Raw genomic sequence first — 982,009 nt, forward strand, 5'->3', positions numbered from 1 at the left:
ACCAAAAAATAGCCGGGCGTTGTGGTGGGCGCCTGTAGTCCCAGCTACTCGGGAGGCTGAGGCAAGAGAATCGCTTAAGCCCAGGAGTTGGAGGTTGCTGTGAGCTGTGTGAGGCCACGGCACTCTACCGAGGGCCATAAAGTGAGACTCTGTCTCTACAAAAAAAAAAAAAAAAAACAAAACAAGAGGGCGACACCTGTGGCTCAGTGAGTAGGGCGCTGTCCCAATATACCGAGGGTGGTGGGTTCAAACCCGGCCCCAGCCAAACTAAACAAATAAAAAAACAAGAAAGGGTTGGGCGGCGCCTGTGGCTCAGTGAGTAGGGCGCCGGCCCCATATACCGAGGGTGGCGAGTTCAAACCTGGCCCCGGCCAAACTGCAACAAAAAAATAGCCGGGCGTTGTGGCGGGCGCCTGTAGTCCCAGCTACTTGGGAGGCTGAGGCAGGAGAATCCCCTAAGCCCAGGAGTTGGAGGTTGCTGTGAGCTGTGTGACGCCACGGCACTCTACCGAGGGCGATAAAGTGAAACTCTGTCTCTACAAAAAAAAACAAAAACAAGAAAGGGGGATTAGAAGTGTGTGTGTGTGCGATTTTTTTTTTTTGAGAGAGAGAGACTCTCACTATGTCACAATCAGTAGAGTGCTGTGGCATCACAGCTCACAATAACCTCAAACTCTTGGGCTCAAGTGATTCTCTTGCCTCAGCCTCCCTTGTAGCTGGGACCACAGGCCTGGGCTAGGTTGGAACCCACCAGCCTCAGTGCATGTGGCCAGCGCCCTAACCACTTAGCTATGGGGGTCCAGCCTGCGCTCGATTTTAAATAAAGTAGTTAGAGGGGCTGCGCCTGTGGCTCAGTGGGTGGGGCACTGGCCCCATATACTGAGGGTAGCAGATTCGAACCCGGCCTGAGCCAAACTGCAACAACAACAAAATAGCTGGGCATTGTGACGGGGCGCCTGTAGTCCCAGTTTCTAGGGAGGCTGAGGCAAGAGAATCACCTAAGCCCAGGAGCTGCAGGTTGCTGTGAGCTGTGACACCATAGCACTCTACCGAGGGCAACAAAATGAGACTGTCTCTACTAAAAAAAAAAAGTAGAGAAGGGTGGGCTAAGAAGGTGACCTGGGGGGGCTGGGCATGCTGGCTCACGCCTGTCATCCCAGCAATCTGGGAGGCAGAGGTGGGTAGATTGCCTCAGCTCACCGGGAGTTTGAGATCAGCCTGAGCTAGAGCAAGACCCGGTCTCTAAAAATAACTGGGGTATTGTGGTGGGCGCCTGTAGTCCCAGCTACTCTGGAGGCTGAGGCAAGAGAATCAGAATTGCTTGAACCCAAGAATCTGAGGTTGCTGTGTGCAATGATGCCATGGCACTCTACCAGCGGTCAAAAAAGTAAGACTCTGTCTCAAAAAAAAAGAAAAAGAAAGAAAGACAAGAAAAGAAAAAAAAAAAAGAAGGTGACCTGAAGGAGGTGAGAAAGTGAGCCATATGGATATCTGGATGAGTCTATGGATGATAAAAGGAGACATTCTCTGATTGAATCATTTCTACAATCAATGGCAGCCTGGAGACAAATATAAAATTATGATGTTTGTAACAATATTCTGTAAACTATAATGGTCTATAAACATGTTTTCAGTCAATTACACACAAAAGTATTAACAAGAATAAGATAATATATCAGCATTATTGTTTTGTTTTCTTTCGTTTTTGCAGTTTTTGGCCAGGGCTAGGTTTGAACCCACCACCTCTGGCATATGGGACCGGCGCCCTACTCCTTGAGCCACAGTGCCGCCCTTTTTTTTTTTTTTTTTTTTGAGACAGAGCCTCAAGCTATTGCCCTGGGTGAAGTGCTGTGGCGTCACAACTCACAGCAACCTCAAGGTCTTGGGCTTAAGCGATTCTCTTGCCTCAGCCGCCCAAGTAGCTGGGACTACAGGCGCCCCACAATGCCCGTCTATTTTTTGGTTGTAGTTGTTATTGTTGTTTGGCAGGCCCGGGCTGGATTCCAACCTGCCAGATCCAGTGTATGTGGCTGGTGCCCTAGTCTCTTGAGCTACAGGCGCGGAGCCCAACGTCTAGAATTTATATAATAAACAACGTTGGTTTAACAAATGTGTGTATTCCATCTAGACTCAGGAATTCCTTAGTAACTCTGAAGGAGGACTTTTGAGACCTAACTTTTCCCCCTGGGAAAAGCAGATTAGGGCTGGGCAATCAGTCTCTTGATAGAATTTTTATGAGATTCCTGCCCACTGCAGAGATTTTTGCCAGACTGTGCGTTCAACACAGTTTATCCTGCTAGAAAGCACACCCCTAATTCTGAAAGTTGGCAACACTCATATTCCCCAGCCCAGCAAAGGGAGGCCTAAATGCTATAGCTCTTTGGCCTGCCCAAGCAAAAAGGAGGGTGCTGGCCAAGCACCATTCACGCCTTCCTTCCTTCTTTCATTCATCCAATATTTTATTATGCACATATTCAGTGCCAAATAGGGGTGCCCGGTTGCCCACCAGCATCATCCAGAGTTCCTGTGGGTGCGGCGTGCAGATTCGAGAACTTCAGATTCTCAGGCCGGGGTCTTCCCTCCCGCAGAGCTCGGAGACAAAGAGATGTGCCCCTGCAGCTCCCTAAGCCCCAGGGGCTTCGGCACGGTTGCTTCTCCACTCCCCAGCAGGGGAGGGCGCTGCCGCGCTGAGTTCTCGGCCCGCCCCTGCGTCGCGCACCGCTTTGATCAGCGCTGCCGGCGGCGCCGAGTTGGTACGTTCCCCCTCGCCCTCTCTTACTCGGCCCTCCCCGCCGGTGGTAGGTGCCGGAAGTGCCGCCATTTTGGGGTGTTCTGCTCTGGCGGCAGAGGCAGCGGCGGCGGGACGCGGAGGCTCCCCCGGGACTCGGCCTCAGCAGCGAGGCGGCGGCTGCGGAGGCGCAGGCAGCAGCTGAGGCAGCGGCGGGCTCAGGTGCAGCCGCTGGTGAGTGCGGCGTCCGCAGGATAACGGGTCACAGGAGGGAGGGAGCGAGCCGGGGAGGGAAAGGAGGCAGGAGGGAGGCGCCGCGGGGCGGGTCCGGTTCGGTCGGCCGCGGGTCACAGGGCCGTCCGGGCGCGGTCGCTTCTTTTTCCCTGCGCCTCGGGGGCAAGGTCACGTCTCTTCCCGCGTGTCGGGGTCCTTGGCTTCCCGGGTCCTGCCGCACTTGCTTGGCGCGTGCCCCCACGCCCGGGGAGACCCGCCCTCCTCGTGGCTTCGCCCCCTCTTCCCGCGCCCTTTACCTTCACACTCAGGTCCCAGAGGGCTCCGTTTTCTGCCTAGGGGCAGCTCCGTTATTCTCTTTCCCCCTGCTGTTCCGGACCTAGGCTACTTGCCTAGGACACTCCATCTGTGCCCTGTTCGCCCCACGTGTTTTTAGTGCCCACCCCTGGGGGCGCCCCAAGATCCTCGTCTCTAGAGGGCAGCGCCTTTTTGGAGCCTCCAGAGCTCCTGGTTTCTCGCCCCAGATCCATTGGGGCTTTGCCTTGCCCTCCCCCCACGTCAGGTGCTCACCCAGTCTTGGCCTAGTAGCAGGGCTGGAATCTCGCACCCGGGAGCGCCTTAGCACATTCAAGTGCTTTCTTCTCTAGGGACCTGGCCGGTGGTGTCTTGGTTGTGGTCCTTTGGGCACGATGTTGTTTTAATTCTTTTAAGACGGTTGCACAAGCTCTACGGAGCTTTTCGACTGGTTTAGGGCTCATTCCCACAATTGAGGGGAATGTGGTGAGATTTTGTTTGGAGCCTGTTTCAGCAAAATGGAATCTTTTCCTTGCCAGCAGACTTAATGCTGTAGGTTTATTGCCCTCAAGGAAAAAGGCTGTGTAACAATTTTTAAAGAGCAGTGTGCTTTATGATGTTTGCAGCCTAAGAGGTTACAAATACTCAATGAATTCTTTACAGGAACTTCACCTTTTAAAGGTCTTTTCACAGTCTTTGATTGTTTTTGAATTGGAGAGGCTTTAATTGCATTCTTTCACCTTTTCCACAATTGTAGCTTCTTTTCGAGTTCATGGAAGTTTCAACTCCATAAATCCTTGGTGAGAATGAAGGCGGCTCTGTATAGAGTCACCCTTTTTGTTTTAGTATTAGTGAGTCTACTTGGAAAATAAAGGAGTTAGAATTACTTGTGCAAAGCTGTTGCTACAGGCTCGGCGCCTGTAGCTAGCTCATTGGCTAGGGAGCCAGCCACATACACCGGGGCTGGTATGGCTGGGGCAGGTGCGTTCGAATCTGGCCGGGGCCTGCCAAACAACAATGACAACGACAACAACCACCAAAAAATAGCCGGCCATTGTAGTGGGTGCCTGTAGTCCCAGCTGCTAGGGAGGCTGAGGCAAGAGAATCACTTAAGCCCAAAGAGTTGGAGGTTGCTGTGAGCTGTGACCCCATAGCACCTCTATTGAGGGTGATATAGTGAGACTCGGTCTCAAAAAAAAAAAAAAGAAAAGAAAAACTATTGCTACTGGGATTTCCCCGAGCTAGTATTTATATAATTCTAACTTATTTCCTAGTATGGGTTTCTGATCGTGAGTTAGCCAAGACTGAAGCAGTGTTGTTTGGTAAAGCAAAGCTGGAGCTTTCATCTATTGCCTTAAGGAGGAAGGATATGGTTCCTTTAGTCACTAGACGCAGGGGTCCTCAAACTATGGTCTGCGGGCCACATACAGCGGTGTGATTGTATTTGTTCCTGTTTTGTTCTTTTACTTCAAAATAAGATATGTGCAGTGTGCATAGGAATTTGTTCATAGTTTTTGTTTTTTTTAAACTATAGTCCGGCCCTCCAACGGTCTGAGGGACAGTGAACAGGCCCCCTGTTTAAAAAGTTTGAGGACCCCTGCACTAGAGTCTAGTCGGTCTTTCCTCAAAACTGTCTACCACCTGTTTCCATTAAGAATGGCTTTTGCGGGCGGTGCCTGTGGCTCAGTGAGCAGGGCGCCGGCCCCATATACCGAGGGTGGAGGGTTCAAACCCGGCCCCGGCCAAACTGCAACAACAAAAAAAAATAGCCAGGCGTTGTGGTGGGCGCCTGTAGTCCCAGCTACTCGGGAGGCTGAGGCAGGAGAATCGCCTAAGCCCAGGAGTTGGAGGTTGCTGTGAGCTGTGTGACGCCATGGCACTCTTCCGAGGGCAATAAAGTGAAATAAATAAAAAAAAATAAATAAAATAAAGTGAAATAAATAAAAAAAAAAAGAATGGCTTTTGCTGGGCGGCGCCTATGGCTCAAAGGAGTAGGGGCCTGGCCCCTTATGCCGGAGGTGGCAGGTTCAAACCCAGCCCTGGCCAGAAACTGCAAAAAAAAAAAAAGAAGAAAAGAAAAAGACGGCTTTTGCTGTTGTCCTAGCTACTCGGGAGGCTGAGGCAAGAGAATCGCCTAAGCCCAGGAGTTGGAGGTTGCTGTGAGCTGTGTGACACCACAGCACTCTACTGAGGGTGATAAAATGAGACTGTCCAAAAAAAAAAAAAAAAGAATGGAATGGCTTTTACCTCAGAACATAGGTGTCAACTTCTAGCCAACCATGCATTCTTGCCCTTAGGAATTTTTACTTTGAAAACACTATTTATTTATTTGTTTATTTTTTTGGTAGAGACAGAGTTTCACTTTATCGCCCTCAGTAGAGTGCAGTGGTGTCACAGCTCACAGCAACCTCTGGCTCTTGGACTTAGGTGATTCTCTTGCCTCAGCCTCCCAAGTAGCTGGACTACAGGCGCCCGCCACAGCGCCCAGCTATACACTTTTTTTTTTTGAGACACTCAGTTTGTCACTCTAGGTAGAGTGCCGTGGCAATCTCAAACTCCAGGGCTCAAAGGATCCTCCTGCCTCAGTCTTCTAAGTAGCTGGGACTAGAGGCACCGGCCACGTCACCCGGCTATTTTTATTTTATTTATTTATTTATTTATTATTTATTTTTTTTGTAGAGACAGAGTCTCACTGTACCGCCCTTGGGTAGAGTGCCGTGGCGTCACATGGCTCACAGCAACCTCTAACTCCTGGGCTTACGCGATTCTCTTGCCTCAGCCTCCCGAGCAGCTGGGACTACAGGCACGCGCCACAACGCCTGGCTATTTTTCTGTCGCAGTTTGGCTGGGGCTGGGTCCGAACCCGCCACCCACGGCATATGGGGCCGGCGCCCTACTCACTGAGCCACAGGCGCCGCCCATATTTTTAGAGATGGAGTCTCACTCTTGCTTAAGCTGGTCTCAAACTCGTCAGCTCAGGCAGTCGACCTGCCTTGGCCTCCCAGAGTGCTAGGATTATAGGCATGAAAGTCCACGCCCTGCAGGAGACTTAAGATCTATTAGTAGCAGGCTGGGCACCCATAGCATAGTGGTGATGGTGCCAGCCACATACACTGAGGCTGATAGGTTCAAAACCACCTGGGCCACCTAAAACAACAATGACAACTGCAACAAAAAATAGCCTGTGGCAGGTGCCTGTAGTCCCAGCTAAACAGGAGGCTGAGGCAAGAGAATCGTTTAAGCCCAAGAGTTTGAGGTTGCTCTGAGCTGTGATGCCATGGCACTGTACCAAGGGTGACATAGTAAGATTCTGTCTCGAAAAAATCTATTAGCAAGAAGGGTTGTTGGAGTTGGAATATCTTTTCTAACCTTTTCACTTCTCAGCTGAGGAAACTGAGACCACTAAAAGTTAAGTGACCTACTTGGCCAAAGTTACATAGCAAGTGCTCTTAAATACTGTCTCATCAGAAAGGATTTTTTTTTTTTTTTAATAAAAGAGACAAAGTCTCTTGGGTGGCGCCTGTGGCTCAAGGAGTAGGGCACCGGTCCCATATGCCGGAGGTGGCAGGTTCAAACCCAGCCCCAGCCAAAAAGCACAAAAAAAAAAAAAAAAAAAAAAGACTCTGTCTCAAAACAAAACAAAAACAAAAACCAAAAAAAAAAAAAAAGAGACAAAGTCTCACTTTATTGCCCTCAAGAGAATGCTGTGGTGTCACAGCTTACAGCAACCTCCAACTGCTGGGCTTAGGCGATTCTCTTTCCTCAGCCTCCCGAGTAGCTGGGACTACAGGCATCCACCACAATGGCCAGCTATTTTTTGTTGCAGTTTGGCCAGGGCTGGGTTGGAATCTGTCACCCTCGGTATATGGGGCCAGCACCCTATCCACTGAGCCACAGGCGCTGCCCAATAGGATTATTATTATTTTTTTTTTTGGTAGAGACAGAGTCTCACTTTACCGCTCTTGGTTGCGTGTCATGACGTCACAGGACTCATAGCAACCTCCAGCTCTTGGGCTTTCACGATTCTCCTGCCTCACCCTCCCTAGCAGCTGGGACTACAGGTGCCCGCCTCAACGCCCGGCTGTTTTTTGGTTGCAGTTCAGCCGGGGCTGGGTTTGCACCTGCCACCCTTGGTATATGGGGCCGGTATCCCACTCACTGAGCCACAGGCGCCACCCCAGGATTTTTTTTTTTTAACAGTATTATGGAATGGCAAGGCCTATGGGCTTGAGTTAGGAGGCCTGGATTGTAATCTTTGCTCTGTCAGTTACTGGTTATACAACAGGAGAAAGCCACTCAGCTGTCCTGATCCTCAGTTTATTTTCATCCCCCAAATGAAGGAAATAGCGTCCTACATGCTGCTAGTTCAGCTACAGTGCAGTAATGTGTGAAAGTACCTGTAGTGTTTCACACATTAAATTGCCATTTAGCTTTGTTTTATATTTGCCTTTTTTTTTTTTTTTTTTTTTTATTGTAGAGACAGTCTCACTTTATGGCCCTCGGTAGAGTGCTGTGGCCACACACAGCTCACAGCAACCTCCAACTCCTGGGCTTAAGCGATTCTCTTGCCTCAGCCTCCCGAGTAGCTGGGACTACAGGTATATTTGCCTTTTTAAAAAGAAAAAAGACAAAGTCTTAGTCTGCCCAGGATAGAGTGCCATGGCATCAAATTAGATCACAGCAATCTTACACTCTTTGAGTTCAAGTGATCCTCTTGCCTCAGTCAGTGTTGAGAGTCGCTGGGACTACAGATGCCAACCACAATACCCACTAATTTTTTCTCTATTTTTAGTAGAGATGGGTAGGGTTAGGTAGGGTTTTTTTTTTTTTTTTTTTGAGACAAACTCTCAGTATGTCGCCCTCCGTAGAGTACTGTGGCATCACAGTCTCAGCAACCTCTTAACTCCTGGGCTTAGGTGATTCTCTTGCCTCAACCTCCCAAGTAGCTGGGACTACAGGTGCCCACCACAATGCCCGCCTATTTTTTGGCTGTAGTCATTGCTGCTTGGCAGGCCCAGATGGGCTCAAACCCACCACCTCCAGTGTGTGTGGCTGGCACCCTAGCCCCTTGAGCTATAGGTGCCAAGCCAACTTAAGCTGGTCTTGAACTCCTGAGCTCAAGGGATTCCCCCCAGCCACCATGCCTGGCTTTTTTTTTTTTTAATATCTGGTCCCTGCTGCTAAATGTTGGGTGAGAGTCCTGAATTCCAAGCCTCTTCCCATGTCTGTCACTGCAGCTTTTTAAACTCCCTTTTGCTATGTGGTTGTACTTAATGAGGAAGATGGTTTTGGTGGTGTTCCTTGGAAAGAGAAGAGCTGTTTGTCACCTAGAGGCCTAGGTGAATTCAAAGAAGCGAATGCCCTCTACACAGGTCTTTGCGTACTCCCAGAAAATTGTTCTGCACTCTTTTTTTTTTTTAGAGACAGAGTCTCACTTTATGGCCCTCAGTAGAGTGCTATGGCATCACACAGCTCACAGCAACCTCCAACTCCTGGGCTTAAACTATTCTTTTGCTTCAGCATCCTGAGTAGCTGGGACTACAGGCGCCCGCCACAACGCCCGGCTATGTTCTGCACTCTTTAACACGGTGAATGATAGGATTTGATTAAGCTGCTGCTGCTGCTTTAAAAAAAAAAGTATTGAAATAGTCACATACCATACAATTCACCCATTTAGGATGTATAGTTAGTGGGTTTTGGTATATTATTTATTTATTATTTTTTTTTTTTTTGGGCTGGTGCTGGTTTTGAACCTACCACCTCTGGCATATGGTGCTGGCGCCCTATTCCTTTGAGCCACAGGCGCCGCCCCCTGGTATATTGTTTTATTTATTTATGATGCAGAGTCTCAAGCCGTCGCTCTGGATAGAGTGCTATGGTGTCATAGCTCACAGCAACCTCCAGTGCTTGGGCTCAAGTGATTCTCTGGCCTCAGTTTTTCTATTTTTTAGTAGAGGTGGGGTCTTGCTTTTGCTCATGTTGGTCTCAAACTCATGAGCTCAAGCTTTCCACCTGCCTCAGCCTCCCAGAGTGCTGGATTACAGGTGTGAGCCACTGTGCCGGGTCTTGGTATATTATTTTTTTTAGAGACACGGTCTCACTTTTTTTTTTTTTTTTTTTTTGTAGAGACAGAGTCTCACTGTACCACCCTCAGGTAGAGTGCCATGACGTCACACGGCTCACAGCAACCTCCAACTCCTGGGCTTACGCGATTCTCTTGCCTCAGCCTCCCGAGCAGCTGGGACTACAGGCGCCCGCCACAACGCCCGGCTAGACACAATCTCACTTTATTGCCCTGGGTAGAGTTCTGTGGCATGGTGTCACAGCTCACAGCAACCTCCAACTCCTGGGGTTAGGCAATTCTCTTGCCTCAGCCTCCCGAGTAGCTGGGACTACTGGCGCCTGCTACAGCGACGGCTATTTTTTTGTTTTGCTGTTTACCCGGGGCTGGATTTGAATCTGTGACCCTCATTATATGGGGCTGGTGCCCTACCCACTGAGCCACAGGCGCTGCCCAAGGTATATTATTTTTTATTTCATTTATTTATTTATTTATTTGAGATAGACTTACTGTGTCACCCTCGGTAGAGTACTGTGGCATCACAGCTCACAGCACCCTCCAACTCCTGGGCTGAAGCGATTCTCTTTCCTCTGCCTCCCAAGTAGCTGGGACTATAGGCACCTGCCACAACGCCCGGCTATTTTTTGGTTGCAGCCATCATTGTTGTTTGGCTGCCGGGGCTGGATTCAAACCCGCCAGCTCAGGTGTCTGTGGCTGGCGCCTTAGCTGCTTGAGCCACAGGCGCCAAGCCTATTTTTTTATTTTTACATATACATGTATTTATTAGGTTTTCATTTTTTTGCCTTCACCTAGTTTGCTTTTTGACCATTGTTGTTACCTCATATAAGTGGAATCATAATGTTTGTCTTTTTGTTATTGACATTTCACTTAGGGTAATGTCCTCAAAGTTTATGTTGTAGCATATGACTGGATTTCTTTCCAAGCTGAATGATATTCCACTGTATGTAGATACCACATATTTGATCACTGCATCCATCGATGGACATTTGAGTTGCTTTTGTTTTTTGACTATTGTGAATAGTTTTCCTAAGAACACAAGTGTACAATTATTTGTTCACACCTGTTTTAAATTCTTCTTTTTTTTTTTTTTTGAGACAGAATCTCACTTTGTCACCCTTGGTAGAGTGCTATGGCGTCACAGCTCACAGCAACCTCCAACTCTTGGGCTTAAGCGATTCTCTTGCCTCAGCCTTGCTGGGACTACAGACACCCACCACGATGCCCAGCTATTTTTTGGTTGTAGTTGTTATTGTTGTTTGGCGGGCCTGGGCTGGGTTTGAACCCACCAGCTCTGGTGTATGTGGTTGGCACTCTAGCTGCTGAGCTATAGGCACTGAGCCAATAGTTTTTCTTTTCTTTCTGGTAGACGTGGGGTCTTGCTGTTGTTCAGGCTGGTCTTGAACTACTGGCCTCAAGTTTGATGTAGTCTTATCTGTTTTGCTTTTTGTAGCCTATACTTTTGGTGTCATTCATGACATCGCCAAATCCAGTGTCATGAAGTTTTATCAGCTGTGTTTTATTCTCGTTTTATCATTTTATGTCTTAAGTATCCAGTGTCATGAAGTTTTATCAGCTGTGTTTGATTCTTGTTTTATCATTTTATGTCTTAAATTTAGGTAATTTTAACCATCTTTAAGTATAAAATTTAGCAGCATTAATAAGAGTCAAGTGTTGTTCAGTCATCACCAGTCTTTCTAAAACTTACATCACCCTAGACAGAAACTCTGTTACCATTAATCACTTACTCCCCATTTTCCCTCCTCACAGTCTCTGGCAACCCCTAAGATATCTTTTCCTCTCTTGTGAATTTGCCTTTTACTTCATGTAACCAGAATCAGTGCAACATTTGTCCTTTTGGATAAGGCCTACTTTACTTGGTGTGTTGTTTTCAAAGTCAGTGCATGTTGTAGCATGTATCAGTTCCTTCGCATTTTTTTTGGAGACACTCTTGCTCTGTTGCCCAGGCTGGAATGTGTGTGTGTTTGTTTGTGGGGGGGCAAGTAATCCTCCTGCCTCAGTCTCCCCAGTAGCTAGGACTACAGGTGCATGCCATTATGCCTGGCTAAGTTTTTTTTGGCAGTTTTTGGCCGGGGCTGGGTTTGAACCTGCCACCTCCGTTATATGGGGCCAGCACACTACTCCTTTGAGCCACAGGTGCCACCCCCTGGCTAAGTTTTTTAATTTTTTTTTTTTGTAGGGGGTTGGGGTGGGGTTCTTGCTGTGTTGTCTAGACCAGGAGTCCTCAAACTGCTGCCCGTGGGCCACATGAGGTGGTGTAATTGTATTTGTTCCCATTTTGGTTTTTTACTTCAAAATAAGATATGTGCAGTGTGCATAGGAATTTGTTCATAGTTTTTTTTTTAGACTATAGTCCGGCCCTCCAACGGTCTGAGGGACAGTGAACCGGCCCCCTGTTTAAAAAATTTGGGGACGGGGCGGCGCCTGTGGCTCAGTGAGCAGGGCACCGGCCCCATATGCCGAGGGTGGCGGGTTCAAACCCAGCCCCGGCCAAACTGCAACAACAACAACAAAAAAATAGCCGGGCGTTGTGGCGGGCGCCTGTAGTCCCAGCTACAGCTACTCGGGAGGCTGAGGCAGGAGAATCGCCTAAGCCCAGGAGTTGGAGGTTGCTGTGAGCTGTGTGATGCCACAGCACTCTACCGAGGGCAATAAAGTGAAACTGTCTCTACACAAAAAAAAAAAAAAATTTGAGGACGCCTGGTCTAGACTGATCTTGAACTGGCCTCAATCGATCCTCCCACCTTGGCTACTCTAAGGGCTGGGATTGCAGATACAAGCCACTATGTCCAGCCCCTTATTCCTTCTTATTGATTGATTGATTGATTGATTGATTGAGACAGAGTCTCATTTTGTCACCCTCTGTAGAGTGCTGTGGTGTCATAGCTCACAGCAGCCTCAAACTCTTGTGCTCAAGCGATCCTCTTGCCTCAGCCTCCCAAGTAACTGGGATTACAGGCATTCACCACAACACCCGGCTATTTTTAGAGATGGAGGCTTGCTCTGGCTCAGGCTGGTCTCGGACCTGTGAGCTCAGGCAATCCAGCTGCCTCCTGCTGGGATTACAGGCGTGAGCCATCACACCTTCTCCCCCCTCATTCTTGAACTCCTGAGCATAATGGTTGTGTTCTTCTGTTCTTAAGGTCAGGGATACCTCCTTTAGTTTGTTATCTTGTCTTCTCTCAGAGTTCTATAGGTTTCCGAATTGATTAGAATTTATGCTTTTCTTTGGCTTGGCACCCATAGCTCAGTGATTACGATGCCAGCCACATACAGCAGAGCTGGTGGGTTTGAGCCTGGCCCGGGACTGCTGAACAACGACAACCGCAACAACAAAAAATTGCCAGGCGTGGCTCAGTGCCTGTGGCTCAAGCAGCTAAGGTGCTAGCCACATGCAGCTGAGCTGGCAGGTTTGAATCCAGCCTGGGCCCACCAAACAACAATGACGGCTACAACCAAAAAAATAGCCGGGCGTGTGGCAGGCGCCTATAATCCCAGCTACTTGGGAGGCAGAGGCAGGAGAATCGCTTGAGCCCAGGAGTTGGAAGTTGCTGTGAGCTATGATGCCACGGTATTCTACCCAAGGTGACAGATTGAGGCTCTATCTTAAAAAAAAAAAAAAAATAGCTGGGTGTTGTGGTGGGCACCTGTAGTGCCAGCTGCTTGGGAGGCTAAGGCAAGAGAATTGCTTAAGCCCAGGAGTTGGAGGTTGCTGTGAGCTGTGATGCCATGACACTCTACCGAGGGTGACATAGTGAGACTCTGTCTCAAAAAAAAAAAGAATTCATTCTGTTCATATAGGTTGCTAATCCCTGATGGATGTCCAACTGACATATTCAAACCTCTTGAAAATTCAGAGTCATGGTTTGGTGCCAGGGTTCGAACCTGGCCTGGGCCAGCTAAACAGTGATGACAACTGCAATAAAATAGTCAGCGTTGTGGCAGGTGCCTGTAGTCCCAGCTGCTTGGGAGGTTGCGGCAAGAGAATCTCTTGAGCCTAAGAGTTTGAGGTTGTGGAGACTATCTCCAAAAAAAAAAAAAAAAAAGCTACTTGGGAGGCTGAGGCAAGAGAATCGCCTAAGCTCAGGAGTTGGAGGTTGCTGTGAGCTGTGTGACACCACAACACTCTACTGAGGGAGATAAAGTGAGAGTCTGTCTCTACAAAAAACAAAAAAAAAAAATGAAAATTCAGGGTTCGGTGTAGTTGCTCATACCTGTAATCCTAGCACTTTGGGAAACTAGGAGTTTGAACCCAGCCTGAGCATCAGAGAGATACCCTGTCTCTACAAAAAAATACAAAAATTAGCTGGGCATGGTAGCAAGTACCTGTATGTAGTCCCAGCACTCCAGAGGCTGAGACAGAAGGATCTCTTGAGCCCACCCAGGAGGTTTCACTGAACTGCACTCTAGTCAGGCAGCAGACCCAGGCCCTGTTCCAAAACAAAGGCAAAAAGAAAATTCAAGCCTGTCAGCATGCATAAACTAGTGTATACGATAACCCAAATCATAATTTATGGCACCATGTCTCATTTCTAATGTAGAGCCACACATGGTAGTGTGTGCCTGTGTTTCTAGCTACTTGGGAGGCTGTGGTGGGAGGATTGCTTGAGCCAAAGAGTTTAAGACCTGCCTGGGCAATATAGCTAGACCCTGTCTTTAATTAATTATTTGGGTGTTTTTTTTTTTGAGGTGGTGGGAAAACAGATCCTTACTCTTTCACCCTGGGTAGAGTACCATGGCGTCATAGCTCACAGCAAGTTCAGACTCTTGGGTTCAAGTGATCTTCTTGCCTTAGCCTCCTTGGTAGCTGGGACTACAGGTGTCCATCTGCCACAATGCCTGGCTCATTTTTTGATTTTTTAATAGAGACAGGATCTCTTTTGCTCAGGCCAGTTTTGAACTTCTGAGTTTATGCAATCTACCCACCTCAGACTCCCAAAATTGTAGGATTATAGGTGTGACCACCATACCTGGTTGAGATCTTGTCTTTAAAAAAAATTTTTTTTAAATAGCCAGCACCTAGCTGTAGCTTTTGTTTGTTTGTTTTTTTGAGACAGAGCCTCAAGCTGTCATCCTGGATAGAGTGCTGTGGCATCACAGCTCACAGCAACCTCCAACTCCTGGGCTCAAGCGATTCTCCTGCCTCCGCCTCCCAAGTAGCTGGGATTACAGGCGCCTGCTACAATGCCTGGCTATTTTTTGCTTACAGCGATCATTGTTGTTTGGCAGGCCCGGGCTGGATTCCAACCCACCCAGCTCAGGTGGATGTGGCTGGCTCCTTAGATGCTTGAGCCACAGGCACTGAGCCGCTGTAGCTTTTTTCTTTTTTTCTTTCTTTTTTTTTTTTTGTAGAGACAGAGTCTCACTTTACTGCCCTCAGTAGAGTGCCGTGGCGTCACACGGCTCACAGCAACTTCTAGCTCTTGGGCTTATGTGATTCTCTTGCCTCAGCCTCCTGAAGAGCTGGGACTACAGGCGCCCGCCACAACGCCCGGCTATTTTTTTGTTGTAGTTTGGCTGGGGCCGGGTTTGAACCCGCCACCCTCGGTAAACGGGGCCGACGCCCTACTCACTGAGCCACAGGTGCTGCCCCGTAGCTTTTTTTCTTAAGATTTTATTTACCTTTTTGGAGGTCTTCTTTTCTTTTGTTTTTGAGACAAGAGTCCCAGTCTGTCACCTGGGCTAGTGTGGCGTCAGTGTAGCTCACAGCAACCTCAAACTCATGGGTTCAAGCAATCCTCCTGCCTCAGTCTACTGAGTAGCTTGGGATTACAGGTCCCCCCAACCTCCCACAATGCCTAGCTTATATTTTTCTATTTTTACTAGAGATAGGTCTGGCTGGTGCTCAGGCTGTTCTTGAACTCTGGAGCTCAAGCAGTCCACCCACCTTGGCCTTCCAGAGTGCTGGGATTATAGGCATGAACCACCTTGACAGGTCATAAAGGCAGTTCTTTTCTCTCTTTTTTTTTGAGACAGAGTCTCAGGCTGTCACCCAGGGTAGAGTGCTGTGGCATCAGAGCTTACAGCAGCCTCCAACTCTTGGACTCAAGTGATCCTCTGGCCTCAGATTTTGTATTTTTAGTAGAGATGGGGTCTTGCTTTTGCTCAGGCTGGTCTCGAACTCATTGACCTCAAGCAATCCACCCATCTCAGCCTCCCAGAGTGCTGGGATTACAGGTGCGAGCCTAGTCATTTCTTTTCTGAGATACCATCTCACTCTGTTACCCTGGATAGAGTGTTATGACAAACTCTTGGGTTTTAGTAATCCTTTGCCTCAGCCTCTCCATTAGCTGTAACTATGGACGTGGGCCACAATGCCCAGCTAGTAGTCTAGTTTTTCTAAAACTCTAGTTCCCTCTTGCTCAAACTGCTTTTGATCTCCTGAGCTCAGGGAATCCACCACTCCCCAGAGTGCTAGGATTACAGGTGTGAGCTACCATGCCAGACCAGAAGACGGGTTTCTTTTTTTTTTTTTTTTTTTTTTTTGTAGAGACAGAGTCTCACTTTATGGCCCTCGGTAGAGTGCCGTGGCCTCACACAGCTCACAGCAACCTCCAACTCCTGGGCTTACGCGATTCTCTTGCCTCAGCCTCCCGAGTAGCTGGGACCACAGGCGCCCGCCACAACGCCCGGCTATTTTTTTTGGTTGCAGTTTGGCCGGGGCTGGGCTTGAACCCGCCACCCTCGGTATATGGGGCCGGCGCCTTACCGACTGAGCCACAGGCGCCGCCCTGGAAGACGGGTTTCTTGATGAACTATTTGTAATTGTAATTTTGTTCTTGGCATAAAATTGGCTGTTATAATTTTTTATAAACATTTAAAACATTTTATTTATTTATTTAGAGAAAGCATTTTACTTGTCACCCTCGGTAGAGAGCTATGGCGTCACAGCTCACAGCAACCTCAGACTCTTGGGCTCAAGCAATTCTCTTGCCTTAGCCTCCCAAGTAGCTGGGACTACCCGCCACAACACCAGGTCATTTTTTTTGTTTTTTTTGTAGAGACAGAGTTTCACTTTATTGCCCTCGGTAGAGTGCCGTGGCGTCACACAGCTCACAGCAACCTGCAACTCCTGGGCTTAGGCGATTCTCCTGCCTCAGCCTCCCCAGTAGCTGGGACTACAGGTGCCCGCCACAACGCCCAGCTATTTTTTTGTTGCAGTTTGGCCGGGGCTGGGTTTGAACCCGCTACCCTCGGTATATGGGGCCGGCGCCCTGCTCACTGAGCCACAGGCGCCGCCCAACACCTGGTCATTTTTAGAGACAGGGGTCTTGCTCTAGCTCAGGCTGGTCTCGAACTCCTGAGCCTAGGTGATCCACCCACCTCAGTACTCCCAGAGCCATCACGCCTGGGCCTTTTTTTTTTTTTTAAAGATACTGTCTCAATCTGTAACTAGGCTGGAGTTAAGTAGTGTTGATCATAGCTCCCTGTATCTCTGAACTCCTAAGCACAGGTGATCCTGCCGCCTCAGCTTTTCAGATAGCTGGGACTACAGGAGTAGGTGGGATTTTTAGTAGGTGGGTGAGAGCTACTAATTCTGGCTCTCGTGAAAACTATCTGACAGGTTGGGGCGGTGCCTGTGGCTCAAGGAGTAGGGAGCCCGCCCCATATACTGGAGGTGGCAGGTTCAAACCCGGCCCCAGCAAAAAAATTGCAAGAAAACCCCCCCCAAAACCTATCTGACAGGCTGGAAGGATACATACCAGAATTTTCTCTGGGCAGTAGTATATGGGTGATATTTTTCCCTTCATATTTATTGTTTCTTAATTTTCATATAGAGAACGTGAAATTTTGTAAAAATGAAAAGGGGCAGCGCCTGTGCCGGAAGTGGTGGGTTCAGACCCAGCCCTGGCCAGAAACTGCAAAAAAAGAAAGAAAAGGTACTTTTATTTATTTTTTTAAATGAAAAACTATATTAACATGATACTTTCTTCCCTCAAGGCATGAGAAAACTTAGGTAAGGGACACCGCGTGTTATTTCAGTATCTTGAATGATTAAAAGCCTTTTGTTGTTGTTGTTGCAGTTTGGCCAGGGCTAGGTTTGAACCCACCACCGTCGGTACGTGGGGCCGGTGCCCTACTCACTGAGCCACAGGCACTGCCCAGCATTTTAATTCTTTAAAATGTGACACTGAATTAGCTGAGCTTTTCCCCACCTTACAAGAAATAGACTCATTTTCAGAGCAGCTTTTGGTTGTAACATTTTGATTTTTCTTTTCCTCCACTTAAAAAATGCAACAGCAAACACAGAGGGGAATGGTGAGTTGTTCTTTAGTGATTGCGTTGAGATCTGACAGATCTAATTTAATTGGCTTTAATATGCCACTTCGGGTTGTGTTTGTAGGTGCAGAGTGTGGCCTTAGAAAGAACTGTTCACTTCCTTTGTGATCGCTAGTGCCTCTTTTTACGGTTGTGTACAGCTTTGACAAAATGGAGTTGAATAATTTGACTTTTTCCCCTCAAGTTCAAACTTCTTTGAAGTCAGGGGAAAGGTCTTTAGTTTGGGGATTATACAAAATGAAGTTTTTTGGTTCTAGTACCATTTAATTTTATGGTTATACTTTTTTTTTCTGTTTTTTTTTTTTTTTATTGTTGGGGATTCATTCAGGGTACAATAAGCCAGGTTACACTGATTGCAATTGTTAGGCAAAGTCCCTCTTGCAATCATGTCTTGCCCCCACAAAGTGTGACACACACCAAAGCCGCATTATGGTTATACTTTTAATTTTGAAAGGTCAGTAGTTCCATTTACATAACATTGCTACTCTTCATCAGGAGAATCATTAAATTAGAAACTGTCACCACTTTCTCATTGTTCTTTTACGTTTTTTGTTTCCTGTGAGATTGAAGTAAGCTCTTGCAGAGACTGTGAGAATACATGTGATATTTGGTGATAATGTGGGGTAACTAATCTACGTGAGTAGACTGTCTTTTTTAACCTGATATTATTTTATTATTTGGACATCTGTTAAGTTTTTGCTAGTTTCTGTTTTGTACAGATAATTTACTGTAGGCTTTTTCCAGTTTCTTTGTGCTTCTAGCTTTTGTGTGTGGGAAATGTTTTCTTGCTCCAGTCTCCTTTCCCCACACTGCAGTCACTTAGTTTAGCTAGTGTTTCTCTCCTGGATGAATTCTTTCTGGGTGATGCTGCTGCTAACCTGCCAGGCTAGATTGAGTGCAGTATTACCAGTGAGAAACACCTGTGCCGTTTATTGACTGCTTGCCTGATTCTGAGCAACAGTCTTGTGGGGGTCGGGGTGAAAGGAAGTCAGGGTGGTGGTGGCAGCTTGAAAATGCACAGTAACTACTTGACATGTATCAACTAAGCTAGTGATTACTGCATGAAGCAGTACTGCTTTGCTGTGATCAGTTTATGCCTTATAGCAGGCTTTAAACCAGGGTATTGCACTGAAAGCTATTTATGTGGTAGAAGAGTATTTATTCCTTAGGCAAGAGGAGGAAGTATCACATTTTGTATTTTGGAATGTTCTTCAGCCCCTTCTGCTCATGGTTCAATAGAAAAAACTAGAAGACATAATTGAACCAGAATTGAACCATGATTAAATGATAAAATGATTCCCATTTAATCATTTAGTGTACAGTCAACCTTTTCCATGAAGGTTTTCCTGTCATACTGGTACCGAATTATAGGATGTTATTTAGTATTTTATTAGCAATATTTTTCTTTTTTTTCAGCAAGATTTTAAGCCTTTTGAGGATGGAAACTGTCTCATTGCTTAATATATTGCATATTCTTTGGGGGGAGGGTAGTTCAGGGACATAATCCCTATCCTAATTATGCCTGTGATCTCTTTTTTTCTTTTTTCTTTTTTTTTGAGACAGAGTCTCTGTCACTCTTGGTAGAGTGCTGTGGCATCATAGCTCACAGTAACCTCAAACTCTTGGGCTGAAGAGATCCTCTTGCCTTAGCCTCCCTAGTAGCTGGGACTATGGGCACCTGCCACAGTGCCTGGCTATTTTTAGAAACAAGGATCTCTATCTTAGGCTGGCCTCAGCCTCTGAGAGTGCTAGGACTACAGGCATGAGCTACCATGCCCAGCTGATCTCACTGTTCTTGTTGGACTAGGAGTGGATACCTGGCCCAAGCTGGACAAATTAGTTTTTCCTAGGAAGTTGAGGTTGGAATTGGGATTCACATCTTTAGGGAACAAACAGGTCATACCAATTCACAGAATTCCCAACATAAAAACTCAGATGCTGGCATGTAGCCAAGTTCAGGATAATAATTAGGATAGGGATTATGTGCCTGTGGAAGGCCCATCTTTAGAGAGGGAGACGGAGACTCATCTAGAAAGAAGAATAGATGAGAAATGGCACCTCTGGAGAGAAACCTGGATGCCTAAAGTCTTTCCAGGTGTGGTCCTGTTTGAGGTTCCTTGAGATGACATCTGCATTCAGGGTTGATGATAGCCCAGCCTGGTCTCAAACTCTTGAGCTCAGGCAATCCGCTGGCCTTGGCCTCCCAAAGTGCTGGGATCAGAGGAATGAGCCACCACACCCAGTCTGCCCAAAAACACTTTGTTAAAACTTAGGACAGAGCTCTGCATAGTACATCTAAAATTTATTTGAAATTTAGAATGGTCAGGGCAGGGATCATGGCTCTTGGGAAGATTGCCCTTTTTTCCCTCAGTAGTCTCTTCAACCCCAGGCAGAAGACTGCTGGGGTCTTGGCTCCTTCTGCATTATAAACATTTGCTTATGTTTTTGCTTTTGGTGTATAAAATGCTGCTTTTTGGTGCTTTGCCAGATCAAAATTATGAGGGTTCTTTTTTTTTTTTTTTTATTAAAGTGTGGTTTGGATTATTTGTTTACAACTAGGTTTTTTGGGGCATGTAAGACTGATAAAATAATGCTGTTATTTCAGACACAAAACAAAGTGAGCCATCATTTTTGAAAGAATTATTTGTTTGTGAGGCATACGGATTGGGTCTTTTCTTCATTTCTAGTTAAGTAACACGTTTGTTTTAGTTTCCTGATTGTTTCCTCTTTAACAAAAATGTTGATAGGCTTGAGTGGAACACAATAATGTGGGTTGAATGACAGTTGAGACTTTAAACAAAGGGTAATGGTGAGTGGCTGTGTGCCCAGTTGATGGAGTCTGTCTGGTCCTGGCTGAGTTAGTAACTTCATGAATGATCTGTATAGGAGCATTACAGTGGTGTTTTCTCTTTGAAAAATGTTAATGAGGAAGAGGGGAAGCTCTGAGAAAGACAGTTTGGTGCTTCTAATTTGATTCTTTTTCTTCCTGTGATCTTTTGGTTCCTGTTAGGTCGAGAGACTTTATTCCAGAGAAATATAAAAATGCTCTGTAATACTAATGAGCAGGAATTAAAAAGAGACAAGAAATAGCTTTGAGATGTGGAGTTGTGTACAACTAGGAAGGAATAAATTTATAGAATAGAAAAAACTAGGGGGCGGCGCCTGTGGCTCAGTCGGTAAGGTGCCGGCCCCATATACCGAGGGTGGCGGGTTCAAACCCGGCCCCGGCCAAACTGCAACGAAAATAGCCGGGCGTTGTGGCGGGCGCCTGTAGTCCCAGCTACTGGGGAGGCTGAGGCAAGAGAATCGCTTAAGCCCAGGAGTTGGAGGTTGCTGTGAGCTGTGTGAGGCCACGGCACTCTACCGAGGGCCATAAAGTGAGACTCTGTCTCTACAAAAAAAAAAAAAGAAAAGAAAAAACTAGAAGACATCATTCAGTATCGGAGCCAAATAGTGATAGGAAATGTGTATCTAAACAATATGCCTTCATGTAGTTTATGTATGATATTAAACTGAATGATATGTATAGAGGACATCTTTATTTATTTATTTATTTTTAGTAGAGACAGTTAATCCGACTCCTGGGCTTGCGGGATTCTCTTGCTTCAGCCTCCCAAGTAGCTGGGACTACAGGTGGCCACCACAACGCCCAGCTATTTTTTTTGTTGCAGTTCAGGTGGGGCTGGGTTTGAACGCGCCACCCTCGGTATATGGGGCTGGCGCCCTACTCACTGAGCCACAGGCGCTGCCTAGTATAGAGGACATTTTAAAGTCCATAGAGGTTTAGGACCTTGTATAAAGTAGATATGAAGTGACTATTTGTTGAGTACCTCATGTCTAGTCAAATGGCACTTTAATTTCTTGTTTTGGAGTAGTTCAGTAATGGGCTAGTAGGCTAGTAATGGGAAGAAAACTTAAAAATTGAAATCCTGTGAATTTGTGATTGTGTTATGAAGATAGAATACTTCAAAGGTCCAAGGAGTTTTCTAGAAGAAATGTAAATAGCTTTTCATTAAAATTTATTTGTGGAGCTCTGTGATCTTGAAACCTCATATTGTATGTTGCCTGAACAGTCAGAAAGCTCCTAGACAACCCTGGCTTGGCTCTGTTTTCTGTAGCTCCAGAGAATAAGAAAAGGAGAATCTGATACTGCTGGCATTCTGTGCTCTTCTGCTTTTCTGGGCAAAGACATGCTTTTCCAAGTAAAATCAAGGAAATTGTAAACCAGTGGTGAAAACAAAGCACCTAAGATTTTGCCTCTTTTCAAATCCTGTGGCCTCAGTCTCTCCTTTTTGTCTCTAGACTGATATATGCAGTAAACTAATATGGCCAGACTGTCCTCTGGTCTTGGCTTTCTTACGTCCTCTTCAAGTTTATGGTAAATAATTATGGAAAGACACCATGTTTATTACATATTCATTGTTTTTATTGTATGTTGTTTCTGTTTAATAGCCTCTGGGTACATTTACAAGTGCAATTAAGAAAAGCTCACAAACCTCTTTCCTGAGCTAATTTAGGTAATAGATGGGGCTGGGAAACAATACTATTTAAAAACAAACTCTCACGGACCTGCCTGTAAGAGAGCTTAGGTGGGTAAATATAGCAAAACTAGATTTATTTTCCTTTTTTTTTTTGGAGACAGTCTTACTATGTCACCCTCGGTAGAGTGCCGTAACATCACAGCTCACAGCGACCTCAAACTCCTGGGCTTAAGCAGTTCTCTTGCTTCAGCCTCCTAAGTAGCTGGGACTACAGGCACCTGCCACAACACCTGGCTATTTTTTGTTACGGTTGTCACACTGTTTAGCTGGCCCCAGCAGGACTCGAACCTGCCAACCTTGGTGTATGTAGGGTGTATGTGGCTGGCGCTGTAACCACTATGCTGTGGGCACTGAGCCAGAAAAAAAACTAGATATTTTTTTTTGTGGAATGTGCTGATTCCTATTGCACACACTTATTTTTATTTATTTATTTTTTTAAAACAGTCTCTCACTATGTCGCCCTTGATAAAGTGCTGTGGTGTTCACAGCAACTTCAAACTCTTGGGCTTAAGCAGTTCTCTTGCCTCAGCCTCCCAAGTATTTGGACTATAGGCGCCCGCCACAATGCCCACTAATTTTTGTTGTAGTTGTCATTGTTGTTTAGTAGGCCCAGATCGGGTTCGAACCCAGGAACCCCAGTATATGTGGCCAGTGCCATAACCACTGAGCTATGGGCACCAAGCCTATTGCATACATTTAGTTAATAGTATGTCTTATTTCCTTAGAACCATTTTTTCTCCTTTGGCTTATAAACTTTTTTTTGTTTGTTTGTTTGTTTTTTAGAAACAGAGTCTCATTTTGTTGCCCTTGGTAGAGTGCTGTGGCATCATAGCTCACAGCAACCTCCACCTCTTAGGTTTAGGCGATTCTCTTGCCTCAGCCTCCTAAGCATCTAGGACCACAGGCACCTGCCACAACGCCCCGCTTTTTTTGTTGTTGTTGCCATTTGGCCGGGGCTGGGTTTGAACCTGGCACCCTCAGTATATGGGGTCAGCACCCTACACACTGAGCCTAAGGCCCTTGGCTTACGAACTTGAGATTTCTATTTTACTTTTATAAAATGGCTGTGAATTTGGTTCTCCACACATGCAAGTAGCATTTATAGGTGTATTTTAGGGCTTTCCAGTAATTACTAGTTTGAGATAAATGAAATGCTTTTTAAAATGTGTACAGGATCACTTCTTGAGCTTTGTTCCAGGTACTTTCTAGTTCTCCAGTTATTATGGATCAGGCCTAGGATAGCTGAAGTTCTAGACTATTACTACAAAATCAAATACTCAACGTAAAAAATGTTTTCTTTTGAATTCTTCCTGCTCCACTTCTCTGAACAAACCAGATCCACAACTGACTTGTAAATGATGTGTTTTCTTTTCTTTTTTTTTTTTTTTGTAGAGACAGAGTTTCACTTTATGGCCCTCAGTAGAGTGCCATGGCATCACACAGCTCACAGCAATCTCCCAACTCCTGGGCTTAAGCGATTCTCTTGCCTCAGCTTCCCAAGTAGCTGGGACTACAGGTGCCCGCCACAACACCCGGCTATTTTTTTGTTGCAGTTTGGCCGGGGCTGGGTTTGAACCCGGAACCCTCAGCATATGGGGCCGGCGCCTTACCGACTGAGCCACAGGTGCCACCCAATGATCTGTTTTCTTAATGATACTATCTTCTAACACATCTGGTCTCCAGGGAGCTGAGGGACAACACAGTTATCTGGGAGTGCAGTTCATCACCCTGAATTATATCACCTTTGTGCACAGTAATTTCAGAGGCAGAACTTAAGAGTTTGAACGTAGACTTCTTCATTCCAGTCCATTTTAAAAATTATAATTGTGTATATCTAATACATTTCTAAGATAATCATGTGGAGAAGCTCAATTTTTTTTTTTTTTTTTTGTGGAGACAGAGTCTCACTTTACCACCCTCGGTAGAGTGCCATGACCCCTCCAGCTCTTGGGCTTATGCTATTCTCTTGCCTCAGCCTCCCAAGCAGCTGGGGCTACAGGCGCCCACCACAACGCATGGCCATTTTTTGTTGCAGTTTGGCTGGGGCTGGGTTCGAACCCGCCACCCTCGGTATATGGGGCTGGCGCCCTACTCACTGAGCCACAGGCGCCGCCCAAGAAGCTCAAATTTTTTGAAGTTTGAATTTTGATAGGAAAAATACTAAATATAATTTATACAATATGGTCTGGAAAGCAATAACAGTATATATATATATATATATATATATATATGCCATTGATGCTTCAGTTGAGTTTGTATTTATGTAATTGTTTTTATGGAGAAGGGAAAAAGTAAGATTTGAATTAATTAATTTTACCCTTTTCTCAAGCTAAGACTTGAATATATTTAATTATTTTACAAGAGAGAGCCACTAAAATATGTTTAATATTTCTTCAGAAATGCATACTACATGGTAATATTTCTTAGAGGCAGCTTCCTGAAGAAAAATTAGATCAGCCTTCTCAATTGCCAGATCCGGAATATCAAAAGATGGTTTGGCCAAAAAAAAGCTTTTGGGAGCCACCCCCAGGATTCCTAGTGGGTCTCCATGGTAACAAGCTCCTTGCTTACATCTTGTCACTGTGTAACTGTCACTGGAGTTCAAAGAAAACCCAGCATATCAAGAACTATGTGGCATTAACTACTCCTTGATAAAATGCTGTTATACATTTGCAACAAGCCAGAAATAGAAAAGAAAAGTTTAAGGTTTTAATTTATGTGTGCCATTAATTAGAAGATTTAAAAAGCTGCCTAATTATGGTAAGGTGCAGCAGTAGGAAGGTGGTGGGTGGCATAGGAGGAAGAGGAAGTAAGCCATAGGCTTAGGATGTTAGAAGCTTTAGAGGGTTTTTCTCTAATCCTTTCATTTTGCAAATGGGGGAATTGAAATGCCTTAAGTTCACGTAGTGCAGAAGCAGGATTCCAGTCTAGGTCTTTTATTTTCTTAGCAGTCTTCTCTGTTGTTTCCACCCGCATGTCAGATTTACCTTACCTCTACTTTTCATACTGAAATCCCAGTTTCTGAAGTTAAGGAAGGACCTTAGAAGTCATGCAGAAAAACTTTCTGTCCAGCAAAGGAATCCCTTCTACAGCATCCTGGGCAGGCAGCCTCTGCTCTTCTCTCTCCCTTCTGCTGGAGTTCAAAGAGAAGATAGTTTTTTGGATTTCCCATTTTAAAGCTGTACACTTTGTTTTTTTCTCCCTAATAAAAGAGCAACTGTAAATCAGAATAATTTGAATATTTTTCATTAGCCTGTTTATCTCCCTTTAAGTCATGCTTGTCAGTCATGACAAGACAGACAATTCTTTTTTTTTTTTTTTTTTTGTAGAGACAGAGTCTCACTTTGTTGCCCTGGGTAGAGTGCCGTGGCATCACACAGCTCACAGCAACCTCCAACTCCTGGGCTTAGGCGATTCTCTTGCCTCAGCCTCCCGAGCACCTGGGACTACAGGTGCCCGCCACAACACCCGGCTATTTTATTTTTTGTTGCAGTTTGTCCGGGGCTAGGTTTGAACCCGCCAGTCTCGGCATATGGGGCCGGCGTCCTACTCACTGAGCCACAGGCGCCGCCCAAGACAGACAATTCTTTTTTTTTTTTTTGTAGAAACAGAGTCTCACTGTACCGCCCTCGGGTAGAGTGCCATGGCGTCAACACAGCTCACAGCAACCTCTAACTCTTGGGCTTACGCGATTCTCTTGCCTCAGCCTCCCGAGCAGTTGGGACTACAGGCGCCCCCCACAACGCCCGGCTATTTTTTTTTTTTTCTTAAGACAGACAATTCTTTAAAGGAATTAAGTCATGCCTAAACCCTAGAACTTTAACAGGATAACGTCATATTTGGAAGAAGCTAGTCCTTTAACAGATGGGAGGTAAGAAATGATGATAAATGCTATACTGAGCTTAAAGTACTTTATAATGTGCTTAATGAGATGATTGTGTGCTAAAGAGTATCAAAATAGGCCTCATAAAGCAAAATCTGAAGTCAAATAGGCTGGTGGTTTAGTGTTTTTGTGGTATGTTTGAATGTTTTTGTCATTGTTTAGGTATACTTATACAAAAGTGAGTTTTGGGTTCAGAACTAAAATTAGTTTGGTATTTATTATATATACCTAAAGATTTTTTTTTCTGTCTTTTTTTTTTTTTTTTGGTAGAGACAGAGTCTCACCCTATAGCCCTTGGTAGAGTGCCGTGGCATCACACAGCTCACAGCAACCTCCAACTCCTGGGCCCAGGAAGTTCTCCTGCCTCAGCCTCCCAAGTAGAGCTGGGACTACAGGCGCCTGCCACAATGCCCAGCTATTTTTTTTGTTGCAGTTTGGCTGGAGCCGGGTTCGAACCCACCACCCTCGGTATATGGGGCTGGCGCCCTGCCCACTGAGCCACAGATGCCGCCTTTTTTTTTTTTTTTTTTGAGACAGAGCCTCAAGCTGTCGCCCTGATAGAATGCCTTGGAATCACAGCTCACAGCAACCTCAAACTCTTGGGCTTAAGAGATTCTCTTGCCTCAGCCTTCCAGGTAGCTGGGACTACAGGCACCTGCCACAATGCCTGGCTATTTTTTGTTGTTGTTGTTGCCATTGTTGTTATAGCTAGCCCGGCCAAAGTTCAAACACGGCAGCCTTGGTGTATGTGGCCGGCACCCTACCCACTGAGCTACAGGCGCCACCTAAATAATTTTTTTTTTTTTTTTTTTTTTTTTTTTTGAGACAGTCACCCTCACAGCTGTGGCATCACAGCTCACAGCAACCTCAATCTGTTGGGCTCAAGTGATTCTCTTGTCTTAGCCTCCCAAGTAGCTGGGACTATGGGTACCCGGCACAATGCCCAGCTATTTTTATAGACAGCGTTTCCCTCTTGCTCAGGCTGGTCTTGAACCTGTGAGCTCAGTCAGTCCACCTGCCTTACCTCCCAGAGTGCTAGGATTACAGGCATGAGCCATTATTGTGCCTGCCCTCCACACCAATTTTTTTTTTTTTGGTCCATTTTTTTGTTTGTCAATTGCTCAGTGTGCCAGTCATTTAACACCTTTTTCTGTTGGGTGCTTCAGCTTTTACTTCATGTTTCTCTTTCACAACTGCTGGAAAGGTAGTAGTAAGTGATCATTTAAGATTGGCACCTGTGACTAAAGCGGCTAAGGCACCAGCCACATATACCTAAGCTGGCAGGTTCGAATCCAGCGCAGGCCCGCCAAACAACAATGACGGCTGCAACCACAAAATAGCCAGGTGTTGTGGCGGGCTCCTGTAGTCCAGGCAACTTGGAAGGCGGAGGCAGGAGAACCGCTTGAGCCCAGGAGTTGGAGGTTGCTGTGAGCTGTGATGCCATCGCACTCTACCCAGAGCAACAGCTTGAGGCTCTGTCTCAAAAAAAAAAAAAAAAAAAAATTTATTAGTTTGAGTTTTTTAATAGCTTTTAACTTAAAGCAAAGTACAAAGTTGTGTTTTCTTTTTTTTTTTTTTGTTTTTTTTTTGTTTTTTGGCCGGGGCTGGGTTTGACCTCCGGCATATGGGACCGGCGCCCTACCCCTTGAGCCACAGGCGCCACCCAAAGTTGTGTTTTCTAATAAGATACGCAGAAATGTTTTAAGTATCCTACACCATAGCTGCAGATTCTTTTTTCCTTGAAGAATTTGCCATGCCTAAAAATGGACACTTTGGCTCCAACTTTTTTTTTTTTTGGTAGAGATAGAGTCTCACTTTACTGCCTTCGGTAGAGTGCCATGATGTCACAGGATTCACAGCAACCTCTCTAGCTCTTGGGTTTCCGTGATTCTCCCGCCTCAGCCTCCCGAGCAGCTGGAACTACAGGCGCCCACCACAATGCCCGGCTACAACTTTTTTTTTTTTTTGGTCTTACCAGAAAATCAAAGTGAAAATACTGCTAGCAGTCTTTTGCTGTCTTGACATCAACTCAGTATAAAATGCTATAATGAAAATGACTGAGTTTTTAATATTCTGGAATTTCATGACTACCAGCATTTCTTATTTTACAGCCAAGGTAATTAAGGTAACCAAATATTTTAGTCATTAGCATATATACCATGACTCTGAAAATAATCTCTAATGCTAGCCCCATTTTTAGTCTCCCTTTCCCTCATTTTCTCTAAAACATTCATTACTTAGTTGTTTTTCTGGTTTTTAATCTGTCCAGTGAATTTTTGCATTAAAAAAATCATTGTACATTGCCAGGCAAGGTGGTTCACACCTGTAATCCTAGCAGTCTGGGAGGCTGAGGAGGTTGGGTTTGAGACCAACCTGAGCAAGAGCAAGATGCTGTCTGTAAAAATAGACAGGCATTGTGGTGGGCCAAAGTGAGACTCTGTCTCAAAAAAAAAAAAAAAATTGTACAAAGTTTTCTTGGATAAGAATATATGCTAAGTTACAGTATAATGAAAGGAACTCACCCTGTTGAACTCTACATTGATTAGGTTGGTGGAGGATGATGAATTGCCACCATTTTATAAAACAAAGAGACTTGGAACTTTAGAATAGTAACTTCCTTGGAGTGTCCAGCTATTAAGTGGTAGAACAGGACCAGGCTGGGCAGCACCTGTGGTTAGGTGAGTAGGGCGCTGACCCGATATACCAAGGGTGGGGAGTTTGAACCCGGCCCTGGCCACAATGCAACAAAAATATAGCCGGGTGTAGGGTGGGCGCCTGTAGTCCCAGCTACTCGGGAGGCTGAGGCAAGAGAATCGCCTAAGCCCAGGAGTTGGAGGTTGCTGTGAGCTTTGATTTCAAAGCACTCTACTGAGGGCGATAAACTGTCTCTTTAAAAAAAAAGAAAAGGGCGGCGCCTGTGGCTCAGTCGGTAGGGCGCCAGCCCCATATACCGAGGGTGGTGGGTTCAAACCCGGCCCCGGCCAAACTGCAACCAAAAAATAGCCGGGCGTTGTGGCAGGCACCTGTAGTCCCAGCTAGTCGGGAGGCTGAGGCAAGAGAATCGCTTAAGCCCAGGAGTTGGAGGTTGCTGTGAGCTGTGTGAGGCCACGGCACTGTACCGAGGGCCATAAAGTGAGACTCTGTCTCTACAAAAAAATAAATAAATAAATAAATAAAAAGAAAAAATAGGACCAGGCTACCAGTCATCTCATTTCATATGCTATAGTCTTTTCTTGTATCTATCTTGCTTATTGAGACCCAGTCTTATGACAGTATGAAATAATTTTATTTTTGTAACCCCACCTCTTTTCACATGGTAGTATGGACAGTCCCTGAGTTACAAACATCCCACTGACATATGACTCGCACTTATGAATGGAGGCTATTACAGGTAATAGGTAAAATGTACCTGTTTGAACTTACATACAGATTCAACTTAAGAACAAATTGTGGCTCAGTGAGAGGGTGGCGGGTTCAAGCCCAGCCCCGGCCAAACTGCAACAAAAAAATAGCCGGGCGTTGTGGCGGGCGCCTGTAGTCCCAGCTGCTCGGGGGGCTGAGGCAAGAGAATCGCGTAAGCCCAAGAGTTAGAGGTTGCTGTGAGCCGTGTGACGCCACGGCACTCTACCGAGGGTGGTACACTGAGACTCTGTCTCTACAAAAAAAAGAACAAATCTACAGAACCTATCTTGTTCTAACTTGCTGAATCTTAGTCGCCCTGGGGTTGAGTGCCATAGCAGTAATAGCTCACAGTACCCTCAAACTCCTGGGTTCTAGTGATCCTCTTGTTTCAGCTTCCCTAGTAGCTGAGACTATAGGCGCTCACCGTGCCTGGCTAGTTTTTCTATTTTTGGTAGAGGCAGGGTCTCGCATTGCTCAGACTGCTTTTGAACTCCTGAACTCAGGCAGTCCACCTGCTTCTGCCTTCCAAGAGTGCTAGGATTATGGGCGTGAACTGCCCTGCCTGGCCCCAGTCTAACTTTTTTTTGTTTTTTTTTTGAGACAGAGTCTCACTTTGTCATCCTCTGTAGAGTGCTAGGGTGTCATAGCTCACAGCAACCTCAAACTCCTGGGCTGAAGCAATTCTCTTGCCTCAGCCTCCCACGTAGCTGAGACTACAGTTGCCCAAAGTCACCTGGCTGTTTTTTTGGAGACGGGGTTCTCACCTTGCTCAAGCTGGTCTTGACCTGTGAACTCAGGCAATCCACTTGCCTTGGCCTCTCAGAGTGCTAGGACCAGGTATAACTTTTAACTATCAATTAGTAATGTAAACTGTATTATTACAGTTTTTGCCTTTTTGAGAATTAGTAAGATAGATGTATCTGTTAACTCCCCTAATAAGATAACTGTGTTCTAGGCAGCACCTGTGGCTCAAGGAGTAGGGCGCCGGTCCCATATGCCGGAGGTGGCGAGTTCAAACCCAGCCCTGGCCAAAAACCAAAAAAAAAGATAACTGTGTTCTTCACTTGCTTACTTGTTTTCTTATTAAAAAGGAGGAGTAATTTAACCCTAACAGAAGTGGCAGCAAAGTGTGGTTTTAAGAATAGGTAGCATTCTAGCATCTTTTTTATTTCAGAAGACTCACACGGATCATAATGGAGTTTCTATGGGCAGATAGTTGGAGGTATCCCTACACATATAATTTAGTAGATGAGAAAATTGGATGTTGTTGATCCTAGGTTTGTATTCCTTATTATTTTTTTCTTCTTCCTTTAAGTCTGGTCCCCCTCTCCCAATTCCCTTGCCCTACGATCATTATTTTGGCTCTGATAACGCTCCTTAATTCTAGACAGCCATATCCCTTGAGTGTCCAGAAAAGAGAAAGAAAACAGTCTTCTCTGGATTGCCTGGGAATCAGTTCCACAGTATCAAACTGTCTGATCTGTGACCATGTCTTCTTTTGACTGAGCTCACATTAAAGAGTGTCCCAAATGCTAACTTGATATATGTCCTCACTGTTTTGTTTTTTAAGTCTCCATTTACAGGTGATTCACAGTGGGAAAGAGACATGTTCAAATTTTTTTCCCTGACATCCTTAATTTTCTTCTTATCTTTCTTCTATTTATGTTCTTTGTACCTCTTCTTCCTTGAGCTTGCACCTTCTGCATAGCTGACTCTATTATATCATCTTTGGGCTGCAAAATAAAATTTGGAAGATTTTAAAGTTAAGGTTCCCAGAATAATGTTGTCGCCCACATTGGACATATGTCTCATTTTGAGTTTACTAGTTAAGCCTCTACATATGTGCTTTATATACAGTATGTGCAGTGTTATGACTTAGGTTGCCATGAGAGTCTAAAAATTTTAGTCTTAAATGTTTCAGTAACAGATATTTTACTATTATTATTATTATTAATTTTTTTTTTTTTTTTTTTTTGTAGAGACAGAGTCTCACTGTACCGCCCTCAGGTAGAGTGCCGTGACATCACACGGCTCACAGCAACCTCTAACTCTTGGGCTTACGTGATTCTCTTGCCTCAGCCTCCCGAGCAGCTGGGACTACAAGCGCCTGCCACAACGCCCGGCTAACTATTATTATTTTTTATAGAGGTGGGGTTTATCTCTGTGGCCCAGGCTAGTCTTAAACTCTTGGACTCAAGTAATCCACCTGCCTTGGCCTCCCAGAATGGTAGAATTACAGGTTTGAGCCATCATGCCTAGCCAACAGATAACTTTTTTTATTGTTACAGACACTTTTTTTAATTGTTTTAGATAAAGGCAATGTTTTTTTTTTTTTTTTTTAGACGGAGTCTCATTTGTTGTCCTTGATAGAGTGCCATAACATCATAGCTCATAGCAACCTCAAAATCCTGGGCTTAAGCTATTGTTTTCCTTCAGGCTTCCAATTAGTTGGGACTACAGGTGCCTACCACAATGCCCGGCTATTTATAGAGATGAGGTCTCTCTCTGGCTCGGGCTAATCTCGCACCTGTGAGCTCAGGCAATCCACCCACCTTGGCCTCCCAAATGCTGAGCAAATTTTTTTTTTTTAAACCAGGTATTTACTATTTACAAACTGAGTGGCCGTCCTCATAGTGCCTGTCGTGCTGATAGCACAGGTAGATGTTGTTTGCCTGCCTTTTCCTCCTCTTCGCTCCAGTTTTCCATGTGGCAGGGTTTTTCTCCCTCTGTACTTGTCTCCTACTTTCTTTGCTACAAGGTAGCATTAGCAACAGGTAACTAGGACCTTTACCTTTTTTTAAAAAAAGTAAACATGCTAATACTAAGGAGCTGGCTAGTGGAGTATCCCTTACCTAAGGCATTCTGCTCTCATGTAAGCTCCCTGAGATGAGCTATAGTGTGATAAGACATAAGCTAAAACTTTCTTGAAAACCTTTTTAAAGGCTTGGCGCTTATAGCTCATCGGCTAGGGCACCAGCCACATACACCAGAGCTGGCAGGTTCAAACCCAGACTTGACCTGCCAAACAACAACTACAACCCTGGGCGGCACCTGTGGCTCAGTGAGTAGGGCGTCAGCCCCATATGCCGAGGGTGGCGGGTTCAGACCTAGCCCTGGCCAAACCGCAACAGAAAAATAGCCGGGCGTTGTGGCGGGCGCCTGTAAGTCCCAGCTGCTTGGGAGGCTGAGGCAAGAGAATCGCGTAAGCCTAAGAGTTAGAGGTTGCTGTGAGCCATGTGACGCCACGGCATTCTACCCGAGGGCGGTACAGTGAGACTCTGTCTCTACAAAAAAAAAAAATAAAACAAAACTACAACCCTAAAAAAACAAAACAAAACAAACCTTTTTTTTGGTAGAGACAGAGTCTCACTTTATGGCCCTCGGTAGAGTGCCATGGCATCACACAGCTCACAGCAACCTCCAACTCCTGGGCTGAAGCGATTCTCTTGCCTCAGCCTCCCGAGTATCTGGGACTACAGGCGCCTACCACAACGCCCAGCTATTTTTTGGTTTGCAGTTCAGCCGGGGCCAGGTTTGAACCCGCCACCCTTGGTATATGGGGCCGGCGCCTTACCGACTGAGCCACAGGCGCCACCCCAAAACAAACCGTTTTAAAAAAGCATTGTGAAGTTAATTATTCTTTCCTCTAAAAACAGTTCTAGTTCAGTTTGAATTGGAATGTACTATTTTGAAAAATTTCTTGGTCAGGGTGACTTGTTTATGCTTGGCTGGGCTTTGTCATGAAGATTACTTTCTTTTTTTTTTTTTTTGAGACAGAGTCTCACTATGTTGCCCTTAGTAGAGTGCTGTAATGTCACAGCTCACAGCAATCTCCAGCTCTTGGGCTTAAGTGATTCTGTTGCCTCAGCCTACCAAGTAACTGGGACTACAAACGCCTGCCAGAACGCTTGGCTTATTTTGTTGTTGTTGTTGCAGTTGTCATTGTTTTTTTTTTTTTTTTCGTAGAGACAGAGTCTCACTTTATGGCCCTCGGTAGAGTGCCGTGGCCTCACACAGCTCACAGCAACCTCCAACTCCTGGGCTTAAGCGATTCTCTTGCCTCAGCCTCCCAAGTAGCTGGGGCTACACGCGCCTGCCACAAGGCCCAGCTATTTTTTTGGTTGTAGTTGTCATTGTTGTTTGGCAGGACTGGGCTGGATTTGAACCCGCCAGCTCTGGTGTATGTGGCTGGCGCTTTAGCCACTTGAGCTACAGGCACCAAGCCATGATTTTGATTTAATTTATCATGCTTCGTATATGTTAAGTGTGGTCTTTTGCTTGGAGTTGTTTATTTTTACTGGGTTTCCTTCACATAAGAAATCCAATTCCAAACAGTTAATTTTGCTAATAAAATATATTAAAGCAAGTACTTATGGTTTGTTCTTGTTTTGTTTTGTTTGAGACAGTGTCTTTCTTACTTCATTGCCCTTGATACTAGTGCCATGGCATCCTAGCTCACAGCAACCTCAAACACTTGAGCTCAAAACAATTCTCTTGGGCAGCACCTGTGGCTCAACGGAGTAGGGCGCCAGCCCCATATGCCGGAGGTGGCAAGTTCAAACCCAGCCCTGGCCAAAAACTGCAAAAAAACCCAAAAAACAATTCTCTTGCCTCAGCCTCACAAATAGCTAGGACTACCGGAGCCTGCCACAATGCCTGGCTGTTTTTTTTTTTTTTTTAATATGAGATAGTCTCACTTTATTGCCCTCAGTAGAGTACGTGGCATCACAGCTCACAGCAACCTCCAACTCCTGGGCTTAGGCAATTCTCTTGCCTCAGCCTCTCCAGTATCTGGGACTACAGGCGCCCCCCACAAAGCCCAGCTGTTTTTTTTTTTTTATTGTTGCAGTTTGGCTGGGGCCAGGTTTGAAACTGCCACCCTTGGTATATGGGGCTGGAGACCTACCCACTGAGGCACAGGTGCCGCCCCTTTTTCTTTTCTTTGTTTTTTTTTGGCCGGGGCTGGGTTTGAGCCCACCACCTCCAGTATATGGGGCCGGTGCCTTACTCACTGAGCCACAGGCTCAGCCCTCTTTTTTTTTTTTTTTTTTTTTTGAGACATAGCCTCAAGCTGTTGCTTGGGTAGAGTGCTGTACCATCAAAGCTCACAGCAACCTCCAACTCCTGGCTTAAGTGATTCTCTTGCCTCAGCCTCCCAAGTAGCTGGGTACAGTACAGGCGCCCAACACAGCACCTGGCTGTTTTTTGGTTGTAGTTGTCATTGTTTGGTGGGCCCGGGCTGGATTCAAATCCACCAGCTCTGGTGTATGTGGCTGGCGTCTTAGCCGCTTGAGCTACAGGTGCTGAGCCAGTGCATGGATATTTTCAGAGATAAGATCCACCTGCCTCGGCCTCCCAAAGTGTCAGGATTACAGGCGTGAGTCACTGTGCCTGGCCTTAAAGCAAGTACTTATGGTAGATTGCTTATATCTTTTTGTTGTTGTTGCTGCTGCTGTTTGGCCATGCTGGGTTTGAACCTACCATGCTCGGTATATGGGGCCGACAACCTACACCCTGAACCACAGGCACTGCCTGATTGCTTATATCTTTTTTTTAATTTTGCTTTCAATTTCAGCTGGCTTTCATTCATCTTAGTTTGAACTTGTGTTTTTTTTCCTTTCTTCCTTTAGCGATCCTCTTGCCCTTTGCCTCCCAAGTAGTTGGGATTACAGGTGTCCGCCACAATGCCCGGCTTTTTTTCTTCTTTTTTTTGGGTAGAGATAGGTTCTCACTCTGGCTCATGCAGCCTCATGCTAGTCTCGAACCTCTGAGCTCAGGCAGTCCACCCACCTCTGCCTATCACAGCGCTAGGACTACAGGTGTGAACCACCACGCCCCGCTCTGATTGCTTATATCTTAAGAATTTGATGATATGTGGTATTTTTCGTTTTTGTTTTAGAGACTGAGTCTTACTCCATTGCCTGGACTAGAGTGCTGTAGTACTAGCCCAGCTCACAGCAGCCCCACACTCCTGACCTCAAGTGATCCTCCTGCCTTGGCCTCCCAAGTAGTTGGGACTATAGGTGCCCACCATAATGCCTAGTTAATTTTTCTGTTTTTAGTAGAGATGGGTCTTGCTCTTACTTAGGCTGATTGTGAACTTTTGAGCTCAAGGGATCCTCCTGCCTCTGGCCTCCCAGAGTGCTAGAATTACAGACATGAGCCACCTTGCCTACCTTGTTTTTGTTTTTATTTTTGTTTTGCTTTTCTGGAGACAGAGTCTTAATGACTTTGTTACCCTCAGTAGAGTGCAGTGGCATCATAGCTCACAGCAACCTCAAACTCTTGGGGTTCAAATGATCCTCTTGTCTCAGCTTCCTGAGTAGCTGGGACTACAGGTGCTGGCTACAACACTAGCTATTTTTAGAGATGGGGTCTTACTGTTGCCAAGGCTGGTCTTGAACTCATGAGCTCCAAGCAATCCACCTGCCTTGGCCTCCTAGAGTGCTAGGATTACAGGTGTGAGCCATGGCACCTGGCCTCTGTTTTTGTTTTTTTTTAAGCTTTAGGGAAAGTGTGTTGCTGGGGAACTACGAATATATTTGTATATTTATGGCCCATCAGCTTAGAATCGTACACACATATCCACCGACAATTCGTAATGGGTTGGAGCTGGGCAGTGCCTTTCTTTGGAACTCCCTTTGATGGCTAGACAACTAATTTAGCAGTGTGTTTTATTTCCTCTTTATTTCAAACTATTAAGGGGTACAAATGTTTCTAGTTAAATGGATTGTTTTAGTCATGACTATAGGTGTGCCTGTCACCCAAATAGTGTTCATTATACCCATTAAGGCTGTTTTCACCCCTTCCCTCCTCCCTTCTCTCCCTTGCTTGATTTCCACTGAGTTTTACTTCCCTCTGTGCACGTGTGTGTGATTATTGGTTAGTTCCAATTTATTTTATTTTTTTTATTAATTTATTTTTATTGTTAAATCATAGCTGTGTACATTAGTGCAATCAAGGGGTACAATGTGCTGATTTCATATACAATCTGAAATATTCTCCTCAACTGTTCAACGTAGCCTTTATGGCATTTTCTTAGTTACTGTATGTAGGCATTTGTATTCTGCATTTTGGTTAGTTCCAATTTAATAGAGAGTACGTGTGTTGTTAGTTTTTGCATTCTTTTTCTTTTTTGCATTTTTTTTGCCAGGGCTGGGTTTGAACCCACCACCTCCGGCATATGGGGCCGGCACCCTACCCCTTTGAGCCACAGGTGCTGCCCTGCATTCTTACTTTTTATTTTTTTAAGACAGAGTCTCAAGCTGTTGCCCTGGGTAGAGTACTGTGGCATCACTGCTCACAGCAATCTCAAACTCTTGGGTTTAAGTGATTCTGTCGCTTCAGGCTCCCGCCCCAACGCCCACCTATTTTTGGTTATAGTTGTTATTGTTGTTTGGCTGGCCCAGGCTGGATTCAAACTGCCAGCTCCGGTATATGTGGCTGGCGCCTTAGCCGCATGAGCTACAGGCGCTGAGCCAGTTTTTGCATTCTTTATATACTCACTTAGGATAATGGTCTCCTCTTTCATTCAAATTGTTGCAGAAGGCATTAATTCATCCTTTTAATGGTTAAATAGTAATCCACGGTGTACTTATACTGCATTTGGTTATAATCCACTTATGAATTAATAAGCATGTAGGTTGATTCCACATCTTTGCAGTTGTGATTTTGTGCAGTAATAAATACTTGAGTGCAGATGAATATTTGCATTTGATAAAATGACTTCTTTCCTTTGTGTAGATTCCCAGTAGTGGAATTTCTGGGATGATAGGTCTACTTTTAGTTCTTTGAGGAACTTCCAGGCTATTTTCCATAGAGGTTGTACTAATTTGCAGTTCCATAAACAGTGAATAAGCATTCCTCTTTCTGCATTTTCTCATTTAGATATTGCAGCATTCTTTGTGAGAGTGCTGGTAGATGGGTGGCACCTGTGGCTCAAGGAGTAGGGCTCCAGCCCCATGTACTGTAGGGGGCAGGTTCAAACCCGGCCCCAACCAAAAACTGCAAAAAAAAAAAAAAAGAGAGAGAGTGCTGGTAGATGGGACCCCATTCAAGAAGGTCTAGGTCTTTCTTCAGTGGTCTCTTCTCGTAATGTGCATAGCATTTATATTTTGTGCCTCACACTTTAGTCCAGTAAGTCATGTGTTACCAGCCTTTAGTATCTCATGTGTCAATCTAGGAACTACATTGGAGGGACCTCAGTGATAGTATGGTTTTCATTTGTACTGCAGCCCCTGCGATACTAAATAAACATGTAAACGCTGCACACTAAGTACTTGATCGATTCAATAAGAAAGAATAGAATCGCCGGCGCGGTGGCTCACACCTGTAATCCTAGCACTGTGGGAGGCTGAGGAGGGAGAATTGCTTGCGCTCAGGAGTTCAAGACTCGCCTGATTGACCGTGAGACCCTGACTCATGAAAAAAAATGGAAAAACCCAGCTAGCACCGCAGTGAGCACCTTTAATCCCAGGGGCTTCCGGAGGCTGAGGCAGTGGCGTGCCCACAGCCTGAGGTTGCAGTGAGCCACCATGCCCCCTGCACTCTGCTCAGGGGCATAGGGTGGGACTCTGTCTCAACAACAACAATAACAAAAAAGTAAAGAAATAAAAAATATGCAATGAAATAAAATAAAAAAGCAAAAACAACAAAAAAAGAATAGAATCGTTTAAGCCAGTCAACCATACTTTTTTTTTTTTTTTTTTTTTTGAGACAGTCTCACTTTGTTGCCCTCGGTAGGGTGCAGTGGCATCACAGCTCACAGCAACTTCCAGCTCTTGGGCTTAAGCTATTCTCTTGCCTCAGCCTCCCAAGTAGCTAGGACTACAGGCGCCTGCCACAACGCCCGGCTATTTTTGTTGTTGTTATTGTTGTTGCCGTTTTTGGCTGGAGCTGGGTTCGAGCCCGCCACCCTCAGTATATGGGGCTGACGCCCTATTCACTGAGCCACAGGTGCTGCCCCAACCATGCATTTTTAATCATTGGAGAATTCACACTGGTCAGAAATCAAGCATTTCACATACTTGACATTGATTTTTTTTTTTTGTAGAGACAGAGTCTCACTTTATGGCCCTTGGTAGAGTGCCATGGCATCATACAGCTCACAGCAACCTCCAACTCCTGGGCTTAAGCGATTCTCTTGCCTCAGCCTCCCAAGTAGCTGGGACTACAGGCGCCCGCCACAATGCCCGGCTATACTTGACATTGATTCTAAATGAATTATTGTTCTAAGTAAAATAATTTTTGGAGCTTAAATTCTTGGCTTTTGATTAATAAGCCAGCGTCCTGGAAAATATATTTTAAAAATTCTGTCAGAATTTATTTTAACTTGTGTCAACAGGTGAGGAGGACTCCAAAACATAGTCTGAGAGTTGGAATGAGACCTTCATTCTGAAACCACCAGAGGGCCAGTGTAGGTTAGGTTGTTCGCACAAATGGAGGATTATCTTTTTTGCATGTTACATTTCAGGATTTAAGTGATAAATTGAGCCTTGCTACCGTTGATCTGTTAAGAATCTGAGCTAGTAATAATTTTCACAGTGTCTTTCCATTTCCCATGCTGAAGGATTCTTGATGTTAAGTGACTGAAATTATTCGGAAGTTCTTTGACTGAAATAGCATCTCTTAAACTTTACTTCAAGTACCAGCCTGTGTGTTTCTGTTTTTTGTCTGGAGCATGTGAACAGAATGCATGTGTGTGAGATAATTGGGCTTTCACTAATGGCCCCCTTTTAGCAGCCATGTATGGATAAAGCTGTTCAGTTCTCTGCTCCTCCCTCTGAGCATGGAGCAGAATCTGTTCTGCTGAAGCTGCTGTTCCACTTTTCAGCTTTCTATATTTGTACAGCAACAGCAGGAGCGGCCCACTAGCTAGGCCTTGCGGCTGCCCTGCATACCCACACTGGCTCAGACCTGCTCAGGACTCAGCCAGGGCTTGCAGTTTGTGTTCTTACTTGCATCCATCTGTCTGTCTGTGTACGTTTTTGTGGAGGACTGAGGTTTTCAAGTGAAAGAGGTGACCTGTTTGTCTTTTTTGTTTACTTCGTTTAGTTTGCCAATTGTAAATTGCAGAAAATGTTTCAGTATCTCAAGGATGGGGTGAGGAGACAAGATTTGTATTATTTAACAAAACATATTGGGGGAGTGTCAAACTGGTAAAAGTCGTGTTAGAAATGATCTTTGGATTCCCTTAAAAATATATCTTATTGAAGTAGTAGTGTGCTCCCCCCCCCTTCTTTCTTTCTTTTTTTTTTTTTTTACAGATTACAAAGATCTGCTTTTAGGAGTGGAATGGAATTGTTTTCCTGGCACACAAATTTCCTAACATAAAATTTGGGTAGAAAAAGATGAGACACCCTCACCTCCTTAAGAAATGATTTAGTGCATATCTTTTTTGGAAGAGGGTGCAAGAGGTTAGGTTAAGCCTGTTGACTTGACTTACTGCTGAGAAAGGATCTGTGGGGAATGCCCTGTTTGGGCTTCACAGCAACTTGTGTTATGTTTGCGCTGATTCAGAGTACTTTCTGGAGTCTAGCCTTACAGAGGCCTTTTAATGCCTTTTGGTGTCATGACTATTTGAGGATTAGTAGGGACATGATATGTAGATGGATTTCAGGCTATTTTCAAATGATACTAGGTTTGTTTCTGTATTTTCAAAAAATCCTTTTCTTGTTGTTTTTTTTTTTATGAGATACTCTGATTAAACAGATGACGTCCTTGCTTTCGATCAATTTAAGTCTAAATTCAAGTTTGTTTCTTTGTTTTACAGTTTCCTTTTACTCCCTTCCCCCACTTCCCCCATGAGTCATAAGCATGTGGAGTTGGGAATAGAACTTGTCAGCTGAGCAGGGATGAGACAGTTCTCTGCACATACTGTTTGTAACTATGGCAAATGAGGGGAGGAGGAAAAGAATTTAAATGCTAGAGAAACACCTTTCCTGAGGCAGCTTCTTCCTGTGGCTATGTGGTGTGGATGTAGAGTTCTATGTGACTGCTGATGTATTGTCTCTGAATGGGTTAGAAATCTGTTCTGTAACTTGTTGGTTTTGAATGTGCGTGTATGTTTAGGGTCTACGACCTGCTGCTGAGTCTCTCAGGGAGCCAGCGTACTTAATGACTTTCTAAAAATTCTGTTGAGTGTGGTATTATATCGGCTTTCCCTTCTGGGCTATTCTTAGTGCCCATCTTATTTTACTGTCCTACTGATGCTTTCTCATTTATGCCATGAAACATTGTGCACCTCACATCTGGGCTGTTGTTGGGAGATTAAAATCAGGGGCAGGTCTTTAATTTTACAGCTCAGACTTGGTTAACAAGTAAATGACACTGGTTAACATATCTATTATTATTGTCCAGCTTTCCCTATTTTTTTTGGTTTTTGTTTTTGTTTTTTGAGACAGTTTCAAGTTGTCACCCTCTGTAGAATGCCATGGCATCATGCTCAGAGCATCCTCCAACTTGGGCTCATGCAATCCTCTTGCCTCAGTTTTTCTATTTCTAGTAGAGACGGGGTCTCCCTTTTGCTCAGGCCAATCTTGAACTGGTGAGTTCATGCAATCCACCTGCCTTGGCCTCCCAGAGTGGTAGGATTACAGGCGTGAGCCACCGCACTCAGTCTTTCCCTTTAAGCGATTCTCTTGCCTCAGCCTCCCAAGTAGCTGGGACTACAGGTGCCCGCCCCAATGCCTGGCTATTTTTTTGTTTCAGTTTGGCCAGGTTCGAATCCGCCACCCTCAGTATGTGGGGCCGGTGCCCTATCCACTGAGCCATAGGCGCTGCTCTCCCCCGTCTCTTTAGTATATGTTTTTCTATTGTGCCGCCCTCCCTGGTCTCTTTAGTATATGTTTTTCTATTGTATCCATTTTGAAAGCACCCACAAATCCTGTCTTGGTATAACGAGGAGAATAAATACATATTCATACATTTTTAAACAGTTTATTAGAATAAGCAGTTCAGTATTCCATAATGAAGAGGATATTTACACTGGACATTGCTGGGACTATTTGAGTTTGAAGATCTGCTATCCTGTTACTGCTTCTAGTAGGACATATTTCTGTGTAATTTCAGGTACCCCATTTTGAAGAGAGATAATCATTGTGTCAAAGACTAAAACTTTCTAGGACTCATCCTTTCCTACCATAGGCACCAGGCTTAGTGCCTCAAATAATAACAACAAATATTGATCACTTTCTGTGTAACAGGCACTGCTCTACTAATGCTTTACAGATACAAATCTTATAATCCTAACAAATACCCTATAAGGTTGATAACTGTTTTTGTAACCATTGTCCACATGAGGAAACGGAGGTAAGCTAAAAGAAGTTAAACAATTTGCCCAGAGTTACCTGGCTTGTTAAGTACCATATCTGGTATTAGAAAGCTGTGGGTATATAGGCTTGGCACTGGTAGCTCAAGTGGCTAAGGTGCCAGCCACATACACCAGAGCTGGCAGGTTCGAATCCAGCCTGGGCCTGCCAAACAATGACAACTACAACCAAAAAATAGCCAGGCATATGGCGGGCACCTTTAGTCCCAGCTACTTGGGTGGCTGAGGCAAGAGAATCGCTTAAGGCCAGGAGTTGGAGGTTGCTGTGAGCTGTGATGCCATGGCACTCTACCCAGGGTGATAGCTTGAGGCTCGGTCTCCAAAAAGGGTGGGGGGCGGTGCCTGTGGCTCAAGGAGTAGGGCACCAGCCGCATATATCAGAGGTGGTGGGTTCAAACTCCGGCCCCAGCCAAAAACTGCAAAAATAAAAAAAAAAAAAAGCAATAGTATAACCTCAGAGTCTGGGTGGGTGGTATATAGTCTTACAGTAAATATTTGTGTTATTCACACACTTGGAATATTATTTAGGATTATTGAATTATGAATCAGAGTAACCCATTTTCATTTTATAATATCCTTATGAAAATGACTGTATGGGCTCAGCGCCTGTAACACAGTGGTTACAGCGCCAGCCACATACACTGAGACTGGCTTGTTCGAACCTGGCCCAGGCCAGCTAAACAACAATGGCAACTACAAGAACAACAACAAAAAAACCAGGCATTGTGGCGGGCGCCTATAGCCCCAGCTACTTGGGAGGCTGAGGCAAGAGAATTGTTTGAGCCCAAGAGTTTGAGGTTGCTGTGAGCTGTGACTCCATGGCTCTCTACTGAGGGTGACATAGTGAGACTATCTCAAAAAAAAAAAAAAAAAAAAAAAAGACTGTATAATTTTGGTTTTGCAGGTTACCATCAACTAGATGATATTAGTTCATTTATTGATGACAAAGAGAAGTAAGCCAAATAACAAACTCATGGGACACGCCAGAAATTACTAGTTTATCTCTGCTAGTACCAGACTATTTACTGAAGATGTTGAGAAGATAATTTTAGCTTCTTTAACTCTTATTTCCTGCACCCCATGTCTGGAGATGCTTTTGCAGTGAGGCACAGGAGGGAAAGACTGTCCATAAACAAAAATTTGTGGGAATGTAACAAGAAAATAGGGAGATCTTTTTTCTTTCTTTTTTTTTTTTTTTTTTTGAGATAGAGCCTCAAGCTGTCACCCTGGATAGAGTACAGTGGCATCACAGATCACAGCAACCTCCAACTCCTGAGCTTAAGTGATTCTCTTGCCTCGGCCTCCAGAGTAGCTGGGACTACAGGCGTCTGCCACAATGCCTGGCTATTTTTTGGTTATAGTTGTCATTGCTGTTTGGCAGGCCCGGGCTGGATTTGACCCACCAGCTCTGGTGTATGTGGCTGGCACCTTAGCTGCTTGAGCTACACGCACCGAGCCAGGGAGATTTTTTTTTTTTTTTTGCAGTTTTTGGCCGGGGCTGAGTTTGAATCCGCCACCTCCAGCATATGGGGCTGGCGCCCTACTCTTTGAGCTACAGGCACCACCCGCCAAGGAGATCTTTTCAAAAGAAATAATGGTAAGAAAATTACTGGTCAGTGGAGGGTAGCAAAAATATTCTATCATGGATGATATAATTAATTATAAGTAGCACAGAAATTTTATTTATTTTTATTATTTTTGAGATAGAGTCTCACTTTGTCATCCTCGGAAGAGTGCTTTGGTGTCACAGCTCACAGCAACTTCCCACTCTTGGGCTTAAGTGATTCTCTTGCCTCAGCCTCCCAAGTAGCTGGGACTACAGGCGCCCGCCACAGCGCCCAGCTGTTTTTTGTTGCAGTTGCCACTGCTGTTTTAGCTGGCCGGGGCCTGGTTCGAATCCGCCACCCTTGGTATATGGGGCCGGTGCCGTATTTACTGAGCCACAGGAGCAACCCCAGAAATTTGATTTATATGAAGAAAATAGAATCAGCTCTCCTTAGGGGTTTGTTTTTTTTGCCTCAGATTTAAGGCAACACTTTCCCTTGGATAAGTGTTGTCCTGTGATTTTTTTTTTTTTCTGGTGTATGTCATTTTCTGAACAAAACCATAAGCTCCTCCTCAAGAACAGGGATTGGGCCTTTTTAAAAAAATCTCATTTATTGGCTCAGCTCTGATAGCTCAGTAAGTATGGTGCCAGCCACATACACCAAGGTTAGTGGGATTGAGCCCAGCCCGGGCCAGCTAAATAACAAGGACAAGTACAACCAAAAAATAGCCGGGCATTGTGGAGGGTTCCTATAGTCCCAGCTGCTCGGCAGGCTGAAGCAAGAGAATTGCTTAAACCTAAGAGTTGGAGGTTGCTGTGAGCTGTGACACTATGGCACTCTACCGAGGGGCGACATAATAAAATTCTGTCTCAAAAAAAAAAAATCTCATTTAGATCTGTTCTGGGTATATAGTAGATGTTCCCTAAAAGTGTGGATGCTCTTTTGATTGATAGCTCTCCCATTTTCTAAAGAGCCTGTTTTTATAAAAGTGAAATCAAAGCACTGACAAGTTTAATTAATTTTATAGAACAGTTAAGATTTTTTTAGGAGGGATTTGAAGGATGCGACAGATATTTAAGTAGGTATTTAAATGTGGGAAGCACTTTTAGGATCACAGTTGGAGAGGGATTAAAGCAAGATATTTGAAGTCTCCCCCAGCCCCCCATTTTATTTTTTTATTTTTTTGAAACAGGGTCTTGTGCTGTTGCCTGGGCTAGAGTACAGTGGTATCATCCGACTTCCAACTTAAAACTCTTGGTTTCAAGCAGTTTTCCTGCTTCAGCCTCCCAAGTAATTGGAGTTATAAGCGTGCACCATCTCGCCCAGCTAATTTTCTTTTTCTTTTCTTTTGTAGAGACAGGATCTCACTCTGTTATTCAGACTGGTCTCAAACTCCTGGCCTCAAGCAATCCTAACTTGGTCTCCCAGAGTACTAGGATTACAGGTGTGAGCCCTAGCCTCTGGTTTGAAGTCACTTAAAAAAAAAAAATGATTATAGTGGCTCATGCCTGTAATCCTAACATTCTAGAAGGCCAAGGTGGGTGGATTTTCTGAGCTCAGGAGTTCGAGACCCGTCTCTACTAAAAATAGAAAAATTAGCAGGTGTCATGGCTGGTGCCTATTGTCCCAGCTTCTCAGGAGGCTGAGGCAAGAGGATCCCTTGTGCTCAGGAGTTTGAGGTTGCTGTGAGCTATGATGCCATGGCCCTCTGACCAGCTCAATAAGAATTAGACTCTGTCTCCAAAACAAACAAATAAATAAAATTTAAAAAAACCCGATTAAGTAGCTACTTGGGAGGCTGAGGCAGGAGAATCGCTTGAGCCCAGGAGTTGGAGGTTGCTGTGAGCTGTAATGCCACCACACTCTACCCAGGGTGACAGCTCAAAAAACAAACAAACAAAAAAAACAGTAAGATATGAAGACATCTTTTATCCTAGTGCAATACGTCCTTTGAGGGCAATTCAAGCTTTGCCAAAGTACTCCCTGATTGGCTAAAGCAGAAGTGTAACTTTTACTTCCTGACATATAACTTGTCTTAGGAAGTGTCTCCATAAAAAGGATTTTGTTTCTCTGGTTTTGTAGAATTAAGAAATTAAGAACAGAAAGAGATTGAATAAAGTTTTTCAGGACAAAGTCCTGAGACAAGACCATATGGAAGTTTCTTGCTTGAGTGCTTGTGTGTTTGGGGGGTGAGGCTGGGGCAGATGGTACAAGCAGGGTTCTTGGCTGCTTGGTTAAGGATTTTGGAGATGAAAGAAGTTAGATGCTAGGTGCTGTGGAAGGACACATTGTCTGTTGAGTGACCTCAGTGAGAAGAAGGACACTGATGTGTTGGGTATGGAGGTAAGGCAAGAGGCAGGGCTTGGAATGATAAAGCCTGCAGCTGGATGTAAACCCTTCAAGATTAGGGAGAGGGAGGATAGGTATGGTATGAAACACTATTGCAGTTCCCTGGCCTCTTCTGTTATCTAGAACCTTCATTTTTCTGTTGCTTGAAGCTGTTTTGCTTCCTTTTTGAGATACTAGGCCAAAAGATGTATTTATAGAACTTGTTTTGACATATTATTTCACCCTGTCCCTTGCTTTTCTTTACTGGAATTCAGCTAATGTTGCACTCTGCTTTGGCAAGAAAGGTTGATTGAAGAAAATGTACACATAGATACACAGCTGAGTGATTGAAAATAGCTCCAAACTTTGTAATTATGCCATCCATAAGATTTACATTCCAAGCTGCATGAATGTCGTTTGAGTTGCCAGGGTAATTTCAAATGACGTGATAACTAGCTCACATGTGATATACTACTGGTTCACCTGGACAAGGGCAGTTTCCACACAAAAGTTTCAGGCAAAACAGGAGAAGAAATACTATACAAAAACAAAATGCTTGTTTTGGAACAGAGGGTAAAGTTGGGAGTTTTCTTTATGTTGTGCTTCATAGTTTTTTTTTGTTTGTTTTTTTGAGACAGAGTCTAACTTTATTGTCCTCGGTAGAGTACTGTGGCATCACAGCTCACAGCAACCTCCAACTCCTGGGCTTAGGCGATTCTCTCGCCTCAGTCTCCTGAGTAGTTGGAACTACAGGCACCTGCCACAATGCCCGGCTATTTTTTTGTTTCCGTTTGGCCAGGGCTGGGTTCGAACCTGCCACCCTCAGTATATGGGGCCGCACCCTCCCACTGAGCCACAGGTGCTGCCCTGTGCTTCATAGTTTTGAGAGTTATTTAAAAAAAATTTTTTTTTCTGTAGAATAGGTAACATAATCACATGTAAAAGATTTAGCTATCACTCTACAACTGTTATTAGTAATTATTTCTCCTTCCAGAGATGAATTCTGTTAATATGAAAGCCCTAATTCCTTTCTTAGGTGTCTTCATCAGTCAGCTGCCTTATTCTCTTTAATAGTAACAGTGTTAGGCCAGGCACTTGGTGGCTCATGCCTCTAATCCTAGCACTCCGGGAGGCTGAGGCAGGTAGTTGTGATATCTAAAGTTTACTAATCACCACAAAAAAGAAAAGCAAAGTAATATTTGAATTTCCCAATAAAAAAACATTTTACAGGATGACATCTGTGGCTCAAAGGAGTAGGGTGCCAGCCCCATATCCCAGAGGTGGCAGGTTCAAACCTCAGCCCCAGCCCCACCCAAAAAAGCATTTTACAAACTACTTTGTTTTACCACATAGCACTGTGACTCAAAGTCCAAACTCATTTGCTGGTTGTGGAATGTGAGTCACTTTATTCTCTTCACTTTAGTTCCCTTATCTGAGAAATGGGAATGAAAATGCTAGAGAATCTCCTTTGAACACTCAGAAAAATAATTACAAAGTCATTTCTAGAAGGTTGTGTATTATAATCACTCTTCAGAGACACCAAGATTATAAGTAATTTTAAAAGTAACTCTGACAGTGTTATAGAAAAAAATTAGTCACATTCTGCCTACATGGTACTAACATATGGTGCAGCCCTGATGAGCTGCGCAAGTGGGCTGAAATCAAAATGCAGTTGGAAAGGAGCAGTAGTGACTCACTAGATGAGACAGATTTGGCCTTATGGCAGGGCAGTGAAACTAAGAAGGAACTGGTGGCCTTCGAACATGCCAGATTTGAGCAACTGATCCATGAATATTATAGAAAGGTCAAAAGACTGAGCTCTTGTGTTTGGGATTTTTTTTGTGTGTGTGTGGTTTTTGGCCGGGGCTGGGTTTGAACCCACCACCTCTGGCATATGGGACCGGCGCCCTACTCCTTGAGCCACAGGCGCCCCCCAGCTCTTGTGTTTGGATTAGTCGCTTTGTCAGGTGTCAACAGTCCTTGTAGCCGGTCCCTCTCTGGCTTCAGAGCCCCTACTTCTTCCACAGTGGAGAAACTTTGCTACCTCTGTGAAAGAGCATTCCCTGTATCTTTGAAGGAAGAAGCCACCAGGCAAATATTTAACACTAATCTGCCTGGAACATTGGGTTCAAGCTAGAAAGATAGGTAGAATTGTTAGTAATTCTGCCAAGAGAAAGTTGCACATTAACTTAGCTATTGTATGTAAATTGCTGCTGCTGCTACATCGAGCAATTTTTTTGCCTAATACCACCATGCTGCCATGAGAAGGAAACAGTAGCAGCTATAGAAAGAATGAGATTGCCCCCCATCCCCAGTAGAGAGTTGTACGGGATGTGGGGAAGGAATCCTTAATGGGGATTAGAGAGTTACTTTGAAGACTGTGGACATTTGGGGAAGACATAGGAAAATAAATATAAAAAGGATTTTACATTTTGTGTGTTGGCTTCATATGAGTGCCTCCAAAATAGGGTGGCTCTCAGGCACCTCTCATGACCTCTTATTTCAGTGCATACGTGTCACGGAATGATCATAGAATAGGACACAGATGAGGGATCACCGAGGAAGGAGAATAAAGAACCCAACTCATCTATTCCCATTGAATTTTTGTATAGTGCTTTTTGGCATAATTTTAGAGGATTTATTTATTTTTTGTATGTATTTTATTTATGAATTTATTTTTGAGACAGAGTCTGACTCTGTTGCCCAGGCTAGAATGCCAGTGTCAGCCCAGTTCACAGCAACCTCAGACTCCTGGGTTCAAGCCATACTCCTGCTTCAGCCTCCCAAGTAGCAGAGACTACAGGTGCCCACCACACTACCCGACTAATTTTTCGATTTTTAGTAGATACAGGGTCTCCACTTGGCTTAGGCTGTTCTGGAACTCCTCAGCTCAAGGGATCCTCCTGCTTCAGCCTTCAAGAGTACTAGAAGTCTATGTCGTCATGGCACTCTACCGGGGGCAAGAAAGTGAGACTCTGTCTCAAAAAAAAAAAAAAAAAAAAAAAGTGCTAGAAGTACAGATGTGAGCCACTGTGCCTGGCCCTTCAGAGGATTTAAAAATTGTATTTTGTGAAAAAGATATTTTTTCTCTTAAGGTGTCAAAAATTAGTAATTCAATTTTTTGTTTTGTTTTGTTTCTTGAGACAGAGTCTTGCTCTGTCGCCCTGGGTAGAGTACCGATGACATGATCATAGCTCATTGCAACCTCAAACTCCTACGCTTAAGTAATCCTACTGCCTCAGCCTCCCAAGTAGTTGGGACTACAGGGCATCAAACCCACTTAATTTTTTTATTTTTGGTAGGGACAGAGTCTTGCTTTTGCTCAGGCTGGTCTCAAACGTTGTGACCTCAAATGATCCTCTTGGCTTTGGTCTCCCAGAGTGTTAGGATTATAGGTGGGAGACACCACGCCCCACCAACAATGTTTAAAATTATTTTTTGAGGCTTGGCACCTGTAGTACAGTGGTTACGGTGCCACCCACATACACTGAGGCTGGCGGGTTCGAACCCAGCCTGGGCCAGCTAAACAGCAGTGACAATTGCAACAAAAAATAGCTGAGTGTTATGGTGGGCGCCTGTAAGTCCCAGCTACTTGGGAGGCTGAGGCAAGAGAACAGCTTAAACCCAAGAGTTGGAGTTGCTGTGAGCTGTGATGCCACGGTATCCTATCAAGGGTGACAAAGTGAGACTTTGTCTCCCAAAAAAAAAAAAAAAATTATTTTTTGAGATGGGATTTGGCTGTATTGCCCAGACTGGTCTTGAAGTCTTGGGGTTAAGTAGTCCTCTCAGATAACCAGGTAGGCATGTGCCATTCTCCCTTGTTAAATTGGTGTTTATGTTCATTGGTTATGAAATAGAGGCAAGGATGCCTTTGGCAAAATCAAGCTTTTAGGCTGGTCAAAACTCTGATCCTTAAATATGGCTGCGCAGAAGAATATAATTGTTAACGAAAAACGGTTATGCAGTAATATGTAGTATGTTGTTGAATTTGATAATTTTTTTTTAATTTTTTTTTTTTTTTTTGTAGAGACAGAGTCTCACTGTACCACCCTTGGGTAGAGTGCCGTGGCGTCACACAGCTCACAGCAACCTCTAACCTCTTGGGCTTACGCGATTCTCTCAGCCTCAGCCTCCCGAGCAGCTGGGACTACAGGCGCCCGCCACAACGCCCGGCTATTTTTTGGTTGCAGTTTGGCCGGGGCTGGGCCTGAACCCATCACCCTCGGTATGTGGGGCCGGTGCCCTACTCACTGAGCCACAGGCACCACCCGAATTTGATAATTCTATATGTTTGAGTAAGAAATCCTCATAGAAAATAGACCAAAATGTGTAAAAATAAAATATTTAAATTGAGGAAGTAGAAAAATTAAAGGGGAATAAATACTTAATAAATACTACTACTATGAAAAAGAGGGTTCTTGCTTACCATGTTGCTTTTACCCAAGTATCTGAAATGTGGGGCGGTGGGGGTTCTTTATTTTTAAACTAGAGAGCACAAATGTTTATGTGCGAATATGTCTCAGTTTAAGAAAATGTTCGTGAAAACTTTACAAATTATAGTAGGTAAACTGGGGGATTGAGTTAAACATTTCGAAGTCTGATGATGTGTTATCTTGATTCCACATGTTCCAGGGATTATGAATATAAATGAGAAGGAGGGCGTTGTTGCTAATTTGCAAAATGGCAACAGTTGAAATATATTTCATTAACAAAAATTTAGAAATGCGGTTCAAATTAAGTTTCTCCCAAATGTATCATACATGTGTTAAGGACTGAACTAGATAACTGTTTAAAATCTATTTGGATATAGCCGGGCATTGTAGCGGCGCCTGTAGTCCCAGCTACTCAGGAGGCTGAGGCAAGAGAATCACTTAAGCCCAGGAGTTGGAGGTTGCTGTGAGCTGTGAGGCCACGGCACTCTACCCAGGGCTGTAAAGTCAGACTCTGTCTCTACAAAAAAAAAAAAAAACAATCTATTTGGAGAAAATGTTAATTATACGTTTAGATAATTTAGTGATAGTTTAGATTAATCTAGTCTTTTCCTATAGAGGAAGAATAGGCAGTCAAAGAGGCGGGATCACTGTAAGTATGATTGAAAGTCCCTTAGAGAGTCTCACGAAAGCTGGAGATTCTGTCTTCAGGGAATCTCACATGTCCATCTTCACACAGTTTAGCATGAAGTAGTGTAGAGATTTAAACCTCTTGGAACTCCAGAGGAATCTTTTTTTTTTTTTTGGTTTTTGGCCGGGGCTGGGTTTGAACCCGCCACCTCCGGCATATGGGACCAGTGCCCTATTCCTTGAGCCATAGACGCCTCCCGAAACTCCAAAGGAATCTTTTTTTTTGTTTGTTTTTTGTAGAGACAGAGTCTCACTTTATGGCCCTCAGTAGAGTGCCGTGGCATCACACAGCTCACAGCAACCTCCAACTCCTGGGCTCAAGCGATTCTCTTGCCTCAGCCTCCCGAGTAGCTGGGACTACAGGCACCCGCCACAACGCCCGGCTATTTTTTTAGTTGCAGTTCAGCCGGGGCCAGGTTTGAACCTGCCACCCTCGGTATTTGGGGCCTGCGCCTTACCGACTGAGCCACAGGCGCCGCCCTCCAAAGGAATCTTAAGGGTACTAGGCAAAGAATCCTATGAAAGAGGAAAGTTTTAAAAAGGGTTGCCACGTTGCACGACGTGAATATACTTAACACTATATATAGTTCACTAAATTTTGTTATGTGCTTTTTAACCACAGCATGCAATAAAAGGCTAGAAGAAATGGTCGTCACTATAGAAAGGAAGAGTAAGTATACTGGCCACTGTGAAGAAGATGAGATTAAGATCTATTTATAAACTTTTGTACTGGGATCGTGAGGAGGACACTCCTAGGTGACTTAATAGTTAATAAAGAGTAAGAAGCCCCAAACTTAAGCTTGTATCATGGAAATGGACTATCTGAGTAGCCCAAGAACAAGCGTCCCAGAGAAACTATTAAATGTTACGCCTGCTGACCAAGACAAGTCAGAATTAAGCCTATTGTGGTAGAGGACCTATTCTGTTCCAACATAGCAGTTTATTACAGTGGAAGGTGAATGATGGGACTAGAAAGGAAGGATTTATTGTGTACTTTATTTTTTTGAGACAGAGTCACACTCTGTCGTTAAGACTCAACACCCTCGAACTCTCAAGAGATCCTCTTGTCGCAGGCTCCCAGGTAGCTGGGACTACAGGTGTCTACCACTATTGTGTACTTTAAAGGACCTGTTTAACCTACCTGTTCACCCCCATTTTACAGATCAGCAAAATATTAATGGTTAAATAGCTTCCCTGGGGTCAGGTGTGGTGGCTCATGCCGGTAATACTTAGTTCACTGATAGCATTGTTTATCTTGTATATTGTATCTTATATCTCTTGTAATTGCAGAAGTTAAACATGACTTGAATATTACAATTTTAATACACTTTTCCTTTCTTTTTTTTTTTTTTTTTGTAGAGACAGAGTCTCACTGTACTGCCCTCGCGTAGAGTGCCGTGGTGTCACATGGCTCACAGCAACCTCTATAACTCTTGGGCTTACGCGATTCTCTTGCCTCAGCCTCCCGAGCAGCTGGGACTACAGGCGCCTGCCACAACGCCCAGCTATTTTTTGGTTGCAGTTTGGCCGGGGCTGGGTTTGAACCCGCCACCCTCAGCATATGGGGCTGGCGCCCCACTCACTGAGCCACAGGCGCCGCCCCACTTTTCCTTTCTTAAAATGTGTATACTTTTTTGTTGTTGTTGCACTGTCTATATTTGGTAAAAGAAGCAAAGAGGACCAGGCACGATGCCTCTTTAATCATGGCATTTTGGAGGTCAATGTGGGAGGATGGCTTGAGGCCAGGATTTAAGACCAGCCTATATAGTGAGACCTCTGTTTCTACAAAATGTAAAACAATTAGCTGGGTTTGGTGGGGTGTGTTGGTAAGTCCCAGCTACTCAGGCAGCTGAGGCAGGAGGATCATTTGAGCCCAGGAGTTTGAGGCTGCAGTGAGCTCTGATGACACCACTGCACTCTAGCTCTAGGAACAGAGCAAGACATGTCTCCAAAAAAACAAAAAAACTTTTTTTTTTTTTTTTTTTGTAGAGACAGAGTCTCACTTTACCGCCTTCAGTAGAGTGCCATGATGTCACAGGACTCACAGCAACCTCTAGCTCTTGGGCTTCCGCAATTCTCCTGCCTCAGCCTCCCGAGCAGCTAGGATTACAGGCGCCTGCCACAACACCCAGCTATTTTTTGGTTGCAGTTCAGCCAGGGCTGGGTTTGAACCCGCCACCCTCGGTATATGGGGCTGGCGCCCTACTCATTGAGCCACAGGCACCACCCAAAAAAAAAACTTTGTTAAGTTAAAACAACACATTTTTCTTCAAGTGATTTCTATCACTTGTTTCTTTCCTCTTTCAGTTAAAAAGTGTATACAGTGGCTTGATTGTGTTCTGGGTATCCACTGTTTTGGTTTTTGTTTGTTTGTTTATTTGTTTTGAGACAGAGCCTCAAGCTGTCACCCTGGATAGAATGCTGTGGCATTACAGCTCACAGCAACCTCCAACTCCTGGGCTCAAGCAATTCTCCTGCCTCTGTCTCCGAAGTAGCTGGGATTATAGGCATCCACCACAACGCCTGGCTGCTTTTTGGTTGCAGCCATCGTTGTTGTTTGGCAGGCCCGGGCTGGATTTGAACCCACCAGCTCAGGTGTATGTGGCTGGCACCTTAGCCGCTTGAGCCACAGGCACCAAGCCACCATTGTTTTGTTTTTGTTTTAAATGTAATTTGTGTTCTCTTTTACAGGATGCCAATTAACTTTCTCTAAGTCACACATCTATGGAGTAACAGCAGGAACTACTCTTTTTTTTTTATTTTTTTTGTAGAGACAGAGTCTCACTTTATGGCCCTCGCTCCATTGAGTGCCGTGGCCTCACACAGCTCACAGCAACCTCCAACTCCTGAGCTTAAGCGATTCTCTTGCCTCAGCCTCCCGAGTAGCTGGGACTACAGGCGTCCGCCACAACGCCCGGCTAAGGAACTACTCTTAATCATATTTCTGTAGAGGCTCTTTTTTTTTTTTGTTGCAGCTGTCATTTTGTTATTATTAAATCATAGCTGGGTACGTTAATGCAATCGTAGGGTACAACGTGCTGGGTTTATATACAATTTGAAATATTTTCATCAAACAGGTTAACATAGCCTTCACGGCATTTGCTTAGTTATTATGTTAAGACATTTATATTCTACATTTAGTAAATTTCACATGTACCCTTGTAAGATGCACGGTAGGTGTGGTCCCACCAATTACCCTCCCACCACCCATTCTTCCCCCTCCCCTCTCCTCCCTATCCTCTGTCCTCATATTCTTGGGCTAAAATTGGGTTATAGCTTTCAAAGCTATAATGTGGTTTCATAGTAGGGCTGAGTACATTGGATACTTTTTCTTTCATTCTTGAGATATTTTGCTAAGAAGAATATATTCCAGCTCCATCCATGTTAACATGGAAGAGGTAAAATCTCCATCTTTTTAAAGGCTGCATAATATTCCCTGGTGTACATATACCACAATTTATTAATTCATTCATGGGTTGATGGGCACTGGGCTTCTTCCACAACTTAGCAATTATGAACTGGGCTGCAATAAACATTCTTTGTTTTGTTTTGTTTTGTTTTTTTGGAGAGACAGAGTCTCACTTTGTCACCCTTGGTAGAGGGCCATGGCATCACAGCTCACAGCAACATCCAGCACTTGGGCTTAGGCGATTCTCTTGCCTCAGCCTCCCGAGTATAGGCACCCGCCACAACACCCAGCGGGTTTTTTTTTGCGGGGGGGAGGGCAGTTTGGCTGGGGCCGGATTCAAACCCTCCACCTTCGGTATATGGGGCCAGCACCCTACTCACTGAGCCACAGGCACCGCCCTGTCATTGTTGTTTTGGCTGGCCTGTGTTGGGTTTGAACCTGCCAGCTAAAATTAGCTGGCACCTTACCCACTGAGCTATGGGTGCCGCCCATCTGTAGAGGATCTTAAAACAGTAGAGACTTTGAAAGTTTACTTACTTAGAAGAGTTGCCTCAGAAAAATGATGAGACTCAATTTTATAGTCCTGAGCATTTAAATAGTCTTTTTTGTAGTTTGTGTGCATGAGCTTCCTTGGAGACAGTTTTTTACTTGAAGCATCATGGATTCCTGTGATTTTGAGAGAGTCACTACATCTCTTTGTGTCTTTTCTCAACTGCAAAATGAAGCTAGGTTAGGTATGACGATTGAATGTAAAGTACCGTAATAGGGTATAGCGTATGACAGGTGCTCCAAAAATGTTAGCTCTTATTTTTGTCACTTTGTGAATGTCTAGACTTCCTCTCTTTTAGGTGATACAGGTTTACAAACTTTAAATATCATATACTATCAATTCAAGGATGATATACACTTATCATCATTGATGGTATCTTAAATTCATTGATTCTAGAGATAGAAAAATCTGTTCAAAAACTATTGATTTCAGAGTGGATATAAAATTGGTAAATTATCCAGGAGATGTAGGGTTATTCCAAGTGGTGGGAGAAACAATTGGGGCTGCCTTGTCCTCCTTTGTCTTTGACCTGACAGCTTCACTTTCATGTTTAGGGGGAAAACACTTATGCTTTTAAAAAAGTTTGAAAATTTTTAATCTGGATAATTTAGATATTAGCTTCCTATCTTATATCAAAAACGGTTTTTGAGGCATTATTGAGGGTATTAACAATTGTTAATAAGAGTGAATTTTGCTAATGAGGCCAAGATCATGGGTTTAGGACTTATGTAGGTCATTGAGCATCACTGTGCTATCAACCCTTATCTCTGGAGTTTGTGATACAGTGTATACTGTTTAAGAGCCGCTGCTGACTGAGTCAGTGGTCAGTGCCCACCTTCTTGGAAAGGACAATGTTTTGTCTTTTATTTATTTATTTTTTTTTTGAGACAGTCTCATTTTGTCGCCCTCAGTAGAGTGCAGTGGCGTCACAGCTCACAGCAACCTCCAGCTCTTGGGCTTAGGCGATTCTCTTGCCTCAGCCTCCCAAGTAGCTGAGACTACAGGCATGGAAAAGAATTGCTTCAGCCCAAGAGTTTGAGGTTGCTGTGAGCTATGACACCACGGTACTCTACCAAGGGTGACAATGTGAGACAATCTCAAAAAAGCCATGTCTTTTTCACTCCGAGGAAATATAGTACAAATGTAGTTTAGACTTCCTTATAAAGCTTTTGTGCTCTGATTCCCACATAAACGAAAGATGTTAAAAAAAAAAACAAAAAACCTCAAAACTAAAGCTTTTAGTTTCCATTAAGCTTTCTCCCCAAACCATTTCTGTTTTCTCACAGAACAGGCAAGAGGAGATGGGAAAGGCCAAACTAGGAAGACAGGACTGGTACGATGCCTCAGCCCTGTAATCCTATCACTCTGGGGGCCTAAGGTGGGAAGATCTCTTGATCGCAGGAGTTAGAGACCAGCCTGAGCCAAGAGAAAGAACCCATCTCTACTAAAAATAGGAAAAATTAGTAGGATGTTGTGGTACTTGTCTGTAGTGCCAGCTACTCGGGAGGCTGAAGCAGGAAGATTGCTTAAGCCTAAGAGTTGGAGGTTGCTGTGAGCTATGTATGACACCATGGCTAGCCCTGGAGACAGAGGAGACTGTCTCAAAAACAACAAAACCCAAAGCAAAAAAATAAATAAAAGGAAGACAAGGCTTTTATTTTATTTTATTTTTTTTGTAGAGACAGAGTCTCACTTTAGCGCCCTTGGTAGAGTGCCATGGCATCACACAGCTCACAGCAACCTCCAACTCCTGGGCTTAAGCGATTCTCTTGCCTCAGCCTCCCGAGCAGCTAGAACTACAGGTGCCCGCCACAACACCCGGCTATTTTTTTTGTTGCAGTTTGGCCCGGGCCGGGTTTGAACCCGCCACCCTCGGTATATGGGGCCGGCGCCTTACCGACTGAGCCACAGGTGCCGCCTGGAAGACAAGGCTTTTAAAGAAAACACCTTCTTGTACGTTGGACTAGCCACCATCCTCCGGGTAACAAGGGCCTGTGTGGCGGAATACTGTGTTTATTTTGTTCTCATGTATGTTTTCCTTTTAAAAGTCTTTGGGTGACTTAGGAGTAGGATGATTAATATCCTATTTTTTGGATTTTTTAAAATTCACTTTTTTCTTTCTCTCCACCAGGTGTTAGGGTATTTTCTAGCCCCCCAAGAGCTGCTCTATTCTCTGGGACCCACACAATATATCCCTTGCTCTTTCATACACATGAATTGGTCTTCCTTAACAACTCCAGGCTTGCCTTTTGCTCTTCTCTTGGAAATTATTTTACTGGCTGGTGTGCAGTCTTAGTCTGGTCTCACAGGGAAGGTAGAAGTGATGGCTGTTAAAACAAGTCACATAACAGCACCGTTTCTCTTTTTTTTTTTTTTTGTAGAGACAGAGTCTCACTTTATCACCCTTGGTAGAGTGCCGTGGCGTCACACAGCTCACAGCAACCTCCAACTCATAGGCTTAGGCGATTCTCTTGCCTCAGCCTCCCAAGTAGCTGGGATTACAGGCGCCCGCCACAACGCCCGGCTATTTTTTTGTTGCAGTTTGGCCGGGGCCGGGTTTGAACCCACCACCCTCGGCATGTGGGGCCGGCGCCCTACCCGCTGAGCCACAGGCGCCGCCCAATAGCACCGTTTCTCAAACTGTTTCATGCTACATTTTGGGAAACCTGGTCCTCTGGCCTTTCTTTGCCCTTTACGTCCTCCACAGTAACAAGTAGAAATTTAACTTGATTCCTACTCTCTATGATAACCACCACTCCAGAGCCCTCTCGAGATATAACACCTCAATATAAATTGGCACTTCCTAGATAATGATCACATTTCTCAAGACAGACAGACCTATCTAAAGGCTATGTGCAGACTATCTTCTTAAGCATCTGAATCTTTAAAGAGTAGTACCCACTTTAAAGAGTTATAATGAGAAAGGATTGAATGAAATACTTTGAACTTAGTAAATGAAGTTCCTTTCCTCTTAGTAGCTTTTGTTGGTATAGGCCCGTCCGAGTAAATGCTTTTAGAAAAAAATTTTTTTTTAGCCTAGGTGAGATGGCTCATGCCTGTAGTTCTAGCACTCTGAGAGGCTGAGGAGGGTGGATTGCTTGAGCTCAGGAGTTCAAGACCAGCCTGAAGAAGAGCAAGATCCCATGTATACTAAAAATAAAAAAACTATTCTAATTTATTTAGGGGCCAAGCTAAAAGATAATATACATATATATAAAAATAGAGAAACTAGCTGGATAGTGACACATGCCAGTTATTTTGGAGGCTGAGGCGAGAGGATCACTTGAGCACAGGAGGTTGAGGTTGCTGTGAGCTCTACCGCCACTGCACTCTACCCAGGGCAACAGAGTGAGATTCTATCTCAAAAAAGGAAAAGAAAGAGAAAGAAAAACTGAGGCAAGAGGCTTGAGTCCAAGAGTTCATGGTTGCTGTGAGCTATAATGATGCCACAGCACTCTGTCCAGTGTGACAGAGTGAGTTCTCTATCTCAGTAAATTAAGTAAGCAGATAAATAAAACGAAAAAAGAATTTTTATTTTTTGATGACTTTGAACAGTTCTTTGAACTGGGGCCAGACACAAGTACAGCTGGCAGGAGTTGTAAATGGAAGTTTGTAGGATTTGGGACAGCTTTATAGGATCAATCTTTACTTGTAAGATTCTTCCATAAAGTTCAAAACTAAAACAAATTGGTTTTGTGGTTCTTCTGTTTGCTTTTACCTTCACTTAACTCCCCCATTTTCCAATTTGTTTTGTTTTGTTTTGTTTCAGTGGTTCACCACCCTAGGGCCACCAGGATGAATTTATGGAGGCAGGAACTTGGTTGTCTTTGAAAAGTTCCTTGCCCAAAGTTTTGGGGAAATAATGTGGTGCCCTGTGCACATGAATAACATGGTCTTTAATTGCTAAAAGAATTATACAGCCTTTGGCTTTTGTGTAGTCTCCTCTCCAAAGCAGATGTTTAGATGATTGTTTCGATCACCTAGTACTGAAATTTTTTTTTTTTTTTTTTTGGTGACAGAGTCTCATGATGTCACTCTCAGTAGAGTACTGGAGCATCACAGCTCACAGCAACCTCCAACTCTTGGGCTTAAGGGATTCTCTTGCGTCAGCCTCCCAAGTAGCTGAGACCACAGGCGCCTGCCACAACACCCAGCCATTTTTTTTTTTTGGTGTTGCAGTTGTCGTCATTTAGCTGGCCCAGGCCAGGCTCGAACCCACCACCTTTAGTGTTATGTGGCTGGCGCCCTACTCACTGAGCTATGGGCGCCGAGCCAGGGCAAGCTTCTTTTAAGCCTTTTAGTTCTTTACTGCTGTTTTTTTAGTTCTTTACTGCTGTTTTACATTGATGGTCTTTTAAAATTAGCTTTGAGACATTAAGTGCGATGCATCTTTAAGGTATTTGTGTAAAAAATTGGGAGAGGGAGGATTACTGTTGTATTTTCATTTTCTGCCATAGTGACAACTGGGCTTTTTGGAAAGAGGGTACATAGGGATCTGGAGTCATGAGAGGTGTAGTAGGCATGGGCCACTTATTTTTATTTTCCTTGGTTTTTTAGAGTGAAGACGTAGTCCAGAAAGGGAGGTGTAAAGCTACAGGTATGGGCTAACTACTGGATGGGTGTGCTCCATGGCCATCTTTTTAACCTTCTTGCATGAGGCCTGCTGTGCAGATATGAAAAAAAGTTGCTTTCAGAAAGGTGATGGCTTCTTTTCTTCATTATGGGATAAAATTTGCAAAATGTCTGTCCTTGGGAATGTAGAAATATTTTCTTGCCCATTTTCACAACTCTTTCTCCTTAGCTATTTCCCAAGACAGACTTAGCTCCTACTGTAACTACCATAACTATCTTTTGTCTAGTTCTTATAGTTGGGGGAAAGGAGTGTGTGTGTGTTGGGGGTGGGGGGCATTTGGGAGCAGTACTCTACACATAACAACTATCCGGTTAACTTTATCTTCCTCATTCCACCTCACAGTTGGGAGACCCCAACTAAACTATAACAAAGATAAGGGCAGAACTTAGTTGGCTCCACACAAATAATATTACTCTCCCAAAATTAGAATATGTTCAACATAGTGATTTTTTAATCAGTACTGGAGTTTAAATAAAGTGTAAATTCACAGTATATTTTACCAAGTAAGAATCACACTCAATTTCCAGAACTAATTTGGGATCTAAAAATATGACTTGAATGAAAGGGTGGTCAGAATTTGACAGGACTGTTTGTTAGATCAGGGTTAGTCACAGATACTCCAAGGGAGGCTCAGAGCTTGTACTTTTGCTGAAGAAAAGGGCCTTTCTGCTCATCCTTATCTTTGGCAATGATTGGGGAGGGGACAGTAGTGATTAAGGATGGATTGAAATGGAAAACTTTCTGGCTTTCAAAAAAAGTGGTGGTTTTCCTTCCTTCAGCCTTGTCATATCCTCTCAGTTTGTGATAATTTTACAGGCAGAGCAGCTTAACACACAATAAATTTTGAGACATAGTGCTTTTTTAGTACAGTGATTTTAGATTTGAAATACAAATTTTTTTTTTTTTTGGTAGGGACAGAGTCTCGCTTTATTGCCCTCAGTAGAGTACCGTGGCGTCACACAGCTCACAGCAAACTCTAACTCCTGGGCTTAGGTGATTCTCTAGCCTCAGCCTCCTGAGTAGCTAGGACTACCAGCGCCCATCACTACACCCAGCTATTTTTTTGTTGCAGTTTGGCCAGGGTCGGGTTTGAACACACCACCCTCAGTATATGGGGCCAGCACCCTACCCACTGAGCCACAGGCACTGCCCCAAAATATTTTTTGTAATATTTCTATTTCTTCTTTACTTTAAGCCCCCCCCCAGTTCAGAAATTTTTACATTATCTAGACTCTTTTTGAAAACACAAAGTTTTTTTGTTTAAGTTATTCTTTCTTTTTTATTTTTTTTTTTTTTTGAAACAGACCCTCAATTTGTCGCCCTGGGTAGAGTGCCATAGTATCACAGATCACAGCAAACTCAAACTCCTGGGCTCAAGCATTTCTCCTGCCTCTGCCTCCCAAGTAGTTGGGACTACAGGCGCCTGCCACAATGCCCGGCTATTTTTTGGTTGCAGCCAATGTTCGGCAAGTCCAGGCTGGATTTGAACCTGCCAGCTCTGGTGTATGTAGCTGGTGCCTTAGCCGCTTGAGCCATAGGCACCGAGCCTCTTTTTTGTTTTTTTTTTTTTTTTGCGGGGCTGGGTTCGAACCCATCCAACCCATCACCTCCGGTACATGGGGTTGGTGCCCCACTCCTTTGAGCAACACTTTGTTGCCCTCGGTAGTGTGCCATGGCATCATGCCTCACAGTAACCTCTAATTCCTGGACTCCAACGATCCTCTTGCCTCAGCCTCTCAAGTAGCTGGAACTACAGGTGCCCACCACAATGCCTGGCTGTTTTTTAGAGATGGCTGGGCTTGAACCTTTAAGCTCAAGTGATCCCCCTGCCCAGGCATCCCAGAGTGCTGAGATTATAGGTTTGAGCCACTCCTGCAGTTTTAAACTATTCTTCTTTTTTTTGTTTGTTTGTTTGTTTTTTTTTGGAGACAGAGCCTCAAGCTGTCACCCTGGGTAGAGTGCTGTGGCGTCACAGCTCACAGCAACTTCAAACTCTTGGGCTTAAGCAGTTGTCTTGCCTCAGCTTCCCAAGTAGCTGGGACTACAGGCGCCCACCACAATGCCCGGCTATTTTTTTTTTTTTTTTAGAGACAGGGTTTCACTTTATCGCCCTTGGTAGAATGCCGTGGCATCACACAGCTCACAGCAACCTCCAACTCCTGGGCCTAGGCGATTCTCCTGCCTCAGCCTCCTGAATAGCTGGGACTACAGGCGCCCGCCACAACGCCCGGCTATTTTTTTGTTGCAGTTTGGCTGGGGCTGGGTTTGAACCCGCCACCCTAGGTATATGGGGCTGGCGCCCTGCTCACTGAGCCACAGGGGCTTTCCGTCCGGCTATTTTTTGTATTTTTTTGTTGTTGCAACTGTTGTTGGTTAGCTGGGCTGGTCTAGGTACAAATCCACCAGCCTTGGTGTATGTGGCTGGCACCGAAACCACTGTGCTACAGATGCTGAGCCCACGTAAGTTCTCTTTTATAATTCATTGGAGGTCTCTGACCTCCACTCTGTTCATATAACCAGACTTCACATTATTACCCTTTCAAACACACTTTGATAATTGACATTAAGTTATAAAATTTATTTTCCTTAGTTATTGGCCCCCATAGCTAAGTGGTTAAGGCGCTGGCCTCATACACCAGGGCTGGCGGGTTCAAACCTTGGCTGGCCCTGCTAAACAACAGTGACAACTGCAACAAAAAAATGGCTGGGCGTTGTAGCAGGCATCTGTAGTCCCACCTACTTGGGAGACTGAGGCAAGAGAACTGCTTTAGCCTAAGAGTTTGAAGTTGGCTCAACATCCGTAGCACAGTGGTTCCGGCACCAGCCACATACACCGAGGGTGGCAGGTTCAAACCTGACCCGGGCCAGCTAAACAACTGCAACAAGAAAATAGATGGGCATTGTGGTGGGTACCTATAGTCCCAGCTACTTTGGAGGCGGAGGTAAGAGAATCACTTAAGCCCAAGAGTTTGAGGTTGCTGTGAACCTGAGATTCCATGGCACTCTACCAAGGGCAACATGGTAAGACTTTGTCTCAAAAATAAACAAAAAAAAGCAAGAGTTGGAGGTTGCTGTGAGCTGTGATTCTATAGCGCTCTACGGAGGGTGACAAAGTGAGACTTGTCTCAAAAAATCTGTTTTCCTGTCACCAAACTCCCTGGTATTATTCCAGATAGATATCTGCACATGCCACCTAGTAATTTTGCTCAACTCTGCTTTTCTTTTTTCACCCTTTTGGCAAAACAAATATTATGATTTCTACATAATTCACTTTTACATGAACTAAGTTCATGCCATTCCTATATTGTGAAGACATTGTATGCTATTCTCTCAACTGTTTTCATCTATATTGATCATTTTTAAGGATTTGGGTTTGTAATATTATGGTAAGCTGATTGCTTCTAATAGAGCAGAGTTTGAATTGTTGCTCTTGCATAATTAGACTTTGAATTGGTACCCTTAAAAAAGAAGTAGAGAATATTCACGGTGAAGAAAACTGAAACAGATAAACTGGAAAAGAATTGGTAACCATAAAATTTAAATTCATAGTGAATGGAACAGGTAGTAAAAAGAAACTGAGGGAGAGTTAAGGCTTTCTCTTACAGAGGACTCTTGGTTGAATCCTTTGTTTCTAATGTGTGTTTTTGTGGAGAAAGCCTGGAATTTATATCTAATTAAGACATTAAAAAAGTCTGATGGGCAGTTTTTTTTTGCGAATAACTGTCTTAATTCTACTTGTAAATTTCCCTTAATATCTGCATTTTTGTATTCCCACAATTGTTTTTTATTATCTATTAACTTTATAACCCTTTTCTAAAATTGAGTGACTTGTGATTAATTTCTGTGCCCTCTTTTCTCAAAGCATGTTGAACTTAATTATAATGGGATAACTGTTATGACCTGCCAAAAGAGAAATATCCTTCTTGCTATAACTTTTTTTTTGTTGTTGAGACAGAGTCTCACTTTGTCACCCTTGGTAGAGTACCATGGCATCATAGCTCACAGCAACCTCCAACTCTTGGGCTCAAGCAATTCTTTTGCCTCAGCCTCCCAAGTAGCTGGGACTATAGGTGCCTGCCACAACACCCAGCTATTTTTAGAGACTAGGTCTTGCATTGGCTCAGGCTGGTCTTGAACCTGTGAGCTCAGACAATCCACCTGCCTCAGCCTCCTAAGTGCTGGGATTACAGGTGTATGCCACAGCCCAGCCCAACATTTCTATACTGTAGGTTTTTAAAGCAATGTTATTTGATAAATCATGAAATGGATTATAATAGTAGCGTAAGCATATTGGGTGCTGTATTCCCTGCTTTGTTTTTTTAAAACCATTGTACCAATTGGGCTTCCAGAAACTTTTTTTTTTTTTTTTTGAGAGTGGGTCTCACTTTGTTGGCCTCGTAGAGTACTGTTGCATCACAGCTCACAGCAGCCTCAAAACTTGGGCTCAAGCGATTCTCTTGGCCTCAGCCACCAAGTAGCTGGGACTCCCACCATAGTGCCTAGCTATTTTTAAGAGAACAAGGTCTCACTCTGGTTCAGGCTGGTCTTGAACTTGTGAGATCAGGCAATCCACCTCCTTCAGCCACCCAGAGTGCTAGGATTAAAGGCATGACCCACTCCCAGCTTCTAGAAACTTACTTTGAATTAAAATTATGTGAATAGGGAATAAGTGACCTTAAAATATTACTCTAAATGAGTGTCTTTCAACTTCTAGCATGGCAGGCATTATTGTAAAGAGTGTACATTCTTTTATATACTGCTGGGTGCCTGGTGACTCATGAGGTAAAGTCTCTATAAGTACTCTGACTATAGATGTGATTCTGATTTAAAGTTGAGGTATGATTAGAATTCGTTTATTTTTAGTTAATATTACAAACAGAATAACTAGTGGGGTTCCTTGAAATTTGTTGATTCCCCCATCCCTGGTCAAAAGTCTCTGTTGCCTGGGCTAGATTATGATGGCATCATCATAGTTCACTGCAACCTCAAACTCCCAGGCTCAGGCAATTCTATTGCTTTAGCCTCTCAAATAGCTGGTACTGTAGCCACACAACCAATATGCTTGCTTATTTTTTTATTTTTTATTTTTTTTAGAGACAGAGCCTCACTTTGTCACCCTTGGTAGAGTGCTGTGGCATTACAGTTCACAGCAACCTCCAGCTCTTGGGCTTAGGTGATTCTCTTGCCTCAGCCTCCTGAGTAGCTGGGACCACAGGCACCTGCCACAATGCCCGGCTATTTTTTTTGTTGTTGTTGGAGTTTGGTCAGGGCAGGATTTGAACCCGCCACTCTTGGTATATGAGGCGGGTGCCCTACTCACTGAGCTATAGGCGCTGCCCTGTTCCTAATTTTTTTTTTTTTTTTTTTTTTGAGACAGAATTTTACTTTGTCACCCTCAGTAGAGTGCCATGGAGTCATAACTCATCGCAACCTCATTCTTGGGCTCAAGTGATTCTCTTGTCTCAGCCTCCCCAGTAGCTAGGACTACAGGCACTCACCACAACTCCTGGCTGTTTGTTCCTAATTTTTAAAGGAATTCTCCAACCAAAAGATCTAATTTGGTTGTTGACTCACAGAATTACTCTTATGCCAGGCAGCATTCTATAGGAAGAGGCATGCCCTGAACTCCAGAGTACATAGGAGAAACTAGGACAAATGTAACCAGTAACCTAAACAGTCCCAGATAAGGTTACTGTTTTCTGCCTGTGTGACCATTAGGGCTGGGTGAACTGGGTACTGTGTGTCATTTGCATAGTCTCTTCTCATTTGCACCTTCTGTTTTTTTGAGACAGTCTCATTTTGTCTCCCTGAATAGAGTGCTGTGGTGTCAAAGCTCACAGCAAACTCCAACTCTTGGGCTTAAACGATTCTCTTGCCTCAGCTTCCCAAGTAGCTGGAACTACAGGCACCCACCACATGGGTTGTAGTTATTGTTGTTTGGCAGGCCCGGGCTGGATTCGGTGTATGTAGCTGGCACCCTAGCCACTGAGCTATTTACAGGTACAGAGCCTGCAGCTTCTTTTTGCTGGTTCTAGTGGATGAGAGAGCTCCTGCTACCTCTACCTCCAACATAGTAGACCAGATGTGCTGGAGTCTGACAAAATATAAAAAGCAATTAGCTGCTGTGACAGTTCTAGATTTTGGATCCTTGTGTCTGGACATTGGACACAAGATAGTTTCTACCCTTCCTGGGTCAGATGCAGACAGGTGTCAGCCATTGCTAATTACACTAGAACTTTTACGCCTATGTCACTACATGTTACCTTCCATCATCATCATCATCATCATCATTATTTGGACCATGGGAAGTCAGTACATCATTATTATTTTTAAGGTAGCTCTATGTTTAGGAGTTCATTCGTCTACTTCTTTACAGGCTGAATATACCTTTTTTTCAAAGTTCCCTGTGTTGTGAACTGAGCTTGGGTGAAGTGAAATCTTTGAGGTAAGATAAATAATGATAAAAATGGAAAGAAAGCCTGTGAAATTTGGAAGCCTTCAGAGATATAGTTTTAGAGTCACTGCCTAAATATTGAAATGCCACCATTTGTTGTTTGGAGGGATGTGGAGCTAAATTGAGAATGAGAGCACACATCTGCTTTGACTGCTAAGTATATCCTTCTTACTGCTCACCCATAATAGAATTTTTATGTGTGTGTCCCTTACTCTTGGGTTTAGCAACATTTGAAGGAGGAAAGAGAATGAAGAGACTAAGTCTGCAGTTCTTATTTCTTCCTTCATGTGTTTGAGTGTTTGTCCCAGGTAGGCCCAAGTTCTTTTTTAATCATCACCATGGTGGCTTTTGTTTGCTTTTGTTTTTTGTTTCTGTTAGAAAAGACAACAGAGAACTGAATAGACATTATTTCTTAGTATGCTATCAAGGGGCAGAATTTTATTTTTATTTATTTATTTTTGAGACAGAGTCTCACTGTGTCGCCCTCAGTAGAGTGTTGTGGCATCACAGCTCACAGCAACCTCCAACTCTTGGGCTTAAGCGATTCTCTTGCCTCAGCCTCCCAAGTAGCTAGGACTACAGGCGCCCACCACAATGCCTGGCTTTTTTTGTTGCAGTTGTCATTGTTGTTTAGCTGGCCTCGGCTGGCCTCAAACCCCCTAGCCTTGGTGCATGTGGCTGCCATAGTAACCACTGTGCTATGGGCGCCGAGCCCAAGGGGCAGAATTTTAATATTCCATTTTTATTTTCTGGCAAATTAAGATTCAGATTTAATAAATTTTGCTTGTGCCACCAAATGAATGTTACTGAACCAAGGATTTTTACAGGCCTTAACCCCAAAGAAAGGACCATTATATAATACACCTTGCTTTAGACATCAAGAAAGCAAGGTTGGTCCAGGGTAGCTAGTAGTATATGAGTGGTAACCAGCTTGCTTCTGGCCTGCCTTCTGATGGTCTGGACATTCTGAGATTAGTTTGGACTCACCTAATCACTCTGCTCATTGCTGTCTTTGACACATGGAAATGCAAGTTTAAAACCAAGGCTAACAACCCAGTTCTTTAAAAACATAAGGTGAGTTTTTTTTTTTATTTGTTTGTTTTGTTTTTTTAATTTCAAGTAGTTCAGGCTTTGGGGGAACCTCAAAAAATGATTTACAGGGAGGAGTTTGGAGGATATGAAACAAGTCTGTTTCTTCTGCTCTGTTAGCCATTGCTATCTTCATGGATCTGACACTATTTATCTGACAGTGCACTTAGTACTGCTTCGCCAGGGAAAATCACACAAAACAAGCCTGGCGCATCAGCACTTTCATTGTATGATGGGCTGAGCCTCCCTTCACATGGTCACATCCCCATTTTAATCCAGTACTCCCTTTCCCTGCCCCTTCCCCAGTCCTGCCTCTTTCCTGTGGCACTTATTGCTGGTTTCCCTGAGCTCCTGTTTCCACTTTGTGTTTTTTGTGGGGCCCAGGAAGCTAAACCTGTGTGTATTTGTGGATCAGACAAGTGCAGCAAGTTAATATCATTGGCTTCTGAAGGGGAGAGTGAGGTGATGGCTGCGTTTAAGTTGGATTTCCTTCCAGAAATGATGGTGGATCATTGCTCTTTGAATTCCAGTCCCGTGTAAGTATTTTTGTTGTCTAATTTTTATCATAAGCAGAGGAACTGGGCTGTGTTTTTTTTTTTTTTGTTTTGTTATTTGTTGATATAGGTTCCTTTCTTTAAGAGGGGGAAGAACAAATTTGGCAAGGAAGCAAAACTCCAGATTCTCTTAGGCAATTATATCCTATTGCAGTCTAATTCTACCTCAATGTTGGTTTCCTCAAGGCTTTAAGTTCTTTACATAAAGGTACTGTTGATATGAGACCAAACTAACCTCAGCTCAAGTGTGCTGCCTCCAATCCTTTCAAGATGTAGTTTTTTCCCATGTGGTAGATTTCAAAGCACTTCTTTTTAAAACTGTATCTTTATTGCTTTGGGTTGGGTGTGCAGTTTCAAAGCATCTCCTGGGAAGAAAGTGTTTTATTATTATTTTTGATTATTCCTAGACTCATCAGACAGAGACTGTTAGCTAGAGTGTATTTAGTATTTTCTTTTTTTGTTGTTGTTGCAGTTTGGCCAGGGCCGGGTTTAAACCCACCACCCTCCGCATATGGGGCCGGCGCCCTGCTCACTGAGCCACAGGCGCCGCCCCATATTTAGTATTTTCTATAGCATTCTGTATTGAGATGCAAAATGTAATCCTGTATCTTGATACCCCACCCCACTCCACCCCCCAAGTCTAATTGAAAGTGCAGTTTTTACCACATGATTTCAGGAATATCAGATTATCCTCCCTCTTCCCCCTCCCCCCAAAAGTTAAACTCTATCAATCTTAGTTGATAATTTGCCCAAATAAATTGTGAGGATGAGAAACCTGTTATCTTGCAGTACTGTCCAAGAACTGCTATTATACACAGCTAAAATTGCTAACCTGGCCTGAAGTTGTAGTAGCTTCAGGGAACTTGAATTCTGTACTTTGTTCAGAGAAGGACCCATTTTCCAATGCCTCTGATTTCATTGGCTTTAAACCAGGTTTCAGAGTACCCTGGGATTAGGTATAACAGGTGTGGATGATGATAATACTACTGATCAGTTTTTGCGGAATAGGTGGGGATGGAGTGTGCTGGCTCAGTTAGTTATCTTGCTCTTTTGAAATGGATCCTCTGCCTTCTCTGTAGTTTCCAAAATAATAGTAAAGTAAATGTGTCTTTTTATGAGAGTTCTTTGTTAGTAAAATTTTATTTTAGCAGTAGATAACAGATGAAATTACAATGAATATCATCATAAAGATTTAATACATAATAAAGGTGTTCTCGTGTCCCAAGATATATGATCCTTAAAAATAGAACTTTGTGGCTCAAATTACCTTTTGCTTTAACATGTTCTACACTTGTGTCATTGCCTAGTGCCTAGTGTCGAATTTATCATTAACACAGCATTCTTTTTAGCCTCTTTTCTCATCTTTTTTTTTTTTTTTTATTAAATCATTGCTGTGTACTTTAATGCAATCATGGGGCACCATGCACTGGTTTTATATACAATTTGAAATATTTTCATCAGACTGGTTAACATAGCCTTCCTGGCATTTTCTTAAGTTATTGTGTTAAAACATTTATATTTATATTTTACATAAATAAATGCACCTTGTAAGATGTACCGTAGATGTGGTCCCACCAATTACCCTCTCTCCACCCATCCTCCCTCCTCCCCTCCCCTCTCCTTCCCTCCCTTCCCTTTCCCCATATTCATAGGTTATAATTGGGTTATAGCTTCATATGAAAGCTATAAATTAGTTACATAGTAGGGCTGAGTACATTGGATACTTTTTCTTCTACTCTTGAGATACTTTGCTAAGAAGAATATGTTCCAGCTCCATCCATGTAAACATGAAAGAGGTAAAGTCTCTCTTTTCTAATCTTTCAAGACATTGGGCTCATTCAGTATCCTTCCTGACCGTGGACCACTGCATAAAAATCACTTGCAACTTAAAAATGTAGATATTCTTAGAGTAGGGCCTAAGACTCTGTATCATGTAGTTTTTGTTTGTTTTGTTTTTTGAGACAGAGTCTTACTCTGGCACCCTTACTAGAGTGCCATGGCATTATAGCTCACAGCAACCTCAAGTTCTTAGACCCAAGCGATCTTCTTGCCTCAGTTTTTCTATTTTTAGTAGGGACGGAGTCTCTCTTGTTCAGTCTGGTCTTGACCTCCTGAACTCAAGCAATTCACTCACTTCAGCCTCCCAGAGTGCTAGGATTACAGGCAATGAGCCCCAGCACGTGGCCTTATATACTACACAGCTTTCGTTACAAGCTAAAGTTTGAGAATGAATGCACTTAACGCAGGTCATTCTTAGTTAACCAGGGAGTGGGTTGTCATTTCATTTTTTCCAAGAGCATTTGTATCTGTTTGAATCAAGTGTCTTCACTAGAGCTTTGTGAGACTAAGTAGGCAACTGCTTTTGCCCATTTTACAAATGAGAGACCCAGTTGAGAAAATTTTCATTTTGTTTTTGCCCTCTAGACGAGGTAGCCTCAGGTGTCCATGAGCAGGTGTCCATCATATCTCTCCACTATTACCTATTTTTGGGTTAGTCCCATAGGCACCTCTAAAATACACGGGGACATTAAGGAACACGGCCCTGAGAAGAAGGAAATTCTTGGTTTTGTTTTTTTGTTTGTTTTTTTAGATAGTCTCACCATGTCACCCTCGGTAGAGTGCTGTGGCATTACAGCTCACAGCAACCTCAAACTCTTGGGCTTAAGTGATTCTCTTGCCTCAGCCTCCCACGTAGCTGGGACTACAGGCGCCCACCACAACACCCGGCTATTTTTTTGTTGCAGTTTGGCGGGGGCCGGGCTTGAACCTGCCGCCCTCAGTATATGGGCCAGTGCCCTATCCACTGAACCACAGGCGTTGCCCTCCCTGGTCTCCTTAGTATTGCCCAAAACTGTGCCCCTAAACTTAGATGTTAGTATATGTAAGAGGCTTCTGATGTCCATGTCTCTCTACTTTATTTCATCTATCTAGATTATTGTTAGATATCTTTGAAAAGGACAAATCTGATCAAACTCGCTTATTTCTGAAATCTTGGGATAAATTCACAGCCTGTCTCAGAGAACAAGCCTGAGATTTAAAAAAAGTAAGTTCAAGCCTGTCAGAATAGCATCGAGAGCCCTTTACTCATCTTTCCAACCTACCTCTATATTCTTGGTGATTTTCTAATATGTTTTCTTTTTTTCTATACTCTTAGCACAACTTTCTCAATACTTTCTTTCTTTTTTTTTTTTTTTTTTTCTTTTTTTGGGACAAAGTCTCATTCTATTGCCTTGGATAGAGTGCCAGTGCCATGGCATCATCATAGCTCATAGAAATTTTAAACTCTTAGGCTAAAGTGATCCTCTTGCTTCAGCCTCAAGTAGCTGGGACTACAGGTGCCTGCCACCATGCCTGGCTAGTTTTTCTATTTTTAGTAGAGTGGGATCTTGCTCTTGTTTAGACTGGTCTTGATCTACCCACCTTGGCCTCCTAGAGTGCTAGGATTACAGGTGTGAGCCACCTCCCGCCCTGTTTTCTCTCTCTCTTATGTTACCGTGTTCTCTTCTCTCTTCTCAGTCCTTACTATTTCCTTATCGCCCTTAGACTTTATTACTTCATGCAGTATAGCCGTTTTTCTAGTTGCCTGGTTCATTCAGCTTAAATCTCTGCACATACCACCCTTTTCCCCCTCTAAATAAAGCAAAATCATATTAGAGAATTCTTTAACAGATGTTTTATGCATCTATTAAAAGAATAGCTGGGCATTGTGGCAGGCGCCTGTAGTCCCAGCTGCTCGGGAGGCTGAGGCAAGAGAATCGCGTAAGCCCAAGAGTTAGAGGTTGCTGTGAGCCGTGTGACGCCACGGCACTCTACCGAGGGCAGTAAAGTGAGACTCTGTCTCTACAAAAAAAAAAAAAAAGATTTATAGAGGATTATAGTTGTGCTTCCATATTTTCAGTGTCATTGCCTCCAGGGTGGTGGTTATTGCTTAGTCTTTTATAGAACCCTATGGCGTGCATGTAGCATTGTAGTAAGAGCTTGGGAGATACACTTGAATGAATGACAGGCCCCCTTTGAGGGCTTTTTGATAATTAAAGATGATTAGAGAGGTAAGGTTTCCAGATATCTCTGTTCTTCAGGGAAGAAGGCTAAAAACCTTAAAAGTGGATCATTAGCTGTTCTATTGTTAAATTGTGACTTTAAAACCATTACTGATAGCTTATTCTAGTATCTAACACCCTACATGTGCTAATGAGCTTTTTATCCAGATGAAAATTGCTTCTTTTCAGCATAGACATATTCTGTCCTGTTCTCACTGGAGAGCAGTTGGTAAGTAACTCAGGTCATTGTTTCTGGGCCCTGATATTCTTCTGTACCAGTTTTTTTTTTTTTTTCTTTTGGAGATAGGGTCTCACTTTGTCCTCCTCCAGCTCTTGGGCTTAGGTAATTCTCTTGCCTCAGCCTCCCAAGTAGCTGGGACTATAGGCACCTGCCACAACGCCTAACAAATATTTTTTTTTAATTATAGCTGTGTACAATTTTTTTTTTTTTTTTTTTGACAGTCTCAAGCTGTCACCCTAGGTAGAGTGCCGTGGCATCGCAGCTCATAGCAACCTCCATCTCCTGGGCTCAAGTGATTCTCCTGTCTCTGTCATCCAGTTAGCTGGGACTAGAGTCGCCCGCTACAACGTCGGCTATTTTTTGGTTGCAGAGGTCATTGTTTGTCAAGCCTGGGCTGGATTCAAACCCCCCAGCTCAGGTGCATGTGACTGGAGCCTTAGCTGCTTGAGCCACAGACTCTGAGCCTTTTTTTTTGGGGGGGGGGGCTGGGGCTGGGTTCAAACCTGCCACCCTCGGTATATGGGGCTGGCGCCCTACTCACTGAGCCACAGGCACTGTCTTCTGTACTAGTTTTTCCACAGCACAGTGTGTAAGCCAGAGGGACCTTATAAGGGTGGATGGTGCCTGAAGTTCAGAATGCAACAAATATTGGGTGGTGCCCATAGCTCAGTGGGTAGGGCACGGGCCACATACACCAGGGCTGGCAGGTTCAAACCCATGCTGGGCCAGCTCAAACAACAATGACAACTCCAATAAAAAAAAAAAAAATAGCTGGGCCTTGTGGCGGGCGCCTGTAGTCCCAGCTACACGGAAGGCTGAGGAAAGAGAATCGCTTAAGCCCAGGAGCTGGAGGTTGCTGTGAGCTGTGTGATGCCATGGCACTCTACCGAGGGCCATAAAGTGAGACTCTATCTCTACAAAAAAAAAAAAAAATAGCTGGGCCTTGTGGCGGGTGTCTGTAGTCCCAGCTACTCCGGAGGCTGAGGCAAGAGAAATGCTTAAGCCCAAGAGTCTGAAGTTGCTGTGAGCTGTGAGCCAGGTCAATCTACCCAGGGGACATCTTGAGACTCTTGTCTCAAAAAAAAAAAAAAAAAAATTAAAGGAATGCAACAAGCATTTATATGCTGCTGGTGAGATAGATGGAGGGATTGGTAAGTCTCTGAAATTTCTCTTTTTTTATAATGATCGAAGGAAAGTCAATAGGTAATGAGAAGGAAAGAAAATGAAAAAGCGAACAATGAAAGGTTTTAGAAATACTTTATTTATTTTAGAGATAGGGTTGAGGTTAGAGATAGAGATAAGGTTGCCCAGGCTAGAGTGCGGTGGCACAATCATAGCTCACCACAACCTCAAACTCCTGGGCTAAAATGATCCTCCTACCTCAGCCTCCTGAGTAACTACAGGCATGGACCACCATGCCTGGCTAATTAAGGCAAATGTTTTGTGGAGATGAGCTCTTACTATGTGCTGTGCTGGCTAGGCTGGGTTTTTTGTTTGTTTGTTTGAGACAAAGTGTTGCCCTAATAGAGTGCCATGGTGTCATTAGCTCTCAGCAACCTCCGACTCTTGGGCTCAAGCAGTTCTCTTGCCTCAGCCTCCTGAGTAGCTGGGACTATAGGCGCCTGCCACAGCACCCGGCTATTTTTAGAGATGGGGTCTTGCTCTGTCTAGCTCAGGCTAGTCTCAAACTTATGAGCTCAGGTAATCCACCCACCTTGGCCTCCCAGAGGTCAGGCTGGTCTTGAGTGATCCTTTCACCTTGGCCTTCCAGTGGCCACTGCGCCCAGTAGAAATGATTTTTCAATAGGTGTGAATGTCACGCTTGCCAGGCTGTTTGGCAGTAGGGAAGAGAATCCCACTCAAGCTAACACATATGGAAGGGCTTTCTCATAAGGACACACATGGACCAGACTGTAATGTAATTAAGAGCTGGGAGACTTGGAAACTATATTTTTCTGACCCCAGAATACACACATTCTGCTCAATGTTTGTGCCTCTTCATCTACTCTCAATTATTTTGTAGCTGGTTGCAGCATGGCCTGGCCATGCCGCTTTGTTCCAGCCTATTTTCTGATCCCCTCCTTTATTAAGATAAAATTCACACACCATAGCATTTACCCCTTTAAAGTGTGTAATTCACTATTTTTAGTAATTCACTATTTTAACTTTGTTAAAGTTGTGTAACCTATCACCACTACTTAATTCTGGAACATTTTCATCACTCTAAAAAGAAACATTGTACCCATTAGCAACCACTCTTCCCTACCCTTTCCACCCCCATTCCTAGGCAACCACTAATGTACTTTGTTATAGATTTACCTATTCTGGACATTTCATATAAATGGAATCATATACAATATGTGGCCTTTTGTGACTGGCTTCTGTCACTTAGCATAATGTTGTCAACATCCATCTATGACTCCTTATCTCTTGTCACAATCCTTTGACCTTGTCCACTTAAACTATCTCTATTTGCAATTTTTCCACTTCTGACTTCACAACTGCTCTGTTAACCAGTTTCATATTCTGTAGAGCAGTGCCAAGCTGTAGAACTTTCTCTGATGATGAAAGTAGCCACTAGCACTCAGTACAGTTGTAAAGGAACTTAGTCGGTCAAGGCTTTCTTTTTGGGGTTTTGAGGGAGATTTTTCTGAGACAGAGTCTTGCTCAGTTGCCCAGGTTGGAGTTTTTTGGTGTGATCATAACTCATACCATAAGGCCTTGAACTGCTGGTCTCCAGCATTCCTCCCACTTGGGGCTCCTCAGTAGCTGGATCTATAGGTACCACCACACCCAGCTAATTTTTGTTAGTCTATTTTGTAGAGACAAGACATCACTATGTTGCTCAGGCTGATCTCGAACTCCTGGGCTCAAGTGATCTCTGGCATGGACCTCACAGAATGCTGGGATGACAGGTGTGCCCTTGTCTTTCTGTTGTAAAGCACAGGTAAAGGGTCTTCAGTTTCTGGCCAGTCACTGGGTCAGCTTGGCACTGGATTGAAACTTACCCCTGGTATAATCAGCTGAGGCCAGAGGGTGGGGGAAAGGTAGGACAGAATATTTATGCTGCCCGTGAGTTGGGCCATGATGTGAGATAGTTTTAAAAGGAGAAAAGATGGGAAAAAGAAAAGGAAGAGTTCAAGACTTTTGAACAGATGTATGCCTTGAAAATAAAGCTGTTGTTGAATAAAGTTGTTCCTTTGGGGCTCAGCGCTCAGCGACTAGGGCTCTAGCCACATATACCAGGGCTGGCAAGGACCCGGTTTGAACCTGGCCCAGGCCTGCCGAACAATGACAACTACTACAACAACAAAAAAACTAGCCAGGCACTGTGGCGGGCACCTGTAGTCCCAGCTACCTGGGGGCTGAGGCAAGAAAATTACTTAAGCACAAGAGCTGGAGGTTGCTGTGAGCTGTGACACCACGGCACTCTATCAAGTGTGACATAGTGAGACTCTTGTCTCAAAAAAAAAAAAAGTTGTTCTCTTGCTTCTCTCTCTTTCCAGTTGAGTTTTGTTTTGCCTTGGGGGCTGGGGGGGCACGCAGGGATCTTATAGTATTGCTCAGGCTGGTCTTGAACTCTCCTGGATGTGGCCTCAAGTGATGCTCCCTGTTCAGGCCTCCTTAGTAGCTGAGATTACAGGTTCAAGCCACTGCACCCAACTTGTGGTGCAGTTCTTCAAGAATAGGTTGACAAGATAGCCTCTGATTTTTCATAGTTGTTCATTATTTATTATGTACATCTTCAGGTCCTGGTTGCATTCTTTATTGCTTCTGTGGTTAGAAGTAGAAACATAAGAGGTGTTTTCCTTAAGACACCTGTCACCGGGCGGCGCCTGTGGCTCAGTGAGTAGGGCGCCGGCCCCATATGCTGAGGGTGGCGGGTTCAAACCCAACCCCGGCCAAACTGGACAAAAAAATAGCTGGGCGTTGTGGTGGGTGCCTGTAGTCCCAGCTGCTTGGGAGGCTGAGGCAAGAGAATCGCGTAAGCCCAAGAGTTAGAGGTTGCTGTGAGCCGTGTGACACCACGGCACTCTACCCGAGGGTGGTATGGTGAGACTCCGTCTCTACAAAAAAAAAAAAACACCTGTCACCTTCTCATCTCGCTCCTCCCTCCACTCTTGCAGGCCCCTACTTTTCCTCTTTTCCATCCCATACCCAGACTGCCACAGAAATTGAGAATTTCTAGTTGACTTCCCTCTTAGGAATGACATGGACACTATATATACTTCTCCTGGGACTGCTGAACTCACCGGTATTTAAATGGACATAATAAATACCCATAATTCATGATCAGTGACCCTGAGGAGCTCTGTATACAGTGGGGAAGTAAGGTACAGATTTGCAAATATATTTAGTAATATATAAAGCAAATAGGTTGTGCGGAAGAACTCTTGGTGTGTCACACTGAGAGTCTTATGCCAGGTGGCTTTTTTTTTTTTTTTTTTTTTTGAGACAGAGTCTCCCTTTGTGGCCCTCAGTGGAGCCCTGTGGCATCACAGCTAACAGCAACTTCAAATTCTTGGGCTTAAGTGATTCTCTTACCTCAGCCTCCCGAGTTGCTGGAACTACAGGCACCTGCCTTCTAAAAAGTTAAGTTTGAGGATTGCCCTGCTCGTTGAGCAATAATTCGGATATGCTATTCTAGGGTATTCTCCTGGCTATTGAATTGATATACAAAGGGGGAAAAGGTGGCTCATACAGTAGACATGAAGAAACAGAGAAGGATTTGGAAAGTCAGAGGCAAGAAAGGAAGACATTCACCTGGAATCCTGAGTGTCCACTGAATTTTTGAATAAACACCTCTACACTTCCTTGTTTATGCTTTTGTACTAAACAATTATGTAGAAAGGTTACAAATGGCACACAATTTAAGGAAGAGGAAGCTAGAGCAGTTGCCTCCAATGTAATACAAACTAATACACCATTGCCTCTTTTCAGGAATGGCTGTCGGCTTCCCTATCATCAAAATACATTCTGGGCACCATTGGGGTTCTATGTTAACCTTCCCCAGAATAGAAGTATAATGAAAAATGAAGAACATTTTAATAAAATGCTATTAAAACTGGTAATTAAAGTTGTTGGGATAGGTTGTGGGGAGTGACATTTACTATTTCACTAGTCATATGGCTTTTTTCATTATGGTAGCTAGTTTCTGTTGGAACATGAGGATTAGGCTTCTAAAAGCAGTTGCATTATATTCTTGCAACAACCTTCTACACATGGTTTTATTATTATTATTTTGGCGGGGGCAGAGTCTCATTATGTCGCCCTCGGTAGAGTGCTATGGCATCACAGCTCATAGCAACCTCAAACTCCTGGGCTCAAACAATTCTCTTGCCTCAGCCTCCTGAGTAGCTGGGACTACAACACCTGGCTGTTTTCTGGTTGTTTGGCAGGCCCGGGCTGGGTTTGAACCTGCTAGCTGCAGTGTACATGGCTGGCACCCTAGCCACTGAGCTACAGGTGCCAAACCTACATATGGTTTTAAATTAACAGCTTAAAGGAAAGCCAATAAAATTATGTATTTTAAAACCCTAAATGAAAGAGAGCAGATTGATCCTATTGAAATTAAATAATCATATGAGATAATAGCTGTTCTTAGAGACCCCTTTTTTGTACATTTTGTCTGAGTTAATTGCTTATTGATACTATTAACAAGAAATTTTTCCCGTCCCACATTTGAGTGCTTACTTTGAACCATGTACTATATAGGTGTGATTGCATAAATGAATATGAAATAGTTTCTGCCTTCAAGAAGCTGCCAGCCTAATTAGGAGAATGGATTCAGCCAGATTATGGTAAAAGGTGTTAAATACTATAATGAATGTGGAAATTTAATACTGTTAGAGTTCTAGGAGGTGTGGCTGACTAACATGGGAGAATGTGGGGAACCTTCACAAATATAAGAATTGGGCCGGGTGTTGTGGCGGACACCTGTAGTCCCAGCTACCCTAGAGGCTGAGGCAAGAGAATCGCTTGAGCCCAAGAGTCTGAGTTGTTGTGAGCTATGATGCCACAGCACTCTACTGAGGTCAATGAAGTGAGACTTCTCAAAAAAAAGTAAAGAATTGGCTTGGCGCCTGTGGCTCAAGTGGCTAAGGCACCAGCCACATACACCAGAGCTGGCAGGTTCGAATCCAGCCCAGGCCTGCCAAACAACAATGACAACTACAACTGAAAATAGCTGGGGGTTGTGGTTGGCGCCTGTAGTCCCAGATTCTTGGGAGGCTGAGGCAAGAGAAGTGCTTAAGCCTAGGAGTTGGAGGTTGCTGTGAGCTGTGATGCCACAGCCCTCTACCCAGGGGGACAGCTTGAGGCTCTGTCTGCAAATAAAAAAAAAAAAAAAAAAACAGTAAAGAGGGTGGCACCTTTGTTTCAGTGAGTAGGGCGCCGGCCCCATATACTGAGGGTGGCGGGTTCAAACCCAGCCCCAGCTGAACTGCAACCAAAAAATAGCTGGGTGTTGTGGCGGGCGCCTATAGTCCCAGCTGCTCGGGAGGCTGAGGCAGGAGAATCGCGAAAGTCCAAGAGCTGGAGGTTGCTGTGAGTCCTGTGACGTCATGGCACTCTACCGAGGGCGGTAAAGTAAGACTCTGTCTCTACAAAAAAAAAAAAAAAAAAAAAACAGTAAAGAATTGTCTGTATTCCATGTGTCTTAAGTAGTTAATCAGAGGGGGATTGAGAATCGTCCCTTTTCCATTGTAAGAGATTAAGGAATTAAAAGATATAAGACGAACTACTTTCATAGATGCAACACTCCTTTTTTTTTTTTTTTTCTTGAGACAGTGCCTCAAGCTGTCGCCCTGGGTAGAGTGCTGTGGCATCACAGCTCAACAACCTCAAACTCTTGGGCTTAAGCGATTCTCTTGCTCAGCCTCCCACGTAACTGGGACTACAGTCACCTGCCACAGTGCCTGGCTATTTTTTGGTTGTAATTGTCATTTCTGTTTGGCAGGCCTGGGCTGGATTTGAACCTGCCAGCTCTGGTGTATGTGGCTGGCACCTTAGCCGCTTGAGCTACAGGCACTGAGCCATAGATGTAACATTCTTTTCTTTTCTTTTTTTTTAAGAGACAGAATGTCACTTTATCGCCCTCCGTAGGGTGCCGTGGTGTCACAGCAACCTCCAACTCCTGAGCTTAGGCGATTCTCTTGCCTCAGCCTCCTTAGTAGCTGGGACTACAGGTGCAGACCACAACTCCCAGCTATTTTTTTGTTGCAGTTTGGCCAGGGCTGGGTTTGAACCCGCCACCGCCAGCGCCCTACCCACTGAGCCATAGGCGCCACCCAAGATCCAACGTTCTTCAGGATCTTCAGATACTTTATAAATTAGCAGTGCTGGAAAGATTTTCTTTCTTTTTTTTTTTTTTTTTTATTTCTTGAGACTATCTAGTTCTATTGCCCAGGCTAGAGTGCAGTGACATCATCAAAGCTCACCTGAACCTCAAAACTCCAATGATTGTCCTACCTACAGCCTCCCTGTGGGCTAGGACTACAGGCGTGCACTACCACAAACAACTAATTTTTCTCTTGTTAAGGCTGGTCTCAAACTCTTGGCCTCAGGTGATCTTTTCTTACAAAGTGCTATAATTATAGTTATCAGCCGTGTCTAGCCTATTTTTTGTGTAAAAAAAATTAGCATTTTATTTAGGATATTAGAAGCTAGAAAATTTTAATATGATATGATTTCTGGATTAGGCAACAAGTACTAATAGGAAAGCTAACCAGCTGTTCTAGTTACTGGAATTTTAAGTTATTAATGGTTTAGATAAACGCTAAGAGTTAGGTCTTAAAACAGTAGTAAAAGGAGAACTTAAGAGATGGTATGTTCTGGGTGGAAACATTTATTTTCCCCTAGGTTCTTAACAGTGGCAGGGTAGGAAAGAAGGCATTTAAATAGGAACATTACAAGATTGGTGTGGTAGGACTGGATAAATTTGTCGCAGTTTGTAAGGGAGTCAACTGGTAAAGTCTTGGAGAAAGTAGTAAATTGGATAATTTAGAAAAAAACAAAAAACCTACCATCATGGCAACATTGTATATATTTATAGCATAGTTATTTGGAAATTTAAAAGGCAAAGCTTTGTTTTGGTCTGGAGACCTGACTGACAACACTAGGATTATGCATGAGATAGCCACTTTCTTTGTTTTCTTTCTTTCTTTCTTTCTTTATTTATTTTTGTGAGACAGAGTCTCACTTTGTCGCCCTTCATAGAGTGCTGTGGCGTCACAGCTCACAGCAACCTCAAACTCTTGGGCTTAAGCAATTCTCTTACCTCAGCCTCCCGAGTACCTGGGACTGTAAGTGCCCACCACAATACCCGGCTTTTTTGTTGCAGTTGTCATTGCTGTTTTAGCTATCGGAGGCCAGGTTTCAACCTGCCACCCTCCATATATGGGTCTGGCGCCCTACCCACTGAGCCACAGGTGCCGCCCGTCCTTTGTTACCTTATGGATATTTTAAAAAGTGTTAACTATGCTTAAAAATTATTAAAACTTAATCTTGTTTTGGGAGCTTTACCCTTTAAGTTCCTCTGAGAATCTCGTGGTCGTCAAGTGTGAGTAACATTTAACCCAAGGTATCCTTTTCAGAACAATTACTTTGGTATCTAATGGAAGGGGTGGCCATGGTGAGGGGGAACTAGGGAACTTTGGTAAATCAAATGGAAGTAATGAAAGAAAGTACAGGTTTTCCCCCTACTTTTTCAGAAAGTAATAGAGATCTTTAAAGAAAAGGAAACTCCCTCTGGAAAGCAATATGAATATATAATAGAAGTTTTATTTTATCTTATGCAGCTCAAAGAAAATGAACGGCACCCTGGACCACCCAGACCAACCAGATCTTGATGCTATCAAGATGTTTGTGGGCCAGGTTCCAAGGACCTGGTCTGAGAAGGACTTGCGGGAGCTCTTCGAACAGTATGGTGCTGTCTATGAAATCAATGTCCTAAGGGATAGGAGCCAAAACCCTCCTCAGAGCAAAGGTTGGGGCTTTCGGTATTTATATGTAATTTTAGCTCTGTGCATTCTGTCATTAATTACCAGAATTTTCCTGCCTCTCCTTTTTAGTAGCTATATTTTCTAATGCAGACACATTCAATGACATAAAAATAAAAAGTTAAGATGACATCATGAGGATAATTTGTTAATTGGATCTTGGGCAATTCTTTTTTGAGAGCTCTGAATTAAAGAGACCAGACCCATATGAGGGTCTTCATTTGGTCTTGGGAATGGAATAACAGAAATAAAATCGAAACCACCCACGGAAGGTTTTCTTTAATCCTGTGACTAGGGTAAACTAAAGAAGAAAGAATGTCTCCATACCCTGGATTTCTTGTTGGTATAATAGAGCCCTTGCAGGATGGTTTATCTGCTGGGAAGGACTTGTTTAGGCAACTTGTTTAGTATAGCCTACAAAATGGACAGGAGAAAAAAGACAGAAATACCCAGCACAGAGGAAGGTTTACAGGACTGGTGGTAGATAAGTGTTATCTTTGCTCCAGATACACACAAACATGTTCTTATTTTCCAGTTGACCAAGTTCAGAATAATTTTCTGTGAAGGCTATTCTATAGTACAATGTGAAGAAGCATAATTAATAATACATTTTATAATTTATAATATAGTTATACATGTTAAACCACCTTAATAGTGGAAGATCTAGAAGCAGAGAAATTATTTTCTTTTTGTGGCATAATGAACTAAATTTATAAAGAATCATAGTTTCTGAAAATGACTACCAAAATAACATTCAGTCGTTTAAAATCCTAACTGCTGCATCTATTTTGTATGTCATGGGAATATGGGAGCATCAGAACATTGAAGCCCAGGATTTACAAGGCATACTTCCCTCATCCTGTTGCTTATAAAGATAGTAAAGCACAGAATCTATAGTTTTGAGGCAATACTATGTGTTATTAGAAGCTTAATTATATATGATGAGAACCAAGAGTCCAGAAAAAAAAAATGTTAAGAGTTTCTTACTGTTCAATAATTATATAATTTAATAAGTGATAATTATGTTTTAAGCATGTAGCAGATCTAGTTACCATGTAGGGAGTGGTTTATTCTGCGAGAACTGGTGAAGAAAGACTTCCTGGTACACTACCACCTGCAACCTGACCTGTCTGTCTTGTTTGTGTCTGAGTCTTCTTGCCTAGCACACTACCTGGTGCTCCCAGTGAGGTGGATTGAGTGGAATGGCACATGACCTCTTGAAGGGAAGTCATCTTTTTCAGAGATATAAATGAGCAGCTAGAGGGCTTCTAATATAATGAGGAGAAGACTAAAACAAAAAAGGGAATACATAGAAAATAATCATTTTTTTCCTGCTGGGCATTCATATTCATCCTCTCCCTTCTCTCCTCCTCCACCTCTACTCTCTTGATGTTTTTTTTGTTTGTTTGTTTGTTTGTTTTGAGACAGAGGCTCAAGCTGTCTCAAAAAAGTGAGTAGAGTGCTCTGGCATCACAGCTCACAGCAACCTCCAACTTCTGGGCTCAAGTGATTCTCTTGCCTCCACTTCCCAAGTAGCTGGGACTACAGGCAGCTGCCACAATGCCCGGCTATTTTTTGGCCGCAGCCATCATTGTTGTTTGGCAGGTCTGGGCTGGATTCAAACCCACCAGCTCAGGTGTATGTGGCTGGCGCCTTAGCTGCTTGAGCCACAGGCGCCGATCCCCTCTTGATAGTTTTAATGAACTCAGCCTTTAAAGTTCTAACATGCCAGTGGAGGAAGGAGTGCTCTTGGAATTGTCTGTTTTCAAAGTTTGATTTTGTGAAATCTGTTTATTGCAGGGTGCTGTTTTGTTACATTTTACACGCGTAAAGCTGCATTAGAAGCGCAGAATGCTCTTCACAACATGAAGGTCCTTCCAGGGGTAAGAACTCTCCTACTAGTAAATGGAACTGTGGTCAATTTGATGCATGGGATATACTTATATCAGGCACATGCTGAAAATCATTTTGGGAAAGAGATAGTAGGAATTAATGTAAAAAGGAGAACATAAAGGGAACATTTCAAAAAAGATAGGTTGAAAGTAGTTTTCTGTCAGCCAAGAGTCTTGGCTGTTCTGACTTCGACTCCCATTCTTACACTTTGTGGGGAAAGATCAAGTCATAAATGAGATTAGAAAGAGCTCTTAAGGGTCTGACTCAGGTTATTTCTTTTAGAGTCCCCATGTAAATTTCTGAATGCCATCAATGTATAAAATGCTGATACTCACATATTTTCCTTTATAGATGCATCATCCTATACAAATGAAACCTGCTGACAGTGAGAAGAACAATGGTAAGCAAACATGAATTCTCCTTATAAGGTTTCTTCCTAGTTTGTTTGCTATTTGTTGTTGTTGCTGAGACAGAGTCTCATTGTGTCATCCTTGGTGGAGTGCTGTGGCATCACAGCTCACAGCAACCTCAAACTCTTGGGCTTAAGCAATTCTCTTGTCTCGGTCTCCCAAGTAGCTGGGACTACAGGTGCTTGCCACAACGCCCAGCCATTTTTTTGTTTTAGTTGTCATTGTTGCTTAGCTGGCTGGGTTCAAACCTGCCAGCCTCGGTGTATTGGCTGGCACCGTAACCACTGTGCTACGGGTACCAATCCTGTTTGCTGTTCTTATGTCTGGATTGAATGGTGCTCTAACTAATCTGTCCTCTAAATTGTCTCAGTTTTTTCTTTAAAGTAAGTATGATAAATAAATGAGGAATATAGACTTGACAGGGAAACATTACAAGAACATTTTGGGGTTTTTTTGTTGTTGTTGTTTTTTGAGACAGAGTTCTCAGGCTGTTGCCCTGGGTAGAGTACCATGGCTTCATAGCTCGCAGTAACCTCCAACTTTTGGAATAAAGTGATCCTCTTGCCTCATTTTTTTTTTCTATTTTTAGTAGAGACACGGTCTCGCATATTGCTCAGGCTAGTCTCGAACTCATGAACTCAAGCAGTCCACCCACCTCGGCTTCCCAGAGTGCTAGCTAGGATTATGGGCGTGAGCCACTGTGCCTGGCCTACAAGAACATTTTGGAATGAACTGAGATACACTTGATCAATACGCATATAATTTTTTATGAGTAGGAGTGAGTGGGGGAAAGGACCAAGTTAGGAAGGAGAACTTAGTCCTCAAGAAAATAGAAAAGGGGCTGGGCACTGTGGCTCATGCCTGGAAGACTGAGGAGGACAGATAGATCCCTTGAGGATTTTGAGACCAGCCTGAACAAGAGTGAGACCCCATCTCTACTAAAAATAGAAAAATTAGCCGGCCCTCGTGGCAGGTGCCTCTTGTCCCAGCTATGTTGGGGTCCAAAGCAGAAGGATGACTTGACCCAGGAATTTGAAGTTGCTGTCAGCTAGGCTGACACCATGATACTTTCTCCTAGAGTGCCAAAAAATGTATCAACATTTTAAGAAAGGAAAAAGCTGTATTAAAATTGTAATGATTTGGCCAGGTGCAGCGGCTCGGGCCTGTAATCCTAGCACTCTGGGACACCGAGGCGGGTGGATTGCTTGAACTTACGAGTTCGAGACCAGCCGGAGCAAAAGCAACACCCCCCCATCTGTACTAATAATAGAAAAACTGAGGCAAGAGGATCGCTTGAGCCCCAGTGGGAGGTTGCTGTGAGCTATCATGTCCCAGCACTCTACCTACCCAGGGCGACAGCTTAAGACTCTTGTCTCAAAAAAAAAAAAAAAAAGTAGTAATTCCTAGCACTCTCAGAGGCTGGGACGGGTGGATTATGTATGTACTCATAACATTTGTTATCTTGTATATTATATCTCTTGTAATTGCAGAAGTCAAACATGACTTGAGTATTACAATTTGATATTTCCCTTTTTTTTTTTGTGGTTTTTGGCTGGGGCTGGGTTTGAACCCGCCACCTCTGGCATATGGGACCGGAGCCCTACTCCTTGAGCCACAGGCGCCACCCGATATTTCCCTTTCTTAATGTGTATACTTTTTTTTTTTTTGGCACCCTCTGTATTTACATTTGTTAGAAGGTATGTTCTTTCTTCTTGTATCACGTATATGTATAAACCTCTTCCTCTTTCTTTAGTAGTAGTGCTAGTAAGAGCAAATTACACTAACTACCAGGCAAGATGCTAAGCACTTTTCATTTAATACCTACGGCTAGCCTGTGACGCAACCTAGCTATCTCTATTAATCAGATGAGGAAACAGGCACAGAATGGTTTCAGTAGCATTCACAAGATCATAAAACTACTGTATTTTGGGGCACCCTGTACCTCAGTGGTTAGGGTACTGTCCACATGCTCCAGGGCTGGTAAGTTCAAACCCAGCCCTGGGCTGCTAAACAAACAAACAAAAAATAGCCAGGCATTGTGGCGGGTGCCTATAGTCCTGCTACTAGGGAGGCTGAGGCAAGAGAATCGCTTGAGCCCAAGAGTTTGAGGTTGCTGTGAGCTATGATGCCATAGCACTCTTTCGACAGTGAGTGGGGGGAACTATTTCAACTAAATGCTTCCAATTATAATTTTAAAGTACCACTGGTTGTAAGAGGAGATGTATGAATAAAATGTGTGTCTTGGAATCTATGAAATATGAGATTAAGGCACAGAGCCAGGATTTACACTCAGGTGGTCTGGCTCTGGAGCCTGTGCTACACTGCCTCTTTTAGTTATAATGTTCAAGCCTTTTGTGTTTTACTCTCTTAGCAGTGGAAGACAGGAAGCTGTTTATTGGTATGATTTCCAAGAAGTGCACTGAAAATGACATCCGAGTCATGTTCTCTTCGTTTGGACAGATTGAAGAGTGCCGGATATTGCGGGGACCTGATGGCCTGAGCAGAGGTAGGTACAGTTTTAGCTTTTAAAGATATTTGTTTTACATATGAAGCTGGGGGTTTTTTGTTTGTTTGTTTGTTTTGTTTTTGTAGAGACAGAGTTTCACTTTATCTTATCGCCCTTGGTAGAGTGCCGTGGCGTGACACTGCTCACAGCAACCTCCAACTCCTGGGCTTAATCGATTCTCTTGCTTCATCCTCCTGAGTAGCTGGGACTACAGGTGCCCGCCACAACACCCAGCTATTTTTTTTGTTGCAGTTTGGCCGGGGCCGGGTTTGAACCGCCACTCTTTGTATATGGGGCTGGCGCCTACCCACTGAGCTACAGGCACCGCCCATGAAGCTGTTTTTAATGGTACCAGTGGAAATAAGTGATCACTAGCCAGCACGGTCTTGTCATGTTGAAAAGATTGGGCCCATTCCTTCCTGCTGTACATTTAAGTCTTAGGAGTCTTCACTCCTTCTATCAGCTGATTTCTTTTCTATTCTTCTAACTTGCTCTGAGGAGTCTACATTCCACACTTCAGTGTCTCGCATTAAGATTTTCTCTTTGTGTGCTTGGAGAGGTTCTTGATGCCAAAAGGGAGGAAACACTTCATTCTCTTATTTTCTTTTCAAGAGGAGCTAGAGGGCTAGGCGCTGTGACTCAGGCCTAGCACTTTGGGAGACTGAGGCAGGAGAATCACTTGAGCCTGGGAGTTTGAGTTATAATAAGCTATAGTCATGCCATTGCACTCCGGCCTGGGTGACAGAGTGAATCTCTCTTAAAAAAAAAAAGGAACGAGAGGGCATGATTCTTCTTTTCTCCTTTGAGCACTTTCTTTCCTGTCTGTGGGTTTCTGGTTTTTCATTATAGTGCTTACCGCTCTACTGTAATGTATCTGTCTCCTCCATCAGCCCGGAACCCCTGAAGATAGGAACCCTGTCTATGTCACTAAGATGGTAGTCAGCACATAGTAGGTGCTCAATAAATGTCTGTCAGCTAAATAAGCAAATGAATGGTGAGTTATTGATTCTTCTTTTACCAGGTTGTGCATTTGTGACTTTTACAACAAGAGCCATGGCACAGACAGCTATCAAGGCAATGCACCAAGCACAGACTATGGAGGTAGGGAGTAGATACATGAAACCGGGGAAGTTCCTTAGCCTCAGAATGCTAGGAGAGTGGACCATCAAAGTCCAGCAATATGTATATCATCTAATTGTGCAGAAAGTTTAAAACCAATGTTTGCTTTAAAAATAACATACTGAAAATAGTTGCTGTTTTAAATTGCCTCTTGCACCTCATTACTATCAGAAGGAAAATCATTTGGCAATGAATAAAATTCAAATGCAGCCTGCATGTCACCTAAAGGAGGATATTTCCCTCACCCAGAAAGAGGAATTTAACTCTTTGGTTTTGGTGTTTTCATAGGGTTGTTCATCACCTATGGTGGTAAAATTTGCTGACACACAGAAGGACAAAGAACAGAAGAGAATGGCCCAACAGCTCCAGCAACAGATGCAGCAAATCAGTGCAGCATCTGTGTGGGGAAACCTTGCTGGTCTAAATACTCTTGGACCCCAGTATTTAGCAGTGAGTCTTTGTGGTTTGCTTTCTGCAGATTGTGCAAGCTCCTAGCTGTTTCTTCTTATGCTGTCCCTAGCTAATAGATACAGTGGCATTTGTAACTTCTGACATACAGAAATTTTATGTAAATATTTGGGCAGTGTAATGTTCTTTGAGTCATGTTAATGTTTCTCTTTACACACACACACACACACACATAAATATCTTGAGGCCTTTGCTACGGTTAATGTGAAATCCTGATTTAAAGATGCTTAGAATATCTCAAGTCCCTGCCTTCAAGAAAGAAATTCCTGGTGGAATCTTAACTACTTAACATCTTTCTCAGTATCTCTTTCTAATGGATATAGAGGGCAGCATTAAACTTGTTATTGACTCTTTTCCTAAAGAATGTGATAAATGTTTTTTTGGTGGACTGAGAGATCAAAAGATTAACATGGGCATTATTAAATGATTATTACAGGTATATATTCCAGTTCCCTACATTGTAATAGTCTTGCTTTAATTTGTTCTCTCTCTTGTTGACTGTGAGCCACATAGTCCAAAAGTTCTAGCTCTGATTTGCTATCTAGATTTATGAGGACTGCAGTATACAATAGAACTTTACATAGCTGACCACCTCCTTAAATTGACCTAATTTTCATAGATTGGATGTGCACCACATGTGCATTAACAGTACATCTAGTTCCTTATGTTGACCAGCTCTGTATATTGCTTTGTTACAGTCCCTTGAATAATCAACTTACAGAAGTTCTGCTCTATGTTATAGGGGATTATTTTACTGCTTTAACCCTTAAAAAAAGTACAGCCAGCACAAGATACTTAGTTTGAGTCAGCTCATCTGTGTTCAAAAAGAAAAGGTCATCTCTGAAGCTATAAATAGTAAAGCTACTAGATTTATATGAATAGTACAGAAATATCACATAGGAATAACCAATACAGAGTTATTCACTTGTCACCCTTTCAAGTATTATTTTGTATAGAAACTGAGGAAAGACAGTGGTTTCTGTACCCTTCTACTGAATTTTGGTTAATTTGATCCCCTCTGATTTTAATATTTCAAAATCTTAGGAAAAATGCCAGTTTATCCTAGCTAGAATTTCTCTGAAGTAAAAAGCAGAAAATAGTGGTATTTCAACAGATTAAATTGTTTCTTCATGATGAAACATTGCTTGTAAGTTCATAAAATTCAGAGAAATTTTCATCTGTCAAAATGATAATGCTTTGAAAATGGTCTCCATGATATGCACTTATTTTTTTAGAGGGTTTTGGAGCCTCTTTTTTAGTGAAGATTCACCTTTTTATTGTCATTGCCACACTTAGGAAGTGTGTATATGTTGACAGCTGTGGTCTCTTCATTTCTGTTAGACATGATCCCTGCCTTAAGAGCTATTCTTATTTAGAGAGGAAATGAAGGTGCCAAAGATAAAGCATAGTCTACCAGTTAAGACTCAGTACATTGCCCATGGTGTTTAAGATAAAAAGGAAGGTATGTTTGGTAAAAGAAATTCGGGGAGATAAAAGAAAAACATTGAACACGTGAGTGCTAATGGACTGTGAAATAGTACATAATCATTAATTATGAAGTTCTTCCCAGAATATGTAAATTTGAACCAATTGAGCTGTATTAGACTAAAGCAGTGGTTCTTACTCTTTATGGGGTGTCCACTCCTTTGAGCAGTGGTAAAGTGTGCTTGTACATTTTTTTCCCATTCTGTTTCTGAAACCCATCCATGAACTCTAGCCTGGAAGGATTCATGATGACAGAAGAACCAAGTCACATGTTTATAGGGAAGGGAAACGGGTTGAATAAAGGATCCGGTGTAAGAATACCAAATTTACATAAGCAACAGTAATTGGGTTTGAATTAAATAGGTTTTCAGCAGACAGATTAGATAAAGGTTGTGGCTTGCCATAATACAGAGTATTGTCACAGAATTCCATAAGCCTACAGACACTTCTTATTTGTTAAGAGACAGCCATTAGAGGCAAATGTACACCTGAATCTAGTATAGATTGATCCATTGATTATTTTGTCATCGGTAACAGTGAAGGCCAATTTGGAGGAGAGGAGATACTTAGAGCCGGACAGATGTGTAGCTTGGGAACAATTGATTAGTCACAGGTCCTTTGTGACTGGAAAAGTTTACTCCAGGAAATGCCCTGAAATGGTTAGATTTGATATTTAAAATAGTTGAGTGAACTAGAAATCAAGTATTCAGATGAAAAAAAAATCTGCAGAATAAGATGTGTGGACCTAACAAAGGAGAACTTGGGAAAGGGGAAGTAGAAACAGTCATCCATATACGGACACTAATTACAGTTGTCTGTGCAGCTGCCTGAGTTTAGCTTGTCACCCTGCTCTACTTCTGTCTGCTGCTGTGCTGCATTCTGCTGCCCAGAGACTGAGCTTGGCTCAGTACTCAGTGAACATTGTTTCTGCTGGGCCAGGCCCTTAGCTGCTGTGTCATTGTTCTGTGCTGTCATGAGTCTCATGTTTCTATTGTGTTGGCTTGGGTTCTTGTCTTCAACTCTCTCCTCTCTGGGGGCCTCTGCACTCTCGCTTTGCTGTGCTGTAGAGTTATCCCAGATGCAGAACCAGCCCTCACTCTCACTCTTGTTCTGTTTTTTGGTGTAATGTCTAGCTTTATTTGCAGCTCCTTCAGCAGACTGCCTCCTCTGGGAACCTCAGCACCTTGAGCAGCCTCCACCCGATGGGAGGTAAGTGTCCCACTGCTGCAGAGGAGCAGCTGCACCCAGGCCAACAGACCCAGCTAACTACAGTCTTAAGGGTTTTGTACCGCTGATGAAGAGATTTTTTTTTCCCCCATTCATTATGTAAACCTGAACTGAGGTGAGCATCCTAGGACTCAACTTTCTTGTTTCTATAAGGTGGCTCTATTACTTTATGCCACATTGCTCTGAGGTTGTATGCCTCCCACTACCCTTTTAAGTAACTGTTGGGGAAGAATATAGAAAAGAGCTGTTAGCACCTGTGGGTTGAGACCCTTTGGATAAGGAGAGAATTGCAGGAACTCTTTATTTCCACAGTAAAGTGACTTTCCATTGACTGTATAGAAAAACCAAAGATGGGGTGGCGCCTGTGGCTCAGTGAGTAGGGCGCCGGCCCCATATACGGAGAGTGGTGGGTTCAAACCCAGCCCCGGCCAAACTGCAACAACAACAAAAAAATAGTCGGGCGTTGTGGCGGGCGCCTGTAGTCCCAGCTGCTCGGGAGACTGAGGCAAGAGAATCGCGTAAGCCTAAGAGCTGGAGGTTGCTGTGAGCCGCGTGTGACGCCACGGCACTCTACCGAGGGCTGTACAGTGAGACTCTGTCTCTACAAAAAAAAAAAAAAAAAAACCAAGATGGCTTCCATGCAAATGGCTTACCCTGAAGCTGGTATAACTCAATTTACTTATGTGTCTTATACTTCCTATTCCCTAGCATTCTTCTTTTGTTCTTGGCTCTTAACATACCAAAAGTGACAAATATACCTGAGTTTATAACCAAATGGGACTCCACAGACAAACTTGAGCCAGAGACCATCAGCAAGTCTAGAGGTTAGCCAGTGGGGCAGTTTCAAAGCTGTCTGCCTGGAACCCTCTGCAGTGGGCTAAGGCTAGGCAAGAGCATTTGAGAAAGGGGTAGTGGTTAGTGAACTGCGTTTTACAGGTAAAATTTTTTGATAGTTGTTCAGTTTTTTTCCAGAGATATAGTTGGCTATGTTTATAGAAAGTTGCTAGATTATAATCTATATTGTATTTTTATTTTCACTTGCTCTTTCCAATCTCCCCTTGCCCCCATCCCATATACCTTTCCATCATCTAGTAAATGGCTCACAGCATCTATAGCACAGTTTGGATTTCTTCTTCTCCTTTTAACTGTGTTGCATCAGTTCTAGTTGGAAGTCTTTTCCCTTAGTGATTTTTCCTCTCTTCTTCTGATGATTAATCTGCTATTATGTGGCAGTGTATTTTTTTTTTTTTTAATTCTTTTTCCTGTTGGTATTCTCATATGTATTCTCCCCTGTCATACTTCCTGGACCTTCTGCATCTCTGCTACATTTTCTGCTTGTTACCCTATGTTATAGAGAGCAAAATCCCCTGTAAAATGTAAAGTCGGTACTTGGATTCAATGCTGTTCTGTGCCACAGGTTTTGGCATTATTGTTCTGTTGGACTCCTGGCCCCGTTATGGGCCACAGGCATATTCTTCTTTTCTGATTTCCTACTTGCCCATTCCTTCATGAGTGCTCACTTGGGATGGTGTGCTATTGGATTATCTGTCTCTTCTCTGAAGAAATGATTTCAAGTTTCTTACTGAGTGGTTGCTGAATCTTTTTTTGGAGCCCTGTAATGCTTATAAGGCTTATCTAGAATAGTTCCTCTTTGTCTTGGACCAGGCTTCTGCCAGAATGTGCTGTCACTGCTGAGACAGATACAAGGCATCCTTACCTCCTAGCTGATCTCTTGCTTTGGATGTTGCAGGGTTAAATGCAATGCAGTTGCAGAATTTGGCTGCACTAGCTGCTGCAGCTAGTGCAGCTCAGAACACACCAAGTGGTACCAATGCTCTCACTACATCCAGCAGTCCACTCAGCGTGCTCACCAGTTCAGGTAAGCATGTAATAGGGGCCAGTATAATAGTATATGCCTTCAGCAGATCCTCTCTATTCAAAGATAGAGTCCAAAGAAAGGAGTATGTCATTCTGGAAAGTAGTTAACATCCATTTCCAGAGGGGTCAGATTATGAACAACAAATTTTCAAATGTCATCTTTTGATTTAAGGAATATCTCATAATTTTTAGTTTGCTAGTACCCGTTATTTGTCTGTATCCTCCAAGGATAGTTACCAGAATTAGTAACTGAAAACCTTGGATGCTTGAATAGTATCACTCTTTTGCTTTGATTTGTATTGACAAGAGAAGGCAAATTACGGCTTGAGTTTAATTCCTGGATTTCTAATAGCAGGGTCCTCACCTAGCTCCAGCAGCAGTAACTCTGTTAACCCCATAGCCTCACTCGGAGCACTGCAGACATTAGCTGGAGCAACAGCTGGCCTCAACGTTGGCTCTTTGGCAGGTAAGGGGTAGCCTCTGGCCATTACTTGTACAGGAAGCACATCTTAGCTCTGCTGAGGGTGCCACTGAATGATTGAAGTGGCCCAGTAAAATTAGAAATAATCATGGGATTTTGAATCACCCGTGAGTTAAATCCCACCTCTGCCCCTTAGTTAGCTGTAACTTTGGACCATTTTTTCTTTTCTTTTTGAGACGGAGTTTCACTTTGTTACCCTGGGTTGAGTGCTGTGGCGTCCTAGCCTCAATGCCCAGCTATTTTTTAGAGATGGAATTTCACTCTTGCTCAGGCTAACTCGTGAGCTCAAGCAATCCACCCACCTTAGCCTCCCAGAGTGGTAGGATTATAGGCGTGAGCCACTGTGCCTGACCCTTGAACATCTTTCTAAGGTCATTTTCTCATCTTTGAAGTAGGAGTAATAGAATACTTTGAACAGTTATTAAGCAATAAGAATATGGGCTTGGCGCCTGTGGCTCAAGCGACTAAGGCACCAGTCACATACACCAGAGCTGGCAGGTTCAAATCCAGCCCGGGCCCGCCAAACAACAATGACGACTGCAACCAAAAAATAGCCAGGCGTCGTGGCGGGTGCCTGAAGTCCCAAGCTACTTGGGAGGTGGAGGCAGGAGAGTCGCTTGAGCCCAGGAGTTGGAGGTTGCTGTGAGCTGTGATGCCACAACACTCGACCCAGGGCAACAGCTTGAGGCTCTGTCTCAAAAAAAAAGAAGGAAAAAGAAATGAGAACATGAGGCTCAGCGTGCGTAGGACAGTGGTTACCGTGCCGGCCACATACACCCAGCCTGGGACAGCTAACCAACAACAATGACAACCTCAACAAAAAATAGCCAGGCGTTGTGGCAGGTGCCTGTCGTCCCAGCTACTTGGGGGGCTGAGCAAGAGAATCGCTTAAGCCCAAGAGTTTGAGGTTGCTGTGAGCTGTGACACCATGGCACACTACCAAGGGTTACAAAGTGAGACTATATCCAAAAAAAAAAAGAGAGAGAGAGAAATGAGAACATGAAGTGCTAATGAGCACTTTGCTGAGTATAATGCCTGGCACATAGAATGTACTCAGTAAATGCAAGCTGTTTTGGTGATAGAGCTTACTGACATGTTGCCACAGATCACATGTACCCCCTTTAGTTTCCAGTCCCAGGACTTTTTCTCTTACCACATTCCAGCTCTGTTTGAGAAAGTGGCAGAATAAACAAAGAAAAATGGAGCCAGTCTTGAGTGAGAGACATCACTTCTTCCATAGGCTAAAGCAGGGTCCTGGGGAGCACCACACCTGGATGTGGCATTTTCTAATGTCCCCAGCCAACAGCAAGGCCTAGTTAATGTTCCAAACTCTGACCAGTCAGATGGTTATTCCTCCCCAGGAAGAAACTAAGAGGGAAATGAAAGGGACATCTTTGGAGTTTTTCTCTCCTAGATGTCCCTAAGTATGTCTTTCTTGGGCATCAGTTTTCCCAGCATATTAATCCTTCTCTTCCCCAAGGGATGGCTGCTTTAAACGGTGGCCTGGGTAGCAGTGGCCTTTCCAATGGCACGGGGAGCACCATGGAGGCCCTCACTCAGGCCTATTCGGGTATCCAGCAATATGCTGCTGCAGCGCTTCCCACTCTGTACAACCAGAATCTGTTAACACAGCAGAGTATTGGTGCTGCTGGAAGCCAGAAGGAAGGTGAGTACAAAGGGAGATTGGGGTCCGGGTGGGGGTGTTACTTCACCTGTATTAGAGCTGAAAGGCAGAGAAGGCTGAGAGAACCATCTAGATGATCAGATAACACTCGGGTAGACTGAGAAACTGTGAAGGGTGATCTGCTTTTAGAATGTTTTCTGGATGTGGCCCAGATTAGAACCTGTGTATACCCTTCTGGGATGGGGCTACAGTCGTTACCTGAACAAAGAGACACTGACTTTACTGTGTCTGACATGTGATAAGAACCTGTTTTTGTTAGAAAGTCTTCTCTGGATTTCAAATCTGTCAGAAGATTTGACAAGTGCCAAGGTTTTTCCCCCACGTTTAACCAACTCCTCTTCATTAAGGATGTTAGACCTCTACCTTTTGGAAGAGGGAGCAGTGGGATAATAGAGCAGGTGGGCTTACATGTGCTACAGTAAGACAGGGACTAGAAACTCAAGAAGGAAAACAGAAGAACAAGTGAGCAATAAAAACAGGTGTTAAAATTCTGCCTAGAAAACTACCAGAACAGCAAATAGTCTGGTAGTTGCTGGAATCAGGATGGAGGGGCAGAAAATGACTATAGAGGGGAATGAGGGAGTTGCTGGGGATGATGAAAGTGTTCTGTGTCTCTGGTGGTCACAGGCCTGTATGTATGTATTCAGCAGCACTCACAGAAACAAAACAGGTGAATTTAACCATATATATACATTTAACCATATATATGTAAATGTAACCTCAGTAATAAGATATTACACATTTTTTTTTTTTTTTGGCCGGGGCTGGGCTTGAACCCGCCACCTCCGGCATATGGGACCGGCGCCCTACCCGTTGAGCCACAGGCGCCGCCCGATATTACACATTTTAAAATGTGCCCAAGATAAACAATAACCTCAAACTCTTGGGTTCAAGTGATTCTCTTGCCTCAGCCTCTCAAGTAGGTGGGACAACAGGCACCCGTCACAATGCCCAGCTATTTTTTGGTTGTAGTTGTCATTGTTGGTTTAGCAGGTCCAGGCCAGGTTCGAACTTGCCACCCATTGGTGCATGTGGCTGGCGCTGTAACCATTGTGCTATGGGTGCCGAACCCTTATAACCCGTCCAATAATTTCAGTCCTGCCCTTTCACAGCCACCTGGCATCTCTATTAGCAAACACATCAGGAACACTACTGTCTCGGAGCCTTTGTCCTTGCTCTTCCTCTGCCCAGTAGCTCTTCTTCCTTTAGATACATATGTGGCCTGTTTCCTCACTTCCTTCAGTCTCTGCTTAAATGTCAACTCACTGAGATGTCTCTTAGCACCATACACACAATGGAGCACTTCCAGCACTCCATATCCCTTCTTCCTGTTGGTCACTCTTCAGAGCATCATCCCAAACACCCCCCACTTCCACCTGTTTGTCTGTCTCCATAATCTCCACTAAAACATCAGTTCAGTAGAGATGTTTTCCCACTACCACACCCCCATAGAAGTGTCTGATTTAGAGTGAGTGAGAGAAACCAGAACTCCTTGCTGCTGTGGTAAGAAGATATGCATTCTCTTTCCTACATTAGTGCTTAAACCATGCCAGCTTCTAATTGTAAAAACCCAGTGAAGTCTGAGCACAAAAGTATCATTGGGACTTCCTGTCCACACAAACTCCATTCAGGGCCTCTTTCTGGTTAGAAAGTTTCTCCTAGGGAGGGGGGGAAGTTAGGGGGGAGGGAGGGTTATGGGTGGGGCCACACCTACGGTGCATCTTAGAATGGGTACAGGTGAAACTTACTAAGGGCAGAATACAAATGTCTGTATACAATAAGAAAATGCCATCCATGAAGGCTATGTTGAACAGTTTGATGAGAATATTTCAGATTGTATATGAAACCAGCACATTGTACCCTGATTGCCCTAATGTACACAGCTATGATTTAACAATAATTTAAAAAAAAAAAAGAAAGAAAGAAAGAAAAAGAAAGTTTCTCCTAAATTTAACAACCTTCTGGTCAAAGGCCACATTTCCCACTCCAACATCCCAGGGGCCATAACTCATCACACCATTTGTCCTCAATCAGGACAATGAGAAGGTGAGGAAAATGCCAAATGACACAGCTAAAGGAACACCTCAAAGGTGTTTCCCTAGTTTTCTAGGCAGAATTTTAACACCTGTTTTATTGCTCACTTGTTCTTCTGTTTTCCTTCTTTAGTTTCTAACCCTGTCTTAACTGTAGCACATGTAAGCCCACCTGCTCTATTATCCTACTGCTCCCTCTTCTGAAAGGTAGAGGTCTAACATCCTTAATGAAGAGGAGCTGGTTAAACGTGGGGGAAAGAATCGGGTTCAGTGATTACCTTTTGATTCCTTGCCTTGTGTGTAAAGAATCTGAAGTGTCTCTGTGGGGATTGTGACAGTTTTACATGAATAGCAAAGAAAGACCACTAGTGCGGGGCAGTCAGATTGCTTGACACTGACCCTTTCTAATCATTGGGTATCTTGAAGGTCCAGAGGGAGCCAACCTGTTCATCTACCACCTGCCCCAGGAATTCGGAGATCAGGACCTGCTGCAGATGTTTATGCCCTTTGGGAATGTCGTGTCTGCCAAGGTTTTTATAGACAAGCAGACAAACCTGAGCAAGTGTTTCGGTATGTTGGCCTCTCCTCTGGTGGCAGGGAAGGACCAAGTATTTTACCACAAGAAAGAAAGAGAAGGGGCTGATCAGCATTTGTGTTTGGGCTGTTACTTAACTTGCCTTGGGTAGATCATTCAACCTCTTTTAGAGCCTCAGTTTTCTAATTTCTGTAGTAGAGATAATTCCTACCTACACTGTTATTCCGTAGGGAAAAATAGTATATGGAAAATGGGTTGCAAAAAACACCTAAAGTACTATGTGGTATGGTACTGTTAGGAATTTAGTTTATCTCATGTGATATAATTTCTTATTCTAATGAGAAAATTTGGAATTTGAGACTAAGCACATCATGTGTCTCTTACATAAGGAGAACTGAGAATCTCCTTGCCTCATTATGTCTCTCACCTAGGTTTCTGCTTGGACACACAGGTTTTGTAAGTTACGACAATCCTGTTTCGGCTCAAGCTGCCATCCAGTCCATGAATGGCTTTCAGATTGGCATGAAGCGGCTTAAAGTGCAGCTCAAACGTTCGAAGAATGACAGCAAGCCCTACTGAGTGTGCTCCCCTCTGAGACTGGAGTGAGAGGGTCTTCTGGTAAGTGGGGGAGGAGCATCCTTAATGATTCGAAGCCCTAAGGCTGTGTGTTGACAGCCCTGGACCCTGATCCCTGCCACTCTCGCAGGCACAGCTTGCCCTGAAGACTCAGCTACTGCCTTCTGTGGGAGTTTCGCTTCGTACAGAGGACAAGTTTGTGCTTTGGTTTCCAGTGTTTTACTTTGGAGTTTAGGTGCCATATCCTGAGTTGTTTTTTTTTTTTTTTTTTTCTCTTTATTTAAAGTTTGCTGTGTTTGTAACCAGTGTGTGTTGAGAAGGACCAACACCAAACCATCCTGGGAAAGGGAAAACATTTTAAAAAGATAATGATCAGAATTTGCCCCAGACAACCCCAAGAGGGAGAACTGAGTGGAACAAAAAAACTGACCCCCAGAATCTCCCTGAGTGCAAGGGTGGGTAAAAGGGGAACTGACATAAGAGCTGTGGTGGGGGCAGTGGGTGGGGATGGCTTTGGAGGAGAGTGGGATTGACTAGACAGCTAATGCCCAGGCAGGAGGAGGCTTAAACCCCTGCATAGCTGCCTTCTGGGGAAGTAGTGAGTTTTACCACCTATTTTTCAGGTTCTTATCCTGGATTTCTCCCCTCTTTCCTAAAAGGGGATTAATAGTTCTGTGGAAATCACCTGTTAAATTAGTCTGTCATGCAAAAAGCAGAGAGATTTCTCCCATTATCAGCTTTCCCAGGCAGCCATTGGCATTGGATCAGCTCTGCTTGATTGGAGGCTGTTTGGGAGGAACAGCCACAGAGGTCGTTTTTAGTTTATTTTGACACCAAATAAGACTGCGACCTATTTCCAACAGGTCTCTTTTTAAAAGGCCTCTAAGGGAAGACATTGCCTAGGGTTTTTCCTTGCAGCTCACCACAGTAAAGAACATCACCTCCATCTCAAGGCACGGTTTTCTCATGAGTGCAGATCCAAGAAGGATCTTGCACTTCTAGCTGGAGAGGGTACCCACTCTGGGCAGAAGGATCAAAAGCCATCTAGGTAGGGGAAGAGGAGCCTGCTGCTTTGTCCCTGAATCAGAAGGTTCCTTCAAGTCAGCATGCTGCATTTGCCAGTGGCCAGAACTTAGTACTTACAAGGATTCAGAAATCCACCTTTTGCCTCTTTGATTGAAATATCCCAAATGTAGTATCCCACAGAGGCCTGGCAGGCCCATCCTCTAACCACTCCAGCCCCGTCTTCTGCTCTTGGGGACAGAGGAGACAACAGGACGTTTACAGCCGCCATGTGGATTTAGTGTTCATTTACCTCAGTATTACTGTGTTCATTTTTGTCCTCGTGCTACAGTTAGCTCCCTGCTGCCTCCCACAGGTCTCACTCCAGCTCTTGCCTGTGACCCACACAGCCTCTGGGCTCTGCCTCTGCTCCAAGAAGTGCTATGGGGGTGGAGAGCCAGGAAGGACGTGCTGTTTGGGAAGTACCCGTGGGCAGAGGTAGCCCTGTTTGGATATGACTATAGCCATGGCCAGGGACTGGGTCCCTGAGTCCGTGGAACCTTAGACCTCACAAATATCTGTCCTGACCCCTAGCAGCAAAGATAGAATAAAGGGGTTTGGTTTGCTGTCAAGTCAGATTGGGGGCTCTTTCCTTGTCATGTCCCTATGGATAACAGACAAGGATTGACCGTCTTGCTGTTGTTCAGGTAGTTGGCGGTGTTGGATTATCCCATTGAAGCTGGGACAACTGTTCCCTTCTCATAGTGATAACTTGGGTCTGTTGTCCTCTAAGAAACGTGAAACATAACACTTCTTAAGCTGAACCACGTAAACTTGAATTCTGCGCACTGGGAGAAATGTGTCCTGTGTTTCAAAGGATAAAACTGTTCTAAAGGCTTCCAGGGTCATGATGGGATTTTTTAAATAAATGCAAAAAATAAAAAGAAAAAAGAAAACAAAAAAAAAAAAAAAAGAAAAAAAATGCTAGGTTGGGGAGGCACTGTTCTGAATCCCAACCTGCTGGAACCAAGAATGTCGTTTCTATTTTTATAGAAGTTTTATACAGCTCCGGGGTGGAGAATATTTATAACCTAAATTATATCTCTGGAAAAGGCCAGGATTTTGTAGAATCCAGAATGTGATTGTTGTACACACAGGGTGCTGTGTATGATTGAAACTACTGACTTACTGTGGCCCGTTTGCAGCCCAGCTAACCTGCCTGAGGGGAAGGCATTAATGCTGTGAATTGGCAGAGGAGAGAGCTGTGCTCCACAGGGTGCTGCCGGCAGTGCTCCCTGACATTTTGTTCTGTCTTCCTCCCTGGCCAGAACTCCAGCCTCTTCCCACTTCCCCTTTTCTCATTCCCCTCCCCTATTTCACCATTATATGTCCATGGATTGTCCTGGGCTCTGGGACCTTATGAGACCCCTTTCCTAATGACATAAGAGACAAAGTTGCAATCCATCTGCCTTTGAAACCAGACCCTGAGGCACCATACCTGCTGGTAGGTTCTCTTTTTCTGAAAGGAGTGCTTGCTGCAACAGAGTCCTGGGCTGCTTATGCACACAGCTGGTAGGACCATGCACTTCTCTGTTCTCCCCTTCCCCTGTCCAGTACATTAACACAGCAGCAGCACTACCCTTGAGCACAGTTCTCTCCCCAGGCCAAAGATGGTTTTGTGAAGAAGCTGCTCCCCTGTAAGTCTCACATGTGAAAGGGCTCAGCTTGGAGAGTGGAGACTCGCAGTCAAGTCTTAAGCAATCCTTATCTGTTGTGTGGAGGTTTCACTTACAATGTGTTTTCTGCTGTAGTTTTGTTTCTTATTGGGTTACATCATGAAATTGATTTGCCTTGAATGCAGCCAGACCACTGTCTCTTGGGTTCCACATGAGTGGCCAGGGCCTGCATGGAAGCTAAGAGCTTGGATTTCTGGGAACTCAGGGCCATCCCCACAGGATTAAGCAGAAATCTTGGCCCTCTCTCTCCCCTAAAGAATTTTCCCGCCCCAGACAGCATCTTCTGCTTTCTCCCTGGATGTTGGCCAGGGAGTGGGGAGAGAGACCAACGCCCAGCTGCTCCCCTAGAGACCTCCTCTTGTGAGTTGGGCAGTTCATGGGAAATCCAAGCCTTAGGTTCCCTTCCTTCTGGCAGTTGGATGTGTTCTTGGTGTCCTCCATGTCCTTTTTGACTTTACCCTGTGTCCATTGTTAGCATGTGCAAAAGTTCCCTGTCATTACCAGCCCCTGCCCCGCCCCACCTCCTCATTTCAGGGCTGTACACACAGTGAGTGTTCCTGTTCTCTCTCTCTTTGTTTGGATGTATTGCTCTGTGTAACTCAGTGGGTCTCCCTCTTTCTGGTTTGTTTTTTTTTCTAGATTCCTGCCGTTTGTTCATCGTTGTGCCTAAAGCATGTCGATGTGGCGTCAAGTACATCGTCCAAATCCCTGTCTCTTCAGCTTCTCTGATGCTTGAACTCTCACCTTTGACCTTGTGTTGACTTTTGATGCTGACGTGTATTTTTATTATGTTTGTTTCTTTCTTTGTTTTTTCTTTTTTTTTCTTTCCTTTTTTTTTTCCCTTTTGTGCTGCCAAATTGGTTTTGCTAGAACGACTGCTGAAGGGGAAATATTTAAACTTGCATTTGAATATAAAAAATATCTATTTTTCTAGAACTTCATAAGATAACCACTTGATTTTGTGATTCCAATTCTTTGTAATTGTCTTCAGAGCAGCCCTACTAGCACATACCGCGTGGTGTTTGTATTTCTGTGAACACACAGCCAGTCCGTTTCTAGGCTTTGTTTCTCTGTGTGCTTAGTTTTAAAGACAACTTTGAAGTAAACAATGAAATAAAAGATGTCACTAAAACCTTGGAGGCTCCTGAGCACATTTTGCTGATATAGTTTGCGGGGCTTGAGGAGACCGCATGTGTTGATCTTATTTTTGTTTTTCTGAGTTCTCAACTGCAGAAAGCACCTGAACCCCCTTTCCTTTTTGACTGCAGGCTGCAGTTTGGGCCCCAGCCAGCCCTTTCTCTTTCTCTTTTTCTTTTGTGGTTCTTCCCTGGAGCAACTATGCAGGGAGCCTTGGATCCCAATTGCCCATTCCCCTCAGCCCCATGCTTGTTCCTACAGTCTCCACAGCAAAATGTGATGCTTTGATTTTTTTTTTTGGTTTGTTTGTTTTTTTATTGTTTTTGTGTTTTTGTTTTGAATTTTTTCCTTTCCTCCTAAGATTATGCCCAGAAAAAAACAAGTTTTGCATGTTTCCTGCTGTTTCTTCACACCTTCGTATATATCACCTTCACCTCTCTGTTTTCTATAGTTTGTGCAAAAACTGACCGATTTAAAAGGGTTTCAAAGAAGCTGTTTTTAAATTGTTGTGGGGTTGATTTTTTTTTTTTCAAGATTGTATTGTTTTATTTTGAAGTGGCAACTTTCTCCTCTATTGCCCTTAGAGCGTTGCCTGTGCACTTAGACTGTCACCTTTTGTGGCCTCCAGGTCTCAGTGGGGCATCCAGGAGGCTGGCTACTCTGCTCAGAGGGATGGGGAGGGGGCCTGGAGGGGCACAATTAGCAGAGAAGGTGGCTACGGGTGGGCAAGAGGCTTACTTAGCGCATTAGGTGCAGTGGGCACCCATAGAAGGAGGTGCTCATAACCACCCATAAGAGGCCATCTGCGTACTAGTGGCAATGTACCTGCCGTTGCTTTTCCTAGGTGACAAGCACAATACTACAGTCTTCACACTGTTTACAGCCCTGGGCACCAGCCACCCCACACTGGCTCTTCACCACAGCTCTGCTCTTGCTTAGCTAATAGGGTGGGGGGAAGGGCAGGAATTTGTTTTTTAAATTGGGTGAAGAGCCAAACAGCTACTGTCCCTGGGTGCCAGGAAAGCCAGTTTTTTGGTTCCCTGAGAGGAACTGACCCTCTTCCCTTGTGGCACCAACCAGCCTCAGGGTCTTGGAGACTTGAGTAAGAATGTGAACGGAGGGGGAGGGGAGGAGGTGAGAGGTCACAGGAGGGATCTGTGGAGGGAAGAGTTTGTAGGGGGAGATGTAGATCCCGCCCAGCCCAGAGCTGTTGGTGGGTTGGGAGCTGGAGAATAGGACTGTCCAGCAAAGGATGGAGAGGTATAGCGAGGGGCTGGGGGGGTGGGGGTGGGGATTAGAAGCACTGTGGAGCAGCGTCCATGCTGGGGTCTGTGAAGGAAGAGGGCCTGTCAGAATTTCTGCTCTGGGGCCCGGCGAGTTGCCCAGTATTATGCTTGAGGCTGCTCTCATTAGGAGGGAAGAGCAGCCAAGTACTGGCCCAGTGTATGGTAGGCTGCCGAATTTCCTGGAAGGGGTGATTGGATGGAAAGTGGCCAGAAACCCCAGCCTGAGAGACTGCTGTGTGCCCCACAGTCTGACTGCACAGAGCCGCCTCTGTTGGCAGGAGGCGCTGAGGCTCCCCTTCCTGTGTATTGAGAAGCCGTGTTTGCCAATATGTTTTGCTTTCAATTCCAAGAGGAGCTCTGGGAAAACCTGTGGATAAAACCAAATGCCAAATGTTGGACGTTGTTTCCTTTTTCTTTTCTCTCTCTGATCGTTTTAATTGTTCTGTGGTGGTTTTAATGGATTTGAGACCCTGGAGTGGCAGCTGCCTTTCTAATTTCCAGCTGCTTTTTGTGAATAATTTAAAAAGAAAAAAAAAAGATACTTTACATTTTGGAGACAAACCTGTGTGAGTTTTTTATTGGTACAAACGTTGTATTTAACACTAGGGGTTTTGTACAGTTTTTTGCCTTTTCTACTAGAAAACAATGTAAAGTGATTTCACAATGTGAAGAGAAAAAAAAAATTGCCACTATGACCAAACGCACAGTCTGTTCTGCAGCAACAACGGGATTCAATCAACTCAAAGTCGTGATTCAGCCGTAGAAATGCTTTTCCTTTACCTTGTTTGAGCTTTTCCTTTCTTTCCTGTTTTGATTTGCAAAAGGAAATGTCTTTTTTGTGTGAACTTGTGTTGTACTCTGTAGAAAATTATGGATTTTACTTTAATGGTTTAAAAAAAAAAAAAAGGGCAGAAAAGCCCTTGTTGCTTTTCTTACCTAATCACAGAGTTTGTGTAGTGGATTAAAAAAGAAAAAAAAATGTTACAAGTTTGGAGCAAGGGAGTATGTGTTTAAAAGGAATCTTTCCCTTTTTTGTGTGTTTTTCCTTTTGTCCCAATGGGGAACCTAAATCTGTTTTAATTGCACAGACACACGGACAAAAAGTCATTTTGTATCTGCCAAGTGTGGTACCTTCCTTTGTTTATTTGCTATTAAACTGTTTGAGAAGAACTGATGTTGTCTCAGAGTTACTGATTGTCGCGGCTGGGCAGGGGCCCTCAGAGCAGCTGTGGTTGGTGGCGCTCCCAAGGAACGGGTGGGTGTGCAGCTCAGAGTCCATTTTGGAATGCCTGAAGGTATGCAGTTGAACCCACCTACAGCTCCTGAAGGAAACAGTTTCTTACCAGAAAACTGGCTTCCCCACTTTCTCAATTCTTCCATAATATCCCTGTGTATTTGGAAACCTAGTGCAAGTCCCTTCCTTGCTCCTACAGAGTCCCTGCTCCCTGGGATTCAGCCAATACCAAATCTCAGCATGTGTGGCTGTCTTCATCTCTCCAGGCCTTTAAAGCTCTGGTCCAAAGTGATTCAGCTTACTTCCTTCATTTCAACCTCAGTACAGGGTCACAGAAGGACATGTTTCTGAGACTCCTTCATTTTACTCTTCTGTGATGCCACATCACTCTCCCAAGTGGGGCCCTACTCCTGGGACTTTCTCAGACCTCTGAGAACTTCAGTTTCAGGAACAGCCAGAAATGTTTTTGTTTTTTTTTTTGAGTCAGAGCTTTCAAGCTGTCGTCCTGGGTAGAGTGCCATGGCATCACAGCTCACAGCAGCCTCTCACTCCTGGGCTTAAGCTATTCTCTTGTCTCAGCCTTCCAAGCAGCTGGTACTACAGGCGCCCTCCACAATGCCCAGCCATTCTTTGGTTGCAGCTGTCATTGTTGTTTGGCAGGCCTGGGCTGGATTTGAACCTGCCAGCTCTGGTATATGTGGCTAGCGCCTTAGCCACTTGAGCTATAGGTGCCGGGCCATGGCCAGAAATCTTATTAAGCTCCCTACCTGATGTGTAAGCCCATGATATGCTCTGTGAATTAAGGGTTCTCAACACAAATTTAGGAATGTTCTTCCCACCCACTAGCACCTAGTGGCATACTAGTATATTTGGGGCTCTGAGAAATCACAGTAAGAAGCCTCAGGCCAGGCACTGTGGTTCACACCTATAATCCTCGCACTCTGGGAGGCCTAGGCAGGAGAATCACTTGAGCTTCAGGAGTTCCAGACCGGCCTGAGCAAGAGGGAGACTCCATCTCTACTAAAAATAGAAAAATTAGCTAGGCATCTGTAGTCCCAGCTACTCAAAAGGTTAAGGCAAGAGGATCACTTAAACCCAGGAATTTGAGGTTGCTGTGAGCTAGGCTGATGTCAGAGGTCTCTAGCCTGGGCAATAGAGTGAGACTACCAAAAAACAAAAAAAGCCATTCAGACTTTGTTTTAACTCTGCATGTCTAGGACTCGGGATACTATTTTATAGTATCTACTTTTTTTTTTTTTGTAGAGACAGAGTTTCACTTTATTGCCCTCAGTAGAGTGCTGTGGCGTCACACAGCTCACAGCAACCTCCAACTCCTGGGCTTAAGCGATTCTCTTGCCTCAGCCTCCTGAGTAGCTGGGACTACAGGCACCCGCCATAACGCCCAGCTATTTTTTTGTTGCAGTTTGGCCGGGGCCAGGTTCAAACCCACTACCATCCGTATATGGGCCGACACCCTACTCACTACTGAGCCACAGGCACCGCCTCTAGCTAGGTTGTTTTTTGTTTTTTGTTCTTTTTTTTGCGGTTTTTGGCCGGGGCTGGGTTTGAACCCACCACCTCAGGCATATGGGGCCGGCCATTAGGTTGTTTTTTTGTTGTTCTTTTGTAGAGACAGAGTCCCACTGTACCGCCCTTGGGTAGAGTGCCATGGCGTCACACGGCTCACAGCAACCTCCAACTCTTGGGCTTACATGATTCTCCTGCCTCAGCCTCCCGAGCAGCTGGGACTACAAGGCGCCCGCCACAATGCCCGGCTAAGGTTATTTTTTTAATTGTGGCAAAATTTATATAACATTTGCCATACTAACCATTTTAAGTGTATAATTTAGTGATATTAAGCACATACACAATGTTTGTGCAACCACTACCACCTAATGTTTTTTCGTTCGGGGTTTTTTTGCAGTTTTTGACCGGGGCTGGGCTTGAACCCGCCACCTCTGCATGGGGCCGGCGCCCTACTCCATTGAGCCACAGGTGCTGCCCACCACCTAATTTTTTTTTTTTAATTTTTATTTATTTATTTTGCAGTTTGGGGCGGGGCTTGAACCCGCTACCCCTCTGTATATGGGGCTGGCTCCCTAGTCCTTGAGCCACAGGCACTACTCCCACCACCTAATATTTTAAATCAACTTGAAATGTACTTTTTTTTCTTTACTTCATATTTGAGAGATCATGTTTGCTATACTTATGTTTTAAAATATGCATTAAATTAAATAACCATTAATACATAAAATGCCTGTCAAACACCTTCTCAAGAAGTTATACATTTCACACTTTGGGAGATTGGTACAGTGGAGGACCAGAGTGGAGAATGGGTGATTCTCTGTGGACTCCCTGCAAATTACAGGGTAGTTAAACCTACAGCTCTCCTGTCTGACACAGACTTGATTTTATGTCACTTAAAAAGAGGGTGGTAGAACACTTATCTTTGCTTTAGTACTCCTGTGTTCTTGAGATAGAACTTGATATAAAAATAGAATAAGTACAACTTGAGCATCTTTTCAGTTTAACATCGTGTTTAGAGGCTGTTGCTTCTCTAGCTCTAAAATTGGTCCACGGCTGAACACAGTAGCTCAAGCTTGTAATCCTAGCACTTTGGGGGGCCAAGGCAGGAGGGTCACTTGAACCAAAAAGTTTGAGACCAGCCTGGACAAAAAGCAAGATTCTAAAAAATATATAAACAGGGCATGGTAGCACGTGACTGTAATCCCAGCTACTCTGGAGACCAAGGCAAGAGTATCACTTGAGTCCAGGGAGGTCAAGGCTGCAGTGAGCTGCGATGGACCACTGCTCTGCAGCGTGGGTGACAGACCCTCTCTGAGTAAAACCTCCCAAAAGGAGAATTTGTCAAAAATACTATTTTTAACCTTTTTTAACAATTTAGGGTTTTGCATGTTTATAATCATAAAGCAATGTTTTAAATGCTTTCTCTTCCTTTGAAAACCCATTTATCTTTCTGTAGTTCACTCTCAGCACCAGCTTTCTGGGTCAGCACACAGCTTTCCTCACTCTCATACTGTGCTTGCCTGAGCAGCTCAGTCCCTGATGAGGACAAGCCATGGGGAAGGAAATGAAAGACCAAGTTGTCCCTTCACCTCTGGGAATGTCAGACTAATGGTTGGTAACAGTTCCCTTCAGGATAGATTGAAGATGGCTTTTTCTTGTACCTTCTGCCTTTTTCGAGCTTTTTCCTTCCCTCTCAGGAGTCTTTTCCAGGCCCCACCATCTGATGTTTAATTTCTTTTCCATGGGGGCGGCGCCTGTGGCTCAGTTGGTTAGGCGCCGGCCCCATATACCGAGGGTGGCGGGTTCAAACCCGGCCCCGGCTGAACTGCAACCAAAAAAAAATAGCTGGGTGTTGTGGCGGGCACCTGTAGTCCCAGCTATTCAGGAGGCTGAGGCAAGAGAATCGCTTAAGCCCAGGAGTTGGAGGTTGCTGTGAGCTGTGTGATGCCATGGCACTATCCTGAGGGCCATAAAGTGAGACTCTGTCTCAAAAGAAAAAAAAAAAAAATTTCTTTTCCATGCATTGACTTCCTTTACTCTACTGATGAAGGCTTCAGCTATAGAAAAGGCTCTTTTTTATTAACTTTTTTTTTTTTTTTGTAGAGACAGAGTCTCACTTTATGGCCCTCGGTAGAGTGCCGTGGCCTCACACAGCTCACAGCAACCTCCAACTCCTGGGCTTAAGCGATTCTCTTGCCTCAGCCTCCCAAGTAGCTGGGACTACAGGTGCCCGCCACAACGCCCGGCTATTTTTTGGTTACAGTTCAGCCGGGGCTGGGTTTGAACCCGCCACCCTCGGTATATGGGGCCAGCGCCTTACCAACTGAGCCACAGGCGCCGCCCTTTTGCCCTTTTATTAATTTTTTTTTTTTTTTTTTTTTGGAGACAGAATCTCAAGCTGTTGTCCTGGGTAGAGTGCTATGGCGTCATAGCTCACAGCAACCTCCAACTCGGGCTCAAGCGATCCTCTTGCCTCAGTTTTTCTATTTTTAGTAGAAACGAAGTCAAGATTTTGCTCAAGCTCGTCTCCAACTCGTGAGCTCAAGCAGTCTATCCACCTTGGCTTCCCAGAGTGCTAGGGTTAAAGGCGTGAGCCCTGCACCTGGCCACAGGCTCTTTTTTTGAAAAATCAGTCTCAAGGTGGAAAATTAAGTAGACTTAACTGAGAAGGGCAGCCATGTTTTCAGCTACCCCAGCCTGTCTCGGGGTGTGGCGGGGGGGTGGGGAGGAGTCCTCAGTATCCTGAGGCCTCTTGAGGTTTGGGATTTTGGGGAGTTTTTTTTGCAGTTTTTGGCCAGGCCAGGCTTGAACCCGCAATCTCCGGTATATGGGGCCGGCCCCCTACTCCTTTGAGCCACAGGCACCGCCTGGTTTGTTTGTTTTTTTTAACAGCTTTATTGAGATACAATTTACATACTGTACAATTCAGCCACGTAAAGCATACCATTCATTGGTTTTTAGAGCTGTGCAATCTTCACCACAAACTAATTGTAGAACATCTTCATCACCCCAAAGAGAAACCCCATACTCAGCAATCAACCTCCCTTCCCTCCCCCAGCCCTCTTCCCAATCCCTGACGCCCGCTTGCTTACTTTATGTCTCTGTGGCTTTGCCTGTTCTGGACTTTTATGTAGATGCGGTCATATGATATGTGACCTTCGGTGTCTGGCTTTCCCTCTGCCTCACCTTCCTGAGCTGCCTGCTCCCAGTCTGGATGTTTCTGCAGCACCTCCTATTCCTTTTAGCTTTCTCATCAGTTCCTGGTTGAGAGCCTGCTTTATTATCTGAATGAGGCAGGCTTCTGGGCCTACATTGTCCAATACAATTACCCGCCTACCCATGGCCACTGTAGTTTTTTTTAAACAATTAAGAATGTAGTACCTCACTTTCACTAGCCACATTTCAAGTATTCAGAAGCTGTATGTGACTAGTGACCATCATATTGGAAAGTGTTGATATAGACCATTTCCATCATCACAGACAGTGGTCAGGACTGATCTGTTGGGTTGCTTTGCTTTTAGAAAATAGCCACCATGGCGGCGCCTGTGGCTCAGTGAGTAGGGCGCCGGCCCCATATGCCGAGGGTGGCGGGTTCAAACCCAGCCCCGGCCAAACTGCAACCAAAAAATAGCCGGGCATTGTGGCGGGCGCTTGTAGTCCCAGCTGCTCGTGAGGCTGAGGCAAGAGAATCGCGTAAGCCCCAGAGTTAGAGGTTGCTGTGAGCCGTGTGACGCCACGGCACTCTACCTGAGGGCGGTACAGTGAGACTCTGTCTCTACAAAAAAAAAAAAAAGAAAATAGCCACCATTTATTGATCATAACCACTGCACCTGTCCTCCCAGCAAAAATTAACATAGGAGGTTGGACATGGTGGCTCATGCCTGTAATCCTAGCATTCTGGAAGGCTAAGGCAAGTGGATTCCCTGAGCTCACGAGTTTAAGACAAGCCTGAGCCAGAGTGAGACCCCATCTCTAAAAATAGCTGGGCGTTGTGCCAGGCACCTATAGTACCTATAGTACTTGGGAGGCCGAGGCAAGAGAATCGCTCGAGCCCAGGAGTCCGAGGTTGGTGTGAGCTGTGATGCCAGAGCACTCTACTGGAGGTGACGAAGAGAGACAGTCTCAAAAAAAAAAAAAAATCACAGGAAGATAGAGATTGAGGCTCAGAGAAGCTGCAGTATCTCTCTCACTAGTAAGTAGTAAGAGTCTTGCTTTTTTTTTTTTGAGACAGTCTCACTGTGTCATCCTTGGTAGAGTGTTGCGGCATCATGTCTGTCAGCATCCTCAAACTCTTAGGCTTAAGCAATTGTCTTGCCTCAGTTTCCCAAGTAGGTGGGACTACAGGCGCCCACCACAACACCTGGTGGTTTTTAGAGATAAGGTCTCACTCTGGCTCAGGCTGGTCTTGAACCTGTCAGCTCAGGCAGTCCACCCACTTTGGCCTCCCAAATGCTGGGATTACAGGTGTGAGCCACTGCACCCAGCCCTAGACTTGCTTGTTAAAAAAAAAAAAAAAAAGACAAGATCTTGATATATACACAGGCTGAACACCTGACCTCAGAGTGATCCTCTTGCCTCAGCCTCCCTAGTATTTGGGACCACAGGCACATCCCACCACACTTGGCTGATTTCAAAATTTTTTTTAGAGATAGGTTCTCACTGTATTGTAGAGGATGGTTTCAAACTCCTGGCCTCATGCAGTCCTCCTCAGCCTCCCATAGTCCTAGGATTACAGGCATGAGCCAATGTGCCCGACCCACTTTCTTGTTTAGAAGCAACATAACACTTCATAGTTCTATCAACTGCTCTTCTATCAGGCACAGATTATTTCTGTTTTTTTCACTGTTAAAATAACAAGAGCACTTAGAAGGGCATTAGTTCAATGTCTTTTTTTTTTTTTCTTTTTCTTTCTTTTTTTTGTAGAGACAGAGTCTCACTTTGTTGCCTTCAGTAGACTGCCATGGCGTCGCAACTCACAGCAACCTCCAGCTCTTGGACTTAGGCGATTCTCTTGCCTCAGCCTCCAGAGTAGCTGGGACTACAGATGCCTGCCACACGCCTGGCTATTTTTGTTGTTGTTGCAGTTTGGCCAGGGTGGGTTTGAACCCTTCACTTTTGTATATGGGGCCAGCGCCCCACCCACTGAGCCACAGGCTCCACCCCCAATATCTTGTTTTCAAAGCAAGTTATTTTACATATTATTATCAAGTTTGGTTTTCACAGATAATATGCCAGAGAGGTAATATCCCCATTTTTATAAGCGAGAAAACTAATTTTTTTGAGAGAGAAAGGCACTCTTCCCAAGGAGTCCACTAATCATGGTGGACTGTCCCCTCCAATTACACTCATCATGCTTCTGCAGCAGGAGCTGCAGGTGTGATGTGCAAAAGGAGGTCAGTGTAAGATGACAAGTGACACTTGGCTTCATTGTCAAGGCTGGAAATGGGAGTGGAGGATGTAGAGAAAGACATTCCTGGTCTCTTAGGGCCAACTACTAACTCTTTGATTGGTTGACAGGTGAAGTCACAAGTCTGGGCTTGTATGAGATTCTAGTCTTGAAGAGAAACAAGAAATGTAAATATTTTTTCTTTTTTGAGACAGAGTCTCACTATGTCACCCTCGGTAGAGTACCATGGTGTCACAGCTCACAGCAACCTCAAACTCTTGGGCTTAAGTGATTCTCCTGCCTCAGCCTCCAAAGTAGCTGGGACTACAGGTGCCCACCACAACACCTGGCTATATTTTAGTTGTAGTTATCATTGTTGTTTAGCAGGCCTGGGCCAGGTTCAAACCCGCCAGCCCTGGTGTATGTGGCCAGTGCCCTAACCACTGACCTTTGGGTGGCCAGCCAAGAAATGTAAATTTTTTATCTGAAATCTCCCAGATGACATGTTGCCAATCACCTCAGATATGTTCAGCCCTCTCATTCCAGACTGTGACTCTTGCTTCAGGCCAAAACTTAATTTTCGGGCTGCACCTGTGGCTCAAAGAAGTAGGGCTCCAGCCCCATATGCCAGAGGTGGCGGGTTCAAACCCTGTCATGGCAATAAAAAAAAAACAATTTTCTACTTCCAATTATGAAGCAAGGTTCTAATGTAGGGTGTGTAGCTGGCACTTGATAGCAGCCACTGGGTAAGAGCCCACGGTCCCTGAACGTACTACCACCAAGTGAAGTGGTGGTAGAAAGAACCATGTTCAATTTGTCTCTTCCCAGGGGCCTTTTGTTTAATGGTCATTTGTAAGCAGGTCTTAATTCTGTTTACCCTGTCCTCAGTACATTTCTTCTGCCTTTCCAGGACACAGTTTTGGGTAATAGTCACAGTGACATTTCTGTGGGTCAGGTAAAGGTCACTATGAATTCCTGAAAACTAGTGTTTAATTCTCCACTTTCTCCAACTCTCTTCCTCTCCTCTCTGGGACAGTATGATGGTTAAGAATGGGGCTCTCGAAGGAGGAATCAAGTTCAGTCGGTAGTGGAAAGGTGACAGAGCATCAGGACTCGTCAGTTTCCTTCTTTGCCGGTTACTGGGCTGAGGTCCCTTCACAGCTGAGAGCTAGCATCTCCGTTTGCTTGTCTTTTGGAGGAAGAGGTGTGCATCTGCATATTTAGACTTTTACGGATGTTTCTTGAGCAGCCTTCCTCTCACTTCGCCTCGAGGCGTGTCCTCTTGGCCTGAGGCTGGGGGAAACACCTGAACATGTGGAATCCCAATGCTGGGCAACCAGGGCCAAATCCATATCCCCCTAACATCAGGTACCCTGGAGGTTGCAATCCTGCCCATCTACCACCTGTCAATCCAGTCTGTCCTCCTGGCCCCATTCCCGCTCCCCCAGGAGTTCCCCAGGGAAATCCAGCTTTCCCTCCAGCTGGGCCTCCTCATCCTGTGCCACAGCCAGGGTATCCAGGATGCCAACCCCCAAGTCCCTACCCTCCTCCATACCCACCACCTGCTCCTGGCATGCCTCCTGTGAATCCCTTGGCTCCTGGCATGTCAGGACCAGGAATGATGAATGACAAGAAGATGAGGAGGAAAATGAAGAAAGCTCATAAAAAGATGCACAAACACCACAAGCATGGCAAGCATTCCTCCTCCTCTTCCTCCTCTTCCAGCAGTGACTCTGACTGAATACAGGGCCTGGACCCTTCCCTCAAGTCTCACCAGTTCTGCTCTCCCATCAAGCTTCAGATATCATGTTGTACTGGTGGAAATTACCCCTTGCACCTCCTACCCCCGTCTGAGCCTCACTCTGCTGTTCAGCCCTGACTGGCTAGGGAAAATGGGAAAAAGATTGTTACGGGCTAGCAAAGGCTGTCTCTTCTTGCTGCTTGAATAGATCTTATAGCTGATGAGTTTAGCAGGGGAACTATTTCTTGAAGATGGTGAGACCTTTGAGCTAAATGCTGAAGATAAGTTTAAGATCTATAAAATGTGATTTTTTTTTTTTTACTTTTGTAATACTTGTGGTTGGGAGGTGTTGTGGAAATTTAACTATGAAGAAAAAACTACCTTTTTTGTAATGTTTGGCACACTTGGGCAATTAGTGGGAAGTATACTTCCCAGCAGAACTTTTATTAGTTATATTAACTGCAGTGTTCTTGGGAGGTAGATCCATGTGGTTGATGAGCTCTGTCATATTGGAACCTAGTCTCTACTCCTTAGCTCTATATGAGATTTCATGTCCTACTTTCATTATCCAACTCTCAGTCCAAATAAAGCTATTTCTCCTGGGGAAAAAAAAAAAAAGAATGGGGCTCTCCCATCAACCCAAATGGATTAACAAACTTTGATATGTATGTATGCATACCATGGAACACTATTCAGTCATAAACAAGATGGAGACTTGACATCTTTTGTATTAACATGGATGTAGTTGAAAGGCTTTCTCCTTGCTAGGTATCTACCCAGAAATGCAAAAATCCTTTTACTACAAAGACATTTGTACTAGAATACCTATTGCAGCTCAGTTCATAATTGCCAAGTTGTGGATGCAGCCTAAGTGCCCATCAACCCATGAATGGATCAACAAACTGTGGTATATGTATATCATGGAATATTATTCAACCATTTAAAAAGATGGGAGACTTTACATCTTTTACATTTACCTAGATGGAGTTGAAATACATTCTTAGTAAAGTATTGCAAGAACGGAAAAATAAATACCCAGTGTACTCCATACCAATATGAAATCAATATATAAACAATTACATGCTCATAAGAACAATAAAACACTAATACAGTCTAGTTCAGTGGGAGGAGGAGTGGGGAGGACTTTTGGCAGGATGGAGGGAGGGCAGGAGGCAGGATCTCACCTAATATGCACATTGCAAGGGTGTATAACATGCCTCCTGTGTGAGGGGCTCTTCTACAAATGGAACTTTACCCTGGAAGGGAGAACAATGTAACCTAAAAATCGTACCCTCATTAATTTGAAAAACTTAAAACCGAAAAAAAAACAATTAAAATGGGCGGCGCCTGTGGCTCAGTGGGAAGGGCGCTGGCACCATATACCGGGTGGCGGTTCAGGCCCAGGCCGGCCAGACTGCAACAACAACAACAAAAAATAGCTAGGTGTTGTGGCTGGCGCTTGTAGTCCCAGCTACTAGGGACTGAGGCTAAGGCAGGAGAGTCACTTAAGCCCAGGAGTTGGCGGTTGCTGTGGGCTGTGACACCAGGGCACTCTGTCGAGAGCGATAAAGTGAGACTCTGTCTCTTAAAAAAAAAAAAAAAAAAACATTAAAAGCACATTCTCCTTAGTGGAGTATTGTAAGAATGGAAAACCAAATATTTTGTGTACTCAGTACTAATATGAAGCCAATAGAAAGATCGAATTAATACTTGCCCACATAAGAGAAAAACTCAATTCACTTAAAGTTGGGGAGGAGGAGAGAGGATTGGTGTGTTCCCACTTAATGGGCATGATTTAAAGGTATATGGCACGCCTTTGGGGTGCAGGACACAACTACAAAAGGACTCTACCTAAAAAATGCAAATATTGTAACTTGGTTATTTGTACCCTCACATTAACCTGCAAAAGAGAAAAAAAAAAAATGGGACTCCCAAAGTTGCCCACTGCTTGGTTTCTGGTCCCAGCTATCTCTAGATGGAAATGTGGTCCTGGTTGAGAGACCAGGCCAGGAGTTCAAGACTAGCCTGAGCGACATAGCGAGATCCTGTTTGTTTAAAAAAAAAAAAAGGGTGGTGCCTGTGGCTCAGTGAGTCAGGCAGGTGCTGGCCCCATATGCCAAGGGTGGTGGGTTCAAACCTGGCCCCGGCCAAACTGCAACAACAACCAAAAAAAAAACTAGCCAGGAGTTGTGGCACACCCCTATAGTCCCAGCTACTCAGGATCCCAGGAATTTGAGGATGAAATTTTATTTATTTGAGGGAGAGTCTCACTTTATCACCCTGGGTAGAGTGCCATGGCATCATAGCTCACAGCAACCTCAAACTCTTGGACTTACCGGCCGCAGTGGCTCACACCTACAATCCCAGCACTGTGGGAGGCTGAGGCGGGACGATTGCTTGAGCTCAGGAGTTTGAGGCTTGTCTGAGCTAGAGCAAGACCCCGACTCATGAAAAAAATGGAAAAACCCAGCTGGGCACCAGGGCGAACACCTGTAATCCCAACAGCTAACAAGGCTGAGGTAGCAGGATGCCCACAGCCCAAGTCTGAAGTTGCAGTGAGCTATGACACCATTGCACTCTGCTCAAGGCATAGGGTAGCACTCTGTTGTGACAAAAAAAAAACTCCGGCTCAAGTGATCCTCTTGCCTCAGCCTCCCTAGTAGCTGGGACTACAGCTATGAGTGCTCATCACCAGGCTTTTTTTTTTTTCTCACTCTTCTAAGAGACAGAGTCTCACTCTTGCTCAAGCAAGAGATTAAGGTTTTTTTTTTATGTCTCAAAAAAAAGCCAAAGTGTGATCTTGAGAAGATCACCTTGTGCCTCTATGCTTCAGTTTCCTCATCTGTAAACTGGAAAAAAATGCACTCAACTCAGAAAATGTCCGTTACGATCCCTCTTTTGGCCTGCTCTCACTGTGCCTGGGCCTGTGCAGTTAGTTGCATGTGATACAAAGACAAGAATCCACAGCCCTCGCCCTAAAAGAGTATGACCTGTGTGCAATAGCCGAATTCTGAAAAATGTACTCAGAAAGTTTGGAGGAGGGCGGCGCCTGTGGCTCAGTGAGTAGGGCACCGGCCCCATATGCCGAGGGTGGCGGGTTCAAACCCAGCCCCGGCCAAACTGCAACAAAAAAATAGCCGGGCGTTGTGGCGGGCGCCTGTAGTCCCAGCTGCTCGGGAGGCTGAGGCAGGAGAATCGTGTAAGCCCAAGAGTTAGAGGTTGCTGTGAGCCGTGTGACGCCACGGCTCTCTACCGGAGGGCAGTACAGTGAGACTCTGTCTCTACAAAAAAAAAAAAGAAAGTTTGGAGGAAACATGAGGTATTCTGCTGCTTACACATGTTCCTACCACTGAAGTAAGAGGATCAAAGAGCTGAACCTGGGCTAGAAGAAAATTCGATCCTGACAAGCTTTTAAGTCTTGAGGTCATTTGAGTTCGCTGGGTAATGGGAAGGCTGTGGTCTCAGACTCCTTCCGGGTATAGATATGGCTGCACATCCTCCTTTGCCTCCTGCCAAAGACTCCACATACCTTGTGTCTGGAATGGTGAGTGGCTTGAATCTGGCCCTTCAGTATCTTCCACATGGACCAGCTTCCTTCCTATCTGTAGGGTATCTTCAACCCAGGACTCACTGAGGGGAGAGGAAGACCCCAGCCATTTTTTTTTTCTTTGAGACAGTTTAACTTTGTCACCCTTGGTAGAGAGCTGTGGCGTCACAGCTCACAGCAACCTCAAACTCTTGGGCTTAAGCAATTTTTCACTTCAGCCTCCCAAGTGGCTGGGACTACAGGTACCTGCCACAACACCTGGCTTTTTTTTGGTTGTAGTTGACATTGTTTGGCAGGCCTGTGCTGGATTTGAACCTGCCAGCTCTGGTGTATGGGGCTGGCGCCTTAGCCACTTGAGCTATATGCGCCACCCTGGCTACTTTTAGAGACAAAGTCTCACTGGCTCAGGCTGGTCTTGAACCCATGAACTCAGGTGATCCACCCGCCTCGGCCTCCCAGAGTGCTAGGATTACAGCCATGAGCCACCATGCCCAGAAAGACCCCAGCCATTTCTCCCTGACTTTCCCAGCTTACTGTGGTCCAAGCCAAAGAGTATTTTCCCTGTGGGGAGTCCCGATGGCCTTGTCCAGCCACTTGTCCCAGGAACTGCTTCAATATTTCTACATCTGCTGGGCTTGTGGCAATGGGCCTAGGATGTAGCCCCCTGAGCTGGCTGGTTCGCCTCTCAATTCCTAGATCTTCACTCTTTGGACCTGTTCTGCTCACTGTATAGGTTTTTGTGGGAGCGCAGGCCATGACAGATAAGCAGCTGAGCCTACAGCATTGCTCGAAATCCCAGAATTAAACTGTCTTTCCTCTCTTTTTCTCCTTTCTTTCATTCTACATATTTATTCAGGGAGCATTGTGTGCTCAGCCTTGCCCTGGACATAGTGTCAGTGATGAAAGAAAAGTCCCTCCCTGCATATTTGGATAGAGAGAAGACAGTAAGCAAATAACATTACTAATCAATATAAAATGTTCATTCATGGCTAGGCATGGTGACTCACACCTGTAATCCCAGCACTCCGGGAAGCTGAGGCTGGTGGATCGCCTGAGCTCAGGTTGGAGACCAGCCTGAGCCAGAGTGAGACCCCCCACCTCTAAAAATTGCCCAGTGTTGTGGCAGGCACCGGTAGTCCCAGCTACTGGGGAGGCTGAGGCAAGAGAATCACTTGAGGCCGTGCCTGTAGCTCAGTGAGTAGGGCACCAGCCATACACACTGGGGCCGGCCAGTTCAAACCTGGCTGGGGCCTGCTAAAACAGCAATGACAACTGCAACAACAAAACAGCCAGGTGTTGTGGCAGGTGCCTGTAGTCCCAGCTACTTGGGAGGCTGAGGCAAGAGAATCGCTTGAGCCCAAGAGTTGGAGGTTGCTATGAGCTGTGACTTCACGGCACTCTACCAAGGGTGATATGGTGAGACTCTGTCTCCAAAAAAAAAAAGAATTGCTTGAGCCCAAGAGTTAGAGGTTGCTGTGAGCTATGATGCTACGGCACTCTACCAAAGGCTAGACAAAGTGAGATTCTGTCTGGAAAAAAAAAAGTTCATAATAAAATACAAGAGATAAGTCTTGGCTCAGTGCCTGTGGCTCAAGCAGCTAAGGTGCGCCACATACACCTGAGCTGGCGGGTTCGAATCCAGCCTGGGCCTGCCAAACAATGATGGCTGCAACCAAAAAATAGCTGGGCGTTGTGGCGGGTGCTTGTAGTCCCAGCTACTTGGGAGGCTGAGGCAGGAGAATTGCTTAAGCCCAGGAGTTGGAAGTTGCTGTGAGCCATGATGCTACAGCACTCTACCCAGGGAGACAGCTTGAGACTCTGTCTCAAAAAAAAAAAAAAAAAGTTTTATATCTATTTGAAGTGGATTCTGTGAGAGGATAATAACCTGATTCAAAGAAGGCAGTCAGTGGGGTATGGAGATGTAAAGGAACCATGAGGTGCAAGGCCTGGGGCAGAAAGGGTGACAGTTCCTCAAAAGTTGAGCATACAATTAACCATATGACCCAGCATTTCCACTCCTGAGTATATACCCAAGAGCAATAAAAACATGTCCACACAAAAACTTGAACATGAATGTTTATAGCATCCGTTATTCATTGTAATAACCCCAAAGTGAAACAATGCTTATCGAATGGATTGTGGGGAAGAAAACCTCGGAACCCTGACAAAAGTACAGCTAGCGAAGGAAAGCAGGGCAGAAACCAAACTGCACGATTACAGCAACCCCCTTCCCATACTCCTGTAAATCCTCACAATCCTGATGGGTATAGCCATCCTGGAAAGACAGCTAGTGATAGAAAGCAGGTTAGAGACCAAATGGCAAGGTCAGAGCAACCCCTCCCCACCCTCCAGAAATGCTTCATGGCTGGTATTCCTAAGAAGCATCAGAATCTCTTAACCCTGGTCCTGGCTAGCACTAGAGATAAGGCCTTTGTGCAAGATTAACACCTTCTGTGGATGACTTCCCTCACCTCTCATGACCCCCTCCCTCATTCCAACTACACTAATAAAGTCCCATGAAACTGCACAAGGAGGGCTGACTTCTGGTCAGACTCCATTTTGCTCCTTTAAAATAAAGCCTATCCGCCTGTAGTCCCAGCTACTTGGGAGGCTGAGGCAAGAGAATCGCTTAAGCCCAGGAGTTGGAGGTTGCTGTGAGCTGTGTGATGCCATGGCACTCTACCGAGGGCCATAAAGTGAAACTCTGTCTCTACAGAAAAAAAAAAAAAAAAGCCTATCAGTCTGGGCACGGTACTGTGGGAGGCCAAGGCAGGTGGATTGCCTGAGCAACAGTGAGACCCCATCTCTAAAAAAATAGCCAGGCATTGGGGCTACTCAGCCTCCCAACTAGCTGTAGTCCCAGAGCAACAAAATGAAACTCTGTCTCAAAAAATTAAAAATAATAAAATAAAATAAAGCCTATCCTTAGTCCCTGGACTGGCCTCCTCTCTTTCTTGAGGACCCTGGCTGGACTCTATACTCTATCCTTAAGCTGCTCAGGATAAACAAAATGTGATATATCCATGCAAAGAATATAATAAACCATAAAAAGGGACGAACTACTGGAACCTTGAAAACATTTAAGCTAGGCAAGGCACAGCGTTCACCCTGTAATCTTAACACTCTGGGAGGCAAGAGAATCCCTTGAGCTCAGGGTTTTGTTCTTTTTTTTTTTAGAGACAGTCTCACTTTGTCACCCTGGGTAGAGTCCCATGGCATCACAACTCACAGCAACTCCAGCTCTTGGGCTTAGGCAATTCTCTTGCTTCAGCCTCCCAAGTAGCTGGGACTACAGGCACCCACCACAACGCCTGGCTTTTTTTTTTTGCAGTTTTTGGCCGGGGGTGGGTTTGAACCTGGCACCTCCAGCATATGGGGTGGTGCCCTACTCCTTTGAACCACAGGCGCCATTGCAGTTTGGCCAGGGCCAGGTTTGAACCTGCCACCCTTGGTATATGGGGCTGGCACCCTGCCCACTGAGCCACAGGCACCACCCAAGCTCAGGGGTTTTAAGACCATCCTGAGCAAGAGCAAGGCCCCAACTAAAAATAGAAAAATTAGCTGGGCATTGTGGCACATGCCTATAGTCCCAGCTATTCAGGGGGTCGAGGCAAGAGGATGGCTTGATCCCAGTAGTGAGAGGTTTCTTTAAGCTGTGATGATTGCACTGCACTCTAGAGCTCTCAAGAAATAAAGAGGGCAGCGCCTGTGGCTCAAAGGTGTAAGGCACCGGCCCCATATGCCGGAGGTGGCGGGTCCAAACCCAGCCCTGGCCAAAAACTGCAAAAAAAAAAAGAAAAAAGAAAATGTTACGGTAGGTGAGAGAAGCCAGTCATAAAAAGCCACACATTGTGTGATTTCATTTCTGTGAAGTGTCTGAAATAGAAGACACTGGGTGGGTTAGATAACAGAAGTTTATTCTCATTGTTCTGGAGGCGAGGAGTCTAAGATCAAGGTATTGGCAGGGTGGGTTTTATTATGAGGCCTCTCTCCATGGCTTGTAGGTGGCCCTTTCCTCTGTGTGTCTGTGTCCTAATCTCTCTCTCTCTTTTTTTTTTTTTTTTTTTGAGATAGTCTCACTCTGTTGCCCTGAGTATCATAGCTCAAAGCAACCTCAAATTCTTGAACTCAAGAGATTTTCTTTTTTCTTTTTTTTAAATTGAGTCAGCATCTCACTTTGACACCCTCTGTACAATGCGGTGGCGTTACAGCTCACAGCAACCTCAAACTCTTGGGCTTAGGTGATTCTCTTGCCTCAGCCTCCTGAGTAGCTGGCTGCAGGCGCCCACCACAACACCCGGCTATTTTTGTTTGTTTTTTGTTTAGCAGGTGTGGGCCAGGTTTAAACACACCAGCCCCATAGCATGTGGCTCCCACCACCCTAACCGCTGAACTACAGGAACCCCTCAAGAGATTTTCTTAACTCAACCTCCTGAATAGCTGGGACTACAGGCGCTGGCCACAATGCTTGGCTCATTTTTCTATTTTTAGTAGAGACAGCATATCACTTTTGCTAAGGCTTGTCTGGAACTCCAGAGCTCAAGGGATCCTCTCACTTCAGCCTCCCAGAGTGCCTAGGATTAACAAGTGTGAGCCACCACTTGGCCTTTTTTTTTTTTTTAACAGAAGAACAATTTGGAATGCCTTTGGCATGCATTCTCTGCCACGTACATTACAATTTTTTTTTTTTTTTTTGTATAGACAGAGTCTCACTTTATCACCCTAAGTAGAGTGCCGTGGCATCACCCAGCTCACAGCAACCTCCCACTCCTGGGCTTAGGCAATTCTCTTGCCTCAGCCTCATGAGTAGCTGGGACTATAGGCGCCTACCATCCTCGGTGTATGGGGCTGTCGCCCTACCTACTGAGCCACAGGCACCGCCCTACATTACAATCTTCAACACATAATTATGTATGCAAAATAGATGTTTAGGCGGCACCGGTAGCTCAGTGGTGAGCCAACTAAACAACAATGACAACTGCAACAACAAAAAACAAATAGCTGAGCATTGTGGTGGGCACCTGTGGTCCCAGCTACTTGGGAGGCTGAGGCAAGAGAATCACTTAAGCCCAAGAGTTTGAAGTTGTTATGATCTGTTGACACTGTGGCACTCTTATCGAGGGTGACAGCTTGAGACTGTCTCAAAAAAAGAAAAAAAAGATGTTATAGATGTTTACCTTCCTGGTGGATCTCTGAAGACATTTGAAAGAGTAAACCCTGGGCGGCGCCTGTGGCTCAGTCGGTAGGGCGCCGGCCCCATATACCGAGGGTGGCGGGTTCAAACCCAGCCCCAGCTGAACTGCAACCAAAAAATAGCCGGGTGTTGTGGTGGGCGCCTGTAGTCCCAGCTGCTCGGGAGGCTGAGGCAGGAGAATCGCGGAAGCTGAAGAGCTGGAGGTTGCTGTGAGTCCTGTGACATCATGGCACTCTACAAAAAAAAGAAAAAAAGAAGGACATTTTACTAAATCAGTATTTTCCACTAAATTACTAAGTTGAATAACCACAGGTTATTAGGGTCCAACCAGGAAAACAGATAAAAGGTTAGGCATTTCAGACATTAAGGATTCTTAGCCGGGTGTGGTGGCTCATGCCTGTCTGTAATCCTAGCACTTGGGAGGCGGAGGCAGGTGGATTGCCTGAGCTCACAGGTTCCAGACCAACCTGAGCCAGAGCAAGACCGCCTCTCTGAAAAATAGCCAAGTGTTGTGGTGGGCGCCTGTAGTCCCAGCTACTTGGGAGGCTGAGGCAAGAGAATGGCTTAAGCCCAAGAGTATGAGGTTGCTGTGAGCTGTGACATCACAGCACTCTACCCAGATGACAACTTGAAACTCTGTCTCAAAAAAAAAAAAAGAGAGAAGTGTGGAACTGAGAAACCACAGATAAATAAACCACATACACAGAATTTGCATAGAGATGGTAAAGAATGAAGGAAAAAAATCTTCAAGTCAGGCATCAGTGTGAAGGAGTTACCATACTGCCTTTTTTGTGTTGATACGGATTGCTTTATCACCCACCTTGCCATACATTAGCGGAGGAACTAATGTCTCCTTATAGTCTTACTGGAGTAGGGCCCACCCATATGACCTCATCATATAAACCTTGATTAGCTCTTAAAGCCCCTGTCTCCAGATACAGTCACACCTGAGGGCAGTGTTTTTCAACATTTTGACCTCACGGCACACTAAATTATGTTGATTGAAAAAAAGTTTAAAAAAATATATTTACTCTGTTTTGAAATTCTTTTGAAAATCATTTAATTAATGATGGTTAAAATTGTCACGGCACAACTAAGATCCTTTCAGGGCACGCCGGTTGAAAATCACTGTCCTAGGAGCTAAAACGTTAAGATATAAATTGGGAGGGGGCCACAACACTATTTAGACATACCACAAGGAGTTAGTGGGTATGGGACTTCTCCTTGGGGAGACGAAAATGTTCTGAAATTAGTGGCAATTAATGCATGATTTTTTTTTATTTTTTTATTTTTTTAGAGAGAGTCTCACTTTGTTACCCTCAGTAGAGTGCTGTGGCATCACAGCTCACAGCAATCTCCAGCTCTCGGGCTTAGGCGATTCTCCTGCCTCAGCCTCTCAAGTAGCTGGGACCATAGATGCCCGCTACAACGCCCAGCTATTTTTTTTTTTTTTAATTGCAGTTTGGCCGGGGCTGGGTTTGAACCCGCCACCCTCAGTATATGGGGCCGGCACCCTACTCACTGAGCCACAGGTGCCAACCTGCAAGATTTTGTGAATATACTAAAAACCGCCCAATTATTCATTCTGAGAGGATGAACTTTGCCCTGGGGTAGAGAGGCGAGAGAGATGCTGGAGGAGCTGTGGGGTTGGCAGGAGCCTGTCATCTAGGCCTCTTCATCCCTGAGAGCCCCAGTACTGTGTAAGACTTTGCCCATCTCAACAATATTAAAGCTCCTTATTAGGGACCCTTTCAAATCAGGGTGGGACACTTTTTTTTTTTTTTTTTTGTAGAGACAGAGTCTCACTTTACCGCCTTCAGTAGAGTGCCATGATGTCACAGGAACATGACATCCTCATAACAACCTCTAGCTCTTGGGCTTCCGTGATTCTCCTGCCTCAGCCTCCTGAGCAGCTGGGATTACAGGCGCCCGCCACAACGCCCGGCTATTTTTGGTTGCAGTTCAGCCCGGGCTGGGTTTGAACCTGACACCCTCGGTATATGGGGCCGGCGCCCTACTCACTGAGCCACAGGCGCCACCCTGGAGTCGGGACACTTTTTAAACCTTCAAAGGCCAGGCTCTATCCTGGTGGGCAGTTTGCCATGGAGCAGGATCACCTCTTATCAACACCTACGCGTTTCCTATGTGCCAGGCACTGTCCCACTCAACTAGTAGGTTGTTTAGTTCTCAAAACAAATTCAGTGAGCCAGTAATATTACTCTCTTCATTCTTCAGGGCCAGGTAACTTGCCCAGAGTCACACTGCCCACATCTATAGATCCAGCCTGGCTCCAGGCCCCACACTGTTAACCAGCTCCACTGTGCCTTGTGTGACCCTCTTGAGAGCTCTGTGAGTTCAGGTGTATTATCCTATTATTATCCTCATTCTACAGATGAGGAAATAGGCTTAGAGAGGTAAATGACTTGGCTAGGGGTCACCCTGTGGCTTAAAAGGAAGCTAGGCCAGGCTCCAAGCCTGTGGCACGAGCTGGAAATCCTTCCCCAGCCCCTCTAGGATGAGGTGCCAGGAATGGTGTGGGTAAGTGACTGTTGTACTCTGAGAATCACAGGAACAAAGCCAGGAGAGGGTTGAGGTGGGAGAGTTTAGATGCAGGAGAAGCAGTGATGCCCATGTGTCCATCTCATCACTGCTTCCGCCCCAGCTCTCAGCCCCTCTTGGCCTGAGGGCTGAGCTTCTTCCTGGCTGGAGGCAGCTCTTTGGCAAGGCTGCCCCCCAGGGTTGGGAGAGAGGTGGGCAGCCTGCCAGGACTGTCGGGGCAGGCGTCAAAGGGATGCCAAAGAGGGTACCCAGGTGGCAGCGTGCTGGTGTCCCTGGGGCAGCCCTCTCCCGGTGTGGGTGGGGCAGAGGCCCTCGTGACCTTGCTGCTGACATTCCTCATCAGCCACGTGGCCCCAACTGGCAGGGACAGCTGTGCACAAGGGCCACACTAGCTTTGTTCCCGGCGTGGCGCCCGCTCTCCACCCAGGCCTTGCTTTGCTCCCACCTGACTCTTTCACTCGTGGGGCTCAGTGGGCAGCTGGTGCTGTGGTTCCCGCACCATGAGTGCCTAGAGGCAAGGAGCCACCAGGGTCTCCCCGAGTCGGGTAGTAGGCTCTGGGGGGATGGGACAGGACCAGACAAAGCAGCAGATTGAGAAGGGGCTCCAGCTGTACCAGTCCAACCAGACAGAGAAGGCACTGCAGGTGTGGATGAAGGTGCTGGAGAAGAGCTCCGACCTAGTGGGGCGCTTTCGCGTGCTGGGCTGCCTGGTCACGGCCCACTCCGAGATGGGCCGCTACAAGGAGATGCTGAAGGTGGGTGGACCCAGCCCCAGCGGCTAGAGTGCAGGCTGGGGCTGGATTCCCCTGGGCTCCCCAGCCTGCTCTGGGCCGCCTCTGATTCCCTGCATCCCACAGCTGACACCTGGGGCTGCAGCTCTGAAACTGTATCCAAGGCCTAGGGTCTTAGGTGATGGCTCTAGGCTTAAGATTCAGGCCTCTGGCCTTAAACTTCAGTGTCTGAGCCTCTGAGACTGAGATTCTCAGAGTCCAGAATTCAGGGTCTCAAGCCCAGGCCTCAGAGTCTAAGTTTCAGCCTTCGTTTTGGGGGTTCTATATCTGAACCTGGTGGGGTGTGGTCTCCAGGTTTGAGGCTGAGGGTGTGTGGGTGGTAGACTCTAGATCTGAGGCTTGAGGGGAAGGGTGAAGACTGTGAGTCTAAGCTTGGGGGTTGAGGCTTCAGGCTGAAGCAGCTAGTCTATGGCTGGGATGTAGAGGATGTATCTGAGGGCAGCATTGGATGGAAGGGCTGGGTCTAAGGCTTTGGGGTCTGCTGCTTTGGGTGTGAGGCTGGGGTGCGGGCATGGAGCCTACAGGTCTGAGCCTGTGGAGTCAGGGATGGGGCCCAAGGCTCAGAGTCCAGGCTGAGGGCCACCTGCCCACTGCCTTGATGGGCAGTTTGCAGTGGTACAGATCGACACAGCCCGGGAGCTAGGGGATGCTGATTTCCTCCTGGAGAGCTACCTGAACCTGGCACGCAGCAATGAGAAGCTATGCGAGTTCCACAAGACCATCTCCTACTGCAAGACCTGCCTTGGCCTGCCTGGCACCAGGGCAAGTGCCCAGCTTGGAGGCCAGGTCAGCCTGAGCATGGGCAATGCCTTCTTGGGCCTCAGTGTCTTCCAGAAGGCCCTGGAGAGCTTCGAGAAGGCCCTACGGTATGCCCACAACAATGATGACGCCATGCTCGAGTGTCGTGTCTGCTGCAGTCTGGGCAGCTTCTACGCCCAGGTCAAGGTGAGCCTGGGTCCCAGAGGGAGGTCAGGGCTTTGCAGTTCGCTGGGACCTTCTCATGGTCATTACCTGGTCCAGTCCTCCTTTTTTTTTTTTTTTTTTGAAACAGAGCCTCAAGCTGTGGCATCACAGCTCACAGCAACCTCCAACTCCTGGGCTCAAGCGATTATCTTGCCTTGGCTCCCAAGTACCTGGGACTGCAGGCACCTGCCACAATGCCCGGCTATTTTGGGGTTGTAGTTGTCATTGTTGTTGGGCAGGCCCAGGCTGGATTCGAACCTGCCAGCTCTGATGTATGTGGTTGGCGCCTTAGCTGGTTGAGCTACAGGTGCCGAGCCAGTCCAGTTCTCCTTTTAGGTAGGGACAAAGAGGATGAGAGGTCAGCAAGGGGGAAGACTAATCCAAGAAGGTAACAACTTGGCCAGGAAGGGCAGAGCCAGTATGCAAACCTTGATCTGTCTGACCTCTTGGGGGAATGGGAAGTTCCTGTGTGAGGACAGGCCCTGGGCCTGCACAGCCAGGTGTTTGCTGTATGATCTTGGGCAAGTCACCTCTGCTCTCTGAACCTTGGGAGGTACATCTACAAAATGAGAGAGACTAAGGCTTACCTCTCAGAAGGGTTGTAAGCATTCAGTCATCAAGTATTTAATAAGCATCTGTTATACCCAGGCGCTGTTGGCCTAGTACAAAGCCCTGGCCTCACACACCTTGCATTCTAGTTGGGGGAGAAAGACAACACAGTAAGTTAGTTACTTAGAAGAAAGTGAAGCAGGGCTGGGGCAGGCAGCGCCAAGGGTTGGAAGTCCTAACAGGGGTGATGTTTGATGACTTGAAGGAGAAGAGAGAGTGAGCCAGGCAAAAATCTGGCGAAAGAGGATTCTAGGCAAAAAAGAGGGAAACACTAAAGCAAAACTCCAGCCTGGGGAGTGTACCAGGAATGTTCCCAGAAAGAGGCCAGGGTGGCCCTGGGACATGATTCAGGTGTCCCAGGAGGTAGACGGGAGGGGAGACAGACTGTGAAGGAGCTGACAGCGTCAGAGTCTGCAGGCTTCTGATCATGTTCCCTTTTCCTTAAGCATCTGGACTATGCTTGGCCCATGGAGGATTTCAATGCCTGCACAGCGTAGATGCTTAATAAATCTTCCTGTTGGCTCGGAACCTGTGGCTCAAGCGGCTAAGGCGCCAGCCACATACACCTGAGCTGGCAGGTTCGAATTCAGCCCAGGCCTGCCAAACAACAATGACGGCTGCAACCAAAAAATAGCCGGACGTTGTGGTGGGTAGTCCCAGCTATTAGGGAGGCAGAGGCAGGAGAATTGCTTGAGCCCAGAAGTTGGAGGTTGCTGTGAGCTGTGATGCCACAGCACTCTACCCAGGGCGACAGCTTGAAGCTCTGTCTCAAAAAAAAAAAACAAACTTCCTCTTAATAAATAAGTATATTAATGCTAATGGATCAGAGCTGGGATAGGAGGGAATGAGCATTATCAGGATGATAGCCAGGATTTTCTTTCCAGGATCTAGATGTAAAAGGACCCATTCATAAGATGAGATAAGACTGAGGAGGCATGGGAGTTTCGTTAAAACCATTTATTGTTTTTTGTGTGTGTGTGTGTGTGTTTTTTTTTGTAGAGACAGAGTCTTACTTTATTGCCCTCAGTAGAGTGCTGTAGCGTCATAGCTCACAGTAACCTCCAACTCCTGGGCTTAGGCGATTCTCTTGCCCCAGCCTCCCCAGCAGCTGGGACTGCAAGCGCCCACCACAACTATTTAAAACCATTTATTTTTAAGAAAATCATCCATACAAGAAAGCAGAGCAGCTCAGCGCTTGTAGCTCAGCAGCTAGGGCGTCAGCCACATACACGAGCTGGCGGGTTCCAACCCGGCCCAGGCCAGCTAAACAACAATGACAACTACAACCAAAAAATAGCTGGGTATTATTGTGGGTGTCTGTAGTCCCAGCTACTCAAGAGGTTGGGGCAAGAGAATCACTTAAGCCCAAGAGTTTGAGGTTGCTGTGAACTGTGACACCATCGCCATGGCACTCTACGGAGGGCGATAAAGTGAGACTCCATCTCTAAAAAAAAAAAAAAAAAGAGGGTGGTGCCTGTGGCTAAAGGAGTAGGGTGCTGGTCCCATATGCCGGAGGTGGCGGGTTCAAACCCAGCCCCAGCCAAAAACCACAAAAAAAAAAAGAATAGTTTAACGAATCACCATACACTCACCACTTAGATTTAACAAGTATTAATATTCTTGCCATCTTTGATGTACATATTTACCTGAAGTATTATAATAGAAAATTAGAGACATTAAGATATTTTACCCTGAAGTAGTTTTGTACACATCTGTAAACTTTTTTTAAAAAGCGCAATTTTGGCCAGGTACAGTGCTGTAATCCTAGCACTCTGGGAGGCCGAGTGCGGTGGTTAGCTTGAGCTCACAATTTTGAGAGCAGCCTGAGTAAAATTGAGACTCACCCCGGCCCCCCCCCACCTCGTCTCTACTAAAAATAGAAGAACTGAGGCAAGAGGATCTCTTGAGCCCAAGAGTTGGAGGTTGGTATGAGCTATGACACCACAGCACTCTACCAGGGCAACAAAGTGAGACTCTGTCTAAATAAATAAATAAATTACACATTTTCAAGTCCAAGTGCAGTGGCTCACGCCTGTAATCCTAGTATTCTGGGGTGGCACCCGTAGCTCAGTAGGTAGGACACCAGCCATATACACCGGGGCTGGCAGGTTTGAACCAGGCTAAAACAACAATGACAACTGCAAAAAAAAAAAATAGGGTGGCGCCTGTGGCTCAGTGAGCAGGGTGCTGGCCCCATATACCGAGGGTGGCGGGTTCAAAGCCGGCCCCGGCCAAACTGCAACCAAAAAATAGCTGGGCGTTGTGGCGGGCGCCTGTAGTCCCACAAAAAAAAACCACAAAAAAAAAAAAGAGAGTTCAAGAATAGGCCATCTGTCCTCCACAGTGATATGAAGGGAAGCCAAGAGAGTGGGAGCAGAGGTGGCGAGGTGGCATCTGGTGGAGGAGGGGGAGAAGGGAGCTCCTCTCTGGCTTTCTTCTATCTCCCTAATAGCAACTAAGGGGAGGGCATCAGCTGACCATGGGCAGGTAGCAATGGCATGTGGAGGTTTGAGGAAAAAGTAGGAATGATTTCATTGCCTGCCTACGTCCATCTTGGTGTTCTTGAGTCTACTGTCTTGGCAGCCTGTCATTGAGCCCTCAGTGAGCAGCTGCTGTGGGGTGCCAGCAGGCACACTCTGGGGTAGGGATCTAGTGTCCCCCTTCCTGTGGGTCTCTGAAGCTGAGGAGGCCATTTGGGACTGGGTGAGAAGTGAAACCAACTTTATTTTTTTGCTTTTTCATACATTCATTCACCAAATATTTATTGTTCATCTGCCAAGTGCCAAGAACCACATAGCCTCTTGGGATGCATCGGCAAACCCGATGAAAATCCCTGTGCTTGGGGAACCCATGCCTGAGCTCTGGCTCTTCTCTCTACCTGGCTAACTCTCCCTAGATGCCAGAGAAACCCTGGCTTAGGGCAGCTCCTGTTACTGAGTATGTCCCCGCTTCCCCTGTCCCCTGCAGGACTATGAGAAAGCCCTGTTCTTCCCCTGCAAGGCCGCAGAGCTCGTCAATGACTACGGCAAGGGCTGGAGCCTCAAGTACCGGGCCATGAGCCAGTACCACATGGCGGTGGCCTATCGCCTGCTGGGCCACTTGGGCAGTGCCATGGAGTGTTGTGAGGTGGGGAAGAGGGGAAGGTGGCAGGTGGAGGGGGTGGGCCCCAGGAGACCAGGGCCACCTCCTTCCGGCCCTCTGAGGTGCCCGAGGCTCACTCCTGGCCCAGCCTCTCTACAGCTAAACCCTTGAAGGATATGTTTGTCCCCCTCAGCCCCATACCAAGTCCCATTCTCTTCTAGTCCATCTTCAAGGGACAGGTCCTCTCTCTGTCCCTTGCACTCTCTGTGCGGCCCTGTGAAGATAGAGAAGGCAGAGAGCCAGTCTCTGGAGTTCCACTGACCTGGGTTCATGTCCCAGCTTTGCCACTTCCTGGGTGACCTCATTCAAGTCACTTCTCTCTGAGCCTCATTTCCACCTGTCAAATGACAATAGCCACTTCACCAGGTGCTATGACCACAGTAGTTCCGTGTGTGAGACCTCAGCCCTATGATGGAATTATTGGGCTCTGAGAATGTTGGTTTCCCTGGACTATGCCTTCAGAGGGGCCCACTGGGTGGAGGGTGCCCCAGTGGTGGGGACAGATGGGCAGCCCCAAGTGACTGGCCTCTCTTGCAGGAGTCCATGAAGATTGCACTGCAACATGGGGACCGGCCACTGCAAGCACTGTGCCTGCTCTGCTTCGCTGACATCCACCGGAGCCGTGGGGACCTGGAGGTGAGGTCACAGAGATGCAGGGATGGGGCTGGGGTGCAGGCCTGGCCCAGACTGATTGATACTTCTTCTGGCTTTTCAGATGGCCTTCCCCAGGTATGACTCTGCCATGAGCATTATGACTGAGATTGGAAACCGCCTGGGGCAGGTGCAGGTGCTGCTGGGTGTGGCCAAGTGCTGGGTGGCCAGGAAGGCACTGGACAAGGTGAGGTTGGGCCCTTAGTTTCAGCCCCAGCTCTCCTGTGCTTTCACTTGGGGCCAGTAGGTCAGCTGACATTTTGTGGGTCTGGTGATGGGCTGGGGGCCCTCTCAGCCACTTTGTGTGACTTCAACTTCATCCTGGTCCTGTGAGGGCAGGACATTCCTGGCCATTTTCCAGGCTTGGAGAAGGCCCATGACTTGCCAAGAGACCGGCAGCTAGTAAAAGGCCTGAGCTGGGGTTCAAACCCAGGACACTGAGCAAACTGAAGCAGGAGTTTACCTTCCCACACAGCTGTGTCTCTTCCTGCCACCTTCATACACAGGGCAGCTGCTCTGGCCCATGTCCCCTCCCCAGCCCCACCTTCCCTACCCTGTCCTTTTCTACCAGCCAAGGCCTCTGTCAGACACATCTGCCCACAGCCCTGGCCTGTGCTCACCTTCCAGGCACTGGATGCCATCAAGAGAGCCCAGGACCTGGCCGAGGAGGTGGGAAATAAGGTCAGACCTGCTTCTTCTGTCTCCTGGGTCAAGAGCACCAGGGGGGACTGGGGCTGGGGTAAGGCCCCTCAAGCCTGTTCAAACCCTAAACCCTTCTTGATCTTCTGGGAGCTTTCAGGAGCCATCCTTGGTTCACCTAAAAAGCGCTTCTGAGGGCAGGGTAGGAATTTCATAGCTCAGAGGATAGCAGAATTCCTTGAAGGGTTCTTGATGTTCATTAGAAACTCCTCGCAGTGGCCTGCCTCATGCACTGGGCATACACAGGCTCCTTAAAGGTACCAGTTCTAATCCTCACCACCTTCCCTCAAAGTGGGTAGAATGAGCCCCATTTTGGCTTGGAGCCTGTAGCACACTGATTATGGCACCAGCCACATATACTGAAGTTGGCGGGTTTGAACCCGGCCCAGGCTAGCTAACCAACAATGACAACTGCAACAAAAAATAGCCAGGTGTATGACAGGCACCAGTAGTCCTAGCTACTTGGGAGGCTGAGGCAAGAGAATCACTTGAGCCCAAGAGTTTGAGGTTGCTGTGAGCTGTGATCTCACAGCACTCTACTGAGGGCAACATAATGAGACTCTGTCTCAAAAAAAGAAAAAGCCCCATTTTATAGATGGGAAAAGTGAGACTCAGAGAGGTGCTCAAGGTTCCACACCTACAAACTGTTCTATCTTGACTCCAAAGTCTTTTCCTTCCATAGTAATGTGGCCTCTCTATATTTAATAACTGTATCCAAACCTTAAAATGTTGAAGACAGGCTCAGCCATTTCCCAATATCTTCTAGAAGATGTGCACTTCTCTGGGATCAGAAAGTAACCAAAATGCCAAATATATTTGCTTTGGACTGGATTGTAGCCACTCCACTCAGGTTTGCTCAGGTTTCAGGCTGATCAGAAATGCTGACAAGCAGTTGCGTGTGTATTTCATTGATCAAAACAAGAAAGGTGAACGGTCACAGTGGCTTAGGCCTGTAATCCTAGGCCTCTGGGAGGCCAAGATAGGAGAGCCCCGTGAGCTCAGGAGTTTGAGACCAGCCTGAGCCCTGAGCAAGGATGAGAACTTGTCTCTACAAAAAAATAGAAAAAAATTAGCCTAATGTCTACTAAAAATAGAAAAAAAAATAGCTATGTGGTTGGTTCCTATAATCTCAGCTACTCTGGAGGCTGAGGCAGGAGGATCATCTGAGCCCAGGAGTTTGAGGTTGCTGTGAGCTTGATGATGATACCAGGGCACTCTAGCCTGAGCAACAGAGTGAGACTCTGTCTCAAAAAAAAAGAAAAGAAAAAAGAACGGGAAAGGAAATGAATTACTATGGAGACAATGCAGCCAGTTTGGGCAATAAAATCATGGAATCCCCAGGTGGTTATGGGGGTGAAGACCTCTGAACTCACCCAACTCCCTCTTTCCCCACGAAGGGAAAATGAGGCCAAGAGAGGGCAGGGCATTTTTCTTAAGTTCATTAGAAAGACAAGGAAGTGGCTGGGACAGGACCCTGTTTGAACTGACTTTTGATGTCCTCTCCCACCGCCACCCTCCCGTTCACCAGCTGAGCCAGCTCAAGCTGCACTGTCTGAGCGAAGGCATCTACCGCAGCACGGGGCTGCAGCGGGAGCTGCGGGCGCACGTTGTGCGGTTCCACGAGTGTGTGGAGGAGACGGAGCTCTACTGCGGCTTGTGTGGGGAGTCCATAGGCGAGAGGAACAGCCGGCTGCAGGCCTTGCCCTGCTCCCACATCTTCCACCTCAGGTGTGGGCAGGGGTGGGCACGGTCTCTCCGGGTACTGTGGGGTCCAGGTGGCTAGTTGCTGCAATAATACTGACAGCAAAGCCTAACCTCGAGCTTTCTGTGACTGGGCATATTCTAAGAATTCCTGAATATTGACTCATCGAATCCTTCCAGCAGCCCATCTAGAGATGGCCATTATCATCACCATAATCCCCAAAGAGAAGTCAGAGAGGCCCCTCCAAGTCATGAGATCTGACACCAGGGCCACACCTGCCCCAGAGGCTGAGCTCCATCTGGACTGGGCTGGAGGCCCCTGGGCCACAGTGGCTAAGGAGCAAGCTAGGTACAGCAGCAGCCTGGGAAACTAACAGGGGGCCCTTCCCTGGCCCCAAGGCTGGACAGTGGCCAGGGACACTTCCCAGGCCCTGCAGAGGGCAGGGAAGGAAGAGACAGCAGGGCCAGGGTTCCAGCTGGAAGAACGGCTTCAGGGGAGTGGACAGAGCCTTTTGTCTCCCCAGGTGCCTGCAGAACAATGGGACCCGGAGCTGCCCCAACTGCCTCCGCTCTTCCATGAAACCTGGCTTTGTGTGACTCCCAGCAGCAGTCTTGGGCTTCCACCTCGCTTCCTCCTCCTGTGCCACGGCAATCACATGCGGGAGGCCTCTGTCCACTCCTGGGGCAGCAGCCAGCACCTGAGCCTGCCCACTGCTGCTCCATGGGGCCCTGCTGCCCTCCAGCCCCTTTGTACTTTGCTCTTTATAGAAAAATAAACTGTTTGTACCTGGTCCCTGTGATTCTTCCCTGCCTGAGGTCTGAGAAGCCGGGGGAGGGTGAGAGTGAGGCTCCCACCGGAGCTCCCTCAGACGCAAGCACTCCCCCTGCATTCACCCCTCCAAGCACTTGATATGCCACAATGACCACCCAGAGATGAGATCCCTGCTGTGAGAAGCTGACACTGAGGGATTAGCAGGGGGATATGGTACATAATAAGCATAACAAGCAACGTGTGGAAAGTCTTGTTAGAAGGCTTTTAGTGGGTGGCGTCTGTGGCTCAGTGAGTAGGGCGCCGACCCCATATACCGAGGGGGCGGGGTTCCCCAGCCAAATTGCAACAAAAAATAGCTGGGTGTTGTGGCGAGCATCTGTGGTCCCAGCTACTGGGGAGGCTGAGGCAAGAGAATCACCTTAAGCCCAGGAGCTGGAAGTTGCTGTGAGCTGTGACAGCACAGCACTCTACCAAGGGCAATAAGGTGAGACTCTGTCTCTACAAAAAAAAAAGAAGGCTTTTAGAGACCGACTGTATCCCCCCAAATTCATGTTTGCAGACCTAGACAACTCCATTTAGACTTGCTACATGTGTAACAAAACAGGGGCGGCACCTGTGGCTCAGTGAGTAGGGCGCCAGCCCCATATGCCAAGGGTGGCGGGTTCAAACCCAGCCCCGGCCAAACTGCAACAAAAAATAGCCCGGCGTTGTGGCGGGCGCCTGTAGTCCCAGCTGCTTGGGAGGCCGAGACAAGAGAATAGAGTAAGCCCAAGAGTTAGAGGTTGCTGTGAGTCATGTGATCTCATGGCACTCTACCCGAGGGCAGTACAGTGAGACTCCATCACTACAAAAAAAAAAAAAAAAAAAAAAACACCACAGACTGGGTAATTTATAAACAACAGGCATTTGTTCTTCACAGTTCTAGAGGCTGGAAAGTCCAAGATGGAGAAGCCAATAGATTTGCTGTCTGATAAGGGCTTGTGTTCTGGCTCATAGATGGTGCCTTTTTACTGTGACCTTGCAGGGTGGAAAGAACAATTCAGCTCTGTGGGGTCCCCCCTTTTTTTTTCAGGCAGAGTCTCACTATGTCACCCTTGGTAGAGTACCATGGTGTCATAGTTTACAGCAACCTCAAACTTTTGGGCTCAAGCAATTCTCTTGCCTCAGCCTCCCAAGTAGCTGGGACTACAGGAGCCCACCACAACGCCTGGCTATTTTTTTTGTTGTTGTTGTTGCAGTTGTCATTATTGTTTAGCAGGCCTGGGTCGGGTTCGAACCCTCCAGCCTCCGTGTATATGGCTGGCGCTGTAACCACTGTGCTACGGGCACCAATCCATGGGGTCCTGTTTTTTATTACAAAGGCACTAATCCCATTCATGATTACCTACCAAAGGCCCACCTACCTAACATGGCAGTCTTAGTAATATGAAAGTAATAAATGCTTTGGGACTGTGAAGAGTAGAACATGGTCCCTCTTTTTCATCTTTGTCCCCTTCCCGTCTCTTTAGTCCTAAAACCATTAGGTAAGGTAGAGCAAGATAATCATCAGTGTAGAGGGGTAGCCTAGTGTAGGTCATTGAAACCCAGGCTGCGTGAGAGGGCGGCCACACAGTGTGGGGAGTCAGAACCTGTGGGAGAGAGGAGGAAGGTCACACGTAGCAGTGATGCATCCTAAAGCATCAGAGACCAAGCTGGAAAAGGAGGAGCCACCTGGCATGAGCCATTGGAGCCTGTCCCGGCCAAGGGGGCATCCAGAAGGTGAAGGTCTGGGCTTGAGTGGAGTGACCAGGGCATGCCCCTGGGGCCCATGGTTTGGCACAGGGCATTAGAACCACGATGGAGTGAAGAGAAACCTCTGCACGGCGGTGCAGTGGCGATGGAAGACTGTGTGCACGGAGAGGGATTGGTCAGATAATGTATTAAAGACAACGGCCAGGCACGGTGGCTCCTCATGTCTGTAATCCTAAAACTCTGAGACTGAAGCCGGAGTTCTGGTTCATAGATGGTGCCTCCTTACTGTGACCTCACACGGTAGAAAGGGCAATACAGGGTGGCGCCTGTGGCTCAGTGCGCCGGCCCCATATACTGAGGGTGGTGGGTTCAAACCCAGCCCCGGCTGAACTGCAACCAAAAAATAGCCAGGCGTTGTGGCGGGTGTCTGTAGTCCCAGTTGCTGGGGAGGCTGAGGCAGGAGAATTGCAGAAGCCCAAGAGCTAGAGGTTGCTGTGAGTCCTGTGACATCATGGCACTCTACCGAGAGCGGTAAAGTGAGACTCTGTCTCTACAAAAAAAAAAAGAAAGGGCAATACAGCTCTCTGGGGTCCCATTTTTTATTACAAGGGAACTAATCTCATTTATGATCCCTTGAGCTCAGGAGTTTGAAACCAGCCTGAGCAAGAACAAGACCTCATCTCTACTAAAAATAGAAAAAAAAGGGCCGGGCACAGTGGCTCACGCCTGTAACCCTAGCATTCTGGGAGGCCAAAGAAAGTGGACTGCCCGATCTCACAGGTTCAAGACCAGCCTGAGTCAGAGGGAGACTGTCTCTAAAAATAGTCTGGCGTTGTGGCAGACACCTGTAGTCCCAGCTACTTGGAAGGCTGAGGCAAGAGAATTGCTTAAGCCCAAGAGTTTGAGGTTGCTGTGAGCTGTGACGCAAGGCACTCTACCGACAACAAATAAAAATGTTATAAAGAAGGGCTAGGCACAGTGGCTCACACCTGTAATCACAGTACTCTGGGAGGCCGAGGTGGATGAATAGCTTGAGCTCAGGAGTTCTAGATCTGCCTGAGCCCAAGCAAGACCCCATCTCTAAGCATAGCTAGGCATTGTGGCAGATGCTTGAGGCAAGAGAATCACTTAAGCCCAAGAGTATGAGGTTGCTGTGAACTATGACACCACAGCACACTACTGAGGTGACAAAGAGAGACTCTGTCTCAAAAGAAAAGGAGAGGGGATATTTACATAGTCCCAAAGTACTTCCCCACAAAATATTAATTTTGAAGACACAAAAGAGTCACTCACAGAGGAAAAGGTTGGCAGACACCAGCTATAGCTGAGAGAGGTTTCCACCTCCAGTAAGCGGACAAAATGAAATCAAGTGCTGCCTGAAAGATTGCAATGCAGAGCCCAACATCCCTTCTGTGATAGTGCTGCCAGAGATGTACAACCCGAAACTATAATCATGAGGCAACACCAGATGAATACAAATTTAGAAACACTCTGCAAAGTAATTAAATTATTCAAAAGTGTCAAGGTTATGAAGGACAGACAGTGAAACTGTTGCAGATGGAAAGAGGCTACAAGGCACTACAACTAAATACCGTGCTGGATTCTGGGCTGGATCCCTTTGCTAGAATAGGTGTTATTGGGACAATTAGTAAAACTTGAGGGGTCTGAGGGTCAGATGGTAGAAATTTTTTTTTTTTTTTTGGCTGGGGCTGGGTTTTAACCTGCCACCTCCGGCATATGGGGCCGGTGCCCTACTCCTTTGAGCCACAGGCACCGCCTTGATATTACCTTTCTGACATTGAAGGTGGTATTGTGGCTAGGTAGGAAATTCTCACTAAAGCCTTCTGGGGATGTGGTATCAGATCTGCAGTTGACTTTCATCGACTTAGATCAAGAAAAAAGGCTGGCGGTGCCTGTGGCTCAAGGAGTAGGGCGCCGGCCCCATATACCGGGGTGGCGGGTTCAAGCCCAGCCCCTGGCCAAAACTGCAAAAAAGAAAAAAAGAAGAAGAAGAAAGAAAAGAAAAGACACGGCACTCTACCCGAGGGCGGTTCAGTGAGACTCTGTCTCTACAAAAAAAAAACTTCAAGAAGAATAAAAGCTATCTGTACTCAATACTAATTTGAAACACAGGCCCACATGAGAGAAAAACAAGATTAAATTCAAGGGGGAAGGGTTGAAGGGAAGAGAGGGGGCTAGGTAAGCTGCCATCTAACGGGTACAAGGTAGGGGTTTATGGCTCACCTCCTGAGTGAAGGACTCAATGACAACTCGATCTTTACCTAACAAACACAAACCTAATTGTATGTACCCTTATATTAATCCTGAAAAAAAAAAAAATGCTATCTGTGGCCAGTAGGCCTTTAATCCTACTACTCTGGGAAGTCCAGGGGGGAGGATTGCTCAAGGTCAGAAGTTAGAGACCAGCCTGAGCAAGAATGAGATCCTGTCTCTACTAACAATAGAAAAATTAGCCCATCAGGGTGGCACATGCCTGTAGTCACAACTCTTCAGGAAGCTGAGGCTGGAGCATCGGTGGGCCCAGGACTTTGAGGTTGCAATGAACTATGCTGAGGCCACTGCACTCTACCCAAGGTGATAGAATGAGACTTTGTATCAAAAAAAAAAAAAAAAAAATCTATTTGTATTGTATTTGGTAATTTGAGATTATTTTCCTAATAAAAATATACAACTAGAGGGTAAGCAGTGGCTTACAAATATAATCCCAACACTTTGGATGCTAAAGTAGGAATGCTTGATGCCAGAAATTTGAGCCAGCCTGGGCAACATAGTGAGACCCTGACTCTACAAACGATTTTTTTTTTTTTGAGACAGTCTCTGTCACTGTGGGTAGAGTGCAATGGCCTCATCATAGCTCACAGCTCACACTTTTGGGCTCAAGCAATCAATCCTCTTGCCTCAGCCTCCCAAGTAATTAGGACTACAGGCACTTGCCACGACACCTGGCTAGTTTTTCTTTTTAATAGAGATGGGGTCGGGTCTTATTCTTGCTCAGGCTGGTATTGAACTCCAAAGCTCCAACAATCCACCCCCCTTGGCCTCCCAGAGTGCTGGAATTGCAGGCATGAGCCACTGTGCCTGGTCCTGAAAATAATTTTTATTTATTTATTTATTTTTTTGCAGTTTCTGGCTGGGGCTGGGTTTGAGCCCACCACCTCCAGTATATGGGGCCAGTGCCCTACCCCTTTGAGCCACAGGTGCCACCCTAAATAATTTTAATAAAGTAAAATTTAAAAAAGTGAAGGTCACTCTGGCAGGCCAAGATGGATGGATTGCATGAGCTCAGGAGATCAAGACCTGGTGCAACGCCTGTGGCTCAAAGGAGGAGGGCACCAGCCCCATATACCAGAGGTGGTGGATTCAAACCCAGCCCCGGCCAAAAAATAATAATAATCATAAAATTAAAAAGAAAAAAATGGAGGGTGGCGCCTGTGGCCCAGTCAGTAAGGCGCTGGCCCCATATACCGAGGGTGGCAGGTTCAAACCTGGCCCCGGCTGAACTGCAACCAAAAAATGGCCAGGCGTTGTGGCGGGTGCCTGTAGTCCCAGCTACTTGGGAGGCTGAGGCAAGAGAATCGCTTAAGCCCAGGAGTTGGAGGTTGCTGTGAGCTGTGTGAGGCCACGGCACTCTACCGAGGGCCATAAAGTGAGACTCTGTCTCTACAAAAAAAAAAAAAAAAAAAAAAGAAAAAAATGGAGATCAAGACCAGTCTGAACAGAGTGAGACCCTATCTCTAAAAATAAAAATAGCTGGGCATTGTGGAGGGCACCTGTAATCCTAGCTACGTGGGAGGCTAAGGCAAGAGGATCACCTGAGCCCAGGAGTTTGAGATTGCTGAGAGCTATGATGCCATGGCACTCTACCAAGGACAACAAAGTGAGACTCTGTCTCAAAAAAAAAAAAGTGAGGGTCCAGTGGGTTCTTTTATAAAATATATATACGTATATCCACATATATATAGATATAGATATAGGATGGGGAGGATGGGACAGCCAGGGCCGGGAGCATGGGCTGTAGTGTTAGAGTAGCTGTAAAGTAGATCTTTCATTGAGAAGGTGGCATTTGAGCCAAGCCTTGAGAAAGATGAGGCAGTGAACCAAGTGGGTATCCTGGAAAGAGCATTCTAGGAAAAGAGACCAGGTGCCTAGACCAGAGCTTGCCTGACATGGGCAAAGAACAGCAAGGAGGTCTGTGACTGTGAGCAGGAAGGAAGGAGGATTGGCTGAGGACCTGGGGGAGACTATAGGGCGTGGACTCAGGGGCCTTGTGAAGGACTTTGGCTTTTCTTCTGAGCCAGTCGGGCAGCTGCTGCAGGGTTTTGAGCAGAGGAGTGACGTGATCTGACTGGGTTTTACAAGAATTCCTCTGGTTGCTATGTTGAGTGCAGACTTGATACAGGACAACTGGCCTGGATGCTTCAAAAATGTCAAGGCTGTAAAAGACCATGAAGGCAGGGTGCCTGTTCTAGCTTAAAGGAGACGACAAAAGAGACATGACAACTACTGCAGGGTGCGACCTTGACTTCATACTGGACTTCCCTTTTTATAGCTATAAGGACTGTTTTGCAGATAATTAAGGAAAGGCTTTTTTTCCCACCAGCTTTTGTGCAAGGAAATTTTAATATAGACTATATATTAGATATTATTACATCAATATCAATTCCTTGGGTATGACGATGTGTTATACTACCAGTGTGTTGTACTTAACAAACGAAAATGTCTTTGTTCTTAGAAGACAAAGCTGAAATGTTTAGAAGTGAAGTGTCATAAAGTCGTTATTTATTTATTTATTTTGAGACAGAGTCTCACTATGTCGCCCTTGGTAGAGTGCTATGGCGTCACAGCTCACAACAACCTCAAACTCTTTTTTTTTTTTTTTTTTGTAGAGACAGAGTCTCACTTTATGGCCCTCGGTAGAGTGCCGTGGCCTCACACAGCTCACAGCAACCTCCAACTCCTGGGCCCAAGCGATTCTCTTGCCTCAGCCTCCCGAGTAGCTGGGACTACAGGCACCCGCCACAACGCCCGGCTATTTTTTGAACAACCTCAAACTCTTTTAAGCATAAGTGATTCTCTTGCCTCAACCTCCCAAGTAGCTGGGACTATAGGCACCCGCCGCAATGTCTGGCTGTTATTTTTTTGTAGAGACAGAGTCTCACTTTATGGCCCTCGGTAGAGTGCCTTGGCCTCACACAGCTCACAGCAACCTCCAACTCCTGGGCTTAAGCGATTCTCTTGCCTCAGCCTCCCGAGTAGCTGGGACTACAGGTGCCCACCACAACGCCTGGCTGTTTTTTGGTTGCAGTTTGGCCGGGGCCGGGTTTGAACCCGCCACCCTCAGTATATGGGGCCGGCGCCTTACCGACTGAGCCACAGGCGCCGCCCATGTCTGGCTGTTTTTTTTTGTTGTAGTTGTAATTTCTGTTTGGCAGGCCTGGGCTGGGTTTGAACCCGCCAGCCCTGTTGTATGTGGCTAGCACCCTAGCCTCTGAGCTACAGGTGCTGAGCCCATAAAGTCTTTATTTTGAAATGGTTCAGAAAAAAAAACTGTGCATATGCACACATACACACACGCACACACACAGCAAAAGCAAATGCAGCAAAACTATCAATTGGCAAATCTAGGTGAAAGCAACATGGGTGTTCATTGTCTATTCTTTCAACTTTTTTTGTATGCTTAATATTTTTCAAAATAAAGAGTTTTCCAAACTAATATTTTAGGAAATGTCCAGAGAACAGTCAATGGGATTTCTTCATCTGTATGTACAGAGATTTCATAATAAGGAATTGGCTTATGTGATTATGGAGTCGGACAAGTCCCAACATCTACAAGATGAGTTCTAGCATCCCAGGAAAGCTAATGGTTTAAGTCTGACTCTGAGAAGCAGGAGAGTTGATGGTGTAGTATCCTTGCAAAGGTCCAGGAAGAACTGGTATTTAGTTAAGAGTCCAAAGGCAGAACAAGCCTTTGTGCCTGTTCGGAGGGAATCTGGAAGGAAGAGCTGTCTGTGACTCAGCCTTTGTGTTCTATTCAGGTTCCTGCCTGATTGAAAAAGGCACACCCTGGGCGGCGCCTGTGGCTCAGTCGGTAAGGCGCCAGCCCCATATCCCAAGGGTGGCGGGTTCAAACCCGGCCCCGGCTGAATTGCAACCAAAAAAATAGCTGGGCGTTGTGGCGGGCGCCTGTAGTCCCAGCTACTCGGGAGACTGAGGCAAGAGAATCACTTAAGCCCAGGAGTTGGAGGTTGTTGTGAGCTGTGTGATGCCATGGCACTCTACCGAGGGCCATAAAGTGAGACTCTGTCTCTAAAAAAAAAAAAAAAAAAGACACACCCACACTAGGGAGGGCAGCCTGCTTTACTCAGTCAGTCTTATCAGAAGACAACCTCACAGAAACACCCAAAATGATGTTTAGCCAAATATATAGGCACCTCATGGCCCAATTGAATTGACACATAAAATTACCCGTCACAGGACTGAGTGTGCTGGCTCACTCCTGTAATCCTAGCACTCTGGGAAGCCGAGGGGGAAGGGTTATGTAAGCTAAGGAGTTTGAGACCAGCCTGAGCAAGAGTGAGACCGCTGTCTCTGATAAAAACAGAAAAAAAATAAAAAAGGGTTGGTGCCTATAGCTCAAGTGGCTAGGGCCCCAGCCACATACACTGGAGCTGGAGGGTTTGAATCCAGCCTGGGCCGCCAAACAACAATGATGATAACTACAACCAAAAAAAAAACAGTCAGGCTTTGTGGCGGGTGCCTGTAGTCCCAGCTACTTGGGAGGCTGAGGCAAGAGAACAGCATAAGCCCCAAGAGTTGGAGGTTGCTATGAGCTGTAACGCTACAGCACTCTACCCAGGGTGACAGCTTGAGACTCTGTCTCAAAAAAAAAGGAAAATTAATTTGCTAAGCATTGTGTAGTCTCAGCCACTCAGGAGGCTGAGGCAGGAAAATTGCTTGAGCCCAGGAATTTGATATTGCTATGAGCTAGGCTGAGGCCACGGCACTCTACCCAGGGCTACACAATGAGATGCAGTCTCTAAAATTAACCATCACTGGAGGGTTACAGTAGAAGCTGGGAAACCAATGCAGAGACACATGCAATGATCTCGTTGAGAGATGAGGGAGGCTTGGACCCTGGTGATAGGCCACAGAGGTGGTGAGAAGTGGTCACCTGCTGCAGTTGGAGGAAACAGATCTTTTGTTCTGGAAATTTTCAGATATATACAAAAGTAAAGTGAGGAGTACAGTGAATCTACATCTCAGCCTTAGCTATTCATATTCAGCACACGGACAGGACAATCTTGTTACATTTATGGTACCCCCGCCCTCCACCCTGCATCAGAGCTCTACGCCCTCCACTAGATTATTTTGATTCAGATCTTACCATTTCCAAATTCCAGATGTTTGTATAAGGCAGAATCAATAGGACGTCCAGGTGGACTGGATGTGGTACTGGGGGAGACAAGTCAAGGAAGGCTCCAGGTTTTGGTCTGAGCAATAAGAAGGAGCCAGGGCAAAGCCCTTTGGGTTTAATTTCTCTCCCCACCCCTGACTGAGACCAGCTGGGCCTGGCCCATGGGGGTACTTAGAGGTTAGATGCGCGTGGGACTTTGGAGAAGAGATTGTCCAGCCGTGGCTTGGGGTTTAATTTTTTGTATTCCAGGCACTTTCTCTGGCTCTTGGTGACTTATGGTACGCAAATCAGACCCATGTGCCCATCAAGTTTATATTGCATGGAAAGGGAGACAAACAATCAAATAACCACATAAGTATCTGCCCAGTAAGTGCAGGGCGGGAGTGTGGGAGAAAGAGCAACACTTGACCTGGGCTTTGGGAGATCAGGGAGGGTTTTGGAACAGATTTAAATTTGAAGGAGCTGGGCGGTGCCTGTGGCTCAGTGGGTAGGGCGCTAGCCCCATATACCAAGGGTGGCGGGTTCAAACCCTGCCCTGGCCAGCTAAAACACCAGTGGCAACTGCATCAAAAATAGCTGGATGTTGTGGCAGGTACCTGTAGTCTCAGCTACTTGGGAGGCTGAGGCAAGAGAATAGCTTAAGCCCACGAGTTGGAGGTTGCTGTGAGCTATGACATCACAGCACTCTACCGAGGGTGACAGAGTAAAACTCTGTCTCAAAAAATAAATAAATAAATAAATAAATAAATTTGAAGGAGTTCTCTAGTTTACATGGGGAACATGGGGCTCTGGGAAGAGCAGAAGCAAATCCCCAGGGGCAGGAGGTGTTAGTGGGTTTGAGGAACCCAGCAATGGCCAAAGCCCTAAGCATAGTGTGGAGGGACCTTGTGCAGGATGCGTTGTGGCTGTGGTCAGGACCAGACGACCGGGACTTTGGTCTCTATCCCAAAACAATGGGAAAGCTTCAAGGGGGCTTTGTTTGTTCTGCTTTTGTTTGTTTGTTTGTTTTTTGAGACAGAGCCTCAAGCTGTCGCCCTGAGTAGAGTGCTATGGCATCACAGCTCACAGCAACCTAAAACTCCTGGGTTTAAGGTATTCTCTTGCCTCAGCTTCCCAAACAGCTGGCACTACAGGCGCCCGCCGCAATGCCTGGCTATTTTTTGGTTGTAGTTGTCATTGTTGTTTGGCAGGCCTGGGCTGGATTTGAACCCGCCAGCTCTGGTGTATGTGGCTGGCGCCTTAGCCGCTTGAGCTACAGGCGCCGAGCCTCTGCTTTTGCTTTTGAGGGAGTTGGATACCATGACCACATCTGGTTTTCCAAAGTTTTTTCTGGCTACTCCATGGGGAACAGGTTAGCGGTGGGTAGCTCTCATCCCAACCTGATGCCAAGACAGAAATGAATTCTTTTCTACAGTTGAAGCCTTTCACATCCCTTTTAATCTTCACTATAACCCTGTGCAGTTGCTGTGAAAGGAAGGCCTCTCCATTTCCCACATAGAGAAACTGAGGTCTAGGGAGGAAACCAGACTTGCACAGGGTCACATTACAGAGCTGGGCTCTGCCTTGCCTGTGCTCCCCCAGGAGCCTAGGATTCTAATAAGGTTACCCTGTCCTTCCTGATTCATTCCTAGCTCCAGCCTCTCTCCATCTAGCATTCTAGGTCCCAGGCCCCCCCACCCTACCCTGCTCTAGGCCTGGCATGGTGGAGACCCAAATGAACCAGAGGTCCCAAGCAGGGCCAACTTTTTTGTTTTTTTGTAGAGACAGAGTCTCACTGTACCACCCTCCGGTAGAGTGCCGTGGCGTCACGCGGCTCACAGCAACCTCTAACTCTTGGGCTTATGCGATTCTCTTGCCTCAGCCTCCCGAGCAGCTGGGACTACAGGTGCCCGCCACAACGCCTGGCTATTTTTTGTTGCAGTTTGGCTGGGGCTGGTTTGAACCCACCACCCTCGGTATATGGGGCCGGGGCCCTACTCACTGAGCCACAGGCCCCGCCCTGGGCCAACTTTTTTCTTAGGACATGCTCTGCTTCAAGCCCTCAGCTCGCTGCTAGCACTGTTCCTTGTACTTCCTTGATCTCCTTGAGCAGCCTGAACCTTCATAAACTGCTCTTCTTTTCTTCCCACTTCCTGCAAGACATTCCTATTCCTGGGCTACCAAGACAATTAATCTCTGACATTCTAGCCAGCATCAGAGAATGAGATACTCAGCCTAGAAAGGTCCTTAAAATGCCATGTAAATCATTCTCTTTAGCATTCCATCAGGTATGGTCCCACTCTTGCCTTCCCTCTTCCTATGATAGGGAGCTCACTACCTCCTGGGGTAGCCTCTTCCATTTCATAGAGAATTTGGATTTAAGAACACAATGAAATAAGTCTCCCTGAAATCTTTGTTACTAGAGTCCTAGCTCTTCTACTTCTTGGATGCACTGAAGCCAAGTTCAACTGTCTTCCCTAACAGCCTCTTGGACATGAAACAAGCTCTCATCAGACTCTGCTCATTGAGTCTGAGCATCAGACTACTCTAGTCAGTACCACCACCAAAGAGGAATAAGGCTGGACCCTAAAGGCAATAAAGGCAGATTTTATCAGTACTATTGCACTAGGGAAAAGAGATTTCAGTATAGAACAAAGTTCAATTCCTAATACAGCAAAGACATCTGGGAATGTTATAGCCAACAAGGGAAGTGAGGGGTCCAGTGGATGGATAATTATTATTATCATTTTTTGTAGAGACAGAGTCTTTATCACCATCGGTAGAGTGCCATAGCGTTACAGCTCACAGCAACCTCCAAATCCTGGGCTTAGGCGATTCTCTTGTCTCAGCCTCCCAAGTAGCTGGGACTACAGGTGCCTGCCACAATGCCCTGCTAGGATGGATAATTATTAAGAGAAGGTATCAAAGGAAGGGGGATTCTTGCTAAAAGCAAGCCAAAGACTTACTCCTGTATGTCAAAGGTGGGGAATGAAGATTTTTTTATTTTTATTTTTTTGCAGTTTTGTCCGAGGTCGGGCTTGAACCCGCCACCCATGGCATATGGGGCCAGTACCCTACTCCTTGATCCACAGGCGCCACTCAGGAAATGAGGATCTTGACCAGATACAGGAGTGATCAGGCAGTAAGAGTGGGGCGAGATTCTGTTAAACTGAGCAGGATTTTTGCAAAAACTGGGCTGGAAAAGCTAATAACAGGGTCCAAAGACTGAACCTAATCAAAAAAGGGGCTCAGAGGAGCCTACCTAAAGTTTAGTCAGGGAGAGATTTCCATTACCCATTGTAGGCCCAGAGTGGAGGTTTTCTAAATATATTTCAATTTTTCAGGATGTCCAAATGTAGGCCCCAGAATAGCACCTACCTCCCCCATGTGTGGCAAGGTCAGCACAGACAGGACAGTCTCTCTCCCAGCTGGGGTTCTTGACTCCTATCAGACAACTCTGAAAAGTGGGAATTTGGGGTTAGTAGTCCCAGTGCTGACAGTGACCTGATGTATGACCTCCAGCCTGTCACTTAACCTCTCTGAGCTGACATCTGCTTATTTAAAACTGAGAACGGTAGGCTCGGTGCCTGTAGCACAGTGGTTATGGCACCAGCCACATGCACTGAGGCTGGCAAGTTCAAACCTGGCCTGGACCAGCTAAACAGCAATGATAACTGCAACAAAAAATAGCCAGGCATTGTGGCCGGCACCTGTAGCCCTAGCTACTTGGGAGGCTGAGGCAAGAGAATTGCTTAAGCCCAGGAGTTTGAGGTTGGTGTGAGCTGTGACGCCACAGCACTCTACTGAGGGTGACATAGTGAGACTGTGTCTCAAAAAAATAGGTGGTGCCCCTGGCTCAAAGGAGTAGGGCGCTGGCCCCATATGCTGAAGGTGGCTGGGTTCAAACCCAGCCCAAGCCAAAAACTGCAAAAAAAAAAAAAAAAAACTTGAGAATGGTAATTCATTCTGTCCACACAGCAGTTTTGAGGGAATAGAATAAATTACTACTACCTATGGAGATGCTTTGTCATTTGGTGTGAGCAGTTTCAAAGGTTGTTACTGAAGAAAAACTGTCTACCTTCAACTGCATTCCAAGAAAACCACTGCACAGATTTTCACCAGGTTTAGAGGGTATTTGTGATGGTTTGACTTAAAATATAAGCAACATGGTTTAGATGAAGTTCATTTTATGGTTTTATTTTCACTTTGTCCTCCTCAGTACAGTGCTGTGGCATCATACCTCAGAGCAACCTCAAAGTCTTGGGCTCAAGGGATCCTCTTGCCTCAGCCTCCCTAGTAGCTGAGACTGCAGGCGCCTGCTACAATGTCCAGCTATTTTTTTTTAGACACGGGGGTCTTGTTCTTGGTCAGGGTGGTCTCCTGAGCTCAAGCAATCCACTCACCTCCACCTCCCAGAGTGCTGGGATTAGATGAAGTTCATTTCAGAGGCCCTGGGGCTTACCTCAAGCGGTAAGAGGGATTCTGGAGTAGCAGACACAGGTACAACAAATGAATCTCTATTACCCAAAGAGATCTGCCCTATTTACTGAGATACTAACCTCGACAGGGAAAACAAATGATTGGAGACATGAGTCATAATGTATTTAACTGTAGAGGAGGCTTGTCAATTGAGTTCTTCCCACGTGGACATTTCTATGGAGTCTGCTTCCGAGGTTAGCAGCAGCAGCAATTTCTCTTTAAAACTGGTTAATGGGGCGGCGCCTGTGGCTCAGTCGGTAAGGCGCCGGCCCCATATACCGAGGGTGGCAGGTTCAAACCCGGCCCCGGCTGAATTGCAACCAAAAAAAAAATAGCCGGGCGTTGTGGCGGGCGCCTGTAGTCCCAGCTACCCGGGAGACTGAGGCAAGAGAATCGCTTAAGCCCAGGAGTTGGAGGTTGCTGTGAGCTGTGTGATGCCACGGCACTCTACCAAGGGCCATAAAGTGAGACTCTGTCTCTACAAAAAAAAAAAAAACTGGTTAATGATTCTCTCTGGTAAAACTGGGTAGCCAGCTTGTATTTAAATAATAACTCTAAAAATGCAGGCTGAGGAGACATGGCTTTTTGGCCGTTTGCACACGGCTGGCGTATGTTGTTTATGATTTGGGAGGCAATGTTACGGTACAAATCCTCTTTGAATACGCCCCACTGCAACCCACTTCCAGGTACCGGCCAGATTAAAACTACATTTCCCAGAGGCCCTCGCGGACCCACCCCTCCTCCCTCCCTCCCCTTCCGATTCCATCCAGGCCCCGCCTCCAACGCGCGGAGGTAACGGCCCCTGGCGCCGGATATAAACAGGACAAGGGCGGGAACGTTTCGCGAGTGAGGGTGGGGCCTGTGGCCCGGCTCTGTCTTTAGTGTCTGAGAAGCAGATTCGCGGCGGCAGCGCGGTTGGAGCTAATCTGGTACAGTCAGGATTTGCGGGGAGAGTTTCGCCACTAGTAAAGAGAAGACGTTAAGAAACACGGCATTAATCTGTCTCCGCGGCTCCTGCCCAGTTGCCTTTTCTGCCTTCTCCTCCTGGAAATGAATCTGCAGCCGACTCTCGAGAATCCAGTGACTCGGCAGGAGAAGATGGCGACCGTGTGGGATGAGGCTGAAGTGGGCACCGGGAGAACTGGGGGGCCGGGGCCGGGGCCTGCTATGGGACGCCCTTGGCGGGCGGGGAGGGGATGGCTGGGATCAAGGTCCGGCCTGGTCCTGGGGTTGGGGTCGCTTGGGATGTCCGCCGGGGTCCTGACTCATTCATTGTGTTTATTACGGGCTGGGAAACTGAGGCTGTGAGTTCGTAGAACTCGGGATGCCTCTCCTGAGTAGAAGTAAATGAGTAAAATATATAAATTCAATTTTTTTTAAACAGCAGGATGGAATCGGGGAGGAGGTGCTCAAGATGTCCACAGAAGAGATTATCCAGCGCACACGGCTGCTGGACAGTGAAATCAAGGTGGGTGCACAACCCCTGCACAGGCCGTGGAGCCCCGGCAGGACGGGCCTTGGCCGGCCCAGTCGCCTCTCCTGCCTCCTTCTCAGCCACCCTGGGGAGACGTGGGGCCCACAGCTTCCTTCTTGGACTAGGAAAAGAGAAATAGTTAACTAACCGTTAAAAGGGATAAGAAAAGAGATGGAGGGGTGGGAGATCAGGCCTGAGATGAGAAGTTAACAAACTGCCTTTCCTAACAAAAACTCTAAGTATTCCTCTCAAAAATCCTTTTATTAAATTCCCATTTTACAAGTGAGTAAACTGAGACTCAGAGAGGCTTTTACTGTGGCAAACTATCCAGTCCTTCCTGAGAAGCAGAACCTAAAACCTGTATTTGCCTAACTCAAAGGCATCCTCTTCCAGATACTACAACTGCTTTACCAAGAGGCTTCCAGACTGGCCTCTTGTTTTAACTTCTGCAGGATGTGGACACAATGAGTCTGGACTTTCAGAGAGCCTTAGAGCTGGGTGAACAGATGTAGAAGGTTACCCTGGGCAGTCCTTAGCTCACCAGTAACAGGACTCTAGCATAAGCTGAGCCAGGACTTGCTTATCAACTCATCCTCATCCCAGATCATGAAGAGTGAAGTGTTACGAGTCACCCATGAACTCCAAGCCATGAAGGACAAGATCAAAGAGAACAGTGAGAAAATCAAAGTGAACAAGACCCTGCCATACCTTGTCTCCAACGTTATCGAGGTGTGTGTGTATGTGGAGGGGAAGAGGGGGTTGGGGACAGCATGGGGTGGGGCCATTAGGGAAAGAATGGGTAGAGATTTTGAGGCCAGATTGCATTATAAAGCTATACCTCCTGGTGCTCTTTTCCCTAGTGTGCACTTCTAAGAGGAGATAGAGGCCTTGCAGAAGCCTTGGAAGTCTCACATGTTTCTTTTACTGTTGGTTATTCTTCCTTAGGGGTAGGTGAGCCTTGTGCAGAAAAGCAATAGGTACACAGAGATCTTGTCAATTCTCAGGGCTAGTTGGAGGAGGGATGTAGCAATGGCCAGCCCTGCAAGTGTTAGGAATAGTCTTGGCCCAGAAATCACAGGGCTTTAGGGAATTCAAGGCGCTGAGCTTTTTTTCCTTCCCAGCTACTAGATGTTGATCCAAATGACCAAGAGGAGGATGGTGCCAATATTGACCTGGACTCCCAGAGGAAGGGCAAGTGTGCAGTGATCAAAACCTCTACACGACAGGTGAGGGTAGTGCAATAATGGGAGAACAGAGTACAGCGAAGGGCGCATGTGGAACAGGACTAGGGAACCTTACTGAGGAAGCTCAGTGTGCATCTGTAATTTTTCCTACAGACATACTTCCTGCCTGTGATTGGGTTGGTGGATGCTGAAAAGCTGAAGCCAGGAGACCTGGTGGTGAGTGGGCCTGAGCCCAGCCCAGGGCTTTTCTAGCCAAGTTTCTCCCACCCTACTGCTGAGTCCCTTTTCTGGCTCCAGGTCACTGTTAGCTCTGAATCTCAGAGAGCAGCAGATTCTTTCTAATTGCTCTTTGGTTCTTGTGTTGCCCAGTCCTGTATCTTTCCTTTCACTCTATAGACACCTGTCTCCCAGCCAGTTAGGTAGGCCTTGAGCTGGGACAAATCTGAAGGCCTGTGCTATGTCCTCAGGGTGTGAACAAAGACTCGTATCTGATCCTGGAGACCCTGCCCACAGAGTATGACTCACGGGTGAAGGCCATGGAGGTGGATGAGAGGCCCACAGAGCAATACAGTGACATCGGGGGCTTAGACAAGCAGATCCAGGAGGTGAGGGAGGCCCAGCAGTTGCCAGCAGCCTCATCAGCCTTTCAGTTTCTCCATGTGATTGGCCACAGCATGTCCCCTAATGTGTCTCTGGTCCTCATAGCATCCTAGGGGGGTAAGGAGGGGTGGGGTGCTGTGTGACAGGTGCAGAGGGGTTGAGTGACTTGCCCAGGTTCATTGAGAGTTAGCCCCAGAGCCAGAACTGGAACTTTAGCTCCTGATTTCTGGCCCAGTGTCAAGGATCATATCCTTGTGATCCTGGAAAAGTCATAGCCAGCCTTGGAGCGAGTGAGCAGATTGGGGCTGAAGCCATTAAGGGCTAGACTATAGGAGCCCTCAGGGCTTCATCTTCTCACTCAGGACTTCTTCCTGGCAGCTGGTCGAGGCCATTGTCCTGCCAATGAACCACAAAGAGAAATTTGAGAACTTGGGGATCCAGCCTCCAAAGGGGGTGCTGATGTATGGGCCTCCAGGGACGGGGAAGACCCTTCTGGCCCGGGCCTGTGCTGCACAGACTAAGGTGAGTGCTTTGGGAGGGATTAGGAGGACGCAATGAGAAGTGAAGCCCTACCAAACAGCCTCAAAGGGGCCTCTGCCTTTGGCCTAACTCTACCAATACCTCCCCTCCAGGCCACCTTCCTAAAGCTTGCTGGCCCCCAGCTGGTGCAGATGTTTATTGGGGATGGTGCCAAGTTGGTCCGGGATGCCTTCGCCTTGGCCAAGGAGAAAGCTCCATCCATTATTTTCATCGATGAGTTGGATGCCATTGGCACCAAGCGGTAAGGGAGTGTGGGAGAATGGCCAGGGGGTCTTGTGGTAGGCCCTCAATTGTGCCAAATTCCAGCTCTTTCTCACTCTGCTCACTCCTCCCCCGGTACAGTGGCTCCTCTACTCTTGGGGTTCTCCTTCCCTACATTCACTCCTAACCACCCTTCCTGCTTCCTCAGCCATTCATTCTCCTCACAGCCACCAGCATGTTACTTTCAGAACAGAAATCTGGCCACCTCACTCACATGTGCTCACAGTTCCTTACCCAGACAGATCCTATTAAAAGTTCTTGTGGGCAGCACCTGTGGCTCAAGGAGTAGGGCGCCGGCCCCATATACCAGAGGTGGTGGGTTTAAACCTGGCCCCAGCCAAAAAATAACTGCAAAAAAAAAAACAAGTTCTGTGTTGGTTTGGCACCCATAACTCAGTGGTCAAGGTGCCAGCCACACATGCCCCGAGGCTGGCAGGTTCGAAACTGGCCTGGGCCTGCCAGACAACAATGACAGCCACAACAACAAAAAAAAATAGCTGGGCATTGTGGTGGGCGCCTATAGTCCTGGAGACTTGGGAGTCTGAGGCAAGATAATCGCTTAAGCCCAAGAGTTCTACCGAGGGCAACATAGCGAGACTCTGTCTCAAAAAAAAAAAATTCTTCCTGTGCCTTCCTGTTGCTCCTTGGGATAAATGCTCGCTTTGCCCTGGCCTGCAAGGCCCTGGGAGTGGCTGCTCCTGCGCTCCTTTGGCCTCATCCTCTACCTACTCGTTTCTCTGGACTCCCTCCATAGTATCTCCTGGTTGTTAGGCCCATTCTGGCCCTTTTCTTGTCCTCTACTGGTTGCTTTCCTAGCCACAGTGTTTTTCAGCCTTCATGCCTCAGCTTCAGGGTACTTCCTTGGGGATACCCACATGGACTCATTTATGCTTTTGAGTCTGGGTTAGATCCCTGTATTTCTGTAAGCTTTAGTTCAGTTTGATAGGCTTGGTTTTGTTCACTGTTTCGTTCTCAGCACAGCACCTGATCTCAATACCTCTTCAGTCTCTGAGTGTGGGAGTCCATAATTAGCAACACCTTTTATCTGCCTGTCCCTGGGCTAGGTACCTCACGTCGAGTGAGCCATTTCCCTGTCTTGAACAGGTTGGGTTAGGCTTTTGGTGGGTGAAGAAGGAGAGGGCTCTGCTCAAGCTGTGGTCTCATCAGTGTGTCCTGGGCCTTCTGTGTACCCCAGCTTTGACAGTGAGAAGGCGGGTGATCGGGAGGTACAAAGGACAATGCTGGAGCTTCTGAACCAACTGGATGGCTTCCAGCCTAACACACAAGTAAAGGTGAGTGTTACCATCACTTCCCAGATGAAGTACATGAGGCTTAGAGGTCACCTAGCTTGAGAGTGGTGGAGCCAGAATTTGAGTCTGTCTCCAACATGCCCTGCGTCTCATCTACACCCTGGCTACCTCCAGGTTTTGTGACCAGGACTGTGCTTGTCTGTGAATGCCTTGCTCCTCAATTCAAGTTGGTGTTTCTCTCCTTCTTCAGGTAATTGCAGCCACTAACAGGGTGGACATCCTGGACCCTGCCCTGCTCCGCTCAGGCCGCCTAGACCGCAAGATCGAGTTCCCAATGCCTAATGAGGAGGCCCGGGCGAGAATCATGCAGATCCACTCCCGAAAGATGAACGTCAGGTGAGCAGGACAAGAGCAAGGCACTGAGACTTATAGAACAGCATCCTTGTTGCCGTTCTTCATACTGAGCTTCCTATCCCCCCAGACCATAACCTACCTATTCCCCATGGACACACAGTGCTGTTCCACACAGTTGCCCAGTGTAGAATCTTGCTGGGGCCCAGGCCCTAATTCTGGTTGCCCTACCCCCACTGCCCCTATCTGAAGGTATATAGGCCAGGGGAGCTCAGATTCCCAGCCTCCCACACCCTGGCACATGAGCATAGCTGAAGGATGGCCCAGAGAATCTAACCAGGGACCAGGCAGACCTGAGTTCAGATCTGTGTGACTTTGAGCAGGTGGTGTAGCCTCTCTAAGCCTCAAGTTTTCTGATTTGAGACTTGAAGGCAACAGCTCAAGTCTCATACCATGGGCTGTGGTAAGGATTAGATGTGATGGCACAGAGTGCAGTGAGGACAGTATCAGTGTTGTGCTGATGCAGGGTTGTTCTGCTGGGGGAGTGTGAGACCATCTTTTATCTCCACGTTCTCCTGTTTCCTTGCCTAAGGCTGAGCTGGTCCCTAAAGTCTCAGATTTCTAGAAAGCTAGACCTCAGGCTAAAATTTCCTGGCCTGACCCACTTTAACGTTTTTTTTTTTTTTTTGAGGCAGAGTCTCACTCTGTTGACCAGGTTAGAGTGCCATGGTGTCATAACTCACAGCAACCCGAAACTCCTGTGTTCAGGCATTTCTTCTGCCTTAGCCTCCAAAGTAGCTGAGACTACAGTTACCTGCCACAACGCCCAGCTAATTTTTCTATTTTTAGTAGAGACAAGGTCTCACTTTTGCTCAGGCTAGTCTGGAACTCCTGAGCTCCTGAGCCCAAGCAGTAATCGACCCGCTTTGGCCTCACAGAGTGCTAGGATTACAGATGTGAGCCACTGCACCTGGCCCCACCTTAACTTTTTAACTTGCTTACCTCCAATCACAAGACAAATTGACTTTGCTGCTTTATGGCAGGGGTGGGAAAACATTTGCCCTTTCTCCCACTCCCCAGAACCAACTGAACCTGTGGTATTTGTCCTTTCCCCAGTCCTGACGTGAACTATGAGGAGCTGGCCCGTTGTACAGATGATTTCAATGGGGCCCAGTGCAAAGCTGTGTGTGTGGAGGCGGTGAGTGGCCAGGTCGGGTGGGTGGGTTGCTTCCTGCCTTCTTGCCCCTTCCCTGGACAGGATGGGAGCATTTGGCTAGTGGAGACAGCTGAGGCGAAGAGGCTGAGAAGGTCCAGGCCTGGGGACCCAGGCTGGGGTGGAAGGAAGCACCTAGACTCTGTCTGTCTGACTGCAGGGCATGATCGCATTGCGCAGGGGTGCCACGGAGCTCACCCACGAGGACTACATGGAGGGCATCCTGGAGGTGCAAGCCAAGAAGAAAGCCAACCTACAGTACTATGCCTAGGGGCACCCTGGCCTGCCCTTGGTTTCTTGGTGGTTAAAATGTGTAATAAAAGATGGTTTTGGGTCCCTGCCACTGGCTGTCTCACCTTCCCTGGGCTTTGGGGGAGGAGTTGGGGATATGCAGGAGGCCCTTCCCCCAGGTGCTATAATCCTGGAAACAGAGGTGGGCCCCAAACCCATTGTCAGGGTGAGGCCCACCGCTCTGGGGGAGTTGGGGGTTCCACAGCTGTTGCCTGGTGCCTTTAGATCTCCCCCTCCCAAATCCCTGCGAAGCCCTTTCTCAACATTTCCTGCTCTCTCAGAGCTTTCAGAGGCTTATGGCCCTGCAGTTCCTGAATGAAAGGCCTAAATAAACTAGAAGCCAGCCTTATTTTTGCATCTTGGTGCTCTGGTGTGTGTCTTTGCTACATTGTAAAGCCAGGCTTGGGTCTTTTTTTATTTTTATTTTTTGAGACAGTATCATTCTGTCACCCTGAGTAGAGTGCTGGGGCATCATAGCTCACAGCAACCTAGAGCTCTTGTGCTCAAGTGGTCCTCCTGCCTCAGCCTCCCAAGTAGCTGAGACTACAGGTACCTGCTACCACAGCTGGCTATTTTTAGAGATGTGGTCTCATTCTTGGGTAGGCTAGTCTCAAACTCCTGAGTTTAAGCAATATGCCTACCTTAGCCTCCCAGAGTGCTAGGATTACAGGCATGAACCACCACACCTGGCAGGCTTGGGACTTTGATCTGCCCAAAGTCCTACCTTGTTTCTGGCCCTGGGCTTCCTGTTTCTCCATTCACTCCCTTAACTCTTTCTGCCTATTTCTTCTGGCCAAAAAAAAAAATCAGCCTTGGGCAGGATCCACTCTGAGAACCCTTCTAGGCCTGACTGTCACACTATATTCTTGTGCTCCCCTCCCCATTCTGCCATCCTGTCATCAGGCCCCACATTTTTTTTTTTTTTTTGAGACAGTCTCCCTGTGTCACCTTTAGTATAGTGCCATGACGTCACAGCTCACAGCAACCTCCCAACTCTTGGGCTTAAGCGATTCTCTTGCTGTAGCCTCCCAACTAGCTGGCGCCCACCACAGTATCTGGCTTTTGTTGTTGTTGCAGTTATTTTTTAGCAGGCTTAGGCTGGTTCAAACCTGCCAACCTTGGCAGGGGGGTTTGTGGCCAGTGCCCTAACCACTCAGCTATGGGTGCTGAGCCAGGCCCCACATCTTGTCACAGGTGCTTTAAGATCTTATTGGTGTTCCGTGCACCACTAACCTTACCCAGTTAGTGAGTTGCCACTCACTGAGGGCTCACTCTGGGCCACGTGCCATGTAAGTCTTAATATATAATCTTACCCATTACTGGGATAACCACTAATGTTTAAGCAATTAGGATGACATAACTATTAGGTGACACAGCTGGGAGTAAAACCCAGGACTGGGAATGAAGCCAATCTAGTGGCCCCATGTCTGGCCCTTCAAAGTGATAGCCCTGATTGGAACAATCCAAGATAGCGGCCAAGTAACAGCTTCCCTGCAACAGGGCATGGTGAGTCTGGGGAGATGAGACTCCAGGCACCTCTGGGTTGTGGAATCTGCCTATGATCATCCCTTTGAGGATACAGGGAGCCAGCAAGGGACTTCTGGACCCCAAGAGGAGGACAAAAACTGGAAAACTGGCAAGTGGTTGCGTGTGTTCAATTGACCCAATCCTGGCAGCAGTGAGACTGCAAACAAGAAAGGCTTTACCTGTGAACTGTTACAGTGTTTTTGGACTTGGAACTCAGTTGAACTGCCTTGGGGAGAGCTTGAGCAGGAGTGCAGAGAACTTTGGGCATTGTCTAGGGCTCCAGACTGAGCCGCTGAGCCAGACGGAGCTAATAGTGTTCAGCTGTGGGCTGCAGGGAGCCATTATGAGAGAACTGCCCTGGCAAGCTCCGCCCTCAGGATCAGGCGGGAGCTAGTAACCTAGTGACTGAGCAGCCTAAAGGCGGGGATTGAGCTGTCTTACAGCCTTAACCCTCAGGGGCAGAGTGAGACCGGTTTTGGCACACTGGGGCCTTGGGCTGTTGCCCTGGGTAGAGTACCATGGCATCACAGCTCATAGCAACCTCAAACTTCTGGGCTTGGCCCTGCCTGGAACTCCATAAGAGTTGTACCGCAACCCCTGACCCATGACCGTGACCCACACCCACTGGGCCTCCGCATGCCCTTAGCAGGAACTGCAGGAGCCATGCAATCCTGCGTCCTCCCTCCTGTACCCTCCCTGCCTCCACACCAGTCTGCTCGTCTGGCCAGGGACTCTGGTAGCAGCGTGCCCTCTGGAGCCCTCCCTGCCTCTGTGCAGAGCTCTTCTGGCCAGAGACTGCTGGAGTCTTGGGCTCTCTGTGCCAAAGTTACTGGGCACCAGGCACTCCCAGAACCGTGCGCACCACCTCCCGCCCAGTTTCTGGATCTGGGTGTGTCACACTCCGGAGCTCTTCCACGACCAGAACTCCCTGGCTGGGGCATCCCCAGAGGAACTACACAAGGTCACTCCCTACAAAGATCCAGCAACAATAGAGTGATCCCGCTGGGGTCTAATCTTGGAGAGACACCTCCCCAACTCTGAGGATGGCCAGAGGCAACGGTGAAAAACAATCATGAGGCAAAATCAACAGAAAAACTCTGGCAATATAAATAATCAGAGTAGATCAACTACCCCAAGGATCAATGGTGCAGACACAGCACAAGATCCCATGCACAAACAAATAGCTGAGATGTCAGCAATCGAATTCAGAATCTGGACAGCAAATAAGATTGAATTAGAATTCGAAGCAGTAACCCAAAAGGTATCTCAAGAATTCAACAAATTCAAAGACCAAATGACCAAAGATTTTGACACATGGAGACAAGAAGTTGCAGCCCTCAAAGATCTGAGAAACACAGTAGAATCCCTCAGTAACAGAATGGAGCAAGCAGAAGAAAGGATTTCTGACACTGAAGACAAAGCATTCAAATGCTCCCAAACTCTCAAAGAGGAAGAGAAATGGAGGGCAAAAACAGATCACTCTCTCAGAGAGCCCTGGGATAATTAGAAGAAAACCAATATTCGTCTTCTAGGGATCCCCAAAAGTGATGAAGTGGCTTCGCAAGGCACAGAGTCTCTTCCCCATGAGATTATGAAGGAGAACTTTCCAGACATGCCAAGAGATTCTGAAATTCAGATAGCAGACAGTTTTAGAACTCCAGCATGACTCAACCTGAATAAGACATCCCCCAAGACACATCATAATCAATTTCACTAAAGTTAATATGAAGGAGAAAATTCTGAAAGCAGGCAGATGAAAGAAAACCATCACCTACAAGGGCAAGAATATTAGAATAATTGCAGATCTCTCTGCTGAAACCTTTCAAGCTAGAAGAGGTTGGTTTAGGAGACTTTTAATCTCCTAAAACAAAATAACTTTCAACCCAGGATCCTGTACCCAGCTAAACTGAGTTTAATTTATGACAGAGAAATTAAATCTTGGAGGCACTTCAATGACATTCACATGTTGAAGAAATTTGCCATAACTAAACTAGCTCTCTAGGATATTCTCAGACCTATCCTCCATAAAGACAGCGTAATCCTCCACCACAAAAGTAAACTCACCCAGAAAATTTTGATCAAATTCCAACTTCCACAGTCACAGAAGGATTAAAAATGTCCACTGGACTCTCAAAAGACTTATCAATATTCTCAATTAATGTGAATGGTTTAAACTGTCCTCTAAAGAGGCACAGGTTGGCTGACTGGATACAGAAACTCAAGCCAGATATCTGCTGCCTACAAGAATCACATCATACATTAAAAGACAAATATAGACTCAAGGTGAAGGGATGGTCATCTATATTCCAGGCAAATGGAAAGCAGAAAACAGCAGGCGTTGCAATCCTGTTCGCAGATGCAATAGGCTTTAAACCAACCAAAATAATTAAGGATAAGGATGGACACTTCATATTTGTTAAAGGTAATACTCAATATGATGAGATCTCTATTATTAATATTTATGCACCCAACCACAACGCACCTCAATTTATAAGAGAAACTCTAACAGACATGAGCAACTCGATTTCCTCCACTTCCATAGTAGTTGGAGATTTTAACACCCCTTTAGCAGTGCTGGCTAGATCCTCCAAAAAGAAGCCTAGCAAAGAAATTTTAGATTTAAACTCAACCATGCAACATCTGGACTTAATAGACATCTACAGAACATTTCATCCCAACAAAACTGAATACACATTCTTCTCATCAGCCCATGGAACATACTCCAAAATCAACCACATCCTAGGCCACAAATCTAACCTCAGCAAATTAAAAAAAAAATAGAAATTATTCCTTGCATCTTCTCAGACCATCATGGAATAAAAGTTGAACTCAATAACAACAGGAACCTGCATACCCATACAAAAACATGGAAGCTAAACAACCTTATGCTGAAGGATAGATGGGTTATAGATGAGATTAAGAAGGAAATCACCAAATTTTTGGAGCAAAACAACAATCAGACACAAATTACCAGAACCTCTGGGATACTGCAAAGGCAGTCCTAAGAGGGAAATTTATAGCACTGCAAGCCTTCCTCAAGAAAACAGAAAGAGAGGAAGTTAATAACTTAATGGGACATTTCAAGCAACTGGAGAAGGAAGAACACTCCAACCCCAAACCCAGCAGAAAAGAAATAACCAAAATCAGAGCAGAATTAAATGAAATTGAAAACAAAAGAATTATGCAACAGATCAATAAATCCCAAAGTTGGTTTTTTGAAAAGATCAATAAAATAGATAAACCTTTGGCCAACCTAACCAGGAAAAAAAACAGTAAAATCTCTAATTTCATCAATCAGAAATGGTAACGACGAAATAACAACAGACCCCTCAGAAATTCAAAAAATCCTTAACAAATACTACAAGAAACTCTACTCTCAGAAATATGAAAATCTGAAAGAAATCGACCAATACCTGGAAGTTTGCCACCTACCAAGACTTAGCCAGAATGAAGTTGAAATGTTGAACAGGCCTAGATCAAGTTCTGAAATAGCATCAACTATACAAAATCTCCCTAAAAACAAAAGCCCAGGACCAGATGGCTTTGCGTCAGAATTCTACCAAACCCTTAAAGAAGAACTAGTAGCTATTTTTTTTTTTTTTTTTTTGTAGAGACAGAGTCTCACTTTATGACCCTGGGTAGAGTGTCATGGCATCACACAGCTCACAGCAACCTCCAACTCCTGGGCTTAAGCGATTCTCTTGCCTCAGTCTCCCGAGTAGCTGGGACTACAGGCGCCCGCCACAACGCCCGGCTATTTTTTTTTTTTTTTTGGTTGCAATTCAGCCGGGGCCGGGTTTGAACCTGCCACCCTCGGTATATGGGGCCGGCGCCTTACCGACTGAGCCACAGGCACCGCCTGAACTAGTGCCTATTTTACTAAACCTCTTCCAAAATATAGAAAAAGAAGGAATATTACCCAACACTTTCTACGAAGCAAACATCACCTTGATCCCCAAACCAGGGAAAGACCCAACAAGAAAAGAAAATTATAGACCAATATCACTAATGAATATTGATGCTAAAATACTCAATAAGATCCTAACAAACAGAATCCAACAACACATCAAAAAAATTATACACCATGACCAAGTGGGATTTATCTCAGGGTCTCAAGGCTGGTTCAATATACATAAATCTATATATGTAATTCAGAACATAAAGAAACTAAAAAATAAGGACCATATGATTCTTTCAATTGATGCAGAAAAATTCTTTGATAATATCCAGCATCCCTTCATGATCAGAACACTTAAGAAAATTGGTATAGGGTAGCGCCTGTGGCTCAGTCGGTAAGGCGCCTGGCCCCATATACCGAGGATGGCGGGTTCAAACCTGGCACCGGCTGAACTGCAACCAAAAAAAAAATAGCTGGGCATTGTGGCGGGCGCCTGTGGTCCCAGCTACTCGGGAGGCTGAGGCAAGAGAATCGCTTAAGCCCAGGAGTTGGAGGTTGCTGTGAGCTGTGTGATGCCATGGCACTCTACCGAGGGCTATAAAGTGAGACTCTGTCTCTACAAAAAAAAAAAAAAAGAAAATTGGTATAGAAGGGACATTTCTTAAACTAATAGAGGCCATCTACAGCAAACCCACAGCCAATATCATATTGAATGGAGTGAAATTGAAATAATTTCCACTTAGATCAGGTACCAGGCAAGGTTGCCCATTGTCTCCATTGCTCTTTAACATTGTAATGGAAGTTTTAGCCATCGCAATTAGGGAAGAAAAGGCGATCAAGGGTATCCACATAGGGTCAGAAGAGATCAAACTTTCACTCTTCACAGATGATATGATCGTATATCTGGAAAACACTAGGGATTCTACTGCAAAACTTTTAGAAGTGATCAAGGAATACAGCAATGTCCCAGGCTACAAAATCAACACCCATAAATCTGTAGCCTTTATATATACCAACAATAACCAAGGCGATAAAACAGTCAAGGACTCTATTCCTTTCACAGTAGTGCCAAAGAAGATGAAATATTTGGGAGTATACCTAACAAAGGACGTGAAAGACCTCTACAAAGAGAACTATGAAACTTTAAGAAAAGAAATAGCTGAAGATGTTAACAAATGGAAAAACATACCATGCTCATGGCTGGGAAGAATCAACATCGTTAAAATGTCTATACTACCCAAAGCAATATATAATTTCAATGCAATTTCTATTAAAGCTCCATTGTCATATTTTAAAGATCTTGAAAAACTAATACTTTGTTTTATATGGAATCAGAAAAAACCTCGAATAGCCAAAACATTACTCAGCAATAAAAACACAGCAGGAGGAATCATGCTACCAGACCTGAGACTGTACTGTAAATCGATAGTGATCAAAACAGCATGGTATTGACACAAAAACAGAGAAGTAGATGTCTGGAACAGAACAGAGAACCAAGAGATGAATTCAGCTACTTACCATTATTTGATCTTTGACAAGCCAATTAAAAACATTCAGTGGGGAAAAGATTCCCTATTTAACAAATGGTGCTGGGTGAACTGGCTGGCAACCTGTAGAAGATTGAAAGTGGACCCACACATTTCACTATTAACTAAGATAGACTCTCACTGTATAAAAGATTTGAACTTTAGACATGAAACTATAAAAATACTTGAAGAAAGTGCAGGGAAAACTCTTGAAGGAATCGGGCTGGGTGAATATTTTATGAGGAGGACTCCCCAGGCAATTGAAGCAGTATCAAAAATACATTATTGGGACCTCATCAAACTAAAAAGCTTCTGCACAGCCAAGAACATAGTAAGTAAAACAAGCAGACAGCCCTCAGAATGGGAGAAAATATTTGCAGGCTATACCTCTGATAAAAGTCTAATAACCAGAATCCACAGAGAACTCAAACGTATTAGCAAGAAAAGAACACGTGATCCCATCTCAGAGTGGGCAAGGGAATTGAAGAGAAACTTCTCTAAAGAAGACAGACGCATGATCTACAAACATGAAAAAAAGCTCATCATCGTTAATCATCAGAGAAATGCAAATCAAAACTACTTTGAGATATCACCTAACCCCAGTAAGAGTAGCCCACATAACAAAATCCCAAAACCAGAGATGTTGGCGTGGATGTGGAGAAAAGGGCACACTTCTACACTGCTGGTGGGAATGCCCACTAATACGTTCCTTCTGGAAGGATGTTTGGAGAATACTTAGAAACCTAAAAATAGACCTGCCATTCGATCCTATAATTCCTTTACTATGTTTATAATACCCAGAAGACCAAAAATCACAATATAACAAAGACATCTGTACTAGAATGTTTATTGCAGCCCAATTCATAATTGCTAAGTCATGGAAGAAGCCCAAGTGCCCATTGACCCACGAATGGACCAGCAAATTGTGGTACTATGCAGCCTTAAAGAAAGATGGAGACTTTACCTCTTTCATGTTTACATGGATGGAGCTGGAACATATTCTTCTTAGCAAAGTATCTCAGGAATGGAAGAAAAAGTATCCAATGTACTCAGCCCTACTATGAAGCTAAATTATAGCTTTCACATGAAGGCTATAACCCAACTATAGCACAAGACTATGGGGAAAGGGCCAAGGAAGGGGAAGGGAGGGGGGAGGTTAGAGTGGAGAGAGGGTAATGGGTGGGGCCACACCTACAGTGCATCTTAGAATGGGTACAGGCGAAACTTACTAAAGGCAGAATACAAATGTCTACATACAATAATTAAGAAAATGCCATGAAGGGGTGGCACCTGTCCCATATGCCGAGGTGGCGGGTTCAAACCTAGCTCAAGGAGTAGGGCGCCGGTCCCATATGCCAGAGGTGGCGGGTTCAAACCTAGCCCCGGCCAAAAACCACAAAAAAAAAAAAAAAAAAGAAAATGCCATGAAGGCTACGTTAAACAGTTTGATGAGAATATTTCAGATTGTATATGAAATCAGCACGTTGTACCCCTTGATTGCACTAATGTGCACAGCTATGAGTTAACAATAAAAACAAACAAACAAAAAAAAAAAAACAAAGTGATATGACTTCAGAACTTTGTCAGCTCTCACTTGGCTGTTGGCAATGCCACAGTCCCCTGCCCCCAAACTGCTCCTCCCTCCTTTCCCCTTTCTTTCCCTTCTCCACGTGGATGTGATCACACACTGCAAGCTACTGATCATCCTCGCCTGGCTGGCTCCTTCCCAGCTCTGATTTCCACCCCTCTAGTCCTGCCTTCCCCAGGTGGCTCACCCCAGGGCATGGTGCTCCACTTGGCACTCCCCGAAAGTGCTTCTAGTTCCCCCTTTCTCCTCCCCCCCACTCCAGTGTTCCTGTTCCCTCCTCTTCTTTTTTTTTTTTTTGTAGAGACAGAGTCTCACTTTATTGCCCTCGGTAGAGTGCTGTGCCATCACAGCTCACAGCAACCTCCAGCTCCTGGGCTTAGGCGATTCTCTTGCCTCAGCCTCCCCAGTAGCTGGGACCACAGGTGCCATCACAACGCCTGGCTATTTTTTGTTACAGTTTGGCTGGGGCCGGGTTTGAACCCACCACCCTCGGTATATGGGGTCGGCGCCCCACTCACTGAGCCACAGGTGCCGCCCCCTGTTCCCTCTTCTAACCAGACAAGGCATTCACTCTTTTTTTTTTTTTTGAGACAGAGCCTCAAGCTGTCGCCCTGGGTACAGTGCCATAGCATCACAGCTCACAGCAACTTCCAATTCCTGGGCTCAAGCGATTCTCCTGCCTTTGCCTCCTAAGTAGCTGGGACCACGGCGCCTGCCACAACGCCTGGCTATTTTTTGGTTGCAGCCGTCATTGTTGTTTGGCAGGCAGGGGCTGGATTTGAACCCACCAGCTCAGGTGTACGTGACTAGCACCTTAGCCACTTGAGCCACAGGTGCCAAGCCAAGGCATTCACTCTTGACCATGACACCTGAATTCCCCTCGTAGGGACCACCTTCACCTGTGTTGGCTTCTAACACCAACTATAAAATGGGTCCCCTGTCTCCCTCAGTGGGCTGTGTGTGATGCTCACATGTGCCTGCTGAAGTGAGGAGGTAGCTGGCAGACAGTAGTTCTTGTTCCTTAAGATGTCAACTCCAGGGCAGCGCCTGTAGGTCAGTGAGTAGGATGTCAGCCCCATATACTGAGGGTGGCGGGTTCAAACCCGGCCCTGGCAAAACTGCAACAACAACAAAAAATAGCCAGGGGGGCAGTGCCTGTGGCTCAAAAGAGTAGGGGCCCGGCCCCATATGCCAGAGGTGGCGGGTTCAAACCCAGTCCCGGCCAAAAACTGCAAAAAAAAAAATACATATATATATCAACCTCAGGTCCTTAAGTTACCTTACTGTATTATATCATAACTAGGTGAGGCAGATACTCTGTCTCTTTTAAATGTTCTCAGTAATACTGGAGGCCAAGTGCTCCCAGGCGAGGATATCACTGACATGTCTCATACCCATCTATCCCAGTTATCATAATGCTGTCCAGACTCAAGGTGAGCTAGGCCATAAGGCTGTTCTGGTTAGCTTAGACAGGAAAAGAGTGGACAAGACAAGCCCTCTTCGCGCCCCCTCCTTACAGCACTGCGGAAGTGGTGCCCCCTGGTGCCTGGTGTTATCCTCAGCACATTAAGAGGAAAGGAGGACATTAGATCCCACTTTCTTTCTCGTTTTTTTTTTTTTTTTTTTGCAGTTTTGGGCAGGGGTTGGGCATGAACCCGCCACCTCTGGCATATGGGGCCGGTGCCCCACCACAGGCGCCACCCGCTTTTTTTTGAAACAGAATCTCACTGTCACCCTGGGTAGCCATGGTCTCATAGCTCACTGCAACCTCAAATTCTTGGGCTTGAGCAATCCTCCTGCCCTCAGCCTCCTGAGTAGCTGGGACTATAGGCATGTGCCACTATACCTGGTTAGTTTTTCTTTTCTTTTTTTTTGTTGAGATAGAGTCTCAAGCTGTTGCCCTGGTTAGAGTGCCGTGGTGTCATAGCTCACAGCAACCTCTTGCCTCAGTTTTTCTATTTTTAGTAGACACAGGGGGTCTCGCTTTTGCTCAAGCTGGTCTCAAACTCATGAGCTCAGGCAATCCACCCGCCTTGGCTTCCCAGAGTGCTAGGATTACAGGCATGAGCCACTGCACCCAGCCTCCTTTCTCTTTTTTAATGAATATAAAAGGCCAAACCTGGACATGCATCTATGGATGGAGCCCCCTTCCTTTATTAAATTAAGGGGGGCAGGCCAGGTGTGGTAGCTCACGCTTGTAATCCTAACACTCTGGGAGGTCGAGGCAGGTGGACTGCCCTGAGCTCACAGGTTCGACACCTGCTTAATGAAAAGCTAGACCCCATCTCTAAAAATAGCTGAAAGTTAAATAGCCGGGCGTTGTGGCGGGCGCCTGTAGTTCCAGCTACTCGGGAGGCTGAGGCAAGAGAATCGCGTAAGCCCAGGAGTTGGAGGTTGCTGTGAGCCGTGTGACGCCACGGCACTCTACCTGAGGGCGGTACATGAGACTCTGTCTCTACAAAAAAAAAAAAAAAATAGCTGAAAGTTGTAGTGGGTGCCTGTAGTCCCAGCTACTGGGAGGCTGAGGCAAGAGAATTGCTTGAGCCCAAAGAGGTAAGGTTGCTGTGAGCTATGACGCTACAACACTCTACTGACAGTGACAAAGTGAGAATAAAAAAAAAAAAAATTAAGGGGGAGCAGGCAGAGGAAAAGCCCTAGCTTTTTTTCTTTTTCTGTAGAGACAGAGTCTCACTTTATGACCCTCGGTAGAGTGCCGTGGCCTCACACAGCTCATAGCAACCTCCAACTCCTGGGCTTAAGCGATTCTCTTGCCTCAGCCTCCCAAGTAGCTGGGACTACAGGCACCCGCCACTACGCCCGGCTATTTTTTGGTTGCAGTTTGGCTGGGGCCGGGTCCGAACCCGCCACCCTTGGTATATGGGGCCGGCGCCCCACCGACTGAGCCACAGGCGCCGCCTTTTTTTTTTTTTTTGTTGTTGTTGTTGTTGTTGTTGTTGTTGTTGCAGTTGGCCGGGGCAGGGCTTGAACCTGCTACACTCGGTATATGGAGCCGGCGCCCTACTGACTGAGCCACAGGTGCCGCCCCCCCTTTTTTTTTTTAAGACAGTCTCTCATTTTGTTGCTCTCAGTAGAGTGCTGTTGCATAATAGCTCACAGCAATTCTCTTGCCTCAGCCTCCCGAGTAGCAGGAACTATAGGCACCTGCCACAATGCCCGGCTATTTTTAGAGACAGGGCCTCACTCTTGCTCAGGTTGGTCTCAAACCTGTGAACTCAGGGCAATCCACTCGCCAAGTGCTAGGATTATAGGTGTGAGCCACCAAACTCGGCCTCTAGCTTGTTGGTCTATAAAATAAAGCTTGGGTATGGTGGCTCATACTGGTAACCTCAGCACTTTGGGAAGCTGAGGCAAGATGATTGCTAGAGGTCAGGAGTTTGAGACTACCCTGAGCAACATGGACCCCATTTCTACAAAACAGAATTAGCCAGGTGGGATGGTGTATGCCTGTAATTCCATTTACTTGGGAGGCTGAAATGGAAGGATGGCTTAAGCCTAGGAGTTTGAGGCTGCAGTGAGTTATGATTGTGCCACTGCATTGCAGCCTGGGTGACAGAGCAAGACTGACTCAGGAGAGAAAAAAAAAAGAGAGAGAGAGAAGAAAAGGAAAGAAACAAAAGGACAACATCCTTGAGGATGGTGATAGGGCTTAAATGGTATACGGCTAGGCTTATGTTAAATGCTCAGCCATAATTGGGCTTATTGCTCAGCCATAAGTTAACAAGTCAGGAAGATTTGAAAGGTCCAGATGGACTGCAAGGGTAACAGTAGAGACGAGGACCTGGCCAGGGCACTTAGGAAAGCCCTGCTTGGCCATGGAATCTGGTGTGCAGAACAGAAGCAGCCAGTTTATGGATAACATTTATTTGTATTTTACCTATAGAACAAGTATTTACAGATACAAATGGAACCACAGCAAAATTGCTATAAAACCATTCAGACCCTCTCAATAGCCACTTCTCAAAACACGGTCAAGGGCAGGGCTGGAACCTGGCTGTGGAGCAGGCCAGCTGGGTACCTGGGCATCAGCCAAGGGAAACAGCTGGGGATCATGGCTTCAGCATTCTCTGAGAGCACATTCCTGAGCGCTGATGTGGAGCCCTCACTGCCCCGCCTTTCTCCAACCCCAGTGGGAAGGGAAAGGGGCCCAACCAGGGAAAGGCCCGCAGTCTTTGCCCAGCCTCCAACCCCCGTGCTGGCAGGAGCATCCCTGAGCTGGCCTGGGAGGTCTCTGGCCTGGGGCTGTCGCTGCCCTGCAGGCTGCTGTTTGGCAGCTGGAGGTGGCAAGAGTTGCTGGTACTGCCAAACAGGAGCTGGCCCCGCAGGCAGCCCTGAGGAAAAGATCTTAGAAAGCATCTCCCAGCTCAGTGCTGGGGTGTCAGTGCTAGGTGGGGTTGGGAGGCTACATGAGCACCTGCCTTTCCTTTCTTTGGCTTTGAGGTGTCGAAGGAAGGGCCAGGAACAGGGCACAGCAGAGAGAAACCACCCCAGCCTTGGCCCTTAGGCTGTCTGGGGCCTGGGTGTATGAGCAGAGAGTTGTCCTCCCTCAGCCTGGAGGCTGGGGGTGCAGGAAGCAGGAGGCAGGACAGGTAGGGAGTCCCCTAAAGCCCTGGGCTCCTTGGGCTGTTCTCACTCCTTCATTCCACAGGTGCTCATTCCTGTGGGATGAGGCCTCTGCTTGGGACCAGTGCTGCTGTTCCTCACTGCTCATCTTGCACCTCTAGGGAGTGCAAGACAACAGGTGACAAGGACAGATGACCACAGCCTGACTGGAGCAGGCCCAGGCCTGGCATACAAGGATCACAGTGTCGGTCTTGCACACAGGTACAGGCACACGCGCACACGCACACACACACCCACATCTTCCTTCCTGTCTGGTCAGAGGCTTGTTCTCACAGGCACCTGCCCTCTCAGCCTCTCACATACACGGTCACAGAGTGAATCTGAGTCTCTTGTTGCTACGCGGGGGGTGGGGGCATCAGGGATGGTTATTCTACGAAGAGCGAGAACAGCACCATCACCATGATGCCGGTGCAGAGCAGAAGCACCTGCTGCAGGGAGCGCCTGTGGAGAGAGGGCCCAGGCTCATGGGAGCAGAACTGGCTCGGGGAGGGGGCAACAGCCAGAAGCTCTCCCCTCGTGGGCCCCTAAAGGCCCTATGAGTGGCAGTCCCAGTATGTCACTCACCATGGGTCATCTTCCTCCAAGAGGTCGGGTAGCACATTCACCAGGGCAATATAGAGAAAGCCACCAGAGGTGAAGGGCAGGATCCAGGCCACTGTCTCTTCTGTGGTGAGAGAATGCCCAACTGGCTTGGAACCCAGGGGACCGTGTGTATGTTCCACCACCTCCCACAAGGGAGACTAGGTCAGACCCTGGCCTGGATACCAGCAGTAGAGCAGACACCCCCCATTTGGCCAGTACCCTACTGCTGACCACCACCTGCTGCCACCACCCACTATGCCCATACCTACTCCCTTGGGGGACTGCGTACAGATGGCAAAGCAGGCGCCCAGCAAGCCCCCCAGTGCCGTTGAGAGTTGCAGCTTGGCTGCGCTCCATCGGTCAAAGCCAGCGCGGAGCAGGATGGCAAAATCACCCACCTAAGAAGAGGTCCAGATGTTCACCATGCATCCTGGCTGGCCCAGATCCCCTGGGCACTTCAGGTACAGACACATACATTGATTCCCCCCCCTTGCCTCTCCCTTGGAACCCCACCCAGAGGAACATGGCAGAGATAGTGGCTGTAACCTGTGGGGTGAGGAGCTCCAGGCCCCATAGCCCAGCCTCTAGTCTGCCACTGCCAGGCAGCCCACCCTAAAACCCTCCCTACACACCAAACCCATACTGACCAGGGATTCCTTTGGTTCTGGGCCCCTTGAGGTCATGCTCCGAGCACTCACCTCATGGGGGATCTCATGCAGGAGGATGGCCATGGTCGTCAAGAACCCAATCTGCAGGGAGGGGAGCCTGAGTCTGCGGGGTCTGTGTTAAGGGCCTGGGTAGCCCACTTGCCCACTTATTCTATAAAGATTTATTCTGCTCTGGGAGGCACCTGTGGCTCAAAAGGGTAGGGCGCCGGTCCCATATGCTGGAGGTGGTGGGTTCAAACCCAGCCCCAGCCAAAAACCACAAATAAATAAATAAAAATAAAAAGCAAAAAATAATAATAATAGTAAGAAGAAGAATGGCTATGTTCTTAGGAAAAAAAGGATTTATTCTGCTCTGATTGGCTCTGGTCTGGACAGTGTGCTGGCTACTGGATATATAGCAGACACTAAAGGGGCCAGGCACCTCCCTTCATGAAGGTAACAGTCTAGAGGGAAGAGATAGGACTAAGCAAACATTCAGAACCCTGGGCTCACACAGCAATAGGGGTTGTGAAGGAAAGATGGACTGGGTGTGTTGGAGCAGGAATAGCAGGGAGCTAATTTAGATGAGTTCCACAGAGGCCTCTTTGAGGAAGTGCATTTATGTCGAGGCCTGAAGGATAAGCAATCAGCCATTCCTGTTCAAAGAGTGGGTGGAAGAACATTCCAGGCAGAAGGAACTGTGAGAAGGGAAAGATTGGCCGGTTAAAGAGTAGGCAGAGCACTGGGCCAGGGCACAGAGGGCAGAGAGAGGTGGGGGAAGAAGCAGGCAGGGGCCTAGTCCAGCAGTTTGATAGAGGCGTTCCTGTGAGAAGTGTTGGAAACAAGAACAGACCAGCGGCTGGAGACAAAAGGAGGTGTAGGGAGACCAACGAGGAGGCTCTGGTAGTGTTCAGGACAGCAGCAAGAAGGACAGGGGGTGAAGGGAGCAGTGCTTAGGTGAAAATGCTGGCAATGGAGGGAGCAAGAAGTAGGTACCCTGTTTTCCCGAAAATAAGACAACCTCTGAAAATAAGACCTACTTACAGGAAAGATAAGACGTCCCTGAAAATAAGACCTAGTGCATCTTTGGGAGCACACCTTAAAATAAGACACTTATTTTATTTTCGGGGAAACAGGGTACAACCAACTGGTCAACACAGGCGCCACCAGAACTGCCTGAACCCACCCACCCAACCCCTTCTCACCTTCTTGCTCACAAGGAAGCTAGCAGCCACAGCCAGCCCATGAGTGAAGTTGTCGATGGTGTTGGCCAGCAGATTGAGATAGCCACTGACCTAGGGAAGGGAGAGAGCCAGGCTGAGCCAGGCAGGTAGGGCTGAGCTAGACAAGCCGCTTGGCGCCATGTGGCAGCGGGGTTGTGGGATGCCTTCGCGGGCCACTCACTTTGATGCTCCGGACCACTGCTCTGAGGCCAGGCTCTGCAACTGGCTGCTTCAGACAGCGGCCTCCGTTGAGTGTGGCAGCAGCAGTAGTGGGGTCTTTGGAAGGGGCCTAGGGCCAGAAGGAGGGAAAAGTGACATTAGATGCCCCCTCAACTGTACCAGGGTAGACATGAAAGAAGAGTGAAAGATGAAAAAATAGTCAGAAACACCTCTTTGATCTGGCTAGACTTTGCTGCCTGATTAGCTGGATATCCCCAAACTCAACACCCACCCACCCCCGCTGCCATCATCATCAGTCTACCAGAATAAGCCATAGCAGGGGCTGATGTGGTTACTCCCCAGATACTCCCAAAGAAGATGGCCCAGCTTCCCATAGCTCCAAAGAGAGCCAGGAGATATCTCTTTTCAGGACTCAACTCACAAACTGGGCTTTTAGGCCCTGGGCACTATCACAGAACGGAGGCTAACATCTCCAGGCCCTGGGGTCTGGGGCTCACCTGGTTGGTGCCATCCCTCTCCTTGCTGTCCAGGAACATCTTTTCCAATGCCAGGAAGGTCAGGATGCCAGCAATGACCCACAGCCCCAGTTGCTGCTGCTGCTGCAGGCTCTGCCCCTCACCACCTGCAGAGGGCAGCACTGACAGGACAGGCCAAGCCAGGGCCATAAAAGGGGGCCATTTGGCATGGGACCTTGCCCAGAGCCATGACAAGGACAGGGGGCTAGGACAGCCTAGACACTCATAAGCCCTCTCCCAGTCATCTTGGTAGAGCTGGCAGGCTCAGGACAGCCGTGGGCATGGGTACCAGCTCCCTACTCTTGCCCTCTTACCCCTGGCCTGTGGCCTCACTCACCAGGGCTGGCGCTGCATGTGTAGGCCCAGGCCTCAGGAAGCAGGTGCAGGAACACATTGCCCAAGAGTCCTCCTAAGGCAAAGCTGAGCAGCTGCTTCAGGCGCCGGGCCCCAGCTACAAGGCAGAGGTGTGAGGTCCAGAGGCTGCCCCACTGGAGCCTGACCTGGGCTCTGTCCCACTCAGCTTGCTGGCTCTTTCTGTTGTCTCAGCCAGACTGTGAACCTCTAGGAGGCTAGATGGGGTTGGGTGCTCAACAGGAATACACCACACCTGCTGAATGGCTCAGATCCACTTCTGCATCACGGAAAGAAACTGGGCTTCAGAGCTGGGCAGGTCCCAGCTCTCCAACCGGCCACTTTAGTGACCTTGGGCAGATAATTTCTGAGACACAGGTTTCCTCATTTGCAAATTGCTTGTGGGATTTAGATGACAAGACATGTACGTAGCAAATGTTCATTAAATGGGAATTTTTCTCTTCTCAGCCACTGTCACTCTTACAAAAGTGGCAGAGGGGGCAGTGCCTGTGGCTCAAAGGAGAAGGGCGCCGGCCCCATATGCCAGAGGTGGCGGATTCAAATCCAGCCCCAGCAAAAAAAAAAGTGGCGGAGATTTGGAAACTTTCAGCATCTGGAGTTGCAAATGCTCTATGAGAGTCCAACTCCTTGTTTTGATGGAGAAACTGAGGCCTAGAGAGCAGAGGTAACTAGGTGTGGGGTAGGATCCCAGGGTAAGGTGGCGCCTGTGGCTCAAAGGAGCAGGGCACTGGCCCCATATGCGGGAGGTGGTGGGTTCAAGCCCAGCCCCAGCCAAAAACTGCAAAAAAAAAAGGATCCAGGGGAAGATGCTAATTCCAGGTTGTATGATTTTAGCGGATCAAAGAACTTCTATGCCTGTGTCTCCCCACTTATAAAATCGAACTAATGATCCAGCTGCTCCCTACACTGACCTGAAAGAGCTGCTCTGAGGAGAGGATGAGCTGAGACACAGACCTAACAGTGGACCCTGAAGAGGGCTCCTTTTGGAGCTATGGTGTCAGCCTAGTGCCTGGAGCAGGGGTGTTTGGTAATCATCTGCTTGTAGTATGGTTCCTGAACCTGCCAGATGGCACAAGCCTCTGGGTGCTCATTTCTTTTTCTTTCTTTCTTTCTTTCTTTTTTTTTTTTTGAGATAGAGTTTCACTCTGCTGCCCTGGGTAGAGTGCTGTGGCATCATAGCTCAAAGCAACCTCAAACTCTTGGGCTCAAGCAATCCTCTTGCCTCAGCCTCCCCAGTAGCTGAGACTACAGGCACCTGCCACAACACCTGGCTAATTTTTTTCTATTTTTAGTAGAGACAGGGTCTCACTCTTGCTCAGGCTGGTCTCAAACTCCTGAGTTCAAATGATCTTCCTGCCTCAGTTTCCCAGAGTGCTAGGATTATAGGTATGAGCCACTGAGCCCGGCCCCTCGGGTGCTCATTTCTAACAGATTCCTGGGCCCTGGTCCAGACCTACTATGTCACACTCTTGGGTGGGGGATGGGCACCTACATTTTTAGCAGCTCCCCATATGACCTTTTGCATTTTTTTTTTTTTTTTGAGACAGAGCCTCAAGCTGTCACCCTGGGTAGAGTGCCGTAGCATCACAGCTCACAGCAACCTCCAACTCCTGGGCTCAAGCTATTCTCCTGCCTCTGCCTCCCAAGTAGCTGGGACTACAGGCACTCACCACAATGCCTGGCTATTTTTTTTTTGTTGCAGCCATCATTGTTTGGCAGGCCTGGGCGAGCCCGCCAGCTCAGATGTATGTGGCTGGCGCCTTTGCCGCTTGAGCCACAGGCGCTGAGGCGACCTTTTGCATTTTTGATTACAACGTATTACTTGTGAGCACGTAGTATGTGTCCATGGCACAAAAGGGCAGTGGAGAAAAAGCCTCCCACCCATGTTTGGGTCTGGTCTCCCAGATCCCCTCCTCCCTTCCATCAGCCTCCTGTGGATTTCCGGAGAAGGCTGACACAGCTGCTTGTGGCTGGAGAACTTTTCGGAAAAACTCTGCTCAGACACTGAAGGCAGCGCTATGCTCACTGCTGCCCACACCTAGCCCTTACGCTGCCTAGTACACTCCCAAGTGCTTTAAGTGTTATCAGTGCATTTAGGCTCCACAAGGGCACCTGTGAGGTAAGATACTATTATCACTCCCAGGTTAAGATTGGAAGATAGAAGCAGTGAACTTGCCCAGTGCTACTCAGCTGGTAAGTGGTAGAACCAGCATTTGAATGCTGGCAGGAAGCCTGGCATCATATTTCCAACCACCATCTATACTGCTTCCTAGTGAATGCCTGCTGACTGAAAGAATAAATGAATGCACAGATGAATGAACAATGAACATACGCACTCTGGCCCCACAGGAACAAGGCAAGAAATTCTGTTCTATCCGCACCCTCCCTGTTGGACACACTGTGGCCCAGTATGTGAGACCTGGGGTCTCCCAGAAGAGCAGTAGCATGTTTCTCACACTGCCAGCTGCCCCTGGGCACCACTGGAGAGTCACTCACCTTCTGAGCGCAGCATGGTGCCCATCTCCAGGGGAATGACCAGCAACGGGAAGACCCCACTGAGCCCCACCATGAGTGAACCAAGGAGGGAGCAGATCCAGGTGTCCAACCTCTCCCCACTCAGCAGGGCCCCCCAGGAATCGCTTTCCTTGTTGTCCAGGCGACAGGCTGTCGCAGCCCCCTGGCTCCGGAGGGCTGGCTGGGAACCCCCAGCCATTCCCAGGAGCTCTAGGGCAAGGGCAGTGAGGAAGAGGAGCCTTTGGCCCGCCATGCCACAGCCAGGGCAGGGACATCCAGGCATGCCACGTACTGCAAAACACAAAGGCCACTTACGTGAACTGCCACCATTGGCCGCATACCTGCTTAGGAAACGTGGCACCTCCCCCCTACCCCCAAGTGGCCATGGCCTCCACTCTCCTTCTGGCCTTGCCAGGGTATCCAAAGATCCAAATGGTGGGCACACAGGAAAGGGGCTCACTCATCCAAGCTCCTACTCCCAAGGACCACACATTTTTTCCTACTGAGCCAGCTGCAGACTGTGTGTCAGCATGTCTGCCTGAGGCTAAACTTTCCCTAATGACAGGGTGAGGCTGCTGGCTGGCCTCTCCTCAGCCACCAGAAAGCCAGTGTCTCTGGCTGCCAGGGAAGGCTTTGCCACCAGGATGTGCCCCAAAGAGGATATCCAGGGACTGAGGAGGCACTGTCTAGGTTGATGGGTAGCATTCAGAGGCACAGGTGGGGGAACTGAGCAACTGAGCTAGGACAGGACCATCAGGCTTCTTCCTAAGGACATAAACCCAATGTCCCTGGGGCACCCAGGACAGTAGATGAGAAAGGATCCTCTAGCCAGAAGATGCCTCTCAGATGCACAGAACACAGGCTTTGGAGACTGCAGTTAACTTTGTGCTCTGCACTTTCAATGGGTTGGCTGTGGGCAAGTCCCTAAAGCCCCCTGTCTAAGCCTGAGTGCCCTCATCTGCCCCATGGGGCTAAGCTTTGCCTCCCTCACACAGCTGTGAGGATGAACTTGAACAAGTGAATGCTCCTGGCATGGAGGAGGCACAGAGAGGTCATCTTCATGTTGGGGAGGCCTGGGGCACCAGCAGCAGGAAAGTGCCTAGCTGGCAGATCACAGGATGTGGACGTGAGTCAACCAAGTGAGAAGTTCAACCTGGAAACTCGGGCATGAGGTTTAAATGTGGTCTGCCCTATCTCGCTGGCTGTGACCTTGAGCTGACGATGTCCCTGCCTAGGTTTCCCCATCTGCTGGTAGAGATGGGAGGGACCTGGCCCTGGAGGCTGGGTGGCCGCACAGAGGTGAGGGAGCCACAGGCTTTGGCGATGGAAAGGGTGTACGAAGAAAGTCTGAGAGGAGTGGAAAAGGAGAAAGCACGAGCGAGGAAGAGTCCAGAGTGAGAGACCCAGAGTGAGGCGTGGGAGGGAGACATGGACGCAGAGAGAGGAGAGATAGGAGGGGAGCGTGGGGACAAACAGCGGAGGGGAGCCCAAGGCAGGCAAGTTCAACTCCCGGGCTCTGGAAGAGAACCCAGAGGACGAGCCGGGCAGAGCGGGGGATAGTTCAGGTCCGTCCCGCCCGGGGCGCGGGCCTTGAGGGTCTGACGGTCACTCACCGTGCGGCGGCGGCGGCGCTCCGGGCGGCCCCGGCCATCCAGCTGCGGTGCCGCGCCCCGCCCCGGCTCTGCCCCGCCCGGCTGCCCAGCCCCCGGCCCGGAGCCGCCCCCCGCGCGCAGCCACGTCACACGGGGCTTGTCCGGAACCCGACATGCCGCGCGCCACGGAGTCGGGAGGGAGCGGCAGTGGGGGGCGCTTCCGCCTCGCAGCCAAGGGGGACCCGCGCAGAGAGCGCACTTCCGCTGGGCGCGGGCCGCGAAGCGACGAGGAGAGTCGGGCGGAAGTGGCCCCAGGCCCAGCGTTCAGCCAGGCTGGGCGGGGCGGAGGCGGTGGCGGTGGCGGTGGCGGTGGCGGTGACTGTGTGGGAATCGCTATCGTCCGGGCGGGCTGGCTTTGCGGGTCTGGCTGCTGCTTTAATACCAGGGATGCAGTCTCGCCCGTGGCCGCACGGGGGTGCGCTCGACTGCCAGACTGCGCTGCCCAGGGCCGGGCTGGAAGTCTGGCTGTGACGCTCCTGCTCTGAGTCAGCCGCCCTGGCTCCTCCATGAACAGGAGAAAGGGGAAGTGCCTGCCGCAGGGAGGAGCCTGGCCCCGGGAACCTCAGAAGAGGGAATTTTATTCTTACTCATCGAATTATTTTTATGCTTTGGTTTTTCACTGGGAACCTCAGGCCACTGTCTCCAAGACTTGTAACCCTTTGGGGTCCAATGCGTGGTGGCTGGACCCTGCTGTTCAGAACTCCACACCTGGGGTGGGAGGATGAAGGCTGTGTTTCCCTCACCTAGAGGTAGCTAGACCTGACTTCTTAGTCTAAGACAGCAATTGCAGAACTCCACACCTGGGGTGGGACGATGAGGGCTCTGTGTTTCCCGCACCTAGAGGTAGCTAGACCTGACAGCAATTGACTGAATACCTACTATGTGCAATTCACTCTTCTTGCATCATCTCACTGAATCCTCATTTTATCCCATTGAGGTAGGTACTGTTCGCCCAGGGTCATACAATGGCACAGATAGCAGAGCTAGGATCCAAACCTGGGTGTTCTGTATCCTTCTCTGGGAATCAGCCAGGACAGAAAATTCAGGAAGGGGCATGTGGGTACTCACCTGGGCAGAGATTGTGACCAAGGGGAGGGGTTCTCTGACTCTGACCTCCCTCCCCCCACCCCCCCACCCCCGTCAGCCTCCCATGGCAGCTTCCTCTATTTGTTCTGCACCACTTTACTGGGGGCTCTGAGAGCACACTCAGTTCTCACATGCTGCATATGGTGCCTGTCCTGCCTCATCCTCCAATGGCTGCCCTTTCCAAGGCCCCCAACTCTTTTCAGCTTGTAGTCTGAAAGCTTTCTGTCTACCTTACTACGCCAGGCCCATAGATTGGCCAGAACATCTTGTCTCCTGAATTCTGGAATGGAAGCCCTCGGTAAACAGGTTACTTTCTCTGCAAAGGAAAATATTTAGGGATGCTGCCCTGGGATCTCTTAAATGCCTCCCTCCCTGTATGCAAATCACCTCATCCTATGTAAAGCACTTCACAATATGCAAATGATTTCACAATAACATAGTCAGCATTCCTGTCTCTGGGAGGTGAGGGCTTCTGGCCACTCAGCAAGGAAGTAGTCAAGACCCTTTCCTCCCCTCTGGCCTGGAATGCCCAACATCAGATGCCCTAATGGAGTAAAGAAACAAGCAACAGTGGAGAGTGAGAAGGGCCCATGACTGCGGAGTCCCATGTGAAAACAGACAGCGGGCAGGACCTATTGTGGCTGTTTAAAACACTGAATTAGATCTGCCAGGGACTTCAGGTACATGAGAGAAAAGATGCAGATACGTTTATATTTTTTTAATTTTAATTTTTCTTTGCAATTTTTGGCTGGGGCTGGGTTTGAACACACCTCCTCCAGCATATAGGGCCGGCGCCCTACACCTTTGAGCCACAGGCGCCGCCCAGATATGTTTATTCAATACGATCCTCTATTTTAAAATAATGACAAAAAGAAACTTCACATATGTGTATGTGATTATGGGGATCAGTATATACAATTCTATGTGTAACAATAAATAAAAAGTAAGAAACTCACACTTGTAATCCCAGTGATTTGGACAGCTGAAGCTGGAGTATCACTTGAGCCCAGGAGTATGAGATTAGCCTGGGCAACATCGTGAGATCCTGTCTCTACAAATAAAAATTAAAAAAAAAAATTAGGTATTAGGCATTCTGAGAGGCTGAGGCAGGTGGATTGCCTGAGCTCACAAGTTCGAGACCAGCCTGAGCCAGAGTGAGACCCCACCCCGTCTCTAAAAATAGCCAGGTGTTGTGGCAGGCACCTGTAGTTCCAGCTACTTAGGAGGCTGGGGCAGGAGAGTCACTTGAGCCCAGGAGTTTGAGGTTGCTGTGAGCTATGACACTATAGCACTCTACTGAGGGTGACAAAGCGAGACTTAAAGTGAGTCTCAAAAAAAAAAAATGAGGGTGACGCCTGTGGCTCAAGGAGTAGGGTGCTGGTCCCATATGCTGGAGGTGGTGGGTTCAAACCCAGCCCCGGCCAAAAACCACAAAAAAAAAAAAAAAAAATTAGGTGTTGGGGCTGGGTGAGGTGGCTCCTGCCTGTAATCCTAGCACTCTGGGAAGCTGAGGTAGGTAGATTGCCTGAGCTCAGGAGTTCAAGACCAGCTTAAGCAAGAGGGAGACCCCATCTCTAAAAATAGTCAGGTATGGGGAGGGGGGGCTGTAGTCCCAGCTTCTTGGGAGGGTGAGGCAAGAGAATCATTTGAGCCCAAGAGTCTGAGGTTGCTGTGAGCTATGATGTCACAGCACTCTACCCAGGGTGACAGAGTGAGACTTTGTCTCAAAAACAAAAAAGTAATAAAATAAAAAAGTAAAAAATAGGTATTGTGTTGGCTCGGTGCCTGTGGCTCAAGAGGCTAAAGTGTCAGCCACGTACACCTGAGCTGCCGGGTTTGAATCCAGCCCGGGGCCCACCAAACAACAATGATGGCTCAACCAAAAAAAAAAAAATAGCCAGGCATTGTGGCGGGCGCCTGTAGTCCCAGCTACTTGGGAGGCAGAGGCAAGAGAATTGCTTGAGCCCAGGAGTTGGAGGTTGGAGGTTGCTGTGAGCTGTGATGCCATAGCACTCTACCCAGGGCAAAAGCTTGAGTCTCTGTCTCAAAAAAAAAAAAAGGTATTGTGGCACATGTTTTTATTCTTTAATTTAAAACCTTTTTTTTGTAGAGACAAGGTCTCACTATGTTGCCTAAACTGGTTTCAAACTTCCAGCCTCAAGTGATTCTCTCACCTCACAATTAGAAATGTGAGCCACCACTCTCAGCTCGTATTGGGTTGTTTTTGTGAGGACTGAATGAATAAATACACACAAAGCACTTAGGAACTATGCCTGACATATGGGAAGTTTTATATAGAGTCTGATATTAACACTATGCAACATGGGCATTTGTATGGATATATATGCATAAAGAAAATGTTACAGAGATGGAAAGAACAGATAAATACAGACCCAGGGTGGGAGCTGCTCTCTCTGGCTCAGCACAGATGAATGTTTTCTGACATATTTCTCAATTGGTTTGGAGGCCTCAGGGATTTCCTGAGTTGAGGTGCTGGACAGACAAACCTTAACAGGGCAAGGTGGGCCTGGAAACTGCTTGGCTCCTAGTGGCCTGGAGGAGTCTGGGATCCGGAGCTGCAGATCTGTTTCTCTGAATTCACTGTGACACCCAGGATCTGGCTTTAACACCTTGTTCCTGTGTCTCACACCTTCACTGAGGGCCTCAGGGTACAACCAGAATTCAGCCTTCTAAACCCAGAAGGTGAGACTGCCCCCTGCAAGCCTGGTCTGGCCTTGGCCAATGCTCTGATAACTTTCTTTCCACTCTGGAGGGTGCTCACCAAGGGCCACAGGCTGTGCCTCTCCAAAGGGGACCTGCCGCTCTGGAACCTTGACCCTAACCCTGTCTCAAGTAGTTCTTTCCAAAGCAGCTTTAGATCCCTTGTGAGTTCCTGGGGTGCTTCCTCCCTTGAATCCTGAGCCCTGGACAGACGATACCCAGTGACTACAGTGTCTCCCCTCTCTTCCTCCACCACACTGTAACTCTCCTATGTACAGTGAGCCCCACAACTTTCTGTCCAGCCTCTCTGCCGAGCCAAGCATTGTAACCCCCACCCAACCCTTGGCAGGCCTGGGATGTCCTTCCCCTTTCCCCATCTGTCCTCTGAAATCCAGCCTGTTTATAAGGCCTCCTCCTCCCAGCAGCCTTTCCAATTTGTCCAGCCTGAAGGCGCTTGATGTCACTGTGTCTTCAGGGCCCTTGGCCATATTCCCTGTGTACCCAGGCCTCTTCCCCTGCTGGGTATGGCTCCTGGAAAGGACAACTTTTGCCCACACACTGAATAAAAGTCTGTCCAAATCAGTTTATTTTCTCCCTCCCCCTTTCTTCTTTCTCAGATATGCAAATTGGGGTTAAATTCTTGTGCATGGTACACTGTCGTCTTGGCTCTTGGAGGACCCTCTTTCATTACATTTCTTTTTTTTTTTTTTTTTGAGACCGCGTCTCACTTTGTTGCCCTCAGTAGAGTGCTGTAGTGTTATATAGCTTATAGCGACCTCAATTCTTGGGCTCAAGTGATCCTCTTGCCTCAGTTTTTTCATTTTTTCAGTAGAGATAGGGTCTTGTTCATGCTTAGGCTGGTCTTGAACTCCTGAGCTCAAGTAATCCACCCTTTTTGGCCTCCAAGAATACTAGAATTAGAGGCACAAGCCACTGTGCCCAGCCAGCCTGCTTTTTTTTTTTCCTATTCTTTTTTTTTTTTTTTTTATTGTTGGGGATTCATTGAGGGTACAATAAGCCAGGTTACACTGATTGCAATTGTTAGGTAAAGCCCCTCTTGCAATCATATCTTGCCCCCACAGCCTGCTTTTTTTTAGAAAAATGTTTTTCTCATATAGTCATATATACGTACGCCCAGACAATACCCTGTTTGATTTTGACCTTTTTTTTTTAGACAGAGTCTCACTCTGCTGCCCTGGGTTAGAGTGCTGTGGTGTCACAGCTCACAATAACCTCAAACTCTTGGGCTCGAGTAATCCTCTTGCCTCAGCCTCCTGAGTAGTTGGGACTATAGGTGCCCGTCACAATGCCTGGCTAGTTTTTCTATTTTTAATAGAGATGGTGTCTTGGCCTTGCTCAGGCTGATCTTGAACTCTTGAGCTCAAATGATCCACCTACCTCAGCCTCCCAGAGTGCTAGGATTACAGGTGTGAACCACCATACCCTGCCTTCTTTCTCTTTCTCAGTAAACTTTATTTAACACTTACCTGTCTGGTCATTCTTCAGCCAAGAGCACGCCAAGAACCAAGGATGCAGACATCTACCTAAAATCCCAACACTTTCATATTTAGTGAATTTTACAACGGTTCTTATCTAGGTTCTGCATAATTGTTAACAAGCTTACTTGGTATTTTACATTTTTGAGTAAGGTATTTCCCGTTATATTTTGGATGACTTATGGATAGCTTACAGGAAGGCAAATTATTTATATGTATTCCTTCTATACCTTGCAAACCAACTATATTTTTCAGGTTCTAATAATTTATTTTTTTTGAGACAGAGTCTCAAGCTGTTGCCCTGTAGAGTGCTGTAGCATCATAGCTCACAGCAACCTCAAACTCTTGGGCTTAAGCAATTCTCTTGCCTTAGCCTCCCAAGTAGCTGGGACTACAGGCACCTGCCACAAGGCCCAACTACTTTTTCTTTTCTTTATTATTATTTTTTTTGCAGTTGTCATTGTTGTTTTAGCTGGCCTGGGTTGGGTTCAAACCCAGGAGCCCCGGTGTATGTGGCCTATGCCCTACCCACTGAGCTACAGGTGCCACCCTCTCTATATATTCTTGAATTTTTTAGGTAGGTAATTGTATCATCTCCTAGTAACAAAAGTATTAGAAGGAATGAACCAACATCTTTTTTAGTTAAGGCATGGTTTGGCTTGGTTTTGAACTTCACAAGAAGGCTAAGTGTAGACTTAGCACCCCTAGCTCAGTGGTTAGGGCACCAGCCACATACACCAGGACTGGTGGGTTCAAGCCCGACCTGGGCCTGCTAAACAATAACAACAACAACAACAACAACAACAATAGCTGAGCGTTGTGGTGGGCGCCTGTAGTCCCAGCTACTTGGGAGGCTGAGGCAAGAGAATCACTTAAGCCCAGAGTTTGAGGTTGCTGTGAGCTGTGATGCTACAGCACTCTACCGAGGGTGACAAAGGGAAACTGTATGTAAAAAAAAAAAAGGAAAAAAGGGTAAGTGGAGCTGTCCCTTGGTATCTGCAGGAGGCTTGGGTCCCAGATACCCTGAAGATACCAAAACCCATGGAGCTCAAATGATCCACCTACCAAACAATCCACCTCGAGCCAAGGCCAAGGCTTAAGTCTCTTATATAAAATGGCATAGTTATTACCATATGATCCATGCACATCCTCCTATATACTTAAAATCATCTCTAGATTATTTAGATTACCTAATACAATGTAAAATTCTAAGAAAGTAGTTGTTATACTGTATTGTTCAAAACCAAGAAAAAGTCTATACATGTTTAGTACAGATACAACCATCCATTTTTTCCCAAAATATTTTCTCTTTTTTTTTTGAGACAGAGTCTCACTCTGTCGCCCTGGGTACAGTGCCATGGTGTCATAACTCACAGCAACCTCAAACTCCTGGGTCAAAGGGATCCTCTTGCTTTAGCCTCCTGAGTAGCTGGGACTGCAGGTGCCCACAATGCCCAGCTAGTTTTCTAATTTTTTTGGTTGAGACTGCATCTCGCTCTGGCTCAGGCTGGTCTTGAACTCCTGAGCTCAGGTGATCCACCTGCATTAGCCTCCCACAGTGCCAGAGTTACAGGCGTGAGCTACTGTGCTGGCCTCTACTGTACTGTGGTTTCTTAGATCCATGGACACAGAACCCACTGATATGGAGGGCCGAATGCACTTGTCTTCTTTCTGGGTCTGGCTTTTTTCACTGAACACCACGGTACTAAAATTCTCTTATGATATTGTGAGAAACTACAGGCCCTTTGCTTGCACTGCTAACTGATGTGCCACTGCATGAATCAATCTACTGTAATTTATTCTTTTCTTGTTGATGGGCAGTTGGGTTATTTCCCGATTTTTGTGATCAGGGACAGTGCAGCTGTGAACATTGTCCGTGTCTCTCGGAGCACACCCAAGAGCTTCTTCTGATTTGCTGCTCAGGGAACATTTGCTGGGTTACAGCCTCTGCAACGGTCAGCTTCATAAGATAAGGCCAGATTGTTCTCCCTGGTGGTTACTAGCCACACACTGGAAGTCTTGCCTCCACCTCTTCTGTTCATTTTTGCCCTTCAAATGGTGTAAAATAGCATCTCGTTGTGGTCTTGATTTGCATTTCCCTCATCACCAACAAGATCGAGCATCCTTTAGATGGTCACTGGACAAATGTGTTTCCTCTTCTGTAACATGGTTGTTCATGTCTTTATTTCTGTCACATTATTTGTTTTTTTCTTATGGATTGGCAGGAGTTCCGTATACATTTTGAGCTAACCTTCTGTGCCTGCTCACGGCAGACTCTCCAGTTTGTGGCTTGCTTTTCACTTTCTCCAAGGTGTCTGCACTTCTCTCTTCCTCCAACACCTGCACCAGGGAGGCCACCGGCAGTGTTAGAGCATGTGTTGGGGATGAGGAGGGTCTTGTACTCCTCCGAAGTCCCAAGACCGTTTGGACTCACCCCACTGTTCCTACCCTCCCTGGAGTTTTTTTTTTTTTTGAGACAGAGTCTCACTTTGTCGCCCTCGGTTGAGGGCTGTAGCGACACAGCTCACAGCAACCTCCAAGCGATTAAGCGATTCTCTTGCCTCAGCCTCCCAGGTAGCTGGGACTCCAGGCGCCTGCCACAGCATGCGACTATTTTTTTGTTGCAGTTATCATTGCAGTTTAGCTGGCCCGGGTTGGGTTCCAACCCGCTACCCCGGGTGTAAGTGGCCGCCGCCCTACCCACTGAGCTAGGGGCGCCGCTCCCTCCCTGGAGCTTTAAGGAACCCATCTGGTCTTCCCTCCGAGCCCCATTTTTGGCAGAGGCTGCCTGGTTTGGGGCGCCCCCGACCCCATTGGGCTGGGGGAGGGCATCCCGGGGCAGGGAGGACTCACCGAGATGGTGCCCCCCCAAGTTATTTATCACTTCCGGCTGCCCACCTGGGGGGCCGGCCCCCTCTCCGCTTGGCTGGGCTGCAGCGGACACGGGCTGTCCCTTGGGGGCAGGTGGCCTCGGGGGAGGGGCGCTTCGGTCCAGCCCCTCCGGAGGCGGGGGCGGTGGGGGGCGGGGGCCAGGCCTGCGGCAGGGGTGGGGGGGTGCGGAAGCTGCTGGAGCAGATAAGGGACGAGGTCCCTCCTCGGCTAGACAGTGGGGGAGACACTGCCTCCTCCCCTGCCTTGCCCTCAGCCCACCCCTATCTCCTCCGGAGCCAAGGTCGACCTGGAGACCCCCCTTCTCCCAATCCGGGCCTGGGCATCTGGGGCCAGAGACCCCAAGGAGTGGTGTGGGTAGGGCTCCAGCTTGCTCACTCAGCCCCAGGACCAGTGAGAGACAAGTGACAGTAGGCCTCCATGCCTCAGTGATCTCTGCTGGAAAGTGGGGGTAGGAGCCCTATTTTCCTGGCAGGGCTGTTGGAGATGGAACCAAGTGCAGGCTGCAGAAGCCTCTGTGGGCTTGGGCTGCTTTGAATGATGAGTCTGGAACTCACCTCATGACTTTATGCATCCCCACTGCAAGATGGGAAAGTGGGGGCCTCACACACCAGACAGGGCCAGTGGGCCAGGAGCAAGAGGAGGGGTGGAACTCTTTCCACTGCCCCACTCGGGGGACAGATCTAGGTTTTGGGGACCCTGAAGCTTATACAATTTGGGGGAACTCTTTTAAGGAAAAGATTACAAAATCCTAAATATGAAGTTGCTGAGGCCCTGCCCAGGGCCTTGGAAGGGGCAGAGCAAGTGAGGCAGCTGCAGTCCCCCTTTCTCAGCATCCCAGCCCCACTCTGGAGGTCCCTGGAAGGGCTTATGCCCCACTTCCTACCTCGTTAACAGATTGTTAACAGACCAGGATGGCTAAGCCAGGGGATGTCCTGGAGGAGGTGCTGTTGCAGCTGGTCTCCAGCTCTTTACCCACCCAGACTGCGCCCCTGGGCCCAACCAAGAGCGAGGGCAGTCAAGCATTTGAGGACTGCAGCCACAGCCTGACCCTGCAGGCTGCTGTGGTAGGAAACTATTCCTGGAGAGAAAAGGACGGCGTACCTGTCAGACTCAGTGTGAGTGTATGGGACTTGAGTCAGACAGCATTGGGGTTCAGCCCCTGCAAAGCTGTGTGACTTTGGGAAGTGCCCTTCCCCTTGGTTTCTTCATGGTAAAATGGGAGTAATAACAGTACCTACAGGACAGGCATTGATGAGACTTAAATGAGACCAGGCATGAAGAGGGGCTGAGCCCATGGCTGTTAGAAACAAATTTCATTTCTGTGAAATCTCCAGACTGGGAGAGGTATTTTTCTTCCCACTTTCCGGTTAAGTCCCTCATCCAGAAGATGGTTTCTTAGTTGCAGAGGTGAGATTTAAATGCAAGAATGTTTCGTGCCAACACCCTCAGCTCTGACCACCAGGGAATGCTGCTTCTTTAGGCCTGTCTCTCAGGGAGCTAAGTCTGTCCCACTGGTGGGTGCATGTGCCCAGGGCAGGGAGCTCAGGGGTGCTACTTAATCCAGGAGGCTTATTACCTTGCTGGATGTTATCATCTCTGCTCTCACCTCACCTAGGGCTGGAATGTTTTCCAATTCTGACATCCTCCAACCTGGGCCAGGAGAATTTGGGATAGGGAGAGGGTTGGGGAGGGGCCATGGTCTTGGGCCTGGGAGCAGCAGTGTGACTAAAAATTTCAAAGTCTTTTTCCAAACAAAGAGAAGCTGCTTTGTCTCAGGGGTTGTATAAAATTTCCACTGTACTGAGGCACAAGAAAACTGAATTCTCGATGGGGCGTGGTGGCTCATGCCTATAATCCCAGCACTCTGGGAGGCCAAGGCAGGTGGAGTGCCTGAGCTCACAGGTTCCAGACCAGCCTGAGCCAGAGCAAGACCCTGTCTCTACTAAAAATAGAAAAACTAGCCGGGTCTTGTGGTGGGCACCTATAGTCCCAGCTACTCAGGAGGCAGAGGCAAGAGGATCCCTCAAACCCAGGAGTTTGAGTTTTCCGTAAGCTGTGATGCCACAGAACTCGACCCAGGGTGGCAACCAGGATGTCACAGTGAGTCAAAAAAAAAAAGAAAACTGAGTTCTCATCTCATCTCAGCTGCCTCTTTCTAGCCAGCAGGCCTTGCACTGGTGCCTTCTCCCTCTGATCCTCAGTTTCTTCACCTGTGATATGGGGATAAGAATACCCACAGCCGCAAGGACTATAATTTGTGTGTATCTACAGTGCTGGTGAATGCCATGGGTTGTTAAAACACTTTCAGAGGTCTGGGGATATCATGTGAAGGCAAGGAATGCCAGCGTAAGTGGGGAATGCTGCCGGGGCAGGAGAGGAACCCCCAAAGTCTCTGTCCCAGAGATGGAGCACCTGGGAGCAGGGCTGGGAACACCAGCTTCAGCACTCTCCCAGGTTGGGAATGGTCAGAGTGAGGCCAGGTACCCTGGGGATGCTCAGAGAAGAGTGAGGAGCTGAGGTTTTCCCCCAACTCGGGCAGGTAACAGGGACAGGAGGAGGAAGTGGGGGCTTCTGGAAGGAGATAGGAGGCCAGCTGTGGTGTGGTGCTACCACATGATCACCCGCAGGCCCGGTTCCACAACTTCATTTGTCTCTCATTGCAGACTTTCAAGGTAGGCATTTCTCCCCATTTTCAAAATGGGGAAACTGAGGCACTCTACACATGCTCCCGAGTCTGGCTTTGTAACTGGGACTCTAACAGTCACTGCCTCTTTCTTTCCCTGTCTGTCTGACCAGACTGCATGTGAAGCAGTGACCCTCATCCTACAGATCAAGAAACAGAGGGGTCCTGTGCCCTGCCATTCTCCCAAAAGCTCCGACTCCAAGCTGGCAGCTGTCTGGAAGAAATCACCAGGAGACCCAAGGTGAGAGCAGAGCCCCCTGGAGTAAGGGAGTGAGCTCATCTTCTCAGGAGTGCTTCAAGTAGAGATATCTGGCATCTCAACTACTGCACCCCAATAGTTGAGAAGTAGGAAGAAGGTCTCTGGGGCATGGAGGGCCTGGCTCATAGTGGCCCCCAAAACTAGCAAATTTTTTCCTGAAATTCCTTATTTTATCTTAAAAAGTTCAGACAAGTTATCATCCTTGGGCGGCGCCTGTGGCTCAGTGAGTAGGGCGCCGGCCTCATATGCCAAGGGTGGCGGGTTCAAACCCAGCCCCGGCCAAACTGCAACAACAAAAGCGTTGTGGCGGGCACCTGTAGTTCCAGCTGCTCGGGAGGCTGAGGCAAGAGAATCGCGTAAGCCCAAGAGTTAGAGGTTGCTGTGAGCCGTGTGACGCCACGGCACTCTACCCGAGGGCGGTACAGTGAGACTCTGTCTCTACAAAAAAAAAAAAAGTTATCATCCTTCTCTCCTTTTTTTCAGACAGAATCTCACTCTGTCACTGTTGGGGGGGCCTAACACGGCCCTTACAGGAACACTCTCTCCCTCTCCTAAGGCAAAGGACACAAAGGACCTAGTTAGCCCCACCCCTGAAGTTAGCACCAAGGCTCCTAACTCACCAAAGCCCTCTGGGCAAGCTACAGAATTTGCCCAACCCCATGGCCCCATATAAAAGGAGTCTCTAACTGCCGCACACACACCTGATAGGCGAGTTGCTGTCTCCTTTCAATAAATCTGACCTAAACCTTCTCCAGGCAGGCTCGCCGCTTGCACCTTTCAATCACCCAGGCTAGAGTGCCTTGGCTTCAGCCTAGCTCACAGCAACCTCAAACTCCTGAGTTCAAGTTTATCTTCCTGCTTTATCTTCCCAAGTAGTTGAGACTACAGGCTGGTGCTACCATGCCCTAATAATTTTTCTGTTTTGAGTAGAGACAGGGTCTCGCTCTTGCTAAGGCAGGTCTCCAACTCCTGAGCTCAAGGGATCCTCCTGCCTTGGCCTCTGGCCAACATCCTTCTCTTTAATATGTGGGGATTTCCCCCCCTCACCTTTTTTAAAAAAAAGTTTTTCCTCTCAGTCACCTACCTGTGTGGACCTTCCAGGAAGATATTACATCCTGTGCCCCCACAGTGGCCCTCAGGCTCCTCCAGCCCCAGACCCCTAGGTCTAGCTGGCGCAGGGTTGAGCTGAGAACCCGGCCTGTTACCAGAGGCTGTGGCCGGCCCCACCTTTGCTCTGGCCCTGCTGCTGCCTTAGGGCTCTTTCCCCTCTTGCTGGCAGATGTTTGTCCACGTATTCCTAATTGTCCTGCTAGGAGTGCTCTGGACACCTCACACTTCCCTTTGTCCCCTGAGGGTCCTTGGTGTAGCAGGGACACTACACATCTTCACCCTGTCTGCTGGGCAGCCTGACCAGAGGTTTCTGTGCCCAGTGAGAGGACACCGAGGCCCAGAGGCGAGAAGTGCCTGTCCCAGGGAGCACAGTGAGGACAGTTGTTGGATGCCGCGGGGTGTGTCTGGGCAGTGGAGCTGCCTAGGCCTGGGGAGAGATCTGGGTACTGGCCAGGGAGGCAGGAGGAAGAAGGGAAGGCCACGGGGCGCCTGGGGGCTGCTGCCTGGCAGGTCCCTGTGCCCAGGCTAGGGAAGTTTCTTATTTCTCCTGCTCTGACTTCCCCCTTTGATTTATTATAGCTATGAAATGCTCTGCTCTCTTCTCTTTTCCTTGCTGTCCCCGGGGCTGGAGGAGCACAGGCCTCCCCAGGCACTGTGCCTCAGCCTTGCTGGCCTCCATCTCCTTCCAAGGACTGGGCCTGGGGGGCCAGAAGCAAGAGGTAAGTCAGGCAAGCAGGGTGGGTGGGGAGGGGCCCAGGCCTCCCTAAGACAAGCCTAGGCAGGACCCCAGGTGCCAGCCAAGCTCCTGTCAGGAGGGGCTGTGGCCGGCAGAGGGTGTGGCAGGTGTGGACTTGACAGCAGCCAGGTTCCTAGGGACTTGGGGTGCCCCTTTCTGAGTCAACAGCCTCAGCGAGACTGGGGATCAGCCTTGTTAGGGTCTGAAGGCCTGGCGCAGAGTCCTCCCATGCCCAATGCTAGGTCAGAGAAATGGCTTCTCTGTGACCCTTGACCCCGTATTCTGATTTATAGGCCTGGCCTGGGGATTGGGCTGAGCACCCAGGGGAAATCCCAAGGCCCAAGCCCTGGAAGACACTGGGCTCTTCCAGGCTGGAGCTTCGCATCACCCTAGGGCCAGGCCCAGGCCAGTGCCTGTGTCCGGCTTCACGGCAGGCCCGGGGGCCGGAGCATTTCTCCCAGCCTCTGTGTGGTGCCTGTGGTAATGGGGCTGTTGGCGTTTTGCAATGGGCTGGGGCCGGGGAGGCGGCACACACATGCTTCCTGTGGTGACTGGGCGCTTCCTGTTTTCTCAGGCGCCAGCCTTGCTGCTGCCGATGTGGAAACAGGGGCAGCTGCAGCCCTGGAGGCTCTGGGCTGAGTGCCCCGACCCTGCCCAGAGGGACCTAAGTGGGCCCATCTCTCCCAGGTCCCAGCCCCAGGGTTGGGTGTAGTGATGGCCTGAGATACTCCCCACACTAGGCCGCCATTCTTCCCTTCCCCAGCAGCTTCCGCCAAGAAGAAGGTCCAGGCAGGGCCATTGCTCTGGCCAAGCAGGAGTTCTCAGAAGTTAGAGGTCCAGGGGCAGAGTTCTATGTTGGGAGTCAGGGCATGTGGTCCTGGTCTCGGCTTTGTCCTTCGCTCACTTAGTTCTACTGGCCATCCCTGACCCACTCCAGGCCTTGACTTTCTCTTTTGTGTAGTATCATGGCGTCCATGGTTTAAAATCCCCTGCCTATTTCTGATCCCCCGCCTATTTCTGCACCAGTTATCATTGAGGTTTACATTTCAATAGACTAAGCTTTAGGGATCTATTGAGGCTGGGCCCCTCAGAGGTGGATCTTGGTGTGGACTTTGGCAGAGATGGGACTTAGAGAGCCTGGGAGTGATTGTAGGAAAGGGTGTGCCAGGAGGTGGCCCAGATTGGGCTTGGAGGTGGGAAGACCGGGCTGTTATGTTGCATGGGACAGGAGGGCATTGGAAGACAGGCTGATCTGGGAGTACTTTAAAGTGGAGCAAGTTTTTAGGAAACTTTTTATCCCTGAAAACCACAGGAAAGGGCCTGACACCCCTCACATTCTTCTTCAGAAGGAAGACAGTGGTCGCCTCCAGGCTGGGGTCAGGGCTAGCCCTTTCCATTGTCAGGGAGGTGAGTGCCCACACGGTGTGCCACTGCCCACCTTCCAGCCTGCCTGGGTGCCACCCCTGGGGTGAGGCCTTAGGAATCCACACTGCCCTCTTCCCGAATCTGTTTTGCTTTTAAGCTGATATTGCAAGAAGGGGAGGGGAGATGACTTTGCTTCTTGTTGAGTTTGCTGACAGCATCTGACCTCTGGAGGAAGAACTTCTTTGCAGGAAGGCAAAGAAGCTCCCTAGGGAGTGACCAGTCCACTAAGTTCAGTCACCCCCTTGGTCCAGGAGGTTCTGAGATACCCATCCCAAAAGTGTCTCCCTTGAAATCCCTTGGTCTGCCCATCACTGCACAGGGACTGGTCTCAGCCAAAGAGACCTTGGGGATCCCAAGCGTGGAGGCCCAGCCTGAGGGGCCAACAGACCAGCCTGGCCCTCACCATCCTGTCCCTTGCCTTGGTGCCCTGGGCCAGGCTGAGTGCTGAGTTGGCAGCTCAGCAGCTGCTTCTGGCCACGGAGGCCCAGTTATAAATAAGCTCCGTGTGGCCGAGTCATCAAGTTCTGTAGCTCCTCCAGGCCCAGCTGCATTACCTCAGTGACCACAGGTTGGGGCTGCCCAGAGCTGGGCCCACCAGAATCTTCCCACCCAGGCCAAAGGCTGGCCAGGTTGGGTATCTCCTGGGGTCCTCAAATCCAGGGTCCGAGCATCTGCAGCTCCTCAGACCTGATCCTCCCTGATTACAGGCCACAGAAGGACAGGCCCCATCCCGCCTGCATGGAGCCAGCAGCTATTTACAAACCGAAACCAGGAGAAGTGAAGTGACTGTGGCCAGAGTGGCTCTAGGCCCCGGCCCCCACTCCCACTCTATCCCCACAGCCCCATCCCCCATCCCCATGGCTTCCTCTTTCCTTTCCCACACAGCTCCCCGACCTTCCACTGCTGGGCCAGCTCACTCCAGATGACCTGCAAGGACCTTGTGTGAGCCCCAACTCCACACCTGCCTGGGGCTCCCTTTCTCCTTTTTATCCCAGGACCCCATCTATCTGAGCTCCTTGGAGTGTCACCCCCACCCTGGCCCAGCCCACCTTGGCCTGCACAAGGCACATTCCCACAGTTCTCAGTTCCCCTTCATGCTTGGAAAAGCTCCAACCAAGCCCAGTGATCGCCACAGTACTGTTGGGTCCTGCCCAAGGGCGTCTTCTCTGGGCACCCTTGCCCTTCACAGCAGACACACAGTGGCCAAGGCATCCGGGGTACTGTACCTGGGGCCGTCGGGGGGCATGTTTCTGGGCAGGAGGCCCTGGCCATCATTTTCATGTTGTGTTTCAACCCCCTCGTCAGGATGGAGAGGGTCATAGGCCTTTCTGTGGTACAGACTTGAGCAGGGACAGGTGACTGCTGGGCCGGCACCTGACACTGCTTCGGAGCTGGCAGGCAGGGGGTCCCACAGCAGACTCCGGGGAGAGACGACTAACAGTCTGATCATCGTTACTGATAGCAGGTGGTCGCCCTCACGTTGGCACAGAGGTTTACAATTTAGGTGGGTTTTTTTGTTTGTTTGTTTTTGGCCGGGGCTGGGTTTAAACCCACCACCTCTGGCATATGGGACCGGCGCCCTACTCCTTGAGCCACAGGCGCTGCCCAGGTTTACAATTTATATCAGTACATTTATTGTGTCCTCAGAAGAAGCCTATTCTATCACCTCCTTCACAGAGTGGAAACTAAGGCTGTGAGAGGAAGCCATGTGTCCAAAGCCACCTAAAAAGTTCTTGGACTGAGGCTGGGCATGGTGGCTTATGACTATAATCCTAGCATTCTGGGAGGCCAGAGGCGGAAGGATCCAGGAATTCGAGACCAGCCTGAGAAAGAGCAAGATCCCCTCTCTACTCAAAATAGAAAAATTAGCTGGGCATTATAGTAGGCACCTGTAGTCTCAGCTATTTGAGAAGCTAAGGCAGGAGGATTGCTTGAGCTCAGGAGTTTGAGGTTGCTGTGAGCTATGATGATGCCATGGCACTCTAGCCTGGGTCACAGAATGAGTTTCTGTCTCAAAAAAAGTGATTGGACTGAGATTCTAGATTTTATCAGGACAGTCTAAAACCCAATGCCCTCCTTTCTTCATCTGACTCTCCCCCTACCTCCGTCTCATACCTCAGTCTCCCTCTTTGAGGATGGACATTTCCCAGCACTGTGACCAGGACAGGAGCAGGGCTGGCTTGGAGCTTAAGTGGGAAGCAGGCAGTGGACCACAGAAGAGGCCATCAGGGCCCAGGGTCTCCTGCATTTTTCCCCTGCCCTGAGAGAGAAAGGATCTTCTGGTCCTGTTCCTTCCCTCTGGCCAAATCCCAGCTCAGGAGGAACCTGAATGAGCTCCACTCTGCTGTAGCTTCAGATTCCTTATCTGTGAAATTGTCATTCCACAAATACTGAGCATCTACTTGGTGCCAGCCCTATGCTGTCTGTCATTCCACAAAGCTGTCTCTACAGCTAGGACATAGCCCCTGCCTTGCGGAACCCATAGTCCTTTGGGGAAGGAAGGTGAGTTACATAAGCCTGACAGGTGACTTACAAAATCCTGAGAACTCCAGAAGAGAAGCCAAGGCCATGGGACTCAGAGAAGGGGCCACAACTGTGCCTGGGGTGGGGAGAGGCGTTACTTGGGATGGGCACTGAAGGATAGGAAAGACTTCACCAACAAGAGCAGGGTGGATGGGCTGCCTGTGCTGAGTCACACTCCTGTGCCTTGGTTCCAGCAGTTCTGTTGACCTAGAGAGCCTTTCCATCCTCTGGGCATGGTGAACTCCTTCTCATCCGTCAGGGCCCATGCACACACCATAGCACAATCAGGCCTGTGTTGGGCCTGGCAGCTCCTAGCCGCCTTCATCCTACCCAGAGCTAGAGCAGACCTGGAGGTCAGGCCTCTTTCCTCACAACACCCTCACCAGCCCCACCCAGGCAGGCATCTACTCCTGGGCTCCGGCCCCCGCCATCCTCTGCTCCGAAAAGCACCGTTTCCCTTTTCTGGGTGACCACATGCCATGCACAGGGAATTTCCATCATAGCCTGCGGAGCCTCTGATTCACCCAGACCCTCACGCAGTTAACTCCTTCCAGGTCCAGGCCTCTGGCTCCAGCACCCTGTCTCCCCCAGCCCAGGACCCTCTGAGCAACTCTGCACTGGCCTTGGGCCCCAGAGCCTGGAGGTTGAATTCAGCTCCTCACTGGCCCATTAGGGTCCACTCACCCTCTCACACAGACCTCCACCCCAAGGGCTCACAGTGCACACACCCAGGCAGCTCTGGGCTGAGACCAAACGTTTTGGAATAGGACAAGCCTCAGTCCAAATCTTGCTTCTGGCTCTTACTGCCTGTGTGTGCTGGAGGAGGTGTTACGTATCCACTGTGAGCTACGTTTCTCTTGGGTAAAATGGGGCTAATTTTTGCCCTTGTTGAGAAGAGCCAGTGTGCTGGCCACTGGTGGTGGGAGCTTAGTAATGATTATTTTTCCTTCTCTTCACAGGGCCTGCTCCTCCTATCACAGGGTCCCTTCTCCAGAGCCAGCTCCTTCTCCTGAGCTGACTTTCTCCTCCTGGGAGCTGCTTGCTGAGACAGGAGGGTGAGAAAGATGGCAGCCGAGGCCCCCAGGCAGGTGGGGGCTGGGAGGCAGCAGAGGAGGCTGGGTTGCTGCTGCCTCAGCTCCCTGGCCCCCTGCACTGCCGCTCTTCTGAGGTGTCTGGGGGAGGCCCAGGTGGGAGATCTGAGGATTGAGGACTTCTGAGCTCTCTGAGACCAGGGAGAGCCTTCCTCCCTTCAGTGGTAAATTCTATTAGTGTTCCCATTTTGCATATGAGGACACTGAGGCCCTCAGATGTGAATGACTCGCCCTCACCCACACCATGAATGAAGGGCAGGGACAGGATTCTAATCAGCATCCCTAGATCTGCACTCCTAACCTCTGCCAGGGCTCGGTAATCATTTGTGGGGGTCCATAGAGGAGATAAACTCACTAATTGACCTCTACTGAGTACCAGACAAAGGCTTATACAGACCATCTCCTTCAGTCCTGGAACATTGCTGGGAAGTAGGGCTTGTCCATTCTATAGAATCAGAGCGTCTGAGCACGGGAGAAGGGAAGGAACTCATGGGGGGCACACAACCAAAGTGGGAGAACAATCCAGAGAGCCTAGCAATTGGGGCATGGTGGAGGAGGCTCCACAGAGGAGGGGTCTGGGGTGGGAAAATAGCTCCTGTCCTTAGCGAGCGAGCAGGGTGTGTGTGGTGCTGCCCGTGGTAAGCAGAAGGAAGTCACTGTGGGTGGCGGTGGGTTTGAGGTACCGGAGGCCTAGTGATGTGGCCAGAAGGTGAGCTCCGCATCTGCACGCCTGGTCAGCAGGGCCTGGGGTGGGTAGGTGGCCGAGATTCGGAGCTCAGAGGAGCGCCAGCTGCTCTTGCCCTTTGGGCCTGGGGTGCAGGGGGCCAGGGGCTGGGACAGTGTGGGAGGAGAGACTGAGGCAGGGCTGGGAAAAGAGGGAGACAAACTGGGAAGGCGGCAATCTGGGGAGGCAACCTGGAGTAGGCAGCTCTTGAAAGACAAGGCCTCAGGGTATGGAAGGGGGTGGACCTGTGAGCAGAGGCTGGGGAGATTGAGAAAGAGGTTCTGGGCATGTTGAGTAGTGAGTGTGCTCCTGCTGGAGGTGGAGGTGGGCGTGGGGGTGGGAGGTGGGTTGGAAAGGCTGGCCAGACTCTGGGTCAGAGGTCTGGGCTTCAGTGTGTCCCCCCAGCTAGGGAGGATTTGCAGGTAGGGTAATACCCACGAGAGAACATGGATGTAGGGCCATTTGGAGCCGTAGTCATTGTCTCTACCCACCAGCCAGTCACCCTGGGGCATACCCTCACCTCCCTGCCCTCAGTTCCCTGCTGTTGAATGGCTCTCATAAGGCTGCCTCTTGGGATTATATGAGGGTGGAGTGAGCTGATGCAGGTGGTTGGAAGGGGTTCCACCAGTGCCAGCACCTTTGCCTTGGTCATGGCCCACACACACTACACCAGCACCTGCTGCAGTCAGGACACAGGCAGGCCTGGGTTAAAGCTTCACCTGCACCTGGATGGCTGAGCCAAGCCTTGCAAGTCATGGGCCACTTCAACCTCAGTCTCCTGATCTGTAGAGAGGGGATGATAATGGCATTGACTGTAGGTTTGAGTAAGAGAGAATGCACCTGTGATAGTGCCTCGTTTTACCTAGAGTCAAAGCCAAGTTCCATGCGCTGGTCTACCTGAGTCAGCCTAGTCTGACCTCACTTCAGCTGGTTCTGCTCCCACAGGCCTGCTTGTGGTCCCTGATGCCTGCCCCTGCCTGGGGCCTTGGCTTCCACGTGTCCCCCTGGCTGGAACTCTTCTCCACATCCCTGTGTGGCTCCCTCCCTCATTTTTACCCAGGGCTTGATCAGTGTGCCCTTCTGTCTGGCCAACTCTCATTAATACTGGCCCCGAGCCTTCTGCTCCCCACTGCAATCCCCCATCCCCAGCCTCACATTCTCATTTCCTAGAGCACATGTTACCTCCCAGCACGCAGTGAAATTTGCTCATCTACTGTGATCATCATAGGTCTTGCCTTGCTGAAAAGCAAGCCCCATAGGGGCAGGGATGGAGACCCCTGCCATTTGGGTGGCCTGGCACACAGAGGCCCTGAGTAAAAATGGTTTGTGGACTATCCTGATGTACTAAAGAGCCAGCTCAGTGCTGTGACCAAAGCCTGAGGAGTTCTGAGGGGCCCAGGTGGCCCAGAAGGGGCCCAAGGAGCCTCTCCCAGTGTCTCAACCATGAGAGGAAGTTGCAAGACAGCCATTTCTATACATGGGCTCAGCTCTTTTTGGTCAGCTTTCCCAGCTCTTGGTCTGAGGCCTATGTTTTCTCACATGGCCTGTCACACCCTGTGGGGACCAGTTGTTAGGAAAGTAGGGGGGGTGCTATTTCCTCATTTTTGTGTTCTTTTGGGCTGAGGTTGAGGGGTATACCAGGTTCAAGGGTCATGTTCCCCTCTGTGGACTCAGCTTTGAGGACACCTGCCAGGTTTCCTGTGGCCTGGCTATGCTGTGATTGGATTAGCACCCAGTCTACCCCATCAGCCACCCAGCCCCATGGGGACAAAGGGCCTTCCCATCACTCTGCAGGACCCAGACCTATAGGGTCTCCCACCTGTCCAGCAGGGCTGGGAATTATCCCTGTCTTGTGCTACTGGGTCTTGTAGGGCTGCAGAGTGACGGGGTGTGCACATAGGTATGACTTTCATTAAGGGCAATGGGAAGCTATCTATCTTCTATCTATCCATCCATCATCTCTCACTAAAATGCTCTGCCCTTTGACCGGGTAATTCAACTTCTGGGAATTTATCCTAGATACACCTGCATATGTGTAAATTAGCATATGTTATTGACTGAGGATTATTATTATTTATTTCTTATTTATTTATTTATGTGAGACTGAGTCTTACTTTGTCGCCCTGGTAGAGTGCTGTGGCATCATAACTCACAGCAACCTCAAGACTCTTGGGCTCAAGCAATTCTCTTGCTTCAGCCTCCCGAGTAGCTAGGATTACAGGCGTCCACCACAACACCTGGCTGTTTTTCGTTTTTTTAGAGGCAAGATCTCGGTCTTGCTCGGGTTGGTCTCTAACTCGTGAGCTCAGGCAATCCACCTGCCTCGGCCTCCCAGAGTGCTGGGATTACAGGTGTGAGGCACCACACTCAGCTCCTTCCTTTTTTTTTTGAGACAGAGTCACACTCTGTTGCCCTGGGTAGAATGCTGTGGTGTTATATAGCTCACAGCAACCTCAAATTTTTGGGCTCAAGTGATCCTCTTGTTTCAGCCTTCCAAGTAGCTGCAACTGTAGGTGCTCACCAGAACACCTGGCTAGTTTTTCTATTTTTTTTCCAGTTTTTTTTTTTTTTTTTGGGCCAGGGCTGGGTTTGAACCTGCCACCTCTGGCATATGGGGCCAGCGCCCTACTCCTGTGAGCCACAAGTGCCACCCTAGTTTTTCTATTTTTTTAAAGTTTATTTATTTATTTATTTATTGTATTTTTATTTTTTTATTTTAGAGACAGAGTCTTACTTTGTCACCCTCGGTAGAGTGCCGTGGCATCACAGCTCACGGCAACCTCCAGCTCTTGGGCTTAGGTGATTCTTTTGCCTCAGCCTCCTGAGTAGCTGGGAGTACAGGCACCCGCCACAACGCTCGGCTATTTTTTTGTTGCAGTTTGGCCGGGGTTGTGTTTGAACCCGCCACCCTCGGTTTATAGGGTCAGCACCCTGCTCACTGAGCCACAGGCACAACCCTAGATTTTCTATTTTTAATAGAGATGGAGTCTCACTTTGCTCAGGCTGGTCTCCAACTCCTGAGCTCAAGCAATCCACCCGCCTTGGCCTCCCAGAGTGCTAGGATTACAAGCTGAGCCACCGCACCCATCCAACTATTATTTGTAATAGGAAAACACTGGAAATCTGAATGTCCATCAAGAAGAGACTGGTTAAATACACTGTGACAATGGAATACTGTCCAGCAATGACAATGGACCACCACGACATGAAATATGACAGGAAAAAGAAGCAAGACTCAAAAGGATATTTACACTATAGTTCTCCCTATATAAAGATTAATCTGTTAAGATATCAACTAAACCATCCAAGATCAAGGCACCAGCAGAAAAAGCCCCTTGTAATGTTAGGAGTGCTTATCAATAAAAAGCAAGGAATTACTGAAAAACTTAGGACAGCGTTATTTCTAGAGGGAGGTATGGGACATTTGGAAGGTGCTTCTGGGTGCTTCTGTTGCCTAGGCGAGAGTGTGGTGGCATCATGGTTTACAGCAATCTCAAACTTCTGGATTCAAGTGATCCTTCTGCCTCAGCCTCTTGAGTAGCTGGGACTACAGGCACCCACCACTGTGCCTGGCTAATTTTTCTTTTTTTTAGTAGAGAAAGTCTTACTCTGGCTCAGGCTGGTCTCAAACTCCAGAGCTCAAGTGAGCCTCCTTCTTTGGCTTCCCAGAGTGCTAGGACTATAGGCATGAGCCAGTTATTTCTTGACCTGGATGGTGGTTACAGAGGTTTAGCTCTATAATTATTCCTTAAACTGTACATAAATTTTGCATGTATTCCTCTATATGAATAATGTTTCTCTTAATTTAAAAATATCACAGTATATCCAAATGGTAGAATACTATTCATTCGTTATAAAGGCCAAAAAGCTCTGTATGGATGGGTGTGGAATGGATTTAGGAATAAAAACCAAGGGGACCTGCAATGTATTTAGTATGTTAATCTACTGTGTAAAAATTTTTTTTTTTTTTTGGACTTTGTCCGGGGCTAGGTTTGAACCCGCCACCTCTGGCATATGGGACCGGCGCCCTACTCCTTGAGCCACAGGCACCGCCCTACTGTGTAAAATTTTAAGAAGGGCTCGGTGCCCATAGCTCAGTGGTTAGGGTGCCAGCCACATACATCTGGGCTGGAGGGTTCAAACCCAGCCAGGGCTTGCTAAACAACAATGACAACAATAACAACAACAACAACAAAAATAGCTGGGGGTTGTGGCAGGAGCCTGTAGTCCTATCTACTTGGGAGGCTGAGGCAAGAGAACCGAGTTTGAGGTTGTTACGAGCTGTGACAACAGCCACAGCACTCTACCAGGGGCAATATAGTGAGACTCTGTCTCAAAAAAAAAAAGAATATAGCTGCCAACGAGCTTATGGCTGCTCACCCTATCTCTAGATAGACACACAAGAGTCAGACACACAAGGGCAGTTGTTTGCCCTTGTGTACCTTTGGAATTTTGTACTATGTGCATTATTTTTATTAAAAAATAAAATAATTAAACATGTTTTTTTTCTTTTTAATTTCCTGGAGCGTCCAAGATTTTTGGTTTCAAACCAATTTCCTGCTGATGAGAATGAGACGGAGTCACATTCTGGCATCATGCACTTGGTGACCTCTGGCAAGTCAGGGACCCTCTCTGACCCCTGCTTACTCTGCTGCAGAAGGAGCTGGGAATGTGCGGCTCCAAGGCCCTCTGTCCGCCAGCCCCCACTGCCCCAGTCTCCTTCCCCCTCCCCTGATCTCTCCTCTTTCTTGCTTGGGGTTCCTGCTGCCTCTCTCCCTCTTGTCCCTCCCTTGACCTTTCCACTTTTGTTTCTCTTTCCCTCCCTCTCCTCTCCTCCCTCCCCTTCTTACCCTCTCCCTGCCTCAGCTTCTCAGTCTCTCTTCTTTCCTCCTTCAGCTTCCTTCCCTCCCCAGTAAGACCCACCCCTTCCCAGAGCCCCAGAAGCCAGGGTTCCTGCCCAGCTCTCCACCCACAAGCTATGGGACCCTGGGTCAGCCACTAGTCTCCTGGGCTTCAGTTTAACAGGTGGTTGTCTTGGTTACATGAGAAGCATCCAGCACAGCATCAAAAATATGATTTTTGTTTTTTCCCTTTTTAAGGAGCTATTAGCCCTGAGGTTGTGGATTACTAGACCCTTCCTGCTCTTGGACTTTAGGTCCTACTATTCTCAAGAATATGAGTTACAGACTAGCCGCCTGTAACACAGAGGTTACGGTGCCAGCCACATGCACCGAGGCTGGTGGGTTCGAACCCGCCTGGGCTAGCCAACAACAACAATTGCAACAAAAAAATAGCTGGGTGTTGTAGTAGGCACCTATAGTCCCAGCTACTTGGGAGGCTGAGGCAAGAGAATCGCTTAAGCCCAAGAGTTTGAGGTTGCTGTGAGCTGCAATGCCACGGCACTCTACCAAGGGCAATGTAGTGAGACTTTGTCTCAAAAAAAAAGAATATAAGTTATAGCAGGTCCCTGGGGAGGTGAGGGGAAGAGGCCTCTGGTGTTCTTTGGGAGAAGGAAGAGCAGGAAGAAGGATGGGGAGGATTTATTAATGTGCGAATGGACGCAGGATATGGGCACTGTCCAGAGGGTGAGAGGTATTCTGCCCGTTTCCAGAAATTATTGGTCCTGGATCTCTTTTATGGGTTCCTGACCCAGATCTCTTGGGCTTGGCCAGACTTGGGACAATGGAGTGTTTTTCTTCTCCTGGGGCCCCTTGAATCTTAGGCCTCAGGGATACAAAGCCTAACTGGTCTCCTGTCTACACCTGCAGAGGAAAGAGCCACACTCCCTGCTCGTAACCCGCCAAGTCTCCACAGTCACCCCTGTGTACAGCCCAGGCTCCTGGGCCCGGCTCTGCAGGCTCTTTGCCTTCCTGTCCTGCTTTGCAAGGATGCTGGCTCACTGCTGCCTGTTGTCTCCCTTTGCTCAGGCTGACTCCTCAGCCAGACATGCCCTTTCTCTTGCACGCCGTCCCCAAGCTACCTTACCCAGGACTCTGACCAAGCTAATTGTTCCCCCAATGCACCTAGAACCTCTTGTACTCCCTCCACAAAGAACCATACTCTGTTTATATGTATCTACAGACCTGTGAGCTGCTGGAGGCCCCAGGCATACATCATTCCTGTTTGTCCCCCAGCACATGGAAGACAATAAAGAGACAGTGATTAAATGACTGAGTACATAGATAAGCAATAAACAAACCAAACCACGCCAATGATGAATGAACGAGTGAACACATCAGGCAGGACTTGGTTCTTGTAGAGTGTTTAACACCCACGCCAGTCCAGTTAGCTGGAACTCAGTCAGCCTTCTTGTTGAGGAAGTGGGGAGCAAGGATGGATTGATGTCAAGCCAGCCTATCTCTCTCATCCTCTCGGGGAAGGACCTTGGTTAGGTTGCTAGGGAGCCCTGAAGACTTATGACCTGGACCCTTTGGAGAGTCCCAAATGCAGTTGCAAAATGTCAGTTAAAGGAAAACACTTGGAACTTAATTCATAAGTAATAATTAAAACAAGTTTTAACAATTGTATCATTTCCCATAAGAAGATAATTAGAGGAGAATTACAGATCCAAGATTTTTCACAAATATGGTTAATATAAAGAAAAAGAGACAAAAACCAAAGGTCCATTTAGAAAATAATTTATATATATGTATGTTTATATAGACCTTTCAAAAATAATAAAAGAAACATATAATGTATACTTACTGCTTTATAAATGTTTGGCAAGGTATATTTGAGAAAATTTAAAATGTTGTAAACTTTATGGTCCATTTTTGCGAAATCGAATATTGCTTTTACAAATGTACACAGTTAACAATGTGTGAAATACTAACAAGCACAATTTTAGTAAGTTTCTCTTTTGGTAGCCTTACTTAATATGATTCTTGAATTGAGTTTATATTTTCTTCTGTTACATATATTGTATTTTTCTTTACAAGGATATATTACACTTGATAGAGAAATAATAAAATATTTTAAAAGTAAAAAAAAATGTCAGTTAAGATTGAAGTGAAGCAGAACTAATTGTGGGCCCAGAGCTGTGAAGCCCTGGTCTTTGCTGCCAATGAAGAAACACTTGAGGACCTGAGAATCCACTGTCAAAAAGAAGCCAGGCTTGTGTTAATGGAGAGGGAACACAAAGCAAGGGGTTAAATTACATAGGGAAAGAAACTGATGCTTAGGAAATTCTTTCCCAGCAGAGTGGAGTCTCCCTGCTCATCAGCAGCCAATGGATCCATGGGACAAAAAATACCTCTACTCATCCCTCCACCTTCCAGACTAGATCAGGAGCTCACTGAAGGCCGAGATGTTGCACATTACTTTTCTGTTTTCTCAGCACTGAGCTTAGAGTCTGGAGCTCAGTTAGTATTGGGAGGATGCATGGTGGATGGGCGGGTAGATGAATGGATGGATGGGTAGGTGGTAAGTGGATGTGTAAAGGAATGGATGGACAAATGGATAGATGGATGAGTGGATGGGTGGATGGGTGGATAGGTGGATGAGTGGATGGGTGGATGGGTGAACGGATAGATGAATGAATGGGTAGTGAATGAGTAGATGGATAGCTGAACTAATGGATGATCAGATTCATAGGTGGATATATAGTGCATAAGCTCATGGAAATATGGACAGATGGATTGACAGCAAATAGACATGTAGATGGCTAGATGGACAAGTATCAATAAACAGATGGGTGGGTAGATGAAGTGGCTGATAGACAAATAAACAGACAGATAAGTGGAGATGAATATATGGCAGACTTGATGGAAGGACAGATGAATGCAAAAACAGATGAATGGATGATAAGACAACAAAGGATTGTAAACTAGGAAGACCAGATTGACATTCAGGCTTTGGCAATAGGTGGAGAAACTGAGGAATTTGGGCTGGGAACAAAGCCTTAGGGATTTGGAAGCAGCTATGATACTCAGGAAGCTGAAGGGGCAGGTGTAAGAGCTCTGGACCCTCCTGTGGTGGAAGGGAAGCCCATGTGAAGGGACTCACAGGAAGGAAGAGAGTAGTGCAGCACTGTTGAAGACCCTACCCTGAGCCTGGCCCCAACCGAGAACCGGCTGTAGGGGTGCAGGACCACAGGGAGAGCTATGCCTGGCAGTCTACTGGGCAGAACTCTCAACCAGCAAGGCTGACTCCAGAAAATGGAGGCCTCAAGAGGCCACCCCTCTCAGCTCTGAGCCCAAGGAGGTGACTGTGGCCCAGCCCCCAAAGCCACCCCTCTGAGTCCCAGCTTCCTCTGGGTAGGGGGCCTGGAACCCCATGGCTTCTCAGGCCAGCCCTTGGAGCACCACCTGCCCCAGCCAGGCCAGAGACTTCCGGTGTAGCGCAAGAGATTTATGCAAACGGGCTAGGGCGGTGATGTCACCCCAAGGGGACTATCTCCCAGCGGCAGGCCCTTCGATAAAATCAGGAACTTGCGCTGGCCCTGCAATGTCAAGGGAGGGGGCTCACCCAGGGCTCCTGTAGCTCAGGGGGCAGGCCTGAGCCCTGCGCCCGCCCCGCAACCGCCCAGCCCCCCGACGGGGCACCCCATCCTGAGGGGCTCTGCACTGGCCCCCACCGAGGCAGTGGACCTGACCGGCTCGGAACTCAGCTGGATGTTACAGGCGTGCAAAATGGAAGGGTTTCCCCTCGTCCCCCCTGTGAGTATTGGAACTCCTCCACTAGCCCAACCGGTGGCCCTTGGCCACCAGGCTGCCTGCCCTTGATCCCACCAGGCCACCCGCTGCTCTCCCAGCTCGCTATCAGTGGGAAGTCAGTGTTTCCTCCTGGAGTTCCTGGCCTGAGACCTAGTAAGGGGCCATTGGCTTCCTCGGAGTGTGCCCTGGCGGGCTTCAGGCTGGGCCCACAGCAGGGCTGTGATCGGTCGGGCCTGAACAGTTATTTATAGATGGGGTTGGGGTGGCAGGCCAGAGCTCCAGGGTAGGGTGCTGGGCTGAGGATGGTGAAGGTGGTAGCAGAGAGGTAGAGGAGAGGAAGATGGGGGTCTGTCTTGGGGGAGGAGTTGAGGGCAGGAGGCATTGGGCAGAGGTCTTAGCCCAGAACCTGGGGGCTCCTGGGGACTTAAGCTGATGGAACTCTGAGTCCTCAGTACCCAGTCTGAGATCTGGCACAGATGACATAGTTGTTGACCAAAAAGTTCTGGGCTGGGGCCATTAGGTCCCCAGGACACCAGGGCTGGGGTTGGGCAGGGGCCGGGAGCTAAGACATTGCAATCAGGGTTGGCAACAGAGCTGGGGTTCAGGGAGAGGCAGGGCAGAGGACAGGGCTGGAACTGAGATTGGGGGGTGGGGTAGGAGCATGGAACTGGAGTTAGGGTAGGGACTGAGGCTGAGACAAGGACAGGGAGCCCCAGGGGATCCAGGGAAGAGCAGGTCAACAGGCTGGGGCAGGTGGCAACTGCTCCCCACTTTCAGTGACAGTTGCAGACTTAGGCAGGTGTCAGACCAGGGTCCCTCTGAGAGGACCTTTCTCACTTTTCCCACCCTATGCCCTCTCAGTGGTGGGGGCTTGGGGGTGCGGGGATGGGCTCGGCAGGGCCTGTCCACCTGACTCAGCTTTCCCAGACTAGAGGCAGCTCCCTTCCCCTGCCCCAGCTCAGACTTAGAGCTTTGGAGACCCCCAGGGTTGACGTCACAGGGCCTGACTCTAGGCTGCCTGGAAACCCAGAGAGGCAGGCTCAGTCTGTGCTCCTGGCGCCCTGCTCGGCCAGATGCGGACAGGACCAGACAACCGGCCCCCTTCCCCCACCTGGGACAGGAAGGGGGACACCGCAGGCAGAGATGATAGAGGTTCAGCCAATTCTGCCTCAAGATCCCCACCAGCCCAGGGGCTTGGCCGCACTGTCTCTGACCCTTCACCTCCCAATCTCTGAACTTCGGATGGAGCTGAACAGGAGATAGATGTTCTTGGGCTTCTGCCCTAGACCCTTCAGCCCCTGTCTTCAGCTCCTGTCCTCTCAGCCCTCACTGAGAGAGGGGCTCCTCTCAGTGTCTCCAGGGAGGGTGGGCTCCCAAGGCAGCCCTGGTCACCAAGCCAAGCTCCGAGGGCCAGAGTCACTGTTGTGCAATCCTTGGGCACACACTGTGGGGGTGGGGAGAGAGGCCTGGTGACTGTTGGAAAGGCTCTGGGTATGCTTGTCCCTGTGCCTGTGCTAGTAGGGGGGAGGAGGAGGAGGGGGAGGGGGAGGGAAGACAGAGGACAGAGGCGAATAAGGAGGAGTGAGAGGGGTCTTGATCTTCCATCCCTTGGCCCTCCCAAGCCTTCCCAGGAGACCTCTGTATAAACATCAGTGTGGACAGTCATTGTGGTGGCCCTGCACCTGCCTGGGGCTGTGGGAGAGTGGAGGGCTGGGGACTTTGGCAGGAGGACGAATGTGTGCTGTGCAGGTGAGTGTGCAAATGGACTGTAAGCGGCTCTGTGGGAGGCCATGGCATGAGCTCGTGTATCAGAACTAGAATGTAGTGTGTGACTATGCCTGTGCCCAGGGGGGTGAGTGTGCAATGGTGTGTGTGCATATTTGTGTGACTGTGCACCTGTGTGGGTGAGTAGGGGTGGCTGTGAGAGTCCACACATGCGATTGTGGGTGTAAGTGTGTCAATGGGAGCATGTGGACATGTGAGGACTGTAGGTGCATCAGTGTGACCGGGAGAGGGCAAGTGCACGGGGTGGGGACCCCGCACACCGGTGTGAGTGTAAGTGTAGGAGTAGCTGAGCAGGGGGAGGCCTGGTCTTCTTCTGACCTTTGACCCCACCAAGGTCTCTGTCACCCCCTTTCAGTTCTCTTGGGTCCCCTGCCCGCCTTCAGTCTCAGGTCTAAGCAGCAAGCAGAGGGCTACAGGGCTGACGCGGCCCACTCAGCTGGGGGTGGTGGCGGTGAACCCAACCCACTGGGGGCTGCATATACTCACCAGGTCCCACACCACAGTCCAGGCCCTGACCCTTTCTCTCTCAGCAGCCATCAGAAGACCTGGCTCCCTATGACACGGACCTGTACCAACGCCAGACGCATGAATATTACCCCTATCTCAGCAGCGATGGGGAGAGCCACAGTGGTGAGTACAATGCTGCCCCCTCTTCCTAGCCCTGGCCTGGGCTCCTGAGCAGCTCCTGGGGTCTGGAGAGAGAAAAAGAAGAAATGGCTCCCAGGGCTGCTATGGAATTCTGAGAATCGGAGTTAGCTCTTGTAGGAAATGAACAACCGCACCCCCACATCCCTACACCGCCACACCCCAGCCTCCATTATTGAGCAGTGTCAATAATGCAGTGTCAAGGCGCAGTGTTAGTTTCTTCCACATTTACCTTCTGGCTCAATCTTGTGGTCTTTTTATACATGAGGAAACAGGCTTAGGGAGCTAAGTGAGACGCACAAAGTCACACAGCTAACCAGTGGAACCCAGTTATGTCTGCTCTGGGTCCAGTGCTTTTCCCCTGCTCCCCTTCCAACTCCTCCCTTCTTCCTCTCTGGTTATGTCACCCCGTTTGTCCCAAACTGGTGCATCTCAACTCCCTGCTCTGTGAGGTTAGCAGCATTTCTCCACTGTGGCACTGCTGACATTTTGGCCATATTGCAGGGCCCTGTCTGTGCACCGCGGAGGCCTTAGCAGCATCCTTAGCTTCTTCCCACCAGATGCTGGTAGTGTCGCCAATCCCGAAAACCAAAAATGTCTCCACACACTGCCAGATTCACCTGGGAGACAAATCCCCCCTAGTTGAGAACTGCCAGGCCAAGGGAAAGCCTCTGAAGAGTCCCTGTCCAGCAGAGGCCAACAACCTCAGGTTGCTGGGCTGGGGGCTGAGGAAGAGACCTGGGTCAGGGGATCCTTCTGTCTGGGTCTAACTGTCAGGGGACAGGAGGCATCAGGTGCTTGGGACTTGGGCAGGAGGAGTGAGAGGTAACCCAAAGTGGTTCGTGAATTATTGATGTGGACAACCCTGAACCCAAGGTGAGGTGGCCCAATCAATGGGTGAGTGTTCAGGGGGGCTCTCTCTCTGAGACTCAGCCAGGCCAGACATAGGGGCACCTGAAGCCCCCCACAGTGCAGTGATAGGCTGGGCAATGCAGCTGAGGAAGGTGTCACACACCTTGTGAAGGTCATACCTTGTGGCCAGTCACAACTGTAGCTCCACTCTGCAGATGCACATGTGGCAGTCTCAGGCTGATGGGCACACTCAGGGCTGTCACAGGTGGTGGGTCCATATTTATGGCTCTTCCACCTGGATGCCAAACCTGGGGAGAGGCTTCATCTAGATCTCATACCTGGCAACCTGGCAGCCTCATCCTGAGAGTAGGTTCAAGGCCACACCTGGGAACACACAGGCATCTTTCAGAACCCTGGGGCTAGAAAGGCTTTAAAATGTCCTTTCAGGCCAGGTGCAGAGGCTCGGGCCTGTAATCCTAGCATACTGGGAGGCCAGAGCCAGGAGGATCACTTGAGCTCAGGAATTTGAGAACAGCCTGAGCAAGAGCGAGAACCTCTCTCTACTAAAATTAGAAAAAATTTTAATGGCACCTGTGGTGGCAGGTGCCTGTAGGCCCCAGCTCCTTGGGAGGCTGAGGCAAGATTGCTTGAACCCAGGAGTTTGAGATTGCTGTGAGCTAGGCTAAGGCCATGGCACTCTATGTGCCAGACAGTGAGATGCTGTCTCAAAAAAAAGGAATAGGGCGGCACCTATGGCTCAGTGGTATGGCGTTGGCCCCATATACCAAGGGTGGCAGAGTCAAACCTGGCCCCAGCCAAACTGCAACAAAAATAGCCGGGTGTTGTGGTGGGCGCCTGTAGTCCCAGCTACTGGGAGGCTGAGGCAAGGGAATCACCTAAGCCCAAGAGCTGGAGGTTGCTGTGAGCTGTGAAGCCACGGCACTCTGCCAAGGGCAACAAAGTGAGACTCTGTCTCTAAAAAAAAAATATGCCGGGTGCGGTGGCTCACGCCTGTAATCCCAGCACTGTGGGAGGCTGAGGCGGGAAGATTGCTTGAGCTCAGGAGTTCGAGGCTTGTCTGAGCGAGAGTGAGACCCCAACTCGTGAAAAAAAGGAAAAACCCAGCCAGGTGCAGCGGCGAGTGCCTCTAATCCCAGCGGCCCCGGAGGCTGAGGCAGCAGGATGCCCACAGCCGGAGTCCGAGGTCGCAGTGAGCTCTGACGCCACTGCCCTCTGCTCAGGGCATAGGGTAGAACTCTGCCTCGACAAAAAAAATAAAATAAAATAAAATAAAATAAAATAAATATGTATATGTATATATATCCTTGGTATTCTTTCAAAGTTATTCCTAATTATATAAGAAATACAACCTTTGGGTTGGGTGCAGTGGCTCACACCTATAATCCTGGCACTCTGGGAGGCCGAGGCAGGTGGATTGCCTGACCTCACAGGTTTGAGACCAGCTTGAGCCAAAGCAAGACCCTGTCTCTAAAAATAAGTACCTGGGTGTTGTGGCGGGTGCCTGTAGTCCCAGCTACTTGGGAGGCTGAGGCAAGAGAATCGCTTAAGCCCAGAAGTTTGAGGTTGCTGTGAGCTATGACACTACAGCACTCTACTGAGGGTAACAAAGTGAGACTCTGTCTCAAAAAAAAAAAAAAAAGAGAAAGAGAAAGAAATACAGCCTCTTTGTGGGAAACCCAGGCAACGTAGAAAGAAATCTCTGCTATCCAACCGGCAGAGACCCAGCTGTCCCAGCCAGGATCAAAAGCAGGGTCTTGATGACCCTGACCACACACCCACCCTTCTACCAAGCCAGACATGGTCCCTCTGGGCCTGAGGGCTGGCGCCCCCTGGTGGCCCAGGTCCCAGAAAACAGCAGGGCAGGACCCCTCCCTCCGTCAGGGATGCTTTTTCCTTGGCTCAATCCACGCCAGTCCACTGGGTTTTGGGTGCATTTCCTTTAGGTCTTGCAGCCTCACTTTTCCTTCCTGTAATATGAGGGCACTCTATCTGAGCCTGGGGCTGGGGCTGAGGACATGAGCCCTTGAGAGGCAGCTGGGATTGTCCTGGCTCAGGGCCCAAGTAGGATCCTTATATCTGGGGGTGGGGCGGAGCTCTAGGAATGACTCCTACAGGATGCCTGGCTGCTGTGTTCTCGATTCTGCCCCGCTGAGTCATTGCCAATCTGGGCATTGGCGTCCCTTTCTAAAACCCGTTGGAAGGTATTGTCTGAAGACTCAAGAATAGAGACACCCCCTCATCCTCCCACCAATTTCTGCATATTGTCCCTGTCCACCTTTTAAGGTAGTGAAGCTTAGCAAAAAGGACTTGGGGCGGGACCCTGGTTCAGCCTTGGCTCCCTCACTCACCAGCCATAAAACCTCCCAGAGCCCCTGTTTCCTCATCCATAAAACAAGACCATGAAAATATTTTCCTCTTAGAGCTAAGATGATTCAATGAGGCAAGGTGATATTCTGGGAGCAAACCCTGTGGACTCTTGGTACATGTTGTGGTGACCTCATGGGTTCCCCGAGGCAGGTGAGATGAAGCAGCTGGTGTGTGTGTGGAACCACACAGTGGGACACATCAGCTGGGTCATTTTCTACCAAAGCTCCCCCAGCCCACCCTACCAACCCCTTGCCATCCTACCCACTCACCCACTAGTCCCCTTACTTGTCCTTCCATGGCATAGTCTCTGAGTATACGCCATGTACCAGACACTGGCAGAGGCTCTGGTGATGAGGAACTCAGACAAGGCTGCTGCTTTCATGGAGCTTACCTGCCAGTGAGGGGAGAGAGATAGTAAACAATCAAGCAGTCAGACTTGTAATCATAAGCCCTATAAAAAGCAAGGCTGACATAGTGCACAGTGTCTGCGTGGGGGCTGCATTAACTCGAGTGGTCCAGGAAGGCCTCTAAGGAGGTGGCAGTCAAGTAGAAATCTGAGCCCAGAGAAGAACTGCGCAGGCAAGGCAGGCAGGGGAAGGTGTTCTAGGTAAAGGGAATGTCAAGTGCAAAAGCAGGAAGGACCTGACAGAAGACCAGCAAGGCTGGTGAGCACTGGAGCAGGGGGGCAAATGAAGCCACGGGGATCAGCCATAGTGGGAGTTTGGCTTTTATCATAGCTACAATGGGAAGCCATTGGAGGAATTTCAGAGGGGAACTAATATGATCCAAATTACCGTGTGCGCGTGCATGTGTGCATGCGAGCATGCGGTTGTGTGTATTGAAAATGTAACTATAGGCTTGGCACTTGTAGCACAGTGGTTATGGCGCCAGCCACATACACCAAGGCTGGCAGGTTCAAACCTGGCCCAGGCCAGCTAAACAGCAATGGCAACTGCAACAAAAAAAATAGCTGGGTGTTATGTGTGTGGGGGGCTCCCGAAGTGCCAGCTACTTGGGAGGCTGAGGCAAGAGAATCGCTTTAGCCCAAGAGTTTGAGGTTGCTGTGAGCTGAGACGCCACGGCACTCGACTGAGGGCGACATAGTGAGACTGTCTCACTAAAAAAAAAAAAAAAAAAGAAAATGTAAATATATTTTAAATCTTTAATGTTTAATTATGAAAATAACAAATATTCATTGCAAAAGCAAAAAATACAACATCATGTCAAATAACCCAGTCTGCTCTTCCCAGACTCACCCCTCACTGACAGCACCTTAGTCCAGCCTTGCAGACATTTTACCCTACACGTGTAACCTTGAATGTTTGTAAATACAAATACACACATTCTCATCATGTGGAAACATGCTGCTCTTCAATTTGCTAATTTTTACTTAAATTTGTCATAGACATTTCTCTATGACATACACAGCATATTACAGACAGATACAAGCTGTTTCCCCAGTCTTTCTATCGCAGCGGTAGGTATATGCACAAATGAAGATACAGAACAGAGTCTTAGAGCAAAACAACAACAACAAACCCCCAAACATTTATTGAGTGACTTTTATGTGTTAGGAAGGAACAAATCAGCTTGATTTTTCAGCTTGAGCTATTCCCCATTCATTTGTACTAGGAACAATGAGAATTTGACTCCAGCCATTCCTGACATATGCACACGTACAGGCTCACATTTCTCTACATGTCCCCAAACCATTACGTACATGGCAACTGTGTTGAATAGGTATTTGAATTTTTCAAGATGACCAAGTGATTATTACTCACAGCTGAGCCACATGGCTTGGTTTGGGGACATGTATATACCAAGGAGATAAAGAGTCCTGCTCCTGGAACGATGCTGGTGGCACTCATGGCCCATCTCCTCTATTGCTACCTGGTGTGACCATGGGCAGATGTTCAACCCCTTCTATGCCTCAACTTCGTAACAATACCCACTTCGCAGGATAGTGATGTGAGCGAGCTGCTACCTGTGACATGGTTACAGCAGTGCCTGGCAAATAGGGATTGTTACATGCAGATTTGTTGTCATTGTGGTCCCCCAACAAAGAGCACGTGGGAGGTAAGGTTTTTGTTGCTGCTTTGTGTTTTACCTCGTGTCTTTATTTCATGCTCTCACTTGATTAATTGTACTTTGGCAAAGCACAGAATCTAGAAGGAAAGGCATTATCTTTCTCTTTAGAAATTTGAAAGCATTTCTCTACTGCCTTGTGGCTGCTAGCTTTTTTCCTTAGGAAGTCCAATGCCATTTCGTGTTCTCTTTTTTGTAGATAACCTGGTTTTCATTTTTGTTTGCTTATTTATTTTCCTGTGTTTTGTTTTATTTCTCTGGAAGTTTGTAGTGTCTTCTTCTGATAGCTAATGGTGCTACTGAATAAGCTGTTTAAAAGGTCACTGTCTCCTGGGTGGAGAATAGACAGTAAGGAGGTGAGGGAGAAGGAGCTGAGAGAAAGAATACTTAGGAAACCACGGAATAATCCAGGCAAGAGATGGTGGCAGTAAAGATAGAAAGCAATGGACAGACTCAAGATCGATTTCGAAAGTTGGGATCATAGAATTTGCTGTTTTTAAAATTCTTTTAAATTGTGGTAATACTTAACAAAACTTACCATTTAAACCATTTTTAGGTGCACAGATCAGTGATATTAAACACATTCACAGTACTGTGCAACTGTCACCATGATCCATCTCCAGAACTCTTTTCATGCTGCAAAACTGAAACTCTGTTGGCTCGGCGCCCATTGCACAGTGGTTACAGTGGCAGCCACATACACCAAGGCTAGCGGGTTCGAACCCAGCCCAGGCCAGCTAAACAAAAATGACAACTGCAACAAAAAAAAGTCAGGCCTTGTAGCGGGCGCCTGTAGTCCTAGCCACTTGCGAGGCAGAGGCAAGACAATCGCTTAAGCTCAAGAATTGGAAGTTGCTGTGAGCTGTGATGCCACAGCACTCTACCTAAAGGGCAACATAGTGAGACTGTCTCAAAAAAACAAAAAACAAAAAAGGGCGGCACCTGTGGCTCAAAGGGGTAGGGCGCAGGTCCCATATGCTGGAAGTGGCAGGTTCAAACCCAGCCCCAGCCAAAAACAAACAAACAAAAAAAACCCTGAAACTCTGTCACCATTAAACAATGACCCCCCCATTCATGGGCAAACACCATTCTGCCTCCATAATACGACAACTCTAGAAGCCTCAGATTAGTAGAATCACACAGTATCAGTTCTTTTATACTGCTTGTTTCACTTAGCATAATGTTCTCTTTTTTTTGTAGTTTTTTGGCCAGGGCTGTTTTTTTTTTTTTTCCAGGGCTGGGTTTGAACCCACCACCTCTGGTATATGGGACCAGCGCCCTACTCCTTGAGCCACAGGCACTGCCCAGCATAATGTTCTCAAGGCTCGTCCATGTTTTAGCATGTGTCAGAATTTCCTTCCTCTTTAAAGCTGAATAATATTCCATTGTATATATGTACCATATTTTGCTTATCCATTCATCTGTCAATGGACACTTGAGGGTTGCTTCCATCTTTTGGCTATTGTGAATAATGATGCTATGAACGTGGGGGTACAAATAATTCTTCAAGACCCTGTTTTAAATTCTTTTGGATAAAGCCAGGTGCAGCAGCTCATGCCTGTAATCCTACCACTCTGGGAGGCTGAGGTGGGTGGATTGCCTGAGCTCCTGAGTTGGAGACCAGCCTGAGCCAGAGCAAGACCTTGTCTCTAAAAATAGCCAGGTGTTGTGGCGGGTGCCTGTAGTCTCAGCTACTTGGAAGACTGAGGCAAGAGAATTGCTTGAGCTCAGGAGTTTGGGGTTGCTGTGAACTGTGATGCCATGGCACTCTACCAAGGGTGACATAATGAGACTCTGTCTCAAAAAAAGAAAAGAAAGAAAAAATTCTTTTGGATATATACAAAAGTGGAATTACTAGGTTATATGGTAGTTCTAGTTTTAATTTTATGAGGAAACACCACACTATCTTCCACAGTGGTTACTCCATTTTACACTTCTAACAACAGTACATAAGGATTATAATTTCTCCACATCTTCACCAGTAAGTCTTTTCTTTTTTTTTTAGACAGTCTCACTTTGTCACCCTCAGTAGAGTGCTATGGAGTCATAGCTCACAGCAACCTCAAACTCTTGGGCTCAAGCGATTCTCTTGCCTCAGCCTCCCAAGTAGTTGGGACTACAGGCACCCACCACAATGCCCAGCTATTTTTAGAGATGGGATCTTATTCTTGCTGAGGCTGGTCTCGAGCCTGTGAACTCAGGCAATCTACCTGCCTCGGTCTCCCAGAGTGCTAGGATTAAAGGTGTGAGCCACTGCGCCCATCCCCTTATTTTCTGTTTTTTTAAAAATAGTAGCCATCTTAATGAGTGTGCCAGAATTCGCTATTTGTGATAGAATTGGTGAAGGAAAGTTCCAAAGTATGAATCTTTCCATCCATCCATCCATCCATCCATATTTCCATATACCCTTTCATCCTTTATACCATTAACCATCTACGCATTCATCAATTTATTTATACACCCATCTTTCCAACTGTCCTTCCCTCCACCTACCAAGACCTTCACTCACCTTGCACTGGTCGATCCACATAATACATACACACTAAGTATCTTTTCTACACCAGGCACTTTGCTAGGTGCTGTGGAATAAAACATAGGTCTATCTTATACTCTAAGTACAAGAATATATATATATTGGGTGGTGGCTGTGGCTCAAAGGAGTAGGGTGATGGCCCCATATACCAGAGGTGGCAGGTTCAAACCTGGCCCTGGTCAAAAACTGCAAAAAAAAGAAAGAATATACATATATGTCTTGTAACAAGGGAAATTATTAGAACGCTAATACTTAGAACATAAGATAGAGAGTAACAATTGCCATGAGACCCACAGCTCTCTGTTCTCTGGACTTCGGTTTCTATATCTAAACCAGCAGTTCTAAACCTGTGGGTTGCAACCCATAGGAACCGTATTAAAGGGTCACGGCATTAGGAAGGTTGAGAACCACTGATCTAAACGATCTTCAGGAGAGCATTGGCTTTGGGTGCCTTAGTCCAATGGCCTGTGATTTCTGGAGAAGGTTTTCTTCTTGGCCCTCCTTTCTTGATTCCTCATCTTTCTTCTCTGTTTTTTTTTTTTTTTTTTGTAGAGACAGAGTCTCACTTTATGGCCCTCGGTAGAGTGCCGTGGCCTCACACAGCTCACAGCAACCTCCAACTCCTGGGCTTAAGCGATTCTCTTGCCTCAGCCTCCCGAGTAGCTGGGACTACAGGCGCCTGCCACAACGCCCGGCTATTTTTGGTTGCAGTTTGGCCGGGGCCGGGCCTGAACCCACCACCCTCGGCATGTGGGGCCAGCGCCCTACCAACTGAGCCACAGGCACCACCCTTTCTTCTCTGTTTTGATTGAACTTTTGCTCCCTCGGGGACAGCCCTGGGCTTTAGGCTGGAGTTTCTGTTCTAAGGAAACGAGGTCAACTAAATGACACTTAAGGATTGACTTTTTTTGTGAGATTGTTTTGAATATAATTTTCTTTCTTTCTTTACAGGTATTAGTGACATCAAAAAACTCAGTAAGACTACAGATGTGTGGGTAGGAATTTGGCCCTAGTTGGTTTAGAGGGCGGAAATAAGAAGTCAAGAGAAAGGGGTCATTTCTGCCTGGCCGGATGATGGTTCAATGATTGATGGGTAGACTGGGTGTAGTTGCTCATACCTGTACTCCCAGATCTTCAGGAAGCCAACATGGGAGAATTGCTTAGGCCAGGAATTTACGACCTGCCTGAGCAATATAGCAAACCCCACCTCTACAACAAATAATAATAATAATAAATTAGCCAGGCATGGTGGCACATGCCTGTAGTCCAAGCTACTTGGGAGGCTGAGGCAGGAAGATAACTTGATCCCACTAGTTTGATGCTCTAGTGAGGTATGGTTGTGCCATTACACTCCAGCCTGGACAGCAAAGTGAGCCTATCTCTAAACAAGCAAATAAGGGTGGCACCTGTGGCTCAGTGAGTAGGGCGCCAGCCCCATATACCGAGGGTGGCAGGTTCAAACCCAGCCCTGGCTGAACTGCAACCAAAAAATAGCCGGGCGTTGTGGCGGGCGCCTGTAGTCCCAGCTGCTCGGGAGGCTGAGACAGGAGAATCACAGAAGCCCAAGAGCTACAGGTTGCTGTGAGTCCTGTGACATCATGGCACTCTACCAAAGACAAAAAAACAAACAAACAAAAACAAAAACAAGCAAACAAGAAAGACAGATGGGTGAACAATGGATGATGAACAGCCGGATGATGGTGGACAGGACAGACAGATGGATAAGAACAGCCAGTAAACTCTCTCCATCACCACACATCTTTTTTTTTTTTTTTTTTTGTAGAGACAGAGTCTCACTTTATGGCCCTCGGTAGAGTGCCGTGGCCTCACACAGCTCACAGCAACCTCCAATTCCTGGGCTTAAGCGATTCTCTTGCCTCAGCCTCCCCAGTGGCTGGGACTACAGGCGCCCGCCACAACGCCCGGCTAAGGAGTTTTTCTTTTTTTTTGGCCAGGGCTGGGTTTGAACCTGCCACCTCTGGCATATGGGACCGGCGCCCTACTCCTTGAGCCACAGGCGCCGCCATCACCACACATCTTACTTAAAGCTTTCATTAGTGGTCTTGGTCCTCAGAGGGGGTATGGTATAGTGGTGAGAGTTCAGACCCTGGGTCACACACAGGTGGGTCTGGATCTTGACTCCACAAATGACTATTTGAGACTTAACTTCTTTGAGCCATAGTTTCCTTATATGCAAGTGAAAGATCATACTCTAATGGCTACCTCCTTAGAGCTAGGATTAGAATTAAATGAGATAGGGCTGTGCCTGTGGCTCAGTGGGTAGGGTGCCAGGCCCATGTACCGAGGGTGGCGGTTTGAACCCAACCCTGACCAAACTGCAACAAAAAATAGCCGGGTGTTGTAGTGGGCGCCTGTAGTCCCAGCTACTTGGGAGGCTGAGGCAAGAGAATCGCCTAAGCCCAGGAATTGGAGGTTGCTGTGAGCTGTGGCACTACAGCACCCTACTGAGGGCGATAAAGTGAGACTTTTGTCTCTAAAAAAAAAAAAGAAAGAATTAAATGAGATAATGTGGATTAAGTACTTAGCACAACCCTTTTTGATCATTTAATCAAGTGTTGATTAAGGTCTGCTATGTGTTGGGTGCCTAATAAGCTATAGAAAGGAGTGTTCAGAGCTATATCCAAGATGTGCAAATGATATTCAGTGCATTCTTTTTTCTTTTCTTTTCTTTTTTTTTTTTTGTAGCGACGGAGTTTTACTTTATCGCCCTCGGTAGAGAGAGCCGTGGCATTACACAGCTTAGGCGATGCTCTTGCCTCAGCCTCCCGAGTAGCTGGGACTACAGGCGCCTGCCACAATGCCCGGCTATTTTTTGTCGCAGTTTGGCGGGGGCCGGGTTTGAACCCGCCACCCTCAGTATATGGGGCTGGGTTCGAACCCACCACCCTCGGTATATGGGGCCGGCGCCTTACCGACTGAGCCACAGGCACCGCCCATATTCAGTGTATTCTTTTGAGCTGAGAGTCATACTAAGCAGACACACGGTGGCTACTGGGTGGATGGTCTACGTGGCCAGTGAAGGGATAAGATGGGATAAAACAATGTGCTCGTGAAAGGAGCGCTGACCTTGTTTTTTGTTTGTTTGCTTGTTTGTTTTTTGCAATTTTTGGCCGGGCGGGCTTAAACACGCCACACCCATATGGGACCAGCGCCCTACTCTTTCAGCCACAGGCACCGCCCATGCTGACCTTTGTGCTACGATGGTTCCTTAGACAGCCCCATATTTGGACTATTTCTGCCTACCAGACAGTATTTGTTACATAATTGCCTGAGCACCAAATCAAGGATAAAGGCAAGGTTTCCGTTGAGCCTTTTGAAATCTTAATTGTAGCTCAGAGTCTTGGTTGCAGCCACCAGGAGACCCCCAAGGTGGGGTTCCATAGCTTTCATGAGTAAAACAGGACCAGTAAAACAGGTCCTTAGGGGCCTGTTAAATGAAGATTTCCAGCTTCCTGCTTAGGGCTTCAATGGGTCTCCAGTGGGACCCCAAACTTACAGGCTTTTCCAGCCCCCTAGAGACTGATGAAGGGGAACTGAGACCAGCTTGGGAAGTGCTGGCCTCATGCTGGGATCACCAGAGGGCACTCTTAGGTCTAAAGTGGAGCCAGAACAGAGAGGTAGTGGGAGGGAGGGGGGAGGTCAGGGACCCTCACCTCACACCTGAAGAGCTGCATGCACCAAGAGCCCCCCAACTCTGGAGCTGGAGGGTGGGGTGGGGGTTGGCAGGCAGGATCTGGGCATCTCCACTTGGACAGAAGGCAAAAACAGGAGGGGCCTGGAGTGGGGCTAGAAGGGGTTCTAAGCTAAAGAGGAACCTGAATCCCCCATCCAATCCCAGAGCCCCAGCACAGACTCCTCACTAAAGAACAGAGCAGGGTGGCACCTGTGGCTCAAGGAGTAGAGCGCTGGCCCCATATGCCGGAGGTGGTGGGTTCAAACCCGGCCCTGGCCAAAACTGCAAAAAAAAAAAAAAAAAACAGAGCAAACACAGTAGGAAATGTTTCTGGATTTTGTTAACTCAGGCAGGAAGAAAATGCAAATTAAGTTTTGTTTTGTTTTGTTTCCCTTCAGGTTTAGATAATTCTGTAGAAGAGTCTGAGAGAGTTCTTTAAGGAGCTAGGAGTCATCCATTCATTCGTTTAGGAAATGTTTGTTGTGTGGCTACTGTATCGTTTTTGTGTGTGTGAGAAAAGGTCTTGCTGTGTTGTCCAGGATCAACTGCAGTGTTGTGATCACAGCTTACTGCAGTCAGGAAGAGTCATTGGGCTCAAGTGATCCTCCTGCTTTAGTCTCCCAAGGAGCTGAGACTATAGCCACCACACTTGGCTAATTGTTTCTAAAATTTTTGTAGAGACAGGGTCTTGCTATATTGCCCAGGCTGGTCTTGAACTCCTGGTGGCTACTATATTTAGGTATTGGGAATACAGAGGTAAACAAAGCAGGTCCCTGCCCTCATAGTGCAGTGTTGGGACCTCAACTTCAGCCTCTGGGAGAAAAAGATAGCCAGGTCCCCTAAAACTATTTCTCTGGGTCATTGATTAACTAAGGAGGCAGAGAGGAGGGAGAAAAGAAGGAAATAAGCATGAATTAAAAGTGTCTGCTGGGCTGGGCATGGTAGCTCACGCCTGTAATCCTAGCACTCTGGGAGGCTGAGGTAGGCAGATCGCTTGAGCTCAGGAGTTCGAGACCAGCCTGAGCCAGAGTGAGACCCGATTTCTTTTTTTTTTTTTTTTTTTTTGTAGAGACAGAGTCTCACTTTATGGCCCTCGGTAGAGTGCCGTGGCCTCACACAGCTCACAGCAACCTCCAACTCCTGGGCTTAAGCGATTCTCTTGCCTCAGCCTCCCGAGTAGCTGGGACTACAGGCGCCCGCCACAACGCCCGGCTATTTTTTGGTTGCAGTTCGGCAGAGGCCGGGTTTGAACCCGCCACCCTCGGTATATGGGGCCGGCGCCTTACCGACTGAGCCACAGGCGCCGCCCAAAGATAATTTTTTTTTTTTTTTTAATTTGGTCAGGGCTGGGTTTGAACCCGCCACCTCCGGCATGTGGGACCGGCGCCCTACCCGCTGAGCCACAGGTGCCGCCCGAGACCCGATTTCTAAAAATAGCTGGGGGTTGTGGTGGGCACCTGTAGTCCCAGCTACTCAGAGGCTGAGGCAAGAGAATCACTTGAGCCCAAGAGTTGGAGGTTGCTGTGAAATGTGATGTCATGGCACTCTACTGAGGGTGACAAAGTGAGACTCTGTCTCAAAAAAAATGTGTCTGCTATATGCTCCAGTACTAATCCAAGCTCTTTAGAATAAAATATTAAAGGTAATAATGATCGTGATAATAGCTAATGTTTATAGAGTCGTATTTTGTGCCAGGTTCTAGTCTAAGCACTTTGCAGGCATTACATTAGCTCATTTACTCCTCACAACAAAGCTCTGAGATGGTTGTCATTATTGGCCCCATTTAACAGATAAGAAAACTGAGGCGTAGAGAAATAGAATGACCTGCCAACTATCACACAGTGGTAAATGGCAAAGTCAGGACTCAAACCCAGTTTTGCCTGATGCTCAGTCATGTACTTTCTCTCTTCTGCACCTTGTGGCTTCACAGAGGTGGGAGTCTGAGTAGCCCGGGTTATAGGTTCATCTGATATCACACTGGGACAGGGCCTCAGTAACTACCCAGCTTCATCTCTGACTTTTAGAGTGGGGGATCAGAGGCTCAAGGGAAATAACGTCTTGTCTGGGGTCACACAGCAAAGATACCACTGAATACATTTAGAAGGAAGTCCTCTGAAATTCATAGCTAAAAACATACATTATTTTTCTGGGATGTGTTTGTGTTTGTATGAGAAAGAGAGTAAGAGGGAGTCAGCAGACATATGTGTAAACACCTGTGTGCACAAGTGTCCCAGAGACACTTTCCAGGCCTGGCATCTCACACACTCTTCTTGGGGCCACATGAGAAAATCTTTCTTGTCACTTTATCACCACCCTTGCTTTGGGACCCCAAGTTGTGCCCAGGAAGTCCCCTCACACGAGGTAGTTTTTGTTCCTGGAAAAGGTGCCCAGAGAAACCATGCCGAAGATCTCCCCTAGTCTTAAGACAGGGCTTCCAGTGGCATGTGGCCATTCCCCAGACTTGAGTCTACCCTACCGCAGATTCTAAAGGCACCCGCAGGGGGTTTCCAGGAAAGTTTTGGGCCTGGCAATCTCCCTGGAACACAGGTGCAGCTGCCCAAGGTCATGCCTTTGAAGAGGAAGCACCCCGTGGTCTGCCAGAGTTCTGGTGTATGAGGAATGTCAGCCCTGTGACTCTGCTTTCACACCTTGACCATGTGACAAGGCTCTGTGTGTGTGTGTGTTTGTATGTGTGACTGTGGACAGCCAGGAAGATCAGGAACCTAAAGGAAGTCTTAAGAGCAGGGAAGGGAATCAGTTTTCTCCGAGGGCCTTCTCTGAGGCTAGGAGATTTTATAAATGTGAAATTGTTTGTATCCTCCCAATAACTATCATCTCCATTTTATAGGTGAGAGAGGCCAGTGCCTGTGCCTGAGGTCACATAGCAAGCAAATGGCAGAGCCAGGATTCAGATTCTTGGTCCTCGTGACCATCTGGGGAACAGGACAGAATGGTTGATGAGCACACAGGAAGTATGTCAGACCCGAGTCCCAGCTCTGCCACTGATGAGGCCTTTGGCCTTAGGAACGTTATGTAGTCTTTTCAAGCCTCAGTGGCCTTACCTATAAAATGGGGTGGCAATGGAACAACATGGGTGATGAGCACTAACTGTGATGATTAATGTAAACTTTCAGCTCAGCCTGGCACTAGGTAGAGGCCTACAGGCCCTGGCATTATTATTTTGTGTTACTATAACCTCTGCCTGCCCTGCCCACTCTGCGGCTCACACCTTACTGCCTGGCTGTCCCCCACAGACCATTACTGGGACTTCCCCCCCCACCACGTGCACAGTGATTTTGAGACCTTCCCCGAGAACCACTTCACGGAGCTGCAGAGCGTGCAGCCCCCCCAGCTGCAGCAGCTCTACCGCCACATGGAGATGGAGCAGATGCATGTCCTCGACACCCCCATGGCACCACCCCATGCCAGCCTTGGCCACCAGGTGCGTGCCACCGCCAGCATGTCCTCCAGGAGCTGCCAGGCCTGTGGTGAGGTCTGGGAGCTTCACAGGAAGCTGACACAGGCTCTTACCCAACCCAGCTTCCTGCCCCACCGTGCCAACGGCGGCCAGAGCCCCAACGGTTGCTGTCTGACCCCCCCAGCTGCCCTTGTGACCCCACACCCTTTATCTCCTCTGGCCCTGAGGGTGGACAGACCCCAGATAATTCCTGCACCCCCTCCCAGTGTCCCTGCCCAAATGCCTTGCTGTGGCCCCCGACACTCAGGGATCTGCATCTAGGTCACTGAACACTGACCTCTACTGACCTCTGTTGACCCTCCGTCTCCTCATGACCCATTTTACTGACTCTAACCCCAATCAGTGACCTCTGCTGATGTCTCCTACCTTTTACTGACCTCCAGGTGTCCTTCACTCAGCCATCACCCTGCTTATTAAACACCCCTCTGCTCCCGACTCCCAGCTCCTTGACACTCCCACCCTGCCCCAGGGCCCACAGGTCTATGCAGTACCTTTGTGTGCTGGTGCCAGCAGCCCTGGCTCCAAGGCCCTGCTGGGAGGGGTGGTGGGACAGATTTCAGGACCCTCTTCATCACAGCCTACACCCCTGTGTGCAATGACCTAACTGGCCTCCACTTCCCCAGCCTCCCCCCAGTCTCCCACCCCTACTGGCCCCCACCCAGCCACCCTGGGCTTTGGGCAATTCCTTCTTGAACCCAACCTCCACTTCCCACCTTTCCAGGTCTCCTACCTGCCCCGGATGTGCCTCCCCTACCCATCCCTGTCCCCAGCCCAGCCCAGCTCAGATGAGGAGGAGGGCGAGCGGCAGAGCCCCCCACTGGAGGTGTCTGATGGCGAGGCAGACGGCCTGGAGCCTGGGCCTGGGCTCCTCCATGGGGAAACAGGTGGGGCTCTTAGCTGGACCACTGACCCAGCAGCTATGCCCACAGCTGTGTGCACACGTGCATGTTGGCCAGTGTGTGTTTGTAGGGCTGCGATCATCTCAGTGTGTGCACCTGTCTATAAGCAAGTGTGTGCTGTGAGTGCAGTAGGCATCTCTGAAAAGTGTGTGTCTGTATCTCTGTGCCGTGTCTCTGTGTGAGTGGGTGTGATCATGTGAGCAGGTATGGGTGTGAATAGATGTGTGTGTGTGAGTGGGTGTGTGCGTGTGAGCAGGTACAGGTGTGGAGGTGTGAGCATATGAACAGGTATGGATTTGAGCAGGTGAGTGGGTATGAGAGGTGTGTGCATGTGAATGTGCAAGTCAGCATGTGTGTCTGAATAGTGCGTACGTGTGAACAGGTGTGGGTGGGAGTGGGTGTGTGCATGTGAAGGTATAGGAGGAGGGGCTGGGAAGGTGTAGTGAGGTGTGAGCATATGAGCTGGTGTGCGTGTGTGTACGTGTGAGGTGTGTGGGCGTGAGTGGGTGTGGGTGTGAGCAGTGTCAGCTCTTCCCAGACACACCCCCTTCCTCGGGGTCCCCCAGGAGTCGGGGTGTCCCGTGGCCGCCGCCCACCCCACCTGGCCCCTCACCCCACAGGCAGCAAGAAGAAGATCCGCCTGTACCAGTTTCTGCTGGACCTGCTGCGCAACGGCGACATGAAGGACAGCATCTGGTGGGTGGACAAAGACAAGGGCACCTTCCAGTTCTCGTCCAAGCACAAGGAGGCGCTGGCGCACCGCTGGGGCATCCAGAAGGGGAACCGCAAGAAAATGACCTACCAGAAGATGGCGCGCGCGCTGCGCAACTACGGCAAGACGGGCGAGGTGAAGAAGGTGAAGAAGAAGCTCACCTACCAGTTCAGCGGCGAGGTGCTGGGCCGCGGGGCCCTGGCCGAGCGCCGCCACCTGCCCCACTGAGCCCGCGCGCAGCACCCGCGGGGCCGCCGGCCCTCCGGCCCTCCGGCTGGCCGTATAGCATTAAGCCCTCGACGGCCGGACACAGGGAGGACGCTCCCAGGGCCGGGGCAGGACTGTGGCGGCCGGCCCCCCCCCCGCCCCCATACTGCCCGCACCCACCCCCCTTCTCCCAGCCCCTCCTCATCCCCGCTTCACCTCCCACCAGGACTGCAGTCCCGACTCCAGAGGTCACCTGGACATCTCCCCTCCCACCTTCTCCCTGTTAGCCTCCCCCACCCAACCAAGTAAAGTTATTGTCAGTTAATCCTCTTGCCACACAATCTTTTTAAAAAATTTGTTGTGCACCTCGTCTGGGCCCCGTGTGCAGCCACATCGCTCTTTTTCTCATTTGTCCATGGGGTATTTACTGAGGACTGTACCCAATGCTGGCTCCTGGGGACATGAGGACAATGCCTGCCGGAGCGGCAGTTAGAGTTTGGTGGAAAGAACAAGTCCTCAGTTGTTGTTAGGGGACTAGAGCATATTATAAAGCCCTCTTTCCCTGATCATTTTCTTTAAAGCCTCAAGGAAGCTTAAGCTCAGTCTTGAAGTTACAACCTTGATGATGATGATGCCAGCAAGGACACTGGATGTTCTGGTCGTTTAGTACATGTTTCCTAACCCACATGCCGACCTTGAGATGTGTCTAGTGTCACCCTGTTTTATAAAATGGGAAATGAAGGTTTATAGATGTCAGATTTTCCAAAATCACACAGCTGGTGAGGGGCTGGGCTGCATCCCACCCCAAGTCTGTTCCTGACAGTGGACTTGAGGTAGGAAGCGTCATTTATTTTTACCATGCCAAGAAACAGGAATTAAGCCCCAAACTCCTGCTGACCACAAAGTGTTCTCGTAAGACACAAGCCTGGCAGGACCTCAGACACATGAATGCCTGGAGTGTCCCCCTGTGTCCTGTGTATGTTGTCTCTGGGACCTCACCCAGAGCTGGGAAGAAGCAGACAAAGATGAGCAGGGAAGCCTATAAGTATTGAATCTTGCTTTGGATGGTAGTAAGAAGTGGCAGCAGACAGGCTGGGAGTGAGGAAACTTTCCCCAGTCTGCAGACCTGAAAGAAGCCAGATTCTGGGACCATTGTCATAAGGGACAAACACTCTGCACAGGCCCAAACATGATACTCCCTGCCCTGCTGCAGGAAGGCTAATTGGTGATCAGTGGCTTTTCTTTTTTTTTTGGAGATAGAGTCTCACTTTGTTCCCACAAGTAGAGTGCTATGGCATCATAGCTCACAGCAATCTCTAACTCTTGGGCCCAAGCAATTCTCTTGCCTCAGCCTCTCAAGTAGCTGGGACTACAGGCGCCCACCACAATGCCCGGCTGTTTTTAGAGGCAGGGTCTTGCTCTGGCTGGGGATGGTCTTCAACCTGTGAACTCAGGCAACCCACCTGCCTCGACCTCCTAGAGTGCTAGGATTATAGGTGCGAGCCACTGCGTCCGGCCCTCAGTGGGCCTCAGAAGCCTCAGAAGCAGGAAACATGGTTTAAACGTGGTTAAAATGGAAGAAAATAATGAATTTCAGTGTTTAAAGGGATGGTAAGTTTCAACCACCAGGACTTGAGTGCAGAATTTCTCCCTTCTCCCAGAAAAGAGAGGGATAAATGACCTTTCCCAATACTAGGTGTTGCTTGGAGGGAGTTGCATATAATTTCTTTCTTTCTTTCTTTTTGAGACAGAATCTCACTATGTCGCTCTTGGTAGAGTGCCGTAGCGTCAAAGCTCACAACAACCTCAAACTCTTGGGCTTAAACAATTCTCTTACCTCAGCCTCCCAAGTAGCTGGGCACTCCACAATGCCCGGCTATTTTTCTGTTGCTGTTGTTATCATTGTTTAGCTGGCCCGGGCTGGGTTTGAACCCACCAGCCTCGGTGTATGTGGCTGGCACCTTAACCACTGTGCTATGGGTGCCGAGCCTAGTATGTTTCTTCCTATACCAACTGCTGTGGCTAGGGGTCACAGGGGCAGGCAAGAGGTCACAGAGGATTGGTGGAGAGAGTGATGAGAGGATTCAGAACATTCTGGCATTAATCTTTGTGTTGATCCTTGTTACTTTGGCAAGAGCCAACGCTCCTTCTCTATTCCACTTTGGGGTATATTTATAGATTTGCCTTCATGCCCTCACCTGCAGGCTCATTTAGCCCTTCCATTTAGGTGACACCAGTCCCCAGTATAGCCTCCTCCTTACTTGGTCCTGGACTAAGCCCACCCAGGATTCTACACCTTGAGCTCAGCTCCAGGCCCCAGAACTGTGATGACATAGGCCAAGTAATAAGAGCAAACATTGATTCAGCATTTTCTACATGCCAGGCACTGCCCTAAGCATTTTACTTATAAACCCACTCTACACATGGAACAATCCTATGCAGTAGGTGCTACTCTCACTAGCCCCACTTCATAGAGGAGGAAACCAAGGTGCTGCAAGATTAAGAGAATGGCACTGCCAGGACTCGGCCGAGCCCAGGGTCTGTGGCACAACCACTGTTCACAATGCTCGCAGGGTGCTCTCCATCTGTTAGCCTTAGGGCTGTGGGCCTAGCACACTCACACCACACAGTTTGCTACCAGACAGTCATGCAGGCAGGACTTGGGGTAACCATGACGTTCTCCAAGGGTTGGGGAGGCAAGCTGGGGGGGATGAGGACAGGAACCATTCAGGGACAATGAGGCCCTACCTTCTCCCTGGAGAGACTTCAGCTCACTGGAATTTGTCTATATTTAGCAGGTGGCTGGGCAGGAGGCAGATAAGCAGACCCTGGGAAGGGGGGAGGTCCCCATATATAGTGGGACCGACAGGACCCTGATTAGTCCCTCTTTGGGTGGCCTGTGACTGCTTGGTGGCTGGTGTGACCTCTCTCAAGATGCCAGAGCCAGGGAAGAAGCCAGGTAGCTCCAGGCCTGTGGTTGGGTCTGAGTGTGGGGTTGGGCGGTATCTATAATTGGGGGGAGAGCTAGGAAGGAACTCTTTTTTTTTTTTTTTGTAGAGACAGAGTCTCACTTTATGGCCCTCGGGAGAGTGCTGTGGCCTCACACAGCTCACAGCAACCTCCAACTCCTGGGCTTAAGCGATTCTCTTGCCTCAGCCTCCCAAGTAGCTGGGACTACAGGCGCCCGCCACAACGCCCGGCTATTTTTTGGTTGCAGTTTGGCCGGGGCCGGGCTTGAACCCGTCACCCTCGGCATATGGGGCTGGCGTCCCACCGACTAAGCCACAGGCGCCACCCTAGGAAGGAACTCTTGAGGGGACAAGTAAGGATGAGGCCTTTGAGCCTCAGGATAGGGGTCCTACTGGGTCCTTTTTTTCCCACTCTAATGAGAGTGAGGGTAACTCAAGGTCAGGGGGTCACAGAGAGGGGACAGAGCCAAGGCAGGAAGTGCCCAGGGGCCATCATCCCATTAAAACATAGGGATCCCTTCCCTGCCCCCATCCCCTCTCCTGCAACAAGATTCATTGTGGACAAGAGCCTGAGATTACTCTAAACTTGAGCCAAGCTCACTGAGTGCCCTTGGGCAAGTCCTTACCCTCCCTGGGTGTTAGTATCCCCATCTGCACAGGGCGTGGTGGTGCGTTGGGGGGGGGGGGTTGGAGAGTGGTCCTTCCAGTTGTAGAATATCATTTGTTTTGTAAGCCTCTGGGGTATGGCCCCCCAGGTTGAGGGTGACATAGCCCCTTTTTTCTGGTAGAGAATAGTCAGTAGTACCCTGAGCCCCAGCCAAGGGCAGAGAAAAATCATAGCCCTGGGTTCTGGTCCTTGACTATGCCCTTACCAAGGTTGTCCAGGGCAGGGATCCAGACCCCATCCCCCAACCCCCTCCCAGGCCAGCTTTATCTCAATTGCTCATTCTCAGCCTGAGGCCCTTGGACAAATTTAGCCACATTCCAAGTAGGCAGAGTACCTGCTTCTTGCTAAGGGCCTCTATGGTGGGGGCAGGGAGGCTGGGCTCATCACTAGTACCCCAGGCAGGGAGGGTGGAGTATCTATGGAACACACCTAACAAAAGTCTTGAGAAGAAGTTAGGACCACAGCCCTGGCTCTCCCATCTACTGGCTGTGTGACCTCAGACAAGTCACTTAACCTCCCTCTCTAAGCCTTCGTGTCCTCTGAGGAGAAATGGACATAATAATTGCACCCACCTCATAGAGCTAGGAGTATTACAAGAGATGATTCATGGAAAGTGCTTATCACAGTATTTAATAAAAGAGGCTGAATGGGGGGGGTACACGGTCCAGCCAGAGGTCCCTGCAGCCTCCATCTGGCCCTCCAGTCTCAGTTTTCAGTAAGAAGCCCCGGTCCATGGAGGTAGCCGCAGGCAGCTCTGCTGTGTTTGAGGCCCAGACAGAGCGAGCAGGAGTGAAGGTGCGCTGGCAGCGGGGCGGCAATGACATTGGAGCCAGTGACAAGTACAGCCTGGCAGCCGAAGGGACACAGCACACACTGACAGTGCGGGATGTGGGCCCGGCAGACCAGGGGTCCTATGCAGTCATTGCAGGATCCTCCAAGGTCAAGTTTGACCTCAAGGTCATAGAGGCAGGTAAGATCCTGGTCAGTCTTCCCTGAGGTGTGGGATTCTGGGGGAAGAGGCAGCCATCTCTCCATCTGCCCAGGACATAGGAGGTGCTTTCGCACTTTCTTGCCCTTGCTTTGGCTGTGCCCTTGCCTGAAATGGCCTCCTTTTTGTTGTTGTTATTTTTTTTTATTTTTATTTTTTTTATAGAGACAGAGTCTCACTTTATGGCCCTCGGTAGAGTGCCATGGCATCACACAGCTCACAGCAACCTCCAACTCCTGGGCTTCAGCGATTCTCTTGCCTCAGCCTCCCAAGTAGCTGGGACCACAGGCGCCCGCCACAATGCCCGGCTATTTTTTTTTTTTTTTTGGTTGCAGTTTGGCCGGGGCTGGGTCTGAACCCGCCACCCTCGGTATATGGGGCCGGCGCCCTACCGACTGAGCCACAGGTGCCGCCCTTTGTTGTTGTTATTTTGAGACAGAATCTCACTATGTCGCCTACAGTGCTGTAGCGTCACAGCTCATAGCAACCTCAAACTCTTTGGCTTAAGTGATTCTCTTGCCTCAGACTCCCAAGTAGTTGGGACTACAGGCAGCCACCACAACGCTCCTGTATTTTTTTGTTGTAGTTGTCATTGTTGTTTAGCTGTCCCAGGCCGGGTTCAAACCTGCCAGCTTCAGTGTATGTGGCCGGTGCCCTTACCCACTGAGCTATGGGCGCCACCCTGTACATGACCTCTTTGAAGGTCCCCATGCACTTGCCTGGCTTGTTCCAGCCATTGTGCAGGTGGGAAAATTCAAAGATGAACAAGGCACAACTCTACCCTCCCACTGGAGGTCTCCCCAGGGAGGAGGAGATGACTCCCAACAGAGAAGGCAGCTTGGCAGGCGGTGGAGATGGGAGAGTGCTGGGGGGGGGATATGGGTGAGGAGGAGCCCAGCCTAGACAAGGGGCTGGCTGAGGCCAGGGCCTAGAGGAGCAGAGTAGGGATGGACCCAGAGCTATTTGGGGCAGACACGACAGGACGTGGGCACAGGTGGCCTGTGACAGTGAGATGAAGGCTGGCCTCCAGCTAAGCCCAGGCCACCTCTGAAGAACCCACGGCCTGTCTGGCCTGGCAGAGGGAGGACAGACATGGCTGTCAGAGTTTCCTCCCAAGCAGTGGGTTCCTGGGGCTGATATTCGGGAGAGACAGGGTGAGTGCGGGGGATGGGGAGGTGTCTCTGGTTAGAGGCTGCACCACAACTCCCACCTGATCCCTTACAGAAAAGGCAGAGCCTGTGCCAGCCCCAGCCCCAGCCCCTGTCCCTGCTAAGACCACTGGAACCCCGGGAGAAGCCCTGGGCTCAGCCACTGAGCTGGAAGGAAGTGTCCCAAGTCCTGAAGGTAAGAGGGGCTAGGCAGGATAGGGGGGATAGAGACTGTCCCAGGCAGGTCTCTAAGGCCTCTTGGTCACAGGGTCAAGCTCAGCAGACTACAGCAACTCTGTGCCTGGGTGTCCTGGAGCCCCTGAGGACCCCATTGGCCTCTTTGTGATGCGGCCACAAGATGGCGAGGTTACTGTGGGTGAGTGTGGGCCGCTGTGCCCCAGAGTGGGGTGGGAAGGAAGGCAGCAAGCAGGGTACCCCCAAGCCCAGCCTGTCACTTCTCTCCTGTAGGTGGCAGCATCACCTTCTCAGCCCGGGTGGCTGGGGCTAGTCTCCTGAAACCACCAATGGTCAAGTGGTTCAAGGGCAAGTGGGTGGACCTGAGCAGCAAGGTGGGCCAACACTTACAGCTGCATGACAACTATGACCGGGCCAGCAAGGTGGGTCCAGCTGGGGTTGTGGGGATGCATGGAGAGGGGACATAGACAGTCCCTGCAGGCATGAGGCACAGGGACGCATGAGGGCGCCATGTGACTAGAGGCACACAGGAGGTGCAAGAAAGGGCCATAAGGAGATTGGGGGACAGTGTGGGGGTCAGGGAGCACGGTGAGGCTCCAGGGAGGGCAAAGGGGGACACTGGGGACTTGGAGGACTTTATCGTCTCAAGGGGACATGATAAGGCTTGGCACACCCAGGGAGCTCAGGAAGGCTGCGGACACCATGCATGGGCATGAGGGCCTCAGCTAGTGAGGTCGTAAAGCTCCCAGACTGGCAGGTATCAGACCTCAAGGGACCCTCAGGGATTGGCCATAACAATTCCTCATTATACAGAGGAGGAAACCAAACCTTGAGAGGCTAAGTAGCTGCTAGAAGGTCACTCAGACCCGGCCTAGAACCTTAAGTGTGAAGTCACCTTGTGCTTTGACTCCCAGTCTCTCCTTTTCCCAACCTTCCACAGTCCTGGGCGATGCAAAGGACTTCTGGCAGGGCAAGGCCAATGTGTTGAGCTGCGCACTGCAGGGAAGCACCTCGTCTTCTATAGAGGCCATTTGCCTTGTACCCTTCACAGATTTGTGTTTTATCCTGATGTGTGCCAGCAGATGGCAGTCATGGGTCTTGAGAAGGGGCCCCTCTTCTAATTTGTACGAAATCTCTTCACAGATTAACTAAACCCAGAGGGTGAGGTTGATGGGCATTTGTTACCCTCAGTCTCCTTCAGGGGTGAAGAGCCTTGCTTCCCAGCCCGGGTCTCCCCTGACCCCTCTTCAATACACACAGGTCTACCTGTTCGAGCTGCACTTCACTGATGTCCAGGCTGCCTTCGCTGGCAGCTACCGCTGTGAGGTGTCCACCAAGGACAAATTTGACAGCTGCAATTTCAATCTCACCGTCCATGGTGAGGAGGGCCCGGTGTCTGTCTTGGGCTTGGCCTCCCCTTGGGTCCTGGTCCCCCACACCTGGCTCCATTTCCCAACACTAGAAAGCATACCTAGTATGACATCAGGGCTGCCCATATACCCAATGCGTGTACATGAGGCTGGGACAGAAGTCGATCAAGACTTCTAGGATTGGGGGAGGCCTCATGATAAGGCTTCTCACACGGCCCCCTCTGAAGCCCTCTCCCACCTCCTCTCCCACCTTGAACCCAGAGGCCATTGGCCCTGGAGACCTGGACCTCCGAGCAGCTTTCCGCCGCACGTAAGTGGCTATTTCTTTTTGGAGCTTGGGGGAGGCCAGTGCTAGAGCCTGAGGCCCCTCGGGGTCTGGACTGGGGGAGATGGGAAGGCGGGGCTGAAGTCAGTGGGGGATGGGAAGAGTAAGGTGCCCTGGGCAGGTGAGGAGACTGAGTCTATCCCACAGGAGCATGACTGGAGCAGGTGGTCGACGGATCAGGTACCCCTTCCCCAGCCCCCATCAACACCACACACAGACCTCTGGGGGTGTGAGATGGGCAGGGAGCCCTGTCTGGCCAGTTTTTCTCCCTCCCACTTCACCCTACCCCCGTCCTGCCCCCAAGTCCCTCCAGACCCTCCACTGAAGCCTCACTGGGGTCCCTCTCTGTAGTGATGGCCATGAGGATGCTGGAATTTTAGACTTTAGCTCCCTGCTGAAGAAGAGGTGAGTCCTTGGATGGCAGCTCCTGAGGCAAGTGGTGAGACCCAGTTTCAAATCCCAGCACTGAGATGTTCCAGTTGTGTGACCCAGAGCAAGTCTTTACACCTCTCTGAGACGGTTTCCTTGTCTGTCAAGTGGGTGATCACAGTGTGGGGAAGAACTAGAGGGCTCTGGGGACATTATATCCTGTGAACAGTCATCCTCACAGTGTCCCCCTAGGCTACCCCACACTTCCGTCTGCAATAGCTCACCTTAATAGACTCTGGGGACCCAGAAGAAGCTGAGAGGGTCCCCAAAGCTGCAGGAATTGTCTACCCAGTCTAGCCCAACTGACTTCTGTGTCCTCTGTTCCCTCCCTCCATCTCCCCCAACCCTTGCGGCCCAGAGAGTAAGAAATGGGACTTGAGTGCTTTGGGGCGACAGGGCGATGGGCAGGGGTGGGGGTGGGGGGGTGCAGAGCTCCCCCTTTCAGAATCCTATATCCATCCCTGCCAGGGTTTGATGAGAGACTCAGACAGACCAGGGGAAGGTTCCCACTGACTGGGGTGACCCGTGGGTCCTCTTCACAGTCTTCCGTGTGTCAGAGCTTAGGAGGATTAAGAAGGGACAGTGCACACAAGAATCCTGTCCATGCAGGGGGTGTGTGGGCAGGAAGAGGGAGGAGAAGGCCCACGGGGTGGGGTTGTCCTTGGTCTTCGTGGGGAGGTACTCAACCTCTAATATGTTCACTGTCCTTTCTACCCCACCTGGAGCAGCAGTTTCCGGATCCCGCGGTGAGTGCCCACCTAAGGCCAGCACCCTGCTCACCCCCTAATTCAGCCAGGAACCCCTCCTTAGTCCCAGTGCCCCTTAAGCTTCCTTGGGCCCCATACTTGGCCTGGGAGCCGAGCCGACTCAAACTGCCCCACCAAAAGGGCAGGGGCGGCTACAACTCCTCAGTCCTGGGGCCAGGAAGCCCCAACTCAGGGAAGGAGGGACTGCGGTCTTGCCCCTGGCCCCAGGGTATGCCCTGAGGCCTCTCCACACGGACTTCGGGACACAGGGATTCGAAGCTGGAGGCACCAGCAGAGGACGACGTATGGGAGCTCCTGCGGCAGGCGTCGCCATCCGAGTACGAGCGCATCGCCTTCCAGCATGGCGTCACCGACCTGCGCGGCATGCTCAAGAGGCTGAAGGGCATGAAGCACGATGAGAAGAAGAGCACAGGTTAGCCCTTCCCCCACGCGGCACACCACAGGGCACAGGTTAGCCCTTCCCCCACGCGGCACGCCAGAGGGCACAGGTTAGCCCCCAGGGCCACGTACTGGAGCAAAAGGAGTCCAGCTTAGCCCAGGGACACATGGGAAAGAAGAGCCCGCCTTAACAACCTCCTTATAGAGAAATGAAAAAAAGAGTGCCCAGGTTAGGCCCTCCCCACACAGACAGAGAAAGAGCGAAGGTGAGCCCAGAGACAACCGCAGGGAAAAGAACAGAGCACAAGTTCACCCTCCTTACCAAGTAATAATCGGGCTACACTTTCCTTCTCTTCCCTCCTCTGAAATGAAGCCCATTAACCCTCTCCATACCCAAAGGAAAAGGACAGATGCCAGCTAAGCCCAGAGAGACGCAGGGAAAAGAGAAGAGCCTGGTGAGTCATCCTCACAGGCTAACAAAGCAGGAGGGTAGGGGTTAGCTCCCCAGACTCCCCAGGAGAGTCAGAGGAGGCAAGGACAGGCTAATCCTTTCCCATCAAAGGGTTGACAAGGGCGGATGTGAGCCAGGAAGAGCAGCGACCTTCCCTGCTTGTGCACCACTGTATCCTGAGTCTAGCACGGTGCTGGCACACAGCGAGCATTCCCTAAAGGCTGTCTGAACCATGCACGGAAGACAAGGCCCTCTCAAAACATACACACCAAACACACACTCACACGGAAGGGAAGGAGAGCTGATTAGTCCCTCCCAGCCAACCTCCCTCAGGCTCTCTGGCCCTCACCCCGACAGGACTCCCCCTCACCAGGCTCCCCATTGCCCCATGGCTAGGTGGCCTGGCCCTGACCTGCCTCTGTTTAAGTTAGGACTTCCCTTAATGCCACAAGTGTTCTGCTGGGTTAACCCTGGAACTGTTGAGCCCAGAGGGCAACAAGCGAAGGCCTGCAGGTGTCTCAGGAGGAGCAGATGGAGGCTGGATGAGACACATAGTGGTCACTGAGGGTGGGGGCATCTCATGATAACAATGATAGTAATAATAGTACAAAAAGGCTGGGTGCAGTTCTCCTGCCTATAATCCCAGAACTTTGGGAGGCCCAGATGTAAGGACTGCTTAAGGCCAGGAGTTTGAGATCAGCCTGGGCAACACAGCTAGACCCTATCTCTAAAAAAAATATAAAAATTAGTCAAGTGTATTCCTGTATTTCCAGCTACTCAGGAGGCTGAGCTGGGAGGATCACTTGAATCAGGAGTTTGAGGCTTTGAGCTATGATGATGCCACTGCACTCTAGTCTGGGCAACAGATTCTATCTCAAAAAAAAAAAAAAAAAAAAACAGTAAAAACAGCCACTTACCAACTAAGCCAGGCACTAAATGCTTCACACAATTGTCTCCTCTAATTCTTTTTTTTTTTTTTTTGCAGTTTTTTGGCCAGGACTGGGTTTGAACCTGCCACCTCCGGCAGATGCGTCTCCCTCTCCTCTAATTCTTGTAACCGGTGGCACCTGTGGGTCAAAGGAGTAGGGCGCCAGCCCCATATGCCGGAGGTGGTGGGTTCTAACCTGGCCCAGGCAAAAACTGCAAAAAAAAAATTCTTGAAACCACACTATGCTATAAGGACTACTATCATTTTCATTTTTCAAAGAAGGAAACTGAGGCACAGAGAGTTAGTTATGGAACTAGCTCAAGGTCACAGGGCATCAGGCAGATCTCTGCCCCTCCAAAGCTGGCTCCAGACGCAGCCCTTCTGTGCTTGGTATATGGAGTTCCTAAACGCTCCCTGGCCTGGCAATGCTGGCTTCACAAACACAGCTGAGAGGAGGCATTGTCATGTGGCAGTCCTGGGCTCTAGACCCAGCTCTGCAACATACCCCTGGGGCTGGTGGCCTGGGGCCAGCTGGCTGTGCCTGTCTTAGCCCTGTTTCTCCCCTCCCCCTTGTAACACGCAGACCATAACACTGGTGTCAGGGATGAGATGAGAGTGACAGCATTAGAGATAAAGTGCCCATAGGTAGGGGCCCCTGGGAGGAACACAGAAATGCTGGTAAAACAGAGTTGAGGCCCAGATGTTGTGGCTCACACATGTCATTTGAGAGACTGAGGTGGGGCATGGGGGGATTGTTTGAAGCCAGCAGTTCAAGACTAGCCTGAACAACAAAATGAGATCCCAGCTCAGTGAGTAGGGGCCCAGCCACATACACTGAGGCTGGTGGGTTCGAGCCTGGCCCAGGCCTGTTAAACAACGACAGCTGCAATCAAAAAAATAGCCGGGGGTGGCGACTATAGCTCATTGAGTAGGGCGCCGGCCCCTTATACCAAGGGTGGCGGGTTCAAACCCAGCCCCAGCCAAACTGCCACAAAAATATGGCTGGGCGTTGTGGCAGGCGCCTGTAGTCCCAGCCACTCAGGAGGCTGAGGCAAGAGAACTGCCTAAGCCCAAGAGCCAGAGGTTCCTGTGAGCTGTGGCGCCACCAGCCCTCAGAGGGTGACTGAGTGAGACTCTGTCTCAAAAAAAAAAAAATAGCCGGGCACTGTGGTGGGTGCCTGTGGTCCCAGCTACTCACGAGGCTGAGGCAAAAGAATCGCTTAAGCCCAAGAGTTTGAGGTTGCTGTGAGCTGTGATGCTATAGCACTCTACCAAGGGTGACATAGTGACACTCTGTCTCAAAAAAAAAAGCTCAGGGGCAGCACCTGTGGCTCAGTGAGTAGGGCGCTGACCCCATATACCTAGGGTGGCAGGTTTGAACCCGGCCCCGGCCAAACTGCAACAAAAAATAGCCGGGCGTTGTGGCGGGCACCTATAGTCCCAGCGACTGGGGAGGCTGAGGCAAGAGAATCACCTAAGCCCAGGAGCTGGAGGTTGCTGTGAGCTGTGATGCCACGACACTCTACCAAGGGCGATAAAGTGAGACTCTGTCTCTACAAAAAAAAAGCTCAGGAGTGTGCAGTGAGCTATGATGATACCACTGAACTCTAGCCTAGGTAGCAGAGCGAGATCCTGTCTCAGACAAACAAATAAATAAACAAACAAAAGACAGGAAGAGAAGGTTCATTTGTCCCATCCCTGGTTCTCCTGACAAACTTCCATCTTTTTAGAAGCTTCTAACCCTACCCCTGAGCTCAGCACAAGGAGAGTACCCCAAGAAGACAGTAGGACAAAGCTAGACAGACTCAGGGAGGCAGACACATAGAACAGGCAGATAAGGAGAAATGACAGAGATACAGGGAGAGGTGGAGGCAGGAGGCACAGAGAGGTGGGGAGGCTGGGCACTGCCACAGCCTCTGTGGCCAGGCCCGGGGGAGCAGGGCATGGGCTGTGGGTAGCCAGGGGCTGAGGGGTGGTGCTCAGCCTTCCAGAAGAAGCTGGAGCCGGCCTACCAGGTGAGCAAAGGCCATAAGATTCGGCTGACTGTGGAGCTGGCTGACCCTGACGCCGAGGTCAAGTGGCTTAAGAATGGACAGGAGATCCAGATGAGTGGCAGGTGCGGGCTGAGTTGGGGAGGGGCCCTGGGGACCTGGAGGGTGTGGGTGGGGTGACCCCTGGGGAGAGAGCTGCTCCTGCCACTTGGCCTCCCTGCCTCTTGCTTCACCGTGGCTCTGGCTCTGGGTCCCCATCTCTCTGTTTCCCACCATTTCTGTCTCTGGGTCTAATTTCCCATCTTCCTGCTTCTGCCTGTCCCTCTTCTTTCCTTTCCTCTTGGTCTCACTCCTCCCATCGGGAATGCTCCAATGGCCCCTTCTGTTCCACAGCAAGTAAGTCCCCCTGGATGATGTGGGGTGGCAGGCATGGGGGCTTCGTTGGGGCATTGGGGCCAGGAGTTCTGTCCGTGACTCTCCCACTTCCCCGCCCAGATACATCTTTGAGTCCATGGGTGCCAAGCGCACCCTGACCATCAGCCAGTGCTCACTGGCGGACGATGCAGCCTACCAGTGTGTGGTGGGCGGTGAGAAGTGCAGCACAGAGCTCTTCGTCAAAGGTGGGCCTGGACTGGGGGACTGGGACCCTGGGGAGGGGAGGGGCTGGTTGCAGGGGGTCACATTCTTCTCTGTGCTGCGCAGAGCCCCCTGTGCTGATCACACGTCCCTTGGAGGACCAGCTAGTGATGGTGGGACAGCGGGTGGAGTTTGAGTGCGAAGTGTCAGAGGAGGGGGCCCAGGTCAAATGGTAAGTACCACAGGCATGGAGCATGAGTGGGGCTGGGAGCTGAGGGCTCTGTGCAGAGGAGGCCATAGTGCTTGCTGCCCACTCGCCCCACCAGGCTGAAGGATGGGGTGGAGCTGACTCGGGAGGAGACCTTCAAATACCGGTTTAAGAAGGACGGGCGGAGATACCACCTGATCATCAATGAGGCAACTCTGGAGGACGCGGGGCACTACGCATTGCACACCAGTGGAGGCCAGGCACTGGCTGAGCTCATCGTGCAGGGTAAGACCCCACCTGGCCACATGGAGTGGCCCAAGTGACCTTGGGCAAGTCACTTGGACACCCAAGCCTCCCCTTTCTCACCTCCAAAACGAGGGTGCTGAGGTGACCACTTCAGGGGGTGGTGGAGGGTCAGAGGGCCTGGTAAGTGTTCCTTGTTCCCCTGATCCTAGATGTTCCTTGTGTACACTGCACACACACACGTCACGCACATGCACACTTGTATTATCAGAGGCCCACATGAACCCAGACGTGCACACTGCTGCCCACAAGCCCACATGGTCTCCACAGGGATTCACGCCCACACCCACACATCTTCCCGAGCTCACTGGTTCCGCCCTGCCCCCCAGAGAAAAAGCTGGAAGTGTACCAGAGCATTGCCGACTTGACTGTGGGCGCAAAGGACCAGGCTGTGTTCAAGTGCGAGGTTTCAGATGAGAATGTGCGGGGCGTGTGGCTGAAGAACGGGAAGGAGCTGGTGCCCGACAGCCGCATAAAGGTGTCCCATATCGGGCGGTGAGTGTGCAGGGGCAGGCAGGGACTGAGATGGAGATGCACGGAGAGACAGAGTGGGGGACAGACAGAGACAGATGGACAGAGAGAGGCATACCCACATGGAGATGGGACTGAGACTTAAAGTCACAGAGGGAGAAAGAGAGAGAGAAAGAGAAAATAGTTATAGAAAGACAGAAATATATGGCAAGAGAGAAACCTGCAGAGAAGGGAGTCTATCAGGGATAGAGGAGATGAAGGTACAGAGAGGGAAGCAGGGAGAGAGACAGACCTGTCAGTGCCCCCCAGGCCCCCACTCAACTTGTGACCAGGGTAGGGCAGGCGACTACCAAGGAGGCCGGCTCTGGCCAGAGGCCCTTGTTCTCTCTTTCACCCTCTTGCTCATCCCTGGAGCATCTGGGCCAGCCGTGCTGGGCCTGGATTCACAGAGATTAGTGAGACCCAGCCCCTGTCCAGTCTCTAAGGGCGCAGCCAAGGGGACGCTTTGGGGGTAGAATTCACTTCTATACCGCCTACCTCTGAAAATACGTGAGGGAGCTGGAAAATTGGAAAATAAAACATTTTTAAAAACCAGAACACCAACAAAGCAGGGCAAGGCGAGAGCCCCCTGGGGTGTGTGGCCCATTGGGGTTCCCTGAGCCACCACTGCCCTGCAGGGTCCACAAACTGACCATTGACGACGTCACGCCTGCCGACGAGGCTGACTACAGCTTTGTGCCTGAGGGCTTCGCCTGCAACCTGTCTGCCAAGCTGCACTTCATGGGTGAGCCTGTGCTGGAGTGGGTGGTGGGGGTGGTAGGGCCAGAGCCCCTGTTGCTGGGACTTGCCTTGGCCCCGGTGCCACTTGCTTTTCCTTCTCTTGCAGAGGTCAAGATTGATTTTGTACCCAGGCAGGGTAAGTCCCAGGTCCCTATGTGCCACCTCGGTTCTGTCCACTTCCCTGCACCCCACCCCAGCCGTGTCTCCTCTCCCTCACAGACAAGAAGGAACAGGAGGGGTGACTCACGACTGCGGGCCAGTTATAATTGTTCTGCACCTCAGTTTCCTCATCTTTTCATTGGGAGTTTTGACAGTGCCTCCTGCACAGCAGGATTAAAGAGATGAGATGAGGTGGTGTGTCTGAGCTGTCAAATGGTGTCACAGATGGGAAGTTTTATTACTGTCCCTTTTCTTCTTTTGGAAGTACCTCTCCTGCGTTTAGATTAAGCTTTAATCAGACATTTTAGGATTCTGACTTCAGAATAGTCCAGGCTGAAGCATGCTGTAGGCTCAGTGATTTCCCAGTTGGGTTCACTTAACATCATTAACACATTTTTTTTTTTTTTTTTTAATTTGGCCGGGGCTGGGTTTGAACCCGCCACCTCCGGCATATGGGACCGGCGCCCTACCCGCTGAGCCACAGGCGCCGCCCCATTAACACATTTTTGAAAGGGTTCTATGATGAAATCAGTTTGGGAAACACTGAACCCTTGATCTCTCTATTGTTGATTCAGAAGATCCATTAACATGTCAAGACTCTAGCCGCGCGTTGTGGCGGGTGCCTACTCGGGAGGCTGAGGCAAGAGAATCGCTTAAGCCCAGGAGTTGGAGGTTGCTGTGAGCTGTGTGAGGCCACGGCACTCTACCGAGGGCCATAAAGTGAGACTCTGTCTCTACAAAAAGAAAAAAAGAACATGTCAAGACTCTGAAAAATCCCATGGTAAAGAAACATGCTTAACTTTGTTTAACCCAGGGTAGGTTCCCAATGTAATTGTTTCTGGCAGGACACTGGTGCTCTCTCAAACATGGTTTGCAAGATGCTATGCTATGTGACTCGAATATGAAAAATCTCCCGGAAAACTTCCTGGGTGATGGAAGTGTTCTCCATCTTGACTGGCTTAGTGGTTTCACAGATGTATACATTTGTCAGAATTCATCAGACTATGCTCACATCTGTGCATTTTACCATGTGTAACATATACATCAATAAAATTTTAAAAATAAAAACCAATGATCTGGCTTGGCACCTGTAGCTCAGTGAGTAGGGCACTAGCCACATACACTGAGGCTGGTGGGTTCAAGCCCGGCCTGGGCTTGCTAAACAACAATGACAACTGCTGGGCGGCGCCTGTGGCTCAGCGGGTAGGGCGCCGGTCCCACATGCCGGAGGTGGTGGGTTCAAACCCAGCCCCGGCCAAAAAAAAAAAAAAAACAATGACAACTGCAACAAAAAATAGCCAGGTGTTGTGGTGGGTGCCTGCAGTCCCAGCTACTTGGGAGGCTGAGGCAAGAGAATCACTTAAACCCAAGAGTTGGAGGTTGCTGTGAGCCCTGACACCACAGCACTCTGCAGAGGGTGACAAAGTGAGACTGTCTCAATTAAAAAAAAACAAAAAAAAAACCCCAAACCAAAAAAAAAAAAAACAATGATCAGGGCCATGGGTCCCCTGGCAGAACCCTCCTCAGTGACCTATTCTCCTCCCAGTTTCCCCTCTTTCCTGGGCCTGCCCCCCCCCTTCCCTTTCTCTGGACTGTCTTGTCTTCCCCTAGAACCTCCCAAGATCCACCTAGACTGTCCTGGCCGCACACCAGACACCATCGTGGTCGTGGCTGGGAATAAGCTGCGCCTGGATGTCCCTATCTCTGGGGACCCTGCTCCTACTGTGATCTGGCAGAAGGCCATCACACAGGTACTATGGGTCTCTCCTTGATTTCTATATCTGTAAAATGAGTGTGTGGGACCTGCTCTGTATTCAAGCCCACATGTGCATGCCCACACTGGCCACCACTGGGACAGCAGAGGCTCCACTGACCAGGACCCAAGGCAAGATGGGCAGTGGGAGGGGGGAAGGGGTGGAAGGAGAGACAGAGGGGCCCTTCCAGGCAGAATCAGCCTCTCCTTCCTCCTCTTTTCCCTCCCATTCTGCATCCAGGGAAATAAGACCCCTGCCAGGGCTGCCCCTGATGCTCCAGAGGATGCAGGTGCCAGTGATGAGTGGGTGTTTGAAAAGAAGGTGAGTGAGGCTGGGTGGCGCCTGTGGCTCAGTGAGTAGGGTGCCAGCCCCATATACCGAGGGTAGCGGGTTCAAACCCGGCCTTGGCCAAACTGCAACCAAAAAATAGCCGGGCGTTGTGGCGGGCGCCTGTAGTCCCAGCTGCTCGGGAGGCTGAGGCAAGAGAATCGCGTAAGCCCAAAAGCTGGAGGTTGCTGTAAGCCGTGTGACATCGTGGCACTCTACCAAGGGCGGTAAAGTGAGACTCTGTTTCTACAAAAAATAAATAAATAAATAAATAAAGGTGAGTGAGGCTGAAGTCAGGACATGGCTCTTTTGTCTTTCATCTTTTTCTACCCACCTGGTTGGTGTTCATTCCTGAGCAAGGTCTCCATAGAGGTGCCACACCTGGCCAGGTGTGTTCCTGCTCTGGGCAGGGTCTCTAAGGGACCATCACACACCTCATGCAAATGCACTATGGAGCAGGTAACTGACAGGCCCCCACAAGGATTTTGACGCCCTCAACATACCAGGAAGTCCTGGTATGGCTGGGCTGCTCCTTGGTCCCTTCAGCCTGAGCTAACCTTGACTTTGTGTTTCCTCCCTGGAGCTTCTGGTAAGTGTGGCTGCCCAGAATGCTGGGTCTCCTGGAGGCCTGCCCACCTGCATCTTGCTGAATCCTCACAATAGCTCTGTGTGGCCATGCTATTCCATTCAGCAGGTGGGAAAACTGAGGCACTGAGAGACCAGGTGATTGCCCAAGGTTCCATGACAAAGCTAAAGCCAGAATCTGAGCCCTTGCCCTGGCGTCCTGCCTGTGGTAGGTGCTACATAAAAGATTTCTAAACCAGATGCTTATGTGGGTGCAGTTTCCCTCAGGCTGTACCCCATGGACTCTGTGCTGGGCTCCATTCCATCTCAGGCCATTGGCTGTTGCAGAGACTGTAGGGGCCTCTGGGGTCTGATTTAAGTCCTGCCCCAACTCCCTCTCCCTTCCAGCTGCTATGTGAGACGGAGGGCCGAGTCCGTGTGGAGACCACCAAGGATCGAAGCATCTTCACAGTAGAGGGGGCAGAGAAAGAAGACGAGGGCGTCTATACTGTCACAGTGAAGAACCCTGTGGGCGAGGACCAGGTCAACCTCACAGTCAAGGTCATCGGTGAGGCTGGCCAGGGTCCAAGACAACACAGAGAGGCAACTCCAGGAGAGTCCATCTCTTCACTCATTCAGTCACTCAACAAACATCACAGGACATGCTCTCTGAGCTGGACAATAGCTTGGGGTTTTTTGCCTGCAAAGAGCCCTGTTCTAGGGGCAGATGGAATCAGACACATCTAACAGATTTCCTGCGACACTACTGTACCTGGGCTATGTCAGAAATGCTGTGGAAGAACTGAGCATGGAGCCATCCCTGTGCCTGGGGGGTGAAGGCTTTAGGAGGCTGAGAAGAGTGTAGGGAGGGCATCTCTGGCAGAGGAAACAGTGTGGGCAAAAGTATGAAGGTGTGAAAGGGCCTTTTTGGCACAGAGGATGAATAAAACAGTTCCATGTAAGTAGAGGAGCATGTGAGGTTGGGAGGACAGAGAGGATTGGATCTAGGACATGGGTGAGTACGGTCAGTGGGGAGCTATAAAGGGTTGCTTTAGGCAGGCTGGTGACATGATCAGAAATACATTCTAGAAAGACTGTTTTGGCCAGGGGAGGGTCATGGGGGCAGCCTATAGAAGTTGACTGGGGTGGTGAGGGGACAAGCAACATTGTCCAGGGCCCTGAGCCATACAGGACTGATGTGAGTCCTCCCTATATTCTCCAGATGTGCCAGATGCCCCCCCGGCACCCAAGATCAGCAATGTGGGCGAGGACTCCTGCATGGTGCAGTGGGAGCCACCTGCCTATGATGGCGGGCAGCCAGTCCTGGGTGAGCCCGAGGACACAGGACAGAGGGAGGGCAGGGGGGTAGGGGTGCCTGGATTACAGACCACAGCTCCCACCTCCCACACTCCAGGCTACATTCTGGAGCGCAAGAAGAAGAAGAGCTATCGGTGGATGCGGCTGAACTTTGATTTGCTTCGGGAGCTGAGCCATGAGGCGCGGCGCATGATCGAGGGTGTGGTGTACGAGATGCGTGTCTATGCAGTCAACGCCATTGGCATGTCCAGACCCAGCCCTGCCTCCCAGCCCTTCATGCCTATTGGTGAGCCTGCCTGGCCTGGCACTGCCACCCATGGTCATCCCCAGCCAAGGGGCCCCAATAATAGCAGCTGCTCTGAGGAAAGACGGCACCCTAGATGTTATGGCCATGCTCTCTGTTAATCCTCCATTGGGAATAATCTACCTAATTTTACAGATGAGGAAACAGGCTCAGAGAACTTAAATGACCTGCCCAAGATTGCCCAGAAGGCAGCAGGGTAGAGCTGAGACACCACTTGGACCCCTGGTTCACTTTCTGAGCTGCAAGTTCCATGTCTCCAAAATGGGGATAATGACACTACCTACTTTATAGAGCTGTTAGGATGAAATGACATAATGCAGGCAGGGCATCTGGCATACAGCAGGTGCTCAAGAAATGTTAATTATCCCCTGTTTGAGGGTTGTAGATACCAGAGGTGTAGGAGAGGTGTTTGTCTGTGAAAAGAGTCCTGGACCAAGAGTCAGAGGTGGGGTTTGCAGAGCCAGTTCCATCATCCCCAAAATGCCATCTGGAGTCCTCTCTCCCATAACCCTTGGTTTCCTCATCTGTATAACAGGGGTTGAGAGGGTAGAACAGATGCTGAGGGTGTGGCACGGCTCTAGAGCAGGCGTCCTCAAACTTTTTAAACGGGGCCAATTCACTGTCCCTCAGACCGTTGGAGGGCCGGACTATAGTTTTAAAAAAAACAACTATGAACAAATTCCTATGCACACTGCACATATCTTATTTTGAAGTAAAAAACGAAATGGGAACAAATACAATTCACATCGCAGTTTGAGGACGCCTGCTCTAGAGGGACACCTGTCCTCACCAGGTGTGTGGAATGGGCAGGCACAGGAACCCCTGAGCCCAGGGCGGATGGTACAGCTTGGGGAGATGGTAGGAAGTGAGGATTCTTATGAGAGAAGGATCTAGGCCTCTCATTTTAAGGACTGACTTTTGGTTTGCTTAGCTTAGTCAACACACCTCATCGTAAGCACCAGGAAATCCCCATGTTTTAGAATGATTTTTTGCTTAAGTCAGCATTGTAGCACTTCCTACACTGCCTGAGGGCTCCTTATAAACATGTATGTTCTCTTGGCTTTTCCCCTCTTTTATAATTGCTGTTGCCATTTGTTTCTATTATTTATTTATTTATTATTTTTTTTTTTTTTTGCAGTTTTGGGCCAGGGCTGGGTTTAAACCCACCACCTCCAGCATATGGGGCCAGCGCCTTATTTCTTTGAGCCACAGGTGCCACCCTGCTATTTTTTTTGTTTGTTTGTTTTGTTTTGAGACAGTCTTACTTTCACTCTCGGTAGAGGGCTGTGGCATCATAGCTCACAGCAACCTCAAACTCTTGGGCTCAAGTGATTCTCTTGCCTCAGCCTCCTAAGTAGCTGGGACTATAGGCACCTGCCACAACGCCTGGCTATTTTTAGAGACAAGGTCTTGCTCAGACTGGTCTCTAACTTGTGAGCTCAAGCAATCCACCTGTCTCGGCCTCCCAAGTGCTGGAATTACAGGGGTGAGCCACCACGCTGGTCTGGAGACATGCTTTTTTTTTTTTTTTGTAGAGACAGAGTCTCACTGTACCGCCCTCCGGTAGAGTGCCGTGGCCTCACACGGCTCACAGCAACCTCTAACTCTTGGGCTTACGCGGTTCTCTTGCCTCAGCCTCCCGAGCAGCTGGGACTACAGGCGCCCACCACAACGCCCAGCTATTTTTTGGTTGCAGTTTGGCCGGGGCTGGGTTTGAACCCGCCACCCTCGGCATATGAGGCTGGCGCCCTACTCACTGAGCCACAGGCGCCGCCCTGGAGACATGCTTTTAACCAATATGAAATATTCCTTTAAGCACTTCAAAGCCAGCTGAACTCAGCCCCCCACAGCTAAATTTGACTGGCTTAGGCTCGGTGCCTGTAGCATAGTGGTTACGGTGCCGGCCACATGCATCAAGGGTGGCAGGTTCGAACCTGGCCGGAGCCAGCTAAACAACAATGACAATTGCAACAAAAAATAGCCAGGCGTTGTGGTGGGTGACTGTAGTCTCAGTTACTTGGGAAGCTGAGGCAAGAGGATCGCTTAAGCCCAAGAGTTTGAGGTTGCTGTGAGCTGTGATGCCACAACACTCTACCGAGGGCGACATAGTAAGATTCTGTCTCAATAAAAATAAATAAATAAAAATGAAAAAAATTTTGACTGGCTTAAAAAGAATAAATTAAATTAAAAAATACAAAGCCAGCTTTAGGGGAAGTCCTCCCAGGTGACCAGAGGGCAGTGAAGGTTGGGGTTGTGTATCTCCAGCGTCCCCAGCTTGCTCAGACCCTTCTCTGTCCTCTATTCTGTCCAGGTCCCCCCAGTGAACCCACCCACCTGGCAGTGGAGGATGTTTCTGACACTACTGTCTCCCTCAAGTGGCGGCCCCCAGAGCGCGAGGGAGCGGGAGGCCTGGATGGCTATAGTGTGGAGTACTGCAGGGAGGGCTGTGAGTGCCCTCCTGGCCTGGCCTGGAGCACCAGAGGGGTGGGCGGGGGCATGGGTATTGATGCTGACTTGCCTCCCTTGTCCCCACCCCCAGGCTCAGAGTGGGTGGCTGCCCTGCAGGGGCTGACAGAGCGCACATCAGTGCTGGTGAAGGACCTGCCCACAGGGGCCCGGCTGCTCTTTCGAGTGCGGGCACACAATGTGGCAGGGCCTGGAGGCCCAGTCACCACCCAGGAGCCTGTGACGGTGCAGGAGATACTGCGTGAGTATCTCACACACAGTCAGAAGACCTACCACTGACACCCAAGCTGGTGTCCAGTGGCAGTGGGGATAGTCAGGGAGACCCTCATCTGTTCCCTGGGCTCAGGACACAGGTGCAAAGAGGGCTTTTCTACGTGAGCCCCCCAGTTCTAGAACAGGGAAAACACAGGCCAGTCTCCAAGCTCTGTTCTGTGCGTCTCTCAGCTCTAACACATAGGTATTGCCTTTGTCAATAGGTCTGAGCTGTGATGCCACCTGGGGTCATATTGGTCCCTCTGGGATCCATTTCCCATTCCTCGATTCCTTATCCCAATAAAGGGACAGTCGTGTAAGAGTCGGAAAGAGGCAGCAAACTGCGGGGGAGAATAGCACAGGGCATCTAGGTGTACATTCTGGCCTGTGACTTATAGCTGCGTTGACCTCAAATAAGTTGTTTACTCTCTCTGACCCCTGCCTCTTGAAGTAGTGTGGAAAAAGTGGGGCTGGAGGTTCTGTGGGTTAGGGGAGCTGCAGCTCTCTGGGCCCTGCCTCAAGACAGGATGGAGCTGTGGATGTCCTCAGAGGTAACTCCTGCAGTAGCCCCTTGCTTAGCCACCCACTCTGTACCCACAGAACGGCCCCGGCTCCAGCTGCCTAGGCACCTGCGCCAGACCATCCAAAGGAAGGTTGGAGAGCCTGTGAACCTCCTCATTCCTTTTCAGGTAGGGCCAGCCTTCTCCCTGTTCACACCCAGCCCATGGAAGTGTCTCAGAGTTAAGGCCCCAGAGGCCAGGGTTCCAGGCCTGGCTTTAAGTTGTCCCTCCTCTCAGGGTAAGCCCCGGCCACAGGTGACCTGGACCAAAGATGGGCAGCCCCTGGTAGGTGAGGAGGTGAGCATCCGCAACAGCCCCACGGACACCATCCTATTCATCCGGACTGCTCGCCGCGTCCACTCAGGCACTTACCAGGTGACAGTGCGCATCGAAAACACGGAGGACAAGGCCACACTGATCCTGCAGATCGTTGGTGCGTAGCCCTGAGGCCTCCCTCTGTGACCATTAGTTTTCTGTCCCTCAGCAGAGTTGCCAGGGCCCAGGGATCAGAGGCCCTGCAGGAGGTGGCAGACCAGGTCCAGGTTGGCAAGGGTGAGGAGCCCTTAGAGCTTGGTGTCCCTGCCCTGACTCAGGCAGTGTCAGGAGGCATGCTGATCTGACTGGGTCTGTCTCCTGCAGATAAGCCAAGCTCTCCCCAGGATATCCGGGTCACTGAGGCTTGGGGTTTTAATGTGGCTCTGGAGTGGAAGCCACCCCAAGATGATGGCAACACAGAGATCTGGGGTTATACAGTCCAGAAAGCTGACAAGAAGACCATGGTAAGCTTGGGGACCTCCTGGGCCCCCCACATAACCTTCCCTACACCCAGCTAACCTGGGTCCAAGCTGTTCTTCCCATAGGCCCACCTCACCCCTCCTCTGCTGACCTCCCCACTGGGCAGAGAGATACCATCAGCACAGAAGAGAGGCCTGAGGCAAGGGGAGGGGCCTGGCCCTCAGAAATCCCTCCCTTCCTTCACATCCCCCAGGAGTGGTTCACAGTCTTGGAGCATTATCGCCGCACACACTGCGTGGTGTCCGAGCTCATTATTGGCAATGGTTACTACTTCCGGGTCTTCAGCCATAACATGGTTGGTCCTAGTGACAGAGCTGCCACCACCAAGGAGCCTGTCTTTATCCCCAGACCAGGTGCTGTACTCTCACTCTCACCCAGAGGGAGTAGGGGAGGGAGGCAGTGCAATCAGGGAAGGGAGCCTAGCTTGGTGTGGGCCTCTGGTTTCCAAGTCCTTTCACCAACAGGCATCACATATGAGCCACCCAACTATGAGGCCCTGGACTTCTCGGAGGCCCCAAGCTTCACCCACCCCCTGGTGAATCGCTCAGTCATTGCAGGTTACACTGCCGTCCTCTGCTGCGCAGTTCGGGGTAACCCCAAGGTAGGGAACCTTAGGTCCTGGTATAGGCTGACCAGAGGCAGGGCTCATAGGCCCTAACCTCAAGGCCCAGTCTCTCCCCAGCCTGTCTCCCCCTGCTTTCTTTCCATCTCGGGGTATCTGGACCAGGTTCCTCTCATGAACAGGGCCTTGGTGCTCACTGTGGACTCCATTTTCACACATAGCCTTGAGCATGGTTTGGGACTCCAGTGGGAAACCCCAGAGTAGAAACAAATCCCAGTTTCCTTGCATCCCTGCCAGGTCCCCTCTCAACCTGGATGGTTTTCTTCTGTTTACCTCATTTGTAGCCCAAGATTTCCTGGTTCAAGAATGGCCTGGACCTGGGAAAAGATGCCCGGTTCCGCATGTTCAGCAAGCAGGGAGTGTTGACCTTGGAGATCAGAAAGCCTTGCCCCTTTGATGGGGGTATCTATGTCTGCAGGGCCACCAACCTCCAGGGCGAGGCCCAGTGTGAGTGCCGCCTGGAGGTGCGAGGTGAGGAATTTGCTGGGCCAGGGCTGGGGTGTGAAGAGGGCAGGGCAGCAGTAGGATCTCTGAACTTTGCTCTGTCCTGGCCCAAGCAGCTGCTCTGGCTGCAAGGACACTGACACTGTCATGTCCAGCTGGGTAGTGGCTTCTGGGATGGTTTAGGTACTAGCTTCCTAGCATGGCCTCCTTCTCTCCTATAGTGCCTCAGTGAGCAGGCTGGCTCCCCAGGGATGGCCAGGTATGTACTCCAGACCATCCTGACACATAGAGATCCAGTCAGAGGCTAAGTCCTGGCCCTTGGTCCAGGATCAGCCATCAGGAAAGGGTACAAGTGGACTCAGTTCACTTACAGGGGAACCTGTGTCTCAGGTGCAACCAGATGCCAGCCCTATGTGCCAGGAACCTGGAGGGAAGCTGAAGCCCTTTCCTGCTGTCAGATGTGTGTCTACAAGTATCTCCTGGGCTATGGTGGGGAAGGGACCAGCGTGCAGCAGTTGTAACGGGACGCCTGGGGGATGCTGCACACTGGTCCTCAAGGCTCCTGTGTAAGCTCCTGGGTCTCTGGGGCCAAACGGGGGTGGGCTCAGGAAATAATGAGTGGGACAGGCCCTTCTGGCCTACATGTCTTCCTAATGTATAAGGGCAATAAAAGATCAGTGAGGTGACAGAGTTCACTCTTCTTACCCAATTCCAATGTGCTTATTTCTATAAAAAAGCACAGGGACGTTTACTTGATCTTCATAGCAAACTAGGGCTGGCATGTTTCGCGATGATGAAACAAGGTCCAAGAGTGGACTCCTAAGTTCACAAAGCCATCAACACTAGAAGGAACCTCAGTCTTCCCCCACTGCATGAGGAAACTGCAGAGCAGGGACAGAGGAAAGTGTATTAGCAATAGAGCCAGAAAACTGATGTGCTCCTGCCTGGTCTCAGGTGCTCAGATGATCCTCGAGGGCCATGGTCACAGTGGCCTGGGGCTGGGGCAGGGCCAAATCTCAGTATTGTGACTGTGAATCCACAGCCTAGAGTGGAGCTGTGCTGAGTTGCTTTGGGGTCCCCTTGAGTAACAACTCCACAGCCCATCCACCCGTGTCTCAGGTGGGAGAAAACAATACTGTCTTGCTCAGGATACTGCAAACCAGAAAGATAGAAGGGCCAGGGCTCCGCTCTGCTCTTACTTTCCCGCAGGAAACTTAAACCCAATTGTCAATCTCCTTTTGGGAGGAGGAATCAGGCAGATCTCAGAGGTTCCCTACTGTGATGTGTGGATCATCAGGCTTCCCATGGCCTAGAAATTCCATGGAGGTTGGTCCTAGCGTTGCTGAAGAGTTCTACCCAATCAATGGAAGACACTCCAAGCCCAAACTCTGGGTTTCAGCCCCTGTGGGAGGCCCTGGTCAAGTGACAGAATCTCCCTGGACCACACATAACCTGTACAGGGAATGGAGAGGGCCAAGCTGTGGGTTTGTTTTCACTGTTAAATTCATCTCTGTTCAGGTATCAACACCCAGTCTGGTTGCTCCCTCCAGTAGCCAGTTCACAGTACCCAGCCCTCTGCAGGGCCCCCAGGAACTAGCTGCAGGGAAAGAGAGGTCCCTCTTAAAGCCTCTTCTGGAAGCCCAGGAAGCCCAGAAAGTGGTAGGCAGGAAGGCCTGGATGTGGGTGAGCACATCTCCCTTATTTCTTCAAGCCTGAGGTGCCTTGCTGGAGTGCAGGGATAGCCTTCCTCAGGCCTGGGCTAAGAGGAGGCATCATTAATAATGCAAGGCAACCAAGGAGCCCAAGAGGAGTAAAGGACATTTATTTCACATTCACACAGCTGTACATTTTCTATAAATAATGTGGAGCTGAAATATTTACAATCATCTCTTGCACACCCCCAGGCCATGTCTCCCTTCTGATACCCAGTGCTGGGAGATATGCCTACTGCCTGTAGACACAGGTGTATATACTGAACTTGGCTGCTTCCCACCCCTCCCTGATTTTTGAGCAGAGCAGCCAGTAGTTCCCAGGACTCTACTAGCCCCAACCACTCTGTCCTCTCATGCTGAAAGCATGGCAGGCCACAGGGAATGGCTGCTTTGCTGCAGGGATGGAGGCCACAGCAGCAAAGCAGGAGCTGCCAGCCGGGAATGGATAAGGAAGTAGGGAGCTGCCACTCACTCCAGCTTCCCCTGATTCTTCCCTTCCTTTTACTGCCTGCCCCTCTTCTGGGAGGCAGGCCCCAAGTTCCCCTCACTCCCCACAGAGTAGAATTCTCCAGCTGTCCAGTAGTACTGGATCACAGAGGATGGAGAGCCAGATTCCTGCACTGGAAGGTTATAATGCCAAGACAAGGAACCACAACACAGATATCTCAAGGACACACAGTAGTGGGCTCACACTGGCACACACACACACACACACATACAGTAGTGGGCTCACACTGGCACACGCACTTGAGCCCTGAGGGGAAGGTAGTTTGGTCTTCTGGGAGTGGAGAAGGAGAAGGTAGAAGGGTCTAGCTTAGCCTTGCAACAGACATGTTCAAAGACACACTCAGAGATGTGTAACTGGGAACCAACTTAGCCACGGTGAGGGGCTTGCAGAGAACACACATGCATCATCCACTCCTGAGTCACAGCAGCTTTGTGCACTTGGGAATAGCAAGAGGCAAGAGGTGTCCCCTGGGCTGGGGAAGCTGCTTAACCTTTCTCCCTTCATCAGCTAGAGACAGGCCGAGGTGGGGTTCTGAGGTCTTCCTCACTACTGCGAACCGCAGCCACATATGAGAAGAGACACAACACAGAGTAGCAGATCTCATGGGCCTGGGGAGGGGGTGGGGGAGAAAACCAGACAGATCAGCAAGACTAAAATCCCTACATCATCACATGTGGAGGGTCTGCCAAGCGAGCACCTCCTGTCCTAACACTGGGCATGGGCCTCTGGGCTAAATGTGAGTCCCACACAAGGTCCCAGAAGCTGTCCCAGAGGGAGAGGGGATTAATGTGTGTGCGTCTGTCTCCCAGGCTGAAGCTATGTTTTGGTTTCAGTTGGATCTCTGGCATCTAGACCAAGTCTCCTCACACCCCTGTGTACTCAGAGGGCCCTCCCTTCCACCTGCCTGAAGTACCCAGGGAGCCCTGTGCAGACTTTGGCATACTCAGGGTTGGGTGGCATACTCACCATTGGTGTCTTGTACTTGTGGCTCACCACTTCTTTAATTTCAGGAACTAAAACCGGACGGGCAAGAGACAAAACAGAAAGTTCAAAACTAAAAGCAATAGTGCCATGCTCCCCCAGGCGGCAGCGCCTGGTACCAGGGTCCCCTTCCCCTCTGTGGCCTCTCACAGTGGCTGTAGCAGCTTAGGCTACGACAGGGCAGAGGCCACCAAGGCTCTGTCCAGACTCCTCCATGAAACCTCTGAAGTCTGTCATGGCTTTTTACTTGATGGCTGTGGTTCTATCCACTTTGACAGCCCCAGGATGGAAGAGGGCTGGCCTTTTACCAGCCTGGTCTCAGCTATTCACCAGGGTCCCTAAGGCGTTCCAGTACAGAATTCCCAGATTTTAGCTGGGAAAAGAGTGTTGTTTCTAGCCTATGCCCAATCTTGCTGACACACCTGTGAACTAATCCCAGTCACCAGCCAGGTAGTGTTAACACGGTTCCCTTTATACTCAGCCCCATACACAGAGGGTCCTGAGGCTGGATGAAAAAGTAACATAACACTAAACCCATCAGACTTGAAGTGTCCTCCCTGAGTAGCAGGAGAAGCCCAGGGGGCCTGCCTGTGTGAGGGAGAGCGTCAGAGGGCTCTGGAGCAGACACACCGAGCAGAAGACAGGCGAGTACAGCACCCAGGGAGGGAGGTGACGGGGAGCATCAGGCAGAGTATACACACATGTCCACAGCCCAGAGTGCACGATTAGAGTCACCCCGCCCCAGCCATGCAGGGGTTCTGCTTGGCCAGAGTAAGGAGTAGGGCCCCCAGGATCAGCCACTGACATGGCTCCTTGAGACTGGGAGCAAAGGGTCATGGCATCCCCCTGGGGGCCAGAAAAGGCAGGATGAAAACCGGCCATACCTTCTTCTGACCCTGGGAGGTAGAATTCAGGGGAACCCAGCATTAGCAGGGAATAAACTCATCAAAGGTAGAGCAAGAAGCCCCAGGTCATTCTCCTGAGTTGGAAGATTCCCTCAAATATCTCTCTGGCAGAAGAGAAGGGAGCACACAGGGGAGAAAACTCAAAACCAATGAGCCAGCAGGAAGGCGGAGGCAAGAAGTTGGGAAGGAAGAGGGTGGGGAGAGAAAGGAAGAGAAGACTTGGCAATGTGAACAGCTGTTTTGAAGGGAGCCCGCCCTTTGGGAGCCCACCCATTGCAGGGCCCAAGGCAGGGACCTGGGGAGAGGCAGCACGAGCCCAGCCGAGCGAAGGTCACTTTACCTGCTGGAGAACGAAGGTTTTCATAGCAGCGATGAGGGGCACAAAAGAATGAAGCACAAACACAGCAGGAACTCAAAGCCCCAGGGTGAGAACCACTATACCACTCCTTAGTGCTAGCTGGGGGAGGCTGGGTCCTGGCTACAACTGCCCCTTCTGCCTCTGAGGCCTTGAGTGAGAGTATGCCTGCGATGTCCCCTCTCTAACACAGAGGCCAGGTGGAGACCAGAGTGGCGCCAGGGAGGTTGGATGGAGCACTGGATTACTAGAGAGATCATAAGCAGGCCACATGGACATAGCAGAGCTTGGGGGTCACCATCTGTTCTGCCCTAGAATTTTCTGACCACCTGCCAACCATGGGAAGGTGGCACTACTTCACTGAGCCTCTTCAGTACCATCTCTAAACTCATCTAAGGCCACTTGTTCTTCTGCGACCCATTAGCTATCTTTTTCTTCTCCTTCCCTTCTCTCACCTTAGGGCTCCCTTTTCTTCCCTGTCACTCCTGCTCCTCCTGACCTCTAGCAGAGGTTCTTCTCTCTGACCCTAGACCCTCCTCTGGAGCTCCGAGGTTTGAGTTACTGCCATGTGAGTCCAGACCTAAGAGCAAAATAGGGTAATTACCAAATTCCTCCAGGACAAAGACGCCTCGAACTGTATTGCACTTTTTAATGTGATTCAGCTCTATGAAAACCTGCAAGAGAGGGAGGGAGGGTGGGGTAAGGCCCAGAGGCTCTATCCCTGCCCCACAAAGCACATTCTCCCAGCTACAGCCCCACCCACACGCAGAAAACCTGTTTCCCAAAGGGAGGACAGAAGAATCCACACACACACAACTCAAAAGCGCTAAGAAGCAAAGATAGCAGAAAGGGCATAGTACCTTCCGCTCCTGGCCGGAGGAGAAAGCATGGGAGAGAAATGAAGGCGTTAGTTTTAACGGTCAAACCCAACCCAAAGGCCCCTCTGCTGGCCTGGGCTACCTGCCATACCCTCTGCCTAGGGCAGCACTCATAGAGGACACTGTGCCCAGGAGTCCCCCTACTCAGCCCCTCAGGTCTCTACCCTTCCATGCATCCTCCTCCGGCGCAGAGGGCTGGCACAGGTGCAAAGCTCCCCTCAGACTGTCCTTGGGTGGGGGTGTTGGTATCCTCCTTGAAACGGGATCCAGTATCTCCCAAGAAGTATGTGGTGATAATAATAACCACATGCTGAGCACCGACTTGGGAGTTTTACAAAACCTGCTTCTTTCTAATCCTTACACCTAGGTGGCACAGTGCATATATATGTATTACCTCCATTTTATATCCCCAGGAAATTGAGGATCAGAAAGTTTATTTGCCCATGAATATTGAAGCTGGGGTTCAAATCCACGCATGTCCCCACTCCAAAGTCTGTGCTTCTTCCAGTTAGCCTGGACTCCATAACTCCACTAGGAGACTCCAACTGACTACTGAGTGGTAGAAGATGAACCAAAGGCCATTATTTCCTCATCAGACTGTGATGAGGCTCTCTCTTCTAAGGGTCAAGCCTTCAACTATGGACCAGTCTGTACATGCTTTGTAACTGTGAGACAATTAGGTGAGCCCAGAGGGGCAGCACATGGAAGAGGGCAGAGCATCTGGGCATTGTTTAGCAAGATCTCATCTTCAGTAGAGGCCACAGCACTAAAAAGTGCTGGTACCTTCTCGGGTCAGTTAAGTACTTTGGCAAACCCCTCTTTGGGCTGGCCCTAATTTATTTGGGGGCTTGCTGCTACCTAAGCCTTAGATTGAAAATAGACTAAGGGGCTGCCAGGAAGCCTGGGCAGCTGTTTCCTGTTAACACCAAAGCTGCTCAACTAGTCTGAAAGAAAGAGAACTAAAATGGCAAATGGAGGGAGAAAGCCACAGTCATAGTCAAATGTCCACCTCCCCTGAGCTGTCTGCTGCCTGGCCAGGGGTTGTGGGGCTCCACACATTCGCATCTGGCTCAGAGCCTCAGGGAGAGGAACCAGTACATTGGGGAAGGGGAAGGGAAGGCACTTGTGTGAAGAGTCAAGCTGTGAACGGACCTGGGAAGATGCGTTGGCCTCAGAAAGGAATTAGCTTAAGGGATGTCCACTGAGAGAAAAAGTAACACTGTGTTAAAAGACCAAGAGAAAAAAAAAGTCAGCTCCTATGATGGAATCACAATGAGGGAAAGATGTATCCAGAAGTTCTACCCACTCAAAAGAAGGGGAATCAGGCCTGTAGATCAGGGGACAGAGTAGGAATACTCAAAGGAAGTAAAAGAACAGGAAAAAGAATCAGCAGGAGAAAAAGGCAAATAAACATACACACTCCAGAGAGGACAGATACAAGCTACTTACACACGTGTACATGCACACGCGTACATACACACACACACAAGCTTCAAGTGCACCAGAAATATACAAGGAGACCAGCGAGTCTAGACTCTCAAAGCAAAACCACTGAGCAAAAGCACACCCTGGGAATAAAGGGAGGCAGAGACACTGCGAAGAAGGGCCAAGTGAGACGCTCCCACTCACACTGTGTGGAGTTTAACAAATAGGGCGGCATGGCTGCCAAGTCTCACTCTCTTTCCCAGTCTCCCCATAGGCACCCTGTTGTATCTTCATGGCACCTGGTGGTCACCAACATCACTGTACCCTCCCCTGTGATTTTCCTGAGTCCAGCTGCTCCAGTTCTCCCTCTAGCTCCACAGGCCCTCTCTCATGTTTGTGGGAAAGCACCGGGGGCCTGGGCACTGATCTTTATTACAGATGGAACACTTGCGCTGCTGCTTGCACCTACCTGGTTGTGCATAAACTTGAGGTTGATCCCTTCCAGAGTGACCTGCAGCAAGCCACCCTCCCCAGTCTTCATGTCCTGCACAGGGAACTCGCCACCCAGTTCAGGTCCTGTGGTAAGGGAAGAGGTTATCAGCTAACTGATGAGGTGAGAGGCCCCACAACCTGGCATTTTTGTCAGGCTTCTGACATGCAGGAGGACTGGCGAACACAGAAGCACACTCTCTCAGGTGAACCCTTCTCTTCTCACCGGGTTTGATGCTTTGCTGTCGAGCAGCAGCACGCTCCATGCTGTCTTTCACACAGTAGTACAGCTCCCGACACTGTGGCACAGGGAGAGACAGCTGTCTTGTCATGTAAGCCAGCCAGGGACCCCCAAACCTCTGCTCTGTAATGGCCACTGAAGGCTTGGGCTGATGCAGGGACCTCAGAGATAGCTTGAGGTATCCCACACAATAGCTGGAGACAAAAGCATGCCTCCACACATAGATTTGGGAATCTGAACCTCCCAGTGAGGAACTCAATGCTTGGCCCTCAACACCTACCCCTCCCTTAGTTCAAACAGAGATCCTGGGTACCTTTTTAGTATAGAACTTGTTGAGCTGGGTCTCAGAGCCGTTTCTACGCCATAAGCACAACACCTTGGTCTTGGGACAGTAGGTCATGTTGATGAGCTTCTCGTACCACCAGCGCTCATACACTGTCCCGATGTTACTGCGCAACACTACACAGTCATCACACACCTAGAGAGTGCACAGAGCAGTTCAAGGCTTTGTCTCCAAGAGCCTGGTAGAGACCACACTGTACTGCTCCCCAGAGGGAAAGGATGGGACAGCTGGTCCTGGGAGCATCACATGACCCAGTTTTCTGCCAGGTACTTATGGTGTCTCCCTAGGTGAAGACACAAACACAGACTACTGGACATACTGTTTGCTACAAGGATCATAGAAAGAAACACAGTTACTGAAAAGGAAGCTGTGTGTGAGGAAGGAGGCTGATTTCTCAAATCAGTGTTTATTACGTCATATGTTCCGAAGACATTTTTTTCTTTTTTTCAACATATTTATTAAATCATAACTGTACATTAATGCATTTATGGTGTACAATGTGATGATTTTATATACAATTTGGAATGCTTACATCAAACTGGTTAACATAGCCTTCACCTCACTTACTTATCATGTTAAGACATTTATACTCGGCTTGGAGCCTGTAGCACCGTGGTTACGATGCCAGCCACATACAAGCTGGCAGGTTCGAAACCAGCCTGGGCCAGCTGAAGCAACAATGACAACTGCAACAAAAAATAGCTGGAGATTGTGGCGGGTGCCTATGGTCCCAGCTACTTGGGAGGCTGAGGCAAGAGAATTACTTAAGCCCAAGAGTTTGAGGTTGTTGTGAGCTGTGATGCTACAGCACTCTACTGAGGGCAACATAGTGAGACCCTGTCTCAAAAAAAAACAAAACAAAAGACATTTATACTCTACTCTTAATAGATCTGACATGTACCTGTGCAATATGCACCATAGCACGTGTTCCAAAGACTTAAAGTACTCAGAGTATATCTCATGCCTCCTTCTTACAATCTTAGGAATCATTGCTTTTTTTTTTGCAGTTTCTGGCCGGGGCTGGGTTTGAACCCACCACCTCCGGCAAATGGGGCTGGCGCCCTACTCCTTTGAGCCACAGGTGCCATCCCTAGGAATCATTGCTTTTGATAGCCACAAAGATAGGAGATGATGGCAGACTTAACCAGGGAGAAAAAAATGGAGCCAATGCATTTTCTAATCCTGGCTGTGGCCTTTTTAAAAATACTTTTTAAAATTATACAAGTGACACATGAACAGTGCTTACTGCATCAGAATTATATAATACAGAGTAATGTAAATAAAAAAAAAAATCGAAGTCTTTTTCACACCCTCTTCTTTTTCAATATTATCCAGGAGAACTTACCAATTCTTACGGCTTCAATTATTAAGGGAGACATTAAAGCACAATGGTTAAGGGCACAGGTCTAAGACCAGATGGCTTTAGATTCCAGCCCTACAATTGCTTAGGTGTGTCACCTTGAGCATGTTCATTTGTGCCTACATTTACTCATGTGTAAGATGGGGAAGACTTTGTTGAGTTAGTGTGAAGACTAAGTTAATGTGGATAAAATGCTTTATGTGCATTAAAAGCCAGGGGTACCCTAGTTAGCTGCTGAAATAATATAAGAAATATAATTTTATTATTATCAAGTTTATCGTTTTTAAATCTTTCTCCACATCAGACCTCTCTTCCTAAGCTCCTGAACCTCTCTTTATCTGGAGGTCTCACATGTAGCACCTCAAACTCCTCATACCCAAACCTGCTCGACATCTCCCATGTGGATCCTCCTTCTAAGTCTACTATGTGAATGACCGGCACCACCACCCACCCAGCTGCCTAAGCTGAAGCTGCTGGTAGAGGTATAAACTGGTAGTCCTTGGGATGGCAATTTGGCAGAATCTATCAAAATTTCAAATCTATATAAGCTTGATCTGGAAATTGCACATCTAAGAATAAATCCTATAGAAATTCTCACGTGAGTGTGCAAAGATGTATGTTCAATTTCTGCATGTCAAGGATAGTTTCGGTGAAGCAATGTTTTAAAAAATAGTGGGAGGCATTAGTTAAATAAATCATGGCACATCCATATGATACCTAATGGCAAAGCATCCACTAACAAAGAGACAGATTGATATAAAATGTAGACATTGAAGGATGTCCCTGATAATATTGAGAAAAACAATGAAAATTATGTGCATAAACACTATTTGTAATTTGACTCACTTTTATAAATGCCAAAACAAAACGCCACATAAATTAAACTTATACAAATACACATTTTCAAAAATTTTGAAAGGATCTATACTAAACTTTTTTTTTTTTTTTTGTAGAGACAGAGTCTCACTTTATTGCCCTCGGTAGAGTGCCGTGGCGTCACACAGCTCACAGCAACCTCCAACTCCTGGGCTTAGGCGATTCTCCTGCCTCAGCCTCCCGAGTAGCTGGGACTACAGGCTCCCGCCACAACGCCCAGCTATTTTTTTGTTGCAGTTTGGCCAGGGCTGGGTTTGAAACCACCACCCTCAGCATATGGGGCCCGCGCCCTGCTCACTGAGCCACAGGCGCCGCCCCTAAACTTTTAATAATGGTTACCTCTAGGACAAAGGAAGCATTTTTTTATACAGGAGCTGTACCTAGTCCCTATAATTACTTGGAAGGGACCCATTTCAAACTAAAAACATGGAAATGAAGAATACATGGCCAATTTTCTTGACAATCCTAGCGTAAGGAAGGCTTTGTCTAACTGTGACTCAAAGTCCAAAAACCATAAAAGAAACAATTGATCGATTACATAGACATAAAAAATTTCTGCATGTCAAAAAATACCATAGACTGAATGGGTAGACTGAAAAAAAAAAATACCATAGGCAAAATCAGAAGAGAAATGAGGAACTTTCCAGTGGGCACACCTAAATCCACTATATTACTAGGGGTGGAATGGCCATAATAGGCAATAGGAAGCATACAGCACCACTGTGAAGTCTTGCTAAAAGAGTGAATCTGAAACTGATCAAACTTCCAGATTGAACTACTAGATTGTTTGTTTATTTATGTATGTATGCACTTATTTTTATTTACAGATAGGGTCTTGCTTTGTTGCCCAGGCTGGAGTGTAGCGACACAGTTATAGCTTACTGTAGCCTTGAATGCCTAGGCTCAAGTGATTCTTTCACCTCAACTTCCTAAAATTCTGGGATCACAGGCATAAACCACTGCATCGAGCCTGAACTATTAGTTTAAAAGAAATACAAATAATAGAGAAACCCATTACTGATACCAAAGAGATGAAATCAGCAAAAACCCTAGAATGTGGGATATGCCACAGGGCAAAAGATCCAATGTCTTCAACAAAATAAACAACAAAAGGTAGGGAGGATACATTAAGACACATGTAAGAGTCATGTCCACCAAAATTATAAATACATTGTTCTTTTGACCCAGCAATCAGACTTCTGGGAATTTTTGGACAAATGTATGAATATGAAATGTATGTATGAAATTAAGCAGGGACAGCAAAAAAATTGCTGATGCTGGGGCATCGCCTGTTCAGTAGGTAGAGCGCCGGACCCATATACCAAGGGTGGTGGGTTCAAACCCGGCCGCGGCCAAATTGCAACAACAACAACAAAAATAGCTGGGTGCTGTGGTGGGCACCTGTAGTCCCAGCCACTCAGGGAGGCTGAGGCAAGAGAATCGCCTAGGCCCAGGAGTTGGAGGTCACTGTGAACTGTGATGCCATCGTACTCTAGCAAGGGCGATAAAGCGAGACTGTCTCTACTAAAAAAAAAAAAAAAATTGCTGTTGCTAATAGTGCTATAATAAATGATGCTGTGCCTGCTTAACCCAAGGATCTATATGTACTGATTGGCTAAACCATTGGCATAGTCACATAGTGGAATACATATGTGATTCACATAGTCATGGAAAGAATGAGAAAACTCTTTTTGTACTGATATGGAAGATCATCTAGATAATGTTTAATGAAAAAACCAAGAAACAATAGATATAATGTGCTACCTTTCTGTAAAAAAGGAGAAAAATAAAAATTTATGTTCATATTTTGCTTGCATAAAAATTCATTGGAAGACACAAAAGAAACCAATAAAGTGGTTACTTAGAGGATGAAGAGATGAAGTGAGTGGGAAATTAGATGTAAAGAGACGAGAATGAGTGCAAGACCTCCCAATGTATACTATTTTGTATTGTTCTGATTTACGGACAATGTGACACTATCATCTATTCAACATATATATAAAGGTAATGGGGATATTATATACTATATAAATTTAATTATTTGCCTAACAACTTGATAATTTAATGATAAATGCATCATGAAGATGAATGAGATAAATGGGAAAAATATTCTAGCATTGGATCTAGGAGTTCCTAACTTTCAAATATCCCTTTGAGTCCCCAATAAGAACTAGTACTTACCTCCATGAAAAAGAGATCCCCATTTGTGTCTGTCCCCGCATGTACTACGAACGTCTGCTTCTTCATGTGTCGGCTGCCACTGGACCGGATAGAGAGATCACGTCCATTCTGATGAAAGAGATTTTTAAGGACATTCAACATATTTCTTATAGTGGTCTCTGGGCCAAGAATCCTTTGTTCAGCAAGTAAATTCATACCAGCTTCCTTAGCCCAGATTCATCTGCTTGCCAGTGGCCACCAAGGAAGTGGTCTTAGACTTTTGGGTCTCAGGACCCCTATACCTCTTAAAAATTATTGAAGATCCTGGATGGGCGCAGTGGTTCATTCCTGTAATCCTAGCACTCTGGGAGGGAGAGGTGGGTGAATTGCCTGAGCCAAAGCAAGACCTTGTCTCTAAAAATAGCTGGGCATTGTAGTGGGCGCTTGCAGTCCCAGCTACTTGGAAGGGTGAGGCAAGAGTACAGCTTAAGCCCAAGAGTTTGAGGTTGCTGTGAGCTGTGATGCCACAGCACTCTATTGAAGGTGACAAAGTGAGACTCTGTCTCAAAAAAAAAAAAAACTGACGATTCCAAAGACCTTTTATGTGAATTATACTTATAGATATTTATAATACTAGAAATTAAAATTGAGAAATTTCTTACATGTTTAATTCATTTGTAAATCACTAGTAATTCTTAATAACCCATTACATGTAAATGAAATAACATTTTAATAGGGCGGTGCCTGTGGCTCAGTGAGTAGGGTGCCTGCCCCATATTCAAACCCAGTTCAAACCCAGCCCGGGCCAAACTGCAACAAAAAAATAGCCGGGCGTTGTGGCGGGCGCCTGTAGTCCCAACTGCTCGGGAGGCTGAGGCAAGAGAATCGCATAAGCCCAAGAGTTAGAGGTTGCTGTGAGCCGTGTGATGCCACAGCACTCTACCCGAGGGCGGTACAGTGAGACTCTGTCTCTACAAAAAGAAAAAAAAAAAGAAATAACATTTTAATAACTATATTTTCTTTTTATTATTATTATTGTTATTTTTTGAAACAGGAGTCTCAAGCTGTTGCCCTGGGTAGAGTGCCGTGGCAGTATAGCTCATAACGACCTCCAACTCTTGGGCTTAAGTGATCTTCTTGCCTGTTTCTCTATTTTTAGTAGAGATGGGGTCTTGCTTTTTGCTCAGGCTGGTCTCAAAGTGGTGAGCTCAAGCTATCCACCTGCCTCGGCCTCCCAGAGTGCTAGGATTATAGGCGTGAGCCACCATGCCTGGCAAACTATATTTTCCAAAACAAAAACAATTAAAAGAGTGGTACTGTTTTACATTTTTGCAAATCTCTTTAATGTTCAGCTTAATAGCAAATAGCTGCATTCACATATCTTCTTCTGCAATCAGTTGTAATAAGTTGCTTTGGTTGAGTGCATGAAGAAAACCTGACTTCATAGATAATGCATTTGGAAAAGGGAGGAGGCCTTTTCAAATAAATTTGTCTATTCTTCTTTGACACTCTGCCAGAATTTGAGAAGTAGCAGTTTCTTAAAGTTAGTTGTGATGTAAAATCTGAAAACATTAATAAACTTTTTTTTTTTTTTTGAGTCTCACTTGGTTGTCCAGGCTAGAGTGCTATGGCATTAGCCTAGCTCACAGCAACCTCAAACTCCTGAGTTCAAGTGATCCTCCTCAGTCTGCCAAGTGGCTGTGACTACAGGTGCCAGGCCACAACACCCAGATAATTTTTCTATTTTTAGTAGCAAAAGAGTCTCATTCTTGCTCAGGCTAGTCTTGAACTCCTGAGCTCAAGGAAACCTCCCACCTGGGCCTCCCAGAGTGCTAGATTACAAGTATGAGCCATCACACCCAGTCTTGATGAACATTTTATACTGTTACGTTAGACATCTATTTATCTGACGTACATTTTGAGTGAATCTTTTATCCACACTTGAATTTGAAACATCACACATTAGTATTTGGAAAATACTGGTTCACTGAGTTATGTAGCTCTTCTAAATGTTGCTGTATTTCATTACACAGTATTTTATAAATCACGTTTGTTAATATCATTACGAAGCTCATTAGAAAAGTCTTAAAATATTAGGAAGCTTCAAGCTTAGAAATCTCCCAAAATGTTCATTTTCACTTAAAAGTTGAATCTTGTCATTGGTAACAAATATTGCCAATTGTTTTCCTCGATAGTTTGAGCTCATGAGTTCGAGACCAGCCTGAGCAAAAAGCAAGATCCCCATCTCTACTAAACAACAGGCCAACGATAGTATTTTAGAGAAAAATCTGCCAGTTACCCAACTATGAATAACCATAGGTTTTTGGTCATTCTTTCAAGTAAAAATGATGTTCCACAAACAAAGCTACTAGCTCACCTTGCAACTCAAACTGCCATAAATTGTTCTTCCTCAAAACAACCATCATACTTGGGTTTGCAGGAGAAATGGTTATGTATACTTCCCATTTTGTCACATAGAATATTAAAAAGATTTATAACCAATGTCTGAAATTTAATAAAACTAATGGTTTTCACTGCTTCAAGAATATGCCTAAATAATACTGGGAGATTTTTGGTTTTATTTTATTTTATTTTTTGCAGTTTTTGGCTGGGGCCATATACCTTTGGTATATGGGGCTGGCACCCTACTCCTTTGAGCCACAGGCACCACCAGGATCCCACTCTGTTTTCCAGGTTGGAATGCAGTAGCCATGATCATAGCTCACTGCAGACTCAAACTTCTGGGCTCAAGCAATCTTCCCAATTCAGCTTCCTGAGTAGGTGGAACTACAGGCACAAGGCACTCTGCATGGTTAATTTTTAAATTTTTTGCCCAAGCAATCCTCTCAAAGTTCAGAGATTACAGGCATGAGCCACTATCCCTGGCCTGGCTTTTTAAAAAACCTGCATAAAGGCGGCGCCTGTGGCTCAGTCGGTGAGGCGCCGGCCCCATATACCGAGGGTGGCGGGTTCAAACCCAGCCCCGGCCAAACTGCAAAAAAAAAATAGCCGGGCGTTGTGGCGGGCGCCTGTAGTCCCAGCTACTCGGGAGGCTGAGGCAAGAGAATCGCTTAAGCCCAGGAGTTGGAGGTTGCTGTGAGCTGTGTGATGCCATGGCACTCTACCGAAGGCCATAAAGTGAGACTCTGTCTCTACAAAAAAAAAAAAAAAAAAAACCTGCATAAAGATAGACCAGCTCAGTGGCTCACGCCTATAATCCTAGCACTCTGGGAGGCTAAGGCGGGTGAATTGCTTGAGCTCAGAAGTTTGAGACTAGCCTGAGCAAGAGTGGAGACCCTATCTCTAAAAATAGCTGGGCATTGTGGTGGTTGCCTGTAGTCCCAGATACTTGGGACGCTGAAGCAAGAAGATTGCTTGAGCCCAAAAGTTTGAGGTTGCTGAGAGCTATGACGCCGCGGCACTTTGGCACTTTACTGAAGGTGACAAAGTGAGACCCTGTCTTAAGAAAAAAAACTGCGGGCGGCGCCTGTGGCTCAGTGAGTAGGGCACCGGCCCCATATGCCGAGGGTGGCGGGTTCAAACCCAGCCCTGGCCAAACTGCAACAACAACAAAAAAAATAGCCGGGCGTTGTGGCGGGCGCCTGTAGTCCCAGCTGCTCGGGAGGCTGAGGCAAGAGAATCGTGTAAGCCCAAGAGTTAGAGGTTGCTGTGAGCCGTGTGACGCCACGGTACTCTACCCGAGGGCAGTACAGTGAGACTCTGTCTCTACAAAAAAAAAAAAAAAAAGAAAAAAAACTGCACAAAGGTGAGGAGTAACAATACAATGGCTGCTAGCACCGTTTGGGGGTCACTGCCTTCATTTGTGGCTCCAGCAGTTATACCCACCTCTGCTTTTGCACCATCAGTGCAAATGTCAACACAGTGATAAAGGCAAGTAACGTTTGAATATTGTAATGAAAATAGTTTTCACCTTGCAGATTCTCAGAAGTCCAGACTACACACATCAAAACTGTTGCATGTAAGGTGGTTTTGGTATAGAGAATCCCAACATAGAAAGGCTGAAGCCTTATCTAGAATCAAAAATTACTGCCCCATTTTCACAAAAGTAGGGATTAACTGCACTGCACAGTGACAGAAGCCAAGACATGACCTGTGGAAAAGCCTCTGCATTTGGCCAGAAGGCCCAGGCCAAGGAGGCTGACAAGTGTAGTAGAAGAGGAAGCTAAAGGAGGGCCCAGATATGCTTACCAGGTTCACCAGCTGATCAAGCACCTCATTGATTTGCTGGCTGTAAACAAGCCCAATATGGGACTTTCCCATTAGCCGCCTCACCTTCTTACGGATGTCATTCTTATTTACCTGAAAAGCCAAAACAATAATTTTAATAAGATATCTGTTCTTCTCTTGATGGAAGTAGACAGAAGAGAAAATGTACAAAGTAGGTTTCCCACTATCTGAAAGAAATGGAGTTCTAAAAGACCACATCACTGAATATGAGAGAAAACTTTCAACTGTGTATTCTGCCTACTTGCTGGGAAGAAAGGCCCTGGCTCTGCCTCTATCTCCTACTATAGTTCTGGTTCCTCCTTATCCTCAACCAAGACCATAACATTTGCTTCCAAAGGATCTCTAAAAACCCTAGGGTTCCTAAGAATATACTTGGGAAGCAAAGACCTATACAGTGGCAACACTGGGATTCAACTACAGCCATGACACCTTCTGGAGGTTGAGGATCATCATCCTTTCCCAGCCAGGTGATGATTCTTAACCTTCAGAGAAGGTCTTGACTACAACTGAGTCTCAGTATTGCCACTGTACCCAACCAGAGTCAACTGGTACCCTAGAATTCAACAGAGTAGAGTGAACCTCACAATATAAAATGAAGCAAATCAAGAGGGGCTGTAGGGTATTCTTTCCTTTGATCAACTGATCTCTTCACATTTACAGAGGCTGGGGAGAATGGGAGGAGGAAAATCTAAGGACTCCTCCTCAAAACACCTGCTCCCACCTATAATCCTAGGACCCTGGGAGGCTGAGATGAGCAGACTGCTTAAGCTTAGGAGTTCAAGACCATCCTGAGCAAGAAGGAGACCCCATCTTTACTAAAAATAGAAAAACTGAGGCAAGAGGATCTCTCTCTCTTTTTTTTTTTTTTGCATAGACAGAGTCTCACTTTATTGTTCTCGGTAGAGTGCCGTGGCATCACACTGATTACAGCAACCTCCAACTCCTGGGCTTAGGTGATTCTCTTGCCTCACCCTCCCATGTAGCTGGGACTACAGGCGCCCACCACAACACCTGGGTATTTTGTTGTTGTTGTTATAGTTCAGCCGGGGCCAGGTTTGAACCCACTACCCTCGGTATATGGGGCCGGCGCCCTACTCACTGAGCCACAGGTGCCACTACAAGAGTATCTCTTAAACCCAGGAGTTTGAGGTTGCTACACGCTACAATGAAGCCATGGCATTCTACCCATGGTAACAGAGTTAAGTCTCTGTCTAAAGGGTGGCGCGTGTAGCTCAAGCGGCTAGGGCACCAGTCACATACACCAGAGCTGGCAGGTTTGAATCCAGCCTGGGCCTGCCAAACAATGACAACTACAACCAAAATAACTGGGCATTGTGGCAGGCGCCTGTAGTCCCAGCTACTGGGGAGGCTGAGGCAAGAGAATCGCTTAAGCCCAGGAGTTACAGGTTGTTGTGAGCTATGATGCCACAGCACTCTACGCAGGATGATAACTTGATGATCTGTCTTAAAAAAAAAACTCTGTCTAAAAAAAAAATCTGCTTCCTTCTACCCATGACCCCAAACTTATGTTTCCCTTTGAGAGCACTTTTTCCACACTCATTAAAACAAAGTACAACCAAATCAAGCTACAACCTACCATTACTTTATTAATGGGTAGCTCTTTTTATAGCTATAGAGATTCTGTGCTAAAAAATGAATTCTGAGCATCCTAAAGTTTTAGAACCTACTACTGTAAATACTTTTAACTCATTGTCTTCGGTGGGGAGTTCTACTGACATCCCCAAACTACTCAGCCTATATAAAATTCAAAATAAACAGACAGTACGGAATAATTAGTTACCTTTATACTTTATAACATTCCTTAGCAAAATAGCCTGGCAGCTTGAGATAAATAGATCATGTGTAAGCTAGCAGAGAGGCCTCAGAATTTCAGTCAGCAAGAGAGCCCTAGAGTAAGATGTTTTGACAGTTTCCCAGTTGTACCAGAATTTAGGCAATAGGAACAAGTATTGCCCTTTGAGAATCAGCAGTAAGTAGCTAGAGAACAAAACTGACATTACCTTCATCAGCAGCATGTACGAGATGAGGTTGTGCAAAAGTGTGGCCAGCAAGCGATCTTCATCATCTTCTAGGCGCTTCCGATCATGTTCTCCCAGAGATAGATATCTAAGTAAAAAACCAGGTACAAGTGAGCCCTCAGGTGGGAGACCATAGAACTAACTGGCAGGAGGTTAAATTTGCATATTCTCAAGAGTTTCCAAAGCCCCATACCTGTCAATCATTTCCTGGGGACCCTGGTCCATACCCATCCCTTCTCTCTCCAACATCACGGCATCTAAGAATGCATCTTCCCAGAACTGCATTTGGTCCCACAAAGTAGAACGCTCTTTGCCTGTGTAGAATCAAGGTTTTTTTAAGAAGATTATTTAACATTTAAAGAATTGGCTGCCAAACGAAAATGAAGAGTACACTCCAGATAAAAGGGAGTTATTGCATATTCCAGGGCAAATAAAACACAAACTTCTCTACCCCAAATCTAATATTCCTGCCACCAGCCCCAGATGCCTCCAAGTAAGGTCTAGTCCCTCCCAAGAAGAACATCTGAATGCAGCACACAAAGAAATGTGGTTACTTATAGAAAAGGTCTCCATAGCAGCATCCTCTAACTGGTCCCACATCGATCCTTTGTCCCTTCCTGCCATTTTGTGAGCAGGAAGGATCATGGTAGCAAGAAAGAAAAGAAGACAGAAAGACAGAGGCTATTGATTAATACCAAAATCCAATTTCATCTAGTTTTTACCCACTGTTTGCTCCAATCCCAGCAAGACTCCAGAAAGTCACTTGTTACAGATATAAAAATGCTATCTGGTGTCAGCATTGAGATCTGCAAAAAACCAAGTAGCTTGTTTGGTGCTACCCTCTATTCTGGCTGAACACAGGCTTCCTATACAGTTCCAGGGGCTTCTCAGTCTGCTTCTCACCTAAGAGTCCCTCGTAGAGATAGACTCTTTGGCTCACATCTTCGGAAGAGCGAATTGGGCTGCCCACCAGCTTCTCCTTTACACTTGGTTTCAAGCTGTGGGATTTACCCTAGAGAGAAGAGGTGGTAGGTCAGCTGCCAGAGGTATCAACAAAGAAAGCAAAGTAAACCAAACATCTCAAGAAGACACTTAGAAAGCAGTCACCATCCATTCATAACATAATCACCAGAAATTTTGCTTCTGCTAGTCTGTTTGGCCTAGGATTTGACCAAGCCAATCTGATACTCCTGCTTTCTGTTCCTGCCTCCCATTTTCTCTTTAAGAAACAAAAATCAATTAAGCTAAATTTCTGTGCAGTAGCATGACACAGAAGAAACACAGGGTTTGAAAGGTTCAGATCCCTCCCTCTAATTAGCTGTATGACCTTGCATAAAACATAGCTTCTGTAAGCCTCATTTTCCTCTTCTGCAAAAATAAGTTTATAATACCCACCTCATAGGACAATGATTAAATTTGAAAACACATACAAAGTACTTAACAGTACCCACTACCTGGCTGCTTAATTGATAAGTGTTAATTTCCTCCTTTCTATAATCTCTGCCCCCGGGAAATATTGCCAAATTTATTTGCTACTTCTATAACATTAGACTTATTTCCTTCCTTCCTTTCTCCCTCCCTCCTTTTTTCTTTCTCTCTCTCTCTTTTTTTTTTTTTTTTTGAGACAGAGTCTCACTCTGCTGCCCAGGCTAGAATGCTGTAGCATCAGCCTAACTCACAGCAACCTCAAACTCCTGGACTCAAGCTATTCTCCTGGCTCAGCCTCCCAATTAGCTGCAACTACCATGATGCTCAGCTAATTTTTCTATTTTCAGTAGAGACAAGATCTTATTCTTGCTTAGGCTGGTCTCAAACTCCTGACCTCAAGGGATCCTCCCACCTTGGCCTTTCAGAATGCTAGGAGCTATGCCCCACCTATACTTTCTATTTATTAAAAAAATACTGTCAGTGGCTCACACCTGTAATCCCAGCACTTGGGAGGCCAAGGTGGGTGGACTGCCTGAGCTCAGGAGTTTGAGACCAGCCTGAGCAAGAGTGAGACCCTCTCTCTAAAAATAGCTGGGGAGCATTTGGCGGGTGCTGGTGAGTGGAGACTGAGTGGCTGAAAGTAATGGACTTTAAGCCAGTGCCTCTAAAAGGAATAGTCACCACACTTATGGCAGGGATTTTGTTTACAGTAGTTCAGAGGCCATTAGGCAGACTATAGACTGTGACAAAAGGTGTGAAGTCTCTTGTTTGTACAGACTGAATTCATCACAAATTTACCAAGTCAAGAATTCCAAATAAAGTGTTTCAGACTTCACCTAAAGATCATGAAAAGTATGGTGGGGATCCACAGAACCCCCATAAACTGTATATTGTTACTAGAATAAAAAGTACAAAAATACTGGGAAAAAGATACAATAAAGATGTCTGGATTATAAAAAGCACATATCCCAGGGTGGCACCTGTGGCTCAAGGAGTAGGGCGCCGGTCCCATATGCCAGAGGTGGTGGGTTCAAACCCAGCCCTGGCCAAAAAGCACAAAAAAAAAAAAAAAAAGCACATATCCCTCAAGTTCGTAAGAATATCCCTTCAGTCGGGCGGCGCCTGTGGCTCAGTCGGTAAGGCGCCGGCCCCACATACCCAGGGTGGCGGGTTCAAACCCAGCCCCGGCCAAACTGCAACCAAAAAATAGCCGGGCGTTGTGGCAGGCGCCTGTAGTCCCAGCTACTGGGGAGGCTGAGGCAAGAGAATCGCTTAAGCCCAGGAGTTGGAGGTTGCTGTGAGCTGTGTGAGGCCACGGCACTCTACCGGGGCCATAAAGTGAGACTCTGTCTCTACAAAAAAAAAAAAAAAAAAAGAATATCCCTTCAGTGAATGCAAAACTGAAACTGGTCAAACATTTGATAAAAATCAAGCCCTTGAAGCTGAAGCTGCCACAAGGACTTCCAACAGAGGCAGACATGTCTAACACATGTCTCAAGAGTAGTTGAGGGCAGTGCCTGTGGCTCAAAGGAGTAGGGTGCCGGCCCCATATACTGGACGTGGCGGGTTCAAACCCGGCCCTGGCCAAAAACTGCGAAAAAAAAAAAAAAATATATATATATATCCAGATATGATGGTGTATGCTTGTAGTCCCAGTTACTCAGGAGGCTGAGGCAGGAAAATCCTTCTCTTGAGCCCAGGAGCTCAAGGCTACCATGAGCTATGACAATAACCCTGTACCCCAGCCTCCATGACAGAGTAGACTCTATCTCTAAAAAACAAAATAGGGGGCCAGATGTGGTGGCTCATGCCTATAATCCTAGCACTCCAAGAGGCCAAAGCAAGCGGATTCCCTCAGCTCACAGATTTGAGACCAATGTGAGCCAGAGTGAGACCTCATCTCTAAAAATAGCCAGACATTGTGGCAGGCGCCTGTAGTTCCAGCTACTTGGGAGGCTGAGGCAAGAGAATCACGTGAGCCCAGTAGTTTGAGGTTGCTGTGAGCTATGATACTACCGCACTCTACTGAGGACAAAAAGTGAGACTCTGTCTCAAAAAACAAAAACAAAAACAATAGGGCCAGGTGCAGTCACTCATGCCTATAATCCTAGCACTCTGGGAGGCCGAGGTGGTTGGATAGCTTGAGTTCATGAGTTTGAGACCAGCCTGAGCCAAGAGTGAGACCCCACCTCAAAAAATAGCTAGGCATTGTGGCGGGTGCCTGTAATCCCAGCTACTCAGGAAGATGAGGCAAGAGAATCGCTTAAGCCTAAGAGTTTGAGGTTGCTGTGAGGTATGATGCCACCGCACTCTACTGAGGGAGACAAAGTGAGACTGTCTCTAAAAAATAAAAAATAAATAATAAAGGGAGAGACAAACTCTTTTTTTAACAAAATTGACATTTATAGAACATTTTATCCAAAAGCTGCAGAATACATGTTCTTTTTGTCAGCACGTGGAACATGCTTGGTCATAAAACAAGTCTTAAGAAAATTTGGAAAAGCAAAATCATATCAAGTATTTTTTTTCTGCAGAATTTTCAAAATAGATTAAAGATTTAAAACTATGAAACTACTACATGAAAACAGAAGAAACACTTTGGGATATTGGTCTGGTAAAAATATGTCAAAAGCACGGGCAACAAAAGCAAAAATAGACAAATGGGATTACATCCAACTAAAAATCTCCAGTATGAACGGAAATAATCAACAGAGCAAAAAGACACCCTGAAAAATGGGAGAAAATATTTGCAAACTATTCATCTGACAAGGGACTAATATCTAGACTATACAAGGAACTCAAAGAACTCAACAGCAAATAAACAAATAATTGACTTTAAAAAATGAGCAAAGGAGCTGAATAGATACCTCAGTCAGGGGTGTCCAACTTGTGGCCCATGGGCTGCATGCTGATTATTCGAGGACTTTTTTGCTTATTTATGGTATCAGCCTGTTGCTCAGAGCTGGTGGCATCATAGCTCACAGCAACGTCAAACTCCTGGGCTCAAATGATCCTCCTGCCTCAGCTTCCCCAGTAGCTGGGACTAATTGTATGCCACAACACTCAGCTAATTTTTTTATTTTTAGTAGAGACAGGGTCTCACTCTTGCTTATGCTGGTCTCGAACTCCTGAGCCCAAGGGATAGTCCAGCCTCGGCCTCCCAGGATGCTAGGATCATAGGTGTGAGTCATTGTGCCTGGCTAGGTTTATTGGTTTTCTTAAGGGAACAGACTACTGCTCTTATGTGTAATCTTTTCCATTTAAATTTTTTCTTAAATTTATCAGCTATTCTTTTTCCCCAAATTCTTCTCAGGTTCTAGGACAAATGCAATAATGTGTAATACTCCTCAGATACTTTTATATGTCTTAATCTTGGTATTTTCCTCATTAAAAATATTAATATTAAGACTGTGTCATGAGCCTTACTTAAGTTTTTGGTTTGCTATAATCCCATTTGTCTTTATTTCCTCCTGCTTAAGGAGAGGAGTCCTCTTTAGTATATGAGCTATTCATTTTGTGAGGGAAATAAAAACTATTAATCTCAAATGACTCTTATAAGCTATATGTAAATGTCACTTCTTCATTAGTGTTTGACATTATTTTTAAAATATTTACTTTGAGTCAACTCTTTCATTACTAAAGGCTTGAGATCTTATGTCTACCCATATAAGTCCCAATAAATTATTGGCACAAAGAAAAAAATACATAAAACAACCTGACTAGACTCAGCAATTAAGGCCCATTAACTTGAATAGCTCTCCTAACTCTCAATCCTAATCCCAATTTTTACTCCGAGAGATCACTAGCTCTATTAGAAACGCATGTTTAGGGTGGTGCCCGTAGCTCAGTGGGTAGGGCGCTGGCCACATACACTGAAGCTGGTGGGTTCATACTGGCCCGGGCTTGCTAAACAATGACAACTGCAACCAAAAAAAAAAAAAAGCCGGGCATTGTGATGGGCACCTGTAGTCCCAGCTTCTTGGCAGGCTGAGGCAAGAGAATAGCTTACGCCCAAGAGTTTGAGGTTGCTGTGAGCTATGACACCACGGCACTCTACCGAGGGCAACATAGTGAGACTGTCTCAAAAAAAAGAAACACATGTACAGAAAGCCCTGGGGGTAGGAATGATCACTAGTGTTAAAGAATTGATTTTTTTTTTTTTAGAGACAGAGTCTCACTTTGTCACCCTCAGTAGAGTGCCATGGCGTCACAGCTCACAGCAACTCCAACTCCTGGGCTTAGGTGATTCTCTTGCCTCAGCCTCCCGAGTAGCTGGGACCACAGGTGCCTGCACAATGCCTGGCTATTTTTTTTGTTGCAGTTTGAACATTATTTTTTTTTTTGAGTTTGAACCTGCCACCCGCAGTATATGGGGCCAGCGCCCTACTCACTGAGCCACAGGCGCTGCCCAATAATTGACTTTTTTTTTAAATTTTATCTTTCATTCTTTCCATAGACCAAAGAGAAGGACCTATAAGCTCCTGTGAAGAACATTCATTCTCATCTCTAATAAAGTGGGAAGTGAATCAGAGTGTTTTAAGAGGCACATACATATATGTATATACTGAAACACAGTGTGTCTAAAGCAAGGACTAAAAAGAATTCATCTCATTCCAGTGGATCATGAGCTTATTGTGTAATTAATCTAGGGAAGTCTTTTCCCTAAGACTTCATTCCCCTGGCCTATTTTTTTTTTTTAAGAGATAGAATCTTACCCTATGGCCCTCGGTAGAGTACTGTGGTCTTACACAGCTCACAGCAACCTCCAACTCTAGTGCTCAGGTGATTCTCCTGCCTCAGCCTCCTGAGCAGCTGGGACTACAGGTGCCCGCCACAACACTCGGCTATTTTTTTGTTGCGATTTGGCCGGGGCTGAGTTTGAACCCGCCAACCCTTGGTATATGGGCCTGGCGCCCTACCCACTGAGCCATGGGCGCAGCCCGCTTCATCTATTAAAAGAGACCATTCACAGAACAATATAATGAACTGCAAACATCTTAAGCAGGCGTCCTCAAACTTTTTAAACAGGGGGCCAATTCACTGTCCGTCAGACCGTTGGAAGGCCAGATTATAGTTTAAAAAAACAAAAACTATGAACAAATTCCTATGCACACTGCACATATGTTATTTTGAAGTAAAAAAAAAACAAACAAACAAAAAAAAAAAAAAACGAGAACAAATACAATCACATTGCCTCATGTGGCCCACGGACCGCAGTTTGAGGACCCATGACTAAGACTGGGAATCTTGCCTTATTCATCCCTATTTCTTTTTTTTTTTTTTTTTTTTTTTTTTTTGAGACAGAGCCTCAAGCTGTCGCCCTGGGTAGAGTGCTGTGGCATCACAGCTCACAGCAACCTCCAACTCTTGGGCTCAAGCGATTCTCCTGCCTCCGCTTCCCAAGTAGCTGGGACTACAGGCGCCCGCCACAATGCCCGGCTATTTTTTGGTTGCAGCCGTCGTTGTTTGGCGGGCCAGGGCTGGATTTGAACCTGCCAGCTCAGGTGTATATGGCTGGCACCTTAGCCGCTTGAGCCAGGCGCCGAGCCTCATCCTTATTTTTTTAGTACAGAATCTGGTACTCAGTAAATCACTTCACAGACATTTATTAATGAATGAAAACTTCAAATAACCATTAGGAATATACAAAAATAACATACTATTTTAAGATACTATATAAATAGAGCAGTGACCAGAATAACACTGGACTAGTCCACAGAAATAGGTAGATTGGCACTAAATGAGAGCTGTAATTGTCCTGACATTGCCACAAAGGTATTGCTTTGTCTGTTTTAAACCTGGGGGTTATTACATCATAGGATCCTAAGCTCTTCTCTCACTGGGCAGGGAGCCTAACTCATCAATGATTCAAGAAAGAGTTCTAAAAGCAGATCATGGAGTCAAAAGACTCTGTGACAAAGGCCTTAAGAAACATTTTCCTCAAGGATTATCAATTCCTTATTTAACTCTTCCCAGTTATCTCCTTTTTTTTTTTTTTTTGCAGTTTTGGCTAAGGCTGGGCTTGAACCCACCACCCCGGCACCCTATTTCTTGAGCCATGGGTGCCGCTCTATCTCTCTTTTTTTTGAGACAGAGTCTTAGTATGTCACCCTTGGTAGAGTGCCATGGCGTCAAAGCTCACAGCAACCTCAATCTCATGGGCTGAAGTGATTCTCTTGCCTCAGCCTCCCTAGTAGCTGGGACTACAGGTGCCCACCACAATGGCCGGCTATTTTTTATTTTTAGCAGGCCCTGGCCGGGTTCGAACCCACCAGCCCCAGTGCATATGGCCAGCGCCCTAACCACTGAGCTATGGGCACCTAACCCCACTTATTATCTCTTAATTTTACATTCATTTCTAATCTACTTTTCTCCCCCACTAAATTAATTGTCTTCTTTTGTTAGTAAATAAAGCTTACAAAGATGGTGCTTGTGGCAGAGTTGGTCTCAATTTCACTATCAGACAAAGTGCCCCGAGAGCCTGCCAAGTGGGCACTGCCCTCGCCACCTGGTCCATCACCTGCATTGCTGCTGAGGTCACTGTCTGCTCCAAGGGTCTCTCCAGAACTATTACTCACCTGGAAAGGAAAAAAAGTAGTAAGAGATATTCCCCAGAGATGGGTTCCAGAAATGCCAAGCTGTTAGAGCTTTTGGTGACCATAAAAAAGTATCAAATTTCAAAGGTGTGTCAGATAGTCTCTGGAAGTACCTTCTTTATAAGATGAGGAGAAGCCCTGGGTGAAATCTCATGTATGTTCCCCTATGACAGGCAAATATTTCCACTGGGAGAACCATGCTGACCTGAGACTACAAACAGCCTCCAAAGGAAAGCAGATCCCTTTTCCAAAAGGAAAGTCCATACCCAACCCACCAAGATGCCAGTGTGGTGTTCCCCTACCACGGTGCTAACTTCAGAATCCTGACTTGAGCTGCGGATCATAACAGCTGGACTCACACCGATGACAGAGTCTTGATCAGTCCTCTGAAACAAGACACAGAACATAGACACCTTAGGGGAAGTGTCCAACTGCTCTCAGTTTCCCTCAGAAATACTGTACCTTCTTCTTTCTGTCCATCCCCACCCTTCTGTTATCATCCCTAGAGAGATCACGAGCAACTTATTTTTTCCAGAATATAAAATATGTATGACTTATACTATAATAAAAAAGAAATAGTACATATTAAAGAAATACATGCTCAGTGTAGAAAATACATGAAAGAATGAGGAAATAAACATAAGATGTAAATCTACCACCCACATTAACCACTGTTTTTAGTGTATATCCTTTAAATCTTGTCTATTTTAAAAATAAAATTGGAGGGCATCTCCCATATCCCAGTGGGTAGGGCGCCAGCCACATACACAGAGGCTGTGGGTTCGAATCCAGCCCGGGCCAACAAAAACAACGACAACTGCGACAACAATAACAACAAAAAAATAGCCAGGCGCTGTGGCGGGTGCCTGTAGTCCCAGCTACGTGGGAGGCTGAGGCGAGAGAATTGCTTAAGCCCAAGAGTTAGAGTTTGCTGTGAGCCATGACACCACGGAACTCTATTGAGGGCGACATAGTGAGACTCTGGCTCAAAAAAATAAATAAAATAAAAAAATAAAAATAAAATCGGAATCATACTGTGTATAGCTTTGTAAACATTTTCCCAAGTCACTAAATTTTTGAAAACACAATCTTTATTTTTCTATTTTTTATTTTTATTTTTTTGAGACAGGGTATCACTATGTCGCCCCCAATAGAGTGCCCGAGTGCCGTGGTGTCAGCTCACGGCAACCTCAAACTCTTGGGCTTAAGCTATTCTCTCTTTTTTTTTTTGTTTTTTTTTTTAATTTTTTTATTAAATCATAACTGTATACAATGATATGATTATGGGGCATCATACACTCACTTCATAAACCATTTGACACATTTTTATCACAGTGGTTAACATAGCCTTTCCGGCGTTATCTCAGTTACTGTGCCAAAACATTTACATTCTACATTTACCAAGCTTCGCAAATACCCCTGTAATATGCACCACAGGTGTGATCCCACCGATTCCCCTCCCTCTACCCACCCCCCCCTTTCCCACTTCCCCCTGTTGTTAAGTTGTAGCTGGGTTATAGCTTTCATGTGAGAGTCCCAAATTAGTTTCATAGTAGGGCTGTGTACATTGGGTATTTTTTCTTCCATTCTTGGGATACTTTACTAAGAAGAATATGTTCCAGCTCCATCCATGTAAACATGAAAGAGGTAAAGTCTCCATCTTTCTTTAAGGCTGCATAGTATTCCATGGTATACATATACCACAATTTATTAATCCATTCGTGGATCGATGGGCACTTCGGCTTTTTCCATGACTTAGCAATTATGAATTGGGCTGCAATAAACATTCTTGTACAAATATCTTTGTTATGTTGTGATTTTTGGTCTTCTGGGTATATGCCCAGCAGAGGAATTACAGGATTGAATGGCAGATCTATTTTTAGATCTCTGAGTGTTCTCCATATATCTTTCCAAAAGGAATGTATTAATTTGCATTCCCACCAGCAGTGCAGAAGTGTCCCCTTTTCTCCGCATCCACGCCAACATCTCTGGTCTTGAGATTTTGTGATATAGGCTAGTCTCATTGGAGTTAGATGATATCTCAAAGTAGTTTTGATTTGCATTTCTCTGATGATTAAAGATGATGAGCATTTTTTCATATGTCTGAAGGCCGTGCGCCTGTCTTCTTCAGAGAAGTTTCTCTTCAAATCCCTTGCCCAGCCTGCGATGGGATCCCTTGTTTTTTTCTTGCTGATGCGTTTGAGTTCTCTGTGGATTCTGGTTATTAAACCTTTGTCAGAGTTATACCCTGCAAATATCTTCTCCCATTCTGAGGGCTGTCTGCTTGCTCTGCTTACTGTGTTCTTAGCTGTGCAGAAGCTTTTTAGTTTGATCAAGTCCCAGTAGTGCATTTTTGAAGCTGCTTCAATTGCCCGGGGGGTTCTCCTCATGAAATACTCACCCAGACCAATTTCTTCAAGGGTTTTCCCTGCATTCTCCTCTAGTATTTTTATAGTTTCATGTCTTAAGTTTAAATCTTTAATCCAATGAGAGTCTATCTTAGTTAATGGTGAAAAGTGTGGGTCCAATTTCAGTCTTCTGCAGGTTGCCAGCCAGTTCACCCAGCACCATTTGTTAAATAGGGAATCTTTTCCCCACTGAATGTTTTTAATTGGCTTGTCAAAAATCAAATAGCGGTAAGTAGCTGGATTCATCTCTTGGTTCTCTATTCTATTCCAGATATCTACTTCTCTGTTTTTGTGCCAATACCATGCTGTTTTGATCACTATCGATTTGTAGTAAAGTCTGAGGTCTGGTAGTGTGATTCCTCCTGTTTTGTTTTTATTTCTGAGTAATGTCTTGGCTATTCGAGGTTTTTTCTGATTCCATATAAAACGAAGTAATGTTTTTTCAAGATCTTTAAAATATGACAGTGGAGCTTTAATAGGGAGTGCGTTGAAATTATATATTGCTTTGGGTAGTATGGACATTTTGATAATGTTGATTCTTCCTAGCCATGAGCATGGTATGTTTTTCCATTTGTTAACATTTTCAGCTATTTCTTTTCTTAGAGTTTCATAGTTCTCTTTATAGAGATCTTTCACGTCTTTTGTTAGGTAAATTCCCAAATATTTCATCTTCTTTGGCACTACTGTGAATGGGATAGAGTCCTTAACTGCTTTTTCAGTTTGACTGTCGTTGGTGTATATAAAGGCTACCGATTTATGAATGTTGATTTTGTAACCTGAGACGCTGCTGTATTCCTTGATCACTTCTAGGAGTTTTGTAGTAGAGTCCCTAGTGTTTTCCAGATACACAATCATATCATCTGCGAAGAGCGAGAGTTTGATCTCTTCTGACCCTATATGGATACCCTTGATCGCCTTTTCTTCCCTAATTGCGGTGGCTAAAACTTCCATTACAATGTTGAAAAGCAATGGAGACAATGGGCAGCCTTGTCTGGTTCCTGATCTGAGTGGAAATGATTCCAATTTAACTCCATTCAATATGATATTGGCTGTGGGTTTGCTGTAGATAGCCTCTATCAGTTTAAGAAAAGTCCCTTCTAGACCAATTTTCTCTTTTTTTTTTTTTTTTTTTTTTTTTGGTTGTAGTTGTCATTGCTGTTTAGCTGGCCAGGGCTGGGTCTGAACCCGCCAGCCTCAGTGTATATGGCTGGTGCTGTAACCATTGTGCTATGGACGCCCAGCCAAAAACATAATCTTTAATGGATACTAATATTGCATGACATGGATCTATTATATTTATTTAATCACAACCCTATTATTGGACATTTGTGTTGTTTCGAGGTTATTGTTTCATTTTGGTTTTTTTAATTTAAAGAAGTATTCTGAGATAGCAAATTTAATCTCGGCAATTTTCAAAAAGGTTATCACAAACCTGAGAACTAGATGTCAGGCTCATACCGCTGTCTGCGCTGATCTGGGACTTTTTCTCCTCTGTTTCACCAAGGTCAAATACAGGTTTAACTACTTCAGGCCCTGAGTAGGGGAAGACTTCTGTTACTCAGTACACAAAGGCAAGGGGCAGGTGGTAAAGGGAGTGGGACAGCAGTATAGCCTGATCCCAGACTTGTTCAACCTGTCCCAGTCACCTTTCCAGGGACTGACTGCCACTCAGGACCCACTGCTAGAAGATGCCTTAAGAACCAAGTAGGACAAATTGGACCTGGTCTCAAGGGTTCTGCAGCAATCTTCTCAAACTGAGAAAATTCTGACCAAATCATCTTAAAACAGAAAAGCTCCGCAAACAACTGTCTAAACCACATTTTACAGCACTCAGAATCAAACCTTCACTGGTGCCCAAGACCATTTAAGCATCCCCGGACACTCAGTACTTCCCAAACAAACGTGTCTAAAGGAGCTAGAAAAGGTTAGATCCCAGGAGGTAAAAGAAACAACAGCTGTTTCAGTGGGTACTGCTACCCCCACCATATAAATTGGACTTTTAAGATAAAAACCACCCCGGATTTTTCCCCGCCCACCCAAAAATGGTATGGCAGAAGGACAGAATGACAGAAAGCAAGAAAGCGTGCCTAGGCAAGCCACCAGAGAGAGTTGGGCAGCTACAGACTCAACATGGAGGGACAGCAACCATCTCTGCCAACTTCACCCATAGGCCTTCTAACAGGTGAGGGAGATATCAGCCAATGAGGGGAACTAAAATAGGCAAACTTCTCCCCACCAGCTCTGAAGCAATATAGAACCAAGTTCTAAGGGGTTTCATTCAGTAGACACCTTGATTATAGTCTGATTTCTATGAGGGGAGGAGGAAAGAAGCAGCCTACAAACCACACCTACGAGTCACATACCACCTACCTGCTTTCATTCCAAATATCCTCCAAGAACAAATTTGGGATGGGGCTGACAAAGGGAGCCCGCCCCAAGTGGGCCTGGGGAGTTGGCAGGTATGGGAGACTTGGGAACAGGAAGGGGCATTTGTTCCTTACTCTGTTTTTCCAAAGCTTTTTGCTTTTTCACTTCCTGGTGCTTGTTCCACAATTCTACCCCAGATGCAATGCAAGCAGGAGAGAAAGAGAGAGTCAGAGGCTGGTCAGACAGACGAAATGGAAACCCACCCACCCAAGTTGACTTGGTTTCAGGCACAGGCTTACCAATCAAGAGATATCTTCATAGGGAGGGGGTGGGGAACCAAGAGATCCAGTGCCTTCCCCAAACTCATGAACTACAGAATTCAAATTTCTAATTCTAACCCCAATGTGGCAGTAAAAACCCTGCACGGTGTCAGGGTTGAAAGGACCCTTAATGAAGCTCCTTCATTTTTCCATGAGGAAACTGATCCTAAATAAAGAGGATCGTTACCCTTACTCAAGATCATGTGACTTAGGGGAAGTTTAAACTTCTACCACATCATGCCTCTGCCAAATGAGTTGGAGAATGGCAATTTTTATAGATTTCAGATGAGATATTCATCACTTCAAGCAGTCACATGGTTTCAGAAGCAGGAGAACCAACCAGTTTGATTCAGTAGATTGGACAGAGGCCACTCATGCAGTCAGCCAGCATCCCTCCTTACTGCTACCCAAGAAACCAGTGCACCCTCAGAAGCAGTTTCTACCTACCAAGAGACCTGTACTTAGCCAGTCATCTGGTAAAACGCATCTAGTAAATGTGACAGAACATAAAATGGTCAAGACTAGAACCTTAGCAGGAGGAAGCAGACAGAATACTCGTCATAGCTATTATTTTTCTGGAAGGAACTTCAGTATGATCTCATTTCCCAGCTGAGGAAATAGACCCCAAGACTCCAGACCTCCAAATTGGTAGGTCAGTATTTTTTTCTAGAATATTGTATCAGGCAGGGAAAAGCCAGAGCTGACTGCCTCTAGAACTGTATTATGCTGGCTAGGGAAGTGTAGCACCCCTAAAAAGGCAACTGGTTCCTTGGTTCCACTGATGGAAACACAGAGCAACTGCTAATGGTCATGGCAAAAGGCATCAGCTGGAAACACAGTGCCCAAGGACTAAGAACCAGCAAAAGAAAGATATAACCTAGACAACTCAAGGCCCATAGTAGGAAGTAAGCCAAACAGATGACACCAGAGAGTGTAAACAGAGAAACCAAATGTAAACAAGACTAATCAAGTCTAATGAGGAGTTGTTCAAACAAGAGCTGACTCAGAAACCTATACAGAACTATACTCAGAAACTCTAAGGTCCAGAACCCAGCAAATGAGGTTCCTAGACATGCCTTAGAATAAATTCCAATGTAGTGTAACGCCTAGATGGGAGGAAACTGACTTTGGAGACCCAGATGATCATAATTTTACAGCCAGATAATCATAATTGTACAGCCTCTGTAAACTTCCTGATAGCTTCCAGGAACTCACATGGCCTCTTGACTATATGAAGAAACACAGAAGTTAATAAAAAGAGGGACCAGGAGTACTGCTCAGACTCCCTGCACTAAGCTTCATGGGGCCCTCTAAACAAAACTACCATTCCTCAAAGACGTAGGAGGGGGTGGCTGGAGATGAAGCTTAAGGAATAGAGTAGAACAAAGAAATGCCATTAGAAATGAACACAGACCTATCTCCTTCTCTAGAAAGCAAAGCATGGGGAAGAGAAAGGCGGGATTCTGGATGAATTGAGAGTAGAGAGGGATATTTAAGAAGTCAGAACCCCTCTACCACAAAACACAGTGATACATACCAATAGATGCTACAAAGTTCTCTTCCTTTAAACTTCTGGTGTCCGGTTCCTTAGGACCCTTTCCTGCCGCACTTGATGCCCAAGGTCCCAGCTGAGGAACTCTCAGCTGTGCCATAGCCTTTGGGTCCCCCCGCCCAGCCAGGCCAGGATCCTTGCTAACTGGGGTATTTATACTTTCTGTTGGACTTCTCTTTCGCTTGTCTGGTTCTGAGAAAAAAAAATTCAATACAGAAAGAGATTAAAATAGGTAGTGAGTAGGAATCAAGGCACAGAGATAAAGGGGGGAAAGCCAGGACACAGGAGGATATGGAATGGAAGTGCAGGAAAAGAGCTGACATTTTTCATAACAGAAAAATATCCACCACATATAAACATGCACTAGGAAAATAAAATCCCAAAGCCTGAGGGGAAGCAGCTTTGGCACTGACAAGAGGGGAAACTTGTCATAGAGACAAGTACATTTTCTCTCTTTTGGAGACAAGTGGGACAGTTATAGATGGCATGATGCCCAGCTGACAAGATCCCTACCTTTGCTATAGTAGTGGGTGTGGGCGATCTCCAGAAGCCCAAAGATGCTAGCCATGCCGCCCAGACCCGCATGGGCATAGGACTGCTCCAGACTGAGGACTGTGCACTTGAGGAGATCTAACATTCCCTTGTACACCTTCCGACTGATCTCCTGCAACAACAACCCAGGGACTAGAGTTGGCAAAATTACCTTTGGTGTCTACATCCCTTCCCCCCATTTATTCCGACTCCCTACCCCAAACACTGACCACATCTGGGATCATGTCCTGCCGGGCGTCATCCTCTGACTGCACAGTGCGGTTCAGCTTGCTCAGGACAAAGGCTCGCAGCTGCTCGCTCTCCAGCAGCCGGCGTACCTTCTTCATGTTAAGCCAGCCAACCCCCTGGCCATCCAGCACGCTGTGTACCACCTCCTTCAGAAACTGCTGGTTCTCACTATGGGGTCCACAGACTCCTCTGGTCATCAGCTCCTTTGCAGAGTATCCCCCCCAACTCACCAGACTAAATGTTTGCCTCCAGGGGCAAAACATAAGGCCGAGTTTCTGAATGTCCAAATCCAGCACATCCCCTAGTGCTCTAGATAATCTGGTTTACCCAAATACCCACCACTGCTGTTTCACCCTCCTCAACATTGTAAGCTCTAACTACTGCCTCTGGATTGAGTCAGAATAGTTAAGTGCTGGCAAGAAACTGATTTCATTTACCCTACTAAGAGCTTTTCTCCCACTCTTGAGTATTCCTGAAGTTTTTTTACAGGACTCACTACTTGAGAACTTTTAAATCAGCTCTTCCATTTATTACCTAGAATTGCTGGATCGACCCTGGGGTGATGGAGGTTCTCTTTTCACTGTTGGGCTGTGTTTAATGACAGATGACTTCTGATCCACTAAAGCCCTCCTGTTTCCTATAGCAGGGAAGGTAAGAATGAGAGACATCACAATTACAGATCAGGAGCTAGCATTAGCCGTGAGTAGCCATGTTCCACATCCATTGCCCAGAAGGGCTGGGTTAGGGTGGCCCCAGGGCATCACACATAGGTAAAAACCAGCCATGGCATGTGAGCAGGTGGGGATGGAGACTCAGGACACTCCACATGCACCAGCAGCACGCACCATGGGCAAGCATGTGCGTCATTGGAGGTGGGGGCGGGTGGAGCAAGGAAGGTCACTCATGTGACACTGCTTACTCCATGAGAAAGATGGCCCTCAGGCAGGCATGGAAGATGCTAGAAAAAAAAAAAACGATCATGCATAGCTCACGGGCAAGACCCACCTTCACCACTCCCAGGGCCGGCTTCAGTAACAATCTCCATTAGAGTATTTAGCCCAAATACTGGGACACAAAATACACAATTAGTAGGTGCACCGCAATACCATATCCCCTATACCCCTCAGTGGAGCAGTAAGTCAGATAATCTTAGCATTCTCCCAAAGCTTGTATAGTGCACATAACCTTGGTTCTTGGGCACCTCAGAGCTGGAAGCCAAGTGACCAGGAGACAAGACCAAGGCTGTAAGAAAGACCATCTTTAAGATGGTGGCCTCTCAAAGCCAGGGGCAGGATAAATGACACAGTGAGCCTTCAGGTACTAAACAGACACATGCATGAAAGAAGGACCACAGGTTTTCATGAAACATCTGGCACAGGCATCCAGAGCGCCTGTAGGTATGCACAGGAAAGCATCTTGCAGATGCTATTGTGAGGGGCGGACTTGGAATATGAGGATGGGAAGTAGGTAGGAGGATAAGTGCAGCAAATGAGGAAGCACAGCATGCAATGAAAGTCTCGATCACTCTGCTCTTCAAATATATCAAATCAAAGCCAGTGACACCAACACCCTGTCATCCCTATCCACCCAACCATATGTGAGCTCACTGTAGCAGCACCTGTCAGTTCCCTCTACTGCCAGCTCTGTGTCTTGCCTATCTATCTCAGGGTCCCATCCTCACCAAAGAACATTCCTTAGACTCCTGACATTTTTAATCATTAGGAGTGAGAGGTCAGTTAAAGTATACACAGAGTTGCTTCTCACTATACATCCTACATAATTAAATATGTAAGCACAAATATCTAGAGAAAACAAACAAAAGGCAAATTAAATTCAGAAGATTCTCTCCAACTCTCAGAGATTACAGATAAAATTCAAATAAGGTCTTAACTGCCCCTAGAAGCAAACCAAAACTATCTGGCATACTCATAGGCCCTAAGTTGATATGAAGCTACAGTAAGGTAAGAGGCTGGACTCTATTGACACCACGAGGCTCTCCACAACCATCCTCTAGTGGGCCAGCTCCCTGGGATTGAGTTCATCCTAAATTCATGCAGCGGGAACCCAGCAGATGACTAGGGGCAGGTGATGATGTCTATTTAATCACGTCCCTCTGACAAGATCTCCACCCCCAGAAGCAGTAATTCCACAGTTGTTATTATACTAAATGATACAACAGGGCCTTCTCTAGCTACAAAGACAGTTTCCATCTGACAACCATCAAAAGCCCATGATGTGCAGTGAAAGCCATGAGAAGCAATATGAGGGCAACAGCCAGATCACATGACTCATCATACATAGGGCTCCTGATAAGCACCCCTAGCCCCAAAACATCTCGGAAAAACCTGCTTTGGCAAAAGGAGGGTTGCAGTTACCTTTCAGACTGGGGAAGGGTGTGGTCTTCTCTCGGGCACCTTTGGTGGGCAATGTAAGGTTTGAAAGACTGAAGCTTGTACTGTGGTTCCGATACAAGCTGCCTATCAAGGAGAGAGTGCAAGAACAAAGAATAGAATAAACACAAAAGTGTTATATATACTCCAATGATTATACCATCATCTTCGCGTCCCTCCTTTTCTCTTTTCTTCCTTTCTTAAATAGAGCATAAATTATGCTCAAACATAATCCAAAGCTGGGAGATCAGACAATCTCTGACCTATCACAGAAAGGATCAAATCTAGGGTGGCGCCTGTGGCTCAATGAGTAGGGCGCCAGCCCCATATACTGAGGGTGGGGGGTTTGAACCTGCCCCCAGCCAAAGTGCAACAAAAACATAGCCGCGTATTGTGGCAGGCACCTGTAGTCCCAGCTACTCGGGAGGTTGAAGCAAGAGAATTGCCTAAGCCCAAGAGCCGGAGGTTGCTGTGAGCTGTGATGTCACAGCACTCTACCAAGGGCGACAACATGAGACTCTGTCTCTAAAAAAAAGAAAGAAAGGATCAAGTCTAACTTAGGGCAAACAAGAAAGGCATTGCTAGGATTATTCAAAACCCAATAACGACTTTCTCTGACTACCTTCCATGATGATATCCAAGTCTCCCATCTACTGCAATGGCAGCATGAAAGCTAGTAGTTAATATGCTTCTGGTCTGAAATTGATGCTGTCCCTCCCTGGCTTCTGAAAGAAACTCACAATCATTGTCATTCCCTTTGTTGTTTCTAGCCCTAGTCTGTCTTCAGCCTTTAACTAATACCCCCTCCTTACTGCTAGAAATACTCTCTAAGCATAAAAACCCATTTTGTACAGCTTTCAAAGCATGTTCATGAAAGAAAGTTCTTCACCCAGGGCTCAGCACCCATAGCTCAGTGGTTAGGGTGATGGCTACATGCACCGGGACTGGTGGGTTTGAACCCAGCCAGGGCCTGCTAAACAACAACGGCAACAACAACAAAAATAGCCAGGTGTTGTGGCGGGCACCTTTAGTCTCAGTTACTTGGGAGACTGAGGCAAGAGAATCACTTAAGTCCAAGAGTTTGAGGTTGCTGTGAGCTGCAATGCCATGGCACTCTACCTAGGGCAATAGTGAGACTCTGTCTCAAAAAAAATAAATAAATAAATAAAATAAAAGTCCTTTACCAGGCAAAGAAGATATCAGATATCAAATCAAATTTGAGCAGAATATTTCCTAAGAGATTCTGAATTTAATCCCTATTTTTCTTTTTCTTTCTTTTTTGTTTTTTGAGACAGAGCCTCAAGCTGTCACCCTGGGTAGAGTGCTGTGGCATCACAGCTCACAGCAACCTCCAACTCCTAGGAGGCTTAAGTGATTCTCTTGCCTCAGCCTACCAAGTAGCTGGGACTACAGGTGCCCACCACAATGCCTGTTTTTTTTTTTTTTTGGTTGTAGTTGTCACTGTTGTTTGCCAGGCCCGGGCTGGATTCAAAGCTACCACAGCTCTGGTGTATTTAGCTGGTGCCTTCGCCGCTTGAGCTACAGGTGCCAAGCCTTAATCTCTATTTTTCAATTGACCACTAGGCTATCTTCCCTGAAACATACTGAAACCTCCAGGTAGAGTGACAATGACTAATCTGTCCTTGAAAATACCTTATCCAGTATCACCCAATTGATCTGAATTACAGCTTGATAATGCTAACCCAGCCCCACAACTGAATTTACAAGCATTATTTGCCATAGTCAGGCCCTACTGCAGAGAAAATGGAAGAGAGGAATGAAAGAGCATTAAGACGGGCGGCGCCTGTGGCTCAAGGAGTAGGGCGCTGGTCCCATATGCCAGAGGTGGCGGGTTCAAACCCAGCCCCGGCCAAAAACCACAAAAAAAAAAAAAAAGAAAGAGCATTAAGACACTTACTGGCAAAAGACATGATGCCTCCGAAGCCCTCGGTGCTGGTGTTGGAGATGGTGGAGTTGGGAGAACTTGCCCGAGAGTCTGAATCTGCATCTGAATCACTTGCCAGTTTCAAGCTGTTGGGCCGCAGCATCTTTTGAGCCCTTGAATGCATAGTGGCACCTATGAGCCCCAGGCAGGGGTGCCAAATCTTTGGAGTGTAGGCCTTATGCTACACTGCAGTATTGCTCCCTTCCCATAATCCCTGCCCTAGATCTAAGCACCACCCTCTGGGGATGGCAGGACCACGAGAGCACTCACGATTTCTCAGACATTCTGATTAACCCTCACCCAGGGTCCACTGTAGTGAGATTCTTCAGTCACCCATCTAGAAGGGATTCCCAGGCTCTCACCGATTGCCATTGACATGTTGGCTGAATCGGGGAGTATAACTTTCCCCCTGCTCATCATCATCTTCCTCAGGGGGAAAGCCATATTGGGGCTCGAAGTATGGATTGTCATAGGTTTGCCGGTGCACTGACCCCTCTCCAATTTCTGTCTGACGCCTGTCCACGTTCAATTTTCCAATGTTGGGAGGCACAGAAGAGAGGGGCTTGGAGATGCCTACTGCTGCCTTATCATCCATCTCTGTAGAGTCAGAAGGTTCCTAAAGGCCACATTAAATAAAAAGCAGTCATCTGGTGCCCAGTGATGCCTTTCCATATTCTCAATCTGACAGGGCTGGGCCAGGCCTGACAGATTCCTATCCTAAGGAATGTATGGGACGAGATCTATATAGCACTCCTGTTCTCTGTCCCCACAAACTATGCAAGGAGGATCTTAGTTGCACCCTGAACATAACCCAACAACCTCCTTCTGAGGTCAAAACTATATCTCATAGACTCTAAGCTCTGGGGCCTATGGAGAAGAAGATGGGAAAATTGTGAGGAGAGAAGCAAATTAATAGCTACATCATGGCTTTCCTACTACAATCAAGGCCCACATCCCGAGCAACGGTTCTTATTCATCCACCTCTCTCAGTCCTCACGTACAGAGTTGGCTCCATGGATGACGGTGCTGGGGCTACTGCTGGCGGTGGTGCTGGAACTGGAGCGCAGTGGGAGGTTTTCCTGAGAGTTCTCGCTGTCTGGACCAGGCTCCTCTGCTTCTTTCTGGTTCTGCAGCTCATCAATCTCCACTTCACTGGCATCCCCCAGTGCTGCATGTGTCAGAGGGTCCACATCTGCCAAAATCCAAAGGAGGCAAGTACAGACCACCCAATCACTGAACCCCAACCCCTGCCCAAACTAGCCAATCTCCCCAAGCACACTTACTGGGAGTATCACCATTGATGTCACATTTCATCATTTCACTGACAAAGTCACCAAGGGAGGAGTAAGAAGAGCTTGAGTCATCGTAGTCCATACTATCACTGCCACTGCAAAGTGAAGAGCATAAAAAACAAAACAGAAAGGGCCAGGGAAAAGAATCTGCAATCAGCACTACTTAGAATAAAAGGGAGGCACTCTTTACAAGAATGGAAGAGCAAGAATCCAATGTATTCAATGCTAATATGAAGCCAGTAGACGATCTAATATACACCCACATGAGAGAAAAATGCAAATCAATTCATGGCGGGGGAGAGACAAGAGAGAGAGGAGAATGGAGGAGGATGGGGGATAGGAATTCTCCCACTTAACAGGCACAATGTTAGGGTGTACAGCACATCTCTTGGGAGTAGGATACAATTACAAGAGGGACTCTACCTAACAAATGCAAACATAGTAACCTAATTCTTTGTGCCCTCAAATTAACCTGAAAGAATAAAAATGAAACAAAAAAAGGGAGACACTCTTAACTCAAGGCCAGGAAACAAGATAAAATAAAGAAGGGTAGAAAAACAATCAACCGGGCGGCGCCTGTGGCTCAGTCGCTAAGGCGCCGGCCCCATATACCGAGGGTGGCGGGTTCAAACCCGGCCCCGGCCAAACTGCAACCAAAAAATAGCTGGGCGTTGTGGCGGGCGCCTGTAATCCCAGCTACTTGGGAGGCTGAGGCAAGAGAATCGCTTAAGCCCAGGAGTTGGAGGTTGCTGTGAGCTGTGTGAGGCCACGGCACTCTACCGAGGGCCATAAAGTGAGACTCTGTCTCTACAAAAAAAAATAAAAAAAATAAATAAATAAAAGAAAAAAACAATCAACAAGGCTGGGCATAGTGGCTCACGCCTATAATCCTAGCACTCTGGGAGGCAAAGGCAGGAGGACTGCCTGAGCTCATAGGTTCGAGACCAGGCTGAACCAGAGTGAGACCTAGTCTCTAAAAATAGCTGGGTGGTGGAGCCTGTAGCTCAAGCAGCTAAAGTGCCAGCCACATACACCAGAGCTGGCAGGTTCGAATCCGGCCTGGGCCTGCCAAACAATGACAACTACAAGCAAAAAATAGCTGGGCGCCTGTAGGCCCAGCTACTCAGGAAGCTGAGGCAAGAGAATTGCTTAAGTCCAGGAGTTGGAGGTTGCTGTGAGCTGTGATGCCATAGCACTCTACCAGGACAATAGCTTGAAGCTCTGTCTCAAATACATAAATAAATAAATAATAAAAATAAAAATAGCTGGTTGTTGTGGCGGGTGCCTGTAGTCCCAGCTACTTGGGAGGCTGTCTACCAAGGGTAATAAAATGAGACTATGTCTCCAAAAATAAATAAATAAATAAATAAGAGAATCAACCAAAATATAATCCAAGGACTCAAAGACTAGTATGTAAATCCTATGAGATTTTGCATCCTGGATGCTGAAGGGCTAGTTGAGAGCCTCTTTACCTTAAAAAGCGCTGTGCTGCCACAAGGACTGCTCACCTGTCATCAGTAGGTTCGGAGTCAGAGTCCCGCTCAGGTGGCACACTCAGTGCCTCAGCCAGCTGGGAATTGCTATCATAGACTCGATAGTGGATGGGCTGCAGCTGATGGGCATACCACTTTGGCTTGTCACCAATCAGGGCTGGATCAAACATATCTACCCCATGAGGAAAAAGAATAGAGTTAGCAACAAGGAAAAAAGGCAGCAAACAACACATAAAAGGCAGGAACAAAGTCTAAAGCAAAACAAGGGTAAAAGAATAGCAAAGGAAAAAGTAAAGGCAAGAGCCATCAGGAGGAGAAAGGCAGAAGGTGGCGTACAGTAGAGGGCAGGCAGACTTACTATTGTGAATTCGCTGAAAGGCATAGTTGGTGGGGTTAAGGATCCATTCTCCAAAGTACTCCACAGCCTGAGTCCTGGCCAATTTCTCAGCAAAAGGAGTCTGCCGGGGGCGTGAGGCCAGAAAGGAGCCAGCTTGAAAAGCTACCACAGGCCGAGGGAAGAGACGCAGGGTACGTGTATGCATCTGAAAGCCCTGCAGCACGTTGGCAGAGTTGAAGAAACGCACCATGGCCACTCTATAGAAGGAGGGGATGGTGAGATAATATGAGACCCATACCTACAGAAGTAAGGATTCCTATGATCCAAGATCTTAGAACAACTCCCAGAGCCATCACTTAACAAGCTTCCAACATGAAGTGGAGATGTATGTTAAAGAATCATCAATCCCCTTCTTTATCCTGAGAATGATTATTGTTTCTTCTCTTTGCTTGTACATAAAGGTAGAAAATATAACCAAATATCATACATATTTTATATAAAGAAACTCTGGCTCAGGAAAATAATCTGCCCCAAAGTCACTGAGAAAGCAGCAAGACCAATTTAAGAACTCGTGATTGTATAGTATGTTTGATCTTACCTGGTTGCAACATCCACAGAATCGACATCATTGCCATAGATGAGTGGGTTGAATTCAGTGGAAGGTGTGGACTGCAGGTCATTAGAAGGTCTTCCCAAGAGAAGTGGGATCTCTTGGCCCTCGTGAAACTTCTCCAGATTGAGGATGGGCTGCGTGTTGAGACTCATGCTCGCTAGAGCCTGTGTAACAACAAGAAATTCCTCATTTTAGGCAGGTTCCTGGGCAGCTAGTCAATCCAAGATCCTAGGAAAGAACCTTCTTGAAGATTTCGACATCATACTCTCTAGTCAAAAAGTTCTGCAACAAAAAAACTGCTAACTTGCAAATGATGGCCAACCCTTCATATCTGAAATAATAATATAAATATTTCACCTTAATCCAACCTAGCCCCAAGGAACTTGATCAGATCTCAATTCCAGGACAATAGTTTTCAAATTTATTTTAGTCATAAAATGTCTTTCAAAATTAAAATTTATATTGCAATAGAAACAAATAAAATGTAAAAACAGGCTGGGAATGGTGGCTAATGCCTATAATCCCAGCACTCTGGGAGGCTGAGGCAGAATGATTACTTGAGGCCAGCCTGAGCAACACAGTGTATCCACAGAAAATAGAAAAGTTAGCTGGATATTGTGGCTGGTGCCTGTAGTCCCAGCTGCTTGGGGAGAATTGCTTAAGCTCAGGAGTTTAAGGTTGCAGTGAGCTCTAATGATGCCACTGCACTCCAGCCTGGGTGACACAGCAAGACTCTGTCTCAAAAAACAGCTTCTCTGAAGGACATAAGGGACTACAGCTTTACATGCTCAATGCTCCCAACCTAAATCAGCCTCCAAGAGGAGTTTGAAAACCACCGGTCTAGATTACAGTGATTCTTATGGTTAGTAAATATAGGAATCACCTGGGATATTAAATATGTTTGATTCAACATGTCTGGGTGATTCTGTGCCACCAACAAGCCTAGGTGATGCTAACACTGCTAATCTATGGACCACACTTTAGAAGGGGTCAGAATACAGATCAATGAACCTAAGAATCTTACCTCCTACAAACATTTAAAGAATAATTCCATATATCAACATCTTCCTGTTAGTAGTCTTACTAAAGTAATTGCAAAGAATGAACCAATGAAGCCAGCCAGAGAACTTTGTGATTTTTCAATTTTCACCAGACTCTACAGTAACAAGATACCATATTACATCAAGTGTGATGAAGCAAGTAAGAGTGAGAAGGATGATACAAAATGAATCATTTAAATCAGTGGTTCTCAATCGTCCTAATGACTCGGCCCTTTAATACAGTGCCTGTGGGTTGTGACCCATGGGTTGAAAACTGCTGATTTAAATCCAAACAGGTATCATCTAGAAGTACTGGTAAGTACTTTAGACAACACAGAAAAAGACATCTAAAGACCCTCAAATGACAGCAGAGATTTTTTTTTTTTTGAGGCAGAGTCTCACTTTGTCAACTTCGGTAAAGTAACGTGGCATCATAGCTCACAGCAACCTCAAACTCTTGGGCTCAAGCAATTCTCTTGCCTCAGCCTCCCGAGTAGCTGGGACTATAAGTGCCCGCCACATTGCCTGGCTATTTTTAGAGATGGGGTCTCGATCTGGCTCAGGCTGGTCTCAAACCTGTGAGCTCAGGCAATCCTCCCACCTCGGCCTCCCAAGTGCTAGGATTATAGGCATGAGCCACTGAGCCCAGTAAGAGAGCAGGGATTCTTATAAATACAGCGCTACATAACATACAAGGTAAAGGATAGGAACAGATCCTAGTCATGTTTTACCTTCAAGTACTGTGTTCAGCATGCAGAAAAAGAAGAAAATCAATCAATAAAAATTAAATGTAAGGGATTACTCAAAGAAAGGAATTTTTGAAGAAAGGATTCTATAGAACCCTGGGATCAATTCTATTCTAGAAGATAAAATAAAAGAACCCAGACTGTCTAAACTGCTAACTCCAAACTAATAAGACTAAGAAAATGCTCTAAACTCATAAAGAATGGCATGCATGGTGGCGCCTGTGACTCAGTGAGTAGAGCGCCAGCCCCATATACTGAGAGCGGTGGGTTCAAACCCGGCCCTGGCCAAACTGCAACAAAAAAATAAAATAAAATAAAATAAAGTCTAACATAAATACAAAAAAAAAAAAAAAGAATGGCATGCATGACAAGAAACAGAAAGTGGAGGGTTGTTTTATACAGCATCCTAAACATCAGAGAGAGTGATAAGGCATACAGTGAATTAGAAAAAACCTAAAAAAGCTTTGTGAGATTCACCTGCCACCCAGAAATGGAATACATTTCCTCATAAGCCCATCCAGGCAAAGAATATATTCTCCACTTCAAGTTTGAAAGGAAAGTGGTTCTTAGAACAGCTGTGTTCCTACGGCAATCCCACAGCATCTATTATTCCCAAACTTTTCTTTTATTCTTCACTTACTTGCTTTAAATGTTTTTTCAGCTCTAATGATTCTGGTTCAGGCAGGATAGGTAGCACTTCTGCATTGGTAGGGGCAATCACCTACATCAGAGTAATGATAAAAGATACGACCTTAGAATTTACTGCTTAGGAGTTTCACTTACATAGGGGTAAATAATTTTTAAAAAGGAAGATATATATTCAATATTATCATGTACTGTGTATGTGAATATATAAAATACCTGTACATATAAAATATGTATACAAATATATGACCTACATACACATCTCAAAGGAAATAAATGTTATTTGTGATTATCTCTAGATAACAGGGTTATGGTCGTATAATAGAAATCATCCAATAACTTATGGTTTTTGTTTTCTTCTTTACACTTATTTTTATTTTTTATATTTTTACAACAAACACATACAAGTTGAATGTACTTGCAATGCAAAATGTTAATATTAATTTTTAAGTCTATACTGCAAAAACAGTTTCCTACAGGAAACTATACCTGGGGAAAATCATTAGGAGATAATGGTCCTGAAACCACAACTGCCCTACTGCTCTTGGAGGATGCAGGGCACTTAAGTGCTCTTAATTCTGGCAAAACTAAATCCTGTATTTCTTTTGAGTCCTAAACAAGGCCTATTTAGCCAATAAATTAAACAGGATTAAAAAAATTATTTTGGGCGGCGCCTGTGGCTCAGTGTGTAGGGCGCTGGCCCCATATTCCAAGGGTGGTGGGTTCAAACCCGGCCCCGGCCAAACTGCAACAAAAAATAGCTGGACATTGTGGCGTGTGCCTGTGGTCCCAGCTACTTGGGAGGCTGAGGTAAGAGAATCATCTAAGCCCAAGAGCTGGAGGTTGCAGTGAGCTGTGTGACACCATGGCACTCTACCGAGGGCAACGAAATGAGACTCTGTCTCTAAAAAAATAAATAAATACAATATAATACCATAAAAAATTATTTCAACAGAGCAACATAATAGAAATCATCCAATAATTTAGGACCTTCATGAAAGTCATCTAGAAAAACAGATATCACAAGATTGGGTCCTATTTACAGAGTCTAGAATGGGATTCTGCACCCTACAATGCCCTCAGCCAAGAACCTCACCCTATTGCTGTCCAGATCCACTAGCCACACGTCATCAGGCATTTTGAAGTCCAGTTTGTAGAGGAAGAAGCTGGCAGGGACCCCAATGATGTATGGGGTTGGAGCCAACAGCAGCTGTGGAAATGATAAAATGGATAAGAAACAAAGACAAAATCTATTATGAGCACTTATCGTGTCAGGACTTTTTCTAGATAAGAAAATGCAACTTCACAATCACTCTTCCAAAAACTCTTGAGGCTAGATATACTTCAAAATTCAGAATTTTTCAGATTTTAGTAAGGTAATATGGTACATTTTATATATACAGTAGTCCCTTTTTTTTTTTAAACAGAGTCTCACTTTGTCACCCTGGCATCATAGAGGTAGAGTGCCCTGGCATCATAGCTCACAGCAACCTCAAACTCTTGGCCTCAAGTGATCCTCTTACCTCAGCCTCTCAGTACAGGCACCCACTACAATTCCAGCTATTTTTTTTTTTAATTTTTTTAGAGATAGGGTCTCACGTTTGCTCAGGCTGGTCTCAAACTCCTGAGCTCAAGCAATCCACCTGCCTCAGCCTCCCAAAGTGCTGGGATTATAGGCGCAGTAGTACTTTCTTATCTGTAGTTTGCTTTCTGTGGTTTCAGCTACCCAGTGTCAATCATGGTCCAAAAATAATAAATGGAAAATTCCAGAAATAAACAATTCATCACTCAGCGCCCATACTCAGTGCGTAAGATGCTGGCCACTGAGGCTGGTGGGTTCAAGCCTGGCCCCGGGCCTGCTAAACAACAATGACAATGACAACTGCAACCAAAAAGTAGCCAGATGCTGTGGTGGGGACCTGTAGTCCCAGCTACTAGGGCTGGGAAGAGAATTGCTTAAGCCCAAGAGTTTGAGGTTGCTGTGAGCTGTGACACCATGGCACTCTACCGAGGGTGACATAATGAGACTCTGTCTCAATAAAACAAACAGGGTCGCGCCAGTGGCTCAGTGGGCAGGACGCCAGCCCCATATACTGAGGGTGGCGGGTTCAAACCCAGCCCCAGCCGAACTGCAACAAAAAAATAGCTGGACATTGTGGTGGGCACCTGTAGTCCCAGCTACTCAGGAGGCTGAGGCAAGAGACTTGCCTAAGCCCAGGAATTGGAGGTTGCTGTGAGCTATGTGACACCACAGCACTCTACCAAGGGTGATAAAGTGAGACTCTGTCTCTACCAAAAAAAGGAAAGAACACAGAAGATTTGAGAGATAAGGAGATGATGGAGAAACAAACAAACAAACAAACAGACAACAGGCTCGGTGCCTGAGGCTCAAGCAGCTAAGGCGCCAGCCACATGCACCTGAGCTGGCGGGTTCAAATCTAGCCCGGCCCACCAAACAACAATGACAGCTGCAACCAAAAAATAGCCGGGCATTGTGGCGGGCGCCTGTAGTCCAGGCTACTTGGGAGGCTGAGGCAAGAGAATCGCTTAAGCCCAGGAGTTGGAGGTTGCTGTAAGCTGTGATGCTACAGTACTCTACACAGGGTGACATCTTGAGGCTCTGTCTCAAAAAAACAAACAAACAATTCATGAGTTTTTTTCACCCAGGGTAACAGAGATTTTACTTAGGAAAAATAAAGAGAAAGTTTAGAGCACTTTCAAAGAGAGTTGGAAGTGTGTCCCTCTTATGCTGGAGAGAAGGTGAGAGAGATGGAGATGCAAGGGTGGTGCAGGGATATAAATACTCTCTCTGTAATGTTCGACCAAGGCATGCTGGTAATCAAAAGCAAAAGCAAGTGGAAACTGAAAAAACTGAAGCAGCTCAGGCAGTGTGGATAGAAGGCAAAAGTAACCTACACAAGTTTCAGGGTAATAAAGAGAGATTTTATTTAGGAAGAACAAAGAAAAAATTTAGGGCACTTCCAAAGAGACATGGAAGTGGGTCACTCTCATGAAGGAGAGAAGGTGAGAAAGACCAATTCATGAGTTTTAAACCATTTGACACTCTGAGCAGCATCCTGAAGCCTCATACCATTCCACTCTGTCCCTCCTAGGACGAGAATCATCTCTTTGTCCATCATAGCCATGCCGTACATGCTACCCTCCTATTAGTCACTTAGTAGCCGTCTCGGTTATCAGATCAACTGATGAACTATCACAGTGCTTGTGTTCAAGTAACCCTTATTTTACTTAATAGTAACACACAAGAGCTGTGAAGCTGACCACTTGGATATGCCAAAGAGAAGTTATTCTCTTACTGTGCCTAATTTATAAATTAAACTTTATCACAGGTATGTAAGTATAGGAAAAAAATAAAGTATATATTGAGTTTAGTACTGTCCAGTTTCAGGAATCCATTGGAGGTCTTGGAACATATAAAGGAGATAAAGATAAAGATGGTGGCGGTATAGCCAAAAAGCCTATAATTATCAGCTGTAATAAATAAAAAGTACAAATAGCATAGATTTTGCTACCAGATCAGTTCAAATCAGTCGGATTTTGCAGACAAATTATGATAAGGCACTAAGGACCAATACTGACTTACTTCCCTCAGGAAGACAGAGGTGACGAAGCCAGAAGACACCTTGAGACTCACCTGCTCTGCTGATGCCATACAAGTGGGAAGCAGTGGGATAACAGGAAACATATATTCCAGGGGGTAGATCATTGCCACAAATGCCATCACAGACATGGAAAGTGCATTGTAGTCTCGGGACTGTAGCACCACCTACCAAAAGCCATACCGTATCACTCAACAAACATAAAATAAGGTTCACAAGAAAACAACTTCCAGGCTCAGCACCCATAGCTCAGTGGTTAGGGCACCAGGTGCACCACATGCACCGGGGCTGGTAGGTTCAAGCCCAGCCAGGGTCTGCTAAACAACAATGCCAACAATTACAAAAAAATAGCTGGGCGTTGTTGTGGGCTCCCATAGTCCTAGCTACTTAAGAGAATCACTTAAGCCCAAGAGTTTAAGGTTGCTATGAGCAGTGATGCCACAGCACTCTATCAAGGGCGACATAATGAGACTCTGTCTCAAAAAAAAAAAAAGAAAGAAAGAAAGAAAGAAAGAAAGAAAGAAAACAGCTTCCAACATTACCATTTAATTTGTATTGTGCCATGTCTATAACTCCAGCTTGATTTCCACAATCATACTGCTCTATGCCCCACCACGCCTGTCACCTCTCAACCCAAGTACTGTAGTAATCCTCCCTCAATTAACTCCCTTACCTTCCAAGTTTTTATACTTTCCATCCCAGGACCACTCACTGAAACAGAACTACTGTTATTTCCAAAGAATCAGGTCAGTATAATTAAGGATAATTCAGCTGAATGGTAAGCCTTTTTTGTACATATCTCACACGATACCAAGGTCTTAATTTAACCCACATCTACCAAGTACCATACAAATGGGAAGTAGTGGGATAACAGGAAACATATTCCAGGGGGTAGATCATTTCCACGAATACTTCGGCATCATCTTACCTCTTGGAAACAAGAATACAAAAAAAAAAAGGCCGGGCGTGGTGTCTCATGCCTGTAGTCCCAGCGCTGTGGGAGACCGAGGTGGGTGGATTGTCTGAGCTCAGAGGTTTAAGACCAGTATGAGCAGCAGTGAGCCAGAGTAAGACCCCGTCTCTACTAACAACATCAAAAACAGCCAGCACCGCCAGAGGAAGAAAATGAACAAAAAAGAAGGAGTACTTCAAATAAAGAAGAATGAACAAGCAAAACTGAAATTAAAAAAAAGAATACAAAAAAAACAACCCTGTCCTCAAAGAGCTCATGGTCCAGCCTCTGCCGTATTTCAAAGCTCTTTCCCTACATAGGTCTACAAAGCCTCTCACCTTGTGCTCCAACAGGATGCAGGTAAGCACCTGCAGACAGGCATCCACACCCAGAAGTTCCAAGGGAAGGTGCAGTGGGAAATCCACTAGCGTGAATCGAGAGGGGTCTGGAAGCGCAAAGGTCAGAGCCGGCTGGAGCTCCTGGGGTAGGACTTCAATGTCTACTCGCTTCTGCCCTGAGACAGGTACTGGGGACCGCAGTAATCGATAGATCCAGGCCTCAATCTCTCGAAGGTCATGCAGAAGGGCACTTGACTTCTCCTCCACTAGCAGTGATCCAGTAAAGATCCGCCACATGGTGTCCCTGAGGAGCAGACAGCAGGAATAAGACACATATCTACAACAGAAGTAGACAGCCCAGTGCAACCCAATATAACCATGGAGGGTATAATGATGAAAAGTGGGAAATCATTATGAAAGCCTACCCTTCGTATTGTTTTTTTTTTTTTTTTTTTTTTTGAGACAAAATCTCACTCTGCTGCCCTGGGTAGAGTGCTGTGGCACCATCGCTCACAGCAACTTCAAACTCTTGGGCTCAAGCAATTGATCCTCTTGCCTCAGCTCCTGAGTAGCTAGGACTACAGGTAACCACCACAACACCCAGCTAGGAAAGTCTACTCTTTGAGTTCATGTAGGACCAGATGGTTTATACAAGGGCAAGGACAAGTATAACAATGTATATACAGTAGGACTTAATTATTATCTTGTCCACCATAAAACATCAAATTCCTCATCATTTCTCCAAACACAATTATGGTAGAAGGTCTATCTCTGCAGCAGTCTTTTGCTTAGTAAAGACTAACACAATAGGGCGGCGCCTGTGGCTCAGTGGGTAGGGTGCCGGCCCCATATACGGAGGTGGCAGGTTCGAACCCAGCCCTGGCCAAACTGCAATAACAACAACAAAAAAAATAGCCAGGCATTGTGGCAGGCACCTGTAGTCCCAGGTACTTGGAAGCCGAGGCAAGAGAATCACCTAAGCCCAGGAGTTGGAGGTTGCTGTGAGTTGTGACGCCACAGCACTCTACCAAGGGTGATAAAGTAAGACTCTGTCTCTAATTAAAAAAAAAAAAAAAAAAAAGACTAACATGATATGCTTAAATAGGTCTGAAGGACCTCAGGCTGTAAAGGAAACCTCCTATACCCCTCACAGAACAATTATACCTAATCTTTAAATGCTTCCCCTCGTTTCTAAGATCAGTGGCAAACTGTACCTTTGTACGCCTCGAGGGATGCCTAGTTTCTTGCCCAGCAGTCGCTCACTACAGCAGTCCACCAGACGTTTGAGGGTATACAGACACTCTCGGAAGGTGGAGAAGAAAGGGTAGTGGCTGAGCACACACAAGGACGTCAGAGTACTGTTACGGGAACGGCTGCCCCCCTTGGCCTGGCGTTTGCCCCGAGGTGACTGGTTCACATCGGGGGTAGAGTCAGCACTGGGAGGCTGCAGGGATGAGCCACTCTCTGAGCTCTCAGTGCCAACCTCTTCTGAGGAGCAGGTGACACGGGTTCCTTCCTTCGCACGGGACCCTGCCCCACCTTCCCCCTTTTCCTTAGGTATTCGCTTTTGGAAAGAACGATAGAAGTTAACACAGATGCCATAACGTGTGACTCCTGTGTCCTTGTCAGTGAGGGTAAAGACAAAAGAGGTATCATCCCGAAGGCTCATGCGCCGCTGCCGCACACTCAGACAGCCCTCTGGCTGGCAGAAGAATACCACATCTGGGGGCAGGGGAAACTCAGCATGATCCTCTAATGGGTATCGCCGCAGCAATTCAGGAGTCTGGGCCACACTATCACTGCTCGGATGCCTGAAGAATATAAAGACAATTTCAGCAGCCTGAAGGGATAGAACGCTATCAAATTTTAACCACAGTCAACAAATAAAGCTCAAAATGTGATTTTGGATAAAGTAACCTAACAGTAAGACCTTGGAAAATATCTGTGGTGCTTGCTACATTTAGCTGGTAAGCTAAATGAAGTCTGCACTATCATGAAGACACTTATCATGAATGAAAGGAAAATTTTAACAACAAAATTCTCACTAACATGTTAAGATGATTAATACCTTGCAAGGTGAATTAGATAATGAATTACCAAAAGAGCATATGTAGGTAGAGAAGGAGCACAATGTACTTTTCCTTTTTATAAAATAAGAAATCTGGGGTAAATAAAATGAGTATATATGCTCAAAATCACAAAGATGCCAGTTAAGAACAGATTTCGGCTCCATCTCTGCTCAAACCAATACTCTCAATCCACCTAACCATGCTGTTTTTCCTACTGGCAGCAGGGCTCCCATCAGGATAAAATAATAGGGGAAGAAAGAGATAAGCAAGGCAACATGGAAATACAGAAAGAGAATAATTGCAGATTTGGGGTTTATCCCACAAGACAAAAATTAGTCTCTTCTTGGTTACCTGGCCCCTACGATCACTAGATAGTCAAGTAACCGAGGACAGAACTTCTTCTTTTGCACCATGGTTCCAATTCATCAGTTCATCTCAGAGCCAACTTCAGGGCACCAAGCAAGGAGTCAGCAGTCCCAGGAGGAATTCTGGTATTATCTGAAAATCCAAGTCTAATAGGAAAAAAGTACCGATAAGATCCATTGCTGTGCCTAAGGGGCTCATCTCTCTAACTGTATCCCAGCCAGGGGCACAGGTCAAAAGTCCTTCCACTTTAGAACTAAAGATAGGAAAACCTGATGCGTGCCTATTCTAGTATCTAGGTTTATGAGCTCGCAGAGTCAAATGTCAAGAAGTAGGACAGGGCAGTGCATGTGGCTCAGTGAATGTGGCCCTTTATACCAAGGGTGGCAGGTTCAAACCCAGCCCCAGCCAAACTGCAACAACAAAAAAAATGGCCGAGTGTTGTGGCGGGCGGCTATAATCCCAGCTACTTAGGAGGCTGAGGCAAAAGAATCGCCTAAGCCCAAGAGCTGGAGGTTGCTGTGAGCTGTGATGGCACAGCACTCTACCAAGGTGACAAAATAAGACTCTGTCTCTAAAAAAAAAAAAAAAAAGGTAGGATAAATAATGGCTCCACCTACCCATCTCTACCAACTAGCTTACTTCTAGCCTAACCCGTTTTCTGAAAACAGACCTAGGGAGTCTCATCTGGACTCAGACATTATGATAACAAAAACTGAATCATTTTCAGGATCCCTCCAGGGTGGATCAGGATCAAACTAGATTTTTCAATTAGCACTAATCTGCACTTCTAGGTCTAGATGGAAACCTAATTAATTCTGTTTCAACATTCTGCATTCAGCTTAATGCAAAAACACCATATAGCCTGTCTAGTTAATTGCATTCAGACAACAACAGCTCGCTATTATACCTCATGGGATCTCAGATGACCAATGTCCATTCCCCAATTGCTCAAATGAACTACTTTTGTTCCCCTTCAAGCAAGAAAGAGGCCCACTAGCTACTGCTACTAGCTCTGCCCTTGGTGCTGAATCACAGTCTTTCTCTTGTATTCTGGTCTCAGGATAGGACTCAGTAACACAATACATATAGATGAGGCCCGGTTATTATACATATATTACACAGGTTATGAATTAGATGCAGGACAAGAGAGGTGCTCAGAGAAATTTCTAAACCATGTCCTACAATTAGGAAAAGTTTACATGGTCTTAATTTTAATTATTTTGCTCTTAGGTCTCCACACACTTCTCTAAATAAAATGTTTCACTCCACTACAGGACTATGTCCAGTGCTCTAGGATTCCACTCTGTGCTCCGCATGTGGCCTAAGACCTTGTTCAATGTACACACAGAGAATCCCATTACCCTACACACACCCCAATTCCTTGTCTGCTGTTGTGTGCATGCCCATACATACACACTCCCTGTGTGTTTAAGGCCCTCTTTGATTTAAATAATGTGAAGTTCTACCTTTTCTCTCTCTGGCTAATAATAAACAAGACTCATTTGCAATACCTCTCAACTCCTCAAAATACTGCTCCCCTCCTTCCCTTGCTTCTTGTAGAAGACCTGGAGGTAATAGGATTCAGTTTTATCTCCATAGCGACTCTGGCTCCCAGCACTATTTATAGCAGGGCCATAGCCCCTCCCCTGCTTGGTGACCGCTCAGTGCTAGCAGCTGCTACTCAGAGTCAGCCAGGGACCATAACAATTCACTCTCCTTGAGTCTGGAGACACCTCTTCCACTGACAGCACTTGCTGATAATTAGGCTATCTTCTCCTCCATCTGTCTTTAGTTTGCATTTTGTCCTACTTCTGGCTTTAAAAAATTTTTTAATTGAATTTAATTATTTTTAGATTAGTCAAGTGCCGTAGTAAGAAGGGCGGGTAAAACTAGAACAAGGAGTTCAATCTGTAACCAAATGTCAACAATCAACTGATAACTCACTACCTTCGGACCAGGTATAAGTCCGACTTTTCATAGCAATATCTCCTCACAACTAAGTTCCTGAATATGCCATATATTCATTTCTAGCATCACCACTACTTAATGAACCCATCAATCCTTTGGTTCTCCCACCTGCTACAGAGCCATAAGCATACTGCAGAAGGTGGAGCACCAACATAAAACTGAGCTCAGCTCCTCCTAAGCAGAATAAGGGGACGATGTGGATGAAATATGGATGACACCATAATTTCTTCTACAAAGAATTATGCAGTTAATGTCATGGGATTAGGAAAAAAAGAATTATGTAGAAATGTCCACAGTGAGAGCCAAAATAGGTTAAAGTAAAACAGAATTTATAGGACCAGAGCTCTAGGCTAAGCCTTGAAATCTATGTTTACACTGAAAACCAGGAGCCCTTTCCAGCCAAAATTTCAAAGATCAAGACTGAAGTATTTCCTACCCATACAGTAATAGGATGGTGCCTCTTTTACCTGATTCCATCTCAGCTCCTTTCCACTGAAAACTATTTGATAAAACCCAAGTCATTCATAGTTTTCCTTTCCTCCCAGAGCTACAAGGACCCTGAGATCTTGTGACTATTCTAGCTACAAGTGGTAGAATAGATTTTTAGCCACAAAGTCATATCTCATCAGCAGCCACTGTCTTCAGTTATTCAGATTGCAGAGGTAACCAAGATTTTCCTTATTTTCTCCTCTCTCCCCTCCCCACAAAGACTAAAGCCTCTAACACCATCCACAACTTACACTCAGTCTTCATAACCAGCCAAGTTCAGACTCTGCCTCTTGCCTCAACCGTATTTACTAACGTGGAGCCCCTGGTTCCTATCTCCTTATATTCCAAAGGCATACCTCTACTGAAATCCTACATCACTATCCACTTCATCCAGACGCAGATTCAGAATCCACAAACCTTTAAGTTATCCATGCCTTTTCAACCTACAATGGCCATGCTAACCAGCCCTTTGGGTCTGTCCCTCCCTCGTTTTAGGCAGGATCTCAAAGTAAAACCGCAGGAACCAGAGAGCAATATGACATCTTTGCTGACGTGAGCACAACAGGAGGCTCTCCTTTCCTCCTTCCTTTCCCCAGGCAGTGACCTTGCAAGCTCATCAGCACAGACTGGTCCAGCATGAGGGAGAACTGGAGCAATGAGGCAAGCAATTGGCAGGCTTGGGGAAGAGGAAAGGAGAGGACAGGAAAAGGAGGAAGAATTTAGAGATGCACGAGGACAGGGAGCGGAGCGGTTGCAAGAAGATTATTACATGGTGTATCCACTCTCCAACAAGTCAATTTGAAACATTAAATTTTTAAAAAATAATCTTTATTAAAAGAACTAAATGTGGTTATCCAAATCATAACCAAAAATGACGCGCGCACAAGTACAGCGCCAAGCGCTGTGCAGACTTGGGCCCGGGGCAGGATAGCTCTGTCCGCCCCCTCACCTGCTGGACAGTTCTCCCCCGCCCCGGCCCGGAACCAGCGCCGCCCGCCGGGCGGGAATCGAGCCAAGCAGCCCCTAGCAGCGCCCGAATCTCCATCCTGCACCCCCTCGGCGTCCCGGAGCGCCCCCACTGACCCCGCCCCCTTCTCCGATCCGGGCCTCACTCCCTCCACGCCCTTTAACTCATTAGGGCCTCCTCAGAGACCCTTTCTTCCTAGAGCCCCCGTTTCCCTATAGGAGTCCCTAAAATACCCAAATACCAGTCTAGGACCCCATTAGCCCAGGTTCTCCTACCTCCCGAGTGTCGGGGGACCGGCCAGGCCCGGCCTGACGTCCCCCGGTAAGGGAGCGTCAGTCACTCCCGCGCTCGGGGCCGCTCGGAGCGAGCGCCAGTTCCGCGTCCGCACCTGGGGGCGCGTACCACTCGGACCGTGCGGAAACGCTAGGCTGAGGGGGCCGGGGCCGTACCATTCACTCCTGGGGGAACAGGGCTGCACCAAGCCCAGCGCTGCAGGGTGCAGTAGACCAGGAGAAAGGCGGCTACGTACACACCTATCCGTGTGGAAATGGGAACGATGGGGCACGCTGGGCCAGCCCAGTGCCACGGAGTGCCAAGGGGAGGACCCGAAGGAATATCTTTTGTTTAGGTTCCTCACACGGATTTTAATCCGACTCGGTAATAGAGCCCATTTCGACGAAATACCGATTAATCCCAAACGACTTCTCAGAATAAAGAGGCCGTGAGCTCTCTCATCCTCTCTCCACACCTCACCTCCCTCCCCCTGCCCGCGTCTTGGAAGTGCCCGGCCTCCAGGGCTGGAAAGCCGGCTACCCAGGCGGTGGAGCCTACCAATTCTAGGGCAGCGGGGGGGGCTCCAGGCGGCCACGGAATCACCTACACCAGGCGCGCACGCGGGAAGGGGGCGTGAGCAGTGCCGCGGTGCCCGCTGGGAAGTGAAGTCCAGTCCTTTCGAGATACCAAATCCGCCACAGGCCAGCCTGCCGGGGGCATCAGGGGGCTTTCCTTCCTGTCCCATAGGGCCTGGGGGCCGAACCGGGCCCTGGGTCTTTCAGGTTGTGCCATTTTTTCAAACGTCAACCGGAAAACCTGACGCACTATACATAGGCACGTGTGGTGCATGGCCGAGGCATCCTGAAAATTCAACACTTCCTCCCGCACATAAAGATAACCCGATCCCACCTGGCACACTAACGGGGAGGGGGCGGGTGTCTAAGCCTCAGCATTTCATTTACAGCGCGATGGGCTAGTAAAAAGGGGCCTCCCCGCGCCGGCGCTCCCGCTGTTACTTGTGACATGTTCCCCTCCTCGGAGTCTGGAGGAGGATCCTAAAGGACTCAGGCTTCCTCCTTCTCTGCTGTGCCCCACCCCCAGTCCAGAAATTGGTTTCTCTCATTCTGTGTTCGTTTTGGTCTGCTTTCCTGTGCAAACAGCGCCAGACCTATCAGTGAGGCAGCCCCGAGGCATTTATGGCCAAGCCACAGAGTGACAGTGGAGAATTTCTCTTGGGGCCTTAAGGGGAAAACAGGAAGTGGTAGAGGCAGGATGGGCAGGGCAGTGGAGAAGCCTGTGTAAAGTGGCCCCCAGGCTCACGGGTTTGGTGGGGTCAGGACAGTCTTCAGAGGGAGCACAGCGTTAGCACGCTCCTCACTGCCCCGCAGCTACAAAACTTCGAACCCTTTGACTCTCCTTTAATGCCAAGTGAGGATCTTCTTGCCCAGCTCCCAGGAATGTTTGCCCTTCTCAGTCAGCTCCACCTCTGGGAGACAGAAGAAATGGGGGCAGAACAGTCATTCGTTCACATCCCAGATCTCAGAGAGCAGAGGGGGGAGCTTTTTGTCCTGCAGGCGAAGTGCAAACACTTGCTCCGAGTGGACGCTGCTCAGGGTCCGGAGGCTCACCAGTTTCATTAGCATCCGTGGGAACATCAGTTGGTCCTGGGGAAAGGAGAAGGACAAGTGCAGCCTTTGCCTCTCCCCAGGGAAGGACATGGTAGGGAAGTTGTGGGAAGGATGGAGAATCTCATCTATGCATGATGTAGTCAGAGAGGGATTCTTGAAGGGAAAGTAGGTGTGTCAGGGAATGGGCCTGTTGGAGGAGGAGCGTGGACACCATGGGGAGACTCACATGAGGGTGGTGGATGGAGACGTAAGCATGCAAGGCCTCCACGTATGTGTGTTGCAGCCTCTCTACCTGGAGCTGGTCCTGCACGTTGGGCCGGTCTGTAGGTCACCAATAGAGTTGAGGAGCAGGTCTTGCCAGGGTCTTAGTTCCATACCCCAAATAACAACCCAAGAGGTTGCGTGGGACATGCCCCACCCAACCTCTCCTATCCCAAAATAACACAGCAAGAGCCCTCCCACCCTGTAGTGCAAGTCCTTGCTTGCTTTCCTCTTGCCCCTCCTCCACACCTGCAGAGAAGATGCTGATGGCAATGAGCAAAGCAAACTCAGCGTCATTGAGTTGCAGCTCATTCATGGCTCTGGAAAACTCAAAGATGGGGTTGATGAATTCCACCTGCAGCCCTGGGGAGGAAGAAGGAGGGCTGAGGCATGTGGCAGGAACACCAGAAACTTCCTTCCCTCATCCAACTCAACTTAGGGAAATACATGAAACTTAATAAGACCCGTCAGGACTCTGCCATGTAACCTTGGCAAGAATGAGGATAGTATCTGAATCTATTCATAAGAGTGTTGTGATGTCCCAGCTACTCGGGAGGCTGAGGCAAGAGAATCGCTTAAGCCCAGGAGTTGGAGGTTGCTGTGAGCTGTGTGAGGCCACGGCACTCTACCAAGGGCCATAAAGTGAGACCCTGTCTCTACAAAAAAAAAAAAAAAAAAAAGTGTTGTGATGGTTCCGTGATAAAGCATGCAGAACACTTAGCATGCAGAACACTTGGCATGTAGACCATGCTAAATAAAATAAATCTGTTGTTCTTTTTCATTTTATTTTATTTTATTTGGAGACAGGGTCTCACTCTGTCACCCAGGCTGCAGTGCAGTGGCACAGTCATAGCTCACTGCAGCATCAAACTCCTGAGCTCCAGCAATTCTCCCGATGCAGCATCCCAAGACCTCAGACTACAGGTGCATACCACCACACCATGTCCAGTTAAATTTTAGGTTTTTTGTAGAGATGGGGTCTTACTATGTTACCTAGGATGGTCTTGAAATTCTGACCTCAAATGATCCTCCCAAAGTGCTGGGATTACAGGCAGCAGCCATTGCACCTGGCCAATTTTATTAGAATTCTTGAGGCACATTTCTAGAATAAAGACAATTCTTATTTTTGTTTATAAAGAAGACTTTCATTGGCAATTGGCCTTACTTATTTGAATATTAGACATACCTTTCACGTATGACATCCTAGAGGGAATATAGGGAATACAGCAGCATGCTAGAGGATATAAACTCTGCCACCAGTCTGCCCAAGTTTGAGTCCTGGCTCTATCATTTACTAGGCTTTGTGACACTGAGTGAGATATTTAACCTCTCTGGGCCTTGGTTTTCCCAGCTATAAAATAGAGATAATAGTAGTACCTACTTCATAAAGTCCTTAGAATAATATATAGCATACATGGTAATTACCACATGTTAAATAAATAATAAAAAATTTTTTATGGAACCAGTCTTCTTCTTAAGGTCAAACCATTACCTAAAGTCATGACACCCAGAGAGAGCTTCTCCCATACACGTTGTCAAAATGTCTGCACCCGACATGTTCCCTAGGCTTTGTCAGACTTCTTTTGGCAACCATCCACTATACTTTTCCATTTGAGGCTTCTTGATTAGTCACTTCCTGTACTTTCACCCTGATGTTTATCAAGAGTTGTGTGTTGGTCCATTTAACAGGCAAGGCCTATTTTATAAAGCATTTCTTGGTGAGGTTTTGAACCTTAAAGTGTGCCAAACAGACCCTTTATAGAGGGGTACAGAGGACGTTCTGGAATTGGGTTATGCCCCTGGAGGGTCTGCTAATGCTTACTGAATGAATGCCTCAAACATGCTCAGTCCGTGTCATTAGACAGCCATCATATGCAGCAAATGGTAGTGGATGTAGTGGGGGAAGAAGACCTCACCGAATAGAGCCCCTGTCCCTTCTCCTCAAGTCCTCACTGATGAAATGAGAAAGACAAACATTATGACATCAAAACTGCTTATGTAAATAAATCTATAAATAGGTACAGATTCAGACAGCACAAGTTCATGAGTGCTGAAGGAACACAGAGACCTTAGAACTGGGAAGGATTCAGAAAGGAAGATGTTCCAAAGAAAAAGGAGGCCATGGTTGAGAAGGTCTGGGATAATAACAATTTAGGGGAAGGGTAGGTTGGAAGAGAAGTGGGCCTGGGCTTTTTTTTTTTTTGAGAAAGCTTCACTCTCTCATCCTGGGTAGAGTGCCAGCATATCATAGCTGACAGCAACCTCAGTCTCTTGGGCTCAAGCGTTCCTCTTGCCCCCCTCCCAAGTAGCTGGGACTACAGGTACCTACCATGACACCTGGCTATTTTTAGAGATGGGGCCTTGTTCTTGCTCAGGCTGGTCTTAAACTCCTAAGCAATCCACCACCTTAGGCTCCCAGACTGCTAGGATTAGAGATGTGAGCCACTGTGCCCAGCCTGGGGCTAGGCTTTAAACCTGGACAGTCATCAGATTGCCCTGATTAGGTGCCTATATATGCGGGCAGCATCCTAGGCACTACAGAAGGCAAGAGGTACAAACACAGCCTTATCATGTCCTATGTTAAGAAAGCTAGAAAGCTTTCTAGAAAGCTCACTGAGTGGCCTGTGTTGGGATAAGAGATACATGAGCTGGCCTGAAACCAAGGAAGGCTTTATGGACTCTGGCCTGGAAACAGATCTACCATCCCTGAGAATGGAGGCACAGCATCAACTATATTTTACAGACCCATTCAGCTGTCAAGCTACAAGGTCTCCTATGCAGGCTCAGTTCCAGTTACTTTCAAACTCTCAGCCTCCCATCTTTTCCCAGCCCTGCTCCTGGAACACAAACATTACCAACAACTGAATATGAGGGGGCTGTGTGCTTAGCCCCCAGGCAAGCATCAGATAGAGAGCAGCAATGTGTATAGATACTCCTATATCGGGAGTATCGGGAACAGCAATGTGTATAGATACTCCTATATCGGGAGTATCTTGGAGCAGATACTCCCGATATAGGATAAGGATAGATGCATTCATTCTTAGCTTACAACTGCCCCTCTCGTTTGCCATGTTTCAGCTCCAGTTTGCCAGTTCATTAGAAAGAGCAATTGAAATAGAGTAAGGAAGGGCGGCGCCTGTGGCTCAGTGAGTAGGGTGCTGGCCCCATATGCCGAGGGTGGCGGGTTCAAACCCAGCCCTGGCCAAACTGCAACAAAAAAATAGCTGGGCGTTGTTGCGGGCGCCTGTAGTCCCAGCTACTCCGGAGGCTGAGGCAAGAGAATTGCGTAAGCCCAAGAGTTAGAGGTTGCTGTGAGCCGTGTGATGCCACGGCACTCTACCCAAGGGCGGTACAGCCCTTTTTTTTGTCTCTACAAAAAAAATAAATAAATAAAAAGAAATAGAGTAAGGAAAATCAGCCTCCAAGATCCCTAAAGAGCACATCTGAGAAGAATTTGTTCATTTTTTGACTACTAAAAAGCTTTTGCAGTGGTTTTCAAAATTTCTTCTTCTAGCTGTAAAATCTTTTAAGCAAAATGTTATGCAGAAGCATAATATATAATGCAGATTTAAATGAAGCTTCTTGTTTGGCTAAAATAAGGATGAAGGACAATTCCTATGCTTCCTTGTTTCTTCTCCAAAGTGACACTTCCAGAAACCCCTCAGATTCCTTGGAAACAGTGTGAAAACCACTGGCCTAAAGCAACACAGGACAAAGGTCCATCAGCATTCTAATTTTCTGACTTCAAAAAACAAGAAGAGGGGTGGCACCTCTGGCTCAGTGAGTAGGGCACCAGCCCCATATACCAAAGGTGGCGGGTTCAAACTCAGCCCCGGCCAAATTGCAACAAAAAAATAGCTGGGCGTTGTGGCAGGCGCCTGTAGTCCCAGCTACTCGGGAGGCTGAGGCAAGAGAATCGCCAAGAGTTGGAGGATGCTATGAGCTGTGACACCACAGCACTCTACAGAGGGGGACAAAGTGAAACTCTGTCTCTAAAAAAAAAAAAAAAAAAAAAAACAAGAAGAGGCTCAGTGCCTGCAGCACAGTGGTTACAGTGCCAGCCATATACACCCAGGCTGGCGGGTTTGAACCCAACCCAGGCCAGCTAAAACAACAATGACAACTGCAATAACAAAAAAATAGCCAGGCATTGTGACAGATGCCTGTAGTCCCAGCTACTTGGGAGGCTGAGGTAAGACCATTGCTTAAGCCCAAGAGTTTGAGGTTGCTGTGAGCTGTGATGCCATGGCTCTTTACTGAGGGTGATGCTCTGTCTCAAAAAAAATAAAAATAAAAATAACAAGAGGAGCCTTCCTTTTCTAGCCACCTAAAACTCGGACCTATGGCTCTGTAGTCACTATAGGCCCATGACCAGAATCACTTGACCATCCAACCCAATCCCTTTGTGATCTCAGTTCCCACCTGCTTTGGCAAAGTCTTCCCTGTTATAACTGAAATCCTTGAGGAAGGTGATACTCTCACTCCCAGGGTTGTACCTCCGAGATGTCTCCAGAAGCATCACCTGCATACAAGTAGCAGATCTCAAACACAATCTAGGAGGGCTGGTCTCGCTACATAGCCCCTTTGAGGGAAGATCGAGTCTCCTCATCCCCACTTCCCAGTGGATTTGGCTCTCCCAATGGGATGTATGGAGGCCCCTCCCACAGATAACCCCAATCTGGTTCTCCCTTTATCCCTTGCCCTTTTCTAGCCACCTCAATTGCAGAGGTCTTCAGCAGGGCAATCTGGTCCTCCCGGCTGAGCTGCAGGAAGCCAGGCAGCTGTTTGGCAAAGTCAACGATCTCCTGTACAGAGATGATGGCCAGCTCCGTGAAGTGGGCAAAACGCTGCTGACGGGCCTCCCGGCTCTGGGGATCTGGTGCCATGGGCCAAGGCTACCCAGGAAGGCAAGGAGGGAAAAGGCAAACCACTTTGAGTCAGATGTCAAGAAGCCCACTGGTGCTCTGGGTGCAGCCACCTCTTCCCAGATCTGTCAAGTACCGTAACTCGAAGCTGGTCAGAAAATGAGCGCCTGTTACACTGTTGTTGGGCAGCAACCAGCTTCTCAATCATGTCCAATTGCTCTGGGCTGAGCTGCGGCAGGACCTGGGGAGGTGAGGAAGCCCTCAGGGGCAGGGACGTGGCCTGAGTCAGTTCCTCCTCTTGCCGCTTCAGTTTCTTCAGGCGGATCTGTTCTTCTGATAAGACACCTAAGGACGGGGACAGGTGTAAGGAAGGAAGAAGAAGGGAGACAGGAAGCAAGGATGGGGCATAGAGGGGTGGTCTGGGGCTCCAGAAAAGCAGAGAATGCTGGATAAAGGCAAGGAAAAGATCTTTTTTTTTCTTAGAGACAGAGTCACACTCTGTTACCCAGGCTGGAGAGCAGTGGCACAATGATGGCTCATTGCAGCCTCCAACTCCTGGCCTCAAGGGATCCTCTCTACCCCCCAGGCTCAGGCACCCAATGCCCTCACACCCTGACCCACCTCTTTCACTCAGTCTCTCCCTCCACTCCAGTCCTGGACACTCACACTCCTCCCGCATGCCAGCCTGGCGGCATTTGCGAAGTCGACACTCCTGGCACTTTCGGCGCATGTAGGTGTCCATGGGGCAGTGGCCACCGCTGTGGCAGACGTAGCGTGCTCCCTTGATGACACTGCGGCGGAAGAAGCCCTTGCAACCCTCACAGCTCAGCACGTTGTAATGAAAGCCGGAGGCCTTGTCCCCACACACACTGCACAGCTCATTCCCCAGCATTTTAGGCGCTGGCCCCTTTTTTCGCTTTTGTGGACGGAGCTCTGGAAACAGGGAAGGCCCTTAATGTTCTCCCCCACCCAGCCACTACCCTGCATTCCCTTCATGATACAATCTAGTCTCTCTATTATAAACCCTCATTCACCAACTGCAATTATGCCCTGCATACTGTATGATCCCTTTATATGGACTGATCCTTATAACAACCATATTACTATTTCCATTTCACAAATAAGGAAATTGAGGCTTAGAAAGATATAAGGTAGAGACAAAATTCACACTCAGATCACTCAAGCCTAATTAACTCCAAACCCTTTGGACTCCACCATGATATTATAAGGAACCCCTCCCAGATCCGGGGAGCTCCTATCTCCTCCAAATCCAGAAGCTCCTCACCTGTGGATTCTGAAGAGGGCTCTGCCCTGGGGAGCAGAGTTTTGGGTTCTGCTGCCTCCAGCCCCATCCCAATAGATTGGGGCATCCTGGCTTCCCCTCTGAGGATGCAGTTGCTGCTCACATCTTGTGCATCTGGCTCCCACAGCTCCACTGCAGAGTCTGAGACCCAAAAGAACAGCACAAAGGGGTCTCAGGCTCCATCTCAGACCTGTTTCCACAACATCCTCGCTGGAGAACTGCAAACTCAGCCTCACCCTTAGAGGGCAGCAAAGCCTCAGCTCAGGCTTTGAGAGCCCAGGGTTTGTGTGGGCTCTAGGACTAGTCACTTACAATCCCTTGTATCTCAAGACCTTAAATGAAGATGTTAACCTCTGTCTCCTTGGGGGACTTGCATGCATCCATTTCTGATCAGACAGAACTCTTTAAAGCCTGAGCTGGGTAAGCACCAGGCATGCCAACTCTCCCCAGCAGCAAGCCCAGATTGGGGAGGATTGGGCCAGCAACAGAACCAGGACAGAGGTGATCTGGGCAGGAGGCAGGCAAGGCTAAGAATGAGCTCTGTACTGCTCTCTGTAGGAGAGCAGAATGCAGGTAATGAGGGAGGTAAGGGAGGAGAGAAGCCTAAGATCTGGGCTCAGGGGAGAAGGCTGGAATGGAGACACTTACCAGGAGAAACATCAGGCACCGGGGCCTCCAGCCACAAGGACATCTCTTCCTGGAGTCCTGGACATTACCAAGGCACTGTCCTGCAGGAATGACCCAGGTTACTCTCTTCTGGAATTGGGCTCCTTCCTGACCTCAGCTCCCTTTTCCTCCCGATCCTGTCTTTTATTCATACTAATAACATCAGTCAACTTACTTGCCATATACTATTAGTCTATACTAAGGTTCTATATGCTTTCCCCATCACTATTAAATCAAGACTATTTTTTCTGTGAGATAGTGGTCTTGCTATGTTGCCCAGGCTGGAGCTAGAATGCAGTGGCTATTCACAGGCACACTCACACACTCTTAATAGCCTTTAACTCCTGAGCTCAAGCAATCTTCCTGTATCAGCCTAGGAGCAGCTGGGACTACCAGCAAGTGATACCATGCTTGGCTCAGGACTAGTCTTTTTTTTTTTTTTTTTTTGTAGAGACAGAGTCTCACTATCGCCCTCGGTAGAGTGCCATGGCATCACACAGCTCACAGCAACCTCCAACTCCTGGGCTGAAGCGATTCTCTTGCCTCAGTCTCCCAAGTAGCTGGGACTACAGGCGCCCACCACAACGCCCAGCTATTAAGACTAGTCTTAAACCCATTTTAGAGATGAGCAAACTGAGGTTCAAAGAGGTTAACTAAATTGCCTATAGTTACACAGTTAGGCAGTGGCAGAGCCAAGACTCCAAGCCTGGCCACCTTGACTCCAGAGTCTGAGCTCCCAGACACCATGCCTGCCTTCTCCCCAAATTCCCCCTCTAGGCCATAGGAAATGTTTGGGTACATCTGCCTTCCTTCTGTTGAGGCCCCTTCCCCCTCGCTCCAGCAATGACAGCCAAATTGGGCAAGATCAAGAGATAGAATTGAGGCTCCCTCCACCCACTGAAACATGCTGCTTATTAGAGAAACTCACTCCTGCCACTTTCCAAGGTCCCAGCAGAAACTTCTCGCCTCTAAAAGTCTTCCCACTTCATATACAGGACCTTCTTCCCCCAGAACCCCTGGAGTTATTCTAAATAGAGCCCCATCCCTGTCCTAGGCTTCCATCGCTATCACCCACCCACCCCTACTTCTTACTGGAGACCCCTTTCAAAGATCCCTCCACCCCAACTCAGACTATACACAGAGACCAGGCTGCTGCTAAGAAGCAGACCCACCGAATCCCCAGGCCACCAGACTTCCTGGCTGGGCAGTCTCTGGAGCCCCCTTGCTGGGAGAACAGAATGGTGCAGTTCCTTGTCCAGAAGTCTAAGCGCGGTGAGGTGGAGCTGAGCACAAGAGGGACCTGGAGCCCCAGGGAAGTAGCAGTGTAGGGAAAGGCTGAGGGGAGGGACTGCCAAGGGGTCGGGCCACCTCTCCTTCCTGCCTGGCGACCCGGAGCCCAGCCGACTGGAGCCCTCGCCTCCTCAGCCCCCGCCCACAGGGCAGCTTCCCCACCAGGCTGACTCCTCCCCAGCCAGCCACCCCCTCAGCCCAGCGCCACCCCTACCTTCTACCCCCAACTAAGACAGTCACAGTTCCTTGCAGACCGGCACAATTCCAGGTCTCCCCACTTCCTCTCCTCACCCCAGCGGCTCTTAGCTATTCTTACAGAAGGACTGCCTCCCAGGCACCCCCACCCCAATCCCAGCAGCCTCCAGAGTCAGCGTTCCCTCCCCTCCATGGACACCTCACAGAGCAAAGGTCCCAGCACAGCCCGGAATTGCAACACCAAGCCCCAGCCTGCCTTCCCAGCCTCCCTCCTCCTCCATTGCCTCTGGGAAGGGGCCAAGAAGCTCTCCCCACTAGCTCTAAATCTGAGCCAAGCTGGTGGAACTCCAGGGGTGGAAAGAGGCAGGTGCTGGGCCTTGCAGGGAATCTCTGTATGTGGGTACCCTGCAGGGGCCACAGAGAGATGAGGCTAGGAGAGAAGGGCTGGTAGGAAGTCAGCTGTGAACAATGGCAGGCCTGGGATAGGTGTGGGGTGGCAGGTGGCCAGTAGCCCAGGTGCCATCCCAGAATGGACCTGGGAAGGTATGCAGGTTGCCTCATCTAGGGACAGTCCCATCTGAAGTAATGGCAGCCTCTATCCAGCATCTACTGAGACTATAGCCATAGTCTTCCTGCCCTGCTGTCTGGGACATGAATTCTATCCCTGAAGGCAGACACCAAGTTTTATTGATTTTATGTCCCAAATAACCCTGGGAACAGGGGCTGGCATAGAGGAGGTAACAGAGTAGGTCTTGGGTTCCTGTTTATTAAATGAGTAAATAAGAAAAATCTGATCCTCTTCCATACTATACTTGCTAGTTGTAGTCAATTTCAATTCAGCATGGTGAATTAGTGTTTGAGCTCAGGGCCCAGAATTTGTGTTCAATTCCTGGCTCTGTCTTTTATTATCTGCGTGATATTTTTTTTTTTTTTTTTTGAGACGGAGCCTCAAGCTGTCGCCCTGGGTAGAGTGCCGTGACATCACAGCTCACAGCAACCTCCAACTCCTGGACTCAGGTGGTTCTCCTGCCTCCACCTCCAAAGTAGCTGAGACTACAGGCACCTACCACAATGCCCAGCTATTTTTTGGTTGCAGCCGTCATTGTTGTTTGGTGGGCCTGGGCTGGATTCGAACCTGCCAGCTCAGGTGTATGTGGCTGGCGCCTTAGTCGCTTGAGCCACAGGCACCGAGCCTACCTGTGTGATTTTGATTGAGCAAGTTACTTGATGACTCTGAACCTTTGTTTCCCTATCTTTAACGTAGGGATAGTGATTAAGTTTTGTCACATAAGGTTGTGAGAATGAAATAATAGATCACAGCACAGTGTGGAACAGTGTTCAAGAAATGCAGCAGTTATCACAACCTCTCCACTTACTTCAGCTGTGAGTTTTCCCATCACCTCGAATCCATACATTAACCTTGTGCTTGTTTCCATATATGGTATAAACACCTATCTTTTCTGGTTCTCAGAGCAGACACAAGATGGAGGAAGAGTAAGTAACGAGAGCCCCATTTGACAGAGAGCGATGAAGCTCATGTGAGGGCCTCTTCCAAGACTACACAGTTAGTGGACAAGCTGGGATCAGATTCCAAATGTCCTCACTCTAGTCTGTGCTTTTTGAGCTGTTTCGGAGTGCAGGGCAATCGTGTCTTGTTGCCTCATGGGTTTGATGGGCCAGTGAAGGGCTGAGATAAAAGAAGCCAGGGCTGGTGGGCTGCAATGAAAAGGCTGAGAGTTCTGCAGATGCTGAAGTTCAGATGTAGACGGCAAGGAGCTAAGGTTACTGCTGGTCGCTCACCCCCTGCCCCATTCCCAATTTCCTGCTCATGGGCTCTTCCTGTTTTGCTGTTAACTCCAGTTCCCATGGGCCCCACATTAAAGCATAGAACAGGGGCCAGGGCAGGCAGCCAGAGGGACTGAGACAGAGATGAACAGGGCACCAGGGAGAGAAAAGAGGAAAGAGGGAAAGAGTGGACATGGGGCCTGGGGTGGGACAGAAGGAACAGGATGAGAAAGGACAGGGAAAGGTGAAGCAGGGGAGGAAGCACAGAGTGAGGAGGGGAACAGGCAGGGGCTGGGGAGCAGATTTGAGAAGACAGCAGGCTGGGTGGTGTTGCAAAATCTGCCCATGTATTAATTTTCACATTTAAGAAAAACCCCTCTGACACTCCCATCTCAAACTTCTGCCTCCAGCTTTTGCTCTTGTTCCCCCTCATCACAAGGCCATCCCCTCACTAAGCCCCCACCCTGGTCTGGGCATCTCTGAGTCACGAGCACATGGCTCTTCATTCCTTGTGTTCCTTCTCTGATTTTCACAAGGCCTCAGCTGGTCTGAGAAAGTAAAAATGGGGGACTCCAGAACCACTGGAACTGTTCTGTCCCAGCACCCACATAACTAGTCCAGATTCCTCTTCCAGCCCTAACCCCATCTTCTGAAGCTCCTGAATGGCAGCATAGTCAGAAAATGTCCCTGAGACACCTGGTTTCAAGGAACTTGAGGTATAATACTGGTCTGAAGCCTGGTGATCTATCTTCTGGGAGCTAGGAAAAGCCTCCCTTATCTACTTCTGGTCCTCAACTCCCTCTCCTAACACCCTAGTCTCCTCATAGGTGGCTTCAAAGGACACAGGACCACACACAAGCCCCGCATGGAACCCTCTAACCCAGGCTGAAGCCAACTGCTGAAAATGCAGGTCAGGGCACCAACCTCCCCAAGCCAGGGAGTCAGCCTCAGCCTGTCTCATGTAGAGGAGGCTGCATTACCAGTACTGCACTACCAGAGCTACTCCATCAGGTTACAGGGAGTTCAAGAGCACTTTGATCCTCACCCCATGAAGAGGGAAAGAGAAAAGCAAACGGGAGAAGTCCAAAACCTGGTATTGGCCTTCCAGGTTGGTATTTCCACAGTGTTTCCAGAGACCAACTGTTAAGCCAGGACAAGTAGTTGGAAACACATGTACCACTTCAACAGTGCCACCTCCATGGCACAGTCCCATCTGCCCACAGGAGGTGTTAAATCCAAAGGCTCCTAGTCCTCTGGGCCTCTCCTGTGTTTCCTTGGCTCCTACAGTAGGCAACATCCTTGGAAACACACTCGAGGCTTTACCAAGTCACATTTCTGACTCCCAGAACTTCCAGAGGCTGCTTCTTGCAAAGCAAACCCTGAAGCAGAAATAGGAGCATTTACCTATTTACCAAAAGTGCTCCAGGCTGGGTGGTGTTACAGCTATAAGGCAGGATCTACAGGGACAGACTGTGGCAACTGCTTCTTACTCCCTCCTTTATCATTCTGGAAGGGTAGAAAGTGTGAGGATCATCTTGCAGACCATTGCGTATCTCCTCAAGTAACTTCTGCCCAACCTCCCAATCACAGATAGGGAACAATCCTGGAGTTCCTGCTTCCAAGACTTAGGAGTTCAAACATAGGGTAGTGCCTGTGGCTGCAGAGTGGGGTGCTGGCCCCATATACTGGGGGTGGTGAGTTCAAACCCAACCCTGGCCAAACTGCAACAATAAAAAAAATTAAAAAAAAAAAAGGAGTTCAAACATAATGTAGAAGATAGAAGGAGAGAAGAAAGGAACATTTATTTAGGCCCTATTCCATACATTTATCTTTACTTGTATTATTTCATTTATTCTCACAATAAGCCATAGGAGATAGTTATTAGCAAGGAGCAAATGTCAAATCTGAATATAGGTAAAGCTGATTCAAAAGCTCCAACTAAAAGAAAAAAAAAGGAAAAAGGAAAAATCACACAAAAAACAACTCACTTCATTACACAAAACTGCTTCCTCAGATGGGAAAAATGGTTAGTTCAGGATTTAGGTTTGTTCTGCTAACACAGGATAGAGTAGTGGCTCCCAAACTGGCCTAACCTTAAGAGATTCTGACTTGGGTGGCGCCTGTGGCTCAGTCGGTAGGGCGCCGGCCCCATATACCGAGGGTGACGGGTTCAAACCCGGCCCCTGCCAAACTGCAACCAAAAAATAGCCGGGCGTTGTGGCGGGTGCCTGTAGTCCCAGCTACTTGGGAGGCTGAGGCAAGAGAATCGCTGAAGCCCAGGAGTTGGAGGTTGCTGTGAGCTGTGTGAGGCCACGGCACTCTACCGAGGGCCATAAAGTGAGACTCTGTCTCTACAAAAAAAAAAAAAAGAGATTCTGACTTATATGATCTGGGGTAGGCCCATGTGTCCATCTATCTAACCATATGTCTTTTTATTTTGATTTTTTTTGGCATCAAAGTATTAGGAACTAAGGTATGAGAATTACAGAATCTTCTGGTAGAAAATATGCAGAAGTTGGGGAAGGGAGGGTCAAAAAACTAGAACAGAGCTCTAGGCCTTACCATCTACTCGTGATGTGTAATCCCCCCCTTTTCTAGATTTGCTTATTATAAAAATTGAAATAATAAGCCAGGCATGGTAGCTCACACCTGTAATTCCAGCACTTTGGAAGGCCAAGGCAAGAGGATCACTTGAGGCCACAAATTTGAGACCAGTCTAGGCAATAGTGTTTTACTATAAAAAGTAAAACAATTAGCTGGGTGTTGTGATGGACAGCTACAGTCCCAGCAACTTGCGAGGCTGAGGCAAGAGGACAACTTGAGCTTAGGAGTTTGAAGTTGCAGTAAGCTATAATGACACCACTGTACTCCACTGCACTCTGGCCTAGGAAACAGCAAGACCCTGTCTCAAAAAAATAAAATAAAATAACAATTAAAATAGTATCTGCTTCATTAATCCCTGTTACATGGGATACTTGCAGGCACAAAAGATACAAACATACTTGAACAAGTGTGGGAAGAAAAGCAAAAATTGAATTTGAAGGATTTTACTTGCTAAAATTGGGTAAGCCAAAGATTGCTAACCTGAAAGCAAAATTGTCTGGCTACTTTGTAAGGAGAGTAAGTGGCATATTAAAACAAAACACTAAAAACAAGAACAGGCTGGGGGCAATGGCTCACGCCTATAATCCTAGCACTCTGGGAGGCTGAGGAGACAGATTGCCTGAGCTCACGGCCAGACAAGCAAACAAACAAACCAGCTCAGTACCTGATAGCTCAGCAGGTAGGGCACCGGCTACATACACAGGAGCTGGTGGGTTCAAACCCAGCCTGGGCCTGCTGAACAACAATAACATCTACATCTAAAAAATAGCCGGGTGTTGTGGCAGGTGCCTGTAGTCCCAGTTACTTGGGAGGCTGAGGCAAGAGAATAATTTGGGCCAAAGAGTTTGAGGTTGCTGTGAGCTGTGACACCATAGCACTCTACCGAGGGCAACTAGTGAGACTTTTGTCTCAAAAATAAAATAAAATAAAATAAAATAAAATAAAAAATAAAAATAGAAGCTGAGGCAAGAGAATCAATTAAGCCCAAGAGTTTGAGGTTGCTGTGAGCTGTGACGCCATGGCATTCTACTGAGGGTGACATGGTTGAGACTCCATCTCAAAAAAAAAAAATAGCCAGGTACTGTGGCTGGCGCCTGTAGTCCCAGCGACTTGAGAGGCTGAGACAAGAGAATCTTGAGCCCAGGAGTTTGAGGTTGCTGCGAGCTGTGACACGACAGCACTCTAACAAGGGCGACAGAGTGAGACTGGCTCAAAAAATAAATAAATAACCACTAATATGGGTGGTGCCTGTGGCTCAGTGGGTAGGGAGTCAGCCTCATATACTGAGGGTGGTGGGTTCGAACCTGGCCCCAGCCAAACTGCAACAAAAAAATACCAGGCACTGGGCAGCACCTGTGGCTCAAAGGAGTAGGGTGCCAGCCCCATATACCAGAGTTGGCAGGTTCAAACCCAGCCCCAACCCCCCCCCAAAAAATAGCAGGGCATTGTGGTGGGCGCCTGTAGTCCCAGCTACTCAGGAAGCTGAGGCAAGAGAATCGCCTAAGCCCAAGAGCTGGAGGTTGCTGTAAGCTGTGATGTTACGCACTCTACAGAGGGTGATAAAGTGAGACTCTGTCTCAAAATAAATAAATAAATAATTAAAAAAAAAACACTAATACACAGTATTTTGCCAACTAGCCATGCTCCATTCAGTCCTACTAAGGTGCAAAGTCCTGTGATGGAAATTTCTTTCGTAAAGGTATTCTGTGGCCACCAACTATAATTCAGTAATGCAATTTAAGTAGCCTACAAGAATCAGCCCATTGTAAATATTATTTAACTGGGAAGCACAAAACTTGGGTTTTAATCCATTCTCCTAAACTGTGTGAGCTTGGTCAAGTCACTTCCTCTTTCTGGACGTTTTGTATAGTTTTCTAATCTGTAAGTAAGAGGACTAAGTTAGATCAGGGATTCAGAGATGCTGATTTATGAAACCTATAAATGGTTTTGTGAACTTCTTAGGATTATGCCTGTGTGTGTAGACATCTTTCTGGAGGAGGGGGGCAGTATTTTCATCTGATTCATAAGGGGGTTTGTGACTAAGGTTAAGAACGCTACTCGATGGGCGGCGCCTGTGGCTCAGTGAGTAGGGCACCGGCCCCATATGCCGAGGGTGGTGGGTTCAAACCCAGCCCCTGCCAAACTGCAACAACAAAAAAAATAATAGCTGGGTGTTGTGGCGGGCGCCTGTATTCCCAGCTGCTTGGGAGGCTGAGGCAAGAGAATTGTGTAATCCCAAGGTTGCTGTGAGCCATGTGACGCCACGGCACTCTACCCGAGGGCGGTACAGTGAGACTCTGTCTCTACCAAAAAAAAAAAAAAAAGAACGCTACTAGACACTGTGATTCATGCCTGTAATATTAGTGATCTAGTCTAAGATTGGAGGAACACTTGAGCCCAGGAGAATAACTTAGGCCAAAGAGTTTGAGGTTGCTGTGAGCTGTGAGCTATAGTGGGCTATAATCATGCCACTGCACTTCGGGCTGAACAATAGAACAAGATCCCCATCTCTGTCTTTTTTTTTTTTTTTGAGACAAGAGTCTCACTATGTGGCCATAGAGTGCCGTGGTGTCACACCTCACAGCAACCTCCAACTCTTGGGTTCAAGTGATTCTCTTGCCTCAGCCTCCCAAGTAGCTGGGACTATAGGCACCCGCCACAACACCCAGTTATTTTTTGGTTGCAGTTGTCACTGTTGGTCCACAAGCCCTGGCTGGATTCAAACCTCCCAGCTTTGGTGTATTTGGCTGGCACCCTAGCCGCTGAGCTACAGGTGCCAAGCCTAGTTCCCCATCTCTTAAAAAAAAAGAAAAAAAAAGGAATTATTTTAACTATTTGGCTACCCAGCCTTCAATTCTTATTCTGTTCACTCCTTGCTCTCCTCCATGACAACTCTGGAAGCAGTTTAGATCCTGAGGTACATATAATTAATGAATCTGGAGTCCTAGGGGGAAAATCAAGAGACAGTTGTGATCAATTCTGTTTCCCCAAGATCTGAGGTGATTTGTTTCTAGTGGGCAGATATGAATCTAAGCATCCACAGAGCCTATAATATAACCTTCTGCAACTGTGTGTAACTCCAAGCTCAGAGTTACAAAGTCCTGAGGCCAAACTGGCTGCATCTAAATCTTAATAGATAATGCCAAAGGGGCTTCTGATTCTGCGGAAACTCTACTTACTCCCACTTCATAATATGATTGCCCCCTTGCCCCATAACATCTCCCCTCTGGTCTGAAACTCCTTCCCTGCAGATTCAATGGGTTTGTAAAGTCTGAACATCCTGGGCAACCCAACTCCTTTGGGAAGAGGCAGGACTCGTAACGAACTAAACCTTGGAAGGGGATCGGAGGGATAATAGGGAAAGGACTAGAAGGGGAAACTCTGTTCGATGCATGAAAAGTAGGCTAGACTGGAGGCAACCTCAAGGACACAGGGAATCCAAAGTCCAAGGACACAGGGAGTCCAAAGTCCAACAGTTTACATGCTGTGCCCTGCACCCGCAAACAAGACCTATCCCAGGGAGCAGGAGCAGGGCTAGGGCTCTAGCCAAAGACAGGCGCGTGGAGAGGAGCGCCCTATTTCCCATCCCTCGCCGGTATTGTGCATCCACCTTGGCTTGGTCACGCCTGGCAGCACCCCGAACCGTGGAGGCGCTCGCTCTCCCCGCTATGGTCCAGCCCAATGCAAGCGCCACCTTGGTACAGGGTCTTCCCGGGCCGACGCAATCCCGAACTCATGGCCCTCTTTACCAAGTTGAGGTCTTCAAGCCCTGTCTGCCGCGCGAAGTCGCGCTATATTACCATGCTCCTCTGCCGTGGCCAGATTGCGAACCTCCTACATTAGTTTTCTGGTAGATAATTGCTTTCTTCTACAACCCCGGCCCATTCCTAAGCAAGATGGCGGCGAGAGCATTTCCGGCGTGTGTCTCACCGCTGCGTCCGGCTGGCTGCGGCAGGTAGCACCGAACGAGTTCCATCCCTTTTGCTGCATAGACAACGGCGATGGCGGGCAGGCGGTCCAGCTGCAGCCGGGCAGCATTTCTCCAGCTCCTTCTTGGCGTGAACCTGATGGTGATGCCACCCACCCAGGCCCGGAGTCTGCGCTTTGTAACCTTGGTAAGGGGAGACGGGGTCACCAAGGAGTTTGCTGGAGATAGAAGTGTAAAGGCCTGCTGGTGGGTGTCCAAGGTCTCGAGGAGGAGCTAGCAGAGAAGCGGACTGGCCTTGGAGTTGGGGGGCTAGGTTCACTACTGATCTGGAACTCTGGATTTTTGGGAGGAGCAAAGTGTCCAAGTAAGTCTTCTATATCGGGGGTAAGTTGGAGTGAGTCTGAAATTGAATGGTTAAGAGACTCATCCCTAAAGAAGCGTTGGCTGATCTTTTTCTCCCGATTTTCCCCACCGCATACATACATTGCTTTCATGTCTCTTTTCCCTTCCTCCAGTGGCATTGCTTAGCCAAGTTAGAATCTCAGGAGCTTGGAAGTAGTTACTGACTCCTGAACTGGGGTCTTTTGCAGTGAGTAGGCTTCCTTCCCTAACATGGGACAAAAGGTAGGCGCTGTGTCTTCCTCAAGGAGATCCTTCTGAGGTATAGACAAACCATTTTCTTTCTTCAGCTGTATCGACATGGAGACCGTTCACCAGTGAAGACATATCCCAAGGATCCCTATCAGGAAGAAGACTGGCCCCAGGGGTTTGGTCAACTAACCAAGGTGGGTCAGAAGCCAGTCTTCCCTCCATGTGAGCTATAAAATAGGTGCCCTCTAGAGCAGGCTAGAGAACTTGGGCTCCACTAAGCTGCTATTTCCCACATGGGAGCTGACTTTGATCAGATTTCATAACCTTACGCTGTGCCAGGACAGTGCCGTGCACAAGTGGCCGCTTAATAAAAGAGTGACTTCTAGGATCAGATTAACCCACTCCTACACCAGCCATGGATAAACCTGGAAAGCAACAGTGCCTAAACCCCATGAGGCACGTGAGTCATTTCTTCTCTCCAGACCTTGTTAACCCTTGTGTGTGCCCACAGGAGGGGATGCTACAGCACTGGGAGCTGGGCCAGGCTCTGCGACAGCGCTACCGTGGCTTTCTAAACACCTCTTACCACCGGCAAGAGGTAAGGCTGGCAGCTTAAGAGATAACGGTAATGGGGTGTGCTGTCCTCGTCTTCTGTCTTCAGGGAGCCTAAGGGTGGGGCTGGGGCCTTTGGCCTCCCTCCTGCATTTCTGGTTACACCTACAGGACAAGACATATAAGAGCTGTCTGGAACATAGCCTGGAAGCTGAGTTGCCCCTGCTTGGCTGGGAAGAGGCAAAACTGATCAAGCATCCAAACTCAGACTTAAGGAAGTGGTTTATACTTTTTGAAATAACAGGCTTTCCATTTGAGACATTTACTGAGTACCTGTTAAGGGCCAAACCTGTGCTAGCACTTTGCACACTTTGCACCACCCAGAGGTGATCTCTTTCATCACAGAGCTTAGAATGTAGTGAGGATGTCAGATGATTAAACCAAACAGGGCCCAGATAAAGAGTAGCAGGGAATACAATATGTAAATAGGGCACATCAGGGAAGACTGGCAAGTGTACTGGATCCTTGAAGTCCTCTCTGCACCCCAGGGATGGGGATAGCTGTTCCTCTGGTTACCACTCTCACTCACAACTGTCTCAAGAGTCCCTAGATGTTATTGTTCCCTTGAGGCCCATCTCTGTCATGAACTTGTCCTTTCCCACTTTCCTCCTCCCTTTTCACAAGTGACTATCTCTACTGTTTATGTTTTCTCCGTAGTCCTAAGCCAATTTGAAAAGGGGGGTTGAGGAGTGACTGGGGGGCAGTGTCTGCTCTCAAGAACCTTGGTCTAAATAGGGAGATAGGCTTTATTATAAAATCTGGCAGACAGACCAGAAAGCCTTGCTGACTGCGCACTTTGGCTGAGAGGAAGGGGCATGTGAGCTAGTGCCATTCCCAAAGCAGTTTGGAATGGTGACAACCCCAGTGGAGTGTTGGGGCCTTTGAGAGACGGAGAACACCAAAGAGATTAGGAGGGCCAGATGCATGGTGGGTTTACAAGTTTGCTAGGTAACCTTTTAGAACAGGTTCTCCCCCTGGGCTCCAATGAGGGGCCAAAGAAAGCACCTCCCCAAACACACACAAACAAGTAAGGCTTGTGTTGCCATCTCTGCAGGTCTATGTGCGAAGTACAGACTTTGACCGTACTCTCATGAGTGCTGAGGCCAACCTGGCTGGACTCTTCCCTCCCAACGGGATGCAGCGTTTCAACCCAAACATCTCATGGCAGCCTATACCTGTGCACACTGTGCCCATCACTGAGGACAGGGTGAGACTGGCCAGCCTTTCCCTGGAAGTGGTGAGGGGATAGCTCTGGCCTTGGATCTGCAGATACCAGACCTTCTCTCTGCTTCTTTCCCTGCTTCGGTCTGCAGCTACTGAAGTTCCCGTTGGGCCCATGTCCCCGCTATGAGCAACTGCAGAATGAGACCCGGTGGACACCAGAGTATCAGAACGAGAGCACTCAGAATGCAGTGAGTGAGAGCTGAGGTTGGGGTCATCAGACTGCCCTTCCCCCAGGGCAGGACTGATCCTCTGATCCATTTTTCATAGCAATTTCTAGACATGGTGGCTAATGAGACAGGGCTCACAGACCTGACACTGGAGACTGTCTGGAACGTCTATGACACACTCTTCTGTGAGGTAAGCCCACTAGGGTGTCCACTGTGCTCTCTCTTCTTTCCACCCTCAGGAGGCCCAGGTCACCAGGACAGTAGAACACAGTGCCTGGACACCATCATTCCCACTGGGGAGGTCCAGGCAAGCTGCTGCTTGTGAAACATAGGAACTTCCCTAATAAGTGAAAAAGAACCTCAGAGTGGGAAATGGTTTACTAATTGTCAGCAGTCCCTACTCCTCTCCACCCAGAGCTCTCATGGTGTCAGAGTCCTTTCTGCTGAGTCTCACTTCTCTAGTCTGAGCTTTCTTTCCTGTGCCCTGCAGCCTCAGTGCCGTCTGCCATGCTATTTTCCCAGCCCCTCTTCCTCACCTCTCCTTTCCTCTCCTCTCCCTCCATCACACACACAGGCACCTTCCCACTGGGGAAGAGAGCTACCCCGGGAGAGGCTCTGGCCTAGGTCCAGGGAGCTAACCTGCCTGCTGCGATACACAGCAAACACATGGGCTGCTCCTGCCGCCCTGGGCCTCACCCCAAACCATGAAGCGTCTGAGCCAGCTAAAGGACTTCAGCTTCCGCTTCCTCTTCGGGATCTATGAGCAGGCGGAGAAGGCCCGGCTTCAGGGGGGTGAGTAACAAGGACAGCACGTCACTCTCCTCCTCAGGACCCTACACCATTAAAAATCTTCTATCAGGGGCTTCTCGCTAGCTTTCTTCTCTACTGAAACATTCTCCACTTTTTCAAACCCAGGTTTCCCCATCACCCCATTAGCCACCAAGCCTTTCTACTTCTCCCAATGCTTAGCCCATGTGACACTATATGACCACTATCAGGTTTGTATGTTCTTTTCTGCCATTCACATTCTTAAGCTTCCCCCACATCAGAAGACCCTCCCTCTCCAAAAAAAATAGCTGCCTCCAGAGAGCTACCGGGGGCTATTTAGGGAGAAGGCTGAGAGCAGCACGAGTGGCAGTTTCCTCATTTGAGCACCCAAGGGTGTGCCAGCTGTTAAACCTTTCAGACAGCTCAGTTTTCAGAGCCGGCATAGAGCAGTTACCCTGGCATGGAGCCACCCTCAAGTGTGTTTGGAAGCAATCTTAAGTGTACATTTCTTCCAAACTGAAGTTATTCATGGGCGGGACTCATAGCTTACTTATGAATGAGCAGGTTTCTGTATCTGTGTTGAAATGTAGATAGATAGTTTTATCTTGCTTCCTTCTGACAATTTGAGAGTTCTTAGGAAACAGGGATACTACACGGTCCCTGTGAACTCCAAGTGTTCCCTGTGTTGGTATTCAGACCCAGGACTAGCAGAGAGCAAGAGAAGCACAAATAGGTCTGATCAGTGGTAACTGTAGCCACTGACACTGGGGACCTCTCTCCTTTAGGAGTCCTGCTGGCTCAGATACGGAAGAACCTGACCCTAATGGCAACCACCTCCCAACTCCCTAAGCTGCTGGTTTACTCTGCGGTAGGCTCCTATACGCCCCAGCATGCTCGTGTCCACCAAGGAGCTGGGTTTCCTATTTGATTTCTGGGGGTGTAGGCGAGCAGTGCTGATGGGGAACCTCTCTTACAGCACGACACTACCCTGGTCGCTCTGCAAATGGCACTGGATGTCTACAATGGTGAACAAGCCCCCTATGCCTCCTGCCACATATTTGAACTGTACCAGGAAGATAATGGGTAAGTGGAACTGCCAGCTGGTCCTCTACAGGGGCCATCAGGTGGTAGCAGAGGGTAGCCCAAGGACTCAATTACACGCATGCTGAGCAGCTCCCATCTTGCTTCCTGTCAACCCTCAGGAATTTCTCAGTGGAGATGTACTTTCGGAACGAGAGTGAGAAGGCCCCTTGGCCGCTGATCCTGCCTGGCTGCCCTCATCGCTGCCCACTGCAGGACTTCCTTCGCCTCACAGAGCCTGTTGTTCCCAAGGATTGGCAGCAGGAGTGCCAGCTGGTGAGCGGGCCTGCAGACACAGGTAGCTGCCTCCTGCCTCCATGCTAGTCACATCCCAGACCAGCTTTCAGTTCACATCCACAGATCTGAGAGTTGTGCTTCCAGCACCATACTGCATTTCCCTGGCAGTTCCCTTTCCTACACTGAGACCGTTTTATACCTTTTCTCCTCTCCTTACCCTCAGGTGATGCCCTTCTTATATCACTGAAAAAATAAGAGCAACCAGGAGAGACGTGGCTCATTCCCCTACCACCAGCTCTACCAGCTTCTGTGCTGGTATAAGTCACTACTTAGGGGAGCCTCTCCATTCACACACTGGGCCCATCTCTTCTCACCACTGCAAGGAATCCTGATACCTCAGAGCTTCCCTCTCTACTGGATCATTCCCATCTCAAAAGCCTAATGAAGGCCTGAGACCCACATTTTTGCTCACTTGGCACTATTTCTCTGTTCCCTTTCAGTGTGGAATCCTTCAAAAAGTTGTCTAGACTCTTGCTTTGCTTCCCATCCTCCCAGACTCACATCAGGCAGTCTTGTCACCTTCCACTGCATTGAAGCCACTCTTGTCAAGGTGACCCACTTGACTTCCTCTTCCCAAAACCAGGGTCCAATTCTTAGCTTCTCTTACCTTTTAGCAGCATTACACAATTGGTCACTCCTTCCTTAAACACTTTCTTGGTTTCTTTTGGTTTTTCTCATAACTTGCACACAGCTTCCTTACTGGCTTCCTCTCCACGCTGAACAGTGACTGGCCCAGGGCTCACCCCTGGCTCTTTATCCATCTGTACACATTCCCAAGGTTATCTTGTCCAACCTCATGTCTTCACACATGAGCTAGTGCTAAGTTCCATTCCTATGTCATGACTTGCAGATTCATGGCCTGTCTGAGCTACATACTCACATCCAGCTGCTGACTTGAGTCTACACATGAGTGTCAAATAAGACATCTCAAAGCTGCTAGGTCTAAAACCAAATGCTAGAAATAAATAAATGCTCTTCCCCCAAATCTGCTCGTCTAGGCTTCCCCATTGTAGCAAAGTCCACATTAGTCATCTAGTGGCATTGTAAAATCCTCAAGTTGTTTTGAACATCTCAATGTCCAGTCCACTGCCAGATCCTATCACCCAAACCTTTCATACAGATGCTTCTGTCTCCCTCGTCCCATCTACCATCAGCTCTAGTCTGAACTGTTGAAAAGCTTCCTAATGTTCTAATCCTATTCTTGATGCTACCAGTCTTTCAGCACAGCAGAATAGATTTTTAAAACATAGATCAATTTATATCATTATCAGAATCTTCCAATGGCTTCCGAACACATATGGAGTAAGATCCAAGTTCTTGACGGTGCCTTGCAGGTCTACTTGCCCCTTGCTTACTCTGCTCTAGTGATTCTGACTTTCCTGCTGATTCTCGTACATGCCAAACTTACTCCCACATCAGGATCTTTTGCATTTGCTTCCTGTCCCCTGCCCCGACACTCTTCTCTCAGATTTTCCTGTCTCACTCACTGACTTTAGATCTCTTGAAATTCTCATTTCTTCCATGATTTCTTCTTTGACTGACCTACCTTGCTTTTTTTCTTTATAGCATTTGTCACTAAGTTTATTCCTCTCATTTGCTCCTTTATCAGATCTCCTCTCCTAGAGTGTAAACTCCATGAGAACAGAGATTTTGCTTGGCTGACTGCCCTGCATGTCACAACAGTACCTGGCATGTGGTAGATGCTCAGGTATCTGCTGAATGAATGCTGATGTGACCTTTCTCTTCCCCTCCTCCCATGCCCAGAGGTGATCGTGGCCTTGGCTGTGTGTGGCTCCATCCTCTTCCTTCTCATAGTGCTGCTCCTCACCGTCCTCTTCCGGATGCAGGCCCAGCCTCCTGGCTACCGCCACGTCGCAGACGGGGAGGACCATGCCTGACAACCACTCAGCCCGCTTCCCTCTGCCTCCTAGGGGAGGTGGGCTGGGCCCTTGCTCCTGACTGTTGCTGCTCCCCAGCCATGGACAGGAGACCCTAGGCTGGGCCTCCCTCTCATCACCCTGGCCAGATGAGTGAGTGGGGCTCAGCTTGGCCATGGCACCTGTCACTCAGCATTCACACACCTGATGTTTACCAAGTACTGTGTTGGACACTGGCTTTCTCCAAACAGGATTTGCCTTCTCTATGCTCCCTAAGCACCTGAGATGTAAACAGAAATTCAGTTTACAGGACCTGGGATAAAGAAACTGACGGAGTGGTGCTTGATCCACCTTGTTCTTCCATCAAGCCCTGCTTTCTCTTCTAGCCTGGAGTTTTTGGCAAATAGCTGAAGCCAATCCTGCCTTTCAGTGCTTACTTTAGTGGGAAAAACTGCATAACACTAGGGGTACAAACACTGGCTACCAAGGAACTGGATCACCCAACAGCCAACCAACTGACTTTCCCTTTGTCTGGCTGAAGTCACCATTAGAGTAGACATAATGCTTCCAGCATTTCTGTCACCCCTTCAGCTTGAGCAGGACAAAGGGTATTTGTACTTAGGAGTGGGGGGAGATGGGAGGGAAGTGGATTGTCACATAGAATCATGAAATGTTCTCCTTCTCGTTGGGGATGGGGTCTCTGGGGACCTGAAGTCAATGCAGGTTGTGAGTGGCACAGTTTCTGACTATGGCCCAGAATAAGGCTGAGGCAACTCTCAGAGAATGAAAGTTGTGGACTCTTAGCACTGTTTCTATGCCTCTTCTTCATTTCTAAGACCCACAGAGCAGAAAGCCCTCTGACCCCCTTGAGGGCACTGCTGGAAAATCCACTCAGAAGCTCAAGTGGATAAGGTTTTATTGGCCATGTCAACAGTGAGCACAAATCAAAACATACTACCTGATCACTCTGTTATTGTACATCAGAAAAGAGAAAAGCAGCTTGGATCGAGGCTAGATACAGCAGGGACCCTTGGGGCAGCTGGGTCACCAACTCTGGAGAAGTTTCTGGAGCTGAGTCCAGAGTAGTAACATGCCAGTGTCCCAGTCCCACAGTACCCCATGGCACAGTGCACGTGCTTCAACCCTAAGACTTGAGTACTTCTGAACCTTTAACAAATAGCCACCTCTTCTTGCAGGATGTATTCCCATTGTGGATGCCAAGCCCTTGTTTGGCCCATACCTTCTTTAATGTCTCTCATTTCTGTGTCCCAGCTTCCTTTTGGCTCCAAATAAGAATGTGATAACCTAGGAAAAGGGAGACCAGTCTGACTTGCACCTTCCATTTTCAGCCTCTGAGATCTTGGGGCTGCCCCGGGTACCCAGGATTTAGTAAGGAAATACTAGAAAACTGAACAGCAGCCAGGTATTGCCATGACAAAGACAAAGCCAGAGGGATGGAGGGCCTAGGCTAAAGAGACCACCATCTCCCAGTCATCATCTTTACTGGCTATTGCCCTGGGGCGAATGCAGCCGGGACAGGCTAACGTTAGCCTCCACTAAACCTTGGAAGCAGGGGCAGGCTTGGCTGGTGTGATACATCCTGCTTCTACTCACCCATTGCAGAGGCCAGTGTGTCCCCCATGGGATTGAACTCATTGAGCTGCAGAGACAAGAGTATCAGCATGAGGAGGAGGTAATGGTAATGACAGAGAAGGGCAGACAAGGACTAGTTTCTGATTATTTTTGGTCAATAAGGTAGTTTGAATCCCTGCTTCCTCCCATCATTTAAAGGCCCAGGTCTCACCGAGCTGATACCAGAATATTCTGGGTCATAGAGCTGGCACATCATCTTCCCTGAGTTTCCATCAAACACATCGATCGTCCTTAATTCATAAGGGGTACAACTTTTGAAATTAGGATCTGGGTATCGGCCCACAACAATGAGGTTATACCGAGGATGCCAGGTTGCCTAGAAGATGGATAGGCTGGTTATGAGAGTAAATACAGAACACTATCAAGAGGGAAACTAGACGTATTCTTTGCTACTACCAACCTAACAATAACAGAGATCTATATGAAATTACAAGAGTGGTTTTCAATTGTGGGTGCATCTATCATTGCAAATTTTTTTTTTTTTTTTTGTAGAGACAGAGTCTCACTTTATGGCCCTCGGTAGAGTGCCGTGGCCTCACACAGCTTACAGCAACCTCTAACTCCTGGGCTTAAGCGATTCACTTGCCTCAGCCTCCAGAGTAGCTGGGACTACAGGCGCCCGCCACAACGCCCGGCTATTTTTTGGTTGCAGTTTGGCCGGGGGCCGGGTTTGAACCCGTCACCCTCGGTATATGGGGCCGGCGCCCCACCGACTGAGCCACAGGCGCCGCCCTATCATTGCAAATTTTTAATCTCCAGTTGGCCTCCCCAGCCCTTAGGACACCTTCAGGCTTTTTCTCTCCTTTGCATTTCCTGAAGTCATACCAGGATTAATGTTTTAACATCAGCCTGACTCAGACATTGACCTCAGAGTTCAGCAACCTTACAACAAACAAAAAGGCTCTAGTAACCAAACCAAAGTGGAACATAAGTTCAAAAGAACCCTACTACTATCCTTCCTCCCCCAACATGAATAACTAAGAGTTGGGTATAAAATCTCTAGTGGCTAAAAAAGGGGAGGTTACCCATGTTCCCCAGAAAACCCCAATGAAAACAAATTTGGCAGTTATTGGAATGACAAAATTAGATGAGATTCTCCCAACAAAACTTGTCAAGGAAGTTTGCAAAGAGGAAAGACAAGGTTAGCAGGAAGGAAGAAATGGTACATGTAGCCGGCACAGTGGCTCACACCCGTAATCCTAGCACTTGGGAGGCTGAGGCGTGTGGACTGCCTGAGCTCATGAGTTCAAGACCAACTTGACCAAGACCAAGATCCTGTCTCTAAAAAATAGTTGGGCGTTGTGGCGGGCACCTGTAGTCCCAGCTACCTGCGAGGCTGAGGCAAGAGAATCGCTTAAACCCAAGAGTCTGAGGTTGCTGGGAGCTAAGATGCCATGGCACTCTACCAAGAGTAACCAAGTGAGACTCTGTCTCAAAAAAAAAAAAGAAAGAAAGAAAGAAATCATACATGCAATTGCTTAGAAATAAATCACACATGGGTGGGGGGTGGCACCAGCCCCAAATACTGAGGGTGGTGGGTTCAAGCCTGGCCCACCCCGACCGGCTAAAACAGCAGTGGCAACTGCAACAAAAAATAGCAGGGTGTTGTGGGCACCTATAGTCCCTAAGTCCAAGAGTTGGAGGTTACTGTGAGCTGTGACGCCACAGCACTCTACTGAGGGTGACAAAGTGAGACTGGCTCAAAAAAAAAAGAAAAAAAAAAAAATCTCACATGGGAAGACGCAGGGTGACCTAGCTAGATACAGAGTAGGAGATGAAGACAGATGGAACACCAACTAAGGCAAGATTCTTAATATTATTTATTAAGAGCCTGGATTTGATTTGAGGTACATGGAGGCCACTCAATACTAAGTCATCATTTGTTGAATACTTACCAGGAGCTAGGCATGGTGCCACATGCTTTAAGTATACTGATTTAATCTCACAACAACCCTATCAGATATTATTATTCCCTTTTTACAGATGAGGAAACAGAGATCCAAAATGTAAGTAATTTCTTGAGAGGCTGAGGTGAGATCACTTGAGACCAGGAGTTTGAGACCAGCCTGGGCAACATAGCAAGACCCAGGCTCTAAAAAATAGAAAAGATTAGCTGGGGACAGCAGTATGTGCCTATAGTATGAGCTACTTGAGAGGCCGAGGTGGGATGATGTTTGAAACCAGTAGTAAGCTATGAATGTGCCTGTGAGTAGCCAGTGCATTCTAGCCTGAGAGGCACAGTGAGACCCTATCTCAAAAAAATAAAATTTAAGTAATTTGCCCAAGGAGTCTAACCTAGGGATGTCTAACTGCCTAAAGCTGATGCTCTGCTACCACTATGTTACACTGACAAGAAATATAGGCATGAAACCTGACCATCTGAAGATCTGTGGTTCTAGAGAAAAATAAACTACTAGAGTACAACTGGCAGACTTCAAGCTAATGGGGGCTTGGGAAAGAAGGAGCCAAAGAACTTGAAGGCTGTAAGTCTTGAGGACTAAGGATAGGGAAGCCATTAGCAAGAACCTGAGAATAGATGGGAAAATAAAGGGCTTATTTCCATTATCAGAAGCCCCCTAAACCTTCAAGTCAAACTAAGATGGTAAAGGTTAATTTGTGGATTAAGTGTACACACAGGCACCCAAAACTGAGAGGACAGGACAGAGGGTCAGGATCTCAGAAAATGCCCACAATGAGGCTGGGCGCAGTGGCTAACGGCTGTAATCCTAATAGGTTTACATCCTAATAAGTTTAATCCTTGAGGTTGTTGGAACCCAGGAGTTTGAGGTTGCTGTGAACTAGGCTGATACCACTGCATTCCAGCTTAGGCAACAGAGTAAGACTCTGTCTCAAAAAAAAAAAAAAAAACAACAACACAATGCAATCAGGGCTGAGCTGAAAATAAAAACTTAGGAGAACAGCCTATCAGAGAGACAAAGAAAATCCAATAAGGGGGCAGCACCCGTAACTCAGTGGTTAAGGCGTCGGCCACATATACCAAGGCTGACGGGTTCGAACCCAGCCTAGGCCAGCTGAACAACAATGACAACTACAACAAAAATATAGCTGAACATGGTGGGCACCTATAGTCCCAGCTACTTGGGAGGCTGAGGCAAGAGAACTGCTTAAGCCTAAGAGTTTTTTTGTTTGTTTGTTTTTTTTGAGACAGAGTCCTACTATGTCGCCCTCGATAGAGTACTGTGGCATCACAGCTCACAGCAACTTCAAACTCTTGGGCTTACGCGATTCTCTTGCCTCAGCCTCCCAAGTAGCTGGGATTACAGGCGCCCACCACAATGCCTGGCTATTTTTTGTTGCAATTATCTTTTTAGCTGACCAGGCTAAATTTGAACCACCAACTTTAGTGTATGTGGCTGGCGCGGTAATCACTGTGGTACGGGCGCCAAGCCTAAGCCCAAGAGTTTGAAGTTGTTGAGAGCTGTGATGCCACAGCACTCTACCAAGGGTGACATAATAAGACTCTGTCTTTAAAAAAGAAAAAAAGAAAGAGAACCCAATAAAATGGGATTGTCAAAGTGGGATAAAAGGAGCAGAGAGAGCCAAAGGGATAAGAGATGCTTTGTGTTGGGGCAAGAAGAGATGGGGAGGTCACAGGCTTACCATACCTGCCCTCTCCCCAGTGTGGGCACACCTGGCTGCCCTCATGATCACAACTTCCTTTTGGGAGCTCCTTTCCCCCATCACTCACCTTGATGGGTGTGAGGTGCTGGAAGTGACGGTGAGGGTGCGGGATCAGGCCCAGGGGACAGTCCCACTGGGAGACAGAGTAAACCCGGATCTCATTCTTCTGGTCAGTAGTCAGGAGTCGGGCACCATCAGGGCTGAAACAAGCTGGAAAAGTGAAAAGCCCCTGAGCTAAAGGAACCACAAGGCCCCTGGTATCCTGGGCTTCGCAGGCCTTCTCTTGCAGGGGGACCCTCCCTCCCACTCTTCTTCAGACAGGAGTGGAAGGGAAGATGTGAATCTGTGCTGTGAACAAAAATATTCTAGAGGTAGCACCTGTAGCTCAGTGGGTAGAGCGCTGGCCACATATACCAAAGCTGGTGGGTTCGAATCCAGCCCAGGCTTGCTAAAACAATGACAACTGCAACAACAGCAACAACAAAAAAAACAGCCAGGCGTTGTGGCGGACTTCTGTAGTCCCAGCTACGAGGGAGGCTGAGGCAAGAGAATCTCTTGAGCCCAAAAGTTTGAGGTTGCTGTGAGCTGTGACGCCATGGCACTCTACCCAGGGCGACATCTTGAGATTCTGTCTCAAAAAAAAAAAAAAAAAAATTCTAGAAACTCAGCACCCAACATTGGCAGCTGGAGTAAGAAAGCTTCTAATATAGCAACTTGGCAGATGCTATCAGGGGTAAAGGTTTGATCTAGTGGCTTCTGAACTGAGGAAAAACCCCAGAAGTGGTCAGACAGGCAGGCATGGTCTGCAGCAGAGATGAGATATGGGATATCACACCTGCGTTGACAGGATGCCTGTGCGGCAGCGAGTGCAGGAAGCTGGCTTTCCCTCTAACCTGGCGCAGGTCCCAGATTTTCACTGTTTGATCTACGGAGGCTGTGGCCAGGAACCAATCACAGCATGGGTTCAGGGCCACATGGGTCACTTTCTTTTTGTGCATTCTGAGATTCCAAAGCTGCAGAGAAGAGCTCGGTTCAGGTGGGGACACAGAACCGAAGTGGGAGTAAGGGAGGAAAAGGGCTAGAGACAACGCACCTCCTTGCCACCCATGTGTAGCAGGACCACGTTCCCCACATTGTCTCCTGTGACCACCATTCGGCTTCCAGCAGACACATCCAGGCTACAAAACCAGACACTGGAGGGAGAGACTGTGTTGTAAAATTCTTAGGGACAAAGAAGGTCCATTTATGCACTATTGCAGCACCAGTGTCTAACCCACAGTTTTAGGCGTTTGATAAATATTTGTTGAATGAATGAATAACTGCCTTGCCATGGACTCCCAGTGAGGAACACTCAGACTTGTTTACCATCCACTCAGAGGGACTCGGATGATGGGGGCTCAGAAACTTGTCCAGTTACTGCTGGGCCCAGAATCTTCAACTAGGAGGAATCCCTGAAGCAAGCAAAGTTCAGAAATGTGAGACAAGTCCCCAGGCAAGCTTGTGCCCCACAGCCCTGCCTTCTGTGGAAGCCTCATTTACTGTTCTTTACCATCACTCACCATCCTGTGGGCCAAAAGAGATCACAAATCAAACAGGAATTGCCCAGCTCTGCCCCTAAGAGCAGATGGAAAGGACTACTGCCCACTTCAAAGCATTTAGGGAAAAAAGCATATACAACCCAGAAGCTCTTTAGTCCCTCAAACTACTTGAAGATGAGGGGATTGGATGGGAGATTCAGGGATGCTGATACCCAGCCAGAAGAGCTCCAATTCATAGTTTTTCCCTTGAACCCTCAAATCCATGCTGTACTGCCATTTGCCATCCCTACAGACATCTTTTTTTGGGGGGAGGGACAGAGTCTCGCTCTGTTGCCTTGGGTAGAGTGCCGTGGCACTATCACAGCTCATAGCAACCTCAAACTCTTGGGTTTAAACAATCCTCTTGCCTCAGCCTCCCAAGTAGCTGGGACTATAGGCCCTTGACACAATGCCCAACTAGTTTTTCTATTTTTAGTAGCAATAGGTTCTCATCACTCTTGCTCAGGCTGGTCTCAAACTCCTGAGCTCAAGCAATCCACTTGTCTCAGCCTCCCAGAGCCACCACACTCAACCCCCCTATGGATATCTTTAAGTGGAAAAGTTTAGAGTAACCTGTAGTTGAGTCTTTCCTAATTGCACACATATTTCTTTTTTTTTCTTGTAGAGACAGAGTCTCACTGTACCGCCCTCGGGTAGAGTGCCGCGGCGTCACACGGCTCACAGCAACCTCTAACTTTTGGGCTTACGCGATTCTCTTGCCTCAGCCTCCCGAGCAGCTGGGACTACAGGCGCCCGCCACAACGCCCGGCTATTTTTTGGTTGCAGTTTGGCCGGGGCTGGGTTTGAACCCGCCACCCTCGGCATATGGGGCCGGCGCCCTACTCACTGAGCCACAGGCGCCGCCCCACACATATTTCTTATGCATGAAGCAGCCTAGGACACCTCATGCTAGTGACACCCCCCACACCCTCTAATTCCTTAGGGAACATCAAGAGTCATGTCTCCAGCTAGAAAGCAAAGTGACAAGCATTTTGTTATTTCTCCAGCCCTTGCTCCAGGGGAATCCAGAGCACTTTCGAACAAGATTCTATCCATGTAAGCATCCTTAACCTATCCATTACACCCTAGTGAATGGAGGGAATTAAGTCTGAAGTTCTTAGTTCCTGCTTCATTCTCTAAGTGGCTTTCTTGGCCAGTGCCATGTTGATTTGTCTAGCGAGAGTCCAGGTGAAGTCTAATATACTGGTAATATGATGAACAGAAGAGCTGAGGCTCCAGAACACCTTCCCAAGCAGCAGTGCACCTGGACCAAAGTAAGAGCAGCCAAAAGAGCTTGAAAAAGAGAAGAGTAGAAAGTGTAGAAAGTGGCTAACACCTTTCCTTTTTTCCCTGCAACGGGTTTGGATAAAGAAAATGGGATCTAGACACTCTTGCAAGAACTACATTTAGAGCTTAGAAGCCCTTTCCCCTACGAGTTAAACTACTCACTTGCAGGTGTCTGAGCTGGTAAAAACTTGTAGAGTGTTGCCTTTAAAGTCTTGCAGCCTAGTTGTTCCCTCCATTGAGGAGGCGAAAAACTGGTTGGTATTGAGAGGGTTAAACTTCAGCCCCGTGATGCTCCCTCCAGCTCCAATCTAACACGAGGAAGAAAAAGCCAGTGAGTAATGATGGGCCAAGGGGCCAGGAAGCCAGGAACCAGGCCTGGACACATACTGTGCTCCCAGGGAAATGCCAGTTGGCTAGCACTTAGGGCCAGGCCAGTTGAGACACCTGGACAGTAGGATGCTTGCCACAGGGCCCTTTACTTTTTTTTTTTTTTTTGAGACAGAGTCTTATTTTATCGCCCTTGGTAGAGTGTTGTGGCATCACAGCTAATAGCAACCTCCAACTCCTGGGCTTAGGTGATTCTCTTACCTCAGCCTCCCGAATAGCTGGGACTATAGGTGCCTGCCATAACACCCAGCTATTTTTTTGTTGCATTTTGGCTGGGGCCAGGTTCGAATCCGCCACCCTTGGTATATGGGGCTGGTGCCCTACCCACTGAGCAATCGGCGCGGCCCTGAGGTCCTTTACTTTTTAAGGCTTTGTTTTTACTTTTTAAAAATAAGCCTACTGGGCGGCACCTGTGGCTCAAGGAGTAGGGCGCTGATCCCATATGCTGGAGGTGGTGGGTTCAAACCCAGCCCCGGCCAAAAACCACAAAAAAAAATAAAAAATAAAAAAAATAAAAATAAAAATAAGCCTACTATAACTATAAATTTGACTGTTTGGGGTATATAGTTCTATGAATTTTAACACATGCATAGATTTGAATAACTATCACCAAATCAGGAAGCAGAACAATTCTATGATCCAAAAAAACTCTCTCATGCTATCGCAATTCAATCACAGCCTCCTCTCTTCCCCAATCCCTGGTAACCACTGATCTACTCTCCATCATTATCATTTTGCCTTTGTATGAGGACAGCCAATTACATCCCACAACAAGTGCTATGTACCTCACTGGTGAACATCATTGTGTCTCCTTTGAAGTACTTCCCTTGGAAATCTATGCACCGATGCCATTGCCTGGTCCACCTTTCAAAGCACATTTTCTAGGATGAGTTCACGAACTTAATTGTCATATCTTATATGACAAAAGCTCTGGTAAGTCATTCCAGAAAAGGAGTTCCAAAATTTGGTGTCAGTGCATGGTTTCCCATGGGGAATACTTCAAAGGTGACCATAGTGATATTCAGCCATGAGGTATGTAGCACTTTTTCTAGGATGAGTTTGTGAACTTAATTGCCTGACCTCATAAATGAATAGGACTTGAGACTGTCTTCTGCCATTTCACTCAGCAGAAAGCCTCTGAGATTCATCCAAGTTTTGTGTGTATCAATAGTCCATACCATTTTATTGCTGAGAAGCATTCATTTCTATTATGTGAATGTACCATACTTAGTTATTCCCACAATGCTCCTTTTAGAAGAGCTTCAGTTCGGAGCAGGATCTGGGTTAGAGGGACAAAAGTCAGGTCTATGCCCCTTCTTATTTTCCAGACATCCATATGATGATGAAAGTGATCATGATACTATCAATGGCTTAATTTTATCAAGTTGCTTATTATATACCTGACACCATTTTAAGAACATGATTTCCCCAAAATGCCTCTCCACTTCTTCCTTATGTCATAGCTATCCCAGCCTTGCAGACCCATACAAGGTCTCCTCTGCAACAACCACTTAACTCAGCATACTGACATACTCCATTCCCTCTACAAAATATGCTGACCAACTAAAAGCTTTGACTTTAGAATTATAAAATTCACCGGTGTAACAAAACACACTTGTACTACCTAAATCTATCGAGGTTTTTTTTTTTTTTTTTGAGACAGAATCTCACTATGTCACCCTGGGTAAAGTGCCGTAGCATCACAGTTCACATCAACCTCAAACTCTTGGGCTTAAGCAATTCTCTTGCCTCAGCCTCCCAAGTAGCTGGGACTACCAGGCGCCCACTGTAACACCTGGCTAAGAATCAAAAACTTTTTTTAAGAAAAGACATGCTGGGCAGTGTCTGTGGCTCAGTGGGTAGGGCGCTGGCCCCACACACGAAGGGTGGCAGTTTCAAACCCGGCCCTGGCCAAACTGCAACGAAAAAATAGCTGGGCGTTCTGGTGGGTACCTGTAGTCCCAGCTACTCGGGAGGCAGAGGCAAGAGAATTGCCTAAGCCCAGGAGTTGGAGGTTGCCGTGAGCTGTGATGCCATAGCACTCTACCGAGGGCAATAAAGTGAGACTCTGTCTCAAAAAAATAAAAAAAAAAACATGCTAACCAATGTCCATGGTCTGCCAAACATGGGCTACTAACAAGATAATCTGCTCCCTCCAGTTTAGTTTGATGCTTACCAAGCCAAAGGCTGGTTATATTTGTTCTCAAACCTGTTTATGTCATTGTACTGTTTATTTTTAATTATATGACTTAATTAAACATGTAAAGTGATGAACTGCATGCAAAAAGGCCATTGTTATCTCTATTGATGATTAATATATATTAAAAAAATCCTAATTTGGGCGGCGCCTGTGGCTCAGTGAGTAGGGTGCCGGCCCCATATACCGAGGGTGGCGGGTTCGGACCCAGCCCCGGCCAAACTGCAACAGAAAAATAGCCGGGCGTTGGCGCACGCCTGTAGTCCCAGCTGCTCGGGAGGCTGAGGCAAAAGAATCACGTAAGCCCAAGAGTTAGAGGTTGCTCTGAGCCGTGTGACGCCACGGCACTCTACCCAAGGGTGGTACAGTGAGACTCTGTCTCTACAAAAAAAAAAAAAAATCCTAATTTAAAAATAGGCAAAGGATTTGAACAGACATTTCTCCAAAGAAGATACACAAATAGCCAGTAGCACATGAAAAGATGTTCAACATTAATCGTTAGGGAACGTAAACCAAAGCCACAATGAAGTACTATTTTACACCCACTAGGTGGACTACAATCAAAAAGATGGACACTAACAAAAGAGTGCAGATGCTTTGGAAAACTTTCTGGCAGTTCTTATAAAAAATTAAATACAGGGCGGTGCCTGTGGCTCAAAGGAGTAGGGCACTGGCCCTATACGCCGGAGGTGGCAGGTTCAAACCCAGCCCCGGCCAAAAACTGTAAAAAAAAAAAAAAAAAAAAACAATTGGATGGCACCTGTGGCTCAAGGAGTAGGACGCCAGCCCCATATACTGGAGGTGGTGGGTTCAAACCTCACCTGGGCCAAAAACTACAAAAAGAAAAAATAAAATAAATAAAATATAGGCTTGGCACTCGTAGCTCAGTGGTTAGAGTGCCGACCACATGCACGGGGCTGGAGGGTTTGAACCTAGACAGGGCCTGTTAAACAACAGTGACAACAATAACAAAAAAATAGCTGGGCATTGTAGTCCTGCTACTTATAGGCTGAAGCAAGAGAATCAATTAAGCCCAGGAGTTTGAGGTTGCTGTGAGCTGTGACGCCACAGCATTCTACTGAGGGTGACATAGTGAGACTGCCTCAAAAAAAATAAAAGCTAAAAGTCAATGACTAAGGCATTTACCTCAAGAAGTTATAAAACAGGGCACTAAACACAAAGAAAGCAGGAAGAAGAAAGAAAAGGAGCAGAAATTAGTGAAACAGAAAACAAATATACAGTAGGAAAATCAGTGAAGCCAAAGGTAGGTTCCATGAAAAGTCTAATAAAATTGATAAATCCCTGGCGAGACTAACCAAGCAAACGAGAAAGCAATGTAATGGATGGAACAAAAGAAATCACTATACAAAATACATTATCACTCACAATAATAAAAGGTATCAGGAATAACTTTATGTCAATAAATCTGAAAATTTAGATGAAATGAGCAAATTACTCAAAAAATACAAACTTACAACTCGCCTCCACATAGACCTGTGACATAGTCAAGAGACTGACAGAAAGACAAACGCAGGGGGTGGAGCCTTTCCTAAAATAGAATCACACTACTCAGAAAAGAAAAACCAAAAAAATACAAACTTGCCAAACTGACAGAAGATCAAAGAAAATGTAAACAGTTCAATAGCTATTAAAGAAATTGAATCCAAACTAGAAACCTTCCAGCAAGGGAAATTCCAGATCCTATAGCTTCATTGGTGAATTATACTAAATATTTAAGGAAAAAATAACATCAATCTTTGTTTCTTTTATTTTATTTTACTTTCAAGCTACTACCATATATATCTTAAACTTATAGAAAAGTTATAAAAAGAGGGCGGCGCCTGTGGCTCAGGGGGTAGGGCGCCGGCCCCATATACCGAGGGTGGCAGGTTTAAACTCTGCCCCGGCCAAACTGCAACAAAAAAATAGCCGGGCATTGTGGCAGGCACCTGTAGTCCCAGCTACTCAGGAGGCTGAGGCAAGAGAATCACCTAAGTCCAGGAATTTGAGAAAGCTGTGAGCTGTGACACCACGGCACTCTACCAAGGGTGATAAAATGAGGCTCTGTCTCTAAAAAAAAAAAAAAATCAGTTGTAAAAGAGCACAAAAACACCAGTTAATCCTTACACTATTCAAGTCTCACCACTTTCCTGTCACTTCTTTTAACAACCCAGAATCATTCACTGCATTTAGCTGTAATGTCTTTTTAGTCTTCTTCAATGTGGGATCAGTATCTCTTTGACTCTTGTGCCCTAACCTATATTTTTGGAAAGTATAGACCAGCAATTTTGTAGAACGTCCCTCAAGTGGGACTGTCTGAAGTTCTATTGTAATTAGGCTGAGAATGAGTCTTTGGTGGACATATTTTGTGATGCTGTATTTTTCTCACTGTACCCTATCAGGCAGCACATGATTTTGATTTGTCCCAATACTGGTGGTTGCCTTTGGTCATTTAATTAAGGTGGTAATCTGACAGGTTTCATCACTGTAAAGTTTTTTTTCCCTGGAGAACTATTTTGAAACTATGTAAATATGCAGTATCCCTTTTATCACCAAACTGCTAGATGATTGATTTACTGGCATCAGTGTAGACTCCTGGATTCCTATTTTATTCAATGAGTTGTAATCTAGTTCTTTTATTTTATTGCTCTAATTGCCCCAGAATGGGCCAGTAGGAGCCCATTCAAGTTGCCTCTTGTGTCCTTTTGACATGTTCCTATCATTCTTTGATTATTTCTTTACTGCATGGCAAAGAAGACATTTGGGACTCATCTTTCTTTTTTTTTTTTCAGTTTTTGGCTGGGGCTGGGTTTGAACCCACCACCTCCAGCATATGGAGCCAGTGCCCTACTCCTTGAGCCACAGGCACCTCCTTTTTTTTTTTGGAGACAGAGCCTCAAGCTGTCACCCTGGATAGAGTGCCATAGAATCACAGCTCACAGCAATCTCCAGCTCCTGGGCTTAACCAATTCTCTTGCCTCAGCCTCCCAAGTAGCTGGGACTACAGGCACCCACAACGCCCAGCTATTTTTTTTTTTTATTGCAGTTGTCATTGTTGTTTTTAGCTGGCCTGGGCTGGGTTTGAACCTACCAGCTTTGGTGTATGTGGCCGGCACACTACCCACTGAGCGACAGGCGCCGCCCAGAGACTCATCTATTGTTTTTTTTTTTTGCCCTAGTTCTGGAATCAGCTATTTTCCCAAAGAGCTCTACTTCCTTTCAATGTCTACACACTTAAAAATTGTTAAATTTTATGTTATATATATTTTTTACTACAACCAAAGAATAACACAAATCATACTTCATAAAATATAAAAATCTTCTATGATCGAGAACAAGATAAAGCTATCTGTTATAGCCACTATATATCAATGTACTAGATGACTTTGACAATGAAATAAGGAAAAAGAAAAAGTAAAGGAGGCCAAGCGGTGGCTCAGGCCTGTAATCCTAGCACTCTAAGAGGCCGAGGTGGGTAGATAGCTTGAGCTCACAAGTTTGAGACCAGCCTGAGCAAAAGCGAGACCCCAGTCTCTAATAGAAATAGAAAAACTGAGGCAAGAGGATCAGTTAAGCCCAAGAGTTGATTGGAGGTTGTGAGCTAAGTCACAGCACTCAGGGTGACAGCTTGAGACTCTTGTCTCAGAAAAGTAAAAAAAAAAAGAAGCAGAGGAATGGTAAAGGAAGAAAGCAAACTCTCATTATTTGTAGATGATGGATTTTGTAAGAAAAAATTTTAATAAGCTATTAAAACTAACATACTGACTGCCACACTAGGAAAAAAATTTTTTTCCTTGGGGCTATGGTGTTTTATTAAGTCAAGATAGATCAGGAGACATGTGAGTTATGTATTCTTCACAAGGCTGTGGGCTGAAAATTAGCATAAGTTAAATACAATTCACATGGTAGTTAATATGTTAATAAATGTTAATCCACATAATAAATGTGGATTTCTCCTTTCAACCATGATTGAGGGTCAGGAAACAAACTTTCCTGCGTTAAACAACTAGAAAACTGAACAAAAGACATGAAACACATTTTCAGACAATGGACAATAACCAGCATGAGACAGGATGGACAGCAAGAAGGAATGCCAGCAACTGCCCCTGCTGACTGCTTGGTGAAAGTGTCCAGGCTGTAGCATGGAGAGGGCGGGGCCAAACAACCTCCTGTTCTCACTGAGGTGAGAAGACAGTTACCAACACCACAGCGATTTGTGGGGCAAAATGCTGAGGAGAGAGATGTACTAAGAGAACAGTCTGGAAATTTTCAGAGGGCTCTCCTGTAGTCTTTGGCTGAATTCTAATGTATAAATGTATGTGCAGAAACTACTCAACATTGGAGGAAATAAAAACACCAGAAATGAATTGGAGAAATCCTCAGAACAATTTGTATTCTGACCACCCATAATGAAAAGATTCTTAATATAGGGGCGGTGCCTGTGGCTCAAAGGAGTAGGGCACCGGCTCCATATGCCAGAGGTGGTGGGTTCAAACACAGCCCTGGCCAAAAACTGAAAAAAAAAAGATTCTTAATATATATGCTAATAAAGTTTAAAAGCAAGCCTTGAGGGATTCGAATAGATTACAAGTCAGTGGCTCACACCAATAATCCTAGCACTTTGTGAAGCCAAGGTAGGAGGACTGCTCCAGCCCCTGAGTAGATCAGCCTGAGCAACAGCAAAATCCTGCCTCTAGCAAAAAATAGAAAAAATTAGCTGGGTATGGTGACATGTGCCTATTGTCCCAGCTACTCCAGAGGCTGAGGCAGGGCAATGACTTGAACCCAGGAGTTTGAGGTGATGATGCCACTGTACTCTAGCCCAGGTGACAGAACAAGAGCCTGTCTTAAAGAAAAAGAAAAATTAAAGGATACAGCAACATCAAACAATGTAAAATTTACAATGTCTAAATGTCCAATCAGAAATATCAAATATGCAAAAAAGCAGAAAAAATATGATCCATAAGAAGAAAACCCAATCAGGTCAGGCACAGTAACTCACACCTGTAACCCTAGCACTCTGGGAGGTCGAGGCAGGTGGATTGCCTGAGTTCATAGGTTCAATACCAGTCTAAGCAACAGTGAAACTCCGTCTCTAAAAATAGCCAGGCATTGTGGCCGGTGCCTATAGTCCCAGCTTTGTGAAAGGCTGAGGAAAGAGGATCACTTGAGCTTAAGAGTTTGAGACTTCTGTGAGCTCTAATGCCATTGCACTCTACTGATAGCCACAAGGTGAAACTCAGTACCAAAAAGAAAAAGAAGAAGAAAACTGAATCAAAAGACAGGGACCCAGAAATGATACAGTTGACAAAATTAGCAAATATTAAAATGACTACTATGAATATACTCTGTATGTTCAGGAAAGAAAAGAATATGAAAGAAGTGAAAGATAAAAAAAAAGATACAGATTACATTTCCAGAGATGATACATAGTATGTGATACGAAAAATACACTGGATGGGTGGTGCCTGTGGCTCAGTGAGCAGGGCGCTGGCCCCATATACCGAGGGTGGCGGGTTCAAACTCAGCCCCAGACAAACTGCAACAACAAAAAAAAATAGCCGGGCGTTGTGGTGGGCGCCTGTAGTCCCAGCTACTCAGGAGGCTGAGGCAGGAGAATCGCCTAAGCCCAGGAGTTGGAGGTTGCTGTGAGCTGTGTGACGCCATGGTACTCTACCGAGGGCAATAAAGTGAAACTCTGTCTCTACAAAAAAAAAAAAAAAAAAAGAAAAATACACTGGATGACTACTTGGAAGGCGGAGGCAGGAGAATCACTTGAGCCCAAGAGTTGGAGGTTGCTGTGAACTGTGAAGCCATGGCACTCTACCCAGGGCGACAGCTTGAGGCTCTGTCTCAAAAGAAAATAAAAATAAAAAAAGAAAAATACATTGGATGGGATTAATAGCAGATTTGATATTATAGAAATAAAGATCAGTGAATAATGATATTTTACAGCAATAGAAACTATACAAAATGAAGCAGTGGGGAGAAAAGACAAAAATTAACAAGGTATCAGTGGCCTCTAGAACAATGGTAGCTTACCTGGAGTCAAAAAAAAATAAGAAGAGAAAAATCATTCTTCTTCTTTTTAAACTATTTGAAAAAATAATGCCCTATAAATTTCCAAACTTGAGAATAACTCTAAACTCACAGATCAAAGGAGCTCAATGACCTACCCTGGCCTCAAGTACATCATAATCATTTTTAAAGCAGCCAGAAGAAAAAAAGAAAAACAACACAGACGGGAACATAAGGATGATAGTGAACTATCCATCAAAAATCATCTTTAAGGCTCAGCACCTGTAGCTCACTGAATAAGGTGCCAGCCACATACACCGAAGCTGTCAGGTTTGAGCCCAGCCCGGGACTGCTAAACAACAAGCACAACTGCACCCAAAAAATAGCTGGGCATTGTGGCGGGGCTCTGTAGTCCCAGCTACTTGTGAGACTGAGGAAAGAGAATCACTTAAGCCAAAGAGTTTGAGGTTGCTGTGAGCTGTGATGACACATCACTCTACTGAAGGCAATTCAGTGAGATTCTGACTAAAAAAAAAAAAAAAAATCATTTTTAAGGTTGGGTGCAGTAGCACGCGCCTGTAATCCCAGCACTTGGGAGGCCGAGGCAGGTGAATTCCCTGAGCGCACAGATTCAAGACCAGGCTGAAGCCAGAGTGAGACCCTATCTCTAAAAAACAGCAGGGCATTGTGGTGGGCACCTGTAGTCCCAGCTACTTGGGAGGCTGAGGCAAGAGAATCACTTGAAACCAAGCATTTGAGGTTCCTATGAGCTAAGATCGCCATGGCACACTACCAAGGGTGACCAAGTGAGACTCTGTCTCAAAAAAAAAAAAAAAAGAAAGAAAGAAAGAAAATAAATCATCTTTAAAATACTGAAGAAAGGAAAACTATAAATCAACGTGTTGTAAAGGATAAATATATACAATTTTGTCAATTAATAAATTAATAATTAGGGTGGAACCTGTGGCTCAGTGAGTAGGGCGCCAGCCTCATATACAGAGGGTGACCAGTTCAAACCTGGCCCTGGCCAAACTGCAACAAAAAAATAGCCAGGCATTATGATGGGCACCTATAGTCCCAGCTACTTGGGAGGCTGAGGCAAGAGAATCACCTAAGCCCAAGAGCTGGAGGTTGCTATGAGCTGTGATGCCACAGCACTCTACTGAAGGCGACAAAGTGAGACTGTCTCTAAAAAAAATAAAAAATAAAAAAATAAATTAAAAATTATTTGTTTTTAAAACTGTAAACCTAGAATACTATAATTAGCAAAAATATTTTCCCTCAAATTAAGGCAAAATACTTTTTAAGACAAAAGTAGAAAGAATTCATCACCAACCAATCTGAATTACAAGAACTATGACAAGAATTTCTTCCGGTAGAAGGAAAATGTTACCAAAAGGAAATCTGGATTACATAAAAGAATGAAAAGCATTGGAAATGGCAATATGTGGGTAAATATAAAAGGCTTTTTCTTTTTTTTTTTGCAGTTTTTGGCCAGGGCTGGATTTGAACCAGCCACCTCTGGCATATGCGGCCGGCCACCCTACTCTGTTGAGCCACAGGTGCTGCCTAAAAGACTTTTTCATTTAAAAAAATCTTTAAAAGGGTGGCGCCTGTGGCTCAGTCGGTAAGGAGCCGGCCCCATATATCGAGGGTGGCAGGTTCAAACCCGGCCCCAGCCAAACTGCAACCAAAAAATAGCCGGGCGTTGTGGCGGGCGCCTGTAGTCCCAGCTACTTGGGAGGTTGAGGCAAGAGAATCGCTTAAGCCCAGGAGTTGGAGGTTGCTGTGAGCTGTGTGAGGCCACGGCACTCTACCAAGGGCCATAAAGTAAGACTCTGTCTCTACAAAAAAAAAAAAAAAAAATTTTTAAAAATTCCGGGCAGTGCCTATGGCTCAGTGAGTAGGGCGCCAGCCCCATATACCAAGGGTGGCAGGTTCAAACCCAGCCCAGGCTAAACTGCAACAAAAACAAAAAAAAAAAACAGCAGGCATTGTGGCAGGCACCTGTAGTCCCAGCTACTTGGGAGGCTGAGGCAAGAGAATTGGCTAAACCCAGGAGTTGGAGGTTACTGTGATCTGTGATGCCACAGTACTCTACTAAGGGCAACAAAGTGAGACTCTGTGTCTTAAAAAAAAAAAAAAAAATTCCTACCCTACGGCCATTCCACTCATATATTCACACAAATACTTATACATGATCCAGCCCAGGCCCACCACACAACAATGGCGACTGCAAACAAGGGATGGCTGGGTATTGTGGCAGGCACCTGTGGTCCCAGCTGCTTGGGAGGCTGAGGTAGGAGAAGTGCTTGCCAGGAGTTGGAGGTTGCTGTGAGCTGTGACGCCATAGCACTCTAGCCAGGGCAACAGCTTGAGACTCTGTCACCCCCCCCCAAAAAAAAACAAAAAACTGGAAAATATCTAAATGTTTTTCAGCAGATAAATGGATAAATTGTAGTTTATCAATGCAATGGACCATTAATCAGAAAGAAAACCACTGATACACATAAAAATGTAGATGAATCTCAACTGATTTATACTGAAAAGCTGAACAGAAAGAGTATATATTCTATGATTCTGTTTATATAAAATTCTAGAAAATACAAATTAATCTATAGTAGCAGTTTCCAGGGGATAAATTAGAGGTTACAGAGGGATCGATAACAAAGGGCCATGAGGAAACTTTTGCAGTTCCAAAAGTCACCCCTGAAGTCTCCATACATAGGAAAAATGGGAAAATTGTAGCTAAATTTACCTTTATTTACAAAATATTCATTACAAAATTTTACAAACAGGTGGCCAACATGTATAGGATATTTGGGTTTTTGTTTTTTTTTTTTAAAGGTTAGTCAAGTGAAACAGTGGGAGTGGAGAAGGAACAAAGAAATCTGTAACTGATTGTGATTTATTAGTTGTAAATACCACTGTACTCTGACTAGCCTAGAGAATATTTTGTAAAATTTTGTAATGAATATTTTATAAATAAAGGTATATTCAGCTAAAATTTCCCATTTTTCTTTTTTTTTTTTTTTTTTGAGACAGTCTCACTTCGTTGTCCTAGGTAGAGTGCCATGGCATCATAGCTCACAGCAAACTCAGACTCCTGGGCTCAAGCAATTCTCTTGCCTTAGCCTCCCAGTAGCTGGAATTACAGGTGCTTGCCACAACATCAGGCTATTTTTAGAGGCAGGGTCTCACTCTCCCTCAGGCTGGTCTCAAATGCCTGAGCTCAGACAATCCACCCACCTCGGCCTTCCAGAGAGCTGGGATTACAGATGTGAGCTATCCCGCCCGGCCCCCCAACTCATATATTATGAGATCAGCATTACCCTCATACCAAACACAAAGGCGTTACAAAAGGTTATTACAGGAAATTACAGGTTATTTTGAAGTGGTCATCCTATAGTATAATATGATTAAACTAGAATATCTGACATAATCTACAACAGTTTCTAGGATAGAATACTTATGTAATAATGGAGGTAGAAGAATGGATGCATATATATGTATACAACTAAGATGCTGAAAATGGAGATTTTTGATCATATTTACTTTATGTTTTATACTTTTCTCTACATTATTTTAATTTTTATAATAAGCATGTACCATTTTTATAATAAGAATAAACCAGGCTCGGCTCCGTGCCTGTGGCTCAAGCAGCTAAGGCGCCAGCCACATACACCTGAGCTGGCAGGATTGAATCCAGCCTGGGCCCACCAAACAACACTGACAGTTGCAACTAGAAGATAGCTGGGTGTTGGGCGGCGCCTGTGGCTCAGTGAGCAGGGCGCCAGCCCCATATACCGAGGGTGGCAGGTTCAAACCCAGCCCCGGCCAAACTGCAATAAAAAAAAAAAATAGCCGGGCGTTGTGGTGGGTGCCTATAGTCCCAGCTACTTGGGAGGCTGAGGCAGAAGAATCCGCTAAGCCCAGGAGTTGGAGGTTGCTGTGAGCTGTGTGACGCCACAGCACTCTACCGAGGGCAATAAAGTGAAACTCTGTTTCTACAAAAAAAAAAAAAAATGGAAAATAGCTGGGTGTTGTGGCGGGCACCTGTAGTCTCAGCTACTTGAGAGGCGGAGGCAGGAGAATGGCTTGAGCCCAGGAGTTGGAGGTTGCTGTGAACTATGATGCTACAGCATTCTACCCAGGGTGACAGCTGGAGGCTCTGTCTCAAAAAAAAAAAAAAAAAAAGCACAAACCAGGCTTGATGCCCAAAGCAGTGGTTATGGTGCCAGCCATGTGCACCAAGGCTGGCAGGTTCGAAACCAGCCCAGGCCAGCTAAACAACAATGACAGCTACAACCAAAATTTATCTGGGCATTGTGGCAGGAGCCTGTAGTCCCAGCTATTTGGTAGGCTGAGGCAAGAGAATTGCTTAAGCCCCAAAATTTGAGGTTGCTGTGAGCTATGACACCACAGCACTCCACCAATGGCAACATAGTGAAACTTTGTCTCAAAAAATAAAATAAAATAAAATAAAATAAAATTCAGCCAGGCACCTCCTCATTACATTACAGTGTAAGAAAATTGTAGTTACATGCGCATTACAACCAAAGGTAATGCTGGTGGCACCCGTAGCTCAGTTGGTAAGGTTGGTAAGGTGCCGGCCACATGTACCAAGCCTGGTGGGTTCAAACCCAGACTGGGCTAGTTAAAACAACAATGAGAACTACAACAAAAAAATAGCTGGGCCCAGCCCGTAGTCACAGCTAATTGGGAGGCGCCCATAGACCCAGCCACTTGGGAGGCTGAGGCAAGAAAATTGCTTGAGCCCAAGAGTTTGAGGTTGCTGTGAGCTATAACAGTACAGCACTCTAGGCACTCTACCGAGGGCAACATACTAAGACTCTTGTCTCGGAAAAAAAGAAAAAAGAGGCTCGGACTGTAGGTCAGTGGCTAGGGCGCCAGCCTCATACACCAGAGTTGGCAGGTTTGAACTCAGCCTGGGCCTGCCAAACAACAATGACAACTACAACCAAAAAATAGCCTATAGTCCCAGCCACTTGGGAGGCTGAGGCAAAACAATTGCTTAAGCCCAAGAGTTTGAGGCTGCTGTGAGCTGTGACACCACAGCACTCTACAAAGGGTGACGTAGTGAGACTCTGTCTCAAAAAAAAGGTAATGCAAAACAAAAACAGTCTTAGTCTAGCATAAGTTCAAAGCACTTGCTATTACTCTTTTAGTCCAGAGGCACTTCCCAAAGAATATATTAAACCACTTCTTACTACTGCAGGCTTAAGTTACATTTTCCTGTACCCCTGGATTCCTGGAAAAAACAAATCTATTCCTGTCTGAGCTCCTCCAGGTTCTGACTTCAACTTCAGGCTGCCCTACTGGTGGTTGTTTGCCTTGTTAGCTGAACAGGAACGCTGCTGAGCTCTGCCCTAGCACTCCTCTGCTGCCTGTCTTCTGGCACTTCTTTTCTTTCTTTTTTTTTTTTTTTTTTGAGACAGAACCTCAAGCTGGTGCTCTGGGTAGAGTGCCGTGGCGTCCAGCTCACAGCAACCCCCAACTCCTGGGCTTAAGCGATTCTCTTACCTCAGCCTCCCAAGTAGCTGGGACCACAGGCGCCTACCACAACGCCTGGTTATTTTTGGTTGTAGTTGTCGTTGTTGTTTGGCAGGCCTGGGCTGGATTCGAACCCACCAGGTGTGGTTATGTGTCTGGTGCCTTAGCCACTTGAGCTACAGGTGCCGAGCCCTTTCTTTCTTTCTTTTTTTTTTTTTTTAAGAGACAGAGTCCCGGGCGGCGCCTGTGGCTCAAGGAGTAGGGCGCCGGTCCCATATGCCGGAGGTGGCGGGTTCAAACCCAGCCCCAGCCAAAAACCACAAAAAAAAAAAAAAAAAAAAGAGACAGAGTCCCACTACGTAGCCCTTGGTAAAGTATCACGGCATTACAGCTCATAGCAACCTCAAACTCCTGGGCTCAAGCAACTGTCCTGCCTTAGCCTCCCAAGAAGCTGGGACTACAGGCACCCGCCACAATACCCGGCTACTTTTTTTGGTTGCAGTTGTCACTGGAGTTTAGCTGGCCGGGGCTGGGTACAAACCCACCACCCTCGGTGCATGTGGCTGGTGTCCCAGTCACTGAGTTACGGGCACTGCCTGGTACTTGTTTCTTAAACACCCATCTCACACCTTGAATCCCAGTCTCCCAAGCCTGGCTCACCTGGCCTTTTTTCATGACTAATCTCCAAACCATTCCATGTAAAAGACCTCATACTTGGGTGGCACCTGTGGCTCAAAGAGTAGGGCGCTGGCCCCATATACCGAGGGTGGTGGGTTCACACCCGGCCCCGGCAGAACTGCAACAAAAAATAGCCCGGTGTTGCGGCGGGCACCTGTAGTCCCAGCTACTCAGAAGGCAGAGGCAAGAGAATCACCTAAGCCCAGGATTTGGAGGTTGCTGTGAGCTGTGTGACGCCCGGGCACTCTACCTAGGGCAATAAAGTGAGACTCTATCTCTAAAAAAAAAAAGACCTCGGGGTGGCACCTGTGGCTCAAGGAGTAGGGCGCTGGTCCCACATGCCGGACGTGGCGGGTTCAAACCCAGCCCCGGCCAAAAACCACCAATAAAAGAAAAATAGAGAGACCTCATACTGGGCTCCCCCTCATCTCTTCTACCTCTAAACCAGAGTTGGAAAAATGGTGAGCTGAAGCAAAATCCAGCTCAGATGTGTGCTTAATTTTATTTAGTCCTAACATTAAAAAGTTCTATAGACTAGAATCACAATTAATGCACTGAACTGACTTGGCGCCTATAGTACAGTGGTTAAGGTGCTAGCCACATACACCTAGGCTGGTGGGTTCGGACCCGGCCCGGGTCAGCTAAACAACAACAACAACTGCAACAAAAAAACAGCCGGGCATTGTGGCAGGAGCCTGTAGTCCCAGCTACTTGGGAGGGTGAAGCAAGATAATCGCTTAAGCCCAAGAGGTTGCTGTGAGCTGTGACGCCAAGCGGTACTTTACCGAGAGTGATATAGTGAGACTGTCTCAAAAAAAAAGAAAAAATTAATGCCACTGAACTATACACCTAAAAGTGATTAAGAGGGTAAATTTTATATGTATTATCACAAAAATAATTTTTAAAATGGCTAAGATGAACTGGGTGTGGTAAGTCACACCTTTAATCCTAGCACTTTGGGAGGCTGAGGTAGGTCAATTGCCTGAGCTCAGTAATTTGAGACCAGCCTGAACAACAGAAAGACCCTGACTCTACTAAAATTAGAAAAAAGAAAAAAGAAAAAACAGCTGGGCATTGTGGTGGGCACCTGTAGTCCAAGCTACTCGGGAGGCTGAGGCAAGAGGATCTCTGAAACCTAAGAGTTTGAGGTTGCTGTGAACTATCATGATGCCACGACACTCTACCTAGGGCGACAGAGGAAGACTCTGTCTCAAGAAAAAAAAAAATGGCTAAGATGGCTCAGCGCCAGTAGCTCAAGCGGCTAAAGCACCAGCCACATACACCTGAGCTGGTGGGTTCCTATCCAGCCTGGGCCTGCCAAACAATGACGGCTGCAACCAAAAAATAGCTGGGTGTTGTGGCAGGAACCTGTAGTCCTAGCTACTTGGGAAGCTGAGGCAAGAGAATCACTTGAGCCCAGGAGTTGGAGGTTGCCGTGAGCTGTGATGCCACAGAGCTCTAACCAGTGCAACAGCTTGAGGCTCTGTCTCAAAAAAAAAAAAAAAGAATGGCTAAGAGGATGGTATGTGTATTTTTTAACTTTTTTAAAATCAAGGATTTAAAGCTTTGTTTGAAAAAAAATCAGATCTGGTATCACAAAACTTACATTCTGGCATGGCAATCATCTCTAGTTTCCTACTAACACCATACATCATTCTTTTTTTTTTTTTTTTTTTGGAGACACAGTCTCACTTTGTCACCCTTGGTAGTGCCGTGGCATCATAGCTCATAGCAACCTCAAACTTTTGGGCTCAAGCAATTCTTTGCCTCAGCCTCTCATTCTGCTGCTCAAGCTAGTGTCACGGCATCAGCCTAGGTTACAGCAACCTCAGACTCCTGGTTTCAAGTAATCCTTCTGCCTCAGCCTGAGAAACTGGGACTATAGGCACCTGCTACAATACTCAGCTCATTTTTCTATTTTTAGCAGAGATGAGGTCTCGCTGTTGCTCAAGTTAGTCTCGAACTCCTCCGCTGAAGTGATCCTCTCTTCTTGGCCTCCTAGAGTGCTAGGATTACAGGAGTGAGCCATTGTGCCTGGCCTCTTTTTTCTTTCTTTTAAAATCTGTTTGGTTTTGGGTGCCGGCCCCACATACCAGAGGTGGCGGGTTCAAACCCAGCCCCGGCCAAAAACTGCAAAAAAAAATGTTTGGTTTCTTAAGGTATATGAGTTTGTGACTCCTGCTCTAAACCCAGAACATCGCTTTTTTTTTTCTTTGGAGACAAGAGTCTTACTCTGTCAAAAAAAATGTTTAATTTATTAGGGTTAGGGTTAGGGAGAGTGCCGTAGCGTCACAGCTCACAGCAACCTCCAACTCTTGGGCTTAAGCAATTCTCTTGCCTCAGCCTCTCAAGTAGCTGGGACTACAGGTGCCTGCCACAACACCCAGTTATTTTTTGTTGCAATTTTCTTTTTTGTAGAGACAGTCTCGCTTTATCACCCTCCGTAGAGCGCTGTGGTGTCACAGCTCACAGTAACCTCCAACTCCTGGGCTTAGGCGATTCTCTTGCCTCAGCCTCCCGAGTAGCTGGGACTACATTTTCATTGCAGTTTTAGCTGGCTGGGGCTGGGTTCGAACCCACCACCCTTGGTATATGGGGCCGGCGCCCTACCCACTGAGCCACAGGTGCCACTCCAGAACATCACTTTTCACAGTACAGCCCTCCAATGTCAAGCTAAGGTCTTTGAGGGGCCAAAACATTCACCTCTCAGCAATTGATGACAAATCCTAGTGTGAATAAGACCATCCTTAAAAACTCTATGACAAACTTTGGCCCAATCACACTATGCCTTTCTCCTTTTCTCTCCATTCATCTAAATATTGCTTCTCCTCACTCATCCACAAAAGCTCTCTATAAACTCTAATTCAGAAGGGGTTCTTCCTTCTGTCACGTTCTATAACATTTAGCACCTGCGTTGTTGTTATCTCATACCCCAGATGCTCAGTTATATTCCAAACACGTCATTCATTCAACAAATATAAAGCAGCTGCTCTAGACCCAACTTTGTTCTATGTACTGGAGGTGTAGTGGTGTAGATCTATATAGTGGAGATGTAGAAAGACAAAGTCTCTACCATCAGGGAGCTTACCTTCCAGTGGGCACAGACACAAATATTTCAGATACTGATAAATATTTTGGGACAAACATGAAACAGGGTAATGACACAAAGAGTGACCAGGTGGGATAGGAGTTCCTTTATGAGCCAGTGAAAGCCTCTTTCAAGAGGTGTGTTGAGCAGAGACCTGAATGAGAAGAGGGAGCCAACCAAGAGAAGATGATGTAAAAGCATGCTCCAGTAAAAGGGAAAAGCAAATGCAGAGACCCAATTCCAGGAACAGAAATTGCTGATGCGAGACTGGGGTTGGTGGCTCATGCCTGTAATCTCAGCACATCCTTGGGAGGCCAAGGAGGGCAGACTGCCTGAGCTCAGGAGTTCAAGACCAGCCCGAGCAAGAGAGCGACCCCACCTCTAAAAACTAGCCAGGCGTTGTGGTGGGCACCTATAGTCCTGGCTACTCAGGAGGTTGAGGCAAGAGAATCATTTAAGCCCAAGAGTTTGAGGTTGCTGTGAGCTGTGACACCACAGCACTCTACCAAGGGCAACAAAGTGAGACTCTGTCTCAAAAAAAAAAAAAAAAAGAAAAGAAAGCGCTGATGTGGCTAAAGTATAGAAAATGAGGAAAGACATTAGTATAGGGATGAAGTCAAAGCAATAAAAAGGAGATTAGATGCTGTGGGTAATGCCTTGTGTGTCACCATTTGCTTATTGAAAATGCCCACAGCATTTTGATCTCAGTCACCTTACTGATGATTACTGGATGACATCAATATTCCTTCCACTCCTTCAACAAACTCTTTAGTACTACCACCTGGTGCAGGGAACTGCTCACCCCTTTAATGAAGGTGGGTTTGTCCTTTATGCCAAAGTTCCAGAGCAAGATATCTCCCCCTTTGGAACCGACAGCCACAGTGCTGGGGTGAGTTGGGTGCCACACCAAGGATGTAGCCCTCCTGTCAAAGGGGGCAGCTTTTTGGAATATCCGGTAAGAATCCAGAGAGTGCAAAAAGGACTGCTGGAGACCCTGACAAAGAGAGAAAAGAATTAAATTGAATCAAAACCTCAAGTCCTTGATAAATTGTTAATCGCTTCACACGAGAGTCCTAGGGCTAAGTCCTCCCACAGAAGGGAAGCTGACTGGCTGACCTGTGCATAAAAATATTTGGAATGTACACAAAGTAATCTAGGAAAGCAAAGAGGCAGAGAACATTCCAGCTGGGACCTTTACAACAAAAGACTTTTCTACCTGGCTAAGTGCCAAGTAGGCCAGTCACTGCAGTCTGACCACTCTGACAGCCTGCTAAACTAACCCATCATTTAATTTTGAAGCATTCAACAGTAAAAAGCCACATGCAATCCCTTAAACACTTGAGCCACAAAACACCTTACCTGCTGTAGTGATGGCCATGCAGCTCTGCCCAACCTATACTGGTGGAGGGTCCTGACAATGCTGTGGCATGGTGGCGGGACCTGCAGGCTACCCGACCCCGCCCAAAGGCAGTCTGAGTCACATCTTCTGCTAGAACCTGCCAAGCAGAACAGACATATTTTCCTCTCTGATCTCAGGAAAAGTTCTTTCTGCTGAAATCTCAGAAAAGAAAGCTTTGTTGTCTCATTTGGCAAAGCCAATCTGTGTTACCACTTCCTAAGGCCTTTCCATGGTCTGTTTAATCTCACCCAGCATAAGAAATAATGAGTAGGGATGTGGCCCCTTCCCCTAAACAGTAATTCTTTACATGAAACTAAATATGATCTTGCAAGATTCCTGAGAGCCAAGCCAAAGAAACATACAAGAACAAAGTACACTGCCATGCTTTTCCCAGTTTGGGCTGCAAAGCTTGAGATGGGATTGGATGGTTAATTTTAAAATCACGTATAATGCACAACAGAAAGGCTTCAGGGCAGCACAGAAGTGACAGTTTAGGTAAAGAAGGGATAGCTCTAAATTAACTAGGGTATTTCTGTAGGGTAAATCAGAATAGGAATAAACTCGGGATCACCAAACTCCATTTGAGGACCCAATCGCTATGAGTCCAAGCTCCTGATAACCAATTCTTTCTTCTTATGGATAAAAAACGCTTAATCAAAAAGACCCTGCCCAACTTGAGTTCCCTTACATTCCTTATATCCCCGGGTTCAAGCCCCACTAAACCTCAGAGAAAGAACTTTTGAAGGATGGAAGGGCGGGCTCTCACGGATGAAACCAAGGACATATACAACTAACAATGTTGACTATTTAAATTCAGCATCCACAGCTCCAGGAAAGGTAGAATTATTTTAAGCAGTCCTAAGTGTGTAAAAATCCTGGTACCAACAAAGAATTTGAAAGTCCGTGTGTCAGTTGTAGTGGAGATCATCTGCTTCTTCCTGTCACCTGAGGGAGGGGGAGTCTAACCCTAAACTCTCAATCGAGCAGACAAAATGCACAGCCTGAGGCATCCGCCATCTGGGACTGCCTCAGCAAACTAGGAGCACCCGTCCCCCATTCCGGCCTCCAGCGTGAGCATCCTAAATGGCGGAAATAAAGCAGCAAGCGCAGCAGTACCGGAGCCCTTCACGCAGAGCTTCTTGGCCTCGGGCGCCAGCTCCCGGGGACTTCTGTTCTTCTTGTTCCTGAGGCGTAACACAGTCTCGGAGGTCTTCTGGGTTTCTGGGCGTTTCCTGGGAGCCATCGCGTCCTCCGTGAGAAGGGGTACAATACCCTAGGCTAAGATCATGGAGGTAGGATAGAAAAGCCTCTGAGGAGAAATAAGGCGGAGACTAGGAAACCGCGAGGCCACAGGTAGTCCAACTAAGGCCAACTTCCCGCCAAACATGCCCAGGGCACGTTCAAACTAGCCCGAGCGTGGGCCCCACCCGCCTCGCAGAGGCCCCGCCCCTTCCCGGAAGGCGGGGCACGCGGAGCGTTGGCAGCCCCGAGGGGCGGAGCCTTGAGGGCACAGGGAGAGGTGGAGGGGCACGGCTCCAGCCTGGGTCCGCCAACCTGCCAGAAACAAAGATGGCGCCCAACTTGAAGCCTTTTCAAACGCTGGGGAGCCAGATTTTCCGGGCGGCTGCTGCGGGGGAATCAGATGCCAATCAAGGTCTTGGCTTCGCCTTCACTGCCAGCTAATTGGCGATGAAGCCCGCTCCGGCTTTGGGATTTATTGGCGCGTACAGAGAGTATTTGGGGCGTGGCTACTTTGTAGACCGTACCTTCTCTGCCTTGTTAGACTTTTCCCGCATGTCGCCTATGCAGCTGGAGTCAAGTACCTACCACTACAATTCCTGCTTCTCTGTGGAGCATGGTTAGAACGCACTACTTTTAATTATTTATTATTATTATTTTTTTTGAGACAGAGCCTCAAGCTGTTGCCCTGGGTAGAGTACTGTGGCATCACAGCTCACAGCAATCTCCAATTCTGGGGCTCAAGCGATTCTCCTGCCTCGGCCTCCCAAGTAGCTGGGACTACAGGCTCCCACCACAACACCTGGCTATGTTTTGGTTGCAGCCGTCATTGTTGTTTGGCGGCTCGGGCTGGATTTGAACCCGCCAGTTCAGGTGTATGTGGCTGGCTCTTTAGCCGCTTGAGCCACAGGCGCCGAGCCTATGGCTCCTAATTTATTTTTTTTGAGACAGAGTCTTACTGTGTCGCCCTTGGTAGAGTGCTGTGGCCTCACAGCTCCCAGCAACCTCAAACTCTTGGGCTTGAGCAATTCTCTTGCCTCAGCCTCCCAAGTAGCTAGGACCACAGGCGCCCGCCACAACGCCTGGCTGTTTCTTCCTTGTTGTCATTGTTAGGCCTTGGGCCTGTTTCGAACCCTCCAGCTCTGGGTCCATTAGGCTGGCGCTCTAGTCTCTGAGCTACAGGCGCCGAGCCGGAACTCACTACTTTAACTAACAGTTTCCCAACCTGTTGATTGTCAGCCTAGGGAGCAGCCTGGGTCAGTCAGTGATGGTTCAAAGGGCTTGGGGCCAATGGGGCTTAGAGCCCGGTGCCCTGTCTTAACCAAAGGCAAAAGCACCTAGGTTCACAGCTGAGAGACAGTTCAGATGCACCCCACTTTCTCTGACAAGGCAGGGAAGAGTTGGCCTCAGTAGGGCACTGCTGAGCCTTTCTTGCACCCACTAAGCTCCTTGCCAGACGCTTTGGGAGGATGGGAGGAGATACACAAAAAATGTGTTAATATTAGATCCGCACAGGAGCCTTCAGACACCTAGGGATGGAAGGCATTTCCAGAAGTAACTCAAAGGAATGAATGCTCCAAAAGAGAAATTGGAAAGTATTTTCTTGATAGGAAGATAAGCTGAGAGTGTTAGAAATGTCATCACATGGGAAAGGAGCAAGCTGGGGGCTTCTTCCCTGCCGGGTTATAGCTGTGGGGTTTTGTTGTTTTTCTTTCTTTTTTTTTTTTTGAGACAGAGTCTCACTATGTCGTCCTCAGTAGAGTGCTGTTGCATCACAGCTCATAGCAACCTCAAACTTTTTTTTGTAGAGACAGAGTTTCACTTTATTGCCCTCGGTAGAGTGCCGTGGCATCACACAGCTCACAGCAACCTCCAACTCCTGGGCTTAGGCGATTCTCCTGCCTCAGCCTCCCGAGTAGCTGGGACTACAGGCGCCCGCCACAACGCCCGGCTATTTTTTTTTTTTGTTGCGGTTTGGCCGGGGCTGGGTTTGAACCCGCTTGGCCGGGGCTGGGTTTGAACCCGCCACCCTCGGCATATGGGGCCGGCGCCCTGCTCACTGAGCCACAGGCGTCGCCCAACAACCTCAAACTCTTTAAGCTCAAGAGATTCTCTTGTATCAGCCTTCCAAGTAGCTGAGACTACAGGCGCCCACCACAACGCCAGACTATTTTTTGGTTGTAGTTGTCATTGTTGTTTGGCAGGTCCAGGCTGGGTCCCAACCCGCCAGCCCTGGTGTATGTGGCCGGCACCCTAGCTGCTGAGCTACAGGCGTGGAGCCTGTTGTTTTGAGACACGAGTCTCACTTTGTCACCCTTGCTAGTGTGCCATGGCATCACAACTCAGCAACCTCAAACTCCTGGGCTCAAGCAATTCTCTGGCCTTAGCCTCCGGAGTAGCTGGGACTATGGGTGCCCACCACAACTCCTGGCTATTTTTAGAGAGAGGGGCTGGCTCTGGCTAAGGCTGGTCTGGAACTCCTGAACTCAAGCAATCTACCCTCCTCAGCCTCCCAGAGTGCTAACATTACAGGCGTGAGCCACCACACCAGGCTGTAGGTGTGTTTTCTTTTTTCTTTTTTTTTTTTCTTTTTTGAGACAGAGTCTCACTTTGTCACCCTGAGTAGAGTGCTGTGACGTCACAGCTCACAGCAACCTCAAACTCTTGGGCTTAAGTGATTCTCTTGCCTCAGCCTCCCAAGTAGCTGGGATTACAGGTGCCCGCCACAGTGCCCAACTATTTTTGTTATTGTTGTTGTTGCAGTTGTCATTGTTGTTTAGCAGGCCCAGGCCGGGCTTGAACCTTCCAGCCTTGGTGTATGTGGCTGGTGCCCTACTCACTGAGCTACGGGCGCTGAGCCTTCCTTCTCTCTTAATTTCTGTAGCTAGAGGGTGGCGCCTGTGGCTCAGTGAGCAGGGCGCCGGCCCCATATACCGAGGGTGGCGGGTTCAAACCCAGCCCCGGCCAAACTGCAACAAAAAAATAGCCGGGTGTTGTGGTGGGCACCTGTAGTCCCAGCTACTCAGGAGGCTGAAGCAGGAGAATCGCCTAAGCCCAGGAGTTGGAGGTTGCTGTGAGCTGTGTGATGCCACGGCACTCTACCGAGGGCAATAAAGTGAAACTCTGTCTCTACAAAAAAAAAAAAAATTCTGTAGCTAGAATTAAGAATTAAAATGATGGGGCGGCGCCTGTGGCTCAGTGAGTAGGGCACCGGCCCCATATGCCGAGGGTGGCAGGTTCAAACCCAGCCCCAGCCGAACTGCAACAAAAAAATAGCCAGGCATTGTGGTGGGCGCCTGTGGTCCCAGCTGCTTGGGAGGCTGAGGCAGGAGAATTGTGTAAGCCCAACAGTTAGAGGTTGCTGTGAGCCCTGTGACGCCACGGCACTCTACCCGAGGGCCATAAAGTGAGACTCTGTCTCTACAAAAAAAAAAAAAAAAAGAATTAAAATGATGGAAGACAGCGGCACCTGTGGCTCAGTGGGTAGGGCACCAGCCCCATATACCGAGGGTGGCAGGTTCAAACCCAGCCCCAGCCAAACTGCAACAAAAAAATAGCCAGGCATTGTGGCGGATGTTTGTGGTCCCAGTTACTTGGGAAACTGAGGCAGGAGAATCGACTAAGCCCAGGACCTGGAGGTTGCTGTTAGCTGTGTGACGCCATGGCACTCTACTGAGGGCGATAAAGTGAGACTCTGTCTCTACAAAAAAATAAATAAATAAATAAAATCATGGAAGACAAATTTACAACAAAAAGCATACACATTTTATTTGTTTAGTGAGGGCCCCATCTCTGAAGAAAAAAAAAAGTAACAGGGAGCAGGGGGACGAGGTTGACTGGCAGGCAAAATAATTCAAATTTCAGGCGGCGCCTGTGGGTCAAAGGGCAGTGCCTGTGGCTCAAGGAGTAGGGCGCCAGTCCCACATGCCGGAGGTGGTGGGTTCAAATCCAGCCCCGGCCAAAAACCACAAAAAAAAAAAAAAAAGAATTCAAATTTCATTCATTCTACCATGTATCCAAAACCCATCAGCCTAGCACTATTGCAGTCAAATGGAATGCTGAAGTGAATGATGCTGTTTGCGTGGTGAAGTGTGTCTTCTAAGTGTGAGAGACAAGTAAACCTACAACTATAATAGAATGTGATGGGCCTAGTGAGAGAAGCATTGGGGGGGGCAGAAATGGGCACAGAAAAGGTGCACTTTAGTCAGCTTGGAGTAGAATAAGAAAGAGGCAGTGTCAAGGAAGTGTTGCCCAAAAAAAAGTGATACTTAAGCTGAATCCTGAGAGACAGAACTAGGTAGAGAGGGCATTCTTGGCAGAGAGGGCAGGATGTGCAAGCGCAGGGAGGCAGCAGTTAGCTATAATGGATTCCAGAGCAAGGGACATGTCCTGCTTAATGCCAGGTTTTCCCAGAATCCATTTTTAGGACTGGGAAAATTTTCCATGGTGGAAAGACAGAACCACATGTGAGCCGTGGAAACCTGCCTTGCATAAGCCAATAAAGCTCTTTGTTTCAAGTTGTGCTTTGAGGCACCTTTACCCCAGGTTTTGCCTTGGCTCCCTTTGTGTGGCCACAGAACTACTGCCTCAGGGCTTGAAATCATCCATTCCCATCTGATAAGCCACCAGGTGCAGGATGGACAAAAGCATTTAATACATATTTTTTTGTTGCTGCTGTTCTGATAATGAGGTGAATGGTGCCACAAAGAGGCTGGTTTCCACCACTCACACTGCTCATGAAACCCTGTTTATAGATGTTTTGCCCCTGCCTGATACTACTTTTGACATAGGCATCACAAGGCAACTCATTCAAAAGCTGCTGGTGATAGCAAATCAAGGTCTCGTGTTCACACTGGAAGCTGGGCAGACCATGGGCATGACCCTAAATAATGCCAGTTTCTTTGATCTGCAAAACAATATGTGGCTTTATTGAAGTGTTTTCTAGAACAGATTATACTCACATATAGCACAATGGAATATTTAGGCTATGTGATCTTGGGTTCAACATGTCACTTTTCTAAGCTTTAGTTTCCTCATCATAAAATGAAAGAGGAAAGACTAGGTGGTCCCATAGATTCTTCCAGTTTTAGAATTCCTGATTTTGTGACTTGCTGTCAAAGCAGCAGAGGCCAGGCAGGCACAATGGGTCATGCCTGTAATCCCAGCCTCTGGGAGACCAAAGCCAGTGTATTGCTTGAGCTCACAGGTTCCAGACCAGCCTGAGCCAGAGTGAAACCTCATCTTTAAAAATAGCCCGGTGTTGTGGCAGGCACCTGTAGTCCCTGCTACTTGGGAGGCTGAAGCAAGAGAATCGCTTAAGCCCAGGACTTTGAGGTTGTTGTGAGCTATGACGCCCCGGCACTCTATGAAGGGTGACAAAAAAAAAGAGAGAGAGAGAAGAGGTCTTCCACTCACTCTTCTGATGCCAAAAGTCTCTTCTAAGGACTACAGTTCCAAGTGTAGAAGTAAAAAAGATTCTCTCTGTATTATAGCCAAGCCAGTTCCCTATGGGTGGATGAGTCACATGTCAGTGGGGCTAGGAATGGGCAATATAAACACCCAAATATGAATAAATCATCTGAGCTCACGAGTTCAAGACCAGCCTGAGCACGAACGAGAGCCCCCATTTCTACTGAAAATAAAAAAAAAAAAATAGCCAGGTGTTGTGGCAAGTGCCTGTAGTCCAGCTACCTGAGAGGCAAGAGGATTGCTTAAGCCTAGTGACAGAGTGGGACTGTCTCAAAAAAAAAAAAAAAAAAAAAAAGGCAGCAGAAACCAGCTCTCAACTCTAGTCTCCCTATGGGAAATTTCCATCTACTAGGAAGCATTTTCCTGGTGCAGGCTGGTACATGACTCTGATTCTGTTCAAGTTGTCTATAGATCCAAATGCCTTGCTGAGTCTGCAAAACCATCCATAATCCACACAGATGATGCATGTGGGCTTCCCACATACGGTTGGCTGCCTCCAGTGGTTGGCAAATGACAGCCTCAAGGATTCTGCAGAGCTTGCAAGGAACTGAAGTTTCAATTCTGCCTATGGGGGGCGCCTGTGCCTCAAGGAATAGGCCGCCGGCCCCATATACCAGAGGTGATGAGTCGGCAAAAAAAAAAAAAAAATTCTGCCTGAATGACTGGATGCAGACTGAATACAAGCATCTCCAGGCCTTTTTACTTAACATCTCTAGTGTATATATTTAAATGCCCAAATATGAATAAATTCATAATAAGGCTAAACGAAAGCAGGACTCCCACACTCTGGGAGCTTTGGAAGTGTCAGACAGCTATGTAAATTTCTAAAAAAGAAACCCAAGTCCCACCTTCTATTTTTACTCTGGGGGGATAAGACACCATCCACACCCTGTCATGAAATACCCATAGGTACAGGATGCCAGGGAACTTCTCTAGGCAGCCAGATTTGCACAGCAACTACAAGAGGGCTGAAATAATATATGTGAATGTACTTTGCAAACTATGACATGTTCTACAAATAGAAGTTGTTATATAATCTCCTGGCAATGTGTTATTTACTGATAAGTTCTGATAAAGGTGGTGAAGAAGCTTTCTGCTGTTCTCAAGAGTCCTTACCAGTTAGTTAGTCATGATAGAAAGAGTCAGGGATCAGGGAATCAGACACCAGGGGTTTGATTTCTGGCAGGGCTTTCTACTCACTCTTCTGATGCCAAAAGTCTCTTCTAAGGGCTGCAGGCGCAAATGCAGAAATAAAAATGATCCTGTCTGTGTTGCAGCCAAGCCAGTTCCCTATGGGTGGATGAGTCACATTTCAGTGGGGCTGGGAGAACTGCATTGGCATTCCTTTACGTTCCCTTCTTCCCACTCCCCTTCCACTGCCCTGCCTTGGCTCCTGTCCCTACTATGACATTAGAACTCAAGGAGTATATGACAAAAGTCTCACTCAAGAACCCCAGCTAAGTTTCTCTGTGTGGAGGAAGGTTGCAAGCTGCCCTGGTTAGCTGTGATTCTTTCTTATGGGTGAAGCCAGTGTCTTGGGACAAATCCACACAATCCACCCCTATGCTCTAACTCTGAGTGGGTACCTTTCAGACATTTATTGTATATTCCTCTTCATACTTGAGTGACCCTGTGTTATAAGGCTCCAGAATCTGAGAGTTTTGTTATAATTATAGGCAGTCTAGAAAGCCAAGCCAGATTTGCGTTGGCTGTAGCATTTAAGCTGCTAATTCACTCTGCAAAGAGACATATTTATGAAACTGGATAAAGAAAAACTAGGAAAGGCTGATTGCTTTTTTTTTTTTTTTTGAGACAGAGCCTCAACCTGTCACCCTGGGTAGAGTGCTGTGATATCACAGCTCACAGCAACCTCCAACTCCTGGGCTCAAGCGATTCTCCTGTCTCAGCCTCCCAAGTAGCTGGGACTATAGGCGCCCACAACACCTGGCTATTTTTTGTGTTTTTTTTTTTTTTTTTTTTTGTGGTTTTTTTTTTTGGCCGGGGCTGGGTTTGAACCCGCCACCTCCGGCATATGGGACCGGCGCCCTACTTCTTGAGCCACAGGCGCCGCCCCCGGCTATTTTTTGGTTGCAGCCGTCATAGTTGTTTGGTGGGCCCAGGCTGGATTCGAACAGGCCAGCTCATGTGTATGTGGCTGCCACCTTAGCCGCTTGAGCCACAGGCGCCAAACTAGCTGCTTACTTTTTAAGCTCAGGAAGCATTTTTTTTTAGAGACAGAGTCTCACTTTGTCTCCCTTGGTAGAGTGCCGTAACATCACAGCTCACAGCAACCTCCAGCTTTTGGGAGGAAGCTTTTTTATGAGATTTCCATGGCTAACTTCTATGGCCTTCTGTAGCTCCTCTAACTGGGTTGACTGGTGGTCCCTAAAAAGATATATCCACATCCGAATCCCCAGAGCCGGTGTTATCCTATATCCTGAAAAAGGTCTTTGCAGATGTAATTAAAGATTTTAAAATGAGGCAGTCGGCTCAATGTCTGTGGTTCAAACGGCTTAGGCGCCAGCCATATACACCTGAGCTGACAGGTTCGAATCCACCTCGGGCCCGCCAAACAAACAATGGCCAACAATTTTTTCGCTGCAACCAAAAAATAGCTGGGTGTTGTGGCGGGTGCCTGTAGTCCCGGCTACTTGGGTGGCAGAGGCAGGAGAATTGCTTGAGCCCAGGAGTTGGAGGTTGCTGTGAGCTGGGATGCCATGGCACTCTACCTAGGGCAATAGCTTGAGGCTCTGTCTCAATAAATAAATAAAATGAGGCGGTCATTGTGGATTATCTATGTAGAACCTAAATCCAATGGCAAATGTTCTTTTTTTTTTTTTTTTGTAGAGACAGAGTCTCACTGTACCGCCCTCGGGTAGAGTGCCGTGGCGTCACACGGCTCACAGCAACCTCTAACTCTTGGGCTTACGGCGATTCTCTTGCCTCAGCTTCCCGAGCAGCTGAGACTACAGGCGCCCACCACAATGCCCGGCTATTTTTTTGTTGCAGTTTGGCCGGGGCTGGGCCTGAACCCACCACCCTCGGCATATGGGGCCGGCGCCCTACTCACTGAGCCACAGGCACCACCCAGCAAATGTTCTTATAAGACTGAGGCAAAGGGAGATGAGACAGAGACACGGAGAGACACACCCAGAGGAGAAGTGCCTGTGAAGGTGGAGGCTGATAAGGCCAAGGGACCCCAAAGAGGACCAAGTTGCCAGCAGCCAGGAGAGAGGCAAAGAAAGATTCTCACCCAGAGCCTGGGGAAGAAGTGCGGTCCCCCAACACTTTGATTTTGGATTTCTGGGGTCCAGAGCTGTGACAGAAGGCATTTCTGTTGTTTTAAGGCACTCATTTGCAGTAATTGGTTACAGCACCCCAGGACACTAATATGCCCAGTCTCTGTCATTACTGCTCAGCGTGACCAAGTGGGAAAGTTGTTCACCAGCACTAAACAGCCCTCGCTTCCAACTTCCTAGCTGTATCCTTTGCAAATCTTAACACCTTTCTCTCTCTCTGCTTTTCAGTTTCCTCCTTTGCAAAACAGGAAGAATAAATCCTGCTCCACCGGCTGTGGTGACAAAGTGCTGAGCAGAATGCCTGGAATGTGACAGACAAAATATGCCTGAGTTCCCACCCTCCCCCTTCACTACCTGGCTCTAACCTCACCTCAGGTACAGAGCTCCAATTCCAAGGTGAAGGGTCATGGTTCCTACATCTCTTCCTGGGTCACAAGCTAATTGGTGATGCCCATAGTAGTATGTGGCCCTGCCTTCTTGACGAATCCACTTAGACATCTCATCAGGGTCCAAAAGTGAACGCTTGGTCTTCTCTTCTCCTGCCTCTTTCCCATTCCCCCCATCTCAATAAATTTATTTTCCTTTTTTTTGGAAACAGAGTGTCACTCTGGTGCCCTGGGTAAAGTGTTATGGTCACAGCAACCTCAAACTCCTGGTGCCAGCCACAATACCCAGCTAATTTTTCTATTTTTAGTAGAAACGGGGTCTAACTCTTGCTCAGGCTCATCTCAAACTCCTGAGCTCAAGCAATCTACCTGTCTCGGCCTCACAAAGTGCTAGGATTACAGGTGTGAGACACCCAGCCTGGTTTCCAATTATCTTTTGGGTCGTTTTGCATAGAGACTTAAACTTCCTCAGGAGTCTTCTCTGCCCCTCCCCCAATGGAAGTCATATTCCCATCATTCCCTTATAGCACCATTTTTGTTTTTTTTGAGACAGAGTCTCACTATGTCACCCTCAGTAGAGTGCTGTACAGTCAGAGCTCACAGCAACCTCCAACTCTTGGGCTTAAACAATTCTCTTGCTTCAGCCTCCCAAGTAGCTGGGACTACAAGTACCTGCCAAAACACCAGGCTATTTTTTTGTTGCAGTTGTCATTATTGTTTAGCAGGCCCAGGCCGGGTTCAATCCCGCCAGCCCAGGGTACACACCGGCACCCTAACCACTGAGCTATGGGCACCGAGCCCACATCAACATTTCTATTATATATTCAGAGCTTTATTTGATTCTAGTGGAAAACTCTATGAAGTCAGGGATCTTGCCTACTTCCTTTGAATTGAGCATGGTATGTGACACACAGAGGATGTCCCCTGAAAGCTGCTAAATTAATGGGTCATTTACTAAAACACTAGAACTCCTTCGCCAGTCAAGAGACCCCAATGGAACTTTGGGGAAGGGCCCAGACTTCCCAGCCCAGAGAGCTGAAACTTGGACTACACAATGGCAACTCCTAAGGTGCCTTCTGCCAACTCTGTGATGCCTTCCAAAGAATCTGCCTGGGGCAGATTCCAGACCCTGGAGCAGCTTCTCTACAAGCTATACTCTGAGAACCTGCTATGCATTTTTACCTTCTGCATCTCTCTGCCTTCTTGCCTTCCAAACCCAGAAACAGCCTCCCACTGTGGTTAACTTCTCTCAATAACTCAGCCTAGTTTTTATACCTGGGGCTGCCTAAGGTCGCAAAAACATAGCTGTTAAATGAAAGCACTTTATCAGCTGCCTGTCAGGAATGCTGGGGCATTGTTCCAAGGCCACAGAAGGTAGCTCACATGGCAACCTTCACAGGGACAGCCCTGCTTACTGTATTTTGCCTGCTTTAACCTACCCTCCATCGGCGACAAAGGGAGGCTCTGTCTCAAAAAAGAAAAAAAGAAAGAAAGAAAAAGGGTAAATCCAAATTAGGTTCTCCTATTCATATAGACAGAGTCTTATTTTGTTGCCCTTGGTAGAGTGCCTTGACGTCACAGCTCACAGCAACCTCCAGCCCTTGGGTTTAGGCGATTCTCTTGCTTCAGCCTCCCGAGTAGCTGGGACTACAGGCGTCCACCACAATGCCTGGCTATTTTTTTTTTTGCAGTTTGGCCGGGGCTGGGTTTGACCCACCACCCTCAGTATAAGGGGCCAGGGTCCTACCCACTGAGCCACAGGCCCTCCTATTCATACTTTTCACTGCCTGTAAGATAAAGTCAGCTTGGCACCCATAGCTCAGTCAGTACAGCACCAGCCACATGTGCTGAAGCTGGCAGGTTCAAACAGCCAGGGTCTACCAAAACAACAACTGCAACCAAAAAAATAGCGGGGCATTGTGGAAGGCACCTGTAGTCCCAGCTACTTGGGAGGCTAAGGCAAGAGAATCACTTAAGCCCAAGAGTTTGAGGTTGCTGTGAGCTGTGATGCCATGGCACTCTACCCAACATAGACTCTGTTTCAAAAAAGAAAAAGCAAAAAAAAGGGTGGTGCCTGTTGCTCAGTGAGTAGAGCGCTGGCCCCATATACCAAGGGTGGTGGGTTCAAACCCGGCTCTGGCCGAACTGCAACAACAACAACAAAATAGTCAGGTGGTGTGGTGGGAGCCTGTAGTTCCAGTTACTCGAGAGGCTGAGGCAAGAGAATCACCTAAGACCAAGAGCTGGAGGTTGCTGTGAGCTGTGACACTACAGCACTCTTCTGAGGGTGACAAAGTGAGACTCTGTCTCTTAAAAAAAAAAAAAAGATAAAGTCCAAATTCTTTAGCCTAGTTTGCAAATCTTCACCATTTAATCATCTAATCCCAGCCCATCTTCCATCTGCCTCTACCACATCATGAACTCATTATTTTAGCTATTCCAGACCTGCATGGTCCAATACAGCTATTAAATTATTAATTTAAGGCTCAGTGCCTCTGGCTTAAGCCGCAAGGGACCAGCTGCATACACCTGAGCTGGCGGGTTCCAATCCCGCCTGGGCCCGCCAAACAACAATGATGGCTGCAACCAAAAAATAGCCAGGCATTGTGGTGGGCGCCTGTAGTCTCCACCTACTTGGGAGGCCGAGGCAGGAGAATCACTTGAGCCCAGGAGTTGGAGATTGCTGTGAGCTGTGGTGCCACAGCACTCTACCCAGGGTAGAGGCTTGAGGTTCTGTCTCAAAAATATATATATATATTAATTTAAAAATCTTTTAAACTGAAAATCTACTTATTCAACTGCACTAGCCATGTTGCTAGTGCTCAACAGTCTCATGTGACCAGCAATTATCTTATTGGGCAGCTCATTTACAGATCATTTCCACCACAGCAGAAAATTCCATTGGATGGCACTTTTTTTTTTGGAGACAGAGTCTCAAGCTGTCACCCTGGGTAAAGTGCCATGGCATCACAGCTCACAGCAACCTCAAACTCTTGGGCTTAAGAGATTCTCTTGCCTCAGCCTCCCAAGTAACTGGGATTACAGGTGCCCGCCACAATGCCTGGCTAATTTTTTTGGTTGCAGTTGTCATTTTTGTTTATCTGGCCTGGGTCGGTTTGAACCTGGCATCCTGTGTATGTGGCTGGCGCCCTACCCACTGAGCTATGGGTGCCACCTGACAGTACTGTTTTATTTATTTATTTTTTTTGAGGCAGAATCTGACCATGTCACCCTCAGGAGAGTGCTTGAGGATCACAGCTCACAGTAACTTCAAACTCTTGGGCTTAAGTGATTCTCTTGCCTCAGCGTCCCGAGTAGCTGAGACTACAGGTGCCTGCTACAATGCCTGGATATTTTTTGGTTGCATTTGTCATTGTTTTAGCAGGCCAGGGCTGGCCTTGAACCTGCCAGCCTTGGCGTATGTGGCCGGTGCCCTACTCACTGAACTATGGGCATTGAGCTGACACTACTGTTTTAGACACAAAGAACCACTCACTACAAGCACTCCACTTTCTTGATTTTATTCACACAACAATACATAAGTACATTCTTTTTTTTTTTTTTTGTAGAGACAGAGTCTCACTTTATGGCCCTTGGTAGAGTGCTATGGCATCACACAGCTCACAGCAACCTCCAACTCCTGGGCTTAAGTGATTCTCTTGCCTCAGCCTCCAGAGTAGCTGGGACTACAGGTGCCCGCCACAACGCCCAGATATTTTTTGGTTGCAGTTCAGCAGGGGCCGGGTTTGAACCTGCCACCCTTGGTATATGGGGCTGGCGCCTTACCGACTAAGCCACAGGTGCCGCCCACATAAGTACATTCTGTCCTTTTTTTTTTTTTTTTGAAACAGTCTCACTTTGTCGCCCTTCATAGAGTGCTGTGATGTCACAGATCACAGCAACCTCAAACTCTTGGTCTCAAGTAATCCTCTTGCCTCAGCTTCTCAAGTAGCTGAGACTACAGGTGCCCACCACAACAGCTGGCTATTTAGAGACGAGGTCTCACTCTGGCTCTGGCTGGTCTTGAACTTATGAGCTCAGGCAATCCACCTGCCTCAGCCTCCCAGAGTGCTAGAATTACAGGCGTGAACCATTGTGCCTGGCCTGGTACATTGTCATTGTAAATTTTTTTGTTTGTTTTTAGAGTCAAAGTCTTACTCTGGTGCCCTGGCTAGAGTGCCGTGTTGTTATAGCTCACAGCAACCTCAAACGCCTGGGCTCAAGCAAACGTCTTGCCTCAGCCTTCCGAGTAGCTAGGACTATAGGCGCCCAAAACAATGCCCAACTTGTTTTTCTATTTTTAGTAGAGATTAGGGTCTGGCTCTTGCTCAGGCTGGTCTGGAACTCCTAAGCTCTGGAACTCCACTCACCTTGGCCTCCCAGAGTACTAGGATTACAGGCGTGAGCCACCATACCCAGCCCTCATTGTAAATTTTCTAACATTACATAAATGTTCCTTACCAATTCCAAATCTCTGCCTAGGGATCAATACCAAAACCAGCTTGGTGTATATTCTCTCCGAATATTTAGTGCATTCTGCACTTTGCTTTTTTCACTCAACAGTGTCTTGGAGGTCTTCAGAGACCTCTCTGAATACATCTCTCTCTACCTTGTTCTTGAGTTGTTGCAGAGTAATCCATAGCATGAGTAAACCGCCTTTGTGGTGGGCATTTATTTCCAGTTTTCTCCCATTGCAAACAATAGTATATGCAAACATCCTTGAAACGTGCATTTGTACACATTTGTTTCAAATTGCTATTTCACGAAGTCATATGCTAACATCTCTGGCTCTTGGCACACCCCGATGCTCTTGCCCAGTATGCCTGTCCATATGACTGATTCCAATTCATCAAGCCCAATCAAGTGTCATGTCCTGTGAAAGGTGGTCTCTCTTGTCTCTGTTTTCCCACAGAACTTAGTATCTCCATCGCATCATTATTATAGGCTTAGGACTCTGCCTTAGTTATCTTTGTATCCCCAACATCTAGTATAGGGCTTAGTATAGAGATAAAAAAAAAAATCCAAGTTTTCTCGGCTGGATGAATGAATGCATATATAAACAAACAAATGAAGGTATAACGGTTAGGACATTCCAGAAACTCAAGGTGACTCTGTGTCTGGGTGGTATGTGGTTGTAGAGCAACCTGCTTCCAAGGCAGCTTGATGCCTTAAGCCAAGCTTCCTTGCTAGATTTCTCTTTTATTCAGCCCTATGACCCTGGGCATCACATGCTGAATTCTGTTCAGTTTTGTGGACAGCACTGATGGAGCAGTGTGACTGTTAGGAGCCTTGGGCACAGCACTAGCTGGGGGCTGGCTGTCCCAGGGCATGTCTGTTTCCTTTTACTTGTGAAGCAGCCCAGAATGCTCTGGGTTTTGGTTTGTTTTGTTTCTCTACAGTACCTAGGGGCAATTAAGATCAGCTGCAACATTTCTGCTTTCTGCTTCCAGATTTGAGCCCAAGGGAAGCCAGATGTTTTCCACTCCACATCTCCTTCTACTTGTGGTCTCATGAACAGCTCTGAGTGTCTCTGTGGCCTAGCTTCCCCAGATCCCAGAGCCTGGCTGTCAATTTTATTTTTAATGAGGTTTTAATAGGAGGCTCCTGTAATTAATTTCATTCTTGGAGGTGCCTAAAGGCCCTCAGGCGCTAGGTGGGATGTTAACTTGATTTTAAATAATACAAAACACTATGACTGTTATGTTTCCCCAACTCCTCTCATTTGCAGTTGTTTTACAATCATTAATTAGTTGGGGCTCATGGCCTAGTAAAAGTTCAGTAGGTCACCTATCATAAAGGTAGAAACAGATAAGGGGAGGAGAGACTTATCCAAGCCCCAGGAGAGAGTGGCTGTCCAAACTGGTTTCAGAAGCTACATTCCAGGTTCCAGATCCACTATTCAGGAATGATTTGCCAAACATGGCCAGAGTCCTCAGGCCAAAGGTGGAAAGGATGGGTGCCCCACAGGCATCTTAGGCAGTTTCACCCTCCCACTAGGACCGCCCAGCAAGTGAGCCCTCAGTAGCTAATATTACCTTCTGAAATTACCCCAGTTCATTTTCTTAAGGCCCTCTTTCCATTTTGTGAGCAGATTCATCTGCATGAAGAACGCATCAGTGGTCCCTCCGGATTTAGAAACAACATAATTTTGCTATTTTTAAAGCTGCAGTTTAAAAGTCCGCGCGCATGTACTCAGTACTCACACTCCTCAGGGAGTGGGAGGTGGGGAGGAACTGGACTTGCTGAAGAGAGCAGCGCGGCCCCGCGGCCCCACGCTCCCTCCTGTCTCCCGGCCGCCGGGGACGGCCGCTGGGTCACCGGGCCCTGGGGGAATCGGGAGGGGCAGGGAGGCCGAGGAGCAGGTGGCGATTAGGTCAGCCTCTGAACATTTCTTGGACCGCTCCAGTGGATATAAATAACAGACCCGTGGCTCCGAAAAATCCTCCCCAGGGGGAAGGGAGCGAGGGAGGAGGGCTAGAGAACCAAGGGATTTATTTAGGGTGGGGTGGCATCGTAGTGATCTGGAAAAATATACCAGACTGATAAAGAGGCTGGAGGGGCGAAGGGATTTAAGAATGAATCATGGTAGAAAATCTGGAAATAAGAACACGGGGAGTGAGGAGCTCACGCCTTTTTGTCCCACCCACACCGCGTGTTTGTTCCAGGACTCAGGAGGCGCCCCAGATTAGCAGAAAGAACTGTGGAAAGGACAGGGGACAGTTCTGGAGTCCTGACCCTGCCAGACTAGATTTTAGGAAAGCCGCTTAAGGTCTCTAAGCCTCAGTTTCTGCATCTATCTGAACAATAGGAAATCTAATGTTTGCAAGGGGGTGGTTGTGAGCCTCTCCCCAGCTAACGTCTAAGAAAGCAGTGCTCAGTAAAAAATGTAAGGCACCGTGACTCTCAGGAACACCTCCACGGGCTGCCGCTGCATGCCGGGTCCCTTCTCCGTCTCACCGGTCTCCAGGCTCTGCAAAGGTCCGCAGGAGCAAAACCGAAATCTGACTCCCTGCAGCCTGCGCGCCACCCTGGGAGCTGCCTAGGCACTCTGCTCCGGGCAGCAGAGACCCCACAGTCCGCGCCCCTAGAGCCGCGGGGCGCAGCGATGCCAGCTGCCCCGGCAGCCCTGCAGTAGGTTGGTGGGGTTGGGGCCGCTGCAGCGGAGAGGGCGGGGCCGGGGGCCGGGCTTCCCGGGGGAGGGCCGGGCGCGCTCCGGGAGGCGGCGGCTGGGGCCAGGGAGCAGCAGGACTCGGGCTGGAGCGTAGCCGGACCCCCACCCACCGAGGGGCCCCGGGAAGACGCGGTGAGTGCCCCGGAGGGGACGCGCGGGGACGCAGCGGCGGGAACCGTGGCTCGAGTGCGCCCTCTCCTCCTGCGGCTCCTGAAGTTTGCAATGGAACCGCCTCCCGCGCCGGGAGCCCCCGGCCACCCGGCTCTGCGTGACGATAGGAAGGGCTACCACCGACCCTAGGGGTGTCTACTCTGCGGCGTAGCGAACTCCTCAATTCCTTAGGCCCACCGGGGGGAGGGGGACGTTGGGGCTTCGAGGCCAAACCATCTCCTGGGTCCCCTCGAGGGCCCCATTCTGCCCTATTTGCGCCAGCCCTGGGGCCCTGGCGACCCCTCGCCCTCTGCAAAGAGCCCCAAATTCCTGGGTCCGCTGCCTCAAGCCACCATCTGGAGTCCACGGCTAGGCTGGCCCAGGCAGGGAGCACCCCCTCCCCTTGGCGGTGACGGGCAGGCCCCACCCCCGCCAAGACCAAGTTCAACAAGTTTGGCCAAGAAGTCCTAGAGCCTATATGGCTAGGCCTGGCCATGCCGCTCCGTGTGGGCTCCCCGGGTTCCGAGTTGTGCCGCGCCGGGTGGACAAGATGGGGGTTATCCAGGGGCTCCGTCCGTAAGGGTTGAGGCCAGAGACGCGCCGCCCGTGGGCTGCGAGATTTGATGTGCAGTCTCGGGGTTTGGAATGCGTCAACAGAGAGCCGGCAACTCAGCCGGCAGGTCAGGTTTCCAAGAGCGCCCCTTTGTTATGCCCCTCCCCAGCCCTGCCTCCTCCCTCTTGCCTGTACCACCCCCTCCCCCAGCCTCCTGACCTCCGGTCCGAGCGGGCTCTGGCTACAGGTTCCAGCCCACCTAGCCTAGGTGCCTCTCTCTGAACCAGCCCAACGCCCCTCCTGTGCCTCATCAGATCCTCTTGGCTGTGGGCTGATGGGGGTGGGGTTGCTGGGGGAAGAAGCCCTTGGGCACAGCCTGTGACTCAGGACACAGGGATGGGCAGGCAGGGCAGGATGGCTGTGCTCCCTCTTAGGGGCATGCCCCCAGCTTCTGAGAAGGGGTGGGGGTAATTTCTGGCCTCAGGAGAGGGACTCCTCCCTGAACCCTGAAACTCCCTACTTTTGCCTGGGCTACTGTTAAGGAGACCCTGCCAAGCCCCAGAAGACTTCTCTGGCCCAATAGGTGCAGGCTCCCTAGGCAGGGAAGATTGTATTACCTGCCTTCTGAGCTCTTGCCTGTGGTGGAGTGTTATGGGGACTGATTTGGGTCTCTGCTGAGGTCAGGAGGCACAGGGTGCCAACCTTCTTAGTGGGGGCTGCAGTGCAAGGCCTCCCACACCCCCAACCCCCATAGCTAGGTCAGGCTGGGGCTATGGGCCTGGCCGCACAGCTTGTGTTTGCTCTGGGAGGCTGGAGGGAGCCATGCCAGCCTTGCACACACAGCCTGCTCTGTTCTGGGGCCAGAGAGAGGGAACGGGTGCGGGTAGCTCTCCAGGGAGCAGGGAGCACGGAGCACAGAGATCTGAGCAGGCAGGGGGCCCCAGGCCCTAGAATCCTGGCTGGGACAGCTCCAGAGGCCCTGTAATTTATGGCTGCAGCACTCTTTCTCTCCATGGCTTGGCAAGTCCTCTCTGGGCAAGTGGGACTGACTAAAGAGGGAACCCGTTGAAGAGCTTTGGGGGCCTAGTGGAGCAGCCACGATATGCCCAGCATTTCCATTGCCCGCACTCTCCATGGGTCTCCAGGGAGGGCTGAGCTGCTCCTCCTGTTAGCAGAGAGGGATGCCCACTCAGGCCAAGGGTTCCCATAGCTGCTGGAGCCAGCAGGTTTTCCGGTCTTCAGGTGGACATCAGTTGTTTTCTTCTGATTCCAGCACCTGGAAAAACACAAATCAGAATCCAAGAAGCCTCTGTCAATGAGTGGAGACAGACGTTATTCTGTCAGTCACAACCCAATGGGGCATATACCCCAAATCAAGGGGTCACCAGGGGTTGTGGGAGCAGGGTTGGAGGGATAGAGGAAGTGACTGTGGAGAAGATGGCCCGATTTGAGGTTTGGAGGAGCAGAAGTTAATCAGTTTGGAAGAAATGCTGTGACAGAACCTGGCTTTGGGGGCTACAGGCACACTCTGTCCTTCTGGGCCTAGCATATCCCTTGGGCCTGCACAGAAGAGGAAGCAATTTCCTTCTAGGGGCTGTGAGTCAGTCAGTGCTGGGGACAGCTGAGACCCTGCCCAAATGCAGCAGGGAGCAGCCGCGTGCCACTGTGTCTTCCAGTCCCTGAGATGGCAGCTCTGGAGTTAGAATTCGCCTTGCTCTCTTCTGTGATTCTGGAGAATGCTCTTGTAACTGGCTTACCACTTGTCTCCCTTCCCTGGGCTGCCCTATATTCTGAGCTTTTTGAGGTCAGGACTCAGTTGCTTGGTTTCACCTTGTGGGGCCCCTGCTGGATGTTGTGGAGTGGGGTGAGTACCTCATGGATATATCTCACTCATTGCCTGGATTCTTTTTTTGTTTGTTTAAGACAGAGTCTCACTCTGTCATACTGGGTAGAGTGCGTGGCCTGATAGTACACAAACCTCAAACCGTTGGGCTCAGGTGATCCTCTTGCCTTAGCCTTCCAAGTAGCCGTGTCTACAGGCACCTGCCACAAAGCCTGGCTATTTTTAGAGACGGAGGTCTCACTCTTACTCAGGCTGGTCTCAAACTCCTGAGCTCAGGTGATCCACTCACCTCGGCCTCCCAGATTGCTAGGATTACAGGAGTGAGCCATTGCGCCCGGCCTTGGATTGAGTCTTATACTAGCCTGGCATGGGGCTAGTGGGGTACCCACTGACCAGGTGGGGGAGTTTCCATCTTGGAGGGGGCTAAGATGGGACCAAGGGCTTCTGGCTCCTTTTCTGCTCTTCCTAGTACAGGGAACTATTGGCATGTGGCTGGACACTCGCACAGTCAGCCAACTCTGGTAACAGGGTTGCCTTGTTGTTCAAGGAAAGGCAGCAGGGGCCCTGACTTGGTCAGGCTTCAGGGGAGTGGGGCTCTCTGCCCACCACCCACCCCCGCCAGCCATGTAATCCCTGGGTGGATCGTGTGACCTGCTTGGCATTCTCTTGCTCGGAATCTGGCACTTCTGACAGCAGTTGCTATATCGGAGGGAGCTGGGCACCGCCCTGGACACTCTAGGTGCCCCCCCTCACCCTCTGCTTTGCTCTTCTTAGCTTCAAGGCAGAGTCACAGTGGCAGCTTCAAGAGTGGGACACCCAGCTTCCCATAGTGGTATCTAGGATCTAGGTATGTGGGGGGTGGGGGAGAAGAGCAGATCCAGGGAGAGAGGAGGAGCTTTGAAATTGTCTTCCTTGCCCCTAGCTTGGCCTGTCCTTGAGACTTTCACTCCCTGCCTACTAAGTCCTAGCTTTAATGGTTCCCTGGGTGGTGGCAATGGTCGTGGAGCAGGGCCCAGGGATAAGAGAGGGTCATTTCCTAACCCCTAAAGTGTATGTCCAGCTTCCCTACTTATCCCTCTGCCTTCCACAGCTCCAAATCTGCCACCATTCCTTGCTGCGGGGACACCATGGCTCCAGAAGAGGATGCTGGAGGGGAAGCCTTAGGGGGCAGTTTCTGGGAGGTGAGCAGTGGGGTCCTGGGTTTGGGGGTGACACTAAAATGCCCAGCCTTCTCTAGGCTCAGCTGCCTGTGCAGGGAAAGAACCTAGCCAATAGCTCCAGCCAGAGAGGGGGCTTCTCGTTGGCAACTCTGCTCTTCTTGTTATGCCCCAGGCTGGCAATTACAGGCGGACAGTGCAGCGGGTAGAGGATGGGCACCGGCTGTGCGGGGACCTGGTCAGCTGCTTCCAGGAACGTGCTCGCATTGAGAAGGCCTATGCCCAGCAGCTAGCTGACTGGGCCCGCAAGTGGAGGAGCACTGTGGAGAAGGGTGAGCTGGTGTTTAGGCCAGATAGGGAGCAGAGGGCTTCTGAGGGTGGGACCCTTGGGGCAGCTTCTTTTTGTACATCTTATGGAAAGTTTGAGGTTTCTACCTCCTTAAAGAGGGATGATCCTCCTGGTTATCCTTATAGTTGTAGTGATAGAGTTTGCAAAGTACATTCATGAGTCACTTTGGTATTTTTTAACAATCCTGTGATGGAGATGGGCCTGTTCTACCCATTTCCTAGAGGTGAAACTGGAAGTTCAGAGAGGCTCGGGGACTTGCTGAAGTCACACAGGTAGGAAGAGCGGAAGGTTGAGCCCAGGCCTTCTGACTGGCATTGTAGGATCTTTCCATCCAGTGAGCTGCCTTGCTGGAGGGCAGACACGTGTTCTTTCCTTGAGGCAATAAAGTGCAGTGCTCGTGCAGCAGACGTGGGTTTGAATTTCAGCTCTACTTGTAGCTGTAATGCTTTGAACAAGTTAACATCACTTTTCTGGGTCTTAGTTTTTTTGCCTGTTCAATGTTGACAATGACACTGTCCTGAGGGTAGTTGAGCGAAGAACTCAAAGAGATGTCAAGGCACAGGGTAGGCATTCAGTAAGCCCCAGATGATAGTACTGTTGTTCGTCTTTGTACCCCAACCCCCAGCCCCTGTGCCTGGCATCCAGAGCAACACCCAATGAGAGGGGACTGGCTTGATTTGGGTGGTACCTGGGCCTGGCCCAAGCCCCATAACATTCTTGCAGGCCCCCAGTACGGCACACTGGAGAAGGCCTGGCATGCCTTCTTCACCGCGGCGGAGCGCCTGAGCTCGCTGCACTTGGAGGTGCGGGAGAAGCTACAGGGGCAGGACAGCGAGCAGGTGCGCAGCTGGCAGCGCGGAGCCTTCCACCGTCCAGTGCTGGGCGGCTTCCGTGAGAGCCGGGCTGCCGAGGATGGCTTCCGCAAGGCCCAGAAGCCCTGGCTGAAGAGGCTGAAGGAGGTGAGCCTGGGGTGGATGGGCATTGGAGAGAGGACCTGTCTAGGTCTGCCTGGGATTTGAGGGTACCAGGGCACGGTGTCCAGGGCCTAGAGTTTTCCCCATGAATGCCAGGTTGAGGCTTCTAAGAAGAGCTACCATGCATCCCGGAAGGATGAGAAGACAGCCCAGACTCGGGAGAGCCACGCAAAGGCAGACAATGCTATCTCCCAGGAGCAGCTGCGCAAACTGCAGGAGCGGGTAGAACGCTGTGCCAAGGAGGCTGAGAAGGTACTGGCTGCGGGTCCTATCCCACCCTGGGCCCAGGCAAGATTTCTGAATGAATCTTGCTCCCTGAATGCCTTTTACAGTACCAGCACTTTTTTTTTTTTTTTTTGGAGACAGAGTCTCACTTGACCGCCTCAGTAGAGTGCTGTAGCGTCACAGCTCACAGCAACCTCCAACTCCTGGGTTTAGGCCATTCTCTTGTCTCAGCCTCCTGAGCAGCTGGGACTACAGGCACCTGTCACAACGCCCGGCTATTTTTTTGTTGTTGTTGCAATTTGCCCGGGGACTGGGTTCGAACCTGCCACTTTTTGGTATATGGGGCTGGCGCCCTACCCACTGAACCACAGATGCAGCCCAGGCCCAGCACTCTTATTGCCCTAATCCTTACCTGTCACCCTCTCTCCAGATGATCATTTAAAGGAGGAACCTGAGAAAAGGTGCTGCTTTGCCCAGGGAAGGAAATGATAGAATTCCCAGGCACTACAGTGACTTCAGCAATTGAGAACCTCCAGCTCCTTTCCTTGCACATGCACTACCTTGCCTGCTGTCCCCAATTGAGCTTTCCTCCAACTCTGAGGTGCTGCTCAGTTGCCACCTCCTTCAGGAAGCCTTTTCTGATTTGCCCCACTCTTTCCCATAGGTTGACCTCAGCTCACTCTCCACCAGATTGTGCCATGTCTCCTCCCTTGTTAGGCTGCTGGGGTCGTGAAGGGCAGGAGCTGGGTCTCAGAACTGATTGCCCCTGGTGGCTAGCCCACTCTAGATCAGTGGTTCTCAACCTGTGGGTTGCGACCCCTTTGGGGGTTGAAAAACCCTTTCAGATATTTACATTACGATTCATAACAGTAGCAAAATTGGTTATGAAGTAGCAACGAAAATAATTTTATTTTGGGGGGTCACCACAACATGAAGAACTGTATTAAAGGGTCATGGCATTAGGAAGGTTGAGAATCACTGCTCTAGATCACGGCAGTGCCTGGTAAACACCAGTGGAGTCCTACGTGGATGAAGCTCTCATCTCTTCTTGACCCCTTCCCCTCTCACCCAGACGAAAACTCAGTATGAGCAGACGCTAGCAGAGCTGCATCGCTACACCCCACGCTACATGGAGGACATGGAGCAGGCCTTTGAGACCTGCCAGGCTGCTGAGCGCCAGCGGCTTCTTTTCTTCAAGGATATGCTGCTCACCTTACATCAGCACCTTGACCTCTCCAGCAGTGAGAAGTATGGCCTGTGGGGTGGGTGTGGAGATTTGGTGTAATGCTGCGTCCCCTGCTGGTCCCCTGGGCTCTAGCTGTGATGGATGGGATTGTGGAGTATAAGGACTCAGGACTTCCCAGTCTGAGGCTGTGCTTTGGGCTACAGGTTCCATGACCTCCACAAAGACCTACACCAGAGTATCGAGGCAGCCAGTGATGAAGAGGATCTGCGCTGGTGGCGTAGCACCCATGGGCCAGGCATGGCCATGAACTGGCCACAGTTTGAGGCACGTGCTCCAGACTGGGTGGGGTTGGGAGGTGTGGCCGGCTCCTACTGTGCTCAGCCTGGGCCTCTGGAGGAAGGAAGCGAAGGTGATCTGAATGGTCCTGGCTGTTACCAAAAGTTGCAGCTCAGCCTGACCCTAAGCATTGTTCCCACAGGAGTGGTCCTTGGACACACACAGGACAATTAGCCGGAAAGAGAAGGGTGGCCGGAGCCCTGATGAGGTTACCCTGACCAGCATTGTGCCCACAAGAGATGGCACTGCACCCCCGCCCCAGTCTCCGGGGTCCTCAGGGTGAGAGTCAGGAGTCTGGCTGTAGCAAAGAAACAGCTCTGTCCTCCTTCCCTTTATCTTGTTTTATTCTCTTCACACTTGAAGTGGGTTGAAAATTGGTGCCAGGGACCTGAGGGTGGTAATGATACCAGTTTTCATAGTGGTTTAGATTTGCCAGTGATCTTCCAGGTTCCTTCCACTTTCACCTCACAACAGCTCTGTGGGGCAAGAATTACACCTGAGCTCACAGCTGAGAGTGACAGGTGGGACTAGAATCTTCGAGCTCCTTCCCTCCTGCCTCTCCCAGGATTCCTCTGGGGTGGTGGTGAGGAGGGGACAGTAAGCCCTTCATCTGAGTTCTAGGTAAGAGCTCTAGTTCCTTGTACCCTGAGCTACTTCCTTCTGCTTCCACTCTCCAGCAGGGGGCAGGATGAAGAGTGGTCAGATGAGGAGAGTCCACAAAAGGCTGCTACTGGTGTCCGGGTTCGAGCACTCTATGACTATGCTGGCCAGGAAGCTGATGAGCTGAGCTTCCGAGCAGGTACTCTGGGGCCTCTTCCTGCTCCTTTCCAGACTTCAGCATCTGCCTTCCTTACCTGCCTTAGCAAGGGTGTGGAAAAAGGAAGCCTGATACCCCCCCTCTCAAGGGCCAGTTGTCTGGCCATTCAGTCTGCTCTGGGTCCAGCTGGCTGGGCCCTTCTTGCTGTGTCTGGGGTCTGGCGTGGGGCAGCTTGCTAAGTTCAACTTCCCTCTGTCTGAGCCATTTCTCTTCTCCTAGCTGGGCTCTTGGACTACCCCATCCCCCTCAGTCCTTGACCCAGTTGCAGGAAAGGGGGTTGGGCCAGAGAAATTGGCAGTGACTAGTCCCTTTTACTTCAGGAGAGGAGCTGCTGAAGATGAGTGAGGAGGATGAGCAGGGCTGGTGCCAGGGCCAGTTACAGAGTGGCCGTGTTGGCCTGTACCCTGCCAATTATGTGGAGTGTGTGGGTGCCTGAGTGTCCTGACAGCCCCTGTACAACGTTTCTCCAACCTGGATCAGAACCCAGCTTCCCCTGGACAGCCGGACCTGAGGGCCCTGAACAATTGTGACCCTCTGTACCCTGAGGAGGAAGAAGTCCTGGGACCCAGGGAGGCGAGGGGCCTGTGTCTAGGAAGCCACTGGTAGGGAAGGGCCAACTGAGTCTATGCTAAGGTTGAGAGGGAGGTTGGAGGTGACAGAGGGTACAGGGTTGCCTGGGCCTACGAGTAGTTGGGTCTCCCTAGGAGTTGTGAATTCAGTTCCTGGCCTCTGTTTTGAGGTCCTGGGGTGGATGTAGTTCTGGGCTAGCAGCACCCTCTTTTGTGGCTTGTTTTAGTGTGTATTAAACATGACTAAACAAACACTGTTGGGCTTGTGTGCGTCTTTTTTTTTTTTTAGAGTTTTACTGTGTCACCCTCGGTAGAGTGCTGTGGCGTCACAGCTCACAGCAGCCTCCAGCTCTTGGGCTTAGCCGATTCTCTTGCTTCAGCCTCCCGAGGAGCTGGGACTACAGGCGCCTGCCAAGACGCCCGGCTATTTTACTGTTGCAGTTTGGCCGGAGCCGGGTTTGAACCTGCCACCCTCGGTATATGGGGCCGGCGCCCTACTCACTGAGCTACTGGAGCCGCCAGCGTCTTTTTGATACTCCATTCTTGCCAGGCCTACAGAGGGCATCTGGAGAGAGGCCTAGCCTGTGTTAGAGGGCCGAAGTTGGGCAAAGGTTTGCCATCTTGGTACCTGCTCTGGAACTTCGGGATCCTACTCGCGATCGGACATGGTGTTAGCCGAGCAGGGCGGCTTGTGGCTGGTGCTGGGTTGTGGGCTGGGCGGGAGGCCAGCCAGTATGTCTGCCCGTTCAGCCCGGTGGGGCAAGGAGTGTTCAGGCAGACTGTTAATCATTATTCATCGACCGGTAACTGGCCGGAGCTAGGGTCTCAGGCAGCCTTGCACCGTGTGGGAGGTGTCGGGGCGGCGCACGCTCCAGAGGAGGTTTGGGCCGGTCCGCGAGCCGTCGCTCCGCCCCCGCTCCGGATTGGCCCGGCGCGGCGCGGCGTTTATTCTCGCGGCAGCGGAGGGCCGGGGCTGCTGACGTCACTGCTCCTGTTCCGCCGGCTGCCCATTGGTCTAGATCGGTCCCAAATCACCCCACTCCTCGGTTGGCCGGGGCCCTGCTCAGGCCGGCCGGGTTAGCCCGTCTTCCCAGCCGTGGATTGGCCCGCCGCAGGATCCGTCGTCGCGGTTGTGTCTGGGAAGGAGAGAAAATGGCGGCGGAGCCGAGCAAGACCGAAATCCAGACTCTTTTTAAAAGGCTTCGCGCAATTCCAACCAACAAGGTACATGAGCGGGGGGCGCGCGGAGTCTGGCGCCGGCAGAATGGAAACCTCCTGCTCCCCTGGGGTCTGAGAGAGAGAAGGGCGGTGGTGGGCCTTTTCCCCGGGCTGTAAGCGCCCGGTCTCTTTTCCGGTCTCTGACCATTCGCTCGTCGCTTCCTTCACCCAGGCCTGTTTCGACTGCGGCGCCAAGAATCCGAGTTGGGCCAGTATCACGTATGGTGTTTTCTTGTGCATTGACTGTTCTGGGGTGCACCGCTCCCTGGGCGTCCATCTCAGCTTCATCAGGTGTGTCTCCGCGAGGTTGCTGTGTTTCTACTTTGCTGGCCAGGGCTGTGTGGGCAGCACGGGAGAATGGCTGCCTCGACTTTGACCGCTCTGATTTCGGGGTCGGAAACTTCCGGGCCGAAGGTGGGCCCCTTGCCCCATAGGTGGTACGTCTCTGCGTCTGGGTAAAACTCCCTTCTCTGACAGGTGAAACTTGAGACTCTGAGCGTTAAATTGGGCGGAAAATTACCTGCATTGACCTTGTTGTTGATGATATGTTATTGGAGCATGTCGTTAGTGAGACTGTGACCATTCGTAAGGGGAAAAACAAATCCAAGTGTGCCAGAGAATGCGACCTCCTTTCAGATCTGGGAAAATAATTAGTACTTTTTGGAGTAAATGAAGAGCACAGCTTTCATAGAGTAGTGTGGAGGAAATGGAGTGGTGACTAATGTTTCCTGGGTGCCTAGGTGCCTAGAGCAGCCCGAGGCCAAATGACCTGTGTGTGTCTGCCAGGGAAGCCTGCTGGTGGGTTACATACAGTCCTTTTACACAGGTCCACAGAGTTGGATTCCAACTGGAACTGGTTCCAGCTGAGGTGTATGCAGGTCGGCGGGAATGCCAATGCGGTAAAAGCTCCTTCTGTCTCCCCCCACTCACCTTTCTTCTGCCTGGGTATTAACTTTGCATGGCCTCCTCAGAGGCTCTCTCAAGTTCTCTGTTAAGAGGGTTTTCTGATCTGTAACGCCACCATACACTGTTTTCTAAACTTTGAAATCGTCTTACCACCTCTCAAAGGGGCTTCAAATTCAAACTAAACTGGACAGTGAGTGTGACATGTTGTACTCAGGCACAGTTGAGTCTCAGGGTGGAAGGTTGCAAGGTATTTTTTACTGGAATGTCTGAGGTACTTATCTCTGTGAGTAACTGCTGGTGTCAAGGGAGTATATCATCTTGTGTAAGTAATAACCAGGCTGTTACAAGGGGTGCCTCCTATAGCCAGTACATTTTTATTGTGGTGTGAATCGCCCATAATACATTCTCCTCTCTTCTCTGATCTCCAGACAGCTTTTTTCCGTCAACATGGATGTATGGCCAATGATGCCAACACCAAATACAACAGCCGAGCTGCCCAGATGTACCGGGAGAAGATCCGGCAGTTGGGGAGTGCAGCCCTAGCTAGACATGGCACTGATGTAAGTGTCTTTTCCTGGGACTGGGGCAGTAGAGTGGGTGGGAGTTTTAGAGCCCTGTGTTTCAGAGGTGTCCTCTCCCTTCCAGCTTTGGATAGATAATATGAGTAGTGCTCCTAGTCACTCCCCGGAGAAGAAAGACTCTGATTTCTTCACAGAACATACTCAAGTGAGTGCCCACAAGAAATGTTTGCCTCTGTTGTTCCTGATGAGTGGTTTATTTACCATGGCCAAGACCTTCTGTGATTACCAGTATAGATTCAATTTTTTTTGGTGTGTTATCTCAGAGAATGTTTGGGCCCCACTTAGTTGGTACTGTTGCTTGCTGGTAGGCCCAAGGTGTTTCCTTCTCTAATGATTGGGGGTACAATGTGGCCCTCCTTAGAAACAGACCCTTTTAAATTGAAACAAGGACGGTGGGGAGGAAGGGAAGCTTCTTGAAAGTTCAGTAGGTTTCAAGGGCCCCACTAAAGCTTTTCCTAGATTCTTCCCCTGTAAGAAAGGCTCTGTGCTTGGGAACAATGAAAGGATTCCCTCCCCTGAGCCCCACCCCTGTGAAGAGAGTTTCACCTCTACCTAGTACTAAGTGCTGAAGTTGACTCTCTCACTTGGAATCCCTGCTTTTCTACTTTGCATTTCTGTGATGGTAGCCACATCACTTAACCTGTCAAAACCTCAGTTTCTGCAGCGCCTGTGGCTCAAAGGGATAGGGCGCTGGTCCCATATGCCGGAGGTGTTGGGTTCAAACCCAGCAAAACCTCAGTTTCTAAAAAGGAGATATGTATAAGACATCGCAGGGCTTATGGTAATTAAATATGTTTGTATATAAGAGCCCTTAAACTTGTGCCTGGTACGTGGTAAGTGCCCAATAGTTTTTAGTTGTTTTTAAATAAGAATGGGCTCTGGCTCTAAGAAAATAATGGAGGGGGGCTTTGCTTGTTTTTTGCTTCTTTTCTTCCTTAGTGAATAGCAATTGTAGTCTTAACTTGCTTAACCACCATTCTCCTTTCCTTGTGGGCTTGGAGTAGGACCTTGTACTCACAAGGTACTTGTAGGTTCTTGGTGCTCCTTGTCAGCAGGAGTGGCTCACCGAGGCTTCTGTGGTCTGGCCTCCTTTTCAGCCCCCTGCCTGGGATGCACCAGCCACTGAGCTTTCAGGGACCCAGCAGCCAGCCTCGTCTGCAGAGAGCAGTGGCCTGGCACGTGAGTTCAGCCCAGATTCTAACCAAGTACCCTGATCCTAGGAAAGGACTTGGGGCTAGAATGGGGACACCTGGCCAAGGGAATGGGAATGGGAGTGGGAGTCTTTGGATGGACTGGGATTCATTTCCATATCTTTTGTCTTCTGGTGGCAAGCTGAGGAAGGCCAGTGACTCTTGAGGGGAGGTTTCAGAAGCTGGAAGCCTTACACCTAATTCTTACCATTGTATCCACAGAGCCAGAGCATGGCCCCAACACAGACCTGCTTGGCACCTCACCCAAAGCCTCTCTGGGTCAGTATGCCAGCTGGGTATGAGGTGGCTGGGAAAGAGTGGACCTTAAGTATTCTTTTCAGATCTGCTACTACTACCTGGTTTTGTGGACTGAGGCTACAGGAGACTGAGCATCTGACCTCTCAGGGGTGGGACTGTGATTGAAATTGTGACAGCAGCCTTGATTTTAGAATTAGGTCCTTTGAATTGATTAGTGAACCTCGGTGGGCTGGTATGCAAGTCCTCGGGTGTGCCTCATGAGTAGAGGGCTGGGGAGGTCAGCACGAGACTAGACACCTATCCCTGGGATCTGAGACAGGGCTGGCTTGTGTGGTCCATATTTCATGGGGTGGAGGGACAGCTCCAAACTGGTGCAGGCTGAAGATGACATTGTTTTTTCTTAGCCAGTTGCCATCCTGTCCATTAACTCTTTCTACTCTTTCTTTAGTGTCCTTCAGACATGGTTCAGGGTGAACAATCTGTTTGCTGGCCTTAGTTCTGTTGATTCTTGAGGTTGGGGCAGGAAGCCAATAGAGTGACTCAAACTGATCCCATGAAAAGGCTGGTGTAGCTTGGTCCAAAGCAGGGCCCCTGGGCTTGGGAGCTGTGTGGAAGCTTTGGGTGGGCCCTTTGTTAGCCATAAGTTTTGTTTCTCCTCCAGAGTCTATGTATTTATCAGCTAAAGGGGCCCTTCCTGCCAGAGGTAACCAAGAGCGGCTTAGGGAGCCTGGCCTTTTGCATGCCAGCTCTGTTCTAGGAGCTGAGGCTAGTTTTTGGCATTTGCCCCTGTCTTGCAGTCTTCATTTTGGTTCAGGGACTTTGACTGTCTCTGGTGCTTTAGGTCTAAGTTCCTGTCTCACTTTGCTGCTACTCTAACTTTGTCTGTCTTTGGCTTGGATGCCATTGGTTGGAACTGGTGGTGGTACCTTTGCCTTCCCCTACCTGAAACTGTTCTTTTTAGAAGCTTTTGCCATGAAACTGCATGGTGTGGACCCAACTACTGCCTCTGACCTCTGTCTCAGCTCATGCCAATCCTCTTTCTCACACAGAACTGAAAAGCTCCATTATTGGCAAGAAGAAGCCAGCAGCAGCGAAAAAAGGGGTAGGTGGAGAGAAGCAATGTGGCAGAGGGATTATGAGCCACAGTCAGGCTGTCTGGGTTTATTCCTTGACCTTACCACTTACTGGCTGTATGACTTTGGCAAAGGTACTTAACATCTCTGAACCTTATCTACGAAAGGAATTTATTTTTTTCATTTTTATTTTTGAGACAGGGTCCTGTGTTGCCCTCAGTAGAGTGCCGTGGTCTCATAGCTCATAGCAACCTCAAACTCTTGGGCTTAAGTGATTTTCTTGCCTCAGCCTCTCTAGTAGCTGGGACTACAGGTGCCCACCACACGCTCGGCTGTTTTTTGTTGCGGTTGCCATTGTTTAGCTGGCCCAGGTCAGGTTTGAACCCACTAGCCTCAGTGTATGTAACTGGCGCACTACCCATTGAGCTATAGGTACTGCCTATGAAAGGGATTTAAACATGGCTATTTTCCAGGGGTTCCTGGGAGGAGCCAGTGAAATTGAACACATCCAGTGCTCAGCAGAGTGCTTGGCACATACCGGCCTGTGGTAGGCATTAACTTCTGTCCTTGTGCCTTGAGGCTCTGCTGGGGTTGTGTGAGACACCTTAGCCCAGCTGCAGCAGACTTGACTCACTGTTCTCTTGCTTGGCCCTGCTGGATGGGCTATTTTTTTTACCCTAAACTTTAAGGATCCCTTCCTTTTGGATGTGTCTAGAGTACCCAAGTCTGGGAGGGATCAGAGGAGATTGTGGTTGGCAAGGCCCCATATCAGATGATTCTCTGCCAGCTGGGTGCCAAGAAGGGCCTAGGGGCCCAGAAGGTGAGCAGCCAGAGCTTCAGCGAGATTGAGCGGCAGGCCCAAGTGGCAGAGAAGCTCCGTGAGCAGCAGGCAGCTGATGCCAAGAAGCAGGCCGAAGAGTCCATGTAAGTGTTCTGCTTCAGGGGCCCCTGGCTTGTGTGGGGGTTGGTGGGTGGGCAGGGTAGGCAGGTCAAGATGGGCGCTAGCCTCTGACACATTTGTTCCCTCCAAGGGTTGCTTCCATGCGTCTGGCCTACCAGGAGCTCCAGATTGATCGTAAGAAAGAGGAGAAGAAGCTACAGAACCTGGAAGGGAAGAAGCGAGAGCAGGCAGAGAGGTTGGGTATGGGCTTGGTATCCCGAAGGTGAGGCTCAGTTCCAGGTGTGGCAAGGAAATTGTTTCTGAGAAGGATTGCTGGGCCTACCCAGCAGTTTGGGATTCTAGGCTTAGGCTTTCTCTGAGGCTGAATAGCTCACTTTGCCTGTTAGAGCACCTACCTTGACCCGTAGTAGGTATGTGTGTAATAAATATTTGGTGAGTGGGTAAAGCATAAGATAAGGTGCTGTTCCAATATATCTCAGATGAGAGTGGTATTTCTTTTCTTTTTTATTGAGACAGAATCTCACTGTGTTGCCCTGGGTATAGTGCCGTGGCATCATAGCTTGTAGCAACCTCAAACTCCCGTGAGAGATTCTCTTGCCTTAGCCTTCCAAGTAGCTGAGACTATAGGCACCTGCCACAATGCCCAGATGGATTTTCTATTTTTAGTAGAGAGGGAGGGGTCTCACTGTTGCTCAGCCTGGTCTGGAACTCCTTAGGCAGTTCATCTACCTTGGCCTCCCAGGGAGCTAGGATTATAGGTGTGAGCAACTGTGCCCAACCAAGGTGTTGTTTCTTAATGGCACTTTGAGTAATGGAACAGTTCTTTATTTTTCAAGGCTTCCCTGAGAATTGGAGGGCTGTTAGCATCCTTAATCCCTGTCCATTAAGTGTTGTTTTGCCAAACACTGTAACTGTAACACCCCAAAATGCCTCCCACCCCTATTTAAAATGCTTTTGAGTCAGGAAGATTCTGTCCTATTTCAGAACCCACTGGGTCTGTGTTGCTGTGGTTTTCTTTTCTTTCTTTTTTTTTTTTTTTTGAGACAGTCTCACTTTGTCGCACTTGGTAGAGTGCCATGGCGTCACAGCTCACATCAACCTCCAGCTCTTGGGTTTAGGCAATTCTCTTGGCTTAGCCTCCCAAGTAGCTAGGACCACAGGTGCCTGCCACAATGCCCAGCTATTTTTCTTTTTTTTTGCAGTTTGGCTGGGGCCGAGTTTGAACTCACCACCCTTGGTATGTGGGGCCAGCGTCCTACTCACTGAGCCACAGGCGTCACCCGCTGTGGTTTTCTTAAACAAAAACAAGGGTTGGTTCAGTGGTTGTTCAGTGGTTAGGGCACTGGCCACATACACTGGGGCTGGCGGATTTGAACCCGGCCTGGCCTGCTGAAAAAAAAAAACAAAAACCAACAATGGCAACTGCAACAAAAACATAGCTGGGTGTTGTGGCAAGGGCTTGTAGTCCCAGCTACTTGGGAGGCTGAGGCAAGAGAATCACTTAAGCCCAAGAGTTTGAGGTTGCTGTGAGGCCACAGCATTCTCCTGAGGGCAACATACTGAGACTCTGTCTCTAAAACAACAACAACAATAAAAAAAAATCAGGGTACATGTGAAATTTACTAAATGTAGAATATAAATGTCTCAACATAATAACTAAGAAAATGCCATGAAGGCTATATGTTAGCCAGTTTGATGAAAATATTTCAAATTGTATATAAAACCAGCACATTGTACCCCGTAATTGAATTAGTGCACATAGCTATGATTTAATTAAAAAAAAATCAAGGGCTGCAAACCAGTTCTCTGATGCATTTTGTTTGTACTGATAGTACAAGTTAATAAGAGATTTCGGTAATGGTAGATTTTCTTTCTTTTTTTAAAATTTAATTAATTTTTATTTATTTATTTATTTATTTTTGCAGTTTTTAGCCAGGGCTGGGTTTGAACCCACCACCTCTGGCATATGGGGCCGGCGCCCTACTCCTTTGAACCACAGGTGCTGCCCCAGTTTTTATTTATTTATTTTTTGAGACGGAGTCTCACTCTGTCACCCTTGGTAGAGTGTTGTGGCATCATAGGTCACAGCAACCTTAAACTTTTGGCCTCAAAGTGATTCTTTTTTTTTTTTGCAGCTTTTGGCCCAGGCTGGGTTTGAACCTGCCACCTCTGGCATATGGGGCCAGTGCCCCATCCGTTGAGCCACAGGCGCTGCCCAGCGATTCTTTTGCCTCATCCTCCTTGGTAGCTGGGACAACAGGCGCCGGCCACAAAAATAGCCTATTTTTCAGAAATGGGGTCTTGCTTTTGCTCAGCCTCATCTCAAATTCCTGAACTCAGGCAATCCACTTGTGTTGGCCTCCCAGAGTGCTAGGATTATAGGTGTGAGCCACTGTGCCCAGCCCTGTCTTTTTTTTTTTTTTTGGTAATAGATTTTCTTGCTATTTTACCCAGGCTTGAGTGCAGTGGTTGCAATCATAGCTCACAGTAGCCTCAAACTTGTAGGCAATCCTCCTGCCTCAGCCTTCTGAGTAGCTAGGATTATAGGTATGAGCCACTGTGCCTGGCCAGAAATATATATATATATTTTTTTTTTTTTTTTGAGGCAAAGTCTCAAGCTGTTATCCTGAGTAGAGTGCTGTGGCATCACAGCTCCCAGCAACCTCAAACTCTTGGGCTTAAGTGATTCTCTTGCCTCAGCCTCCCAAGTAGCTGGGACTACTGGAACCTGCCACAGCACCTGGCTATTTTTTTGTTGGAGTTGTCGTTGTTTTAGCTGGCCCAGGTCAGGTATATATGGCCAGCGCCCTACCCACTGAGCTATGGGTGCTGCCTCAGAAATAGATTTTTTATCTCTTTAAGAATTAAGTATCTTGGTTGGGTACAATGGCTCATGCTTATAATCCTAGCACTTTAGGGGGCTGAGGCTGGGGATTGCTTGAGGCCAGGAGTTTAAGACCAGCCTGAACAAGAGTGAAATCCTGTCTCCTTGAAAAATAGAAAAATTAGCTGGGCATGGTGGCACCTGTCTTTATCCCAGCTGTTGTTTGGGAAGCTGCTGCAGGAGAATTGCTTGAGTCTAGAAGTTCGAGGTTACTGTGAGCTACAATGCCACAGCACTCTACCCTGGGCGACAGAGACTCTTCTCAAAAAAAAAAAGTGCAGGGTGTAGTGGTTCACACTTATAATCCTAGCACTCTGGGAAGCCAAGGCAGGTAGATTGCTTGAGCTTAGGACTTCAAGACCAGCCTGAGCAAGAGTGAGCGCCATGTCCACTAAAAGTAGAAAAAAATTAGCCAGGTGTTGTGGTGGGCACTTACAGTCCCAGTTACCTGTGAGGCTGAGCCAAGTGGAACTCTTGATCCCAAGAATTTGAGGTTGCTGTCTCAACAAAACAGAAAAAAAACAAAACTCATCCTTTAATGCCATCAGACTAATTTTCGTGGTTCTAGGGCATTTTTCATCCTCCATTCTCTGTGTGTGTGTGTGTTTCTGTCACAGTGAAGGATGTGGTTCTTGGCATAGCAAATCTGGTCGTTGGTAAGGACAGAAAGCAGTATCATTTGGTGCGTGCTACAATGGGGCAAATCGTCTTTGGTCAGGGAACCCTTACTTTGAGAAAATAAAGCTGATGTACAAAACAGGTTGCCACACACAATTTCTAGCACTTCATGGGGTTTGACCCATCTTCTGTATCAGTAGGGACAAAAGGGTTTATGGGGGCGGCGCCTGTGGCTCAGTCGGTAAGGCGCCGGCCCCATATACCAAGGGTGGCAGGTTCAAACCAGGCCCGGCTGAACTGCAACCAAAAAATAGCTGGGCGTTGTGGTGGGTGCCTGTAGTCCCAGCTACTCGGGAGACTGAGGCAAGGGAATCGCTTAAGCCCGGGAGTTGGAGGTTGCTGTGAGCTGTGTGATGCCATGGCACTCTACTGAGGGCCATAAAGTGAGATTCTGTCTCTATTAAAAAAAAAAAAAAGGGGGTTATGGGTGGCACCCAGGGAAAGAGATGGCTGCAGCCAGCCAGACATCATCTTTTGTGAGGCGATGCTAATGGTCACCACTGGGCTTTTGCTTTTCTACACAGCTCTGTCTCCCATTCGGTGCTGTCTGAGATGCAGGTGATTGAGCAGGAAACCCCAGTGAGTGCAAAATCCTCTCGTTCTCAGCTGGACTTGTTTGACGACGTTGGTACTTTTGCATCTGGACCCCCAAAGTAAGGCTATGGTTGGGGTAGAACTGGCTACCATGTTCCTCATCAGCCTTCTCTGAGCCACTCTTCTGTCTCCCTAGGTACAAAGACAACCCCTTTTCCTTGGGGGAAAGTTTTGGTTCCCGTTGGGATACAGATGCTGCCTGGGGTATGGACAGGGTAGAGGAGAAGGAGCCAGAAGTGACTATCTCCAGCATCCGGCCTATTTCAGAAAGGTAGAGTCTAGGGTACTACTGTTTAGTAGAACTTTTTGTGACGATAGACATCTTCTTTATCTGCGTTCTTCAATATGGTAGCCACTGGCATTGTGGCTATTGAGCTCTTAAAATGTGGCAAATACATAACTGAGGAACTGAATTTCTTTTTTTTATTTGAGACAGAGTTTCACTTTGTCGCCTTTGGTAGAGTGCTATGGAGTCATAGCCCACAGCAACTTCAAACTCTTGGGCTCAAGAGATTCTCTTGTCTTAGCTTCCTGAGCAACTGGGACTATAGGCACCCACCACAACGCCTGAATATTTTTAGAGCAAACATCTTGCTCTTGTTCCGGCTGGTCTTGAACCTGTGAGCTCAGGCAATCCACCTGCCTCGGCCTCCCAGAGTGCTAGGATTACAGGTGTGAGCCACTGTTCCTGAATTGGGACTGAATTTCTAATTTAATTTGATATAATTTTAATAAACATAAATAGCCAGATGTGCCAGTGGCTACCCCATTAGACACTATAGGGATTAGGCTTTGATCTGAACTGTGCTTTGTTATCACAGGGTCCTGGCAATGTCTTTTGCTTGAGATCTGTTTTCTCTGGCTGCAGGGCCCTGATTTTATGTTTACTCCTGAATTCCCTCCTGAGGGTTGTGTGTCTTTGGTCCCCATCTTACTCATTTTTTAAAAAACTTGTTTGTGGGCGGACCTGTGGCTCAAAGGAGTAGGGCTCTGGCCCCATATGCCAGAGATCCAGAGGTGGCGGGTTCAAACCCAGCCCCGACCAAAAAAAAAAAAAAAAAAACTTGTTCGTTCCAGGCGGTGCCTATGGCTCAGTGAGTAAGGGCGCTGGCCCCATATACTCAGGGTGGCAGGTTCAAACCCAAGCCTGGCCAAACTGCAACAAAAAATAGCAGGTGTTGTGGCAGTTGCCTGTAGTCCCAGCTACTCGGGAAGATGAGGCAAGGGAATCTCCTAAGCCCAAGAGGTGGAAGTTGCTGTGAGCCGTGATGCCCTAGCACTCTACCGAGGGTGACAAAGTGAGACTCTGTCTCTAAAAAAAAGACAAAAAACTTGTTCCTTCCATCTTAATCTGAGCAATGTTTAATGATTAATTATCTGCAAATCATCTATTTGTAAAATAGGGACATAAATAACTACTTAACAGGGTGGCTTGAAGGATTAAATGTAATGACACTAGTAAAATAGTGTCTGTGCATCATCAGGGTACCTTTTCATTCACACAGGGATCCTTTTGAGAGCCAGGGTGGGGTGGTGTGTGCTATTAGTAGTTATGACAATAGAATAGGTATAAACCCTGAGACGTACGGTCACCCTGATGTTAGGCAAATTGTGACTATAGGGCAGCAGTGGGAATGATGTGGAGCAGTAGTGGTTGCTCCTCCAAACCTATTCCCATCCTGTGGGTAATTAAGCTTTCTGTGCTGTGGCCTTAGTGTGGAGAAGAGAGGCATCTCATAGTTTCCTTTTGGGGACTTTTCACCAAGGGAGAGGGTCCCTGAGTCCCAGAGTCACAGACAGAATGGAGCCTAGAAATTTCCATTTCCAGAAGGCCATTGGTGCTTTTTTGCCCTCTGTATTCTGCTTCCCCTGATGGTAATGGGAAGGGTCAGAGAGTTCCATGTCTACCCTTCAGAGCCACAAACCGGAGGGAAGTGGAGAGCCGGAACTCAGGCCTCGAGTCCAGTGAAGCACGTCAGAAATTTGCAGGAGCCAAAGCCATCTCTTCCGATATGTTTTTTGGGCGGGAGGTGGATTCTGAGGTAAGTAGAGTTGTCTACCCTGAGGCTGGAGGCAGCAAGTAGAAGCAAGAGCTTTATTCCTGCCACCACTTTGGGCTTTAGCACCAGGGTGGATTGGGTTTCTGTGAGTCCTTGGATTCTTGGCCAAATATCCCCAGGTTTTGCCTTTTCCTCACCACAGTATGAAGCCAGGTCTCGGCTACAGCAGCTCTCAGGCAGCAGTGCCATCAGCTCTTCAGACCTCTTTGGGGACATAGATGGAGCTCATGGAGCAGGTATGGCCGCAGAGGAGTGAGAGGTACGAGACTATGCCTGTCAGCAGAGTGGGAGGCCCCTGCCAGGCTCTGGGTCACCTTTTCCCTTGCTTTTACAGGAAGTGTATCTCTGGGGAATGTGCTCCCTACAGCTGACATTGCCCAGTTTAAGCAGGGTGTCAAGTCTGTGGCTGGGAAAATGGCTGTGCTGGCCAATGGTGTGATGAATTCACTGCAGGTGAGGCTGGGGTTACCTAACTTGGGGAGGGGCCTACCCAGTAGTGCTTGGAGGTTTGCCTTCACCACCACATTTAGACACTGCTCAGGGGTATCCTCTCAGAGCTTAAAGAGAGAGCATTTTTTTTCTGAGAGAGGCAGCTTCCTTTCAGCTGTGTACCAGGGCTGTTCTTCCCTAGCTTCTGTGAGGTCTGGCAGTGCCTCCTCCTTGACTGGGGCCCAAGTGCCACGTGTCCCGGTTCTCACCGTTTATTCCTACCTTGTGGTGGTGTCCAGCCCCCTGTGCCTCGGCCTTGCTGTGGGGTGTGGGTTGGGGAGAGGCAGTGAGTTTGCAGGAAGCTGCTGCAGGTTACAGACTCTTGAGTTTGTTTGTTCTCCCTCCTCCCCTCCAGGATCGCTATGGTTCCTACTGATGCAAGCTCCGTGGCTCAGGTGTATGGTGGTGACAGCAGCCAGACCCCATGAATCCCAGGCCAGGGATGCTTGCCTTCTGGAAGCTGGGGAGGATTTGTTACTTTCTATGTGTAGGGTTAGAGTGGGTGGCCTTTGAGGATCTTGGGTGAGGGAAATGGTCAGTATCAGCCTTTGTCTTCTGCCTGTGGATTGAGCCCTTTGTTCTCTTGCCCTCGTACCTCCTCTATGTGAAATTACTGTCCTCCTAATTCTGCCCCCAGAGCTGCTGCTCACTTGTCCTGGCACACTGGGAGTGAGGGGAAGCAGTTCCCTTGGAATGGCTTAGTCTGGTCCAGTACTTCCCCAAGCAGGGAAAGTGAAACTTGTAAAGTGCTTTTTGCTGGATCCTTCCAGGTATTCTAAGGGCTTGGGCCTCTTGACTTCTGAAACGAGGGGGAGGCCTAGAAAGAGCTCTGCTATAGACCAGGCCCCCCAGGGGAGAGAGGCTCTGAACTTGCTACTCCTGTTGCTGCTGCCAGTGGCCTCTTCTGGGTACTGGGAGAGGGAAGGTGGGGGGTAGGATCTTCGTATGGGCCTTAACTTAGGGCTAGAAACTACCTGGTACCTAGAAGTTTCATTTGGGATCAGATTGGAGGCCCAAGTGATCGCTGTCTCACCACTCCTTTTTACAGTAATCCTACTTGGAAGACTCCCTCTGTTAGGGTCTGAGTTCTTCCGTACCATCTACTGTGGATCATAGGACCCTCTGCCCCCTTCTCTATCTCTTTTCCTCCCCTGGTCAGTGGCCATGGTGGATCTCCTCTGCCATGTCCTGACTCTGGGTGCTGTGAGCGTGATACTGGCCAAGGAAGCAGAGGACGTAAGGGACAGAAACAGGCTCCTGGGGCTCAGCTTTCTTCCTCTGCATCATCTTGGGCTTAGCGGGGGCCTGGATAGCACCCTACCAGCAAGAGCTTGAGGGCCTACAGAGCTGTAGGCCTCACCCTCTGGCCGCTGGGCCACGCACTGTGTCATTCTTGGTGCCATCTTCCCCTGCCATGCTGGCAGTCTGAACCCAACCTCTACTTTTGGTTTGTAGGTTGGACTCCCAAGCAACACAGACCACTCTCCCCACACCTTCCCCCAGAGGGACATGACTTTTTTTTTGGACTGTTTGTATTGAAACAAAGTGGTGTCAAAATAAAGCCCCCATGGGGCCCTGGGTCCCATTGGTCTGAGTATGGTAGTGTCCTCTGTGGATCTTGCCTCCCTGCTCAGTGTGGGCCCCTCACTTCACTCTCTGGGTTCCCACTGATATGGGTAGGGCCTTGGTACCGAAGCTGAGGGCACTCTCTCCAGAGCCTATGGCTTGTCTCTTTGAAAGCTGAAGGCCCCTGGCTCCTTGGCCCTGTGCTGCCGTGATGTCCAGTGCAGCCTCGATCTCGTCACTCTGTTGCATGCAGAGAAAAGAGCCAGTATTAGGAGCTCAACAGCCCTGCCCCTCTTCACAATATAGTAGCTTGACTGGGGGATGTGTTTCTGAATGGAGTTTAAAAAAATAGTTAACATGGGCGGCGCCTGTGGCTCAGTGAGTAGGGCGCCGGCCCCATATGCCAAGGGTGGTGGGTTCAAACCCGGCCCTGGCCAAACTGCAACAAAAAAATAGCCGGGCGCTGTGGCGGGCGCCTGTGGTCCCAGCTGCTCGGGTGGCTGAGGCAAGAGAATCGCGTAAGCCCAAGAGTTGGAGGTTGCTGTGAGCCGTGTGACGCCACGGCACTCTACCGAGGGCGGTACAGTGAGACTCTGTCTCTGCCAAAAAAAAAATAGTGGGCGGCACCTGTGGCTCAGTGAGTAGGGTGCCGGCCCCATATGCCAAGGGTGGCGGGTTCAAACCCAGCCCCGGCCAAACTGCAACAAAAAAACAGCTGGGCGTTGTGGCGGGCGCCTGTAGTCCCAGCTGCTCGGGAGGCTGAGGCAAGAGAATCGCGTAAGCCCAAGAGTTAGAGGTTGCTGTGAGCCGTGTGACGCCACGGCACTCTACCCGAGGGCGGTACAGTGAGACTCTGTCTCTACAAAAAAAAAAAAAAAAAAAAAAAAATAGTTAACATATTCAGACTTTAATGGAACCTTTTTACATTCAGGTAGAAAGGATGTGTGTTTGTGTATAACCCCCTGGCTTTGCCATCCTTTTCCCTTAGGGGGTTTCAGAAACACCTCTGTGCCACCTTCGGAGTCATCAGGGTACAGTGATGAGTCACTGATGTGGGAAGTGGATGATTAGGAAGGATGGGGAGGAACAGCATGGGGTTCTAAGCCCAGTGACTTCCATTCTAAAGTGTAGGTCTGGGACTCCAGCATCTGGAGTGTTCATTAAAAACACAGATTTCTGGCCAGCCGAGGTGGCTCACGCTGTAATCCTAACAGTCTGGGAAGCCAAGGTGAGTGGATTACCTGAGCTTATGAGTTCTAGACCAGCCTGAGCCAGAGCCAGAAATAGACCTTGCCTAAAAAAGTAGCTGGGTGTTGTGGCAGATGCCTGTAGTCCCAGCTACTTGGGAGGCTGCGGTAAGAAAATCACTTAAGCCCAAGAGTTTGAAGGTGTTGTGAGCTGTGATGCCACAAATACTCTACCCAGGGCAACAAAATGAGACTCTCAAACAACACAGATTTCTGGACTCCGTTTTAAGCTGGTAGAGTCAGACTATGTGGAGCTTGGTGATTTGAGTTGTCAAACAAGCTTCCTTGTGATTCTGATGCACACAGGATTTGAGAACTGTTCTCACCAGATGGAGACCAGACATGATGGTAGACTGGAGCTAGGACTGGAATACTCAGTCCTGTCAAGGTTCTGCAGGGCTTTGGGAGTCAGTTCCTGTAATTATCTATCCAGTGGGGCTGGGGTTGCCTCTGGATGAGCCCAGGAAAATGCATATATGATCAGTTGTGATGATACCTGGCTTTAGAGGAGGCATACTCTGCTTGGACTCCCTGAATGGGTTTTACTTTATGGAGAATGCCCCCACGCCACCCCAGTTCAAGGAAATTGAAAACCACCCTGGTCTTGGCTGGAAGCTTGTATACCCCAGCCCAATGCCTTGTCCACAGCTGCAGACCCCTTGCCCTAGATCGTGTGTCCTCAAACTGCAGCCCACGGGCCACAGGCGGCGGTGTGATGGTATTTGTTCCCGTTTTGCCTTTTTACCTCAAAATAAGATATGTGCAGTGTGCATTGGAATTTGTTTTAAACTATAGTCTGGCCCTCCAATGGTCTGAGGGACAGTGAATTGGCCCCCTGTTTAAAAAGTTTGAGGATGCCGGGCGGCGCCTGTGGCTCAGTCAGTAGGGTGCCGGCTCCATATACCGAGGGTGGTGGGTTCAAACCCGGCCCCGGCCAAACTGCAACCAAAAAATAGCCGGGCGTTGTGGCGGGTGCCTGTAGTCCCAGCTACTCGGGAGGCTGAGGCAAGAGAATCGCTTAAGCCCAGGAGTTGGAGGTTGCTGTGAGTTGTGTGAGGCCACGGCACTCTACCGAGGGTGATAAAGTGAAACTCTGTCTCTACGAAAAAAAAAAAAAATTTTTGAGGATGTCTGCAGATGGTTGGCATACTCCCCCCTGCCAAGTAGGTGACTGGCAAATGTTTAATGAAACCCTGGCTAGACGGCTATGCTAACTCTTTGTGGTCAGGGTCTTTAAAGTTATGGGAAGTTGGCATTGAACCTTCTGAGCTTATTTCCAGAAGGCCTGTTCCAGCTGTAAGCATCTTATCAGGTTGATCTCAGCTGCTCAGTATGTGAGGCAGGTCTCCAGGTTTGAGTGGGCCACTGGCTTCCACCTCCTGCCCCTTCCAAATAGGCACCAAACCCTCGAACTCACCCCTTTCTCTACACCTCCTCAGTCTAGTGGCTTTATTTTTTTTGAGAAAGTCTCACTATATTGTCCTTGGTAGAGTATTGTGGCATCACAACTCACAGCAACCTTAAACTCTTGGGCTTAAGTGATTCTCTTGCCTCAGCCTCCCAACTAGCTGGGACTATAGGTGCCCGCCACAACACCCAGCTATTTTTTTCTTTGCAGTTTTTTATGGCTGGGGCTGGGTTTGAACCTGCCACCTCCAGCGTATGGGGCCAGCACCCTACTCCTTTGAGCCACAGGCGCCGCCTGCCCGGCTATTTTTTGTTGCAGTTGTCATTGTTTAGCAGGCCTGGGCCGGATTTGAACCTGCCAGCTCTGGTATATGTGGCCAGTGCCCTAACCACTGAGCTATGGGCGCTGAGCCAGCCTAGTGGCTTTAGACGCAACCATTTACCCAACACAAGAGACTTTAGTAATTTCATGTATTAAACTCTTAGACACAGAGGAGACTTGAAGCAGGTTTTGAAAGTGAAAGTGTCTTTTTGCCCACCCTTCTCCATCCTACCATAGCTACTGGCTGTTCCTCCAGCAGAAGGCCACAGTGGTTATGTCCTGCCAGTATTTGGATCTCCAGCGTCACCCTTGACCATGCAAAGCCTTGCATGGCTATTCATGTTCTCCCCCTTAAGGAAGTTGCTGTGAAATGAACCTTATCGGGGCTAGCAAAGGTTGGTTGAGACTGCTTTTCCTTAAGAGGTTAGGCCTATTAACAAAAGGCTAAGGTCAAGTCCCCTCCGTGGTGATGAAGTGGTTTCAGTACAGTCTGTCAACCTGGGGCTTGGCATGCTCCAAGGTTGACAGGGCCCAGGAGAGCAGGGTGTTAACTTTCTAGTGTCACTGTTTGGCTTGGCAGATCAGCACCTCTCTGGCAGGTCTTTGGGCTGGGGCTGTTACTCAGCCTTTTTGCCAGCAGAGGGCAGCATGGCAGAGTGCTGGAGAGGAGGCTGGATGGGAGCACCAAGGACTGGCATGGGGCAGGGTAAGGGTGCTGCAGGCAGGACCCTCAGACTCCTCAAGTCTCGGACTCATCTGTCTCTTCAGTGGAGCCATCGCTCTCTGCATCCACTTTTCGGGAGTGATGGAGGGGTCTCCAGGGGGATCGAACCCGAGGAGGGGTCCGAGAAGGCAGGCAGCTGGCCTCTGGACTGGCAGTGATTGAGTTGACCAGACCTGGGACCTGGACCAGCCTGAAGGAGGGAGGAAAAAGTCCAGAGGGCAATAAGGTGCCTCCTGGTCAGAGACTATGACCTTCATGCTTGCTCTTGCGCTTGGGTGAAGCCATGGGCTATAGACCCAAAGGACTGGAAAGAGGATACCTTGGGCCTCTGCTGACCTCCGAACCCTTCCCTGAACAATACAGTGTGTCGTGTTGCAGCCAAAGTACTGCTGAGCCCGGAGAGGGCATGGTCATTGGGTCTAACTATGGCTTGGCCCCCACAAGGGGGCAGCATCTCCCCACTTGACACTTACAGCCGTTCCAGCTCCTCGTCCATGGCTGGGTCATGCATCAGATCCCCTTTGTCAGGCAAAGCTCCTAGGAGATAAACGGGGACACAAAACTTAATCTGAGGGTACCTCAGCCAAGCAGCAGATGCCTCCAGGTCTGTCATCTTTAAGTCTGCCCACTCTGCTAATCCTGGGAGGGCTGATCTAAGAGATCTGAGAACTGCTACAGGGGGACAAAAAACAGGGAGCAAAAAGTCCTGGGTGCTGTGTGATAAATTTAGTGAATCCCCCTTCCTTCTCTCCCCTACTTGAGGCAAAGACTAGAGCTAAGGAGACACCCCCAAAGAGGCTGATCCCGTTTCAAGACTAGGTAGTGTGTTGTGACCTGGTGCTGTGGGCTGAATTTTTGCTGAGGACCCAGCTCCTGAGCTGATGGCCTAGACTAATCCTAAAGGTTGGAAGTTCATCTAATTTTGTGCCCCCAAATCAGAGTGACCCTAACTTTGGAGACAGATGGTAAACTTCCAGATGGAGTTTCAAGGGTGAGAAGAGAAAGCCAGGATCAGATGAAATTATTTTGCATGGCCAGAAGGGGAGCTTTCCCCCATCTCAGAGGTCTCAAACTACCACCTGAGATAGTTGGTTTCCTTGGCTATAAACTAAGAGAAGTTAATTCCTTTCCTTTTTTGAGACAGGGTCTCACTCTGTCACTCAGGCTGGAGGGCAGCGGCATGATCATAGCTCACTGCAGTCTTCAATTTCTGGGTTCTATAGGACAACAGTTTGAACCCCCGATAAGGTTCATTTCACAGCACCACTGTATCGGTATGCACCACTACCTGGCTAATTTTTCTAAATTTTTGTAGAGGTAAGGTCTCACTATGTTTCCCAGGCTGTCCTTGAACTCCTGGCCTTAAGCAATCCTGCCTCAGCCTCCCAAAGTTCTGAAATTACAGGCATGAGCCACCCTATCTGGCCAAGAAGTTAATTCTTTGATCTTGGGAATGGTGATGAGAGTCTCAGATGCTCTCCAGCACTGTTAACAGTGGGAAGGAAGGTGAAGCTGAAATTTATAGATAGAAGATTTTCATCAGCAAAAAAAAAAAAAATTTTTTTTTTGAGATAGCATCATTTTGTCACCCTCAGTAGAGCGCTCTGGCATCATACTTCATAGCAACCTCAAACTCTTGGGCTTAAGCTGCCTTCTTACTTCAACCTCTTGAGTAGCTGGGCCTACAAGTGCCTGCCACAATGCCTGGCTACTTTTAGAGATAGGAGTCGCACTCTTGCTCAGGTGGATCTCGAACTTCTGAGCTCAAGCAGAATGCTGGGGTTACAGGCACGAGCCACTATGCCCAGCCTTCAACAAATTGAGGGAAAAGAGCTCACTGTTGGTTTGGATCCTAGATAGGGCTGTCAACACTGTTGGTCTCTAGGAAGACTCAATCTTTTTTTCTTTTTTTTTGGAGACAGAGTCTCATTTTGTGGCCCTCAGTAGAGTGCTTAGGCGTCACAGCTCACAGCAACCTCAAACTCTTAGGCTTAAGCAATTCTCTTGCCTCGGCCTCCCAAGTAGTTGGGACTATAGGTGCCTGCCACAACCCCCGGCTGTTTTTTGTTGTTGCAGTTGTCATTGCCATTTTAGCTGGCCGGGGTTGGGTTCGAACCCACCACCCTTGATATATGGTGCCGGCTCCCTACCCACTGAGCCACAGGTGCCGTCCGTTAAGTGGCCTTTTAAAAGGCCCTTAGAAAAAGTGAGCAGATGATGTGAGTTCTGCCTGTGACCTAGCTGCTAGTTACCTTTTCCTTCCCAGCAGCTGGAATTGACGGAAAGGAAGGGTGGGCAGTCAGTTCAGTGTGAAAGAACACCTAAGCAAGACCTCACCCACCTCCCCCTTTTGATTTCCGACTCCTCTTTTTGTCTCCTTTCTACTTCTAGTCCAGCCAGTGACTTTGGCTACCACCTCACTTAGATGAGGGGTCTTACCTGTGCATGTGCCAAGCATAGACTCAGATTCAGAATAACCAGGCAGGTGGCATGGGTGTGTGGGCCCTTAAGGGTTTGTGCTCCTATGTATTCGAGAGCACCCCTGGGAGACTGTATATTGTGTGGTAATAAATAAAAAGCATCCAGCACAGTACTTAGCTTGGTGGCACTTAAGGAATGTCAATTTTCTTGCCTTTGACCCCCTGCCCTCAATTGGCAAAAGGAAGAGGAACGCTGTGTGCCTTTTTGGAGACTCAAGTACCTGGGATCCGAATTGCATTAGGAGGGTCCCTTGAAGAGAGACACAATAAGAACCCCTTAAACTCCAGCAGGGTGGTGGCTTGCTGACTCTAGGAGAGCAGCAGATGAGGGAGGGAACGGGTGGGGTTAGTGGAGAAGGCTCAGTGAGAATAAAATGACAGGCAGGAAAAACTAGGCCAGTGCAGGCTTCTCTCACATATTTTTGCACCCTTTCAGATCAATCAGATTATTTTTTTTTATAGTTTGGGGGAAAAGTCCTCCTCAGATACACCCTTTACCCTGTTCTTAAATGGGATTCAGGTCTCTTTGATGTATAATCTCCAGAGTCACTGAGTAAATAGTTGTGTGTCTGCCCAGCCTGCAGGCCACTCCCCAAAGCAGAACTGGGGCTTCTATGGGGAGGGGCTGGGCATATTTCTGCCATGGAAAGGCTGCTTCAAGTTGGGACAGGGTCTAGGGCAGGGGAGGCTGTCCCTTACTATGGGAATGTGTAAGAGGGCAGTCTTGGATCAGGCACATTCTGATTCTACAGGACTCAGAGTTTTGCCCTAAGAAGTCAAGGCAGAGATGCCCCTCCTCCATGGAGCCATGTTTGGCAATGGGGACCAGTTGCTACTGTACTGTAGAGGTAGGAGGGGCTCACCATAGCTAGCTCAGGCTTACCTAGGGCTTGGTTGATCCCATGATGCTTTGAGAGAGCCACAAGGAATCCATAAAAGGTCAGTCTCTGAACGTTGCTTAGGATTTCTTTGACAAGTGCCGGGGGTGGGCAGCTAGAAGGGAGAGTGAACACAGGTGCAGATTCAAAGACTAGCAAGCCTAAGGGCCATATTTTCATACATACCTTTAGGTCTAGGAGGATACCCAGAACCAAAACCAGGGGACCTGTCTTGGATGCTGTAAGGCCCTGGGGAAGCATGATAGATCTCCAGGAGTAAGGCCTTGACTGCAGACAGGAAGTGGCATGTTCGCTAGCTGGTGCTTTCACCAGGGAGAAGCAGGAGGAGGGGAAAAGGAATGGCTACAGGTGACAGCCTCTTTTTGAAGTGAGCAAAACCAGTTGCTCTGTCCTTAGGGTACTTTGTGCTACATAGGACATTTTCTCTTTTGGTGTAGGAAAGTTTTATAAAGTGAATGTTCTTTCTTTCTCTAAAAAGCCAAGGTCAGTCTATCTTCTGCTTAGTTGGTTGTCCGCAGTTGGTCTTGCTCAAGTGAAAGCCTTTTTTTGAGACAGCCTCAAGCTGTTGCCCTAGGTAGAGTGCTGTGACATCACAGCTCACAGCAACCTCCAACTCCTGGGGTCAAGTGATTCTCCTGTCTCTGCCTCCCAAGCTGGGACTACAGGTGCCTGCCACAATGCCTGGCTACTTTTTGGTTGTAGTTGTCATTGTTGTTTGGCAGGCCTGGGCTGGATTCGAACCTGCCAGCTCTGGTGTATGTGGCAGGCGCCTTAGCTGCTTGAGCTACAGGTGTTGAGCCAGCAATCCCTTCTAAGTGAGCTTTCTAGTCAATAAGCTGGTGTGGGGACAAATGGCCTAATTAAGTTGTTCTAATTAAATTGTGACCAGCTAGCCAGGCGTTGTGGTGGGCGCCTGTAGTCCCAGCTACTTGGGAAGCTGAGGCAAGAGAATCGCGTAAGTCCAAGAGTTAGAGGTTGCTGTGAGCCATGTGACGCCATAGCACTCTACCAGAGGGCGGTACAGTGAGACTCTGTCTCTACAAAAAATAAAAAATAAAAACAAAAATAAATTGTGACCATCAAGGGCTCTAGAAGCCCTGGACCAGTCAGAACCTCTTGAGATCTGCTCCAAAGCCAGCAGCCTGCGGTCCCTGAGTCTGAGGAGGGGTCTGCACATCTGTGCCTTACCTGTACTTGTGCCGGTCACACAGGTTTTCCAGGCACTGGTAGAAGAGCGATGCCTCCACTCCCTCCATGCTGGCCTCGCCCAGGGCAGGTCGCTGGCGGTGTTGCCCACTGGATGATGTTGGCACAATCACTGTATTGGGGTTCTTGCCTGATAATAGGTCCTGATAGATGGTGGCCACACTGTCCAGGAATTCTGGTACCATGGGAGAGGGACAGTTCAGGCAGGGAGAACGTGTTTTGTCCCTTCACATATCCTCCCTTCTCTGCCTGTCAGCTCAGCTACATACTGCCTCAGTGCTCAGGGCATGGGGTGCTGAGAGCCCTCAGCCTTGTTGGACACCCACATTCGTAAGAGATGACACTAACGGCACTTCACTCAAGCATCCCATCCTTTAGCAGTTGTTCCTAGACCAGGTGAGCGGCCGACCATATGCTTTTATAGCACCCTAAGCACCGCTTAGCCAAAAACGAATTTTTTGTGTAATTATTTAATCTGTCTTCTTGCTAGAATGTAAGATCCTTATACAAAGGCAGGGGTCATGCTTGTCGACCTCTCCTGCCCCAGCACGTAGCACTGTGCATGGCATACACCGAAAGCCATACATGTTTTTTGAAAGAGTAAACGAGTGCATGCTCCCACTGGTAAGCCCCACCTTGTAAGACCAGCTGCCTAACTCAAGAAAGCATTCTGGGATACCAGTGAGGAAGAGAGAAAGTGGGCAGGCTGCTATATTTATTAATCATTTGAAATTGTTTTCAAGTTTCTGTAGTTGAGCCATCATTAATAACCAGTGATGTCCCATCTCTGGCTGACACACGTTCCTATGCAATATAATGATACTCTTGGCTCAGTGCAGCTGTTGGCAGCACTGTGTGGAGACAGCCAGGGAAAGTAGCAAGGGGAGAATGTTCTTACAGACATGGCTGCTCTTTCTAGGGCCCAAAAGCTTCTGCTAAGGAGCAGGTGGTGCCTGCCTTAACAGCCCTGGGCTGCCATCAAGTAAACAGACTGTGATGCCTAAGCGAGGCCAGGGCTGGCTGGGGGCACCAGTTAGCAGAAGCCATCTCCAGCCTCCAGAGACAGCCTTCTGTTTCTAAACTCAACATTCCAATTGATGTCATTGTGTGTGAGCAGGTGTGCATTTGTATTCATTAGTCTATTTTTATTCCACCTGATTCTAGAGTGATTTAAAGGCATAGGAGCAGGGCAGGAGTGTGAGCTAGTACTGGTGTGTACTTCTTAAAGCTGTGGGTGGGGAGGATGCCCAGGAAGAGACCTTTGATGGTAGGAACACAGCAGAAAGGCTAAGTGCGCTGGCTTTGGGATTAGACTTCTCTGAAAGTCTGGTCTCTACCATTTATTAGCTGTGTGACATTGGCTACTTACCTTTGTAAGCTTATCTTTCAAAGGGCCTATCTCTTAAGGTTGTTGTAAGGATTAAAGTCCTTAGTGCTACACCTAGGACATAGTGTCCAATAAGTAGCGAATTCTTTCAATGTTGTTCTTACCGTCATTGCCACTTAAACTGACTTGCTGTGTGGCTGACTGGAAGCAGTGTGGTTTTCAATGTGTTTGGGATGCTGAGAAAGTCAGCTCTGCAGACTGAATCTTGTGGCCACCATGGATAACTAGATATCCTGTTACTGACCCATGGTGAAACATAGCCCCAAAGGAAGTGGGGAAGAAACACATGTGCCAGACACACAGATGGAAAGGGCAACAGGGTGGGACAGGGAGAGACATGGTCCTAGATAGCCCTGTGGCCCTGGAACATTCTCACCTGAGTAGTAAAACTGGATCTGGAAGGCAAAAAGGAAATCTGAAAAAGACATCAAGCAGTCCATGGCATCATCCATAAGCACAATCCTGAAGTAGGGGGAGAACAGACAGAATGTGAGTGTGGGTTGGGGGAGGGTAGAGCACGTGCACCCCTGAGTCCCCCAGAACTATTCCTGGGCCCCCAGTCTTCCTTGGGGCAGGCAAGACATTGAGGAGAGTGCTCCCAAAAGCAAGCTCCTCCTAGTCACCTCACTTTCCCATCATTTGGACCTTGCCACCAAACTAAACTGACCACACTGTACCAGGAGCAGAGCAGATTCCAAGTTCAGTCTTTGTGGCACTAGCTATTGGATGGAGCACTAGGGTGGCAGGCAGCAAGGAGAGGGTGCAGTTGTAATGTAGCCAAGGTTTCTTTTTATATAGTATACTTAAGCAGTGAACCCTCTCATTCTGCAGTGAGGACCATTTGGTTCAGAGTAAATACAGCTGATCAGAAAAGGCAAAAAGAATAGCCCAGGGGTTTAAAGGGGTTTTGGCAAGTGGTACTGAGATTTACTAAGTTACCAAAAGGCTAGAACAGCCACAGGCATTTTTGCTTTGGGACACAGATGGCAGACAAGGGGAAAGGGCATACAGTTATTGGGGACTCTGCACTTGACAGGGTCAAAGGACACATTCCATCTTGTGATGCCATGGCAGCCACTGCTCCTTCTTGCTGTCCACTTGCACAAGTTGGCCACCTCTGCTTTTTATTATCTGTAGTTGCTCCCACTAGGCACCCACCTCACAGGAAGAAAACCATCTGACTGGCAAAGAAATTAGACCAAGGTCATGTCTGTACTCTGCTCAGGGCCTCATCGAGAGGATAGGAAGAGAAGGAAATTAGCACTAACTGGGCTCCATCCATGTGCCAGGCAGGGGGACAAACTCATCTACTGGGGTGGAGCTGGGCCCTCAATCTGTTCCTGATTGGGTCCTTTTGGCTCTGTCTTCCCTGTTGTTGTTTAAATTATTTTATTTTGCTCTCACACGTATTTTTCTAAATCTCTTCCCACTGCTCTCTAGTCAGAGGGTCCCCAAATGGCAGCTGAATCAGCCCCAGAGGCAGTCAGGATTGGTCTCCTCTGATGGGGCTGTACAGAAAATACAAGTGCTGGGCGGCGCCTGTGGCTCAGTCCGGAAGGCGCCGGCCCCATATACCGAGGGTGGCGGGTTCAAACCCGGCCCCGGCTGAACTGCAACCAAAAAATAGCCGGGCGTTGTGGCGGGCGCCTGTAGTCCCAGCTACTCAGGAGGCTGAGGCAAGAGAATCGCTTAAGCCCAGGAGTTGGAGGTTGCTGTGAGCTGTGTGAGGCCATGGCACTCTACCGAGGGCCATAAAGTGAGACTCTGTCTCTACAAAAAAAAAAAAAAGAAAGAAAATACAAGTGCTGCTCCTGCCTCTGGAATTGTGCAGGGCACCCGGCCTGTTTCAGATCCCCCCAAAAAGAGACAGTGGTTCCTATCTAGTCTTCAGTTGTAATAATGATAACTATAGAAATAAGTACCATTGGGCGGCGCCTGTGGCTCAGTGAGTAGGGCGCCGGCCCCATATACCGAGGGTGGCGGGTTCAAACCCAGCCCCGGCCAAACTGCAACAAAAAAATAGCCGGGTGTTGTGGCATGCGCCTGTAGTCCCAGCTGCTCGGGAGGCTGAGGCAAGAGAATCACGTAAGCCCAAGAGCTGGAGGTTGCTGTGAGCCGTGTGATGCCACGGCACTCTACCGAGGGCAGTAAAGTGAGACTGTCTCTACAAAAAAAAAAAAAAAGAAATAAGTACCATTTACTGAGTACTTCATGGAAGGCACTGTACAAGGTACTTAACTATATTAATGAAATTTTATCCCACAACAATACTATCATGAAGGTCTTATTATTTCCATTTTATAGGCGAAGAGTCTCAGAGAATTCAGTTTACCAAAGTCACATACAAAGCTGATGAATTTGCTGATTCTACAGGCCATGTATTTTCCATTAGGTTATCCTGCCTCTTTCTTTCTCTTTCTCTCTTACTCTTTTTCCTTCTCTCTCTTTTTCTCCTTCCTTTCTTTCCTTCCCTCCCTCCCTTTGTTTATTTATCAACACAGTCTCTCTGTGTTGCCTAGGCTGGACTGCAGTGGTGTGATCAGAGCTCACCATGCCTCAAACTCCTGGGCTTAAGTGATCCTCCTGCCTCAGCCTCCCAGGCACATTAACACCACACCTGGTTAAACAAGTTTTGGGGGGCCTGGGTGTGGTGGCTCACGCCTATGAGCCTAGCACTCCGGGAGGCCAAGGCGGGTAGATTGCCTGAGATCACTGGTTCGAGACCAGCCTGAAAAAGGGAGAGTCTCCGTCCCTAAAAAATAGCTGGGCGTTGTGGTGGGAGCCCCTTGGGAGACTAAGGCAAGAGAATCACTTGAACGCAAGAGTTTGGAATTGCTGTGAGCTATGACTCCATAGCACTCTACCGAGGGTGACAAAAAAATGAGACTGTCTCAAAAACAAAAAAACAATTTTTCTTTTTTTTTATAGAAATAGGATCTAGGGCGGCGCCTGTGGCTCAGTGAGTAGGGCGCCGGCCCCATATGCCGATGGTGGCGGGTTCAAACCCGGCCCTGGCCAAAACTGCAACAACAAAAAAATAGCCGGGCGTTGTGGCGGGCGCCTGTAGTCCCAGCTACTCGGGAGGCTGAGGCAAGAGAATCGCGTAAGCCCAGGAGTTGGAGGTTGCTGTGAGCTGTGTGAGGCCACGGCACTCTACCGAGGGCCATAAAGTGAGACTCTGTCTCTACAAAAAAAAAAAAAAGAAATAGGATCTAGCTATGTTGCACAGGCTAGTCCCATACTCCTGGGCTCAATCAATCCTCCTGCTTCTACTTAGGATGACAGGAGTCAGCCACTGTGCCCAGACATACTACCTCTTTTAAAATAAAAGATACAAAACAGTTGGGCGGCGCCTGTGGCTCAGTGAGTAGGGCGCTGGCCCCATAACCGAGGGTGGTGGGTTCAAATCTGGCCCCAGCCAAACTGCAACAAAAAAATAGCCAGGCGTGGCTTGGCATCTGTGGCTCAAGCAGCTAAGGCACCAGCCACATACACCTGAGCTGGTGGGTTTGAATCCAGCCCAGGCCCGCCAAACAACAATGACGGCTGCAACCAAAAAATAGCCGGGCACTGTGGTAGGCGCCTGTAGTCCCAGCTACTTTGTAGGCTGAGGCAAGAGAATCACCTAAGCCCAAAAGCTGGAGGTTGCTGTGAGCTGTGACGGCACAGCACTCTACCAAGGGCGACAAAGTGAGACTATCTCAAAAAAGAAAAAAAAAAAGATATAGAACAGAAACACTAACATTTTATTTCTTAGTTTCTGTGGCTAATTTATCTTCTTTCTTGTCACCTATATCTTGGTGACTTAACTGTTTCTCCTGTTTCTAACTGTATCTTTAGGGGAGAAAGAACGGTGCCTCCGCTCCCAGAGTTCAACATTAAAATTGCAGCTGGCTGGCTCAGCACCTGTAGCTCAACAGCTAGGGTGCCAGCCACATATACCGGAGCTGGTGGGTTCAAACCCAGTCCAGGCTGCCAAACAACGACTACTACAACCAAAAAATAGCTGGGTGTTGTGGCGGGCACCTGTAGTCCCAGCTACTTGGGAGGCAAGAGAATAGCTAAAGCCCAAGAGTTTGAAGTTGGTATGGACTGTGATGCCACAGCACTTTACCGAGGGTGACAACTTGAGACTCTATCTCAAAATAAATAAATAAATAAATTAATTAATTAAAAAAAAAAATTGCAGCTGGAAAAAATTCAAGGCCCAGCATGGGAAGAGGCAGTGCTGTTGATGGCCACAGGAGGGTGTCCTGGCTCCTCCATGAGTAGGTCATCAGACTAACAGTGCCACAGGCCAAGTGGTTATCCCCATTTCTCATAACCTGAGAAGAACTCAGGCAGACACAAGGAAGGGAGAGGGCACAAAGCCCAGACTCTGACATCTGGTTGGGAAAGAACAGAATAGAGAGAAGGGACTGGGTTAGCAAAGATACCCAAACAGCAGAAGAAGAGAGCTTTCTTAGGAGGGAGCATTTAGGGACTAAGACCCACCAGCACCTCAAAGATTTTTCCTTCTGAGGCTCAGCAGGGGAAGGAAAAGGTCTGGAGAAATTAGTGACCTTTCCTTCCGGCTCCACTCCCAGGCCTAAAGGTAATTACCATGGAGCAGCACAGGGCTGAGAACCTCCCCAAGCAGGAAACCACCTTGGGGAGCCAAAGCCTTTCAAGGTGTTACATGGCTTCTCTTGTTTATCATTAATCTGGAACCAAATGCTCCTGTTTATAGTAGTTACTTCCATTTATTATGTATTTATCTCCTTTTATTTATATTGTGAAAATACTATATAATTCACCCTTATTTAAAAGTGTACAACTCACTTTTTTTTTTTTAATATTCACAAAGTTGTGCAATCATCACCACTGTTTAATTCCAGAAGTTACCTCCATCTGTACTTCTCACTAATCAGCATGCTTCTGAGACAGGCTTGGAAATAGAGTGACATAAGCATCTTCCTCTTGCAGCCAAAGATAGGAGTAGAAGCCACCAACAGGGCACACCCTTGCAGCCTGAGGACTGGCTGACAGTGCTATGGCAGGGGCTGTTCTTGACTGAACATCAGCAGCCTCTTAAGGCAGGCTGCTGTGGCACAGGGAGTGCAAGGCTTGGAAGGGCAGCCCTGTATTCTGCTCTCACCTGGCTGTTCAGTGGGCCAAAACTTACACTGGCCAGTAGGGAGCAGGGGGCAAGTTGAGCAAGGGAGATGGGGCAGGGGCTTGTTTTTTTGGCAGAACTGGTGGATCCAGGAGTTTTCTCAACTGCAAACAGTGGGACGGAGTGCCAAAAAGACAATTGGATCTTAGCAACGCCACCTACTACTCTGCTCAGCCAGAAGCCTAGGGGCATCTGAGACATCTTGGAAACTCCTTCCCTGACCTGCCCCAAATCAATCAATCAGTTGCTGAGTCCTATTGCTACTATCACCGATATTTCTCTTGAATCTGTCTACTTATTTATCATTTCTACAGCCACCATCCTACACCCAGCCTCTACTTCCACTGAGTTTCTATAGTCAGAAAGATCTTCTTAAAATGTGAATTTGACTATTTTACCATTCTGTTTAAAACCTTTCATGAGCCAAGCCATTGCCCTTAAAATAGAGTCCTCCATTTGGACCCTGGCTTAGGAGCTAACATAATCTGCCCTGTTTCCCTCACCTCCCACACTGTATTCCAGACATCCCATCCTCTCACCCTTCTTATGCCCCTCAGACAAGCCTGTGGCTCTACTAATGCACCCCTCCTTCTCTCCTTACCTACCTGAGGCCTAGGCATTCTCCAGGCTGCAGCCTACACAGCACCTCTTGGGGACATGAAGGAGGAAAGCACCATCCCCAACCCAGACTAGGGTAGGCTTCCCTTCTCCTGGCTTCTACACTTTTCTGCAAACTCTTCACACTGCTCACGTTTGTCTTTACCCCAGGACTATGAAATCCACCAAATGACACCTCCATCTTTCTTTCTTTCTTCTTCTTTTTTTTTTTTGAGACAGAGTTTCACTCTATCGCCCTCGGTAGGGTGCTGTGGCGTCACTGCTCACAGCAACCTCCAACTCCTGTGCTTAGGCGATTCTCTTGCCTCAGCCTCCCGAGTAGCTGGGACTACAGGCCCACAACACCCAGCTAGACACCCCATCTTTATACCTGTTGCTTAACTCCAGGGTTCTGCTTTGTGCCTACCACATAGTAGTCACTCAATAAATTTATCTGTTGAATGGAGGAATGCATGAACAAACAAGTAAGAGAAGTGGACAGAGCACCCTCTTTTCTCCTGGCCCGGTGACACCTGGAGACATTACTCTCAGCTCTGGATATGCCATTTCAGAGGAATAAACTGGAGCTATGGAGAGAAGAGTCAGAGTGGTAGAGAGTCTAAACCCATGATATTGGGCAAATGACTACACTTACATCCTTTAGCTAGGAAGAAAAGATTAGGGAGGAAGTGAGGGTTGAGACCCAGCTCTTGAAGGGCTTCCTCTGAGGAAGCTGTGACAGGGACCTAGAGTTTCACTCTAAAAGATGTTTTTAAGCTGTCTAGCTCTGGGATAAGTGGCTGATCTGTGAAGGAGTGAGCTGCTGGAGATGTTCAAGTAAAAACTTGAAGGCTCATACTTCCCAAAGGCTTCTTCCAGCTCTGACAGACTGTCGTCCCAAGTGTGGACAGAACTAACACTTCTGGGTCTGGTGGGGGGAAAGTTTGCTGTTCAAAGGACTGTGGCTGTGGAAGATCCTGAAAGACTTCCATAAAGGCACTTTTAAAAACACCATATGCAGGGTGGTGCCTGTGGCTCAAAGGAGTAGGGCGCCAGCCCCATATGCCAGAGGTGGCAGGTTCAAACCCAGCCCCAGCCAAAAACTGCAAAAAATAAAAACACCATATGCTATGCTGTCTATCTCTAAATAAATGCTTTGAAAGTTCTGGGCTCTACATCTTGCTTTGGAATCTCAGTGTAACTGTGGGAAAAGGCAGGCAGGAAGCTACTGGCCTGTCTTTGCCTTTAGTGACAGGGACAGCCCCCATATCCTCCCCCATCACACACACAGCTCCTTCATCCTGAATGCAAACTCATCACCACCCCAGAGGGCTCAAGAAGGAATCTTCCTGGAGACAAGGTCATCCACATGTGCTGTTTTCTAGTTGATGGCAGTTGGCTCAACATTCCTTCTTGCCAGAGGCCTTTTGCTAACATGCCAGCTGCTTCTGACACCTAGAGGAGCATGGCTGCCCCTTCTTTGAAGTGGATCCAACAGGGAGCTGCTGCCAACAGAATCTGTACAAATCTATCGAGTCATGGAGGGATCCTTGCAGGCCGGCCATGCCACAGGGCTTGAGAGAGGGACTCTGGGAGAGAAGTCAAGGCACTCTGGGGTAGGCTGGCTCTGAGCAGAACCATGTGTAGGGTGGAGTCCAGGGCAGAAAACTGGAATGAAGAAAGAGCACTTGGCAGAGTCTGAGCTAATCCCTAGGGAGCTGGCCGCTCTCTCCCTCTCTTGCTGACTTCCAACAGCTGGATGGGCTGGCTGGCTGGGAGTTAAGCGGGTGCCAAGGAAGCAATAGCTTCCAGCCTGAACCTACTGACTTGCCAACTTCCTATTCACCTCTGGGAGTCCGTTTCCTTGGTCTAATGGCAAGGGCTGCACTCGTTTCCTGCAGTTCTGGCTTAGATGGCCCTGGGATTAAGTGCCAGCTCTACCACTCAGTGGCCAAGATACCTTCTCTCTCTGAAACTCAGTTTCCTCATCTGTAAAGAGGAGATAATCATAGTTACTATTTCACAGGATTCTGGGGAAGAGTCAATACGATGATGAACGTTGCCTCTGTATAACAGGCACTCAAAGTTAAGTGTTAGTTGCTATCAATAAGTGTATTCTAAAAAAAATAAATAAGTGTATTCTATCTAGCACTCTGAGAGGCCAAGGTGAGAGGACTGCTTGAGTTCAGGAGTTCAAGATAAGCCTAAGCAAGAGTGAGAGACCTTGTCCCTACTAAAAAAATAGACAAAAGCTAGCCAGGAGTGGTGGCACATGCCTGTAGTCCCAGCTACTTGGGAGGCTGAGGCAAGAGGATCAAGCCCAAGAGTTTGAGGCTGCTGTGAGCTATGATGCCATAGCACTCTACCTAGGGTGACAGCTTGAAACTCTATCTTGAAAGAAAAAAAAAAGTGTATTCTATTTGGTCTAGGGTGCTGAAAGAGCCCAAAAGCAAATAAAAATATAGCTCACAGGAAGTAAGTGCTGCCAACCAGACAGAGGCTAGCTCTTTAGTTTTAAGTCTACTTTTGGGGGAAGCCAGCCCTCAGCCAGGGACAGAAAGAAGAGCCCACCCTCTGTTACTGGACTTCTTTCAGGAGGTCATATGACTGGTGTCCTCCATGAGGGCAACTGAAGTATGTCCCTGAGGCTGGGCTCACAGTACACTGCTGTGGTCTTTGTTTTAAGGTCAGGGCCATGAAGTGAAGCAGTGATGAAATCATGCCCAGTTACCTTCTCCAAGAGGGAAGAAAAAAGCTGTTGTAGGCTGGGTGCCCGTAGCTCAGTACTTAGGGTGCTGGCCACATACACAGGGGCTGGTAGGTTCAAACCCGGCCAGGGCCTGCTAGGTTCAAACCCGGCCAGGGCCTGCTGAATAACAATGATAACTACGAAAAAAAAAAAACAAAACAGCTGGGTGTTGTGGTGGATGCCTGTAGTCTTAGCTACTTGGGAGGCTGAGGCAAGAGAATCACTTAAGCCCAAGAGTTTGAGGTTGCAGTGAGCTGTGATGCCATGGCACTCTAACTAGGGTGACATAGTGAGACTCTGTCTCAAAAAAAAAAGAGAAAAAGAAAAGAAAAGGCTCTTGTGAAGGTTTCCTGGGATACTTCCCAAGGGTCCCCTCCTCAAGTCCAGGTCTTCAAAGCAGCATAGGATGTTTAGGTCATTGCTGTCCCCTAGCCTGCATCCTGGGCACCCTAAACCCTACCTGTCCTGCCCTGACTCAGAGGGTATGGGAAATATTAATAATAATAATGATTTAATATTCACTGTGAGCAATATATGTTCATAAGTTCATTTTCTTCTTATAGGATAGTTCAGTGAGTATCTTTACTGAGAACACAAAAGTTCAGAGGGATTAAGACACTCAACCAGGGTTATAAGCTAGAAGCCAAAAAGCTATATTTCAAATACAGGCTTCTCTGACTCTAATCACAGTTCCTAGACCACCTGCAGCCACTCCTGGTAAGAAAAAGTGGGCTCTGTGCTCCCCAGTGGCAATAAAACCTTCCTGCTGGTGCCTCTTCCCTCCTCCCATCCATGGTGTTAGCAGCTGCCCCCAGAAGGACTGGAAGCTTAGGCTCTGGATGTTGCCTCTTCTGCAAAACAGTTTGAAGGTCTCATTATCCCAGAACCTCCCAAGAAGCTTGACAGTTGGGGGTGAACTGCTCCACAGTTCTTAGGATAAAGACCCAAATCCCATGTGTGGCATGGGAGCCCCCCTTCTCCTTCTGTCCCTACATGCCTCAAACTCCAGGCCTGGCTTCTCTCGGTTCCAGGCCATCATTAGTGAAATCCCAGGTTCATTTCTATGCTGCTCACTTTCCCTAGAATGCTTTTCCCTCTCACTGCTCTCTACCTAAATCCTACCCATTCCTTCTGATTTAAATGAAGTCTTTCTTTTTTTTTTTGAGACAGAGTCTCACTTTGTCACCCTCCGTAGAGTTGCCATAGCATCACAGCTCACAGCAACCTCAAACTCTTGGGCTTAAGTGATTCTCTTGCCTCAGCTCCCAAGTATCTGAGACTATAGGTGCCCGCCTCAATGCCTGGCTATTTTTAGTGCCGGGGGTCTCTCTTTGGCTCAGGCTGGTCTTGAACCTCTGAGCTCAGACAATCCACCCACCTCGGCTTCCCAGAGCGCTGGGATTACCGGCATGAGGCACCATGCCTGGCTTTAAATGAAATATTTCAAAACTTAGAAAAATTATAGAGAATAACATAAACACTTGTATTCCCACAAGCCGATTTTATAAAACCTTAACATTTTTACCATCCTTGCTTTGGTTTTTAAAAGCTTTGTAAGGCTCGACTCCTGTAGCTCAAGTGGCTAAGGGGCCAGCCACATACATCAAAGCTGGCGGGTTCGAATCCAGCCCGGGTCTGCCAAACAACAATGACAATTACAACCAAAAAAAAAAAAAAAAATAGCTGGGCATGGTGATAAGCGCCTGCAGTCCCAGCTACTTGGGAGGCTGAGGCAAGGGAATCGCTTAAGCCCAAGAGTTGGAGGTTGCTGTGAGCTGTGATGCCACGGCACTCTACCCAGGGCGACAGCTTGAGGCACTGTCTCAAAAATAAATAAATAAATAAAAATAAAAGCTTTGTAAAATACAGCATTACATTTGGGCCACCTGTATACCCCTTCATGCCATGCCATTCTTCCCTAGAGATCACCAAGACTGACTGAAATTTGGGGGGCTGCCATCCCTTCGCATGTTATTCTACTATATTAATTCACACAAATATCTATAGTCCTAAAACATTATATAGTTTTGTTTTTCTTGTTTTCAAACTCTGTGCGTCTGTAACTTGATATTTTGAGATTTGTCAGTATTGATGCGTATAAGCATATATCTACTCATTTTAACTTCTGGATGGAATTCCACAACTATGGTATGAAGATGCCACAGTGCAGAGGAATATGAAGACTGTTCAATGGTAGCTATTACGAACAATGCTGTGTCTTTCTCTATGCCCAGGTGTGGCTCTTGAACTTTGTTAGATTTGCCCAAATTCCCTCACATTGACTGTAACAATTTATACTCCCACCCACAATTTATGAGAGCTTCCACGGTTCCACATCCTCACCGATACTTGTATTGTGAGACTTTAAATTTTTTCTTTTTTTTTTGAAACAGAGTCTTATTATGTCGCCCTCAGTAGAGTGCCATGGCATCACAGCTCACAGCAATCTCAAACTCTTGGGCTTAAGCGATTCTCTTTCCTGAGCCTCCCTCGTAGCTGGGACTACAGGTGCCCACCACAATACCCGGCTATTTTTTGTTGCAGTTGTCATTGTTGGTTAGCTGGCCTGGGCTGGGTTTGGGGCCAGGTTTGAACCCACCAACTTTGGTGTATGTGGCTGGCGCCGTAACCACTGTGCTATGGGCACAGAGCTGAGACTTTAAAATTTTTGTCAATTTGATAGGTGTGAAGTAGTATCTCAATTTAATTGGAAGTTTCCTGATTTCTAGTGAGTTTGGTCATGAAAATATGCCCAAATGTTCATTATTAATGCTCTTCTGTGTATTGCCCATTCATCTTTGGACTGTTTTTGTATTGGAGTCCTTCAATCTTTTTAGTTTGTAGGACATTCTTTTTTTTTTTTTTTCATACAGAGTCTTGCTCTGGCTAGAGTGCCGTGGCAACATCATAGCTGAATGCAAGCGCCTAGGCTCAAGTGTTTCTCCTGTTTACCTTCCAGAGTAGCTGGGTCTACAGGCACACACCACTGGGTTTGGCTAATTTTTCTATTTTTTGTAGAGACAGGTTGGGGTTGGGGTATCTTGCTTTGTTGTTCAGGCTGGTCCTAAACCCCCAGCCTCAAGGAATCTTACTGCCTTGGCCTCACAAAGAGCTGGGATTATAGGTGTGAGCCACCATGCCTGACAATTTGTAGTAATTCTTTTTTTTTTTTTTTTTTTTGTAGAGACAGAGTCTTATTATGTCGCCCTCAGTAGAGTGCCGTGGTGTCACACGGCTCACAGCAACCTCTAACTCTTGGGCTTACGCAATTCTCTTGCCTCAGCCTCCCGAGCAGCAGGGACTACAGGCGCCCGCCACAACGCCCGGCTATTTTTTTGTTGCAGTTTGGCCAGGGCCGGGTTTGAACCCACCACCCTCGGCATATGGGGCTGGCGCCCCACTCACTGAGCCACAGGCGCCGCCCTGTAGTAATTCTTTATAAAAAATTCTCAGCCAAATATGGTGGCATGTGCCTATAGTCTCAACTACCTAGAAGGCTGAGGCAAGAGGATCACTTGAGGCCAGGAGTTGAAGTACAGCCCAGGCAAGATAGTAAGACCCTGTCTCTAAAAAATTAAAATAAAAAATATTTAAGGGGTAGGTTGGGCGTGGTGGCTCATGCCTGTAATCCTAGCACTCTGGGAGTCCAAGGCGGGTGGATTGCCCTGAGCTCAGAAGTTTGAGACCAGCCTGAGCCATAGTGAGACCCGTCTCTAAAAAAAAAGCCAGGAGCTGTGGTGGGCGTCTATAGTCCCAGCTACTTGGGAGGCTGAGGCAAGAGAATCACTTGAGCCCAAGAGTTTGAGGTTGCTGTGAGCTATGACACGGCACTCTACCTAGAGTGGCAAAGTGAGACTCTGTCTCAACAACAGCAACAAAAAGAATTCTTTTGCTACCTGGTGGCCATACAAATATTTTCCTCTATTCTCTTTTAAGAGCATTATAGTTTTACATTTCATACTTAGGTCTGTGACCTATGTGAAACTAATTATGGTATAAAGTATGGCTTTAATTTTATTTTTTCTTATGTGGATAACCATTTGTTCCCCACCACTTACTGACTCATCCTTTTTCCCAGCTGTTCTGACATACTATCATTTTATATCAAGTCTTTCTAAATTCGTAGATAGGTATGTTCTGTTCTATCTAGTATGATCCATTTGTCTAATCCTTATCATGATGGCCTTCTATGTATATATATATTTAAGAGATGGGGTCTTACTCTGTCACCCAGGCTGGAGTGCAATAGTGTAATCATAGCTCACTGCAGCCTCAACTCTTAGGCTCAAGAGATCCTCCTTCTTTTCCTTCCCAAGAAGCTGGCACCATAGGCAGGTGCCACCATGCCTGCATAATTTTTAAAGATTTTTAGAGATGAAGTTGCTATGTTGTCCAGGCTGGTGTCAAACTCCTGGGCTGAAGTGATCCTCTCACTTCAACCTCCCGAGTCACCTCCTGGGATTAGGCATGGGCCATCATGCCCTGCTATAGCAATATATCTGTATGGTCCTGCTATTGCTTCAGGTTGGGACTCAACATCTCTTTCTCATGGAAGGCTATCCCAGACTCCCCAGATCAGGTTGTTTATATATTCCTATAGCACTTAGCACTTCACTTATTTAATGTCTGCTGATCTATCCATTTATAAGTTCCTCCAGGGTTGGAAAACATCTATTCTGGTCACTGTCATAGCTCTCCATAAAGCATAATACTGACACCCAAATGAAAGAATGGGGAAGGAAAAGATAATTTGTTTTGGGGAAAGATTTTGTGGTACAACAGTGATATAGGCAGATTATTTGTACAGAAAGAAGTTGTGGGAGAGAGGCAGAAAGAAAGTGTAAAGCTGTGTCCTCAGGTCATGGCATGAGGTCTGCCAGGTGGCAGATGTTCAAAGACTGATTATAAGAATGAAATATCACTTCCCATACACTAAATTATAATGGTTTTTTTTGAGACAGAGTTGAACTTTGTCACCCATGGTAGAGTGCCGTAACATCATAGCTCACAGCAACCTCAAACTCTTGGGCTCAAGAGATCCTTGTGCCTCAGCCTCCCAAGTAGCTGTGATTACAGGTGCCTGCCACAATGCCTGGGTATTTTTAGAGATGGGGTCTTGCTCTTGCTCAGGCTGATCTGGAACTCCTGAGCTCAAGCAATCTACCCACCTTGGCCTCCGTAGGATTATAGGCATGAGCCACCTAGTGCCCAACCTTAAATCATAATTTAAATCAAATTAAATTAATCAAACAATTTATTTATTTATTATTTATTTAAAGCGCTTATTTTATTTTATTTTGTTTTGCTGGGGCTGTGTTTGAACCCGCCACCTCTGGCATATGGGGCCGGTGCCCTACCCCTTTGAGCCACAGGCACCACCCAAATTTCTTTATTTTTGAGACAGAATTTCATTTGTTGCTCTTGGTAGAGTGCTGTGGCATCACAGCTCACAGCAACTTCAAACTCTTGGGCTTAAGTGATTCTCTTGCCTTAGCCTCCCAAGTATCGAGGACTACAGGCACCTGCCACAATGCCTAGCTATTTTTAGGGATGAGGTCTCATTCTGGCTCAGACTGGTCTCGAACTCGTGAGCTCAGGCAATCCACCCACCTTGGCCTCCCAGAGTGCTAGGATTACAGGTGTGAGCCACTGTGCCCGGCCACTATTTTATTCTTATTTTTTTGAGATAGTCTCACTCTGTTGCCTTGGGTAGAGTGCTATGGCATTATCGCTCACAGCAACCTCAAATTCTTAGGCTCAAGTAATCCCCTTGTCTCAGTCTCCCTAGTAGGTGGGACTATAGGCACCTGCCACAATGCCTGTCTAGTTTTTTTTTTTTTTAAGAGACAGGGGTTGCGGGGGTGGGGGGGTCTGCATCTCCCTCTGGCTCAGACTGGTCTCAAACTCCCTAAGCTTAAGCAATACACCTGCCTCAGCCTCCAAGAGTGCTAGGATTACAGGCATGAGCCACCACACACAACTTTCATAATTTTTTTTTTACCTTTTATTTATTTATTTTGTTGTTGCAGTTTTTGGCCGGGGCTGGGTTTGAACCTGCCACCTCCAGTATATGGGGCCAGTGTCCTACGCCTTGAGCCACAGGTGCCACCAGCTTTCATAATTTTTAAAAATAGGTTATTTTTTGAGGGTCATCAACATCACCTAGGAATTTCTTAGAAATATAATTTTTTTTTTTGCTAGACAGTCTTACCAGAGTCACTCTGGGTAGAGTGCTGTAGCATCATAGCTCACAGCAACCTCTAATGCTTGGGCTCAAGAGAGCCTCTTGCCTCAGCCTTCTTAGTAGCTGGGACTATAGGCATGCGCCACTAGGCTAGTTTTTCTATTTTTTAGTAGAGATGGCGGCGGGGGGGTTCCTCACTCTGTCACAGGCTGGTCTTGAACTCCTAAACTCAAACAATCCACTTGCCTTGGCCTCCCAGACTGTTAGGATTATAGGCATGAGCCACTGCAAATGGCTAGAACTATAAATTTTTGAGCCCCACACCAGACTTACTGAACTCAGGGGATGGGGCCTGGCCACGTGTGATTTAACAAGCCCTGCAGATGATTCTGATCCATGCTCAAGTTTGAGAACCTGCTTTAAATCTTCACCCTTGGAGCAGAGCTTCCCAACACTGTGTCACTTGGGGCTCAAATGGTTTACAGGTGTGATAGTCTCCTCAGTCCAGCTGAGAGAAGGCTAGAGCCTGCGGGCCAATCACAAGCAATCTTGTATTTACTGGACATTTTTGTATATATAATTTCTGAATGCTATGAAGTGAAAAAACACCAGAGAGCATGGCCTTTAGGAATCCAGGAACTTCTCTTTTTTTTTTTTTAAATCTGGTAATAATACCAACATTATTATAATAGCGAGAAACTATTATTTATTCAATTCCTACAATGTGCTAAGCAATTTCTATATATTTTGTTGTTGAAAGCTCACAAACACCCTGTGAGTTAGTTACTATTACCATTATTCCCATTTTACAGATAAAAACAGTGCCTGGAGAAGTGAGAGAGAGTTTCAAGGTCATTCAGTTAATGGAGCACAGGTGGAATGTTCACCGACTGTCTTTCGAATGGCACGGTGCTCTTTCAAGTCATGATCCAGCCATCATTTTAAACACATCATATATTTCTTCAATTATTACAAACTATTATTATTCCCATTTTGCAAATAAGGAAACCAAGGCTCAAAGAAATTAAATGACTTTTTCATGGGTGCAAGTTAGTTGTGGAATTAGGATTTGAACTCAAGAAATCTGGCTCAATTGCATGCTCTTTTTTTTTTGTTTTTTTTTTTTTCTTTTGGCCAGGGCTGGGTTTGAACCCGCTACCTCTGGCATATGGGACCGGCGCCCTACTCCTTGAGCCACAGACGCCGCCAATTGCATGCTCTTAATCATCAGAAAAGCTTCCCAGTCCATGGCGGATGGACAGATAGAGACACTATGGTGATCATTTAGGGATAAAATTACTTAACTACTCCAATTGCTGCAGGAATGTGTGAGGTGAAGGGTATCCCTGGTTGGGCTGCTGTCATGGAGTCTGTTTGCTTTTCCCTTTCCTGTGTTTCTAGCTCACACCTGCTGCCCTAGACCTGGTCATGATGCTTGTAGCACATAAGGCAGGCGCATGTGAAGACGCCATGTCCCTGCACAGGCTCTGGTTTACAGCTGCCTGTGGATTACATTCTTTTACGCACACATCATCACAGACTGCAGCCTCCTTCTGTAGCTGTCCCCAGACCTCAGGGGCTTGAACAGAGTAAGCCTGCCAGTGAGACGGGAGAGGGCAGTTCCTCTTCTAGGTATAGTCACTGGCTTGGAGGCTTAACAACTCCCATTTGTGATTCTGGTCAGATGTCTAGGCATGTGTGGGGAAGCTGGGATCCTGACCTTCAGGACAAAATGAGAATAGCTTAAACAATCAGGGGGTACTTTCTGGGATGTATCCAATTTTTCTACATACACACTAGCTGGAGTGGAGTGGGGAAAGAATGGCATTAAGGAGGTAAGTTGACACAGAAGCTTGATGCTCATAAATAGGGAGAAAACAAACTTCCCCTAATTCTGTATTCATCTCTATCTTTGCAGCCAGTTCTACATGGACTTCTGTTATTTACACTTGCATTTCCTCAATTCCCTGGCACTGCTATTTTTTCTTTTTTTTTTTGTAGAGACAGAGTCTCACTTTATTGCCCTCGGTAGAGTGCTGTGGCCTCACACAGCTCACAGCAACCTCCAACTCCTGGGCTTAGGCGATTCTCTTGCCTCAGCCTCCCGAGTAGCTGGGACTACAGACGCCCGCCACAACGCCCGGCTATTTTTTGGTTACAGTTTGGCCGGGGCTGGGTTTGAACCCGCCGCCCTCAGTATATGGGGCCGGCGCCTTACCGACTGAGCCACAGGCGCCGCCCTCTGGCACTGCTATTAACATGAACTGGCTAGGATGATTCCTCCCCAAACTGAAAGGTCTGAGATTTCTATCAAATAGCAGGCAAGGGAATTGGAGAGTAATGGCTAAGGGGTTTTTTTAGAGTAAAGAAAATGTTCTAAAATTGATTGTGGTAATAGATACACAATTCTGGAAATATATTAAAAGCCATTGAATTTTATATTTTAAAGTGGTGAGGTATACGGTATATGAATTGTACCTCAAAAAGCCATTAAAAAAGAAAAATTTGATGAATAAGGAAATGAACAAATTAATTTAGTATACAGTTGCTGGCTCTTGTTCTTGGAGTTACACCGAACCATGGGCTATCAGAACCATGTTAGAAATGCCAGATAAGGAACATTCATTCACATACTCACTCATATATTCATTCATTCAGCAGATATTTTTGGAGAGTCTAGCATGTATCTATGTACTCTGCTAAGTGGCAGTGATTCAGTAGAAAACAAGATTGGTATAGATTGTACCTCCCCTTCTGGGGCATACGCATTCACACTTATGGTTCCTTTCCTTTTTTTATTTTAAGTTCTCAGTGTTTAGGAATACTGAGTTTTTTCCCAAAAATATTTGGGGCTGAATCTTCCTTAAAATGATCTGAGCCTGGCTTGGTGCCTGTGGCATAAGCGGCTAAGGCGCCAGCCACGTACACCTGAGCTGGTGGGTTCAAATTCAGCCAGGGCCCGCCAAACAACAATGATGGCTGCAACCAAAAAATAGCCAGGCATTGTGGTGGGTGCCTGTAGTCCCAGCTACTTGGGAGGTGGAGGCAGGAGAATCACTTGAGCCCAGGAATTAGAGGTTGCTGTGAGCTGTGATGGCACAGCACAGTACCCAGGGTGACAGCTTGAGGCTCTGTCTCAAAAAAAAAGATCTGAGCCCAAAATGAAACTATCATGGAAACTTGAAGCTCACTTGGCTGCTTTTAAATTATAAGAGATCATCTCCCATGCTTTTTCTGCTAAGAAAAAAAACCCCATGGTTCAGCGCCTGTAGCTCAGTGAGTAGAGTGCCAGCTACATACACCAAAGCTGGCCTGTTTGAGCCCTGCCTGGGCCTGCTGAACAACAATGACAACTGCAACCAAAAAATAGCCGGCCATTGTGGTGGGTGCCTATAGTCCCAGCTACTTGGGAGACTGAGGCAAGAGAATTGCTTAAGCCCAAGAGTTTGAAGTTGCTGTGAGCTGTGACACCAAAGTACACTACTGAGGGCAACATAATGAGACTCTGTCTCAAAAAAAAAAAAGAAATCCAAATCTCCTTTGGAATGCATATAAATTAAAAAGATAAAATCTGGGGTGGTGCCTGTGGCTCAGTGGGCAGGGCACTGGCCCCATATACCGAGGGTGGGCCGGTTCAAACCCGGCCCCAGCCAAACTTCAACAAAAAAATAGCCAGGCGTGTGGCGGGCGCCTATAGTCCCAGCTACTTGGGAGGCTGAGGCAAGAGACTCGCCTAAGCCCAGGAGTGAGCTGTGTGACACCACGGCACTCTACTGAGGGTGATAAAGTGAAACTCTGTCTCTACAAAAAAAAAAAAAAGATAAAATCTGGGAGCCAGCACTGTGGCTCATGCCAGTAAACCCCAGCACTCTAGGAGGCTGAGGTGGGTGGATTGTCTTAGCTCACAGATTTTAGACCTGCTCTGAGCTATAGCGAAACCCCCATCTCTAAAAACAGCCAGGCATTGTGGCAGGTGCCTATAGTCCCAGCTACTTGGGAGGCTGAGGCAAGAGAATCACTTGAGCCCAAGAGTTTGAGGTTGCCATGAGCTATGACGCCACAGAACTCTACTGGGGGCAACAAAGTGAGACTGTCTAAAAAAAAAAAGGAATGTTAACAGTTTTTATAAGTGAGATGATTAAGGTAAATGAATTTAAATGGAACGGTGAAGGTAAATATATTCAATATATTTAGGAAAGCTGGACATTTATCAGAAAACAAGATTTGTGTTATACTTCCATTTACAACCTAGCTTAGTTATGTGCTAAATAAGTAAAAGTTGACTGAAGTGTAGTTCAACTACCTCATGTGGTTAAAAAATGTGAACGACAGGGAAACCAAACACAGAAATTAGGGGCTTCTAATTATTTCTGCCAAGTCCTGGCCCTGAGCTAATCTAATCTTGAGAATGTCCTTTCAGCATAAATACTACAATTTGCCCTTCCCTCAATTGGGATTTTATCACCTTCATGCCCTTCCGGTCCCCAACCTCAACCCTCTTCCTTACAAGTCACTGCCAACTCTTGCCCCCTCTATTCTCAGAATATCTTCTAGAGGGTGTGTGTGTGTGCCTGAGCACTTTTGTTTTTGTTTTTGTTTTTATGCCTCTTCATCTCACTACCCTCCAACTCTATCTCCAGACCCTAAGGCTCCCCACAGAAACCACAAAGGATCATTTGGCTTCCCTTTGGAAAAGTAGAAATCCCAAATAGTCCCCTTTCCAAATGCCAGTATCTTTTCTAATGGGTTTTTTCCTTCATTTTTATACATTTCAAGTTTTCCAAGAAGCAGTGGCCAACAGAGAGCTGAGTTGGTTTTAAAAGCCTAGGAGACGTACCTGGCTGCTTTCTGAGTAAGCTCCAGTGGGAAATCGGGGCACAGTAATTGCAGCAAACAGTGATATTCTTTCATGGTCAGCAAATCTGAAGTGGAAATGGAAAGGAACATGTTAGGTCTTTGCATTCCAGGTTACTATTCTCTTTTTGGTCATTTTGAGTTTCAGGCCTAGTCTTGGTAGAACTGCTCTTTTAAAGCTGAGTTAGTATTAGAGCAGTGGTTCTTAACCACTGCTACTTTCATTGCTAATAGCAAGGAAAATAATTTTATTTTCCTGGGGTCACAACATGAGGAACTGTATTAAAGGGTCACAGCGTTATAGGAAGGTTGAGAACCACTGTTAAGAGGTAGGTATCCACTAAACTCTAAGGGTAAGATTTTAAGATCAATATTTTTACAAATCTTTTTAATATTTTTGCAAACCCTGGGTGGGAGGCTACTCAGTTACTTTTTTAAAAATTTTTTTGGAGACAGAGCCTGGCTCTGTCACCAAGCTAGAGAGCTATGGCCTCAGCCTAACTCACAGCAACCTCGAACCCCTAGGCTCAAGCGCTCCTTCTGCCTCAGACTCCTGAGTATCTGAAACCATGGGTATCTGCCACAATGCCTGGCTAATTTTTCCATTTTTAATAGAGATGGGAGTCTCAGTCTCGCTCAGGCTGGTCTTGAACTCCTAACCTCAAGAAAACCTCCTGCCTGGGCCTCCCAGAGTGCTAGGAATACAGGTATGAGCCACCAATCTTGGCTTCACTCAGTTATATTTTGACCAAAGGAGATTCACTGGTTTGAAAAATGGTTCAGTGAAGGGAGAAGAGAGGAACCTTTATCAACGTTCTCAGTTTGGTTTTCCTTATATATAAAAATCTAGAAGAACTGGTCATTTCAAAGCTGGATAAATCTGCTCAAATTCTCTGGCATGGTAATATTCTCTACCACATGTCCAAAGCCCATCCCCAGAATACCTGGGAGCAGTGCTAAGGCAAGTAGTCCTGCAGTGCAGGGGGGAAGAGTACAGCATGGAAACCCACAGACTTATCACTCTGTCATCCAGTGTTGCAGGAGGCTGGTTACTTTTGGATGCTTGAACACAACTCTGGTCATCCTTATACAGGAAGCCAAGACAAAGGTCCAAAATAATACAATCAAGGCAAATGTTTCCTGATAAACAGAAGCAATGCATTGGGAGAGATAACAGGACAAGGTTTTGTGGTGTAGCAGAAAACCCAGACAGACAAATCCCAGAGAGGTTTATAGTACACCAAGGGAGAAGACATGCACTGATGCTGAAAAGCTGTTTTGTTACTACATGTACTAAAGCCAAAACATTTTGGATCAGCCAAACACCAGTAATCTGCAAGTATTAACCTTATATCGAGCATTTCTTTTTTTTTTTTTTTCAAGCATTTCAAATATGGAAAGACATGGCAATGCTAAAGCAAGAGTAATCCACTCTGAAGCCAAAGTGACTGGGAAGAGGATGGGCAAGAAGAGAAAATCCAGAGGACATGGCTACATTTGGGGAATGAAGATGATGATCACAGGCACTTGGTTTCTTGGACCCAACTTATCCCAAGCCACAGGAATCTACATCTCTTGCCCCTGTTAGTTTGGTTGATGCTTTTCCAAGACAAACCCCCCAAACCTCTAGGGATAGGTCTGGGTTCCTACTGCTTTTTCATCAAAGCTCAATTCAAGGTGGGGGCAGAGCGTTAGACTAACCACACTGCCAAAGTCAGGGACACAAAAGGAACAGACTCAGCGTCAATGTAGGTCAAAGGATCAATATGGCTTTTGTGGCCTTCTTCTTTGCCACAATGGGGTGTGCACTTTCCTCTCCTCACTTGCCTGACCTCGGGCACAGCTTGGCAGGAGGTCTTGTTCTTCAAGGGAGGGAGTAATAGCCACTCATGATCTCACAGACTTGGGGAGAGGACTAGGATAAGCAAAGGGAAGAGAGAATAGCCACTAATGTGCTCCCACTTTATTCTCACTCCAGAACTCCCCACGGGGAGAGAGGAGTGATTTCTGGCAAGCAGTGAAGAAAGTTGTATCTTTAAAGCATCAGTGCTTCTCTAAGTGCTTCTCTAACGCTGTGGTAGACAGCGTTCTTGGTGGGAGTCAAAGCGTTTCAAAGGAATTTACATTTATCCCCCAAATTACTCACAAAATTAGGTTTATTGGGAATATAAACATGGCAAAGAACAATGAGAAGTCTCGAGACAGAAAGAGAGTTATTTAATTAAGAAAGACACAAGCTGGTCGAGGTGGCTCACGCCTATGAATCGCAGCACTCTGGAAGGCTGAGGTGGGTGGACTGCCCTCACAGGCTCGAGACCAGCCTGAGCAAGAGGGAGACCCCATCTTTTTTTTTTTTTGAGACGAAGTCTCACTGTGTCGTCCTCAGTAGAGTGCTGTGGCATCATAGCTCACAGCAACCTTAAACTCTTGGGCTCAAGCAATTCTCTTGCCTTAGCCTCCCAAGCAGCTGGGACTACAGGCACCCACCATAATGCCAGGCTGTTTTGTTATTGTTGTTCTTGTTATTGTTGTCATTGTTATTTAGAAGGGCCGGGCCAGGTTCAAACCCGCTAGCCCTGGTGTATATGGCCAATGCCCTAACCACTGAGGTATGGGCGCCGAGCTGGAAGAGAGTAGTTCTAATGCTACTGAAGTAGTGACTAGATAATATCAAGGCTGCATGATTTCAAAGGAGAGGCAACTGCCACTTGGAAACATTCCTTGGTTGGTATACAGTGAGCATGTGATGAGACTTGTTCCACAGTCAGAACACTGAAGAGCATCTGGGAGCTGTCCCCTTCCTGCTCCACAGAGTAGGGTTCAAATCTTGGCTCTGAAATTTAGCAGGTATGTAACCTGGGCAAACTGCTTAATCTCTCTAAATCTTAGTCTCTCAACTGTAAAATGGAAATGATAATACCTACTTTTCAGGGTTGAAGTTAAATATAAAAGACAATGATGACACTTACAAAAGCACTTAGCAGAACGTTTAGAACTTAGTAATACCAAACAATGGGAGTTGTTTGGTTTTATTTTTAAATCCTGGGAGAGGGGAGGGGTGGGGAGGGAGTGTCTATTTTTGGACAGTCTTCTGCTGCTCATTCATTTCACATTGCCATGTGCCTCTTCTCTTTCAAAGACAGTGTTTCTAAGAAGCTCTTGAGGCTTACACTCGGGCATTAGTTAATCTCTTCTTTTTTTCTTTTTTGAGACAGTCTCACTTTGTCGCTCTCAGTAGAGTGCTGTTGTGTCACAGCTCACAGCAACCTGGGCTCAAATGATTCTCTTGCCTCAGCCTCCTGAGTAGCTGGGACTATGGTCAACTGCCACAATGCCTATCTATATTTTTAGAGGTGGGGGGTGGAGGGGTCACGCTCTGGCTTAGGCTGGTCTCGAACTCATAAGCTCAGGCAATCCACCCGCCTCAGCCTCCCAGAGTGCTGGCATTAAAGGCATGAGCCACCGTGCCTTTTTTTTTGTAGAGATAGAGTTTCACTTTATTGCCCTCGGTAGAGTGCCGTGGCCTCATACAGCTCACAGCAACCTCCAACTCCTGGGTTTAAGCGATTCTCTTGCCTCAGCCTTCCGAGTAGCTGGGACTACAGGCGCCCGCCACAACGCCCGGCTATTTTTTGGTTGCAGTTTGGCCGGGGCCGGGTTTGAACCCGCCACCCTCGGTATATGGGGCTGGTGCCTTACCGACTCAGCCACAGGCGCCGCCCTGTGCTCAGCTTTTGAAGGAGCTCACTTAACCTTCACAGCAACCTTGTGAAGAAGACTCTAAGTCCTGTTTCACAGATAAGCACATGTAAGTTTAGAGAGATGAAATAACCTGGTGAGCAAGGAGAGGAGGAGGGTCCAAAGCCCAAGGGACAGGAAAGGGGCCTGTCTTCACACTGCAAGATCCCAGGCTGAGGGCTGAAGGGGCTTCATAACACAGCTAACGTTTATTGAGCACATATTATGGGCCAGGGACTGTTCCTGTAAGGAGTTTACATGTGTTGCCACATCTAATAGTCACTATTGTTATTCACAGTTCACAGACACAAAAACTAAGGTCAGGCATACTTCAGAGGTAGAACTGGCAGTCTGGCTCCAAAGGTTACCCAGCTAACATTTTAAGCACTTTGATCTTATCAACCATAATGTGTGAACGTTTAAGAGCTTGTTTTCCCCTCCAAACAAATAGCAGGAGCTTAATATCTCCAGGTGAACTGGATCAAGAAGACAATTCAAGGGAACCTGGATTTTTCAGATAAGATATTTGAATAATTACTGTCAACAGGAAAGACAGAAGCTGCAACACAGCAGCCTGAGCGAGGCCAGAGGCCACAGGGGAGGATGAATACACCTGTGGTGATACCACCATCTCTCATGCCCACCCACTTGCCAGCTGCTTTGTCCTGGCAGGTACAGGGATGCTTTCTCTAAAGGAACCCCCTACAATTAGGAAAGCTTCAACCAGCCAGTCTTGCAAGTACAAAGAGAAAGACATAAGAAGGCTTTGGTTTAAGATCAAAATCAGAACACTCTCCACAAATTGGTGCGTCTCTTTTTGTGGGTGGTCAGAACTGTTAAACTTTCTTTTTCTAAGGCTTGTACTAGTCTCACCAACTATGCGTCTGGCTCTGGACTTGAGGTTTTTACACCCGTGATCCTATCATCTCCAGAGGCAGCACAGTGTAGCACAGTGGCTAATAGCATGGACTTTAGAGCTAGACTGCCTGGGTCCAAATCCTAGCTTTGCTATTGACTTCAAATTACTTGACCTGCATACTCTTCATGCCTTGGTTTCCCCATCTATGAAATGATATTATGAACATTGTAGGGTTGTTGTGAGTTAAAGTAAAGTACTTAGGACAGTATCTGACCATGATAAGGGCCACCTGTTGGGATTTGCTATTATTATGTTAGAAACAATGCAACTAGGGCTCAGAGAGGTTAATTATTTTCCTAAGCCTATCACAGGCTCCAAATGTCTTTTAAGTTCCACTCCAGCAGGTGGGATCCAGCTGGTTTGTGAAGGACTTAACGTCTGATGATAGGATTGTTCATGCCAGGTGACGGACGGAGTTTCTATCTAAGATTTTCTATCTAAGTTAAATAACAGATACCCTTCTCACAGGCCACATTAAAGAAGGCAGGGTAGTTGGGCAGGGCAGCTGTATTACTGCAGAGCTCAGACTCTGTAATCAGATGTCTTGATTTCAAAACCTAGCCACAAGCATAACTTGGATAAGTCATAATCTGAATCTTAGTTTCCTTGTCTTAAAAATGTGAGTACCCATACTATCTACCTAATAGAATTATTGTAAAAAATCAAAAGAGGTAATTTATATATAAGGTACTTTTCTGAAAGCAATTGGCAAAGTGCTCAATAAATGGTAGCATTATTTATAATTATTAACTCACTAAAACTTCAAGTCCTGAAATTAAGGAATCTTTGGACTTAACTAACACACTTGATGCAATGCCTGGCACATTACAATAAGTATCTGTTGAAGGAATGAATGAATAAAAACATGCATCACATAGTGACACAAATCAAAATTCCATAGAGACAAGTACTAGTCACTGTGTGAACACAAACAGGGGGGCACGGGAGGTATTTCTACAAACTTAGGGGGATATGAGGAGAAGCCAGGAGCTGTAAATTGCTAAAAATGGAAAATGTCCTATTTGATAGGCACCACAACGCTCAACAAACACAATAATCATGGCAAGTGTACTACATTTCATGGGGTTGTTGACTCTTAGAATCTTCTCAACAGGCTGGGCACGGTGGCTCAGGCCTGGGAGGTGGGAGGTCGAGGCGGGTGGATTCCCCTGAGCTCACAGGTTCAAGACCAGTCTGAGCCAGAGTGAGAACCTGTCCCTAAAAATAGCTGGGCATTGTGGTGGGTGCCTGTAGTCCCAGCTACTAGGGAGGCTAGGCTGAGGCAAGAGAATCACTGGAGCCCAAGAGTTAGAGGTTGCACTCTACCAAGGATGACAAAGTGAGACTCTGTAGCAAAAAAAAAAAAAAGAACCTTCTCAACAAGTGCTCACAATTCAATTAGCTAGAATACTTATTTTCATAGGACTGAATCACCAATGTTTTTGTTATTGTTGCAGTTTTTGGCTGGGGCCAGGTTTGAACCTGCCACCTCTGGGATATGGGGCTGGTGCCCTACTCCTTGAACCACAGGCGCTGCCCACCAATTTTTTTTTTTTTTTTTGAGACACAGTCTCACTCTGTTGCCCAGGCTAGAGTGCCATAATGTCAGCCTAGATCACAGCAACCTCTGTCTCTTGGGTTCAAGTGATCCTCCTGCCTCAGCCTCCCAAGTAGCTGGGACTACAGGTGCACACTACGTCTGGCTAATTTTTTCTATTTTTAGTAGAAATGGGGTCTTGCTCTTGCTTAGTCTGGTCTTGAACTCCTGAACTCAAGCAATCTGCCTGCCTCAGCCTTCCAGAGTTCTAGGATTACAGGCGTGAGCCACCATACCTGCCCACATCAATTTTATTATGAAAACCAGTGTAAGTCTAGGGTTCACTTCATAGAAATTCACTTTACAAACACTGTTACAACTCTAGCATGAATATATTGCTTTGAAGATACAACAGTGCCTTAACTCAAAAGTTATTTTATTTTTATTTTTGTAGAGACAGAGTCTCACTTTATCACCCTTGGTAGAGTGCTGTGGCATCGCACAACTCACAGCAACCTCTAACTCCTGAGCTTAGGCGATCCTCTTGCCTCAGCCTCCCGAGTAGCTGGGACTACAGGCGCCTGCCTCAATGCCCGGCTATTTTTTTGTTGCAGTTTTGCCGGGGTTGGGTTTGAACCCGCCACCCTCAGTATATGGGGCCAGCGCCCTACCCACTGAGCCACAGGCACCATCCAGATGAGGTTATTTTAGCTAAGAGAATTAATCTAGGTCTCTCTCACCTTTTGTCCTTCATAAGAGGGACCCATTTCCAACCCTCTTTGCAAGTGCTCTAAACTTTCTCTCTCTTTTTTTTTGGTCTGTTTGTTTGTTTTTGTTTTTTTTGTTGCAGTTGTCATTGTTGTTTAGCTGCCCCTGGTTGGGTTCAAACCTGCCAGCCTGGGTGTATGTGGCCAGCGCCCTACCCATTGAGCTACGGGTGCTGCCCTAAACTTTCTCTTTGAAAAAAAAAAGAGAAACAATTTAAATTAAAAAAAAAAGAAAAGGGAAGGAAAAAATTAGTCTAGTCAGAAATTATTGATTCCAAATATATTCAAAGGCTAACTCATTCTCATTGGTAGGAATAGGATATCTTTTCTACATCTGGTCTGCCTTCTTGCTGCGGAAATTCCAGCCTCTGAAACTCTGTGGGAGCAGTTTAGTCATTTCTACACCATCTTTGCAGACCACCATGTGTGTCCACATTTGCTCAGAACTGTGGTGGTATAGGGTTGTAGACTCAGATGCCTCTGTTCTTCCAGGGACATGGTGCTTTGGCCGGGGTCAGAGTGGTGTCTCTGGGATGGAATTGGGGCTGTATTTTTGTTCCTTACTCAGAGAAACCTTTCCCCAAAGCTTGAATCAAGCTGCAAAAATATGAGAGATGAAATGGGATTTGGCTTAAGTTCCCTTGTGTGAGTGCCTCCATGTTGGCTGGGTTGGACAAAGCTAAAGAGATAATGAAATGCTACCATGCCATGGGGAATCTCAGAGGACTGAATAGCCTCTACTTGGTTGGCTGCATGATCTCAATAGGAACTACCACAGAGGCCAGAGAATACCACAGCCTGTGAGTGGACTCTCCAATTTTCAGCTGCAATTGTTTTTATGTTCTTTTATGCAGGGGTTGTGAAGTCTCATTCTAAATGACACTTATCCTCAGCCAGGCTGCTCTGCCAAGGGATGCTCGGAAGGACATGGATAGTTCAGGGCATGACCACACCACCCCTTCTCATCCCTAGGGCACTGAGGCTTTGTTTCCAGGCCACAGCTGAGTAAATAACTTCTCAGTTCTACTCAGCAAGGAGGGAGAGGGAAGTAAGGGAGGGTGGGGGGGTTAAGGAGGAAGGATAGCAGAGCAGCAAGACATCTGAGAGTGTCACTCCCTATGTAGCACTCGGGACCACAAGTCACAGGAAGATTGTTAACATCCTAGGGCCATGTTCCTGTCGAGCAAAGCCCCAGAAGAGCAGGCTGTGTTATTAAATTTTATCTTGTTTGGCAGTGCTGTTGTTTTATAGTATAAATGGAGAGAAATGATAATTGGTGTATCAAAAGGAAATTATCTTACAAAGGGAATGAGAAGCAATGGCTTCCAATGACACCTGTGGGGTAAAGTACTTGGGCCATTATTAACACTATCCTTTGCCAACTCATTTTTCCCCAAAGCATCTTTACTATGTTCAAATAGGGGCAGACAGTCTCTTTAGTTTTTTGCATTTTATTATGACTAAGTCAGACATAAAGCAAGAAATATATTCAGCCTATTTCTATTTGACCAGTATGTATGTTCTAGACAAAGTATCAGAAATAGAAATAATTTCATGCCCATGCTTAGGATGAATTGAAGCAAGTCCCAGGAACTGTTTATAGATGATAAATATTTTAAGAAATGTGGGCATTGGGTGGCGCCTGTAGCTCAATGAGTAGGGCGCTGGCCCTATATACCGAGGGTGGCGGGTTTGAACCCGGCACCAGCCAAACTGCAACAAAAAATAGCCGGGCATTGTGGCTGGTGCCTGTAGTCCCAGATACTTGGGAGGCTGAAGCAAGAGAATCAATCGTCTAAGCCCAAGAGCTGGAGGTTGCTGTGAGCTGTGACGCCACCGTACTCTACCAAGGGCAACAAAGTAAGACTCTGTCTCTAAAAAAAAAAAAAAAAAGAAAAGAAATGTGGGCATTTCCAGTCAGAGTCTGAAAATTCTCCTCCAGGGTCATGTATGACATATCATGACAATCTGATCAGATTTTTAGGCTAATAGCCATCACTAGCCACCACTGGGGGCCTGAACCTTTATGATAAGAACTTCGGATATTGCCCTGTCTCTGTCCATGATGATGGGGTCATTGACAGTTGGAGGGCCAAGGCAAGGCTTTGTTCTGGGGGAGGGCCTGTCTCAGAAAGCTTTGATGACATGAAACACAATAGGGTGCACAATCACATGCCTGGGGGCAGGGCAGCCACGTGGCATTGTGAAAGGAGGCACTGAGCCTCTCTCTAGTAACGATAGGGCTAGCTACTCTGGCATGGGCACAGTTTTCTACCCATTTATTGAGGAAATGAAAGGCAATCTGGGGCACCAAAATGTGGAACAAGATATTGACATCATAAGCTCCCAAAGGGTCCAGGGACCCACCAAAGAAGTCACACACACCTACCTAGCATTTGCACCAGCATTCATATGCGCATGCAGCTCCACCAGGTGTTGCCACTTCACATTTTTGCTTAGAAACAGGAGGATAGGGTGTGCCCTTTGAAATTGACACCTCAGAGCCATGGTGTAATTCTCCTCCAGAAATAAGCAGGTACTGTCTCAAACTCCTGTGACACATTCCTGTTCTTAATTGAACAGAAATGGTTAAACAGGCACAAGAGCTAAAGTGGAGAATCAACTTTAATCCCATCTAATGGTGACTAAAGGTGAGAGAAACACTCTGCCCTCCCAGTGGTGATATATCTTGAATACCTCACTCACTCTTTGAAAAAGAAGTATTTTTAATTTCCTTCTATGGGCTTTTATGACCAGAATGGGGTTTTTAAAATGTTTTAGAGGTGAAAAAGTCTTTTCTACTACAGAGACACATCGTGATACAGAGAAAAGAACCTGGTCTGAGTTTGGCAAGGAACTGATTGTATTCCTCTGGGCACAACTTTTCCAGGCCTCAGTTTTCCCACCTGTAAAATAAGGATGTTGTACTACATGAAGTTGGAAAAGTTTTTAAAGAGATATATATTTAAAAAAATGGAAATCCTTCTTTTTTTTTTTTGAGACAGTCTCACTATGTCGCCCTCAGTAGGGTGCTGTAGCGTCACAGCTCACAGCAGCCTCAAACTCTTGGGCTTAAGTGATTCTCTTGCCTCATTCTCCCAAGTAGCTGGGACTACAGATGCCCACCACAACACCCAACTATTTTTTGGTTGTAGTTGTCATTATTGTTTGGCAGGCCTGGGCTGGATTCGAACCCGCCAGCTCCGGTGTATGTGGCTGGTGCCCTAGCGGCTGAGCTACAGGCGCCGAGCACAAAAAGCCTTTCTTACCAAAATTACTCTTTTTTTTTTTTTTTTTCCAAAATTCCTCTTTAATAACCCTCATCGAGGCTGAAGGCAGTGGGAAGAGAAGACCTGAGGCACTGCCTTAAAACTCTAGAGCTCTACAAAAGAAAGGTTTTCTTTTCTTCTCTTTTTTTTTTTTTTTGAGACAGAGTCTCACTCTGTTGTCCTGGGTAGAGTTTCATGGCCATCATAGCTCACAGCAACCTCAAACTCTTGGGTTAAAGCGATCCTCTTGCATTAGTCTTAGTAGCTGAGACTACAGGCACCAGCCACAAAGCTTGGCTAGTTTTTTTTAATTTTTAGTAGAGATAGGGTCTTGCTCTTGCTTAGGCTGGTCTTGAACGCCTGACCTTAGGCAATACACTGTCCTTTAGCCTCATGGAGTGCTAGGATTACAGGCATGAGCCACCATGCAAAGCACAGTTTAAAAATCACTGGCAAACTGACTCTGTGCCTGCAGCACAGTGGTTACGGTGCTGGCCACATATGCTGAGGCTGGCGGGTTAGAACGTGGCCCAGGCCAGCTAAACAACAAAAAATAGTTGGTGGCTCGGTGCCTATAGCTTAGCAGCTAGGGAGCCAGCCACATACACCAAAGGTGGTGGGTTCAAGCTCAGGCCAGGCCTGCCAAACAACAATGACTACAAAAAAATAGCTGGGCACTGTGGTAGGTGCCTGTAGCCCCAGCTACTTGGGAGGCTGAGGCAAGAGAATCGCTTAAGTCCAAGAGTTGGAGGTTGCTGTGAGCTGTGACACCATGGGACTCTACTGAGGGTGACATAGTAAGACTGTCTCAAAAAAAAAAAAAAAATCACTGGCAAACAAAACAAAACAAAACCCACTGGCTATAACCCCTAAGTAACTTTTAAATAGTGCAGTGGTTAAGCATGCAGGCCTTGCAGGCTTTGCACACACCTGTAGTTCCAGCTACCTGGGAGGCTGAGGAAGAAGGATAGCTTGAGTCCAGAAGTTTGAGGCTGTAGTAAGCTATGACCATGCTACTGCATTCCAGCCTGGATGACAGAACAAAACCTAGTCTCTTTAAAAAAAAAAAAAAAAAAAAAAAGGCCTGGAGCAGGGGCTCACGCCTGTAATCCCAGCATTTGGGAGGCCAAGGTGGGTGGATTGCCTGAGCTCACAGGTTCGAGACCAGCCCAAACCAGAGTGAGACCTCGTCTCTAAAAATAGCTGGGTGTTGTGGTGGGTGCCTATTGTCCCAGCTACTTGGAAGGCTGAGAAATGACAATCGCTTAAGCTCAAGGATTTGAGGTTGTTATGAGCTATGACACCACTGCACTCTAACATGAATGACAAAGTGAGACTGTCTCAAAAAACAAAAAATAGCCAACCCAGCTCCAAATCCTGTTTCTTTAGGTAACCAGCCTTATGACATTGGGCATGCTAATTTGAAATGAGAGTAAATAATAATAGTATGAATAATGGTAGTATAATACTAATACTAATCATGAAGCATTTTTGAGACGATTAAAAGAGATGATAAAAACAAGGGAGGGATGGTTTGGTTATGTTAAACTGTGACTATATGGCCTGGGTAAGCATTCAATAAACAGTACCTGCTCTTGTTATTTCTGCATTTGAGGCACACAGGTGGGATGGCACCTGTGTAACAGAAGGCACAATTCATGAATTCTCCTTCAGCTCCAGCCGGTGGAAGCCTAAAACAATCCTATTTCTTATCTCATGATTATTTTATCATGCCTTTGTTCCTTACTGATGAATGAAAACAGACTTCCTGCCTGAAGGCAGGTGCACACCACTTTCCTGGATGGTTCCTGCATTGCCAATTCTCTATCACTTCACTTTTACTAGTGCTTATGGCTCATATTTGTAGAGATTGTAGAATTGTGCAGACCATTTTCACGTGCATTATCACTTTTGCAGGGGAGGGAGAAGAGATTATCCTCATTTTTACAGATAAGGAAAATGAGCCTCAGCAAGGGACAAAATTGCCATCTTAAGTGGTAGTGCCAGGATCAAATCAAGTATTCTTATTCCAGGGCAGGGATTTTTCAACCAGTGCACTGTATCACACTGGTGTTCTGTGAGAGGATCTTAGGTGTGCTGTGAAAATATTTAAAGATCATTAATTAAATTATTTTTTAAAGAATTTCAAAGCATATAAGTATGTATTCCTTCTTTCTGATCAACATAATTTTTTTTTTTTTTTTGTAGAGACAGAGTCTCACTGTACCGCCCTCGGTAGAGTGCCGTGGCCTCACACGGCTCACAGCAACCTCTTAACTCCTGGGCTTACGCGATTCTCTTGCCTCAGCCTCCTGAGCAGCTGGGACTACAGGCGCCCGCCACAACGCCCGGCTATTTTTTGTTGTTGTTGTTGCTGCAGTTTGGCCGGGGCTGGGTTTGAACCCGCCACCCTTGGCATATGGGGCCGGCGCCCTACTCACTGAGCCACAGGCGCCGCCCAATCTGATCAACATAATTTAAGTGTGTCTCAGAAGTGTAACTATATTTTCAAGTGTGCTATGAGATAAAAACAATTGAAAAACACTCTTCTGGGTGGTGCCTGTGGCTCAGTGGGTGGGGTGCCGGCCTCATATACCGAGGGTGGTGAGTTCAAACCCAGCCCGGCCAAACTGCAACAACAAAAAAACAAAAAGAAAGAAAGAAAAACACTCTTCTAGGGCAAGGCCTCTTTCTGCTAGACAGGCTAGTTCTCTATGATATCTTCTTTTCTTTCTTTCTTTCTTTTTTTTTTTTTTTAGAGACAGAGTCTCACTTTTATCGCCCTGGGTATAGTGCTGCGGTGTCACAGCTCACAGCAACCTCCAGCTCTTGGGTTTAGGCGATTCTCTTGCCTCAGCTTCCTGAGTAGCTGGGACTACAGGCACCCATCACAACACCGGACTATTTTTTGTTGCAATTTAGCTGGGACCAGGTTTGAACCCACCACCCTCTGTATATGGGGCTGGTGCCCTACCTACTGAGCCACAGGCACCACCCTGTTTTTCTTCTTTTCTTTTGTGATAAGGTCTTGCTCTGTTGCCCAGGCTGTAGTGTAGTTGTGTCATCATAGCTCATAGCCACCTCAAACTTCTGGGCTCAAGTGATCCTCCTGAGTAGCTGGGATTATAGGGGATTAGTCTGCCACCATACCAGGCTAATTTTTTTTTTTTTTTTGTAGAGACAGAGTCTCACTGTACCAGGTAGAGTGCCATGACGTCACACGGCTCACAGCAACCTCTAACTCTTGGGCTTACGTGATTAGCTGGGACTACAGGTGCCCGCCACAACACCTGGCTATTTTTTTGTTGCAGTTTGTCCAGGGCTGGGTTTGAACCTGCCACCCTTGGCATACGGGGCCGCGCCCTACTCACCGAGCCACAGGTGCCGCCCATTTTTTTTTTTTTTTTAGAGATAGACTCTCGCTATTGCTTAGGCTGGTCTGGAACCTGGCTTCAAGTGATCCTCCTGCCTTGGCCTCCCAAGTAACAAGGATTATAGGCATGTGCTACCATACCCAGCTTGGATGAAATTTCATAAGCCATTAGCAAAACTGTCCAACGAGGACTTAATAAAGCAAGCCACAGAAAATAAAAATTAATAAAAGTTATTATAATTTCTCTAAGCTTTCCATTGTCCAAAGCAGCCATAGAAGAAATAAGTAGAACAACTTATGCATTCGATTTGCTTAAACTGCATTTTCTTTCTTTTCTAAATAAATATAAACAGAAGCAGCGGCAACAGGGTTACTCACTGAGGTGAGCTGAACCAAGACAGACTAAAAATAAAAAAACAACAATCTAAATTCTTTGGTTCTTGATGAGTGTGTGAGCAGGGGAAGGCTGTTGCCAGCATGTGGGCGTATTTATAAAGACCACAGCCTGTTCTGTAGTCAGAATCCACTAACTTCCACTAACGATGATGACTTTATGGCTACCCATCAACTAAAAAGACAGACTTAAGAAACAGAAACAGCAGAAACCAGAAAGAGGGTTGGATATAGACAAACACATACATCTCTTGAGATGAATTCACCTTTGTCTTTCCTGCTGTTTTCTGTCTTTTGTGGGCATATATAGTACTGGTATCTATAATTATATGTATATGTGTGGGTAAAAGAAAGAGGCAGCTAGAGAAAGAGTGTCTGACTCTTCTGGGACTGGATGGGAAAGGAAATTATGTTAGCAGTTACTGTTCCTTAAAGCCATCAGCTTTGTTTTTCAAAGTAAAGTGTTCCTGGTAAAGGATCCTTTGCCTGTAATGTGAGTGAATCACTCATCTTATTTTATAAAAATGTGAACCAAATGATAGTGTTCTTTATTCTGAGAAATGACACAAGAGTTAGGCTTTCTGAACCCTGATCCTTATCTTTCACTGGGACTGGCAGGCATACAAAAAGACAAGGACAGCTGGGCACAGTGGCTCACAAATATAATCCTAGCACTTTGAGAGGCTGAGGTAGGAGGATCACTTGAGACCAGGAGTTTGAGACCAGCCTGAGCAACACTACAAGACCCCATCTTTGGTATATGGGGCCAGCGCCCTACCCACTGAGCCACAGGTGCCGCCCAGAGTCTCATTTTATTGCCCCCAGTAGAGTACCTCGGCGTCACAGCTCACAGCAACCTCAAACTCTTGGGCTTAAGTGATTATCTTGCCTCAGCCTCCCAAGTAGCTGGGACTACAGGTGCCTGCCACACGCCCAGCTATTTTTCTTTGTAGTTGTCACTGTTGCTTAGCTGGCCCAGGCTAGGTTCAAACCCGCCAGCCTTGATGTATGTGGCTGGTGCTGTCACCACTGTGCCCTAGGCGCCGAGCCATAAAATATATTTTAAAGTATATACCCTTTTATCTTTTGAGTTTTGTCATGTTCATATATCAGGCTGGACAATTAAGTTTGTAAACTCTTCCTAGAAAAAGTGCTACATACCTTATTGCTCAATATCACTCAGTCACTTTCAAAGCATTCCTCCTGGGAAGTCCTAGTACCTAGTCCATCCTTCAAAACAATTTTAGAACTCTTTTTCTGGAAATGCCATCAGAGCTATCATCGTATGGGGCCTGACAATTAAGTTCGTGAACTCGTCCTAAGAAAAGTGCTACATACCTCATTGCTGAATATCACTATGGTCACCTTCAAAGTACTCCTCTTGGTGACCATAGTGATATTCAGCAATGAGGTACACAGCACTTTTTCTAGGATGAGTTTGTGAATTTAATTGTCAGACTTCATATAACCTATTTTATTTATTTATTTTTAAAGTGAATACATAATTTATTTAACATTCAAACGTAATTAAGACGTGCAATATGGCGATTTTACTGGGGATTTAACCCTACCTAGGATATGATTGCTTGCTGGGGCTTAGCAACAGAGTCCAGTTCACACTTAGCACTAATTAAACACTTTATTGAATAAATACAATACCAAACAAAATGCATTCAAATGCTTTCTAAAAAATCAATTTTAAAGGCCTTTCTATTCAGGCTAATGACAAACACAATAAAGGCAGATATGCTAGTTTAACGTAATTGGCTGATTTTATACAGCACTTATATCTTTTAGTCCACAAGTATATTATTAAATGATAGAGAACATCTAATACAACCATTTCTTTTTTTTTTGTTGTTGCAGTTTGGCCGGGGCCGGGTTTGAACCCGCCACCTTCGGTATATGAGGCCGGCGCCTCACTGACTGAGCCACAGGCACCGCCCCCTAATACAACCATTTCTATATAACTAGGAAATAAATTTCTAAGAAAGAAAGATTTTACAGACCCCATCATTTATACCCACCCCAAGAGTCTAAAGAGGATAAAGCCAATGACTTTCCTCACAAGAGCTCATGACTAATGTCGCTTTGCTATCAAAATCTGTGTTTCTGATCCGTTATGAGCATTGAGACAAGATTCAAATATTCCCAAAGAAGCACAATGCATGTTGTGATCGCCTATTCAGCAACAGCGAGCACTGCATTCAAAACCATCTCATCCTAGGAATTAAATAAGGTTAGCCACATTCATGGGCATTTCCTCCACTGTAGTATTGTAGAAAGTCTCAATGTCACGAAGAATCCTCTTGTCTTCTTCAGTAACGAAGTTTATAGCCACACCTTTCCTCCCAAATCGACCCCTTCTGCCAATTCCGTGAATATCGTTTTCAGAATTGGTAGGTAGGTCATAGTTTATAACCAAAGACACTTGTTGCACATCAATTCCACGAGCCAACAAGTCAGTAGTGATCAGAACACGACTTGACCCTGACCAGAACTCCCTCATGATGACATCTCTTTCCTTCTGGTCCATGTCACCATGCAGAGCAGACACTATGAAGTCCCTGGCATGCATTTTCTCAGTGAGCCAGTCCACCTTGAGCCTTGTATAGAGAAAGATAACAGCTTGTATAATGGTCAATGTCTCATACAAGTCACAAATTGTATCCAACTTCCATTCCTCTCTTTCAACATTAATATAAAACTATTTGATTTCTTCAAGGGTCAGTTCTTCCTTTTTCACCAGAATTCGAATTGGATCTCTCATGAATTTTTTGGTCACTTCCAACACATCAGTTGGCATTGTGGCAGAAAGCAAAACAACCTGAATACTTGTATTTAATTTTTGGAAAATCTCATAGATTTGATCCTTAAACCCTCGGCTCAACATTTCATCTGCTTCATCCAAAACAAACATTTTGATCCATTTTGGAGAGAGGTATCTTCTGTTTAACATATCAAATACTATCCCTGGTGTACCAACTACAATATGTGGTGCTTCAGCCTGAAGTTTTTGCATTTCATTTCGAACATTCGTTCCACCAATGCAAGCATGACAAGTTGCTCCCATTTAGTCTCCAAGTGCCAGAATTACCTTTCAGATCTTTAATACAAGGAATAATAGCTCTCTGCTGAATAGCGGAAGGCTTCTCAAAACTGTAAGCATAGATGCCCCGAAGAAGAGACTCCTTTAAATTCATATCATCAAAGTTATCAACAATCTCATTCCAGTTGCTCTCGATGACACCATTGGGGTCCATTCCCTCTGTGCCGCCATGTTCTCTGTTATAATCTGCAGAGCCACCAGACGTGATCCATAAAACCACTCAGCACCCAACTGAAAAGCCACATAACCTATTTTAAAAATTAAGAAAATAGGGCAGCACCTGCAGTGTAGTGGGTAGAGCGCCGGCTGCATACACCCAGGCTGGCAGGTTCGAACCTGGCCTGGACTAGCTAAACAACGACAACTGCAACAAAAAAATAGCTGGGCATTTTGTCAGGTGCCTATAGTCCTAGCCACTTGGGTGGCTGAGGCAAGAGAAGAAATTGAGGTTGCTGTGAGCTGTGATGCTACAGTACCCTACTCAGGGTGACATAGTTGAGACTCTGTCTCAGAAAAAGAAAAAAAACAAAACAAAAGTATGAGCAATGAGAAAAAGTCAAAAGTCTTTAAAAAGAAAGACTATTAAGAATTATTATTATTTTTTTGAGACAGAGTCTCACTATGTTGCCCTGGGTAGAGTGCCGCAGCATCACAGCTCATAGCAACCTCAAAGTCTTGGGCTCAAGTAATTCTTTGGCCTCAGCCTCCCAAGTAGCTGGGACTACAGATGCCTGCCATAACACCTGGCTATCTCAAGGCTCTTTGAACTTGTGAAGTCACAGGATAGACTAACATCAAATGAGAATAAAAATTTTTTTCCAGGTTGTCTGCTCAACACAATAACATCTAGTCTATTTACAATTTTACTAACAGGCAATATCAAATATCTAAATGCTAATAAGTCTCCAAATAGGCAAAACAGACTTCACAAAGTTTATACGTTAAAGCTTATGTGGCTCATTGACAGGCTTCTGAGACACACTCTGCTTATACTCACAATTTTTAATAAGCTTAGCCATATGTAATAATTTCTAAGCCGAATATGGACTAGACAAAGTAAGCCAGGATAGGAAAAGGAATAAAAAAGGCAGGTGCAAGGACAGCAACGAGAAATTAGGCATTAGCAGCATGACAGAACAGAGAAGCAGGAAAAAAATTTAAAATACAATCTGCATGGGGCGGCGCCTGTGGCTCAGTGGGTAGGGCGCCGGCCCCATATACCGAGGGTGGCGGGTTCAAACCCGGCCCCGGCCAAACTGCAACCAAAAAATGGCCGGGCGTTGTGGCGGGCGCCTGTAGTCCCAGCTGCTCGGGAGGCTGAGGCAAGAGAATCGCTTGGGCCCAGGAGTTGGAGGTTGCTGTGAGCTGTGTGAGGCCACGGCACTCCACCCAGGGCCATAAAGTGAGACTCTGTCTCTACAAAAAAAAAAAAAAAAAAAAAAAATACAATCTGCATGCATTTAGGGTACGTTTCAATGGTCCCTGAAGACAACTGTGTTTTCTAGCTTAATAAAATAATTTATGCATATAAAAATGATGTTTAAATACCTAGAGGAGTTAAATTATATGAGAAGTCAGGGAAGGCCATTGAATCTACCTTTAAATAAATAGCTCAAGCAACTATTAGGATTGACCTCATAGTTGAAAACACATTTTTAGGAGTTAGTTAACCCTGGGTTCATATCCCAGCTCCATTAGTTACTAGAAAAACAATCTGGGGCATGTCAATTACTCAAATTTTTTTTTTTTTTTTTTTAAGATAGAGTCTCTCTGTTGCCCTGGGGAGAGTGCTGTGCCGTCATCATAGCTCATAGCAACCTCAAACGCTTAGGATCAAGAGATCTTGCCTCAGTCTCCCAAGTAGCATGTTCCACCATGCCTGGATAATTTTTCTACTTTTGGTAAGACAGTGTCTTATTTTTTGCTCAAGCTAGTCTCGAACTCTTGTGCTCAAGCAATCTACCCACCTGGGCCTCCCAGAGTGCTAGGATTACATGTGTGAGCCACCTTGCCCAGCCCAATTAAAATTTTTTGAGCTTCAATTTCATTATCTTTAAAATGGGGACAAGGACATACTTCATAGGGTTTTTTAAGGGACAAAGTTCATTCATTTAACAGGTTATTATGTGGCATCTAATATGTGCCAGATATTGTTTTTTAGGTGCTTAAGATATATTAGGGAACAAACAGATAAGCTTCTTGCCATCAAGGAGCTTATTTTATGGTGGGGAAGATAAATAATAAATGATAAACAAAATAAACAAGTAAACTACATGGTAAGTTAATTATGAATATAGTAGAAAAAGTAGAATAGAGCAAGTTGGATAGAGTGTGTGAAGTAGTAGCAGTTGCACAATTTTATATAGAGTGGTCTAGGAAGTTTTCATGGAGAAGGTAACACCTAGGTGAAAATCTGAAGGAAGTTAAGGAGTAAGTGATACAGACATTGGAGGGAAGAACATTCTAGGTAGAGGGAATGGCCATTGCAAAAGTCTTTTTTTTTTTTTTTTTTTTAAGACAGAGTCTCACTCTGTCGCCCTAGGTATGCTGTGAGCTGTGGCATCACAGATTACAGCAACCTCAAACTCTTGGGCTCAAGAGATTCTTTTCCCTCAGCCTTCCCAGTAGCTGGGACTACAGGCGCCTGCCATAATGCCTGGCTATTTTTAGAGATAGGGGTCCTGCTCTTGCTCAGGCGAACTCCTGAGCTCAGGCAATTCATCTGCCTCGGGCTTCCAGAGTACTGGGATTACAGGTGTGAGCCACAGTACCAGCCCGCCACTGCAAACGTCTTCAAGAGGGAAAATGCCTCTTTAAGGCAGGGTTAAGAAGAATAGCATGAAAGCCAGTGTGGCTGTAGGCAAGACAATAAGTGGGGAAAAAATAAGAGATTGGGTTAGAGGAATAATTTGGGCCAGTTCATATAAGGGCCTTTTAGGCCTATAAGCAAAGATTAAATGAGATATATGGTACATGGTAAACATTTAATAAATGGTATCTACATCTGTATTTACATGAACATCTTCTCATCTCTAAACAGCTAGTCTGGAAGGTCAGGCTGCAGGGACATTTTATGTACTTTGGTGGGGTTAGAGAGTCCTTCAACACTTCCAAAAGAACAGAAATCAAATAGATCAAAGGCATGGGTGATCCCCAGCAGCAAGTAGAGATGGTTTATTCTCTGCAGGTGCTCAGAAAACTGAACTAACAAAGGCATGCAAAGTCAACACAGCATCAATAAAAGACAGGGAAGGGGTAGGGTGTGGAGTGGGGTGGGTGCAGCTAAAGGCTGAAACCCACAGAAGAGTTGTTAGCAATGTAAGAGAAAAAGCAGTAGAGCATGGAAGAGTCACCTATGGCAGTTGAAACCCATTGTAAAATCAATAAGACCACAGAGTCATGATAATAATGACTATAAACTGCTAGGGAGTAAGCCAGGGAGCCCAGCAACATGAATGCACTTGTATAGAGGAAAAACAAATTAAGAGATTCAGGCAAAAGTATCTCCTTTCCTGGTGGAGGCTCTTTCATCTTTAGTATCTCTCTCTTGACACTAGACACTAATCTTCCCCCAGCAAGACAAAGGATAATGTCCGAGAAGCTAATACTTCTCATTTGGGTGAAGGACTTCTGAGGAGACAAGTGCCATGTGTCTGCTAGGCAAAAAAAAAAGCATTGGTCATACAGTCTCACACTGGGCAGGTCAGAGCTAAAACACACCCCACTCATCCTCCATGGCTTTCACAACCAAAGGAGCTGCAAGGCCCTCAAGGTGCAGACAGGAATGTTGTCCCTTTGGGAATTGCAGGCAGGCAGCAATGGAATAAAAGATGGGTGAAGATATCCAGGCTAGGCTGTATACTGCTTTGAATTGTTGTACCAGTTTCTTCTGGCACCTGCCCTAGGGAAAGCCAACACTGGAAATCTGGAAATGGGCAGACTTTGTGGCCTCAATTATGCCAGTATGGCAAGGAAATTTGTAGTACTTGGTCTCCATGACCCTGACCTAACCTGCTCGATAGAGAATAGTTCAGTATGAATCAGAAGAAATGAAAGGCAACTGAATTTTTGTGATTTTTTACTCAATACATTTAATTTGTAATTATTCATAGGACATTAAAATCAGTGTAAGAAACTCTGTATTTTCATTCCATTCCTTGAGCTATTGGTCTGTCTGCCTTTAACAGTTCCTGATAGTAACCATGTATATTGCTTTGGGAGTTTTTAATTGCTACATTCTTACCCTTAAATGTTAAGAGTCAACTGTCTGCCAGGGACTAAGCTTAATTCTGGGAAAATAGAAATAGATAAGACAGGCAAAAATCCCTGTTTTCATGGTACTCACCTCTAGTGTGTGTGGGTAACCAAAGAAATAAATACTTTTAGGACGTGAGAAGGATGACGATATAAGTAAAACAGAATAATGTGATACAGAGTGACTGACGGACCACAGATGGGGTGGGATAACGTCTTTGAGAAAGTACCATTTGAGCTGAGACCTCACCAGAGGAGAAGGAGCCAGCTGTGCAATCTGGGGAAAGAAGCGACCTCAAGTGCAAAGACTAGGAGACAGGAACCAGCAGCAAGAGTGTTTTGTTCCCACTTTCCTATTATGCACACAAGTGCTATTTCTCTGTCTCTGGCATTTTGCAATCTGTTAAAGACGTCCTTTATGAGGCCTAGGAAAGGGACAATACTGAATGAAACACAATTCTGAGGCTTATGGATTACCGGAGCTACATACTGCCATTGGGGAGGGTGGGGACACAGGCAGGTACTTTGTTCCCAGAAGAAAGATAAGACAAGGGCTATAGACATTGTGCTGTCACATTTCACCATTATAGTTAACTGGCAAAGCAGTCTCCGTGAATGAGCGCAGGATGTCCAAATCACAGCACTGTTTCACACATCATCATTTCAAGTCACCGACTGACAGGATTTTAGCACTCTCTGTCTGGCAGCAACCAGCATGAAGCAGAGAGAATTCCACTGGATTATCCAAAGCATCTGACCCGCAAATGAGGAGTGAGGAGAACATTTTTAAAAAACAACTCCTGAATGGTTCAGTGAGCCAATTCGGCATCAAACAGAGACACACAAACATAGAGCCGCCTCTGAGGCAAAAGGTCAATTTCTTGTGCTTGTCCTAATCTTCAGAATCCAAGTTCTTGATCTGAGCTCACTCTCTCATTTTTCTAGCCAAAGGGATGGATGTGAAGCAGAGACAGCCCGAATGGGGTGCTTTGGGGCAATACACCATTGTTTGAATCCAGGGACCATTACAATTGGAGTGGATGAGAGCAGGGTTACCGGGAGGGGTAGAGGGTACATCAGAAGTGCAGGGCACAGCCTCTAAAGATAAGAGTTTGGACAGATTGCATTTTAGCTAAAGAAGCTGATACTTGCAGCCAGTACTTTATCTTTGGTAAGACCACCAAAATTCCCAAGTTCAGGATGAGGAGTGAAAATGAGGGGAAAAAACAAATTTCCATCCTACAAGAAGTAGATAGTACTGAACTGTCCCCTGCCTTGTGGATTTCTGAACTTTTTATTTCTTCTAATCAACTCCCGGGACCCTTTTGTACCCATCTTTCTTTCCTCTAAGCCTTTCTCACACAGCTGTGAGGTAAGATTTACTGGAAGGAATGTGTTTGCAAAATCTGTTTTGTTCACTGGAACGTGTTTATCAAGAAAAGAAAGAAAAAAACCTGTCCCTTTTCACTATTTACTTTTTGGTGACTGCCTTCTGGGATTTGGAACTGGATAAACAGATGGACTTCACGGAAGGAATCAGGCGGAACGCCAGGGTGTGTATATATATCTTGGTCACAGTGTATATATGGCAAATAGTCCTCATCCAAACAGCTGTGCTGGTTTGTGAGGGAAACTAGGGGACAGTGTCTTTTAGAGAGAGAGTTTCCACTGGTCCAAGGTGCACCTCACTGGTGGTATCTTGGGCTATAGGATGCCAGATAGTTTCTAGAGTAGTCTAACCCCAGATATATAACTCTGATTTCATTTTCAGGCTTATTGGTGTGGTAATTAAGAATTGTACCAGAGTCAAAACTATTGCTTATTATTGTACTGGGCTTTGTTTGATATGTAAGAGTAACAATTATGTGCTGAATACACTGTGTATAGTGATGAGTGAACTTCAAGTACCTTTGCAATAGACTGGATGCCTATGTGTTAACGGGATACACAGGATGGGTATAGTTGTGTGGTACGTGTGTGTGTGTGCATGCAAAAGTTGTCTCTAAAAAATAGCTGGGCATTGTGGCAGGCACCTGTAATCCCAGCTACTTGGGAGGGTGAGATAAGAGAATCACTTGAGCCCAAGAGGTAGAGGTTGCTGTGAGCCATGATGTCATACTGAGGGCAACAAACTGAGACTCTGTCTCCAGAAACAAAAAAACAGAAAGTGGTGGAGGCCTGAAATACAATATTTTCCAGGCTACAGAGAAGTATATCTGCCAGCGGGAACAGGGTACGTGATCACTCACATGCCAGCATGTTGCTAAAAGGGAAATGGGAGGAACAGTTGAGAAGCAGTTTCTCTCCTAACTTTTTGCCACCTTCTCCAATATAAATCTCTACTGCATGGGTGGGAGTGAAGAAAATAATTCTTTCATAATTCAATATACCTCAATTCTAAACTCTGAGGAAATGTCATTAACTTCAGGATTTTCTAACAGAAAACATATCCTTTTGTTTCACAGGTTCAGGTAGCTGTTTCCTTCTCTCCTGGAAAAACTCCTTTAAATAAGCATGAAAAATAACCATTCCCCAAACAGAGAACTGGTGCCAAACAGTCAAAAACAAAACAAAAACCCCCCAGCTACTTGAGATAGAATAGATTGTATTCATTAAGTTCAGGTAGCTCAAAGACAAGAACATTAAATAATTAGATTCTTACAGACCAAGGTGCTGTAGGTAATGGGACCTCATAAAGACAGAACAAAAGATTCTGTTTCTAACAAAGGTTCCACAGACCTTTATACTACAGTGAGCAACAAGCGAGAGGGATGCTGCCCGGGAAATGAAAGGACTCAATCGTTCCTCTTCAGTGAGCGGAGCCCAGGAGGAGTGTTCCAGGGCGCTCTCACAAACACTCTTCAATAATACCATCCAGAGCCTTTGATTCAAGGAACATGCTGAAGAATAAACAGCCTATTAATCTGAGTTTTCTGGTGTGCCTGAGTATACAAAGCAGCAATGAACTAACCCCTTGGCTCTTGCAAACATCCCGACTGTACACCATCCGCTGCTCCACTGCACAGCCCCTCCTTCTCAGCACTGCATGCAATTTGCCCCTGGAAAAGTTTCAAGGTTTGGGGGTCCTGATGGTTTCATCTAAGAAGCCCAAGCACCCAGGGTGCAAAGAACGGGAAACAGCCTATCCTTTTTTGGCCGTAAGAAGGCACAGCCATGTGACCAGGCTCGAATGAGAACTGTGTGGTAGTGCGAAAAAGTCATCAGTCTGCCTCTTTCTGAGCCAAGTTGACAGCCACAGGCCTGGGAAAGGAAGGCCCAGTTTCAATTGCTTCCTAGTCTTGGTTACCTTGGTGGCAGGAAGAGCTCCTGCATGGGTGGGCTGTGGGTGCCATTCTGGGGAAACATTCCTGGGCCTAAGTAATGGCCCAGGAATGGGCCTAAAGTTTAGCCTAAGTAACTTAGCCTACTAAGTTTAGCCTAAGTAAAAAATGATCAAGTAAGGTCCCTGAGTATTTAAGGAGAAAAGCAGAAGAAAGAGAAGTGGCTATTTCACTCAGATCTTTTCACTATGATTTCCTTACAATAAGGTGTAGTATTTGTGTTAACAACCACTTGATGAAGCATCAGGGGCTCCTTCCCACCCTCAAGGAAAGCATGGATAAAGAAGTTGATAGTATGACCTTTAAGTAATAAACCAAGGGTTCAGTTGTTGAAACAATGTAATTGAGGATAGGGTCATAGGCTCAATCAACTAAGCCATAGGAGCCAGGTGGCTTTCTCTGTGTTCCATAGTGGTCGACTTCCTGCAAGGTGTAGGTGTGTGCTTAATCATAAAAGGAACTCCTGTGACAAAGTGGATCAATCAGTATCACTACTACCCAATGTGTGTACACATGTGCAACACACACAGATGTTCTTGAAGTATACATTCCTCTGACTCCAAATGTACATACCAAGAAAAATACATTTAATAAAAATTTCTTTTCTAAAAATAATTTCAAAGAGGTGCTTTGACTTAAAAAAATTAATTCTAGGTGGGCAAGGTGGCTCACTCCTATAATCCTAGCATTCTAGGAGGTTGAGGCAGGCGGACTGCCTGAGCTCAGGAGTTCAAGACCGGCGTCAGCAAGAGCAAGATCCCGTCTTAACTAAAAATAGAAAAACTAGCCAGATGTTGGTGGCAGGCGTCTGTAGTACCAGCTACTTGGGAGGATGAAGCAAGAGGATCTCTTGAGCCCAAGAGTTTAAGGTTGCTGTGAGCTATGACGCCATGGCAATCTACCAAGGGCAACAAAGTAACATTCTGTGTCCAAAATATTAATTCTAAAATTAATTAATAAATTAATTCTATTTTTATATATATATTTTTTTATTTTTTTGGTTTTTTGACCAGGGCTGGGTTTGAACTCACCATCTCTGGCATATGGGACCGGCGCCCTACTCCTTGAGCCACAGGCGCCACCAATTAATTCTATTTTTAGAGAACTACTTTGCATTTAGTCTCTTGAATTGGAGAAGGCATGAATCTTACCAAAGGGAAGGAGCAAAACAGAAGCTCACATGCTTTATGTGACTGACTGAGATACCAGAGTGTTGTGATTAAAAGCCTGGGTCTCTTCTACTAGCCTGAGCAACATCATGAGACTCTACCTCTAAAAAATTAGTCTGGTGTGACAGTGCATGCCTCTAGTCCCAGCTACTTGGCAGGCTGAAGCAGGCAGATTGCTTGAGACCAAGAGTTTAAGGCTGCAGTGAGTAAGGATGACTCCACTGCACTCTAGTCTGGGATTTGTCTAAAAAAAAAAAAAAAAAAGCATGGGCTTTATTCTAGTCAGACAGTCATCTAGATCTGAGCTCCACTTATTAGATGTGTGATCTTAGGCATATGACATCAGATCTGTGAGTTTCAACTTCCTAATCTGTAAAATGATAATACCCTCATGAGATTTTTGTGAGATATACATATATATGTAATTTTTTTTTTTTTTGAGACGGAGTCTTATTTTGTCACCCTTGGTAGAGTGCCATGGCGTCATAGCTCACAACAACCTCAAACTCTCAATGCCCGGCTATTTTAAGAGACAAGCTCAGGTTGTCTTGAACCTGTGAGCTCAGGCAATCCACCCACCTCGGCCTCCCAAGTGCTGGGATTACAAGCATGAGCCACTGCACCCAGCAGAGAATTATACATCTTGTATAACATATCAAAAATGTCTAGTACTATGCTTGGGACACAGTAAGTATTCACTAACTTATTATTGTTTGAATTCTCTAAATATAGGCATAGGAATCAAACATGGGGGCGGCACCTGTGGCTCAGTCGGTAAGGCGCCGGCCCCATATACCGAGGGTGGCGGGTTCAAACCCGGCCCCGGCCAAACTGCAACCAAAAAATAGCCGGGCATTGTGGCGGGCGCCTGTAGTCCCAGCTACTCGGGAGGCTGAGGCAAGAGAATCGCTTAAGCCCAGGAGTTGGAGGTTGCTGTGAGCTGTGTGAGGCCATGGCACTCTACCGAGGGCCATAAAGTGAGACTCTGTCTCTACAAAAAAAAAAAAAAAAAAGAAAGGAATCAAACATGGTCTGTATAGAGGGAACTAATTAGTGGTTTGCTTATGAGCCACATGAAATGGAAGTTTCTTGATTTCTTATGAAGTTGGGCTTAGAAGGTCCCCAGATCTTCCTTCACTAAATTTAAATAAGAGTATGGGCTCTATGGAGTTACTGATGAAAGGGCAATGAAAGATCAAATCCTGGTATTCTGGGCTCCTCATTTTTGACTTGGGAACTGCAAACTGACCTCAAGTATTCCCATCCTAGATTCTGACTTAGCAGATACAGCTTTATTCTTCCAGGCTTCCACCTGTTGAGACAAACAGATGTAATCTGAATATAAGATGGGCTTGCAAGGGCAGATCTGGTATCAGATAGCCTTTCTCTGGAGCATTCCTGGGGTCGTTAAATGACAAACATTCCAACAGGCTATGTCTAACCTTTCCTGCCAATACTGGGGCCTTATGAAACTGCTTCTTGTGATTAGAGCCATTGGTACCTCACTCCAAGGCTGTAAGGTAGACTTCATTAATATTGATGAGCTGCAGCTCGTTAACCTCATTTGATGTTTATTTACAACCATTCTTCTCATATGCTAATGAGTGACACTGGGCTCTTCAGATAGAAAGGAGAGAACTGGACCCTTTTTGCCAGCATCTCCTTGGCAAACTCCTATCCCTTGAAACAGAAGTTTGCACTGAGGGAATGAAGCCAAATGAAGGGAATGCAGCAGAGAGGACAAAATGATGTGAAAAGAATGTCTGCAATGTAATGGGGAAGAGAGAAGCCCAGCTGCTGGGGCTACAGTGTGACTGAGGTCTGGTTACACCCACCCAGTGGGTAACAAAGAGAAGCTGAAGGGTGGGGCTCTAAAGAACTATGAAAAGGACAGTATGATATGAGGACAATTAATGACAATTAAGGTTGGGGGGGGAGCAGAAAGAGGGACGGAGGGAGGGGGGTGGAGCCTTGGTGTGTGTCACACTTTATGGGGGCAAGACATGATTGTAAGAGGGACTTTACCTAACAATTGCAATCAGTATAACCTGGCTTATTGTACCCTCAATGAATCCCCAACAATAAAAAAAAAAAAAGAAGAAAAAAAAAAAAGAAAGAAAAGGACAGTATGTCAGGTTTTGGAAATGGGGTAGGAGACAGAGATGAGCGGACAACATGGTTGTCAGGGAGCTTGAAGGGCTCTTTAGGATTCTATGATCTTAAGAAATCAACAGGCAGGGAATTAAGGTGGATTTCTGTAAGGCAATCTCTGTTTCTTCTAAGTTATGGGTAGGTATATCAAAGAACAGGCTGACTAAGCAAGGAAGAAATATAGGGTGGCCATAAAGTTCCTGTTAAATTGCACACGAACTTTATGGTCACCCTGTGTGTGTGTGTGTGTATTTTTTTTTTTTTTTTTGAGATAGAGTGTCAATCTGTTGCCAAAGTTAATGCACCGTGGCATCAGCCTAGCTCACTGCAACCTCAAACTACTAAGCTCAAGCAATCTTCTTGCCTCAGCCTTGCAAGTAGCTGGACCATAGTCACCTACCACAACTTCCAGATAACTTTTCTGTTTTATAGAAGAGAAGTGGTCTCGCTTTGCTCAGACTGGTCTTGAACTCCTGAGCTCAAGGGATCCTCTCCTGCCTTGGCCTCCCATAATGCTAGGATTACAGGTGTGAGCCATTGTGCCAGGCCCAATAATATAGTGTTTAATATGTCTATTCTAGTGTTTCAGGGCTGCTAAGCCTAACAGAACACAGGCCTCTTCCCAATTTCATTGTATACAGAAAGTCAATTTTGGGGCGGCACCTGTGGCTTAGTTGGTAGGGCGCCGGCCCCATATACCGAGGGTGGCGGGTTCAAACCCAGCCCCGGCCAAACTGCAACCAAAAAATAGCCGGGCGTTGTGGCGGGCGCCTGTAGTCCCAGCTACTCGGGAGGCTGAGGCAAGAGAATTGCTTAAGCCCAGGAGTTGGAGGTTGCTGTGAGCTGTGACGCCCTGGCACTCTACCGAGGGCCATAAAGTGAGACTCTGTCTCTACAAAAAAAAAAAAAAAGAAAGTCAATTTTGGATTGTCCCATCTGTTCTAAGTGTATGAAAAACCTATGTAACACGTATGAAGGGGATGGAAGGCAAAATACTTTGGATTACTTAGGATTTATAAATGTTTATTAATACTAACAGTAATAGCGAACTTAAAATTTCTGTAATACTTAAACATCAATTTCCACCAATTTGCTTGTTTTCAATGCTTCACACTTTACATTACTATTTAGACAATTATTCCCTTCCTGCCTTTGGGCCCACACCCTCTCCTTTCTCTCAATTTGGCTTTTTCTGTGAAACTCTTTGAAGATCATACTTACCCTTGATGTGCCTTTCTGTAAGGCTAAAGAGGCAAGAAAAAAAGGAAACCTCTTACCTTAAAGATTTAACCACATTTTATTTAAGCACAAAGTACTGGTTCTAACGTGTAGACTTTATGTTCAAGTTGTTTGTCTGAAATCATTACCCCTTAGGGTACAAATTTCATCTTCTTTCAAGTTTTCTATGAACTCAGTTCCTCTCAGACTGAAGGAATAATCATTGGCAATCTTTATTTGACCTGACAATGTGCAGCTTGCCTATGCTTAGGGTCAAACGTATTTGAAAAAATAACGGATAACTGCATGTATGTTCTAGATTAGAGCAAAGATTCTCAGTCTTTTTCTCATTATTGTCCCCCTCCCCAACTATTTTAGACATTTATTCCTAACTGCCCACCCCCTCCATGAAAAAAAAATTTTTTTTTTGAGACAAGAGTCTCACTTTGTTGCCCTTGGTAGAGTGCTGTGCCGTCATAGCTCACAGCAACCTCAAACTCTTGGGCTCAAGTGATTCTCTTGCCTCAGCCTCCCCAAGTAGCTGGGACCACAGGCACCCACCACAATACCCGGCTATTTTTAGAGACGAGGTCTTGCTCTGGCTCAGGCAGGTCTTGAACCTGTGAGCTCAGGCAATCCACCTGCTGCAGCCTCCCAGAGTGCTAGGATTACAGGTGCGAGCCACTGCGGCCGGCTGGTCTCCTTGAAATTTTATTTTGTTTTATTTATTTAATTTTTTTTTTTGAGAAGAGTCTCATTATGTCGCCCTGGGTAGAGTGCTGTGGCATTAAAGCTCACAGCAACCTCAAATTCTTGGGCTTAAGCAATTCTTTTGCCCTCAGCCTCCCATGTAGCTGGGACTACAGGCGCCCGCCATGACACCCAGCCATTTTTTGGTTGTAGTTGTTATTGTTGTTTGGCAGGTCCAGGCTAGATTCAAACCTGCCAGCTCTGATGTATATGGCTGGCACCCTAGCCACTGAGGTACAGGTGCCCAGCCTCCCCATGAAATTTTAATATCACATACATTCTATATATCTTTTTATGTACTGGAGAGCCACAAACCATTAATATGTTCTTTTTTTTTTTTTTTGCCTCCCAGAGAACCAATTTTTGAACCTTTGGGGACAATACTGTCTCCATTGAGTATGCATCTCTAGATGAGAGGCTTACAAAATGTATATCTGTAGCTGGGCGTTGTGGCGGGCGCCTGTAGTCCCAGCTGCTTGGGAGGCTGAGGCAAGAGAATCGCTCAAGCCCAGGAGTTGGAGGTTGCTTTGAGCTGTGTGAGACCACGGCACTCTACCGAGGGCCATAAAGTGAGACTCTGTCTCTACCAAAAAAAAAAAAAAAAGTATATCTGATTTTAAGTGTTCCAGATTGAACCTAACATTTCCCCGAAGTGAACCATCAAACACAATTACACTTCTGTTCTGACTTAAAAAAAAAAAAAAAAAAAAGGAAGACTGAAAGAAAAATGGACATCTTTGTGCCTATCCAGTTAGTAATATTTATTCCAAAAGATCAAAATCTTTTTTTTCACATTGGACCTGACCTAGGCACAGAATAAATGACTTACTTTTTGGCAGTGGATTAGCTTTTGACAATAGTCCTATTTCAATAGTGGAAGAGGTAACAGATTGTCAGGCCTCTCAAGGACCCCAAATAGTTCATTTTCCTAAAAATCATCAATATGTTGCCTTGTAAGAATAGACCTAAATTCGTTATTTCATTAAATTTCTCCTAAACTCTGGAGGAACGTAGAGACTGGAATTGCTATTACCCTTTTACAAACAGAGAAATGGATGACATTGAGAGGTTAGGTAGCTTAATTTAGGTCACAGGGACTGGTGTTTCTTCATATAAACATCTTATCTGTAATATAAATTTGCCTTGAGGATTTCTAGACCTTGGTCTTTTGTTTTTTGTTTGTTTTATTTTTGAGACAGAGTGTCACTCTGTCACCTTCGGTAGAGTGCAGTGGCATCACAGCTCACAGCAACCTCAAACTCTTGGGCTCAAGCGATCCTCTTACCTCAGCCTCCCGAGTAGCTGAGAGTACAGATGTCTGCCACAACGCCCAGCTACTTTTTAGAGGCGGGGTCTCACTTGCTCTTGCTCAGGCTTGCCTTGATCTCCTGAGTTCAGGAGATCTACCTGCCTCAGTCTCCCAGAGGGCTGGGGTTGCAGGCGTGAGCTACCTCGCCCAGCCTAAACCTTAGTCTTCTGGCTCCTCCTTTAATCTGCTAGAGAAACTTTATAAAGGTTGTTCTACCTCTGCCAATCCTTTCTTCCCATCTGACAGAAGAAAAGCAAAAGAAGGCATTAACAGTCTCTAAGTATTGAGTGATGGAGAGAGAGGAATATAACTCAGGCTATTATCCCAAATCACCATCTTTGCAGGGTTCAGATGAGAGGCTACTAAACTATAACACACTCCTCAGAAGACACAAAGACCCAAATCAAGATTTCCCACAAATAGTCTTAAAGTAACATGAGAAATTCATATTTTATTTAGTAGTCATGGAAACTGACCACATCTTAAAACTACCCATACTTGAAACTCACTGTAAGTGAGTAGGAATCAGAGGTTGGCAAACCACATAAAAAAAGCACTATCTAAAAGAGCTCTTCTCTATAAACTAGCTTCTTCTAATTTTCCCAAATAAATGAATGTTAAAATTCCTTCAGAAAAAAATACAACCTATTTATTCTAAAGAGTAACTTCAAGAGGTAACTTCTCATCTAATGCCTTCGACAGATCTGTACCTAATCCATTCCTTATAACAAAATCTAGTCTATTAAAAGCAAAAACAAAGAATTTCAGAAAAGGGTATTCTGCAATATTGCTTAGAAACTCAGTAACTAAATAACATCATCTCTAATAAATTTACCCTTATGTGGCAGGGCGGTGGCTCATGCCTGTAATCCTAGCATTCTAGGAGGCCAAGGATGGTAGATTGCCTGAGCTCACGGGTTCAAGACCAGCCTAAGCAAGACTGAGACCCCATCTCTAAAAATAGGTGTTGTGGCTCTGCAGTCCCAGCTGTTTGGAGGCTGAGGCAAGAGAATAACTTGAGCCCAAGAGTTTGAGATTGCTATGACACCATGGCACTCTACTGAGGACGACAAAGTACGACTCTGTCTCATTAAAAAAAAAAAAATTGCCCTCATGTATGAGGTAAATGAAAACCTTCATACTGCAATAGAGTTCATTTCATTTTTGTTTAAAGGGATAAAGATGGGCTCATGATGGTTAAAGGCTTTAACTTTAATTCAAAATACCCACAACCAAAAAAATACACCCTAGATCAAGCTAAACACATTAAGGGGGATATTGAAGTATGTACATTTAGCTCAAATAGCTTTGATACAGAATGTTATGCCAGTATCTTCTTTTGAGGCAAACAAGGAACAAATTTGAAGGAGGGAAAAAAGAAAACCCACAAAAAACAAAACTGAAAACCAAAACCCAAAAAACTTCACGCCTTGCCTCAAAGAAAATGAAACTATATAACTTTTCCGGACTATAATAAAAACTTAAAGACACAAAGTATGACAACCTAAAAGATAATTCAAGTGACAAAAAAGCCATTTAAATGAAAAAGTATTTCTTAGGCGATGCTATAAAATAGTAACAAACGGGGGGCCAAATCCTTTAAAATCTTGAACATTAGAGGAAGAGAACTAAATTTGAAAATATAACTTGGAATAGGTAAGAAGAGAAAAAGAGCCCCACCAAAACCCACTTATACTGCTTGTACCGAACTGCCAATGAATTGGAAAGGGCAAAAAGGAGAAATGAGTATTATTGTGCTCCAATACTAATTAATTTCAGCAGCCTTTGTCTATCTTGTTAGACCAACGTAACTAAAGAAACGATCCTAAATACAGGAAAAGGCTAATCTTTTTCACTGGCAGGTGACCAAAGAAAACACTTTCTCCGATGAGGAGTATAATAAGCCAATACAAACAAGACTGTACTTATCAAACGTTTTATCTTACGTGCTCAAAACATTTGCCAACATTATACCCAGTTCCCACCTCACCTTTACTACCTTCCCCACAGCTTTGGGTAGAAAGCAAATGTTTTTTAAATAGGAAAGATGTCTCCTCTGCATATTGGTGTAAGTCTGAATACAGCTTTTGGAAAAGAACCTCCCAAAGAGGGTGTGGGTGGGAGCCCTTAGGAGTTTCCAGGGTGCCAGATCCTCCAAGTACACTGGTAAAGGCTTTGTTTCGCCACTTCAAAGGCAGTGTGGCAAAGTTCCTCTTAGCAACCACGCCAAGAAGAGCATTTCTTCATTTGTGCCAAGGAGCAAAGGGGAAAATTCAGAAGGAAGAATAGGAAGGTATTTTCCCTTCCCAACATAAAAGTAGGGAAACAGACCCACTGTGTTACTAATTCTTTTTTCCAGAGGGGGCATCATTATCCTAATTTTATGCTCAATGAACACTTGTATGGAAAGTGGAGTGTTAAAGATAAATAATTTGCTCAAACTTACAAAGTAAATCTGGGATAAGAGGGTTACAGATCAAACAGTGAGGGTTGCACCCATAGCTCAATGGGTAGGGCATCAACCACATACACCGCGGCTGGTGGGTTCGAACCCAGCCCAGGCCAGCTAAAACAACAATGACAACTGCAACAACAACAACAAAAATATAGCCAGGTGTTGTGGATACCTGTGTCCCAGCTATTTGGGAGGCTGAGGCAAGAGAATTGCTTAAGCTCAAGAGTTTGAAGTTGCTGTGAGCTGTGATGTCATGGCAATCTACTGAGGGTGACATAGTGAGACTCTGTCTCAAAAAAAAAAGTTCAAACAGTGATAGATCTAGATTATCAGAAAAGTTCTTAGAGTTGAGAATTAGAACTTGAATACTCTTTTTTTTTTTTTTTTTCCCATTTTTTCTTTTGGCTGGGACTGGGTTTGAACCCACCACCTCCAGTGTATGGGGCCAGCACTCTACTCCTTGAGCCACAGGGTGCCACCCAAAGTTTCTTTCTTTTTTTTTTTTTGAGACAGTCTCATTATGTCGCCCTCGGTAGGGTGCTGTGGTGTCACAGCTCACAGCAACCTCCAGCTCTTGGGCTTAGGCTATTCTCTTGCCTCAGCCTCCCGACTACAGGCGCCCGCCACAGCGCCCAGCTATTTTTTTGTTGCAGTTTGGCCCGAGGGCCAGGTTCGACCCACCACATTCAGTATATGGGGCCAGCACCCTACTCACTGAGCCACAGGCACCACTCCCTTGAATATTCTTTTTAAAAACGGAGAGTAGCCAGTGCCCGTAGCTCAGTGGTTAAGGCACCAGCCACATGCTCCAGGGCTGGTGGGTTTGAACCGGCTTGGGCCTGCTAAACAACAACAAAAAATAGTTGTGTATTCTGGTGGTTGCCTATAGTCCCAGCTATTAGGGAGGCTGAGGCAAGAGACTCTTGAGCCCAAGAGTTTGAGGTTGCTGTGGGCTATGACTACCCGGCACTCTACCGAGGGTAACTAAGTGTGATTCTGTCAAAAAAAGGGAAAGACCAAGCCAGTTGGGGAGTGTGGCCATATGGATTCTTCTATGCCATTAGCTCTGCTGGCTAAATAAAAGCCTTTTTCCTCCTGCAATAACACTTTTGCTTTCTGATATTTCAATGTACGCAAACTTTGTTTCATTTACTGAATGTTATAAAATATTGTATAAAATTACCTTCAGTATACGTGTATAAGATACATATAAAACATGAACAAATTTCATACTTAAAAAAAACGGAGAATAGGAATGGGTAGGAAGACCTATCACTAGTGGTTTGTCTATTGGCTTGTCACAATACTGTGGTCTGACCTCAGGACACAGATATAAAAAACAATTTTAAGTAAGTAATAGTAATACTTCTTGTTCCGTAGCTTTTGACAAAACCCATAAGTTGGTCCTGCCATACTATTACTGATGGATCAGTCTTATACAGGTAGTGAAGGTGGTGAGTATGTTACATAGTTGGCTTTAAAAATTTAAGCAATATGGTTTAAAATAAGCAAAATCAGCCAGATGCAGTGGCTCACACCTGTAATCCTAGCACTCTAGGAGGCTGAGGCAGGTGGATTGCTTGAGTTCACAAGTTCAGGACCAACATGAGCTAGAGCGAGACTGTGTCTCTACTAGAAATAGAAAAAAGCAGCTGGGTGTAGTGGCGCACACCTGTAGTCCCAGTTACTTGGGAGGGTAAGGCAAGAGGATTGCTCAAGCCCAAGAGTTTGAGGTTGCTGTGAGCTATGATGCCATAATTCTCTACTCAGGGTGACAGAGTGAGACTCTGTTTAAAAAATAAAATAAAATCAGTTCCTTTGCTCTATGTTTCAAGTGGTAGGTGCATTCCTGGGCCTTTGATATAGATACAAATAATAAACTAGTTTAAACTGCACACGAACTTTATGGACAATCCTGATTCTGAAGTCCTATTCTACTTTTTTTTTTTTGAGACAGAATCTCACTTTGTCGCCCTGGGTAGAGTGCTGTGGCATCATAGCTCACAGCAACCTCAAGCTCTTAGGCTCAAGAGATTTTCTTGCCTCAGCCTCCCAAGTAGCTGGGAATACGGGTGCCTGCCACAATACCCAGCTAATTTTAGAGACGAGGTCTCACTTTTGCTCAGGCTGGTCTCAAACCTGTGAACTTAGGCACTCCACCTGCCTCAGCTTCCCAGGGTGCTGGGATTACAGGCGTGAGCCATAGTGGCTAGCTAAAGCCTATTCTAGAAAGATGAAGAGACTTTCTTTTCAGAGTAGTATTATGCGAAGGCCCTGAAGAAACTCCTTGCTTCTTTAGGACATCTAGAAAAGAGTCAAAAGGGCTATCGTCAAGTACTCAATCTTGTGGAAGAGGATCTGAAACATCAAATTTGGTATGGCTGGAAATAGTTCATTTTATAAAAAGAACACGGAAAATGTTAATTCTTCTACTTCTGAACTTTGGAAATATTTGATAGTAATTTATATTTTCTTCTGGGCCTTAATATTGCAGAAATGGCTTAGAACGATACAATTGAGAGGGGATTTTGAAAAACATGCTTATTATTTGTTTTAATTTATATTTTTAGACACAAGATCTTTCTCTGTCAGGCTGGAGTGCAGTGGTGCCATCATAACTTACTGCAGCCCCAAACTCTTCAAGTGATCCTCCCTCCTCAGTCTCTTAAAGTGCTATGATTATAGGTGTGAGCCACCTGCTGATTTTTTTTTTTTGTAGAGACAGAGTCTCACTTTATGGCCCTCGGTAGAGTGCCGTGGCCTCACACAGCTCACAGCAACCTCCAACTCCTGGGGCTTAAGCGATTCTCTTGCCTCAGCCTCCTGAGTAGCTGGGACTACAGGCGCCCACCACAACGCCTGGCTATTTTTTGGTTGCAGTTTGGCAGGGGCCGGGTTTGAACCCGTCACCCTCGGTATATGGGGCCAGCGCCTTACCGACTGAGCCACAGGCGCCACCCCCACCTGCTGATTTTTATGAGAAAACTGGATTGAATATGACCAACTAGTCAGTAGTCATTTTTTTTTTAATTAAATCATAGCTGTGTACATTAATGTGATCATGGGGCACCATACACTAGTTTCATAGACCGTTTGACACATTTTCATCACACTGGTTAACATAGCCTTCCTGGCATTTTCTTAGTTATTGTGCTAAGACATTTACATTTCACATTTACTAAGTTTCGCATATACCCTTGTAAGATGCACCACAGGTGTAATCCCACCAATCACCCTTCCTCAGCCCATCCTTCTCCCTCCCTCTCCTCCCTCTTCCCCTTTCCCCCTATTCTTAGGTTGTAACTGGGTTATAGCTTTCATGTGAAAGCCGTAAATTAGTTTCATAGTAGGGCTGAGTACATTGGATACTTTTTCTTCCATTCTTGAGATACTTTACTAAGAAGAATATGTTCCAGCTCCATCCATGTAAACATGAAAGAGGTAAAGTCTTCATCTTTCTTTAAGGCTGCATAATATTCCATGGTGTACATATACCACAATTTATTAATCCATTCGTGGATCAATGGGCACTTGACTTAGCAATTATGCATAGGGCTGCAATAAACATTCTGGTACAAATATCTTTGTTGTGATGTGGATTTATTTATTTATTTATTTATTATTATTTTTTTTTTTGTAGAGACAGAGTCTCACTGTACCGCCCTCAGGTAGAGTGCGTGGCACACGGCTCACAGCAACCTCTAACTCCTGGGCTTACGCGATTCTCTTGCCTCAGCCTCCCGAGCAGCTGGGACTACAGGCGCCCACCACAACGCCCGGCTATTTTTTTGTTGCAGTTTGGCCGGGGCTGGGTTTGAACCCGCCACCCTCGGCATATGGGGCCGGCGCCCTACTCACTGAGCCACAGGCGCCGCCCTGTGATGTGGATTTTTGGTCTTCTGGGTATATACCTAGTAGAGGAATTATAGGATTGAATGGCAGATCTATTTTTAGATCTCTAAGTGTTCTCCATACATCTTTCCAAAAGGAATGTATTAATTTGCATTCCCACCGGCAGTGTAGAAGTGTTCCCTTTTCTCCACATCCACGCCAACATCTCTGGTCTTGGGATTTTGTGATATAGGCTGGTCTTACTGGAGTTTCAGTAGTCATTTTGAATGAATTAATATTATAAATGAACACACACATCATTAAAATAATTAGGATAAAAGGGTCTCTATGATTCAGTGAAACCAAAGTTTATAAATGAAGTTTTCTATTGCTTGAGAGAAATCCAGCAAATCTTAATGTGACCTTGACTTGTCCAGTCAAGACACCCTATTAACATTTGTTTTTTTTCCACTCAGACCTATCCCTTTAGGCAAGAAAGCAATTAAACTTTTGTTAAAAATCAATTATCTCGGCCTGTATGGTGGCTTACTCCTAGAATCATAGCACCATGGGAGGTTGAGGGAGGATAACTAGAGCTCAGGAGTGTGAGACCAGCCTGAGCAAGATTGAGACATCACCACCACCTGTGCCCATCTCTACTAAATATAGAAAAATTAGCTGTGCACCTGTAGTCCCAGCTATTAGGGAGGCTGAGGCAGGAGGATCACCTGAGCCTAGGAGTTTGAGGTTGCAGTGAGCTATGAGGACACCACTGCACCCCACCTGGGGTGGCAGAGTAAGACTGTCTCAAAAAAAAAAAAAATCTGTTCACTTGTATGAGGTACCTACTAGAATAGGCAAATTCATAGAGACAAAGTGTTATAGAGGTTACCAGGGCAAGGGGTGAGAAGGATGAGGAGTTATTATTAAAGGAGATAGAATTTCAGTTTGGGATGATGAAAAATTCTAGTAGTGGGTGGTGATGGTTGTATAATATTGTGAATGTATTTAATACCACTGAACTGTATACTTTTTTTAGTTCGTTTTAGACAGAGTCTGTCACCCTCGGTAGAATGCTGTGGCATCGTAGCTCACAGCAACCTCAAACTCTTAAGCTTACGTGATTCTCTTGCCTCAGCTTCCTAAGTAGCTGGGACTACATGCGCCCGCCACAACACCCGGCTATTTTTTGGTTGCAGTTGTCATGGTTGTTTAGCAGGCCCGGGTCAGGCTCAAACCTGCTAGCCTTGGTGTATGTGACTGGCACCCTACTCACTGAGCTACAGGCTCTGAGCCACTGAAATGTAAACTAAAAACTGGTTAAAAAGGTAAATTATATGTTACATATATTTATTTTATTTATTTATTTATTTATTAGAGAAAGCATCTTGCTCTATTGCTCTGGCTTGAGTCTAGTGACATGATCATAGCTCACTATAACCTTGAACTCCTAGGCTGAAGTGATGTTCCTATGTAGCTGGGACTGCAGGGTGTGCTATCATATTGCACACCCTAAAATGTTTTTTGTAGAGTGAGGTCTTGCTATGTTGCCCAGGCTGGTCCTGAACTCCTGATCTCAAAGCAGTCTTCCTTGCCTTGGCCTCCCAAAGCATAGGGATTATAGTTGTGAGCCACTGTGCTTGGCCTCATTTACATATATTTTATCACAATAAAAAAAGATCTGTCTTGTTTAAAAAAAATTTTCAGGAGAAAAGTTCTTCAATCATTTCTTTACAAAATAATGTGGACCTAGGTGGTTCCTCAAATTTGTCTGTTCATCTGAATCACTTGGTGGGCTTTACAGATTCTCTGGCCATACCCCACACTGGCTATTTGTTTTCTTGTTAGTCTGGATCTTTTATGCACCTCTCTATGTAAGTAACTGAGGATATATACTCTTAGTTGTTTAGCATGTTGTAGCTTAACCAAAGGCCAAATTGATAACAGATTGGCTTTTGCTAATTAGTCACTCTAAAGCCACAAAAATGCAACAAATTCAGGTCTGTAATGTTGCTCCTGATGTCCATAAAACTACTGCTCTTCTACTGTGTTATTTCTGTTTCTCCAGGATACTACTCCCTGGGGACTGCTCTACAATTAAAAAAATAGGCAAATATTAATATATTTGAGAAGGCTAGCAATTTATCTTGTTAGAGATGATACTAGGCTTCATTTTTGGCCCAAGGAAGACCTGGGAATTTTGTAAATGGCAGGTCACAGGGAAAAGGTGCTGGAACACCCAAGAACATTAAAATTAGAAAATAAAAAAAATCCTGCATGACTCAAAGATGAGTTTGGTAGAGATTTTCTTTCAATTAGAAGACAAAACATATTATTACATCCCCCTGCAGGACTGCCTTTAATGAACTGCAAGCTTCAATGAAGCAAATATTATTTAAGACTTTGAAGGGAGGAAAAAGGGTATTTCAAGTTCCTCAATTTACCACTCCAGTATTTCTAATAATCACATGAGTATTTTCCTTTTGATTGGAGAGCAAAGAAAAAAGAAAACCTGTAGAAACTGGAGTTGGACAAGAGAACAAAGTTCATAGATGAGATCCTGTCTGTACTGGCAATTGAAAGACTCACCCTAAGTTGTCCTGTAGACAACTGGCTCAGCTTAGTCCTTTTTTTTCCCCCTCAGGGATTTTTAAGTGTCATAAAAGGCTCTTCAGGCTAAACTAAACAATCAAGGGAAAGTTCTTTCAGGAAAAAAATGTAATGATTACTGTACTTTCTCTTGGTCATGCCACTGTTAGGTCATTTCCCCTCAGAAATTTATTGCTCTAATTAGACTGACAAGCTGACAAGAAGCAATTTTTAAGTCAAATCAATAAAATAAAAATACCTCCATATAATAACAGTTTTAAATCTGTGAGAGCTATCCTTCCTTTATCTCAAAATGAAAGTGGGACTATCTCTCCACCATTATTGACATGGTTTAAAAAGATGGCCCTCAAGAATTTATTTATTTATTCATTTATTTATTTATTTTCTTTTTTCTTCTTGATGCTATGGTTTGAATGTGATACTTATTTTTTTTTATCATTTTGATTTATTGATGCTGCTTTGTGAGAACAAATTTATAGCTCAGGGAAGCCTCTTCTTAGGGGAATATCAGATGACTGAAAGTTACAAGCCAGCTTTGTTGTTGGGTGGAAGGAATGTGGAGAAGGAGATAGCAAACATGCAGGCTGGCCCTTCACCAGCACCTGCTTCCCAAGGATACCTCCCAGCAGGTGCAATTTCCCCAAAGACGAGAGGCAGGGACCCCAGGCACCATCCCTATGGGCCTGTCCTCAAGACCCTACACTGGCTGTGTCCTGCAGCAAAGCCGGGCAAATGACACCATCCTGAGAAGGCTGGAGGACAATCTTCCTGCTCTAGACCTCTCAAGATCTTCCCTGTCTGAAACCAGAGGCCACAGGAGACAAGAGGCCTGCTCCGTGTGGGGCGGCCTCTGGACTCCAGCTGAGGGAGCACCTTCTCCAGTTGATCCACATCCATGAGGGTCACATCCTCTGCTTGGGCCTGCCGGACCCCATGGACAGCTGCTTCTACAACAAAGATCTTCAGCAATTCCACCATAAGTTGCAGTGCATCCCCATTGACTTTGGTCTTGGCATCCTCGAAGTGCAGGTGCAGCAGTTTGCTCACCAGCTCCTTTTGGAAGCCCGCACCTTCTCCCTTCATGACCACTGCCTCCGTGCATGCATTCAGGAATCCTGTGCCGTGATACTTATTTTCTGAGACATAGTCTCACTCTGTCATCCTCGGTAGAGTGCTGTAGCATCACAGCTCACAGGAACCTCTAACTCTTGGGCTTATTCTCTTGCCTCAGCCTCCCAAGTAGCTGGGACTACAGGTGCCCACCACAACGCCCGGCTATTTTTTGTTGCAGTTGTCATTGTTGTTCAGCAGGCCGGGTTGGTTTAGAACCTGCCTGCCTTGGTATATGTGGCCAGCGCCCTAACCACTGAGCTACAGGCACTGAGCCAGGACTGTTTTTTTTTAGAGGTGGGGTCTTGCTCTTGCTCATGCTGGTCTCAAACCTGTGAGCTCAGGCAATCCCCCGACCTCAGTCTCCCAGACTGCTAGGATTATAAGCATGAGCTACCACACCTAGCCTTCCTTGAGAAATTATAAAACCAAGGCTTAGAATGGACTTTAGAAGTCATCTAATTAATTCAACTCATCATTCTGATCTTGTGCTTGAATTTCTTCCTTCATATTATAAAGGAATTTCTTCCTTTATTTCTGTCTAGAATAGCACTGTACAATAGAACTCTGTGATGATGGAAATGTTTGTTATTCTGCACTGTCTGACATGGTAGTAGCCATTAGCTGTATGTGGTTTATAAGGACTTGAGATATGACCCATGTAACTAATGAACTAAATTTTAATAGGACTTAGTTTTTTTCTAAACATTAGCTTTATATTAAGTGACATACAGAAAACTGTGCATATTTAACTGTGCACGGACAATTTGATGAGCTTGGACAGATGCATATACCAGTGAAGTCGCCACCATGAGCAAGATAAAAGGTGCATCCAACACTCCCCAGAGTTTCCTTGTGTCCCTTAGTGTGTGTGTTTGCTTATGTTTATGTGTGTGTATGTGTGAGTGCTAAGAACACTTGACCTGATGGGCTGGCCATGGTGGCTCACGCCTGTAATCCTAGCACCCTGGGAGGCTGAGACATGTGAATTGCCTAAGCTCACGAGTTTGAGACAAGCTTGAGCCAGAGCAAGACACTGTTTCTAAAAATAGCTGGGTGTTGTGGTGGGCGTATGTACTCCCAGCTACTCAGGAGGGTGAGACAAGAGAATCACTTGAGCCTATGAGTTTGAGGTTGCTGTGAGCTAGGACACCACAGCACTCTCCTAAGGGTGACAAAGTAAGAGTCTGTCTCAAAAAAAAAGAACACTTGACCTGAGATCTAACCTCTTATTAATTTTTAGGTTCATAATACAGTATTGTCAACTATAGGCACCATGCTTTACACGAGATTTTTAGAACTAATTCATTTTGCATAACTGCAACTTTATACCAATTGAACAACTCCCCATTTCTCGCTCCCCCAGTTCCTAGTAACCACCATTTTATTCTCTGTGTAATTGTATTTACTTCTAATTAACTTAAATTCAAATGACCATATGAGGCTAGTGGCTACCACACTGGAGAGCATATGTCTAGTATTCACTTTATTACCTACTTATGACAGAAAATTCATTACAATCCAAGCACTTCTTTTCATTTAAGGATAATTTTATTATTATTTATTTTTGAGACAGAGCCTCAAGCTGTTGCCCTAGGGAGAGTACTATGGCATCACAGCTCACAGCAACCTCCAACTCCTGGGCTCAAGCGATTCTCCTGCCTCTGCTTCCCAAGTAGCTGGGACTACAGGGGCCTTACACAATGCCCAGCTATTTTTTTGGTTGCAGCCATCATTGTTGTTTGGCCTGGGCTGGATTCGAACCCGCCAGCTCAACTGTATGTGGCTGGCACCTTAGCAACTTGAGCCACAGGCACCGAGCCATTTAAGGATAATTTTAATCATTAAGAAAATTTCTTCTTGGCTCGGCGCTCACAGCTCAGTGGTTACAGGATCAGCCACATACACCTAGGCTGGTGGGTTTGAACCCAGACTGGGCCAGCTAAACAACAATGAAAACTGCAACAAAAAAAATAGCTGGGCATTGTGGCAGGCACCTGTAGTCCCAGTTACTTGGGAGGCTGAGGCAAGAGAAATGCCTAAGAGTTGGAGGTTGCTGTGAGCTGTGACTCCATGGCACTCTACCCAGGGCAATAGCTTGAGACTCTGTCTCAGAAAAAAAAAAGAAAATTTCTTCTTACATTGTGAACTCTGTTTTCCTGGTATCTTCCACCCACTGGACCTAATTCTGCTTTTTGGAGCCACATGGAATAAATAAGCTCTGGTCACATCCTACACTTATTCTCTACTCAACTAATTATTTAATAAATATTTATTAGACTGGGTGCAATGGCTCACGGCTGTAATCCTAGCACTCTAGGAGGACAAGGCAGGTGGATTGCTTGAGCTCACGGGTTTGAGACCAGCCTGAGCCATAGTGAGACCCCTGTCTCTACTAAAAATACAAAAAACCGAGGCAAGAGGATCCGCTTGAACCTTAGAGTTGGAGGTTGCTGTGAGCTATGATGCCGCCATGGCACTCTACTCAGGGTGACAGCTTGAGATCCTGTTTAAAAAAAAAATTACTAAATCCTACTGTGAGCCAGGCACCATTCTCAATGCTAAGGATACAGCTATGAACAAAAGAGACTAACATCCATGCCCCTGTGGAGTTTATAGTTTCATGCAGGGCATTCAGGTAAAACACAAGATAAAGATTAAAACATAAGATAAAGAGGTCCAAGTCATGGAAAACAAAATGGTAGAGGATCTGTTCCAGATTAAAAGAAACTAAGGAGATATTACCAAGTACAACATGTGTAAAACTTATTTGGATCCTGGGTCAGGAAATAAACAGGTATTAAAAATGTTTAGGAACAATTGGGAAATTTTTAATTTGTACTAGATATTAGGTAATGCTATACAATTAGTGTTAGCTTTCTTATATGTGATCAATGATATTGAGGTTGTATAGGAGAATAGGAAAGCAGTCAAATTATCTACCTATCAGCAAAAGTTAGCATTTGGGGAATCAAAGTGTCAGTAGGCTGGTTTGTTATAGAGGTTCCAGGGTAGAAGAATTAGTTTCATTTCTTTTTCCAGCTTCTAGAGGCTATCCTCATTCCTTGGCTTATGGCCCCACATCACAGCACATCCCTCTTTCATACATACCCACTTCTGGTGTCACATTGCCTTCTTCCTCTTCTGTCATCAAATCTCCCTCTGACTCTCTCTTATAAGGATACCTGTGATTACATTTAAGGCCTAGCTGGATAATCCTGGATTAGGAACTACAGATCTTTAGGGCCATTGTTCAGCCTAGCATAAGGTAAGATAAAACAAAGAGTTTTCACACGAATAAATAATAAAGGAGGGGATCCTCACTCATTCTTTGAAAATATGTTAGAAGCTACAATAATAATCATTCCTCCTCAGAAAGGGTATTCCTCCTTACCATAAAACACTTTGAGACAGTAAACCTGGATGGAGGTACTCAGAGCTCAGTTTGACTCTGAGCTCTGCCACTTACAATATGAACAATGTCAGGCAAATTATTTAACAGTGCCTCAATTTCCTTATCTTGAAAAGAGAGACAATATCTACTCAAACAGTAGTTGAAAGGATCCAATACTATAATGCATATACAGATTTAACATGGTAAATGCTCATTAAATGATAGCTATAATTATTATAATTATTATTCCTACAGAACAGGCCGTGCAATCCCTATGATGCTGAAATAGTACACAGTATTTCCAGGGGTTCTGTAATCCTTTCTTCTATGTACATTCTACCTAAGTCAATAAGCAAAGCTTACTTGAGTGTTAAAACATTTTTTCCCCCATTTTAAGCATATTTATTTGATAGAAGTTATCTCTAAACTGTATTATAAACTTCCTTAGCTTAGTATAAAATATGATAGTGAAAAGAAGTTAATTTTTGCTTACCAACTATGGTTCAACATTATAAAGACTGCTTATTTATAAAGCCATTTATCTGTCCCCTATTACAGTAAACGACCTACCCTAAAATACTGTTTGTTTTTAATATGTATTTTCTCATCACTCTTTGGGTCTCTAGTAGCTCCTTTTCTGTTAACACTTATCATTACTGTGACTATTAGTGTGGTGAAGGCCGGCAACATTTAAAACCCACTGTATTTTTTGTTTGTCACCGCTGACCTGTTGAGCACTATGGTTGTGCATTTGTAAGTCAACAGGCTCGCTGGGATAGTCTTAGGAGACTTCCTGCCTTGCCTATAAATTCTGTAAATATTGACTCCTCAGCAACCATTTTTACTTCTTTCAAATCGGTGTTTTGGATACCTTATAAGTTAAAATGCTGTGTAGGTGAGATACTAAGGAGAGTTCAACCGTGTCAGACACTAGTCTGAGGATTTGACTATTGGTTTTTGTTTTTGTGTTTAACTTCTTCTGACCCATGAGATTTATTGTCTAATGTTTAATTCAAATCAAAATACCAGTAAATTAATCAGCTTAAGGTGTGACGATATCTTTAATTTAATGATCTTATCTTACCAAAATAGACCACTAAATTACTTGTCTACTTTAGGTGGGAGAGTTCTTATATTTTTGTTTACAATGAGCATTAGATAATCCTTGGGGCTAATGATGGATATTATTCACCCATAGGTATACATAATAGAGGAAATCAGGGATACCTAGTGATTTAGCCATATTAACTCCTGCTTTTAAATATTTACTGTCAACACCAAGTCCCCTACTAAATAGAGCTCTTTGTTGATATAAAACTTTTTTTGTTTGTTAGTTTATATCCCCTCAAAATTACTCCTCCTCCTCAGGGAAGGTGTGTGAACTATCAAGTCTTCATAATCTTTGCTGCAGACCGGGGCCTGTCAGTCTTAGCTAAGGCACTTTCTTTTGCCTCCTGTAGCTGGGACTATAGGCCCATGCCACCATGCCTGGCTAATTTTTCTATTTTTGGAGAGATGAGGTCTTGCTCTTGCTCAGGCTAGTCTTAAACTCCTAGCCTTAACCTATAATCCCACCTCAGCCTCCAACAGTGCTGGGATTATAGACATGAGCGACTGTGCACTGAGCCATGGCACATTTTTAAATGGAAGGGAAAGGACACTCCAAAAGACAAGTTGGCATACAGTTATTACAATTAAAGAATTAAAGAACTGGGCGGCACCTGTGGCTCAAAGGGGTAGGGTGCTGGCCCCATATACCAAAGGTGGCGGGTTCAAACCCAGCCCCGGCCAAAGAAAAAATTAAAGAATTCTCAAATGAACAATACCCATATTTAAATATACACATACAATTCTAGGGTGGCGCTTGTGGCTCAGTGAGTAGGGGTCTGGCCCCATATACCGAGGGTGGCAGGTTCAAACCTGGCCCCGGCCAACTGCAACCTTAAACTCCTGGGCTCAAGGAATCCTCTTGCCTTAGTCTCCCAAGTAGCTGGGACTATAGGCACCCAATGTGATGCCTGGCTAATTTTTCTATTTTTAGTAAAGATAGAGTCTCGCCTTGCTCAGGCTGGTCTTGAACTCCTGAACTCAAGCAATCCATCCACTTTGGCCTCCCAAGGTGCTGGGCATGAGCCATTGTGCCTAGCCAAGATAATTTAATTTTATTTATTTGTTTATTTATGTATTTTTAGATAGTCTCAATCAGTCGTCCTGGGTAGAGTACAGTGGCATCATCATCATCACAGCTCACAGCAACCTCAGTTTCTTGGGCTAAAGCAATCCTCTTGCCTCAGCTTCCCTAGTAGCTGGGACTACAGGCACCTGCCATGGCACCTGGCTAGTTTTACTTTTTTTTAGTTTTACTATTTTTAGTAGAGATGGGATCTCACTCTTGCTCAGGCTGGTCTCAGACTCATGAGCTCAACCAATCCACCCACCTTGGCCTTCAAGAGTGCTAGGATTACAGGTGTGAGTCACCATGCCAGACCTATAACTTAATTTTAAAGACTGAAATTTTTCTGCCATGATTGGGAACATAACAAGATATCTATTTTCATCACTTCTATTTTACATTGTAATGGAGGTCTGACACAGAAAGAAAAGGAAAAAAACTCCACAAGGATTGGAAATAAATAAATAAAACTCACTTTATTTGCATATGATCTAATTTTGTACGTAGAATATTCTAAGGAATCTACAAAGAAACTACTAGAACTAATAAGGTCACAAGATACAAGGGTAATATATAAAAAGCAATTATAGGTTTGATGGACACATTTCAAATTGTATATAAAACCAGCATATTGTACCCCATGATTGCATTAATGTACACAGTTATGATTTGATAAAAAATAAAAAAATAAAAAAAGCAATTATAGGTTTGGCACCCATAGCTCAGTGGTTAGGGCGCTGGCCACAGACACTGGGGCTGGTGGGTTCAAACCCAGCCTGGGCCTGCTAAACAACAATGACAACTACAACAAAAAAATAGCCAGGCATTGTGGCAGGTGCCTATAGCCCCAGCTACTTGGGAGGCTGAGGCAAGAGAATCCCTTAAGCCCAAGAGTTAAAGGTTGTTGTGAGCTGTGACGCCAGGGCACTCTATCGAGGGCGACATGGTAAGACTCTGTCTCAAAAAAAAAACAAAAAAACAAAAAAAGGGTGACATCTGTGGTTCAGTAGGTAGGGTGCTGGCCCCATTTACCAAGGGTGACAGGTTCAAACCCACCCCCGGCCAAACTGCAATAAAAAAAATAGTCGGCCATTGTGGCAGGCGCTTGAAGTCCCAGCTAGCTACTTGGGAGGCTGAGGCAAGAGAATCTCCTAAGCCCAGGATTTGGAGGTTGCTGTGAGCAGTGTGACACCACGGCACTCTACCGAGGGTGATAAAGTGAGACTCTGTCTCCACCAAAAACAAAAAAAAGGAATTATATTTCTATATTCTTATAATAAAATGTTAGTTTAAAATAAGAAATTAAAAAAAATACCATTTACAATAGTAGCATAGAACATGAAATATTTATGAATAAATTTAGTAAAATGTTCAGGATCTGTACATTAAACATAATAAAACATTGTTGAGAGAAATTAAACTTAAAAGGGGAAAGAACCGTGGGCCCAACCTCAAATCATCAGCAAAAAATAATTCAAGGTGAATTACAGACCTGACCATAAGGTAATGGTTTCAGAGGAAAATATAGTGTAATAATGTCACAAACTTAGGGTAGGCAAATGCTTTTTAATGTGGATGCAGAAGGTTCTAACCATAAAAGATAAAAATTTCCCAAAATAGAGTTTAAAAACTTTGGCTCAAAAAAAATACCATAAATAAAATAAAGGAATCATAGGAAGGAGAAAAAAATTGGGATACACTTAATCTGACTTGCAATCAAAATATATAAAGAACTCATACCAGTCAATAATGAAAAGATAACCCACTAAAAACTGGATAAAAGATTTGAAAAAGTACTTTACAATATACAAATGGCCAATAAGCAATAAAAAAGTATTTAACATCATTAGTCATCAGGAAAATGCATACTAACACCACAATGAGATACCACTTCACCCACTAGCACGTCTAAAATGAAAAAGACTGATAATACCAAATGTTAACAAGGAACTACAACAACCGAAATCTCATACATTGTTGCTAGGAAAGTAAAATGGTACCACTACTTAGAGAAACGGTTGGTTTGCAATTCCATCTTTAGGTATTTACCCAAGAGAAATGAAAACATATGTCCATAAAAAGACTTATAGACAAATGTTCCTATAAGATTGATTCATAATACCATAATCCAAGTGTCTATTAACAGGTAAACAAAAAATAAACTGTGCTATAGTCATATAATGGAACACTCTACAACAATTAAAAGAAATAAAGTACTGATACACACTACAATGTGGATGAATATTTCTCCAAAGAAGAAATGCAATGACCAATATTAATGTGAAAAGAAGGTCAATATCATTAGTCATCAGGAAAATACAAATCAAAAGCATATCAAAATACAAATAAAAATCAGTATCATTTCATACTCACAAGGCTGGATATAATAAAAAAAGGCAAGTAAGATCATGTGTGGGGCTCGGTGCCTGTGGTTCAAGCTGCTAAGGCGCCAGCCACATACACCTGAGGTGGCGGGTTCGAATCCGGCCCTGGCCTGCCAAACAACAATGACAGCTGCAACCCAAAAATAGCTGGGCATTGTGGCGGGCGCCTGTAGTCTCAGCTACTTGGGAGGCAGAGGCAAGAGAATTGCTTGAGTCCAGGAGTTGGAGGTTGCTGTGAGCTGTGATGCCATGGCACTCTACCCAGGGCGACAGCTTGAGGCTCTGTCTCAAAAAAAAAAAGATCACATGTGGGCAGGAATTCAAGAAGCTGTAACCCTTACATGATGCCAGTGGCAATATGAAATAGCGCAGCCACTTTGGAAAACAGTCTGGCATTTCTTTTAAACACAAAATTATCATATGACCTAGCATTCCAACATAAAGTATATATCCAAGGAAAATGAAAACACATTTTCACACAAAAAGTTGTATACAAACGTCCACAGCAACTTGTTTTATTTTTTGAGGCGGAGTCTCACTTTGTCGTCCTTGGTAGAGGGCTGTGGTGAGGTAACATACAGCAACCTCAAACTCTTGGGCTTAAGAGAATTTCATGCCTTAGGCTCCCCAGTACCTGGGACTACAGGAACCTGCCATAGGTCACGCTAGTTTTTTTTTTTTTTGCAGTTTTTGGACGGGGGCTGGGTTTGAACTTACCACCTCTGGTATATGGGGCCGGTGCCCTACTCCTTTGAGCCACAAGTGTTGCCCTAGTTTTTCTATTTTTTTAGTAGAGACTGTGTTTCGCTTTTGCTCAGGTTGGTCTCAAACTCCTGAACTAAGGTGATTCGTTGGCCTCCCAAAGTGCTAGGATTATAGGTGTGAGCCACTATGCCTGGCCTAATGTCTATTAACAGATGAATGGATAAACAAAATATAGTATAAGCAGAGAATGGAATGTTATTTGGCCATTAAAAGGAATAAAAATAGTGATACATGTTACAACATGGGTAAACCTTTAAAATATTAAGTGAGAGAAACTAGACACAGAAGCCCATGTATTGTTTGATTCTATCTACAGTATATGAAATGTCCAGAATAGGCAAATCTGTACAGACAGAAAGTAGATTAGTGGCTGTCTAGGGCTGAGAGTTGGGTAGGGAAGTTATTGCTAATGAGTTATGGGTTTTATTTTTCCCTCAGGAGGAGAGGATTTGATGTAAATTTTCTAAAATTGATTTTGACGATGGTTTCACAACTCTGTGAATTTGCTAAAAACCACTGAATTGTAGGCTTTAAATAGGTGAATTATATGGCATGTGAATTATATCTCAATCATGTTATTAAAAAATAATTTTAAAAGAACCATTTATATAATCTTTTACTGGGAACTTTCAGTTCATTTCATCTTTCAATTTTTATTTTTGAGACATATTCTCATTATGTCACCCTCAGTAGAGTGTCATGGCATCACAGTTCATAGCAACCTCCAATTCTTGGGCTTAAGCGATTCTCTTGCTTCAGCCTCCCAAGTAGCTGGGACTATAAGTACCTGCCACAATGCCTGGCTATTTTTTGGTTGTAGTTGTCATTGTTGTTTGGCAGGCCCGGCCTGGGTTCGAACCAGCCAGCTTCAGTGTATGTGGCTGGCGCTCTAGCCACTGAGCTACAGGTGCTGAGCCCATCCTTCAGTTTTTTTGTTTTTAGTATTTTTTTTTTAGTTTCTAATATTTTTATTATTTTTAGAAACTCTGTATGTAAAAAAATTAATCCTTAGATGAAGCTGCAAGTACTTTCTCCCTGTTATTGTTAATCTTTTGTTCATATTATATATAACAGTATTTTTTGGTCAAGCATATTTTCCTCCTTTTTCTGTAGTGAAGTATATCAATCTTTTATGGCTTCTAGGTTTTTTGAATTTTTTTTTCAAAGACGAAATACATACAATCTCTCTCTCTTTTTTTTTTTTTTGCAGTTTTTGGTCAGGGCTGGGTTTGAACCCGCCACCTCTGACATATGGGGCCAGCGCCCTACCTCTTTGAGCCACAGGCACCGCCCATGCTTCTAGGTTTTTTTGTCAGTCAAACTCAGAAACACCTTCCCTTCTGTGAGATTATCTTATAATGTTATCTTAAAATGTTCTTAACATTTTCCTCTTGTTTCTTTGTATGTTTATGTTTTCATTTTTTTATATTGAAATTTTTGATTTATCTAGAATTAATTTTCATATAAGGAATGAGGAAAGAATCCAACTTTATAATTTCAAGATGGCTACCAGTTGTGCTCATTGATCTAAATGGTTCCCCTAAAATATAGATTAACTTTATTTTCATATTTGAGTCAATTTCTAGGTTTCTGATTCTGGTCTATTCATTGCTTATCTCTTCATATGCCAGTAACAAATGTGCTAATGATGAAGAATGTACATGAAGAGCATGTATTCTGGAGCTAATACTTGAGTTCAAATCTGACCTCTACCACTCACTGGCAGTATGAATTTGAGCAAGTTAATCTCAATGGGTTGTTATAAGAATTAATTAAATTATTATATCTAAAGTGCTTGGAACAATGCCTTAGCACACAGAGTTTTGTTCTAGCAACTATTTTTATTTATTTATTTATTTATTATTAAATCATAGCTGTGTACATTAATGCGATCATGGGGCACCATACACTGGTTTTATAGACTGTTTGACACATTTTCATCACACTGGTTAACATAGCCTTCCTGGCATTTTCTGTGTTAAGACATTTACATTCTAGATTTACTAAGTTTCACATATACCCTTGTAAGATGCACTGCAGGTGTAATCCCACCAATCACCCTCCCTCCGCCCACCTCCCCTTCCCTCCCCTCCCTTTCCTCCTTCCCCCTATTCTTAGGTTATAACTGGTTATAGCTTTCATGTGAAAACCATAAATTAGTTTCATAGTAGGGCTGAGTACATTGGATACTTTTTCTTCCATTCTTGAGATACTTTACTAAGAAGAATATGTTCCAGCTTCATCCATGTAAACATGAAAGAGGTAAAGTCTCCATCTTTCTTTAAGGCTGCATAATATTCCATGGTGTACATATACTACAATTTATTAATCCATTCATGGATCGATGGGCACTTGGGCTTTTCCCATGACTTAGCACGTTCTAGCAACTATTGATATTGTAGCCTTATAATAAATTCTAAGATCTGGTAGGGCTAGTGTCCCATTATTTTCTTTCTAAGAATAGTTCAGTTTATTCTCAACTGAACTTAGTTTTTCTGTATGAGCTTTATAATCAGCTTGTCTCAACAAAATAAGCAAATAAAACAAAATTCTGGTGTTATTTTTTACTGAGATCACGTTGATTTGTAGACTAAAGTAAGCAGCACTGACAGCTTTGTAATACTCACTGAAACCTTTCCATGTGGCCAAGTCTTCTTTCAGGTCCTTCAGTAGTATTTTAAAGCTTTCTTCATGTAGTTCTTGCATATTGTTAGGTGTATTCCTAGGTATTTTATCTTCTTTCGCCACTAAAAACAAGTCCCCCTTCTTATTTGAATATATAAAGGCTCCTATTTTTTAAATAATTTTTTGATTTTGGTTATATCCACTTACCTCAACTTGGTTATCTTTGACTTTCTGGTAATCATATCACTTGCAATAATGTAATTTTTCCTTCTCCTTTAAAATTGTTAAGCTTTTTATTTCATTTTTTTTTTTTTCTTTTTCCAGACAGAGGCTCTAGCTGTTGCCCTGGGTAGAGTGCTGTGGCGTCATAGCTCTTAGCAACCTCCAACTCTTGGGCTCACGTGATCCTCTTGCCTCAATTTTTCTGTTTTTAGTAGAGATAGGATCTCACTTTTGCTCAGGCTGGTCTCGAACTCCTGAGCTCAAGCAATCCACCCTCCTCGGCCTCCCAGAGTATTAAGATTACAGGTGTGAGCCACTGCGCCCACCCTGCCTTTTATTTCTTTTTCCTGCCCAGATAGCAGCATTGACTGGTATCTTCAGAAAAATGTAAATAATAGGAGCAAATAGTAAATGTCAATAGTAGAACTGTTTTTACATTTTTTTATCTGTAACTCTTAAATTTCTTCCCACTGAAAGATGAACATAAAAGATTTGAAATGTTAAAAGAATTTCAGACATACATGAATTAACAAATATTTTATGGTGAGTACTGTAGTGGCTTTACGGTTGATTATTTTTCTGCTCCATTACACTTTTCGGTACCACTCTGTTTCTACTATAAGCAAGTTTTTCTTTGATGAATAGAAAGACATAAGCAGGAAAAAAAAGAATTAAGTATACTGCTTTTTGGCTGAATGCAACTTTGAGCTTACATTTTGATGCTTGAATTCTGTTATCACTGTGGTCTCCTGACTCAAGCCAGTTTTGTGATCTGCATCAGGAATGCTTTATCTATTTCTTCCATTCAGCTAGGCTACCTATAGTATAATCCCACAATGATGTCACTTCTTTTCTGTCCTTTTTCTATCTCAATTTAGATGTTCTCCAACATTCTCCCATCCTCAGATTTGTGTCAAGATATCCATGTAGCTATAGATATTTTTGATATCAAACTGCTTTGCTTCTCTTAAGTCTCTTAAGTATATTTCTTTTTCATTGCTGTGATTCTCCCCACAAGACCTCTGAATGTCCTTGATTGAAGTATTCCACAAAGAAAACAACCTCCTCTCTGGTATTCCTAAACACTAACTCTCCTTTAGCAAGCATTTTCTAAAGTTTTTGAACGCTGGGATGTCTCTCTTTTTTTTATTTTTATTTTATTATTATTATTTTTTATTAAATCATAGCTGTGTACATAAATATGTGGGATGTCTCTTAAGACACTCCAAGGAAACACTATCCTAGTCAAGATGAAGATTAATACAACTTTTGGAGATACAGCATTCTTGGAGAAGTCCAGGAATCATATTGATCATTTTTTTTTTATGTTTGTTTGTTTGTTTGTTTTGACAGAGTCTCATTCTGTCACCCTGGGTAGAATACCATGGCATCATAACTCACAGAAACTTCAAACTCCTGGGCCCACGTGATCCTCTTGCCTCAGCCTTCCAAGTAGCTGGCTCTACAGGCACCTGCTACAATGCCTGGCTAGTTTTTCTACTTTTAGTTAAGATGGGGTCTCCCTCTTTCTCAGGCTGGTCTTGAACTTCTGAGCTCAAGTGATCCACCTGCCTGGGCTTCTCAGAGTGCTAGGATTATAAGAAGGAGCCACTATACCTGGCCATACTGATTGGTTTTTATTACAAATTTTTGTACTGTCTAACCTTCACTGGACACTCATGGTTAGTCCTCTCCTTTTAACTTTGTATCATACTTCTCACAACAGCTGCTGTAGACATTTTCCATTCTCAAATTTCCAAACTAACCTTATGCCCCAAGCCCCAACTCTTAGCAGACAACCTCTTTTGAGAAGATCAAAGCTGTCTTAAGTCCTTCAATTTCCTTCCTTTGTATTTTAGTATTTTTCTACATTTTTTGGTGTGTGTGTGTGTGACAGAGTCAGTCTCATTCAGTCACCCTGGTTAGAGTGCTATGGTGTCAGCTCACAGCAACTTCCAACTCTTGGGCCCAAGCGATCCTCTTGCCTTAGTTTTTCTAGTTTTAGTAGAGACAGGGATCTTGCTTTTGTTCAGGCTTGTCTCCGACACGTGGCCTCAAGCAATTCACTTGCCTCGGCCTCTCAGCGTGGTAGGATTACAGGCATAAGCCACGATGCCTAGCCACCATTTTTCTACATTTTCACTTATCCTTATTTCTTCCTTCCTTCTCTCAGAGAAAGAAATCTTTCTCCTCTCTTACTAAGGTTAATCTTTCCATCTGTGCTCTCTCTCGGTTTCTCTGGGACTGGGTTCCAGCAGTTATCCCTTTTATACCTGCATCTTTGATCTTGCCTTCTCCATCAACTCTTTGCTATCTACCCATACATGTGTAAGTCGTCCCTTAATCTAAGAAATCTTTCATAGACTCAACTCACTAAAGCTACTTCCTCTCCCTTTGTTTTTCAAAGCTAAAATTTTCAGAAGAGTTTGCTATTATCTATTTCTTATTACCCATTCATTCATCCAGTAACTCCGACAATGTTGCTTCCATAAGTCAACTAAAACCATTCTCTTGAAAGTTATGGGTGATCTCCCAATAACCGTATAGTCAAAGGACCTTTCTTAGTTCTCCGCCTAGAACAACTGATGCTGTTGCTTATTCTTTCTTTGAAACTCTCCTCCCTTGGCTTCTGTAATGTCATATTATGCTGCTATTTCTTTTCCTATATTCTGATAGGTTCTTCCCTGATTCTTCTTCCTTCATCTACCTTTTAAATATAAATATTCCCCAAAGTTTTGCCCTAGCTTTCTCTTTCACTATACTTTTATCCCTCTCATCCATGTACATGATGAAATAGTCTGTATTTCTTTTCTTTTCTTTTTTTTGAGACAGAGTTTTACTTTGTTGCCCTCAGTAGAGTGCTGTGGTGTCATAGCTCACAGCGACTTCTAACTCTTGGGCTCAAATGATTCTCTTGCCTCAGCCTCCCGAGTAACTGGGACTACAGGGGCCTACCACATGCCTGGCTATTTTTAGAGATGGGATCTCGCTGTGGCTCAGGCTGGTCTTGAACCAGTGGGCTCAGGCAACCATCCGCCTTGGCTTCCCAGAGTGCTAGGACTACAGGCGTAAGCCACCCTGCCTGGCTGTATTTCTTTTTCTTCTTTTTTTTTTTGAGACAGAGTCTCACTTTGTCGCCCTGGGTAGAGTGCCCTGGCGTCATAGCTCACAGCAACCTCAGACTCTTGGGTTCAAGCAATTCTCTTGCCTCAGCTTCCCAATAGCTCCATTGCTCTACAGGTGTCTGCCACAATGCCTGGTTATTTTTAGTGATGGGATCTTGCTCTAGCTCAGCTGGTCTCCAACTCATGAGCTCAGGCAATCCACCTGCAGTGACCTCCCAGAGTGCTGGGATTATAAGCATGAGCCATCACGCTTGGCTATAGCCTGAATTTCTATTTCCAGTCTCTGTATCAGTCTTGAATCCCTACTGGACAAATTCAGTCGAAAGGTTCACTGGCTTCTCAAACTCACTTTACCCCAAACCAATGTAGCAATTCTTTTAAACCAATTATACTTAAAAAACTCATGGAATCTTCTGTTTTTTTCCTTGCATTTTTAAATATGTTTATAGTGCCATTTGTTGATTTTTAAATTTTAGACATTATCGTTTAACTCAGTTAAAGATGACAAATTATCTTTTTCACCATCCATATATACTTCCCATCCACCCATCCTCTCAATATATAGATATGGTACCAGGCAGTGCCTGTGGCTCAAAGGAGTAAGGCACCGGCCCTATAAGCCGGAGGTGGTGTGTTCAAACCCAGCCTCACAAGGTTGCCCATTGTCACCATTGCTCTTTAACATTGTAATGGAAGTTTTAGTCATTGCAATTAGGGAAGAAAAGGCGATCAAGGGTATCCACATTAGGTCAGAAGAAATCAAACTTTCACTCTTTGCAGATGATATGATCGTATATCTGGAAAACACTAGGGATTCTACTACAAAACTTTTAGAAGTCATCAAGGAATACAGCAATGTCCCAGGCTTCAAAATCAACACCCATAAATCTGTAGCCTTTATATACACCAACAATAACTAAGCCGAAAAACAGTCAAGGACTCTATTCCTTTCACAGTAGTGCCAAAGAAGATGAAATATTTGGCAGTATACCTAACAAAGGATGTGAAAGAGCTCTACAAAGAGAACTATGAAACTTTAAGAAAAGAAATGTTTACAAATGGAAAAACATACCATGCTCATGGCTGGGAAGAATCAACATCGTTAAAGTGTCTATACTACCCAAAGCAATATATAATTTTAATGCAATTCCTATTAAAGCTCCATTGTCATATTTTAAAGATCTTGAAAAAATAATACTTAGTTTTATATGGAATCAGAAAAAACCTCGAATAACCAAAACATTACTCAGCAATAAAAACAAAGCAGGAGGAATCACGCTACCAGACCTGAGACTGTACTATAAATCGATAGTGATCAAAACAGCATGGTATTGGCACAAAAACAGAGAAGTAGATGTCTGGAACAGAACAGAGAACCAAGAGATGAATCCAGCTACTTACCATTATTTGATCTTTGACAAGCCAATTAAAAACATTCAGTGGGGAAAAGATTCCCTATTTAACAAATGGTGCTGGGTGAACTGGCTGGCAACCTGCAGAAGATTGAAACTGGACCCACACCTTTCACCATTAACTAAGATAGACTCTCACTGGATACAAGATTTAAACTTAAGACATGAAACTATAAAAATACTTGAAGAAAGTGCAGGGAAAACTCTTGAAGGAATCGGCCTGGGTGAATATTTTATGAGGAGGACTCACCAGGCAATTGAAACAGTATCAAAAATACACTACTGGGACCTCATCAAACTAAAAAGCTTCTGCACAGCCAAGAACATAGTAAGTAAAGCAAGCAGACAGCCCTCAGAATAGGAGAAAATATTTGCAGGTTATACCTCTGATAAAGGTCTAATAACCAGAATCCACAGAGAACTCAAACATATTTAGCAAGAAAAGAACACGTGACCCCAGGGTGGCACCTGTGGCTCAAAGGAGTAAGGCGCCGGCCCCATATGCCGGAGGTGGCGGGTTCAAGCCCAGCCCTGGCCAAAAACTGCAAAAAAACAAAAAAACACATGACCCCCATCTCAGGGTGGGCAAGGGACTTGAAGAGAAACTTCTCTAAAGAAGACAGACGCAAACTTGGTAAATGGTCTGTAAAGCTAGTGAATGATGCCCCATGATCATATCAATGTACACAGCTATGATTTAATTAAAAAAAAAAAAGAAGACAGACGCACGATCTACAAACACATGAAAAAAAGCTCATCATCCTTAATCATCAGAGAAATGCAAATCAAAACTACTCTGAGATATCACCTAACCCCAGTAAGAGTAGCCCACATAACAAAATCCCAAAACCAGAGATGTTGGCATGGATGTGGAGAAAAGGGCACACTTCTACACTGCTGGTGTGAATGCACACTAATACGTTCCTTCTGGAAGGATGTTTGGAGAATACTTAGAGACCTAAAAATAGACCTGCCATTCAATCCTGTAATTCCTTTACTAGGTTTATACCCAAAAGACCAAAAATCACAATATAACAAAGACATCTGTCCCAGAATGTTTATTGCAGCCCAATTCATATTTGCTAAGTCATGGAAGAAGCCCAAGTGCCCATCGACCCACGAATGGACTAGCAAATTGTGGTACATGTATACCATGGAATATTATGCAGCCTTAAAGAAAGATGGAGACTTTACCTCTTTCATGTTTACATGGATGGAGCTGGAACATATTCTTCTTAGCAAAGTATCTCAGGAATGGAAGAAAAAGTATCCAATGTACTCAGCTCTACTATGAAGCTAAATTATAGCTTTCACATGAAGGCTATAATCCAACTATATCACAAGACTATGGGGAAAGGGTCAAGGAAGGGGAAGGGAGGGGGGAGGTTAGGGTGGAGGGAGGGTAATAGGCGGGGCCACATCTATGGTGCATCTTAATGTACACAGCTGTGATTTAACAATAAAAATAAATAAATTAAAAAACAAAACAAAACAAAAAACAACCCAGCCCCAGCCAGAAACTGCAAAAAAAAAACAAAAACACACACATATATATATATATATATACTTAAAATACCAATATTTACATATTTATGACTACATAAATATTATGCACAGCCAAGCCACAGGTATACTATTATTACATTTTCTTTCTTATAAAACATTTTGTTTTTCTTGGAATAATTGCCTATTTCTTGTTTGCAGGTATTAATCACTACCTCTTCAACTGAAGTATTAATCTCTAATTCTAAACATAGTCTACTCAACAGATAATCTATCAGTTCTATATTTTAATTTTCCTGCAGACATTCCTCCCGGAGGCTTCTGTCCTGCTACTCCAATTTAAACTGGTTGCTTTCTAGCTCTCAGGCACAAATTATTGTCCTGGGACCATCCCATATTGCCATTCTTAGAATTCTTTTTGCCTCTTTCTTGTGCTGATCCCTTGTTTTTAGATCTCATAATTTCATCTTCCCCTTTCTTTTTTTTGTTGTCCAGTCTACAGTGCAGTGGCATCATCATAGCTCATTATAACCTCAAACTCCTGGGCTCAAGCGATCTTCTTGCCTCAGCCTCCTGAGTAGCTGGGGTGCCTGAATAATTTTTTGTTTTGTTTTATAGAAATAGGGTTTTGCTGTGTTGCTGAAGATCAACTCCTGGCCTCAGGAAATCCTCTTGCCTTGGCCTCCACAAATGCTATGATTACAGGCATGAGCCACTGTGCTAGACCTAGTCTATTTTTTTTTTTTTTTGAGACAGCCTCAAGCTGTCACCCTGGGTAGAGTGCTGTGGCATCACAGCTCACAGCAACCTCCAACTCCTGGGCTCAAGCGATTCTCCTGCCTCTGCCTCTGCCTCCCAAGTAGCTGGGACTACTGGTGCCCACCACAATGCCCAGCTATTTTTTAGTTGTAGCCGTCATTGCTGTTTGGCGGGCTCAGGATGGATTTGAACCTGCCAGCTCAGGAGTATGTGGCTGGCGCCTTAGCCGCTTGAGCCACAGGCGCCAAGCCTAGTCCATTTTTTGATAAAACACATCCTCCAGTAGTTTCATGAGAAAGGCCATATGAAACTTGAGAAGTTTTTGTCCATCTAAAAATCTTAATCCTCACAATTGATTGATAGTTTTGGTTTGGCACAGAGTTCTAGGTTGAAAATAATTTTCCAGTAGAGTCTGGAAACCATTGCTCTGTTGTTTTGTAGCTTTCAGTGCTGTGGTAGAGAAGCCTGATTTCATTCTAGTTCTTTTGTTCTTTCCTAGAACTGATTTTTTAGACCTTAGACTTCTGAATAGGGCCTCTAATTTTCTTATATTTTTCCTCCCATTTTCTTCTTTGTCTTTTCTGGGCAATTTCCTCAACTTTATCTTTCAGCTCATTGATACTTTTTTTCTTTCTGCTATTACTACTTTAAATTTTGAATTACTTTTTCTCATTTTTTTTAGAGCAGGCTATTCTTTAATGAATCCAATGTCTTCTCTTTTTTTCCCCAAGTATCTGGGACGTCAGGTGCCCACCACAACGTCCAACTATTTTTTAGAGATGGGGTTTTGTTTTTGCTTAGATTGATCTCGAACTCCTCAGCTCAAGAAATCCATCATCCACCTCAGCCTCCTAGAGTGGTGGGATTAGAGGTGTGAGCCACCTTGCCTGGACCCCAAACATTTTTGTATACATGTAAACATATAAAGATACATAATTTGATATAAATGATATTATACCATCATGCTATTCTTTTTTTTTTTTTTTTTTTGGCCGGGGACAGGTTTGAACCCGCCACCTCCGGCATATGGGACGGGCACCCTACTCCTTGAGCCACAGGCGCCGCCCAACCATCATGCTATTCTTGCAACAATAAATATAGATGTTCAATGTTTACCCAGAATTTAACACATATTTTCCCATCATTGCTTTCTGAATTTAATTTTATTTTAAAAGTAGAAGTGTCTTTCCAAGGAATTATGGGTCAATTAGCATGACAAATAAGGTTCTGAACACTGAAATTATATATTTTTCACACTATTAATTATTTGGTTATCAGACCCACTATAGTTACACCATGGTTAAGTTGATTTATTTGTGTGTGTATTTATTTATTATTATTATATATATATTTTTGAGACAGAGTTTCATTTTGTCACCTTGGGTAGAGTGCCATGAGTGCCACGGTGTGGTATCATAGCTCACAACAACCTCAAACTCCTGGGCTCAAGCAATCTACCCATCTTGGCTTCCCAGAGTGCTAGGAGTATAGGTGTGAGCCACTGTGTCCAGCTCTGTTCATATATTTTAAAAGATATTATTTACCTGCTAAACATTTTTGTGAACTACTCATTAATCTTTTATGTTTTGTTGTATTTCTTTCCTGAGATTTCACTCAGCTAATACATCCTCACATTCTTCATGCAAGTGACAAGGTGATAACTACTTTTCTGTACCAGCTTCATCTCTTAGACAGCTTCTCCTCTAAATGACAGTGGTATTGATAGAGCCTACTTTGTACAATGCGCCCCAAATGTTGCCATATATAGGGAAAATGAGCAATTGTACATAAAGGTACCTAGCTGCAAAATATTCATTACAAAATTTTACAAAATATTTATAAAATATTCCCTATGTATTGGCCACCTCTTTGTAAAATTTTGTGATGAATATTCTGTAAATAAAGGTACATATAGCTACAATTTCCCATTTTCCTTATGTATAGTGACTTTGAGACACCCTGTATAATTTGCATAATCTGTAATATATTGGGCTTTTAATAAACGGTACTTTATTAATTTTTTTTTTTTTTTTATGAACGGTACTTTAAAGCTCTTAAGGTCCTTTTTGGTCTTGTATATGAAGAAAAACAGCTTGCAACCCACTAAGTTCCTTCTTGTCAATCTCCATGCCAGATAAGAATTTCCAGAACTGTTTTTTAAATCAGGGCCAGGGGAAAAGAACAGGGCAAGGAATCCTTGGCTGCAACAGCCAGCTTCAAAGAATTCAGTGTACTGGGAATGGCAGCCAACTGGGTGCGACTGACTGCACCCTTGCACAAAAGCCAGAGAACAAAGAAGAAGGGTGAGGAAATTAAGGAGATTCTTGAAGTGACTTCCCAGGAGGAATCTCAGACCAGCCACACCCAGTCCCTTCATCTTAGTAAATAACTCAGCAAAACTGCAAATGTGTTAGCTGATTCCCTGCAGAAACCTCTCCCACAGAGTGGGGGATTTCTTCCTTACTGCTGCTACATGCAACTTCCCAAACCAGAGCGTGCCTGCAGGGGAAGCGTGTGCTCTCCCCAAGTCACGGCATGTTTATCATAAGATGAACAAACAAACAGCAAATAGTTCTTGGAGGGTTTTCCCTACTTCCTGGCAGCAGAAAGAGAGCAGCTGTCTTATGATTTAACTAGGGATTTGGCCTTTTTAATATAGTTTTAAAAGTTTCTAGTAGAAACCCCCCTTTCTGTCTATATCTGCGCGTTAAACTGAAATTTGAAGTGTTCCTTCCAAGACAGGCTGAACTGATTGGAAATGAACTATAAAAATAAGCATGGCCCAAGTAGGCATTCATTAATTTATTCACTCAGCATTTATTGAAAACCTACAATAACCGAGGCATAGAAATGAGGATTCAAAGATAATATACACAGTCTCTGTCCTCAAGGGAGCTAATAATGACAATTATTACAATGCTAAAACCAACAGACTGTGACAGAACAGTTATTATATGCCAGGATTACTAAATGCTTTACTCCACTATCCAATTTAGTTTTCACAACACTGAAGTAGTATGCGCTCCACTTTATAGATGAGAAAACTAAGGCTTAGAAAAATTCACTTGACTATGGTCATCCAGTTATATCCAGTAAAAAAGAAACCTGAACCTAGGGCCACTTGACTCTAAAGTTCTTCTCTTTAGTGCCTCACACAGAGGTAAACAGATATTGATATTAACAAATTTACAATTTTGAATGGGAAGTAGAAAAGACATAAAAACCCATTTATTTTTAACCTTATATGACATTTTAGAATGTCAATAGATACTGACAAACATAAGCAATGGCAGAACAAGTGCCATAGAGAGATCACCTTTGAATAGAGGTGGGGAGGAATCAGGGATCAAAGGGACAAGACACATTATGTGGGCTGGGTCTATGTACAGATGGGCACGAACATACAGACATAGAAGCAAAAGCAAAAATAAAGGTTTGTAAGGAGAAAAGCATAGGAGTGGTTGGCAAAAGTGTTTTTGTGGAGGAAGAACATAGTCCACAAGTAAGGAAGCTGTGCTGGGAAAGGCTGGTGTTGGGTCATGAGTGGTCTCATGACTAATTAGTAGGCAGTGCAGAACAGCTGCTGTTTAAAGCAGGAGTGACAAGCCCAGGGCTATGCTTTAGAGAATTACATTTACACAAAGTCTTGCAGTAGTTCTCAAGTTTCAGTGTATCAGAATTACCTGCAGAGCTTTTAAAATGTCAGGGTCCCAGCCCAAAAGGTTCTCCTTAAATTGGTCTCAGGAGGGGCCTAGGAAACAGTATTTTTTTTTTAATAGTTTTTGGCTGGGGCTGGGTTTGAACCCACCACCTCCAGCCTATGGGGCCAGCGCCCTACTCCTTTGAGCCACAGGCGCCGCCCAGAAACAGTATTTTTTAAAAACTCCCTAACTGATCCTAATATGCAACAAAGGTTGAAATCACTTATGTTAAGCAAGGACTGAAGCAAAACAAAAAAACATTAAGAGGTTACTCAATGCGTCCCAAACTTCAGTGACTATAAGAATCACCTGAAATACTTGTTAAAAAATAAACAACCAGGCCCCTTGCTGGCTGGCTTTGATTGAGTAGGTATGAGATGGGATCAAGGAATCTGTCTTTTTGACAACATCTCCAAAATGTCTAATTACGGGTGTGAATTAGAGTCATGTGATGGCAGTGGAAATGACAAGCAGGTTACATCAAACAAAACAAAACTGGAAAAGATTACATTTTCAACATTATTTATCCTTGCTTTCATATACTTCCAGCTTAAAACCCACCAAAACAACCAAATTGGAGTATGGTTTATTAAACTAACTAAGGTGGTTTCATTTTGATCCATAGTGTAAAACTTTAATTTCATTAGCCTCCTAAGTAGCTGTGATTGTTGTCTTGTGCCACCATGGGATCTCACTCTTCCTGAGGCTGGTTGGTCTCAAATTCCTGGTCTCAAGTGATCCTCTCACCTTAGCCTCCCAATGTGCTAGCGTTATAGGCATGAGTGACCATGCCAGCCCTGGTGTTTTTTCTCTTATAGGACACTAATCCTTTCTACCAGATTAAGGTCCTACCCTTAAGACTTCATTTATCCTAATTATTTCCCTATAGGCCCTTTCTTCAAATACAGGCAAGTTGGAGGTACAGCTTCAATATATGAATGGTGATGGGGGGACACAATTAAATCCATAGCAGCCTTTGAGGTATCTGATCTCTTTAAAAAATGACATCACTAAAGAACTTATATATGATGTTATAAGATACTTTTTTCCAAACAATAAAATTCTTTTTATTTATTTTTGTTTGCAGTTTTTGGCCGGGGCTGGGTTTGAACCCACCACCTCTGGCATATGGGCCGTTGCCCTACTCCTTTGAGCCACAGGCACTGCCCCCAAACAATAAAATTCTTAAAATGGCTAGATAATTGTTCATTGATTTCTCCAAAGTAATCACTCATTAATTAGGCATGTGAGCAACTCTGCTTTGACACAAAAATGTACTGTCGGGCGGCACCTGTGGCTCAGTGAGTAGGGCGCCAGCCCCATATGCTGAGGGTGGCGGGTTCAAACCCAGCCCCGGCCAAACTGCAACAAAAAAATAGCCGGGCGTTGTGGCGGGCGCCTGTAGTCCCAGCTGCTCGGGAGGCTGAGGCAAGAGAATCGCGTAAGCCCAAGGGTTAAGAGGTTGCTGTGAGCCGTGTGACGCCACGGCACTCTACCCAAGGGCGGTACAGTGAGACTCTGTCTCTAAAAAAAAAAAAATAATAATAATAATAAAAAAATGTACTGTCACTCCTTTTTTGAACATTTGGATCAGTAAAACTGAAAGGAATGGTAGAATGGAAGTCTAAATGTTAAAAACAAATCTTTCGATATTAAAAAAAAATTTTTTTTGAGACAGATCTTGCTCTATTGCTTGGTTTAGAGTGCAGTGATGTCATCATAGCCCACTAAAACTGCAGAATCCTTGGCTCAACAGATTATCTTGGCTCAGTCTCCTAAGTAGCTGGGATTATAGGTGTGCACCACCATGCCTGGCTAATTAAAAAAAATTTCTTTTGTAGAGATGGGGCTTCTCACTAATTTGCCTAGGCTGGTCTCAAACTCCTGGCTTCAAGTGATCTTTCTTCCTTACCCTCACAAAATCTATTAATATTTGAAGCTACCTATCTGTATGAATCACAATTTTCTTAATACACTCTTATATTAAAACCAAATACAATAAATCCTCAAGTCATCAATAGGTTCTTAGAAACTGCAACTTTAAGTGAAATGATATATGACAAGACCAATTTTACTATAGCTAACTGATATAAACAAGAGTTAAGTTCCCGCTTGGCACCGGTAGCTCAGTGAGTAGGGAGCCAGCCATATACACCAAAGCTGGCGGGTTTGAGCCCACCCCAGGCCTGCTAAACAACAATGACAACTGCATCTAAAAAAATAGCAGGGCATTGTGGCGGGCACCTGTAGTCCCAGCTATTTAGGAGGCTAATCCCAGAGTGCTGGGATTACAGGCAGGAGCCACCAGGCCTGGCCCAATATAGAATAGTTTTGACTGGGCTAGTTTTTAGTGGGGAACTTTGAACATGTAGTTTAGAGCCTGGTATAGCAACGGGTCAATAAGTGGTAGTCATTATTACAGTAGAACCTCTATAGTTGACCACCCCTCTACATTGATCACCTCAAGTTGACCTAATTTTCACAGATCAAACAGGTACCACATACACATATCAGTACAGTGGGCTAAGTTCCTTATACTGACTATGGCTGTATATTAACAAGTTTCTTGGCTTGGCTCCCATAGCATAGTGGTTACGGTGCCAGCCACATACAACAAGGGTGCCAGGTTTGAATCCGGCCCAGGCTAGCTACATACAACAAGGGTGCTGGGTTCGAACCCGGCCCAGGCTAGCTAAACAACAATGACAACTGCAACAAAAAATAGCTGGGCATTGTGCCTGTAGTCCCAGCTACTTGGGAGGCTGAGGCAAGAGAATCGCTTAAGCCCAAGAATTTGAGGTTGCTGTGAGCTGTGATGCAACAGTAGTCTATTGAGGGTGACACAGTGAGACTTTGTCTCAAAAAAAAAAAAAGTTTCTTATAGTCCTTCAGGTGGTCAATTTTCAGAGGTTCTACTGTACTTTAAATTAAGGCTCCTATACAAGGTAGAATAGTATACACATTTTCAAAACCAACCCTACCCTCTAATAAAAGAGATGATAATATAATCCATTCAATAATTTCCCTTTATGTGGTTACTGGGAAATAGCCTTGATATTAAATAACCAAAAAAGCAATAATTTACCTGTACTAGATACTAGGTGCTAGAGATACAGTTATTGGCAAAACAAACAAGGTTCCTGTCCTCATAAAGCTTATAATTTAAGAAGAGAGAAGGACATTAAGCAAAGAGTCATTCAAGAGAAGGTGCGGTAGCTCATGACTGTAATCCTAGTACTCTGGGAGGCTGAGGCAGGAGTTCAGGAGTTTAAGACCAGCCTGAGAAAGAATAAGATCCATCTCTACACAAATAGAATAATGAATAGGATGTAGGTGGTATGTGCTATAGTCTTAGTCCTCCCAAATAGCTGGGACTACAGGAGCCCACCACAACACAGCTAGTTTTCCTTCTTACTTTTTTTTTTTTTTTTTGAGAGGCTAAGGCAAGAGACTGTTTGAGCTTAGGAGTATGAGGCGGCAGTGAGTTATGATGATGCCACTGCATTCTAGCCCAGGCCAAAAAAAAAAAGTCATTCAAATAAATACTTAGAAACTGTAATAAATAACTAAAAATTATAGGATGATTTGAAAAAGAATAATAGAGGGGCCTAATTCAGATGAGGAAGGGAGTCACAGAGAAGGCTTCTTTAAGCAAGTGGCCTTTAAACTAAAGACATGAAATAATAAAGTAAGGTTAGCACTCTAAGGGTATTATGCATGGAGGGTTAGGAACTTCAGCTGGGAGAGAAGGTGGTAAGAACAGCATTCTAGGAATGCTTGTATGACATATATGAAAGCTCCAAACAATCATAAGTGAAATAAGGGAAAATTAAATCGAGGGAAAGAGGGCGGCGCCGGTGGCTCAGTGAGTAGGGCGCCGGCCCCATATGCCGAGGGTGGTGGGTTCAAACCCAGCCCCGGCCAAACTGCAACCAAAAAATAGCCGGGCGTTGTGGTGGGCGCCTGTAGTCCCAGCTGCTCGGGAGGCTGAGGCAAGAGAATCGTGTAAGCCCAAGAGTTAGAGGTTGCTGTGAGCCGTGTGACGTCATGGCACTCTACCCAAGGGCGGTACAGTGAGACTCTGTCTCTACAAAAAAAAAAAAAAAAAAAATCGAGGGAAAGATTAAAGATACTGGAGGTAGAAAGGTTAAAGATTTGATGTCAACTTTCTCCCTGGAGAAAAGATTTTGAAGGAAGTAAATATGAAAAAGGAAGGGGAAACTAGGAACTGAGGAGAAATAAATAAAATAACAGATAAACAGATATTTAGGGAAGAAGAAGTCCCTTAAATGAAGAAGAAATAACGAAGAAGTCATTTATTGTCCATGTCAGGTTTCTGGGAGAATATGAAGAGATGTTAAACACTCACAGGTTGAGAGGAAGGATTACTGACTGATGGAGCCCATAGCAGTCAGGAGACCACCTGGACGGATTTTGTTTATTTGATTAAAAAATTACAAAAGTGGGTAGAGGGAGGGGGATTGGTGGGATTATACCTGTGGTGCATCTTACAGGGGTATTTGCGAAACTTGGTAAATGTAGAATGTAAATGTCTTGGCACAGTAACTGAGATAATGCCAGGAAGGCTATGTTAACCATTGTGATGAAAATGTGTCAAATGGTCTATGAATCGAGTGTATGATGCCCCATGATATATCAATGTACACAGCTATGATTTAATAAAAAAAAAAAATTACAAAAGTTATGGGCAGCGCCTGTGGCTCAAAGGAGTAGGGCGCCAGCCCCATATGCTGGAGGTGGTGGGTTCAAACCCAGCCACGGCGAAAAAATGCAAAAAAAAATTACAAAAGTTATTATAAGATTACCCTTTAATAATTCAAACAAGATAGCCACAACACTCCTGAAGTAAAGCACTGCTAATCCTCACAGAATGGTTTTTAGTGTTGAGGATGAGGTATACCAACAAGCAAAATCAAGTGGAAGTTTGAGGCAATTACACAGAGATGTCAGACCAATAGCTAATTTCAACCTAGACTGTCTGCACTTTCCCTTAAGATCACTTCATCTACCATGACATTAAATATTTTAATTAATTAATTAATTAATACAGAGTTTCACTTTGTCGCCCTCAGTAGAGTACTATGGTGTCATAGCTCACAGCAACCTCAAACTCTTGGACTCAAGTGATTCTCTTGCCTCACCATCCTAAGTAGCTGGGACTAAAGGTACCTGCCACATTTTTTTTTCTTTTTTTAGAGGCAGGGTCTCACTTTTGCTCAGGCTGTTCTCAAAACTGTAAACTCAGGCAATCCACCCGTCTCAGCCTCCCAGAGTGCTAAGATTACAGGCATGAGCCACCTTGCCCAGCCAACATTAAATATTTTCAAGAAAAATAACAGATTTTTATCATAGAATTAGATAATCCCACTATAATTCCTTGATTATTAGAAAGCGAGCTCCATAAAAGCAGAGATTTTTGTCAATTATGATTATTATGCCACAAAGTGCAGGAGGGTAAGATTGAGAATAAGAATTCCCACTCACTGCTTTATCACCAGCAACTGATACATAAATGTTGAGTAAATATATGTATCTAGACTATGAAGACAAAACAACTATAAATTCAGAGTGAAACATAAAAGATGAAAGAAAAAAAGAAGGAAAGGAGAAAAGGAAAGATGAAAATAGCAATTCTTTAGATTCTGGCATTTATTCTTGACTCTTTCTCTCCCACATTCCATACCCAATCCATCAGCAAATCCTAACAAAAATGCCTTAAATAGCTCTTCATCTTCATGGTCATTTCCTGTTCCATTGTAAAATCTCCCAACTCGTTTCAGTCTTCACTCTTATCTGCCCTGCAGCCCATTTTCCATACTTTTGTCAGTGTCACATGTGAAAATACCACACAAATCAAGAAGATTCTACTAAATTTAGATGAAAGCATAAACTTTTTCCCTTTTTTTGCCCCAGGTTGGAGTGCTGTGGCCTTAGCCTAGTTTATAGTAACCTTAAACTCCTGGGTTCAAGTGATCCTCCTGCCTCACCTTCCCAAGTAGCTGGGACTACAGGCACCCACCATAATGCCACTAGGTTTTTTTCTTTCTTTTTTTTTTTTTTTAAGACAGAGTCTCACTTTGTTGCCCTTGGTAGAGTGTCATGGCATCGTGGCTCACAGCAACCTCAAACTCTTGGGCTCAAAAACTCATGAGGGGTCTCGCCCTGGCTCAAGTTTGTCTGGAACACCCGAGCTCAAATGATCCTCCCCATTTGGCCTCACAGAGTATTAGGATTATAAGCATTAGCCACCATACCTGGCCCAAGAAAGTATAAACACTTCAGGGCATATAAAGCCCTTCATAACCTGGGGTAGCAGGGTAGCATGCATTCGGGCAATAGAGAACGGAGTTGTTAAGAATATGGACTGTGTGAGGCAATAGACCTCTACATGAGCTGTGCTACTTGTAAACTTTGTGGCCTTGTCCACGTTACTTAATTCTTTGACTTTCAGTTTCTTAAAAACTGAGATGATAATCATACAAACTCCTATGGTTTCTTGTGTGTATTAAACGACTGGACACACGTAAAGCATTTTGCTCAGTGGCTGGCTCACAATTCACAATCAGCATTATTTTCTGTTGACTTTGATGATGTTTCCTTCTTATGTTGTAAGTATCAGCCAAAATGACTTTTCATCATTTTCCAATGGAATCTTATTGTTTCATGACATCATATTTTCAAAAATCTTGTTTTCTTTTTTTAGAATGTATTTCTTATTTAACAGTTTTCTACTACTCCAGGATCCATCCCAAGTCTTTGCTGCTTCTTTTTTTTTTTTTTGTCTTTGCTTCTTTATGGCCTTCTCCTTCTTCTATAGCAAAAAAGGACTATTTCCTCCCTCGTACTATCTTAACACATGGCTATAATAATCAATTATACTCTATGGAAACTTTCTAGACTGTTCTGTTTCTTCCCCTAGAATACAAGTTCCTTGAGGGCAAGTATTATCACTTACTCATTTATACTCCCAGCATCTCATACAGTGTTGAGGTAGAATGTTATTTATTTATTTATTTTTTTTGCAGTTTTTGGCCAGGGCCGGGTTTGAACCCGCCACCTCTGGCATATGGGGCTGGTGCCCTACTCCTTTGAGCCACAGGCGCCACCTGATGTAGAGTGTTTTGAAATAATAATATACCCCAGAGTTAGTCTTTCTGGCTTCTGCTGGTGGTGGCTTTTTCACTGACTTGGTGTATGATCTAGAGCAATTTATTCAATATTATAAATCTCAGTTTCATTTTCTATACAAATGAGATAATGGTATTTATCTAATATAAGATTCCTGTAAAGAAAAATGAGATAATCTACACAGAAGCACTTAATAAATGTTAATTGCTATTATTATTACCATTTTCACTACATTTTTCATGCCTAGAAATTCCATTTGGATCTTTTTAAAATTTTCCATTTATCTCCAAATCATATTTCTGTTTTCCTTTAAATAGCTGAGCATATTTACATGATTTAAAATAATTATTTTAAGGTCTTTGTTAATTCCATCAGCTATGTCATTTCTGGGCCTATGTTTCTGTTGATTGATTTTTCTCCTGGTTATGGGTCATATTTATCTGCTTCTCTTAATGTCTGGTAATTTTGAATTAGGTGTCATATTTGTATGACAATGAATTTTGCATTGTTGAGTGCTAAATTTTGTTAAATTATTTTAAAGAATATTGAATTTTGTTCTGGTATATAGTTAAATTACTTGCAAATCAGTTGAATCCTTTTTGCCTTTAAGCTGTTGAGGACTCTATCCAATACCCTCTGTATTTTGAGGTCTCTTGCATTCTGGCTGATGGAAGAGTAAACTATCCCCAGGCCTATGGATAGGCAGAAGTAACACTCTATTATGCTTGAGTGTGATATTGTTATGTTACTGAATTACATGCTTATGATTTTGTAATAAAAGATTGGTACAGATTACCAGCTTATAAAAAAGGAGCATTATTTGTGCATATAATTCTATAACATAATAATATCACACTCAAGCATAAAAGGGCATCAGTTCTGTCAGACCCTGTGTGTGTGCATGTATATATGCACAAAGCTCAAAATAAAGTTTTAATTGAAATAAACTGTGGACAAAGGCTCTTTTGATTCAATATCCCTAAACAAAAGTAATGATTTATGTTAAGGGAATATCAATTTTTGCCAGACTTGGAAAATTCAGATTAATCTTTTTACATGGAAAGAATTGCCAAAGTAAGAAGCTGGATTTTAAAGGCTTTTTACATTTCAATATACCTTTTTGCTTCCAGAAAACTAAAGTTGCCTAGATAGCAAGCGATTTACTATAGTTTTCCTGAGATTATTTAAAATTTACACACAGGAAAATTAGCATCGATGGGTACTCAGTTATGTAGAAATACATTAAATCTCCCTATACTTGCTAAAAACTGGAATAAAATGTTTGTTAAAAGGGATGAGGCTCTGAGTTTTCTACAGATGGCTTCATTTTTAGACATATTATGCTAAAACTCTACACTTCTTTTGGTACCTCCCAGAACAGTTAGTTTCCTCTTGATAATGTTAAAATGTGTACAGGATCTTCTAAGGAAGTTATCTGTAAAAGAACAATATAGTAGCAGCTCCATTGAGTAGGTACTTGACATTGTAATTCAAAAAACAGGGCTTAACAAATCCCACCCTTTTGAACTTGCCTCCAAAGTTTCATTCATTCTGGATTAAAATTGGGGACTGACATATTCTGGGACAGAAAGATATTCTGGGAAAAAAACTGAGAATATATTAAAACTATTTAACCAACGATTTTAGGATCATCTAGACCAGCGGTTCTCAACCTGTGGGTTGTGACCCCTTTGTGACAATGAAAATACATCCTGCATATCGATATTTACATTACAATTCATAACAATAGCAAAATTACAGTTATGAAGTAGCAACAAAAATAATTTTATGGTTGGCAGTCACCACAACATGAGGAACCGTATTAAAGGGTAGTGGCATTAGGAAGGTTGAGAACCACTGATCTAGACAGAAATGCTATATTTGGTCTTTAGGAAATCAGAGGCTATCTGATTAAGAAGCCTAACAACAAACATCCAGCATAAAATCTAAGTTTTGTTTACAGCACAGGAGAAACAGGAAGAACTTGGAGCTGTTGCTTCTCAGCAGCTGGATAAATCACTGGCAGCTGCTATTAGAAAGATAAAGAAACCTACATCTGCTAAGAGTCCAAATGCTATGTGAATCCCTTGTGATAGTAAATAAATTCTTGAAGAGGCCCCACTTCTAAATCAGGGGGAAAAATTAAAGCTAAAAAATTGAGGCTATTTGAAGACTGTTTTCCATGGTTATCTCCCTATGCTGTATCATAGAAACTAGCTCTAGCTGTATACACCATTTTTCAATACAGGGTTGACCTTTGAACAACCTAGGATTAAACTGTGTAGGTCTATTTATGTGTGGATCTTTTTCAACGAAATGAGGATTGAAAATACAGAATTCAAAACCCATGTATATGGACACCAACTTTTCACTTATGTAGGTTTCGAATGGCTGATGGTAGCACTCAAGTATGTGTATATTTTGGTATATCTGCTGACAGAATAAGGTAATTGGAAAGAATTGGAAAAGATGATTTATAATAAAATAGTACAAACTTCATCTATACATTAATAGCTCCCAGTTTTGTTTATGTAGAGACCAATGGGATGGTTTTTCCTGAGCTACATCAATTAAAATTGGGTCTACAATGGTTTTTATAATACCTGTTACTGCATTTATCCTGTAAAGGAAAATATGCTATCCTCAGTACACTAAGTACTTCTTGCATAAATACTGTAATAGAGATGATCTCTTGAGTTACATGTCAAAGAAGGAGTGATTGAAGTAAAAATTGTAGAAACAGTGCATGAGCCATTAGTAAATCTGGGTTCTATTTCCAGCTTTGCTACTAACCCCCTGTGAAATCTTTCTACAAGTTATACAATTTCTTACTTATAAAGTGAGCACAGTAACACCTACTTTCCCTATTTCTTAAGATAGTTGAAATGATCTAATAAGATAATAGGTAGAAGTTTCAGAAAGAAGTTTCAGTAGCTATATATAACATAGCAGTAACATCAATTGCAGCAGGTGGGGGATCTTGTAAAGTCAAAAGCAGAGTGTACCTGTTCACTCACTATAACTCAGCACCAGGCACATAGTAAATCTACCAGAAACATCTGTTGAATGAATGAAGAAGTAGTTTAGCTCTTCCTCTTCTTTAAGGTAGGATCACTACAGAAATTGTCTTGAAGGCATTCAATACTTACTTGAAAAAACCACATAATATGGAAGTGGAAATAAGAACAGGCCCCTGAAAACAGATGTGAAAGAAGGTTTTGATATAGGGATTCTAAATCTGAAAATTGTGGAGCAATTTAATCTATTTTAATATTCTGAATAACGTAGTGCTTTTTTTTTTTTTTTTTTTTGAGACAAAGTCTCACTTTGTCACCCTCAGTAGAGTGCTGTGGCATCACAGCTCACCGTAACCTCAAACCCTTAGGCTCAAGTGATCCTCTTGCCTCAGTCTCCCAAGTAGTTGGGGCTACAGGTGCCCATCACAATGCCTGGCTATTTTTTAGAGACAGGGTCTCAATAGCTCAGGCTGGTCTCAAACTCCTGAGCTCAGGCAATCCATCCACCTCAGCTTCCTAGAGTGCTGGGATTACAGGTGTGAGCCACTGAGCCCGGCCTCCTAGTGCCATTTTTTTTTTTTGAGACAGAGTCTCACTTTGTCACTGTGGGTAGAGTGCCATGGTGTCACAGTTTACAGCAACTTCAAACTCGTGGGCTCAAGTGATTCTCTTGCCTCAGCTTCCCAAGTAGCTGGGACTAGTTTTAGAGGTAGGCTCTTGCTCTTGCTGAGGCTGGTCTGTGAGCTCAGGCAATCCACCCATCTTGGCCTCCCAGAGTGCTAGAGTTTTAGGCATGAGTCACCATGCCTGGCCTCCTAGTGCCATTTTTAAAAAGAAACTCCCAGTGGGGATGCTTTTACCCTTTACCTCATCAAAATAAAGTCTCAATAAAAACATTTTCACAGTAGCACCTCTGGCTCAGTGGGTAGGGTGCTGGCCCCATATACTGAGGGTGGTGGGTTCGAACCCAGCCCCGGCCAGGCTGCAACAAAAAAATAGCCAGGCATTGTGGTGGGTGCCTGTAATCCCAACTACTCAGGAGGCTGAGGCAAGAGAATCGCCTAAGCCCAGGAGTTGGAGGTTGCTGTGAGCTGTGACGCCACAGCATTTTACTGAGGGCAACAAAGTGATACTCTGTCTCTAAAAAAAAAAAAGACATTTTCAATCAGCATCTTTCTTAATATTTTCTTAATATTTGCCTTGTAATACAACCATGAGATGCCAAATCAACAGTATTCAAACATAAAAATGACTTGCATTTTCCAGTACACGTGGCTTTTCTATCAAAGATTATAAGGTGCTTTTCAAAACTTAACTTTATTCTGCTTCTCCAAATCTATATTTCTAGAAACCAACCTGTATTTCCTACTGCTTAATGAAGCTTTTTTTTTTTTTTCTTTTTGAGGTTTTGTAAAAGTTTAATGGAGTCAATAAGGCATATAAATTGTGTTCTGGCAGACATTAGCTTATAGAAGCTTTTTAAATGAATCCCTTTTCCAAAACAACATATCGTATGATTTACAATAGCCAAAAGGTGGAAGCAACCCTAGTGTCCATCAACAGATGAACTAAAAAGCAAAATGTGATATACACACAATGGAATACTATTCAGGCTTAAAAAGGAAGAACATTCTGACAAATGCTATAATGTGGATGAACTTTGAGGACAATATGCTAAATGAAATAAGTCAGTGACAAAAGGAAAAATATGGTTGAAATACTATATTCACAGAGTTAGTCCAAGTCACAGAGATAGAAAGTAGAATGGTGGTTTCCAGGGGCTGGATGGAGGTAGAAGGAAAGGAGAGTTAGGATTTTTGTTTGTTTGTTTTGAGACAGAGTTTCACTCTATTGCCCAGGCTAGAATGAGGTGGTGACAGCCTAGCTCAACAGCAGCCTCAAACTCTGGGATTCAAGTGATCTCCTGTCTCACCCTGCCAAGTTGCTAGGACTACAGGTGCCCACAGGAACATGCAGCTAATTTTTTCTATTTTTAGTATAGATGGAAGTCTCAAAACTCCTGACTTCAAGTAATCCATCCCTCCTGACCTCCCAGAGTGCTAGGATTACAGGTGTGAGCCACCATGCCAGGCTGAGTCTTTAGTGGGTACAGACTTTCACTTAAGGAATATAAAAAGTTCTGGAGATGGATGGTGGGGGCGGTTGGAGAACAATGTGACCATATTTAATGTCTCTGAATTATGTACTTAAAAATGGTTAAAATGGTAAATTTTCTGTTATGCTTATTTTACCATAACTTTAAAAAACCCGCATTCTCCCCAACAATAACAACAAAAAATCTATTGCCCCTCTAATATTCTTACATGATGTCTAAGCTGGAAACCTGGAAATTATCACTGGTCTTCTCACTCACTTTACATGCCAAATCCAATCACCAAATTTTACGCATTATATCCCTGAAAGTGCCCCTTCCAGCTGCATGGATACTGCTTTGTTTTGGCTCTTATCTCTCACACAACTAGACCAAGATGTTTATGTTCCCATTTCCAATCTAGGTAATCGTCTTCACTGACTTCTGAATGATCTTTCTAGAACTCAGATATCATCTTCCCCACTCTCATATCTAAAAGCCTTCAAATAATACCCACAGAATAAAATCCAACTTTGTTTTTATGGCAAAAAAATAATCTTTCAGAAGCCTTTTTATTCCTTTACAGGTTCATCTCCCCAACCTCCTTCACAAACTCCAGTTATTCTGATCTTCTGTTTTTTTTTTTTCTTTTCTTTGTTTCCCTCCCTCTATCCCTCCCTTCCTCGCTTCTTTCCTTCCTTCCTTTTTTCTTCTCTCTTTCTTTCTTCTTTCCTTCCTTCTGTGGAGACTGGATCTTGCTATGTCACCTAAGCTGGAGTCCAATAGCTCAATCGTAGCTCACTTACAACCTTCAACTCCTGGGCTCAAGCAATCCTTCCATCTCAGTGTCCCAAGTTGCTGGGATTATGGTCGTGTGCCACTGTGCCTGGCTAATATTCTTATTTTGTAGGAAACAGGGTCTTGCTATATTGCCCTGTTCTCAAGCAATACTCCTGCCTTGATCTCCCAGAGTGCTGGGATTACAGGTGAGAGCTATTGTGCTCAGCTTAATATTCTGTTTCTTTTTTTCTTCTTCTTCTTTTTTTTTTTTTATTGTTGGGGATTCATTGAGGGTACAATAAACCAGGTTACACTCATTGCATTTGTTAGGCAAAATGCCTCTTGCAATTGTGTCTTGCCTCCCAAAAGGTGTGGCACACACCAAGGCCCCACTCCCCTCCCTCCTTCTCTCTCTCTGCTCTTCCTTTCTCCATCCCTCCCTCCTTCTTTCTCTCTCTGCTCTCCCCTTCAATATTCTGTTTTTTAAATCTTCTAGGTTCTTTTATGCTTCAGCATATGCCCTACCTTAAATGCCCTTTTCTCCTTTATTCATATGGATAATTCCTACTTTTCCTTTCCAACTTAGATCAAACAACCAATTCTCAGGAGAATCCCCAATGTACTTTTCACCCTCTTCTCCAACAATATTATGCCTATCCCAATACTTCATTCAGGAATTTCCTTCTTTGTGTTCACATTATTTTTTGCGTCTACTGCATGGTATTTTAATATTTGCCATGAGTAAGGGCTCTGGAGCCAGAATGCATGGATATAAATCTGGACCTGGCATTTACTATGTAACCTTGCCAAGTTATTCAACTCCTCTGATCCTTGATTTCATTAGTTATAAAAGGGAGATTATAGTATCTACCATAGAGAGCAGCTGTGAAGATTAAATAAGTTACTACATGTAAAGTGCTCAGAGCTATTACCTGGCTCTCAACAGATGTCATTAGTGATGATGGTGGTGGTAATAATATCTCTGACATAAGACAGTTCCTCAAAGTGTAAGTATAAGGATGGTCAGTCTTTATCATTAAATGACAGAGAAATTAACTCATGGTTTTTTCAGTAAAGACTAAAATCAATCTCTGGCTTTCTTTCTCTGCCTAGCATTCTTTTTTTTTTTTGTTGTAGAGACAGAGTTTCACTGTACCGCCCTCAGGTAGAGTGCCATAACGTCACACAGCTCACAGCAACCTCTAACTCTTGGGCTTCTGCGATTCTCTTGCCTCAGCCTCCCGAGCAGCTGGCACTACAGGCACCCGCCAAAACGCCCGGCTATTTTTTTTTTTTTTTTTTTGTAGAGACAGAGTCTCACTGTACCGCCCTCGGGTAGAGTGCCGTGGCGACACACAGCTCACAGCAACCTCTAACTCTTGGGCTTACGCGATTCTCTTGCCTCAGCCTCCCGAGCAACTGGGACTACAGGCGCCCGCCACAACGCCCGGCTATTTTTTTGTTGCAGTTTGGCCGGGGCTGGGCTTGAACCTGCAACCCTCAGCATATGGGGCCGGCGCCTTACCAACTGAGCCACAGGCGCCGCCCAGGCCCGGCTATTTTTTTGTTGCAGTTTGGCCTGGGCTGGGTTTGAACCTGCCACCCTCGGCATTTGGGGCCTGCGCCCTACTCACTGAGCCACAGGCACCGCCCCTCTGCCTAGCATTCTTACTAATAGCACCCCACCCTCAGAGGAGTTCCTTTTTCATAAACCATAGCAAAGAACAGACAGAAAGGAAATGTAAATTCTTTCTCTTTACATTTCATCAGCTCTCTGTCTTTCAGAATTTGTTTCTATAGCCTTAAGTGTTCCTGAGTGTCTCTTGGGAACTAATGGTGTATGAACATCAGGCCTCAGGATCAGAAACACCTGGAAAACAGTCTGTCTTTAACCTGGCCAAAGGAAAGGCAGATGCAGCATTCACATGCACAATACCTTGGGAATTTGGCTACGATTGCTGTTTTTTTGTTTGTTTTTTTTTTTTCCTTTGTCCCCCTTAAATTCAGCAACCCACTAAACTTCAGGGCAGGCATTCTTTCTTCCTTTGGGATGCCACTCTGGCTTTCTTTTTAACTCTCTCTTTCCCCATTCTCTTCTCCATTCTCTCTCTCTTCCCCATTCTCTCTCTCACTCTCTCCTAAAAGATAAAATAAATTTATACTTTTTGAGAAGGATCATTAAGAAAGGGGTTTCGTGGGGTGGGAGGAAAACCTGGCCTGCTGAAACTGGAAGTCTAGAAGGCCCATAAAAATGTGGATATAAAGTGACCAATGGAAAGAGACAATGACCAATAGAAAAGGCCAATAAACCCTGGAGGTGCAGAGAAGCCAATGAAAGACTTACAACCAATTTCAAACAGAGAATACGTATACTGCTAGAGACCTTTGCATCTGGTCTCTCTTACCTCTGCTCTTTCATGAGAAGGACCCACTTCCAACTCTCTTTGGAAGTACCCTCAACTTTCTTTGTTTTTCCTAAATAAAATCTTTGTTTGTTACCCTGAAACCTGTGTAGGTTACTTTTACTCTCTATCCACACTGCCTCAGCTGCTTCAGTTTTATTTTCAGTTTCCACTCTTTGATGCTCTCCGTTACTGCCCTGCCTCGGTTTTACTTTCTAGCTCAGCCAAGTAATTGAACCAGGTCAACTAGGTTCAGGGAACCAGGACTCCCAATCCCCAACACTTTTATATCCCCATCTTGATTTAAAAAAATTATTGAGCTTTCCACTCTAACAGTGAGGTATTCCAAATGCCTTGAATACCATGCATTCAATCTGTATTTATAAGGACAAAGGAAAAGTTTGAAAGAAAGAAAGGAAGGAAAGAACATGGAAAAAAAAAAAAAAGGAATTTGGGAAGACTTACCACCATTTTTGCCTACAGTTCGGAAGCACCTCCAGAAGGCCCGTAAAAACGATGCTCTATTGTGGGGGGTGGCTTGGATGAAGCTGAATTCCCGAAAGAGAATGTGAGTTCCTTGGCATACACTGTTAAAACTGCAAAGACAAAAAATCAAAAAATCATCATTAGATGGAATCCAGAAGACTAGAATCAGAATGAAAAATTGAGATCAGGGACAACCACTACCAAAGAGGGGGAAAATAATTTTTTCCTCCTAACAAAACTCTGCAGGGGGGTCCATGCTGATTTTGTGAGTCCTTTTTCAGCTTTTCTGTGGTGTCAGATATTATGCACAGACTTTGTTTTGCTAATCAGCTGTTGTTAGTATTTATGTCTTTGCTATGTAGCCCAAGACAAACTCTTATTCTTTCAATGTGCACAGAGAGGAAAAAAAGGTTGGACACCCCTGTTTAAACTATAGTCCTATGGGGGAATTTCTACATACAACCATATCCCTTCGAAAATTCCTGCAGTTCAATTCCTCTGAGTGCTTCTCATCTCCCACATGTACACACTGAGGAAGTTTTTTTTTTTTTTCAGTTTCTGGTCTGGTTTAGAACCCACCACCTCCAGCATATGGGGCCGGTGCCCTACTCCTTTGAGCCACAGGCACCACCCCACACTGAGGAAGTTTTAACCAGTTACTAAAGCATCTTACATAGAGGAAAATCTTTTGGTCTTTAACTAGATGATACTGATATTCATGTCTTTTTTGAAAATGCTTCTTTCTTTACCCCATTTAGGATTATGTTTCCTTAAAGATATTCTTTCTGGGCGGTGCCTGTGGCTCAAGGAGTAGGGTGCTGGCCCCATATAGTGGGGGTGGGGGGTTCAAGCCTGGCCCCAGCCAAAACTGTAAACAAAAAAAAAAAAAAAAAAAAAGATATTCTTTCTTTACTCTCCCTGACCTATACCAGCTGCCACAGCATGACATGGCTTATGGGGCCATAACTGGATCAGTTTTCGGGTGGTTACATATCTCCCTGACAATAACCTTAGTGACAAATCCCATGCACCAAGGAATACGCCAAACAGAACACTGAAGGCAAATAAGAAGAAGAAGGGTAGAAAGTAGCCCCTAAATGAGAGTATAAAGCAAAGCCCCAGGGCCCAAGTGAGTCACTGTTTAAGCTGGGCCAGGGAAGGGGAAAAAATACACTCCATTGCCTTTGGCTTCTCCTGCCAAAGAAATAAAGGCTGTAGAGCCTGGAGTAATCTAAAAATGGAAACTCCACCAAAGAATAGGCAAGTATCCAGTAATCATCCCTATCAAGGCAGACTTCAGGTTCCAGAAAACTCCTAAATTTCCTGACAAGTAAATTATAAGTGGAAAACATGTTAATCTTTGTGGAGAAGCAGACATTAAACTGAAGATGGCAAGGAATGGAGGGAAAAGGGTAATTACAAAATGCCAGTTTCCATTTGTTGACCATCTAAACGAGGAAAAAAGTCTGAATCTCTGAACGGGAAGAAAATTCAGAAGCTATCTATTCCATTTCCCATCTCTGTATCAGACCAACTTCAGGGGGAAATGTCTAACCTGTTTTTAATATGGAGTACGTTATCATTTGGGATACAATGAGTTTCTTCCTGTTAATAGTAACAATGTTTTATGAAAAATCAAATTACATACTCTTCTTCCTTTATGAAAAACTAGCATAAAACACTATGTGGAAGTATGTGGACAACAGTTGGCAAAGGATTAGAAGAGAAGTTTTTAAAATGCAATGAAAGTGTTAACTTAACTATGCAGTTTATGGCAGTGCTGTTGTCTTCAGCAAAGGAAAATGAAAAATAAAGCACATGAGCTATTAAAGGTAAATGCGGAAGGCTACATTTCCAGCAAATGAAGTCTGAAATGATAATACTATAGCCTAAATGTAAGAAACTATCCACAAAAGTGTACTTCATACCCTAAGAGGAAAATGCTAGTGTGTAGGTGATAGTCTAGGCTATAAAGGAACTAGTAATAGTGAGGATTATGCCTCGGTATAGTTTTCTAAGACAGTTTCAGGCATTTGTGGTGGCTTACACCTGTAATCCTAGCACTGTGGGAGACTGAGGCAGGAGGATTGCTTAAGTTCAGATGTTCGAGATCAGCCTGAGCAAGAGTGAGACTCATCTCTACTAAAAACAGAAAAGCTAGCCAGGTATCGTGGCAGGTACCTATGGTCCCAGCTATTCAGGAGTCTGAGACAAGGATTGCTTGAGTTTGAGGTTGCTGTGAGCTATGATACCACAGCACTCTACCCAGGACAACTATCTCTGTCTCAAAAAAAAAAAAAAAAAAAAAAGACAATCTCAAATACCATATTTCATGTAAAGTCTTTTACTGATTCTACCTCCTATGCCAAAAGACCATAGCTTACTACAGCCTTGAACTCCTGGGCTCAAGCTATTCTCCCAGCCCAGCTTCCTTAGTTGTTGGGATTATAGGTATGAAATACTGTATCTAGCTGCTGCCTTGTTTTTAAATAATTGGACTTCTTTCCCCTGCTAGACTACAAATTCTCTGGCGTAAGCACTTAGGTTGTACTCATTTTTGTCTCTACGTTACATAACACATACATAACCCCATAAACATTTGTGGTAGTTGGTTTAGAAAAGCTTTTTAAAGTAGGTAAGTAATAACAGATAGAATATATATGTATCTTTGCTGTTAGACACACTGGAAATACTGAAAGTCTGTATTTTATAAATTATTCAAAAGTCTAGATCTTTGGTCTGATATTTGTATTGCAATATTGCAATACCGGCTTTATTCTGATTAATAGTTTTCTGGCATGCCTTTATGCCTTTAATTTTAACCTTTCTGAGTCATTTTGTTTTACGTATGTCTCTTGTTAAGTAGTAGATAGCTGAATTTTGTTTCTTTACCCAGTTTTATAGTCTCTATATGTTAATAAGTGATTTTTAATGTATTTGATTAACTTCTGACATCTTATTTAATCTTTCCCATGAACCATTCTTCTTTGCCTTTTCCCCCTCGTCTCCTAGTGCCAGAAAAGTGCTAGTAAAGTGTTTTTTTTTAGATACTCTTACTGTGAGTTCAGGTAATCCACCCACCTTGGCCTTCCAGAGTTAGCACAGGATTACAAGTGTGAGACACCGCACCTGACCTAAGTTTTTCTTTAAAAAAACTATTTTCTACCCTCTCAGTTACAAAGCCACAGACAGAATCTGTAATCTTTTAGTACAATTTAATATAAACAGTTAGGCATGCTGGCATACACCTGTAATCCCAGCTACTTTGAAGGCTGAGGTGGAGGACTGCTTGAGCCCAGGAGTTCAAATCTAGCCTGGGCAACATAACAAGACTGTCTTTTTTTTTTTTTAAATCAGCATAAGTATTTACACATTTTTAAATGTCTAAAATTATTCATTTTCTTTATAACTCTCTAAAATAAAACAAGATCAAAGCACACTTTAATTAACTTATGCATACCCTTCTCATTTTCTGATACTACTTTTTACCTTTTTAATATTAGAAAACTTTTAAAAATGTAAAATATACATTTTTTTTCTTTTGGAGACAAGAGTCTCACTATGTCATCCTCGGTAGAATGCCGTGGCATCACAGCTCACAGCAACCTCAAACTCTTGGGCTAAAGCAATTCTCTTGCCTCAGCCTCCCAAGTAGCTGGGACTACAGGCGCCCACCACAATGCCTGGCTATTTTGGTTGCAGTTGTCATTGTTGTTTAGCAGTCCCGGGCAGGGCTTGAACCCGCCACCTTTGGCATATGTGGCCAGAGCCCTACTCAATGAGCTACAGGCACTGAGCCAAAATATACATAATTTTTATAATTTTAATGATATATAAGTGTACAGTTTAGTGGCATCAAGTATATTCACGATGTTGTACAACCCTCAACACTATACCCAAAACTTTTTCATCATCCCCAACAAAAATGATATCCTTTAAACAGTAACATCTCCTTCACTCTCCTCCACATTCTGGTAACCTCTATTCTAGTTTCTTTCTCTATAAATTTGCCTCATTCTAGGCATTTCATGTAAGTGGAATCATGTAATATCTGTCCTATGTCTGGCTTATTTCACCAAAAATAATACCTGTTGTGGCATATATCAAAATACCTTTTCCTTTTAATGTGGAATAGTATTATGTACATACCACATTTTGCTGCCCATTCAACTGCTTTTTTTTTGAGACAGAGTCTCAAGCTGTCACCTTGGGTAGAGTGCTATGGCATCATAGCTCAAGCAACCTCCAACTCTTGGGCTCGAGAGATCGGTCCTCTTGCCTCAGTGTTTGTTTCTATTTTTAGTAGAAACAGGGTCTCACTTTTCCTCAGGCTGATCTCCAACTTGTGAGCTCAACAATACACCTGCCTAGGCTTACCGGAGTGCTAGGATTACAGGCATAAGCCATCGCATCTGGCCCCATTCAACTGCTGATGGCTGATAGATACTTGGGTTACCTCAACCTTTTGACTATCAGTCCATGTTTTCAATTATTTTATTAATAGATAGCTAGGAATACAATTGTACCTGTGAGTCATATGGTAATTCTATGTTTAACCTTTTGAGAAACCACCAAACCGTTTTCCTGAGTGGCTGTACCATTTTATATTACCAGTAATGGACAAGGATTCCTATTTCTGTACAACCTCATCAGCATGTTATTTTCCTCTTTTTTTAAACTATCAACCTAGACAGTGTGAAATGGTATCTTAATGCTGTTTTGATTTTCATTTCCCCAATGATGTTGTGCATGTCTTCATGTATTGGTCATTTGCATATATTCTTTTGAGAAATGTCTATTCAATTTCTTTTTTTTTTTTTTTTTTTGCAGTTTCTGGCCGGGGCTGGGTTTGAACCCGCCACCTCTGGCATATGGGGCTGGCGTCCTACTCCTATGAGCCATAGACACTGCCCCAAGAAATGTCTATTCAATTTCTTTGTCCATTTTTACATTGGGTTGTTTGTTGTTGTTGTTGGAGTTCTTTATATCTTCTGATTTTAATTCCTTATCAGATCCATGATTAGGAAATATTTTATACTATTTTATAGTTTCTCTTTTCACCTTTCATGATAGTATACTTTGATGTACAAACGTCTTTAACTTTGATGAAGTCCAATTTATTTATACACGTATTTTTGTTCCTTATGCTTTTGGTATCATATCTATGAAACCATGCCAAATCCAATGTCATGAAGATTTCTTTCTATATTTTCTTCTAAGAGTTTTACGTTTAAGCTTTTAAGTTCAGATCTTCGATCTACTTTGAGTTAATTTATTTTATAATCATAACGAGGTCCAATTTCATTCTTTGGCATGTGGGTATCTAGTTTCCCTGCTACCATTTATTGAAAGGACTGTCTATTCCCTATTGAAAGGCACCCTTGCAGAAAATCACCTGAACATACATGTAAGGACTTATTTCTATGCCTTGATCTACTTCAGTGGATCTGTATGTTTATCCTTATACGTGCATCATACTCCTTTAGCTACTGTGGCTTTGTAGAAAGTTTCATTGCTGGGAGATTGGAATCTTCCACCTTTATATTCTTTTTCAGGGTTGCCCTGGCTATTTAGGGTCCCTTGCAATTCTATATGAATTTTGATTGAGCATTTGTACTTCGTGAAAACGGCTATTAGAATTTTGACATGGATTGTGTTGAATCAGGAGATTGTTTTGGGAAGTATTGACATCTTAACAGTGTTTTTTGTAATTACAAATAATGCTTATACATACTTTCATAACGAGGTCCAAAATGTAGCCCCATTTGTTTATTTTTGCTTTTGTTGCCTAAACTTTTGGTGTAATATCCAAAGAAATCACTGTCAAGGCCAATGTCAATTAGCCTTTCCCCTATGTTTTCTTCTACTTATTTATAGAGTTTCTGATTATTTTTCTTTTACAAATCATACGTTGGCTGTTGTATCTAGAAATCATTGCACACCTCGAAGTTATGAATACATTACATTAGGCTTTTAAAGTTTTACCTTTTATATTTTGGTCTAATAGCTATTTTGAGTTAATTTCTTTATATACAATGTGAGAAGTCATACAATAGTTTTTAGCATATGGCTGCCTTGTTGTCCTAGCCTTATTTGACTGAGACTATCCTTTTTTATTAAATTGTTTCACCTCTGTCAACAACAACAAAATCCCTGTGCTTGGTTAAAAGACAAAAAACAAAAAAACAGGTATCATATCATCCTAACTATGTACATGGGATGTCCATCCATTTATTTAGGTCTTCTTAATTTCATTCAGCAATGTTTTGTAGTTTTCAGTGTGCAAGTTTTTTACCTCCCTGGTTGGATTTATTCCTAAGTATTCAATTCTTTTAGATCCTCTTTTAAATGGAATTGCTTCCCTAATTGCCTTTTCAGATTGTTCACTGCTAATGTATAGAAACAACTGATTTTTATGTGTTGATCTTGTAACCTGAAATTTTGGTGAATTCATTTATTAGCTGTAGAAGCTTTTATGTAGATTCCTTGGGATTTTCTATATATTGGAACATGTCATCTGAAAATAGAGAGTTTTACTTTTCTTTTTTGAGACAGAGTCTCAAGCTGTTGTCCTGGGTAGAGTACCGTAGCGTCATAGCTCACAGCAACCTCCAACTCTTGGGCTCAAGTAATCCTCTTGCCTCAATTTTTTTATTTTCAGTAGAACTGGGGTCTCACTCTTGCTCAGGCTGGTCATGAACTTGTGAGCTCAGGCTATCCACCCACCTCGGCCTCCCAGAGTGCTAGGATTACAGATGTGAGCCACTGCTCCCGGCCAGTTTTACCTTTTATTTTCTAATTTGGTTGTCTTTTATTTCCCTTGGCATCTACCTTTTTAAGTGTAAAAATTACTCACTATTCATTAAGAGCAATAGTTAACTAGGTTTACCAACACATCAAACCAATTTTTATCTTCACTACTGTTTCTTGTATTCTGCTCCTTCCCTCTTGGTTCAATTATTTTCTTGCTAAAGATCCACAATCACTTATCTGATATCCTTGGGACATCTCTGCTTTGGAATTGACAAAATTTTTGGATTGTGTAAAGTTATATTGCACAAACCAATGTACTGCACAATGTAAATAACACCCCCATTGGGGCTGGGATAGCACTCTATGTAGTCAAGCATATTAAAATTTCCACAGTGAAACTTATAACAGAGAACAAAAATAGCCTCATGAACTAGTTCAGGTCAAGTTTGCCCTCAAAATGAGTTTGCTGAAAATTTACTAAAGGACAAATTTAGGTTTATTTAAACCTTTTAAAAAAAATTCTGAATTGTGAATTTCTGAATATTCATAAACTTGTAGTTCCTTCAGCAAAAGCCTATGAGAGGTAAATGCTCTCAGTTTTCATCTACCTGAAAATACCTTTACCTTCACTCTTTTGGAGTTACCTCGTGGAGAAGTCTGGATTGTCACTTAACTTCCCTCTGCACTTTAAAGGCACTCCTACATTGTCATCTACCAGGTCATTGATATCAAGAAGACTGGTTATCAAACCCCTGCCATTCCTTTGAAGTTAATCATTCTTATTCATATAAGCTTATAATTAATGCAGACTCTATGATATATCTACCATATAGGTTTGTTTACTTATTTATTTATTTTGAGACAGAGTGCCACTTGGTTACTGCCATCACTCACAGCAACCCCAAACTCTTGATCGAAAGCGATACTCTTGCCTCAGCCTCCCAAGTAGCTGGGACTACAGGCGCCTACCACGATGCCCAGCTATTTTTTTAGAGATGGGGTCTTGCTCTGGCTCAGGCTGGTCTTGAACTCCTGAGCTCAAGAAATCCACCTGTCCTGCCATCCCAGAGTGTTGGGATTATAGGTGTAATCCATATAGGTTTGTTTTTATTTATCTTGCTTAGCACTTTAGACTGACTTCTATTTTTGCAAGTTCTGGAAAATTTTTAGGCAGTTACTTCTTTATTGCTTCTTTGCCATTCCCTTCATCATTTTCTTCTGTCTCCTGCTGAATATAAATTGTAGTGGCTCAAAAAAAATTTTTTTTTATTCTATCTATTGAATTTTTTTAAATTTCAGTAACTTTTCTTTTTTTTTTTTTTTTGAGACAGAGTCTCACTTTGTTGTCCCCGGTAGAGTGCTTTGGGGTCATAGCTCACAGCAACCTCAAATTCTTGGGCTAAAGCGACTCTTGCCTCAGGCTCCCAAGTAGCTAGGACTACAGGTAGCTGCCACAACACCTGGCTATTTTTAAAGATGAGGTCTCGCTCTGGCTCAGGCTGGTTTGGAACTTGTGAGCTCATGCAATCCACCCGCCTAGGCCTCCCAGAGTGCTAGGATTACAGGTGTGAGCCATTGTGCCTGGCCAGTACTTCCTAAAATTAAAGAATTCCCTTATATAACAACAGTATAATGATCAAAATCAGGAAATTAAAATTGATACAATTATCTAATTTACAGACATTTCTGAGATTTAAACAATTATTCCAGAAATGTCTCCTTTATAATAAAAGAGAATCCAAGACAATAGGTTACATTTAATTGTCATGATTATTTCAAAGTCTCTTTTAACCTGAAATACTTCCTTAGTCTTCTCTTCTATTTCTTTTTTTTTATTGTTAAATCATAGCTGTGCACATTAGTGCAATCAAGGGGTACAATGTGCTGGTTTCATATACAATCTGAAATATTCTCATCAAACTGTTCAAAGTAGCCTTCATGGCATTTTCTTAGTTATTGTATGTAGACATTTGTATTCTGCCCTTAGTAAGTTTCGCCTGTACCCATTCTAAGATGCACCGTAGGTGTGGCCCCACCCATTGCCCTCCCTCCACCCTAACCTCTCCCCTCCCTTCCACTTCCTTGGTCCTTTCCTCATAGTCTTGTGCTATAGTTGGGTTATAGTCTTCATGTGAAAGCTATAATTTAGCTTCATAGTAGAGCTGAGTACATTGGATACTTTTTCTTCCATTACTGAGATACTTTGCTAAGAAGAGTATGTTCCAGCTCCATCCATGTAAACATGAAAGAGGTAAAGTCTCCGTCTTTCTTTAAGGCTGCATAGTACCACAATTTGCTAGCCCATTCGTGGGTCGATGGGCACTTGGGCTTCTTCCATGACTCAGCAATTATGAATTGGGCTGCAATAAACATTCTGGGACAGATGTCTTTGTTATATTGTGATTTTTGGTCTTCTGGGTATAAACCTAGTAAAGGAATTATAGGATCGAATGGCAGGTCTATTTTTAGGTCTCTAAGTATTCTCCAAACATCCTTCCAGAAGGAACATATTAGTGTGCATTCCCACCAGCAGTGTAGAAGTGTGCCCTTTTCTCTACACCCACGCCAACATCTCTGGTTTTGGGATTTTGTTATGTGGGCTACTCTTACTGGGGTTAGGTGATATCTTTTTTTTTGGTGATATCTCAAAGTAGTTTTGATTTGCATTTCTCTGATGATTAAGGATGATGAGCTTGGGCGGCGCCTGTGGCTCAGTGAGTGGGGCACCAGCCCCATATGCCGAGGGTGGCGGGTTCAAACCCGGCCCTGGCCAAACTGCAACAAAAAATAGCCGGGCGTTGTGGCGGGTGCCTGTAGTCCCAGCTGCTTGGGAGGCTGAGGCAAGAGAATCGCGTAAGCCCAGGAGTTGGAGGTTGCTGTGAGCCGTGTGACGCCACGGCACTCTACCCGAGGGCGGTACAGTGAGACTCTGTCTCTACAAAAAAAAAAAAAGTAAAAAGGATGATGAGCTTTTTTTCATGTTTGTAGATCGTGCGTCTGTCTTCTTTAGAGAAGTTTCTCTTCAAGTCCCTTGCCCACCCTGAGATGGGATCATGTGTTCTTTTCTTGCTAAGACATTTGAGTTCTCTGTGGATTCTGGTTATTAGACCTTTTTCGGAGGTATAGCCTGCAAATATTTTCTCCCATTCTGAGGGCTGTCTGCTTGCTTTACTTACTATGTTCTTGGCTGTGCAGAAGCTTTTTAGTTTGATGAGGTCCTAGTAGTGTATTTTTGATACTGCTTCAATTGCCTGGTGAGTCCTCCTCATAAAATATTCACCCAGGCCGATTCCTTCAAGAGTTTTCCCTGCACTTTCTTCAAGTATTTTTATAGTTTCATGTCTTAAGTTTAAATCTTGTATCCAGTGAGAGTCTATCTTAGTTAATGGTGAAAGGTGTGGGTCCAGTTTCAATCTTCTGCAGGTTGCCAGCCAGTTCACCCAGCACCATTTGTTAAATAGGGAATCTTTTCCCCACTGAATGTTTTTAATTGGCTTGTCAAAGATCAAATAATGGTAAGTAGCTGGATTCATCTCTTGGTTCTCTGTTCTGTTCCAGACATCTACTTCTCTGTTTTTGTGCCAATACCATGCTGTTTTGATCACTATCGATTTATAGTACAGTCTCAGGTCTGGTAGCGTGATTCCTCCTGCTTTGTTTTTATTGCTGAGTAATGTTTTGGTTATTCGAGGTTTTTTCTGATTCCATATAAAACTAAGTATTATTTTTTCAAGATCTTTAAAATATGACAATGGAGCTTTAATAGGAATTGCATTAAAATTATATATTGCTTTGGGTAGTATAGACACTTTAACGATGTTGATTCTTCCCAGCCATGAGCATGGTATGTTTTTCCATTTGTAAACATTTCTTTTCTTAAAGTTTCATAGTTCTCTTTGTAGAGCTCTTTCACATCCTTTGTTAGGTATACTGCCAAATATTTCATCTTCTTTGGCACTACTGTGAAAGGAATAGAGTCTTTGACTTTTTTCAGCTTGGTTATTGTTGGTATATATAAAGGCTACAGATTTATGGGTGTTGATTTTGTAGCCTGAGACATTGCTGTATTCCTTGATGACTTCTAAAAGTTTTGTAGTAGAATCCCTAGTGTTTTCCAGATATACGATCATATCATCTGCAAAGAGTGAAAGTTTGATCTCTTCTGACCCTATGTGGATACCCTTGATTGCCTTTTCTTCCCTAATTGCAATGGCTAAAGCTTCCATTACAACAATGTTAAAGAGCAATGGAGACAATGGGCAACCTTGCCTGGTACCTGATCTAAGTGGAAATGATTTCAATTTAATTCCATTCAATATGATATTGGCTGTGGGTTTGCCGTAGATGGCCTCTATTAGTTTAAGAAATGTCCCTTCTATACCAATTTTCTTAAGTGTTCTGATCATGAAGGGATGCTGGATATTATCAAAAGCTTTTTCTGCATCAATTGAAAGAATCATATGGTCCTTATTTTTTAGTTTCTTTATGTGCTGAATCACATTTATAGATTTACATATATTGAACCAGCCTTGAGACCCTGGGATAAATCCCACTTGGTCGTGGTGCATAATTTTTTTGATGTGTTGTTGGATTCTGTTTGTTAGGATCTTATTGAGTATTTTAGCATCAATATTCATTAGTGATATTGGCCTATAATTTTCTTTTCTTGTTGGGTCTTTCCCTGGTTTGGGATCAAGGTGATGTTTGCTTTGTAGAATGTGTTGCGTAATATTCCTTCTTTTTCTATATTTTGGAAGAGGTTTAGTAAAATAGGTACTAGTTCTTCTTTGTTTTTTTTTGGTTTTTGGCCGGGGCTGGGTTTGAACCTGCCACCTCCGGCATATGGGACTGGCGCCCTACCCCTTGAGCCACAGGTGCCGCTGGTACTAGTTCTTCTTTAAAGGCTTGGTAGAATTCTGATGTAAAGCCATCTGGTCCTGGGCTTTTCTTTTTGGGAGATTTTGTATAGTTGATGCTATTTCAGAACTTGATCTAGGCCTGTTCAACATTTTCACTTCATTCTGGCTGTCTTGGTAGGTGGCATACTTCCAGGTATTGGTCGCTTTCAGATTTTCATATTTCTGAGAGTAGAGTTTCTTGTAGTATTCGTTAAGGATTTTTTGAATTTCTGAGGGGTCTGTTGTTATTTCATCATTACCATTTCTGATTGATGAAATTAGAGATTTTACTTTTTTTTTTCCTGGTTAGGTTGGCCAAAGGTTTATCTATTTTACTGATCTTTTCAAAAAACCAACTTTTGGATTTATTGATCTGTTGTATAATTCTTTTGTTTTCAATTTCATTTAATTCTGCTCTGATTTTGGTTATTTCTTTTATTCTGCTGCGTTTGGGGTTGGAGTGTTCTTCCTTTTCCAGTTGCTTGAGATGTCCCATTAAGTTATTAACTTCCTCTCTTTCCATTTGCTTAAGGAAGGCTTGCAGTGCTATAAATTTCCCTCTTAGGGCTGCCTTTGCAGTAGTTCAGAGGTTCTGGTAATTCGTGTCTTGATTGTTGTTCTGTTCCAAAAACTTGGTGATTTCCTTCTTAATCTCGTCTATAACCCATCTACCCTTCAGCATAAGGTTGTTTAGCTTCCATGTTTTTGTATGGGTATGCAGGTTCCTGTTGTTATTGAGTTCAACTTTTATTCCATGATGGTCTGAGAAGATGCAAGGAATAATTTCTATTTTTAAAAATTTGCTGAGGTTAGATTTGTGGCCTAGAATGTGGTCAATTTTGGAATATGTTCCGTGGGCTGATGAGAAGAATGTGTATTCAGTTTTACTGGGATGAAATGTTCTGTAGATGTCTGTTAAGTCCAGATGTTCAATGGTTAAATTTAAATCAAAAATTTCTTTGCTTAACTTCTTTTTTGAGGATTTATCTAGCACTGCTAAAGGGGTGTTAAAATCTCCAACTACTATGGAACTGGAGGAAATCAAGTTGCTCATGTCAGAGTTTCTCTTATAAATTGAGGTGCGTTCTGGTTGGGTGCATAAATATTAATAATTAAAATCTCATCATATTGAGCATTACCTTTAACAAATATGAAGTGACCATTCTTATCCTTCCTTACTTTTGTTGGTTTAAAGCCTATTACGTCTGCGAATAGGATTGCAATGCTTGCTTTTTTTTGCTTTCCATTTGCCTGGAGTATAGATGACCATCCCTTCACCTTGAGTCTATATTTGTCTTTCAATGTAAGATGCGACTCTTGTATGCAGCAGATATCTGGCTTGAGTTTTTGTATCCAGTCAGCCAACCTGTGCCTCTTTAGAGGACAGTTTAAACCATTCACATTAATTGAGAATACTGATAAGCCTTTCGAGAGTCCGGTGGACATTTTTAATCCTTTTGCGACTGTGGAAGTTGGAATTTGATCAAAATTTTCTGGGTGGGTTTACTTCTGTGGTGGAGAATTATGCTGGTCTTTATGGAGGATAGGTCTGAGAATATCCTAGAGAGCTGGTTTAGTTATGGCAAATTTCTTCAACATGTGAATGTCATTGAAGTATTTAATTTCTCTGTCATAAATGAAACTCAGTTTAGCTGGGTACAGGATCCTGGGTTGAAAGTTATTTTGTTTTAGGAGATTAAAAGTTGATGACCAACCTCTTCTAGCTTGAAAGGTTTCAGCAGAGAGATCTGCAGTTATTCTAATATTCTTCCTCTTGTAGATGATGGTTTTCTTTCATCTGGCTGCTTTCAGAATTTTCTCCTTCATATTAACTTTAGTGCAATTGATTATGATGTGTCTGGGGGGTGTCTTATTTGGGTTGAGTTGTGCTGGAGTTTTGAAACTGTCTGCTATCTGAATTTCAGAATCCCTTGGCATGTCTGGAAAGTTCTCCTTCATAATCTCATGGAGAAGAGACTCTGTGCTTTGTGAAGCCACTTTGTTGCTTTCGGGGATCCCTATAAGACGAATATTAGTTTTCTTCAAATTATCCCAGAGCTCTCTGAGAGAGTGATCTGTTTTTGCCCTCCATTTCTCTTCCTCTGTGAGAGTTTGGGAGTGTTCGAAAGCTTTGTCTTCAATGTCAGAAATCCTTTCTTCTGCTTGCTCCATTCTGTTACAGAGTGATTCTACTATGTTTCTCAGATCTTTGAGGGCTGCAACTTCTTTTCTCAATGTGTCAAAATCTTTGGTCATTTGGTCTTTGAATTTGTTGAATTCTTGAGATATCTTTTGGGTTACTGCTTGGAATTCTAATTCAATCTTATTTGCTATCCAGATTCTGAATTTGATTTCTGACATCTCAGCTACTTGTTTGTGCATGGGATCTTGTGCTGTGTCTGCCCCACTGATCCTTGGGGGAGTTGATCTACTCTGATTATTCATATTGCCAGAGTTTTTCTGTTGATTTCACCTCATGATTGTTTTTCACCGTTGCCTCTGGCTGTCCTCAGAGTTGGGGAGTGTCTCTCCAAGATTAGACTCCAGTGGGATCACTCTATTGTTGCTGGATCTTTGTAGGGAGTGACCCTGTGTAGTTCCTCTGGGGCTGCCCCAGCCAGGGAGTTCTGGGTGTGGAAGCAGCTTCGGAGTGTGACACACCTGGATCCAGCAACAGGGTGGGAGGTGGTGCACACGGTTCTGGGAGTGCCTGGCACCCAGTGACTTTGGCACAGAGAGCCTAAGGCTCCAGCAGTCTCTGGCCAGGAGAAGGGCTCTGTGCAGAGGCAAGGAGGGCTCCAGAGGGCACGCGGCTACCAGAGTCCCTGGCCAGATGAGCAGGCCGGTGTGGAGGCAGGGAGGGCACAGGAGGGAGGACGCAGAGTTGCGCAGCACCTGCAGTTCCTGGTCAGGGCATGAGGAGGCCCAGTGGGCGCGGGTCGCAGGTCAGAGGTTGCGGCGCAGCTCTTATGGAGGTCCGGGCAGCGCCAAGCCCAGGAGTTTGAGGTTTCTATGAGCTGTGACGCCACGGCACTCTACCTAGGGCAACAGCCCGAGGGTCCAGTGTGCCAAAACCAGTCTCACTCTGCCCCTGAGGGTTAAGGCTGTAAGGCAGCTCAGTCCCCACTTTTAGGCTGCTCAGTCCCCGCTTTTAGGCTGCTCAGTCAGTAGCTCCCAACTGATCCTTGCTCTGCGACCCTGAGGGCGGAGCTTGCCAGGGCAGTTCTCTCACAATGGCTCCCTGCGGCCCACAGCCGAACACCATTAGCTCTGTCCAGCTTAGCGGCTCAGTCTGGGGCCCTAGACAATGCCCAAAGTTCTCCACACTCCTGCTCAAGCTCTCCCCAAGGCAGTTCAACTGAGTGCCAAGTCCAAAAACACCGAAACAGTTCACAGGTAGGGCCTTTCCCGTTTGCAGTCTTGCTGCTGCTTATACTTACAGCTGCTGGAGGGATTAGGTCGATGGAACACATGCAACCACTTGCCAGTTTTCCACTGTTTTTGTCCTCCTCTGGGGGTCCAGAAGTCCCTTGCTGACTCCCTGTATCCTCAAAGGGATGATTATAGGCAGATCCCACCAGCCAGAGATGCCTGGAATCTTATCTCCCCTTTCACAGTGCCCTATTGCAGGGAAGCTGTTACTCACCCGCCATCTTGGATTGTTGTCTTCTCTTCTATTTCATAACATTTTTACTTTTATTTTTTCTGAGATAGAGTTTCACTTTGCTACCTTCAGTAGAGTGCTGTGGCATCATAGCTCACAGTAACTTCGAACTCTTAGGCTCAAGAAATCCTCTTGCCTCCCAAGTAGCTAGAACTACAGGGTCCCACCACAATGCCCAGCTATATTTAGAGATGGGTTCTTGCTCTTGTTCAGGCTGATCTCGAATTCCTAAGCTCAGAGATCTACCTGTCTCAGCCTGGCAACACTGACATTTTTAAAGAGTACAGTAAGTCCGCCTTTAACATCATCTGTTCTTAGCAATTGGAACTTAAGCGAAACTGCACATAAGGAACCCAATTTTACTATAAATTAATTGGTATAAATAAGAGCTAAGTTCCTATAGCATATTTCTGGTCATAAAAACACCACCAAAGACCCGAACAACCTCTAATATTAGATAATGAAATAAATATGAGCTCTACATACATTTAAGAAAGACTAATAAAAACAAGTAAGATATTTATTTACTCAATTATTCCAGTTCAGTATTATGGGTGGCTACAGACTATTCTGGTAGCTGAGGGTGCAAGGAGGAACCCTCCTGGACAGGCCACCATCCTATCATCAAGTGTGTTCACAACATTCTCACAGTCACTCAGACTGGGACCATTTAGATTTGCCAGTGAACCTAACAAGCACGTTTGGGATGTGGGAGGAACTGGAGTACTAGGAGAAATCTCACACAGATGTAAAGACTCCACATTGACAGTGGCGGGCCAAAAATTGATTTTTTTCCTTTCCCAAGTTATAAAGCAAAATGACATTGAATAGAACAATGTTATTTGAGAACCTGCTGTACAGGTTATTTTTATTATGCAGAATGTACTTTGATTTGGGTTTTGTCTGATGCTTCCTCATGATTAGATTCGGGTTATGCCCTTTTGACAGGATTATCAAAAAGGATGCTGACTTGTCAGTGTATAACATCAGGAGGCATTATCTGTCGATTAGTCTAGTTACTGGTGACATAACTTTATTTGGTTAAAGTGGCATCTGCTAAGTTTTTCCACTGTAAAGTGACCTTTTGTAATGAATATGTATCTTGTGGAAAGAGATTTTGAAGCTGTGGGAATATACTATTACTCTTTAAACTTCCATTCACTAATTTCAGCATCTATTAATAACTTTGCCAGAAGCAACAATTATAATGGTTTTGCCAAACAGTGATGTGATCATTTTCTTAATTATATTATTTAATCTACATTTTTTAAGTGGAGCTTCTACAATAAGGATGAGCTTTTCCTTCTTATTTATTTTATATCAATGTGGAGTTATGGATTCTTATTTATTCAACAGTTTATAATCCTTTACTATCATTATTTATTTTTATGCTCAAATGATCCCAGATTTAGCCATGGAAGCCCTTCATGCTGACTTCTACGGCCTTTTAACATGTTCACATAATTCTGTGATTACTTCCTTCCTTTTTGACAGAATTAGATGTTCCAGGATCATCTTGTTCTTTCCTTGCCTCACCCTGGAACCAGCCATTTCTCTGAGAAGCCCAGTTGGTTTTAGTAAAAAACAGAGTTTAAAACTGAGATCTGGGCGGCGCCTATGGCTCAGTGAGCAGGGCGCCGGCCCCATATACCGAGGGTGGCAGGTTCATACCCGGCCCCGGCCAAACTGCAACAAAAAAATAGCCGGGCGTTGTGGCGGGCGCCTGTAGTCCCAGCTACTCGGGAGGCTGAGGCAGGAGAATCGCCTAAGCCCAGGAGTTGGAGGTTGCTGTGAGCTGTGTGACGCCACGGCACTCTACCGAGGGCAATAAAGTGAAACTCTGTCTCTACAAAAAAATATATAAAAAAAAAAAAAACAAAACAAAACTGAGATCTAGATGTGTTTATTGCTCCATGTGTATCACTGCTTCTATGCTCTAAGAAAACAAGGCTGAGAAACAGATGAAGTTTTTATATATACACATACTACATATGCAAACACACCTCTATATCTGTATCTATATATCTACCTATATACATATATCCCATTAGTTCACAGTGATTCAATTCCGGTTCAGCACTACAGAGTACATTTCATCCTTTTCCTTTTCCATATCTGAAACTTCCTTTTTCCCCACGGTGAGAAATCTGGCTTATATTATCTATAATATGTTTAATTATTTGCTTAATCCTAAAATATACTGAAATGGCTAGCCCGTATTTCTGTGAAAAAGAAGTCTACTAATTAGAGTTTAATACTTGTTTAGAGTTGTTTTTAGTCTGAAATATAATTTTCCTCATTTGTTTCAGCTTGTATTCAATTTTAGGGTCTCCCAACTTTGTCAAGTATATATATTTTTATCACTTGTATAAATGAAACATTAACACAGTTCCAAAAGTAAGATCTGTACAAAAATTATTTTCAGATAAATGACCTTTCTCCCCACTCCATTTTCATCTTTTTTTTTCTTTTTTTTAGACAGAGTCTTAAGCTGTCACCCTGGGTAAAGTGCTGTGGGGTCATAGCTCACAGCAACCTCCAACTCTTGGGCTCAAGCGATCCTCTTATCTCAGTTTTTTTATTTTTAGTATCAATTTTGCTTAGGCTGGTCTCAAACTCCTGAGCTCAAGCAATCTACCCGCTTCGGCCTCCCAGAGTGCTAGGATTAGAGGCATGACCCACCGCTCCCAGCCTTCCACTTTCATCTTTTATTTATTTATTTTTTAATTTTTTTATTGTTGCAGTTTGGCCAGGGTTGGGTTTGAACTCACCACCCTCAGTATATGGGACCAGCACCCTACTCACTGAGCCACAGGCACTACCCTATTTATTTATTTTTTTAATTCTTTTTGCAGTTTTGGGCCGGGGCCAGGTTTGAACCCACCACCTCCGGTACATGGGGCCAGCGCCCTACTCCTTCGAGCCACAGGCACTGCCCTCCACTTTCATCTTTTCATTCCACTCCACTAAAACCCTGTAGGTAATGAATCTCATTGGTTTATTGTTCCTGTGTGCATAGTCTTTTCTCAAATGTGCAGTCATGTGTACATATAGTTGATCCTTGAACAACATGAGTTTGAACTACATGGATCTATACTTATATGTGCATTTTTTTTCAACAAATATACTGAAAATTTGGGGGATTTATGACAATTAGGAAAAACTTGCAAACTGTGTAGCTCAAAAATTATTTTAAAAATGAAGAAAAAGTGGGCTGGGGAGAGTGACTCATGCCTATAATCCTAGCACTCTGGAAGGTCAAGCCAGGAGGCTCTCTTGAGACCGGGAGTTCAAGACCAGCCTGAGTAAGGGAAGACCACATCTCTACTAAAAATAGAAAAATTAGCTGAGTGCTATGTTGAGCACCTGTAGTCCTAGCTATTTAGGAGGGTGAAGCAAGAGGATAACTTAAGCCCAGGAGTTTGAGGTTGCTATGAGCTAGGCTAAGGCTGACACCATGGCACTTTACCCAGGGCAACAAAGTAAAAAAATTTTTTTTAAATGTTATGTCATTAATGCAAAAGATATATTTAGATATTAGTCTATTTTATCATTTACTACCCTAAAGTATACACAAATCTATCATTAAAAAGTTAAATTTATTAAAACTTACACACACTCTTACAGATCATATTGCAGTTAAGAGAAATGTAAACAAACATAAACATACAGTATTAAACCATAACTGCATAAAATTAACTGCAGTACATACCATACTGCTAAAATAATTTCCAAGTCCCCTCTCATTGCTATTGCAGTGAACTCAAGTGTTGCACATATCCCCCTCCTCATGAGTAGTTCATCTATAAATTCATCAATAAATTGTATATTGCAGCAAAAAAATCTCCTATGGTTCTCCTATATTTTTCATTGTGTTTCATGCAATGACATAAACCTCGAATGACATTTACATTTAATGCCAATAGTGATGCTGGAAGTGCTCTTAAGAAGCAAAGAAAAGCTCACATCTGTAATTCTAGCACTCTGGGAGGCTGAGGTGGATGGATTGCTTAAGCTCAGGAGTTCAAGACCAGCCTGATCAAGAGTGAAACCCCCTTCTCTACTAAAAACAGAAAAACTAGCTGGGCGTGGTGGCAGGTACCCATAGTCCCAGGTACGGGGGAGGCTGGAGTAATAGCATCTCAAGGGTTTGAGCCCAAAGGTTTAAGGTTGCTGTGAGCTATGATGACATCATAGCACTCTATCCAGGGCTACAGAATGAGACTCTGACTCAAAAAAAACAAAAAACAAAAAAAGTGGAGAAAAGTAACGATGTTACAAGAAAAAGTTAAATTGTTTGATATGTACTATAGATTGAGGTCCGCAGCTGTGGTTATCTACCATTTCAAGTTGAATGAATCTACCTTTTTTTACAGGACCACTGTAAAAAAAGAAAAGGAAATTTTTGAAGTAATCCCTGCAGCCATGCCAGCAGGTGCAAAACCCATGCACTTTTTGTGAAATATCTTTTTATCTCATCTTGAGAATGCAAGAAATGTTTTTGTTTATGTTTTTTGGGTTTTTTGTTTGTTTGTTTTTGAGACAGAGTTTTGTTCTGTCTCCCTAGCTAGAGTGCAGTGTCATCATCACAGCTCACTGCAACTTCCAGCTCCTGGGCTCAAGCCATTCTCTTGCCCCAGCCTCCTAAGTGGCTAGGATGCTACAGGCACATGTAACAATGCCCAGCTAATTTTTCTAGTATTAGTAGATATGGAGTTTCATTCTTGCTCAAACTGGTCTTAAATTCCTTGAGCTCAAGTGATCCTCCCACCTCGGCTTCCAAAAGTGCTAGGATTATAGGCATGAGCCACCACCACACCCCATTGATTGCTATAAGGAAGACATACCTATAGACTCTAATATGGTTTCAGAAAAAGTGAAGTTATTATACAACAAGTTAAAGCACAAGTAAGGTGAATGACCTAAAGCTGGAGGATTTAAAGGCAGCAAAGGATGGCTTTAAAAATGTCAAAATAATAGGGCAGCGCCTGTGGCTCAACGGAGTAGGGCGCTGGCCCCATATGCCGGAGGTGGCAGGTTCAAACCTAGCCCCAGCCAAAAACTGAAAAAAAAAAAAAAAAAAAAAAAAAAAAAAAAGGCAAAATAATAAGAGAAGCAGTTTCTACCAATGAAGAGACAGCAGACAAGTTCCCAGATACTATTAAGGATATTAATAAGGAGGCCAGATGTAGGGGCTCATGCCTGTAATCCCAGCACTTTGGGAGGTCAGGAGCTCAACACCAGCCCGGGTAACATAGAAAGACCTCTACCTCTACCTAATTAAAAACTTAGCAAGCTGCAGTGGTAGGTGTCTTTAGATCCAGCTACTTGAAAGGCTAAGGCAGGAGGATCACTTGAACCCAAGGGTTTGAGATTACAGTGAGTTATGGTCATGCCACTGCTCCAGCCTGGGCAACAGAGAAAGATCTTGTCTCGGGGAAAAAAAAAAAAAAAAGCCAGAAACGAAAAGGAAAAAAGAAAATTATTGAGGAGGAAGATACCTGACTGAACAGGGTTTTGTTTTTTTTTTAATATGGAACTCTTCACGAATTTGCGTGTCATCCTTGTGCAGGGGCCATGCTAATCTTCTCTGTATCATTCCAATTTTAGTATATGTGCTACTGAAGTGAGCAGTTGAACAGGTTTTTTTCTTTTTTTTTTTGTAGAGACAGGGTCTCACTTTACCACCCTTGGTAGAGTGCCATGACGTCACACGGCTAACAGCAACCTCTAGCTTTTGGGCTTACGTGATTCTCTTGTATCAGCCTCCCGAGTAGCTGGGACTACAGGCACCCACCAAAACGCCTGGCTATTTTTTGGTTGCAGTCTGGCCGAGGCTGGGTTTGAACCCGCCACCCTCGGTATATGGGGTCGGCGCACTACTCACTGAGCCACAGGCGCCACCCTGAACAGGTTTTTAATACAGATGAAAGTACCTTATTCTGGGGGAAAAAATGCCACAAAGGACACTTATTAGTAAGGGAAAAAAGAGAGCATCAGGATTTAAAGCAGGAAGGAAGAGGCTAACTGTACTGTTTTATACAAATCCAGTGGGTTTATAATCAGGACTTCCATAATCTATAAAGCTGCTAACTCTCAAGCCTTGAAAGGAAAATATAAAACATTAGCTGACAATTTTGGATGTGCAACAAGCAGATCTGGACAATGAGAACCCCTTTTCTGGAGTGGTTTCATTGATGCTTTGTTGCTGGAGTCAGGAAGTACCCTGCCAGTAAGAGACTGCCTTTTAAAGTTTTTTGATAATTGGGCAATGCCTCTGGCTACCCAGAACCCCATGAGTTCAAAACCAAAGATATCAAAGTGGTCTACTTACCCGTAAAAACAACATCTCTAATTCACCCTCTAGGTCATGGGCTCAAAAGGACTTTAAAGGCTCATTACTGTGGGGGTGAAAGGAAACTTTTCTTCACCCTACAAGGTTCACCGAAAGATCAGTAAGAGAAAGAAATTTATTTACTTTGTGCAAGGGGAGAATCGCAGAGTGATTACTCAGTATCCCAGTGGGGTCCAGAAATTTATATACCCTCATTTTAGAGGGGAGTGGGAGATGAGAAATACAGGTAATTCTGTTTAGGAACAATAAATGGTTACTAGGGATGGGAGGGAATAGATTTGTAAATTATTCTCTTTGCAAATTAAATTAACTTGAGAGACAGTTAATATATTTAAAATGATTTGGGCCAGGTCTGGTTAATCTTTCTTATAATATACTGAGATAAGGGAAGAGAAGAGAAAGGAAAGTCAACTGTTCTTTTGATGGTATGTCCAGTTTTATGCAAACAGAGGGAAAGCCCCTTCCAACTCCTGTTGATCTCTAAGGGCCTTTAATTCAAAATACTCTTTATATCAAGGTTATAGTTGGGGGTAAAACTTCCTGACCTCCTTGATTACACATAGTACTCTATGGAAAGAACTGTCAATACTATAGAAGAGAACCCTGATAGAACATCATGAAAGTCTGGAAGGATTATAATAAACCATTGAAGATGCCATTGTTGTTATAGAAAAGCCATGAAAGCCATCATGCCTGAAACAATAAATTCCCGCTGGTGAAAATTGTGTTCAGATGTTGTACATGACTTCACAGGATTTACAATAAATCCGATCACAGAAACCATGAAAAAGACTGTGGATACAGCAAAAAAAGGTAGGGGGAAAAGAGTTTCAAGAGATAGATCTTGAAGAAATTCAAGAGCTAATAGACACCACGCGAGAAGAATTAACAGAAAATGACCTGATGGAGATGAGTGCTTCTGAACCAGTGCCAGAAGGAAGAAGACATAAAAGAAGCAGTGCCAGAAAACAAACTGACATTAGGCAATCTGGCAGAAGGGCTTTCATTATTCCCAACTGCTTTTGACGTCTTTCATGACATGAACCCTTCTATGATGTGGGCACTGCAACTAAAGCATGGTGGAGGAAAGATTGGTACCATATAGAAACATTTTTAAAGAAGCAAAAAAGCTCAACTGTCGGATGGAAATTATGATGTATTTCCATAAAACTACATACATTCAATGTGGCTTCTGCTTTCCCCTCTACTTCCTCTACCCCTTCAGCCTCTGCCAGCCCTGAGACCTTAAGACTAACCACTCTTCCTCCACCACCCACTTTTTTTTTTTCTTAGTTTCACTCTGTCATCATAGCTAACAGTAACCTCAAACTGTTGGGCTCAAGAGATTCTTAGGTCTCAGCTTCCCGAGTGAGTAGCTGGGACTACAGGCACATACCACAACGTCCAGCTAATTTTCTATTTTTAGAAGAGATAGGGTCTTGCTCAGGCTGCTCAAACTTCTGAGCTCAAGTAATCTGCCCCTCTTGGCCTCTCAGAGTGCTAGGTTTACAGGTGTGAGCCACTGACCAGCCATCCTTACCCTACTTAACGTGAAGACAAGGAATAAAACCTTTATGATGTAGCCGGGCATTGTGGCGGCCGCCTCTAGTCCCAGCTACTCGGGAGGTTGAGGCAAGAGAATCACGTAAGCCCAAGAGTTAGAGGTTGCTGTGAGCTGTGTGAAGTCATGGCACTCTACCCGAGGGCGGTACAGTGAGACTCTGTCTCTACAAAACAAACAAACAAACAAAAAAAAAAAAAAAACCTTTATGATGATCCACTTCCACTTAATTAATAGTAAATATATTTTTCTTCCTTCTGATTTTCTTTTTTTTTTTTAAGAGATGGGGGGAGTCTTGCCTTGTCATTCATTCTTGGCTAAAGCGTAGCTGCGTCACAGCTCACTGCAGCCTTGAACTCTTGGGCTCAAATGATCCTCTTGCCTCAAACTCCTAAGCTGGGACTACAAGTGTGTGCCATTATGCCTGACAAATTTTTAAAATTTTTGTAGAGACAGGGTCTTACCATGTTACCCAGGCTAGTCTTGAACTTAAATAATTCTCCTGCCTTAGCCTCCCAACGTGCTGGTATTACAGGCCTGAGCCACTGCACCCAGCCTTATAAATTTTTTAATAACATTTTCTTTTCTCTATCTTACTTTATTGTAGAGTATATAATACACATAACATACAAAAATTGACTGTTTATATTACTGATAAAGCTTCCAGTCAATAGTTGGCTATTAGTAGTTATGTTCTAGTGGAGTTCAAAGTTATATATGGATTTTTTACTACATGGTGGGATGGTGGTACTCCTAACACCTAAATTGTTCAAGGGTCAACTGTATTTTTATTTCTTCTTTCTTATACAAAAGGTAGCATAGTACAGATATTCTTTTGTCTAATTCATATGATCCGATTGTTTCTTTTTAACTTGTGATGAATAAGAAGTTCAGGAAATCCATGAATCCTCATCTAGTCACAAGAAAATCAGAGACATCAAAATAAAAATTTATTTGTAAATTATACATTTTTAATCTTATAAGGTATAAACTAATCTATCAAAATGAAATGATCGGAGTACAAAGGTCTCAAATTAATTTATTATTATTATTACTTTTTTTTTTGAGATAGGGTCCTGCTCTGCCACCCTGGCTAGAACACAGTAACATCATCATAGCTCACAGTAACCTCAAATTCCTGGACTCAAGAGATCCTCCTGTCTCACTCTCCTGAGTAGCTGGGACTACAGGTACATGCCACTATGCCTACCTACCTTATTTTTCTATTGTTTGTAGAGACAGGGTCTCAGTCTTGCTCAGGCTGCACTCAAAGTCCGGGCATCAAACTATCTTGCCTCTTCATTCTCCTAAAGTGTCAGGATTATAGGCATGAGCCACCAGGCCTGGCCTCAAATTGATTTTAACAATAAAACAATTGATTTTAACAATAATTAAGTTAAGGCCAGGCATGGTGGCTCATGCCTGTAATCCTAACACTCTGTGAGGCCGAGGCATGTGGATCATCTGAACTCAGGAGTTCAAGACCAGCCTGAGCAAAAGTGAAACCCTGTCTCTACTGAAAATAGAAAACCTCGCTGGGGATTGTAGTGGGAGTCTATAGTCCCAGCTACTCAGGAGGCTGAGATAAGGGCATTGCCTGAGCCCAAGAGTTTGAGGTTGCTGTGAGCTATGATGCCACCGCACTCTACCCAGGGCACAGACTGAGACTTTGTCTCAAAAACACAACAACAAAAAAAAACTTAATTAAATTATATAAACATCCCCTTTTATTAGTTTAATTTTTTTTTTCTTTCAGTTTTTGGTTGGGGCTGGGTTTGAACCTGCCACCTCTAGCATATGGGACGCCCTACCCCTTTGAGCCACAGGCACCGCCCTATTAGTTTAATTTTTATTTATTATTTTTTTTTTTTTGCAGTTTTTAGCCAGGGTCAGATTTGAACCCGCCACCTCCCGTATATGGGGCCGGTGCCCTTCTCCTTTGAGTCACAGGCGCCACCCTATTAATTTAATTTTTTTTTTTTTTATATTTTTTCTGGCATGGCACCTGTGGCTCAAGTAGCTAAGGCGCCAGCCACATACACCTGAGCTGGCAGGTTCAAATCCAGCCCGGACCCACCAAACAACAATGACAGCTGCAACCAAAAAAATAGCCAGGCCTTGTGGCAAGCGCCTGTAGTCCCAGCTACTTGGGAGGTAGAGGCAGGAGAATTGCTTGAGTCCAGGAGTTTGGGGTTGCTGTGAGCTGTGATGCCACAGCACTCTACCCAGGGCGACAGCTTGAGGCTCTGTCTCAAAAAAAAGAAAAATTTTTTTTTTCCCTATAGAGATAATATCTTGCTAAGTTGCCCAGGCTAGAGTCCTAAACTCTTTGCCTCAAGTTAGCCTCCCAACTAGGCTTCTGAAAATGCTGGGACTATATGCATGAGCCATCATGCTCAGACGTCAGCTTAATATTTAATTAACTCTAGGGTAATTTTCTCCAAAAATAAAGGAAGAAAACATAGCAGGAACTGTTAAAAATTAATGATTTAAAATTCAGTATTTTTAAATATGTTAACCTAATACAAATTTTTGATATGGTTTTATTTTCTCATCTTATAATAAAGGCTGTTTATATAGCAAAAATCATACAGAATTCTACTAAGTGGTATCTGCTTTCTCCTGAAAAACAAAAAATATAAATTCTAGGAATTTGCTTATGATATTAATACCACACAAACATCCTAACTTTGAATGTTAACTAGCAAAAATCAAGAATTAATTTAAATTACTTTGGTGAAGTGGCCAGTAGCACATGGACTACCAAGGAAATAATTAAATATAAACATAACTGTAGTAGATCTATATAAAGAGCTATCCACATTCCAATAGAAGTAATAAAAATAAGGACAAAAGGACCAAAGTAAAATATTCCAGCTTATTCTCAGTGTGCAAAGAGGCAAAAATTCAAAACTACAACGCTCCACATCCTCCAGGTACTACTTGCTCTTACTCAAAACTGAAAACAGCCAATGTGCTTTCACCTACATAGTTGAACTGGATTACAGTAAATCAGGGTGTTCTCTTATCCCCATTTTTCTTTCTAAAGTCAGACTAGCTCATTTGAATGAACTATCTTCTCTTCTGTTAGAATTGGGATTGTCTTCTACTGTTTCGAGATAAGGCACTGCCCTTCTTTTTCTTTTTTTTTTTTGAGACAGAGTCTCACTATGTTGCCCTCAGTAGAGTGCTGTGGCATCACAGCTCCCAGCAACCTCAAACTCTTGGGCTTAAGCCATTCTCTTGCCTCAGCCTCCCAAGTATCTGGGACTACAGGCACTCACCACAATGCCCAGCTATTTTTTGTTGCAGTTGTCATTGTTGTTTAGTTGGCCTGGGCTGAGTTTGAACCCACTACCCTTGGTGTATGTGGCTGGCGCCATAACCACTGTGCTAGGGTGCCAAGCCAGCTAGTATCTTTCTTATAGAGTGTTACCAAAAAGTTTCTGCATAAAAGTTTAATACAGTTATTTCTAAGAACTGCTAATTCTCTACTGGGCTGTTATCTATAATCCTATTGTTATTTATTTATTTTTTTTTTGAGACCTCTAACTCCTGGTCTCTAGCGATTCTCCTGCCTCAGCTCCCAAGTAGCTGGGACTATAGGCGCCCGCCACAATTTTTTGGTTGCAGCCGTCAATGTTGTTTGGCAGGCCTGGGCTGGATTTGAACCCGCCAGCTCAGGTGTATGTGGCTAGTGCCTTAGCCACTTAAGCCACAGGTGCCAAGCCTATAATCCTACTTTTTAAACATATAATATACCAACTAAGGAAAAAGTGAGCAACATGATTCTTTATCCGAGGAGAAATTTGACAAAGTGTGGTTTTACATATATTGTATTTGGAATGAGCTTCTGCCCACAGACATGCATCAAATGAATTGTTGAGTCTATTGATCGTAGGTTTCCTGCTGGCCACAAAGAAATAAGTGGAAGTATGAATACATACCTTTTTCATCTTCTCATTGCCAGCACTGGCTCAATTAGACATAAAATATCCAAGATCCCTAGCATCCTATAAAAATTTCAAGTTTAGGAAGAAATACAACAGGGATTAATCAATTTTCATGTACCTCAAGGATAGGTGAACCAACGTGTATGAACTGAGCTGCCAGCTTGGCGCCTGTAGTTCAAGTGGCTACAGTGCCAGCCACATACACCAGAGCTTGCAGGTTTGAATCCAGCCTGGGCCAACTAAACAACAATGACAGCTACAACCAAAAAATGGCCGGGCGTTGTGGCGGGCGCCTGTAGTCCCAGCTACTTGGGAGGCTGAGCTGAGGCAAGAGAATCGCTTGAGTCCAGGAGTTAGAGGTTGCTGTGATGCCATTGCACTCTATCCATGGTGACAGCTTGAGGCTCTGTCTCAAAAAAAAAAAAAAAAACAAAAAACTGAGCTGCCACTGTGGTGAATAAGATTAGTAATTTCTGCAACAACAACAACAAAAAAATCAGCTTATCTGTCCACTCTAAGACCCTAAACATTGGCATTTCATACCAAGATTTTTTTTTTTCTGCTTCAGTAATCCTTAGTAGGAGAGCTAGTTTTCAGACTATGGCACCAAGGAGATCATATTTTACTGCATTATAAAGAGATAAACTCAGGAGATAGCCTCACAGGCCCTGACAGCTATGAAAAGCTTCTACAACGGGAAGCATAAGCAATGCTGAGGTTTCTTTCCTTGGTCGCTTTAAGTGCCCTTCTATCATCAAACTCCAAACAGAATCTTCTCAAAATAGCAGTGGAATAGAGCACTTGTCCCACCCTGGACTGTTATTAAAAAAGTGTTCCTAGTCAGGGTGATCACCAAGCAAATTCTCCTCAAGAAGTCTATGCAAAGGACCTAGTACTACTGTCTCTCTGAAAGTAAATTACCACCACCACCCCCATTGGATCTTTGTTTATAATTTAGTTAAAACCCTGCTGGAGTTAAAAAATATATCAAACTCCCTCTTAAAGCCTGAAAACTTCAAAACTTATTACTGAAGGCCTGGCATGCTACAGTAAACTAACAATCGCATACCTACCACGTAAGATCCTTACCCACTCAGTACCAGTGAAGAAAGAGGATGATTCGTTAACATCTGCTTCCTCCTTGCAGCTTTAAGTGTAAAGAAACATCTCTTTTATGAGGTTGGTTACTCTAGGCCAGTAGGAACAAGGAAATACATGTGACTCAGGATGGAAAATCAATGCATAGAGTCTTTCTTTTTTTTCTTTTCTTTCTTTCTCTCTCTTCCTCTCTCTTCATTCTCGTCCTTTCTTTCTTTCTTTCTTTCTGCATATATACCTTATACTGCATATATACCTTTATAGCATGTAGAAACTTAAATTATAAAAAGAAGATACAAGTTTAAAATGTTTTTTATATGCTATATAAAAATGGAAATGAAATTGTGAGAGCATCATGATACTAACGATTTTAAAGTAGGTTTGCATAAGGAAAAGGATTAAAAATTAAGAGATATAAATTATATTTATTCATTATATTAGTGCTGCTGGCCTGTTATTGATTTTTTTCCTGTCTTCCAAATATTCTGTATCTGATTTTCTTTTCTGTGTGAAAAAATTTAAAAAACTCAAATATTCTATACTGTTATATGTTAAATACGTAATAAAACATGTGTTTGAGCAATTACCACAAACCTCTGGTTTGTCTTGTTTCTACAAGGCCTCTAAGCTGAGTTCTTTTTTTTTTTTTTTTTTTTTTTTGAGCTGAGTTCTTAATAACAGAGCTTCCAAGAGCTTGCTTAGTTTCACTTGAAATCTAGAGTAATCGTGTTTTCATGCTTTCTCTGGGGAAACTTTTCTTTCTGGACAAAGACTGTTTCTCTTTATGATGTTATAGCATTTCTGTTATATCTCACCATCTGCTACACGTTAACATCGCACATTCTTTCTTATGTGGTCTCTAAACCTGTCATCTGTTAATTTCTTTCTCTTTAGTTCTGTCTTTTAATCTCATCTCCTTTGCCAACCTGGCTTGACTTTTCTGTACCATTTTCTTCTGCTACTGAAGGGGAATTTAGTTGCAGGCAAAGTTCTCCTCAGTCATCTGCGGATCCTGCCATTCCTTGCCCATGTTCTGTACCACCAAACTACATATCATATTCTCATCTAATATCGTGTCTATTTTCCTCTTTAGCTTTTTCAATTCAGTATTAATTTATGTCCAGGTTTTGCCTACCCACTGAATAGCTGTCATTTGTATTGCACTACAAAATATATATATTTTTAAAGATATGGGGTCTCATTATGTTGCCCAGGCAGAGTGCAGTGGCTGTTCACAGGCACAGTTGTAGCACACTGCAGTCTCAAACTCCTGGGCTCAAGTGATCTCCTGCCTTGGCCTCCCAAGTAGCTGCAACTACTACAGGCATGCACCACCACATCTGGCTAGATAACATTAAGTACATTTTATTCTATTTTCTGCATGCAGCTATAGCTTTTAGATCCTTTGATATCATCCTCCTATTCTCACTATGATTCCAAACATGTTTCCTTTAGTATCATCTGCAAATTTCATTGAAAGTCCAATACCATTTTCTTGGGTCTCTTAAATGTTACAAATCCCTTCCTCAGTACCACCTAATTCAAGAGTTGGAAGTGTTAAATTTATCAAACTTTCCTGGTTCAAAGTCCAACAAGTAATTCTCAAACAATCATCCCTTGTTCTTACTCAAGATGGTATCAGTTCAGCTGAAAACAATCCTTCATACAAATGTCTTAGTAATAGGCCACGTCTTCTTGGACTTGATCATAATTCCAAATGATAATAAAATTGAAGGGATTTGGGGATGCAGGGTTTGTTCTTTTAGAGCTACCCACATGGGACTTGCTGCTAATGATTCCATTTACCTCTTCATGGTTATCTCAAGTACTATATTACTTTACTTTACTATCATTATTTCCAGAGTTGCCTTCTCTTCATTATTTTGTTTTATCTCCAAAGTTGGTCTCACATTTTAGAAAATAAATGCACTTTCTCTCAGTAGTTATGTATATTTATCTTCTAAATCTACTGGTAAACCATGTATATTTTTTCAGGTATTCATTTCTCTAACTTTACTTAAAAGCTATTTTGTATTACCTGTCCAAGTTCAGGTTCATTACATTAACTAGGAACTCCTAAAATAAGAGCACTATAATCATACATGATTTAAAAGTGTTTTGTTTTGATTTGTTTTGTTTTTGAGACAGAATAAGACTCCATTGCCCTGGGTAGAGTACTATGGCATCATAGCTCACAGCAACCTCAAACTCTTGGGCTCAAGTGATCCTCTTGCCTCAGTCCCCAACCAGCTGTGACTATAGGAAACTGCCACAACACCTGGCTAGTTTTTCTATTTTTAGTAGAGACAGGGTATGGCTCTTCCTCAGGTTGGTCTCAAACTCCTGAGCTTAAGCAATCCACCTGCTTTGGCTTCCCAGGGTTCTAGAATTACAGGCATGAGCCACTGAACCTGGCCTGAGTTAAAGTTATTATCTTAATGATTCAGTATTCTATCACAGAAAAAGAATTAACTGGCTTGGCACCCGTGGCTCAGTGGTTCAGGTGCCAGCCACATACACGCAACTGGCAGGTTCGGACCCCAGCCCAGGTCTGCTAAACAACAATGACAATAAGAACAACAAAAATAGCTGGGCATTGTGGCAGGTGCCTGTAGTCCCAGCTACTTGGGAGGCTGAGGCAAGAGAATCACTTAAGCCCAAGAGTTTGAGGTTACTGTGAGCTGTGACACCATAGTACTCTACTGGAGGCAACATAGTGAGACTCTATCTCAAAAAAAAAGAAAACGAAAGAAAAAGAATCAGCTGCTTCCTGATATTGTTTTAAAATTCCTTCACCAGCTCAGCATCCATAGCACAGTGGTTAGGCACTGGCCACATACACTGAGGCAGGCGGGTTCGAACCCAGCGAGGGCCTGCTAAACAACAATGACAACTGCAATAAAAAAAGAGCTGGACATTGTGGCGGGCACCTGTAGTCCCAGCTAACTTAGGAGGCTAAGGCAAAAGAATCGCTTGGAGAAATCTTTTTTTTTTTGCAGTTTCTGGCCTGGGCTGGGTTTGAACCCACCACCTCCAGCATATGGGACTGGCGCCCTACCCCTTTGAGCCACAGGCGCCGCCCGGCAAAAGAATCGCTTAAGCTCAAGAATTAGAGGTTGCTGTGAGTTGTGACACCACGGCACTCTACCAAGGGCGACATAGTGAGACTCTGTCTCAAAAAAAAAAAAATAATAATAATAATAAAATAAATAAAATCCCTTCACATTTTCTTATTAATGCATTAGACTTCAGTGTCATTTGATTTGTGTTTTTATTTTCAAAAGAGAATTTTATTTCTAAAGATACAGGGGCATTCACCTATTTAACAAATGGTGCTGAGTGAACTGGCTGGCAACCTGTAGAAGATTGAAACTGGACCCACACCTTTCACCATTAACTAAGATAGACTCTCATTGGATACAAGATTTAAACTTAAGACATGAAACTATAAAAATACTTGAAGAAAGTGCAGGGAAAACTCTTGAAGGAATCGGCCTGGGTGAATATTTTATGAGGAGGACTCACCAGGCAATTGAAGCAGTATCAAAAATACACTACTGGGACCTCATCAAACTAAAAAGCTTCTGCACAGCCAAGAACATAGTAAGTAAAGCAAGCAGACAGCCCTCAGAATGGGAGAAAATATTTGCAGGTTATACCTCCAATAAAGGTCTAATAACCAGAATCCACAGAGAACTCAAACGTCTTAGCAAGGAAAGAACACGTGACCCCATCTCAGAGTGGGCAAGGGACTTGAAGAGAAACTTCTCTAAAGAAGACAGACGCACGATCTACAAACACATGAAAAAAAGCTCATCATCCTTAATCATCAGAGAAATGCAAATCAAAACTACTTTGAGATATCACCTAACCCCAGTAAGAGTAGCCCACATAACAAAATCCCAAAACCAGAGATGTTGGCGTCAATGTGGAGAAAAGGGCACACTTCTACACTGCTGGTGGGAATGCACACTAATATGTTCCTTCTGGAAGGATGTTTGGAGAATACTTAGAGACCTAAAAATAGACCTCCCATTCGATCCTATAATTCCTTTACTAAGTTTATACCCAGAAGATCAAAAATCACAATATAACAAAGACATCTGTACCAGAATGTTTATTGCAGCCTAATTCATAATTGCTAAGTCATGGAAGAAGCCCAAGTGCCCATCGACCCACGAATGGACTAGCAAATTGTGGTACATGTATACCATGGAATATTATGCAGCCTTAAAGAAAGATGGAGACTTTACCTCTTTCATGGATGGGGCTGGAACATATTCTTCTTAGCAAAGTATCTCAGGAATGGAAGAAAAAGTATCCAATGTACTCAGCTCTACTATGAAGCTAAATTATAGCTTTCACATGAAGGCTATAACCCAACTATAGCACAAGACTATGAGGAAAGGGTCAAGGAAGGGGAAGGGAGGGGGGAGGTTAGGGTGGAGGGAGGGTAAGGGGTGGGGCCACACCTACAGTGCATCTTAGAATGGGTACAGGCGAAACTTACTAAAGGCAGAATACAAATGTCTACATACAATAACTAACAAAATACCATGAAGGCTACGTTGAACAGTTTGATGAGAATATTTCAGATTGTATATGAAACCAGCACATTGTACCCCTTGATTGCACTAATGTACACAGCTATGATTTAACAATAAAAAAAAAAAGATATAGGAAAAAAAAAAGATATAGGGGCAAAGAACTTTACATGCCAACCAGGATCTTGCACCAAACCCTTGTAAACAAATAAGATACTAATGCATTATTTGGCCAAAGACCAATGGTGTACAGTTCACCTGAGCTCACGAGTTTGAGACCAGCCTGAGCTACAGTGAGACCCTATCTCTAAATATAGCCAGGTGTTGTGGCAGGTGCCTGTAGTCCCAGCTACTTGTGAGACTGGGGCTAAAGAGTGTGAGCCCAAGAGTTTGAAGTTGCTGTGAGCTATGATGCCACAGCACTCAACTGAGGGCGACAAAAATGAGACTCTGTCTCAAAACAAGCAAATAATAAAAGGAAGAACATAAATTTAATATGGGGCTTCCCTGAACACCTGTTTGTCAGGCGAGATCTTGAATTCATTCATATTAAACTTTCTCTGTGACATAAGCCTTTAACTACAATTTGCAATTTTCCCTATGTATAAACTTTAGAGGGACTTTTGGGATACTAATTCTCTACTTGGTGCCATTTAACCAATTACTAGCCTTCTAAAGACCAAAGAATATTTTTCAATATTCTTTTGTGATTGAACTTTACAAACAGCAATAGACAAAGAACTTTATGAAAATCCATATTAAAAATTCCCTTTCCTGCCAAACTTTTAAAGATTTAGTTTAAGTAAGGAATTAAAAAAGGGGGGGGGCAGCGCCTGTGGCTCTGTGAGTAGGGCACTAGCCCCATATACCAAGGGTGGTGGGTTCAAACTCAGCCCTGGCCAAACTGCAACAAAAAAATAGCCAGGCGTTGTGGCAGGCGCCTGTAGTCCCAGCTACTCTGGAGGCTGAAGCAAGAGAACCCAGGAGTTGGAGGTTGCTGTGAGCTGTGATGCCATGGTATTCACCAAGGGTGATTAAAAAAAAGAGGTGCATAAACAGTAACTTGAACATAAACTTGCACCTTAGAATGAAAGTAAGACATTGGTAGAATTACCATATAATTCAGTGATTCCACTTCTGGGTATATAATAAAAGAAATGAAAATAGGGACACAGATATTTGTACACATACCCATGTTCACATCCAGTATTATTTATAATAGCCAAAAGGTGAAAGCAACCCTAGTGTCCTCTGACAGACAGGATAAAAGATAAATAAAATGTGGTATATATACACAATGAAATAGTATTCAGCCTTAAAAAGGAAGGAAATTCGCTAGCACCTGTGGCTCAGTGAGTAGGGCACCAGCCCCATATACTGAGGGTGGAGGGTTTGAACCAAGCCCTAGCCAAACTGCAACAAAAAATAGCTGGGTGTTGTGGTGGGTGCCTATAATCCCAACTGCTCGGGAGGCTGAGGCAGAGAATCACCTAAGCCCAAGAGCTGGAGGTTGCTGTGAGCTGTGATGCCACAGCACTCTACTGAGGGCAACAAAGTGCCCAGTTATTTTCATTGTAATTTTGCTACTGTTATGAATTGTAATGTATAAAGTAGCAATGAAAATAATTTTATGTTTGGGGTCACCACAACATGAGGAACAGTATTAAAGGGTCGTGGCATTAGGAAGGTTGAGAAGCACTGGAATAGAGAGTTAAGAATTTAATGGGTACAGAGTTTCAGCTTAGGAAGATGAAAATGTTCTGAAAACAGACAGGGGTGATGGTTGCTGAACAACCCTGAGTATACTTAATGCCACAGAACTATATACTTAAAAATAGTTACAATAGTAAATAACATTTTATTGTAATTTTTCTTTCTTTTTTTTTTTTAGACAGAGTCTTACTCAGTGGTCCTGGGTAGAATGCTGCTGCGTCATCATAACTCAGAGCAACCTCACACTCTTTGGGCTCAAATGATCCTCTTGCCTCAGCCTTTTGAGGAGCTGGGACTTCAGGTGCCTGCCATAGCGCTGGCATTTTTTTCTATTTGTAGTAGAGACGGGTTTCACTCTTGCTCAGGCTGGTCTCCAACTCCTGAGCTCAAGCAATCCACCCGCCTGCCAGAGTGCTAGGATTATAGGGACATGCCACCAAGCTTGGCCTTACCATAATTTTTCTTTCTTTTTTTTTTTTAGACTGAGTCTCACCCTGTCACCCTGGGTAGAGTGCGGTGGCATCATCATAGTTCATAGCAACCTCAAACTCTTGGGGTTGAGCAATCCCCTTGCCTCATCCTCCCAAGTAGGACTTGGGACTATAGGCATGCGCTACTAACACCTGGCTAGTTTTTCCATTTTTAGTAGAAATGGGGTCTTGCTCTTGTTCAGGCTGGTCTCCAACTCCTGAGCTCAAGCAATCTGCCCTCCTCGGCCTGCTGGAATGCTAGAATTACAGGTGTAAGCCATTGCATCCAGCCCATAACTTTTTTTTTTTTAGAGACAGAGTCTTACTTTATCACTCTCAGTAGAGTGCAATGGCATCACAGCTCACAGCAACCTCCAACTCCTGGGCTTAGGCGAGTCTCTTGCCTCAAGCACCCAAGTAGGTGGGATTACAGGAGCCCACTTAGGCATAAAGTAATAAAGTAAAATATTGGTGTCAAATATTCAGTATATGTATTTATAAAACTGCCTAATGGAATGAGGAGTTAGAATTTATAAACAAAAACATGTTGAGTAGTTCTGAAGAAAAAAATGACAATGGCTGTGCTATATAAAATGTGGACCAAGGACAAGTAGCATGGCACCATTTAGGAGACTGTTAAAAATCAGAATCTCAGCAGGGCTGGGAGTAGTGGCTCATGCCTGTAATCCTAGCACTGTGGGAGGCCGAGGCAGGTGGATTGCTCTGAGCTCAGAGGTTTGGGACCAGTCTGAGCCAGAGTGAGACCCCATCTCTACAAAAAAAAGCTGGACGTTGTGGCGGGTATCTGTAGTCCCAGCTACTTGGGAGGCTGAGGAAAGAGAATTGCTTAAGCCCAAGAGTTGGAGGTTGCTGTGAGCTATGATGGTACAGCACTCTACAGAGGGCTACAAAGTGAGACTCTGTCTCACTAAATAAATAAAAAAATCAGAATCTCAGGCCTGGCCAGGTGCAGTAACTCATGCTTACAATCCTAGCACTCTGGGAGGCTGAGTCAAGTGTATTGTCTAAGCTCACAGGTTCAAGACCAGCCTGAGCCAAAGTGAGACCCCTGCCTCTAAAAATAGCCGGTTGTTGTGGTGGGCACCTATAGTCCCAGCTACTTGGGAGGCTGAGGCAAGAGAATCACTTGTGACCAAGAGTTTAAGGTTGTTGTGAGCTATCACACCACAGCACTCTCAACAAAGTGAGACTCTGTCTCAAGATAAAAAGAAAAAAAGAATCTCAGGCCTCATCCAAGACCTACTAAATCTGATTCTGCATTTTAACAAGATAACTAGGTGATTCACATGCATATTAAAGTTTGAGAGGCTCTAGTAAGGGCAAATCTTCCTAGCTATATGATATTATGCCAGGTAACTAATCACTTTGTATCTCAATTTTTTAATTATCTTTAAATAGTGATAATAGGAATGCTTACTACATAAGGTTGCCAAAGATTAAATGTGTTAATAATGCATGCTGTGTAATGCCTGACACATTCAGGGACAATTAGTTATCATTATAATTTTGCTATAGAGAAAATCTGTGAAAGTTGGTTTCAGGGACTTTTCTAAAAATATTAGTAGTCTTAGGAAGTCGGTATTTTTCAGAGGTTATAAATAGTGCCTGGCTTTAAGAGGTAACTGTAAGGAAGGATAAATGCGAGATAATAGTTTTGGCAAAGTATGAAGAAATGGAAATAACTTTCTTCAGAAGACCAAATATAGAAGAGGGGTGTCAAATTTATTCACGATGGAGCAATTTTCTTCTTACTAAAGTATGGGAAGACTTGGCTAATATTATTTACAAAATATGGAATGGAAGTAGCTTTTAATGAGATGATGCCATGTTTTTAAGATATTTTGGAGACTAAGTGTTGTTTTGCACATGTCTAAAATCCCTTCATGGGATATTAACTTTCTGCTGAAATATAAATATATATGACTTAAAGAACAAAATATTTGGCTGAGAAGGCAGAGTAAAAAAGAGTAAAATATTGACAAGGAGGGAGACAAAAAGGACAGCTAAACAGGTGCCCATAAGCTGCAAGCACCGGCCATAACTCTCTGAAGATGTCACTGAGTTCCTAACCTAATTTCTCTGGCAGGAGATCTCTCCTTGTCCTAGAAAAGACTTCCAGAGACAGAAAGGATTAAAAAAAAATAATATTGCTAAGAAGTGAGGTTGCTGGGCTTGCACTTTACTAGCTGGAATCCCTTTATCTTTCTTGAGAGCCCCCCAGATCTCTTTTATTCTAGGTCAGTAATTTAACACTCTCAGCTCTCAATTCAAAGCCTGTAATGACCTTGCTGTGCTGAATTATTAGCCCAGGATATAGAAAGAGAAAGAGAGGGAGGAAAAAAAAAAAAAACCCTAAAAACAACAGAGGCCTTTTGATCAGGGTACCAAACTGCAGTTTGCTGTAACTCAAGCTGCCCATTCTTATATGGCAGGAATTAAGGACTCCCCCTGCCAGGCAGGACCCTATTAAAAGACAATAGCTGTTTGAAAAGGCTAAGCAAGTTGATATGGATATAATAGGCCACATATGGGGGCCCCTTTTTACTCTGAAATAAAGCTCCTTCTTAGAGTTGTGAGCTGGGAAAACTAGTATTCAGTAAGGAAGGAGAAGGAGGTATAATAGATGTGAGTGAGTAGCCATGCAGAAATGCTTAAAGGTGCTTCAGGAGAAAGGGAGGAGAGCTTGAGGGAGCCTGTAGAGATGAGCATCAATCACTGAGAATAAAGGCCTTTAGGATGACGAAGTGCTCTTTGGTCCCCAAGAGATATTAGGGCTAATCATGACAAAGATTTGGCTAGAACCAAAATAGTGGTCAGTTTTTCCAATGGGTAAACAATAGCGACAACAAAACCCAGTAAGAAAAGTAATAAATTCTTTCCAGAAATGATACAGCTGGCAAAAAAGTAATCCTCATGTTTCATTTTATACCACCTAGCATGTCAATATCCCAAACTCACACTGAATACCATCTACTGCCACTAACTGTTCTTGTTATCTCCTGGATGGGATTTTAATAGAAGAAAAAAAAGCCTGCAAAATAGAACCAGAGAACTCCAAAGAAATCTCATGCCTGCAAACTACATTCCTCCTCATATACAACAAAGTAACCACAGATTAACACAGATATTTACTTATCACCTCAAATTCTCTGCCCATTAGTGGATAATGATTCTGATGATCTTTAATCCACAACAGAATTTCCAACCACTGTTTTAGCCATCTCTAACATTACAAAACAAGGAATGATTTAAGAGTGATTCAAGGTATTTAAATACATTAATCTAGTTTTTTATGACTAAATTATGAATTCCAAAATTCCTGAATAAAATATCAGAAAGATATTTTTCTTTCTTCAAACACCTCTTGCCAATTGCCAAATGAACAGCTCTGTAGTTCTCACCTATTGCAATAAATAGGCTACCTTGATGGAATTTATAACTGCAGAAAAAACACAAGAGATCTTGAACACTTGCTTATTCGGTAAGTAGTCAACAGGGCACAAAACTGATATTTACTTATTTCTTTAGTTTTTTGAGACAGAGTGCCATGGCGTCAGCCTAGCTCAGAGCAACCTTGAACTCCTGGACTCAAAATCCTGCCATCTCAGCCCCACAGAGTGCAAGGATTACAGGTGTGTGCCACTGTGCCTGGCCTATAAAACTGATGTTTAGCAAATTAAAGAGTTTAACTGATTAACGAGAGGATTTGGATTCCTAAGAAAAAAATAAATAGATTTTGCTTACATCATTAAGTAAGTGATGACTTTAAGTTGAAGCCAACGCTTATTTTACATTCTGAAAATCCCACTAAATCTACTCTGCCTGTGCTCTAGAAATGGAAAAAGAAAGCCTGGAAGATAGCACAACCATCTATAGCATGGATTACTAATATTTTAAACTCACTGTTGAGATCTACTCCTTAGGGAAAAAAAGATTCTTGTCAAAAGATTACTGCTCCCTGGTCACCGAAGACCTCCGGTGGAGATGTACAAGGAGATCAATGTTGTTTTCATGCCTGCTAACACGTTAACCATTCTTCAGCCTATGGATCAACCTTTAAGTCTTATTTATGAAATACATTTCATAAGGCTATAGCTGCCATTTATAGTGGTTCCTGATGGATGTGGGCAATGTAAACTGAAAACCTCTGGAAAGGATTCACCAGGCCATTAAAAACATTTGTGATTCATGGGAGGTGGTCAAAATATAAACATTAACAGGAGTTTGGAAGAAGTTGATTCCAATCTCCATGGATGACTTTTGAGGGGTTCAAAATTTCAGTGGATAAAATAACTGCAGATGTAGTAGAAATGCAAGAGAACTAGAATTAGAAGTGGAGCTTGAAAATGTGACTAAATTACTGCCATCTCATGAGAAGGTACTTTTTACGGATGAGCAAAGAAAAGTAGTATCTTAAGATACAATCTGGTAAAGATGCTGTGAACATTGTTGAGATGACAACAAAGAATTTAGAATACTACATAAACTTGGAGAGCAGTAGCAACTTGGAAAAGACTGACTCCAATTTTTATAAGGTCCAACGTATTAATATTTTCTTTTATGGATCTTACTTTTGGTGTTGACTCTAAGAACAACACCTAAAAGATTTTCTCCTATGTTTTCTTTCAGAAGTTTCATAATTATAGGTTTTCTTTCTTTCCTTTTTTAATTATTTTTTTTATTTTTAATTTCAGCTTGCTTGTTCATTCTTCATTTGAAGTACTCTTTTCTTTTGTTGTTGTTCATTTTCTTCTTGTGGAGATGCTCTTTCCCATTGCCTCCCCATTAGCTGGGATTACAGACGCCCACCACAACGTCCAGCTGTTTTTGATGTTGTTAGTAGAGACAGGGTCTTACTCTGGCTCACTGCTGCTCATACTGGTCTCAAACCTCTGAGCTCAGACAATCCACTCGCCTGGGCCTTCCACAGTGCTGGGACTATAGGCGTGAGCCACCACGCCCGGCCCTTTCTTTCCTTTTTTAAAGCCTACAGCACCTGGTATTCCCAAGCAGTCTCCCATCCAAGTACTAACCAGGCCCGACCTTGCTTAGCTTCTGAGATCAGACAAGATCAAGTGCATTCGTTCAGGACGGTATGGCCATAGACATAATTAATAGGTTTTGTATTACGGTCTATGATCCAATTAGTTTTTGTATACAGCACAAAGAATGGACTGAAGTTAATAATTTTTTTGCAATTGTTCCAGCATTATCTGTTGAAAAACTATCATTTCTCCACGGAATAGTTTATGCACTTGTGTCAAAAATTAATTGACCATATCTGTGTGGGTCTATTTCTGGACTCTATTCTGTTCCATTGATCTAATTATATCAGTGTCAATACCACACTATCTTGATTAGCTTTATAATATATTCTGAAATCTATAGTAATTCTTCCAAATTTGTTCTTTTTTAAAACTGTTTTCACTATTTTAGGTCCTCTGTATTTCTTTTTTTTTTTTTTTTTTTGTGGTTTTTGGCCGGGGCTGGGTTTGAACCCGCCACCTACAGCATACGGGACCTGCGCCCTACTCACTGAGCCACAGGCGCCGCCCGGTCCTCTGTATTTCTATGTAAGTTTTAGAATTAATTTGACATTTTCTTTTTTTTGAGACAGAGCCTCAATCTGTCGCCCTGGGTAGAGTGCCATAGCATCACAGCTCACAGCAACCTCCAACTCTTGGGCTCAAGTGATCTTCCTGCCTCCACCTCCCAAGTAGCTGGGACTACAGGTGCCCACCACAACGCCCAGCTATTTTCTGGTTGCAGCCATCATTGTTGTTTGGCAGGCCTGGGCTGGATTCGAACCCACCAGCTCAGATGTATGTGGCTGGCACCTTAGCCGCTTGAGCACCAAGCCTAATTTGACATTTTCTATATAAAACTATGTTGAATTTTGACATTTTCTATATAAAACTATGTTGAATTTTGATTGGGATTGCACTGAATATATACAACTATTTGGAGAGAGCTGACATCTTAACAATATTGAGTCTTCTGACCATAACAATAATGTGTCTTGGGGAGTTGGTATATTTCTCCATTTATTTAATTTCTCAACAATATTTTATAATTTACATTATTGTATACATCTTACACATCTTTTGCAGAATTATTTCTAAGTGTTTATACTTTTGAGGCTATTATAAATGATATTGCTCTTTACATTTTTTGTGGGGGCGGTGGGACAGAGTCTCACTATGTCTCCCTTGGTAGACTGCCGTGTATCACAGCTCACAGCAACCTCACACTCTCGGGCTTAAGTGATTCTCTTGCCTCAGCCTTCCAAGTAGCTGGGACTACAAGTGCCCACCTCAACGCCTGGCTATTTTTGTTGTTGTTGTTGTCGTCATTGTTGTTTAGCAGGCCCAGGCCAAATTCGAACCTACCATCCCTGGTGCATGAGGCCGGTGCCCTAACCACTGAGTACAAGGTGCTGAGCCTGCTCTTTATATTTAAATTTCTGTTTGTTCTTTGCTAGAATATAAACATACAATTTTTATATATTCATATATAAATAAATAAATATATATGTGTGTGTATATATATATATATATATATATATATGAAATCTGAGACTACAGGCGCCTGCCACAACGCTCGCCTATTTTTTAGTTGCCATTGTCATTGTTTTAGCAGGCCTGGGCCCGCTCAAACCCGCCAGCCTCAGTGTATGTGGCTGGTGCCCTACTCACTAAGCTATGAGCGCTGAGCCACCATGGGCTTTTCTGTATAAACAATTGAGTCACATACAAATACAGTTTTATTGGGGGAGGCGTTGCAGTTTTTTGCTAGGGCTGGGTTTTGAACCCGCCACCTTTGATATATGGGGCCAACGCCCTACTCCTTTGAGCTACAGGCGCCACCCTAAAGACAGTTTCTTTTTAAACGATTTTTTGCCCCATCCACTGGCTAGAACTTCCAGTACAGTGTTGAATAAAAATAGTAACAGTGAAAATCTCTCCTTTCTTCCTGATTTTAGGAGAAAAACATTCAATATTTCACCATTGCGTATGATAGACAGGAGTTTTCACAGATGTCCTTAAGTGGGTTGAGAATATTCCTTTCTATTCCTACTTTGCTAAGTGTTGCTTTTTTTTTTTTTTTTTTTGAGACAGAGTTTCACTACATTGTCCACTAGAGTACTGTATCATCACAGCTCACAGCAACCTCAAACTCTTGGGCTTAAGCAATTCTCTTGCCTCAGCCTCCCCAGTAGCTGGGACTACAGGTGCCCTCCACAATGCCCGGCTACTTTTTTGGTGGCAGTCATTGCTGTTTGGCAGGCCCTGGCTGCGTATGAACCTGCCAGCTCCTGTGTATGTGGCTGAGTTACAGGCGCAGAGCCGGCTTTTTTTTTTTAAGACAGGAATGGATGCTAGACTTTATCAAATGCTTTTTCTCCAATTATTGAGGTGACCATGATTTTTTTTTTTTAAATGATGAATTACACTGATTTTTTTTTTTTTTTTTTTTTGTAGATACAGAGTCTCACTTTACCGCCTTCAGTAGAGTGCCATGATGTCACAGGACTCACAGCAACCTCTAGCTCTTGGGCTTCCGTGATTCTCCTGCCTCAGCCTCCTGAGCAGCTGGGACTACAGGCACCTGCCACAACGCCAGGCTATTTTCTGGTTGCAGTTCAGCCGGGGCTGGGTTTGAACCCGCCACCCTCGGTATATGGGGCCAGCGCCCCACTCACTGAGCCACAGGCGCCACCTGGATTACAGTGATTTTTTACCCAGAATTTTTTAGTTTATGCTGATTTTTAAGTGTAAACCAACGGGACATTTCTGGAATAAACTCCACATGGTCATGATATACTATCCTCTTTATATATTGTTGGATTCAATTTACTAAAATCTTTAGAAGTTTTATGACTAACGAGGAATATTATCGGCAGTTTTCTGTTCTTTTCTAGATGTCTTTGTCTTATTTTGGTATTAGGTTAATACTGACCTCCCCCATAGATTGAGCTGAGAAGTACCTCTTCTTCAATTTTCTGGAAGCATTTACATAGAACTGGCGTTCTTTCTTCTTTAAATGTTTGGTAGAATTCACTAGTGAAGCCATCTGGGCCTGGAGTTTGTCAGATTGTTTTCAACTACATATTTAGTTTTCTCACGTTACATATTTCTTCTTGAGTGTCCTTGGTGTATTTGTCCATTTCATCTAAATTGTTGGATTTATTGGCATAAAAAAGTGATATTTCCTTACAGCTTCTAATACCTATAGAATCTGTAACAACATCATCTCTCTCTTTCCTGCTACTGGTAATCTGTGCCTTCTCTATCTTTTTTTGAGATTAGTTCAGCTCAAAATTTTTCAATTTTATTTATCTTCTCAAAGGATCAGCTTCTTTCTTTTTTTTGTTGAGAGAATCTCACTCTGTTGCCCATGCTAGAGTGCTATGACATCAGCCTAGCTCACAGCAACCTCAAACTCTTGGGCTCAAGAGGTCCTCTTGCCTCAGCCTTTCTGGTAGCTCAGACTACAGGTACCCACTACAACGCCCAGCTAGTTTTTCTATTTTTAGTAGAGACAGGGGTCTCACTCTTGCTCAGGCTGGTCTTGACCTCCTGAGCAGGCATGAGGTGGGGGGTGGATTGAGCACTTATGCCTGTAATTCTAATACTCTGGGAGGCTGAGGAGGGTGGATTATTAAATCAAGTTCAACTGGCTTAATTGTCTTTTTCTTTTTAGTGTTTGTCACCTTGGGTACAGTGCAGTGATGTTCACTACAATCTCAAACTCAAGTGATCTTCTTGTCTTATCCTCCCAAGCAGCTGGGACTACAGGTATGCATCATGACCCTTGGCTATTTTTCTATTTTTAGTAGAGACTGGGTCTTGCTCTTGCTTAGGCTAATCTGGAACTCCTGAGCTCAAGCAGTCCTCCCACCTTAGCCTCCCAGAGTGCTAGGATCACAGGCATGAGCCACCAGACTCAGTGACTTATTCATCTTACAGCCTTAATTAGCATGGTGTCTAGTGTATAGTAGGTTCACAATCATTGTAGAATAATAGCTTTTTCTCCCTGGTATGTAAACTGCCATTTTTCCTGACTCTAAGCATCCATTTTCTAGCCTTCTGGTAACCACCTTCTAATTGTTCTCTAGGGAACCCAATTCACCTTTTACTCACTCAGTAAACTGATTCTTAAGTGAATTTAACTGGTTCATCTAACCAAAATAGCCCGTGATTGGGCAGTCTGGCTTCAAACAGGCTGAATTCAGCAATTCAAATAATGGTTTTAAAATAACCAGAAGTCGGGCGGCGCCTGTGGCTCAGCGGGTAGGGCGCCGGTCCCATATGCCGGAGGTGGCGGGTTCAAACCCAGCCCTGGCCAAAAAAAAAAAAAAAAAAAAGAAGGAAATTGCCAAATTTTTATGCCGGAGGTGGTGGGTTCAAACCCAGCCCCGGCCAAAAAAAAAAAAAAAAAAAAAAAAATAAAATAAAATAACCAGAAGTCGCGGCGCCTGTGGTTCAGAGAAGTAGGCACCAACCTCATATGCCGGAGGTGGAGGATTCAAACCCAGCCCCGGTCAAAAACTACAAAAAAATAAATAAATAAATAACCAGAAGTGGACACAAGCACCAGGTCAGTCCAACCAGCATATTTCTTTGACCTTGTCATTATGATTGGTTCAAGTTTTAGTATTTGATACTAAACAGTCCCATACGTGTTAATCCTAGGGCTTTTTGTGATACAACTATCTGAGAAAGAGAAGCTCTTTTTCCATCAGAATTATGATATTTGTAGGATGCAGGCCTAGAATTAATGTGGCCATCTTGCTACTATGTGAACTAACCATGCTGAGAATGAAAACACTGAGGAGGACAGGATGGAGAGAGGCAGATTGCTGATGACATTATTTAAATATCTGAATACAGTGTAAAGCTAGTCTACTAACATGGCCTTTTGGTTAAATGAACTAGTTAAATTCATGTTCTTTCATATTCTCTCTCAAGTCATTTTAAATTGGGTTTCCATTATCTGAACCAAAAGAATCCTAATACACATGTCTTCTCATTAGATTGCATACTTTTTGAGGATAATATGTTTTTTTTCCATTGTTTTGTTTTTTGTTTTTTTTTTTTGCAGTTTTTCGCTGGGGCTATATGCTGTAATATCACTTTCTTCTTCCTCATCTCTGTCATGTAAGTAAAAAGTATGCTTTTTAAAGGACTCTTTCTTTAGCAAGTATCAAAAATAGCAAAAATGGCCAGGTGTGATGGCTTATGCCTGTAATCCTAGCACACTGGGAGACCAAGGCAGGAGGATAACTTGAGCTGAGGAGTTCAAGACCAGCCTGAGTAAAAGTGAGACCTCATCTCTACTAAAAATAGAAAAACTAGCCGGGCATTGTCATGGGCACCTGTAATCCCAGCTACTTAGGAGGCTGAGGCAGGAGGTTCGCTTGAGACCAGGAATTTTGAGTTTGCTGTGAGCTAGGCTGATATCATGGCCCTCAAGCCTGGGCAACAGAGTGAGACTATCTCAAAATAAATGAATGAATGAATAAATAAATTAAAATAGCAATAGCAATAGAAGCCTTAGTAAGGACTTTTCCGACCACACTATCAAAAGTAGCTTTTCTGGCTTGGTGCTTATAGCTCAGTGGTTAGGACACTAGCCCATATACTGAGACTGGCAGGTTCAAACCCGGCCCAGGCCTGCTAAACAATGACAACTGCAACAAAAATACAGCTGGGTGGGGCGGCACCTGTGGCTCAAAGGAGTGGGGCACTGGTCCAGTATGCCAGAGGTGGAGGGTTCAAACCCAGCCCCGGCCAAAAAAAAAAAAAAAAAAAAAATAGCTGGGCGTTGTGGTGGATGCCTGTAGTCCTAGTTGCTTGGGAGGCTGAGGCAAGAGAATGGCGTAAGCCCAAGAGTTTGAGGTTGCTGTGAGCTATAACACCATGGCACTCTACCAAGGGCAACAAAATAAGACTCTAAAAAAAAAAAAAAGTAGCTTTTCATTCCTTAGTCACTTAGTATCTCAATACTTTCCCTAATAGAATTTATCACTCTCTGAAATTACCTTACTAATTTATTTGCTTATTATTCATCTGAGATGCAGAAGGCCTTTAATAAACATTTGTTACATATATGTTCATTAATCCACATGCCACCCATACCACAGTATATTCATACTAACTTTTAATACTGAAAAACTACCTAATCTACGTTGTGATATGAAAAATTTAGAAATCTATGATGATAGCATAGAAAAAAGAAAATGGGGGGCAGTGCCTGTGGCTCAGTCGGTAAGGCGCCGGCCCCATATACCAAGGGTGGCGGGTTCAAACCCAGCCCTGGCCAAACTGCAACAAAAAAATAGCCGGGCGTTGTGGCGGGGCGCCTGTAGTCCCAGCTGCTCGGGAGGCTGAGGCAAGAGAATCGCTCTAAACCCAAGAGTTAGAGGTTGCTGTGAGCCGTGTGACGCCACGGCACTCTACCAAGGGTGGTACAGTGAGACTCTGTCTCTACAAAAAAAAAAAAAAAAGTCAGGCATGCTGATGGGAGAACAATCTCTGACCTCACCTACCCGAACTAGTCTCTTTTCAAAACATACATGAGCAAATTAGAACTCAAAACATCTAAATTCCTGTCCACGAATCTCTCTTTCCTTCATTCACTTTTCAATCTACCATGTCAGAGACTTCTCCACAATATATACATACCATCTGGCATAGTTTTCAGATTCAGAAGAAAAATATAATAAAAATCATATTTTCAATGGATCATTCACAGGCTTTTTTGACAAAAAGTTTGATAGACTGACACAAATGTCTATTTTTAGAAAAATAAATATTTTTCTAAATATTTAAATATAGGCTAATAAATGTTTTGAATTCCTGAAATAGGCTTCAACATCACTTCTTTCACCATTCAAAAATTAGTTCTAATATGTTTATTGTTCTTTTATCTCAAATATTTCAATAATATATTAGGAAGTATTTAGGAGGAATTTTACTAGCACTCAAGCAATTATCGTATAGGCAGAATCTCATCTAGGGAAATTGATTAGATGCCCTTTCAAGGAAACTTCTTATATCTGGTAATACAGCTTCTCTGTTGATCATTTCTAAGATTTTCCTAGGAGTCACACTGAAACTTGGAGAGAAAAAGAAAGTTTATGAGGGATAGTTTGAATAGCAAACAAAATGTAAGTATTACTTATAAATAACATTCAATCATCCCTCTTTCTTTTCCCCTACAAATTAAAGTTACTACCACATACAGTTTATGAGAATTCAGTTTATTTTGGTAACTAATATACTCCTAAATGACTCATGAATACACCAAAAAAATTAATAATAGTAACAGTCAGGGTTCTTGGTTATAAGCAACAGAAAGCAAATCTGACTATCTTAAGGAAAGATCCCCTTTGGTGGAAAGGGTATTAATGGCTCATAAAATCCACAGGTGGTTGAAGGACCAGACTCAGAAAATAAGACAGGAATGGAAGGAGCTTTGGAAGCTGAGCACCAGGAAACTAGGGAAGGTCTCACAAGAACCATTTGATCCACAAGCAGTTACTGCAACTGACACATCTTTCCACTAAAGTCTCTTTTTGCTTAAGACAGTCAGAGTCAGGCTTGGCGCCCATAGCTCAGCAGCTAGGGCGCCAGCCCCATACACTGGAGGTGATGGGTTTGAATCCAGCCCAGGCCTGCCAAACAACAATGACAACTACAACTAAAAAATAGCTAGGCGTTGTGGTGGGTGCCTATAGTACCAGCTACTTGGGAGACTGAGGCAAGAGAATCACTTACGGCCAAGAATTTGAGGTTGCTGTGAGCTGTGAAGCCACAGCACTCTACCGAGGGCAACATAGTCTCAGGAAAAAAAAAAAAAAGACAATCAGAATTAGTTTCTATTGCTTTGGCCAAGAACTTATACTGCTACAGAATTTATATAAAGTGAGACTCTTTAAAGCAGTGGTGCCTAACTTTCTGGCACCAGGGGCTGGTTTCATGGAAGACAATTTTTCCATGGACTTGGGGGAAAGGAGGGAATGAAGCAAGAGGTGGAGCTCAGGGGGTGATGTGTGCCAGTTCCCAACAGGCCACAGAGCAGTCCCGGTTGGTGTCCAGGGAGTTGGGAACTACAGCTTTAAACAAAAGCTGGTCCTATTCTTTGGAGGAATTTCATTTCTTACCCTGGTCTCCATTCCTCCTCCACTTCAATGTTCATGTCACATCAAATTTAGGATCTGCTGTTTCGTTTCCACTCCTTTTCCATGCAGTCATCTCTTCCTCAAGTTCCAGTCTCCCTTTTCTGTCTGATATAATTATCTACATATTCTTCTAGGCCTAAGTTTAATGTTGCTCCTGTGTGAATCCTTTCTTGACTCTTTACAAATAATCACTTCTATTAAAATGTATTCACTAGTCCATCACTTCTTTTTTTTTTTTGGCCGGGGCTGGGTTTGAACCCACCACCTCCGGCATATGGGGCCAGTGCCCTACTCCTTTGAGCCACAGGCACCGCCCACTAGTCCATCACTTCTAATGCTCTATTTTAATTGTATTTATGTCTCTATAATTTTCATATAACAGTGAATTCCTTAAGTACTGCATCTAGCACAATAATCGGCATACAGTAATTATTTTAAAAAGTTACTACCCTGTTTCCCCAAAAATAAGACAGTGTCTTATTTTAAGGTGTGCTCTCAAAGATGCGCCAGGTCTTATTTTCAGGGGACGTCTTATCGGTCCTGTAAATAGGTCTTATTTTCGGAGGATGTCTTATTTTCGGGGAAACAGGGTAGATTTAAAAAATTAAAAGTAAAAGACCAGGAAGTGAGTTTTTTAGAATTTACAAGGTTGTCTTTTACTTTGTCTTTTTTCTTATTTCAACATAAGCCCCCCCTAAACTGGCCCTATCCTAATTGTACCTTTTCTGTTGGTTGCTTAACAAACTAGTTAACTACTAGTCCTCCATTAGCCACGTTAGACTTACAACCCCTTGCAGCGTATGATATTTTCTACTTCTGCTAATATAATAATTATATTCCAATAGTATGAAAGTTCCAAAAGATTTCTTCTCCCAATAAAAGTAAGAAGTAATTCACACTAACCCTTCTGACTAAAAACACCTGAATAAATTATTAAAGGCATATGTCTGAAGTCACCAGACAGCCACCAAGACGAGGCCAAGCTGTGAGAGAATAAAACCCAGAGAGGTGAACTGATCATTTGGTGCCTCTTTTCCCTATCTGCAGGGGTTCTAAATAGAAGCATACATGGATTAAATTCAAGAGATCCACAAACTTGGATGGGAAAAATTTTACCTCTTTATTTTTATTAACCTTTAACTAAAATTAACATTTCCTTCTATTAGGAATTAAACAGTAAAAAAAAAAAAAAAAAAAAAAAAAAAGGAATTAAACAGTAGAATTAGCAGTACCTGCAACTTTGTTAATCATAGAAAACTCATATATTTTCATATCACATTACAGTTGTACCAGATAGCTCACAATATCATTTATACTCATCACTACTTCAAATACAAGGTATTCTTATACCCATTGGTAGTTCTAGGGGCCTTTGCTGGTTCTGGAAGTTGGAACCGATAGACTGAGCAGTAAATAGTTTTGAATTAATGTTAAGTTCTTGAGTTTTCAAATGTCTCAAGGATTAGAGGTTAAAAAAAAAAATGGAGTTTAAGACCCACCTGGGTAGGGGAATGAGACTCTGGTAAACCCCTAAGGCTCTTTTGGCACTGTGATGAGCTATCCCTGAAAAATAGCTCTCTCTGATACTTCAAATAATTCCAATCTCTGATGGGACTGAGGTAATCCAGGAATGCTAGTGCCTAGGCCATGTTCCAAAAGCAAATATAAGTCCTCTCTGAAGAAAGATAATATCATTCTAAGTCTCATATTATCTCTGCAATTTTTCATATACAATGTATAGCACTCAACTACAAAGAAAAAAAGAAATATAACACAAGATAAAACGATGGAGGCAGGGCAAGGTAATTCATGCCTGTAATCCTATGTAGTCTGGAAGGCCAAGGCAGAAGGATTGCTTAAGCTCAGGATTTCGAGAGAAACCTGAGCAAGAGCAAGACCCCGACCCCATTTCTACTAAAAATAGAAAAAATAGCCAGTGCGTTGGCAAGCACCTACAGTACCAGGGACTCAGCAGGCTGACACAGGATGATCGCCTGAACCTAGGAGTATGAGGTTGTAAAAAAGACTGATGTCATGGCACTCTAGCTTGAGGCAATACAGTAAGATTGACTCAAAAGAAAAAAAAACTATGGAGTTGGTGGCACCTGTAGCTCAGTGGGTAGGGCACCAGCCATATATACTGAGGCTGGAGGGTTCGAACCCAGCCTGGGCCAGCTAAACCAATGACAACCTCAACAAAAAAATAGCCTGGTGTTGTGGCAGGTGCCTATAGTCCCAGCTACTTGGTAGGCTGAGGCAAGAGAATCTCTTAAGCCCAAGAGTTTGAGGTTGCTGTGAGCTGTGATGCCACTGCACTCTACCCAGGACAACAGCCTGAGACTCTGTCTCAAAAAAAAAAAAAAAGACTATGGAATTAAAAAAGGAAAAGAGAGAATAGATAGCAGAAACAGAAACATAGGGAAACCAGATAAAAAATTATGGACTTTGTAACAGCCATGCTTTTTATTACACTCAAGTACATGAAAGATAAAATGTAGCAAAGAGGGTGGCGTCTGTGGCTCAAAGGGGTAGGGCACAGGTCCCATATGCCAGAGGTGGTGGGTTCAAACCCAGCCCAGCCAAACCCACCCCTCCCCCTCCCCCCCAAAAAAGATGTAGCAAAGAATCAAACAAAAACTGAATGGAAATTTTTGAACTAAAAAGTACAATAATTGGCGGCGGCACCTGTGGCTCAATGGCACTGGCCCTGTATGCCGGAAGTGGCGGGTTCAAACCCAGCCCTGGCCAAAAACTGCAAAAAAAAAAAAAATACAATAATTGGAATTAAGAAGTCAGCAGATGGCTCAGAAGAAAGTATCCAAAAGAAAGCATGTAAGAAAAAAATGATGGAAAATAGAAAAAGTGCATGTGAGTCAAAGGACATCACAAACAGGTCTAATGTTTGTGTAACTGGAATCCCAACAGGAGTAAAAAGAGAAAGCAGAACAGAAATAAATCTGAAGACCTAATATATGAGAATTTCCCCAAACTTATAAACATCAAACTACAGGTTCAAGAAGCACCAAGAATACCACACAGTCTAAATATAAAGAAAAGCAAACCGGGCGGCGCCTGTGGCTCAGTCGGTAAGGCGCCGGCCCCATATACGGAGGGTGGCGGGTTCAAACCCGGCCCCGGCTGAACTGCAACCAAAAAATAGCTGGGCGTTGTGGCGGGCGCCTGTAGTCCCAGCTACTTGGGAGGCTGAGGCAAGAGAATCGCTTAAGCCCAGGAGTTGGAGGTTGCTGTGAGCTGTGTGATGCCATGGCACTCTACCGAGGGCCATAAAAAAGTGAGACTCTGTCTCTACAAAAAAAAAAAAAAAAGCAAGAAAGAAAAGCAAACTATCAAAAATCAGACTAAGGAGAAAGATCCAGAAAGTAAGCAGAAATGCAGGACAGATTATTATCAAAGGAGCAAAAATAAGACTGAGAGCTTACTTCCCAAAACAATCACAGAAACCGGAAGATAATGGAATGGCAAAATAACTGCCAACCCAGAATTTATATTAGAAAAAAATGCCCTTCAAAAATTACGGCCAGGTGCAGTGGCTCACGCCTGAAATCCCAGCACTTGGGAGGCTGAGGTGGATGGATTGCCCAAACTCACAGGTTTGAGACCAGCCTGAGCAAGAGTGAGACCTCATCTCGAAAAGATAGCTGGGTGTTGTGGCGGGCACCTGTAGCCCCAGCAACAAGGGAGGCTGAGGGAAGATTATCTCTTGAGCCCAAGAATTTGAGTTTGCTGTGAGCTATGATGCCATGGCACTCTACCAAGGGGGACAAAGTGAGACTCTGTCTCAAAAAAAAAAAATGAAGGTGAAATTTAAAAAAGACCTATAGGTTAGTTAATACTTTTGAGTTAACAGGTTGGGCGCCCATAGCTCAGTGTTTAGGGTGCCAGCCGCATGCTCCAGGTCTGCTGGGTTCAAACCTGGCCCAGGCCTGCTAAACAAAAAAAAATAGCCAGGTGTTGTGGCAGGCAACTGTAAGTTCCAGCTACTAGGGAGGCTGAGGTAAAAGAATCACTTGAGCCCAAGAGTTTGTGATTGCTGCGAGCTGTGACACCATGGCACTCTATCACGGGTAACAGAGAGACTCTGTCTCAATAAAAATAAAAAAAATAAAATAAAAATAAAAAAAGAAGTTTTGAATTAATACTAATTAATACTTGACTCTGACAATTATACTATGGTTAATTTTCTGTATCTATGGTTATAGAGAATGCTAACATTAGTGGAAACTGAATGAAAGGGATATGAGACCCCCATGTTATTTTTGCAATTTTTTTGGAGACAGAGCCTCAAGCTGTTGCCCGCGGTAAAGTGCTGTGGCATCACAGCTCACAGCAAACTCCAACTCCTGGGCTCAAGCAAGTCTCCTGCCTCAGCCTCCCAAGTAGCTGGGACTATAGGCGCCCGCCACAATGCCTGGCCATTTTTTTGTTGCAGCTGTCATTGTTGTTTGGATTGGAACCCGCCAGCTTAGGTGTATGTGGCTGGTGACTTGGCCGCTTGAGCCACAGGCGCTGAGCCTATTTTTGAAATTTGTTTAAGCCAAAAACTATTACACACACGTTTAAAAACCCCATGAGGGTTGGGCTTTCTTGTTTGTTTTCACTGCTGTATCCCTAATACCATGTGCCTAGGAACATGGACTGAGGCATAGATACCCAGAAAACATTAATATTTATTGGATGAATGAATGAACATCAACAGTAACAGTAGCTACAATTTAGTCAAAACTATTATGTCTTAGATGGAATACCACATACTTCACATCCATTATCTTGTTTAATCCTTCCTATAATTATGTCATCTGGAATTTTATATTTTGTTTATGAGTCTCCCATTTTATAGATGAGATAAGCGATCTGATCAGGATCAAATAATAGAATGTGGCAGGCCCTCAAACATAGCCCTGAGTCCAAAATCTGTGTTCTTTTTTTTTTTTTTTCTTTTTGAGACAGAGTTTTATTGTCGCCCTCGGTAGAGTGCTGTGGCATCACAGCTCACAGCAACCTCAAACTCTTGGGCTTAAGCAATTCTCTTGCCTCAGCCTCCCAAGTAGCTGGGTGCCCACTTCAACATTAGGCTTTTTTTTGTTGCAGTTGTCATTTGTTTGGCAGGCCCAGGCCAGGTTTGAACCTGCCAGCCCGGGTCGGTGCCCTAGCCGCTGAGCTACAGGAGCCAAGCCCAAAGTCTATGTTCTTAACTGCTATACTACAACGCTTTCATGTCACATAAAATGTCTTTCTTTTTTGTTTATCCAAATTCTAGTCTGGGTATGGTGGCTCACCCCTATAATCCTAGCATTCTGGGAGGCCAAGGCGGGTGGTATTGCCTGAGCTTACAGGTTCAAGACCAGCCTGAGCCAGAGCGAGACCTTGTCTCTAAAAATAGCCAGGCGCTGAGGTGGGTGTCTGTAGTCCCAGCTACTTGGGAGGCTGACGCAAGAGAATCGCCTGAGTCCAAGAGTTTGAGGTTGCTGTGAGCTATGATGCCATAGCACTTTACCAAGAGGGACAAAGTAAGACTCTGTCTCCAAACAAAAAAAAAAAAAAAAAAAATTCTATTTATCTTTCCAAATCAAGACAAACTCCTCTATGATGTTTTATTTAACTGATTTTATTTAACTAATAGCTATTATTTCTTTCTTTCTTTCTTTTTTTTCTTGAGATAGAGTCTCAAGCTGTCACCTTGGGTAGAGTGCCATGGTATCATCATAGCGCACAGCAACCTCCAACTCTTGGGCTCAAGTGATCCTCTTGCCTCAGTTTTTCTATTTTTAGTAGATATAGGGTCTTTCTTTGGCTTAGGCTGGTCTCTAACTCAGAAGCTCAAGCAATCCACCCACCTCAACCTCCCAGAGTGCTAGGATTATAGGCGTGAACCACTGCTCCTGGCCTTTTATTTCTCATTACTCTCAATTCTCAACATACTAGGCCACACAAATTCATACTATTATATAAGATCTTGTCTTGTTCAGTAATTATTAATAAGTAAGCCATTATTCCTTCAACCAGATTATATCTCCTTATAGGGAAGTGACCACACGCTGTTTTCCTGTTGATATAGAGCACATTTGAAATAATATTTAATGCTTTGGTGAAGAGATGAAGAAAAACATTTAATTGGAAAAATCATGCAAGAAACAGTGTTTTGGATGCTTTAGCAACCCAGCTTATGTGGTTTAAGATTCTAAACATCAAATTTAACTCAGTAAAACACTACCTTAAAAAGGTGGGTTTTACATCAGATTTTCTATAGTTATCTTTTTTTCCTTATGGCAAGTTAGTGGACTTTCAGAATAATTTGGACATAGCAGTACAGTTCTCTTGGTTAAACCTCCTTGAGAGGGCATATAGGATAGCATAGAAGGTAAAGCATGAGGGTGTGCAGATGAACAGTTATCCCCACACATCTAAACTGAAGCTTGTATGGTGTAAATATACTCTCTCTGCCTAAAACTGCCTGTGTAACATTCTCTCTTTGGGGTCTGTGGTTTCTAAATACATTCCAACTGTTCAGAGGCTGGAGCTTGGCTCAGCAAGCACAGATAAACAGCTTCCTGGAGCAGGCTGCCAGTGTGAGAAGCAATGACCTCAGTAGAAAATGTCTGCTTTTCATTACCCTGAGCACATCAATGTACCTCTAGAGCTAAAAGTAGGAACAATGTAAGTTGTATAGACTTGACCGACTCAGGTCTCCCATTGTTCCTTGAGTTTTTTAATATTGGCAGCTAGAAGAAAGGATGCAGGGAGGAAGTGAGAAAATAGCCTATTTGAAGAAAAAATATATAAATGTGTAGAAAAACTTCCTTAGGTTATTCTTGAATGAACTAAATGATGAGTGAAGAGGCTAAAATGAAATGGCTGATAGTCATGCAGGAACTCATCAAAAGCATATGCAAGTTGCAGGATAACCAAGAAGTGTTATAGAAAATAAGAAAGACTGGCTTAGTCCCTGTAGCTCACAGCTAGGGCACCAACCACATACACCGGAGCTGGAGGTTCGAATCCAGCCTGGGCCTGCCAAACAATGACAACTACAACCAAAAAATAGCCACGCATTGTGGTAGGTGCCTGGAGTCCCAGCTACTTGGAAGGCTGAGGCAAGAAAATTGCTTAAGTCCAAAAGTTTAAGGTTGCTGTGAGCTGTGACGCCACAGCACTCTACCCAGGGTGACAGCTTGAGACTCGGTCTCAAAAAAACCCCCCAAAACAAAAAACAAATATCTCTCTCTTTTTTTTTTGAGACGGAGTCTCACTTTGTTACCCTAGGTTGCAAAGTCCCAAATATGCTGGGACTACAGGTACCAGCCACAATGCTTGGCTATTGTTTTTTGGTTGTAGCTGTCATTGTTGTTTGGTGGGCCCCGTGGATTCGAACCCGCCAGCTCTGGTGTATGTGGCTGGCACCCTAGCCACTTGAGCTATAGGCGCTGAGCCAAGATATTTGTTATTTAATGACAAAAGGATCAATTCAAGTCTGCTTCTATGGCCACCCAGGAAACAGTTCTTTCCCCCAAACTTCTCTCATTTCTCTATTACAGCCCCGCAACTCAGCAATCCTAGAACTAACATGTACTAAAATAAATATACATGCTCAAGTCATTTTCTGATAAGACAGTTTTGCTGTGCTGGTCACCACTGTAATTGATAGTTGAAGAAAAGAATCATAGTTATGGACTCAAGACAGGAAACTGGGTATGATTCCTCTTGAAGGATCCTAAGAAACACTTTGTTTTTCTGGAGAAGTCACTAACTGTCAAGATGAACCTGCCATGAGACTAAGATACTAAGAAACTAAGATACAGACAAATATTTTAGTAAATCATAATGGTAGAGGGAACGCTTCATTTGACTTTCATTTTACTTTTCTCAGGGAAGAAGAGCCTTTGTGTGACTGCCAAAATCCTAACTGTTCTTCCTCCTTCCCCGCTATTCCTTCCACCCCCACACCAGTTCATTAAAGACATTCTGGTTAAAGGCGCCAGATTGTGTCATTCTTTCCTGCTCTTGTGCCAGGCCTATGCCACTAGCACCACAGATCTTCCAGAGTTATGAGCAAATTATGTAAGAAATTAAAAGCACTGAAAATTATAAATTGTTTTGTTAATGAAGTAAAATTACTTAACTTCTGGTAACCTATTTTACTTTACTAATAGCACAAATGACTTGTTAATTCAGAATTGTTTGTGTTTACTTGATTTCCAGAGAAGTACTTAGGGAATTTTCAGAGTGGTAGTATGAGAGGGAATAACGAGACTCAGATCAAGTAAAGATCCCTTATTTTATCAATATTTATAGATTAAAATAAATCAAGTTATTTCTCCAAAAGGAGATATTTTATTGTGAAGCCGTATACCCAAGTTTTACCCTCGCTAGCTGCAAAAGCAGCTCCCAGGAAAACAGAGAGTATTACTGGGTCTTGAGAATATTTCAGCCAAGGATGGAGTTTCTTCATTTCCTCTTATTGAATGGTTTTGCAAGCTAAGTTTCTCTTAACTTGTAGAAAGAAGTAAGGTCTTTCCTGATAGGGAGAATCTGGGCTCAATTATTACTTCTGTAACCTTTGACTCTGACTTCTAAATGAGTCAGGGGACCAGTGGGCTGTGAAATCGCTTCCTCAGTTACCAGGTCAAGTGCTGCTGGATGGTTTCCTGTAACCACAACACAAAGGGACTAAAGAAGAAAGATGAATTCTACAAAAATAGGCAGCTTCTTATATCCTCAATGACCCTGGATTTTAAAGTTTCAGAATAGATTTTGGTGACTTTTAACTCACCACTATGGCTCCCTGGAGTCCTTTTACTATAGTAATATAGGAAAGAAGCAGAGTCCTCTATAGATTTCACAAATGATGTCTTAACAGAAGTGCTCAGGCCAGTAACAGGGAGGATAGGTTTGCTGTAACTGAAGGCAAAATCTGTTCCTGGCCAATTATCTGAGCCTGTGAGAATCCAGATGCTGACAATGAGAAATGGGTAATTTCTCTTATAATGTGTCAAGTCCAGCTAAGAACTGAACTATGGAAAAAAGATGGGGGGGTGGGGGTGCAGGGAGAAGCATTACACGTTTTGAAGAAGGTTGTAATAGGATTAGTCACTATTACTTCACCACACCACATTCTGGCTCAATGTAACAATAGTAAGTAGGGAAAACATGCAGCAAAATGGCCCAGAGAATATCAAGTCCTTTCCTCACTGAAAGCTGAAAATTAGTGAAGTTCCTGTTTGCTCTTAGTGCCCCAACTCTTTGCTCCTCCATTACTAGGGACACAAAAAGAACTCAAAACAGCATTTCTTAAATGCTAGATGGTGAATAGTCCTAAAAATTCTGCCAACTTCAAAACTGAGTTTATGCCCTGATTGTTCTAGATTATGTAGGGAAGAAGTGGGTCATCTTTTCATAGGACTTAGAATGCGTGTATAAAAAAAGGAGATATATATTTAATAAGTATAAAATATAATCGCTTAAGCCCAGGACTTTGAGGTAACTGTGAGCTATGATTACACAGGACTCTAAGACAGAGTGAGACATTAGAGTTATATTTAAATGATTTAGGAATATACACTATTGGAATCTACATTTTTCCCTCCAAGGATGAATTAATAAAGGTCATATTTAATGAATTTATTCTAATCAAAACAATAAAAAAGAAAAAAAATTTTTTTGGAGATAATTTTATTATGTTGCCCTCAGTAGAGTGCCGTGGCATCACAGCTTACAGTAACCTCAAAGTCCTGGGCTTAAGCGATTCTCTTGCCTCGGTCTCCCAAGTAGCTGGGACTACAGATGCTCACCACAATGCCCAGCTATGTTTAGAGACAAAGTCTCACTCTGACTCAGGTTGATTTTGAACCTGTGAGCTCAGGCAATACCACCCACCTCGGCCTCCCAAGTGCTGGATTACAGGAGTGAGCCACCATGCCCGGCCAATGAAAAAGAAATTTGATGTGGATCCTTTTTACTGTAAGAGTATACAAAAATTTATGCAACTTTCTAATTGAATTCTTATGATCATTCTGTATTAGAAATTATTAATGTTCCTTTGCTAAAAACTGACGAAGATTTTCATCTCCATATTTATACTGTATAGTAGATAAGACAAACAATTTTATGACTGTTTTATTACTTTCACTTAATAAATATGAGCAGGACATGAAGGAGGCTAACTACTTATGAGCTGGTACTAGGAATACTACCTATTAAGGGTATTGCATTCTGAGTAGCAGCAACAAATAAAAGCAATCAAATTATGTGGGGGGAGGGGGACACAAGAAGCTTGGATAAACAAGGTGGACAAAGAGCAGGTGAGTCACCCTCTCAACTGATTTATTGGTTCTCTGATGAGATGAGCCTGCCAATGTCATCTCCTTCAAGACGTCTCCCCTGGCCATCCTATGTATTATATGACCATGATTATTTTCTTGTTATTTTTCTTGTTACAGTTACCATCTGTGTAACCTTGAGAATGTTACTTTTTTGTGCCTGAATTTCCTAATGAGTAAAATGAGGGTAACACTTATATCTTATAGTATTGTGAAAATTAAATGAGATATGTTTAGAACACTAGGTCCGGGAGGGTAATTGGTGGGGCCACACCTACAGTGCATCTTACAAGGGTACATGTGAAATTTACTAAGTGTAGAATATAAATGTCTTAACACAATAACTAAGAAAATATGTGAAGGCTATGTTAACCAGTTAGATGAAAATATTTCAAATTGTATATAAAACCAGCACATTGTATCCCACGATTGCATTAATGTACACAGCTATGATTTAATGATAAAAAAAAAAGAAAGAAAAAACCCCACTAGGTCCATGAGGGTGGTACCTTGTTTGTCTTGTTCACTGCTATATTCCCATTGCCTAGTATACACAGGCAGAGTAGGGGCTCAAAAATAAATGAACACCTCCCTATGTTCTCATATATCCTCAAAATAAACCTCCATCAATGAAGGTAATCTGTGTACTTTTTTTCTTCCAACCAAGACAGTCATCATAAAAACTTCACCAAAAATCACCATTTGAAAAAACAAAAACAAGACACTTAATCATAAGAAAGAGCCCTCCCAGGCTTACCAACCAAGACCACAGAGTATTATTCTTTTCTATATTAGTATGTGGTCAAGCTCGCTGATGCCACTGTAAAGTAACTATCAATTTAGCCTGTGAAGAATGGTTCCCAATTCTGATAGGAATTCTCAGATTGCAGCCTGTTTTCTCTCATCATTATTCTCCAATGTCCTAAAAAGCCACATTTCTCATTTTATCTTTACCACAAGAATCTGGTCACACTCTGCTGTGGTTTCTAAGTTACAGCTACTTTAACCTCATTTTCTTGGATGTCTTTCTTTAGCAGTCCTGACCCAGGTCTGACACTTAGTCTATTCTTAGAGTAGTGTCTAAATATTAATTTATTTTACCTTCCACTGGTTGAAGGACAAAATTCAGATGTAGAGGATGTATACAATATAAAAGAAAATCCTCTAGGATGTAGTATCCTTCTTTCTTGAGTGTCCAGGGAATACGAACTACAGAGGTCACAGTCTTGTAGACATACACACAGTACAGCTCAGCCATTCATGTTTTACAGTTTATCTAGATTTGCTGAAACAATCATGGACTGTTTGAAAACACCAACAAGCAGTGGTGACAGCACAGGTAGGAGGGTAAGCAGAGAAGAAAATCAACAGAGAAGTCTTCCAAAAACAATTTCAAAGAGCATTTTTATCATTGTTTAAAGGTGAATTACCCATCATCAAATGTCTGAAAATTTCAAGGTGTGAACTTGAAACTGTGAGATGGAAGTGTACAGTTAACTTATTTTATTTTATTTATTTTTGAGACAGAGTCTCACTTGTTGCCCTCGGGAGAGTACAGTGGCATCACAGCTGACAGCAACCTCACACTCTTGGGCTTAAACGATTCTCTTGCCTCAGCCTCCCAAGTAGCTGGGACTACAGGCGCCCACCACAACACCCGGCTATTTTCAGAGACAGGGTCTTGCTCTTGCTCAGGCTAGTCTCCAACCTGTGAGCTGCGCAATTCACCCACCTTGGCCTCCCAGAGTGTTATGATTATAGGCATTGGCCACTGCACCTGGCTCAGTTAACACATTTTTAAAAATTATGCTTCCTGGTATTTAGAGGCAGCTCCAATTCTATCACCAAAATGGTCAATACTAAACACTTAAATGGCAATGAACTGAGGTCACCAGTGAAGGCCAAGTGATAAACTTGGGGAGTATAGTTCATAAGAAAGAATTCAACTATTTTACAATTTATATCTAGAAGAGAACTTATAATATTATCTAGTTAGTCTTCCAGCAACATTAGGCAGTAAAGTGAGTTATAGGCAGTAGAGAACAATAGCCTTTATAATACTGCAGGGAAGGCTTAATTCCTGACTCTGTCACTTATTAGCTTGTGAAATTGAAGAAGTTATTTCAACCCTTCTGAGTTTCAATTTCCTGATCTATAAAAAAGAAATGATAATAATTACAGTACTTAACTCAAAGAACTATGGTGGCTGAGAAAAAAGATGGCTTTAATAAAAACTGCCTATTGTAATATATGATTATGTTATTATTATTAGCAAATAAGCCTTTATTAAACCCATTTCCTATATGAGGAAACTGAGGCCAAGATTTCAGAAATGTGCCCAAGGTTATAGAATACAGACATATTGAGGCTAGGCGCTCATGCCTGTAATCCTAGCACTCTGGATTGCCTGAGCTCAGGAGTTCAAGACCAGTCTGAGCCAGAGCGAGACCCTGTCTCTCAAAAAAAAAAAAAAAAAATAGCCAGGCATTGTGGTGGGCATCTGTAGTACCAGATACCAGGGAGGGTAAGGCAAGAGAATTGCTTTAAGTCCAAGAGTTTGAGGTTGCTGTGAGCTATGACACCATGGCACTCTACCGAGGGTGACAAAGTAAGACTCTGCCTCAAAAATAAATAAATAAATAAAATAAAGATTTATAGGAGCTATTATGTCTCCTGGGGTAATGTTCTTTTCACTTCATTATGAATCAATGCAAAACTGAGGCCTGAAAAAGAAGGATTTTTCACTAGATAAATCATATTCACAAAGTAAAAGCAGAAGCTTCTATCATTTAGGTCTCCTTGCTACTTACACTACTTCCCATTCTGTCATATATCCACATCGTTCAAGTCTTACAAAAACCAAAAAGTATTTGGAGCTTTGATGCTGGTTTGTTTACTTTTCATTTCTTAAACTAATGTACCTTAGGCCTACTGGGTGTCTTTGAGTTATAGAAGTGTCAGATACATGCCACTCACATACATTATGTAATTTTTAGTTTCTTGGGAACAAGAAACAGTTCACTTGGCAAGAAGATTTCTATCAGCACTGCAGAAAATATTTATTTATTTATTTTTTTTTTGAGACAGAGCCTCAAGCTGTCACCCTGGCTAGAGTTGCTTGTGGCATCACAGCTCACAGCAACCGCCAACTCCTGGGCTTAAGCCATTCTCTTGCCTCAGCCTCCCAAGTAGCTGGGACTACAGGCGCCCCTACAATGCCCAGCTATTTTTTTAGAGACAGGGTCTCGCTGGTCAGGCTGGTCTCAAACTCATGAACTCAGGCAACCCACCCGCCTCGGCCTCCCAGAGTGCTAGGATTATAGGCGTGAACCACTGTGTCCAGCCTGTAGAAAATCTTTTATTTATTTATATGTTTTTCTTTTTGCTTTTAATTTTGGCTGGCTGTCACTGATCTTAGTTTGAAATTTTTTTTAAATTTTTTGTTTCCTTTCTTCCTTTAGCAATTCTCTTGCCCTTTGCCTCCCAAGTAGCTGGGACTACAGGCGCCTGCCACAACACCCAGCTTTTTTTTTTTTTTTTTTTTTTTTTTGTAGAGATGAGGTCTCACTCTGGCTCACTCCGGCTCATGCTGGTCTCAAACCTCTGAGCTCAGGCAATCCACACACCTCGGCCTCCCACAGCGCTAGGATTATAGATGTGAGCCACCATGCCCGGCCAAAAAAATCTTAAGATTTATTTTAAACAGCATATTGATAGATAAAAGCCACCTACAATCAACAAAATTCTGAAACAGTTATAATTCTTACTTATTGGTTCACTGGAGTTTAGTGTTAGTTACCCAGACCAGTGGAGTTCACTTTTGGAGTGCTTAGACACACAGTATACAGCTTCTTAAATGGCAGAATATAGAGCTTTACCAAAAAGAATCAACAACAAAGAGAGGATAAAACAAGAAAATAGGCTTGGCACCTGTGGCACAGTGGTTACAGCACCGGCTACATACATCCAGGCTGCCGAGTTTGAACCCAACCTGGGCCAGCTAAACAACAACGACAACTCTAACCAAAAGATGGCTGGGCATTGTGGTGGGAACCTGTAGTCCCAGCTACTTGGGAGGCTGAGGCAAGAGAATTGCTTAAGCCCAAGAGTTTGAGGTTGCTGGGAGCTGTGATGCCACAGCACTCTACCAAGGGCAAGAAAGTGAGACTCTGTCTCAAAAAACAAAAACAAACAAACAAAAAAAAACCAAACAAACAAACAAGAAAATAGTCCTTATTATAATAAGATCAAGATAAGAGCCAGGCCCAATGGCTCACACTAGTAATTCTAGCACTCTGGGAGGCTGAGGTGGGTGGATAGCCTGAGATCAGGAGTTCCAGACAAACCTGAGCAAGAGTGAGACCCTGTCTCTAAAAAATAACCAGGCATTATGGTGGGACTCTGTAGTCCCAGCTACTCAGGAGACTGAGGCAAGAGAACTGCTTGAGCCCAAGAGTTTGAGGTTGCTGTGAACTATGATGCCAGTGCACTCTACCGAGGGCAACAAAGTGGAACTATCTCAAAAAAAAAAAAGAAGATCAAGATAGAAGTAGACAGTATGCAATAACTAGATTCAACAAGTATTTACCTAACACCTATTACATGTGAAACATCATGCCAAGGGCTGAGAATACAAATGATGCCTCCAAGAAACCAACCTAATAGAGAAGGGACTTAAAAAAGAGATGGAGGGGACTAAATTTTAAAACCCAGAGAGAAGTATTACCCCCAGATGAGTCATATTACATTTGGCAAGAAGTCTCAGGAGTGCTAGTACAGATAAAATAGCCTAGAAACTTATCTCTAAGCTTGTTAGTTCTATAAAAGCAAACGTGGATATTCAATCTCAGTCTTTATTCCCTGTCCACTTCATTTACTTCAGCCCACACCATGAGAACAAGTAAGATTCCCTTTTCTTTTCTTTAATTTTTTATTTTTTAAGAGACAAGGTCTTGCTTTGTCACCTGGATTAGCTACAGTGTTGTAATTTTAAAGTACTGTGACCTTAAACTCCAGGGCTCAAGCAATCCTCCCAGCTCAGCCTCCCAAGCAGCTTGGACTGCAGGCCCATGCCACCATATCTGGCTAACCTTTTTCCTTCTTCCAAAAATTTTCTGTAGAGGCTGGGTGTGGCGGCTCATGCCTATAATCCTAAGCACTCTGGGAGGCTGAGGTGGGTGGATTGCTTGAATTCATGAGTTCAAGACCAGCCTGAGCAAGAAGAGTGAGAACCCCATCTCTACCAAAAGTAGAAAACACCACAGCAAAAGAATTGTTTGAGTCCAAATTGGAGGTTGCTGTGAGCTATGACACCATAACACTCTACCGAAGGTAACAGCTTAAGACTGTCTCAAAAAAAAATTTTTTTTTCTGTAAACACAGAGGCCAGGCATTATGGCTCACACCTAGAATCCTAGCCCTCTGGCAGGCTAATGCAGGAGACTTGCTTGAAGTCTGAAGTTGAGGCCAGCCTAAACAAGAGCAAAACCCCATCTCTACTAAAAATAGAAATATTAACCCAGTGTCATGTTGCATGCCTATACACTGTAGTCCCAGATACTCAGGAGTCTGAGACAGAAGGATCACTTGAACCACCCAGAAGTTTGAAGTTGCTGTGAGTTAGGCTGATGCCATGACACTCTAGCCTGGGCAACAGAGTGAGACTCTGTCTTAAAAAAATAAAAAAATAAATATAATTCCTCTTTCTTACTGGGAAGCTGGTTAAGAGATTTACCCTTCTCTTCTTACTATGTTCCAAATAAATCAGAAAAAAACAGAAAGAGAATATAAGTAATTATATGTGATGGCATATTGGTCATTAAAAGTATGCTTTATATTTCTTTAGCACATCCTTTCATGAACATTAAGGTATTTTATTTTACTTTTTTATTTATTTATTCATTTATTTATTTATTTATTGTTGGGGATTCATTGAGGGTACAATAAGCCAGGTTACACTGATTGCAATTGTTAGGTAAAGTCCCTCTTGCAATCATGTCTTGCCCCCATAAAGTGTGACACACACCAAGGCCCCACCCACCTCCCTCCTTCCCTCTTTCTGTTTCCCCCCCATAATCATAATTGTCATTAATTGTCCTCATATCAAAATTGAGTACCTAGGATTCATGCTTCTCCATTCTTGTGATGCTTTACTAAGAATAATGTCTTCCACGTCCATCCAGGTTAATACGAAGGATGTAAAGTCTCCATTTTTTTTTTTTTTTTGTGGTTTTTGGCCGGGGCTGGGTTTGAACCCGCCACCTCCGGCATATGGGACCGGCGCCCTACTCCTTGAGCCACAGGTGCCGCCCAAGATTCTTTTTTTTTTTTTTTTTTTGTGGAAGTCTCCATTTTTTTTAATGGCTGAATAGTATTCCATGGTATACATATACCACAGCTTGTTAATCCATTCCTGGGTTGGTGGGCATTTAGGCTGTTTCCACATTTTGGCGATTGTAAATTGAGCTGCAATAAACAGTCTAGTACAAGTGTCCTTATGATAAAAGGATTTCTTTCCTTCTGGGTAGATGCCCAGTAATGGGATTGCAGGATCAAATGGGAGGTCTAGCTTGAGTGCTTTGAGGTTTCTCCATACTTCCTTCCAGAAAGGTTGTACTAGTTTGCAGTCCCACCAGCAGTGTAAAAGTGTTCCCTTCTCTCCACATCCACGCCAGCATCTGCAGTTTTGAGATTTTGTGATGTGGGCCATTCTCACTGGGGTTAGATGATATCTCAGGGTTGTTTTGATTTGCATTTCTCTAATATATAGAGATGATGAACATTTTTTCATGTGTTTGTTAGCCATTCGTCTGTCATCTTTAGAGAAAGTTCTATTCATGTCTCTTGCCCATTGATATAAGGGATTGTTGGCTTTTTTCATGTGGATTAATTTGAGTTCTCTATAGATCCTGGTTATCAAGCTTTTGTCTGACTGAAAATATGCAAATATCCTTTCCCATTGTGTAGGTTGTCTCTTTGCTTTGGTTATTGTCTCCTTAGCTGTACAGAAGCTTTTCAGTTTAATGAAGTCCCATTTGTTTATTTTTGTTGTTGTTGCAATTGCCATGGCAGTCTTCTTCATGAAGTCTTTCCCCAGGCCAATATCTTCCAGTGTTTTTCCTATGCTTTCTTGGAGGATTTTTATTGTTTCATGCCTTAAGTTTAAGTCCTTTATCCATCTTGAATCGATTTTTGTGAGTGGGGAAAGGTGTGGGTCCAGTTTCAGTCTTTTACATGTAGACATCCAGTTCTCCCAACACCATTTATTGAATAGGGAGTCTTTCCCCCAAGGTATGTTCTTGTTTGGTTTATCAAAGATTAGGTGGTTGTAAAATGTTAGTTTCATTTCTTGGTTTTCAATTCGATTCCAAGTGTCTATGTCTCTGTTTTTGTGCCAGTACCATGCTGTCTTGAGCACTATGGCTTTGTAGTACAGACTAAAATCTGGTATGCTGATGCCCCCAGCTTTATTTTTGTTACAGAGAACTGCCTTAGCTATACGGGGTTTTTTCCGGTTCCATACAAAACGTAGAATCATTTTTTCCAAATCTTGAAAGTACGATGTTGGTATTTTGATAGGAATGGCATTGAATAGGTAGATTGCTTTGGGAAGTATAGACATTTTAACAATGTTGATTCTTCCCATCCATGAGCATGGTATGTTCTTCCATTTGTTAATATCCTCTGCTATTTCCTTTCTGAGGATTTCATAGTTTTCTTTATAGAGGTCCTTCACCTCCTTGGTTAGCTATATTCCTAGGTATTTCATTTTCTTTGAGACTATGGTGAAGGGAGTTGTGTCCTTAATTAGCTTCTCATCTTGACTGTTATTGGTGTACACAAAGGCTACTGACTTGTGGACATTGATTTTATATCCTGAAACATTACTGTATTTTTTGATAACTTCTAGGAGTCTTGTGGTTGAGTCTTTGGGGTTCTCTAAGTATAAGATCATGTCATCAGCAAAGAGGGAGAGTTTGACCTCCTCTGCTCCCATTTGGATTCCCTTTATTTCCTTGTCTTGCCTAATTGTATTGGCTAGAACTTCCAGCACTACGTTGAATAGTAAAGGTGACAGAGGACAACCTTGTCTGGTTCCAGTTCTAAGAGGAAAAGCTTTCAGTTTTACTCCATTCAGTAAAATATTGGCTGTGGGTTTGTCATAGATAGCTTCAATCAGTTTTAGAAATGTGCCACCTATGCCTATACTCTTCAGTGTTCTAATTAGAAAAGGATGCTGGATTTTATCAAATGCTTTTTCTGCATCTATTGAGAGGATCATGTGATCTTTATTTTTGCCTCTGTTAATATGGTGGATAACGTTGATAAGACTTGCGTATGTTAAACCAGCCTTGCATCCCTGGGATGAAGCCTACTTGATCATGATGAATGACTTTTTTGATGATAAGCTGTAATCTATTGGCTAGGATTTTGTTGAGAATTTTTGCGTCTATGTTCATGAGTAAGATTGGTCTGAAATTCTCCTTTTTGTTTGGGTCTTTTCCTGGTTTTGGTATCAGGGTGATGTTTGCTTCATAGAATGTGTTGGGGAAGATTCCTTCTTCCTCAATTTTTTGGAATAATTTCTGCAGTACAGGAATAAGCTCTTCCTTGAAGGTTTGATAGAATTCTGGAGTGAAGTCATCTGGACCAGGGCATTTTTTGGTTGGAAGCTTTTTTATTGTTTCTTTGATCTCAGTGCTTGAAATTGGTCTGTTCAGGAGCTCTATTTCTTCCTGGCTGAGTCTAGGGAGAGGGTGTGATTCCAAATATTGATCCATTTCTTTCACATTGTCAAATTTCTGGGCATAGAGTTTCTGGTAGTATTCAGAGATGATCTCTTGTATCTCTGTGGGATCAGTTGTTATTTCCCCTTTATCATTTCTGATTGAGGTTACTAGAAATTTTACTTTTCTATTCCTCGTTAGTCTGACCAATGGTTTATCTATTTTATTTATTTTTCCAAAAAACCAACTCCTTGTTTCATTAATTTTCTGAATGATTCTTTTGTTTTCAATTTCATTGATCTCTGATTTGATTTTGGATATTTCTTTTCTTCTATTGAGTTTAGGCTTAGATTGTTCTTCTTTTTCCAATTCCATAAGATCTCTTGTGAGATTGTTGATGTGCTCTCTTTCTGTTTTTCGAATGTAGGCATCTAAAGCGATGAATTTTCCTCTCAAAACTGCTTTTGCAGTATCCTACAGGTTTTGGTAGCTTGTGTCTTCACTGTTGTTATGCTTAAGGAAGTTAATGATTTCCTGTTTTATTTCTTCCTTCACCCATCTGTTATTCAACAGAAGATTGTTTAGTTTCCATGCCTTTGGGTGGGGTCGAGCATTTTTGTTAGAGTTGAGTTCCACCTTTAGTGCCTTATGGTCTGAGAAGAGACAAGATAAAATTTCAATTCTTTTGATTCTGTTGATATTTGTTTTGTGTCCCAGGATATGATCAATTTTGGAGAATGTTCCATGGGGTGATGAGAAGAATGTATATTCTTTATCTTTGGGATGGAGTGTTCTATATGCGTCTATCAAGCACAGTTGTTCTAGGGTCTCATTTAAGTCTCTTATATCCTTGTTTAATTTCTGTTTAGAGGATCTGTCCAGCTCTGTAAGAGGAGTGTTAAGGTCCCCTGTTATTATGGTATTATCAGATATCATATTGCTCAGACTGAGTAAGGTCTGTTTCAAGAATCTGGGAGCATTTAAATTGGGTGCATAAATATTTAGAATTGAAATGTCTTCTTGTTGTATTTTTCCCTTGACCAATATAAAGTGACCATCTTTGTCTTTTTTGACTTTAGTTGCTTTAAATCCACACGTATCTGAAAATAAGATTGCAACTCCTCTTTTCTTCTGAATTCCATTTGCCTGAAAAATTGTCTTCCAACCCTTGACTCAGAGCTTTAATTTGTCTTTTGAAGCCAGGTGTGTTTCTTGCAGACAGCAAATGGATGGCTTGTGTTTTTTAATCCAGTCAACCAATCTATGTCTCTTCAGTGGGGAATTCAAGCCATTAACATTTATTGAGATAACTGATAAGTGTGGTAGTATTCTATTTGTCTTATTTGGTGAGAGTCCATTGCTTAGTTTTATCTTTTGCATCAGTGTGGAGGTTAGGTTCTGTCCTTTAATTTCTGAGTTCTTACTTTGCTGCTGATCCATTGTGGTGGTCAGTGTGCAGAACAGGTTGAAGTATTTCCTGTAGAGCTGGTCTTGTTGTGGCGAATTTCCTCAATGTTTGTATATCCGTAAATGATTTGATTTCTCCATCAATTTTGAAGCTTAGCTTAGCAGAGTACAGAATTCTGGGCTGAAAATTGTTCTGTTTAAGTAGATTAAAGGTAGATGACCATTGTCTTCTTGCTTGGAAAGTTTCATTAGAGAAGTCTGCGGTCACTCTGATGGATTTGCCCCTGTAGGTCAACTGGCGCTTACTCCTGGCAGCTTGCAGAATCTTTTCTTTTGTCTTGACTTTGGACAGGTTCATCACAATGTGTCTTGGAGAAGCTCGGTTAGAGTTGAGGCGACCTGGGGTCCGATAGCCCTCTGAAAGCAGTGTGTCAAAATCTTTGGTGATATTTGGGAAATTTTCTTTTATAATATTCTCTAGTATGGCTTCCATTCCTCTGGGGCATTCTTCTTCCCCTTCTGGAATTCCTATAACTCGTATGTTGGAACGCTTCATAAAGTCCCATAATTCTGACAGTGAACGTTCTGCTTTCTCTCTCTTCTTTTCTGCCTCTTTTACTATCTGAGTTATCTCAAAAACTTTGTCTTCTACCTCTGAAATTCTTTCTTCTGCATGGTCTAACCTGTTGCTGATACTTTCCATTGCATCTTTAAGTTCCCTGATTGACTGTTTCATTTCCTTCAGCTCTGCTATATCCTTTTTATATTCTTCATATCGTTCATCTCTTATTTGATTCTGTTTTTGGATTTCCTTTTGGTTATTTTCCACTTTATTAGCAGTTTCCTTCATTGTTTCCATCATTTCTTTCATTGTTTTCAACATGTGTATTCTAAATTCCCTTTCTGTCATTCCTAACATTTCTGTATAGGTGGAATCCTCTGCAGTAGCTACCTCATGGTCCCTTGGCGGGGTTGTTCTGGACTGGTTCTTCATGTTGCCTGGAGTTTTCTGCTGATTCTTCCTCATGGGTGATTTCTTTTATCTGTTTCCTTGCCCTAATTTTCCTTTCACTTCCTCTTGCTCTTTAAGTTCTCGTGCCTGTGGAAGTTGCGGGCGGGTTTAGATGGATTGAACACACGCGACCACTTGCCGGTTTTCCACTGTTTTAGTCCTCCTCTTGGGGTCCAGAAGTCTCTCGCTGACTCCCTGTATCCTCTCAGGGGTGATGATAGGCAGATCCCACCAGCCAGAGATGCCTGGAGTCCTATCTCCCCAGACTCACGGTGCCCAGATGCAAGGAAGCTGTTACTTGGCTGCCATCTTGCTCCGCCTAAGCCTCTGCTCTCAGTGGGGTTGATGTGCGTTCTTCGACCTTCTTTCTTGGTGCAGCTCCAATCCACCAGGTTACTTGCTAAATTTCTGTCCTTTAACTCTCCTTCTGGACGGGAGCCTCTGTGGAAAGCTGGCTTCAGTCAGCCATCTTCTCACAAGGTCCCCAGGACGCGCAACACCACCACGAGCGCCGTGACGAGAGTGCTGGAGCTCCCAGCTTTTCCACTACTTATTTATTTTTTTTTGAGACAAGAGTCTCACTTTGTCACCCTTGATAGAGTGCCGTAATGTCACAGCTCACAGCAACCTCAGACTCTTGGGCTTAAGCGATTTTCTTGCCTCAGCCTCCCAAGTAGCTGGGACTACAGGCAGCCACCACAACACGGGGCTATTTTTTGTTGTTGTTGTTGTAGTAGTCATTGTCGTTTTTAGCAGGCCCAGGCCATCAAACCCTCCAGCTTGGTGTACGTGGCTGGTGCCCTAACCACTGAGCTACGGGCGCCAAACCAGATTAAGTTTTTTTTTTTTGGCTGGGGCTGGGTTTGAACCTACCACCTCTGGCATATGGGACCAGCGCCCTATCCCTTGAGCCACAGGCGCCGCCCCAGATTAAGGTATTTTAAAGTGATTATCTCACTTCAGGTTGGCAATGCCTTAAAACAGTTCTGTTATATTAAAAAAGGTAAGAATACTTTGCAAAGAAGCATGACCCTTCAAAAATGCAAGACATCCTCCCACTAGAAATACTCTTAAATCATAAAGTGACTGACACCACATCCTAGAGAAAAACTACAGTGGAACATCATCCCAAACGATTCTGTCACAAAAACCAGGCACTAAAAACACAGGATAAATGAATACCAACTAAAGGAAATCAGAATGAATACTCTGAATAAAAGAGAAAGTTAAATTTTTTATTTTTTTGAGAAAAGACTCTCATTTTGCCGTGCAGTCATAGTTCACAGCAACCTCAAACTCTTGAGCTTAAGTAATCCTCTTGTCTCAGCCTCCCAAGTACCTGTGACTACAGGTTCCAGCCACAACACCTGGCTATCTTTAAAGACGGGGTCTCGCTCTTGCACAGGCTGGTCTCAAAACTGTGAGCTCAGGCAATCCACCTGCCTCGGCTTCCCAGAGTGCTATGATTACAGGCATGAGCTACCACACCCAGCCTAGAAAGTTAAATTTTTTAAGAAGAACCTAAAGAAACAGATCTGATAGATCAAACAAGTAGTTAAGCTATTATAATCATGCCCAGTCATGAAACATACCACTAGAAAAAACTAGCTGTACCAAAGGCACACTCCAAAACATATCTGGGCAGTCCTCAACCAACCTAGCAAAAATAAGCATTTACTGTCACTACATAATCAGCACTGTCCCACTCTATTCTTCATGGACCCTGTCTGCTTCCAAGTGCCTCCTCTGGGTTACCCTTATTATTATAGCAAAGCAGTCATGTACTTACTATTCAGTGAAGAACCTGGCAATGCCATATTGACTAATATCCTCCTTGTTCTCTAGCAGCTGGCATACTGCATCCTCCATGTATGTGAGCACATGTCGCTGAGCTGCAAAGAAAGAGCAAGAGAGAAAGAGAAAATCAGAGAGATATTAAAAAAGTTCTCCCAATCCCATTAGGAGGCCATGTAAATCAATTAAGATGTTGGCTTTGCCCTACCAAGTGGACTAGAATAAGCAAAGCAAACTTGCTGGCCCTAACTGAGCTACAGCCTCAAAAGGTAGAGTGGGAGATGATGCAGAATACAACCTATGGCCATCTGACTGGCTGGCAGGCCTGGCATCAACCCTTCATTCTTCATCTCAGTGACAAGAGTGGGCTGAAGAGCTTTAGCACTATTTAGTAGTTCTATATTAAAGTTCTTTATTTTCCATCTCCTTCCATCCTCTTTCACTTCTGCATGTCTCAGAAATTTACCCTAGACTAGACGGTTGGCAATTACATGCCTGAAGCATGAATGATCTCATTGTAAAGAAACCTCAATTATTTAATCTCAAAAAAAAGGCACTAGAAAAGCTTAAGAACCATGAAAATTTCAGCACTGATAAGTTATTAACCTTCATAAATAACAAGTCCATGAAATCTCTGTGGCTCCACTTGTTAGACATCATGTTTCTGCATTTGATGTAACCTAGAAATGTGTAAAATAATCATAAGTTTGTTATAAAAAGTATGAGTGTCAGATCTGGGTTTGAATTACAGCTCTGTTTTTGGTAGCTTCGAATTGGATAGTCACTCATCTACACCCATTTTCTTTATCAAGAGTAGAAAGCGGGCGGCGCCTGTGGCTCAGTCGGTGAGGCGCCGGCCCCATATACCGAGGGTGGCGGGTTCAAACCCGGCCCCGGCTGAACTGCAAACCAAAAAATAGCTGGGCGTTGTGGTGGGCGCCTGTAGTCCCAGCTGCTCGGGAGGCTGAGGCAGGAGAATCGCTGAAGCCCAGGAGTTGGAGGTTGCTGTGAGCTGTGTGAGGCCACGGCACTCTACCGAGGGCCATAAAGTGAGACTCTGTCTCTACAAAAAAAAAAAAAAAAAAAAAAAAAAAGAGTAGAAAGCAATATAGTTTAACTATGTTTCTCATAGTATGGTCAATCAACTCCCTGACTTACCCAGGACCCCCTGATAAAATACAGATTTACAGTCTGGCACTATCCCAGATTTAGTGACCTTAAATTTTTAACTGGAGCCCAGTGATTTTTAATAAGTAACCTTGGTGCTTCTTAGGTACTCAGAAGTTTGAGAATCACTGGTTAAGAACTTGGGGTTTGGGCCAGTGCGGTGGCTCATACCTGCAATCCTAGCACTCTGGAAGGCTGAGGCAGGTATTGTCCTGAGCTCACAGGTTCAAGACCAGCCTGAGCAAGAGAGAGACCCCATTTCTAAAAACAGCCAGGCGTTGTGGTGGGTACCTATAGTCCCTGCTACTTGGGAGGCTAAGGCAAGAGAGAATTGCTTGAGCCCGAAGAGTTTCAGGTTGCTGCAAGCTATGATGCCACGGCACTCTACCCAGGGTGACAAAGTAAGACTTTGTCTCAAAAAAAAAAAAAAGACAAAAGAACTTGGGGTTTGGACTTAACGAGACTTGAGCTCCATTCTCAGTCTTACCACTTCCTAGTTGTGTGACAATTAGCAAACTATTCTCCACGCCTATTTCCTCACTGTAAAATATGATTAATAATAGTATGTACATTATGGAGTTATAAGAATCAAATATAGTAATCAGGTAAAACACCACAGTGCCTGGCACATAGTATATACTTGATAATACATTTTCTTAAAAGCCTATTTAAATGGGTTATTGGGAATTTATTGCAATAAACAACATAGCCAAGCCTTCTTTTTTTTTTTTATTGTTGGGGATTCATTGAGGGTACAAAGAATCAGGGTACACTGATTGAATTTGTTTGTGTCCTGCCCCCACAAACCTTCTTATATAGCAGGTACTCAATAAATGCTTCTTCTCCTGAATTTTGTCTTTAGGTACAACATTAGTATTTTTTTTTTTAAAACAGACCCTTATTTTGTCACCCTCAGTTGAGTTGCTATGGTGTCACAGTTCACAGCAACCTCAAACTCCTGGGCTCAAGTGATAGTGATCCTCTTGCCTCCACCTCAAAAGTAGCTGGACTATCGGCACCCGCCACAACACCTGGCTATTTTTATTTTTTGTTTCTTTCTTTCTTTCTTTTTTTTATGGTGAAAAGTTATATATTTAGAATTGGCCAGCCGGACCTGGTTTAAATGATCCCAATTTTGTTGGCAACATCCAAAGCATCGTAATCAGGAGCCAGTCGAACACATGCCTTCTTCTCACCATCAGGCCTGATCAGGGTGTTGAGCTTGGCCACATCAATATCATAAAGCTTCTTCACAGCCTGTTTGATCTGGTGCTTGTTAGCTTTGACATCCACAATGAACACAAGTGTGTTGTTGTCTTCTATCTTCTTCATGGCATACTCAGTGGTCAGGGGAAACTTGATGATAGCATAGTGGTCAAGCTTGTTTCTCCTGGGGGCGCTCTTCCGAGGATATTTGGGCTGCCTCCGGAGTCTCAGAGTCTTTGGCCACTGGAAGGTGTGTGATGTACGGATTTTCTTTTTTTTGTGGCTGTGGATGCCTTTTAGCACTGCCTTCTTGGCCTTCAATGCCTTTGCTTTGGCTTCGGCTTTGGGAGGGGCAGGAACTTCCTTCTTCGCTTTCAGCGCTATCTTGTGAAAAGAGTATTTTTTATTTTTTTAGTAAATCTTTTTCTAAATTACACACCACCAATGTTTTCTCCAGTATTTGTGTGGTTTTATTTTATTTTATTTTATTTTATTTGCAGTTTTTGTCTAGGGCTAGGTTTGAATCCGCCACCTCTGGTATATGGGACCAGTGCCCTACTCCTTGAGCCACAGGTACTGCCCCTGGCTATTTTTAGGGACAGAGTCTTGCTCTTGCTCAGGTTGGTCTCAAACTCCTAAATTCTGGCAATCCACCTGCCTCGGCATCCCAGAGTGCTGGGATTACAGGAGTAAGCCACTAGGCCCAGCTTCTGACATTAGTATTTTGACACACTTTACCTAGAAGGTTCCAATTCAATATTCCAAGTACCATCCAAAAATTCAGAAAAAAATACTTTTTTTCTGGGGCAGGGAGAACAAAAATCCAAAAGCAATGACTATCCTGCCAAAATGCAGTTTCACAAAGTTGCTGCCAAGGTAGACATTCACTTCTCTCACAGTTTTGATTACTCTGGAAAATACAGAGGAATTACCTAAAATTTATAAAAATGAGTCCTTCAAGGGTGGCGCCTATGGCTCAGTGAGTAGGGCGCTGGCCCCATATGCCGAGGGTGGCGGGTTCAGACCCAGCCTCAGCCAAACTGCAACAGAAAAATAGCCGGGCATTGTGGCGTGCGCCTGTAGTCCCAGCTGCTCTGGAGGCTGAGGCAAGAGAATCGCGTAAGCCCAAGAGTTAGAGGTTGCTGTGAGCCGTGTGACGCCACGGCACTCTACCCGAGGGTGGTACAGTGAGACTCTCTCTACAAAAAAAAAAAAAAAAATGAGTCCTTCAAAAAACTATTCCTGAAGTCCTGCTCATTAAGTGAAGCTCATAAAACAAATAAGTTTATCTACTGATCTGAATTCAAGAAAGTCTTCATCTGACAATAGTGACCATGTGATCTACAGTTTCACCACTGTTCATACCAGCCTAATGTCCAGATGAATGACATATTTACATTCGGTGTCTTGTTCTACCTAAATAAATATTTCCCAAAGCAAACATCTACCAACCACTACAAACCTTCACCCTCCCACCCCCTGAAAAAAGATGTGAAAACCAGATTAGTACTTCATCAACTCAACCGTTCATCCAACTGGAAAACTGTTCTTTTAAGAAATGGCCAAAATTGAGTAAAGCTATGAAATAATATAGGCCACGTTCTAGCATTAACAGTTTTCAAAATACAATCATTTTTGTTAAGCATATATTGAGAGGAAAAAGTGAGCAGACTAACATTTAAATAAGCTGTACTTTCACCTCTCTATTCTCCTTCCTTTCTTCTACCAGTTTATCCTCATCTTATAAAAAGAGTCCTTCCTTAAGCTGTATGGTCTTTTATGATTTAGCTCTACCTAAGGCTAGTACAGGATTTTTTTTTTTTTCCTTTTTGATGGGAGAAATGAAAGAGCTGTACTTAGAAGCAAATCCTACTGCTTCTCCTCCTCCTTAGCTCCGGGAACTAAAAGTTAATGTGAAAGCCCTTTATGGGAGAAATGTTTTCAGAGCAGTTAGAATCAAAGTACTTTTGTGATCCTAGGGAAAAAAGAGGGAATTTTATGGAAAATATACTTTGCACTAAAAATATAAAAAAGAAAAGAAAAACATAGGACCATATATATTAAACATTTATCTGTCAATCAAATATTTAGTTTAATATTATAAATAATAACAACTGCCATTTATGAGACTTTGTGCAACTTACTAAATAACAATATGTACCAGATATAGTACTGGCTAATGGTTTTACATCATGAGTTATTTCATTCAGTCCTCACAACAATCCTATGATAGTTATTCTTATACTCCTCTTTTATAAATGAGAGAACTAAAGCTTATAAAAAATTAGGTAACTTGTTCAAGATTACACAGCTATGAAGAAGAAAAGCCAAGATTTGAACTAAGGTTTGTCTGATGCCAAAATGCTCTTAACACATTAACTCAACATTAACACTTTATAATGTTATGAAAGTAAAAATTACCTGTATTTTACAAAGAACGCAAAGGCAGAAATGTATGGTGATAGTAAAATCACCCGAAAGATGTGTTCCATTTGTTTCTATGTAAATGTGTGTGTCTGTCCTGTCTCCACCTTCATACTAGTCAGCATCTGTGTGAAGTTAGAACTTGTCCCCAGATTTCAAAGTTTCTAACAAGAACCAACCCACCCATTGCTAGCTCACAAAGTGGAAATAGACAGCCCTGACATTCTTTTTATTTGTTAGAGAATGGAAGGAGCTAAGAAGTAGGGAAAAGTTCCTCCCTGCTAAGAATTTCACACTAACCAACAGCCAAGTGCAAGCTCTCTTAATTGCAGCTCCCCTCCCCCAAGTGGTTTCCTTCACCTGCAGCTTTTATCAGTCCACTGTTCCCTCTGTGGTTAAGTATACCACCCAACCCTGGAAAATCCTTACAGTTTACCAAACTTCAATGAGACAGAAGTTCAAAGCTCTCACCTGGCAACAAAACACGGCAAGTGTTGTTTTATATTATTTTTTAAATGCAAAGGAATAAGCTATAATTTATGTGAATGATTAAAGAAAACAGCACACCTGCATCCCTGGAGGGCAAAGATATCTGGGCATCTTAGCTGCCCTCTTCGAAAAGGAAAAGCATTTAAAACTGACTGGCTTTTCCTCTTAGGTTTGCCGTGACTTCCTCAACAAGATGAGGATTAAGTTTTCTGTCATGCACCAATAAGGCTCTATTGTCCTAAAATCCACAATAATGCCCAATCGTCCACGTCTTGTTTAGATAGCATCATTGTCTGAGATAAGCACTCATATAACTTCATCATGCTGTGCTGAAGAATCTATGGGAAAATGTAAGTAAACACTATATGATTCTTACATAAAACTAGCAAGTGAAAGTAAGTGTAGATCAGAAACGTCTTTGTTCTGTTGATTCACCCCATGCTGATCTATATACCACCATCACTCTTGCTATAAAATGGGTATGATATTAAGGATTATATGCATGATAATAAACATTTGTTTGTTTGTTTAAACAGGGTCGCACTCTGTCACCTGGCTGGAGTGCAGTGGTGGAATCACAGCTTATTGCAGGACTCAAGTGATCCTCTTGCTTCAGGCCTCTCCAGTAGCTGGGACTATAGGCATGCACTACCACACCAAGGCTAAGCTACTTCTTTAGAAATCACTCAATATATACAAAAGGTAACCTGTTAATGATTAATATGACTATGCTACATACTGATTCCATAGAGTAAAAGAGAACAGCAATTTACTGTAGTGGTTAAGAATGTGGGGTTTTGATCCAGGCTGACTTGGATTTGACTTCTAGTTCTGGCACTTACTGTATGTCTTTACGTAAGTTACCTAATCTCTCTGCCCTTTTCTGTAAAATTGTGACAATAACAGTACTGACCAATGAAGCCTACAAGAAGGATTAAATGAAATAATCTATGTTATAAAGTTAGCCTGGCACATAGAAAAGTGCTCAATAAATATTAGCCCTCTAGTCATTTTAAAGATCTGTTCATCTAACCAAAAATGTTTACAGATTATCTTAAAGGATTCTTGACCTATATTAAACCCTACCCTAAAATAATATACATAATCATATACCCATTTCAGCTATAGCCTTTAAGCTTGTGGGATGCATTCATTTACTGTTAATTACTCAAGAGGCCCTAATTTATATGGGAAAGTCCAAAACTATTTCTTTTTACTCTATCCCAAGCATAAATACCACCAAAGTGTTAGCTGTTTATTTCACAATTAAACGATAAGGGGTCCTATTTGGAAATTTTTGCTTGAGGGGAATTGAATTTCCATCTCAAAATTAGTTAGACCAGGGCGGCGCTTGTGGCTCAGTGAGTAGGGCGCCGGTCCCATATGCTGAGGGTGGCGGGTTCAAACCCAGCCCTGGCCACACTACAACAAAAAAATAGCAGGGCGTTGTGGCAGGCGCCTGTAGTCCCAGCTGCTCAGGAGGCTGAGGCAAGAGAATCGGGTAAGCCCAAGAGTTAAAGGTTGCTGTGAGCCGTGTGACACCACGGCACTCTACCCGAGGGCAATACAGTGAGACTCTGTCTCTACAAAAAAAAAAAAAAAAATTAGTTAAACCATCCTTATTTTTAATTATTATTTAATACAGAGTCCCAGTACTAGAATAAATAGGTCTCACTGGAAAAATACTCATGAATTATTATATGTCATTTATATATATACACAGGACAGTGGCAGTATAAGTAAGAAGCAGAGTATATACATATACTCAACTGCAAACCTGACTTTTCCTTTCCCTTGCCAGAATCCTATGAGACATACTTTATTCTTTAAGGTCTCTTAAGATTCTAATGGTACAAATAAATGTTTATTAAGAAAAGTAAGCCTGTTAACCAACAACGTGTCGTATAAACTGTTTAGAAGTTTCAAGTTCAATTTCATTTATAAATCACTAACAATCTAGTATTTGATCTTGTGAAGTACAAATAGATAATAGCTTATAAAAAGTTAATAGACCTTTAAAATTAATTATTTACATCCTCCATCTTTACTGGTATGTCCTGGTCCGAGGATGTAGTGTGTTTGGTGAAATATTTAACACCCATACAAGACCATCTTTGATCTTAAACCACACTAGACCAATTTCCCTTAACCAAAGGGGATAGGGAAATGAAGAAAACAACCACATGTAATTCTTCTACAACCCAATGAAGGTAACGGACTTTTTCTGAAACTCAGATAGGTTAAAGAACATGTTCCACGTCCAAGTAAATGGCTGAGCTAGAATTTAAACTTAGATGTCATTCCAAAGACATGCCCTTCCATTACACCCCCACTACCTCTCAAAACCAAAACTGAAGGCAACACAAGAAAAATCCAAAAATCTAAAATGTGTCTGAACTACACTGTATTACACAGAAACTGTGGGCTATTCACTGTTACTACTCAAAAAGAAGATTAAATCAATAAATTAGACAAAGTATTGGCATGATCTTTAAATTTTTAAAAACATTTATTTCTAATTACACAAGTAGTTATTATTATTATTTTTTCAATGTGAGGTTTGGATAGCCCAGGCGAGGCCCCTTACTTGAATGCCTCTCCCACAGAAAGGATGCCTGGCCTCTCTACTCTAGGCTTGGCTGAGGGGAGGTGGAGTATGCTGAGCCCACTCCCCAGGAAACCAACCCAACACATGTAATTATTATTATTTTTTTTTTGTAGAGACAGAGTCTCACTTTACTGCCCTCGGTAGAGTGCCGTGGCGTCACATGGCTCACTGCAACCTCCAGCTCTTGGGCTTAAGCGATTCTCTTGCCTCAGCCTTCCCAGCAGCTGGGACTACAGGCGCCCGCCACAAAGCCCGGCTATTTTTTTGTTGTTGCAGTTTGGCCGGGGCTGGGTTTGAACCCACCACCCTCGGCATATGGGGATGGCGCCTTACTCACTGAGCCACAGGAGCCGCCCACATGTAATTATTATTATTATTTTTTTTTTTGTAGAGACAGAGTCTCACTTTATGGCCCTCGGTAGAGTGCTGTGGCATCACACAGCTCACAGCAACCTCCAACTAACTCCTGGGCTTAAGCGATTCTCCTGCCTCAGCCTCCCAAGTAGCTGGGACTACAGGCACCTGCCACAACGCCCGGCTATTTACATGTAATTATTTTTAAAGGTTCTAACAATACAGAAAAAGCTAAGGACCAATCTCAGCGCCTATAGATAAACCACTGTTATCAGTTTGGGGTTTATATTTTCAAAAATATAAACATATAGGGCAGCACCTGTGGCTCAAAGGAGTAGGGCACTGGCCCCATAAACCAGAGGTGGCAACTTCAAACCCAGCCCTGACCAAAAACTGCAAAAAAAAAAAATATATATATATATATAGAGAGAGAGAGAGAGAGAGAGACAGAGACATATAGTTTGTGATCTTATTTTAAGTAAATAACATATACTTTTCTGTGTCTTGTTCATTTTACTCAACAATATCCAGAGATCCTTTTTTTTTTTTTTTTCATTATTGCAGTTTGGCCGGGGCCAGGTTTGAACCCGCTACCTTCGCCGTATGGGGCTCGCGCCCTACCAGCTGAGCCACAGGCGCCGCCCTTTTTTTTTTGAGACAGAATCTCAGTATGTTGCCCTCAATAGAGTGTCGTGGTGTCACAGCTCAGAGTAACCTCTAATTCTTGGGCTTAAACGATTCTCTTGCCTCAGCCTCCCAAGTAGCTGGGACTATAGGTGCCTGCCACAACGCCTGGTATCTTTTGGTTGTAGTTGTCATTGCTGTTTGGAAGGCCCAGGCTGGATTCAAACGCGCCAGCTCTGGTGTATGTGGCTGGTGCCCTAGACGCTGAACTATAGGCGCAGAGCCCACAGATCTTTTATAAAATAATATGGAACCAACTTACCCTTTTGATATTTGCCAATGGTAAATGCTCCCCTATGGATAAGTATTTAGGTTGTTTCCATGTTTTTGCTACAAAGAGCTAGGTTGTTTTGAACATCTTTGTACATGTTTCCCTGTGGATATGTGCAGGAATTTTTCTAAGATGGATGTCTCAAAATGTAATTGACATTTCATAGCATGCACATATATTCATATTTACTAGATATATACATTTGCTTTACAAAGTGGTTATTCCAATTCACAACCTTACCAGACATGTGAATATGTGTTTTTCACTATCCTTGGTCTAAGTAAGACTTTGTAATTTTGCCAATTTAATAATTATAAAATAGCTTCTTTTGTTTTTTAATTTTGGGGGGGTTTTTTTTTTTTATATTTATTTTATTTATGTATTTATTTATTTTTGAGACCGTCTCACCAGCAACCTCAAACTCTTGGGTTCATGCAATTCTTTTGTCTCCACCTCCAAGTAGCTAAGACTATAGGCGCTCACCACAACACCGGGCTACTTTTAGAGAGGGGTCTCACTCTGGCTCAGGCAGGTCTCAAACCTGTGAGCTCAGGCAATCTGCCCACCTGGGCCTCCCAAAGTGCTCTTGGGCTTAGGCGATTCTCTTGCCTCAGCCTCCTGAGTAGCTGGGACTACAGGCGCCTGCCACAACACCCGGCTATTTTTTTGTTGTTGTTGCTGTTTGGCTGCGGCCAGGTTCGAACCTACCACCCTCGGTATACGAGGCTGGTACCCTACTCACTGAGCCACAGGTGCTGTCCCCCAGAGTGCTAGGATTACAGGAGTAAGCCACCTTGCTCAGCCTTATTAGGTTTTGTTTTTGTTTTTGTTTTCTTTGAGACAGAGTTTCAAACTGTTGCCCTGGGTAGAGTGCCATGGCGTCACAGCAACCTCCAACCCTTGGGCTTAAGCGATCCGGGGTCCTCAAACTTTTTAAACAGGGGGCCAGTTCACTGTCCCTCAGACCATTGGAGGGCCGGACTATAGTTTAAAAAAAAAAAAAACTATGAACAAATTCCTATGCACACTGCACATATCTTATTTTGAAGTAAAAAAACAAAATGGAAACATATACAATCACACCACCTCATATGGCCCGCGGGCAGCAGTTTGAGGACCCCTGCCGAATCTTGCCTCAGCCTCCCAAGTAACTGGGATTACAGGCGCCTGCCACTACGCCCGGCCATTTTTTTTTGTTGTTGTTGTAGTTGTCATTTTGTTTGGGAGGCCTTGGCTAGATTTGAACCTGCCAGCTCTGGTATATGTGGCTGGCTCCCTAGCTGCTTATGCTACAGGTGCCAAACCAGTTTTGTTTTTTTTTTAATTATAAATGAAGTTAAGTACATTTTCTTTTTTTTTTTTTTTCAGTTTCTAGCCAGGGCTGGGTTTGAACCCACCACCTCTGGCATATGGGTCTGGTGCCCTACTCCTTTGAGCCACAGGCGCCACCCGAAGTTAAGTACATTTTCATGTTTATATTTCTTCTTCTGTGAATAACCTACTCGTATCCTTTGCCAATTTTCCTCTCTGGTTATCTTTTTTATTCTTCTTGATTTGTAGATTTTCCAATTCTATATATGTCACAAATATATACATCCACCTTAAGGCTTTTTTTTTTCATTTGTATGTGGTAGCTTTCTTTCTTTTTTTTTTTGGAGACAGAATCTTACTCGGTCACCCTGAGTAGAGTGCCCTCATAGCTCACAGCAACCTCAAACTCTTGGGCTCAAGTGATCCTCTTGCCTCAGGCTCCTGAGTAGCTGGAACTTCAGGTGCTCACCACAACGCTGGGCTATTTTTTCTATTTTTAGTAGAGATGAAGTCTCACTCTTGCTCAGGCTGATCTCGAACTCCTGAACTGAAATAATCCATACAGCATGGCCTCCCAGACTGCTAGGATTACAGGCAAGAGCCACTGTATCTGTGGTATCTTTCATCGTGTAGAAGTTTTAAATGTTGATATAGTCAAAAGTATTTATCTGTGAACTTTTTGTATGTTTTCTTTTTTTTGCAGTTTCAGCATATAGGGCTGGCACCCTACTCCTTTGACCGACAGGCACCGCCCTATTTGTGTGTTTCATCTTGTTCAAAAAGCCCTTCTCAGATGGTGTCTTGGCTCATTGAGAAGCCAAAGCCAATGAATTGCTTGAGCTCAGGAGTACCAGACCAGCCATAGCTAGAGTGAGACCCCATCTCTACTAAAAATAGAAAAATTAGCAGGGTGTGGTAGCACGTGTCTATAGTCCCCCGCTACTCAGGAGGCTGAGGAAAGAGGATCACTTGAACCCAGTAGTTTGAGGTTGCTGTGAACAATGATAACACCATGGCACTTTACCCAAGGCAACAGAGTAAGACTCTCACCAAAAAAAAAAAATGGCCTTCTCTACTCCATACATATAAGCCTATTATCCTATATTTTCTTTTGGTGTGATGTTTAGTTTAAGCTACTTGTGTCCCTTACCAAAATCATGATTTCATGATTAATATAGTTAAGTTTAGTGCAAAAATACATTTAGAACTTATAGTAGAGAAGTATTAAGTAAAAGTATTAACCAAAAATCAGGCCTTCTTAAACAGTAACCAGCTCTGAATATAAAATAGCGATGTCAAGTTTAACTTTGGGCCCCCAGGAAAAAAACTGTAAATGAATCACACCTTGTAAATCAAGATCCTGAGAAACATCCTTGATATAAATGCAGGGAGCCTCCCTCCTTTAATCGGTCTTGAAAAATACAAGGCTTACTTAATGCTAATTAAAAATATAAATATAATTATAAAACAGCCAGCATTTACTAAACTTTATGTGCAAGATACCATTCTAAGCATTTTGTGAGTATTAATTCATTTAATTCTCACAACAACCCTATGAATTAGGTACTTTTATTTTATCTCCATTTTATAAATGAAAAGAAGGAAGACTCAGAAATGTAATATAATTTACCTAAGGTTAAAGGGCTGGTAAGCAGCAAAGACAGGCTTTGAACCCAGGCTTTTGGTCTGCACTGCATGAAATTGTCACCCTTAAAGAACTAGGCAGTATGACATGTATCAAATGGAATTTTCTGAGAACAAATATGCAAATTAAGGTAAGATCTTAATTAATCATAAAACAGACAAAACTGTCTCACTTTTTTTTTGTTGTTGTTGAGTTTTGTTTTTTTTTTTTTTTGTAGAGACAGAGTCTCACTGTACCGCCCTCGGGTAGAGTGCCGTGGCGTCACACGGCTCACAGCAACCTCTTAACTCTTGGGTTTACGCGATTCTCCTGCCTCAGCCTCCCGAGCAGCTGGGACTACAGGCGCCCGCCACAACGCCCGGCTATTTTTTTTTTTGGTTGCAGTTTGGCCGGGGCTGGGTTTGAACCCGCCACCCTCGGCATATGGGGCTGGCGCCCTACTCACTGAGCCACAGGCGCCGCCCTTGTTTTTTTTTTTTAATTAAACCATAGCTGTGTACATCAATATGATCATGGGGCACCATACACTTGGTTCATAGAATATTTGACACATTTTCATCTCATTAGTTGACATAGCCCTCCTGGCATTTTCTTAGTTACTTTGCCAAGACATTTACATTCCACATTTGCCAAGCCTCACATGTACCCATGTAAGATGCACCACAGGTGTGATCCTTTCAATCCCTCTCCCTCTACCCACTTCCCCCCTCCCTCCCCACGCTTTCCCCCTTTCCCTGTTCTTCGGTTGTAACTTGGTTATAGCTTTCATGTGAAGGTCCTAAGTTAGTTTCATAGTAGGGGTGAATACATTGGATATTTTTTCTTCCATTCTTGAGACACTTTACTGAGAAGAATATGTTCCAGCTCCATCCATGTAAACATGAAAGAGGTAAAGTCTCCATCTTTCTTCAAGGCTGCATAGTATTCCATAGTGTACATATACCACAATTTGTTAATCCATTCGTGGATCGATGGGCACTTGGAATGCAAACTAATACATACCTTTTGGAAAGATATATGGAGAACACTTAAGAGATCTAAAAATAGATCTGCCATTCAATCCTGTAATTCCTCTGCTGGGCATATACCCAGAAGACCAAAAACCACATCATAACAAAGATATTTGTACCAGAATTTTTATTGCAGCCCTATTCATAATTGCTAAGTCATGGAAAACTGTCTTACTCTTGCTCTGGCTGGTCTGGAATTCCTGAGTTCCTAGCACCTGTAGCTCAGCGGCTAGGGCACCAGCCACATACACCACAGCTGGCAGCTTCGAACCCAGCCCAGGCCTCCCAAACAACGACAACTACAACCAAAAAATAGCCAGGTGTTGTGATGGACGCCTGTAGTCCCAGCTACTTGGAAGGCTGAGGCAAGAGAATCGTTTAAGCCCAAGAGTTTGAGGTCACTGTGAGCTGTGATGCTAGAGCACTCTACTAAGGGTGACTAAGTGAGATTCCGTCTCAAAAAACAAACATAAAAAGAACACCAAAGTGCTGCTATACACAGCTAGTCAAACTTTAAAAGATGCCAGAAGCAAACAAAGCATTACATGTAATTTACTTAAGAGGCGACTAAAGATTTTTATGTAAAATAGAGAATGAAAACTTAAAGTCTACTTCTCAACCAAAAGAAGTATTGTACCAGTTAATAGCTGTGCAAAGCTGAGTGCTTGACATTCAATCAGTCTCTGGTAACTATTAATCCTCCTGTCTTTCTTTTTCCTTCCCAAAACTGATGGATTTTTTTTGTTTTAATATTTTGGGGATGTGGGTTAAGAGTAAGTGCTTACGAACACAGGCTAGCAAAAAAAAAAAAAAAAAAAGTAAGTGCTAAAATCCTATTGCCTCAGAATTTCCAGTCTAAACCTCATAATACAGAATTAAGAGGCTGGAGTCCTGCAATTTCAAATGCCAGACTACAGAATTTTTATTTTTTTTAGGACACTTTCATAAAGGTTGAAACTTAAAGCACTCTGCTAGCTGAACATAACAAAATGCACCTCCTAAGCAACAGAGAAATCTGAAGTAGCACTTAAGTTTCCCATAGTTACAATTTAAGGGACACAAGAAGAACCCAAGCATTAACTGTCACAACAATAACTTTGTGAAAATAGTTACTCATAGAGCAGTGACATATAGTTATCAAATTAACTCCATAAACAGTCATAAAACTACTTTGCAGAAAACATCACAAGTTGAAAAAATTCTGTAAATTAAAAACATGGAGTAAATTATGTGTCACTCATAATGTCATGTAAAATAGGAAAGTAGAAAGTTACAGTGCAGAAATTAATTATACTATAAAGTCATTAAAAGTTGGAGTCTTTTAGCCAGGCAGGGTGACACACACCTATAACCTGTAGTCCCAGATGTTTGGGAGGCTGAGATAGGAGGATCTGTTGAGCCCAAGAGTTTGAGACCAGCAGCCTGGGCAACACAGGGAGACTTCTTTATTTTCATTTTATTTTATTTTAGTTTAGTTTTTTGAGATGGAGTCTTACTGTGTCGCCCTCAGTAGAATGTCATGGCATCACAGCTCACAGCATCCTCAAACTCTTGGGCTTAAGCGATTCTCTTGCTTCAGCCTCCCCAGTAGCTGGGACTACAGGTGCCCGCCACAACACCCAGCTAGGGGAGAGCTCTTTTAAAAAAAAAAAAAAAAACAGAAAGAAAGAGTTGTAGCCTTTGGGGACAAACCATATATTTACAGATTATTGTCAAATTTAAATATTATTATTAAATTGGTAATATTCAATGAATATACAGAGTAGTGACATTAATGCAATAAAATACTAATGCAGTAACTTATTATCTGCCACAACACCCAGCTAGGGGAGAGCTCTTTAAAAAAAAAAAAAAACAGAAAGAAAGAGTTGTAGCCTTTGGGGACAAACCATGTATTTACAGATTATTGTTAAATTTAAATATTATTATTAAATTGGTAATATTCAATGAATAGACATAGTAGTGACATTAATGCAATAAAATACTAATGCAGTAACTTATTTACTTATTAAAAACATTTCATAAAAATTAAGTGCTATTCACAACTGAGATAACAATTACAGGATCTCATTTTTTTTCTAATGACAAAAAGATACAGAATTCTTTTTTTTTTTTTTTAAAGAGGCAGCGTCTCAATCTGTCACCCTGGGTAGAGTGCTGTGGCGCCACAGCTCACAGCAACCTCAAACTCCTGGGCTTAAGCGATTCTCTTTTTTTTTAAAAAAACAGAGTCTCACTTTCTTTTTTTTTTTTTTTTTTTTTGTAGAGACAGAGTCTCACTTTATGGCCCTCGGTAGAGTGCCGTGGCCTCACACAGCTCACAGCAACCTCTTGCCTCAGCCTCCCAAGTAGCTGGGACTACAGGTGCCTGCCACAATGCCCGGCTATTTTTTTGGTTGCAGTTTGTCCGGGCCAGGCTTGAACCCACCACCCTCGGTATATGGGGCCGGCGCTTTACCGACTGAGCCACAGGCGCCGCCCAAGTCTCACTTTCTTGCCCCTGGTAAAGTACCCTGGTGTCACAGCTCACAGTAAACTCAAACTCTTGGATTCAAGTTATTCTCTTGCCTCAGCCTCCCAAGTAGCCGAGACCACAGGTGCCTGTCACAAAGCCCGCCTATTTTTTGGTTGCAGTTGCACTATCTGGCCCGGACCAGGTTCAAACCCACCAGCCTTGGTGTATGTGGCTGGCACCCTACCTGCTGAACTAAGGGTGCTGCCAATACAGAAGAATTCTAATTTACAGTAGCTGAAAACTCATGGGCTTAGGATTACCAATCCTCAGATCTGTTCTGGCTGATGTGACCTATACAACAAGAATGGGGATTTTTTTTTAAATGAGAGTCTTTATGTATCAAGTCTCCACTAAGAACTGCTTATGGGATATGGCTGTAATAATGCTCAATAATCCCTTTGAGTTTCTAATTTTTTCCTTTTTTATTTTGAGACAGAGTCTCACTTGGTCGCCCTCTGTAGAGTGCTGATGTCATAGCTCACAGCTCACAGCAACCTAAAACTCTTGGGCTGAAGCGATTCTCTTGCCTCAGCCTCCCAAGTAACTGGGACTATAGGCACCAGCTACAACACCTGGCTATGTTTAGAGATGGGGTCTCGTTCTTGCTCAGGCTGGTCTCAAACCTGTGAACTCACGCAATCCACCTGCCTTGGCCTCCCAGAGTGCTAGGATTACAAGGTGTAAGCCACTGTGCTGGGCCTTGAGTTTCTATTTTTGTTATGAAAGTAAAGGATGCTATTGTAGATAATCTAGAGATATCCAGAGGCCAAATATACAAAATCTTAAGAGGATGGACGAACACCATGGCTGACACCTGTAATCCCAGCACTCTGGGAAGCTGAGGCGGGTGGATCACTTGAGATCACAAGTTCAAGACCATCCTGAACAAGAATGAGACCCCCTCTCTATTTTTTAGAAAAAACAGCCAGGTGTTGGCAGCGCCTATAGCTCAGTGGGTAGGTGCCGGCCACATACACCCAGGCTGGCAGGTTCAAACCCAGCCCAGGCCAGCTAAACAGCAATGACAACCGCAACAAAAAATAGCCAGGGGCGGCGCCTGTGGCTCAGTCGGTAAGGCACCGGCCCCATATACCAAGGGTGGCGGGTTCAAACCCGACCCCGGCCAAACTGCAACCAAAAAATAGCTGGGCATTGTGGCGGGCGCCTGTAGTCCAGCTACTCGGGAGGCTGAGGCTAGAGAATCGCTTAAGCCCAGGAGTTGGAGGTTGCTGTGAGCTGTGTGTGGCCACGGCACTCTACCGAGGGCCATAAAGTGAGACTCTGTCTCTACAAAAAAAAAAAAAAAAAAAATAGCCAGGCATTGTGGAGGGTGCCTGTAGTCCCAGCTACTTGGGAGGCTGAGCCAAGAGAATAGCTTGAGTCCAAGAATTTGAGGTTGTGTGAGCTGTGACACCAGGGTACTTTACCAGGGGCAAGAAAGTGAGACTCTGTTTCAAAAAAAAAACATAGGGGATGAATGATTGGAAAAGAATAAATGGGGAAGCTTAAATTTAGTTTATATAGAAAATACATATCAACATTTAACATATCATCTAAATTAATGCTGTAAAACACATGAAAGTAAGCTATAAAAATATACTTTGGATATATTTTACTAAACCAATGTAATTTTTGACTAATCACTTTTAGGAATGTTGCAGTGTCCAACCCTACTACCTTCCTTGCCAGGCCCAACTCAAATGCCACCTTCTTTGTGAAACTTTCCCTGATTTTCTCCTAGCCAGAAATAATCTTTCCCTTTCCTGAATTCCCTAAACACCTATTTTCAATATTTCCAAGGGCACTTTCTACCTTCATATGAAGTTATTTCTATTTTGCTTGTGTTATCTTTTTTGTAAGTCCTGCTCCTTAACGACATATAGCTACCATGACTCTTTTATCTTTTATCCCTATTAACACTCAGGACCATCAGTGTTTTCTACATAGTAGTCATTCAAATATTTACTGAATGAATACATAAACTGCATCCACTATTTATAAACTGTGGTTCTATTTATTCAATTCAACTATTTCAAGACTATGCCTCCCAGGTGGGAAACACTAAATACAAAAACACAGTCTGTTACAATATTAGGGTTCTTACAGGAAGCCACTTTTGTCCTGCTCTCAACCACTCTTTCTATTGCTTTTTTACTGTTCCTTCTCTCTATTCCAATGAGAAAGCACTTGTTCCTTCTATTGTTGCTAAGAGCCTTATTATGTTCAAGGTAAAGTAAAGAAATACGTGCGATGCAATTACCAGTTCCTCACAAATTTGGGGGCTTCTTGTCATTTCAACATCCAGAACTTGTATAAAAGAAAGTCCAAATTCTTTTCACTCTTAAGAACTATTTTCTTTTTTTCTTTTTAGACAAAATGGAAGCACACAGCACAGGAAGCAGTCCTCAGTAAGCCACCGTTCATAAACAGCTTTGCTGAAAGCATAACAAAGGTTCTGTTGTGCTCTTGTATGGCAGGGCCAGTAAGCAGCAGGAGCAGATGAACTCTTTAAGAAACAAAGGTTCTGTCTTCATGCAAATGTTTGCATTAATAAAAAATGAAGAGAAAGATATAGAAAATGCAGGCTAGCTGGACATAATAGGTCTCTAAACGGGAGGTTTTTCACATTTTCCAGGCGGAGTCAGCAGGTCTTTTAAAAACTTTGTCATTCTGAACATTTCACAGACATCACAAGAAAGACATGCAAATAACAGAAGCAAATCAAAGGATATCCTGCTGCTATGCTGGCGCCTCCCTCATCCTTGCCTGGTTTGTCATTTTCTGTTAGTTAACCCTAGTGCCGGCTGCTGTTTTGTTGAGGAATGGAGTCCCTAGCCCATGTGGCAGAACATGGCCAGCCAGCTGGTCCTAGCACTGATACAATTACAATGCAGGCCATGTACCACCACTTAGGGACACGTGCTGCCAGGCAACAAGTGCTATGTGTGATTTTTACACACTTGGCTTGCAAATCTGCATGGGAAAGAGCCTCTAAACTAATCACTTAATAAGATATAGTCTTCTTGAGTGTTAGCATCACTAAGTAGTTCTCTCAAGATGGACTTGCTGAAGACCTTTAAAGTGAAATACAGTTGACCCTTGAACAATATAGGTTTGCACTGCATGGGTCCACTTACACATGGATTTTTTTTTTTCAACCAAATGCAAACTAAAAATACAATATTCAGGAAATCCAAAACTCACATATAAGGAGGGCTGACTTTTCATATATGCAGGAACCAATCCCTGTATATACCAATGACTGTATACATTAGGGTCATTAAAATAAATGTATAAGATAAAAATCTTGTGGGAGCAGAGGGTTACTCATTATCCACCATGTGCTAAGCACTCTACTACATGCTCAACCTACATGGTTTCATTAAATCTTCATAACCACAGTTTACAGTAGAAACTTATTAATTCCCATTTTATAGCAGAGGAAACTGAGGTTTAAGGAGGTTATGCCCAAGGTTACACAGTTAATAATGGCAAGCCAAGACCCAAAACTTTATGATGGGCTAGATGCAGTGGTTCATGCCTATAATACGAGCACTTTGAGAGGCTGAGGCAGCAGGACTCCTTGAGATCAGGAGTTTGAGACCAACCAGGACAAGAGTGAGACTCTGTTCCTCACAAAAATAGAAAAGTTAACTGGGCCTGGTAACACATGCCTATAGTTCCACCTACTTGGGAGACTGAGGCAGAAGGATCGCTTGAGCCCAGGAGTTGCAGGCTACAGTGAACTATGACTAAACCACTCACTACACTCTACCCTAGACAAAAAAGCCAGACTCTGTCTCAAAAAAAAAAAAAAAGGAAAGGAAAGAAAACCTGTATGATGGGCTCGTCGCCGGCCACATACACCAAGGCTGGAGGGTTTGAACCCGGCCCAGGCCAGCTAAACAATAATGATGACAACCTCAACAACAACAAAAAATAGCTAGGCATTGTGGCAGGTGCCTTTAGTCCCAGCTACTTGGGAGGCTGAGGCAAGAGAATCACTTAAGCCCAAGAGTTGACAGCACATCACTCTACTGAGGGCAACATACTGAGACTCTGTCTCAAAAAAAAAAAAAAAAAAGGGCAGCGCCTGTGGCTCAGCGAGTAGGGCGCCGGCCCCATATACCGAGGGTGGCGGGTTCAAACCCGGCCCCGGCTAAACTGCAATCAAAAAATAGCCGGGCGTTGTGGCGGGCGCCTGTAGTCCCAGCTACTCGGGAGGCTGAGGCAGGAGAATCGCTTAAGCCCAGGAGTTGGAGGTTGCTGTGAGCTGTGATGCCACAGCACTCTACCGAGGGCAATAAAGTGAAACTCTGTCTCTACAAAAAAAAATAAAAAAGAAAAAGGAAACCTGTACTATGGCAAAACTCTCCCCTCCCTTTTTTTTTGGGGGGGGACATAGTCTCCAGCTGTCACCCTGGGTAGAGTGCTGTGGCATCATAGCTCACAGCAACCTCCAACTCTTGGGCTCAAGCGATCCTCTTACCTCAGTTTTTCTATTTTTAGTAGAGACAGGGGTCTCACTTTTACTCAAGCTGGTCTTGAACTCGTAAACTCAAGCAATCCACTGCCTCAGCCTACCAGAGTGCTAAGCTAGGATTATAGTCGTGAGCCACCGCACCTGGCCCAAACTCACCCATTCTATACATTTTTCTCATCCTTTACTTTTCTGTGATTGAAACATAGCTTATTTTGAAAATGTCACAATGACTATATTCACCCACTGCAAGACCATTTTTAATCATTTGGAGTCTTTATCATTCATTTTTAAGAGTAAATGGCTTTAAAAAAAAGAGTGAATGGCTTTTTCTGTTAGCTAATAAGAGTTTGATTAAAGCTTCAGATACTTTCTCACCAAAAATTAGATATAATTTAACATGTTATATATAATTTTAGAGCACTCAAAAACTTCCTAAACTTCATCTATAGCTCCCCTGAGGGTTCACGGCCTGTATGTTAAAAACAGCCAGAACTCATCTCTTTTCCTAAGAACACATGGTCCATTTTTTTCTCCATCCTTTTTCCTACTACTCTACTTAAGCCAGCAGTTCTCAACCTGTGGGTTGTGACCAATGAAAATACATCCTGCATATCAGATATTTACATTATGATTCATAACAGCAGCAAAATTACAGTTATGAAGTAGCAACAAAAATAATTTTAAGGTTGGGGGTCACTACAACATGAGGAACTGTATTAAAGGGTCGCAGCATTAGGAAGGTTGAGAACCACTGCCTTAAGCTCTTCAACAAACACAATGATGACTCATTAAACCCCCTGATCTGAAAATTCCTTGTCCTCCTCAATTTCTATTCAACACACTATTCTCTTCACTAAGACTTGAAATCACTTAATTCCTCCCATAGATTCTATCCCAGTGGTCTCTCTGGTTTGTACTTGACAATGCAAGTCAGAAATTTCATTACTTTATTATTTTCAACACTGCTCTTGAATTACAAAAGCTTAAGAAGGGCAATGCTGTGGCTCAGTGGATAGGGCGCAAGCCCCATATACTGAGGGTGGCGGGTTCAAACCCAGCCCCAGCCAAAATGCAACAAAAAATAGCTGGGCGTTGTAGCCAGTGCCTGTAGTCCCAGCTACTCGGGAGGCTGAGGCAAGAGAATCGCCTAACCCCAGGAGTTGGAGGTTCCTGCGAGCTGTGATGCCATGGTACTCTACTGAGGGCGATAATATGAGACTCTGTCTCTACAAAAAAAAAAAAAAAAAAAGCTTAAGAAATCAGACTTTAAGACCATATTCTTCGGGCTTAACGCCTGTGGCTCAAGCAGCTAAGGCACCAGCCGCATACACCTGAGCTGGCGGGTTCATATCAGCCTGGGCCTGCCAAACAACGACAGCTGCAACCAAAAAATAGCTGGGTGTTGTGGTGGGTGCCTGTAGTCCCAGCTACTTGGGAAGCAGAGGCAGGAGAATTGCTTGAGCCCAGAAGTTGGAGGTTGCTGTGAGCTGTGACACCATGGCACTCTACCCAGGGCAACAGCTTGAGGCTCTGTCTCAAAAAAAAAAAAAAAATCATATTCTTCTATCCATCATTTTGACTTGAAATCTATCTTCTTCATTTTTTGACCTTCTTGATTTAATGTTGCAAAAGTTCTTAGGGACTGGGCAGCGCCTGTGGCTCAGTGAGTAGGGCACCAGCCCCATATACCGAGGGTGGCAGGTTCAAACCTGGCCCCGGCCAAACTACAACAAAAAATAGCCAGTCGCCTGTAGTCCCGGCTACTCAGGAGGCTAAGGCAAGAGAATCGCCTAAGCCCAAGAGCTGGAGGTTGCTGTGAGCTGTGACACCACAACACTCTACTAAGGGTGACAAAGTGAGACACTGTCTCTAAAAAAAAAAAAAGGGCTCGGTGCCTGTAGCTCAAGCGGCTAAGGCACCAGCCACATATACCAGAACTGGTAGGTTCGAATCCAGCCCGGCCCGCCAACAACAATGACAATTACAACCAAAAAATAGCCAGGTGTTGTGGAAGGCACCTGAAGTCCCAGCTACTTGGGAGGCTGAGGCAAGAGAATCCCTTAAGCCCAGGAGTTGGAGGTTGCTGTGAGCTGTGATGCCATAGCACTCTACCTGGGGTGACAGCTGAAGGCTCTGTCTCAAAAAAAAAAAGATGGCAACAAATGATTAATTTCATTTCCTTAGAGATGTGAAAGCTAAAGTAAAAGAACTAAAGACAGGCTGGGTACTGTGGCTCACGCTTATAATCCTAGCACTCTGGGAGGCTGAGGCGGGTGGACCTCTTGAGCTCAGAAGTTTGAGAACAGCCTGAGCAAGAGCAAGACCCCCATCTCTACTAAAAACAGAAAAACTGTGCCAAGACTTTGAGGTTGCTATGAGCTATGACGCCATGTATACAAGCTATGATGCCATAGCTTGTATGTATTCATATTAAACCAGTGTACCCCTTGTTTTTTCTGGGGTTTTCCTTCCTCATTTTTCTCTTTTTTGCTTCACTTAATACTATGTTTTTCAAAATATACTTAGTGAAGTACTTTGTTGTGATATTATAAATATTTCTTTACACAAATACTGCCATGTTTAAGGCCAGGCGCAGTGGCTCACGCCTGTAATCCTAGCACTTTGGGAGGCTAAGGTAGGTGGATTGCCTGAGCTCAGGAGTTCAAGAGCAGCCTGACCAAGAGCAAAACCCCATCTCTAAAAAAAGGCTGGGAGTCTGTGGCGGGAGCCTATAGTCCCAGCTACTTGGGAGGTTGAGGCAAGAGGATCGTTTCAACCCAAGAGTTTGAGGTTACTGTGAACTGTGATACCAGGGCACTGTACTAAGGGTGACAAAGTAAAACAATGTCTCAAAAAAACAAAACAAATACTGACAACTTTAAAAATATGCCCCCAGAATTTTTAGTTTTCCCTGCCCAAACCACTCTTTTATCTATCTATGGAGATATAGTATCTTTGATTCCTTCCCTAATTCCTCCAATTTTCAGGTAAAAATTAGAACATGTTTCTTTTTCTTTCTTCCTTTTTGAGATAGTCTTTGTCACCCTGGGTAGAGTGCCATGGTGTCATGGCTCACAGCAACCTCAAACTCCTGGGCTCAAACAATCCTCTTGCCTCAGCCTCCCAAGCAGCTGGGACTACAGGTGCCCACCACAACTCCTGGGTATTTTTTTTAGAGATGGGGTCTGTAAACTCAAGCAATCACCCACCTTGGCCTCCCAGATTGCTAGGATTATAGGCATGAGCCACTGTGCCCAGCATTACATAAAGATCTTTTTCAATTATTTTTTCCATTTACTAACTGAAGAAACTCTCTGTTCAAATTTAGAACTGATGACAGCTCTATTTCCTTCTCAGATCCTTCATTTTGAATTAGAGAGGAAAATGAACAGATGAGGACAGCAACATGAAGTACGAGGTAGCAAAGGGGAAGGAAGTACAACTTCTCCCTAATGGCCATTTCTCGTTGTATAACCTAGGTCAGATTCTATCCAGTATAAGATGCTTTGGTAATTGTGTCCAGAAATCTGTTCAGAAAACAGAGTACTACACTGTTCAAATAACCCAACTCATCAAGGAAAGGTGAACCAAACTTCAGTCCAGCTCTTAAACAGAAAATTGATCCCAGCTCTGCATTGCCACACCAACAGACAGGCAATCGGGTATTTAAAAAACACTTAAACCCTACCACCTGATAACTGTATCCCAACAGACGCAGAAAAACAATTTGACAAAATCTAAACTCTTTCACGTAAAAAAAAAAAATCTATGAAAAAACAGGGAACTTCATCAACTTGTTAGAACATCTACAAAACCCCATAGTTTAAATAATACACGATGGCAAAAAACTGAATGCTTTCACCCTTTAAGAACTAAAGGATATGGGCGGCACCTGTGGCTCAGTGAGTAGGGCGCCGGCCCCATATGCCAAGGGTGGTGGGTTCGAACCTGGCCCCAAACTGCAATAAAAAAATAGCCAGGCATTGTGGCGGGCGCCTGTGGTCCCAGCTGCTCTGGAGACTGAGGCAGGAGAATCGCCTGAGCCCAGGAGTTTGGAGGTTGCTGTGGGCTGTGACGCCGCAGCACTCTACCAGGGGCGATAGAATGGGACTCTGTCTCTAAAAAAAAAAAAAAAGAACATCAAAGTTTTACCATTTCTACCCAACATTGCACTGGAGGTTCTACCAGCAAAATTAGGCAAGAAAAATAAATAGAAAGCATCCAGTTTGGAAAAGAAGATATAAAATGATCTCTACCTTTAGATGACATGATCTGGTATGTACAAAATCCTAAAGAATGTACACACAAGAAACTATTAGAGCTAATAAACTAGTTCAGTGAGATTGCAAGATACAAGATCACGATACTGGCTTGGTGCCTGTGGCTCAAGAGGCTTAGGGCACCAACCACATATATCAGAGCGGGCGGGTTCAAATCCAGCCCAGGCCTGCCAAACAACAATGACAATTGCAACCAAAACATGGCCTGGCATTGTGGCGGGCACCTGTAGCCCCAGCTACTTGGGAGGCTGAGGCAAGAGAATGGCTTAAGCCCAGGAGTTGGAGGTTGCTGTGAGCTGTGATGCCACAGCAACTCTACCCAGGGCAGCAGCTTGAGGCTCTGTCTCAAAAAAAAAAGGATCACCATACAAAATTCATTGTATTTCTATATATGAGCAATGAACAATATAAAATTAAAATTAAAAGGAGTTGGGCACGGTGGCTCATGACTATAATCCTAGCACTCTGAGAGGCTGAGGCAGATGGATTGCTTAAGCTCACAGGTTCAAGACCAGCCAGAGCCATAGCAAGAGCTCATCTCTAAAAATAGCTGGACATTGTGGTGGGCACCTGTACTCCCAGCTACTAGGGAGACTGAGGCAAGATAATGACTTCAGCCCAAGTGTCTGAGGTTGTTGTGAGCTATGATGCCAGGGTACTCAGCCGAGGGCGACAAAAACTCTATCTCAAAAAAAAAATTATTTTAATTAAATTAATTTAAAATTAAGCAAACAATTCCAATGATAATAGCCTCAAAAAAATGAAATATTTGGCTCGGTACTTGTAGCTCAGCAGCTAGGGCGCCACCCACATACACCAGAGCGAGCAGGTTTGAATCCAGTCCAGGCCTGCCAAACAACAACAACTGCAACCAAAACATGGCCAGGCATTGTGGTGGGCACCTATAATCCCAGCTACTTGGGAGGCTAAGGCAAGAGAATCACTTATGCCCAAGAGTCTGAGGTAGCTACGAGCTAGATGCCACGGCACTCTACCGAGGATGATGTAGTGAGACTCTTTCTCAAAAAAAGAAAAAAGAAATATTTTTTGCGAAAAAGAAAAAAGAGAAGAAATTAAAACTGAGAGAGGGCGGCGCCTATGGCTCAGTCGGTAAGGCGCCAGCCCCATATACGGAGGGTGGCGGGTTCAAACCCGGCCCCGGCCAAACTGCAACCAAAAAATAGCCGGGCGTTGTGGTGGGCGCCTGTAGTCCCAGCTACTCGGGAGGCTGAGGCAAGAGAATCGCTTAAGCCCAGGAGTTGGAGGTTGCTGTGAGCTGTGTGAGGCCACGGCACTCTACCGAGGGCCATAAAGTGAGACTCTGTCTCTACAAAAAAAATAAATAAATAAAAAAATAAATAAATAAATAAAACTGAGAGAACATCTGATGTCTATATTAAATGAGAAAAGACTGACTTTTTGCTGAAAAGTTTAGGACTGAAAAAAGATAAACTCAAAGAAAATTAAGTGCAAAAAGACAAAGTAACTATTATTTCAAAGAAAAAGAAAAAATTACATAAAAAGAAAATATGTAGTACCTGCAGTCCCAGCTACTCGGAAGGCTCAGACAAGAGAATCGCTTAAGCCCAATAGTGTGAGGTTGCTGTGAGCTGGAACACCATGGCACTCTACCGAGAGTGACAAAGTTAGACTCTATCTCCAAAAAAAAGAACTAAAAACCCAGGCTGAGTGTAATGGCTCATTCTTATAATCCTAGCACTTTGAGAGATCAAGGGAGGAGGATTGCTTCACGTCAGGAGTTTGAGACCAGCCTAAGCAAGAGCAAGGCCTCATCTCTACAAAAAAATAGAAAAATTAGCTGGGCATGGCGGCAGGTGTCTGCACTCCTAATCAGGAGGTTGAGACCAGGGGATCACTTAAACCCAGTAGTTTGGGGGACAAAAACTCTAAAATTACATGTGCTCACTAAAGCAAACAACTCACTAAAGTATAGAAAGGGATACTGTGGTTAGTTATTAATATTTACCAAGGACAGGAGGTGACACAGGGTAATGGCAGGTAACACAGAGTTAAGAAAAAATAAGAGGCCGAGGTGTGTGGATTGCTTGAGCTCATTGAGTTAGAGACCAGTCTGAGCAAGAGCAAGACCCCGTCTCTAAAAAATAGCCCGGCATCGTGGCGAGTGCATGTAGTCCCAGCTACCTGGGAGGCTGAGGCAAGAGAATCACTTTGAGCCCAAGAGTTTGAGGTTGCTGTGAGCTATGAGGCCCCTGCACTCTACCAGGGGCAAGAAAGTGAGACTTTGTCTCAAAAAAAAAAAAAGAAAAGAAAGAAAGAAAATATAATAATAATAAAAATGCAGCAACTGACTTCAGTGGTAGCAGGAGGCAGGAGAGCGACGAACAGGGCCAGGGATAAATATCTTTGTACTTCAAAGGCTAGAGATAGCGGAGAAAAAGTCAAATATCCACCAATACCTGTGTGCTTGCCCTGTGAGTAAGGGCAAGCAGCTACCAACAATACACCTTACCTTGAGTAAGGGAGACATCTCCAGCATATATAATAAGTATGGCAGATTCTTGTTTGCACCTCTCCAAGTCCGTACTCCCATTCTTTCTTGCACACACTTTGTACAGTTGGACTTCAATTCCTAGCCTCCTAATGCCATTAGCAGGGATTTTAAATTAGGTTATTAGGTATGAAATGTCTGATTTCCTCATGTACTAAGTTTGACAGTTGACATCTTTGACATTTCACTTTTGACACTTTGTGCTTTCTTTTTTTAATTGTAAAGGTATATCCTCCTTCTTTCAAACGCACATTTTGGCTTGTGATTATCTCTCAAATTTTTTTTAGAGAAATTTTTGGATAAATAAAAAATTCATGTTATTTTTTAATATGAGTTCCATCATGGAAGTAATACAGCACAGACAGCTCAAAATACCAACAAAGTGTTTGGGGAAGGATGTGGCTACTGAATGCATAACACATCCATGGTTTAAGAAGTTCCACTGCGATGATTTTAATCTTGAAAATGAGCCACATGGTGACTTGAGACCAAGGTGGATAATAATGAGCTGAAAGCTGTAGTAGAAGAGCATTTATCTCAACCTATGCATGAATTGAAAATGAGGTCTGATGTTACTATTCCAATACTGGAGCATTTGAAAGAAATAAGCAAGGTAAAGAAGCTGGGTAGATGAGTTCCACATGAATTAAACAAGCATCAGAAGAGAAACTGTCTGGAAGCTTGCCTTTCTTTGCTGTCATAACATAAAGGCAAACCAGGCTCGGCACCTGTAGCTCAAGTGGCTAGGGCACCAGCCACATACACCAGAGCTGGTGGGTTCGAATCCCCAGACCTGCCAAACAGCAATGACAACCACAACCAAAAAATAGCTGGGTGTTGTGGCAGGTGCCTCTAGTCCCAGCTAGCTGGGAGGCTGAGGCAAGAGAATCGCTTAAGTCCAGGAGTTGGAGGTTGCTGTGAGCTGTGATGCCACAGCACTCTACTCAGGGCAACAGCTTGAGTCTCTGTCTCAAAAAAAAAAAAATGGTGAACCATTTCTACACCATATTGTTATGTGTGATGAAAAAATGGATTCCTTTTGACAATCACAAGCATTCGGCACAATGGTTGAATAAAGATGAAGTGCTGAAACACTTGAACAACATGATGAGGATGACTGGGATTAAGCAGTCAAAATTGGTCAATAGAGATAAGCCTATCTTCTTGCAAAACAACACAGTCACATAAACAATGCTGCTCAAACTACAGAAGCTGGACTTGGAAACTCTATGTCATCAACTGTATTCACCAGACCCTTACTAACTACCATTTCTTCCAGGCTTTGGACTACTTTTTATTTATTTATTTATTTTATTTTTTGTATGTAGGAACACTGTCTCAAACATTTTATTCACTCCTTAAGGCGGCCATCAATCTCCTTGTGCTCCAGCAGCTTCTTGGGGTAGTTCTGAAGTGCCTTATTTCTAGGCTCCCCCACGATGAGAAGCCGTCTATTTACTTATTTATTTTAGAGACTGAGTCTCACTTTATCACCCTCAGTACAGCCACAGGCACCGCCCTTTGGACTACTTCTTGCAAGGAAAAATATTCAATTCTCAACAAGCTGTGGAAAATGCCTTTCATAATTTCATTGCCACTTGCTCTCCAGTCTTCTTCACTGTTGTCACACATAAGCTACTGTTAAGATGGCAAAACTGTGTTGATGGTTTAGGCACATATTTTGATTAACTGTACTGCTCTCCTTGTTTGAGATGTAATAAACATTTTTTTTTTTTTTTTTGAGACAGAGTCTCACTTTGTCGCCTCCAGTAGAATGCCAGGGTGGGTGTCATAGCTCACAGTAACCTCAGACTCCTGGGCTCAAGCGATTCTCTTGCCTCAGCCTCCCAAGTAGCTGAGACTACAGGTACCTGCCACAATGCCTGGTTATTTTGAGAGGCAGGGTCTTACTCTAGCTCAGGCTGGTCTTGAACTTTTGAACTCAGGCAATCTGCCCACCTTGGCTTCCCAGAGTGCTGGGATTACAGGTGTGAGCCACTGCCCCCGACCCTTAAACTTTTGATTCTAAATTGGTTATTTCAGATTTAATGACCTAATATTACGTTCTCACCTATGAAATGTGAACACAAAAGGTGGGGTGCAGTGGCTCACGCCTGTAATCCTAGCACTTGGGAGGCGGGTGGACTGCCTGAGCTCGCGGGTTTGAGACCAACCTGAGCCAGAGTGAGACCTCGTCAAAAAATAGCCGGTATATAAAATGAAACTTATCAAATTTGCAAGGAAATCCATCATTTTAATACATTTATAATGAACTGAATGAAAACATGGGGAAAGTACTGATCTGTGATATAAAAAGGAAGTTCTAGGCCATGCCAGGTAGTTTATGCCTGTAATCCTAGCACTCTGGGAGACGGAGGCGGGTGGATTCCTTGGTCTCAGGAGGTTGAGACCATCTGAGCAGGAGTGAGACTCTGTTCTAACAATGAAAAACTGAGGCAAGATGATGACTTGAGCCCAAGAGTTTGATGTTGCTGTGAGTTGTGATACACAACACTCTACTAAGGGCAAGAAAGTGAGACTCCGTCTGAAAAAAAAAAAAAAAGGAAGCTCTGCAATTAATATGTGCTTGCTATATAAATGACTAAATTTGAGGATCTATGTTTTTTAAGCTGTATCTTGTCCTGAAATAAGATTTCCTGATCTGTAGAAGTGTTTCACTAAAAACAACTGTGTGGAATATTCTCTTGATGTAATATATTTTATTATTTAATTTTATTGTAAAAGAATCATTTCTTATTAAACACCTTAATGATTTCTTATTAGACACAATCCTCAAAATGTATACATGTGAAGGCAATAAAAAATTTGCTGGGTCTAGAAAAAAAAAAAAAAAAATAGCCGGGTGTTGTGGTGGAGAGGACTCATTCCCTGGCCTGTAGTCCCAGCTCTACTCAGGAGGCTGAAGCAAGAGAATCGCTTGAGGCTCAGAGCCCATAACTCAGTAGTTAGAATGCCAGCCACATATGGGGGCTGGCAGGTTCAAACCCAGAATGGCCCTGCTAACCAACAATCACAACTACAACAAAAAAAATAGATGGGTGTTGTAGTGGGCGCCTGTAGTCCCAGATACTTAGGACGCTGGGGCAAGAGAATCACTTAAGCCCAAGAGTTTGAGGTTGCTGTGAGCTGTGACGCCACAGCACTCTACCAGGGGCAACATAGTAAGACTCTGCCAAAAAAAAGAATAAAAGATTTGTTAACATGGAAAGATGTACATGAGTATTAAGTGAAAAAAGTTGCAGAATGTGTATAGTGTCATTACATTTTTGTACAAAACTAGTTAATGAACATTTGCCAATGGGTATATGATCACATATCGAATAAGTTCTATAAAGTTGAGAACAAACCATTAACAGTAAATCTAGAAAATTGAATTAAGAGGGTACTTACCCTGGTTTTACCTCATACTCTTCTGTATTGTTCTATTCCATTCATGTGTTGTTTTTATAATTAATTTTTTTTTTTTTTTGTAGAGACAGAGTCTCACTTTACCGCCCTCAGTAGAGTGCCATGACGTCACAGGACTCACAGCAACCTTCAGCTCTTGGGCTTCCACGATTCTCCTGCCTCAGCCTCCCGAGCAGCTGGGACTATAGGCGCCCGCCACAACGCCCTGCTATTTTTGTGTTGCAATTTGGCGGGGCTGGGTTTGAACCTGCCACCCTCGGTATATGGGGCCGGCGCCCTACTCACTGAGCCACAGGCGCCACCCTAATTAAATTTTTTATAATTAAGAATAAAAGAAATGTGAGCACAAGTTATAAACATAACTTCTGCTTCACTTTTGTAAAAGGTCCTTGTTCAGGATTCATTCTCATCCATTTTCACTGGCTAAAAATGGCTACAATTGAAGCACCCTTGGAAACCATGTGTTTCGAATGGGATGATTGCCTAGTTGGCTGGAAATCCTGTGATGACTTCCTAGAGCAGACCCTGCCTTCCACATTCTAAATTCAGGTTAAGTGAGAAAAAAAGTTCTTTCTTGTGTAAGTCATTGTACCGGGGGGGGGGGGGGTAAAGTGTTGGGGGATGGATCTTTTTATAATGGCAGCTCAGCCTTTACCCTAACTTATACCCTGAGAGAGCAGGTATAGAAAACCACCTGAAATGCAAAATCTCTGTAGACCTCAACAGCATAGCAAATATTAGTTTGGAGAGAGGAGAGTTGTGAGTACAGAGGGTAGTGAGTAGTTCTTGTCATTAATTAATACCTATGAAGTCAAACTTAACTAACATTGATTGGCAGCTAAACCACTAAATTTGGAATCAAAAGAATTAAGAGTTAAATCTTAGCTCCACAAACTGCCACCTATATGAACATTGGAAAACACATTTTTAAGTTCTTTGAGCCCCCATTTCCTCCTATGCCTAATAAAAATAATTTCCACCCTCATGGGTAATAACCCCAATATAATGTCTAAAATGATGATATTATATCATCGAGAAAATGTTAAGTTATGTTATATATATTATTCCAAAGACTCTAAGGAATATATCACATATTCTGTACAAATTTAAGTTCTGATACTTAAATTCTTATCGAACTGAACAGGAAAGAGGGCCCTTAGAAACAAATAAGATCTGAAAGAAGGCTAACAACACTAGCTTTAGAGTGAGATAAACTTCATTCAAACTTCAGCTCTAGACATACTAGCTCAGTGACCTTGAACAAGTTACATAATCTAAGTCTCAGTTTTCTCAAGGAAAAGTGAGATCAGCCTGGCGCCAATCTATTCTACTGTGAGGACTAAATGAGCCTGCTGTCTACCTCCAGTCCTTCTGGAAATGAAAATGACTCCAGAAGGCACACTAAGAACACCTATGTGAAAATATTTTCCACTTAAGACAGTACTGAAAGGCCAGGTACAGTGGGTCACTCCTGTAATCCTAGCACTCTAGGAGGCTAAGTGGGGAGGATTACTTGAGTTCAGGAGCTCCAGACCAGCTTGAGGAAAAGAAGATCTGTGTCTACTAAAAATAGAAAAACTAGGGTGGCACCTGTGGCTCAAAGGAGTGGGGTGCCAGCCCCATATACCGGAGGTGGTGGGTTCAGCCCCAGGCCCCCCCCCCCAAAAAATAGAAAAACTAGCCAGCCATAATGGTGGGTGCCTGTAGTCCCAGCTACTTGGGATGCTGATGCAAAAGGATGGCTTGAGTCCAAGAGTTTGAAGTTGCTATAAGCTATGATGATGTCATGGCACTCAATCCATGACAAATTGAGACTCTGTCTCAAAAAAAAAAAAAAAAGTGAAGTCAGTACTGAGGCAGCAGTACTACTTAAAAGTTGAAATACTTTCTCTGTATTTTAAAAAGAGTAAAAGACACAATCCATGCCTGATGGGTTTAGAATCTAAACAAAATAGCCTTTTCCTTCTTCGTGTCACCTAATAGCAAATGAAATCTGAGAAATAAAGTTATCCAAATACTACTAACTATAATTAGGAACAAAAGATGAAATTCTGAACCTTTACAATTACCTGAGGGATCTTCTCAGGTTTTGCAGCCTAAAAATCTTTGAAGATTTGGAAGAAGAGATGTCAGTGATACTTTTGTCATTTAAAAGTATAAATTGTTTTCTGGTGTCTATTTTTCCTTAAAAGTAACAACCAAAGGTGTTTTTATTACTTGGATGAGTTTGAGAACTTTCTAATTGGAGAATCCAATGTCAAGTCCTTCAACAACAGTTACTTTTTCTTACCATTGTAGGAAAGATAAAAAGTTCACACTACATTGAACAGTTTGATGAGAATATTTCAGATCGTATATGAAACCAGCACATTGTACCCCTTGATTGCACTAATGTACACAGCTATGATTTAACAAATAAAAAAAAAAAAGTTCACAGTGTGAGACTAATCAACCACCTCTTTTCCTTGTAAGTTGATTTCTCCTTTATAAATATAAGATCAAAAATAAATATTTGTTAGAAGAGCAAAGGCCAAAACAGTCCCTATGTCCAGGCATGACAGCAAAGATAAGCAAGACTCCAAAGGCTATTAGTAAGCATAACCTTGAAGAGAACAAAAGGTAAGTCTGTTCTTTTTATTTCTTTTCTTTATTGTTTTTGTTTTTTTTTTTTTTTAGAGACAGAGTCTCACTTTATCGCCCTTGATAGAGTGCCGTGGCGTCACACAGCTCACAGCAACCTCCAACTCCTGGGCTTAGGCAATTCTCCTGCCTCAGTCTCCCGAGTAGCTGGGACTACAGGCGTCTGCCACAACGCCCAGCTACTTTTTTGTTGCAGTTTGGCCAGGGCCGGGTTTGAACCCGCCACCCTCGGTATATGGGGCCGGCGCCCTGCTCACTGAGCCACAGGCGCCACCCTTTGTTTTTGTTTTTGAGATAGAATCTTCTGTTGCCCAGGCTAGAGTGCTATGCCATGATCATTAGCTCACTGCAACTCCCAAATCTGGGGCTGAAGTGAACTTCTCACCTCAGCCTCCAGAGTAGAAGAGCCTACAGCTCGTGCCACCATGTCCAGCTAATATTTTTATTATTGTTGTTTTTGTACAGAGTTTTGTTTATGTTGCCCAGGCTGGCCTCAAGGAATCCTCCTGCGTCAGCCTCCCAAAGTGCCGCTTTACAAGGATGAGCAGCCACATCTGACCTATTTTCTTTTACCTCTAATAATGTTCACCATTATTTACTATGCCAACCCTTGAAAAAAGCAAAAGATTGGCTGCACATGTGAGACTTTATATTATAAGGTAATTATGTGTCTAAACAGCAGGTTCAGATGTTTTACAGGCTATCAAAAAAGATAATCAATTTTGAGTTTCATTAAATAGTTTACTTTTAAGATACTTGACATATATTAATTAATTCATCCTTTCAACCCTCTGTGAGGTAGCTTTATCAACTCCATTTGTCGGGGAAATTTGATCAAGGAGAAGAGTATATTCTGTTTACAAAACACCTACCCTGTAAAGAATGCCACATGTTTATTTTCTCAATCTTCTAACATTCCTGTAAGGTAGGTGGCATATCACCTCTTCCATTTTTATAGGTAAAAAACAATGGCTCAAGGAGCTTAATGACTTACATGGTAGCCTGCATTTTATCCAGTAACTAGAACATACTTCTTAGGATTAAGCCTGGACCATGGACTCAAATCTGAACTGCATGTAGTTCAAGAGTGTCAATTGTCTAGTTTTCTCTATGGTCATCTTTCAACCCATCACATTCCAGAAAGGACTGGAGTCATGCTTGTCGTTTAAGCTTACATGTCCAATGTTTATAAAGCTTATTACTATCATTTTTCTAAATTGGACTAGTTTTGTCTAAATGCCCAAAAGCTAAATTATTTTTTGTTTACTGTCTGTGCACTAGTATTATAAATGATGTCATCAGGGAATGTACAAAACTCCTAAGACAAAGCTGCAGGGCTAATAAAAGCAACCCACTTAGGGAAGAGAGCAATTCTTCTCTCTCTCACTCTTTTTTTTTTTCAAGTAGCTACCACACAAAAAAATGACTCATTAGGCCCAAAGAGGTGACTGTGCCATGTAAGGGCTTCTTACGCAGTCTTGCACAAAGAGATCTGAATGGCAGCATAAGGCGTCCTCTTCTGTGCATTTTCCTCCAGGCAGAATGTGCATTTGTGTGGCTACATACACAATTATAATCTTCTCTGAAAGGCAATTCCTTCCATATGACAGGCTGAACAGTGGCCTGAGTGCTAGCCTCATGTAGCCAGTGCAGTTAACATGCTGAAAAACCAGACACATTTAAACTTGCCTTTCTGAAAAACTAAGATAGGAAAGAAGAAGCAAAGCTGGAAAGAACTCCACATAGAGAGAAAGAAGGCCAGTCCAAGTGCCCACAGTCCAAGTGCCCACACTCACATTCTCATAGGCAGAATGTCTTTGTGTGCTGCCTACTTACATGTCAATTCGCAGGACTCTGGGGCATGAGAACCATGGAGCTGAGTGGTTCTGGCAGCCTCTCCATTTGACAAGCAAAGCCAAAGACATGTAGGCTTTGGTACGTTTTACATTCTAAAGTGTTACTGTATCAAACATGCTATTTTTAATAATATAATTTTCCCATTTAGAGTACGTTGTATGTAAGTTGGCCACAGGAGGAGTTCTGCCACATAAATTACAAAAAACAAAAACAAATAGTAGTGAGTCCTAATGCAGCCCTATCCCTACTAGATGACTCTCTTTACTCGGGGTGGGGTGGGGTGGGGTGGGGTGGGGTCCTGGAGGATCACAGGTGAAAGAAGTCTGAATTTCACAAATGCCTGTTATGAGGTTCTGGGGCACAAGCGGATTTCTGTCTGAGATTATAGAAACTGAAGCTTGTGTTTTATCACAAGTACCTGCAATCTCAGGAACAGATAATAGTATTAAGGAGACCTTGAGCTAACAATATGACAGCTGGAAAAAAGGCTCTTACTTTCTAAAGAATAGTGCTTTTAAAAAGCTAATTCCATAAAGAAAAAGAAAGGGCTCTAAAAGTGCCTTCTCAAACAATACTTACTTTTACCGAGTTCCTGCTAATCAAACAAAACTTAGTCAAAAGCTTTTATAGAAGCTACATTTGATGATTTCAGCAGTAACTGCTTTGTTTAAAGAAAGGTGTTTAAGAAAAACACATAGCCAATGGGATCAGTAATTTGGTTAAGTTCAGATGTGTTTGGGAAAATCCCTCCTCTCTTTGATAAATCATTAAAATTCTGCTCAGATAAATGTGTTTTGACTTGAAATTCCAATCATAGAATGAGCTATTTTCTAAGGCCCCTAGGGAAGTGGTGTAAGGGTGATCCCAAGACAGAAAAAGGACCCAGGGATTAGTTTACAAGTGTAATTCCAGTCTTAAAGCATATCACTCACTCTGCCCAATGCAAGGACGGGATCTTGTGGAGATGCCCCCAAATTGTCCAATATTGTATAAAATGTCTTTCCTTTTAAAAATAGATCTTAATATTAACATAATCAAAACACTGATATTAACCAAGAAATTAAACTTAGGTATAATCAGAGTTTCAAACCAAAACGATGTAGGTTTTAATCAGTCATCCTTTTTTTCAGTCATCCTTTAATCGGTCATTCTTTTTTTCATTAATTTAAGAGGGGGAGAAAAACATAGTTTCTCTCACACGGTAGAAATTCAATAACTACTTGTTGAACTCGATTCCTTTCTCCCATTTATTTTAAAATTTATTCTGCTACTTAAAGCAGACCATTCATTCAAGAATTGAGCCCTTCACTTGGGCCAACCATTGTGCTAGACTTTAGAGATAGTGAGAGAAAAAGCCTGCCCTCATGGTTTACATTCTAATAAGAAACAGACAATAACCAAGTATACAAGTAGATAAACAAGATAACTATGATAAGTTCTATGAAGGATAGGATAATAAATGAAATAGGCTAATAGATCATGTCTCTTCTGATCTACTACTACTACTTTTTAAACTTCAATTATCTACTTGGCTTCTCAGAATTATTCACTTAGCAAATTTATTTGCACTATATTTGTGCAAATAAAAGTGACCCCAACTTTTGGAGAGCATTTGAAGGATTTTATGATTACTTGATTATATAGACGATAAGCAAGGTCAAAAAATGAACTTTTTTAAAACCCTAGAATAACACTGAAATCACCTTCACTTTTCTTTAAAGATGTATGAATAGACAAGGACCTAGAAGCTTTAGAACTCACTTGCTCTTTTCCCCCCTAACAGAATGGTGTTTATTAATTTATTAAATAGTTTACAGATTCCTTGGTAAGGTAGAAGAAAAGAGTCTAGAGGCTGGCAAGGTATCTCATGCCTGTAATCCCAGCATGGGGGAACCAAGGCAGGTAGATTGCCTGAGTTCACGGGATCAAGACCAGCCTGTGCAAGAACGAGACTCCATTTCTAAAAAATAGCAGGGCATTGTGGTAGGCACCTGTAAGTCCCAGCTGCTTGGTAGGCTGAGGCAAGAGAATTGCTTAAACCCAAGAGTTTGAGGTTGTGTGAGCTATGACGCCAAGGCCCTCTACTGAGGGCAACAAAGTGAGACTCTGTCTCCAAAAAAAGAGAGTCTAGGGGCTAAACTTCCTGAAAAACTCCCAAAAGGAACATTCTAGAACTGGGCTATCAGCCGGGCACGGTGGCTTATGCATGTAATCTCAGCACTTGGGACAGCAAGGTGGGCAGACTGACTGAGCTCACAGGTTCGAGACCAGCCTGAGCCAGAGCGAGACCCCATCTTTAAAAAATAGCCAGGCATTGTGGCAGGCACTTGTAGTTCCAGCTACTTGAGAGGCTGAGGCAAAAGGATCACTTGAACCCAAGAGTTTGATGTTGCTGTGAGCTAAGACACCATGGCACTCTACCAAGTGAGACTGTCTCAAAAACAACACCGACATCAAAAACCCAACAATAGAACTAAGCTATAAAGGGAACTTCTGTCCCAGCAATGACTGAGAAACTAAGGACCAAACTGGGAAAGGGCCAAAACAGCTGCTGGCTCTAGAATCATACAGTTCACACATTCTATAATGGCACTTATTACACTGTCACTTTGTGTTATGGTAATATATGACTATGTCCCATCTCCCATCTATGGTGAGGTACATTAAATATTCATGCCCTGCTATATACCAGAGAAGGTACTCATGAAGGAAGGAAGAAAGAAAAGAAAGGAAAGAAGAAAATATAGAGGTGATTTTGTGAACATGTTCATAATTATTTTAAAGTGACTGGATTTATATATTATAAACCTAGTTTCCAAAGATTTAGGAAGTCAGTATAACATCTATAATATTTTATTTCCTTTCCTTTCTGCAACAACCCAAACACTTCCAAGGTCCTAAGAGGATTTCTGCTAATTTATTGCAAACAGCAATGTTTCCCAGTATAGGAATGGATTTGGAAAGTTCACTAATTATATTAAAACAAAGATGTTTGCATATATGTATCAGCAGTCATCAAAAAAACAAAAAGTTGTGCCTGTCAGTCAGACAAGTAGCTATCATTAACAATGCCGAAGAGTCTTCCATATAGAAAGAGTCCTACGTCGGAACCTTTGCCAAAGCTTAAAGAAACTTTATTAATTTGATGGCTGGAAGGGACTATGTCAGAGACTGTTGGATGCTGTTTTAGCCCGGGTACTGTGAGAAGCAAACACCAAAATAGGACCAGACATGCAAGAGATGTACTGGGGTGAAACACCCATGACATAAAATGGGAAGAGAGGGAACCAGAGGAGTCTGGGAGAGCTGACAGACCACAAGACGGGTTTGACCCTAGTAAAGGGGGAGGGAAGGGAGGAAGGGACTCTGACAGCAGTGCAGGGGGAGTCTTCAAGCTGAAGTCACCCACCAGAGGAGTCACATGTCTCCTAGAAGTGGGTCTGTTCTGCCTAGTCATTGACTAGGAGCAGCCCATTGTGAAGTATGATCTCAATGTGAATAGGGTGTTGGATTCAGAGCTGAAGTAGGGAATCAATCATATTGCCCTCCCCATGATGGAGATCTGAGACACTTCCATGGTTGCCATGGGTGTTTTACAAAGTTTTATAAAAGTATAGTAACAATAATAACAGCTATTATTATTACTCAATAAATACTTTCTTTGTATACCCTCTTTTCACAATGATCTTTTTGTATACCCTCTTTTCACAATGTAGACACGAGGTTGCAGCCAAGTAATGTTCTAAATGTTTACATGTATGAGGTAAGTACTATTATTATCTACATTTTGCAAATGTGGAAATTAAGGCACAGAAAGATTAAGTAACTTCCTCAAGGTCACACAGCCACCCAAAGTACACAGATTACTATCAACAAAACTCTCCCAAATAGTTTAGAGTTATCTTCCTCACTGCCTGCGTCCTATAGAAGAGGCCAGTAGCAAGAAGGAACTGGGAATTTTACCATTCCCTGACCCATCATGATTCCTAGGATGCCCCCTCATGGTAGAAATGTTAAATGAAGTCTTTGGATTCACCTGAACTATGCAATAGTTAGAGCCCCATTTTTAGAGTTGTTCAAAGTATTTATATGGTAGTGCTTAAAGCCAATATGGACTTGAATCAGACTTCAGGATTCGAATTCTGGTTTTACCATTAACTAGTTATTGGGTATCTTCATGTGTAGTTTCCTCTTCTGTGAAATGGAGATAACAATTGAAACTATCTTCATATGAATTAACATATGTAAAGTATTTAAAATAGTACCTAGTACTTAGTTGTTGGTTGTAGTTGTCATTGTTGTTGGGCAGGCCTGGGCTGGATTCAAACCCGCCAGCTGCAGTGTATATGGCTGGCCCTCTAGCCACCGAGCCATAGGCGCCAAGCCTATTTTGGGCCTTTTTGATAAAGGCCATTCTCACTGGAGTTAAATGATATCTCATTGTGGTTTTGAAGTAAGTTCTTAACAAGTTAGCTACCTCACATTTGGGGTACCCTAAGGTTAGAGTATTCATATTCCATTTAACATACATGTATGAATTAAGTATATGAGGGTATACAAAAATGAGTAAAATATAATTCCTGTGCCTAAGAAATTTATTTGCACCTAATGAATTGTTTAAGAGCTCCATCCTTAACAGGGAAGCAAAGATCACTGCCCTTTTAGCCAATAGTTATTTTTGTGCGTTTGTTTTTCTTTTTAGTGGAGAGAAAAAAAAACAGGCTGTGGAATCTGACAAACCCAGGTTTGATTCCCTACTTTACTATCCATCTTGCCTTGATCTTGTCCAAAGATCTTGTGTGTGATCTTGTCCAAATCAATTAGCCTTCCTAAGTCTCAGTTTCCTTATTTGTAAATGTGAGATGATATTAATAACTATGAAATGGAACTAATAATAGTACCTACTTCATATGCTAGTTGTGAAGATGACATAAGATAAAGCACAGTGCCAAGCATATAGAAAAACTTCAAAAACTGTAACTTAAAGAAAAATTATTCAATTTGTAGTGATTCCTCTAAATGCATAGCCCCCAAAGAGAAAAACCATCTCTGATTTCCTAGAGTTATTTATTATGCCAACTTACTACCAACCTTAGTGAAAATAAGCAGGTTCCATGGAAATAAAAGAGGCAACCTGTAGCATGAGTGAAACCAAGTACCTTGCCAAAGAAGGTGGAGTAAAAAATAAACCTCACACCCTCATACTTATACTCAGGTCAGCACGTAGGTGGTGTGTTTGGCAAACCTGGGACCAGAAGAGGCTGCCCTTTGGCTTTAGAGAGTTCTCCACACCCAATCATACAGTGACACACCTCAGCCTCTGGCAGAAGCCTCCAATAAGTAGGTTTCACAAACCTGGATATCTTTCATGTGTCTTTACACAAAGAGTTCTATATTTATTTCATCTTCTTACCAAACCGTACACTCTTTCTTCAGGCCCCAGCATTAACATACTTTTTATCACTACATTCTGATGACTGCAGACATGAATATCATTGAGCTATACTTTAATGATGATCTTAAGTTCTTAAGCCAGGCCATGATGATAGGTTCTAACCCACAAAGTCAGTGGAGAAAGGATTAGTTTACCCAACATGATGAAAGATTGTTTTCTTCACTAACAGTCAAAAAGGCAAATACAATCCCTGGCTAGCACATAGAAAAGTGTATCTACAGTTATTCACTGGAATATGGTATCCCTGCAATTTATATCATAATCCTAAAAACAGGTCTCCACATATACTTACTAAGGGTATTCAGCTTTAGCTTTTTTGCTTCACTGAATGCCTAGAAGCAGAGGTCCTCAAACTTTTTTAACAGGGGGCCAGTTCACTGTCCCTCAGACCATCTGAGGGCCGTACTATAGTTTTAAAAAAAAAAACTATGAACAAATTCCAATGCACACTGCACATATCTTATTTTGAAGTAAACATATAAAACGGGAACAAATACAATCACACTGCCGCATATGACCCACTGGCTGTAGTTTGAGGACCCCTGCTAGAGCTTTCCTATTTCTGCAATTTTCTTTTCTCTAGGCCTACACATGCAAATGACATTAAATGTGTAAAAAAAGAAAATATAAAAAAATTTTAAAATCCACAGGTATTAAAAAATTTAAATCAGGAAATATTTTATCAATTCTAATCTCTAGGAAAAGGATGTAAGTGGTCATTAAGTTGAGAACGAATGTTTCAAAACAGCATGCCTCTAAGAGAGATCAAACTATAATAATAGACAGGGGTGGTTCTCAACTAAAAACATACATTTCAGCAGAGTTTATATGGTTTGATGAATCATGAGGAAACCAGTGAATAGTATGACTATGCTAAGGGAACTATGAATTTCCAGATAGTGGTTAGGATAGATAGTTAAGACAAATATGCAACAGAGCCTAAAGGAGCATTTATCTAGAATTCAAGTATGTGGGGTGGTTGGACTTCATGAACACTGAAGCTTTTTCTTTTCAGACAGAATCTCACTTTGTGGCCCTCCCCATAGCATCATAGCTCAAAGTCTTGGGCTCAAGCAATCCTTTTGCCTCAGCCTCCCAAGTAGCTAATATTATAGGCATCTGCCACAGAGTCCAGCTATTTTTAGAGGCAGGGTCTTGCTCTTGCCAGTCTCAAACTTCTGAGCTCAAGGGATCCACCTGCCTTGGCCTCCCAGAGTGCTATGATTACAGGCAAAAGCCACTGCTCCAGACCTAACACTGAAGCTTTTTCAACCAACCTAAGACTTTGATTCTGTTTGTAGATTTATTGTCATCTTTGCCACTGAATTAGTATTCTTTTTTTTTTTTTTTTGACACAGAGTCTCACTATGTCGCTCTCAGTAGAGTGCTGTGAAGTCACAGCTCATAGCAATCTCAAACTCTTGGGCTTAAGCGATTCTCTTGCCTTAGCCTTCCAAGTAGCTGGGACTACGGGCTCCTGCCACAATGCCCGGCTATTTTTTTGTTATAGTTGTCATTGCTGTTTAGCAGGCTCAGGCTGGGTTTGAACCCACCAGCCCCAAGGTATGTGGCTGGCGCCCTAACAACTGAGCTACAGGCACTGAGGCTTTATTTATTTATTTATTTGAGACAGAGTCTCACTTTGTCACCCTTGGTAGAGTGCCATGGCATCTCAGCTCACCACAACCTCAAACTCTTGGGCTCAAGTGATTCTCTTGCCTCAGCCTCCCAAGTAGCTGTAACTACAGGTGTCCACCACAATGTCCAGCTATTTTTGGAGATGAGGGAGGGGTCTCAATCTGGCTCAGGCTGATCTTGAACCTGTGAACTCAGGCAATCCACCTGCCTTGACCTCCCAAGTGCTGGGATTATAGGTGTGAGCCACCGCACCCAGCCCTGAATTAGTATCCTTGAGAAAGCCACTTTTGGATGGACCACCAAATTCTATACACTAAAGCACCAGTATATCAAATATGCCAAGCCTTTGAAACATGCAATTCAAACAGCAAACACCCAAGGAACTAAACAATGAACTAGGCTTTTCAAATATTTCAAAGATTCACTGAGTACTGAGTAAATGATATAAAATACACATACATAAAATCTTTAGCAAAAATATAGGCGCTGCTAGACACTGATATTGTTACTCATTAGATACAAAATTATCTGTGATGTAAGTGACCCCTTTTAGATGATTAATGGATGTAGTCACTGTCTTTAACTCACTCTCTCTATGCACATAAATATGTACATATGTTTATGTATGTGTGTACATATACCTTTCAAAGACCAAATAGCCCTTAAACTTAATGAAAAGATATTCAACTTCATAAAGGAAGTGTACTTTAAATCTACCTTGATACTATTTGTCATTGAACAGATTGACAAATCCAAAAGTTTGATCTATTTTGTTGGCAAGAATGTGGAGAGACAGGCATTCTCTTACTTTGCTGGTGGCAGGGTAAAATGGTACAGCCCCTATGAAGAGCAATTAGGCAATGTTTACCAATATTTCAAATGCATATGCCCCTGATCCAGCATTACTACTTTGTGGAATTTCTCCTTGCAGATACACTTGCAAAGGAAGGTTATTTGTTGCCAACATTTTTAGTAATAGCCAAAGGCTAACAACTCATTGTCTAGCAACACAGAATCAATTACATAAATTATGTAAACAGAGCACAGTTAAAAATAAATTTTATTATTATTATTTTTATTTTTTTGGAGAGAAGTTCTCACTCTATTGCCCTGGATAGGGTGCTGTGCCATCATAGCTCATAGTAACCTCAAAATTTTGGGCTCAAGCGATCCTCTTGCCTCAGCCTCCAAAGTAGCTGAAATTACAGGCATCTGCCGTAACACCTAGCTATTTTTTAAAGACGGGGTCTCACTTTCCTTAGGTTGGTCTTGAACTCCAGAGCTCAAGCAATCCACTAGCCTGGAGTGCTAAGATTACAGGTCTGAGCCACTATACCCAGCTAAAAATAAATTTTAAAAGGAATGAGGAAGCGCTCTACTGATACAGAAATTACTTTGCAATATAATTAAATGAAAAAGTGTGCTCTGTATGTTCCTTTATGTATGTAACAAAATAAACTCTGGAAAGATACACAGAAAACCAGGAGTAATAGTTACTTGTGGGGGGGTGCTAAGGATGGATGGAAACTGGACAGATGGGGAGAAAAGGGTAGAAGAGATATTTTACTATTAACTACTTCATATTTTAAGAAAATTTATTTACTTATTTATTTTTAAGATAGAGTCTCATTTTGTCACCCTTGGTAGAGTAGCATGGCATTACAACTCCCAGCAATCTCAAACTCTTGGGCTCAAGTGATTCTCTTGCCTCAGCCTCCCAAGTAGCTGGGACTACAGGTGCCTGCCATAATGCCCGTCTATTTTTTAGAGACGGGGTCTCACTCATGCTCAGGCTAGTCTCCAACTGGTGAGCTCGGGCAATCCACCCACCTCAGCCTCCCAAGTGCTGGGATTACAGGCATAAGCCACCATGCCCGGCAATATTTTAAAAAAATAAAAAAATAAAAATTTTTAGCTATAGCTGCTGGAATGGGATATTTAAAAAAAATTTTTAATCAACTTTTCATATTACCAATTCAAAAATTTAAACCAAATTGTTTTTGATTAAAAAAATATGTATAGTCTATCCATACAGTGGTCCATTAATCAACAGTAACAATAAACACGCTATCAAGCCACAAAAAAAACATAGAGGAAACTTAAATGCCTATTGCTAAGTGAAAGAAGCTCATCTGGAAAGGCAACACAAAGTATGGCTCCAATTATATGATATGCCTGGAAAAGACAAAACTTTAAAGACAGTTAAGATCAGGAGTTACCAGGTGGCTTAAAGGAGTAGGGCACGGGCCGCATATGCCAGAGGTGGCAGGTTCAAACCCAACCCCAGCCAAAAACTGCAAAAAAAAAAAAAGATCAGGAGTTATCAAGGGTTCCTGGGGAGGGAGAAGGATGAACAGGTGGAACATAGAAAGATTTTTAGGGCAGTGCAACCATTCTGTGTAATAGTGTAATAATGAACATACAACATTAAACATTTGTCAAAAACCCATACAACACAAAGAATTAACCCTAATGTAAACTATGGGCTTAGTTAATAATGTATTCATATTGGTTTATCAATTGTAACCAATGTTCCACACTAATGCAAGATATTAATAATAGGGGAAACTGAACGGGGAAGAGAGCTCTCTGCTCAATTTTCTATAAACTTAAAACTATTTTATTGGATGGCGCCTGTGGCTCAGTGAGTAGGGCGCCGGCCCCATATACTGAGGGTGGCGGGTTCAAACCCAGCTCCAGCTGAACTGCAAACAAAAAATAGCCCGGCGTTGTGAGAGGCACCTGTAGTCCCAGCTGCTCAGGAGGCTGAGGTAGGAGAATCGTGAAAGCCCAAGAGCTGGAGGTTGCTGTGAGTCCTGTGACGTCATGGCACTCTACCGAGGGCGGTAAAGTGAGACTCTGTCTCTACAAAAAAAAAAAAAAAAACTATTTTATTATTTTATTTAGTCTCACTTTGTCACCCTCTGGAAAGTGCTGTCATAGATCACCGGAACCTCAAACTCTTGGGCTCAAGCAATCCTCTTGCCTCAGCTGCACCCACCACAATGCCTGGCTATTTCTAAGAGATGGGGTCTTGCTCTTGCTCAGGCTGGTTAAAACTCTTCTAAAACAAGTAAAGTCTATGGCTTATTTAAAATGTATATGTGTGTGTATATATCTCTGTGTGCCTCTTTTCATCCAGTAAATGTATCAAATCCAGTATTCAGTAAAGTACAACAGATACAGTTTTAGCTGAAGAGCTAAGACCAGAAGAGCTCAAGTTTTGGAACGGGCAAATATGGTTCTGATCCTAGTGCTACCATTTTCTAGTTCTGTGGACTTATTTACGCAAATTATCTCTACAGTCTCAATTTCTCCATCTGCAAAAACTGAAAACACAGCATTTCCTTCTAGGGCTGTCAAGAAGTTCATATACTGAGGCAAGAGAATCGCCTAAACTCAGGAGTTGGAGGTTGCTGTGAGCTGTGATGTCACAACACTCTACCGAGGGTGACAAAGTGAGACTGTCTCTACAAAAAAAAAAAAAAAATTCATATAAAAAGTAATGTATATAAAATCCTTAGCACACAGTGCATAATGAAAAGAAAAAGCTCAATATGTTAACTGCCACTATAAAGGTAAAATGATTATTCATGGAATAACTGATTTGGCACTTCAGGTTCCAAGAGATTACTTACTCTACAACCAGCATATAAATAATTCCCCAACAGGGCCCCAAATTCTCAAGTCCAACCTGACACACTTTGAACACACTGCCTGAGTTCCACTCTGTACACTTCAGACCATCCTTTATTCCTCAGATGCTTTTTCCATCTTGCTTGGCCTTTCAGGCTCAGGCCCTGGAACCCCCGCCTTTCGGCCCCTCCCCATTTCACCCCGACCCGATCCCACTCAGCCCCCGCCCCCCACGGCCGTCTCCTCCAGGCCCAAGGCCTAATTTGTCTTCACGTCCTTCCTTCCCCAAAGTTGAAGAAAGCTCCTACCCAGATACTCGTAGTCCGGTAGGGCTAGACGCTCGGGACTCAGCATCCTTTGACCCAGGTAGCTTCAAAGCACCAGCTCTCTCCGGCTTCCGGAACCCGAGACGCAGGCCCTCTCCGTTGCCATGGTACCCACGCCGCGGGTGGGGAGGCAGGAGGCGGAGGGGTTGTCACACAAACAACCTCCGAGTAGCAAAACCAAGCAGGCCACACAAGTTCCGGGAGCCGGCGCTTTGCGGCAGTGGAGGATTTTTTTGGACTCTTCATTTTGAGGATTTGGTTTTAGAGGAAAAAGCACTCTTTTGAAGCGGTCGTATTTATTGGTGCCAAAAATTACTGTCAACCGTCTTTAGTTTCTGAATTTCATGACTACTCCTGCTTTGTGCACTTTTATCCCCCCCATAAACACTTAGTATCTGATTACCTATTTTTATCTCTTTAATATTTACTATCTTAAATTACTATAAAGTGCTTTCACATATGTATACTTTGGCTGCTTCTAGACGTCAGGGAGGTGTCTTTTCTGCCTACGACAGGGCTGGACACACAAAAGGTGCTTATTAAGTTTTTTGTGAGATAATTACCATTTCCTGTCAAATTCCTCTTTATCTTTAGTTTTCTATTCCCATCCCTTACTATTTCGTAGTCTTCCCAAGTGTCTTTCCCTTTTCCTACACTTTTTCTTGAGGGGAAGCAGAAACTAGGGCACCTATTATATTCCCCACTCCCACTTCCTCAATTGCTCTCTTCTCCTTTAAGAGAGAATATTCATTGGTTTTCAAGTTTCCAAATCTATCTCTTTTTGCACCTTTCCCACTGATACCCAACAACAGGCCAGAGGTCTGTGGCACTTGTCACAGTTCAAACCTAGCAGAAGAAGCCCCTCTGCAGACTTGCATATTTTTAGTTAGTGCCCTTCCCCTACAAAAAGGTGATGTTTTGTGAAAAAGAAAACAAAAATCAAGCTTTCAAAGGAATGCCTGGGAAACCAGTAGACCACCTACACCGGGAGGAAAAGGAAAGAGGAGGTTTTTCTCTTTGTGTTCTGAGTGCCCTATTCTTAGTCTCCTTCAGAAAGGAGCCTCAAACCTCCTAATTCTCCCTTTCCCTTAAAATTGTATATGTGTCTCAATTCTAGGCTCCTGTGAGTCACTCTGAACTTGGATGTGGTAAGGATAAAGCGACAGAGCCAAAGAAGAAGCAGGGTTTACTATCTTGAGGTAATGAATTTAGTAATTTGGTATTTGCTGTGAAATCCTGCAAATTTGATTTTAAAATGTTTGCCCTCTTCCTTGCTACCCCCACCCCATACAGCTTGAGGGTATAGAAGTTTCATACTTTCCATACCTGTGATCTATTTCTATATTGTTAATAAAGTAATAGGATAGTAATTATCAAGGATAATTTTACTTGATTACCAAGCAATCTGAAGCTATTTGCAGATAATTTCTTTTGTCCTCATAAAAACTTTCTAAAGCACTTCTCCCTTTTCTAAATAGGGGAATTGAGGCATAAGTCATTTGCTTCTCTAGCATCATTCATCCAATGAGAGGGAGCGCTGGAACTGGATCTCAGCTATCCCAACATCCAAGATAGTGGTCTGACCACTAAACCACACAGCCTCTTTTTTTAAGGTTTGTTTGGCTTGGCTTTTATTTATTTATTTTTCCTCTAACTCTTCCCTGCTAGCAACTGGAAGCTCCCAGATAAAAGAAAAAAATAATTTTGAGTCCAGGCTGAGCATTTGACATCCTCTTATTTCTGAAGCACTACCCTGGGTCTTGGAGGGTGCTGTTGCTGGGGTCTGTGTGGTGGATCTGGGAACCATCCCCAAGAATATAGCTTTGTTTGGGCATTAACCCATTTGTGGTTATAATAATGATAAGTTTCAGCACCAGTGGCGCCCGACTGTTAATGACTCAAAAAAAGCTAAATAAGAACAAGATGTCATCTCTGGAGCAATTTGTAGGTTTTTCCTACCGCTCCATAAAAATCTTAAGGACCCTTGTATTTAAAGTCACTCTTTGAATGTCCTGAACATTCTATTGAGGAGGACTTAGAAAAGGATAGGAGGTTGCTAGACTAAGACTTCAAGAAAATTTGCAGTTTCACAGAAATAACAGGTGGCCTTACTGCTGACAGAATTTCTGACTATTTGTATTTTTCTTCTTTATACTTTTCTATATTCTTGAATTTTCCATAATAGGCATTAACTATAGCCTGAAAAGAAATATGGCTGGGTTCAATCCTGCCACCCTTGGTTTATGGGGCCGGTGCTCTACTCACTGAGCCACAGGCGCTGCCCCTCTTGGGCTTAAGTGATTCTCTTGCCTCAGCCTCCCAAGTAGCTGGGACTACAGGCACCCACCACAACACCCAGCTATTTTTAAAGATGGGGTCTTGGCTGGGTGCCGGTAGCATAGTGGTTACGGTGCCAGCCACATACACTGAAGTTGGCAAGTTCGAACCTGGCCCAGGCCAGTTAACCAACAATGACAGCTGCAAAAAATAGCTGGGGCATTGTGGCAGATGCCTGTGGTCCCAGATGCTTGGGTGTCTGAGGCAAAAGAATCACTTGAGCTCAAGAGTTTGAGGTTGCTGTGAGCTGTGATGCCACAGCACTCTACCCAGGGCGACATAGTAAGACTGTCTCAAAAAATAAAATAAAAATAAAGATGGGGTCTTGCTCTTGCTCAGGCTGGTCTCAAACCTGTGAACTCAGGCAATCTACCCACCCATGCTTCCCAGAGTTCTAGAATTACTGCATGAGCCACCCAGCCCGGCAATGTGTTTGTTTTTCTTAAGAAGCAGCCACTATAGGTCTGGCGACAAAGTAAAACTAAGTCTCAAAAAAACAAACAAAAAAAAGTCACCAGGCAAGGGGATTGCTTGACTTGGAGGTTGCTGTAATCTATGACGCCACGGCACTCTACCCAGGATGACAGCTTGAGACTCTGTCTCAAAAAAAAAAAAAAAAAAAAAAAGCTGGGCGGCACCTGTGGCTCAGTGAGTAGGGCGCCAGCCCCATATGCCGAGGGTGGCAGGTTCAAACCCAGCCCCGGCCAAACTGCAACAAAAAATAGCCGGGCGTTGTGGCAGGCACCTGTAGTCCCAGCTGCTTGGGAGGCTGAGGCAAGAGAAACCCGTAAGCCCAAGAGTTAGAGGTTTCTGTGAGCCGTGTGACACCACGGCACTCTACCCGAGGGCAGTATAGTGAGACTCTGTCTCTACAAAAAAAAAAAAAGCAGCAGCCACTACTTTTAGATTTCTCTTCTGTCATACATTATGTGATAATAGATTTGGCAGATACTGGTTGAGGAGAAAAATTTTCGGTGAAACACACTATATCAGTCTTAAGAAGAAGGGAAATATGCATTCTTGTTAAAATCAAGGCTATTCTTGTAACCCTGTTAAAAATGCTAAGGAAAGAAAAAATATCAGCCTTCAGTCTAAATGCAGTTTTCAGGTTCTTAAACTGTCATAATGTATTTCTAAAAAATTACCAAAACAAATAATGATCCAAGTAAGTCAATAACTCAGAAGAGTACTCCTGAAAAGAGGCAAGTGATATGAAATTGATCAAAACAGAGCATGAGATGTTAAAGGCAATATTATAGCATGAGTAATGCAAGCATCAAACTTGGAACAAAAGCAGACCTCACATAAGAGAGACTATATAGGGCCGCACCTGTGGCTCAGTCGGTAAGGCGCCGGCCCCATATACTGAGGGTGGCGAGTTCAAACTCGACCCCGGCCAAACAGCAACAAAAAAATAGCTGGGCGTTGTGGCGGGTGCCTGTAGTCCCAGCTACTTGGGAGGCTGAGGCAAGAGAATCACTTAAGCCCAGGAGTTGGAGGTTGCTGTGAGCTGTGTGATGCCATGGCACTCTACCGAGGGCCATAAAGTGAAACTCTGTCTCTACAAAAAAAAAAAAGAAAAGAAAGACTATATAGACCAGGCTCACAGATGTGAGCCACAAGTACTAGCACTTTGGGAGGCCAAGGCAGTTGGATTGCTTGAGTTCAGTAGTTTGAGACCAGCCTGAGCAAGAGCAAGACCCCATCTCCACTAAAATTAGAAATACCCAGGGTGATAGATTGAGACTCCGTCTCAAAAAACCAAACAAAAAACAAACTTTAAAAAAAATGTTAAAAAGAAAGAATATGTTGAGACAAAAATTTATCAGATAATATTTTCTGATTGTATAGAGAAAAAATTAAGAGACATCTCTGGCTCTGCAGAAGACCTATTAAAAGATTGATAGGGAAGAAAATCCTAAGCAAACACAAATGTATTAAATAGTTTTAAATCTCAAGGAAGGAATAAGTAAAGAATAAATGCAGCCTGAATTATTGCTAGCAAACATTTTCAAGAAACTAGGACAAGCTTTTATCAACTTATCTAGCAGAAAAGATGCTAAGGGCAAAGTAGCTACTAAGAAATGCAGGTCATGAAATTCATGCTGAGCTATTAGGCTCTTCTTAAAAGGCTTATCTTTCTTTTTTTTTTTTTTTTTTGTAGAGACAGAGTCTCACTGTACCGCCCTCAGGTAGAGTGCCGTGGCGTCACACGGCTCACAGCAACCTCTAACTCTTGGGCTTCCGCGATTCTCTTGCCTCAGCCTCCCGAGCAGCTGGGACTACAGGCGCCTGCCACAACGCCCGGCTATTTTTTTTTTTTTTTTTTATTAACCGGCTATTTTTTTGTTGCAGTTTGGCCGGGGCTGGGTTTGAACCTGCCACCCTCGGCATATGGGGCCGACGACGCCCTACTCACTGAGCCACAGGCGCCGCCCAAAAGGCTTATCTTTCACAAGAGCAAAGCAGAAACTAAGTGTGATGCCACTGTCTGGGATTAATGTTTCAATTAAAAATGCTATTTATAGAAAAAGTCATTTTGGACTGCTACAAATCAACAGACCACACAGCTTTGGGAGAATTTGCAAAGAGAAAGAAATGTTCACAAACTCTTTACCGGTTAAGAATAACTAATGCATTATAAGAAAGTGGTTAAGAGGATAGACATGACTTGAACTGGAGCTCAAAGGTAATTACAGACTTGGACTTTTTTGCTATTTTATATTTTCAAATGATGCAAAAAGAGTTGGGAATTACACTTTTATATAGTTTGAGGGAGATTTTCTCATTCTTCTTCTTCTTTTTTTTTTTTTTTGAGGCAGAGTCTCACTCTGTCACCCTGGGTGATGCAGTGGCATTATCATAGCTCACTACAACCTCCAACTCCTGAGCTCAAGTGATCCTCCCATTTCTTCCTCTGAGAGTGCTAAGAATACAGGTATGAGACACCACGCCTGTCTGATTATTCTTGATAGTCCACAAAAATTAGTTGTGCCTTTCTCTGTCCCAGAATATGCATTTCTTGTCTTTTCCTTTTTTTTGAGACAGTCTCACTTTGTTACCCTTGATAGAGTGTTGTGGCATCATAGCTTATAGCAATCTCAAACTCTTGGACTTAAGTGATTCTCTTGCCTCAGCCTCCTAAGTGGCTGGGACAACAAGTGCCCACCACAACACCCAGCTATTTTTAGAGACAAGATCTTGCTTTGGCTCAGGCTGGTCTTGAACCTTTGAACTCAGGCAATCCATCTGCCTTGGCCTCCCAAGTGCTGGGATTACAGGTATAAGCCACCTTGCCTGGCCTGGAGTGTGCATTTCTTTTTTTCTTTCTTTTTTTTTTTTTTTGCAGTTTCTTTTGGCCAGGGCTGGGTTTGAACCTGCCACCTCCAGCATATGGGGCTGGCGCTCTACTCCTTTGAGCCACAGGCGCCACCCGGAGCGTGCATTTCTAATAGCAGTTATGTCTTCTTAAAAAATTATTCTGAGAGGGCAGACACACATATTTACTTCTCACACCTACATGCTGTGTGTGACAGACAACCCAATCTTTTTCTTTTTTTTTTTTTGTAGAGACAGAGTCTCACTTTACTGCCCTTGGTAGAGTGCTGTGGCGTCACACGGCTCACAGCAACCTCCAGCTCTTGGGCTTACGTGATTCTCTTGCCTCAGCCTCCGGAGCAGCTGGGACTATAGGCGCCTGCCACAACACCCGGCTATTTTTTTGTTGCAGTTTGGCAGGGGCTGGCTTTGAACCCGCCACCCTCGGTATATGGGGCCGGCGCCCTACTCACTGAGCCACAAAAATGCCCAGAAAGACTGGGTGCCCATAGCTCAGCGGTTAGGGCTGAGCTTGCACCAGGGCTGGTGGGTTTGAGCCTGACTGAGCCTGCTAAAACAATAACAACAACAACGACAAAAAAAAAAAAGGGCAGGCATTGTGGCGGATGCCTGTAGTCCCAGCTATTAGTGAGGCTCACGCAAGAGAATTGCTTAAGCTCAAGACTTGAGGTAGCTGTGAGCCATGACGCCACAACACTCCACTGAGGGTGACAAAATGAGACTCTGTCTAAATAAAAAAATAAAAATAAAAATGCCCCCCCCAAAAAATCAACCAAATCAAGAAAAAGCTTCGAGGCAATGCTTCATGTAGACAAGCAAATTAGGTCAGAAGGATGCAAGGGAATATACTATTAATACAATCATTAAACTTAGGATATGAATTTAGAGCTCCCACATTTTAGAATCTTAAGGATAAAAAGCTAGAATCTGTGTCTATTTTTTTTTCTCCCTCAAGCCATCCTCTACCAGGTGTCCAACCCTTTTTATTTTTCTCTGCCCCAAATTGGAAGAATAAGAGTTGCCTTGAGGCTCAGCGCCCATAGCTCAGTGCGTAGGGCGCCGGCCACATACACCGAGGTTAGCAGGTTGGAGCCTGGCCCAGGCCTGCTAAACAACAATGACAACTACAATCAAAAAATAGCCAGGTGTTGTGGTGGGTGCCTGTAATCCCAGCTACTTGGGAGGCTGAGGCAAGAAAATCGCTTGAGCCCAGGAGGTTGAGATTGCTGTGAGCTGTGATGCCATGGCTCTCTACCCAGGGCCATAGCTTGAGGCTCTGTCTCAAAATAAAAAAAAAAAAAAAGTATTGCTCAGTCACCATTACTAGGATGAAGCAAAGCTCCATAACATGCAGATATATTAATCCCTTTGTAATTGGTCCAAACCTCCTTTCCCAGCCATTTTGCCACCTCCTCTTCTCTCCCTGCGTAATATTCCAGCCAATTGTCCTATTCAGTATGCCCCCAAATATTTATTTTTTTATTTTATTTATTTTATTTTTTTTGCAGTTTTTGGCCAGGGCTGGGTCTGAACCTGATACCTCCGGTATATGGGGCCGGCGCCCCACTCCTTTGAGCTACAGGCACCGCCCTGCCCCCAAATATTGAGCTCTTTCACATCCTTTACTTCGGCATAAGCTCCTGCCTAGAATGAACCTTTCCCATATTTTCTGCTTAGTAAACTATACAACCTCTGAGACATAAGCTAACTGTCTCCACCTCCATGAGACCTTATCTAAGCTCCCAAGGAGTCAGTAGCCACCCTGTATTTTACTGTTATTATATTCTATATTTATTTGTTTACCTGAATGTCTCTCCTCTTGGACTGTGCACTTTTCGTGACCAGGGAACATGTTTTAGTTGATGTTATAATCTTTCGACTACAACCCTGAAAGTCAGAATGAATGATTTATGCTTGAAATTGGTAAATGTCTGACAAATTTAAAAAAACAACTATTGCCTATAGTAACCTTAAAGAATTTATCAAAAAGGGTAAATATCCACACAGCTTCAAAACAGGTTTAGATAAGCCCATGGATAATAGGTCCCTATAGTCATTAAGGGAGACTAGAATCTAATGTTATGATCTTATTGTGTTTTCTTTTTCTTTTTTTTTTAAGACAGGGTCTTGCTCAGCTTACTGCAGCCTCTAACTTCTCAGCTCAAGCAATACTCCTGCCTCAGCCCAGCCTCCCAAGTAGCTGGGACCACAGTGTGTGCCACCATGCCCAGCTAATTTTGTGTGTGTATGTGTGTGTGTGTGTTTGTAGATGGGGGAGGGGTGGTTTTGCTAATTTGCTAAATTGCTTAGTGTGGTCTTAACTCCTGACCTCAAATCCTGACCTCAAATCCTCCCACCTCGGCCTCCCAAAGTGCTAGGATTACAAGTATGAGCCACAGTGCTCAGCCTGTCCTATTGTTTTGGGGGTTTTTTTTTTTGTTTGTTTGTTTGTTTTTGAGACAGAGTCTCACTTTTGTTACCCTTGGTAGAGTGCCATGGCGTCATAGCTCCCAGCAACCTCCTCCCAGGTAGCTGGAACATGCAGACGCCTGCTGCATGCCTGGCTATTTTTAGAGACAGGATCCAGCTCTCGCTCTTGCTGGCCTTGATCCAGCGATCAAGCGATCCACCCACCTCAGCCTCCCTGAGTGCTAGGATTACAGGCGTGAGCCACTGTGCCTGGCCTCGGTCCTATTGTTTTGAGGGGGACATGGAAAGATAACTTTCCTTTCCATGACATACCCATTAGAGGCATCATCAGAGGCATAAACCTAGAGAAAATTTAAGCTCTGTCCTAACATTATTATGCTGTCAATCGATTCGAATTGGAAAGATCCTGATTCAGAGTGATGAGGAGACATGAACAGGCAAAGCGTATTATGCTAAGTTCCCCCCAGACATTTATCAGAAAAATCCTTCTGATGTATCCAGTTCTCAGCACTGAAATTACTATACTTGAAACTGCAAAGGTTCTTTTAGAACATGGAGTTCAACACAGTGTTATCATCCTACTTAGTCATTCTCCACTCCTCATGGTGCCAAATCAATCATTCAAGAGTTTCAGGGCAGACCCATAGCTCAGTGGATAGGGAGCTGGCCATATATACTGAAGCTGGCGGGTTCAAACCAGCTAAACAACGATGGCAACTGCAACAAAAAAATAGCTGGGTGTTGTGGTGGGCACCTGTGGTCCCAGCTACTTGGGAGGCTGAGGCAAGAGAATTGCTTAAGCCCAAGATTTTGAGGTTGCTGTGAGCTATGATGCCATGGCACTCTACCCACGCGACAGCTTAAGACTCTGTCTCAAAAAAAAAAAGAAAACTGTTTCAGGAGCCAGGCACTGTGACTAATGCCTGTAATCCTAGCACTCTGGGAGGCTGAGGCAGGCGGATAGATCCCTTGGAATCAGGAATTCGAGGCTAGCCTGAGCAAGTGTGAGACTCCATCTCTACTTTAAAAAATAGAAAAATTAGCTGCGTATTGTGGTGGGTACCTGTAGTGTCAGTTACTTGGGAGGCTGAGGCAAGAGGATCTCTTGAGCCCAGAAGTTTGAGGTTGCTGTGAGCTACGATGACATCGTAGCACTCTACGCAGGGTAACAGAGTGAGACTCTTGTCTCAAAAGAAAAAAAAAAAAGAGTTTTTAGAGATCATAATTTTAACTACTGAAGTTCATCCTGTTGCACCTACACATCTTGGACAGAAATACTTTGGAACAGACTAAGTTATTGAAGGAAAATAAGTTATCTTGTATAATACTATGTCTTATTGTCATGTTTTGAGTTTCTACTTGTTTTACTAAGTTGCTTGAGGAAAAGCAGAGAAAAATGCATTACAGATGCTTTCTAATTTGGGGGGGCAAGAATATTTATTGGGGGGGAAAAGAATATTTAAATTAACTTATTAAGCTTTCCCTTAGGAGAGTAAAAGTTCAGATGTAAGTTGAAGGAAACCAGAGCCTATATAGTGGTACATGTTTGTAGTTTAAGCTACTTGGGAAGCTGAGGTGAGAAGATCATTTAAGGCAGCAGCTGACTGTCCTGTGCATAGCCACTGAACTCCAGCCTGGGCAACGTAGTAACATTTAGTCTCTAGGAAAATAAAAAGAAGGCCAGGTGCAGTGACTCACACGTATAATCCTAGTACTCTGGGAGGCCAAGGCAAGTGGATTACTTGAGTACAGGAGTTTGAGACCAGCCTAAGCAAGAGTGAGACCCCATTTCTACTAAAAATAGAAAAACTAGGTGTGGCAGGTGCCTGTAGTCCCAGCTACTCAGGAGGTTGTAGTAGGGGGATCACTTGAGCCCAGGAATTTGAGGGTGCTGTGAGCTAGACTGATACTATAGGGCAACAGAATGAGATCCTGTCTAAAAAAAAAAGAAAACCAGATGTTAACTCATACTTAGCCTATCCTTCTTCCTAGAAACATATCATCCTGATTGTGTAGGGTCAGAGGTATAAAAAGAATAGAAAGATGAATTTAAAAAATAAACATTGTGCATTTCCCCCTTATACTTTTTATGAACTCAGTAAAAGTGCATTGAAAGAATAGAAACTATGTATAAAATATATAAAGTGCATTTAATTCAGAAACAGTTTTTAGCAGTAGTTGGTTATTTAGAGGTCTGCTTTCTGCTTTCCCTAATCACCCTATGTTCTTCTAGCCACATGAGAGTATTGATCATTATCTGAAAGTGGCAGCTGTCTTTGAGGTATTATTCCTTCGTTTATGCCATTCTTCCATCTGGAATATGCCTTCCCACCACCACGGTCTCCTTCTTTCCATAGTAAAATTTCTCCATCCCTAATGCCCAGCACCCCAAATTCATGGATCGTCTCTTCTGTTTCCATAGCCCTTTATACGTATTTCTATCACATTGTCATTGCTTTTCAAGTCTTCCTTTCTGCTAAATTTTGAACATCTTAGAGTTAGAGACCCCATTTTACTCATCTTTCCCCAGCCCTAGCAGACTGCCTGGTTTTCATTTAGTTAACAAAAACTTACTGAGCAATATATGTCTGGCACTATTCTTTTTTTTTTTTTTTGGAGACAGAGTCTCCTTTTGTCGCCCTTGGTAGAGTGCTGTGGTATCACAGCTCACAGCAACCTCAAACTCTTGGGCTTAAGCAATTCTCTTGCCTCTGCCTCCCAAGTAGCTGGGATTACAAGAGCCCGCCACAACACCCGGGTATTTTTTGTTGTAGTTGTCATTGTTGTTTGGCAGGCCCGGCTAGATTCGAACACGTCAGCACCGGTATGTGTGGCTGGCGCCCTAGCCGCTGAGCTACAGGTGCTGAGCCACGTCTGGTACTATTCTAAGGAGGATAAAACAAATAAGATCCCTGCTCCATTGGAGCTTATTATCTACCAGTGGGGAGATAGACAATAAACATGTAACAACCAAGAAGATTATTTCAAAGAATGATTAAGTGCTATGGAGAAAATTAAATAGGATAAAGGCAGTGGATGAGAACAGGCAACTTTTGGATAGTAAGGTAATGCTTTTTCTGAGACGTCATTGAGCTAAGAACAGCCATGGGAAGGGTCCATAGAAACAGCATTTGAGGGCGGCGCCTGTAGCTCAGTGGGTAGGGCACTGGCCCCATATACCGAGGGTGGCAGGTTGGAACCTGGCCCCAGTCAAACTGCAACAAAAAAATAGCCAGACGTTGTGGCAGGTGCCTGTAGTCCCAGCTACTCGGGAGGCTGAGGTAAGAGAATCGCTTAAGCCCAAGAGTTGGTGGTTGCTGTGAGCTGCAATGCTACAGCACTCTACCAAGGGCGACAGAATGAGACTGTCTCAAAAAAAAAAAGCAAAGAAACAGCATTTGAAGTAGAGGAGACAGCATGTATTAAAGTTTAGGACAGGAGGCTCAGTGCCTGTGGCTCAAGCAGCTAAGGCGTCAGCCACATACACCTGAGCTGGCAGGTTCAAATACAGCCTGGGACTGCCAAACAACAATTATGGCTGCAACCAAAAACTAGCTGGGCGTTGTGGGGGCGCCTGTAGTCCCAGCTACTTGGGAGGCGGAGACATGAGACTCGCTTGAGCCCAGGAGTTGGAGATTGCTGTGAGCTGTGATGCCACAGCACTCTACCCAGGGCAACAGCTTGAGGCTCTGTCTCAAAAAATAAAAATAAAAAATAAAAGTTTAGGGGGCAGTGCCTGTGGCTCAAGGAGTAGGGTGCCGGTTCCATATGCCAGAGGTGGCAGGTTCAAACCCAGCCCTGGCCAATAACCAAAAAAAAAATAAAAAGTTTAGGACAGGAAAGTGGAATGTTCCAGAGCTGAAAGGAACCCAGCATAGCTACAGCAGAATGAAGGAGGGGAAAAGTAGTCAAAGAAGTAGGCACAGGTCAGGTCATTGTGGACCTTGAAAGCCAGGTAAGAAGTACGGATTTTATTGTAATGTAATAGAAAGTTATTAGAAGGTTTTAAGCCCAGTAATGACATTATTTAAGAAGTCACTCTGCTATTTAGAGCAAAAATTACAAAGGGCACGTGTGGTAACAGAAAAACCATTTACATAGATGCTTGATTCATATTTGTTTTAAATGAGTATTTATTCATTGACCTACTTGTTTACCCGCCATTTAACTTTACTTTTGCTGCTAAAATAGGCATACATATATACTGAGCTATTTGCTGCAAAGCCTCTGTTTATATGTGCCAGCTGTGTGAATATCAATCTTTCAGAAGATAAAAATGTGCTAGAATGCCCCACCTTTTAGGGTGTGCCCCAGGTTAGGCCAGGGATCTGAATCAGCCATGTGCATTGGAACCTGACTCAAGTACCACTGCTGAGCTGGAAGGTGAAAAGTATTGGTGCTATAAATGATATGGAGGATTTTTAATTAAAGAAAGCACAAATGGGTGGCACCTGTGGCTCAGTGAGTAGGGTGCCGGCCCCATATGCCAAGGATGGTGGGTTCAAACCTGGCCTCAGCCAAACTGCAACAAAAAATAGCCAGGTGTTGTGGCAGGTGCCTGTAACTACTTGGGAGGCCGAGGCAAGAGAATTGCCTAAGCCCAAGAGCTGGAGGTTGCCGTGAGCTGTGATGTGACAGCACTCTACCAAGGGTGACAAAGTGACACTCTGTCTCTAAAAATAAATAAATAAATAAATAAAATAAAGCACAGAAATGCAAACCTATTCCCTGAGGTTTTCACTATTTCTAGTCTCTGGTTGTACCCTGTTGCAGCTAGATAAAGCACACTGATTTCCTAAAAGTTAGTGATACTTCCCATAAATCCTATGGATTCTTCTTTCCTACCCTGTTTCCCTGAAAATAAGACAGTGTCTTACTTTAAGGTGTGCTCCCAAAGATGCGCTAGGTCTTATTTTCAGGGGACGTCTTATCTTTCCTGTAGGTAGGTCTTATTTTCAGAGGATGTCTTATTTTCGGGGAAACAGGGTAGCTCATGGCCTTTGCACATACTGTTCCTCTTGCCTGGAAGGCCCTCCCCATCCATTCTTAGCCCGATGACTCTTACACAGAGTAAGTGTCAGTGCTTCTGACAAGCCTTCCTCAAACCCCTAAATCATGACCCACAGGAATTGTATTAAAGGGCCGCGGCATTAGAAAGATTGAGAACCACTGCCCAAAATCAAGTCTCTCTTTTCACAGGACTCTATACTTTTCCTTCAAAGCCTCTCTTTTTTTTTTTTTTTTGAGACAGAGTCTCACTATGTTGCCCTCAGTAGAGTGCTGTAATATCACAGCTCACAACAACCTCAAATTCTTGGGCTTAAGTGATTCTCTGGCCTCACCCTCCCAAGTAGCTGGGACTAAAGGCACTTGACACAATGTCCGGCTATTTTGTTGTGTTGTTTAGCTGGCCCTGGCTAGGTTCAAACCTACCAGCCTGGGTGTATGTGGCCAGCGCCCTACCCACTGAGTTACGGGTGCCGCCCAGGTGTTTTAATCTTTAAAAGCAGAGTTTCTCAACCTTGGTACTATTAAGATTTTGGCCTGGGTAATTCTGTGTTGGTGGGGAGAATGTCCTGCTCACTATAGGATGTTAAGCAGTATCCTTGGCTTCTACTCATTAGATGCCAATGGCAGCCACTTCCCAAAACTGGTGGGCATGGTGGGATGTTCTGGTAGTCCCAGCTATTCAGGAGGCTGAAGCAGGAGGATTGTTGGAGTTTAGGAGTTCCAGGCTGTAATGCACTATTATCTATCCTGTGACTAGCTACTACACTCCAGCCTGGGCAACATGGTGAGAACCCATTTCAGAAAAAAAAAGAGGTCTCCAGGTATTGCCTTATTGCAAAAATCACTCATAGTAGAGAACCACTCTTTTAAAGTATAACACTTCAGGCCTTCTTCTCTTTTAAAAGGATTACATTTATAAATGCAGGTTGTTGAATGATGCCTGGATTATAATTCTTCCAACCCACATAGATCAAAATAATGCCAATTCCTATCTTGTTTCTGTAATACTCCCTGTATTTCCTTTGAAAAGGCCATTAGTAATGGTCTAATTCAAGGCAATATTCTGATCTTAGAAATTCAGCCCCCTGGATCGTCCTAGAAAGATGAAGGAAAGGGGTAGTGTTTCTGAGGAAACCAGCATCTCTGAGACCCCTCTGGAATTGGCAGTCCCCTACATCTTTTCTAGGGGCATGTCCCAGAGGACAATAAAAGGGAGACAAACAGCCCATTCTGGCATGCTTTTCAGGATCTCTCACTCCAAACAAGAAAGTCTGCGAGGTCTGGTAAAAATAAATATGGCTTAGTACTCCTGGCACAAGAATAGTTTCTGACAGCCAAGACTTAACTCACCCTAGGGGGTGACCCACGCAGGGACTATGCACGAAGTTCCTTTCTACCCATTGATATTCCCAGTGACTCACAGCAGCCAGGGATGGCTCTGTGCACCAGACTGTGCTGAACCACGGAGGAGGACTGGAGATGCACATAGAAAACAGAGTCTCGTGAGCCTGAGCCAGACAGGGACAGCCAGCCTCCCTTTTCCTCTCCAATTCTAGAAAAACAACACAAATCATGCCTCTGGAAAGGAACCTGTCCTTTGCATACAGAATGGAAAACTGTTTATAAATTCTTAATCCCCTGACATTGAAAGTATGGGGACCGCCTGTCCTGGATTTTTTTTGGGGGGGGGCGGAGAGACAAATGTGTTCATTATACCACATGTCCCTAGTTTTTATTTGGAAAAAAATATGGTCTCCAGAATCACAAGTTCTTTCTCAACAGGTTTAAAAGGACATCTTCACAAGCAACCTAAATTGAAACCTGAGACCAACCAAGACTTCTTCAGAAATGGGAGGTGCGGGCAGGGTCTGAGGAATGAGCCTCCACTTGTCACTTTTTTGTCCTTGGATTTTAGGCTGTGGTGACGGATGAAGGCCAGAGCAGTGGACTGACTCCAAGATCATGTAAACCTGACCTGACTCTACTGCCGCCTTCAGTCAACAGGGAGAACTACATGCCCACAAAAATATCCCAGTATTAGTTACCATGGTGATGTTAGTCCCACCACTTTGCATTTGGGTAAAAATTTCAGGTAAAATGGTAATGGAGAAATACTTAGAAGGAGTTAACACGTCACTGTGTTCTTCTTGTTGTTGCTGCTGCAATGTGTGGTTTAATGTTAGCTTTGGTCAAAGAGGGTCATTTGAAGTGAAAGTCTTGAAAATTCGAAAACAAATGATAGGTCAACCTATTCATTTGGAGAAATCTCCTAATATCTACTTTGCCCTATACCAAATTACTTTTCCCTCAGTTGATATGGGTTATTTGAATCTTCCTGACTCTATTTACTGGTGAAAGGAAAGTGATTTAATGAACTCTACAGATGATTCACAGCCAGGAAATGTTGGCATATCAGCTTGGAGGGGGGAAAAAAAAAGATACATAGCTCCATAAGGATGTTGAGGACGTGGGCAAAAGGAACAAAACAAGAAACCCAGAAAAATGGAAGGCGGCAAAATGAACCCATATTATTATGAGAGGGATAGGCCACAAAGCTAAGACTAGATAAGAGTTTATATATTACGTAGTAATCCAGAAATTAAATATTGCTGGGAGGCTCTACAGACCGAAGCTGGAAGGAGGCTGAGGTCTTTGGAGCAGTGTGACTGCCAGTAAGGACTTAGGTTCTTACCCGCTCCCTTCCTTGTCAGGATCAAAAAGTCAAAGAAGGTGAAGAGGCTAACAACGCTGATTTACAAAGACAGCGAGGAGGAAGTAAGTCTGTCTGAGCCAAATCTGGACGTCTGAGCTGGGGCGATAGGACCTAGACAACCACCTCAGGAAATGAGTAAATGAAAAGGGGAGGTCGTGGAATTATTTAGCCCTACAACAAAGCTGCCTAGACCTGGGGAGGGGAAGGAGGTGCAAGAAGAAAATTTCAAAAAGTAATTTTGACAGTGACAACGCTAGTTAAGCTACAGCAGCCCAGGCCCCCACAATGTCCCGTGTTTGATGTCAATAAAGACCAAGAGGATTGAGCATCAGCAAGACTTGCGAATTCTGAGACCTCAATAAAGTCTGGACTTAGGGCCAGTAGGGGGTCCGGGTCACGTCCAGGCGACTTGGGTTATCCAGGGTGTTAGAGTGAGCAGGGTCTGAGAGTTGCAGCTGGGAAAAATTTTAAGTTAGGGACATTCGAGCAGTAGTAATGGGGACGGGGAGAGTGGGCTCTCTCAAGGGCCAGGAATGTGGGGGCAGCCAGAGGAGGAGCGGGGCCCCAGCAGGAGGCGCCGGCGGGGCAGGGGGGTCCGGGGACTTGGGAGCCCAGGCGGAGGGCGGGAAGGGGCCGGGCCGGCGCTGGGGGCGGGACCAGGCGCGGTGGCGGTGGCGGGGGCTGCGGCGCGGGGGGCGGGGCAGCAGGGCCCGGGACACCCACTCCCGGTCCCCTGGCGGGGAAGCTTCGGCTTTGGTAGCACTGGAGGTAGCAGCGGCTGGAGAGCGACTAGAGGGGGGCACCGGCTGCCGTGGACCTGGGACACTTCGCCCCTGGGGACCCTCCGCTGACTTTCTCCGCCGCGCCGTCCCGCGGCAGCCGGCGGGATCCCGGGCCGGCAGGGACTGCCGGTGGCGGCCGCAGCACCATGAGGCGGCCGTGGGGCGCGCTGCTGCTTGGCGCCCTGCTCTGCGCAGACGGTAAGCGGCGCCGCCGCGCCCGCGCGGACCGGCACATAGGGAAAGTTTGTCCCTGGGTCCGGCCGCTGCAGGACTCACCTCCCGGGAGCAGGACAGCACAGGCTGGGGCCTGAGACCCCTTGCCGTCACTCCAAGCAGTAGCCTGAGATTGCGTGCTGGACGTGGGGGACCGGGAGCTCCCCCAGCTCCTCAAGTCCTAGAAAGGGCAGTGGCGGAGGGGTTGCCGGGCCGGGGTAAGGTCTGAGGCATTCGCTCACTTTCCCTCGTTGCTCTTGAAGAGCTGCTGCTTTTTCAGGTTAAGATAAAGTCTCCGTGTCCTTGGTGCCAGTGAGTGTGTGCGGAGAAAGGGAGGCTGGTGGCTAAATCCATAAATTGTAAATAGCCCTTCCAGGGGCGGGGGAGTTTCGGGCGGTTGCGGAGAGGGGCCCCAGTGGAGGCTGAGTACTTGAGCTCTGAGGATTCCTGTACTCGGAGAACAACTTCTGGTAGCCCAGACCTTGCTCCCACCGAGGGTCTCTGGGCACTATTTGGTCGCAGCATCTCCCTCAGTGGTGTTTTGCGTTCCCTCTTCTGGCTGCGGCCAATCAGCTTCCTGCTCTGGACCCTCCCCCCCACCTCCGAAGGAGGGTGTTGGAAAAGGGACTGAAGAAGAACGCTGGGAAGAAACTGCTGGAAGGCTCCTATCCATCTGTCTTGTCCGGGGTAGGGGCAAGGAGCAGGTATCTCCGAATTTAAGAAGGCAGCCTCTTGGCCCGCGGTCTGGGGCCTTGGCCCGTAGGGGAGCTGAACGGATGGCGGCAGGACTGCTGGTTCATCTGCTCCTTATTAATAACTTGCTTGGTGCCCGTACGCAACTGTTGTGTGTGATTAGGGCTCCAGTGGAATCTGTTTCTCTGCAGCCTCTTAACGACCGTGGGTGCACCCCGTGATTTAGCAGCTGCCTCTAGTTTGTGCCCAAAGATCAAAGAACTTTGATCTTTGATCCCCAACCCTATTCACCCACTGCTATCCAACGTGGGGAGGGGGGAATCCGAATCTTCTCTTTCTCGCAGCCCAGATGAGGAGGTGGGGTTGAGAATGGGTGGGGGTTGTCTGTAGACCCTAGCCTTGCACTGGTCCTTTCTTTAACGGAGGAGAACTCGTGTGGAAATAGTGCAGATTTCAGAACCTGCCTGGCAGGATGTGCAGATGTCTAGGCACTTGTTTTAAAGATTGGTTTACCTCCCAAATCCAAAACGGAGTTCTCGTCTCTGTTATTTAAACTACCCGTGGGCTTTCAATGGGTTTTTTTCCATGTCTTCTGAAGCGCCGACTGAGCTCTTTCTCCGGGAGGAGTGGTAGCCTGGCCGACCCACGTTCTTCTTCCTACTGTGCTCTCCCCCTCCCCGGCTTTCTCCTAGAAGGTTATTTGTAGCCTCTTTGGCGTGTCGGGACAGCGGCCCTACTGGGGTAGGAATGTAGCTGTTCTTCCCACCACATGGGCCCCTTAAAGGGACAGCTATGCTTTTTGGGGGGTTTCCCCCTTCGGGTTGCGAGGGAAGGAGATGGAACTTTCCTCTCGGCCCCCTGGAGGAAGTTTTGAAAAAGATCAAGGGAAATGGCAAGGCTCTGGGAAAAAAAAATAGGGCTAAAACGGATACCAACAAAGCCAGAGAGGAGATTGTAGCCTTCTGCCCTAGGGAAGGGGGAGCTGGAAGGTTCTGGGCTGAGACTGGCCAAGAGGATTTGACTGCTCCAGAGCTGTCAAAACTGCATATCTTACATCCACAAATAGGATGGGGGTAGAGAATTGTGTATATTTAATGCTTCACAGAAAATGATGGGAGGGTTCTTGGTAACTGTTCCCACTTTGTCTTAAGGGAGACAGTTTAATAGAAACTTGGAAGAATGGGAGGCTTTCTGTGGACACGTGTAAGGGTAGTCAGTAACACGAAGATTTACACTTCACCTGGCCTGATACTGTGCCATCCTTGAAGGCCTGGAGGGGACAGAGTCACAGTTTGCCAGCCAGACTGAGCAGTTGCAGAGCCTGGAACCAGCACAATCAAAAATACTGCTATGACAATCCCTGTATGTTTAGTAGTACGCCAGTTAGGCAGAATTGACCTCAGCTATAGTGAATTCAAGACACTCAAATTTGAGGTGCTTATTTGGATTTTGGTAGGCCTTTGGGCTTTTCCTAGAGCCTGTGAGTTTGGCTTCAGCCTACATGATACTCCAACCTTAAAGAGGGAAGGTAGCTTGATTGCTGGTAATAGCCATAGGTATTTTTATCTTGAAGTTTGAGGTAAGGCAGTGGACATTTATGACTATTTCAAGAGTGGAAACCAAGTTTGTTCTGGAGATCTCTTCTAGGTAAGTGAAAAGTTGAAAATTCTGCCTAGGAGTGCATAGGTAGAAAAGAAGGTCGTATCTGAGAATAACTACAAAAGAGGTGAGCTGAGAGGAGTCTCCTTTCCATCTGGCTGTTATGGTTGTCATGACCATGGTTGCAATGGTGCTTGAGTGACCTTGTCCCTGATCTTTTGGATTTGTGAAAGATGCTTGGCTTGTCACTGATTTTGGATTTCCTCTTCTGACCTCTATTGAATATCAGATGACATCTTTGGGATTGGCACATGGTATTAAGGATGACAGGTGCAAGGGAACTAAGTCTGGCCATGTCTGATACAGGGCATGTTTGTTGGGCATGTTCTTCTGGGCCAGCAAAGGACACAGGAGGTGACAGAGGACAGGGTGTTTTATAGCTCTTTCTTCATTCCTTTTTTTTTTTTTTTCTTTTTTTTTGGTGAGTCAGGGTCTTGCTTTGTCATCCAGGCCAGAACTCATAGGCTGAAGCAGTCCTCCTGGCTCAGCTTTCTATGTAGCTAGGCCTACAGGGGTATGCCAACTCTCCTGGCTATTTTTTAAGTTTTATCTAGAGAAAGGGTCTCCCTGTGTTACCCAGGCTGGTTTGCTTATTTTTTCTACTGATTATCTGTTAGTCTTGACCCCTAAGAAGAAGGAAAATGGGAGTGATTGTTAATGTTGCTGCTTCTTTAAAGAGAAAATCTATATGGGGGTAGGTGGAGGGTGTTCCTGAATAGAAACAGAATTTCAGGGACAACTTTAAGAAGTAGTCTTGTCTTTTTTATAACATCTTATAATTATGAGACAGTTCCAGGCCCCTGGTTGCTAGGTCTGTTAGCTTGTTCCAGCCATGATCTCTCTACATTCCTTGACATAGCTTAGCCAAGAATTTTGTCACAGTTGCATGGGCATGGGGTATCTGGGCTCCAGACTGTGTCTGGATTGCCATCTCATCTTCTGCAGCGGAAGCTCTTCTCCCCTCCTCCATCTGGTAGGATTCAGTATCCCAGGGAAGACTCAGTGCTGACTGGTTGGCTGGCAGAAGGCAAGTTAGGCCTTATAAATAGCTCTGATGACGGCCTGTGCTTGTTGCTCTCCCTGCAGCTTAGAGCTGGCAGGGTCAGGTTCTTCTCCTTAGTATACTCAGAAGCATTCCCGAAACTGGGCTCTGCACTCATGCATTCATTTATTCAGCAGACACACATTTGTCAAGCACTAATATAATCACTGCACAACTAACTCAGTAATGAAGCAATGGCAGACTTGAGTTTGAATCTTGGCTTTGGCTCTTCTGGGTGACCCTGTGTAAAACAATTAATCTCCTTGAATTTAAGAGTTCTTATCTGCAAATAGGAGTGGGGTGGTAGGTAGGGTAGTAATAAATTATCACATTAAAATAGTGTTAAAATAGGGCGGCGCCTGTGGCTCAAAGGGATAGGGTGCCAGTCCCATATGCTGGAGGTGGTGGGTTCAAGCCCAGCCTCGGCCAAAAACCACACACAAAAAAAAAAAAAAGAATAGTGTTAAAATTAAATGGGATAGTATTATGTTCAAACTGTTCAGCACAGAGCTTGACAACTCTGCGTTACTATAGGGCTTGATAAATGTTAGTTGTTAGGGAGGTTGCATAAGTGGATCAGAGATTGTTCTTGCCTTTGAAATGTGGAAGCCAAGAAAATAACTAGGACTACAGCGTCGTGCTAAAATGGAGGCTTGGTCCTTCAGTCATTTTAGCTGATTTTTTTGCTTTTATCTTTTAAGGATCTCGCCCCATTTTCTTCCCCTTGAAAACCAAATGAAACCTGTTGCCCTGCAGTTGATGTTTTTCCTCATTGTTATCCCAAAAATCTTGGCTTTGATTGATAAACTGCCACTGATTGAAATTTTTGCCTCAGTCATTTATTTGGGTTGACAAACGTAAGTATCGTGCCCTCCTGTTCACACTTCAGAAAAGCGATCTTTTAAGCTATAACATCAGTCTAGAGGAGCCCACTCTGCCTTAGTTCTCCTAAGAGGCCAGGGAGATGGAGCTTTACTCTGAGAGCATTCCTGTTAGGTGGTTGAGGATGCAGCCCGGGAATCTCTCACTCCTAAGATTACTGTGACCTGGGGTGAGAGGTGCGCACTGGAGTCTCTTGTAGCTGGAACAGTTTACAATTCCAAGCTGACCCTCCCACTGGCCTGAGAAGGGAATCAGGCTCCAGAGCTCATAAGGTAGTAATTGCCCCAATTTGGGGGCTGGGCTGTTGCAGAGCTGCCTTGCCTTCCTTCATGACTACTGACTACTGTCTTCAATCAGGAAGTATCCCTGTCAGTGTGCAGGGATAATTGATGTGGGTCTCTAGCCCCTGACTCACCCCCAGCCCTCAGCTCCTCCACCCCAAAGTTTGACTCCTGTTGTCTCTTTGTTTCTTCCTTTTAAATTAGTGCCAGTGATGTGATGTTTTTGAGAGCTGCAGAAAGTTGACCGTAACCAATAGCAGCAGTTTAAAAAAGCTGAATCTCTAGCTTCCTGGCGGTTGTTTGACTCCATTTTCTGTCCTGCATTTTTGATTTAGCAAGAAGCAAATGTGCTAGGTGCCCTTGGGCACCTCTCACGCCCATCTGAGTAGACTTCATTCTTTCACTGCTTGTAGGCATTCTCACTGTCGCTCACAGCTGAGAGGATTGACTGTAAGCACTCCCTGAGTTCCACCATGCATCATGGGACTCCCCTATCATTCAGGTTAGAGTGAGGAGGGGTGGGGCGCTGCCTGAGACCCAGCTGGGGAAAGCCTGGCTGGGACTTGCTACAAGCCCTGACTTGGCCTATGGGAGCACCCGCTCACCTCTGTGTAGAGCCAGAAACAAAAGACTGGGAGCAAACTTCCCATCTGGCTGAGAGGCAGCAACACAAAGGTGCTGCTGGATAATTTATCACCAGAGATTTTCTAGAGCTGGGAAGCTCCCGGCTCCAGGCAGAAGGAGCTTCCCCCCTGTCTTGAGTGTAGGGCCAGGCAGGTACAAAGCAGGGTAATGAGAGAGACACCTGATTAGAACATGAAATAAACTGCAAGATTATAAGTGATGCTAGTGATCTCTCCAAGCTCAGCAGCTGTTTCCTGTCAGGGCTGTGGGGGTGGGGGGAGGGCATGCTCCAAGTGTTTCCTTCCCGTGGCCCCGGCCTTGGGAGCTCAACTGCCACCACATTGTGGACATGAATGAGGACAAGAGACAGCTTCTCTAGACAGCCTTCTAGAGACCAAATGGTAACAAGAGGAGATTCCATCCTTCCCCTTATTAAAGACAGTTTAAATAGGTTTCAACTGTAGGCTCAGCGAGGTAATAAGGGTGAATGGCTCTGCAATGTGTCTCCTCCAAATGGGAGTTCCTGCTATCCTGGGAAAGTTCTTCTCTGGTGATCATTTTAATACCACAGACTGGGACATATGGTCTAAAAAATACAAATATACCTCTGGAGCAGTTAACATTTTTAGAGCTTGGCTGTATCCCGGACTCTATGATTAGCATTTAGTGTATATTATCATATCTGCTCCACATAACACCCATATGAGGTAGGTACTATTAGATTTCTGTCTTACGGATGGGAAACTAAGACCAGGCGCAGTAGCTCATGCCTATAATCCTAGCACTGTGGGAGGCCGAGGTGTGTGGATTGCTTGATCTCACGAGTTCAAGACCAGCCTGAGCAAGAGTGAGACCCCCCGGGGCAGTGCCTGTGGCTCAAAGGAGTAGGGCGCTGGCCCCATATACTGGAGGTGGCGGGTTCAAACCCAGCCCCAGCCAAAAACTGCAAAAAAAAAAAAAAAGTTATTTTGGGCCGCGCCTGTGGCTCAAGGGGTAGGGCGCCGGTCCCATATGCCGGAGGTGGCGGGTTCAAACCCAGCCCCAGCCAAAAAAAAAAAAAAAAAGAGTGAGACCCCCATCTCTAAAAAACTAGCTGGGTATCATGGTGGGCACACATAGTGGTAGCTACTTAGGAGGCCGAGGCAAGAGGATCACTTGAGCCCAAGAGTTGGAGGTTGCTATGAGCTGTGATGCCACAGCACTCTACTGAGGGCGTCAAACTAAGACTTCATCTCAAAAGACAACACCACCACCAACAAATAAAACAGATTGGGAAACTAAGGCTCAGGACAGTTTGCTGTCACACAGCTAGTGAATAACTGAGGCTGGATTTGAACCTAGAATCTAAGCTATTAACCTCCAATCCATAGACAACCTCTGAAACAGGACGTTTTACATCCAGTCTATCCCAGATGATCTAGGTTGGGAAGAGGTTGGATTAACTTTCTTTGCTTTTGCACATCTTCTCAGGGAATCCCAATGCATACAGAATTACTTTTCAGGTGGTTTTTTGTTTGTTTGTTTTTTTGGTGGAGAGAGACTTTAAAAGGCTTCCAGAAAATGTGGTTTGTTGCTCCATGAGATGGAGCGTGAACCTTGTTGCGTGGACCTTGTGTTTTGAAATGTAAGTGAAGAGGAAAGCAATATTTTGAGCAGCACTTAACAGAGCACAGCCATGTACAAGCCCTGTTGGATTTGTAAAATCTATTGACAGCTTCCTGGTAGGGCACGTAGAAATCTGAAGATCTGTATAGAGACAACCTAGTTAGTAACAGCTACATTACTGGGTTGAAGGCGAGGACACTTCCAGATGAAGATAATTGCGTTAGTAATAACAACAATAACAATAATAACAGCTGCTTACTATGAACCTCATGTGTATGATCTCATTTGGACCTCCTAGTAAGCCTATGAAATAGGAACTGTTATTACTTCCATTTTACAAAAGAGAAAACTAATCCATTTCTGAATTGCTCTGTAATGTAGGTTCTGAGTTCTCTCTTCTATACCTGCCTCCTAAGAATTAGTTGATGATAAATTAGGCAAAGATAAAGGATACCATGTACCTCAAGCTCCTCTAGAGAAAGGCAATAAAACAGGACTCTTGCCACATATTCCTTCACCTCTTCGTGGTTATTCACAGCACCAACTTAACCCATGGGGGTGGCACAGCTGCTTGGTACACAGTAGGGTTTTTAGACATCTCAAGTCCTGAAATAGGTCTGAATCATGGGGTAGCTGGATAAAAAAGTTGTGGGGTGAGTCAAATCTAGAGTAGTAATAGCAAGAGCTGTTGTTTATTGGGCACTTAGTATGTGCCAGGCATTATGCTAAGCATGTTTTATGCATTAACTAATGCTCACAACATCCATCTGAGGTAGGGGCTCTTATCCCAGTTTCCTGATGCAAAGCTAAGGTATAAAGAGATGAAAATATCTGCCTAGGGTCAGACAGGAATTCTCTAGAGGAATGTATCATTCATTCATTCATTTAGCAAACTTGTATTGATTGTCTACTACATTAAACTATACATTGTGAATTCAAATACAAAGCTGTATATCACACAATTCCAGTTGCCAAGAAGAGTCTAGTGTAATAAGTGAACAATACAAAGGGCTTCTTGGGCCTAAAGCAGGGGCTTCTAACTCAGCCTGGGCTGAGTGGTTCCAGGTAGGGAAGGCAGGGAGAAGGTTTACTTTCCAGCTGCCTCCTGCTGCCAGCTACTTAGCGCTTTTCTTGTACTGGTACTATTTCCTAGGCAGTCTCTGCCTTCTCCAACAGAAGCTAATTATAGATCTCTCCAGACTCTGGTATCTCTTGGATGAGATTAGGTCCATTCCCAGGTGGCTCCTTGCTGTTACCCCTTTCAGTTTTGTCATTTTGTCTTACCATGTCGGTATCCCTTTCAGTGAGAGACACTTATTGAGTAGGCTGCCCAAGGAGCTGAAATCAGTGGATTGATTTGTCCTTTAATTAGCCTGGATGTAGTTTAGAGTCATCTCAGATAACTTATCCTCATTAAATAAGGTTTATATCTTCACATTATTGCCCAGTGGACAGGAGGAGAGAGGAGGACTATAGCATGTTATAAGAAAAACGTCCTTCACTTATATGAGTGAGATGATACCTCCCTTTCCCATTGTAATTCTAATTCCTTCCACACTGGGATATCTGCCATGCTCCAGAACACTCACAGGCACTCCTTAAACTTTCTCATCTCTGGTTCAACTTGAAAAAGCTGCTCTGTAGCTGTGTGTAGTCCCTGTCCACCTAAGTGCCTCCACGTGACAGGTGTGGTCCACCTTCTGAGCATTTGGTGGAATGGTGGAAAGCAGTGCCTCTAGATCAGTGTTTTTCTTTTTTTTTTTTTTTTTTAGATCAGTGTTTTTCAACCATTTGTATCTCATGGCAAATACATGAACCTGTTCTTAAACTTACGTGGCACACTTATGTTGATCACAAAAAGAGTAAAAGAAAAGAATATATTTACTGTGGGTTTTTTTTGAGACAAAGTCTCACTATGTCACCCTCGGTAGAGTGCAGTGGCATCACAGCTCCCAGCAATCTCAAACTGTTGGGCTTAAGCAATTGATTCTCTTGCTTTAGCCTCCCAAGTAGCTGGGACTACAGGTGGCTGACACAATGCCCAGCTATTACTGTGTTTTGAAATTCTTATCAAAATAATTTAATTAATGATCTTTACTTTTTATTTTTATTATTTTTTTTGTTGTTGTAATTGCCATTATTGTTTGGCAGGCCTGGGCTGGGTTCGAACCCACTAGCCCTGGTATATGTGGCTGGCGCCCTAGCTGCTGAGCTACTGGTGCCGAGTCTAATTAATGATCTTTAAAAGTTTTCAGTGACATACCTAAGATCCTCTCATAGCACACTGGTTGAAAATCACTGCTCTAGACGCTTGAGTGTGCATCAGGGTTCCTTGGAAAGCTTATTTAAAGTGCAGATTCTGAGATCACACTAAGAGAAGAATACTGGTCTAAAAGTCAGAATGGGGCTGTCTTTCTGGCTCTGCTATTTACCTTATGACCTTGGCCAAAGCAGGTGACTTTACCTATTAAAGGGGCTACATTAACTGCTGGGGGTTATTGTAATGATTAAATGAGAATGCAAGTGCTGGGCAGTGCCTGTGGCTCAACAGAGTAGGGCACCGGCCCATATGCTGGAGGTGGCAGGTTCAAACCCAGCCCCAGCCAAAAGCTGCAAAAAAAGAAAAAGAAAAAGAGAATGCAAGTGCTTATGCAAAAGTAGCTCTTTGCAAACTAAAACAACCCTGCAAATATAAGTATGTCTTATTAGAAGCCCTGTTCCTTCCTGAACCAACATAATACTGAGCCACTGGTTCAAAAATGGGGAGACTTCAGACTTTCCCTGCCTTACTATAATACTTTACCTTGGGGGGCCCGGGTGGGTGGATTGCTTGAGCTCATGAGTTTGAGACCAGCCTAAGCCAGAGCAAGAACCCCATCTCTAAAAATTGTTAGGTGTTGTGGTGGACGCCTGTAGTCCCAGCTACTTGGGAGGCTGAGGCAAGAAAATCACTTAAGCCCAAGAGTCTGAGGTTGCTGTGAGCTGCGATGCCAGGTCAGTCTACTAAGGTCGACAAAGAAAGACTCTGTCTCAAAAAAAAAACTTTACCTTGGGGCAAGGGAAATTGGTCTTTACCTTAGCAGTTACTGAAAGGAGAGGTCACTGATTGAGTTTACAAGCTCACTGCATATTTGTTAGTGGGGAATGCATAAATGAGAAGCACCCAGAAGTTGTAAACTTCCCCTTTTAACCTGGAGATTTTGGAGATTCTCCCAACATTAATACCATTTATTGAGAAGCAGTATAATCGCCTGCCTGGAGGTGAATGCTGGTCCCAACCCTTAGTACTTGTGTGGTCTGTCTACAGACTTAACCTTTCTGTGTCTCATTTCCTTACCTATAAGGTGGTGATAATGTAATAATAGTGCCACCACTGAATTGTTCAGAGTATTCAGTGATGTAGCAGTGAAAAGCACATGGGAAAGTGCTTAAAGGGCACTTGGCAAATATTCAATAAATGGTGGTTGATGGTTGTATCATTATGAAGCTTTTGCTGTGTGGCAGCTCTCTGCTAAGCACTTTACATGGATTATTTAGTCTTTTTTTTCTTGAGACAGAGTTTCACTCTGTTGCCCTGGGTAGAGTGTCATTTCATCATCCTAACTCACAGCAACTTCAAACTCTTGGGCTCAAGTGATCCTCTTGCCTCAGCCTCCCTAGTAGCTGGGAATACAGGTGTCTACCATGACGCCCAGCTCATTTTTCTATTTTTAGTAGAGACAGGGTCTCGTTCTTGCTCAAGCTGGTCTCGAACTCCTGAGCTCAAGTGATCTACCAGCTTTAGCCTCTTAGAGTTCTGGGATTACAAGTGTGAGCCACTGGACCTGGCCTTTTTTTTTTTGGATCTCACTCTATCACCCAGGCTGGTGTGCAGTGGTATAATCAGAACTCACTGTAACCCTGAACTCCTGGGCTCAAGGTGATCCTGCTAGGAGGCTAGGACTACAGACGCCCACTACCATCCTGGCTATTTTTGTTTTCAATTTTTTGTACAAGTGGGGGGTCTCACTGTGTTGCCCAGGCTGGTCTTGAACTCCTGGCCTCAAAGCATTTTTCCCACCTCCTCCTCCCAAAGTGTGGGGATTGCACACACATGCCACTGTGCCCAGCCTAATTTAATCCTTTCTTTTTTTTTTTTTGGTTTTTGGCCAGGGCTAGGTTTGAACCCGCCACCTCTGGCATATGAGACTGGCGCCCTACTCCTTGAGCTACAGGCGCCGCCCCAGCCTAATTTAATCTTTACAAAGGCCTTTTAGGCTCAGTACACATAGCTCAGTGGTTATGGCGCCAGCCACATACACCAGGGCTAGTGGGTTTGAACCTGGCCAGGGCCTGCTAGACAATAATGACAACTACAACAACAGCAACAACTTGGGCAGCACCTGTGGCTCACTGAGTAGGGCGCCGGCCCCATATACTGAGGGTGGCGGGTTCAAAACTGGCCCCAACTGGCAGCGCCTGTGGCTCAAGGAGTAAGGCGCCGGTCCCATATGCCGGAGGTGGCGGGTTCAGACCCAGCCCCGGCCAAATAAAAAAAAAAAAACCTCAAAACTGGCCCCGACCAAACTGCAACAAAAAAATAGCTGGGCATTGTGGCAGGTGCCTGTAGTCCCAGCTATTCGGGAGGCTGAGGCAAGAGAATCGCCTAAGCCTGGGAGCTGGAGGTTGCTGTGAGCTATGACCCCACAGCACTCTACTGAGGGTGACAAAGTGAGACTGTCTCTAAAAAACAATAACAACAACAAAATAGCCAGGCGTTTTGGCAGGTGCCTGTAGTCCTAGCTACTTGGGAGGCTGAGGCAAGAGAATTGCTTAAGCCCAAGAGTTTGAGGTTACTATGAGCTGTGATGCTACAGCACTCTACTGAGGGTGACATAGTGATACTCTGTCTTAAATAAATAAATAAATAAAATAAATACAAAGGCCTTTTAGGTAGGGCTATTAATATTCCCATTTTGTGGATGAGGAAACTGAGACTGGGAAACATTAACAAATTTGGTCAAATTTGTAGGATTAGTGGTACAACCAAGATTTGAGCCTTAATCTCTCAATGCCAGAATCCGCTGTCTGCTACTATGTTAATGTGTCTGGTGTACCAGATGATGTTTCCCTTCTTTCCTTTGAAAGAAAGCTGTGAGAAATTGGTAAGGTGGTTGGAGTGAGGAAAATGAGATATAAATGGTGAGATTTGAGCTCACTTCCCAGGAAGGTCCCATTACATTAACATGTGTCCTAAAAGCTGGATGGCTTTATGACTGAATATAGATAGCGAACACCTTGGGGAGACCTCTTGTTGAACTGCAGCAATGCAAAGGGCTAAAGCCCAAGCCCCTGGAGGCCAAGGGAGCTTGCAGTGTGGTTGACAAACAGCTTTCAAGGCCAGAAGCTTAGCTGAGTGTTCTAATTCAACACTTCTTAAAATGAAGGCTGCATTTTGCCACCCACATTCATTTGTTTTCTTTTCTTCACTCACCATTCTTTACTTAAAAAGGGTTAAAAGCTGTCATTATAATGACAGCCAGGACTTGAGTGAAAAGGCAGAATTCCACATCTGGGGATCTCAGAGGGACAGCAGTTGTCCTGAAGAGTTGGGTTTTTGGAGTATAATGTGTCTGTTTACTGTATGAATGCCCAAGTCAAGGGTTTGCCTAACTGGTGGTGCCTGACCTTCAGTGCAGCGGGGCAGCAGCAGTGCTGACTCGGAGATGTTGATTTGACATGCAGGAAGTTGTGAGTCTTCAAGGGCTTCCAACTAACTTGATGCCTACTGCATGGAATGTTTTGTTCCTGAAGTCAGCAAGGGGAAAATCAGGACTTCTGCTATCACTCAGCCAAAGGTGGGAGTGGGGCCCTACAAAAAAGGAGTGGGGGACTGAAGACTGTTCTCTCCCTTCAGAATTCCATTTCACTTGCACACACACCTGGATGCTGCTGTTCTTGCTATCCACATGCTAGTACTCAGATTCTTAAAATCTAGACCTTTTGGAAAAATTTAACCCCCACATCCCTGCCCTCTCACACCCTAGCCTCCATTGTTGAACATCTTTGGTGTGCCAAGGGACAAGGTTAATTTTTTGCACCTTTATTTTCTTGTCCAATCCTTGTGGGTTTTTTTCAGATGAGGAAAGTGAAGCTCAGGGAGGTAAGTGACTTGCACAAGGTTCCACAGCTGACCAGTGGAACCCAGATAGATCTGTCTGCTCTTGGTCCAGTTTTTTTTCTCTGCCTACACCCTCTGATGCCCCCCTTGTCACTCTTTTTTTCTTTTTTTTTTTTTTTTTTTTGCTGTTTTTGGCCGGGGCCAGGTTTGAACCTGCCACCTTCGGTATATGGGGCCAGCGCCCTACTCCTTGAGCTACAGGCGCCACCGCTGTCACTCTTTTTATCCTGAACTCCCCTTGGGTGCATCCACACTCCCAGCTGTGTATGGTTAGCAATATTTTTCAATTTCTATTGCCATTTGGGGCCAGATAATTCTTTGTTGTGGGGTCCTGTCTCTGCATTGTGGGATGTTTAGCAGCATCCACTAGTGCCGGTTGCACTATCAATCATGACAACCAAAAATGTCCGTAGACAAATGCCCGCTGGCAAGGGCAGATAATCATCTCCAGTTGAGACCCACTGGTTTAGCCTTATTCTTCCTCTTCATTATTTTGCAACTCCCTATGAAGGGGGAATCTGTGTGTGGGGAGCCCTAGCACATGGAGTATGAGGAAATATCTTTGGTATTTTATCCAGCCAGAGTTCCCCAAAGGGATACCTGTAGCTATAATGAGCCTGTCATACTACAGAGTCCCTCAGGCTCTGTTGTCCAAGATATGGGCCTAAAAAAGCCCTATTCCCTTCTCAGAGCTCAAAATAGTCTGGAAAGGGGCTAAGGCTAGGATCGGGTGGTATCTGGGTCTTCAGTGCTTCCCAGGGAAGAATCCTCTGCCCTGCATTTGCAGAGACCTGGAGAGACAGGAGCACTGGGCTTGGAGTGAGGCTTTCCCACGAGGTATGGAGATGCTGTGCCTCTCAAACAGACCTTCCTTGACATCTGCAGGAAATCCTGTATCTTTTCCAGGGCAGCTGAATCCTGTAACATGTGAGGGAAGCAGGGGAGGCCTCAGTTGAGAATCTGGTGAAAGCTCTGATCCCTCACCCCAGAAATGTACATTTTACACTGTAGCTTCAGGGGTTCGTGAGTTTCCAAGGTCATCCCTCTATCCATGGCAGTTGGGCAGCTCTGCCTGTGCTCATACTTACCCTTAGAGCTGAAGTGGAGAGGAAGGGGTCTACAGCTCTCTCCTTGCTTTTGGAGGGCATAGCAGCACACCTTTCCATTTGGGCCCTAGGCCAAGCCAAGTAATTGTAATGTGAGGCAAGGATGTAACACCAAGGACATGAGCCAGGAGAGAGAAGCTGGGCCAGATAAATAATACAGGAAGAGAGGTGACAATTTAGAGTTGGCTCTTTCCCTGTTCCAGCCCAGACTGAAAGCAGGGCATAGCTGAGGGAAGGAAAAGGAGAAGAAAGCAAGGGAGAGAGATGAGCAATGAGCAGCGGCCCCCTCCTTCCCCAGCTGCGAGCAGAGCAGCCCAGCCCAGCGGGTTGGATGAATGCTGGGAAGGGGGAGAGTGACCCTGGCAGAACCCTTTGTTCCAGCTGAGGCTGGAGCGGGGCACTGAGCCATTCACACGCCATCTCAGGGCATCCTGCTGGGCACTCTGGGGAGGGGGCACAGCAGCCGGTCATGGGACTTGGCCAGGCAGATAGCTCTGATGCTCAATAGGGAAGCCCAGCTGCGTGCTGCCCAAGCTGGGGGAGGGGCGCATCTGCCAGCCTTCCTCAGGGCCATGTCCTGTGTCACAGACAGGAAGGGCCTGACTGGTTTCAGTTACTCTGCCTTCAGGTGGCCTTGTCCCCTTCCCATCCGGCCCCACTCCTCCTGGTCACCCTCCCCTAAAGTAACATCTGACTGGAGGATTCAACAGCAGCCCAGGATGCTTCCTGCTGCCCTGTACGGATTCTTTATCCTAAAGAGGCTCCAGCATTTTAATTTCAACGTTATTTCCTGCTCTTCCTGGCCAACATCCCAAGTTCTGGTCCAGGACAGAGGCAAAAGCATCCATATCTCAACCTAATTTTAGAGAAAAGGATATAGAGGCCTTTCAGCATCATCCTTTCTGTCCCCTGTTTCCCTTCTCTAAGAGCACCAATGCTCTAGATGGTATCATTTCTTTGGGCCTTTGGAAGTGCTGTGCAAAAAAGGCCCTGTCATAGAGGGAGTCACTTGGACTGTTTGTGAGCCCAGTGTCAGAGGCTGTCTTCTGGACCATTTATACCCTGGAGGAAGGTGGTAGGCACAATTACATCATCTGTATTTTTCTTGCAGTGTCACTGTGGCTCCCTAGGTGACAGGGTCACAGACTAGGCTCTTCTACCTTTCCTGTGGAATGGGCTTTGGTTAAGCAGAACTTGAGCCCTCACTGGTCCCTTTCTCCTCTGCCCAGGCCTGGCCAGCAGTCCCGAGTGCGCTTGTGGTCGGAGCCACTTCACGTGTGCAGTGAGTGCCCTTGGCGAGTGTACCTGCATACCTGCCCAGTGGCAGTGCGACGGAGACAATGACTGTGGGGACCACAGCGATGAGGACGGATGTAGTAAGTACCTCCCCAGGGGCAAAGGGTCTAGGGTGGAGTCAAGTTCAAGACTGATGGGGTGTTCCGTGTATCTACTGTGTCAGTCTCAGAGAGCTGGACTCCTCTAAGGATATGCATATTGACAAATGGGTAGTTTCTTCACAATATATATAGCTCCAACCCACCCATATTTTTTTGATTAGTTCATGCATATATGTCCCATAAAACAAACTTGGAAACACCCTTGAAACAACAGGTAGTGTTTGTATACGTGTACTGTATATTTGTGTATTTTTTAATTTATATGCTGTATAGGGATATAGATTATTCCCATGTTGCTTCTTTGGGTATTTTATATAATCATACCTTTTCTAATAATACAAACTTTGTACTAAACCTCCTCTTATCTTTAAATCTCCCTTTTCCCCATAACGCAGCATTTGGACAATAAGCTAGGATGACCTGTCTTTGATATATAGGAATAAGCCTGCTAAGCCAGTTGTGTGGGTTTAGGGGTGTAATCTCTGACCTACCTGCAGTGTCTGTACCTGAAGGAGGCTAATTAGTCTAATGAGAATGAAGCTACAACCTGGACCTCATTAACCCTAAGCAATTTCGCTAATTGTGTTAATGACAAATGTTTCACTTTCATGCAGCATTTTCCTGTGAGTTATCTCAAAAGACCTCTATGAGCCGAGTATAATTATCCCCATTGTAAAAAAAAGGGTAAATGACTTGCTCTGTGTGATAAGTAATGACTTCTAGAAATGGAAATTGAACCCAAGTGTGTCAATCATCATTTAACAGGAGGAAAGAAGAAAAAAAAAATGCTTCTCTTGCTTATATTTTTCTTATACTTTCTTAGTAGCTCTGAGTTCTTTGGGTTGTTCTTCTCACCTGCTCTGTGAAATCCTTACCAAGATTCCCTTTGGAAACTCTCTCTTCTTAGCTGCAGCTTCTGCTTAACTTCACATCAGCTGGGGGCAGCCATAGGTGTCTAGGAGGAAGGACTGTTAGATACAGAGGGGGATTTGGAACAAGAGGTATTACAAAAGGATTTCCGGCCAGTTAAGCCTGCCTGAGTAAGTATACCAGATTGATTAACTTTTCCCTTCTTTTCCTGGGACTCAGTGCTACCCACCTGTTCGCCTCTTGACTTTCACTGTGACAATGGCAAGTGCATCCGCCGTTCCTGGGTATGTGATGGAGACAACGACTGTGAGGACGACTCAGATGAGCAGGACTGTCGTGAGTGTTGGCAGGGGCCAGGGAGGACTCCCTCAGGCTCTGCTGGGAAAGGATTTTCAATCAGAATGTGATGCCCCAGGCCCATATGAACTCTTGGGTTTTCAGCTCTTTGTCCTGTCCTTTTAGTTACTCTCTCGGTCAGATGAGCCCGCAGAGTTGGTCACCTCCTTCGGAGCCCTTGGGGCAGCACTGGAGCTAATTGGCTGCTCCGGAAGGCTTTATGTCGGGCTTCCAGGCACCAGACCCCACTGCCTGTAGCAGCCTGACTGCTCTGTGCCCACAGCCCCTCGGGAGTGTGAGGAGGATGAGTTCCCCTGCCAGAACGGCTACTGCATCCGGAGCCTATGGCACTGCGATGGTGACAATGACTGTGGCGACAACAGTGATGAGCAATGTGGTGGGTGGCGCTTGGTGGGGAGGCGGGGTGGCCAGAGGGCAGCCTGGTCATGGGAGGAGATAGCAGCAGTGGCCTAAGGGTCAGCAAATCTTGAACTGCCTCAGATGTCTGGGGCAGCTGGAGGAAGGCAGGAGGGGCAGAGCAGTTCAGACCCCACCACCCCGGCCCCCTGGAACTGTGGACCAGAATCCTGATGCCCAGTTTCTCCAGGGCCTCATCTTTCCCTTGGAGAGTCAGCACCAAATCTGGGAGGTATCTTTTAGGGTTGGGTCAGACCCTGGCTGAACCAGTGATGTTGGGAGTTGGAGGCGGGTAGTGCTGCCTGTGGGGCTCCCTCAGGATTCCTGTCCTGTCGCATCCCCCTAGACATGCGCAAGTGCTCTGACAAGGAGTTTCGCTGCAGTGATGGAAGCTGCATTGCTGAGCACTGGTACTGCGATGGGGACACTGACTGCAAAGATGGTTCTGATGAGGAGAGCTGTCGTGAGTGGCCCCAAACCTCTGGCTCTGGGGCTGGGCAATGCCAGAGGGTTCTGTCCCAAGGGCTAAGGGTGAGGCTGAGGAGTACATGTGTATGGCCAAGGAGTGTGGGTGCTTAAGAAACAGCTCCTTGTAGGCTGAGCTAGGATGGAAGTAGGTTTCCCAAAGGGATAGCTCCCTTTGGTCCTCCTGAACTTGGGAGTCTGTATGGGCCATCCCAGTTGAAACCTGTTATGTGTCATTTGAGGGAGGTATGCTGACTGAGTTTCTTGCCACTTTGAGGAATCAGGGCCCCTCTCTGTCCAGGCCTGAGTGTTTGTCCCTCCCTACCCCTTCCTTCCTTCCAGCTTCAGCAGTGCCAGCGCCCCCCTGCAACCTGGAGGAGTTCCAGTGTGCCTACGGCCGCTGCATCCTTGATATCTACCACTGCGATGGTGATGATGACTGCGGAGACTGGTCAGACGAGTCTGACTGCTGTGAGTGCTCTGGACAGCTGGGAGGAGGGGAAGAATTCCCCAGGTGGCCAGGCACAGGTGCCAGCTGGGACAGGAGCTCAAGGGAGGAGTTTCTGGATTCCCCAGTCTCTCTTGGGCAGAGATGGAGGACCTGGAGAGCTAGGGCTGTGTTTTTGGTCTTCCAGGGGACATTGTGTGCATAAACTGGCTAGAGACAGAAATCTTGTGTTTCCTCAGCTTCCCATCAGCCCTGCCGCTCTGGGGAATTCATGTGTGACAGTGGCTTGTGTATCAACGCAGGCTGGCGCTGCGATGGTGACGCAGACTGTGATGACCAATCTGACGAGCGCAATTGTAGTGAGTAAAGGAAAGGCACCAGAGTCTGGGCTGGGACTTGGGGGAGGGGTTGTAGAACTAAAGAGAGCATTACTGATAAAGCCTGAAGACATATTGGACAGGATCACCACGTACAGTTGTGTAGGTTGTGCACTGTATAGAGGCAATATGTCTAAAGGGGTGCCAGTCACAATAGACGTCAGATGTATATGTTCATCATAGCAGTTTTCCAGCAGGTGGCAATAAAATGTCTTAAGGAGGGGTGGCACCTGTGGCTCAAGGAGTAAGGTGCTGGTCCCATATGCCGGAGGTGGTGGGTTCAAACCCAGCCCCGGCCAAAAACCACAAAAAAATAAATAAAATAAATAAAAAAGTAAAGAGGACTCTTTTTAAAAAAAAAAAAAAATGTCTTAAGGGATGGGCACTTTTTTCTGGATTCTATGTTTTCTTTTTTTTTTTTTTTTTGGTTTTTGGCCAGGGCTGGGTTTGAACCCGCCACCTCTGGCATATGGGACCGGCGCCCTACTCACTGAGCCACAGGCACCACCCAGGATGGGCACTTTTTTCTGATTCACATAAAGTTGCTATAGAGACCAGCTGTGACCCTGGTGTCAAAAAGAGTAGCATGGGTGCTGACATAAAATGCAGCTTTGGTGGTGGAGTAGAGTTTCCGGCTGAAATGGGACCAGCCTTTCATTGGGCCTTTGCCTTCCTCAGCCACCTCAATGTGTACAGCGGAACAGTTCCGCTGTCGTTCAGGCCGCTGTGTCCGCCTGTCCTGGCGCTGTGATGGGGAGGATGACTGTGCAGATAACAGCGATGAAGAAAACTGTGAGAACACAGGTGGAGTGTCCCAGGGTTACCCCAGACCCCTTAGCCTATAGCTGGGGTAGGGAACGGGGTAGAAAGAGAATATTCCGACTGTTTCCAACTGGGTCAAGGTGGTATTTTATTCAGATCTTTCCCATGGCCTGGATTTTTTCCTACCCTTCCTGGTTACCAGTGTCAAATCTAGGTGCACTGTTGCCTTCCAGTCTTTATGGCGTAGAACATAATATCAAGGCTGTGAGTTTCAAATGGTGCTCACAGCCAGTGTTCTATTCCAGCTGGTAGCCTCCATGCCCACTCCCCTGGCCATACCCTGTACTGGGCATTGGATACACTTGTTTATTCTGTCCTGTATCCCTCACCATCCCACTGTGGTGTCCTGGGGAGAAGACAAATGCAAACATTCAGCTAGCCCTGTCTGAGCTAGTTGGGGTCCCTGTCTTGGACCCCAACCCTCCCACCTTGAGTCTCATCTGTCTCCAGCTCACCCTAGAAAATGACAGGCTCCCATCCTTTTGTTGACCTAAGTCTTGCCCTGCTGTCACCTGACTGTCCCCTCCTCTCTCTCTCCTGCCCACTCTAGGAAGCCCCCAGTGTGCCTCAGACCAGTTCCTGTGTTGGAACGGGCGCTGCATTGGGCAGAGAAAGCTGTGTAATGGGGTCAATGACTGTGGTGACAACAGCGATGAAAGCCCACAGCAGAACTGCCGTGAGTGTCCCCAATAGGCAGACCTGGCCCAGGGTTTATGGGGAGACCCCACCCATAGGGTTCAAAGGGAATCCTCCCTCAGGACTCTTGCAGCTTTGGGAGCTGTTCTTCATGGTCCAGGTGGAATGCCAAGTTGGCTGTCTGGGGGAGGATTCTGGGCTCAGCTCCCAACTCTGACTTGGCTGGCACAGGGCCCCGGACGGGTGAGGAGAACTGCAGTGTTAATAATGGTGGCTGTGCCCAGAAGTGCCAGATGGTGCGGGGGACAGTCCAGTGTACCTGCCACACAGGCTACAGGCTCATGGAGGATGGGCGCACGTGCCAGGGTAAGCTGGGGCCTGGTTTGCAGCAGAGTCAGGATGCTGGGCAGGGGCAGCAGACGGGCAGCTGTGTTTCCTGTGGGTCAGGCCTTTGAAGGACATGACTTCATTGCATCATCACAATAACCCTAAAAAGTGGGGATCATTCCTTCCATTTCACAGATGGGGAAACTGAAGCTCAGGTTAAGTAACTTAGCAAAGGCCACATAGCTGGTGAGTAGCGTAATTGGGATTCTAGCCCAGGTGTGTGTGACCTCAAAGCCCGAAACTACTTGTTACAGAGTCTTCCCATAGGTCTGGAGGGTAGATGCAGATAGGGGCAGAAAAGCTAGTCAGCCTGGGGGTTGAGGGTGGGGGGATGGTAGAAAAGAGACCTCATGACTTGCCTGGTGTTCACAGATGTGAATGAATGTGCTGAGGAGGGATATTGCAGCCAGGGCTGCACCAATAGTGAAGGGGCTTTCCAATGCTGGTGTGAAACAGGCTATGAACTACGGCCCGACCGGCGCAGCTGCAAGGCTCTGGGTAAGAGATGTTGGCATTGGCTGGGTGAGTAGAGGGCTCTGTGTGGAGAAAGGCCAGGTGCTCTGGTGCCCAGGGACTTCCTGAAAAGCAGAGAGATTTCCATCACAGTAAAATACAACTTACGTTCTGGGCCCCAAGAAAAACCCAGGCAGGGTGGGGGTGTATAGATGGGAAGTTGCCACTCTTCTAGTACTGATGCCAACAGCTTGGGGCATGCCCTAGCGGACAAAGGGCTCTATCTGTCAATTGAAGACACAGGGGGCCATGCTGATGGGCTTCAGAGCTTTCCCTGGATAGCTTTCCCTATCCATTGAGGACTCCATTTCTCTGTGTTGTCCCAGGGCCGGAGCCTGTACTACTGTTCGCCAATCGCATTGACATCCGGCAGGTGCTGCCGCACCGTTCTGAGTACACGCTGCTGCTCAACAACCTGGAGAATGCCATTGCCCTTGATTTCCATCACCGGCATGAGCTTGTCTTCTGGTCAGACGTCACCTTGGATCGAATCCTCCGTGCCAACCTCAATGGCAGCAATGTGGAGGAGGTTGTGTCTACAGGACTAGAGAGCCCAGGTAGGGAATAAGACCCCATGAGTAGGGGCCACACTATGTGCAAAGCAACAGTGGAAGGAACAGGCTAGTGGTTTGCAAACCTTGGGCAGCAGAATATCTTCTTCCAATGAAATCCTAAATGGATATTAGTATATATTAATTTTATAAGTTCAAATATAACATTTGCTTATTATTGAGCTTGATCAATGAGAATAATGAGGCCATTCTGATGAATGTTATAATTCACATTGACAGTATGCTCTATCAGCCTTAGCATCTAGTCTATTTCCTAGATTTGCTTTGTTTGCTCAGTACTAGGAGTATTCTGATTGATTCAGGTAATTATATCCAACTTTTTTTTGAGACAGAGTTTTACTATGTTGCCCTCGGTAGAGTGCTATGGCATCATAGCTCATAGCAACCTCAAACTTTTGGGCTTAAGTGATTCTCTTCTCAGCCTCCCAACTAGCTGGGACTACAGGCACCGGCCACAACACCCAGCTATTTTTTTTTGTTGTAGTTGTCATTGTTATTTAGCAGGCCCAGGCAGGGTTCAAACCTGCTAGCCCCTGTGTATGTGGCCGGTGCCCTAACCACTGAACATGGGTGCCGAGCCTACATCCAAATCTTTTATAGATTTAAAAAACAGCACCTCGCTTGGCAATATCAGGCTATGCTATAAGCTGGTAAAGTGGGTTAGAATTCGGAATCAAGAACACAAGAACATTGACTCAGGCCAGGTGCAGTGGCTCACACCTGTAATCCTTGCACTGTGGGAGGCCAAGATGGGCTGATTGCTTGGGCTCAAGAGTTGGAGACCAGCCTAAGAAAGAGTGAGACCCCTCTCTACTAAAAATAGAAAAATTAGCCGGGCATTGTAGGTGGGTGTTTGTAGTCCCAGCTACTTAGGAAGCTAAGGCATGCGGATCTTGTGAGCCCAAGAATTTGAGGTTGCTGTGAGCTATAATAGTGTCAGGACACTCAGCTCTAGAGCAAGAGAGTGAGATAGTCCCCAAAAAAAGAACATTTGAGGGGTGGTGCCTGTGGCTCAGTGAGCAGGGCGCTGGCTCCATATACCAGGGGTGGGGGGTTCAAACCTAGCCCCGGCCAAACTGCAACATAAAATAGCTGGGCGTTGTGGCGGGCGCCTGTAGTCCCAGCTACTTGGGAGGCTGAGGCAAGAGAATCGCCTAAGCCCAGAAGCTGGAGGTTGCTGTGAGCTGTGTGACGCCATAGCACTCTATTGAGGGCAATAAAGTGAGACTCTGTCTCTAAAAAAAAAAGAACATTTGATTCAAATTCTTATGAAACTTCTGAAATACCTCTGCCAAATGCTAGGTGACAATTTATAAACCCCTGAATCAGCACACTGGATGACCCTGGGTGCGAGTCAGGGAGCCAGAATTCAGGAAGTGGGGTGTGATTGTCTGTGAGAAGGAAATACAGGCCTTTAGATGGCTACTTGATTTTTCTGTGCCTCAGTTTCCTCATTTCCCTGGGGATTATAGAACCTAGCTCACAGAGTTGATGTATATAAAATGAGTTATTGTATGTAAAACAGTTACCACAGTGCCTGGCCCAAGAAACTGTTCCGTGTAAGAGTTTGGTCTTGTTACTATGATGCAGAGGAGCCTGGGCTGAATCCCTGACAGTTTTCCACTGTCTGTTCTCTCCAGGGGGCCTGGCTGTGGATTGGGTCCATGACAAACTCTACTGGACTGACTCAGGGACATCAAGGATTGAAGTGGCCAATCTGGATGGGGCCCACCGGAAGGTGCTGCTATGGCAGAACCTTGAGAAGCCCCGGGCCATTGCCCTGCACCCTATGGAAGGGTAAGTTATGTCTCAAGCTCCCAATCCTTCTTGTTACCTCTAGAGATAGTTCCCAGGCCATCTGCGCCAGACTTTATGGAAGGGTATCCTCAGAGTGTGGTGTTGGATCTGATTCCTGGTCTGCAATAACTGCTGCATGCCTTTGGGCTAGTTAATCTCTCTCTGCCTCATTTACTCATTTCCAAATTGATGATTTAAATAACAGCATACGTCATAGTTGTGTGAAGATTAAATGAGATGATTCATTTTAAGTGGCATGTAATACACATTAAGTAAGTTGTAGGTGTGTAGTATTTTTGTTATTAGCTCCTGGGGTTGAGCTAATTAATAAAAATAATCAATTGTTAATAATTATAACAATTAATAATAATTTTGTTGGGCAGCGCCTGTGGCTCAGTGAGCAGGGTGCCAGCCCCATATACTGAGGGTGGCGGGTTCAAACCCAGCCCCAGCCAAACTGCAACCAAAAAATAGCTGGGCGTCCAGGGCGGCGCCTGTGGCTCAGTGAGCAGGGCGCCAGCCCCATATACCGAGGGTGGCGGGTTCAAACCTAGCCCCCGCCAAACTGCAACAAAAAAAATAGCTGGGCGTTGTGGCAGGCACCTGTAGTCCCAGCTACTCGGGAGGCTGAGGCAGGAGAATCGCCTAAGCCCAGGAGTTGGAGGTTGCTGTGAGCTGTGTGACACCACGGCACTCTACTGAGGGCAATAAAGTGAAACTCTGTCTCTACAAAAAAAAAAAAAAAAAATAGCCGGGCGTTGTGGCGGGCGCCTGTAGTCCCAGCTACTCAGGAGGCTGAGGCAGGAGAATCACCTAAGCCCAAGAGTTGGAGGTTGCTGTGAGCTGTGTGACGCCACGGCACTCTACCGAGGGCAATAGAGTGAAACTCTGTCTCTACAAAAAAAAAAAAATAATAATAATAATAATTTCATTTATATTGAAATTAATAGAGAAGGCCAGGTGCAGCGGTTCATGCCTGTAATCCTAGCACTATGGGAGGCCAAAGCAGGTGGATTGCTTGAGCTCAGGAGTTCAAGACCAGCCTGAGCAAGAGTGAGACCCCATTTCTACTAAAAATAGAAAAAATAGCAGGGCATTGTGCTGGTGCCTATAATCCAAGCTATTTGGAAGACTGAGGCAAGAAAATCCCTTCTGAAGTTGCTGTGAGCGCTGAAGTCACAGCACTCTACCCAGGGTGACAGAGTGAGACTCTGTCTCAAAAAAAAAAAAAAAAATGAGAGAGAGAGAGAGAAAGAAAAAAAGAAAGAAAGAAAGAAATAGAGAAGTCTCCTAAATTCAAGAAAAACTCACCTGGAATGGAAGCTCTTAGCCTCTAGCTTTTAAAAATTCATTGCAGTCAATTGAAAGGGTGTCTCTTTAGACCTTGTACTTGTGTCAGCTGTTATAAAAATGCTGTGTGTGTGCATGTATGTGTGTGTAAATATGTGTAAAATATAAAAGGTAGTGAACAAGATCTTGGAAAGGAAAAGAAGAAAGTACCTGTCCTAACTAATATTACAATATATTGTCAGTTCCTCAGGGGTTGGGACTTCGGTCTGTTTTGTTCATTGCTGTATTTCCCGTGCCTAAGACAGTGTGCCCTGCCCATAGCAGGTACTCAAAAAAAAATTGTTAAATGAGTTAATGCCCTGTCTAAAGTCATTTAAACTCAAACATTATAAAAACCATTCTGTGGGCCCAGCATGGCAGCTCATGCCTCTAATCCTAGCACTCTTTGGAAGCCGAGGCAGGTGGATTGCCTGAGCTTAGGAGTTTGAGACCAGCCTAGAATGAGAATGAGACCCTGTCTCTACTAAAAATAGAAAAATTAGGTTGCCAGTGGCGGAGTCAGGGGAAGGGGCTGGCAGTGCCACGTCTGCCCACAAAAGTGGCAAGAAAAAGCCCTTGAAACAGCCTAAGAAGCAGACCAAGGAGATTGATGAGGAAGATCAGGCGTTCAAACAAAAACAAAAAAGAGAAGCAGAAGAAACTTGAGGAGCTAAAAGCAAAGGCCACAGGGAAGGGCCCCCTGGCCACAGGTGGAATTAAGAAATCTGGCAAAAAATAAGCTGTTCCTTGTGCCTGAGATGATAATGACCCTTGATTCCTATTTAAACATCTGTATTCCCTGCCATAACATCTTTTGCCACCTTTAGCTAATATGAAGTGTTGTCTTAGAGCTTATTGTACATTTAAGAATAAACTTTTGGGGTGAGCGTGGCGACTCACACCTGTAATCCCAGCACTCAGAGAGGCCGAGTTGGGTAGATTGCTTGAGCTCATGTTTGAGACCAGCCTGAGCAAGAGACCCTGTCTACTAAAAATCAAAAAAAACGAGGCAAGAGGATCGGTTAAGCCTGAGAGTTGGAGGTTGCTTTGAGCTCTGATGACGCCATGGCACTCTACCCAGGGCAAGAACTTAGGACTCAAAATAAATAAATAAAATAAAATAAGAAATCCTTTGTGGGGGCGGCGCCTGTGGCTCAAAGGAGTAGGCGCCGGCCCCATATGCTGGAGGTAGCGGGTTCAAACCCAGCCCCAGCCAAAAACTGCAAAAATAAATAAATAAATAATAATAATAAAAATAGCCAGGCATTGTGTGGGGTGCCTATAGTCCATCTACTTGGGAGGCTGAGGCAGAAGGATCACTTGAACCCAGGAGTTTGAGGTCATTATGAGCTAGGCCAATAATATGGTACTCTAGCTTGGGCAAAAGAGTGAAACTCTGTCTCAAAACAAACGTTCTGTGAACCAAACAGTTGGCATCCCCTGGGTTGAATGAGGAAAAGCCCTTTCCCGATTATTATTCTGGTTACCTGCCTGTCCTCTGTTGCCTCTCAATTTCTTTTCTCTCCTCCTAGTACCATTTACTGGACAGATTGGGGCAACACTCCTCGTATTGAGGCCTCCAGCATGGATGGCTCTGGACGCCGCATCATTGCCGATACCCATCTCTTCTGGCCCAATGGCCTTACCATCGACTATGCTGGGCGCCGTATGTACTGGGTAGATGCTAAGCACCACGTTATTGAGAGGGCCAATCTGGATGGGAGTCACCGTAAGGCTGTCATTAGCCAAGGTGAGGCCCTTCATTCACTTTGCTTCTTTCTCATCCTCTTTACCCCATCTCCACCCCCAGGAGGCTTGGCAGAGGGTGGGGTTTATGCAGTTGCTAGGCTCAGGCCCAGGGGCCATGTCAGGCCATGTCTGGACTAAGGTCTTGCTGTACTTTCCCCAGGCCTCCCGCATCCCTTCGCCATCACAGTGTTTGAAGACAGCCTGTACTGGACAGACTGGCACACCAAGAGCATTAATAGTGCTAACAAATTTACTGGGAAGAACCAGGAAATTATTCGCAACAAACTCCACTTCCCCATGGACATCCACACCTTGCATCCCCAGCGCCAACCTGCAGGTAAAAAACTGCTTCCTAGGCTTGTGCCTGTGGCTCAAGCAGCTAAGGTGCCAGCCACATACACCTGAGCTGGTGGGTTCAAATCCAGCCCAGGCCCACCAAACAACAATGACGGCTGCAACCAAAAATAGCCAGGCCTTGTGGCGGGCGCCTGTAGTCCCAGCTACTTGGGAGGCAGAGGCAGGAGAATCGCTTGAGCCCAGGAGTTGGAGGTTGCTGTGAGCTGTGATGCCACGGAACTTTGCTTCCTAGCTAAGTCAGAGTAGCCTCTGGCATCTCTGAGAACCCTCCTTGCAGCTATTACAGTTGCGGTTTCTTCTGATGGGGAAATCCAGGGCTGGAACAGATGTGGGCTAATTCTGCCCTCTGCTGGACATTCAGGGTTGTACAACGTCAAGACTAACAAAAAGCTCATTCTGCTTCACTGTTCCCCTTTAATTCTTGCAGACATTTATAGGGCATCTCCTATGTGCCAGGTACTTACTGGGCAGATGTAAAAAATAACAAAATATAGTTCTTCTTAGAGGGAGCTCACACCCTAACTGAACCCCTGCTCCCTAGCCTTGGGGTCACCTCTACAAACCTTTGGTCTTACCTGACTCTCCTGCTCTGGGCTCTTTGAACAGGGAAAAACCGCTGTGGGGACAACAATGGCGGCTGCACCCACCTGTGTCTACCCAGTGGCCAGAACTACACCTGTGCCTGCCCTACTGGCTTCCGCAAGATCAGCAGCCATGCCTGTGCCCAGAGTAAGTGTGTCTGAGACAGTAGCCTTGCTGGCAGGGCCTTGAGAGGATGGACGGGAGGAACGAGGGGTAGGACTGGAGAGTTTGTCCATTGTGGGGAAGAGCCAGAACCCTCAGAAGAAGAAAAAATTAAGAGGGGGACCCTACATCAAATCTGATGACTGAGGACCCAGCCATAGTTGCCGAGGTTCAGCGATACCACCTAGTCAAGTGTGAACACCTGCAGCCAGGCTTGTGTATCATTTTATCTGGCCGGATGCTTTCTCCATAGGCAGCAGGAAGGTTTCAGGCTCTTCTAGAAAGCAGGGGAATTATTTTCTACTCTTTACCTCTAGGCTTACCTTGTTGAAGACTTTCTTTCAGCCCTTAAACCAGGGAACCAAAATTAGAATCTTTGGTGATGCTGTGTGTACACAGGTCCTGACTAAATGTATGTCAAGCAAGTGAAAGATAATGGGATTACCTGGCTTTTCCCTAACTGCTATTTTGGCTGCCTTTGAGCTCATGCCTTAAGAAGGTAGCTCTGGATAGCTCAGCGCTGTGGGTGACTTTTTCTAAGAGTAGTCCAGAGAGGAGTGATCCAGGTGTATGGCACAACCAGCAAGCAGCCTGAGGTAATTCCTAGTACATCAGCAGCTGTTCTTATTTATCACTGTGTACCCCACTAACCTTCTGAAATCTGGTTAAAATAAAATTCTAAAGGCTCGGCACCCATAGCTCAGTGCTTAGGGTGCTGGCCCCATGCACTAGGACTGGTGGGTTTGAACCCAGCCCAGTCCTGCTAAACAACAATAACAGCAAAAAAGAAAATAGCCAAATAGCTGGGCATTATGGCAGGCACCTGTAGTCCCAGCTACTTGGGAGGCTGAGGCAAGAGAATCACTTAAGCCCAAGAGTTTGAGGTTGCTGTGAGCTGTGATGCCACAGCACTCTACCGAGTGCAACATATCTCAAAAAATAAATAAATAAAATTCTTCAGGGATCTAGGTCCTTTCTAGAGAGTGCAATGAGGGAAAATATTCAGAAGTTTTATTCATACACACTTTGATTGAGAACCTAATTTTATGCTCTGAGTTTTTCCCTTGTGTACTTTTGTGCCCAGCTCTTCCCCTATTGTCTTTGTGAAATGAAGAAGTTCCCCCATGAGTTTCCCCTCAAGGGTTTGCCAGACCTCCAAAGAAGAAATTTGGTAAAGTTAGACAAGAAGAGCCTTTCTGGGTAGAAGCGTATGCTGGGAAAGTATTTAGACAGACCAGAGAGAAGGGCAGAAGAGCGGGAAGAGCCAGCTGGGGAAAAAGCTATGTAGAAGAATGGCCAAAGCTCTGTTCCTGGAGTCAGACCTAATGATCATAGCTGCCCATGATCCCAGATCCTAGGCAAGTTACTAGATCTTTGTTACTCTCATCTAGAAAATGGGATTAAGAATAATGTGTACAAGGCCGGGCTTGGTGGCTCATGCCTGTAATCCTAGCACTCTGGGAGGCTGAGGCAAGTGGATTGCCTGAGCTCAGGAATTAGAGACCAGCCTGAGCTAGAGGGAGACCCTATCTCTAAAAACAGCGGGGCATTGTGGCGAGTGTTTGTAGTCTCAGCTACTTGGGAGGCTGAGATAGGAGGATTGCATGAGCCCAAGAGTTTGAGGTTGCGGTGAGCTATGATGCCATGGCACTTTCCCACGGGCAACAAAGGGAAACTCTATCTCAAAAAAAAAAAAAAGAGAGAGAGAGAGAATAATGTGTACCACAGAGGGTTGGCATGAGATGAGAAAAGCACCAAGCTCAGTGCCTTGCTTCAGAATAGAGGAAGGGAATGTAGGTGATGGATGGAAACAGCAGGTTCCCTGAAGCAGACTCGGACATCAGGGAAGTTGGGGTAGCCAAGAGTGGGGTAGCCAGGGCACTGGGAGAGTTCAGGAAAAGTTGAGATAAAGTTGACTGACAAATAGCACGCACTTCTGGGCACTAGAAAGAGTCCCGTTCCATATGCTTCTAAAACCTGATTCTGCCAGCATGGGCTGCCCAGTGTTCAAAGTGAGCCTGATGTTAAAAGAGTAGGGGGCAAAGGGCACCAGATCCCAGGAAGTGTGATTGAACCAGATGTCACACAGGTGAGCGTCTGTGTCTGTCACTGTTCTTGGATTTAGAGCATTAAAAGAAGACCCCTTTCGGCCTTTGATCAGGTCTTGACAAGTTCCTGCTTTTTGCCCGAAGGATGGACATCCGTCGGATCAGCTTTGACACAGAGGACCTGTCCGATGATGTCATCCCACTGGCTGACGTGCGCAGTGCTGTGGCCCTTGACTGGGATTCCCGGGATGACCATGTGTACTGGACAGATGTCAGCACTGATACCATCAGCAGGGCCAAGTGGGATGGAACAGGACAGGAGGTAGGGCCCGCGTGGGCCCAGGCCCTCAGGGAGGGCAGAGATTGAGGGGTAGAATCCACCCTCCCCAGGGTAAGGGCTTCCCATACCTTTGCCAACGCTAAGAATGGGTGAGTTCTGGGCTCCAGAGCTAGAGTGGAAGAACAGTTGGTGACACAGCTTTGCTTCCTGCTCAGGTGGTAGTGGATACCAGTTTGGAGAGCCCTGCAGGCCTGGCCATTGATTGGGTCACCAACAAGCTATACTGGACAGATGCAGGTATGTACAGAAGAGCCATGTCCTGGCTGTCTAGGATTCCTTTTTTTAAAGCCCTGGCCTCAGGTAGAAGGGACCCAGTGTCCCTCCTAGACCACTTCTTTGTTGACCTGAAGTCCTTGGTAGATCAGAAGTTGTAGTACTGCTGTGGAGGTGAAACAAGAAGCTTGTGTCTATAGTTTGGCAGCTTGTATCACATCATGGCAGCTACTTTTGCTATGTGGCTGATACTTAGGAAAGTTTTAAGGCATTTCAGACAAGGAACCCATACCCAGGGGTTTTCCTTCTGTCACTAGATGAAACAGGCATTTTTAATTAGTGAAATGAGTGTGGAAGGCAAAGGAAATGCCTTAAACCAGTGCTACTCAAAGTGTGGTCCCTGGGCGGGGTGCAGTGGCTCACACCTGTAATCCTAGCACTCCAGGAGGCCGAGGGGGGTGGATTGCTTGAACTTACAGGTTCAAGACCAGCCTGAGAATCAGCACCTGTAGCTCAGTGGTTAGGGTGCCAGCCACATATATGGGGATTGGTGGGTTCGAACCCAGTCCAGGCCTGCTAAATAACAATGACAATTACAAGAAAAAAATAGCCAGGCATTATGGTGGGCTACAATATAACCTGTAGTCCCAGCTATTTGGGAGACTGAGGCAAGAGAATCGCTTACGCCCAAGAGTTGGAGGTTGCTGTGAGCTGTGATGCCACAGCACTCTACTGAGGGTGACATAGTGAGACTGTCTCAAAAAAAAAAAAAAAGATGAGCCTGAGCCAGAGCTAGACCTCATCTCTAAAAATAGCCAGGCATTATGGCAGGTGCCTGTAGTCCCAGCTACTCGGGAGGCTGAGACATTAGAATCGCCTGAGCCCACAAATTTGAGGTTGCTGTGAGCTATGACGCCACATAACTCTATCAAGGGCAACAAAGTGAGACTGTGTCTCAAAAAAAAAAAAGTGTGGTCCCTGGACTAGCAGCACCAGAGTCACCTGGGAAGTTGTTAGAAATGCAAATTCTTGGGGCCCACCCTAGACTTATGCTGTATCAGAATCTTTGGAGGTTAAGTTCAGGAATCTGTATTTTAACAAGCTTTCCTGATTGTTATACACACTGAAGTTTGAGAATCATTGCTTTAATTATAGGATAAAGTTGGTTGCCTAGGTTTGAGAAGTCTTGTTCTTCCAAGAGATAGAACTGATCACTTCATTGAATTCCTTCTCACAATTCAAGTCACTAAATATCTATTGTGCATCTATTATAAAATATTTATTGAGCATCTATACTTTGTGCTCTGTCGGCACATACCAAGCTCTGTGCTAGCCACAAAAGATAAGAGGGTGAATGAACAAGATTAGAATACCTTTGTCCCTTGTTTTTGGTAGGTACAGACCGGATTGAAGTGGCCAATACAGATGGCAGCATGAGGACAGTACTCATCTGGGAGAACCTTGATCGGCCTCGGGACATTGTGGTAGAACCTATGGGCGGGTGAGTGCTGCCCCTTTGGAACAAACTCTGCCTACCCACCCCTAGACCTGAGTCCCATAGAGGAGTCTGAAGATGAGGGAGAGTGGCCAGATCTCATGGACACACCAAAGAAGCAAGAGCATCTGTAGAAACCACATGGGGTAGTGACAAGGAAACTTTTCTAATTTTTTTCTTTTCTTGTCTTTCTTTTTGAGACAGACTCTCACTTTTGAGTGCTGTAGTGTCATAGCTCACAGCAACCTCAGATTCTTGGGTTCAAGCGATTCTCTTGAGTAGCTGGGACTTGGTGCGAATAGGTTCGTTGGCACTTTCCTTATAAACACATCAGTAAGTTTCAAAGTGCAATCTATTCCGGAGAATACTTGTACTGATCATACATATAACTCTCTGAAAATTCCTGCTGAGGGAACATTAATACATGTGAGTCCCTCACCAAGTTAAGTTAATGCGCCAACAGCCATGCCACTACGTGCATGATCTCAGTGAGAATAGAAGTTAATGCCAGCAGATAACCGGCAGGATGCTTCTTGGAGGGAAAAGCAGTTTCTTCTCAAGAATCCTTACAGAGCTACCCAGGAAAGGAAGTTTACCAACTGCCACAATGCCCAGTTGTTTTAGAAAAGGGGATCTCCATTCTTGCTCAGGCTGGTGTCAAACCTGTGAACTCAAGCAATCCATCCATCTCCGCCTTCCAGAGTGCTGGGATTACAGGCATGAGCCACTGCGCCCAACCTTTGTCTTTTTTTTGGATTATTTACAAAAATAAATCATTGTTTAAAAAAAACTAAATCCGTGAAAAGCAAAAAAATCTCTATAATCTCACTTCTAGCAATGATCATTGTTAACAGTTTAGGTTTAGATAGCATTTCATGTCATGTGTGAATGCAAATCATTCTTACCAGCAAATTCTGAAATTTTGTTGTAATGTCCAGATTCTGTATTTGTGACTATTCATCATATAACTGCTTTTCAAGGCAGACTATGTACAAAAAAAAAAAAACCAAAAAACAGTTTAGGTTATTTTTCCCCAGATTTTCTTCTAAATGCCCATAAACATGTTTTGTTGGTTGGTAGTGGTAGTTTTTTGTTTTACAAAAATGGTTTTTGTTTTCGTTTTTTGCTTGTCTATATATCTTGTATATCTTTCCATTTGAGTATATAGGTCTACCTCTTTCTTCTTAGTGTTTATATAGAGTTCTGTTAAACTTATTTACCGCAATTATGTAATCCATACAGTCAAGGAAACATTTCTTATTCCTTACCCTCACTTCCATCTTTCTTTATTCTCATATAGGCCTTATTTGCTGTGTACTCCTTGAGCCATGGGCTTTGCCTTTATTAAGACCTTGCAGGGGTCCTCAAACTTTTTAAACAGGGGGCCAGTTCACTGTCCCTCACACTGTTGGAGGGCCGAACTATACTTTAAAAAAAAAAATTATGGGGTGGTGCCTGTGGCTCAGTGAGTAGGGCGCTGGCCCTATATACCGAGGGTGGCAGGTTCAAACCCAGCCCCGGCTGAACTGCAACCAAAATATAGCCGGGCGTTGTGGCGGGCACCTGTAGTCCCAGCTGCTCAGGAGGCTGAGGCAGGAGAATCGCTGAAGCCCAAGAGCTAGAGGTTACTGTGAGTCCTGTGACATCATGGCACTCTACTGAAGGCGGTAAAGTGAGACACTGTCTCTACCAAAAACAAAAACAAAAAAAAAACTATGAACAAATTCCTATGCACACTGCACATATCTTACTTTGAAGTAAAAAAATGGGAACAAATACAATCACACTGCTTCATGTGGCCCATGTGCCGTAGTTTGAGGACCCCTGCTTAGGTTATTAAGACCTTTTGATAATATAGAAAATATAAGGTCTTGGCTCAGTGCCTGTAGCTCAGCAGCTAGGGTGCCAGCCACATACACCAGAGTTGGTGGGTTTGAACCCAGCCCGGGCCTGCCAAATAAGAATGACAACTGCAATAACAAATAGCCAGGCATTGTGGTGGGCACCTGTAGTCCCAGCTACTTGGGAGGCTGAGGCAAGAAAATCACTTAAACCCAAGAGTTTGAGGTTGCTGTGAGCTGTGATGCCACGGCACTCTACCAAGGGTGACATTGTGAGACTCTGTCTCAAAAAAAAAAAAGAAAGAAAGAAAATACAAGGTCTTTAGAGAGAGTTCTGAGCCCAAGGGTGGGTCAGGCACTGAAGCAGGCTGGGACAGCTATTGCAGGCAAAAACCCTGAAACTGTAGGTACCCAGAGCCCCCACTATGTATGAACTGGAACTAGTTGGCTTGTAAGACCTCCCTTGCCTTTGCCCAGGTACATGTATTGGACTGACTGGGGTGCTAGCCCCAAGATTGAACGAGCAGGCATGGATGCCTCAGACCGCCAGGTCATCATCTCTTCTAATCTGACTTGGCCTAATGGGTTAGCTATTGACTATGGGTCTCAGCGGCTATACTGGGCTGATGCCGGCATGAAGACGATTGAATTTGCTGGACTGGATGGGAGCAAAAGAAAGGTAAGGGTGGCCCCCAAGCATCTTCTCACAACCTGCAGGACAGCACTCCCTGGGTAGCAGCTGACAAGACCTAGGGGGACCCAAGGGTATAGGACTAGCATATGGGGCATGTACTGTTCCTCTGAGGCTATGGCTACTCTCCAGAGCTTGGGGCCAGTGGCAGGAAGAGGCTCCTGATTGATGACGAAACTAGGGATTTGTATGGATTGTGGGCTGGAGGTGGGGGCATATAAATGCACAGACTTTCCTAATATCCAGCACAAGTACCACTGGTTAATCACTAATTTCTGGGCCCATGATCGATCGCTCTCTCTTTCTCTTTTTGTTATTGCTTATTTTGCTATAATTTCAAACTTATAGAAAAGTTGCAAGAATAGTAAAAAGAACAAATAATACATTTGCCATGTTTGCTTTACCATTCTCGTTTTCTCTCTATACATACAACTGCATGCACATACACACAATTATTTTTCTGAACCATCTGAGATTAAATTGAAGACATCTTGCCCTTCACTCCAAAATATTCCAGTGCATAAAGACAATGTTTAACCACGGTGTAATAATCAGAATCAGGAAATTTAACATTAATATGATATTACTGTCAAATCCAAAGCTCATGTTTAATTTCACTGCTAATTGACCTAATAATGTCATTTATAGCTTTTTCTTCTTTTTCTCTTTTGGTTCATGATCCAATCCAGGATCACCCACTGTGTTTCTTCCTCTCTTTATTTTGGAGAGGGTGTCTCACTAAACTATTACCCAGGCTGATCTGAAACTCCTGGGTTTAAGTGACCCTCACACCTCAGCCTCCCAAGTAGCTGAGACCATAGGTACACACCACCTTGCTCGGCTAATCATGTCTCTTTAATCTCTAATCTGGAAGCTTTTCTTAGCCTTCCTATGACTTTCTTGACCTTTGCATTTTTATTTTTTTATTTTTAACTTTATGTATTAGTTGTCATTTTATTTTATTTTATTTTTATTGTGTGGGATTCATTGAGGGTACAACAAATTAGGTTACACTGATTGTATTTGTTATGTAAAGTCCCTCTTACAATTGTGTCCCACCCCCAAGAGGTGTGCCGTACACTGTGATCCCCAACCCCCTCCCTCTTTCACTCTTTCCACTCCCTCATTCTCCTATCCTCCACCATGTATTAGGTCATCTACTGCCTTAATATCATTAGAATTGAGTACATTGGACTCTCACTTCTCCATTCTTGTTATACTTTACTAAGAAGAATGCATTCCACCTCCATCCAGGTTAATACAAAAGATGTAAAGTCTCCATCCCTTTTAATGACCTTTGCATTTTTTTTTTTTTTTTTGTAGAGATAGAGTTTCACTTTATGGCCCTCGGTAGAGTGCCGTGGCCTCACACAGCTCACAGCAACCTCCAACTCCTGGGCTTAAGCGATTCTCTTGCCTCAGCCTCCCGAGTAGCTGGGACTACAGGCACCTGCCACAACGCCCGGCTATTTTTTGGTTGCAGTTTGGCCGGGGCTGGGTTTGAACCCACCACCCTCGGTATATGGGGCCGGTGCCCTACCAACTGAGCCACAGGCGCCGCCCTGACCTTTGCATTTTTAAAGACTAAAGACCAATAATAATATTTTGTAGAATGTCACTCAGTTTGGGTTTGTCTGATGTTTCCTTGCGATTGGGTTCAGATTATGCATTTGGGACAGGAATACTACATTAAGTGAAGTGTCCTGAGTTCTCAATGTGTCTCATCAGTGGGAATAGATATTGGTTTGTCCCATTATTCTGATATTTACTATGATTTCATGGTTAAGTTGGTATCTACTGTGAAAGTGCTATTTTTCCTTTTATAAGTAATGAGTAATTTGTGCCGAGATACTTTGAGATTATATAAGTGATAGATGACTTCTAGCATCTTTAAGTAAAATCATTACACAGCCCTTGGAGGCAGGCATGATTATATCATAGATTGACAGACCAAGCCTCAAAGAAATTTTATAACTAGCTCTTACTTGAGGTCACATAGTAGATAGTAGTAATGAGTTACATTCTGACTCCATGTTGAGCTCTGGACCACTGCCCTGTACTGTCAGACCTTGCTGGAATAACACAAGTGCTGGGGGCCTGGCAGGTGCTGATTGGAAGCCAGCTCCCCCACCCTTTTGGGCTGACCCTTTATGGAGAGCGCATCTATTGGACTGACTGGCAGACCAAGAGTATACAGAGTGCTGACCGGCTGACAGGGCTAGACCGGGAGACCCTGCAGGAGAACCTGGAGAACCTTATGGACATCCACGTCTTCCACCGCCGGCGGCCCCCAGGTGAGCAGTCTTTGGCCTGCATTGGGTTCTCTCGGCCTTTCTATGTCTTAGCACTCCCAACTAACCACACCTTTCTATCCAGTGTCCACACCATGTGCTATGGAGAATGGCGGCTGTAGCCACCTATGTCTTCGGTCCCCAAATCCAAGCGGCTTCAGCTGTACCTGTCCCACAGGCATCAACCTGCTGCCTGATGGCAAGACCTGTTCACCAGGTGAGTTGAAGCATCACAGATCTGTATAGAGCCTCTCTGGTGAGGAGAGTGGCTCTCTTCCTTCCCTGCGCTCCCATGTGGTCTGAGAAACCATGAGTCCTTGGGCTTTAAGAGGCTTAAGGGAGAGACTGAGAGCTTCCAGATAAGGGGAGAAACCATGGGGAGCAGGTAGATAGAATAGGAGGTAGAGTCCAATTAGTTCTTATGGTATCTTCCTGCATGTTAGAAAAGATACTTTTCTTTTTTATTTTTTGGAAAATTGCCATAATGTACTGATTTGGTTAGAATAACACACTTGACTTCCATCTGCCCAGAAACTATATAATAAATATAAAAATGTGGCTGGGGATGGTGGCTCATACCTGTAATCTTAGTACTTTGGGAGGCTGAGGCAGGTGGAGTGCCTGAGCTCAGGAGTTTGAGACCAGCCTGAGCAAGATGGAGATCCTGCCTCTAAAAAAATAGCATTGTGGTGGGTGCCTATAGTCCTAGCTACTTGAGAGGCTGAGGCAGGAGGATTGCTTGAGCCCAAGATTGCTGCAGGCTATGACACCACGGCACTCTACCAAGGGTGACATAGTGGTACTCTGTCTCAAAAAAAAAAAAAAAGTATGATATCTACAATGTTATGGTACCCCTCCCTTAGATGTGTCACTCTAGTGAATACAGAACCTATGTGACAACCTCACTGGAGGGTCTCAGAAGCAGGACTTGGCTATCTAGACATTGGAAGTCAAGGTTTCTCCCTGGAGGATGTTGCATGGTACGCTGAATTGAAGTCTTATCTCCCAGAGAATTTGAGTGAGAAAGAAGCTACGAACTGTGCCTTCCAAGTTGTGGGAAGAACTCTCTGGGGTCCCTTTGCTCCCTTTCTTTTTTGTTGTCTCTCTTTCTTAATCTTCACAGTAAAAGGGTCCTTCAAAGAGAGCTACTTCCATAATATTAATCAAGAGGTTAGGCAAGTCACAGTGGCTCATGCCTGTAATCTCAGCACTCTGGGAAGCTGAGGCAGGTGGATTGTTTGAGCACAGGAGTTTTGAGATCAGTCTGAGTAAGAGTGAGACCCTTTCTCTACTAAAAATAGAATGACTAGCCAGGCAGGGTGGTAGTGCACTCCTCTAGTCCCAGCTACTTGGGAGGCTGAGGCAGAGGATCACTTAAGTCCCAGAGTTTGAGGTTGCTGTGAACTATGATGACTACACAGCACTCTATTCAGGGTGACAGAGTAAAACTCTGTATCCAAAAAAAAATTTTTTTTTAATTTTAAAAAAGAATTATCATTTATGAATACATGTAGGACCCTTAATTGTAAGTGCTTTATGTTCATAATCTCTTTCAATCCCTACAGTCAGCTTGTTATTCTATTTTATAAATGAGGAAACTGAGGCTTAAATAAAATTTAAATAACTTGCCTAAGATCACACACAACTAGAAAGGAGGAGGGCCAGGACATGAGCTTCCATTTGCCCAACCTCCAGAATCCTCTTAATGGCCATCTAGAGTGATCATCCTCTCTCGTCTCTCCACCTGGGCAGGCATGAATAGTTTCCTCATCTTCGCCAGGAGGATAGATGTTCGCATGGTGTCCCTGGACATCCCTTATTTTGCTGATGTGGTGGTACCAATCAACGTTACCATGAAGAACACCATTGCCATTGGAGTGGACCCCCAGGAAGGTCTGTGTGGCCCTCCCACTCCATCTGGCCTTCTGTCCCTGTCCTACAGCAGCTACTATCCTTCCTTTTCTACCACCTTCATCTCCTGCTAAGAGCCTGGGGGCACCCCATTCTTCCTGGCACAACCTCTGTCTATAGTACTTTCTCTTCAGTTGTGAGGGCCTGGTTTGGGGCCTCTGTCTTCAGTCTCTGCCAAGAGGTATCCTGCTATGATATTTCTACACTTTTTCTTGATTTCTTCTGCTTGGGTCCAGGGCTCTCTGACGTGCTTGGGTGTCTCAGGGTATGAGTCAGCTATATGTGTCCCATTATGGGGGGTAAGGGCCTAGATTGAGCCAAGCCTTCCCTCTCCAGGAAAAGTGTATTGGTCTGATAGCACGCTGCACAGGATCAGCCGTGCCAATCTGGATGGCTCACAGCATGAGGACATCATCACCACAGGTGAGCCTTCCTCCCAGCTGAGGGACTACCTTTCTGACTATAGAACTGGGTAAATAGCCTGTCTGTTTTAAAGCAGGAGCCAGCATGCTCTTTTGACTTCCTGCAGGGCTACAGACCACAGATGGGCTTGCGGTAGATGCCATTGGCCGTAAAGTATACTGGACAGACACAGGAACAAACCGGATTGAAGTGGGCAACCTGGATGGATCCATGCGGAAAGTGTTGGTGTGGCAGAACCTTGACAGCCCCCGGGCCATTGTACTGTACCATGAGATGGGGTGAGACCTGGCTCTATTGCTCTGGGTAGCAAGATGAGCCACCTCAGGGGAGGTATGGACATGGTGAAGGTGAGCACACATATATCACAGGAACCCTGAACTGGAGGTCACCATAGGTTGACCTTCCTAGGAATATTCCACTTCACTCTCACTTCTTTGGCAGGTTCTGTTTTCTGCTGCGGGTGGCAGTATAGTATAGAGGTTAAAAGCATGCGCCATGGAGTCAGGAAAGCAGGATTCAAATTTTTCATCACATATGAGCTGTGGCACTTTGGGTCTAGTAGTTACCCTCTCTAATCCTCAACTTCTTTACCTGAGAAATGGAGGTGACAGTGAAAGTGCATACCTTGTGGCCCTTATGAAGATTAAGTGAGAGAATGGATGTGAAGTATTTCGCGAAGTACCTGACATTCTATAAGTACTCACAGTGTATCTGACATACTGTAAGTACTCATGGTACATGGTAGCTGCTAGAATAATAGCTAATCCTTCTTAGGTTCATGTACTGGACAGACTGGGGGGAGAATGCCAAGTTAGAACGGTCTGGAATGGATGGCTCAGAGCGTACCGTGCTCATCAACAACAACCTGGGGTGGCCCAATGGACTGACTGTGGACAAGGCCAGCTCCCAGCTGCTATGGGCCGATGCCCACACTGAGGTGAGGGCCATCCCCCTGATGCTTCCCCAAAAGTCTGGGAAGTTAGGAGAGGCCTGTCCAGGATCTCCATTGAGGGCTCCTAGTCTTCTGATAGCCACCCCACTCTCTCCTTCCATTGCAGCGAATTGAGGCTGCTGACCTGAATGGTGCCAATCGGCACACATTGGTGTCACCAGTGCAGCACCCTTATGGCCTTACCCTGCTTCACTCCTATATCTACTGGACTGACTGGCAGACCCGTAGCATCCACCGTGCTGACAAGGGTACAGGCAGCAATGTCATCCTGGTGAGATCCAACCTGCCAGGCCTCATGGACATCCAGGCCGTGGATCGGGCACAGCCACTGGGTAAGAAGACACCTGGGGCTGTGAGTCAGAGACTCTGGCTTTCTGAGTCTCAACATCAGAAATATATACAGGGCTCAGAACTCATTTACAATCAAAAATGAGAGAACTGCCCAAGCCCCTTTCCCAGCTCAGGCTGTGTTTTCCTCTGGATGTGACTGGTACTTCAACTGCATGATGCCACCTTCAGAGGACTCCTGAAGGCACTCCTGTGGACACTCCTACCTCACCCCTGATAGGCACTGAATCCTGTCACTGAACAAGGAGTCAGCCACAACAAACTAGGACCTTTGGGAGATTCAGATAATATTATAGGCTGGATGTGAACACTTGTGCTTCTCTCTCTGATCACAGGTTTTAACAAATGTGGCTCAAGAAATGGTGGCTGCTCCTACCTCTGCTTGCCTCGGCCTTCTGGCTTCTCCTGTGCCTGTCCCACTGGCATCCAGCTAAAGGGAGATGGCAAGACCTGTGATCCCTCTCCTGAGACCTACCTGCTCTTCTCCAGCCGAGGCTCTATCCGCCGTATCTCACTGGACACCAGTGATCACACAGATGTGCATGTCCCTGTTCCTGAGCTCAACAATGTCATCTCTCTGGACTATGATAGTGTGGATGGAAAGGTGTATTACACAGATGTTTTCCTGGATGTTATCAGGTATGAGTATTGCTGAAACCTCTGGAGGGGTCTTTTGTCATCCCTAATGGGTGAGGTTGTGTTTTGTATTGACCTTTCTTTGTATTGCTGAGTTTCAAACTTTTGTTTGTTTGTTTGAAGATTATATGGAAGCCTAGTATTAAAACAAACAATAAAACAGATAAAGTCAGTCTGGGTACCTGAAGCTTCCACACCTGCCATGGTGTTCTGAGGGAGCTCCAAGAATCCCCTAGGACTCATTGATGAGTAGGTCATGTAGCTAGCGTCTGTAGTGCAGTAAAGGCTCCCTGGCCAAATGCCAAGGTTTATGGTGTTTTCCAAAGTTGTTTCATTTTTTATTTTTATTATTATTTAAATTTTTGGCCCCAACCAAGGTTAGGAATACTATGCCCTGCCCAATAGTTAGAGTAGTTTACAATGGCAGAGATTCTCATATGAAGTTACAGGGGCATTTTCCTTTGCTGTCCCTCAGGAATATATTAGAATCTCATGTAGGGACAGGTGGGCATAGGTGGCTTAGAGAAGTTGCCCAGGTGATTGTGACATGTTCCCTATCCTAAGGTTGAATTCACTGGGGTAGAGCCCCTATAAAAACAGGTAGATTTTGACAAATCTGCCATTCTTATAATCAATTCTTAGCAATCCTTCTCTCTTTCTAAAGATATACAGGGAATGATTAACATGTCTTCTAGCAAGACATGGGTCCAAACCCCCTCCTGTTTCCAAGTAACAGGAAACATAGTCTTCCTAAAAGAATTCATTCATTCAGTCATCCGTTCTACAAATGTTTTATTGAGCACTTACCATGCTGGGTGCTGAGAGATGTATAATAGATACTTGGTCTTTGCCTCTTTAAAGCTTACAGTCTAGTGAGGGTCTAATTATGGGAACATGGATTAGAGTTTGTCTATTCTGATCAGTTTGCTCACTCATCCAACCCTGGGCACTCCCCAAGGCGAGCAGACCTGAATGGCAGCAACATGGAGACAGTGATTGGTCGTGGGCTGAAAACCACTGATGGACTGGCCGTGGACTGGGTGGCCAGGAACCTGTATTGGACAGATACAGGTCGAAATACCATTGAAGCATCACGGCTAGATGGTTCCTGCCGCAAAGTGCTGGTCAACAATAGCCTAGATGAGCCCCGGGCCATTGCTGTTTTCCCCAGGAAGGGGTAAGTTTATGGTTAGCAGAAAAGAAATCCAGGGGAGAAGGACCTGGTAGAAAAGAGGCCTTTTCGGGTGTGGTGGCTCACACCTGTAATCCTAGGACTCTAGGAGGCTGAGGGAGGTGGATTGGTTGAGTTCAGGAGTTCGAGACCAGCCTGAGTAGGAACAAGACCCCATTTCTAAAAACAGCTGGGTGTTGTGGTGGGCCCCTATAGTCCCAGCTCCTTGGGAGGGAGGAAAGAGGATCACTTGAGCTCAAGAATTTGAGGTTACTGTGAGCTGTGATGCCACAGCACTCTGCCCAGGACAACAAAGTGAGGCTGTGCCCCCCCAACAAAGGAGGTCCTTTGAGGACTCCTCTATGTTACTGGTATTAATGTGTCCTCCTCTGTGTTCCCCCAACTTCTTGCTATCTCGATGATGTTACTGTTTTGTCTCAGGTACCTCTTTTGGACAGACTGGGGCCACATTGCCAAGATTGAACGAGCAAACCTGGATGGCTCTGAGCGGAAGGTCCTCATCAACACAGACTTGGGTTGGCCCAATGGCCTCACCCTGGATTATGATACCCGCAGGTGGGAATTATGTCCCAAATAGCCTTTTGGAAATTAGGTGGGCAGAGGAGAGGATGGTCAAGACTGAAGTAAGAAAAATGAAAAGATAGAAAGCTCTTTGGGCTTGGCGCCTGTGCTCAGTGGTTAGGGCGCGAGCCACATATACCAGGGCTGGCAGGTTCCAACCCGGCCTGGGCCTGGTAAACAACAATGACAACTACAACAGAAAACAGCCGGTGTTGTGGTGGGTGCCTGAATCCCAGCTACTTGGGAGGCTGAGGCAAGAGAATCACTTAAGCCCAAGAGTTTGAGGTTGCTGTGAGCTATGACGCCATCGCACTCTACTGGGGGCAAGAAAGTGAGACTCTATCTCAAAGAAAAGAAAGCTCCTTGATAGGTGGAGAAGAGAAAGTGTTGAGAAGGATGAGGGAATATCTTCTTAGAGCAGAAGTTGCTAAATCCAGCCCTCAACCCTGAGGTGGTTTTGTTTGACTGGTTTACATGTTCTTAGTTTGATAGCCTTCAGCAGAACACATGCTCTGGCTGGACCATGGATCCCACTCCCCAATCTATTTAAAGTCTGATTCTTGTATTTGTCACTCTCCTGATCCCTTTAGACTCTGGAATTTACAACTCCTGGTCTAGATTAAAAAATTCTAGAGGTGGGTGGCGCCTGTGGCTCAGTGAGTAGGGCGCTGGCCCCATATATCAAGGGTAGCGGGTTCAAACCCGGCCTCGGCCGAACTGCAACCAAAAAATAGCCGGGTGTTGGGGCGGGCGCCTGTAGTCTCAGCTGCTCGGGAGGCTGAGGCAAGAGAATCGTGTAAGCCCAAAAGCTGGAGGTTGCTGTGAGCCGTGTGACGTCATGGCACTCTACAGGCGGCAAAGTGAGACTCTGTCTCTACAAAAAAAAAAAAAAAAAAAAATTCTAGAGGGAAAAAAAAAAGAGGGTGAAAGGGCTCTGAAGCAGTTCTTTTCTCCTTTCTTCCCCCAGAAGAAGGGAAAGGACTCATAGTCATCTGGAGAGGTGGTAGAATGAGACTTCTTTTATCCTCAGTGAGGTCCATGTAAACTAAGTTCTCTTGAAAACTATTGGTAAGAATTTGGGCTTAGATCTTGGGTAAGAGTCGAAGGGTGATCAAGTTCCTGGAGATAAGTCTGGGTGGTGACTCCTCCGAGGTCCACTAGACTTTCCCTCCCTAGAACAGCCCTGACCTCACCATTAATAAATCATCATATTCCCTCTTTAGCTCTGGGACTTACAATGGCCTCTCATCAAGGGTGCTTCTTGATCGTTCACACAGTACCAGCCAGTTCAGCACAGGAAAGGACAGATAGCTCCTTAGAGGGAACAGCTGGCTCCATGGCAAGCATTTTGGGCAGCCATCCTTCTCTCCTTTTCTTCACAGGATCTACTGGGTAGATGCACATCTGGACCGGATTGAGAGCGCTGATCTCAACGGGAAGCTGCGGCAGGTCTTGGTCAACCATGTATCCCACCCCTTTGCCCTCACACAGGTACTGGCATGGGAGAGAGGTAGCTAAACCTCTTTAACTGGGGTGTTCCTTGGGGTTCTAAGTCAGCAGCCTCTGCTGTAGTTGCTACTCAACAGGCATGCTACAGAAGCCCATTATAGGGCTTTTTCCTGTACCCTGAAGCCTTGCCACCAAGTGCCCCACTGCTTCTAACCCACCACTACCATTTTCTAGCATCCCAAGGAGTGGTTCTCAAACAATGGTGATTAGGCTCAGTTGTGGAACTTGTTAAAAATGAAGGTTCCTGCAACCTGACTATAGAGAATCTGCTTTAAGAGTTGGGCCCAGGAATATTTGATAAATTCCCCATTTAATCCTAATGCTGTGGTCCCAGCATCTGTGCTCTGGCAGTTCACTTAGTAGCAACAGGGTGGAGTGATGAAAAGCCAGAGTTTTGAAGCATCCAGCCAATTGGTGTTTGTTGAGTACCACCGATGTGCCAGGTACTTTGGGTTCAAGTTCTATCTGTATTTTAAATAAATGTGTAACTTTGTTTTTTATGGTTTTTTTGAGACAGAGTCTCACTTTATTGCCCTCAGTAGAGTACTGTGGTGTCATAGCTCATAGCAACCTCAAACTCTTAGGCTCAAGCTATTCTCTTGCTTCAGCTCCCCAAGTAGCTGAGACTACAGGCAGCCACCACAACGTCTGGGTATTTTTTAGAGATGGTGTCTCACTCTTACTTAAGCTGGTCTCGATCCTGTGAGCTCAAGCAATCCACCCGCCTTGGCCTCCCAGAGTGCTAGGATTACAGGCTTGAACCATCGCGCCCAGCCTAACCGTGTAACTTTGAACAAGAGACCCAACCTTGCTAAGCTTTGGTTACCTATAAAACAAGTCAGCCTAATAATAGTATCCTCCTATTATTACACAAAACATTAACATAGTACATGGCACATAGTAGCACTAAATGTATGTTATCTCTAACTATTTTATTAGTAATTATTTTAGCTATCATTTTCAATAGTTCTAACACTATAAAATAATTGGGGAAGGAAAAAGAAGATTTACCAAGCCCAGCGCCAAAACAGAGATTCTCAATCACTTAAAAATCTTTGTTCAAGTCAGCGCCTGTGGCTCAGTGGGTAGGGTGCTGGCCCCATATACTGAGGGTGGCGGGTTCAAACCTGGCCCCGGCCAAACTGCAATAAAAAAATAGCCGGGCATTGTGGTGGGCGTCTATAGTCCCAGCTACTTGGAAGGTTGAGGCAAAGAGAATCGCCTAAGCCCAGGAGTTGGAGGTTGCTGTGAGCTGTGATGCCGTGGCACTCTACCGAGGGCAATAAAGTAAGACTCTGTCTCTAAAAAAAAAAACAAACTCTTTATCCATGGCTTGGTGCCTGTAGCTCAGTGGCTAGGGTGCCGGCCACATACACCAGATACATCAGAGCTGGTGGGTTCAAGCCTAGCCTGGGCCTGCCAAACACACAACAATGACTACAACAAAAAATAGCTGGGTGTTGTGGCAGACAACAAAAAATAGCTGGGTGTTGTGGCAGACACCTGTAGTGTAAGCTACTTGGGAGGCTGAGGCAAGAGAATCTTTTAAGCCCAAGAGTTTGAGGTTGCTGTGAGCTGTAACGCCATGGCACTCTATTGAGGCTGACATAGTGGGACTCTGTCTCAAAAAGAAAAAAAAAAAAAAAAACTTTGTCCATTTTTGACAAACATCTTCCACCTTGCCTATATTCTGTTTATATCCTACCAGCCAAAAAGATTTTGTCTGGCTTTACTTAATGATAGGCATTTTTTTTTTCCTGCTCTAAATGTAAAACTATGGGGTAATACTGAACATGGTTTTCCAATATATAAGCTTCCTCCAGGGTTTCTGACACATACCTGGGGTGGGAGGGGAAATACCTTCATTGCCCCTCCCCCAGCCCTGGTTAAAGATTTCACAATTATTGCATTAAAAGAAAGCCACCCACAGAAGCTAGCAGATGACTGGGAGCAGTGCTCTGACCTAAGGGTTCAAAAGAACATAGGCCTAGAAGAACTTTTTACTCCTATTTGCTAGTTAGGGAGCCATGCAGTCAACTGAGCACTGAGTGTTAGGTTCTGATAATTCAGAGATAAATAAAACACATTCTTATTCTCGAAGAACTTAATCTGGTAGGACAAACAGGTAAACAGATTACCTTAAGAGTCTAAAAACTCACTTGACCAAGTGACTACAAGGTATAGAAGAACATGGATGAGAGAATGGTAAACTGTATGTGGAATTGGGAATGCACAGAAGTAGACCTGGTGAATAAGAGATGAAGAGGGCATTTTAGCAGAGGAAATAGCACATGCTGAGGCACAGAAGCGGCACCTGAGTAATATTTTACTCTTTTGGGTTTCCCTCTCGAGTAGCAGGACAGGTGGATCTACTGGACAGACTGGCAGACGAAGTCAATCCAGCGTGTTGACAAGTACTCAGGCCGGAATAAGGAGACAGTGCTGGCCAATGTGGAAGGCCTTATGGATATCATTGTGATTTCCCCTCAGCGGCAGACAGGTGGGCTCCTGGGTGTGCTTCCTTACCATCAGTGGGACTGAGTTAGGGCCACTGGAAAACATTTTGGTTGACATCTTTAGCTCTTAGACCTTTTCAGACCATGTGGTCATATCCATCCTGCCTTCCTGTCCCTGGGAGTAAGGTTGCCCCAGATTTCCTCCTTTTAGAGAAGTGCTAATACCAGACACTCACCTGCTTTGCCTCCAGGGACCAATGCCTGTGGTGTGAACAATGGTGGCTGCACCCACCTCTGCTTTGCCCGAGCCTTGGACTTCGTGTGTGCTTGTCCTGACGAGCCTGATGCCCGGCCCTGCTTCCTTGGTGTGTTATGACTGAATGGTCTCTGAACAGCAGAGTCCCTAGAAGGGTAGAGGATCAGCAGTCCTGGATCCCTGTTGTTGTTCTGGGTGGGATTCCCCTGCAGAAGGTCTTATTACTAGAGAGACTGGGAGCAATACGTTTGGGCTCCTTGGGCTTGCTTTAGACCTCTGGCATTTGCTAGAACATAATTTAGGTCTCTTGATTCCCAGATCCCTGCTGTGTGATCTTCAGTGGCCTGTGTATTGCTCTGTCTTCCTGATTGTTGAGGGCTAGCTATGCCATTCAGTGCTATTAATATTGAATCCAAGTCCCTTTTATTTATAGTATTAATGACCTGGGATTAGGATAGCTAAGAAATTGCTCTGACAAGTTCTCCAGCTGCTACTCCTGGTGTGTATGTTGAGGTTTAGAGTTCCAGTGGCCCACTCCAATCCTCTTTTCTTTTCAGTACCTGGCCTGGTGCCCCCTGTTCCTGGGGCTACCAGCATGAGTGAAAAGAGCCCAGTGCTACCTAACACACTGCCTACCACCTTGCGATCTTCTACTTCCCAGACTCACACATCTCTGGAAGATGTGGAAGGAAGGTGAGTAGGTTCAGTATAGGACTGGGAGCCCTTTAATTCACATTATCATCCCCCACCTGCAGAAGGTCATAGTCCCAGTTTGATAATTCTGGCAGATTAGAGGTGGATCACATAATTAACCACGAGTTCCTGCTATTTGGAGACTTTTTGTTTTTGTTTTTTTGGCCAGGGCTGGGTTTGAACCCGCCACCTCTGGCATATGGGGCCAGCGCCCTACTCCTTTGAGCCACAGGCACCACCCCAGTTCCTGCTATTTGGGACAAGAGGTGATATTTATTTATTTTATATTTATATTTATTTATTTGTTTGTTTGTTTAGAGACAGAGTCTCACTTTATCACCCTTTGTAGAATCCCATGGCATCATAGCTCACAGTAACCTCAAACTCTTGGGGTCAAATGATTCTCTTGCCTCAGCCTCCCAAGTACCTAGGACTGCAGACACCTGCCCCAACGCCTGGCTATTTTTAGAGATGGGGTCCTGCTTTTGCTCCACTGATCTTGAACTCCTGAGTTCAGGCAAGCCATCTGCCTTGGCCTCCCACAGTGTTAGGATTACAGGCGTGAGCCACCATGCCCAACCAGGAGGTGATATTTAGACTTGTCGATTGTTGCAAGTGATTCCTTTTTAGCTCTAAGAGCAAGAAGCTTTAAGTGCAGCTTTAAAGAGAATTGACTTAAGAGGAGTTCCCACATGGCATTTCTCTTTCTTCTTCTCTCCCTGTGATATTTGCTCTCATATCTCAGGTTTAGTATATAATCTTAACCTACAGTGGTCTCTGAGCTATGGCTTTATAACTTGGAGCAAAAAGGTTTCCCCGGAGGTATGGTGCCCTTAGTTTATAGTGACCCTACCTTACAAAGCCCTGTGCATACACATGTACACACTCCATTATTAAATAAGCAACTATAAACACAAACAGTTCTCAAATCAAATATGAAATTTTATATACCATAAAATTGAAAGTCCTACCAATTATAAAATGCATCCTGATTTGAAAGATTAAACTGAAAACATAGGGCTGGGTCTGGTGGTTCCCACCTGTAATCCTAGCACTCTGGGAGGCCAAGGAAGGAGGATTGCTTAAGCTCAGGAGTTGGAGACCAGCCAACTACTAAAAATAGAAAAATTAGCTAGGCATTATGGTAGATGTCTGTGGTCCCAACTACTCAGGAGGCTGAGGCAGGAGGTTTGCTTGAACCCAGGAGTTTGAGATTTCTGTGAGCTTGGCTGATGCCACGGCACTCTAGCCTGGGCAACAGAGTAAGATTTTGTCTTAAAAAAACAAAACAAAACAAAACATAAAAACATAAAAACTGAAACCATGACCAGCAATCGTGAGATGCCATCAATTCTAAGTCACATTCCTATTTCGGAGATGTGAGACTATAGAAAAAAATGCACTTCTGAGTGGCGCTTGTGGCTCAGTGAGTAGGGTGCCGGCCCCATATACCAAGGGTGGCAGGTTCAAACCCAGCCCCGGCTGAACTGCAACCAAAAAATAGCCGAGCGCTGTGGCGGGTGCCTGTAGTCCCAGCTGCTCGGGAGGCTGAGGCAAGAGAATCGCGGAAGCCCAAGAGCTAGAGGTTGCTGTGAGTCCTGTGATGTCATGGCACTCTACCGAAGGCGGTAAAGTGAGACTTTGTCTCTACAAAAAAAAAAGAAAGAAAGAAAGAAAAAAATGCACTTCCTAGAATTGATGAAATATGATACTTAATTTAGAGATAATTATGTTTTACAAAGTTATACTTTTATAAAAAATAACCTGGAGGCAGGGCATGGTGGCTCATTTCTGTAATCCCAGCACTCTGGGAAGCCAAAGCCGGAGGATTTCTTAAGCTCAAGAGTTTGAGACCAGCCTGAGCAAGAGCAAGACCCCCATCTCTACTAAAAATAGAAGAAGTTAACCAGGCCTTGTGGCAGGCGCCTTTAGTCCCAGCTACTCTCAAAAGGCTGAGGCAGGAGTATCACTTGAACCCAGGAGTTTGAGGTTGCTGTGAGCTAGTTTGAAGGTTGCTAGGTTGCTGTGAGCTGGGCAACAGGATGAGGCTCTGTCTCAAAAAAAAAAGACTTTTGACTCCCTTCCTTGGACATTTTCTTACTGTTGGAGTTCTCACTCAAAATGGAGTGCATTTTGGTTTCACATCCTCTTGCAAATATCTTTCTCAAGCCTTTTAGGAGATATTACCTTTAATTGCCTGCTTGTAATATGCCACAAAGAAGTTACCTTCTGAGCATTTCAAGTTAGTTATCAGAGCACTCCCTCTGGATGTCTTGGATATTCCCTGGCGAAAGAATTAAGTGAAGAAAAACAACTTTTTTTTACCTTGTAATAATTAGACCTAGTGATAATTTTTATCCAATCAGATTACCTGGGCTAGTGCCTCTTCCAACTCATCCTAGTAGTTTAAGAAAGCCTATTATTGATGTCCTTAGTATTCTTTCTGCAGACTTCTACACCTGCTTCTCGATCTTAAATGTACATAAATATGTTTATAACACATTTAAACAGGGCATAGTGGCTTGAAAACAGTGACTCACAATTTCTTCTCTCCTTTTCATGGTCTAGCCCTCTCCATGCTTCTGATATCTTCTATCTGGTATGCTCTCATGCCTGAAAGCCCCACTTATAGGCCTTGCCCCTTTCCTGGGGGAAGACATGATCCTCACTGAATACAAATAGCCTTCATATTCAGTTCTCTGTGCCCACAGATGCTCTGAAAGGAATGCCCAGCTGGGCCTCTGTGCACACTCCAATGAGGCCATACCTGCTGCTCCAGGTAAGCCCTAAGTGCCCTACAGTTTTGGAAAAGACAATATAAAGAGTCTAAGCCTTGGCTTGGCACCTATAGTTCAAGTGGCTAAGGCACCAGCCACATACACCAGAGCTGGTGGATTCGAATCCAGCCCGGGCTTGCCAAACAACAATGACAACTACAACCAAAAAATAGCCAGGCGTTGTGGCAGACATCTGTAGTCCCAGCTACTTGGGAGGCTGAGGCAAGAGAATCGCTTAAGCCCAGGAGTTGGAAGTTGCTATGAGCTGTGATGCCACAGTACTCTACCCAGGGCAACAACTTGAGGCTCTGTCTCAAAAAAAATAAAAATAAAAAAAAGAATCTAAGTCTTGGCCAGGCATGGTGGCTCGTGCCTGTAATCCTAACACTCCAGAAGGCCAAAGTGGGCAGGTTGCTTTAGCTCAGGAGTTAGGAGACCAGCCTGAGCAAGAACCAGGCCCTGTCTCTATTAAATATAAAAACTAAGGTATGAGGATTGCTTGAGCCCAAGGGTTTGAGGTTGCTGTGAGCTATGATGATGCTATGGCACTCTACCCAGGGCAACAGAGACTCTATCTCAAAAGAAATAGTCTCCCTATTATTTAGTCTCCACTGATATTTTTCATAACCTTTGGGGAGACTCTTTGAGGTGTATGAACTCTTTTCTTAGACTAAATCCATAGAGATAATAACCCTAATAGCTATCATTTGTGGTGTGCTTTCCATATACTAGGCACTTGATAAGCCATGTATATACTGTGTGTGTGTGTATAGGTATGTATACATATATTTATTTAATCGCTGCTAGCCCTATGAAATATTATTATTATACTTACATTTAACTATCAGAAAATGTGGGCTTAGAAATTAAGCACTTTGCCTTAAGTCACATGGCTAATGGGTGATAAAACTGGGATTGGAGATGCTGACAGGGTGATAGATTTCTTCTTATCCTCCTCCCCCACTTGCTGTGGCCTCTCCTGAGTAGAAGGCCTCTAGTCATCCTCTGATATGTGGCATCCAACACCTATAAAAGGGGCCCTTCATCCTTCTACCCTTCACATCAATACCAGCTGGAAGGTTGTGTAAGTGGTCCTTGCCCAGTGTCTCTTTCTTCTTCCTAGGGGAAGGACTTCATATCAGCTATGTTATTGGTGGACTCCTCAGTGTTCTTCTGATTTTGGTGGTGATTGCAGCTTTGATGCTATACAGGTAACCTCAGCCTTGCTGCAGGGGTCACATGTTTGTTGGCCCTCATTAGCACATCTGGCATTTTCTGAAGCTCCACAGTTCACTGAGTCAACCTCCGATCAGCCTTATTTCAAAGTTGGGTCCCTGGTGAGAGGAGCAGCAGGATAGGATAGAGGCCTGAACACTGACTTTTCTTTTTTTTTTTTTTTGGTAGAGACAAGAGTCTTACTTTATGGCCCTCGGTAGAGTGCCATGGCATCACACAGCTCACGGCAACCTCCAACTCCTGGGCTTTAGCAATTCTCTTGCCTCAGCCTCCCGAGTAGCTGGGACTACAGGCGCCCGCCACAACGCCCGGCTATTTTTTTTTGGTTGCAGTTCGGCCGGGGCCGGGTTTGAACCCGCCACCCTCGGTATATGGGGCTGGCGCCTTACCGACTGAGCCACAGGCGCCGCCCCTGAACACTGACTTTTCTTCCCCAGTCACAGCCTACACATTTTTCCTTATGTAATGACTGTAGCAACTCTTGGAATTTTCTCTGTAGGTTAGGATGCTGAGGGCATAGAGGATGTTACCGAGAGACACACACAGAGGTAAAGCTGAGGCTGACTCTAGTATCTGTGCTTTTTCCACTACCTTGCACTATACTAAACCATTGAAATTGGAAATTATTTTCCCTTTACATAAATGTAGTCCTTTACTGTATAATATTGCTTGACATATTGCTCAATAATTATCTTAGAAAAGTGAAATGTGCCATTTTCAATTCAGAATCTTCTTTTTATGTCTCTCTTTATATTTTCCATCAAATGCTTTAAACACAGTTCATACCAAAAAAAAAAACAACTCGATTTTGCTGCTGCTGCTATTCTTCATCATCATCATCATCATAAAAAATATTTAATAGGCCAGGCATGATGGCTCATGCCTGTAATCCTAGCACTCTGGGAGGCCAAGGTGGGCAGATCACTTGAGCTCAGGAGTAAGAGACCAGCCTGAGCAAGAGTGAGACCCTGTCTCTACTAAAAATGAAAAACTAAGACAAGAGGATCACTTGAGCCCAAGAGTTTGAGGTTGCTATGAGCTATGACACCATGGCACTCTACTGAGGGGGAAAAAGTGAGACTGTGTCTCAAAAAATAAAAAATAAACAAATAATGTTAGTAGTTAGCACTCCTGGATATATTATCAATGCCACAACAACCCTATAACACAGGTATCGTTATTATTCACTTCACAGATGAGGATCTCAGGTTCAGAAAGTTTAGATTATGTCTTCCACAATCCCAGCCAGTAAGTAACAGTGGTGGGATTAAAACATAGATCTGACTCCAAGGCTTAGTGTAGTAGTTATCCATTGCTAAATTAAAAAATTACCCTATAATTTAGTGACTTAAAATGACAATCATTTATTATCTCACAGTTTCTGAGGTCAGAAATCCAGATGCAGTTTAGCTGGGTGCCTCTGCCTCAAGGTTTCTCACAAGTTGCAATCTAGATATTAGCTGGGGTTGCAGTCTCCTCTCATGGCTTGACTGGGGAAGGATTCTCTTCCAAGTTCACTCATGTAGTTGTTGGCAGAATTCAGTTTTTCCTAGGCTATTGGCTGCAGGCCTTTCTCATCAGTTCCTCGCCTGCTGAGCCTTTCCATAAGACAACTTACTACATGGCAGGAAGCAGCTTGCTTTTCCCAGAGGAAGAGCAAGAGAGAGCAAAGGAGAGGCAACCTAAGACCAAAGTCAGTTTCTTTGTAACATAATCTAGTATCTGTCATTTTGGTAAATTCTTTCCATTAGAAGTAAATCACCAGGTCCAGTCCACTCAAGGGGAAGGGCATGAATACTAGGAGGTAGCGATCAACTACAACCATGTTAGAGACTACCTACTATATTCAGGTTACTGCTTCCCCAGGTATTACCCTCATAAAGATCTGAACTAATTTCTTATTATATTTCCTCCTAAAGACACAAAAAATCCAAGTTTACTGATACTGGAATGGGGAACCTGACCTACAGCAACCCTTCCTATCGAACTTCTACTCAGGAAGTGAAAATTGAAGCAATCCAAAAACCAGCCATGTACAACCAGCTGTGCTATAAGAAAGAGGTAAAAATGGGAATGTATATGCAAGGTCTTTGGGGAGGTCAGGTGGGAAGGGATTATGTCCCAATTGCCTGAATAAGTCAGTAAGGGCCATTAGGTAGTCCCATCTACCATTTTGGAAGTTATAGTAAACAGAACAACTGAATGTAATTTGGATTTCTAGAGAGATCTAGAATCTCTGAGGGATCAACTTGAGGGACCTTAGTGAGAACAAGGTTAGAAGGCAGATCCCAGGAGATCTGATCTGAAGGCAGTGAGTATCCATTTCCCTGCCACAGGATACTTTTCTAGACTCAGGTTCTTTTCTTCCTGCCATCGTCATTCGCTTGCAGTGTGGCTATGACCCAGAAACAAGGAAGCTGTCCTAGACAAAACTGAAGAGCTCCTGGACTCCCCCTTTTCTAACTTCTAATCTAAGCTGCTAGCACATGTGCCTGGGAATGGCTGGTTTTTCCCTGTCCTTCATCTTGTTACAGAGACTAAAGAGATTTTTCTAGAATTCTGAAGGTTTATGTGCTTTTTGTTTTTTAGCTCTTTTGTCACTTCAATGGAAAATTATTTGCTAAATGTTTAGGCATGAAATATAGTCCCAGGACTGGGTGTGGTGTCTCAAGTCTATAATCCCAGCACTTGAAAGGCCAAGGGGGGAGGTTTGTTGAGGCCAGCAGTTCAAGACCAGCCTGGGCAATATAGTGAGATCTTGTCTCTACAAAAAATAAAAAAATCAAGTGGGTGTGGTTGTGCACACCTGTAGTTCTAGCTACTTGAGAGGCTGAGGCAGGAGGATCTCTTTTTTTTATTTTTTATTATTATTATTATTATTTTAGCGACAGAGTTTCACTTTATCACCCTCTGTAGAGTGCCATGGCATCACAGCTCAGAGCAACCTCCAACTCCTGGGCTTAGGTGATTCTGTTGCCTCAGCCTCCTGAGTAGCTGGGACTACAGGTGCTCGCCACATTGCCCAGCTATTTTTTGTTGCAGTTTGGCCGGTGCTGGGTTCGAACCCACCACCCTCAGTATTTGGGGCCGGCGCCCTACCCACTGAGCCACAGGCACCACCCCAGGAGGATCTCTTGAGCCCAGGAATTTGAGTTTGTAGTGAGCTATGATGATGCCACTGCACTGTAGCCCAGGCAAAAGAACAAGATCCTGTCTCAAAAAAGAAAAGAAAAATAGTCACATTTCTACAAGGGAACTATAACCTGGCATTTCAAATTTTCTTAACCTGAGGTAATCTTGTTTTTTTCTGATATCCTGTAACCTTTCATTAAAAGTTATTCCTTATGAAGACCCTAATCAGTCTACTTCTTTGGCCTATCTAGCACAGTCAAAACCTGCTCTCACCACTGAGGAGCTTTCATGCATAATGAATGTGTTACGTAATAATCATGTGTTTTAAGGATCCATAAATTCACATGTTAAAAAAGTTTCCACTACTTCAAAATAGAACCTGCAAGAATAGCTTGTAGTTTTAGGAATGGTAGACCTCTCCTCAATTAATATCTGAGAGAAAGACTTAAAGATTCTTGGGTTCCGGGTGGCGCCTGTGGCTCAGTCGGTAAGGCGCCGGCCCCATATACCGAGGGTGGCGGGTTCAAACCCGGCCCCTGCCAAACTGCAACCAAAAAATAGCCGGGCGTTGTGGCGGGCGCCTGTAGTCCCAGCTACTCGGGAGGCTGAGGCAAGAGAATCACTTAAGCCCAGGAGTTGGAGGTTGCTGTGAGCTGTGTGAGGCCACGGCACTCTACCGAGGGCCATAAAGTGAGACTCTGTCTCTACAAAAAAAAAAAAAAAAAAAAGATTCTTGGGTTCCTTGAGTGTCTGATGCCCCAGAAAAGAACTACAATAAAGGTCATAGGTTAGCAATTAAAATTATGTGACTTCTTTCTTCTGTTGTCTGTTTCTTTCTCAGCAGCTCTTTCACCCCTCTGATAGCTTTTCACCCTTTCTCTTCTGATTTCCTCTTGATTTCAGGTACCTGTTGCTGTGTGTTTGTAGAGGGAGTGATGTTCCCAAATTGCAAGTGCCATGTCCCCAACCTTCCCCTACCTTACCCAGCATGTTTCTGTGATAAAGACTCTGAGTGGCCTGCATCTTATCTTTTACTAATTTCAGCTTAGGGGGGGGTGTTTATGCCTCTCAGCATGGTTGAAGGAGCTATCGCTCCCAGAGGTTAGGGACCATGGTTTATTGTTGTTTTGTTTTTGTTTTTTTAAGATAGAGTCTCGCTCTACTGCTGGGGGCTAGAGTGTAGTGGCATCATCATAGCTCACTACAATCTTAAACTCCTGGCGTAAGCTATCCTTCTGCCTCAGCCTTTCAGTAGCTGGGACTACAGGTATGCTTCATCATAGCTGGCTAATTTTTCTATTTTTTATAGAGATCTGGTCTCACTATGTTGCCCAGGCTGGTCCTAAACTCCTGACCTCAAGTGGTCCTTCCACCTTGGGTTCCCAAAGTGCTAGGATTACAATTGTGAGACATTGCACCCAGCCAGAGACCATGTTTTACATTGTATAATCATCAAAGCACCTACCACAATATCTGTTCAACATAGGGGCTCAATAAATATCTGTGGAGTTGGGGGCGGCTCCTGTGGCTCAGTGAGCAGGGCACCGGCCCCATATACCAAGGGTGGCGGGTTCAAACCCAGCCCCAGCCAAACTGCAACAACAAAAAAAATAGCCGGGCGTTGTGGTGGGCGCCTGTAGTCCCAGCTACTCGGGAGGCTGAGGCAGGAGAATCGCCTAAGCCCAGGAGTTGGAGGTTGCTGTGAGCTGTGTGAGGCCACGGCACTCTACCGAGGGCGATAAAGTGAGACTCTGTCTCTACAAAAAAAGAAAAAAAAATATCTGTGGAGTTGAATTGTTACTAAAATAGAGCAGCAGTTGCAGGACTTTTGAGGCAGGAGTACTATCCCAGGAACAGAACCCAAGCAATGGTCCATTTTCTTCTGGCAGTGGTGGCATGTTTATTGGTATCCCCAGAAGCCAGGAGTAAGGCTATCATTTGAGGAGTCTATAAAGTGACAAGCCTGAACAAAACTCAGTGCTGTCCTTGGAAATCCCAGGTTTCTTGGGAAAGGTCCCAGGGCTTATGGGAGTAGACCCAGAGTAACCTCCCCAAAAGAGTTATGGGAAAGCCACCATTGTATTGACATTTAGAACCCAAATAAGAGGATTTTTGGAGTCCTCCTCCTGTCTTACCTCCCAAGTTTTTCCTCAACAAAATTAGAAGAGATAATTAAGCACAAATGAGCACATAAAATGTTTAAAATCTTAAATAAAAGCACACTAAATTGCCTTTGCTTATTGCTTTTGATGATTTATATTAGCATGATATCTCATTAATAAACCACAGTAACAATAGCTAACATGTTCATGTTTTAGTGCATCTTTTATCAAGCACTCTTATAATTGCATTCCATGAATCACCTTATTTAACCCTGACAGTAATTTGTTGTGATGTGTGGAAACTATTACTTTCCCCACACTTCAGTTTTAGGGACATGAAAGAATTTGCCCAAGGTGACCAATGCAGGATGGAAGCCATGGTTCTCCCTCTCCCTATATTATAATGGTAATAATAATCGTAGTTGTTCCTCTGCTTTTAGGCTAGGCCTCGTATAATTGCCCTGACCCAGGCTCCCCATTTGTGGGATTTTTCTGTTCTTCACATCTACTCTTACCCTACCCACTTCCTTTTTCAGTTCACCATGAGTTCCTTCGCAGGGAGCCAACTGACTGACCATGTCTCCCCACTCTCCACCCTAGGGAGGGCCTGACCATAACTACACCAAGGAGAAGATCAAGATCGTAGAAGGAATTTGCCTCTTGTCTGGGGACGATGCTGAGTGGGATGACCTCAAGCAACTGCGCAGCTCCCGTGGAGGCCTTCTCCGAGATCACGTGTGCATGAAGACAGACACAGTGTCCATCCAGGCCAGCTCTGGCTCCCTGGATGACATGGAGACAGAGCAGCTGTTGCAAGAAGAGCAGTCTGAGTGTAGCAGCGTCCACACTACAGCCACTCCAGAAAGACGGGGCTCTCTGTCAGACACGGGCTGGAAACATGAACGCAAGCTCTCCACAGAGAGCCAGGTCTAAATGTCTACCTTCTCGTCCTTGCCCGCCTGTTCTTCTCCTTTATGGACTTCCAGTCCTTGTGCTCGCTTACATAGCAGGCCCCCTCATGTGCTTGTCCTCCTCTTCCTCTCATCCCATAATTGCTCCCAAGCCCTCACGGGAGCTATTTTCCTTTTCACCTAAGTCCATGACTACCTGTGCACAAGAAATGATGGCATATCTCAAGAACTTAGACCTGGATTTTACCATAAGTCTCAACTTTTGCACTCCATCCTGGGCCCCCTGAGACTGGGCTTGGTAACAATTCCTTGCCAGTGTAGAGTTCCACCTCCCCTTCCCCTGGTACCTTCAGTGCCTGCCCCATAGCACAGAAGCAGCTGATGATCCAAGACTGTACTCTCCCCCAACACAGCTGGCATGACTGCTTCCCTGAAAGGACATGGGGCAGGGGGTACATCGGTAAAGAGAGATGAAGGATAGAGGCTGAGAGAAGAAGGAAGAGTCAGCCCAGCTGGTATGGGACTCGGGGAAACCTCCAGCCTCAAATGTGTTGGTAACATGAAAAAGCTTTTGGGGGCACTTGGGCCTTGGTATCCCATCCATTGCTGGCAGTGGACGTCATTCTTGTCCTAAGAGTCACTGCCTTTTCAGCTGCAGTTTCTGGTGAGGTATGGGTGTGGCTGAAGCTGTTCTTCCTGCTAGAATGTCTGGAGTGGTTTCTACCTTCAGATGACTGGGGTCCTTTTCTAAGTCCTTTATTCTTAAGTAATCAGATTGTGAGCCAGTGGCTTGAGGGAATGTTGGGCCTTTGGGTCTGAGTCTCTAAAATGTCTAAGAAGCTGTACCTAGTCCAAACATAGCATACCACCTAAATTTGAATGTCCTGTTACTCTCTTCCTCATTTTCTGGGATTCTGAGAGAAGAGATCTGGAAACAATCTTTCAAAAAAGGACCAGAAGTTTTTATATAAATGGTCAGGAAGAGCATTAAGTGGTTACAGACTTATGATGCCCAGGGCTTAAAGAGAAGTGTCCATGAGGTTGAACCTCCTGTGTTCTTTCTCAAGTGCTCAGGGATCTAAGTAGATAGAGAGCTTGTGGCTGCAGAGTGGTAAAGTTCCTATTCTAGTTCTTTCCTGAGCTAAGCGACTTACTTTCCGTGCTGAGATGTCATCACTTGGTTCATGTTCATTAACACAAAGGACATGTGTCTCAGGCTAGTATCAGGGGAGTTCAAAATTTCTTCTGCCCTAAAAATTCTCCATAGCTCTTCATTTTTTTTTTTTTTTTTTTTTGCCTAATTTGCTTCTCTGACTTAGCCTTGTGGCACCAACACTGTGCAAAGTCCTATGGTGAGGAGGGCTAAATAAAGATGCAAACAAGTGGGCAAAGAGTAGAAAGGTAGAAAGACCCGCTCATGAAGCCTTCTCTGTCCAGATCTCTTCTCCCCAGGAAACAGAAGAAGCATAAGAGGATGACAAGGCCTCAGGACCAAGGGGGTGGCTTTAATGGGAAGTTTCCTGACTCGAAACATCTCCTGTGGCTATTACTATTACTGCCAAACATTGGTCAAAAAGGACAAGATTCAATCTGTTCTGGTCGGTTCTAAGACTGCTAGAGACAGACACGAAGCTCTTAGCCCTGCTCTCAGTAGCCAGCCCCAGGTCTGAACCTACTCATTACAGCCAGCCCAAGAAGGCTTTTCCAGTGTAGCTTTCCAGTGGGGAAGGTGAGGCACCACTTGTGGCAGGAAAGGAGGATATTTCACACTTGACAAAGCAGTCAAAGAAGGAGCACTTTGGGACTTTAGCTTCATGGTTGGCGAGGAGGAGAAAGTAGAAAAGTGGCATTTTCTTGATTGGAAGGGGGGAAGGATCTTATTGCACTTGGGCTGTTCAGAATGTAGAAGGGACATATTTGAGGTAATATCTATTCGAGCACTGATTCACTCTATACAAAGCAAAATCTCTCTGTCCTAAACTAATGGAAGTGATTCTCCCACGCTCATGTGTAATGGTTTTAATGTTACTCTGGAGAGATTGGACTTTCTGGAGTTATTTAACCACTATGTTCAGTATTTTAGGACTTCATGATAATTTAATATAAATTTAGCTTTTCTTAATCACCTTGCCTGGCTTGTAGTCATCACTAAGCCTTCACCTGCTCTGTCTGGCAGACCCATGCTGTGGAAACCTGCTTGCAGACATTACTTCTGAGACCTCTGGGCATGTGGGGACAGTGAAGAATAATAAAGGTTGTGAGATTCCTGGTGGAGTTACAGCTCATCTTAAGAAGACAAGTCAAGACTAGAGTTCATTGACTTATGAAACCCATATTTCCTTTAGAAGAAGGATAATAAATAGATTTCACCCTAAGTGCCATCTTGATTGGTTGGTTATAGCTGCCTGAGGTCCTGCCCAAACTCAATGGCAAAAGTGTCATGATCGTTAGTGACGTGTCCTTCCTATACCAGAAAGAAATATCATGGCATGTATACTATGTGCTTTCTATTTCTATTCTAGGTCTTTCAGGACTTCGGTATCATAGAACTTGACTTTGCCTTACAATGATGGTCACTGGCAGGACTATCTAATATAGGCTGGGTGCAGTGGCTCACGCCTATAACCCCAGCACTTGGGAGGCTGAGGCGGGTGGGTTGCCTGAGCTCACAGAGTCAAGACCAGCCTGAGCCAGAGTGAGATCCCATCTCTAAAAAAGAGCCAGACATTGTGACAGGCACCTGTAGCCCAAGCTACTTAGGAGGCTGAGGCAAGAGGATCATTTGAACCCAAGAGTTGGATATCGCTGTGAGCTAAGACATCACAGCACTCTACCAAGGGTGACCAAGTGAGACTCTGTCTCAAAAAAAAAAAAAAAAAGTATCTGATATAGTAGGAAAAGTACTGGAACTGGGGACAAGGAGGGCTAATTCCAGTCCCAAACTTGCCACTAGCTCTGTTTGAGCTTAACCTACCTCGTTACTTGGAGAATGGATAAAATGATCACTAAGATTACATCTTCTCATAGCTCATTCACTACATCTTAAGGCTAGAACAAGGAGTTGGGGATCCCTTCTCAGGTTCTCTGGATGTGAAAATTGGGAATCATGTTAGTCTCAGTGCCAGATGTAGAATTTGATGTCAAGTCTCAATAGTTGGTTTTTCTAACCCACAAACCATCTATAGAGTAATTCCTCCATTTATTCATTCATCTCCTACTATGGACTAGGTAGGCACCAACCATGCCTAAACCAGAAAGATTGTCTCACAGAGCTTACGGTCCAGCAACACCAGTATCACCACCACCAGCCCCCCCAAAAAATGAAGAAGAAAGACATGAAAACAAAGTTTGAAGCCTCTTATGTTCAAGGGACAAAGGATCTGAGTGTGAACTACAGAGTATAATTTTTTCAGGTTTTATGAGTAAGTGTGCTAGAATAAAAACAAGTGGAATTGCTCAAAGATAACTCCCTCCTACACCCACTATTCTCTTACAGAGAGAGAGAAAAAAAAATAAAAACAGAAAAAGGAGGACATCTTGCCTGGTACTCTGGATACAAAACCTAGAACTGGTAGGCAAAAGGTGGGTCAAATTCTAATAAACTGGACATATTTTTACAAACTAATTACATTTAAAATATAATCACTGCCCTTATTTCTGTATGGTATGAAAAAACTGTGGAACCTAAGATGAAAAGATCTCTGACCCACAGAAAGGTCTTCATGGCATGAATTGATGCTTTCACCAAACCTAGGCCTGAAGAAACAGTCAATGATGCGTAGGAACTTAGAAGAACTTACAAGAACTAAAGGTGCTCTGACATTCAAGGATATCCAGTAAGCTTTGGTTCTGATTTCTACTTACAGACATAATGATAAAAGAAACGTAGTTGTATCCTTTTTATGGCTAAAACAGTGTATGTCTTCATATGTAAAGATGACTCTCAAGTGATCCATTTAAAAGGATATGTTAAGAATGTTTAGAATGTTTTAGGGCCAGGGTGTTCAACCACAGCCTGCAGCTGGCTATGAAAGCTTATCTGTGGTGGCAGATACCACGAATATTACTCATGGACCTTTTTTGCTCATCAATTTTTGTTAGTGTTTGCGCATTTAATGTGTGGCCCAAGACAACTCTTGGATTAGCATTCAAAGACAGCCATGCTGTGGTTGGACGCCCTTGTTAGACAGTCTTTGTTTTGAAGCATTTCCCACCCTCACTCATTTATTTTCTCTCCAGATTATTCTCCTGTTAACCGGCTGGCAGAGCCTCGCAGAATTCAGCGTAGGAAACAGGGTTTTATTTCCGGTCAAGGCTCCTACTCAACAACTTTGGATTCCCTGACATGGTGTTAAAACAGACCCAGACAGCCTAATGAATGGTCTGAGTTTAAACCCAAGGCCAACTTAGCCCCAAACTATACAATTTGCCTATTTCATTTTACAAGAGTTAAGGAGCCAAGAGCTCCCATATATTCTGCTCTTCTAGTGGTTTTCCCCCTAGCCTCTAAAAGCTGTTGACAGCCTGCTAATGAGGTCCCTATCTCTCTCTCATGCCTCCTTCCTCTTTGGTGGGGCAGATGCCTCCGGTTCAAAGTTCTTGGATAGCCTACATTTTGGGGGCTATGGAAAATAAGAAAATGGGCTATTAGGGCGGCACCTGTGGCTCAAGGAGTAGGGCGCGGGTCCCATATGCCGGAGGTGGCGGGTTCAAACCCTGCCCCGGCCAAAAAAAAAAGAAAATGGGCTATGAGAGGAAAAAAAAGGCTATTCATTCCTCCATTCAACCAGCTCCTATTAAATGCAACTAAGTGTAAACCGGATAGGCTTTGTTTGCATTCTTGGAGGCCTGTTAAGGCACTAAAACCTATAGCCACTTGAGATCTATATTAATGTCACCACTGCTATCTTCAGGGAAGAATGCAGGGGGCATCTGGATGGAAAGTCGAAAAGAAGTCCATCACTGAAGCTGCTCCTTTTAGTCTCGAAACATGGATCCTTGTTCCGTGGTAGAGATGCTTCAACCAGAATGCAGCTTGTGGTTACACTGGAAAGAGCACTTTCTCAGCTGTAGCAGGCTTTTTAGAAATACCCAGCACAGGGCGGTGCTTGTGGCTCAGTCGGTAAGGCGCCGGCCCCATATACCGAGGGTAGCAGGTTCAAACCCTGCCCCTGCTGAACTGCAAACCAAAAGATAGCTGGGCATTGTGGCGGGTGCCTATAGTCCCAGCTACTCGGGAGGCTGAGGCAAGAGAATCCCTTAAGCCCAGGATTTGGAGGTTGCTGTGAGCTGTGTGATGCCATGGCACTCTACCAAGGGCCATAAAGTGAGGCTCTGTCTCTACAAAAAAAAAAAAAAAAGAAATACCCAGCACAGTTATTCAGCAGCCACAATGTTTAACATTCGTTTCCTGCTTCCAGTTGCAAGAACATAGTATTCACTTTGATCTCTAATGTCCACACGAGTTTCACTGCCTGCCCTATGAATATATACTCCTTATGTAGAAGAACTATTTGAGAGGCTCCTGGAACAAAGGCAACATACATAACTAATAAATACAACTGCAAAAGATGACTGGCCAAACATTTATTAAGCACCTACCACAGGCATGGTATTAGGATTTTACAAGAACCAGCAGGATCTGCCACTCCTCTTGCTACATTATTATCAAACTTTTTCTCCTGCTAACCCACTTCAACCAAATACTCTGTTCCAACTCCACTGGCCCCCCTGTTCCTCAGATCTGCCAGGCATGCTTCTAGTGCAGGGCCTTTGCCACAGCTGTTCCCTCTGGCTGGCACATTTTTCCTCTAGATACACTGACAGATAACTCTTTTGCCTTCCTCAAGTCTCTGCTCAAATATAATCTCAATGAAATCCTCTTTGATCATCCTTTTTAAAATTACAGTGTCTTTTCAACCCCACTTCCTTACCCCTTTCGCCCTGCTGTATTCTCTTCCCCACTGCACACACTGCACATGTTGTCTAATAACACACTAGATAATTTATTTATGTGTTGATTGTTTCCTCACTATAATGTGAGTTCCACAAGGGGAGGATATTTTTTGTGTGTATCTATTTTGTTCACTGAGATTATCACAAGTACCTAAAACAATTCCTCCACATACTAAGCACTTATCAGTATTTGTTGAAAAAAATGAATAAGTGGAATCAGACATCTAATGCCCACCTTCTAGTTGGGCTGCACCTAAACCATCCAAGACAAAAAGGATTTTGCTATTTTGTTCTACAACTCTCTAGGACCCAGAATGAATATATCTTTAATTGAACAAATTCCAGGTTACTATCCAACTCTCTCCTTAAATGTAATCTTCAGTTTATCTCTGGTAATATTTAAATAAAGTAAATGACAAATGACTGAAGAAGACTACTTCTATATATTCCTCACCCATTTCTCTCTTTGAGACAGTCTCAAGCTCTGGGTAGAGTACTGTTGTGTCATAGCTCACAGCAACCTCCAACTTTTGGGCTCAAGCGATCCTCTTGCTTCAGTTTTTCTATTTTTAATAGTGATGGCGTCTTGCTTTTTGCTTAGGCTGGTTTTGAAACTCATGAGTTCAAGCAGTCCCCCTACTTCAGCCTTCTAGAGTGCTAGGACTTTTTTTTTTTTTTGCGACAGAGTCTTACTATGTCACCCTGGATAGAGTGCCATAGGGTCACAGCTCACAGCAACCTCAAACTCTTGGTCTTAAGCAATTCTCTTCAGCCTCCCAAGTAGCTGGTACTATAGGCATCGGCCACAATGCCCAGCTATTTTTAGAGACGAGGTCTCACTCTGGCTCAGGCTGGTCTTGAACCTGTGAGCTCAGGCAATCGACCCGCCTCAGTCCCCCAGAGTGCTAGGATTACAGTTGTGAGCCACCACACCCAGCCCTCACCCATTTCTCAAAGGTGATTCATCCTCTTCTCTATCTCCTACATGTGGATCTGTCCTTATCTCCATCTTTTCACTCTCTCCATTCTCCCCACTTCTGCGGTCCCATTCACTTTATGGTAGTGATTCCTAAATCTTACTTGGCTCTTGATCTATTCTTCCAGCTTCCATCCTGTATTTTCTAGGGGCTCTTAATCTTTTCTTTTAGGTTCCATCCTGTATTTTCTAGGACTACTTAGATGATTCCATCTGAATGGCTCATTGGTTACCTGAAAGTCAACAGTTCCTAAACTATTCACCTTCCCCTTGAGACTGGCTTCTGACTTTCTACTTCCATTTGGGCAATCACTGCCCTCCAGTTCCTAGGCTCAAATCTTGGCATTCTTTTTGACTCATCTCCCTAAATGAGACCCACCCTGGCCTTTGTAACTAATCTAGTTAGTTGCCAAATCTTTCACTCTGTCTTCAATCCGTTCTCATCCTTTCCAGTGCTATTACCTCATATCAGACTCATAACAGGGCTGCTAACTATAACCCATTTTAGATAATCGAGCTAATTAATTTTCTTAAAATACAATTATGACTTTGTCACTATCTTGCTCAGAAACCTTCATTAGTGGCTGGGCGACGTGGCTTACACCTGTAATCATAGTACTCTGAGAGGCCAAGGCAGGTGAATTGCTTGAGCTCACAACTTCAAGACCAAACTCTAAGAATAGCTGGGCATTGTGGTGGGCACCTGTAGTCCCAGCTACTTGGGAGACTGAGGCAAGATGATCACCTGAGCCCAAGAGTTTGAGGCTGCTGTGAGCTACGATGCCATAGCACTCTACTTAGAGTGACAAAGTAAAACTCAGTCTCGGAAAAAGGAAAAAAAAAAAAGAAACCTAGTGACGCCTATAGCACAGTGGGTAGGGCGCCTGCCACATACACTGAGGCTAGCGGGTTCGAACCCAGGCTGGGCCAGCTACACAACAATGACAACTGAAACAACAACAAAAAAACATAGCGGGGTGTTGGGGTGGGCGCCTGTAGTCCCAGCTACTTGGAAGGCTGAGGCAAGAGAATCACTGAAGCCCAAGAGTTGGAGGTTGCTGTGAGCTGTGATGCCACAGCACTCTAACCCAGGTGACAGCTTGAGACTCTGTCTCAAAAAAAAAAAAAGAAACTTTCAATAGCTCTTCGTTACCTACTTAATAAAGTACAAATTTCTTACCCTGGATTCACGAACCTTCATGATCCTAACCCTCTCTGTTAATCATGTTTTCCACTACTTCCAAACATAAACCCTGTCTTAAAAAAAAACCTGCATGTTCAATCCCATACATTTAATGCACTGTCTTGTCTGTGGCTTTTAGTCTTGAAATATGGATCCTTGTCCCATGGTAAGATGCTTGAAGCTGCTCTCCCCACTACTAGACATTCTCCCTACTCCTTTTATGAAAGAAAAAAGTAACATGTTAAAAAATTCATTTCCCTACCAAGTCCCACTCCTACTAAATTTCTTATAATTCTAGCAATGTTCTAACCATTGTCAGGCATGTATGCAAACACACACACACTTATCACCATATATAATAAAATAATTCCACATGGGTTTTTCTGCAACTTACCTTTTTCAATAATACAATCAGTGCATTTTCCTACTCTAGAACATATACACTAAACACATTTTTAACAGTGGCATAGTGTCCTATGGAATGGACATACCATGATTTATACAAAAAGTTCCCTATTCATGGACATGTAATTTTTTCCCCCTACCTTACATAGTGCTGTAGTAAATATTCATATGCATTTTTCTTTTTCTTTTATTTTATTATTAAATCATAGCTGTGTACATTAATGCAATCCCGAGGCACCATAAACTGGTTTTTTTTTTTTTTTTTTTCTTTTTTTTGTAGGGACAGAGTCTCACTGTACCGCCCTCGGGTAGAGTGCCGTGGCGTCACACGGCTCACAGCAACCTCTAACTCTTGGGCTTACGCGATTCTCTTGCCTCAGCCTCCAGAGCAGCTGGGACTACAGGCGCCCGCCACAAGGCCCGGCTACATACACTGGTTTTATAGACCATTTGACATATCTTCATCACACTGGTCAACATAGCCTTCCTGGCATTTTCTTAGTTATTGTGTTAAGACATTTATCTTCTACATTTACTAAGTTTCACATGTACCCTTGTAAGATGCAGCCGGTATACATTTTTCTTTGTATACTTGCATAGATCTGTAAGAATTACTGAATCAGGGATTATGTACATTTTAAATTTTAGTAACTGCCAAACTGTCCTCCTGAAAGTTTATACTGCTTAGAGTCTTATCAACAGCGATTCTGAGCATCTGTTTTTCCAAATCATGACCAAAATTGCTCAGACTTTCAAAAGTTGTTAAACTTTTTCATCTTTGTTAATTTGATAGAAAAATATAATTGTTTTAAATTGTTTTATCATTCATCCTTTTTTTTAGACAGCATCTCAGTTGTAGCCCTTGGTGGAGTACCATGAGGTCACAGCTCACTGCAACCTCACACTTCTGGGCTCAAGCAATTCTCTTGCCTCAGCCTCTCGAGTAGCTGGGACTACAGGTGCCAGCCACAACCACCACTAGTTTTAGAGGTTTTTAGAGACAGGGTCTCCCTCTAGTTCAGGCTGGCCTTGAACTGGTGAGCTCAGGCAAGCCACCTGCCTCGGCCTCCCAGAGTGCTAGGATTACAGATGTGAGCCACTGCACCTGGCCTTTACCCATTCCATTCCATTTTCATTTTACTTTTCTTCTTTTTTTTGTTTTTGAGATAAAGTCTGGCTCTATTACCCCAGCTAGAGTGCAGTTGGTATCATCACAGCTCACTTTTCTTTTTCTTTTTTTTTTAGGACAGAGTCTCACTATGTTGCCCTTGGTAGAGTGCCGTAGCGTCACAGCTCACAGCAACCTCAAACTCTTAGGCTTAAGAGATTCTCTTGCCTCAGCCTCCCAAGTAGTTGGGACTACAGGCGCCCACCACAACGCTGGGCTATTTTGTTGTTGTTGTTCTTGTTGTTTAGCAGGCTGGGGCTGGGTTCAAACTCACTAGCCCCAGTGCATGTGGCTGGCGCCCCAACCACTGAGCTAGGAGCGCCAAGCCATCACAGTGCACTTTAACCTCAAACTCAAGTGATTTTCCTGCCTCGGTTTCCCAACAGGGCGCACGCTTCACACCTGTCTATTTTTTTTTCTTTTTTTTGAGCAGAGTCTTACTTTGTTGGTAGAGTGCTATGGCGTCAAAGCTCACAGCAACCTCAAACTCTTGGGTTTAAGCGATTCTCTTGCCTCAGCCTCTGAAGTAGGTGGGACTACAGGCGCCCGCCACCATGCCCAGCTACGTTTTTAGAGATCAGGTCTCGCTCTGGCTCAGGCTGCTCTCTAACCCGTGAGCTCAGGCAATCCACCTGCCTCAGCCTCCAGAGTGTTAGGATTAAGTAAAGGCATGAGCCACTGCGACCTAGGCCTTTTTTTCTATTTTTTTCTTTGTAGAGATGAGGTTTTCACTTTTGCTCAGGCTGGTCAGCAACTCCTGACCCCAAAAAATTCTCTCACATCTCTGCCTTCCAAAGTGCTGGGATTACAGGCATGAGACCCCAATCCTAGCCCCCCTTAGTCTTTTAGCCTATTGGTAATCTATAACATATACCCTTTAAATCTCAGATTTAAAATGTGTTCTCTTCATAGATCCTCCCCCATCAAATTTCTCCCATGTCTAAGTATTTATAGCTTTTCATATAGTTCTCATACTGCTTTGGGGTTTTTTGTTTGTTTGTTTGTTTTTTGAGATGGAGCCTCAAGCTGTTGCCCCTGGTAGAGTGCTATGGCATCACAGCTCACAGCAACCTCCAACTCCTGGGCTTAAGCAATTCTCTTGCCTTAGCTGGGACTACAGGTGCCCACCACAGTGCCTGGCTATTTTTTGGTTGTAGTTGTCATTGTTGTTTGGCAGGCCCGGGCAGGATTCGAACCGGCCAGTGGCTGGTGCCTTAGCTGCTTGAGCTACAGGCACCAAGCCACTGCTTTGGTTTTTAATGTCTGGTCCATGTTTTATTTCCCTGCCCACTGTAGAATGCAAATTCCTTGGAAGGACCTGATTTTATTCATAGAAATATTGAATGTAAAAGCTAATCAAGATTTCTGGAGATCGTTATTAACCAAACCTTTCACACAGCAACCTCCAACTACTGAGTTTAGGCGATTCTCTTGCCTCAGCCTCCTGAGTAGCTGGGACTACAGGCGCCCGCCCCAACGCCCGGCTATTTTTTTGTTTGTTTCCAGTTTGGCCCCGGCGGGTTTGAACCCGCCACCGTCGATATATGGGGTTAGCGCCCCACTCACTGAGTCACAGGTGCCGCCCAAACCTTTCACTTTTATCTAGGGAGTATTAAGCATTTGGTGAACGCTTTACAGTTCATAAAGGTCTTTCCCAGACACCCAATTAGTTATATTAATTCCTCACATTAAGTTTGTTAGAGAAACATCGTTATCCCATTTTACATGTGGGAAAATTAAACTCCAGAATATTTTACTCACTGGGGAAAGTGATTTACTCAGAGCTGGTCCAAGAACGGAATCCAGCGTCCAGCTTCATTCACTGTTCCTCCTACTACATCCCAGCTGCCTCTGGTTTCCTTCACAGCACTTAGCTTCATAATCAATAATCGGTGAACTAAATGACTCAAAAACATTGTCAGGTATTGATCACATCTCAAACAAAGCAAACAGGCTAATGGCCAGGAATGCACAGCTCTACACACATCCTTAGCTTTTCTTTCTCCGTTTGTCAGTATCTTTCCCTCCAGCGACCTGCTCTCTACCTGAGCCGGCAGGGTCCCCAAAGAAACGCGGGTGCGCGCGGCCCCTTTAAGACTGCGGGAGGCGCGTGCCCACAGTCTTTTCAAATGGACCAATGAAAGGCTGATGGGCGGTTCTTCGAGGACCAATTAAAAAAGAGGACACTGCGGGGTGTGCGGCGGCCCAAGCGGTTTCAAACGGCTTAGAGAAGGCCCTTTGGTTCTCACCCGGCGGAGGTGAGTGGTCGGTGGGCCTGACCCACACGCAGGGCCCTCGGGTCCGGGTGTCGCGCGCGCAGTTTCCCTTAACCCCAGGGGGGAGGGGGGAGCTTTCGGACGCGCGCCTTCCTTGCCCTACGAACCCGGCAGGTCTGGGGCGGCGAAGCGGGGCGGAGGCCGGTGGACCTGCGGCGGACAGGGCGGGGTGGGGGCGTGGGCGCTCGTGTGCGGCGGGGCTGGAGGTGGGCCCCGGATGACCAGAGCGCGCCGCAGCAGGGCTCGAGGGGCACTGTATGGGGGACTCAGGCGGTGCAGGGCCGCGCCTGGTGGCTGAGGTGTTCCGGTGCTGGGCGGGGGCCGCGAGAGCCGGCTCCGCTAGTGTGCCCCTCGCGTAATTGTCAGATGAATGAATAAGTAAGAGCTGTGGTGGTTGTGAAGGGCCTTCCTTGTCTCCTCCGAGCGTGACTAGGACAGCGGTACCAGGGCCTGCCCCCACACCGGTGTCCCTTCCTGCTTGCTGCGATTTTAATAATTCGGTCATTCACTGCTTCGCCCTATCGCCTTACTTTCTCTCTTCCTAAGGGTGTCAATAAAGTTCAAGTGTTTTTCCAGCTCTGAAGGTTTGGAGGACCAATACAATAGCCAGTAGCATTGGTTAAGTAGGCTTGCTGCTTGAAGGCGGGGGCTTAGTGAACTAGATTTTTACTTTATAGTTCTCGTCACTTGCTAAGATAGCTACTTGCAATCGTGGTAATTGTCTTGCAGGTTTTAAAAGCATTCCGTTTTGTTTCTTGGATAGAAAATGATGAAAGTGATATTGCCAGAGTGGCTGTGTGTTGGAAAGTATATTCATGTTGGTGAATCTTAACAATGAGTTTTTCATTCAACATCAGTAGAGGGTGGAGTGGTTTTTGCAGAACTTGCCCCAAATTTACGCATGGCTCTAATTTAATACTCATGAGACCAAGGCATTAAAATCTTGGCCCAGAAATGCTGTCTGTCTTATATTATGCATAATTATAGTAATTGAAAACTCATTTTTATAAAGGTGAGCTCCTCCTTTCCCCATTTTATCACCCTGAGAAGTCCTTCTTTGACCTAAAGAGCTAATAAATTAAGGTAACAATCTTTTGAAACTTCTTTTTTTTTGAGACAGAGTCTCTCTTTTGTGGACTCCTGCGATCCTCTTGCCTCAGACTACAAACTAGCTGGACCTACAGGTGCCTGCCACAATGCCTGGCTGTTTTTTAGAGACAGGGTCTTGCTCTTGCTCAGGCTGGTCTTGAACCTGGGAGTTCAGGCAATCCACCCACCTCGCCCACCTGGAGTGCTAGGATTACAAGTGTGAGCCACCGAACCCAGCCCTCTTTTGAAACTTTTTATTTTTTTTTATTTTATTTTTTTTATTTTTTGTATGGATGATGTCTCATAATTGCCCAAGCTGGTCTTAAAATGATCCTCCTGCCTCTACCTCCCAAAGTGCTAGGATTACAGGCATGAGACACTATGCCTGGCCAATTTCCTCTTCTTTTTTTTTTTTTTTTGGCCGGGGCTGGGTTTGAACCCACCACCTCCGGCATATGGGACCGGCACCCTACCCCTTGAGCCACAGGCGCCGCCCCCTCTTTTGAAACTTTTAAGAAATTGTAAAAGATTTCTACTTCTTCTTAGGCTTAATGTTTTTATAGAATTTAATGTTATATGGCCGGGCGCGTTGGCTCATGCCTGTAATCCAAGCACTCTGGGAGGCCAAGGCGGGTGGATTGCCTGAGCTCACAGGTTGGAGACCTTGTCTCTAGAAATAGCTGGGTGTTGTGGGGCACTTGTAGTCCCAGCTACTCTGGAGGCTGAGGCTTGAACCCAAGAGTTTGAGGTTGCTATGAGCTATGACACCACTGCACTCTACCGAAGATGACAAAAAAAAAATTTAATGATATAGATAAAGACAAAATCAATTTATTTTGCTAGGATATATTAAATCTAGTTGGTAGATTTATGAGAACAAAAAAAAATTTTTTTTTGTTTTTTTGCAGTTTTTGGCCAGGGCTGGGTTTGAACCCGCCACCTCTGGCATATGGGGCTGGCGTCCTACTCTTTTGAGCCACGGGCGCCATCGGAGAACAAATTTTTAAGGGCTGTGCAATAAGGCAGTGGTAAACAAAGGTATTCTATTCTATAACAGTTAGCATGCCTCATTTTTTATTCTCTGTTATGGTTTTTATTTTTTATTAAATCATAACTTTGTACATTGATGCATTTATGGGGTTCAGTGTACTGCTTGGTTTTGATCATCAACTCTGAATTACGTATGAACAGTGGTGTGTGGTAATTCCATCACAGTCTTCTAAAACTGACAATCCAATTTTAGCAGCAGTTTTCTTTTTTACCAGTTTATTATTACTATAAAGGCTACAGATGAAGAGATGCATAGGGCAAAGTGTGAGAGAAGGGGTGTGGAGCTCTTATGCCTTTCCATTAAGCATATTCTAATATACCAACTCTCCTATAAACTTAATTCCATCAACTTTCATTTTCATAACTGTAGCCTCCATTAGGACTTTATCAATAGTTTTTTGTTTTAAGATATTAGGTAGGGGAAGTGTTCCCCAGCTATTACCATAAAACACTTAGGTAAAGGAGACACAACTTCTTTACATAAAGTCTGTTTATTTATTTTTTTTTTTGTAGAGACAGAGTCTCACTGTACCACCCTCGGGTAGAGTGCCATGGCGTCACACGGCTCACAGCAACCTCTAACTCTTGGGCTTACGCAATTCTCTTGCCTCAGCCTCCCGAGCAGCTGGGACTACAGGCGCCCGCCACAACGCCCGGCTGTTTTTTTTTTGTTGTTGCAGTTTGGCCAGGGCTGGGTTTGAACCTGCCACCCTCGGCATATGGGGCCGGCGCCCTACTCACTGAGCCACAAGCGCTGCCCCATAAAGTCTGTTTAAACATTCTGCTTTCATAATCCTATTAACCCTTACATTTTTATATTCTCAGTCTTAATTATAGACCTCTTCAGGGCTTCACCAATGGATCTTGGTACCTTTTTGCTTGGGGCTCCTATATCAAATAGTCCCAGGAATTTCTCATCACTTCCTGACCATTTTACCCTCTTGTGTTCATAGGCTTTGGATCCCCAGCAGGGAATTGAGCCTAGAAAGCTTTGCTTATTTGTCAATCTTCACCTTTTTTTTTAATTTTATTATTTTTTTATTTTTTGAGACAGAGTCTTAAAGTGTCAGTTTGGGTAGAGTGCCATGGCACCACAGCTCACAGCAGCCTCAAACTCTTGGGCTTAAGCAATTTTCTTGCCTTATCCTCCCAAGTAGCTGGGACTACAGGTGCCTGCCACAATGCCAGGCTATTTTTTTTGTTGCAGTTGTCATTGTTGTTTTAGTTGTCCTGGGCCGGGTTCAGTTGTTTAGTTGTCCTGCCAGCCTTAGTGTATGTGGCCGGTGCCCTACCAACTGAGCTACAGGCGCCGCCCTGTCAATCTTCATCTTAATTAATCTACCTATTGCCCCATGTAATTTCAGATCAGATTTCTCAATTATAATGTTTGCCTTTTGACTTACTAATTAAAATTTCTCCAAACTGGGATAAATACAGCAAACTTGTTTGGAACTCTTTAATGTTGGGACACCAGCAGGGGCTCCCTTTGCTCTCCACAACCTTTGTGGTAATGTTAAGATCTTTGTTTAATACCATCAGTTTCCATCTTATCCCTTTTCATAACTGTCTAAAGATGTCTATTCTGCTGGGACTAGTCCCATGACTCTTCTCTTTCTTTTTTCTCTAAATGTCATTCCATCAGTGTTTTCTTTATTCATCTTCTTTCTTTTTTCTTTTTTTTTTTTTTTGTAGAGACAGAGTCTCACTGTACCACCCTCGGGTAGAGTGCCGTGGCGTCACACGGCTCACAGCAACCTCTAACTCTTGGGCTTACGCGATTCTCTTGCCTCAGCCTCCTGAGTAGCTGGGACTACAGGCGCCCGCCACAACGCCCGGCTACTTTCTTTTTTTCTTAATAACTGTTTAAAAATTTCCAGCCTTCCTGGGATGAGTCCTTTGACTTTTCTCCTTGCCAGTCAGCATTCTTTTAACCTAATGTTTTTATTAGCATCTGCAAGACCCATGAGGGTAAGCTAAGACAGTAAGTTTTAAGTGGCTTTTGGTTTTGTAGCAGTAAGGTTATTTGGAGTATCCACATTAAGGGGGCATCCTTATCCACAGCATTTTTACCATGACCTGGGTAATGGGCATGTTCAGTGAGTGAATATCTCAACTATCATAAAGTCCTACCTGGCTTGCATGAGAAGCATATCAGTTGCTTCATTTGGGTGTTCCACTTGACATAGGTGGAGTCAGCTAGTCCCCCTCAGGAAGCTGATGATACCAATCTACAATGTGAAATGTGAAAGAATTCCTTTACATCATATTCCCTGGTTTCAGTAGTTTCTTCATTTTGTCTTTTTGCCATTTGGACTATCTGAGAGGTCTTAGAGGTACTTTTTTTGTTCCTGTATAATTTTTCCCTTGGGGAATAGCTTTTTTTTTGAGAGTCTCCCTATGTCACCCTTGGTAGAGTGCCATGCCATCACAGCTCACAGCAACCTCAAACTCTTGGGCTTAAGCAATTCTCTTGCCTTAGCCTCTCGAGTAGCTGGGACTCCAGGTGCCCACCACGACGACAATGCCCGGCTGTATTTTGGTTGCAGTTGTCATTGTTGTTTAGCAGACCCAAGCCAGGTTTGAACCTGCCAGCTCTAGTGTATGTGGCCAGCGCCTTAACCACTGAGCTACGGGCTCCAAGCCTGGGGAATAGCTTTGAGGCTGAAATCTGAGCTTGGTTTAGCTTCAAAATCCAACCCAGCATTCTCGTTTAATTTTGTTTTAGCTCTTACAGATAATAGCCAAAGGATTGAATGTTTCACTTTTTTCTTTTTTTTTTTTTAAGAGACAGAGTCTCACTTTATTGCCCTCAGTAGAGTACTGTGGCATCACAACTCGCAGCAACCTCTGACTCCTGGGCTTAGGCGATTCTCTTGCCTTAGCCTCCCAAGTAGCTGGGACTATAGGCTCCCGCCAGAACATCCACCTATTTTTGTTGTTATTGCAGTTTGGCCAGGGCCGGGTTCGAACCTGCCACCCTTGGTATATATGGGGCCGGCGCCCTACCCATTGCGCCACAGGCCCTGCCCATGTTTCACTTTTTTCTTACTAGCTTGCATTTCCTTATGTATGCAGTGAATCAACTCCCCAGAAGTTGGATTATCTCTAAATTCCGGTGATAACTTTTACTTTTAGCAGCTGAGTAAAGCATAGCTGCAGCTCTGTAACACATGGCCACATGGCCACCCAGGAATCAAAGGTTCTTCATTCTCACCCTTTTATCCTTTTTCTTCCCTAACACGTTTCTGTGAGCAAATACCAATTCTGGAAATACAGGAATTACAGACTTATTTTACACTCTTACAACACAAAAGATTCTGTGGGGTTACCCATCTCCCACACCAAACAAGTAGTCCTTCAGCAGGGACCACCAGCTGACTCTCCTCTAATTCAGTTCTGACACACTGTCCCTGGAGGTATGGTCAGATCCTACCATAGGTCATATTAGGTCAGATCCTAAGAAGAGGGCTTAGTCCCAAGAGACTGCCCCCACTTAGATGCCAGTCAAAAGCCCCAGGTTGTTTTATCTGTGCTTCTGACAAACTGACTATGAATGGGAGTTCCCATAACCCCTACCTTGGATTTCATTACTTGGCCAGAGCCATTCACAGAACTCAGGGAAACAAATTTACCAGTTTATAATAAAAGCTATTGCAGAGGATACAGATGAAGAGATACATAGGGTGAGGTAATAAAGGTCTTTCACAGTGCCTTAGGATAGTGTTAAAAATCTTTTTTTTTTTTTTTTTGTAGAGACAGAGTCTCACTTTATGGCCCTCGGTAGAGTGCCGTGGCCTCACACAGCTCACAGCAACCTCCAACTCCTGGGCTTAAGCGATTCTCTTGCCTCAGCCTCCCGAGTAGCTGGGACTACAGGCGCCCGCCACAACGCCCGGCTATTTTTTGGTTGCAGTTTGGCCGGGGCCGGGTTTGAACCCGCCACCCTCGGTATATGGGGCCGGCGCCTTCCCGACTGAGCCACAGGCGCCGCCCAGTGTTAAAAATCTTGATGAGGAATGAAAACTGTTTATTGGAGTGGAGCCAGGCTTTCTTATCCTCCTTTAATAGGATCTCATTCATTCATTCAACAAATATTGAGATTGATGCCTAATGTGTGTTAAACATTGTTCTAGATTCAGGGAATACACTGGTGAACCAGAAAAAGAGAAAACACCTGACCTAAGGGAATTTGCCAGTTTTATCTCTCAAACAATTTACTGTAGCAAATTGTAGTTTCTGTAATCCCTCTGGCTCAGCTCTGGTCCTTCCACAAAACAAATGCTCAAATACTTTTACTAGCACTAGCTAATAGGTATCAAATGCTCACTGGGTGCCACATTTTTTTCTTTATTAATCGTCATAATGTTTTACCAATGTAGAAGCTGATTCTTATAAAGGTTATACAACTTGCTCAAAATTATATCATTTACTGATAGAACCTAAATTTGAAACTAAGTTAGTCTGTCTCCAGGGCCTTTGCTCTTAACCTATGGTTGTACAATGTGAAATAATGGGATCCATTAAGAAGAATTCAGGAGAAATTTCTGGGTAGAATTTACCCCTACTCTTAAAAAAAAAACTACCAGAGATAAGATGAAATATGAATGATAGCCATGATAGTTTTTAGAAGGAAGATGGGGCATTCAAACTACAGTATTTACCATGTAAGAGATGGACAACTGTGACAGTAGAGGGGGACAAAGGAGAGCATAAATGAGTTTTTAATCTAATTATGATTGATGGATTCTTTGATGGTCAGCATTGGAGAGGTTTAAGGTTTTTAATGATTCTGGTATTTTTGCCTCTGGAGTTCAGAATATGTTACTTAGCTCATTCCTATTAGGGCAGTTACCCTGCTCCCTACTTAACACATCTCCAACACATTAAGCTTATTCTTTATGGCCTTTGCCTTTACTGTTCTCGCCTGTAACTTTTTATCCCAATCTCCCTCTATCTCAAGCCTGTATTACAGGCTTTACTCAGGTCTCAACTTAATTATCTCCCCTTAAAGAGGCATTTTTCTGAACTCTCAATTAGAGTAACCCTCTTTTTGGTCACTTTTACCTCATTATCCTTTATTTACTTCATAGCATTTATTGTTATGTGACAAGTTGTTTATTGTTTGCTTGTATATTGTTTGATTTCCTCATACAAATGAAAGCAGAACATAAATTTTTTGGGGGGAGGTTTGTTTTGTTTGTTTTTTTTTTGAGACAGAGTCTCACTCTGTCATCCTCTGTGGAATACGATAGAATCATAGCTCATAGCAACCTCAAACTCTTGGGCTTGAGCAATCCTCTTGCCTCAGCCTCCTGAGAGGCTGAGAATATGGGTGTGTGCCACTACACCCAGCTAGTTTTTCTATTTTTAGGGAGACCCGGTCTTGCTCTTGTGCAGGCTGGTCTCCAACTCCTGAGCTCAAGCAATTCACCCATCTCAGCTCAGCCTTCCAGAGTGGTAGGATTACAGGTGTGAGCCACCTCACTGGCCTTGTTTAATTTGTGAGGTTACCCTCAGCACCTCAGCAATGCCTGGAACAAAGTAGCTGGTCAAAAAAATATTTGTTGAGGCTGGGTGTGGTGGCTCATGCCTGTAATCCTAGCACTCTGGGAGGCTGAAACAGGTGGATTGCCTGAGCTCACAAGTTCAAGACCAGCCTGAACAAGAGAGACCCTGTCTCTAAAAATAGCCAGGTGTTGTGGTGGGTGCCTGTAGTTCCAGCTACTTGGGAGGCTGAGGCAAGAGAATCACTTGAGCCCAAGAGTTTGAGGTTGCTGTGAGCTATGGAGCTAAGGTACTCTATAGAGGGCGACAAAGTGAGACTATCTCTCAAAAAAAAAAAAAAATTCAAAATTGGCAAAGTCTTCTCTATGATAAAGTGATAAAGATAGAATGTAACTAACTAGTTGGCTGTGTTTCTGACACTTTGGGTGTGAGCAGTATCTTAACAATTGTTTGGAAAGTACTCACCAAAGAAAACCAGAAAAGTGAATAGATTTGTTTGTTTCAATTGGGTGGGAAAATAGATCTGTCTCTTCCTTTTGTTTTTTTTAAATTAAAAAAAGTTTTTTTTTAAACTGATAGAAGTTTTGAGAGGTACTGGTCGAACACATATTATAGGATGGCCTTCTGTTGGAATTTAATGTTTTTCTTATGATTAGACTGGAGTATGGGCTTTTGGCAGGAAGATCACAGAGGTAAAATGCCACTTTCGTCACATCATATCAAGGTTACATACTGTTAATATGATTTGTGACTGTTAATATTGACCTTGATTTCATGGGTGAGGTAGTGTTTATGAGGTTTCTCAAGTGTGAAGCTCTTTCCACATTTACTAATTCAGTCAAGTATTTATATTAGTATAGACTCAAGGATATTTTTATACTTTAGGTTGCATTTCTATACTGTTTGTTTGTTTGTTTTTTCAGACAGAGTCTCATTATATCTCCCTTGGTAGTGTACCATGGTGTCACAGCTCACAGCACCTTCCAACTTTTGGGAAGTGATTTTCTTGCCTCTGTCTCCCAAGTAGCTGGGACTACAGGTGCCCGCCACAACACCCAGCTATTTTTTTGTTGCAGTTGTCACTGTTGTTTGGCAGACCCAGGCCGGATTCGAACCCACCAGCCCCAGTGTATGTGGCTGGTCCCCTAACCACTGAACTACGGGTGCCAAGCCTATACTACTAAATTTTGTTGCTCAAATTATTCCAGCTTAGTCCATTTAGAGCTCTTTTAGTTGGCTTTTTATTATCCCCTTTAACATGCACATCTGTTTCTTTTTAATTTTTTTCTTTTTTTTTTTTTTTTTTTGTGGAGACAGAGTCTCACTTTACCGCCTTCAGTAGAGTGCCATGATGTCACAGGACTCACAGCAACCTCTAGCTCTTGGGCTTCAGTGATTCTCCTGCCTCAGCCTCCCACGCACCTGGGACTACAGGCGCCTGCCACAATGCCCGGCTATTTTTTGGTTGCAGTTCAGCCGGGGCTGGGTTTGAACCCGCCACCCTCCGTATATGGGGCCGGCGCCCTACTCACTGAGCCACAGGCGCCACCCAATTTTTTATTTCTTAATGCTGCCTACTTTCTGACAGTACAAGATGCTTTAGATTCATTTTGTATATTGTATGTACCCATGCTAGACTCTGCCATTTTTCCTAGGAGCCCTGGTCGCATCATTGCAGATTGGTATCAAAAACAAGACCTGGGTACTAAGTATTCTTACTGCTATTGGGGTATTATTTCTTTTGGGCCTTTTAAGCTGATAGAACAAAGAAATATATGTGTATATTTATCTATATGTATGCATGTGTCCTGACCCCATTTACACATATATAGGCTTATCTAAATATTTCGGTAGCTATCTGTGTCTACGTTAAGTTAAACCTGAGTTCTTACTAATAATAATTCCAACTCTGATCCATTACCACATGGCTCATTTTGGCCTCCTCTCCTTGCTGATCTGTGAATTTCCATTCCAATAGGGAAAACCTGACTTCTATTGTCCATTTATTTAATTGTTCACTTCCAATATAAATGGACAATAATATTAGAATTATTAACCCATACTCCATGGGGAAGAACTTTGTCAACTAGAGTATGGTACTTTTACGTGGTTCCTGTTGGCTTTTGACTTAGACTCCTCTCATTTCCCAAGCTACTTAGGTCAGTACCTGTACCCTTTTTGGTGAGGTTGTCTCATGCATATGTATTACAGTTAGATTGTCTTGTCATAGTCTTCATTCTTTTGTGGGATCCTTCTAACCTAAATGGCTTTTTAAAAATTTGCATGTGTTATCTACAACAAATCCACAGCTAGGGCGGCACCTGTGGCTCAGTGGGTAGGGCGCCGGCCCCATATACCGAGGGTGGCAGGTTCAAACCCAGCCCTGGGCCAAACTGCAACAACAACAAAAACATAGCCGGGCATTGTGGCAGGCGCCTGTAGTCCCAGCTACTAGGGAGGTGAGGCAAGAGAATCACCTAAGCCCAGGAGTTGGAGGTTGCTGTGAGCTGTGTGACACCATGGCATTCAACCAAGGGCGATAGAGTGATACTCTGTCTCTACAAAAAACAAACAAACAAAAAACCCAAACCCACAGCTAATATTATACTGAATGAAGTAAAACTGAAAACTTTTCCACTTAGAATTGGAACCAGACAAGATTGTCCTCTATTGCCACTACTAATTATTCAACATGGTGCTGGAAGTTCTAGCCAATATAATCAGGCAAGAGAAGGAAATAAAGAGCATCCAGATGGGGGAAGAGGAGGTTAAACTCTTGCTCTTTGGCCATGATATAATCTTATACTTAGAGAACCCCAAAGATTCAACCACAAGACTTCTGGAAGTGATCAAAAAATGCAGTAATGTTTTAGGATATAAAATCAGTGTCTACAAAGTAGTAGCCTTTGTAAATGCCAATAACAGCCAAATTGAAAAGCTAATCAAGGACACAATTCCCTTCATAGAGTTCAAAAACAAATGAAATACCTAGTAATCCACCTAATAGAAGAGAAGGACCTCTACAAAGAAAATTATGAAATCCTAAGAAAGAAATAGCAGAAGATATTAACAAATTGAAGAACACACTATGCTCATGGCTGGGAAGAATCAACATTGTTAAAATGTCTATGCTTCCCAAAGCAATCTACAGATTCAATGCAATCTCCATTAAAATACCATCATACTTTCAAGATTAGAAAAAATAATTCTTCATTTTGTGTGGAACCAGAAAAAACACTGTATAGCTAAGGCAATTCTTAGTAAAAGGAACAAAGTTGGGGCCATCACTCTGCCAGACTTCAGGCTATACTACAAAGCCATAGAGATCAAAACAGCATGGTATTGGCACAAAAATAGAGACATAGACATTTGGAACCAAATAGTAAACCATGAGATGGCTTGGCGCCTGTAGCTCAGCGGCTAGAGCACCAGCCACTTACACCAGAGCTGTTGCTGTGAGCTGTGATGCCATGGTACTCTACTGAGGGCGATATAGTGAGACTCTGTCTCAAAAAAAAAAGAAAACCATGAGATGAAACTAACATCTTACAGCCAGTGATCTTTGATAAACCAAACAAGAACACACACTGGGGGAAAGAATCCCTATTCATAAATGGTGCTGGGAGAACTGGATAATCACATGTAAAGGATTGAAACTGGACCGGCACCTCTCACCACTTATAAAAATTGATTCAAGATGGATAAAAGATTTAAATCTAAGGCATGAAACAATAAAAATCCTCGAAGAAAGTGTGGGGAAAACACTTGAAGATATTGGCCTTGGGAAAGATTTTATGAAGAAGACTTCTGTTGCATTTGCAACAACAACAAAAATAAATAAATGGAACTTAATTAAACTGAAAAGCTTCTGTACAGCTAAGGAAACAACCACCAAAGCAAATAGACAACCCTCAGAATGGGAAAAGATATTTGCATATTATGAATTGGACAAAAAGCTTGCTAACTAGGATCTACAGAGAACTCAATCAACAAAAAAAGAGCTAGTAATCCTGGGCAGTGCCTGTGGCTCAGTGAGTAGGGTTCCGGCCCCATATACCAGAGGTGGCAGGTTCAAACCCGGCCCTGGCCAAAAACTGCAAAAAAAAAAAAAACCCCAAAAAACTAACAGTCCTATATATCACTAGGCAAGAGACATGGATAGAACCTTCTCTGAAGAAGACAGATGAATGGCTAACACATATGAAAGAATGCTCAGCATCCCTAATCATCAGAGAATGCAAATCAGAACCACCTTGAGATTATCACCTAACCTCAGTGAGAATAGTCCACATCACAAAGTCTCAAAGCTGTGGATATTGGCATGGATGTGGAGAGAAGGCAACACTTTTACACTGCTGGTGGGACTGCAAACAATACAACCTTTTTGGAAGGAAGCATGGAGAATCCTCAAAGAACTCAAATTAGACCTCCCATTTGATCCTGCGATCCCATTACTAGACATCCACCCAGAAGAAAAAAAATCATTTTATCATAAGGACATTTGCACTAGACTGTTTATCGTAGCTCAATTTACAATCACCAAATTGTGGAAACAACCTAAAAGCCCACCAACCGAGAATTGGATTAACAAGCCGTGGTATATGTATACCGTGGAACACTATTCAGCCATTACAAAAGATGGAGACTTTACATCTTTTGTATTAACCTGGATTAAGTTGGAACGCATTCTTCTTAGTAAAGCATCACAAGAATGCAGAAGCAAGAATCCATTGTACACAATTCTAATACGAAGGCAATAGATGATCTAACACAAGGTGGCTGGAGAGAATGAGGGAGCAGGGAAAGGGGAGGAGAGAGGGAGATGGAAGTCACAATGTATGGCATGATTCTTAGGGGTGGGACACAATTGTAAGAGGGACTTTACCTAACAAATACAATCATTGTAACCTAATTCTTTGTACCCTCAATGAATCCCAAACAATAAAAAAAAAAAGAGATAGATGGGTAAGATTAAGTTTAGCTGTAAGATTTACTGTACAATAAATAAAAACTAAGTAAAAAAATTTGCATACAGTAAAGTTCAGTCTTTTTTGTGAGACAGAGTCTCACTTTGTCACTTTTGGTAGAGTGCCATGGTGTCACAGCTCACAGCAACCTCAAGCTCTTGGGCTCAAGCAATTCTCTTGCCTCAGCCTTCCAAGTTGCTGGGACTATAGACACCTGCCACAATGCCTGGCTATTAGAGATGTGGTCTTGTTCTTGTTCAGGGTGGTCTTGAACCCTTAAGCTCAGTCAGTCCACCAGCCTAGGCCTCCCAGAGTGCTAGGATTACAGCACCTAGCCTGTGAGGCACGTGCCTGGCCTTAAAGTTCAGTCTTTATGTTATAAAGATCTATGAGTGCTGGCAGGTGTGTGATGTCGTTATCCACCATTATATTATCATAGAGAATAGTTTCACTGCCCTAAAATTACAATATATTTCACCTATTTGTGCCCCACCTACCCTCTGACAGCCACAGAATTTTCTTTTAATAAAGAGAATTTGCTGTTATTTTTTGAGACAGAGTCTCACTTTGCTGCCCTCTGTAGAGTGCAATGATACCATAGCTCACAGCAACCTCAAACTCCTAGGCTCAAGTGATACTCTTGCCTCAGTTTTTCTATTTTTAGTAGAGATCGGGTCTCACCTTGCTGAGGCTGGTCTGGAACTCCTGAGTTTAGGCATTCCACCCACCTTGGCCTCCTAGAGTGCTAGGATTATAGGCGGGAATATAATCCTAGCACTTGGGAATTATAAGTGTGTCTGTGTCTGACTTGGGAATTTGCATTTTAATTTAATTTTTTTATTTGCGACAGAGTCTCACTAGAGTGCCATGGTGTCATAGCTCATAGTAACCTCAAACTCTTGAGCTCAAGCAATTTTCTTGCCCAGCTAGTTTTTCTTTTTGTGTGTGTATGCGAGAGGTGGGGGTCTCACTCTTCCTGATCTTCAACTCCTGAACTCAAGCAGTCCACCTGCCTCAGCCTCCCAGAGTGCTAGGATTACAGGCATGAGCCACCGTGCACTGCCTACACTGAATATTTTTTTGATTTTTAAAAAATTTTTAATTATTATGCATATATAATAGTTGTGTATCTTTATAGCATATATGTAATGTTTTGGTTCAGGCAAAGTAAATTAATCAATAAATCTGGGTAATTGAGGTATCCATCACCTCATTTATCATTTAGTTATTTTAAAGTGTGAGGGCTGTCTGAAAAGTATCCAGCCATGTATGTGTCTGTTTTTCATATTACATGGCTGGATACTTTACAGACAGCCCTCATATACTCTGATTTATTGTTGATTAGTGTCATTTTGTTGTTGTCATATATTCTCTCTCTCTCTCTCTGTATATACACACATGTATATATATATATATATTTTTTGAGGCGGAGTTACTTTGTCTCCCTCAATAGAGTGCTGTGGTGTCATAGCTCACAGCAACCTCAAACTCTTGGGCTCAGGCGATTCTCTTGCCTCAGCCTCCCGAGTAGCTGGGACTACAGGCACCCACCACAATGCCCAGCTATTTTTCAAGACAAGGTCTTGCTCTGGCTCGGGGTTTGGTCTCGAACCAGTGAGCTCAGCAATCTACCCACCTTGGCCTCCCAAGTGCTAGGATTCCAAGCATGAGCCACTGCACCTGGCCTATCTAATTATATTTTTACTTCCATCTCCACTTTATACTCTCCATACCCTGTTTATCCTTCCCAGCCTCTGGTACCTGTCCTTCATGAGAACATGTGAGACTTTTTTATTTTTTTTGTGGAGACAGAGTCTCACTTTATCGCCCTGTAGAGTGCCATGGCATCACACAGCTCACAGAACTTCCAACTCCTGGACTTAAGCGATTCTCTTGCCTCAGCCTCCCAAGTAGCTGGAACTACAGGCGCCCACCACAACGCCCAGCTATTTTTTGGTTGCAGTTCAGCCGGGGCTGGGTTTGAACCCGCCACCCTCAGTATATGGGGCCGGCGCCTTACCGACTGAGCCACAGGCACCGCCCCCCATGTGAGACTTTTCTTTCTGTGTTTGACTTATTGCACTTAACATAATGTTCTTCAGTTCCATCCTTATTGTTGCAAATAGCAGGATTTCATTCATTTTCATAACTATATAATATTCTGTCTATATACCACAATTTATTAATCCTTTCTTGGACACTTAGGTTGATTCCATGCCTTGGGTATTGTGAATAAACATGGGAGTGCAGATGTCTTTTCAACAGACTGAATTGTCCTTCTTTGGATATATACCCAGCAGTGGGATTGGAGGGTGATATAGTAGATTTATTTATTTATTTATTTATACAGAGTCTCAAGCTGTCACTGTGGGTAGAGTGCTGTGCCATCATAGCTCACAGCAACCTCCATCTTTTGGGCTCAAGCAATCATCTTGCCTCAGTTTTTCTATTTTTATTTATTTATTATTTTTATTTTTTTGAGACAGAGTCACCACGGTAGAGTGCTGTGGCGTCACAGCTCACAGCAACCTCCAACACTTGGGCTTAAGCAATTCTCTTGCCTCAGCCTCCCGAGTAGCTGGGACTACAGGCACCCACCACAATGCCTGGCTATTTTTTGTTGCAATTTTCATTGCTGTTTTACATGTCCAGGGCTGGGTTTGAACCCACCACCCTGGATATATGAGGCTGGCACCGGACCCACTGAGCCACAGGCGCTGCCCTGTTTTTCTATTTTTAGTAGAGATGGGGGTCTCGCTTTTTGCTCAGGCTGATCTTGAACCCATGAGCTCAAGCTATCCACCTACCTCGGCATCCCAGAGTGCTAGGATTATAGGCTTGAGCCACCACGCCCAGCCCCCTATTTTTATTTTTTGAGCCATACTGTTCTTCATAGTGGTTACACTAATTTACATTACAACCAACAGTATATGAGGATTCCCCTTTCTTTACATCCTCACCAGCATTTTTTAATACCTTTTTAATGAAAGCTATTTTAACTGGGATGAGATGATATCTCCAACCACTAAATTTTTTTACCATCTGTAAGATTTTGCCTCTTCTAGAATGTCATATTGAAATCAGACTATATATACCCTTTGAGACTGGCTTCTTTTGCTTTGCAATATGATTTGAGATTCTTCTGTGTCATTTTGTGGTTTGAAGGCCAATTTCTTTTTGTTGCTAAATAATGTTCCATTTTATGGATGTACTGCATTTGTTTATTCATTCACCTGTTGAAGGAAAACAGCACTTCCTGTTTTTGATGATTATAAACAAAGCTGCTGAAAAATTTCATGCAATTAAAAATTCAGTAGTACCCTATTGAATTAAAATTTGTATCACAGATACAATTTTACACAGATACAAGGCGCCTTACTCCTTGAGCCACAGGCACCGCCCTCATTTGTTTATTTTTATTTCTTAGAAATGGTGATCTCAATATGTTGCCTAAGCTAAAATATGGTGGTTATTGAGAGACATGATCATAGCTCACTGCAGCCTCAAACTTCTCTCCTCAAGGGATCCTTCTGTCTCAGCTCCTAAGAAGCTAGGACTACAGGTGTGCACACCACTGTGCTCTGCTCCACATTTTTGAGAACACTTAAATTTTATTGTTTTTTTTTTATTTTAGCCATTCTAGTAGATATTTAGTACTCCCACCTTTTAAAACTTTTATTTTTCATGACAGGACTTTTTTGAAGAGAAATAAAACTTGTTTTTTGTTTTTTGAGACAGACTCTCAAGCTGTCGCCCTGGGTAGAGTGCCATGGCATCATAGCTCACAGCAAACTCTAACTCATAGGCTCAAGTGATCCTTTTGCCTCAGTTTTTCTATTTTTATTTTTATTTAATTTTTTTTGTATTTTATTTATTATTTTTTTTAAAGACAGAGTCTTATTTTATCGCCCTCAGTAGAGTGCTATGATGTCACAGTTCACAGCAACCTCCAGCTCTTGGGCTTAAGCGATTCTCTTGCCTCAGCCTCCCAAGTAGCTGGGACTACAGGTACCCGCCACAACGCTCAGCTATTTTTTTGTTGCAGTTTGGTCTCGAGTTTTTCTATATTTAGTAGGGATGGAGCCTCGGTTTTGCTCAGACTGGTCTGGAACTCATGAGCTCAAGCAATCCACCCGCCTGGGCCTCCCAGAGTGCTAAGATTACAGGCCTGAGCCACTGTGCCCTGCCCGACCAAAATAAGACTTTTGAAAGAGAAAGAGTACAGGGTAGGGGGATGACACACATTTTGTGTGTGGGACATAACCATGAGACAGACTCTACCTAACAAAATCAAGTATTTTGACCCAGTTGCTTGTCTGCTCACATTAACATGAAATAAATTTACTTAAATTTTTTTTTAGTTTTTTTTTTTTTATATATATATAGTCTTATTTTTGTCACCCTTGGTAGAGTGTCATGGCATCACAGCTCACAGCAACCTCAAACTTGTGGGCTTAAGTGATTCTTTTGCCTCAGCCTCCCAAGCAGCTGGGACCACAGGTGCCTGCCACAATGCCTGGCTATTTTGTTGTTGTTGTTTGTTTGTTTGTTTGTTTAGGCCTGGGCCGGATTTGAACCCACCAGCCCCAGTGCATGTGGCCGGCACCCTAACCGCTAAGCTATGCCATTTGAAAAAGTTTTTAAAGAGGATACTTTTTTTTTTTTTGAGACGGAGTACAGAGTCTCACTATGTTACCCTAGGTAGAGTGCTGTGGCATCACAGTCACAGCAACCTCAAACTCTTGGGCTTAAGTGATTCTAAAGACGATACTTTTAAAAAATAAACTTTATCCTGGAATAATTTTAGGTTATTCCAACAGGAAATTGACAAAGATAATACAAAGAATTCCTGACTCCCTCTCATCCAATTTCTCCTGTTAAGATTTTATGTGGCACATTTGTCAAAACCAACATTAGTGCATTACTTTTATTTATTTAAATTTTTTAGAGACAGAGTCTTGCTGTGTTCCCAGGCTAGACTCAAACTCCTAGGCTCAAGTAATCCTCTTATCTCCGGCTTCCACCATTCCTAGTTAGTACATTACTCTTAAATTCCACATTTTGTTTGGGTTTCAACAGTTTTTCTATTCTTCCTAGTCTTTCCTAGTCCTAAGACTTTCCTTGTCTTCATGACCTTGAGGGGTACTAGTCACTTACTTTGTAGACTATCCCTTCCTTTGGTTTGACTGATGTTTTTTTCATGGTTAGTCAAGGATTATGTGTTTTTAGAAAGAATACCACAGAACACCATCATATCATATCAGCAGTTATGTGATATTCACATGACATCACTGGTAACGTTAACCTTGATCATACGGTTAAGATAGTGTTTGCCAATTATGGTTGAGTATTAAAGTTACTATTTTCCCTTTTTATACTTATTCTTGTGGAAATAAATCACTAGCCCACCCCAAAGTGGGTGGAGGGGTTAAGTTGCAGTTTCTGGAGGGAAGATTGGGAATTCTGTCTCTTCCCTTTGTTTCTTTATTCAACCTCTTATATCACTATGGACTTGTGTGCATATATGTCTATTGCTTATGTATATTCATTAATACTTTTGAGTTATGATCCATTTCCTTTTTTCTCATTTTCTGGTACTTCAAGATACACCAGGCTTATCTTTTATTTTCCCTGCCCGAACCCTAGAATTAGATATTTCACCAAGGAGCTCTGCTTACTTTTACTTAGTATTTAGAAACCAAGATCCAGGTACTTGGTCTGCTTGTTGATAGTGGGATGTCATTGTTTCTAGGCCTTCTCAACCAAAAGAGCTAGATAATAATATAGGTATGTATACTGACCCTTACAGAGGCACATGCATATGTATGTAATTGTTTCTGTATCTTTCCATCTGTATTTATATTAAGATAAACATGAGATCATACAAATGTTTCTGACTGTCAGAGGAAATTTAGTTCATAATGAAATGTCCTTTATATAATTTCATTTTTATTGCGGTATTTCCCCCCCAATAACATCTTTTAAGTGCCACAGAAAAACCCTGTTTTCTTTGACTTGGTAACAGTAATTGTTCCTGGCACATGATCTTTGTTTATTCTGATTCATTTGGAATGGTCATATATGTCTGGTATGGGTGTAATAGCAGATAAGCCATGGTGACCTTGTGTCTCTTCAAACATGATTTTCATTATTAAGAGGTAAGAGGCCATGCTCAGTGGGTCACGCCTATAATCCTAGCACCTGTAGGCCAAGGCGGGGGGATTGCCTGAGTTCAGGAGTTCCAGACCAGCTTGAGCAAGAGCAAGACCCTATCTCTACTAAAAATAGAAAAACTAGTCAGGTGTTGTGGCTGGCGCCTGTAGGCCCAGCAACTCAGGAGGCTGAGGGAAGGGGATCACTTAAGCCCAAGAGTTTGAGGTTGCAGTGAGCTATGATGCCATGGCACTCTACCCAAGGATCCAGAGCGAGACTCTGTCTCAAAAAAAAAAAACAAAAGAAAGATAGGAAACCTACTTTTCTAATACATTCATTATATTTCTTAAAGGTGTGGGTTTTTTTTTTTTTTTTTGAGACAGAGTCTTAAGCTGTCACCCTGGGTAGAGTGCCGCTCCAACTCTTGGGCTTAAACGATTCTCTTGCCTTTGCCTCCCAAGTAGCTGGGACTACAGGTACCCACCACAATGTCCAGCTATTTTTTTGTTCTTGGAGCTGTCATTGTTGTCTTAGGTGGCCCACCAGCCTTGATGTACATGGCTGGCTCCCTACCCACTGAGCTACAGGCCCTGCCTAGGTATGTTGTTATTAATTAATTATTATTTATTTATTTATTATTATTATTTTTTTTTTTTTGAGACAGAGTCTTACTTTGTCTACCCTTGGTAGAGTACCGTGGTGTCACAGCTCACAGCAACCTCAAACTCCTGGACTTAAGCGATTCTCTTGCCTCAGCCCCCTAAGTAGACAATCACAAGTCTTACTGACTTTCCTCTAGCAGGTCCTACTCATTCTTTCATGCACAATTTCAGCCTACTTGATTCTTTAAATCAATAGCTAAAATTGGAAAGGAAGCACTGCTATAACTAGAAGTATTAGCTTCATTATAAAATTGAGAGAGGAAAGCTATCAATTATAAAGCATTAAAACGTGAAAACCACATTTGGGCCAGTTAATTTTGGTGCAAAGAGTCCCTTATACCTTTGTAGTAGTGTATCTTATGGGTATTGCTGTATTGATTTTTCCAAATGGAGTATCCTGAAAAATTTAACTGATTATTAGTATACTTAACAAGACTATGAGGCTTATATAGTTAGACTTACTTGAAAAAGAGTTACATAAAATAGTCTATTTCAGGGATAGACCTCTGATATCTGGCAAACTTGGCTTTCCAGAACATCTCATACCCTAATCAGTTTTGTCATAATTGTTTCCTTTTTTTGTATTTGTAGTACTTATTTGTGACATTGCATGTCTTCATCCACTTACAGTATGAAGTCTTTGTAGATTTTAGGAATACTGTCAATATTGTAATTACATACTTATGTGGTACATTCCTTTATAAAAAATCTAATCCGGATGTTCATTTGGGAGTAAAGGCCAAATACATATCAGAAGTCTCTGTGCTTTAAATAAAATGTTTATATGTTTTAGAGGACTGCCTGCTAATTTGAGGCAGTGTTTAATATGGGAGATTCTTCCAAATAAATGGACAGTCCCCTTGAGTATTACCAAATAAATGGCATGCAATTTGTTTAACTAATAGTAAAACTGCTTTGTGAAGGATAAAAAGGAATAGATTGCTTGTCTACTCAAAGTAGTTTGTTTTAGACAAGAAAGGACTTGCCTTACTTGTTCCTAAGAGCTGTAACCCTACTTAGATATGTCTTAAACCGGAGGACTGAACCATGGGTTTATTTAAGTCTGAAGTTAGTCTTAAATTTCTAAATGACTCTGGGATAATTATAATAAAAACACAATAATGATAGGTATGGTTTACTGAATGTTTGATATTTGCCAGGTAATCTGTTAGTACTATTACACACTTGCATAAAGTCATTGGGTTTGTTCGATCTGATTCTTTCCAATCAGCTTTTCCCTTTCAGCCTATTTGGCCACATAGGTCATAGTCCTGTTTTTTACTCTTGCCTAGTTTTTTCAGGCAAGTATGTATACTTCATATACATCCCTGAAACGTTCTGTGTTATCCTCACTTATTTTGCCTTTGCCTAGCCAATCCCTATTAATTTCATTTAGTTCTAAGCCTGACTATCACTTTCTCGGGGCACCTTCCCTGACCCCTTAGTCAAGATTAGATGCCTCTTGTCACATTCTTATAGTGCTTTGCCCCAGTGCTATTATAGTACACAACCTATACTCAGAACCTAGATTAGCGTCTAACATAATAGCCTGTCATGGTCTGACAAGTACAACTGCACTTGTGGGGCAGAATAATATGAATATTTCAAGGAATTCTTACAAGTACAGGCAAAATCTCATTTAGTCTTCACAAAAACAATTAGTTGAATTGAATCATGTTAGACAAGTTAGTGCCTCAGTTTCCTCATCATTAAATGATGATGGTTATATTGACTTAAGAGTTACGAATATTAAATTAGTAAATACATATGAAGTGCTTAGAATAGTGTGTGGTAAATAACACAAGCTCAAGAAGTGTATGTGGGCCAGGTGCAATACCTCATGCTTGTAATCCCAGTAGTTTGGGAAGCTGAGACCAGGAGACCATTTGAGGCCAGGAGTTTGAGACCAGCCTGAGCAACAACATAGCAAGACCCCATCTGGACAAATAAAAATAATTATAAATTAGCTGGGCATGGTGGCTCATGACTGTGGTCCTAGCTACTTGAGAGGCTGAGGCAGGAGTATAGGTTGAGCCTAAGAGTTTGAGGTTGTGATAAGGTATCATTGTGCTGCTACACCCTACCCTGGGTGAAAAGACAGTAAAATCTTGTCTCTTAAAAAAAAAAAAAATAGTATGTTAGATAAAGAATGACATGAAGATGGTACTTATCAATCACTTCAACAAAGAAAATAGTGGCAAAAACCTTACAAAATTTCAAAATTCTATTACTGAGTAATTTTTTTTCATTTTGAAAAAGAGTTTACCTCAGAATTCCATTAAATGCATAATGTTTTCCCAACATATTAGCAATACATACACATTCAACATGCAAAATTTTCATTATAAACAACTCAGGGAACGCATTTATTATATATTTAAGACTTATGTGGTCTGATGAAATTGTGCCATGATGGGAATTTTATACTGGAGTGTAGAGCACCATGCTAGATGATGAGGTGATGAGTGAGATTTAGTTTCTTCTTTCTTTTTTTTTTTTTTTTTTGCAGTTTTTGGCCGGGGCTGGGTTTGAACCTGCCACCTCCAGCATATGGGGCCAGCATCCTACTCCTTTGAGCCACAGGCACTGCCCTAGTTTCTTCTTTCAAAGGATATATGGTATCCAAAAAAATGGTAAGAGGGAGCAGTGAAGATGAAATTATGGATTAGTATAGGCATCTCTAGTGTCAAGGCTCCAAGCTGTAATTTTTTTAAATTTAAAGCTTTTGAAAATAGAAGACGTTGAAGCTCATTATTTAAATAAAGAAAGCAAAAGGCATTGATGGGTATTATTAAAGTGAAAAGTAAGTTTTTTGTTTAGCCCTTAGACACACTTCTCAGAAGTAGCCCTGGTTAACAATTTTCATTTATTTATCTTTTTAGGGACAGTATCTCACTGTGTTGCCCAGACTTAAAATGCAGTGGTGCAATTATAGTTTACTGCAACCTCAAACTTCTGTACTAAGTGATCTTTCTACTTGAGTCTCCCAAGTAGCTGGGACTATAGGTTCGAACCACCACACTCAGCTAATTAAAAAAAAATTTAATAGGCCGGATTCAGTAGCTGCCATGTGCAATCCTAGTACTCTGGGAAGCTGAGATGGGACGATCACTTGAGGCCAGGAGTTTGACACCAACCTGAGCAAGAAGTGAGGCCCCATCTCTACAAAAACTAGAAAAAATTAGTCAGGTGGAATGCTGTGTGCCTGTAGTCACAGCTACTTGGGAGGCTGAGGCAGGAGGATGGCTTGACCTCAGCAGTTTGAAGTGGCAGTGAACTATAATGACACCACTGCACTCTAGCCTGTAGCAGAAGGGTGACAGAGTGGTCTCTTCTCAAAAAAAAAAAAAAAAAAAAATTTTTTTTTTAAATTTGAGACAGAGTCTCACTCTGGACCCTGAGAGCAAAGACATCATAGCTCACAGTAACTTCTGACACTTGGGCTCAAGCGATCCTCTTGCCTGCCTAGTTTATCTTTTCTTTCCTTTTTGTTTTTTAAAAGTAGAGATGGGGTCTTGCTCTTTTTCAGACTGGTCTCCCACTCCTGAGCTCAAGCAATCCACCCACCTCAGCTTCCCAGAGTGCTAGGATTACAGATGTAAGCTACCATGCCTGGCCAGGTTAACGATTTTCTATGGATCCTTTCAGAAACTCAGGTGCATTCAAACATGTACAATGTTGTATTATTTCCTATGGCTACTGTAGCACATTACAACAAATTTTGTTTAAAACAACAGAATTTGTTCTCTCATGGTTCTGAAGACCAGAAATCTGAAATGAGTCTTATGAACCTAACACCAAGGTGTCAGCAGGGCCACACTGTGCCAGAGGTTCCAGGAGAGAATCACTTCCTTTCCTCTTCCAGTTTGTGGTGGTTACTGGCATTTCTTGGCTTGTGGTCACCTTATTCCAGCCTCTTCTAATCTTTCTCTGATCCGTCTTCATATCACCTTTTCCAGTGCCAATAAACCCTCTTGTCTTTCTCATAAGGATACATGGTAGAACCTCTGTAAATTGACCGCCCAAGGGACTGTAACAAACTGATCAATTTATGGAGGTGGTCAACATAAGGAACTTCCGTTGAGTGCATGTCCAATCTATGAAAATTAGATCAAGTTTAGGAGGTGATAAACTATGGAGGTTCTACTGTATGTGATTGCTTTAGGGACCGCCCAGACAATCCAGGATAATCCCATCTCCGGATCCTTGGTGAAATCCTATCTGCAAAGACCCTTTTCCAAAATAAAATAGGATATACAAATTCTGATGTCTTTGGAGATCATTATCAGCCTACCACAAATGTATGTGTCTCTCTTATTTATTTATTTATTTGAGATAGAGTTTCACTCTGTTGCCTAGGCTAGAGTTCATCAGCCTAGCTCACAGCAACCACAAACTCCTGGGTTCAAGCAAAGTAGCTGGGACTATAGGTGCCCACCATAATGCCTGGCTAATTTTTTCTATTTTTAGTAGAGATGGGATCTTACTCTTGCTTAAGCTGGTCTTGAATTCCTAACCTCCAGGGATCTTCCAGTCTCATCCTCCCAGAATGCTAGGATTACAAGTGTAAGCCACCATGCTGGGCTCTGTTATTTATTTAAAATAAAAAAGGGATTAAACTTTATATTCTGTCTTGCAAATTCCTTTTTAAAACTCAATAATAGATTTCTTCCACGTTGGTACATTTGACCCTTGAACAATGCTGGGGTTGAAACTCTATTTATAACTTTGGACTCCCCCAAACTTAGCTACTAATACCCTATGATTAACTGGAAGCCTTCCTTGCCAATAGCACAAACAGCAGATTAACACATATTTGGTATGTTATCTGTATTATAAAATGTACTCTTAAATAAAGGAAGCTAGGGAAAAGAATGTTATTAAGAAAATCATAAGGAAGAGAATATATTTATTCACTAAGTGGAAATGGATCATCATAAAAGTTTTCATCCTTGTCTTTATATTAAGTAGGCTGAGAAAGAGTTGAGGTTGGTTTTGCCATCTTAGGGATGCCAGAGGTAGAAGAAAATCCACCTACGAGTCAGCCTATGCCATTCAAACCTGTGTTGTTCAATGCTCAATTGTATTTATATATTTGCTTTAGTCTTATCTTTTTTTTTTTCCTTAAATATCTGCAGAGCATTTTGTTCTACAGATCAGTGTCTCGCTTTTATTTTGTGGTAGAAAACAGTAACATAAAGTTTACTATCTTAACCATTTATTTATTTTTTTTTGGAGACAGGAGTCTCACTTAGTTGCCCTCAGTAGAGTGCCCTGGCATCATATATAGTTCATAGAAACCTCAAATTCTTGGGCTAGGTGATTCTCTTGCCTCAGCCTCCCAAGTACCTGGGACTATAGGCACTTTCCACAATGCCTGGCTATTTTTAGAGATGGAGTCTTGCTCTTTGGAGGCTGGTCTCAAACCCATGAGCCACCACTCCCGGCCCATCCATCTTAACCATTTTTTTTTTTTTGTAGAGACAGAGTCTCACTTTATGGTCCTTGGTAGAGTGCCATGGCATCACACAGCTCACAGCAACCTCCAACTCCTGGGCTTAAGCGATTCTCTTGCCTCAGCCTCCCAAGTAGCTGGGACTACAGGCGCCCGCCACAACACCCAGCTATTTTTTTGTTGCAGTTCAGCCGGGGCCGGGTTTGAACCCGCCACCCTCGGTATATGGGGCCGGCGCCTTACCAACTGAGCCACAGCACCACCCCATCTTAACCATTTTTAAGTGTACAGTTTTCATAGTGTTAAGTATATTCACATTGTTGTGAAACAGATTTCCAGAATTTTCTCTTTTTGCCAATCTGAAACTCTACATCCATTAAACAATTATTTTTCTTCTCCCCTGATATTACTCATTTGTGTGTGTGTGTGCGTGCACGTTATGCTTTTTGCTATTACCTGCACTGCTATTTCAGTAGAATGTTATATAACAGAAAATATTTTTCATACCTTTTGTGATAAATATTTATTGCTTATTTGTTTTATATCATACATTGGGAGAAAAAGATAAGATACATGTTAGCCCTTGCCTTTGTGATGGGCATTAGCAGATGAGAAGGGCTTATCAGCCACCCATTACCTTTAGAACAGTGTGATAACGTTTGATGGGACTATAATAAAGTCTTCATTACTTAACTCAGAAGTACTCATTACAGTTGTATGCACTATAGAGTAAGATTGTCTTGGCAGCCACACCTTCTGGGGGCAAGACATGATTGCAAGAGGGACTTTACCTAACAAATGCAATCAGTGTAACCTGGCTTATTGTACCCTCAATGAATCCCCAACAATTAAAAAAAAAAAACAACAAAAAAACCCCCAAATCAAACTATTTTAATCCTAATCAGTTTCTTCTTACTTGACAACTTGAGCTTAGAATTCTGACAGTGGTTCTCAACCTTCCTAATGCCGCGATGTATTTTCATTGTTACAAAGGGGTCGTGACCCACAGGTTGAGAACCACTGCAATAAAACCTTCCAGGAAAAGGGTTATCTGGGTCTGGTCCCTGGGAGATCAGACTTACACTCTTTGGGATCTAAATTTTTACTTGAACCCCTATTTGAGATAGATGTTAGATTACTTATAAACAGTCTTTAACCTAACTACATTAATTCCCATACTGATCTGATGATGGCCCTGAAGTTTTAGTAAGGTGTGTTTATTCATCTAAATTAGATAGAGAAATACAGACTTAAAAGTATGTCTCCTGTTTTGTTGCTGTAGTGGAAACACAAAATGTAGTCGTACCTTGTAAACTACAATTCATGAAAAACTCCTATGAAAAGAAAATTAAAACTCATTGATAGGCAGCATCCTTAGCTCAGTGGGTAGGACGCCAGCCACATACACTAAGGCTGGTAGGTTTGAATCCGGCCTGGGCCAGCTAAAGCAACAGTGACAACTCCAACAGAAAAATAGCCAGGTGTTGAGGCAGGCACCTGTATTTCCAGCTTCTTGGGAGGCTGAAGGCAAGAGAACCGCTTAAGCCCAAGAGTTTGAGGTTGCTGTGAGCTGTGATATCACAGCACTCTACTCAGGGTGACAGTTTGAGACTCTGTCTCAAAAAAATAAATAAATAAAAAATAAAACTCATTGATAACCTTTGGAGATCTCAGAGACTCCCTGAAGTATTAATGCAGTTTTTACTACAGTTTTCTCAAGAACTGTTCATATTAGATGACCGTGCATCACAATTATACATATTTGCATGAAAGCTTTCTTTACCTACCTAGAATTGTAGTGACTTCTTACCCGATTTTTTTTTTTTTAATTGAGACAGAGTCTTACTTTGTCACCTTAGGTAGAGTGCTGTAGCGTCATAACTCACAGCAACCTCAAACTCTTGGGCTCAAACGATTCTCTTGCCTCAGCCTCCGTAGTAGCTGGGACTACTGGCGCCCGCCACAATGCCTGGCTATTTTTTGTTGTTGTTGTTTTGTTTTTTGTTTAGCATGCCCTGGCCGGGTTCTAACCCACCAGCCCCTGAACATGTGGCCGGTTTCCTAACCATTGAGCTATGGGCACCCAGCCCTTGCCCAATTTTTGAAAGATCACATTTTCTCACAAGAAGAAAAAGGTTATTTTCTGTTTCACCTATTAACTTCCTACTCATCTTGTATCCTTGTCTAAGATTCCTTGTGTTGTGAAGAAAGAAGTCAGTGAAGCATTACAGGCTGTTGGAATTCTTTTCTGGGTCTTTGAGTTGCCAGTTGAACTGCTCAAGTCCAAGGGAAGTTAATGGAATAAGCAGCTTGCACACTATGTATAATGATGGGCTATATATTTACCCGGATGCTTTTGCAGTTAGCTGCAGTAATATTTTTCACCCTTGGAAGAAGGATTAGGATTGTGATAGTGGGAGCTGGTCATCTCCTTTGTCTCTGGAACGTTACCTGTGTTACCAGGAAAACATAGGTCTACCCAACTGCCATGGAGTCTTCCTAGTAGGCTTGATTTGCCTCTTGCCTTAGAAAGCTTGCGAGCTGGAAGCAGCGCCCTGAGGCCTGCAAACCCTTGGACAAAGCTACGTGCGGCCCCTTTAAAGCCTTCTGTGTGTGCAGGGGAGGGGTCTTGTGGGTGGGGCGGCACTCCGACAGCGGCGCTCTGGGCCCCGCCCCCGGAGGAGGTGTTTCCCAGCGGTCCGCCGCACCAATGTTGCTGCTGCTGTCTGCCGGGTTTTCCTGCTGATCCTTCTCAGACCTTAGGTCCCCCTGACCTCTCCCTGCCTGGGGAGCGTAAGTGTCAAACTGCGGGCAAGGGTCAAACATCCTGCGTCCGTGCCGGAAGTCCTAGTGGACTGTATAGGGACTTTCCTGGCCTATCAGAGGCAAAGGCGGCGAAAGAGCGTAAACAATGCCGGGTGCAGTGAGCTAAAGCCTGGGCATCTGCTCTACTTCTGGGTGGTGACAGCGGCCCTAGGGGGGTTGTTTGGATGTGCAGTGGGTGAGCGGTCCCCACAACTTGGCTTTGTTCTATCCTGGTTCCTACTTGGGGCGAGAAAAGGATTGCCTTTACCCGAGTATAACCCAGTTGAGATGGATGGGTGGAGCTGAATCTTCTGCTCTGGGCCTCAGGTCCTTAGCCTGGTATTTGGAGACCTGGGTCGCTTCGGGATGAGTAAGCATTAGGTTTTCAGCTTCCTTAGTGCAGTTGAGAGGTAACTCTCAAAGTTGTCCTAATTCACAGCCGTATTTTGCTTTCCATCTCCCCCAGAGGCCTGTGTTGGTATCCTGTCCCCCTTTCGGAAACATTGATAGTGATCATCTATTTGGGAGAGTCCAGTTAACCTTTCCTGCTGATATGAGTAGCACAATGTGAGAGTTCTTTACCGCTCTCCCTCTCTGACGGTGGGAGGCTACCGTCCCAGGACTAGGAAAGCAAATGCACTGGAGTTTGTTAAGATTATCTGCTGGAGTAGCAGTTCAGATATCTGGTCCCCAATCGTGCAAAATACTCTAACAAGAGAATAACACTGGTCCTTATTAATGGAGAATATCTGGTGACAGTAAGATTTCTTTTTTAAAGTTGAGGGAAAGGCTTGTCATTTTTGCTACTTAGAGATGGGTTTTTGTCTCTTTGGCCAAATAATAAAAATCTTAAGTTTTACATGACAATTATGTAATTATTTTTCTTGAATACAGTTGTCCTTCTAGAAGTGGATTAAGTAAAGATTTATGGGGATGTATGGTCATTCTATCTGTGCTTTGTAATTACTGTCTTTTTTTTTATGAGTCTATCATCACATCTCAATGATCATTCAAAGGGATTGCTTTTGATTGGGCAGAAATTTTCCTCAAATTTGCCTTAGACTTGTTCTATACTACTGCTATAGCATCTCCTTTTCCAGAAATGAGAGTCCAGGAATGGTAATCAAATCCAGATCTCTTGTATTGTGGTAGTGAAGAGCTTTTGTAGGTCAAGAGCTTGGGAATTTGCCATAAAATAGTTGTACTGCCAGTGCTTCTTTCTAAGTAGAAAGCTGAAACAATCTGTTTAGTTAGCTCTATTATTTCTATAGACGTCAAAATACAATAATATAAAATAGAAGAACACAACACTTGGGCCTTGGGTGGTAGGGAAGAGTGGTTGATTATAAGGTAGGAGCCAGCGTCTAGGCTTAGCTGTGATACTACTCATGTCTTAGTCTTTCTGTCTCTTACCTTTAGCTGGTTGATGAATAAGAAATTGCATAGATTATGGGGGTTACTATTTTATGATAACACATAATGCACATTTAGTAGGAAATTTGTTATTTACGTGGATACTAAACTGTAAAATCAGACCATTTGGAATTTATTTTACCTTTATGTATAACCTTGAAAACATTTCTTAACCCAGGGTCTAAAAGTAAACACATTGGGCGGCGCCTGTGGCTCAAAGGAGTAGGGCACTGGCCCCATATACCGGAGGTGGCAGGTTCAAACCCAGCCCCGGCCAAAAACTGTAAAAATAAACACATCTAAACCTTTTTCAACAGCAATATGGACTGTATGTTGGAAGACATTTTTAGATATATCAGTGGTGTATGATTATAATATTTCTATAGAACAGACTTACTTTAGCTGGAATTTTGCCTTTCCCTGGGTTTTAGACTGGGATAAAACTTCCTGAAAGCTCTGAATAATTGAAATATTTGTAGTAGGGACTAGATTGAATGAATGATAGCAAGTCTTATTATATATAGTTCAAACGAATTTTGTTAATGTTTCTCTTTGGCAATTTGATTTGCTACTCAATGCATCTAATTCTGCTATTTAATGAAAACTTGGTTTATTATGTCTGGGTTTATAAAATCCAGACCTCTGTTCCTCCCTGGTGCCACATTTCCAACCACTTGAAAATAATACAGGGTGTCCATAAAGTTCATATAAGCTATTTAAATTGCACATGAACTTTATGGACACGTTCTTGTTTTTGAAACCAAATTCATCATATTCCTCAAGTTTCCTCCACTCCCCCAAAACAATACAGAACTTTCTTCTGATATATTTTTCTGTCGTTAGTACCATTATTCTTCCTGTTTCTCAAACTGAAGCCTCCTTCTCTCTACTAGACTCTTTGCCCTACTCCCACATGTTTAGTTGCTAAGGCTTATTGATTCTACTTCTTTAATCTAACCCTCTCCATTCTCCCTTCTACCCTTTCTATCCCTACTGTCAAAACTCCTACTTCTGCCTCCTATTCATCTTAGCCCTGGAGTACTACAATAGTTTTTTATTTATTAAGACTCTACTTTCTCTCTCTTCCAATTCATTCTATGTATATTTATCTTTCTAAAATAGATGCGATCATGTCATTGTCCTGTTATAATTCATTAGCATTCCCTGCCATTTAACTTAATAGTTATCTTCATGATCTGACCTTAGTCATCTTTTCTGGTCTTATATTCCAATAAATGGAGCCGTTCATGTTCTCTAAACATCATAGTAGTTTCCTACCTCAAGACTTCGCCTTTATTTCCTCACCATAGAATATCTCCTATTCTACCTAATCTTTCTGTGTTTTGAAAAATTCTGCCTAATACTGAGCTTAGATGTCCTTCTTTCTATGTTATCTTCACTAATCTCTTAATAATGGTCAGTCTCATCTTTGTACTCCCCATAACCCATATTTATTCCCTGCTTATGACATTTTCCACATACGATTTTGTATTATGATTTTGTTCACATGTCTTATTTGGAATAATGTGTACTATTTGAGGACATTATGGTTTACACATAGGGAAATGCAGTGAGTTAATACTTAGGTAAATTGGAATAATTCCTTAATAGATTCTATTATTAGGACACTAACCTTTACAGCCAACCCATGTACATGTAAAACATTGGTAGCTTTAACAAATCATTTTTATCTCCTCAGGACTTTCGTTAGTAAAAAGTATTAATTTTTTTTAACATCTTTAATGAAATACGTAATTTACATACTATACTATTTATGCATCTAAAGTGTGCAGTTCACCGGCTGTTAGTATATTTATGGATTTATGTAACCATCACCATAATCGGTTTTAGAAACTTTCACACCCTTTAGTCTTCTGGTGATCCTAGAGTTTAAAAAGTTATAGACCAGAAAAGTGTGGTGGCTCAAGTCTGTAATGCCAGCACCTGCCAAGTTTGAGGATTGCTTGAGGCTAGTAGTTTGAGATCAGCCTGGACAATATAGTAAGACTCTGTCTTTACAAAAAAAAATAGCTGAGCTTGGTGGAACACATCTGTAATAGCAGCTACTTGGGGAGACTGAGGCAGGAAGACCACTTCACTTGAGCCCAGGAGTTTAAGGCTGCAGCATGTTATAATCATACCATTATACTCCAGCCTGGGCAAGAGAACAAAACTCTGTCTCTTAAATAAATAAATGAATCAATGAATGAATGAATGTTATGTAGCCCAGAGAATTTGCTCCATGAACTTGGAAGGAAAAGTAATTACATCTTTATTTTCACTAACTTCTAACTGAAATTTAAAATTTCCTTCAGTTAAAAATATAAGCAATGGGGCAGCACCTGTCGCTCAGTGAGTAGAGTGCCAGCCCCATATACCAAGGTTTGGTGGGGCTGACCTGGCCCCAGCCAAACTGCAACAAAAAATTGCCGGGTCTTGTGACGGATGCCTGTAGTCCAAACTACTTGGGAGGCTGAGGTAAGAGAATTGCTTAAGCCCAAGAGCTGGAGGTTGCTGTGAGCTGTGACGCTACAGCACTCTACTGAGGGCAATAAAGTGAGACTCTGTCCCTGAAAAAAAAATATATATATATATATAATAGGCAATAAATCACAATAATATGAGAAGAACCTGTGCATTTGTCATCACTAGAAATCATCTGCATAAGTATAAAATACACCTGGAAATGTGATACATCTCAAAATACTTTTCCTCCTCATCAGATTTCAGAATTATAATAGTTATCAAACCTGTTGCTAGATTTTATTTAATGTATTAAGGGAGAAGCCCGTATGTTAAGTCACATTTTAAAATATCTTGGTAACTATATTTCAACATAATTAATTTTCTATAATATATATTTTATGCATTAAAAGATATTCTGTGAAGGGATCTGTAGACTTCACCCAGGGGTCTGTGGCACAGTAAGAGTAATTTTTTGTAGATATCCCGAGACCAAATGAGAGGTAAATGGTGTTAATTCCATTTTGTGTTTGAAAAGGCAAGATATATATACTACTTGGTCAAAGTACTGAACCAAGAAAGGTTTCTCAAAAAACCCAAAGGCTTTAGTTTCAGTTCTTTATTTGGTCCATGCATAAATAAAAGTAAAGAAGATAAGATGACTGTAATAAAATTTAGAGGTCTATTTATTCTCTTTTATGAATTCAATTTATGACTTGTATTAATGAACATATCATTTTTAGGTAACTATTATGAACAAAATGTTTTTTAACTAAATTCAGTTTGAGTGTTTATGTTTGCTCTTTGAAAGCTGTAAAATTCCAAAATAAAGTCAGTTGTAACTTGGAAATGAAATATTTTCAAATCATGAATGCCAGATACCAATAATGCATTGATAACATTTATTGAGCCCTTATTAAATGCCAAGTGCCTACTCTGACAGTTTCACATGTACTTAATGAATTCAATCCATACAGCTGCTGCCCTCTGATGTTATCCCTACTTACCTATGAGCTCTGACAATTAAGTTCATGAACTTGCCACTGTGCACTAATATTGGCAGCACTGTACAAACAACTCGATAAGGTTTCACAACCTTGATATTTCAGTGTCTCACAGCTGTAATATATGGCAGTGTCTTATTGAGTGATCATTATTGTTGCATGTTTTTGTGTGCCATTATGAGAATGTCTGGGCTTAAACTCCTAGAGCAATGAACAAACGTTAAATTTCTTTTCTTTCTGTTTTGTTACCCTCAGTAGAGTACTATGGCATCAGTAGAGTACTATGGCATCACAGCTCACAGCAACCTCTAACTCTTGGGCTTAAGCGATTCTTTTGCCTGAGCCTCCTGAGTACCTGGGACTACAGGCCCCTACCATAACCCTGGCTATTTTTGTTGTTGTTGTTATTGTAGTAATCATTGTTGTTTAGTAGGCCCAGGCCAGGTTCGAACCCGCCTGCCTTGGTGTACATGGCCGGCGCCCTACCCACTGAGCACTGTGCCACCAAAAACTTTAAATTTCTTTTAAACTTGGCAAAAATGGGTTCAATGCAGTGCCTTATGCCTGTAATCCCAGCATTCTGGGAGGCCAAGTTGGGTAGATCGCTTGAGCTCATTCATGAGTTTGAGACCAGCCTGAGTAAGAGCAAGACCCTGTCTCTAAAGAATAGCCAGGAGTTGTGGTGGGTGCCTGTGATGGGTGCCTCAGCTACTTGGGAGGCTGAGGCAAGAGAATCGCTGAAGCCCAAGAGTTTGAGGTTGCTGTGAGCTACAATACCACAGTACTCTACCAAGTGTGTCAAAGTGAGACTCTCTCAAAAAAAAAAAAAAAAAAGAGAGAGCTCAGTGCCTGTGCACAGTGGTTATGGTGCCAGCCACATACACCAATGGTGGCAGGTTCGAACCTGGCCTGGGCCAACTAAAACAACAATGACACCTGCAACAAAAAATAGCCAGGCATTGTGGCGGGTGCCTGTAGTCCCAGCTACTTGGGAGGCTGAGGGAAGAGAATTGCTTAAGCCCAGGAGTTTGAGGTAGCTGTGAGCTGTGACCTGTGACACCACGGTACTCTGTGGAAGGCAACAAAGTAAGACTGTCTTGAAAAAAATAATAATACAATAAAAAATAAAAACTTGGCAAGAGTGGAAGGGAAATTAGGGATATGTGAGTGCAAGTTTATAGAGAGAGTGCCATGAAGAAAAAGGCAGCGTGCAAATGGATTAAATTTTTTTTGTTTTTCTTTTTTGAGTCTTAAGCTGTCGCCCTGGGTAGAGTGCCATGGTGTCATAGCTCACAGCAGCATCCAACTCAGGCTCAAGTGATCCTCTTGCTTCAGTTTTTCTATTTTTAGTAGAGATGGGGTCTCACTTTTTGCTCAGGCTGTTCTCAAATTCCTGAGCTCAAGCAATCCACTCACCTTGGCCTCCCAAAGTCTAGGGAGGCGTGAGACACCACGCCTGGCCTGGATTAAATGTTTTTCTGAGGAGAGAGAAAGCATCGTTGATAAACAGAGGTCCAGGAGTACAGTATTGAGCAGAACTGATGAAAACAATGCAGAACAGCCTGAGCAAGAGCGAGACCCCCATCTCTAAAAAAAATAGCCAGGCGTTATGGCGGGTGCCTGTAGTCCCAGCTATTCAGGAGGCTGAGGCAAGAGAATTCCTTGAGCCCTGGAGTTTGAGCTTTCTATGAGTTATGGCACCACAACACTCTATGGAGAGTGACAAAGTGAGACTCTGCCCTAAAAACAAAACAACCACAAAAAGGCAGAAATTCATCAAATTACATAACTACAACACGGATTTCACCTAACAAATGCAAATATTTTAACCTAAATGTTTGTACCCTCGTATTAATCTGAAAAAAAAATTGTCAAATTGTGCGTCAAAATCATTGACTGACTGTGAGAAGCATGTAGGCCAAGTAGAAATCTATAGAAACACAGGAAAATCTTTTTTTTTCTTTTTGTAGAGACAGAGTCTCACTTTATCGCCCTCGGTAGAGTGCCATGGCGTCACACAGCTCAGTGGGTAGGGTGCCAGCCCCTTATATTGAGGGTGGCGAGTTTGAACCCAGCCCCAGCCAAATTGCAACAAAAAAATAGCCAGGCATTGTGGTGGGCGCCTGTAGTTCCAGCTACTCGGGAGGGTGAGGCAAGAGAATTGTCTAAGCCCAGGAGTTGAAAGTTGCTATGAACTGTGACACCATGGCATTCTACCGAGGGTGATAAAGTAAGACTGTGTCTCTGAAAAAAACGAAAAATGGTACTGAAAGAGCTCACTGAAGAGCAAAAGCAAAGGAAAGCCCAAGTTTCCCAAGGCTTTTTGGAAAGGCAAGATGATGTTTTGGGCCATGTTATCACTGATGATGAAACATGAGTATACTAAAACAACCTTGAAACAAAGCATGAAAGTGCACAGTGGAAGCTAGCCAGTTCTCCATGACCAAAAATGTTCCATCATTCCAAACCAAGAGTCAAAACGATATTGCTAACCTTTTTTGATAATCAGAAGGATTGCTCATTTTGAATTCATAACAATTAGACAGTTAACCAAATTTAGTATTTCAAAGTGCTAAAAAGACCACATGAAAAAGTTGACAAACATGACCTGAACTTTTCACTAGAAACTCATGGCTCTTGCATCACACCAGTGTACCAGTTCATACTCCATTTTCTGTAAGGGAGTTTTTAGCCAGTAAACAAATAACTGTATTGGAACCCCCACCCCCACCCCACTCACCTTCCCTGGCCCCCAGTGACTTTTTTCTTTATCTGAAGATAAAGGAAATATTGAAAGGAAGACATTTTGATGACATTCAGGACTTCAAGGATAATAGGACAACAGCTCTCATGGCCATTCCAGAAAAAGTGTTCCAAAATTACTTTGAAGGATGGTCTAGGTGCTGATGTCATTGCATAGCTTCCCTGGAGGAATGCTTTGAAGCATTAAGCAATAAGTGATATTCAGCAATAAGTTATGTAGCACTTTTTCTAGGACAAGTTCATGAACTTAATTGTCCGACTTTGTATGGGCATGCTGAGGCATACATTTGCCTACCCAACTTAACTCAAGGTCTCACTCACCTCAAGTTTGTGGTAGCTTTGAAGATACAAGATTTAAAAAAAATTCAGATTCATAAGCAGAAATTAAAATTTTCTCAAGAGCAAAAACTAATTTTTTGAGACTATTACTTTGTGGGGTTTTTTGTTTGTTTTTTTGTGTTTATTTATTTATTTTGAGACCTGAGTCTCACTTTGTCACCCTTGGTAGACTGCTATGGCATCATAGCTCACAGCAACCTCAAACTCTTAGGCTCAAGTGATCCTCTTGCCTCTGCCTCCTGAGTAGCTGGGAATACAGGCCTTGACATCCGGCTATTTTTAGAGATCGGGTCTTGCTCTTGCTCAGGCTGGTATTGCTGCTTTTTTTTTTTTTTTTCTTTTTGTAGAGACAGAGTCTCATTTTATGGCCCTCGGTAGAGTGCCATGGCATCACACAGCTCACAGCAACCTCCAACTCCTGGGCTTAAGCGATTCTCTTGCCTCAGCTTCCCTAGTAGCTGGGACTACAGGCGCCTGCCACAACGCCCAGCTATTTTTTGGTTGCAGTTCAGCCGGGGCTGGGTTTGAACCCGCCACCCTCGGTATATGGGGCCGGCGCCCTACCGACTGAGCCACAGGCACCGCCCGGTATTACTGCTTTTTAGATTATTCTACATATTTTCCTTTTCCAGCAGACATTTACTGTAAGATTATTTCATGTGTGCCAGGCAGTGTGCATGATGACCTGGGGTTTATCTTTCTACCTATTCTGTAAGTATTTATTTCATCTGAATTCTATCCTTGGCTCTCTTCTTACTATGTACTCTTCAGTCCTATTATCCACTCCCTTGCTTTCAATTAAATTTATCTATTAATAACTCTTAAATTTTTATCTCATATCTCTTTCTTGAGGTCCACAATTAAATCTCTACCTGCTGCCTATACCTGTGCTTGTCTAGCTTGCGTCTCAGCCTGACTTGTTCAGAACTTCATCCCCATCCCTTTTTCACCCATTCATTTAGTAGGGACATTCTTTGATGCTTAGAATGCTAATACCCTTAGGTCCAGACTATTATCTTTTATTTATTCTCTTTCCACAGCCTTCTGATTTCCCTCTGTTGTTAACTGCTTTTCAAGTCATTCTGTACATTGTTTTACATTTGTCACATGGTTTTCAAAAAACATAAGTTTGGGGTGGCGCCTGTGGCTCAAAGGAATAGGGCACCGACCCCATATGCCGGAGATGGCGGTTTCAAACCCAGCCCCAGCCAAAAACTGCAAAAAAACCCCAAACAAATAAAAAAACCAAGAAACATAAGTTTGATAGCATATATAGTTTTCCTATTTATACTCTTTCAAAGTCACCTTTTGCCTTTGGGGTAAACTCCAAATTATTTAATACCATTTTACAGTGGTATTATAATGGTATTATTTACTCCCTTCCAATCTCTTACAACACCCCTTTACTCTCCTTATTGCCTTTCCTATTTTTTTGTGCTTAATAAACCCACCATAGTAATAGAAGTTAGAATAGATGCTATGACAGTTGCTGAAAGCTTATTTCTATTTCTGTACATATCTCTGAATGATAATAGTTTGTGAACCAGCATGTGTCTTTGGACCACACTTACTATACTATGCTTTAGTAATACTAACTATAGTATAAGGTACACCACATGGACGAATTTTACAAGCAAAAGACTGAGTAAAAAAAAGTTATTTACAGAAGACTACAGGAGGACAACATTTTTCTAAGGCTCACAAATAAACACAGTTATTTTATTGTTTAGGGATATGTGACTGGCATAAAAATAAATTTCAGTAAAGTGCTTCTGTGAGAAGAGTGAAGTAGGAAAAAATTGCACAGGTACAGTAATATTGGCCAGCTATTTTAAATTGTACACAAACTTTATGGACAAAGTATATGTATATTGCATGTATTTTTTTTATATCTCAAAAATTAAATTCTAAAAATCAAAATTATAAAATTAAAATAATTGTGGGAAAAAATTAGTAAAGTTTTTCTTAGTGTATCAGTCCTAAAAGAAGATGAACACAGGGCCATGCCACAGCTCAGTTGGCAGGGTGCCGGCCACATACACTGAGGGTGGTGGGTTTAAACTCAGCCCAGTCCAGCTAAAAAGACAACTGCAACAAAAACAACAAAAAATAGCTGGCCGTTGTGGCAGGTGCCTGTAGTCCCAGCTACTTGGGAGGCTGAGGCAAGAGAATCACTTAAGCCGAAGAGTTTGAGGTTGCTGTGAGCTGTGATGCCACAGCACTCTACCCAGGGTGACAGCTTTAGACTCTCGTCTCAAAAAAAAGAAGACAAACACAAAGACTGAAGGAGAGTGCCCAGTGTCAAATCACATGTATACACAAACCCTGCATCCTTTATTTCAATGGCTGGGGAAGTTTTAGTATGAAGCAGGCCTTTCCTTCGAATAAAAAGAAGCAAAAAAATAAACAGTAGTTTTCTGAAACCCAGGCTATAAAGTAGCAAATGCTATTTCAGAAAACATAACACAGTGGCATCTAAATTTTATTGGTGTATATAGCCTTCTCTTCCTGTTTCTAAAAGGAGACTAGACTAGAACAATAGGAATAAAAGAAAAACCATTACAGTGAACTGATAAAATACCACCAGTTGAATAATTATTTTCATATTATCTTGGTTGGAGAATGTTTTTTTTTTTTTTTGGATTTTGGCCAGGGCTAGGTTTGAACCCACCACCTCTGGCATATGGGACCGGCGCCCTACTCCTTGAGCCACAGGTGCCGCCCCAGGGTTGGAGAATGTTTTAAAAAGCTTTCATTGAGTATTTCTGTTTAAAAAATAGTCTGACAGATTAGTTTTGCCAAGAAAGGAAATTTAGAGGTTTTTAAACTGGGTCACACGTTAGAAACACCTGGGGGACTTTTTAAAAAAATAATTTGAGGTGAAATTTGCTTAGCATAAAATTAACCATTTTAAACTGAGCAATTCAGTGGCATTTCAGTACATTCATAGTGTTGTGCAAACACTATCTCTATCTACTTCCAAAACATTTCCATCACTCCAAAGTAAAATCCCTTAACCCATAAAGCATTTCCTCCCAATTCTGTCTTTTTCTCAGCCTCTGGCAACCACCAATCTGCCTTATTACAATATGGGTTTACCTCTTCTGGATAGGTAAAAGTAGCATTTACCTCATGGAGTCAGTATAATATGGGACTTCTTTGCATTTGGCTGATTTTACTTAGCATAATGGTTTTGACGTTTATCTATGCTATAATATTATCAGAATTTCATGCCCTATTATGGTTGCATGATCTTTCATTGTATGGGCAAACCACAATTTATCCATGTACTGGTGGAGATTTGGTATTGTGAATAATGCTGCTATGAACAGCACGTACAAATACTTGTTTGAGCACCTGTTTTCAGTGCTTTTAGGTATATATCGAGAAGTAGAATTGTGGGGTCATATGATAATTCTGTGTTTAAATTAATAAAAAACACCAAATTGTTTTCCATACCAGCTAGATCATTTGACATTCAACTTTAAAAATACACAGATCTAATAATTAATTTTTATTTGGGTACATTGGTATGATTATAGCCCACTTCACCCTCAAACTACTGGGCTCAAGTGATCCTCCTGCCTCTTCCTCCTGAGTAGCTGAAGTAGCTAGGACTTTTAGCGTATGCCACCACACCTGAATGATTTTCTTTCTTCCTTTTTTTTTTTTTTTTTTTGAGACAGAGTCTCATTATGTCACCCTCGGTAGAGTGCCACGGTGTCACAGCTCACAGCAGCCTCAAAGTCTTGGGCTTAAGCAATTCTCTTGCCTCAGCCTCCCAAGTAGCTGGGAGTATAGGCACCCACCACAACACCTGGCTATTTTTTTGTTGCAGTTTGGCCAGGGCCAGGTTTAAACCCGCCACCCTCAGTATATGAGGCCGGCGCCCTACTCACTGAGCCATAGGCACTGCTCTATAAAGGGTATTTTTTAAGTAGATAATGTGGATAGCATAAAATTGTTAAAGGAAGATTGACTATAAACTTTATTAACTAAAAAAGCTTAAAGAATATTTAAAAAGGAATAGTTTATTCAGAGATTTAATTTTGTACTCTTTATATAAACATCAACTAGAATCATATTTACCAGAATTAGGTAGAGAGCTGGTTAGCATCAAAATTTTTCTGTATTGACTTATTATTATAATTATTATTTTTTTTTTGAGAGAGAGAGAGAATCTTAAGCTGTCACCCTGGGTAGAGTGCTGCGGTGTGATATCTCATAGCAGCCTCCAACTCTTGGGCTCAAGTGATCCTCTTGCCTTAGTTTTTCTATTTTTTGTAGAGACGGGGTCTTGCTTTTTGCTCAGGCTGGTCTCAAACTTGTGAGCTGAAGCAATCCATCTACCTCGTCCTCCTGGAATGCTAGGATTTCAGGCATGAGCCACCACACCCGGCCCTCTCGGTTTATTATTATTTTTTGATATAGTCTCACTTAGTCACTCTAGTTAGAGGTAAAGTGGCCACATCATAGCCAACTATAATCTCAGATTCCTGGGCTCAGGTAGTCCTCCTGCCTCAGTCTCCCAAGCAGCTAGGACGACAGGCATGTACCACCACATCCAGTAATTTTTCTGTTCTTTATATAGATGGGGGTCTTGTCCTTGCTTAGGCTGGTCTCAAGCTGCTGGTTTCAAGCCATCCTCCTGCCTCAGCCTCCCAAAGTGCTAGATTATAGACATGAGCACTGCACCTGGCTTGTAACTTTTTTCTTGGCCTTTAAAAGGCCAAGTAGCTCACCTCTCCAATTTTATTCTAGTTTCACTATGTATCTAAGAAGTTCTCATTTCGGAAAATAAATAAGCAACATTAAAAAAAAAAAAAGCAGGTATCTGTTCCTTGATTTAAATTTAGGTTGATGGACTTTTTTTTTTTGAGACAGAGTCTTACTCTGTTGTCCTGGAGTTGAGTGCTGTGGTGTCATAGCTCACAGCAACCTCAAACTCTTGGGCTTGAGCAATCCTCTTGCCTCAGCCTCCTGAGTAGTGGGACTATAGGCGTCTGCCACAATGCCCAGCTAGTTTTTCTATTTTTGGTAGAGACAGAATGTCACTTTGCTCTGGCTGGTTGATGGACTTTTTAAATGTTTTAAAGTGGGCATCTGACCAAGGAATGGGCTTTTTACTCTTGTTTGTGCATAAATGATAAAATAATCTCAGAAATACTATTTTGTTTTTAAGAGATTGCTTGACTACTGGAGTAAATAGGTATCTATTTTTGTCTGACCAGGAGTTACTCTTAATTCCAAGAAAAAAACTGGAAGAACAATGGGAGATGACAGTGAGTGGTTGAAACTGCCAGTTGATCAGAAATGTGAACATAAGGTAAGATTTTTCTAAATTCAAATTTCAGTGTCATTGGCTTGTTTTGTCAGCAGTTACATTATCATCTTAGAAACATGAGAATATTGGCAATTTAAAAAACACCAATGCCTTGTATACAGTGGAACCTCCGTAGTTGACTTTCTCCCTACTTTTGCCACCTCCTTAAGTTGACTTAATTTTCAGAGACCAGACATGCACCACATGTACATATCAGTTCAGTAGTTTTAGTTCCTTATGTTGACCATCTCAGTAGCTTGACCAGTCTGTTACAGTCCCTTGGGCAGTCAACTTACAGAGGTTCTACTGTATTTATTTTATCTCATTGAAAGTAGGTTTTTCTAGCTCAGTTAAAATTCTTTTAGAGATTTTGAAAAAAGATCAAAGAAGACATACAAGTGAAGTGAAAAGTTAAGTTGTATCTATAAAACATTACTAATTAGCTAGTTTTATCATCTCCTACTGCATACAGTACAGTATAAATCAGTGTAGTTAAATACTTAGTAATATTTTGTACAGGTACTCTTATTTAGAAATGTCTTCTGAATTTGATCTTAGAACTCCAGCATTCTTTAGGTTCTTTGACCTATATAATCTATCTAACTTGAGAAGCTACCAATCTTCCTATTTTTTAAGCTAGCAAGAGACAATTGATCATGTCGTTATTTAGTGGGTATCTTTTCAAATTGTCTGTTCCCCTCCCATTATACCTCTGGTTTTCTTCATTTTTAATCATTTTAAAAATAACAAATACCTACCATTTAGCAGATTTTAGAATTTTATTCCCTCTCTTGTAAATTTATTCTACTTAAAGTTCTCAGGTTAACCATTTTATGTTTTTGGCAGGACTTTTAAATTTGTTTTCTCACTATTCAAGATTTATAGTTGTTGGCTGAGTGCTCTTAGCTTAGTAGTTAGGGCGCTGGCCATGTGCTCCGGGGCTGGTGGGTTCGAACCTGGCCCAGGCCTACTAAACAAACAAACAAACAAAAAGATTTATAGTTGTTCATTGCTAAAAATACAGAATAGATATATTAACCCACACAGTTGTATCCATATATTTTTTTATGTGTTTTTTTTTTTTTTTTTTGGTAGAGACAGAGTCTCACTTTATCACCCTTGATAGAGTGCCATGGTGTCACACTGCTCACAGCAACCTCCAACTCCTGGGCTTAGGCGATTCTCTTGCCTCAGCCTCCCTAGTAGTTGGGACTACAGGTGCCTACAACACCCGGCTATTTTTTTTGTTGTTGCAGTTTGCCCAGGGTCGGGTTTGAACCCACCATCCTTGGTATATGGGGCTGGTGCCCTACTCACTGAGCCACAGGTGCCACCCATAAATATTGATTTCATTCAATAAGAATTATTATTTTTTTTTTGAGACAGAGTCTCAAGCTGTCACCCTGGGTAGAGTGCTGTGGCATCACAGCTCACAGCAAGCTCCAACTCCTGGGCCCAAGTGATTCTCCTGCCTCAGCCTCCCAAGTAGCTGGGACTACAGGTGCCTGCCACAATGCCCAGCTATTTTTTTTGTTGCAGTTCAGCCAGGGCTGGGTTTGAACCCGCCATCCTCAGTATGTGGGGCCGCTGAGCTACAGGCGCCGCCCACGTATGCATACATTTCTATTTATGTAGAATAGAAATTTGGTCCCTATATCCTACACAGAGCTATTCCTTCATCCTATATAATAAATTGTCTGGAATTGAATGCCAAATCAATAATCAGCATCAGTCATCTCTTCAAGTAAGGTCAGATTAACACATTAACATTTTGTTTCTAATAATTAACATAGAACTTATTGACATGTAGTACATTAAATTGCAGTAAAACAAAATTTGGGGGAGAATTCTGGAACTTATTTATACACATAGCTATTTTTTTTTTTTTTTTTTAGAGACAGAGTCTCACTTTATTGCCCTCGGTCGAGTGCCATGGTGTCACAGCTCATAGCAACCTCCAACTCCTAGGCTTAGGCCTCCTCAGCCTCCTGAGTAGCTGGGACTATAGGCACCTGCCACAACACCTGGCTATTTTTTGTTGCTGTTTGGCCAGGGCTGTGTTCGAACCCGCCACCCTCAGTATATGGGGCCAGCACCCTATTCACTGAGCCACAGGCGCCGCCCCTAATCATAGCTATTTTTAATGCTTTTTCTTGATAGATGTTATATGTTCTCACTGAAAAGGGCAGACAAAATAGATAAATCTCTTACAGGCTTTCTAATGTTTTATTGGTTAGTATATGCTAAGAGCGTTTCAATCTTGTATGAAATGATGCAGTTTTTTTCTGTCGAACATTTATTACATATTTTTAAAACTTTATAACAGATGTTTAATCTGGTTTAAAGTAATTGGTAAATGTACAGCTGTGACATTAATTATGTTATATTTTGATGTTACAAAATGCGTAGTATAGGCTTGGCACCTGTACCTCAGTGGTTAGGGCGCCAGCCACGTACACTGGAGCTGGCGGGTTTGAATCCAACCTAGACCTGCCAAACAACAATGGCAACTATAAACAAAAAATAGCCAGACATTGTGGTGGGCACCTGTAGTCCCAGATACTTGGGAGACTGAGGCAAGAGAATCTCTTAAGCCTGAGAGTGTGAGGTTGCTGTGAACGGTGATGCTATAGCTCTCTACCCAGAGCCACGTAGTGAGATTCTGTCTCAAAAAAAATGTGTAGTTATCTTCCTTAATATTTAAAAGCATTCTGTAGTGGGTTAGGCAGCATTCTTTTCATAGAATGAAGTTTTTTTTTGTGAGCCTAATACCCACCCCAAATTACATTTTCTTTTCTCTCTCTCTCTTTTCTTAAGACAGACTGTCACTCTGTCACCCTGGGTAGAGTGCCATGGCATCATAGCTCTTAGCAATGAGGTATCAAGCTCCTGGGATCACTCAAGTGATCCTCTTGTCTCAGCCTCCCATGTAGCTGGGACTGCAGGTGCCTGCCACAACACTTAGCTAGTTTTTCTGGTTTTAGTAGAGACAGGGTCTCCCTTTTGCTCAGGCTGGTCTTGAACTCCTGAGCTCAAGAGATCTTCCTGCGTCGGTCTTCCAGAGTTCTAGGATTATAGGCGTGAGCCATTTCACCTGCCTCCAAATTATATTTTCATTTAAATGAATAACATATAAATTATTTCTCTTATTTTTCGATCATATGGTGATTCTCAAACTCTTGGACTCAAGCAGTCCTCTCACCTCAGCCTTCTAAGTAACCAAGACTTCAGGTATGTGCCACCATATCCAGCTCAGTTTTAAAAATGTTCTTAGAAACAGGGTTTCACTATATTGCCAAGACTGGTCTCAAACTTCTGGGCTCACATGATCCTCCTGCCATAGTTTCTCCAGTAGTGTGGGAATATAGGCATGAGCTACCATACCCAACCTTCTCTTTCTTTGATACAGTGTAGAGGACAGACATGTACTTTTTTTTTTTTTTTTTTTTTGAGACAGTCTCAGGCTCAAGCTCAAACTCTTGGGCTTAAGCAATCCTCTTGCCTCAGCCTCCCAAGTAGCTGTTTCTGCTGGCGCCCACCACAACACCTGGCTATTTTCTGGTTATAGTTGTTGTTTGGCGGGCCCAGGCTGGATTCAAACCCGCCAGCTCTGGTGTATGTGGCTGGCGCCCTAGCCACTTGAACTACAGGCGCCGAGCCAGACATGTATTTCTTTACAAGTGCCAAACACAGTAAATTCATATTGATCGTTTCACAAACTAACATCTCACATAAGTTCTCTGTAATCACTTCAGTACTTTACCCTTGCTCTTAGAATAAGGACAGAATCTTTCATTTGGCTTTTACGATTCTGCATAGTCTGACCCTTTCCAACCCTCTCCAGCTCATTTTGTACCACGATCCCCCTCTCTTTATAAGAATGAGAAAATACCATATTCACTACTATTGCAGGCCCTTAGAATATATTGTTCCTTCTCTTAAAATGTTCTTTCTCTCTTTGTCACTACTTCCTGTTTAGTTCCTATTTATGTTTCAGAGTCAGCTCAATTACCAGTTTCTTAAGAAAACTCTGTTATGTAAAGACAAAATAAGCCCTTAGTACATACTTTCTATAGTATACACTTTCATTCCACCAAATTTCTGTAGTACACACTTTCGTTGCACCAGATTTCTTTTCCTTTGCAGCACTTAATGCTTTGTTAATTTTAAATATATTTGTATGATTGATTAATGTCTTTGTCTCTTCTGCTGGGAATGTAAGCTCCATAACGACCAGGACTGTTGACTAACTTAACGAAAAAAGAATACTTAGTAAAGATGTCTGAAACCTACCAGTTAAAATTAGTAAGTTTTTAGCCATGTGCTATAGCTTATGCTGTAGTTCTAGTTACTTGGAAGGCTGAGGCAGCAGGATTGCTTGAGACTAGGAGTTCAAGTTCAGCCTGGGCACTATGACGAGACCCTGTCTCTTAAAAAAAAAAGTGTTGGTTAGCTCCCGTAGCTCAGAGGGTAGGGCGCCAGTCACATACATCAAGGCTGGCTGCTTCGAACCAGTCCTGGGCCTGCTAAACAACAATGACAACTGCAACAATAACAACAAAAAATAGCCGGGCCTTGTGGCGGGCACCTGTAGTCCCAGCGACTTGGGAGGCTGATGCAAGAGAATCGCTTAAGCCCACGCATTTGAGGTTGCTGAGAGTTGTGATGCCACTGAACTCTACTGAGGGTGACATGGTGAAACTCTGTCTCAAGAAAAAAAAAATTGTTATTGATTAAAGATGAATAGTATAAAGTTGCCTAGTGATTACACAAATACAACCACAAAACAGCAAATGCTTTGAAGATTGGGTAGTTTCATCAGAATGATTGCTCACATTTGAGTTATCACATCTTTAATGCCATATTATGAAGAAGTAATAACTAATACTTGGATACAATGTAAGGCACATTTATGATGGCCTGTTATGAATTTTAGGTGGCCTTGGCAGAGTTTCATAAATATTAAACACTTTTTTTTTCTTTTACTTGTGAACCTTCCAAGCAATATATTAAACACTTGTAAGAAGTTTATTAGCTAGACTTTTTCCAAACTGTCTGAATTTCTTAAATTCCTTTTTTGTTTCTAGTCATGGAATCCTTTATTTTAATTACTTGGTATAGGGTATTCATTTTTATTCCCCTCCCCTCAAATTAAGAGCAGACGATAATATCATTAAATTTATTTTTCTTTTAGCTGTGGAAAGCAAGGTTAAGTGGATATGAAGAGGCCCTGAAGATCTTCCAGAAAATAAAGGATGAAAAGAGCCCAGAATGGTCCAAATTTTTAGGCTTGATCAAAAAATTTGTCACTGATTCCAATGCAGTGGTTCAGTTGAAAGGATTAGAAGCTGCACTTGTTTATGTTGAAAATGCCCATGTAGCAGGAAAGTAAGTAGTTTCTTTCCAACTATTCTGGCAAAAACCCATGTCTGGTACCACCTAGATTAATTGATATATTCTTGTAAATCATAGTTTTAGAATATATTTTCTTTTATAATTCCTTGATACTTTTTCATTCAGTCAATCTCTTTTCAGAATTCTGAATGGTACATGAGCTCCCTATAAAGAGAAGTACATTAGAAATCAAATCTTGAGTTTTTTACCATAAAGTTTGATGTGCAAGTGGTTTTCCTTTTGAGCTTTATGTACAGGAATTATTCTAAAGTAGAGGGGAAAGTCTTTAGCAACTTTAAAAAGAAACCAAGAGGTTGTCAGTAAAGGAATTACCAGAATTTCACTGAAGATATTTAGGCATTACAAAAAGATCAATTTTTTTACAAGGGTTCTTAGCTCAGTGATCTTAGAATCACATCTTTCTCTCCATGTTCATTAGACATTTTTGTCTCTTTGGGAAGGTAATGTTAACTAGACAACCTTTGTAACTCACATTATTGTTTTACTTGATTTATGGATGATAGGTCATTCATCTCATTTTCCTATATCTCAAAGACCTGATTTTTCTAACTCTAGCTTTTATGTCAATCTAAAGAACCCTGTATTCCAAAAAGAAAAAAAAAGTCAAGACCCGTGGCTTAATTACACAAAAAATATACTTTGGTGATTGTACCAATAAAGGTCATCTTTGATGTGACAGTTTGGTAACTACCATCACTGGATTTCCTTTGCCCTTAGTGAAACCATTGCTGTATTTTCATGTCGTTTTTCTTTGTAGGTTTTATTTAATCTAAAAGAGATTTAAAGCAATAAAGTTAATGTAATACATTGCCAAGGAGTTAAGAGCAATCATTTGTTTTTAAAGGTACATATCCATCCCGTCTGTGAAGAAATTCTCTTATTCTAAGAAGTGTTTAAAATGACTTAAAAAATTTTTTAAAGCAAGCTAGCTCTCTGTAATCCTACTTTTATAAAATATATTTCTATATCCATATCTGTGCTTATGTGTGTATGTGTACGTGTATACACACATGCTTAGAGAAAGATGTGAAGGATGGATATCAAAAAGGTGAAAGTAGTTTTTTCTGAGTAGTGGGATTTTAAGGGATTTTTACTTGTTTGAATTTTCTACATTATAAACATTAAGTGACAGTATGTCTGATGTGACATGTTTTAAACTTATTTTTGCATGGTGTATTTAATGTTCTTGAATGTAAAAAGTTAAACACTCATTTATTATATCTCTAAAAGTACTTCTGCATGACCTTTTCCCAATTCTTTCTACTAAAGTGTGTTTTTTTCCCTTTATAATATGCATTACAGAACCACAGGCGAAGTTGTGTCAGGTGTTGTAAGTAAAGTGTTCAACCAACCTAAAGCTAAAGCCAAGGAGTTAGGCATAGAGATTTGTCTCATGTACATAGAGATTGAGAAAGGAGAGGCTGTGCAAGAAGAGCTCTTGAAAGGCCTGGACAATAAGAACCCCAAGATTGTAGTAGCCTGTATAGAGACACTGAGGAAAGCCTTAAGGTAAGCCTTATTCTTTTTGCTTTAGTTATGTTGGGGTCCTGAAACTACTGCCCGCGGGCCACATGTGGCAGTGTGATTGTATTTGTTCCCATTTTGTTTTTTTACTTCAAAATAAGATACGTGCAGTGTGCATAGGAATTTGTTCATAGTTTTTTTTTTAAACTGTAGTCCGGCATTTCAGCGGTCTGAGGGACAGTGAACTGGCCCCCTGTTTAAAAAGTTTGAGGACCCCTGAACTACAGTATCTCAATTCCGTTTGGATTCCTGATTTAAACAGAAATGGAAACTACTGAAATTTGACTTGGCATGCCACAACAACAAAAAAAGTGACCCAGAAAAGGAAAGTCATTCCTCAGCAGTGGCACTTCTTATTGAGTAATTTTAGCTTTCAAGTGTGTTGCTTAGTTATTTTGTCTAAATCTTTTCCTAAAGAAATATTCTCTGCTCATCTTCGTATCTGTTCTCTAATTAAGAATTGGCCTTTTGATGGAACAGAAATCCAGGGTATAGAAGCAGTTTTTTTCCTCGTTATTCTCAAGTGTGGACTTACATACTTTAAAATATTGGCTACAGACACAGTTTCTTGACTGAAGCAAACCTATTTAGGTGCCGTTTTAGTAAAGTGAAAGCAAATGCTATATGCGTTTAAACAGAAACACAGCAAGAGCAAGTAGAAAATAACTTTTATGTAATAAGTTATTTTCAACCCTAAAATTTCTTGTTGTTTGGCAATGGAATTTTTATGAATGGAATCTCTTTCAGGAATAAGTGGCTATAATTTACTGTGAAAATCTAAATTAGACAAATGACTAGTTGGTTCAGAATTGGCAGTCCTTGTAATCTGATACCCTGTTTCCAATACTGTCCACATGAGATACTTTAGAAAGCAGTTAGAGTGAAATCCTAATAGAGTGAAGATCATCCCAAGTCAACTCTCTTGTGATTTTTTTTTTTGATCTATATCTTGAAGAAAATGTTTTGTTCAGTGTTTATCTTATGTGAAAGGAAAAAAGATTTTTTTAATTTTATTAAACCATCTTTGATTTATAAGTTTTTTATATTATCTTCTTCTCTAATAATGTTCTTTTATAAAATTTGACTTAGACTTTTTATGTGATCAATTTCTTCCTTGTTTCTAGCCCATTAGGATAGGCACATGTTTTTGTGAGTGCTATATGGTATGCTCATTTTTTCATGTTAGAAATTTAGTGAATTGGGTGGCACCTATGGCTCAGTGAGTAGGGCACCGGCCCTATATATCGAGGATGGTGGGTTTGAACCCAGCTCCAGCCAAACTGCAACAAAAAAATAGCTGTGCATTGTGGTGGGCGCCTGTAGTCCCAGCTAACTCGGGAGGCTGAGGCAAGAGAATCAGGTAGGCCCAAGAGCTGGAGGTTGCTGTGAGCTGTGACACTATGGCACTCTACTGAGGGCAACAAAGTGAGACCTGTCTCTAAAAAAAAAAGGGAAAGAAAAAGAAATTTAATGAATTGACTTAGTATCAGGACTGGGGCTTATATCAGTAGACTCTTGTGTCCTTAGTAATGTCTTAATAAAAATATAGAGAGTGCCAAAAAAGTATACACATTTTAACAAGGGTAAAAATGTATTAAAATTGTAATACTCAGTATATACCATAAAGTTTGTTATTTTGTACATTGTATATTATATCTTGTTATCTCTTATAATTGCAGAACTGGCTTGAGTATTACAATTTTTATACAGTTTTTTTCTTTAAACTGTGTATACATTTTTTGGCACCCTTCGTATATATAATCTTCTACTTTTAAATTAGAATTTTCTGGCCCGGAATATTATAAACTCTGGTTATTTCACTTTTAAGCTAACTAGGAGAATAAGGGTACGAAAAAAACAAGTTAGGTGTATCTTCTTATGTTTTCCTTACAAATGTTGTTATTTAATCTCATCCCTGTGTGGTTCTTTATTTGTCCTAAAGTATTTCAGAATCTGTAGTGGAACTATCTAGTTCTCTGTGATTTTCAAGGCCAAATTGCTCTATCCTAGGTTCCAGAGCCTAATAAAGCTTTGTTAGTGATAGCTTTGGGTTACCAAAAATAGGAAACACCTATGGCACCTAAAACAGGTTACCAAAAATAGGAAACACCTGTGGCACCTAAAACAGGCTTCTAGAACCCTTTGGTTTTTTCCTAGAACAAAGTGTTTAGTATCAGTGTTAGATTTTGTTTAGTTAAGGTGTCTATTTCTCATGGACTTGCTCCATATGTTTTTTTCTTACAGAAGTAGGTGCCAGGATGAAGAGAAACAAAAAAGAAGCAGATGAAACAGTAGTTATGTAATAGAAGACTTAAGAGCTCACAAAAGTTAGTTAGGTTCTTCAGGTACTATGTTAAATATCCTCAAAGCAGGGCGGCGCCTGTGGCTCAAGGAGTAGGGCTCCGGTCCCATATGCCGGAGGTGGTAGGTTCAAACCCAGCCCCGGCCAAAAATCACCAAAAAAAAAAAATATGTATACATATATATCCTTAAAGCAAAATTATTTATTATCCTTTTAATTTCTTATTTTTTGTTTAGTCTGAAAGGTTAGCCGAATCAATTTAAAATATTCTCTAATAATATAAAGGGCATTTAAAAGGCAATCTTAGATATCATATAGTTTATTTTCAGGTTATGATATCTATAATTAAACTATATCACATTGCCAGGTGTCTTGTTAAAAATCCCTTTCTAGGGAAAGCATTTTCATAGTCTCCTTTAATCTGTTGGGAGTATGTCAGTAGTTATTACTGAATAATTTTGTTGCATCTGTGCATATGAGATAACTTTGTGCACATTAGATAATAGGTAAATAATGTATTTGGGTTCTACCACTCATGCAGAGTTTCAGTATTCTTTCATAACTAAATCCTTCCTGCTCCAGAGTTGAAGGCATGTTCTGAAACATCAGTAGTGATATCAGACAAAAATTGGCCATGTGGGAAGTTGAAAATATAATATATGACAGCTATATAAGGTTAAATACTCCATCTTTTAAAAAGAAGTCAGAATAAAACTATTTTCCCCTAGGAAAACTGAAACAAAGTGAGATTTAAGTTGCTCAAAGGTGAGAATGAAGCATATGCTGTCAGAATTTTTGATATAGCTGTTTGAGTGAATCACCTTAATTATAGGAAATTATTACAAGTAGATTTCACTTATTTAAATATATAAACTAATTGTTTATATTTAGATTTGAATTATTTCTAGTTCAGTTACCTACAAAGTAGGTGATAACATTGGCTTGTTGCCCATAACACAGTGGTTATGGCACCAGCCACATACACCGAGGCTGGCAGGTTCAAACTCAGCCTGGGCCAGCTAAACAACAATGACAATTGCAACAAAAAATAGCTGGGCTTTGTGGTGGGCGCCTGTAGTCCCAGCTACTTGGGAGGCTGAAGCAAGAGAATCACTTAAGCCCAAGAGTTTGAGGTTGCTGTGAGCTGTGATGCTGCGGCACTCGTACCGAGAATGACATAGTGAGACTCTGGCTCAAAAAAAATAAATAAATAAAATGATAACATTATTTTGGGCTCTAGACATTAAATAATATCCTTTGAAGGAAGATAGACACTTAAATACGTGTGTGTGTGTGTGTGTGTGTATCAGTTCCTTTTCTTTTGCTACTGTTAAAAAACCTTCAATTTATGTAATTCTTTTCATACAAAGGTATGTTTGAATGAATAGATGAAAGCTAATGCTTTTTTCACCCAATTTTTTACTTCTAGTGAATTTGGTTCCAAAATCATCTTGCTTAAGCCAATTATCAAAGTGTTGCCAAAGCTCTTTGAGTCTCGAGAAAAGGCTATTCGAGATGAAGCCAAGCTAATTGCTGTGGAGATTTACAGATGGATTCGGGATGCCCTAAGACCCCCATTACAGAACATAAACTCTGTCCAGGTGAGGTACAAAGTTTTCTGGTGCTTTTGCATAAAGTTAATATGAAAATATTTTCTTCCTATTGTTGTTGATATTCCATCCTTACATATAATTATTTTTCATTCTTAATTTTGAAATCAGTTGATTTTTCTGAGCATAGCTGACTTCCACTGCTGTTACATTGTCCTTCAAATTAAATACTATGTGTTCAATGATTCTAGTATGTTATGTTGAATCTACAGCGGTTTGAAAACCTTCGTTATAATTCTATTGGGTAGCAGAATTTATTATCTATTTGAGCGAAATGCATTCTGTCTGACTTTTCATTACAATTGATTAGGAATTAGAATTGCTTTTTCAATGTTGTGACTATATTTGAATTCACAAACTAATGAGTGTTTTTTAAAGTGAATTTTATTTTTCTTTCTTAGTGTTCAGAAATGTATTTTCTGTATAGGAAAGTGTAGGTTGGTTTGATGTATGCTACAAAATAATGTACAATTTAAATTTATTTCATTTGTCATGTTAGAGCCACATAATAAGAAATTAGGTCCTGGGAGGTGCCTGTGGCTCAGTAGGTAGGGTGCCGGCCCCATATACTGAGGGTGGCAGGTTCAAACCCCACCCCAGCCAAACTGCAACAAAAAATAGCCAGGTGTTGTGGCGGGCACCTGTAGTCCCAGCTACTCTGGAGGCTGAGGCAAGAGAATCGCCTAAGCCCAGGAGTTGGAGGTTGCTGTGAGCTGTGATGCCACGGCACTCTACCGAGGGCAATAAAATGAGACTCTGTCTCTAAAAAAAAAAAGAAAGAAATTTTGTCCTGATATTTTATTTATTTTCATTTTTGAGATGGAATCTCACTTTGTCGCCCCTGGTAGAGTGCCGTGACCTTATAGCTCACAGCTACCTCAAACTCTTAGCTCAAACTGTTCTCTTGCCTCAGCCTCTTGAGTAGCTGGGACTACAGGCGCCCGCCACAACACCTGGCTATTTTTACAGACAGGGTCTCACTCTTGCTCAGTGCTGGTCTCAAACTTGTAAGCTCAGGCTGTCTGCCGGACTTGGCCTCTCAGCGTGCTGGGATTACAGGCTTGAGCCGCGGCACCTGGGCTGGGTCCTGATATTTTAGTAAATATAAGTATTAAGAATATTCTCTAGGGAGGATAAGGCCGTAGGATTACTTGAGCCCAGGAGTTTAGGATTAGCTTGAGCAATAGTGAGGTTCTCCATCTCTATAAAACATTTAAATTAGCCAAGCATGATGGTGCACACCTGTAGTCCCAGGTACTAAAGAGGCTAAGGCAGAGGCATCGCTTAAACCCAGGGGTTTGAGATGGCAGTTAGCTATGATTGGACCCCTGCTTTCCAGCCTGGGTGACAAAGCAAGAACCTATCTCGAAAAAAAAAATGAAGAAGAAGAAAGATAAAGGAAAAAAGTTCTTTAATGGTGGAAAGGTAGATATGGTTTTTAAATATTTTATGGTATTTGCAGTTGAAAGAACTAGAAGAAGAATGGGTGAAACTGCCGACAGGTGCTCCTAAACCTAGCCGGTTTCTTCGTTCCCAGCAAGAACTAGAAGCTAAATTGGAACAGCAACAGTCTGCTGGTGGTGATGCTGAGGGAGGTAAGCCAGTTTTACACATTGATTTTTATAAAAATTATCAAGAACTGGCGTTGCCCAAGAATTTGTGTTCACTAGGCATATTTTGTAGGACTGCCTTTAATAAACTGTAAGTTACATGTGGTGTTAATAACTCTGATCCCTTCTCTATTAGTATTTCATCAGGGTTGTGAAAGGACTTACAACTATTTGATCGGTAAAACCATTCCGTTCATTTTTATGGTTTGTTTTAAAGGTGGTGATGATGGTGATGAGGTGCCACAGATAGATGCTTATGAACTTTTGGAAGCAGTAGAAATTCTTTCCAAACTTCCCAAAGACTTTTATGACAAAATTGTAAGTAATAGTTATTTCATTTATTTCTTTTTAACTAGTTACTGAATAGAATTCAAAAATGTTCTGCTGAGCTTGGTGTTTCCCCTTCATCCTGTATCTTCCCTAGCAGAATAACCTGGTTGCTTCTTCCTCTTTGTTCCCATACATTCTTATAGTATAGCACTTTTAAAAACCATGTCTTGCCAGAAACTAGAATATTACTCCTTTCTTTTCTTCATTTTCTCTCAGATTTTACCTTTAAATATGTCTCAAATTCATCCTCTTTTCTTTATCCCTACTGCCACTGTTTTGCCCCAAAGTTGCTTGACCTTTAGTACTGTTGACATTTTTTGTCAGATAATTCTTTTTTTTGGTGGGTTGTCCAGTGTATTGTAGGATATTTAGCAACATCTCTAGCTTTTACCCAGTAGATGTCAGTATCATCCTCCTAACTCATGACAATCAAAAATGTCTCCAAGCTGGGTGCCCGTAGCACAATGGTTATGGTGCCAGCCACATACACACAGGCTGGTGGATTCGAACCTGGCAAAGGCCAGCTAAACAACTGCAACAAAAAAATAGCCAGGCTTTGTGGTGGATGCCTGTAGTCCTAATTACTTGGGAGGCTGAGGCAAGAGAATCGCTTAAGCCCAAGAGTTTGAGGTTCCTGTGAGCTGTGATGCCACGGCACTCTACTGTGGGCGACATAGACTCTATCTCAAAAACAAAACAAAAATGTCTCCAGACACTGCCAAATGTTCCCTAGGAGAAAAAAATTATTGGTAGGGACCTACCCAAATAGAACTGTCCCATCCAGGAAAGAACGTCCTCCCCAGGAAGGAATGAGTGTACCAATCCCTACCTTCCTCCTCCCCAACTCTTATATTGCCACCCCACCTTAACCTACTTGCTAACTTTTTCAAACTCAGACCACTCGCACCCAAGTGAATAAAGGCCACATTGCCCACACAGAACCTGAACTCCACTTCCTTTCTCATGTCTTGGAATAACCCCTCATTTTCAGTCCTTGACCTCTCAATTGTCTCTGGTTGAGAAACATTGTTCCTTGCCTTACATGCCGTAGTAGTTTTCTTATGAAACTCCCTGTCTCTGATGTTGCCTTGTTTCCATCATTCTTCACAATGCAATTAGAGATGTCATTTTTTGAAAATGCTGATTTTCCCATTAAAGCTTAATTAAACCCTTCCGTAGATCTTAAGATGATGTCAGAAATCATTCTGTGACCATCAAGGCCATCTATGGCACCTTTGAGGCTGCTACTTACCTTCTAGCCACATCTTTAATTGCTTTCACTCTCCATGTTCTAGTCATACTGGACTTCTCTCAGTAACAAATGTGCCATGGTTGTTTCCTTTCTTTCTTTTTTTTTTTTTTTTGAGATAGAGTTGTATTATATCGCCCTCAGTAGAGTGCTATGGCATCACAGCTCACAGCAACCTCAAACTCTTGGGCTTAAGCAATTCTCTTGCCTCAGCCTCCCAGGTAGCTGGGACTGCAGGCACCCACCACAACGCTCAGCTATTTTTTTGTTACAGTTGTCATTGTTGTTTAGCAGGCCCAAGCCAGGTTCGAACCCGCCAGCCTTGGTGTATGTGGCCAGTGCCCTAACCACTGAGAATGGGCGCCAAGCCAAAGATTGTTTTCTTTAAAACTAAGGCTTTAGGATGGCGCCTGTGGCTCAAAGGGGTAGAGTGCTGGGCCCATATGCCAGAGATGGTGGGTTCAAACCCAGCCCCGGCCAAAAACTGCAAAAAAAAAAAACAAAAAACAAAGGCTTTAACATATGCTGTTTTTTTTTTTTTTTTCATATGCTGTTCTTTCTGCCTATAACATTCTTCTCTTGCCATTCATCTAGTACTACCTCTTCATCCTCTAGCTCTTACTTTAAGCATCACTTTTTAGGAGAGATTTTTACTGACTAAACTAGGTTGAGTCTTCTTGCTTCATTACCAAAGCATCTTGTACTTATCTTTTCATAGTGGTCACTTGATAGTTATTCATTGAAGATCTTCTTAGCACTGCTATCAGCAACTTGAGTATCCTATTAACGTCTGATTAACAAATAAATATCTGATAAATTGAACTATAATCTCCAGGATAGTGAGTTTTTCATCTTCTTTTTATCTCTAGTTTTTTCAAATACCCTGTTTCCCCGAAAATAAGACAGTGTCTTATTTTAAGGTGTGCTCCCAAAGATGCACTAGGTCTTATTTTCAGGGGATGCCTTATCTTTCCTGTAAGTAGGTCTTATTTTCGGAGGATATCTTATTTTCAGGGAAATAGGGTAGTGGTTGTTCAAATTGTTGAACGATTGTTTGATCTCTAGTGAGAAATAGTCTACTTTATGGCCATAAAACAAAGGGATTAGCATTATACTCTTCTAACCTCGAAGATTAGAACAATTTGGGTTGTTTGTTACATGATTATTTTATTTTGGGCTTTTTAATATTGTCCTTGTAGAAATTCCTCTTCTGCTATTATGCTAATGTGACATGGTCCAGAAATGCTTTCTATCAGTGTTTTCTGTTTAACACTTATTTACCCATGAGAACAGAAAGTTCTGTTATTCTGTTTACTTATTATATTACTTTAGGATTATAAAATCTTATACAAATACATATGTGAACAAAATTTTATATTAAAAATATTCTGGCTGCATAGTTTTATAACCTTGTTTTTTAATGAACTTTAGAAAATTTCTAAAAGCAAGCAAAAATTGTATGTCTTTGAATTAGTAGAGTGCAACTAATAGACTTTTATTTTGCTCTTTTATATTCTGTTCTACAAATCACTCATATTGTGTCTTACAGGAGGCAAAAAAATGGCAAGAGAGAAAAGAGGCCCTGGAGGCTATAGAAGTACTGGTGAAAAATCCCAAACTGGAAGCTGGTGATTATGCAGATTTAGTAAAAGCATTAAAAAAGGTAAATACAAAGACCTTCAGCATTGATATTGTTGCAGCAGACTAGGATGTTGAATTTTTCATCAGTCATCTTTTGTATTACAAATATATTACCATTTAATTAATACTTTTTTTTTTTTTATCCTTGGTAGAGTGCCATGGCATCACAGCAACCTCAAACTCTTGGGCTAAAGTGATTTCTCTTGCTTCAGCCTCCTAAGTAGTTGGGACTACAGGCACCTGCCACAATGCCCAGCTATTTTTAGAGACAGGGTCTTGTTTGGGCTCAGGCTGGTCTTGAACTCATAAGCTCAGGAGATCCATCCGCCTTGGCCTACCAAAGTGCTGAGATTACAAGCAGGAGCCACTGTGCTTGGCCTAATTTAATGAATACTATTGATGGTATTTGAATTACAGATACACATTTTTAAAGGATTGTTTAAAATTATTGTCTTAGGTTAGTTTGGGTTTCAGTATTTATCACCTTGACTTTAAGTATGCTATCTGATAGCTTCTGTAAACCTCAAGAAAAACAGGGTCTTGCTAATTTAGAACCACATGTTCCAGTTTAATAATTCTGTAGGATAAGCTATTTAAATTAGCTGTATTTAATTAGAAAAATATTAAATTTGAAGACAAATAGAAAATAATGCCACACTGAATTTTATTAACATATAAAGCAAAGGGTATGGATATGTAAGTAAAAAGTGGGCAGGCACTAAAAATAAATATTTTTAGTTTAGGAGTCTTTGGTATTATTTAGATCCAACCAAGTTGAATGCTGCTGGTGAGTTTTTTTAATTAATGACTTTTTTATAAAATCTCAAACACTATAGATACAATTTAGAGCTTAAGAACAAACTCTGAAGGCGTCTTCATGAATACAGCAAGACTGAAAAGTTTGTTTTGTTTGCTTCCTTAGTCTGAAATTACAGAGGATTAGGATGGTGAAAGGAGGAAGTTAATCTTTAATTATATGCACATGTAGAATGATTATGATTATTTGTGTGTGCGTATTTGTTTGTTTTTTGCAGTTGTTTTAGATGGCCTGGGCTGGATTCAAACCCATGAGCCTCAATGTATGTGATTGGTACCCTACCCAGTGAGCTACAGGCACTGCCATGATTATGATTATTTGTGGTAGTTATGTTCTATAAAGTTGCCAAGAGCATTAAATGAATACTGAACCATTTCTTCTAGGGAAAATACAGGGTCAAGGTCCTGTGACCCTCTGGTCACAATATTTTCTTTTTCTTTTTTCAGCTATAATGAATGCTCTAAATCTAGATCTTCATTATGATTTGGAGGGAAGTTTTTGAAATGTCTACAAGTGAATTTTTTCCCATCCCATACATTTTCCATCTTGAAAAATCATACTGTGAAACATCAGTATCTCTAGAAACATCAGGGAATTATATTTTCCTCATAAGTAAATATTTTGCCTTCTGAAATGTAACTCTTTAGGAATCCAATCTTTTTATATAATTCTTTTTTTTTCTTTTTTTTTATTCTTAAATCATAGCATTGTGTACATTAGTGCACTCGCCTGTACCCATTCTAAGATGCACCATAGATGTGGCCCCACCCATTGCCCTCCCTCCACCAAAACATCCCCCCTCCCTTCCCCTTCCTTGGCCCTTTCCCCATAGTCTTGTGCTATAGTTGGGTTATAGTCTTCATGTGAAAGCTATAATTTAGCTTCATAGTAGGGCTGAGTACATTGGATACTTTTTCTTCCATTCCTGAGATACTTTGCTAAGCAGAATATGTTCCAGCTCCATCCATGTAAACATGAAAGAGGTAAAGTCTCCATCTTTCTTTAAGGCTGCATAGTATTCCATGGTATACATGTACCACAATTTGCTAGTCCATTCGTGGGTCCATGGGCACTTGGGCTTTTTCCATGACTTAGCAATTATGAATTGGGCTGCAATAAACATTCTGGTACAGATGTCTTTGTTATATTGTGACTTTTGGTCTTCTGGGTATAAACCTAGTAAAGGAATTATAGGATCAAATGGCAGGTCTATTTTTAGGTCTCTAAGTATTCTCCAAACATCCTTCCAGAAGGAACATATTAGTGGGCATTCTCACCAGCAGTGTAGAAGTGTGCCCTTTCCTCCACATCCACGCCAACATTTCTGGTTTTGGGATTTTGTTATGTGGGCTACTCTTACTGGGGTTAGGTGACATCTCAGAGTAGTTTTGATTTGCATTTCTCTGATGATTAAGGATGATGAGCTTTTTTTCATGTGTTTGTAGATTTTGCGTCTGTCTTCTTTAGAGAAGTTTCTGTTCAAGTCCCTTGCCCATCCTGAGATGGGGTCACGTGTTCTTTTCTTGTTAATATGTTTGAGTTCTCTGTGGTCACAATATTTTCATCAACTGATTGATAACATAACCTTACTCTATTTACCAATATCTTCTCGTCAGTGTCTTACATATATATTGTTGATTAATCAACACTGAACTTATGTTCAACAGCACTGTAACTCATGCCTGAATGAAGCTTTTCTAACAGACTTTTTGCACTAGACAGCATTTCAGTGCTACACTTAGGAGCTGTTTAAAGGAGGAAAGCACCAACAAAAATGCAAAAAACATAGTTCTAAGTAGACCATGAAAAGGATACTTACTTACAGTATGAGAGTTGAAACAAGAAGGCAGAATGTTACTTTGTTCCCTCTCAGCTGGGAATGTGCACATCAGACAACTCAAAATTTTCACAGCTTTGTGCTTTTGTCTGCAAATGACCAAGCAAGTACCATGAATAATGATTTTGGGGTTATAAATAAGCTTTAACAAGTAGGTAAATTCACAAATATGGGTTTATGAATAATGAAGACCTGTATTTTTTAATAGTTAGCCTTCCTATTCTTTCCTCCAGTGGGACTTTGAGGCAGGGATATAATTTGTCAGAATTTGGTTCACAATAAATAAATTAAAAAAAAAAAAAAAAGAATTTTTTTGACTCGTCAGTCTTCTTTCTACCTTGAGCCACAGAGGATTCCTGTAATACAAATAAAAAGGGAATTGCCCTGAGTAAAAAGGATTTTACTAACCTGGAGCCTGGGAAAAAAGAATGGGAAGAGAAGGGTAGAGGGCATTAAGACAGGGGAAGTGAGATTCCAGTGGCTGGCAAAGAGCTTCAGATTCTTTGTCAATTGTTCCAGCATTAATTTCATCAGGAATCTTATTATTTTGTCACTGAATTCTTGATGTGTCAGGTAGTCTTTTATTTTTCCTTATCATTAATATTATGTTTTCTATATATATTTTCTTAGCTCTTCAAATAAAGACAGTCCATGAATTGTGTATTATATACCGAGAGAAGATCATGGATTTTATAATTGGGTAGACAGTAGATGTCTGAGAAATCCAGAGTAGCCCTTTGCATGTGGCAAGGTTAGGGCAAATAAATCAAAAGGCCACAAACAAGTAAAAAGAAACTTTTGTGGCTAAAATATTTAAAATAATGAAAAGTAAACTTCAGTTGTAAAAATTAACCTGAAATGTGACATTTTGTTTTTTATATACACCAACTTCATATCTTGTTGACCCTTTTTTTTTTTAATACACAGAGTCTCACTCTGTCACCCAAGTTGGAGTGCAGTGGTGTGATCATAGCTCCATGCAGCCTCAAACTCATGCGCTCAAGCTATCTTCCCGGAGTCCTAGGGTTACAGGAGTAAGCCACTGCAGCCTGTCAGCACTTTTATTTTATTATTTTTTATTTCTTATTTTTGAGACAGAGTCTCAAGCTGTTGCCCAGGGTAGAGTGATGTGATGTTATAGCTCACAGCAACCTCCAACTCTTGGGTGCAAGCCTCAGTTTTTCTATTTTTAGTAAAGACAGGACATCGCTATTTGCTCAGGCTATTCTCAAACTTGTGAGCTCAAGCAGTCCACCCACCTCAGCCTCCGAGAATGCTAGGATTACAGGCGTGAGCTGCTGTGCCTGGCCTGTCAGCACTTTTAGTCGTACAAGATTTCCTAGTGTTTAGATTAAAATGGGATTATGGTCTAAAACAGAAGTCACTAAAATAACATAAGCCACTGAGTTTTTCTTATCTCCGGAATGAAGTTCCACCACATAGACTATTTTTCTTAAAAATAAACTCTTTTCCCAGCTCGGCACCCATAGCATAGTGGTTACAGTGCCGGCCACATACACCAAGTCTGACAGGTTCAAGCCCGGCCCTGGCCAGCTAAATACAACAATGACAACTGCAACAAAAAATAGCCGGGCGTTGTGGCAGGTGCCTATAGTTCCAGCTACTTGGGAGGGTGAGGCAAGAGAATTGCTTAAGCCCAAGAGTTGGAGGTTGCTGTGAGCTGTGATGTAACGGCACTCTACTGAAAGTGACATAGTGAGATTCTGTCTCAAAAAAATAAATAAATGGGGCGGCGCCTGTGGCTCAGTGGGTATAGTGCTGGCCCCATATACCGAGGGTGGCAGATTCGAACCCGGCCCCGGGCAAACTGCAACAAAAAAATAGCCGGGCATTGGTGCCTGTAGTCCCAACTACTCAGGAGGCTGAGGCAAGAGAATCGCCTAAGCCCAGGAGTTGGAGGTTGTTGTGAGCTGTGACACTACAGTACTCCACCGAGGGCAATAAAATGAGACCCTGTCTCTAAAAATAAATTAAAAATAAATAAATAGATAAATAAAATATAAACGCTTTTCTCTTTCTCACTCTCATTTCTCAGTTAAAAATAATTATTTGTGGATATATGACAATGAGTGTGACAAGCAGATACCATATTAGGGTACCTGGTTCATCACTCACCTATAAATACATTTAATCCTTTACAATCTTGAAATATAATAGATACATAGTATCTTCTTCAATACTATATGTTAAGATCATGAGTGTCCAGAGCCTAGCTCCCACTGGTTACTACCTCTAAAAGTGGATAGAGAGAAGTATTCTCCTAACAAAAAGATGGAATAATAGTTTCAAATTGGGTATGTGTAATAAAATCAATCTTTTTTATTTTTTTGAGACAGTCTCACTCTGTTGCCCTGGGTAGAGTGCGATGGCATCATAGCTCACAGCAATCTCAGTCTTTTGGGCTTGAGCAATCCTCTTGCCTCGGCCTCCCAAGTAGCTACAACCGTAGGTGCCAGCAACAATGCCCGGCTATATTTTCTATTTTTAGTAGAGATTAGGTCTTGCTCTTGCTAAGGCTGATCTCAAACTCCTGAGCTCAAGCAGTCCACCTGCTTCAACCTCCTAGAGTGCTGGGATTACCGGTGTGAGCCACTGTACCAGCTGACAAAAATCACTCTTTGAGCTATATGAAAAGATTGATGTCTATATCTCACCCCAGATTCATTGAACTAGAATTTCTTGGCCATGTTTTTAATGACCATTTCTAGTATATATATTTATTTAGATGCTAGTATAAAATCAAACCTAATATGTTTTTGCTAAGGAAACATAATCAGAACGTTTACAAATGCAAATAATGCGTTTAATACATAATTGAGTGGAAATTTTTTTCTGTATATACTTATAGTAATTAGAGATTTAACATAGTGCTTATTAAGATCTTGATCCCATTTTTTCTTAAGAAAGATAGACTTGTTTTCCATGAGTTTATAGGGAGGACATGCTTTTAGTAAAGGGATCAAAAGTTTTGGACTCAAATAGACCTAGGTTTATGGGCGGCACCTATGCCTCAAAGGAGTAGGGTGCCAGCCCCATACGCCGGAGGTGGTGGGTTCAAACCCAGCCCCAGCCAAAAACTGCAAAAAAAAAAAAATAGACCTGGGTTTGAATCATAGCACTACCATTTGCTAGCTATGTAACCTTGAGCATGTTAATTTATTACTTAATTTTTGACATCTACAAAGTGAGATAATAGTATCTGCTTCATAGGCTTTGGTTGAAAATTAAATTTAAAAGGTTTATAAGAGTTGGGCGCAGTGACTCACCCTTCTAGTCCTAGGACTCTGGGAAGCCGGGTAGGATGATCCCTTGAGCGTAGGAGTTTGAGACTAGCCTGTATAAGTGCAAGACCCCGTCTCTACTAAAAAACAAAAAAAATTAGCTGCGGGTCATGGTAGATGCCTGCAATCCAGCTGCTTGGTAGGCTGAGGCAGTAGGATCACTTGAGCCCAAGAGTTGTTGTTTTTTTTGTTTTTTTTTTTGTAGAGACAGAGTCTTACTTTATCGCCCTCAGTAGAGTGCCGTGGCATCACACAGCCCACAGCAACCTCCGACTCCTGGGCTTAGGCGATTCTTTTGCCTCAGCCTCCCAAGTAGCTGTAACTACAGGCACCTGCCACAATGCCCAGCTATTTTTGTTGTCGTTATTGTTGCAGTTTGGCTGGGGCGGGGTTTGAACCTGCCACCCTTGGTAGATGGGGCCAGTGCCCTATCCACTGAGCCACAGGCACCACCCCTGAGCCCAAGAGTTTAAGGTCGTTATGAGCTAGGGTAATACCATGCCACTCTAGCCTGGGGCAACAGAGTGAAATTCTGTCTCAAAAAAAAAAAATAATAATACAAAATTATGCCTAATTAGGTTTTGTTTTTGAGACAGGGGCTCCCTCTGTTGCCCTGGCTAGAGTATGTGACATCGTAATAGCTCATTGCACCCTCATTCTCCTGGGCTCAAATGATCCTCCTGCCTCATCCTCCCAGGTAGCTGGGACCACAGGGGCCTGCCCACCACACCTGGCTAATTTTTTTGTTTATTGTATAGATGGGGTTTCACTCTTGTCCAGGCTGCTGTTGAACTTCTGAGCTCAAGTAGTCCTCTACCTTGGCCTTCTAGTGTGCAAGAATTACAGGCATGAGCCACTGCAGCCAGCGCTAAGTTTTTAAAATAAATGTTAGGGCCAGGTGTGGTGGCTTATGCCTGTAATGCCAGCATTCTGGGAGGCCGAGGCGGGTGGATTGCTTGAGCTCAGGAGTTCAAGACCAGTCTGAGCAAAAGCGAGACCCGGTCTCTACTAAAACTAGAAAAAAACTTAGGCAAGAGGATCACTTGAGTCCCAGTTGGAGGTTGCTGTGAGCTAGGATACCACAGCACTCTGCCCAGGGTGACAGCTTGAGACTCTGTCTCAAAATAAATAAATAAATAAATAATAAAATAAAATAAATGTTAGTTTCTTAATCCCTATTCCTCTGCATTTAAGAAGTGTATATGTGTAGGTACCAACTAGAACTTCCTTGCATGGTATGTATTAGAGGTTATATAATGCTAGAAATCTAATATAAAGCATTCTTCTTATGGAATACCGTATTTTAGGGATTAGATAAAATTCAAAGTAGAATGGAGGCATTACTTCTTCTAGGAAAAGAGTGAAAACCAAGAATTTGGGGGCACTTATAAGTAAAGCAGCTTTTTCACACTAACTGACTTAGGAAGTATACCACGGTAAAATCTCACCTGGAAGGAGACCAATCAAGTCATTGTGAATTTTTTTTTTTTTTTATAGAGACAGAGTCTCACTTTATTGCCCGCCATAGAGTGCTGTGGCGTCACAGCTCACAGCAACCTCCAACTCCTGGACTATAGGTGATTCTCTTGCCTCAGCCTCCCAAGTAGCTGGGACTATAGGTGCCCACCACAACGCCCGGCTATTTTTTGTTGCAGTTTGGCCAGGGCCAGGTTTGACCCCACCACCGTTGGCATATGGGGCCAGCGCCCTACCCACTGAGCCACAGGCACCACCCAAGTCATTGTGAATTGTCACAGATTGAACTACCCATAAGTTTAGATAAGTGCTGAGCTTTGTGGGGGACAAGGGTGGTAGTATAAAGACTGCTGTATAGCTTACAAGGGTGGTAGTATAAAGACTGCTAGAGGAAAATCTACTAAGTAACTCTAAATACAAGCTCGATGATCATGATCATTAGAAGATTAAAATGGCAGCTTTAATGCCAGAAACTCCCTCAGAGGAATGGGAATAGTGGCATTCACAATTTAGGTTTCTCGTGGAATTCTAGAAGGTATAACTATTTCTACTGATCCTCCTTGGGTAAAAATGTTAGAGCTGCTGCCCTGTGATGTCTTTCAGAAATACACTTTCTTTTAGACTTCTCTGTCCCAAAGCAAAGTCAGCAGACCTCTAGCTTCTCTGTCACTATCAGGGTCGCCTCCTGCAGAGATAAATGATGCTGAGAACATAGACTACCAGTACTGGGTAGTGAGCAATTTTAAGTGTGGTTTTATATATTTTTTTGTAGAACTTTAAGATAAGAGACTAAACATAATGAGAGAAGCTCCCAAATGCAATATTATGAAAGAAGGTTGGGCAGTGCCTATGGCTCAAGGAGTAGGGCACCAGCTCCATATACTGGAGGTGGAGGGTTCAAATCCACCAAAAACTGCAAAAAAAAAAGAAAGAAAGAAAGAAGGTTTCTTCTTTTGTAGGAAACAAAATTGGTCACCATTAGCAAAATAGCTTTCAGAATTCTTTTGAGAAAAAAATTTTAATACCTTTCTTCAGGACTGTGACTATTTTGTTATTTAGGTTGTTGGAAAGGACACCAATGTCATGCTGGTGGCTTTGGCAGCAAAATGTCTTACTGGCCTGGCTGTTGGGCTAAGGAAGAAATTTGGACAATATGCAGGACATGTAAGTAACACTCCTTTTTAGATACAAATCAATAAAATTATCAAAAATACCAAGCCTGGTTTGTTTTATGCTCTAAAAGAACTCGTTGGCATTGATCTTTTATGTATTGTACAAAATAGGTTTCGTACTAAATTTTATTACTAGCGTAGATCCTTACAGATTTTAATAGAGAAGGCAGTTTTAACTAAACCTATAAGCCTTATATGGAAAGTCAAGTACTTCACCTAAAATACTTAGTTGTTGATTTATTTGTTTATTACTTACATAGTATCTTGGTTTGTTCTTATAATGAGATGAAATAAAACTATTTATAAAGACCAGGGCCAGAGGGCTGGGTGCCCATAGCTCAGTGGTTAGGGGGCCGACCACATTCTCTCTGGGGCTGGTGGGTTCAAACCCAGCCCAGGCCTGCTAAACAAAAAGGAAAAAAAAGGGGACCAGGACCAGAGTAAAAATTGAAATAGGAAAGGTAATATAAAACTGTAAATGTAAAACTATGAGGTTAATATATGAACTGTTTTGGGGTTTGTTGAGTCTGTTTTGTTTTTTATTTTTGAGACAGTCTCACTCTGTCACCATGAGTAGAGTACTGTGGTGTCATCGTAGATTCAGCAACTTCAAAATCCTGTTTCATGTGACCTTCTTGCCTCAGTCTGCAGAGTAGCTGAGACTACAGGCATGTGCCACCATATCTGGCTAGTTTTTTTATTTTTAGTAGAGACAGGAACTCACTCTTGCTCAGGCCAGTCTCTAACGCCTGACAAGCAATCCACCGGCTCATCCTCCCAGAGTGTTTACACTCTGGGATTACAGGCATGAACCACCACAGCCAGCCTTATAAAATGTGTTTTAATGGTGTCTTCCAATTTATTATATAATTTTTTAATTTTTATTTTATTTATTTATTTATTTCGAGACAGAGTCTCACTATGTCACCCTCAGTAGAGTGTCGTGGCATCACAGCTTACAGCAACCTCAAACCCTTGGGCTTAGGCAGTTCTCTTGCCTCAGCCTCCCAAGTAGCTGAGACTACAGGTGCCCACCACAACGCCCAGCTATTTTGTTGTTGTTGTTTAGCAGGCCTGGGCTGGATTCAAATTCACCAGCCCCAGTGCATGTGGTTGGTGCCCTAATTACTGAGCTATAGGTGCTGAGCATAATTTTTATTTTATTTTTATTTCATTTTATTTTTGAGATAGAGTTTTTTTCTGTCACCCTGGATAGAATGCTATGGTGTCATCATAGCTCACAGCAACCACAAACTCTTGGGCTCAAGTGATCCTCTTGCCTCAGCCTCCCACATAGCTGGGACTGTAGGTGCCTGTCAGGACACTCAGCTGTTTTCAGAGACTGAGTCTCACTCTTGTTCCAGCTGGTCTCGAACCTGTGAGCTCAGGCAATCCACCTGCCCTGGCCTCCCAGAGTGGTAGGATTATAGGCATGAGCCACTGCGCCGACCCTGTTTGGTTTTTGTTTTTGTTTGTTTTGAGACAGAATCTTACTTTCTGTCGCTGGGTAGAATACCATGGCATCATAGCTCACAGCAACCTCAGTCACTTGGGCCTGAGCAATCCTCTTGCCTCAGGCTCCCTAGTAGCTGGGACTACAGACATTCGCCACCATGTCCAGCTAGATATTTTATACTTTTCTTTTTTTTTTTTTTTTGATAGAGTCTCACTTTATCGCCCTCAGTAGAGTGCCATAGTGTTACAGTTCACAGCAACCTCCAATTCCTGAGCTTAGGTGATTCTCTTGCCTCAGCCTTCCGAGAAGCTGGGATACAGGTGCCTGTCACAACACCCAGCTATTTTTTGTTGCAGTTTGGATGGGGCCAGGTTCGAACCCACCACCCTCAGTACATGGGGCTGGCGCCCTACCCTCTGAGCCACAGGTGCAGCCCGGTATTTTATATTGTATTAGGAATAACTTTTCAAGCTAGAAAGCAATTTTTAAATTACTCATTTTAATTTACTAAATGATTGCTTGTTTCTCTAGTTTGAGTTCTAAGTCTGGCCTTGTTTCACTTTCTTGTATAGGGTAAAGAATATCTCCATTAAAAAAAAATAAAAATAAAGAAAAGAATATCTCCATTGCTCTATGATTTGGGAGTTTCCTTCTCTCACCCTTAAAACTATAAAATATATGATGTTTGGTATCAAACATCTTAATGGTTTAGCTTTATTTTCTTTAACTGTTTATAAGGTAATTTTTGGCAATATTTATAAAACTAAACTTTAGCTTTATAGTCATTAAAAATCTTAATTTTCAAAGTTATAACTACTAGCATTATAAAGTCTTTTATATTTCTCCATGCAAATCATATTTCTTGTAGTTTTCAATATCATAAATCATATTTCATACTTCTGTGAAAGCTAAAAAATACTTTTTTTTCAGATGCCATTGAGTTTTGCTATTATCTTTTGCACCTTAAAATTCTTATTTAGTTTGCCTACTAACAAAGTACCTGGCACTCAAAGTATATAAATTGGGCATTCAGTAATTAATGAATTAGTAATAATTTACAAGATAAAATGTAAAGTATAGAAATTCGGGCAGCGCCTGTGGCTCAGTGGGTAGGACTCTGGCCCCATATACTAACGGTGGTGGGTTCAAACCTAGTCCTGACCAAATTGCAACAAAAAATAGTCAGGTGTTGTGGTGGGTACCCATAGTCCCAGCTACTTGGGAGGCTGAGGCAAGAGAATCGCGTAAGCCCAGGAGTTGGAGGTTGCTGTGAGTTGTTACACCATGGCACTCTACTGAGGGCGATAAAGTGAGACTCTGTCTCTAAAAAAAAAAGTGTAGAAATTCCAACTTCATTGATCTAAACTTAGATTATATAAGAAGATATAATTCTGATCACAAATTTCTTTTTTTAAATTGGTGTAGTGAAGGAGCAGTCCCTTGAGTTATATTCTTGAGGAAGAATTATATACACCCTACTCTAAATCTACCTAGCTGCAAATTATTTTCTATAATGAGAGATGTTACTAATAGTAATGATTATATGTTTGCATATAAGATACAGAGGCAGAAAGTAGGGTGAGAAGCTCTGCTATAGTGGGACAGAATGAGAATTCTTAATTGTTCCCTAAGACTCTTGTGCCCTTCAAGAAAGAAAATGACTTTTAGGGAGGCGCCGGTGGCTCAGTGAGTGGGGCGCCAGCCCCATATGCTGAGGGTGGAGGGTTCAAACCCAGCCCCAGCCAAACTGCAACAAAAAAATAGCTGGGCGTTGTGGCGGGTGCCTGTAGTCCCAGGTGCTCGAGAGGCTGAGGCAGGAGAATCGCGTAAGCCCAAGAGTTAGAGGTTGCTGTGAGCCGTGTGATGCCACGGCACTCTACCGAGGGCGGTACAGTGAGACTCTGTCTCTACAAAAAAAAAAAAAGAAAGAAAATGACTTTTAATTCACCTTAAATGTTCACTTTTTTTTGTTTTGGGGTTTTTTTTTTTGGTAGAGCCACAGTCTTTTTTTTTCGTTTGTTTGTTTTGTTTTGAGCCACAGTCATTTTTTTTTTTTTTTTTTTTTATTGTTAGGGATTCATTGAGGGTACAATAAGCCAGGTTACACTGATTGCAATTGTTAGGTAAAGTCCCTCTTGCAATCATGTCTTGCCCCCATAAAGTGTGACACACACCAAGACCCCACCCACCTCCCTCCTTCCCTCTCTTTCCCCCCCCATAACCATAATTGTCATTAATTGTCCTCATATCAAAATTGAGTACCTAGGATTCATGCTTCTCCATTCTTGTGATGCTTTACTAAGAATAATGTCTTCCACGTCCATCCAGGTTAATACGAAGGATGTAAAGTCTCCATTTTTTTTAATGGCTGAATAGTATTCCATGGTATACATATACCACAGCTTGTTAATCCATTCCTGGGTTGGTGGGCATTTAGGCTGTTTCCACATTTTGGCGATTGTAAATTGAGCTGCAATAAACAGTCTAGTACAAGTGTCCTTATGATAAAAGGATTTCTTTCCTTCTGGGTAGATGCCCAGTAATGGGATTGCAGGATCAAATGGGAGGTCTAGCTTGAGTGCTTTGAAGTTTCTCCATACTTCCTTCCAGAAAGGTTGTACTAGTTTGCAGTCCCACCAGCAGTGTAAAAGTGTTCCCTTCTCTTCACATCCACGCCAGCATCTGCAGTTTTGAGATTTTGTGATGTGGGCCATTCTCACTGGGGTTAGATGATATCTCAGGGTTGTTTTGATTTGCATTTCTCTAATATATAGAGATGATGAACATTTTTCATGTGTTTGTTAGCCATTTGTTTGTTGTCTTTAGAGAAAGTTCTATTCATGTCTCTTGCCCATTGATATAAGGGATTGTTGGCTTTTTTCATGTGGATTAATTTGAGTTCTCTATAGATCCTAGTTATCAAGCCTTTGTCTGGCCATAGTCATTTTTTAAACAAACAGCTTTTCTGAGATAAAACTTATAATAAAATTCACCCTCTTAAAGTGGTTTTATAATATTCACAATGTGGCATAGCTATCACCACTGTCTAATTCCAGAACATTTTCTTCACCCCCAAAATAAACTCCATTCCTGTTATCAGTCATGCCTCATGCTGCTCTTTTCCTGGATCCTAGAAACTACTATTCTACTTTTGACATTTTTTGTAAATGGAATCACACAATATGTGGTATTTTGTGACTGGCTTTTTTCATGTTAGCATACTGTTTTCAAGGTTTAGTTGTGTTCTAATATGTATCAATACTTTATTAGTTTTTATTGCTGAATAATATTCCAACTGTTCACTTTTAGGTTGTGCCAACTATTTTGGAGAAATTCAAAGAGAAGAAGCCTCAAGTGGTACAAGCCCTGCAAGAGGCAATTGATGCAATCTTCCTTACTGTACGTTCCAGCACGAGTTTGTGGTTTTATCTAAAGTAAATTTTGTCAATATAACGTTTTGATCTTTACAATTGAGAAAAACTCTGGGGTGGCGCCTGGGGCTCAGTCGGTTAGGTGCCAGCCCTATATACCGACGGTGGCGGGTTCAAACCCGGCCCCGGCTGAACTGCAACCAAAAAATAGCTGGGTGTTGTGGTGGGTGCCTGTAGTCCCAGCTACTTGGGAGGCTGAGGAAAGAGAATCGCTTAAGCCCAGGAGTTGGAGGTTGCTGTGAGCTGTGTGATGCCACGGCACTCTACCGAGGGCCATAAAGTGAGACTCTGTCTCTACAAAAAAAAAAAGAAAAAGAAAAGAAAGAAACAATTGAGAAAAACTCACTGACCACATTTTCTTTCTACAGACCACACTACAGAACATCAGCGAAGATGTTTTAGCAGTAATGGATAATAAAAATCCAACCATCAAGCAGCAGACATCTCTTTTTATTGCAAGAAGCTTCCGCCATTGCACTGCTTCTACCCTGCCAAAGAGCTTGCTAAAGCCCTTTTGTGCTGCACTGCTTAAGGTATACACTTTCTTTGAAATTGGGGGAAATATTCTATACACAGGCAAGATTTCTTTTTCTTTTATATACATGACTACTTGACTTTCAGACTGTAGATTATGATCTTTTGAGGAGCAGACTTTATAGCTTTTGAAACTAAATCCTAATTCTTATAACTGTGTTCCTACTCTTGAAGGAAATCATAAGTTGGTTTATGATTCCACTATCTACTAGGCATTTTTTTTTTACTAATTCTATATACTGGTGTTTGGTTGGATCTGCCCAAGCGTAGGTATCAAGTATTGAGTACTTGAAGATAATTTGGGAGAGAGGCATTTTATTTTATTTTATTTATTATTATTTTTTTTTTTTTTGCAGTTTTTGGCCGGGACTGGGTTTAAACCCGCCACCTCCAGCATATGGGGCTGGCACACTATTCTGTTGAGCCACAGGCGCCACCCAAGAAAGAGGCATTTTAGATAGAGGGAAGAAAAAAAGGAAATACTTGGGTGGCGCCTGTGGCTCAGTCAGTAAGGCGCCGGCCCCACATACCAAGGGTGGCAGGTTCAAACCCAACCCCAGCTGAACTGCAACCAAATAAAAAGGAAATACTTGATTGGCTCGGTGCCTGTAGCTCAAGCAGCTAAGGCGCCAGCCACATACACCAGAGCTGGCAGGTTCATATCCAGCCCAGACCTGCCAAACAGCAATCACAACTACAACCCCCCCCAAAAAAAAATTAACTGGGCATTGTGGTAGGCACCTGGAGTCCCAGCTACTTGGGAGGCTGAGGCAAGAGAATCGCTTAAGCCCCAGAGTTGGAGGTTGCTATGAACTGTGATACCACGGCATTCTACCCAGGGCAATAGATTGAAGCTCTGTCTCAAAAAAAAAAAAAAAAAAAGACTTGATTAATGTATTACCAGAGGTTTCCTTAACCCAGAAAGAATTTGTGGGCCTGGTGCAGTAGCTTACACCTGTTATCCCAGCACTTTGGGACGCCAAAGTAGAAGAATTGCTGAAGCCAGGAGTTGAAGATCAGCCTTGGCAACATATCGAGATCCCATCTCCACAGAAAAGGAAAATTAGCCATGCCTGGTGATGTGTACCTATAGTCCTAGCTGTTCAGGAGGCTAAAGCAAGAGGATCACTTGAGCCCAGGAGTTCAAGACTACAGTGAGCTTGGATAGTGCCAGTACATACCAGCCTGAGCAACAAAGTAAGACCCTGTCTCAAAAACAAAAAAGAAAGAATTTATGAAAGAGTACCTATTAATTGGAAAAAGGAAATCTATATTTAGCTTTAGTAAATTGTGTAAAGCAAATTTATTTATTTATTTATTTTGAGACAGTCTCACTACGTTGTCCTCGGCAGGGTGCTGTGGCGTCACAGCTCACAGCAACCTCTAACTCTTGGGCTTAAGTGATTCTCTTGCCTCAGCCTCCCAAATAGCTGGGAATACAGGTGCCTGCCACAACACCTGGCTATATTTTTGTTGCAGTTGTCATTGTTGTTAAGCAGGCCTGGGCAAGGTTTGAATCTGCCTGCCTCAGTGTAAGTGGCCAGTGCCCTAACCACCGAGCTATGGGCGCCAAGTCTATTTATTTATTTTTTTGAGACAGGGTCTCACTTTGTTGCCCTTAGTAGAGTGCCATGGCATCACAGCTCACAGGAACCTCAAGCTCTTGGGCTCAAGTGATCCTCTTGCCTTGGCCTCCCTTGGACTACAGGCACCTGCCACAATACCCAGCTATTTCTAGAGACAGGGGTCTCACTCTAGCTTAGGCTGTTCTTGAACCTGTGAGCTCGGGTAATCCACCCAGCTGGCCTCCAAGAGTGCTAGGATTACAGGAGTGAGCCACTACGCCTGGCCTATGTAAAAGCAAATTATCTAATAAACATCAGTCTGAATTAGAATGAATGATACCTAAAATACCTTGTATTAAGATCACTTTATTTCATTCTGGACTATAGCACATCAATGATTCTGCACCTGAAGTCAGAGATGCTGCATTTGAAGCACTGGGTACTGCTTTGAAGGTGGTTGGCGAGAAAGCAGTAAACCCATTCTTAGCTGATGTGGACAAACTCAAGCTTGATAAGGTGGGTTAGTAATGGATTATACTGAAATTGGTTAAGAGTCCTATCTCTTTGCTTTATGATTTTATACATTGGAAATTAGCACTGGTGTGTTTTGTCAGAATTTCTCAATTTTTGTTACTAGTCATAGTAAGAAAGAAATTTTTCATTGCACAGACACACATGTAGAATTGAAACAAATTTTGGAAGATTATCTCTGGCATTTTTTATTTCAATTTTATCTGTTCTATTTCACAGTCGCATACCAATGCCAATGTGGTACTTGATGAACACTGGTGGGGGGTCAGACACTGACTGCAGAATAAATAATGCTATAATTTCATGAAAAAAATGTATATTTTTCATATAATTGTATAAGTAACTATCAACACTTTCGTCATATTCTCTGCATTTTCTTTTTATTATATTTTTTTCTTTTGATTTGTGGCTGGGACAGATGTATTTGCTGGATTCACTGCATTCCTTCATATATTTCTGGTCTCTCCCACAGGGACAAAGGTAGCAGCAACCCTTTTTTTTGGTAAGCTTTTCATTGCTTGTCTCATAACTCTTCCCTTTGGTTCAGTATGAACCATTCCTCTTGTCACCGTGCCATGTCCTTGATTGCACTAGTGTCCACAAGGATTCATTGCCATTATATATGAAGGTCACTATGAAAGTTTTGCTACAGACTGTGTTATGGATCATTATTCTAATTCCAAGAAATACAGTCAACAGCATTGTCCTTTCTGATTCACTTGTGAAAGTTTCATCTTGCACAACTTATCAGTGTTGCTGAGAGGGCTTCGTTTGCTTCCTTCTCTATAGCACTCAATTGGTGTCAGCTATGGAGCTTGGAAGAGAGCACTTTCTCTCAATGATTTCCTATGACTTTAAAGTGGATGGAGTCTCAAAGCCTTGAGCATTTGCAGCAGGCTTTTGGGGACTTTACTCCTTCCCACATGACAATTTTTCAGTGGTTTCAGAAATTCAAGAGTCTGAACTTTAGTGAAGGACAGGGAGAGGAATGGACATCCAGTGACTACAGTGACTGAGGAAAACCTTGGTGCTATAGAGAAAATGCTTCATAAAAACAATCGAGTAACATTTAAGGACATCGAAGCAGCACTACAGATTGGATCACAAGCAGTGTCCAAAATCCTGCATGATTATCTTCACATTAAGAAAGTTTTATCCTGATAGATGCCTCACAATTTGACAGATGAGCAAAAGGGCACCCACAGTGAATGCTGTGAAGAAATGCTGGTTAGATTCAATGGAGGCAAGTCTAGACATGTTCTCACATTGTTACTGGATTTACTAATTTGATCCTAAGAATAAGTGTCAGTTAATAGTATGGATTTTTTTCCCTGCATGAAAATCCACCAACAAATATAAAGGGGCCAGCCAGGTATGGTGGCTCACACCTATAATCCTAGCACTCTGGAATGCTGAGGCAGGTGGATTGCTTGAGCTCAGGAGTTGGGAGACCAGCTGGAGCAAGAGCAAGACCCCTCTACTAAAAATAGAAAGATTAGGCCAGGCACAGTGGCTCCCACCTGTAATCCTAGCACTCTGGGAGGCTAAGGCAGGTGGATTGCTTGAGTTCACAGGTTTGAGACCAGCCTGAGCAAAAGTGAGACCTCATCTCTACTAAAAATACACAAACTGAGGCAAGAGGATTGCTTGAGCCCGAGTTGGAGGTTTCTATGAGTTATGACACCACGGCACTCTACCGAGGGTAACAGCTTAAGACTGTCTCAAAAAAAAAAGAAAAAAAAATAGAAAAAATAGCTGGCCATCGTGGGACCTGTAGTCCCAGCTACTTGGGAGGCTGAGGTAAGAGGATCTCATGAGTCCAAGTGTTTGAGGTTGCTGTGAGCTATGATATCACAGTATTCTACCCAGGGCAACAGTGAGTGAGACTCTGTCTCAATAAATAAATAAATAAAACAACCTTGAGGTGTTGGAAAGAAAATGGTGGCAACTTTCTTCTCCAAAAGTAGTCATATTGCATCTGTCCTTTGTAGTAACAAAGGATTGTTACTGCTCAGTGGTACACAATAGTGTGTCTACCAAAAGTTTTCCGGACGCTTCAGAATGGCAGCCAAAGACTGGACTGCTGGGGACCATCTTGCAGCATGACAATGTGTCCTCCCACACAGCCAACATCACCATTCAATTCCTGGAGTCCACAGAGTTTAAACTTAATAACTCAGCCAGGCAAGGTGGCTCATGCCCATAATCCCAGCACTGTGAAGCCATGGCGAGTGGATTATCTGAGCTCACCGGTTCAAGACGAACCTGAGCTAGAGCAAGACCCCCATCTTTAAAAATAGCTAGGTGCGGCTCAGCACCCATAGCACAGTGGTTACAACGCCAGCCACATACACCAAGGTTGGCGGATTCAAACTCAGCCCAGGCCAGCTAAACAACAATGACAACTGCAACCAAAAATAGCCAGGTGTTGTGGCGGGTGCCTATAGTCCCAGCTACTTGGGAGGCTAAGGCAAGAGAATCGCTTAAGCCCAAGAGTTGGAGGTTTCTATGAGCTGTGACACCCTGGTACACTACCCAGGACAAGAACTTGAAACTCTGTCTCAAAAAAAAAAAAAAAGGTAGCTGGCCTTTGGCAGGCACCTGTAGTTCATGGGAGGCTGAGGCAAGAGCATCACTTGAGCCCAAGAATTTGAGGTTGCTGTGAGCTATGATGCCATGGCACTTAACCGAGGGCGACATGAGACTGTCTCAAAAAAAAAAAATCACAAAAACAACAAAAAATACTTACGACTGATCCACCTTACAGTTCTGACCTGGCCCCATGTGATTATTTTTCCGTGCAGTCAAAAATTACTGGAGAAAATGGTTCTCCAGCTCTGAAGAGGCTGTTCCTGGGGTAGTGCCTGTGGCTCAGAGGTAGGGCACTGACCCCATATACCGAGGGTGGTGGGTTTGAACCCGGCCCTGGCCAAACTGCAACAAAAAATAGCTGGGCATTGTGGCAGTTGCCTGTAGTCCCAGCTACTCGGAAGGTTGAGGCAAGAGAATCGCCTAAGCCTTGGAGTTGGAGGTTGCTGTGAGCTATTACGACACAGCACTCTAGCAAGGGTGACAAAGTGAGACTCTTAAAAAAAGAAATCATTTTGATTACTATATTTTCTCACAATAATCACCCTGAGATTCTATGCACTTCTGGTCTCTTGTAAGCCATTTTTGAAAATATTTCTTTCCACTAACTTCCTACAAGTGCTTAAAGCTTACTTTTGTAAGCATGAACAGCATTTTTTTTTTTTTTTTTTTAAAGAGACAGAATCTCACTTTGTCACCACAGTGCTCGGCTGTTTTTTCGTTGCAATTTGCCAAGCCCAGGTTTGAACTCGACACCCTTAGTATATGGGGCTGGCACCCAACTCACTGAGCCACAGGCGCCGCCCATTCAAAATGATTTTACATTTCTTATTTTTTGTATATCTCAAAACTTTCGTAGGGTCTCTTGTTTTTTTTGGTGGGGGGGAAATTGTGCACATTTTGGGCATGCTTTCTTATGTTTTCTTCACAGAGCTCTTACACCAAATCTTTCAAAAAGTATTTTCTTCTTGATTGTTTCTTTGAATAAAGTTATGACCTGTGGTTACTTGTTTCCTGAAAAATCACATACACATTGTATACTTCAGTGTCTGTGATATTGAAGAAAATTATCAGGGAGTAATGCCCAAGTCCTTCAAGGACAGAGATACATTCTCAACCCTCGCCAAGTGTGTCAACACCTGCTGTAGTAGTATTATAAAAGTGGATTACATCAGACTTGTTATCCATTACCTTCATATCTTCGTGCTGTGTGGAAATTACTGTAACTACCTTTTCTGTCTTTGGAACATAACTTAGTAATGTCACATAGGGATAGGAGGAAATCTTACTGTATCAGATGTAGAGTTTTTCATCTATGGTGACCTGATTTCTAGAGCAAAGTCCCTTTTATCACTGCACAGTACCAACTATGGTTATATTTTTTCGAAGCAAGTATAAAGCCAAGGCAATGGAGGTAAATTGTCTCTCCATGTTAATATTTCTTCTGGAGTGATCCAAATGATAGTTCTGAATCAATCTTTTTCCAACCTCAGAGTCATTGTAGTTTCTCAAAAGGGTCTCTGATTTCTCGGCATAAGGCTCCCCTGCAAAATGGTAATTTGTGGAAGAATCACACACAAGATTCACTGCAATTACATACTTGCCAGGTTTAGTTGGTATGTAAAGTCTAAATGGACAGTGCCCATGGAAAGACACCAGTTCTTGTCAATGGTGACAGACTCATGAGATTTTTAATAAAGTGAGAGCTTTATTTATAACCATATTCCAAAGCTCTCGAAATGAAGCAAATTTATTATGCTGTCTGCAAGCTTCACATGTTGCAGCATCATTAAAAAATAGACATTTCAGTAGAAGTCTCATTCTGTGATTTGAAAACATGCACAGTAAACCAGAAAATTCTCCTGATGTTTTTGTTTTGCCAGTATATACCATAATTTAGAAGAATTTCAATTAGTCCTAAAATTTCTCCTTTTTACAAAATAGCCAGAATTTTTGAATGAATATGTCACTATTTAATTCTTTGATTAGATTTAGTTTCTGGTTTGTAAACTTGATGCTCCTAATTACAGTTTTATTATCAATAAATAGTTGGAAAACTTTTTTTTTAGCTGTAAAATTTTTTTTAATCTAATAAGATTAGGTTTACTGACTTGTTACAGTAACGGGGGGCAATTCGGAGGAAATGTTTAGTTCCTCTGAGTAAACAGCTTTAAAACTTTAGGCGCTGCTGGGACAGCACACTCACCGCGGCCCCGCTGGTGTGTGAATGTGCACGATACACTTCACGTCTGGTCGGACAGCGTAAATGGCAGAGTGTAACGTGAAGCCCGCTTGGTTTACTCCTAGATCAGTGCTTCCGCGATCTACCATGTCTCCTTGTAGATTGATTTTAACCAAACTAGACGCGGTCACTTCACTGTAGAGCAGCCCAAAAGGTACAATAAGAAAATGTTTCAGCTCGGAGCTCACTCTGGATGTGACGTGATCGTAGATAAGCTGAAACCACCCAAAGAGATCCGCCAGTCTATAAAATGCTGCCAATTTACACCGCCATAACTTCTCCCCTTTGTCGTACGCAATTGAATCAGATCCTCTAAGGTCATTCACAGGAGTCACCATACCAAGACTCATGTTTAAGGCAGCCATCCCTCCTTGTGGGGCTGCTGGATAGACGTTCAGGACATTCGTAGTCATGAAATCTGCAATCTGCTGTAATGCCAACAGGCCTGTGGGATTCTTCCCCTTCTTAAATTGTTCCTGTATGATTGACTCCAGCTCTTCACAGAAAGCAGGGCTCTGCAGAATCATGGACACCCTCTTCTTTTGCTCCATCATATTGAAGTCCTGGCGAAGGTCCGGTGCCATGTTCCTCTCCCGCAAGTATTCCAGATTGTTCTCATCCACCTTGTCGAAGTATCTCTCCTTGTGAGGGGCTGTGGTCGGGGGTGGTGAGGGCACCACTGCAGCCCGAGTATCACCATTCATTGTACAATCTTTCTAAGCTCCTTGCAAGCCGGTCGTGCGCAGTGCGGGGTTCTAGGGTCCCAGCACGGCTGCCGCCCATCCCCTCCGGCTATGACTCCAGCTCCAGCTCCGCCCCCTGTCCGCGGAGCACACCCGGCCGGCAGTCCCCGCCCGCCCGGCCTCTCCGCCCCCTCAACCAGTTGGAAAACTTTTAATGAAGTTTTGGGTTCTATTCCTGATCGTCCTCATACCGTTAACTGATTGTCATCTCTTGTCACTTTTTATTGGCTGCAAGTTCCATATTCCTTATGGTTTTATCATCTGAACTGCGGGCTGCTCTTTTTATAATTGGGTGCGCTCTTTTTCTCATGGCTTCCATATTTTGTATTTCTTTTTTTTTTTTTTTTTTTTTTGAGACAGTCTCACTTTGTCGCCCTCAGTAGAGTGCAGTGGTCTTATAGCTTCACAGCACCCTTAAACTCTTGGGCTCAAGCGATTCTCTTGTCTCAGCCTCCCAAGTAGCTGGGACTACAGGCGCCTGCTACAATGCACAGCTATTTTTAGAGACGTGGTCTTACTCTGGCTCAGGCAATCCACCCACCTCGGCCTCCCAGAGTGCTAGGATTATAGGTCTGAGCCTCCGGTCTGGCCCATATTTCGTATTTTTTCTTTTCCATTGTCATCTTCTTCTTCCTCTTCACTTTCTTCCTCAGAACAACTAATTTTACGTTGCACCCCAACAAATTCTTCCTATTCTCTATATGAACTAGTGAAAATGTCCTCATCATTTCTTTTAAAATCTGACACTATGAGTTCTTCTGTCTCAGCTACTGACAAATTATATTGCCTCTTTGCCATATTTGTCTCTGTGTCATGAGAAAAAAAGTAAGTCATTGCTTAACATAAACAGAGTTATAGAATTGTCAGATATTCTGTATTTTCAGTGATACGAACCTTGATCTTCACCAAACACAAATATACTGTTTACTAACTTCACCATGAAAAACACTTAGGAAAAAAATAGAACTTTTCCTGGAAAACATACTGCAACCCATCACTGGCAATAAGAAGTGTCCAGAACTGCAGATCCAAAAGTGCTGATATACAGAAGTTGCATGGATGGGTGTGTTGGCTCACACCTGTAATCCTTTTTTTTTTTTTTTTGTAGAGACAGAGTTTCACTTTATCGCCCTGGGTAGAGTGCCGTGGCGTCACACAGCTCACAGCAACCTCCAACTCCTGGGCTTAGGCGATTCTCCTGCCTCAGCCTCCTGAGTAGCTAGGACTATAGGCGCCTGCCACAACGCCCGGTTATACACACCTGTAATCCCAACTCTCTGGGAGGCTGAACTGGGTGGATCACTTGAGCCTCAAGAGTTCGAGACCAGCCTGAGCAATAGTGAGACTTTGTCTCTACTTAAAACAGAAAAACTAGCCAGGTGTAGTAGTGCACACTTGTAGTCCCAGCTACTTGGGAGGCTGAGGCAAGGGGATTGCTCAAGCCCAAGACTTTGAGGTTACTGTGAATTACACCACAGCACCTGACCCAGGGCAACAGAGACTGTCTCAAAAACAAAAAAGAAAGAATGGCCTGAACAGTAAAAATGTAACTTCTTGCCTAAACAAATCTACAACAGCTAAACCATAATGGGATCAGTCCCTGAGCCCCACTCCATTGGTATGCGACTGCTACGGAAAAATGCTGATTTCAACTCAGGAAGTGTATTTCATTCTCCACTGGTGGTTCAGACCTAGAGTTTGAAAACAGCTTTTAAGTATTTACCTTATATTCCGGACTACACTGGTGATAGTAGTAGAAACATCTTTCAAATTACAACCAAAAAAAAAAATTAAATGGATTGAGCAATTTGCAGAGAATATGAAAACATGTGAATGCCTTTTGTCAAAAATGTGGTTATGATAATTCTAATTTATGAAAAAAAGTAAGATATTAATGCACATTTATATTATTCAAGAAAGTGTGGATAATATCTTTATAAACTTTTCTGTGAGTTCTCATGTATAGTTGTGGTTTAGAAATGACTTACATGATAATGTAGTGGTTATGTTTCCAAGTTGGACTTCATAATGTTCATTTTACTTTCATTCTCCAGATCAAAGAATGTTCAGAAAAAGTGGAACTGATACATGGTAAGAAAGGTGGACTAGCAGCTGATAAGAAGGAATTCAAACCTGTGCCTGGAAGGACTGCTGTTTCAGGGGCTGCAGGAGATAAGGACATGAAGGACATTTCAGCACCCAAACCCGGGCCTATAAAAAAGGCACCTACCACTAAGGTTAATACATGGTTTAAAAATAGAATTTAGTTAGGTGGAATCAGTCTCAGGTTCATGGTTGGTCCTCCAAAATGATTTTGTTTGACAAATGAATTCACTAACCACATTAAAAATGCAGCAGAGGGCGGCACCTGTGGCTCAGTGAGCAGGGTGCTGGCCCCATATACCGAGGGTGGCGGGTTCAAACCCAGCCCCGGCCAAACCACAACAACAACAAAAAAAAAAAAATAGCCGGGCGTTGTGGCAGGCGCCTGTAGTCCCAGCTACTTGGGAGGCTGAGGCAGGAGAATCGCCTAAGCCCAGGAGTTGGAGGTTACTGTGAGCTGTGTGACACCACGGCACTCTACCAAGGGCGATAAAGTGAAACTCTGTCTCTACAAAAAAAATAAAAATGCAGCAGAACATCTGTTAACAGAGACAAAATATTCCCATGACATATTTTGTTATTTGAAACATTAATACAGATAAAAATGGTAATGCAAAAAAATGGTAATGAAGGTCTTCGAATGTGAGGGTTTTGTCAATTTAAGGTAAAATTTCCTATCTTAACCATTTTAGTGTACAGTTCAATAGTATTAAATGCATTCATAATGTGCAACCATCACCACTATCCATCTCCATAATACTTTGAATGCTTTAACACCAGAATGCTCTTATTAGTTAAGCAGTAACCCCCTATTCTCACTTTCTTCCAGCCCCTTTCTTTTTCTATGAATTTGACTACTTTAGATACCACATATAAGTAGAATCACACAGTATTTGTGTATTTGTTAAGTATTTATTTCACTTAGCATAATGTGCTTAAAATGCATCTATATCATAGTATGTGTCAGAATTTCCTTCATCTTAAAGCTAAATAATATTCCACTGTATGTATATATATGCATATGCCACATTTTGCTTATCCATTTATATGTCAACACACTTGGGTTGCTCCACACTTTGGCTATTGTAAATGATGCTGCAATATGGGAATACAAATTCTTTTCAAGGCTCTCTTTTCCATTCTTTTGGCTATATGCCCAGAAGTGGAATTGCTGGATCACATGGTAATTCTATGTTTAATATTTTTGAGGAACCACATTATTGTTTTACACGGTAGCTATTTTACATTTCCACCAAGAGTGCGCAGGGGTTTCAGTTTTTCCACATCCTTCTTAATTTCTGGTTTGTGGAGGTTTTTTGCTTTTCTTTTTCTTTTTATAGTAGCCATGCTAATAGGTGTGAGGTGGTATCTCACTATAGTTTTGGTTTGCATTTCCCTAAAGATTAGGGGTGTTGAACATTTTTCATGTATTTAATGGCCTTTTGTATATTTTCTTTGGAAAAATGTCTAAGTGTTTTGTCCATTTTTTCTTTTTTATTGAGACAGAGTCTCACTTTATGGCCCTCAGTAGAGTACCATGGAGTCACAGCTCATAGTAACCTCAAACTCTTGAGCTCAAGTGATTCTCCTGCCTCAGCTTCCCAAGTAGCTGGGACTACAGGCGCCTGCCACAACGCCCAGCTATTTTTTTGTTTTAGCAGGCCCTACCTGGGTTCAAACCCACCACCCTGTGCATGTGGGCGGTGCTCTACCCACTGAGCTACAGGCTCTGTCCTTTTGTCCATTTTTTAACTGAGTTTCTTGATTTTTTTTTTTTTTTTTTTTTTTTAGAGTTTCACTATGTCACCCTCAGTAGAGTGCTGTGGTGTCCCAGCTCACAGTAACCTCAAACTCTTGGGTTCAAGTGATTCTCTTGCCTCAGCCTCCCAAGTAACTAGGACTATAGGCACTTGCCACAACGCCTGGCTATTTTTTGTTGCAGTTGTCATTGGTTAGCTGACCTAGGCCAGGTTCAAACCTGTCATATGTGGCTGGCTCTAACCACTGTGGTATAAGTGGCAAGCCAGTTTTTTGATATTTTTATTGTTGAGTTTTAGGAGTTCTCTTTGTATTTTTTGTATTAATCCTTTATCAGATATGTGATTTACAAATATTTTCTCCCATTCTGTGGCTTATCTTTTCACTTCATTGATAATATCTTTTGATACGTAAAATTTAACTTTCATGAAGTCAAATTTATTTTTCCTTTTGTTATTTGTACCATTTGTGTTATATCCAAGAAACCATTGCCAAATCGAATGTTGTAAAGTTTTTGCCCTGTGTTTTGTTCTGAGAATTTTTTAGTTTTAGGTCTTACATTTCGGACTTTGATCTTTTCTGAGTTAATTTTTGTATATGCTGTTCAATTCTTTTGCATCTGGATACTTAGTTTTCCAAGCACTATTTCTTGAACAGGCTATTGAATGGTCTTGGTACCCTTGTCAAAATATCTTTTGACTACACGTGAGTACATTTTAAGGGGTCAGAAAATTTTTTTGTTTGTTTGTTTTTTTGGTGATTTTTGACCGGGGCTGGGTTTGAACCCGCCACCTCCGGCATATGGGACCAGCACCCTACTCCTTGAGCCACAGGCGCCGCCCGGGGTCAGAAAATATTATTAAATAATGAAATAAAATGCGGCAAGGTATTTACTGTTAATAAAAATAATAATGTTACCTTGGTTATTTTGCTGATAATATTGCTGAGTCTCCTTACCAGACTAGGTCTTCTTATCTTTTATAGCAGGGGTCCTCAAACTGCAGCTCGCGGGCCACATGAGGCTGTGTGATTGTATTTGTTCCCATTTTGTTTTTTTACTTCAAAATAAGATATGTGCAGTGTGCATAGGAATTTGCTCATAGTTTTTTGTTTTTTTTTTTAGTGATAGTCCGGCCCTCCAGTGGTATGAGGGACAGTGAACTGGCCCCCTGTTTAAAACGTTTGAGGACCCCTGGGGCGGCGCCTGTGGCTCAGCGAGTAGGGCGCCGGCCCCATATGCCGAGGGTGGCGGGTTCAAGCCCAGCCCCGGCCAAACTGCAACAAAAAAATAGCCGGGCGTTGTGGCAGGCGCCTGTAGTCCCAGCTACTCGGGAGGCTGAGGCAAGAGAATCGCGTAAGCCCAGGAGTTAGAGGTTGCTGTGAGCCGTGTGACGCCACAGCACTCTACCGAGGGCGGTACAGTGAGACTGTCTCTACAAAAAAAAAAAAAAAAAAAGTTTGAGGACCCCTGTTTTATAGCATAAAGTAGGGCAAATATGGCATTCTTTAATGAACACATGCCTTGTGGGCTCTCTTTTTTTTTTTTTTTGTAGAAACAGAGTCTCACTTTATGGCCCTCAGTAGAGTGCCGTGGCCTCACACAGCTCACAGCAACCTCCAACTCCTGGACTTAAGCAATTCTCTTGCCTCAGCCTCCCGAGTAGCTGGGCCTACAGGCACTCACCACAACGCCCGGCTATTTTTTTTTTTTTTTGGTTGCAGTTTGGCCGGGGCCAGGTTTGAACCTGCCACCCTCGGTATATGGGGCCGGCGCCTTACCGACTGAGCCACAGGCGCCGCCCCCTTGTGGGCTCTCTTAAGCATGAGAGTTATCTGCTGCAGATGCAAAAAGTTTAAGGCCCCTTGCCCGCCATCAGCCCCACCTGGAACCCTCCAGCATGGAGTTAGGGGAAGAGAACTGATATTTAGTGAGCATCATCTTGCAAAGCACTTTACCTTCATAATGTCATTTCATCATCATGACAACTGTTGAGTTAGGTATTTTGTGATCCCTATTTAAAAAAAAAAAAAAAATGAAGCTAAGTCTCAGATTAAATGTCCATGCTCTGATATTTCTATTGTTTGTTTTCTGTCTCGCCATGCTATTGTAAACCTTAAAGGGTAGAGATCTTGTCACTGCTTGATCCTCCATACATAGAATAGTTTTGGGCATATGGTAGCAACTGGGCATACCTTTGTGGAACAAATAGAATGGCAGAACTAGGATTTGAATCTAGGTATATTTAGATACAGACTCTGTATATTTTCATATTATGCTAGCTCCTCAACATTCTAATATAAAGAACTAGCAGCTATTTTCTCCTTTCTCACAGCTTCTGTCTCTAAGACACGTTCGATTTTTTTAACGTGACCCACTTGCCACTTACCTCTCTGAACCAATCCATGCCCAGTCTAGCTGGCCTTCTCTTATTGTGAAGAGTTCTTTAAAAAATAAAAACATGGGGGGCAACTTCCTTATATTCTCATTTTGAAAAGATTAGTAAGGCTAAGCATGTTGGCTCATACCTGTAATCCTAGCACTCTGGGAGGCTGAGGCGGGTGGATTGCTTGAGCTCAGGGGTTGGATACTAGCCTGAGCAAGAGCGAGTCCTCCATATCTAAAACATAGCCAGATGTTGTGGTGGACACCTGTTGTCCTAACTACTTGGGAAGCTGAGGCAAGAGGATCACTTGTACCTAAGAGTTTGAGGTTGCCATAAAGCCAGAGCACTCTAGTGAGGGTGATGAAATAAGACTCTGTCCTTAAAAAAAAAAAACAAAAAACTCAGTAGAACAATATCAGTGTCAAACTCACTGAACCAGCTAGAATATAGGATTATAAATCCATATATATATATATATATATATATATATATATATGTCTGTTAACAAGAAAAAGATAAGTACAAGATCTGTTAAGCGAGGTATCACAGAGAATGCTATGATAAGGAAAGATCAAGAAGAGGTGTTCTAGTTAGTCAAAGAGAACTGATAAGAATGGAATTTCCCATTTTTAGAGTTAGAAAGCATATCCCTTTATGGGGTTATTACTATGAACCATACTGTAATAATGTGGCAAGTATAAGAGGTTTCTATTTAGTTAAAAATTAGTGTCTTAACTTTGGCTACCAGTTAGATCTTGGAAGAGTCAAGATAACATTGGTTTCAGAACAGGTCTGAATGTTGAAGAGTGACTTGGTCCTCTCTTTGTATCTTTTCTTTTTAGGTTTGGGGCATTTCTTAACAAATATTCAAAACAGGTAGAAGGAACACTTTTTTTCGAGACAGAGTCTCACTCTATTGCTGTGGGATTGAGTGCCATGATATCATCATAGCTCACAGAAACCTTAAACTCTTGGGCTCAAGTGATCCTTACTCCTCAGCTTCCTGAGTTGTTGGGACTACAGGCACCAGCCACAATATCAGGCTAGTTTTTCTATTTTCAGTAGGGTATCACTCTTGCTCAAGTTGGTCTCAAGCAACCCACCAGCCTTGGCCTCCCAGAGTGCTAGGATTACAGGTGTGTGTGCCACTTCCCCTAGCCAGAAGATACACTTCTGAACAGTGATATATGTTGCTATAATACTATTAACTACCATTGCTGTATACTTTGTGATATACTACTATTTTCTTGTGACCTTTCAAAACTGGGATGAAATGAATTTAAATGAAAACATTTAAACAATATTAAGCAGATACAATCCAGTGGTGCAATAAGAAGTACAACTAACCAAAGTATATTCCAGGAATATAAGAATGGTTCAATGTTAATGCTATAAAATTTACTAAATTTATAGATCAAAATAAATCTAATTTCAAGGATTAAAAAGGAATATAATAAGTTTCAGTATGACTTGATCAAAATTCTTAGATGTATAGAAACAGATGAACACTTTGATATGATTAAATATGAATAGATCTGCAGACAGCAGTAAATATAGCAAACCAAAAGCCAGCCAGCATCATGCTTAAAAATGATTAAATACTAGAAATATTCCTGTTATAGTGAGAAATAAAATAAATGCTTGCTGGTACCATTATTATTTAATAATGCTGTACAGTTAGACAAGAGAATAAAGTTAGATGTATTAATACGAAGAAGGATGAAGCAAAATTATTTTTAAAGATAATAGGATCATATACTTAAAGCTCAAGCAAATCACCTAAAAAACTACAGCAATAACATTCAGTGTGATTGCCATCATCAACATAACTGGAATACTAATAGGTTGCTATGACAACCCCTTTTTTCCTTTGCAAATTATTATATAGTTATATGATATTTGCCTCTAATTGTAGAACCTTAAGGTTAAGTATTGAGTAAATGTTCTGACTTAGAAACTGTTCTTTACTAACTTAGGAAAGATTTAGAGACATTTAAAGGCATCAGGCATGTCATTCACAAATTAATCAGTAAATGTAGTATAATTTGAGTTTATCACTTTTGTTTCATTTCTCCTTAGCTTATTCTGAATCAGAGGTTTTTAATATGGGTCTGTAGATTAGCCCATGGGTGGTCTTCAGGGGTTCCATCTCACATTGAAACTGTGCTTACTTTGTAGACACAAAAAATGTTTATTTTTTAAATGATCCTTCCATTTTAACCAAATTTTTAAGTTGGTTTTGTGACCCAAAAGTGTTTTTTTTTTTTTTTTTTCTGTAGAGACAGAGTCTCACTGTACCGCCCTCGGGTAGAGTGCCGTGGCGACACACAGCTCACAGCAACCTCTAACTCTTGGGCTTACGCAATTCTCTTGCCTCAGCCTCCCGAGCAACTGGGACTACAGGCGCCTGCCACAACGCCCGGCTATTTTTTTGTTGCAGTTTGGCCGGGGCTGGGCTTGAACCTGCAACCCTCAGCATATGGGGCCGGCGCCTCACCAACTGAGCCACAGGCGCCGCCCCCCAAAAGTGTTTTTAAAAACCACTGTTTTAAGGGCAGCGCCTGTGGCTCAGTGGGTAGGGCGCCAGCCCCAAATACCATGGATGGCGGGTCCAAACCCGGCACCGGCCAAACTGCCCCCCAAAAATAGCCGGTCGTTGTGGTGGGTGCCTGTAGTCCCAGCTGCTCAGGAGGCCTAGGCAGGGGAATTGCCTAAGCCCAGGAGTTGGAGGTTGCTGTGAGCTGTGTGAGGCCACTGCACTCTACCGAGGGTGATGTAACGAGACTCTGTCTCTAAAAAACAAAAAACACTTTTAAATCCTTAAGTAGTTTTATTTTTATTTTTTAAATCCCTTTTAGGCTGGTGGGCCACCTAAGAAGGGGAAAGCAACTGCACCAGGAGGTATGGGAAGTATTGGAACCAAAAACAAGAAAGGATTGGAAACCAAAGAAGTAGTGGAGCCTGAGCTCTCAGTGAGTATGACACACAGTGCTTCAAACTCACAAAATTGTGGAAAGGGAAACCTGATAGAATATTTGAGTTCTTTCTCTGCTAGGTTCTACAATATATGGTTAATAGATACCTTTTAGCTTACTTAAACTACTATGGAAACACTTCTTCATGGTCGCATAACAGCAGCCTCAGACACTATGGTCTACCTATGGGAGTATTCTTTTAGTTTTGGCTAGGGTATATTTATAGGCTTGCAGTCTGTTACCTTAAGCAATTCCTAATTTTAATATATTTTGGGTTTTACAGATAGAAGTATGTGAAGAAAAAGCTTCAGCTGTTCTTCCCCCTACCTGTATACAGCTTCTAGATAGCAGTAACTGGAAGGAAAGGCTGGCCTGTATGGAAGAATTCCAAAAGGTAGGTGCATTGGGAAGGTTTGCATGGGGAAGAAAATGAGATTATATGGAAGTAATGAAATTCACAAATGAGGGCGGCGCCTGTGGCTCAGTCGGTAGGGCACCGGCCCCATATACCGAGGGTGTCGGGTTCAAACCCGGCCCCGGCCGAACTACAACCAAAAAATAGCCAGGCGTTGTGGCGGGCGCCTGTAGTCCCAGCTACTCGGGAGGCTGAGGCAGGAGAATCGCTTAAGCCCAGGAGTTGGAGGTTGCTGTGAGCTGTGTGAGGCCACGACACTCTACCAAGGGCCATAAAGTGAGACTCTGTCTCTACAAAAAAAAAAACAGAAAGAAATTGACAAATGAGGTATTTGTCCTAATTACTGTGGTTTTTAACCATGTTTCTTGGTGTTAACTAAAGATGAAGGGTTTTTGTTTGATTTTTTTTTTGTAGATGTTTCTTATCTTTCAACATCTGAATTTTGTGGCTTCTGTAAGTTCATAATTTAATACTTATTCAAGAATATTAGGTTCTTATTTTGAGTTATAAGGCTTACCTTAATTTTTAAATTGTACTAGGACATAAAAACTTAAGCAAATAGGTCTCTCCACTTACATCACCCTTAGCCATTTGGGGGTCTCCCCCTTTGTCATCATGATTCCTTGGTAGAATAGACATTATCCCTTGGTATGAAAAGCTCTAGAAAACCTGCATTGGAAAGGAGCATGACAGCTCATTTGACATATGCTGTGTGATTATAATGAAGAGGGGTGTGGAGAAGCTGAAAGAACACTGAGAGGCAGGCACCTTTCAGTCCTGCATCTGCTGATCATCTGGTTTAGGCCTGAGTGTGTACATCTTTGAAATTTAATACTCTGCAGCTTCTAATCTACTCTACTTCGCTATATTTTTAGGAAAATCAAGTAAGAGAAATAATGTTTAAGTGGTTTCTGTCACATACTAGGCAAACAAACTTTTAACTATTACTTTACCTGGAGAAAATAATTTGTGAATTCCTGAAATAGGAACTAAAAGTGTTTCAGTGATATTAATATAACAGTCAAATACAAAGCTTGATAAATAAAGCATTATAGATGAACACACAAAGAAATAAAGCATTATAACAGAAACTATGTAAGTTCTCCACTGTCTCCTTCAGAGGTAACCACTTACCTGACTTTGCTTTGGAATTCATCTTTAACCCTTTAACTCTCTTATTCTCCCATTTTACATTAAGACTGTTGAACTAATGGACCGAACTGAAATGCCATGCCAGGCATTAGTGAGGATGCTGGCCAAGAAACCTGGATGGAAAGAAACTAATTTTCAGGTATTTTTTAATTAGAGATTTATTTTGTAATTGACGTAATTTACATGACATTATCCTATGGAGTGATACAGAAGTATAGTTCTGACAGTGATTTTTATTGAACACAATTGACCCTTGAATAATGCAGGGATTCATGGGGCACCAATCCCCTGCATGGTTGAAAATTTGCATGTAACTTCTGACCCCCCAAAAATACCCTGCTGTTAACCAGAAGTCTTACATAACATAAACAGTTGGTTAACACATATTTTATATGCTGTATGTACTTATATACAGTTTTCTTTTTTTTTTTTGAGACATAGTCTCACTTTGTTGCCCATGGTAGTACCGTGGCATCACAGCTCACAGCAACCTCAAACACTTGGGCTCAAGTGATTCTCTTGCCTCACCCCCCCGACCCCCCCTACCCCCAGTAGCTGGGACTACAGGTGCCCTTCACAACGCTCAGCTATTTTGACAGACGGGGTCTCGCTCTTGCTCAGGCTGGTCTCAAACCCGTGAGCTCAGGCAATCCACCTGCTTTGGCCTCCCAGAGGGCTAGGATTACACGTGAGATACAGTTTTCTTATAGTAAAATAAGCTAGAAAAAAGAAAATATTATTAAGAAAATTAGGGCGGCGCCTGTGACTCAGTGAGTAGGGCGCCGGCCCCATATGCCAAGGGTGGCAGGTTCAAACCCAGCCCTGGCCAAACTGCAACAAAAAAATAGCCGGGCGTTGTGGCAGGCGCCTGTAGTCCCAGCTGCTTGGGAGGCTGAGGCAAGAGAATCGCGTAAGCCCAAGAGTTAGAGGTTGCTGTGAGCCGTGTGATGTCATGGCACTCTACCCGAGGGCAGTACAGTGAGACTCTGTCTCTACAAAAAAAAAAAAAAAAAAATTTACTATTCATTCAGTAGACGTGTATCATCATAAAGGTCTTCATCCTCACTGTCTTCAGGGTGAATAGGCTGAGAAGGAAGAATAGTAGTTGGTCTTGCTGGCTCAGGGGTGCCAGAGGCAGAAGTTCAAAATCATGTTGTTCAAGAGTTAACTTTATAACTTTGTATAGTAATTAGGAGTTTTTATATATACATAAATAAATATGTAAATATATACATATATAATTTTCATTATATAAATGCTTTTTTCTCCTCATTATTTAGGCCCAGAAGCTTTCTAGTCTAATCTGTACATGTTCAATGGAGATATAAACAATGAGATAGCTTTCTTTTTTATTGTTTTTTTGTTTGTTTTGTTTGTATTTGTTTATTTTTGAGAATGGGTCTTGCTCTCATCCTGGCTAGAGTACAACCTCAAGTGATCCTCCTGCCTCAGCCTCCCAAGAAGCTGGGACTGCAGTTGTGCACCACCATGCCCAGCTAATTTTTCTATATTTTGTGGAGATGGGCAGGTCTCACTCTTGCCAGGCTGGTCTCGAACTCCTGAGTTCATGTGGTAGCATTGCTTGTTACTATTTTGGGACTTTAGTTCTTTCTTTCTTTGACTATTAGACAGCTTGTTAATATTGTCAGTTAACTTCTTTTTTTTGTTTGAGACAGCATCTCACTATGTTGCCCTCAGTAGAGTGCTGTGGCATCACAGCTCACAGCCAGCAACCTCAAACCCTTGGGCTCAAGCAATCCTCTTGCCACAGCCTCCCACCTAGCTAGGACTACAGGTGCCTGCCACAATGCCTGGCTATTTTTAGAGATGGGGGGTCTTGCTGTTGCTCAGGCTGTTCTTGAACTCCTTAGCTCAAGCAATCTACCTACCTCGGCTTACCAGAGTGCTAGGATTACAATTGTGAACCACCACACCTGGCCTCTAATTGATAACAATTAAAAGATAAAAATTATTTTACTTCTTTGCTGAAAATTCTGATTTTCGTTTAGTCATGTTCTCAGCTGTCCTTATCTTACATCTTCAGGCTGCTGTTAATACATGAGTATAAGTAAATAAGTAAGTGTCTTTTGTTTGCTCATAACTTTGACACTTATCCTCCTTCAGGTGATGCAAATGAAGCTTCACATAGTGGCTTTGATTGCCCAGAAGGGAAATTTCTCCAAAACTTCAGCTCAAATTGTATTAGATGGCCTTGTGGACAAGATTGGAGATGTGAAATGCGGGAACAATGCAAAAGAAGCTATGACAGCAATAGCTGAAGCTTGTATGCTGCCATGGACAGCTGAACAGGTTAGTGACAGAGAACTCTTGTTCCCTCAGTTTTCCCAATTTTTCCCCAAATTTTAATTTAAGTTTACTAATTGTACTTTAGTTCTTACCTTCTTGAGTAAAACCATCCTTTTACTGCAGTTTTAATACTGCATTTTTATTTTATTTTTTACTTTTAATATACTATCATCTGATAATAAAAATTTATCACCAGTATTCTGCAAAGGTGAGAGTAACTTTCTCTTTAAATATTATAGTCCAGAATGATCACTAGTGAAAATCTGAACAGTTCAGAATGCTTTTAGTACTACTGCCACTTGCCTCATTTTCTTGTGTAGGTTAACTCTCATTTGTAAGACATTCTTATAGTTGTTTTAGTATCAGAAAACCATGTTTAATCCGGCTCTACCTTAACATTGTGGTATATTTATGTAAGACATAGGAGGGAGAAAATGAAGATCTCTTGTTTTTGCTCTGCTTCAGGTTATGTCAATGGCATTCTCACAGAAAAATCCCAAGAATCAATCAGAAACCCTGAATTGGCTATCAAATGCGATAAAAGAATTTGGTTTTTCTGGGTAAGTCAGAAAGAAATCAAATGGAAAATAATTAAATATTTACCAGTCTCTGATTGGTAATTATATTTGTCATAGGCATCTCTGATTATTTCTGAAAAGCTAAAGCTGGGTTGTCTCATTTATGTAAGACAAAACCTCTTTTGTTTTCAAAAATCTATATATTGACTTGTGTTCCTGCATTTATTTATTTGTTTATTTTTAGAGACAGAGTCTCACTTTATTGCCATCGGTAGAGTGCCATGGCGTCACACAGCTCACAGCAACCTCCAACTCCTGAGCTTAGGCGATTCTCTTGCCTCAGCCTTCTGAGTAGCTGGGACTACAGGCATCCGCCGCAACGCCCAGCTATGTTTTTGTTGCAGTTTGGCCGGGGCCGGATTTGAACCCACCTCCTTCGGCATATGGGGCTGACACCCTACCCACTGAGCCACAGGTGCTGCCCTTTTTTCGTTATTGTTGTCGTTGTTTAGCAGGCCTGGGCCAGGCTCGAACCCGCCAGCCTTGGTGTATGTGGCTGGTGCCCTATACACTGAGCTACGAGCGCCGAGCCTATTCCAGGTACTTTGTAAAAATTTCTTCCTACGTGGTGGCTCTCACCTGTAATCCTAGCACTCTGGGAGCCCAAGGCAGGTGGATTGCTTGAGCTTAGGAGTTTGAGAACAGCCTGAGCAAGAGCAAAATCCTATCTCTACAAAAAATAAAAATTAGTAAAACTAGCTGGGCATTGTGGTGAGTACCTGAAGTGACAGCTACTCGGGAGTCCAAGGCAAGAGGATCTCTCGAGCCCAAGAGTTTGAGGTTGCTATGAGCTATGATGCCATGGCACTCTACTCAGGGTGACAGAATGAGACGGTCTCAATTATAAAATAAATAAATAAATAAAGGGAGCATGCCCGTAGCTCAGTGGTTAGGTCGCCTGCCACGTGCACCGGGGCTAGAGGTTTCAAACCCATCCCAGGCCTGTTAAAGAACAACAACAACAAAAAAAATAGGTCAAAAAATAGGGGCGTCAATTTCTTATCTTGCTTTATTTTTATTCCATTGTTCCTTTTTAGTTTTGTTTTGTTTTGAGACAGTCTCACTATGTTGCCCTCAGTAGAGTATGTGGCGTCACAGTTGATAGCAACCTCAAACCCTTGGGCTTAAGCGATTCTCTTGCCTCAGCCTCCCAAGTAGCTGGCACTACAGGTGCCCACCACAACGCCCAGCTATTTTGTTGTTGTTGCAGTTGCACTTGTCATTGTTGTTTTTTAGGTGGCCTGGGCTGGGTTCAAACCTGCCAGCCTCCGTGCATGTGGTTGGTGCACTACCCATTGAGCTACAAGCTCTACCTGTTTGTTTTTATTAAGACAGCATCTCACTTGGTCACGTTTGGCAGAGTGCTATGGTGTCATAGCTCACAGCAGCCTCTAACTCCTGGGCTCAAGCTATCCTCCTGTCTCAGCCTCCCAAGTAACTGAGACTACATGTACCTGCCACAATGCCCAACAATTTTTAGAGACAGGGTCTTGCTCTTGCTCAGACTGGTCTCAAACCTGTGAGCTCAAGCAATCCACCCACCTTGGCCTCTCAGAGTGCTGGGATTACAGGCATGAGCCACCTTGCCCAATCCTAATTAGAGGATTTTTGAGCAGAAGAGTAATAAGATCATTGTGACAGTGGTCAAATAGAACAGATAGTGAGAATCAAAGACAGGGAAGCTACTTGGTAGGCTACTGGAGTAATCCTGTCAAGAAATTATTGTATTTTAGGCATAGATTATAGAGCTGGAAGTGTCATGTCCTCATAATATATATTAAAAGTAGAACTGAACAGAGTATTGGGTACAAGAGAGATGAGTCAGGAATAACTCTGAAAAGTCAAGGATAGACTAAACAACTAGAAGAAATACTGAAGTAGAGAAGACTGAGAGGAAAAGGTTTTGGTTTGGGGGTGCAGGATATCTGCTGAGCATGCAAATGGAAATGTCACACAGACAGTTGACTATGTGAATCTGGAATTCATGACAGAGTTTAGGAAAAAAATTAAGAGACTTCATTTAAGCATAATAAGACTATCAGTATGTAGACAGTATTTAAAGCTCACTTTAAAATGAGTATAGTGGCTCGGCACCCATGCACAGTGGTTATGGCGTCAGCCACATACACCGAGGCTGGTGGGTTCGAGCCCAGCCTGGGCCAGCTAAACAACAATGACAACTGCAACAAAAAAATAGCCTGGCATGGTGGCAGGCGCCTGTAGTCCCAGCTTCTTGGGAAGCTGAGGCAAGAGAATTGCTTAAGCTCAAGAGTTTGAGGTTGCTGGGACGCCATGGAACTCTACTGATGACGACGTAGTAAGACCCGTGTCTGAAAAAAAAAAAAAAAAGGGTGGTGCCTGTGGCTCAGTGGGTAGGGCACCGGCCCCATATACTGAGGGTATACTGAGGGTGGCAGGTTTAAACCCGGCCCCGGCCAAATTGCAACAAAAAAAAAAGCCGGGCGTCGTGGCAGGTGTCTGTAGTCCCAGCTACTCGGGAGGCTGAGGCAAGAGAATCGCCTAAGCCCAGGAGTTGGAGGTTGCTGTGAGCTGTGTGACGCCATGGCACTCTATGGAGGGCGATAAAGTGAGACTGTCTCTCTACAAAAAAAACAATTAAATAAATAAATAAAATGAGTGTAGTAAGACAGTATGTGAGAACTCCTCAAAAGGGGGCCAGTCCCAGAGTCTGGCTTTATAAAACTATTTGATATTTTGAAATTTTTGATTATTTTTAATTCTAAATGTTTCTTTTAGATTAAATGTCAAAGCTTTCATTAGCAATGTGAAGACAGCTCTTGCTGCAACAAACCCAGTGAGTACCTACCAGCATATGACCATTATTGCCATCTTTGTGGTTCTGTTCTGATTTGAAAAGTTCTTTTTATGCTTTCTGGCAGGCTGTGAGGACTTCTGCCATCACCTTACTTGGTGTGATGTATCTATATGTTGGTCCCTCTTTGCGAATGTTTTTTGAGGATGAGAAGCCTGCTCTCTTATCCCAGATAGATGCAGAATTTGAGAAGGTAAAGGTTTTGCAAATGATAGAATCTGTTGGTGGACTTGGGAATCTCATAGTAGTTAAAACTAAACTCTTAAACTTGATAATAAAGAATGTGTATTTTTGTTGTTGTTTTTGGGGGGTGTTTGAGACAGAGTCTCACTTTGTCACCCTCAGTAGAGTACTGTGGTGTCATAGCTCACAGCAACCTCCAGTTCTTGGGCTTAGGCAATTCTGTTGCCTCAGCCTCCCAAGTAGCTGGAACTACAGGTGGCCACCACAACGCCCAGTTATTTTTTTGTTTCAGTTTGGCTGGGGCTGGGTTCAAACCCACCATCCTTGGTATATGGGGCCAGCGCCCTACTCAGTGAGCTATAGGCACCGCCCTGTATGTCTGGTTTTATGGCATATGTATCCCTGAAAGAGTTCACAAAAAGTTGGTGACTTTGTCTGTGAAGAAGAGAATTGCGTAGCTATGGTATAGTACAGGGAATATTCTTCTTTACATCCTTTTCTACCTTTGGAATTTCAAACATTGTGAATGTATCCTAGTCAGAAAGTATATTAAGGGCAGCGCCTGTGGCTCAGTGAGTAGGGTGCTGGCCCCATATACCGAGGGTGGTGGGTTTGAACCTGGCTCCGGCCAAACTGCAACAAAAAAATAGCTGGGCATTGTGGCGGGTGCCTATAGTCCCAGCTACTTGGGAGGCTGAGGCAAGAGAATCACCTAAGCCCAGGAGCTGGAGGTTGCTATGAGCTGTGATACCATGGTACCTTACCGGGGGCGACAAAGTGAACCTTTCTCTAAAAAAAAAAAAGACAGTTTATTAAATAGAACTTTTATTTTTCAATTTAAAATTAAAATCATAGAACAGGTATGGTGCCTCACGCCTGTAATCCTAGCACTCTGGGAGGCCAAGACAAGTAGATTGCTTGAGCTCATGAGTTCCAGACCAGCATGAGCAAGAGCAAGACCCTGTCTCTAAAAAATAGCCAGGCACTGTGGCAGGCACCTGTAGTCCTAGCTAATTGGGAGGCTTAGGCATAAGGATCGCTTGAGCCCAAAAATTTGAGGTTTCTGTGAGCTATCACACCATGGCAGTCTTCCAAGTACAACAAAGAAAAACTGTCTCAGATAAATAATTAAAAATAAAAATCATGACTTAATCTTCCTTGAATACATTTTCTGACTCAAATTGCTAAGTGTTGGCAGACTCATTCTGTGTTGTCTTGGGCAAATGATTCATATGACTGAAAAGGCAGATTCTAGGCTCGGCTCCCATGGCACAGTGGTTATAGCGCCGGCCACATACACCCAGGCTGGTGGGTTTGAACCCAGCCCAGGCCGGCTAAACAGTAATGACAAATGTAACAAAAAATGGTAGGGCATTGTGTCGGTCGCCTGTAATCCTAGCTACTTTGGAGGCTGAGGCAAGGAGTTGCTTGAGCCCAAGAGTTTAAGGTGGCTGTGAACTGATGAAAAGACAGATTCTAATTAAAAATTTAAAAATTTTTTCAAAAAGTCATATTCTAATAAGTCTGTATAAACATAACTTCTGCCATGCATTCTCAAAATTTTAAACAGATAGGAATTAAAATATCTGTAATGTAAATAAGTACTCTGAAGGAACGAGAAAGTTTGACACAGATACCTTCTCTAATTTGTTTGCTTTCATATCCTTCATCACTAATTCATTTGTATGTAGATGCAGGGCCAAAGCCCACCTGCTCCAACCAGGGGAATTTCCAAGCATAGCACAAGTGGTATAGATGAAGGAGAAGATGGAGATGAGCCAGATGATGGGAGTAATGATGTTGTCGATCTTTTGCCAAGGACAGAGATCAGGTAGGTTTCAGTCTGTGAAGTGGTTTATTTGATTCATTATATTGAATTTCTTTTTTTTTTTTTTTTTGCAGTTTTTTTGACCTGGGCTGGGTTTGAACCCGCCACCTCCGGCATATGGGGCCAGTGCCCTACTCCTTTGAGCTACAGGTGCCTCCATGACTCATGATATTGAATTTTTTTTCCTTCCTTTTTTTTTTGCCTTCTCTTTGAATATAGTGAACTTACATGACATGATTATTATTCTTTTAGGAGTCTATGTTTAAGGTTCTGTCTTCTGTTTTTCAGTGATAAAATCACTTCAGAGTTGGTATCTAAGATCGGTGACAAGAATTGGAAGATCAGGAAAGAAGGCCTAGATGAAGTGGCAGGTGTTATCAATGAAGCAAAATTTATCCAACCGAATATAGGTGAACTTCCAACTGCCTTGAAGGGTCGACTCAATGATTCAAATAAAATCTTGGTATGTAGAGTACATGCCTGTCCCTTTCTCCCTTCCTTACCCCCGATGTAGGCATTTCTTTTTCAATATAGCCTTCATTAGTACATGAGTGGTCACTGAATTTGCTTTGAACTAGAAATAGCTTTTTTTAATTTTTTAGTGTACCTCAAGATATGTTGACAGATGGCAGATGTATTAATTAAATTTTATGAATCTCAGAATTTACTTTTTATGGGAATCCAGTATTAAAAATCTTTGTCTAAAATGCTTATATGTAAACATGCTTAAATTTCTATTGACAATTGCGAAATTCAGATTTTTTTTTTTTAATATCAGAGTTCCCTTAAACTAGGCTTTATCTTAAAGTTGTCAAGTAGTATAATCTCTGGTTTAAAGTTCTAATTGTCCATGTTTATGAGCTGATGATTAAAGGAGAGACTAATACTTGGCCAAGCACAATACCTCATGCCTGTAAACCTAGCACTCTAGGAGGCTGAAGTGGAAGGATCACTTGCAGTCAGGAGTTTGAGAACAGCCTGAGCAAGAGTGAGGCCCCGTCTCTACCAAAGAAAAATTAGCCAGCATGGTGACTCACACCTGTATTCCCAGCTACTTGGGAGACTGAGGCAAGAGAATCGCTTGAGCCCAAGAGTCTGAGGTTGCTGTGAGCTGTAACACCATGGCACTCTACCTAGAGCAACAGAGGGAGACCTTGTCTCACAGAAATAAAAAAAATTTAAAAATTGGAAAGATTACTACCTAAAAATTATGCACAGATTAATTAGAATAGTTGTCACAAGCTGATGTCCCTTAAGTAGGCCAGAAATTTCCTACTGTAATGACTATAGCAGCAAGCTTGAAAAACTTTGAGCACAGCCTGTTTATGACTTGAACATAAAGTGTTGGCTCTTTCTACTCAGGTGCAGCAGACTTTGAACATCCTCCAGCAGCTGGCAGTAGCCATGGGCCCAAATATAAAGCAACATGTAAAGAATTTAGGCATCCCTATCATCACAGTCCTTGGAGACAGCAAGGTAAGCCTCATAACTCAGCCCCATTCTGGAAGAAACTAGCTGCATTCTTGGACAAAAGATAATTCTTTTTTTTAGAGAACATGTAAAACATTTATAAACTTTATACAAAGTCTTTTTGGCCAGGGCTGTGTTTGAACCCGCCACCTCCAGCATATTGGGCCAGCGCCCTACTCCTTTGAGCCACAGGCGCCCCCACCACCTTTATAAACTTTATAAAGATGAGAACGTTAGAAGAAAAATAGTAAATATTTTTATCTTCTAGGCATTATTACAATGTGACCTGATATATCACTTACTAGCTTTATGACCCTAAGATAAGTTATCTTCTCTGACAGTTTCTTTATCTATAAAATTGCTTTGTTTACAGAATTAAATGAGTCTCTATGTAAGATATATTTTATTATGCCTGTCTTGTATAGTATGCATTCACAAAATGGTTGCTGCTACTATTGTAACATCATTAATTTATTAGAGTATTGGTATAGTGAATAAAATATAGGTCATGAAGTTATTTTTTGCCTTTTTTTCCCCTGTGAACTAGAACAGGATGTTCTGATAGTTCAGTAAGATATTTGTGGTTTCATAGTCCTAAAATTCACTGAAGTGTCATAGAAGGTTGCAAACCTTATCTTTAGCCTTGAATAGTTCAGTGTTTCTTTACTTTTGTGTAAGTCATTTAATTTGAGGAATGGTGCTATTTTAATATTAATATAAGTTAATATTAAAACATAAAATTTTAATCAAATTGTTGGCAGTTTCGTTCTTTACCATTATGAAATCTTTAGCATGTAGAATTCCATTCTTTAGCAGACAGTCATGGACATAAGAGCCTTCAGAAATTCAGGAAAGAAAATCTAAGAATTTATTCTTCTTACATGGTATTTTACATCTAGATCATTGCTTTCTAATTAACTGAGTACAGGAAATTTACAATTTAGAGTTTTATATTTCTACTTTATTTTGGTATAATCATGGAACTAGTTTCTGTTTCAGAGAAGATGATTCCACATAGGTTCACATGGACCTTAGAGAAACCTTCATTGTTCACATATTCATTCCCTATCTCCAACTATAGTTGATGTTATTTTTGCTATCCTCTTCTCCATTCAGAACAATGTTCGAGCTGCTGCCCTAGCAACTGTGAATTCTTGGGCAGAACAGACAGGCATGAAGGAATGGCTGGAGGGAGAAGATCTTTCTGAAGAGCTCAAAAAGGAAAATCCTTTCTTGAGGCAAGAGGTTAGTACTAAATTAATCAGGTACATTACTCATGTCTTTTACTTCACTTGGGCCTGATAAATATAGTACATTCATGGTTAAAATGCTGGTTATGGTTATAGTTGCATTATAAGACAGTTAATAAAATGAAACCAAATTCCTAGAGCTTTGATATTCATGTGCTTTTTTCTCTTTCTTTTTTCTTTTTTTAGAGACAGTCTTACTTTATCACAGAATTCAAATATGCAGAGTACCATGGCGTCATAGCAATCTCCAGCTCTTGGGCTTAGGCGATTCTCTTGCCATAGCCTCCCAAGTAGCTGAGACTACAGGCACCTGCCACAACGCCCAGCTATTTTTTTGTTATTGCAGTTTGGCCAGGGTCCGGTTCGAACCCGTCACCTTCTGTATATGAAAGCGGCGTCCTACCCACTGAGCCATAAGTGCTGTCCATGTGCCTTTTTTTTTTTTTTCCTTTCACCTCATTTTTTTGGGGGAAGTCGTAAGCTGTCCCCTGGATAGAGTGCCATGGCTTCATAGCTCACAGCACCTCCAACTCTTGGGCTCAAGGGATCCTCTTGCCTCAGTTTTTCTATTTTTAGTAGAGATGCAGTTTCAATTTTGCTCAGGGTGGTCTCAAACTGCAGAGCTCAAGCAATCCACCTGCTTCAGCCCCCCAGAGTGCTAGGATTACAGGCATGAGCCACTGTGCCCGACCCTTTCACCTGATTTTTTAATAAAACTTTTTAAAGGGGGCGGCGCCTGTGGCTCAGCGGGTAGGGCGCCGGTCCCATATGCCGGAGGTGGCGGGTTCAAACCCAGCCCCGGCCAAAAAAAAAAACTTTTTAAAGGACTAGTATTTTTCTGGAATTTTCTCTTAAATGCTTAAATAGTAAAAGTTTTAATCAGAAAATAAAAAAAAAGAGCTTTAACATTTGAAAATTTATCAGGGTAATCCATCATACAAGATAAAGGAAAAAAATCTTATGATCATGTCAATTGATACAAAAATAGCATTTCATGAAATCTAAAACCCATTCATGAATAAGAATTCTCAGCAAGAGTGGTCAGGTGCCCAGCGGTTGCTCTGCAGCTGTCCGTGACACTTGGAGACAGCAGGTCCCCGGAGAACCCACCATGGTACCTGCGCATACCTTGGGGCTGCATCTCCGAGTCAGATTGGACATCTTTGGGGATCTGTGGAAGATGGACAAGTGCCAATTCTATTAGCAGGTGTTAAACTTTGCCATGATTATGTATTCTGCACTCATGATATGGAAAGGCCTGATTGTGCTCACTGGCAGTGAAATCCCAGCTGAAGTGGTGCTGAGTGGCAGCATGGAGCTGGCCCTTCACATGAGAGACCTTCTGTTCCTCACAAATTTCTGGGAAGACCCCATTAGAGTTGGTTGCAGTAGTTGTTTTTTAGTTGAAGGACAAGACATTTTAATGGTTCACAGACTAATCAAAGTTCATGAAAATGATAATGGAGAAATCAAATTTCTGACCAAATGAGATAATGATAAAGTTGTTGATAGAGGTTTATATAAAGAAGGCCAGAGGGCGGCGCCTGTGGCTCAGTGAGTAGGGCGCCAGCCCCATATACCGATGGTGGCGGGTTCAAAGCCAGCCCCGGCCAAACTGCAACAAAAAAATAGCCAGGCGTTGTGGCGGGTGCCTGTAGTCCCAGCTGCTCGGGAGGCTGAGGCAAGAGAATCATGTGAGCCCAAGAGCTGGAAGTTGCTGTGAGCCCTGTGACACCACGGCACTCTACCAAGGGCAGTAAAGTGAGACTCTGTCTCTACAAAAAAAAAAAAAAAGAAGGCCAGAACTGGCTCAAAAAGAAAGATGTGATGGGAAGAGCAAGAGTGTTTTTATCACATGTTGGTATGATCATCATAATAATGAATGATGACTATCCAGGATTCAAATATGCTCTTTTGTCTGTAATGGGTACATATGTTTTATTGAAGTGTGTATCTTAAAATGAGAAGTAATTCCAGCTTGGCGCCCAGTAGCGCAGTGGTTACAGCACCAGTTGCATACACTGAGGGTGGCGGGTTTGAACCTGGCCCAGGCCAGCTAAACAACAGTGACAATTGCAACAAAAAAATGGCCAGGTGTTGTGGCGGGCACCTGTAGTCTCAGCCACTTGGGAGGCTGAGGCAAGAGAATCGTTTAAGCCCAAAGAGTTTAAGGTTGCTGTGAGGTGTGATGCCACGGCACTCTACCGAGGGCGACATAATGAGACTCTGTCTCGAAAAAGAAAAAGAAATGAGAAGCAATTCCTGAAACCAGATTTAAGTGAACTCTGTTGAAAAAGAGAAAAATTAATATATTTAAAATATTCCACTTTCTGTATAAGAAGAAACAGTGTGATATTTTTGTCTTGTCCAAATAAATGATCTATCACCAAAAAAAAATTTCAGCAAATTAGTTATAGAAAAGATTTACCTCTGCTTGAGCATCTGCAATAATCCTTTGCAGATAACATCCTGCTTAATGGTGAAAGACTGAATGCTTTCTACCTAAAATCTGGGGCAAAGAAGGCATATTGACTCTCACTACGATTCAATATAGTACTGGAAGCTCTAGTCACTGCAGTAAGTAATACAAGGAAAAGAAATGAAAGTCGGTAAGGGCTGTTAGCTCATAGCTATAATCCAGTTACTCTGGGAGTGCTAGGCAGTACTTGAGCTCAGTAGTTTGAGAACCTTGTTTCTACTAAAAATAGAAAAAGTAGCCAAGCTTCATGCTGCATACCTGTAGTCCCAGCTACTTGGGAGGTTGAAGCAGGAGTCTTGAGAGTGCAGTGAGGTACGATGATGGTGCTACACTGTACCGGGGTGACAGAAAGATTATGTCTCAAAAAATAAAATAGGGCAGCTCTTGTGGCTCAGTGAGTAGGGCACTGGCCCCATATACCGAGGGTGGCAGGTTCAATCCTGGCCCTGGCCAAACTGCAACAGAAAAATAGCTGGGGGTGGCACCTGTGGCTCAGTGAGTAGGGCGCTGGCCCCATATGCCGAGTGTGGCGGGTTCAAACCCAGCCCCGGCCAAACTGCAACAAAAAAATAGCCAGGCGCTGTGGGAGGCGCCTGTAGTCCCAGCTAATGGGGAGGCTGAGGCAAGAGAATCGTGTAAGCCCAAGAGTTAGAGGTTGCTGTGAGCCGTGTGATGCCACGGCACTCTACCCGAGGGCGGTACAGTGAGACTCTGTCTCTACAAAAAAAATAAAATAAAAAATAGCTGGGCACTGTGGTGGGCACCTGTAGTCCCAGCTACTTGGGAGGCTGAGACAAAAGGATCGCCTAAGCTCAAGAACTGGAGGTTTCTGTGAGCTGTGACGCCACAGAACTCTACCAAGGGTGACAAAGTGAGACTCTGTCTCTAAAAAATAATAATAATAAAATAAAAATAAGTCATACAGAGAATAAAAAGAATTTGTTTCTTTGTAATATGACTGTGTACTTAGAAAATTCCAAGAAATCTATAAGTAAATTCCTAGACCTACTCAATACGTTCCACAAGATTGGAAGATAAAAAGCCAATATACAAAAATTAGTCACACTCGGGGCAGCGCCTGTGGCTCAATGGAGTAAGGCACCGGCACCATATGCCGGAGGTGGCAGGTTCAAACCCAGCCCTGGCCAAAAACTGCAAAAAAAAAAAAAAAAATTAGTCACACTCTATTATTTTAGGCCAGGCACAGTGGCTCATGCCTGTAAACCTAGCACTCTGGGTGGCTGAGGCAGGTGGATTGCTTGAGCTTATAGGTTCAAGACTACTTTGAGCAAGAACGAGACCCCTTCTCTACTAAAAATAGAAAAACTGAGGCAAGAGCATCAATAGCTTGACATTCTATCTCAAAAAAGAAAAAAATGGCTTTGCACCTGTAGCTCAGTGGCTAGGGTGCCATCCACATACACCAGAACTGGCAGGTTCAAACCCAGCCCAGGGCTGTCAAACAACAATAACAACTACAACCAAAAAATAGCCATGAGTTGTGGCTGGCGCCTATAGTCCGAGCTAATGGGGAGGCTGAGGCAAGAGAATCACTTAAGCCCAAGATTTTGAGGTTACTGTGAGCTGTGATGTCATGTCACTCTACCGAGGGCAACATAGTGAGACTGTCTCAAAAAAAGAAAAAAAAATTTATTATTTTACAGGTGTTAAAGAAAATGAAATCCTTAGGTATATATGCACTTAAAATTCAAATCCAAAATAGGTATGATGAAAATTACAGATGCTTATAAGATTCAAACACGACCTAAATAAATGAAGAGATAGCCTGTGTTTGTGGATTAGACGACTCAACGTACAGATGTTAATCCTTAAATTAACACAATTCCTATCAAATTTTAGCAATGTACTTATTAAAGATATGCTTATTCTACAATTAACATGGAAAAGCACAGGCCTTAGAGTAGCTAAAACTATTTTCACAGAGAAGAAAAGAAAATGGGTAGAATCACTTTCTTTCTTTTTTTTTTTTTTTTTTAGGCTAGTCAAGTGAAGCATTAAAAGTGGAGAAGGAGGCTTGGCACCTGTAGCTCAAGCAGCTAAGGCGCCAGCCATATACATCAGAGCTGATGGGTTTGAATCCGGCCCGGGCCTGCCAAACAATGACAACTTTAACCAAAAAACAGCCCCGCGTTGCGGCAGGTGCCTGTAGTCCCAGCTACTCGGGAGGCTGAGGCAAGAGAATTGCTTAAGCCCAGGAGTTGGAGGTTGCTGTGAGCTGTGATGCCACAGCACTCTATCCAGGGCGATAGCTTGAGGCTCTCTCTGTCTCAAAAAAAAAAAAAGTGGAGAAGGATCAATTAGTTGTAAACACCCTGTACTTGGACAATCCCACTTCATCATATATTAAATCTTACTATGTTGCTAATGTAATCTAGACATTGTGATAATGGTGGCAGCCTGAACTAGAAATAGACACAGACCAGTAGAAACCAGAGACCCACACTAATATGATCAACTAACTTTTTATAAAGCTACAAAAGTAAAATGCAGTGGAAGAAGGATAGCCTCTTAAATAATTCTGGAGCAATTGGACATCCATAGACCATAAAAATGAACTTTCACCTAAACTTTACATCTTAGAAAAATTAACTCAAAACAGATTATGGACTTAAATGTAAAACATAAAATTATAGAACATTTAAAAGATAACATAGAAAAAGTCCAGGTTAGCTCAGTGCCTGTGGCTCAAGCAGCTAGGGTGCCAGCCAGACGGGTTTGAATCCAACCTGGACCTGCCAAACAACGATGGCTGCAACCAAAAAATAGCTGGTGTTGTGCCAGGCGCCTATAATCCCAGCTACTTGGGAGGCGGAGGCAGGAGAATCACTTGAGCCCATAAGTTGGAGGTTGCTGTGAACTGGGATGCCATGGCACTCTATCCACGGTGACACCTTGAGGCTCTTTCTCAAAAAAAAAAAAGAAAGAAAGGAAAAGGAAAAAAAAAAGAAAAACTCCAGCTTATAAGGCTGATAAGTGGTTCTTAGACTTGAAACCAAAAAGTTGATAAATTGGGACACACTGAGATTAAAAATTTTTTGAGCTTCAGGTTCATAACAAGTTAAAGATGTTTTTAAAAGCAATTAAAAATTTTACTTTGCAAAAAAAAACACATGAAGATAAAAAGTAAGCTACAGAATAGGAGAAAATATTTGCAAATTCTATATCCAATAAAAGACAAGTATTTAGAATACATAAAAAACTCTCCAAACCGAATAGTCATTTTCTTTTTTTTTAGAAACAGAATCTCACTTTTTTGCCCTCAGTAGAGTGCCTTGCATCACAGCTCACAGCAGCCTCCAGCTCTTAGGCTTAGGCGATCTTGCCTCAGCCTCCCGAGTAGCTGGGACTACAGACACCCGCCACAATGCCCAGCTATTCTTTTATTGCAGTTTGGCCGGGGCCAGGTTAGAACTCGCCACCCTCGGTATATGGGGCCGGCACCCTAATCAATGAGCCACAGGCACGACCATGAACAGACATTTCACTAATAAGAATATATACATAGGAAATGAGCCCAGGAAAGATGTTCAATGACTTAGAGGCCTTCAGGGAAATGTAAATTTAAAATACAGTGAAAAAGCATTTAAAATACAGTAAAATACAGTGAAAAAGCATTACAGCATTTAAAATACAGTGATAGCATTTTATAGCTATCAGAATTGCTATAAAAAAGACAGTAACACCAAATGCTGGCAAGGATGTGGAGAAACTTGAACACTCATACATTGCTGGTAGAAATGTAAAATAGTTCAGCCACTCTAGAAAATGGTTAGACGTTTTCTTATAAAACTAAACTTGCAGTCATATGACCCAGCAACTGCACGCATGGCCTTTTATTCCAGAAAAATGAAAATTTATGTATAAGTATTGATAGTAGCTTCATCCATAGTAGCCAAAAACTTCTGTGTGTAGCTCAGTGGTAGAGCGTTTGACTGCTTAATAACCAAAAACCAGAATAAGCTTAGATAGCCTTATGTAGATGAATGGTTAAACAAACCTGTTGTACATTCATATATAGAATAGTGTTTAGCAACAAAGAATGAACTATTGATACACACAACAATTTAGATAAATCTCCAAAGAATAATGCTGAGTGACAAAAATCAATTCCAAACAGTTATATACTATGATTTAATTTACATAACATGTTTAGAATGACAAAATTTTAGAAATGGAGAATAGATTAATGGTTGCTAGGGATTAGGAAGAAGAAAAGGTGGATGGATGTGGTTTTAAAAAAGGCAACATGAGGAATCCCTGTGATATAACAAGATAACTAGATTGCATCAATACCAATGTCCTGGTTTGATAATGTAGTATAGTTTTATAAAGTGTTACTGTTGGAGAAAACTGGGTAAAGGGTGCATGGGATCTTTCTGAATTATTTCTTATACTTACAAGTGAATTTACAATTACCTTAAGAAAAATTTCCACTGAAAATACAAATACGGATTATTTTAGGGGTCTGGAGGAAAACTGTCAACATAGAAAATAGAAGTCCTGGCCAGGCCCTTTGGCTCACACCTGTAATCCTAGCACTCTGGGAGGCTGAGGTAGACAGATCGCTTGAGCTCACGGGTTCAAGACCAGCCTGAGCAAGAGCAAGACCCTGTCTCTAAAAAATTGCTAGGCATTGTGGTGGGCTTCTATAGTCCCAGCTACTTGGAAGAGTCAGGCAAGAGGATTTTGCTTGAGGGCGGCGCCTGTGCCTTAGTGAGTAGGGTGCCAGCCCCATATACCATAGGTGACGGCTTTAAACCCGACCCCGGCCAAACTGCAACAAAAAAATAGCCGGGGGTTGTTGTGGGCGCCTGTAGTCCCAGCTAGTTGGGAGGCTGAGGCAAGAGAATCGCCTAAGCCCAAGAGCTGGAGGTTGCCGTGAGCTGTGACATCACAGCACTCTACCATGGGGGACAAAGTGAGAATGTCTGTTAAAAAAGAAAAAGAAAAGGGCAGCTCCTGTGGCTCAGTCGGTAAGTCGCCGGCCCCATATACCGTGGGTGGCGGGTTCAAACTTGGCCCCAGCTGAACTGCAACCAAAAAATAGCTGGGCGTTGTGGCGGGCGCCTGTAGTCCCAGCTACTCGGGAGGCTGAGGCAAGAGAATCGCTTAAGCCCAGGAGTTGGAGGTTGCTGTGAGCTCTGTGACGCCACGGCACTCTACCGAGGGCCATAAAGTGAGACTCTGTACAAAAAAAAAAAAAGAAAAAGAAAAAAGGATTGCTTTTGAGTTTGAGCTTACTGTGAGCTATAACTTTGTGGCACTCTACCAGGGGCAACAAAGTGAAACTCTGTCTCAAAAAGAAAAGAAAAGAGGCTGGGAGCAGTGGCTCACACCTGTAATCCTAGCACTCTGGGAGGCCAAAGTGGGTGGATGGCTTGAGCTCACAGGTTCAAGACCAGTCTGAGCAAAAAGTGAAACGCCATCTTTACTAAATATAGAAAAACTGAGCCATAGCCGGGCGTTGTGGCGGGCGCCTGTAATCCCAGCTGCTCGGGAGGCTGAGGCAGGAGAATCGCGGAAACCCAAGAGCTAGAGGTTGCTGTGAGTCCTGTGACATCATGGCACTCTACTGAAGGCGGTAAAGTGAGACTCTGTCTCTACAAAAAAAAAGAAAAGAAAAGAAAAACTGAGCCAAAAGTATCACTTGAGCCCATGAGTTGGAGGTTGCTATGAGCTATGATGCCACAGCACTCTACCCAGGGCAACAGACTGAGACTCGTCTCAAAAAAAGAAAAGAAAAGAAAATAGAAGTCCTAGTAAAAATTGTCATCTTCTGACCAACTGTTTTGGGTCTTTTCTAGCTAATTATTTGTTTTGTTTCTGTTTTTGTTTTTTTGGGGGCAGAGTCTATGTCACCCTCGGTAGAGTGCCATGGTGTCATGGCTCACAGCAACCTCTAACTCTTGGGCTTAAGCAGTTCTCTTGCCTCAGCCTCCCAAGTAGCTGGGACTACAGGTGCCTGCCACAACGCCTGCCTGGCTATTTTTGTAGTTTGTTGTTGCAGTTGTCATTGTTGTTTAGCTGGCCTGGGCTGGGTTCGAACCTGCCAGCCTGGGTAGATGTGGCTGGCACCAAAACCACTGTGCTACGGGCACTGAGCCTAGCTAAATATTTCTTAAAAGGTAAAAAGGAAGATATGTGAAAGTTTTTCATCTTTAAAATGTATTAGGAATTATTAAAGCTATATAATTTAATGCCTAAAATGGTCCAGAGAACTATGGCTGTCTGTTAAAGATGATTGTCATCAATACCCATATTACTTTAAGTATAGCACAGTTCTTCAACAATAGAAGTTCTGATTTCATATTGGAAAGTTACATTGCAGGAGCTAACTCAGTTTTTGGAACAAATGAAATCATTAACCCTGAAATCATAAACAATACTAATTTTCACGTGAAATTTATAACTACTCTTCGTTTCTTTTGGCAGCTTCTGGGCTGGCTGGCTGAGAAACTACCCACTCTTCGTTCCACCCCCACAGACCTTATCCTTTGTGTTCCTCATCTCTACTCCTGCCTAGAAGATCGAAATGGCGATGTACGAAAGAAAGCCCAAGATGCTTTGCCATTCTTCATGATGCATTTAGGATATGAAAAAATGGCCAAGGCTACTGGAAAACTGAAGGTACTTCTTATTATTGCTGCTGCTGCTGCTGCTTCTGCTATGAAAGCCATTAGAAAAATATTGAATTCATATAAGTAAAATATTATATGACCTCTTATATGTCTTGAGAGGAAAATAAAATATTTACCCTTGTAGAACTTCTACAAATCTGCTGACTTCATGGGTGAAAACTGTACCCTTCTAGAATGATAGCTACTTTAGCATGACATCATAATATGTGTTACTTGTCTTATACTCTGTGCTGCCTCCTTGCCTTCACTGGTCTTTCGAAAGTAGAACCTCACAATCTATTAGTAAGCTTGGTATGAGTGTATCATTTATGTGACCTCTAATTTTCTATGTTATATTGTCTCTCTAGCCAACTTCTAAAGATCAGGTATTGGCCATGCTAGAGAAAGCCAAAGCTAACATGCCAGCCAAGCCTGCTGCACCCACTAAAGCAACTTCTAAACCAATGGGAGGATCCGCTCCAGCCAAATTTCAGCCTACATCAGGTAATCTATCTTCAGAGAATTAAAGGAGAAAGAAATAACCGTAGGGAACTTTAAAAAGACATTTAAAAATCACATATTCTCACAACCTAGATCTCGACCTCTCCCCCTCTCTTTCCTTATCCTCCCTTTATAAAAATTTGTCAAGTACCTCTTTTATCCCAACCTCTTTCATTACAAATTTTCTTTCCTTTTTTTTTAGAGTCTCACTTTATCACAGCTCACAGCAACCTCCAACTCCTGGGCTTAAGCGATTCTTTTGCCTCAGCCTCCCAAGTAGCTGGGACTACAGGTGCTCACCACAACATCTGGCTGTTTTTTGGTTGTAGTTGTAATTGTTGTTTGGCAGGCCTGGGTCGGGTTCGAACCTGCAACCTCTGGTGTATGTGGCTGGCACCCCAGCGGCTGAGCTACAGACACCAAGCCAAAACGCTCCTTTCTAGAAGTATTCATCTTAGTTTTAGGATTTCTGCTGCGACTTTCTACTCTTGGGTATTATAGTTAAAAGAGAAATTGGGTTTCTCATCCAACCTTAACAGATCCACCTTATTAACAGATGAAGAAACCCAAAGTGCCTAAGTGATTGAGCAGTTGAGTGACTCAGATCAGCACAGAATTTTACTTAGTCATAAATAAGTTCTCCTTCTGCAACACTTGGTGGTTTGCTACTCCATTATGATGTTTACTAACTTAAGGGAAAATTATTACTTTCTTTAGCCTTAAAATTCCATAGCACATGACCTGTGATCGCTTCATTTCTAGACTTACTGCTTAAACAAAATGATATTCTTGGGGCTAGGCACAGTGGCTCACGCCTGTAATCCTAGCACTCTTGGGGATGGGTAGATAGCTTCAGTTCACAAGTTTGAGACCAGCTTGAGTTAAAGTGAGATTCTCATCTCTACTAAAAATAAAAAAACTGAGGCAAGAGGATTGCTTGAGCCCAAGTTGGAGGTTGCTGTGAGCTATGATGCCATGGCACTCTACCTAGGGCGACAGCTTAAAAAAAAAAAAAAGATATTCTATTTAGTGGGATAAAAATTGTAGATACTACAAAGTTATAAATTTAATATGTATAAAACTCTTGGCATCAAAGTATATATAACTTTATGGGGGCTGGGGGGGAGGCATGGTAACTCATGTTTGTCATGCCAGCATTTCCTGGCCAAGGCAGGAAGATTGCTTAAGACCAGAAGTTTGAGTTCAACCTGGGCAACATGGTGAGACCTCATCTTTGCAAAAAGTCTTTAAAGATTAGCTAAACATGGTGGTATGTGCTCGTAGTACTACTTACTTGGGAGACTGATGAAGGAAGATCACTTGAACACATGAGTTTGAGGCTATAGTGATCATGCCTATGATCATGCCTCTGTATTCCATCCTGAATAACAGCATAAGACCCTGTCTAAAAAACAAAACAAAAAATCCTTTATTGGCCTCTTGCTATGTGGTAGATACTTTGTCATAGGTAGGAGTGTCATCTTTGGGGGTTTTTTGTTTGTTTGTTTTTTAAGACAGTTTCACTATGTTGCCCTCGGTAGAGTGCCATGACAACCTCCTACTATTGGGCTTAAGTGATTCTCTTGCCTCAGCCTCCCAAGTAGCTGGAACTACAGGTGCCTGCCACAACGCCTGGCTATTTTTTGTTAAAGTTGTCGTTGTTTAGCTGACCCAGCCCGGTTTTGAACCCATCACCCTTGGTGTATGTGGCTGGCTGGCACTGTAACCACTGTGCTATGAACGCCAAACCTTTGTTTTTTGTTTTTTGTTTTTGAGACAGTCTCACTATGTCACCCTCGGTATAGTGCCGTGCCGTCGCTGCTCACAGCAACCTCTAACTCTTGGGCTTAACCAATTTTCTTGCCTCAGCCTCCCAAGTAGCTGGGACTACAGGTCCCTGCCACAACACCCAGCTATTTTGTTGTTGTTGTTGTCATTGTTTTTTAGCAGGCCCTGACTGGGTTCCAACGCGCCACACCCGGGTGTATGTGGCTGGCACCCTAACCAGCACTAAGTGGGAATGTCATCTTTGATATTCACTGTCAGTCTTTCCAAAAGATTTTTTTTTTTAACTGCTTCTTAAAAAATAGTTTTAAAACTGTACTTTAAATGTTGGTAAAGAGATGTAGGCTTTTGGCCAGGCTCAGTGGCTTACTCCTATAATCCTAGCACTATAGGAGGCCCAAGCAGGAGCTCAGGAATTTGAGACCAGCCTGAGCAAGAAGAAGACCCCATCTCTACTAAAACTAGAAAAATTGGCTCGGTGCCTGTAGCTTAACGGCTAGGGCGCCAGCCACATACACCAGAGCTGGCAAGTTCAAACCTAGCCCAGGCCTGCCAAACAACAATGACAACTACAACCAACAAATAGCCAGGCAATATGTCCCAGCTGCTTGGGAGGATGAGGCAAGAGAATCATGTAAGCCCAAGAGTTTGAGGTTGCTGCAACTCCACAGCACTCTACCCAGGGTGACAACTTGAGACTCTATGTCAAAAAAAAAAAAAAGAAAGAAAGAAAGAAAGAAAAGAAAAATTACCTGGGCATTGTAACAGGAGCCTGAAGTCCCAACTGCTTTGTAGGTAGAGGCAAGATTGCTTAAACCCAGTTGTTTGAGATTGCTATGAGTTAGGCTGACACCAAGGCACTATAGCCTGAAAAACAGAGTGAGATTCCATCTCAAAAAAGGAAAAATAAAAATAAAAAAAGAGAAAGAGAGATTTTCTGAAGTAATCTGTTAAGATTATGCTTAAACAGAAATTTGGGAAGAAGAAAGGAAAAAAAGTCTAACTGAAAATAACTTATAAATTGATTTATAAGTTATTATATTAATACATTTACTTATAGTCTTAATATTTAAAACTACAAACATATAGGCTTTCACGTCATCATTATATATTTAACCAGAATAAAATGATGTTAGAATTTACATTTATGGTACATGCTTTTTTTTTTCAAAGTACCTGTTGAAGATTCTGTTTCCAGCAGTGCAGAACCCAAGCCTGATGTGAGAAAGGCCAAAGCTCCAGGAGTTTCCTCTAAAACAAAGGTATATTAACTGCATTCTTGAATACACCAGATTTGCATTAAGAATGTTTCATGTACTGTGTTATTCTATTAGGAAAGAAATCATACATGAAAGAGCATCACTATACTTGATGTTAGCTAGTTATTTACTTTAGTTTCTGTGGCTCATTTTTAATAATATTGCCCTAGAGATTGGGGTGTAGGTGTGTCTCATATATTGCCCAAAGCCTGGGCAATATAATGAGACACTTCCCCCCTAATCTCTACAGAAAAATTTTTAGAAGATTAGCCAGGCATGGGGTGCCAGACCTAGGTGGTAGTGCTAGCTACTCAGGAGGCTGAGGTAAGGGGAACACTTAAGCTCAAAATTTTCAGGCTAAAGTGAGCCTCTACCCTATACTACACAGGCCACTATATTCTCGCCTGGGCAACAGAGTGAAACCCTGTTTTAAGAAAATAATAAAGTTTTTTGTTTTGTTTTTTTTTTTAAGTTTTGGCCGGGCTTGAACCCGACACCCCTGGTATATGGGGCCAGCAACCTATTCCTTGATCCACAGGCACTGCCCAATAATAAAATTTTTTTTTTTTTTTTTTTTGGTGGTTTTTGGCCGGGGCTGGGTTTGAACCCACCACCTCCGGCATATGGGACCGGCGCCCTACTCACTGAGCCACAGGTGCCGCCCAATAATAAAATTTTTTTTAAAAATCTATGGGAAATTGTCTTTTAAACTATCCAATGAAGTTGGTCTTTTATCCTTTGGTCTGTCCTCATCTGTAATTTAACAAGTACTTATTTTAGTATATTGATCACAAATGCTTTGAATTATTTTTGACTCTGGTCTTGGCTGGGTGCCCATAGCACAGTGGTTACAGTGCCGGCCACATACACTGAGGCCAGCCAGTTCGAACCCAGCCCGGGCCAGCTAAACAACAATGACAACTGGAACAAAAAAGTAGCTGGGCGTTGTGGCGGGCACCTGTAGTCCCAGCTACTCGGGAGGCTAAGGCAAGAGAATCGCTTAAGCCCAAGAGTTTGAGGTTGCTGTGAGCTGTGACGCCATGGAACTCTACCGAGGGCGACATAGTGAGACTCTGTCTCATAAAAAATAAAATGAGTATACAGTTATGATTTAATAAAAAAAATTAAAAAATAAAATAAAATGAAGGGCGGCACCTGTGGCTCAGTGAGTAGGGCGCCGGCCCCATATGCCGAGGGTGGCGGGTTCAAACCCAGCCCCGGCCAAACTGCAACAAAAAAAATAGACGGGCGTTGTGGCGGGTGCCTGTAGTCCCAGCTGCTTGGGAGGCTGAGGCAAGAGAATCGCGTAAGCCCAAGAGTTAGAGGTTGCTGTGAGCTGTGTGATGCCACGGCACTCTACCGAGGGCGGTACAGTGAGACTCTGTCTCTACAAAAAAAATAAATAAATAAAATAAAATGAATTATTTTTGACTCTGTTCTTCTTTTTTTTTTTTTTTGAGACAGAGCCTCAAGATGTCACTCTGGGTAGAGTGCTGTGGTGTCACAGCTCACAGCAACCTCCAACTCCTGGGCTTAAGCGATTCTCTTGCCTTAGCCTCCCAAGTAGCTGGGACTACAGGCGCCCACCACAGTGCCTGGCTATTTTTAGGTTGTAGTTGTCATTGTTGTTTGGCAGGTGCAGGCTGGATTCAAACCCCCCAGCTCTGGTGTATGTGGCTGGCGCCTTAGCCACTTGAGTATAGGCCCTGAGCCTTTGACTCTGTTCTTAATGGCACAAATTGTTTTCAAGTCACTTTCAGTTAACAAAGCAACTTCACAAAGTTGATCTCATTTGATTTTTCTGAATGACTTCTAGAAATAAATTTTGGCTAACTAGAAATTGTGAACTCTTGCTTCTTTTATAATAATAATGATTCTAGTAATGAAATTTAAACTTTACCTCTTACTGTGGACTACAGGTCACTATTTTCTTTCCATTATATTCAAAGATTCTAAATCTTAGATTATTTTTAAAACTAGTAACTTAAGTGTTTAAAGTATTTCTTGCAACTTTCTCTAGAAACAGGTTCAAAGGGTCTCTAATTATACTCTTTGTTAGAGTCAACATTTAAATATGGAGGTAAACAGTAACGCTTTCAAACTAAGTGTTGTGAAATGTATAAATGCAGATGTCATTATTGGCTTGGCACCTATAGCTCAGCGGCTGGGGTGCCAGCCACATACACCAGAACTGGTGGGTTCGAATCCAGCCCAGGCCAACTACAACCAAAAAATAGCCAGGCATTGTGGCGGGAGCCCATCTACTTGGGAGGCTGAGGCAAGAGAATTGCTTAAGCCCACAAGTTTGAGGTTGCTGTGAGCTATGATGCCACCATGGCACTCTACTGAGGGCAATATAGTAAGACTTTGTCTCAAAAAAAAAAAAAAAAAAGATATCATTATCATTAGTATGGAAAGCTATAACTAGTGTTGAAGATTTCAAGAAAGAAAAGAACTATCCAATAAACCAAAAGTCTGTGACCCACATTAATGACTGGTAATGATAGCTTTTCCACCTATATAACATGCCAGTCCAAGAACTAACCAGAAGTTACTTAAGAATACTCTTACGTAAATTTGTAGAGAATGTGTACAAAAATATATACTAGATTCTATGATTCATCTGTTTATTTCATGTGGAATATAATGCAAAGAGATGTCTGTGGTTTCCATAGTGTCCTTTTACTGGGCAGCAACATCATTTTCTCAAGGAGAAGTGGCCTTGCTAACCACAATTCCCTGAACCTTGTTTGTAGAATGCACAAGGGAAGAAGGTGCCAACCAAAACTAACTTAAAGGAAGATGAAGACAAATCTGGGCCTATTTTTATTATTGTTCCAAATGGGAAGGACCAAAGGATGAAAGATGAAAAAGGATTGAAGGTAAGGAAGGAATAAGAATCTGCAGGAGCCTTTTTGCTTGTTTTCTTAAGAATAGTTTTGTGATAAATGTCTGAACACAATAACTAAGAAAATGCCATGAAGGCTATGTTAACCAGTTTGATAAAAATATTTCAAATTGTATATAAAACCAGCACATTGTACCCCATGATTGCATCATTGTACACAGCTATGATTTAATGGAAAAAAAAAGAATAGTTTTGTGGTCTGGAATTCATGTCATTGTAAAATATCTAATAATTAATTGACTCTTTTGCTTAGCAGTTATCTTATTCATTCTCCAAGATTGCTTTATGGGAACATTATTACTTCCTACAAAAAAAAAAAAAAAAAAAAGGGCAGCGCCTGTGGCTCAGTAAGTAGGGCGCCGGCCCCATATGCTGAGGGTGGCAGGTTCAAACCCAGCCCCGGCCAAACTGCAATAAAAAAAAAAAAAAAATAGCCGGGCGGCGCCTGTGGCTCAAGGAGTAGGGCGCCGGTCCCATATGCCAGAGGTGGTGGGTTCAAACCCAGCCCCGGCCAAAAAAAAAAAAGGCCGGGCGTTGTGGCAGGCACCTGTAGTCCCAGCTGCTCGGGAGGCTGAGGCAAGAGAATCACGTAAGCCCAAGAGTTAGAGGTTGCTGTGAGCCGTGTGACGCCACGGCACTCTACCCGAGGGCGGTACAGTGAGACTCTGTCTCTACAAAAAAAAAAAATATATAGAATGGAGCTATTGCCAATTTTTTCTCTGTTGAAATGATGTAGTAGTTTGGGGGAATTTTTTTTAATTTTTTAATTTTTTTTTTTTTTTGCTGTGTATATTCAAAAATCAGAATATTGAATCTTTATTTTTATTTTATTTTATTTTTTCAGGTTACACTGATTACATTTGTTAGGTAAAGTCCCTCTTACAATTGTGCCTTGCCCCCAAAATGTGTGTCACACACCGAGACCCCACCCCCCTCCCTCCTTCCCTCACTCTGCTCTTCCTTTTCCCCAACGCCCCCTCCTTCTTGGATTTTTTAATTCTTAAAATCAAAAAATGGGAAGTGTTCGTTTTTTTTTTTTTTAATCAACTGGACACATAAACTGCTTCATTAATCCTTCTGTATAAGATCCTAAAGGGCAGACTTGTTGATTGTAGATAGCTAGTTTAGTCATTTCTCTTTGGTTTTATTAGGTGCTTAAAAACACTTTTTTCTGTATATTTAGTTGTTTTTTAAATTTAAGTAGTACAAATAGTTCAGAATATAGTATACAAAAAGTACCCATTTTGGGGGCAGTGCCTGTGGCTCAAAGGAGTAGGGCGCTGGCCCCATATGCCGGAGGTGGCGGGTTCAAGCCCAGCCCCGCCAAAACTGCAAAACAAACAAAAAAAAGTACCCTTTGTTTTTTTGCAATTTTTGGCCAGGGCTGGGCTTGAACCCACCACCTCCGGCATATGGGGCCAGCGCCCTACTCCTTTGAGCCACAGGTGCCGCCCCAAAAGTACCCATTTTTTATTACTCCAGAAATACTTCATACCTATCCAATCATATATATGTAGAGAGACAGAGCACGTTCTCCTTTTACACACATAGGAACATGCCATACTCTTTGTTCTGTATCTCACTACTTTCTTTAAATGATGTTTGAAATATCTGAAAGATCATTCCCAATCTCTGCTTGTGTATATATGTGTATCATTGTTTTTACTGGTACATTATATGTATAGACCTTTCTTTATTCCCAGCCTACCATGCTGGACATTTAGGTTGTTTCTAGTTTTTTAGTATTACAAATTTTGCTGCCTTTAGTATCTTTGAATACAGCTCTTTGTACACCTATGTGAATATATCTGTATTAAATCCCTAGAATAGTATGTACATTTTTAATTTTGATAGATATTTCAGTCTTTCTCTTTATTAAAGTGTGCCAACACTGCTCACCATGTTATACAATTAAAATATAGGATTGTTTTTTTTCTCGTAAGAATTGCAAAAAAATTCTTTTGTTAGATGATTTTCAGAGTTATTAAGCGTCTAGAGCAGTGGTTCTCAACTTTTCTAATGCCGCGACCCTTTAATACAGTTCCTCATGTTGTGGTGAGGAACAACTACTAGTAGCAACAAAAATAATTTTATGGTTTGAGGGTCACCACAACATGAGGAACTGTTAAAGGGTCGCGGCATTAGGAAGGTTGAGAACCACTGTTGTAGAGTATTAGTTTCAGAGAACATTTTGTATTGACTTTTAATTACAAATAAATCTTGTTGAATTTTAAAAGGTTGAGAACCACTGTTGTAGAGTATTAGTTTCAGAGGACATTTTGTATTGAGATTTAATTACAAATAAATCTTGTTGAATTTTAAAATATCCTATTAAGTTGTTCTTGCAAGTACATTATATAAAGTTCTCTACTTCAGCACAGTGGCTCATGCCTATAATCCTAGTGCTGAGGAAAGCCAAGGCAGGAGGATCGCTTGAGATCAGCAATTTGAGACCATCTGGCAAGAGTAAGACTCTGCTCTACTAAAAATAAAAAAATTAGTCGGGCATGGTGGTATAAGACCGAGCTACTGAGGAGGCTGAGGCAGGACGATTGCCTAAGCCCAGGAGTTTGAGGTGGTTGTGAGCTAAGCTGAGGTCATGGCATTCTAGTCCAGGAGACAGAGCAAGACCGTCTTAAGGGGTGGGAGGGGGGGACTCGGCTTGGCACCTGTAGCTCTGTGGTTAGGGCACCAGCCACATACACCAGGGCCGGCAGGTTCAAACCTGGCCTGGGCCTGCTAAACAACAATGACAACTACAACAACAACAAAAATAGCCTGGTGTTGTGGCGTGTGCCTATAGTCCCAGCTACTTGACACCACGGCACTCTACTGAGGGCGGCATATGAAACTCTGTCTCAAAAAAAAAAAAAACCCTCTACCTCATTTCAGTTGACACCTTATAGCCCCTTTTCACTGATTTTTTATTTTTACCATTGAAACTCTTTTAATGTTACAACTCCAAAATGCAATAATCTTCATCTTTTATAAATTTTTAAAAGACCAGATTTTAAAAATCTATTTTAATTATTCTGTCATACTTTATTTTTATTTATTTTTTTTTTTTGTAGAGATAGAGTCTCACTGTACCGCCTTCTGGTAGAGTGCCATGACATCACACAGCTCACAGCAACCTCTAACTCTTGGGCTTACGCGATTCTCTTGCCTCAGCCTCCCAAGCAGCTGGGACTACAGGTGCCCGCCACAACGCCCAGCTATTTTTTTGCTGCAGTTTGGCCGGGGCTGGGTTTGAACCCGCCACCCTCGACATATGGGGCCAGTGCCCTACTCACTGAGCCACAGGCGTCGCCTGATACTTAATTTTTTTTTTTTATTTTTTTGAAACAGAGTTTTACTTTTACTTTGTCACCTTTCATAGAGTGTCATGGTGTCATAGCTCACATCAACCTCAAACTCTTGGGCTCAAGCCAGTCTCTTGCCTCAGCCTCCCAAGTAGCTGGCACTACAGGCACTCGCCACAACACCTGAGTATTTTTAGAGACAGCGTCTCACTCTGACTTAGGCTGGTCTTGAACCTGTGAGCTCAGGCAATCCACCCGCCTCATCCTCATGGAGTGCTAGGATTACAGGTATAAGCCACCACACTTGGCCCTATACTTAATTTTTAAAATAAAGGTAAAAGACAATTAAATTCTCTTTATCCTAGTTCTGCTGTGTCCCTTATTTTCTAACTCAAGAGTATTCTGCAATTCCCATCAGATGCTATATAAGAAAAATAAAATAGTAACTTCTGCTTCGATGTACAATTTCCAGAATCTTCCGGGGCAATAACTCTTTCATGAATCTTCTGTTTTGTCTATAGGTTCATTCTATTCTGTGCCTTTTGAATGAGAAGAATGCTCTAAGCTTCAGGGTCATATGGATTCTCCTTTAATTTCTTTTCAGTTTTCTTCACCTTCTCTTGTTTTATCTGGTTTTGTTTTTTTTAGGTGCTAAAGTGGAATTTTACTACTCCACGGGATGAATATATTGAGCAACTAAAGACTCAGATGTCTAGCTGTGTGGCTAAATGGTTACAAGATGAGATGTTTCACTCAGACTTTCAGCATCATAACAAAGCTCTGGCTGTCATGGTTGATGTAAGTCTGCAATAAATAAGCACACATGTCAGGCATGTGAAAATACTCAGAAGCGGGCGGCGCCTGTGGCTCAGTCGGTAGGGCGCCGGCCCCATATACCAAGGGTGGCGGGTTCAAACCCAGCCCCAGCCAAACTGCAACAAAAAAATAGCCGGGCGTTGTGGCGGGCGCCTGTAGTCTCAGCTACTCGGGAGGCTGAGGCAAGAGAATCGCTTGAGCCCAGGAGTTGGAGGTTGCTGTGAGCTTTGTGATGCCACGGCACTCTACCGAGGGCCATAAAGTGAGACTCTGTCTCTACAAAAAAAAAAAAAAGAAAATACTCAGAAGCCCTGTGAAATAATCAGAAGTTTGTTTGATTTGAAAAGGAAGTGAAATATATCATGTTCTCTGTTTTTAGAGATGTATTATTATTTGATAGAATAAATTACTGTATGTGTATATCTTTTAGACCTCAAGTGGAAGCTTAAAAATGCTATAATTTTCTTTTGGGGCTCTGATAAAATTTTAGGATATATTGGATTAGTTGAACTTAACTTTTTATATAGTCTTATTTGTGAGATTTTTGTTTTGTTTTGTTTTATTTTAAGCACTTGGAGAGTGAAAAAGAAGGTGTCATTGGCTGCCTGGATCTTATCTTAAAGTGGCTTACTCTGCGGTTTTTTGACACCAATACAAGTGTCCTAATGAAAGCACTAGAATATTTAAAATTGCTTTTTACCCTGCTAAGTGAAGAAGAGTATCATCTTACAGAGAATGAAGCATCTTCCTTCATCCCCTATCTTATCCTCAAGGTAATGTGTTATTCTCTCTCTAAGTTCCCAGCTGACCTCAGTTCCTATACTTTTATTCCCTTTTTGATTATTGTATGATGATACCTTCTACCACTCACCTCTATGCACTCATTTTTTCAAGATGTACATGGGGTGAACCATTGCTACTCAGAAAATGCCTCACTTAATCATTATTTTCCTGTTGACCAGGTTGGAGAACCAAAAGATGTCATTCGTAAAGATGTTCGTGCCATCCTGAACCGGATGTGCCTTGTCTACCCAGCCAGCAAGATGTTCCCATTCATCATGGAAGGAACCAAATCAAAAAACTCTAAGCAAAGAGCAGGTGAAGTAATTTATTTTATTTTTTATTTATTTTTTTTGTGTGTGGTTTTTGGCCTGGGCTGGGTTTGAACCCACCACCTCCGGCATATGGGACCGGCACCCTACTCCTTGAGCCACAGGCGCCACCCAGGTGAAGCAATTTAAATTGAGACATGAATCTCTGTAACCATGACGCTTAGAAAAAAATTATGCCAGGCACAGTGGCATGTACATGCTTGTGATCCTAGCACTTTGGGAAGCCACGGCAGAAAGATTGTTTGAGATCAGGAGTTTAAGACCAGCCTGAGCCAAGAGCAGGACTGTCTTTCCTAGTAATAGAAAAATTAATGGGCATTGTGGCTGGTGCCTATGGTCCCAGTTACTCGGGAGGCTGAGGCAGGAGGATCACTTCAACCCAGGAATGTGAGATTACTATGATCTAGGCTGATGCCATTGCACTCTTGCCTGGGGAAACAGAGCGAAACTCTTGCTTAGGAAAAGAAAATAGTTTGTAGATGAACAAGGAAATTTCTTTAGTGTCTGTATAGGTAATTCCAATTTTCTGATTCAGACTGTGAGAGTGATGAGTTGCACACTGGTGGAGCCATTGTATCAGGTGATACGGGCACCTCTCAGTACAACCCTGATGACAAAATCAAGTGCACAGGGGCCATCTGACTCACAGGAATTTCTTCCTTTCAGGAACACTTGCCAAAATACCATTGTCTCATTGATAAAAGGCAGTAAATAAGAAAAAATTCTATTGTGGGGCTGAGGCAAGAATCTCTTAAGCCCAAGAGTTAGGGTTGCTGTGAGCTGTAACGCCACTGCACTCCACCAAGAGTGACATAGTCAGACTTTGTCTGAAAAAAAAAAAAAGTTATTGTGATGAGTGCCTGTAGTCCCAGCTACTGGGGAGGCTGAGACAAAAGGATTGCTTGAATCCAAGAGTTTGAGGTTACTGTGAGCTATAACACCATGGCACTCAACCCCAGGGCAATTGAGCAAGACAGAGTCTCAAGAAAAAATAAAAACAAGACAAAATTCTAACTTTAGTCCTTCATGTATGATGCCAAGGGAAATTTCTCTTATAAGAATAAATCTGGGGCGGCGCCTGTGGCTCAGTCGGTAAGGCGCCAGCCCCATATACCGAGGGTAGTGGGTTCAAACCCGGCCCCGGCCAAACTGCAACCAAAAAAAATAGCCGGGCGTTGTGGCGGGCGCCTGTAGTCCCAGCTACTCGGGAGGCTGAGGCAAGAGAATCGCTTAAGCCCAGGAGTTGGAGGTTGCTGTGAGCTGTGTGAGGCCACGGCACTCTACTGAGGGCCATAAAGTGAGACTCTGTCTCTACAAAAAAAAAAAAAAAAAAAGAATAAATCTGTATGCCAAATGTGTGTTGTTTCAATCTAGTCTTTCTCCCCATCAGAATGCCTGGAAGAGCTGGGATGTCTGGTCGAGTCTTATGGCATGAATGTTTGCCAACCAACCCCAGGAAAAGCCTTAAAGGAAATCGCTATTCACATAGGAGACCGTGACAACGCTGTACGCAATGCTGCGCTCAACACCATTGTGACAGTGTACAATGTGCATGGGGATCAGGTGTTCAAACTGATTGGAAATGTGAGTGACTTTTCTCTTAAGTATTGTCAGCAGGTTGTGAAAAGATACATAAGATCTCTTAGGTGTCAGGCTTCCTGTCATCTCAATTGTTGCTAAATTTTGTACCACTTTTTTTTTTAGAGACAGAGTCTCACTTTATCGCCCTTGGTAGAGTGCCGTGGCATCACAGCTCCAACTCCTGGGCTTAGGTGATTCTCTTGCCTCAGCCTCCCGAGTAGCTGGGACTACAAGCATCTGCCACAACGCCCAACTATTTTTTTTTTGTTTGCAGTTTGGCCAGGGCGGGGTTCAAACCTGCTACCCTTGGTATATGGGGTCAGTGCCCTACCCACTGAGCCATAGGCACCGCCCCCACTTTTTAGTAAATTCAGCCTTTCAGTGTGTCCTGGAATCTAGGTAGAGCCTGGAGGTATCTCTGTTTAAGCTGTGTTTTACTGGAAATCAAGTTTTCTTTTCTGAACATTCTGTTCATAGAAGTTTGCTTTAGAAATGAGAGCTATTTCTAAAAAAAAAAAAAAAAGAAATGAGAGCTATTTCTAAATCAAAAACTCTGAGCTATTCTGAGGTTTAAATTCTGCCTGACAATCTGCTCTGTAATTTTTAATACACTTAGTTTTTAATTAACAAGTATTTGTGTATATTGTGGATACTGGTATCTGTCAACTCAAGAGTCTTGAGCCACTCATGAACCATTTTACCAGGTACACTAGTTTCTGCCTCTGACTCCTGGTTTCCTTTGAGCTAGTCACTATGGTGGCTGGACCTCAGTTCTTCCCTCAGCTATCTTGTAATATCACTGTATATTTACACTGTACTTAACTATTTTTTATTTATATTATCTAATAAATCCTCACTACTGCCAGTATAGAACATAAAACAGACGGGAATTTTACAGATGACCAAAAGTGAAGTTTCTTGCTTATAATCACAAAGCTAGATAGTGGTGACCAAATAAAAATAGGGAAGCTCCATTTAATTTTTGAATTTTTTGTTTGTAGTTGTTAATTGCCTTTGCTTTTCTATCCTTTCCTTCTTTTATATGTTTTCTTATTACAGTAGCTAGGTATGTACTAACAGTAATTGATTTTAAAATGTAGCGATTTGAAAGTAAACTTGTCCTCATGATTGCAAGATGGACTTTACCTAACAATTGCAATCAGTGTAACCTGGCTTATTGTACCCTCAATGAATCGGGGGTACAATAAGCCAGGTTACACTGATTGCAATTGTTATTAAAAAAAAAAAAAGCAAAAAAAAAAAAAAAGAAAGTAAACTTGTCCTAACATAGTTGGTTCTGTTCACTTTGATATGAGAATAAATATTCTCAGGTTCTCAAATTAGGTTTTTAAATTCTCATAAACTGGACACTATGGTTCATGCCTATAATTCCAGCACTTTGGGAGACCAAGGTAGGAGGATTGCTTGATGGCCAGAGTTTGAGGTCACCCTAGGCACCATAGAGAAACCTCCATCTCTTAAAAAAAAAAAAAAAGGTTCAATTAGTCAGGTGTGGTGGTACACACATGTGGTCCTATCTACTCAGAAGACTAAAGCAAGAGGATCGATTGCACTCAGGAGGTTTGAGGCGATAGCAAGCTGTTATCACACCACTGTCCTCCAGCCCAGGCAACAGAACAAGACCTCTTCCCTAAAAATAAATAAATAAATTCTTCTTAGGCCAGGCATGGTGGTTCACACCTGTAATCCTAGCACTCTGGGAGACCGAGATGATGGATAGTTTGAGCCCATGAGTTCAAAACGAGCTTGAGCAAAAGCGAGACCGTGTCTCTACTAAAAAATAGAAAAACTGAGGCAAGAGGATCACTTGAGCCCAAGAGTTATAGGTTACTATGAGCTATGATGCCACAGCACTCTGCCTAGGGCAACAGCTTGAGACTCTGTCTCAAAAAAAAAAAAAAAGGGGGTGGTGCCTGTGGCTCAGTGAGTAGGGCGCCAGCCCCATATACCGAGGGTGGTGGATTCAAACCCAGCCCCGCGCCAAATTGCAATTAAAAATTAGCGGAGCATTGTGGCGGGTGCCTGTAGTCCCAGCTACTCAAGAGACTGAGGCAAGAGAATCGCCTAAGCCCAGGAGTTTGAGGTTGCTGTGAGCAGTGACGCCACGGCACTCTACCCAGGGCGATAGTCAGATTCTGTCTCTACGAAAAACAAAAGATTCTCCTCATATCTTCGTAGATAGATATGCTAATAAATTAAATTTGACTTTTTATAGCTTTCTGAAAAGGATATGAGCATGCTTGAGGAGAGGATTAAGCGGTCAGCAAAGAGGCCTTCTGCTGCACCAATAAAACAGGTGGAAGAGAAACCTCAGCGCACACAGAACATAAGCTCCAATGCCAACATGTTACGCAAGGGATTGCCTGAGGACATGTCTTCCAAACTCAAGTATGTATATAGAAATAATTATCTGGAAGTATTTCTATGCTTTGCCTTATGTGCTCAGAGCTTGTCCCGTGACATAATCTTAAGTTCTTGCAGCCATTATCATGCATGACAGAGTGTCTGAGTAAATGTCTTGTAACCAAATGTTTAATCCTTCAGTCTTCATTGTCTTTGTCTTTGTCTTTGTCTCAAAACCACTTCTAAATGGTCTTGTGCCTTCTTTCACTGCTTTTCCGTGGACAGAATTATGTATCGCACTTATAGGATGTAAGTACTGCCTGCTAATTTCTCATTAGCAGGACTCTTATATCTTTCTAACTTCTGACTTGGCTTCATCCCCTCTGGAGGGCGACTGGCTTAGAGTTTATAACCAAGATAGAAGGTGGCCATTAATATCCCGTGAATTAGGCCTTCCATGAAAGTTCAGTGGCTAGAAAAAATGACAACTCAGTATAATGTGGCTAAAATGTTGATTCACCTTCTTCCTTGTGTTATACTAGGTTGTGTTTAGTTTCCTGTTCTTGAGATAAGGCTAAACAAAATGCATGCAACCCAGAATTGGCTTAGGGACTCAAAATACTGCCTCCTAAGCAAGACAGCTCTATTTTGGGTTGTGTCATGAGTATAATTTTAACCAATTTGAATTTGGAAACTTTGAATCTCTTTTTCTTGGATGTGGAGAATGGCCTGTTAGGAGTGAATATTCCTAAAAACAGGTGACCGGCTGTCCCTAAAAGTATAAAATGCACTGAATACTGCATGGAATGATGCTTATGATTACGAAAATTTAAACTGGTTAACTTGGTGGAAAAGAACCAGCCAGTCTAGATTTATCTTATATATTTGCCCCTACATAGTGAGCTTTGAGTTAACATAAGTATGCTTTATTAATTATTTTCTGCCTTATCTGGAGTAGAAGTACAAGGTTTGCTAGCTTTAGTGAACTAAGAAGAATACTTATAACTTGGCAGGTAATGTAAATTAAAGTTACAAGTTAAAGTTATCTGCTCACTTAAGATATTCTGAATCAAGCTGCTGCCCATTTAAGGCACTTACTTAGACTCAAGGATTTAAATCATTCAGGGGGGCTGAAACCAGAAGTTGAACATCTGTCCTGAAGCTTTGGGACAACTGGCAGTGCAGTGCCACTCTTGCCTTTTGTTAAGAAATCTCTTTTAGTTCAGGAGCCTCCTTTTGCTTCCCCTAGCCAAGCCCGAAGCATGAGTGGGCATCCTGAGACAGCCCAGATGGTCCGCCGGGAATTCCAGCTGGATCTAGATGAGATTGAGAATGACAGTGGCACAGTCCGGTGTGAAATGCCAGAACTTGTCCAACACAAACTAGATGACATTTTTGAACCAGTCCTTATTCCAGAACCCAAGTAAGTTAAACCTCTTTCATGTAAACATAAGAAGTTCATGATCATGAGTGTGCCTAGGTGAAATGAGCCTTCTGTGGTAGTGTGCAGTGAAAATGTTTTAGAACTGATTTCCTAAGTGATGGTTTTTTACTAAGACCTGGATCTAGAGGGGAATTGCATAATTCTAACTTACTGCGATGTCTTATAATAGAGATTAACATTTTCCCTTTGCTCTGCTGTCTAGGATCCGGGCTGTTTCTCCACACTTTGATGACATGCACAGTAATACAGCATCCACAATCAATTTCATTATCTCCCAAGTAGCCAGTGGTGACATCAACACGAGTATCCAGGCTTTGACCCAGGTATGGAGGTGCTCCCATGATAGGGAACCCCTTGGTGAATATAGGGGCTATAAAAGTGATGGGTTGCACACTGATGGAGTCATAGAATTTAGAAGATACACGAAATGTTCAGTACTGCCATGAGGAAAAAAGTGCTCAGGGGCCACTCAGTCATCATTTGCCTCAGAGGATATAGCTTTAGAAGAGCCTTGCATTTTTCTTTTTTTTTTTTTTTTCCGGCCAGGGCTAGGTTTGAACCTGCCACCTCCGGCATATGGGACCGGCACCCTACTCCTTGGGCCACAGGCGCCGCCCGCATTTTTCTAATTGTATTCATTCACTAGCAGCTAGACGATAACGGCAGTAGCAAAGGGGGAAAGAATTCTCTCAAAGAATGTGCTTAGATTTTAGTGGACAGAAACAAGTAAACAAGAAATTATCAGATAGATGTAACTATTGTGAAAATAGAACTCAAAGTGGGTGATGGCCAGGACAGAGGGACTGAGTAGTTACTTAGATTAAATGATCAGGAAAAGTCTGATGTCCAAATCAGTGTAAGAACATTCCAAGCTGAGGAAGCAGCTCATAATACAAAGGCTCCGGTTAGGAATGAGGTGGCCAAGTTCTAGGAAACGATAAGGGTCTGTGTGCCTGGAGGATAGTGTTGAAGGGGAAGAATGGTACAGAGTGAGGTTTGAGAGACAGTGATCAGATCGTGCAGGGCTTAAAAGTGCCTGAGAATGTTGTTTGGATTTTAGTTGTGATGAGAATCCATTTGAAAATTTTAAACAAAGAATTTACATGTTTAAAAATTTTATTTTCATCTATCTCTGCTTCCATTCCCTAACAACTCTAGTCCTAAAGTTACTAGATGGGGCACAGCAAGGTAGGCATTCATAGCTGTGGCAAGGGAGTAGGAGTGGGGAGTCATAATGGCCCACTAATAGGGTCTCGGATTCCAAGTACTGTGAGGAGGATGTCCATGTAGAAGGGCAACCTGGAGTTCAGAGAGTTGGAGCCACGCGGGATGAAGGGGATATATTATGTATGTAGGAGCCAACCTGTCATGGTAGTATGACCCCAGGCAGTGTGAGGAGGGTGTCTTCGTGCATTGGGAATGGGGAGGTGGGGCATGAGGCGTGGCTTAAAATGAGGAATCCAGCAAAAAAAGTGTGCATCCACATTGGGAATGGCTGGCCACAGAAATGGAAGATTGGTTACATCCAAAGAGATTAGTCAATAAATAAATACAATAAGGAAGATGGGGGAGGTGCCTGTGGCTCAAAGGAATGGGGCACCGGCCCCATGTACCGGAGGTGGCCGGTTCAGACCTGGCCCCTGGCCAAAAACTGCAAAAAAAAAAGGAAGATAGTAGTTAAGTTTCTCCCTGTTAGAGAAAAGAGTTACAAACATACAAGGCGAATAGAATGAACTGTGGTATTGGACCAGAATAGACCTCAGGTTTTCGTGTATAGATATAGAAATAAACATCAATAGAAATGTGCATGTGTGTACGCCCATATAATGGGGGATGATATACATATATGAGTTGTATTAATGTATAGTCATACGTCACTTAACAATAGGGATACATCATTAGGAATGAGAAATGAATCATTAGGCATTTTCGTTCTTATGTGAACGGAATATGTATGATGGAATATAATTACACAAACTTGGCATAGCTTCCTACATACCTAAGCTATATGGGATAGCCAGTTGGCTACTAGACTACAAAATTTTACAGTTTGTTACTATACTGAATACTAGAAGCAATTATAACACATTGGTAAGTACAGTATTTGTATATCTAAACATAAGAAAAATACTGTAAAAATACATGTTATAATCTTCTGGGACCACTACTGCATATGTGGTTCATAGTTGACCAAAATATCATTAAGGGCATATGACTGTACATTTGTTCCCCTCAGCTCTTTTCACTAAGAGGACTCAAGAACAACAATACCCCAGCAATGGGCTGGTGCCTGTGGCTCAAAGGGGTAAGGCACCGGCCCCATATGCCGGAGGTAGTGGGTTCAAACCCAGCCCACAGCCCCGGCCAAAAACTACAAAAACAAAAAATAATACCCAGCAATGAGCATACCTAGGTCTTAGCCTCTAAATACCATTTTCTGCCAAAAGGAATGCAAGTTCTATAGAGAAGTGACTGCTTCCAGGGCTGAATCAAGGAAATTACAAAAGATCCTAGAACATCTTTTTTTTTTTTCTTAGTGAGACAGTCTTACTTTGTCTCCAGTGGTAGAGTGCCATGGCATCATAGCTCACAGCAACCTTAAACTCTTGGGCTCAAGTGATCCTCTTGCCTCAGCCTCCCAAGTAGCTGGGACTACAGATGCCTACCACAACACCTGCCTTTTTTAGAGACAAGGTCTTGCTCTGACTCAGACTGGTATCCCAACTCCTGAGCTCAGGCAGTTCACCTGCCTCAGCCTCCCAGAGTGCTAGGATTACAGGCACGAGCCACTGCACCCGGTCTAGGACATCTTATTATGCCAGACAGCAAGGATAGGCTCAAAGAATAATAGAGACCAGGCACGGTGGCTCACGCCTATAATCCTAGCACTCTGGGAGGCCAAGGCAGGCAGATCTCTTAAGCTCACAAGTTTGAGACCAGCCTGAGCAAGAGCGAGACCCCAGGCATTGTGGTGGGTACCTATAGTCCCAGCTACTCAGGAGGCTGAGGCAAGAGAATCACTTGAGCCCAAGAGTTTGAGGTTGCTGTGAGCTACAGTTGTATGGCACTATACCAAGGTTGACAAAGTGAGACTCTGTCTCCAAAAAAAAAAGAAAAAATACAAATTACCAAGTAGAGAGACCTGACAGAAACCACCTTAATCTTTTGATCTAAGCGAACATCAATAATACAGCAAAATGAAATCACAAGCCACCATATAGGATCCAGTGAGAGTACTATATCACTTTGCTCATATTTCTACCCTGTTTCCCTGAAAATAAGACCTACTTACAGGAAAGATAAGATGTCCCCTGAAAATAAAACCTAGTGCATCTTTGGGAGCAAACCTTATTATAAGACACTGTCTTATTTTCGGGGAAACGGGTAATATTGTATAACCTGACTCTTACCAAAATGTCACAGTCAAGGAAGTTGAGGAAAGACTAAAGAACTGTCCTTGACCAAGGAGAGACTAAGAGATGTGACATCTAAATTTAGTGCGTGATTCTAGACTGGCCTTTTGTTATAAAAATCACATAATCAAAAAAAAAAAAATCACATAATCAGGGTAAAATGGAATAGGGTCTGAGGGTTAGATGATAACATCAATGGAAATTTCTTTCATTTTGATGGTTATATCATAAATGAAGGAGAATATTCCTGTTATTAAGAAATACAGTAGATCCTCCTTAGTATAGTGGCAAATAAAAAAAATACAGTAGAATCTCTGTAAGCTGGCCACCCACAGAACTATGTCTGGTCAACATAAAGAACTAGACACACTGTATGAATGTGTACATGTGGTACATGCCCAGTCTATGAAAATTAGGTCATTTTGAGGTGGTCAGTATAGGAGGGAGGTGTTCAACTATGGCGGTTGTACTGTATACATTAAAGTATCAGATTGACAACTTACTGCCAAATGAGTCAGGATAAAGTTCCTTTACTATACTTTAAATGTTTCCTTAATATTTGCACTTTTTGTTAATTGCAGGAAAAGTTAACTCTGGCCACTATAGAGATCAGATTATAGGTGAAGCAAGAGTGGATTCCAGGGCAGTGCCTGTGGCTCAAAAGAAGTAGGGCACCAGCCCCATATGCTGGAGGTGGCAGGTTCAAACCCAGCCCTGGCCAAAAACTGCAAAAAAAAAAAAAAAAAGAGTGGATTCCACGAGACCTATTAGAAATTTAAGCCTAAAATTCATGTGAAATTTAATATCAGGTGCCGCAAGGATGAGAATGGTGGAGAAGAAGAAAATGGAATGCTTTTAGAGACCCCTTTGGAAGTTCCACAGAACTTGGTAGTAGATTGCATGAGAACATACACTTAACACTAGACCAATATTTGGGAAACCTGAGTTTTGAATTTGGACTAAGTTGTCTGATTTTCCTGAGCCTCACTTTTCTGATTAATATCAATCCTTTAGGGCGGCACCTGTGGCTCAGCGGGTAGGGCGCCGGTCCCATATGCCGAAGGTGGCGGGTTCAAACCCAGCCCCGACCAAATTAAAAAAAAAAAAATATCAATCCTTTATACAGAGTTCAAAAAGCATTCCTTTTAATAAACATTTAAACACAGGTATTGGCCAGGAGTGTTGGTTCACGCCTATAATCTTAGCATTTTGGGAGGCTGACGCAGGTGGATTGCTTGAGCTCAGGAGTTTGAGACCAGCCTGAGCAAGAGTAAGACCCTGTCTCTAAAAATATCTGGGCATTGTGGGGGGCACCTGTAGTGTCAGCTACTGGAGAGCCTGAGGCTAGAGGATCACTTGAGCCCAAGAGTTTAAGGTTGCTGTGAGCTATGATGCCGTGGCACTCTACCCAGCGTGACAGAGTAAAACTCTGTCTCAAAAATAAACTAAATAAACAACCAAAGTTATTATTCCTTTAACTAGACAGTGAGCCTCTTAAAATGGAATGTGTTACTTAATTCACCAAATAGTATCTTGCTTAGTAAATATTTATTGAATAATCGAATCCTTAAGGACTGGTTATTTATATAAAAAGTGACTTTTTTTCAAGGAAAGATATTGAAAGTGCTTTGCTAGGCTATAAATATCCTTATACACCAGAGCTGGCAGGTTCGAATCCGGCCCGGGCCTGCCAAACGACAATGAAAATTATAACCAAAAAATAGCCAGGCGTTGTGGCCTGCACCTATAGTCCCAACTACTTTGGAGGCTGAGGCAAGAGAATCACTTAAGCCCAGGAATTGGCGGTTGCTGTGAGCTGTGACATCACAGCACTCTCCCCAGAGTGACAGCTTGAGCCTCTGTCTCAAAAAAAAAAAAAAAAGGGTATGAAACTTGCAGCCAGGTGTGATGGCTCATACCTGTTACCAGCACTTTGGGAGGCCAAGGCAGGAGGATCAGTTGAGCCCAGGAGTTTGAGACCAATCTGAGCAACATAGCAAAAAACAAAAAATTAGCACTCTACAAAAAATAAAAAAATTAGCTGAGTTTGAAAAAAAAGAAAATTAGCTATAGTCCCTACTCAGAAGGCTGAGGCAGGATTGCTTGAGCCCCAGAGTTTGAGGTTGCAATGAGCTATGATGTCACTGCACTTTAGACCGGGCAACAAAGTAAGATCCTATCTCAAAAAAATAAATAAATAAATAAATAAATAAATATAAAGAAGTATGAAACTTGGAAAATATACCTTGAAATTTTTATTACCAGATCGATGAGGTCCTGAGACAAGAAGATAAAGCTGAAGCCATGTCTGGCCATATTGATCAGTTTCTAATAGCCACATTTATGCAGCTAAGACTCATCTACAACACACACATGGCAGATGAGAAATTGGAGAAAGATGAGATCATCAAGTTGTATAGCTGTATTATTGGCAACATGATTTCGGTAAGGGTACCTCTGCAGAACCTTGAGCTTCCCATCAATCTCTCATTCCATCTGGGTTCTAAAGCCAGAGTCAGTATAGTATAGATGTTTCACTAAGTCTTATGTCACCTGGTAGAATTTTACATGCTTTGTATAGCTATTGATTACCTCCAGTGGATATTGGGCTATATGCCGGCTTCTCTTTTTTCCCTCGGCTTATCTTAGAATATAAAGTAGAATGTTGTGTTGGGCACAGTGGCTCATGCCTGTAATCCTAGCACTCTGGGAGGCTGAAGCTGGTGGATTGCCTGAGCTCACAGGTTCAAGACCAGCCTGAACAAGAGTGAGACCCCGTCTCTAAAAATAGCCAGACATTGTGGTGGGTGCCTATAGTCCCATCTACTGGGGAGGCAGAGGCAAGAGAATTGCTTGAGCCCAAGAGTTTGAGGTTGCTATGAGCTATCAGGCCATGGCACTCTACTGAGGGCGACAAAGTGACACTGTCTCAAAAAGAAAAGAAAAATGTTTACAGATGAGTTAGAATTCTGTTTCCTGCAACTTTCTTTATTACACATGGTAAGCCCTACTGGGCTTTTCACAATTAGTAGGCTTACATTAAAAAAATACTAATTACTTGGGAGGCTGAGGCAAGAGAATCACTTAAGCCCAAGAGTTTGAGGTTGCTGTGAGCTGTGATGCCACAGCACTGTACTGAGGGTGACATAGTGAGAATGTCGCAAAAATAAATAAATAAAAATAAAAATGCTAATTATCCTGATTTGATCATTATATACGTATTGAAATATCTCTCAGTATCCCATAAATATGCATAGTTATTTAACTCCAGAGCAGATTATAAGGATAATAAAGACTTTCCTTCTCATTCACTTGCATTTCAGTATGCTTTCTTAAATTGGGAAGAAAAGGGTAGAATTATGGTGCCAACTAGCCAGAAATTACAAATTGTGCATAATAAATTTCACATGTAAAAAAACTACTTTTACAATTGGAAGGAAACATACCAATTAATTTTTCCTATTGTTAGAGCATGTGATGATTTTTACTTTTAACTTAATACTCTGAATTTACAAAAGAATAAATTACAAAAGAATTGAATATTTACCAGAATATATCACTCACATTTATCTTCTTTACTCTCTATGTTGAGTTTCACACTTCCCTAACAATTGCGTCTGGATAGCTGTTTCAGATAGAGAGCCTGGCCCGAGAGGCATCCACTGGAGTACTGAAAGACCTAATGCATGGTCTTATCACCTTAATGCTGGATTCTCGGATTGAAGATCTAGAGGAAGGACAGCAAGTAATTCGCTCTGTGAACCTCTTGGTGGTAAAGGTTCTGGAGAAGTCAGACCAGACCAACATCCTAAGGTACTCTCAGCCAGTACGGTGGGGCATCCTCTCTTTTGTCTACATGTGGAAACTAGATCAGTGGTAACTTTAGGTTTCCCCAATAAGGTGCTTTATTATTCTTTTCTTCTTCATGGACCAAAGTTATTTCAGCCTGAGACAATAGCTAAAACTAGTAACTTTTTAGTAAGCCAACCAACATGAATTTTCTAGAATAGGACTGTAAAGTTTATCAGGTACATCTTCTTTTGTATACTTTTGTATATATTTCAGGTCCATTTTTTGTTTTCTCAGCTACCAATGACAATGAAAAATAGAGTGATAAACTTTACCACTTACAAGTGGTAAAAAGTTTAAATGATGTTTATTTTCTTAACTGAATGTCAGCTAGTCCAAAATAATTCCTGACCCATCTTAGGGGTCCTCAAACTTTTTAAACAAACACTGTCCCTCAGACCATTGGAGGGCCGGACTATAGTTTTAAAAAAAAAACTATGAACAAATTCCTATGCACACTGCACATATCTTATTTTGAAGTAAAAAACCAAAACGGGAATAAATACAATCACACTGCTTCATGTGGCCCACGGGCCATAGTTTGAGGATCCCTGGTTGATAGAGAATAATCACACTTGGACTTTGAATTTCAGTACTGATTTTAATTGGAATGCGGTTTTGAAACTGAATGCTGTTTTGTTTTGTTTTGTTTTTTCCCAGCGCCCTACTTGTTTTGCTTCAGGACAGTCTGCTAGCAACAGCCAGTTCTCCCAAATTCTCAGAACTTGTTATGAAGGTGAAGTTAAAATGATTTGATCTGTTTACTTTCAAAGATGCTATTACTTCATTAAAAGTGTGGAGGAAAAGGAGTGGGAGCTAAGAAAGACACAGGCTCAAATCAGCGACTTGACACCTGAAAAATATAATTGGTCTTCAATTTTCCCTCCTCCAATTTATACCCCAAATTTGGGCCTAAACAATTTTTAAAAGCCTACACCCACCTGTAATCCTAGCTACTCGGGAGGCTGAGGCAAGAGAATCGCCTAAGCCCAAGAGCTGGAGGTTGCTGTGAGCTGTGATGCCACAGCACTCTACTGAGGGCAACAAAGTGAGACTGTCTCTTAAAAAAAAAAAAGCCTATAGCCAGTGGTCACAGTGACAGCTTGAGGCCAGGCATTCAAGTCCAGTCTACCGAGGTCTATGAAGTGAGACTCTGTCTCTAAAAAAAAAAAAATGTTTAATTAAATAAATAAAAGCCTATAGCACCTGATATACCTAATAGTCCTAGGTGGTCTGCCATCTGTGAGGCCCGATCCTGCTTATTTATCTCCTGAGATCAGATGAGATTGGGTATATTCAGGATGATATGGCCATAAACTCAGGCCCAAATAATTCTTAGCCTCAAATAATGAAAAGGAGGAGCTGCTTTATAAATATTTCACCATTTTTTTCCCCTAAACTCAGAAGTCAAGAAGTTTGATGAGACAGACTTCATTTCTTTTGGGGAAAAAGATGTGTATAGCCCTATAATATCTTGGCCTTAAGTAGATCATAGTAATACTGTTATTACACTGCAGTACTATAAGACATTTTGTTTCCTCAGATTAGATTTGGTTGAACATTATGAACTACTCTACACTCGGGTACCAAGAAAACCTAAGACAGAATTTCCACATTTTCACATTAAATGATAGCCCCTATCTTTGGAGAGTGGGAAAGAGGAGTAGAAATAGATGGTTAGATGGGTGACTGGTCACACTTCTGTTAGTGACATGGTTGCAGTGATTAAAACTTTTTGGTGGCTGGCTCAGCACCTGTAGCACAGTGGTTACAGCGCCAACAATAGTTGGGGGTTGTGGCAGGCACCTATAGTCCCAGCTACTTGGGAGGCTGAGGCAAGAGAATCACTTGAGCCCAAGAGTTTGAGGTTGCTGTGAGCTGTGATGCCAGGACACTCTACAAAGGGTGACACAGTAAGACTCTGTCTCAAAAAAAAAAAAAAATTTATTTATTTTTATTTATTTTTTTTTTTTGGTGGCTCACGCCTGTAATCTTAGCACTCTAAGAAGCCAATGTGGGTGGATTGCCCAAGCTTACAGGTTCAAGACCAGCCTGAGCCAGAGCGAGACCCCATCTCTTAAAAATAGCTGGGTGTTATGGCGGGCACCTATAGTCCCAGCTACTTGGGAAGCTGAGGCAAGAGAATTGCTTGAATCCAAGAGTTTGAGGTTGATTGAGCCATGACACCACGGTACTCTACCCAGGGCGACAAAGTGAGACTCTATCTCAAAAAAAAATTTTATTTTTCTATTTTTTTTCATGTTTTAGCAGCTGAACTTGAAATATATGCTGTACCACATTTATATCCCTGGCCATCTTTTAGAAGTGAGCCCAGAGTTTAGGGAAGATAAATTGTGATAAATTATCATCATTCAACAATCACTCCTCCTAACTCTTACTTCTTTTTCTTAATAGTGTCTCTGGAGAATGGTTCGACTGTTGCCTGATACCATCAATAGCATTAACCTGGATAGAATTCTGCTGGATATTCACATATTTATGAAGGTCTTTCCCAAAGAAAAACTGAAGCAATGCAAAAGTGAATTTCCCATAAGGACCTTAAAAACACTGCTGCATACCTTGTGCAAATTGAAAGGGCCCAAGGTGAGAACAGCAACTGGTCACAAAGGGAACTTGGAATAAGGAACATGGAAATGGCATTGCTACTCTTTGAATGTGCATGTGTCCCTTAGATCCTAGACCACCTAACGATGATTGACAACAAGAATGAGTCGGAGCTGGAGGCCCATCTCTGCCGGATGATGAAGCACAGCATGGAGCAAACCGGGAGCAAGTCTGAGAAGGAAACAGAAAAAGGGGCATCTCGACTAGTGAGTGGCCTGACTTGGAAGATGAAGGGAATTGAGGTTGTGCTAGAAGTGCTCTTGTCTAAGATGTGGGTCGCCTGGAGATCATTTTCTGAAGACCCAAGGTTAAGGCGCAGGGATTGGTCTAATCAGTCTCCTTCTAAGGTTCAGTAACCATTTTTACCTTGAACTTTTTCAATTTAAACTAATTAAAACTATGTCCTTTTTGATCCTCCAAGAAATGTCCCTAAAGCATTGGTCACCAGATAAATCCAAGGTGAGCGTGCTCTGTTTAATTGGGGAGGAATAGCCCAATTCCTCCTTCATCAAGTTGAGGTGAAAAGCTAGCTAAGAGCAGACGCATTCAGTAACCCAGAATGTTAATGATTCTGCTGCAGTTGCTACAGCACTGGTGGTTCTCCAGGAACATTCCAGTAAGGCCAAGCTTCTGAGATATGTTCTGTTCATATCATCAATTCCTTGTCTCTTTGAACTTTTCAGGATGAAAAGTCATCAAAGGCTAAAGTGAATGATTTCTTAGCTGAGATTTTTAAGAAGATTGGCTCTAAAGAGAACACTAAAGAGGTGAGAGTGAAAGGGTTAAGCAGAACTGAGATCTGCTTTGTGGAAAAGGGACACTAACATCTATCCCTGCCTCTTTCTTTTTCTTGTTCACCAGGGCCTAGCAGAGCTATATGAATATAAGAAGAAATATTCAGATGCTGATATTGAACCATTTCTGAAAAATTCCTCCCAATTCTTCCAGAGCTATGTTGAGAGGGGCCTTCGGGTGATTGAGATGGAGAGGGAGGGCAAAGGCCGTATTCCCACTTCAACAGGTATAGTTTCCTTTAGTAGCTCCAGGAATAAGCTGAAAGCAGCTTGCAGCTCAGGAACGTGAAGTTTTGGTTGGTTTAAATTTATATCCATGAAGTTCAGTACTTAATGGTCATCATTGATCTTCACATTGCTACATTGAGGGGTCAATTCTCAGTTATCCGCCGTCAGTATTTGATGATGGTAAATGTTTACCACCCTTAGGGCAATTTCTTCACCTGGCTTCCAGTTCTGTATGCTATCTTGGTTTTCTTCTGGCCTCACTGACTCTTCCTTCCCGGCCTTTGATTAATTGTTCTCCCTGATTCGTTCCTCCCTCCTTCTTTCCCTCCCTCCCTTCCTTTCTTTTCTCCTTTCCTCCTTTCCTCACTCCCTCCCTCCTTCCCTGCCTTCTTTCCCTTCTTCCCTTCCTCCCTGCCTTCCTTTCCCTTCTCCTCCTCTCCTCCCTCTCCTCCTTCTCTTCCCTCCTTTCTTCTCTTCCTCCCTTCCTTCTGACAGGGTCTTACTCTGTTGCCAGGCTAGAGTACAGTGCACCATTGTAGCTCACTGCAAACTTGAATGAATGCCTGGGCTTAAGTGATCCTTCTGCTTCAGTCCCATGCACCTAGGACTACAGGTGCATGCTACCATGTCTGGCTAATTAAATTTCTTTTTTTTTTGCAGTTTTTGGCCCGGGGTGGGTTTGAACCCACCACCTCCGATATATGGGGCCAGTGCCCTACTCCTCTGAGCCAAAGGCACTGCCCTAAATTTCTATTTTTTTATAGAGACAAGATCTTGCCGTGTTGCCCAAACTGATGTCAAACCCCTAACCTCAAGCAGTCCTCCCAGCTTGACCTGTACCATGTCAAAACCTCCTGATTCTTCGGGTCGGCGCCTATAGCTCAAGGGGCTAGGTGCCAACCACATACACTGGAGAGCCCCGCCCAGGCCTGCCAAACAACAATGACAACTACAACCAAGAAATAGCCAGGCATTGTGGCGGGCACCTCCAGCTGCTTGGGAGGCTGAGGCAGAAGAATCACTAAAGCCTAGGAGTTTGAGGTACTGTGAGCTGTGACGTTACAGCACTCTATGGAGGACAGCATAGAGAGACTCTATCTCAAAAAAAAAAAAAAAAACAAAACCTCCTGATCTTCCCCAAAACATTTTCCATTTGTATTCTTCATCTTTGCTGACTCAAAGCTTTTGAGTCTTCTCTTTCTCTATCAGGAAAGTCTTTTGGCTCTGCCTGCTAACTATATGCAGAATCTACCCACACCTCTCACCTTCACAGCTACCACCTTAGTCTAGACATTCTCTCTCATCTGGGTTATAGCATTATCTCCCTACTCTTGCCAGTCTTTATTCATTTCTAGACAGAGGATCAAAATGACTTCTCAGCTGTTTTCCAGAAATTCTTTTACTCCGCTAAAGCAAAAAACTTAACTGTGTCTCTGAAGTCCCTCATATGGCCTGTTGATATTTTTAAGGACCTCACCTCCTACTCTCTCCATTGTCACTCCACTCCAACCCTACCAACCCCCTTACTGTTTCTGGAGGACATTAGGCATGTACCTTCCTAGGGCCTTACACTGGTGTTTCTTAGAATGCTCTTCCTAACATGGCCTCTTGACTAGCTCCCTTTCCTGTTTCTGATCTTTATTCGGATGGCACCATCTCAATGAGATTTTTCTTTTTTTTTTGAGACAGAGTCTCACTTTGTCACCCTCTATAAAGTGATGTGGCATCACAGCTCACAGCAACCTCAAACTCCTTTTTTTTTTTGAGACAGAGCCTCAAGCTGTGGCCCTGGGTAGAGTGCTTATAGCATCACAGCTCATAGCAACCTCTTAACTCCTGGGCTTAAGCAATTCTCTTACCTCAGCTTCCCAAGTAGCTGGGACTACAGGCGCCCAATACAGTGCCCAGCTATTTTTTGGTTGTAGTTGTCATTGTTGTTTGGCAGGCCTGGGCCAGATTCAAATCCGCCAGCTCTGGTGTATGTGGCTGGTGCCTTAGCTGCTTGAGCTACAGGTGCCAAGCCCAACCTCAAACTCTTGGGCTTACACGATTCTCTTTTTGTGGTGTTGTTGCAGTTTTTGGCCGGGACTGGGCTCAAACCCACCAACCTCGGCATATGGTGCTGATGCCCTACTCCTTGAGCCACAGGCACCACCCTTAAGTGATTCTCTTGCCTTGGTCTCCCAAGTAGCTGGGACTACAGGTGCCACAATGCCCAGCTATTTTTTTGTTGTTGTTGTAGTTGTCATTCTTGTTTTTTAGCAGGCCTGCGCCAGGTTCAAACCCACCAGCCCCGGTGTATGTGGCCAGCACTCTAACCACTGAAGTACGAACGCCAAGCCAATGAGATCTTATTCTAAACCTATGACCTACCCCCTCACCTCACCCTAGCACTTAACCACCTCTAACATATTAAGCTAACTGTTTGGCATCTGTCTCTGCTAGAATTTGAAATCCACAGGGGAAGGGTTTTTATCTGTTTTGTTGCCTAGCACATAGTAGGCATTCAATAGGTCTAGTCAAGTGCTACATAACAATGTTTTGGTCAAAGATGGGCCACATATATGATGGTGGTCTCATATGATTGTTAATGGAGCTAAAAAATTCCTAGCATCTAATGCCATCATAGCCACCATAATGTTGTAGCAGTTATTGTACTTTTTGTGTATTTTGTGTAGCCTAAGTGTACAGTGTTTATAAAGTCTAGTGTATAGTAATGTTGTAGGCCTTCACATTCTCTCACCACTCACTAAGGTACCTAGAGCAACTTCCAGTCCTACAAGTTCCATTTATAGTAAGTGCCTATACAGGTTCACCATTTTTTCTTTTTTTTTTTTCTTTTTTTTTTTTTGTAGAGACAGAGTCTCACTGTACCACCCTCGGGTAGAGTGCCGTGGCGTCACACGGCTCACAGCAACCTCTAACTCTTGGGCTTACGTGATTCTCTTGCCTTAGCCTCCCGAGCAGCTGGGACTACAGGCGCCCGCCACAACGCCCGGCTAGGTTCACCATTTTTTCATTTATACATTATTTTACTGTCCTTTTTCTGTATTTAGAAACACAAATACTTACTGTTAGGTTACAGTTACCTATAGTACTTAGTCCAGTAACACATTGTACAGCTCTTAGTAGCAATAGGCCATCCCATGCAGGAGTCCTCAAACTTGAAACAGGGGGCCAGTTCACTGTCCCTCAGACGGTTGGAGGGCAGGACTGTAGTTTAAAAAAAACTATGAACAAATTCCTATGCACACTGCACATACCTTATTTTGAAGTAAAAAAACAAAACGGGAATAAATACAATCACACCACTGCATATGGCCCACAGGCTGTAGTTTGAGGACCTGCCTTGCTGTACCAAGTTTTGAAGTTCTTGTAAAGCTTATCTTATGTATTTCAGAGCATCCTTGATTACTCACTCCAGGTGGATTCTTGTGGATTTTTTTGCTTTCAAGGTCAATTGCAATATTCAAGGCCAGGAAATTTTGTTTTTTTGAGACAGAGTCTCAAGCTGTCGCCCTGGGTAGAGTGCCATGGCATCACAGCTCACAGCAACCTCAAACTCTTGGGCTTAAGTGATTCTCTTGCCTCAGCCTCCCAAGTACCTTAGCTGGACTACAGGCACCAGCCACAACACCCATCTATTTTTGGTTTCATTTTTTTTTTTTCTGTTGTTGTTGTAGTTGTTGTTGTTTTAGCTGGCCCACGTTGGGTTCGAACCTGCCAGCCTCTGTATATGGCCGGCGTTCTAACCCAGGAAATTCTTAATTGTCCTCTTTGATGGCAGATTAACTAAGGCACTTTATATGTATGGGGAGTATGTGTTTATCTGAATGTTATTTCTACATTTTCCTCTCTAGGCATCTCCCCTCAGATGGAGGTCACATGTGTGCCCACTCCCACAAGCACAGTGTCCTCCATAGGTAACACAAATGGAGAAGAGGTGGGACCTTCTGTCTACCTAGAAAGGCTAAAGATCCTCCGGCAGCGATGTGGTCTAGACAATGCAAAGGTATTGCTCCTTTCCTTCTGCGTGGGGCAGGGAGGGCAGTGACAAGCAGATTAGGGAAGGCAGGCCCACAGAGATGTGGCTAAGTCTTGGTGCATGTTCTGGAGCTGCATCTGGACTGCTTGACCTGATCTGAGACTGTGTTTCCTCTTCTCTCAATAGCAGGATGACCGACCTCCACTGACCTCATTGCTTTCCAAACCAGCAGTCCCTACCGTCGCCTCCTCCACAGACATGCTGCACAGCAAACTCTCTCAGCTCCGAGAGTCACGGGAGCAGCACCAGCATTCAGACCTGGATTCTAACCAGACTCACTCTTCAGGAACCATGACCACATCTTCCTCCTCCACAGCTAACATTGATGACTTGAAAAAAAGACTGGAGAGAATAAAGAGCAGTCGCAAATGAAGCTGCCCTGTTCCCCTGGCACCCTGCAGCTTTAGTTTACTAAACTAGAAGTCCTCATAGTTTAAAGTGGCCTCAGCAGGCCTAGTGTACACAAACTGGTTGTATGTATCATGCCGTGGAGCTGAGGGAGGAGTCGTGTGGCACAAGCATTTGCACATACTCTGCTTCTCTTCTTCAGCGTCCCGCCATTCTAGAAGACTGTCTGTGGGTTAGTTTAGTGTACAGACTTGTAAACAGCTGCCTTCCTCTCAACTCAGACTAGTTTCCAGATCCTTTTTTTGTTTATTTTTATTTTCTCATTTGTAAAATTGTCCTAATCTTTCTTAGCTTTTAACTGTTAGAAACTCTTTACTAGTTTTCCTTTCATTTTGTGAGCTCTTCTCCCTGTCACCCCTGAAGGGTCACTGTATTCTGTATGAATGCATGGCATGATACAACTAATTTAAGAGTCTTTTATAAATAAAGTTTGCATTAACTATACCTGTCTCCCAAGATGCTCCATATTTGGGAGTGTTGAGCAGTTCTTTCTCTCACCTGTTTTGGTAGCAGTTGGGTATTGAGCCAATTAAAAGTTAATTATTACTTATGGAGTTTCACTTTTGCTTGACTGATGGCCATGGTGTTCTTTTATTCCTTTGGAATAGAAGGAACTTGCCTTTTCTGTGTTCCACAGGTAGCTCCTATGGAAGCAAAATCTTATCCTTCCCTGTTTTGAGATTTTTTTTTAAGCTATTTTATTTTAGTTATTTATTTATTTTTGAGACAGAATGTCACTATGTCGCCCTTGGTAGAGTGCCGTAGCGTTACAGCTCACAGCAACCTCAAACTCCTGGGCTTAAGCGATTCTCTTGCCTCAACCTCCCAAGTAGCTGGGACTACAGACACCTGCCACAATACCCAGCTATTTTGTTGTTGTTGTCATTGTTGTTTAGCAGACCCAGGTCTGGTTTGAACCCACCAGCCCCAGTGCATGTGGTTGGTGCCCTAACCACTGAGCTACAGGTGCCAAGCCCTGTTTTGAGATTTTGGTCATGACTTCTGTCCCATCATCACTAATGGTTCCAAGGAGCTCTTAAGCATTCTATCACTATGCTGCCCAAATGCGTGCAAGATTGCACCTCAGGATTATCTAGGCCACAGTGGTTCTCATGCTGTAACTGGGCTCGGATTCATTTGACCAATGGAGTTTAGGAAAGCTTAGTAGTTTCCTGCCTGGATATCTTGAGTTTCTTTTGGTCCAGACTAATGGTTCCTTTCCATACAGTCTGAGGAAGGACCAAAAAGTCAACTGAGTATTCACCTGTGGAATAAACGCCACATTTAGAAAAATTATTCAGGATGAAGGGGTTCTTTTTGTTTTTAGGACAAAGATGTTGTAGATTGATTGGGTCAATCAATATAATTCAAAGGAACATTTCTCTCATAGCCCACCTTTTTTTTTTTTTAACTGGAGAAATGTTGGCTGGGCAGCCTACTTGAGGGGGATGAAGTGGGAGGAGTGGGTGGCCCCAAGGCCAGGCCCACCGTGCTTCACAAGCTTATAGGTGACAGAGAACCCCTCTAGGTGGTGACCAATCATCTCAGGCTTGATCTCCACCTGGTTGAAGGTCTTGCCGTTGTAGACAACCACCATTTCAGGTAGGATGATACTGTCCCACACCTGTGTTTTCACAACCTCTGGCTTCTCCATGGGTTGCACCTCCTTGGCCTTACCCAAGCGCTTCAGCAGTGAGTCTGGCAGGCACTGTAAAGCTGTATCAGCTGCTCATAGGACATATCCAGGAACTGATCGAGGTCCACACCACGGTAGGTGAACTTGCAGAAGGTCCACGGCTTCTTTTGTTCCACTTCTGCCATCTTGTTGCCTTCCCTCACAGCCCACCTTTTATTCAAGAAATGAAAGATTGAAGCCAGGCTTGGTGGGTCATGCCTGTAATCCTAGCACTCTGGGAGGCCAAGGCAGGCAAATTACTTGAGCTCGGTTCAAGACCAACCTGAATTAAGATAGAGACCCTATCTCTACTTAAAATAGAAAAACTACCCAGGCATTGTGGGTAGGTGTCTGTAGTCCCAGCTACTCGAGAGGCTGAAGCAAGAGGATCACTTGAACCCAAGAGTTTGAACTATGAGCTATGATGCCATCGCCCTTTACCCAGGACAACAGATTGAGACTCTGTCTCAAAAAATAAAAAGAAATGAAAGACTGGGCAGTGCCTGTGGCTCAGTGAGTAGGGCGCCGGCCCCATATGCTGAGGGTGGTGGGTTCAAACCAGCCCCCGCCAAACTGCAACAAAATAATAGCCGAGCGTTGTGGCGGGTGCCTGTAGTCCCAGCTGCTCGGGAGGCTGAGGCAAGAGAATCGCGTAAGCCCAAGAGTTAGAGGTTGCTGTGAGCTGTGTGATGTCATGGCACTCTACCAGAGGGCGGTACAGTGAGACTCTTGTCTCTACAAAAAAAAAGAAGCGAAAGACTGAAAATGAATCCTCTATTAGTTTTCTATCAAATGAATCCTCTGTTAGTTTTCCAGGCATTGTTTTCAGGTGGCCCTTGCACCTCCTGAAATTTAAACTTGCCTCTCAAGACAGGAACATGGGAGAGGATATGTGTTTACTGAAGGGAAGATGGGCAAGTTTATTACTACGCTACAAGGACATATTTAGAAAGTGTGGCTGCGCTCAGGGTTGGAAATAGCACAGCTAATTTGAAAAACCCAAGTGACAGCTGTGATGCAGCAAAACAGTCTTGTGAGAATGTGTGCCCTTGTTTAATAAGCAGGTTCTGGGTGTTAACTAATTCTTAATCCCTTCCCCCTTGTTCTGGTTAAAGTTCTGGCTGCCAAGATCCTGCAAGCTCAACAGAATTTCCAGTTTTTACTTTCTGTTCCAGTCAACCAGAACCAAAGAATGAGGATGGAAAGCTGTTCTAGTTTTCTATTCCCTGAAAAATGAGGAAAAAAGGCAGGGGCAATGGTTCATGCTTGTAATCCTGCACTCTGAGAGTCTGAGGCAGGTGGACTGCTTGAGCTCACAAGTTCAAGAACAGCCTGAACAAGTGCAAGACCATCTCTAAGAAATAGCTGGGCATTATGACAGGCACCTGTAGTCCCAGCTACTCAAGAGGCTGAGGGCAAGAGAGTGTTAAGTGCACAAGTTTGAGATTGCTGTTAGCTATGACACCATGGCACTCTACTGACAGTGACAAAGTGAGACAGTCTCAAAAAAAATGAAAAAAAGGTGAGGTGAGGGGCTAAATGTAAAGATCCTAGGCCAAAAGTCACCATGTGGCATCTGCTCCATTCTTGATATACTATGGTCAAGGCAGACATTTGTCTTCACCCTTCCCCTGAGCTCAGGAGTGAGATATCTCAACAGACATAGCCATGCTCCATCCCCTACCAGTGACCTGTGCCAACAGTAACCTTGAAGAACATGCTGTGAAGTTCTGTGACACATAATGTTTAAGTCTGTTCAAATTATGAATCCATTTACATACCCTCGAGGTATCATTTCTTGGAAAAATTGCTCCAGTCTGATAACTGCTGCTTCAGGGAAAATTCCAGGAAGCAACAATGTATGGTCTATTTGCAGGCACCAGAGGAGGGAGGAGGTCAGTGGCAGAGCAATTTTGAGCAGCCAGGCCAGAAGCCCAGTCCAGTCACCAGGCGTAGTGAGAATCCAAGTGGGAGCGCTGTATGGAAAGCTTCCCAGGGTTCTAGGCACTGTGTTAAGCACACTAAGTTCTCGCCCTCAATCCTCATAACCTTACAAGGTAAGTAATGTCGTCATGCACATCTTTTATAACATACCATGGGCCCTTCATATCTGTGAGTTCTGCATCTCAGATTCAACCAACTATAGCTTGAAAATATTTGGGGTTAGGGGGCTCAGTGCCCATAGCACAGTGGTTAAGGTGATCACCACGTACACTAAGACTGGCGGGTTTGAGCCTGGCCCCAGTGTGCTAAACAATAATGACAACTGCAACAAAAAATAGCCGGGTGTTGTGGTGGGCGCCTGTAGTCCCAGCTACTTTGGAGGCTGAGGCAAGAGAATCGCTTAAGCCCAGGAGTTGGAGGTTGCTGTGAGCTGTGACACCACGGCACTCTACTAAGGGCAACAAAGTGAGACTATCTCAAAAAAAAAAAGAAAAAATACTGAGCCTTTTGGGGACATAGGCCTGACGTTTTAATGACATGAAGAAGGATTCAGGGACTTGTTAAGAAACTCACTATTCTCAGTCTGTCTCTTCTGTGATCCTAGAACAAACTCTTTACAGCTCTTATAGCATAGCAAGTAAAAGCACAGGCATCTCTCTACTATGTTTCAAGTCCTACTTTGACCTTGAAGAAAGTACTTCATATCTGTTCACTTACCTACCTCTTGTGAGGATTAAATAAGATATTCCATTAAAGCCCTGAGTATGGAACATTTAAATACTCATAAATTCGACCTGCCATCTCCCTTCTCACCTGACCTTGTTCCTTTTTTTTCTTTTCCCTTCCCCACCATCTGGCCCTGTTTTGAAGGTGGTAGATTTTTTTTTTTTTTTTTGGTTTGTTTATTTTTGGCTAGGACTGGGTTTGAACCCACCACCTCTGGTATATGGGGCCAATGCCCTACTCCTTTGAGCCGCAGGCACCGCCCCAAGGTGGTGGATTCTTAAAACCTATCCTGTTTATCCAGCAGTATTACTGGCTCATCCTGAGCCCAGTCCACAGAGCTGCCATCAATAGCACTGGGAGCATTGAGGATCATTGAGAAAAGAGTCACTTTTATTGAGAACTATAGTTCTAGAAACAAACCACAAAAATAATTCTTCCACTGGATTAGTTACTGTGATTTTTGCAGTGAGGAGACCAGGATGTGAGTGGCCTTCTAGCCTCCAAACTGATCAATGACCTTCTGTATCCACTTCTTTAGGCGAAACACGTGTGTGTAGAAGCCATATTTCCCATCCCGGTCACAGCCTTCTCCCCATGACACAATGCCTATTTGATACCATCTGTCGTTATAGGGGCTCTGAGGAAGAAAGAGTGGGTTTCCAATAAAGTCCAACATAACTGTTTCTGAATACTATAGTATGTCCTCACCCACCTCTCCCCACCCCTGGAAGATCTACCCATCAGGGCCTGGCCTTTCTAAAAGCTTACCTTCATGACAAAGGGTCCCCCACTGTCACCTTCACAGGCATCCCCTCGTTTCCCTTCATCTGGCTTGTAACCTTGAGAGAGAACAGCAGTGCTCAGGAGCAAAGCTCAGAGTCCAGCCAGGAGAGTGCCTACTTGCCCCCTTCTGGTCATCCTTGGCCTCTTCATTTCCTTACCCCACACATCCAATTCTTTTTTTTTTTTTTTCTTTCTTTCTTTTTTTTTGGAGACAGAGTCTCACTATGTCCCCCTGGGTAGAGTGCTGTAGTGTCACAGCTCACAGCAACCTCAAACTCTTGGGCTTAAACGATTCTCTTGCCTCAGCCCCCCAAGTAGCTGGGACTACAGGCGCCCACCACAATGCCCAGCTATTTTTTGGTTGCAGTTGTCATTGTTATTTGGCAGGCCCAGGCTGGATTTGAACCCGCCAGCTCTGGAGCATGTGGCTGGTGCCCTAGCCGCTGAGCTAAAGGCACTGAGCCACACACATCCAATTCTTTAGCAAAGTTTGTTAGGTCCCACCTTCAACAATTATCCCACTTCTCACCACTTCTACCCTTGGCCAAGTCATATACATCCCTTCCCTGAACCACTAGTTTCCCTAATTCTACTTCACCCATCTACAATCTACTCTCCACCCAACAGGCAGGGTGATGCTTTTATTTATGTATTTGTTTGTTTGTTTATTTATTTATTTATTTATTTATTTATTATTTTTGAGACGGGCCTCAGACTGTCATCCTGGGTAGAGTGCTGTGGCATCACAGCTCACAGCAACCTCCAACTGCTGGGCTCAAGCGATTCTCCTGCCTCCGCCTCCCAAGTAGCTGGGACTACAGGCGCCAGCCATAATGCCCAGCTATTGCAGCCGTCATTGTTGTTTGACAGGCCTGTGCTGGATTCAAACCCGCCAGCTCAGGTGTATGTGACTGGTGCTTTAGCCGCTTGAACCACAGGTGCTGAGCCAGGATGATGCTTTTAAAAAGTAAGACAGGGCAGCGCCTGTGGCTCAGTGAGTAGGGCACCGGCCCCATATACCGAGGGTGGTGGGTTCAAACCTGGCTCCAGCCAAATGGCCAGAACAAAAAAAGATAGCCGGTGTTGTGATGGGCGCCTCTGGTCCCAGCTACTTGGGAGTCTGAGGCAAGAGATTCAGCTAAGCCTAAGAGCTGGAGGTTGCTGTGAGCTGTGATGCCACGCACTCTACCGAGGGCAACAAAGTGAGACTCTGTCTTGACAAAAAAAAAAAAGTCAGACAAAGAAAGAAAAAAAATTTAAGTACAAAGAGTAAGTTAGATCACTGAGGGTAATGGTAGTTGCTTTTATCCAAATCTCCCCATACATCCTCCACAAACAATACATAACATCATGAACAACAAAACCTACACAAAAAAAAACATTCCTTCAACATTACTAGAATACAGAGAATCTCGAAACTTCAAATTAATTGTATATTTTATTGTCTATACCCATATATTAACCTGAAACAAAAATTACTCGTGTAACTAATACCAAATCTTGTGTGGGAATCAGAATGGAAAAATTTTATCTACTGATAAAAACAGGTGCAATCAAATTAGGAATCTTAGGGTGGGTGCGGTGGCTCTCGCTTGTAATCCCAGCACTTGAGAGGCCGAGGCAGGTGGATTGTCTGAGGTCACTGGTTCGAGACAGCCTGAACCAGAGTGAGACCCTCTCTAAAAAATAGCTGGGTGTTGTGGCAGGTGTCTGTAGTCCCAGTGACATGGGAGGCTGAGGCAAGAGGATTGCTTGATCCCAAGAGTTTAAGGTTGCTGTGAGCTAAGACGCCACAGCACTCTACCGAAGGCGACCAAAAGAGACTCTGTCTCAAAAAAAAAAATTAGGAATCTTATAAATTAACTCACTCTACAAAACAATTATGTTAAAACTAAATAGAAAGGGGGCGGTGCCTGTGGCTCAGTGAGTAGGGCGCCGGCCCCATATGCCGAGGGTGGCAAGTTCAAGCCCAGCCCGGCCAAACTGTAACAAAAAGAAAAAATACCCGGGCGTTGTGGCGGGTGCCTGTAGTCCAGCTGCTAGGGAGGCTGAGGCAAAAGAATCGCGTAAGCCCAAGAGTTAGAGGTTGCTGTGAGCCGTGTGACGCCACGGCACTCTACCCAAGGGCAGTACAGTGAGACTCCGTCTCTACAAAAAAAAAACAAAAAAACCTAAATAGAAGGGCGCCTGTAGTCCCAGCTACTTGGGAGGCTGAGGCAAGAGAATCGCCTACACCCAAGAGCTGGAGGTTGCTGTGAGCTGTAGATGCCACAGCTCTCTACCGAGGGCGACATAATAAGACTCTGTATCTAAAAAAATAATAATAAATAAAAAAATAGGACGGTGCCCGTGGCTCAGTGGGTAGGGCACCAGCCCCATATACCAAGGGTGGCAGGTTCAAACCCGGCCCCAACCAAATTGCAACAAAAAAATAGCCGGGCGTTGTGGCGGGCGCCTGTAGTCCCAGCTACTCTGGAGGCTGAGGCAGGAGAATCACCTGAGCCCCGGAGGTGGAGGTTGCTGTGAGCTGTGTGACGCCACGGTACTCTACTGAGGGTGATAGGGTGAGACTCTGTCTCTAAAAAATAAATAAATAAATAAATAAAAATAAAAATATCAGCTAGGCATTATGGCAGGTATCTGTAGGTATCTGTATACCTCTCCCAGGTATGTGGGAGGCTGAGGCAGGAGGATCACTTAAGCCCAGGAATTTGAAGTTGCTGTGAGTTAGTATGATGCTAGAGCACATTCGCTTGGGGCAACAGAGTTAGACTCTGTCTCAAAAACAAATAAATAAATAAATAAAAACCCAAGTCAGTATTTCAAAAATTAAAAATAGGTAGACAGAACAACAGAAAGAAATGAAAAGCAGAAAGTGCTTGAAATGGAACTCAAAGACCAAAGAAGTAATTTGAGACCTTGAAGAAGAAACATAAAACAATGGGAAAGAACTAATATTTAGAAAATAATCATAGAAAACTTCACAAAATTAGCAGACAACTTGAACATATGTATTGAAAGGCTCCATTGGGTACCTAGCAAAATTGACCTAAAAACAATCACTTCTGAAACATAGCCTAAAAAAAGTGAAGCTTAAAAGATGAAGAAAACATTCTCAAGTCCCACAAGCAAAAAGATCAAATACTTTACAAGAGCAAAACAGACTTTGAAAAAACAACAAATGGCTTGGCACCTGTGGCTCAAGCAGCGAGGGCACCAGCCACATACACCTGAACTGGCTGGTTCGAATCCAGCCCAGCCCACCAAACAATGACGGCTGAAACCAAAAAATAGCCAGGCATTGTGGCAGGCGCCTGTAGTCCCAGCAACTTGGGAGGCAGAGGCAGCAGAATCCCTTGAGCCCAGGAGTTGGAGATTACTGTGAGCTATGATGCCACAGCACACTCTACCCGGGGTGACAGCTTAAGACTCTGTCTCAAAAATAAATAATTAATTAATAAATAAATAATAAAAAACAACAAATAAAGCAAGCAATAAACTTTTTTTTAATTTTTGTAAAAAAATGTTAATGTATATATTTTAAGTTCAGGGAAAGAAAATGTGAGCCAGGAGGGATTTTGTTTGTTGGTTTTGTTTTTCTTGAGACAGTCTCACTCTGTTGCTCAGGCTAGAGTGCCATGGCATCAGTCTACCTCACAGCAACCTCAAATTTCTGGGCTTACACAATCTTCTTGCCTCAGCATTCCAAGTAGCTGGGACTACAGGCATGTACCACAATGCCTGGATAATTTTTCTGTTTTCTTTCTTTTTTTTTTTTTTGTAGAGACAGCGTCTCACTTTATGGCCCTCGCTAGAGTGCCGCGGCCTCACACAGCTCACAGCAACCTCCAACTCCTGGGCTTAAGCGATTCTCTTGCCTCAGCCTCCCGAGTAGCTGGGACTACAGGCGCCCGCCACAACGCCGGGCTATTTTTTGGTTGCAGTTTGGCCGGGGGTGGGTTTGAACCGCCACCCTCGGTATATGGGGCCGGAGCCTTACCGACTGAGCCACAGGCGCCGCCCTCTATTTTTTTTTCTTTTGTAGAGATAGAGTCTCACTTTACCGCCTTCAGTAGAGTGCCATGATGTCACAGGACTCACAGCAACCTCTAGCTCTTGGGCTTCCGCGATTTTCCTGCCTCAGCCTCCGGAGCAGGAGGAGGATTACAGGCGCCCGCCACAACCCGGGCTATTTTTTGGTTGCAGTTCAGCCAGGGCCGGGTTTGATCCCGCCACCCTCGGTATATGGGGCCAGCGCCCTACGCACTGAGCCACAGGCGCCACCCAATTTTTCTGTTTTCTTAATAGAGACCGGGTCTCACTCTTGCTCAGGCTGGTCTTGAACTTCGGAGCTCAAGGGATCCAACCCACCTCACCTGGCCAAGCCAGGGATTTTTATATCGAACTAACCTGATCTTCAGGTGTCAAGACCATAGAAAAACAGTTATAACAACTCAGGAAATTCTACACCCATGACCCTTGAAAAATCTAATAGACAAGTTTCACCTAACCTTAGAATGTATAACTTCAGTGAAAGGACTGAATTAACTGTTCAGACAAGTAGAAATAATGCAACTAAAAATATGAGAGGAATGGCTCAGCACCCGTAGCACAGTGGCTGTAGCGTGAGCCACATACACCAAGGATGGCAGGTTCAAACCCGGCCCGGGCCTACTAAACGACAATGACAACTGCAACAAAAAATAGCCGGGCATTGTGGGGGGCGCATGTAGTCCCAGCTACTTGGGAGGCTGAGGCAAGAGAATTGCTCAAACTCTTGGAGTTTGAGGTTGCTGTGAGCTGTGATGCCACTGCACTCTACTGAGGGTGACATAGTGAGACTCTGTCTCAAAAAAAAAGAGAGAGAGGAAAGTAAAATAAGCTCATTGATATAGGCAATAGGTGGGAATTCAAAGGCATAACTGGAAGGTTATTAAGAAAACAAGAAAGGAACCAAGAGCATTATATTTTATTTATTTTTTATTTATTTATTTATTTATTTTTCTTAGACAGTCTCACTCTGGAACCCAACTAGAGTGCTGTGAAATCACAGCTCACAGCAACCTCAAATTCTTGGGCTTAAGCAATCCTCATGCCTCACTTTTTCTATTTTTAGTAGAGACAAGAGTCTTGCTATTTTCTAGACTGCTCTTAAACTCCTGAGCTCAAGTAATCCACCCACCTGGGCTTCCCAGAGTGCTAGGATTACAGGCATGAGCCACCATGACTGGCCCAAGAGCATTTTATTTATTTATTTATTTTATTATTATTATTTTTTTTTTTTAGAGACAGAGTTTCACTTAGTCACCCTTGGTAGAGTGCCTTGGCGTCACAGCTCACAGCAACCTCCAGCTCTTGGGCTTAGGTGATTCTCTTGCCTCAGCCTCCCGAGTAGCTAGGACTACAGGCGCCCACCACAATGCCCAGCTATTTTTTTGTTGCAGTTTGACCAGGGTCAGGTTCAAACCCGCCACCCTCAGTATATGGGGCCAGCACCCTATTCACTGAGCCACAGATGCCACACACCAAGAGCATTTTAAACAAGTGTAAGCCCAAAGATAACTACTAAGATAAAATCAAACCTTTCTAATATTTAAATATTTTAAAAAGAAATGAAAAGACCACATAGAGGGAAAATACAGCAAAAAACAGTGCACACAGTAATTACCAAATAGTGAGAGTTAATTCTATCAATCATCAATATGAGTGGGCTTAACTCACCCATTTAAAAATAAAAAGAATTTTAGTTTGACTCACAAAGCAAGACCCATCTATGCTATATATAAGAGACACACCAAAAACAAAGTGATTCATAGAAGCTAAAATTAAAAGGATGGGCAAAGATATATCAGGCAACCGGAAATAAAAAGAGAACAGAGATAGTACTTCTGAAGTTGGAAATAATTTAAAGAAAGACACTTTTAATGCTAAAAGCCAAATTCACAATGAATAAATAACAGTTATAAATATCTGCACCAAATAACAAAGTGACCAGATGGATAAAAAAAATTACAAAAGGTACAAGGAAGCAGATAGATTTTAGGGGACCATGCATGATGACTCATCACCTGTAATCCTAGCACTCTGGGAGGCCAAGCCAGGAGAACCACTTGACCTCAGGAGTTCGAGACCACCATAATTATTTTGCTGTTATTAAGAGCCAGACCCTGGCCTGGTGCAGTGGCTCACGCCTATAATCCTAGCACTCTGGGAGGCCAACGCCGGTGGATAGCTTGAGTTCACGAGTTTGAGACCAGCCTGAGCAAAAGTGATACCCTATCTCTACTAAAAATAGAAAAACTGAAGCAGGCTCAGCGCCCGCAGTACAATAAGTACAGCTCCAGCCACATGCACAGAGGCTGGCAGGTTCAAACCCGGTCCAGGCCAGCTAAATAATAATGACAACTGCAAGAAAAAAATAGCGTTGTGGCTGGCGCCTGTAGTCCCAGCTACTTGGGAGGCTGAGACAAGAGAATTGCGTAAGCCCAGAGTTTGAGGTTCCTGTGAGCTGTGAAACCACAGCACTCTACCGAGGGTGACATAGTGAGACTCAGTCTCAGAAAAAGGCCAGGCCTGGTGGCTCAGGCCTGTAATCCTATCACTCTGGAAGGCTGAGGTGGGTGGATTGCTTGAGCTCACAGGTTCGAGACCAGCATGAGCAAGGGCAAGACTCCCGTCTCTACTAAAAATAGAGAAACTGAGGCAAGAGGATCACTTGAGCCTGAGTTGGAGGTGGCTGTGAGCTATGACACCATGAGCAATTAATAAGTAAGCCTATTATTTTTCCATTATGTGCCTCATTCATTCTGTTTTTGGCACTCTACCCAGGGCAACAGCTTGAGACTGTCTAAAAAAAAAAAAAAGAAAGAAAGAAAAGAAAAGAAAAAGAAAAACTGAGGCAAGAGGATTGCTTGAGACCAAGAGTTAGAGGTCACTGTGAGCTATGATGCCTTAGCACTCTACCCAGGGACTCTGTCTCCAAAAAAAAAAAAAAAATGGCTGGGCGCTCATAGCTCAGCCACATACTCTGGGGCTGGTGGGTTCAAACCTGCCCCAGGCCTGCTAAACAAAAATACATAGCTGAGCGTTGTGGTGGGCGCCTGTAGTCCCAGCTACTTGGGAGGCTAAGGCAAGAGAATTGCTTAATCCCAAGTGTTTGAGGTTGCTGTGAGCTGTGACACCATGGCACTCTACCAAAGGCAACATAATGAGACTCTATCAATTAAAGAAAAAGAGCAAGACACCATCTCAACTAAAAATAGAAAAACTAGCCAGGTGTCATGGCAGGCACCTGTAGTCCCCGCTATTTGGGAGGTTGAGGCAAGAGGATCCCTTGGACCCAAGAATTTGAGGTTACTGTGAGCTAGATGTCTCCAAAAAAAAATTTTTTTTTAAAGAGAAAAACAAGGGGGCAGTGCCTGTGGCTTAAGGAGTAGGGTGCCAGTCCCATATGCCGGAGGTGGAGGGTTCAAACCCAGCCCCGGCCAAAAACCACAAAAGAAAAAAAAAAAAAAAGAGAGAGAGAAAAACAAGGGCAGCGCCTGTGGCTCAAAGGAGTAGGGTGCCGGCCCCATATGCCAGAGGTGGCGGGTTCAAACCCAGCCCTGGCCAAAAGAACACTAAATAAATAAATAAAGATAAAAACAAAATTAATGAGGCACATAATGGAAAAATAATAGGCTTATTTATTTAATTAGTCAAATTCCTAAGTATTTGTTTTTGCAAAACTGGCAAAGCAGTAGCTAATTTATTCAAGAAAAATAAGAAAGAAATCACAAATATATAAAATAAGGTGCCAAGGAGAAAAAAATCAAAAAACAATACACTGCAGCACTCCAGACAAAATACTAGTAGGCCAGAGGCTGTGGCTCATTCCTGTAATTCTAGTACTTTGGGAGGCCAAGGCAGGAAGATTGCTTGAGCTCAGGAGTTCCAGACCAGCCTGAACAAAAGCAAGATTTCTGTCTCTAGAAAAAATAGAAAAATTATCTGGACGTGATGGCACCTAGAGTCCTAGTTACTTGCAGGCTAAGACAGGCGAATTGCCTCAGACCAGGAGTTTGAGGTTGCAGTGAGCTATGGCCATAGCACTGCACTCTAGCTGGAGTGACAGAGCATCTTAAGAAAAAAAAAAAGCATGGCTTGGCGCCTGAGGCTCAAGTGGCTAAGGTGCCAGCCACATACACCTGAGCTGGCGGGTTCCAATCCAGCCCAGGCCTGCCAAACAACAATGATGGCTGCAACCAAAAAATAGCCAGGCGTTGTGGCAAGTGCCTGTAATCCCAACTACTTAGGAGGTGGAGGCAGGAGAATCGCTTGAGCCCAGGAGTTGGAGGTTGCTGTGAGCTGTGATGCCACAGCACTCTACCCAGGGTGACAGTTTGAGGCTCTGTCTCAAAGAAAAAAAAAAAAAAGCAGAAGAAAAATACACTAGTAGATTTGAACATATGGGAAATCTTCTTTTTTCAGTTTTTGGCCAGGGCTGGGTTTGAACCCGCCACTTCCAGCATATGAGGCCAGCACCCTACCCCTTTGAGCCACAGGCGCCGCCCAGAGAAATCATTTCTTCTTCTTGGATAGAATGACTACTGGACTCAGTCCATCTGTCAAACACTATATCTTCTCTACCCTCATAATGGGAATACTTGTGCATTCTTTGTTTTTATTTTTGTTTGTTTTTGTTTGTTTGTTTGTTTGTTTGTTTGTTTTTTTGTAGAGACAGAGAGTCTCACTGTACCGCCCTCAGTAGAGTGCCGTGGCGTCACACGGCTCACAGCAACCTCTACTCTTGGGCTTATGCGATTCTCTTGCCTCAGCCTCCCGAGCAGCTGGGACTACAGGCGCCCGCCACAACGCCCGGCTATTTTTTTTTGTTGTTGCAGTTTGGCCGGGGCTGGGTTTGAACCCACCACCCTCGGCATACGGGGCCGGCACCCTACTCACGGAGCCACACAGAGCCCCAAGCTGTCGCCCTGGGTAGAGGGCTGTGACATCACAGCTCACAGCAACCTCCAGCTCCTGGACTCAAGCGATTCTCCTGCCTCTGCCTCCCAAGTAGCTGGGACTACAGGCGCCTGCCACAACGCCTGGCTATTTTTTGGTTACAGCTGTCATTATTCTGGCAGGCCCAGGTTGGATTCAAACCTACCAGCTCAGGTGTATGTGGCTGGCACCTTAGCCACTTGAGCCACAGGCGCCCAGCCTGTTTTTGTTTTTGTTTTGTAGAGACAGAGTCTCACTTTATCGCCCTTGGTAGAGTGCTATGGCGTCACAGCTCACAGCAACCTCCAACTCCTTGGGCTTAGGCGATTCTCTTGCCTCAGCCTCCCGAGTAGCTGGGACTACAGGCACCCACCACAACGCCCAGCTATTTTTTGGTTGCAGTTTGGCTGGGGCTGGGTTTGAACCCTCCACCCTCGGTATATGGGGCCAGCGCCCTACTCACTGAGCCACGGGCGCCGCCCTATTTGTGCATTCTTTAACTGGGGATGCATTTTCCCTCTGACCACAGGAAGAAGCATCCAGGTCTCACCCACCTCAGTCTCTCAGAGTGCTAGGATAAGAGGTGTGAGCCACCACACCCTGCGTCTACATAAAAAAATTATTTAAGGGCAGCACCTGTGGCTCAAGGAGTAGGGTGCCGGTCCCATATGCCAGAGGTGGCGGGTTCAAACCTAGCCCCGGCCAAAAACCAAAAAAAAAAAAAAAAAATTATTTAAGTTTTTTTTTTTTATTTTTTTTTATTTTTTTTGTAGAGACAGAGTCTCACTTTATGGCCCTCGGTAGAGTGCCGTGGCCTCACACAGCTCACAGCAACCTCCAACTCCTGGGCTTAAGTGATTCTCTTGCCTCAGCCTCCCGAGCAGCTGGGACTACAGGCGCCCGCCACAACGCCCGGCTATTTTTTGGTTGCAGTTTGGCCGGGGCCGGGCTTGAACCCATCACCCTCGGCATATGGGGCCGGCGCCCCACCGACTGAGCCACAGGCGCCGCCCCAATTATTTAAGTTTTTAAAATAAGTCAGATCATTTATTCACCTGCCCCAAACTCCCCAGTAAGTTCCCATCTTACTCAATAAAAGCCAAAGTCCTTCAAGGCCCTAAGGAAAAGTGCTTGTACTCTGCCTCCTACCACCTCCATCTATCCATTGGTGCCCTTTCTATGTTTACTGAGCTCCAGCCCCACCCTGAACTCCTAAGACAAGCATTCTCCTGCCCCAGGGCCTTTGCATCTGCTGTCTCCTGGGCCTACAGAGCATTCCCCTAGATACACCTGGCTGACTCCTTCCTTCACTCTCCCAGTCTTTGCTCAAACACCACCTTCTCAGAGAGGCCTTCTCCAGCCTCCTCCAGCCACATCAGTGAGAAGATTACCTCCTCACTCTCTCCCTTACTATACTTTGTTTTTCTTCATAGCACTTTCAGGGATTGATGTTCTGGACCGGTTTGTTGATGTTCCCTGCTTCTAGGAAGGAAGCTCTCCGAGGACATAAGCATTGTCTGTTTGGGCCCCTGTTGCATATACGCTAGAATGCTACCTGGAACATGGTAGGTAGGTGCTCAATAAACATTTGCTGAATGAACCACTGACTCACTGGATGAATGAATGAATGGTGTTTCCTCACCTCACAGCCTCCTGTTGCTACTCAGCTCACATATACTGAACACTTTGCTGGTGACTGGCACCATGCCAAACATGTGCTCGTATCACATAACCTTATAGAATAGAGGCTTTTTCCTCCATTTTACAGAGTGAAAAAACTAAACCACCAAGAGGTTAGGCAACTTGCCCAAAGTCATATGGCTTGTAAGCGACTAGAGCCAAGACTTGAACCCAGGTTTGTACTTGTAACATGTCCAGTTCTCCCAACCTCAGACCCTCTTGGTCCCGTGGCCTGCAAGGCTCAGAATTACCAGCACAGAACATGTTGTCAGTGATGCGGATCCGGGTGGAGGCCTTGCAGACCTGACGCTCCACGAGGGGCAGATTCACCACCTGCAGGACTTTGGGCTGCCCCTCTTCAGTGCTGGGTGTCCACTTCTCCTTCAGGTTGCCCCAGCCTGTCACTCGCCCTTTGTATCCAGCCCGGAACAACCTTTAGGGAAGGGAAAAGGACCTGGTGAAAACCAGCTCCTAGAAGAGCTTCTTGGCCCCCGCTCCATTCATTAGTGACCAAAACCTAAAACCCTGATGCTGGAAAAAACTTTTAGGTTCACTCCAAGAAATAGGCCTGGAAAAGGAGAAGGGACTTCTGGAAGGCTACTCAGCATGAGAGCCAGGCCTGCACCCAGCCTCTGCCCCCTCAGCCAGTAGCCCTCTGGCCACCCCACCTGGCTACTATCTCCTTGTCGGGCAGGCACACAGGGCGAATGTAGTCACTGAAGGTGATGGGCTTCTTAAGCTTCAGCAGGGCAATGTCCCTGTCCAAGTTCTCCCGCCAGTTGTACCTGGGGTGGATGTAGACCTTTTCCAGCATGGAGATCTTTTCAATGTTTCGCTCGTACCTGTGCAGAGCCCAACAGAGCAGTGGAGAAGCTGTAGGTCTACCCAATGAGGGCCAGCCAGTTCCCTGAGGAAGGAAACTGCCTGCTCTCAGGCTCTAGGAGTCAGGGTGACCACCCCCTGGTCGCTTTGTTCTGGCCCTAAAGCCACACAGGGCTTTGGAGTCAGATACCCCAGGCAGGGGAGCTGGAAGCAAACAATGATTTCATCCTCTGTCCCCAGCTTCCAAGCCTTGGTCAGGACATGACCAAACGGACCTTCCAACAGGGCCTGCTCAGATGTCATGTTGTGAGGGATGTACAGACATAGCCCACATGCCCCAAGGTCACCAGAACCCCTCATGGTCCCTCTGGAAGACTCAGACCTCTGCCAGACACCCGTGGACTACAACTTCTGTACCTGGTACGGGAGTGCTTGCCAATGCGCACCAGAATGTCATTCTCAGTGAAGTTCTTGTCCCAGGGTGGGTACAGAAGGCAGTGGGCAGCAGTGAGGACCCAACGGTCACTGATGAGGCTGGCTCCACACAATAGTTCCTGGGGATTCTTCTGGAAAAGCATCACCTGCCTAGGAAGGGAAGCAGGAAGCTTAGGAGCTAGGGGCTGCCTTTCTACCTACCCTGGTCTAAGAACTAGTGGGACAGAGCTGCCTCCTAGGTCCAGGTCCCAGCTTGACCTGGCTGCCCTTGGGGACTGGATCCTCTACAGTGATGAGGGGTGGATTTATGTTTTTTGTATCCCCTTCTCCAGCTTCTTCCAGTCCAGAGTTGACACAGCTTAGCACAGCTCTGGAGTCAAAAGAACTGGAGTCAAATTTTGACCGTGCAACCCATTAGTAGGTGCTTGGGACAGTCACTTAATTCATAGAGCCTCAGCTTTGCCATCTGGTTAGGACATAGAAATAGTGAACCCGATCCCACAGGGGTTCTGTGAGGAGAGGTGAGGTCATGGGTGCTCAGCTATTATTATCCATGGGCAGGGTGGTCTTCCATGGCTGGGGGGGGTGGCGGGTGCAGGTAGCATGTGCCCACACGGTGTGTGGTAGTGCAGCCCCGGACGCACCAGGGTGCGATGCCGATCTCCGCATCCCAGCCCTCCACAATGCGCCCCTCTATGTAGGACTCCAGAAGTTCCTCTTCTGTTTTGTCCTTCACCGACTTCTTCTCAAACAGAGGCCGCAGCCCACAGTCTGCAGAGCAAGCCAGGCTGTAAGGGGCCAATCCAGGCCACCAGCCCCACAGCCCCTGCACAGTGATGCCAAAGCCTCACCTGCCTCCCCGGCACCGAAGGTCTTCGGATTGAAGAAGGTCTGGAATTCACTGGTGGTGGTGCGCCCTTCAATGGCTGTGTCCGGGTCCAGCTCATCTCCTTCCTCATACATAGCCTCTTCTGGAGGGACCCAGGCACTGGCTGAGACTGGGCTGGGCTATTCATCACCCACCTCTAGGACACCCCTATTAGCCTAGCTGGACTTAAGGCCATCTGGTACAGGGTTAAGAGTGCATATACGCCTGGATTATCAAGTAATGTAACCTCCCACAGCCTCAGTTTACTTATTTGCCAAGTGGGCATAGAACCTACCACCACCCAGTCACTATAAGACTGTAACAAATGCACTCAGCTAGTAAACCTAAGATAAGATTGTTGGTCTTTATTTTCCCCTAGGCTTTGTCCTCTGCATTCAAGCCCCCTGCCCTGTCTGCTCACCACAGTAGTTGAGGTCGCAGTACTCAAAGTCACCAGGCTTATCCGCCACATAGCACCATGCACCCTCCTCATCGCCATCTGGGTTGCGACAGAAGTTCTCCACCAGCGGCACCTCTGGGCTAAAGTCTTGGTCCTTGCTCAGAGCCTTGGCCTCTGTGCTGGCCCAGGACAGGCAGGGGGACCCCTGTGTGGTCACGGCCAGGCTTCCCTGGTACCGCTTGCCCCGATCAGGGATGCACTGCTCCTGTGGAGGTGACTCATTCAACCTGGAGTCTCTGGAGCGAGGAGTCATCTCGACAGTGGAACGCTCTTGGCCTGGTGGGTGAGGAGGCAGGGAGTAGCGTGGGCAGAACCACACACAAAGCCAGACACATGAGGATTGGAATCCCTGTCTTGCTGCTTTTTAAGTGACCTTGGGTTACTTAACCCCTCTCTGAAGTTACCAATGTCATTCTTGCAGGTTTGTCGAGAGGGTTAAACAAAATATACAGCACAAGTGTCTGACACAAAATAAACCAGTGATAGTAAGCAGATAACCCCACCAGGGCTGTCTGTAATCAACTGGTAGTGACTGTCTAGGAGGATTATGTTTTCACAGGGGCACAGCAGGAAAGATTGCTGGGATCCACTAAGGATGTCTCACCTGGCAGTAGGTCAGTTTCTCCATGCCTGCAATATGCTTATCATTAGTGTGTATGTTGGGTGGAGGATAAAGGTAGCGAGTTTCACTAGGATGATTAGTAACTTTTTAGAAGACTAGTCCCAGGATCAAATAATGGATCCAACAGGGATGCACAGAGAACAAAAAACACCAACACATGTTTGGAGGATGAAAGTAAGGGTACGAATTCCCATCCTTTGCCCTGTGACTTTTACAGGCTGAAGTGTATTTCACCTCTTAACTTTGGCCTTGAACATGTACTTGCTCTGGCCAATGGAACATGGGCACAAGTGACTGTGCCAGTTCTGAGCTTAGGCTTTAGGACAAATGGAGTGCTTGGCTCACGTAGTGGTTAGGGTGCCAGCTACATACACCAGGACTGGTAGGTTTGAACCCGGCCTGGGACTGCTAAAAAACAATGACAATTGGAACAAAAAAAATAGACAAGTGTTATGGCGGGTGCCTATAGTCCCAGCTACTTGGGAGGCTGAGGTAAGAGAATCACTTAAGCCCAAGAGTTTGGGGTTGCTGTGAGCTGTGACATGGCACTCTACCAAGGGTGACAAAGTGAGACTCTGACGGGCGGTGCCTGTGGTTCAGTGAGTAGGGCGTCAGCCCCATATACTGAGGGTGGCGGGTTCAAACTCGGCCCTGGCAAAACTGCAACAAAAAATGGTTGCATGTTGTGGCGGGCACCTGTAGTCCCAGCTATTCAGGAGGCTGAAGCAAGAGAATCGCCTAAGCCCAGGAGCTGGAGGTTGCTGTGAGCTGTGACGCCACAGCACTCTACCAAGGGCAACAAAATGAGACTCTGTCTAAAAACAAAAAAAAAAAGACAAATGATATATGTCTGCTCATTTTTTGTGCTCCTGCCATCACCATGAGAAGATCTTCCCCAAGCATTTGCTGCCTTTCAGCCTTAGCCTCAGAGCAGTTTGGAGCCAATAAGTAGCAAGAAGCCATGCTCAGCCAGAGCCATTGTTTGAAGCAGAACCACACAGCCAAGCCTGCATCACTTGACCCCACAGACACATCAGCAGATGCAGCCAAGCTCAACAGAGCCACTCCCACCAATCCTCGTTGCAGAAGGAAGAAATGCTAATGTGGTATGCCTCGGAGATGTTGCAATGGTTTGTTTGGCAGCATTATCATGATTATGCTATCTAACACACTATGGGAAATAATTACAGAATCATGAAGAGCTGAATTGCATGCAGCTTGCTCTGATGCTCAGAATAGGGCGTGTAGTCTGAATGGCTAGGGAAGGTTTCCTGGAGGGAAGGGTGCCCGAGCAGGAAGTAAGCACATTTAGAATACGCCACAGCCTGGATCGTAAGGAAGGACCAGGGAGGGGAAGGGTGCTGGCAGTCAACTCCCCAGGTCCCCAGACTTCATTGATCAACAGGTACAAATGTGTTTTGAATGCCTGCCAGGCCCCATGAAGGGCCTTGGCCATGGACTGGGTCATCACCCCATGAAGGGCCTTGGCCATGGACTGGTTCATCACCCCAGGCTCACCACAGACAGGGATGCTGCATTTCTCCCTCCGCACCGTGGGGTCTGTGGTGTAGCACCAGGGTCCTGTGGTGCTACCGTCTGGGTTGCGGCAGAAATTCTCCTGCAGGTCAGCCCCTGGATGGCTGGTGGAATTGACTCTGAAATAGAAAATTGCCCAGTAGAATGTTATGCCTCCCAGTTTCCCTGCTTCCTGTCCTCAGGCCCTGGGGGACAGACCTGTCCATTACTCACTCAGGCTTATGTGGGTAGTGACTCCGCCATAGCTGGCACTCGATGCCTGAGTAGGTAAAGTTCACATGCCCTCGGTAGTTCATACCCAGACCCTCAGCACAGTTACCTGCAGAGACCGGGTCAACATCAGATCCTGAGGATCTGTCCCCATTTCTTAGCAGACCTCTGTCTATCCATCCTCACCAAGCTCTCTCTGATTCACTATCCTTAATCTGCTCTTGCTCAGCACCTCCCCTGAGCCCAACAATTTGCCAATCCATTTAACAGTAGTCACCAAATATTCACTGAGTATCTACCATGTGACAACCATGTGACAGGCATAGTGCTGGGTACTAAGGACATATTGATGAATAAGACAGTCACAGTCAAGGGAGGTCCCTACTCTCATGGAGCTTCTGTTCACTGACTCCTCATGGCCAGCAGGATGAAAAAGTAAACAAGGTTCTTTTAATCAGGCCCTGGTCTGCCTGTCCCTGTCAGCTTGGCTCCTTGGGCCTCAGTGCCTTTGCACATACTGCTTCGTCTGCCCACAGTGCTCTCCTGTTTGTTCATCAATGCATCCCACAGGCCAGGCAGAACTCTGCTTCTTCTGGGAATCCGTCTATCCTGCTAGCAAACCAGATGCTTTTTCTCTTGTGTTTTCTTGGCACCTTGAACAGAGCATTTCTTTTTTGTAGAGACAGAGTCTCACTTTATGGCCCTCGGTAGAGTGCCGTGGCCTCACACAGCTCACAGCAACCTCCAACTCCTGGGCTTAAGCGATTCTCTTGCCTCAGCCTCCCGAGTAGCTGGGACTACAGGCGCCCGCCACAACACCCGGCTAGAACAGAGCATTTCTAGCAATCACTTCATTTTGTATTTTTGTTTTCCAATGAGATTGTGAGTTATTTGAAGGGAGGGACTGTATTTGATTTTCTTAAAATCCCCTAACACAGTGCCTGGTAGGGCTTAATACATGTAAATTGCTTGTTGAGTAAGTTATCTAACAAGTGAAAGCATGCCCAGTGAGTAGAGTGCCATGTAGAGAAACCTGTTGTCATACTGAAGATGTGTTCAGAATGCTGGGAAGGAGGGAGGAGGCTCTCTGAAGGCTCAGTGAAGGTGGTAGCATTTGAACCAGTCCCTGAAGGACAGGAAAGTGTTACAAAGGCGGTGATGGTTGCTCCAGAGGAAAGTAATAACATAAGCAAGGCCCAGGAAATAGAAACACTTTGGCGTATTTAGAGAAGTCCTTGCTGTTAGAGTAGCTGTGGGTTTGGGTTCATATTTGGTGCAGTGGGAGGGCAGGCTAGAAGGAGAGTGTTCCAGGCTAAGAAGCCTGTGGTTTACTCTGTGTGTAGGGGGAGCCCCTAAAGGTTTTGGAAAACAAACATGATATGATTCAAACTCTTACAAGGGTGGGCACAACCTCAGGTCAAGCAAATGAAAGACAGACCTTAAACATTAAGGTATTATCCCTTCATTCAGTTGTTCCTCCAGCATTAATCAACTTTTTTTTTTTTGAGACATAGTCTCATTCTGTTACCCTCAGTAGAGTGCTGTTGCATCATAGCTCACAGCAACTTCAAATACTTGGGCTCAAGCAATTCTCTTGCCTCAGCCTCCCAAGTAGCCAGGACTATAGACACCAGCCACAATGCCTGGCTATTTTTAGAGATGGGGGTCTCACTCTGGCTCAGGCTGGTCTAAAACCTGTGAGTTCAGGCAATCCACCGGCCTTGGCCTCCCAGAGTGCTGGGATTATAGGTGTGAGCCTCTGCACACAGCCAGCATTAATCATCTAACTGTTGGATACAGAGCTTGATGCAAAGATACAACCTTGACCTCGGGAACAGAAGGCAATGTCATATACTAGAGACTGCCACCGCTGGACCATGCTCCTGACCAGCCCCTGCCCTCCTCTTCTCCCAAGCCCCTCCATCGGCCCCACACGCTGTGGTCAGTTGCTCACCTTCCATACAGTCATTGAACTTTTCTCGTGGCTTCCTCACTGACGCACAAGCTGGAAAAGACCCAGAAACAGCTTTTGGATTGGGGTGAGGGAGGATGGGCTGAGTTGAGGATGAGTGGGATGACATTGAGAAAAAGAGATGGATAGAAGAAAGGAAAGAAGAAAGGGGGTGGGGTGGGTGGATGGATGATTGGATGTACCAAAAGATTCTCTGGGATAGAACATTCCCTAAGTGGGGTCCCCAGGCCTCCCTTCCTGGGGCAAACCCTTCCCAGTGCTCACCTGTGTACTTGGCCCAGAATACATCCTAAAAAACAAGGGCTGGAAGTAAGACTACGGCAGGATCCTGTTTTGTTTTGTTTTAGTAAACTTTATGTCTTCTCCTCATAATTTCCTCTTTACTTCACCTTGGTCACATAGCGGGCAGACTCTACACAGGTTTGTGGCAGAATCTCCTACTTTCGTCTCCAAAAGGAGAAGAGCATTTGATGACAGGGTAGTCCCCCCAACACACACACCAAGACTGAACAGGGATACACTTGGGCTAGGGGAGATGGGAGAAGACGGAGTGTTTGGCCCCAGCAGAGACTCCCTCCAGAAGGGGAAGGCTGCACAGGAACTCCAGGAATACTGAGGCCTGAGCCCAAGGTTCCTGGGCTCCAGAGTCGCAGTCCCCAAGGGGTGGCACAGAAGCAGCAGAAAGACTGCAGCTGAAGAGATCCAGTGGGCCAGGGCCATGGGCTCCAGAGAGCCCTATCACAGACAGACGTCTGAAGACAGAGGAGGCCTCCCAAGGTCATGGAGCTGTACTAGACTCTGGAACCTCGTCACAGCCCAGGGGTAGGGACCCCCAAGAAAGGCTGGGGATGCCCATCTTGCCAGCCCAGTAAAATGGGATTCAGAGTTGAAATTAAGTTCTCAACAGCAAAGAAGCGAGGAAGTTCCCCACTCTCCTCCCCTGTGGCTCTAGAGCTATGCCCCCATGAGGGATGCTGCCGACCGCCCTCTGAGCAGCATGGGGCTCACCGTGGTGCTGGACAACTCCAGGGCCTCAAAAGCCTCCTCGTAGCTGCACGGCTCCTCCAAACACTCCCGCTCCAGGTTGCCCTTGCGCAGCTCCTCCAGGAAGCCACTATTGGCGCGGCGGACCCGCTGGAGCAGGGACAGCGCTTGCTGAGGGGCCAGGAACACTGCAGTGGGAGGGTCGTGGGACAGTAGGCTCTGGAGCCAAGCTGTCTTGGAAGCATGTCTGCCCTGCCCCACCAGCTTCTGCGAGGAGGTATCTGGGATGGTGGAAGTACCCAGAAGGCTGCTGAATGAAGCCCCCTAGCTCCCTGCCTTTCATCAGTTGCCTCAGCCCACTCCCCACATTGACAGAAAGAAGCAACTGCCCTCTGGCCAGCCCCAGAGCTCCTGGCTCCTTCTCTAAGCTAGACACCCTGGGCTGGGACCCACCTAGGGGCTGGTCCCCCATGTTCTCTGTGGAGCCAGGAGATCCCAGCCTGCGAGCCCCCCTTACCATGCTGGCTGTGCACAAGGCTACACAGGGCAGCCAGAGCCAGGCAGCCAGGTAGCCGCAGGCCTCGGACGTGCACCATAGTGTGTCAGCTCCTGGGACTCTGAGAGACAATCCTGACCCCTGCGAGTTAATGTTGAACTAACATGAAGAAATCAGCAGAGAGGTAGAGGTCATTAGGTCAGGGCCATGAGGACAAGTGGACAGACAGTCCTCCTGCCTGCCCCCGCTATCCAGGAGGACAGGTCCTCCCGGGAACCGAGATGGTTTGGGAGAAAGTCACAGAGAACAGGTCCCTGTAATGCCATCACCCACCACTTTCTCCCCTGGAACATGGGTGAGCTTGGGCCAGTGGGGCTGTAAGAACTTCCTGAGGCTTCACCCAATCCTGACACACAGTGATGGTTGCTTTTAATCTCTGTATGACTCAGTTTCCTTATCTGCACAATAATAATAGTTTGTTGTGAGGACTAAAGGAAATTATGAATATAAAACCCATGAATTATAATCAGTGCTTCATAATCAGTAGATCTACAAACATAAACCATCAGGGAGGTTTGTATAATCACCATACACAGTTATAAGGAACAGAGACGAGGGTGTGGCTGCCTCCTCAATGGAGGAGGCCCTGGGGGTTGAAACAACCTATCTTAGCCCCCACTTCCTGGGAGACATGGAAGACCCCATGTCTTCCCCCTTCCTGTCAGAGTGCTGTGAAGGTATGTTTGCGTGGTGGGTGTCTGGGACAAGGAGCCAGGCCCAGGGCCTCTTGGGCCTTTGGTCTATCTTCTCTCAACTTTTGGGACCTGCTGCCTGCCCCACAACAGGGGCAGGATCCTTTTCTCTCCCCTGCCTGTCCGTGCTGGGCCAGACCTGGGCTTCTGACCCTACACTGTCCCTCAGCTCCACCCTATCCCTCCCCACTTCCTGTTTGCAGTATGCAAGGTAAATATTAGTCCTGGGTCTAAGCAGGACAGAGGGACAAAGAGCAGGAGCCCCAGGAAATGCAGCTGCTTGCTCTGCTTTGCCTGTCCTTCTGGTCTGGCTGTTTGGGGTCTGGACCATGGTCATGTACAGTTTAGGAAGAGAGAGGGTCAGCAGAGAATTAGGGATTAAAAGGCTAGAGTGCAGTAGTGACATTGTAACTCACTGCAACCTTAAACTCCTGGGCTCAGGTGATCCTTCCACCTCAGCCGTCTCAGTAGCTGGGACTACTGCTAATTTTTTTTTTATTTTTTGTAGATAGGGTGTTGTTCTTGCTCGGGCTGGTCTCAAACCCCTGATCTCAAGCAATCTTCTTGCCTTAGCCTCCCAGAGTGCTAGGATTACAGGTATGAGCCATCACACCCAACCTAGTTTTGATCAAAAACTATGAATAAGGGAGGCACCTGTGGCTCAGTGGGTAGGGTGCCAGCCCCATATACCAAGGGTGGAGGGTTCAAACTTAGCCCTGGCCAAACTGCAACAAAAAAAATAGCCGGGTGTTGTGGTGGGTTCCTGTAGTACCAGCTACTTGGGAGACTGAGACTAGAGAATCGCCTAAGCCCAGGAGTTGGGAGGTTGCTGTGGACTGTGTGATACCACAGCACTCTACCGAGGGCAATAAGTGAAACTCTGTCTTTACAAAAAAAAAACCAAAAACAAACAAAAAAAACTATGATTAAGGGCCAAGTGCGATGGCTCACGCCTGAAATCCTAACACTGCGGGAGACCTAGGCAGGTGGAATGCCTGAGCTCAGGAGTTCCAGACCAGTCTGAGCAAGAGCGAGACCCCATCTCTAAAAAATAGCCAGGTGATGTGGCAGGTGCCTGTACTCCCAGCTACTTGGGAGGCTGAGGCAAGAGAATCGCTTGAGCCCAAGAGTTTGATGTTGCTATAAGCTATGATGCCACAGCACTCTATCAAGGGCGACAAAGCAAAGCTGTCTTAAAAAACAAAAACTAGGGGGCGGCGCCTGTGGCTCAGTCGGTAAGGCGCCGGCCCCATATACCAAGGGTGGCGGGTTCAAACCCGGCCCCGGCCGAACTGCAACAACAAAAAAATAGCCGGGCGTTGTGGCGGGCGCCTGTAGTCCCAGCTACTCGGAAGGCTGAGGCAAGAGAATCGCTTAAGCCCAGGAGTTGAAGGTTGCTGTGAGCTGTGTGATGCCATGGCACTCTACTGAGGGCAATAAAGTGAGACTGTGTCTCTACAAAAAAAAAAAAAAAACTATTAATAAGTCAATTTCTATTTAGCCAACAAGTTAAATAAGTCAATTTCTATTTAACAATCTTTAAAAATATGTCATCCTGGGTGGTGCCCGTGGCTCAGTGAGTAGGGTGCTGGCTCCATACCCCGAGGGTGGCAGATTCAAACTCAGCCCCAGCCAAACTGCAACAAAAAAATAGCTCGGTGTTGTGGCAGGCACCTGTAGTCCCAGTGGCTCCGGAGGCTGAGGCAGGGGAATCGCGTAAGCCCAAGAGTCGGAGGTTGCTGTGAACCGTGCGACGTCATGGCACTCTACCCAAAGTTGGTACAGTGAGACTCTGTCTCTACAAAAAAAAAAACAGACATGTCATCCTGCCAAAGCATGGGAGCATGCACCCTGTAGTCCCAGCTACTTGGGAGGCTAGGGTAAGAAGATCACTTAAGTCTGGGTTTTGGAGGTTGCAGTAACCTGTTATCACACCATTGCACTCTAGTGTTGGTGATAAAGCAAGACTCTATCTCAAAATAAAATAAAAATATAAAATTTTAAAAAACTTTTTTTTTTGAGACAAGAGTTTTACTTTGTCACCCTCAGTAGAGTGCCATAGCTCATGTCAACCTCAAAACCTTGAGCTTGAGTGATCTTCTTGCCTCAGCCTCCCTCGTAGCTGGCACTACAGGCACTTGCCACACACCTGGCTATTTTTAGAGATGGGTTCTCACTCTTGCTCAGGCTGGTCTCGAACTCTGGAGCTCAGGCAATCCACCTGCCTTGGCCTCCCAGAGTGCTAGGATCACAGGCATGAGCCACCACACCTGGACAAAAACAATTTTAATTAAAAAATATACACATATGGGATCCATAGAAAGAAAGTTAGCAGAGGGCTCCACAGGGGGAGCTGAGATTGGGAACCACTGATCTCATCCAACTGCCCCATGTCACTATAAGGTCATGGAGGAAATGGAGTGGGGAAAGGTAATTGATCAAAGTCATACAGAGAGTCTGGTGGTAAAACCAGGACTAGAATTCAAACTCTTACTTGTCTCAAGAGCCTCATCCCTGGACACTCTTAGTGTACCCCCTCTTTGTACCATAAGGTCTACCCAGAGGACAAGCACTCAAGCTAGCAAACTATTGGTGAATGATGCTGGCCTGCCCCAAACAACACCTTTAGGAAAATACATGCAAATACCTTAATTTTGCTTATCTCCCAACTTAGGAGGGCTTATGACAATACTATTAGTAATCAGCTACACTTTAGTAATTGTTCACCACGTGCAGGACCAGGACTTCTAAGACAGATACTATATTTTGTCCCATTTTATGAATGAGGAAATTGAGGCACAGAGAAGCTAAGTAACTTGCCCAAGTTTATGCAGCTAGTGCAGGGCAGAGCCAAAACTCACACCCTAACCTGTCTAGAGATGGAGCCCTTTACGATCCATATGCTTTGCAACACGCAAAGGTCCTTTTTTTTTTTTTTTTTTGTAGAGACAGAGTCTCATTGTACCACCCTCGGTAGAGTGCCGTGGCGTCACACAGCTCATAGCAACCTCCAACTCCTGGGCTTAAGCGATTCTCTTGCCTCAGCCTCCCGAGTAGCTGGGACTACAGGCGCCCGCCACAACGCCCGGCTATTTTTTGGTTGCAGCTTGGCCAGGGCTGGGTTTGAACCCGCCACCCTTGGCATATGGGGCCGGTGCCCTACCCGCTGAGCCACAGGCACCGCCGGTCTCTTTTTTTTTTAATTGAGATAGAGTCTTGCTTTGTTAACCTCCGTAGAGTGCTGTAGCGTCATAGCTCACAGCAACCTCAAACTCTTGGGCTTAAGCAATTCTCTTGCCTTAGCCTCCCAAGTAGCTGGGACTACAGGTGCCCACCACACCACCTGGCTATGTGTTTGTTGCTGTTGCAGTGTCATTGCTGTTTAGCAGGCCCTGGCTGGGCTCGAACCGGCCAGCCTTGGTGTTTGTGGTTTGTGCCCTACTTACTGAGCTATAGGAGCTGAGCCCATCCAAAGGTCTTTGAACAGGATTCAAATGTTATTGTATTGCAAGATTTCTTGTACTATTCAAGTTGCAAATCAGGACAAAAGACTTTTTATTGGCCTGCACTTTTTGATTGAGCAGCTATAGACACTTTGTGGATAAACCTGCATTTGTGAAAAGACTCCAGTAACATCTTCAGTGTCTTCACCCTATAGGAAGGAGACATCCACATTCAGTATTCTAGACACCAAATCATTAACCATGACATTATCAGGGTAGAGGAGCAGAGAAGTGGGGAATGAAGAAACTTCCAACATTATAATGAACAAGAATTTTATTTCTCAATGAAAAAAAAAATTATTCTTTCCAACAATGGTCACTGCCTTTTATTAGAGCTAGAAGAGCACTAAATTAGAAGTCAGAAGGCCAGAGCTTTGTCCTATTCCTGGTCCTGCTACTCACTGGTCTTATTTCTGTAAGCCTTTTTTTTTTTTTTTTTTGTAGAGACAAGAGTTTCACTTTGTTGCCCTCGGTAGAGTGCCGTGGCGTCACACAGCTCACAGCAACCTCCAACTCCCGGGCTTAGGCGATTCTCCTGCCTCAGCCTCCTGAGTAGCTGGGACTACAGGCGTCTGCCACAACGCCCGGCTATTTTTTTGTTGCAGTTGGCCGGGGCTGGGTTTGAACCCGCACCCTTGGTATATGGGGCTGGCGCCCTGCTCACTGAGCCACAGGCGCCGCCCTTTTTTTTTTTTTTTTTTTTTTTGTAGAGACAGAGTTTCACTTTATGGCCCTGGGTAGAGTGCCATGGCATCACACGGCTCACAGCAACCTCCAACTCCTGGGCTTAAGCAATTCTCTTGCCTCAGCCTCCCGAGCAGCTGGGACTACAGGCGCTCGCCACAATGCCCGGCTATTTTTTTTTGTTGCATTTCGGCCGGGGCTGGGTTTGAACCCGCCACCCTCGGTATATGGGGCCGGCGCCTTACCGACTGAGCCACAGGTGTCTGTAAGCTTCTATATTCTCATCTCTGACTCACATGAGGAGCTTGGACAATGATTTGTAAAGTCCATTCTCATTTGAGCTGAGAGTTGGCAGAGCAAAGATGGCTGGATCATGTGCCTTGGAATCCGCTGGCTTTGTTTGGACTCTGCCCTGCATAGCAGCAACAGCCTTAATAGATAAAGTTCTCTGTGTGGGAGATATGGAAAGTGTGAGTGTCCCAGGCGTTGGCCTAAAAATGGCTGTGGGTGTTAACAGGCCTCCCCAACAGCCCAAAGCAAGCCCACTCTGTGCAGTTCAGTATCAAGCAATGAGTGTGTCCCCTAAATGCCTAATAATGCTGGGCAGATACTACTGAGGGGTCACCTGAGTCACAATGGTCCTGCCTGAATCAGGAGCTGGAAAAGAAGTCATGGAGGTTCCAAAAAACAGTTGCCTGATTAAATGCTAATCTTAGCAGCTGTTTTCCACGCTTGGATGGTGCAGCCTTTGTCTGCACAAATCTCCACAATTGCCTACTGTCTTCCACTCCCTTGGATGATTTTAGATTTAGGCTTTCCCAAGAAGTTACTTAGATTAGGCAGGCAGCTGGGTTAACGTCAGTAACAAACCAGGGTGGGGGATGTGGGAGACAGAGCTGCTTGTAACACGGTATTCAAGCGCTGGGAAGCCAGGAAACCACTCACATTTGAATTCTGGCTTTGCCTCTTATAGATTGTGTGGTCCAGTCCAGGTACTCATCCTCTCCAAACCTTAGTTTCCTCATTTGCAAAATAGCAATCACAACACCTGTGCTGCAGGACACCAGAGTGATGAGACAAAAATGCCTGTTGTAGGCCAGGGCAGTGGCTAACGCCTGTAATCCTAGCACTCTGGGAGGCCGAGATGGGTGGATTGCCTGAGCTCATGGGTTCAAGACTAGCCTGAGCCAGAGCAAGAACTCCTCTCTAAAAATAGCTGGGCACTTGTAGTCCCAGCTATTTGGGAGGCTGAGGCAAGAGAATCACTTGAGCCCAAGAGTTTGAGGTTGCTGTGAACTATGATGGCATGACACTCAAACTGAGGGCAACGAAGTGAGACTCTGTCTCAAAAAAAATGCTTGTTTTGTCTGTCTTGCCTCCCTTTCCTGCAATCCAACCTGGCTTGCAACTGCTCTGCCTCGGCTCACTACCATCTTCCACAAACTTTAACCTTTTTTTTTTTTTTTTTGTAGAGACAAGAGTCTCACTTTATGGCCCTCGGTAGAGTGCCGTGGCATCACACAGCTCACAGCAACCTCCAACTCCTGGGCTTAAGCAATTGTCTTGCCTCAGCCTCCCAAGTAGCTGGGACTACAGGCACTCGCCACAACGCCCAGCTATTTTTTGGTTGCAGTTCAGCCGGGGCCGGGTTTGAACCCACCACCCTCAGCACATGGTGCCAGGGCCCTACCGACTGAGCCACAGGCACCGCCCAACTTTAACCCTTTTAATAGCAATAGACGTTGCTGACCACATCCCTCTGGTTGAAGCTCTTCCAGTACCTTCTCTTTTGTTGGATGCTGACTTTTTTTTTTGAGATAGAGGTGCCCGCCATAATGCCTGGCTATTTTTTTGTTGCAGTTGTTTAGCTGCCCCGGGCCGGATTCAAACCCACCACCCTTGGTGTAGGTGGCTGGCTCCATAACAACTGTGCTAAGGGCGCCAAGTCTGGATGCTGACTTTTAATCTTTCCCAGTGAGCCTTTTTCCTCTAATTGGACCTGAAGGGCTTGGCTACCTTGGCCTTAGACCTGAGCCTTGGTCTTGGGCCTCTTCTGTTTTGAAGAAAACCAAAATATTTCACTCCAAAATATACTTCTTTGACATATTTCAAGATGATTCAGAAGGGCTGGAAATATAATAGCTGAAAAGCTGTCTTTTGTAGGGCAGATTTGCACCTGTAGAGGAAAATCTACAGTGATGCAGCCCGATTTTCACCAAGAATCTGACACCTTTAAAGGTCTAAAATAAACATTTACCAACTATTCTTTTATACCAGGTAGGTCCAAGTCTATTCTGCCTGTGGGCTCAGTAAATCAATCACCGGGTCATGGTTGGGTTTTGGAAAAGGAAAATGATTTAATCACAAGGCCACCAAGCAAGGAGGCAGTAGAGCAACTTTCAAATCTACCTCCCAAAGGTAAGGCTTAGAGTATTTATGTGTTAGGGAAGTGGGTGGTTTTATTTGGAGAAAAGTGTGATCAGGGGTCATGGTATTTGATGGGACATATGTTCAGAAAATGGCAATACAGGGTGGTCCCTGTGGCTCAGTGGGTAGGGTGCCATATACTGAGGGTGGCGGGTTCAAACGTGGCTCCAGCCAAACTGCAACAAAAAAATAGCCTGGCGTTGTGGCGGGCGCCTGTAGTCCCAGCTACTTGGGACGCTGAGGCAAGAGAATCGCCTAAGCCCAGGAGATTGAGGTTGCTGTAAGCTGTGTGATGCCATGGTACTCTACCGAGGGCGATAAAATGAGGCTGTCTCTACAAAAAAAAAAAAGAAAATGGCAACATGAGTATGATCTGAAGAGTGGTGTTTTTTGGCTCTTGTGAGCTCTTGCTCAGGCCCAGTTAAAGGGTTGGTGGTCTCAACTGGTTTGAACTGGACAGAAGCTGGCCCAAGTTCTTAAAAAACAACTAAGTAACCATTACCATGGTGCCTTATGAATGTTCCCTATAGAGTAGCTAGTGAAGGTTAAGTTTTAGCATTCAGCAGCACGGGCTTCAGCTACTGTGGCCTTCAGCTTCATGGAAAAAGAAAAAACCAGCTGGGTCCGATGTCTCATGCCTGTAATCCTAGGACTCTGGGAGGCAGAAGTGAGTGGATTGCTTGAGCTCAGGCATTCCAGACCAGCCTGAGCAAGAGTGAGACCCCATCTCTACTAAAAATAGAAAAATTAGCCAGGTGTTTCACAGGGATTGTAGTCCCTACTCAGGAGGCTGAGACAAGAGGATGGCTTGAGCCTAAGAAGGGCTTGAGTTTGAGGTTGCTTTGAGCTAGGCTGACACCACAGCATTTTAAGTTGGACTACAGAACAAGACTGACTCAAAAAAAAAAAAAAAAAAAGGAAAGAAAAAGAAAAGAGAGGCTGGGTGCCGTGGCTCATGCCTATAAACCCAGCACTCTCAGAGGCTGAGGTGGGTGGATTGCCTGAGCTCATGGGTTCCAGACCAGCCAGCCTGAGCAAGAGCAAGACCCTGTCTCTAAAAAAAAAAATAGACAGACATTGTGGCAGGCGCCTGTAGTCCCTGCTATTCAGGTGGCTGAGGCAAGAGAATCACTTGAACCCAAGAGTTTGAAGTTGATGTGCGCTATGACACCATGGCCACTCTACAGAGGGCAACAAATTGAAACTCTGTCTCAAAAAAAAAAAAAAAAAAGAAAAGAAAAGAAAAAGAAAAAATAGTAACAAAAGCAAGTGACCAAGAGCAAGCAGCATGGGCAGACCTGATCAAATTAACTCCTGGTGTGATTCTATCTGAAGGCTTCTACCTATGAGGTTTATCTACGTAGTAAGACCCCTTTGGTAGCCAGGCCTCCTCTCCCTTCCATAAACTGCTTTATCACCAGAGACCCTGCCTGGCTGGGCTTACAGGCCCAGTTCTTTCTGTAACCGCAAGATGGTATAAAAGCATCAACCATCTGGCATTTCCTTGAGATCTTGCATTTTGTACAACTCTCATGTATGCTAATAAATTTACATGTCTTTTATCCTATTAATCTGTCTTTTATCAGTTTTTCAGTGAACCTTCAAGGGCAAGGGGAAGTTTCCCTAAGGCTCTGACAGTCTTCTCCCCCCGCTCCCAGTAGCCAACAATCACCTGTCTACTAGAGGCTCCTGTGATTCTCCCTCTAACCCAGATTTTTCCCCCAGTTTGTACCCATTCCAGCAGATTATTTGTTTTTTTTTTTTTTTTTGAGGCAGTCTCAAGCTGTTGTCCTGGGTAGAGTGCCATGGCATCACAGCTCACAGCAACCTCCAACTCTTGGGCTCAAGTGATTCTCTTGCCTCAGCCTCCCAAGTAGCTAGGACTATAGGCACCCGCTACAACGCCCAGCTATTTTTGTTGTTGTTGCAGTTGTCATTGTCGTTTTAGCTGGCCCAGGTCAGGTTCGAACCCACCAGCCTCGGTGTATGTGGCCGGTGCCCTATCCACTGAACTATGGGCGCCACCCATCAGCTGCTTCTTTGTGATCTCTCTCACGGGCACTTCAAACTCAAAACTCATCCGAAATCCAAATCAGAATTGTCCCAGATCCCAACCCCTGTTACATTTTCTAACGTAAGGGTCAGATCTCTGTCTCTTTTCCACTCAATCTCTGAATTCTACCAGAGAAATTTCCATCCAAAGCGGTTAATCCAGCCTACACAACCCCACCTCTCTGTCCTCACCTTGTTCCACACTCCTCCACCTTTGTCACTGCGCCCCTTGCTCTTGCTGGACCACACTGGGATTTGCCCTCACTGTTCCCTCCACTTGGAATCCAGCTCCTCCTCAGAAATCAACACGGCTCCCTCCTCTTAATTCTTTTTTTTTTTTTTTGTAGAGACAGAGTCTCACTTTATGGCCCTCGGTAGAGTGCCGTGGCCTCACACAGCTCACAGCAACCTCCAACTCCTGGGCTTAAGCGATTCTCTTGCCTCAGCCTCCCAAGTAGCTGGGACCACAGGTGCCCACCACAACGCCCGGCTATTTTTTGGTTGCAGTTTGGCTGGGGCCGGGTTTGAACCCGCCACCCTCGGTATATGGGGCCAGCGCCTTACCGACTGAGCCACAGGCGCCGCCCATTATTCTAAGGCCTGTTACTAGAGGTCTTTTCTGACCACCCTAAATCCTACCCCCATTCTTACTCCTCCTTCTGTACAACTTTTCATTAATACCTTGGCCATCATCTGACACGCACTTGTTGATTGCTTGCCTTTCCACACTTGAAGGTAAACTGTGAGCACAAAGACCATACCAGCTTGATCCCTAGCAACTAGCATCTGGGGGGTGTTCAATAAACGAATGGCTCCATCTCTCTGCATTGCTACCTATTCCAAGCCACCTTGGCAGCTTCCTAATCGGCTTCCCCACAACTGCACCATGCTCACCAATCTATTCTCCAGCCAGCTTTTCAAACCCAATTCTGATCATGTCATTCCAAATCTTTAAAGAGCTCCCTAACGTCCTGAAAATATTGAGCCAATATTGAAACTCTTGAGCCAAGGCCCCACCGCCTTCTCCCTCATTCTTTGCCCCAACCACGCCAGTCCCAATGCTCAGACCCACCAGGCTCTCCTCACATCCCACCTTATTCATACAGTCATGGCTGACAAGGACAGCAGAGTGCAGAGGTGAAGAGCTTTAACTCCATTGCCAGGTTACAGGGTCTGAATTTCAACCCACTAGTTGTTTTGTGACCTTAGGCAGGATACTTAGAGCTCCGTGTTCATTTCCCAATCTGTAAAATAAGAATACTATTACAATATTTACCTCACTATGTTGCTGTATTATATAAACAAAGTATTATATAAAGTATTATATGAAGTATTTATATAAAGCGCTGGCCTACAGTAAGGGCTGAGTGTTCCTTATCATTATTATTCCTGGGAATGCCTTTCCTGGTGGACTATGTTAAATTGTCCCATTAAATGTCTACAGCCTGCGGCTCTTTGAACTCCTGTCTAATGGAAAGAGCCTTGCCTCTGTCATGTTCATGTCTATGTCAATACTAGTGTGGCCAATGCCCAAAGTAGATGGAAAATGTCTTTCCCTGCATGGGGATGCCCTTAGTCCAGGTACACAGAGGGCCACAGATGTGGCCCTGGCTACTTCTTCCTCATGAAGTTTGGTGTGCTTCAGCACAAGATAATGGACTTCAAATTGGGTGTAAGAAAAGCTGACAAAATAACCTAAAACCCAAATTAGAGATGTGGGCTGTGACCTGAGCTCAGTCTTTTAACACTCAAAAGTCAACAAATTTGGTTCCCAATAGAAGTGCTTGTCCCTCAGGGAGCTCCATGGATGTAATTATCCTAGCCACCAACTACCACTAGTTTACTGATGGGGTCATTTCAGCAATGTTTACACCTTTTAAAATCGTTTTTTAGAGACAGGGTTTCACTTGGTCACGCAGGTTGGAGAGCAGTGGCCCAATCGTAGCTCATGGCAACCTCAAACCCTGGGCTCAGTGATCCTCCCACCTCAGCCTCCTGAGTAGCTAGGACTATAGGTACATGCCACCATACCTAACTTCCCAGCCCCCTTTTTGGTAGAGACGGGGTCTCGCTATATTACCCAGGCTGGTCTCAATCTCCTGGCCTTAAGCAGTCCTACTGCCTCAGCCTCCCAAAGTGCTGGGATTAGAGGTGTGAACCACCACACCTGGCCCTCTTCAAGCACACTGTGGTATTCCTAAGGAGGTGGAACAAGCTCTACTGGATGTCAATACAAAAATCTCCAATCCAGAAGAGCTTATGTCTAATAGTCCTGGGAACCAATTTGTGGTTTACAAACGAGAAGTTCTTTACTTGTTTCTTAGGGTAAGACTCTAGTCCCTGCCGAGCAACCCAAAGAGAAAGATGCAGTCATGCGGCAGCTGGGAACACAAGTCTTTATAGAGAGCTCTGTTAGAAGAAGGCAAAGGTGTCAGGTGCCTGTCTCCACCTCCACCACTTCTGCCCAGGAGCTAAAGCCCACATCCTTGTGGATTAGCACCAGGCTGGGAGTGAAGCCTGGCTCCCTGGGCTCAGCAAAGCACTTCTCCGGGCTCTCTGAAATGGTGACCTCTACAACGCCCCTTGCTGGGGAAACTTCCTGTTCACTGCATGGATTCAGCAGCTCTGGCTCAGTCTGCAGTAACACAACTGTGGGCTCAGAAGCAGCAGGAGGCACGGAGGGTGTGTTGGAAGGCTTCTCAGGCTGGTGACTGAGCTGGTGCCGCTTGAGGCTCTGGGGAAGGGTGTAGCCCATGCCACAAGTGGGGCACCGGTAGGGCTTGTCTGCCAGGTGGGATTTGAGGTGGCGCCGCAGCTTGGTAGCCAATGTATAAGCACGGCCACACTGGGGGCAAGGGAAAGGCCTTTCTCCTGAATGCAGGCGCTCATGAGCACGGAGCGTATGTGGGTCTCGGAGGGCCTTCCCACACACGGGGCACAAGTGGGCTTCCCCTGTGTGGGAGATGAGATGGCGCCGCAGTTCAGACAGCTGGGGGAAGGCATCAGCACAGTGTGGGCAGTGGTAAGGCCGCTCCCCAGTGTGTAGCCGCAAGTGCCCGCGTAGGTTGCCCCGCTGGCGGAAAGCCCGGCCACAGTGTGGACACAAGAAGGGCTTTTCCCCTGTGTGGAGCCGCATGTGGTTCCGCAGGGAGCCCTGGTTGGCCAGGGGCCGCCCACACACAGGGCATGGACATAGAGCAGAGGCAGCTGGCACCTGGTGGGTCTTGCGGTGCAGACGCAAGGAGGGCCGGCGGGCAAAGGCCTTGCCACACTGATCACAAGCAAAGGGCCGAGCACCTGAATGTACCACTTGGTGCTCTTTAAGGTCTCGCCGGGTGCCATAGGCTTTGTCACATTGTGGGCAGGGGAAGGGCCGTACCCCACGGTGGCCCAGCATGTGGGCTTTGAAGCTCTCCTCTGAGCTATAGCTCTTGCCACACTCAGTGCAAAGAAAGGGCTTGTGGCCCGTGTGCACAAATGCGTGCTTCTTTAAGTGGCACAGCTGCAGGAATGCCTTGCCACACTCCCCACACCGGTACCGTCGCCCCTGCTTTGGGGAGCTTCCTGCGGGACCAGGAGGACTCCGCAAGAGTACAGAGAAACCAGAGTGCTGGGGCCCAGGCACCGAGGTCTTCGCTTTGGGTGGGCATTGATCATCAGGGCTACGTAATTTCTTGGCCAGGTAAGCATGGAGCTGGGAGGCCCTGGCCGAAGATGGGAGATTAGCTTCACTGCTCTCTGGGACCTGCTGGGTAGCTGAGCTGCTCTGAGGTTCAGGTGGCATCCGTGCCTTGAATGGGTATTCCTCATCCATGCTGCCATTCTGAAGCAATGGGCCAAGTGGTTGGCTATCCTTGGAAAGTTGGTCCTGAGTTTGGGATGTAAATCCAGGGCTCACCATGTTCTCTGCCTGGATGCTAGGGGATGATTGGTGACTAGGATCTGCAAGGCAAGAGTGAGGTGCTGGGTTAGAAGAGCTTGGTAGCAGGTGGTATTATCACAGAATGAGTTTTCTCCTAACCAGCCCTGAACTTCAGTGGGAGCAATGATGCAAATCTCTTCCACAGAGCATGAGTTGCACTCTGTTTAGCTTCCTGTTCAGCCTTATGTATCTCCTGGGGAAGTCTCCTGAAAACTGTGGTGTCCTAGCCATTTGGATAATCCCTACAGTAAGGTCATCGCAGATTAAAGATTCTCTTATTCTCCCTTTGGAGATGCATACTTAGGATGTGATTTAAGACTCCTGCTTTCTACCTTAGCTCCAAGAGCTCTCTTCCTAAAGAAAAAAACTTAAGTTGGAAATGTTATACATAGCTTACTGCCATCCTTACTATTTCAGGAAACACTGAGGAAGATAAAAGTTGTAAATATCTTTTTTTTTTTTTTGAGACATACCCTCAAGCTGTTGCTCAGGGTAGAGTGCTGTGCCATCACAGCTCACAGCAACCTCCAACTCCTGGGCTCAAGTGAGTCTTTTGTCTCCGCCTCCCAAGTAGCTGGGACTACAGGTACCCGCCACAATGCCTGGCTATTTTTTGGTTGCAGCCATCATTGTTGTTTGGCAGGCCGGGCTGGATTCAAACCCGCCAGCTCAGGTGTATGTGGTTGGCGCCTTAGCTGCTTGAGCCACAGGCGCCGAGCCTCTTTTTTTTTTCTTTTGTAGAGACAGAGTTTCACTTTATCACCCTCGGTAGAGTGCCATGGCATCACACAGCTCACAGCAACCTCCAAACCCTGGGCTTAGGAGATTCCCTTGCCTCAGCTTTCCAAGTAGCTGGGACTACAGGCACCCATCACAACGTCTGGCTACTTTTTTTTGTTGCAGTTTGGCTGGGGCCAGGTTTAAACCTGCCACCCTCCATATAGGGGGCCGGTGCCCTGCCCACCAAGCCATGGCACCGCCCATCTTTTTTTTTTTTTTTGAGATGGAGTCTATGTCACCCTTCGTAGAATGCCATGGCGTCACAGCTCATAGCAACCTCAAACCCTTGGGCTGAAGTGATTCTCTTGCTTCAGCCTCCCAAGTAGCTGGAACTACCGGCGCCCACCATAACGTCCAGCTGTTTTTTTGTTGCAGTTGTCATCGTTGTTTAGCTGGCCCGGGCTGGGTTCAAACCGCCACTTTCGGTGTATGTGGTTGGCACCGTAACCACTGTTACTACAGGTGCCGAGAAAGTATCTTTTTTTTTTTTGGAGACAGAGTCTCCCTTTGTTGCCCACTATAGAGTGCTGTGCTGTGAATATAGCTCACAGCAACCTCAAACTCCTAGGTTCAAGTTATCATTCTGCCTCAGCCTCCCAAGTAGCTGGGACTACAGGTGCCAGCCACAACACCTGGTTAATTTTTCTATTTGTAGTAAAGATGGGGGTTTTGGTCTTGCTCAGGCTGGTCTCAAACTTCTGAGCTCAAGGGATCCTCCCATATTGGCCTCCCAGAATGCTAAGATTACAGTGTGAGCCACCGTGCCCAGCCTAAATATCTTTATTATTCATTCCAAGGAAGAGACCCAGCACTCTTCAATAGAAAGCATGGAATGACAATTTATAGCCCAAGACTCTTTGAACCCCTCGCCTGAAACTTCTTTGTTTCTACCAAACCTAAACCGTTATATCATGATTTTTATCCAATTCTATTCAAGCCCCACCATCCCACTCCTCACTGAAAGAGCACATTAAACCAGATTTTATTTTATTTTATTTATTTTTTTTTTTTTGTAGAGACAGAGTCTCACTGTACTGCCCTCGGGTAGAGTGCCGTGGCGTCACACAGCTCACAGCAACCTCTAACTCTTGGGCCTACGCGATTCTCTTGCCTCAGCCTCCCGAGCAGCTGGGACTACAGGCGCGCACCACAACGCCCGGCTATTTTTCTGTTGCAGTTTGGCCGGGGCTGGGTCCGAACCCGCCACCCTCGGCACATGGGGCTGGCGCCCTACTCACTGAGCCACAGGCGCTGCCCTAAACCAGATTTTAAAAAGCTACCAAGACTCTATAGTGTTCTCCCTTATCATGCTAAGCCATGAACTCTGCTCTGTCTTATCACCAGGCTGTTTTGGTGATAATCTGGGAGCCAGCATTTATTTGACACATACCTGTGCAAGGTTCTGCTGCATCCTCCCTTGGGGAGGCCAAATCCTGCTGTACAGCAGACTCCACTTCTGTTACCACGGTAATAGCTGCCTCTTCCTCTAGCTGGGGCTTGGTGGAGCTCAGGACCTCACAGGGAGGCCGGGGCCATAGTAATAGCTCAAAGCCTGGTAGCACGACCCGATATACCTGCAGATGGAGCCTCTCACTGATCCACACTGGGGCCACATTTCCTTCACTCTCCAGCCTGCCCCGTTGCACCAAACTGCAAAGTAGAGAGTTAGCTCAGGAGACCCCCTTTAATTAGCCTTCCTTGACAGCACCTAGGCAGTCTGAGTGCTCAAGTATGCCATGCCTTTGGAATACTTGCCGCAAAAGATCACTGGGTAGAAAGTTACAGTCAGATTCAGGTTCTATCTCAAACCATAACAGAAAGTTTCAAAGGAGCATATTCACTACATACTCTTCTCTAACTTACCTAGTCCAGCCTGAACTCTGTTCACAGGCATGCACATCTCCCCAAGGGTCTAATGACAGATCCTGAAATAAGACAACAACAGAGTGGCTTGGCACCTGCAATTCAGTGAGTAGGATGCCAACCACATACACCGAGGCTGGCAGGTTCGAGCCCAGGCCGGCTAAACAACAATGACAACCAAAAACTAGCTGGGCATTGTGGCAGGCGCCTGTAGTCCCAGCTGCTTGGGAGGCTAAGGCAAGAGAATGGCTTAAGCACAAGAGTTGGAGGTTGCTGTGAGCTGTGACGCCATGGCACTCTACCAAGGGTGACATAGTGAGACTCTCAAAAAAAAAAAAAAGTTAATTGACAATATTAACAAGCTAACAAAGAAAGAAAGAAAAAAGCCCCCAAATATTATCTGTGTTTGAGGAGGCCAATTAGGAACAAATAAATAAAATTGGATATAACCTCTCCTGGAAAAAATGGAGCTCTTGGAAGGTTAGTGGCGTCTGGTTGTGCTAGTGCTAAATGGTTGTTCACTTAGTAAAGACTATACCCTCACCTTCACTTTAAGGGTGTTGAGAATTACTAAAATGAATAAACACATTGCTGTCTTCCAGTAAGCACTAAACAGAAAAAGTAGTAAGAGGTACCTCAGTTTTTTAAAAAGTAGTATGCAGTGTGGCTCAGTGTCCTTAGCACAGTGGTTATGACGCCAGCCACATACACCGAGGGTGGTGGGTTCAAGCCCGGCCAGGGCCAGCTAAACAACAAGGACAACTGCAATAAAAAATAGCTAGGCGTTGTGGCAGGCGCCTGTAGTTCAAGCTACTTGGGAGGCTGAGGCAAGAGAATGGCTTACGCCCAAGAGTTAGAGGTTGCTGTGAGCTGTGACGCCACCGTACACTCCTGAGGGCGACATAATAAAAGTCTGTCTCAAAAAAAAAGTATGCAGTGAAATCATTTACCTGCATTATTTCATTTAGTCCCACAAATAATCCCAAGACAGTAATGCTTTATTTTAGAGATGACAAGGCTGGGTTTTGATACCATGCCTTTTTAATTCCCAAACCCTAGCTCTTGACATTTGGCGCTGCTGAAACTATACTAATTGAGCTTTTTTTTTTTGCTGTTTTTTTTTTTTGGCCGGGGCCAGGTTTGAACCCACCAACCACCTCCAGTATATGGGACTGGCGCCCTACTCCTTTCAGCCACAGGCGCCGCCCTCCTCACCGAGCTTTTAACAACTTTTGGCACCTCGATTCCTTAACTACTGCAGCTAAAGGGAAGAGACAGTCCTGGAGAAAAGGAACAAAACTATCTACTCTCTTTAAATACCATGCTTCTTCAAACCGGAGAGCTGTCCAGAAATGCCCGAACCGTCCCTAAATATTCAACCACGTAGAGAAGATGCCCTATACTTTAATACCTCCTCCTGCTGGGGCTTCACTCCTTCGCCCTTCTCCTCGGAGACAGACTCGTCTTCCAGTGGTCCCCAGAGCAGTCCAGGTTTTAGGGCCTCCCCGACACACCAGACCCCCAAGCCCTGTTCTTTGGCGACAGAGGGGCCAAGGGCCAAACCCGGAGGGAGGCTCTTCAGAGCGAGCACAGCTCGGCTCGGCCCCGCCGAGAAGTCTTTGAGGGCCTGAGCACAGCCTCCTCCGGAAGAGCTCCATCCTAAGTCCAGGCCCAGGCACGGCTCGGGGGCTGCAGGGAGATGGGAAGACAGTGAGGGAACCCTGCACGGGGCGTGGGGGAAACCGCTGGTCCAGCTAGCCTTCCCGAGCCTGAGGGCTGTCTGAGGGCTAAAGGGACCCACGGAAGGTCTGAGGTGGTTTGAGGGCTCTTACCAAGTTCCCAGTAACTCTGAGGGGACCGAAGGAGGGTCCTGGGCTTGGGAGGTGAGAGGACCAGTGGAACGGAATTGACCGGAGAACGCTAGGTAAGTCAGGCCCAGGCTGAGGGTCACAGACATCGCAAGTCACTTACCAAGGTGCAAGGCCCTCCCCTCCAAAAGCGGCTCCACCGCCTCCTCCATTCCGGGTCAGAAAGCCCCTCTCCGCCGGAAGTGAGCGTCCTCTTCTCAGCTCCTCCCAGAAACAGTCAATAACTTTTAAATTTCCTCTCAGGAAAAAGTCTTATGAGTCGGACCTCATTGGTGCACAGGACTACGAGTTTGGGGAGTATTTATGAGGCAAAACTGTGAGAACAATCCGAACCTAGGATTCCAGGAAGCTGACCAGGGATTCGGGGATGTGGGAAAACGGAACTAATGGTTCCAACTACCCTTCGGGGGTGATGAATCGGACACTTATGCCGTTCTCCCCCGGGCAGGCAAGTACAGGAAGTGGGCGGGGCTACTGGAAAGGCCATGTTTGGACAGTGCAGCGGGCCGGAAGTGGCTTGGAGGTGTGGCGGAAGTGGTCGGGTAGTGAGGCGTACGGGAGGGGGCGGTTCCCGTTCCACCTCGGAGCCGGATGTTTGCCGAGCTTTGACAGGCGTGGCAAAGGGAGCAGTGCCCAGGCGCGGTGAGCTGCAGGGCGCGGGGTCTCCCTGGGTGGCGTTGGGGGAAGGAAAAGAGCTGGTTGGGTATTCTGAAGGGATGGGGTCCAGATGGGGAGGACCGGAGCGGATCTGCGGAGGGGGAACCGGGGTGGAATTGAGCTTGTTGCAGGGTTTCTGCTCCATTTTGGCGCCTGCAGTAAGAGGACTTCACTCCCTTCTCTATCTTCTTCCTGCTCTCCCCAGAGCAGAGGCCAGGCCAGATTGCTGTCACCGAGCAAGTCCGTGGGAGAGGGAAGTCTCCCTGGTCCGAGCTGACAAAGCACTAAGAACAAGAAATTTAGGGGAAGTGTTCCATCTTGCCGCTTATTAGGCCATGCTTTTATCTCAATTTCTTCATCTTTGAAGTGGGATAATTGCATCCAGTCCGGGATTTGTAAACCTTGAATTTCTAGGCAAACGTAATTATATTTGAGAATGGTATTGTGGTGGGATCTGCGTTTTTGTAATTCTGGAACGGTTTTTGTAATTCTGTAAAACTAGGAGGCGGATTCCACCCTCAGAGAATATGATTTCAAGTTGCAGTCTCTATTCTTTATGGAAGAGAGGATTAGGGGAGAGGCTTTAGTTTGCTATTTTGTGGCACCTCTCTCAACCTTGAGATTTGCATGAATAACAGTCACTTAAAGCATTGTTGAAGGATTATTGCTCTTCACCTAGAGACCACCTCAGACACAGACATGGATTAAAATCCCGCCTCTGCTGGCTGTATGACCCTCAACAGTTGCCTCATTTTTTCTGGTCCTCTGTTTTCTTAGACTGTAAAATAGGTTTATCAGTACATGTCTCACCAGTGCTGTTGTGAAGTTAAAAGATAGTTTGTGCCCAGTTCATGGTGCTATATAGACCCTCAACACTTGTTGGTATCCTCCACTGAGGAAGTGTATTACCTCATTTAGTCATTTAACAAATAATTTAGCATCTGCTGGATGCCACATATTATTCTGAATAGATCAGACATTCTCACAGAGTCTATGAACCTCTTAAAATTGCATGCAAGATTTCAGGCACCTGCTGATTTTTCTTAGGGAAAAAGTCCACAGATGTCATCAGAATTTAATAGGAGTTTTTGACTTCTCAAAAGCCATTGGCTAAAGAGATTCCTAAAGTTTTTTTAAGGGTTTCCCTGCTGAGAAGGAAAGATTAATCTCAAAGTAAGATGTATTTTGCACAGAGTATAGCAGGGTTTGTGGGTGGCTGCTGTCATAGGCAGCCAGATTACCCTCATTTCCACTACTTTATATTAGAATTTCCCTGCACTAGCTTTCCTCACCCTTCCACCAAATGGGAGCTAAACTTCTGGGCTCGGAGAAGACAACAAGTATGGATTGGAGGGTAGTGAGAGAGGCCAGTTTGGCTGGCAAGTGGAAACAACTGTGATTAGTTATGCTGAAAAAGGAGGTTTTGTTAGGGGTTGAGAGAGGTCAGGCCTGGAAGGACTGATAGAATAGGAGTTACTGGAAAAGAGGTGGAATTCAAGTTCAGCTCCATTTTATTTGTTTTTTATTTATTTTATGTTTATTTATTTATTTATTTATTTTTGAGACCCAGTCTTACTATGTTCCCCTTAGTAGAGTGCTGTAGTGTTACAGCTCACAGCAACCTCAAACTCTTGGACTGAAGCGATTCTCTTGCCTCAGCCTCCCAAGAAGCTGGAACTACAGGTGCCTGCCACAATGCCCGGCTATTTTTTTGTTGCAGTTGTCATTGTTGTTTAGCTGGCCTGGGCTGGGTTCAAACCCGTCACCTTTGGTGTATGTGGCTGGCACCATAACCACCATGTACAGGTGCCAAGCCTTCAGCTCCATTTTAACTGTGTCCTCCCTCCTCACACATACCTCATCTTCCAACTGCTCCTGTTTTCTTGAGACAGAGTCTCACTATGTTGCCCTTGGTGGAGTGCTGTGGCATCACAGCTCACAGCAATCTCAAAGGCTTGGGCTTAAGTGATTCTATTGCCTCAGCCTCCCAAGTAGCTGGGACTACTGGCGCCTGGCTATTTTTTTATTGCAGTTGTTTAGCTGGTCCGGGCTGGGTTCAAACCCACCATCCTCAGTGTAGTGACTGGTGCCATAACCACTGTGCTACAGGTGCAGACCCCCAACTGTTCCTTCTAACCCTGTTGTTCACTTTAGCACAAGTATTTCTGAACAGTGGAGAATTATGTATCTGGGAGGAGCCTTTGCTCCTACAAAGGAGGAAATTTTGGCTCTGTTGTGAAAAGGACTTGCCCAGCATCTTTGCAACTTGATGGGCTTACTCAGGACTATAATCCAGTTCTCATACCTCACCCCATGCCATTTAATGGCATCAGGCACATGCTGTGTTTAGAAAGATGTCTCTGGGATAGCCATGGGTGTGGCTGATACAGCCTTCAGTGCCTGGGCAGTGATGGAACAGAAGGCCTGGAGGGGGTTGCTCTGGGTTGGGTTCTGTCCTTGTTACCCAGTTGGTGGTCCCTATCAGGCAGTAGCTTTCACAACCTCCTGATTGAAAGGGGAGAGCATGTAGATGGAGGGGATGAATTCTTCAAGACTGAAGATGCCTGCAGCAATTGAAGGTTGAAAGTACTGAGAGAAATGGGCTTTGGTGTCACTGGAAGAAATGTGTTGCCAGGTGTGAGAGGGGTCATTCTGGTGGTAATCAAGGGTAGCAGATGAGGCTGAGGGCAGGGAGAGGAAGAGGAAGAAGAGTTTTTTGGCAGTTTGGCTGCTTGGCTTTGGCTCGGGAGGGTGAAACAGCTTTCCGTGTGGTTGCCCTGGTGACAGGGTGGTTGTTGCTAGGCACAGGGAGATGGTTACCTCGCCTGTGATGTGATGTGTGCGGGAGGTTGTCACATCGCCTCAGAGCCCAGAGACTGGATCTGGGATGGCAGTTCCCCCCCTCTTCTTCCTACTACCCCCGGGGGCCGTTTGCTCTCCTTATCTGCTTTGCTATTTCTCTGACCATATATGTCAATTTTGGGGCTCCAAGAATGCAGCAGGACTTAGAACATCCTCTTCTCTGGACTCGTCTGAATTGAAACTCCCTTTCCCTACAGCAGAGCTTGTGCTGGGAGATGGCTGAGGGCACAAGGCTCCTGCCCTCAGGCTGTATGCCGGCTACAACCTCCTGGTCAGATTCCAGACCTGGTGAAACTCAGCTTTAGAGTTGGAGTTGCCTCTTCTCCCTGCTGGTTATAGCTGCTGTGCTGTCCAGATGCCATTAGCATCCCCTTTCCCATCTTAAAACTAGTGTCAGAAGTTCCCCGTAGAGTAAGGGGGATGTGGGAGCCCCGAGGGACCTGCACATTGTCTGCCATGAATGGCAGGCAGCATCCATCCTGCTGGTTCCAGTCCCCAGGGCAAACCCAGCTGGGCCCTGAGCCATGGGCTCTTTTCTGGGACTCTGCTCTCTGGCCACCTCCTCTCCCAGGTCAGAGGTAAGGGATGGAGTAGCCAGGACCACAGCTGATCTTTTTCACGAATGAGATTTGGAGACCCCGTGCTTCTTAGGTTCTTGCAACATTTCTACTTGTGTAACTGCTGGGGCCTGGGACGCTTATGTGCCCCAGGACCCCTGAGGAGAGCGACAAAAACCTCTGCCCTTTGCAGCTGGGCTGTGTGACTGAGCCAGTTGGGCAGTAGGCAGTACGGGACATGGCATGGCTCTTCCCTCCCCAACTGGAGGATCTGGAGGGAAGTGTCGAGCTGTGCCATCCTCTGCCCCAGCTGCTGTTTCTGGCATCATGCCTGAACTGTGGAACCAGGAGAACCCAGAGCTACATGGAGCTCTTGGCCGGGATGGGAAGTATTGAGGAACAGGGACAGGGAGTGTGGGAGAAGAAAGAGTGGGGATGGAAGGGAGTGCAGTAGAAGTCACAGAAGGTGAAAAGAAGAGGTCACCTACCTGCCACCCTCCTTCCCTTCTCCCAGGTTTCTCTCAGGTTCTGCAGGGTAGGCTGTAGGGGATAGGTTTGGCCATGGATCCGCTCTCAGAGCTGCAAGATGACCTGAACTTACATGACACCAGCCAAGCTCTGAACCAGCTGAAGCTGGCCTCCATTGATGAGAAGAACTGGCCTTCAGATGAAATGCCCGACTTCCCCAAGTCAGGTGGGCATTGCCAGCTCCCAGGTGCCTTGGAGGGAGAGGCCCCTCCCTGCTGAAGGGGACCCCAGGAGGGCAGGATGAGGGCAGCAGACCAGTTCCAGGGTCAGGCTGGGAGCATGAGCCTTACTGGGGGGAGGCCAGACAGCAGGAAGAGAAAGCACTGTACTAAGTCCTTGGATTGACCTTGCCACGTTCCTCAGATGACTCCAAAAGCAGTTCCCCGGAACCTGTCACACACCTGAAGTGGGATGACCCTTACTACGACATTGCACGGCACCAGATTGTGGAGGTGGCAGGTGAGCACACCAGCATTGTGCCCTTTTCCTCACAGCCTGTGCTCCTGGCTTGAAGTCAGTCCTTCATACCACAGGGTCAGGGCCTAGAGCACCTGAGTGCATGCACCATTCTTTTTTTTTTTTTTTTGCAGTTTTGGTCAGGGCCGGGCTTGAACCCACCAACCCTGGTATATGGGGCCAGTGCCCTACTCCTTGAGCCACAGGCGGCGCTTGCATGCACCATTATAAAAGCACATAATGGTGTCTGTGATTGCCATTCAAGATGTTCACCTCCAACTGCGTCCACATCTATGACCCTGTTGTCTCCATATGCAAACAGTATGTGGAAGGCAGTGTGGCCTAATGGCTTTGAATTCAGAAAGCCATTTCCTCCTGGGGTTGCTGAGAGGATTACAACTGGGGCCTTGTCCAGAGCTAGAACATAGTAGGCCTGAATAAGTGGCCTTTCCTTTCCTTTCCTCTCCTGCTATTCCCCTCCCTTACCTTTGCCCTGAAGTCAGTTTTCCCACCCAACCAGTTACTGGGAGGAGGGGGAGCACCAGCCCCTACCAGGAAACCTACCTCCAAGGCAGAAGTGAGAGGCCCTGTGACTCCCTGGAGCTTCAAGTTGCTGGCATGGGTGGTGCCCTGCAGCGAGTGGGTGTCTCCCCCACCCCAAGTCTCTGTCTCAGGGAGCTCCTTCCTTCCCATTCATAAGGCAGGACTCAAAAGAGACAGGAGCAGGGCAGGCAGTGGGATGCTTGTGTGCTGGTTCCCACTTGTGTTAGGGTCCCCTGCTAGAAGAAGCAATCGCAATTGTAGTACTCTTTATCTTTTCCCTAATGTATGTTTGTCCTCACTGGTGAGGCCACTGCAGCCCAGTGGCAGCAGTAGGGAGGACAGGGGAGCCCAGCATGGTGCTGGCTGAGGCAGCCCTGGAAGAAGCTGTGTGCCTCCAGGCATCTGGCCATGGGTTGCTGATCTCAGAGAGGGATAGCTCAGTTGAGAGGGTTGCCCCTAAGGTCAAAGGTATTTCCTCGCCATTCCTGTTTCTGCTGCCTACCCTGGCCCAGGTTGGAGGTATTGCCTCTGGTCTATCTCACCTGCTACAGAAACAAGGCTGAGAGTTCTTACCTGACCTGGTCCTGACCAAGGCACAGGAGAGTCACCCTCAAGGTTCTGAACTTCTGAACCTGCATGGGATGTAGGAGATGTCTGATGTGAAGGAGTCTCTGACCTGACATCCTCCTGGTGTAGATGGTCAAGTCACAAGGCAGAGCCAGGGGCCTGACTTTCCCCATGGCCGCGGGTGCCCCCTCTTCCCCCTGCAGGCAGAGCTGCAGCTTGTTTCTGTTTCCCCAGGGTGTGATGAACCTGAGGGGGCCCAGCCAGGTAGGTGTCAGTCCTGGGTTTTAGCGCTTGGCCTCTCTGGGCTGTGGATCAGGAGGGGCTCTTGGTGGAGGTCAGGTGGGGCTAGCTTAATTGCGGCCCCACTCTGGGGAGCTGGGAGCTGGTGATGCCTGGGAGCTGGAAATAGCGAAAGATTTATAGGAAGTAGGACAGGGCTGAGACTGTTTGGGGACACACCCAGAGCCAAATGGAAAGGAGCTGGTAGATGGGAGGGGCCTTGTGCAGTGGCCTAGCCTTGATGCTGGCCCAGGGAACGTCTGGGTGGTAGTGTCCCCCGTGCATGTGCCTCGCTGACTGTGAGAGGGGTCTAGATCGGCAGCCCCAGAGTGACACTTACTTGATGAGACCCTGGGGGTGTCCCCAAGAGGCCAGGTGCTAGAAACCAGAGAAAGAACCCTTGCTGGAAGGGAGGGTGGGTTATACTCTGAACTCTTCTGCAACCCTGTCTTTGCTAGCAGTGGCCGGTGTGCTCCATAGTCGAATGTGACTCAGTCCAGGTGGGTTCTTTCCAGTGGTGAGCTGGTAAGTGTTAGCAGTTGGCTGTCCAGAAAGTAGAAAAGGGCCATTGTAGCATTTGTAATTTTTTTTTTTTTTTTGAGACAGAGTCTCATTATGTCGCCCTCAATAGAGTGTCGTGGCGTCATAGCTCACAGCAACTTCAAACTCTTGGGCTTAAGTGATTCTCTTGCCTCAGCCTCCCAAGAAGCTGGGACTACAGGCACCTGCCACAATGCCTGGCTATTTTTTTGTTTTGTTGCAGTTGTCATTGTTATTTAGCAGGCCTGGGTCGAGTTTGAACCCCCCAGCCTTGGTGCATGTGGCATAACCACTGTGCTATAAGCACCAAGCCAGCATTTGTAATTTCTATAGCAGCAGATTTCAAGCTACCAACATGTCAAATTGGCTTGCAAAATCCCTGACAACTGAACAATTTAACAAATGTGTGAGCTGTCTCCAGCACACAGCTGGCTCTATCAGCCCCAACCCCCCACCCCCAGGTGCCTGGCCTGCTCTGCTGGTTGTGGGTGGGGCATAGCAGCTGGTGTGGTGCCCAGAATGACGGCTGGAGGAGCTGTCCCAGGGCTGGTTAACACCAAGGCCTCACTAGGAGAGCTTCTGGCTGATGTCTGGGGAAGGCAGAGGAGTTATTCTCAGGCGACTCTCTTTTTCTGGTGCTTTGCATGAATGTTGCACCTCCCTCTCATGGTGCCTTCTCCTCCAGTGTTCTGGAGCCACTAGAGCTACCAACTCCTTCTCTCCCTTAAATCTCCAGAGCAGAAGTCTGCTGTCTTCTGAGATCAGGAGAGGAGTTCTGGGCCTCCTTTGTGCTCTGGGTATAGCAGCCAGCCTGCTGGAGACCACTGGGCTGCCTAAGGACTTTGGCGATAGGACCCTGCTCTCTAGGAAGTGGGAGGGCAGAGGCAGACCCCGGGGTGACCCATCTTCTCATTTCTTGCCTGGCTGGGAGTTTTGCCATCTGTCTGACCCCTCACTGGCCTCCCTCCAATCTCTATCCAGGCTTCACTCAACTTGTGTTCATAGAACTCTGTAGTCAATATTGGGGATTCAGTGAGGAAAAAACTCACATTCCTACATTTAAGAAGCTTGTAGACTAGTGAAATGGTTCTTAAAAGCAGTCACTGTCCTCCTTGAGACTATGAGAGGTATCGTCAGGGTACATGTAGATCTTTTTCTCTAAAGAAAATGGGCATGTGCTTGTAATATTTTTGTATAATTATATAAATTATATATTAATATTTATATAATCCTCCTGGGAGAGGATTCTCTGCTTGTAACCATGGAGTTGCAGAAGAGGCAGGCACATTGGGAGAGTTTTGGAGGTGTCCTGGCTGAGAACACAAAGCTTCCCATTTACAAGGTGCCATGGCCACCTGACAGGTGGGTCTATAACTCCTTCCTTAACCAGTTGCTAGCTCTCTAATTCCAGAGTCATGAGCTCACAGACTTTCTGCACTGGGAAGTCCTCAAATCTGCCAGCTAATGAGGACTGCCTTACTGCTAGGGGCAGGGAAAAAGGGACAGAAAGAAAGAATCTTTTGGAAGCCCCCACACTTCTCTGAGCATTTCTCCCTACACCCTGGGCATGTCCTCTGTTTAGATGGGAGTAGACAGATAACCTCTGCCCTTCACTTGATTGCACCTGAGGCTGGGCTTGCCCTTCTAACCCTTTGCCCCTGGCCCCTGCCAGTCTACATTTCCTTCCACTTCAGAGCCTATGGGAAGCAATTCAGAGCAGACACCTATCCCCAGAGCCATCTCCAACTGGCCTGGAGGACCTCAGCACATCAGGATCTAGGCTAGAGTATGAAAGAGGAAGTGGTACCTGATCCTTCAGGACAGACCTGCCATTGGATGGGGCTGCACTTCCTCTTCAGACAGCCTGGGAGAGGATTCTCTGCTTGTAAATCTAAAGAAATTCTGTCCCAGCCTTTGGGAAACTCGCTGTCTAAAGCAGTCTAACTCGTAGCCTGAGCATCATCAAGAACACACTCAGAAAGAGAACTGTGCATCCCATAGTTGAGCGGTGACCTGTGACTTAGTACACACGCTCACTGAACACCTGCCACATGCTGGGCATTGGGCCAGCACTAGAGATTTAAAGATGGAAGAGGAGACTAGTACACAATCAGTTACACAGAAGAGTCAGGGTCATAATGCATGGGAACAGTATAATGCTGGGAGCTATGAAAAAAGGCAGATACCTGGGCAGCACCTGCGGCTCAGCGAGGGGTGGCAGGTTCGAACCCAGCCAAACTGTAACAAAAAATAGCTGGGCTATAGTCCCAGCTACTAGGGAGGCTGAGGCAAGAGGATTGCCTAATCCCAAGAGTTGTAGGTTGCTGTGAGCTGTGATGCCCTGGCACTCTACCAAGGGCAACAAAGTGAGACTCTGTCTCAAAGAAAAAAAAAAAAAAGGCAGACACCTGTCTTGGGGCAGGAGGAGAAGATACAGGCTCCTGAGAAAAGAAAGATCTGTCTGGTATAAGAAATAGCAGAGATAAGAACCAGCCTGGTTTGGGCATGGTGATTAGCCCTTCTGTTTTGGAGGTATGCCCTGTGTGACCTGGACAGACCTGGACAGTCCTGTGAGCCATTTCAAGGAGCATCAATGGGACTGGGGCCCATGGAGGATATCTGGAGGGGGGTTCAGGAGTGAAGTTGGGGACAGATAAGTGTTTATAATCCTTTAGGGCTAGAAGTTGGAGCAGGTTAGAAAGGAACATAGTCCCTCTCTGGACTTAGTTGTCTGGGCCTTAGAACCTGACTTAGGAAAATCTTGGAGGGCCTCAGCTGGGACTTTCAACGCCAGCAGAGCCAGACAGTGCTTACACTAGAGATGGGAGGGTTAAAGGACTAACTTAGGGGCTGGACATGATCATCTGACTGCTGAGAGCAAGGTACTAAATCAGGCTCAAACACCAGGCTGTGCAGGGACTGGGGTTGTCCTAGGCACATTCCAGAAGCTTCCCTCAGTCCTTCTGTTGAGCTTTGCTTCAGCACTGACTCCTGGGTTCTGTCACTGGCTAAGAAGGATCATCAGGGTCATGGCTTATTAAGTATAGGGAGATGTTTAGTGAGGGCTGAGGCCGTCCTTAGTCCTCAGAGGTAAAGGAAGGGCAGATGTCATTGGATTCATGGATCATATAAGTGGTGTTTTTATGTGGCTCTGAGGTGGCATTTAGGCAAGTATAGTTTGGTGTCTCTAAAAGAGGTATGAGGGGCGGTGCCTGGGGCTCAGTGAGTAGGGTGCCAGCCTCATATACCGAGGGTGGCAGGTTCAAACCTGGCCCCAGCCAAACTGCAACAAAAAATAACTAGTGGCAGATGCCTGTAGTCCCAGCTACTTGGGAGGCTGAGGCAAGAGAATCACTTAAACCCAACAGTTTGAGGTTGCTGTGAGCTGTGACACCATGGCACTCTACTAGGGGTGACAAAGTGAGACTCTTGTCTCTAAAAAAATTAAAAAAGAAAAAAAAGAGGTATGAGGGCAGAGTAAAAGGAAGGTCCCTAGGACATGGGGGAGAAGGGACCAGTCCTTATCCCCCTCGAGCTTCAGTTGGTTGTCCCTCATCCACAGCAGGGGTCCCTGGAAGAGCAGCTCACTTTAGGAGCAATAGCACATCTCTCAGGACCTTCCCAGCTTCATGACAGACCCAGATGGTCAGGCCAACAAATTGTGACCTTTGTGGACAAACATCCCTGAGTGATTACACCCAAATGAGCATTTTCCACAGCATGACAAACTCTTCTGAACTCTGTGTTCTTCAGAATATCCTTAATAAGAAAGGGCACAATTTTTAGAAATGTCCAGAAGTCAGTTAGAGCCAAGTGTGGTCAATAAAATTAGGAAGTATTGTCAGTGGTCAGAAATGAGACATGAGGGTGGCACCTGTGCCTCAGTGAGTAGGGCGCTGGCCCCATATACCCGGTGCTGCTGATGTGCTGGCCCCATATACAAGGGTGGCAGGTTCAAACCTGGCCTAGGCCAAACTGCAACAACAATAACAAAAAATATATATAGATCTGGGTGTTGTGGTGGACACCTGTAATCCCAGCTACTCAGGAGGCTGAGGCAAGACAATCACCTAAGCCTAAGAGCTGGAAGTTGCTGTGAGCTGTGATGCCACTGCACTCTACTGAGGGCAACAAAGTGAGACTCTGTCTCAAAAAGAAAAAAGAAATGGGTGGTGCCTGTGGCTCAAGGAGTAGGGCGCCGGTCCCATATGCCGGAGGTGGCGGGTTCAATCCCAGCCCCGGCCAAATACTACAAAAAAAAAAGAAAATGAAAAAGAAAAAAGACTGCTCGGGAGGCTGAGGCAAGAGAATCGCTTAAGCCCAGGAGTTGGAGGTTGCTGTGAGCTGTGTGAGGCCACGGCACTTTACCGAGGGCCATAAAGTGAGACTCTGTCTCTACAAAAAAAAAAAAAAAAAAAAAAAAGAAAAAGAAAAAAGAAATGAGACATGAGTATGAAGTAATCAGACTGGTTTCCATAAGAGCCTCCAACTTGCTAAGAAGGTAGCTTCAGGAGGTTTTCCAAATACACACTGCTTAGAGGGTCTGCTTACACATAAGTATAGACTTTTAGGCTGATTACTAAGATAAATGCTTCAGTGAGCTTGAGGTTTTGATTTTTTTTTTAAGTGAGGTAAAACTTACATAACACAAAATGAGTTATTTTATTTACTTATTAAATTTTTGAGACAGTCTCACTTTGTCCCTCTAGGTAGAGTGCTGTGGTGTCATAACTCACAGCAACCTCAAACTCTTGGGCTCAAGCAATCCTGTTGCTTCAGTTTTTTCCTTTTTTTTTTTTTTTTCAGTAGAGATGGTGTCTCACTCTTGCTCAGGCTGGTCTTGAACTCCTGAGCTCAAGGAATCCACTTGCCTTGGCCTTCCAGAGTACTAGGATTATAGGTGTGAGCCACCTTGTCAGGCCAAAATTAGTCATTTTAAAGTGTACAATTCAGGCAGCTCAGTGGGTAGGGCACTGGCCACATACACCAAGGCTGGGGGGTTCGAATCCAGGCTGGGCCAGCTAAAACAATGACAACTGAAAGAACAAAAAAAAATAGCTGGGCGTTGTGGCGGGTGCCTGTAGTCCCAGCTACTTAAGAGGCTGAGGCAAGAGAATCGCTTACACAGGCCTGGAGGTTGCTGGAAAAAAAAAAAAAAAAAAGAGTTAGAGGTTGCTCTGAGCTGTGACGCCACAGCACTCTACTCAGGGTGACAGCTTGAAACTCTGTCTCAAAATAAAATAAAATAAAGTGTACAATTCAGTGGCATTTAGTATATTGACAGGGTTGTACAACTATCAACTGTGTCTAATTCCACTTTCACCATCCATACCCATACAAAACCTTATGGCCACTAAGTGTCGGTCCCCATCCTCTCCTTCACCACCTGGAGACCACTAATTTGCTTTCTGTCTCCATGGACTTACCTGTTCTAGATGTCTCATAAATGGATCATGCAGTAGGTGGCCTTTTGTGTCTGGTCCCTTTCACTAAACATAATGTTTTGGAGGATTGTCCATGTTGCACCATGATACAATCAGTATCAGTACTTAGTTCCTTTTATGCCCAAACTATTCCACTGCGTGGCTGTTTCATGTATTCTTTATCTATTCATCCATTGGTGGACATTTAGGTTGTTTCCACTGGACGCAACTTTTAAAAGGTGATGTTACCTTTTGTACCCTAGCTCCATAGCCCTGAAAGATACCTGTCTTTCTTTTGTCAATGGCATGTCCTTGAGTGTAGGAGGCTGCCTGGAGGAACATCCACATAGACACTCTGCCCCCTGTACTCACCAGCGCAGGTCTCCAGGCCTGTCACCTCTCATGTTCCTCACTCACTGTTCTCCATCTTTCTCCCCACCTAGGAGATGACAAGTATGGGCGGAAGATCATTGTGTTTAGTGCCTGTCGAATGCCCCCCAGCCACCAGCTGGACCACAGTAAGCTCCTGGGGTGAGTACCCATGGGGAAGTGTGATAGGACCTTTGTCCCCAGAATAGCTACTGCCGTCTTTTTTTTTTCTTTTTTTTTTTTTTTTTTTGAGACAAAGCCTCAAGCTGTTACCCTGGATAGAGTGCCATGGCATCACAGCTCACAGCATCCTCCAACTCCTGGGCTTAAGCGATTCTCTTGCTTCGGCCTCCCAAGTAGCTGGGACTACAGGCGCCCGCCACAATGCCTGGCTATTTTTTGGTTGTAGTTATCATTGTTGTTTGGCAGGCCCAGGCTGGATTCGAACCCGCCAGCTCTGGTGTATGTGGCTGGCGCCTTAGCTGCTTGAGCTACAGGTGCCAAGCCTACTGCCGTTTTTCTTACTGTTCATCTCTGCTTGGCGGGTGCCTTCCCTCTTCTCAGAAGGGAGCTGTTTTATATTGAGGGGACAGCACTGGACTAGGTGTCAGACTGACTTTTTTTTAATTTCAGCTTGCTTGTTCGTTCTTCTTCGTTTGAAGTACTCTTTTTTTTGGTTCATTTTCTTCTTCCTCTGGCCATGCTATGTCCCGTTGCCTCCCCAGTAGCTGGGATTACAGGCGCCCACCACAACGTCTGGCTGTTTTTGATGTTAGTGGAGACGGGGTCTTACTCTAGCTCACTGCTGCTCATACTGGTCTCGAACCTCTGAGCTCAGACAATCCACTCGCCTCAGACTGACTTTCTTGATATGGAAACTGTGACATTGGCCAGCATCTTTAGGCCTCATTTTCTTCACCTTTCAAAGGAGACAATAGTACAGCCTTCCTTTTTTCGAGGAGATACTTTACTGCACATGAAAATCCTTTGAAAGGTATAAAACCTTCCAAATGTGAGGACTAATTATTATAATTACATGGCATTTCAGATATGGTTGTAGTTGTTTATCATTTGTATGAATAATTAGTGTTACCTTATTTCTTGACAAATTGTCAGTGATTTCTGGTCCTATGTAGGTTCTGTTAGCCAAGTTCACATAATAGCTCCAGCTGGTCATTTGTGTCTCCTGATTCAAGTACAAAGGCTGGTTGAATGCAGAAGTTTTACAACTCCATTCTGGTAACTGGTCATAATTGAGCCAGTGCTAGGCTTATCACCAGGCAGAGCAGTGACTCGTCTCCTCCTGCTGTCCCTCAGAGCATGTAGAGTAACTGTCTTATACTCCTTTCCTGACCAGTTTTAAGCAACTCCCCTGAAATTTAAAATTCTGGCACTGTCCCTGGCAGTTCTTTGAGATCCTTTGAGGTCATGTGTGTATGGTAGGTGGTGAGGGGTCAGGGACAGGCCCCCAGAAGGCCGCAGAGGGAGGGGCCTGGGCTTGGAGTCTCAGCTACTACGAGGTAGCCCAGCCAGAGGCTGAGTCCTGCCTGCATTGTTGTAGTCTTTCTCCTTGGCCTCCTGAACCCTCGTCCCACCACTCCTCAGACAAGGCAGGCAGAGCCTTGTCCAGGTCTCATGGGCCCAGCCTGAGGGTGATTGAGTCACAAGCCCTCTCCTCCAGTTTTTCAGTGTCTGATGTGCTAGGTGACAGTGCCCTGGCCAGATAATAATCTAAGTGGGAGGAAGTCAGAGGATGGGGTGGGAAAGCACCCAGCTCTTGGAGGCAGCTTGCTGAGTGAAGCTTCACCCACTCCGGAGCCGTCCTCAGGTTCAGGAAGCCCTCTGCCACCCCCTGCTGTGTGTCCTTTATTCCTACCTGGGCTGGTCACTGTCCCCACTGAGAGCACAAAGATGCTTCCATCACAGAGCAATCTGGCCCCTGTTTTCAGTCAAATCACCTCAGACTTGGCTTTTCCCAGCTGTCCATGTGCATCTGGAGGGTTAAAATAGAAAGTGCCTGAAGCTTGGAAATCAGAATGTAAACTTGAGCTTTGCCTATTTCTAGCTGCACGCTTTGGGGCGAGTCATTTACGAGCCCTATGCAAATGAGAACTGTGTTTACCTCACGGCATTAGGTAAGATAGTATATGTGAAATGCTATTGTATATGTTGTAAAGTACTATTACAGTTTCAAGAATTTAAAAAAATACAGGTGGCTATAAAGAAAAAAATATAGACAACTATAAAAAATGTCCTGACAAACCTAAAACCCAGAGAGAAAATGACTATTGATATTTTGGTGTAGCTACTTTCTATTTTTTTCTATAACATATGTGGAACTCTCTAGTCAGTTTTGTATGTTACATAACACTGTTATCTTCTGGTCATTAAATGTTCTTCAAAGACATGCTTTATAAAAACATTTTATTATCTGATATGCATACAAAAATGTGAACAAATCTGAGATATACATAAAGATGAATTTGCAAAAACTGAACGTATCTGTGTCACCCACACCCCACAAAGGGTGGTTACCACTGTTCTGACATCTGACTTCACAGATTAGTTCTGTCTACAGAAACATCCTGTGAGATATTCTATTTAGGGATGTCCTGTGATTTATTTAACTGATTCCCTGCTATTGCCTAGTTAGCTTGCTGTTCCATTTTTTTTCTTTTTTTTCATCATAAAATAGGCTGCAATGAACGTCTCTCTACCAAAATTTTTCTGTTCCTCTCTGGTTATTTTCTTAGGATAAATTCCTGGATACATTTTTATAGGGTCAAGAGTATGAACATGTCATAGCTTCTGTGAAACATCACTTTATTGTCCTCCAAAAGGCTATAACCTCTATCAGTGGATGAAGGTGTCTATTTTCACTATAATCTTTGATTTTTTTTTTTAGAGACAGAGTCTCACTTTGTCACCCTCAGTAGAGTGCCGTGGCGTCACAGCTCACAGCAACCTCTAGCTCTTGGGCTTAGGCGATTCTCTTGCCTCAGCCTCCCGAGTAGCTGGGACTACAGGGCCTGCCACAATGCCCTGCTATATTTTGTTACAGTTTAGCCGGTGCTGGGTCTGAACCCACCACCATCAGTATATGGGGCCTGCGCCCTACTCACTGAGCCACAGGCACCACCCATCTTTGCTATTTTTATAGTTGCAAAGTGCAACTACATTTATATGATAGCACTTTGTAAACTGCTCAATGCGTAGAAGGGTTATAAGTTATTGTGTAGGTAATAACAATCGGAATCACAATCAGAATCCAGCATTAACCATATCACTCACATGCCTGCCTGTGTGGACCCAGCCTGGTGCATGGACCAGCATCCAGGTTACTCTCTCTGGGTTAGGTCAAGTTGTACATAATATCTGGGCAGTTCCTTAGGCTTCTTCCTTGCCTCACCTTGGAAATCCTTAGAATTCTGCCTGCCCAGCCTCCTGGCCTAAAGTGTTGTCCCTGCTACAGCCTGGGAGCTGGTTGGCTAGCCAGAAAGAGGGCTTCATACTGGACTCCCCCTGCCCAAATTCTTGTTCATTCCATCCATTCTTCTCACTGTGCTCAGCATCAAGTGTGTGTGTGTCAAGATGGTAGGTATCATATTATGAACACAGGGAACCTGAGGAAATGAGGCTCTTTGGTCCACTAATAGCTAAGTGACTGGAGCAGCTAACCTTCTGGCCACCTCGATCACCTCTCACAGGCCCAGTGTTTTACAACCTGTGTCTGCGTTCACCTGTAAAAGGCAGAGCTGTCCCATGGTCACAAATGTAGGCTTTGGAGTCAGACACTTCACTTCCAACTGGATGCGGTGGCTCATGCCTGTAATCCTAGCACTCTGGGAGGCCAAGGCGAGTGGATCGCTTGAGCTCAGGAGTTCGAGACCAGCCTGAGCCAGAGCAAGACTCCATCTCTGCTAAAAATAGAAAAACTAGCTGGGCTTTGTGGGCTTCTATAGTCCCAGCTACTCAAGAGGCTAAGATAAGAGGATCGCTTGAGCCCAAGAGTTTAAGGTTGCTATGAGCTATGATGTCATGGTACTCTGAGGTGACAAAGTGAGATTCCGTCTTTAAAAAAAATAAATAAACCCACAAATACAATTAAATAAAGCGCTTTTGGTTTACATTTAAGCTAGCCATTACTAGCAAGCTTCCTGCCTTTTCTGAAATTCTAGCCTATTGGGGATACAGCTTACAAACACCCCTGCTGGTTCTATGAGCACTCCGAGGAAAAATGGTCATAGAAGAGGCTATGACAAGACCTGGAAAGATACTGGGTTGTCTCCTGTCTAGTAAACAGGCAAAGCAGATACTCATTGTAGAGATTTGCTCTGCCTGGGGCAGGGATCAAGGGAGTAGCTCAAGCCCTGAGATATGGGCAGAAGAGCTTATATCCCTAATTGCAGAGCAAGAGCCTCTGTGGTGGTGATGGGAGGAAAATTTCTCCCTCTTACCAATTCCTTAGAGATTAACGCAGGTGGCATTTTAGTCCATAGGGAACTAGCAGAGTTTAACACCTCCCTAGAAATATGTGTGTGTGATGTCAAGCAGGGGGCTCTCCCAATACAAGGCTCAGATTTCAGATTTCTCAAGGCTACCCTTAAGGTTAACAATAATAACAATAGGAGCTGATATGCTCACTCAGAAAGTGTTGGCATCTTTGTTCCCTCCCTCATCTTACCCTCTGAGCAAATAGACTTCAATAAAAGCAGAGTGGAGTAAACACTCCGTCCCATTGCTGGAATCCCACAAACAAGCAATGGACCCCTGAGCTCCCACTTTTTAATTCTAAAAAAAAAAAAAAAGAAAAGACAAAAACAAAATGCAGTGCTGTCCCCTGGTCAAGAATACAGGCTTTGAAGTTTTGGAGTCAGATACTTCATTTCCAGGCTCCACCACAAGCTGTGTGACCTTGGATAAGCATTGACCTCTCTGGTCATTTACCTGATTTATGAGATTGGGAATAACATTAGCCTCTGTTATGAGAAAGAATGAGATAATGTATGTGACGTGCTTAGCAGACACTAAAAGCTGAATATTGATAAACAGCGACTATTATCATCATTACTGACTGACTCAGGGCAATCCCATGAGGGCAATGTCATTCTCATTTTTTTGTTTGTTTTTGAGACAGAATCTCACTTGGTCACTCTACCACTCACCCTTGGTAGAGTGCCATGGCATCTTAGCTCACAGCAACCTCAAGGTCTTGGGCTCAAGCAATCCTTTTGCCTCAGCCTCCCAAGTAGCTGAGACTATAGGTGCCCGCCACAAAGCCAGGCTATTTTGTTGTTGTTGTTGTTGCATTTGTCATTGTGGTTTGGACCCACCAGCCTCGGTGTATGTGGCTGGCTCTGTAACCTTGTGCTACAAGCGCTGAGCCATCATTCTCATTTTTATTCCAGGTATGTGAGAGATCCTGGATTAGAGTCTTAGTCTCCTGACTTTAGCCCTGTGCCCCCTCACAGGGACATAGTGACTGATTATGCACCCAGAATAATCAGAACAGACCTTGCAGGGGAGGGTTTGTGAGGAATGGGGATGACATAGCTAGAGATCTCAGGGCACCAGTTTCTGTCTTAATGGGGACCACACTTGTGCACAGGGCAGGCCTGAGCAGGGCTTTTCTCTGGAAGGTACCTGAAGCACACCCTGGACCAGTATGTGGAGAGCGACTACACTCTGCTCTACCTGCACCACGGCCTGACCAGCGACAACAAGCCCTCACTTGGCTGGCTCCGGGATGCCTACCGCGAGTTTGACCGCAAGTGGGTTGGGGCATAGGCATGGGCTCCAGGGCCTGGGCAGGTGGCTCCGGAGCTAGTTGCTCTGCTGAGTTCTGAGCTGCCGTCCACTTGGCAGGAACTCAATCCATGTCATGGGGAGGCAGGCATCCACGTCTGGGTAAACAAAAAGACTCTGAAATCAGAATAGCTTGGGCTTAAATCCCAGCTTCTCCACTTATCTGCGCTGTGAACTTTCATGTTATTTAACCTCTCCGAGCCTGTTTCCTAATCTGTAAAATGGGCCAGCAGCAGCTCTGAGCACACATGCTACTGTGCATGTTGAATCAGAAAATGCACTTTGAGACCCTAGCTTTGTGTCCTATCCCTCCACCCCTGCTCCCGAGTTCCCCACTCTGCCTCTGCAGGTACAAGAAGAACATCAAAGCCCTGTACATTGTGCACCCTACCATGTTCATCAAAACCCTGCTCATCCTCTTTAAGCCCCTCATCAGGTGAGCGGCTGTGGGTGGGGCAGGTGGAACCCATGTTTCCCTTAGAACTCTACAGTAGATACCAAGCACTCCTGGTTTGGGGCTAGGCCTCTGTCTGGACTGGAAGGGCTGTTGAGGGAGAGTAGGGCCTGCCACCACGGGCACACCCCCACCCAGGCCCTTTCCTCTGTTGGCAGCTTCAAGTTTGGGCGGAAGATCTTCTATGTCAATTACCTGAGTGAGTTGAATGAGCATGTGAAGCTGGAGCAACTGGGGATCCCTCGCCAAGTGCTCAAGTGAGGCGGGGTGGGGTGCATGCTGTGTTTGCAGGGCAGGACAAGCCTGCTCAGGAGAGAAGCCAGGAACCTGGTGGAAGCAAACGTCATAATGTAGAAACTGTCCAGGGGTTGGAAGGAGCAAGTGCAAACCCCCCCTGCTCCTGTAAAGGCTGTGTGACTGGATGTCTTCAGAGTCTGTTTTCTCATGTGTAAAGTGGGGCTGTTATGAGGATTACATGAAAAAATCCTGTTTTGCAAAACAGCACAGTAAATGCCTGATAAAGTTTGTTGTGGAGACTCTAACCAGGCAGAGGGCCTGATCCTTCTGTTTTTTTTTTTGTTTTTTGTTTTTTTTTTGAGACAGAGTCTCACTTTTTTTTTTTGTCACCCTTGGTAGAGTGCCGTGGCATCACAGCTCACAGCAACCTCCAACTCCTGGGCTTAAGTGATTCTCTTGCCTCAGCCTCCCAAGTAGCTGGCACTACAGGTGCCTGCCATAATGCCTGGCTTTTTTGTTGTTGTTGTTGTTGTTGCAGTTGTCACTGCTGTTTTAGCTGGCTGGGGCCAGGTTCGGCCAGGTTCGAACCCACCACCCTCTGTACATGGGGCCAACGCCCTACCCACTGACCCACAAGCGCCACCCGGCCTGATCCTTCTTCCTTCACTCCTGCAGATATGATGACTTCCTCAAATCCACACAGAAGAGCCCTGCAACAGCCCCCAAGCCAATGCCGCCACGGCCACCACTGCCCAACCAGCAGTTTGGGGTCTCCTTGCAGCAGTGAGTATGCAGAAGGGGGCCTGCCAGGCCTGGCTGGGAGCCAGGAAGGGCTGCAGAGCCAGCTCACTGCACTTATTCCCACAGCCTCCAGGAGAAGAACCCAGAGCAGGAGCCCATTCCGATTGTGCTCAGGGAGACCATTGCCTACTTACAGGCCCACGGTGAGTGCCAGGGCTCAGAGCCCAGAGCCCAGAGCCCATGGCCATGGTGCCTGGCCCCCTCCTCCTCAGCTGGGTCTCCCAGTCCCCTCAGGAAGCTGCTGGGCAAGACTGAGAGAGGTCTTGTGTGCATCAGCACCCCTGACACTGAACCCTGTACTGAGAACCTTGAGACTTACCAGGCCTCACCATTTCCCAGCTCTCACCACTGAGGGGATTTTCCGGAGGTCGGCCAACACGCAGCTTGTGCGGGAAGTGCAGCAGAAGTACAACATGGGTGAGTGGTCGGGGTCTGTGGCAAGGCCCATAGCCAGCAGGGCTCCTCTTTGGTGGGGGGGGGGGGTTGACTCTGCCTTTTGTGCCCTGTAAGGAAGGGCCCCAAATTCCCTGCCTATCAGCGGTTTGGGTGGCACTTGGTGTCACTGGATAGGTCTACTTCTGCCTGGGTGTCCCAGGCCTGCTGCCTCATTGATTAGGCTCCTAGGCTCTGGATTCAGGCTCATGCAGAGGTGAGGAGTAACGCAGTGTGTGCTGGGGGCCCACTGCTCCCAGATGCCTGGGACCCAGGGCCTCCAGATGGCCTTATCTCCTTGTCCAGAGGAAGAAGGGAGGCAAGCATAAAGACAGTGCTGGGAGAAGAGGTTCATGCAGATCTGAGGGCAGAGCTATGCTACAGGCATAAGCCCTTCTCCATGCTGCTCCCCACCCAGGGCTGCCTGTGGACTTCGACCAATACAATGAGTTACACCTGCCAGCAGTCATCCTTAAGACCTTCCTTCGGGAGCTTCCGGAGCCTCTGCTAACCTTTGACCTCTACCCCCACGTTGTGGGCTTCCTCAGTGAGTGTCCCTCCTCTCCCCCGCCAGCTGTGCAGGTCTTCCACGAGACCTGGACTTGGGGCAGATGTGCTTGGCCATCTGTCCACCTGCCCTGGTGGCTTGTGGGCCTAAGTGTGTCCAAAGAAAGTCTGTTGGGAGCTTCCCTGAACAAGCCTAGCCCAGGCACCTCTAACCTCGGCCCCTTTCCTCCTAGACATTGATGAGAGCCAGAGGGTGGAGGTGACACTGCAGGTCCTCCAGACACTCCCTGAGGAGAACTACCAAGTGCTTCGTTTCCTGACTGCCTTCCTGGTGCAGGTGAGACCTCAGCCTCAGCTTCTACAGCTCACCTAGGGGGTGAAGGGAGGGGCTGCCACCTCTCCTGCTCCAGTGGTGGTTGGTGGGAGTAGGAGGCAGGTTTTATGGATTCCTGCTGCAACCTTCTGATTCCCTTCACAGATTTCTTCCCACTCTGACCAGAACAAGATGACCAACACTAACCTGGCTGTTGTCTTCGGCCCTAACCTGCTGTGGGCCAAAGATGCTGCCATCACCCTCAAGGCCATTAATCCCATCAACACCTTCACCAAGTTCCTCCTGGACCATAAAGGGGAGTTGTTTCCTAGCCCCGAGTCCAAGGGGCTCTGAGCCCAGCCCCCACCCTGCTGGCCCCTTTCTCTGGTAGCCCCAAGTTTGGACTCTTTTTCCTTCTGGCATCAGCCTCATAGGCACACGGGGCTCCTGCCCAGGAAGGGGCCATGATGCCTTCTGGAGATGGAAGCTGGAGCCACAAACCAGGCAGCTCCAACCCCCCGTCCACCTGCCTCACCAGCCCCGGAGGCCTTGCTGTTACCATAAGACATTTTTCTTTGCCTTATACTTCTCACTGCCTCTCTGGACCCCTGGATCCTGCTGGGCTCTCCAGAACTGAGCCTGGCTCTTCTGGGTAGAGAAGGACAGAGCCCCAGCAGCCCCTTTTCCTACTTTTTCCTATCTCTGTTTCCCTGGCAACTGTGGATGACAAAATCACTGCTGGCCGGGCTGGTAGCAGGGCCTGGTTCTCCCCTTCCCAACTGCTGGGGAAAGAACAGCTAATCTCCTTGGTGTGGCCACACCACTCTGAGGTGCCTCCCTGTCTGGGTGTATTGTCCTGCTTTTTAAAAGTCCCTCCATGTGGAGGCTTGGACACAGGCACCCTGCCTGTGTCCTGCCCCCAGCAGCTCAGCCTTGGGTCTTTCACAGCTGAGGAATGGAGCCTGCTACCTCCTCTTAACTCCTTGTTCACGTATCCTGGGTCAGCCCTTTCCAAGTGGTACTGCCCCCAGGGTGTCCTGATCTCCTGGTTCTGCCAGGACTGGCAGCTTGGAAGGCAGGGCTGAGTCCCAGCATCCATTGAAATTTATGCATCCCTGGGCGGCGCCTGTGGCTCGGTCGGTGGGATGCCGGCCCCATATACCGAGGGTGGTGGGTTTGAGCCGGCCCCGGCCAAACTGCAGCCAAAAAATAGCCGGGCGTTGTGGCGGGCGCCTGTGGTCCCAGCTACTTGGGAGGCTGAGGCAGGAGAATCGCTTAAGCCCAGGAGTTGGAGGTTGCTGTGAGCTGTGTGAGGCCACGGCACTCTACCGAGGGCCATAAAGTGAGACTCTGTCTCTGCAAAAAAAAAAAAGATAAATAAAAAAAAGAAATTTATGCATCCCTGCCAAACCCATGTCTGGGAAGTGGGGTGTTGTGTTCCTCACTGATCCTCCTTGATCAGTGACCAGCAATGCCCACCCCTTCATTCCTGCTACAGGCTCTAGAACTGTCCATTGTGGGGTCACTCTGGCCCTCACTCTGGCCACAAATGACTCAATGCCTCTGTGGTAGCTCCTTTCTCCAGCTGGAGGACTCTTAAAGGGGCTAAGGTTGGAGGCTCATAGTGCCCGTAGGAGGGGCAGAGATTTTGCTAATAGATCAGTCCCTGATAGGTGGGTCTTGCCAATCTCCCCAAGGGAGTATGTTGTTTTTCAGAAAACCTAGATAACCCCAGTGATGGTTATTAACCCTCATTCCAGCTGTGTCTCATAGAATTACACTTCTTTCTCATGAACTGTGGGGACCCCCTTTTCTGCAGCCTGTGCCCTGGTAGCAGGGCAGTACCTGCAGCAACACTGCCCCCATAACCTTGGCTGGGCAGGAATCCTCACTGACCAGACTAGCCCCATCTGCAGGCCGGGCGGGGCCTGGCCTGACCTCACTGGGTGTCCCCCAGGCTACCTGCAGCATATCTGGACTCCTGGGGCCTGGAGCTGCTGCTGATTCTCAGTCAGTCTATGTGTCTCTAGCCTAGGGCGCTCTGCTTTCTGTCCTGTGTATCAAATGTCACTTACAGTCCCACTCACTGGGGAGCCATTTGGATCTCTTGGGTCTTTCTCCTGTCCCCTGCCCTACTGGTCTATACCTGGGAGGGCACTTGTACTGTGTGTGAATCAAGTGTTCACATTTACACTTCCTGACTTCTTGGCATGAATCATGTATTTCACTGTTTGCACTTTTTGTATTTCAATAAAAATGGAGATAGAAAACTGCCCATTTGGCTGTGATGGAGGTGAGCCAGGTGTGGTGGTTCAATACTGGATGGGAAGTGGGGTGTTGTGTTCCTCAATGTCTACCAGGAAGTCCCCTCCCAGGCCACCTGCCCCCTTCCCCATCTTGTTCCCCTGGGGCAGTTACAAGGCCAGCTTCCTCACCAGCTTCTAGGCACAGACGGGTCCACGGACATCTTCCACTTGTTTGCACTGCAGCATTACAGCTGGCCACTTTGTGACCAGGGCCTCTTATGCTCCTAACTGGAAGGCACCAGCAGCATGGAGGGGCCTTAGGCAAGTGAGGGAGGAAAAGACGGCATGGATTGTGGTGGACAGCAGGGTGGGCTTGGGAGTCACGAGGGTTTGCACCCTTGTTCTGTCACTTGCCAGTGCTGTGACAGCCCCAGATCTACAACAGCTGTTTCATTAGAACATGTTTCCTCTGAGGATCAGAAATGTGGGTAGTAGGCTGGGTGTGGTGTTCACACTTGTAATCCCAGCACTTGGGAGGCTGAGGCGGGTGGATTGCCTGACGTTTGAAACCAGCCTGAGCAAGAACAAGACCCTGTCTCTTAAAAAATAGCCAGGCGTTGTGGCGGGCGCCTGTAGTCCCAGCTACTTGGGAGACTGAGGCAAGAGAATGACTTGAGCCCAACAGTTTGAGGTTACTGTGAGCTAAGACACTATGGCACTCTACTAAGGGACTCTGTCTCAAAAAAAAAAAAAAAAGTGGGTAGTGCATAACACAGGGGGCGCTCAGTGATAAGAAAGTGAGCATCAGCTTGCTGGCAAATGGAGTGATGGTCCTAAATTCATGCAGCAGCTGGATGGGAACTGCAGTCTGACCAGTCCCCTCCTGCTTGCCCCCTGCCTGAGCAGCCAAGCTGTTTCCACACCACCTAAAGTCCCAAGGAGTCTGTGAAAGATCCAGTTTTCCTTTATTCTCTTCAGTAGGTTTTGCTTTGCTTTAAAGGTTTAGGAAGGTAAATTTTGTGATTTATGTACTACGTTATTATTTTTTTTTTTTGTCAGAAAAAAATGAAGGTAGGACAGAATTTTGCTTGGCACAGCTGTTAAAGTCAACTTCCAGGTATTGTGGCCTGCTAATTGTGATCAGGAGGCTACTGTGGCCTCGGTTGGGCCTGTTCTTTTTTCTCCTTACTGGGTGAGCCATGGGATCAGGCAGTGTTAAGTTGGTTATCAACCAGCCCCAGGAAGCCAGGCCCATTGCACAACTGTGGCCCTCGTCCAGGTACCTCGAGGCAGAGGCATTGGCTACCTCCCCTCTCTCCCTCGATCTGCTTGTCTCTAGGTGGGTGACTTTGGGACAGGTAGGCAGTGACCCAGGAAAGCAGGAGAGTGACCAAACCCAGGGAGCTGTTGACTGGGTGAGCTCCTGGCAGGGCTCCCTGCTGAATGACTCAAATGCCAACTTACCAAAACCTTAGCCTCTTCAGGGGTTCTGGGGTAGAGTGTGAGCAGATGCTTTAAAGGGGTGGGACACTAAGAAAAAAAGGAAAACAGGCCTGGGCGCAATGGCTCAATTTTATAATCCTAGCACTCTGAGAGGCCAAGGCGGGTAGAGACCAGCCTAAGCAAAAGCAAGACCCCATCTCTACTAAAAGTTGAAAAATTAGCCAGGTGTTGTAGTGAGTACCTGTAGTCCCAGCTACTCAGGAAGCTGAGGCAAGAGGATCACTTGAGCCTAAGAGTTTGAGGTTGCTGTGCACTATGATGTCACTGCACTCTCTACCCAGGGAGACAGACTAAGGCTCAAAAAAAATAAAAAAGGTGGGGGGAAGGGTGGGGTGGGACACTGTTGCTAGTCAATGGACAGCCAAGCACTTTGCTTAGGGGGATCACAATTGACGGTGATGTTAGAACAGTCTCTTCACCATGTGTGACCCAGGTCTTGGGCAGTTCTGTCCTAGCTGGGTGTATAGTCAGTGTCACATGCAGGTTACTAAAAGCAAGGGCTCCCAGGCCCTGGTTTTTGGCTGAATTTAGAATTTTCTTTTCCTTTTTTTTTTTTTTTAATATCCTTCAATAAAAGCTGAAGAATTTAGTTTTCTAATTAGCTCTTTTTTTGTCCTGAGGCCTAGCTTCAGTCTAATAGGGGTGGGGAGGCAGCTCAGCCCTCATCAGCTTTTCTCTTTTGCCTTTAGAACAGTAGTTCTCAACGAGCCATAGGAACAGTATTAAAGGAACACAGCATTAGGAAGATTGAGAACCACTGCTCTAGAATCATCTCTGCCTCTGGGATATAGGCTCCACCCTTGGCTCCCCACCCCCATCGTAGGGTGATGCTGTGGGGTTGCAGTGCCTGGAGGCCAGGCTGACTGATCTCTCTCTTCCTGGGACTTTTCTCTCTTCCTCAGAGATGGCCTGGTAGCCTCCATAGAGACTCTGGTCAGATCAGGGCAGCTAACTTCCTGCTCCTTCCTGCCACCCCTTCCCTTCTCAGGCTATTCTCTGGCCTCGCTCAGCCACAACAGGCTCCAGACAGCTTGGGGAGCCCCCTACTCCCGCCTGGGACCTTGTTTTTCTTGCTGTCCTGTAAGGGGATGATGACAGTGTCCTAAATTTTACGGAGATTTTTCTAGATTTTTCTATACTTCATATCCTTCCTCACAGAATATTCAAGTAGAAGCCCCAGGATGGGGAAAGTGAGGCACTGGCAGGTTTCCTGACCAGCCCTGGGTTGCACAGCTGGTAGGTGGCCAAGGCCAAGCCCCAGGACTCCAACAGCCCTGCTCAGCTCTGAAGTCTTTTAATGCTTCCCAATATCCCACTTTTCCCTCTCTGTGGAAGCTGTTGGTGACCCAGACCTGCAGTGGGGAGGGTGGAACACTAGGTTTTAAGACAATTTGCAGGACAGGAGGCTGTAAAGTACAGAAAAGATTTTACTGGAAATCTCTTGAATACATCTTGAAGTGTAACTCAGTATTTCCAAACAAAATAGGCTGGAGGAGGAGGAAGGACTCTACCACCTGGAGACAGATGGCTGGTCCCCAGGGTGCTGCAGGAGTTGGTCTAGGGCTTATACCTTTTATGGTACACAGATGAGGGGCAAGGGCCAGCTTGCAAGTTGCTTTATTCCTCCCAGGTTCAGCTTAAAGTCAGGGCCAAGCCTTCCTGGCCTTCTCACGTGGGGCCCTGTGAAAGGCTGCTGCCAACAGATGCCAACAGGGAGTCAAAGAGGACTGCCTTGGACAACAGTGGCCAATGGCCAACAGGCCTTTCCATGCAAGGACTGAGAAAGAGGGCAGCAGCTGGGGTTGGGGAATCAGTAATTTGTCAGGGGCCTTTCTCCTCCTCACAGCCAGTGATTTGTGGCTGTATCTAGTTTAGCAGGCCACGCAAGTGCTCTGCCTCAAAGACAGGAGTTGCCACCACTGCTGGGAACATTTATTTTGTGGCAGCTGAAGCATGCATGAACTCGAGGCCCCTACCAGAGCCTGCCCCAGCCCTCAGAGGTCTTGTAGGTGGAACAGTGTCACATGGAGTTTAGTAACAAGCAATTGAGAGCCACCTGCTGCATGGAAGCACAGCTACTGCTGATGAGTGCCCCAAGTTGGCCAGGAGGAAAGGGGCAGGCCCAGCTCTCTTCGGTCGGGGCTCCCAGCAAGACTGGGAGAGGACAGGTGACAGGCAGGTACAGCTAGGCACTTGACTTATTTCAAGTAAAAATACCTGAAGGGTTAAGTCAATCACATGCTCAGCTTTGGTTTCTCAACAAGAAGCCAATCCAGCTAGTAAACCCCAGGGCAGTATACAGACCCTGGGGCTAAAGGGAGGTGGTGGCCAGGCCTAGGCAGGAGGAGGAAAAGCTCCACAGTCTAGCCTCAAAGATCAGAAACAAGTACCCCAGCAGGAGGGAGACACGCAAAGTCCCTTGGGCACTATGCATGGTCATCACATTTAGCGCCCAAGACTTCCTGGGCAGCCAAAATGGAGTCAGTTATTCTGCAGAAGCTGTGGGAGACCCAAGACTCTCACCAGGAATATGTCAGTGTCCCAGGTATAGCCTTTAGTCAATTCGAATGCAGCAATTCTGGAAGGTTGCTTTGCCCTCAGCCAGCCCTATTCCTCAGAGCAGCAACCAGACTCTGAAGAGCCTCCACAGGCAGAGCCACTGTCCCAGGAAGAAGCCCTCCACCTTCCCCAAGTGAAAACATCTAACCTCAAACATATTTTCTCTATAAAATATCTGATTTCTTTGAAAGTAATAAATATTTACTGTGTTCTATAACCCAAGAGCAGCAGTGGGGAAGGAAATGAAGAGAACCTTTGCCGTGACTCCCAGTGACAGAAGTCTAGAGACACAAGATTGTTATTTCCCATGTCGCTGAGGAGCAGAGCACAGGCGGCCAAGGGCTGCTCAGACCCTCTAGGAAGTGCTGCACCACCTTTGGGATGGGGATGGCTGGCTCTGGAGCTCTCAATACCCTGGGCGGACAGGCCTGTCATATTGCCAGAAGTACAGGCACAGGTGGCAGAGAGAAGGAGAGAGAGGAAGAAGCTAGCAGGAGGTGAAAGAGACAACAAAGAACCTAAAGACTCCCTCTCCTTCCTCCCAATACTGTCGTCTTCCTCTTCCTGGCTCCGTACCAGTTTCTGGGTTGCCAGTTGGAATGTCAAATGGTTGATGGTAACAGCAGGCAGGCAAGGGGCCAGCTTCAGGGCAGGCCCAGACTAGAGGCTGGCAGCAGGAGGAACAGGATGACACCCTTATGAAGCAGCTGACAATGGGCAGGGCACTCAGATGAGCCTTCCAAGGGCCCTTTTGTACAAAGGGTCTTCCCATCTTCAAGGCCAGAGGGGAGTCCTCTCAATGCTGGTATTGGGCTTCACTGCTGTAATGGGTTTAACTGTTGCTATGGAGTTTCCAGGAGGTCCAAGAGCAGGGATTTTTGGGTCCCCACAGGGGAAACAATCCTCCCCTCCACCTGGCTTGGAACAGGATAAGGGATGGAAGCAGCTGATGCATGGGAGGCTCTCTGTCCCCTGGGGCCACAAAAGGAGGGTGCTGCTGGTACTCAGGACACTTTTACTGCAGGGTTTCTACAAAGGCATCGAATTCTCGCACATTCTTTTCATGCACAGCCAGCTTCTCTGGTAATGAGTCCTGTAACAAGAAGGGAGAGAAGAGCTGATTATTCAGGTAGGGCCTTGAAGAAACAGCCAGCTCAGACCCCAAGATGAGGAAGGGAGTGGGAAAAAGAGCCCTGCTGGGCAGCATGGAGCTAGTAAGCAGAATGCCTGGCAGCAGAGCAGGGATGGGACAGGATGGGTGTGGGTATATGTCAGTTTGTTAGGGCTTTGTGGGGCCAACAGGGTTGACAGAACAGTCTGGGGAGTCCAAATGGGCCACATACTCAATAAGAGAGAAAAGGACGATGACAAGAATAGGAGGACACAGAAACTTAACATGAAATATCCCTGACACAGATCAGACTGACCAGAATAAAAGAGCAAGTGCAGAGTGCTATGAATTAAGAAAAGTTCATAAAGATTTTTTCACACCCTTTGCTGGGCATCAGAACCCCCACACTCCCAAGAAATTTCTCAGTCAGCGGGTCTGTGTCATGGCCCAGGAATCTCCATCTTTATACCAGCTGTGTGTGTGTGTGGTAAGGCATTAGAGAGGGCTGAGAGAATGGTAAAAAAGAGAGAAGCAGAGGAAAATAGAACTGTGAGAAGTTTAACTGCCTCTGTATCAACAGTTATGAATAAAAATCTGATCCTGGTAGTCCCAGCTACTCGGGAGGCTGAGGCAGGAGAATCACCTAAGCCCAGGAGTTGGAGGTTGCTGTGAGCTGTGTGAGGCCACGGCACTCTACAGAGGGCCATAAAGTGAGACTCTGTCTCTACAAAAAAAAAAAATCTGATCCTGGACGGCGCCTGTGGATCAGTGGGTAGGGTGCTGGCCCCATATGCCAAGGGTGGCGGGTTCAAACCCAGCCCCAGCCAAACTGCAACAACAACAACAAAAAGCCAGGCGTTGTGGTGGGCGCCTGTAGTCCCAGCTACTCGGGAGGCTGAGGCAAGAGAATCGCCTAAGCCTAAGGATTTGGAGGTTGCTGTGAGCCGTGATGCTACAGCACTCTACCAAGGGCGATAAAGTGAGACTCTGTCACTACCAAAAAAAAAAAAAAAAAAAATCTGATCCTAACCAGGTGGTCTGTCTCCACTGGCGATTAAACAAACATAAATTGCATCTGCAGAGTTTAACCATCACAGGAAGAGATCCTCGCAGTAGGGCCTAAGCACAAGGTACCTAAGAGGTTGGAAATTCTCCTGTCTCCCAGCTTGTAATGTGGCCCAGACACTGACTGCCAAGGCTAGTTTGGCTGCAGCTTCCTAAGGCTGGAGGGAAGCCTCAGAACCAGCATCACTGCCCGCAGCCTCACATCCAGAGCACTGGAACCCCATTTCCTGCCAAGTGCATGTCATGAGAGGCAGAGGAGTTAGTGGTTAAAAGACTAAATCTAGGGGCGGCGCCTGTGGCTCAGTCGGTAAGGCGCCGGCCCCATATGCCGAGGGTGGCGGGTTCAAACCCGGCCCCGGCCAAACTGCAACCAAAAAATAGCCGGGCGTTGTGGCGGGCGCCTGTAGTCCCAGCTGCTCGGGAGGCTGAGGCAAGAGAATCGCTTAAGCCCAGGAGTTGGAGGTTGCTGTGAGCTGTGTGAGGCCACGGCACTCTACCGAGGGCCATGAAGTGAGACTCTGTCTCTACAAAAAAAAAAAAAAAAAAAAAAAAAGACTAAATCTAGGAGCCAGATCCTCTGGGACCAAAACTTTGTTTTGCCTGGCCCTGGGAGACCATGGGCACATTAATCACAGCACTGGTCTTCTCATCTGTAAACTAGGACAATAAGAAAATCTACCTCTTAGGGCTGCTACCTAAGGTACTTAGAAAAATGCTTGGCACTCTGAAAGCCATTATAAATGTTAATAATAGGCCTGGCGCCTGCAGCTCAAGTGGCTAGGGCACCAGCCACATACACCAGAGCTGGTGGGTTTGAATCCAGCCTGGGCCTGCCAAACAACAATGACAGCTACAACCAAAAAATAGCTGGGTGTTGTGGCGGGCACCTGTAGTCCCAGCTACTTGGGAAGCTGAGGCAAGATAATCGCTTAAGCCCCAAGAGTTGGAGGTTGCTGTGAGCTGTAACGCCATAGCACTCTTATCCAGGCCAACAGCTTGAGACCGTCTCAAAAGAAATAAATGTTAATAATAACAGTAGGTATCGCTGTATTGTCACTAGTAAGCATACTTTTCTGTTTAAAGCAGATCAGGGGCAGTTGTTTATTCCTAGGGCCTCTTAATGTTCACGGGGGCAGGGGGAGGAGGGAGTTCCACTTCAGACAAAGGGACCTTGACATCTCATGGTGACATCTGAGGCTTACGCAGGGTACTTTTTTGCCCTTCAGAGGCAAGAAACAGGAAATGCCCTAAGCGGAGATGTGGTAATTACAGTCAGTATCAGCATGAGAATGGCCAGATGAGGGAAGGAGGAAGGAGCCCTCTGAGGAAAGGGCAAAAACATTAACACTCAGGACTTCCCGATCTCTCTGCCCAGCATGGCTGGATCTGCTTGGCAAAAGAAACAGCTGAATGCAAAAGCTTTTGGACTAGCTTGGTTTAGTGGTCCCAGCACATAGAGAACACAAGGCATGACAACGGCAGTGTGTAAACAATGCTGAGAATGTGCAGAGGAAGGAAGGACTGAGCACATGCAAATTTCAGATAATGACTGCCAGGTACAAGGCAAATCTCAGGTGTGATCAGAGGAAGGTAAGAACCATTAAAATGTCTCTTTCCTGTTACAGGGGAAGATGGGAGGTGTGGGGCTGGGGAGGAGTAACAGGAAGGACCGTCAGAGGAGGGGAGGAGGTCAGAGGTCTGCCTCCTTGTAGTGGAGGCAGGCATTTCCGTACCAAGTCTTCAGCCATGGACTGCGCTCCAATATCTATGGAGAGGCTGCTTAGCTGAGGAGGGTTCTGAAACTCACGATAGAAGGTCCCCAAGTCCATCGGAAGAATGTCGTCTTTAGAAAAAGCGGGTTTCTTCAAAAAGAAGACAGATTCAGTTTACTTTCCAACCATTTTGTTCAGGTGCATCTTAGGGAGAGGAATCTTGTTTACCCCTTTCTCTCCTGGCCTGCTGACTTCTGATCCTGGTGATCATATTCCTCTGCCTTGGTTAGGTTTATGTACCTTTCCTTCACACTCTTTTTCCTAAACCAAGGTTTATCTATCCAGGGTCTACACAGATAGGACCTAAGTGGATACCACTAGAAAAAAATCTCCATTTAGAGCTAAATTTCTTATTTTATTTATTTATTTTTCAGTTTTTGGCAGGGGCCTGGTTTAAACCCATCACCTCTAGTATACGGGGCCAGCGTTCTACTCCTTGAGCCACAGGCGCCACCCATAGAGCTGAATTCCTTTATGAATTTCAACCAGAGATGTGGCACAAAATACCTTATTGTTCAAGGGCCTCCAAATGTCTCCCCAGACACGCCCCTACCTGTCCCATTCCTTTTGTCTGTACCAGCCCATCTGACCCCTGTGAAGGAAATCTTGTTCAAGTGCAGTAGATGCTTCTAGGTTTATTTCCCGAGACAGCGAAAGTCAGGGAGGTGATGGCAACTTACAAAGTCGATCATAACGAAGTCGTCATGGGCATTGCCGCTGCTCCCCACACTGGAGCCGTCAGAGTGCAGGCTGCCTTGCAGAGGAGAAGCTATCTCTGGGGAATCTGGAGGATTCACCTGTTTTCAGAGTGAGGCAGAGTTACAGGTTTGTTTTGTGAACTGGAGACAAGTTACTTTTAACTGGTAGGCAGGAACTTAATGCTGGCTACAAATCCCTAAGCCAAGGGGCATGGCTAATGGCCTATGAAGGATTCAGTGACTCCAGCCCAGGAAGGAAGGTGATTACTGCACTAGCCACTAAAACTGGTAGTCAATGGTGGGCTCACCAAGGGATCAGTATCCTCCAGCTCCAAATTCTTGGGAGCAAACATGGCAAAGGGTATGTCCAAACTCGTCAGGGTCACCTAAAGACATGGAAGAGAAAAGCCTTAGTGCTGGCCATCCCCTGTTTGCATGCCTCCTTACAGGCTGCCAGATATCCAGAGGCCCAGCAAGTTCACACAACTAGACTGACCACACTGCCCCTCAGACTCCCTAAGGGACCCCAAGCTCTCCTGCCTCCCTGCCCCCCATCACAAATACCCACAGCATAAACAAGGGCTGGGCACCCTGGGCATTCAGCTTTGGAAGTTTGACTTATAGTAATTCAGTAACATGCTTCACTGGCTCCACTGAGGAGGAAATTCCTAGTTGAAGCATGGCAGAGGCAATGACACAGCACAATGTTTTTATGCGAAATGGTGTCTAGTCTCCCTCTCCTGTGGGAGGCTGAAAAGGTCACAGAACAGTAACTCTTAACTTTTCCTGGAGGAGTGTCACAGGTTACATATACTTGTGCATGCTACTGTAATAGTTCCACAGTGTTGGGCAAAGAATGCTACTCCAGGGCCTCACTCTAAGGGCTCAGACATTCTCACAGGGGGTAGTGGCAGAAGAATCACCTGGTTGATGGGTTTGTTGACAAAAGCCCCCACTTTTCGCACAAACATGGTCTCCAAGACATCGTGGGGGGAGGCCCGACCCTCACTGCTGTTTGATACAGTTTCTGTATCCTCACTGGGGAAAACAGGTAAGGTTAGCACTCATTCTCAAACCACAGCAGAGATGACTTGGTTCCCTATAAATCTACCATCTGATGGGGCTCCAGCACAGGGCAGGAGTTAGCCCACTGGCCCACCCACATGGGAGATGTCAGTATGTGTTCTGGCTGCTATCACTGTCACCTTGTCTTTTGAGTAGATAGCAGAGGGCTATCTGTTCCAGAGTTCCTGGAACAACTAAGAGTTATACAAATATCAATGAAACTTTGGGTTACAATTGTGTAAAGCTTAGTGAAAAAAATTTTTTCCACTGTAGTCTGTCACTGACCTAAAGCTTAAATTTTAATGGGAAATACCAATAATAAACATCAGTTACCATGCATATACCAATCACAGATACAGGTAACCAATGCCCATAAAAAAACTGTAATTTTAGCATTAATCTATTACAGAGTCAGACACCAAATTTTAACTTTTCTTTATTTTGTTAAAATACTGTAAGAATGGGGCGGCGCCTGTGGCTCAGTGGGTAGGGTGCCCATCCCGTATACAGAGGGTGGCGGGTTTGAACCCGGCCGCGGCCAAACTGCAACAAAAAAATAGCCGGGCGTTGTGGCTGATGCTGTCCAGCTACTCGAGAGGCTGAGGCAAGAGAATCACCTAAGCCTAGGAGTTGGAGGTTGCTGTGAGCTGTGACGCCACAGCACTCTACTGAGGGTGATAAAGTTAGACTCTGTCTCTAAAAAAAAAAAAAAATACTGTAAGACTGTGTAATGTTAAGTTTAAGTCTTACTTCACAAGAGACATTGCCATTATTCAAAGTTAAGAGTTCCAAATTTGGGGTGGTGCCTGTGGCTCAGTGGGTAGGGAGCCGGCGGGTGGGAAGGTTTGAACCCAGCCTGGGCCAGCTAAACAACAATATACCAAAGGTAGCGGGTTTGAACCCAGCCCTGGCCAAACTGCAACAAAAAATAGCCAGGTGTTGTGGCAGGTGCCTGTAGTCCCAGCTACTTGGGAGGCTGAGACAAGGGAATCACCTAAGCCCAAGAGTTGGAGGTTGCTGTGAGCTGTGATGCCACAGCACTCTACCAAGGGCAACAGAGTGAGACTCTGTCTCAAAAAAAAAGTTCCAAATTTTATTCATCAGCCAGCCAGAGCTCTCCTCACCCCTAAAAAATGACCTGTGCTGAAGTTCTCCATGCTCTGTGCGCTCCGCGTTTCTTCCCTATTCCTTGCCCTCAATCATTTCTTTCTTTTTTTTTTTTTTGAGACAGTCTGAAGCTGTTGCCCTGGGTAGAGTACCATGGCGTCACAGCTCATAGCAACCTCCAACTCTTGGGCTTAGGCAATTCTCTTGCCTCAGCTTCCCAAGTAGCTGGGACTACAGGTGCCCACCACAATGCCCGGCTGTTTTTTTTCTTCTGGTTGTAGTTGTCATTGTTGTTTGGCTCTGCTGTATGTGGCTGGCGCCCTAGCCGCTGAGCTATAGGCATTGAGCCCATCTCTCTGTTCTTGAAGGTCTCTGAATGACACATTCCATTTGGCTGTTCCCCTTCCTACCTCCCCAGCCCTTTGGACTGATGTTGAGTCCTGGACAGGGGGCTCTAAGCAGCAGAAATGGGGCCCTAGGCTGTGGCTGCCAGACATAGGGGCAGGGGATAGGAAACGTACTCTGACTAAAAAACAAGGGCTCAAGGAGGACAAAACAGTCTAAGTGGGCTCTGACTTCTGGCAGCAAGAGGTCCAATCTGTATGGAGGCTTTTGAGCTCTTAGGATGTGCATTTGAGAACCCCCTACACAGGTGCCTGTATCTTTAGATACTCCCAGACATGCCCCAGGAATCAAGGCTCAGAAAACTAGAGCACTAAAAGGACTTTTATCATCCAGCAGAGGGAGGGAAGAGAGAGGATAAAGTTTGAGAAGCCAAGAATAAAGTAAATTGTTTCGGTGCTCATAGCTCAGTGGTTAGGGTGTCGGCCACATATACGGAGGCTGGAGGGCTTGAACCTGGCCTAGGCCAGGTCAAAACAATGACAACTGGGCAAAAAAATATAGCCGGACGTTGTGGCAGGCGCCTGTCATCCCAGCTACTTGTGAGGCTGAGGCAAGAAAATCGCTTTAAGCCCAAGAGTTTGAGGTTGCTGTAAGCTGTGATGCCATAGCACTCTACTGAGAGCGACATAGTGAGACTCTGTCTCAAAGAAAAGAATAAAGTAAATTATTTTTCTTGGTGATGGCACAAAAAGTCTTCCCAAACAATTCCTTTCCCACCACTTCACTGTGGGAACGGGAAAAAAAAAAATCAGAAAATTTCTCTGATGAGAAAGATCATTTAGGATGTGGGAGGGGGGATACAAAGCAATCTCATTACCTCTGGGGCTTTCCAAATCAGGGGAGATCAGGGCAGGCCAAGCCAGGCCAAGGCAGCCCTCAGGGTCCTGGGGGAGCCCAGTGTTATGGAAAGAAGGGGCGGTGGCTCTGGAGTCAGAGGAACTGAGATAAGTAAACTTAGGCCAACCACTTAACTCTTTGAAGATTCTCCCATCCCTAAAAGGGAGGTGACAGCAAAGATTTTTACAGCATGGAAATATGAGAACTTTCACTTCCTACTTAATTAACGTCATCATGACTACTTGAATTTTATAAACTGTATCACCTTGGTAATTAGAAAAGACAAACCAATTAGAACCACAGACAGACCATGGCCCTAGACTTCAGGCTGTGGTCAATGCCCTGTTCTGGTCTTCTGGAAATGCCAAGGATTGACTCCAAAGGATAAATTTTGAGATAAGAGGAAAATATTGGAAAGCCCCTGCACTGAATAAAGGTGACAAGGACCAAGCCACTGCTATTTCCTGTTAGTAGCAAAACCCCAGTCCAGCTTCCTTACATCCCAGCTGCAATATCAGATTATCAGGGAACGAAAAGGAGTCAACATTGTGGGCACAAATGCCAAGGCCAAGCCAATGCCGAAACGACTCTTTTTTTTTTGAGACAGAACCTCAACCTGTCACACTGGGTAGAGTGCCATGGCATCACAGCTCACAACAACCTCCAACTCCTAGGCTCAAGCGATTCTCCTGCCTCAGCCTCCCAAGTAGCTGGGATTGCAGGCACCTGCCACAACACCTGGCTATTTTTTTGGTTGCAGCCGTCATTGTTGTTTGGCAGGCCTGGGCTGGATTTGAACCTGCCAGTTCAGGTGTATGTGGCTTGAGCCACAGGTGCCGAGCCAACTACTTTTTATTGATAAGCAAATGTACCAAATTGTATGTTGGTACGGATTGTACCAAATAAGCACATGGGTCAGGGAGCCCAGGCCAGCCATAGAAGTGGTGGAATCACATCACTCACCTGCTGGAAGGTGTGGCAGCACAATGGGCCCCATCAGAAGGGGCGCAGGTTGCCAATCTCTCCTGGTCAGCCTGGGCACCGTGGGCAGGCTGGTTAGGAGCAAGGGGTACTCCACCTTCCTTCCCAGGAACCATTAGCTGTGGGGAAAAATGGAAAGATATAGTGAATCATGGCAGCACTGAACAGGAGGGAGAACTCAGTTCCTAGCATGATAAAGATAGTATGTGCTTTTCAGTTTTCCACCACCAATGTGCTAACACCAAGTGGGTAGGAATCCCTGGGTCTTTATCCTCTCTGGGACTCAGTTAATTTGAGACATGCATGACAATGACTAGGGAGGGAATAGGAAAGACAGAGAGAAAAATCCTGGCAAAGTCTTTCCTTTCTGAAGTCTAGGAGGCTCTTTCCTCTCAAAGAGAGTCACTTTGTTCCTCTAAGTTACCAGAGAGCTTTGCTTCAGAATATAGTACTTAGAAAAATATTTGTGCTGTAAGAGGTCCCTCAACTGCCTCTGAGCAGAGGAGGTAACACTGGAAACCCCCTGGTCCTCCCCAGCTTGAAAGATACCTGGTGAGGGTGGGTAGCATTTAAGCCAGCAGCGAACACTACTGGATAAGCCAGGTCCGCTGATCCAACGCCCAGGGCAGCAGGCTGATAGGAAAGGCGAGAGCTGGAAAGCTAAGCAAGAGAAAAACAAAGAGGGGCAGAGGAAAAGCAGGAAAAAAGTAGGCAATCCTAGAGTGTAACTAACAAGTGAGCTCCCTGTAGAGAGATAAGGAATGGCTCCCAGCCCCCATGCCCATGGTAGAGGGACCTGATAGGATAAGGGGTAAGGACAGACCACACCGCTAGTTTTTTAGAGAAGAAAAAACAGAAATTTGTTTGAGATCAGGATTCCCGGCTGTGAAACCTCCCAAAGGCCTCAAATGAGTTTCCTGCTCCCACTTTCCCCAGGGACTCAGCTAACTGCTTCAGTTTTAAGCCCCAGCAGATCTGTGGAGCACAAGCCTGGGCAGAACTTGGAGCCAAAGCCATCAGGTTCTCCAGTCACTCTCTTCTCCTCTGTCCTGAGGTCCCTTTGAAACAGAAGGCCATCTTCTCTAATCATAACCTTCATCACCCCAGGAGGTGGGAGGGTTTCTATTTATATTTAAAAAAAGAGAGAACACCAGTCTTGAACTGTTTATTTGGAAATTGATATAAATAACTCCATGTATTTTTCACATCGATGGTAGAAGGAGCAAATGAAAACTCCTATTTTGGGCGGCTGTGGCTGAGTCCTGTTAAAATCTATTATACCAAGCCTCAAAATAATTCCCCAGAATGCTTGGGACATTTAAATAACATCCTGTACTTTATTTACAACTTTTAAATATAAAGATGCCATCTGATTATATCCCCTTCTTCCCATATGACTCACTTGATGGGAAAAGGCCAGTCCTGGCATGGGGACCCTCAGAGTGTCCGTCACCACAGGAGTAGGGGTCTGAAAATGTGCCTTTGTGACAGTAAACACACACTGTGCACAGATACACACGGAGACAGGAGAAACGAGAAGAAAAAAGAAAAGGGACTTGAGAAAGAAATGAAAGAAACTCGGGAAGGGGCAGAAAGAGGCTGCAATGGCCACTGGTGAGTCAGAAGTGAAGCCAGTGAAGGTGCACGGCTGTCCACCTAAGGAAGGCACAAACTCGGGAGGGCCCCTAGTGTGATATTTATCTCAGGGTGCTCCATGCATGCCTGTCTCCCTAATGAGCAGCTGGAAAATGAAGCTGAGTGGAACTGGTATGACTTGGCAACACAGAGAAGCCTGAGCTAAGCATTCTGTCTTTAGTCAAAAAAAAATGGGAAGAAGTCAAAGAACAGCTTCCAACAGGAAGGACCTCAGAGCAGACCCAAGGTGTGCCAAAGACAAATGAGGGTGTAGGGCAGTTCGAGTGAAAAGTTCGAGTGAAAGCATTTTCCAAGGGATTCAGAATCTTCAGGGACAGGTGGAACCAGCTGACATTTGTTGGCCACAACTTTAAAAAGCTCAGGTGCAGGCTTTCCTACATCATTCTGGGTGTGTGTGCCTGTGGCGTCTTATTTTATTTATTTATTTTTTTTGAGACAGAGTCTCATTTTGTCCCCCTTGGTAGACAAAATTGCTGTGAGCTGTGCCGTGGTGTCACAGCTCACAGCAATCTCCAGCTCTTGGGCTTAGGCGATTCTCTTATCTCAGCCTCCCAAGTAGCTATAGGTGCCCACCACAACGCCCAGCTATTGATTTTTCTGTTTTTTGTAGAGAAGGGATCTCATTATGTTGCCTAGGCCAGTCTTGAACTTCTGGCCTCAAGTGATACACCCACCTCAGCCTCCCAACATGCTAGAATTATAGGAGTGAACCAAGGAATGTCTAATGACACAAAGCAATGCTTACAAACAAGGGAGGGATACACCCATCTTTAGTGAACTGCCCAACTTGCTTAGTGAATTGTATTGTGTTGTTTTTTTTAAATTAAATCATAGCTGTGTACATTAATGCAATCATGGGGTACAATGCGCTGGTTTTATATACAATTTGAAATATTTTCATCAAACTGGTTAACATTGCCTTCACAGCATTTTCTAAGTTATTGTGTTAAGACATTTATATTCTACATTTAGTAAATTTCACATGTATTGTGTTTTTGTTTTTGTTTTTTTTTGAGACAGATTCTCACTCTGTTACCCTGGGGAGAGTGCCATGGCATCATAGCTCACAGTAACCTCAAACTTGAGAACTCTTCTTGCCTTAGCCTCCTGAGTAGCTGGGACTACTGGCATGTGCCATGGTGTCCAGTTTATCTGTTTTTATTTTATTTATTTAATTATTTTGAGACAGAGCCTCACTGTATCTCCCTCGGTAGAGTGCCGGGCTGTCACAGCTCACTCCAACTCTTAGGCTCAAGCGATTCTCTTGCCTCAGCCTCCCAAGTAGCTGGGACTATAGGCACCTGGAACATGCCCGGCTATTTTTACAGAAGGGGTTTCACTCTAGCTCAGGCTAGTCTCGAACTCAGGCGATCCGCCCGCCTCGGCCTCCCAAATGCTGGGATTACAGGCTCGAACCACCGCACTTAGCCAGTTTTTTTACTTTTTTTTTTGAGTTACAGTCTCAAGCTGTCACCGTGGGTAGCGTGCCATGGCATCATAGCTCACAGTAACTTCAAACTCTTGGGCTTAAGTGATCCTCTTGCCTCAGCCTCCCAAGTAGCTAGGACTATAGGTGCTTGCCACAATACCTGGCTATTTTTTTTTTTTTGTAGAGACAGAGTCTCACTTTATGGCCCTCAGTAGAGTGCCATGGCATCACACAGCTCACAGCAACCTTCAACTCCTGGGCTTAAGTGATTCTTCTTGCCTCAGCCTCCCAAGTAGCTGGGACTACAGGCGCCTGCCACAACACCCAGCTATTTTTTGGTTGCAGTTCAGCCGAGGCCGGGTTTGAACCCGCCACCCTCGGTATATGGGGCTGGCGCCTTACCAACTGAGCCACAGGCACCGCCCAATACCCGGCTATTTTTTGGTTATAGGTGTCCTTGTTGTTTGGCGGGTCCAGGCTGGATTCAAACCCACCAGCTCTGGTGTATGTGTCTGGCACCCTAGCCGCTTGAGCTATAGGCACCAAGGCCCAGTTTTTCTATTTTTAAGTAGAGACAAGGTCTTGCTCTTGCTCAGGCTGGTCTCAAACTCCTGAGCTCAAGCAATCCACCCTCCTCGGCCTCTCAGAGGGCTAGGATTACAGACATGAGCCACCGCACCCAGTAACACATGTGACATAACTACAGTTTGATTACCTGAAAATTAATCTGCTTCCATTAATGTACACTAAAGAAGGAGGGAGTATCCTTTGTTTGTGGGCACTGCTTTGTGTCACTAAGCATTCCAGAAGCTCCCTCAGCCAGAGCAAAGCTGACATTTATGCCTATACAACACTTACAAGTTTGGGAATAACAATTCTCACACCTCCAAACCAAACTGTTTAGGCAACTTTAAACTTCACGCTAAACAAACTAGGACAATAGAAATAACGATGATCCATGGATTTTGCAATGTCATTCAGATATTAACTCCTGCTTTTGAAACTGATTAGAACCATGACTTTAATCCAGTATTTCCTTAACAACCCAGGATGGGGGAAAAAAATCTAAATTTCGTAATTAAAAAAACCACATTAAATTTTCATAATAAAACTCTAACATTATAAAATTTAAATTTTCATAATCAAAAGCATAGAAATTCATAGATAGCTAATTAAGTATTCAGGTACCCTAAATAAAATGTGAAAAGGGATAATCTCAGGCTAATTTAAAGGAAAAAAAAAAACTAAGGAATATCTAAAAGAAACCATCTAATGTGAAAGTCAAAGAGGAGGGGAAGAATGGAGACAATGCAAGCAGGACAGGGGTCTAGAGGTGACAAGGCTAAAGACTTAATGACGTGGGTGAAAGGCAAAAAGTGTGCTCCTGGTATCCTGTCAGCTGCAGAAATGGCTGCCTAGCTGAAGTGGTCTCAGCACCACATACACAGTAAGACCACAAAGAGGCTTACTCTGGAGAAGCTGACGACATTGTCTGGAGCCTGTGTTTTAAGAAAATTGGGTCTGCCACCAAAGATTGACTCAAGTGGAAAAGTTAATGGTCAGAGTTATTGGATAGAAAATGCAGATAGGCAGAAATCTGTGTTAACTATTAAGAAAAGCTGCACTACAAGTTTCTTAGTGGCATTTTATACTAAATAATTATTGGTTCTTTTTGGACTCCTTCCATTTTTAGGAATCAAATCTACCACTGCATAAAACAGTGGTTCTCAACCTGTGGGTCAAGACCCACAGGATCTGTATTAAAGGTTCGCGGCATTAGGAAGGTTGAGAATCACTGGCATAAAAGAAGTAACTACAAAATAAACAAGCAGGGCAGTGCCTATGGCTCAAAGGAATAGGGTGCCGGCCCCATATGCTGGAGGTGGCGGGTTCAAACCTAGCCCCGGCCAAAAACTGAAAAAAAAAACGAACAAAATAAACAAGCATATACTAAAAGATCTCCCTGGTGTTAGATGCATATAAACTTCTGTGACTGATTTTCTAGGAAATTTTTAAGATGTTCCCAGGAAGGCTAAATGTAATCCTGTAGGTTAAGAATAGTTACAGACTAGAAACACTGCAATATTATCTAGTTGATAAGAATCTTTCACCCTTCAAAATAATCCCCTAGAAATCACCACCACTATGATCAAAAGGGACTGTAGCTAAATTTGGACAACATTTCACAAGGCCTATATATACCAAATAACTACCACCACCCCAGCATCTGTTCCCCCCTACCTGTGATGGAGGGGAAGTAGAAAAAGAAGTGGTGCACACTTCCTGGGAGTCTTCTGCAGATGGGTATGTTACTCCAGCATCCTCACCAGCAGTTCTAAAGTGAGGGGAAAGAATTACCAAATTTCATGGGGGTGGCATCAATTTAACACAGGATAGAAAGGGGGACTAGGTAAGGATGGGAACTGTGCTAAGAATTGTTTGAGGCAGAGTTCATACTGGCAAGAGAGCCATGGTGAGACCTTGATAATTTCAAACATTTCCAGAGAGCAGCATCTAGCAGTTTGAAGTGACATTAAAAAAAAAGAGAGAGGGGGAAGGAGGGTGGATGGTGGGGTCTCAGTGTGTGACACACTTTTGGGGGGCAAGACATAATTATAAGAGGGCCTTTACCTAACAAATACAATCACTGTAAACTGTTTTCTTGTACCCTCAATGAATCCCCAACAATAAAAACAAACAACAACCAAAAAAATCCCCTAACATCTCACCTGACCTATCATTTTAGAGAGTATTTTCTTTTCTTTTCTTTCTTTCTTTTTTTTTTTTGCAGTTTTTGGTCAGGGCTGGGTCTGAATCTGCCACGTCCGGCATATGGGGTCAGTGCCCTACTCCTTTGAGCCACAGGCGCCGCCCTAGAGAGTATTTTCTTAAACCAGGCCAGTGTTGGGGGCTGGATCTGGATCTTCAAAGAATTATCAGTAATAGATGCTCAAGGAAACAAATAACTAAACCTTAAAAACAAATCTATCCAATACTTCACGAGTCCATTGTTCCTGGATCTATTCTGACTTCTAGAGAGTTATTTACTTTTTCTTTCTTGTTATTTATAATTTTCTTTTTTTAGAGACAAGGTCTGGCTCTGTTGTCCAGGCTGGAGTGCAATGGCACAGTCATAGCTCACTGGAATCTCAGACTCCAAGACTCAAGCAATCCTTTGGCCTTGGCCTCCCAAATAGCTAACAGTCAGGTACACACCCACCAAGCTTGCCTAAGAATTCTGTTTTCTGGGATCTAGGCCTGGAGACATTTCATTCCAACATATAAATAACTGTGCCAGATGGCGACCTGAAAACCATTTAATACGCCAAGGACATTTCACAAATCACTGCCACTCTTACAGTTTCTAAATAACTTGCTACTGAAAAGTCATATTACTACCATCAAGATCTAAAATGTTCTGGCTCGGCACCTGTGACTCAAGTGGCTAAGGCACCAACCACATATACCAGAGCTGGCGAGTTTGAATCGACCAGGGCCTGCCAAATAATGACAACTACAACCAAAAAAAAAAAAAAAATAGCTGGGCATTGTGGCGGGCGCCTGTAGTCCCAGCTACTCGGGAGGCTGAGGCAAGAGAATTGCTTAAGCCCAGGACTCTACCGAGGGCAATAGCTTGAGGCTCTGTCTCAAAAAAGAATAAGAATAATAATAAAATAAATAAATAAAATGTTCCCATACTTTCTGAAACATTCTGTATATCTCAAATCCTGGGTTTTGTATTTTTTTTTCTCCAGCAGATTTGGGAGTTGGGATGAGCATATGTGCACAGTTGCCTTTTTTTTTTTTTTTTTTTGTCGAGACAGAGTTCTACCCTATTCCCAGAGCAGAATGCAATGGTGTTGTAGCTCACTGCAACCTCAGACTCAGGCTGTGGGCATCCTGCTGCCTCAGCCTCCGAAGTTGCTGGGATTCCAGGCGCTCACCATAGCACCCGGCTGGGTTTCCATTTTTTTCATGAGTTGGGGTCTTACCCTCACTCAGACAAGCCTCGAACTCCAGAGCTCAAGCAATCCTTCCACCTCAGCCTCCCACAGTGCTGGGATTATAGGCGTGAGCCACCATGTTGGCTTTTTTTTTTTTTTGAGACAGAGTCTCACTCTGTTGTCCAGGCTAGAGTGCTGTAGCATCATAGTTCATAGCAACTTCAAACTCCTGGGGTCAAGCAATCCTTCCACCTCAGCCTCCCAAGTAACTGGGACTACAAACCATGAACTACCATGCCTGGCTAACTTTTCTATTTTTAGTAGAGAGGGTCTTACTTTTGCTCACACTGGTATGGAACTCCAGCACAAGCAATCCACTGCCTTACCCTTCCAGATTGCTAGGATTACACACTCATGAGCCACCGTGCCTATCAAGTGGTGATGTACTTAACAGGCAGCAGCAAGAAGGGAAACTAGCCATTTGATTTCTCTCCATGTGAGGTCTCCATCAGTGCCACCTGCCCATTGGTAACTGACTATTGATAACAATGCTCTACACACCAGGGCAGGATGGGTGCTTTTGCCCAGCTACAGTTTGGGAGAACACTTTTTCACATTCCTCACCTGTAATTGCAGGGGTGCATTGGAGAGGAGCTAGGATAGGGACGGTCCACAAAGTGATCAATAATAATCCCCATGATAGGTGGGGTCCTCTCAAATTGCCTGAAATGCAATAAGCAGATTGCAGTATTTTGTTAGAATGTCTTTCTAGCACCCTCCTCCACAAATCCTCAGAGGGCCCTTGACCTTAAATGTGTTGGCCGGCACTGCAAAAGCCTTAGCCATTACAATGCCTAACTACAGACCACCAACTCTACATTCTAGACAGATTGGCTCTGGGACACACAAATTCCCCAATCTGACAACTGTGTTCTTTCTTTCTCAGTTTTATTCTTCTGAAAGGGCTGCTTTCAGCAAAACTTAATTGTAGGTTTCATCTTGAAGTCTGGGGTGAAAAAACACTTTACATTTTTTTAAGAGCTCTTTTGGTTCCTGGGCCCTTCCTTACCTGGTAGACATGAATGCCAAGTTAATTCTGTAAGCACAAGAAAGAGTGATGGTGCCCACAGGGGTGCCCACTGTCCCAACACGAACGGTCTGGAAGCCTAAAAGAGAAAAACTATTAGCTTTTTTTGAAGAGAATGTTGACACTACGCCTAGTGTGTCTTTCCTAGAATCATTCATCCTATAGAAAGCTTCTAGTTTTCCTGTTTTCATTTCCAGTTTTTCAAAATTGTTGGTATTCATCACATACATTTAATATGCTTATTGCTGAAATTAGGAAAACAAAATATTATATAAAGAATAAGAAAGAAGGAAGACTGGGCAGCACCTGTGGCTCAGTGAGTAGGGTGCTGGCCTTATATACTGAGGGTGGCGGGTTCAAACCCGGCCCCGGTCAAACTGCAACAAAAAAATAGGCGGGCGTTGTGACAGGTGCCTGTAGTTCCAGCTGCTTGGGAGGCTGAGCCAAGAGAATCCCCTAAGCCCAATAGCTGGAGGTTGCTGTGAGCTGTGATGCCATAGCACTCTACAGAGGGCAACAAAGTAAGACTCTGTCTCTAAAAAAAAAAAGAAAGAAAGAAACAAGACTGAATTCCTAGAACTTGAGGGAAAACTATCTGGTTATCCCTGGCAGCTCCGTGGACTACCTACATGCATTCTTAACTTTACCTGTATTATACATATTGATTACAACCTACATATGATTACAGGTGGCAACTATGCTCATCTCTGAAGTCAGGAGCACTCCTAACACTACAAGTGTTTTTTAGCCTTCTTACATACCTTCTCCTAAGCCATTCAGCTGAACTTCCCCAAAATATATCCTGTAGGAAAGAAAGAAAAAGAAATGTTACCTTAAACTTTATTCTGAGAGACCCGATAGCCAAAACACATAGAAACAAAAATAAACAAAGCCTTCTTTCTGCATCTGCATGAGCACCTCTCCCAATGGAACATTCAGTTAAGCTGTAGGCACCAGAGTAGGCTGGTGAGGAAATGAGGAACATAATAACCAAGTGGCCACTGTTATTAAAATTTCTTCTCTGCTCCTGCAAATGTTTTAAAAGTATACCTATTAAAGGCCGGGCGTGGTAGCTCACACCTGTAATCCTACCATTCTGGGAGGTCAAGGTGGGTGGATTTCTTGAGCTCAGAAGTTCGAGACCAGCCTAAGCAGGAGCAAGTCCTTGTCTCTATTAAAAATGGAAATATTAGCCAGGTGTTATGGTGGGCGCCTGTAGTTATGGCTACTTGGGAGGCTAAGGCAAGAGGATTGCTTGAGCCTAAGAGTTTGAGGTTGCTATGAACTATGAGGACAGGGCACTCTCCCAAGGGTGACAAGGTGAGACTTTGTATCAATCAGTCAATAAATAGAAGGATACCTATTGGGAAATAAATAATATATAAAAAAAAGTAAAATTAAAAAAAAAAAAAAAAAGTAATCAATTGGTCTGGGACTTCTATTGGAAGGTACTAGGTTTTGATGAGTAGTCTTTAGTTATGGGGAGCTCTTTATGCTTTTCACAAGTCATTCCAAAGAAAATGTATTAAGAAAGTAGAAAATCTTTTCCACCATAGAATAAAAAAGTAGGAGACACTATTCAGAAAAAATGAAAATATAAACACAGTAGAACCTTTCCATAAATCTCCCTGGAAACGCCAATCTATATTAGCAGTCTGAATTCAAAATACCTAAAATGAAAAAAAAAATACCTAAAATGCATTTTCTTATTTTTTTAATATTGTTAAAAATTCAATATACACATGGCTTTATTCAATAAATACTGAGCTAAGTGATGTATAAAGCCCCATGTAGATGTCAGAGATGAAATAAGGACAAATTTGAATCCTAGGTCTCATACATTATATGCTATATGAGAAAAAAAAATGTTCATAAATATCTAAAAAATATGTACAAAAGTAACTATAGGCCAGGCATTGCAGCAAACTGTTTCCCCCATTAGATTAGAGACACCCCTAATGCAGGGCCTCTTTATGGTTCTTCTCTGTACCTACCGCAATGCCCGCACTAAAAACATACCAAATAAATGTGCTGAGGTGAAATACTTCAAGGAAAATAACTAACTGTTGACTAGCTCTTTATAATTAATGACTTAAATTAAATTAGCAGTTTGTTAGAGAAGTTTTAATTTAACCCTGGAATATAGAAAGCTGTGGAATCGGGTGGCGCCTGTGGCTCAAGGGGTAGGGCGCCGGTCCCATATGCCGGAGGTGGCGGGTTCAAACCCAGCCCCGGCCAAAAACCAAAAAAAAAAAAGAAAGCTGTGGAATCTTCCCAGGATAGCCTGTTTTTAGCTTTTTTCTTTTTTCTGAGACAGACCTTCAAGTTGTTGCCCTTGGTAAAGTGCCATGGCATCACAGCTCACAGCAACCTCCAACTCCTGGGCTTAAGTGATTCTCTTGCCTCAGCCTCCCAAGTAGCTGGGACTACAGATGCCCGCCACAACGCCTGGTATTTTTTGGTTGTAGTTGTCATTGTTGTTTGGCAGGCCCGGGCTGGATTCACATACACCCAGCTCTGGTGTATGTGGCTGATGCCTTAGCTGTTTGAGCTATAGGCACCAAGCCAGGATAGCCTGTTGTTTTTTTTTTGTTTGTTTTGTTTTTGTAGAGACAGAGTCTCACTTTATGGCCCTCAGTAGAGTGCCGTGTCCTCACACAGCTCACAGCAACCTCCAACTCCTGGACTTAAGCGATTCTCTTGCCTCAGCCTCCCGAAGGATAGCCTGCTTTTAAAAGTCTTAAGTTCCCTGTCCAGCTTTGAGATGTATATCAGTAGTATCTCAAAACCCATCCCATAGAAATCATGACTACAGAGAAAAAAGGAATTGAACCAGGTAGCTCCGAAAGACTGAGGTTCATAAAGGAAGCCACATAGTGACCATATTAAAGCTACAACATCAACAATCCAACCAATCATGTGTCTAAAACACAGTCACAGCATCTGAATCCCAGTCAGACTATGTGCAAAGTGACGAGGTTGATGAGTAAATCGAGATGAACATCTATACTGTTTACCTGTATAATATGACATATTCGTGCCCTTGTTTTCTGGAGAGTCTGTAGGCTGGTGTCACCCTAGTTATAGCAAGGAGAGATTTCAGCAGCAATGACAGTCTGTTGTATACCGTGTAGGACACTTTGATTTCTTTATCACACCTGAGGAGCACACAGACACAGTCAGCATTCTCCTATTATGTATTGGAATTCTATAATATCAAATTTATCATTGAAACACATTCTGAACTAAAGGTGTAATTAGAGTTCTTTGTCAGTTTATCAATAAATTGTTGAAATAAGACAAAATTTTACTTTCTCATGCACTAGACACAGGCAGATGAGCACCAAAAGGTACTCCATATATTTTTTCCTATCTTTGAAGTGTTACGTTTCTAAGAAACAAAGCAGCACATTTGAAGACAATAAATTACACATACTGAAGGTGCAAACATAATATCAATGTACTCTCTTATGAGCTGTCTCTATGATCTAACAGGAAATGTAGAGAAAAGTCTGGTACTAAACTTTGGACCGTACCCTGGCAATTGCTTTGTATTTAAGAAAGAAAAATAATGCCCGCACCACACATACTTATCACTAAGATTTTTCTTTTGATGTGTTGATATTTCCTCAATTTTCCTATATACTCTTCTTGAAAACTGAAGCTTCAGGCAGGAGGTAAGCTAATCTGCCTTGAAAGAAGAAAATGGGGGAGGGAAATAACATGCATTTCCAATCCATGACCAATACAGTCTGTACAAAGGTGCAGTGAGGGGAATCTTACTGGATGGCTGCCACACAGAAAACAGACAAAATAGAGTAGTCATGTTACAAGAGCTCCCAAGGGATTTAATCAGAGAACTATCTGTACTCTGGGAACAAACAACAAATCCTTTTCAGCTTTCTATGCTGCTCCTTTCCCTGTAGTGTCTAAATCTCTTCGGATTGACGCTCCCTCTGAAGGTCATCTCTGTGCCTAGGCTGGAAGCCAAGCATGAAGCAAACTGTAGCAAAGACCTATTGGCTTTGTTAAGTGCTCAGAATGCCCTCCATGACTCCGAAAACAAAGCCCTGCTTTTCACATGATGTCATCTGTTTTATCCTCAGCAACCACAACCAAGGACCATAAAACAGAGCACTTACTTTTCGTTCATTTCAAGACACCATATTTCAAGCTCCATTGAATCTCCCTATAGATAGGATAAAAACTTTAATTTTTATATATTGTTTTCATCATAAAGCATTATACAGTTATTATTAAAAAATCGGAAGGAATAAATAAGCAAAGCCCCCCTCCAAAATAAACAGGTTATCAATTTAAAAATGAACTAACAACCTCATTTCTAAATAAAAGTGGGCCACAGTATATACAGTATTTTTTTTTTTTTTTAAAAGCTCATTGTCGGGCGGCGCCTGTGGCTCAGTGAGTGGGGCGCCGGCCCCATATGCCGAGGGTGGCGGGTTCAAGCCCAGCCCCGGCCAAATTGCAACAAAAAAATAGCCGGGCGTTGTGGCAGGCGCCTGTAGTCCCAGCTGCTCGGGAGGCTGAGGCAAGAGAATCATGTAAGCCCAAGAGTTAGAGGTTGCTGTGAGCTGTGTGATGCCACGGCACTCTACCTGAGGGCGGTATGTGAGACTCTGTCTCTACAAAAAAAAAAAAAAAAAAAAAAAAAAAGCTCATTGTCTTAATTAATTTATTTATTTATTTTGTGGTTTTTGGCCGGGGCTGGGTTTGAACCCTCTACCTCCGGCACGTGGGACCGGTGCCCTACTCCTTGAGCCACAGGCGCCGCCCTATATACAGTATTTTTATCACTCGCTTTTTTTCCTTAATAATTATGGAATTTTCCCTATAATTAAAAATTCTAAATCAATTTAATGGTTGTATAGTATTCTATCATATGACTATCATTTTATCTAGTCTCCCTATTCTTGGATGTTTCTAATTTTCACCTCCACAAACAACATTGAGATTAAAACTCCGTATCCATCCCCAATTGATTTCTTCAAGAAAATTTCTAGAATTAGAATTACTAAAACAAGGCTGAGTACACTGGGTCATGGCTCAAGCCTTATAATCCCAACAGGCTGAGGCAGGAGGATCACTTGAGGCCAGGAGTTTGAGGTTACAATGAACTATAATAATGCTACCGCACCCTAGCCTAGGCAACAGAATGAGACCCTGTCTCAAAAAAATAAAAAATAGTGGGATCTAAAAATGTTGACCTCATAGAAGCAGAAAGTAGAGTGGTAGTTGCCAGAGGCTAGGGAGGAGGGAGAAATGAGCAGATGTTAGTCAAAGTGTACAAAATTTTAGTTATCCAAAATTAACAAGTTCTTGGGACCTAATATAAAGCAATGTAAATACAGTTAACAATACTTTATTGTATACTACAAATTTGTTACAAGAGTAGATCTTAAGTGTTCTCAGTACCAAAAAAAAAAATAAATAAATAAAATAAGAAAATGGTAACTATGTAAGGTGAAAAATAAATAAATAAAAAATAAAATAGAAAAATAATTACATCAATGAGCATATATGCTTTTAAGACTTTTGATATGTATTTTTCTTTTTTGTGTGTGTTTTTTTTTGGCCAGGGCTGGGTTTGAACCCGCCACCTCCGGCATATGGGACCGGCGCCCTACTCACTGAGCCACAGGCGCCGCCCTTGATATGTATTTTTCAATCTGTTCTTCAGAAAGGCCAACACTTTCCAAAGGAAGGAAAGAGACTTTCCCTCCAAATCTACAGGAGATATTTTTAGGTGACACCCACAGTTTAGTAAAACTTGTTACCTTAACAAACTCTTTACATAAAAATCTTTTAGCTATCTGATATCTTTAGCCAAAATGTTTAGCCTATGTGTTATTCTGAATAAACATAGCCTAGCAGGTGGGAAAGAGAAAGAAATGACTAAAAAGCCAGAATTCCTCAACCTTCTAACACTCCTGTGGGTCACTTACTAAGAATGACAATTATGATCTTTGAACACAAGTAATCTTTTTACTAATCAGTCAGGAGAGTACTATTTTCTTAGTTTTGGGAGTAAATTTGTGGAATAAGTGACTTTTCCAGCTTGGTGCTCGTAGTTCGGTGGTTAGGGTGCCACATACACCGGGGCTGGCAGGTTCAAACCTGGCCCAGGCCTACTAAACAGAAACTGCAACAAAAAAATAGCCGGGCATTGTAGTGGGCACCTGTAGTCCCAGCTACTTGGGAGGCTGAGGAAAGAGAACTGCTTAAGCCCAAGAATTTGAGGTTGCTAAGAGCTATGATGCCACAGCACTATACCGAGGGCGATATAATGAGACTCTGTCTCAAAAAAACAGACTTATAAGTTCTAGATCAAATTTTAAAATGCGTCCTTAATATATATCCTTCTTGTCACACTCATTTTTTTTTTTTAATTTATTTATTTTTGCAGCTGGGGCCAGGTTTGAACCTGCCACCTCCAGTATATGGGGCTGGCACCCTACTTCTTGAGCCACAGGCACCTCCCCACACTCATTTTTTAATGACATGATTAATTTTAAATTTCCACATAAAAACCAAGGAATAACTATTTTAGATACTAGAGTGACAAAACTAGTTGGTATGGTTTCTCTAGGACAGTAAGAAGAGACGTTTATCAACCCAGCCCTGGCCAAACTGCAACAAAAAAATAGCCGGGCGTTGTGGCGGGCGCCTGTAGTCCCAGCTACTTGGGAGGCTGAGTCAAGAGAATAGCCTAAGCCCAAGGATTTGGAGGTTGCTGTGAGCCGTGTGATGCCACGGCACTCTACTGAGGGCAATAAGGTGAGACTCTGTCTCTACAAAAAAAAAAAGAATAGACGTTTATCAGATTTCACATATGCTTGGGAAAGGAAAGAGTTCTTCTAGAGATTTCTTTTAGACTCCCTATGGATCGCTAAGGAAAATAATTCAAAGTATAACCGGAAATTCAATAAAGAAGAATGACAAGTTTTTGTTCTGGGGTTTTTTTTTGTAGACAGAGTCTCATTATGTTGACATCACAGCTCACAGCAACCTCAAAGTCTTGGGCTTAAGAAATTCTCTTGCCTCAGCCTCCTGAGTAGCTGGGACTACAGGTGCCCACAACACCCAGCTATTTTTTTGTTATTGCAGTTTGGCCAGGGTTGGGTTTGAACCCACCACCCTCGGTATATGGGGCTGGTGCCCTACTCACTGAGCCACAGGCGCCACCCATAAATATTGATCATTCAGTAAGAATTCTTTTTTTTTTTTTGAGATAGAGTCTCAAGCTGTCACCCTGGGTAGAGTGCTGTGGCATCACAGCTCAGAGCACGCTCCAACTCCTGGGCCCAAGTGATTCTCTTGCCTCAGCCTCCCAAGTAGCTGGGACTATAGAAACTCGCCACAAGGCCCACCTATTTTTTGGCCTGGGCTGGATTTGAACCTGCCAGCTCCAGTGTATGTGGCCGGCTCCCTAGCTGCCTGAGCTACAGGCGCCAAGCCTAAATAAGAATTCTTAAAAGCGGGCAACACCTGCGGCTCAAAGGGGTAGGGCGCCGGCCCCATATGCCAGATGTGGCAGGTTCAAACCCACCCCTGGCCAAAAACTGCTAAATAAATAAATAAATAAATAAATAAATAAAAGCTTACTACATGCCATTGCAGGCACTTTGTAGGGCCCTGAGGACACAGAGGTGATTATTTATTTATATGTCCTAACTCATTTCATAAGGAACCTGAAGAACTACAAAGATACATAAGATGTGGCATAGCTGCTGTCTTTAAGAAGAAAAGCAGTTAAGAGTATAAACAGGAACATGTGTTGATTGCCCAATATATGTTACGTTAGGTACTTTACTAATAAGGGTTAAATGATACAATATTATAGCCCCACAAGACTGAATTGTCCTGCTGGTTTGGCTGTGCTAGTGGGAGTGGGGTTAAGTAATTTGGCTAGAAAGTCACTCAGCTGGTATGTAAACTTGGCTTTGTATAGCTCCAAACTCCGTTTATCTTTTATTATACAATAAATGGACCCGCCTCACGGTCTATTAGTGGAAATAGAAATAGATTAACAAACACGAAAGTAACAAAATCTACTTCAATCCAAATGTAAAATAAGCTGAACAAACAAAATTTTAAAAGTTACAGTACAGTTGGGGCGGCGCCTCTGGCTCAGTGGGTAGGCTGCCAGCCCCAAATACTGAGGTTGGTGGGTTGGAACCCGGCCCCAGCCAAACTGCAACAAAAAATAGCCGGCCGTTATGGCGGGCGCCTGTAGTCCCAGCTACTCAGGAGGCTGAGGCAAGAGAATCGCCTAAGCCCAGGAGTTGGAGGTTGCTATGAACTGTGACGCCACGGCACTCTACCGAGGGCGATAAAGTGAGATTCTGTCTCTAATAAAATAAAATAAAATAAAAATAGAAACAATAAAGTTATAGCACAGCAAGCTATACCTACAAATAAACATCATCATCCTAGCACTTTAGGAGGCTGAGGCAGAAGGACTGCATTAGCTCAGGAGTTCAAGATCAGCCTGAACAAGAGTGAGATTTTGTTTCTACTAAAAACTGAAAAATTAGTTGGGCACTGTGATAGGCATCTGTAGTCCCATTGGGAGAATGAGGCATGAAGATGACTTGTGTCTAGGAGTTTGAGGTTGTTATGATCTAGGGTGATGCCATGGCATTCCAGCCTGGGCAACAGAGCAAGACTCTGTCTCAACAAATAAATAAATAAATAAATAAAATAAATATGATTCAACTTGGTGCCCGTAGCACAGTGGTTATGGCGCCAGCCACATACACTGATGCTGGTGGGTTTGAACCCAGCCTGGGCCAGCTAAAACAACAATGACTGCAACAAAAAAATAGCTGGGTGTTGTGGCGGGTGTCTGTAGTCCCAGCTACTTGGGAGGCTGAGACAAGAGAATCGCCTAAGACCAAGAGTTAGAGGTTGCTGTGAGCTGTGATGATACGGCATTTTACCAAGGGTGAAAGAGTGAGACTCTATCTCATAAAAAAAAAAAAGAAAGATGAATATAAATAGGTCGTATGAATAAGAGAACAAGAAGCCTGTCTATTCCATGTATTTGAAATAAGAAGTTTAAAAACCATGACCCCTTCAGAGAATACCAAGATGTTTACAGAGGGAAACCTCAGATCAGGTATAAGACTAAGAAATGAGCTGGACTTGAGTGTGAAAAACCTTTAGTGCTAGGTTAAGGCACCATCCTGGCCATAATCATACCTCAGAAGTCTTGAGTGAGATCTCCACGCACATAGACCTCCCAACAGCTGGCAGCTGCCCTGCCAGTGCCTTCTTTGCTTCATGTGTAACCTCTGGGATGTCTTTGATTGCTAAGTTGAACTAGAAGACAAAAGGGACTTTTGCATGAATCATTCATAAGAACATTACGGAAACAGAAATTAGTAAGTTAGTTAATGCAGACATGGCTCTGTTAAGGAAGACTTTCATTCCTCACTTCCCCATAAGAGATAATCCTGCATCAAAGCCCCAATCTCAGGCTGGAAAAGCTACCTACTACAGGAATTAGTTAACAAGATATTCTTTGTGTCTTCTAACGATTAAGCTTTTCACCTATCACAGCAGAAAGTCAAGAATCAAATGAACTCAGGACTCATATTTGATAAGGAACATTCTTTCCAAGTAAATGGATCAAATGGGATTAGATACTTTAATGTTATTTAGTAATAATATAATCCTTATTATTGCTCTTGAGAACTTTATATTCATTCTTTGTGACAAACACCACAGTATTCCCCTTAACAACAAAAAAGAAATTTTACCCAATCTGAACCAGTTGGGGATGAAGATGAACGGGTGCAAATCTTTTCACCAAGCCGAGCCTGGACAATCACTTGGACAGTCTAAAAAATGCAAACAAAAGATGAAAAGTCTTATATTGATTTGTCTCTTGATCAGGGTCAAAAGCCTTCCAATACAGGGTTTAAAAGATGCCAATTAACTATATTTAAGGGAAAAGTAGAATTTTAAATGTTCAGTAACAGATCAAAATAAATACTATCCACAAAAAACAGTATTGTAAATATTCACGAGGACATAGTGTCAACTAATGAACGAAATTATAGTTTGAAAATTGAAATATATAATACTTTCATATGGCAGAAGAAAAGCAGCACATGGTAGCTATGACGTTCATAAAGAAATCCAATTGTGGGTTTAAATTTTCACTGCCACAAAGTTATGTCACCACAGTAAATCTAAAACAAAAATTCCACAATTATTCATGTCACTTGGACCATATGGCAAAAGTCTTCCATACAATTTTACTAGAATCAACCACATGGATTGTTCTACCATGGCAATGGTTGAGAGGAAGAAGTGATACGGGTGGAAATGATTTTTAGATTTAGGAAAATAGAGCATTCAAAATTCACTTTTAATTCCCCATTTACAAGGAAGGGAAAAAGAAATGAAATTTGGACATTGCAAGGTTAGCTGAAGCTTAGGGAAATATGCCCAAAATGCTGCCCAGTCCAGTTCAGAGTATTTGTTCCTACCCCAGGCAAACATACGGTGCCAATAACCTGGCATAACAGTTTGACATTTCTACAAACAGCCTTGGGGGAAAAAAAAAATTCCGAACAAGTAGCTGTGGAAAATTGGAAGGTATTTTTTAGTTACACCCCCAATACCACCCCCATATCTCACAGTTTGGTTTACAAAAGACAGAAGTATCCCTTAAAACCGGCAAGCTGCAAGCTGTTATGTATGCTACATTTCCAAAGAGGGTTCTCAAAAGGGAGAAGCACAGAAGTTATTTCTAACAGTTCTAGACTCAAGAAAATGGACATATTACCTTAAGAGCAAAAAATTTAATAAACTTGTCCAGGTCCTTTCTGTCCTGGGAATTGAGATCAGTTTCCATTGCCTATAGGAATCTAAAATAGAAAAAAAAGTGATGAAAAATGTGACTTAAAAAGGGGCTATTACATCAAAGTATACAGAGATGGTATTGTCTACTAGTTTATAAAGTCATGTGGGAGTGGGAGGAAAAAAATTTCCTTTAACTAAAAATACCAAAGTGAAAAATATTAAGATACTATCTCTTGAGGAAAATAAATTCCACACAGAGCTATACCTAGAAACTAAAAATTAGATGAGGACAGTTTACCTGAACCCAAAACTTTGAGCTTTAAATATAGTTTACCTATAAAAAAAGGTTTTTTTTTTTGAGACAGAGCCTCAAGCTGTCACCCGGGGTAGAGTGCTGTGACATCACAGCTCACAGCAACCTCCAACTCCTGGGCTCAAGCGATTCTCTTGCCTCTGCCTCCCAAGTAGCTGGGACTACAGGCGCCCACCACAACGCCCAGCTATTTTTTGGTTGCAGGTGTCATTGTTGTTTGTCAGGCCGGGGCTGGATTCGAACCTGCCAGCTCAGGTGTATGTGACTGGTGCCTTAGGCGCTTGAGCCATAGGCGCCGAGCCTATAAAAGAAGTTTTATTACCTAACACATTAAGGACTAAGTTTTAAAGAGGCATAACTGTGGTAAATACACACAAAATGGGTTAACTGATATTCCTTCAAAGGCCACAAAATCAATTTAACTTTTGGGGGGGCGGTTCAGACCCTCCACTGAGAATCTCTCGTTTTTTTTTTTTTTTTTTTTGAGACAGAATCTCACTCTTGTCACCCTGGGTAGATTGCCATAACATTATAGTTCACAACAACCTCAAACTCTTGGGCTTGAGCAATCCTCCTGCCTCAGCTTCCAGAGTACCTGGGGCTTTAGCTGCCTGCCAAAATGCCAGACCAGTTTTTTCTATTTTTAGTAGAGTCAGAGTCTCACTCTTGCTTAGCCTAATCTCCAATTCCTGAGCTCAAGCAATCCATCCAATTTGATGTCTCAGGATTACAGGTGGGAGCTACTGAGCCCAGCCCTCTTTGAGAATCTCTCCATGAGAAGGCCTTTCTCCAGAAAGATGCACTTATGCAGGAATGCACCTATGTTGCTAGCTATATAATTTCAGAGGGTCTCAAGGATTTCATGAAGCACTTCATACATTCCCTAACACATATTGAAACAATTTGAGGGGCGGCGCCTGTGGCTCAGTCAGTAAGGCGCCGGCCCCATATGCGGAGGGTGGCGGGTTTGAACCCGGCCCCGGCCAAACTGCAACCAAAAAATAGCCGGGCGTTGTGGCGGGCGCCTGTAGTCCCAGCTGCTCGGGAGGCTGAGGCAAGAGAATCGCTTAAGCCCAGGAGTTGGAGGTTGCTGTGAGCTGTGTGAAGCCACGGCACTCTACCGAGGGCCATAAAGTGAGACTCTGTCTCTACAAAAAAAAAAAAAAAAAAAAAAAGAAACAATTTGAGATGTCCGATATGAAGAAGTATTTAGTTTGGCTCAGCGCCGGAGCTGGTGGATTCAAACCCAGCCTGGGCCTGCCAAACAATGACAACTACAACAAAAAATAGCTGGGCGTGGTGGCAGACACCTGTAGTCCCAGCTACAAGGGATGCTGAGGCAAGAGAATCACTTACGTCCAAGAGTTGGATGTTGCTGTGAGCTATGACACTACAGCACTCTACCAAGAGTGACATAGTGAGACTGTCTCAAAAAAAAAAAAAAAAAAGAAGTATTTAGTGAAAGAAGAGCATGAACAAAAAAGGTATATGTAATAGAAACCAAAATTGGTTTAGAAATATGCAGCATTCCAGTTTTCCAAAGGGTTGGGCATGGATGGGGAAATAGTACAGTGGGTTGGGGCCAGACCACAAGTGTCTTGAATACAATGCTTGTATCCTGATCTGTACATCATGTGCCAGAGATGAGACCCACTCAAGGCTTTTGAGGAGAGGAAGTAATAGAGTGGTAATAGCATTTGAATGGTGCTTTAGAAAGCTAGCTTTTTTTTTTTAGACACAGTCTTACTTTGTCTCCCTCAGTAGAGTACCATGGCATCATAGATCACAGCAACCTCAAACACTTGGGCTCAAGCAATTACCTTCCCTCAGTCTCCGGAGTAGCTGTGACTATAGGCACTCGCCACAACGCTTGGCTATGTTTAGAGACAGGGTCTTGCTCTGGCTCAGGCTGGTCTAGAACTCGTGAGTTCAAGCATCCACCTGCCTTGGCATCCCAGAGTGCAAGGATTACCGGCATGAGCCATAGAAAGCTAGCTTTTAAACTTCCAATATTGGGCGGCGCCTGTGGCTCAGTGAGTAGGGCGCCGGCCCCATATGCCGAGGGTGGTGGGTTCAAACCCAGTCCCGGCCAAACTGCAACCAAAAAATAGCCAGGCGTTGTGGTGGGCACCTGTAGTCCCAGCTACTCCGGAGGCTGAGGCAAGAGAATCGCTTAAACCCAGGAGTTGGAGGTTGCTGTGAGCTGTGTGACGCCATGGCACTCTACCTGAGGGCGGTACAGTGAGACTCTGTCTCTACAAAAAAACAAAAACAAAAACTTCCAATATTGGGCAGCGCCTGTGGCTCAGTGAGCAGGGCGCCAGCCCCATATACCGAGGGTGGCGGGTTCAAACCCAGCCCCGGCCAAACTGCAACAAAAAAATAGCCGGGTGTTGTGGCGGGCACCTGTAGTCCCAGCTACTTGGGAGGCTGAGGCAGGAGAATCGCCTAAGCCAGGAGTTGGAGGTTGCTGTGAGCTGTGTGATGCCATGGCACTCTACCGAGGGCAATAAAGAGAAACTCTGTCTCTACAAAAAAGAAAGATAAACTTCCAATATTGTGGGGGAAAGGGAGCTAGCTATGCTGGCATAATGTAGAATAGTTCTGAGTATGAGAGGCAGGGAAACCAGTTAGGTCCTTGGCAATGATCTAAGCTTCTGGTCAATGTTAAAACTCTAGCACAGAAATAATTTGGAAGTAGAATGTCTATGAGATATTTTACAAGAAGAGCTAATAGGATTTAAGGACTGACTGCAAAAAGGGAATAAAGGAGTTACAAGATTCTCAATGTGGATATTTGAGAAACAAGTTTATTAGGGTTTCATTTAATAGAAGGTAGGGAAGACAGAGGGAGAAATGGTCTAAGAAGGCGGTTTTCAACCTGTGGGTTGCGACCCTTTTTTATTTATTTATTTATTTATTGTAGAAACAGAGTTTCACTTTATGGCCCTGGGTAGAGTGCCATGGAATTACACAGCTCACAGCAACCTCCAACTCCTGGACTTAAGCGATTCTCTTGCCTCAGCCTCTCAAGTAGCTGGGACTACAGGCGCCCACCACAACGCCCGGCTATTTGCGACCCTTTTTTAACAATGAAAATACATTGTGGCATTAGAAAGTTTGAGAACCACTGGTCTAAGGGAAGGTATAAACAGAAAGAGACTATTTACAAGACTGACAGCTGAAACAGGAAATAATGAGTACAAGATTTTTAAAAGGTGTTTTTTAGGCTCGGCACCCGTGGCTCAAGCAGCTAAGGTGCCAGCCACATATACCTGAGCTGGCAGGTTCGACCAGCCTGGGCCCACCAAACAAGGATGATGGCTGCAACCAAAAATTAGCTGGGCATTGTGGTGGTGCCTGAAGTCTCAGCTACTTGGGAGGCAGAGGCAGGAGAATCGCTTGAGCCCAGGAGTTGGAGGTTGCTGTGAGCTGTGATACCACAGCACTCTACCCAGGGTAGACAGCTTGGGGCTCTGTCTCAAAAAAAAAAAAAAAAAGAAGAAGAAAGAAAAATTAGCTGGGGATGGTGGTACATGCCTATAGTCCCAGTTACCTGAGGCAGCTAAGGCAGGAAGATCACTGAAGCATAGGAATTTGAGGTTGCTATGTGCTAGGATGAAACCACTACTTTCTAGCCTGGGAGACAAAGCAAGACTCTCCAACAAAAAAAAAAAAAAAAAAAATTTTTAATGTATATACCTAAATAATCACAATACAGATAAAGTGACAGAACATTTCCAATATTCCATAAGCCTCCCATGTACCCTCCTCAGTCAATAAATCCACAAAAAAGTAACCATTACTCACCTCTATCACCATAGATTATTTTGCCTGTTTTGTATTTCTTATAAATGTAATCAAATAATATTAACTCTTATGTGTGGCTTCTATTCAATGCTATGCCTATAAGGTTAATATATATTATCAGTATATACATCTGTATATTGCTGCATGTAGCAGGAATTCATTCTATTTCACTGCTTTTAGTATTCAACTTTATGAATATATCTAAAAAATTAAAAAATAAATTCTACTGGGTGGCGCCTGTGTCTCAAGGAGTAGGGCGCCATTCCCATATGCTGGAGGTGGTGGGTTCAAACCCAGCCCCGGCCAAAAACCACCAAATAAATAAATAAATAAATAAATAAATAAATTCTACTATTGATAAACATTTGGGTTGGTTCCTCTTTTCAGTTATCATATATTTTTCTTAAGGCAGAGTCTCACTATGTCACTCTCAATAGAGTGCTGTGCCATCATAGCTCACAGCAACCTCCAACACTTGGGCTCAAGCAATTCTCTTGCCTCAGCCTCCTAAGTAGCTGGGACTACAGGCGCCTGCCAGAAAGCCCAACTAGTTTCTCTATTTTTAGTAGAGATGGGGTCTCGCTCTGGCTCAGGCTGGTCTCCAAATCCTGGGCTCAATGAATCCATCCACCTCAGCCTTCCAATAGTGCTATGATTGACAGGCGTAAGCCACTACATCTGGCCTATCATTTTTATTTTATTTTTTTAGAGAGTCTCACTATGTCGCCCTTGGTAGAGGGCCGTGGTGTCACAGTTCATAGCACCTTCAAACTCTTTAGCTCGAGTGATTTTCTTGCCTCAGCCTCCCAAGCAGTTACTACAGGCGCCCACCACAACACCCGGCTATTTTTGTTGTTGTTGCAGTTGTCACTGTTGTTCAGCAGGGCTGGGCTGGGTTCGAACCCGCTAGCCTTGGTGTATGTGGCCAGCACCCTACCCACTGAGCTACTGGTGCCACCCAGGCCTATCATTTTTTTTTTCAGGCCTATCATATTTTTGCACATGTTATTTGGTGGATGTAAATGCTCATTGTTATCAGAAGTAAAGCCAGGAGTGCTAATGTTGGGCCACAGAATATACAGTACATATGTTTGGCTTTAGTAGGCACCATCAAACAGCTCAAGAAGCTAAGGTGCCAGCCACATACACCAGAGCTGGCGGGTTGCAATACAGTCTGGGCCTGCCAAACAACAATGACAGCTACAACCAAAAAACAGCTGGGCGTTCTGGCAGGTGCCTGTAGTCCCAGCTACTTGGGAGGCTGAGGCAAGAGAATCACTTAAGCCCAGGAGTTGGAGGTTGCTGTGAGCTGTGATGCCACAGCACTCTAACCTCAGGGTGACAGCCTGAGGCTCTGTCTCAAAAAACAAGAAAAAAAAGAAAGTTCCAGTTGCTCTATACCTATACTACCACTTGGTAATGCTTATTCTTTAATTTTAGCTGTTCTGATAGACAGGTGGCAGTATCTCATCTGGTCTGCATTTCCCTGATGACTGCATTTCCCCCAACAGTATGGTTTCATCTGCTTAGTAGCTACTTGGGTATCTTCTTTTGTGACATGCTAATTCAAGCCTTTTGCCCACTTTTATAATTGGGTTTTCCTTTTCTTTTTCTTTTTTTTGTAGAGACAGAGTCTCACTTTACTGCCCTCGGTAGAGTGCCGTGGTGTCATACGGTTCACAGCAACCTCCAGCTCTTGGGCTTATGTGATTCTCTTGCCTCAGCCTCCCGAGCAGCTTGGGACTATAGGCGCCCACCACAACGTCCGGCTATTTTTTTGTTGTTGCAGTTTGGCCGGGGCTGGGTTTGAACCCACCACCCTCGGCATATGGTGCCGGCGCCCTACTCACTGAGCCACAGGCGCCGCCTGGGTTTTCCTTTTCTTATTAAATTGCAATTTTAAAAATATATTCTGGGGCGGCGCCTGTGGCTCAGTCGGTAAGGCGCCGGCCCCATATACCGAGGGTGGCGGGTTCAAACCCGGGCACGGCTGAACTGCAACCAAAAAATAGCCAGGTGTTGTGGCAGGCGCCTGTGGTCCCAGCTACTCGGGAGGCTGAGGCAAGAGCATCGCTTAAGCCCAGGAGTTGGAGGTTGCCGTGAGCCGTGTGACGCCACGGCACTCTACCAAGGGCCATATAGTGAGACTCTGTCTCTACAAAAAATATATATATATATATATTCTGCATATAAGTACTTTGTTGGTTATGCATATGGCAAATATCTTGTCCCAGATGTGGCCTGTGTCCCAATTCTTATGGAATTTATTTTATTCTTTTTCTAGAGACAGAGTCTCACTTTATTGTTGTTGGTAGAGTGCCATGGTGTCATAGCTCACAGCAAAATCCAACTCCTGGGCTTAGAGGATTCTCTGGCCTCAGCCTCCCAAGTAGATGGGACTACAAGGTGTCTGGCCACAATGCCTAGCTATTTTTTGTTGCAGTTTGACTGGGGCCAGGTTCAAACCCACCACCCTCAGTATAAGGGGCTGGCGCCCTACCCACTGAGCCACAGGCACCGCCTGGAATTTTTTTTTTTTAATGACAGGCTGACTATACTATCAGACAAAGGCTGGACTATAGCTATAAAAATAGAACTCTGACGCACAACCTGGAACAACCATCCCCAGGAGCCAACCTCCTATCAACAATAATAAACAAGGAATCCTGACTACCTCTAGCAACCAGTCCAGGAAGCCAAATAAAACCACGTTTAGGTTCATTACATATCTTGGCTGTTGTGAATTGGCCCAAGATATGTAATGAACCTAAATGTCTAATAACAGATAAATCTATAAAGAAAACGTGCAACATATACACAGTGAAATACGATCCAGCCACCAAAATGAATAAAATTCTGTCATGTGGAACAACACAGAGGACATTATGTTAAGTGAAATAAGCCAGGCACAGAAAGACAAATACTGCATGACCTCATCATTCATATGTAGAATCTAAAATGCTGTTCTCATAGAATAGAGTAGAAGAGCAGTTATCAAGAGGATGGGAACAGTGAGTGACTGGTCAACAAATACAAAGCTACAATTAGGAGGAATAAGTTCTGATGTTCTATTTCACAGAAGAATGACTAGAGTTAACAATAATGTACTATAAATTCGGCACTTGTAGCACAGTGGTTACGGTGCCAACCACATACACCAAAGTTGGTGGGTTCAAACCCGGCCTGGGCCAGCTAACCAACAATGGACAACTGCAACAAAAAATAGCCAGGTGTTGTGGCAGGCACGTGTAGTCCCAGCTACTTGGGAGGTTGAGGCAAGAGAATCACTTAAGCCCAAGAGTTTGAGGTTGCTGTGAGTTGTGATGCCACAGCACTCTACTAAGGTTGACATAGTGAAACACTGTTTCAAAAACAAAACAAACCGGGCAGCGCCTGTGGCTCAGTCGGTAAGGCGCTGGCCCCATATACCGAGGGTGGTGGGTTCAAACCCGGCCCCGGCTGAACGACAACCAAAAAATAGCTGGGCGTTGTGGCGGGCGCCTGTAGTCCCAGCTACTCGGGAGGCTGAGGCAACAGAATCACTTAAGCCCAGGAGTTGGAGGTTGCTGTGAGCTGTGTGATGCCACGGCACTCTACCAAGGGCCATAAAGTGAGACTCTGTCTCTACAAAAAAAACAAAAAAACAAAAAACAAAAACAAAACAAACCAAGGGCGGTACCTGTGGCTCAGTGGGTAGGGCGCCAGCCCCATATACTGAGGGTGGCAGGTTCGAACCCGACCCCGGCGAAACTGCAACAAAAACATAACCAGGTGTTGTGGGGGACACCTGTAGTCCCAGCTACTCAGGAGGCTGAGGCAAGAGAATTGCCTAAGCCCAGGAGTTAGAGGTTGCTGTGAGCTGTGACACCATAGTACTCTACCAAGGGAGGTAAAGTGAGACTCTGTCTCTAAAAAAATAAAAACAAAAAAATAATGTGCTGTATATTTCAAAATGGCTAAAAGAGAATTGTATTTCACAAAGAAATTACTAATGTCTAAGGTGATGGAAACGCTAATTACCCTGAATTGACCATTACACAATTTTTACATGTATTGAAATATCTATCACACAGTACTCTATAAATATGTCAAATTATTATGTGTCAATCACAAATAAAAAGCAAAACAAAAATCCATTGGCCCATACATAACAATGACTTGATTAAAACCCTAATGTTTGTCCCCACTTGCAACTTAGGATCAACCAATGAAAACCAAATATGGGTGGTGTCTACGGCTCAGTTGAGTAGGGCGCCGGCCCCATATACCAAGGGTGATGGGTTCAAACCCGGACCTGGCCAAACTGCAACAAAAATATAGCCGGGCATTGTGGCGGGCGCCTGTAGTCCCAGCTACTAGGGAGGCTGAGGCAAGAGAATCACTTAAGCCCAAGAGTTTGAGGTTGCTGTGAGTTGTGATACCACGGCACTCTACCGAGGGTGACAAAGTGAGACTGTCTCCAAAACAAAACAAAACAAAAAAACACAAAATATGTACCTCCAACAAACTGCACAGTAATACCCTGCTTCTAGTTAGCCAGCCTACAGCTTCCCCATGCCAACATCCTCCAAATATGGCATACACGAAGCTTTTCCCTTCTTTCCATTCTAAAGCTTTCCAACTAACTCCTCTGTCCGCCTTTAAGTCTCTGCCAAATGCAAGTGACTCTCTTGCTCTAAATAGTTTTTGCTTGTTCTCATTTAGTGGTCTATATTTCCACATTAAAATAGCTTTATTGAGCTATAACTGTTAATTTTTTTAAGAGATGGGGTCTTGCTCTGTTACCCGGCCTGAATGCAGTGGTACAATCACAATTCACTGTAACCTTGAACTCCTGGCTCAAGGGATCCTCCTGATTCAGCCTCCCCAAATAGCTAGAACTACAGGTAGGCATGCCCATACCCAGCTTGTCAATAAACATTTTGACAGTGTATAATCTGATAAGATTTGACATATGCATGTACTGTAAAACCATCACAAACAAAATAGTGAACATACCCATCATCCCCAAATTTCCTCATGTCCTTGCCCTCCCTCCTTAATATTCCTTATCTTCAAGCAACCACAGATCTTTAACTGCTGTTTCTAACATTTTATATCGATTAAAGCACACAGTATTTAGCTCTTTACAGTTAACTGAGCCCAAAAGGGTGCAGTCTCCTCTGGGGAAAAAGTTATCTCCTAGGCAGCAGAGTTTGTTCTCTCCTTAGGCCAAGTCAACCAAGCTGTTAATTCATCCATTGACAGTGTAGTTAAGATTTACTGTATGCTTTGCTTTTTGGGAAATTCCTCCTTTGAATGCTCCAAGGAATATAAAGAGAAAATTGGTACAAACATTAAAGAGATTTACAATCAAACTTTCCTTTTTTTCTAACCTTTACTACTAGTCAAGTCACTAAATCCTTCAAAATCTTTTTATATGCAAAATTTTACATTTGCTGTATTTTCCTTTACACATTTACACAGTAATCCAGACCTTATTTCTTAACTGGAAGACAATTACTTGGGTGATCACTTTACCTTCTTCTAGTTTATACTGCATACCTTAAGCAAACCACTGAAAGACTAATCTTATAATCTTAGTAAAGTATTGTTATCACATTGCTTCTATGCCCCAGGACTTTTGGCAAACGCTGTAGTTCGACTTTTAAGAATCCCCATGGGTTTGGTGCCTGTAGCTTAAGTGGCTAAGGACCCAGCCAAATATACCAGAGCTGGAGGGTTTGAATCCAACCAGGGCCTGCCAAGCAACAATGACAACTACAACCAAGAGATAGCCCTGCATTGTGGCGGGCGCCTGCAATCCCAGCTACTTGGGAAGCTGAGGCAAGAGAATCGCATAAGCCCAGGAGTTGGAGGTTGCTGTGAGCTGTGATGCCACAGTACTCTACCCAGGGCAACAGCTTGAGGCTCTGTCTCAAAAAAAAAAAAAAAAAAAAAGAGTCCCCATGAAGGGTCTCGGCACCCTTAGCTCAGTAAGTAGGGCACCAACCACATACATGGAGTGGGGGCTGGAGGGCTTGAGCCTTGCCTGGACCTGTTAAAACAATGACAATTCCAACTAAAAAATAGCCGGGCGTTGTGGCAGGCACCTGTAGTCCCAGCTACTTGGGAGGCTGAGGCAAGAGAATCGTTTAAACCCAAGAGTTGGAGGTAGCTGTGAGCTGTGATGCCACGGCACCATACTGAGGGCGACATAGCAAGACTCTGTCCCCTCATCCCCCAAAAAACGAATCCCCAGTGGGGCACCTGTTGCTCAAGCAGCTGAGGCACCAGCCACATATACTGGAGATGGCGGGTTCGAATCCAGCCTGGCCTGCCAAACAACAATGACAATTATAACCAAAATAGCCCAGCGTTGTGGTGGGTGACAGTAGTCCCAGCTACCTGGGAGGCTGAGGCAAGAGGATTGCTTAAGCCCAAGAGTTTGAGGTTGCTGTCAGCAGTGATGCCACAGCACTCTACCGAGGGCGATAGCTTGAGACTCTGTCTCAAAAAAAAAAAAGAATCCCCACGAAGGGCTGGGCATAGTGGCCTTTACTCCTAACACTCTGGGAGGTTGAGGAGGGTAATAACCTGAGCTGCAGAGTTTGAGACCAGCCTGAGCTAAGAGCAAAACACCATTCCTACTAAAAATAGAACAGCTAGCCAGGTATTGTGGCAGTTTCCTGTAGTCCCAGCTAATGGGGAGGCTGAGGCAAGAGAACCGCTTAAGCCCAAGAGTTTGAGATTGCTGTGAGCTGTGACACCATGGCACTCTACTGAGGGCAACACAGTGAAACTCTGTCTCAAAAACAAACAAACGAGTTCTACTTAAAAGGCAGATAAAAAAGCATTTATCTCAACCATCTTCCCAATTTTCAATTAAAAGCATATAATTATAAAGGCTATAAATAACCCGGACATAAGACGGCGCCTATGGTTCAGTGGGTAAGGTGCCAGCCCCATATACGGAGGGTAGTGAGTTCCAACCAGGCCCTAGCCAAAGTGCAACAAAAAAATAAATAGCTGGGCCTTGTGGTGGGTGCCTGTACTCCTAGCTACTCCAAAGGATGAGGCAAGAGAATCACCTAAGCCCAGGAGTTGGAGGTTGCTCTGAGCTGTGATGACACAGCACTCTACTCATGCAATAAAGTGAGATTCTGTCTCTTAAAAAAATAAATAAAAATAGCCTGGATATAGTGGAGTTTGCCTGTAGTCCCACCTACTCTGTGAGCTTGAAACAGACACAACATCACTTGAGGCCAGCAGTTCAAGGCTTTGATGTCATATGATAATATCTGTGAATAGCACTGCACTCCAGACTGGGAAACAGAGAGACACCATCTCTAAAAAACTTTTTTTTTTTTTTGACACAGAGTCTCAAGCTGTCACCCTGGATAGAATGCCATGGCGTCAGAGCTCACAGTAACCTCAAACTCTTGCGCTTAAATTATTCTCTTGCCTCAGCCTCCCAAGTACCTGGGACTACAGGTGTCCGCCACAACACCCAGCAATTTTTATTTTTGAGACAGAGTCTCACTGTGTCACCTTCAGTAGAATGCCGTGGCATCACAGCTCACAGCAACCTCAAATTCTTGGGCTTAAGCGATTCTCTTGCCTCAGTCTCCCAAATAGCTGGGACTACAGGTGCCTACCACAACATCTGGCTATTTTTTTTTGTTACAGTTGTCATTATTGTTTTAGCTGGCCCAGGCCTGGTTCGAACCCATCACCCTCGGTGCTGTAACCATTGTGCTAAGGGTGTTGTGCCCCAGCTATTATTTTTGTTACTCTAAAAAAAAAAAATCTTTTTAAGTAAAATAAAAGATAAAGCCAAATAAAATAAAAGCTATAAATAAAGCCCCAAAACAGAGAGGAAAAAAAAAATAAATGAAATATATCAACAAAATAATGGAAAATTAAGACTTGTTAAGAATAAAATATTGTGGGTGGCGCCTGTGGCTCAGTGAGTGGGGCGCCAGCCCCATATACTGAGGGTGGTGGGTTCAAACCTAGCCCGGACCAAACTGCAACCAAAAAATAGCTGGGCGTTGTGACGGGCGCCTATAGTCCCAGCTGCTCGGGAGGCTGAGGCAGGAGAATCGGGAAGCCCAAGAGCTGGAGGTTGCTGTGAGTCCTGTGACATCATGGCACTCTACCGAGGGCGATAAAGTGAGACTCTGTCTCTACAAAAAAAAAAAAAAAAATTAAAAAAAAAAGAATAAAATATTGTTTATGCTTATTTCTGCTTCCTCCTAGAAGTCACTAAAACTCAAACACACACACATACATGCATGCACAAAGAGGGTATTTTATAAAGCAGAAAACCACATGGACAAGAACAGAGGTGACAGCATAAACATTCTGGAATATGGAACGTAGAAGGAATAGATAACTGAGAAGAACAGAGCTGCTATCAAGCGAGCAGGGAGAGAATCCTAAATAACACAAGTTCATGGAACTAAAACCTAAGAAAGGGTAAGAGATACTACTTATCTCCTAAACCAGGGTGGTAGAGATTGTTTGAAAGTCCACAGTTGCAGCTGTTAGACAGCCCCACCTCCAGCTCCACACCCTGTCCCTGACCCCACTCAGCCCAGAGTCGCCCTCCTTCCCTCCATACTGTTAGAAGACTGGACATTAAGGGTGGGCTCAGTGGCTCACACCTGTAATCCTAGCACTCTGGGAGGCTAGGCAGGTGGATTGCCTGAGCTCTTGAGTTCAAGACCAGCTGAGCCAGAGCAAGACCTTGTCTCTAAAAAAAATAGCTGGAGGGCAGCGCCTGTGGCTCAAGGAGTAGGGCACCTGCCCCATATGCCAGAGGTGGTGGGTTCAAACCTAGTCCTGGCCAAAAACCAAAAAAAAAAAAAAAAAAAAGAGGTTCTAAAAAAAATAGCTGGTCATTGTGGTGGGTGCCTGTTGTCCCAGCTACTTGGGAGGCTGAGGCAAGAAAATCACTTAAGCCCAAGAGTTTGAAGTTGCTGTGAGCTGTGAAGCCATAGCACTCTACTGAGGATAACAGTGAGACTCTGTCTTAAACAAACAAACAAACAAGCAAACAAAACAAAAAAAAAATTGGACAATTTTTTGGAACACTAAAGCAGGACATTGGACTTCAATCATCAAAGTCTGCACATACAGGGTGGTGCCTGTGGCTCAAGGAGTAGGGCAATGGCCCCATATGCCGGAGGTGGCGGATTCAAACCTGACCCCGGCCAAAAAAAGTCTGCACATACTAAACTGTAGGACAGCCTCACTTTCAGTCCCCTTCTTCACTTGGTATGCATGTACTGGCAGCCATGTTGGAGGCTTACTTTCAGTGAATACTTTCTTTCTTTTTTATTTTTTTTAAGAGACAGAGTCTCGGGTGGCACCTGTGGCTCAGTGAGTAGGGCGCCAGCCCCATATACCGAGGGTGGCGGGTTCAAACCCAGCCCCGGCCAAACTGCAACAAAAAAATAGCCGGGCGTTGTGGCGGGCGCCTGTAGTCCCAGCTGCTCGGGAGGCTGAGGCAAGAGAATCGCGTAAGCCCAAGAGTTAGAGGTTGCTGTGAGCCGTGTGACGACATGGCACTCTACCCGAGGGCGGTACAGTGAGACTCTGTCTCTACAAAAAAAAAAAAAAAAGAGACCCCTGTCTCTACAAAAAAAAAAAAAAAGAGAGAGACAGAGTCTCACTTTATCGCCCTCCATAGAGTGCCATAGCGTCACAGCTCACAGCAACCTCCAACTCCTGGACTTAGGCAATTTTCTTGCCCTAGCCTCCTGAGTAGCTGGGACTACAGGTGCCCGCTACAATGCCCAGCTATTTTTTTTGTTGCAGTTTGGCTGGGGCTGGGTTTGAACCCGCCACCCTAGGTATATGCAGCTGGCGTCCTACCCACTGAGCCACAGGCGCCGCCCATCAAGTGAATACTTTCACTGTGCCATTCACACCTGAGCATGAGCCACCAAACAGAATCTCGAGTTATATGAGTGAAGCTATGGACGGGAAGGCTTCATGACAGAGTCAAAAGAAGCAAGTTCCTTTCTTTACTTTTATTTTATAAATTGAGACAACCTTTTAACTCAGGATACTAAATTTCCCCAGAGAAGACTTCAACCTCCTGCCAAGGACGAGTATGCCTATCAGCTTTCTGGAAGTAGCAAGCTGTGTGATGAAACAGATTTTCAGCTTATCTGTCTACATTTAGTATTTTGCTAATGGGTCTGCTCACCTTCTAGCAAACACACAAACTATGTTTGATAATCCTGAATCTGAAGCCATCCTATTTTGGTATGTGAAACTTAGCTACCTAATACATCTAACTCTTGAACCTACAGGGTTCTATGATACAAATCATTTCACTGCCTGTTCCACTTCCATTTTACTTCCACGTTGTTGCTTCTTCTGCACTGCTAAACCAGTTACAAATCCCCCTCTGGGTTTTCTTCTCCCAAAAAATATAGAGAAGATTTTTTTCTACTTCTCCCATTCTCTATATTTCCAGGAGCTAAGATACTAACAAGTGGGAAACATATAATAAAAATAATAATCAGAATATATGTTTGAAAGTAATGTGCTTAAATAAGATTAAGCAGGAAATGTATTAGGGAAGACCTGGCACTGAGAAAGTGATCTCTGAGCCAGGATCTAGAAAATGAATGAACCATGTGAATGTCAGGAAAACAGAGCTGTAACAAAATTCTGACGCTTGCCATGCTTGAGAACAAGGATGGGCATGTAGAGGAACTGGAACTCTTTCATACAGCTGATCAGAATATAAAATATTCTAATGATTTTGGAAATATGTCAGTTTCTTATAAAGTTACTGACCAACCCAATCCTATTTAGAATATGACCAATTCTACTCCTAGGTGGTTAATTACCCAAGATAAATGAAAACATAGCCTCATGAAGACTTTCATACAATTTCATAGCAACTTTACTCATAATAACTCTAAATGGGAAACCCAGACACCTAATAAGAGGAAAATGTTTTAATAAAGTGTAGTCGGTAAGGCGCCGGCCCCATATACCGAGGGTGGCGGGTTCAAACCCAGCCCCGGCCAAACTACAACCAAAAAATAGCCGGGCGTTGTGGCGGGCGCTTGTGGTCCCAGCTACTCGGGAGGCTGAGGCAGGAGAATCGCCTAAGCCCAGGAGTTGGAGGTTACTGTGAGCTGTGATGCAACAGCACTCTACCCAGGGTGACAGTTTGAGGCTCTGTCTCAAAAAAATTTAAAATAGAATGTTAGACTGAATTTACCTAAAATAACTAACTAAATAAATAAAACAAGCAGAGATGACAAATATACACAAGAGTCTTTTAACTTTTTTCTGTAAGTAATTCCCTCTTACACATAGGCTCTCCAACATAGCAAGAGCACATCTCCAGGGTGGCGCCTGTGGCTCAAGGAGTAGGGTGCTGGTCCCATATGCCAGAGGTGGCAGGTTCAAACCTAGCCCCGGCCAAAAAAAAAAAAAGCAAGAGCACATCTCCAAAAAATTTAAAATAGGCTCGGCCCCCGTGGCTCAAGTGACTAAGGCGCCAGACACATACACCTGAGCTGGTGGGTTTGAATCCAACCTAGGCCCTCCAAACAACAATGACGGCTGCAACCAAAAAAATAGCCGGGTGTTGTGGTGGGCACCTGTAGTCCCAGCTACTTGGGAGGTGGAGGCAGGAGAATCACTTGAGCTCAGGAGTTGAAGGTGGCTGCGAGCTGTGATGCAACAGCACTCTACCCAGGGTGACAGTTTGAGACTCTGTCTCAAAAAAATTTAAAATAGAATGTTAGACTGAATTTACCTAAAATAACTAACTAAATAAATAAAACAAGCAGAGATGACAGATATACACAAGAGTCTTTTAACTTTTTTCTGTAAGTAATTCCCTCTTTTTCACAGCCCCTCTATGTTCTTCCAGTCTCTTTTCATTTATAATATAAAACCCAGATAAGGGCGGTGCCTGTAGCTCAAGGAGTAGGGCGCCGGTCCCATATGCCGGAGGTGACTGGTTCAAACCCAGCCCCGGCCAAAAACCACAAAAAAAAAAAAAAAAAAAAACCCAGATAAATGTCCTATTATACTGTATCCTTTAAAATTTTTTCATTACCATACAAAAATTGTGGGTATTTTTTTCTTTCTCTCAGAAAACAATTAAATGTAGTTGTAATTTGTTATGACTTCAAACCAAGTCCCCCTGAATTTCTTTTATTGTGGTCAAATACATATAAGAGTTGTGTGACGCCACGGCACTCTACTGAGGGCGATACCATGAAACTCTGTCTCTAAAAAAAAAAAAAAAAAAAAAATTACCACCTTAACTACTTGCTGTCACCTTGGGTAGAGTGCCATGGCATCACAGCTCACAGCAACCTCCAACTCCTGGGCTCTTGGTTCTCGTGCCTTGGCCTCCCAAGTAGCTGGGACTATAGGCGCCCACCACAACGCCCAGCTATTTTTTGGTTGTAGTTGTCATTGTTGTTCAGCAGGCCCGGGCTGGATTTGAACCCTCCAGCTCTGGTGTATGTGGCTGGCGCCTTAGCTGCTTGAGCTTACAGGCACCGAGCCCACCTTAACTACTTTTAAGTGAACAATTCAGTGGTATTAAGTAATACCATAATGTTGTATAGCCATGACCACATCCATCTGCAGATCTGTTTTCATCATGTAAAACTGAAACATGGCCTCCATTGAACACTACTCCTCATTCCCTCTGACTCTGACAACCACCACTCTATTTCTGTCTCTATGATCTTGACTCCTCGTCAGTATCTCATATAACAGGAATCATCCAACATTTGTCTTTTTTTTTTTGGCAGTTTTTGTCCGGGGCTGGGTTTGAACCCACCACCTCCAGCATGTGGGGCCAGTGCCCTACTCCTTTGAGCCACAGGCACTGCCCCACATTTGTCTTTTTGTAACTGGCTTATTTCACTTAGCATAATGTCCTTAAGGTTCATCCATGTTGTAGCATATTACAGAAAAGTTCCTTCTTTTTGAAGGCTGAATAATATTCCATTGTACAGATATACCACATTTTCCTTATCTATTCATCCATGGATCATGAACACTTGACTTGCTTCCACATTTTGGCTATTATAAATAATGCTGCTATGAACACAGGTATACAAATATCTCTTTGAGGGGTGGCACCTGTGGCTGAATGGAGTAGGGCACCAGCCCCATATGCTGGAGGTGGCAGGTTCAAACCCAGCCCTGGCCAAACACTGCAAAAAAAAATCTCTTTGAGACCCTGTTCTCAATTCTTTCAGGTATATACTCAGAAGTAGAATGGCTGAGGCCGAGGAAGGTGGTTCATGCCTGTAATCCTAGCCCTCTGGGAGGCCAAAGCAGGTGGATTGCTTGAGCTCATGAGTTCAAGACTGGCCTAATCAAGAGTGAGATCCCCTTCTGTATTACAAACATAAAAACTAGACTTGGCGCCTGTAGCTTAAGTGGATAGGGTGCCAGCCCTAGAGATGGCAGGTTGGAATACAGCCCTGGCTTGCCAAACAAGAACTACAACCAAAAAATAGCTGGGCGTTGTGGTGGGCGCCTATAGTCCCAGCTACTGGGGAGGCTGAGGCAAGAGAATCACTTAAGCCCAAGAGTTTGAAGTTGCTATGAGCTGTGACCCCATGGTACTCTACTGAGGGCAACAAAGTGAGACTCTGTCTCAAAAAAAAAAAAAAAAAAAAAAATCGGGCGGCGCCTGTGGCTCAAGGAGTAGGGCGCTGATCCCATATGCCAGAGGTGGCGGGTTCAAACCCAGCCCCGGCCAAAAAAAAAAAAAAAAAATCACTTTTTTTTTTGAGAATCTCACTCTGTTGCCTGAGACTACAGGCATGCACCACCAAAGATTGGCCAGTTTTTTCTATTTTTAGAAGAGTCAGGGTTTCACTCTTGCTCAGGCTAATCTCCAACTCCTGAGCTCAAGCAATCCACTTGCCCTGGCCTCCTAGAGCTAGGATTACAGGTCCTAGCACTTGGCCTAAATGGCAGTTCTACTGAGAAATTGCCATACTGTCTTCTGAAGAGGCTATCCCATTTTACATTCCCACCAACAACGTACAAGGGTTATACTTTTTCCACATGCTGGATAACACTTTTTCTTTTTTTTTTTAACTTTAGACAGGGTCTAAATGCATAGGATGGAGTACAGTCACATGGTCGTCCTCATCCCCCCAATTAGCTAGGATCAATCCTCCCAACTCAGCCTCCCAAAGTGCTGGGATTAGAGGCATGAGTCACCACATTCAGCCTTTGCCAACACTTATTTGGGGGTTAATTTTTTTTTTCTCCATGGTGTCACAGCTCACAGCAACCTCCAACTCCTGGGCTTACGCGATTCTCTTGCCTCAGCCTCCCAAGTAGCTGGGACTACAGGCGCCTGCCAGAACACCCGGCTATTTGTTTGTTGCAGTTTGGCCAGGGCCGGGTTCAAACCCGCCACCCTCGGTATATGGGCTGGTGCTCTACCCACTGAACCACAGGTGTTGCCCCATTGGAGGTTTAAAATTTTTTTTTTTTTTTTTTTTTTTTTGCAGTTTTTGGCCAGGGCTAGGTTTGAACCTGCTACCTCCGGCATATGGGGCTGGTGCCCTACTCCTTTGAGACACAGGCACCGCCCCAGAGGGTTTACGTTTTTTAATACTGGAAATCCTAACAAGTATGAGGTTGTGGTATAATATAAAATACATTTGGTCTTTGTCCCAGGTTCCTGTCATAAATCTCTTAAAACCCTCAGAATTGGGTGGCGCCTGTGGCTCAAGGAGTAGGGCGCCAGTCCCATATGCCGGAGGTGGCGGGTTCAAACCCAGCCCCGGCCAAAAAAAAAAAACAAACCACAAAACCCTCAGAATTTCCAGAGTGATAGGAATTATCTCTTTTTCTTTTTAAATTTTTTCTTACAGACAGGTTCTCTCTGTGTAGTACAGGTCATCCTTAATCTCCTGGGCTCAAGGGATCCTTTGCTTCACCTCCCAAATAACTGGGACTATAGGCTTATACCACTTCTCAGGGCTAGGAATGTCTTTTGTTATTCACGTGGAACCCTATCACATACTGAATGAGTTTATGCTAATAAGGTAATTTAAGGTAAAGGCCCTAGATAGCCTCAGGACAGGGCTAGTCCCAAGAAAGAAAAAAAGATTAGAGAGTTGAAACTTTCAGCCCCACCCTTAGCCTAGTAAAATTGGGAGGAGGCCATGTGATCAAGCCCAGCAAAAATTCTTAAACAATCTGCAATGATCTTCCAGGATACTAAATACCAGTAGAGATGCTGGGAAGGTGGAACATTCAGACAGGACAGAGGGCCGGGAGTGGTGGCTCATGCCTGTAGTCCTAGCGTCGTAGGAGGCCAAGGCGGGTGGATTGTCTGAGACCATCGTGAGCCAGAGTGAGACCCCATCTCTATCAAAAAAAAGCTGGCGCCTGTAGTCCCAGCTACTTGAGAGGCAAAGGGCAAGAGAATCACTAAAGGAAGAAAAGAAAAAAAAAAATTAAAAAAAAAACAACTTCAAACTGACTGAAAGCCAGAAGAAATTGAAAGCAAAAAAAAAGAAAGGACACAGAAGCTCCACAAGCCAACCCAATATCTTGCCCTATTCATCTCTTCATCTAGATGTTCACCTATATAATACTTTATTTTATACTTGTATTTTATTTTTTTATTCCATTTTATTTTATTTATGTTTTGAAACATATACCAAGGGTGGCAGATTCATACCCAGCCCCAGCCAAAAAACTGGAACAACAACAAAAAAGAAAGGCAGACTATTCATCTAATATTTGAAGTACTGTATTGCTTAAGATTTTATTGGCTTGTGTTTTGATTTGAGAGTCTTAAGATGTATACACTTTAGTAAACGAGTTTAATCTTGAACAAAGCTTACCTAAAAACTTTATGTGTGGTTAATATGAAAGGAATTTCCACTATAGGTTACTGGGCTAAGGTGAATTTTTCATAAGCCACAATTTTTTATGCATGGATTTAATGGAGGAACGAACATGCATAGAGTTGCTGGTCATTGCTACCTCTCTAAGTGTGGAGACTAGTAAAAATTGAAAGGAGTCTATGATAGGAAAGTGGTACTGATGTCAGGAAGAATGCCAAGAAGGCTGTATAGTCCTCTGTGCCGATGGAGAATCTAAAGCACTTTCTAAATTTGGGGATTTAAATCTCTAAAAGGATTTTAAATCCTTAAAGAGATTGAAGGGACTTAAAATTAATTTATAATTGGTAGCTGCTTTTAACTGTAAAGTGATGGTGGGCTAGGTTATTGAAGAAATCTTCTCAAGGCCATTGAACATTGCACTGTCCTCTATCTACCCTTGGTCACAAGAGAAGGGATGAATAGTCTGCCTTTCTTTGTTGTTGTTCCAGTTTTTTGGCTGGGGCTGGGTATGAACCTGCCACCCTTGATATATGGGGCCGGCACCCTACTCACTGAGCCACAGGCACCACCCTAGTCTGCCTTTCTTAAACAATGAATCCCTATACTTTTAGTCCATAAAAAAACAAACAAACTAGGCACCATAAAGTACCTCATTCCATGGTTGATCCTAGCACACTAGGAGGCGGAGGCAGGAGGCTCACTTGAGCTCAGAAGTTCAAGACCAGCCTGAGCAAGAGCAAGACCTTGTATCCATAAATAAAGAGAAAAATTAACCAAGTGCAGTGGCATATACCTGTAGTTTTAGCTACTTGGGAGGCTAAGGCAAGAGGATCGTTTAAGCCCAAGAGAGTGAGCTATCATGACAATACTGCACTCTATCTTGGGTAACATATGGAGACTCTGTTTCCAAAACAAACAAACAAACAAAAAAACAGGCTCAGCACCCATAGCTCAGTGAGTAGGGCGCCAGCCCAAGCCTGCTAAAACAACAAAGACAACGCAACCAAAAAATAGATTCTGTCTCAAAAAAAAAAAAAGCAAAAAACAAAACAAACAAACAACAACAACAACAAAAAAACCCAGGGCTTGGTGCCCTTAGCACAGTGGTTACGGTGCCAGCCACAGACCCCGAGGCTAGAGGGTTTGAACCCAGCCTGGGCCAGCTAAGCAACAATGATGACAACCTCAACAAAAAATAGCCAGGCATTGTGGTGGGTGCCTATAGTCCCAGCTACCCGGGAGCCTGAGGCAAGATAATCACTTGAGCCCAAGAGTTAGAGGTTGCTGTGAGCACTCTCCCAAGGGTGACAAAGTAAGACTGTCTAAAAAAAAAAAAAAAAAGGCTCAGCGCCTATGGCTCAAGTGGCTAAGGCACCAGCCACATATACCTGAGCTGGTAGGTTCGAATCCAGCCCTGGCCCACCAAACGACGACAGGTGCAACCAAAAATAGCCGGGCTTTGTGGCAGGTGCCTGTAGTCCCAGCTACTTGGGAGACTGAGGCAGGAGAATCATTTGAGCCCAGGAGTTGGAAGTTGCTGTGAGCTGTGATGCCATTGCACTCTACCCAAGATGACAGCTTGAGGCTCCATCTCAAAAAACAAACAAAGAAACAAAAAAACCCTGCCCTGCTAAAATTGAATAATAATAATAAGAAAAGGCCATAAGAGTGAGGGATTTGGGGGGGGGGGTATATTCTTCATTCTCGGTAATCTATTATTTTTATTTTATTTTACTTTTTTTTTTGAAACAGAGTCTCATTATGTCACCCTTGTTAGAGTACTGTGGCACTACAGCTCACAGCAACTTCAAACACTTTGGCTTAAGCAATTCTCTTGCCTCAGCCTCCCAAGTAGCTGGGACTGCAGGCGCCTGCAACGCCCAGCTATTTTTTTGTTGTGGTTGTCATTGTTGTTTTAGCTGGCCGGGGCGGTTCCAATTCGCCAGCCTCAGTGTATGTGGCCAGCACCTTAACCACTGTGCAACAGGCCTCAAGCCCATTCTCTATAATCTAAATAGTACTACAAGCTCAGTGCCTACAGCTCAGTGGCTAGGGCGCCAGCCATATGCATCAGGGCTGGTGGGTTCAAACCCAGCCAGGGTTTACCAAACAATGGCAACTACAACACAAAAATAGCCAGGCTTGTGCCGGCCACCTATAGTCCAAGTAGCCTCCCAGCTACTTGGGAGGCTAATGCAAGAGAATTGCTTAAGCCCAAGAGTTTGAGGTTGCTGTAAGCTGCGATGCCACAACACTACCAAGGGCAACATAGTGAGACTCTGTCTCAAAATAAATAAATAAATAGCACTACAGCCACAGTGTTATGAATGTATTATTCACCTCTTCTATAATAAAGTAAAAAACGTTTAAGAGGAAGATAAATGTTAAAATTGTAATTTGAGGGATTTATAGGTATTATAAAATTAAACAACTTTTTTCAGATAATGATTCTGAAATAAATGCCTTCCACTCCCATTTGAGCATAATATAATCACAAAGTTTTAGAAATATACCTTATCGCCTGTAATCCTAGCACTCTAGGAGGCAGACGCAGGTAGACTGCTTGAGCTGAGGAGTTTGAGGCTAGCCTGAGCAAGAGTGAAACCCCATTTCTACTAAAATAGAAATGTTAGCTGGGCCTTGTGGTGGGTTCCTGTAGCATCAGCTACTAGGGATGCTGAGGCAAGAGGATAATTTCAGCCCTGAAGTTTGAGGTTGCTGTGAATTATGAGAACGCCACAGCACTATACTGAGGGTGACAAAGTGAAACTCTGTCTCAAAAAAAAAATAGAGGCTGGGCACTTATACCTCTAATCCTAGCACTCTGGGAGGCCAAGGTGGGTGGACTGCTTGAGCTCATCCTGAGCTCAGACCATCCTGAGCCAGAGCAAGACTTTGTCTTTAAAAACAGCCAGGGCTGGCGACGCCTGTGGCTTAGTGGGTAGGGCACCAGTACCATATACTGAGGGTGGCGGGTTCAAAGACGGCCCTGGCCAAACTGCAACAACAAAAAAAATAGCTGGAAATTGTGGCAGGCGCCTGTGGTCCCAGCTACTTGGGAGGCTGAGACAAGAGAATCGCCTAAGCCCAGGAGGTAGAAGTTGCTGTGAGCAGTGTGACGCCACGGCACTCTACTGAGGGCGATAAAGTGAGACTCTGTCTCTACAAAAAAAAAAAAAAAAAATGGGCGGCGCCTGTGGCTCAGTCGGTAAGGCGCCGGCCCCATATACCGAGGGTGGCGGGTTCAAACCCGGCCCCGGCCAAACTGCAACCAAAAAAATAGCCGGGCGTTGTGGCGGGCGCCTGTAGTCCCAGCTACTCGGGAGGCTGAGGCAAGAGAATCGCTTAAGCCCAGGAGTTGGAGGTTGCTGTGAGCTGTGTGAGGCCACGGCACTCTACTGAGGGCCATAGAGTGAGACTCTGTCTCTACAAAAAAAAAAAAAAATATATATATATATAGCTGGCCTTGTGGCAGGTACCTATAGTCCCAGCTACTTGAGAGACTGAGGCAAGAGAATCAGTTAAGCCCAAGAGTTGGACGTTAATGTGAGCTGTAACGTCAGAGCACTCTACCAAGGGTGACATAGAGAGACTCTGTCTCAGGGCAGCGCCTGTGGCTCAAAGGTTTGGGCACTGACCCCATATGCCGGAAGTAGTGGGTTCAAGCCCGGCCCCGGCCAAAAACTCAAAAAAAATAAAAAAATAAAAAATAAACATAGCTGGGCTTTGTGGCAGGCTCCTGTAATCCCAGCTACTTGGGAGACCAAGACAAGAGAGTTGCCTGAGCCCAGGAGTTTGAGGTTGCTGTGAGCTATGATGCCCTAGCACTCTTCCAGGAACAACAAAGTTGAAACTCTGTCTCAAAAAAAAAAAAAAGAAAGAAAGAAATATACCTTATCAAATGGGTGTAATAAATTCTAAAGTGGTGCCTTTCCTGAATAATCAAAATTATCCATTAAAGGGCAGCGCCTGTGGCTCAGTGAGTAGGGCGCTGGCCCCACATAACGAGGGTGGCAGGTTCAAACCCGGCCCCAGCCAAACTGCAACAAAAATATAGTCAGCGTTGTGGCCGGTGCCTGTAGTCCCAGCTACTCAGGAGGCTGAGGTAAGAGAATCGCCTAAGCCCAGGAGTTGGAGGTTACTGTGAGCTGTGTGACGCCACAGCACTCTACTATGGACAATAAAGTGAAACTCTGTCTCTAAAAAAAAAAAAAAAAAAAAATTAGGCTATGGAAACTAAACTGAAGTCACAAGATAATACATGTGAATGAGTAGGGGAAGAAAGAACAATGAGAAATATAAAAGAGAGCTCCTGCCTCTACCTCCATACAGTACTTGACTATGTCCAGATGATTCTTGGCCCTTAAACAAAACAATATAATTTAGAATGTTTCATAGCTAATGATCTGTGGCTACTGCTTCCATTTTAAAACTTACTCCTAATGGAAAAAAATATAACTATATAACACAGTTTGTTGGGTTTCACTACAGTAAGGAAAACCCAGTCATTTGCAATTTTTGTGAAACTTAAATCTCAAGAGTTGCCATACCCTCCTTAACTTTATACCCAAAGGGAGACAATGTGAAAATAGTACATAAATTAACTATGTCTTACTACAAATTAGTACATGTGACTTCACCACTTACTCATCATCCACTATGAATTAAAAGTATTAAGAGTCGGACGGCGCCTGTGGCTCAGTGAGTAGGGCGCCAGCCCCATATGCCGAGGGTGGCGGGTTCAAACCCAGCCCCGGCCAAACTGCAACCAAAAAATAGCCGGGCGTTGTGGCGGGCGCCTGTAGTCCCAGCTGCTCGGGAGGCTGAGGCAAGAGAATCGCGTAAGCCCAAGAGTTAAGAGGTTGCTGTGAGCCGTGTGACGCCACGGCACTCTACCCGAGGGCGGTACAGTGAGACTCTGTCTCTACAAAAAAAAAAAAAAAAAAAAGTATTAAGAGTCAGCTGGACATAGTGACTTACGCCTGTAATCCTAGCATTCCAGGAGGCTGAGGCGGGTGGATTGCCCTCAGCGGTTGGAGACCAGCCTGAGCCTGAGTGAGACCCCCATCTCTACCAAAAAATAAAAAGGTGTGACATTGTGGCGGGCGCCTGTAGTCCCAGCTACTTGGAGGCTTGAGGCAAGTGAATTGCGTAAGCCCAAGGGTTGGAGGTTGGTGTGAGCTATGATGCCATAGCCCTCTACAGAGGGCCACAAAGTGAGACTCTATCTCGATAAGAAAATAAATAAATGAATAAAAGTATTAAGAGTCAAGATTCCATTCCACAAGCACTCACAAGACTTATCTTGAACTGAAAAATGGAGAGTTGAAAACAAAAATATTTATCCACATATGAAAAGGATGCATAAAACAACACTCAAGGTTAATTTAGTGTAAAGGAAGGATCTGTTGTTTCTTTTTTTTTTGTAGAGACAGAGTCTTACTTTATTGCCCTCGGTAGAGTGCCGTGGCCTCACACAGCTCACAGCAACCTCCAACTCCTGGGCTTAAGTGATTCTCTCGCCTCAGCCTCCAGAGTAGCTGGGACTACAGGCGCCCGCCACAACGCCCGGCTACTCTTTGGTTGCAGTTTGGCCGGGGCAGGGTTTGAACCCGCCACCCTCGGTATATGGGGCCGGCGCCTTACCGACTGAGCCACAGGCGCCGCCCAGGATCTGTTGTTTCTTATTGCTGCGTATCTCCCACTAAAGATGTCCAATAAATTCTATCATTTTAGGAGGTGAGGTTTTTTGATTTTTTTTTTTAAGTGATAATTTTACTTGTTCCTTTCCAATTTTATTTTGAGACAGAGCCTCAAGCTGTTGCCCTGGGTAGAGTGCCCTGGCATCACAGCTCACAGCAACCTCAAACTCCTGGGCTCAAGTGATTCTCCTGCCTCCGCCTCCCAAGTAACTGGGACTACTGGCATTCAGCACAATGCCTGGCTATTTTTTGGTTGCAGCTGTCATTGTTGTTTGGCGGACCTGGGCTGGATTTGAACCCTCCAGCTCAGGTGTAAGTGGCTGGCACCGAGCCAGGAAGTTTTTTTTTTTGTTTTTGTTTTTTGTAGAGACAGAGTCTCACTTTATAGCCCTCGGTAGAGTGCCATGGCATCACACAGCTCACAGCAACCTCCAACTCCTGGGCTTCAGCAATTCTCCTGCCTCAGCCTCCCGAGTAGCTGGGACCACAGGCGCCTGCAACAACGCCCGGCTATTTTTTGGTTGCAGTTCAGCCGGGGCCGGGTTTGAACCCACCACCCTTGGTATATGGGGCCGGCGCCTTACCGACTGAGCCACAGGTGCCGCCCATAAATAACTTTTTTTTTTTTTTTTGTGGTTTTTGGCCGGGGCTAGGCTTGAACCCGCCACCAGGCTTGAACCCGCCACCTCTGGCATATGGGACCGGCGGGCTACTCCTTGAGCCACAGGCGCCGAGGAAGTAAGTTTTAAATTAAGTATAATGAGGCCTGGCACAGTGGCTCACCTGTAATCCTAACACTCTGGGAGGCTGAGCCGGGTGGACTGCTTGAGCTCATGAGTTGGAGACCAGCCTGAGCAAGAGCGAGACCCCGCCTCTACTAAAAAAATAGAAAAACTGAAACAAGAGGATTGCTTGAGCCCAAGTTAGAGGTTGCTGTGAGCTATGATGCAATGGCACTCTACTCAGGGCAACAGCTTGAGAATCTGTCTCAAAAATAAATAAATAAGGTATAATGAGAAAATAAGTAATTTTTCCATTAATTTTCTTTCTTCTTTTTTCCTTTCTCTCTTTCCTCCCTCCCTTCCTTCCTTTTTTGAGACAGCATCTCACTCACCCTGAATAGAGTGCCATGTAGTCATAGCTCACAGCAACCTCAAACTTTTGGGCTGAAGCCATCCTTCTTGGCTCAATATCCTGAGTAGCTGGTGCTCACTATAACACCAGCTAGTTGTCCCATTTTTAGCAGAGATGGGGGGGGGGTCTCACTTTGCTCAGGCTGGCCTGGAACACCTGAGCTCAGGCTATCCACCCACCTAGAACTTCCAGAGTGATAGGATTACAGACGTGAGCCACCACACGGCCTTTTTCATTAATTTTCTCTACCTCTACCTCTTTGGGCTGTGGTGTGCTCAAAAAAGGAATAAAAAACTAAAAGTGAAGTGCTACACTGAATTTACCAGAGGAACTGGGAAAGTGAAAAATGAGTTAGTGATGAGCTCAAGAAGGTGCTTAGCCACTTACCCAGAGATTTATTTAATGAGAATGGATCGCAGGTTTCCACAGGTCGTTCCACTGCCAGTAAGAAGACAATCGTGAAACTTGGGTCCCTTTTTTCACTATTCAACAGTCACCCTCACCAACACGCGGAGTACATAATTGGCACTCAACAAATATTGACTGAATGAAAACCAAACTCACTCATTGGTAGCCAACCCCAGAGTTAGGGACCCACAAAATTTACCTCCAAAAAGCCTTACAAGTTAACCCAAAGAGCTGAGAAAGTAGAGAGAAAAGTTCTGGGGATCTCTGTAAAGATCGGAAACAATCAAGGGCCAATAGGGCCTACACCAACCCAACTTCCCAAAGAAAACTTAAGGGCTCAGGGAACCCAACCGCGGCTAGTCGGCTTGGGCCTCCATAAGGAGGCACCTGGCAAGCCGCAGATCTATAGCCTCCCAGCCGGGGGCGCTGACAGATCTGGGGGTGTTCCTCCAAAGTTAGTACCTGCGAAGCTGGGGCACAGAGAGCGGATCGGGACTCTCATTACGGAGGCCGGGGCCTGGGGCCGGCCAGCCGCGCCTTCTGCCTGAGGGTTCCGCGCTCCGGGGTTGCAGTGACAGCACAAGTCGCAGATAGATACCTCGCACTTCAGCAGGCTCCTGGCTCGCAGGCCTCGGACGTCTTGCTCCCAAGATTGCGCGAGTCGTCGCACTCACGTCGACCGGCACTCTACAGGGCTTCCCTCATTAGCCAAGTTATCACTCCAGCCTGAAGCCCAGCAGCCGGTAGCTTCCCGGCGCCGCCATCATCAGTGTTTGTTTTCATCCGCTTCGGTGAAGGCGGGGGGTAGGGGTGGGAGGGGAGGAATGAAGCTACAGGGGAAATTCAGATGCCTAGAATCATCGGCACTTTCGCAACACCACGGGCGTCTTATTTAGTCCGTTAAATCCTCAAAAATCTCCACTAAAGTGGATTTCCTTTCCCTCTAGCCCTTCCTAAATTTTTCTAGGCGCCTCAGTAAATAAGAAAAACAGAAAGAGGGGTCTTTGAAAGAGCGAGACCGGTTGGTTCGCGCGTGGAATGTGCGCCGGAGAAACGCAGGTCGCAGTGGCCTCGGCAGCGGGGACGCGACGTGGGGCGGGCACTGACGTAAGGAGGCGGGGCCGCTGTTGCGAGCCTTGGCGGCTTGTGTGAGGCGGCCGGTTCCGGAGGAGGGCCCGGCTGGGCTGGTGGGTGGGGAGTGCGGCTGGGAACCTGGCCGCCGCGGAGAGGTGGGTGAGCGGACTTGGCTGACTTTGAGTGGCGGAATCAGCTCTCGAACCTGGGTCTCCCTGCTTCTTTCGCTCTTTGGTTGGCAAACCTGTTTGGTTTTCCCTGCTTCTTAGCCCTCACCCTCCGGATTTGGATTTCTTGGGATGAGGTGAAAAGCCTGTTGGTATAGCACAGAATGTACGTCCACCAGGCTGCTTCGTGTACTTTTTATACCCTCCCTCCCTTGTTAGACTGGTTTGAGCACCCCCACATCTGTACCGAACTTGTCAGGTAGAGCCAGAGGGCTTTGGATAATGAAACCCTTTTTTTTTTTTAACAGACTCCCTTGAGTAATCCTTCTTCAGGGTAGTTCTGACTTTTCTCAGCTGCTTCTTGGCTTATATAGTTAGGAGCAGACCTCTTTTACCTTGTGAATAATTATGCCATTACCTCCATTAATCTTCTGCTGTTCTTAGTTGAAATGCCGGGTATTAAATGAGCCACCGAGATTAAATTCCCTTTATCCTTCAAACCAGAGCAAGTCTGATGTGTAGCTATGAGTTAGTGGAGAAAAAGCTAGAGTTACAAGTGCATCTTTTGCCTCAACAAAAATGGAAATTTGCAGAAAAGAAGCTGTTGTAGCTTTTGAGTCACTTTAAAGTTTTTGGTAGGTTTCTAATATTTTTTCTTTTAACCTTTACAGAGAGAAGATTATAAATGCCAGACCCACTTAAGCCATGGTTAACTGTTGAATTCCTATGCTTTCTTGAATACCTTCTTACACCAACATCTTCATTGGAAGGTCAGCAAAAGTAGCAGAGAGAAGGAGAGACAACGTTCACATTTACCATGGCTATCCCAATAACAGTGCTTGACTGTGACCTCTTGTTGTATGGCCGAGGTCACCGGACATTGGACCGCTTTAAGCTGGATGATGTGACTGATGAATACTTGATGTCTATGTATGGGTTTCCTCGACAGTTTATTTATTATTTGGTGGATCTCTTGGGGGCAAGTCTATCTAGACCTACTCAGCGATCCAGGGCTATTAGCCCAGAGACACAGATCCTTGCAGCATTGGGCTTTTATACCTCAGGTTCCTTTCAGACTCGAATGGGAGATGCTATTGGAATCAGTCAAGCCTCTATGAGTCGTTGCGTTGCCAATGTCACCGAAGCACTTGTGGAAAGGGCCTCACAGTTCATTCACTTTCCAGCTGATGAAGCCTCCATGCAGGCTCTGAAGGATGAATTCTATGGGTTGTCAGGGATGCCAGGGGTTATAGGGGTGGTTGACTGTATCCACGTGGCAATCAAGGCACCAAATGCTGAAGATCTCTCCTATGTGAACCGCAAAGGTCTGCATTCTTTAAACTGCCTTATGGTGTGTGACATCAGAGGGGCACTAATGACTGTGGAGACAAACTGGCCAGGTAGCCTACAGGACTATGCTGTACTGCAACAGTCTTCTCTCAGTAGTCAGTTTGAAGCCGGAATGTACAAAGATAGCTGGTTTCTCGGTAAGTTTGTAGTTGTAAATTTTCATTTTGTAGCCACAGAAAAGTTACGTATTTAGCGAAATAGAATGAAGCAGGCATTTGTAGACCTGCGTCTCAGTCTTATACCTTCTTTATGAAGCCTCAGGTAAGAACTCTCTGAACCTTCATTTTTTTTTTTTTTTTTGAGACAGCCTCAAGCTGTCACTCTGGGTAGAGTGCTGTGGCATCACTGCTCACAGCAATCTCCAACTCCTGGGCTCAAGCGATTCTCCTGCCTCCACCTCCCAAGTAGCTGGGACTACAGACTACAGGCACCCGCCACAACGCCCAGCTATTTTTTGGTTGCAGCTGTCATTGTTGTTTGGTGGGCCCGGGCTGGATTCAAACCTGCCAGCTCAGGTGTATGTGGCTGGCGCCTTAACCGCTTGAGCCACAGGCACTGAGCCTGAACCTTCATTTTTTTTAAGTCAACATTCAAAAGACATTTATTAAGATTTAAGGGCGGCACCTGTGGCTCAGTTGGTAAGGCGCCGGCCCCATATACTGAGGGTGGCAGGTTCAAAACCGGCCCCGGCCAAACTGCAAACAAACAAACAAAAAAAATAGCCGGGCGTTGTGGCGGGCGCCTGTAGTCCCAGCTACTCGGGAGGCTGAGGCAAGAGAATCGCTTAAGCCCAGGAGTTGGAGGTTGCTGTGAGCTGTGTGATGCCACGGCACTCTACCGAGGGCCATAAAGTAAGACTCTGTCTCTACAAAAAAAAAAAAAGATTTAAAAACAGTCTAGGCACAGTGGCTCATGCCTGTAATCCTAGCATTCTGGGAGGCTGAGGTGGGTGGATCACTGGAGCTCACCAGTTTGAGAACACTCTGAGTAAGAATTAGACCCTGTCTCTACTAAAAATAGAAAAACTAGGGCGGCACCTGTGGTTCAAAGGAGTGGGGTGCATATACTGGAGGTGGTGTGTTCAAACCCAGCCCCAGTCAAAAGAAAAGAAAAGAAAAAATAGCTGAGTGTTGTGGTGGCCACCTGTAGTCCCAGCTAATCCAGACACTGAGGCAAGAGGGTTGCTCAAGCCCAAGAGTTTGAGGTTTCTGTGAGCTATGACTCCAGGGAACTCTACCCAAGGCAGCAGAGAATCTGTCTCAAACAAAACAACAAAACCCCACTATTAAATTTGTGAAATAGTTCTAGATTTGTCAAACTTAAAACTAGCTGTGATATCTCTTTGACTTTTAACATTTTGACCTAGGGTATCATCCTTTCCTGTCTTCATTTTTATTTGTCCCTGCAGAGTGTGTTACCCACACTGTATCATTCAGCTGACCTCAAGTGATACTCCTTCCTTGGCCTCCCAAAGTACTAGGATTATAGGTGTGAGCCACAGATTTGGTTTTCTTTAGCTATCAGGTTTTTTCTTTGTTGGTTTTTTGTTGTTGTTGAGATAGTCTCACTATGTTGCCCTCAGTAGAGTGCTATGGCATCACAGCTCACAGCAACCTCAAACTGTTGGGCTTAAGCGACTCTTCTGCCTCAGCCTAAGTAGCTGGGACCACAGGCACCCACTACAATGCCCAGTATTTTTGTTGTTGTTGCAGTTGTCATTGTTGTTCAGCTGGCCCGGGCTGGATCTGAACCTGCCACCCTCTGTGTATGTGGCTGGCATTGTAACCACTGTGCTACGAGTGCCAAGCCTCTTTGTTGGTTTTTTTTTTTCTTTTTGGCCGGGGCTGGGTTTGAACCCACCACCTCCGGCTTATGGGACCGGCGCCCCACTCCTTGAGCCACAGGCACTGCCCATTTTTTTTTTTTTTTTTTTAGAGACAGAGTCTCACTTTATTGCCCTCGGTAGAGTGCTGTGGCATCACACAGCTCACAGCAACCTCCAACTCCTGGGCTCAGGCGATTCTCTTGCCTCAGCCTCCCAAGCAGCTGGGACTATAGGTATGCCACAACTTCTTGCAATTTGGCTGGCATCGGGTTTGAACCGGCAACCCTCGGTATATGACATCGGCGCCCTACCCACTGAGTCACAGGCACTGCCCTCTTTGTTGTTTTTTTGTTTGTTTGTTTGGAGACAGAGCCTCAAGCTGTCACCCTGGGTAGAGTGTCCTGGCATCACAGCTCACAACAACCTCAAACTCCTGGGCTCAAGCGATTCTCCTGCCTCTGCCTCCCAAGTAGCTGGGATTACAGGCACCTGCCACAATGCCCATGGTTGCAGCCATCATTGTTCGTCGGGCCCAGGCTGGATTTGAACCTGCCAGCTCAGGTGTATGTGGCTGGCGCCTTAGCCGCGTGAGCCACAGGCACTGAGCCTCTTTGTTGTTTTTTTAATCAAATATATTCTCAGCCAAGGGCAGCGCCTATGGCTCAGTGAGTAGGGCGCTGGGCCCCATATACCAAGGGTGACGGGTTGAAACCTGGCCCTGTCCAAACTGCAACAAAAAAATAGCCGGGCATTGTGGTGGGTGCCTGTAGTCCCAGATACTTGGGAGGCTGAGGCAAGAGAATCGCCTAAGCCCAAGAGCTGGAGGTTGCTGTGAACTGTGACGTCATAGCACTCTACCGAGGAAGATAAAGTGAGACTCTGTCTCTATAAAAAGAAAAAAAAAAAGATATTCTCAGCCAAGACACATGGCTTCCTGTTCCTGACATTGATATACTTTTTTTCTACCACAGCAGTTTCTTCTTGGATTTTTGGTGTGCTTTGGCTCCAAAAGCTGTTGTATTTTCTGTTCATCCTTAGTATGTTTTCTGAATTTTATTTCTTGTTTATATTCCACATATATGATATAATCCAGGCATCCTCAAACTGTGGCCCGCAGGCCACGTGAAGCGGTGGAAATTGTATTTGTTCCCGTTTTGTTTTATACTTCAAAATAAGATATGTGCAGTGTGCATAGGAATTTGTTCTTAGTTTGTTTTTTTTTAAACTATAGTCCGGCCCTCCAATGGTCTTAGGGACAGTGAATTGTCCCCCTGTTTAAAAAGTTTGAGGACGCCTAATATAATCAATATATTTTGGGACTTTCCCACAGGTGACAGTTCCTTCTTTCTCCGCACCTGGCTCATGACACCACTTCATATTCCTGAAACTCCAGCAGAATATCGCTATAATATGGCCCATTCTGCAACTCACAGTGTGATTGAGAAGACTTTCCGAACCCTCTATTCCCGGTTCCGCTGCCTGGATGGATCCAAGGGGGCACTACAGTATTCACCAGAAAAGTCCAGCCACATCATCTTGGCTTGTTGTGTTCTCCACAACATCTCTCTAGAGCACGGGATGGATGTTTGGTCCTCTCCAATGATAGGACCCATGGAACAGCCCCCCGAGGAAGAGTATGAACACATGGAGTCCCTGGACTTAGAAGCTGATCGTATCCGTCAAGAGCTAATGCTCACTCATTTTAGCTAACATGGAAGGTGGGAAGGAGGAAGATTCACCGGAAGGAGCCGTGACAAACTATTTATTCTTACCACCTTCCACACAGGTTCCATCATCTAGCATAACTGAGTGTAGAACACTTGTCATAAATTGACATTTAATCTGTGTGTTTTAGAAGAGTTAAGACTATGCCAGAATATCTTGATTCATTTGCAAGTGTTTTAACTAAGCCAAAACCAAGATAATAATTCCCTCCTATTCATTAAACTCCAGGTTGAGCATCCTTCACATGAAAGCTCACTGGTTGCAAACATTTTTTATTATGCCTAAAAAGTCATAGTAAAGGGGAAAATAGCATATAGCTAAAACACTTTTTTTCGTTTCAATTGTCTTCAAATTTCAAATGAAAACAATATTTGTCCTGAATTGTTTGGGTAGTATTTTAGTTTTTCTACTTCTTTTCCGATATAGTTATAATCTGCAGCAAGTGTAAAGAGTGAATTTAAGTTAGGAAATGGTCTTCTGACATAATTAAATGGCTACTAATCCAAGTTTGCAACTTTTTGTTTTCAAGAGGATGTTGAGGACAGTCTAAAACCTCCGTTTTTAGCCTGTTTGCAATAATTGGGCCATGATTTAGACCTCATTCCTAGGGAGAACACCTGGATTCTAGTCTCTTATTTCTAACCCTGAGTCATAGAGGCTAAATGGGTTTAAGAACCCAATCAGCTTAAGGAACACAATTCAAATAGAGATAAAATAGCATGCTTACACTTTATAGGGAATCTTTTGACCCAAATAGATTGATGAGAATAGAAGATTGATCCAAGTTTAGTCAGCTCACATCTACCTAGATCACATTTCTTTTATTTTTATTTTATTTTATTTGTTTATTTATTTATTTATTTTTGAGACAGAGTCTCACTTTGTTGCCCTCAGTAGAGTGCCGTAGTGTCATAGCTCACAGCAAGCACAAACTCTTGGGCTCAAGTGATTCTCTTGCCTCAGCCTCCCAAGTAGCTGGGACTACAGGCACCTGACACAACACACAGCTATTTTTATTATTTTATTTTTTGCAGTTTTTTTGGTTGAGGCCAGGCTTGAACACACCACCTCCAGTATATGGGGCCAGTGCCCTACTCCTTGAGCCACAGGCACTGCCCAAGATCACATTTTTTTTTTTGTTTTTATTTTCTTTAGATTACATTTCTTATAATCATAATAATGTCAGATTTTTTTTTTTTTTTTTAAACAGAGCCTCACTTTGTTGCCCTCGGTAGAGTGCTGTGGAGTCACAGCTCACAGCAACCTCCAACTCCTGGGCTTAAGCAATTCTCTTGCCTCAGCCTCCCAAGTATTTGGACTACAGGCACCCACCACAATGCGTGGCTATTTTTTTGTTGCAGTTCGGCCGGGGCCAGGTTTGAACCCTTGGTATATGGGGCCAGCGCCCTACTCACTGAGCCACAGGTGCCGCCCTGTTTTGAAATTTCTTATTCAGAAGGAAGAACTTAGGGGATAAATACATGTAAAAGTACTAAGGAGGGGTAAAAGGAACAATTTCTTGGTTCACAGTGAACTCTGGAGTTAGCCATTAGATATCCTATGTGCACAGTGAGGGACAGAACTTCCCAGGAAATAAATAATCCTCTAGCAAGTCTTATTCTAAAATTACACTGATGTAAAAATAACCTGATTGGAATAATGAAAGTGTGAATTAGGTTCACACTTTGGTGCTTTTGCTGAAACAAAAAAGAGACTTTCCTGGGGATTATCTTCCTTCCAGTTTCTCACCACGTGATGCCTCTGAGTTATCCTCTTGGATCGTTTCCCCCCTTGCCTTTGACAGTGTTAATCTGGTGATTTTCAAAGTAAAGAAATGAACAGCTGATGGGTGGTGCCTGTGGCTCAGTGAATAAGGTGCCAGCCCCATACACCAAGGGTGGTGGGTTCAAACCTAGCCCCAGGCCTCAAACTGCAACAAAAAATAGCCAGGCCTTGTGGTGGGCACCTGTAGTCCCAGCTACTCAGGAGGCTGAGGCAAGAGAATCGCCTAAGCCCAAGAGCTAGAGGTTGCTGTGAGCTGTGATGCTATAGCACTCTATGGAGGGTGACAAAATGACTCTGATCTTTAAAAAAAAATGAACAGCCGATGACAGAAGAAATTTGGAAATAAATTGAGAGTGACTCATCCGGAAGATTAAAAACAGATAGATTATTATCGGCTGTTTATTTCCACTCCAAATGCTATTTTCTAAAAGTAGCCTACACTATGAAGAATGAATCCATTTGACAGGAGCTTGCGCTTAGTATGTGAAGGGATGTCACTGAGGTGGGAGAGGACGAGGCAGAGTTGAGTTATTGTGCAGCAGTGGTGCTCTGTTACATTTTTTCCCTTCTTTTTCTTTTCTTTTCTCTCTCTTTTTTTTTTTTGTAGAGACAGAGTCTCACTGTACCGCCCTAGGGTAGAGTGCCATGACGTCACACGGCTCACAGCAACCTGTAACTCTTGGGCTTATGCGATTCTCTTGTCTCAGCCTCCCAAGCAGCTGGGACTACAGGCACTTGCCACAACACCCGGCTATTTTTTTGTTGCAGTTTGGCCAGGGCTGGGTTTGAACCTGCCACCCTCCGCATATGGGGCCGGCGCCCTACTCACTGAGCCACAGGCGCTGCCCTCCTTTTTCTTGAGACAGAGTCTCACTATGTCTCCCACAGAGTGCTGTGCCATCACAGCTCACAGCAACCTCCAACTCTTGGGCTTAAGTGATTCTCTTGCCTCAGCCTCCCAAGTAGCTGGGACTACTGGCACCTGCCACAACACCCAGCTGTTTTTTGGTTGTAGTTGGCCCGGGCTGGATTCCAAACTGCCTGCTCCAGTGTATGTGCCTGGCACCTTAGCTGCTGAGCTACAAGTGCCGAGTCAACTTTTTTTTTTTCTTTAAAAGTTTAACTTGTGGGGTGGTGCCTGTGGCTCAAGGAGTAGGGCGCCGGTCCCATATGCCAGAGGTGGAGGGTTCAAACCCAGCCCTGGCCAAAAAAAAAGTTTAACTTGTGGGTTAACTTTTTTTTTTTCTTTTGGCCGGGGCTGTGTTTGAACCTGCCACCTCTGGCATATGGGACCGGCACCCTACTCCTTGAGCCACAGGTGCCACCCCCACTTGTGGGTTAACTTTATTAACTCAATAATATTGGGTTACCAATCAAGCTTGGGTCAAGCTTGTGACCCAAGCTTGCTTTGTCTCTTTTATAAGACAATGTTTTAATTCTCAGTGTTTTTCCTTTTAAAGTCTCTTAAGGTGGGTATTTTCCCATAAAGTTTTTTATTTTTTTCTTTTAATTGCCACAGTTATCCAAGTAGGAATAAAGTTTGGTTTCTTTTTTGTTGTTGTTGTTGTTGAAGAGACAGAGTCTCACTTTATCACCCTCAGTAGAATGCTGTGGCATCACAGTTCACAGCAACCGCCAACTCCTGAGCTTAGGCAATTCTTTTGCCTCAGCCTCCTGAGTAGCTGGGACTACAGGCGCCCGCCACAACGCCCGGCTATTTTCTTCGTTGCAATTTGGCCGGGGCCGGTTTGAACCCGCCACCCTCGGAATATGGGGCTGGTGTCCTACCCACTGAGCCACAGGCGCCACCCAGGTATAAAGTTTTGATTCTCTTATGCATATTGCATCAGGAAGAGGTTACTGCCAACCATGTATCATAAGTGGTAAGGTGAAGTGTGAGTGTGGAAAGTGGCTAGTGCCTTGCATGTTAACCTTACATAACTACATTTAAGGAAAATTGGTGGTTTTCACAACTTTACTCATTAGATGGTAACATGAAGACCAAGTGGGAGGGACAGTTTTGGAGAGATTTCAAACACAATTTCAAGTCTGTTTACTTGTACACCAAAGATAATCTAAGTGCTGGAACTAACTGAACATCGGCTGGCATTGTTATTCACTGGGAACTTTTTATTTTGTAATAAATCCAGGAGGTAACTTTGTGAATCTATACGTTTAATCTTCTCCAACCTGTACTTTCACAGGTCAAGAATTTTTTCAGTCCAT

At 44.9% G+C, this 982,009-nt stretch overlaps 23 protein-coding genes, 1 long non-coding RNA gene, 4 other non-coding genes and 5 pseudogenes across 150 annotated transcripts; 18 read left to right on the plus strand and 15 right to left on the minus strand.

The window, feature by feature from the left end:
- The first annotated feature begins 2,778 nt into the window (after positions 1-2,778).
- CELF1 (CUGBP Elav-like family member 1) lies at positions 2,779-103,377 on the plus strand. Of its 20 annotated transcripts, XM_053560775.1 has the most exons (16): positions 2,830-2,962; positions 59,299-59,338; positions 65,751-65,819; positions 67,302-67,453; positions 80,551-80,738; positions 82,552-82,634; positions 82,996-83,044; positions 85,426-85,560; positions 86,582-86,661; positions 86,968-87,129; positions 89,766-89,841; positions 91,610-91,738; positions 92,090-92,203; positions 93,699-93,884; positions 96,362-96,505; positions 96,922-103,377. In XM_053560775.1, exons 4-16 carry the CDS (start codon positions 67,383-67,385, stop codon positions 97,047-97,049), a joined length of 1,545 nt encoding a protein of 514 aa, XP_053416750.1. In that variant the 5' UTR covers positions 2,830-2,962; positions 59,299-59,338; positions 65,751-65,819; positions 67,302-67,382; the 3' UTR covers positions 97,050-103,377. The 20 variants fall into 20 exon arrangements, with proteins under 20 accessions (XP_053416746.1, XP_053416747.1, XP_053416742.1 ...); XM_053560767.1 differs by lacking the exons at positions 59,299-59,338; positions 65,751-65,819 and having other exon boundaries at positions 2,783-2,962; positions 89,778-89,841; positions 96,922-97,088; positions 97,177-103,377; XM_053560769.1 differs by lacking the exons at positions 59,299-59,338; positions 65,751-65,819 and having other exon boundaries at positions 2,783-2,962; positions 89,778-89,841; positions 92,093-92,203; positions 96,922-97,088; positions 97,177-103,377.
- Positions 103,378-111,389: 8,012 nt separating this feature from the next.
- Positions 111,390-112,380, plus strand: LOC128564868 (proline-rich protein 13-like). Its single transcript, XM_053560805.1, has 2 exons — positions 111,390-111,558; positions 111,647-112,380. The coding sequence occupies exons 1-2, from the start codon at positions 111,405-111,407 to the stop codon at positions 112,093-112,095; spliced, it is 603 nt and encodes a 200-aa protein (XP_053416780.1). The 5' UTR covers positions 111,390-111,404; the 3' UTR covers positions 112,096-112,380.
- Positions 112,381-122,952: 10,572 nt separating this feature from the next.
- RAPSN (receptor associated protein of the synapse) lies at positions 122,953-132,741 on the plus strand. 6 transcript variants are annotated; one of them, XM_053560795.1, is made up of 8 exons: positions 122,958-124,150; positions 124,793-125,131; positions 128,726-128,884; positions 129,437-129,535; positions 129,615-129,737; positions 130,154-130,231; positions 131,778-131,977; positions 132,475-132,741. In XM_053560795.1, the coding sequence occupies exons 1-8, from the start codon at positions 123,959-123,961 to the stop codon at positions 132,545-132,547; spliced, it is 1,263 nt and encodes a 420-aa protein (XP_053416770.1). In that variant the 5' UTR covers positions 122,958-123,958; the 3' UTR covers positions 132,548-132,741. The 6 variants fall into 6 exon arrangements, with proteins under 6 accessions (XP_053416773.1, XP_053416774.1, XP_053416770.1 ...); XM_053560796.1 differs by having other exon boundaries at positions 122,962-124,150; positions 130,178-130,231; XM_053560799.1 differs by lacking the exon at positions 128,726-128,884 and having other exon boundaries at positions 122,956-124,150.
- Positions 132,742-147,210: 14,469 nt separating this feature from the next.
- Positions 147,211-153,555, plus strand: PSMC3 (proteasome 26S subunit, ATPase 3). Of its 2 annotated transcripts, none has more exons than XM_053560792.1 (12): positions 147,211-147,471; positions 147,731-147,814; positions 148,424-148,549; positions 148,942-149,046; positions 149,158-149,220; positions 149,472-149,609; positions 149,983-150,126; positions 150,237-150,385; positions 151,601-151,697; positions 151,906-152,051; positions 153,123-153,204; positions 153,380-153,555. In XM_053560792.1, exons 1-12 carry the CDS (start codon positions 147,397-147,399, stop codon positions 153,488-153,490), a joined length of 1,320 nt encoding a protein of 439 aa, XP_053416767.1. In that variant the 5' UTR covers positions 147,211-147,396; the 3' UTR covers positions 153,491-153,555. The 2 variants fall into 2 exon arrangements, with proteins under 2 accessions (XP_053416767.1, XP_053416768.1); XM_053560793.1 differs by having other exon boundaries at positions 147,216-147,471; positions 147,734-147,814.
- A 12,364-nt stretch (positions 153,556-165,919) lies between these two features.
- Positions 165,920-174,663, minus strand: SLC39A13 (solute carrier family 39 member 13). 10 transcript variants are annotated; one of them, XM_053560784.1, is made up of 10 exons: positions 174,337-174,660; positions 172,706-173,014; positions 170,175-170,288; positions 169,820-169,959; positions 169,324-169,431; positions 169,125-169,214; positions 167,920-168,021; positions 167,542-167,670; positions 167,255-167,354; positions 165,920-167,131 (listed from the first exon to the last, which is right to left on the minus strand). In XM_053560784.1, exons 1-9 carry the CDS (start codon positions 174,488-174,490, stop codon positions 167,292-167,294), a joined length of 1,209 nt encoding a protein of 402 aa, XP_053416759.1. In that variant the 5' UTR covers positions 174,491-174,660; the 3' UTR covers positions 165,920-167,131; positions 167,255-167,291. The 10 variants fall into 10 exon arrangements, 8 of the variants coding, with proteins under 8 accessions (XP_053416759.1, XP_053416755.1, XP_053416761.1 ...); XM_053560780.1 differs by having other exon boundaries at positions 167,538-167,670; positions 174,337-174,642; XM_053560786.1 differs by having other exon boundaries at positions 167,971-168,021; positions 169,820-169,944; positions 174,337-174,603.
- Positions 174,664-185,343: 10,680 nt separating this feature from the next.
- On the plus strand, positions 185,344-193,411 carry LOC128564870 (uncharacterized). The gene is made up of 3 exons (XR_008374166.1): positions 185,344-185,494; positions 187,202-187,341; positions 192,266-193,411. It is a non-coding gene; the product is annotated as an uncharacterized LOC128564870 (long non-coding RNA).
- An 8,088-nt stretch (positions 193,412-201,499) lies between these two features.
- On the plus strand, positions 201,500-221,372 carry SPI1 (Spi-1 proto-oncogene). 3 transcript variants are annotated; one of them, XM_053562025.1, is made up of 5 exons: positions 201,500-201,778; positions 204,091-204,190; positions 219,012-219,199; positions 219,957-220,119; positions 220,755-221,372. In XM_053562025.1, the coding sequence occupies exons 1-5, from the start codon at positions 201,734-201,736 to the stop codon at positions 221,072-221,074; spliced, it is 816 nt and encodes a 271-aa protein (XP_053418000.1). In that variant the 5' UTR covers positions 201,500-201,733; the 3' UTR covers positions 221,075-221,372. The 3 variants fall into 3 exon arrangements, with proteins under 3 accessions (XP_053418000.1, XP_053418001.1, XP_053418002.1); XM_053562026.1 differs by having other exon boundaries at positions 201,502-201,778; positions 204,094-204,190; XM_053562027.1 differs by lacking the exon at positions 201,500-201,778 and adding an exon at positions 203,381-203,524 and having other exon boundaries at positions 204,094-204,190.
- Positions 221,373-223,938: 2,566 nt separating this feature from the next.
- MYBPC3 (myosin binding protein C3) lies at positions 223,939-246,271 on the plus strand. The gene is made up of 33 exons (XM_053560288.1): positions 223,939-224,012; positions 225,393-225,659; positions 226,902-227,021; positions 227,094-227,201; positions 227,294-227,442; positions 228,281-228,398; positions 228,652-228,700; positions 228,863-228,895; positions 229,067-229,120; positions 229,873-229,890; positions 230,160-230,323; positions 233,652-233,784; positions 234,155-234,279; positions 234,362-234,467; positions 234,562-234,728; positions 235,076-235,241; positions 235,895-236,001; positions 236,104-236,133; positions 237,768-237,907; positions 238,151-238,231; positions 239,210-239,369; positions 240,024-240,128; positions 240,216-240,404; positions 242,734-242,868; positions 242,962-243,129; positions 243,741-243,829; positions 243,938-244,133; positions 244,340-244,479; positions 244,689-244,848; positions 244,960-245,096; positions 245,402-245,588; positions 245,783-245,820; positions 245,952-246,271. The coding sequence occupies exons 1-32, from the start codon at positions 223,988-223,990 to the stop codon at positions 245,791-245,793; spliced, it is 3,837 nt and encodes a 1,278-aa protein (XP_053416263.1). The 5' UTR covers positions 223,939-223,987; the 3' UTR covers positions 245,794-245,820; positions 245,952-246,271.
- An 820-nt stretch (positions 246,272-247,091) lies between these two features.
- On the minus strand, positions 247,092-301,215 carry MADD (MAP kinase activating death domain). 50 transcript variants are annotated; one of them, XM_053560290.1, is made up of 36 exons: positions 301,078-301,215; positions 297,364-297,524; positions 296,158-296,754; positions 294,944-295,247; positions 293,689-293,820; positions 291,130-291,243; positions 290,029-290,109; positions 287,588-287,766; positions 287,011-287,246; positions 286,668-286,824; positions 285,151-285,254; positions 284,869-285,059; positions 284,230-284,483; positions 283,841-283,980; positions 281,908-282,009; positions 280,538-280,597; positions 280,067-280,169; positions 279,514-279,700; positions 279,266-279,416; positions 278,738-278,944; positions 277,015-277,068; positions 275,946-276,046; positions 272,411-272,491; positions 271,929-272,087; positions 264,985-265,093; positions 264,636-264,698; positions 264,275-264,395; positions 264,064-264,169; positions 262,004-262,114; positions 257,816-257,923; positions 253,369-253,533; positions 253,041-253,113; positions 252,795-252,901; positions 250,627-250,696; positions 248,748-248,794; positions 247,095-248,389 (listed from the first exon to the last, which is right to left on the minus strand). In XM_053560290.1, the coding sequence occupies exons 2-36, from the start codon at positions 297,423-297,425 to the stop codon at positions 248,285-248,287; spliced, it is 4,941 nt and encodes a 1,646-aa protein (XP_053416265.1). In that variant the 5' UTR covers positions 297,426-297,524; positions 301,078-301,215; the 3' UTR covers positions 247,095-248,284. The 50 variants fall into 50 exon arrangements, with proteins under 50 accessions (XP_053416311.1, XP_053416310.1, XP_053416295.1 ...); XM_053560308.1 differs by having other exon boundaries at positions 247,096-248,389; positions 272,420-272,491; positions 284,359-284,483; XM_053560305.1 differs by having other exon boundaries at positions 247,096-248,389; positions 272,408-272,491; positions 284,359-284,483.
- Positions 301,216-302,477: 1,262 nt separating this feature from the next.
- Positions 302,478-319,533, minus strand: NR1H3 (nuclear receptor subfamily 1 group H member 3). Of its 8 annotated transcripts, XM_053560350.1 has the most exons (11): positions 311,303-311,452; positions 310,971-311,098; positions 309,781-309,860; positions 309,115-309,273; positions 308,451-308,762; positions 307,966-308,174; positions 307,680-307,859; positions 307,387-307,486; positions 303,214-303,327; positions 302,930-303,024; positions 302,478-302,739 (listed from the first exon to the last, which is right to left on the minus strand). In XM_053560350.1, the coding sequence occupies exons 3-11, from the start codon at positions 309,821-309,823 to the stop codon at positions 302,593-302,595; spliced, it is 1,359 nt and encodes a 452-aa protein (XP_053416325.1). In that variant the 5' UTR covers positions 309,824-309,860; positions 310,971-311,098; positions 311,303-311,452; the 3' UTR covers positions 302,478-302,592. The 8 variants fall into 8 exon arrangements, with proteins under 8 accessions (XP_053416325.1, XP_053416328.1, XP_053416326.1 ...); XM_053560353.1 differs by lacking the exons at positions 310,971-311,098; positions 311,303-311,452 and adding an exon at positions 319,473-319,533; XM_053560351.1 differs by lacking the exon at positions 310,971-311,098.
- Positions 319,534-319,566: 33 nt separating this feature from the next.
- On the plus strand, positions 319,567-326,577 carry ACP2 (acid phosphatase 2, lysosomal). Of its 3 annotated transcripts, none has more exons than XM_053560367.1 (11): positions 319,567-319,787; positions 320,290-320,385; positions 320,703-320,789; positions 321,858-322,010; positions 322,117-322,215; positions 322,295-322,384; positions 322,854-322,986; positions 323,748-323,830; positions 323,939-324,045; positions 324,165-324,340; positions 326,104-326,577. In XM_053560367.1, the coding sequence occupies exons 1-11, from the start codon at positions 319,674-319,676 to the stop codon at positions 326,235-326,237; spliced, it is 1,272 nt and encodes a 423-aa protein (XP_053416342.1). In that variant the 5' UTR covers positions 319,567-319,673; the 3' UTR covers positions 326,238-326,577. The 3 variants fall into 3 exon arrangements, with proteins under 3 accessions (XP_053416342.1, XP_053416343.1, XP_053416344.1); XM_053560368.1 differs by having other exon boundaries at positions 319,612-319,787; positions 324,165-324,318; positions 326,104-326,242; XM_053560369.1 differs by lacking the exon at positions 319,567-319,787 and having other exon boundaries at positions 320,334-320,385; positions 320,915-322,010.
- A 797-nt stretch (positions 326,578-327,374) lies between these two features.
- Positions 327,375-371,077, minus strand: DDB2 (damage specific DNA binding protein 2). 2 transcript variants are annotated; one of them, XM_053560364.1, is made up of 12 exons: positions 370,085-371,077; positions 361,565-361,654; positions 354,773-354,934; positions 353,617-353,753; positions 353,060-353,251; positions 334,538-334,683; positions 332,605-332,704; positions 332,347-332,524; positions 331,579-331,721; positions 328,021-328,185; positions 327,831-327,876; positions 327,375-327,521 (listed from the first exon to the last, which is right to left on the minus strand). In XM_053560364.1, the coding sequence occupies exons 3-12, from the start codon at positions 354,897-354,899 to the stop codon at positions 327,472-327,474; spliced, it is 1,284 nt and encodes a 427-aa protein (XP_053416339.1). In that variant the 5' UTR covers positions 354,900-354,934; positions 361,565-361,654; positions 370,085-371,077; the 3' UTR covers positions 327,375-327,471. The 2 variants fall into 2 exon arrangements, with proteins under 2 accessions (XP_053416339.1, XP_053416340.1); XM_053560365.1 differs by lacking the exon at positions 361,565-361,654.
- Positions 371,078-371,231: 154 nt separating this feature from the next.
- Positions 371,232-379,637, plus strand: PACSIN3 (protein kinase C and casein kinase substrate in neurons 3). 5 transcript variants are annotated; one of them, XM_053560362.1, is made up of 11 exons: positions 371,270-371,352; positions 374,541-374,613; positions 374,857-374,947; positions 375,099-375,255; positions 375,996-376,231; positions 376,343-376,498; positions 377,544-377,719; positions 377,861-377,981; positions 378,136-378,272; positions 378,671-378,792; positions 379,131-379,637. In XM_053560362.1, exons 3-11 carry the CDS (start codon positions 374,894-374,896, stop codon positions 379,244-379,246), a joined length of 1,275 nt encoding a protein of 424 aa, XP_053416337.1. In that variant the 5' UTR covers positions 371,270-371,352; positions 374,541-374,613; positions 374,857-374,893; the 3' UTR covers positions 379,247-379,637. The 5 variants fall into 5 exon arrangements, with proteins under 5 accessions (XP_053416336.1, XP_053416337.1, XP_053416334.1 ...); XM_053560361.1 differs by lacking the exon at positions 374,541-374,613 and having other exon boundaries at positions 371,232-371,352; XM_053560359.1 differs by lacking the exons at positions 371,270-371,352; positions 374,541-374,613 and adding an exon at positions 371,414-372,050 and having other exon boundaries at positions 378,674-378,792.
- A 613-nt stretch (positions 379,638-380,250) lies between these two features.
- ARFGAP2 (ADP ribosylation factor GTPase activating protein 2) lies at positions 380,251-393,807 on the plus strand. 4 transcript variants are annotated; one of them, XM_053560345.1, is made up of 17 exons: positions 380,251-380,603; positions 380,770-380,888; positions 381,424-381,496; positions 381,932-382,063; positions 382,149-382,229; positions 383,182-383,263; positions 383,497-383,553; positions 384,194-384,235; positions 384,582-384,634; positions 385,321-385,529; positions 385,637-385,768; positions 389,593-389,721; positions 389,799-389,933; positions 391,578-391,704; positions 391,865-391,958; positions 392,057-392,175; positions 392,567-393,807. In XM_053560345.1, exons 1-17 carry the CDS (start codon positions 380,532-380,534, stop codon positions 392,585-392,587), a joined length of 1,677 nt encoding a protein of 558 aa, XP_053416320.1. In that variant the 5' UTR covers positions 380,251-380,531; the 3' UTR covers positions 392,588-393,807. The 4 variants fall into 4 exon arrangements, with proteins under 4 accessions (XP_053416320.1, XP_053416322.1, XP_053416321.1 ...); XM_053560347.1 differs by having other exon boundaries at positions 385,393-385,529; XM_053560346.1 differs by lacking the exon at positions 384,194-384,235.
- CSTPP1 (centriolar satellite-associated tubulin polyglutamylase complex regulator 1) lies at positions 393,734-619,864 on the minus strand. 4 transcript variants are annotated; one of them, XR_008374140.1, is made up of 10 exons: positions 619,710-619,845; positions 573,765-573,867; positions 502,260-502,390; positions 422,972-423,056; positions 403,826-403,911; positions 402,045-402,237; positions 400,841-400,950; positions 397,951-398,014; positions 396,128-397,667; positions 394,030-394,376 (listed from the first exon to the last, which is right to left on the minus strand). XR_008374140.1 is itself a non-coding variant. In XM_053560372.1 (9 exons), exons 1-9 carry the CDS (start codon positions 619,753-619,755, stop codon positions 393,930-393,932), a joined length of 906 nt encoding a protein of 301 aa, XP_053416347.1. In that variant the 5' UTR covers positions 619,756-619,845; the 3' UTR covers positions 393,734-393,929. The 4 variants fall into 4 exon arrangements, 3 of the variants coding, with proteins under 3 accessions (XP_053416347.1, XP_053416345.1, XP_053416346.1); XM_053560372.1 differs by lacking the exons at positions 394,030-394,376; positions 396,128-397,667 and adding an exon at positions 393,734-394,017; XM_053560370.1 differs by lacking the exon at positions 394,030-394,376 and having other exon boundaries at positions 396,085-397,667; positions 619,710-619,864.
- On the minus strand, positions 438,598-446,606 carry LOC128565230 (eukaryotic initiation factor 4A-II-like; annotated as a pseudogene).
- Positions 463,857-464,264, minus strand: LOC128565231 (centromere protein X-like). Its single transcript, XM_053561595.1, has one exon. It carries the CDS (start codon positions 464,262-464,264, stop codon positions 463,857-463,859), a length of 408 nt encoding a protein of 135 aa, XP_053417570.1.
- On the minus strand, positions 523,123-523,229 carry LOC128566116 (U6 spliceosomal RNA). The gene has a single exon (XR_008374412.1). It is a non-coding gene; the product is annotated as a U6 spliceosomal RNA (small nuclear RNA).
- Positions 542,295-542,417, minus strand: LOC128566075 (uncharacterized; annotated as a pseudogene).
- Positions 576,004-607,242, minus strand: LOC128565232 (60S ribosomal protein L23a-like). The gene is made up of 2 exons (XM_053561596.1): positions 607,201-607,242; positions 576,004-576,526 (listed from the first exon to the last, which is right to left on the minus strand). Exons 1-2 carry the CDS (start codon positions 607,240-607,242, stop codon positions 576,056-576,058), a joined length of 513 nt encoding a protein of 170 aa, XP_053417571.1. The 3' UTR covers positions 576,004-576,055.
- Positions 581,605-581,743, minus strand: LOC128566246 (small Cajal body-specific RNA 21). Its single transcript, XR_008374529.1, has one exon. It is a non-coding gene; the product is annotated as a small Cajal body-specific RNA 21 (non-coding RNA).
- A 16,408-nt stretch (positions 619,865-636,272) lies between the features above and the next one.
- On the plus strand, positions 636,273-695,958 carry LRP4 (LDL receptor related protein 4). Of its 3 annotated transcripts, none has more exons than XM_053561623.1 (39): positions 636,273-636,536; positions 651,833-651,979; positions 653,090-653,206; positions 653,490-653,603; positions 653,970-654,086; positions 654,431-654,559; positions 654,776-654,895; positions 655,592-655,717; positions 656,286-656,411; positions 656,603-656,737; positions 657,131-657,256; positions 657,598-657,828; positions 659,484-659,640; positions 662,502-662,719; positions 662,879-663,055; positions 663,682-663,804; positions 665,981-666,189; positions 666,363-666,444; positions 667,816-667,921; positions 670,234-670,435; positions 672,552-672,741; positions 672,824-672,955; positions 674,491-674,631; positions 674,986-675,072; positions 675,179-675,350; positions 675,847-676,009; positions 676,131-676,356; positions 676,708-677,011; positions 677,967-678,185; positions 678,621-678,755; positions 680,144-680,252; positions 682,626-682,770; positions 682,978-683,091; positions 683,540-683,675; positions 686,387-686,454; positions 687,576-687,663; positions 689,608-689,749; positions 691,662-691,723; positions 693,523-693,659. In XM_053561623.1, exons 1-38 carry the CDS (start codon positions 636,485-636,487, stop codon positions 691,704-691,706), a joined length of 5,430 nt encoding a protein of 1,809 aa, XP_053417598.1. In that variant the 5' UTR covers positions 636,273-636,484; the 3' UTR covers positions 691,707-691,723; positions 693,523-693,659. The 3 variants fall into 3 exon arrangements, with proteins under 3 accessions (XP_053417598.1, XP_053417599.1, XP_053417597.1); XM_053561624.1 differs by having other exon boundaries at positions 691,665-691,723; XM_053561622.1 differs by lacking the exon at positions 691,662-691,723 and having other exon boundaries at positions 693,523-695,958.
- LOC128565233 (translation machinery-associated protein 7-like) lies at positions 659,716-661,849 on the plus strand (annotated as a pseudogene). Its single transcript, XR_008374228.1, has 2 exons — positions 659,716-659,723; positions 661,464-661,849. The product of XR_008374228.1 is annotated as a translation machinery-associated protein 7-like (transcript).
- Positions 695,959-705,695: 9,737 nt separating the features above from the next.
- CKAP5 (cytoskeleton associated protein 5) lies at positions 705,696-847,398 on the plus strand. 5 transcript variants are annotated; one of them, XM_053560495.1, is made up of 44 exons: positions 705,696-705,778; positions 746,696-746,790; positions 751,982-752,175; positions 753,505-753,711; positions 757,458-757,629; positions 759,101-759,233; positions 759,466-759,566; positions 762,377-762,490; positions 770,960-771,064; positions 775,838-775,927; positions 776,328-776,492; positions 778,446-778,574; positions 786,218-786,400; positions 793,267-793,380; positions 793,667-793,777; positions 794,997-795,089; positions 797,075-797,260; positions 797,723-797,817; positions 800,593-800,650; positions 800,736-800,861; positions 802,543-802,682; positions 802,968-803,142; positions 804,042-804,155; positions 805,266-805,394; positions 814,332-814,526; positions 814,885-815,020; positions 817,976-818,064; positions 820,818-820,943; positions 824,920-825,069; positions 825,657-825,860; positions 826,050-826,185; positions 827,590-827,783; positions 830,017-830,189; positions 831,394-831,567; positions 831,791-831,911; positions 837,267-837,446; positions 838,627-838,814; positions 839,511-839,586; positions 841,266-841,454; positions 841,544-841,681; positions 842,159-842,242; positions 842,337-842,496; positions 846,358-846,509; positions 846,669-847,398. In XM_053560495.1, exons 2-44 carry the CDS (start codon positions 746,734-746,736, stop codon positions 846,912-846,914), a joined length of 6,102 nt encoding a protein of 2,033 aa, XP_053416470.1. In that variant the 5' UTR covers positions 705,696-705,778; positions 746,696-746,733; the 3' UTR covers positions 846,915-847,398. The 5 variants fall into 5 exon arrangements, with proteins under 5 accessions (XP_053416470.1, XP_053416471.1, XP_053416472.1 ...); XM_053560496.1 differs by lacking the exon at positions 705,696-705,778 and adding an exon at positions 733,372-733,470; XM_053560497.1 differs by lacking the exon at positions 705,696-705,778 and adding an exon at positions 733,547-733,678.
- LOC128564757 (signal peptidase complex catalytic subunit SEC11C-like) lies at positions 806,511-807,358 on the plus strand (annotated as a pseudogene).
- Positions 826,737-826,847, plus strand: LOC128566241 (small nucleolar RNA SNORD67). The gene has a single exon (XR_008374525.1). It is a non-coding gene; the product is annotated as a small nucleolar RNA SNORD67 (small nucleolar RNA).
- On the plus strand, positions 831,960-832,066 carry LOC128566243 (small nucleolar RNA SNORD67). Its single transcript, XR_008374526.1, has one exon. It is a non-coding gene; the product is annotated as a small nucleolar RNA SNORD67 (small nucleolar RNA).
- Positions 847,399-847,539: 141 nt separating the features above from the next.
- Positions 847,540-851,519, minus strand: LOC128564758 (40S ribosomal protein S15-like; annotated as a pseudogene).
- Positions 851,520-851,662: 143 nt separating this feature from the next.
- Positions 851,663-871,309, minus strand: F2 (coagulation factor II, thrombin). 2 transcript variants are annotated; one of them, XM_053560513.1, is made up of 14 exons: positions 871,167-871,309; positions 870,674-870,837; positions 869,930-869,954; positions 869,648-869,698; positions 867,697-867,802; positions 867,466-867,602; positions 865,287-865,601; positions 864,849-864,968; positions 864,642-864,768; positions 863,980-864,147; positions 863,409-863,582; positions 862,992-863,173; positions 852,064-852,134; positions 851,663-851,932 (listed from the first exon to the last, which is right to left on the minus strand). In XM_053560513.1, exons 1-14 carry the CDS (start codon positions 871,243-871,245, stop codon positions 851,789-851,791), a joined length of 1,863 nt encoding a protein of 620 aa, XP_053416488.1. In that variant the 5' UTR covers positions 871,246-871,309; the 3' UTR covers positions 851,663-851,788. The 2 variants fall into 2 exon arrangements, with proteins under 2 accessions (XP_053416488.1, XP_053416487.1); XM_053560512.1 differs by having other exon boundaries at positions 870,674-870,930; positions 871,167-871,276.
- An 11,642-nt stretch (positions 871,310-882,951) lies between these two features.
- ZNF408 (zinc finger protein 408) lies at positions 882,952-889,194 on the minus strand. 3 transcript variants are annotated; one of them, XM_053560509.1, is made up of 5 exons: positions 889,100-889,191; positions 888,540-888,817; positions 887,129-887,190; positions 886,656-886,915; positions 882,952-884,505 (listed from the first exon to the last, which is right to left on the minus strand). In XM_053560509.1, the coding sequence occupies exons 1-5, from the start codon at positions 889,146-889,148 to the stop codon at positions 882,995-882,997; spliced, it is 2,160 nt and encodes a 719-aa protein (XP_053416484.1). In that variant the 5' UTR covers positions 889,149-889,191; the 3' UTR covers positions 882,952-882,994. The 3 variants fall into 3 exon arrangements, with proteins under 3 accessions (XP_053416484.1, XP_053416486.1, XP_053416485.1); XM_053560511.1 differs by lacking the exons at positions 886,656-886,915; positions 887,129-887,190 and having other exon boundaries at positions 889,100-889,194; XM_053560510.1 differs by lacking the exons at positions 886,656-886,915; positions 887,129-887,190 and having other exon boundaries at positions 888,961-889,187.
- A 357-nt stretch (positions 889,195-889,551) lies between these two features.
- ARHGAP1 (Rho GTPase activating protein 1) lies at positions 889,552-912,601 on the plus strand. 2 transcript variants are annotated; one of them, XM_053560520.1, is made up of 14 exons: positions 889,552-889,638; positions 893,587-893,766; positions 893,964-894,059; positions 895,401-895,430; positions 901,852-901,939; positions 907,417-907,548; positions 907,932-908,018; positions 908,195-908,293; positions 908,949-909,056; positions 909,141-909,217; positions 909,414-909,491; positions 909,925-910,053; positions 910,247-910,350; positions 910,492-912,601. In XM_053560520.1, the coding sequence occupies exons 2-14, from the start codon at positions 893,634-893,636 to the stop codon at positions 910,678-910,680; spliced, it is 1,350 nt and encodes a 449-aa protein (XP_053416495.1). In that variant the 5' UTR covers positions 889,552-889,638; positions 893,587-893,633; the 3' UTR covers positions 910,681-912,601. The 2 variants fall into 2 exon arrangements, with proteins under 2 accessions (XP_053416495.1, XP_053416496.1); XM_053560521.1 differs by lacking the exon at positions 895,401-895,430.
- A 2,885-nt stretch (positions 912,602-915,486) lies between these two features.
- Positions 915,487-972,684, minus strand: ATG13 (autophagy related 13). Of its 5 annotated transcripts, none has more exons than XM_053560516.1 (19): positions 972,456-972,684; positions 971,837-971,887; positions 944,608-944,689; positions 943,574-943,654; positions 943,014-943,133; positions 937,934-937,980; positions 936,809-936,949; positions 934,553-934,593; positions 933,774-933,870; positions 933,329-933,427; positions 931,002-931,095; positions 927,078-927,176; positions 926,225-926,335; positions 925,658-925,794; positions 922,204-922,318; positions 921,589-921,666; positions 921,263-921,379; positions 920,544-920,672; positions 915,487-917,727 (listed from the first exon to the last, which is right to left on the minus strand). In XM_053560516.1, the coding sequence occupies exons 3-19, from the start codon at positions 944,674-944,676 to the stop codon at positions 917,650-917,652; spliced, it is 1,653 nt and encodes a 550-aa protein (XP_053416491.1). In that variant the 5' UTR covers positions 944,677-944,689; positions 971,837-971,887; positions 972,456-972,684; the 3' UTR covers positions 915,487-917,649. The 5 variants fall into 5 exon arrangements, with proteins under 5 accessions (XP_053416491.1, XP_053416490.1, XP_053416492.1 ...); XM_053560515.1 differs by having other exon boundaries at positions 972,320-972,684; XM_053560517.1 differs by lacking the exon at positions 971,837-971,887.
- Positions 972,685-972,925: 241 nt separating this feature from the next.
- On the plus strand, positions 972,926-978,195 carry HARBI1 (harbinger transposase derived 1). 3 transcript variants are annotated; one of them, XM_053560524.1, is made up of 3 exons: positions 972,926-972,964; positions 973,770-974,585; positions 977,604-978,195. In XM_053560524.1, exons 2-3 carry the CDS (start codon positions 973,916-973,918, stop codon positions 977,981-977,983), a joined length of 1,050 nt encoding a protein of 349 aa, XP_053416499.1. In that variant the 5' UTR covers positions 972,926-972,964; positions 973,770-973,915; the 3' UTR covers positions 977,984-978,195. The 3 variants fall into 3 exon arrangements, with proteins under 3 accessions (XP_053416499.1, XP_053416497.1, XP_053416498.1); XM_053560522.1 differs by having other exon boundaries at positions 972,947-973,086; XM_053560523.1 differs by lacking the exon at positions 972,926-972,964 and adding an exon at positions 973,167-973,264.
- Positions 978,196-982,009: the final 3,814 nt, after the last annotated feature.

The sequence above is a fragment of the Nycticebus coucang genome, chromosome 14 (genome assembly GCF_027406575.1).
Source record: "Nycticebus coucang isolate mNycCou1 chromosome 14, mNycCou1.pri, whole genome shotgun sequence".
Taxonomy (NCBI): domain Eukaryota; kingdom Metazoa; phylum Chordata; class Mammalia; order Primates; family Lorisidae; genus Nycticebus; species Nycticebus coucang.

Coding starts and splice junctions, on each gene's coding strand:
- ARFGAP2 (XM_053560345.1), top strand. CDS start 380,532: ATGGCGGCGGAGCCGAGCAAGACCGAAATCCAGACTCTTTTTAAAAGG. Junction 380,604..380,769: donor GCGCAATTCCAACCAACAAG/GTACATGAGCGG, acceptor TCCTTCACCCAG/GCCTGTTTCGACTGCGGCGC. Junction 389,934..391,577: donor ATCCGGCCTATTTCAGAAAG/GTAGAGTCTAGG, acceptor TCTACCCTTCAG/AGCCACAAACCGGAGGGAAG.
- ATG13 (XM_053560517.1), bottom strand. CDS start 944,676: ATGGAAACTGATCTCAATTCCCAGGACAGAAAGGACCTGGACAAGTTT. Junction 931,096..933,328: donor ATGCACCCCTGCAATTACAG/GTGAGGAATGTG, acceptor CCCTCACTTTAG/AACTGCTGGTGAGGATGCTG. Junction 921,380..921,588: donor TGGAGGATACTGATCCCTTG/GTGAGCCCACCA, acceptor CTCTGAAAACAG/GTGAATCCTCCAGATTCCCC.
- LOC128565232 (XM_053561596.1), bottom strand. CDS start 607,242: ATGGTGGCACGAGCTGTAGGCTCTTCTACTCTGGAGGCTGAG. Junction 576,527..607,200: donor CTTCTACTCTGGAGGCTGAG/GTGAGAAGTTCA, acceptor TCTTTTCACAAG/ATAGCGCTGAAAGCGAAGAA.
- DDB2 (XM_053560365.1), bottom strand. CDS start 354,899: ATGGCTCCCAGGAAACGCCCAGAAACCCAGAAGACCTCCGAGACTGTG. Junction 353,754..354,772: donor GCTCTGCGTGAAGGGCTCCG/GTACTGCTGCGC, acceptor TCTGCTTGGCAG/GTTCTAGCAGAAGATGTGAC. Junction 353,252..353,616: donor CATGGCCATCACTACAGCAG/GTAAGGTGTTTT, acceptor TCTCTTTGTCAG/GGTCTCCAGCAGTCCTTTTT.
- ZNF408 (XM_053560509.1), bottom strand. CDS start 889,148: ATGGAGGAGGCGGTGGAGCCGCTTTTGGAGGGGAGGGCCTTGCACCTT. Junction 888,818..889,099: donor GGGGAGGGCCTTGCACCTTG/GTAAGTGACTTG, acceptor ATCTCCCTGCAG/CCCCCGAGCCGTGCCTGGGC. Junction 887,191..888,539: donor TGAAGCCCCAGCAGGAGGAG/GTATTAAAGTAT, acceptor GTCTTATTTCAG/GATCTGTCATTAGACCCTTG.
- RAPSN (XM_053560795.1), top strand. CDS start 123,959: ATGGGACAGGACCAGACAAAGCAGCAGATTGAGAAGGGGCTCCAGCTG. Junction 124,151..124,792: donor GCTACAAGGAGATGCTGAAG/GTGGGTGGACCC, acceptor CTTGATGGGCAG/TTTGCAGTGGTACAGATCGA. Junction 129,536..129,614: donor GGAGCCGTGGGGACCTGGAG/GTGAGGTCACAG, acceptor CTGGCTTTTCAG/ATGGCCTTCCCCAGGTATGA.
- ARHGAP1 (XM_053560520.1), top strand. CDS start 893,634: ATGGATCCGCTCTCAGAGCTGCAAGATGACCTGAACTTACATGACACC. Junction 908,019..908,194: donor CTCTTTAAGCCCCTCATCAG/GTGAGCGGCTGT, acceptor CTCTGTTGGCAG/CTTCAAGTTTGGGCGGAAGA. Junction 910,351..910,491: donor TGACTGCCTTCCTGGTGCAG/GTGAGACCTCAG, acceptor TTCCCTTCACAG/ATTTCTTCCCACTCTGACCA.
- ACP2 (XM_053560367.1), top strand. CDS start 319,674: ATGGCGGGCAGGCGGTCCAGCTGCAGCCGGGCAGCATTTCTCCAGCTC. Junction 319,788..320,289: donor GTCTGCGCTTTGTAACCTTG/GTAAGGGGAGAC, acceptor TTCTTTCTTCAG/CTGTATCGACATGGAGACCG. Junction 320,790..321,857: donor CCTCTTACCACCGGCAAGAG/GTAAGGCTGGCA, acceptor CCATCTCTGCAG/GTCTATGTGCGAAGTACAGA.
- LOC128565231 (XM_053561595.1), bottom strand. CDS start 464,264: ATGAAGGGAGAAGGTGCGGGCTTCCAAAAGGAGCTGGTGAGCAAACTG.
- NR1H3 (XM_053560353.1), bottom strand. CDS start 309,823: ATGTCCTTGTGGCTGGAGGCCCCGGTGCCTGATGTTTCTCCTG. Junction 309,274..309,780: donor GGTGCCTGATGTTTCTCCTG/GTAAGTGTCTCC, acceptor TTTGGGTCTCAG/ACTCTGCAGTGGAGCTGTGG. Junction 307,487..307,679: donor TGAAGACCTCTGCAATTGAG/GTGGCTAGAAAA, acceptor ACTTGTATGCAG/GTGATGCTTCTGGAGACATC.
- LOC128564868 (XM_053560805.1), top strand. CDS start 111,405: ATGGGGCTCTCGAAGGAGGAATCAAGTTCAGTCGGTAGTGGAAAGGTG. Junction 111,559..111,646: donor CTTGTCTTTTGGAGGAAGAG/GTGTGCATCTGC, acceptor TCTTGGCCTGAG/GCTGGGGGAAACACCTGAAC.
- PACSIN3 (XM_053560358.1), top strand. CDS start 372,016: ATGCGTCAACAGAGAGCCGGCAACTCAGCCGGCAG. Junction 376,499..377,543: donor GTGCCAAGGAGGCTGAGAAG/GTACTGGCTGCG, acceptor CCTCTCACCCAG/ACGAAAACTCAGTATGAGCA. Junction 378,793..379,130: donor TGAGCTGAGCTTCCGAGCAG/GTACTCTGGGGC, acceptor CTTTTACTTCAG/GAGAGGAGCTGCTGAAGATG.
- SPI1 (XM_053562025.1), top strand. CDS start 201,734: ATGTTACAGGCGTGCAAAATGGAAGGGTTTCCCCTCGTCCCCCCT. Junction 201,779..204,090: donor GGTTTCCCCTCGTCCCCCCT/GTGAGTATTGGA, acceptor TTTCTCTCTCAG/CAGCCATCAGAAGACCTGGC. Junction 220,120..220,754: donor GCTCCTCCATGGGGAAACAG/GTGGGGCTCTTA, acceptor CTCACCCCACAG/GCAGCAAGAAGAAGATCCGC.
- MADD (XM_053560289.1), bottom strand. CDS start 297,425: ATGGTGCAAAAGAAGAAGTTCTGTCCTCGGTTACTTGACTATCTAGTG. Junction 285,255..286,667: donor TCCGAACCTACTGATGACAG/GTGAGCAGTCCT, acceptor TTCACTTTGCAG/TGGCAGTGATAGTATGGACT. Junction 253,114..253,368: donor ACAAGTTCTATACTAAAAAG/GTACCCAGGATC, acceptor CCTGTGCCACAG/TGTCGGGAGCTGTACTACTG.
- LRP4 (XM_053561622.1), top strand. CDS start 636,485: ATGAGGCGGCCGTGGGGCGCGCTGCTGCTTGGCGCCCTGCTCTGCGCA. Junction 674,632..674,985: donor TGGAGTGGACCCCCAGGAAG/GTCTGTGTGGCC, acceptor TTCCCTCTCCAG/GAAAAGTGTATTGGTCTGAT. Junction 680,253..682,625: donor ACCCCTTTGCCCTCACACAG/GTACTGGCATGG, acceptor CCTCTCGAGTAG/CAGGACAGGTGGATCTACTG.
- MYBPC3 (XM_053560288.1), top strand. CDS start 223,988: ATGCCAGAGCCAGGGAAGAAGCCAG. Junction 234,468..234,561: donor GAGGGGGCCCAGGTCAAATG/GTAAGTACCACA, acceptor TCGCCCCACCAG/GCTGAAGGATGGGGTGGAGC. Junction 243,130..243,740: donor GACGGTGCAGGAGATACTGC/GTGAGTATCTCA, acceptor CTGTACCCACAG/AACGGCCCCGGCTCCAGCTG.
- CSTPP1 (XM_053560370.1), bottom strand. CDS start 619,755: ATGCTGAGTCCCGAGCGTCTAGCCCTACCGGACTACGAGTATCTGG. Junction 402,238..403,825: donor GATCCAGTTTTACTACTCAG/GTGAGAATGTTC, acceptor CCATGGTACCAG/AATTCCTGGACAGTGTGGCC. Junction 398,015..400,840: donor TGGGATCAACCAAGCCCTAG/GTAAGCCTGAGC, acceptor TTTATCTCCTAG/GAGCTTTGCCTGACAAAGGG.
- HARBI1 (XM_053560524.1), top strand. CDS start 973,916: ATGGCTATCCCAATAACAGTGCTTGACTGTGACCTCTTGTTGTATGGC. Junction 974,586..977,603: donor CAAAGATAGCTGGTTTCTCG/GTAAGTTTGTAG, acceptor ACTTTCCCACAG/GTGACAGTTCCTTCTTTCTC.
- F2 (XM_053560512.1), bottom strand. CDS start 871,245: ATGGTGCACGTCCGAGGCCTGCGGCTACCTGGCTGCCTGGCTCTGGCT. Junction 869,699..869,929: donor ATTCTGGGCCAAGTACACAG/GTGAGCACTGGG, acceptor GGTCTTTTCCAG/CTTGTGCGTCAGTGAGGAAG. Junction 865,602..867,465: donor ATGCAGCATCCCTGTCTGTG/GTGAGCCTGGGG, acceptor CTCACCCACCAG/GCCAAGAGCGTTCCACTGTC.
- PSMC3 (XM_053560792.1), top strand. CDS start 147,397: ATGAATCTGCAGCCGACTCTCGAGAATCCAGTGACTCGGCAGGAGAAG. Junction 150,127..150,236: donor CCTGTGCTGCACAGACTAAG/GTGAGTGCTTTG, acceptor CCTCCCCTCCAG/GCCACCTTCCTAAAGCTTGC. Junction 152,052..153,122: donor TCCCGAAAGATGAACGTCAG/GTGAGCAGGACA, acceptor TCCTTTCCCCAG/TCCTGACGTGAACTATGAGG.
- CELF1 (XM_053560758.1), top strand. CDS start 67,383: ATGGCTGCGTTTAAGTTGGATTTCCTTCCAGAAATGATGGTGGATCAT. Junction 86,662..86,967: donor ACCAAGCACAGACTATGGAG/GTAGGGAGTAGA, acceptor GTGTTTTCATAG/GGTTGTTCATCACCTATGGT. Junction 89,842..91,609: donor CAGCCTCCACCCGATGGGAG/GTAAGTGTCCCA, acceptor TGGATGTTGCAG/GGTTAAATGCAATGCAGTTG.
- CKAP5 (XM_053560494.1), top strand. Junction 786,401..793,266: donor AAAAGGCACCTACCACTAAG/GTTAATACATGG, acceptor AATCCCTTTTAG/GCTGGTGGGCCACCTAAGAA. Junction 793,381..793,666: donor TAGTGGAGCCTGAGCTCTCA/GTGAGTATGACA, acceptor TGGGTTTTACAG/ATAGAAGTATGTGAAGAAAA.
- SLC39A13 (XM_053560780.1), bottom strand. CDS start 174,490: ATGTCGGGTTCCGGACAAGCCCCGTGTGACGTGGCTGCGCGCGGGGGG. Junction 173,015..174,336: donor AGCGCCGCCGCCGCCGCACG/GTGAGTGACCGT, acceptor TGTGTTTTGCAG/TACGTGGCATGCCTGGATGT. Junction 170,289..172,705: donor CACCATGCTGCGCTCAGAAG/GTGAGTGACTCT, acceptor TCTGCCTTGTAG/CTGGGGCCCGGCGCCTGAAG.